At 39.7% G+C, this 975,982-nt stretch overlaps 3 protein-coding genes and 6 pseudogenes across 6 annotated transcripts; 5 read left to right on the top strand and 4 right to left on the bottom strand.

The window, feature by feature from the left end:
- The first annotated feature begins 38,005 nt into the window (after window positions 1–38,005).
- Window positions 38,006–38,492, top strand: LOC132431315 (large ribosomal subunit protein eL21-like; annotated as a pseudogene).
- An 8,016-nt stretch (window positions 38,493–46,508) lies between these two features.
- LOC132431253 (hypoxanthine-guanine phosphoribosyltransferase pseudogene) lies at window positions 46,509–47,007 on the bottom strand (annotated as a pseudogene).
- Window positions 47,008–63,904: 16,897 nt separating this feature from the next.
- CNST (consortin, connexin sorting protein) lies at window positions 63,905–178,942 on the bottom strand. 2 transcript variants are annotated; one of them, XM_059997107.2, is made up of 11 exons: window positions 178,736–178,942; window positions 138,850–139,275; window positions 112,586–112,791; window positions 103,967–103,997; window positions 102,098–102,184; window positions 101,539–101,653; window positions 98,730–98,751; window positions 98,461–98,557; window positions 90,195–91,087; window positions 70,326–70,461; window positions 63,905–67,175 (listed from the first exon to the last, which is right to left on the bottom strand). In XM_059997107.2, exons 2-11 carry the CDS (start codon window positions 139,223–139,225, stop codon window positions 66,970–66,972), a joined length of 2,169 nt encoding a protein of 722 aa, XP_059853090.1. In that variant the 5' UTR covers window positions 139,226–139,275; window positions 178,736–178,942; the 3' UTR covers window positions 63,905–66,969. The 2 variants fall into 2 exon arrangements, with proteins under 2 accessions (XP_059853090.1, XP_059853081.1); XM_059997098.2 differs by having other exon boundaries at window positions 178,786–178,942.
- Window positions 178,943–179,152: 210 nt separating this feature from the next.
- Window positions 179,153–195,353, top strand: TFB2M (transcription factor B2, mitochondrial). 3 transcript variants are annotated; one of them, XM_059997165.2, is made up of 9 exons: window positions 179,153–179,311; window positions 179,515–179,627; window positions 180,322–180,410; window positions 183,818–183,971; window positions 184,304–184,452; window positions 186,770–186,859; window positions 189,609–189,671; window positions 192,798–192,949; window positions 194,621–195,353. In XM_059997165.2, exons 1-9 carry the CDS (start codon window positions 179,256–179,258, stop codon window positions 194,796–194,798), a joined length of 1,044 nt encoding a protein of 347 aa, XP_059853148.1. In that variant the 5' UTR covers window positions 179,153–179,255; the 3' UTR covers window positions 194,799–195,353. The 3 variants fall into 3 exon arrangements, with proteins under 3 accessions (XP_059853148.1, XP_059853131.1, XP_059853140.1); XM_059997148.2 differs by having other exon boundaries at window positions 179,161–179,627; XM_059997157.2 differs by lacking the exon at window positions 189,609–189,671 and having other exon boundaries at window positions 179,161–179,627.
- A 6,605-nt stretch (window positions 195,354–201,958) lies between these two features.
- On the bottom strand, window positions 201,959–203,900 carry LOC132431201 (large ribosomal subunit protein eL43-like; annotated as a pseudogene).
- A 7,895-nt stretch (window positions 203,901–211,795) lies between these two features.
- On the bottom strand, window positions 211,796–212,698 carry LOC132431150 (translocon-associated protein subunit alpha pseudogene; annotated as a pseudogene).
- Window positions 212,699–213,432: 734 nt separating this feature from the next.
- SMYD3 (SET and MYND domain containing 3) lies at window positions 213,433–927,492 on the top strand. Its single transcript, XM_059997139.1, has 12 exons — window positions 213,433–213,672; window positions 392,180–392,243; window positions 408,975–409,082; window positions 410,676–410,733; window positions 412,627–412,763; window positions 771,310–771,377; window positions 772,927–773,029; window positions 779,359–779,469; window positions 816,908–816,995; window positions 820,176–820,350; window positions 909,066–909,174; window positions 927,185–927,492. Exons 1-12 carry the CDS (start codon window positions 213,509–213,511, stop codon window positions 927,284–927,286), a joined length of 1,287 nt encoding a protein of 428 aa, XP_059853122.1. The 5' UTR covers window positions 213,433–213,508; the 3' UTR covers window positions 927,287–927,492.
- Window positions 475,007–475,805, top strand: LOC132424762 (large ribosomal subunit protein uL23 pseudogene; annotated as a pseudogene).
- On the top strand, window positions 782,138–782,533 carry LOC132424757 (non-histone chromosomal protein HMG-14 pseudogene; annotated as a pseudogene).
- Window positions 927,493–975,982: the final 48,490 nt, after the last annotated feature.

Below are 975,982 nucleotides of genomic sequence, written 5' to 3'. Positions count from 1 at the left end.
ATGATAGATATTTCATCTCTGTCGGGTTCCTCCCCCAAACCCATAACCTCATTCTAACCATGTTGAATATTGTAGAAGATACCTGCCCAATACTCCCCAAAATGTCAAAGTCATGAAAAAACGGGTGGTAGGAGAAACTGTCAGTAACTAAAGGAGCCCAAAGGGACATGATGACTAAATGTAATGTGGTATCCTGGATGGGACCCTGGAACAGAAAAAAGACATGAAAGAAATCCTAGTGAAATCCAAATAAAGTGTGCTTAGCTAATCACAATGCACCAATATTGGTTTCTTAGTTGTGACAAAGGTACCAAAGTAGAGTTAAATGTTAACAGTAGGGAAGACTGGTGAGGGGTATAGAGAATGCTCTGTACTATCTTTAACTTTTCTGTAAATCTAAAACGATTGTAAAATTTAACATGTAATTTTTTTTAATAATAGGAGTGATTTTAAGACAGTTTATTTTATTTATTTATTTATCTATGGCAGCGTTGGGTCTTCGTTGCTGCATGCGTGCTTTCTCTAGTTGCAGTGAGCGGGGGCTACTCTTCGTTGAGGTGCGTGGGCTTCTCATTGCAGTGGCTTCTCTTTGTTGCATGAGCTCTAGGTGCAGGGGCTTCAGTAGTTGTGGTTCGCTGGCTCTAGAGAGCAGGCTCATTAGTTGGGGCACATGGGCTTAGTTGCTCCACGGCATGTGGGATCTTCCTGAACCTGGGCTCGAACCTGTGTCCCCTGCATTGGCAGGCAGATTCTCAACCACTGTGCCACCAGGGAAGCCCCAACATATAATTTAAGAAGAATTTTGTGCATTTGTATCAGATGCGTATAAATATGTCATCTCATTTAATGCTATTCATCAAGCATTTCCAGAGAGCTTATGTTTGTCAAACTCTGAAATAGATCCTGGGAATACAGTGATTCCCTAATTGGGGAATAAATAGTTTAATTGCAGTACACGTGGCAAATGAAGGAAGGAACTATCTCTAGGGCAGAAGAAACAAGAGAAGCGTGTGCTAGGTTACATGCTGTTGATGATGCCCAGCTATGCCAGGGACCCCTGCGTGTGCAGTCATGGGTACAGTTCACTGAAGAGGGAGTCTTCCAAGGGAACTTGACTTTGATTTCAATTAGTAGAGCTTAGATATAGAAGGATTGAGAGAAGGACAGGTGTTTGTTTATTCATCCAATAAACATTCAGTGTGTGTGTGTCATATGTACCAGATCCAGAAGCCAGGGCCAGATTTTGAAGTAAAGTTATATTAATAACCCTCACTAAAATATGAATAGATGGATGCTTTTTAAATCATGAAATATATTAATCATACAAAAATGGTAAAGCCAATAACAAATATGTACCCACCACACAACTTAAGAAAACTATTCCATGGAGTGAGGCTTCTGGGTACCCATCCCTGAACACATTTCCTTCCCTACCCCCTAGGTGGCCACTTGCTCCAGTTTGGTTTTATCATTCTTGTACATGTCTCCTTGAGCACATGTGCAAGGGAATATTTTAATACATATCTAGGAATCAAAATAGTCCTAGAATATGCACATTTGAGATGTAATCAAACCGCTCTCCAGAGCAAATGTACTGATTTACACTCTCGGCAGGATATGAGAATTCTCTGTTGTTTAATCTATGCCAAAACTGGGAATTGTCAGACTTTGAATTTTTGTCCCTCTGGTGATTATAAAATGGTACGTGTTCAAGAATTTATTGAACACCTGTTACATGCTAGACACTGCAATAAACAAACCGAAGGCTCTGCCTTCATGAAATTTACATTCTAGTGCAGTAGACTATCAATAAAAAATAATCTTACACATATGCACGTTTGCAAAAATATTTGTCCAAGCATGCTCATTGCAGCATTGTTTGTAATAAGAAGAAACTGAAACAACTGCAGTGTCCTTCATTAGAGGATGTGTTAAATAAAGCACAATATCCTATCCACTTAATAGAAACTATGCATGTAAAATGAATGAGGTAGGTCCATGTATAGTGGCATGGAAAATTGTTCAAGATATATTATAAGTGAAAAGAACAAGTTTCCTAGCAATCTGAGAGCATAAATCCTTTGTTAAAGATGAAAATGGGGCTCCCCTGGTGGCACAGTCGTTAAGAATCCGCCTGCCAATGCAGGGGACACGGGTTCGAGCCCTGGTCCAGGAAGATCCCACATTGCCACGGAGCAACTAAGCCCGTGCGCCACGACTACTGAGCCTGTGCTCTAGAGCCCGCGAGCCACAACTACTGAAGCCCGCAGGTGGGCTTAAAGCCTGGGCTCCGCAACAAGAGAAGCCACGGCAATGAGGAGCCTGCACACCGCAACGAAGACCTAACACAGCCAAAAACTAAATCAATTAAATAATTTTTTTTTAAAAGATGAAAATTACATGTGTATATTGTTGACTGAAAAAAAAAAGGCACAACTTGAGAGTTGTGAGTTAAATTTTATTTGGGGCCTAATAAGGACTGTAGTCTGGGACACAGCCTCTCAGATGGCTCTGAGGAACTGATCCCAAGAGGAAGGAGGGAGGTCAGTATCTATGTGATTTTAGTGAAGGGGGATCAAATCAAGCACACATTTTGGCAGAAGGTTGCTGCTTGTCACCAGAAGGTTGCTGTTAGTCACGAGGAACAGATGTCTCTGTTAATGATTTTAGTGCTTTTCTAGGTATGAGAAGATGCAAGAAATTGGGCTCATAAAATCTTCTTCTAAAAATATCTGACTATCTGAAGGCCTGTTCTGCCAGGTTTTCCCAGAGCACAGAGTGTCTCATTCCTGATCTCTGCCCTGAAATTCTTTCAGAGTGTGTTGAAGATCAGTGACTACTGAGGCTAGTGACCTCATTCTTGTAGAACCAGATGGTGAGTGACAATTTTTAGTTGGCAGTAGGCATACAAAATGTTGGAAGAATATATGACAAATCTTAATTTTAAGAAAGAGCTGTAACAAAACCTAAAAGAATAATGTGAACTGTTGGTGGGGTGTGCACATAGGAGATAAATTGAATACACTGCTGTGTTCACATGCTTTACTATTGCTCTTTCAACACTGTGTCCAAACCGGTTCCCTTCTTTCACCGGCCGTTTTAGAGGCTCCTCTGTGGCTGGATGTAGCAAACTGCTATCTAGTTTCCTTTCCTCTGGATGCAGAGGTGCTTTGGGCACTGCAGGTGGTAGCGCAGTGCTGGGCTCACTTCCTAGTGTGGCCCCTGCTTCCTCTCAAACCCCTGTTGTCCGTGTGTTCTGCAGCACTCCCTGTGTTTATCTGTTCCCTGATACAAGTGATAATGAGATACTGTGCTTCCCACCATCCCTTAATTTTAGAATGAAAACATGGGCCTAGAATCTAGCACTTCACTTGATGAATTGAGAATTTGACTATGCAGAGCTGTCAGATAACTGGTAGGTGGCTTGAGGTCACTAGGTCCCAGCTTTAGGACGTTCACTCCCACATGAGTGCTGAGTGAGTTCAGCACTCACCTAGGCTAGGCAGCCAGGCAGTAGCTTTTGAGCTTGAACACCTATGTGTGAACAAATTCTTTAGCACCCGAGTCACACTTCATCCCCTTGGGAGCAGTTCGGGGTCAGCTAGAGCCCCAGAAAAGACAGACCCTCACCAGCATGACTGGAGGGCTGGGGGCAGGCTGGCCTACTCAGTGTGCTTAGAAGGTAGCTCCTCACTAGCTGCCATCCTCGGCTTCTCTTATTTTCTCTTTGTCACCAGGTCTCAGCAATTTACAGAACTCTCCCTCCTTTCCTTCCTTCCACCTGTCGTCTTTGCTTCTGAATGAGAACCATTTGTGTAACACCAATACTTACCTTAAGAAAGACATGCATTATGTGGTTGTAATCAAACCTGATGCTTTCAGACGAGATCGGGCGCGTTCAGGGTGGTATGGCTGTAGACCAAACCTGATGCTTTCAGATGACCTACTTACATCTTCAATGTGGAAAAGATTAAGAACAAAACAAATTCATCTAAACTTCTGGGCAATCCAGTTGACTTTTAAATGTAAGGATGGAATTCCAAACACAACACATTCAGCTATATGACAGAAAGTAAATCTATGGATATGGTATTTTGTGAATGATAAAAGAAAACCTTACGTTAAAAAAAAAAGAACGGTAAAATGCTTAAAAACATACCTTACACATATTAGTCAATAATTGTTAGCTATTGTTAATAGTAATAGTGATAATTACTGAGAAGTAGGTTTGTATGAATTACAGAACAGGAAAGGGACTTATACTTTCCACTTTTTTAACGTTTTTATACTGTATAAACTTTTGTTTTTTAACAGCAAGTATATATTACTTTTATGATCATACTTTTTAAAAAGGAGCAGGAGGGGCTTCCCTGGTGGCTCAGTGGTTAAGAATCCGCCTGCCAATGCAGAGGACACGGGTTCGAGCCCTGGTCCAGGAAGATCCCACATGCCGCAGAGCAACTAAGCCCGTGCACCACAACTACTGAGCCTGCGCTCTAGGGCCCGTGAGCCACAACTACTGAAGCCCACGCACCTAGAACCCGTGCTTTGCAACTTCAGTGAGAAGCCCGCACACCACAACAAAGAGTAGCCCCCGCTCGCCACAACTAGAGAAAGCCCACACACAGCAACAAGGACCCAATGCAGCCAAAAATTAATGAATTAATTAATTTTTAAAAAAAGTATGCCACGCCAGGCATCAGTTGTTTAAAAAAAAAAAAAAAAAGCAGCAGGAGCTGGCTTTGCAGAGGGGTTGAGGAGCAGCTGTGAGGATCACCCCTGATCATTTGCAGTCCTGCCACTGAGGCCAGGTTCCTGTTGCCACCAGGGCAGGTTTTTTGGTCCACTGTAACACACAGTAATACGAATGAATCTCACAAACATTAACTTGAGCAAAGAAAGTCAGGCAAAGAAAGAGCACATCTGTATGATTCCATTTATGTGAATTTCCAAACCAGGCAAAACCAATCTATGGTGACAGGAGTCTTGGAAGGATTTGCTCTTGTGTTGAGCAGTCCCAGAACGTCAGGCTCTTCTTTTTTTTTTAATTTACTTTATTGAACTATAGTTGATTTACAGTGTTGTGTCAGTTTCTGGTATACAGCAAGGTAAGTCAGTTATGCATATATAAATATTCTTTTTCATATTCCTTTCCATTATGATTTATTACAGGATACTGAATATAGTTCCCTGTGCTATGTAGTAGGACTTTGTTGTTTTTCCATTCCATATATAACAGTTTGCATCTACTAATCCCAAACTCCCTATCCATCCCTCCCTCCCCCGCCCTCCCCCTTGGCAACCACAAGTCTGTTCGTAAATAAGTTCATTTGTGTCCTATTTGAGATCCCTCATATAAGTGATATCATGGTATTTGTCTTTCTCTTTCTGGCTTCCTTCACTTAGTATGATAATCTCTAGGTCCATCCATGTTGCTGCAGATGGCATTATTTCATTCTTTTTTATGGCTGACTAGTATTCCATTGTATCTATATACCATATCCGTTCATCTGTCAATGGATGTTTAGGTTGTTTCCATGTCTTGGCTATTGTAAATAGTGCTGCTATGAACATAGTGGTGCATGTATCTTTTCAAATTATAGTTCTGTCCAGATACATGCCCAGGAGTGGGATTGTTGGATCATATGGCAACTCTATTTTTAGTTTTTTAAGGAACCTCCCTGCTGTTTTCCATAGTGGCTGCACCAATTTTTATTCCACCAACAGTGCAGAAGGGTTCAGGCTCTTCTTACAGTAATCCTCCATCTGAAGGATTTCCAAGGAATTCCTCCTTTCCAGGGACCAGCATAGAGGTTCATTTCAGCCCAAAGTTTAGTACAAAGAAGAAGGGAAGACACCTCTTCTACTTGAGAAGATAGGTTGACTTGTGGACAAGGCTGCTAGCCACCATCTTCACAAAGTCAGAGACCCAGCCCTCTGAGGCTCAGAGGTGAAGGGTAGGAAGTGGGGGGAGGGGATTGAGAAGGGAGAATTCCTGGAGCACCAGCTGTGAGTGGTTGCTAGGTAACAAAGATTTTCTCCTTGAGCAAACACTAGCCAAGCTCCTCTGAGCCCTCTTCACAGCTAGGCCTCAACCTTGGCCTATAAAGACTTGAACAAACACTAACATAGTTTATAACAGCTCAAGGATGCAGCCCTAGGATGACACCACACTCCCTTACAGTGCCTGCAGGAGAAAAATCAAGGCTGCCAAAGTAATTTACCGTTTGTTCCAGCCAACACCTGAGGATAGGGCCTCTGTCTACCAGCCTCTGTGGGAGGGTAAGAGCCTAACTTCAGAAAGCACAATTAGCAAGCCCAGATTGGTTACAGAGGGACCAGCTGCTTACCACATTTTGTAATTTTTCACTTCCCTGACTCTACTGAGCCCCTGCTCACCTCCCTCCCTATTCCCTCCTGCTCCCTTTAAAATATCCAGACAACTCTACTGAGTTCAGTTCACACTGGACTCTTTTCACTATTGCGATAATATATTACTGATTAAACTCCCTCCTTATACATTAACTCATATCTGGCTTTGTTCATCTTTGATGAAGTAAACCAGAAAGAGACAAAGAAACATCTAGGTAGTTCTAAGTGTCCATTTGAAGCTGAAAAAAGAAGAAAACCAACTTGCACTGTGCAGGTTGTGCTGCAGCACTTTGGAGCCCAGCAGGCAGAAAGCAGACGTGGGCATGACCCACCTGAGGACATGGTGTGACAGTTATGGCTAGATATGAAGGGGGAAGAGAGACCTTCAAGATGGCGGAGGAGTAATACATGGAGATCACCTTCCTCCCCACACACAAACACATCAGAAATACATCTACACGTGGAACAACTCCTACAGAACACCTACTGAGTGCTGGCAGCAGACATCAGACTTCCCAAAAGGCAAGAAACACCCCACGTACCTGGGTAGGGCAAAAGAAAAAAGAAAAAACAGAGACAAAAGGATAGGGACGGGACCTGCACCTCTGGGAGGGAGCTGTGAAGGAGGAAAGGTTTCCACACACTAGGAAGCCCCTTCACTGGTGGAGACGGGGGGTGGGAGGGGGGAAGCTTCAGAGCCACAGAGGAGAGCACAGTAAAAGGGGTGCAGAGGGCAAGGCGGAGAGATTCCCGCACAGAGGACTGCTCCCGACCAGCACTCACCAGCCCAAGAGGCTTGTCTGCTCACCCACTGGGATGGGTGGAGGATGGGAGCTGAGGCTCGGGCTTCGGAGTTCAGATCCCAGGGAGAGGACTGGGGTTGGCTGCGTGAACACAGCCTTCAGGGGGCTAGTGCAACACAGCTAGCCGGGAGAGAGTCCAGGAAAAACTCTGGAACTGCCTAAGAGGCAAGAGACAATTGCTTTTGGGTGCACGAGGAGAGGGGATTCAGAGCACCACCTAAATGAACTCCAGAGATGGTCGCGAGCTGCGGCGGCACAGCTATCAGCACAGACACCAGAGATGGGCATGAAACGCTAAGGCTGCCGCTGCCGCCACCGAGAAGCCTGTGTGCGAGCACAGGTCACTATCCATACCTCCCTCCCAGGAGCCTGTGCAGCCCGCCACTGCCAGGGTCCCGTGATCCAGGGGCAACCTCCCCGGGAGAACACACGGCACGCCTCAGGCTGTTGCAATGTCATGCTGGCCTATGCCGCCGCAGGGTCGCCCTGCATTCCATACCCCTCCCTCCCCCCGGCCTGAGTGACCCAGAACCCCCAATCAGCTGCTACTTTAACCCGGTCCTCTCTGGGTGGGGAAAAGATACACTCAGGCTACATACACACAGAGGCAGGGCCAAAACCAAAGCTGAACCCCAGGAGCTGTGCGAACAAAGAAGAGAAAGGGGAACTTCTCTGTGCAGCCTCAGGAGCAGTGGATTAAATCTCCACAATCAACTTGATGTACCCTGCATCAGTGGAATACCTGAATAGACAATGAATCATCCCAAAATTGAGGCGGTGGACTTTGGGAGCAACTGTAGACTTGGGGTTTGCTTTCTGCATATAATTTGTTTCTGGTTTTATGTTTCTCTTAGTTTAGTATTTAGAGTTTATTATCATTGGTATATTTGTTTATTGATTTGGTTGCTCTCTTCCATTTTTTAAAAAAATATTTTTTTTCCTTTTTCTCTTTTTGTGAGTGTGTATCTGTATGCTTCTTTGTGTGATTCTGTCTGTATAGCTTTGCTTTTACCATTTGTCCTAGGGTTCTGTCTGTCCGTTTTTTTGTTTGTTTGTTGTGTTTTTTTAATATAGTTTTTAGCACTTGTTATCATTGGTGGATTTGTTTTTTGGTTTCCTTGCTCTCTTCATTCTTTCTTTTTTTATTACTCTTTTATTTTTAATAATTTTTTTTATTTTCATAACTTTATTTTATTAGTTTTCTTTCTTTCTTTCTTTTTCTCTGCCCCTTTTCTTCTGAGCTGTGTGGCTGACAGGATCTTGGTGCTACAGCCAGGTGTCAGGCCTGAGCCTCTGAGGTGGGAGAGCCAAGTTCAGGACATGTGTGCACCAAAGACCTCCCAACCCCACGTAATATCAAACAGCAAAAGCTTTCCCAGAGATCTCCATCTCAACACTAAGAACCAGCTCCACTCAATGACCAGCAAGGTACAGTGCTAGACACCCTATGCCAAATAACTAGCAAGACAGGAACACAGCCCCACCCATTAGCAGAGAGGGTACCTAAAATCATCATAAGTTCACAAACACCCCAAAACACACCACCGGACGTGGTCCTGCCCACCAGAAAGACAAGATCCAGCCTCATCCAACAGAACATAGGCACCAGTCCCTTCCACAAGGAAACCTACACAACCCACTGAACCAACCTTACCCACTGGGGGCAGACACCAAAAACAATGGGAACTATGAACCTGCAGCCTGTGAAAAGGAGACCCCAAATGCAGTAAGTTAAGCAAAATGAGAAGACACAGAAATATGCAGCAGATGAAGGAGCAAGGTAAAAACCCACCAGACCAAACAAATGAAGAGGAAATAGGGAGTCTACCTGAAAAAGAATTCAGAGTAATGATAGAAAGGTGATCAAAAATCTTGGAAATAGAATGGAGAAAATACAAGAAACGTTTAACAAGGAATTAGAAGAACTAAAGAACAAAAAAACAATGATGAACAACACAATAAATGAAATTTAAAATTCTCTAGAAGGAATCAATAGCAGAATAACTGAGGCAGAAGAATGGATAAGTGACCTGGAAGATAAAATGGTGGAAGTAACTACTGCAGAGCAGAGTAAAGAAAAAAGAATAAAAAGAATTGAGGACAGTCTCAGAGACCTGAGACAACATTAAACACACAAACATTTGAATTCTAGGGGTGTCTGAAGAAGAAGAGAAAAAAAGGGGGGACTGAGAAAATATTTGAAGAGATTATAGTTGAAAACTTCCCTAATATGGGAAAGGAATAGTCAATCAAGTCCAGGAAGCACAGAGAGTCCCGTACAGGATAAATCCAAGAAGAAACACTCCAAGACACGTATTAATCAAACTATCAAAACTTAAATACAAAGAAAAAATATAAAAAGCAGCAAGGGAAAAGCAACAAATAACATATAAGGGAATCCCCATAAGGTTAACAGCTGATCTTTCAGCAGAAACTGTGCAAGCCAAAAGAGAGTGGCAACACATAGTTAAAGTGATGAAAGGGGGAATCCTACAACCAAGATTACTCTACTCAGAAAGGATCTCATTCAGATTTGACAGAGAAATTAAAAACTTTACAGACAAACAAAAGCTAAGAGTATTCAGCACCACCAAACCAACTTTACAACAAATGCTAAAGGAACTTCTCTAGGTGGGAAACACAGGAGAAGGAAAAGACCTATAATAACAAACCCAAAACAATTAAGAAAATGGTAATAGGAACATAGATATCGATAACTACCCTAAATGTATGTGGATTAAATGCTCCAACCAAAAGACAGACTGGCTGAATGGATACAAAAACCAGACCTGCATATGTGCTGTCTACAAGAGACCCACTTCAGACCTAGGGACACACACAGACTGAAAGGAAGGGGATGGAAAAAGGTATTCCATGCAATGGAAATCAAAGAAAGCTGGAGTAGCAATTGGCATATCAGACAAATTAGACTTTAAAATAAATACTATTACAAGAGGCAAAGAAGGACACTACATAGCGAACAAGGGATCAATCCAAGAAGAAGATATAACAATTGTAAATATGCACCCAACATAGGAGCACCTCAATACATAAGGCAAATGCTAACAGCCATAAAAGGGGAAATTGACAGTAACACAATAATAGTAGGGGACTTTAACAACCCACTTTCACCAATGGACAGATCATCCAAAATGGAAATAAATAAGGAAACGCAAGCTTTAAATGATACATTAAACAAGATGGACTTAATTGATATTTATAGGACATTCCATCCAAAAACAACAGAATACACATTGTTCTCAACTGCTCAGGGAACATTCTCCAGGATAGATCATATCTTGGGTCACAAATCAAGCCTTCGTAAATTTAAGAAAATTGAAATCATATCAAGTATCTTTTCCAACCACAACGCTATGAGACTAGATATCAATTACAGGAAAATATCTGTAAAAAATACAAACACATGGAAGCTAAACAATACACTACTAAATAACCAAGAGATCACCGAAGAAATCAAAAAACACCTAGAAACAAATGACAATAAAAACACAACGATCCAAAACCTACAGCATGCAGCAAAAGCAGTTCTAAGAGGGAAGTTTATAGGAATACAATCCTACCTCAAGAAACAAGAAAAATCTCAAATAAACAACTGAACCTTACACCTAAAGCAATTAGAGAAAAAAGAACAAAAAACCCCCCAGGGCTTCCCTGGTAGCGCAGTGGTTGAGAGGTCGCCTGCCGATGCAGGGGACACAGGTTCGTGCACCGGTCGGGGAAGATCCCACATGCCGCGGAGCGGCTGGTCCCATAAGCCATGGCTGTTGAGCCTGCGCGTCCAGAGCCTGTGCTTTGCAATGGGAGAGGCCACAACAGTGAGAGGCCCATGTACCACACAAAAAAAATAATAATAAATAAATAATAAAATAAAATAAACCCAAAGTTAGCAGAAGAAATCATAAAGATCAGATTAGAAATAATAAGGAAATGAAGGAAACAATAGCAAAGATCAGTAAAAGAAAAAGCTGGTTCTTTGAGAAGATAAACAAAATAGTTAAACCATTAGCCAGACTCATCAAGAAAAAAAGGGAGCAGACTCAAATCAATAGAATTAGAAATGAAAAAAGGAGAAGTAACAACTGACACTGCAGAATAGAAAGGATCATGAGAGATTACTACAAACAACAATATGTCAGTAAAATGGACAACCTGGGAGAAATGGACACATTCTTAGAAAAGCACAACCTTTCGAGACTGAACCAGGAAGGAATAGAAAATATAAACAGACCAATCACAAGCACTGAAATTGAAACTGTGATTAAAAATCTTCCAACAAACAAAAGCCCAAGACCAGATGGATTCACAGGCGAATTGTATCAAACATTTAGAGAAGAGCTAACACGTATCCTTCTCAAACTCTTCCAAAATAGAGCAGAGGGAGGAACACTCCCAAACTCATTCTACGAGGCCACCATCACCCTGATACCAAAACCAGACAGAGATGTCACAAAAAAAGAAAACTACAGGCGAATATCACTGATGAATATAGATGCAAAAATCCTCAGCAAAATACTAGCAAACAAAATCCAACAGCACATTAAAATCATCATACACCATGATCAAGTGGGGTTTATCCCAGGAATGCAAGGATTCTTCAACGTATGCAAATTAATGTGACAAACCACATTAACAAACTGAAGGAGAAAAACCATGTGATCATCTCAATATATGCAGGAAAAGCTTTTGACAAAATTCAACACCCATTTATGACAAAAACCCTCCAGAAAGTAGGCATAGAGGGAACTTACCTCAACATAATAAAAGCTATATATGACAAACCCACAGCCAACATCTTTCTCAATGGTGAAAAACTGAAACCATTTCCACTGAGATCAGGAACAAGACAAGGTTGCCCACTCTCACCACTCTTATTCAACATAGTTTTGGAAGTTTTAGCCACAGCAATCAGAGAAGAAAAAGAAATTAAAGGAATCCAAATGGGAAAAGAGGAAGTAAAACTGTCACTGTTTGCCGATGACATGGTACTATAAATAGAGAATCCTAAAGATGTTACCAAAAAACTACTAGAGCTAATCAATGAATTTTGTAAAGTAGCAGGATACAAAATTAATGCGAAGAAATCTCTTGCATTCCTAAACACTAATGATGAAAAATCTGAAATAGAAATTAAAGAAACATTCCCATTTACCATTGCAACAAAAGGAATAAAACACCTAGGAATAAACCTACCTAAGGAGACAAAAGACCTGTATGCAGAAAACTATAAGACACTGATGAAAGAAATTAAAGATGATACAAATAGATGGAGAGATATACCATGTTCTTGGATTGGAAGAATCAACATTGTGAAAATGACTCTACTCCTCAAAGCAATCTACAGATTCAATGCAATCCCTATCAAATTACCAGTGGCATTTTTCACAGAACTAGAACAAAAAGTTTCACAATTTGTATGGAAACACAAAAAACCCTGAATAGCCAAAGCAATCTTGAGAAAGGAAAACTGAGATGGAATAATCAGACTCTGGGACTTCAGACTATACTAAAAAGCTACAGTAATCAAGACAGTATGGTACTGGCACAAAAACAGAAATATAGATCAATGGAACAGGATAGAAAGCCCAGAAATAAAACCACTCACATATGGTCACCTTATCTTTGTTAAAGGATGGAAGAATATACAATGGAGAAAAGACAATCTCTTCAACAAGTAGTGCTGGGAACACAGTTACATGTAAAAGAATGAAATTGGAACACTCCCTAACACCATACACAAAAATAAACTCACAATGGTTTAAAGACCTAAATGTAAGGCCAGACACTATAAAACTCTTAGAGGAAAACATAGGCAGAGCACTCTATGACATAAATCACAGCAAGATCCTTTTGACCCACCTCCTTCTTCCATAGAGAAATGGAAATAAAAACAAAAATAATCAAATGGGACCTAATGAAACTTAAAAGCTTTTGCAGAGCAAAGGAAACCATAAACAATACGAAAAGACAACCCTCAGAATGGGAGAAAATATTTGCAAAGAAAGCAACTGACATAGGATTAATCTCCAAAATATAAAAGCAGCTCATGCAGCTCAATATCAAAAAAACAAACAACCCAATCCAAAAATGGGTGGAAGAACTAAATAGACATTTCTCCAAAGAAGATATACAGATTGCCAACAAACACATGAAAGGATGCTCAAGGTCACTAATCATTAGAGAAATGCAAATCAAAACTACAGTGCAATATCATCTTACACTGGTCAGAATGGCCATCATCAAGAAATCTACAAAAAATAAATGCTAGAGATGGTGTGGAGAAAAGTGAACTCTCATACACTGTTGGTAGGAATGTAAATTGATACAGCCACTATGGAGAACAGTATGGAGGTTCCTTAAAAAACTACAAATAGAACTACCATACGACCCAGCAATCCCACTACTGGGCATATACCCTGAGAAAACCATAATTCAAAAAGAGTCATGTACCACAATGTTCATTGCAGCTCTATTTACAGTAGCCAGGACACAGAAGCAACCTAAGTGTCCATCGACTGATGAATGGATAAAGAAGATGTGGCACATATATACAATGGAATATTACTCAGCCATAAAAAGAAATGAAATTGAGTTAATTGTAGTGAGGTGGATGGACATAGAGTCTGTCATACTGAGTGAAGTAAGTCAGAAAGAGCAAAACAAATACCGTATGCTGAGACATATATATGAAATCTAAAAAAAAAAAAAAATTGGTCATGAAGAACCTAGGGGCAAGATGGGAATAAAGATGCAGACCTACTAGAGAATGGACTTGAGGACACAGGGAGGGGGAAGCGTAAGCTGGGACAAAGTGAGAGAGTGGTAGTGTATACATGTACATGTATACACTACCAAATGTAAAATAGCTAGCTAGTGGGAAGCAGTCGCATAGCACAGGGAGATCAGCTCGGTACTTTGTGACCAGCTAGAAGGGTGGGATAAGGAGGGTGGGAGGGAGGGAGATGCAAGAGGGAAGAGATATGGGGATATATGTATATGTATAACTGATTCACTTTGTTATAAAGCAGAAATTAACACACCATTGTAAAGCAATTATACTCCAATAAAAATGTTAAATATATATATATATATATATATATATATATATATATATATATATATATATATATATATATATATAGAAAAAAAACCCAAAAAACTACAATGAGGTATCACCTCACACTGGTCCGAATGGCCATCATCAAAAGGTCTACAGAGAATAAACGCTGGAGAGGGTGTGGAGAAGAGGGAACCTTCTTGCACTGTTTGTGGGAATGTAAATTGATAAAGTCACTATGGAGAACAGTATGGAGGTTCCTTGAAAAACTAAAAGTAGAACTACCATACGACCCAGCAATCCCATTACTGGGCCTATTCGGAGTGAAGTAAGTCAGAAAGAGCAAAACAAATACCGTACGCTGAGACATATATATGGAATCTAAAAAAACAAAAACAAAAAAACCTGAGAAAACCATAATTCAAAAGAGTCATGTACCACAGGATTCAATGCAGCTCTATTTACAATAGCCAGGACATGGAAGCAACCTAAGTGTCCATCAACAGATGAATGGATAAAGAAGATGTGGCACATATATACAATGGAATATTACTCAGCCATAAAAACAAATGAAATTGCTTTATTTGTAGTGAGGTGTACTGTCATACAGAGTGAAGTAAGTTAGAAAGGAAAAAGCAAATACCGTATGCTAACACATATGTATAGAATCTAAAAAAAATGGTTCTGAAGAACCTAGGGGCAGGACAGAAATAAAGACGCAGACGTAGAGAATGGACTTGAGGACATGGGGAGGGGGAAGGGTAAGCTGGGATGAAGTGAGAGAGTGGCATGTACTTATATGTACTACCAAATGTAAGATAGATAGCTAGTGAGTGGGAAGCAGCATCATAGCACAGGGAGATCAGCTCGGTGCTTTGTGACCACCTAGAGGGGTGGGATAGGGAGGGTGGGCGGGAGGGAGACACAAGAGGGAAGAGATATGGGAACACATGTATATGTATAACTGATTCACTTTGTTATAAAGCAGAAACTAACACACCGTTGTAAAGCAATTATACTCCAATAAAGATGTTAAAAAAAAAATGAAGTGAGTCACTAAATCCAGCCCACACACAAAGGAAGAGGAGGTAAATGCCACCTCTTGAAAGAAAAAGTGTATGGTGTTAGGGAGTGTGCTAATTTCATTCTTTTACATGTAGCTGTCCAGTTTTCCCAGCACCACTTATTGAAGAGACTCTCTTTTCTCCACTGAATATCCTTGCCTCCTTGTAATAGATTAGTTGACCATAGGTGCATGGGTTTATCTCTGGACTTTCTATCTTGTTCCATTGATCAATATTTCCGTTTTTGTGCCAGTACCATATTGTCTTGATGACTGTAGCTTTGTAGTATAATCTGAAGTCAGGGAGTCTGATTCCTCCAGCTCCATTTTTTTCCCTCAAGATTGCTTTGGCTATTCATGGTCTTTTGTGTCTCCATACAAATTTTCAGATTTTTTGTTCTAGTTCTGTAAAAAATGCCATTGGTAATTTGATAGGGATTGCATTGAATCTGTAGATTGCTTCGGGTTGTATAGTCATTTTCACAATACTGATTCTTTCAACCCAACAACATGGTATATCTCTCCATCTGTTGTATCATCTTTAATTTCTTTCATCAGTGTCATACAGTTTTCTGCATACAGGTCTTTTGTCTCCCTAGGTAGGTATATTCCTAGGTATTTTATTCTTTTTGTTGCAGTGGTAAATGGGAGTGTTTCCTTAATTTCTCTTTCAGATTTTTAATCATTAGTGTATAGGAATGCAAGAGATTTCTGTGCATTAATTTTGTATCCTGCAACTTTACCAAATTCATTGATTAGCTCTAGTACTTTTCTGGTGGCATCTTTAGGATTCTCTATGTATAGTATCATGTCAGCTGCAAACAGTGACAGTTTTACTTCTTCTTTTCCAATTTGTATTCCTTTTATTTCTTTTTCTTCTCTGATTGCTATGGCTAGGACTTCCAAAACTATGTTGAATAATAGTGGTGAGAGTGGACATATTTGTCTTGTTCCTGATCTTAGAGGAAATGCTTTCAGTTTTTCACCATTGAGAATGATGTTTGATGTGGGTTTTTATTATGGCCTTTATGATGTTGAGGTAGGTTCTCTCTATGCCCACTCTCTGGAGAGTTTTTATCATAAATGGTGTTGAATTTTGTCAGAAGCTTTTTCTGCATCTGTTAAGATGATCATATGGTTTTTCTTCTTCAATTTGTTAATATGGTGTATCCCATTCATTGATTTGCGTATATTGAAGAGTGCTTGCATCCCTGGGATAAATCCCACTTGATCATAGTGTATGAACCTTTTAATGCGTTGTTGGATTCTGTTTGCTAGTATTTTGTTGAGGATTTTTGCATGTATATTCATCAGTGATATTCGTCTGTCATTTTCTTTTCTTGTAGAATGCTTGTCTGGTTTTCATATCAGGGTGATTGTGGCTTCATAGAATGAGTTTGGGAGTGTTCCTTCCTCTGGAATTTTTTGGAAGAGTTTGAGAAGAATGGGTGTTAGCTCTTCTCTAAATGCTTGACAGAATTCCCCTGTATAGCTATCTGGTGCTGGACTTTTGTTTGTTGGAAAATTTTTAATCACAGTTTCAATTCTTTACTTGTGATTGGTCTATCATGTTTTCTATTTGTTCCTGGTTCAGTCTTGGAAGGTTACACCTTTCTAAGAATTTTTTCATTTCTTCCAGGTTGTCCATTTTATTGGTATAGAGTTGCTTGTAGTGCTCTCTTAGGATGCTTTTTATCTCTGTGGTGTCTGTTGTAACTTCTCCTTTTTCATTTCTAAGATTATTGATTTGAGTCCTCTCCCTATTTATCTTGATGAGTCTGGCTAAAGTTTTATCAATTTTGTTTATGTTCTCAAAACACCAGCTTTTAGTTTTATTGATATTTGCTATTGTTTTCTTCATTTCTATTTCATTTATTTCTGCTGTGATCTTTATGATTTGTTTCCTTCAACTAATTTTAGGTTTTGTTTGTTCTTCTTTCTCTAGTTCCTTTAGGTGTAAGGTTAGATTGTTTATTTGAGATTTTTCTTGTTACTTGAGGTAGGCTTGTATAGCTATAAACCTCCCTCTTAGAACTGCTTTTGCTGCATCCCATAGGTTTTGGATCGACGTGTTTTCATTGTCATTTGGCTCCAGGATTTTTTTCATTTCTTCTTTGATTTCTTCAGTGATCTCTTGGTTATTTAGCAACATATTGTTTAGCCTCCACGTGTCTGTGTTTTTCATGTTTTTTTCCCTGTAATTGATTACTAATCTCATAGCATTGTGGTCACAAAAGATACTTGATATGATTTCAATTTTCTCTGATTTACTGAGGCTTGATTTGTGACCCAGGATGTGATCTATCCTGGAGAATGTTCTGTGCGCACTTGAGAAGAAAGTGTAGTCTGCTGTTTTTGGATGGAATGTCCTATAAATATCAATCAAATCTATCTGGTCTGTTGTGTCATTTAAAGCTTTTGTTTCCTTATTTATTTTCATTTTGGATGATCTGTCCATTGGTGTAAGTGAGGTGTTAAAGTCCCCAACTATTATTGTGTTACAGTCAACTTCCTATTTTACAGCTGTTAGCAGTTGCCTTATGTATTGAGGTGCTCCTATGTTGGGTGCATATATATATTTATAATTGTTATATCTTCTTCTTGGATTGATCCCTTGATCATTATGTAGTGTCCTTCCTTGTCTCTTGTAACATTCTTTATTTTAAAGTCTATTTTATCTGATATGAGTATTGCTACTCCAGCTCTCTTTTGATTTTCATTTGCATGGAATATCTTTTTCCATCCCCTCACTTTCAGTCTTTATGTGTCCTTAGGTCTGAAGTGGGTCTCTTGTAGACAGCACATATATGGGTCTTGTTTTTGTATCCATTCAGCAAGCCTGTGTCTTTTGGTTGGAGTATTTAATCCATTCACATTTAAGGTAATTATCAATATGTATGTTCCTATGACCATTTTCTTAATTGTTTTGGGTTTGTTTTTGTAGGTCCTTTTCTCCTCTTGTGTTTCCCACTTAGATAAGTTCCTTTAGCATTTGTTATAGAGCTCGTTTGGTGGTGCTGAATTCTCTTAGCTTTTGCTTGTCTGTAAAGGTTTTAATTTCTCCATCAAGTCTGAATGAGATCCTTGCCAGGTGTAGTAATCTGGTTATAGGTTCTTACCTTTCATCACTTTAAATATGTCATACCGCTCCCTTCTGGCTTGTAGGGTTTCTGCTGAGGTCTCAGCTGTTAACCTTATGGAAGTTCCCTTGTATGTTATTTGTCGTTTTTCCCTTGCTGCTTTCAATAATTTTTCTTTGTCGTTAATTTTTGCCAATTTGATTACTCTGTGTCTTGGCGTGTTTCTCCTTAGGGTTATCCTGTATGGGACTCGTTGTGCTTCCTGGACTTGGTTGGCTATTTCCTTTCCCATGTTAGGGAAGTTTTTGACTCTAATCTCTTCAAATATTTTCTCGGGTCCTTACTCTCTCTCTTCTCCTTCTGGGACCCCTATAATGCGAATGTTGTTGCATTTAATGTTGTCCCAGAGGTCTCCTTGGCTGTCTTTATCTCTTTTCATTCTTTTTTCTTTATTCTGTTCCACAGCAGTGAATTTCACCATTTTGTCTTTCAGGTCACTTATCTGTTCTTTTGCCTCAATTATTCTGCTATTGATTCCTTCTAGTGTAGTTTTCATTTCAGTTATTGTATTGTTCATCTCTGTTTGTTTGTTCTTTAATTCTTCTAGATATTTTTTAAACATTTCTTGCATCTTCTCAATCTTTGCCTCCATTCTTTCTCTGAGGTCCTGGATCCTCTTCATTATCATTTTTCTGAATTCGTTTTCAGGAAGGTTACCTATCTACACTTTGTTTAGTTGTTTTTCTGGCATTTTATCTTGTTCCTTCATCCGGTACAAAGTCCTCTTCCTTTTCATTTTTTCTATCTTTCTGTGAATGTGGTTTTTATTCCGCAGGCTGCAGGATTGTAGCTCTTCTTGCTTCTGCTTTCTTCCCTCTGGTGGACGAGGCTGTCTAAGAGGCTTTTGCAAATTTCCTTATGGCAGGGACTGGTGGTGGGTAGAGCTGGCTGTTGCTCTGTTCAGCAGAACTCAGTAGAACTTTAATCCTCTTGTCTGCTGATGGGTGTGGCTAGGTTCCCTCCCTATAGGCTCCTACAGTGGAGCCTACCCAGATTCTTTGGTGGGGCTAATGGTGGACTCTGGGACGGCTCACACCAAGGAGTAGCTCCCAGAGCTTCTGCTGCCAGTGTCCTTGTCCTCATGATGGGACACAGCCACCCCCCACCTCTCCAGGAGACCCTCCAACACTAGCAGGTAAGTCTGGTTCAGTCTCCTATGGGGTCACTGCTCCTTCCCCTGGGTCCTGATGTGCACAATACTTTGTGTGTACCCTCCAAGACTGGAGTCTATCTTTCCCCCAGTCCTGTTGAAGTCCTGCAATCAAATCCTGCTAGCCTTCAAAGTCTGATTCTCTAGGAATTCTTTGTCCCGTTGCCGGACTCCCAGGTTGGGAAGTGTGACGTGGGGCTCAGAACCCTCACTCCAGTCGGTGGACTTCTGTGGTATAAGTGTTCTCCAGTCTGTGAGTCGCCCACCCAGCAGTTATGGGATTTGATTTTATTGTGATTGTGCCCCTCCTACCATCTCATTGTGGCTTCTCCTTTGTCTTTGGCTGTGAGGTATTTTTTTTTTTTTTTGGTGAATTCCAGTGTCTTCCTGTCAAGCAGTTAGTTGTGAGTCCAGTGCTCTCTCAAGAGGGAGTGAGAGCACGTCCTTCTACTCCACCATTTTGAACCAATCTTCTGCTGTGTTTAGATTTGAATCAAATGTAAATAAGGCACAATAGGTAACTTTTGAGCAGTAGTGTGATACGATGGGAGCACTTCTACCACATTTGGACAATTCTTAGATACTGAAAATCATTGTGCAGGAAAGCTTGATTATTAAGGATTGATTATTCACATCCTTAAATATTTGTTAAATGGAGCCATATAAAGATGAAATTTGAAAAAATGTAAAGTTATGAGAATTATTCGTTACAACAATCTTTTGTTATATTGCATATTTCGAAATGACTTTGATAGTAATTATTAAAAAGTTTATTAATTTTTATCACTGAGATATGTTTTATCTTATTTATCTTTCAGTTGAATATTTCCCATTACTTGGCAAGATTCATGATACTACAACAAATGCTCTTTGTGATATGTGTTACAGTGTTTACAAGGAGCCAGGCCACAGCAGGAGAAAACTCTGTGGGACAAGTGCTCCCCTTCCTCCCTGAACTTATTCCTTCAGGACAGAAGGTAAGGCTGCGTCATGAGGACAAGCATGTCAACATTGAAAACGTTTAGGATTGTGGTGTTCACAGGGTAGAATGAAGTAGAACACACCACAAGAGGAAAAAAACACGAGGCATTTGTGCAGTTGATGAGAGCAAGTACCAGGAAAAGCAGGCTGCTCACACCTGATGCCCACTGAAAAGTGCCTAAGAGGATGCCAAACATCAATGAGAAAAACAGACATCGACACAGATATGATTTTTAACTCTGTCAAGGGACACCTTTAGCAAAAAGGCATTAGGTCACAGACCAAGCCAACAGAACCCTTCAAACAAGGTTTCCAGGTTAATTATTATAACCCATTCCCAGAGATTGCGTCTTTATACTCACACATGTATATCCTTCCAAAAACACAACCCATTGTGACCTCACACTAATAGCTAGTCATTTTGATTCACTCAAAATCATGACCAATTCAGGTTTAATTGTAGTTTTAGTCAATAATGGAGAGTATAACTTAGAATTATGCACTAAATACAATCCAAAAATTATTCACAATTTTTTCAGTTCTAATAATATGTATGTGTATTTTGTATTCTTCTTTGAAAATACATTGTCTATTTCAGCTTGGGTAACAAGGTGACAAGTCACAAAGAAGTTTGCAAGCCAATAAAAGTTTATTGACATCAAATATGCAGTTAAGTTTTAATCTTTATCCTTTAAAGAAAAAACAGAGTTGGAAACTGAACATAAATTTATAGATTTGTTATACGTGGGATTAAGTTGCAGATTTTTATAATGGGGAAAATGCTCTTTCCACCAAATTCTATGGCATGGTATTTTCCTTCTTTGGACAAATAATTTTTTCTCTCTGTTCCTTTGCAGAGAAATCTGCCCCTTCATGCATTCCCACATTTTCTCTCTCTCTTTTCTCCGTAATTCTGCATTCCACACTTTATCCTCTCAATTGATCCACTAACACAGAAACATATTTTGTTTGCAATCAAAATGTTTTTTATTAAAATTGGTTTTACAATAAAACTCCAAGCAGACCTTCAAGATGGTGAAAGAGTAAGATGTGGAGATCACCTCCCTCCCCACAAATACATCAAAAATACATCTACATGTAAAACAGCTCCTACAAAACAGCAACTGAATGCTGGCAGAAGACCTCAGACTTCCCAAAAGGCAAGAAAATCCCCACTTACATGGCCGTGTGGCTGACAGCATCTTGGTGCTCCGGCCTGATGTCAGGCCTGAGCTTCTGAGGTGGTAGAGCTGACTTCAGGACATTGGACCACTAGAGACCTCCCAGCTCCATGTAATATCAATTAACGAGAGCTCTCCCAGAGACCTCTATCTCAACGCTAAGACCCAGCTCTACCCAACAGCCAGCAGGTTCCAATGCTGAAGCCCCATGACAAACAACTAGCAAGACAGTAACACAACCCCACCCATTAGCAGAGAGACTGCTGAAAATAATAATAAGGTCACAGACACCCCCAAAATACACCACCAAACGTGTCCCTGCCCACCAGAAGCACAAGATCCAGCCTCACCCACCAGAAAACAGGCATCAGTCCCCTCCACCAGGAAGCCTACAGAAGCCACTGAACCAACCTCACCCACTGGATACAGACACCAAAAACAACGGGAAATAGGAACCTGCAGCCTGCAAACAGGAGACCTCAAACACAGTAAGTTAAACAAAATGAGAAGACAGAGTAATATGCAGCAGATGAAGGAGCAAGGTAAAAACCCACCAAACCAAATGAATGAAGAGTAAATAGGCAGTCTACCTGAAAAAGAATTCAGAGTAATGATGGTAAAGATGATACAAAATCTTGGAAATAGAATGGAGAAAATAGAAGAAACATTTAACAAGAACCTAGAAGAACTAAAGAGAAAACAATGATGAACAACACCATAAATGAAATTAAAAATTCTCTATAGGAATCAATAGCAGAATAACTGAGGCAGAAGAATGGAAAAGTGACCTGGAAGATAAAATAGTGCCAGTAACTACTTCAGAGCAGAATAAAGAAAAAAGAATGAAAAGAACTGAGGACAGTCTCAGAGACCTCTGGGACAATATTAAACGCACTAACATTCAAATTATAGGGTTCCCAGAAGAAGAAGAGAAAAAGGAAGGGTCTGAGAAAATATTTGAAGAGATTAGAGTTGAAAACTTCCCTAACATGGGAAAGGAAAGAGTCAATCAAGTCCAGGAAGTGCAGAGGAAACTTGCACAAGCCTCTTAGATAGCCTCATCCACCAGAGGGCAGACAGCAGAAGCAAGAAGAACTACAATCCTGCAGCCTGTGGAACAAAAACCAGATTCACAGAAAGATAGACAAGATGAAAAGGCACAGGGCTATGTACCAGATGAAGGAACAATAAAAAACCCCAGAAAAACAACTAAAGGACGTGGAAATAGGCAACCTTCCAGAAAAAGAATTTAGAATACTGAGAGTGAAGATGATCCAGGACCTCAGAAAAAGAATGGAGGCAAAGATTGAGAAGATGCAAGAAATGTTTATCAAAGCTCTAGAAGAATTAAAGAACAAACAACAGAGATGGACAAGACAATAACTGAGATGAAAACTACACTAGAAGGAATCAATAGCAGAATAACTGAGGCAGCAGAATGGATAAGTGACCTGGAAGACAGAATGGTGGAATTCACTGCTGTGGAACAGAATAAAGAAAAAAGAATGAAAAGAAATGAAGAAAGCCAAAGAGACCTCTGCGACAATATTAAACACAAATACATTTGCATTATAGGGATCCCGGAAGGAGAAGAGAGAGAGACAGGACCCAAGAAAATATTTGAAGAGTTTATAATCGAAAATTTCCCTAAGATGGGAAAGGAAATAGCCAACCAAGTACAGGAAGAACAACAAGTCCCATACAGGATAAACCTAAGCAGAAACACACTGAGACACATAGTAATCAAATTGGCAAAAATTAAAGACAGAAAAACTATTGAAAGCAGCAAGGGGAAAACGACAAATAACTAACATACAAGGGAACTCCCACAAGGTTAACAGCTGATTTCTCAGCAGAAACTCTACAAGCCAGAAGGGAGTGATATGACATATTTAAAGTGATGAAAGGGAAGAACCTACAACCAAGATTACTCTACCCGCCAAGGATCTCATTCAGATTCAATGGAGAAATCAAAAGCTTTACAGAAAAGCAAAAGCTAAGAGAATTCAGCACCACCAAACCAGCTCTACAACAAATGCTAAAGGAACTTATCTAAGTGGGAAACACAAGAGGAGAAAAGGACCTACAAACACAAACCCAAAACAATTAAGAAAATGGTAATAGGAGCATACATATCAATAATTACCTTAAACGTGAATGGATTAAATACTCCAAACAAAAGACACAGGCTTGCTGAATGGATACAAAAACAAGACCCATATATATGCTGTCTACAAGAGACCCACTTCAGACCTAGGGACACATACAGACTGAAAGTGAGGGGATGGAAAAAGATATTCCATGCAAATGAAAATCAAAAGAGAGCTGGAGTAGCAATACTCATATCAGATAAAATGGACTTTAAAATAAAGAATGTTACAAGAGACAAGGAAGGACACTACATAATGATCAAGGGATCGATCCAAGAAGAGATATAACAATTGTAAATATTTATGCACCCAACATAGGAGCACCACAACACATAAAGCAACTGCTAACAGCTGTAAAATAGGAAATTGACAGTAACACAATAATAGTGGGAGCTTTAACACCTCACTTACATCAATGGACAGATCATCCAAAATGAAAATAAATAAGGAAACAGAAGCTTTAAATGACACAATAGACCAGATAGATTTGATTGATATTTATAGGACATTCCATCCAAAAACAGCAGACTACACTTTCTTCTCAAGTGCGCACAGAACATTCTCCAGGATGGATCATATCCTGGGTCACAAATCAAGCCTCAGTAAATTTGAAAAAATTGAAATCATACCAAGCATCTTTTCTGACCACAACGCTATGAGATTACAAGTGAATTACAAGAAGAAAAACATAAACAAATGGAGGCTAAACAATACGTTACTAAATAACCAAGAGATCACTGAAGAAATCAAAGAGGAAGTCCAAAAATACATAGAGACAAATGACAATGAAAACATGACGATCCAAAACCTATGGGATTCAGCAAAAGCAGTTCTAAGAGGGAACTTTATAGCTTTACAAGCCTACCTCAAGTAACAAGAAAAATCTCAAATAAACAATCTAATCTCACACCTAAAGGAACTAGAGAAAGAAGAAGAAACAAAACCTAAAGTTAGCAGAAGGAAAGAAATCATAAAGATCAGAGCAGAATAAATGAAACAGAAACAAAGAAAACAATAGCAAAGATCAATAAAACAAAAAGCTGGTTCTTTGAGAAGATAACCAAAGTTGATAAACCATTAGCCAGACTCATCAAGAAAAAGAGTGAGAGGACTCAGATCAATAAAATTAGACATGAAAAAGGAGAAGTGACAACTGACACTGCAGAAATACAAAGCATCCTAAGAGACTACTACAAGCAGCTCTATGCCAACAAAACGGACAACTTGGAAGAAATGGACAAATTCTTAGAAAGGTGTAACCTTCCAAGACTGAACCCGGAAGAAATAGAAAATATGAACAGACCAATCACCAGTAATGAAATTGAAACTGTGATTAAAAATCTTCCAACAAACAAAAGTCCAGGACAGATGGCTTCACAGGTGAATTCTATCAAACATTTAGAAAACAGCTAACACCCATCCTTCTCAAGCTCTTCCAAATAATTTCAGAGGAAGGAACACTCCCAAACTCATTCTATGAGATCACCATCACCCTGATACCAAAATCAAACAAACATACTACAAAAAAGAAAATTACAGACCAATACCACTGATGAATATAGATGCAAAAATCCTCAACAAAATACTAGCAAACAGAATCCAAAAACACATTAAAAGGATCATACACCATGATCTAGTGGGATTTATCCCAGGAATGCAAGGATTCTTCAATATATGCAAATCTTCTATGTGATACACCATATTAACAAATTGAAGAAGAAAAACCATATGATCATCTTAACAGATGCAGAAAAAGCTCTTGACAAAATTCAACACCGATTTATGATAAAAACTCTCCAGAAAATGGGCATAGAGGGAACCTACCTCAACATAATAAAGGCCATATATGACAAACCCACATCAAACATCATTCTCAATGGTGAAAAACTGAAAGCATTTCCTCTAAGATCAGGAACAAGACAAATATGTCCACTCTCACCACTATTATTCAACATAGTTTTGGAAGTCCTAGCCACGGCACTCAGAGAAGGAAAAGAAATAGAAGGAATACAAATTGGAAAAGAAGTAAAACTGTCACTGTTTGCAGCTGACATGATACTATACATAGAGAATCCTAAAGATGCCACCAGAAAAGTACTAGAGCTAATCAATGAATTTGGTAAAGTTGCAGGATACAAAATTAATGCACAGAAATCTCTTGCATTCCTATACATTAATGATGAAAAATCTGAAAGAGAAATTAAGGAAACACTCCCATTTACCACTGCAACAAAAAGAATAAAATGCCTAGGAATATACCTACCTAAGGAGACAAAAGACCTGTATGCAGAAAACTATAAGACACTGATGAAAGAAATTAAAGATGATACCAACAGATGGAGAGATATACCATGTTCTTGGATTGGAAGAATCAATATTGTGAAAAGGACTATACTAGCCAAAGCATTCTACAGATTCAATGCAATCCCTATCAAATTACCAATGGCATTTTTTACAGAACTAGAACAAAAAATCTGAAAATTTGTATGGAGACACAAAAGACCCTGAATAGCCAAAGCAGTTTTGAGGGAAAAAAATGGAGCTGGAGGAATCAGACTCCCTGACTTCAGACTATACTCAAAGCTACAGTAATCAAGACAGAAACATAGATCAATGGAACAAGATAGAAAGCCCAGAGATAAACCCATGCACCTATGGTCAACTAATTTATGACAAAGGAGGCCAGGATATACAATGGAGAAAAGAGAGCCTCTTCAATAAGTGGTGCTGGGAAAACTGGACAGCTACATGTAAAAGAATGAAATTAGCACACTCCCTAGCACAATACACAAAAATAAACTCAAAATGAATTAAAGACCTAAATGTAAAACTGTAAAACTCTTAGAAGAAAATATAGGCAGAACACTCTGTGACATAAATCACAGCAAGATCTTTTTTGATCCACCGCCTAGAGTATTGGAAATAAAAACAAAAATAAACAAATGGGACCTAATGAAACTTAAAAGCTTTTGCACAGCAAAGGAAACCATAAACAAGACGAAAAGGCAACCCTCAGAATGACAGAAAATATTTGCAAACGAATCAACGGACAAAGGATTAATCTCAAAAATATATAAGTAGCTCATGCAGCTCAATATTAAAAAAACAAACAACCCAATCCAAAAATGGGCAGAAGATCTAAGTCGACATTTCTCCAAAGAAGACATACAGGTGGCCAAGAAGCACATGAAAAGCTGCTCAACATCACTAATTATTAGAGAAATGCAAATCAAAACTACAATGAGGTATCACCTCACACCAGTTAGAATGGGCATCATCAGAAAATCTACAAACAGCACTGTTGGAGAGGGTGTGGAGAAAATGGAACCCTCTTGCACTGTTGGTGGGAATGTAAATTGATACAGCCACTATGGAGAACAGTATGGAGGTTCCTTAAAAAACTAAAAATAGAATTACCATATGAGCCAGCAATCCCACTACTGGTCGTATACCTAGAGAAAACCATAATTCAAAAAGACACATGCTGCAATGTTCATTGCAGCACTATTTACAATAGCCAGGTCATGGAAGCAACCTAAATGCCCATCGACAGACAAATGGATAAAGAAGATGTGGTACATATATACAATGGAATATTACTCAGCCATAAAAAGGAACGAAATTGGGTCATTTGTAGAGTTGTGGATGGACCTAGAGACGGTCATACAGAGTGAAGTCAGTCAGAAAGAGAAAAAAAATATTGTATATTAATGTATATATGTGGAATCTAGAAAAATGGTACAGATGAACCGGTTTACAGGGCAGAAATTGAGACACAGATGCAGAGAACAAACGTATGGACTCCAAGGGGGGAAAGCCGCGGGGGTTTGGGGGTGGTGGTGTGATGAATTGGCATTGACATGTATACACTGATGTGTATAAAATTGATGACTAATAAGAACCTGCTGTATAAAAAAATAGATAAAATTAAATTTTAAAAATCCAGGAAGTGCAGAGAGTCCGATACAGGATAAATCCAAGGAGAAACATGACAAGATACATATTAATCAAACTATCAAAAATTAAATACAAATAAAAATATTAAAAGCAGCAACAGAAAAGCAACAAATAACATACAAGGGAATCCCCATAAGATTAAGAGCTGATCTTTCAGCAGAAACTGTGCAAGCAGAAGCGAGTGGCAGGACATATTTAAAGTGATGAAAGGGAAAAACCTACAACAAAGATTACTCTACCCAGCAAGGATCTCATTCAGATTCGATGGAGAAATTAAAAGCTTTACAGACAAGCAAAAAATTCAGCAGCACCGAAGCAGCTTTACAACAAATGCTAAAGGAACTTCTCTAGGCAGGAAACACAGAGAAGGAAAAGACCTATAAAAAAAAAACCCCACAACAATTAAGAAAATAGTAATAGGAGCATACATATTGATAATTACCTAAAATGTAAATGGATTGAGGAGGGGAAGATGGCAGAAGAGCAAGACGCGGAGATCACCTTCCTCCCCACAGATACACCAGAAATACATCTACACGTGGAACAACTCGTACAGAACACCTACTGAACGCTGGCAGAAGACCTCAGACTTCCAAAAAGGCAAGAAAGTCCCCACGCACCTGGGTAGGGCAAAAGAAAAAACACAGACAAAAGAATAGGGACGGGACCTGCACCAGTGGGAGGGAGCTGTGAAGGAGGAAAAGTGTCCACACACTAGGAAGACCCTTCGCGGGCGGAGACTGCGGGTGGCAGAGGGGGAAAGCTTCGGAGCCGCGGAGGAGAGCACAGCTACAGGGGTGCGGAGGGCAAAGCGGAGAGATTCCCGCACAGAAGATCAGGGCCGACCAGTACTCACCAGCCCGAGAGGCTTGTCTGCTCACCCGCCGCGGCGGGAGGGGCTGGGAGCTGAGGCTCGGGCTTCGGTCGGAGCGCAGGGAGAGGACTGGGGTTGGCGGCGTGAACACAGCCTGCAGGGGGCTAGTGCGCCACAGCTAGCCGGGAGGGAGTCCAGGGAAAAGTCTGCACCTGCCGAAGAGGCAAGAGACTTTTTCTTACCTCTTTGTTTCCTGGTGCGCGAGGAGAGGGGATTAAGAACGCTGCTTAAAGGAGCTCCAGAGACGGGCGCGAGCCACGGCTAAAAGCGCGGACCCCAGAGACGGGCATGAGACGCTAAGACTGCTGCTGCCGCCACCAAGAAGCCTGTGTGCGAGCACAGGTCACTATCCACACCCCCCATCCGGGGAGCCTGTGCAGCCCGCCACTGCCAGGGTCCCGTGATCCAGGGACAACTTCCCCGGGAGAACGCATGGCGCGCCTCAGGCTAGTGCAACGTCATGCCGGCCTCCGCCGCCGCAGGCTCGCCCCGCACTCTGTGCCCCTCCCTCCCTCCGGCCTGAGTAAGCCAGAGCCCCCGAATCAGCTGCTCCTTTAACCCTGTCCTGTCTGAGCGAAGAAACACTCAGAGGCGGGGCCAAATCCAAAGCTGAGCCCCTGTGAGCTGTGAGAACAAAGAAGAGAAAGGGAAATCTCTCCCAGCAGCCTCAGAAGCACCGGATTAAAAGCTCCACAATCAACTTCATGTACCCCGCATCTGTGGAATACCTGAATAGACAACGAATCCTCCCAAATTGAAGAGGTGGACTTTGAGAGCAAGATTTATGATTTTTTCCCCTTTTCCTCTTTTTGGGAGTGTGTATGCTTCTGTGTGAGATTTTCTCTGTATAGCTTTGCTTCCACCATTTTTCCTAGGTAGGGTTCTATCCATCTGTCTTTTTTCTTTTAAAAAAAATTTTTTTTCTTAATAATTATTTTTTATTTTAATAACTTTATTTTATCTTACTTTATTTTATTTTATCCTTTCTTTCTTTCCTTCCTTCCCTCCCTCCTTCCTTTCTTCCTTCCTTCCTCCCTCCCTCCCTTCTTTCTTTCTTTCTTTCTTTCTTTCTTTCTTTCTTTCTTTCTTTCTTTCTTTCTTTCTTTCTTTCTTTCTACTTTTTCTCCCTTTTATTCCGAGCCATGTTGATGAAAGTCTCTTGCTGCTGCAGCCAGGAGTCAGTGCTGTGCCTCTGAGGTGGGAGAGCCAACTTCAGGACACTGGTCCACAAGAGACCTCCCAGCTCCACATAATATCAAACGGTGAAAATCTCCCAGAGATCTCCATCTCAACACCAGCACCCAGCTTCACTCAACGACCAGCAAGCTACAGTGCTGGACACCCTATGCCAAACAACTAGCAAGACAGGAACAAAACACCACCCATTAGCAGAGAGGCTACCTAAAATCATAATAAGCCGACAGACACCCCAAAACACACCACCAGACGTGGACCTACCCACCAGAAAGACAAGATCCAGCCTCATCCACCAGAACACAGGCACTAGTCCACTCCACCAGGAAGCCTACACAACCCACTGAACCAACTTTAGCCACTGGGGACAGACACCAAAAACAACGGGAACTACGAACCTGCAGCCTGCAGAAAGGAGACCCCAAACACAGTAAGATAAGGAAAATCAGAAGACAGAAAAACACACAGCAGATGAAGGAGCAAGATAAAAACCCACCAGACCTAACAAATGAAGAGGAAATAGGCAGTCTACCTGAAAAAGAATTCAGAATAATGATAGTAAAGATGATCCAAAATCTTCGAAATAGAATAGACAAAATGCAAGAAACATTTAACAAGGACCTAGAAGAACTAAAGATGAAACAAGCAATGATTAATAACACAATAAATGAAATTAAAAATACTCTAGATGGGATCAATAGCAGAATAATTGAGGCAGAAGAACGGATAAATGACCTGGAAGATAAAATAGTGGAAAGAACTACTGCAGAGCAGAATAAAGAAAAAAGAAAGAAAAGAACTGAGGACAGTCTCAGAGATCTCTGGGACAACATTAAACACACCAACATTCGAATTATAGGGGTTCCAGAAGAAGAAGAGAAAAAGAAAGGGACTGAGAAAACATTTGAAGAGATTATAGTTGAAAACTTCCTAATATGGGAAAGGAAATAGTTAATCAAGTGCAGAGAGCCCCATACAGGATAAATCCAAGGAGAAATATGCCAAGGCACATATTAATCAAACTGTCAAAAATTAAATACAAAGAAAACATATAAAAGCAGCAAGGGAAAAACAACAAATATCACACAAGGGAATCCCCATAAGGTTAACAGCTGATCTTTCAGCAGAAACTCTGCAAGCCAGAAGGGACTGGCAGGACATATTTAAAGTGATGAAGGAGAAAAACCTGCAACCAAGATTACTCTACCCAGCAAGGATCTCATTCAGATTAGATGGAGAAATTAAAACCTTTACAGACAAGCAAAAGCTGAGAGAGTTCAGCACCACCAAACCAGCTTTACAACAAATGCTAAAGGAACTTCTTTAGGTAAGAAACACAAGAGAAGGAAAAGACCTACAATAAAGAACACAAAACAATTAAGAAAATGGGAATAGGAACATACATATCGATAATTACATTAAATCTAAATGGACTAAATGCTCCCACCAAAAGACAAAATTGGCTGATTGGATACAAAAACAAGACCCATATATATGCTGTCTACAAGAGACTCACTTCAGACCTAGAGACACGTAAAGACTGAAAGTGAGGGGATGGAAAAAGATATTCCATACAAATGGAAACCAAAAGAAAGCTGGAGTAGCAATTCTCATATCAGACAAAATAGACTTTAAAATAAAGACTATTAGAAGAGACAAAGAAGGACTCTACATAATGATCAAGGGATCAATCCAACAAGAAGATATAACAATTGTAAATATTTATGCACCCAACATAGGAGCACCTCAATACATAAGGCAAATACTAAGAGCCATAAAAGGGGAAATCGACAGTAACACATTCATAGTAGGGGACTTTAACACCCCACTTTCACCAATGGAAAAATCATCCAAAATGAAAATAAAGAAAGAAAGACAAGCTTTAAATGATACATTAAACAAGATGGACTTAATTGATATTTATAGGACACACCATCCAAAAACAACAGATTACACATTTTTCTTAAGTGCTCATGGAACATTCTCCAGGATAGATCATATCTTGGGTCACAAATCAAGACTTGCTAAATTTAAGAAAATTGAAATCGTATCAAGTATCTTTTCCGACCTCAACGCTATGAGACTAGATATCAATTACAGGAAAAGATCTGTAAAACATACAAACACATGGAGGCTAAACAATACACTACTTAATAACGAAGTGATCACTGAAGAAATCAAAGAGGAAATTAAAAAATACCTAGAAACAAATGACAATGGAGACATGACGACCCAAAACCTATGGGATGCAGCAAAAGCAGTTCTAAGAGGGAAGTTTACAGCAATATAATCCTACCTTAAGAAACAGGAAACATCTCGAATAAACAACCTAACCTTGCACCTAAAGCAATTAGAGACAGAAGAACAAAAAACTCCCAAAGTTAGCAGAGGAAAGAAATCATAAAAATCAGATCAGAAATAAATGAAAAAGAAATGAAGGAAATGATAGCAAAGATCAACAAAACTAAAAGCGAGTTATTTGACAAGACAAACAAAATTGATAAACCATTAGCCAGACTCATCAAGAAAAAAAGGGAGAAGACTCAATTCAATAGAATTAGAAATGAAAAAGGAGAAGTAACAACTGACACTGCAGAAATACAAAAGATCATGAGAGATTACTACAAGCAACTCTATGCCAATAAAATGGACAACCTGGAAGAAATGGACAAATTCTTAGAAATGCACAACCTGCCAAGATTGAATCAGGAAGAAATAGAAAATATGAACAGACCAATCACAAGCACTGAAATTGAAACTATGATTAAAAATCTTCCAACAAACAAAAGCCCAGGGCCAGATGGCTTCACAGGCGAATTGTATCAAACATTTAGAGAAGAGCTAACACGTATCCTTCTCAAACTCTTCCAAAATAGAGCAGAGGGAGGAACACTCCCAAACTCATTCTACGAGGCCACCATCACCCTGATACCAAAACCAGACAAGGATGTCACAAAAAAGAAAACTACAGGCCAATATCACTGATGAACATAGATGCAAAAATCCTCAACAAAATACTAGCAAACAGAATCCAACAGCATATTAAATGGATCATACACCATGATCAAGTGGGGTTTATTCCAGGAATGCAAGGATTCTTCAATATATGCAAATCAATCAATGTGATACACAATATTAACAAATTGAAGGAGAAAAACCATATGATCATCTCAATAGATGCAGAAAAAGCTTTCGACAAAATTCAACACCCATTTATGATAAAAAACCCTGCGGAAAGTAGGCATAGAGGGAACTTTCCTCAACATAATAAAGGCCATATATGACAAACCCACAGCCAACATTGTCCTCGATGGTGAAAAACTGAAAGCATTTCCACTAAGATCAGGAACAAGACAAGGTTGCCCACTCTCACCACTCTTATTCAATATAGTTTTGGAAGTTTTAGCCACAGCAATCAGAGAAGAAAAGGAAATGAAAGGAATCAAAATTGCAAAAGAAGAAGTAAAGCTGTCACTGTTTGCAAATGACATGATACTATACACAGAGAATCCTAAAGCTGCTACCAGAAAGCTACTAGAGCTAATCAATGAATTTGGTAAAGTAACAGGATACAAAATTAATGGACAGAAATCTCTTGCATTCCTATACACTAATGATGAAAAATCTGAAAGTGAAATCGAGAAAACACTCCCATTTACCATTGCAACAAAGAGAATAAAATATCTAGGAAGAAACCTACCTAGGGAGACAAAGGACCTGTATGCAGAAAATTATAAGACACTGATGAAAGAAATTAAAGATGATACAAATAGATGGAGAGATATACCATGTTCTTGGATTGGAAGAATCAACATTGTGAAAATGACTCTACTACCCAAAGCAATCTACAGATTCAATGCAATCCCTATCAAACTACCACTGGCATTTTTCACAGAAATGGAACAAAAAATGTCATAATTTGTATGGAAACACAAAAGACCCCAATAGCCAAAGCTATCTTGATATCGAAAAACGGAGCTGGAGGAATCAGGCTCCCTGACTTCAGACTTTACTACAAAGCTACAGTAATCAAGACAGTATGGTACTGGCACAAAAACAGAAAGATAGATCAATGGAACAGGATAGAAAGCCCAGTGATAAACCCATGTACATATGGTCACCTTATCTTTGATAAAGGAGGCAGGAATGTACAGTGGAGAAATGACAGCCTCTTCAATAAGTGGTGCTGGGAAAACTGGACAGGTACATGTAAAAGTACGAGATTACATCACTCCCTAACACCATACACAAAAATAAGCTCAAAATGGATTAAAGACCTAAATGTAAGGCCAGAAACTATCAAACTCTTAGAGGAAAACATAGGCAGAACACTCTATGACATAAATCACAGCAAGATCCTTTTTGACCCACCTCCTAGAGAAATGGAAATAAAAACAAAAATAAACAAATGGGACCTAATGAAACTTAAAAGCTTTTGCACAGCAAAGAAACCATAAACAAGACTAAAAGTCAACCCTCAGAATGGGAGAAAATATTTGCAAATGAAGCAACTGACAAAGGATTAATCTCCAAAATTTATAAGCAGCCCATGCAGCTTAATAACAAAAAAACAAACAACCCAGTCCAAGAATGGGCAGAAGACCTACATAGACACTTCTCCAAAGAAGATATCCAGACTGCCAACAAACACATGAAAGAATACTCAATATCACTAATCATTAGAGAAATGCACATCAAAACCACAATGAGATATCATCTCACACAAGTCAGGATGGCCATCATCAAAAAATCTAGAAACAATAAATGCTGGAGAGGTTGTGGAGAAAAGGGAACCCTCTTGCACTGTTGGTGGGAATGTAAATTGATACAGCCACTGTTGAGAACAGTAGGGAGGTTCCTAAAAAAACTACAAATAGAATTACCATATGACCCAGCAATCCCACTACTGGGCATACACCCTGAGAAAACCATAATTCAAAAAGAGTCATGTACCACAATGTTCATTGCAGCTCTATTTACAATAGCCCAGAGATGGAAACAACCTAAGTGTCCATCATCGGATGAATGGATAAAGAAGATGTGGCACATATATACAATGGAATATTACTCAGCCATAAAAAGAAACGAAATTGAGCTCTTTGTAATGAGGTGGATAGACATAGAGTCTGTCATACAGAGTGAAGTAAGTCAGAAAAAGAAAAACAAATACCGTATGCTAACACATATATATGGAATCTAAGGGGAAAAAAATGTCATGAAGAACCTAGGGGTAAGACAGGAATAAAGACACAGACCTACTAGAGAACGGACTTGAGGATATAGGGAGGGGGAAGGGTGAGCTGTGACAAAGCGAGAGAGAGGCATGGACATATATACACTACCAAACGTAAGGTAGATAGCTAGTGGGAAGCAGCCGCATAGCACAGGGAGATCAGCTCGGTGCTTTGTGACCGCCTGGAGGGGTGGAATAGGGAGGGTGGGAGGGAGGGAGACGCAGAGGCAAGAGATATGGGAACACATGTATATGTATAACTGATTCACTTTGTTATAAAGCAGAAACTAACACACCATTGTAAAGCAATTATACTCCAATAAAGATGTTAAAAAAAAATAGATGTAGGGCTTCGCTGGTGGCACAGTGCTTAAGAATCCACCTGCCAATGCAGGGGACACTGGTTCAATCCCTGGTCCGGGAAGATTACACATGCTGTGGAGCAACTAAGCCCGTGCATCACAACTACAGAGCCTGTGCTCTAGAGCCCATGAGCCACAACTACTGAGCCCATGAGCTACAACTACTGAGCCTGCATGCCACAACTACTGAAGCCCGCGTGCCTAGAGCCCGTGCTCCGCAACAAGAGAAGCCACCACAATGAGAAGCCTGTGCACCGCAACGAAGAGTAGCCCCCACTCGCCACAACTAGAGAAAGCCCACACACAACAACGAAGACCCAACTCAGACAAAAAAAAACCAAATAGATGTAAAGTAGATGAGGGTACTAACCATACAAATAGTTCAGGGAAAAGTGTCTAAACAGAGGAAGCAGCCAGTGCAAATGCTCTAGTGTTTGAGAAACAATAGGGCAGTCTGAAGTATTCCCAATACGCAGAGGCTACTGGGAAGATATTGTTAGGGAGGCATAGGTGTTAGATTCCCCATAAAGCTATATTACCAGCTATTGTATTCACTGTGAGCCAGGGGGAAGCTGACTTTTTGAGCAGGGAGCTGATATAATTTGATTCTATTTAATCAGATCACCCTGGAATTTTTAAAGGGCAGATTTATAAGGACAAGTACAAAATCAGGTGAAATCTATAAGGAAGCTTTTGCATATTCCAGGCAATCAATGATGGTAACTGAGAGGATTTATTGGAGGATTGAGGTGTGTATTTGAATAAATCATCAAGGATTGACATTGGCAGGTGAGAGGACCTTGGTCCTTGTCCTCTTTGAAGAAAGAATTCCACAAAGAAACACTGTATAGCAGGCACAGAGTTTATTGGCAGCGCAGTGAGTGCAAATAGAACAAAGATGCAGTTAATTTAGAGCAGAAGCAAAGCAGAAATACACACCCAGAGAAGAGTATGGGCATCCTACCTAATGAGGAGAGTGCCAGAGAGGTGATTTAAATCACTTATATAGGGTGGTTCTTCCCAGTCTTTGTTCTCCTCTGGCCAACTACATTGCTTCTTTGCCCACATATGACCTGTCCCAGTGCCCTGCCCGACACGTGTGCACATCTTTTAGCCAAGATGGATTCCAGCTCCAGGGCCTATGGGAGATTGATAGCACCTACTATGGCATAACGCCCTCTCCCTTTTTGACCACTGAGGAGTCTTTCTGTGCATGTGCAGTGAGGGAGGTCTCCTTGACCTCAGGAGTGCTAGATGTGGTCACCTTATCTCTTTACTCCAGCAGAGCTCAGCTTCTGCCACTAACTTTGTCCTTGAAAAGGACAAAGCTCCTTTGTGTCAGGGCAAACAAAGCTCCAATTCACTCCACTTGACAAACTCCAGCTTTTCAACCCAGTGACCCATCTACCTCCTACCGCAGGACGAAACCAAGTTTTTTGTCCTGAGCAACTAAAAAGATAGGTATGGGGAAAGTCATAGCTGATTTTAGGTTGAAGTGAGAGAAAGAGATCAGAAGTTCAGTTTTAGGCATGTTAAGTTTGAGAAGTTTCTCAGAGAGCCACGTGGAGATGTTCAGAAGGTATTTAGTATATAAATCTATACAAAGATCTATATATCCATGTAACTATGCACTTACTTACCTACCTACCTGTAAACCTATTTTTTTAAATTTTTAATTCAATTGTTTTACTTGATTATTCATTTTTTATTGCTATGTCTAATGAAACCTCTTATTTATTTTGTTTGTCTGATGCAAATTAATCAGGAATTGGCCAATTAAAAAACTTAACTTGGGAGATGCAAAGCTGACTGTTCCATTGAGATCAATGTTCACAGAAAGATTGTAAGCTAGAATAAATCCTCATTTGATATTTTAAAGATTATGTTAATGTACATTTTCTAGAAACTAAATTTCTTCCCATGGAACAAAAATAATTGGTAACATTAAATATTCAGATAGAGATATGTTGTATTTTCCTATGTAATTCAGTAATATATTCATGAGAGTGGTATAGATTTTAGAAATACCATCCAATATTCCAACTTTCAAAACTGTATCAATCTGTACTGAAGGAGACACTGGCTGAGTTACTGGTAGATTGGCTACCTGAATCAATCAGTATTTACTGTAGAAAAAAGACATATTAACAGTTTTTCAGCAACAGGTATCAAATACAGGGAATCAGATATTTATAAAATTGTTTAGGTACTAAAGAAATAAAAGCCAAAGGGAGAATTTGTAAGTTTCAGTTTTACTCATGAGTTTTTAGCCAGAGAATCGGTAAGATGCTGCTTCTCATCTCCCTGCTTCTTCACGACACCGTCACCATTACTATTCCTGACTTGCAGAGCCAAGGCAATGAAAAATGACCTAAAGTCGCTGGGGAAAAAACCCCAGAACCTCACTTTTAGAAAAGCATATACTTCTGGTCTTTTGGCGGGAACTGCCATCTTCCAGCAATTCACCAGAATGACCAAAACAAAGGGCAAGAGGAGAGGCACCTGTTATATGTTCTCTAGGCCTTTAGAAAACATGGATTTGTTCCTTTGGCCACATACTTGCAAATCTACAAGAAAGGTGATATTGTAGACATCAAGGGAATAGGCACTGTTCAAAAAGCAATGCCCCACAGATGTCACCATAGCAAATCTGGAAGAGTCTACGATGTTACCTGACCTGGAATGCTGTTGCCATTGTTGAAAAACAAACAAGTTAAGGGCAAGATTCTTGCCAAGAGAATTAATGTGTGATAAAGCATATTAAGCACTCTGAGAGCTGAGATACCTTCCTGAAACATGTGAAAGAAAGTGATCAGGAAGCAAAAGAGAAAGATTTTGGGGTTCAGTTGAAGCACCGGCGTGCTCCACCCAGAGAGGCACACTTCATGAGAACCAACAGAAAGGAGCCTGAGCTGTTGGAATCCATTCCCTGTGAATTCATGGCATGGCTGGTGTAAAGAAAATAAAGACCTGGATTGTAAAACAAACAAACAAAAACATGCACTTCTGCTCACCACTAGTACAGGAAGATTAATAGGACATCCACTTCCTTTCTACCTTCTGAACATCATGCAAGTTTATCTCATTGGTAGAACTTAAAATCCCATCCAGAAATCTGGAGGCAAGGGAATTGAGATATGTAATTCCCATGCTTACAGTCCTTCCACCAGAAGGGAGAGCACAGAAGGATTTTGGAACTGATGTCATTGCCAAAATTCCATTATTTCCCACAGTTCAACCCAATGACTTATATTTTAACTTTTGAACAATGGCAAAATCAACAATAGCATGTGTTGATCTATAATAACACAACCCATTCCTCATTTACATGGAGATGTCCTGAAACTCTCTTTTCAAGGTAGAGATACACAGTTGAATCAATCACTATATCCATCTCTGGGTGATGGTTATGTTTTTTTTTCTAATGAAAATATACTGTTCTATGATCATCAGAGATAAAATTATAAGGTAAAGGTCCACCAACACATCTTACATGTAATATTTAGGAAGAAAGGAAATAGTGGCTACTATATGCCACTTAAAATGAAAGGGAAGAGTGTGCCTAACTATTTCTAAATGCCTAAAACTAGTCATGAGATGTTGGTGCTTTTAATTTCATTTTTCCACTACCTAGTCCATCTCTTTCTTGTCTTCAAATCATTTTAGTTATTTATGATTATTTACTTGGTGGAAATTTCTTGGTAGCTCCGACTACATTAGATTCAGGGGTCTTCATTAATTAGACAAGGAAGTACAATGAAATATCCCTTGGAAATCTTCTGGATTCCAGATACACATCCCTTTATAACCATTACGTAGCAGGATCAATCACTCCAACCAGGGTAATAACACACACCATTGCCTGCTGGTTTCAGGGCCATGAAGCCCAAACTATCCAGTATGCAGTCTCAATGCTCAGATCAATCTAAATGCTTCCATATATATTCAGCTGAAATTTAAATGTGATACTTTTTCCTAATTAATGCTCTAAATTTCATGTAAGACTTAGCTATGCTCTAAATTCACTCACCTCTTAATTCTGGAACCAAAAGTATTAGATGGGTCTGGTTTTTAGAGACAGCTATCTTCTGCTACTATAAAAATATTTAAAAAACACTTAAGAGTGATCTGAAAAACTCATAAAAGCCTTTTAAAATCACATTTGGGCTGAAAATTTAAAGTTCCAAACTAGTAATTTCCCACTCACAGGCTATTGCATACTGACAAAATCAACCAGTCCATCATCAAGTCTTGTAGTGACTAATCCTTCATACTGTTTCTTTTGTAACAGCCAGTTCATCTCCCTAACTAAGGCTTGCCTTCAAAGGGCACATTATTAAGGCACACATGATAATTTAAAGAGTTATTTGCAATTTCATACTATGGAAAGCCAGTATATATTTTCCACTTAGGACCTTCCAAAACAACCTGCAGAGATGAAACAATTCCCAGCTGCCATTTTTGATGGTCAAGTTCTTGGAAACACTTTTGGTTCTCTATTCTATTTTATTCAAGTCTTGTAAAGAAGCCAAAAACTTCTTTAAGTACTTTAAGCAAAAAAAAAACTAATATAGAGAATTGATACTTACAAAACCGTTAGAATTTTTGGATGAGTGAAAGTCTCTAGATTCCTTTCTGGGTTTTTTAGTTGTGACTTAAATAATCAGAAATTTGCTCTTAGGAAACATTTATAAAATGATTGGAAATCCTCACTGATTACTGAGACTTCCCTGAATATTTATGGAGTTAAGGGAGAATAAGTTGCAGCCCCTGTAATGTGTGGTTATAGGGATTGCACAGAAGAGCAGGAAATAATTTCATTGAAATAAAAGGAAAAGGTAAAGAAGAGATCTCAACATAGACTCACAGCTGTCCGCCTCAGGGTTCTGATGTAACGTGACATGGAAAATATAATAAAGATTGTTGTATATTGATTCAGATCTTTATAGATATTTTCTAAACAAGACAATGTGAAAAATAGTTATTTAACCTTGGGAATGTTACAGCAAACTAGCAAACATTATCTCTCTCCTCCCATATCTTACAGTCTAGGGAGAAATACAGATGAGCAGGCAGAGTTACAACTGAATGTCTTAAGTGTATTGTTGGTGCAGAAATAGGAGAGTAATATTAGTTACTAAGAATAATTTTAAATTTAATTTTTAAAACCCTCAAATTGCTTTAGAAAGTATTGTATGTTTTTGTTTTTTCATCATATAAGTAGATTCTAAGGATTGACGCATATATCCTGGAATAAAATAGAGCCTAGAAATAAACTCATGCACTTATAGTCAATTAATCTACGACAAAGGAGACAAGAATAGGCAATGGAGAAAAGACAGTCTCCTCAGTAAGTGGTGCTGGTAAAAGTGGACAGCTACATGTAAAAGAATGAAATTAGAACACTCCCTAACTCCATACACAAAAATAAACTCAAAACTAATTAAAGATCTAAATGTAAGACCAGAAACCATAAAACTCCTAGAAGAAAATATAGGCAGAACACTCTTTGACATAAATCATAACAATATATTTTTGAATATGTCTCATAAGGCAAAAGAAGCAAAAACAAAAATAAACAAATAAGACCTAATTAAACTTAAAATTTTGCATGGCAAAGGAAACCATCAGCAAAACAAAAAGACAGCCTATTGAAAGGGATAAAATATTTGCAAATGATATGACTGATAAGAGGTTAATATCCAAAACATGTGAACAGCTCATAGAAGATTGAAAAATGGGCAGGAGACCTGAATAGACATTTTTCCAAAGAAGACATACAGATGGCCATCAGGCACATGATAAATGTTCAACATTGCTAATAATCAGGGAAATGCAAATCAAAACCACAATGAGATATCACCTCACACCTGTCAGGATGTCTATCATCAAAAAGACCACAAATAACAAATGTCGGCAAGGATGTGGAGAAAAAGGAACCCTTGTACTCTGTTGGTGGGAATGTAAATTGGTATAGCCACTGTGGAAACAGTATGGAGGTTCCTAAAAAACCTAAAAATACAACTATCATGTGATCCAGAAATTCCACTCCTGGGAATATATCCATAGAAAATGAAAACACTAATTTGAAAAGATACATGCACCCCAATGTTCATAACAGCATTTTTCACAATAGTCAATATATGGAAGTCACCTAAGTATTCATCAACAGATGAATGGATAAAGAAGATGTGGTATATACATGCAATGGAATAGTACTCAGCCATGAAAAAGAATGAAATTTTGCCATTTGCAACAACTTGGATGGATCTGGAGGGTATTGTGTTTAGTGAAATAAGTCAGACAGAGAAAGACACTGTATGTTATCACTCATATGTAGAATCTAAAAAATAAAACAAATGAATGAATATAACAAAAAAGATTCACAGGTATTGAGAACAAACAAATTAGTGGCTACTAGTGGAGAGAGGGAAGGGGGAAGGGGCAAGAAAAGGCAGCAGGTTAAGAGGTTGTGGTAGGTCACACAGCATCACCCTGATTTTTCCTGCAAGTTCTCAGACCTTCCCTGTGCTCTGTGGAGTCAGAGCCCTTTAACAAGACATTGATCACAGTTTCAAACCTTCAAATGCGAGAAAGATCCTGAAGGAATCACCTTTCAACTTCTGACTTCTTTGGGCCTATTATAGCTCTCACCTCTAAGTTTACAAGCCTGAAATTCCAACTGTATTGACAAATTTGAAATGTGGCTAGTGGGACAGAGCAATTTGGATGCTTTATTTTATCATAATAGCTTGAGTTAATTATAGATTGAATTAAATTAATTATAAACAGGCACATCTGGCTAGTGGTTGCCACACTGTACAGTCCACCTCTAGAGATCCGAAGAGGAGGAAGATGTTACTGCCTCTCCCCGGCTGTTCCTTGCTGCAGAGTCATTTGCTGGCCTGATCTGTTCATTCATTTGTAGGTATTTCCTGTGCTCATGCAGATGTGCTAGGCATTATGTGAGGCCCTGGGGACACTCAAACAGTAATGTGTACACCTAAGTCTTAGAGGAATTCCCAGCAGGGTGCCCACTTGTAAGCAGAGGTGAAGAGCATGGTCCAGTGTTCCTCTGCTAGACATATTCAGAGAGCAGGTACAAATGGGAGGGAGGTAAATTTCACTCTCCTTATGAGCCCATCCTTCTCACCCCTGACTCTGGAAGATCCAGGGATAGCAGGGGCAAAAGGCCCTAAGGAGGTAAATGACTTGTACAGTGAAAACTACCAAAGATTTCTCAAAGAATTAAAGGCAACACATTAATTGGAATGACATTCCATCTTCATACACTGGAAGACAATATTGTTGACATTTCCATACTACCCAAAGTGATGCACAGATTCATTTGCAACATCTATCAGAATTCCAATGTCATCTTAATAGAAATGGAAGGACATTCTTCAAATACATAGGGAACCACAAAAGGCCCCAAAGAGCCAAAACAATCTGGACAACAAAGAACAAAGATAGAGGTTTCACACTTCCTGACATCAAAACATTACAAAGTCACAGCAATCAAAACAGTATGGCACTGGCATAGAAATAGGCAGATAGACCTATGGACCAGAATAAAGAGCCCCCAGATAAACTGACACATACATGGCCAAATGATAATCGCCGAGGTTCTAAGATGACACCGTGGGAAAGAATAGTCTCTTCAAATATCAACAGAATGAAAAGGCAACATACAGAATGGGAGGGAATATTTGCAATCCTATATCTGAAAAAAAGTCTTATATACAAAACACACAAGAACGACTACAACTCAACTGCAAAAGGAAAAAAAAAAAGATTATTAACAAATATCCACTGGGAAGGCAGAGAGCAGATTACAAAGGTGAAACAAGCCAGGTTCCCAGACCTAAAGAAACCTCTAATTTAGGTGGGGAGACATAGAAAAATAAACTACATGCAAGGTTTTGTGTGCTGGGTCCACGTAATCATATATTTATTGAATCATTTATTCATTCAGCCAACATGAATGGAAACATCCCAGGCTCCCCGCTAGGGATATATAGTCTAGGGTGGCATACACTTCAGATGGAAGGTGCTATATACCAGAGTTGTGGTGGGCTCGCTGGATCTCATTCCAAAATTGCCTTGCAAAGCTCTCATGAAATCTTTTTTTTTTTTCCAGTTTTACAGCACACTTTTTAAAAAAATTTTTTTATTTCTTTTTAAATTTTACTGAAGTATGTGGAATTTAAAATAGGACAGGGACTTCCCTGGCTGTCCAGGGGTTAAGACTTTGCCTTCCAATGCAGGGAGTGTGGGTTCAATCCCTCTTTGGGGAGCTAAGATCCCACATGCCTCGGCGCCAAAAAACCAAAACATAAAACAGAAGCAATATTGCAATAAGTTCAATAAAGACTTAAAAAAAAATGGTCCACATCAAAAAATGTAAAAACAAAATAAAAATTCTTTGAAAATAAAATAAAATAGGACACAAATCAACATACCTATGAAACAAAAACAGACTCACAGATATAGAGAATAGACTTGTGGTTGCCAAGGGGGAGAGGGGTGGGGGAGGGAAGTATTGGGAGTCTGGGATTAGCAGAGGCAAGCTATTATATATAGGATGGATAAACAATAAGGTCCTATTGTATAGCACAGGGACTCTGGTGACAAACCATGATGGAAAAGCATATGAATATATTCTTTGTATATATATATATATATATATATATATATATATATATATATATATATATATATATATATATATATTCAGGATATTTGAATATAGTTCCCTGTGTGTGTGTAACTGAGTCACTTTGCTGTACAGAAGAAATGACCACTTCATTTATTTTTGCATAAGGGAAAATAGCATTCAACACAACTTACTGACCCAGACACTGGAGAGGAATGAATCCTCATTGGTTTGCACTGGAAGAGGCAGCTCTGGAGCTATGGTGTGGGAGAAAGAAGTGATAGAGCTGGAAGGGAGAAATCATTTCCATGCTGGAAACCTTAAGTGGGACTTCCCATCTTACTGACCACTGAATGTCCAAAGTGCTGGGTACTGAGTAATAATATTTGAGTAAATGAATAAATGAAAGAATATTCCCACAATCCCAAAGTATTCACTAAATAATCCTCATGCCAACTGTGACAACTGAGAAATGAGGGGGCCAAGAGGGAGGGCCTGGTCTAGCTGCTAAGCTACTTCGAGGTCTTACTCCTGTGAATTTGCTTCTCCTGGAGAACAACTGCCTGGCCACGCAGGGTGGTGCTGGAAAGTGGTAGTCTTTGCAATCTGGGGGGCAAGGCCATGTTTTTGTTCTGACTCTGTGAACTCCTGGCATGAGAAGCAGTCACTGTCTCTGTGCTGCCCTAGACAGATCGGAGCCCCTCTTTGGGATGCCTCGTGGAAGGCCGAGCTTAATGGAGATGACACTCTCACTCTCACTCTGTCCAATTAAAAATGCTGATTAATGAGCTCCCTGGGCTAACCGATAAGTGGATAAGATTCTAAGACCAAGGGTACTCCCTGGGGAGGTGACCTTTCTGGAGGATGTCATAAATTTGCATAACTGGGTCTACTTACTTTCTTGAGGGTTTGAGGGATTCTTGGCCAACCACTGAGCCATATCTGGAAGACTCCCCACATTCCACCTACTTCTTTCCCCCTGCCCGTCCCCTGTCCATCCACTCACTTGGTAGAGAAGATCTAGGTCACTCAAAATGAACTCAGGCACCTTCTAACCTTTCTTATCTGTCCCCTCACCCTCACCTCTCTTCTCTGCAGTAGTCAGTGCCTGCCTCTGGGCCCTTTGTCTCTTTCTCGCCCTCCTCCTCCAGGGAGCACAGGGCATCGATCATTCCCCTTCTCACCCTCAGTCCTTCTGCCCCACACACCTTCTCTTATCCCCACACTTCCATTGACCTTGCTGTCCCTGCCAGTTACCTCCTCTTTCTTTTTAAGTTCAAACTTTTTTTTTTCTGTTTAAAAAGCATTACGTGTATATTGGAGAAATTTGGAAAATGCAAAAAGGTATCAGAAAGAAAAGTCACCTATTATTCCACTACCATGAGACAACCACTTTTAAATTCATTAACAGTTCTGTTGATGCCTAAACTCTTGTGTGTCTGTGTGTGTGTGTGGGGGGTGTAGGTGTACAATATACATCTTCATAAAATTGGTGGCATGTTGCATTTACTATGTTATAATTTCCCATTTAACGTATCACGGACATTTTGTCATATGATGTGGCTAAAATATATATTTTGATGATTGCTATCTCAAAATGGCTGTATTTAACCAATCCTTATTAGATATTTAATGTTTTCTATTTTCTTTTATTTTCTTTTAAAGAGACAGCCTTCATTTTAAGGATTTTTACATTCAAGAATTCAAAAAGTAGTAGGTTTTTGGAATTTATTGATCTGCATTTAAAAGGAATTTTGACAAAGATTCACCGGAAATAATCTGAACAAGCAGGAAAATACAGTTAATATTACTGAAACCTACTAAAATAATTCCAGGACATATGGTTTATCCAACATAACAGCACCTCTAAGTGCTGTCACTGACATGAAACTTAATGCTTCCTACTCTTCTAAACACACAGTGGTATAATCAACAACATTCAATCACTTCTGTTCTTTTTTGAATAAATAAAAATTAAAATACCATTTAAAAAACTAATATATTCTTCTCTTTAAATGTCTCTCTCAGATATAATTTCAATATTTTTATTCAATAGTGATGTGGTTTAAGAGAATTTTCATTCACGAGTCCAACAACAATCCCCCCAAAGGGAACTGATCGTCCGTAGGCCCATAGTGCAAATAAGGAGTTCGGGACTACAGCAACTGACATTTCTAAAATACAAAACAGATAAAATTCTTAGAAGACACATGCACTAAGCTCTACTGAGCAACTGAAAACAGAACTGGAAGATTTAATAATTTTACTGGTGATTTCAATGGGACTCTAGATGTTGCCAAACTCAACTTAAACTCTCTTAGGCTTTGTATTTTGGTTTTCCAGTTTCACTAATAACACAAACATGATTCAAATCCCGGAAGTATTCATTATAGTCAAGGGCATATCCTACAACAAACTTGTCTGGAATTTCAAATCCATCAAAGTCTGGTCTATATCCAACACTTCGAGGGGTGATTTTCACCAGCAAGCTCACAATCTTGACCATCTTTGGATTAAGCTGCTTGACCAAGGAAAGCAAGGTTTGCGTCGTTTTACCAGCATCAATTATATCTTCAGCAATCATGACAGTCTTTCCAGTCAAAGTTGAGAGATCATCTCCACCAATTACTTTTAAGGCGCCTGTTGACCGGTCACTACAGTAGCTCTTCAGTCTGATAAAATCTACAGTCATAGGAATGGATCTATCACTATTTCTGTTCAGCGCTTTGATGTAATCCAGCAGGTGAGCAAAGAATTTATAGCCCCCCCTTGAGCACACAGAGGGCCACGATGTGATGGCCTCCCATCTCCTCCATCACATCTCAAGCCAGCCGTTCAGTCCTGTCCATGATTAGTCCATGAGGAATAAACACCTTTTCCAAATCCTCAGCATAATGATTAGGTATACAAAATAAATCTAGGTCATAACCTGGCTCGTCATCACTATTCACGACGCCGGGGCTGCAGGTCGCTATAACGCAGCCTGCTGGCACGAGGGCTGAGGGCAGCCTGGTGAGGAGACTGTATGTGGGAAAGCCAGAGGTCCATCTCAGAGCTCTTCCTAGTGTCTGCTATTTTCTGCCATCATAAATGTGTCCATCGTTTATTATTTATGCGAATAAATTCCTAGAAATATAATTATGTGGGTATGTCAACATTTTTAAGGCTTTCGATATTTTATCAGATTATGAGCCCAAAGATTTGCACAAATTTATATTCTCCCAGCTCTGTGTCTGTTTGCCTTTTCTGAGCATCCCCTGGGGATCCCCCTCCTCCCCAAACTGGGTCTTATCATTTAAAAAAGTAATTGCTCTCCCTGTGCTATACAGTAAAAGAATATGTAAAGAATGTATACATATGTATAACTGAGCCACTTTGCTGTACAGCAGTAATTAACACAACATTGTAAATCACCTATACTTCAATTAAAAAAAAATTGCTAATCTAGCAATGTTCTCTCTCTCCATGTTTTCACCACCTATTTATTTTTTATCTTTTGCAATCTGATTTCTGGCCTCACAGCTTTTCTAATCCAAAAATCTTTTCCAGACTTGATTCTTCTTGTTCCTTTGATTTGTTTTATTTTCTTGATCTCTGGAGGCTCTCTGTCCACGCAGCCTGGAGCCCTGAAGTTAGACATTCTGCTCTGGTCCCCACAGCCCTCTAGCAGGCTCCTTCCTGTCAGCCTTTCCCAGTGAGCTTGAACTTCTGGACTGTTGGGGCAGATTTTAATACACCCCTCATCTGGATGGATGGCTGGCTGGCTGGCTGGCTGGATGGATGGATGGGTGGATGGATGGATGGATGGATGATAAGTCTGCACCCTCTCCCCTGTCTCTGGCTTTTCCTACACCCTCTGTTTCCCTGCTCTGACTACGTATGCCCCCCGTGCCCCTCCACCACCAATACCAGTAGTCTCCTTCTCTGCCCCAGCTGGGGGCTCACATCTCTAGGGCTGACTTCCAACTTCACATCTCAATCCTGAATCATGGACAGTTTCCATGTCTGCTGAACATCTTCTTCTGAATGTCTGGCCACCTCATCAATTCTGTCAATAACTCATAACAAATTCTACGTCTCCCTCTTTCTCTAAGCCCCTCTTCTTTACTTCCTGTACTTCTGTTTGTGGCTAGAGCGACCATGACATACTTGACTCCTTTTCCCCTCTTTATCTCTTCCACCAATTGTCCACCAAGCCCCATAGGAGAACGTCTTCCTGGTGGGCTTCTCCATCTACAGCTCTCTTGCCAGTCTCACAGCCACTGCCTTAGCTCAGGTCTTCATCCTCCTTCTCTGGACAATCTCATTAGCTTCTTTCCTACGGGTCTCCTTCTCCTGATCTCTCTCCGCTCCAAATCAGCCCATGGCCCCAACGGTCACCAAAGGCTCTTACCAGAGCCATCTCCTTGAAACACTTCTGGTCAACTCAATTATCAGCTTAAAACTTTTCACTAGTCAGTAGTTCCTCACTGACTACAGAATACCAACCTCAACCTTTTCAGCCTATCTTATAAAAACACTTTGGATTTCAGTTCCAATCTTCACTCTTAGCCTTAACTCCCACCTCACCCAGCAAAGATCCATCTGATAGGGGCACCCACATTACAGGAACACGCTTTACCCTTCGCCACCTACATATCTTTGTTGATGTTATTCTTTCCACTTGGATTTGCCATGCTTCAGAGACCAGATTAAATCTTACATCTTCCAAAGAACATTCCTCATTCTTAAAAAATTTAAAAGTGACCCTTTATCCCTCTGAATCCTTACATCATTTACAGGTAACATACTTGGACCTTCTTATGTAGGTTTGTCTGGCACTGAGGAGGGATCCTGAGATGAAGGTTGAAGGGACTGGGATGAGTTGATCATGTTACCCTTATGTTACTCACTGCAAAATGCCTTAATAATGCTAACATTTACTGGACATTTACACGAGAAAGCATACTGCATGCATTGCCTTGTTTAACTTTCACAGTATATGAGGCAAACTGGTAGCTCAAAGATTTCTATATAGGAGGGGCTTCGGGGCTGCAATCTAACTGGAAGGGGGAGATGCCAAGTAAACAGGCTGTTTTTCACTTAGATTTCATACTGATTCAAGGTGGCTTTGGAGGATGCTCATGGCAGTTATGGAAGAGAGGGACTAAAACTTCCCAACCCACCACTTGGAGAGGCCAACTGGTAAGTTTTATTCTTATCCCCATTGCACAAATGAGGAAACTGATGCTTAGAGAGGTTGAGTGACTTGCCCAAGGTCACACAGCTGACCCAGGTTGGAGTTGAGCCTTGAGCCCAGTCCTGTTTTTTTTTTAACATCTTTATTAGAGTATAATTGCTTTACAATGGTATGTTAGTTTCTGCTTTATAACAAAGTGAATCAGTTATACATATACATATGTTCCCATATCTCTTCCCTCTTGCGTCTCCCTCCCTCCCACCCTCCTTATCCCACCCCTCCAGGCGGTCACAAAGCACCGAGCTGATCTCCCTGTGCTATGCGGCTGCTTCCCACTAGCTATCTACCTTACGTTTGGTAGTGTATATATGTCCATGTCTCTCTCTCGCTTTGTCACAGCTCACCCTTCCCCCTCCCTATATCCTCAAGTCCGTTCTCTAGTAGGTCTGTGTCTTTATTCCTGTCTTACCCCTAGGTTCTTCATGACTTTTTTTCCCCTTAAATTCCATATATATGTGTTAGCATATGGTATTTGTCTCTCTCTTTCTGACTTACTTCACTCTGTATGACAGACTCTAGGTCTATCCACCTCATTACAAATAGCTCAATTTCATTTCTTTTTATGGCTGAGTAATATTCCATTGTATATATGTGCCACATCTTCTTTATCCATTCATCCGATGATGGACACTTAGGTTGTTTCCATCTCCTGGCTACTGTAAATAGAGCTGCAATGAACATTTTGGTACGTGACTCTTTTAGAATAATGGTTTTCTCAAGGTATATGCCCAGTAGTGGGATTGCTGGGTCATATGGTAGTTTTATTTGTAGTTTTTTTAAGGAACCTCCATACTGTTCTCCATAGTGGCTGTATCAATTCACATTCCCACCAGCAGTGCAAGAGTGTTCCTTTTCTCCACACCCTCTCCAGCAGTTATTGTTTGTAGATTTTTTGATGATGGCCATTCTGACTGGTGTGAGATGATATCTCATTGTAGTTTTGATTTGCATTTCTCTAATGATTAATGATGTTGAGCATTCTTTCATGTGTTTGTTGGCAATCTGTATATCTTCTTTGGAGAAATATCTATTTGGGTCTTCTGCCCATTTTTGCATTGGGTGGTTTGTTTTCTTGTTATTGAGCTGCATGAGCTGCTTATAAATTTTGGAGATTAATCCTTTGTCAGTTGCTTCACTTGCAAATATTTTCTCCCATTCTGAGGGTTGTCTTTTGGTCTTGTTTATGGTTTCCTTTGCTGTGCAAAAGCTTTGAAATTTCATTAGGTCCCATTTGTTTATTTTTGTTTTTATTTCCATTTCTCTAGGAGGTGGAGCCCAGTCCTTTTGATGACAAAGCCCATGCTTCATGGCATCATCATTACTGCAGCACAGTTTATTTGTCTTACCAAAATACTCCCTCTTTGGAGGTGGGATTTTGATTTTTACAAGGTTATTTTTCCCAAATCAATTAGCACAATGCTTACCAGGTAATTGGAACCCAATGATTAGTGTTTGAAGGGATGAATAAATGAATAGTGAGTGAATACAAGAGGTAAAGCCATCATAGTAGCCTTTTTCTTTTTATACTCAGATACTACCCCCAGAAAATCCAGTTATCCTATTATGTCCAAAAACTCCCCTTGTCCCTTCTTGGGTGTAGAGTCTGTGTTTGTGTGTATACATTGGTGGAAATACACTGGCTGGCCTGGCCAGTGCTAAGATTCCTGGATGAAGTAGAGTGGATATAATGATACTCATAGCTACTAGATAAGAAGGCAACATCGTTTTAAAAGGCTAAGATTGGCTATTTGTTTAGCAGTTTAAATTCTGTAGCTCCTTCAAACATAACCTGGCCAACTCTGTCTTATGTAACTGAATACTGAATTTGATCTTTTATAACACTGGGCTGGATGTATGCTAAAGGGTACTATATATCTGGGATAGAGTAAAATCTTGGGATTTTGTTATGGACTGAATTGTGGCCCTCCAAAATTCTTATGTTGAAGTCCTAATCCCTGTACCTCAGAATGTGACTGTATTTGGAAATAGAGCCTTTAAAGAGGTAATTAAGGTAAAATGAGGTTATATGGGTGGGTCCTAATCTATTATGACTGATGTCCTTATAAGAAGAGGAGATTAAGACACAGACACAGAGGAAGACTATCTGAAGACCAGGAGAAGGTGGCCACCTGCTAAGCTAAGGAGAGAAGCCTCAGAAAAAACCAAACCTGCTGACACCTTGATCTTGGACTTCTAGACTCCAAAACAGTAAGTAAATAAATTTCTGCTGTTTAAGCCGTACAGTCCGTAGTATTTTGTTATGGCAGCTCTAGCAAACGAATACAGATACTAAGATCTTGACTCAGGAAGGGACATCCAGTCCATCCACCCTTAGGATTCTTGCTTTCACCCCTTCACATCCCACTCATCTTTCCAATAGTGTTTTTCTTTGAACATCTCCTCTTTGAAGATCTCCTCACCTTCACAAGATGCTTATTTCATTTCAGGCAGCTTTGACTAACAGCGAGATTTGTAGATTGAACAAAATCTTGGTCCAGTTTCTGAAGGCAGCTCTGCAAGTGTGCTATAACCAGCACAGAGCAGAGAATTGGCACACTCTGAAGTGGAATTTAGGGGGCAGGATGTTTATAGAGGAGTGTCCTCAAGATCAACACCTGTGGAAGAGAGGGGACCAAAGCAGGAGTGGGCAGAAGGAGAAGTGGACCTGAGTACAGGCTCAACCACAGCCTTGGAGAACCCACAAGGATCTCTGGCTTTGATCCATCACTGGATGTGGCCCCCTGGGTAGGTGTGTGACCTTGGAGAGGCAGCTCTCAGAAGGTGAGGCAATTCCTAATGCCTATAACCTGTATGCAGAAGAGCAGCCTCTCCGTCAAGGCCTAGCCTGTGGAACCTCTTATTTGAGGATAAACAATGTGAGTTTGCCATGGAATTTATTTATGAAACAAACCCACAGACCTACCCTGAGCAACTATCTCCAGGAACCTTTGTAGCTCAACTAGAACTGGAGCTGGGTCACCAGGTAATCTCACCACAGTACCCCCAGCAGCTGAGGCAACAAGTCTTCCTGCAAAGCAGGCTCTGGCAGCACACCACTGTGCTCACCACCCAATCCTGGTTTTATAAAGTACATTTTTAATTAATGGAGTCTAAGGCATGGCATTAGCACATGGAGTCACATACCACTAGCGGCTTTGGACGACTGTCCACTAAACCCTTGATTCTTTTTCACAGTTACAGATCTCTGTCTGCCAGGGTCCTGGGAGCCAAAGCACTGATAAGACTGGTTTTCTTAGAATAAAAATTTTTAATCGTAAATGTTTGTAACCTGTACATTGTTCTTCCCTTGTCCTCATCAAGCTCCTCCCAAATAAAACTCCACTTGCACAAGCATATTATTAGGCAATGACTCGGGGGACTGCACTAGACTGATTTCTTTAATAAGAGATTTGTATTTCAAGGAGCAATAAATTCCACTTAATGGGTTAGGAAAAATGTTCTTTACCTGTAATGTCAAAAGTCCCGGGAACATCTGAGTTAAAGCATGTTTTCGATTTATTCCTGTGATGTTTCAGACTCTTATTGACCAGTGAAATGGTCTGGCGGGACTTACATGAATCTGGTTTTATGGGAGCAAAGGGGAACGTGAAAGACAAGGTTCCTGCAGAAGTAGAATGGGAGCCAAAGCAAACACTCCCAAACAGCGTCAACCCAAAGGGCTTGAAGGAGGAGACAAGGGGAATAAGATAGCTGAGCACGTGGTCCAGAGTGGGACCATGCCGAGTAGGCAAAGCCCAGAGAATCTGGGGCCTTCTGATACAGTGAGCTTGAAGCCACATCTGCACTTGGGGAGGGGGGGTTCCTTGTTTTCAAGACACACATACGGATCTTTAAAAAACAGAACAATCCTACTAAGTTTAACTCCTAAAAATTGCCCTACCTTTCCCCTGCCCTCCCTTCTCTTTGCTTTTCTCCTCTTCTTTCCTCTAAACATAGTAACATAACAACAAACCCCTGGAGGTACAGCATTCATGCAGAGGTTTACCATCCGTGTAGAGGATGAAGGAATTCATGTGGGTTTTGATGAAAAGGACTTTCTTTCTTTGTCCACAGCCTTGATTGGAAGATAAGAGTAGGAAGCTTCGCTCTGATTGGCAGGGGAATTGGTGGGCAAGAGGGAGGGTGCAGGCCCTGATTGGAGGAAAAGAGAGGAGAGGAGGGCCTGGCTCTGATTGGTAAAAGAGTCTGCAACTTGCAAGCCCTTGACTGGTGGAGTGGAGAGGGGAGTCATGCTCTGACTGTCTGGGAGTTCACCGGGTGCAAGCCAGGTTCACCTCTGTGCCTCTGAGAATTCTCATTGCCTGTTCCAAGCCTCTTCTCCCCAGCTCGCCATCCCTCCAGCATGGGGTCCATCTTGGAAGCTATATGGGTGCCAGTCGCTCCTCACCCCAGATTGGCACTGCTCAACCCTCACCTGCCATGCTGTCAGCCTCCCTGTGTTGTAAGGAAGGCCATCTCCAAGCCACCAGCACTACATTTTTTTCAAGGGCGAGAGCCAAGCTTTCCCCCAATGATCAGCTTCAATGACCCGAGGCGACTCAGTGATGCAGGAAAGATGACATGCATTAAAATAGCATGTCAAGGGCTTCCCTGGCGTCGCAGTGGTTGAGAGTCCGCCTGCCAATGCAGGGGACACGGGTTCGTGCCCCGGTCTGGGAAGATCCCACATGCCGCGGAGCGGCTGGTCCCGTGAGCCATGGCCGCTGAGCCTGCGAGTCCGGAGCCTGTGTTTTGCAACGCAAGAGGCCACAACAGCGAGAGGCCCACGTACCGAAAAAAAAATATATAGCATGTCAATAATTTTGTTTGTAACTTACTAGAAAATATGAAAAATAATGCACCTCACTTCCTTGTCACTATCTGTAGATTTAGAAACATTACCGAAGAGGACAAAAGACTTTCTCGCCAATGCCTGGTTTCTCGTCGGCTTAACTGACTCTGGTGATATGCATTAATAATTGTTGAAAACAGGCTCTGCGTCCTTTCCAGCCCCAGCTCCCAGCCCCTTCTCCAGTGGGCCATGTGTTTTTAAGGGGTCTTCAGGCTCAGATTGGTGTACCCACAAAACATTCCTCCTTGCAATTATGCAAGGCAAGAGCTGAAGTCTCAGAAAGGCATCCAGGAATTAATTGAAGACTGGGGGCTTCTCTCCTGTTGAGGTCTTCTGCGGCTTCTCACTTGTCACAATTTATCCTTATTGGAATAAGAAAATTTTTCTTTTCATTTTTTACTACAGTATTCCACAAAAGAACTTAAAAAAAAATCCTATAGAAAATGATGTAGGGAAAAACAATACCATTAGAAATAGGAGCTAGAATATTTAAGGAGGGAAGGACAACGGGGGGGTCCTAACCCCTACGTAACCCAAGAAGTAATGTGGTGGCTGACTGTGTTTTCCACCTTGTAGCTAAGACAACGCTCAGTATGTGAGGTCATAGAAAGGTTGCTGTGGAAGGTTCCCCAGGAGCACTGCCTCTGGGCCTTTGGGGAAGGGAAACGCAGGTTCTGGACAAAGGTCTGTTGGCTGTGTGAGCACCTTCTGTACGAAGGCTTTTGCAGACAGGTACCTCTCATCTCTTCCCAGACTCTGTCCTCTTTCAGGCCTGCATTTGGGATTTTTTTTTCTTTTACCATTTCAATGTTATCCACATAAATGTATTATTATTTAAATGATTGATCCCTTAAGTGCTTATGCCTTGCTAGACTGAATAGTAACTAACCAGATGGGGGAAAAAACATATATACACACACTCAAAATGCATGATTTCTAAAATTCTGTTATCTTTCATTGTTTTCCCCTCTACTCTTTTCTTTTTTAAGCTGGTGCTATTTGTTTTTAACTTATTTATTTAATTTATTTATTTTTGGCTGCATTGGGTCTTCGTTGCTGTGTGCGGGCTTTCTCCAGTTGCAGTGAACAGGGGCTACTCTTCATTGTGGTGCGTGGGCTTCCCATTGCAGTGGCTTCTCTTGCTGCGGAGCACGGGCTCTAGGTGCGTGGGCTTCAGTAGTTGTGGCTCGAGGGCTCTAGAGCGCAGGCTCAGGAGTTGTGGCGCATGGGCTTAGTTGCTCCGCGGCATGTGGGATTTTCCCGGACCAGGGCTCGAACCCGTGTCTCCTGCATTGGCAGGCGGATTCTTAACCACTGCGCCACCAAGGAAGCCCTTCCCCTCTATTCTTACTTTTTCCTCTGACAAATCCAGGCTGCTTTGCAGACATGTAGGCAAACATGGCATTTACTGTGTCCTATATTAGATCTGCAGTGGCCAGGGAGCTCTGGGGAGGGTGAGACACAGAGACGCTCACCCCGCACAAGGAGCCTGGCATCTGTCCACAGGCTGTGACTGCGCGGGGACCAGCCTCGCCTGCCCCTGCACCCTCCCCTTGCTGTCCTTTTGCCAATTCATCACTCTGTGCAGAAGGGAAGCGACCAGATGGATTTTGGCCACAGCTAATGCTAATGGACTTCTATTTATGAGTAATCATTTTAAACAGAAAATGGAGTTTGCTGTCCTGAAGAGAAGATCAGACAGAGAAGACCAAAGCTCTCATCATAAGATGCTGTTTTCACTGATTGAAAACAAAAAGGCAGAGGAGCGAAAAGTTGTTGGTGAAAAGCAGTGGCAATCGAAAGCTAAGCCTATGAATACACCGAACAGAAAAGCCGTCTTTTTTCATGAGAGGAGGAAATGAATAATTCAGTTTCAGCTAGAAACAGCCAGCAATCAGATATCTGGAACAAGGGGTGAATAAAAACAAGATGACCTGGGAGCTAAAACAAAATGAGTAGTAGAGCCCATATCTTATATTTGTGTTATTAGCTGGTGACATCTGAAAACCAGGAGTAAAACACAATTCCGTGAGTTTGGATGGTTGACTGACATGGGCACCATAAGACAACCATCACACAGAACCACATTTGGAAGGTTTTGCACTTCAGGTAAAGTACTAAATCGGTTTTTAAAATTACATTCTAAGCTCTGATTAAATTCTCATTTTTGTCTTGGATTGAAAACACTTTAAATTCTACAGACATAAATGCCAACAAATTCTGGCCGCATTCTGTCCCTTTGTAGACACGTGGATCTCATAGCTGTGCTGGTGGTCTGTCTTCTGTTTTACACCAAAACATTGCAGATGCCTAGGGAATCCAGAAAGGGGGGACTGGAGGCTGCTCCCCGGAGCTCCTCGTGTCTAATCCCCTCTGATTCTCTCACGCTGATGAGCTGCGCCCTCTCGGCCTCAGGGTCTGTACTATGCTGTGACACTGGTAGGGCTTCCAGATTTAGCAAACAAAAATATAGGATGCCCAGTTAAATCTGAATTTCAGGTAAACAACAAAATTTTGTAGTATAAGTTTGTCTCGTGCAATAACCGGCATCCTGTATTTTATCTGGCATCCCTAGGCTATGTATAGGCGGTCTGCCTGGTCCCTGGGATCCCCCAGAGTCCCTTACACAAGCACGGGATGGCCGCACACCAACTGCTCCATGCCTGTGGCCTGCAGTATGGAGTAACTGCCGCTGCTGTCTTTTCCACATGTAAGACCCAGAGTGACAGTGATCTAGGGTACAAAGTTGTAGGTAAAAAAAAACAGTAGGAGGAGGATCCAGTGGCAACCTCAGGAGAAATGCTCTATAGATATTTCCAACTTCATGTTCACAGGTGGAGAATCTTTTGTAACTCCCTTGATCTTGACCTTAAGGAAGTCACTCTAACTCCTTGGATCCCAGCTTCATTTCTGACACAACAGTGCCTACACTGACTAATAACTCTAAAAGAATATGGTTTTAAACAGCCAGGCGTCTGTTGCATAGCTTGTTTCTCTTCATTTGCAGGGAAGAGACCTTTTCCCAGGTCACCAAGTATAAGGAGCACTTATAATAAATAACGTTTTCTAAGTGCCAAGCCTTCTGGAAACGGAGTGTTGTTTGGGCGATGGGTCTTGGTGACTCTCAAGAGCCAGACGGACGTCCCAGGTCTCTGCTCTACAGGCTCTGTTGTTTGTGGGACTCCAGCCTATGCGGTCTCCCTGATGTCTGCTCGACTTCTCCTCCTTCCTATTTGCCAGGGTTGGATGCAAACTCTGGACCCCAAATTTAAAAGAGCTGAGAGAGGACCTGCTGAGGCAGATACTATTTACTGAAACTCCCGATTCTATGTTGTTTTGGAGACTAGACATTTGTCCAGATCACTATCCTTCCTCATGTTCAGGCTTCAAGAAATGCATCAGGCTAGGGCACCAAGCCCCAGATCTAAACAACGGTGGCCAGAGTTTCAGGATGATGTAACACATAGCTTAGCAGCTTGTTGAGAAGGAACCACCTGGCCCAGTCTCTTCCTCCGAAGGGGCTTTGGGCACAGTGGGTACTTCAAAGTCTATGAATCGATTAGTATACTCCACGTCTTCCTCCCATGCACAGCTTCAAAGGACCCCTATCCACCCTAATGCAACTATTGCATTTATCCAGCAAATACAGACATCCAAGTTGTCCTTTCTCAGTGATGGAAAGTGGAAAGCTTTTGGTTATTCAGAGAATCAGAGGATTTTAAAGTTTGAAGTTACATTAAAAATGTATAGAAGAGGGGACTTCCCTGGTGGCGCAGCGGTTAAGAATCCACCTGCCAGTGCAGGGGACATGGGTTGGATCCCTGGTCCGCGAAGATCCCACATGCCGTGGAACAAGTAAGCCCGTGCGCCACAGCGCAGCCATATATCTGTGTGTGTGTGTGTGTGTGTGTGTGTGTGTGTGTGTGTGTGTGTGTGTGTAGAAGGGGAAACTGAAGTACAGAAAGGAGGCTAAACAGCTAGTTGATGTGATCTCATTCATCATCCAGATTCCAACTCTGGGGACTGCCTCCCTTCTTTGCCTTTTATTTACCACCAAACTATCTTATATCCTAGTCTCCCCTCCAGCGATGGCCAAACTACTACTATTCCTATCTTAATAATTTAGTTTTTCCAATCAAGAAAAAATGAAATGAAAAAAAAAAAACTGCCTCTATTTACAGTCACTTTTGGACCAAGTTCCTGTCCAGGCCAGAAGCTTAGGCAAGGATTATTTTCTTCTTTGTTTAGTTTGTCAACCCCCAATCTTGTACTCAGAAAATAAGAACCAGCCATTTATGGGCTGTCGTCATTCTGATGAATGATGTGAACCTTCTATGCTCCCTAAGTGCATGTCTCCTACCTGACCCTTGATCCAAGGCAATTAAGAAAAGCAATAAAATCATAAAACCTCACTTCTGATCACTGCATTCCAGCCAGAGGAGATCAGGGTGTCCTTACAGAATATCTATAATTAGATTGGGTTTGAAATTTGGACTGCTGCATCAAGTAGAAAAAGAGCATAGATTTAAATCACCATCTCAACGTGATTTAACATTGGACTGAAATCAAGGCATTTTGAACTAGCGACCTCACTGCAACACTTTATAAGGTGACACTTTATAAGGAGCTGGTTGAGTAGTTAGGTCTTGTACAAATGAGGGGTAGTACTTGGAAGTCACCAAACATTTTTGTTTAGCCCAACTAAGCAACAACAGTGAAAGGGAATAAAGTATTCTTGCCCCTCATGATACCTTGATATACCAGGTAGCTACAAACTGAACTTTTTTTTAAAAATTATTTTTATTTTCTTATTTATTTTTGGCTGTGTTGGGTCTTTGTTGCTGCATGCGGGCTTTCTCTAGTTGTGGCCAGCGGGGGCTACTTTTCTTTGTAGCATGCAGGCTTCTCATTGCGGTAGCTTCGCTGCGGAGCACAGGCTCTAGGCGCGCGGGCTTCAGTAGTTGTGGCACATGGGCTCAGTAGTTGTGGCTCATGGGCTCTAGAGCGCAGGCTCAGTAGTCGTGGCACACGGGCTTTGTTGCTCCGCGGCATGTGGGATCTTCCCGGACCAGGGCTCGAACCCGTGTGTCCCGCATCGGCAGGCGGATTCTTAACCACTGCGCCACCAGGGAAGCCCTGAACTTCTTTTTTAATAACAATTTTATTGAGGTATAATTTATGTACATAACTGCATCTATGTAAAGTGTACACTGCATTTTGAAAGATGTATAAACCCATGAAATTATGACCACAATCAAGATACATAACATTTCTATCAATTTCAGAAGTTGCCCCGTGACCTTTACAATCCATCCTCCCACCATCCTTTGCCCCTCAAGGAAACACTGATCTATTTCTGTCACTATGGATTAGTTTGTATTTTCTAAAATTCTATATAAATGGAAACATACAATATGTACTGTTTTGTTCCTGGCTTCTTTTCACTCAGTTATTTTGAGATTCATCCATGTTTGTGTATCCATAGTTTGTTCTTTTTTATTGCTGAATAGTATTCTATTAGTGATGAACCTTGGGGTGTTTCCATTTTTTGGCTATTATGCATAGGGCTGCTATGAACATTTGTGTAAAGTTTTTGTGTGGACACATTTTTATCTCTCTTAGATAAGAACCTAGGTGTGGAATTGCTGGGTCATGGAGAGGTGTGTACTTAACTTTATAAGAAACTGCAAAACTGTTTTCTAAAGCAGTTGGTACCATTTCATATTCCCACTAGTTGTGTGTGAGAATTTGGTTGGTCCACATCCTCACCAACGAAGACACTTGGTGGTGTCTTTTTGTGTGTGTGCACATGCATGTGTGGTAAAATATGTTTAACATAAAATTTGCCATTTTAACTATTTTTAAGTGTAAAATTCAGTGGCATTAAGTACATTTACAGTGTTGTGCAACCATTGCCACCACTATCTATTTACAAAATTTTTTCATCCCCCAAACAGAAACAGTAACAGTTAAGCTATAACTTCCCTTTCCCCCTTCCCTTAGCCCCTGGTAACCATTGTTCTATTTCCTGTCTCTTTGAATTTGCCAATTATAGATATTTCATTCAAGTCAAATCACACTATTTGTTCTTTTATTTTTTTAATTTTTAATTTTTTTTAGATGTTGGGGGTAGTTTATTAATTAATTTATTTTTGCTGTGTTGCGTCTTCATTTCCGTGCGAGGGCTTTCTCTAGTTGTGGCAAGTGGGGGCCAGTCTTCATCACGGTGCGCGGGCCTCTCACTATGGCGGCCTCTCTTGTTGTGGAGCACAGGCTCCAGACGCGCAGGCTCAGTAGTTGTGGCTCATGGGCCTAGTTGCTCCACGGCATGTGGGATCCTCCCAGACCAGGGCTCGAACCCGTGTCCCCTGCATTAGCAGGCAGATTCTCAACCACTGCACCACCAGGGAAGCCCCACTATTTGTTTTTTTGAGTCTGGCTATTTCACAGAACATGTTCTCCATGTTCACCCATGTTGTAGTATGTATCATTTCATTCATCTTATTGTGGTTTTGATTTTCATTTCCCTGATGATCAGTGATGTTGAGCATTTTTTCATGTATTTATTGGTCATTTGTGTATCTTCTTTGGAAAAATGTGTATTCAAGTCTCTTGCCCATTTTAAAATTGGGTTGTCTTTTTGTTGAATTGTAGGTGATCTTTACATATTCTGGATATTAAACCCTTACCAGATATCTGACTTGCAAAAAATGTTCTCCCTTTCTGTGGGTTGTCTTTTCATTCTCTTGATAATTTCCTTTGATGCACAAATTAAAAAATTCTTTTAGGAAGTCCTAAAAAAAATGTTTAGTCCTATGTTTTTTCTTTTGTTGTGTGCCTTTGTTGTCATATCTAAGAATCCACTGCTAAATCCATAGTCATGAAGATGTACCCAAATGTTGTATGTACCCCTTATAAGAGTTTTGTGGATTTACCTCATATTTAGATCATCAATCCATTTTGCATTAATCTTTGTATATGGTGTGAGGCAGGGGTCCAAATTCATTCTTTTGCATGTGGAAATCCAGTTGTCCTGGAACTATTTGTTGAACAGAGAATTCTTCCTCATTGAATGGACCTGACACCCTCATTGAAAATAAACTGGCCAAAGAGGTGTGGGCTTATTTCTGGATTCTCATTTCTATTCCATTGGTCTGTAGGTCTATCCTTATACCAGCATCACACTGTTTTGATTACTGAAGCTTTGTAGTAAGTTTTGAAATTGGGAAATGTGAGTCCTCCAATTTTGGCGTTCTCTTTTCATGATTTGTTTGGCTATTTGGGTCCCCCTGCAATGCCATATAAATTTGATAATTGGCTTTTCCATTTTTGCAAAAAAGGCTCTTAGAATTTTGATAGGGATTGCATTAAATCTGTAGATCACTTTAGGTATTATTGACATCTTAACAATATTGTCTCCCCATCCATAAACACAAGATACCTTTCCATTTATTTATTCTTTAATTTTTTAATCAATGATTTGTAGTTTTCAGTGTACAAGTCTTCTCCTCCTTGGTTAAGTTTATTCCTAGGTACTTTATTCTATCAGATTCTGTTGCAAATGAAATTGCTGTCTTAATTTCCTTTCTGTAATGTTAATTAATTGCTGGTATAGAGAAACAACTGATTTTCATGGGTTGATCTTGTAATGCTGCAACTTTGCTGATTTTATTTATTAGCTCTGGCATCTTTCTTGTGTATTCTTTGGGAGATATATATTATTAGCTGTGGGTTTTTCACCAATGCCCTTTATTGTGTTGAGGAAGTTCCCCTCTAGTTTATTGAGATTTTTTTTATCATTAAAGAATGTTGGATTTTGTCAAATTTTTTTCTGCAGCAGTTGGAACAATCATACAGTTTTCTCCCCCTTATTCTATTAATGTGAGGTATTACGTTGACTTTCGTAGGCTGAACCACCCTTTCATTCTTGGGGTTGTGACAGTCTTTTAAACTTTATTCTACCTGGTGTGTGGCGGTATCTCAGTTCTAATTTGCATCTTGATGACCAATGATATTCAGCATCTTTTCATGTGCTCATTAACCGTTTGTATATATATATATATTTTTTTGAAAGGGGTGTTCAAAGTTTTTAAATGGTTGTCATATTCAGTTGCATGAAATCTTTACATATTTTGAATACAAGGCCTTTACTAGATAAACGTATTGTGAATTTTCCCCCAATCTTCAGCTTGCTTTTTCATTTTCCTAACCATGTTCAAAGAGCATGTGCTTTAAAAAGTCCAGCTAATCCTTTCTTTTTTTTTTATGGTTTGTGTATTTTGTGTTCTAAGAAATCTTTGCTTACTCAAATGTTGCAAGGATTTTCTCCTGTTTTGTTTTAGAAGTTTTATAGCTTAGATCCATTTATTTCAAGTTAAGTTTTGTGTTGTGTGAGGCAAAAGTCTAAGTTAATTATATTCCCCAGTGGGATATACAGTTGCTCCAGCAATTACTTGTTGAAGACTTCCTTTCCCCCTTTGAATTGCCTTGGCACCTTTGTAGATCATTGAACACATACACGTGGATTTCCTTTTGCCATACCATGGTTTGATTATTGCAGCATTTGGTTCTGAAATCTGGAAGTACAAGTCCTCCAGTTTTGTTCTAACAAGTTCACTGACTGTCTTCTAGGGCACATGCAACTCCAAACATTTTAAAATCAGCCTGTCAACTTGTAAAAATTGCTGCAATTCTGATAGGGATTGTTGTCAGGTCTATGGATCAATATTGTTTTCATAAAATGAATTGGCAAGTATTTTCTCCTTTTTGAAGAGTGTTTTGTTAGATGGGTACTATATCTTACTGAAATGATTGCTAGAATTTACTGGAGAAGCATCTGGACCTGCAGTTCTGTGAGAAAGTGTTCAATTGTGCTATTTAGTGCTATTCAGACTTTCAATTTTGAAGAAGGCTCTAGCCAAGCAGTTTTCTACTCCTGGAAAGCCTACCTGCTATTAATGCCACAAATGCTAACTAGAGGCAAAAAGTAATACTCAATAGAATTTTGGCTGGAAGAAAAGATTCCTGTCTATCAAGTTGCTATGCAGGTGGCCTAGAGAGAATTTTACTTTTCCTCCTAAAAAAGCATGACACATGGTAGGGAGGAATGAGCTCAAGTTTCTATCCCCATGAGTAGTAGTATCCTATATTTCTTCATTTTTTTTCCCCTTTCACAAATATATTTACCTTACCAGACACTAACTTCTTTAAGCTGGTACCATTTCTTGTTTCGAGAGCCCCAGCACCCAGCTCAGTGCTTGGCACACTGAAGACATTCCAATGTTTGCCAAGGTACAGAGAGTAATAAACACTGTTGCTCATGGTTCTGCACTGTTCTCGGGGCAAGAGACAAGAGGTTGATTTCAGGACTTACTCTTCTCAGGACCAGGAAGAAGAGATGCTCAGTAGCCTACACCAAGAGAGATTTAAAAGCTACCAGAATTCCTTAAAGAAAATTCCTTAGTACATGAGGCTCACCAAATGTTTATCTTTGAGGTTATTAAAATAGCAGATGGCACTAGAACTTGTGCCATAAACCCTAGATCACTCTTATTCTTTTTGAGGATGGAGGCAACATGATAGAAGAGAAAGTATAATGGCTTCGGGAGTCACAAGACCTGATTTAAGGGATGTGTGTTTACTGATCTAAGTAAGCATCAAATGAATAAATGTGAAAACACTATATACACTTCATAATTAAGTATACAAGGGTGGGTTAATATTAACTGAGCCCATAGAAATGAACAGAGTTATACAGGTCACGTTAGTGGGAACACAAATATTCAGTCTCTCTCTGGATTGGGATTAAACGTCACAAAGTCAGCTTCAGCAAAACAGGTAATAGGTAAAAGATTTCTTGTCCTTTCCCCACCTTCCCTCTTTTACTTCTAAATTCCTACCCTTTCCTCCACCCTGCCATTCCAGCAAGATCCAATTCACATCTGTCCTTTCAAAATAAGGCCTACCTTCAAATTTTAAATCCTCTTAGCATAATTCACAGCTCAATATAGTAAACCTCCCAGAGGGACTTGATTTTTAAATCTAAAGGAATGAATTTTTAGAGTGAATTTCGGTTGCTGTTTCAGGCAGATGGGAAAGTGTTTTAGAAGCATAGGAGCGTTTACGTAGGGAGCTATTAGACTACTCAAAGTAATCTACTCGTGGTGCCAGACCAACTTCTGAAATTATTTTACTTTCACTTTAAAGCGGTTTTTCTCAGTACCCAAGGGGTTCAAATAAACTCTCTGAGACATTTTTTGGGTATAGATTTTAAATTACAAGCTTGATCTGTTACCCTCAAATACAGTTCTTAAGGAAGATTAGTTACAAATAGTTGTCAGTGCTTTCAAATGACAGAAAAAATTACATTATAGTAAAACTGGATGATTTTTTTATGCGAGAGATAACAATTTCTCTCATCATCAGATAGAATTACTCCAATTCATGCAATAAATGACAATTACATTTTTAAAAGTTGTCCTAATTTTTCTAGTTGAGATTTCATGCCTATTTTAAATCAAGACATCAATATGCTCCTGAGCTCACCTCACCCTCCCTGGGAAGTAGTGAGGACACACGTGGTTCTTCTGAGACTCAACTGGACTCCACAGAGTACCAAAGTATTATCTCAGTTCTTTCACCTCAGTGTGAAGGTTCCCAGGAAACCTTCAGTTTCAGAAGTAATGGTCCTGGTGGCCAATAGGAAAATATGACATACAGAGTTTTTAGGACTTCAACAGTGACCTAAAAAGGTGAACAGGAGGGAAACTTTGACTTATCTTCACATAAAACTGGCAGAAATCAGCATCACCAAATTTCTGTAACTAGAAATCATGAGGGTAAAACAGAAGAGGTTTGTCTCTGATGGGGATGCCCCTCACAGTAGACTTTGTGAATGTCTTTTACAGAACCACATAATATAGTACCATCAACATTTTACATATTTACATACAATTTGAATACAAATTCTTAAAATTTATAATAGAACATTAAAATAATCTTCTAATAAAATCAGCCTTAAGTATAAGGAATCTAGATTTCAGTATCTTGTACACTTCTAAATAAATATCTTTGATCTATAATCCTTGAAAATATTATAGTTTATGGTGACATGATACAGACAAGTCAAACAGTATTATAAGTAAAAATAAAACATCAATTTAAAAATAAACAAGCCTAAAACCACATTGAGCTGAAATTATAGAAAATCAAAACACTAAGTATACAGTAATTAAATATCTAGCATTGGGATAACCAGATGCATGCTAAATGACACAATTTCAACTTCTTTAAAAAGCCCTTTAAAAATCATAAGTCTAAATAAATAAGCAGAAACACAAAGGGAGGTACTGTACCAGCCAGTAACAACTAGAAAGAAAACTCTCTTTTTCTTTCAAATGATCCTCACAGAAAAACATGAAATAATAGTCATTTCCAGAAAACTATAGTTCATATGTGTTGTTTCTTTTAGATTGCTGCCAATGATATAAAAAGCCAAAGCAAGGCTTCCTAATTGTTAGACCACTGTACCTTAGAAAAGGAAATTGACAGATTTAAATAAAAAGCAGACATTTGCCTATTTAAGATATGATTGAATTTTCGCCTAATGACCTCACATTAGGTCTAAATCAAGCCCATGATATGAACGCACATTCAAGCATCTGAATGTATGATCTGTTAATACTGAATTATATATGATGATTTAATTTCATTTGCCAAAGTATTAGTTTATTTTACATAAGGCCAGAATTAAAACATCTAGAGCAGGAACTAATACCTTATTTATCTTTATAGAAGGGTTCTTAGATTCTCAGAACATAATAGGTGCTCAGTAAGTATTTATTGAATCGAGATGAATCCAGCATTTATTATATCAGGAAGCACTGAATCCACGATGAAACTGGTTGCCTGACACTCAGAGGGAGCTCTTTAATTTTACCTCTAGGCCTGTGATTAATTTCTGGCTAGTTAATGAAGTTAACTGTCACAGATCTGTCACAGTTTCTTAATTCAGGGCCAAGATTTGTACCGTTCATCTGTTCCACAGTTAAGCCTTCTTGAAAGTTTTGTGGCTGTACATCTATAGTCATGTTGAAAGAATAATCTTTGTTATTCTACGTTGGGTTTTTGCTTATGATAACTGTCTGAAATACACAAGCACACACACACAAACATAATCATTTCACAAATGGAAATCTGGAGAGTGCCCAAAGCCTAAATTACATAGCTCCCAAGGTGAACTAAAAAAAGACATTGAAACTGTAAGGTAACTCTTTTTCATTACACACAAACTTATTGCGTGATGGCTGGAAGCAATGTCTTTGGACAAACGGTTATAAACCACAAGTGTCCTTAGCCATTAGCCTGACAAGGTAGCCCAAAATGGTTTGGCTCCAACACTGCCCTGTTTAATTCTGTAGCTCATTACACTAGGAAACAGTGAGGAGGAGGTGGACATGCTCTCCAAAGACCATTCCTTCCATCCACAGTGCTCAGATCAATATCTGTATCATTATGTGGATTATTCTGAGTTCCTCTGTTTTGCCAGTTAAAGCTGCTGTTTCTGATGTTTGTGGTTCCTCACTGGGGAAGGGAGGCGCATGTTACAGAACTCTTGAAATAAAAGCTATTTAGAAAGTTTCACTCTTTGATTCTCACGGCCAGCATGCCTGTCCCTCTTGAATGCTGCTAGGAGAGGTAGATCCAGTGTTTAAGTCCTGCCATTCCCTGCAGTAACTTAGTGTAATAGAAATCCATGTTGTCTGCAAAGTCTGTACAAACAGGTGACTCCGTGTCACCAAAAGTGCAGTATAATGCAGTTCCTCCCACACTAAGGAAAACCGTCACTATGCACAGCAAGACCAGTAAAATACAGGAACCACCTCCAACTTCATCTGCAAACAGGAAAACAGAGTAAGGTTAAACTGACACAAAATTAATGCCTAGTATCTGCTGTCTGCTCACTGATTAAGATAACTAGATGTTTCTAATATTAGTCCTCTATGGATAGTCACTGACAGGAAGCTAGGACACCAATGACTATACAAGGACCTATTAGTTACCATAAAGATATATACTTGTAGAGCTTGTGAATGCTAAAATTAAAACTAGCTCATTTATACAATGAATATAACCATTTCCATAAAAAAAGAAGAAAAAAATGGCAATACTTCTCTGATGTGCTCATAGCATTATTTTAGAGTACAAATTATACGTAACCTCACTATTACAGTATCTTTGGAGTTCACATCATGGGACCACCTTAAAGCAAAGTCAATTTGATATTAAACAAACAAGCAAAAATGTCTGAGTGGGATCTTGCATATTAGTAATACTGAATTTTATCTTTCAGTGGAATAGTGAAGTTCTAGCTAGTACAGTAATTTCATTTCTTAAACAACTTTGGCAGGCTTGTTTTTAATAAAAATGTCCACATAAGTCTTTCTATATTGAAGAAAATAACTACTCTCTGTTGAAAGTCTTAATGATCACTCATAATTAAAGAAAATTTAAAAATATTTGGAAAAGGCTAAGAAGTTTTATGATCAGCATGATGAGGGTGTACCAAAACCTTCTTGGAAGGTAATCTGGCAGTATCTATTAACATTTTAAATTAATTTATCATCCACCCTGGGGCACTTTTGACAGTGAAAGAGTGTTAAGTGAATGCAGTGCTGGGACAATAGGTATAAACAAGGAAGGACTGCCTGAGGCCAACTGGTCCATATGGTCCTGATCACCTAGCCTAGCAAATCCACTTTCAGGAATTAAGCCTACAGATCTGCACAAAACACAATAGCATATTTACAAGCATGTTCACTGCAGCAAAGTTTGTTATAACATAAAGTTGAGAATAACTTAGTTATTCTAGTTACAATGGAAGAGTTAAATAATTATGGGAGATTCATATCATGGAATACTATGCAACTGTTTTACAGAATGGAGTAAATTTAATACATTGTTCAAAGAAAGATGTCCAAGATTGATGGTTAAATTAAAAAGCTGTGACATAACGGTATATAATGAACGATTCATGTTAAAAAAAAAAGGGCACATGTGTATGTACACACATATACATGCATATATACAGAATGTGTTTTGAAAGGATGGTAAGAACTTCAATCAATACCTGGGGGAAACCCCCAAGGGAGGGAGGGTTGGGAGTCTTAAACTTTCTACTTCATTATTGTCTAAGTTTTTTCATGATTAGTGTATATTACTTTTATGATTAAAAAAACAAATTTTACAAAACCCAATATAAACCAAATAGAATTTATTTGGAAGATTTTACAGTAATATGTGAATATATTCTCCCCATAAAAATTTAAACATGAAAGTATCTAAGAGTCTAAGGGACTCTTCCCTTTTATTCCTACCCAATCATATTCCCCTCTCAACCAAGAGGTAAACACTGTTAAATATGGTGTGTATCCTTCCAGATCAAACACATGTGGTTTCAGGATTTTTATAAAAACAGGATTATGTAATTGTATTGTCCTGTGATTTACACATTTACAGTTTAATAGATTTTAATAGTTAATAGACATTAATAGATTTAATAATTTATACTTAGCATAATTTTTATACACACAAGTAAAAAGGATCATATCATTCATGTTGTGTTTCTTGGGGTTTTTTTGGTTTTTGGTCAGTTCAGTATTTTTACCATCTTTTCTCTTTTTGGCATGATTCCCACCCACCCTCTTATCTTTGATAACAATCTAGTTTATGTACTTTTCTGGGTATTTCTTCATTATCATATATTTATATACAAACATTTAGATACAATTTATTTTAAAACATCTACTTTGTTTTAACTACATGCACTGATAGTATTTAGAGCTGTGCTGTCCAACATGGAAGCCAGGAGGCACAGGCGACTACTGAGCACAAGTTACGTGACTTAGTGTAAGACGAGATGGCTACTAAGGGAACTAGGGACTGTCAGTTCTAAATTCTGGGTTCCCCCTACTATGTATGCAATGATTCAATACCAATTGGTACAAACAAAGAATTGAGCACTTTATCTGGAGAGGACTGTGATAGTTACAAGCAAGGTGCAGAGGTAAAATGAGGGGTGGGAACAGATTATTTCCAAGGTTCCTACCAGCTTTATAATTGTAAAAATTTAGAAACCTCTACTGCTATCACTTTATGTCATATTTAGAAAGCGTATCTACACGTTGACACTGTTATTTTAACAATGCAGTTGTTTTATAAACATGAAAAGCATACTGACAGGTTCTTGGCTATATTTCTACTCACTCTGATTTACCTAGGCCCTAGACAAATTTAACCACTACCTTAAATATAAGCCCAGGAGGAAAAAAAAAATCAAACAATAGCAACAGTGTTAAACTGTATTCTTTTTTTTTTTTTTTCCGGTACGCGGACCTCTCACTGTTGTGGCCTCTCCCGTTGCGGAGCACAGGCTCCGGACGCGCAGGCTCAGCGGCCATGGCTCACGGGCCCAGCCGCTCCGCGGCATGTGGGATCTTCCCGGACCGGGGCACGAATCCGTGTCCCCTGCATCGGCAGGTGGACTCTCAACCACTGCGCCACCAGGGAAGCCCTAAACTGTACTCTTGAGAGACACCTCTTTCTACAGAGTCAAGAAGAAATCACCGAAGAGAAAATATTTGTAATCCATAAATATTTTCCACATCAGTCAAGAAGGAGTATGAACTGCCACTGAAAAGAAGACAAAAATAGCAGGCTCACTAAAAAACACCAAACAAAAACTAGAAAATAAAACACGAAACAAAGAAACTGAAATAAGCTCTGAAAATTGAGGACTATCTGTGGGACAGGAAGGCAATGAGATGAATTTTCCAACTTGTTCACTTATTTGAGCAAAACAAATTGCTTAGGAATTATTTAAGAACTGATGATAGTTTGATCCTCTGTGTTTCTTTACAGAAGATAAAGCAACTAAGTCCACATATTCTTTACAAATCCTGTTACCAAACACCTTATTGTACATTAATTCATTCTTTCAGCAAACACTGATCAAATCTGTGTTAGACACAGTCTGAGCACTTTACCTTGATCTAAGCTGTCGTCTATTTCTTGGAATCTCACTCTTCGCTTAGATGGTTTCTGTTGCATCTGGGCAGGATGATCTCCTACAGTATTATTCCTCTTCTTTAATATAGAGACCAATCCTTCAGCATGAACAACCTGTCAGAGATTGTAAGCACTGTTTGTTATATTATGGCGGGACATATCAGTGATGTTTTACATGTAATGGTAAGAAGGCTAATTCAGTTCAAGGGGTATCTGAAGTCCTATTAGAGGTTTAACCAATTCCTATAGAAAAAAATCACAGTTGTCAAAATCTAACAGAATAATACTTTGTCTTCAGATATTGCCAAATACACATATCTAAAACTCTGATTGCTCTTCTAAAGCCCTGACTTGATTCCAGGGCCAGGCAGTGTGACACAGCATGGACTGGAAATCAGGCCTAGTTTATCCTCATTTACAGCTCCGCTTCCCTGTTAAGTCATCTATAAAGTGATTCCTTATGGCCTCTCTTTGCTTAACCATTAGTCCTGGGTTTTGCTTTATAACAGAGGCTGCTTTTTTCATTCATCAGCAATTTTTAAGAAATGAACATGTGAGACTTAAAATATATTCGATACCAACTTTTAACATCAAAATGAGTGTTGTCCTCAGTTCCCCTGAGAAACTACACATTTACTAAATAATGTTCTAGTGCTCTAAATGTCTTAAGGACTTCTCTTCTAGAATATCTCTTAGACCCAGTTTACTAGGGACACCCTGCAGTATGCAGAGGGTGGCAAACTATGGCCACTAGGCCAAAGGCCTGCTGCCTAGTTTTGCAAATAGAATTTAATTGGAGCACAGCCAAGGTTACTTATCCACATATTGTGTATGGCTGCTACAACGGCAGAAGTGAGTACAGACCATAAAGTCTAAACTATTCAGTATTTGGCCCTTAGAAAAAGAAAAGAAATAGAAAAAGACTTCTATTATTTCTTTAGTCCCCCTGCTACCCCCTTCTATGCTGTCTTTCCAGTTTTCACTTGGGACACCTCTCTTCTGCCTCCACCCCACCCTTTATTTAGGAACAAAGACAAAACAGAAACCCTTGCCATTTAGGAGTTAGAAGACTCTGAGGCACAGGGAGAAAGAGAACAGAATCAGTTGGTAGAGCCAACTGGGAAGCTGGAGGCCTTACCATAGGCCCCCCTAGGCAGTAGGTTGATTCACAGAAGTTGACTTGTGAGTTGCCTGCTTGAACAAGCTGTAGGTGATGACATAGGTGGGCATTGTGGCCCTAACACTGCTGATGTCAGTGACTTGCTGGTATCCGATCACTGTAAGCTGAGGACTTCCTGTAATGTCATTTATCGGATCAATGGTATAAAATATTTAATACGACTTCCAGTTCCAGCCAGCCACCTCTGATAATGAGCTATACATAAACATTACAGAGTCTATTAGTTCTTTTTATAACTCAATGCTTTTAGGGCCAAATAACTCAATATAGTCTTCTACTGGGCTTCCCTGAACATGGGTCTATAGAAACCATTATCTCAAAAAAAAAAATAAGTTAGCAATTTATTCTTTTTATAGAAAATATGTATTTCAGATGATGTAGTTCTTCTGAGAAAGCTAAAATACTTTAGTGACATTAAAATGATAAGTACAAATTATGCAAAGGAATAGTTTTTCAAATCTTTCATTAGAAAGCAACAATATTAAAGACCATCTTCATACAGCAAAGAAAAATGATTTTACAAGTACCTTGCTGAAACTGGGTACTTGAGGAAGGGAAAGAAATCCTAATAAGTTTCTAAAGAGCAAGACATGGAAAATGGAAATTAATTTTAATGAGTATATTACTACTAAAGATATATCATTTACTTTTTAAATTTTTAGTAAATGTAAAAAAAAATAGGAACTTTTCATAGATTCATTCACTATCTATTTCATTCCATAAAATAGTACATTTACCAAGAGTGAACTCACCTACCATAGGTGTTTTGAAGTTGCTTTAACTACTTAGAAAAAACAATCCTATTAAGAATAGTTACAAAGACAAGCTCCAGAGTTGCATTACTGTTAACTGTATGTCTTTATGATCTGAGTTTTGAATCTGTAAATTCAAGACACAGACCCAATAATAAATCAAAAGACACTACAAATATGAATAAATGGATGTTGAAAGACCAAGAGAAACTCCCAAAATCATCTGGAAAGACACAGAATGTGCTTCCAAGACCTAGAAGCTAGTCCTAGTGCAGCAGCTGTTAGGCCCCTACCTTACCTCCTGCTTGCCCTAATCTGGTGTGTTGGGCTCCAGAAGTCATATAGTTAAGGGATACAAGACTTCCCAAGTGGCCCCATCTTATTTACTATGGATGGCAATGAACTTTGGCAAATTTTTGAAAAAGGGAAGAAGTAAGAGTATGAGACATTACAGTTGTGTGGGATGAGCCAACATTTTATCTTGACACCCTCCCCACTCAACCCTTAATTCCTGGCAAAAAATCTATCCACAGCCTTTACATGCTTTTCCTTTTTCTCTCCCACCAAGAATCTTTTGTTTCAGCAGGCCTGCTCCAGTGTCTGAAGTGAAGGAATGTGTTCTTTTCCATTATTTCTTTTCAGTCTTATTCAGGGATCTTCTCCAGGGATCTTTCTTTTTTTAACTGCCCTCTTGTCCTATAGTTTATAGGGATGGTGGGACCAAGTTTAGGCATAGGAGATGCAAGCCAAGGGGGAAACTCTTAGAAGACAGGTGGGTGCGGTCCTTTCTGTTCTGACAAGCGTTTGGGGCAAGCGTCTTAGAACCTATCCCTAGTACAGAAATTCCTACTTATCATACCAAGACAGTCAAACAAAAAGAAATGACTTTGGTAGAGTTTACCTTAATTTTATGGTAGAAGGCAAATAAGTTAAAACAAAGTCATGGTCTTAGTCTACCGTTTCATTCAAAAGACTGCCAAGTGTTTCTAAGTAGGTTGGGAAGTTGAGTTAGGGCACATAGAAATGTGTCTTCTCCAAACTACTCTTAAAAAACATTTCTATGCCTTTTAATTTTTTAACATAATGTCAATATTAAAAGGTTAAGAAACTTTAAACCTCAAAAAATAAAGCTTTAAAAACTAAATTTAGGGAATTCCCCAGCAGTCTAGTGATTAGGACTCCACGCTCTCACTGCTATGGGTCTGGGTTCAATTCCTGTTCAGGGAACTAAGATCCCACAAGCCACGTGGTGCGGCCAAAAAAAACGTTAAAAAAAAACCAGACTAAATTTAGTTTCCCGCTTCAATTACCAAATTCCTTTCCTACCAAAACAAAGTATACCAAGCCTTTACACTGAGAACAAAAAGATTGTCTAAGCTGTAATTAGTGTAATTGTTACTGGTGGTACTCTATGAATAAGTGCAGAATTAAAACAAATAACGAAACATCCATCCGACCTAGCCCTGTATATTTATAAATAAATAGCTCTTCTGCACTTCCCCCTCAAACAGCAATGATCATCTTAAATAGCATTTTAATAATGAATTGTTTGTAAAAAACAAAATTATTCTGCAACTCTGCTGGCACATTCAGAGAGGCCTTGCTGTTAGATCTGCCTCCTCAAATTAAAGGAGAAAATAGATACCAAATAATATTCTTTTACTGATCAAGGCTTTACTCAACCCAGAAACTCAAGGTTGGTAAATTTTGCTTGGTTTCTAGATAACTTGAGAAATAACATTCATAAATCATATTAGTATATTATAAACAGCTTAAATGCCAGCAATTTCACTGTAGAGAATGAAATTCCGGTCATTCAGTGTCAAATTTTCCAGTACTATTCTTCACTGAAGGAACAAGTCATGGTTCTCCGCCTGGTCCTTTAGATTTGGTCTCCATAATAAGAACTATGATTTAGTGAACCTGCACTTTATGTAAAGACCTTTACATAATATTTCATACTTAATCTTTACAACTCTATTATACAGGCATTACCAGTCCTATTTTACAGATGAAGAGGCCAAGCTGAGAAAGCTTAAATAACTTGCTTACATTTGTAGCACCAGTTATGGGCAGAGTTGAATACTAACTCAAGATTAAACCTCTTGCCATTTCCCTAATGCGAAAAGATCTTATTTTCTATGAGTATTAAAATTTTGCTTAGTGTCATTTGTTATAATACATATTACAATTCAAATTAGATGAACAGAACTTTCAAATAAACCTAATAAGTTTCTTTTGTCTTTCCAAAACACTTTATAGCAATAAATCCTTATCTTATACATCACCTGAATTAAGAGATACTTAAACTAATGGCTAAAACTGTCAGTCTAGAGACACTGCGGAGGAGAAGGTTAGATGAAAAATCCTTTGTGTCATTCAATAATCCGAAAGTACATTAATGTCATGGCTACTACTACAGCAAATTAATATAACAAGTCACAGCAGGAGCAAGAGGAGGCAGCTAAATGGAGGAAATCCGTCTTCTAGAAGTAACACGAAGGTGCTCTCTGGCACTACAATGCTGCACCTTAGAACAAGACAACATGGAGAGTAAAAAACAAATGATGATGAAGTACATTGATACTGAATTTTTCAAAGATTAATTTAAAAAGGAAAAAAGGGCGCATGCGTGGTCCTACCACAATGTCGGCGCCTAGTCCATAGTGAGGGTGACAAGAAGTTAGTTTTCTTAGGACCAAGGAGGCAAACTTGCACCTGCAGGAAGACTTGTTGCCCCACCCATAGGGAGGAATAAGCTTCCTGTTACGGCTGCAACTGCTAAGAAGCCGGCCTTGCTGCGGTTTCTCCCAGACATTTTATAGATACCGTGTGGCTGACAGGGTCTTGGTGCTCCAGTCCGGTGTCAGGCCTGACCCTCTGAGGTGGGAGAGCCGAGTTCAGGATATTCGTCCACCAGAGACCTCCTGGCTCCATGTAATATAAAACAGCAAAAGCTCTCCCGGAGATCTCCACCTCAACGCTAAGACCCAGATGCACTCAACGACAGCAAGCTACAGTGCTGGACACCCTATGCCAAAAAACTAGCAATACAGGAACACAACCCCACCCATTAGCAGAGAGGTTACCTAAAATCATAATAAGGTCAGAGGCACCCCAAAACACATCACTGGATGCGGTCCTGCCCACCAGAAAGACAAGATTCAGCCTCATCCAACAGAACACAGGCACCAGTCCCCTCCACCAGGTAGCCTACACAACCCACTGAACCAACCTTAGCCACTGGGGCAGACACTAAAAACAATGGGAACTACGAAACCTGCAGCCTGCAAAAAGGAGACCCCAAACACAGTAAGTTAAGCAAAATGAGAAGACAGAGAAACACAGCAGATGAAGGAGCAAGGTAAAAACCCACCAGACCAAATAAATGAAGAGGAAATAGGCAGTCTACCTGAAAGAGAATTCAGAGTAATGATAGTAAAGATGATCCAATATCTCGTTAATAGAATGGAGAAAATACAAGAAACGTTTAACAAGGACCTAAAAGAAGTAAAGAGCAAACAAACAATGATGAACAACACAATAACTAAAATTAAAAATTCTCTAGAAGGACACAATAGTAGAAAAACTGAGGCAGAAGAACGGATAAAGTGACCTGGAAGATAAAACAGTGGAAAGAACTACTGCAGAGCAGAATAAAGAAAAAAGAATGAAAAGAACTGAGGACAGTCTTAGAGACCCCTGGGACAACATTAAACGCACCAATATTTGAATTATAGGGGTCCCAGAAAAAGAGGGAAAGAGAGGGACTGAGAAAATATTTGAAGAGATAATAGTTGAAAACTTCCCTAATATGGGAAAGGAAATAGTCAAGTCCAGGAAGTGCAGAGAGTCCCATAAAGGATAAATACAAGGAGAAACACTCCAAGACACATATTAATCACACTATCAAAAAATAAATACAAAGAAAAAAATATTAAAAGAAGCAAGGGAAAAACAACAAATAACACACAAGGGAATCCCCATAAGGTTAACAGCTGATCTTTCAGCAGAAACTCTGCAAGCCAGAAGGGAGTGGCAGGACATATTTAAAGTGATGAAGGGGTAAAACCTACAACCAAGATTACTCTACCCAGCAACGATCTCATTCAGATTTGTTGGAGAAATTAAAACCTTTACAGACAAGCAAAAGCTGAGAGAGTTCAGCACCACCAAACCAGTTTTACAACAAATGCTAAAGGAACTTCTCTAGGCAAGAAACACAAGAGAAGGAAAAGACCTACAATAACAAACCCAAAACAATTAAGAAAATGGGAATAGGAACATACATATCGATAATTACCTTAAATGTAAATGGACTGAATGCTCCCACCAAAAGACACAGACTGGCTGAATGGATACAAAAACAAGACCCATATATATGCTGTCTACAAGAGACCCACTTCAGACCTAGGGACACATACAGACTGAAAGTGAGGGGATGGAAAAAGATATTCCATGCAAATGGAAATCAAAAGAAAGCTCGAGTAGCAATATTCATATCAGATAAAATAGACATTAAAATAAAGAATGTTACAAGAGACAAGGAAGGACACTACATAATGATCAAGGGATCAATCCAAGAAGACGATACAACAATTATAAATATATATGCACCCAAAATAGGAGCACCTCAATACATAAAGCAACTGCTAACAGCTATAAAAGAGGAAATCAACAGTAACACAATAATAGTGGGGGACTTTGACACCTCACTTACACCAATGGACAAACCATCCAAACAGAAAATTAACAAGGAAACACAAGCTTTAAATGACACAATAGACCAGATAGATTTAATTGATATTTATAGGACATTCCATCCAAAAACAGCAGATTACACTTTCTTCTCAAGAAATCATATCAAGCGTATTTTCTGACCACAACGCTATGAGATTAGAAACCAATTACGGGGAAAAAAACGTAAAACACAGAAAAACATGGAGGCTAAGCAATACGTTACTAAATAACCAAGAGATCACTGAAGAAATCAAAGAGGAAATCAAAAAATGCCTAGAGACAAAGGACAATGCAACACGACAATCCAGAACCTATGGGATGCAGCAAAAGCAGTTCTAAGAGGGAAGTTTATAGGTACACAAGCCTACCTCAAGAAACAAGAAACATCTCAAATAAACAATCTAACCTTACACCTAAAGGAAATAGAGAAAGAAGAAGAAACAAAACCCAAAGTCAGCAGAAGGAAAGAAATCATAAAGATCAGAGCAGAAATAAATGAAATAGAAACAAAGAAAACAATAGCAGAAATCAATAAAACTAAAAGCTGGTTCTTTGAGAAGATAAACAAAATTGATAACCCATTAGCCAGACTCATCAAGATAAACAGGAAGAAGACTCAAATCAATAAAATTAGAAATGAAAAAGAAGTTACAACAGACCCCACAGGAATACAAAGCATCCTAAGAGAGCACTACAAGCAACTCTATGCCAATAAATCGACAACCTGGAAGAAATGGACAAATTCTTAGAAAGGTATAACCTTCCAAGACTGAACCAGGAGGAAATAGAAAATATGAACAGACCAATCACAAGTAATAAAATTAAAACTGTGATTAAAAATCTACAAACAAACAAAACTCCAGGAGCAGATGGCTTCACAAGTGAATTCTATCAAACATTTAGAGAAGAGCTAACACCCAAACTTCTCAAACTGTTCCAAAAAATTGCAAAGGAAGGAACACTCCCAAACTCATTCTATGAGGCCACCATCACCCTGATAGCAAAACCAGACAGAGATATTATGGAAAAAGAAAACTACAGACCAATATCACTGATGAATATAGATGCAAAAATCCTCAACCAAATACTAGGAAACACAATTCAACAATGCATTAAAAAGGATCATACACCATGATCAAGTGGGATTTATCCAGGGATGCAAGATTCCTCAATATAAGCAAATCAATCAATGTGATACACCATATTAACAAACTGAAGAATAAAAGCCATATGATCATCTCAACAGATGCAGAAAAAGCTTTTGACAAAATTCAACACCTACTTATGATAAAAACTCTCCAGAAAGTGGGCATAGAGGGAACCTATCTCAACGTAATAAAGGCTATATACGACAACCCCACAGCCAACATCATTCTCAATGGTGAAAAACTGAAAGCATTTCCTCTAAGATCAGGAATAAGACAAGGATGTCCACTCTCACCACTATTATTCAACATAGTTTTGGAAGTCCTAGCCACGGCAATCAGAGAAGAAAAAGAAATAAAAGGAATACAAATTGGAAAAGAAGAAGTAAAACTGTCACTGTTTGCAGATGACATGACACTGTACATAGAGAATCCTAAAGATGCCAGCAGAAAACTATTAGAGCTAATCAATGAATTTGGTAAAGTTTCAGGATACAAAATCAATGTACAGAAATCTCTTGCATTCCTATACACTAATGATGAGAAATCTGAAAGAGAAATTAATAACAATTAAGAAATTATTAATTAAGAAATTAATAACAACAAAAAGAATAAAATACCTAGGAATAAACCTACTTAGGGAGACAAAAGACCTGTATGCAGAAAACTATATGACACTGATGAAAGAAATTAAAGATGATACCAACAGATGGAGAGATATACCATGCTCTTGGATTGGAAGAATCAACATTGTGAAAATAAGTATACTACCCATAGCAATCTACAGATTCAGTGCAATCCCTATCAAATTATCAATGGCATTTTTTACAGAATTATAACAAACAATCTGAAAATTTGTATGGAGACACAAAAGACCCCGAATAGCCAAAGCAGTTTTGAGGGAAAAAAACGGAGCTGGAGGAATCAGACTCCCTGACTTCAGACTATACTACAAGGCTACAGTAATCAAGACAATATGGTACTGGCACAAAAACAGAAATATAGATCAATGGAACAAGATAGAAAGCACAGAGATAAACCCACGCACCTACGGTCAACTAATCTATGACAAAGGAGGCAAGGAAATACAATGGGGAAAAGACTGCTTCTTCAATAAGTGGTGCTGGGAAAACTGGACAGCTACATGTAAAAGAATAAAATTAGAACACTCCCTAACACCATACACAAAAATAAACTCAAAATGGATTAGAGACCTAAATGTAAGACCGGACACTGTAAAACTCTTAGAGGAAAACATAGGAAGAACACTCTTTGACATAAATCACAGCAAGTTTTTTTTTGATTGACCACTGGTGGTCCAAATGGGACCTAATGAAACTTAAAAGCTTTTGCACAGCAAAGAAAACCATAAACAAGACAAAAAGGCAACCCTCAGAATGGGAGAAAATATTTGCAAACGAATCAATGGACAAAGGATTAATCTCCAAAATATATAAACAGCTCATGCAGCTCAATATTAAAAAAACAAATAACCCAATCCAAAAATGGGCAGAAGACCTAAATAGACATTTCTCCAAAGAAGACATACAGATGGCCAAGGAGCACATGAAATGCTGCTCAACATCACTAATTATTAGGGAAATGCAAATCAGAACTATAATGAGGTATCACCTCACACCGGTCAGAATGGCCATCATCAAAAAATCTACAAACAATAAATGCTGGAGAGGGTGTGGAGAAAAGGGAACCCTTATGCATTGTTGGTGGGAAGTAAACTGATACAGCCACTATGGAGAACAGAATGGAGGTTCCTTAAAAAACTAAAAATAGAACTACCATATGACCCAGCAATCCCACTACTGGGCATATACCCAGAGGAAACCATAATTCAAAAAGACACATGCACTCCAATGTTCATTGAAGCACTGTTTACAAATAGACAGGTCATGGAAGCAACCTAAATGCCCCTCGATAGACAAATGGATAGGGAAGATTTGGTAAATATATACAATGGAATATTACTCGGCCATGAAAAGGAACGAAATTGGGTCGTTTGTAGAGATGTGGATGGATCTAGAGACTGTCATACAGAGTGAGGTAAGTCAGAAAGGGAAAGACAAATATCGTATATTAACGCAAGTATGTGGAACCTAGAAAAATGATAGAGATGAACCAGTTTGCAGGGCAGAAATTGAGACACAGATGTAGGGGAGAAATGTATGGACACCAAGGTGGGAAGGCGCCAGGGGATTGGGGGTGGTGGTGTGATGAATTCGGAGATTGGGATTGACATGTATACACCGATGTGTATAAAATGGATGACTAATAAGAACCTGCTGTATAAAAAAATAAAATATTAATAAAAAATAAATTAAAAAAGGGATCATGATCTGTGGTGTTTATCCCAGGAATGGAAGGATTCTTCAATGTATGCAAATCAATGTGATAAACCATATTAACAAATTGAAGGTGGAAAACCATATGATCATCTCAATAGATGCAGAAAAAGCTTCTGACAAAATTCAACACCCATTTATGATAAAAACCCTCCAGAAAGTAGGCATAGAGGGAACTTACCTCAACATAATAAAGGCCATATATGACAAATCCACAGCCAACATCTTTCTCAATGGTGAAAAACTGAAACCATTTCCTCTAAGATCGGGAACGAGACAAGGTTGTCCACTCTCACCACCACTATTCAACATAGTTTTGAAAGTTTTAACCACAGGGATCAGAGAAGAAAAAGAAATAAAAGGAATCCAAATTGCAAAAGAAGTAAAGCTGTCACTGTTTGCAGATGACATGATACTATACATAGAGAGTCCTACATATGCTACCAAAAACTACTAGGACTAATCAATGAATTTAGTAAAGTAGCAGGATACAAAATTAATGCACAGAAATCTCTTGCATTTCTATACACTAATAATGAAAAATCTGAAAGAGAAATTAAGGAAACACTCCCATTTACCATTGCTACAAAAAGATAAAAATCCCTAGGAATAAACCTACCTAAAGAGACAAAAGACCTGTATGCAGAAAACTATAAGATACTGATTAAAGAAATTAAAGATGATACAAAGATGGAGAGATATACCATGTTCCTGGATTGGAAGAATCAACCTTGTGAAAATGATTATACTACCCAAAGCAATTCACAGATTCAATGCAATCCCTATCAAACTACCAGTGTCATTTTTCATAGAACTAGAACAAAAAAATTAACAATTTGTATGGAAACACAAAAGACCCCAAATAGTAAAAGTGATCTTGAGAAAGAAAAATGGAGCTGGAAGAATTAGGCTCCTGGACTTCAGTCCAGACTACAAAGCTACAGTAATCAAGACAGTATGGTACTGGCACAAAAACAGAAATATAGATCAATGGAACAGGATAGGAAGCCCAGAGATAAACCCACGCACATATGGTCACCTTATTTTTGATAAAGGAGGCAAGAAGATACAATGGAGAAAAGTCGGCCTCTTCAATAAGTGTTGCTGGGAAAACTGGACAGCTACTTGGAAAAGAATGAAATTAGAGCACTCCCTAACATCATACACAAAAATAAACTCAAAATGGATTAAAGAACTGAATGTAAGGCCAGACACTATAAAACTCTTAGAGGAAAACATAGGCAGAACACTCTGTGACATAAATCACAGCAAGATCCTTTTTGACCCACCTCCTAGAGAAATGGAAATAAAAACAAAAACAAACAAATGGGACATAATACAACTTAAAAGTTTTTGCACACCAAAGGAAACCATAAACAAGATGAAAAGACAACCCTCAGAATGGGAGAAAATATTTGCAAATGAAGCAACGGACAAAGGATTAATCTCCAAAATTTACAAGCAGCTCATGCAGCTCAGCTCAATATCAAAAAAAAAAAAACCAACCCAATCCAAGAATGGGCAGAAGACCTAAACAGACATTTCTCCAAAGAAGATATACAGATTGCCAACAAACACATGAAAGAATGCTCAACATCACTAATCATTAGAGAAATGCAAATCAAAACTACAATGAGGTATCACCTCACACCAGTCAGAATGGCCATCTTCAAAAAATCTACAAACAATAAATGCTGGAGAGAGTGTGGAGAAAGGGGAACCCTCTTGCACTGTTTGTGGGAATGTAAATTGATACAGCCACTGTGGAGAACAGTATGGAGGTTCCTTAAAAAACTAAAAATAGAACTACCGTATGACCCAGCAATCCCACTACTGGGCATATACCTTGAGAAAACCATAATTGAAAAAGAGTCATGTACCACAATGTTCACTGCAGCTCTATTTACAATAGCCAAGACATGGAAGCAACCTAAGTGTCTATTGACAAATGAATGGCTAAAGAAGATGTGGCACATACATACAATGGAATATTACTCAGCCATAAGAAGGAATGAAATTGAGTTATTTGTAGTGAGGTGGATGGACCTAGAGACTGTCATACAGAGTGAAGTACGTCAGAAAGAGAAAAACAAATACCGTATGTTAACACATATATATGGAATCTAAAGAAAAAAAATGGTTCTGAAGAAACTAGGGGCAGGACAGGAATAAGGACGCAGACGTAGAGAATGGACTTGAGGACATGAGGAGGGGGAAGGGTAAGCTGCGACAAAGTGAGAGAGTGGCACTGACATATATACACTACCAAACGTAAAATAGATAGCTAGTGGGAAGCAGCCGCATAGCTGCTGGGAGATCAGCTCGGTGCTTTGTGACCACCTAGAGGGGTGGGATAGGGAAGGTGGGAGGGAGGGGATATGGGGATATATGTATATGTATAGCTGATTCACTTTGTTATAAAGCAGAAACTAACACACCATTGTAAAGCAATTATACTCTAATAAAGGTGTTAAAGATAAATAAAAAGGAAAAAAGTTTTTTAAAGTAAAAATATGAGTTTTATAATGTACCTAAGTCTCTAGATTAGGTACTATCTCATGTTTTTGTAACTAGCTTTTATTTGCTTAAAGGGACAATTTAATAAGTATAAAATAGGAAAAGAAATGGTAAGAATATCAAGATAGCATCCCACTTTTTAAGCCCCAGTAAATCATTTAGATAGGTAGATTCTAAAACAGAACTCCTGATTCTCTTCCTCTCAGAACTGCTCCTTACCACCCTACCTCATATCTAATTCATTAGCAAATCTTTTTAGTTCTTCCTTCAAAAATATATCTTCACCACATCCATCACTACTGAGTCCTTCATTATATGTCATCTGAATAATTGCAGTAACTGGATTGGTTGCCTTTCTTTGGCCCCTACCTGCAGTTTGCTAGTCTCCATAGAGCAGGCAGGAAACAAATCAAGTCACATCTTCTGTTCAAAATCCATTTCAAACTTCTAGCACCATTTAAATTGAATTCCAGTTCCTTACCCTGGTCTATGAGGCCCTACAGGAACCAGCTCCAGCTTGCCTTCTCCACCTGGACTTCCTACTGTCCTTCTCCTGTTCACTGTACTCCAGATGTGCTGGCCCTCCTGCTGGCCCTCCCATTGCCTTCCCCTACACCCTGGTTAATAGAGCCTGTTCCTCCATCCTACCCACCACTTCAGTCTCTCTACACCCCTCCACCCTGCTGAGATTTCTTCAGAGCCACTACCAATATATGAAACTGTACTGTTTGTTTTTATGTGAACTCATTTATTACGTGTCTCTCCCTCTGAAGAGTAAGTGTGACGAGAGCAGGTACTTGATCTGTGTTCACGGGTGCCTCCTTAGTTTCTGCAATACAGTAGGTGCTCAAGAAATGTGCCAAAGAGCAAATGAATATATAGATGAGCAATTTATATAAAGACAGCACCTAGCCTATACTTATTTGAATAACATAGCTATTTCCCTTAAAATAATCAAATCTGTCCTTAAAGGTAATTTATTTTTCTAAGTGAACTAGGTCAAAAAAAAAAAAAAAAAAGAAAAAGAAAAAAGGGGGAGGCGAGGAGGAAGCCTACTGTGTATAGGTGGCTGTGTTGGCTCTGTAGAGAATACAAGAAGGTATTCAACAAGATCCCTGCGCTTAAGGAGTCTGCAATTTAGTGTCCAATGCAATGCGCCCACGCATGTGTGTGTCCTATAATAACAAGGGAATATTACAGGTAGACAGGACGTTAGGAGGAATGGTGTTCAAGCCCCCCCCCCCCCATTATGGACTTCAGTGATCAAGAAATACTGGCAGCAGCTAGCATTTATTGAGTACGGACCATGGCAGGCACTGTGCCTTGCACTCTATGTGCTAAAAAGTCACGAACTAGATCTTGAGGGTTGAGAAGAAATAATATGTGGAAAAGAGTTCATCACCTGTGACAGAAGGTAAAGATCAGAGGTGACAATATGTGAGTTGTATCCGGAAGGCAGCAGGGAGGCCAGGCTGACCACAGTATAGGTTAAGAACAAAGGAACGGCAGGAGATGGTGTTGGAAAGGTAAAGTGGGCCAGATTACCAACTGTCCTGAATAACAAGCCACTTAGTACAGCCTTCATCCTGGAGCCAAATGGAGTCGTGGGAAGAGACTGACAAGCAAAAATTATTTTATAGCAGAGGTTTAAATTAACAGTCTATGTGTTAGACCCAGACCCTCAGGTGTGTTTGGTTTCATCTACAGTATTTCAAAAAGCTATTCAGCCTTCTAGACAAGGCATGGGAACATTCTATTCTCCCTATCACCTACAACTAAATCATTTCATCTACTACTACTATTGTCTGACTGGCCCCTTTGGGTATCAGTTTGAGACCCTAAGTTTATACAGTACTAATGTAAGACCATTTGGAGAGGAAAATGAGGAATGGGGAAAATTATTAAGTAGCTATTGCAAAAGCCCAGGAAGAGGCAGTAAAGATATAAATTGAAAGAATGATTTAAATGGAAAAGAAAAGGAGCTGGGTGCAAGAGACATGACAAATAAGAGAAGCATTCATTAATTAGAAAATTTAGAGGGCAGGATGAAAAAGAAAGGCAAAGACGAGACCATCTGGCACAAAGAAAAGATAGGTAATCCCTGGATAATCCTTTGGGGTTCATTTAGACACTTACATAAGTCCTGGGTCAAACATTTTCCATGAACCCATGAACCTTCTTATGTTATTGGAAGACTATATTTCCTCTTTTGTGAGGAAGCTGGACTTCCCCTGCTCCCCTTAAAAGAGCCATTCAAGAACACCATGATTGCTGTTTCTAAGACCCTCCTTTGTCTAAGATCCAAAGACCAGCTAACTATATGATTTCATAAAATCCTACTGCTTAGTCCCAGCCTCCCATCTTAACTTGGTAAGAGAATCCCACAGTGGCTAGTCTTAATGTAACTTAAATTTCCTGATCTTGGCCAGGAGACAGAGATGAATATTGCACAGAAGTCACTTAGATTAGACAGCTTCTCTGAAGACAAACTCAAAACCAATTTTGGGCTCTCATCTTTCTCCCCGTCAGAAAGTTCTAGGTTATGTCCTCCCCCACTGTGTTTCTTGTGAGACAGGTAGACCTGAAGATATCTAAGTAAATGTTGCCAATAAAGACAGAGGGGGTAGGGAACATATTTTGCCCTCTTTCAGATTGAAAGTTTTTTAAAGACCCAAGCAGTGGTAAAGTGGCTTCTTCTCCAGCTATCACATTAGGATATTATTTCTAAAAACAAAAATCACTTGAATCTGAAGCATTTAAAATAGTTTTCTGAACATATGACATCTCTGCAAACAGATCACACACACATATGTTAAATGAAGAAAAATGAATGTTTTATTTCCATATGGCACATCATGTTGCTAAAATCTGCTCACAAAGGGACCTCGGAATTACATACTATGACTATTTTCAATGTGAATAGATTACTTTTTGTAAAATTTACCCAATACTTGACCTGTTACTTATTTAGAAAACAAAACAACTCCTTCATCCCCACACATGTAACAAACAGCCTACTGTACGCTGAGTGGACTTTTATTACCAATATGAGGTTGGATCCTAATGCCAACTTGAACTTGTATAACATATTTCCTCTCTAAGGTTTTGATGCTAGGAACAGCTAAAGAGTTTAAAGAGAAGACAGTGTAACCCTCCCAGGTTCCAGAACACAGCAAGTCAATGATTTATTAGCATTACTAGGTTCCTGGGTCAAAGGGGTTTGGATTCTGACATTAAAATAATGTCAGGGGGTTCCCTGGTGGCGCATTGGTTGAGAGTCCGCCTGCCGATGCAGGGGACATGGGTTCGTGCCCCGGTCCAGGAGGATCCCATGTGCCGTGGAGCGGCTGGGCCCATGAGCCATGGCCGCTGAGCCTGCACGTCCGGAGCCTGTGCTCCAAAACAGGAGAGGCCACAACAGTAGAGGCCCCTGTGCCGCAAAAAATAAAATTAAAAAAAAAATAATGTCAGTATATTATGGGTTTTGGGATAAAATTTCATCTTTTTCTAAAAACTGGGATACTCAAATTCAGCAAACAGGTAACACTTGCCACCAGACAACTGTTAGACTGAGGCTTCATACATACAGCATCCTTCTCTGAATTTTTAATCACTGCAACTGTAATATCATGGCACTCGCACAGAAGTTACTCATATAAAAATTACTTAATGAGGGGATAAATAAGTGAATCTCTCTAACTTGCTGACACTCTACATGTGATAAACTTTGTTTCTTAAAAAATCTATGAAATGGGGACTTCCCTGGTGGCACAGTGGTTAAGAATCCGCCTGCCAATGCAGGGGACACGGGTTCGAGCCCTGGTCTGGGAAGATCCCACATGCCGCGGAGCAACTAAGCCCGTGCGCCACAACTACTGAGCCTGTGTGCTGCAACTACTGAAGCCCATGCTCCTAGAGCCCGTGCTCCGCAACAATAGAAGCCACCGCAGTGAGAAGCCCACGCACTGCAACTAGAGAAGCCTGTGCACAGCAACAAAGACCCAACCCAGCCATAAACAAATAAATAAATAAAATATTAAAAAAACAAAAATCTATGAAATGAGCATAAATGTTTTTGATGCTTTTGTAAAACAGTAGAGATTATACTTTTGATGACAGTATGTCACCTTTTTTACATAAGAAAGAACACCAATGCTTCAGATATTAAGCTATCGTTTTACTTAGCAAAATTACTCTGGTTTTGGAAAAGCTTCCAAAACCTAGAAAAGTTTCATTTATACGTCTTTTTTTTTTTGGCCGTGCCATGCAGCATGTGGGAGCTTAGTTCCCCGACTAGGGGTCAAATCCGTGCCCCCTGAAGTGGAAGCCCAGAGTTTTAACCACTGGACTGCCAGGGACATCCCCCACATGTCTCTACATTAATGAATTAAATTAGTGTACATATTTTCAGTTCTCTATGAGATTTTATACAAAAACTTCACTTTATGTGATGAAGCTAATTGTTTAAGAAAAAACACAACAGACACTTCCACCGTGCTGGTAATGGTTATCAAGGCCAAGTTCCACTGAAGCCAGAGCTGAGCAATGCAGAAATGACAAGAAAATGAAAGCAGAGATACAAGAAAAAAGGGGAAAACTGGCAATGAGAGAACGTACTATTATATTCTACCATAAACACAGTAGTAGAAAGAGTGAAAAGCAGTAGGGAAATCTGTAAGGGGCAGAGTCACTCACAGGAAGAAATGATAGATTTGGGAGAGAAGGACTCACAGGATAGCACAGTGATGTGGAGAAAAGCAGGCTCACAAGCCTCAGTGGTTCCTGAGGGCAGGAAAAATATTATTCGTGAACATTATTTAGTTATTAAGAAATCATGTTCTGTATCCTATATTCACAAAAGTATGCACAAATGTGGCAGCAGAGAGTCCCCAAATGCCAAGAACTTCATCTGACTCCTCACTTATCCTCAGCACCTGACACATGAAGATACCCCTAATACAATTACATTGAAAGCACGAAATAAACAGTGTTTGGATTAAAAAGAAGTTTGTACTTATAAGCAAACCCACTGTTACCTGGACATTTTACTTAGCTCAAAACTTCATTCTTAGGGTACTAAGGAAGTAGTAAGCATAGTGATTTCCAGTTTTGAAATTTTAAAAACTTTTCCTGACACAGGCAGATTCTATTAAAGGTATATTTTTCAGAACGGAGAAGGAAGTATTCAGAAACAATCTGTTTAGCATTATCATAGGAAAGTAAACTAGTTTTGTTAGTCATATGTAGCTTTGGGGGTTTTTAAAACAGTATAACTTAACAGACCAATAGATTTTTAGGAAAGGGGACCATCATGTATAAAAAGTAACTTCACAGGAAAGACAACTTTAAAATGTTCATACATATAATTTCCACCTCTAGCTAGGTGTTATCTACAGGAAAAACCGACATTACGAGTTTGAGGAAGGACTATTCCATTTAGTTGTAGTACAATGTTAATTTAACAGTAATTCTACACCACAAATGTCCTTTAAGGCAGGGAGACTCAACAGGAGCACTCTGGTTCTTCTTCACAGTTTATACTTAAAAAAGTAAAATTAGACCATACATAAGGTCAGCTTGATTCAACTTGAAAATAAGCAGTCAGATAATGGTAACTTTTTGGTATTACAGCTAGATTTGAATATGGTTGTGACTTCTGCCTTGATAATTCCCTGTACCAGAGGTCTGATGAAAATAAAAAAGAGAAGGTCCAGTGTTATACTATTAGCTGTATTAAAAAATTTTTTTTTTACTATTCTTAAAAATTACGGTTTAAAAATATGTATATATATATAAAACAGAAAACTCTCATTTAAACCATTTTTAGGTGTACTATTCAGTGGCATTAATTACATTCATAATGTTGTATAACCACAACCAAAACTACTTCTAAAAGTTTCATCACCCCAAACAGAAACTCTGTACTCATTAAGCACTACTAAATAATTTTAAGAAAAAATTAAGAAGAAAAGTCTTTATGGAGGATTGACTATAAATGGCAATAAAAAGATCTAGTTAAAATAAACAAAAGAATGACTATTTTATCTAATTTTGTCAAGAAAAAAATTCAGAATAAAAATCATAGTTGATGGAGAATTGACTATAAATAGCAATAAAGGAAGCTAGTCATAACAGTAATCATCTTAGAAAGCTTCCACAGGGTTCCATTTTCATATGTATTCTGTTGTCTATTTTGTCTTTGTTACATTTCCATTTTCTACTTGATGGGTTTTTTTTCCCAATGATAATGCAGAATTAGAAAACAATGGACATAAATTAAATTAAAAGCTTATTTGGAAAAAAATATAAGATGAAGAAGAAGAAAAGTAATTAGCAACCTAATTCTCAGAGAAGTAAACAGAATTAGAGAGTTAGATAGTAACTCCATAAGGCTGATAACTGGTGGAGTCAGTATTTGAACTAAGGCTCTCCAGACTCTGCTCCTTCCACTATGTCAGGCTGCCTTCCTGAGGCGCTATAGTTTTGGTATGGCTTTATTTTTCCCCCCTGAACTTTAAAAAATTGTATTATCAAACAAAGGAGGATGGTCATCTTGATATTCTCTCCTGCCCCCTTTTTTGGATTTTGACTAGCTTAATTACTGTTTAGAGAAACTTTAAAACTTTGAATTATTTGTAATATTTGACTTAGTCAAGCAGTAAGTATTAAGTTTGTTCAAACCTAGAGCTTATAAATCCATTCAGTATCTCCTACTCTTACTGTATTTTAAAATGTTTCCTTCATTCTATTATACTGTTTTAAAGAATTTTAAAATACATTAATAATAAGAAGAAACAGTGAGTATATATTTTATCTTCTAGATGTATGAGAAGAAAAATAAGATTTCCTTACAAGAATGTAACTAATCTTATTTTGTTAATAATTCCCAGGACTGCCAAATAAAAATCATAAGAATATGAAAAATGAGGTACATAATGCTTACTATACTAGAGGCATAAGATATAATTTTTGAGGTATAAACATCATGATTATACATAATGATTAAAAATTTATGTTAACTAAATTTCCCCCTCATGTTTGAGGCCAGGGAAAATTTACAAAAACAAGGCAATATTTAGCATATATGTGCTTTCAAATTTCATCATTTTAATCGTATTTTATATTAAATCATATTTATATTAAATCTCAAATTTACCTCTGCAATCTCTATCCTTTTTGCAAGATCATCGAGAGAAAGACAGCTTTCATCAGAAGGCAGGTTCTCCTGTAGACTATAGGATTCTTCTTCAGGAGAAAGATCTTGAAGGAGATCAGCGTCTTCCTCTTGGTTATCTTCATATGAAAGGGAATCTTCAGTATCTTTTAAGCATTCTTCTAAAAGGCTGTTCAAATAGTCTTCTGTTTCCTTACTGACTTGTTCGTGTTTATCTCCCTGTTCCTCTGGGGCCATATACACTTCTGGAAGCACTGTACTTAAATCAGATACTTGATTATTTTCACAAAGTACACTCTCAGAGCCCTCTGAGTCAGTCTGCCCCTGTGGTGATTTTCCATCACTGTCTGTAAGATCAGGTTGCTGCAGCTCATTTAATTCATTATTCTCAAGTTGGTCTGTGGGCAACGCCTCAGAAGCATCCTCAAGTAGCAACTGGAGTTCCTTTCTTTGCGTCTGTGAGTATTTACCCTCAGAAATCAATGCAGGAGGTATATGGTCAGAGACTGGTAAAATCAATGGCTCTATCACTGACTCGCTGGAAACCTTAGGGTCTTTAGCAATGCCCTCTATTTCAGCCACATCTTGGCTGGCCTCTGACTGAGTCAGCTGCAAGCGGCTGTCATCCTCACAAGCATGCCCTGAAGAGAGTAGCCCAGACCTGCTCCCTGCCGACTCCAAGGGCAGGGCGTGGAGCTCCAGTGTGGCTTCAGCGCTGCAGAGCGGCTCCTCCGTGTGGCCCTTCCCTGCAGTTACCGGAAGGCTCAGGGGATCTGCCTGCCTGTCCATCTGATTACAGCAGGGACTGCTCTCGCAGGTCTCTCTTTTATGTTGGCTTTCTTTTCCTGATTCCATGCCAAGACAAGTTTCACTCTCTGAAAATGAAGGAAAGCAAGCTGTTTTAAGATTCAAAACAACTTTGTACAGGAGGGAAGAGAAAGGACATGAATAAAATGTGGGACACAACGATATTCTAAACCTCTGAAATGGAAATTCTACCTGATGGATAATAGTGTCTTTAGGTAGAGGAAACATCCTAAACATTTAGTAAGTAATCCTTTAGATATGAAAATTAACAGATTATTCAAAAACATGTTAAAATATGAATATATAATTTAGTCTTCATTATAATTGAAAAAGTCATTTTTTTCAAAGGTTTAGAAGATATTCTTCTGAGCTTTATTGGCTGTGTATATTTAAACGAATATTTTAAAGTGTAGAAAAATTATTTTCAGTGTATTTAAGACATGGTATATTAAATAAATATTTTTACATGATGAACCATGTAATACATAATTTAAAGTGTAAGAAAAACAATACTGGTTCTGATCTATTAAGACTAAACTAAGGAACGTAAGTCTGTTCTGTTCAAATTTATTTAAGCATAATATCTTTAATAATAACATCCTTAATTAATGTGTTGGAAAATTACTTTAACTTCTTAAAGGGAGGCAGTCAAAGGTAGTGGTATAAAGCATAAGTCTTGGTACCAGGCAGAAATGGGTTTGGAATTTTAATATTTCTTTCCATTTCTATTTTAAATAAAACAATTTAAAATACTTTTCTTCCACTTTAAAACTAAAGCATTAAAAACTTTCACAAAATATATACTGAATGCATAAACTAGTAGATAAGAGAGAAGCTTGCTCATGATTGAGTTTTTGGTCGATTAAGCATTCCTAACTACCACAGGAGTTTTAACTTTTTCTTTTGTCATATATTGTTTAATTTATACAAATCATGGGCCAAAGGTTAAAATCAAGAGTGAAATATAGTGATGATTATATTCTACCTGGTTTTTCATTTATTGGTACTTTAATAATTACCAATTGGCAATGGCAGCACGTACCATACCAAAGAAAAGACAGAACTTAAATGCCATCTTCTGGTTTCAGAGAATCAGGGATGGAGTCTGGCCACCTCAACTCTGAACTGCTGAGCTTATTAGAGTTCGTATTACCTCCCCCAATGCCTTAACTTGAACATCAGATGAGGAGAGGACAAGGAAAAATAGGTCTCTTTTGGGGAGAGTACAGCATTCTTTGTCTTGTCTCACCCCAAGGAATCACTCAAAGTTTGGAAGACTGCAAAAAAAAAAAAAAACACATGGACATTTTAATTCCCATTAGGTTGTCTGCTTCACCATTGAGCTTGCTGGTCTGCCTCTCTGTTAAGATGCGGGATGTCAGAGCAAGGAGGGCCCCTGCCAGATGGAAAGGGGGCCAAGCTCTCCTCCACAAGTTCCCAGTACCCAAAGGTTCAGAAGGCGGCCCTCAAAACACATCCATGGAATTCAGAGAGTAAATAGCATACACACAGGGCGGAGAGGGCCCCACATCAGAGGAACGGGGTGTGCTGTCTCTAGCTGAGGGCCAGTTACCTAAAGGACCACAGATGTCTAGGAGAGCAATTTGGAAGTAAGCGCCTCCTCAGTTGGTCCTGCCGGAGCCACCACACGTCCCCATAGCCTGGATTCTGTCCTATGCACTAATCTAGCTAGCTTCACCAGAGAGCAGACCATGCTCCCAGCCCCTGCAGAGCTGGTGGACAGAGAAGAGCTTTGAATAATGAGATTTAAGTGTTATGGCAAAGTTTGGAATTGAAAAGCACTAAGTCATAAAGAATCAAAATGAGACTATTTAATAGCTATAAGTGACTGAAAAGTTAGAGAATCAGCCTGAGATGCCATTACATGAGTAGAAAGTGACGTGGCTGACTATAGTTACTTAGACAAAATACAGTCACTTTAAGTACCGTTTCTAATGAAGCAAGATACCACTTAAGTGGTGTGTAATAAAGACTACGCATAGGTACAATGTATTACTTATAAATACTGGCCTGAAAACAGTTGCTTCATTCCACTATTAGAAACAATATAAAATATGAAAAGAAGTAGTAATTTAAGATGCAAAGGAAAAGAGTTTCAGACTAGATCAGGAGAGTAGCTATAGTTTGACGCCATATAAAATCTAAGTGATATTTTTAATACGTATTCAGTCTCCAAATCACACATAATATATGCTACTTTATAATTTGTTGTATCAAATCATGCTTTTGGGGAAAAACTTAAAACCTGTCCTTACAGGTAATGAAAAACAGTCTGCTGCCTTACCCTCCCATCTGTCTAATTCCTGCTCTCTAGGGGCAGCCAATTTTCAGTTCCTTTAGCTGTTTCCTCTCATATTTACTCTCCATTTCTAGATAAGACTTACATTGTTATTTATTGACTTTTCAGTTTTAGAGAACACCTACTGACTTCCTACTATGGAAGAGAGTTAGCTCTCATGGTTCCTTTCCCCAACAATGATGTTTTCTTTCTCCTCCTCTAGCTCCCATTACAATTCAACACAATTCTAGGGCAAATCAATATTCAAATGCTTATGTTACTATGGCTTTGTAAGTATTATTCACAACTGACCCACACTATGTACTCTGATACGTCTTCCTTTCTCCTTTATGCTTTGTTTTCCTTGGTGTTGATAACTGCCTCATTACTTCATTAAAAAAAAAAAACTTTACCTATGTGTCTTCAAACTCTGACAGATGTACAACTACGGCATATGTACCAAGAGGTAATCCATCAGTTTTAAAACATATCCTTCTTGAGTTCCTGACCTGGAACTCCTCTCCAGGGCTGCTACACAGTTATCATCCTGGAATTTCCTTTCCCAGTGATCCTAGGAATTCATTTTGGCTCTATTTTGGAAACCTTGTTTTCTCTGAATCCCAGGTCTTCCTCTTTGTTTATCCTCTCTTAGTAGAACATTTCCTAAGAACAGGTACATGGAAGGTAAACTTTCTAAGGTTATTCACATCTGAAAGTCTTTACTTCTTCACCCCTGACTAAAGCTTTGGTTGGGTAAAGTTTTCTAGGTTAGAAATCATTCTCTCTCGCAATTTTGAAGGCACTGCTGTATTGTGTCTAGCTTCCAACAGGCCTCCGATTCGGTAGAAGGGGAATATAAAGGTCTAAATGCTTCTTGTACAGTCTTTTAGCCCAACTTTAAACCCTTAAATTTAGAGGTACCCTCTGTGCTTCCAATTCCCAAACCTTCCCAAGCAGAAATCAACCTTTTCCCTGTAGACACTTAGTTTCTGGCTTTCTCTGGTATGTTAAGCCAGGTGTCACCCATCTATCTGCTTTCCAGCTTCCAAAATTTTCTGGATGTCATATCTGCTGCTGGGTCCTTGCCAGTTCTATCCTTCTGGCTTTCTGCCTTTAAGGATCCCCTTCAGATATTTTAATAGTGTTCCAAAAAGAAAGTGGAAGTAAATGTTTGATCCACTATGTTTAACCAAAAATATTTTCTGAATTTTCTACGAGTATGTATCATAGTATAAAACTTATTGTTAATGTTTCTGTTAATATTAACATGAATTTCTGTTAATTGGTTCTCCTGAACCCAAAGATCTAGTGAGGTAAGTTTACTAAACCCTACTGCATTGACTTAAGATGTACTAAAAAAAAAATTCTACTCTGATGACATAAAAATGGAATAAAAGCTGAGTGTATGACAGATACTTAATAATACCAAATTAAAGAGGTAGTTCTAAAATGAGAAGTTAGACTTAGACCTAAGTTCTAACACATGCTCTATAAATGCACATACCTTTGCGTTACTCTCTCATTTCCCATTCCCCCATGAATTCTCTTTAGGGAAAAATCCCCTATACAATACATGATGTGAGACTAAAGCATTCATGAATTAACACATTTCTTATATTTTCTGAGTATCTCATTAATTATCATCAGGTAAAAACATCTGAGTGATATCAGGCTTGAAAAAGAAATTTTCAATGTTAATATCTATTTTAGCAGATGGAAAGAAATGTGCCTAAATTAAGTCTGAACTGTTGGTAATAGTATAAATTAGTACAACTTCTACAGAGGCTAATTCAAAACTAAAAATGTACATACTCAGTCATCAGGGAAAAGCAAGGTAAAACCACAATGACATTCATATCCACTAAAATGACTTAAGAAAAAAAAGACTGACAACATTAAATGTCAGCAAGGACGTGGAACACCTGGAATTCTCATATATTGCTGGTGGGGTATAAAATAGGACAACAGCGTTGGAGAACTATTTGACAGTTTTTTAGAAAGCTAAACATGTACCTTCCCTATGACCCAATGACTCCACCCTAAGTTCTTTACCCAAGAGAAATAAAAACATGTATCTACAAAAAAACCTTCCTACCGTTTTATTCATGATATCTCCAACTTGGAAACAACCCAAATATCTATCAACAGGTGTATGGATAAATAAATTGTGGTACGGTCAAAAAAGTGGAATACTACTCAGCAATGAAAGGAAATGAATTAATGATACATACAACAATATGGGAGGCTCTCAAAAAAAAAAGGATGCTGAGCAATTCTACTTATATTACATTCTAAAACAGGGAAAACCCACTGATAATAAGAGAAAGCACTGGGTCGCCTGGGACTGGAGGTGGGAGGGACTGAGTGTAAGAGGGCTGGGAGAAAGATTCTGGAGTGATGAATGTGTTCCATATCTTGACTGGGGTAGTAGTTACATGAGTGTATACAGTTGTCAAATCTCACCAAATTATACACTTCAAATGGGTACATTTTATTGTATGGAAATTGTACTTCAATAAAGTTGATTTAAAAATGGGAAGGGAATGATAAATAGAGAACTCAGGATAATGGTTACCTCAGGAATGGAGTGAAGCAGGTGATGGGATAGAGAGGAACACAAAGGTAGCTGTAACAGAACTGACAATTTAGTCCCTTGTTAGGTACAAGGTTCACAGGTCTTCATTTTTCTATCAATTGTTAAAATGTATGTACGTTTCATATTATTTTTACATATAAAATATTACTTAATAAAATGAATTAAAATATAAATTAATAAAAACACATGGGCTTCAGGGTCAGAAAAATAGGGTTTAGCTTTGTGTTCTAATTAGTTCTGTTCCGGAATAAGTCACTTACCTTCCTTGAGTTTCTTAAAATGATTTAGCCTACCTTAAATTGGTTGTTAGGAGGAAAAGATGAGATAATATACATAAAAGTATTTTGAAAATATAAAATACTACATAACTTACTTGAAGACTTTAATAATGATAGATTAATTAGAAAAGTAGCAATGAATAACACATAGAGAACATTAATGGAATACTAGAAGTAGGGGGTAGTGATAACATGAGGAGGAAGTGGTGGAGGAAGAGTAATGAGAGCAGTGAGCACATATTTTTCTTACCTTATGCCAGGTACTGTTCTAAACTTTAATGAAATTACTAATTTAATCCTCATAAGAATCCTATGAGGTAAGAACTATTAATGTCCACCTTTTGGAGCTGAGGAAAGGGAGGGACAGAGAAATTAGGCAACTTGCTTATGGTCACACAACTTTTTTTTTTTTTTGGCTGCACCGTGTAGCATGCAGGGTCTTCGTTCCCCAACCAGGCATGGAACCCATGTGCCCTGCACTGGGAGTGTGAAGTCTTAACCACTGGACCACCAGGGAAGACTCTTAGGGTCACACAACTTCAAGTGGTGGAGAGAGGATTCAAACCAGACAAGTTTGGTGCCAGAAACAATGTCTTTAACCACCACACACACAAAAAAGCAAGTTACTTATTATATAAGGAGCTTAAGACCAAGATATGTAGAGAGAAAGAAAAGGGAAAGTCTACACTGTAGAACATGTAAGATATTAGAAATAAGGAATATGGGGTAAAACAAGGACAATATATTAAATACAAATCATTTAAAGTAATATTTTCATATTTCTTTCTCTCATATTTCATATTTCTTTCTCTTACATTTCTATGTATTTATTCATAGAATAACCAATCTGAGTAGGCTCATTATGAGACATTTGACATTTTTCCTTAAAAGATATTATTTTATCAGACTTGGCAAGATTTCTTTCTCCAGAATTTAGTCCACACCCTCCCCATAAAATGGCTATTAATGAAATGTCTGCATTGTGTAAGTCTTTGAAAATCCACACAACTTACTTAGCAGAAGTATGCTGCAATTTAATTAGAAACCAGAAGACCCAGGTTCTAGTTGTGAATCAAAGCACCAAGCAAGTGGCTTAAACGTGGTATCTCAGTTTCCTGTCTGAGATAGTGGTGTCTCAGTTCCTATCTCGCAGTAAAGGCCAAGCTAGAAGTAGTGCCAAGCTAGTGCTAGGCAGTGTCAGACTCAAACACTCAGCATGTAATAACAGCCTTCTTCCCAATGTGCACAGCAAAGAGACACATTCACACCCAAACTAGGTGACTATTTTGTGACTTTTTCCCCTAAGATTTTTATGAAGCTCATTGTATTCTGATTTCCAAAATAAAAATGACTGGGAAAAAGAGACAGGAAGAACAGAGTATAGTAGGATTGACCTAAGGCAACCCAAATTTGCCTCATAAGAGAAGAGGGGATAAAATAAGATTTAGGGGGAAAAAAAACATAAAGAGAAAAAAGCAAGTGAAATTGCAGGCGTCATCGTCATCATCTTACCTCTTCAAGCACCTCAAGTCAAAAGACCTGATGCTGCCTGTTTACTATCAGGGCTCTCAGGCCCAGGAACATAAAGCCCAGGAATATAAATTAGTACTAAAATCATAAACAAGGAGAAATAAATGCCCTAAAACATATTTATTTATCTTTATTTTCTAAAGTTTTTATAATGAACATACATTACTACTGTAAGAAAAAAAATTTCTAGAAATCTTTAACCTTTGACATAAGACACAGTGCTATAAAATATACTATGAATGCTATAGAAATATATATGTACAAATTAAAGTATACCATATGTTAGTCAACAAAAAAAGGAAAAGAATAAATTACTATAGATAAACTATAAGGATACAGAGCTTATCTTGATAATATCTAGATTTACAGAAAAAATTTCTGATAAAGTTTGTACAAAAATTGATTTTTTTTAACAGAAAGGGATGTCTGAATACACTAAAACCAATTCTATTTCAGAGCTTATTTGTACAATCTTGTCATATTCTGTTAGACACATATAACCACCTACTGAAAACATGAAATAATTTTATGTTTTTACAAGAATTCAGATTTTATCATTCCTACTACTAGATATCTAAAAATAGAATTACACAATGTAAAAAAGTCTTGCTTTGCTATTTGTGCAGGAGAGGTATACGCAAAAAAACTCCTTCACAGCAACTCAGATTAACATTTGTAGAATACTTATTATAAGAGGCAGGCATATCTCTTATATCCCCCTGTAATTTAAAAACATACCCGGCTCTTTGGCTGTAGCTCCTCTTTCCTTTGGATCTTCAGATACTATTAACTGCATAAAGCATTTCCTTCCCAGGGACTTCTGTACAGCTGCTATCTAAAAAGTTTTTTAAAAAGAAGAAGAAGAAAAATAAAACTTTGGAGGAAACTATTACATTAAATTAGAAAGCTGAAAATAATTTGAGAAAGGTTTCATTATTTTCTAAAACAGTCCATACAACAAACATGACACATTTTTCCTATAGACATTTTCAAAGAAAATCTCTTACCTTATGTTTGGATAAAAGAGGACTGTAGAAAAAAAGAGAGAAAAAAAAGAATTAAAAAAATAAATTACAGCAGCAATATGCTTCCAAACAAATGTCACTGAAAGGGCTGTAAAAAAAAAAAAATAGAGCTTCTCTGGATTCTAATATTAGCACAGAACATTTCCACTGCTGAAACATTACCACTGGTTCACATAGTTCAAAGTGCAGCTATCTCATGTGTTAATCTCCTTAGATGGCCAATAACTAATGAAAACCTCCATAGAAGCTATAAATACTGAGATTCGGGGGGAAAAGTGTCAACCTTTTGCTAATAATGTATTTCAAGAGCATTTCACAGATACTATTAAAATTTTAGTTTATGTCATTATAGTCTAAAATTATGGTGGAAGATAATTTTATATGCATTATCCATAGAAAAGGATAACAAAAGTAATCTTTAAATATTATACTTTAGGAAATACCCAAGATAAAAGAATGCATATATTCACCACAAAGCATACACAAAAATGTTCACAGCCATTTTATTCATACAATTCAAAAACTGTAAACAAACCAAATGTCTATTAACAATATAATGGATAAATAAATTGCTGCATAGTCATATAATGAATACACACAGCAGTAAAGCAGAGCAAGTTACCATAACATGTAACAACATAACCATGGGCAAAAGAAGCTAGATACAAAAATCTACTCTGTGTGATTACATTTATATTAAATTACAGAACAGGCAAACACACTGTTATAGAACTCAGACAGTAGTTACTTTGGGAGATGGGTACTGACTTTGTACAGAAATTAGGCAGATTTCTGAGGGGCTGGACTGTCCTGTATCTTGGTCAGACTGGTAGTTACACTATGTATCTGTACATGTACAAACTCATCAAGCTGGGTACTTTAATGTATGTATAACTCAAAAATATTTTTTATATTAAAAATTTTAGGAGTATAATTTTGGGAAATTATCAAATTGAAAGCATAAAAATTTGAGGTTTTGTTTACTATACTATCCACTGTTCATTAGCCAGAAATTCTCTAGTGATCTGAAGCAATGTGACTAGCTTTTAAGTTGTGTGTTGGCAAGTTACCTTATATTTAAAAAGAGAAAAAAAAAAAAAGAAAAACAAAGTCATGCTCATATTAGGTTAAAAAAATTGTTTTTAAATAATTAAAACATTTGTAACACATTAAAAATTATTAGTTCCATGGGAAGGGCAGAAAAAGTGTCTATACTGAAATTGTGAAAGTAAGAAAACAATCTCCACAGTATGGAGGTTCCTTAAAAAGCTACAAATAGAACTACCATATGACCCATCAATCCCACTACTGGGCATACACCCTGAGAAAACCATAATTCAAAAAGAGTCATGTACCACAATGTTCATTGCAGCTCTATTTACAATAGCCCGGAGATGGAAACAACCTAAGTGTCCATCATAGGATGAATGGATAAAGAAGATGTGGCACATATATACAATGGAATATTACTCAGCCATAAAAAGAAACGAAATTGAGCTATTTGTAATGAGGTGGATAGACCTAGAGTCTGTCATACAGAGTGAAGCAAGTCAGAAAGAGAAAGACAAATACTGTATGCTAACACATATATATGGAATTTAAGAAAAAAAAATGTCATGAAGAACCTAGGGGTAAGACAGGAATAAAGACACAGACCTACTATAGAATGGACTTGAGGATATAGAGAGGGGGAAGAGTAAGCTGTGACAAAGCGAGAGAGAGGCATGAACATATATACACTACCAAACGTAAGGTAGATAGCTAGTGGGAAGCAGCCGCATAGCACAGGGAGATCAGCTTGGTGCTTTGTGACCGCCTGGAGGGGTGGGATAGGGAGGGTGGGAGGGAGGGAGCTGCAAGAGGGAAGAGATATGGGAACATACGTAAATGTATAACTGATTTACTTTGTTATAAAGCAGAAACTAACCATTGTAAAGCAATTATACTCCAATAAAGATGTAAAAAAAAAAGAAAGAAAAGAAAAAAAAAGAAAACAATCTCCTTTATCTATTTTAAAAGATTCCGTTGTTTAAAACCTCTACAAAGTCAAAAGTTAACCTATTTAACTCACTAAGAATTAGGTTATAATGCAAAATCCATACAAATACTGTTTCAAAGGTTCAAATTGACTAACACAAGAAAATTGTACATCCCAGAAATCTGCACTTGTTTAATCACTATCATGTCCCCTCACCTTTAAAATTCTGAGTCTTCAAATAATGAATTAAAAAAATATATTTAAGTTCTTTATTATTACTATATTCAGTTTTAAAAATCCAACTCTTTGATATAAATCAAACAATTTAAAATTATCTGGTAAATGGACTTTTCCTTCTACAGTATTTTGGTTAAATACCATAGTGCGTTTGCTTTCCAGTATTAGACTACTCTTAAAAATGTGTTTTTACTATAACATAGTATAGTAAAAACATAGAAACACTGACAAACATACAAACATTGAAAAACAATTATAATAAAAAATCCTAACACAAATTTTTCCATCTGAATCGCCTAATCTCTTAACCAAAAAGTAATCGAAATTAGAAGTTACATTTAAAAATTTCTAATTAGAAGGTGCTTTGAATTTTGTAAAGTAGACCTTTCGCTGAGTTTAGTGTAAGAAACAGATAAAAGCTGAGAAAGGAACCTAATCATTTTATCAATTTTAATTTCTCCAGTTGAAAGCATTAACAAAACAAAGAAATGAATCTTGTATTTCAAATATTCAATGCTACAGTGCTTCTTCAATATTCTATTCAAACTCATTGTAAACAAATACTGAAGTACTTACTCTTGATGTGTTGTGCAAAATTTAGCAAGCCGTTCAAAATCCTCACCATTAAATCCTTTTTCTGAGTTCCTCAAAGATGTAACTGTATGTGGTTGTACAGTTTTCCATTTTGTTTCTAAATTTAAAATATTTGTTAGTCACTGGCTGTTATAAAACATGTTTAGGAGGGAAAAAATAGATAACTGGCACCACTGATAAAGATCATCATGCAAAAGTATCTTCTCAACCCCAAAGTTAACACAGAAATAGCTAAGTGATTACTTTTCATTCTAAGTAAATATTATCCCAGAGACTAAATTAGCCAATAGGGCATACAAAGGGATCAGAAGAAATGCAAACAGTTGCAAGTGTTCTTTTCTTGGCACTGATATGAAGAACAAAATACAAAGAGAAAAATTTTCTTACAGTGACATAAACTTGTGCTAAAAATGCTACTTTCTTTGCAACATTAACTTGACTAGAAATGTCTATTTCCTAAAACTAGGTCAAATATGTTAACTTTCTAGAGAGCAACTTGTTAGATTATTGATAATTCCACATTCTGTTAGTCTGTACTCACCCCACTGTTCTTGAATGGCAGAAAGATTTGCGAGCAATTGCTCATGATACAGTCGTTCGAGCTGAATGAATTTCATTGCTTTCTCATCTGAATAGAAAATTTGAGGAAAACAGAAATCCAGCCTAAAGAATAATGTCCTATATCAGTTGATAAATTTGAAGCTTACCAAAAAATGAGAGGACTCTAAATACTTTTAAATTTAAACAAAACTTAAGTAAGGTTTCTTGGTTCTGAAGTAGGTAAATTTTAATGTAGCGTATCATGCAGTAGCTACCTGGGTTCTATTCTATCAGCAAACAGTAGAAATAAAAAGAAGGTTTTAACGTTCAAGGAATGGCTGCTTGCTAACAATATCTCTAGGAGAGTCAATTAAATATAATTTAATTAGAAACAGGACCCATGTGGAATCCTGTATCTAAGTGTTCCCCCCCCCCTTTCTTTCTCTCCTTAAATTACCTTCTGTCAAGCAACTATGTTACCCTCTAGTCAAATGTTTGTTTCTGATTTCAACTGCCTGTGATCCTTTACTTATTTCTCACCGAACACTTAAAAAAAATTAACTTGCCACAGTGATTTTCATAATTATGTGCTTCTACTTTTTTGGTAGATTTTCTTATAAACTGCTGTCTTCTCCATCTGTATCACACATTTAGCATCACATGAGGTCATAATAAATTGTGCAACTGTCTACCTTCCTTTGGGCCATGTTCTAAATGTTGACCCAGAAAGAAGGAAGAGAAAAAACTCACTGTTTTAGCTTTTTGTCCTTCCCATGATCACTCAGAGGTTTAATTCTCTCTCTCATTTGTAGTCTTAAAGATATGCCAGGAATCATAAAATAGGTCAGGGAGAAGCAGAGACAATTCCATTTTCCTCTGTGCATGGCTTAAAAGTATACCAATGTTTCTCAAACTTTACTGAACATAAAAAGTATTTGAAAATCTTGCTAAAATAGAGATTCATGGGTCTGATCCCCAGAAGCTCTGATTCTAAGGCCCATGAATTTTCGTTTCTAAGAAGCTCCCAGGGATGCTGATGCTGATCTGAACTGCACTACATCATACTCATTTGGGTAGCTCTAGCTTCCTTTCCATAAGAATTTGATTTCCTACATACTTAGAAATGAACTGCCACTGTCTGAAGTTTCATTTCGTAGTTTACTGGATAGGGTTCAGGATGATAACGGCTTATCCCTCAATCTGTTGTGAAAGTCAATAAGGTTAGGAGGAAAAAGAAATCACACAAATAGGGAAATAGAGATACTTAGGATACATTCTTTCTAGACAATATATTGGGCCATCTTTCAAAAACAATTTCAAATGAGGAAAATTTAAAAGCTAAGGGAATAAATCTTTCCTATACAAAAGTTAACATGCAGTCTCCTTTGAGAACATTTATTCTGTTTATTACTAGTGAAGAACTCAATCTTCCCTTTACTGATATATAGCTACAATAAGACAGTTATGAGGTTTACTATGTATAATACGCTTGACAGACTCTAACATACGAATATTACTTGACTTGTACTTCTGTTTAATTCAAAAGAAAAAAAATTCAATGGGTTGTTTTTTTTTTTGTTTGTTTTTTGCAAAATGCTTTCCCCCCTCCCCCCAACACACAAATATTTAGATTTTGGTAAAATTAGGGCTTGTTCATGGGAGGTCAAATTTGGGTGCTTCTAGAGAATTTTCTGGAGTGACAAATTCCCTACATCTTGTTTTCTGAGATGGTTACACTGGCGCATACAACAATTAAAACCCAGTGAAAACAACAGATTATACATTTCATTGTACGTAAATCTCAGTTTTTAAAAATGGGCAGTTCTCTAAGAAATCTGTGAATTTCTTCTTGTAATTAAGAAAAGGATACAGTCCTCCTCCTGGAAATAGGACTCTGCTATCTGTTAAAAACAAATAAAAAACAGAGGAAATTAAATTAACATTTGGATGAAAAGACAAATTTAGAAGAAACCAAGACCTTGAAATTCTCAAAGTCTTTGATATTGAACTAAGAAAACTCTTATTTAACTACATTCGCCAGTTCAGAAAAAATCAGACTGTAGGCACAGGACACATTTCTGAAGTCACTTATCTCAAGAAAAGCAAACATAGACATCCTTTGGTCCATATACAATCTCATTCTTCCTACTCTATTTCAAGTCAAAGCAAACATCACTGATTCATTAGAGTTTACAAGTAAGAACTCTAAACAATGAGGGAAATGCTACTGAGGCTTATAAAAGTATATTATGAGTGAAAGGATGACTTTATCGTAAATTAAAAAGTTGAAATATGTCATGTCACATGAAATCTTAAAACCTATTCATTTCATTTCTGTTTCACAAACTACCTCATGGGACACTGATTTTTCATTCTTTTTTGATATTTCAGAAAAGGACAGACCAAGTGCTAATAGTTGAGGACAGACCAAGTGCTAATAGTTGAGCAATGATCTTTGGAATATATACAAAGTGCTGCACAGTATAAAGGGCACTGGATGGGAGGGTGGGGTCCAGAGCCTCATGATCTGGACCCAGTTGAGGCTTATCACTTAGCAGATTCATTCTAGGGCATCTCTAAATTTAAAAATTCTTTGATTCTAAAAACTTTGGGATCTTTTATTTAGATCTTCATTTAGATATAGCATTTATAAATAGAATAGTAAAACCGAAAGTATTCACTGAGAAATATTTTCATAAATTGACTACTGTCATATTTAAAATATTTCATTAAGTACTTTACACTTTCAAACAGTTTCCACTGATTTTTAGTAAGTCTAGTGAAAAAGGTATTCCATTTATAGATCACTATCTCCATTTTCCAGGTAGCTGCCAAGGCAAAGAGCAATAAAGCACTTGTCAAACCTGTAAGCTAGCAATAAAAAGGAATGGTCTTTCCCAAATCCCACAGTGGAAAAAGGATAGTTTTAAAGGAAATATTTGCCTAGCTTAAAATTTATTCTATATATCTAACATTCTTCCAGGAGCAACATACAATATAGATGGACTCAATCACCTCTTTGTAAACTGTTAATCAATTAGCTTTCAGATTTCCATGACAGTTCTAGTACCATAAGTGCAACCAAAAAGACAGGGTCATGGGACTTCCCTGGTGGCGCAGTGGTTAAGAGTCTGCCTGCCAATGCAGGGGACACAAGTTTGAGCCCTGGTCTGGGAAGATCCCACATGCCACGGAGTAACTAAGCCCGTGCACCACAACTACTGAGCCTGCGCTCTAGAGCCAGCGAGCCACAACTACTGAGCCTGCAAGCCACAGCTACTTAAGCCTGCATGCCTAGAGCCTGTGCTCCACCACAAGAGAAGCCACTGCAATGAGAAGCCTGCGCACCGCAACGAAGAATAGACCCCGCGCGCAGCAACGAAGACCCAATGCAGCCAAAAATAAATAAATTTATATATATATATAAAAAAGACAGGGTCATGAAACCCAAGGTATCAAAAATAAAACATTTCCAAGGTGAAAGGGCAGCTTGAAAAATAAATATACAGATCATATCCCCTATAAAAACCTACCCCTGGCAAGTCTAGCAGGGCAAAAGAAAATGTGATTTTCTTTGATGCCCCATATGTCTAGATCTGGGAGGTAGCCTGGTATAACAGAAAAACGTGAGGTTTGAAAGTGAATAACCTGACTGCGTTCTAGTCCAAGCTTTGCCACTACCAGCTGTGTGACCCTGGACATGTTGAGTCTCAAACTCAGCTTCCTTATCTGTAAAATAGGGACAATAATACCTACAGCTCTGAGACAGGGCTGCTGTAAGGACTAAGTGAGGAAACGTGCATCTAGCACAGTGCCCAGCACATAGCAGTAAGTGCTTAAAATGGTTTTCGAGTCTGACTCTGGACTAGAAGTGAGAGAGGCAGAGTAGAATTATGTGAAGAAGTAAGTTGAAAATCACTTTGGGATGGTAATAATTTTAAGGTTCTCCTGGTTTCAGGCTTCTTTTACCTACCAGAAACAAAAAGAAAGGGAATTAGGAAGGTGTAGTTTTTCAGCCATAGTCTTACAGAGTGGCTTCAAGGATCCCAGCGGAGACATATCCTGCCTGAGTCTGAGATGAGTTTCAGTATAAGCTCACTGAGCACAGAGTACAGCACTTGATCTTTTTCTTCTTACTTCTATATGAGAAACTTCTAAGTTTATGACTTCAGTTACATATTTAAAGCTAACCTGCAGTCATATTAACTAAGTCAGTGTAGGAAGATTACTCAAACCCAAAAAAAATAATTTTTAAATGGAATCTTCAAGAGTTCCAAGAGCTAAAAGTATAAGTGTATATCTAAAGTAATCGTAGTCATTATATCAAATGGCCTTTAGCATATATTCATCCATATAATATCATGTTAAAAATAATAAAATTGTCTGGGCTTCCCTGGTGGCGCAGTGGTTGAGAGTCCACCTGCCGATGCAGGGGACACGGGTTCGTGCCCCGGTCTGGGAAGATCCCACATGCCGCGGAGCAGCTGCGCCCGTGAGCCATGGCCACTGGGCCTGCGCGTCCGGAGCCTGTGCTCCGCAACGGGAGAGGCCACAACAGTGAGAGGCCCGCGTACAGCAAAAAATAAAATAATAATAATATAATTGTCCCCTAATTAACTCTTCCCATCCATACTTCCTTATTTCTGTTAGTGGTACTACCATTCCTTTCAACTGGATATCCTAGCCTTATGCCTGAATTATAAATTTCTTCTTTTAGCTCTTTTTTTTTTTTTTTTTTTTTTGTGGTACGCGGGCCTCTCACTGCTGTGGCCTCTCCCGTTGCGGAGCATAGGCTCCGGACGCGCAGGCCCAGTGGCCATGGCTCACGGGCGCAGCTGCTCCGCGGCATGTGGGATCTTCCCAGACCCGGGCACGAACCCGTGTCCCCTGCATCGGCAGGCGGACTCTCAACCACTGCGCCACCAGCGAAGCCCTAGCTCTTATTTTTATCAAGATTACACATGTATATGGTTTAAAGAGTCAAATAGTTTTATGAGGTGTGTTAAAAAAGGCCCTACCCTTCTTGCCCTATTCTCCTTTCTTCAGGAGCAAGCACATACTTAGATTTCTCTTATCTGTTTAAAAATATATTTTTTGCTGTATCTCTAAACATTATGCTTATATTTGCTATTTCTTGATTTTTTCAGTTTTAGAAAATGAGGATTGGGTCTTTTGCTCCTCCCCATCCAAACCCTACAAACATACACGACACACACTTTCTCTCACATATTCACCTATCCCATGTTATTATATTGTAGTAACAGGTAGATAAACATTTAATGTTTACCTTATTATGAGTTAAGCCAAGTAATAAACTCATTATTTTTCCTTTCCTGAAAACTTTTTGTTTTCCCTGGAGTTTCTTTTTTTCCCTTTTTTGTAAAAAAAAAGTTTTCCATGCACTTATCACTTATACAACTCTAAATAGTCCACCAGGAGTCTAAATCTTCCCTCAATACATTCAGATACCGCAAATATTCAGAAATAGGAAAATGATATAAAAGTTCCTCCCCAGACCCTTCTGATCTGCTCAAATAGAAGTGGTTACTCTCTCCTTTTTGGTACAAAGCTGTCATCTTAGAATCTCCCTTCACCTAGAGATTCCCTTCACCTCTCTCCTGGTAGCATCCCCAGTTTCCTATATCTCAATCTTCCTGTTCCTTGGTTTACTCCCTTGTTTTGATGGAGTACATCATCTAGCGGCTTCCTGAGAAAGGATGGAAAGGAAGTACCATAGACCCTGATGTAGGAACATTCTTGGTATATCTGACAAACTGCTAGGAGGCCAGTGTACCTGGAAAGGAGTGAACAAGAAGGAGAGTTTTAGGAATTAAGGCCTAAGAGGTAACAGGGCCAAATCATGTAGGATCTCGTAGGCCATGGTAAGGATTTTGGCTTTTACTCTGAATGCGAAGAGAAGTCAGTGGATGGCTTTGAGCAGAGAAGTAACATGATCTGACGTAACATTTTATCTGAATCACAATGACTGCTGTGTAGAGAGAAAAAAACCTAAATGGAAGTAAAGGTAAAGCAAGGAGGTTTCTACAATTAGTTTACTGCAAGAATCCAAGTGAGATTTGATACTATCTTGCACTGAGATGGTGTCAATGCAGGAGGTAAGAAGAGGTCAGAATCTGGATATATTTTGAAATAGAGTGGCAGGACTTGCTGACTGAATTTGGACGTGGGGAAAAGTGAAGGATGACTTCAAAGTATTTGGTCTCAGCAACTGGAGGGATGGAGTTGCCATTTAACAAAAGGGGGAAGACTAGGAAAGCAAAAGATTTTGGAGAAAAAAATCAAAGTTTGATTTTGGGCATCTTAAGTTTGAAATGCCCATGAGATGCCTCAGGAAGCTGGATGTTTAAGTCTGTAGTTCAGAATTGAATCTTGAAGCACTTCAATGTTTAAGAATTAGTAAAACTTGGAGGACTCAACAAATGAGCCAGAGAAGGAATGTCCAGTGAGGTAAGATATAAAAGCCAAAAGTGAGGGGTCCTAAAAGGCAAAAAAAGAAAATGCTGTAAAATAGAGTATGTGGTCAACTTGTCAGAGATTCTGATACTTCTAGTAAGATGAAAACTGAGGACTGACCACTAGATTCGTATGGGCACGCAACATGGAGGTCACACCTGGCCTTTACAATGCAACTTTGATGGAGTAGTTGGCACAAAGGCCATATTGGAGTGAGTTCAAAAGAGAACTGAGGGGCTTCCCTGGTGGCACAGTGGTTGAGAGTCCGCCTGCCGATGCAGGGGACGCAGGTTCATGCCCCGGTCCGGGAGGATCCCACATGCCGCAGAGCATCTAGGCCCGTGAGCCATGGCTGCTGAGCCTGCGCGTCCGGAGCCTGTGCTCCGCAACCGGAGAGGCCGCAACAGTGAGAGGCCCGCGTATCACCAAAAAAAAAAAAAAAAAAAAAAAAAAAAAAAAAAGAGAACTGAGTATGGAATGTTACCTAGGTAGAATTCTTGGCCAATATATTTTAACCTGAATCAAATCATGAAGAAATAATCAGGCAGATCCTAATTATGGGACATTTTACAAGAATTCTTGAGTCTTCAGAAGTGTCAATGTTATAAAAGTATAAACAAACAAGCAAATAAACAAAACAAAACAAAAGGCAGGGAATTGTTCTGGATTACCAAAGACTAAAGAATCTTCCCACTGTGTGCTCCTTCACTGGATCCTGGATCTGGGGAAAACTATTTATAAAGAATATTTGTGGAATAACTTGAGGGAAACAAATACAGGCTGTATGTTAAATAATATTAAACCAATGTCTCATTTCTTGGGGTTGATAATGGCATTGTAGGTTATGTAGGAGAGTATCATTATTCTTGGGGAATTTATGCACAAGTATTGATATTTAAGGGTGAAGTGATATAATGCCTGAAAATTACTTTAAAATGTGTCAGTGGAAAATACGTGCGTGGAGAGGGGCTGGGGGGTAGGAGGAAAACGAAAATCTGGCAAAATGTCAACAACTGTCAATCCAAGTGAAAGGCACAGTATGAAAGTGGGAATTACTAAATAATGAAAAGAAGAAAAACTCACTCCACTTCTCCCTGATTTGTGTCTCCCTTGGGAGGTGACAGGATATTTTGTATTCTTGGGCTGAGGAAGGCAGCCATCAGCTGACTCCTGTTGCCCTGATGTCTCAGCTTACTGCAGGCTTCAGCATCTCTTTCCAACAAGCAATGTTTGAAGTAGTGACAGAGAAATATAGTTATAATGCTTAATATTTATTTAGCTTTTATGTTAAGTGTGCCAAGTACTATGTTAAGTACTTTTACTGCATTATTTCACTGAGTCCTCTACAACTTTACAGGAAAAGAAACTAAAAGCTACTTTGCTTGTTAGTGGTACAGCCAAAGCTCATACTTTAAAACCATCACTATAGGGACTTCCTTGGTGGTCCAGTGGGTAGGGCTCTGCATTCCCAATGCAGTGGGCCCCAGTTCGATCCCTGGTTGGGGAACTAGATCCCGCATGCATGCCGCCACGAAGATCCCGCATGCCACAACTAAGACCCAGCGCAGCCTAAGTAAATATATTTTTTTAAATTAAATAAATTTTTTAAAAGTGGCATTAAAAAAAAAAAACTCACTATACTTTCTAAGCTCCTTTGCCAGGAGAGGACAGATTGCTGAGATATATAAGAAGCATAACATACGGGACCCAGCAAACTGACATGTTTCTGGGGGATGAAGGTAGAATTTTACTTTGAGACATAAGAAAAATAATCTTCATCTGATCAAGACTGTTATCGTCTTCCTGCCTAAAAATGTGATTTTCTACTAGATCTGCTTCAGCTGTAGGATCACCTGCCTGTAGAAAAGAGAATTCTTCCTACCTTTAATGTAATAGCCCAGTGACATAAACTGCTTGAAAAGATTTGACTACACTTGCTATTTCCATTTACTCCAAATGTCCTTTTCCCCAACTTTTTATCGAAATTCTACAGAAGAGTTCAAAGAACAGTAAAATCAACAGCCATATACCTTTTATTTAGATTCGTCAATTATTGACATTTCGCCAAATTTGCTTTCTCTGTCTTTCCCTCCCTTACATGTATTTTCCCACTGAAATATCTTAAGCTGCAGGCATTCTATCACTTCACTCCTAAGTACTACTTGCACATGTATCTCCCAAGAATAAAGATACTCTCCTACATGATCTTCAATTCCATTATCAATCTCAAGAAACCTGACACTGATGCAACAGTATTATTTAATATACAGTCCATATTCAAATTTCTCCCAAGCTGTCCCCAAAACAGATTCATTGAATGGAACTAACAAATTGTAGCCCTAGAATTATAAGGAACTTGCTTTGTGAGGGAGTCTCAGCCTCCCTACTTGTAAAAATGGTGATAATAATTACCTCTCTAGATTGTTTGGAGAATGAAATAACAGTTAATGCAAATACCCTTTACAAACTCAATCCACTGTACAAATTCAAGGAAGGCTGAAAGATTAGAAAGCTGCCTTAATATTGGTGGTTCTCAACTACAGTTCTCAACTATGGTAAACATATACCATATATGTCAGTAACACATTAGAGGTCAAAAAGTAGTACACATTTTCTCAAAGGTATTCTTCAAGTCCACCGAGGAGGTAACATAAAGTTGTAAGAATATATGTTTTCCTGCCTTAGGACAAAAGCTGTTTTACTTCTTAAAAATTATTCACTGCTCACTGCAAAAGTTAAATGAAACAGGAGGAGTGAAATAAAAAGTGAAGCTTTTTCCACACCCGTATACAAATTATTTTCATTTTAAAAGAAAATAAAACACAGCTCATAAATATCTTAATCTTTTTGGAATTATCTCTTGTGTATCTTCCTCATCACTGTCCTATAGATCTCCCAGTCTCCAGGCTCTCCATCTTCTAGCTTACCCTCCCAATCATCAAAAGAGTTATTTTTCTAAAATTCAAATTATGGCACCTGCATAATTAAAAGCTCTCAGCCTCGGGCTTCCCTGGTGGCACAGTGGTTAAGAATCTGCCTGCCAATGCAGGGAACACGGGTTCGAACCCTGGTCCAGGAAGATCCCACATGCTGCGGAGCAACTAAGCATGTGCGCCACAACTACCGAGCCCACATGACACAACTACTGAAGCCCGTGTGCCTAGAGCCCATGCTCCCCAACAAAGAGAAGCCACCTCAATGAGAAGCCCATGCACCGCAATGAAGAGTAGCCCCGGCTCGCCACAACTACAGAAAGCCCGCACACAGCAACGAAGACCCAACGCAGCCAAAAATAAATAAATAAAATAAATTAAAAAAAAAAAGGCTCTCAGCCTCTAAAAGTAAGCCCTTAATGGCACAAGCTACCCAGTCTTAATTCCTGTCTCTTTTACATCTTAATCTTCAACAACATCCCTGTCTTTGCAGGGACTGTTCTCTCTTTCTGTACCAGCTCACTTTGTTCATCTAGTGAGAGCCTAAACATCCTGCAAAACCCAGCTCAAGAATCACCTTTTTTTCCCTTGATGTCCAAAGGACAAAGTTAATCATGCATTTTGTGCTTCTGCTGAACCTTAAACACGTATTTACTCTAATGCTTTGTACAGACTTCTACAATTAGTTATCTACAAACTGTTTCTCCTATTCCACAGTGCCTCTCTTAAGGACATGCTCTGTTACATAATCTGTTTCCCTAGCGTCTAGCTTAGTTTTTGGTACCTTGTTGGTACTTTAATTAAGCACTCACTACATTCACTCTTATTTGTACACAGCTTACTCACTAAGCAAAAGAAGTTAGCAACAGTATGAACTATAGATTGATGATCCAAGCCAATGTGTGGCCACGAGTCAGTGATATGCCAAATTTCCTACCAGCCACTGATCCAGGGTCACCTCCTCTTGGACTCACCAATGACAGGTGGGGTAGAATCAATTACAGAGAATAGGATTTTAGATTATTACAAATATTGGTCCCAGAATTTCAGTGAGGCTGAAAGTGAAGTGTTTAACATGATACCTGATGAAGGCAAAGGGGAAGTGCTCTTGAATCCAACTGCTCAACTTCACCCCGTATAAGTGAGAACAGAGATTGCAGAACCAGCTTCGGGGCTTCTAGTTGATCATTAGCATTTACTTCTGCAGATTCTTCATCACTAACAGCATGTATGGCTGCATGTAATATATTTTCTTGCATAAAGGGTGTGGTATCTCCTGAAGAAAGTCCTTTGAGAGGTAAATAAAATGCCTATGTTAGGATAAATTTCCATCATGGTAAACACCTTAAAACAATTATGCCTGTTAATCATAAAATTTTCAAATAAAGCTAATCACATAAAAAAAACCCCAAACCCACAGAAACCACAAGTTATTCTCCTCAATAAATTAAGATTGTGCTGACATCTGATTGTTTCTATTAGCGATTAGTTAATAGAAGCAATTCTATTAGATCTATATAACTTTTTTATTTATATTATAAATTAAGAATATAATTTATATTCTTAATTAAGAATTATAATTAAGAATATAAAAAAAGATCTAAAGAAAAGTAGGTTAAAATCTGACCAAAAACTTGATTCTCCCAAAGGAAAAACGAATTAACTACAATCTGAAGTCATGTCTTATGCAAAATTAAGGAACTACATGGGAAGGTAAATGTGTTTATCATATGAAAGGCTAAAGAAGTTAAGCCTTCCTCTCTAAACTCTTGGTCTGATAACTTTAGAACTACTTCTGGATCCCAGCAGAGCAGAAGGAATTCAGATGTCCAGAGCTAATGGCCACAGAAGCTTTTTTCCTAATAAAAAGAAGTAACACAAACTTGGGGGAAAAAAATCAGTGAATAAATCCTTGGCCCACAGCTCCTGAAATGACACACCAAAGTTTTAAACTTTAAATGTTACACATTATAACTTCACCCTTCACTGAAATCTCAGCATCAGTTCTAATTTTCATATTGAAATTGAATAGACTGTCTGCATCTGTACGTACCTTTAGCTAGTCCGGCTTGGAAAGGATCTTTCTCAGTAATTTAGCGTGTGCATACCATGACTGAAGTTGCCTCCTGCCAGCCCTCTAGAGCAGGGGTCCCTAACCCGTGAGCTGCAGACCTATAGCAGTCCGCGGCCTGTTAGGAACCGGGCCGCACAGCAGGAGGTGAGTGATGGGCAAGCAAGCGAAGCTTCATCTTCCACTCCCCATCGCTCCCCATCGCTCGTGTTACTGCCTGAAACACCACCCCCCCCAACCCTGGAAAAACTGTCTTCCACGAAACCGGTCCCTGGTGCCAAAAAGGTTGGGGAGTTTGCCCAGAACCCTGTCTTCTACTGCCTTCTAAATAAATCCACTGCTCTAGCCAAGCTGGCCAATTCTGTATCTCCCTAGTATTAATACTCTGCACCTTTCTGAGCAATTACAAATCCTAACAGTTAAAAAATTTTCCTCCCTGGACGTCCCTGGCTGTCCAGTGGTTGAGACTCTGCACTTCCAATGCAAGGGGCTCAGCTTCGATCCCTGGTTAGGGAACTAAGATCCCACATGCCGCACAGTGTGGCCAAGAAAATTAAAAAAGAAAAAAATTTCCTCCCATCTGTCTAGTTAAGTTCTACCCTAAAAAAATTCATATATTTCTCTATAACATGAGCCTGAAGTAAACTTACTTTCCTCTAAATCCTATATATGGTCTATGGAAAGTCCGCTAGGGCTTTGCATTATAGTGTATTATAGTGACTGGTGAAGGATCGTATTACAGTGACTGGTGAAGGGTCGTATCTTTATTAGATCATAACTCCTACAGCACAGGGATTAATTTACTTACTATAGTATTGCAGTTATATCCAGTAGCGTATTCAGCATTAAAATTCCAAGTGTTGTGCTTTCTACAGATAATCACCTACAGTGATTCCTTATATTTTAGAAAATTCTCTTCTATAAATTTTATGTCGTTTGGACTCTGGAAGTACAAGGCCTAGAGATGGCCTGCCATTTTATTTTGCAGGAACAGTATTTGTGAAAACATGGATGATTCTTCTGCCTTCTAATTTTCTAACCACAATGGTAGTAGTGCCAATGTAGGAACATAAGCTTTGTATAGAGAACTACAAAGAGACTAAGAGAAATACTGTTTTCTTTCCTTTTTCTCCAGCCACACTACTGTGCCCAAGCTATTTAATTTCATATAGACTGTGATAAGGCTAACCTCTCAAATTCTATACTTCTTTTCATTAAATTCTTCCCACATAATTATCAAATATTACTCCATATTTCCTCTTTGAAAAATTGAATTTTATAATGCTCATTTTCTGTAGAGGGAATTTAAATAAAACCCTTGAAGGATATGGCCAAAGAAGGGCAGGATTTTCCAAAGTAAGGATAAAGGACAGAATTTATGACTCCATTATCTAAAGGAAGTCTAAAAAGGGTCCTGTTAAATAATGGAAATGAAATCACGCCATATGATTACCTCAGTTATTTAGACAGTATAGATGCATAATGGTCACGGTTCCTGCTAGATCCATTTTCTAAGTTATTTTATTTACTTATTAAAATTTTTTTCTTCCAGTTTTATTGAGATGTACTTGACATACAGCACTGTATAACTTTCAGGTGTACAGCCTAACAATTTGACTTACATAAAACACGAAATGAATCCCACAATAAGTTTATTTCATATAGATAAAACATTAAAGAAATAGAAAAAAATGTTCTTGTGATGAGAACCCTTAGGATTTACTCTCTTAACAACTTTCACATATAACATAACACATAACATTACATACATAACACATAACATAATTTCACACATAACATTAATTATATTTATCATGTTATATACTACATCCCTAGTAATTGCTTATCCTGTAATTGGAAGTTTGTACCTTTTGACCACCTTCACCCAATTCCCCTTCCCACCACCCCACAACTCTGGTAACCACAAATCTGATCTTTCTCTATGAGTTTGTTTGTTTATGAAGTATAATTGACCTGCAATACTGTTAGTTCCTGGTATACAACCTAGTGATTCAATATTTCTATATATTTCAAAGTGATCACCATGATACGTCTCATTGTCATCTGTCATCACTACAAAGATATCACGTAGTTATTGACTATATTCCCCACACTGTACATTTCATACCTGTGACTCATTTATTTTGTAACTGAAAATTTGTACCTCTTAATCTCCCTCACTTATTTCTCTCCTCCTCCCATCCCATTCCCCTCTGTCAACCACCTGTTTGTTCTATGACTGTTTCTCTTTAGTTATGTTTGTTCACTTATTTAGTTTTTTAGATGACACATGTAACTGAAATCATACAGTATTTGTCTTTCTCTGACTTATTTCACTAAGCATAACACTCTCCAGGTCCATCCATGTTATCACAAATGGCAAGATGCCAATCTTTTTCATGGCTCAGTAATATTCCACTGTATATGCATGTATCTGTGTGCGTGTGTGTCTGTGTGTATAGAACACATCATCTTTATCCATTCATCTACTGATGGGCACTTAGCTTGCTTCCATATCGTGGCTATTATAAATAATGCTGCAATAGACACAGGGGTGCATGTATCATTTTGAATTACTGTTTACCTTTCCTTCAGATAAATACCCAGGAGTGGAACTGCTGGATCATATGGTAGTTCTACTTTTGCTTTTTTGAGGACTCTCCATACTATTTTCACATAGTGACTGCTCCTATTTACATTCCCACCAACAGAGCAGAAGGGTTCCCGTTTCTCCATGTCCTCACCAACACCTGCTATTTGTTGTCTTTTTGATACAAGCCATTCAAACGGGTATGAAGTGATATCTCGCTGTGGTCTTCATTTGCATTTCCCTGACGATTAGTGACGTTCAGCATCTTTTCTTTCTTTCTTTTTTAAAAAAGCAGAATAGTACTGTATACTCCTCATTTGTGTATCAGAAAAAAGAATGCAAGGAGATCATACCCTAAGATCTGAGCTAGTGCTCGGTGCCAGAACTTTAAAATATTTCTGGAAAGATATCCAAGAAATTCCCCTATAGAGAAGGGAACTGAGGAATCAAGATTCTGGTCAGGGAGGAGGACTTACATTTCAGTTGTTTGTTTTTTTTGAATTTTATTTATTTTTTTATACAGCAGGTTCTTATTATCCATTTTATACATATTAGTATATACACGTCAATCCCAATCTCCCAGTTCATCCCAACACCACCACCCCACCACTACTTTCCTCCCTTGGTGTCCATACATTTGTTCTCTACATCTATGTCTCTATTTCTGCCCTGCAAACCGGTTCATCTGTACCATTTTTCTAGGTTCCACATATATGCATTAATATACTTGTTTTTCTCCTCCTGACTTACTTCACTCTGTATGACAGTCTCTAGATACATCCACGTCTCTACAAATGACCCAATTTCACTCCATTTGATGGTTGAGTAATATTCCATTGTGTATATATATATATATATATATATATAAAACATCTTCTTTACCATTCATCTGTAGATGGGCATTTAGCTTGCTTCCATGATCTGGCTACTGTAAATAGTGATGCAATGAACATTCAGGTGCATGTGTTTTTTGTTTTTTATTTTTTGCAGTACGCGGGCCTCACTGTTGTGGCCTCTCCTGTTGCGGAGCACAGGCTCCGGACGCGCAGGCTCAGCGGCCATGGCTCACGGGCCTAGCCGCTCCACGGCATGTGGGATCTTCCCGGACTGGGGCACGAACCTGTGTCTCCTGCATTGGCAGGTGGACTCTCAACCACTGTACCACCAGGGAAGCCCACATGTGTCTTTTGGAATTATGGTTTCCTCTGGGTATATGCCCAGTAGTAGGACTGCTGGGTCATATGGTAATTCTATTTTTAGTTTTTTAAGGAACCTCCATACTGTTCTCCATAGTGGCTGTATCAATTTACATTCTCACAGTGCAAGAGGGTCCCCTTTTCTCCACACCCTCTCCAGCATTTGCTGTTTGTAGATTTTCTGATGATGCCCATTCTAACTGGTGTGAGGTGATGATACCTCATTGTAATTTTTTTTTAAATGCTTGGCTTTTTTTGTTTGTTTGTTTTTGTTTATTTATTTTTGGCTGTGTTGGGTCTTCATTTCTGTGCGAGGGCTTTCTCTAGTTGTGGCAAGCTGCGGGGGGGGCCACTCTTCATCGCGGTGCGCGGGCCTCTCACTATCACAGCCTCTCTTGTTGCGGAGCACAGGCTCCACACGTGCAGGCTCAGTAGTTGTGGCTCACGGGCCCAGCCGCTCTGCGGCATGTGGGATCTTCCCAGACCAGGGCTCGAATGCGCGTGTCCCCTGCATTAGCAGGCAGATTCTCAACCACTGCGCCACCAGGGAAGCCCCTCATTGTAGTTTTGATTTGCATTTCTCTAATAATTAGTGATGTTGAGCAGCTTTTCATGTGCTTCTTGGCCATCTGTATGTCTAATTTGGAGAAATGTCTATTTAGGTCTTCTGCCCATTTTTAGATTGGTTTGTTTCTTTTTTTAATATTGAGCTGTATGAGCTGTTTGTATATTTTGTTCCTGATCTTAGAGGAAATGCTTTCAGTTTTTCACCACTGAGAATGATGTTGGCTGTGGGGTTGTCGTATATGGCCTTTATTACGTTGAGGTAGGATCCCTCCATGCCCACTTTCTGAAGAGTTTTTATTATAAATGGGTGTTGAATTTTGTCAAAAGCTTTTTCTGCATCTATTGAGATGATCAAATGGTTTTTATTATTCAATTTGTTAATATTGTGTATCACATTGATTGATTTGCATATATTGAAGAATCCTTGCATCCCTGGGAGAAATCTCACTTGATCATGGTGTATGATCCTTTTAATGTGCTGTTGGATTCTGATTGCTAGTATTTTGTTGAGAATTTTTGCATCTATATTCATCAGTGATATTGGTCTGTAATTTTTTTTTTCTGTAGTATCTTTGTCTGGTTTTGCTATAAGGGTGATGGTGGCCTCATTGAATGAGTTTCACAGTGCTCCTTCCTCTGCAATTTTCTGGAAGAGTTTGAGAAGTATGGGTGTTAGCTCTTCTCTAAATGTTTGACAGAATTCACCTGTGAAGTCATCTGGTCCTGGACTTTTGCTTTTTGGAAGATTTTTAATCACAGTTTCAATTTCATTACTTGTATTGGTCTGTTCATATTTTCTATTTCTTCCAGGCTCAGCCTTGGAAGGTTATATCTTTCTAAGAATTTGTCCATTTCTTCCAGGTTGTCCATTTTATTGGCATAGAGTTGCTTGTAGTAGTCTCTTAGAATGCTTTGTATTCCTGTGGTGTCTGTTGTAACTTCTTTTTCATTTCTAATTTTATTGATTTGAGTCCTGTCCCTCTTCTTCTTCATGAGTCTGGCTAATGGTTTATCAATTTTGTTTACTTTCTCAAAGAACCGGCTTTTAGTTTTATTGATCTTTGCTATTGTTTTGTTTCTATTTTATTTATTTCTGCTCTGATCTTTATGATTTCTTTCCTTCTACTAACTTTGGGTTTTGTTTGTTCTTCTTTCTCTAGTTCCTTTAGGTTTAAGGTTAGATTGTTCGAGAGTTTTCTTGTTACTTGAGGTAGGCTTGTATTGCTATAAACTTCCCTCTTAGAACAGTTTTGGCTTCATCCCACAGGTTTTGCATCATTGTGTTTTCGTTGTCATTTGTCTCTAGGTATTTTTTGATTTACTCTTTGATTTCTCCAGTGATCTCTTGGTTATTTAGTAATGTACTGTTTAGCCTCCATGTGTTTGTTTTTTTAACTTTTTTTTTCCTGTAATTGATTTCTAATCTCACAACTTTGTGGCAGGAAAAGATGCTTGAGATGATTTCAATTTTCTTAAATTTACTGAGGCTTGATTTGTGACCCAAGACATGACGCATCCTGGAGAATGTTCTGTGAGCACTTGAGAAGAAAGTGTAATCTGCTGTTTTTGGATGGAATGTCCTATAAATATCAATTAAATCTATCTGGTCTATTGTGTCATTTAAAGCTTCTGTTTCCTTATTTATTTTCATTTTGGATGATCTGTCCATTGGTGTAAGTGAGGTGTTAAAGTCCCCCGCTATTATTGTCTTACTGTTGATTCCCTCTTTTATAGCTGTTAGCAGTTGCCTTATGTATTGAGGTGCTCCTATGTTGGTTGTATATATATTTATAATGGTCATATCTTCTTGGAATGGTCCCTAGATCATTATGTAGTGTCCTTCCTTGTCTCTTGTAACATTCTTTATTTTAAAGTCTATTTTATCTGACATGAGTATTGCTTCTCCAGCTTTCTTTTGATTTCCGTTTGCATGGAATATCTTTTTCCATCCCCTCACTTTCAGTCTGTATGTGTCCCTAGGTCTGAAGTGGGTCTCTTGTAGACAGCATATATATGGGTCTTGTTTTTGTATCCATTCAGAAAGTCTATGTTCTTTGGTTGGAGCATTTAATCCATTCACATTTAAGGTAATTATCGATATGTATGTTTCTATTACCATTTTCTTAATTGTTATGGGTTTGTTTTTGTAGGTCCTTTTCTTCTCTTTTGTTTCTCACTTAGAGAAGTTCCTTTAGCATTTGTTGTAGAGCTGGTTTGGTGGTGATGAATTCTCTTAGCTTTCGCTTGTCTGTAAAGCTTTTGATTTCTCCATTGAATCTGAATGGGATCCTTGTCAGGGAGAGTAATCTTGGTTGTAGGTTCTTCCCTTTCATCACTTTAAATATATCATGCCACTCCCCTCTGGCCTGTAGAGTTTCTGCTGAGAAATCTGTCGTTAATCTTATGGGTGTTCCCTTGTATGTTATTTGTCGTTATTCTCTTGTTGCTTTCAATGATTTTTCTTTGTCTTTAATTTTTGTCAGTTTGATTGCTATGTGTCTTGGCCTGTTTCTCCTTGGGTTTATCCTGTATGGGACTCGCTGCGCTTCCTGGACTTGGGTGGCTATTTCCTTTCCCATGTTAGGGAAGTTTTTGACTCTAATCTCTTCAAATATTTTCTCGGGTCCTTTCTCTCTCTCTTCTCCTTCTGGGACCCCTATAATGCGAATGTTGTTGCATTTAATGTTGTCCCAGAGGTCTCTTTGGCTTTCTTCATTTCTTTTCATTCTTTCTTCTTTATTCTGTTCCGTGGCGGTGAATTCCACCATTCTGTCTTTCAGGTCTCTTATCCGTTCTGCTGCCTCAATTATGCTGCTCTTGATTCCTTCTAGTGTAGTTTTCATTTCAGTTATTGTATTGTTCATCTCTGTTTGTTTGTTCTTTAATTCTTCTAGGTGTTTGTTCTTTAATTCTTCTAGGTCTTTGTTAAACATTTCCTGCATCTTCTCCATCTCTGCCTCCATTGTTTTTCTGAGGTCCTGGATCATCTTCACTATCATTATTCTGAATTCTTTTTCTGGAAGGTTGCCTATCTCCACTTAATTTAGTTGTTTTTCTGGGGTTTTATCTTGTTCCTTCATCTGGTACATAGCCCTCTGCCTTTTCATGTTGTCTATCTTTCTGTGAATGTGGTTTTTGTTCCACAAGCTGCAGGATTGTAGTTCTTTTTGCTTCTGCTGTCTGCCCTCCTGTGGATTAGGCTAACTAAGAGGCTTGTGAAAGTTTCCTGATGGGAGGGACTGGTAGTGGGTAGAGCTGGGTGTTGCTCTGGGGGCAGAGCTCAGTCTTGAGCATCTTTTTATGTGACTGTTGGCCATCTGTACATCTTCTTTGGAAAAATGTCTACTCAGGTCCTCTGCCCATTTTTTAACTGCGTTGTCTGGTTTTTTGATATCACATTGTATGAGTTCTTTGTATATTTTGGATATTAACCCCTTCTCAAATATATAATTTGGAAATATTTTCTCCCATTCAGTAGTCAGCCTTTTTGTTTTGTTGACAGTTTCCTTCACTGTGTAAAAGCTTTTTAGTTTGACTTACTTATTTTTGCTTTTGTTTCCCTTCCCTGCAGAAACATATCCAAAGAACTACTGCTAAGACCAATGACAAAGAGTGTACTGCCTATGTTTTCTTCTAGTTTTATGGTTTCAGATCTTTCATTTAGGTCTTTAATCCATTTTGAGTTTATTTTTGTGGTGTGAGGAAGTGGCTCAGTTTGATTCTTTCATGTAGCTGTCCCGTTTTCCAAACCCTATTTATTTAAGAGGTTAAATTTTCCCCATTGTATATTCTTGCCTCCTTTGTCTTTAATTGTCCATATAAGTGTGGGCTCATTTCTGGGCTCTCTATTCTGTTCCAGTGGTATATGCATCTATTTTTGTGCCAGTAGCATATTGTTTTGATTACTGTAGATTTGTAGAACAGCTTGAAATGAGTGAGCATGATACCTCCAGCTTGTTTCTTCTTTCATAAGATTGTTTTGGCTATTCAGTCTTTTGTGCTTCCATACAAATTTTAGATTTATTTGCTGTATTTCTATGAAAAATGCCATTGGTATTTTGATAGGGATTGCACTGAATCTGTAGATTGCTTTGGGTACTACAGTCATTTTAACAATATTCTTCCAATCCATGAGCATGGTATATCTTTCAATCTGTGTTATCTGTAGTTTTTTTCATCAGTGTTGTAGCTTTCTTAGTGCAGGTCTTTTACCTCCTTAGTTATATTTACTTATTGTATTCTTTTTGAGAAAATTGTAAATGGGGTTGTTTTCTTAATTTCACTTTCTGATAGTTTGTTGTTAGTATATAGAAACACAACAGATTTTGTGTACTAATTTTTCATCCTGCAACTCTGCCAAATTCATTGATGAGTTCTAATAGTTTTTTGGTGGCATCATTAGGATTTTCTATGCTTAGTTATCATGTCATCTGCAAACAGTGACAGTTTTATTTCTTCCTTTCCCATTTGGATTCCTTTTCTTTTTCTCGTCTGATGGAAGACTTTGAATACTATGTTGAATAAAAGTGACAAAGGTGGGCATCCTTGTCTTGTTCTTGATCTCAGAGAGACTGCTTTCAGCTTTTCACAGTTGAGTATAACAGTAGCTGTGGGCTTGTCATGTATGGCCTTTATTATGCTGAGGTATATTCCCTCTATACCCAATTTGTGGAGAGTTTTTACCATTAACTGGTGTCGGATTTTGTCAAAAGCTTTTTCTGCATCTATTGAGATGATCATATGATTTTTATTCTTCATTTTGTTAATGTAATGTATCACGTGATTGACGTAAACACTTTTAACTCTGGTATAAAAGTTAAAAGACAGAAGTATTGTGAGTAACTATAGCTACAATAAAGTGTTAATAGATAAACCATATATTTAAAATGTAAACTGTGACATCAATAACATAAAATGTCAGGGGAGGAGAAGTTAAACTACTTTTTTTTTTTTTTTTTTTGCCATGCTCTGCAGCCTGTGGGATCTTAGTTCCCTGACCAGGGATTGAACCGCCTCAGCAGTGAAAGTGCAGAGTCCTAAGCACTGGACCTCCAGGGAATTCCCTAAACTGTACTTTTTGATTATGGTAAAAATTAAACTGTCATCAGCTAAAAATACAATTATATATATATATATATGTGTGTGTGTGTGTGTGTGTGTGTATATATATATATATATATATATATATATATATATATATATATATGATGTTTTATATAAGCCTCATGGTAACCAAAAAAAAAAATCCTGCAGTAGACACACAAAAGATAAAGATATCAAAGCATACCACTATAAAAATTATCAAATAATGAAGACAGAAAGAAAGGAAGAGAGGAACTACAAAACAGCCAGAAAACAATTTATAAAATGGCAATAGTAAATCCTCACCTACTGATAATTACTTCAAGTGTAACTGGATTAAACTCTCTAATCAAAAAACATAGGGTGCCTGAGTGATTTAAAAAACAAGATCCAACAATTGTTTCAAGAGACTCATTTTGGCTTTAAGGCACACATAGGCTGAAAGTGAGGGATGAAAAACATTATTATATGCAAATGATAAACAGAGAGAGGAGGAGTTGCTGTACTTATATCAGACAAAATTAAGTCAAAAACTGTCAAAAGAGACCAAGGTCACATAAAGGGGTCAGTTTATCAAGAGGATATAATAATTGTAAACAGATATGTAACCAAGCACATATATAAATATATATAAGCACATATTAACTAAACTGAAGAGAGAAATAGACAGCAATATAATAATAATAGAGGACTTCAATACCCCACTTTCAGCTATGAATAGATCATACAGGCTGATAATGAAAAGTGGACTTGAACAACACTATAGATCAAAAGGTCCTAACAGAACTATATAAAACATTGTATCTAACAGCAATAGAGCACAGGATCTTATGAAGTTATTCCCCAGGATAGATCATATGTTAGGCCACAAAACAAGCCTTAACAAATTTTAAAAGTCTGAAATCATATCCAGTGTCTTTTCTGACCACCATGTTATAAAACTAGAAATCAATAGCAGGAGGAAATTTGGGAAATTTGTAAGTAAGTGAAAATTAAACAACACACTCCAGAACAACCAATGAATCAAAAAAGAAATCAAAAGGGAAGTAAAAAGTATCTTGAGAAAAATGAAAATGAAAGCACAACTTATTGAAACTTATGTGATGCAGAAAAAGCCGCGATAAGAAGAAACTATATAGTAATCAATGCCCACCTTACAAAAAAAGTAAGATCTCAAATAAACGTTTAAACTAACCTTATACCTCAAGGAACTAGAAAAAGAACAAACTAAGCCCAAAGTTAGCAAAAGGAAAGAAACAATAAAGATTAGAGTAGAAACAAATGAAATAGAGACTAGAAAAACAATAGAAAAGACCAATGAAACAATGAGTTGGTTTTTTGGAAAGATAAACAAAATTGACAAATCTTTAGCTACAATAAGAAAAAAAGAGAGAAGTCTCAAATAAATAAAATCAGAAATGAAAAAGAAGACATTACAACTAATACCACAGAAATAAAAAGGATCATAAGAGACTATTATGAACAATTTATATGTCAACAAATTGGATGACCAAGAAGAAATGGATAAGTTCCTAGAAACATACACCATACCAAGAATGAATCATGAATAGAAAATATGAACAGACCAGTAATGAGTAAGCAGACTGAATCAGTAATCAAAAACCTCCCAAAAAAGAAAAGCCCAAGCCCATATAGTTTCACTGGTGAATTCTACCAAATATTTAATGAAAAATTAATGTCAATCCTTCTTAAATTCTTCCAAAAATCAAAGAAGAGGGAACAGTCCCAATCCCATTTTTACAAAGCCAGCATTTCCCCCAATACTAAAGCCAAATAAAGATACTACAAGAAAAGTAAACTATAGACCAATATCTCTGATGAATAAAGATGTAAAAACTCTCAACAAAATACTAGGAAATTGAATTCAACAGCACATTTAAGGGATTGGACACCATGATCAAGCAGGATTTATTTCTGGAATGCAAGGATGGTTCAACATACAGAAATCAATCAATGTGATACAGCACATTAACTGAATGAAGGATAAATATCATATGATCATCTCAGTAGATGTGAGAAAAGTTACTTAACAAAATTCAATATCCTTTCCTGATAAAACTCTTGACATAGAAGTTACAGACAGAAACCTCAACATGATAAAAGCCATATATGACAAACCCACAGATAACATCACACTCAACAGTGAAAGATTAAAATAGTTTCCTCTAAGGTCATGAACAAGGCAAAGGTGCCCACTCTCACCACTCCTATTCAACACAGTACTGGAAGTCCTAGCCAGAGCAATTAGGCAAGAAAAAGAAATATAAGGCATCAAACTCAAAAAGGAAGACGTAAAACTGTCTGTTTGCAGATGATATGATCTTATAAAATAGAAAACCCTCAGGATGCCACTAAAAAACTGTTAGAGCTAATAAATGATTTCAGTAAAGTTGCAGAATATACAATCAACATACAAAAATCAGTTGCGTTGCTATACACTAACAATGAGCCATCTGGAAAAGAAATAAAGAAAAAAATCCTATTTACAATAGCTTTAAAATGATCAAGTACTTAGGAATAAATTTAACCAAGTAGGGGAAAGCTCTGTACACTGAAAACAATAAATATTTATGAAAGGAACTAAGAAGACACAAATAAGTAGAAAGATATACTATGTTCATGGGTTGGAAGAATTTTAAAATATCTATAATACTCAGCAATCTACAGATTCAATGGAATCCCTATCAAAATTTCAATGGCAGTTTTCAAAGAAATAGAAAAAAGTCCTAAAATGTATATGGAACCACAAAAGATCACATATAGCCACAGCAGTCTTGAGTAAAAAGAACAAAGTTAGAGGCATCACAGTACCTGATTTCAAAAAATACTACAAAGTTTTAGTATTCAAAATAAGATGGTTGGCAATAATAACAGACATACAGACCAATGGAACACAACAGAGAGCTCAGAAATAAATCCACACAATTATGAACTTGATCAAAGATGCAAGAAACAAATAATTGGAGAAAGGATAGTTTCTTCAATAAATGGTACTGAGAAAACTGGTTTTCCACATGCGGAAGAATGAAATTGGACGCTTATCTCACTACATATACAAAAATCAAAAAAAAAAATCAACTCAGTATGAACTGAAGATTTAAATGTAAGACCTGAAACCATACAACAATTAGAACAAAACATAGGGGAAAATCTTCTTGACATTGGTCTAGGCAATAATGTTTCAGACATGACACCAAAAGCACAGACAACAAAAGCAAAAGTAGAAGATGGTATTTCATTAAACTAAAAAGCTTCTGCACAGTAAAGGAAACAATCAACAAAGTGAAGAGACAACCTATGAAATAGGAGAAAATATTTGCAAACCATCCCATCTGAAAAGGGGCTAACATCCGAAATATATAAGGAATTCAAACAAATGAATAGCAAGAAAACAATTTGATTGTACCCTGTTGGTGGAAATGCAAATTGGTACAACTATTGTGGAAAACAGGACAAACATTCCTCAAAAACGTAAAACTACAACTACCATATTATCCAGCTAACCTACTTCTGGGTATATACCCAAAGGAAATGAAATCAAGACTCAAAGAGATATCTGCTCCCCCAGGTTCATTACAGCATTACTTATAATAGCCCAGATATGGAAATAATACAAGTGTCTATCAATGGATAAACAGCCGAAGAAGAGGTGGTACACATATAAAATGGAATATTACTCAGCCATGAGAAAGAAGAAAATCCTGCCTGTTGTGACAACTTGGATGAACTTGGAGGACATTATGCTAAGTGAAATAAGCTAGACAGTGAAAGACAAACACTGCATGATTTCACCTTACATGTGCAATCTAAAAAAAAAAAATTTTTTTTTTAAATGAAACTCAGAAGCAAAGTAGTATAATGATGGTTCCCAGGGACTGGTGGGGGCAGACGGGGAGATGTTGATCAAAAGGTACAGAGTTGTAGTTATGTAGGATGCATAAATCTAGAAATCTAATGTACAGGCATGATGACTATACTTAATAATACTGTATTGTACACTGAAAATATACTGAGAGAAGATTTCAGTTGCAGTCATCACACAATAAATGGTAACTATGTGAGGAGATATGTTAACTAGCTTGACTGTAGTAATCATTTCACTATGTATATCAAACCATCATGTTGCACACCTTAAATACGTACAATTTAAATAAATAAATGAATTGAAATGTAAAATATCACTGTAAACAAGGCTGTCAATTATTTAAGAAAATTGAAGGTAAGGGTATCTGTCTAATACAAGTATCTTCTAGCTGCCCTCCCCCACACACATTGTATTTTTTTAACCACTGTGACTAACTTTGCATAAAATGTAGATTGCATAAACAGTGGCATATCAGAGTTTCATGCAAGAAAATAAGTGCATGGCCTTGCAAGAATTCTGCCACATTCCATACTAAAAAGCAGGTTTCTGTTTCCAGTGCTGTCAAGCTTGAAGGACAATAATTTTATCATGGTTTAAAGAAACATATAAATTGTTACTATACATGTTATTAAATGACAAGGATATACTTTGCCTTAGGCATACAAAATATTCAATGGGAAAACAGGATTTAGCCATATTCTGGATAATCGATTTTTAAACTACTTAAAATACGTCCTTATTAATTTCACATTACTAGGATAAAGAACTCATACTGAGAAAACTATGTATTCCCAAAGAGTTGGAAGAAGAATGACGGAAATCAGGGCAGCCCTAAGTACCCATCCTACTTCCACTACGTATTAGCTGTACCTGCAGCACATCCGTCAATCTCTTCACCCCCCAGTTTCCTGATCTGTAATCTGGACACTCTACCAACTTATAAAATTATTGTGAGAATTAAATGAGATAGTGAATGCAAAAGGTAGGTGTACTCCCAAAGCTTATCCTAAAAAGAGGTTTTACTGTCACTTGAATTAAAAAGGTCACAGGAATCATAAAGCACTTCTCAGACAGTGTGCTTTTACATTTCTTTTTTCACTTTGAAGAAAACATTCAGAGCAAAGTGTAAATAAAGCTAATGAAGCACATATTGCTAATGTCATGGTGAATAATAGGAATTATAAAAACTACGTTGGAGTATTAAATTGCTTATTAGTCACCAATATTGTAAGTTTGAACATGATTAAACTTATTTTTAATAAAGACAATAAAGAAAATAAACACTAGCATAACCATGAGTACTCAGAAAGATTAGCATATTGTGAATTGATACCTTTATAATGTACTAAAACATTCTGAAGTAATAGTAATCAAGCATTTATGACATAACATGGAAGTTTCAGTATTTTTCCATGTAGAGTTCAAAATAATTTTTATGTCATTACTTCTCATGTCACATGGTCTTACAAAAGTTTTGCTTGAAAAAATTAAGAATATATCATCAATTAATACAAAAATTTCTTCTAAATATATTAAAACTTTTCTGGTAAAACTGTATTTATAGTTACTGAGAAAAGCCAAATCAAAACATGTATCAGCACATATAATTTCACCTTAATTACAAATTGTCACTCAATACAAAAGAAGCTTTCTTTTACTAGGTATGAATCTACACATCCACATAGGAGCAAAAAATTCTATTTATCTTCATCTGTGAAAGTCAAATGGGCTATAGTTAAAACACCTCATTAAGCAATTTGGTGATTCTATTTATAAGTATATGTAGGTGGTGACAGTCAATCATAGGCCTTCATTTAATTTAATATCTGTCAACTTCATCAAGTTCTAAAATAGACATCATAGCTTACATGTACCTATTGAGGTTTCACATTCTTTCAAAAAATTACTTGTAACTGCCTTGGGCCAGAGATTAGAGGAATTACCTTAACTGAGAGATTGTATTCAATTCATCACACCACCTGAGTTTTGTGTCAGTTTTGACACAGTTATTTTATTCAATTTAGAATCTGTCTCTGATAGTGGTCAAGAGACACACCTGTGGAAGAACAGTACAGTATCCTTTACCCTGAAACATCAGGAATGTACCCTCACATAATTACTCATAGTATTCTTCTTTAATAATCTAAAATCTGCCATTTGTTAATATACCGAAGGGATATTAACTGTTTCTCTGCGTGACAGGGAGAATGATGTGACTAGATAATTTAAAGGTAAAAATCTCATACCTTAGGTAGTAATTAATCAAGATAATGAAAAATTATCACAGGCAAAATGGGGGTTGAAAAGATGCTACATAGAAGACATCAAGGCCTAGGTAAAGATAGCAGCAACGGCTATACTTAGGATAAAATAGTGAAAGTAATAATGTAAACTAAGCTGATGGGGATGTTTGGGGATGGGAGAAGGGTTATTTAAAGGCTTAATGCATTTCACCCCTATGTTCATAGCTGCACTATTCTCAATAGCCAAGACATGGAAACAACCTAAATGTCCATCGACAGATGAATGGATAAAGAAGATATGGTGTATGTATACACACACACACAAACACACACACACACTACTCAGCCATGAAGAAGAATGAAATAATGCCATTTGCTGCAACATGGATGCAACTAGAGATTATCATACTAAGTATGTCAGAAAGAGAAAGACAAATATCACACGCTATCACTTAGATGTGAAATCTAAAATATGACACAAATGAACCTATCTATGAAACAGAAACAGACTCACAGAGAACAGACTTGTGGTTGCCAAGGGGTAGGGGGTTGGGGGAGGGATGGAGTGGGAGGTTGGGGTGAGCAGATGTAGGTTATTATATACAGAATGGATAAACACCAAGGTCCTACTGTATAGTACAGGGAATTATATTCAATATCCTGGGATAAACCATAATGGGAAAGACTATTAAAAAAAGAATGTATATATATGTATAAGTGAATCACTTTGCTGTACAGCAGAAATTAACAAAACATTATAAGACAACTATACTTCAATTTTAAAAAATGAAGGCTTAATGCATTTCATATACTGTATACTACTACTCAAGAGTATAAGGAAGCTATTTTATATGCAGGTTTGTGGGGCTTTAGAAAACAATCTGCGTTTTGTTCATGCTGTTCCCTCTGCCTGGTCTGTCAGCTTTTAAAGGGCAGGGGTATGATTAACCATTGTGACATCAATACTGAGCACAGTGCCTAACACAGAGCAGGTACTTAAAATACTTCTTGGGAAAAAAGTTGGTTAAATGTGAGTATGTACCATGGAGTATACTACGAGCCCATATTCACTACGCCACTGGACTCTCACAACAGTATAAAGTGGGTATTAGAAATTATAGATAAAGCAATTGAAATTCATCAGAGCTTAAATGAGAGCCTTGACTCTGAAGTCAGGTGCCTGGGTTTGAATCCCAAATTGACTGCTTTCTAGTTCTGCAACTCTAGGCAAGTCAACCTCTTAATTTTCCTACCTGTTAAACGGGGATACTGCCCTGTACAGACTCTCCTCAGAAATTACATTTAGATAAGAAATAAAGTAAGACACACTGCTATTTATCCACAATTCCATGACCTCTCTTCTTTCAACTAAGAACACTGAGCTTTTTGAATAAAAGTATTAGGGAAAAAACCTACATTCACTGCTTTCATAAAAATACTTTCCTTGACCCAGTTGTCGAAGGTCCCTTTCACTACATTGAGACTAGATCTAATAACGAAATCTGAGGAAAAGTTATACCAGGATTCAGAGACAATTACTGAAACAAACTAAACTCCACCACTTCCTTCAGAGTGAACCATTACCCCTTTCTCTGATTATGTTTCATCTTGCTGAGGCTGGCAAGCAGGAATTGTTCTGAAGAAGCACGGCTGGCAACATACTCAGAGAAAAGGCAAAGTATGGTCAGTCAAACATGAAACAACTTTCCTTTAAACACACATTAGAATTCAGAAAAAGTCAAATAGCATGGTCTAACAATCAGGCTCAGTCTGAAGTCAGACTGCCTGGGATCAAATCCTGAGAGTGTCACTTGTGAGCAATATGATATTGGGCAATTTACTTATCTCTGTGCTTTCAGATTCCTCATCTGTAGACTGAGGCTAATTGTGGTACTTAGTAAGGCTTTGGAGAAGATTAAATGAGCTATTTCATACAAAGCATGCATCATGGTGGCAGTCATACAGTAAGTGCTCAATAAATACTCAAGAACTTTTGTTTAAAACTCAGTAAGCTTCAATAAAATTAACTCTATATGTCCATACCAGTGAGTCTGGAGCTCTATGAACTTTTTTTGGTGATTTTTTTTTTATAGGTAACATAAAACCATTTTTTAACCATTTTGAACTGTACAATTCAGTGACATTAATTACATTCACGATGTACAGCCATCACCACTAACCATTTCCAGAACTTTCTCATCACCCCCAAAACTCTGTACCCATTCAACATTAACTCCCCATTCCCCTCCTGCTTCACATCTGGAATCCTCTGCCACATCAGTAAACAAAGGAGGTTGCGGCCATCAAGCCATTAGCCACTGCAGCTGCCCATACGGTGAGCCCTGAGGGAACTCAGGATGGAGACAAACAGGCTGCCTGCCACCATCATCAGCCACTGCAGCTGCCCCCCAATGGTGCACCCTGATGGGATTCAGGATGGAAAAAAGCAGGATACTGGCCCTAGATAATTATGATGCATATCAAAGGAATGATTTCAATGAGCCCAGACTCTCACATCTTCCTGTACATAGAAAAGCACTAAATTCATTAACTTGAGATGTCTGGTTTTCTTTAATTAACAGTCATCTTTCCATGTTCTGACTAGCTGGTTTTTGTTGCAAAAACTGCTGTATCTCCTGGCTTTTACTTTACCTCTTAAGAACAGCCACTCAGAGCTATCTGAGAGGCTGCCTCCTGGGTTTAGGTCTTCAGAAAGTCTGCCAAATTAAACATTCTCAACTTCTAGGTTCTGCCTTCTTTTTTCTCAGTCGACACCTCTACTCTACTTCCTGTTTCCAAGAATTTGCCTAGTCTAAATACCTCATGTAAGTGAAATCAAACAATATTTGTCCTTTTGTGTCTGGCTTGTTTCACTCAGCATAATGTCTTCAAGGTTCATCCATGTTGTAGCATATATCAGATTATCACTCCTTTTAAGGCTGAATAATGTTTCCATATATATGTTTTTTTCCATACATTTTGTTTGTTTCATACATTTTGTCAATGGACATTTGGGTTGTTAATACCTTTTGGTTTCTGTGAATAATGCTGCCATGAACACTGGTGTACAGGTATCTGAGTCCTTACTTTCAATTACCTTGGGTACATGTCTAGAAGTAGAATTGCTGAATTAAATGGTAATTCTATGTTTAACTTTGAGGAACTACCAAACTGTTTTCCTGGAGCTCTACTGCATTTAAACTTCTCAACCACTGTATCCTTATGAGGCTTCAGTATTTAAGCTTTTTGCGCCCTCCATCTCTAAAACAAAGATAATATCACTTCCCAAAGATTGAGGTGATGTTTCTTAATCAACAGCATCCCTATCTAAAAAGGTGCTATCAAACAAAAATACGGAACAGTAGTATTCTTCAAAGCATTTTCAATCCATGCATCTGGGCATAGCTCTTGCTATTGGAAACCCTAAAATTAAAAGGTGTTGAGTGATATAAGCAAAATCATGGAGTAGGCAGCTCCAAACTCCCATCCCTTCATAGAAATATTAAAAAAAAACAAAAACAAAAACTAGAACTACCGAAATCAACTTTGTCAGAACTCTGGAAAAACAGTCACAGATACACAGGAACAAAGTGAATGCTGAATCAAGAAAAAGGCATTGTAAAACTGGTAGGCGAGATTTGTGGCATATTAAAAGCCCTTGCCCTCTCCAGCTCAGCAACGGTCTTGAAGACAACAGCACCCTCCCTATATGGGACACTGGTCCCTGGTTCCAAAGGAAGCAGGGCAGATCTTACTTGAAAATTATTGTTTCTCTATTCGAACCTGTCTGGGACTACCTGAAGGACTGATGCAAGGTGTTCACCTCTGTTTCACCTAACTCAGAACCCCCTCAGAGCAGAAAAGCAGCAGGCTTTGCTGGCAAGCATTACTTATACCAAGTGCCCCTAAAACCAAGTTCTCCTGCTGAGTTTATGATCAATCTCTCTATGCAAAACTTCATTCCCTTTCTTGTCCTCTCTGACCTCAATCCTGTGCTAACTGAACACAAACATACCAGTCAGATGACTAAAATTGCTGTTGTCGATAACATTAATGTACTAAAATTACTATTATAGATATCATCATTAACATACAAACTCAAGTTGTTTCTCTATGGCAAGATAAGCTAATAGATTTCCCCAAGCTGTGGACCACCTGGCCTGAAAATTGTAAACCAGAGACATACTGACTCCTGAAACACTGACTAAGAAATGTCACAAAATGACAATGCCAGCCTTTCTTCCCCTAAAAACAAAAAACAAAAACAAAAAACCCCATAACTTAAAGACCAAGTTGAATTGGATCTAAGACTTGGTTCCCACTCCCTCACTTGGTGCCTTGCAAAAAACCCTTATTTTGCTGCAAACACCAGCTCTCAGAGTTTGTGCCAGAGTTTCTGCTGGGGACACAGAAGCCCTTGCTTTGTTACATTATCAAGCGATCAAAAAATCTGCAGCCACCTGGGGCAAAAAATTCACAACTGAGGCATACAATAGACTGCTTAAAACCAGGGAGCAAAGGCCAGGGATAGAGTTTCTTTGGGAAATCAGAGCATTCAAAAGCGCTGGCATATAGTAGGGAATTTAGAAAGTTACACATATGCCCAGGCCAGGAAGCATGCTTATTAGGGACGGGAGAACACCTTAAGCTTTTCCCACTGGATGAATAAGCTCAGTGGCAGCAGGAAGTGAAGGCTGAGGCAGAATTGTAAATGGTCTGGCTAAGTGTTAAGGAAGGACCTAAGCATAGAGCCATAAAGAATAGAAAAGGAATACAAACCATAACTTCAATCAAGAACAGCCAACCTTGAGAAAGAGGGAGAATATAATTTCCAGAGTTACCACATTATAATATTCAAGTGTCCAGTTTTCAACAACAAAAAGTCACACAGCATACAAAGAAACACTAAAGTATGGCCCATTCAGAGGAAATAAACTGACGGAAGCATCCTTGAGGAAGCCCAAATGTTGGATTAGAAAACCACTTTAAATCACCTGTCTTAAATATGCCCAAAGAGCTAATGGAAACCATGGACAAAGGAAATCAGGAAAACAATGTTATGAACAAAATAAGAATATCAATTAAAGAGATAGTAATTATCAACAGAAGTGAAACAAAAACTCTGGAACTTAAAAATACAGTGATTGAAATGAAAACTTCACTAGGGGATTCAACAGCAGACTTGAGCAAGCAGGAAAAAGAATCAGTGAACTTAGTAAGATGTTAAAGAAAAAATGTTGCCTGCCATATCAGTAAACAAAGGATGCTGCAGCCATCAAGCCATCACAGTACAGCTGCCCAGAAGGTGAACCCTGAGGGAACTGAGGATAGAAAGAGGATGCCCACCCTCTAACAGTCAGCCTCTGCAGCCACCCCAATGATTCACCCAGAGGAGACTCAGCATAAGCAAGCACAGGATACTGGCCCCAGAAAGCTGAGGTGTATATCAAAGGAATGATTTCAATGAGACCAGACTCTTGCATCTTCCCATTCATAGAAAAGCGCTAAATTCCTTGAGATGTCTGGTTTTCTCTAGTTAACAGTGATCTTTTGATGTTCCAACTACCTGGCCTTTGTTGCAAAAACTCCTACTATCCTGGCTCCTCCCTTACCTCTTCGGAGCAGTTCCTTAGAGCTATCTGAGAGGCTGTCTCCTGGGCTTAAGTTCTCAGTTTTGTCGCCAAATAAAACTTAATTCTGAACTTTTAGGTTGTGCTTTTTTCTTTTTTTCAGTTGACAAAGATAATTATCCTATCAGACAATAACGCCCAATCTAGAAAACAGTGCTACCACTTGGAATGTCTACTAAGTGCTTCATTTTATCCTTAGCCATTAATTTATAAGGAGCCAGGTTGAGAGGAGTCAGGTCACTTGCCTTAGGTCACAGGGCAGCTTGACTGTGGCCTGAGCTCCTAACCACAGACCCCTGTGCTGCTCCCTCTAAAGGCAGAGGCTGCCACCTGAGGGCACAGGAGGGGAATGGGCCATGCAAAGCAAATGGTAATTATGCTATAATTACATAAGTTATCCCTTTGACCCCAGGTCAGGTCAGAAGGAAGCTGGCTCATTTTCAACTTTATCTCTCATAATACTAGTATGTAGTGTTGAGGAAAAGGAAGGAATATTTCCTTTTAACTGCTTAAATGTGTTTAGCCAACAACTGAAGATATTTAAATGTTGAGCACTCTTCTCTCTATTTTCATGGCACTAACTTGAACCTTTGAGAGAGGAAATTTTGGAAGGAAAATAAAAGGAACAAAGCACATAGAGTCTTAGCATAGGAACTACATAACCATGTATTCAAATTTATTTCTGATCCATTTTCCAAACTTATGGCCAAGATATGCATGAGCATATGCAGGTGATTTGAGGAATTTAGTTGTGCAATGGCTCAAAGAATCATAATATGAAATTACAGCAATGAAGGCATTTTTTTCAATGTCAATATAAAGAAGGAAAGACATCAAAATAGCCACAACTTTATTTTAGGCAGCGTCTTGAAAATTACTATTAATACCTCAGGACTGTTTTGGGGGATGGGACTCAAACAAGGATGAAAGACCACTACTTTCACTAGCTAAATCACTCATGTTTTAAGCGTTTTAGTAGGAATGTGTCATCATAGGAGGCTCTGACATATAAACATTCAAAAGATTATCCTTATTTTCTTCTCATATGCCACAAAGGGCACTTTTCTTGAGTGGAAAGAACAGCACTTCTTACACCTTCTTTGCTTTGCTGAGCCCTTAAAGAAGCAGAGCTCTAATTATTCGTTAGGAAATTTAATGAGCCACACTAAGCCAATGTCTAGCTCTACAAGCTTACCTGATTATTTAAGCACCTCTGCCTCCAGCCAGACTGTCCTGAACTCAAAAACCATTATTTATTTTCTCCTTTCATATAAAAGGCTCACTTAGTTAGGATACACATTTGTCTGAGTATCCTAAACTCAATATTTAGATTTTATATACAGCAGATCTGAAAAAGCATTTCAAGAAATGAACCTCACGAAACTCCAAGGGAATTTAACAAACGCATGCCCGTGAGAGCTCCCATAGGCTTTTTAAGGGCAGAGTCTGAGAAATGGGGAGTGACTGCTAATAGGTAAGGGATTTCTTTTTGTGGTGATGAAAATGTTCTAAAACTGACTGTGGGAATGATTACACGGCTTTGTGAATATACTAAAAATCACTGAACTGCCGTATACTTTAAATGTATGAGTGAATTATATAGTATGTGAATTATATCTCAATCAAGCTGTTAAAAATTTATTGGTTTCAACTATACTTCAATAAAAAATTTAAAAATATTATTGATTCATTTTCATTCGTTTTTAGGACATTTACCTAAAGCTACACCAGATTTAACCACAGTGAAAACTTGATGCAATGCAGCTTGAAACCCTGCTCCATTCTCTTAAGAAAAAAAAATTCTTGTAACATAATGACAACTGGACTTTTCCTGGGGACAAGTTCCAGGTTTTAGCAGGTTTACAGAAATGCTGCTTCCAGAAAACCAGTAAATAATGATGTCCCCTAATACTATTGCTCCAATTTTTTTCCCCTAGTACTAGCTTTTGGATACATGAAAAATTACTACAAATTAAACTAGGTAAGCATAACAGTGAATAAATTCACCTTAATGTATGTTTCCAAAAAACTGTTGAGAGGGCACCCACCTACAAAAAACTTATTTCTGGTTTGGAATTGAATATCATGTTTTATATGTCATTTCATTTCACATTTGAGAAGCTACTCTATTATTAGAAAAGTACTTATCTGCTAATTTTGTGAAACTTTATTTACTTAGTATCTTAGAATTAAATAGTAAAGAGTAAATATGCCCATAGATCTCTAACCATAAACTCTGTGCATTTTTAGTTTTGACATGAAGAATGGATTAGCAAGAAACAAGATGGGAGACATCTTTAGGGGGCTTTTTCAGTACTCCAGCTAAAGATGATGATTAAAAACAAAAATGTACCAACGTACCGCTTATACATGAAAAACTCTATAGATACACTGGAGGGGAATCACCAAATTTTAATTGAGTTTAGACTATACCATCTCTATTCAGAAATCTGAGAAATTCACAGCTCAGAAAGGAGTTTTATAGATATATGTAGATGAACATCATCATTACACAGATGAGGAAACTAAAGTACAGAATGGTTAAGTCTCACCAAGTGACCCAGGACCAGAAGTAAGATTTGAACTTAGGTTGTACAACTCCTAATTCAGTTTTCTTACACTCTTAAACTCATTTTATTAAAGATATATAAAATAACTTTTTAAATAATCTGTATAAAGGCTGTCCCTAACTTTTATAAGTCATATATTTCAAATGCATAAGGGGACAGTAATTTTATACATATCTGCTCACTGATAATCACTAAATAACTTGAAATTATATAATCACACCTAGGGTAACTGGAATAGGTCATGGAAAGAAGAAATAAAAGGAGCCATGAATCCTGAAGCTATGATTGACCCTTATATATATGCAACTAGGTGTCAGTTCTTAAAAACATCACTAGATCAGATTAGAAAGGAACAGTCAAATAGCACTTGAATTATGGTTACTGAATAAATCAATTTATATACAGATAGCACTGTGTATATCATCTGTTTACAATTAGTTCTTTTAAGAAAATGCTTTCACTTCTCTTGTCAAAAATTTTTTTAATTTGCTTTGAGTCTACTAAGGAAAAGCAAAGAAAAAGGGATCCATTAATTGGAAAGCCAAATGAGTTTAATGAGTTACATTAAAAAGTTATCAAATTGCCCGATTGAATAAACAAGGATTGATTTGTAGAAACCAGGAAGTTTCATATTTTACTCCAAATAAACAAATACAAATAAAAAATAGGATATGGACAGACTGGCTATGTTTCTAATCAGCCAAAGAAGCAGAAGAGAGGAGACACTCCATTTTGTTCACCAGAGCAGCTGTTTGTGTGGGTAAAGTGGTGCTACACTAAAGAGTCCCAGTCTAGGGTGTCAAGAACTCTCTAGAGACAAATGGTTTTGATCAAAAATAACGAGAGGCTGCCTTTTCCCAAGCGTGCCCTGTGACTCAGGCAAAAAAGTCCACAGCTCCAAATTTTAACTGCCAACTTACAAGCCAGATGAGAAATACTCTGATTTACTTTGTAACCAAAGTAATATAAAGCTAGATGTCTTATTCAACATTGTTAGATGATGTATATTAATACATGTTAATGTTTACCACTCACCTACTAAGTGAGATGGAAAGATCCTATAAAGAGGCTGAGTAAGATTGTACTAGCCCATAAACTCACAGGGTAGAAATCAAAGCCAAAGTGATGAAAGAAGGAAACTTTTAAGGTTGATATTGGTAGAAAATGGTCTAATATATAAAGGAAGGAGGCTATATATATATATATATTTAAAGCACCTAGTGAGAAGACAGGTACAAAGAATGTCAATTTCAGCACACTTATTACATCAGAATGCTGGGAACAGCCATAAAGAAGTGGTTAAATACTTTATGGTACACCCATATAATGGAACACTATAGAGACATACGTCACATGCATGGCATACCACACAGATGTATCTGTATGTGCTATCACAGAACTAGCTCTGGAATATATTAAGAGAAGAAAAGCAAGAAGCAGGACAATACACACAGTATGGGATGGGAAGACTTTATTCTTAAACAATAGTATAAATAATTTTTTAAAAATACCTTGTGGTATCTTCTTAACAGTGCCTTTTTTGCTTCTTGAACTTTTTCCAGGTATTTTTTGGTCCTTTCTCAAGAAGGCCTGTCCATCTTTGGGGCCTTCACAAGCAGTGTTTTCCAAGTTCTCACCTGCAGCCACCTCACAGCTTGATGTGCAGCTTTCATTATTGTTGAGACTGTCCGGCTCAAACGCTTCAGGTTTACCCATTGCACTGTCACTGCTGGTCAGAAGCTCATGCCCATCACCATCAAGTTGATTTTCATTTTCATCTGATGCAGAGGGCAAGCATGTTACAGTACTTTCCACGCCATCACCAGGATGACATCCAACTTGTGGTTCTATCTGCAGATTATATGTAGGAGTTTCACTGTCATCCATTAGAGCATCTTTTGTTGAACCGTTTAAGTTTCATTAAAGTCCTTCAATGTCTACAATGACAAAAAGAAAAAAACATTCATTTTTTAAACTCTGGATTTTCGGGGATCTTTGATTTTCCTCTTCTCCTGGGTTGTTCTACTGTAAGTAGGAAAGAGAGAAATGACTAAGGCTCTTTTCTACTACTTCTATCCCACTTACAACCCTACCCCACCTCACCTAGTTCTTGCTTGAATACAATGGTTCTAAACCTTGGCTGTATGTTTATTGCCTATGGAGCTTGTCAAATTTCTATCATAGACCTCTGAAATCTAAATCTCTGGGGATCGAGCCCAAACCCTGACATATTTTTTGAAGTTCTCTAGATTATTCTAATGTGCATCACGTTGGGACCACTGCCTTGAAGAAAGAAATTAATGGTTATCTGCTAAATTAAAGGTTGTCTGCTAAAACCAATCACTCATGTTATCCCTGGACACTTAACAAACAAGTGAAAGTTACTTGTGTAAGTCGTTATACGGCCAAACAGCAGCAATATTTAAAAATGAAAACATAGTTTTAAAATAAATTTTTTAAAAAGTATATGGGGGAAAATTCAGGTAGCATATATTTATACTATATTCTCATTACATCCTTCCTAAAAATAAGCCCTGAAAAGTACCTTAGGATTGTCAACAGATTCCTTTTATACAATTAAAAAAAAAAAAAAAGAGGGCCATGTTAACTCTAGGCTATTTAGTTTAAGACTTGGAAAAAAATCTCAGTCTACTCCAAGAATCCTTCTAACATTTTAAAGATATACAAAATAGATTTTAAGCCTTGTATCAGTCATGTTTTACCCCCTCTTCTCATCCAAAAGTATATTACATTTTAAGAAAAATCATGCCAGCCAGATTTAGATATTTTTATGCTTGCCAAGTATTACTTTGGATTTGAATGAAATATAATATTTCAGCAATTTTGAGAAAAACTCAGTGATAAAGAATTTTGTAAATTCTTCAAACTAATAAAAAGAAATGTTTATTTGCTCTTTAGAAAGTCAGTAAATATATATAAATAAATATATATTTAAGTAAAGTAAAATTTTTTTTTTTTTTTTTTTGCGGTACGCGGGCCTCTCACTGTTGTGGCCTCTCCCGTTGTGGAGCACAGGCTCCGGACGCGCAGGCTCAGCGTCCATGGCTCACGGGCGCAGCCACTCCGCGGCATGTGGGATCTTCCCGGACCGGGGCACGAACCTGTGTCCCCTGCATCGGCAGGCGGACTCTCAACCACTGCGCCACCAGGGAAGCCCGTAAAATTTTTTTAAAAACAGGAAAACAAAGTATAAAACAAAACATGAGCTCTACACTGATTGTATCACATGATTTCAACTATTTTGCAAGTGGAATATTTTATTTGATTCAGGCATAAAAGTACTGCTTGTCAAATATAAAAATATCTAAATCTGGCTGGTATCATTTTCCTTAAAATATATACTACATAGCTCCACTAAGAAGTATGTAATATGAAAAGTAAAATGATTTAACTTGACTAGAATAACTTAGTTTAGACCTAAATGAATTCTAACTAGAGTATAATTTTTAATTGAAAAGTAATTATTATTATTTTTATAAATTTATTTATTTATTTTTGGCTGCATTGGGTCTTCGTTGCTGCGCGCAGGCTTTCTCTAGTTGCGGCGAGCAGGGGCTACTCTTCATTGCGGTGCGCAGGCTTCTCATTGTGGTGGCCTCTCTTGTTGCGGAGCACGGGCTCTAGGCGCACGGGCTTCAGTAGTTGTGGCACACAGGCTCAGTAGGTGTGTCTCATGGGCTCTAGAGTGCTGGCTCAGTAGTTGTGGCACACGGGCTTAGTTGCTCCATGGCATGTGAGATCTTCCCAGACCAGGGCTCGAACCCGTGTCCCCTGCATTGGCAGGAGGATTCTTAACCACTGTGCCACCAGGGAAGTCCCAGTAATTATTATTTTAATAAAGTGTCTTCAAGATCTCTCTCATGAGAGAATCCAAATTCAAATGAGACTTTAAAAGTGCATGTGGCTAATATGGTGGAAACACCCCAAATGTTCACTGACGGATGAAGAGAGAAGCAAAATGTGATATATTCACACAATGGAATATTATTCTGCCATAAAAAGGAATGAAGTTCTGATACATGCCACAACATGGATGACCCTTGAAAACATTAAGCCAGACACAAACGGATAAATACTGTATGATTCTACTTATGTGTAATTTTATAATAGCCAAATTCATAGAAATAGAAACTAGATTAGAGGGGCTGAGGGCAGGGGAGGGAGTTACAGCTTAATGGTTACGGAGATTTTGCTTAGGGTGATGGAAAAGATCTGGAAAGAGACAGGGGTGACGGTTACACAACAGTGTCAATGTAATCAATGCCACTGAATTGTATACTTAAAAATGGTTAAAATGGCATATTTTCTGTCACATATTTTTTATCACAATAAAAACAGTGAAAATTTTATGTGGCTATGTAGGAAAAATGTCAGTCCTTAAAACTGGCAACAGCCTCGGTTGTTTTCTGATTAAATAACCAAATTATTTTCTAGCATGTATTTGCAGTTGAAAATATAAAGGTTTTACTTTTATCTGAAAGAGACACAGAGATCTCATGCCAAGGGGGAAGGAAGAAAGCAATCCACAGAGCCCCAAACAATAAGAGTCGCCTCTTGTTGAGTCTCTGTCATGTATTAGAAGCCATGCCAGGCACTTCACACACCTTATTTCTAATTCTCCAAACAAGCCTACATGGGAGGTGCTCATACTGTGTTTTAGATGAAGACTCTGAGGCTTGGAGAGGCAAAAATAACTTGTTTAAAATCATATTCTTGGAAAGAAGTGGAACTGGATCTGAAACCAGGTCTTCCTGATTTGAATCCTGTGCAGTTCAGCATAATAGTCAAGAACACAGGCAGACCAAGGGTCAACTTCTGGCTCTGCCATTTAACAAACTGTGTGGTGACCTTAGGCAAGTTACCTAGCATCTCCAAGCTTTAATTTTCTCTTTGTGAAAATAGAGAACTGTAATGCTTACCTCGAAGAGTCATTTGTGAGGCTTAGACAATATGGCAGGTAAAGCAGTTAGCAGAGTACTTGGCCCACAGTAAATGCTCAAGAAAAGTTAGCCATTATTATTGCCCAAGAAATCTTACAGATTGGCCTTGAACACCAGTAGGTTTATTCAAGCAGCTCTGTAGCCTTACTGAAGGTTCAGAAACAGAGCTTTTCTAGACCTCCTGGAAATAATTAGGTTCCTGATGATAGACTAATGTTAACCAGCATCATTTGAGAATGCTGAAGTATTAATTTATGATAGGGATATCTCAGCAAGTTCCTGGAATATTTAATGATATGTTCTGTGCACCATTTCAGATGATGAGGATGTCTAGAAATTAGTGATTAAGGGATTTCCCTGGTGGTCCAGTGGGTAAGACTCCGTGCTCCCAATGCAGGGGGCCCGGGTTCCATCCCTGGTCGGGGAACCAGATCTCACACGCATGCTGCAACTAAGAGTCCGAATGCTGCAATGAAGAAGCCCTCATGCCACAACTAAACAGGCCGCAACGAAGATCCCATGTGTTGTAACTACGACCCGGCCCAGCCAAATAAATAAATAAATATTTAAGAAAAAAAAATTAGTGATTAAGCCTCCTTGGTGAGTATAAAATTACAGATCACACTTCGCAACTTTAATGAGTGTCATGTACCAGTTAAACTCTTCAGACCGATACTCTTATTCAATTCTCACAATTACTCTAGCAGATGGGTAATTTTTAGTCCTATTATACTAATGAAGAAACCAAGTCTCATATCTCATCAAGGGTCAGCTAGTAAGTTCAGAAATAGAACATGGATCAGTTGTGATCTTGAGGCCATACTCTCAACAATTATGCTTTATGGACAATGGGGTAAAAGTATCAATAACTTAAAGAATATTTCACTCCAGCTGTGGTATACCTCAGTGAAGAATCTCTACCCTACAACACAGGACACATCTCTAATAAACATGAAGTTCAAGTTCCTGGAAGTTCTCTCTATCCCTGGGAATTGCTAGATCCAAACAATATACAATTTCTTAAAATAATCCACCTTCTTCTGTTGAGAACTATTTTTTAAAAAAGACATACTAATATACTATTTATGTTAAATATCTATTACCAGTAAAGCAGGTCTTCCTTTCTTTGGGCCTCAAGACATTTTGCCTCCTATTATTTTGTGACGACGTAATTAGTTTAATTCTCAAAAGGCTACTTTGTAAACTACTTTCTAATACTAATACTTATAGGTGTGAATCTGTATTTGTTCTTAATAGACACTGACCAATTCTTCATGGCTTGACTCAAAAGTCACTCCAGTTTGTCTTCCCTGACTTCTCCATTCCAAAAGACATGATGCATTCCTCTATGGCACTCTGTACCACGCATAGAGTCCCTCCCAAATACAACTCTCTGCACTGTATATATTTGCATATGTGTCCTACCAGATTTAAGCCATTTGAATACCCATAACTCCAGCCACAGATAATTTTTATTCTTCACAATGTCTAGCTCTGGGCCTTATACTTAGTATATATATGAAGGAGTGGAGGGCTTATTTTCTACAGTTTCTGTCTTCAAAGGAGAAAGGCACATGGATTTCTATACACTCCTCTGCCCCTACTCTGAGAGGTAAAGGAACCTATTATACAATATTTGGCTTCTATCTGCATTCCTAACACATTTCAATTGGAACACTTTAACTTAAGCAGTAGGATAATATTCTTAATGGGATTTCAAATTAGTACAGGTCTACTGCTTTTGGAAACAGTTATAAGGAAATACTATTTTTGGAAACAGTTATAAGCAAATACTATTTTTGTCTTCTTCCTCTTTCCTTCCTTCAATGCTATAACAACAGCATTTAAAAAGGTTCATCTTCATGTACACCTGTATCTCGCTATATGAAAGCACCTAGGCAAGAGAAAAATCATAGGGAGAAAGAAGCCCTAGTTGATACATAGTATTTTTAAATATGCCCTAACATTATATGGGACCTGGAGGTTAGAAGTACAGTAGAAAAGGCATTCTAAGTTATTTGCTATATCTAAGCTGTACGTCTATTCTATGAGTCCCTATGGCTGTACCAATTCTCACAAAAAGAAACAGCGAGGGCTTCCCTGGTGCCGCAGCGGTTAAGAATCCGCCTGCCAATGCAGGGGACACAGGTTCGAGCCCTGGTCTGGGAAGATCCCACATGCCGAGGAGCAACTAAGCCTGTGTGACACAACTATTGAGCCTGCGCTCTAGAGCCCGTGAGCCACAACTACTGGACTCACGTGCCACAACTACTGAAGCCTGCACGCCTAGAGCCCGTGCTCCACAACAAGAGAAGCCACCGTGATGAGAAGCCTGCACACCTCAAGGAAGAGTAGCCCCTGCTCGCTGCCACTAGAGAAAGCCCACACGCAGCAATGAAGACCCAACACAGCCAAAAAATAAAATAAATAAATTTTTTAAAAAAAGAATGAAAAAGAAGAGCGACACAGTACAATCATTGCACAACACTGACTCGGGCATATTTTGCCTTTCAAAAGCATGATAGTAAGTGCTGCCCAAGTTTCCAGCCTCTTGTGGCAAAATAGCATACCAAATATGTACATTGTATAAAAGTTATTTGACATGTTGACTTAGTACACTGAAGAATTTCAAGCAAACTATTCAAGCTGAAGAATCTCAAGCAAACTATTAAGTAAGGCTCATACAAAAGTTGAAAAACAAAACTTTGAGGAAGAACATTTAAATATAATAAAGTAACAGACTAACAAAGAGAAATCTACATTTTGTCAAAAAAATAATCTCACTCCCAGGTATGATCTGACTTCATTTTTGATACATCTTAATGCATTATCTGGTGAGATTAAACATCAGGTGCTACTGAAATTAAAAAATTAATTTATAGGAATGGTTAAATATATAATATTACTCAATTATTTTATTAAAATGCTTTAAGAAGATTGAGTGCCATTTTTCTGTAATCCAAGTAAATTAGGCCTAAATACTATACTTTTACCTTCGAAAGAAGCCAAAATTCTTCTTAAGAATTAAGATGCAACCCCAAGTTTAAATTTGATGACTTATAGTCAACCCAAAATTTAGAAGAAGTTACCAAATAACGTATTCTATTAACCCTAAATTCAAATCTGGCTACTCACAGTTAACTCAGAATTGAGGAAGAAAGTCACCACACTCATATGTTGTGTTTATGATGGTAACTACATATCACTTTACATTTCGTCATCTTACTCACTTGACACGTTCCAATACTACTTATATCTCATTGCTAAATCTATAGTTTTCTGTGATGAATGCTTTGTTTAGACATAGGTACCTGTAGGCAATATTCAGTATACCAGCAATAAAAAGCATGCCCCAGAAGAATGATTCTCAAAAATTTTGCAGCCCAAAATAAACAATTCATTTTTCATTGAAATCATGTACATACAAAATACGTATACATAACTGAAACAAAGATTTCTCAAAACTAAACACACATGAAGCACTCTGATACATTCTCCATTCTATTCAATACTATTTCTTATTTTCTTTAAATGCTGATCAAGGTCTACTAGGTAGATTTCATACCTCACTAATGAGCATTGACCACAGCAATAAGGCAGTTTCTAGGAATTAACAGTCTCATCCTAAGGACCACCAACTGAGCACTAGAGAAGTTTGTAATTATCTCCAAATTTTTTTCTGAAAATGATGCAGATCATATGAAACTCGGACATAAACTTCACTTAACATATTATCCCCCAAATCTCAATAAAATAATTTTTGCTAATTTATATCACTGACCTCACATTAAAATTTAGCTAAAATACTATGCTTGATTCAGGGTCCCTTAGTTGATATCTTTGGTTGTCAGCTATATTCTATATCTATGCTAACCAATATGGTAGCCACTAACCACATATGGCTCCTGAGTACTTGAAATATGAACAGTGAGACTGGGGAACTGAATTTTTACTTTTATTTAATTTTAATTAATTTAAATTCTAAAACATATTGATTCAGTTATTGAAAAAACTTATGCATGTTTGAAACAAATTGGGTATGTGAACCTGCTTTTTCACCTAAATTTTAGGAAATTTAAATATAGATCAAGCATTTCCAACAAAAAATGTGTCCAAATTGAGATGTGCTATATTTGCAAAATAAACACCATATTTCAAAGACTTATTAGGAATAGAAAGAATATAAAAATAATAGGCCTTTAATAATTTTAAATATTGATTACAAGTTAAAATAATATTTTGATCTAACGGGTTAAACAAACCCTATTATTAAAATTAATCTCACCTTTTAAAACCCTTTTTTAATGTGGTTACTAGAAAACAAAATTCTATATATGGCTCACATTCTATTTCTATTAGACAATGTTGCTCTCCATTATACTGCTTTGATAGTGCCACTGTAGCCAAAGTCCTGGCTCATAGTGAATCACTCTATTCAGGATTCTTTCTTGCTAATACTAGTTAGGCTGTTGACATTTCCCGGGTATAGACGTTATTATTACTATAATTAAATAAGGTAAACACCTAATGAAAGAAATAGATACTAAAAGTTTAAAAAATTAATTTGTAAGTACTTGTTGATATCTTATTTTCTGGATCATGTCGTCCCCCTCTTTAGGTACTTTGCCATATTCAAATTATTCCTGGTACTTCAGAAATGTTGAATGGTAATTATAACTAGTAAAATGGCCTTATAGAAATCTTTCTAAATAGTTTAATTTCTATATAATACTATGTACAAAAGTAAGCCAGATTGTTTTAGTATTTCTTTAGTAAGAATAAAAAACACAATTTCACAATAAGGGATTTACTCTTAATTAAAAAATACGGTCATAGAAAATGTCTTAAGGAGGAGGATAAAAATATAACAAAGTATATAGATGCAAACTATTACATATATAATGGATAAACAACAAGGTCCTACTGTATAGGGAACTATACTACTATATACTACAGGGAACTATATTCAATATCCTGAGATAAACCATAATGGAAAAGAATATAAAAAGAATATAATAGTAACTCTGTGTAACTAACTGAAAAAAATGCTTGTGTTGCTACTATAATTTCGTATGCTGTGATTTGCCCACCCTTTATCTTCAAGTGATACATAAGTTGTTAATTTCTAGGAGCATTTGAGTCATAAAGTCAGTAGACAAAATTTATAATTAATGATTGTTAAATGAAAAAATTGTATAAAAATAAAATAGAATATAAAAAAGAATGTATATATGTGTATAACTGAGTCACTTTGCTATATAGCAGAAATTAACACAACATTGTAAATCAACTATACTTCAATTTAAAAAATTTGTTAAATCATAAAAATGCAACAAAGTATACAACACAACTACAAGAATACAAAAAAGAAAAACAAGAAAAATAATCAATTACTGTAAAATGTGAAGGTAATGATTCTAAGGGAGAATACAACAAACATGGATTTTACTTATGCAGAGAAAGTACTCTTAAAATATAAAGGAACTCACAAACCATGTGACTCATAAACCCAAAACAACCTTGGGGCAGGTAAGTTGAGTAAAAGGAAGCATAATTTGTTTCATTTTCTTCAATCCTCCCTTTCATAATGGGACTCAGTTCAAGATAGCTTACACATCAACAAAGACTTTAAGTTCAAAATCCATTACATAAATGGAAATGACATGTCAAAAGCCTCAGTGGGGGTATATCCAAGCAGTGCAAAGATAAATAGAGTCATCTCTCTCCTCTCTTTCCTCTCTCTTATATACAGACATATATAAATTTTACTTAAAGAAAAAACAGAAAAGTAAATCTCTAAAATAGTGTGAATGCAAGGACATCTTCAGGCATCCAGACACATGTATTTTAAACAATAATTTCTAACAATTTTTTTATTTAACAATCATTAATTATAAATTTTGCCTACTTCAGGGTGACTGACTTTATGATTCAAATGCTCCTAGAAATTAACAACTTCTCTCACTTTAAGATAAAGAGTGGGCAAATCACAGCATATGAAATTACAGTAGCAACACAAGCATTTTTTTCAGTTAGTTCCACAGAGTTAATACCACATGCATTGAGAGAACCACAGTTTAGGGGAAGGAGTCATTTCACTAGGGTCATGCATAAGCTATGTTTTTTTGGTTTTAAATACTTCTTTGTTGTAAAACTGATTGCAACCATACTTTGAAGCCACAACCAACAGAATCTAAGAACTTGAAAATACTTTTTAGTTCAGACCATAACTTTTAGAATACTTTTAAAACAAAAACTATGTTTACTATTACATATATACTATATATCTTCATGGAAACTGTCTTAATAATTTTTAAACTTTGAGCACTTTGCTATACAACTAGTAACATAAGGCAATCTATCTACACTTTAATTATTAAATATACAAAAGAATCTATATACTTTGCTTTAAAATGATAATTCTTGCTAATATAGTGGCAAGAGCAAACTGTTCATTAGAACCTTCCCTTAAGAGGCCTGACCAAATAGCATTATCTGAATAAAATGCTAATTATTAACAGTAGTCAACAGTTATTGAATATTTACTAACTATCAGGCAGTATTTCAGTCATATATAATATATATGTGAATTTATGAATTTAAAATAATTTAAATTTATAAATTTAATATATAAAATTTAATGTTCACACAGGTCCTACAAAGTAGTTCTATAATTACATCCATATTATAGAGAAGGAAACAGCAACAAAAAGATTCAATAAACAGGCCAAGGTCACAGAGCTAGTACATGACAAAGTCAGGATTCAAACTCAAAGAACCTGACTCCACAGCCTATACCCTTGACCACTATAATCATTTTTACATTAATTTTAAAAATCAACTATATTCATGTATATTTTGTAAACACCAAATTGCTAGCCCTAAGGAGACAGCAACATGAAAAATTTCTAGTGTCTTGAAATGTTTTTCAGATTATAGAGTTTAGAAAATAGGTTGAGGCAAAATAAAATAAAACTCACCAATAAGACTATTTACTTAATGTAATTTCTAAATGTGATGAACTCATTTCTTTAGGATTACACATTAATCTATATCATATCCCCATTAGAGACCATCATTAAGAATTTGACATGTTCCCTTGTACACACAGAATAATTTCTACTAGGCCGATCACAAGTATTTACTGAACCAACATCACAGCTAAAGGGAATAAAGTACCAGAGTCTTCATACTTTGATAGTATACCCCTAATGAGCAAAGAAATTGCACACATACCCACTATATGCATATTTGTTCATAACCTATATGAATGTATACTGGATATATATATATATATACACATATACACACACACACACACACACACACACACACACACTCATTTCTGAACATGTGCAAAAACATATTAAGAAAAGATGAAAGGGACTTCCCTCACGGTCAAGTGGGTAAGACTCTGTGCTCCCAATGCAGGGGACCCAGGTTTGAACGCTGGTTGGGGAACTAGATCCCGCATGCATGCTACAACTAAGAGTTCTCATGCTGCAACTAAGAAGTCTGCGTGCCACGACTAAGAAGCCTGAATGCCACAACTAAGAGTCTGCATGCCGCAACTAAGAGTCTGCATGCCGCAACTAAGAAGCCTGCATGCTGCAACTAAGATGCCTGCATGCCACGACTAAGAAACCCACATGCTGCAACTAAGAGCCTGCATGCCGCAACTAAACATCCTGAATGCCACAACAAAGATCCTGCATGCCGCAACTAAGACCCCACGAGCCAAAATAAAATAAAAATAAAAATTTTTTGAAAAGAAAAGATGAATGAGTTCTACTTCTGGGAAGTGCAGACTAGCTCGTTTCAGACAAACCCTCCTGTTGATAGCAGTTAGAGAAGCTGGCAGAGAGCTTCAATTTGGAAGCCAAAAAAGCTGAGCAGAGCCTTTAGCAGACTTACAGAGCTGGCACAAACAATGGGGTTTAGGACTTGCCAATAAGAAGGGAGCCTTAGGCTTTCAAGTGGGACCAAAAACGGCTACTCCCCAGAAGAAACAGTGAGTCTGAAATAGACCAGCCTTCACAGGGACTAAAGCCCAGTAGAATGATCTTCATTTCTGGTTGAAGTAAGATGATCTGCCCTAACTTGGTTGCCTGCCAGCAACATGAATAAATCTCCTCTGGAAGAAGAAATCCAACAAAGGCTCAAATTACCTCCACAAATTTTCATCTATAAAGCCTGTAATATAATCCAAAATAACCAGGCATACAAGAGATCAAAACGTGACAAAAAAAAACTGGGAGGAAATGCAGTGAACAGAAGCAGGTTCACAAGAAATTCATATACTGGAGTTAACTTAAAGAAACTTTAAAACAACTATTATTAAAATGTTCAAGGACTTAAATGAATAGGTGAGAAAATTTCAAAAGAATTGACAATATAGCGACAAAAGCAAATAGTTTATTTTGCTTTTTAATCAAATCACTATATTTGAATTTTTAAAAATCCAAATGAGTATTCTAGATCTAAAAAATACAATAACTGAAATTACTCTAGAACTGGAACTCAAGGGTAAATTTATTAATTTCTAAAAGATTTTAGAATGAAGAAACGAGTATAACTTTTGAACTCATGCAAAATGGTGTCTAATAACAAGAAAAAAGTTGAAAAATGTGACATGAAAAACATAAAAAACATGGAGGGGAGTACAAACAGAGAGTTTTAGAATGTGTTCAAACTTAAGTTGTTGGCAACTTAAAATAGACTATCGTAAGTAGAAGCTGTTATATGGAAGCCACATGATAACCACCAAGCAAAAACCTATAATAGATACACAAAAGATAATGAGAAAGGAATCTAAGCACATCCACTAAAGAAAGCCATCAAACCACAAAGGGAGAAAGCAAGAGAAGAAGAAAAAAATCAGAGGAACTACAAAACAGTCAAAACACAATGAACAAACTGGCAGTAAATACATACCTATCAATAACTACTTTAAATGTGAATAGAATAAATTCTCCAATCAAAAGACAGAGAATGGCTGAGTGGATAAAAAAAGCAAAACTCATCTATATGCTGTCTACAAGAGACTCACTTCAGACATAGGTCCTAAACAAACTGAAAATGAAAGAATAGGAAAAAATATTCACTGCAAATGGAAACCAAAAGAAAGTTGAGATAGCTATACTTACATCAGACAAACTAGACTTTAAAACAAAGACTGTAATAAAAGAAGGGCATTATACATTGATAAAGGAGCAATACAACAAGAATATAAGGAATTTGTAAATGTTTATGCATCCAGCATAGGAGCACCTAAACATTTAAAGCAAATACCAACAGACCTAAAAGGAGAAATATATAGCAATACAATAATAACAGTAGAGAAATTTAATAACCCAATTACATCAATGGATAGATCATCCAAAAACATCATCTTTAAGTAAGATGTTAGGTCAGATAGACTTAACAGATATATAAAGAACATTTCATCCAAAAGCAACAGACAGGGCTTCCCTGGTGGCTCAGTGGCTAAGAATTCTCCTGCCAATGCAAGGGACACGGGTTTGAACCCTGGACCGGGAAGATCCCACATGCAGTGGAGCAACTAAGCCCATGCACCACAACTACTGAGCCCATGCACCTAGAGCCCATGCTCCGCAACAAGAGAAGCCACGGCAATGAGAAGCCTGTGCACTGCAACAAAGAGCAGCCCCTGCTCACTGCAACTAGATAAAGCCCACGTGCAGCAACAAAGACCCAATACAGCCAAAAATTAATCAATTAATTAATTAAAAAAAAAACAAAAGTAACAGACACACATTCTTCTTGAGTACACATGGAACATTCTCCAGGACAGATCATATGGTAGGCCACAAATTAAAAAACAAATTAAATTAAATTAATTTGTCTTAACAAATTAAAAAAGGCTGAAATCATCTCAAACACCTTTTCCAACTACGGTGGTATGAAACTAGAAATCAATTACAAGAAGAAAATTCACAAATATGTGGAGAGGAAACAACATGCTACTGAAAAACCAATGGATCTACAAAGAAACCAAGAGTGAAATTCAAAAATACCTTGAGACAAACAGAAATGGAAATACAACATATCAAAACTTATAAGACACAGCAAAAGCAGTTCTAAGAGGGAAGTTCATAATGATAAATGCCACCTCAAGAAACTGGAAACATGTCAAACAAATAAACTAACTTTACATCTGAAGGGGAAAAAAGGACAAATGAAGCCCAAAATTAGTAGAAGAAAGGAAATAACAAAGATCAGAGCAGAAATAAATGAAATAGAGACTAGAAAAATAATAGGAAAGATCAATGAAACCAAGAGCTGGTTCTTTGAAAAGATAAACTAAACTGAGAAACCTTTAGCTTGCCTCACCAACAAAAAAAGAGGACTCAAATAAAATCAGAAATGAAACAGGAAACATTATGACTGACACCACAAAAATACAAAGAATCCTAAGAGACTACTACAAACAGCTGTAAACCAACAAACTGGACAACCTAGAAGAAATGGATACATTCCTAGAAACATACAACTTTCCAAGACCAAATCAGGAAAAACTGAAAATCAATTACTAATAAGATTTACTGATCAGTAACTTAAAACCTCCCAACAAACAGAAGTCCAAAAGCAGACAGCTTTACTAGTGAATTCTACCTAACATTCAAAGAATCATTACCAATCCTTCTCAAATTCTTCTAAAAAATACAAGGGGAGGGAACAGTTCCAAAGTCATTTTATGAGGCCAGCATTACCCTGATACCAAAACCAGACAAGGATAACACAAGAAAAGTAAATCACAGGCCAATATCCCTGACGAACATAGATGAAAAGTACTCAACTAAATATTAGCAAATTGGACTCGACCTTACGTTAAGAGGATCTCACACCATGCATAATCAAGTGGGACTTATCCCAGGAATGCAAGGATGGTTCAACATCCACAAATCAATTACGTGATACACCACATTAACAAAATGAAGACTAAAAATCATATGACCATCTCAATGGATGCTGAAGATGCATTTGACAAAATTCAACATCATTTTATGATAAAAACTCTCCACAAAGTGGGTATGAAGGGAACATACCTCAACATAATAAAGACTGTATATGACAAGGCCACAGCTAACATCATACTCAATGAAAAGCTGAAAGCTTTCCTTCGAAGACCAGGAACAAAACAAGGATGCCCACTCTCCCCACTTTCATTGAGCATAGTATTGGAATTCCTATCCAGAGCAAGAAAAAAAATAAAAGGCATCCAACTTGGAAAGGAAGAAATAAAACTGACACTCTTTGCAGATTATACATGATACCATATGCAGAAAATCCTTAAGACTCCACCACAAAAATTGTTAGAATTAATAAATGAATACAGTTGCAGGATACAACATTAATAGGCAAAAATCTGTTTCTATACACAAATCATGAACTATCAGAAAGAGAAATTAAGAAAATCCCATTTACAACGGCATCAAAAAGAATAAAACGCCCCAAAATAAATTTAACCAAGGAGGTGAAAGACCTATTCACTGAAAATTGTAAGACACAGAGGAAAGAAATTGAAGAAGACACAAATAAAGACATTCTGTGCTCATGGACTGGAATAATTAATATTGTTAAAATGGCCATACTACTCAAGGCTGTCTATAGATTCAATGCAATCCTTATCAAAATTCCAATGTCATTTTTCCAGAAATAGAAAAAACAATTCTACAATTTGTATGGAACCACAAAAGACTCCAAATAGCCAAAGCAATCTTGAGAAAGAACAACAAAGCTGGAGGCACCATGTTCCCTGATTTCAAACTATATTAGAAAGCTACAGTAATCAAAGTAGTATGGTATTAGCATAAACACAGACACAGAAATCTATAGAACAAAATAGAGAACCCAGAAATAAACCCATGCGCACATTTATTTATGACAAAGTAGCCAAGAATACACAATGGGGAAAGGACAGTCTCTTCAATTAATGGTTTTGGGAAAACTGGACAGCCACATGCAAAAGAAAAAAATTAGACCACTATCTTACATCATACACAAAAGTTAACTCAAAATGGATTAACTCTTGAATGTAAGACCTGAAACCATAAAATTCCTACAAGAAAACATAGGCAATAAGCTCCCTGACATCAGTCATGGTAATGATTTTTCAGACAACTGGGACTACATCAAACTTAAAAGCTTCTACACAGCAAAGGAAACAACCAACAAAATGAAAGGCAACCTACTGAATGAGAGAAAAAAATCTGCAAATCACATATCTCTGATGAGAGGTTAATTTCCAAAATACATAAAGAATTCACACAACTTAATAGCAAAATAATCCAATTTAAAAATGAGCAAAGGATCTGGATAGACATTTTTTCTAAAGACATACAGATGGCCAAGAGGAACGTGAAAAGATGCTCAATATCACTAATCATCAGAGAAATGCAAATCAAAATCACGAGATACCACCTCACACCTGTCAGAATGGCTATTAGCAAAAAGATAAGAAATAACGTGTTGGTGAGGATATGGAGATAAGTGAACCCTGTGCACTGTTGGTGGGAATGTAAATTGGTACAGTCACTATGGAAAACAGTAAGGAGGTTGCTAAAAAATAAAAAATAGAGTTACCATGTGATCCAGCAATCCCACTTCCAGGTATTTATCCAAAGAAAACAAAATCATGACCATCAGAAGATAACCGCAACCCCATGTTCACTGCAGCATTATTTACATTAGTCAAGGCTTGGAAACAACCTAAGTGCTCATCAACAGATGAACAGATAAAGAAAATGTGTGTACACACACAGACACACACAATGAAATATTATTCAACCATTTTTAAAAAGAATGAAATTCTGCCATTTGCAAAAACGTGGATGAACCTTGAGAGCATTATGTTAAGTAAAATAAGCCAGATGGACAAAGACAAATACCATATGATCTCATATGTATGTGGAATATTAAAAACAAACAAACAAAAACAAGCTCATAGATACAGTGAAGAGATTGGTGGTTGCCAGAGATGGAGGGTGATGAGTAGGCAAAATGGGTGAAGGAAGTCAAAAGACACAAACTTCCGGTTATAAAATAAACAAGTCATGGGGAAGTAATGCAGTGTGGCAACTATAGCTAATACTGCATTGTATATCTGAAAGTTGCTAAAACAGTAGAGCTTAAAAGTTTCATCATAAGAAAAAAATTGTATAACTATGTATGGTGACAGATGTTAACTAGAATTATATGGTGATCATTTCACAATATATACAAATATTGAACCACTGTGTTGTACACTTGAAACTAATATATGTCAATTATACCTCAAAAAATAGAAAATTTAAATTAAAAAAAAAAGCTAAACTTTACAAAAGGTATCTAATAACTTTTTAACCAATGCAAGAAAATTTCATTTAAATGAGTTGCTAAGTGGGAAAGCAAAGAGTAACTTTCCTAAAATCTATTTTGTTTTTTAAATCCAATCACTAGGGCTATCTAAGCATAATTTACTATGATGAACAAATCTTTACCTATAATATCTACATATTATATAACACTGATGTATGAATATTTTCTCTTTGGTAGTTTCAGAATAAATACTAGATTGAATGAAAATTTATATCCCCAAACAACTAAGTCATAACTAAATTAGTGTAAGCGTTAAGATAATAATCTTTTACATATGCACACCAACCTATATATTTGTGCCAACATCAACAGTCCTGGGTAACTTAAGACCTGATACATTGCTAAAAGGTCCATCTGTCTTGTTTGTTTATCTCAAATTTCTTCAGTGCTTAATAAATAACTGCTATCTCTGAGTCCCATGGTTTATTTTGCAGCTACTAAGACAAGAAACAGAACTAACACTGCATTCATTGACAGCAATGGATATCATGAAATTGCATTCAAAATTTCTGAAAAAAAAATTTCACTGCTTTTAACTTCTAACAAATGAATTAATGCTGTGCTGTACTTTGGAGGGAGAGGTAGCAGACCAAAAAACAAACAAAAACAAACAAAAAAGTTAGATAACAGCTATAATAAAATCATAGCTCCAAATCATTAATCATACTGTATCAGAAGGGATCCTCTGAAAGATTTTTAACCAGAGTAGTTGCATGATCTGGTTTACATATCAGACAAATCACTTGTGTGGATCTTTAATAACATGAAACGAAAGGGCCAGTTGAGAGAGAGAAGTTAAGGATAACAGGAGAGAGAGTGCTGGACAAATAATGGTGCAAAGACTGAGGAGTGGGAAGGCATCCAGGACACAGGCAGAGGGACTATCCTTACACACGAGAAGGGGCACATTTTCCATTGTGACAGAGGCTTGTGACAGAAGCGGGGTGGGGGATAGTGTTTACACTGGAGTTAAGTTAGAGGCATTTCCATTTAGTAATATATCTTTCTCAGGGAAACAGTGAGTAGGACATCTGCTGAATGGGGGGAAGGGGTATTGGGAGCAGGGACCTGGGAAACATACAGAAGGTTTAAAATAGCCAGTGGAAGTTTGTAGGGCTGCTGCTGAGGGACCACTGAAATTAGTTCACTACAAATTCGTAGTCTCCATTCTACTTGGTCATATACACTGCCTTCAAATCAATCTCATGGCGCAAACAAACCACAGAAAAGCAGCTAAAAGGAGACTCTTTTACCTAACCTTCTACATGAGTTCAAAGTATCGAAAGAAATGCTGGAATCTTCTCAGGGTACTAGGAGAGAGATTTCTTCAGTCCATCTCAACACCTATCTTCATTTGTATTCCTCTGCACAGCTCGCCATTCTTCCTCCTACCTCTGTATGCAGACAACTGAATGCAGTTTGTAAAATACTTGCCTCAGGTTTATTTCATTTAAAGAAAATGAATTCTTAAAATCCTGACCCATACTGTAATTGTACTCAAAAGTACACCAAAATTTTTTTTAAGTAATAGCACCTCATTTTAACCTGCTGCAAATGCTATTCACTAAGCTCTTATGTTCTGCATAGTTTAGGAACACCATATCTTTGGGTTTTTGGGGGTCTGCGTTGGGTCTTTGTTGCTATGTGGGCTTTCTCTAGTTGCAGCGAGCGGGGACTAGTCTTCACTGCAGTGCGGTGGCTTCTCTTGTTGCAGAGCATGGGCTATAGGCGTGCAGGCTTCAGTAGTTGTGGCACATGGGCTCAGTACTTGTGGCTCAGGGGCTCTAGAGTGCAAGCTCAGTAGTTGTGGCACACAAGCTCAGTTGCTCCACAGCATGTGGGATCTTCCCAGACCAAGGATCGAACCCGTGTCCCCTGCACTGGCAAGTGGATTGTTAACCACTGCACCACCAGAGAAGTCCCACACCTATCTCTGAAATGCCACGTTTTTGGTTAAAGTCAGTTTCGAATTTCATCTTATTTCCTCTTAGCAATTTGAGATTTTTCAAACGTAGATATAAGACTAAATTCTTGTGCCTGTATAAGAAAATCAACATACTGATTTAGTGAATCAGAAAACTTGAGTTCTGATATTATCTCATTTCCTGGGATATAAGATTCCTCCAAACATTAACACGTGACGATTCTAGTTATTAGTTCCCAAATTCTCGATTATTTGTCTTTTACTGCATTAAGTCTCAAACAAATATCTACTTTCTCGGGTATTATTTTGTGAGCTGCAATCACTTCTAATCTACTTTAAAAGTACAGCTACTGGCAAACACACATTTTCTTCTGTCGTTCCTTATCTTGAAAAACAATGATATAAGGTTGCCCTTTGAATGTAAATATGAAGCTCCTGTCCCACATCCAAGAGAATATTAGCTTTGAACTGTTTATACAATTCATGTGCTAATTAATTGTTTTTTCACCCAGTGCTCTTTGTAATCAAAAGCAGCGGTCCCCACCCTTTTTGGCACCAGGGACCAGTTTCGTAAAAGACAATTTCTCCACGGACAGGGTGTTGGGGGGTATGGTTCAGGTGGTAATGCAAGCAATGGTTCAGGCAGTAATGCGAGCAATGGTTCAGGTGGTAATGCAAGCGATAGGGAGCAGCAGATGAAGCTTCACTGCCTCACCCACCGGTTACCTCCTGCTGTGCAGCACAGTTCCTAACAGGCCAACACCGGTCCACAGCCCAGGGGTTGGGGACCCCTGATCAAAAGCACACATTTGGTCAGCATTAAAGGTTTAGTATCAGGACACAAAACAACGCCAATAAATCACTACAAGAAGACTGAACTTTGACCTCAGGAGTAAAGCGCTTTAACTGAGCTAGCCTCAGGTTAATGTAATCAATCTGGTCTACTATGAAGAAGCTATACTTATTAGGTACAGTGGCGGAAGAGGGAGACAGACAAGACACAACCTGTCCTTAAGTGTTTACTCTAAGAGGTTAATATCCAAAATATATAAAGAACTCATACAACTCAATAGCAAAATCCAAATAATCCAATTAAAAAATGGGCAAAAGACCTGAAAAGATACATCACCAATGAACATTTACAAAGGGCCAACAGGTACATTAAAATATGCCCAGTGCCCAGTGTCATTAAGGAAATGCAAATCAAAACCACACGTTTGCTAGAATGTCCATCATCAAAAAGAAAAGAGATAACACAGAAAGAAAAATTAAGGAAACAATCCCATTCACCACTGCAACAAGAAGAATAAAATACCTAGGAATAAACCTACCTAAGGAGGTAAAAGACCTGTACTCAGAAAACTATAAGACACTGATGAAAGAAATCAAAGATGACACAGATGGAGAGATATACCATGTTCTTGGATTAGAAGAATCAATATTGTGAAAATGACTATACTACCTAAAGCAATCTACAGATTCAATGTAATCCCTATCGAATTACCAGTGGTATTTTTTACAGAACTAGAACAAAAAATCTGAAAATTTGTATGGAGACACAAAAGACCCCGAATAGCCAAAGCAGTCTTGAGGGAAAAAAACAGAGCTGGAGGAATCAGACTCCCTGACTTCAGACTATACTACAAAGCTACAGTAATCAAGACAATATGGTACTGGCACAAAAACAAATATAGATCGATGGAACAGGATAGAAAACGCAGAGATAAACCCACGCACCTATGTTCAACTAATCTATGACAAAGGAGGCAAGGATATACAATGGAGAAAAGACGGTCTCTTCAGTAAGTGGTGCTGGGAAAACTGGACAGCTATATGTAAAAGAATGAAATTGGAACACTCCCTAACACCATACACAAAAATAAACTCAATATGGATTCGAGACCTAAATGTAAGACCGGACACTATAAAACTCTTAGAGGAAAACATAGGAAGAACACTCTTTGACATAAATCACAGCAAGATCTTTTTTGACCCACCTCCTAGAGTAGTGAAAATAAAAACAAAAATAAACAAATGGGACCAAATGAAACTTAAAAGCTTTTGAAAAGCAAAGGAAACTACAAACAAGACGAAAAGACAACCCTCAGAATGGGAGAAAATATTTGCCAATGAATCAATGGACAGAGGATTAATCTCCAAAGTATATAAACAGCTCATTCAGCTCAATATTAAAAGAACAAACAACTCAATCAAAAAATGGGCAGAACACCTAAACAGACATTTCTCCAAAGAAGACATACTGATGGGCAAGAGGCATATGAAAAGCTGCTCAACATCACTAATTATTAGAGAAATGCAAATCAAAACTGGTGGCGCAGTGGTTAAGAATCCGCCTGCCAATGCAGGGGACATGGGTTTGAGCCCTGGTCCAGGAAGATCCCACATGCATGGAGCAACTAAGCCCGTGTGCCACAACTACTGAGCCTGCACTCTACAGCCCGTGAGCCACAACTACCGAGCCCGCGTGCCACAACTACTGAAGTCTGTGCACCTAGAGCTCATGCTTCACAACAAGAGAAGCCACTTGTTGCTTGGCAAAAAGCCCGTGCACCACAACTAGAGAAAGCCCATGCGCAGCAATGAAGACCCAACGCAGTCAAAAATTTAAAAATAAATTAATTAAAAAAAAGAATTCCCCATCATTCCTAAGTATGAGACATTCCATTTCAAAACATGAATGAAGGCCAGAGACAGGACAAAGGGAAGCTCTGATCCTGGAGTCATTCCCTCCTCAGTTCAAAAACAGGCTCCTATACTTAACACCTGTGTAATTTTAGTCAAATTATTTCAACTCTATGAGACTTATTTTTCTTTCTTGTAAGAATGAAATGAGATCTAATTTATGGGAAAGTTCTAAGGCCATCTATAAGTCAAATTAAGAACACTCTTGTAGATTAATGCTTTGTCAGTTGCTTCATTTGCAAATATTTTCTCCCATTCTGAGGGTTGTCTTTTCGTCTTGTTTGTAGTTTCCTTTGCTTTGCAAAAGCTTTTAAGTTTCATTCGGTCCCATTTGTTTATTTTTGTTTTTATTTCCATTTCTCTAGGAGGTGGGTCGAAAAGGATATTGCTGTGATTTATGTCACAGAGTGTCCTGCCTATGTTTTCCTCTAAGAGTTTGATAGTGTCTGGCCTTACATTTAGGTCTTTAATCCATTTTGAGCTTATTTTTGTGTATGGTGTTAGGGAGTGATCTAATCTCATACTTTTACATGTACCTGTCCAGTTTTCCCAGCACCACTTATTGAAGAGGCTGTCCTTTCTCCACTATACATTCCTGCCTCCTTTATCAAAGATAAGGTGACCATATGTGGGTGGGTTTATCTCTGGGCTTTCTATCCTGTTCCATTGATCTTTCTGTTTTTGTGCCAGTACCATACTGTCTTGATTACTGTAGCTTTGTAGTATAGTCTGAAGTCAGGGAGCCTGATTCCTCCAGCTCCGTTTTTCGTTCTCAAGATTGCAAACAGTCCCTGGACATCAGTCAAGACAGTCATGAAATCCTATGCTCCAGTTAAAAAAAGTCAACTGTCTCATCAGAAATATTTCTTGCCGTGTATTCTAATTAGAAATTTAAGTTGTTCTGCTTAGGACTCTGTATGATTTCAAAATCTAAGTACTCATGTTTCATCAATTCTGGTAAACAATCAGTTTTATCTTTACATACTGTCTCTCCCCCACTCATGTTCCTCTTTCCTGCTGTAACTCCTATTAGATGTATTTTAGATTTCCTTACTATCTGATCTACATCACTTAATTTCTCTTTTATAACTTCTCTTTATATTTTTGTATTGAGATTGGGGGCTTGAGTTCCAAATCAAACTTCACAGATATCATCCGATATCATTTCTTCAACTGTATACAATTTGTTGCTTAATTTCTCTGCTCAGTTTATTTCTGTGATTTTTATTCTTAGAAGTCATACAGTACTATTTAAAATAGCTTTAATTTTTTGATAGTACCTTTTTCCTTTTCCATTTTTATCCCACTTTAATATTTATTTTATTAAAGATAAATATTAGAAGTATATAATTATAAGGATAAAGAAAACGCTCATTCTTAGGAGTCTAAATCTATTGTTTGCTTCTGTCGACTCCTGATCACGGTGGATTATTTTGTAATTTTGGATAATGAGCTCCTCTGCAGTGAAGGGCTTTATCTGTGGGGATCTTGCACAGGCTGATTTAAGGATCACTTCTTCCAGAGTGCTTTTGCTTCTGCCAGGTGTCCCTGGTTATGTTACCAACTAGGGCCAGTTTTTATATTAATTCTCAACTGAGGAAAGCATTAATATGAACCCCAAACCTCAGGGTTAACAGACTCATAGTTACAAACACAAATATAAACAGAGAGAAGTCACTCTGTTCAACAGAATATCAAGGCAGAGACAGAAAAACTCCTTATCTCTTTGCTCCTAGGCAGACACCCCCTCACCCCCAAATCCATCACTGGAGAACTGAGATCTTCAGGGTCCTGGCTGTATGTGCAGCTCTCAATGCCAATGCCCTGTTCAGGTTCCTTGGTTAAGTCTTAAGACCTCCTTTTCTGTCCCAATGTGGTGGTTAAAATTCAAGCCCACTGGATAACTGCCCCCATCCCGTTCTCCTAAAACAGCTGTTGATTATATGTGATTATTTATTGAACATTTAATGAATGCCAAGTACTATGTTAACACTTTACATATCTTATTTCATTTCGTTCTCATGGAAACCCTTCTATTTTTCCCACCTTACAGATGAGGAAACAGAAAGCAAGATAAGCAATTTGCTCAAAGCTTATGCAGCAAGTAGGAAGCAGAATTGAGATTTGACCTAGATCTATGTGAGCCTGAGTATGCATTGTTAATTATCATACACTGCCACTTTTAAAAACTTCTTCCTAGTGCCTAGGCTAGTGCTAGATGTAAAGTAGTCACTCAAGGACTGTCTGCTGAATGAACATTCTCCTTCGGTATATAAGTCTGTTATTGGAAACCCTGAGAACAATTAAGTATTTGGCAGATTTTTAAGAGTAGCAACAATGGGTATAAAACAGTGGATGGGTTATAGGATATCACCCAAACTACTGAGTAGAAATAATGTTGGATGGCACTTCCAGCAATGTTTTATACTTGAATCACAATATTAAAATGTTTGTTTTATTGACTAATCATGAAATCATGAATTTTCTAGTGACGCACTACATTAAGTGTTCCATAATTGTTACATTTGTCATTTGTCATCATTATCAAAACAGAATGCCTCCTTGAGAAGAATTTATAAGCTAGTGGAGAGCACACATGTATAACCTAGATAGCCAGGTATAATGAATATTTAACAGAAAAAGTAAAGAGAGAAGAAAAGGAAAGAGCAAAAGCTGACCAGGGATCTGCAAAGTCACACGATGATAAATGAACATTTTCTGGTAACATGAATTCACTACAAAAATTGAGCTGGGAACTACTTAACTATTTGTATGTTAAAACAGATGTTACAGAGCAGAATTTTAAAATATATAAAATTCCTGGGACTTCTCTGGTGGGACAGTGGTTAAGAATCCTCCTGCCAATGCAGGGGACATTGGTTCGATCCCTGGTCCGGGAAGATCCCACATGCCGTGGAGCAACTAAGTCCGTGTGCCACAACTACTGGGCCTGCACTCTAGAGCCCGCGAGCCACAACTACTGAAGCCTGCATGCCCTAGAGCCCACGCATCTCAACTACTGAGCCTACATGCCACAACTACTGAGGCTGTGTGCTACAACTACTGAAGCCTGCACGCCTAGAGCCCATGCACCTCAATAAAGAGGAGCCCCCACTCACCGCAACTAGAGAAAGCCCGCAGACAGCAATGAAGACCCAACGCAGCCAAAAAATAAATAAATAAAAATTCATTAAAAAAATATACATATATAAAATTCCAAAAAATCTTTAGGTTCAAATAGACGTCTTCATAGAATGATTACACTTGTTGTTAGGAATACCATTAAAAACAAAGTATGAGAATAAAAGCAAATATTTATATGGTGCTTACTCTGTGCCCTGTACATACTGACTCATTTAGCCTCACAATAATCCTCTTAGGTAGCTTTGATATTATTAGCACCTCCATTTTATGGGTAAGCAAACTGAGGCACTGACAGGTTAAGCACTCATCACGTCAAACAGCTGTCGAAACTGGAACTCAAACCTACGTTGACTGGCTCCAGAGTCCATGCTGCCTCTGACGACTATACACAAGGTAGAATTTGAGCTAGGTGCTGAAGATTAAGAGTTTGGACAAATTAGGAGGAGGAGGAGGAAAGGAAACTGTAATAATACAATTTACAATGCATTTAATACAAATTTATTATTTGACCTTAGAAAAGTCCAATCATAGATGGCGATAATAGCTTACACAGAATCTATGCTAAAATATTCACAGACTTTTTTTTTTTAATGAAATAAGCACTGTATTTTTTAAAGTATCTAGTGGATACTGTTTCAAGTTTGCTTATTTATTGCTTTAGGCTTTTTCACAAGCTATTCCATACATGTATATTATTTCCCAAGTAGAATTCAAGTGCTTGAAGCAAGAGAATGTATGTGTTACTTCTTTTGTAGCCCTTACCACAGCACGGTCCTAGGCACATAATTGGCCCTAAATAATGCTTGTTCAATTGAACTAAAACAGTAACGTCTCTTTTTCACTTCCTCTTACCTAAGGAAATAGATTTAGAAAAAATGATTACATCACTTAAGATAATGTTTAAAATATATTTAACAACAAAAACCCCACAAATATCTGGTAGGAAACAGAAATAGAGGGGAAACGCCAAAACAGAGAGTACTTTTGTCACTGAAAGATTAAATATAACAGCAAGTCAGCAAATTCGAAAAAAGAAGCATGAATTAGTACAAAAAGCAAAGATTAAATTAAATGGACCCACTCTACTTTCTGATCCAGAAAATTCTGAATCTGTAATTATAAATCCTTACTGCTCAAGCTATGCAAATTAAAGGATAAGATTTAAATATGCAAAGAACATACAGAAGAACTGTTTTATGTTACTTTCAAAAATAGAGATGAGACAAATGGAACTAGACCAAGGTCAAATTTATTTTAACCTAGACTTTCCTTTTTTTTTTCAACTACAATTTTACCTGAAAGCTTCACCTTCTCATATTCTAGATTGGATTTCTCTACTATAGAAAAACATAAAAGATATTTCCATGCGCATTTAAAAGACAAAAATGAAATCTATGAAATAAATAAAATAAAACTGGTTCCAATAAGAATTATGACCACTCTTATTGAAATTAAGAAAATATATTATTTTACTAATAGGAGTCTCCTGAAATTTTCAAAGTAAAAGACTAAAATAATAAGAGAGTAACCTCAGAGGTCCAAGTGAAAGTGGAGACATACGTTAAAAATTTGGATGATAGGTATAAAATAGTGGATGGATTACAGGATATCACACAGACTACTGAGTTTCAGAGTAAGCTTGGCCCAAAGTTAGTTCAAAAACAGACCCAGGGACTTCCCTGGTGGCTCAGTGGTTAAGAATCAGCCTGCCAATGCAGGGGACATGGGTTCGAGCCCTGGTCCAGGAAGATGCCACATGCCGTGGAGCAACTAAGCCTGTGTGCCACAACTACTGAGCCTGCACTCTAGAGCCTGAGAGCCACAACTACTGAGCCCACGTGCCCCAACTACTGAAGTCCGCTCGCCTAGAGCCCATGCTCTGTCTGCAACAAGAGAAGCCACCACAACGAAAAGCCTGCACACCGCAACAAAGAGTAGCCCCTGCTCGCCGCAACTAGAGAAAAGCCCACGCACATACCCAACACAGCCAAAAATAAATAAATAAATAAATAAAATAAATTTATTAAAAAAAACCCAAAACAAACAAACAAAAAACAGACCCAGAGAATGGTCAGGTCTAGAAAGAGAATTTGAATAAGGAGGTAAAAGTAGGAGAGGGAAGAGGCTATAAAGGGAGAGGAATGAAGAGCAAAGTCATAATAATAGTACAACAGGATTTGTTGGTACTGCTTAAATCTTTATTTCATAAGAATTGTCAATTTTGAAGATGTTTTAACCACAAAAAGATTTGCATTTGAATCATTTTAGTACATCCTCTTTTCTTTACTAAAAGGAAAATGTCCACCTTAGCAATCTTCAAAAAAAGCTATAACTTGGCAATGACCCATCAAAAACAGAGGGCAGGATAGTTTCTAAAAAGGTAAGAACCAAAATCAAGGGAATTCCCTGGCAGTCCAGGGGTTAGGACTCCATGCTCTCATTGCCAAAGTCCCGAATTCGATCCCTGGTTGGGGAACTAAAATCCCACAAGCTGTCAAAAAAAAACCAAGAACCAAAAATCAATATTTTAAAGTTTTTAACGTAAAACTGTTACTTTACTTGTTCCAGGTTAGAACGAGACTTCCAAATGTTTGCACTCTGGCCCGTGCCTGAATTTTGAAGGCCAAGTTTCCATGGCTCCCAGAAGGCAAAGGTAACACCCTTTATTAACATTTACGGAGAGCCTACTAAATATATACCACCAGGCTCAGTGCAGCATATGTTGGGGGAAGAGGGGGGTGGGGCCATGTATTTATTGACCATTTGTCTCTTCGGAGAAATGTCTATTCAGATCCTTTGCCCAATTTTTAATTGGGTTATTATTTATTGAGTTGTAAGTTGCATTATTTTTACACTCAGAAAAAACGTTTTAAAAGGCATTTGAATATATGCTAATATATATAATCACTAAGAATGTGGCAAGGTTACTATAAATATTGAGGGTTATGAAGAAACCTCCCTCGTTCCTGAGGTACTCCTTTACTCACCTCTGGGGAGGCAGATTGATTTATCTGTTTGCTAAATTTGGTAATACCTGATCTTAACTGTCTCAGCCACCTTTCTTTCTTGAGTGAGCCTGTCAGCAGAAAACAGACCCTGCTCTGCTCTGCTCTGTTGTTTAGCTGGGCAGGCCTCCGGACAGGAAAAGACAGAGGAGAAAAGATTGAGAAGAAGATTAAGAAGGAAAAATTAGATAGATGGAAAATAAGGAGAGGTGGGATAGGATAGAGACTTCAGTACAGATAACAGACAAGGAGTTTTTAGAGGAAAATGAGTGCGACAGCTTGGCTGGATGGGAAAAGTATAAGAAGTAGCTAGAGATCTACTGAAGTTGCCTCTTCAACTCACATTGCCCTTAATCCAGTTCAAGTCCTAACTCCTAAACCTTAATACAATCTCTCAACAATCCATCTAACTTTATTCCCTACTAATCTTCTCCTAAGATATGCCTTGTCACATGCTGTTCAATTTGAATATAAATTGGCACAATTTATCACAAAACAATTTCATAATAAATAGTAAGACTATTAAAACAATTAAGACCTACTAAGTTTCTTTCTGAAAGTTTATGCTAAAGAAATACTCTGAATAGCAAGCAAAAAAAGAAAAAAGGGAGAGGGGGAGGATTCTCTATGCACAAACATGAACAGCAAGGCATTATTTTAAAAGTTTATTCTGTTCCAGGAACTGTTCTGTATATTTTGTACACATTACCTCAGTTAATCCTTTTAATTGCTACGAAGTATTGTTTCTCCCATTTACAAATGGGAAAACTAAGCAGCCAGATAGTTTGTCCAAGGTCATTGTGGCAATGAGTGAAAAATTGGAAACAATCTAAATGTTCAATAATAGGGGAATGATTAAGTAAATTAGCTCATACCCTAGATATTACAACACCACAAAATATGTACATTATGAATCTATAATGAGGGAAATAGAATCTAAAACAAATAAATATTATCTCAACTATGTTTACACACACTCCAGAGACACTGAAAGTAAATATACAGAAATGTTCACAATTCTTGCTCTTGGCTGATGGGAGTACAAGTTAATTTGTTTTGTACTTTTCTGCATTTTGCATATATTTAAACATACAATATTTTTCTATTCAAAAAAATGTTTAAAGCATTGAACCAAGGATACAATATTTTTAAAAACTCCAAAGAATGCTACACAGTTAATCTAGATATTAATATTGTTCACCTCTTTACAAAGAAAATAATCCAAATATATACAAGGTTATCACAAAGTTAGCAAATTAAAAACAAAACAACCAATTTACTAACTGCTCTATGTGCTTAATGCTGTGGAAGGCGGTCACTTTAACATGTGTTATCTCATGCGATAAATGTGTGGGTTGTTTTTTTTTTTGTAAGGTTTGTTTATCCACCATTTCAGAGGATTCCCATTGCCTTAAGACCCTAACTATTTTAGAGCAACAAAGAGTCACTGGATATATTTGCCAATAACCTACAGAAACAGGAGTTCCTACAAAGCCAGTTCTCAAGGGCACAAAGTAGAAACCTCTATGGTGGAACTCTACAGATCTTAGAAATGAACTCATCTGAATTGTTACATAACTTTTCCCTATATGTTTACCAAACCCTAAGTCAAAAAGGTGGTATTTGGGCTTCCCTGGTGGCGCAGTGGTTGAGAGTCCGCCTGCCGATGCAGGGGACACGGGTTCGTGCCCCGGTCCGGGAAGATCCCACATGCCGCAGAGTGGCTGGGCCCGTGAGCCATGGCCGCTGAGCCTGAGTGTCCAGAGCCTGTGCTCCGCAACGGGAGAGGCCACAACAGTGAGAGGCCCACGTACCGGGGTCGGGGGGGAAGGTGGCATTTAAAATTCTGGTAAAATGAGGAAATAAATTCTACAAAATATTTAGTGAATTAATTATAAATTATACTAAACCAAAAAAGGTTCTCATATGTTTTCTTCCCTTTCTTAAAAAACTACTTATATATATTTGGGACTTGTATTTTTCATCAAATGTTTTGATGAAAGGGCTCATTTTTACTGCATTCCCACAGTACTTAGTACAATGCTGATCACCTATGGGCTCAAACATTAGCCAATAAACTAATAGGAACTAATGCTAGCTTCAAGGTCATTGACAAGCCACCATATTTCAAAATTATTCACCGAAGTGTATATGGATGTTGTAATGTGTAGGTTCATATGGATTATCAGTAAATTAAAATTAACCTATGAATTCAACTAGGAAAAAGAACATAACCCATACGGTATCAAACATAATTTTAACACTATTTCACAGTTATAAAACCTAAGCCAGGAGCTCTCTAGTTTACTCTCTATTCTTCTTTTGAACAAAAAGCAAAAATCTATTAATTCTATCGTTTCAGAAGATATGAAGTTTCAAAATGAGCTTAGGCTGATATGTTTACTTTTAATTAAGGCTCTTGTCTCACACAGCCTTTTCAATCCATGCTGCAAGCCAGAGGCAGATTACTGTTCAGAAAACACTACCTTTGTAAGCAACTATACTCCAGTAAAAATTAATTTTAAAAAATAATAAAATTTAAAAAAAAAGAAAACACACTATCTTCGTGTTTTACATAAGAAAGACAGTGACTTGATAGACTTGTGGAATGAATATTTCTCCATGTCTCAAAGTTCTATAATGACATCTTACTGTCTGGTGAATTTAGCAAGTGTCACCCTGGTCTTAGATTTTATTGAGCATCAAAACAATCTGTTCCTTCAGATAAGTCTCAATATCTCCAATATGCCACTACCAATATCCCATTATCTGGTTCTATTCCTATTTTTAACTCTCAATCCTATACTGTCATTACCCCCACTACCATTACCCAGTTCAACTACATCGAGAACTGCAGCCTCAGGAGTTCCCCAGTGGCCTAATGGTTAGGATTCTGGGCTTTCATTGCCATGGCCAGGGTTCAATCCCTGGTCAGGGAACTGAGATCCTGCAAGCGGCGCAGCGTGGCCAAGAACAAAAAAAAGTAAACAAAATAAAATTATTTTTAAAACAACAACAACAAAAAACCTTCAGACTTCTGCCTTTTTTTTTTTTTTTTTAACATTAGCCTCCTCCTGGCATTACTTTCTTTCCTATCGAGCACTGAATTCATGGATCATCTCTAGCTACCTCCTTAGTTCTCATATTTCTTCTGCACCCACCCTATAAAACTCCAGCCCTGATCAACCTAACCACTTTCTCTGCTCTTATACCCAAGCTGCTATCTGTTGCTAAAGAAAATCACAATTATGCAGATTGGTAACTGTAAAGACAGTATCCATCCAACCTCAGGTAGGAGCCTCAATGATGGCCAGACATCATTCCTCATAGAGCTCCCGGGACCACGTCCCCCAAAGCTATTGGCCTCCAGTCCTCTTTGTATTCCTAGCTCAGCAATCTCAACTGGGCCACATGTAAACAGAGGTTACCAGATGTTAGTTGGTAACTAGTATTTCCCCCTCTTATCTCAGTAGTAGAATGTTTCTATCTGCTGTTCAAGGATATTCTTTCCCTTTCTTACTCTTTTCCACTTCATCAGGAGCATATGTGTATAATCAACCTACCTATGGACTCATTCCTCTCACTGCGTAAGGCATCCTCACAAAATGCAGCTTTCCTTTATCCTAATCCTTACTCTATGAACAACTCTTTGAAGTGCCAGGAAAAATTCAGTCACAAGAATTAATAATCTTTCTGTAAAATGCACATATGGCAAACAAATGATAAAAAACAAAGTAACCTGCAGGATACTTGAGAAATGTCTAAAGGTATACAAAACAATAGGTAAGATACTTGAGGAAGAGTTGTTTTTTAAAAGAATCAGTATGCCTTTTCCTATAAGATAATCTATTAAATTTTTTTGTCATAAATAAAATACTACTAAAAAATGAAGCTTATATATAGAGATCCTTACAAAACTATCACTGATGAGAAGGATTAGAGATTTATAACCAAGCTCAAATTAATTCTGTGGTTCTTATTTTTTTCTGGGTCATGGACCTTTGAAGAATCTGATGAAAGCTAAGAATTCCCTCCTCAGAAAAATACACATATACTACCACTAAGTTATGAATGTTATTTCAGGGGGCTCACAGACCCCTTGAAGTCTATTCTTGGGCCTGACATTAAAAACTCTGATTGTTGGGCTTCCCTGGTGGCGCAGTGGTTAAGAATCCGCCTGCCAATGCAGGGGACACAGGTTCGAGCCCTGGTCCAGGAAGATCCCACATGCCACAGAGCAACTAAGCCCGTGTGCCACAACTACTGAGCCTGCCCTCTAGAGCCCACGAGCCACAACTACTGAGCCTGCATGCCACAACTACTGAAGCCCACGCACCTAGAGCCCGTGCTCTGCAACAAGAGAAGCCACCACAATGAGAAGCCCGTGCACTGCAACAAAGAGTAGCCCCCGCTCGCCACAACTAGAGAAAGCCCGCGCACCGCAACAAAGACCCAACGCAGCCAAAAATAAATAAATAAAATTAAAAAAAAAAACTCTGATTGTTCCCAAGAAATTATATCTTATCCATGTCAAATAGGTAGATATTGTTTTCTATTCCTATAATATCTAAATAAATATTTATGATATTAATTCTTACTGTGATGTTTGACACAACAGTGACATACTAATTTATATCTCCAACATAACAAAAGTTAATAGAAAGGCAGGAAGGGAGACAGGTGTAAACGTGAATATGCTTTCCTATAACTAGTCATTCAAGAGAAAGTATTTTGATGGGGGTTTGGGAAAAGAAAAAATTCCAGAGTAAGGTAGTTTATCCTAGGTAATAAATTCTGAGAAAAGAATAAAAAACCAAGAGAAAAAATTTGTCCCAGAAGAAGATACCTTCCAATACTTTGAAAGACTGTTGACAGAATACGATTTTTCCCCGAAGATATTTTATTTCAGTGGAGAATATTCCCTAAAGAAAACACACATGATGAAAGAGACACTATTAAATATATTCTACTGGGAATTCCCTGGCGGTCCAGCTGTTAGGACTTGGCACTTTCACTACCGAGGGCCTGGGTTCAATCCCTGGTTGGGGAACTAAGATCCCACAAGCCACGTGGTGCAGCCAAGTAAATAAACAAATATATATATATATGTATTTACACACACACACACACACACACATATATTCTAGCACAGTTTAGTATTGGTGTACTCAAAGTTTCCTTCTGTAATAGGGAAGAACAAGTCTGACACCATACTGGATCTGCTTCTTCTACTTTAACGTTTGTATTCTATTGCTTTTTGTCACAAGTTAAGAATGTTGCCTATATCCTAAAATATACAGGATAGCCCATTCTCAAGACTCTGACCTTTAAAGGTAAAACACTTTTCCATTCACGTAGAGATAAAAAGTTGCAGAACAGAAAATAACATTTGTCTTGTTGGAGGTTTATAGGAACACTGTGATTGGACCTACCTGGAAAGCTGGAAGAATGAAGGATTCTGGCACCAAGAAGTTTGCAGCAACCAACCACACCCCCACACCTTTTAGTATAAAGGGGCCTGAATTCTAACTGGGGGAAGATGGTTCTTTGGGACACTAGTCCACCACCTTCTCAGTCTGCTGGCTTTCTGAATAAAGTCACTCACTATTCCTTGCCCCATGAACTTGTCTCCCGATTTACTGGCCTGTTGTGCAGTGAGCAGTATAGGTAACACCTGTACTCAAAGTTTCTTCCTGGCAAATCCACCAGACATCAAAAGTATGATGACAGTGATCAATGGATTCTAACTGCTAAATTAAAGCTTCTGTTCAACTTTCATTATAGGAAAAAACTCTAATTTTTGAATAACCATGTTTTCCTTAAGTTAAAATATATCAGGCTTCCCTGGTGGCACACTGGTTAAGAATCCGCCTGCCAATACAGGGGACATGGGTTCGAACACTGGTCCGGGAAGATCTCACATGCCACAGAGCAACTAAGCCCGTGCGCCTCAAGTACTGAGCCTGCGCTCTAGAGCCTGCGAGCCACAACTACTGAGCCCAAGTGCCTAGAGCCCATGCTCTGCAACAAGAGAAGCCACCGCAATGAGAAGCCCACGCACCGCAACGAAGAGTAGCCTCCACTCGCCGCAACTAGAGAAAGCCCGTGCGCAGCAACGAAGACCCAGTGCAGCCAAACATAAACAAACAAAAAATAAATAAATTTATAAAAATAAAATAAAATTTATCCACCTTTTTTTTCTCTCTGGAGCACTATTACTTTTGTAATAGAGAGGAAGGAGAGGAAAAAAGGAAGGCGTAAAATGTGTTGTACTCCTACCCCACCCCACCCCAAGGTTATAATAAACCATGACCTGTTCTGACTTTTGAACTTTTCATGGAAGGCAGGTTAGGAAAAAACCAAAAGGTGAGATAAGGCAGAATAAGCTATAGGAGATATTATTCTGGATATCTTTTTACGTACTCTGAAGCACTGTAACAAAATGGAAACTCTCCAGCAAAGGCTATACAAAATACATAGTTTTATACAAAGTATTATACAAGTACATGGAAACTGTAGTTTTAAGACAGACATTCTTAGAATATTTGTTTCATCAGCACAGATAAGTGCTCCCGGAGGAGAATTTTTGCTCATAAGTTTTCTGCACACATAGGTATACTCTTTGAGGCTGTCAGGGAAGGTAAGCCAAATACTCAAAGGTCAAAGCCCTGTCATGGTTTACTAGGGAGTCCCTAGGTTTTCCCCAGGCATACAGCTGAAAGAGGACAAAAAGCCTATAGGCATCAAAATGCACAAAATTATAATTAACCAAGAGGGTACCTGATATAATAAAAAATTACCTCCTGAATTAGACACTTTAGGTTAATTTGAAATAGACCTTTCTCTGGCTAGCAAAAATACGAACTTTGGTGGACATAAGACCTATTAGGTCAATTTTAAACTAGAGTTCAACTGTAAGACTAAGACAACAAACCATCTTGTCTTATAAAACATTTAATTATATGATTAAAATAAGGAAGTCACATAACATTGCTTCTAATTTTGGCTCTTTACAGTGCTTATGCAATGCTATAGTTAAAAACTCTAACTGGCGTGACAAAGAACTCCACAACAATTTTGTTTTCTTAAACTATTGGAACAAAAGAAACCTAGTGATTACTTTGTAAATTGTTGAAAAAAATAAAGCCTAATGACTGAATTTGGATTAAGAAATCACAAATGGATACAAAACCTTTTTTTCAGGAAACTAAACTTCATAATTTTCTAATCAGTATAGTTTCTACAAAATTCCACTCCTCTTTTGAGTTGAACATGAGGGAGGAAATCAAGTCTGTTACTTGGTATGAATCCTTTTGAGACCTGATTTAAGTAAACTTTTTCATGTCCACAGTGGAAAAAAGAAAAATCTAAACTAATCTTTGGTGGTTAATAAGGGAGAAAAATAAAAAACAAAACAAAACTCCACTAGGCTTCAGTAAATAAAACACATGTTCACAAAAATAAGTCCTTGTTGAAAAATCTTAAGCAATGTTTTTCAGTTCATTTAATAATTCTTTTTGAAGATTTTGTTGTACAGAGCTAATACCTGCAGAAGAGAGAAAAGTGAACAAGGAAAACAATGTAGGCATAAAATAAAAATACAAGTGGTATGCTCTCCAATATCCAGGAAAAACAGCATTCTTTATCTTATTATAAAGTTCACATATTTTAAGGAAATTATTTATTTAAAAACCTATATATAAAAGGTGCTTCAAAATATCAGTTTTTTTTTTTCTTTTTTGCGGTACGTGGGCCTCTCACTGCTGTGCCCTCTCCCGTTGCGGAGCACAGGCTCCGGACGCGCAGGCTCAGCGGCCATGGCTCACGGGCCCAGCCGCTCCGCAGCATGCGGGATCCTCCCGGACCGGAGCACGAACCCGTGTCCCCTGCATCGGCAGGCGGACTCTCAACCACTGCGCCACCAGGGAAGCCCCCAAAATATTAGTTTGCCTTCATTCAAATTACAAATCCACAGCCACCTAATTCACTGGGTTTTCAAAATGCAGCAAACATAGAAAAAATGTAATTATTTATTCAGGTAGTAGCTTTCCAAGAAAATCAGGTTAGTATTCTCATAAAAGAACTTAATAGGTATAACAATTACAAAATATTGTTAATTACTAAAATCTCTTAGGTACTGTCAATTAAAATATCAAATGCCCAAATGTCAATAAAGTTGACTAAATGTGTCACTTACTCCTTCAGAATTCTTCCTACAGTCAAAGGGAAAAATACTCTTGATTTGTCAGTATTTTGACAAACACACACTATTTTTCCTTTCCACATGGCTAATGATGATGAAAAAGCGGGAAGTCCTAAGAGATGGAAGGGAGGAGGTGATATAAAGGCAAAAAGTTTTCATCTCCAAATATGTTAAAGAGCAGAATCTGAAAACTGTGACTAAAACAATTTAAGAAATCTCAACCTATTATAAGATTCAGAACTTTTTAATAATGTATTTCTTTTTTTTGAAGATTTAGATATGATTTTTTTTACTTTTTATTAAAGGATATTATAAAATAGTTACTTCAAATGCATTAAAAAAAAGTATTCCTTGGTTGAAAGGAAATATAATTTCCCCCAAAGGAATGATACATAAATAAGGAAAAGCCTATATTCATGTGAATCTTCAAGGCCCTAAACAGAACACACTCATAACTGTATCAAGACAGATGGACATATTGAGTGCAGAACTTCTCAATAAAAATATAATCCTTGCAAAGACCACTTAAATTGAGCCTTTTTAAAAACAGAAAATTGCCAGACTACCAATTATTCTTCCTTAAATAACTAAAGAAAAATTTGCTAAGACTAATTTGAAGCAACAAAACAACGTATTCTCTCTCTTATCCAACTAAAATGGTGTCAATGGATAGCCATCTATATTTAAAGACAAAATGAAAATGCTCTGTTTTCCTACATAATGTGTATGCACCTCTCACGAAACAAGCAACATCCAATAACTATCCCCTTCCCCAAATCTGTCTGTGATCCTTTAACATTCCACACACTGCCAACACTGTGCTAGGTTTATACTGACTAGGTTTTACAGAGGGAGTTTGTTGACTGATCAGGTAATTTAAGATTTCTTTATACCATAAAAGTTGTGGAGGAGGCATGTTTCTCATATTAAATTATACTGAATATTAATTAGGCCTTCAAGTAAATTCTGACATTAAATGTAAAAGTACAGCTAAAATAGTATTTAGGTAAGCTTATCAGAATACAGACATCAAGATAAGAATGATGATGGGTCCTATTGATCCCCACTGAAGTCAGTGAGCTGCAGTTACCTTTCAAAGAGGGTTATCTTTAAGTTATAACAGCTCTGAACAAGAGATGGTGCAAATCACCACATCTGTTGCAAAAACAACTTAAAACACATTCCTTGTCAATATGTCAGTACCGTTCTCTAAAAAACTGCCATATTCCCTTTACAGTTTAACCAAACCACCACACACGTGTGTGTGTTTTGCTATTACTCAGGCTCCCAGTGTTTTACAGCCGAAAAACATACCCTCTTCCTTCTCAGTTTTTGCTAAAAAGATTTTCTTTCCTTTAATAACACCATCATATATAGAAGCGCATTTACAGAACTCTTAGCCATACCTGAAACCGAGTCAGAAAATAAGCCTCCAACAGTAGGTACTCTACCTGTTTACCATAAAGTTCAAACTTCTCATATGTTTTCAAGTTCTCCCTACTTAATACCAACAGATATAGTAGACAAAGACTCATACAGTGTCTTGACACACTGTTGACACGCAGATGTAATTAACTGTAACGATGACACACCAGGAAATGACTGAGCACTCTATACATCTTACGACACTCACTAAACAAGCACAGGGCACCTGTTAATCCTCCTCAGTCAACACAAAAAGGAAGAGACTTTTTGGAACTTTCATCCTGCTAGAATCTTCTCAGTTTGAATATCCCAGCACTTTAGGAAAAAGATTTTTAAATTTACTCCACAGAATTTACCCCAGACTCTCAGGGTAAGAAGATATCTTAAGAATCACACAGTAATCCTATAGATATGTGCTGCTCAATAAGGTCTTTAGCCACCAGCTAAGACATGTAGCTGGTTGGAATTCAGCTGTACTGTAAATATAAAATAGCCATGAGATTTTGCAGATTCAGTATGAAAGAATGTAAAACATCTCATCATTAACTTTTAAAAGTGATCACATGTTGAAATGATATATATAGAAATCAAATAAAATATTAAAATTAATTCCACCTACTACTTCTTTTTTACTTTGTTAATGTGACTAGAAAACTTTAAATTGCTCATATAGCTTGTATTATATTTCTATTGGGCAGCACTACTGTAGACCCACAGTCTAAATTCTGGTAGCAAACTGTCACTTGGCATTTCCCAATTACAACTGCCGTATAAAAGTCAAAAGAAAAATCAGTATTTTAACTTCTCTGTCAATTAAACGGGGATAGTAAAAAAAATAACTTAAGAATAGTGTAAAAATAGTAGAATCAGTTTGCCTGACACCACTAAACAGATATTACATTACTTCAAAAAGGCAAAAATAGCACAGGATGCAAAAACTACACCTCTTAAAAAAATAAGATGGGAAATATACAAACAAGGTTTTTCTAAAGAAGTAGCTCTCAATGCTGATTATAAAGTTCATTTTTAAGGGAAATGGATATTTCTGTCATTTCTAGCACCTGGGACCTCAGAAAAATAAAATGTGTAAGATTCTGTCTCTTATTATTTAAGCATCGTCAACCACAAACAAACCATTAACACTATAAAAAGGGAAATAATTACCATAACCTAATTCTCTTTTCCAAAATCAAAAGAATATAACACCACTCAAAAGCAAAATTAAAAACGACATTAATTTCTCTAGAGTTGAGTAGGTTATCTTTGGTCCACAAATATAAAATAAGAAAGCATATTTTAAGGTAGGTATTTTTTACCACAATTTTTTAAAGTATATTTTAAACGTGAGAAATTCAACAACACAGTTCTATGAGTGAACCATTTCTTCCTCTACCGTAATAGATCTTTCTGCTTTGATTTTTAAAATATTTAGGCCTCAAGGGCTCTTGGGGAAAAAAATCCAGTGTATTTCTGAATGTACAGAAATATTTTTATAAGGAGAGATGGGGAGATAGCTCAGTAAAAGGATCGGGGGTATGGAGCTCTCTCAGGCGTTCAGAGGATGCAAGAATAACTTCTAGACTTGTCAATGGGGAAAATATTTTAAAAAGAATTAAAAAAAATTAAGACCAAAGGGTTCCCAGGGCTTCCACAACAGTTGACAAGACACTTTCTACGGTGTCCTCACAAATTTACAACCCGAAAAAGGCCATACTTGGCCATCAATTCTTTATCCATCTGATATTCATCAGCCGAATAAATCTTCAGACTTCTATTTGCTAGGCGATACATTCCTTAGGAATCTTTTCCTTGTGCATTTAAAATACCAAGCTCAATTACGCTCCCAGTAAGGTACGCAGAAAGGACTGTACATATTTTAAAATAGGAAGTTGAATGGCTGCAGTTTCCTGCCTTGGTGGAAAGGGTGACGGGTAAAGCTCTTTCTGAGTATAATCCTTAAATACTGAAATCGCTCTCAAAGAATTGAGTGTTCTATCACTATCCAATAGGTAAAAAGACTGCCAAATTCTCCATTAGAGCATCCTATTTTTAGAGTCTTTGGAATCGGTCTTTTAAATTGTATTCCACAGTACAATGTGTTTGACTAAGTTTACAAAGGCAACAAAATAAGCATCCTAAGACCTTACTGTTTTCAAGCTCAGGAAGGAATTTTAAACTTTTCAATCCTATTTTTTTAATCTTAACTTTAAATCTTATAAACGCGCAAATAAAAATAAAGACTAAAATAAATATTGGCCCAGAGGGAGGAACGGAAGGGAGACACTAGGTGCTTCTTGACAACCTAAGTGGTGAGGGGAAGAAAACAGGTATGAAGGAAAATAAAACCACGCACAGGGGTGGAGAGACACGGCTGTGGGCAACAGGACAAAAACGAACAGAGGCGCCGTGGAAGCCGCAGGCTCTGCGGGGAGCCGGGAGAGGGACAACTCCTGGCGCGAGTGCCCTAGGGAGGGAGAAATGGGCGCGCTGCGCAGGAAGAGGCCACGGCGGCGACAGAAGAGAGGGAAACGGGAGAGCGCAGAAAGGGAGGAGGTGAGGGAACAGGGCTCCACCGCACCGAGAGGGCAAAGGCGTCGCTGCCGGAGGAAGACAGCGCCGGGGGAGCAGCGAGGGGGTTCCCAAAGGCTTTACCCTAGACGCGAGCCGGCCGGCCAGCTGCGACCCGCTCTTCCTCTCCTCACCTGGGAACCGGAGACGAAAGGAGGGCTACCGCCGGGCGCCGGATCCGCTTCCAGCCCCGCTTGCTGACATGGCGGCCGACCAGCTGTCACAGAGCTTGCTCGGGTCTCCCGCCGCTCGAGTGTAGGAGACACCTCTCGCCTTCCCGCCCCGCCTCCCTCTGCGTACCCCTCCCGGCTGGCTGGCTGGCTGGCTGGTGGCCGGCGGCCCGCCACCGCGGAGCATAGAGCGCGGATGGCTAGAGAGGAGGCGCAGAGGACGGACGACCATAGAGTTCGAGTTCAGACATCGCCTAGATGGTCCGTCTCTCTCCTCGGCCGTCCACTCACAGTCCTCGGGCGTCGGCGCCGCTACGGAAACGGAAGTGACGTCAAAGGCAAGATGGAGAGGTCGTTCGCACGCATAGTTTGGCCTGTTTACTTCCGCCGGCCTAGACCCGGGGCAAGGAGATGTAGCACATGGGCTACCCTGTATGGAGTTCGTCGAGGATGTAACGACCCTGGGTAACACTGGGACAGGACTTAGAGGGTGAGAATGTGGGTCCCAGGGGTGGGACTTCTTTCGAGGCTGATGCTGTCAGCCATGACCCGCGCTGGGCGCTTTTGCATTTTGAAGTCGGGAGCGGTGAGGCTGATGGACGTCCCGGCGGGGAACCGCCGTGGCTTGTCTGACTACTACCCGCACCTGATGCCCAGTGTGGGATTTGGAAAATCGTCCTCGCGTGTTTACAGATGCCGCTCAGAGACCAAGCGGTACATAACCAGCCCTAGAGTGGCTGAGACCTTGGTGCGGATCCTACGGGGAAAACGAAAATCTTGCCAGCTATTCCTGGAATGCAATCCAGGTGAGACCCTCGTGGCTTCATTTTCTTGGATGTTCACTTTTGCAGACTGTGTAAAACATGGCCTCTTCCTTTAAGCAGCTTATATGGCCTCTGTTAATCATCACTCCACAAGATATTTCCGTAGCAGTTTGCACTTTACAAACTGTTTTGATAAAACATGCTCTTAGATTTCACCATCTTCCCAAAAGAACTTTTATCTTACCCTTTCGTGCATCTTCTATAGACCGCAGCAGGATGCCGGGAACACAAGATTTATAGACTTTCTGAAAAATAATTTTTTTAAGCACCGTTTCCTATCATGGGGAGTCAGTTCTGTTTAGGTTTGGCAATATCTTTGATGATAAAGTATCCAGAGAGTCTATGAGTAAGTGGTAAGCTAGAGGCAACTATTTTGTTTGTTTGTTTGTTTTTTCTTGAGAGGTAGTGAAACATTGTAAGGAGCGCAGGTTTTGCGGTCTTTGACGGAATGGATTCAAAGCCAGGCAGCACCGCGTTCCAGTTGTGATGGTGGAGTCAAGTGACTGTATCTAATCCGCAGTTTCCTTATATGTAAATCAGGAGTGTAATATCCACTTTGGGAATGTTGTGAGAATTAAAATTATATCATACAGGTAAAACATCTAATTTCTTTGATATTGAAAAAGATTATGTTGTTTCTTTTGCAAATAAACTTTTCGTTCTGTTAATACATTAGGTCCTGGAATCCTGACACGAGCATTGCTTGAAAGTGGTGCCAAAGTGATTGCCCTTGAAAGTGACGAGACTTTTATTCCACAATTGAAGGTATATTTTTGTTTCTAAAAATAATTTATTGTTCAATCAGCTACCTTTGAGTGGTTTAGGGAAGTAAAATTAAGCACACTTTTTTTTTTTTTTTTTTTTTTTTTTTGCGGTACGCGGGCCTCTCACTGCTGTGGCCTCTCCCGTTGCGGAGCACAGGCTCCGGACGCGCAGGCTCAGCGGCCATGGCTCACGGGCCCAGCCGCTCCGCGGCATGTGGGATCTTCCCGGACCGGGGCACGAACCTATGTCCCCTGCATTGGCAGGCGGACTCTCAACCACTGCGCCACCAGGGAAGCCCCACACAGTTTATTTTTAAACAATCACTTTTAGGGGCTATGCCGTATCTTGTTAGCCCCAGTGACTAGAACACAGTATCAATGATTGTTGAATGACTGAAAGATGGATTCAGAGACTTTTTTTCTGGTTCTAGCTCTGCTACAGATGGGTGATTGAACAAAATGTATAACTGGTATCTCTAGGCTTGTTTCCTCGTATTAGCAGGCTATGCTGTGCCTCTTCTTTCTTAGAAGGGGATAAGTGAGCTTAGAGTCTAATTGGAATGCTAAGATTAGGTTAACGGGACTGTGTTAACTCTGGACTTAGGGTTTCAGAGGCAAGAAAAGTTTGGTGTATTCAGAATAAATTGCATGGAGTAAAGGCATTATCCAAATGGATTTTTTAGTGAATTTGGCTTCATGTATAGCTGACAAGTTCACATAACAGTAAAGTGGAAATTCCTTGCATCATTGTCAGCCTCTTTTTTGTTCTCTTTCTCTTCTTCCCTCCTTTATAAATCTTTTGATTCAATTCAGGAAACTGTTCCTCCATGTGCCAGCTTCCTGAAACCATGTAAAATAGTGTTATCTGAAAGTGCAAGATGACAACAAAAAATGATGAAAATGTATACAAAATCCTGCTCTTTTAAATATAACTGTCACATTAGATGGTTGTTTTTCTACAACTGAAAAAATTCAGGGTTTTTGAATTCAGATTATTTAATTGATGTTAAATCTGCTGGAATTCCAAAAACATGAAGAGAAAAAGAACCCATAAAATTATTCAAAGATTCAAGATCATGAAATGTGATTTAGTAAACATAGCCATCTGTAATTTCAACCTGGAAATTAAAAACAAAATAGCTCTTATCTTGGTCTTTAAACGGGGGGTACTTCTGAAGATTAATCTACATGTTCACAAAATAATTAAGGTGGTATTAAAATGTCCTTCTGTTTACAGTTTGTTATTCTGTAACACAACGGTTGCTTTTCTATAAGATCAAGATAACAGTAGTCTCAATTTAAAAACAGTTGAATCAATGAAATAGAGTGACTAGGGACTAGAGAATTCCTCACAGTATTTCTTACAGGAATATCAGTCATAAAATGTTTCTGAAGCTGTTAATGTAAGTGCAAAATTTAAACGTCTAACTCCCTATTCCCCCCTCCCCACCAACACTAACTTGAGCTCAGCCATTAGTACACGTTCTTTCACTCATTGTAAAGTGAAAAGCCATTCAAAGTTTTGTGTGAATTCATGTGTATTTGCAAGAATAAAAGAGAAGTAATCATTTATATAGAACCTTTGCAGCCCTGAATCAGGGCCTTGAAGTGGTGCTCTTAGCAGACAGTGCTTCTAGCCACCCAAAGGCTCACAATTTTGCTCCTAAGAACTAAAATTATTTTCAAGGATAATGCTTGACTCTGGATTTTTATCTAAATTTAAAATCCCATGGACTTCCTTGGTGGTGCAGTGGATAAGAAACCACCTGCCAGTGCAGGGGACACACATTCAATTCCTGGTCCAGAAAGATCCCTACGCCGTGGAGCAACTAAGCCCATGCGCCACAATGGCTGAGCCCGCACTCTAGAGCCTGCGAGCCACAACTACTGAGCCCGTGTGCCTAGAGCCCATGCTCCGCAACAAGAGAAGCCACCACAATGAGAAGCCCGCGCACCACAACGAAGAGTAGCCCCTGCTCACTGCAACTAGAGAAAACCCACGCGTAGCAATGAAGACCCAACGCAGCCAAAAATTAATTAATTAATTAATTTTAAAAAAAATCCCTCTTCACCCCTACTCCATTTCCCTGATAAAATTCCTGGGACTTCACATTAACAATGTTTCAAGCAGGAACAGTTTGTTTTCCTATCTGGATGTGCTAGAGAGACACATGTTGCCAATTGTGTTCTGTAATAATGAATCATCACAGTATTGTAATCAACTATACTTCAATTTTTTAAAAAAGATAAAATATCTTAAAAAAAACCAAAATAATAAATCATGATATATCTCATTTGAATTGTGAAGACTATTGCTGCAGAAATATCTGTATGTGTTCAGATGAAGAGACATCAGCCTTTGTGGTAAACTGTGTCTTATTTCAGCACATTTATGTCTTCAGCCTGGACTTCAGTATTCAGGTCTATAACTTCCTACCTGCATCTCCACTTTAATCACCTAATAGGCATCTCAAAATTAACATGATCAAAAATATGTGGTTTCTACCTCCAGTCTGTTCCTTTCACTAGTTTTTTTCAAGGGTCCTCTTGAAAGTAATCATTAAAATTTAATAAATTTAGGAATAGAACCATACTTATAGGTTGAATTCGAACAGTTAAGAAAACTTAGGTTTTTTAACTCATAACTTTAAATTGCAAATTCATTAAAACCTTGATAAATACCAGTAGAATTTTCTGTGCATGAGAACCTCAGTGTGCACATCAAAACCTTGCTCTCTTCTATTTGGTTTTTCGTAACTTCGAATTAAGTTTGTAGGGTCTATAGTTAACACTTCCTCTCACTACTAAGTTCTCCAGCGCTACTGCCAGGTGAACACATCAGGGCAGTAAAAAGATTGAGGTATATTGGACACCTTCTAGTGTGCAGGGAGTTTTCCTTCTATAGTTGGCTCTGTCTTTACGAAAAGTAAATGAAAAATTAAGAGGAAAATGGAGAGTGACCTACACAGTGAGCTAAGTTCGTTTGGTGAAGGACTAACTAAACTGTTCTGGAAAAAAGGAATGCTCTCTTGCATCTATCTGCCTTTCACTTTAATATTTTTATTGTTATTTTCTGTTAAAACATCTTCCCATGACTAGCAGATGAATCACAGCTCTGAATAACAGAAACCATTTAGATAAAGTAAAGAAAGTAAAAGGATATGTAATAATTTGTTGAAGGTTTCTATTTTGGGTGCTTTTTCTTGGTAATATTATATTCACTTTTCAGACATTAATTCATTTCTATTAACTGTTACATTTTAGGGTATGTTAGTAATGTTTTCTTTGCCTCTTTATTGAGGTAGCAATATTTTTTATAAGAATTACTTTTTGAAGTAGATCTTGGAATTGTTACAAGGTCTGCCTAACACTGAAATTTCTAAACATGTTCTCTCTGTCTCTCTTTAGTCCTTAGGAAAAAAGGTGAATGGAAGACTAGAAGTGGTCTACTGTGACTTCTTTAAACTGGATCCTAGAAGTCGTGGAATACTAACACCTCCCGTTATGACTTCAGATATGCTTTTTCAGTATTTGGGAATAGAAGCACAGCCTTGGTCAAAAGGTGATTTTTGTCATTCAGTAAAGCAAGTACCTTATAACTTGTCAGCTTCCTCTAGCAGTACACCAGATTTGTTGAGATGTGTGTACATGTTTATATTACACAGTTTATGGGTGGTTGCTCTTAAGTTGAATATGGCTTTTCCCTCACCTAGATACAATCAGCAGTTTTGTGGAAGCCAAGTTCCAGATCAAGGAAAGATGCTAAGGCCTAGTTTTGCTCGAAATAACCTTAAAGTAATATAGTTTGTTAACCTAATTTGACTCAGTAAAATATGGTCGTAGGAAAAAAGTGTTAAGAATTTATTTAAATATTTTTGCTTGTATTCTTAACAGGTGCCCCTTTAAAAGCAATTGGGATCTTACCACCTAAAAATGAGAGAAGTGCACTTTGGAAACTTTTACATGACCTGTATTCCTGTACTTCTATATATAAATATGGACGACTAGAACTAAACTTGTTTATTAGTGAAAAGGAATGCCGGGTAGGTTATTAATAAGTACCTAATTTTTTGTTTTAAATGTTCTGCGATTTTTCTCAGAGTAGTCTTAATCTGTGTGATTTTAATTTGGGCTCATGACATTTGAGAGTACTAAGGTTGTTTTTAAATTTCTATAGAGCATTCTTTAGGTATTATTTTTTAAAAGGTTTTCTGTGTGATAAAATATATATAACATAAAGTTTACCATTTTAACTTTTAAGTGTACAATTCAGTGGCATTAAGTACATTCACATTGTGGTACAACTATTATTACCATCTATCTATTCTCAGAACTTTTTATCATTCCATACTGAAACTCTGTACCCATTAAACATTAATTCCCCATCTCCCCCCCGCCCCTGTGCCCCTGGTAACCACTGTTTTATTTTCTGTTTCTATGAATTTGACTATTCTATATACCTCATGTAAATGGAATCATACAGTATTCCACTTTGTGTCTGGCTTATTTCACTTAGCATACTGTCTTTAGGGTTCATCCAAGTTGTAGCATGTGTCAGAATGTCATTCCTTGTTAAGGCTGAATAATATTCCATTATATAATTAGACACCACCCCACCACCTTTTGTTTATCCATTTCCGTCAATGGATATAATTGACATGTTGCACTGTATAAGTTTAAGGTATATAGTACAATGTTTTGACTTCCATACATCATGAAATGATTGCCATCATAAATGTGGTGAACATCCATCATCTCATATAGATACAAAATTAAAAAATATTTCTCCTTGTGATGAGAACTCTTAGGATTTACTCTCTAACGACTTTCATATGTAACATACCACAGTGTTAATTATGTAGTTGTACAGTACAAAACAGGACGTTTGTACCTTTTGACCACATTCATTCAGTTCCCTCTCCCCTCCACCCCTGCCTCTGGTAACCACAAATGTGATTTTTTTCTATGAGTTTGTTTTTTGAAATATAATTGACCTAAACATTGTGTTAGTTCCTGCTATACAACATGGTGATTTGATATGTCTGTATATTACAAAATGATGACATGTTTATATATTACCATCTGTCATCATACAAAGATATTATATTATTATTGACTATTTCCCACACTGTACATTTCATCCCCCGATTCATTTATTTTGTAACTGGAAGATTGTGCCTCATAATCTCTGTCATCTGTTTCACTTATTCCCCCACCCCCTCATCTCTAGCAACCTTCTGTTGTCTCTATCTGTGACTGTTTCTGTTTTTATGTTCGTTCATTTGTTTTGTTTTTTAGATTCCACATATAAGTGAAATCATATTTATTTATCTTCCTTTGTCTGACTTATTTCGCGTAGCATAATACTCTCTAGATCTATCCATGTTGTCAAAAATGGCAAGATTTCATTCATTTTTATGGCTGAGTTATATGTGTGTGTATATATGTATATGTAAAACATATACATCTTCTTTATCCATTCATCTACCAGTGGACACTGAGGTTATATACCTTTCTCGGCTGTTGTGAATAATGCTGTAGTGAACATAGGGTTTTAGACTTTTTGTTCTTTGAAATCAAAGGGCTTCCTGAAGTCCTTGAGAGTTATGTTTCTTTGCTGCCCAGAATGCTTCATGTTACTAATCTTATAATCCAAGATAACTGGAAATGCTTATTTGTATATAAGAGAACTATGGGTTGAGATGGGGGGCGGCGGGAGATGAAAGCAAGAGATGAAAGGATGATTTGCTTACCAAGATCCAAATAGTAAGTAAATAGTGACTGTCCCTGGAAGAGAGTAGGGGACTCAGAACCTTGAGGCTGTGTGCATACGTGAAGGAATGAAAGGAAGAGAAATAGGAAATGCTTCGTCAGGTTTCATCTTGCTACTAGTAGAATGTTCTAATGTTTCTTTTACCATGGACCTTTTCACATTTGGTTTTCTCTCTCTGTAGTGCCCTTTCATTCAGTGAGGTACCTCTGATCCTCAAGTGTCAGCCTAAGTAATTCTTGACTCAAAATTTAATAGCCCAGCTAATGCACGTTTCTATCACACTTACCCTTCACCACAGTAATTATACACTTCTGTGTCACTTTTTGTTTAATGAGAATTTGCCCTGATAGGTGATATGGTTAAAGGAAATCAGTCTCAAATACATTATATTTTAAGTGTACATGATGATATATTTCAATATGAAAGTTTAAGAAGACTTTCTTTTCTTTGAAATGGTTAAGATTCTGCATTTAATTCTAATTTTCTTTCATTTCTAGATATCATTAAGGTATTAAGATCTGACATATGATTTTGACTGATTGGCTATAGCTATGTATAACATGTAACTTCTGTTTTCCTTTTTCTAGAAAATAATGGCAAATCCCCAAAATCCAAGCTTGTATCAAGCATTAAGTGTGCTCTGTCAAATAGCTTGTGGGATTAAGCTCCTGCATACAGTGAGTAAAATCCTTCTAAATTTCAACAAAGAACTTCATGGTTTTTCAGAGGCTGTATTTCTGTGACCAGATTAATTTTATTGTTTTTCCAAGTGTTTAAGATAATAGAGCACTATTCTGATGTTTTTCTGTCACAAATATTTATATATTTCTCTCATTGTAAAACTAATATATTCTCAGTGTAAAAATGTGAGACGTGTTAAAGAAAGAAAAGAATTTAAAAAATGATCACTACAGTGCTACCACCCAGAGGTCACTATTGTTGTTTGTGGCATAATTTTAGTCTTTTATTTTTCCTGTTTTTTCTTTTTTGTGTAGAGGAGATTATATTATTTTTTTATTTAATAGCTAATAGTTAATTATAAGATTTTTTTTCCCTTCTATCTAAACATTTTTCTTAAGTTTTTAAGACTATATAATAAGTTTCTATAAATTAAGTTTTTAATGATTATAATACCTCATTATAGAGCATTCCCCTTTTTAGTTTATTTCCTTAGGCAAGATCAGAGTTGTCTAATAGGAAGACAATGCAAGCCACATATGTAGTTTTACATTTTTTTTAGTCGCCAGGTTACGGAAAGTAAAAAAGAAACAGGTGAAACTAATTTTAATATTATGTTTTATTGAATCTTCTCAATTCAAAACATTATTTCAGTGTGTAATATTTTTAAATTAGTTATTACATAATTTACATTCTTTTTTGTGTACTAAAAATCCATTGTATATTTTACACTTACAACCAATTCAGACTGGACACATTTCACATGTTCAGTAGCCACATGAGACTAGTATCTACCATTTTGTGTGCGTGTGTGTGTGTGTGTGTGTCTGCCATTTTTAATAGAGGCCTAAAAGCATAAGAAAAAAACAATAAATACCATTTCTTTCATACCATAATTTACCCATTCTCTTTTTTTTATTTTAGTAGACTAGAGTATATATCAAATTGTTTTTATACAGAATATGTTTGTTTTTTGTTTTTTGTTTTTTTTGCGGTACGCGGGCCTCTCACTGTTGTGGCCTCTCCCGTTGCGGAGCACAGGCTCTGAACGCGCAGGCTTAGCAGCCATGACTCACAGGCCCAGCCGCTCCGCGGCATGTGGGATCTTCCCGGACCAGGGCACAAAACCATGTCCCCTGCATCGGCAGGCGGACTCTCAACCACTGCACCACCAGGGAAGCCCTATGTTTGTATATTTTATGAGCCCTTGTTCTTCCAAGGATATATTGGTTTAATTTTAAAAGAGTGTTTCCTCTATGTAGTCTCTTCATTGCTTTTGTCCAGGAACACATTAAGACCTTCAGTGCATACTTAGTTGTTAGAATGTTATCTCATTTGATTTTAGCTTTTGTTCCGATTCTGGTTTTTTTCCTCCAGAATGTATCAGGTTCTTAGGTTGGCTCTCTCTGTTCCTTGTCTTTCGTATCTGTCATACTCTCATCCTTTTTCTGTATTCCCAGAAATCTTTTTCACATTTAGCCTTCATGGCACTGACCCTGCGTTCTGCCTATACTACGTATTGTAATCTTGGTACTGTAGTTCTTGGTTTCCCTAAAATCCTTCTTAACCCCACTGATCTCCTCTCATTCTGTTGGCTTTTCATCTCAGTTCTCTCTTCCTGGCTTTTGGCTAGTTTCTTGATAGAAGGCCCTCTGAGGACCTCAGCTTTCAGGACAGTTTTCTTTTTCTGCAGTATTTGTTTTCAAAAGCCCTGTGTTGAGTTTTGCCATGTATTAACCTCCAGAAAGGAGAGGTCTTTCTAGACCCAGCATTTTTAACATTTGTCCATTATATATCTACTACTGGATGGTCTGTTGTTGAATCCAATTCCCAAGGTCTTGCAGGTCTTCCTCTCCTGTGGGTTTGGTAGATGGGAGTGAGGTCTTCTCTGTGCCCACTGCAGTGCCCTAAACTGCTGTGGATAGACCAAGTGTGGGGGGAAGCTGCAGTGCCTGCTGCTGCTGCTGCTTTGCCTTCCTCCACTTAGTGACATTCCTGGAGCTGCTGGGAGTTTCACAGATGAGCAACAATTGCATTTTTCATTCTACGTCAGTTGCCACTGCAATTAGTAATAAATTATCGTTTCTGACCTTACATCCAATATTATAAGTTTTAGTCTTTTAAGTCTGTGTCAAATGCTGTTATTTTGGAATTTAATGTGTGTATATGTGTTTATACACACACACACACACACACAATAATTTTTCAGTTGGGTCATCTTTTAAAATTGCTTCACATACAAAATTGTATGTACAAAAGTTAGATACAAGAAAGCAATGATCCTTTTAAAAATTGACACAAGTTTCTTTGTCTATCTCCTTACATGTCCCAGCATATTCATATCAGTGGTTTTTCCACTAAGGTAGGGCAAAAACATCCCCATAATTGATCTGATAGACCCTAAACTGATTGTGACTGTAATATGCTGGCTATTAAAAATAACTTTAGAATGTATTTGCATAATTATATTAAGGGCAACTCTCTTTTATCTAAGCAAGTAATAGAGTTACCAGTATTTGGCTAGACCTTTGACTCCCCTTTTCTTTATCCAAAAAAAATGAGAGAGAAGAGAAATGTATATGATTTAACTGTCACACGTTGTTTTTCTTACATTCAGTTAGACTGGAGACTTGGCTTTAATTCATTATGTTGTTTAGGCAAGACAGTTTTAAAGGCAGTAATAATGTGGGGCACTTTGCACAAACAGAACTGAAAGAAATGTTTTCTTTTTGTTTATCTTCACTCAAGGAGTCTTGCTTATCATTTGGCACATATACCGCAAATGGGCAGCTGGCAAAGCAAAAGCATAGGGTAAGAACGAATGAATACCTTTCCCTTTTTTCCTCTAATGTAACAGTCTTTGTTTTCTTTTGCATTATCTGGTATTCTGTATTTATTTAAATTTTTAATTTTAGAATATCTAGAAAAATTTTTAAACATATCTTATTGATTTTAATATATTCAAATTATTTTGGAAGGGAGTTATATTTTTCAGCTGTTTATACAATGAATGCTAGCATAGTAATAGACTTAAACACAGATTCTGACTTTTTTTTAATATATAAATTTATTTATTTATTTTTGGCTGCGTTGGGTCTTTGCTGCATGCGGGCTTTCTCTAGTTGTGGTGAGTGGGGGCTACTCTTTGTTGCCGTGCGCGGGCTGCTCATTGCAGTGGCTTCTCTTGTTGCGGAGCACAGGCTCTAGGCGCACGGGCTTCAGCAGTTGTGGTGCATGGGCTTAGTTGCAGCCTGTGGGATCTTCCTGGACCAGGGCTCGAACCCATGTTCCCTGTATTGGCAGGTGGATTCTTAACCACTGCACCACCAGGGAAGCCCCTGACTTCTATTTTTAACTTTTGAAATGAAAATACCTCTCAAATTTGGAAAACACATGAATATTAAAATGTTTATTCATCTAATTTGATAAACTGAAAACAAGATTTTATACCTTATTAATAAATCATATATATAATATTACTACTTATAATGGTTTATTTCACTAACAGGTACATCTTGTTTCTTACCCTAGGGGTTGGGCTTTAATTTTTGTTTATTTTTTCCCTTCATAAAGAACCAAAGTGATTATGTTATAGAGTGATCCTCCATTTAGATTATATAGGGCTACTTATAGTGAAGTTGTAATAAAGTAGCTGAAGTTTTAAAAACAATTTTCGGACTCAATTCAGAAGTTCCACTTCAGGATTAAATGCTAATGATTCCCTAATCTCAGCGTATTAGTTCAGTCTGACTTTCCCATTGCTTACTACTTTGGTTTTTTTCTCGCTCTTGCCGCTAAAGGAAAACTATCAATTTAGAAATATTCTGATTTTAGAATAATCAGTGATCATTGTGATTTTAGTTCTGTTTCACTATCCATAAACGTAACTTATGTAGCCTCACAAAACAGAATAGGGGTAATACATTTTGGCTTGATACCAGTAGGAATTTATCCAAATGACCCTGAAATTAATAACCCTGCATATAGGACACTTTCCCATTTTCTCAATGACAGTGTCAAAAGCTAAAACACTTTTTTGGCCGACATAAATGCATAAACTTTTAGGGATGAAAATGAAATAACCAAATGTTATGTTTTAAGAGAAAATTTTATTCAGATATTTCACATGTCTGATGTCGGTGTGTTCATAATTGTTACAGAAGCGCTTTTAGATATTTAACAGTTTTTTAAAGCACATGATCTTCATTTCCATCCAAGTGGTTTGAGGTTTATACTTTTTTGAAGCCATGTTTTTGTGCTGTCACTGGAACTTTTTTCCTAAGCTACATATAACCATTTGTTGAACATCAGGAAAGTTGTTTTTTCCCTACTTATCAAGTAAACCTATATCTGTAACTCCAAATCTATTTACAAGATGCTGTTTAAAGTCACCTTCAAGGGACTTCCCTGGTGGCACAGTGGATAAGAATCCGCCTGCCAGTTCAGGGGACAGGGGTTCAAGCCCTGGTTCAGGAAGATCCCACATGCTGCAGAGCAACTAAGCCTGTGCGCCACAACTACTGAGCCTGCACTCCAGAGCCCGTGAGCCACAACTACTGTAAATAAATATATTTTAAAAAATAAATAAAAAATAAAGTCACCTTCAAAAGACTTGTTAACAACATATAATGCTATCAATTGTGAGGTTATTCCCCTCCCTAATTGATAATTGCTAAATATGTTAAAATTTTATTGCCTTCCTTTTTTACTAATTTCTTCAGCTACAGGAATTCAAAACTAGAAACCAGAATTGATTGAAATTTTTTTTGGCCAACATGTCTTCCACAAACAGTATTTATGTTTAAATATGTATATACATAGGTATTTATTATAAAGTAAATAAGGGGTTACTAGCTAATACGTGAGATTTCCTAAGAACTCAAACATAAGGCTCCCTCTGTTCTGAGGAATAATTTTAGAGGAAAAAACATCTTAATGTTACATCAAGTCACATACAGTTTTTATTTTAACCTGTATAATACTATATACTAAAGCAGGTTGGCAAACTTTTTGTGTAAAGGGCCAGAGAGTAAATATTTTATGCTTTGCAGGTCCCATATTCTTTGTGGGTTTGTTGTTGTTTGTTTGTTTTTTTAAGAATCCTTTATAAATGTAAAAACTGTTCTGAGCTCCATATTATACAGAAACAGGCCATGTACCATAGTTTGCTAACCCTATGTTTTTTAAAAATCCAATTAAAAATTATAAGGCAATAATTTTTTTTTTGCAGTACGCGGGCCTCTCACTGCTGTGGCCTCTCCCGTTGTGGAGCACAGGCTCCAGACGTGCAGGCTCAGCAGCCATGGCTCACGGGCCCAGCCGCTCCGCGGCATGTGGGATCTTCCCAGACTGGGGCATGAACCCGTGTCCCCTGCATCGGCAGGCGGACTCTCAACCACTGCGCCACCAGGGAAGCCCGGCAATAATTTTTTTTATGCTTAGGATCTGGTGTTAATGCCTCAAATACAGAAGAGACTCAGCATATGCTAGTGTCACGTTTAGGATTTCATTTTTCCCTGCTTATAAGTTAATAAGCTGTTACTGTTTCATGGGTGCTGGGCAAAGACACAGACTCCTGTGTCCTGTGGAATAATATGATATTGCGTAGTTGTGTGGTGTGCATGCAGTGGGTTTGCACTGCAGTTGAGGAACACAGAGCTGGGGGAATCCACCTCTCTTTAGCAAACATTAATGTCAGTCTATAGAGAGACATTATCTCATCCCCCAAGGTGACTCACTGCAAACAACCCTGAGGAATGGCCCAGGTTAAGAGCAGCTGGGGCCTTGCATTCTTGTCACATCCAAAAATAACCTATAGGGACACGCAGGGTGTATTGTGATTGCCTCTTCAAAAAGGTAGCTTGAATGTGTAAGTGAACAATGTCTGGCACTGGCAATATTTTATGACTAACACATTTTATTTTCCTTTCTCTGCAGGAATCATTAGAACAAAACCTGTGTTTTATTCAACTGACTCCTCATAGGAATTTATTTGCAGGAACCTTAACACCTTTTAATTACGATGTGTTTTTTCACATGTTAAGGCAGTGTTTTATGAAACGCAATGCCAAGCTAATAGACCATTTACAGTAAGTAAGAAAAATAAAAGCAAATATAAAAGTAGCAACTTAATGTGCGAATTGTACTTTCATGTTAGAACTTTGTTTTTTATATTTTTTATATCTTCATTAACAGTGAGGTACCATGTTTTCACTCATCTATTTGTGCAAAATACTTCATTCTCGCCGGTATACATTTTGAGGAAAATATATTTCCCACATAATCTCCTGAGCTTAATTTTTTTTCCCTTCTTTGAAAAAACAACCAGGGATGCCTACAATTTGTTTTATCTTTGTCAGGATTAATTTAACTACATGAAGAACTGGCTGCTTGCCCCGGCATTAGTGGCAGCATACCCACCATCCACCTCTTGTCATTGCCTGTCGTTAGTGGTTCTGTTTCCTAGGCAAAGTAGGCACAGATCATTATACCACCCTAGTCCTGCTCTGGATCAAATTCTATGTTTCTACCTAAAGCCTTATAAAAATTATACTGTTACTGCCTGCTTTGTATCTATATAATTTTTATGTAGGGCTGATGTGTACAGTTCTGGAAGTTATGCATTTTACCATGTACTCATCAGCCCATAGTCATTCAAAGTACTGTCAGAGGATGGGCAAAATAAATAATCATTTTAATTAATTTGATCATCATTTAATGTATAACTCTGAATGAGCTGCTGATTGAACAATATTTATGTAAAAATAAATGTTAAAAGTGGCAGTAGACCCGTAAAAGTCATCTGTTTTTCATCTTATCAGGAGTGTAGGAAATTAAGGAATACACGTATGATAAACTGTGGTTTAAAATGTTAAGACTTGCCTTGGAGAGCCTGTGGATTGAAAGGATGTTTACAGCTGTGACCAAGATTCCATTCACAGTCAAAAAGTATTGGAAATATTTTCCACCAAAATATTTTAGTACAGTTGTTTACTTGTTATTGTCAGAGGCTCACTGGTCGTTTCTTGCTAGGCTAATAGAATAAGGCAGTTTTCTGCTTTATAATTTATTCACAGTAATTGTTACATAAAAATGTGAAAATTATTTCCTCTTCTGAAAACAAACAATAGTTCCTGCTGTTTATTAAACTTTTACATGAATCTAAGTGTTTACTTATTAAACTTTTACATGAACCTAAATAGAGTTAAGAATATTTTTGCAAAGAGAATTAAAAGATGAAAGGTAGACAGAAGAATTTTGGTTTTTTGTTTTTTTTTTTTTTGCGGTATGCGGGCCTCTCACTGTTGTGGCCTCTCCCGTTGTGGAGCACAGGCTCTGGACGCACAGGCTCAGCGGCCATGGCTTACGGGCCCAGCCACTCTGCAGCATGTGGGATCTTCCTGGACCGGGGCACAAACCCGTGTCCCCTGCATCGGCAGGCAGACTCCCAACCGCTGCGCCACCAGGGAAGCCCAGGCAAAAGAATTTTTAAGGGCAATGTTAAACTAGAATTTGCCTAAGAACTGATGAGAACATGTTAAAGCCTAAATCAGCTCTTTTCATTACAGGCAAGCCATGGAACTTTAGGAATAGACATAGTTAAAGCTATATATAATAGGCAGGCTATTAAACTGAATAAGATTAATTATATATAATAAGTTAGGCATTTTAAATTGGGCTTAGAAGCCGCCTCTATCAATATTAACTGACAGTTGTTATGATAAAGAATTAAGCACATTTACTTTGTATTTATTTTGCAGTTCATTGAGTCCAATTGATGCAATGCATATATTGAAGCAAATTAAAAAAAATAAAGATGTGAAAGTAATAGATATGTACCCTGAAGACTTTCAGCACCTTTTTGAAACCATAGAGTGTTCCAAAGATGATAACTATAAGTGGCTATATGATGACTTCATGGAAGATGTAATCATATAGAGAAGTGGACTGATAAGACATTAACTGGAGCTGTTTATTTATTTGGAAATTATGGCACAAATGAAAAAGAACTGAGTTTGAAAAACTCACATCCTTTCAACAGAAGATAACTGTTCTTGTTTTGCACAGCTAGGCGGATCAATTCTTGTGCCATTGATACCATTACTGTATTGGATAAAATAATGGCTGCTATTTTATTCAAACTGAATAAAAGGAAAACTTCAGTTAATTGTGGATTTGATCAAATTGGATTTGTTTTGTTTTAAATTCCTATCTGCTATAAGCATACTGGTAGTTATAGGGTATTAGCAGATGAAATTTAGTTTTAGAAATTCTTTTGGCCAAATATCTTACATTATACTTAAATATTCCATTTTCACTGTCGATTTTTATATCCTCCTGGGGGAGCAGAAGAGTTTGTACGTAATTAAACTTGGAAAGTAAACTGATTTAGTGGGTTTTTTTACTTTTCAGTTTGTTGAAATGTATTATCAAGTACTGTACAATGAAATTATTTAAATTTTAATATGGTTTAAATTTTTTTAGAAATTAAAATATTTTAAGTAATAAGATTTTGTGCCTATCTGTTCAAACATAAAATTGACCCTAACTTATTCACTTTAAATTCCATCACTTATAGTCAATATACTTTCAGTGAGTAATTCAGTCTGTTATTCAAAACTCTCATGCATTTTCATTCCATCAAGAAAGTTCATCTGAAGTTAGACCTTTACATGAACCTAAATGGAATTAAGAATATTTATTTTCTTAGCTCTTTGAAGAAGCTACTAGATTTTACCTGAGACATCTAATCTCTGTTAGATTTCTTTGCTGTTATAACACTTCATAATACCTAAGGCATATTATTAGTAACTCTTTGTAAGGCGTGTGTTTTTAATAACACTTAGCCAAACCAGTTCTTCCCAACGTCCCTACTGTTGTCCTTGGTTCACAGTTCAGTCCAGCTAGAAACTCTGAATCCTTGTTTGTTTGTTTTTTAATTTTTTTTGGCTTTGTTGGGTCTTTGGTGCTGCGCGCGGGCTTTCTCTAGTTGCATCAAGCGGGGGCTGCTCTTTGTTCCGGCCTGCTGGCTTCTCACTGCAGTGGCTTCTCTTGTTGCGGAGCACGGGCTCCAGGCCCGTGAACTTCAATAGTTGTGGCTCGCGGGCTCTAGAGCGCAGGCTCAGTAGTTGCGGCGTGAAGGCTTAGTTGCCCCGCGGCATGTGGGATCTTGGTTCCCCGACCAGGGATCAAACCCACATCCCCTGCATTGGCAGGCGGATTCTTAACCACTGCACCACCAGGGAAGCCCTAAATCCTTTTTTCTCTTGTAATTCCTATCCTGCCATTACATAATCTGCCTAATCTTTATAATGTCATTCTGTCTTCTCAATCCAATGCCTTAGGCCTAAATTTCTCCTGGGACTTCTTAACTACCTCTCTCTCATCTTCCAATACATCTTGTTTATTACTGCTATATTAACTTCCTACAACATTTATTTCACCATAGTTTCTTCTAAGGCCTTGGTTTCCTAATGGGTAATAGTGGCATATATTAGGGTTCTTGTCAGGAGTAAATCATTTACGAAAAAGGGCTTAGTGTAGAAACTTGACAGTGGTAGTTATAAGTGTTGGTGTAATGCATTATCTTCCCCCACTCCCTCATATATAGGTAGCCAGAGACCTCTGTGCTCTTCATTCTGCATTCAAAAAACTAGAATTTAAAAAAAACGAATTTACAATTGTCTATTCACTGAAAGATATGAGTAATTAATGAAGCTTAATATGTGGGGGTAGTTGCTCATGGTAGCAGTCAGGTGCCCCAAGAATTTCGAATTAAAGGTAGCCTTGTTACACAGTAAAAACCCAGAGGCATCAATAGGAACTGAACTCTCTGGAAAGGCCAATTAAGTTAACTAAAAATTTACAGCCAATATCATTAGCAATCAGTAGGTCAGGCCACTTTCAAATAGGGGGTGTAGGCAGAACCCTGATGGTGGGAGTGTATGATTTGTAATAACCTTGGCTGTGTAAGGCAAGAAAAAAGAGAATTCAGAGTTGGGAGATGGGTTCCTATATTTCTTAGTTTATTTTTTTTAAGATGAGACATTTAAACATGTTACTAGGTTACAAGAATGAAGTCAGCTGAGAAAGACATATTAAATATAGCTCAGAAGGATTAACTGATGTTCATAAGAAAAGGAATGGGATCAAAGTACAAGAGAAGCACATTTTGCTCTTAGCCTAGATAAAGGGTCGAGTATGGGGACTTCCCTGGTGGTCCAGTGCCTAAGAATCCGCCTTCCAATGCAGGGGATGTGGGTTTGATCCCTGGTTGGGGAACCAAGATCCCACATGCCACGGGGCAACTAAGCCTTCATGCTGCAACTACTGAGCCTGCGTTGGGTCTTCACTGATGCACAGGCTATCTCCAGTTGCAGCAGGCAGAGGCCACCCCTCCGTTGTGTGCAGGCTTCTCATTGCAGTGATCTTCCTGCACCAGGGATCGAACCCGTGTCCCCTGCACTGGCAGGTGGATTCTCAACCGCTGTGCCACCAGGGAAGTCCTCAACTCGTTTTAAAAAAAATTTATTTATTTGGCTGCGTTGGTTCTTAGTTGTGGCACGCAGGATCTTTGTTGCAGCACATGAGATCTTTGTTGCAGCGTGTGGGGATCTTTTGTTGTGGTTCACAGGTTCTCTAGTTGCGGCACACAGGCTCCAGAGTGTGCAGGTAAGATCATGTTGGTTCAAAGATTGCTAGGAGAGCTAAGAACTTGAGTTATTACAACAGGAGACCCTTTCAGTGGTATTTAGGAAGTTTTTGTGTGTCCGTTTTTGCAATATTGGTAGGTAAGAAATATTGGTAAGAAAATAGATGTTTGGGGGCTTCCCTGGTGGCGCAGTCGTTGGGAGTCTGCCTGCCAATGCAGGGGACACGGGTTCAAGCCCTGGTCCAGGAGGATCCCACGTGCCATGGAGCAGCTGGGCCCACGCGCCACAACTACTGAGCCTGCGCTCTGCTTTAGAGCCCACGCAGCCCAACTACTGAAGCCCATGTGCCACAACTACTAAGGCCTGCGCGCTTGGACCCTGTGCTCCACAACAAGAGGGGCCACCGCAATGAGAAGCCTGCACACCACAATGGAGGGGTGGCCCCCGCCCACCACAACTGGAGAAAGTCCGTGCAGCAGTGAAGACCCAACGCAGCCAAAAATAAATAAATAAAATGAATAAAGTTATAAAGAAAAAAAATAGATGTTTTTCTCTAGAATAAATAAGAATGCAGTCAGCATAAATTCAGAAAGTGATTGGGACCAAAATATGCATGTTCTACATTAGTAGGGTAAAAAAAAATGTTCTTTGTTACTGTGGAGTATTACCATTTGTTCTTGTATCACTAAATTGTAGAATGGCATTCAGCAGGTTACTTATCTGGGTCTTGATTTTGCACATGCAAAACAGAAGGAGTTAACTATGTGGGCTTCTTCTCTGTAATACCCTATGTAATTATCTGACAATGTGTTGTCCAAAGTGTATCTCCTATAGGGAAGAAAATTTCTCCTTTGCCAACCACATAAGGAAAATCTTCTAGAGAATGAAGTCAACGTAGAGAAAGCATGGAAATAGGGCGACAACATTCTGATAACATTTGAACCCCTGACTCCAGCCATACCCGAAGCCATACACGTGTCCAAAGCCAAGAAAATGCCCGAAGCCAACCAATTTCCTTTTTTTGTTTAAACTAGTTCGGGATGGAATTCTATCACTTTTAATCCAGAGTCCTAATATAAATACTATCTTAATAAAACTCATCAATAACATCCCATTTCTACATTAATACAGGGACTCTTCTGAGTTTAACTACTAAAAATTAGCATGCTCCTAAAGTGATGACTGTGGCTGGTGATCTCCAAGCCACAAGTGTGGACCTTTGGATTAGTATAAAAGGAAGGGTTTCTTTAATTCCATGACCTGTGAGTATATTATTTGCACCATTCTAAAGCTTGAAAGAGGAATTCTAGTTACCTGATGAGATATGTAATAGACTTTAAAAATAATCCAGTAATTCTTGGTTAAATGTTCATTCAGTTTATTATTAAAACTGCTGGGTAATTCTGTATTAAACGTTTATAAGGGACTTCCCTGGTGGTCCGGTGGTTAAGACTCTGCGCTTCCACCACAGTGGGCGCCTGTACAATCCTGATACCTGGTCAGGGAACAAAGATCCCACATGCCTTGCTGCACAGCCAAAAGAAAAAAAAAAAATTATAACTACTACTTAATTTACCTCTTGCTAATAAAATAGTGTGTTAAACTTTCAGTTTGGGTTTATGGGGAATAAGGCACAACATTCTATGCTCTTCTTGGTTTTTATCTGCTCATTTAAAGTGAGGATATGAAAGTAATGGAACAAGTAGAGTATATTTTTAAATTTCAACTTAGATTCCTGGCGAAAGCTAATTGTAAAGCACGTTAGTAAGGATTTTTATTGGAAACATCAAATCTTCTCTAAAGAAGATTTCTCCAAAACTTTGAGAAAAAAGGTCAGCTCCAGGATTTCCTCATTGTTTATGGTATAGAAATCTCTACTACATATCATGAAACTTTCATAACATCCTCCAGTTCTCTTTAAAATAAACTTTCTTTTACTGTTTTCATACAAAAGAAACTTCCACAAGAATTTGTTGAGTGCAGGATAGGAATGAGTGCCTAGGGATTCTGGACTTCTGTTTCTATAACATGTCTAAACCATAATGTGGTCCCTCCTAGGTAACTTTTTTTTTTAATATATATACACCAGCATTTTAAAAAATTTATTTATTTTATTTATTTATTTTTGGGTTTTTTTGGCTGCGTTGGGTCTTTGTTGCTGTGCGCGGGCTTTCTCTAGTTGCGGTGAGCGGGGGCTACTCTTCACTGTGGTGCGCGGGCTTCTCATTGCGGTGGCTTCTCCTGTTGCGGAGCACGGGCTCTAGGTGCGCAGGCTTCAGTAGTTGTGGCTCGTGGGCTCAGTAGTTGTGGCTCGCAGGCTCTGGAGCACAGGCTCAGTAGTTGTGGCGCATAGGCTTAGTTGCTCCGTGGCATGTGGGATCTTCCTGGAGCAGGGCTTGAACCCATGTCCTCTGCATTGGCAGGTGGATTCTTAACCACTGTGCCACTAGGGAAGCCCCCTCCTAGGCAACTTTAAAGAACAGTATGAGTCAGCCATCTTTAATTTCTGAGTGGTCGTTGTATAGAAAATCTGGAATCTGATGTTTGTGATTTATCATTTAGGATTTCTGAAAAGCAGAACTTCCCATTTTCCAATAGTTTGATGAATCTCGTTTATTAAGAGGAAAAAAAGAAAAACACCCTTAACCCTTCTGTTACTGAATATGTGATTCTCATTTTAAAATGTTATATTTGTGTTATTATGGAATTGTTTATTCCATTGGTAGGAACAGATCCAAGTTTGTGGGCCTAAGGCTTAAACAACTTTAGGGAGCCCCCTTTTAAAACTGTGGAATAAATAAAATGGTAAGAATATATATATGCCATTTTAACTTTTTTTTTTTTTTTTTTTTTTTTTGCGGTACGTGGGCCTCTCACTGCCGTGGCCTCTCCCGCTGCGGAGCACAGGCTCCGGACACGCAGGCTCAGCGGCCATGGCTCACGGGCCCAGCCGCTCCGTGGCATGTGGGATCCTCCTGGGCGCGAACCCGTGTCCCCTGCATCGGCAGGCGGACCCCCAACCACTGCGCCACCAGGGAAGACCCCCATTTTAACCATTTTAAGTGTTCAATTCTGTGACATTAAGTACATTCACATTGTGCTACCATCACCATTATATATTTTCAGAACTTTTTCATCATCCCAAATAGAAACTCTATAGCCCATTAAACTAATTTTCCATTCCCCCCTCTCCCCTGGCCCATAGCTTTTGTCTCTATGAACATATCTATTCCAGGGACCCTATATAAGTGGAATCATACAGTACTTGTTGTTTTGTGTCTGGCTTATTTCACTTAGCATTATATTTTAAAGATTCATTCACATTGTAACATAATCAAATTTCATTCCTTTTAAAGGTTGAATAATATTCCATTGTATGTATATACTACATTTTATTTATCCATTCAACTGTAGATGGACACTTGGGTTGTTTCTACCTTTTGACTTATTGTGAGTAATTCTGTGAACACTGGTGTGCAAGTATCTCTTGGAGTCCCTGCTTTCAGTTCTTTTGGGTAATGGGATCTCTTTTAAGAAAAAGGATACAAAACAATGAATACAAATATAAGTACAAAAGGAGGGACTTCCCTGATGGTCCAGTGGCTAAGACTCCACACTCCCAATGCAGGGGGCCCGGGTTCAATCCCTGCTCAGGGAACTAGATCCCACATGCCACAACTATAAGTTCACATACCGCAACTATGAGTTCTCACGCCGCAACTATATAAAAGATCCCGCATGCCACAACAAAGATCCCACACGCAGCAATGGAGATCCCGCAAGGCGCGACTAAGACCTGGCACAGATAAATAAATATTAAAACAAAACAAATATAAGGGGACTTCCCTGGTGGCGCAGTGGTTAAGAATCCACCTGCCAATGCAGAGGACACGGGTTCGAGGTCTGTTCCAGGAAGATCCCACATGCCACAGAGCAACTAAGCCCGTGCACCACAACTACTGTGCCTGCGCTCTAGAGTCTGCGAGCCACAACTACTGAGCCCACGTGCCACAACTACTGAAGCCCGCGCGCCTAGACAAGAGAAGCCACCGCAGTGAGAAGCCCGCGCACCACAACGAAGAGTAGCCCCCACTTGCCGCAACTAGAGAAAGCCCACGTGCAGCAACAAAGGCCCAATGCAACCAAAAATAAAATAAAAAATTTAAATTATAAATATAAGTACAAAAGGGAATATTTGGAATAAGAAAAAAAATAACAAAAATATAAATTTTTAAAAGCTGATAAATACAAACAACAAAAAATACAGAAAAAAGTAACATATGTTGTTATTAGCTGTGATAGAGCCCTGTGATACATTTTTTCCCCTGCATTTTTTGGCTGCATACTCTTTATCATTTCTTCACAAGACAACAATTTTTTTTTGTTGTTGTTGTAATAAATTTACCCATTTATTATAAGCTAGCAATGTTTCAAATGGTGGAGCCTCTACTGGACTTTCAATTCCTTCAGTCTTCTGATGGCTGTGAGGGCAGGGGCAGTATTGTAGGTCCAGGCACCACCAGCTACCATTCATGAAGGAACCACAGTGCCAGATCCCCACAGCTTGTCTCTTCGTCTTGGTTTTACCACAGAAGGAGCTGTGCTGGCTGGTGTGCTCGCTGATTTCAATTTTCTTCACAATTTCCCTGAAGGAGGCACCATTACAGTCCCGTATTTACTAACAATTCTGACCGTTTTAGTGCATTTAGCCACATTACCACAAACTAATTCTGAGCCCAGAGAGCAAGACAGTTTTATAGTATCAGTTTCTATAGAGAGAGTGAGAAGATAATTCAACCTTCCCTCTATGTTGGTTGATTGAAATTTTTTCTGATTATTAATAGTTTAAAATTTTTTCTTTCAGCCTCTAAACTAATTCGTGATTCCATGTCTCTAACTTTCTCTGCATTGTCTTGCACTGGTGGTGCCTCTTACCTAAGAGTGAGCCCCTTGGGGCTCCAGCCCTTTGATCTCCCTCCACACTGTCCCAAGTCCAGCTCCTTGAAGTATCTGGTCCTCCCCACTTCGTGAAACCTACCTCTGCCAGGATGGTCTTGGGTTGGTGAGTGAAACCGGGATCATAGTGGTCCCAAGTAGTGACTCATTTAGCTTTTTCTCCTTGGGGTCAAATATGTGGATGTGGAGGGACTGCTGACAATCTTGAGACTGCCACCAAGGAATAGAGGATGACCCCCAGTGGTCCATGGCTTCCACATGCCTGAGACTACTGCTTGCTTTCTTTTTTCATTGAGGAAAACTGAGGGCCTTGGAAAGGAGCTTTTCAAGTAAGGTACTCTGCCTATGAAGTTTCCTTAGCCTCTGTGCACTGGCCAAGCAAGGGACAGTGGGTGACCTGCTTAGTAAGAAAAATGCTATGCATGGAGTAGGCTACTTCTGATTCTTGAAGCCCTCTTCTTCTTCTTCTTAGTTGAGGCTCAAATATCCTCAACACCAGGCTCAGTACACAAAAACTCAAATCAGGAAACGTTTAAGTCATTCCAACATTCTATGACTCAACATCGAGTTATCCTGGCTTCACATACCATCTCAATAACTGAAATCCTACATTCTTTGTGTGTCTTAAACCTTCAGTTGGGGAGCTCATGCCTTCTCTTGTAGGTGCACTTCTTACACGCAGATTCATGAGAGAAACAACCCAGGAGAACAGGGACTGAGACCCTGCCATTCATTCATCTGTCAAATCTCTGCATGCTAATTATGAGCAATGCATCATTTAAGAGTACAGGAAGATGGGAGTGTGCATCCCTCAAACGGTCCCCCATGTTTGTTAGATACCTTCCTGATGCCCAATGTCTGCTTCTGAGATCAAAAGTTTTGAGTCCCTGTTGCCATATATGGGTCCAAATAGAGACCTCTTGTGCACAGCCTCTTGGACACTGAGTTTTTCTGGAAGCATAGATGACCTCTTCTAGTATAAGCAGCTTGATGAGAGTTCCTAAATTCTCTTGGCTCTGGTGAAATAATTTACACTTTTTCCAGGCATATCTTGCCTGCCTTGGCTCCTGTTGAATCCCAGCAATGACAATGAACAGGAAACAAAGAAAAATAACAAAGATATATATTAACCAAATGTCACGTGTAAACTGCATTTGGATTCTGAATTAAACAAATCTACTCTAAAAGCAAACAACCAAACAGCAACAAAAACATTTATGAGACTATTAGGATACTTTTTTAAGGTAAGATGATGGTATTTTCCCCTTAACATTTTATTATGAACATTTTCAAACATACAGTAAAATTGAAAGAATTTATAGTGAACACTGTATATCACCACCTAGATTCTGGCTTTAACATTTTACAGTAAGTCCCCTACCTATGAACCTTCAAGTTGCAAACTTTCAAAGATGCGAACGTGCGTCCCCATGTCCAATCACGTAAGTTAGTTCACGTGTCTGGTGTAGATTGTCAGGTGCGTGCATCCTCTACAAGTGGTTGTGCTTTTGTGTACTTTACTGTACAGTACCGTATAGGGTACAGTAGTACAGTGTCTTTATTTCAAGCCCAGGATGTCCGGAAGCAAGCATAAAAGCAGCAGTGATGTAGCTGGTACTGCAAGGAAGCGCCAAGCGATAATTACGGAAACAAAAGTGAAAATTGAGAGGGTGGAGCAAGGCGAAAAGATGGTAGATGTCGCTTGTTCTTATAACATGAATTGTTCAACCATCGGCACGACTCTAAAGAACAAGGACAAGATCATGGAACATGTGAAGTCTGGTGTGCCGATGATGTCGACAATAATATTGGAGAAGTGTGGGAAAGTGATGGAGGAGATGGAGAAACTTCTCAGCGTGCGGTTGCAGGATCAACATCAGCGCTGAGTCCTGCTCAGCTTAATGCCAATTCAAGAGAAAGCTAAAAGCCTTTATGAAGACTTAAAGAAGAAACACAGCGAAGAATCAGAGGGCGCATCTTTTAATGCCAGCCATGGCTGGTTTCATTGGTTCAAGGCTAGAGCCAACCTTCACAATGTAAAAGTAAGTGGTGAGGCAGCAAGTGCGGATATGGTAGCAGCCCAGGAATTTCCTGAAACACTTCGAGAAACTGTTGATGAAGGCACGTATTTACCCGAACAGGTTTTTAATGTGGATGAGACAGGACTGTGCTGGAAGAGGATGCCAGACCGAAGTTACATAAGTATGGAGGAAAAGTTGATGCCACCCTATAAAGCAGCAAAGGTTAGACTAACTCTGTTGTTTGGTGGCAATGCTTTTGGCGATATGAAGGCGAAGCCTCTCTTAGTTTATCATTCAGAGAACCCAGGAGCCCTTAAAAACATAGCCAAGGGCTCTCTTCCCGTTGTGTGGAAGAGTTACCCCAAAGCCTGGGTTACACAGGCTATATTCCAGGACTGGTTTTTCCACCACTTTATCCTGGAGGTAGAGAAATATTGCTTGGAGAAGGATGTCCCATTCAACATTCTTTTGCTGCTGGACAGTGCTCCGGGCCATGCCGCATTCACGGACAACTTTAATCCCAACATCAAAGTAGTGCACCTGCCACCGAATACTATGTTGCTCATCCAACCTATGGGCCAGGGAGTTATAGTGTATGCACATGGCTGATCCACTTTGTTGTGCAACAGAAACTAACACAGTATTGTGAAGCAATTATACTCCAATAAAGATCTATTAAAGAAAAAATATTATTTATTTATTAAAGAATTTTTTTTTTCTGCTGACCTTGGGTGTGTTTTTTTTTCACATCTTTATTGGAGTACAACTGCCCCACAATAGTGCGTTAGTTTCTGCTTTATAACAAAGTGAGTCAGCTATACATATATACATATCCCCATATCTCCTCCCTCTTGCGTCTCCCTCCCACCCTCCCTATCCCACCCCTCTAGACATTCACAAAGCACCAAGCTGATCTCCCCGTGCCATGTGGCTGCCCCCCACCAGCCATCCATTCTACAATTGATAGTGTATATATGTCCATGCTACTCTCTCACTTCGTCCCAGCTTACCCTTCCCCCTCCTCATGTCCTCAAGTCCAAGGAAATATTATTTAAGTCACACATTTTGTCAGGCAGTAAAGGTGAGTGACGAATCAGGAACAACCTTGCGACAACTTTGGAAGGACTGTAACATCTACGAGGCCATAAAAAACATTGACATTGTTTGAAGTGAGGTTACGGCTGTCACCATAAATGGGGTTTGGAAGAACCTTTGCTCAAAGCTTGTTCACAATTTTTATGGATTTGAGAAGGTGAATGAGGAGTCCAAAGAGGTCTTCAGCAACTTAGTGACCCTCAGCGAGAAGCTGGAGCTAGATCTGCAAGAGGATGACTTCATTGAACTCCTTGCTGTGCAACACGAGGAGCTTACTAATGAAGACCTGATGGAATTGGAGGCCCAGAGAAAGGACGAAGAGAGACAAGAGGAAGAAGTAACTGAAGAACTGATGAGATTCAGGGTGCAGGAAATGGCAAGGGAATCTTTATCTGAGGAGGCACTGTTAGTTTTTGACACACAGGACCCAAACGTAGAAAGGTACACGAAGTTTGCAGCAGTTCAGAATGCAATCCAGTTCTACCATGTCATCTATGATGAGAAAATAGAGCTACTACCCAGACATCACTGGATCGTTTTTTCAAGAGGGTAGATAGAATTGAATCCAGCAAGGAACCAGAACCTGTGCCATCTACGTCAGGTGTGAGTGAAGTTGCAGCTTGCCCTCCATCTCTTATTGCTGACCATCCTTCAGCTCTACCATCTCCCACCTCCCCTCCCTCCTCCAGTCAGTAACTCTTCTTGCCTGTTCACTCGATGCCAGCCCCCGTATGCCAGGTGTTGGACTGTACTACAGTACTTTTCAAGGTACTGTACTGTAAGATTAAAAATGTTTAATTTTTGGTTTGTTTTTTATGTACTATTTGTGTGGAAAGTTTTATAAACCTATTAGAGTACAGTAGTATATAGCTGATTGTGTTAATTGGGTACCTAGGCTAGCTTTGTTGGACTTAACGAACAAATTGGACTTACGAACGTGCTCTTGGAACAGAACTCGTTCATGTGTGGGGGACTTACTGTATTATACTGGCTTTTCTACATATCTATATATTTACCCATTTCTTTATTTATCCATTAATCCATCTTATTTTTGGTGCACTTCAAAGTAGTTGCTAGCAACCAGAGCTCCCCAAGGCCTCCATAACTCTGCAGTGGGAAGGCCAGATGGGCACAGCCCAAGTATTGCACTTTAGCTACAAAAGAGGCTAAAGATGATGACATTGGTTTTGTTTCTTTAACACAGACCAAAATAAGGGTTATTTAACCAAGCTGTCTCTCCCATGGAAATGTCCAACCAGGTGAACAGTCAGGGGTGTAGGGCTCTTCCTTTCTCGTTCCATCGTTTTCTGGGATATTGCCTTTTTGTTTTTGGTGGGTAATGGCTCACCACTAGCCCTGCATCCAAGTTCCAACCAGTGGGAAATGAGAAACATATATATGCACAGACTAGGAGAAAGTTAGACTGAAGGAATGGGACATTCCTCTAAGGTCTGGGGCAGTTGAGTTTCTGGGTCTTGGGAACAAGACATACATTAGAGGAAATGGGATCATGTCCAGGTAGCTGGAACCACATCCCAGAATAGGAAAGACTAGGTCATCCCGTCTCTGAGAATGGATCCCAGCCTAATGTTCCCCTGGAGAATTCTTTTCACATGCTCTACTAATTGGGAATATTCTATGGTAGAATTAGCCCCTGGTTCTCTGGAACTCCTTAGGACGTGTTATTTTGTTCAGGAAACGGTTTCTGAGCTCCTTCGATGTACAATGCTTAATGCTAAGCAGTGGTATGAGATGATTATACTAGTAGTGCTGGTGAGTGCTCCGGCATTATCCTATCCTTACAGACATAAAAGCTTTAACTCAGGATAATGATTCCTTACATTTGTAAGGTGAATTAAAGATTTCTCAGAATACTTTCATAGGATTTATTCTCATCACTTTGTAAGGTATTATCTTCATTATACAGTTAATAAACAGGCTTGGAAAATTTGCTGAAGGTCACACAGCAGAACTAGGACTCAAATCCATGTCTTTGAAATCCTTACTCACTGCTCTTTCCACTACAGCACAGCCACTTCTAGATTATTTCAGGAAGTGCCAGAAGTTTGCCTCTCCAGGTTGTGAAAGTCAGGCTATTCTTACAGTGCAGGAATATCACCGCATGGATTACTTGCCAATTGCCAAGGTAAAATGTACCTTTACAATGAAGAGTTTTAGCAGCCGCCACTTTTACCAAGTGATCAAACTTATTAATGGACAACCTGATATTATGCACACTCTGATATGATGTGATGCACTAAGAAGTGAACAATATATAATTTGTAGTGTGTTTTTACTAAAAAACACTTAACTTGAATCAAATCAAACCTCTAGTTTCTAACATCTAGATCTAGTCTGAAGTTTACAGGAAATACAGGGAATAGCGGAACAAGTGAAATGGCACTAGGAGAAAACAATAGGCAAATACAGGAAGTTGAACATTTTAACAAGAATCCTAGCTTGGAATCTTTCTTTTTAGAATTTTTGAATTTTATTTTATTTTATTTTTTATGCACCAGGTTCTTATTAGTCATCCATTTTATACACATCAGTGTATACATGTCAAACCCAATCTCCCAATTCATCCCACCACCACTCCCACCCACCACTGCTTCTCCCCACTTGGTGTCCATATGTTTGTTCTCTACTTCTTTTTTTTTTTTTTCGCAGTACGCGGGCCTCTCACTGTTGCGGCCTCTCCTGTTGCAGAGCACAGGCTCTGGACGCACAGGCTTAGCGGCCATGGCTCACGGGCCCAGCCGCTCTGCGGCATGTGGGATCTTCCCGGACCGGGGCATGAACCCATGTCCCCTACATTGGCAGGCGGACTCTCTACCACTGCGCCACCAGGGAAGCCCCTGTTCTCTACTTCTGTATCTCAATTTCTGCCCTGCAAACCGGTTCATCTGTACCGTTTTTCTAGGTTCCACATATATGAGTTAATATGCGATATTTGTTTTTCTCTTTCTGACTTACTTCACTCTGTATGACAGTCTCTAGATTCATCCACATCTCTACAAATGACCCAATTTCCTTCCTTTTTATGGCTGAGTAATAGTCCATTGTATAAATGTAACACATCTTCTTTATCCATTCGTCTGTCAATGGGCATTTAGGTTGCTTCCATGACCTGGCTATTGTAAATAGTGCTGCAATGAACATTGGGTTGCCTGTGTCTTTTTGAATTATGGTTTTCTCTGGGTATATGCCCAGTAGTGGGATTGCTGGGTCATACGGTAATTCTATTTTTAGTTTTTTAAGGACCCTGCATACTGTTCTCCATAGTGGCTGTTAGATTGGAATCTTGAAAGAGTCAATGTCATGAAAAAGAAAATGCAATCCCAGTTTTTTAAGAAAAAGTTACCAAAGCCATTCTTAAAGTGAATATGTTTTTTGCTTGTCATTATAGAGTAATTTTCTTAGATGTGATGATATTGTAGTTTTTGTTATTTTTTTTTTACAGGTATAGAAAGTTTATAGCTCAGCATTGCCAATATAGTTAATTTGACACCTTAGTGCTTAGTCCTACTTGCAAAGTGATTAACAGCTATACAGTAACTTGTTTTATTGTCATCAGCTTTGGCTCAGATGTTTAAATACTTAAGCAACTTGGAAAGATTTTTCATTTGTGTTCTGTTTTCTTGTTTTTTGCATGGGCATGGGTGCAGGTGGGGATTATAATAAAGAGGGGTCAGTTCAGTATAATGAAGACAGATCGGGAACTAAACAGCTATTAAAATTTCACTTACTGGGACTTCCCTGGTGATCCAGTGGTTAAGAATCTGCCTTCCAATGCAGGGGACAGCGTTTGGATCCTTGGTCAGGGAACTAAGATCTCACATGCCACAGGGCAACCAAGCCCGTGCGCTGCAACTACTGAGCCTGTGTGCTCTGGAGCCCGAGTGCCACAACTAGAGGGCTGTCAACGTCACAACAAAGACCCAATGCAAAGAAGTAAATAAATAAATATTTTAAAAATTTATTTTAAATTTTTTCATTTACCATTTCCTTACAAAATATGTGTGGGAGAATATGGCTTAAAGACAGTTGGGAAAAGCCTCTTATTTGTTCATACTACTTTACTGTACTACTTATCCAGTCTGACAATAATGCCAAATTTATTTACTACCTAGGGCAAGGGTAACTAAGAGGAATTTTATGAAGTCCAATTAATTTTGATTCTGAGATCTTAAGTGCTTAAAATTTTGGAGTTCTTCAGATTAACTCAAAAAAAAAAAATCAACAACCAAAATACCCCAAAGGTTAGATAAAGAGCAATTGGTTAGCCATCAACAATTATCCAATTCTTTCACAGATTAGGATTAGTTAGTAGACTAATAGTCTGTAGACCAAGGCAACTTTTCTTAAGCAAGATGCTTCTATTAAGGAGAGAAAAATGATCTCTTCAAAAACAAAACACTAGAGTAACGGAAATAAAAACAAAAATAAAGAAATGGGACTTAAAATCTTTTGCACAGCAAAGGAAACCATAAACAAGACAAAAATACAACCCTCAGAATGGGAGAAAATATCTGCAAATGAAGAAACAGGCAAAGGATTAATCTCCAAAATATACAAACAGCTCATGGAGCTCAATATCAAAAAAAACCCAAACAATCCAGTTAAAAAATAGGCAGAAGATCTAAATAGACATTTCACCAAGGAAGACATACAGATGGCCACGAGGCACGTGAAAAGAAGCTCAATGCTCAACATGACTAATTATAAGCGAAATGTACCTTAGACATAGAGAATGGACCTGAGGACACGGGGTGGGAGGGGGAAGCTGGGGCGAAGTGAGAGTAGCATCGACATATATACAGTACCGAATGTAAAATAGCTAGTGGGAAGCAGCAGCATAGCACAGGGAGATCAGCTCGGTGCTTTGTGATCACCTAGAGGGGTGGGATAGGGTGGGTGGGAGGGAGGCTCAAGAGGGAGGGGATATGGGGACATATGTATGCACATGGCTGATGCACTTTGTTATACAGCAGAAACTAACACAGTATTGTGAAGCAATTATACTCCAATAAAGATCTATTAAAAAAAAAGAGTGGTCTAAAATCATTCTAGAGCTATCTCTTGGGTCAGAAATAGAACAATGGACAACACACTTTCCACAAATGTACCATTTTCCCTTGCTTCCCTCTGTCCCTCCCTACATCCTCCCTCCTGCCTCCCTCCCTTTGTTTTATTTATTTGAAAATTTTATTTATTTTTGGCTGTGTTGAGTCCTCGTTGCAGTGAGTGGGCTTCTCATTGCAGTGGCTTCTCTTGTTGGGGAGCACGGGCTCTAGGTGTGTGGGCTTCAGTAGTTGTGTCCCACGGGCTCTAGAGTGCAGGCTCGGTAGTGGTGGTGCATGGGCTTAGTTGCTCCGTGGCATGTGGGATCTTCCCGGACCAGGGCTCAAACCAGTGTTCCCTGCGTTGGCAGGCGGATTCTCAACCACTGCACCACCAGGGAAGCCCCTTTCTTTTTAAAAGAGAGAAGTTGGTTTTATATATCAAACCCAGAATTTTCATGTTTCCCAATTTTGGTGCTAGAGATCCCCAAATTCCTTGAACTCATTTGGGAAGGTTTCTGAAGGTGTGCATTATAGTAAACAGTAGCAAAATACCAAACCACTTCTATTGCTAAAAAGCAGCTACTCCTGCTTGTGCTTTTAGAATACTAGTTGTAAAACAGCAACAACATGCAAAGTGCGCCATCAATTGGGATTTGAGCTATTCTAAGGAAAAAGCATTGTTTTCTTTAAAAACAGTGCAAGGCAGGATGTCTATAATCATATTGGGCAAATATTGAGTTTTGGGGGAAAATGTCAGAAAACATCCAAAAGGAAGAGACAATAGCATTATATTTAGTATTCTAAAGGCATGCTTCAGGTAGTTAACTATGATTCTGGTAAGACCAACTGCTCACACGCACACACATAGATTTTAATGGTTAAAAAACCCTCAAATTTGTTACTTTATTTATTTATTTATTTTTTGGATGTACCACATGACATACAGGATCTTAGTTCCCCGAGGAGGGATGGAACCTGTGTCCAGTGGAAGTGTGGAGTCTTAACCACTGGATCACCAGGGGAGTCCCCAGATTTGTTACTTTAGAAAAATAAATGCAGTGGATTTTCAGCAATATTATTGACTCTGATTGCTCAGTCCACACATAAGTAATTGTTGCTTTCTATGGTGATAGGGCTTCTCTGCACTAATTCCCATCATGTTGAAAAACACTCTTGCAGGTTAAGTAAAGACCGAACTGTTGCACAAAGGAAGATTTACTCATCAGATCCCACTGATGTGCCTGTCTCCTGGGCAACCTTCTTGGTGAAGCTTTATTGATTTGATTCAAAGTTTCCCGAGGAATCCAGCTCATGTCAACATCATTCTGACTTGACCTACCCATCTCTACCTCTGTATGGGTCTCTTGTGCTTTCTAGATTCTAGGAGCTGATGAAGACCAACAACCACAAAGAGCCCAAGACCAGTAAGGAACATATACCCGAAGATTGTTTCTCCATCTAACCCATCTTCTGTCTCAATAATTGTAACTGTTTGATAGAAGACAGCATCTTGGAAAATGTTGCCGTTCAAATCTTTGTAGTTCAGACCAGACCAAAGGGCCTTCCACCCACGGGCTCTGCAGGAATGAAGGAGTACTCAAAAACTGCCTGCCTCTGGGGCGGCACTACAGTGTTCAGAGGAAGAGCTGTGAAATTCTGGATGTAAAACTGGTAGTCCTGAAGATAACGGAATGAGGTGTCTAGAGATTCAACAATAAAATCTGGTCTGTAAAGCCTACCAGGAACTTCACAATGTTATCTGCTGGAAACTCTCCTTTCACAAACAGGATGGTTGTATCTGCCCTCGGTGAAGCTTCAGGTTCACCAGATACATCTTCTTCCTCTTTATCTTCGGCCAAATATGTGGGTTCATCATCTTCCACCTCTGCTTCATCGTCTTCATCTTCATTTATAGAATCTTCCACTGTTTCTTCATCTTCTGTAAGACCTCGAGTCACTGCCAATGAGCCTCCAGGATCTCCTCGGAGCAAGAGGCTGGCAGGGAACAGCAGCAGGAGAAGCAGCAGCAGGCGGGGGAGGGACTTCATGGCGCCGCCGCTCCGGCGTCCGGTCCCTGTTTGTTGTAGTTTCATAGCATATTGTTCTTATTCTGTGGAAATGCATGCTACAGTATTTAATTATGACATGTCATGAAGTAAAGTATTAGTTATGGAACGTTATGATGTCTGCAACTCAAACGGTTCAACACAACAACTTTCAAGCGGTTCAACAACTTTTTTTTTTTTCGGTACGCGGGCCTCTCACTTTTGTGGCCTCTCCCGTTGCGGAGCACACGCTCCGGACGCGCAGGCTCAGCGGCCACGGCTTACGGGCCCAGCCGCTCCGCGGCATGTGGGATCCTCCCGGACCGGGGCATGAACCCGTGTCTCCTGCCTCGGCAGGCGGACTCTCAACCACTGCGCCACCAGGGAAGCCCTCAACAACTTTTATAAACACACACACGTACATACACACATACGTACATCCATACTGGGAGAAAATGAGCAGAAACCGCAAAATGGTAAGAATTGTTTGATCTAGGTGGAGGGTATTCTCAACTTCCCGTCTGCATTAAAATTATCCTAATAAAATGTTGGAGGGGAAAACCACCGCCTCTCCTCGCGGAACCGCCTCGGGTCCGAAAGGTTGGGAGAGCAGGTGGGAAGGCCAGCAACGCCCTCACCCCAACCAGCGGGACCAACCTCGAGACTCCATCTGGGCATGCTCAGAGGCTCCGTCGCGCCCGCCCCGCCCCTCGGGGTACGTGAGCGCAAGGCGCAGGCGCCCGGCTCCCGGCAGCCCGCGAGACGCCAGCTGCGAAACGCGGCGGACGCCTGAGGTGCGGGAGCTCTGCGAGGATGGAGGCGTCGAAGGTGGAAAAGTTCAGCACCGCCGACAGGGGAAACGGGCTGCGTGCGTTGGCGCCACTGCGCCCCGGAGAGCTGCTTTTCCGCTCGGATCCTTTGGCGTACACGGTGTGCAAGGGGAGTCGTGGTGTCGTCTGCGACCGCTGCCTCCTCGGGTACGTACCTCCCTCGCCCACCTGAGTCCAGAGCAGTGAGGGGTCCGGGGTGCTGAGGGCGTGGCGGGGGGGGGCAGCCCTCCCCGGGACTCCCCCTGGCTGTGGCTGCACAAGGTCTCGCCGGTGCTGCCCAGATGCCCAGCCCCGCACTTCCCCAGATGAGCGGCTCCCGGGGGCGCCTCGCAGCTGACAGACTCCGCTTGGCCGTCCCCTGGGCTGCCGCGGCGGGGGTTGGAGGGACCCCAGACGCAGCCCCAGCTGGACCCGCTACCACCCCACCCCGCCGTAGTATTAACTGGAGAGAGCCGGTGGGCAGACTTAAGGGGAGACGTTGAGCCGTGGGTAGTTTTGCTGCGGAACAAAAATGTCTGTGTCTCAGGCGATAAGCTTCATTGGTGCCGTTGTGGAAATCACAGTTGGAGGAGGTGGGGGTGAGTGGGAGAACGGATGGTGTAAGTCAGGCTGACGGCCGAGGCCTCGCCAAGAAAGTGCGGGGCTCGCAGGACGCAGAAGAATCTTGGTGTTCACGGAGCACTTCCTGTGGTCCAGGTTCTGTTTGGCCTGGGGATACAAAGATGAACGGGACGTCCTTAAGAATCCTTAAGGAGCAGATAAGTGAGCGAGATAATTAATTACAGTGTATCAGAAGGGCTGAAATAGAGATGCAGTACTGTGCTGTAGGAGCATAAGTTACTGAGGTTCCATCGTGTGCTTTGCATTTAATGACTGCAGGCAGGTCTAACTCTTAACCACCTATCTAGATGCAAGAATTCATGTGAAAGTAATTTGTAAGCCTGTAAGCACTGGGTCAATGTAAAGTGCTATGGGAGAGCAATTTATGGAAATGTGTAATATGTATGCACAGTCATAGGAATTGTATTCAAGCAACAATTGTTCTTGAGCTCCTATTATATGTCAAGGAGAAGAGCTCTGTTTTAGATGGCTGGGATGATTTTTTTCCATGACTGCTCTTCCAGACCTATTAGTCTGGAATTGGGGTGGATGGAGGTGAGGGGGTAAGTGCAAAGCTCAAATCAGTAGCTTGACCATTAGTATTACTATGTCCTTATTTGGTTCATAATTGAGGAATTTATTCTCATATTTTAAAGTTACTTAATTGTATTTGTTGCTTCCTGAAGTAATGATAACAGCAACAACAACAAAAATTCTTTGAGGAGTGAACACCTTGAAGCTTTTGTAAACTGTGTGGTTGAAAACAATTCATTCCTTTCAAGAAATGAAATGCTGAAGGCTTCAACATTGAAAGTTGTAGACCTTTGATTCTCATTCAGGCAAATTAGAGAGAAAGCTGGGATGTTCATCCTGTTAAATCCTTTGGAGGTGTTTCTAGAGTTTGAATGTAGCCCAGAACAGAGAACTTGCTTTTTCTTAAGTCTTATAACATTAATTGATGAAGATGTGGATCATCTTGCAGATGAAACCAGACTGCCAAGTTATTTAGTAGTTGGAATAGAAAAGTTTTGGAATGAATACACGATGACAGATTATTAATTGAATTATCAGAGCTGAACTTTAGTTCACATGGAACATGGAATTGTCCACTTTCCAAATAGACTGCACAAACCCAGCCCTTTGTATGTGGCATACTTCTTGATTTACCAATAAAATTCCATTACTGCTATCACTTATTTTTCTTATTAACAAGAACTGTAATGATTTAAACAAGAAAAGGAATTTCATGAAAGAGTTTTGGGGAGTTCTTGGCATCCTTTTAAAGTCTAGAGGAAGCCCAGCTCTGAATATGGGCAGGAACCAGGGGAGTTCCACAGTCAGAATTGCACTTCAGAAGTAGATGGGGTTGGGACCTGGAGAGTACGTTCCTTCTGACGCTGCCTGGTAATACTGGGTTCTGCAGCATGTGTTGCCAGCACTATGACACTGGACCCTACTGCTGCTGCTATTCTTGCCACCACTGCCGCCGCCACTGCTGCTGGGGAAACTGGTTATTGCTGGAAAGTTGCCAGCTCAGCCATGCTTCGTTGTGATATTAGCTTTCTCTTTCTTTCTTTTTTTTTTTTCTATTTAATTTTTTTGGCTGTGCGGCGAGGCTTGCTGGATCTCAGTTCCCCGACCAGGGACTGAACCTAGGCCGTGGCAGTAAAAGCCCGGAATCCTAACCACTAGGCAACCAGGGAACTCCGGATATTAGCTTCTGATTCAAAGTTCTCAGTGGGTGTCTTGGATTGGTTGAGCTTGGGTCACTGCCTGCCTCCTAGCTACAAGGGAAGTTGAGAAGGTGAGTAGTTGGCCTTCGTGGCTTTTAAGAAAGGAGGTAGGTTCTACTTCCCACCATATGCATATTATAATGGAGAAATCAGCAAACATAAACATAGGAAAGGTAATATCAGTAAATGCCAAGGATCCAAACAAAACAAACTAAAACAAACAAATGGATTTTTTTTTTTTTTTTTTTGCGGTACATGGGCCTCTCACTGCTGTGGCCTCTCACAGCTGTGGCCCCTCCCGCTGCGGAGCACAGGCTCCGGACGCCCAGGCCCAGCAGCCATGGCTCACGGGCCCAGCCGCCCCGCAGCAATGTGGGATCCTCCCGGACCGGGGCATAAACCTGCGTCCCCTGCATCGGCAGGCGGACTCTCAACCACTGCGCCACTAGGGAAGCCCTGCACTTAATTTTGGATTGCTAGGACATAGTTCACAGGTGCTGAACTAGTGCTCCTAGTAGTAGGAGCTCTGTTGAACACTTCTGCTTCAGTGGTTGTTGTGTTTCTGAAGTGCTTAGCTGGGAATCACTGCAGCCTGAGGGTAGTGTTAGAGAAATCAAACTTTGGTGCGTTGTCTTATGCAGTTTTCTACCAATATTGAATGCTCATCAATGGGGGGATACAATTCTGTGTTCCTTATCACCTTGTAAGTAAAATTTGTTTCTTATTAGCTGTGAAGTCCTTAAGAGTAGATGTCTTTCAATTTTTGTAAACTCCAGTGCCTGGCATGTAGTAAGCTTTTAATTTGTAGTATGAACATCTCGCAGAATTCTCCTCTAGTTGTTTTTGTCCTTTTGCTGCCTTCCATTTGAATTAAGAAATGGAATGAAAATATTAGTTTGTAACGAATAACAACAGTTCCATGGGAAGTGGGGGGGGGGACCAAAATAGAATAAAAGAACAGGTATTTATTGTAATTACTTCATTACTCTTCAGATCATTTATTGTTATAAGATTCTACCTGATTTCCTTTGGCCTTGGGCTGTTTTGATTAGTGCTTTAGTTCTTGCATATTTATTTTTATTAATAGAGAAACTTAAACCTGCTTTATGACTTCTCTTGCTTTTTTCCTTTCCTTTTCTTTTCCTTTCCTTTCCTTTTTTTTTCATGGATTGGCTCTTGGTATTTTGTGTTGTGAGTGGGAAAGAATGAGGTATATAAATTGGAGAAAGATTAAATGACAATGAAATTGTGACCTGAAATAATTTATATTATCCTTTTTCTTATCCATTTTTAATTTGATGGAGCTGGAGAAGATTGACAAGGGTTATTTGTGTCTTCTGTTTGTTTTGGTATATGTAACACATAAAATTCCATTGTAATTATTTTGTTTGTAGGTCTCCCCACTTTAGTGACCTAAGTCTAATCTTTATATCTCTGGGACCTAGTACACAAGTGATTCTAACTGTTGGAGTTGTGAAGGGATAATATTTTGGGGAATTTAAAGTCATTCTTTGTTTTTGGTTTTCTAAAGTTCCAAGTTGCCTGCAGTTTCCATTATCAAGAGCTTCCATGGCAAACTCTAATAATAGTTTCTTCTGCAGGGTAAAGAGGGTATTTCTTCCATCACTAAAGCTGAGTATGAGGCTTAGTGCCTCCCAGGAGGAAGGAGAATGAATTGGAAAGTCCATCTTTTTTCAGCCCTGGTGGCTTATGGGAAGCAGGGGATGGGCGGGGGGGAAATAGATTGTGAGAAACATATGTTCTGACCTTCCTTGTCTGGCCAAAGTTCTGGGGTTGGGGTGAGGGTATTAAATGGGTTGACGGGTCAGTCAAAAGTAGAAGGCCTTAAAAAAAAAAAAAACTGGAAGACCTTTGGGTCTGCTTCTTATTTGTAAGCTTGAGAGCTGTGTAGGCTGTTGCTGTGCCAACATTGGGGCCTAGGGCATAGCAGTGGTAAGAGAAAGTGGCTGGCTGCATGAGTCTGTGCTGGCAGGGGATTCTGAAGTGCTCTCATATCACTTCAGGGATGTGGACAAGCTTAGAGGCCTGGTGGAACAGCAGGCATCATGACAAAGGGCTGTGTGACTCTAGGTCAGGAACATGGAGACCAGAGGTGGGAGGCAGCATGACATCCCAAAAGGTGAGATGGCACCAGTCCAGCCATAGGACCTGATCACTGCCTTGCAGCAGAGACCAGTGAGGATCCATAGAGATGTCAAGATCTGAGGTCTTGCCACCGTGAGGATGTCCCATAAGCCCCACTTGGAGAAATATTTACCTGAAAGCGACTGTTGAAACCAGCTCTGGTAAGGAGTTAAACTTAAATGTCTGAATATTAACTGGAAGAGACTGAGATGTTATTTGGCAAATATTACATTTCTGGCTATTTACTAGGGTGAGTGTTCTTGAGGAAGCTTGGATTAATTATAGAAAAAACAGCCCCATGTTCATGAGACAGAGTAGATCAATTATAGGAAATAAAGCAACTACATTTGAGCTACAGTGTGGGTAAATATGATCAGGCAGTAAAGGGCAAAAAAAAGAACCCTGGTGAGATGATGTAATCCGTCTTGGCCAAGGACTGAACCTGGGGTGGAAGCAGGAGGGAATACCTTCTTATACTGGGGTAAGAAGAAGAGGTGCCCGAGAAGGTAACAGCAGTGACTGCAAGGCTTGAGGACAACTAGGGAGGCGGCTGCTGAGTGACAGATTCTCAGAGAGGAGAAGGTGTGAAATATTCTTCTAGGAGAGGAAAGTGAATTGCTTAGGAAAATATAGCGGGGTTGCTGGGAAGTGCTAAGGGTCCACTTAAAACTTTTGTTCATTTATTTACCGTGAGAGCAGTTAGCAGACTAGTGCTCTTTTCTCCCAGTGGTTGGCAGTTTGACTGTGAGAATTGGGCTCACTCAGGGCTGCCTGGTTACCATGATGGGTGGAGAGAGGAAGCAGGAAGCTGAAGTCGTGGGCAAGGAAGAGTGTAATCATGGACCATATTTCTAAGCTAGGGACTGAGGTCATGAGGAAGGTGATGAACAGTGAAATGTGGTGGAAGCAATGGATTAGAGGACCTGATGTGCTCAGAGCGATGGTGGAGCGGTCAGAGGATGGGGTGACTTGACATATATATGCTTTAGAAGTAGTGTGTGATTTGGTACCACAGGGTTTAGGTATGCAGAAAGTGACTGAGGTAGGGAATAAGAAAAATGTTGGAATGATCAGGAGACTGAGAGGCTGAGGTGTTAGATGAATCTTCTAAATAAGTGAAGTTACCAAGAATGCTAGGCATTGGAAGGAATGGTTTCAACAAAGGCAGAATTCTCATTTTGGCTTCCTGACCCGGGGTTTAAGGGCTGACCAGAAAGAGCCAAGTGGAGACAGGGAGGCACTCACTTCTATTCAAATAGTGTATAAAAGACATTCTGTGGGTTTACAGCTGGTTTTGTGAAGTATCCCAGCACCAGGTGCAGGTGAGCTGCTGTAGTGTTGCAGACTCTTCCTGGGGGGATGGGCTTGGAAGATGGAAAGACTAGGAAAATCTTCTCAAGGGAAGGACCTTGAGAGCATTGAAATCAGGGTTTGCACATTCCTGGACAGTGGTTCATGGGCTTACTGGAAGGTCAAGGACTTAGAGTAAAATAAAGTAGAAGGATTGATGAGGTGGGTTGGGAAAGGACTCTTTGGATATGACTTCCATTTTTCTTTTTAAGTGGGAGTTATAATTCCTGTTTCTTTTGCTACTACCTTTTCTTCTGCATGGAAGTTTGGTGAAGGGCTGTATGGCAGAGCCCTGAGCCTGAAAACATTTGGTCCATGTGATTGCCACAGCAGAGGACGTTCTTAATCAGACAGGATGACCTGCTTTGTGGATAGCAGTAAGTTCTCCTTCTTCAGACAGCCTGGTGCTTGTTCAAGGGCTCAAGAACAGAGCAACCATGGGGACAGGGATGGAGGCTGGTGCCTAGAACTCAACAGTGCAGACTTCCTCTCACCATGGCTATTGTGGCTTCTACTGGTACAGAGTTCCCAGTTTGTTAGGGATCCTGAGTTCCCCAAATGGCAGCACATGTTTGGGAACCTGGCCAGCTGGTGTCAGGTTTTTATTTTAGACCCTTTTGTCATGGAGCAATCATTGATTTGTTCTCATTGGAACACTCATTTTTTCCTGCCCTTGGGTTTGCCTTTTCTACTTGTGCTGCCATCTCTGAGACCCACTGAAATCTTCTGTGAAGCTGTGCTACTCCTTACAAGGTTGGCTCTGACCTTCACAGAAAGAGAATTGAAGCAGCGGGCTAATACCTATGGTTTGACTTCTCTTGACTTATATGCTGTCATTTGAGGCAGCTGATTTCATACACCGTGGTTCTCAAACTTCAGTCTCAGGACCACTTTACCCTCTTAAGAATTATAGAAAAAGATTTCATAGGAGGGTTTAAAAAAAAAAAGTTATTTAGGGCCCTGCAGGGGTTTAAACAAAACATAACCATGCAAGCAGTGTGGTTATATTTATTGATTTTACTGCTTAAAATATTAAAACTGATAAGTTTTGAAATATACAGTCAGCCCTCCATGGATCAAAAATATTCAGGGGACAGAAGAAGTCCAGAAAGTTCCAAAAAGCAAAACTTGAATTTGCAGTGCAAAGGCAACTATTTACATAGCATTTACCTTTTATTTACAACTATTTACATAAATTTACATTGTATTAGGTGTTATAAATAATCTAGAGATGATTTAAAGTATATGAAAGGATGTGTGTAGGTTGTATGTAAGTAGTATGCCATTTTACATAAGGGACTTGAGCGTCCGAGGATTTTAGTATTGTGAGGGTCCTGGAACCAATCCACTGCAGATACCAAGGGACGACTGGATTTAAACATAATGAATCATTGCATTTTGACAAGGATTTTAATGACACAGACTGTATTTGCAAAACAAAAGAAAATTTGCTGAGAAAATTCGCTTACTTTCATTTTTGTATGTCTCTCTAATGTCTGGCTTAATAGAACACCCTCAGATTCTCACAACTGCTCCTGCATTTAGTGTATTGTAAAATCACAAGTCATTTAACCTCTAGAAAACTCCACTGTACATTGTGAGAGAAAGAGAATAAAAAGACAAAAAATGTCTTAGTATTATTATGAAAATAGTTTTGACCTCATGGGCCTCCTGAAAGGGCTTTGGAGTCCCGGGACCCTACTTTGAGAACCACCGTTATAAAAGACTGTACCTGTCTTTTGTGACATTTGGAGAGGCTCAGATTTGTTCTCTAGTGTATGTTGTGAACCATGAACAATATTTGTTCTGGTTTTCTTGTAACCTGCCAGGATATACTGGGATCAGGAACCAAAGTATGGAGTTAGTGCCTCTCTGTTAGTATGACTTGTTCAACGTTTGCTTCCCGTCTTCTAACTCTGGCTGGTTCTGGTCGTTTAAGAGTCAAGGGACTTGCGATGGTGATTAACCTTGATTATTAAGGGAAAGTAAGAGAGCCATTTTCCATTTACTTGTTACCACAGTATATGATGACTGAAAATTATTTTTCAGTAGCTAATATGATTATCACTTACTAAGCAATGACAGGCATGATTTTAAGCGCTTTACCTTAAATAGTACTTCACTTAATTCTCATAATGACTCTAAAGTGTCTATTATGTTCCTTGTAAGCACAGATATGAACTAGAGAGCATTCAGACATTTGTAGAGTGTAAATTGGTATGCTCCTTTGGAGGGCAATTTGGTAGTACCTAGCAAAATTGAGCACTGTGTTTTCTTGACCGTATTTTTGGGATTCTGACAAATGAAAATAACAATGGTTGCACAAGAATACTTAGTATAGCATTTTTGTAATTAAGAAAAAAGGAGAGAGAATTTTAATGTGCATTAATAGGAACTGGTTAAGTTATGGTGCAGCCATATTGTAGAATCCATGTAGCTGTTAAGATTGAAGTGGATCTGTTTCTACAGTGGATGTGGATGGATGTCAGTAACACATTGTTGGGTGAATAAAGTTGTAGAACAATGTGTGTATTTTAAATAAAATTTTTGTGTGCATGTACTTGTGCGTGTAGGAGAGGTCTGGAAGAACACCCCAGAATTCTAATACGGTTACTTTCGGAGGATGGGACTTGGAGGGGGGAAGATATCCTTTTGTACTTTATATATTTTGTATTTTTCAAAGCTTGTATCACTTTTTGTAATTAAAGATTTGAATAAACGTTGAGAAAGTCTTTGTTTCATTTGGAATTGTATAAAAGGGTGGTGCTGCTTGGGATGAAGGTGACTTTGAAATTTTTGCCAGTTTATGTCTGCTTTTTTTTTTTCTTTGAGTTGCCAGCTGATTAGACCAAGAGTGAACCTCTTGATAAAACGTGAGCCAGGTGAGCCAGTTTACTGGCTGACCATTGGCATTAGAATTTGAACTGAGAGAAGTAGAACTTCTCTTCATGGTCCTCATCATAATTCTCCTTGCTCTGACTTTGCTCAGGCCTGGTTATTCAGCTTTCCATGGTGTTTCTGAGATATCACAGTATCAATTATAAACTTTATTCATTTTCCTTGGGTGGGTACATAAGATGACTACATTTCCAAGCCTCCTTGTTAGACTGGGGCTTGTGACTCAGTTTTGGCCAATGGAGTTTGGGCTAGAGGTTGCACAAGCCATTTCCAGGTCTACCATAAAATATCCTGTGCCATGTTCTCTGCTCTCTCTTACCTTATCTTGATGACTGTGGGGGCAGTGAGTTGAGATGGAGAAAACAAGAAGTATGAGTCATGGCATGGAAGAGAGCTGCTCTGGGGAATCACTCTACATGCACCAGATTTAGTAGGAGCTAGAAATAAATCTGTTAAGTCACTTAGAGGAGGCCTTATTTAACTTTAATGTGCAGAAGAATCACCTGAAGATCTTGTTAAAGTGCAGATTCTGCTTCAGTAAGGTCTGGGTTGCATGTAAGATTCTGCGTTTCTAACAAACTCCTAGGTGATGCTAAAGCTGCTGGTCTGCTGATCACACACGCGTAGCAGAGATTTAAAAGGGTAGATGAAATGACTTACAGCCGAACGTAAGTACTCAGTAAACACTTATCCAGTGGATATTTGAGCATCCTGAATAAGATGAAAAGGAATTCGAGACTATACATACATAATCAGATGTTGAAATGATTCCTAAGTGCATATCTCTTTCATGTATCATGGACTGGAATTTAGTTTTAGTATTATGTGTGCAGAAAGTATGAAACGAGAACCTGGAATTATTTTAAAGATCATTTTGAACATTTACTTATTTTTAAAATTCTATTTATTTATTTATTTATTTTTGGCTGCGTTGGGTCTTCGTTGCTGCACGCGGGCTTTCTCTAGTTGCAGCGAGCTGGGGCTACTCTTCGTTGCGTTGCGCGGGCTTCTCATGGCGGTGGCTTCTCCTGTTGCAGAGTGTAGGCTCTAGGGGCGAGCTTCAGTAGTTACAGCAGACATGTTTTTCTTTTTAACAGAACATTCCTTATTTTAGGTATCACATCTGGAGGTTAACAGGGTCCTTTCATTGATAGCGTTAAACTGATCACTCAGTCAAGCTGTTGTCCTATTTTTGCCACTGTGTATTATTTTTCCCCCCAGCCAGTTTGTGGGGAGACGTTGTAAGATGGAAATATCCTGTTCATTAAAATTTCCCCTGAGATTTATGCATCCATGGGTGACTATTGATTGAATCTTTGGTATAGTAGTTGCAAAATGCTCATTTTTTACCTATAGCACTCCTCCACACTTACCAGTTGACATTCAGTTCAGCATTCCACCATAAGAGCCTGTCCTCCTTCCTTATTAGTTATCTTGTTATTATCAGTATGGACTCAAGTATTTCCATTTTTTCAGTGGTTTAGAATTAATTAGGTACCTAATTGTTTTGGTACTCAAATTGTCCCAGATCTTTTTTTAGTATGAAACCGTTCAAGGTAGATCCTGTGTCCTTGTGATATGCCCCCAAGTTTTCTTTATTCCTCCCTCCCACCCTTCCTTTCTTCCTTCCTTCCTTCCTTCTTCTCTTTCTCCCTCCCTCTCTCTTTCTACCTACCCTTCCTTTTCTTTCCTTCTCTTCTCTCCTTTTTTTTTTTCTTTAACACTTCCTTGCTTTCTGGCATAACAGATGTTTTAGACTCATCCTGTACCCATCCTGCCAAAACTCTGGAATCAGTATTTCTCTGAGGATTCCTGGTTTCTTTTAGTGAGAAATAATATTAGAGACCAAGATCTGAGCGCTAGATATGCTCACTGCCCCTGGGATGTTTTTGCTCTTTGACTCTTTCAGAGGACAGAGGAAGTATGCAGGTTCATGCAAATATGCATACATATACACATACGTACACATATTTTAGAAATCATGTACTTTCAATTCCGACTTGTCTCCTCAGGGTTCTTTCTTGCCTTTCCCGATTCCATAATTGTATATCCTTTCTGGCTCAGTGAGAACTCTGGCCCTCGAAAGCCTCAATGTATTTACTCATTTGTTCAACTCTATATAATATCTAAAATTGTTTCAGAATTGCTTTGCCCACATCATTACCAAAAAGACTCTATTTGAGGGCTTCCCTGGTGGCGCAGTGGTTGAGAGTCCGCCTGCCGACGCAGGGGACACGGGTTCGTGCCCCGGTCCGGGAGGATCCCACATGCCGTGGAGCGTCTGGGCCTGTGAGCCATGGCCGCTGAGCCTGCGCGTCCGGAGCCTTTGCTCCGCAACGGGAGAGGCCACAACAGTGAGAGGCCCGCGTACCACAAAAAAAAAAAAAAAAAAAAAAGACCCTATTTGAAACAGTACAGAATTTGTTTACAATTTCCCTTTCCCCTCTACTCTGCCAAAGACTGAGAATATACAGTTAAATACTGTGTTCGTTTTACATTCTTTCTTTTTTTTCCCTTCATTATATTTATTGGTATTTATTAGAAATACAATTGAGTGACTTCCCTGGTGGCGCAGTGGTTATGAATCCGCCTGCCAATGCAGGGGACACGGGTTTGATCCCTAGTCCGGGAAGATCCCACATGCTGCGGAGCAGCTAAGCCCATGTGCCACCACTACTGGGCCTGCATGCCACAACTACTGAAGCCTACATGCCCTAGAGCCCATGCGCCACAACTACTGAGCCCACTCGCTGCAGCTACTAAAGCCCGTGCACCTAGAGCCCGTGCTCTGCAACAAGAGAAGCCACTGCAATGAGAAGCCCGTGCTTGCTGCAACTAGAGAAAGCCCGTGCACACCAACGAAGACCCAACACTGCCAAAAAAATAATTAAAAAAAAAAAAAAAGAAATACAATTGAGTTCATTTGTTTCACTTTGCTTTCAGTTTTAGTTTTTCCCCCTCATCCTTTTTGATTTAATTTTATATTTTGAATATATGGAACATCCACATGCTTCTAAAACTCAAACTATGAAAAAGCGAAGTGTTAGCCCCCCTCCCATATTCATACTGTTCCTCCCTGCCACCCCTTGTAGATAAGCAAGTTCATTGTTTTCTGGTTTATCTTCTCTCTGTCTCTCTCTCTTCGGTAAAGAGAAGCAAATATATGTGTTTATTATTTTCCATTCTTACACAAAAGGTAGCATACTTTATTTGCTCTTTTGCACTTGCTTTCTTCACTTAAAAAATCTACTCCATATAGTATTTACAGAGATCTTTCTTATTCTTTTTTATAGCTCCAAAGTACTCCACTTTATGTGTGTACCATAGTTTCTAATTTCCTATGCTTGGACATTTAGGTAATTTCCAGTATTTTGCAATTGTGAATAGTGCTGTAATCAATAACCTTGCGCATAGGTGTTTTTATATTGTTGCCGGTATATACTCAGGGTAAATTCCTAGAAGTGGGATTGTTAGGTGAACGTGTAAATGCCTATGTGTGGGGCGGCACCATTTCACAACTCCACTAGCAACATATCAGTATGAGAGTGCTGGTTTCCCTCAGCTTTGCAGACTCAGTGTACTGTCAACCTTTTGAATTTTTACCAGTCTGATGGGTGAACAGTGGTATCTCAGTATAGTTTTCAGTTTGCATTTAAATTGTATTATCAATAAAGTTAAACATCTTTTCATATGTTTAAAGGCCATGATTATATGAATATCTCTTTGTGAATTGTCTTTATATATCTTTTGCCTGTTTTTCTATAAGACTTTTGTTCTTTCCTTCAGATTTAAAACTTTTTTTGTATATTAGAGATATTAGTCTCATGTTTGAGAAATATTGCAAATATTTTCTTTCTGGTTGTCATTTGTGTTTTAACTTTTCTTGTGATAGAGTAATTCACATGTTTTTTTCTAGAATTTGTATACTTTAAATCTTTACATTTAGATCTCTGATTCATTTGCGTTTATTCTTATGTATGGTGTAAGGAATGGATCTAATCTTATCTTTTTCCAAATGGATATCCAGTTGTTCCATTTATTAGGAAGATTATTTTTGTCCCAATGATTGGCTCCAGTAATCATATTCTAGATCATATACTAATTGGATCTAACTCTTGACTTTCTACTCTTTTCCATTGGTTTATCTGTCTATTTATGCATAGGTACCACACTGTTTTAATTACAGATAATTTAATTTCTAGGAGTACTCTTATGTCATCTTCAAACACGTAGTTTCTTCTTTTTCAATTTTTATGCCTGTGAGTGTTCTTTCTAGGCTAATTACTTTGAGTAATGCTTCCAGAACAATGTTTAATAGTCGTGAAGATAGTTGGCATTCTTGTGTTGTTCCTGGACATTAGGGTTTCCTTATTAATTAAGGTGCTGGTTTTACGACTCAGGTACATATATTTTATCATGTTAAGGAGGCATCCATTCATTTACATTTTCTCATGAGTTTATTTATTTATTAACATCTTTATTGGAGTATAATTGCTTTACAGTGTTGTGTTAGTTTCTGCTGTATAACAGAGTGAATCAGCAAAATGCCTACATATATACCCATATGCCCTCCCTCTTCCATGTCCTTCCCACCCTCCTTATCCCAACCCTCTAGGTGGTTGCAAAGCACTGAGCTCATCTCCCTGTGCCATGCAGCAGCTTCCCACTAGCTATCTATTTTACATCTGGTAGTGTATATATGTCAGTGCTACTCTCTTACTTCCTCCCAGCTTACCCTTCCCCCTCCCCGTGTCCTCAAGTCCATGCTCTACATCCGTGTCTTTATTTCTGTCTTGCCCCTAGGTTCATCAGAACCTTTTTTTTAGATTCCATGTATATGTATTAGCATATGATATTTGTTTTACTCTTTCTGACTTCACTCTGTATGACAGACTCTAGGTCCATCCACCTCACTACAAATAACTCAATTTCGTCTTTTTATAGCTGAGTAATATTCCATTGTACATATGTGCCACATCTTCTTTATCCATTCATCTGTCGATGGGCACTTAGGTTGCTTCCATGTCCTGGATATTGTAAACAGAGCTGCAATGAACATTGTGGTACATGACTCTTTTTGAATTATGGTTTTCTCTGTGTATATGCCCAGTAGTGGGATTGCTGGGTCATATGGTAGTTCTATTTGTAGTTTTTTAAGGAACCTCCATACTGTTCTCCATAGTGGCTGTACCAATTTACATTCCCACCAACAGTGCAAGAGGGTTCCCTTTTCTCCACACCCTCTCCAGCATTAATTGTTTGTAGATTTTTTGATGATGGCCATTCTGACTGGTGTGAGGTGATATACCTCACTGTAGTTTTGACTTGTATTTCTCTAATGATTAGTGACGTTGAGCATCCTTTCACGTGTTTGATGGCAATCTGTATATCTTCTTTGGAGAAATGTCTATTTAGGTCTTCTGCCCATTTTTGGATTGGGTTGGTTTTTTTTTTGATGTTGAGCTGCATGAGCTGCTTGTATCTTTTGGAGATTGATCCTTTGTCAGTTGCTTCATTTACAAATATTTTCTCCCATTCTTAGGGTTGTTTTTTCATCTTTTTTATGGTTTCCTTTGCTGTGCAAAAAGCTTTAAGTTTTATTAGGTCCCATTTATTTATTTTTGTTTTTATTTCCCTTTCTCTAGGAGGTGGGTCAAAAAGGATCTTGCTGTGATTTACGTCATAGAGTGTTCTATGTTTTCCTCTAAGAGTTTTATAGTGTCTGGCCTTAAATATAGGTCTTTAGTCCATTTTGAGTTTATTTTCGTGTATAGTGTTAGGAAGCATTCTAATTTCATTCTTTTCCAAGTATCTGTCCAGTTTTCCCAGCACCACTTATTGAAGAGGCTGTCTTTTCTCCATTGTATACTCTTGCCTAGAGATAAGGTGACCATAGGTGTGTGTGTTTATCTGTAGGCTTTCTATCCAGTTCCATTGAGCTATATTTCTGTTTTTGTGCCAATACCATACTGTCTTGATTACTGTAGCTTTGTAGTATAGTCTGAAGTCTGGGAGCTTGATTCCTCCAGCTCCGTTTTTCTTTCTCAAGATTGCTTTGGCTATTCGGGGTTTTTTGTGCTTCTGTACAAATTGTGAATTTTTTTGTTCTGGTTCTGTGAAAAACGCCATTGGTAGTTTGATAAGGATTGCATTGAATCTGTAGATTGCTTTGGGTAGTATAATCATTTTCACAATGTTGATTCTTCCAACCCAACGACATGGTATATCTCTCCATCTGTTTGTATCATCTTTAATTTTTCTCATCAGTGTCTTACCGTTTTCTGCACACAGGTCTTTTGTCTCCTTAGGTAGGTTTATTCCTAGGTATTTTATTCTTTTTGTTGCAGTGGTAAATGGGAGTGTTTCCTTAATTTCTCTTTCAGATTTTTCATCATTAGTGTATAGGAATGCAAGAGATTTCTGTGCATTAGTTTTGTATCCTGCTACTCCACCAAATTCATTGATTAGCTCTAGTAGTTTTCTGGTAGCATCTTTAGGATTCTCTATGTATAGTATCATGTCATCTGCAAACAGTGACGGTTTTACTTCTTCTTTTCCAATTTGGATTCCTTTTATTTCTTTTTCTTCTCTGATTGCTGTGGCTGAAACTTCCAAAACTATGTTAAATAATAGTGGTGAGAGTGGGCAACCTTGTTTGTTCCTGAACTCAGTGGAAATGGTTTCAGTTTTTCACCATTGAGAACGATGTTGGCTGTGGGTTTGTCATATATGGCCTTTATTATGTTGAGGTAAGCTCCCTCTGTGCCTACTTTCTGGAGGGTTTTTGTCATAAATGGGTGTTGAATTTTGTCAAAAGCTTTTCCTGCATCTATTGAGATGATCATATGGTTTTTCTCCTTCAATTTGTTAATGTGGTTTGTCACATTGATTGATTTGTGTATATTGAAGAATCCTTGCATTCCTGGGATAAACCCCACTTGATCATGGTGTATGATGATTTTAATGTGCTGTTGGATTTTGTTTCCTAATATTTTGCTGAGGATTTTTGCATCTATGTTCATCAGTGATGTTGGCCTGTAGTTTTCTTTTTTTGTGACATCTTTGTCTGATTTTGGTATTTGGGTGATGGTGGCCTCGTAGGATGAGTTTGGGAGTGTTCCTCCCTCTGCTATATTTTGAAAGAGTTTGAGAAGGATAGGGGTTAACTCTTCTGTAAATGTTTGATAGAATTCACCTGTGAATCCATCTGGTCCTGGGCTTTTGTTTGTTGGAAGATTTTTAATCACAGTTTCAATTTCAGTGCTTGTGATTGGTCTGTTTATATTTTCTATTTCTTCCTGGTTCAGTCTCGGAAGGTTGTGCTTTTCTAAGAATTTGTCCATTTCTTCCAGGTTGTCCATTTTATTGGCATATAGTTGCTTGTAGTAATCTCTCTTGATCCTTTGTATTTATGCCGTGTCAGTTGTTACTTCTTTTTCATTTTGAATTCTGTTGATGTGAGTCTTCTCCCTTTTTTTTCTTGATGACTCTGGCTAATGCGTTATCAGTTTTGTTTATCTTCTCAAAGAACCAGCTTTTATTTTTATTGACCTTTGCTATTGTTTCCTTCTTTTCTTTTTATTTATTTCTGATCTGATCTTTATGATTTCTTTCCTTCTGCTAACTTTGGGGTTTTTTTTTGTTCTTCTTTCTCTAATTGCTTTAGGTGTAAGGTTAGGTTGTTTATTTGAGATTTTTCTGTTTCTTGTATTGCTGTAAACTTCTCTCTTAGAACAGCTTTTGCTGCATGCTATACGTTTTGGGTCGTCGTGTTTTCATTGTCATTTGTTTCAAGGTATTTTTTGATTTTCTCTATGAATTCTTCAGTGATCTCTTGGTTATTTAGTAACGTATTCTTTAGCCTCCATGTGTTTGTATTTGTTACAGATTTTTTCCTGTAATTGATACCTAGTCTCGTAGCATTGTGGTTGGAAAGGATACTTGATATGATTTCACTTTTCTTAAATTTACCCTGGCTTGATTTGTGACCCCAGATATGGTCCATCCTGTAGAATGTTCCCTGAGGACTGGAGAAGAAAGTGTATTCTGTTTTTTTTGGGTTGAATGTCCTATAAATATCAATTAAGTTCATCTTGTTTAATGTGTCTTTTAAAGCTTGTGTTTCCTTATTTATTTTCATTTTGGATGATCTGTCCATTGATGAAAGTGGGGTGTCAAAGTCCCCTACTATGAATGTGTTACTGTCGATTTCCCCTTTTATGGCTGTTAGTATTCGCCTTATGTGTTGAGGTGCTCCTTTGTTGGGTGCATAAATATTTACAATTGTTATATCTTCTTGGATCGATCCCTGGATCATTATGTAGTGTCCTTCTTTGTCTCTTGTAATAGTCTTCATTTTAAAGTCTATTTTGTCTGATATGAGAATTGCTACTCCAGCTTTCTTTTGATTTCCATTTGCATGGAATATCTTTTACCATCCCCTCACTTTCAGTCTGTATGTGTCCCTAGGTCTGAAGTGGGTCTGTTGTGGACAGCATATGTAAGGGTCTTGTTTTTGTATCCATTCAGCCAGCCTAACCCTTTTGGTTGGAATATTTAAATCATTTACATTTAAGGTAATTACTGATACGTACGTTCCTATTCCCATTTTCTTAATTGTTTTGGGTTTGTTATTGTAGGTCTTTTCCTTCTCTCTGTTTCCTGCCTAGAGTAGTTCCTTTAGCATTTGTTGTAAAGCTGGTTTGGTGGTGGTGAATTCTCTTAACTTTTGCTTATCTGTAAAGGTTTAATTTCTCCGTCGAATGTGAATGAGGTCCTTGCTGGGTAGAGTAATCTTGGTTGTAGGTTTTTCGCTTTCATCACTTTAAATATGTCTTGCCACTCCCTTCTGGCTTGCAGAGTTTCTGCTGAAAAATCAGCTGTTAACCTTATGGGGATTCCCTTGTATGTTATTTGTAGCTTTCCCTTGCTGCTTTCAGTACTTTTTCTTTGTATTTAATTTTGGATAGTTTGATTAATATGTCTCTTGGAGTGTTTCTCCTTGGGTGTATACTGTATGGTACTCTCTGTGCTTCTTGACTTGATTGATTATTTCCTTCCCCATATTAGGGAAGTTTTTGACTATAATCTCTTCAGATATTTCTCAGTCCCTTTCTTTTTCTCTTCTTCTTCTGGGACCCCTATAATTTGAATGTTGGTGCATTTAGTGTTGTCCCAGTGGTCTCTGAGACTGTCCTCAGTTCTTTTCATTCTTTTTTCTTTATTCCACTCCCTGGCAGTTATTTCCACCATTTTATCTTCCAGGTCACTTATCCATTCTTCTGCCTCAGTTATTCTGTTATTGATTCCTTCTAGAGTATTTTTAATTTCAGTAATTGTGTTCATCACTGTTTGTTTGTTTTGTTTGTTCTTTAGTTCTTCTAGATCCTTGTTAAATGTTTCTTGCATTTTCTCCATTCTGTTTCCAAGATTTTGGATCCTCTTTACTATCATTATTCAGAATTCTTTTTCAGGTAAGTTGCCTATTTTGTCTTCAGTTATTTGGTCTTGTAGGTTTTTACCTTGCTTCTTTGTCTGTAACAAATTTTTTTGTCATTTCATTTTTTTTTTTTTTTTTGATGGGTGGTGCTGTATTCCTGTCTTACTGGTTGTTTGGCCTGAGGCGTCCAGCACTGGAGTTTGCAGGCAGTTGGATAGAGCTGGGTCTTGGTGCTGAGATGAGGACCTCTGGGAGACCTCACTCCGATTGAGATTCCCTGGGGTCTGAGGTTCTCTGTTAGTCCAGAGATTTGGACTTGGAGCTCCCACCACAGGAGCTCAGGCTCGACCTCCGGCCTGGGAACCAAGATCCCACAAGCTGGTCCCTGGGGGTTCCTCCCATCCTCTTAGGTGTATGTGGTCCCCCACCGGTGGCTGGTGGGTGCCCTAGTTGTGAGGAGACATGAATTCTGCATCCTCCTAGTATGCCATCTTGACTCCCAGTCTCTCTCATGAGTTTTTAATTAAGAAGAGGTGTTGAGTTCTGCCTAAGGCATTTCCTTCATCTGTGGAGACTCATATGATTTTTTTCCTCTAGAGTTATGAATATCCCACCATACATTTACTTAAGAGAGACTATAGAAACAATTTGTATGTAAGTCTCTTCATATTTCTGGCTTGCTTGCTTAGGTAAAGAGCATCAATAAAATAAATCTGTGTTTCAGTGTTGTGAAATTTTAATCAGTGTGGCGTTTATGCAAATTACCTCCCCCACTGCAGTCTTGCTGTCTAAAGTTTCCAAGTTTCACCAAATAAAGGTGAAATTCTTAATTTAAGGTGTTAATAAAATCATGGGATAGAATGTTTGAGTTGGATGGGATCTCAGAAGGAATCTAATCCAGTGCCTTTGGACAAAAATCATCAATGGATGCTAAAATAAGTGGGCAAGGGTATGATCAGAAATAGATATTTACACAATTTCAAAGAGTCTTCTTACTAGATACTTATTAAGTACAAGGGAAAAATACAGTAACTTTACAATGTAAAACAGGTGATCAAAGTTGGTATCACCAGTAACAGGACAGACTGACATCATGTGCTTCCTGATATACGTTGAACAGGACACAGCACCACTTCTGTGATGTATAGATGCCAGAATGCGTAACCTGAATTTAATCATGAGGAAACTTCAAGGAAAGCCAAATTGAGGGATAGTCTACAAAATAACTAGGCAGTACCCTGCAAAAGTATCAAGGATGTGAATGACAAGGAGAGACTGAAGAACTCCAAGATTAAAGGAGATCAAGGAAGCATGGCAACTGAGTGCAAAGTGTGATCTTGGATCAGAAATTGGACATTCGTGGGACAGCTGATGAAATTTGAATAAACCCCATAGATTTGATGATAGTATTGAATCAATGTTAATGTTTTGATTTTGATAATTGTTCTTTAGTTATGTAAGATATTAACATTGGGGGAATCCTTGTGAAGGACATATGGAAATTCTTTACTATTCCTTGCAACTTGTTTTTAATCAGTCTGAAATTATTTCAAAATGAAAAGTTAAAAAATGAAAACAATGAAGGCTTTATCTTTTTGAGATGGATAATGGATGAAGTGACAGGTTGTCTGGTGTTTGCTATTTTTTTTTTTTTTTTTTGGCTGTGCCATGCAGCTTGTGGGATCTTAGTTCCCCAACCAGGGGTTGAATCTGGGCCCTTGGCAGTGAAAGCCTGGAGTCCTAACTACTGGACCGCCAGGGAATTCCCTGGTGTTTGCTTTAAAATGATGTAGTTGGGAGGTGTTGGTGGGGTTTAAGTTATACAAGATTGGTCATGTGTTGATAATTTCTGAAGCTGGTTGGCGGGGTGGTATATTGTACTATTCTCTCTACTTTGGGGAATGTTTGAAATTTTCTATGATAAAAAGTAAAATAAAAGGAAAGGAAAAAGAGCTGTCCTTAAGTGTCTGCTCGTTCTTGGCCAATCATATTTAAAAGCAAGGCACCAAAAGGTCTTAGGTTAAAAAAATTCTGGGCATTTGCCCAGTAGGTGACTATATATATGGTCATCTGGTGTCTCCCAACTGTTAAGGCTGTTCTCTGGGGCTGGTCAGTTTTTGTGGGAAGGGATTGTATCAGTTAGGGTTTGTTCAAAGAAGGAGAACTCTTGAATGACGAAGCATAAGGATAATAGAGATTAGACTTTACAGAAGTTGATAGAGATGCTGTTGCCTCTGCATTATGGGGTAGGCCTGAAGACACTATTAAGTCAGCAGAGCTTGCAGGAAGATAAGCTGATATCAAGTGGGAGGAAGCAAGAACAAATTGGAATCCAACTGGAACTAATAGGACAATTGGAACCTGTGTCTGTCTGTCACTGCCTTCCCCCCTCAGTGACACTGATGGCCTACAGAAATTGCTAATGCCCTTTGCCACAGAACTGTTCATGTGCTGGGCCCCATGCCTTGGAGAAGGTTCAGGAAGAGATACAGCGGGAGCTGTCGGAAGAGAGGGCCTGGCTGCTGCCCCAGGCCAACAAGGCGAGCCATTAGATCAGCGACATTGCACACAAGCTGCAGCAGTACCCTACACAGACTGTCAGAATATAATGAAGGTTGCTGCACTTCTGCCTTCCAAATCTCACCCATGTCTTTTGTGGCCAAGCTTCACCTAGAATCATACAGAGAGAGAATTTTGGGAAATGTAGTTCCAGTTTGCTATGTTGATAAACTGCAGAAGCCACCACAGTCCCTTGTCAACTATACATACCTTATTTAACCATACCTAAGGTACTTAAGAGACAAATGCAAGCTCACTCTCCCACCTAACTATTCTTTGCACAACTAAAAACACTAGCCCTCTTCCAAAAAGAGTATACAAAATCCCTTTACCCATCTTTGGGTGATTTCGTTCTTCTTACAGCTGAATCACATTCTCCCTTTGATATTCTATCACTTTGATATCCTGTAATCAATGTCATTCTCCAAGATCCATCTGTCTTCTACATTGGCCATGTAGGCAAGTTAAATGAGGATGTGGGCGGAATCACCACCTTTGCATCTCACAAATCATTGATGTTAGCATTACACCCTCCAGAAATGCAGTATTGGTTTTGGTTCACTGTTAAGGTAGATAAAGGCAGTCTGACTTCCAATTGGACTTTTATACCGTAATAGCCATTACTTCTACGGGTTAGGGAACAAGAGAGGGGACTCTGACAGTTGTTGAGGATTTCTTTTCCAACTCTGCATTCTGGAACTGGAGAATATAACCGCAAGATGGATTTGGGGGCTTACAAAGCCCACTGTGAGATGAATCTGAGCCCAAATCGCGTTGATCCTCTGAATTCCATAAGCTCCTGTTCCTGAGACATTGGACCACAGTGGTATTTTAGGTCTTCAGGAATTAACTTTAGTTCAGAGCCAGTGTCCAGTAATGCCTGCCCACCGCTACCCCCACCCCCCACCGAAGTCTGGATTATGTCCTCTTCATAGTGCAAAGTCAGCCTTGTAAATGGCTGTAGATTGCTTTTGGAAAGCCTAGGAGGAAAATATATACTCTGCATATTTGGCTCTGTAGTAGAGTTCTTCTTCAAGGACCTGGCCCTTCCCTTCATTCAAGGGACTCTGGGTCTGTGAAATGGCTCAAATCTGGGAATTGGTGGAGGGACTACAGCACTTTATTTTTTTGGTTATTGAAGTCATACTTCTGTTTGCCAGACCCAGAGCTTTTCCAGTTATACTAATCAAGTGAGACTTTAGTAGGTTGCCGTTCTATTTCATTTCTAGGGACACTGTGATTAATTAGCCTAGGTCAAAGATCACTGCAGTTCAGATCTTTCTGGTTACGGTCTTGGCTGCCTTTATGGTATCCACTCCCACCTTATCTTTGGTGCCTAAGTACTATCATCTCTGCTGCCATGGGGCCCCCACCATCCCCCCCTCAGTTCAGGGAGCCCAGTTTGATGGCAGGAGTTACCATTTTTATTCCTGGCCTATGGAGAACAGCCACCAGGGAGCTCTTAAGGGAGGCCAGGCCGCCTCTCATGAAGGTATTTCTCTTAGCTTGGTGAATGGAATGTTTTCTGGGTCCTCCCAGGGACATGGTTAAGGGGTGGGTAAGCAGGTCTTGGATGTTAAATCCACTCAGCATCCTCATCTCCCTAAGCCATCAGGCAACTTCCTTCTCAGTGTACCAGAGTTCTGACATTTCAACTTCATTTAGTGTAGGTCACCTCTAGATTCAGCTTTCAGTCAACCAACCAAGCAGACTCTTAGAGCCATTTCCAGCTGCTTGAACCAACCTGTTGAATCCACAGTCTCTGCTCCATATCAATAAATCCACTCATATCAATAAATTCGTCTTCATCCAGCATTATTTTCCACCTGAATCCAACACTCCAACACTCTTCGCATCCTTTCCCATATGTGTTCCCCAAGTTTTTGTTGATATAAATTGGCAAAATCTCGCAGTTCTTTTGGTATGTTATGCACCTCCGAGTGGATCGCATTTTTTAGTTTTATCCTTGGGGCCCTACTAGGACTCGAGTCAGGCCGTAGATCTAGAAACTCTCAGAGGTGGTGAAAGTAGTTCCTGAGGAGAATCAGTAGTCCTTCATAAGGCATAGGGCAGGCCTTTTCAGGTTTCTTCAGGCAAAGGGAAACCAACACCTTCAGAGTGCTTTTGCTGGTAAAAGGAATTCAACACAATTTGGGAGTTCAGGGTACTAAGTTTCATGAGTGTCTGCCCAAATGTTTGCATCTCATATTTGGGGCCCCACTCCTTATGATCAGTTCCCTAATTTTATGTAAGAGTTAAACCTTTGCGTTTGGAAATTCAGTTTATGTTGTCTTTCAGTTCTTGCTGCTCCAAATGTGGTCTATGAATGAGCAGCACCTTTATCAACTGGAAGCTTGTTAGCAGTGCAGTTTCATGCTGCACCACAGACTTACTGAATCAGAATATACATTTTCTGTACATAATTTCAAGATATCTATGTAACTTGTATTTACATCAAGCTGAGACAAACTGATTTCTGTAAGTACTTTTATTTTTTAATTTTTGGCTGCATTGGGGCTTTGTGGCTGCACGCGGGCTTTTCTCTAGTTGTGTCGAGTGGGGGCTACTCTTCGTTGCGGTGCGTGGGCTTCTCATTGCGGTGGCTTCTCTTGTTGCAGAGCACGGGCTCTAGGCGTGCGGGCTTCAATAGCTGTGGCACGTGGGCTCAGTAGTTGTGGCTCACGGGCTCTAGAGCGCAGGCTCAGTAGTTGTGGCGCATGGGCTTAGTTGCTCTGCGGCACGTGGAATCTTCCTGGACAAGGGCTCGAACCCGTGTCCCCTGCATTGGCAGGCGGATTCTTAATTGCTGCACCACCAGGGAAGTCCTGTAAGTACTTTTAAACTTTAACTTCTCAGCAACCCAGTTATTGGATAAATATTACATTTGTGATTATTTTGAGGGGTTCTGTATTTTACTTTTAAATCTATATACACTACTTCTAAAATTTTTGCAGGTTAATGTTTTAGATGATTTCCCCTTTCCCTCTGAGAGTTCTGCAAGCAGTCTTAATTAGATGTGATGCTCCCTCTGGTGGACAATGGCGTGAAAAGCACACAAACATTTTTTCAGAATAGTGAGGGACTTGGTTTTCTGCTACTAAAACTTAATATCCCTGAGTGATCACCTTCATGACTCTCCTTTCCAAACTGCTCTCAACCTATGACATTTACCATAACTTTTGTTTTGAATTTGAACCAAAAAAACCCACTCAAATCAAGTTTTGTCATGAATATCTTTATAAAACTCACCATGATGAAAGAGCTTTGGACAAACTGATACGGTAACAGTGCCTTTTTTTCGGGGGGGTGGCAGGGGACCGTGCTGCGTGGCTTGTGGGACCTTAGTTCCCTGACCAGGGATTGAACCCGGGCCCTCGGCAGTGAAACCACAGAGTCCTAACCACTGGACCACCAGGGAATTCCAAACAGTGCCGTATTAATAATGATCATGTTATTCACATTAACAATCACAAAATCATGTCTGAAACTGGTAGTTGAACTTGAATTTGTGATGACCTGGGGGAAAAATTGTGCCTGTTCATCTACTTATATTTATTACTATGAAATACTTTGTGCAAATGATTTTCCCCCAGTTTTTGCTATAATAATTACTTGTTAGAGTGAAAATAACAAATGTGACTGTGTGCAATAACCTTGTCTTTTATATCTCGTTCTAATCTTAGAACTCGAATGGTTGCTTTCCCAGGAGCATAGGTATATATCTGAATAGTTCCTGAAAAGGCAGATAACCGATGTGACAAACACCTTAGACATTTTATTTTAAAAGTAGAAATTGTCAAATAAAGCCATTATTTTACTTGTTTGAATACAGTAAAAATCAAGAAAGTATCCTTTTTAAAGTTAGCTTGTTGAGCTTCCCTGGTGGCGCAGTGGTTAAGAATCTGCCTGCCAATGCAGGGGACACAGGTTCAAGCCCTGGTCCAGGAAGATGCCACAGAGCAATTAAGCCCGTGCGCCACAACTACTGAGTCTGTGCTCTAGAGCCCGCGAGGCACAACTACTGAACCCCATGCGCCTAGAGCCTGTGCTCCGCAACAAGAGAAGCCACCACAATGAGAAGCCTGCGCGCCGCAACTAAGAGTAGCCCCCACTCGCCACAACTAGAGAAAGCCCGCGCCCAGCAACAAAGACCCAATACAGCCAAAATAATAATAATAAAGTTAGCTTGTTTCCATTTTACTGTTTTACACGTGGCCTATTCATGCTCAGTTTTAAACATTTAAGGGCATTTATAGTCCTAGGTTAATATTGATTTTTTTTTATTCGTTACTTTGGTTGAGAATTATAATGTTATAAAGTTCTCTGGTTTGTTTTGTTGTTATTAACCATTGAGGCAGAAATAAGAGAAACCTCACAAGGAGTAAAGATAGATTGATAGATCAACAGATTTGACTTCATAAAAGTTAAAAACACATGTATGTCAAAGAACTGTCTTATAATAGGAAAGCCAAGAAACAGGAAAATATTTGCAACATAAAAAGGCATATATCCTTAATATATAAAAATCATTCATAAATTAATGAGACAAAGCAACTTACTTATAAAGTAATACTTGATTTCTGGGATTTTTTTCCCCCTTTGTCTCAATCTCTGAACAGTTCTGATCTTCAGATTTTTCTGTGAGAGATTTTCTGATTCATAGGTTCTCAACATTGGCTACACATTGGAAGCAGCTGAAGAGCTTTAAAAATACTGATGCATGGGTCCCACCCAGAGATTCTGTTTTAATTGGTTGAGAGTATGGCTTGGACATAGAAACTTAAAAAACTCTCCAGGTTGCTATAATGTGCAGTCTGGGCTGACAACTACTCTCTTTCTTTTTCATCTTAACTGACTCCCTTTCTGCATCTTTAAATTCAAGGGCCAGGGTGAAATTGGCACAGCTGGGTTCAGTCAAGCTACTTATGATATCCATAACTATGCTGTTTAATTTCAAACTGGATATTTACATTAGCATGTTCTGTTCACATTTAAATGATTGTCATATGTAGGACAAACATGTATTAAGTTGCATTTTTAATTTGAATGGTTGTGGTGTTTCTCACAAATTAATTAGATGAGTATATCAAAATTTAATTCTTGTTAGCATCTTTCAGCCACTGTGTTTACCTCTTTTTAGGAAACAGATGTTAATTAGAAAGATTTATGTGGTACAGGTGATCAAGAAAAGAATGCTTGGATATTTAGGTAATAAAAAATTAAATTGCTCAGAGAAACTATTACCTAAATAATAACTGTATTATATTAGATATTATAACTAATAATGTAATAACTGTATAATATTAGCACTCAGTTTAGGTGCTGAAATCTTAACCATTTTACAGAAGACCTTCTTATAGTCTGTGAATCATTGATTTTTCACTCCTTGTAAAAATTTACCTGTAGAATTTTGAAAAATATCCAGGTGTTTGGGCCACATCTTTAAAGCCCTACAGGTAAGACTGTTGCATAGCCTGAACTGAGAACCTTTAGGAAAGGGGGAAAAAAAAGACAAACAGGTTAATAGTTAACATAAGTGGCATAGATAGTAACTATGGGGGTATAACTAATGGAGAGATGCATATGGATTCTGTAGTAGACCAGTTTGACTACATTGGAGTGGTTTGTATAGAAGGTTACAGGGGATGAGATTGGAATAGATTCTGGAATACAGAAGGCCTTGATGGTCACGCTAAAGAATTTGCACTTTATTTTGTAGGTATTGAGGAGCTCATAAAGATTTTGAGTAGCAATGTGAAATGTACAAAAATTTAGTTGTGTGCTGGAGTACTGATTTGGTGAATGGGATTGGGGAGAGATGTGGAAAGACTGAAGATGGGGATTCTAGACAAGAGAAAATTTGCTTTACTTTGGGTGTGAAGTAGTGAAGGCCTGAGTTAAGAGGGTGGTAGAGAGCCTGGCAATAAAATGAGTCCTTTTGAGGGAAGGGTTGACCCAATTCTCTGATTGTCAGGCGAGGGAGAAGTGAAGGATGAGTGCAGGGTTTTGAGCTTGAATTGTTGGAATAATGATACTACTGCTATTTGAAGACTTTGGTGTGGGTGAGACTTTCAGGTAATAAGTTATGCAGCAAAAGATAGCCCTGCTGAGGACCAAGCTTCAGAAAAATCAGTTCTCAGGGCTGGGAGACAAGAGAGGGCTATTAAATAAGGTAATAGATCCCCTTTTTTTGGGTTTAGGTTTTACTGTCTATGTAAGGTAAGTAATTTAATCCTCTGAGCCTCAATTTTACATTTTTTGAAATGAAGGGGGCTTGAAATGAAGAGATTGAATGATTTCTGACATCCTTTTAAAAGTTTTCTTCAGTTCTTGAGATCATTTCTGTATTTGCAGCCTCTTCCTCCTTTTGTTTTTTTCCTCCTTTTTTTGTAACAGTTTTACTGAGGTATAATTCATATACCATATCCATTTAAAGTGCCATAACATAAAAGACCATCTTATCCATTTTTAACTGTGTAATTCAGTGGCATTAAGTACATCAAAATGTTACACAATTTTAGAATATTTTCGTCATCTCCAAAAGAAACCCTGTACCTTAAGCCGGTCTTCTACTCTAAATAACAGAGGGAAACATTAAGATTAAACCCTTGAATTCAGGCTCTTTTCCACCTGCCTTGTAACCAAATGAGTTCACAGCCACCTAGAAATCACTTCCAGCTCAAATCAGCTCCTTGCCATTCTGACCCACTAGATGGCAGTGTGGGAACACCAGGTAGGAAAAATGGCTGGAGGAATTCACCTCTATTTGTGCACAGCTACAACAGGCTGTACCTGGTTACATCTGTTTGTAGTAGTAGGTGTAGTTGTTATGCAGGCAGCCTCAGAGGACTGAAAGTCTCCCACTCGAAGATTTTTCTAATGCGGAAAATTGTCTTTACTAGTCGACCATGTTTCCCAGTCGTCTAAACCTATCTCCACATTCCTATCTGGTTTCTGTGTATCATTTGTTAAGTGCAGTGTCTCCTTTATCATTTTCATTACTCTGTACCTTGGAATTCTGTTCAGTCTTCAAGCCAGTTTTTTCATTTTAGCTTTTTGCCCCAGTAATTCCTTGGGTCTCTTTCACCCTTCCCATTGCTTTTCCTTTTTCCTCCCAGCCATGAGCATCCTCATGATAGTGATTCTTGACTTTGTCTGCTCATTGGAACCACCTGGGGAGCTTTAAAACAGCCTGATGCTCAGGCTACACTCAAGATCTATTAAATCAGAGTCTTTGGAGGTGGGACCCAGACATCATTATTGTTTAATCTCTAAATTGCCTACTAAATATTTTTCTGTCTTCCTTTATCTTTTATGCAGTTCATAAAAAATGAGCTAATTTAACTAGATCCACTCTAAGTTCATAATATTTCAGTATTCCAAGTGGTGTATGAGTCTTGATTTTTTTTTTCTTCTTTAATTGTCTGTTACTAGTTCTTTTCGTTCTTACCTGGAAATGTCTTTTTCTTTCCTCCATTCCCACTGCCACCAACACACTAGTAGTTGAACAAAGTGGGGGTTTATTAACTTGTTGCAAACAGAAAACTTACAGATCATGGGGGAATTGTGGGGTGTCTCAGAGGATGTTAGAAAGGATTTATTATAGGATTTAGCTTGTGTTAGGTGATTTGGAGAGGGTTCAAGGAAGTAGGGCTTTGCTTTGAGTTGGAGGCTGTGAAGAAGTGGGGGCAGTTCCATGATTGAAATCTTACTAGAAGGCTGGAGGAATGAAACGGGGCTAAAGCTGTGATTGGTAAAGAAGCAGCGATCACCTGTGTTAGCCAGGATATGGAATGTTTGATCATTTTTGTGGCTTGGACATTGTTCACGTTTCGTCCATGTTCAGACATGATTACAGAGAGGTCTTGTTTTTTGTCTTGATCCATCCTGGCCACAGAGTAGCTTTGTCTGACGTTGATGCTTGTGGAATTGTTTATGTTCAACAGGAGAACACCACTGCCTAGCTGTGTCAGCCAGCTCCTGGCAACACCATAGCATAGCTGTTGCTGCCAGGCCCGCTCTGGCAGTGAGGGGCAGCTCCTTTCTAGAGCCGGTTCTTAGCCCTGTGGTCCCCAACCGTTTTGGCACCAGGGACCGGTTTCGTGGAAGACATTTTTCCACGGACCGGAGTGGTGGTGGGGATATGAAGGTTCAGGCGGTAATGTGAGTCATGGGGAGCGGTAGATGAAGCTTCGCTCACTTGCCTGCCATTCCCCTCTTGCTGTGCAGCCCGGGGGCTGGGGACCCCTGTCTTAGCTAATTATATCTTTTTATAGATCTTCCCTAATAAAGTTTGTTCTATTCTGAAGTATTAACATAACAGTTTCCCTTAAATGTCCCTTTAATGACTGGTTCTTATCTCATCAAACATAAATAGTGGACCTTTCTAATCTGGCCCAACTCTGGCCAGCTTTATTACCCATTGTACCTTCTGTTTTAGTCGGGACTGGTTTCCTCAGTGCCTTGTGAACCAGTCATACTTAACTTCCCTTAGGTGCTTTCCCTTGTGTTGTCTTTGCTAGTTACGTGAGTTGGGGGAAGCTCCTTAACTGCTCTGAACTTTGTTTTCTTCATTCTGAACCCTGCCTCTCAGGGGGTATTCTTAGAATTAAAAGCGATAACACATGTGAAAGTATTTAGTCTATAATAGGCGTTCATACTTAATGAATGGTCTTGCTCTGCTTCTCATTGATTTCCTCCATTGATCTGTGGCATTAGGTAATATTACATACTTTTGTTCTTAACTTGGCTATTATTAGATTTTATTTTCCACTTGGTTTTAGCCTCCTTGAGGACAGGGACCTAGTCTTATGTTTCTGTGAATTTCCAGGGATTAGCACAGTGCTGAGCACACAGGGATGCTCCATAAACGTCTCAGTTTCTGAGATTTGCAGGGTTATCAGAGCACTGTGTCTACAGGTAACACCTGAGACATTTTCATGATCCTTTGAAACTTTCTTCTTCCCTTAATTAATTACCACTCTGTCAATTGGTATTACTGCTTAAGACAGCTAGTATATTTGGGGACACAGGCTGAATTCTTCATATCAAACTATAATTCTATGTAGTCACCAAAAAGTTTATATCAAAAGAGATGTTCATAGATGAGTATTTAATTCACCTATAAAAGATGACTTAAAGCTCAAAGAAAGTACATTTTAAACATAGATAACTTCATACCAGTGTACTTTTACTCTCCACCTCAGCCTACACACAGCCAACTTCAGAGGTAATTTTAAATAATTATTTAATGTTTAGTTATAATTTTTAATATTGACCTTTCACTTCTCTGTATCTTTGAGTGAACAGGATAATGAAGCTCTCTGATCTAGTATTATTTTTATTTTTTAATGATTTTTAGCTTCTTTAGGTTACTCTCAAGTTGCTGTCTAATCAAACAAATTTCTCTTGTCCTTTTCCTTTCTCTTTAGTTGTTTAATCTTAACCCCTGGACTTTTGTTTCCTCATTCATAAAGTAAGGATAATAGCTATGTCACCTGATCTTTATGAGGGTTAAATGAAAGAATACACTCGAGAGTACCTAGTACAGTGCCTGGAATATTGTTTCTTAAAGCATGACCCACAACCATCAGAATTAGCTGGAAGTGGGTCTTATTTTAAAATGTTTTTCTGTGTTTCTCCTCAAAATATCTACTATTTTAGGCGCAGTAATCTACATTCTTATGGGACTACCTGGGTGATGTTGGTACCCACCAGATTTTAAGCCCTGCTTACCTGCAGGATAAGGACACATTCCTTTTGGAATCTGTCCTTTGCGTACTTTGTCTTATTGGCACTGAAGTTTGAGAATATTAGGGCCAAATAAATATTATTTGAATGTGAATATCTGCAGCAAATCTCAGTAACAGCCTGATTAAAATTTTTACTGTTTTTTCTGAGCTTAGTCAGACTTTTTTCTTAGCAAACTTCACTTTCATCTGTCTTAACTTTGCTTTTTGATTGAATTTCCTGAATTTGACCTTCTTATATTGGAGATCTATGGTAATATCAGATCTTCTGTTGTCTTCAGTCAAGATATACAACTCAGGGGACTTCCCTGGTGGCGCAGTGGTTAAGAATTCACCTGCCAATGCAGGGGACATGGGTTCGAGCCCTGGTCCGGGAAGATCCCACATGCCGCGGAGCAACTAAGCCCGTGCACCACAACTACTGAGCCTGCGCTCTAGAGCCCGTGACCCACAACTACTGAAGCCCGCGAGCCTAGAGCCCGTGCTCTGCAGCAAGAGAAGCCACCGCAATGAGAAGACTGCACACCGCAACAAAGAATAGTTGCAGTCCTGCTCGCTGCAACTAGAGAAAGCCTGTGCACAGCAACGAAGACCCAGCAAAACCATAAATAAATAAATAGACAAATAGGTAAATAAACAAACACAACTCAAGTTGGCAGATGATTCTAGAAGTCTATTTTAAAATGGCCATGTAGGGTTTCCCTGGTGGTGCAGTGGTTAAGAATCTGCCTGCCAATGCAGGGGACACGGGTTCGAACCCTGGTCCAGGAAGATCCCACATGCCACGGACCAGCTAATCCCGTGTGCCACAACTATTGAAGCCCACGCGCCTACAGCCTGTGCTCCGCAACAAGAGAAGCCACCACAATGAGAAGCCCGCACACCGCGACATAGAGAAAAGCCCGCGCTAGAGAAAGCCCGCGCGCAGCAACGAAGACCCAACACAGCCCAAAAAAACCAAATAAATTTATTAAAAAAAAACAAACCTAAAATGGCTGTGTAATAACTATCTTTAATCATTAATTTATCGGTCACAGAGCAAATAACTTGATTTAATTATAATTTGGAGCCCACCCCTTAATGAGTAGGATTTAGTGAGCAGTGCACTTGCGGAAGATCGATTTATTGAGAGGTCAAATGATTCATGTAGCTATTAGGCATAGGAAATGGTAAAAGACTGTTAAGTGGAGGCTAAGTTAGAAACTGAGCCTGGTTTTCTGCAGCAGACTGACACCTCCTGAAACTATTTTTCTTGTGTTTTGGAGCATCTCTTATTTTTTTCCTTTTTCTTTCTGTACGTCAACAGATTACTCGAGTACCCTGTTTGTTTAAAAGTGGTGCTCGCTCGTCCATGTACTCATAACATATATTTTTTATCCCACATACTACATTGTATTTTAGTTGATTATTTGAACCAATATTTATTGTATAATTTTCTGTCTCCTCTGGAAGCTCTGATGCAAGAACTATGTCTTGTAGTACTGCCAATATATACCAATTCTGACGGTTCTTCCTTATGTAAATTAAATTCCTCAGTATAGTTCTAAGCTGTATTTTCTTTTAGTACAGATAGATAATTTTATTTATTTTCTTTTCTTGGAGACTGATCCTCTGCCTTCCTTATAGGTCGTCGTTTTTGAAGAGTATTACGCTCCTTCACCTTTCTTTAAATGTTGTCATTTGGAGAACTGCAACATTGTTTTGTCTTTAAGGCTTTGATCATTGCTAAGAATGAGTATGATGTGTGGACTCCTTTCTTTGGGGGGGGCAGTTACTCTTTTTTAAGAGTTTTTAATTAATATTTATTCATCTGTCTATCTACATAGTGTAGTAAAAAAAATAGCTCTGTACTTGGAGCAAGAAGACTTAGGTTTGAGTCCTTCTTCCATTATTTGTCAGCTTTGTGACCTTTCATTTTCATCATCTACAAAATGGAGATAATAGTTCCTACCTATATCCATGGGATTGTAGTGAAGATCAAATTAGTTAATATACCAAAGAATTGTATAAATGTGATATATTATCATAATCATCACTCTCATCTCTGAAATAGCTTTTAGAAATGAAAGGTCAGTTAATAAATCTAGAGTTGGAATTGGGTTTTTCAGTTTTTGGCTGGAACGTTCAGAAGTTAGTGTAGTTATGTCACCTATAATGTCTTGTGTGTGGGTAATGAATCTGCTATTACCCATTCTAGAGGAATTTGAACCTTTTAATACTTTTGTCATATCTGTTAAGTAGCTTTGTTGTTAGATTCTGGTTTAGGTTCTGGTTATGCTATTTACTAATTGTATGAACCTGGAAAATTAGCTAAACCTAGTTTCCTCATTGATGAAATGGGGTCAGTAATAATAATATAACAACACCACCACCACCACCACTTTACAAGGTTGCTGAAAGGAATAAAAGAGAAAACATATGGTAAAGTGTCCAGCATCCAGTGCCATGCCTAAGATATTGTTTGTGACTGATAAGTAAGTAGTAATGATGGTAGTAAATATAGAGGATGATGATAGTTAACACTTCTGGAGTACTTGCTGTGTTAGGAACAATGCCAAGTGTTTTAATGTGCATTATCTTATATAATCTTGCAAAATCTCATGAAGTCTCTGTAGGTATTCTTATTATTGCCATTTTATAGATAAGGGAATTAAAGTGTAGATGGGTTTTAACTTGCTCAAGTCATGCAACTAATTCCACCTGAAGTCAGAGCCCATGATCTTTATTACTAATTAAGCTTTTCATTTCTGTTTGAAACTTGTCAGATGTCAATAGTAATTATACATTCTGTGACTCAATAAAATTGACAATAAAATAATCTCTCTCTTAGAGATTAGAAAAAAGTGTACAGACAAGATTGAATATATAAAACCCTTTCTTGTAATGTGTAGCTAGTTTAATAGTTTAGAAATTTAGGTTGAAAGTTATGTATTTTTGTGCTCTTCAGTATCTTAAAATGTTTTTTGGTGAATCGCGTCTGTTAAAATAGTGAAAAAACAATGGTACTCTTATTAAAATATGAAATATTATTTGCAGTTAACCACAAAACTACTTGGACTGCATTGAGATTTTCTTTGTTTTTATTAGAAAGACCCCAAATTGCAGCATAGATGAAAGGGGGAGAGAGAGAGAGAGAAAGGAAGAGAGAGGTACTGGTTATTACGTTTTCTGTGAATGCTCATTGCCGGTATATATATATATTTTTCTGTGTTGTGCCATCTTATTTGCTCCGTGCTCTTGTAAGAAAGTTGATGTGAGAGTCACAGGTGTATGAGAGAACATAATTACACAACCCTTAAATGATCCCTTAAACTTTTAGGTCAGCAATAGAGATAACTTAGTGGCTGTTCTTCCAAAGAACAACGAAGTTCTTTAGTTTCATTCTTAGAGAAAGCAATCTTTGTGTTTGCATACAACAATGCCTTGATAAATGTTGTGTATTTAAGGGAAGAATAGGGTACCTTTGGGGGCTTAGTAAGTATTTTGACTTTAGTTTTAAAACATATTTTCATGCTGTGAATGATAACTTGTGCTAAACTGATGCTCTCGGTGTCTTAATGGTTGTTCTTTTCATCACCAGTTTAATATGACTCATTATATAATGCTCTTTAATGTTTTGCTTGAATTAATGTGAATGTTTTATGAGAATACCAGATTTCAAGGACTTATCAACAGGTTAATTCTTAGTTTAATGTTAAAGCACATCAACTGAGGTATACATATCATCAAGGAGGAACTCCTCCTTTCATTACCTTAAAAAGGAACATTAAAAAAGAAGTCATCTGGGTGCAGTAGAAAATCAGTTGTGTTTCTGTGAACAGTAAATCTTTTCTAGGTGTACAACTGGGTTTTGTTTAGGTTCAAGAGAGGGGCAGTGAGGGCTTCCCTGGTGGTGCAGTGGTTGAGAGTCCGCCTGCCGATGCAGGGGACGTGGGTTTGTGCCCCGGTCTGGGAAGATCCCACATGCCGCGGAGCGGCTGGGCCCGTGAGCCATGGCCGCTGAGCCTGCGCGTCCAGAGCCTGTGCTCTGCAAGGGAGAGACCACAACACTGAGAGGCTCGTGTACCGCAAAAAAAAAAAAAAAAGAGGGGCAGTGAGATCAATCTGGTTATATAAGAATGTATGGTGTAAGTCAGCAGTAACAAAATTTGGGGTAACTAGTTTTATCTCTTTGGGAAATCTTCTTATAACCATAGACTCTTGGGAATCTTAGAGGTTCTCTGGTCCACCCTTGCTTGTGGTGCAGTGTTTTCTTGTCTTTGTTCCTGGCTGGCGGTTTTTCAGGATCTTATTGGACATTTCTGCTATTGAGAGTATATGGCTTTCATTTCCCTGCACTTGAAATTGGAGTAAGACCTGTTTCTCACTGTCTCCTAGGTTACAGTGTTTATAAAACATATGTAGCTCGTTACCTTAATTTTGCTGGCTGAAGTTCTCTGTCTGTTACTTCAGGGGATGGACGCTTCTTTAAAAGAAGGTGCTGTACTGAGATTGAGTAGCTATTTATCCCAGGACATGTGAGAGGGTGGGTGCTTGTGCCTCTGAGGGAGGGCTGTGGAGAGCCCACCCTGGTTGCTCCTGCTTATACTTGGCCCTGATCTAGGCCAGGAACGGGGATGAGGTAGGTTCCAGCAGCGATTGTAGCTGTGAAAAAAATCTGAGGGAGCTTCTATCATATGGATGCTCGTGTTATGTGATGGATCTAGATACACGATGAATCAACTTCTAAAGTGATAAAAAGTGCCTAGTGTGCATCTGTAACATGGAGGATTGGGTTGGTGAGGAGGACTGCCGTGGCTTTACATATAACACCCTGAGTGAGACCATCCGTGTAAAGATTTTATGTCCTGGCCGGACCTAGAATGTCATATCACCTCTCATGGCAAACTGAGAATCACTTTAATGAAAGAAGTTATGGAAGTTTTTTGAGCTCCTCAGAAAGAAAATGACATACTGACCTGAAAGTATTTGGAGCGGATTTATTTCATCCATAATCTTATGTGTAACACTGCTTCCCTGTTGGCTATTTTTAAAATTGAGATTTAAAGGGATCTTTTGAAAACAAAAACAAAAAACCCTTACTTGGATTACATTGAGATTTGCTTTCATTTTATCAGAAAGGCCCAAAATAAGCAGAATGGAGAGGCACAGGGGAGGATTGATGGCTGTGTTTTCTGTGAGTGCTCATTTGCTAGTAAAATTTTTTTTAGCTGTGCAGTGCCATTTTATAAGAGAGCTGATGTGAAAGCCACAGTTGTGTGAGAGAACATCAACACACACCTCCTGCTTTCTGTTAGACTAGGAACTAACAGTTATGTCTGAATAAGTAGTTTATTAGTCTTACCTTGCTAAGATTTTGGAAACATCTTAATACAGTGAAAAATGGGTTGCTTATTGTTGAAGCTGATTGATGAATACATGAAGGTGCCTTATACTTCTTTGTATGGTTCTAATGTTTTATTGTACAAAATGTTCAATTAAAAATACTTTAAGCATGTGATAGAAAATCTCACATGGAGTCTTAGGGGCTAGACTTCTAAATCTTATTAAACCCAAATGAAGAGACCTGCACTTTCAGCGATGCTTACAAATATATATGCTCAAGAAGGCTGAAGCTAAACAAGGGTCATGGCGGAGGGAATAGTTTCTGACCCACCTGGCACTAAACAGTTTATTCAATATTTATCGCAGTATTTATTTCAAGCCTTCTACTTGTCAGTCATTATTCTAGGTACTGAGGATACAGCTGGGAACAAAACAGATAAAAATCCCCGTTTTGTTCTTGACACATGCCAAGCACATTACATGTATTTTCACAGCTTATCCACAGTGCCTAATGCAGTGCCAGATGGCAAGGTATACCTTCGGTGAAAGTGTGTTAAATGAATAACTTTTTTGAGTAAGTGCAATTTTTATCTCCATTTGACACTTGAGGTCACTGAGGCTTAAAGAGGTTACTTGACCAAAGTCACACAGCTGTTAGTGATAGAGCTGGGTATTAAACTCAGGTCTTTGTGACCACTGCAGGTCCATGCTGTGAACTATCACCCTGTACTGCCTCCAAGATAGAGGACAAGTGTGTACACCTGAGCACTTGCATGTCCATAGACACTTTCTCACCCACTAACACTTTTATACAGAAGAGCTTTAGTATTTAGCTGTACTTTTAGGTGAGTGTGCTGAGATGCAATTAAATTAAATCGCCTATCATTTAAAACATTAGTTATTATATACTCTTAGTGTGGTTTAGGTTAGTTTATTTTTCTTGTTTTAAATTGTCTTTATCTTTAGTCTAAATTCCTCTCATAATGTTTGGTAAACTATAACTCCCTAGCACTATGTTCTCATAGTAGGTCTTCAGCAGATGTTTGTTAGAATAAAAAACTGGGAGGGCCTAATAGCTAATTTTCTCAGTCATCTTTGTCCTCAGCAACATACGTATGCATTAGTTTACTTGAGATTCACTTTTATGTTTTTTCCATCCAGTGAGTTGATATTTGATAATCGGTTGTCTTAGTACCAATACTGTAGATGTAGGTGGATTTTGTGATACAGTATAGGTGTAGCCTTTTTAAAATTAAAGATCCACTCAGTGCGTGAGAAATACGTGTTATCTCGGTTAAGCAATCAATAACCCCGCATTAGAAATGCAATATCTGGGTCAGGAGAAATCCTGGGCTTTGGAGTCAGATAGAGCTGGACTTATTCCAGCTTTTTCAGTTATTATGTGACCTTCAACAAGTTGCAAAAATTCCATGAGCTTTAACTTTCTCTTTTATAAAGGGTTCTATAATATCTGTTGCAAAAATAACTATGTAATTGAGTATTTACTATACATAAAATAAAGAATTATGACATAGCAAGTTTAGATAAACCTGCCCAAAGGTCACACAATCACTAAGAGTGAATATAAACCCAGAATATAGATCTGGGTCTGCCTAATTGCCAAGCTTGTGCCTACTTGCTTGTAGGAATGCCATAAAAAATAGTCCTTCTACCCTTTTCTTCAAGTAGTTTCTCTAGGTTTCAAAAAGAGCATTAGAATATATTCATGTTGAAAGGTGATTTTAGAATGCAGAGTTTTTTTTTTTTTTTTTTTTTTTGCGGTACGTGGGCCTCCCACGCCTGCGGCCTCTCCTATTGCGGAGCACAGGCTCCAGACGCGCAGGCGCAGGGGCCATGGCTTACGGGCCCAGCCGCGTGGCGGCATGTGGGATCTTCCTGAACCGGGGCACGAACCCGTGTGCCCTGCATCGGCAGGCGGACTCTCAACCACTGTGCCACCAGGGAAGCCCTGCAGGGATTTTTTTAAAAGTACCCTTTTAAAAAAAAGGTGACCTGTTAGAGAAAGTTATTATAGTTAACTTGGTTAATAAGACCAGATTTTAATTTCAAAATCTAATAAATTCCTTAATTACATTTATTCAGATATCACATAAGGAGGCAAAATAGAAAGCATGAACAAAGAAAACTCTGAGTCCTTAAAAGAGACTGTACAAGATAATTTTTAGAAACAGATTGATTTTGAGAAAGAGAAATGAAGTTTAAGTATGTTAGTAATTAACCATATTTTAATGTTGGTATAGATTCAAACAAGCAAATCTATTTCAGTTCATGTCAGAGATGTCTTTAAATGTAAGGGCTTAAAGCATGTTGTTTTTAGTAGACAAGCGTGACTAGTTGGAACAAAATCTTTTTGTAATCCTTCCTGTAAAAAGTTGCTGAGCTGGAGGAATCCAGAGACAAGCTGTCTTTGCAGCTTTTTGTGGCATATTTGAGAATTGAGTAGTTATGAGTTTCGTGTCTTAATTATGTCTGCTTTCACGTGTAATGTTCAGTCGGATGCCAAGTTGAAAGAGTTTGTCTGCTCCCCCCCCAAAGAAAGAGTTGTTTTTCTTCTATATATTTGCATGGGAATAGGGAGAAATAGATTTTTGTCCTAAGAGTAGAAAAAAAGACATTGCACAAATCAAGTGTACTTTAGTTGGGTCTAGAACTTCACTGTAAACTGGAACTCTTCACATAGATTGAAAACAGCACCTTGGTTCAGTACTTGAATTTAGGATATAAATGCCTTTTTGCTTAGGTCACTAAATCCTAAGCTAAATAGCATCCTATTCTAGTGTGTAGTTGGGCAGCAGAGTGAAGTGATTTAGAATCTTATTACTAAAAGTGTGGTCTGTGGACCAGCAGCATTGGTGCTTTTTGGAAATATAAAATGTCAGGCCCAGCCCTAGACCAGCTTAATCAGATTATACATTTTAACAAGATTTCCAGGTGATTTGTGTGCATTTCAGAGTCTGAGAAGCACCAATTAAACATCAGCTATGGACAGAGTTTAAATCCTGAATCTGACACTTTCTAATGTTGTGACATTGGGCAAGTTATTTAGCCTCCCATGTCTTAGTTTCCTTGTTTGTAGAACAGGGATAAAATAATGGTATATGTGCAATGCTTAGAGGAATGGAGTTCACAGGAAGTGAGTGCTTCGTTAGAATTAGCAAGATAGGGGACTTCCCTGGTGGTCCAGTGGTTAAGATGTCACCTTCCAATGCAGGGGGTGTGGGTTCGATCCCTGATCGGGGAGCTAACATCCCACATACCTCACAGCCAAAAAACCAAAACAAAACAGAAGCAGTATTGTTACAAATTCAATAAAGACTTTAAAAGGTTCACATCAAAAAGTCTTTAAAAAAATTAGCAAGATATTTTTAAGATGTAGCGTACATGAGTAATTACAGAATAAAATGCCCAGGTTCTTTACCATGAACCCCACTATTAATTTATTGGTAAGGTTATTAAAAATAGCTTTAGGAACATATACTAGTATTATCTTTCTGTATCAATATTACTTGTCATAGAATAACAAAGTGAAATCTAGAGAACATGACTTTTGAGCATGAATAAAATCAATTTAAGTACAAATTCACCGTAAAAACTTTTAAATAATCCTATAAATAATTATCATAATCACACCCCATAAGTCACCATAAGGTTGTAGTTGAGGATTTGACCATCTCTGCCAAAAGTACCAAAGGCAGCACCTTAAATTCTGAAAGCACAGATAAGGCCGTTTTCTTACTTCTTTCTTACCAATCCTAGGTCCAAGGCTCAGCTCCTTCCTCTTCCCGATATTTGACTGAATTGCCTCATAAAACAGCACTTTCTTGGAAAAGGGGGTAGAGGAAAGGAAAAAGAGAGATAGTGGAAAGGAAGGGGGAGAATGACCTGCAGACAGCATCCTCCCTCCCTCCCTCCCCCCACCTCTCCCTGTCTACCCTTTTCTCTCCATTAACCTCGAAGAGTTGTTGACCTGTGCTTTAAATGTTGGAATCCTCTATACATATTAGAGATTAAAAGAAGAAAAACCCAGTGCCTACATAATTCTGTATGTAGAATTAAGTTTTGCTGTTAATAATTGTTTCGCATCAATTTTTAAAAAGAGTAGTCAAGCCTCATTACTCCTGAATTTCTATAAGAACTGTGTAAAACGAATGTCTGTCTTATCTATGGGGAGAAAATACAGATTGTAAAGTTTAAGTAAAAGCTGAAAGCACCCTAATGTAGAATTAGAATATTTTGTATTCTATTCCATTTATTTAGGTATTAGTTATAATTATATATAGGATTAGGTTAAAAATAAGTCTTGGGAGCTTTTGGTAGGCTTAAGGTATAGTGAGTTTGATGGCCCTACAGATCTGTTTTGTTTTGAAGATCAAAATCTCAGCCTTATTAGTGATAGAGCATTTGGAAGACATGGCTTTGGTATGTGGCAACAGTTGGCCTCCACAGGATTAGGCAACAGAGGCAAACTTAGTCTCTTGGCAACGCTGAACAACCATAGGCTTTCTCCTGAGGGGCAGAACCTGCCTCTCTGCAACTTATGACACGGAGGAGTTGTCCCCGAAAAGAACTCTAAAGGGACTGAGCCCTGTGTGTCCAGCTTCCCAAACTCACCAATCATATAAGGCATAAATGGGTTTTGGATTGTCAGTGTAGGGCGTCTGTCTGCTATGGAAGGGGGGCAATTTTAGTACAGAAAAATGTTTTTTGAACCTTACAAGACCTATTAGAAAGTTGGTAATATTCTGAGCCCAAAGCAAATGTTTTTAGAAGAATGGTTCTGAAATAAGCCTAGAGTGGTAATTTATAGAGCTAGTCATAAAAGAGTTTTCTGCTCTGAGATGAACAGAATACCCATCAACAAAAATAATGAGCCAGGGTACTTTTCCCAGTTTTAAAAATATGTATATAATAAAATAAGTAATACCATAATAAATCAGATTTACTCTAAATATATTCTGGACTCAGACTGCTAAAATAGTCTCCCAGATGTGAAACAAGTTAGACTTAGTTTACTGGTTTTCTTTATTACCAGAACCTAAGCAGTGTAAAAAGATTAACTAAAACGTTAAGATACATGCTAAGTAAGGGAATGGAAAAGATTCATCAGAGAAGACCAGATTGATCAGAAACTCTTGTATGACTCTTTAATAATAATCAAGCTGTAGAAAGTATGGAAAATCTTTAAAGAGAATTGTCTCGTTTTCTACATTCAGTTAAACATTGTGTTGTCAGCTGTTCCTTCAAAATGTAACTTGAATTTGTACGTTTCTCTTTATTTTCACTGTAGCTGACATTAAGCAGACACACATGCACACACACAAACACAAGCATGCATATACCTATATCTACTTAACTGCACACACACAAACACACATGTGTGTGTATGTGTGCATTTTAAGAGAAGAAATGGTCTGACAAAACTGCATGCACTACATTTGGGTTTTGGAGAAGTAAACCTAAAACAATGTTTTCTGTCCCGTCCCAGACTTTGCTATTTATCAAAGAGCAGAAAGCAGGAAGCATTAAAACACATAGGGGTGGTTAGGTTTTCAAAGAAGAGCAAGTCCACGGTGTACAGGCCTCTGTATTAGCTTTATCGGGTGTACAGTAATCATGATTTTGATCTCTTAGATCAGAAATGTGAGAGACATGTCATGCATGCTAGCACTCCTTTTTCTCTGAGCAGACGTGACTAACCTCCTATGGTATATTGGAATTGGCCTCACAATCTTTCTTAATACCTTTCTCCTCCTAGCAGGCCATTATCAACTGATTATAGATTATAATATGAAACCCTTTCTCGTTTATTTGTATAAGTGAGGGCCCTGGGCAGACTCATCTCCTAAGGCTTTGCATACCATCACTCTGTCTGTGACTGTGAAATCTTCACATCTTTGATCATAGTTACAGTAGCTGGACTCAAGCTCTAGACCCTTTCCTCTGCAGTGGGCAGCAGCTGAAATCTCTGTTCAGTTCTGTTAGCTTTAGTTGGGCTGCTTGCAGCTTGCCCTATCCCTGTGTGGTCTGAGGGGCAGCCAAAAACTTCGGTAGAGTAATTATACTTAGAATTTGGGGCACACACTCTCTCTCTGGGTCTCTCTCTTTTTGGTTTCCCCCCTTCATTTTCAAGCTGTTATAGTTGCCCCAAACTCTGGTGTTTCAAGCCAGTAAGTCAAGACTGAATTTTTATCATAGTTTCAGCTGTCCTGCATAGCACAAACTGGGGTCTGCCTTCAGAGTAAGTCATTCAAACCAACCAACCAACCAACCAGCCGACCTGGAAATTCACCCAGGACCCTTCCCTTCTTCCAAGTATAACCCCCATTCCCCACCTCCCCACACTCCTGCCTTATCCTGTGATTTTCTCTCTGCTTTTGGTTGCTCTCCAGTGCCTTTGGTAGTTGTTTTTTATATTTTGCCCAGAGTTTATAGTTGTTATGTGCAGGAGGACTGCCCCATAAAGGAGCAATTACCCATGACATGTTTTGTTTTTTCCTGTTTTTAAAAATTGAGATGCAACTAAAATACCATAAAATTCACCCTTTTCAAAGTACAATTATGTGGTTTTTAGTATATTTATAAAATTGTGCAACCATCACCATTATCTAATTCCAGAACATTTTAATCACCCCTAAAAGAAATCCGGTACCCTTTAGCATTTACTCCCCAACCTCCTCAGTACCTGGCCACCAGGAGCCTATCTACGGATTTGCCAATTCTAAGACATTCCATATAAATGGAATTTTATAGTATGTAGCTTTTTGTGTCTCACTTCTTTCACTTAGTGTAATGTTTTCAAGGTGCCTCCATGTTGTATCATTACCTCATTCCTTTTTATACTTGAATCATTTCTATTGCATAAATATACCACATTTTGTTTACCCATTCATCAGTTGTTGGGCATTTGGGTTGTTCCACCTGTTATGAATAATGCTACTAAGAACATTCATGTACAAGCGTTTGTGTGGACTTATTGTTTCAACTCTTGGGAACCCATGACTTTTAAATCTTTATCTGTATTTCATGTGCCTTCCCTGAATTTCATACCCATATCTCAAGTAAACTATTATTCATCTCTGCTTGCATTCAAACTCCTTTTCTCTAACTCAAACCAGTAACCTCCTCCTCTATTATCTCGACTGATCAAGCTATAACCCTGTGTATCATCTCTTATTCTTCCCTCTCTCTCTCACCCACAATATCCAGTCATTACCAGATTCTCATTATTCCATTTCATAAATAACTCTAAAATTCTCCACTTTGCTCCACCCCTGCTGTTACTTCCTTACTTCAGCTCTCATGATCATCTCTTCCTTTATCAGTGCACAGCCAACTGGCCTTCCTCCCTCCAGTATTGCTCTCTACAGTTCCTTTTTCCTACATCTAGAATGATATTTCTAAAAATAAAAGTCTGATCATGTCACTCCCTTGTTTTCAACTTCTTCTATGGTTTTCCATTGCTCTTGGGTTAATTTGTAAGACAAATTGGCTGGCTTCTCTTTACCTTTCGAGCTGTATCCATTGACCCTCTTTCCCCTCCACCTTTGTAATCCAGCCAAATTGAATTACTTTCAGGTCCATAAATGGTCCATGCTTTTTCTTGCCTCTGGCTTTTGCCTGTATTGTTCTTTTGGTCTGTCTTCTCCCCTACCTTATACCCTCTGCCTGGCTAATTGCTATCATACGTATCCTTCTCGTTTCACCTTACAGGTCTCTTCTTCCAGCAGCCTTCCTGTACCTCCTTACATGGCTTAAGTGCTCCTCTTAGGTGCTTCCTGTATTTTTCCTGTCATAGCACACTTTGCATTATATTGGTATTTTCCATTCCTTTATCCATGTCTTCTACCATACTGTGAACTTTATGAGGAACTATGTCTGTTGTACTATTGGAGGAGTTATTTTCTTTTTTAATTAAAAAACATTTTTTTAAATTGATGTATAGTTGATTTACAGTGTTGTATTAGTTTCTGGTGTAAAGCAAAGTGATTCAGATGTGTGTATATATATATATATTTTTTTCTTTTTCATATTCTTTTCCAATATAGGTTATTACAAGATACTGAATATAGTTCCCTGTGCCAAACAGTAGCACCTTGTTGTTTATCTATTTTATATATAGTAGTTTGTATTTTCTAATCCCCAAATCCTTATCTGTCCCTCCCCCCCTTTCCCCTTTGGTAACCATAAGTTTTTTTCTATGTCTGTGAGTCTGTTTCTGTTTTGTAAATAAGTTCATTTGTATCATATTTTAGAATCCACATATAAGTGATATCATATATTTGTCTTTCTCTGTCTGACTTCATGTAATATATATATATTTTAAATTTATTTTATTTATTCCTTTTGTTTTCTTTTGGCTGCGTTGGGTCTTCGTTGCTGTGCGCGGGCTTTCTCTAGTCGAGGCAAGCCGGGGCTACTCTTCATTGCGGTGTGCAGGCTTCTCATTGCGGTGGCTTCTCTTGTTGCAGTTGCAGAGCATGGACCATAGGTGCGTGGGCTTCAGTAGTTGCAGAGTGTGGGCTCAGTAGTTGTGGCTCGTGGGCTGTAGAGCACAGGCTCAGTAGTTGTGCATGGGCTTAGTTGCTCCACAGCATGTGGGATCTTCCCGGACCAGGGCTTGAACCCGTGTCCCCTGCATTGGCAGGCAGATTCTTAACCACTGTGCCACCAGGGTAGTCCCTAGATGTATTTTTGATGTGTTCGTGGGAGGACGTGAGCTCCGTGTCCTTCTATTCTGCCATCTTGATCTCTCTCTATAAGAGTTCTTAGTTCTTAGTGCAGCGACTGGCATAGTACCTACTCAGTAAATATTTGAATAAAGAAATGAGTAAAATATTGACAGGGGTGTAGATTATTATCTACAATAATAATCTACAATAAATTTAATTTAATCAATTAAATTTGATCAATAAATTTAATCAATAAATTTTTAGTAAATGCCCCTATATGCTAAGAACTATGTGAGATATTAGGCAGGATATAAGAAAAGGGAAAACCAAGTGCCAGACCTCATCAGTGACCTTTTGTTGTAGTTGTGAAAACAAATGAAATTACTAGAAAACAAATGACAGACTATCATTAATGTTAATTTTTGAGGTACAGATGATAAGTACAGTTCAGGAATCTGGGTGATTACTGGATATTGGAGTAGTCATAGATGTGTATGTTGGAGAAGGAGGCCCTAATCCAACTGGGGAAGAATAATAACCAAATTAGTGAGAAATAATCATTGATTAGTTTAAAATGACTCCCAATACCTTCATTACAATTGGAGTTATATGGGAGTACTAATTAACCCTAGAAACAATGCTTTTCACAAGGTGGCTCCTTGGTAAATACTTATAGGTTGATTGAAGTGGAAAATGTGTGAAAAAATAATTTCATCTTTTTTATGATAAGTCCTCATGATTATCAGGAGGCTAGAGTGTTATTTAATGAAGTGGTTAGAGTTGGTGATTGTAATAAAAAACATAGTCAACTTAATAACCCTCCTATATTTTGGCAAGGACTTAATGATCCTCATATTTAAATCATTTTCAGCTAAAAAAGGTTCTGGGATGTTTAAAGCATGCAGGGCACAGGAATTGAGAAACGAAGACAGATATGCAGTTGTCTTTAAGCTGAGCAGTGTCCCTGGTGCATAATAAAGCATCTGAACTCACTTATCTCATGGGGAAAAAAACATGCTCTAATGAAACTATATGCTTGTTACTTGAAATTATCCTTTGTGTACATTCATTTCCTGTGAAGACCAGCATATAACTAAGTTCTTTGCACGTAAAGAACTAAGTTCTTTAGATGTTGATGCCTCTTTCCCGATTATGTTCCTTTATGTATTTTTATTAGAGTTTGTCCTTTACATTAAATAGGTCTGCTTTCTGCTACTACTTCTGTGTTTTGGTCACTGCCTTCTTTTGCCAGCTCTGCATTGCTTGTGTAGGTGTATTTATTTCAACAAATTTTGCTGAGCATTGTTACAGTCGTGTGCTCAATATGGGTACTTGTGGGGTCATAGGGATGGATGAATTACTCTGGGGAGACTCAGAGTGAGAAGAGATTAGGAGTGGTGACTGAGCCTAAGGGAACATTATATGGTTAAAGAGTAGCAGAAGAAGAGAGCCAGCAAGAGACAGAAAGATAATAAGGAGATGGTCATAGATGCCAAGATGAAGGGAGAGTTTCAAGGAGGGGGAATGGTTCACAGTGTGTAAATCCTTGAGATAAGTCAAGTAACAAGAGAATAAAAGACTGATTTCTGGGGGCACATTAGATTGGGTGGGAGTCAAGTTTGCTACAGATACAGGTGATGTCTGGAGGCAAAGGGGAGATATTTTGGGAATTCATGCTGCCTTCCTTTCTTGGCGTCAGGAGGCAAGCAGGTAGGATTAGAGCCGCACAATTTAAGGGATGGAAAAGTTTACCAAATAAGAGTGCTTTGCTTCTGTGGAAGTGATACTGGAGAGGTTGCAGTGCAAATAAGCCACCATTCATGAGGCTGTTATTCATGAGTAGTTTTACTGTGTGATTGGATCACTCTCTTCCTACTTCCCTTCAGTTTGGGAAGTAAGTCTCAAGTATCAATCATTTGACCTATAAATATTTTAATATATAACCCTAAGCTATATGACTCTTTTAAAGAGTACTCAAAATCTTGTCATAATAAATAATTAACAGTAATTCTTTAATATTGCTAAACATTCTTTCAGCGTTTAAACTTCTCCAATTGTCTCATTTTTTGTTTGTTTAAATCAGGATCCAAATAAGGAAGACATTGTAATGGGTTGATATTGGAGTTTTAAAACTTTTTAAATTTAGGTGACTAGTGGGAAGCAGCTGCATAGCACAGGGAGATCAGCTCGGTGCTTTGTGACCACCTAGAGGGGCGGGATTGGGAGGGTGGGAGGGAGACCCAAGAGGGAGGGGATATGGGGATATATGTATATGTATAGCTGATTCACTTTGTTATACAGCAGAAACTAACACAATATTGTAAAGCAATTATACTCCAATAAAGATGTTAAAAAAATTTAGGTGAAATTTACAAAACATAAAATTAACCATTTTAAAAACGATTCAGTGGCGTTTAGTACATTAACGGTGTTGTGCAACCATCCCCTCTTGATATTGGTTCTTAATTCTATTGATTCATTCTGTATCTTTTTCTTCTCCTTGCAGTTTATTCTTCGAGGAAATGGGGTTTTTTTTTTTTTTGCCTCTAGGGTTTCCCCAAATCTGTTTTTTTTTCTGATTGTATACCCAAACTGCCATTTAATATGTTCTTCTTTCCCTGTAAATTATAAATTGATAGTTGGATCAAGACTTGATCACTGTTTTGCAAGAATATTTCAGAGGTTTTGTGTTCTGACAGGCGCCACATAATGTCTGTGAAAAGGGGAAACTTTGGACAGGCTTTTCTGTATAGATATCTTAGAGTGGGCTTCATCTGTTGTCTTCATTATAGTCTGAACATCTGATAAGTCTTGATATTACCTTGTAGTTGAAAAGGTATCATTTTTGGAGAATTGTACCACTCCCCGACTTGCATCTGCCAAGGCTAAACCCAGTGCTACCCTAGGGAGCTGCCCCCCAGGTCTTATGCCTGTACTACTGGGAGTAGCCCCTAGTGTACAATCCCCATCCATCTTTCTCTTTCTCATGCTCCATTATATTCAGTCCACTAGCATAATCTGCTGGTTTTACCTCTCAAAGATATTGAATCCACATACTTTTCTCTATCTTCACTGGTTACCCTCATTCAAGTCACAGTATGTCTTGCCACAATAACTCTAATAGCTTCTGGTTCTCTGCTTACATTCTTGCCTTTTCTTAACCACTTTTCTGTAGCTGTCCAGCTTTTTTTTTTTGCGTTGAAATAACATAAAATTTGTCATTTTAACCATTTTTGTGTATAATTCTGTGGCATTAATTACATTCACAATATTGTGCAACCATCACCATTATTTATTTCCAGTACTGTTTTAATCATATTGGACTGAAGCTCTGTAACCACTAAGCAGTAACTCTCCACTCCCCGTTCCCCAGCCCCTGGTAACCTCTAATCTAATTTCTGTCTCTATGGATTTGCCTCTTCTAGATATTTCATGTAAGTGGAATCATATAATATGTGGTCTTTTATGACTGGCTTCTTTCATTTAGCATAATGTTTTCAAGGTTCATCCATGTGGTAGCATATATCAACTTCATTCCTTTTTATGGCTGGATAATATTTATTGTATGTATAGATTTCATTTTGATTATCCATTCATCTGTTGATGGACACTTGCATTGTTCCTACCTGTTGGCTCTTGTAAATAATGCTGCTGTGAACATTCATAATACAAGTTATTGTGTGGGCATTTTCATTTTTCTTGGGTACATGTGTAGGACTGGAATTTCTGAATCATATATGTTTAATCATTTGAAGAATTGCCAGTTTGTATTCCAAAGTGGCTGTGCCATTTTACATTCTTAACAGCATATGTGAGGATTCTGACTTCTCCACATCCTTGTCAGCATTTGTAATCTGTGTTTGATTGTAGCCATCATAGTGGGTTAGAAGTGTATTTCCTTGTGGTTTTGATTTTGCACTTCCCTGATGGCTAATGTTTCCCTTATTCTTGAAATACCTAATTCTCTTGACTTGCACATAACACCACACTTTCTTGGTTTTCCTCTTATCTCACTATCTACTTCTTAGTCTCTTTTGTTGATTCTGCCTCTTCTGCCTGCCCATGAAATATGGAGTACCTCAGGTACAATCTTGGGTCTTCTTGTCTTTCTGCACTCTTTTCTTAGGTAATTTCATCCAGTTTCATGCATTTAAATACCTTCTATAGCAGAGGTGATCCTTCTAGGCCTTCATTTTCCTTGGCTTTTAGGTATGATATAACGTGACTCCCTTAAGATGGTCACCAGGTGACTGACCAGATTAGAATCTGTGGTTCTAAAATTGTGAGCATGGTAAAATTTGCTCATGGTATTCTAAGGGTTAGTTTGAACTTTAGATGAGTGTGTATATGGTGCAGGGGGATAGAGAGGGAAGCTTTTGGATACATTTGTTGGCCGCTGGAAATTCTGAGCATTTTTCTGGAGCACCTGGGAATTTGCTCACCTGCTAAGACCTCCTCACTGTACAGAAGAACTGTTTCTCATCTGACCAAAAGAGGCTCAAGGAGTCAGTGTCGTAGGTGACTGACAGGTTGCAGAGATGGTGGCCTACTTTCCTCCCTTCTGTGTGGCCTTTACTGGTTAGTGAGATTGTGGAGCATTCCTTCTAACCAGGAACCTCACTTTCTTCTCCTTTTGGGATAAGGACAGGTGGGAGTCAATAATAAGTAAGATTGTATATTTAATCTGCAAGTGTTCCTGTCATTCTGTGATACCAAAGGTAAAGAATCTGAGACAGATCTGTTACCAAGTTTATACCCTAGTGATAACCCTTGGCTGTCTCTTAAAACATTGCCTGTAAATTGGTGACTCTCAAATGTATTTTTCCAGTCCCAACCTTTACCCTGATCTCCAGGAGACTACCCTACAGTGCAATGAAATCCCAGAATGACTGCTTATAGCATGCATTTGGTTCAAATTAGAAGAGAAGGCCATTAGTTTTTAAATCTAAGCTATAAATGGAATGAGTAAAAAGTGCACACACACGCACACAAAACATAAAGGAAAACAAATTCCAAAGGGGGAAAGAGTGCAATAAATTGCGATCTAAATATGAGTCAAATTAAAACCTGGTGTGCTTTGGAGCAACTGGGAGTAGGCAGAAAGGATATTGTATTTAATTGTGACACTAGGAACATTCTTTTTCTAGTAGCAATAGGGTCATGACATTACAACCATAGAGAATGAAATGTAATCTTAATGTATTATTTGGCCCTTTGTTGAGCAACGTTCTTTATTGGTTTTCACCTTTAGAATCATCCTTTGGACCAGTGGTCTTCAAAGTAGGGTCCCTGGAACAGCAGCATCAGCATCCCCTGGGAACTTGTTAGAAATGCAGACTCAGGCCATACCCCAGACCTGTAGAATCAGAAACTCACCAGGTGAAGTCCATCAGTCTTGTGTTTTTTAACAAGTTCTCCAGGTGACTGTGATTCACATGGCAGTTGTTTTTCTTTTTCTTTTTTTTTCTGCGGTATGTGGGCCTCCCACTGCTGCGGCCTCTGCCGCCGCGGAGCAGAGGCTCCGGACGCGCAGGCTCAGCGGCCATGGCCCACGGGCCCAGCCGCTCCGCGGCATGTGGGATCCTCCCAGACCAGGGCACGAACCTGTGTTCCCTGCATCGGCAGGCGGACTCTCAACCACTGCGCCACCAGGGAAGCCCTGGATATAGGTTCTGATAGTCTTGTTTTGAAGGAGGAGTCAGAATATTTTGCATTCGATAGAACAAAAAATGAGACTGGAAGTATATCTTAAAAGTAACCAACAAAAGAATTAAAATTAGTGATATACATTGAGAGGAAGAGAGGGGGTGTTTATGAGAAGTGTAAGTTGATTAAAGCATCAAATCCTAACAGATGTATCTCATGGATAACTATAGGTGATAAAGGAAGAAATGATGGTAAAAAGTGGTAAAAAAAAAAAGTGGTAAAAGTGAATTATTTAGAAAAGTGAGAGTAACTGCAAGAAAAGCCCTAAAATGAAATGGTTAAATACGATTGCTTTTTGGGAACAGGAGAAGGGAGCCCTTTGTACTCTTTGATTTTTTAACCATATGCTGTATATTACTGTGATTAAAAATCCACTCATTAAATTGCAGAAAGGGCTGCCTGTCACTGTTCTGGGTTCTTTTTCATACCGTTGAAGGCCTCTGATTCTTGTAATTACACATGGCACTTCTCTATGAGTGCTACATGAGTGGGTTTGTAGAAACATGGTGTGTGTGTTTTTCTGAGGCTCTTGTGGCTTGTGCTGGGTAATTAACCTTTAGTTTATATTCTTCCCATATTTTTATTACTTAAAGAGCATCAGGAGTCATTGGAAAACTAAAATCAGGTATTTTGGTTCAGTGCTTACATAGTTTTTATAGAACCATCCATAGCATAAGACTTCATAAGTAACAACTTGTTTAAGTTTTTATTTCCCAAGAGTGGTCTGAATGTCCTCCACTTTCTGTATTTGAATTGGGCTTCCTGCTAATTAGCTTTTAAAGGCTAATGAGATTAAGAGCCAGATTTGGTGCCTGTGCAGTTCTCAACCTAGTTGACTTTATGAGCTGTCTTCCTACACTTTTATAGAACTTCTTTTTTCTCCAAATGTAATGATCTATTTCTAGATAAGAGATAAAGTGTTTTAATCTTACTCAGGGGATCCCTGATGAGCCCCAAATGAAATCCAAGTGAAACAATAAGCTGAGCACCCGTGCATAATTGCTGTGCTAGCTGAAGCTTTAATCCTCTCATAAAGTATTTATCTATGCTTTATATCACATTGAGTTTTAGATCTTTTCCATTGGGAGGTATATTTTATTATTTTGCTAATTATGGTGAAATCAAAGACAAAGTAGATGCATTCTTATTTTTTTAAGTATGTTTTTAAATTGGCTAAACCACTTAAAAAGCTTTATTTTGGAATAATTTTAAAATTACAGAAAAGTGAAGGAATAGTACAGAGAACTCTCACATGTCCTTTACCCACCCCAATTCAGCAAATTTTAACGTTTTGCTACATTAATTTTATCGTCTCTTTTTTACTCTATCTACACACACACACACACACACACACACACACACACACACACAATTTATTTTTTCTAAACCATTTGAGAGAAGACTGCATACATAATGTCCGTTAATACTTTAGTGTGTGTTTCCTAAGAACAAGGATATTCTCTTATATCACCACTATACACTTAGTAAAATCAAGGAAATTTAACATTCATAGAATACTTGTATCTGTAGTCCATATTTCCAATTTTGTCAGTTGTTCCAATAATTTCTTCGTTGCATTTTTTTCCTTCCGATCCAAGATCCAGTCTAGAATCACATGTTACATGTGGTTGTTATGACTCTTTAGTCTTCTTTAATCTGGAATAGTTCCTTAGCCTTCCTGAGTCTTTCATGACATTAATATTTTTATGATGCTAATATTTTTGAATAATGCAAGATGGCTGTTTTATAGGGTGTTCCTAAAATAGGGTTTGTCTGGTGTTTCCTCTTAAGACTTGGCTTTTTCACGCCCAGCCAGAGCACTACATAAATTACGGTGTGTCCTTCTCAGGGTGTCACATCAGGAGACACACAATGTCCATGTGCTGCTCATTGGTGAAATTTTGATCAGCTGGTCAAGGTACTGCCTGGGTTGAGTAGTGACTGTTTTTCCCCTTGTAACTAGTAAGCCAGTCTGTGGGGAAGACACTTTGAGACCATGCAAACATCTATTCCTCATCATTTTCTTTTCTCCATATATCTAGCATCTCTTTGTGATTGGTTCTTGCCTGAACCAAAATTTACTGTGATGGTTGTAAAATAATGATTTTCTAATTCCTTCACTCTCTCCACATTTATAAGTGTTTCTTCTCTTCAAAGAAGAGTGCCCCCTTCTCAGTTATTTATCTGTTTATATCAGTGTGGACTCTTACTGATAAGTTAAAAAAGTAGAAAACCTATTTTATTCAGTGGGTTATGTATGATCGATTATTGTTCTGTTTGTTTTTTTAATAAATTTATTTTATTTATTATTTTTGGCTGCGTTGGGTCTTCGTTGCTGTGTGCGGGCCTTCTCTAGTTGTGGTGAGCGGGGGCTTCTCTTGTTGTGGAGCATGGGCTCTAGGTGTGTGGGCTTCAGCAGTTGTGGCACGTGGGCTCAGTAGTTGTGGCTCACGGGCTCTAGAGCGCCGGCTCAGTAGTTGTGGTGCACGGGCTTAGTTGCTCCCCAGCATGTGGGATCTTTCCAGACCAGGGCTCGAACCCATGTCCCCTTCATTGGCAGGCGGATTCTTAACCACTGCGCCACCAGGGAAGCTCTGTTCTGTTTGTTTTGATGCTGAAATTATCATAGATTTAACTATGGGGCCCCTTCAAGCTGGCTCCTGTATTTTTGATCTTCCTCCATATTTTTTGGAACACTTACTCTGCAACAACAAAATGTTTTAGGTTTGTCTAGTATCTTCCCTCCCCAGTCTGGAATCAGCTGTTTTTATGAATTCCTTTAGCTTCTTTCTTAAAAAAATTATTTTAATTTTTAAAAATTTTATTGAAGTGTAGTTGATTTACGTGTTAATTTCTGCTGTACGGCAAAGTGATTCAGTTACACTTATATATATATTCTTTTTCATATTCTTTTCCATTGTGGTTGATCACAGGATACTGAATATAGTTCCCTGTGCTGTACAGTAGGACCTTGTTGTTTATCCATTCTATATATAATAGTTTACATCTGTCCTTTAGCTTCTTTTGATATACTAACACCCAAGCTTCGACTATGAGATAGTGAAATTTAACAATATTTTAGGGCTTTTTCCAACCAAGGGAAATTGTGGGAAGAGGAAAAAGACCCGGATTAAAGAAGTAGTTGGTAAGACTGCACCTGTTTGGGAGGTGTGTTTGATAGGTGGTGGTGGTGATGGTGGAGAGCAGATGGCCACTAGCAGAGGCCCCTCCAGTGGGTGGCCAAAGAGATTGGCTAAACATGGCAATACTCCTGGTTCTCCATGGTATGGACTTGTCATGCTGGGATTCCAGAAGTTCCCCTTTGCTCTAGTGATGGACTGTGGAGGTACTGAATGGGCCATTGGGTAGGCAGTTGACCTGGGTTTAGGATGAAAAGTCTGCCACATGGCGTGAATTAAGGAACAAAGGGAGAGGACTGTGCTTGTGGACCTTGGTAATGTGTGATAGCACAGTGTCCCAAAAAAGCCATCTGGCAGGGATAAGGGATGGAGAGAGGGATTAAATAAGTACAAAGAAGTACCACAAGGGAATTTGGGGGATGATGGAACTGTTCTCTGTATCTATGCATTTATGAAAAATTAGAGAATTGTATGTCAAAAAAGTGAATTTAACAGTATGTAAAATTTTTAAAAAGGCATATTGGGTGTTTTTTGTCAAGGTAAAGAGGAGCCATCCTACAGTATATGAAAACTCCAGTTTGTCAAATGTTGTGTATTTCTTGGCCCAAATAATGGAATGATACCAACTTCCCAGTGTTTTAGTGTTAGATGTCCTTTCAATATTTCTCCCAAACTCCTGAACTTCTTCCATTAATTTATGTTTTATTAACAGCACTGAATCTCTGTGCCATAGGAGGAGTTATTAGTAGTGTATTTGGCACAGTTCCAGAAGTAGATGCTATCATATTTCATTCATCTACAGAGCGAGGGCAGTGTACAGTTCCTACAAATGCATTACTTACCAGGTTTGTGAATTAGTCCATTTTTCCTGAAACAATTCACATTGTTAGATAGAGGATCCAAATGATTTGGTAGAATATCATCTCCTGCCATATCCATTGGGTTTGATGAGACAGATTTTAACAAAAATCCATCAGTTGGCGTTTGGGCATTTCCCCTCCCCCAGCTGTTTTGATATATAATTAACAACTTGTGAAAGTTTAAGGTGTACAATGTTATGGCACATGTATGTATTGCAAAATGTATACCACAGTAAGGTTACTTAACATATCCTTCACCTCACATAATTACCATTTTTTGGTTGTTATTGAGGGTAGTTTTCCATCTTCTCCTTATTACCATCGTGAAGGATAGTAGCATCTGGAAAGCAAAAATAAGAGGTTTAGCTGAGAGCCTTTCATTTCATTTAATTTATCCCAGCATTTTGTGCTTCTCACTTTCGAAGAATTCGTTTCCTAAAGGAAGAAGATATACCAAATGACAATCTCAAATCCCTCAAATCAAGCTAAAAAAAGATTATATAACAAAACCATCATCTTTCTTTGCTGTAACATACAGGACCAAATAAAACCTTACTTACAATAAATAAACATTCACAGATCCCTGAAAAAAAGAAAAAGGGCCACACAGGACCATTTGTACTTCAGTGGTCACCAATTTAGTGGTAAGTCCAGATTAACCATAACCAATGGGCTGGAAAAACTGAGAATCTGGTGGACTGCTTCCTCAACCACCGTCCTAAAGCCACGCAAACGTTTGTTTAGCCAGACATCATCTGGGAGAGGAGAGGCTAATCCCCCCACGTGGGTGCTAGAGCCCATTTTCCAGCTTTCTTGGAATTTATACTATTGAGTGTCATTTCTGTCTCATATTGTTAACCTTTCTCTCTATACAGACTCATTCCTATCAGCACTTTAAACATGTTACATTGTCTTCCATCAAAAAATAAAACGGCACCCCTCTACCTTAGCTTCTTGTCTCTTAAGACTACTTACTGTATTATCTTCTTTTTTCCACGAGCAAATGTCTCCAAAACTTTATTTACAATCAAAGACTCCTCTTCAGTTTCCTATGTAGGTTCTCCCTTCCACTAGCATCTAAAGTTTAGATTTTAGACCTTTTCAGTGCCTGTTCCTAGGCCATCTTTTCAGTACACATTCTTCCATTTCCTCTGGTGATCTCAGGTATTGTTGCAATTAATTATATACTAGTGGTTCCCCAAATTATAATTTCAGTGTAAAGAGTCCTCTCTTTTGAGAGATCTTTATATTCAGCTGTCTGCTTGATATTTCTTCTTGGATATTTCAGAGGTGCTTGGAATTGAACATGTTTAAAATACTGTATTCTCAGTCTTCCTTCTTAAATCTTCTTCCCCCACTTTCTTTATTTCAGTGATTGTTACCACCATTTTGCCCTTGTGATGCCTTGGGAGACATCTCTGACATTTTCTCTCCCTCTCTCTGCCCCATAAGTCTGATAACCAGTGAATCCTATTGATTTTAGCAATGAAATATTTCTTTTTTTAACTTTAAAATTTTTTGGAAATATTTCTTAAGTATATGTTTATCTCAGTATCTCCACTATCCTCACCCTAGTCAAAACCATCATACCATCATGCCATAACCCCTCACATAAACTGCTGTGATCGTTTCCTAATTTGTCACCTTGTACCCATTTTTGTTCCCCCTCTAGCTATTGTTCTTAATTTAGGGTTTAAAATCCTTATGTGCCTACATGCCCCTCCCTGCCTCATCTTGAACCACTTAACCTTTTCCTTTTCTTTCTTCTCATTCCAGTCAATCAACTTCAGCTATTTTTACTGTCCATATTACTGAGTTTTTCTTGAATTCTCCTTCTTTCCATGGCTACTACCACTGTCATACTTCACGCCTCCCTTATTTCACTTGAATGCCACCATGCCACAGCCTCTTAAAGGTGGTTTTGCTGCCTCCTGATTTCTTATTCACCAGTCCATCCTCTGTTAGCCACCAGGATAAGCTATCTGAGGTTTCTTTGGATCCTGATTTCTTGTAACATCAAGTCCAAACTCCTTAGTGTGTTTCTATAGCCCTGCAGTTCTGATCCTTCCCTCAACTCTGGGCTCCTCTGATTGTCTCTGTCCTGAGCTTGTTTCAGCTAGACTGGGTTGCCTGAAGGCGATTCTCCTGTGCGCCTCCACACCCAGCAGGCTGATTCTTCTCTCTAGGGCTGTACTTAAAATGCCAGGCTTCTACCCTTTGTTTTAGATTCACCTCCTGCATGGAAGCCTTCCTTGCTCTCTCTGCCACCTCACATTGCATTAGGTACCCTCCTCTGTTGCACTTTCCAAATTAAATTACAGTTAGGTTTATGTGTTTGCTCCTTATCTAAACAGTGAGTACCTTCATCTTTATGCCCCTAGAATTAGGCAGACATGCAATTAACTTAGAATAAATAAGAATGAATGCATGAACATGGGTGTTCTGTGAGGTAAGAAGTGTGTGCCACAGCAAAAATCAAATAATGGAAGTACTTTTCTCTGTGTCAGAAAAAAATATGTTTGTGTGGACATTTTCTCAATTGTAGTTTTTTTACACGCATTTTTCTTAACTTTCAGTTACATACTTCTCGCTAACAAAATGAATGAATAAATAGCAGGTATGTTTTTGAAAAAACATGGAAATAGACTGCTATGCTTTGTATGATAGGTTTTTGTTTTTCTACAGAAACATGCTTGTGACATGATCACTTTCTGCCATTAAAATTGTCCTAAGTTTTTATGACGAATTTTTTTTTTACCTCTTTATTGGAGTATAATTGCTTTACAATGGTGTGTTAGTTTCTGCTTTATAACAAAGTGAATCAGTTATACAAATACGTATGTTCCCATATCTCTTCCCTCTTGCGTCTCCCTCCCTCCCAATCCCACCCCTCTAGGTGGTCACAAAGCACTGAGCTGATCTCCCTGTGCTATGCGGCTGCTTCCCATTAGCTATCTATTTTACGTTTGTAGGGTATATATGTCCATGATACTCTCTCACTTTGTCACAGCTTACCCTTCCCCCTCCCCATATCCTCAAGTTCATTCTCCAGTAGGTCTGTGTCTTTATTCCTGTCTTACCCTAGGTTCTTCATGACTTTTTTTTTTTCTTAGATTCCATATATATGTGTTAGCATACGGTATTTGTCTTTCTCTTTCTGACTTACTTCACTCTGTATGACAGACTCTAGGTCCATCCACCTCACTACAAATAACTCAATTTCGTTTCTTTTTATGGCTGAGTAATATTCCATTGTATATATGTGCGACGTCTTCTTTATCCATTCAGCCGATGTTGGACATTTAGGTTGCTTCCATCTCCTGGCTATTGTAAATAGAGCTGCAATGAACATTTTGGTACATGACCCTTTTTGAATTATGGTTTTCTCAGGGTATATGCCCAGTAGTGGGATTGCTGGGTCACATGGTAGTTCTATTTGTAATTTTTTAAGGAACCTCCATACTGTTCTCCATAGTGGCTGTACCAATTCACATTCCCACCAGCAGTGCAAGAGTGTTCCCTTTTCTCCACACCCTCTCCAGCGTTTATTGTTTCTAGATTTTTTGATGATGACCATTCTGACTGGTGTGAGATGATATCTCACTGTAGTTTTGATTTGCATTTCTCTAATGATTAATGATGTTGAGCATTCTTTCATGTGCTTGTTGGCAATCTGTATATCTTCTTTGAAGAAATGTCTATTTAGGTCTTCTGCCCATTTTTGGATTGGGTTGTTTGTTTTTTTGATATTGAGCTGCATGAGCTGCTTGTAAATTTTGAAGATTAATCCTTTGTCAGTTTCTTCATTTACAAATATTATCTGCCATTATGAGGGCTGTCTTTTTGTTTTGTTTATGGTTTCCTTTGCTGTGTAAAAGCTTTGAAGTTTCATTAGGTCCCATTTGTTTATTTTTGTTTTTATTTCCATTTCTCTAGGAGGTGGGTCAAAAAGGATCTTGCTGTGATTTATGTCATAGAGTGTTCTGCCTATGTTTTCCTCTAAGAGTTTGATAGTTTCTGGCCTTACATTTAGGTCTTTAATCCATTTTGAACTTATTTTTGTGTATGGTGTTAGGGAGTGTTCTAATCTCATACTTTTACATGTACCTGTCCAGTTTTCCCAGCACCACTTATTGAATAGGCTGTCTTTTCTCCACTGTACATTCCTGCCTCCTTTATCAAAGATAAGGTGACCATATGTGCGTGGGTTTATCTCTGGGCTTTCTATCCTGTTCCATTGATCTATCTTTCTGTTTTTGTGCCAGTACCATACTGTCTTGATTATTGTAGCTTTGTAGTATAGTCTGAAGTCAGGGAGCCTGATTCCTCCAGCTCCGTTTTTCGTTCTCAAGATTGCTTTGGCTATTCGGGGTCTTTTGTGTTTCCATACAAATTGTGAAATTTTTTGTTCCAGTTCTGTGAGAAATGCCAGTGGTAGTTTGATAGGGATTGCATTGAATCTGTAGATTGCTTTGGGTAGTAGAGTCATTTTCACAATGTTGATTCTTCCAATCCAAGAACATGGTATATCTCTCCATCTATTTGTATCATCTTTAATTTCTTTCATCAGTGTATTTTAGTTTTCTGCATATGGGTCTTTTGTCTCCTTAGGTAGGTTTATTCCTAGATATTTTATTCTTTTTGTTGCAGTGGTAAATGGGAGTATTTTCTTAATTTCACTTTCAGATTTTTTATCATTAGTGTATAGGAATGCCAGAGAGTTCTGTGCATTAATTTTGTATCCTGCTACTTTACCAAATTCATTGATTAGCTCTAGTAGTTTTCTGGTAGCATCTTTAGGATTCTCTGTGTATAGTGTCATGTCATCTGCAAACAGTGACAGCTTTACTTCTTCTTTTCCAATTTGTATTCCTTTTATTTCCTTTTCTTCTCTGATTGTTGTGGCTAAAACTTCCAAAACTGTGTTGAATAAGAGTGGTGAGAATGGGCAACCTTGTCTTGTTCCTGATCTTAGTGGAAATGCTTTCAGTTTTTCACCATTGAGGATGATGTTGGCTGTGGGTTTGTCATATATGGCCTTTATTGTGTTGAGGGAAGTTCCCTCTATGCCTGCTTTCTGCAGGGTTTTTATCATAAATGGGTGTTGAATTTTGCCAAAAGCTTTTCCTGCATCTATTGAGATGATCATATGGTTTTTCTCCTTCAATTTGTTAATATGGTGTATCACGTTGATTGATTTGCGTATATTGAAGAATCCTTGCATTCCTGGAATAAACCCCACTTGATCATGGTGTATGGTCCTTTTAATGTGTTGTTGGATTCTGTTTGCTAGTATTTTGTTGAGGATTTTTCCATCTATGTTCACCAGTGTTATTGGCCTGTAGGTTTCTTTCTTTGTGACATCCTTGTCTGGTTTTGGTATCAGGGTGATGGTGGCCTCGTAGAATGAGTTTGGGAGTGTTCCTCCCTCTGCTCTATTTTGGAAGAGTTTGAGAAGGATAGGTGTTAGCTCTTCTCTAAATGTTTGATAAAATTCACCTGTGAAGCCGTCTGGTCCTGGGCTTGTGTTTGTTGGAAGATTTTTTTTTTTTTTGTGGTACGCGGGCCTCTCACTGTTGTGGCCTCTCCTGTTGCGGAGCACAGGCTCCGGACGCGCAGGCTCAGTGGCCATGGCTCATAGGCCCAGCCACTCTGCGGCATGTGGGATCTTCCCAGACCGGGGCACGAACTCGTGTCCCCTGCATCAGCAGGCAGACTCTCAACCACTGCACCACCAGGGAAGCCCTGTTGGAAGATTTTAAATCGCTGTTTCAATTCACAGTGCTTGTGATTGGTCTGTTCATATTTTCTATTTCTTCCTGATTCAATCTTGGCAGGTTGTACATTTCTAAGAATTTGTCCATTTCTTCCAGGTTGTCCATTTTATTGGCATAGAGTTGCTTGTAGTAATCTCTCGTGATCTTTTGTATTTCTGCAGTGTCAGTTGTTTCTTCTCCTTTTTCATTTCTAAGTCTATTGATTTGAGTGTTCTCCCTTTTTTTCTTGATGAGTCTGGCTAATGGTTTATCAATTTTGTTTATCTTCTCAAGAACCAGCTTTTAGTTTTATTGATCTTTGCTATCGTTTCCTTCATTTCTTTTTCATTTATTTCTGATCTGATCTTTATGATTTCTTTCCTTCTGCTAACTTTGGGGTTTTTTTGTTCTTCTTTCTCTAATTGCCTTAGGTGCAAGGTTAGGTTGTTTATTCGAGATGTTTCCTGTTTCTTAAGGTAGGATTGTATTGCTATAAAGTTCCCTCTTAGAACTGCTTTTGCTGCATCCCTTATTTTTGGGTCGTCGTGTCTCCATTTTCATTTGTTTCTAGGTATTTTTTTGATTTTCTCTTCGATTTCTTCAAGGATCACTTAGCTATTAAGTAGTGTGTTGTTTAGCCTCCATGTGCTTGTATTTTTTACAGATCTTTTCCTGTAATTGATATCTAGTCTCATAGCATTGTGGTCAGAAAAGATACTTGAAACAACTTCAGTTTTCTTAAATTTACCACGGCTTTATTTGTGACCCAAGATATGATCTATCCTGGAGAATGTTCCATGAGCACTTGAGAAAAATGTGTATTCTGTTGTTTTTGGATGGAATGTCCTGTAATTATCAATTAAGTCCATCTTGTTTAATGTATCATTTAAAGCTTGTGTTTCCTTATTTGTTTTCATTTTGGATGATCTGTCCATTGGTGAAAGTGGGGTGTTAAAGTCCCGTACTCTGAATGTGTTACTGTCTATTTCCCCTTTTATGGCTGTTAGTGTTTGCCTTATGTATTGAGGTGCTCCTATGTTGGGTGCATAAATATTTACAATAGCTATATCTTCTCCTTGGATCAATCCCTTGATCATTATGTAGTGTCCTTCTTTGTCCCTTGTAACTTTTGTTTACATACTTCTCCCTACGAAAATGAATGAATAAATAGCAAGTATATTTTTCAAAAAACATGCAAATAGACTGCTATGCTTTGTATGATAGGTTTTTGTTTTTCTACAGAAACATGCTTGTGACATGATCACTATCTGCCATTAAAATTGTCCTAAGTTTTTATGACGAATATTTAAAAAATTTTGAAGTATAATTGATTTACAGTGTTGTGTTAATCTGCTGTACAAGAAAGTTACTCAGTTATACACATATGTATATTTTTTCATATTCTTTTCCATTTTGATTTATCACAGAATATTGAACATAGTTCACTGTGCTATACGGTAGGACCTTGTGGTTTATCCATCCTATATATATATAAAATATTTTGCATCTGGTAATCCCCAACTCCCAGTTGTTTCCTTCTCTACCCCTCCTCCCCCTTGGCAGCCATAAGTCTGTTCTCTATGTCTGTGAGTCTGTTTCTGTTTTGTAGATATGTTCATTTGTGTCGTATTTTAGATTCCACATTTAAGTGATATCATATGGTGTTTGTCTTTCTCTTTCTGACTTCACTTAGTATGATAATGTCTAGGTCCATCCATGTTGCTGCAAGTGACATTATTTCATTCTTTTAATGGCTAATATTCCATTGTGTGTGTGTGTGTGTGTGTATTTTTATATATATATATATATATATATATATGTACACACATGTATCTTTTCGAATTATTGTTTTGTCTGGATATATGCCCAGGAGTGGGATTGCTGGATCCTATGGCAACTCTATTTTTAGTTTTTTAAGGAACCTCTGTACTGTTCTCCATAGTGGCTGCACCAATTTACATTCCCACCAACAGTGTAGGAAGGTTTCCTTTCTCCACACCACCTCCAGCATTTGTTATTTGTAGACTTTTCAATGATGGCCATTCTGACTGGTGTGAGGTGGTACCTTATTGTAGTTTTGATTTGCATTTCTCTAATAATTAGTGATGATGAGCATCTTTTTATGTGCCTATTGGCCATCTGTGTGTCTTCTTTGGAGAATTGTCTATTTAGGTCTTCTGTCCAGTTTTTGATTAGGCTGTTTGTTTTTTTGTTATTGAATTGTATGAGTTATTTGTATATTTTAGAAATTAAGCCCTTGTTGGTTGTATCATCTGCAAATATTTTCTCTCATTCGTAGGTTGTCTTTTCATTTTGTTTATAGTTTCCTTGGCTGTGCAAAAGCTTATAAGTTTGATTAGGTCCCATTTGTTTATTTTTGCTTTTATTTCTGTTGCCTTGGGAGACTGAATATGATGAATTTTAACATATCAATATTTCATGACATTCCACAATATTTATGGTGTTCTGTATAATTCCTGGAGCAGCATGTACTGTGTGTTTAGGAAAGATTCTTGTTAACTAATCAAGGGTATCATAACTTCTGCTATCTGATAAAGATTGGTAGTCTTTAAATTAGAGAATAAACTAAAGACTACTAATTCTAGTGTTTGAATTCATTTTCCTTGAAATGAGATCAGATTCTTAGCCTCAAGTCACTTGGAAGATACATGAAATACCAGAATATGCCCGTCTTATTTGATGTATTCTTCTTACATTCTCTTCAATTAGTGTTTTTCAGAAGTTACCTTAGACAATTTAGAGTCATCGTAGGCCTTTAATAATATTTGAACTCCGTTATCTTCTGCCTCATGGTCTTCTTTTTCCAGGCTAACTTGTCATCTCTTGTAGCTCAGTAGTTGCCCTGATGATGATTGGGGTTTCGCCCAGTCAGCATTCATTGGAAGTATGGCAGAAACTTGCTAAATTTATACTTAGCTAATTAAGAGTTTATAATATTCTGACATGCTGATTTGAACTTTCTTTGTACTGTTTAAGGCAAAGAGAAAAGGATTTGCTTAGCTAATTAAAACTAAACAAGGAGGAATGTTTAATGTACTTGAGGCAAACCAATAACTGTTTTCAAGCATGTAAAATCAACACAAACTAAGGCTGTGCCAATTCAAATTATTTTTTCTTAATTTAAGCACTAGTGGATTCTCTAGGGCACAACTTTTATCTGGTATTTATTTGTTGAGGTTATTAGGAAATACAGATTCACTGGTATTTTTCAAACTCTTTGTTCATGACTCAGTAAGAAATACATATTATATAGCTGTCCCTTACAAACACACATGTAGCTGAAAGAAAAGTTATAGAAAACAATATTTAACCTTACCACTTATCTCTATTTTTATCTTCATATATGTCAATTTTTTTTTTTTTTTTTTTTTTGCGGTACACGGGCCTCTCACTGCTGCAGCCTCTCTGGTTGTGGAGCACAGGCTCCGGACGCGCAGGCTCAGCGGCCGTGGCTCACGGGCCCAGCCGCTCCACGACACACGGGATCTTCCCGGACCGGGGCACGAACCTGTGTCCCCTGCATCGGCAGGCGGACTATCAACCACTGCACCACCAGGGAAGCCCCAAAATTTTAAAAAGTGCTTCCTGGGACCAACTAAATTGATTTTACAAATTGATCAAGACTCACATTTTGACAGAAGTACTACACTAGATTATGAATTTGAGTGCAGGGACCATGGCGTCCTCATCCTTCTGTTGCCAGGTCCTAGCAGTGCCTGGCATGAAGTAGGTGCTCATTAGCTGCTAATTGAATGCATTGGTGGTTGGAAAGATGTGTAAGAAATGAAATAGGAGTTATAAAAGGAGTAGATGTTTTTGGCAATGAAGTTTTTGGATGTAATCAAGGCAGCAGAGGCAAAGCACTTGTGGTTTTAATGTTTGGTGTAAGATTTCTTGTTTTCAGGTAACAGGAACCAGTTTGAGCTAGCTTAAGCAAAGACAAATATATTAAAAGGATTCAGGGTGTCTCACAGAACTGAAGGGCAGGGGTGCATCTCTGCCTTCAGGGAGGCATGAAATTAGGGACTGGGGAGAGAGTGAAACTAGGGCCTGGAAAGGCTTCAAGATCCCAGGCATGTTATCCTGCATTTTTTCACCTCTGCTTCTCTCTGCTTGACTGCTTTGGTTTTTGTTTTACTGCAAAATGGTTTGCTCTGATGCTCCGTCCACATGACAGTTTATGTTCAAAGCTCCTGATTTTATATTTCAGTCCAGCCTTTGTATTGCATATGACTTGTATATGGTAGAATAAATTAGTCTTTTGATATGTATGGTGAATGTTAGTAATCTCAAGTCACTGGTTTTAGATTAGATCTCTTCTGACATCCTGCTCTAAAATTAGTGTTTCTAGTGTCTTTGGTTTTACCTGCTGGGTCATATGAAGACACACTGTATACATGTGTATATAATTATTGCTTGCAAAAGTATTAATTAATTCAGCATATTTTTGCAGCATCCATTCCTAGTTACTAGGTACGATGATTACAAAGATTAATATAATGTATTTAGAATGGTTTTGCCCCTTGAAGGTTATGGCCCTGTTCCAGAGAAGTGATGCATTGATGAGCTGTATTCATTATGTTAGTTCAAAATTAGTCTTCAATTTTTCCATACCTAAGTTTCATCTCTGCCTGCCCTGTTTGTCACTTTTACCTCTATTCTTTTCATCTGGGATGAAGATCTTTAACCCTTCTCCATTTTCACTATTTGTATTCTACATGTGGGCTCAGACCAGTATCAGTCCTCATAGCCTGATCCAGGGCCCCCCACAGTTATGAACTGACCTCAAGGGACTCTTTACTAGGCATACATAACCTGGCATGCTCAGGTTCTCTTGGATCGAAGTAAGAAAAACAAAAGAGCTGGACCAGAAAATATGGTTCTTATCTTCAAGAGATGCATAGACTGACGGAGAAGATAAAATCACTAGTGTTATTAACACATCATTATAACCGTCATAACTCAAGTTTGAACACAGTACCACTGGTTTAAACCAGTGGCTGTCAGATAGTAGGGCCTCCAGAAGAACTTTTGGAAAAAATCAGAATGAATGTGCTCATCTGCTATAGCCTCACTGAAGAGGTAACATTTGAGCTGATTTTTGCAGGATCTGTAAAATTTGGAAGATGGGTGGGTAATGGGTTGACATTTTTACTGTAAGAACAGCTTGTGTATAGGAACTAAGTTGTGAGCTGATCGAGTGTGAATGTAGCATTGATTATGGTTGGAGAATAGCTGAAGAGATTAGTTACAGCCAGGTTGAGAAAGGCCTTACAAAGGTGATGGTAGAGAATTTGGACTTCATTCTCTGAGAGCTACATGAGAATTTCCAATGAAGGAGTAATGGGAGGAGGTTTCTTTTTTAAAAGGTAACTCTGTGGTCAGTCTTAGCCTGGGGTGGCAAGGGATGGGCATGAATTAAGATGCTGTTTTAAAAGTCTAGGCAAAAGACAGTGAAGGCTCCACCTAAAGGCTATAGCAATGAGGGTGAAAAGAACTTACATATGATCTACTTTGGGGAGCTGGACTTTTCAGACTGTTCGCTCCAGCACAGAGTCAGATTTAATCAGTCTGGTCCGCTCAGTGTATGGGGTGGAGGCTAATAAAGCTGAGCCTCAGGTGTACCATCCCCTTCCCTCTGTGTCCTCCTTCATGACTCTCACCCTGCGTTTTACTTGGTTAATCATCCCTCAGCCGTTTCTCTTGTTTTCCAGTCTTGCAGTTACTTCTTAGAACTGACTGTAAAAACTGGGTTAGTCTTTTTGGCTATCACTCATCCTCTGGTGCCACCCATTTGTGGATGCTTTGGATGCTAAAATGAAAAAAAAAATCCAGTCTTACGGGGATGATAGTCAGTTACAATAAATGGTGATAAACGCTTTAATGGTGGCATGGACAGAATTCTGTGGAAGCTTGGAGGAAGGACTGCTGAATGCTCCTGGGGTCAGTTAAGGAAGAAGAGAATAAAATGCTCTAGCTTAGTGCTGGTGGAAGAGTATGTTAGACAGGAGACAAGTTTGAGTTGCCTGTGGGATGTTCAGTTGAGGGTCATCAGGAGGGGTGGTGTGATAGACCTAGAAGAGCAGTAGGTCTGGACCTTGACTGCCTGCTAGGGAAACTCAACAACAACAAAACCATGACATGGTGCTACCCATAGAGATTCTAATTTTTTTTTTTTTTTGCGGTATGCGGTATATATGTGCCACAGCTTCTTTATCCATTCATCTGTCGATGGACACATAGGTTGCTTCTATGTCCTGGCTACTGTAAATAGTGCTGCAATGAACATTGTGGTACATGACTGTTTTTTTTGTTGTTGTTCTTTAGGTGCCCAAATTCAACTTATTTATTTGTAATTAAAGTATACAAATAGAACAGTTTCTTTAATCAGATTTTCATATAACATAAATGTTTGCCAAGCACTGTTATTTTGGAATGTAGTCAAAAATGTATTTTCCAAAGTGAGGGAAGTAGTAAGTTTGGTCAAGTCATGAATGGCATTTTCGCAATAACTATAAACATCAGCATTTCAAATACATATGCCAATTGACTAAATGATTCTACTTCTAGGAACTCACATTTAGAAAATTTCAAAAAGATTTCATGGCAGAATTATTTCTCATAGAAAAAGACTGAGGAAAAGATGAAGAGGACTGGATACATCAATGTCATGACTCTTTTTGAATTATGGTTTTCTCAGGGTATATGCCCAGTAGTGGGAGGTATGTTTTAAAAGCTGCTAGGGTGATGCTAATGTGCAGCCAGGGTTGACAATCACTTTAATCCTGGAGATTGTGGCATGTAAGTGATAGCTGATGCCTTGGGTATAGATCAGTTTGGGAACAGGGAGAATTAGAAGAAAATAGAACCAGACAAAAACCCTAATTAGGGAACACCAACATTGTGGTATGTGGCAAGGATGTACCAGTCAAGGAGAATCTGCAAACATAATTCCTAAATCTTTTTTGTACCCTGTTTTTTTTTTTTTTTTGCGGTACGCGGGCCTCTCACTGTTGTGGCCTCTCCCGCCGCGGAGCACAGGCTCCGGGCGCGCAGGCTCAGCGGCCATGACTCATGGGCCCAGCCGCTCCGCGGCACGTGGGATCTTCCCGGACCGGGGCACGAGCCCGTGTCCCCTGCATCGGCAGGCGGACTCTCAACCACTGCGCCACCACGGAAGCCCCTGTACCCTGTTTTAATTGTTATTAATGTGTATTTTGCGTAATTCGTTCCTTTCATGACCCAGAGTGAATTGTCTATCTCCTGATACCTTAAATACCTGATTCATGTATATATTGTTGATTGACAGACTGATGCAAATGATAAACATTAATCTTTTTGTCATTGATGTAGAAAATCATGACCTTTAATTCTTATTAGTAGCAAATACCTGTATCTGCCTCCAAGTTTATTTAGAAGAAGTAACAATTACCAAGAATCCATTTTATTTTCTGAATTCAAAGTCACCTGTCATTTTTGCCATAAATTCTTTGAGGCATGAAATAGCCTGCCAGTTGTCTCTTGCTCTCAAAGTTAATGAATGGTTATCAATTTATCATGGGTAATAACCTAGCTGCAAATTGTAAAGAAGGTATTCTATCACTTCCTAGCATTTTTGCCTCAAGGCTGTATCTGCCTTTTCTACAGGATTTGGAGGCTTAGTGTTCTCAGAGCTTTTAGTAGTGCATGTTTCTTACTTGGAAACCAATCTATACTTGGTAATAGCGCAGTGAAATATTAGCTGTTTATATATTGCTTTGTGTAATAGATTTAGTGTAAATAAAATTTCTTGATGTAGGATGTCATGGTTTTATATTGAACCAGTACAGCATTATAGTTTTAGAGATATTTAATTTTATTTCCAATTCATATTCCGTTCATTTATTACAAGTCAGGTGTAGTGGTTTTCCAGCTTTGTAGCCTCTTGGTTAGGCACTTAATGATTGGAAAAACACGACTGTTTCAAGGAAACTTACTTTTATTTATTTATTTGTTTATTATTATTATTATTTTTTGCGGTACGCGGGCCCCTCACTGCTGTGACCTCTCCCGCTGTGGAGCACAGGCTCCGGACGCACAGGCCCAGCAGCCATGGCTCACGGGCCCAGCTGCTCCGTGGCATGTGGGATCTTCCCGGACCGGGGCACGAACCTATGTACCCTGCATTGGCAGGCGGACTCTCAACCGCTGTGCCACCAGGGAAGCCCAAGGAAGCTTACTTTTTAAAGGCATGCCATTTTTTCCCCAGCGAAGAGAAAGAACTCTGTAACATGAGTTCTTTTTTGTTTTTCATTCTTACATATTGCTTTGTATCTTCTAAGTCATTTTTGTTTTTTTTGTTTTTTTTAAATCGTCTTTTTTTATTTGGAGTATAGTTGCTTGACAATATTGTGTTAGTTTATACTGTACAGTAAAGTGGATCAACTATACGTATACATATATCCCTTCTTTTTTGGATTTCCTTCTCATTTGGGTCACCACAGAGCATTGAGTAGAATTCCTTGTGCTAGAGTAGGTTCTCATTAGTTATCTATTTTATACATAGTATCAATAGAGTATACATGTCAATCCTAATCTCCTAGTTCATCCCACTGCACCCACCCTGGTATCCATACGTTCGTTCTCTACCTCTGTGTCTCCGTTTCTGCTTTGTAAATAAGATCGTCTATATTAATTTTTTCAGATTCCACATATATGTGTTACTATACAATATTTGTTTTTCTCTTTCTTACTTCACTCAGTATGACAGTCTCTGGGTCCATCCATGTCTCTACAAATGACCCAATTTCACTCCTTTTTATGGCTGAGTAATTCCATTGTATATGTGTACCACATCTTCTTTATCCATTCTTCTGTTGATCGACATTTAGGTTGCTTCCATGTCCTGGCTATTGTAAATAGTGCTGCAGTAAACATTGGGATGCATGTGACTTTTTGAATTATGGTTTTCTCTGGGTATATGCTCAGTAGTGGGATTGCTGTGTCATATGTTAGTTCTATTTTTAGTTTTTTAAGGAAGCTTCATTCTGTTCTCCACAGTGGCTGTATCAGTTTACATTCCCACTAACAATGCATAAGGGTTCCCTTTTCTCCACACCCTCTCCAGCATTTATTTTTTGTAGATTTTCTGATGATGGCCATTCTGACCGGTGTGAGGTGATACCTCATTATAGTTTTGATTTGCATTTCTCTAATAATTAGCGATGTTGAGCATCTTTTCATATGTTTGTTGGCCATCTGTATGTCTTCTTTGGAGAAATGTCTATTTAGGTCTTCTGCCCATTTTTTGATTGGGTTGTTTGGTTTTTTGATATTGAGCTGCATGGGCTGTTTGTATATTTTGGAGGTTAATCCTTTGCTTTCGTGTAACATGAGCTCTTTTAGATTAAGGACTTGACTGTATCTTTATTTAAAAACACAGTAAACCGGGTCCATGTCTTATTCAACTTCACATTTCAGGCATTGAGCATACTATTAGGACTCAGTACATTTTTGTTGAATTGAATTAATGTGAACTATCATCTGCATTTCCTCAGTTATAAGTTTGTGGTACTGTGGAGAAGGTTATCTTAAGGATAGGAGGACATTGATTTAATCTCATCATCAGTTTTTATCCTAGCAGTATAAATAGAGGTGACCAGACAGCCAAATGTGCTATTTTCAGTTACAGACTCAAGAATTTCAGTCCCAGTTCTTTCATTGTTAAAGAGCTACCCTCAGATCTTGCGTCCAGTCCTGTTGCTTTATATAAGAACTCTCAGTATTTTAATCTGTTTCATTTTGGCTCATTCAGTAGGAGCCTAGCACAGTGGCTTGTGTATATTGTAGTGATTAATTAAATTAGTTAGTGAATATGCTTTGTTGAGGTAGGAGAATAAACATTACTGAGATTTCTTTGAGGTTTTAGTGTGTTTTCAGTAATCTCTGATCAGTTATTACCGTTGCTATGGATTATTTACCTGTGTGTGTTTAAAAAGCTTCAAATCCTTTCAGCTTCTAAAAGTTGGAGGAGATAAAATTCTGTTCTGATTGACTGCTTCTTGTATTCTTATTCCTAATACATATGTGGGAAAGCAGAGAGAGAAATTCTTCCATTACTAGTTGGCCTTACCCATTTCATGTATTGCTTGTGTTCTCTTCATGTGTTTATTCTGTCTCCCCACCCCTTTAATAAATACTTCTCTTGATGGAACCGTATCTTACATTTTACTTAATATTATAACTGCTGCAGAGTTGTGCACATAGTAGGAATTCAATAAATTATTGATTGGTTGCTTAGCTGACTGATTAGTTATGGGGCTATCCTTGACAGAGAAAGCATTTTCCCCATCTCAGTGCATGACAGTTTCTTTATGATTGTATATCTGTCCTATGAAAAATATTTCCTAGAGAGAACCCCAGTTTCTCTCAACTCATTTCATATTTGAATGATCCTTACTTTTCAGGGAGCATGTTTCTGTATATTTGTATATACAGGATTTGTATTTTTGTCCTATGAACAGTTTCCTCACTTAGAACCTGATGTGAGTCAGCTGGTCGGAAGCCACTGTCTTCATCTAGGCATAAACTGCGCAACTGTAGTCAAGGTCTTTCATGAAATAGGAGCCAATGGGAAGATCTACTGGTTCCAACAGATTCCCTCTCCCTCTCCTTGTTCCGAGATTTGGTGCTTACTTAGGTAATAAAAATGTGGACTGTTGTGTGAACACAGTTGAGGTTTACTGATACTTTGCGGAAAGAGTACTCCACATCCTGTCCATGCTCTTGGACTGGTAAAGCAAAGGATTAAATTTCTTACGGGTTGGTCTGAGAGATTGGGCATAAGTAAATTACTTGACAAGGCTCATGTGCTTTCCCTTGTGATCATGTGATCACCTGATCCAGGTAGGTGGGGGAGGGGTGTTGGTTTGCTTCCTACCCTGACAGCTAGTGCTGGAGGAGCCCTCTGAGCCAGTCCATACCGTTTGAATACCTCACTTCCTATAAATGTGGAGTTCATACTCATGGATAAGCTAGCAAAGTTGTAACTTTTTATTCAAATAGGAACTGTATATTTCCTATTTTCTGTTAGTGTTTTTTTGGTCGGTAGTGTAAATGGCATCTTTGTTAAAAAATGTATTTTCTGGGCTTCCCTGGTGGTGCAGTGGTTGGGAGTCTGCCTGCCGATGCAGGGGACGCGGGTTCGTGCCCCAGTCCAGGAGGATCCCGCATGCCGCAGAGTGGCTGGGCCCGTGGGCCATGGCTGCTGGGCCTGCGCATCCGGAGCCTGTGCTCTGTGATGGGAGAGGCCACAGCGGTGAGAGGCCTGCATACTGCAAAAAAAAAAAAAAAAAGAAAAGAAAAAAAAATGTATTTTCTAAATTTTTACTGTTAACATATAGAAATACTATTGATATTTTACGTGATTTTGTAATCAACTACTCTAGTAAATTCTCATTTCCAACAGCAGTTCACCTTTTTTCTCTTTTGGTTTTCTAGCTTCAGTTGTATCATCTGTATTTATGGATGCTTTTGCTTTCTCCTTTGCAATATCGTTTCATATAGCGTATTGTTGAAGAGCATAGAACCACTACTGCTTGGATTGTAACCTCATCTCCCCTGACTTGCTAGCTGCGTGGCTTTGGGCAAGTTACTTGTGTTCTCTGTGCCTCCATCTCCCCATCTGTAGAATGGGATAATAATAGTACTACCTCATAGGATTGTTATGAAGAGTATATGAATTAAATAATTTAATATTTATAAAGTGCTTAGAACAGTCTCTGACACAATCACCATAAAAATGTTTGATGGATTAAAAACTTACCATTTTTTCCCTTGCACTGGCTAGTACTTCTAGATCAATAAGATGAGCTTGCTTCCTTCTAGACTTCAACAGAAACGTTTCTAATGTTTCATTGGTTTAGCATTTCAATAATGGTTCAAATGAAACATCAGAAAGTTATGGACTGATAGAGCATTTTGTATTTTTCAATTATATTAAGAAAAAAATCATCATCTACTTTGCTATGGGTTAAAAATCAGGAGTGGCTTTACAATTTTTCATAAGCATTTTTGGCATATACTGAGATTGTCATTAACTTCAGATGCCTTTCCTGAAGATCATATCTCAGTCTCCTTTTAATCTTACAATCTAGTTACAAATATTTACCAAAAGGTAACAAAGTACTTTGTCACTCTTCTTGGCTCTGGTGATACAGCATTGATCAAAACAGACATGAGCTATGCCTGTCCTCATGGAACCTGGCATAATTTCCAGAACCTAGCAGGTGCATGGTGAATGTGGTTGAAATGTGTTTGCTTACGGCCCCTCAACCCATTTGGAAATTCTGTTTCTTCCTTAACGAGTTTCCAATCATGGTAATGTGCATTTATTTCCACTAGGTGGTGGTAGTGTCATGTACCCAGAGCAGTTTGTACCGTAATTGTCACTAATTGTTTGCTTGTAAATATATTTCTCTTTATAATAAGTAAATTTTAAATCTGTTTATATTAATTGATTAGGATGTAATCACTAATTAAAATGAGAACTTTTAATATATATCAGAATGAATTCCAGTAAGTAAAATTTCTCAATTTCTTAAGTTTGCCTTCCTTTGTTTAATAATGAAACGTTTATTGAGATTTGGCTATATGTTAGGCATTGTACTAGTGTTGGGGATTCCGAATTGAATATGATTTTCTTTTTGATGAGAGAGAGACAGATATGAAAAGAGATTAAAATATACAGTGAAATGTGTATGTCTTAGGTGTACCATTAGATGAGTTTTGACAAACGCATACATGTGTTTAAACCGAATCCCTATCAAGTTATAGATCATTACCATCTTGGGGTGGCTATTTTTATGGGCCATGTGTGGGCTGAGTTAGCAGAGGAAACCAGTTAGAAGAAAAACGGGGCTTTCCTGGTGGCGCAGTCGTTAAGAATCCGTCTGACAGTGCAGGGGACATGGGTTCGATCCCTGGTCCGGGAAGATCCCACATGCTGTGGAGCAACTAAGCCTGTGTGCCACAACTACTGAGCCTGTGCTCCAGAGCTTGCGAGCCACAACTACGGAGCCCGTGTGCCACAACTACTGAAGCCCGCACGCCTAGAGCCCGTGCTCTGCAACAAGAGAAGCCACCACAATGAGAAGCCCACGTACCACAATGAAGAGCAGCCCCTGCTCGCCGCAACTAGAGAAAGCCTGTGTGCAGCAACGAAGACCCAACACAGCCAAAAAGAAAGAAATAAATTAAAAACAAACAAACAAACAAAAACAGGGATGATCAAACAAAGCATTTCCTGAGAGAGTAACCTGGTTTCTTGAGTTGTTATTTATTAGTTCACATTCAGTCCTTTTCAGTCCTAGATGTACTTTGGATCTGTCTGTGAGATTTTACATTAACTGGTTTTGGTGGTTTTGGTGTTTTGGTGGTTTTCTGTCATTTGTCATTTTCTGTCATTTGCCGTGCTTTACTTTCTAAGATGAGGGACTTGGCACTGTATTGCTAATGATATAGTTTAAAAACAAAACAAAAAATAACTTCCACCCCTAATAGCAGCAGGTTTATTGAATCACAGGATTAAATGTTTCCGTGCTGAAAACTGTAGCCTAATCAAAGCATCTAACTTCATTGAGGACTCATTCTGTGCTAGGCACTGTTCCTCTTTGTGTTCTTTTTAGGGCGATAAGCCCTAAAAGTTATTGTTCCCTCGGTTGGGAACATTGGTGAGGAAACTGACATTCAGAGAAATTATAGAATTTCTATAAGATCATAGCTAGAGGAGTCAGATCTTGAAACCCAGGTCTCTCTGGTTCCAAAGCAGCACCCCTCCCCCCCCATTATATCATACTGTCTTAGAAGAAGGAATTTTTAAGTTACAGAGCAAAAACACCACAAAAATAAAATGAGGATCTTAACTTCTTTTATCCTGGTTGTGGAAGTAAATGAAGGCCATCCAAATTAGGACAGCCAATGGCTATTCATTTAGAGCTTGCTGTAGCAAGGGAATCAGCCACCATCACTTGGAATTGTCAGAGATTCAAAGGCAGGTAGTAGAGTGGGAAACCTTGATAGTGGAAAGAAGGGAGGCTTCAGGTATGCCTGGATTGGAGACTGTTTTTATGGGGAAGCTGTAGCCAGGCTAATTAGAAGCAGGACATCCTATGCGATTGGTTAGGGGTACATTTTTGGGTTTCTGTGTTGGTCCTAAGTTGAAGTAGGGGCAAAAATGAGGGAAGCTGTCAGTTATTAATCGACTCCTGGCCATTTGGGGCTGATTGTTGCAGAAGTTATTGTTTGGCTTCCTTGGACCGGTTGTTAGAGATTGCATTCTGAGTTCCTGCACTGGTTACTGTGGATAACGGGTTGGCTTCCTGGGCTTGTTGCTGCAGGTTGTAGGTCAGAGTTCTGTCTTTATATATGGTTTGCCTATTGTTCTTTTGTATATCTAGTCTCTCACAGTAGGTGTGTTAGGGATGGACATTTCTTGCTAAAGGATTGACTGTATAATATATATTCAAATATATTTTCTTTTCATAGGGTAATGACTGTTGGACTTCTGGAAAGAGTAGAGGAAGAAGAGAGGAGCATTTATTGAGCATCTGTTTTATCCCAGGCTATGTGCATTGGTCCTCAAAGTGGGGTCTCAGGAGCAGCAGCTTCAGCATCGTATAGAACTTGTTAGCGATGTCATGTGTTAGGCCTCACCCCAGACCCACTGAATCAGGAACTCTGTGAGTGGGACCCAGCAATTGATGTTTTCACAAGCTCTACGAGCGTGACTCTGATGCATGCTCAAATAGAGAACCATGGCTTTATATCAAGGAATCCTAATAGCCACGAGGCTGGTTAGACTGAATCCCCATTTCATAGGGAAGAAAATGAGTTTCAGATTGGCAGTTTGCTCTGGAAGGTATAGGAAGTGAGAGAGGAGGCAGTGGAACCCAGGCCAGTCTGGCTATAAAACTCATGCTCATGTGAACTTTATGTTTTGTTCATTTTACCTCAGTAAAAACCAACCAACCAACCAAACAACAACAACAAACTAAAACTGTATTAGTTTCCTAGGGCTGCCTTAACAAATTAACACAAATTCGATGACTTAAAAGAAAAATGCCTTTTCTCACAGTTTTGGAGGCTAGAAGTCTGAAATAAAGGTTTGGCAGGGCTTTCTCTAAACATTGTAGGGGAGAATCCTTCCTTGACTCTTGTGAGCTTCTGGTGGCTTCCCAGCAATTCATGGCATTTTTGGTTTGTATTGATAGTTGCATGATTCCACTCTCTGCCTCTGTTGTCACATGGCTTTCTTCCTCTGTGTCTGTTGTGTGTCCTCTTTGTGTGCTCTTATAAGGACACCAGTCACTGGGTTTAGGGCCCATCTAATCCAGTATGACTTCATCCTAACTAATGACATCTGCAAAGACCCTATTTCCAAATACGGTCACATTCTGAGGTTCTGGGTGGACATGAATTTTGGGGGCACGCTATTCAATCCACTACAACACCTTTGTAGAAAACCACTTGACAATATATGGGAGTCTGTTTCTGGATACTATTTCTGTTCCTTTGATGTATATGTCTGTCTTTATGTCAATAACGTACTGTCTTTTTAAAAATTTTTTGGCTGCATTGGGTCTTTGTTGCTGCGCGAGGGCTTTCTCTAGTTGTGGCGAGCAGGGGCTACTCTTTGTTGTGGTGCATGGGCTTCTCATTGCGGTGGCTTCTCTTGTTGCAGAACATGGGCTCTAGGTGCGCGGGCCTCAGTAGTTGTGGCTCACAGGCTCTAGAGCGCAGGCTCAGTAGTTGTGGTACACTGGCTTAGTTGCTCCGCAGCATGTGGGATCTTCCCGGACCAGGGCTCGAACCCATGTGCCCTGCATGGGCAGGCGGATTCTTAACCCCTGCACCACCAGGAAGCCCAGTAATGTACTGTCTTGATAACTCTAACTTTACAGTAAATCTTGGTGGCAGATAGTGTGAGTTCTCCAACTTTGTTCATTGTAAAAATCATTCAGGTCCTTTGTTTCTCCATATAAATTTTAGAGTCAGTTTGTCAGTTTCTGTAACGGAGCTTGCTGGGAGGTGTTCAATGGCTTGTGGTTGCGTAACTTCAGTCTCTGTCTCCATCTTCACATGGCCTTCTCTTCTCTCTGTCTTCTCATCTTCTGTGTCTCGTAAGGACAGTTGTCATTAGATTTAGGGCCTACCCAGATAATTCAGGATGGAGCTCATCTCAAGATCCTTCACTTAATTATATCTGCAAATATCCTTTTTCCAAATAAGGTCACATTCATAAGTTTCTGGAGTTAGGCCATGTTCTTTTTTTTTTTTTTTGTGGTACGCGGGCCTCTCACTGCTGTGGCCTCTCCCATTGCGGAGCACAGGCTCCGGACGCGCAGGCTCAGCGGCCATGGCTCACGGGCCCAGCCGCTCCGCGGCATGTGGGATCTTCCCGGACCGGGGCACGAACCTGTGTCCCCTGCATCGGCAGGCTGACTCTCAACCACTGCGCCACCAAGGAAGCCCCATGTTCATATTTTTATAAGGCCACCTTTCAACCTACTGCAAGAACCTTGCTCAGTTGCTTGCTTGAAAAATTGTTACTTTATGGTAAAATACAAAACAAAACAAATCATGTTTATAAGCTTAGTATATGGCAGATGTCAGGATCCATTCTTTTCTGATCTTATATCCTGCAACTACCCCCAGCTCACTGGACTCCAGCCACACAGCCTTCTTGCTGATCCTCAAACACTCCAAGCAGGGCCTTTGCTCTGTTCGCATGGCCTGTGTTTCTCATCTTCCAGATGCTACAAGCTACTTTCTCAACTTCATTTGGGTCTCTGCCTAATGTTATCTCATTGGAGGGGCTCTCTGTACTCTAAACTATCAGCTCTCTGTCATTCTTCATCCCCTACACTGCTTTATTTTTCTCCTAAGCACTTACCCCCATCTGATGTATTACTTAATTATTTTTCCTTCTATTGTTTGTCTTCATAAATAATAATAATGTAAGCCTCATGGTAGTAGGGACTCTGTTGTTCATTAATATATCCCCAACACCTAAAAAAGCATCTGGCACATGGTAAATACTTAAGAGATATTTTTGAATTAATTTGAATAAATGAGTAGATGATTTTCTTCAGTAGAGAAAAAGCCTTTAAAAAAAAAGACATGACTTTAATCGTACTGTATTAAGACTCAGGTTTTTAAAAACAGCAGTTTAAAGAAGCTCCTAATTATCAAATTTGGGGCAATTTGAGTGTTTAAGAAAGAATAATAAGTCTAATTGATTTTAACATTTTGAATAGATAACAATCCATTAATCCATAGAGGTAGTCCAAAAAGGTGGTGGGGAGAGAGAAAAATAAAAAGCAAAGCTCCACCTTAGAAACAGAAGAATTCCCCCAACAGGTGTAGATGGATGATAGAACATCACCAACGTGAAGTGTTCTTGCAAAAGTGTTTAACTTGACTGTAATCAAGCCTGTACCAAATTCAAGGTTATAGGAAACACAGGGGATAGAGAAACAAGGTAAATGCCCCAAGAGGAAAACAGTCACATACGCTCAAAATGCATGACATTTAATAAGACAATTTTCTGGAACTTTTCAAAATGTCATTGTCATGAAAAGCAGACTCTGTGTGTGTGTGTGTGTGTGTGTGTGTGTGTGTGTGTGTGTGTGAGAGAGAGAGAGAGAGAGAGAGAGAGAGAGAGAGAGAGAGAATTCTGCAGCCTAAAGGAAGCTAACGAGACATAATTACCAGTTGTGATGTATGAACTTAGATTGGATCCAGGGTCTAGGTTGAAGGGGGAAGTTAAAACAAATGTTCTTTTCACCAATTGGTTGAATTTGAACACAGACTGAATACTAGATAATATTATGTAATTATTGTTTATTTTCTTGTGTGGGGTAATAATTTGTGATCATATAAGAGATGTTAATCTTAAGAATCACATGCTGGAGATTTTAGGGTTGAGTTATGTTTTCTGCAACTTTCAAATGGATGAGCAAAAGAACATACACGTTTATGTATGTGTAGAGAGATGAAGTAGACATGGCAAATTGTTAACAAATGTTGAATCTGGGGGAAGGATATATTAGTAATCATTGTATTTTTTCCCCTTTTCTATTTGAAAAAAGTGGGAAGAAAACAAGGAAAACAGTTCTCTTACAAAGCAGGGTGTAAAAGAGTAGAGCTCAGTAATCCACGTGATGATTACGTGACGATTAATTCCCCACGGGAGATGAGGCTGCCTTGAACTGGGAAAGGATGTTGAATGAAGAATTGACTAAGCATGAAGCTGACCTGTCCCCTGTGATTTATGATGTATGCATGTCCTTCTCCCTCTCCTTATGTGGGTATTTCTGTAGACTATAAGGTTGAAAAAGAAATATTGGAAAGACAGTCATCCTTGTATTGAGAGAATCAATCTTAAAAGATAGGTACAACAACTTCAGGTATGTGACCTGTGAATGAATGAGTCGGTCTCTCTCTCTGATGTTTCTGAGAGAGAAACTATGGGGATTAGATTTGTTTTCAAATATAATTTTTTTTTTTTTTTTTTTTTACTGTTTTCATCTTGTCATAAGCCTGAAATTTCCCTCTGGCTTTTGTAGCTAATAATCAATTTTTCTGTCTTGAAGCAGTTTGTATCACGGTATTGATTTTACAAGTGTTCTTTTTTTCATACTGCATTTTGTTACTTAACATTAATAAAGTTTATGGAACCAAAAAAGTATATTGCACACTCTAATTCACTTATTTAATCACCCACCCAATTTCTCAGAAAAAGACAAAGCATCACAGATTACCTTACAATTAAATCTAGTTTCCAAAGGAAACCCTATAATGATAATAATTCTTTTAACATTTCAATAAAATATTCATTTATAGGATTTGGTTTTGAAAGCTATATATCTTAAAATATAGAACTTTCTCTATGTTATGGTGTGATAAAATTACCTAGGATGCCATTTCTAAATTTCTGTGTTACTGCAGTAATAGAAAATTCCTTTTAATAATGCAGTGACATCAGATGCCTCAACTTACAGAGGTTCATAAAACTTATCTCCATATGATACCAATCTACATCATAGATAAGTTTTAATTGAATTTCTAGAAATGAAACTTCTCATAGGCAGAGATCAAAGAGTTAGCTTGAATGGGTTTAGATAAACAGCACCTCTTGATAGTATCTCTAATGTGAAAGTATCATTTACTAAAGATTAGTACATTTTCTCTCCCAGATCACAGAGCTTATTGGATAATATAGCCTTTTAATTTTTGAAATTCTTTGAAGGATTATGTTGTTTATATATAGTAAATTGTCATGCGTTTTCTTATTAGATAAACAGAATTATTTCTAGAGTTGTCTTTAGGACAAGTGAGGTAACACATTATCTTATGGATGTAGCACTGTTATGCCTTGATTCTCTGCCTACTTGCTACATGTAGTGATATACTCTGTTTCATAGTTTGCTAATAACATAAGCCATGATTTTGGGCTCTGCTTCCACAAAAGTGTTGAGAGACTATGCAGTATCCTCTTTGTTCTTTCAGTATTGGTCTTTGTTTTCAGAGGCAATTGATATAATTACATCCTGGGTCTCTGATTTACCTTAGTAAATGGGGAGGTAAAGATTAAAAAGCAAACCAGTTCTCGAAAGGTTTTAAAAGTATGAAATGGAATTAACTGCTTGTGATTGTGAATGAACTTGTTCTGTGGAGCATTTCATTGGTTATATGTTCATATGTTGTTCAATCCTAACAGATGTCTAGTAATGCCTTATTTTTATGAGTCACTAAATTAATTCTTTTATTTCTAGGTTTTTTTTTTTTGGATGTCCACTTAAAGCTCCAGGCCCATTTCAGAAGTGAGAATGTTTGTGGAATTAAGTTTAGGTCATTCAGTCAAATTAAGTTCTTATCTGCACTAAGCTCTCCCAGACAGATGACTGGAAGTCTCCTCCATACTTGCACAAATTAAATTCCTAATCTCTTGGTTTGCAAAAGACTGTCTCTTCACACCTGTAGGGGTTTTCTAACTTAGCTCTCTTGAGTTCATTTTCTTTGTTAACTGTGTCATATACTGTTGGACTCTGGGCACCTTAAACACAATTTGAAATTCAGATAAAGATTTGAGAATGGCTTAAAAAATAGCAGAATCTTATTAGTGCTGTTTATCCCTCAGGTCAATAGAAAGAAGGGAAAATTCTTACGTTTTCCTTAAACTGTGCTCTGATTGGGTTTAGATTCATGAAGGTCAATTCTAGAGACATAGGACAGGCTTGTAGTTGAAAATAACGTCTCCATTTTATCTGAGTTGACTGTTAATAGCTCTCTTACTCATAACCTAAATAATTGTATGTTAGCATTTTTTTTTTTTTTTTTTTTTTTTTTTGCGGTACGTGGGCCTCTCACTGTTGTGGCCTCTCCTGTTGCAGAGCACAGGCTCCGGACGTGCAGGCTCAGCGGCCATGGCGCATGGGCCCAGCTGCTTCGCGGCACGTGGGATCTTCCCGGACCGGGGCACGAACCCGTGTCCCCTGCATCAGCAGGCCGACTCTCAACCACTGCGCCACCAGGGAAGACCTGTTAGCATTTATTGAGTGTCTACTACATGCTAGGCTTTGGCTAAGTGCCTCATGTTATCTTATCTAACCTTGATAACAATTCAGTGAAGCACGGTTACTTGTAACATAGTTTTATCATCATCATCATGACATGATGACCATCACTCCTGTTTTATAGGTGAGGAAACTGAGCCTTTAGGAGATAAAGGGCTTGTCATGTGTGGCCTATTTATATTGAAATACATTCCTTTTTTATCCAATGTGTTGAGAGTTTTTTTTTTTTTTGGCTGCGCTGAGCAGCATGTGGGATCTTAGTTCCCTGACCAGGGGTTGAACCCGTGCCCCCTGACGTGGAAGCCTGGAGTCTTAACCACTGGACCTCCAAGGAAGTCCCTGTTGAGAATTTTTATCATGAGTGGATGTTGAGTTTTGTCAGATGCTTTTTTTTTCATGTATTGAGATGATCATTTTTATCTTTCATTCTATGAATGTGATGTACCACATTTATTGACAGGCATATGTAACACATCATACTCAGTGGTGAAGGGTTGAAAGCTATTCCTCTAAGATCAGCAACAAGACAAGGGTGCCCACTCTTATCATTCCTATACAATATAGTACTGCAAGTCCTAGCCAGAGCAATCAGGCAAGAAAAGAAATAAAAGCCATCTGAATTGGAAAGGAAGAAGTAAAATTGTCTCTGTTTGTTGATGGCATGATCTTCTACATAGAAAATCCTAAAGACACTGCTGAAAAACTGTTAGGACTAATAAACGAATTCAGTAGAGTTGCAGGATACAAAATCTAATCTAACGTACAGCATGGTGACTATAGTTAACAATGTTGTATTGTATATTTGAAAGTCGCTAAGAGAGTAGATCTTAAAAGCTCTCATCACACACACAAAAAATTGTAACTGTGTGAGGTGATGGGTGTGTTAACGCACCTTATCGTGGAGATCATGTCATAATATGTACATATATTCGATCATTATATTGTACACCTTAAACTTATACAATGTTTTATGTCAGTTATATCTCAATAAAGGTCAACAAAAAAAGGAGGTAAAGGAATTTACTTAAAGTCACAGGGGTCGGGCTTCCCTGGTGGCGCAGTGGTTGAGAATCTGCCTGCTTATGCAAGGTACACGGTTTCGAGCCCTGGTCTGGGAGGATCCCACATGCTGCGGAGCAACTAGGCCCGTGAGCCACAACTACTGAGCCTGCGCGTCTGGAGCCTGTGCGCCGCGATAGTGAGAGGCCCGCGCACCACAATGAAGAGTGGCCCCCACTTGCCACAACTAGAGAAAGCCCTTGCACAGAAACGAAGACCCAATACAGCAAAAATAAATAAATAAATTAAAGTCACAGCGCTCTTAAGTGGTAGAGCTGGAATCCAAACCCTGAGCATTATGATTCCAGAGTCCAATCTCTGTACTCTTATGTTGAACCTACATATCCTAGAACTTTTGCCATGCTGCCCTGTATCTTGATTCTGCTTCTTTGCTTAGGACATAATGACTTATAGTTTTTTTTTAATAGATTTTATTTATTTTATTTATTTATTTATTTATGGCTGTGTTGGGTCTTCATTGTTGCATGTGGGCTTTCTCTAGTTGCTACGAGTGGGGGCTACTCTTCGTTGCGGTGCGCGGGCTTCTCATCGCAGTGGCTTCTCTTGTTGCGGAGCATGGGCTCTAGGTGCACAGGCTTCAGTAGTTGTGGCGTGCAGGCTCAGTAGTTGTGGCTCGTGGGCTGCAGAGCACAGGCTCAGTAGTTGCTGTGCATGGGCTTAGTTGCTCTGCGGCATGTGGGATCTTCCCAGACCAGGGCTCGAACCCGTGTCCTCTGCATTGGCAGGTGGATTCTTAACCGCTGCGCCACCAGGGAAGCCCCATGACTGATGATTTTTAGTTTGTGTGTCTGGCTTTCAATTTTGAGTTCCACTCTGGAGCTGTTCTTAGATTTCTAGTCTTCAAACTGGAGTATATATATACCTGGCCTTTCATGGGAACTTTACAGAGATTTTGCATACAAAAAGAGCTTAGATGGTATTTAGTTGATCAATGCACATATTTACTTTCCTGAAATTGGTTGCCCGAGAGCACTTGTGGTTGGCTGATTCGGCTTTCCTACCTTCCCCTTCACCAATTGCTTTTCTCCCACTTGACAAAGACAGTCACTCATGCTTCTCACCTAGCATGAATCTTTCAGTAGTTGACTGCTTTAGGAGGTAAAAACCTCTGGTTCTCCCAGTGAAGGGACCATTTAACAGTTCTTGGCTCCTGAGTGAGAATTTGTAAATAGCAAAGCAGAGATAGCTTTGGCCAGAATCATAGATGGGGCAGAGCCTTATTTTATTTTGGTAACAAACACATGACAGGTTTCCATGCCTTATTTCTTTCTTTTAGAGTTGGGCTTGATTGCTGCGTGTGTGTGTGTGTGTGTGTGTGTGTGTGTGTGTGTGTGTGTGTGTTGGGGCAGGGGGCAGGGGGTAGCAGGGTTTACTGAGAAGGCAGATTAGCATATTTACCTGAATTTAAAAATGAAGTCAGGCTTTTCTGACAGACAGTAGGTTAGATTTGGTTTATTGATTTGACAATGAGGACATGCTTAGCAATTAGATTGTTTGGTAGATGTATTTCATTAAGTTAATGAGTGAAATCTACAGTTTCAGGGTTACAACAAAAATATATTTAAAATACATATATGCTGTGGGTATATTATTCTGCCATAAAAAAGAAGGAAATCTTGCCTTTTGAGACAGCATGGATGAACCTGGAGAACATTATGCTAAGTGAAATAAACCAGACCCAGAAAGACAAATACTGTATGATGTCATTTATATGGGAAATCTCCAAAAGTCAAAGTCACAGAAGTTGGTAGGCAAGAATCCTAGAGGGTAGATAAGGTAGCCTGAGGTTAGGTGGACACAGGGGTTAGGTGCCCAGTGGGAAAACTAACCTTCCTTCCCAAGGCGTTAGATTCCTGCCTGAGTTGATCTCCCATGATCATCCATCCATTCCCTTTTTGCCCTGCTTCATCTCCCAAAACCAAAGCCAGTGTTTGCTTTAATGATTCTGCTTCACCAGTGAGCTAAAGCATACATTCATTTGGAAGCTGTAAACCTCTGGTCTAGTTTAATACCCACTTCAAAAATGTTTGTGTGCACTAACTCATGGAATCCTCACAACTACTCCACGAATTACTTCTCAAATTTTATTTCACAGATTAAAGACAAGTGAGAGTGGCTTGGAAACTCAGCTTCGGTTCATTCTTAATTGAAAATACAAAGTAAGCTTTTATAGTCTATTTTGATCCAGTCTAGGTGGCATTATAGCCTCGAGGTTAAGACTATGGGCTCTAGAGCCAGGCTACCTGGGTTCAAATCCTGGCTCTGACTTTAATTAGCTGTGCAGGTTATTTGGCAAGTGTGCCTTGATTTGCTCATTTGCAAAAAGAGGATGACAATAAAATGTACCTTATGTGATTATTGTGGGTACTGAATAAGTTAATGTGTGCAACAGGTTTAGGCAGTGCCTATTAAAAGGAAACAGCCACTAAATGTTAAGTATTTTTATTTCATAAATGACACTTATACAATTAAATGTATTGACACCTATACAATTAAATGTCTTGACACTTAATTGACACTTTTACTTATACAGTTAAATGTCTTGAATATCAGAGTTGTGGCTGACTTTGCTTTTTCAGAGGAGAAGGCTCAGCAATAGAGAATAGGGAGTATATTCTCCGTAGGAGTTAAAAGTTACTTAGGTGCTAAGATTTGTCTTGTTTATTTAGGGAAAATAAGAAGCTGTTCTTTGTCCTTGTTTCGGTGTTTCTACTGAGCCACTAGATTGCTTTCCAATTTCTTGAAGATTTTGAAGTTTCAATGATGTCAAAAAAGGAGTGACTGGCGGTGCTTTCCTCACAGGGTTCTTGTGAGGGTGAAATGAGATGACATGGAGTGCTGTGATCACAAACTCTGCAGCGTTGTTACAAACCATGAGTTTGCCCTGTAGGTGAAGTGACCTTGAAGCAAAGGTGTTTTGGTACTTTAATGAGTAAACGGCCATGAATGAGAGCTAAGAAAGAACCAGCTTACAATGAATTTTACCTACAGTGATTCTTTTTAGAGATTTTTCTAAGTGAGCTTCCTAGTGAGCTCTTTCAAAGTCTTGGGGAAAAGTTTTTTCCTCATAGGTCTGTAATACGTGTATGCGTATGAATGGCAGGCCAAGGGGAGAGGCACAAAACAGAGATCAAGGGTTACCTATAATTTGCTTCTGCATAGTATGACCAGATTGAAGGACCATGTTTATCCCACTAACAGGTGTGCACAATTCCGAATGGCCTGAAACCAAGCAGCAGGCATGGATAGCCTTACAACACATGGCACCAAGGGTATTGTTCCATTCATGAATGGATTTCTTCCTCTCTTAGGAAAATACAAAGGAAGGGGTATACCAGGGCATTCAGAAAGATGGTCACAGATGAGAAGGGTCCAACCCTGTAATTATGAAAGGGATTTTGTGAACCTTTTCTGTGAAAGCTCGTGACGCTGCTGCAGGTTGTTTGAATCCCCCCTCTCTACTTATAGTATATGGTAGTCAAATGTGAGGCTTTCCTTTTTAGTCACATCAAAGTCAAGGTTTTCAACTTCGTCTTAAATATGTTTGCATTCTTATTTTAATTTAGTTTTCGCACTTTGAACTTTTTTTTCATAGACATGCACTTGATGATTTGAGGAGAGTTCCCACCTCACTAGGTTCTGCCTGAAAAGACTTCTATAGATTTGACTTTGCAATAAAAAAAACAGTACTATTGTGATTATTTGTCCTGTGACCCTAAATATCACTAAATATTTAACACTCAGTTTGTTCATCAGTATAATGAGCCCAGGGTATCACGGAGAGTGAGTGCTAAGTCTAGTGTTTGGCACATGATAAGGACTTAATATGTGGTAGGTATGTATCTTTTATTAGTATTCATTTTTAATGATATTTAATGACATGGGTCAAATAATCATATGGAGTTATAAAAGTAAATTACAAAACTGTATCCTGGGTCTTAAAAAATAAAACCGGACATACGTTTTGTGTGTGTATTGATTAACAGTGGTTGTCTTTCTGGGTAATTGCATTATTATCTTATGTTGGTTTTTCTCATTATTTTACAATTAAAAAAATCTATTTTGCCTTTAAAAAAATAAATTTATTTATTTATTTTTGGCTGCGTTGGGTCTTCGTTGTTGCACGCTGGCTTTCTCTAGTTGGGGTGAGCAGGGGCTACTCTTCATTGCGATGCGCCAGCTTCTCATGGTGGTGGCTTCTCTTGTTGTGGAGCACGGGCTCTAGGCACGCCGGCTTCAGTAGTTGTGGTGCGTGGGCTCAGTAGTTGTGGCTCGCAGGCTCTAGAGCACAGGCTCAATAGTTGTGGCGCATGGGCTTAGTTGCTCCGTGGCATGTGGGATCTTCCCAGACCAGGGATCAAACTCGTGTCCCCTGCATTGGCCGGCGGATTCTTAACCACTGCAGAAAAGTCCCACATTCTTTTACAATTTAAAAAACTCCCCACAAACATGACTGTTTGCCAGAGTGAGAACTTTTTTCTTCCCTTCCTCCCTTCCTCCCTTCCTTCCAGAATGCTGTTGAAAACTGCTGTGACAGCCTGCAGAAATAATGTTTAACTCTTTTTTAGCCAGAGGGTAAATTGAGAATACCTCCACCCTGTTTGGGAAAGGATGTTTACTTTGTAGGATATATGGATGACATTTGGTGTTTGGGGCACTAAGGGTATTGGTGGAAAAGAATGCAGAATTATAGGGTGGCTGAACATTATAACCGTCTCCCAAACTCTATTTTGACTTTTTGAAAAATTTCTAAAGTAGGTTTTTATCTGTCTGAGGTAAAATTAGATGATCTGCCAATCAAATTTTTATTTCTCTTGTGTTACATTTGGGTTAAAAGAAGATAAAATCCTGACTGATCCTGTGGTAATAAAATTTCTATCAGAATTTCACATAAAAAGCGCGAAGTAGTAATGACTGTCTTCATGTGAAGATATTAAAAAATTTTAGAATATATAATATAGCCGCTTCATTTTTAACATTTGTTAGTGTATGTTTAATAAAATGCAAACCGGACTCAGTAGTAACAATGGGAAATTATGCATTATTGCTGGAATAACTTAAAAAGCGTGTGGAGAGATTTAATTTCAGGTAACAGTCAACCTTTTGTTTTTACTCCCATAATATAATTCAAGAAATGGTAGCTGTAGACTCTGAGACTAGAAGCATAATGAATGCACCGGAAGTACTGAAGTTTGATTTCTCAGGTAGGTTACATATATCCTCTGTGTGTCAGTAAACACTTTATAGTTAGATAATTCGGGTGGACTGAAGTTTTTCCTTGAGTTATTACAAATTCTAAATTAGCAGAACTGGAGAAAATGAAATCTTCTCAGACCCAGGATGTGCTGGACCTATGACTTTCTATTCCGACCCATACCTGGCTATCTATTCTTACTGACGGGATGTGGTGATAAGGACAGTGGCCTGACAGTCAGGCGGCTCTAGGCTGCTTCTAGCAATAACCTTTAGCTGTGTAACCAAGCAATCCTGATTGTCTTTTTTTTTCTCTTTAAGTTGTGGTAAAGCATATATAACATCAAATGTATCATCTTAGTAATTTTTAAGCATATGCTTCAGCGGCATTAAGTCCATTCATATGGTTTTGCAGGCATCACCACCATCCATTACCAGAATTCTTTTCATTCTGTAAATCTGAAACTTTGTGCCCATTAACAGTAACTTCCCCTTCCCCCTTCTGTCTCTGAATTTGACTACTCTAGGTACCTCATATAAGTGAAATTATATGGAATTTGTCCTCCTGTGACAGGCTTATTTCACTTAGCTTAATTTCCTCAAGGTTCATCCCCGTTGTAGCTGGTGTCCTAACTTCCTTCCTTTTTAAGGCTGAATAATATTCCATCATATATATACACACACCATTTTGTTTATCCATTCATCTGTAGATGGACACCTGGATTACTTCTGCATTTTGGCTATTGTGTGTAGTACAGCTCTGAACATGGGTGTTCAAGAACCTTCTTTAAATTCTTTGGTAAATATATCCAGAAATGTAATTGCTGGATCATATGGAAGTTCTATTTTTAATTTTTTGAGGAACTGCCATACTGTTTTCCAAAGTGGCTGTACCATTTTACATTCCAACTAACAGTGCATAAGGGTTCCAATTTCTCCACACCCTTGTCAACACTTGTTATTTTCTGTTTTTTGCAGGCACTCTGGTTGCATGTGTTTGTGACAGTCAGTGCAAGTTTGTATGTGTATATGTTGTTTCAGACTTTTCTTGGATACACAAACTTTCTGGACCACAAGATTTACCTGGAGTAAGATTGCTTGCTCCCGACCTGTTGAATCAGAATCTCCAGGCCTGGAAATCTATGTATTTGACCCCAGGTGATTCTTATAACCAGGCAAATTTGAGAAATACTGACTAGAGCTTTATTTTCCATGATTATTGATCAGATAAGTTCATAAATCTTCAATAATTTACCTCTTGGAGACATTATCTTATTAAAGGATATGTAAAAATGACTTCCCCAAAGCTTTCTTTTTGGCTGCATTGGGTCTTCGTTGCTGCGCGCAGGCTTTCTGTAGTTGTGGTGAGCGGGGGCTGCTCTTCGTTGAGGAGCGTGGGCTTCTCATTGCAGTGGCTTCTCTTGTTGCAGAGCATGGGCTCTAGGTGTGAGGGCTTCAGTAGCTGTGGCTTATGGGCTCTAGGGCGCAGGCTCAGTAGTAGTGGCTCACGGGCTTAGTTGCTCTGTGGCATGTGGGATCTTCCCAGACCAGGGATCAAACCAGTGTCTTCTGCATTGGCAGGCGGACTCCCACCCACTGCACCACCAGGGAAGTCCCCCAAAAGCTATTTTTTCAGTTCAGTCCAGCATTTCCCAGCTTAACCATGATCAGTCTTTTGGCAGCAGATTTAGCTTCTTATTCTAGGCTATTATTCCTCAAAACATACTTTGGTAAATACTGATTTGGACTAATGTTTCTTAACTCTCATTCCCTGGGAAAATTTTACCATTCTGAAAATTTTACAGCTCAAAGGTCTTATTAGACTTAGTGATTTATAACCTTACTTAACATATTCAAGCCCTAACTATCAATTAATTCCCTGTGTGAAAGAGGTCCTTTGTTTTCTATGTGCCTACCATAGCCTTCTGCTTATAATTAGTGGGAGCTGGGTTTTTTTTAGTGGTTTCTTAGGTCATTATAATTATATTAGTCTTAAATTTATAGACTTATTCATTGTAGTCTTTTGATACTAATGAAAGAGAAGGATGTTTTTCACATGTGAGGGAAAAATGTCTAGAGATTCTTACTTCTTGTGCCTGAAGTAGAGTGAGTCTAGTACTTCAGTATGTTCTGTGGCTAATAAAAGTGAAGCTCAGCTTGATGTCTGCAAAGCAGAAAGTGTTGGGTGTTATCTAGAGCCCCAGAGTCTAGTATAATAGCTACTAGCCACTTGTGGTTATTTAAATTTAAATTGATTTAAATTTAAAAATTTAGTACTTTAACCACATACCTACATTTAAAGTGTAATGGCTAGTGGCTCCTGTAGATATAGAGCATTTCCACCATTGCAGAAAGTTCTATTGGGCAGTGCCCATCTAGAGGGTCTACAACGTGATTATGCTTTATTGTTTGACGTACATGAAGTATGTCAAAACTGCCATGTGTCATTTGTGGAGATGATTTGCTGAATAGAACTGTGGAGCCAGAAGCGTTTTCTTTATATCTGAAGATAAAAATTTAGAATTAGAAAATAAACCCATCCAAAAAACAAAACAACAGCAACAATATACTCTTCAAAAAACTCAAACACCCACAGAAAGGATTTGTTTATATACCCATCAATTCTTAAAAAATTTTTATTGAACTATTTTTATACATATATAATACATATGTTTAATATATATACAAAATATATAAAAGCAATGTTTATTAAATTATATATAAATTATATATATGTACGCACACATGGACGCACACACACACACAGCATACAGATTGATGAATTTTTACAAACTGAACACCATAGTGTCACCAGCACCCCATATGCCTTCTTCCTTTTGTGTTGTAAGAATTGCAGAGCTTGTTTATTTACTAACTAATGTATTTTCACTTCCAAATATTAACTGAATGTGAGACACCATATCACAAGGACATTCATCTTCAATATAAGAAATAAAAATTGAACTCTGGGGCTTCCCTGGTGGCGCAGTGGTTGGGAGTCCGCCTGCCGATGCAGGGGACGCGGCTTCGTGCCCCAGTCCGGGAGGATCCCACGTGCCGCGGAGCGGCTGGGCCCGTGGGCCATGGCCACTGGGCCTGCGTGTCCGGAGCCTGTGCTCCGCGACGGGAGGGGCCACAGCAGTGAGAGGCCCGCGTACCGCAAAAAAAAAAAAAAAAAAAATTGAACTCTGAAATAAAATCGAATTGAGGTTGCATCTCCAATCCTCTGTAGTGAATACTGTCTTCAATTTGTGAAACAAACGCTTTTAAAAAGAAAAATTTTAGTTGAAGTGCACATAATGGAATAATTATAAAATACAGCCTTTTAGGTTTTTGAATTATCTTTTATTAGACACAACTATAAGAAGCAACAAAAAGCACTATTTGTGAATATTTGAGAGAAACTTTCTTGAGTATTTACTACCTCTGTTCACTAGTAGACTTCTGTTTGAGAAACCTAGAGATTACCTGTTCTCTAGATCACCAAAACATCTATTTCATGTACACTGAAGAAGAAAAACTTATAGAATTATCTTCAGATTTAGTATTATAATAAATATTTAAGAAATGAATATAACAAGTTGGAGTGATTAAACTCTTCCCAAAAGGGACAATAAAACTATTAGTATTTTTTCCAGTTCTAAAGCAAAGTTTGGGGCTCTGATGATGGTGAAAACCAAAGCACGTTTATAAATATTGATTGTTTTATACCTGTGTATTGTTAATGGTCTGCAACAAAGACTTTCACTAGCTATTGTAAGACTAGTTTTTTTCAGGTATTTTTTGGAATTAGAATTCACAAAAATTTATTTTATATCTTGAGTTAGTACAAGCATATATATTTATAACTGAAACTAGTAAATAACACCTTACTACCTGTGATCTGGGATATATTTTATTTCATTCATCTTTAGGCCCTTGTTTAGCTCACTTAAAAAGTGCCCTACTAGGGCTTCCCTGGTGACACAGTGGTTGAGAGTCCGCCTGCCGATGCAGGGGGCGCGGGTTCGTGCCCCGGTGCGGGAGGATCCCACATACCGTGGAGCGGCTGGGCCCGTGAGCCATGGCCGCTGAGCCTGCGCGTCCAGAGCCTGTGCTCCGCGACGGGAGAGGCCACAGCAGTGAGAGGCCCGCGTACCAAAAAAAAAAAAAAAAAGTGCCCTACTAAATTGATTTTACAACCCACTAATGGATTGCAGCTGGCTATGTGAAAATTCTGTTCTAATCTCCTACAGAATAGTTCAGCAGTTGCTAACTGAGGGACCCTGCCTTCCTCCTTCTACATGTGGGACTGAGGGTACAGGTGCTCCCCTTAATGGATACTATTGGTTATCCAAATTCAGGTCTCCCTCTATTAGTAAATGTGCACTCCTACCACCTGTTAGATCCTGTGGCTGTCACTTCCTATTCTTAATTAACTCATGTCTACTTAAAGCTTTGACAGTGGTTTAAGGTGTGCCCACTCTCCTGGGACTGGGTGTTCATTTTGGTCCCAGGAAAGAGCCATGGTGAAGGCATTTCTGCTCAGAGAGTCTGCAGTCTGGCTACCATCACCCCTTCCTCCATTATTTTTTTTTAATTCAGATAAAATTCACCACTTTAACCATTTTAAAAGTGTACAATTGGGTTTTTAGCATATTTAGCGTTGTGCAAACATCACCACTATCTAATTCTAGAAAATTTCTATCACTCCAAAAAGAAACTCTATAGCTCCCAATTTTCCTCTTCCCTATCCCCTGGTCTAGTCTATTTTCTGACTTTATGAATTTGACTATTCTGGGCAACTCATTTAAATGGAATCACACAATATGTGGTCTTTTGTGACTGACTTCTTTCAAGGTTCATTCATTCCTTTTTAAAAATTGAGGGATAATTGACATATAACATTAAGTTAGTTTTAGGTGTACAACATAATGATTTGATATTTGTATATATTGTGATTTCATTCCTTTTTATGGCTGAATAATATTTCATTGTCTGCATATACCACCACATTTTGTTTATACATTCATCAGTTGATGGACATTCGGGGTTTTATTTCCACTTTCTATCATGAATAATGTTGCTGTGAACATTTGTGAACAAGTTTTGTGTGGCCATATCTTTTTATTTCTCTTGAGTATATACCTAGGAGTGGAATTGCTGGATCATATAGTAACTCTGTCTTTTTGAGGAACTGCCAAACTTTTCCACAGTGGCTGCACCATTTTACACCAGCAATGTATGAGGGTCTCAATTTGTCCACATCATCAAAAATACTTGTTACTTCCATTAAAAAAAGTTATGATGGCCATCCTAGTTGGTATAAAGTGGTATCTCATTGTGGTTTGATTTGCATTTCCCTAATGATAAATGATGTGAGCATTTTTTTGTAGACTTATCGGTCATTTTATATTTTCTTTGGAGAAATGTTCAAATCCTTTGCCCCTTTTTAAATTGGGTTATTTGTCTCTTTATCGTTGAATTGTAAGAGTTCATTATTCTGCATAGAAGACCTTTATCAGATATGTGATTTTTCATATATTTTCTCCTATTTTGTGAGTTGTCTTTTCATTTTCTTGATAGTGTCCTTTGATGCACAGAAGTTTTTAATTTTGATGAAGTCCAACTTACCTATTTTTTCTTTTGTTATTTGTGCATTTAGTGTCATATTTAAGAAAGTGTTGTCTAATGCATTGGTCACTAAGATTTATATCTGCATTTCCTTATAAGAGTTGTAGCTCTTCCATTTAGTTCTTTGATCTATTTTGAGTTAATTTTCATACATGGGTTGAGGTAAGGGTTCATGTTTTACATGTGGCTATGCAGTTGTCCCAGTATTATTTGTTGAAAAGACTATTTTTTTTCCTCCCTCTGTCTTTTTTTGAGGTGTCTTTTATTTACACCTCTGTATATAGGAGGTAAAATGGGGATCGTTTGTAGATTCACTCATTGGTTCAGTAACATGGATCCAGTAATATTTCTCTTTTATTTTTTCTTAAACAACTTTATTAAAGTATCATTTAAATACCATGAGGTTCACCACTTTAAATGTACAATTCAATGATTGTGAGAGGACAGAGAAGGTAAAGGCACATTAGGAAAGAACCAGACCCCCTTCTAGAATACTTTGGTGGGTACCAAAGGCTATAATTGTAGATACAGCCTATGAGACAAAAAGTGCTTCTTTTGTTCTAAGAAATGTGCCGTGTCGTTTGTCTTCTGATAATTTCTTGGTTGTTTCCAAGATGAAGATATAGGACAGAGCTTCTAGGTTTTAACATAAAGGAAAGTCTAGGGAAGCTCACGAATTGTTGGCCTATACCAGGAAAGTAATTTCTCTGGGCCTGAGTTAACTACATTTTTCACTGTCTTGCTCCAGCTGTCTCTCATCATTCACCCATAAGCTTGTGCTTATAAAGTCCTCTTCTTGGTTGAAAATTCATTTACTATGTGTGGTTTTATAATAGAAATCTAATCATGTGATATATTTGCAGGAAGAAAGATATAAATAAGAGACAGTACTTTACTGACTAGACTTTATTTTCCTATTGTTGACATCGTTTATATTTTGGCAAAAGGGAGTTGGATCTCATAAAGAAAAAATTCCCTCTGAACGTTTGCCAGAATCAGTTTACTGTCATTTCTAGTTAAAAAGGTTTTCTTTTTTCAAACTTAACGTACACCTTCTTTTTGAATAGCAGATGGGAAAGATCAATGAGCTGCTATGGAGAATTACAGGGTTTTTTCCTCTATTTGATCTTTGATCTTAAGGCAGCTTTTAACCCTGTAGTAATCTCCCAAGAGATTTGAGGAAATATTTTGTAAAACAAAATTATAGGGACTATGAATACATGATTGGTGTTCTCAAAGCATTCTGTCAAATGTAAAGTAAATGCTTTTAAGAAATCATTATCAGCTGTTATGTGTTTTTTATTAGGCTGAATCCTTAGTGTAGTTTATGTCTAAATGCATTATTGTAATTTAGTTTTGAATTTATTTTATTGTTAGGGAAATAGAGTTTTCTTGATATATCAACAAACAGCTGGAATAAATCACATCAGTGAACAGCCAAAACTCTCTAATTAGGTTTTAAGACTAAATATTATATTAGAGTATTTTAATTTGGAATTTGGAATGTTGCTTTTAAGTTGACTTTTCAATGCGCTTTAAATTTGGTTTCATAGTCTTATCTTTTAGCAAATAAGTTCATGCATTAATAAAAACAAAATTGTGCAGAAAGAGCATTTCTTCCACCCTTAAAACATGACCCACCCCCCCCCACCCCAAAACAGGCCAGACAGCTGCAAGCTTATGATTTTTTTGGAATACATCAGAGAGCTTAGGTTACAGGGCCACCAACTGGCTTGAGGTCTAAGGAGAAACAGGTGCCTACAGAGAGAGACGTGAGCAGTTGCTTACCTGGGGCAGTCACTGCAGGGCACTGGTAAGAATTTAGCTAGAATAAAGAAATTGATGGATGCTGAATGTGGAGACTCTGCAGGCTGCACATACAGGTAGAGTTTATCTCCACTTGCAGCCTTTTTTCTCTGTGAACTCTACCAGGTGTTCCCCCAAAAGACAGGTGAAATTCCTGAAAAAGCATCCTCTGGTGGTGCAGGGATTGTGGAGATGAGCAGCTGCTGTAGATGAAGCAAGAAATTACACCAGTACCCTTCTTCCATACCTTTCCTTTCTCCTCTACTGAATAAAAACAGGTGAAGGGCAGAAAAATCACTGTTGCCTTTAGGGTACTGGTAAAAACCCATTGCACTTGAGGGTAGGAAATAGAATCAAAGCTACCGTTGGGTGGCATGATGGGTTGAGAACCATAGTTGGGTAAGGGGCAGGGGCACTGAGAAGGCCATATTCCTGAGACCCAGGGACACAGTGACTGTCTAAGATTTATGCATAATCGGAACAACAGGAAATCCCTATTCCTGTCTCCTGTCACCAGAGTGGTTAAGCATCAAGTAACAAGTAACAGTGGAATACTGCTGGGAGAGTGGCCAGACCATGCAGACTTCTCTGAGGCGCAGCACAGAGGGAAGGACCTAAAGCTGAGAGTAAGGCAGACATTGAGAACGAGTCCCCACTCTAAACACTTTAAACACAAGTTACCGGGAGAGGAATTTGAAGACTGTGGTGCCCTGAGGGTAACCATATCCGTAATACATCTCAAACCTAGCCTGATTTCTGACTCGATTAACTTAACCCCCCACCCGAAAGGCATAGCAAAAGGAAAGGGTATGCCGCTTTTTATGCATAAAAACTACTGTCTTGGTTCCTAATCTCCTTCATAAGTTCAACTTTCAACAAAAAAATTAGGTGGTGTACAAAAAGGCAACAGAAAAACCCAACAAACTGCCAAGAGACAGAGCAGTCAACAAAATCAGATTTAGATATGATTTGGGGACTATCTGACTGAAAATAGCTATAATTACTGTATTGAAAGCTCTAATGAAAAAGATTAAGCAATATGATAAATTAGATGAGTAGTTTTAGCAGAAGGATAGAAACTGCAAGAAAGAATTAACTAGAAGCACTAGAAGTGAGAAAAGGCAGAAATGAAGAAATTCTTTGGTGGGCTTATCAGTAGTTCTGACAGCCAAGGGAACAATCAGTGAGCTTGTGAATAGGCCAATAGAAATTACTGAAAAAGAGAAGAAAATCAAAAAAGAGAAAAAAGAGTAGAAAAAACACAGAACAGAGCCTCTAAAAGCTATGGAATGGTATCAACAGATCAAACGTAAGCGCAATTGATAACACTGTAAACCACTAAAAAATTAAACTGGAAAAGGTAAAACTATAGGAAGGGAAAACAGATCAGGAGTTGTCAGAGTTGGAGATGGGGAAGGGGTTGATTCCAAGGGGCAATATGAGGGAACTTTGGGGTATTCTGACTGTGGTGTTGGATACATGACTCTATCCATTTACCAAAACGGAACCGTATACCTCAAAGAGTATATTTTACTCTATGTACATTAAAAACAACCAGGATGTGAGGGGAAACCAAAATGGAATTCAAACTATTACTAATGTACCTAACAAATGAATAATACAACTTCACCAAAGGAGAGGAAAGGAAAAGAACTATCCTAATTAATGTTGGAAAATAGTCTTTTGACTGGATATTGGAAGGCTAAAGACAAAAGAGAGCCGCACACAAGCACTGTACTCTTGTTAGCATATTTGTTTCTCACAGAAGTATGGATTAACAATTCTGAAACTATATATGTTTACTAGGGTTGAAAAAATAGGTAGAGTAGGTAAGGAGATTCAGTTTTCTGACTGTCAGAGAAATTACAAATAAGGAAAGTGACAGATTAGAATGAACCCTGTGGTGTTGGAGTATAATCAGAAATGTCATTAAGAATTCATTCTGAATATTTTAGGTATATATGTAAATAGATATAAATATAGATGTATGTGTGTGTGGGGGGGGTATTATACATACATAGACGGTTGACCCTTGAACAACATGGGTTTGAACTGCATGGGTCTACTTACATGCAGGTATTTTTCAATAGTAAACAGGGCTTCCCTGGTGGCGCAGTGGTTAAGAATCTGCCTGCCAATGCAAGAGACACGGGTTCGAGCCCTGGCCCGGGAAGATCCCACATACCGCAGAGCAGCTAAGCCCGTGCACCACAACTGCTGAGCCTGTGGTCTAGAGCCCACCAGCCACAACTGCTGAGCCCACGTGCCACAACTAGTGAAGCCTGCATGCCTAGAGCCTGTGCTCCGCAACAAGAGAAGCCACCGTAATGAGAAACCTGTGCACCACAACGAAGAGTAACCCCTGCTCACCGCAACTAGAGAAAGCCCACGCACAGCAATGAAGACCCAACTCAGCCAAAATAAAACAAACAAACAAATAAATAAATACATTTATAAAAAACAATAGTAAATGCTACAGTACTACATGGTCCGAGGTTGTTGAATCTGAGGATGCAGAGGATCTGAGGTAACAGAGGGCTGACCGTAGCTATACGAGAATTAACCCCCATGTTGTTCAAAGGTCAACAATATTTCTTATCACTGTCCACTGGAAGGGTCTAGAACAGAGACAGCCCAGTGGCAGTGAGTACACATGGTTCCCATATCTTGTTTTCTAAATACCATTATCCAATTAAAGAAACTAGGGTTCCTTCAAGAAGTGGTTGATCCCAGGAGTGGGTTAGAGAAAATACAAGATGAGCCTGGAGCATCTTGTGGTACCAGAACTAAGGAAGTTCTTAAAAGAAGCGTGCGGGCATGTTGAGAGGTACAGGAGCCAACCTGAAAGAGCTCTCAATGGCCAAAGCTGGAACAATTTGAACCACAAAATGTCACAATAGTTTTGGATTATAACTCACAGAATAAAATAATATTTATGAACCCATACTGATACAAAAAATAAAATAAATGAATAAATAAGTGGGGAGGTAGCATATAGAAGAATTTGAATTCTAAATGTAGAAGGGATAAGGGAAGTGGAAAATCATCGTTAGAACACCACAGTAGTAATTGTCACAGGCAGGATCCAGTGATGGATGCTAAAATTAGTGGATCAGAGTTTGATAAGAAACAGGATGTTTGGAGAATCTTAGTGTGTCTCTTCCAAGATATTAATTAGAAGGGAAAGAGAGTAACTTTATTGTTGATAAAGCTGGCAAAGAGAAGCGCGCCTCACCTTTGTGGTGTTCTTGCCAAAATGCATAGCCTCAATTTAATTGTGAGAAAACATCAGATGGACCCTAAATACTTAATCATTACTCTTCAAAGCTATCAAATGTCGAAGACAAGGAAAGATTTAGGGCTTGTCACCGATTGGAGGAGACTAAAGACAGAGGATACATCCTAAATGCATTGTAGAATCCTGGACAGAACAAGGATGTTAGTGGAAAAATGTATTTGGGTAAAGTCTGAGTAAAGCTTGTAGTTTACTTGATAGTATTGCATCAATTTTTGTTTCTTAGTTTTGATAGTTATGGTATGATTAAGTAAGATGTTAATATTAGGGGAAGTTGGGTGAAGAGTATTTGGGAATTCTTTGTACTATTCACCTTTTCTGTAAGTTTAAGATTATTTTAAGATAAAAAGTTAAAGGGAAAAAATGTAGGTTTTTATTTAACTGCTGCCTGATGACTGAAATATTCTAAAAAGAAAGCTCCCATCCCCAATTAAGACACTTAAATTTGTAAATTTCCGTTCACTTTAGGAAGATTAGGTTCTTTTGCAATCCTCTACTATTTTTATATAGTCTTATTAAAACAAGGTTTCATAAGTAAGTTTCCCTCTCAAATATTTTAGGTTCTGTACGTTTTATTTCTTAAGTTGGTGTGCAGGAAATTTGAACATGTAACTATTACTAAAAGCTTCAGGCCTAAAAATTTTTTACAACTTGGCATTTACTTCCAACTATTATTTGCATTGTTGACTCATGAAATGTTGAGTAGCAGCTGTGTGACAGGTGCTGAGCTGGTACCCATGGTACAAAGACTTTTAAGGGAGGTCTGTCCCCTTGATAACTTGCAGTTATTTGGAGCATGTAGGAAACACTGTAGTAGAGGAAATTTCACTGTCATGTGCGACATCCTATTCAATGTGGTTTTATTTCTCCAGTCTCTTCATGCCTTCTGTTTGGAATTCTTCTCCTGTTTACAATCTGAACACCTCAACACTGTTACTTTTCTTCAACTCACTAATGGCTTTCCTAACTCAGAGAAGAGTGGTAGGTCTTGTCCTGGTTGTACGTTGTCTAGTACTACAGTTTCTTAGAATGCCTTTTGCTTAACAGACTACTCTTACCAAAGAAACTTTGGAGTATAAATAAAATGCCTTCACTTAAAAGTCTGCTGCTTTTTTTGTTTATTTTGTGGTGTTATTCATGCAATAAGAAAATAACTTATGAAACCTCTTTGTAGAAAAAGGTATGTATACGGAATTCCCTAGTGGCCTAGTGGTTAGGATTCTGAGCTTTCACTGCTGTGGCTCAGGGTCAGTCCCTGCTCGGGGAACTGAGATCCCGCGAGCTGCGTGGCGGGGCAAAAAGAAAAAAAGAGTATACATACATGTTTTGCAGTAATTTCAGATAAGCAGATCTCACCAAAGCTTATTTGTTGACCCCAGATAAAGAATCATGTTTTGGGGCAAAAATGAAGTATCAATTTATCTTGATACTTGATTTATTTCTTATCATATCAGTAAATGATTGGGGGGGGTGATTATGATAACTCAAACAGTGAAAAGTTGTCCAAAAAAAAAAGGACTGTGGGCTTCCTGGTGGCACAGTGGTTGAGAGTCCGCCTGCCGATGCAGGGGACACGGGTTCGTGCCCTGGTCCCGGAGGATCCCACATGCCGCGGAACAGCTGGGCCCATGAGCCATGGCTGCTGAGCCTGCGCATCCGGAGCCTGTGCTCCGCAGTGGGAGAGGCCACAGCAGTGAGAGGCCAGCGTACCGCAAAAAAAAAAAAAAAAAAAAAGGACTGGAATGTTTTGTAGTGATGACCGTGAAGGCATACAGCAGGATCATTGTAAAATAGAAGGCTGCCTTCAGAGTAGGAATATGATTTAGGAAATAGTCTGCTGTCAATTAAGTAGCCAAGACCAAGCAAATGAGTGCTCTTCTCTTTTTCCTTCAGTGGAATGAGCACGGAATATAGCTGAAGGATGATAGATCTGGGAATCTTTTACATTATTCCTGTGTCTCATCTGCAGTTACGTCAAATTCTTTTACTTCTTTCCACTTTCCATTCTTTTTTTTTTTTTTTTTTTGGCGGTACACGGGCCTCTCACTGTTGTGGCCTCTACCCTTGCGGAGCACAGGCTCCGGACACACAGGCTTAGCGGCCATGGCTCATGGACCCAGCCGCTCCGCGGCATGTGGGATCCTCCCAGACCGGGGCACGAACCCGCATCCCCTGCATCGGCAGGTGGACTCTAAACCACTGCGCCACCAGGGAAGCCCCCACTTTCCATTCTTGATGTGTTCCATTTGCCCTTATATTGTTGCTGTGATGTTAGTCTATTTGATGTTAATTGTGAACCTTCTATTTCTTAATGATTTGGCGTCAGAGGGATTGTGCTGAATTCAGATTACATGTGTTTATTAAACGTCTTCTATGTCATAGACTGTGCAAAATCCACTTTCATACGCCTTATTTCGTTTGATCTTATTTAGTTGAATGAGATTGTGAGATATAGCTGGGGCACAATACCATTTTATTGTGTGGTCTGAATTGTCCTGAGAGAAGTGTGTGGGACTACTAACGGGATTATGGAAGGTAGTGGAGGAATGGCATAAAATATGTATAAAGTAATGTACAGGAAGGCCGATACATCTGTGGAAGATAAGGTTGTGTATATGTTTTGAAAGTTACCTCTAACACTAAGTGCTAGTGATGACACATTTGCCTACAAAAAATCATAATGAGTTTACATTTTAAGATGGAGTACTCATCTATAGAAGTAAGTTGCTTTATTATTAATGAATCTAGGATGAGGGAAATGTGTGCTGCAGATGTACCACATGATTTACTTGCTGATTGGTAATATCTTAGATTTTATTATATGAAAATTTTCTTATTTATAGTTTAATTTATAATGTATTTGAGCTAATTTTGAGCTTTGTTAGTCATAGATTATGACTTTGTTGACCTTTTGTCTCTTAGAAATATTCTAAGAAAAATGCTAGAGTAGTCACTTATTACATAGTGAAGTCTCACAGCATATTGAGAACTAAACCTGACACAGTGAAGTGGAAGTTTTCTCCTGAAGTGAACATGAGTAAACGCATTAAAGAGAATCTCTTACTATTTCTTGGCTCTATGCAGATTACAGATTTTGAGTTTTTGATAAACTTTATTTCCTGGATGATCTCTCTCTTACTGGGTACCCTCTAATTAACTTTTTAAAAAGCACTGAATACTACCACCTCCCCACCTCCTTTAAAATCTCTTTGTGAGAACAAGGAGAATGATTAACTTTCTAATTGATGTATGGTGGCATAGCTATCTGAAATACTTTCATTAAAGCAACATATTTTTTAAAGATAGCCAAGTTAAATATGTAATCACTCTCCAGAGTAATTGAAGGAATGGATGTAATTAATAATTGTGTCTTTTTATAGGGCATCACATAACTGATAGTTCTGCTATGTACATGCAGTTGATAATAAATGGCTCTGATAGTTTCCTTGGAGCAAATGCTAGTGGATATAGTACTTTCACACTTATAGTCCAGTCTGAGTTTGACATAACTTTTTCATTACTACTCTTGTGTTGCATCTGTAGTCACACAGTGAGGTCAAAAACCTACATATATATTGTGCTATCTACGTTTTCTTCTCCTGCAGTGTAGCCAGAAATATGGCGTTTTAGGAACTGACTGATTTTTCTAAATTTCAAAAAGGTAAAGGTAAAATTGAGTTTTTTTAAATGGCTCCTTCTTAAGAAAAGAAGAATTGAGTAAAAATGAAGATTAAGATTGAAGTTTCGTTGCCTAGATTGAGCTTGAACAGATTGTGGCAGAATTGGAAAGTACTTTATACAGCAGATATACATAAATTTGCTCCTTTTAGAAATTGGTCATACAAAAAGTGTGGCCTCCTCATTTACATACCTTTTCATCAAATTTTGCTGAGCAGTGTATTTGCCAGATATATATATATTTTTTTTAGTTATTTCTGAGATATACATTTTAAAGTAATAACTAGAATTATGACTTATAACATTATACCAGAACATATAAGATTTTTAGAAATTTCATGCAATGCCTGAAACATTTATATTAACATATTTCCACACAAATAACCCAAAGAAAATTTAGTATTAGTTGTTTTTTTGGTTTGTTTTTTTATACTGCAGTTTCTTTATAGTCATCAATTTTATACACATCAGTGTATACATGTCAATCCCAATCGCCCAATTGGCAACACCACCATCCCCACCCCACCGCAGTTTTCCCCCCTTGTTGTCCATACGTTTGTTCTCACATCTGTGTCTCAACTTCTGCCCTGCAAACCGGTTCATCTGTACCATTTTTCTAGGTTCCGCATACACGAGTTAATATACGATATTTGTATTTCTCTTTTGGACTTACTTCACACTGTTTGACAGTCTCTAGATCCATCCATATCTCAACAAATGACTCAGTTTTGTTCCTTTTTATGGCTAAGTAATATTCCATTGTATATATATACCACAACTTCTTTATCCATTCATCTGTTGATGGGCATTCCATGACCAGCTATTGTAAATAGTGCTGCAGTGAACATTGGGATGCATGTGTCTTTTTGAATTATGGTCTCTTCTGGGTATATGCCCAGTAGTGGGATTGCTGGGTCATATGGTAGTTCTATTTGTAGTTTTTTAAGGAACCTCCATACTGTTCTCCATAGTGGCTGTATCAATTTACATTCCCACCAACAATGCAAGAGGGTTCCCTTTTCTCTACACCCTCTGCAGCATTTGTTGTTTGTAGATTTTCTGATGATGCCCATTCTAACTGGTGTGAGGTGATGCCTCATTGTAGTTTTCATCTGCATTTCTCTGATAATTAGTGATGTTGAGCAGCTTTTCATGTGCTTCTTGGTCATCTGTATCTCTTCTTTGGAGAAATGTCTATTTAGGTCTTCTGCCCATTTTTGGATTGGGTTGTTTGTTTCTTTAACATTGAGTTGCATGAGCTGTTTATATATTTTGGAGATTAATCCTTTGTCTGTTGATTTGTTTGCAAATATTTTCTCTCCCATTCTGAGGGTTGTCTTTTCGTCTTATTTATGGTTTCCTTTGCTGTGCAGAAGCTTTGAAGTTTCATTAGGTCCCATTTGTTTATTTTTGTTTTTATTTCCATTACTCTAGGAGGTGGATCAAAAAAGATTTTGCTGTAATTTATGTCAAAGAGTGTTCTTCCTATGTTTTCCTCGAAGAGTTTCATAGTTTCCGTTCTTATATTTAGGTCTTGAATCCATTTGGAGTTTATTTTTGTGTATGGTGTTAGGGAGTGTTCTAATTTCATTCTTTTACATGTAGCTGTCCAGTTTTCCCAGCACCACTTATTGAAGAGACCGTTTTTTCTCCATTGTATACCTTTGCCTCCTTTGTCATAGATTAATTGACCCTAGGTGCCTGGGTTTACCTCTGGGGTTTCTATCTTGTTCCATTGATCTATGTTTCTGTTTTTGTGCCAGTACCATATTGTCTTGATTACTGTAGCTTTGTAGTATAGTCTGAAGTCAGGGAATCTGATTCCTCCAGCTCCGTTTTTTTTCCCTCAAGACTGCTTTGGCTGTTCGGGGTCTTTTGTGTCTCCATACAAATTTTAAGATGATTTGTTCTAGTTCTGTAAAAAATGCCATTGGTAATTTGATAGGGATTGCATTGAATCTGCAGATTGCTTTGGGTAGTACAGTCATTTTCACAATATTGATTCTTCCAATCCAAGAACCTGGTAAATCTCTCCATCTATTGGTATCATCTTTAATTTCTTTCATCAGTGTCTTTTAATTTTCTGCATACAGGTCTTTTGTCTCCTTAGGTAGGTTTATTCCTAGATATTTTATTCTTTTTGTTGCAGTGGTAAATGGGAGTGTTTTCTTAATTTCACTTTCAGATTTTTCATCATTAGTGTATAGGAATGCCAGAGAGTTCTGTGCATTAATTTTGTATCCTGCTACTTTTCCAAATTCATTGATTCGCTCTAGTAGTTTTCTGGTAGCATCTTTAGGATTCTCTATGTATAGTATCATGTCATCTGCAAACAGTGACAGTTTTACTTCTTCTTTTCCAGTTTGTATTCCTTTTATTTCTTTTTCTTCTCTGATTGCCGTGGCTGGGACTTCCAAAACTATGTTGAATAATAGTGGTGAGAGTGGACATCCTTGTCTTGTTCCTGACCTTAGAGGAAATGCTTTCAGTTTTTCACCATTGAGAATGATGTTTGCTGTGGGTTTGTAGTATATGGCCTTTATTATGTTGAGGTAGTTTCCCTCAATGCCCACTTTCTGTAGAGTTTTTATCATAAATCAGTGTTGAATTTTGTCAAAAGCTTTTTCTGCATCTATTGAGATGATCATATGGTTTTTCTTCTTCATATTCTTAATATGGTGTATCCTATTGATTGATTTGTGTATATTGAAGAATCCTTGCATCCCGGGGATAAATCCCTCTTGAACATGGTGTATGATCCTTTTAATGTGTTGTTGGATTCTGTTTGCTAGTATTTTATTGAGGATTTTTGCATCTATATTCATCAGTGATATTGGTCTGTAATTTTCTTTTTTTGTAGTATCTTTGTCTGGTTTCGGTACCAGGGTGATGGTGGCCTCATAGAATGAGTTTGGGAGTGTTCCTTCCTCTGCAATTTTTTGGAAGAGTTAGAGAAGGATGGGTGTTAGCTCTTCTCTGAATGTTTGATAGAATTCACCTGTGAAGCCATCTGGTCCTGGACTTTTGTTTGTTGGAAGATTTTTAGTCACAGTTTCAATTTCAGTGCTTGTGATTGGTCTGTTCATATTTTCTGTTTCTTCCTGGTTCAGTCTTGGAAAGTTCTACCTTTCTATGAATTTGTCCATTTCTTCCAGGTTGTCCATTTATTGGCGTAGAGTTGCTTGTAGTAGTCTCTTAAGATGCTTTGTATTTCTGTGGTGTCTGTTGTAACTTCTCCTTTTTCATTTCTAATTTTATTGATTTGAGTCCTCTCTCTCTTCTTCTTGATGAGTCTGGCTAATGGTTTATCAATTTTGTTTATTTTCTCAAAGAACCAGCTTTTAGTTTTATTGAACTTTGCTATTGTTTTCTTTGTTTCTATTTCATTTATTTCTGCTCTGACCTTTATGATTTCTTTCCTTCTGGAAACTTTGGGTTTTGTTTGTTCTTCTTTCTCTAGTTCCTTTAGGTGTAAGTTTCGATTGTTTATTTGAGATTTTTCTTGTTTCTTGAGGTAGGCTTATATAGCTATAAACTTCCCTCTTAGAACTGCTTTTGCTGCATCATATAGGTTTTGGATCATCGTGTTTTCATTGTCATTTATCTCTAGATATATTTTGATTTCCTCTGTGATTTATTCAGTGATCTCTTGGTTATTTAGTAATGTATTGTTTAGCCTCCATGTGTTTGTGTTTTTTCTGTTTTTTTCCCCTGTAATTGATTTCTAATCTCATAGCGTTGTGGTCAGAAAAGATGCTTGATATGATTTCAATTTTCTTAAATTTACTGAGGCTAGATTTGTGACCCAAGATGTGATCTATGCTGGAGAATGTTCCATGTGCACTTGAGAAGAAAGTGTAATCTGCTGTTTTTGGATGGAATGTCCTATAAATATCAATTAAATCTACCTGGTCTATTGTGTCATTTAAAGCTTCTGTTTCCTTATTTATTTTCATTTTGGATGGCCTGTCTATTGGTGTGAGTGAGGTGTTAAAGTCACCCACTATTACTGTGTTACTGTTGATTTCCTCTTTTATACCTGTTAGCAGTTGCCTTATGTATTGAAGTGCTCCTATGTTGGGTGCATATATATTTATAATTTTTATATCTTCTTCTTGGATTGATCCCTTGATCATTATGTAGTATCCTTCCTTGTCTCTTGTAACATTCTTTATTTTAAAGTCTATTTTATCTGATATGAGTATAGCTACTCCAGCTTTGTTCTGATTTCCATTTGTATGGAATATCTTTTTCCATCCCCTCACTTTCAGTCTGTATGTGTCCCTAGGTCTGAAGTGGGTCTCTTGTAGATAGCATATATATGGGTTTTGTTTTTGTATCTGTTCAGCAAGCCTGTGTCTTTTGGTTGGAGGATTTAATTCATTCATGTTTAAGGTAATTATCAATATGTATGTTCCTATGACCATTTTCTTAATTGTTTTGGGTTTGTTTTTGTAGGTCCTTTTCTTCTCTTGTGTTTCCCACTTAGAGAAGTTCCTTTAGCATTTGTTGTAGAGCTGGTTTTGTGGTGCTGAATTCTTTTAGCTTTTGCTTGTCTATAAAGCTTTTGATTTCTCCACCGAATCTGAATGAGATCCTTGCCGGATAGAGTAATCTTAGTTGTAGGTTCATCCCTTTCATCACTTTAAGTATATCATGCCACTCCCTTCTGGCTTGTAGAGTTTCTGCTGAGAAATCAGCTGTTAACCTTATGGGAGTTCCCTTGTATGTTACTTGTCATTTTTCCCTTGCTGCTTTCAATAATTTTTCTTTGTCTTTAATTTTTGCGAATTTGATTACTATGTGTCTCGGCGTGTTTCTCCTTGGTTTTATTCTGTATGGGACTTGCTGCACTTCCTGGACTTGGGTGGCTATTTCCTTTCCCATGTTAGGGAAGTTTTCAACTCTTAGCTCTTCAAATATTTTCCCTGGTCCTTTCTCTCTCTCTTCTTCTGGGACCCCTATAATACAAATGTTGTTGTGTTTAATGTTGTCCCAGAGGTCTCTTTGGCTGTCTTCATTTCTTTTCATTCTTTTTTCTTTAATCTGTTCTGCAGCAGAGAATTCTACCATTCTGTCTTCCAGGCCAGTTATCTGTTCTTCTGCCTCAGTTATTCTGCTATTGATTCCTTCTAGTGTAATTTTCATTTCAGTTATTGTGTTGTTCATGTTTATTTGTTTGTTTTTTACTTCTTCTGAGTCTTTGTTAAACATTTCTTGCATCGTCTCGATCTTCGCCTCCATTCTTTTTCCGAGGTCCTGGATCATCTTCACTATCATTATTCTGAATTCCTTTTCTGGGAGGTAAATGAAGGTCTCCACTTCATTTAGTTGTTTTTCTAGGGTTTTATCTTCTTCCTTCATCTGGTACATAGCCCTCTGCCCTTTCATCTTGTCTATCTTTCTGTGAATGTGGTTTTTGTTCCACAGGCTGCAGGATTGTAGTTCTTCTTGCTTCTGCTGTCTGCCCTCTGGTGGATCAGGCTATCTGAGAGGCTTGATGGGAGGGACTGATGGTGTGTAGAGCTGACTTGCTCTGGTGTGCAGAGCTCAGTAAAACTTTAATCCACTTGACTGTTGATGAGTGGGGCTGGGTTCCCTCCCTGTTGGTTTTTTGGCCTGAGGCAGCCCAACACTGGAGCCTACCTGAGCTCTTTGTTGGGGCTAATGACAGACTCTGGGAGGGCTCACGCAAAGGAGTACTTCCCAGAAGTTCTGCTGCCAGTGTCCTTGTTCCCACGGTGAAACAGAGCCACCCCCTGCCTCTGCAGAAGACACTCCAATACTAGCAGGTAGGTCTGGTTCAGTCTCCTATGGGGTCACTGCTCCTTCCCCTGGGTCCCGATGCACACGCTACTTTGTGTGTGCCCTCCAAGAGTGGAGTCTCTGTTTCCCCCAGTTCTGTCCAAGTTCTGCAATCAACTCCTACTAGGCTTCAAAGGCTGATTCTCTAGGAATTCCCCCTCCCGTTGCCAGACCCCCATGTTGGGAAGCCTGACTTGGGGCTCAGAACCTTCATTCCAGTGGGTGGACTTCTGTGTTTGGCAGGCTGTGAGTCACCCACTCAACCAGTTATGGGATTTGGTTTTACTGTGATTGCGCCCCTCCTAGCGTCTCACTGTGGCTTCTCCTTTGTCTTTGGATGTGGCGTATCTTTTTTGGTGCGTTCCAGTGTCTTCCTGTCGATGATTGTCCAGCAGCTAGTTGTGATTCTGGTGTTCTCGCAAGAGGGAGTGAGAGCACGTCCTTCTACTCTGCCATCTTGGTTCCTCCCTTGCCAGATTTTTGATTGGTTTCTTTTTCTCAAAAAATTACGGTTGCAATTAAAAGATTATTTTGCTCAAAATAACAAGTTATTATTGTTGCTAAATTTGAAAATCTCTTTATGTGTGCTTTACAGCTTTTTTTTTGTTTAGGATAAACATCTTGGAATTGGATCCAGCTCATCCTTAGCAGATGCTCTTTTCCTTTCCTTCCACCTGATGACTTTCCCTGTTCATCTGGGTGACTTCAGCTCAGCTCAGGGGCAGTCTTTTCTGACATCCCAGTGTGTACTCCACCCCCATTCCTGCCACTCCACTTAAACTGCTTTCAGCCAGGTCATCAACGGCCTAAATCCCTGGGGACGTGTTTCTTATTCCATCTTGCTGTGAAATTTGTCAGTATTGACGCCTCTCTTTCTTACGTACTGGTTTCCTTTCTCTTGATTTTCTTTCCCCTTATATGATTGCTGCTTCTTATTCTTTGTGAGCTCTTCTGCTCATCCCACTAATGGTGATGTTCCTCAGATTATTTCTCTGGGTTCCTTTTTTTCTTTTTGTTTTTGCTTATGTGTCACATCCTCTTGGGGAAATGTCTTGTTTCCTAGGACTGTCATGTGGTCCTGATGACTCCTAAATAAAAATTCCCAGTCCAGATCTTCTGCATTCCTGACTCATATCTAGCTGGCTTCTGGGCACTTCCAGTAAGTGAGAAAAATCACCAAGATGTCCCGTAAGCCCTTTAAATCTAATGTCTCCAAACAACTCTTTAGGGGATCTCCCCCCGCCCCCCACCTTTCTGGTCATGTCATCTCTCTCCTTAAAAACATTCAGTGCCTCTTCTTGCCTACCATGCTCTGGCTTCAAGCTATATTTCTAGCTTCATTTTCCATTATGCCTCTGCTTTAGGGAAATAAAATACTTGCTTTTCTACCAGTATGTCCTGAACCTGCCCATATCCTTGTTATTTTCTCTTGCTTCATGCCTCCCTCTCTTAAGCAGATCCTCGTCTCTTACAGATGCTCAGACAGTTCTGATGCTGGCTTGATCCTGAAACTTTCCCTGATCCAGTTACTCTCTCTCCTTTTTTGTGAACTCCTGTATTTTATTGAAACCCATTTAATGGCACAACCTCATTCTGCTAATTATTCTGTATAATTATTTAGTACCTGCCTTATTTCGCCTACCAGTCTATCATATCCTTTAGGCTGGAGTTAAGACGTGTTCCCTCACAGGACCCACACACTGGGCCTGGCATATGGTGGGCATGTCCTGGCCTGTTGGGGTGTCTGATAGAGGGGTTGAGGAGTGTTAACTTTTGACAGCTCTTAGTTACCATTCACGATAAGTTCTGGCCACAGCAGGATTGATTCCTGTTCCATTTCTCAGCCTGCGTGTGGAGTCAGACTAGACTCATGTTAGATATATGTGGGGAAGCAGCTGTAGATTTTTTGAACCCTGGCTGTTTTCATTTATCATATTATTTGACTCTTAAGATGAACATTTTCCCCCACATTTTACTATCTCTGAAATTAGGATGGATTTTACACTTCATGAATTTTACAGCCTCTTACAATAACAATTGGCAATGTTATACCAGGTTTAGTAGTATATTTAATAATGGCATGTCACACATTCCATAGCCCCTTAGGTTTGATGAATTTTAGTAAATTATAGTGTGTGGTTTCACAGTGATTTCCATTCATGGGATTGTGTCACCCAAGGGTGTTATTGATTGCAGTGAACATTGTAGTTTCTATTCAACCTTCTTTCCAACCCAGACACATTACACAGTAGTTGTTCAGGTTGGGTAGGGGGGACTCCCCTTACCCTCCTGCCCATGGTGGGTTCCTACTGGTATAGATAACTCAGGGCAACCTCACCCCTTATCTCCAGTAGTTGCTTCTGTGGTGGGAACAACAACTAGATGTGTCCAATTAAAGTAAGACTCCGAGCTTTTGTTTGGTGAGAAGAAATACTTGCTGACTCTCCTTTTGCCTGAGAACAAGGTAGTCTGTAGCGATAGGAGCTCCTGGCAGCCATAATACCTCTCAGGGGAGACAGTCTCAGCTTCAGGCTATCTGTGGAAAAGGGCAGAGCCAAGAGAATTGAAGAGAAAGGAGCTGCGGCCCGAGAAAGTGTGAAGAGCAGCAGAGCATTAGCGGTTAGGAGTGTAACTCTGGACTATAATGCGTGGGCTTGAAGGCCAGCTCTACCGCTTACTAGCTGTGTCCCTCTGGGCAAACAAAGTAACACAGTCTCACTCCACCTCAACTTCCTCATCTGTAAAATGGGGATAATAACCCTCAGAAAGTTGTGGAGAGGATTAATGATACATGGAAAATGGAGAGGGGGTACCTGGCACATTGTGTTTGCTTTGTTACTATTATTGTTATTATTGCTAATCAACTCTGAAGCTTAACCTCTCTCTGGGCTTTCTTTTTTTGTTCATGCAGTTTGATTGATGCTTTTGGTTGTTTTCCACTGAAAAACACCCTACTGTATACTGATGAAGTTCAGAATTCTGAGAGTAATTTGAATTTAGCTTAAAGGTAAATATTTAATAAGTAGTTTGACTTCCTGACCACTACATACTTTACATAATAGGTTAAAGTTATTCTTAAAAAATGTGAGAATTATGATTTTACAGACTGCTTTTGTCTAGGACTAAAAAAAATCAGTCCTAGCATTTTTAGGAGAGCTAACTGAACTGGCTCTCCCTCCCCCTCACTTAAACAAATAAGCATTAAAAATGATATCGGCCTTTGGCATCTACTTATAAAAATTTTAAAATTTATTTGAAAGTTCCCTTGAATAGAAAAACAAATATTTTCAATTACTTCCTGTGTCATGTTGATATATCCATCTCCATGTTTGTTCTTGGAATCCTCGTATAATAAGTTAAAGATTTAAGAATCTTTTAACCTTTCAGATACATCTCTAAAGTTTAACTTCTTGAAAATGCAGACTCCTTTACTTTTTTTTCCCCCCTTTTAAAACTACATTTGGTTGTAATAATGTCCATCCCATCATAGGTACTAAATGTAACCCTTGGTAAACATTCACTTACATCTCATATGTCACACTGTCTAATGACATGGGTATTGACTGACTTTTCCCCCCAAGTGTTATTGAGATATAATTGACATATAACGTATTACTTTTAGCTGTACAACATGATTGACTTACTTTTGAAAACATTCCTTTAAAAAGCAACCTTCCCTATGGCATTAAAAAAATTCGTTTTAGGGCTTCCCTCGTGGTGCAGTGGTTGAGAATCCGCCTGCCAGTGCAGGGGACACGGGTTCGAGCCCTGGTCCAGGAAGATCCCACATGCTGCGGAGCAACTAAGCCTGTGTGCCACAACTACTGAGCCTGTGTGCCACAACTACTGAGCCTGCGTGCTGCAACTACTGAAGTCCGCACGCCTAGAGCCCATGCTCCGCAACAAGAGAAGCCACTGCAATGAGAAGCCCGCGCACCACAACGAAGAGTAGCTCCCGCTCTCCACAACTAGAGAAAGCCTGTGCGCAGCAACGAAGACCCAACGCAGCCAAAAATAAATAAAATAAATAAATTTATTTAAAAAAATTCGTTTTAGAAAAATTTGACCTAAAGGTGTGTTTTGGGGAAAATACCTATCATGATTACAAGTTATCTATTACTTTGTTCTTTGGTTTACAAAAGAATACAAGGAAAAGTGACTGTACCATTGTGAGGAAGACAGAAAACCCGAAGTATCTCAATGTGACATTAGCTTCCCTCCTTCTTATACACAGTTGCAAGGCTGAAGGTTCTGGTTTCCTTGTTTCTTTTCTACTAACCTCTTTCTCCCTGTCTCCTTGGTCAGTTGCTAAAAACATATGCTTTCAAAGGAGTTCAGTAATTTCTAAATTTATTTTATTTTTTAAATAAATGTATTTATTTTATTTTATTTTATTTTGGCTGCATTGGGTCTTCGTTGCTGCGTGCGGGCTTTCTCTAGTTGCGGTGAGCAGGGGCTACTCTATGTTGCAGTGTGCAGGCTTCTCATTGTGGTGGCTTCTCTTGTTGCCGAACATGGACTCTAGGTGCACGGGCTTCAGTAGTTGTGGCTCGCGGACTCTAAAACGCAGGCTTAGTAATTGGGGTGCACGGGCTTAGTTGCTCCGCGGCATGTGGGATCTTCCCGGACCAGGGCTCGAACCCATGTCCCCTGCGTTGGCAGACAGATTCTTAACCACTGCACCACCAGGGAAGCCCTCTAAATTATTTTTAATGGCTAATCTAACACAGGTTTTTAGATGTATAGAAAGTTTAGTTGTTTACAAAGCATTTCATATCTATCTTCTTTTTAGGATTTCTGAGACGTAGATAGGGCACACATATTATCCTATTTTAGGCGAAGAAACAGTGGCTTCTAGTTAACACACATGTGGACAGTGACCTATATAGGAATATGCTTGTCCTGTCAGAGTTAAACTATTAAATAATCAGCATTTTACTTTAACAGGAAACACTAGCAGTATTCCCACTAAGGTTAGAAACAAACTCAATGTAGTTGACAAGAGAAAACAATTAGAGGCATCTTAGCCGTTATATGGTATTTTATTTGGAAATCCCTAGTGAATCAATGGTAAAACTGACTCAATGAACCTAAAGAGCATTATGTTAAGTGAAAGAAACCAGACACAGAAGACCACATACTGTATGATTCCATTTGTATGAATTGTTCACAACAGGCAAATCTATAGATACAGAAAGTCGGTTGGTGGTTGCCTAGGTCTGGGAGGTGGGGATGGGTAGTGACTCTATATGGGCACAAGGTTTCTTTTTGAGGTGATGGAACTTTCTAAAATTAGATCGTGGTTTTGGCTGTACAACTCTATAAGTATACTAAGATGTATTGAATCATATATTTAAAAGGCGTGACTTATATGTAAATTATTTCTTAGTAAGTGTTTTTAAAAATCTAACTCATAAAGTAAAATACTTCAATAGGATAGTAGGATATAAATTAACATACAAAAAATCAAAAGCAGGCTTCCCTAGTGGCGCAGTGGTTGGGAGTCCGCCTGCCGATGCAGGGGACACGGGTTCGTGCCCCGGTCCGGGAGGATCCCACATGCCGCGGAGTGGCTGGGCCCGTGAGCCATGGCCGCTGAGCCTGCGCATCCGGGGCCTGTGTTCCGCAGCGGGAGCGGCCGCAGCAGTGAGAGGCCCGCGTACCGCAAAAAAAAAAAAAAAAAAATCAAAAGCCTTCATATACATAAACAATAGCTCGTTAGAAGATAAAATGCAAGAGAAGACCCTACTTATAATAGCAACAGAAAAGATAAAATACTCAGGAATGAAACTTTAAAAATGTGCAAAACTGATACGAAACAAACTTTAAAACACTCCTGAAAGGCTTAAAGGTAGAACTGAACAAAACTAAAGTCATGCCTTGTTGTAGGACAGGATGACAGCACTGTACAGCTGTAATCAAGGATTTGAGTGCAGGGAGTGAATTTGAGAGATGATCCCAGGAAGCACCTGTGGGGGAGTGGGAGTGGGGAATGAGATGAAATGCAATGAAGCCAATGTTAGGGTGTGTTCATATGAATGGGCTCCCACTGGTAGCAGCTGGATCTCAATCCTACTGGGGGCTTTTGTGAAGCTGCATAGAAATCATCTCAGAGTTCTCTCACCTGAGGACAAAGAAGCTGGAGTATTTATTCACCACCTCCTGCCCAGCTTTGGTGGCTGGCTTCTCCCTGATACTCTGGCCTGCCCTCGACAATCTTCCTCCAATGCTTTCAGGCAGAGAGTAGCTGTGGCAGCAGTAGAAAGCTATAAGAATGTAGGGAGTGGTGAGTGCTGAGTAGACCAGCAGCTTATGTTGCAGTGGCATTCCAGATCTGTGCTGTTGAGATGTAGGAGATATTACAGTTTCAAGCCAAACTGAGGAGGTGGAGGTACTCTGTGGGCTTTGTTGTCTATGTAGTGTCATATCTCCAGTACCTGGAGAGCTGTAGTCTTCTCTGAGTGGGACCATAAATGAGTCAGGGAGCAGTTGTGCATTTTTTCTGTTGCAAAGAGTTGGTGGGCTTCTCCACCACAGGACCTCTCTTCCCCTGTGCTCTGTCCAGACCTGCTGAGAGTCTGGCCTGGCTCTTGGAAAGAGCTGGTCTTGCTGTGACCAGTTTTACATTGTGTCTGTGGTTTTTTGCCAATGAAATTTAATGAAATAGGATAAATTAACATCGACAATTGTTTATTTTTAAAAAGCAATTTTTTTTGGTTCGATTTGCCTCTGCCAATATGAATTGTAATATATTTGTTCCTTGATCCTTATTATCACAGTATGAAATAAAGAAAGCATAATTTTGCAAAAAGATATGTTCATGTGATTTTTGAATGTTGATCAGGGAACTATATAGTGTATGAGATCCATAATGGTTCTCTGAATCAAAGATTCAGGATTTTGCAGATAACTATTTTAATTCAGTATTTTACTTGTTTTTCTTCTTATAAATCCTCAACTGCTAGCTGTTTGTTTTTTTATTTATTTATGGCTGTATTGGGTCTTCGTTGCTGCACGCAGGCTTTCTCTAGTTGGGGCGAGCAGGGGCTACTCTTCCTTGTGGTGTGCGGGCTTCTCATTGCGGTGGCTTCTCTTGTTGCGGAGCACGGGCTCTAGGTGTGCGGGCTGTAGGCACATGGGCTTCAGTAGTTGTGGCACGTGGACTCAGTAGTTGTGGTTCTCGGGCTCTAGAGCGCAGGCTCAGTAGTTGTGGAGCACGGGACGGGCTTAGTTGCTCCACAGCATGTGGGGTCTTCCGCACCAGGGATTGAACCTGGGTCCCCTGAATTGGCAGGCGGATTCTTAACCACTGTGCCACCAGGGAAGTCCCCTCAATTGCTAATTTTATTTGATGATGCCTAGTATTTCCAAAAGCTTATTTGAATGAGAATGTTTATCAGTAAACTAGTTGGCTAATTAAAAATATCTCTTGATTTTGAAAACCTGCACAATGTGACAGATTGAAAGGGAATATGTAAAATGAGCATATTACAGTATATATTCTCTGAAACCCACTGGTAGACGTTTATATCCATTAGTCAAGATGTTGGTTTTCACCTTTATTCCCAATAGATACACTAAGCCAGACTAGCTTAAATATGTTGCTTGGTAGTCATTTTTATTGCCAAGTTTTATTAAGTATACTTATTTTCTATTGTTGTTGTTCCTTTCCTTTCTTTTTCTGCCTTCCTTTGAATTGAGTATTTTTAAATATTCCATTTTATCTCTTCTTTTGGTTTATTAGCTGTACTTTACTTTTTGTTGTTGTTGCTGTGGGATTTAAAATATTTATCTCTAACTTATCATAGTCAACTATTAAATAATATTACACCCTTCACGTATAATGTAAGAACCTTACAATAGTATGCTTCCATTTCCCCCTCCCATTTTATCATAAATTTTACTTGTATGTATTATGAACCCCACAGTATATTGTCATTTTTGCTTTAAGCAATAAATGATCTTTCAAGTAAAATTTTAAAATGTGAAACAAAGTTTGTTATTCTTTAGCCACATATATAACATTTCTAATATATCTTTGTGTTTATATGAATTTCCATCTGATATTCTTTTTTTTCAGCTCCCTTAAAAATTTTTAAGTTTCAGGTCTGCTGGTACCAAATTATCTTTGCGTTTGTCTGAAATTTTTATTTTGCCTTCATTTGAAATGATGTTTTTGCTTGGTATAGAATTCTGGCTTGGCTTTCTTTCTTTCTTTATTGCCTTTCAGTACGTTATAGCTGTTCCACTGTCTTCTGGTTTGCCTTGTTTCTGAGGTGATTTCAGTGTAAAACCTTCTCAGTGACCTGTAAAATCTACATGATCTCAAACTTTCTGACTCTTTGACTTCATTTCCTCCTCCTTCCTCCCCTCCCTCATTCAGGCAGGCTAAGTGTTTACCTGCTGTGGGTTTTTGTATTTGTTTTTCCATTTTTGTGGTCCACTCTTCTCTCAGATATTCTATGACTCAGGCTTTCACCTCATGCAGGTCATCTTATGAGAAAAGCATTCTTTTGTTACTCTATATATAATAGTAATACCTTCCACTCTGCACTTATTTTCCCTCTGACCATACTTTATTTTTATCCATAATGCTTATCACTGTGTGACATATTTTGTCTTGATTTGTTTTTTGTCTTGTTTCTTCTGTCGAATTTTAAATCCAACTGGGGAAGGAGTAAATATTTTCTTTATCTTCTAGAATAGCACCTGACACTTAATAGGGGTTCAATAAATATACATGGAAAGGAAGAAAGAAAAGACAGACAGCAGGCTTCAGTTCATTAAGGAAGTGATGGTATAAAAATAGCTATCTTTGTCCGAAAATAATATTAAATATGAGGGTGTTTATCATTTCCTTGTGTGGAAACCTTATAGCCTCTGTTAATAATTCTGTAGCTGACCACAAGTATGTTATACTCTCTGAGCCTGATAAATGATGGAATGGGGACAGGCAATGTCTGAAGTCCCTTCCAACTGTTTATTCATTCATTATAAACAACTTCATAATGAGGTCTCCTTCCTAGTTTTCCCTGCCAAAATCCATTGTAATCAGGTTAAATATACAGTAGGGAGATTAATTATATCATTTTTCTTTGCAGAAAACCTATTTTTTTAATAAGCCTCCCTCTTTATTATTATTATTTTTTAAATTTATTATTTATTTATTTATTTATTTTTGGCTGCATTGGGTCTTCGTCGCTGTGCGTGGGCTTTCTCTAGTTGCGGCGAGCAGGGGTTACTTTTCGTTGCAGTGCGGGGGCTTCTCATTGCAGTGGCTTCTCTTGTTGCGAAGCGCAGGCTCTAGGCACACAGGCTTCAGTAGTTGTGGCATGCGGGCTCAGTAGTTGTTGCACATGGGCTTAGTTGCTCCGCAGCATATGGGATCTTCCCCGGCGAGGTATCGAACCCGTGTCCCCTGCATTGGCAGGCGGATTCTTAACCACTGCACCACCAGGGAAATCCCTTTTGTTGGTTTTTGATTGCCCTAAAATTCTTTGATTCATCATCAAAGGCCTTCCACCATGTCATTCACTCCTGTCTCCAGTTTTCCATATCACCATTCCTACTCTATATCCCATACGTATTCTCCATTTTCTTTTTTAGATGCTGCTTTTTGTTCCTTCCGTTAGGATTTTTTGCCGCCCATTCCTATTTTTGTCGCCATTCCCATACGTATTCTCCATTTTCTTTTTTAGATGCTGCTTTTTGTTCCTTCCGTTAGGATTTTTTTGCTGCCCATTCCTATTTGTCAAAATCCTTTCTGTCTTTCATGTCTAATATCAAATGCCATCTTCTTTGTGACATCTTTCCCAGTGCTCAGAATTAAATGATTGTTTCTTAATCTGAACTTCTTTTGTACTCTGTTGAAATGAAATATTATATTTGAATATGCTTAACAGATAATAGGGCCTCAAAAGCTTCTAATTGAATTTAAAACATTAAATAATCGCATTGTTTCTTGACATAGGTAAGTACATTGGTGTAGTGCAATAACACTGCCTCTAGGAAAAATCGTGCAGCCAGTGAAGATTTTTTTTAACCCCACCCAGGTTTTCCTTTGGAGGAGCATTGACCTCTCTTGCAGTGTTAAGTTGTCTTTCTCACTTTGCGCTGGATAATTGGGGCTTTGCGCGCCAGCTTTCCTCTCCCTGAGCAGCAGCCTCCTCTAGCTCCGTTTTAGAGTTAAAAATCTCCTTTTTATATTATTGCCTTTATTTATCCTCTGTTATTTTCAAGTACGTCTAGATTCTTTAGAGTTGTTTTTAGTATTTTTTATTTAGTATTTTAAGTCCTATAAGATTGCCTTTAATACAGACCCTGGGGCTCTCTGACTTTCAGTAAAATAAAATCACTTTAAGCTTTAGTTTTATGGGCATAGTTTTCCCCATTTCTCTCATGGATTTGCAGGTTGCCTTTTTGATTTTATCATTTTATTACATTTTATTGGTTTAGTGTTTTTAGATTAAGGGCATCTCTTGATATCCTTTTATTCAAATTTTTTGGATAACTTTTACTGGTCTTCACATATTCGTAAAGGAATCTTTAAAAAAGGGAAGGGATTTGTCAAGCCATTTACTGTTCTTTATCGTAAGATACACCAAAATGTACATCTATTTTAGCCTTATTGGTAGTTTCGTTTATTTGATCACAGTGAAATATTGAATATAATCTTGATGTAAATTAAACTTCTTCCTATTGTTAGTAATTTAGATTATTCCTTGTCAGTCAATGATGCAGAGTTGACCCTTGCCAATTAGACATAACAATGTAAAAATGGAAGAAGAATGGATATTTGAGGAGTTTAGAGTTTATTTCAGTGTGGGATATCCTACTTCTACAAGACCATGTCTTGACATGTACAGGTATACCTCAGAGATATTGTGGGTTAGGTTCCAGGTGACTGCAATAAAATAAATCTATCACAATAAAGTGAGTCACAATTTTTTTGGTTTCCCAGTGCACGTAAAAGTTATGTTTACACTCTACTGCAATCTATGAAGTGTGCAATAATAGCATTGTATCTAAAAAAACAATGTGCATACTTAATTAAAAAACACTTTGTTGCTAAAAAATGCCAACTATCATCTGAGTCCTTTGCTGGTGGAGGGTCTTGCCTGGATATTGACGGCTGCTGACTGATCAGGGTGGTGGTCACTGAAGGCTGGGGTGGCTGGGTCAGTTTCATAAAATGAGACAACAATGGAGTTGGCGGCATCGATTGATTCTTTCCTTTCATGAACGATTTCTCTGTAGAATGCAGTGTTGCTTCATAGCATTTTACTCACAGTAGAACTTCTCCCCGAATTAGTCAGTCCTCTCAAACCCTACTGCTGCTTCATCAACTAAGTTTATGTAATATTCTAAATCATTTGTTGTCATTTCAGCAGTCTTCACCAGGAGTGGATTGCATCTCACAAAAGCACTTTCTTTGCTCATCAGTAAGGCAACTCCTCTTTCATTAAAGTTTTATCATGAGATGGCAGCAATTCAGTCACATCTTTAGACTCTACTTCTAATTTTAGTTCTCTTGCTATTTCCACCAGTCCTCCACTGAAGTCTTGAACCCCTCAAAGTCATCTGTGAGTGTTGGAATTAACTTCTTCCAAACTCCTGTTAGTGTTCATATTTTGACCTCTTCCCATGAATCTCGAATGTTCTTAATGGCATCTGGAATGGTGAATCCTTTCCAGAAAGTTTTCAGTTTACCCAGATCCATCAGAGGAATCACTAGCTCTAACCTTAACAAAATGTATTTCTTCAGTAATGAGACTTGAAAATTGAAATCATTCCTTGATCCATGGGCTGCAAATAGATGTTGTGTTGGTAGGCATGAGAACAGCATCAATCTCCTTGTACATCTCCATCAGAGCTCTTAGGTAGCCAGATGCATTGTCAGTGAGCAGTGATATTTTGAAAGGCATCTTTTTTTCTGAGCAGTTGGTCTCAACAGTGTGCTTTAAATATTCAGTAAACCATGTTGTAAACAGATGTGCTGTCATCCAGGCTTTGTTGTTCCATTTATAGAGCACAGGCAGAGTAGACTTAGCATAATTCTTAAGGGCCCTAGGATGGTAAATGAGCATTGGCTTCAACTTCAAGTCAGCAGCTGCATTAGCCCCTGATAAGAGAGTCAGCCTCTCCTTTGAAGCCAGGCATTGACTTCTCCTCTCTAGCTAACAAAGACCTAGATGGCGTCTTCTTCCAATAGAGGGTTGTTTCATCTACATTGAAAATCTGTTGTTTAGTGTAGCCAACTTCATTAATTATGTTAGCTGCATTTTCTGGATAACTTGCTGCAGCTTCTATGACAGCACTTGCGGCTTCACCTTGTACGTTATGGAGACGGCTTCTTTCCTTAAACCTCAGGAACCAACCTCTGCCAGCTTCAGACTTTTCTTCTGCTTTCTCACTTTTCTCAGTGTTCATAGAATTGAAGAAATTTCGGGCCTTGCTCTGGATGAGACTCAGGTTTAAGGGAATGTTGTGGCGGTTTGACCTACTTATCCAGACCACTAAAACGGTCTCCGTATGAGCAATAGCGCTGTTTCGCTTTCTTATTGTTCGTGTGTTCAGTGAAGTAGCACTTTTAATTTCCTTCCAGGACTTTTCCGTTACATTCACAACTTGGCTAACCGTTTGGTACAAGAGGCCTAGCTTTGGGCCTCTGTCAGCTTTCAACATGCCTTCTTCACAAAGCTTAATCATTTCTTGCTTTTGATATAAAGTGAGAGACGTTCAACTCTTCCTTTCACTTGAACATTTAGAGGCCTCGGTAGGGTTATTAATTGGCCTAATTTCAATATTGTTGTGTCTCAGGGAATAGGGAGGCCTGAGGAAAGGGAGGGAGACAGGGAACAGCTGGTCGGTAGAAGAGTCAGAACATGTACAACGTCTATCAAGTTCACTGTCTTATCTGGGCAAGGTGCGTGGTACCCCCAATTATAATAGTAACATCAAAGATCACTGATCACAGATCAATATAACAAATATCACAATAATGAAAACGTTTGAAATATGGAGAGAATTACAAAAATGTGACACAAGAAACATGAAGTGAGCAAGTGCTTTTGGAAAAATGGTGCTCAACACAGGGTTGCCATAAACCTTCACCTTGTAAAAAATGCAGTATCTGTGAAGTGCAGTAAAGCAAAGCTTAATAAAATGAGTTATGCCTGTATTAATAGTAAAAATGTATTTAGTACTTCCAGATGCTTTTAAGTGCTTTACATACTTCATTATTTTTAATCCTTACAACAATCCCATTATTAATTTCCTTTTGTTAATAAGGGAATTGACCTAGAATTTAGGTAAATAGTCTAAGGTCATGTAGTTAGTTGGCAGAGCTGGGTCTGGAAGTCTGGCTTCTAGTAATAAACAAGCCTTTTTCTCACTTTTTTTTTTTAACATACCAGGTTTAAGTTTAAGATTTCATTTGGAGAACAAAAGGGTTTTACTATTTAAAATAAAGATATTAAATACCACTAGTCTACAAAGTTCATTTAGTTATTATTACTTATCCTTTGATATCACTTTTACTGCACTCTTGATGCATTCTTTAATTCTGTGTTGCTGTTTTAACTTTCTGATGTTTGTGAGAAATATATTTATGTCTTGAACTGCATCTGTCTGGGTGTAAACTTCCCACAGATAAGTTCATTAGACTGGATGTTCCTGGAGAACTTATATTTCTTTGTATCTCCTATGTGGCACCCAGCGCAGTACCTTGACATATACATTTTTCAACAAGTAAACTTGGTTTAACTGGTTGAATAAACCCATATTTTTGTCCTTGGGAAAACAATTCTAATTTGATGTAAAATATGCTACCTATTATAGTTAACAATCTTGAGAATGTCATATGGGAACAGTGGTTCTGTCCCACCCACCCCCAATTTCTTATTCGTACAGTGACACCTATGAATTTGTAGGTTGGAACAAGCTACAAAACTATGGAGCGTACTTTTCCTGCAGAGGGCTGGCTAATTAAGTGTTTTTTGAAGCTTAGCATTCAAATCTGCATTCTTACTTGATTAATATTCACCACCACTATTTTTATGCAGATCACATGAAAAATGAACCCTACATGCCAGGATACCTTGCAAGAAATTACTGTTCATCAGCATGAATCAATAAGCTCACAAGTATAACAGTATCCACTGGGAAAAGTAGAGAAAAGCTGTTACTAAGGTCATATAATATGAAAGAAAAAGGAGAAAAAAATTCGTTTTTGCATTGAAAACCATAAAAATGTTTCAAGAGAAAATTAGTATGACTATCCATATTAGTATGCCTAGATCAAAAACCAATAGATGAAGTTCTGTTATATTTTACTACATCCATGAACCTTGAAAACATCAGACTAAGTGAAATAAGCCAGACACAAAAGGACAAATATGGTGTGATTCCAGTTATATGAAGCATGTAGAACAGGCAAATTCAGTGAGACAGAAAGTAGATTAGAGGTTACCAGGACCTGGTTGGGAGGAGGAAATGGGACTCATTGCTTAATGGTTACAGAATTTTTTTTTGGTGGGGGGTTGATACAAAAATTTTGGAAATAATGTTGATGATTGCACAACATTGTGAATGTAATGAAGGCCATTGAATTGTACTTAAAAATGGTTGAAATGGCAAATTTTATGTTAGATATTTAAAATTTTAAAAAGCATGTAAATTATTAGGATGGACATTTAAACATTTTCTGCAGTCTTTGAATGAAGAAAGTAACTGATTTCACAGTGAAGCAGGTCACACCACTGGCTCAGGGCTTACTCTCTGCCTGTGAGTAAGCCTTGCCTGGCATGACTCCAGGTTGTGCCTGATGTCAGAGACCTGTGAAGTGGCTCAGGTAGACAGAGGAATCTAAAAGTGATCAGCTTGTGAGACACTGGGGGCTGGGAAAGGAGCTGGCTGACCTGGAGTAGGAGACTGAAATAAAAGTTTGCAAATTTAAAGTCTTCAAAGAATGAAAAGAGGGAATAAAAAGAAAATGAGACGAGCGGTGCTAAGAAAACAAGACCAGATGTGCAGTGGAGAAAGGCAGCTTGCTTTGGGAAGCTGGACAGCTGTTTCCTCTGTGCTCTGCAAGCACACACAGCTGCTCATTCCTTTGTAAATCTTCCTCTGCTGGACTGAGAGGCCAAGGGGCATGTCCATCCCTGTATTCTCAGCGCTCAGAACAGGAAAGGGACTCAGTGAGTGAGTCAATAAGGGTCGAGTACCCGGGCTGAGGGGAGGTTAATCACAGAGTTCTGGTGGCCACAGTCAGAATCAGCAGGCCAAACGACCACCAAGAGAGACACTGGAAACTGCAGTAAAAAGGGGGTGGAACAGTTAAAAATGGCTAAGTGAATACCAGCATTTACTTTAGCTACCTCTTAAAATCCAACTAAAATAACAAAGGAAAGATATTTAAGGGGAGGGGGTAGAATTGGCATTAACAGACTACAATGTAAAAAATAGGAGAAAGAAACCCCAACAATGTTAGAAGCTGACTTAAGAAGCCAGAGGCTCACTTAGATGGAAAACAAATGTTGAAGTGTAAACAGACTACAGAAAGTGAGTGTTTGCTAGCATCCTGAACCTATGAAATAATCTTGAAAGATGCTAAAGATCTGTTGAAAGAATAACAAAGAATAAATTGGACCCCCCAAGCTCTCCCTCATGTTGCGTAGCCTGGGAACTGCCCCTGGGGGGGTACGTCAGGCATAGCTGAGGGTGAGGTGCCACGCTGAACACAGGGTGGGGAAGTGAAAGGCGGTACTGGGCTCCCATCCTTTGCACACTTGAATCCCAGAGCAATGGCAGGTAGGCTTATACTCCCACAGCAGGACATGGGAGGACACTTTTCTGTTTTTCTGGGGAATTTTGACCAGCCCTAGATCCAATAATCAGGCTTTGGGCCAAATCGTTCAAGGCCTCTGTTGTGCAATATGGTAGCCACTGAGCAACATGTGGCTACGGAGCATTGAAATGTAGATGGTCTGAATTGAGATAGTAAAATGCACTCTATATTCTAAAAGCTTAATAAAAAAATGTAAAACATCTCAATAATTGTTATACTGATTACATGTTGAAATAATATTCTTGATATACTAGGTTAAATAAAACATCCTATTAAAATTAATTTAACCTATTTCTTTTTAATGTGTTGCTACCAGAAAGCTTAAAATTACGTATTTCTATTGGACAGCACTGCTCTGTAATGGAGCCTTCTACTCAACAGTCTGCTCTTGCTCACTCAGCTTCAAAATAGCTTTTAATACTCTACCATAGGGACTTCCCTGGTGGCGCAGTGGCTAAGAATCCACCTGCCAATGCAGGGGACACGGGTTCGAGCCCTGGTCTGGGAAGATCCCACATGCCATGGAGCAACTAAGCCCGTGTGCCACAACTACTGAGCCCATGCACCACAACTACTGAAGCCTTCGCACCTAGAGCCCCTGCTCGCCACAACTAGAGAAAGCCCGTGCACAGCAACGAAGGCCCAACTAATAAATAAAATTAAAAAAAAAATACTCTGCCATAGAGGAGATAGTCAAAGATCATTAGACTTTTGAGGAAACGTGTTAATATGAAAGACAGAGAGAAAACAAACTTAAAAAAAAAAAGGAGCCTACTGGAAAAGAAACAATGCAAGAGGAAGAAAACAAAATGAAGCAACAAAAACCTGTTGTGTTAACCTTAGGGAAAATTTACCATAACCCTGTTTTTAAAAAAACTCAGAAAACAAATATTCCTGGAAATTAAATCACAAGTGCAGAAATGAACTGTAGTGGGCCAAATAATAGCCTCCTAAAGACGTCTGTGTCCTAATTCTGGAACCTATGAATATGTTACCTTACGTGGCAAAAGGTAATGAAGAATGTGGAGGGAATTAAGATTGCTAATCATCTGACCTTAAAATAAGGAGATTATTCCTTGATCATCCTGGTGTGCCCAGTTTTATGACAAGAGTGCTTTAAGGATAGAATAGGGAGGCAGAAGATCAAGGTCAGAGATTTGAAGATACTACACTGTTACCTTTGAAGATTGAAGAAGGGGCTACAAGCCAAAAAAGCTTAAAAGGGCAAGGAAGTAGATCTCCTGTAGTGCTTCCAGAATGAACGCTGCCTAGTGACAACTGATTTTACCTCAACGAGAGCTACTTCTGACCTTCCAAACTGTAAAATAATAAATATACAGTGCTGTAAGTGAATACAGTTATGGTATTTGTTTTAAGAGCAATAAGAAACTAATATGAGCAGCTAAATAAAAAGGTTAGAAGATAAAGTTGAAGAAGTTTCTCAGAGAGTACAACAAACATAAGTGGATTCTAGAATGCATGAGACTGCTCCTGCAGTTTGGGGCTAGAAGTAAAGAGAACCAGTAGAGGCACAGTGACCTCATAGCCATGCAGTAAACATGTATTGAGCACCTACTTCCTACAGTGCACTGCAGTCAGTGATAATTCAGACTATAGTCAATTTGGAATCACTATCATCTAAGGTTCATTCATAAATAATTCACTTTAACAGGTTGGAAAGGATGCATGAAGAACTATAGTTTTTAAAAAATTATTATTATAATAATCTTTTTTAAAAATTAATTATTTTTGGCTGCGCTGGTCTTCTTTGCTGTGTGCTGGCTTTCTCTAGTTGCAGCGAGCGGGGGCTATTCTTTGTTATGGTGCGCGGGCTTCTCATTGCGGTGGCTTCCCTTGTTGTGCAGCACAGGCTCTAGGTGCACGGGCTTCTGTAGTTGTGGCACGTGGGCTCAGTAGTTGTGGCTCACAGCTCAGTAGTTGTGGCACATGGGCTTAGTTGCTCTGCGGCACGTGGGATCTTCCTGGACCAGGGCTTCAAACCGTGTCCCCTGCATTGGCAGGCAGATTCTTAACCACTGCGCCACCAGGGAAGTCCAGAACTATAGTTTTATTTCCAAGAATCTGTGATCCTGTCCAGACCTGGTCTTATGAATGGGCAGAGAAGATACTCACATACTTGGTATGATTTTCCAAGGAGCTAAAAGATTCAGCTGCCCCCAGATATCTGATCCATTGGTTTGCTCTGATATATCAAATTCCCACCAACAGAAAGCTTTCAAGATAATAAGTCTTCAGAAAGAGTATTAAAATGCAAATATTAACAGGAAGGTAGTGCCCACTAAAATTTTAGCATAGTTTAGGGAGGAGAACCAGTCATGGAGAAGAGCAAAAATGGTTAATTGGGAAGACAGCCAGCCATATTTGGTGGGAATTTGATGAACGTTCCCATTTTCTTTCTCCAGGTTCTGAAATATCCCTATTTTTATAAGACAGGTCTCACTTCTCCCAGCTGTGGAATCCTAAGCCTAGAGGCAATAAATCCTATCTGAGTTTAGAGAAGAAAAGATTGCAAATTAGCATGGGAGTTTTTGGCTAAAAATTACTGAGACTATATCTGTGTTAAAAGCTCCAAGGGTTTATTAGTTTTATTATCCTCTTTTGGATATTATCCTCATTAGAGTAATATGAAATATACCTAAACCTAAGTAGTAAGCCGTAAATTAAGACAGCATTTTGTTACAAATGCTGTGCTGCTCACCAGGGTTTGCCCAATGTAGATTCAGAAATCTGAGTCCAATATTTAGGCTTACCTGATTCAGACATATATTTCCATTTACATATGTGTATATATCTGTGAACATATATGTATGAATATATGTGAAAAAAATATATGTATGTATCCTGTCTACATGTATATTATGCAGATAAAATATATACATAAAAACCTTCAGAATGATGACAGTGAGAACTATTTACATGATACAACACATTTTAAATCTCAGTTCTTCCTGAAAACTTGTGCTGAACCTTAACCTGTATGAAGAAGAGAATGGTTCTCGTTGGGATATCTGATACTTGCTTCAGGGCTTTGTTAATTTATTAGATAATGTTTTTAGTTTTTCCTTACATATTTGCTAAGAACAATCTTTAAATGCCACTAAAATGATTTATTTAGAATCTTTTGCTTTCCTCTAATATATTAGTATATCCTTCACATTTCTCACTGTTGGTGTTACTTATAAATAACAGTGTGTGATACCTTAGCCCTTGTGTTCTCTCTCAAGAGACTGCCTATTCTGTTTTGCTTTTTGTAGCCACTTCTTTCTGACTGCTCAAGGGGTAGGAGGGGCCTAGAGTCCAAGGAGAAAACTGGATTTCCAATGGGGTAGATATAGGGAGACATTTCTGTGCTGCACCATTAAACATCAACCACTCCCTTTCCACCCATAAACAGCAATTACAGGGAATTATTCTTTAATCACTTCATGTTCAGTATTTACATTAGCACATCAAAAGAGGATATTTCATCGTTAAGGTTAACAGTTACGATTTTTAAGAGTTTTCATCATTTGTGCACTTTAAAAAAATCCAATTTTGATTTGCTAATCCATCCTCATGAATGTAGCTCCTGTTAAATAAACCATCCTGTTGGGAATCGAATTGTTGTAATTCCATTAGTAATCTTTACTGGTGAAAATTAGCTCTTTACTCAGTTTTTGCCTAGTGAATTTTAGTCTTGGCAGCGAGTATAGTCTAATGATTAAGGGCATGGGTTCTGGAGTCTGACTGCCTGGGTTTGAATATAAGCTGCACTATTTACTATGTGATTTTGGGCAATGTAACTTATTTTCTCTAGCCTCAGTTTTCTCATTTGCAAAATGGGGCTAAATTTGGTACCTCTCTCTTAGGATTATTATAAAGGTTAAATAAAAAATATAGCACAGTTCCTGGTATGTTGTTAGCACTAGTTTAATGATTATTGTGAAGAGGCAGCAAGGTATAATGGAAGTAGACAAACAGGGTTTATAATCGTAGCACTGAGATGGGGGTCGGGGTGGAGGTGTTTTTATACACGACCCTGACCTTGAGCAGACTGTTTAACCTCTCTGTATTGATTTCTTCAGCCTAAAAATTTTGGGTAACCTTCCTTATCAAATAATTGGGAAGGTCTGGTACATAGCAAAACTGTAAAACTGCACACTATGTCATTCTCTTCTTCCTTTCTTTCTAGTTCGCTTTAGGAATGCTGCAAATTCAGAAAACCTTTTAACTCTCCACCCCTTTTCCAAAAAACCCAGCAAGTTTTCTTTTATAATACATGGTAAGTAGTTGTCATCCAATATGTTTTATTTAGTTTTATTGGGATCTTTTTTTAATGCCTGCCCTATTTTTTGGCTGAATTATAGGAAACAAGTAGAAGGCATTGAGAAGAGATCAAGTATTAGAGAGCTTTAAGGTTTTATATCTAAAGAATAAATAGAAAATAAAAGAACAGGCAATGCAGTTGTTTTGTTTTCATTAGAAGCTGTGAGGTAAGAAACTAAAGAGATGCCTGGTAGGTCAGGGAAATGAAATCGGAGCCCTGTGCTCTGTCTTTGGAGATGGAAATATCAGCAACATTAGTAAACTATATTCAAGCTGGGAGAGTGCTGTAGGAGCTACCCAAGGGATTGTGAAAGTCATTCTTATTCACTGGGTGGCCAAAGATGCTGAGAGTTTGCGATGATCTGATGGTGATCAACCTGAGATCATCATGGGCCTTTCTGTAGCTTCTTGGGGTTGTGCTGAGAATGGTAAATCCAAACCAAGTTGACTCAGCCAGGAGGGCAGTGATAAAAGAAAGAGGAGGGATAGTAGTTTCTATTCCTCAGACTTGCTTCAGGGTAGGGACTAGCATAGGGAGGCGCCAGGACTCTGTGGAGAATTTACAAGTTTTAGTTTTTCCTTTGTTTATCCTGGGCAGCCAGAAAGCTGGTGTTGTGGTTATGGAGCTCTGAGGATAGTAAAATATTGATAGGAAACAGCAAGGTGGGTATCACGTGACTTCATTCTGTGTACCACCAGCTTGTTTCACAGAACAATGTCCCTTTTTATAAACATGTATTTTGAAACACACACACACACACACACACACACTTACTATCCTGAAGGAAAAAAAATCTTAGCTAATATAGCTACTTCTGCACATAATTTCAAAATGCCAGCATGATGCCCTAATGATAATATAAAGGAGAAATAAATGGAAAGTTATCATAAAATAGTGTATGTTACCATATATGAACGTTTAGGTACTAATAGAATTCATGGAAGAATTACTGTAAATGTGCAGCTCTAATTGAGAGTGATAGAAATGTACTGAGTTGGTGATTCAGGTAGCATGACATTATCATCTGAAGTGATGAACACCTCTTGGTAAAGTTTTGGACAAAAAAGAACTAATTTTCTTCAGTGTACCTAGTAATAGCAGTCCTGGAAAATTCTGCATGTTAAGTAAACTAAAACAATATAAGCATTGCTTCTGCCCATATGTAAAAAGGAATTCGGTTCTAGACCGAAATGTGCTAGTTGGACATTTGAAAGCTGTGTGGGATTGTGACATATATTGCAGGATGTAAGCACACTTGTCTTCTGCAGAGTGAATGCCTATGGTGCCCCCCAGTCATAGTGAAAACCAAACGACCCTCACAGCTTTCTACCACACCTCCCAGGGCTCAGTGCCAACCCTTCTGAGAAGAGGTTGATTCCATCCACATTTGCCAAGGGACAGTGATTACTGCTATGGTCCCATCCAAATCTCAGGAGATTCTCCCCTTGCCTCTCATTGCCAAACCCATTACATAAGGTGTCTGTTTCTGATAATATTACCTAACAACTAGTTTGGAAATGCTTTGTTTGTTTGGGAAGGGAGCTTTCAGCATATAGAGACAATATTGCATAATGGCTGTGAGCAGGAACTCTGGATCCAGATTGCCTCCATTCCAATCCAGTCACTGCCACTTACTAGCTGTAGGATCTTACATGAGCGACTTAACCTCTCAGTGTCTCTGTTTTCTCATCTGAAAAGGGATAGGTCCATTGAGTTACTTACCTTGTGGGACTGTTGTGAGCGGCTACATATTTGTGCTTTGAGTAGTTCTTGACACATAGCACTATGCACACAGTGTGTGAAAGAGACTTGTGAGAATAGTGAACAGGCTTTAAGAGGTGAGAAAGGCAATCATTAAATTGTAACTATACAGTGCAGAAAATTACAAAGATCATGTATGTTTGATTTTCTCTCATAGAGAACGTTTACCAGAGTTCTAAATAGATTTTAATGGATAAAATTCATCATATTCTTTCCTTTTCCTCCCTTTCGGCGTGATAATAATGGTTAATAGCTAACAATTATAGAGCTCTTAACATGTACCAGGCGTGGTACTAATAGGTTTATAAGTATTGTATCATTTAGTTTTTAAACAAACCTATGAAGTTGTTACTGTTGTTATCTTCATTTTAAAATGCCAGCATTTTAAAAAATGAGACAGGTTGAGTAATTAACTCTGAGAGTCACAGTTTAGAGTCAGACTCAATCATCCAACTCCAGGGTCCGTTCTTTGAATCACTGGGCAACACTAAACAATGAAATGGGCAAATTACAGACAGCACCCAAGAGAAGTCTCAAGTGTCCAAGCCTGTGAACAATCTCAGATAATTGTGTGGGGTCACTAGTCCTTGACATTTTCTGGTTGACTCTAGGATTTTTATGTTCAGCAATCTGGTGGAGGTTTGGTTTGTTTTAAACATGCATTAGTGTCTAGATCAGGGCTGTCCACAAGTACTTTCTGTAATGTTCCGTATGGTAACCAGCCAGTAGTCATATGTTGCTCTTGAGCACTTGAAATGTGGCTAGTGTGACTGAGGAATTTTAAAATTTCATTGAATTTTAATTAGTCTAAATATAAATAGCCACATGTGGCTAGTGTTAGTGCAGGTCTAGGTAAGTAAAGGGGACGCAAAGAGAAAATGCTGGACTTGCAAAACCACCACCCTGTGTTTCAGTAGGAGCAAGTCTGCTATAAGGTATAGAAAATAGGGAGTGGGACTGACTTCTTTCTGCCTTTTTGGATACGGAGGCCTTAGTGCCATGCCTTCAGAGGTGTCCTTTGTTTAGCAGGTGGGTGCCCCGTGTAAAGTCCTCTGGTGTGCTCACAGGTCATCGGCTTCAGGATCCCTAGCACTGCTGAACTGGCTCCAGAAACCTTTAATTATTGCAGCATATGTTTCAGTTTTCAGGCTGGAGGAAATTTATTCCCTTCAGCCTGAAGACAGCACAGATGGAATCTACAGCCGAGACCTCGATACGAAAGAACTAAATTGCTGACCCTTCACAGTTGCCATGATGCTGCTGACATCAACAGCTGTGGTTGCCACAGTATGTGGAAAGCTTTTATAACAAAAATCAGAAAATTTCCATTTAGAGCCATCATCGTGATGTGAATTCAAGGTAGGTAAATGAAAGGTAGCGTAAGTTGCTGGCTTTATTTAAAAACAATCAACAATATTAGAACAGAAGTAGGTTGTTTGTGTTTTGTGCGTCCATGAATAGTGCAGTATACATTCCAATTTAAGTGTGTATTCAAACATGAATAAATTTCTGTGAAAACATTGACTTTGAATCAGGGTATCTGAGATGTTTTTCTATGCTTAGTTTTATCACAAATGTAGGTATGCTTAAACATAGATATTCTTATTTCTTGAGCTCTATAAAGTGGTATCATTGCTGAATGTAGTCTTATGGGATTTTTTTGGTACTCTACATTTTCAAGATTCATCTGTTATTGCACGTAGCTATAGTTCATTCATTTTCACTGCTATATGATAGTCCACTGTATAGAATATATCACACTTTATTCATTCTCCTGTCAGTGGACTTATGGGTTGTTTCCTAGTTAAACGTTCTTTCGGTTGATTACACTTTCTGTTGCGTTATTGTTTGAAGGTAGCAAGGATAGGGCATAGATTATCCACCTCTCAGAAGGAGAGAGCAGTAGGAAGGAGGGACCTGGAATATAGGCTATATTTAAAATAGGGAGAAGAGATGGGAACTAACATATATTATTTTCTGGGTACCCGGCACTGTCACATATGTCATCTTATTTTTTCTCATAACAGTCGTGAGAAATTTTATTATCTTCATTTAATAAGTGAAGAAATGGACCCACACAGAGGAAAACTAACTTCTCCAAGATCACACAGCTAGTAAGAGATGGAGCTAAATGTTCAACCTTGGTGTCTCCGACCCAAATCCTTTATGTTCTCTATACATGGAGCTGGCTAGAACCGTCAGGATTATATGACCCTGAGGGGAGACAAAGTATAAATGGAAAGAGGTTACAGTTTGGCTCTGTCACTTAAACCAACAAAGGCAGCATAGCACCAGGGAAATTTGAATTCAAGGTAGGCAAATAAAGGAAAACAAAAGCAACTTTATGTTCCAGGCCGTGTGTATGGCTCTCCAGCACAAATCTTTCTGACCCTACAACCTTCTGGCTTGGACTGTGACTCATCCAGCCAGCTCTGTAGTCTCACTCTTCTAGAAATTGTCCTTCAGTCAGGGATGAAGTAAAAAAAAAAGTCATGTAGTCCCAGGATTACCCTTAATCAGCCACAAGTAGAGTAAATTGACCTTGATTTGTCAGCAGTCTGCCATGTGAAGATTTGGGGTGTTTTTTTCAATGGTGAATCTTTATGAAAAAATAGGATAGAATTGGGTGTCAGCTTAGCAAATGAGAGAACTTCATTTTTTTTCTGTCTGTAACAATTTTCTACAGCTACTGTGCAATTCATAATAAAATGTAAGTATGCATTCAAAATTTATTTCCATAATTTTAAATTATTGACTGCTACTGCTAGCCCAGGGATCACACAGCCTGGGTGACTGTGTGAATAGAGAAAAATCTCTTTTGGTAAACAGAGGCTGGAAATTGGCATTGCTCTTTGCAGGTGACTGTTGTTCTTGTTCATGTTTTATTTAGGTGTTTAGCAGTGCCATTTGAGTTTTTAATTAAAGTTGTGCCTGTGCTTCAATTGTTTATGAAGCCTCACATAGATTTAATCATCAGAACAGCTTGATGAGGATTTGCAAAGGTGAGCTTTATCACTTCACACCGCAGCTTCTAGTCTCTGTCTAGAATGTGAAGGGAGCCTTGATTCATAAGAACATTACAAATAGCTCAATGATCGTTGGAGTATATTGAGTAGAGAATGAAATGTGGAAGTCTATTACAGATACTCTGTCTCTATTAACCTTTCCAACCTTCCATTTAGTTTGATGGATAGAGGGATTTGTGCCCTGAAATCACAGAGGTATCTCGTGCTCAGATGTGGGATCATCTTTAAGATGGTGTTGTTAATCATTTTAGCACATCAGGACTCAAGTTTAAGTGGTTTTGAACAGTTTTGCTTCACATTTCATTATGGTATCTCATAAATTTGGAAAATAGGTAATCAGCAAATGTAATCTTAAATTTACACAATAGGATGAATAAACATCTGTATTTTGATATGTTAACTCCATATATATTGAATTAATGTTCCTATGATTACAATAAAAATATTGGAATTTTGTTTTTGCCATTCTGTCGGAAAAAGAAAGGATGGGTGAAGGTAGTATGTACTGCTTAAAGAGGTTATTTTATCCTAGGCTAGAATGCATTATAATAATAATATAATATAATATGTTTCTGGGCTTTAAAAATAGTATTACTGGGATGTTTTAAAACTTTATATGGTTATTACATATCTTATTTTTAGATTTTAGTATTATCAGTGTTTTCCATTTTAATGGCTCTTCTTGGTTACCTAGAAATGTTTTTTTTAGCTTTTAAAGTGATCATTGAATTAATCTAAGAAAGTATAAGTCTTAAGATACTGTGATATTCAGCTGTCCCAAACACTTTTTAAAAAGATAGTACCATATTCACTATTTCCAGTTTTTTTTGATTTATAAATTTCAGATTTTGTGAAATTTATGAATTTCAGGTGTTTCTGAAAAAGGGCAATGGTGGGAATAAAGTCATTTCTTTCCATGTGAATGTTTTTATTTTTCAGTACTTTCCAAAGAATACATGCACAGATACCATGTAATTCGTAGTCCTTTCTTTTTTTTTTCCTGCCCAGGATAACTGAATGAATAAAGTTAGTGTATTAGGTCTTTTATTACATGGCTAGTATCGTTTGTTTTGCTATGTTTTTTTTAAAAAAAAGTGTTAAGTTTTCCATCTCAACTGCAGTAGCTTGAAAGGGGCAAGAATTTGGAAGTGGCTAGGAATCTATACTGTATCAATATTAGAAGTCATAAAATAGCACAATTAATGACTAATGTCAACCATGTTATTGTTTCTTAAAGTTACCTAAATACCTCAAGGACTTTTAGGAAATGGATTTGAAATGAAAAGTTGAAGTGCAAGTCATTGCTAGTGTAGCTGCAAAGCTTATTTATAAAAAGCATTTAACATACTGTGTTTTAGTTCCTTGTTAAATTATTTTCCAGCTTAAGATGAAGCTTTGTGAAGGCAGGTACTGTTGCTGCTTTGTTCTGTGCTTATTCCTCACTGCCTAAATGGTATCTGGCTTAATAAATAATTGTTAGATGAATAAATGAATGAGTGACTTCTTAAACTGATGACATATGTTAAAATTAGTCACTTAGCAATTGAACATTTGTTTTTAGGATTATGTACCTTAAATATATAGCTTTTTTTTTTTTGTGGTACACGGGCCTCTCACTGTTGTGGCCTCTCCCGTTGTGGAGCACAGGCTCCGGACACGCAGGTTCAGCGGCCATGGCTCACGGGCCCAGCTGCTCCGCGGCATGTGGGATCTTCCCGGACCCGGGCACGAACCCGTGTCCCCTGCATGGGCAGGCGGACTCTCAACCACTGAGCCACCAGGGAAGCCCAATATATAGCTTTTGATCTTAGAGGAGTTTCTTTGCCTTTTATTTCTTTTAAAAAAGCAATCTAAGGGGATAAAAGGCAAAGATGAAAATTGTCGCTTAAAAATATGACTGTAATTTCTGTGATCTTGTTGAATGGCTTTTTAAAATTATTTTTTATTGATGTATAGTTGACTTACAATACTATATTAGTTTTGTTGAATGGCTTATTAATGTCAGAGTTTTTAATACTTGGATGCCATGAGAGCATTATATAAATTAATAATTAACATGTACTGATTTGTAGATCAGAATCTTTCATTTCTATCCTTGAATTTTATGTTTCTAAACACAAATAATTTTTTTCTTTTTAAAAAAATTTTATTGGGGTATAGTTGATTTACAATGTTTGATAGTTTCAGGTGTACAGCAAAGTGAATGTTATACATATACATATATCTACTCTTTTTTAGATTCTTTTCCCATATAGGCCTTTACAGAGTATTGAGTAGAGTTCCCTGTGCTATACAGTATGTCCTTATTAGTTATCTATTTTATATAGATAAATATGTATATCTATATAAAATAGATAATAGTTATCTAAATAGATAACAGTTATCTATATTTTATGTAGATATAAAATATCTATATTTTATATAGATATAAAATATCTATATTTTATGTAGATATAAAATATCTATTTTTATATAGATATAAAATATCTATATTTTATATAGATATAAAATATCTATATTTTATATAGATATATAGTAGTGTGTATGTGTCAACCCCAATCTTCCAATTTATCCCTCTCCCCCTTACCCTCTGGTAAACATAAGTTTATTTTCTACATCTGTAACATTATTTTGTTTTTGTATACAAGTTCATTTGTAGCCCTTTTTGAGATTCCACATATAAACAATATCATATGATTTTTGTCTTTCTCTGTCTGACTTACTTCACTCAGTATGACAATCTCTAGGTCTATCCCTGTTGCTGCAAGTGGCATTATTTTGTCCTTCTTTATGGCTGAGTAATATTCCGTTGTGTATATGTACCACGTCTTCTTTATCTGTTTCTCTGTTGATGGACATTTAGGCCGCTTCCATGTCCTGGCTATTGCAAATAGTGCTGCAGTGAACAGTGGGGTGCATGTATCTTTTTAAATTATGATTTCCTCCAGATATATATGCCCAGGAGTGGGATTGCTGGATGATGTGGTAACTCTATTTTTAGTTTTTTAAGGAACCTCCATACTGTTCTCCATACTGGCTCTACCAGTTTACATTCCAACCAACAGTGTATGAAGGTTCCCTTTTCTCCACACCCTCTCCAGCATTTTATTGTTTGTAGATTTTTTGATGATGGCCATTCTGACTGGTGTGAGGTGATACCTCATTGTAGTTTTGATTTGCATTTCTCTAATAATTAGTGATGTTGAGCAGCTTTTCGTGTGCTTTTTAGCCATCTGTATGTCTTCTTTGGAGAAATATCTAGTTAGATCTTCTGCCCGTTTCTTAACTGGGTTATTAGTTTTTTTGATATTGAGCTGCATGTGCTGTTTGTATATTTCAGAGATAAATCCCTTATTGGTTGCTTCGTTTGCAAATATTTTCTCCTGTTCTGAGGCTTGTCATTTCGTTTTGTTTATGGTTTTCTTTGCTGTGCAAAAGCTTTTAAGTTTAATTAGGTCCCATTTGTTTATTTTTGTTTTTATTTTCATTACTCTAGGAGGTGGATCGAAAAAGATCTTGCTGTGATTTCTGTTAGAGAGTGTTCTGCCTATGTTTTTCTCTCTGAGTTTTATAGTATCCAGCCTTACGTTGAGGTCTTTAATCCATAAACACAAATAATTTTAAAGTTGATGTTAATACATCTTATTTATGGACATGGAATGTCTCATATCTAGTCTCTATAATAAATTTTACAGGATGACATATTGCTATAAATGCATAAATAACTTTATAGCCTGGTAGGATATAAGATCTTAGGGGTAGGTATCTGTCTTTCTCATCTTTTTTTCTCTTTCCCAGTACCATTTTCAATGGTAGTTTATTTAAATATGTGTATGTGTATAATTGAAATCACAAGAGAAAATCTACAGCCATCTCAAGATTACTCCTTTATGGTATGACTGGGTATGCTAGGCAGTTGACCATGTGTGAATCAGTCTTTTAGGAATAGTAGCAAGAGGGCTGGGTATTAGATCTAGTTTGCATCTATTTTATACAGCTGTGTGCAGACTGAATTCTCCATTTCCTTGGCTTCTGAGAGTGATCTCACCTGTTTTTCTTCCTCCCTGTGCATATCTCATTCTAAATTTTTGTTTTCTGACTCCTGCTCCTTTTGGCTTCTGCTTATCTAATTAACCTCAGCCCCCAGTGTTCCCCTGTTTATGCTCTGTGCAGCTGTCATTCTAGGCTACTTATGGTTCTCTGAATGGACTGTGCTCTTTCGTGCCACTGTACTTTTGCACGTGCTTTTCCTGATGGCTGGAATATCCTCCTTTTTCTTGTCAGCCTGCTGGAGAACCTTACTGATCCTTTAGGAACCATGTCAAGTATTTCATTTATAAAGTTTTGTTTTCTTATCTTCAATAAATTTATTTATTTTTATTTATTTTTGGCTGTGTTGGGTCTTCGTTGCTGCGTGCGGGCTTTCTCTAGTTGTCGTGAGTGGGGGCTACTCTTTGTTGTGGTGTGCAGGCGTCTCATTGCGGTGGCTTCTCTTGTTGCAGAGCATGCGCTCTAGGCACATGGGCTTCAGTAGTTGTGGCACGTGGGCTGAGTAGTTGTGGCTCGTAGGCTCTAGAGTGCAGGCTCAGTAGTTCTGGCGCACGGGCTTAGTTGCTCCACAGCATGTGGGATCTTCCCGGACCAGGGCTCGAACCTATGTCCCCTGCATTGGCAGGTGGATTCTTAACCACTGTGCCGCCAGGGAGGCCCTGTAAAGCTTTTCTTAAGCAGAGTTCATCGCCACTGCACCTTGTACATACCGCTGTTATAACTTTTATCATACCTTTAACAGTTGTTTATATATATTTTTCCCTACTAGATCATGAGCTTCTTAGGGGCCTGGCAATAATAAACATTTATTATTTTTGATAATGGGTAAGTGAGGGATTTAGGGCTTGTGCTAGAATAGCTCCTATCTTCTGAGACAGTTTTCTAGCACAGACAGCAAAGGAATCAACCATCTCACGTAGTCAGGAAGATGACAGAGCTAGTATATGATTGGACTGTGTCCTAAAAATTCATGGTCCAACAGGCAGATAAGAAATTGAACAGTTTTCCCAAGAGAGCACAAATTCTAAGGATTCCTAGCAATCTCTGGAAAATTGATGTCACAGTGACACACTTTTTACTTTGTCTTAAGCCACACTTTGCAAAGAAATATTATTACTATCTATTTATTCACTTGGCTAAGTACAGTTTTTATACTTGCTGACTATATGAAAGCTTTGGTTATCTTATAAATATCAAAATAAACTGAGATTGCATAATAGTTTATTCTTTAGTTTTATGAAAGCTATCCTGAATTAGTCCAATATGCACAAAATATTCATATATGATGATGACATTAATCCAATTCTAATTCAGAAGCTTCCTGATGATCCATATAGGGTGATAAAGAGGAGCAGAAGCTCAGAGGGCTTTATAGTTCGAGGTGTAATTAGTAAGTGAGCCTGTGTGAACCATCACTTTTGAATAATAAATAATTAACTAGCTGAGAAGGTAAAACTAAAATTTCTAAAGAGTATAGGATTGAGAAAAGGGGAGACATGCTGTATCATTGAGATACAGATACAAAGTTCCCTGTAACGCCTGATTTGCAGAAGACAGTATGTCTCTATGAAATAGATGCATTAAAAGCAACTCCTACTTTTATCTCAATCTTAAAGTGAATGATATTTTCCTAAGACTCCCCAGTATTTTGGGGTGTGTTCCTAAGGCTCCCTCCATGGTGAGATACAGTAACCCTCACTGCCACACAGACCCTTCACCAAGGTCTTATTTGCACCAGACATCTTCCTTTTTCCTGATAGATTGGGGTCCCCAATCCCCGGACCATGGACCGGTACTGGTCTGCGGCCTGTTAGGAACTGGGCCCCACAGCAGGAGGTGAGTGGTGGGCGAGCGAGCAAAACTTCACCTGCCGCTCCCCATCGCTCACATTACCGCCTGCACCATACCCCCGTGCCCCCTCCCGCCAGTGGAAAAATTGTCTTCCACGAAACCGGTCCCTAGTGCCAAAAAGGTTGGGGACCACGGTGATAGACTACCTCATACATTTTGCTTACTTTGTACTTTTAAAATCAGGTTTAAAAGCTCCTCTACCCTCTCATGTACTTGATGTAGGTGTCTTGACATCTGCAGGCTCTGGGCATGTGATGTCCTTGCTCATACTTTTCAGGCGGGGGCAGAACACAGAGCCAGTGATTGCAGCCCCCTTGCCTGCCTCACGGCGGTGGTCCCCATTGAAGGGATGATGCACGTGGTCCATTTGTGAAAATGGGAGAACTTGTCAAAGGCACCCTGACAGCCAGTGCTTTGGCTCTGTCTACTTGTAGAGAAACCCTCAGGGCAATCAGATGATTCTGAAAAGAGTAAATTTGTCTCCGGCTGAAAGGAAATAGAAAATATCTTTCCCCGTAGGAATGTATGAGTGATGTTGGTGTTGAGGTTGCTTATCTGGCCAATGTTGAACATTTCAGGGATGGAGAAAAATGACTTATTTCTATACATGTACTTGCATATATGTGTGGATTTGTATGGTAATATATTTAGTTGGTTTCATCTCAAACATTTATATTTTAAAATCCATGTTACTTGGTTATAGATTGTTTGCTTGGGGGTAATGGTAGAAATTCAATCTTCTGTTTTGTTTTAAAATGGAGGGAGTTTGAACCCTTTTCTTCACATTAAGGCTGTTTTCCCAGGTGGTTCTATCCAACAGGTGGCCAAATTGTCACTCTTACATGATAAAGAATAGCTAAATTAATGAGTTGATTACTGCTGTTTACTGTTCAGTCTCTTTACAGCAATAGGATTTAAGCTTGAGTACTTGATACTGGTGGTTTCTTGTTTGGAGATATTCTAATCTCTACATCAAAAGACTGTGATGCAGTGAAGTTCAAAGCAGGATTCTAAAGGTTGGTAGCAATGATTGAGGCTTTGCATCTGCCGAATAGCAGTTATTCTGGTGCTGTATGTTCATACTGCAAGGCCCTCTCTGTGGTGTTCTGACATCAGGTCTTGTCTGTGTAGTCAGGTTTGTGTACAGTGGGTTTAAACTTCCTTTCATTATGGAGAGGAGGTGCACGGGAGGGATCTCACAGTGTGTATTGGTTAGTACTAGCCGTTTGGATTCCATTCTTCAAGGAAATGAGTACTTCCTCAGTTTCCAGATGTGTTAGAGATCATTGGTTTCATCACTTACACACCTATGTTATATGAGTTAGTTTGTCTAATATTTCAGGTAAATGCTAAAAAGAGCAATCAAAATACAAATATCATTTGCCTACTAGTCTAACCCCCTCCCTGAAGAACACAGGATAACAGTTTTAGGATATGACACTAGGGAGGAATAATATAACTGTTTAGATTTTCCTTGTTTTCTGTTTATATGAAATAAGTATAACTAAAACTAAGAAAAACAGAATCCATATGGAAAAATCATCTTCTTTCAACAGCTAAAGCTAGCTTTCATTTTTTACCATAGGATGTCACCAAAGTACAGAAAGGAGTTAGAAATAATTTCCCTTTAGATTTTTTTATATCATAAATTTTGTTCTTATGCTACTTAGGTTTTTAAAAAAATATTACATTAATAGAAAAATGCTTATATTAAAATTTATTGCTTAGGTTTAGATATTTAGATGCAGTCCTTTTTTGAAGATGAGCTAAGTATAATGCTTCTGTTTTGAACTTTGTGAAGTATGCAGGTATCCAGAGCACAGAATCAGGCTGCCTGGGTTCAAATTCTGGCTCTGCCAGTTAATAACTATATAATAATGGGTGAGTTAATTTTTTTTAAGTTAGTGCTTTTAAAATATGCAATTCACAGGCTATACAATTTGCCCATTTAAATTGTACAATTCAGTCTTTTTCAATATATTCTCAGAGTTGTGCAACCATCACCAGTTTTAGAACAGTTTTGTTCCCCCTAAAAGAAAATCTTTAACCATCAGCTCTCACTCCATAATCTGGTGTATCATATGGTAACTCTATGTTTAATATTTTGAGGAACTACCAAATTGTTTCCAAAGCGATGCACCATTTTACATTCCCACCTGTAATGTGTGACGGTTCTAATTTTTCCTCATCCTTGACAACACTTTTTTTTTTAATACAGCAGATTTTTATTAGTTATCTATTTTATACCTATTAGTGTATACATGTCAATCCCAGTCTCCCAATTCATGACCCCCCCCACCCCCCCGGGGTTTTCCCCCCTCGGTGTCCATACGTTTGTTCTCTACATCTGTGTCTCTATTTCTGCCTTGCAAACTGGTTCATCTGTACCATTTTTCTAGATTCCACATATATGCGTTAATATATGATACTTGTTTTTCTGTTTCTGACTTACTTCACTCTGTATGACAGTCTCTAGGTCCATCCATGTCTCTACAAATGACCCAAAGTTGTTCCTTTTTATGGCTGAGTAATATTCCATTGTATATATGTACCACATCTTCTTTATCCATTCGTCTGTCTGTGGGCATTTAGGTTGCTTCCATATCCTGGCTATTGTAAATAGTGCTGCAATGAACATTGAGGTGCGTGTGTCTTTTTGAATTATGGTTTTCTCTGGGTATATGCCCAGTAGTGGGATTGCTGGGTTATATGGTAATTCTATTTTTAGTTTTTTAAGGAACCTCCATACTGTTCTCCATAGTGGCTGTATCAATTTATATTCCCACCAACTGTGCCAGAGGGTTCCCTTTTCTCCACATCCTCACCAGCATTTGTTGTTTGTAGATTTTCTGATGATGCCCATTTTAACCGGTGTGAGGGGATACCTCATTTTAGTACTGATTTGCATTAGTCTAATAATTAGTAATGTTGAGCAGCTTTTCATGTGCATCTTGGTCATCTGTATGTCTTCTTTGGAGAAATATCTATTTAGGTCTTCTGCCCACTTTTTTTTTTTTTTTTTTTGCGGTACGTGGGCCTCTCACTGTTGTGGCCTCTCCCATTGCGGAGTACAGGCTCCAGACGCGCAGGCCCAGTGGCCATGGCTCACGGGCCTAGCCGCTCCGCGGCATGTGGTATCCTCCCAGACCGGGGGACGAACCCAGGTCCCCTGCATCGGCAGGTGGACTCTCAACCACTGCACCACCAGGGAAGCCCTTCTGCCCACTTTTTAATTGGGTTGTTTGTTTTTTTAATATTGAGCTGCATGAGCTGTTTATATATTTTGGAGCTTAATCCTTCATCCATTGATTCATTTGCAAATATTTTCTCCCATTCTGAGGGTTGTCTTTTTGTCTTGTTTATAGTTTCCTTTGCTGTGCAAAAGCTTTTAAGTTTCATTACATCCCATTTGCCATTTGTTTCTTTTTGTTTTTATTTCCATTACTCTAGGAGATGTGTCAAAAAAGATTGTGCTGTGATTTATGTCAAAAAGTGTTCTTCCTGTGTTTTCCTCTAAGAGTTTTATAGTGTCCGGTCTTACATTTAGGTCTCTAATCCATTTTGAGTTTATTTTTGTATATGGTGTTAGGGAGTGTTCTAATTTTGTTCTTTTACATGTAGCTGTCCAGTTTTCCCAGCAACACTTATTGAAGAGACTGTCTTTTTCTCCATTGTATATCCTTGCCTCCTTTGTCATAGATTAGTTGACCATAGGTGTATGGGTTTATCTCTGGGCTTTCTATCCTATTCCATTGATCTATATTTTTTTTGTGCCAGTACCATATTTTCTTGATTACTGTAGCTTTGTGGGGTAGTCTGAAGTCAGGGAGTCTGATTCCTCCATTTCCGTTTTTTTCCCTCAAGATTGCTTTGGCTATCTGGGGTCTTTTGTGTCTCCATACAAATTTTAAGATTTTTCTTCTAGTTCTGTAAAAAAAATGCCATTGGTAATTTGGTAGGAATTGGATTGAATCTCTAGATTGCTTTCGGTACTATAGTCATTTGAACAATATTGATTCTTCCAATCGAAGAACAGGGTGTATTGCTCCATCTGTTTGTATCATCTTTAATTTCTTTCATGAGTGTCTTATAGTTTTCTGAGTACAGGTCTTTTACCTCCTTAGGTAGGTTTATTCCTAGATATTTTATTCTTTTTGTTGCAATGGTGAATGGGATTGCTTCCTTAATTTCTCTTTCTGATCTTTTGTTGTTAGTGTATAGGAATGCAAGAGATTTCTGTGCATTAATTTTGTATCCTGCAACTTTACCAAATTCATTGATTAGCTTTAGTTGTTTTCTGGTGGCATCTTTAGGATTATCTATGTATAGTATCATGTCATCTGCAAACAGTGACAGTTTTACTTCTTTTCCAATTTGTATCTTTTATTTCTTTTTCTTCTCTGATTGCTTTGGCTAAGACTTCCAAAACTATGTTGAATAATAGTGGTGAGTGTGGACATCCTTATCTTGTTCCTGATCTTAGAGGAAATGCTTTCGGTTTTTCACCATTGAGAATGCTGTTGGCTGTGGGTTTGTCATATACGGGCTTTATTATGTTGAGGTAGTTTCCCTCAATGCCCACTTTCTGGAGAGTTTTTATCATAAATGGATGTTGAATTTTGTCAAAAGCTTTTTCTGCATCGATTGAGATGATCATATGGTTTTTATTCTTCAATTTGTTAATGTGGTGTATCCCATTGATTGATTTGCGTATATTGAAGAATCCTTGCATCCCTGGGATAAATCCCACTTGATCATGGTGTATGATGCTTTTAATGTGTTGTTGGATTCTGTTTGCTAGTATTATGTTGAGGATTTTTGCATCTATATTCATCAGTGATATTGGTCTGTAATTTTCTTTTTTTGTAGTATCTTTGTCTGGTTTGGTATCAGGGTGATGGTGGCCACTTTGAATGAGTTTGGGAATATTCCTTCCTCTGCATATTTTGGAAGAATTTGAGAAGGATGAATGATAACTCTTCTCTAAATGTTTGATAGAATTCACCTGTGAAGCCACCTGGTCCTGGACTTTTGTTTGTTGGAAGATTTTTAATCACAGTTTCAATTTCTTTACTTGCGATTGGTCTGTTCATATTTTCTATTTCCTCCTGGTTCAGTCTTGGAAGGTTATACCTCTCTAAGAATTTGTCCATTTCTTCTAGGTTGTCCATTTTATTGGCATAGAGTTGCTTGTAGTGCTCTCTTAGGATGCTTTGTATTTCTGCAGTGTCTGTTGTAACTTCTTTTTCATTTCTAATTTTATTGATTTGAGTCCTCTCCCTCTTTTTCTTGATGAGTCGGGCTAATGGTTTATCAATTTTGTTTATCTTCACAAAGAACCAGCTTTTAGTTTCATTGATCCCTGCTCTTGTTTTCTTTGTTTCTATTTCATTTATTTCTGCTCTGATCTTTATGATTTCTTTCCTTCTGGTAACTTTAGGTTTTGTTTGTTCTTCTTTCTCTAGTTCCTTTAGGTGTAAGGTTAGATTGTTTATTTGAGATTTTTCTTGTTTCTTGAGTTAGGATCATAGTGCTATAGACTTCCCTCCTAGAACTGCTTTTGCTGCATCCCATAGGTTTTGGATCGTCATGTTTTCATTGTCGTTTGTCTCTAGATATTTTTTGATTTCTTTTTTGATTTCTGCTGTCATCTCTTGTTTATTTAGTAATGTATTTTTTAGCCTCCATGTGTTTGTGTGTTTTATGTTTTTTCCCCTGTAATTCATTTCTAATCTCATAGCGTTGTGGTCAGAAAAGATACTTGATATGATTTCAGTTTTCTTAAATTTACTGAGGCTTGATTTTTGACCCAAGGTGTGATCTGTCCTGGAGAATGTTCTGTGTCCACTTGAGAAGAAAGTGTTAGTTGCTTTTTTCGGATGGAATGTCCTATAAATATCAATTAAATCTCTCTGGTCTATTGTGTCATTTAAAGCTTGTGGTTCCTTATTAATTTTCTGTTTGTATGATCTGTCCATTGGTGAAAGTGAGATGTTAAAGTCCCCCACTATTATTGTGTTACTGTCGATTTCCCCTTTTATAGCTCTTAGCATTTGCCTTATGTATTGTGGAGCTCCTATGTTGGGTGCATATATATTTATAATTTTTATGTCTTCTTCTTGGATTGATCCCCTGATTGTTATGTAGTGTCCTTCCTTGTCTCTTGTAACATTCTTTATTTTAAAGTCTGTTTTATCTGATATGAGTATTGCTGCTCCAGCTTTGTTTTGATTTCCATTTGCATGGAATATCTTTTTCCATCCCTTCACTTTCAGTCTGTATGTGTCCCTAGGTCTGAAGTGGATGTCTTTGTAGACAGCATATATATGGATCTTGTTTTTTATCCATTCAGCAAGCCTGTGTCTTTTGATTGGAGTATTTCATGCATTCACATTTAAGGTAGTTATCGACATGTATGTTCCTGTTACCATTTTCTTAATTTTGGGGGGTATGTGTTTGTAGGTCCTTTTCTTCTCTTTTGTTTCCCACTTAGAGAAGTTCCTTTAGCATTTGTTGTAGAGCTGGTTTGGTGGTGCTGAATTCTCTTACCTTTTGATTTTTACGTCAAATCTGAATGAGATCCTTGCCGGGTAGAGTAATCTTGATTGTAGGTTCTTCCCTTTCATCATTTTAAATATATCGTGCCACTCCCTTCTGGCTTGTAGAGTTTCTGCTGAGAAATCAGCTATTAACCTTATGGGAGTTCCCTTGTATGTTATTTGTCATTTTTCCTTTGTTGCTTTTAATAATTTTTGTTTGTCTTTTTTTGTTTCACACACACACTGTATTTTATTTTTACAAGAGAGAAGTACACTGACACCAAGCATTGTGAATGGATGACCACAACAAAAGCAACAATGATTGCAATTACCAAACATGAAACACACTCATACTATGTCATAATATTGACATTCAGTCCAGTAATCCTCCACTGTAACAGCTCCTTTACTTTGCAGTGAAAATTGATTTGTATATTTTTTTCCTCTGAGTCCTCGTGGGATTTTTTTTATTATTCAAACAGAAAGTCACAAAAATTATAATCATCCTCATCAGTTCACTCAGTCCCATATAATTAATTTTTTTTTCATCTTGATCTTTTGTTAGCACTTTTATGAATTCATCAGTTTTCCATTAGAGTTCTGAAAATGCTTATTCATTCAGTTCAGCAGTATAGTCAGTTACCAGAAACCTGTACTTGTCAGAGTGTTTTCCATGAATTCCTTGAAGATGAAGCCCTTTTATAGGAACATTTTTGCAGAAGTGTCAGAGTATACCCAGAACTGTCGGTAAATGACAAAAGACTTTAAAATTACCACGGTTAAAGATTTGATGAAAGTTCATAATAATACAATTGACAAGGAAAGTTAGTGATTTCTGAGATATACATTTTAAAGTAATAACTAGAATTATGACATAACATTATACCAGAACACATAAGATTTTTAGAAATTTCATGTAATGTCTGAAACATTTATATTAACATATTTCCATACAAATAACCCAAAGAAAGTTTAGTGTTAGTTGTTTTTTTGTTTGTTTGTTTATACTGAAGTTTCTTATTACTCATCAGTTTTATACACATCAGTGTATACATGTCAATCCCAATCGCCCAATTCAGCACACCACCATCCCCACCCCACCGCAGTTTTCCCCCCTTGGTGTCCATACGTTTGTTGTCTACATCTGTGTCTCAACTTCTGCCCTGCACACTGGTTCATCTGTACCATTTTTCTAGGTTCCACCTACATGCACGTATGTTCCACATACACGTTATTTCTTTGTCTTTAATTTTTGTCAACTTGATTACTATGTGTCTTGGTGTGTTTCTCCTTGGGTTTATCCTGCCTGGGACTCTCTGCACTTTCTGACTTGGGTGGCTATTTCTTTTCCCGTGTTAGGGAAGTTTTCGACCACAATCTCTTTATATATTTTCTTGTGTCCTTTCTCTCTCTCTTCTCTTTCTGGGACCCCTATAATGTGATTGTTGATGCGTTTAATGTTGTCCCAGAGGTCTCTTAGGCTGTCTTCTCTTCTTTTCATTTTATTTTCTCAATATGTTCTGTGGCTGTGAATTCCACCATTCTGTCTTCCAGGTCACTTATCCATTCTTCTGCCTCAGTTATCTGCTACTGATTCCTTCTAGTGTGTTTTTCATTTCAGTTATTGTATTGTTCATCTCTGTTTGTTTGTTCTTTAATTCTTCTAAGTGTTTGTTCTTTAATTCTTCTAGGTCTTTGTTAAACATTTCTTGCATCTTCTCGATCTTTGCCTCCATTCTTTTTCCAAGGTCCTGGATCATCTTCACTGTCATTATTCTGAATTCTTTTTCTGGAAGGTCACCTATCTCCACTTTGTTTAGTTATTTTTCTGGTTTTTTTTTTTTTTTTTTTTGTGGTACGTGGGCCTCTTACTGTTGTGGCCTCTCCCATTGCGGAGCACAGGCTCCGGACGCGCAGGCTCAGTGGCCATGGCTCACGGGCCCAGCCGCTCTGCGGCATGTGGGATCTTACTGGACCGGGGCACGAACCCATGTCCCCTGCATTGGCAGGCGGACTCCCAACCACTGCGCCACCAGGGAAGCCCTTTCTGGGGTTTTATCTTGTTCCTTCATCTGGTACATAGTCCCCTGCCTTTTCATTTTGTTTGTCTTTCTGTGAATGTGGTTTTCGTTCCACAGGCTGCAGGATTGTAGTTCTTCTTGCTTCTGCTGTCTGCCCTCTGGTCAACAACACTTGTTTATTGTCTGCTTTTTTATTATATCCATCCTGGTGTTTGAAGCGGTATAGCATTGTGGTTTTGATTAATATTTTTCTCCCTGATGATTAATGATGTTCAGCATCTCTTCATATGCTTTTTGGCTATTTGTATATCTTCTTTGGAGAAATGTCCATTTATTTTATTGAGTTTTTTGTTGTTGACCCTTCTCTGAAGTGGTGGTAAAGCTAGTACCTTCCTAATGGAGTTATTTTGAGGTAAACGAATTAATATATGCTAACTGCCTAGAGCAGTGCTTAACACATACTAAATGTTCCTTTATGTTGGTTACTATGATTGTTATCACTTATAACAATTTCTTCATGTGCTATATGCTTCCTAGTGACTCTATTTTAACTTCTCTGAGGGAATTGTGAAAAATAACCTTGATCTTAAACTCCCAGTTCTACCAACAGTGGTCTTTGCTATGTATGTTCAGTTTTTCATTTGTTTAGCAAGCATTTATTGAACACCTATTATGGGTCATAGTTTTTGAAAGAATTAGAAAATGCAAAGAAAAAATATGATGGTTCTTATTTTCAGAAAGTCTGGAGAGAGAGAGATACCAAAATGATAATTGTAGAACAATGAGTGCTTTAATATAGGTGTGCAAGCTGTGGTGAGAGCCTAGGATTCAGTAAAGCCTTTATAGCCAGCCTGAAATTTGAAGGATGAGTTGGGTCATGCACAATGTTGGGGTCACTGTTCTGGGTGGTGCAAGTGTATGTTTAAATGCATAGTAAGATGAGAATTATAGGGCTGCTCCGCTATGCAATGCTGAGATGCAGTGGAAGTGTAGTATCAGCAGGAAAGCGAAACACCTTTCTTACTTCTGAACCTTTAATGCTCAGAACATTCTTGTTGTTCCCCTTCTTAACATGTCCAGATTTTCATTATGAAATGTCTTTCTTTTCATTATGAAATACCTTTCTTTGTCTCTAGTAATATTCTTGTCTTAAAGACTATTTAATATAGTTGCCACTGCACTCTTGTGGTTACTGATTTGTTTTGTTTTTAGCCTGTTTGTATCTGAATGTATAGTGTATCTTCTCTAGATAGCATACAGTTTGATCTTGCTTTTTTTTTAATGCAGTCTGACAGTAGTTCCCTGTAGATTTAAATGTTTATTAGTTCATTCACATTAATGTAATATTTGATGTAGTTGAGTTTATGTCTGTCATTATGCTGTTTGTTTTCTGTGGGTCTCATATCTTTTTTATTCCTCTGTCCTTTGTTACTGTCTTCTTTTTTTTAAGTAAATGTATTTTGAGTGTACCTTTTTAATTTGCTAATTTTTTTTTAAATTTGCTGATTTTTAAAAGTCATCTTTTTTGGATTATTTCTTCTGGTGATGGCTCTGGGGCTGCTTTGTCCAATACCATAGCCACTAGCCACCTGTGGCTGGTGTGCACTCGAAATGTGGCAAGTCTGAATTGATATATGCTAAGGTGAAATACAAACTGGATTTCAGCAACATAGTATGAAATGCAGAAAGTAAAATATCTCATTGATAATTTTTATATTGATTATATAAATAAGCCTCTAGCAGATTTTGAAAAATAAATGCTTTCCAACTTGTTATCTGCTTTTGGTCTATTTTCAGTACCCAGAAATGTTGTAAATTTTAGTATAATTTTGTCCGACTTTATACTTGTTCTGTGTAGCGTTGAATTACTGACTTCCTCGTGTAGCCATAACTTGAAGTTTCTCCAGAACTGTTACTTTTCCTTCAGGTTTTTCTTTTTCTGAGGAGACTTCCCTGTCTCATACTACTTCTCTGCTTTAGATCTCTCTGCTATGTGTTCTGGTAACATCCAGTACTTCTTTTCATTGTCAGATTAATTGTTGCTTTATGCTAGATTGTAAACTCCAGGAGGCAGGTACCTTTTTAAATATTGTATTTCTCTTGCATACATGGTGTCTGGCACACAGTAGCAGAATTTGTTGGATGAATTTATGTTTTCCTAGCATTTGAGTCTGGTTTGATAATATGTTAACTTAAATTTTGTTGAGGATAATTTGGAAGATAGTAAGAACTGCCCTTTATGAAAGACCAAGTATGAGGCTACTTACTACATTAAATGTTTTGCATATATTATTAATTTTACTTCTTAAAATAAAGTTAGCAGTATTGTCTCCGTGTTATAGACAAGGAGTAGGAAGTTGAAAAAGCTAACTAAATTATCCTAAATCATATGAGTATTAAGTGTGGAGCCAGATTATAATCAAGAGTCTGACGCCCTTACTATATACTAAGTGCTGCAATACATTCCCTCACATAGTGTTTACAAGAGGTATTTATCCAGTGGTTTCTTTTTATTTAAAGGCAACCTCTAAATGCTGATGGTAATTTCTGAGCACTGGTCCTTGGCATTGTGCCAGCCAATCTGCTTGCTCTACTCTGCACCTGCCTTCCTTATGGGTCCTTCGTGAAAGTCATGTAATGTGGGTAGTCCCCTGGTCACCAAGCCCCAAAGGATATTAATTTGCTAGTCAGTACCTCCAAGACTCTTGCTTATTGTGTGGTTCTGCTTCCATGTTCTGCCCAGAAAGAGTTGATCTTTCTGATACCAGTACAAGGATCCCCATAAGGGGATTGGGAATTATGTAATAACGTGGACAGTTCTTCCCATTAATTCTCTAGCTGAGCATATTCTATGTCCTCCGTAACACCAGTGACTTACTATTGCTTCTTTATCTACTCTAGCCCTCTTTGTTCCTCCTGCTTCCTAGATAAAAATTATTAAGCTATCCAGACAATAAATTATCTCTGGTTCTTGACAACCTTGACTCCAGAACAGCCTTCCACTTCCTTGGCCAGTTGTCCCAAATCACCCAGCTCAAACCCAGAGCCCATTCTGTGAGCCCCCTAAGCTCATTCTAACTCCCGCATAGAGATGCCCGGTTTCCCAAGACGTGCACCCTTCCTTGTGGCGAAGCCGATAAAGCTAACTGGCAGTCTTTGGGCACAACTTTACCCCCGCAAATGAGGTGTGGATGTTATTACTCTCTTGCTACTCACAGTATGGTCCATGGACAGGCGGCATCAGTATCATCTGGAACCTTGTTAGAAACGCAGAGAAGCCCCCTCCAGACCTAGTGAATTAGAATCTGCATTTTTAACAAGGTTCCCAGGTGGTTTCTCTGAACAACACTATTCTGCTGGATTCCTGTTTCTACTGGTCCATGTCTGTTTTCTTTCTTGTTCATGGAGAATATTATACACAATTTGATGGGGGAGTGCTATTTGTACAGTGTTCTTCATTGAATCACTTCACTTAGGTTATTCTTTATCTTTTCTTTCTTTTAGGGGAAACATTTCTAATGTTTATTCTAAGTAACAGAGGCTAGCTCCTTTTTCTCCAAGCAACATGACTTAATTTATTATGTGAGGATTTGAGGTAGAAGCAGAAATGCAGTAGGGCATTTGCTCTTAATATTTATAAAAATTTTAAAGTTTATAGAGCCATGTGAGTTTTAAGCATTGAGGAGATATTGAAATATTTAGGAAATTTGCGTATTTTGTTTCTCTGTCTCACACGTTTTATGCTCATCATTTACGCAGATCAATTTTCAAATCTTTGGTATTGTGTTATGTACATAGAGTTTAAATAATTTAGCTATTAAATTCAGTGTAAAAGACATTCTGGAAACAAACAATAAATTTTCAATATTTGAGCACATAGGAAAACCTAGTCTTGTAAGATTTTGTTTAGTAAAATGTCCAGACAGAAAATACCAATGCTTTGCCCTTCAGAATCTTAAACAATTTATTTTCTTCTTCTTATTTTTTTAAATGTGTGAATGAAAAATTTCTTTATTAGAAATTTGGTCAGGTTTTTATCACGCTGCAAGTCTTGGGCAATATTATATATGTCTCATGGGTGAAATATTTCTAAGGTGAAAAGAAAATCAGCCCAGTTCAGCTACTACAAATAATGTCTTTTGACAGCTAATAAATAGAAGAATCAATTAAGTACCTTTGTCTTTTATTACTGAGTTGTTGAAGTATAGTTTTCATTATAATTTATTTTCTAAACTAAGGCTTTTTAAGGACAGTAAGTGGTGATACTTTTGTAGACACACACACATACATTACATATAAAATTTCTATCAGGCATTGTCTTATCTTGTTCATCAGTTACATTTTCTTCCCTTTGTATTCATCTCTGCTTAGAACATTATGGGAATTCATTTCTAAATTTAGTCTCAACTATAAATAGAACTGGAACTGGAAGATCTATGAGATCTGGCCTTAAGAGGAAGATGAAAACACATTATACTTCCAATTTCTAGTTCTGCAGGTAAAGAGCATAGAATTTATCACTCCATTTTAACAAAAAGTAAAAAGCTAAAGACACTGAAAAATCAGCAACTCTTCTTGGATCTGTAAGAGAGGTAAGGAGACAGGGCAACCTACTGTCTCCAAAATTGAAGAGACAGACAAGTTAATCCACGGAGTCACAGCTTTCCAGAGCAAAAATTCATGAGCAGAAACCAATCCTGGAGTAGGAAAACCTGAACTGTAACAGATGAATTGATGGGGGCTCAGTGTAGACAAATCTGAGGGTTAAAAACACCAGGGGAACCTAGTCATGGGAGGGAGTCCATACTTTTGTGAGTTTTATCTCAGGGAGCTTGACCAGATTCTCACAGTAAATATTGGAGAAAAATTCCCTCATGCTTCTGGTAGGGGAAGGGGAAGAGGAACCATTTTGAAAAACACCAGAGCGCTTTGTACTTCCTAACAAGGCCTGCCCTGAGGAGAAATTAGTTTATCATATCCTAACCTGCTGGGGTATTACTGGAGCCTAACTGACCTGGAGAAATGGTAATACCCAGACTTGTCAGCTCTAGCATTGCACCTGACAGAAGGGAAATACTCACCTCCAGTCCTTTCTGCCTTCCATGTGGGAAGAAGGAAATACCCAACTCCAGTCCACTCTAGCCATTCTCTCACCTAGAGAAGCAGAAAAAAAACCTGATTAACACTTGTGATGTTCACAGTCCAGAAGCACTGGCTCATTAGAAGGCTGAAGCCTAATCATAAGACCATAGAACACTTCCTTTCTCCCCACAACTCACCACCTCATTACTAAAGGTCTATTTACAGCGGTTCTTTTTACCCAGTATGTCATATCCAGCTATCGAGAAAAAAAAAATCACAAGGCATACTAAAAGGGGACAAACACAATTTGAAGATAAAGAGAAAACTTCAGAACCCGATATAACAGCGATGTTGGAATTATCAGACTGGGAATTTAAAACAGCTATATGCTAAGGGCTCTATTGGATAAAGTAGACAACATATAAAAACAGATGGACAGTGCAAGCAGAGAGATGGAACTCCTAAGACAGAAACAAAAAGAAATGCTAGAAATAAAAAATTCTGTAACAGAAATGATGAATTTCTTTAATATTAGTAGACGGGACATGCTTGGGGAAAGAATCTCTGAGCTTGAGGATATCTGAATAGAAAGTTTCCAAACAGAAAAGCAACGAAAAAAAATAGAACAGGAAATACAAAGACTATAGGACTACAAAGAGTGTAACATAACTGAAATGTGATTACTAGAAGGAGAAGAAAGAGAGAAAGGAACAGAAAAAATATTTGAAACAAAAATAAGCATTTCCCCAAGTAATGTTAGGCAGTGAACTTTAGATCCAGGAATCTTGGAGAACACCCTACAGGATAAATACCAAAACACTATACCTAGGCATATCATTTTTAAACTACAGAAAATCAAAGGAAAAAAATCCTAAAGAAGCCAGAGGAAAAACACATGTATAGAGGAACAAAGATAAGAATTTACATCCAACTTCTCAGAAACTATGCAAGCAAGAAGAGAGTGTAGTGAAATATTTAAAGTTTTGGGAGAAAAAAACTCTATCAACCTAGAATTCTGTACCCTGTGAAATTATCATTCAGAAGTGAAGGAGAGGACTTCCCTGGTGGCGCAGTGGTTAAGGATCCACCTGCCAATGCAGGGGACATGGATTTGATCCCTGGTCCAGGAAGATCCCACATGCTGTGGAGCAACTAAGCCCGTGTACCACAACTACTGAGCCTGTGTTCTAGAATCTGCAAGCCACAACTACTGAGCCTGCGTGCTACAACTACTGAAGCCTGCGTACCCTAGAGCCTGCATGCCGCAACTTCAGATCCTGTGTGCTGCGACTACCGAAGCCCGTGTGCCTAGACCCCGTGTTCTGCAACAAGAGAAGCCACCACAATGAGAAGCCCGTGCACCACAATGAAGAGTAGCCCCCACTTGCCACAACTAGAGAAAGTCCATGTGTAGCAACAAAGACCCAATGCAGCCCCCCCAAAAAAGAAAAAAAAAAACCAAAAGTGAAGGAGAAATAAAAACTTTCTCACACAAACAAAAATTGCAGGAACTTTTTGTCAGTAGACCTGCCTTGCAAGAAGTTCTTTAGAAGAAGTTAAAAGAAGTTCTTCAGAGAGAAGAAAAATTATATATAAATAATATAGTATTGTTGCATCTAATAAAGAAAGAAAAAGTATTGAAGAAGGAATAAGTGAAGGTAAAATAAAAAGTTCTTTTTTTCTTCTCCTTCATTGATCTAACAGATAACTGATTGTTCAAAATATATGCTTATGTATATATCGTATATAAGTATTTATTTACACATAAGTGAAATGAATCATAGCAGTGATACAAGGGACTGGAGGAATTAGGATTATTTTCTTATTATAAGGTACTCGCACTACCCATGAAGCAGTATAATATTATTTGAAAGTGGACTTGGATTAGTTGTAAATGTACATTGCAAAGTCTATGGCAACTACTATAAAAAGTTAAAAAAAAAAGAGTAGGAGATAAAAAAGGCATTAAGAACAAGGGCACCAAATAGAAAATAGTAACAGGTATCGTAGATATTAATCCAACTCTGTCAACAATCAGTTTGAATGTTAATCATCTAATATGCATCAATTAAAAAGACAGAGATTGTCAGAGTGGATCAAAAAAATAAGGCCCAAGTATATGTTGTCTACAAGAAGCCACTTTAAATATAAAGACACATGTAGATTAAAAGTAAATGGATGGAACTTCCCTGGTGGCACAGTGGTTAAGAATCTGCCTGCCAATGCAGGGGGCATGGGTTCGAGCCCTGATCTGGGAAGATCCCACGTGCCGCGAAGCAACTAAGCCCGCATGCCACAACTACTGAGACCTGCATGCCTGGAGCCTGTGCTCTGCAACAGGAGAGGCCACAGCAGTGAGAAGCCCGTGCACTGCAGGGAGGAGTGGCCCCCGCTCGCCGCAACTAGAGAAGGCCTGCACGCAGCAACGAAGACCCAACGTAGCCAAAAATAAAATACATAAATTAAAAAAAAAAAGTAAATGGATGGAGAAAACTATACCATGGTAACACTAATGAAAAGAAAACAAGAATAGTTATATTAATGTCAAAGAAGACTTCAAAGCAAGAAAATTCCACAGGAGTAAAGAAGTACATTACATAATGATGAAGCAGTCATTTCTCCAATAAGATATAGCAGTTCTTAACATGTATGTACAACAGAGCCTCAAACTATGTGAAGCAAAAACTGATACTACTGCAAGGAGAAACAGATGAATCCACTATCATATTTGGATACTTCAACACCCATCTATCAAAAATGGACAGATCTAATAGGCAGAAAATCAGGACATAATTGAACTCATCAATCATAATTGAACAGTATCAATAAACTGAATATAATTGACATTTATAGACTACTTCATCCAACAATAGTAGAATACACATTTTTCTCAAGCTGACATGGAACATTCACCAAGATAGGTCATATTCTGGGCCATCAAACACTCCTTAACAAATTTAAGAGTAGAAGTCATAGCAGTGTCTGCTCTGAGACCACAATAGAATTAAACTAAAAATCAATAACAGAAAGATAATTGGAAAACCCTAAAGTATGTGGAGATTAAACAACACACTTCTAAATAACACATGGGTCAAAGAATAAATCTCAAGGGAAATTTAAAAATATTTTGAACTAAACAAAAATGAGAAGACAGCTTATTAAAATTTTGGGGATGCAGAGAAGGTACTGCTTAGAGGGAAATTTATAGCATTGAATATATAAGAAAAGAAGAAAGATCTATAATCCGTCATATAAATTTCTACCTTAGGAAACTAGAGAAAGAAAAGCAAATTAAATCCAAAGTAACCAAAAGGAAAGCAATAATAAGATTTAAAGAAGAAATCAAATTGAAAACAAGAAATCAATAGAGGAAACAAATGAAACCAAGAGCTGGTTCTTTGAAAAGATCAATAAAATCAATAAGCCTCTAGCCAGGCCAACTAAGAGAAAAATAAGAGAATACACAAATTACTAATATCAGAAATGAAAAAGGGGGCATCACTACAGATACCATGGACATTAAAGGATGTTAAAGGAATACGATGAACAACTTTATGCCCACATATTTGATAACCTAGATGAAATGGACCAGTTTCTTGAAGGGCACAGTCTGCCAAAATGCACACAAGAAATACACAATGAATAGGCCTATACCTGTTAAAGAAATTGAATTAATGATTAATAACCTTCCCAAACAGAAAGTACCAGGCCCGTTTTGGTTCAGTGATGAATTCTACCAAATTTTGAAAAAGAAATTATATCCATTCTCTACAATCTCTTTCAGAGGATAGAAGCAGAGAGAATACTTCTTGACTCATTTTGTGAGGCCATCATTACCCTAATACCAAAACCAGGTAAAGCCCTTATAAGAGAAGAAAACTTCAGACAGATATCTCTTACGAAGATAGATGCAAAAATCCTCAATGATATAGGAAAACTATAAAACTAAAAAAGAACTTAATAAATGGAGAGACATTCCATGTCCATAGATGGGAAGACTCAATATTGTCAAGATGTCAGTTCTTCCCAACTTGACGTGTAGATTTTATGCAGTCCCAGTTATAATCCCAGCAAGTTATTTTGTGGATATGGACAGACTGATTCTAAAGTTATATAGAGAGGCAAAAGGCTCAGAATAACCAACGTAATATTGAAGAAGAACAAAGTTGGAGAACTGACACTACCCAACTTCAAGAATTTCTATCAAGCCACAGTAATCAAGTCAGTATGCTATTGCAAAATAAAAGACAAATGGATCAGTGGAACAGAGTAGACAGCACAGAAATGGACTCACATAAATATAGTCAACTGATCTTTGACAAAGGAGCAAACGCAATACGATGGAGCAAAGATAATCTTTTCAACAAATGGTGCTGGAAAAACTGAACATCTGCAGGCAAAAAAAAATCAATCTCACACAGAACTTAGAGTCTACACAAAAATTAGCTGAAAATAGATAATAGATCTAGATGTAAAATGGAAAATTATAAAACTCCTGGAAGATAGGATAGGAGTAAACTTGTAACACCAAAGGCACAATCCGTGAAAGAAATACTTGATAAGCTAGACTTCATTAAATTTAAAAACTTCTGCTCTGCAAAAGACAATGTTAAGAGAATGAGAAGATAAGCCACGGACTGGAAGAAAATATTTGCAAAAGATTTATATTATAAAGGACTGTTATCCAAAATATACAAAGAACTCTTAAAACTCAACAATAAGAAAACAATCTGATTTAAAAATGGTCTAGGGACTTCCCTGGTGGTGCAGTGGTTAAGAATCCACCTGCCAATGCAGGGGACGCGGGTTCGAGCCCTGGACCGGGAAGATCCCACATGCTGTGGAGCAACTAAGCCTGTGTGCCACAACTACTGAGCCTGTGCGCTAGAGCCCACGAGCCAAAACTACGGAGCCTGCGTGCCACAACTACTGAAGCCTGCGCTTCTAGAGCCCATGCTTTGCAACAAGAGAAGCCACCGTAATGAGAAGCCTGCACACCACAACGAGGAGTAGCCCCCGCTTGCCGCAACTAGAGAAGGCCCGCACACAGCAGCGAAGCCCCAACGCAGCCAAAGATTAAAATAAATAAATAAATAAATGGAAGTAACACCTAAAAAAAAATGGTCTAAGGATCTTAACAGGCATCTCACCACAGAAGATATAGTGATGGCAAGTAAGCATATTAAAAGCTATCCTACATCATATGTCATCAGGGAAATGCAAATTAAAACAACAATGAGATACCACTACACACCTATAAAATGGCCAAGATCCAGAACACTGACAACACCAAATGGTGGTGAGGATGTATAGCAGCACGAACTCTTATTCACTGCTAGTGGGAATGCAAAATGGTATAATCACTTTGGAAGGCAGTTTGGCCATTTCTTACAAAATTAAACATACTTTTACCATGATCCAGCAATCCTGCCCCTTGGTATTTACCCAATGGAACTGGAAACTTATGTCCACACAAAAACGTGCATGTGGATGTTTATAGCAGCTTTATTCATAATTTCCAAGACTTGGAAGCAACCAAGATGTCCTTCGGTAGGTGAATGGATAAATAAACTGTGGTGCCTCCAGACAGTAGAATGTCACTCACTGCTGAAATGGAATGACCTGTGAAGCCATGAAAGACATGGAGGTACTTAAATGCATATTGCTAAGTGAAAGAAGACAATCTGAAAAGGCTCTGTACTATACAGTGCCAACTATATCACATTCTGGAAAAGGCAAAACTATGGAGACAGAAAAAGATCAGTGGTTGCCATGGGTTGAGTTGAGGGGAGGGGTGAATAGGTGGAGCCTAGGATTTTTAGGGCAGTAAAAATATTCTGTATGACACTTGAATGACATATGTTATTATATATTTGTCAAAACCCAGAGAATGTACAACACCAAAAGTGAATCCTAACGTAAACTATGGACTTTGGGTGATTATAATGTATCTTGTAACAAATGTAAAGTTTGTAACAAATGTGGTGCTGAGGGCATGTTGGTAATGGGAGTAGCTATGAATGTGGGAGAGGCAGGGAGTATATGGGCCATCTCTGTACCTTCCTCTCAACTTTGCTGTGATCCTAAAAGTGCTCAAAAATTAAAGCTATTAAAAAAAACATGAAAATCAAAAAGAGTACATGTAGCATGGGAGAAAAAATATCTGAAGGTTGATTTATCTCTCAGGATAATTTTCTTGAATATTTCCATGTCATGATATTGCTTTAAAATAGATACATTTTATTTTCCAATTTACCCAGAAGAAAATATTTTATATGAGATACATGTATAGTGAAAGCAAGCCACATGTTTTCCACCCTCCTTCTCTCCTTTTGACTCCATGTCAGGTTTGTCTATTAAATACCTGCAGGAACCCCCAGGTGTTTACTTTCAGACACTAATTACACCCACTGTTGCAGATCATTTAATTTTTAAACAATGCCTTTATCTTTTCCTTAACCATAGTTTTTTTCCTGCCATATCTTTCACATTCTTTTTGTGTATTGTAGATAACAAGAAAAGAATAAATGCTAGCACACTTTGGAATGTGTGTGACAGGTCAGTAGAAACAAAGGTGTTGGGATTTGTTGTGGTCTAAGAAGAAGAGTGAGTTTTGCTGAAAGGAGTTATTTGTTAATTCTGGTAGATTAACCAAGTAGGGACACTTGGGCAGAGGAGTGGGAAGAAAGATAAGTGGAATGAGATGCTTATCCTTGATGGGTATGAACCAGCAGCAGCTGGCGTGCCTGTCTAGGGATCCTTCTTGGACTGAACTTGACGGTGATCTTTCACATATACTTTCACTTGAAAGATTTGTCCTTTGAGGAGGACAAAATGCATTTGATAGTGATGTTTGGTATACTAAGATGATAATACTAAGCTTCAAGTTTTGCTACTTTTTCTTATAGTCATTTCCCCATAACTTGTGATAAATGTTTGCAGTGTACTCAGTGTGGAATGAGGGTTGACTGTTGGGTTGGCAGTTTTTTTCCTATGTACAAACCCATATATATATATAAATATATGTGTGTGTGTGTGTGTGTGTGTGTGTGTGTACAAACCTATATATATTTCTTATCAATTTTATCATTAGATTAAGCTATCTGAATCATTCATCCATTCACTAAATATTTAATGAGCACCTGCTATATGCTTGGCCCTGTACCAGATGCCAATGAAATAAAGACATGGAGGGGGATGAGGTAAAGAACACATGAGTAAGTCACTAAATATAACTCAGTGAAATAGTCCCCCAGTGAGTGGAGGACTCCATTGTGACTTACTTTAGTTTATAAGTTGAATATTTAGAGATGCCAGACTTCATGGCAGCTGTGTCTTGGGAAAGACAGATGTACTTTGGAAATTCACTGTGAGGCATACTTTAAAAGCATCTTCTCTTTTTACTTATCACTTTCATTTCAGAATTGCTCCATTGGCCTTGAAAATCAATTTAAAGTTTTTAGAATAACATGTTATTAAGAAAATAGGAATTGTTTCACATGCTGTCTATAGTCCTGGGAGCACTATTGCACTTTATAACTCACTTGTGCTTTTATTCCTCCTTGCCTTTCCCCTAATCATGAATTTTCCTTCTATTCCTGGTAGCATTTTTGTACCTCTTTTCTTTTAGTCTGGGTACTTTTTAGGTCTACTAAAAGGCTGTACTATCACCTTTACCAGTAATTGTCCTGTATTGCATGCGTCACTGAAACAGTGTATATTTTAAATTTGAAGCTTCATGTTGGTGAAGTAAATTAGACCTTCCTTTATCAGTGTTTTTTCAAACAAACTTATGTAAAAGGATGGCTACCAGTTTTAAATTTTCAAATGGTTAGGTAATTGGTTAAGTATTTGGATTGATTATAATTCTGTATTTCTCCTGATCAGTTTGTTTTTGACTTAATTTGGTATAACATAATATTATATTTAGTGTGTGTTTGTGTGTGTGTGTGTGTGTGTGTGTGTGTGTGTATCCTGTACTAAATTTTATGGACCAGGGATAAATCATCTTGATATTTTGACCATCTTCTAAAAAGCATCATGACAGATTTTATTTCATGTGATATGTTAGACTTTACTGCCTACCATTTCAAAGATAATATATTTTGAAACCAAAGAGGCTTCGTATCCAAAATAATTGCTTACAATTCCATTTCAGATATGGCTATTCTTTGTAGGTAAGACCAGTGTTTTTCTACTTTTACTGCAATATGAATCACCTCGAGTTGATTCATATAGATATCATATAGATATGATATAGAATCTGCATATAGATGCAGATTCTGATACGGTAGTTGTGGGGAATTTGTTAAGCTCCCAAATGAAACCAGGCCCTGGTACCAGCAGTTGTCACCTTCTGTCATTTTGGGAGGAGGTTATTATCAGGAAGTCTTCTTTCAGTGATTGCTGAGATCTCCTATCTCATTCAGTTGTCTTCCCAGCTGGTAGATCTTGCTGTGAAGATAGAGGCCAGGTTAGTGATTCCTTAAGCATCTTTCATGCCTGTAAGGTCCTTTTGCCTTCCCTCTGTATGACCCCACCCCCGAGGGGAGGAGGGGCACCTCACTTGAGGAGAGGTTGGACCCATTCTGTGAGTTGCTTATTTAGCTGACCTCTGGCCTAAGAATGTCAGAACTTGTGTTTATGATATATGTAGAGACAGACACATTTTAACTTGGAGACATAGTCTTGGCATGACAAGTGCAAATAAAATTAAATGAATCTAATAATGTTAAGTGTAGGAGAAACAGTCCCATTTAATAGAATACTCCAGTAAATCTTTTTGAAAAGTGAATATGAGGAATTCCTTTTTAACAAATGATAATTATTCCCTAATTTATATTTTTGTTAGTGTTTCTGTTATTGGCTTTTTAAAAAGAAGTGTTATTCTATATGTGCACATATTTTCACTTTTGAACTTATTTTATAAAATTTCAAACTTGCTGTATAAGTCATAGTTGGGAAAAACATGGTGGTGTATACTTTTTCCCCTAGAACACTTTATCTGTAAGTAGTTTGCATTATTACCAGGTGAGAATTTTGAGTTTGCCCTTAAACTAAGCATTTAACAAAATTTTGAAAACCGTATTGTGTTTGTTGGGATGTTTATCTGAATGAAGTAGAGACCATTTTGCTTTTATCTTTGAAATAGTACAAGGTTTGAGAAACACAAAGGGCTAAAATTAGACTATTCGATCTGAAACTTGCCTCTTGACCTCCAGGAAAGTCGTTTTAGAAAAATTTGCCGATTTTCTTTTAAAGATTTCAACCATTGTTGGTGTTGGTGGTCTAGTTGAAAGTACTTTTATATGTAAGTGCACGTATTCTTTTAGCAAATATTTATTCACTGTGTAAAATGTGCAAGGTACTGTGAGGGACATTGATGGGATTATAAAGAGGTACCAGGTGCCGTTCAACTTTTAAGGAAATCCACAGCCTTCAGTGCACTTATCAATCAATCTGTGTTCACTGGTCTTCCTTCCTGGTATAAGAATATCTTTAAGTCTTCTGATTTTGACTTGACTGCAGTTTGTCTATGGTATTTTACAGAAAGGCATTGATATGCTTTGTCTCTCTTCCCCACTCTTTTACCAGGCAATGTCTTTAATCTCATCAGTGTTATCCTTTGTTTATCTTATTACCTGTATCTGTTACGTTATATTTAAATAATTTAAATGAATTACTTAATATCTCCTCTTTTGCATATAAGCATATCCTGGGTTCACTAACTCTTTCAGTGCTTTCATCTCTAACAAAATTAACAAATCTGCTTATTCAGATTGCATTTAGACTCTTTATTTTGAGAGCCTTTCTTGGGACTTTCTGAACTCATATCTATCTTGCATGTATTCTTTATGTCAGGTAAAAAGTCTGCTCTGTTCTCTAGTAGCTGTGGAGGGAGAGAGAAGGTGAGAAAAATGTTTCAGGTGAAGGGTAGAACAGGCTTGACCCATTTCTACAGCAGGAGGTGAGGTCCGAGCGTGGGGAGGTTAGAGTCTGCCCAGGTGGGATTTAGCCATTGTGTGGACGTTCTATATCTTTCCATTTCTAAAGGAAGCAAAGGGCTACGTTCACTTTAGGAGTAAAGAGTTTTCTTTGCCCCAACAATCTCTCTCCCTCTCAGACTTCAGAACAGAGCTGAACTAATCAGAGGAATCACTCTTGGTTGTCTTTTTTTCTGTAACAGCTTTGCTGAGGTATAATTCACGTACTGTACCATTTAGTCATTTAAAGTATACAGTTGAGTGATTTTTAGTGTATCCATAAAGTGGTGAAACCATCACCACAATCAATTTAAATGTTCTAATTTAATCACTCCAAAAGAAATTCTGAGCCTTTTAGAGGCACTTCCCACTTCCCCAATCCTCCGCCGCCCCGACCCAGCCCCAGGCAACCACTGGTCCACTTTCTTCCTCTATGGATTTGACGATTCTGGGTATTTCACATCAGTGGAATCATATAATATGTGATCTTTTGTGACTGACTCCTTTCACTTAGCATAATAATTTCAAGGTTCATCCATGCTGTAGCATGTATCAATATTTATTTCTTTTTATGGCTCTAAATCCTCACAAGGAGTGTCCTCTAGCTGTTCCCATAGTCTGGAGTGCCACCATCCCCTTTTAACCTTATGCACTCAGAAATTCTCATCCATTCTGTAGTTCTGATTTCGTTGATCATTTTTAATGAGCTGCCTTCTGACAGCTCTTTGTTTCTAATCTTGAGTTTTCCTGGATTTTTGTTATATATTTCGACTAAAACATTTGTCATTTTGCATCAAGGATATTTTAAGAGTAGAATGTAGGTAGAATGAGCATGGCCTTTGAAATCAGGTAACATCCAACGTTATCTGTTCGTACCAGACTTTTAACTCCATATGGCTCCGTGTCTACCTTAATCTCACTCAATTCCTCACCCTTTCTTAACACTGGCCCCCATCCTTTCTTCTCTATCACCTGGAGTGTGCTTTATCATCAGCAAACCCTCTATATCCTGAAGGTCTTCTCTGAATACTCTCTTCTTGTTGCTCTAACTGAAATCTGACTGCCTTTTAAGGACAGTGCATCCTATCCTCTTAAGTAGTGGCTATTTTTTCTCATATCCTAAGTACCTCAGCATCTAGAGAGGTACTAAGACCATGCTGTTCTTAGACCATTTCTCTTCTCCCTCGAAATTGCCAGGTCCTTTGAAGCATTTGCCATTATATCCCCATCAGCTCACCTTCCGGTTATTCCTTTACATGCATGGCTCACTTTTTCTTTCCTCATCATTACTCTTGGTGTCATTTTTGCTGAAGCGAATATCCACCCAGCACCTGGCCTCTTCATCCCCATTTCTAATTATCTTTGCCTTTATCACCGTTTAGCTACCTCTTCCTGTGGCCATACCCTAGAACTGGTGGTGACCAATAACTATTACTTCTGTTACTTCAATTTCAGGGTTCCCACTCTCCAACTACTATCTTACAGATGTCTAGCACAGTCCCTGACACAACATAATAGGTGTATAGTAAGCATTACTGCTGTTCCTGCTATTCTGCTTCTGTTGTAGCATCAACAGTCCTTGAAAGCAAGAACTGTATCTTATTATGACCCCTGTTTCTCCAGAACCTCCCATAGTTCATCGTACAAAATGGTCCTTAGTGATATTTATGGGCCCAGTGAAATAAAGAGCAGTAACAATAGGAAGGATTTGGCTTTCAAAAGATCTTTATATCAGAAAAAAAGATAATTAAATTTTACCATTTAAATATCACATAGTTTTAAAAAAACATTTGAGTAATGACATTTCAAAAATTGTTTTCTTTCTCATTTCCTCTGGGGGAAAATAGATGTTATAAATTGTTGCCATTGGGATTCTTTTAGTTTAGTCAAGGTTGATCAATTATAAATTTCCATTGTCTAAGGATTATTGTAAATGAGCTATAAACAGGGAGATTGCTTTTTAGTAAAATGAGTCAGCTTACCTGAAAAGAGTTAATTATCTTTTCTCTTCTGTGTTGAAAGACTTTTTACTACTAACCTAATGAGTGGAGAGGAGAAGGAAGTTGATGTGTTAAGATTTTCTCAGCCTTTCTTATAATCTCTGTAGAAAAATAAAAGTATAAGTTGCCACTGTATTATTTCTGATTTTTTTGAGATAAGAGAAAAATATGTAAAAGTTTTCTACTTATTTGGGTCAGATGTTGACTTTCTAGAACATTTAAAACTCATGTTGGGCTTCCTTGGTGGCACAGTGGTTGAGAATCTGCCTGCTAATGCAGGGGACAGGGGTTTGAGCCCTGGTCTGGGAGGATCCCACGTGCTGCGGAGCAACTGGGCCCGTGAGCCACAACTACTGAGCCTGTGCGTCTGGAGCCTGTGCTCCGCAACAAGAGAGGCCGCGATAGTGAGAGGCCCATGCACCGCGATGAAGAGTGGCCCCCGCTCGCCGCAACTAGAGAAAGCCCTTGCACAGAAACAAAGACCCAACACAGCCAAAAATAAATAAATTAATTAATAAACTCCTACCCCCAACATCTTCTTTAAAACAAAAAAAACAAAAAAAAATACTCATGTTGACCAACAGTTTTTCCAGAAACACTAGTTTCATTATTATTGTATTCATGTGTGGTTGCTTTTAAGCTAAGAAGTAACTACCATTTCATTATATCCATGAATATTTCAGTAAATGACTTCTACTTATACTGCTATTATACTTTTTCAATAATTTTTCATAGTTAGATAGATATATGAAGGACTTGGAAATGACTGGGAAAAATATTCCAAATGTTTATAGACATTCAAGGGTTTATAAAATTCTGAATGTCTAGAAGGTTAAACTTTTTATTATATTAATATATTTCTACCCAGCACTTGAGGTATTTCAAATAATATCTAGAAACGTCTTTTGAGAGTTTACCATTAAAAAATCTCTTAAAGTAATAATAATAATGTGATGATAATAAGGAGTATTTCCTATAAACCAAGCACAATAAGTTTTCCACATGTTTTATTTAATTCTCATTACAACCAAATAATTTTGGTATTGTTATTATTCCCACTTTTGTTCAGTGGTTTAGAGAGATTAAATGGCTTAGTATCACACAACTACGAAATGATAAACTGGAATTCAGTTCCAGGCCATATGGCTTCATTGTCAATGATTTAACTACTATATTGTATTCTCTTATAGTGCCTAATTGAGGAATAAATACAGACATAGTCTGTGAGAAATTAATTTACAAATCATGCATCCAACAAGAGATCAAACTCAGTAGGTTTAATCTCTTTAAAAGACAACCCAGGGCTTCCCTGGTGGCGCAGTGGTTGAGTCCGCCTGCCGATGCAGGGGATGCAGGTTCGTGCCCTGATCCGGGAAGATCCCACATGCCGCGGAGCGGCTGGGCCCGTGAGCCATGGCCGCTGAGCCTGCGTGTCCGGAGCCTGTGCTCCGCAGCGGGAGAGGCCACAACAGTGAGAGGCCCGCGTACCGTAAAAAAAAAAAAAAAAAAAAAAAGACAACCCAGCAGAAAGTGGGCAAATGATATGAATAGGCAGTTCACACAAAAGAAACCATGAATGGTGAATGAACTTGAAAAGATGCTCAAACTGTGACTATTTATCTAGAAAATGCCCAGTAAAAGCACAGTGAGACAACGTTTCACACCCATCAGGCTAGCAGAAAGTAAAATGACTGTCAACAGGGCTGACAAGACATGGATTTAAGAGAACTCTCACTAGGCTGCTGCAGGAGTGTAAATTCCTACAACCACTTTGGAGAGCCATTTGTCAACATGTGAAATATTTCAAGATGTGCATTCTTACAACTCAGCAATTCTACTTCTACGAATATGTATTCTGAAGCAGCAGAAGTCAAAGTGGGGTCCTGAAATGTCTGGGGGTTCCCCAAGGTACTTTCAGAGGACCTCTAAGTTTAAAACTATTTTTATAGTAATATTAAGACAGTATTTGCCTTTTTCACTCTCATTCCCTCATGAGTATACGGTGGAGTTTTCCAGAAGCTCCATGATAACCATAAATGAGAATCCAGCTGCATTCTATTAAGCCATATATTTAAGAGATTTGCATAAATGTAAAACAGTGCCACTCTGCTCACTAACTTATTTTTATTTTGGAAAATATAGTTATTTTCATAAAAATGTATTATTTATATCAACATGTAATGGAATTATTATTTTAAATGAATGAATAAATATATTAAAATTTTCTTAATTTTAGTCTTTAATATAGTAAATATGAATAGAGGTAACCCACATAAATAAAACCTCTTTGGAGTCCATCAATAATTTTTTTTTTTTTTTGCGGTACGCGGGCCTCTCACTGTTGTGGCCTCTCCCGTTGCGGAGCACAGGCTCCGGATGCGCAGGCTCAGCGGCCATGGCTCACAGGCCCAGCCGCTCCGTGGCATGTGGGATCCTGCCAGACTGGGGCACGAACCCGTGTCCCCTGCATCGGCAGGCGGACTGTCAACCACTGCGCCACCAGGGAAGCCCCATCAATAATTTTTTTAAATTTAATTTTTATTTTCTATTGGAGTGTAGTTGATCTACAGTGTTGTGTTAGTTTCAGGTATACAGCAAAGTGATTCAGTTATACATATGCATATATCCATTCTTTTTAGATTCTTTTCCCATATTGGTTATTACAGATTATCAAGTAGAGTTCCCTGTGCTATACAGTAAGTCCTTGTTGATTATCTATTTTATATATAGTAGTATGTATACGTTAAGTCCAGATTGAGACCAGATAGTTTTGAAAATCATTGTATATGTGTACAATGCAGGTAACATTGTTTTCTAAGAGTAAAATAATTGACCCAAATGTCCATCAATATGGACACGATGCCAATTCTTTCAATGTGGAATGGCAAAATAAATTGTGATATATCTTTATATATACACATACATACACATTCATACATAATTATATATTAATCAGACAGTATTATTTGTCAGATGTTCCTTACCTTATATGTCAAATGAAATGATTTTTGAGAATGTATTTTTCTAAGTAAGTACATGATAAAAATAAGTGCAAAATTTATTAAGAATTAAATATTAGTTCATAATATTGCAGGTTTGTTGACCTTAACCTCAAAAGGTAGAAATAAAAGTGCTACATAAGCTACTCTATTTGACTAGAATGCACAGTAAGCAGCATTTATAGGACTTGGTTTTTCGGAATGTAGAACATGTTATTGTTTTATTTCAGGAGTAGTATACTGTGTGTTTATTGAAAAGGAAGCATCATTTTATTATATCTTTATATATACATTTCCACTGTAATGGCTTAAACAAATAGGAACTTATTTTTCCCATCCAAAAGCTGGAGGTTGGTAGCTGCTGGCTATTGGATGTTATTGGGGTCTTTCTGTCTGATGGTATTTGTTCTCTTGTTGCCTCTTGAGCAAAGAAAGTTGAAATGGACAAAGTGTCTCTCATTAGAAATATAGTTGATTCTTGTTATTCACCACAAACACTGAATTAGCCAAAACTGAACCATCACTCCTAGGGGATATACAAAGTTAGGTTCCTATAAGTCTCTGGGCACACTTTAATCAGCCAGTCAATACATAACCTTGTTTTGTGTGTGTTTCTGTTTATAGATACCTTATTTAATACGTATTGTTGATTCATTAACGTTGAACTCATGGCCAACAGCACTATAACTCACGCCTGAATGAAGCTTATCTAACACACATATTTCCTGGGTAACACACATCACAGCTTTCTTGTGCTTAGGACACTAGATAGCACTGCAGCACTGTACTAGCTGGCCGTTTAAAATAGCGAAATCACCAATGAAAAGCACAAAAATGAGTAAAGTGTGGCACTAGATAGACCTTGAAAAGGGTTCTCGTTAACAGTATGAGAGCTGAAATAAGAAAGCAGAATGTCACTTCATTTGACCTCAGCTGGGAACATGTGCATTGGGTAACTCAAATTTTTTTGCCTCTCCACACATATCCACGAATGACTACAAAAATGGTGCAAGTATTGATTTGGAGTTACAAATAAATTTTAGTGAGTAGGCAGATTTTCAAATAAACAACCCATAAATAATGAGGGTCAGCTGTATCTCTTTACAAGTCATTTGCCAGAACTGGGTAACAGGGTCTGTTATTAGAACAACCAGTGGCCATGGGGCATGAGCTTTTTACTAGTTTAGACCAGCGATGATTTATCCCCCTGGAGTCGGCAACCTATACTTCCTGAAATCCAGAGATCTCTGCTATTTCAACAAATCACAGTACCCTTGGCAGGGAAGAGTGAAGTGGTTGTTGGGTAAGCAATGGACAGTGCCTGCCATGTGCCTAATCAGGTGCTTGGCAATTGGAAGGGACTTGGCACTTTTTTGTTGAAGAATGAATTGGTGAATGAATGACGGGGTCATTTTTGGAAACAGCCTTTGATTTCTCTCGTATCTCAAAGATTTTCCATTTGCATCTGAATTTTTAAAAAAACGTGGTGTTTTGACTGGCCAACTCCAAATCAAAGTGAAAGTTAATGTAAGAGAATAAAGAAATTTTACTTTATATGGATTAACTTCAAGTTAAATAAGTCAGAGAGAATAATAAAAAATGAAGCATCAGTTGAAGTTGAAACTTGTATTCAGAAAGAGGCTAAGTAGGCCAAGTTTCATGTGGTAAAACTTTTTCTTTCTTTTCATATTGTTTCTTTTCTGAAATGATTGCTTTTTATATTTTGGAAGATGTTAAATCTAGAAATATTAGTTTTTAAATATAGTATGATGATAGATATCATTATTTTAAATTATCAGGTTCTCATATATTATCAAAGAGTAAAACAATTTTACTTTTTAACACTACATTTGTAGCAAATGCCAGTTAAAAATAAGTTCAATTAATAAAGTATAATTTCATTTAAATTTTGTGTAAACAAAGCATACATTTGCGCTTACTATTCCAAACATTGGAATAAATTGTTGATCTTTCTGTCTGTGTCCTGCCTTAGACCAAGAGCAATTTAAAGCCATTAAATAGTACATATTGCTTTTTCATTAAAGTTGATGTTTATTTGATTATGGAAGTAAAATAATATTATTATATAAAATTGGAAAAGAGAAAAAAGAGGGAAAATCACCCCAATTCATATCACTCAAAGAAAAGTTTCAACAATTTGGTCTATTTCTTTTCACTCTTTTTTTTCACACATTACAAGAACTTAATTTCACAAAGTATATGTAGTATGAAAAATCCATTCAACATTCTAGGTGTAGCCTTTATTATTATTGTAATTATCATAATAGACTTAGAATAACTTACAACTTTAGGGACAGAGAAGTATATTTATTACTATCAGTTGCAGAGCAATAAATGAAGCAGCCAGGTTTAAAGTATGGTTCTCCTAGAACTTTTTCTGCTCAGCTTACCTTCTCTATTCCATACCTGTCTGCATACTGAGCTGGAGTCCACGTTTCAGGGCAAATGAAATTGTCTTCTTGTACATTTCTAATTTCCATTTTGGTGCATTGTCACGGTTTCTGATATCTTTTCTCCCTAGGTCTTTTAGATGTCGAACACTCTGGTAGTTCTCCTCCCTTTCTATACCTGCTCTAAGCAAAATGTCTATTGCCAGAAATCACAGCTAAGGGTCTAGAGAAAAATAATGCGATTATCTGATTAAGGTAATTCATACTAAGTTGCAAATGACTTGTAGTCATAAGGTTTTTGGGGTGATGTCTGCATTTCATCACAATATATTATCAAACTCATAAGGGTGTTTGATAAGTAGAGTATGTGAGGGTAACGTTGGGGGGCCGTGGGAGAACCTTATATCGGCCATAGTACCTGCTCGCTGTAGGAGGACAACACAGGCATGAAAACCCTTGCACGGCCCCTGTTAACTCTCATTCAGCGGTTATCAGCTGATGATCATTCTCCTTAAAAAAAAAATCATTAAGAATTTACAATTAATTATAATGCATTGGCAGGTGAAACATTTAATTCTGTGTCTCCTAAGGACTCATCTTTTAAGGTTTCTTTATTTTGGGATTAGGTCAGCACAGTGTTTCTTTATAAACTTAAAGTGCCATTTTATTCTCCAAAGTTGAGAATGAGTTATCTGAGATTTCATTAATGCTTACTTCCAGGAGGACTTGAGGAAATTTATAGTTAGAGGTTAAACGAAGTAATATACTTAATTATAAAATAGAAGAGCAAATTTTTAAGCAGCCAGGAGAAAATGGCTTCCAGGCCTCTGAAGTGAACAGATAAATATAGTTCGATAGTGATTTTGACTTTTGGATTTCTCACTGTTCAAGTTAAAATGGAAACATGCTGCTGATAACCTCATTTTCTAATTAGAGGTAGCATGATAGATAATTCATTCATGGTGATAAAGTATACCCTGCATTTGAAACCAAGGTGAGCAGCTTTTGCCATTTTGAAGGCTTAGGTTTTAGTATGTTAATGAAAATGTTGACCAGATTTTCTTGTACCTTCTTTGATATTTTACCCATGGTACTTTTATTTTTATGTGTATGCTGTGTGATATTTATAATAGCAATACTTAACATATTTAAAGGGTATCTGATTTCAGTCTTTAGGCAAAGTCAGGTTTTTTTCTTCTTCCTCACTTAAAAAAAATTTCAAGACTTAGGGAAAACGAATATATCTCTTAGACTTATCAGAGTTGTATTACTCGACTAGGCTAAAGAGGTTTCCTATTTAGAAACAAAGATGTTGTCACTAGAAAACAATCCCTCTTCAGCAATTCGTTTTGGTCACAGCTTTCTTCAGTCTACTTGTGTGTGCTCTGCCTAAGAAACACCTTTAAGTCACCAGTTTTCAATTCTTAGCTGTTAGAGTGACCCACAGCACACAATATCCAATTTTGTAGAGAAATATCATATAATGAGGAGAGTTTAAATCTGTACTCTTGTAAAAATGTTAATTTTCTCAACTTGTAATAGACATTATTTTACATAAAGCAAGCAGAATATTAGGAGTTGTAATTACCTTTTAATATTACTGAAGACGTAACAGCCTTCTCTGATTTTAATTTCCACAGATGAAACTTTCATAAAACGTTTTTAGCTTCTTGAATCAGACCACTTTGAAGTTAATCATTCTGATCAAATTAAAAATAGTAGTAATACAAACTTTAGTGAACGTGACTGAGCAGTGAAACACTTAACGATGCTAGTCAAATTTTGAAATTAGAGTCAAGTATTATGGGAACATGTGGATTTCAAAAAAAAAGTGGTGAATTTTCTGTGTGCTTGCAAAGAGATGACCAGATTTGTGGCACATGTGGATTTTGCTTTTTTAGCAACCATGGAAGAGGTGTGGGATTTTCAGATATGGCACAGAAATAGACAACATTATCTTGAGCACTTTGAAAATATACTTAGCATCCTCAGTTTTAACTCTATGCTTAGATGCTCTGTTAGCAGCCACTTTATGTAGATTACCTCACATAGTCTACCCAACAGTTTTATGAGTAGTCACTTATTCTTACTTTACAGAGGAGGAAATTGAGGCTAAGAGAGGTTACAAGGTTACACTGCTAGTAGGGAGTGGACTTGATGTCTCAGTCCTTTCAGGCTGCTGTAATAAAATGTCACAGACTGTGTAGCTTATAAACAACCTAAGTTTATTTCTCACACTTCTGGAAGCTGGATAGCCCAGTATCGAGCAGCTAGCCTGGTCACATTCTGATAAGGGCCCTCTTCCTAATTCATAGCTGGCACCTTCTCACTTTGTCCTCACGTGGTAGAAGGGGTAAGGGATCTCTGTGGGGTCTCTTTTATAAAAACACTAATCTCATTAATGAAGGTTCAACCGTCAAGACCTGAGCACCTCCCAAAGGCCCCACCTCCTAATATCTTTGGGGGTTAGGATTTCAACTCATGAATTTAGGGCAGGGGGACACAAACATTCAGACTATAGCACTTGGACTACAGATTTTGAACTCTAAACTGGTAAAATATTTTCCCTCCTAGGTATGGTGCCTTCCTTTTCCCTTATAACACCCTCTCCAATTCACTCTTTACCTGTCAGAAAGTGACTTTTCCTTCTTCTGAACTAGGGCCCTGTAGCTGTGCTGTTTTTCAAAACACAGTTTTGTATTGTAGCTCATTCTGCAAGTGGTATGTGTTGATCTGTCCTCCTTTACCACGAGCTGCTAGAAACAGTGACTGTAATACCCTCCTCACACCTACCCACCCAGGACCTTACACCTTACACGGTGGCCAGTCACTGAACACTTGTTGATTTAACTACTGGAGTTTGTGTTCATCAGGTAGCATAGTCTCCGCCAGTACAGAAGCTTTAAGAGACCAAGGACAGTGAAAAAGGGAAGTCCCCAAGTAAGAGGGTCTGCCTCTCTTGACTAACTTGGCTCAAATACTTTGCTGTGCTTTTCCCTAAGTGCTAATGTGGGTTTAAATTACTTGTGCTTCTCCCATGAAGTTATGGTGCCTGTGAATCACAGATTCATTTTCCCTGAAATATTATCCATTGCATTTTCTTGTTTTGTACTTTAAATATTAGAAATAGGAAATAAAGTGATAGGGAATATAGAAAAAGGAGTCCAAACCAATTCTTTCTATATTCCTGTGTTATGAATCTATTATATATTATTTTGATCACATCTGCTGCTTTGTATTAAAGACCATTTGATAGGTGGATGGTGGATATGAATCTCTTTAATTTTTAAAAAGGCCTTTGGGCCCAAACCCACACAGTTACCATCTCCAAACAAAAATGGAGGATCCCTTTAATATATTATTATGAATATTTATGCCTAAAGGGGTTCTTTAGCATTTTCCGGTGTATTTTACTTGGCCAGACTATGTGTTGCACTACCCTTGCATAGAATAACATGATTCTATTTGGGATAATCTCTTTTTCATAATGTAGAACTTCTTTTGCTTCAGAAATTTCCAGGGGGAAATATAGCCAAGTACTTGGTTACATGACATTAACATTTCTAATGAATCAGGATTCTGAGGTTTTAAAGATATTAACAAACATAAAAATTCTGTAAATAAATATTTCTGTGGTATTTTTGTTTAAAAAATTGTATTTAGACTTCTTTCACTTAGGTATTTTGGCTTTCTCCATTTAAGAACAAATGGAGAGTTTTTATTCTTTATTTTTAAGAGCTTGCCCATCATGACATTCAGTATTTCTCATACTCCATAGAGCATCTTGGGTCTTAATTATGTGAAAAAATACTTTCATAGGAATTCTACTCAGGGAATTTTCTTAAAACTTGTATAAGGCCTGGGGTACTAAATCAGACATCCCGTAAGTCAACACTTTTTCCTTAGCACCTGTAAGTGGTACAGGCTCTACTCAATGCGCTCTGGTCTTTTTCTCAGCTCAGATTTCTTCCCAAAGAAATCAGCCACAAAACAAATTTCCTCATTGATCAGCCACAAAGTAAAATCTGGTCCTTGAGATATTCACGGTGCAAAAGATCACTGGGCAGGGATCTTCACCTTGAATGAGGAGGCTGCAAAGGCACACCCTGGGCTCTGGGGTTGCTTCTGATTGTGCTGGGCTGTGCTCCATCCAGATGAGTGTGCTTCAGCGAGCGGGAGGGTCGCCTGGCTTCCCTGTGGTGTCTGAGCCTTCGCCTGCATCTGACTGGTCAACAGTGAGCCAGTTTCCTTCCACTGTGAGGATGGCTGTTGAAGGAGAGATTCAACCGCTAGACACACTGGGAGACTTTTAGGAGATCGAGGCATGTTACTAGGAAGGAACCCTGTATGATAAGTATATTATCTATGAATGTGTTGTAGATGTATTTTTTCCCTCTGTAGGAAGTTTTAAATGGATTCTGTACGTGCCAGGGCTGGGGGAAATTTGGGATAGAATTTGTTCATTTTCTATACCCTTTCCAGGAAACTTCTTTCTCTCTACCTGGCAACTGGCCGTATTATTTTAGGGCAGAGTTTCTAAACAGTAGGATACTTTTGCCCTCAGATAACCAAGAAGGACAGAGAGATGTTCCCTTAAATAGTACTCCAGTTGTTGGGATATGAGGGAGCCAATTAATCCCCTTTCCTCTTTGATTTCTTAGAGATAGTGGTTTCCCCTATATCCATATACGATTGACCCTTGAATAACACGGGTTTGAACTGCGTGGGTCCACTATGTTTTAGTTTTCACTATGTTTTAGTGAAAAAAAAAACGCAGTTTTTTTCACTAAATACACACTACAGTACAACACCATCCGAGTTTGGTTGAATCCGTGGATGCAGACCCTCAGATATGTAGGGCCAAACTGTAAAGTTATACATAGATTTTCAGCTGCATGGAGGGTTGGCGCCCCTAAGCCCCATGTTGTTCAAGGGTCAACTGTATGACTTTTTAATTTGTATAGCAGCAGAACAATTAATTTAGCTTTATTTTAATTTCCTTTCCACACTTCAGTTGCCTAGGCTATTGGAGAAACTAATTACGACCCAACTTTTACTTGGAAGAGAGGACTTAACTTATGCTCCGTGAATCACTGTATCTGGAGCACTGGAGCAAGCTGAGAATTTTCTCTGATTTGACATTGTGTTCAGTAACATCCAAGTTTATATGAACAAGTGATAAGGGAACCCTTTTTGCTTTTTTGGGATCGGGGCCTAAAACTTCCATTTATTGTAGTATACAATAATTTTAATATCTTCTTTAATTTAGAGGTAGACTGCTACTATTTATCTCTTAAGTGGAGGTGAAAAAAGAGGTTCTGTTACTAATACATTCCTAACCTGTTTCTTTAGATTCCTTTTTATTCAGAAATTCCAGTTCTGGATGGACTCTTGAAATAATCGCTTTGCAAACAGGATGTTTGTGGAGTCTGTGAGAATTGTATATTGTTCACTTCTCTACTCCTGTGAGATTATCATGTTTGGCCTAATAATAGGCACAAATTTTGTTATCTTCAAATTTTATTTATATTTTTTTGTTACACAGGAGAAGCAGAACCAAATACTTTTGGAATTAGAAGGAAACATTTAATTCATGCTCCTCTGCAGTGCTGGAATTTCCTGTACATATGTCTGTAAATGTACCTATCAGATTCTCCTTGAACATGTCAAATGACCTGGAACTCCACCTCCTCAGGGCATTTCTTTTGATTTTTGAACAGTTGCTGTTGCCACAACGATCTTCTTTACCTTTAGACAGAATCTGTCCCTCTCTCGCTTCCATTCAGTATTTCTTGTTTTAGCCTCTGGAGCTACCACCTAGAATAAGTGATCCTTTTTATTTAGGGCTTCTAATTAATTCTGTTTTTTATTTGACATGTACATTTCTGATTTTTTAAAGAAAAATGTGGGTTTGTCTTTCAGTTGGAAATGATGTGTTGATTTTTTTTTTTTAAGAGAGAAAGAATGTTTTCATGAACTGTCTGGGTGGCTATGTTTCTAATACTTATTTTCCTCTCCCACTGCTGCCCAAATTTTTTCTCTGCAGGGAGACCTTACCAGGAGGCTATTACTCTGAACCTTACTCAACAGGGAAAAGCAGTAACTCTTCAAAGCCTCAGTGGTTCCTCTAATCAGACACACTACTTTTCTCTTGGATTCAGTTGACCTTTTTTTTTGAAACTTGAGAACTTAAATTTATTTGTTTGGTTATTTGATATGTAAAAGTAACCCCAAACATTTAAATAACTCATGTTAAGGAATTTTTTTTCACACATCAAATGGCAGCTGAATTATCCCAGTACTTTGAATCATCTTGCTATTTATTTTGCTGAAATTCTGTGTTAAAATTCATTAAAGCCTGTGGTTGAGAGCTATGGGAGGGAGAAGACGAAGTTTTAATATTTGCTACCAGGTTCATCACTGATTTTCCTGGGTATTTTGATTCTGCTTATTATTTTTATTTGTTTATTTATTTTTTTCTTTTTCCTTCCTTTTTGCGGTACACGGGCCTCTCACTGCTGTGGCCTCTCCCGTTGCGGAGCACAGGCTCCGGACGCACAGGCTCAGTGGCCATGGCTCACGGGCCCAGCCGCTCCGCGGCATGTGGGATCCTCCCGGACCGGGGCACGAACCCATGTCCCCTGCATCGGCAGGCAGACTCTCAACCACCGCGCCACCAGGGAAGCCCTGCTTATTATTTTTAAAAATGGAGATGAAACACTTTGTATAGTTGGGAATCTTTATTTGCAAGCAACAGAAATAGCCTCTGAATAACTTAGACAAGAAAAAAGGAAATGAGGGGAAATCTGAGGAGCCAGGTCTAAGGAAAGCAGGATTCAGGGGAGCCCCAGGAACCTCATCCTCAGGAGTGTTCCTGCAGAAAGCATACTTTCCCAGTCTTGGCTGCAGTTCTCAGTTTGGCTTGACAGGCTTTCTGCCAGGGATCTTTTGGCAGTTTGGGGCTTCTTCTGTTTTCAGGTCTATTGGAAGTGGCCTTCTTTGTTTTCTCCCACAAATATACTGATTTAATTCAAGTCTTGAAGCTAGTAGTGTGTGTGTGTGTGTATGTGTGTGTGTTTTCTTTTTCCTGCTAATATTTTTGGGTTTGTTGTAGATATTTTCCAGGGTGGGGAGTGATGGTTAGGTTTCCTATTTCCTACTTGCTCTGTCATTTTTTTATGGGGAAAGTTAAGGAGATTAAAAAATTGTGCCACTGCGGTCAACATAAACATTTAAAGCTATAAATGTTCCTTTAAGTATTACTTTAACTATATCTCACGTTTCGATTTTTTTTATTATTTAATCTAATACATTTTCTAATTTTCATGACAACTCTTTGATCCTTGAATTATATAAGCTTTTAAGTTTCTATAAATATGAGATTTTACTGGGTTTACTTTTTTACTGATTTCTAATCTAATTCTTTTATGGTTGGAGAAAATTATCTGTATAATATTGATTCTTTGGGATTTTTAGATTTGTTCTGTGGCCTAATGTGTGGGCATATTTTGTAAATGGCCAGTGGGTGCTTGAAAAGATTATGTGAATACACATTAATATAAAAGGTGCAAGGGACTGTGTTTTGCATGAGATCAAGTAAATTATAGAGCTCCTTATTCTTTATGTGCTTGATCTATGAATTCCTGAAAAAGACTTGATAACTAATACTTGTATGGTACTTAGTATATTCCAGGCATTATTTTTAAGGCCTTACTTGTATTAATTTATTGTGTATTGATCATTTTTTTTAGATGTTACTTTTACTTTATGTATTTTTAGACTGCGAACATTTGTTACTAGGTACTTAATACCTAGTGATTGGAGTCTTTTATCTTTGTGTATTGACCTTATTCATCTCTAGTAATATTTTTAACCTTAATGTCTCTTTTTCTGATATTGATATAGTTACACAGGCTTTTTTCTATTAGTGTTTAATTAATTTTAATATTAATGTTAATATTGCCTAAGCATATCCATCTCATTCCACCTTTGTATGTCCTTTTATTTGGAGTGTGTCTCATAAATAGTCTATGACGGGACTTCCCTGGTGGTACAGTGGTTAGGAATCCACCAGCCAATGTAGGGGACACTGGTTCGTTCCCTGGTCCAGGAGGATCCCACATGCCACGGAGCAACTAAGCTCGTGCGCCACAACTACTGAGCCTGTGCTCTAGAGTCTCCAAGACACACCTGCTGAGCCCGCATGCCACAACTACTGAAGCCCAAGCACCTAGAGCCCGTGCTCCGCAGCAAGAGAAGCCACCACAATGAGAAGCCCGCGTACCGCAACGAAGAGTAGCCCCCGCTCGCCACAACTAGAGAAAGCCCGCATGCAGCAACGAAGACCCAGCACAGCCAAAAATTTAAAAAAAATTTAAATTAAAAAATTAATTAATTAAAGAAAAATAGTCTATGGGTGGATTTTGTTTTTATCCAGTTTTGTCTAAGAGTGGTAGTATAATATGATGGTTAAGAGCAAGAACTTTAGGGCCAGGTTGCTTGGGTTTGGGTTGTTGTCTGGGATGTTGATATCTGACACCTGTAATTCTACACTTGGGGGTAGGAGGTGTTTGGACTTTGCTTTATTTAGACTTTTAACCTCCCCCCATGTTATATGCTCCATATCTCACTGCTGCTCTTCTATGGGTGAGGTACCTGGTATATTCAAGTTCTGATTCTCTGCAGCGTTCAGTTGTTACCGTTTCAATGTCACCTGCCACTTGAACTTTATGGTGTGTTTCCTTAGTCATCTGCTTCTTATCCCTTGAAAATGTATTGAAGTATCTCTAAAATGGACATAATAAAACTGCTTAGTTATAGGACTGTCTGAAGTTAAGTGTGAGTCAATAGATGTAAAGAACTTTGAACACTACCTGGCACATCAGAAGTGCTTAGAAAGATTTGTTCCTGTTTTGTCACTGTTGTTAATACTATAGTTTGACTTTTAATGCTCTTGGCTGCCTTGAAAGTATCTACAGTCCAGTCTGATATTTGTTACTGTGAATTTCATCATCAGATTTATTGTTTTTATTTTATAATCCAAGTTTTTCTTTGTTTTGGCTTTTTCCTTCCTCAGGCGAATTGGGGAGGACATAACTTTGGTGCATCTCAATTTAGCAAGTTGAAAGTAGTAATTGAATTTAATGGAAATTGAAAATCATTTCCCAGAAGGAATATATTATAATTAAACTACATGATAAATTTAAACTTGTAAAATTTTTCTATTTGAATGGTGTAGGGTACTTTCAGTTAGTTGATAGGCTAGATTCTTAATTTCATATGGAGACATTAAAAACTCTATGAAAAAAAGAACTCTATGAAGTGAAATTTTTTGCCTAAGTGGGAATCTCTGTGTTTTCATTAAATTTATGTTAAAAAGAACATTAGTGGTGGTGACTGTTACACAACAATGTGAATGTACTTAAGGCCACTGAAGCCGTACACTTAAAAATAGTTAAAGTGGTAAATTTTTTGTTATATATATCTTACCACAATTTAAAAAAAAAGAACACTAGTTATTAGGTATATGTCTCACATTGAAGGTGAAAGAAGATGTTCATCACTGTGAAAATCTAAATCTCATGGACCATACAGATAGAGTGAGCAGAACATATTGGTGTCAATACCTTGACTTATGTTTTCTTTCTTCAGCCATATATGATTCTCATTCATTTCCTAATGTGAACTTTATTTTTTAACAGGAAGGAAAAGCTGATGCGATGCTCTCAATGCCGAGTTGCCAAATACTGTAGTGCTAAGTGTCAGGTAAGAAGGTTCTGCTGTATGTAAGCTCTCTACTCTTAAATTGGTTCTCCGGGCTTCCCTGGTGGCGCAGTGGTTGAGAGTCCGCCTGCCAATGCAGGCGACACGGGTTCGTGCCCCGGTCCGGGAAGATCTCACATGCCGCAGAGCGGCTGGACCTGTGAGCCATGGCCGCTGAGCCTGTGCGTCCGGAGCCTGTGCTCCGCAACGGGAGAGGCCACAACAGTGAGAGGCCCGCGTATCGCAAAAAAATAAAATAAAATTTGTTCTCCATTATGCCTGTTGAACTATTTCTGTTTCTTCATAATCTTTTATTTATTTTAACTTGTTTTTTTCCTTCAACTTAAAAATCATATATGTATATGGTAATAATTATATATACATAATATATACATAAACTCTATCCATATAGTGTGTGTGTGTGTGTGTGTGTGTGTGTATCACTGAAGAAAAGTTAAATGTTTACTCCTCTCCATCTTCTTGTCCTCTTGACTTCAGTCCCATTTCCCAGAGCTAACCACTGTTAAGGTTCTTATGTATCTTCGCAGCATTTTTTTGGTGCAAACACATTCATGTATCTTTATCTTTTGTTTTTAAAAACAGATACAGGTTATTCTGGCACAAATTCTTTTATACCTTGATTTCCATTTTCATTTAATAATCTATCTAGAAGAACTTTTTGTATCCTCGTGTTCATTCTATCATATGAATGCACCACAATCATAATTTCCCCACTAATGAATGCATAATTTTTTCCCAATATTTGGTATTGCCAATACTGCACCAGGCATCCTTGCGTGCACATTTTTGCACACTTGTGCAAATTGATTGTAGGATAAATTCTTCCCCGTTGTACTGATTAGTAAAAGGATATATGCATTTTGAATTTTTAAAGAGAATGCTCAGTTGCCTTCCAAGAGTTTGAGTTAATTAACAACAACTGACAGTCTATGAGAGTACTGCTGTTAACATCTTTGAAATTCTTCAAAGGATGTATAATTAACATTCAACATGACCTTTTCTTCTAACCTTACGGTTAATCATTTAATAAGAAATTTAATTATGCTCTAATGAATTAGGTCATAATAAAAAGTCTAATTGGAGGGTATGTGTCTGTGTCACTTGCCACCCATGCTTCAGGGAACTTCAAGTTAAGAAGACTACATATAGAACCAAATGAATTATATTATTTGATACAGATTTTCTAGTTGAGCTTCCTTTCTGTTCTCAATGAAATAAACATTTACTTTTATTTTCCCTTGTTTTTATGACTATAGGGAGGGCTACTTCCTCCTTTTGTAGTACACTCAAGAAAAAAAAACAACAAAACCCATTATCTGATTAGAATGAGTAGAGGGAGTCTGATGAGTAGGTATGTCATTTTGATTCATTATAGTGCATGTGTTTTTACCACGTATATTAGCTGTTTACTGTAGCATCAATAATAATGTCATCGTCAGATATACTGTAGAAGGTAATGGGAAAATAGCTAGTAAGATGAAAGATATCATATATAACACAGCTAGTGGACATGCTTGTCTGTGTGCAGGGGATAGGGTGTGTGTGTAGAGGAGATGGGGTGGGAGTCAAAGAATGGCCAGAACATATGCATTTAAACTGCTCTGTTAAGCTCACCCTTAAGGTACAGCATTAAACATTGTAATTATTGTGGATACCTACAAAGCAGCACAAAATTAAACTGACAGACTGAACTATGAACAGTAATGAACAAAAGCACTTGGAATGGAAATTGATATAGAGGATGCGAATTCATAGCATAAAATCCAAAATACATTTACCCTAGGGGGACATAACTTTTGTCAGTAGCTTAGTGTTTGATGTATGGGGCCATAGCATCAGTGAGCTCTCCACAAGAAGCTGAGGTGTTATAGGGTACAATGTCCCCTGTGCTCATAAGGAAGGTATCAGTGGCATCAGTTTTCACACTTCATTTTTAAACATAAGCGATACAAGGATACATTTGCATTATAAAAATTAGCACAGTATAGACTAATGCAGGGTGAAAAGTAAAAGTCTTCCTCCAGCATTCTTCTCCCATTCCTACTTCTCTCTTCCAGAGGTAGTCTCTCTGTGTTTGTTTTGTGAGTCGAGGATACACACCAAACTGTTAGTCTATGCGTCATACGTAGTATACACATACATGTATATATTTACTGCTATGTACAGAACTGTTTGTATTCCTCTGTATATACCTTGTTATGAGGTGTCATATAATGTAATAGAGGGGGTTGTATATTGGATCCAGTCTTATTTCTATATTGGCATAATCAGCATATCACAGATGATTATGAGATCAAAGAGGAGGAACAGACTAAGTTTTCTTATGAAAAAACATTCTCAAAATTTGTAATATAGATAGCAAGTAAACCAATTTTAAGCAAATTCACCAATTACTATTTCATCTCTGCTGGATTTACTTTGATTCATAATATGTACATTTCTAATTGAATTAATTGTAGAGCAAAACAAGCAGCTGGATACCACATCAAATTGCAGTTTACATACTTTTAAAAAGTACTATATTAGCAGAAAGAGGCTCTATTTTTTGTTGATAATTATAGGCCTCTTTAAAAATGTGAATCATATTTTTGAGTGTGCATTTTATGTTTAGTTGTAGAATGATTTCATTCATTTTTGATGAATTCCACATTAGTAAGCACTTAACAGCATGATTTAATAAGTTGGTTTCTGTAGTATCATGCCCAAAGTGATGATAATGAAGAAAGCCAAGCCCTTGGTTTTTATAAATAGCTCTGTGCCAGGCTTCAGGCTGATAGAATGTGTACTGGGTGCTCTGTAGAGAAGTTGGCTTTGTATCTAACTGTAAACAAAAAGGGAATATTGTATAAAGGTTAAAATTATTTGATCATATTTAACTTTTTGACTTCTGCAAATGTCTGCAGGCCTGAGCTTTTCTTTTCTCGCTTTACATTTGCCTGCAGAGTGATCCCATCTACTCCCATGGCTTCAGTTGACATCTGTATATTAATTATTCTCAGTTCCCATCTCCAGCCTCCTCCTTTCTCCTGAGCACCAGACCCATATCTTACGGGGCACCTCTATTTGGGTGTTGCTCCGGTATCTGAAATGCCATATATTTATACCTGAGCACATTATCTTACCCCAGACCTTCTTTCCTTCACATTTTTCAACCTCAGTGAATAATCTCACCAGCCACTCAGCAGTCCTAGTTGCCAGGGTGTCATCAGCTCTGATTTACGTTCTTTCCTGGCTCCACATCCCCTTAATCACCACGTCCTGCTGATTCTACCACCTGAAGATCTGAATTGGTTCACTTCTCTCTAGCTTCTCTACCACTACCCTTGTGCATGTTACCATGATCTCTTTCCTAGGTTAGCTGCAGTCTTTAAACTCTTACAAGCTTCTATTCTCTTTTCTACACAGGAACCAGAGTGATTATTTTATTCTAGAATGTAAGCGTGATCTGTCAGTCACCAGCTTGAAACCCTGGCCCTCTCTTTCCTCAGGGTGAAATTCAAACTGGCAGATTTTGCCACGTTTTTACTTCTGGGCCTTTGGCTATGTAAGTCCCTGGGTCTGGAGCAGACCTCTCCCCCCAGCTACCGAACTCCTATTTATCCTTTAGAACTCAGATTAAATGTCACTCCCTTTTTCCTAACCCCCTGAGACTAGTTTGTATCCCTCCTTTATCATACAGAAATTTAATTGGGTTAATTGCCTGTTTCTGTAGTTAGATGTCAGGCTCCTTGAAGGTATGCTCTGTGCATGGGTCACTGCTGCAGATGTAGCATAATTTGTTGAGTGAATGAATGAATGAATACATTCATCAGTGATAATTGTTGAATTCGATTTTTAAAATTACATCATCTCTAAATAACCTGTCCGTAGTAATATTTCTTTTTTAGATGGAAATATAAGTGGGATATAACATTGTATTAGTTTTAGATATACAACATAATGATTTGATAGGTGTATATATGGCAAAATGATCATGACAATAAGTTTAGTTAACATCCATTGCCACACGTAATTATAATATTTTTTCTTGTGATGAGAACATTTAAGATTTACTCTCTTAGCAACTTTCAAATATACAATACTGTATTGTTAACTATAGTCACCAACCTGTACATTACATCCCCAGGACTTTTTTGTTTGTTTGTTTTTTGTTTTGACCACGCTGCATGGCATGTAGGATCTTAGTTCCCCAACCAGGAATTGAACCTGCGCCCCCTGCATTGGAAGCACAGAGTCTTAACCCCTGCACTGCCAAGGAAGCCCTCCCCAAGAATTATTTAATTTTTATAAACCGTTTGATCATCTTCACCCATTTCTCCCCTCCCCCACTTACCCCCATCTCCTGCCTCTGGCAAACACCTGTCTGTTCTCTGTATCTATACTTTTCTAAAATTTATTTTTATTTATTTTATTAATTTATTTGGTTGCGCCAGGTCTTAGTTGTGGCAGGCAGACTCCTTAGTTGCGGCTCACGGGCTACTTAGTTGTGGCATGCGAACTCTTAGTTGCAGCATGCATGTGGGATCTAGTTCCCTGACCAGGGATCAAACCCAGGCCCCCTGCATTGGGAGTGCAGATTCTAAACTACTGCACCACCAGGAAAGTCCCAATATAATTGTTTTTTTTTTAGATTCCACATATAAGTGAGACATAATAATATGTCTTTAGTTTTCTTTTATTCAACAAATGTTTATTTAGAGCCATCAAGCTGGGTCTGCTGCATTTCTAGATTGTGACACTTTCTTAATCCTCTTCTCTAACTCAAAAATTATGGAGCCAGTGACTATTATTGGCACTCAGGAATGCATCCATGGGAAAAAAAAACAGACAAATATCCTTGCCTGTGTATAATATAAATTCTAATAGGGAGAGATAATTAAAAACATTTTTTTATTGTGGTAGTCACAGGATATAAAACATACTATTGTAACCATATTTAACTGTACAGTTCAGTGGCACTAAGTACATTCACGTTGTCGTGCAACTCTCACCATCATCCATCTCCCGAATTTTTCACCTTCCTAAACTGAAACGCTGTCCCCTTTAACACTAACTCCCCATTCCCCCTTCCCCTCCACCACCCCCCGGCCCCTGGCATCTACCGATGTACTTTCTGACTCTATGAATTTGACTGTTCTAGGTACCTCGTACAAGTGGAATCAAGCAGTATTTGTCTGCACCTAATGTATATTGGAATGCATTTTTAAGGTTTTAATATGTCTTAATTCATCAGTATAGGCATAGTCTATTAACTTCCTGCTCTGATAGACGACAGAATTTAGCTCACCTATGTCAGCATCTGCTTCCTCTCTGTCTTTTTGTATAGCTATATCAGGATCCTCCATTCATCCAGAGTCTATCCAATAGATATTTATTGAGTACCTGCTAGCTAGTCACTGTTCTAAGTTGGGATTTTGGTGGTGGGCAGCTAGCAATGAACAAATAAACAAGGTCCTGGCTTTCGTAAAGTTTATAGGGGTGAGGAGACAGACAGTAACAAATGCCATGATTATATGAGTGAGTGTGATTTGGATGAGTGTGAGCTTGCCATTGCACAGATGGTTACAGAAGGGCTTCCTGTATAGGTGACATTTGGCTGGAGTCTAAAAGTACCCAGCCACGGAAAGATCTCGGAACAGTTTTTTTTTTTTTTTTTTTTAATGTAAAAGGAACAGCGAATGTAAAGGCCCTGAAGAGGAAAAAAGCTTGTCATGTTAGAGGAATGAAGAGGAGTTTGAGGTAAACAGATTAACAAATTCATATGAAAAAAATGAAAAAAATGTTTTGCCAGAGTGTGTATCCTTATTATTTTACCAAATATGACCACAAACAAAAATGACTGAATGACTTACAATTAAATAATGCTAAAATAACATTCTTGCCCTGCTTTTTACAGAGTATTGTGAAATTATGTGTTCTGCATGTTTTTGAGTTATAGTTGCTTCTGGTTAGCTGGAAAATAGAGAAATTTAGTGGTCAAAACTGAGACTTTGTCAAGAACATTTTTTCTAGTTCATTACACACCTGGTTCTCAGAATTTAAAAAAACTAATTATTAATAAATTTAAATTATACTTCTTTGGGGGAAAAAAGGAGTTGGATAATGGTGGATACATGTCATTTGTTCAAACCCATAGAATGTTTGACACCAAGAGTGAACCCTCATGTACACTATGGACTTGGGTGATAATGATGTGTCCGCCTAAGTCCATCAGTTGTAACATATGCGCCACTGTGATGGGGATGTTGATAACAGAGGAGGCTGTACATGTGTGGGGGGCAGAGGGTATATGGGAACTTTATGTACTTTCCTCTCAATGCTATGAACTTAAAACTGCTCTAAAAGTTAATGTCTTAAAAAAATAAATCATAGGGAAAAAAAGCAGTTGGAGGTGAGGCCAATGAGGAAGGACTTGATAATGGATTCATCCATCCATTAATTTACTCAGCAAATATTAGTGCTGGTGCCGGGACTTTTCTTGGCTCTGGCACAATATTATTGAACAAGACGCAGAAAACCCTTGCCTTTATGGAGCTTTCATTTTCCTTGTGAGACAGATATATAATATTGTCTTGTTTTTATGCCTAAAATAAAGGGAGCAAGAGAAAATGATAGGGATTGGGAGGCTATTTTTGCATATGTATGTGTGTGTGAATACATATACACACATATGTACATATACATATCTATATTTAACTTCTTTCTATATATCTAATATATAGATATTGAGAAAGAGATATATCTATGTATCTATATCCATATCCGTATCTATATCTATAGTGAGATAAGTATTTCTATATCTGTCTGTCTGTCTACCTAAGACCTCTCAGGAGGTGGCATTTGAGTGGAAATCTGAAAGAAGTAAGACACGTGAAGATTGGAGAAGGGAGTTTCAGGTTTGATGTACATCACATGTAAAAGCAGGAATGAATATGGTGTGTTCACTGAAGGACAAGAAGGCCAGTATGGTGGACCAGAGTAAGCAACAAAGAGAGTTGTAGGAGATAGATTAGAGAGATAGGAGGGGCCAGGTTATGAGGCCATTGTGTACTATGGCTAAAAATAAACATTTTGTTCCATGTGTGATGGGCTGCTACTGTAGGGTTCCGGGAAGGGGAGAGGGGATCAGTATTATGGTCTGAGATTTTAAAGGAATTTTCCTGACTGCTGTGGGGATAGGTTATAGGAGGGCAAGGATAGAGGCTGAGAAACCAGTTAGGAGGTTGTTACACTAGTCTGGTTGCCATATAATGGTGGATAGGACTAGAGTAGCAACAGCAAAAAGAATTGGTTAGATTTGGGGTATCTTTTGAAGGAAGAACTGACTGAATTTGCTCATGGTTGCATTCATTCATTCAAGTTGAGAACTCAACATATGCAGGCACTGATCTAGTCAAGAGCTCTGATGGCTTGGATTAGAGTGGTAGCAGTAGAGGTGGTAATAAATTATTGGATTTGAGATGTATTTTGCAGGTGTAACTGAAAGAGTTTGCTAATAGATTAGATGTAAGAGGTGAGACAAAAAGTCAGAGATAGAACTTTTTTTTAAATGGAGTTCCATTTAATATTTATTTATTTACTTACTTAGGCCGCGCCGGGTCTTAGTTGCGGCATGTGCGCTCTTTTTTTAGTTTCGGCATGCGGACTTAGTTGCGGCATGCGGACTCTTAGTCGCAGTGTGCGAACTCTTTAGTTGCAGCATGCATGCAGGATCTAGTTCCCTGACCAGGGATCGAACCCGGGCCCCTCGCATTGGGAGCGTGGAGTCTTACCCACTGGACTACCAGGGAAGTCCCAGAGATAGAACTTTCAAGTTTCTGCCCTCAGCAACTTTGGGTGAATGGTGGTGCTATTTAATGACTTAAAGAAATCTTATTGAAGAGTAGGTTCTGAGAAGAGAATTCTAATTTACAAATTTTTAGTTTGTGCCTATTAAACGTATACATGGAGATGTTGAATAGGCAACTGGATATACTTGCTCAGAATGGGGGCTGGGACTGCATGAAAAAATGTAAGAAGAATGAATATGGGGATGGAGAGGGAAAGAGAAGAATCAAGAATGACTCCTTGGGCACTTTCCTGGCTGTCCAGTGGTTAAGACTCTGCGCTTCCAGTGCAAGGGGCGTGGGTTTGATCCCTGGTTGGGGAACTAAGATCCCACAAGCTGCGCAGTATGGCCGAAAAAAGAAAAAAATAAAGAATGACTCCTTGGTTTTTGGCTTTAGCAATTGGGTAGATGATGATTCCATTTACTGACATGGGGAAGACAAGACCCCCATGTAATAGCGTAATAGACCCAGTTTTAGGTGGGAAAAATCTGCTTTGGCTGTGTTAGATTTGCAATAACTGTTATATGTCTATCAGGTTCAATTTCCTTTTCTCATGTCTGTAACTTTAAACAATATGTGCAAGCCTCCATCTGTGTTTATCAATTGTAGATCGTATCTTTTGATTCCCTACCTTTAAGGTGAAGATATTAGTATTCCCACTCTTTCCTCTCTTATCACTCTATTTTCCATAATTTGCCAGCTGTACCTTTACTTTTATATTGTCAAGGTTAGTGATATTTACATGCTGTTCTAGAACACAAAACTAAGTCCCGCGTAATGATTTTAAAAAGTCAAAATCAGTAAAAAGTCATAAATGATTTTTAAAATATCACTTTCTAGATTCAGATTCAATGCAGTCCCATTTAAAGTCCCACGGATGGATAAGCTGACTGAAATTTATGTGGAAATGCAAAAGACTTAGAAACTGAGTCCCTTATGTAGAAGAAGAGCAAAGTTGGAGGACTTAGACCGCTTGATTTAAACACTTACTCTGAAGCTACAGTAATGAAGACAGTGGTGTTAGGTTAGGCGTATAGAGCAATGAATAGAATAGAGTGACGGTCCCCAATCTTTTTGGCACCAGGGGCTGGTTTCGTGGAAGACAGTTTTTCCATGGATGGGGTTGGGGGGTGGTGCAGGCAGTAATGTGAGCAGTGGGGAGCGATGGGGAGTGGCAGATGAAGCTTCGCTCGCTCGCCCCCCCCCCCCCCCGCTCACCTCCTGCTGTGCGTCTCGGGTTCTTAACAGGCTGTGGACTGGTACTGGTCCGCGGCCCGGGGGCTGGGGACCCCTGGAATAGAGAGTCTAGAAATTGGCCCTGTTCTGTGTTCTTTTATGTGATAGTTAGCTATGGCCACAAGAGAGGACTCAGAGAGGCTCAGGAAAAAGTTTATTACCCTCAGAGATCCTAGAAACAGGAGCGATGGATTGCCGCACAGCATCGTGTGCGGGAAGCCTCAGGGTGGTCTGGAGGCAGAAAGGAGGAGAAAGGGGAAAACTGAGGCTAGAGCCTTTATTAAGGTTTCCGCAGGATTACTCAGCCATAAAAAGGAACGAAATTGGGTCATTTGTAGAGACGTGGATGGACCTTGAGACTGTCATACAGAGTGAAGTAAGTCAGAAAGAGAAAAACCAACATCGTATATTAATGCATACATGTGGAATCTGAAAAAATTGGAATAGACGATCTTATTTACAAAACAGAAATAGAGACACAGACGTAGAGAACAAAGGGGGGGGGTGGGATGAATTGGGAGGTTGGGATTGACATATATATACTATTGATACTATGTATAAAATAGATAACTAATGAGAACCTACTGTATAGCACAGGGAACTCTATGCAGTGCTCTGTGGTGACCTAAATGGGAAGGAAATCCAAAACATAGGGGATATATGTATACCTATAGCTGATTCACTTTGCTGTACAGTAGAAACTAATACAACATTGTAAAGCAACTATACTCCAATAAAACTTAAAAAAAAAAAAGGTTTCCTCAGGAAAGGCAAGGCAGGGTAAGGTAAACAGTTTAGGATTGGCTAATTTGAATAATTCCAGAGGGTTTTGAGCTATAGGAGTGGCCTCTCCATTCCTGGTACCTGGCTCTATGAATTTTAAAGCTGATGGAGGGAGGTAGGGCTCTGGATTGGTTAGTTTGCATATCAAAGGCATGCTCCCTGCTGAGCCTTTTGCTGTCTCTAAGAATTGCCTAGCTCTGGGATGGGCAGTCTCTCTTTCCAGCCAGAAAGGTTTTTAAGATGTCATACTATCATAATATACAGAAAATTTAAAAAATATAAATGCAACCCCACACATGTATAGCCAGTTGATTTTCTACAGAGGTGCCAAGGTAATTCAATGTTGAAAGGATAGTGTTTTCAACAAATTGTGGTAGATATGCACATGGAAAAGAAATTATATAAATACAGTTTTCCCCCATCAAAGTCTCATAATAGATTACAGACTTAAAAGCTAAAGCTCTAAAACTTTTAGAAGAAAACTTAGGAGAAAATCTTTGGACCCGGGGTAGGTCAAGTTTCTCAGGCTGGACACAGAAAGCACTCACTATACAAGACATTGATAAAGTGAACTTTAGCAAAGTTGAACCCTTCTGCTCTTTGAAGACATGACTAAGAAAATGAAAAGACAAACCACAGGCTGGGGAAAATATTTGTAATGCATATATATCCAACCAAAGAGTTGTATCCATAATTTTTAAACAGTGCTTACAATTCAGTAGTAAGATTATCCAGTAAAATGGACAAAAGCTTTGAATAGACCCTTCAGTAAGATATACAGTAGAAGATGCTTAACATCATTAGTCATCAGAGAAATGAAAATGAAAACCACAATGAGATGCCATTACATACCCACTAGAAAGGCTAAAATGAGAAAGACTGACTATACCAAGTGCATACAAGGAAGAACAACTGGAACCTCATACTCTGCTGGTGGGAATGTGATATGTTACAACTGCTTTGGAAAAGTTTGGTAGTTTCTAAAAGTGTTAAATGTGCACTTACCAACTAACCCATCAATTCTACTCCTAGGTAGTGCGTGTGTGTGTGTGTGTGTGTGTGTGTGTGTGTGTGTGTATACACACACATAGATACACCCACAATTTACTATTACTCAGCCATAAAAGAGAACTATTGATATATACAGCAACATGAGTGAATCTCAGAAACATTATATGGAGGAAATAAAGCCAGATAGAAAGAAGTAGTACTGTTCTGGGACAGGCACAACTAGTCTGTAATGATGGAGACCAGATTACTGGTTGCCAGGGATTGAGGGGTTGAAAGTAAAGGCCCACAAAGGAATTTGTGGGAGTAATGACAATCTATATCTTAATTTTGGTGTTGGTTACATAAAACTATACTCTTAAAATGGGTCCATTTTATTGTAATGTAATTTATATCTCAATACATTCCTTAAAAAATATTGCTCACTGCAGAGCCATTAAGTATGCATAGTTCTTACTTCTTCCTCTGTAATAAAGTGTTCACAACCTTTCAGCCACTCAAAGAATAAGACTGCTGTTTGAGGGAACCATTATAAGATGGTAAGCATTGGGGAGGGAAGACCAAACAGAAGGCTGAAGAAATAGTCTAGATCAGTGATATTCTTAGCGTTACATTCAACTAGAGTCTCCATTTTAACACTCCACTGCTTACTCAAAATCGTGCCAATAGTAAGAAGGTGTTTTGGGACCCTCTGGTATACAGACTTCTGGTTCACTGTCTCTTTTTCAGTCACTTTTCAATCCCATTCTCTGTCCCATACGTAGTCTTCAATTCTAAATTCTTGTTGGAGTTCTGTTTGGCAGGAGTCAAAGACTTTGCAGGTAACTGCCTCCAAAGTTACCTGCCACTTTGAGGCGGCCTCCTTTGCCCTGTTTCTGTAGCCTGTTCTCTTACCCCGACTTTCTGACTTAATGGAAATGAGGTTAAACACCTCATCCATTGATGGCCCTTCCGGTTCACTTTGGGAGTTAAAAACCTGATAATTACTTGTGTTGGGGAGATGAAATGCATGTGCCCCATCTGCCATGTTCCACTAGAACTCGGCGTTGACATTTTGATCAATCTAGCGTGGAAGTTTCTTTCAAAGAAGTCCTTAGAGGTGAATGATTTATTTTGCCCTTCCAGCTAAAATGTATCAATTAGGTCATTCCATCTTGATATGACCTCTCACTAGATCAGAGATTGGCAAGCTTTTTCGGTAGAGGGCCAGATAATAAACATGTTAGGCTTTGTGGGCCATAGGATTTGTCATAACTATTCAACTCTGTTGTCATAGTATGAAATTAGTGAGTGTAATACCATGAATTGACTATGTTTCAATAAAACTTTACAGAAACAAGTGGCAAAATGGATTTGACCTGAACCTTGTACTAGATTGACTTACTTTGGGACTCTAATGTTTTTATTTATTATAAGGTTCGTCAATTAACCAAGAAAGTGTAATACCCATTTTCCTAAGGAGTAATACTTTATTCTTGTTTCTTTTGTCAACTTCTTGCCCTATGACCATCCTCCTGCCTTATTCTGTCTTTATATTTGGCCCTATCGGTCTAATTTGATTAAGGCTAGTGGGGAGGCACTCTTGTCCTACGTTTGTTACAGCATCCAGAAAGCTTTTAAAGTGCTAAGTCTAATGTCTATCGCTAGGTCTCTAGTGTGCTCTAAGGAGGTTTTACGCAAGATTTTAATCAATACCTGTCAGTCAACTATAGCTTGTTAGCCAGCGTGCTTAGCTTTCCAGTTTTCTTTTCCCAGATTCCAGCTTTTCAGGTCTTCATGCATCTGTCAACCTGTAATTCATTAGTGTACTACATTTGATGCATACAGAAGATATTATTTATTTGCTGTTAAGCAGCCTGTAAGTGAATGGAAGACTGTTGAGTCTCTTTTCTTTCCTGCAAGTTGCATGGCAGCTCAACTATCCTAAGTTTTGCCTATAGCAGACCTCTGTAGATGATTGATTGAGAGCGGAATGAGTCATGAACATGTGGTTAAAAAAAATCATGACAATATTTCACATAGAAAATGTTCAATTAATAGTGGTTATTAGTCACAAAATGAGCTTGTTGAATAAGCTGGCTTAAAAGAATTCGTTTCTTTTTTACATATTTTAAGGCAATTTCTTTTAAATATCCCCAAATCTGAGGAAAATACCATTCCAAATTTTCAGTTCTCTGTAAGCCTAACATGGGGAGGTTTCAAGCCTTTTTGACATAATTCAGATTATTTGTTATGAATGGGGATTACAGAATCATAGATTTTTATCATTGAGAGGTTACCTTAGATATGAATGAATCCAGTCCTCTTACAGAATAAACGTCTAGTGAGCCCTGATTGTGAATTAGATGTGTTTTACTGAAACTGGATTTAATATGTATTGATCCTTCCCACATTCCATCCCACAAAATAATAAGCTGCCCTAAAATGAGTATTTAATCCAACTAAAATTCAATGTTAAATAGTATTTAAATGGGTTATTGAGCTGTAGTGGCTTTGTATCCAAGGCAGGGAGGGAAATGTTACAATAATAGTGTAAAGGTTATTTTGTGTAAGAAAGAAGAAATAAATGGATTTTCTCTTTCTATTGTAACATCTCATCAATCTTCTCCTTTCATAATTAAGCAATCAAAACCGTCTCAGACTGGCCAAAGCAAGAATTGCTAGGGATTTTCCTGACCTTTTTGCATGGCTTTAATTTCAAATAAACAGTGGTAAATATATAGTAAATTATATCTCCTAAGTGGTACTGATTTTAGAATAAATCATCAGATATCTATTGAACACCTGTTACACGCATGCTGCGCCTAGCTGGTAGTATACTTATTTAAGAAAACCAGACATAAACAAAGCTAAAAATAAAATAATATTTAAAAATTGATAAAAGTTTACTAAGTCTTTGCGTTACAAAAGATTTCATTGGTATTACAAAAGAATTCATTGAAGCATTTTTTTAACATTTAAAAATTAATACATTTAAAAGATTTTTTGAGTTACAACCAGGTTTTCCAAAATAAACAAACGTTAAAAAGTTGTTTGTTAGGGCTTCCCTGGTAGCGCAGTGGTTGAAGGTCTGCCTGCCGATGCAGGGGATACGGGTTCGTGCCCCGGTCCGGGAGGATCCCACGTGGCTTGGAGCGGCTGGGCACGTGAGCCATGGCCGCTGAGCCTGCGAGTCCGGAGCCTGTGCTCTGCAACGGGAGAGGCCACGACAGTGAGAGGCCCGCGTACCGCAAAAAAAAAAAAAAAAAAAAAAAAAAAAAAAAAGTTGTTTAGTAACCGTGATTTTGCTTTCTTTTTCACATAAAAATGCTTCTCCCCGAATCACAGTTATTAGATATAAGAAAGATAATTATGTTTTGCTTTTATTTATAAATATAATACATGATATTAGTCAAAGATAACAGTATTGGGAAAGTATAAAGAGAAAAACAAAAGTAGCTTTTTCTTATAGGAAAAGCTGGAAAATTATTGCCAATTTCCAGTATTTTAGCAAATCTACAATGAGCATTCTTAAGCTTATTTGTGTACATCATTTAAACTAGGATTAATTGCATTATAAATATTATTTCTGTGCCAGCAAAATGCACATTGAAAATCCCGATATTTACTACCAAACACCCATCAGAAAGATTAGGGAAACTTATGATTCCAAGGACAAGGTTAGAAAGTCCCCACTTCCCTACACCCTAGAGACTTCTGAATTAATATTTTCATTTATCTTTGCTATACTGATGGGTCACCTATGTTATCTTGTTTCTATTAACATTTCTTTGATCACTTGTTTGGTTTTTAGTTTTTGTTTATTGGCATTTCTTTTTTAGGCATGAATTTTCTCTTCATGTCCTTCACTTTTTTTTTACTATTTTTATGGAAATATTCACCCTTTTCTTAGTTATTTTATAAGACCTCTTTGTATTTTGGTGACAGTTAACACTATCTACATACATATTTAAAATTTTCTTTTCCTAGTTTGTCCTTTATCTTTCAACCATATTTGTGGTATTAGGTTTTCTTCCTTCTGATATACATGAGAATTATATATTTTATATATATATATATATAAGAATTATATATATGAGATATGAGATATACATGAGAATTATATATTATATATATAATATATAAGAATTATATATATAATATATAAGAATTATATATATGATAAAGAATTATGTATATGATAAAGATGAGAATTACTTAAGCCATTATGCTTTCTTTTTGCCTTGCCTGTGAGGCAGCTCAAATAATTGTTGCACACAAGCACGATAATTGCTTAGCTCTCCTGTTTAGCTTACTAAGAATTTATACTCTCCCCCTTTATATTTATGTAGCTTGGTAGTTAGATCCCAGCTCTTGAGCCTTACTTTTTTCACCTTTAATATAAGGATGACAGTATCTACCATTTGGATTATTGTGAAAATCAAATAAAATATTTTTTAATTGCTTAGTCATGTGTCTAACACTGTAGAATGCTAAGTAAATGCTAGAGGACTTTTTTTTTCCATAATTTTTACATTTTCTGTTGCTAATTTTACAACCTTATTTCATACTCATCTTTACTTTGAAAGCAACTCAGTTTTATTTAGAAATGAGTAAAGTATAAACACTAAAAAAAAAAAAATCACATTAAGAGCATTGCCATAGTGGATATGAAGGAATGAAATGAGGCAACTGTGAATAGAGTTGATAAAAGAGGTACCCCTTGTAAACAGTGTCTCCAAGATTTGGTTTACAAGGAAATAGCAGCAGACAAACCATGCCTTCACCCAGCAACCTGACACAGGCAGTCTTTCTGAGCAAAATGCTGTCTTGAACTTGAATCTGAGTCACAGTTTCAAAGTAGCTGCAGCTACTGTCTTGGTTGTGCTGCATGTTGTGCTGTAAGTGGAAAAGAGAAACCTCTTCTATGGGGATTTTATAGGCCCAGAATTTGGGAGTGATTGAACTTCCAGCTCTCATTTGGAAAAGAACATACTAGATATTTGGTTTAGCTGTCTTCCACTTGCCAGGGTTAAATATTGGATACTCTGGATTTTATTTCCATATAGAAGTAATCCCATGTAAAGGGAGTCATGGCATTTCTGACATCAGACTCAAGGATAATGTCCATCCATTTAGTCCTCTTATTCCTCGTGTTGCGAGATTGGTGACTGGCTCTGTGGTCTCTTCAGCCCCACTAGCACATGGCTAGGATCCTGGGAAAAGTGACTATATAATTTATCATCCAAACCACACTTTTCAGAATGGAAAGGGACAGTATTAATAATTAGGCCAGTACAACATAAGTAAACCAAGATGGTCCTGGGTAAAAGTGGCATTTGGTCATTTTAGCTAATAACCCCTTTCTATCTTGTCTTAAAAAAAAAAAAAGATTTTCTATTTTTTATGTTAGCCCTCCTGATATTTCTATACTTACTATAATAGCGCAGAAATTCAGAAAGCTATCAGCCCTGTTTTGATTTTTTTGAACCATGTGTTTTGTTTTCTAATTTGGAGTGATATTTTCTTTTTGTATTCAAAATCACTGTCTATTATTGAATCCTATTTAATCACCTAAAAGGCTATCTTATAAATTAAGAAAGACATAATGATTCTTTCTTTGGACTCTACCAGTTAGGTAATAACCAAGGGACAAATTGAAGGACAGAGGTGAAATGGAAGTTCTTGATGTCCATGCCTGGTAATTGCATACTGAATCCTGGATCATTAATAGTATTAGAATATTGCTTTCATTTTCTATTTGCAGTTATATTTAGGCTGTTGAAATTAATGTTGATGACTCACAACATTCAAAACCAGTGTAAATGAAAGTTAAATTTTTATGTCTTATATGCCCTCCTCACTCTTGTCTTAACAGAAAAAAGCTTGGCAGGACCACAAGCGAGAATGCAAATGCCTTAAAAGCTGCAAACCCAGATATCCTCCCGACTCTGTCCGACTTCTTGGCAGAGTTGTTTTCAAACTTGTGAGTATAAAACTTGTGAAATATGCTTGGGTTTTAATTTAGCATAAGCGCTTGCAATTGCATGTATTATTCATATTTAAGACTGAATTTAAATCCATGTTAAGGTAGAAAGTGGATTATTCCAGGGAGTGTCTTAAGACAAGACTTCTTGTTTTCCTATTAATCACAGCAGTGATGAAGGGCACCGTCCCTCTTTGAAGACCCTGTGTGTGATCTCCTGTGAATAGAAACCTGAAGTCCTATGTTTGGGACATGAGATGTTAGTGATGCCTGTTACATTGCCTTTATTACTTTTCTACTGAGAACTAATGCACAGGGCAAGTATATAATTCTTTTGGTTGCCTCTTCAAGTGAGATTTTAATTAGATGATAATTAATCTTACAAGGAAGGGTACTTATCTTTTTTTCTTTTCTTTTTTTTTTAAGCCAACATTCACTGAAATTGTTTCTCCAGTCCCTTTCCCTACTCTGCCAAAGCAGCTAGTGGATTCCCTGAAATCCCCCTCTGGCGACACCTTCCAGTTTTGGGTTTTTTTTTTTTTTTTTGCCAGGCTTTAGAATGAATATCTCTTTATTGCAGGCTTCAGCTCTCTTGTGTCCTGTTGTCTGTTAACTTCTTTTGGCAATAAAATTTCATAGAGGAATTTAGGGATGTAAAAGTATGTACCTAAAACTGGTGCAATGTTATATATCAACTACATCTTTACTAAAAGAAAAATGGATTTAGAATGCCAAATTGGCATTATCTTTGGACTGAATATACAACATCTGTCACATATACTTACTACTATTTTTAAATGTACATATTGTGTTGAACTAAAATACACAAATTTATTTCAGAGCTTTAATAAATTCAGAGCAACTTTGTCATTATGCGTTTCTTTAATCACTGGATATTAAAAGTATAATAATATTATATTTGAGTCTGAACTTTTGTTTTGCTTTATTAGTATTGAATAGATAGAGAACCACTGTTAGAGCAGAAATGGGTTGCTTCAGAATCACCCAGGGCTCTAGTTCTCAGTCTTCACCCCGACCTATGGAATCAGAATCTAATAGAAACTAACTGTAATGATAGCTACTTTCTGTTGAGCACTTAACTATTCCTAGGCCCTGTGCTAATTGCTTTACAAGATATACCTTATTTCATCCCACAACAACTCAGTGCTATTATTACTCCTGTGTTTCACATAAGGAAATTGACACCTCAAGTTTAAGTAACGTGCCCAAGGTTGCACAGTTTGTAATAAACTCTTATTTTTATTCATCCATCTTTGCTTTTCTATAATAATTAGTAGTAAATTCCTTACAGTGGTACAAGTCTGTGGTAGAATTGGGGAAAAAAAGAAAAGAATGGAAACTTCTTGTAAAAGAATTTTGTGTTTGGAAATTAAATTGGTGGGTCAAGTTGCAACACAGATTTTAAAGTTGTGACTGATTGAATAATTTAACTCTAAGAATGATAAGAAGGATAATATAGAAAATTATCTTTTTAATGGACTTCCATTTGAATATTTAAAGATATGCAAACATATTCATTTATATATTGGAGCACTTGAAATCGTTTTTGGTGTTTTCCCCCTTTCTTCATAGATGGAAGAAACACCCTCTGAATCGGAGAAACTTTACTCATTTTATGATCTGGAGTCAAGTAAGTGATTCTCTATCAGCATCTTAAGTTCTGTCGTTTATTTGCTGAGCTGATAAGTTGCCTTTTTTTTTTTTTAAACTTTGTTTTTCTGTCTCTTTATTATGTGAGGCAGCAAACCTTTTCATGCTTTTATATAGACACATTAGCTTATTTAATTTATTCTAGGGTAGCTTTGGCCCTAGAGGAGTTTGTGAGGTGCCATAGAGGTGTCCAAGTTAGGCAGTGAGGGGAGTATAACCCTCTGTCCAGCTGGCAGAATACATTTTACTTCTGTTTTTCCTCCTCTTTCCCTTTTTCCTACTCTTGGTTTCTTTTTGATGTTAGGGAACAGTAATGTGAATGGGGGCTCCAGGGAACATTTAGATAATAAGGAAAGTAGAAAGTACTGATGACTTAGGCTCTCTGACAGCACTGAGCATTGTTCTTCTCCTGAACTACCATGGTGGTGGCCAACCTCCTTAATACTGAGAGGCTTTGCAAATCTGAGTGTGAAGTGAACGTAGGGTTTATGTTTCTTTCTATTGGCACAGATCACAGATCCTCTTCGTTGACGTTGTAAATGACTTTTAAGTCAAAAGTAGCAAGAGCTCATGGAGTAAATGTGCTACACAGTTTAATATTTCTAGATGGAGACAAATAAAATCATCTAGTACGGATTTATGGTTATGGAATCCTAAGTGCCAATGATAATAAATTATTATTTAAGGAATCATTGGGTTAATTTATTCTGTTGAACATGTAATTTAAAGAAAATATGTAGACCTGACATGAGCAACAGAGTTATGCTGTAGTTTCATCTTGATCTATCTTTTCAAGTTTTAATAGAGAACTAGTCATTTTTTTCTTCTTTTTTTTTTTTTTTTTTTTTTTTTTGCGGTACGCGGGCCTCTCACTGCTGTGGCCTCTCCCGTTGCGGAGCACAGGCTCCGGATGCGCAGGCTCAGCGGCCATGGCTCATGGGCCCAGCTGCTCTGCAGCATGTGGGATCTTCCCGGACCGGGGCACGAACCCATGTCCCCTGCATCGGCAGGCGGACTCTCAACCACTACGCCGCCAGGGAAGCCCTATTTTTTTCTTCTTATATTACTGCTAGGTAAATAACATCTCTTGCAGTGAGTTTTACTATGAACATTAGCCCTGCTCAGTAGCAGTGTCATACACGCTGCCTTAAGTGAAGTGCTCTCAAACGTTATTAATTCAACTGTGCACTCCTAGTCCTCACACCTCTTTGTGGTATGAATGAAACTGAGTTTTTAAAGGGGTGATATTGGCTTTGGAACTTTCTCCTTCTGTTTGGGTTGAAGCAGTATCATATTTTGTTTATTATTCAACCTGAAAAGAACTTGAAAATGAGATTTCTTTGGTTGATTCATGTTTTTTTCTCGATGTACTTTCTACTTGACCAATTTCACCAATTTGAACTTAATTTAACTGAACTTTTCTGTTCTTGCTTTAGGTTTTTTTTGTCTTTGAGATGATACTGTTTATCAGTTAGTTATGACCTGGCTGTAAATTGTTTCATGGAAAAGTCTACTTAAATTCACTAACTAAATAAGCATGTATGGTGGTTTGAACATGTGTGCAGGAGGATGTAGAAAATCTGCTAACACACATCATTACTGATTTTGGTTTTAATGTTTTTTCATCAGTTTGTGTATTTATTTTGTTTTGCTAGGTGTTTGATCTTATTTTGTAGATAACGTTTGGCAGAATTTGATTGATAATGTATGATAATGATTTGTAGTTGTCAAAAAATAAAAAGATGCATTTGATCTCTGTCAGAATGGAATCTGGGTAGGAAATATCTGCCTTAACAGCTACCATTGAACACCTGAAAATTATCCATTGAAAGTTCACAGTGTGATTGTACTATTTATTTTATCTTTAAAAAAGATATTAACAAACTGACTGAAGATAAGAAAGAGGGCCTCAGGCAACTTGTATTGACATTTCAACACTTCATGAGAGAAGAAATACAGGATGCTTCTCAGCTGCCACCTTCCTTTGACATTTTTGAAGCCTTTGCAAAAGTAAGTGTTAACTTTGGTATCTTTGCTAATGCCATAAATCAACGCTTTACTCCTTATTTCCTTGTTGATCCGTGAAAATCCAGGACCCTTCATGCCTTTATCAGTCCCCTGCTTTACTGAGTAGAGAATGGGAGAATGTATTGCTTATATTGAAAAGAGTATTATTTTTTCTGCTTTATCAGTATTCTTACTAATGGCCCAAGTATGTTCATTGTCAGCTCTCAAAGCACACCCTCAAAAGAGTGTGCTTTCTTTTCTCAAAAGAAAGTAACATATTCCATTATTTTTTATGAATGGATTTAAGTTTGCCATTGAGTCCATTTCGTTTTGTGGTGGTTGTTTCAGCAATGTAACCTTCCTTGAAGTGAAAGAAATCATTGGAATCCATTTCTTGATTAAGTGAATTTTAAATGATATGAAAATATAACCATTTCTGATTTTAAAATAATTGCCCAAATTGCCAAAACATTTGTTTAAATGTTTTAAGTCATGAAAATCTTAGATTAGGGGTAGAAAATAGGTATAATTTAATATTTCATTGTGGTCTCTTGGTAATGGGTACCTGAGTGCTCTTTTTGGAAGTGCTTCTGAGGGTTTGTTTGGGTCCAGAGAGAAAGAATGCACTGATTGATTCTTTTTCTTTTATAATTTATTTATCCATTTATTTATTTTTGGCTGTCTTGGGTCTTTGTTGCTGTGTGTGGCTTTCTCTAGTTGCAGCGAGCAGGGGCTACTCTTTGTTGTGGTACGTGGGCTTCTCATTGCAGTGGCTTCTCTTGTTGTGGAGCACGGGCTCTAGGTGTGTGGGCTTCAGTAGTTGTGGCACGTGGGCTCAGTAGTTGTAGCTCACGGGCTCTAGAGTGCCGGTTCAGTAGTTGTGGTGCACAGGCTTAGTTGCTCTGCAGCATGTGGGATCTTCCTGGACCAGGGCTCGGACCCGTGTCCCCTGCATTGGCAGGCGGATTCTTAACAAGTGTGCCACCAGGGAAGTCCCTGATTGATTCTTGATATCTACCCTGGGATAGGGACAAAGGAACCAGTATATCCTTTGTTATTATCATGTGTTTGCCGTCCTTACTTTCTCATATTGTGTGTTTGGATTTGTTTAAATATTGATCATATTTTTAATAATAAGTAAAATTTTACATTTGAGGGTGATTTTGTCAATTTTACAATTTATATGCACACATCCAATGATATACTTATCTTGTGAATATTTTTAAAGTATGTTTTATAACCTGCTTATTTTCTAAGAATTTAAATGTGATTAGTGTGATTGCTACAGATTTATTCTTGTTTTTCCCAAATGTAGTTTTATTCTTTTAGGTATGCTCTTACGATTTTCCGATAATATCATCTTAGCATTACATTCTGGTTTGTCTATTAATTAAAATTGATTTCAAAATGTAAATGTTGTTTATAATGCATCTGAGAAGTTTCTCATGTTTATTTCATATGCTTCTGAAAATTACAACCTATAGTAACGCTGCGTATACAGTGCATACAAGCTCTTTTGATGTTACATGCTATACAACGTAACACCTACTGAAAGATAAAAATATACCTTATGATGACTGTAACTTCATTTCTGGTGTTTCCTGTTGTTGAAAAATGTTCAAGTGCTAATTACTGGAGTTATTAGTGTTCATAATAACAAATTAAAAATACTTTCATTGCTTAATGTAAATTGTAAATTACTATCTTATTTCTCTTGTTTCTTTTAAAATAATTTTAATCTCACGTATCTTACAATGAACTTTTCTCTGTGCTGTGTAGGGGGAAATTCTGTCATTATGATTAAGCAGACAGAATTTTAGTAATGTGCTTTCCTTCTCCCCACATACTTATATTTGTTGTTGCTACAAAAGTAAAACGTATACATTTTTGTGGTGTATGGGGGAATTGGACTCAGAGCTGTGATTTCTGCCTTAAAATATAGGTTAATAATCAGAGGAAAGCAGCATTAACCTATGGCTCCTGTACTTCCTTGTAGAAGTTTTGTTTATATTTTATAGACTGTAGTTATTTTTCTGCTTATACATTTGTGTTTAAAAGAGAAAACTCTCCTCCTTCTCCCCTCCTCCATCCGTCCCCCTCCTTGTCCTTCATTTTTTAAAAGAAGAATAGAATAGTCTTAAATTAAGCTGATCAGTGTCCTGCAAAGCTTAGGGATGAGCCACTGAGCTTATAACTTTGCAAGTGTGTGATGACACCGACCATGACAAATGCGTTGAAAGTGGGTGGAGAATGCTGGACAGGGAATTTTATCCCTATCTACTGCCCCCCGCCCCATCTTACTGGCATAGAATTAATCAAAGAGAAGAAATGGGCACTTCAGAGAGTGCTGCTTTCTTTTGCTGCACCTACCTGTACAGTCTGTCAGGAGTGGTTCTATGCTGACCTGCCTTTCCCACCTTCAGGAACTAACTTTTTAATTTACGCTTCAAAGAAAGCTGGCTTCACCTGGCCTCAAAAAGAAAAGCCTGTTTTATGTTTTGCTTTTCCTCCCACTCACTTATGTTCATGCAGGTTCTGTGCAGGTATTAGACATGCGAAGCTTGTGTTTTGGCTCCTCTCATTGTCATTTAAGACAAGAGGAATTCTGAGAGCTTTTGCTGATTTGTTTCTATCTTAATTTTTTTGAATCTTTGATTATGGACTTTTCCAAACACACACAAAAGTAGAGAGACAATTCTAATGAACCCTCATGTTTCCATCACTTGGTTTCAATACTTTTCAGACTTGTTTTATATCTGATAGATGTCACACAGATGTTCTTTTCCTTTATTTGGGTTTCCAAACATTCCTTACAATTACTCTTTTGCTATCAGGCCTCTTGGCCTCCTGAGAGAGGTGTCTGTTAGTGAATTCACTGATCAAATTATGCAAGTTTTGTTTTGTTTTTGTTTGCAGCAAGCACTCTTGTCCAGGGTTATCAAAATACATGGTTAATTCTAACTCTGAAAATTATCTACCAAGGCAAAGAACCTCAGCAAGTCAAAAGTTTTACTTGGGGTTATGCATATATTTATCAAACTTGTACTGCCTGGAAAGGAAAGGGGTTGGTGGAGGATGAGAAGGTTCTTAGTCCTGAGAGCAAATTTCTTCTCTGCTGAGCTGATAGCTTTTTCTCGTAGAAGACCATGATGAATTCCTCAAAAGTTAGCAATTTGTATTTTGAACACTCTGGGGTTTTCTGTTGAAAGATAGTGTATATTTCCTGTTGGACTAGGTTCTTAGTGCCTCTTGTGCTTCTGTTGCTCAGGACTTGGTTTTGCTTGGAAAATGTCCCCCCGTCCCCCTTCACTACTCTGAACACATTATTGTGTAGCCTTTTTTCCAGTTATATTTCCAAGTGTTCCTTTTTTCTCCACTTCCTGGTTACCAGTATTAGCCTCCCACTACCCATCCCCACATTCACACACACACACAGAGCAACTGGAATTTGGGATTTAGAGATAGTACTTTACTGTATAAAATATCCTGTTGACTTCTGAACTTATTGCCTGGTTGTAAAAGTTAAGTAGGAAGAAGAAATTTTTCTAGGGGAGAAGATCAAGGAGGACTTCACATAGGAAGCAGAAATTAATGGCATGAATTTCAGAAGAGAAGATGGTGTTGGGAAACAATTATAGAGAATGGTCTAGAAATACTTGTGGGGAGCGAGGGGGTACTAACTCCTCTAACCCCCGGGTAAGAAAAATATGTTGACTTCCTATGGAGAAGATTTGAAAAGGCAGTTGTTACCAGTGGAATACATGTTTCAGTTATATTTAGTGATTACAAAAAGAGTGAATGAAAGCGTGATGCTTAAAATGTTTGTTTTGCTTTAGGTAGTAAGAGAAAATTAGTGAGGGTAGTAGTACCTCTAGAATTTCTACAGCTGGCGAGCTGCAGAGTGATGATCTGGTTGGATGGAAACGTGGGAGTGATTTGCTTGAAGCTTTATTTGCATAAGTTTTTTTTTTTTAACTTAGATTGTGTGTTACTTGGGGGTGTGGCTGAATGGAAATAAAAGCGTAAGGTATGAGGAAAGTGGTGGTTCACCACTGACAATAATGAAGGTGGCCAAAGGGTGGGAGATGTACTGGGGATACTTGTTAGTGAGCACAGTGGAGGCGCGTGACTATTTGTATATTCATCAAAAATAGAGGCCAGACTCATCTCTGCTGGCTCTTTTTCAGATTGTTTAGAGAAGGGAAGATGTATGTTTCCATCTCCACAGGCCCCTCCTCCTTCCCACTCCCCAACTTTTTTTCCTTCCATTTCTATTTTGAAATAAGATTTCTGGTTAGATTTCAAAATGGATTTATCTTGGCAAGACAACTCCTGTGGTTCAATCTGTTGATAGAGTTCGAAACATTTGCTACAAATATAGAGAATGTATATACAAATAATGATGACTGTAAACTTTAAAAGGTGAGACAATTACAGTTAGAGGGCAAATTTAAATGGGAGGTTGAACAGTAGTATGATGGCTAAGTTGCTTTTTCAGACAAGTGAGTGAAATTCTCTCAACCTCAATTTCCTCATCTGTAAATGGGAATAATAATAATAATATTTACAGATTAAAGTGAGGATTAACTCTAAAGTACTTAGAGTGTCTGACACGTTATTAATTTCTACTGCTGCTGTGCCTATTTCCCATACTTATTTGTATTCTAGTATGAAACTTCAGTGTTGTATGTCTCCCTGTGTTGTCATGTAGCCAAGAGTGTAATCTGCAACTGATTGTAAACCAGAGTCTCAGATGGTTGCTTACAGTTGTGCCCAGTGCTGGTATCCCATGCCCATGCTGAGACTTACCTATCTTGTTGAGAAAAAAATTTTGCAGGCAGAAAGTACCTTTCCCCTAGTAACTGGCTTGGTTTCAACCCATAGCTATTGTGGACAGAAATCGTGTACTATGTCCTACATTCGTCGCAACTCCATGATTTCAGAGTAGTTCCTTGGGATTTCATGTAGGAAATATAAAAGCAAGCTTACTATGATGAATGAGATGTTTCTCACACGTGAATCTTAAAAGGATGAAATTAAATTGTAAGGGTTTTGTTAGTTGTTATGTCATAGTTCACTGAAATGACATGGAATGTCTCTATTCCATCCCCCCAAACATACACTGGTTATTATTGGTAATGGTTATTCTAAATTTAATGTCAGTAGACTTAGTTCTGAGCTTATTTTCTATGCATAGAGTATACTTTTTAGCGATCACTGTGCAGAGTTCTAGAACAATATACTTATTTTTTTTTCTGGACTTAAAACTTCCTTTTCTAAAAATGCATTTGGTAGACTGATTAGAATGTGATAAGCTCTGAACAAAATAATAGAAAATGGACTAGTTGCATAAAATGTTTCAAAACCAGACATCAAATTGGAAGCAACAAGAATAAAAGTGAACTTCCTGACCACAAAACAGATGTCATTGTTCGTGCTGCCAGACCTCTGCAAAGTACTTTTTAACTCAATAATATTATGTAACTGCAACAGAATTTTTTGATTAGAAATTTCACATCTGTTTGAGAAGATGTTCCCTCTTTTTGTCTTTTAAACAAAATCATAATTTTCCTGGTAGAATGTTATTTTTGCTCTTTAGGGCACATCTGTGACCTCCAGAGCTTGCCTTCTGAACTCTAATTTTTAATGCTATTAGGGGGAGCTGGTTTTGCAATATACACTGTGGTTGTATAGATTTGAAAGTGAGAATTTTAGGTGCTTTTTGTACTATGATACTTAAAGTTTACATTCAGTTTCATTCTGAGTAAATTCTTTTTCACTGGGGGAGAATTTTTGTTTATTGAGAAACAGTGGAGAATGGGTTAAAACGAGAATCTGCTAATTCATAGGATGAAAAGAAATAGTAATTTAATACTTTTGATTGAGATATGTTAGAAATAAGACACAAATGATAATATATTTAAGATTATACTTGCATTTGCCTGGTATGTGCCATTCGAGTGTTAATAAATAGTCTATGTGATATTCTGCCATAGCCTCATGATTTTAGTAAAGTATAGAAGTCATCATGGAGGAAAAAATTACTAAGTAAACCCTTATTGGGTCTTTTTACTTGCCAAAGAATGGTGTACCTCAGTAAAAGGCAAGAACAAATTTGTTTATGATATATTCAGTTTTTTAATCTTAAATTTTTCGTTTAGTTAGCCCTCTCATTCTGGATGTACTGGTGCTTTATTACTTCACTGTTGCTGTTAGGCTAATTTGTGGGACAGATATTACCACAGTTGTTTTGAAAGGTCAGGAGTGTGTGTGTTTGCCACTGGAGGTTTCAAGTTCATATAGGACCAAATTTTAGAGCCTTTTTGTTGATCAGCTTAGTTGAATTTCACTACCGTAGCATGCTATAAAGTAGTAAAGAAAGCAATCTTTTGAATTAGTAAAGTGACGAATTATCTAATTACAAAGCTTATAAGATGGCAGTATGATAACTTTGACTGCATTACTAAATGATCCCAGTGACTGATCAGATGTGCCTGGATTCCATTAAGGAAAAAATATGCCATTAAATGTTTAATACTAAAAGCAAGGAGACACACCAGGATTGCTAACCTCCAATCACCGGGGTGCATGTATCTCTACATTTGGAGGTAGTTGCTAGTTGAGACGTCTCTCTCGTCTGCTCACAACAGTTGCTAGAAGACTTCATTATTGGGATTATACTTTCCTTCTGGTTTTAAGTGAAGCAGGCAAACAGCCAACATTCGTAGCTGTATGCACATCCTGGCACTCTAATTATGAAAAGCAAATGCATTTATGATTTATTTATTTACTTTTTACAATAGATTGAATCTCTGAGGAGATTCAAGGGACAGTTCTTCTCAGAAGTGTTCTTCCAAGTAAAGTGACACTTGTAGGACACTTGAGACTTCAAAACAAAACAATTCATGTATTTTTAATGATGGCATTTATCTATTATGTTCTTCATTATTAACCATTCAGTTACTATTTCTCTTCCTTTATGTACAAATAACCTATGATGAGTTGGTGTCTGTTTATCATAGTTAAGGACCAGATGGCCAACTAACTTCTAAAGTTCAGAAGGATAATTAGTAAATTCTTAATCAGCATTTTTACTTACATGTGTGTTGGTCAAGGTTGATTATGTACGTAAGGCTAATGCTCTGATTAAAACTATTAATGGATAAACGTGTTGGCCAAGCCTTGTTGCCTTATGTATTTGAGTGTATAACTTGCCATTAATTCATATAGAGGTAATATTTTAAAAATGACACTATGTCATTATGAAATGGTAGAGTTACTTTCATTGCTTTGGCCTTCCCTTTAGTGACAAAAACCTTTATTAGAGTACTATGTCTCCCCACTAGAGTATGACTTTCTTAGAGCTAGGAATTACATTTTATTTATTTTGAATCCCTAGAAATCTTCATTGTATACAGTAGGGTTTAATTGTTGACTGAGTTAAATAATGCATGAAAACTGTACCTTTTCTGTTTTATGGTGTATTCTTTGTTAAATATATTTTAAAATTATTACAGTACTGTAAATATACAACACTAGGTAAAAAGGAATCTTTATTATGGTGAAATTCATGAAGTTCAGTTGATACCTCAGAATCACAGAAGCTGTTATTATCATAAATTCTTCAGGGAATAATGAATCATTATATTAATTATTCCAGAGTTCGGCAAACCTTTTCTGTAAAGTCCCACATATTTTACACTTTGTAAGCCAAGAAGCAAAAATGAATTATTACTGGTGATTTGTAATGCACGCTGAGAGGGTTACTTATGGTCTCCATGGCAACTCCTTAACTCTTCCATTATAGTGGAAAGCATCCATGGATAATATATAAGTGAACGGGTGTGGGTGTCTTCCACTAAAACTTTGTTTACAGACACAGAACATTGATTTTCGTATAATTTTTACTTGTACCCAAATATTCCTCTTTTTATTTTCCCTCAGCCTTTTAAAAATGTAAGAAAATATTCTGAGCTTGCAGGCTGTGCAAAAACAGGTGGTGGATCAGATTTGGTCCATGGGCCATTGCTTGCCAACACTTAAATTAATTTTTGTAAGCCAAAAGATTTTTTTGTACACAGTAGGAGACAGCACGTGTTATCAAAAACTTCTCTAATTAAAAAAAAACGATAGGAAATATTTTATTTGTTACCTTCTAACTAGCCACTGGTTCTACAGTTTTACATTGCCAGTGACGTTTGTAAGCATAGCATGTATACAATAATTGTTTTTTGAATTTATTATTTTTTATCCTCAAAACATTTGATTCAATAAATTTAAAATGTTTTAATTCAGTAATATAGTAGAAGAGATGTAGTATTTCACTAAGGATTAGGAAGAAATAAAATTCTTAAATAGAAAAAATGTGTACTTTACTAATGTCTTACATACTTAAACTATCATTCTTGGTCTTTTGTTTTTGTTTTCTTTAACTGCAGATGTTATAGTTTGTTACTTTGCCTTGAAAAGAAATACACATTTTTCTTTTTTTAAAAAATTTTATTTGTTTAATTTATTTATTTTTGGCCGTGTTGGGTCTTTGTTGCTGTGCGCAGGCTTTCTCTAGGTGCGGCGAGCGAGGGCTACTCTTCGTCGTGGTGCGTGGGCTTCTCATTGTGGTGGCTTCTCTTGCTGTGGAGCACGGACTCTAGGTGTGTGGGCTTCAGTAGTTGTGGCACGCGGGCTCAGTAGTTGCGGCTCGCGGGCTCTGGAGTGCCGACTCAGTAGCTGTGGAGCACGGGCTTAGTTGCTCTGCAGCATGTGGAATCTTCCTGGACCAGGGATTGAACCCGTGTCTCCTGCATGGACAGGTGGATTCTTAACCCCTGCACCACCAGGGAAGCCCCAAGACACATTTTCCTAGTAGAATTATTTTGGCTGTGTAACTCGGGTTCAGAAATTTTTTGTTTGAGTCTTCAGATCTTTTTCTTAGATAATGGATATTGCCTTCAGATTTTACTTTGTGATTTGACTATTTCTGTTATGAATGAGAAGGACCTCTCATGGGAGGAAAAAAAAGGTTTTAGGGGTATAACACTAATAGTAATGAAAAATTATGATAAACTGCTCTGTTAAATTTTACTATTTTTAGAAACAGAGTGATAGTTTTGATGGCAGAAATCAGACATTGCTATATGATGAAGAAAACAAGGTGGTATATTATAAAGGTAAGCAGGTAAGTTTGGGGATGGCTTCTCTAAGTCAGATGAAAAAAATGTGGCCTGATCAAGAGAGAAAATAGCCCAACTACTATCTGAAAGGGTCAATTTTCATTAAATTTTTCTTCAGTACCTAGTGTTACGTATTTAAGGAGATGTATTTAGATAAATGTTCTTTGTAAAGTATGACGAAGGAAGGACAGAAAGCCCTGTCATATTGGGCAAGCTGACTATAGCTCAGTATCTGGAAGAGCTTTGTCATTAGAGTGGTCCAAGGATGTATCAGGCTGCCCTGGCATAGCTTGGAGCTTCCTGTCCCTGGAAGTGTTTCATTCCAGATTAGAAGCACATGTCAGGATGAGTTATCTCCATGAATAAGGTAAGGCTTGATGATATGTAAAGTGCTCTGTGTTTGTCGTACTCATGGTACATAATGGAAGAATGTAATATATCTTTCCCCATCCTCTCTATCCAAGTCCAGCTTATTTCTTTATTTTTTTTTTTTAACCGGTACGCGGGCCTCTCACTGTTGTGGCCTCTCCCGTTGCAGAGCACAGGCTCTGGACGCGCAGGCTCAGCGGCCATGGCTCTCGGGCCCAGCCGCTCCGCAGCATGTGGGATCTTCCCGGACCGGGGCATGAACCCGTGTCCCCTGCATCGGCAGGTGGACTCTCAACTACTGCGCCACCAGGGAAGCCCCAGCTTATTTCTTTGATGAAGTCCACCTGACTAGGATTGATCCTTCCTTGTTGTAAAATCAGTAGCCACTGGTATTTTCTACGCCAATCATTTGGCAATGGTGAATATTCTTTTAATTAGCTATATGTCTTCATTTCCTACATTCCCAGTTAGATGGTAAACTTTGTGAGAATAGGAGTCATGTTACCCATTTCCTTCCTTAAGCATAGTACAACCGTACAATTTTAGGCCTGAAAAGATCACAGAAACTATCCAGCTCCGTAGTCTCCTCACTTCCTTCCGTCTCCCTCTTTCCATGATGCATCAGTTGTGGCTCAGAGAAGGTTAATAAAATAGTCACCCAATGACAGGATGGATGCTAAAATTTAGGTCTTTTGAGCTCAAATGCTCTTTCTCCTAGTTGATGCCTAAGTGCTCAAGAATTACTTTCTAAGTTGAAGTAAAAATGTGATAGAGCAAACAGAACTTAACATTACAAACAACTTTTCAACAATATCTATTCCTTATATATTTTTTCTAGCTTTATTGAGATGTAATTGACATATAACATTGTATAAGTTTAATATGTGCAACGTGTTGATTTGATACACTTACATATTGCAAAATGATTCTGACTGTAGGGTTAGGTAACATGTCTATCAGGTCACATAATTACCAAATTTTTTTGTGTGTGTGGTGAGAACATTTAAGATCTACTCACGTAGCAATTTTTAAATATGATACAGTATTATCAGCTACAATCACTATGCTATCCAGTAGATTCCCAGAATTCATTCATCTTATAGCTGGAAGTGTGTATCCTTTGTCCATCTCCCCATTTCCTGGCACCACCCCTCTCTATTCCTTATTTTGAAGGTTATCAGTATAAAGCCAGAAAATTAAGAATAAGTTGCACCATAGGATTACTCTTAACAGCATTGGAACCTAGATTAGATTGTCTCTGTAATGATGAGTTTCAGTCTCAGGGACTCTGTATGGCTATGTTTAAATGATGGTGGCTTTCCAAACCATCTGGATACCTTCCCTTCAGATAACTCTGTTATAAACAGAGCTGCTTTATTACATACTTAACAATATGTGGATTTGTTTTGTATTCCTCATTTTTTTTGGTCCCATATTTACCAGGAAGCCAGTGGGTATTTAGACACTGGTCTTTGTCTTACATGAACAGATCAAGCGATAATTGAGAGATTTATCACAAGTTGCCTAGTGCTGCACTCACCCAATTTTATTTTATTTTATTTTATTTTACTTATTTATTTTTTTGCGGTACACGGGCCTCTCACCGTTGTGGCCTCTCCTGTTGCGGAGCACAGGCTCCGGACGCGCAGGCTCAGCGGCCATGGCTCACGGGCCTAGCCGCTCCGTGGCACGTGGGATCTTCCCAGACCAGGGCACGAACCCGTGTCCCCTGCATCGGCAGGCGGACTCTCAACCACTGGGCCACCAGGGAAGCCCACCCAATTTTATTTTTTATTGTTTACTCTACAAAGTACTTTAACAAATATAATCACATTTATTACTTACAACAACCTTCTGAGTTATTGTTATTATTCCTTTTGCAGATGATGGAATGCTTAAGGTCACACTGTTTTTAAATAAAGGAACCAGAGCTTTAACTTGACTATCATGATTTTAGATTTTCTCCATCCCACCGTACTGCATTCCCACCATACTGCATTCTGGTGTTATGTTAGTTTTGTGTTAAAGCTCTAATTATGAACTATTGTAAGCCTTAGGAGCAAAACCAGAGTGAAAGAAATGAGAATATGTATGATAAGATTTCTATCACTAATACTAAAGCACTACTATAGGCAAAGCTTTAAATTATTTAATTAGGATTCCTTCTGTTCTCATACAGGTGGTGCATCATGTCTTACATGTCTCTGCTTCATATATTCAAATCTAAAAAGGGCTGGCAGGGAGGGTCGGGGGAGGGTGGGTTTTTCATATCAAATATTTCTGAGCTGATGCTGCCACAACTCTATGTGAAAATAAAGATGACTGAAATGGAATTTGCATGGCGTTAAGCTAACTTTTGAAATCTAGATTCCACAACCTTGAAGTACTGGATCAGTTGAATTAGGAACAGGATTAAAAATACACTTTACAGCACTTTCTTTCCTACCCTCCTCCCCCATCATGGGTGGCAGTATTTTATTGAAATACACGGCCAACTCAGCATCTGAAGAGGCCCATGTGACTTGCTGGTTGATGTCCTGGGCCTTGTTTCATCCTTTCTTTTCCCCTAATATTTATTTACTTATTTGGCTGCACTGGGTCTTTGTTGCAGCATGTGTGATCTTTTAGTTGTGGCATGTGGAATCTGGTTCCCTGACCAGGGATCGAACCCGGGCCCCCTGCATTGGGAGCACGGAGTCTTAGCCACTGGACCAGCAGGGAAGTCCCCCTGTTTCATCCTTCACAGCCGTTCATGGGCTCTTGGTGTTTCAAGTTTAGAGCGAAACTTGGTAAGGTATGTTGTTTTGGTGCCTCAGAAGTCTTTTGTAATAGCAGGTGACTGTGGGTTTTCTTGTTTTCCATTTGTCCGAGAGTCCGTAGAGCAGTACCCACTTAAACCTCAAGGATGCAGATCTTAAGGTGTGATATTGTCCAAATTTTAGAAATCTTTTAATTGCCTTCTGTGGCATGACCTGCCGCTGATTCTCCTACGTCTCATACCATTTTTTAAAAAAAAATTATCATTCTCTAGTTCTCTTTTTACCTGTTGGATGACAAGCATTCCACTGCCATGGCCTGACTTGCTGAGCCTTGCCGTTCCTCTGAGATCCAATCCCATATTTTCTACTTAATAAAAATCTTCATTTGCATGATCTGTTTTAACTTCAGATTCATCCAATACTTAAACTCTTATCTTATCCTCAGTAGGATGTGCTGCTTCTCCATCTTTTCTATCTCTTTTCTTAGCATGGCAGTCTCCTGAGTCAGCCACACCAGAAGCGTCAAGGATGCCCCTGAATATTCCCTCTCTCTTGCCTTCTATATGCCCTGCTTATGCTGCTTTTGAAATATCTCTTAACTCTGTTCTTTTCGTTTTATATATTTTTTGCCTCTGGCCTAGTTAAGTCTTTTTATCTTGTGTACTTGGCTCTAACTAATCTTTTTGCCTCTCTTTCCCTGGATCTCAACCCATTTTTAATACTGCCTTCAGAAATATATATATATATATATATATATATATATATATATATAATTAAAAAAATTTATTTATTTATTTTGGCTGCTTTGGTTCTTCGTTGCTGTGCGTGGCTTTCTCTAGTTGCAGTGAGTGGGAGCTACTCTTTGTTGTGGTGAATGGGCTTCTCATTGTGGTGGCTTCTCTTGTTGTAGAACATGGGCTCTAGGCACGCAGGCTCAGTAGTTGTGGCTCACAGGCTCTAGAGCGCAGGCTCAGTAGTTGTGGCGCTCAGGCTTAGTTGCTCCACGGCATGTGGGATCTTCCCAGACGAGGGCTCGAACCCTTGTCCCCTGCATTGGCAGGTGGATTCTTAACCACTGCGCCACCAGGGAAGCCCTAGAAATATATTTTTAAAATACCAATCTGATCATTTGTATCCCCTGCTTTAAATTTTGATTTCCTACTGCCTGTTGTATAAAATTAAGGTTTTAAAATATAGCATTTGAGGACTCTGCAGGCCTCATCCCATTGCTGCTTTCCTGGAACTGGATGACTGCTTGGATAGATTGTAACTTGAGGGGTGTAACCATTTTCTTAGCACCTTGCATAGTAACCAGCAAGTTGCAGGGATTCAGTCAATGCATGCTTTCGCTCTTTTACATTGTTGCATCGTCACCTGCATTTTGCTTTTCCCCCTTCACATTATTGCATCGTCAGTGTGTTTCTTCACACTTCCAAAGCTTGATGATATCTGAAGCATTGTTGCTATGGCAGTAGCAAACAAAGGTAGGCAGGGCAAGTTAAGTCCTCTGGATACGGAATTATTTTTGACAGGCTAAGGTATTTTTGAGCCAATTTGTAAAGCTGCCTGTGTATATGAGAATACACAAGGAGAGGTTGTCAAAGCCAGTGTGACAAATGAGCAAAGCCTGGTTACGGCTGCTGCTGCTGCTGCTGTGTGTGTGTGTGTGTGTGTGTGTGTGTGTGTGTAAATGCGTAAGCAAGGAGGTGGAAATCATTGTGTTCCTTTGGATCCTAAGGTAGTGTGCTTCTATCTCGGAGTCATTCTGATTTGATAGAGGAAATTTAGCTTTGAATACAAATTATCAGCAGTAGTTGAGTGGGCTTCTGCTTTGTCAACACTGCTGGGTTTGATAATTAGAGAATTACAGGGATGTGATCAGATTTTGGAATTCCATTCCTGGAAGATAACTATGTGTTTGCTAATGGTTGTCAGGCAGGCTTCTAGCTTTTCTTTAGAGCAATTGCTAAACATAAGTTTTCTACGCTGAAAATATTTTCCTCATATCAGTGATGTTTGGATGATCTTTGTCACTTCTGACGTCCTCAAAGTCACTAAAGAGAAGCTTGCAACTTCCTTTGCATTTTGTGGAAGCAAGGCATTATGCTCTGTGGTTATAGTTAGGGCTCTTTCGGCTTATTAGAGTAGAAGGGTATTTTCTACATGGCAAGGAGTGTTTAGACTTAGAGGATCTTGGTATTTGAAAGTTCTTTTGAAAACAGCTTCATGTTTTCAATTACAAAATAATATAGTGGCTCAGAGAGTGTGATAATTCACATATATAGTAATAGTTATCAGCGTTAGTTGCGTAGGATTCAGAGTACTCTAAACTCTTGCCATTTATCATTTCACCTAACAGTCAAGATTCCTTTCCTAATTCCAAGCTTTGCATGTACAGCTCTTTCCATTCTTCCTGGCAAATTCCTTTTCATTCTTCAAGATTCACTTCAAATGCCCCCTTTCCTAGGAAGTCTTTCTCAACTTCCTTGGACATGGCCCATTATGACAGGAATGAGAAAGTTGAAGTACAAAATATAAGTGGATTAAAAAAATAAGAGCAGTCATGTCTATCATTTTATCCCTCCAGCCAGGAGGGATTAAAAAATATATATACAGGTATATATATTTTTTGGCCGCGCTGTGCAGCTTGTGGGATCTTAGTTCTCCCACCAGGGATCAAACCCAGGCCATGGCAGTGAAAGTACTGAGTCCTAACCACTAGGACTGCCAGGGAATTCCGAACCTTAAATAATTTTAAACAATTAAAAATACTTATTGATTTTAGAAATAACTTCGAGGTTCTATTATATTAATATAGAATGAATGCTTAAAATTTTTTTAGTGTAATTAAGCTTTTAAAATGTTAGGCAAGGAAGTAATTTTACATTTTTGTAGATGAATACTAGTTTGGGTGCTTTTTGGATGTTGTTTTTAGAATGTTGACGTTGCAGTCCTTTCCATCTTTATTTTCAGTGTCAGCAGAATCCCAAGTATAAGAAAATGTGATTAATTCTTTCACATTGAAGTCATTTAATCGTTCTTTGCCTAACAGCTGCTTTTTATTCAGTACACTGAACATAAAATTCTAGAGTGCCTTTGTGCAATCATAAATTTTAAATGTGAACCATTCTTCCTCTGCAGTATCATATGCTATTGTTGTTTTGATTTGTCACTTTGGTAGGCTGTCTCGCTAGAGACTGCTGTTGTAGTTGGTTAGGAGGGCGTTCTTCTGAGACTAAACCCTTTCCCCAGCTTTGTATGTCACCATGGTATTTAGTGTCATGTACTAACAGTAACGAAGTGGGGAACAATTGGTTTGCCTTGTCATTCCTAAGCTCCTTTTATTTCTAGAAAATCTTGGAGAAGTGGAGAAGTAGGGTCAAAACAAAGCCCTGGGGTTCTTACTTGGATATTTTGGGTCAGAAAGAGCCAGCTTAGTAAATTTCAGCTCCACAAATGTATACCCTCTCTGTGGGAAAAGAAGGGTAATTAACACTTCGTTTCTGACTTGTCTGGTAGGAGACATAAAAGAAATATATAAATAACTTAAATATAATTATATTGAAAGTTCCTTGAAAGCAGGACTATGCCTTAATCTTCTTTTTAAAACATTTTACATGCCAGACTCCGTTCGTTGTAGTTGCTCAGAATATTCTGCAGACTAAACTAACGGTAGTAGGTCCTGAGATGGAGATCAGGTGCCGGGGGATCATTTGATTCAGGCCTTTAATGAAAGGTGTTGCAGGTGGAAGAGTCAGTGCTGACTTCCTAGAATTTAGCAGCCACTGTTCCACATAGGTCAGTGCAGACCCCAGAACTGTGAAGTAGACTGCTGTGGCTCTGGTTGCCAGAGGAGGAAGCAATCCAAGGAGATTTTTGCTTCTGGTTTAAGTTTAACGAATCTGACTATTTTTGCTTAGGAGCTTTAAGATTTTCCTTGAAACGTAACCTGAGGCTGTTCCAGTGAGTCTCGCTTCCCCTATGTGAGCCCTCCACGTGCACTTGCTCTTCCTGGCCCTGATGGAATCCCCTAATTCATGACAGGCACGTTCTCAAGTGGGAAATTTGGCTGTAGACTTTTTTTTATTTTGCTTTTTGTTTTTCAAAATAAACTGAGAAGCATCTTTTAAAAGACGTGAAGAGAAAGAGTAACCTAGGTGTCTCAGGAGGCTTGGTGATCTCAGGTTGTTTGGTATCCACGAAAGAAAACAGTTTCCAAAAGGAGATGGCCAACGTATATGGAAGTGCAGAGATGTTAAGGGGGCATAAATACGGCATTCAGTTTAGCAATTAGAAATTCACTGGTGGGACTTCCTTCATGGTGCAGTGGTTAAGAATCCGCCTGCCAATGCAGGGGACACGGGTTCAAGCCCTGGTCCAGGAAGATCCCACATTCCGGGGAGCACCTAAGCCCCTGCACCACAACTACTTAGCCTGTGCTCTAGAGCCCACGTGCCACAACTACTGAGGCCTGTGCACCCTAGAGCCCGTGAGCCGTGACTACTGAGCCCATGCGCTGCAACTACTGAAGCCCGCGCACTCTAGGGCCTGTGTGCTGCAATTACTGAGCCTGCATGCTGCAACTACTGAAGCCCGCGTGCCTAGAGCCCGTGCTCTGCAACAAGAGAAGCCACCGCAATAAGAAGCCCGCGCACCACAACGAAGAGTAGACCCCGCTCGCCGCAACTGGAGAAAGCCCACGTGCAGCAACAAAGACCCAACACGGCCAAAAAAAAATTAAATAAGAAAATAAAAAAGAGTAAAAAAAAAGAAATCCATTGGTCTGTCTTAGATTTGAATGGATCTTAAAAAAAAAAAGAGAAATTCACTAGTGCTATTTTTATATTTTATGCAGACTCAAAAGTGTGAAGGCTTTTTTTGTTTTACTTCGGAATAGTAGTTGAGTGATTAGGCTTTTGGTATTTTTACCAAAATTATAAGTTGTTTCTCAGGATGTATTGCTCCTAATGAAAAACTGAGTTATTCTTTCTCATTCTTAGAAGAAAATCCCTCGCCTCCCCTATATTTGAACTCAGAATTACTTCTAGCTAAATTGGTATGTTAGTTCATTGGCCTGAAAATCAGCCAGTACGTTTTAAAGTATTTCATGAAGAGCTACAAGAGTCATGGTGATTTAGGATTTTACAAACTTTGGTGACCGTGTTATGTTCTATAATGAAAGTATCCGGGATGAAGAAGGAAGTCAGAATGGTCTTATCTGAGCCGTCATTTGCTTTAGTCAATCCTTTGTAAAGCATCGTTTTACAGTATTAACCCTAAAGGTGGTACACACATTTAATTTGGGGATTACTTATAACTTACTAAATTGTAAGTGTAGGTTTATCTTTATGTATATGTGTGATCTCTTATTGTACTAAGGCACTAAGTAAAGTGATTATCCATTAAAAAGCCATGTCCATTGAAGAGCCATGATGGTAACGGCTCCATCATGCTGTTGAAGTACAGTCACTCGCTGGCAGGTGTGTTGGAGATGTAAACCAAATTGTTCTATTTTGAATAGGGAGCTGCTTGAATGGCCATAAATGTTCGTATTTGTATATAGAAAATATAGGTTTTTTTCATGAGCGTTAAGACAATAAAGTTTTTGAAAAAAATATTTTGAAGGAAAATAATGGCATAGGTAAAGTAAAGCTTGAAGGTATATTCTCTTGCATGTTTTCAACGCAACGCAGAAATACATTTTGTGGTGCCATTGAGAAGGTTCCCAAAATCAGTGCTGTGAATACCTGGCTTACTTACCAAGTCTAGCTCTTTACAAGCTTGAAGGGAATGAGAACTTTAGTAACATGGTTTGTCATGGTTGAATGCTGCCATTAGGTATCAGGAGCATATTAAAGAGGAGGGTTGGGCTGTTAAATATCGTACTCACTTGTTAAGACAAGGTAATAGTTGAAAAATCATAGGACAAACTAACCTTGTATACTTATTAAAGAAAGGGGCCTTAAAGTATTTTTGGTTCCTTCATATTAGATTTTCTTTCTTCTTCTTCTTTTTTTTTTTGATGCGGACCATTTTTAAAGTCTTTATTGAATTTGTTACAATATTGCTTCTGTTTTATGTTTTGGTCTTTTGGCCGCAAGGCATATGGGACCTTAGCTCCCCGACCAGGGATATAACCTGCACCCCTGCATTGGAAGTCGCAGTCTTAACCACTGGACTGCCAGGGAAGTTCGTAGATTTTCTAATTAAAAATTCTGTGGTAATTAATAAAAGTCAAACTTCAGTTAGAATTTTCCTTCAATACATATGACTATGGAAGCTTATATGTTAATTTCAAATTATTTTTTAAAATGGTTTTATTTCCTTTATCATCCTTCTTTAATATTCATTTCTTAACATCTGTATGAGAAAGTAGCCCTTATATGCATATTATAAAATGGAGGCAGTCTGACTCGACCATTAAAATTTTTTTCTAATGTAATAAGGCTGTGAAATTACCATGACCCCTAGTGTTTTTTGTTAAAAGGGCGATTTGTGTTATATTGGAGATAACAAGGAAGCTCTTACGCTGAGGCTTGTGCTGAAATGAGGTTTTCTGTAATTCTATGAAATTGTTGTTTAAGTTTAACTTTTTTCTTGAGGCAATTTTATATCTTATAAGATTTTAGAAACGAATGTGAAATGGAATCTTTAATCATTGTTTCAGTAAATGAAGTCTGTGCTCCTCAAAATGTGAGCTCTGAACCCTTTGGGACTCAGCAATTTTTGTGAGCGATTTAGGACACTTCTCATAAAAGCTTGAAGCAACCTCAGGAAAAGTGAATTATAATGTTAGGAATAGATATACATTTGTAAAGTTATCCTTGTTTCTTACTCCAAATAATTGTATCAGAGTTTATTCCACACCACATCTTATGTGTGTATTGTAGAGATTCAGTAGTTCTGGGGTGAGCTGCAGCAAGGCTGTGCTCAGTGGTGGAGCTCAGGAATGTAATAATTTTCAACCAAGATGAAAGTTTCATGTCTCATTAAGTAAAGTTAAGTCACAACCCACAGAGATTTATCAGTGGACTATTCCTATATTATTTCAGATATAAATTTATTAATTTGTACCCAAGGGCTCAAAAGCAACAGAGGCATTGACAGAACATTCAGTTCCCTTTTGATGTCACAGGTCTCTACAGTGATCTTGCTGGAAAATATTAGTAGTTTCAAGATAATTATGACTGTGACTAACTATGAATGCTGGAGATGAAGAGAATATTCCCACTTCTAGCAGCATCAGTGGGTGGGTGGGTGGCCTTTAGGCTTTGGTCTGTGATTCACTTCATTTTGAGGGTGAAGGAAAAAATCTTTATGATACTTTTTTCCTCACTATTTTTTTCTGCTTATGTGTTCATTGAAGTCTTTGTTTTAAAATCACATTTTCAGTTTTCTGTTGCTTGTCATTTACCAATATTCAGAGCAATGTGTGATTTTATGGCATGTGTGCACATTACAGGGGTATTTTTTCAAATTCATTATTTTTCTGTATGCTTTGAGCTATTTTCTTTTTTTAACTGAAATATATTTTTACATGTACTATGGTTACTTCCATAGGAAGTTTTTCAATTTATTTTGCTTTGTACAGATTTTTACTACTGTATTTCTTCTGTATATGTGGCCTATAGGAATTCATTCAAATGTATTTTATATTCGGTCCTGCTTTGTTAGTTGCTAGTTTCATCTGAAATATAGTACCATTATTTAATACTGTATGTGTGATATGGGATTTTATTTACCAGTAAGATTATTATGCTTTTTTCCATGCTAAGTATCTGTTGATCTAAAATACTTAAAAAATAACTTTGTGGTGCTATATTTTATTTTTAGGTTAGTAGACTGTCATTGCATATCCTGAACTTGATATTTCCAACTGGATTCTAGTCTACAGTATATGAAGCAAACAATTACTTTCCTCCTACAAAATCACTTTAAAATCACTCTCAAGACATATATTAATAAAAGTATTTTTATAAATTATTTGCCCTACCTTACATCTTTGAAATTCTTCAGAGAAACAACCAACTATATGTATGCATATGTGTGTGTGTGTGTGTGTGTGTGTGTGTGTGTGTGTGTGTGTGTGTATTTGAAGGGGAGAGGGGGCAAGAGGGGAGAGAGAAAGAGAGAGGGAGGGAGATGGATGTGGCTGTACTGGGTTATTTCCCATGTGACAACGATTTGCTTGAGCTGGGTAGCAGCTACTACTTTTAGTGAAGTGTGAGCACTCCAGTTTGCTATACTGAGCCCACTCAGCTAACCCCAACCCATTCAGACTTAATCTAAACTTAAACGTGAGCTATAGATTTTTTAAAATCACTGTAACTGAAGTAGTCTTCTTGTTTCTTTTCTCTTCCTTGTTGTGTATGTAGTTCTTTCCATTTGGAACCTCTTTCCCTATTGAAAACATTCTTCAGTGATCAATTCCAATTCCGTCTTTGCACGAAAACTCTTACAGTTTCATATGATTGAAAATCTGGCTTGATATTGAATGAAGCAAAAAAGGGATTTGTTTGCTATGAACTGAAAAATGCCTCGTCAAGCACTGCTAAACTAAATACAGAGGCTCAAGAGCTGTCATTAGGATCTGGTATCTCTCCATTGCTAGGCTCTCTTTCCATGCGATGCCTCCATTCTCAGATAGGCTCTCCCCTTGTGGTGGCAAGACAGTGGTCGCAAGCTCTAAGTTTGCATCCTCTCAGCTGCAAATCCAGCATGAAAAAGAACTTGTGTTTTTGGTTGCTTAAGCAAAATTCCCAAGATTAGTGATGATTGTATCTAATTAGCATGGCTTGGGTCAGGAATGCTTTTTTTTTTTTTTTTTTTTTTTTTTGCGAACGCAGGCCTCTCACTGTTGTGGCCTCTCTCACTGCGGAGCACAGGCTCCAGATGCGCAGGCTCAGCGACCATGGCTCACGGGCCCAGCCGCTCCGCGGCATGTGGGATCTTCCTGGACTGGGGCACGAACCCGTGTCCCCTGCATCAGCAGGCGGACTCTCAACCACTGCGCCACCAGGGAAGCCCAGGAATGCATTTTTGAACCATTTTCTGTAACCAGGAGGATGCAGTATTTTCGATTTGCTCAGCCTAGGTCACATGCCCACCCCTGCAGTTAGCTCCAAGGGAGCAGGGAGACAGATAAAGGGGAAGAGATGATTACCAGAGGAATATGGGGATGAATGCTGGCTGACAAAAATGGTACTTACCTTCACCTTCCTTGCTTGCCCTATTGCAAATTCTGTGTCCCTCTGCTAAACTTCTCTGATACTGATGATCAGCAGCACATCTAATATTCTGCTTTGTATTATAGTCATTTGTTTATTCAGTTATTTGCCAGACATTTATTTAGTGCCAGTGATTTTGCAGGCATTGTGCAAGGGGATGGGAATACAAAGATAAAAAAGACACATCAGTTGCCCTTGGGGAATTCACAATACAGTATGTATCATTTGTTTCCCAACTGGATTGTAAAGCTTAGGGTGTATCAGAAATATTATTGTGTTCCCTTATAGCATGTTACAATCTTTTCCACAAAATAGACTCTCGATAGATAGTATAAAGTTTGTGCATGCAGCTTATTAAAACATAGTTTCATTACTTCAAATTTGCTAGATGAATGAAACTCAATTTGTGACCATCTTGTCTGTACTCATACCTGAAAGGCATTTCCACTGTACCTGTATGCTTCTCCCTTGGCCTGGCAAGAAGCGTGCTATCTCTTTGACAGGCTCCTGTGGAGCTTGGTAATTCTTGTATCACGGTTACTTGTTGGTTTATCTTGGCTTCTGTAGTAGAACTGGATATTCCTGAGGGCAATGAATTGCTTAATACATGTTTATTGATTTCATTCTGTTGAATGATGGAAATGTATGTGCTTTGATCGTGGGAAACAGTTGCAGTTCTTTTTTCGCTCTTTATAGTTATTTGTTCATAAGACTTTGTCAAGATTTTCCCTCAAGTTCTCATTGATGTTTAACAGGCACATTGGGTTTTGTTCTTCATTCAGTTTTTTATGTGTACATTTTGAACTGGTATTATTTTAATACGTGTCACGAAGTCAGGGTTGGTATTAATAATCAGAGAGGACTTATATCTCTGGAAAGCTACAACTATCTTTAGGATGGGTAGCATTATAGAGTTAAAATGAATTCCACTGACTGGCTGGGTGTTTTCTGTTATCCAATCTGAAGTTAACATCCCTCATTTCTATTTTTTCTGCAATAAAATTCAGGCTTCGATTTCCTGAGGTTTTTGTAATTGCTAATGAAAAAAACTTGGTGTGCTTTGAGAAGGATAAGAGCCCAGATCGAAAACTGGCCATACGCCAAGCACTGTTCCTTGCATATATTATCTTTTAAATCTTCCCAACAATTTTATGGGGGTAATACTATTATTATCCCTGTATTGTAGGAGATAAACTGAGGCTTGGAAAGGTGAAGGAACCTGTCCAGGGTCACTGACAGAATTGGGCCCCTAAACCATGTATCGCTCATTTCAGAGCCCATGGTGTTAACACCTGAAAAGCACAGAGGCATTTAAAAACCCAAATTCATACCTTGCCACCCATTTCCCCATCCCACCACTCTGAAGGTTGATAGCATCTTCATGCTGGTAATATATTAAACATTTGCTGGACTAATTTTCTCACCAGTATTCCCAAGATGACAATTTTGTGTATTTCTTTTCATCTCTTGTGTAATAACAGTGGTAGAATATAGTCAACACATTAGCTTTCATATCTCTAAGTATCTTTAATCCTTTGACACAAACAAAAGCCATTGTCTATAATATATGCAAATATGTATTTTTCAACTGTGGTAATAAATTTCATCACTTATTTCAAACATTTATTCAAGTGTTTAAAAAAATTTTATGTGCATTATAAAAAAAATTAAAATAATCAATAAAAGTGCAGATCAGAAATTCAAGTGCCTCAGAAACCCTGCTTCTTAGAGACCACCATTTCCATCATTCAGCAGACTGCTGTTGGGTCTATGTCTGTATCTATAATACATACACTCCTGAATGCATACCATATATAATTTTCTTTTAACAGTTATATACCATTCCATGGTATGAAACATGTCAAAATGTAATTAACCAGTACCCTTTTGAGTTACGTCCATTTTTTTTTCCATTGCATGGAACATCAGTATACATATATCTTTATAAAATAAAGTTTTTTTGTTTTTTTGTTTTTGCATAGGGTAAGTGAATAGAAATGAATTTCCTGAGGCATATTTTGCATTTTTATATATGTTGTCAAATTGTATTCCAGTATGTATTGTATTAACTTATACCCCATCAGCACTGTATGAGTGCACTGTTTTTTTACAACCTTGCTAGCATGAGATATTATCATTCTTTTTAATCCTTGTCCATCTTATAAATGCTGTAAATAATATCTCTTTGTAGTTTTAATTTCTTATGTTATTTAGTTCTGTTGCATTTTAAATCTTGAAGTTTTGCATGATAAAAACTTGAGACTGACTCTTTTTTCTCTGTGAAATTGCGGCCATGACAATTCTAAGCAGACCTAGACATTTTCTCTGGCTTTTAAAAGTAGAAATGTTTCTTCCTTCTTTACATGGTAGAGTCTAATATACAGGTAATATTGTATATGCTTGATAGTCCAGTCATTGTCACAACATTATGATAGCTTTTTGAACAGCCTTATTTTGAAAGCCATTAGGTGTAGAATGTTTTAACCTGGTGGGGTATATCTTTTACTTTTAGAGCAAAACTTCCATTTCATTTCTGATGTTTTGTGAAAGAATACCAGGAACTAAATGTGGCAGCCCCTATGTGATATCTGAAATTGTACTGTAAACACAGGAGAACCCCTATAGTGTTCTCAGCTTTCTTCTTTACATTCAAGTCCTTTGAATTTAAATCAGCCCATTAGGCATTAGTTGAGTTTGTAAGCTTTACTATACTTTTTGGTTATAGGAGAAAATTAATATTCAATATTTAAAACTTTTTTCAATTTACTACCTTTTGTAGTGCTTGATATTACTATGCAGTTATATTTTATCCCTCCCCCCACTTTTTACCTGCAGTAATAGGTGCTAATTATTATATTTTACCTCTGTAAGCATGTTCTTGTCTTTTAGGGATACTTCTCTTAGAAGTTCCTTCTTATTTCTCTTTGACTTTTGACAAAACTGCCTCTGAACCTGCAGATTTAAATAGACAAAGGAAAAAGCCTATGTTGTTTATTGTCTTTCCAGAAGAGGGTGTAGCAAGAGAGGAAAAGAGCAACTGTACTATCCTATTCCTCTTCATATTTGGCATCTCTTAAAAATTTCAGATGACGGAATATTCATCATATTGAAAAACACTCCTACACTTGTAATTCATAAATAGTATTGGCAATTAAATCCAAGATGTTCTGTTAACAGGAACCAAAAAGTAAATCTGTCTCCCTCCAAAATATGAAGATCATTGTCCTATGAGACAAGGATGAATGGGGAAAACACATATTTAGGACTGAAATGGAAGTCTTGGAAGGAAAAATCTTTTAATTAAAAGCATTACTAATCTCAGATAGATTCAGAGCATCCTTTAACAGTTGCAATGTATCTATGGCATTTACACATCAGAAAAAATAAATTTTGACATTTGATGCATGAGAAAATATTCTTTTTTTTTTGCCAAGAAATTTATTTATACTGCCGGGATTTAAAAAAACGAAAAAAAAAAGGATGGATTGCTGCTTCCTAGTACAAGTCACTAATTTCAAGTTTTTGCCTTTAAAAACAAATCTGCGGGCTTCTCTCGTGGTGCAGTGGTTAAGAATCCACCTGCCAATGCAGGGGACATGGGTTCGAGCCCTGGTTGGCGAAGATCCCACATGCTGCGGAGCAACTAAGCCCCTGTGCCACAACTACTGAGCCTGTGCTCTAGAGCCCATGTGCCACAACTACTGCAGCCCGCGGCACCTAGAGCCCGTGCTCTGCAACAAGAGAAGCCACCGTAATGAGAAGCCCACGCACTGCAATGAAGAGTAGCCCCTGCTCGCCACAACTAGAGAAAGCCCGCATGCAGCAACGAAGACCCAACACAGACAAAAATAATAAATAAATTAAATAAATAAATTTATATAAACAAAAACAAATCTGCTATTGTTTCTTTCACATAAGAATGGCTATTATATAATCCAGAAACACTAAGTTTTATTTGTTGAGCATTCTGATTTTAGTATTAAGCATGTAGAACATAGCAATGTTTGATGCATTGTTTCCTTTTTCTCACTCTACCCTTTGAGGCTAGCTAGTTTCTGCCTCAGCTACTGTACTGAAAATGACTTCACTAATACGCCTAGTTACATCTGAAATGCAGATCCCAATATGCCTTTTCTGTTGCTGTGTTCTGTTGAGCTCTTTGAGGCGTATGTTGTTGACTGCTCTCTTCTTGAAACCCTCCTCTCATGACTTTCAAGACACTTTTGTCACCTTGTTTTTTTAAAATTCCACTGACCTTTAAATATTTAGTCTCCCTCAAGGTTTATCCTTGTTTCTCTTTATTAGTCTCTTTTTCACAATGTTTCCCTAAGGGGTAGCATCCTCTTTTGTACATTCAGTTATTGCTCATTCACCAGTGAGTGAACCTTCGTCAATATTGCAGACAGCCCTCCTGAGTTCCAGCCCTCTGTTAACAACTTCTGACTGTTTACCACGTATCTCCACCTCATTATTCAATCTTTCTAGAGCATGGATGATTATCTAGCACTTTCCCTCAAATTTGTACTCACTCGTGGGCTTCCCTGGTGGCGCAGTGATTGAGAATCTGCCTGCTAATGCAGGGAACATGGGTTCGAGCCCTGGTCTGGGAAGATCCCACATGCCACGGAGCAACTAAGCCCGTGAGCCACACCTACTGAGCCTGCGCATCTGGAGCCTGTGCTCCGCAACAGGAGAGGCGGCGACAGTGAGAGGCCTGCGCACCACGATGAAGAGTGGGCCCCGCTCGCCGCAAATGGAGAAAGCCCTTGCACAGAAATGAACACCCAACACGGCCAAAAAATAAATACGTTAATTAATTTAAAAAAAATTTGTACTCACTCATATATTTCCTTTACCATTTAATGTTATTATCCTCCATCTAAGTTCCTCAACCTAGAAACCTTTGGTCTTAACCTTAATCTCCATAATCTTTAAGAACAATAAGCAAAAGTATGTAATCTGTGCTAGCTATAGTTGTTATTTAAGTTGTTCATATTTTGTATGAATTTAATAAAATTTAAGATATTAGATTTTATGAAGTTTTCTGAAATCTTAACTGTGATTTTATTTTTTTAATTTTAAAAAATATGTATTTACTTATTTATTTGACCTCCTCTGCCTTAGTTGCGGCATGCGGGATCTTTTTTGCAGCACGAGGGCTTATTTGCTCCATGGCATGTGGGATCCTAGTTCCCTGACCAGGGATAGAACTCACATCCCCTGCATTGGAAGGCGGATGCTTAACCACTGGACCACCAGGGAATTCCCTAACTGTTATTTTTAAAAAGGTGTCATTAGCCAGTCCTTTTCAGGGGGGCTGGAGACACGTTCTATAATTTTATATTGAAAGTAGAGAGAAAGCATGGCTTATATAGAAAATTTGATTACACATAGTTTTCAGGATTGTATTTCAGAAAACAAACTAGTTATTTTATATATGAATATTTATATTTGTAAAAATAGATGCTATTATATATGATATAAATATATATTATAATAGTATATATAATGTAAACATATATTACCAAATCTGCACTGACTATTGAAGTTAAGGAAAGAGCTGGACAATGAAGAAAAATATTTCTTTAATTCTGCATGCTGATATTTTCTTACAAAGCCAGTTTATTGTTGAAGCAGAGGGAGTGCAATTTTTTTTCTGGTTGTCTTTGAGGACATTGAGCATGGATATGCTGTTCTGTAAAATCATTACAAATAGACAAGAAATGATTTGTTCGCAGCTAAAGTTGTGGGGAAAATGTTATCGTTTCTCAGATTGTTGTAGAAACAAGTATTAGAAAAGCTTTTACAGAAGAGAAAATCTATATGATGTTCATAGTCATGGCTGAGGCTTTGCTGATTGTGTGGAAATTGTCCTGTCTGCATAAACAGTCTGTGTGTCCAGACTTCAAAATGGTCTAATTTTGAAGACCATTCAAGAACGATAACTTACTTCCTTTTTTTATTTAGAATCAATTTATTTTGAATATGTCCTTCTGACATTTTCTAAATAAAAGTAGAAGGTTAAATCATCCAAGGATGTCCTAGAGTTCAAAATATACCCCTTCCTTCAACATATACACGCACACATACACACAAAACAAAATACCAAAATGAAACCTTCGAGCTTGCTGTGAGAAATTTAGTCTTGATAATTCATACTTCCTTTGAGGATTGATTTTGTTCTCCTTTTTTTTTTTTTTTTTTTTTTTTTTTCTGTACGCGGGCCTCTCACCGTTGTGGCCTCTCCCGTTGCGGAGCACAGGCTCCGGACATGGCTCACGGGCCCAGCCGCTCCGCGGCATGTGGGATCCTCCCGGACCGGGGCACGAACCCATGTCCCCTGCATTGGCAGGCGGACTCTCAACCACTGCGCCACCAGGGAAGCCCCGATTTTGTTCTCCTTTTGATGAATTCTGACTTTCTTGTTTCATGGCTGTCATCTCAGTTGTTTAATGATTTATTTTTCTTACTCATAGAATTGAGTTCTCCAGATAATATAGCTATACCTTGTATTGGTGTCAAGGTCAAAATCTTTTAATTTTATTGATGGAACTGTTATTGTAACCTGAGGATCTCTTGCTGTATATTTAAATCATGTTGTATTGCCTAAAAATGGTCATATCTTGGCTTTTGGTCCAGCAGATACTTCCATTAAATTCCTTTGCTACATCTAGTTTACTTTTCCTTGAGAGAAATATAACGGAATAATACCAGCATCATGATTGCAAATAGATTGTTACCATGGCAACCCGACAGTTTTTAATATTAGAATTTTCTTGTTAAAGCAAAACTTATGACTTTGGGGACCTTTCCCTGACTATAAAAACTTCACGGTGTCTCTTATAGTTGGCACTACCCTGTGTTGGCTAAGAAAACAAAAACAGTTAATTTAAACACTTCTTTGCTCATTAACCCCTCAGCTACTATGTTAGGAAGACCTATGTTTTCTCAGCTGTAGTCCCACTCTTTGGTGTAGGGTCTTTCATAATTAGGTGCCAGTGAGATTTGTAAGAGACAGTAAGTAAAGAGAATCACAGTTTCATACTTGATACCAAAGAACTTTGCCACTGACCAACTGCATTAGTGGTCTTGGGAAAATGGCTTAGATACCCTGGTGCTGGTTTTAAAAATTATACATGGGAATATTAATTCCTGTCTTATTTGTCTTATGTGAAGTAATACATAAAATATTACTGCCTTTTATTTATAGCAGGGGTCCCCAACCCCCAGGCTGCCGAGGGGTACTGGTCTGTGGCCTGTTAGGAACTGGACCGCACAGCAAGAGGGGAGCAGCAGGCGAGCGAGGGAAGCTTCATCTGCCACTCCCCATCGCTCCCCATCGCTCCCCATCGCTCCCCACCGCTCCCCATCACGCCCCATCGCGCCCCATCGCTCCTCATCGCTCCCCATCGTGCCCCATCGCACCCCATCGCTCCCCATCGCACCTCATCGCGCCCCATCGCACCTCATCGTGCCCCATCGCTCCCCATCGTGCCCCATCGCTCCCCATCGCTCCCATTACCGCCTGCACCATCCTTCCCCACAACACACACACCCACCCGCCATCTGTGGAAAAATTGTCTTCCACGAAACTGGTCCCTGGTGCCAAAAAGGTTGGGGACCGCTGATTTATAGTGAATATAGGGATAACTAGTATGTTTACACCATATTGGGTTTATGTATTATCTCATTTAACTCCCACAATAACCCTGTGAAATAGATATATTACTCTCAATTTATATACGAAGACATTTATAAGCAGAGAGCTTAATTGGTTGGCACATAGATCTCACAACTATTAAATATCTAGGTGGATTTGGAAGAAAGAAAGAGTACTCTTTCTAGTTGCATTGCTTTCCCTGCTAATTCATGTGCCTACCATGGTAGCTGGCATATAGTTGACACTGGATATTTGTAGAATAAGTGAATACTGAGCTGAAGACTTCTTGGAAATGTAAGACTCAGTAAGACTGACCACTTGTAGGTAATTTCTTGAAGGAAATTAGAAATTAGTAATTCTTCAACAGGGCAGGCCCTATTTGCTTCTATATGTTTCTTTATAATCTCCCATTCATTAGGCCTTCATCAGACCTTGTGAGTGGTACTATGTGTCAGGGACTTAGGTACGCAGAGATGAGTAAGACAGCCTCTGTAGCCAGTGGTCTGGTTGATAATTTGGGTAGTCAGACCCTTTGGAGGGCACATGTGTATATGATACTTCTATTGAGACAACTTTGTTATTAAGGCCTAGAGACTGGTCCCTTCTTTGACCTTTTATTAGTATTAATATTAGTATAAAAATAACAAGAAATATATGACTCTGAAGTTCTGAATAAATACAGTTTGACATAGACTTTTCAGGTGTTCCAGCCATTATGCCAGCTGCGGAGTTCAAGCCAAATTATTATTTGTTCATCTTACATTTTTTTTTAAAACTTCCTTTATTAAAAGGAATTATTAGAATTAAGTGATGACATATTTTACAGGTGAACATCATAGCTTGTATCTATAAAAAAGATGCCCATGTTTTAATTCCGCTATTGCTACTTAACAGTTGTGAATATCAGCTCTAGGCCCTAAAAATCAAGATGAAGAATGAAATACTAAGGAAAAGCAACTTCTTCTTCATCACTGGGTATCATCTTACATTCTTTGAAAGCCATTTATTGAGTGCCTGCTATGCTAGCCAATAAACTATTGGTTCATTTCTTCAGATATGAAGTCATAGTACTGTCTACTATTCATAGGGGGCTCTTGCCCTTAGAGCACATGGGAAGGGCATTACACTCAGGCTGTAGGTGCCTGGGAAGGCTCTGGGAGAGTCTTTGCAGCTAGATAAATTGGGGACAAAAGTTATCAGGCAGAGAAGCAGCCTATACCAAGGCACAGATATACAAGATGTTTTTTGGGGGAAGCTGCCAAGCAATTTGGTATGCGCAGGAGGCAGGAACTTGGTTAGAAATGAGGCTAACGGTAGGCTGGCGCCAAGGAGTTGGGCCTTATCTTGAGGGAGACCCATTTACACATTCTTAAGTTGACAAGGGACATGGGATTTGGTGAGTGAGATGTGCACTTCAGAAAGCTCTTTCTGTCTCAGTTTGGAGGATGTTTGGAAGAGAGTAAAACTGAGAGCAGGAGACTGCTGCAGTCATCAGCTCAAGAAATGATGTGGTCCTGAAGGTCTGGACAGTTGCAGGAGGCCAGGAGAGCCAGCAAGCAGTGGGGCACCTACCTCCCTCTTCAGCTCAGTCTTCTCTGCTCACTTACACTTTCTGTCTCAGCTCTCCTGGATCCCATGCAGTTCCAGAGTGCACCATGCTTCTTTGTTTCTCTCTGCCTTTACAGGTGTTATGCGATTGGTTTTCGGTGCGTTCCTCTCAGAACTTTAACCTGACCGATTTGTGTTTATTCCACAAATCTATTCAAGCATCCACTGCTTTGTGAAGCCTTTCCCAGTTTACCCAAGAGGAACTCATGTTTCTGCCTTTGGGCTCCCCCTATGTCATATACATACCTCTTTTGCTGTACTTCTATTCATTCGACAACTATTTATTTCACACTACTATGTGCCAAGCACTGTTCTAAACAATGGGGAAATCAGTCAGTCCAAGCTTCTGAATTAATGAAGCTATCTAAGTTTAAAAAAAAAAGCAGGATTTTGAACAGAGAAATGATTTGATCTAATGTCTCTTTTAAAAGGGTCATTCTGGTCAGAAAGAGAAAAACAAATATCGTATATTAATGCATATATGTGGAACCTAGAAAAATGGTACAAATGAAGCCGTTTGCAGGGCAGAAATAGAGACACAGATGTAGAGAACAAACGTATGGACACCAAGGGGGGAAAACCGCGGTGGGGTGGGGGTGGTGGTGTGCTGAATTGGGCGATTGGGATTGACATGTATACACTAATATGTATAAAATGGATAACTAATAAGAACCTTCTATATAAAAAATAAAATTAAAAAATTAAAAAAAATTTTTAAATAAAACAAAAGAAATGATGTGGTCTTGTACTCTGGCAGTAGTAGCCATGGCTGTGCGAAGGGAAGAGGGAAGTAATGAGAATATTTGAAGAAGGTAGAGTTGCTAGCACTTGGGGACTGCCCACTGTGGACGTACTAAAAGAAAGAAAGGAATCAGAGAGGATGCTCATGTTTCTAACTCGGCAGACTTGAGGCGTGAGTGGTGGTACCTCAGAAAGACAGTGAGTACAGCCAGAGGAGTTGACAGTAGGGGAAGAGAGAAAGAGGAGAGGGAGTTGCATGTGTAGATCATGAATTTCATTTTGGATGTGTTCAGTATGAGATGCTTGTGGGACATCCAGGTGGATGTATTCTTAAGGGATCTGGATATGTGCGACTGAATCTCAGCAGTGATTTGGGTAGGAAATTAAGACTTGAGAATATAGTATATATTCTCAAAAAATATAGAGATGATCGCTTATTCTGTGGAGGTAGGAATAATACAGGGAGAGGGTGGACACAATGAAGACAGTAACAGTATGGATGGAACCCTGTGGAACAGGTATATTTAAGAGGCTAATTGAAAAGAAAGAGAAGCCGGCAAAGGTGATTGATTGAGACGAAGAGTCAGAGGAAAACCTAGAGAGAAAGATGTCATAGACACCAAGGGAGAAAAAACATCTCAAGATTGAAGTCAACAGTTTCATGCTGTAGAGAAGTCAATTAAGATGAAGACTGAAAAGTGTTAATTGATTTCAATAGTAAAGAATCCTTTAGTGAGCTTTGCTAGAGCACCTCAGAGTCATGAGTGCTGGATCTTAAGAAATTGGGCTATGAATAAGAAATAAAGAACAGGATGGGGGTTAGCAAGGTAAAAATAGTTTTTTGATTGGCTGGTTGTTTCAAAGAGTTTTGAACTTGGGGGCCAGTAAGGATGCATATTTTAAGGTAAGTGGAGGAGATGGTTATTAGTGATGAAGTGAAATTTCTGAGAAGGTGAGAGCAAAGGAATTAGCCTTGAGTCTTGGGATAGACACTTTCCCTCTGAGACTGTTGTGGGTTGTCACTATACAGGCTAGAAAACTTACTGGAGTGACCTCACCAGTTGGAGAGCCTTAAAATGCCCCATGTCCTCAAAAGTGGAAACACATGTGCATATGCCTATGTTATACTACTTGGAGGTCACAGCCCTCTAATTTTTTAATTCACCTTCTGATAATAGCTTAAAATAAATCACAGTTTAATAAAAAGTATACCTTGACCACACTTATATTAAAGTAGCCTTCTAGAAGCACCAGGTGCTCTAAGGTGCCAGTGAAACATTAAAAGTACATGGTGGGCTTCCCTGGTGGCGCAGTGGTTGAGAGTCCGCCTGCCGATGCAGGGGACGCAGGTTCGTGCCCCGGTCCGGGAAGATCCCACATGCCGCGGAGCGGCTGGGCCCGTGAGCCATGGCTGCTGAGCCTGCGCGTCCGGAGCCTGTGTTCCACAACGGGACAGGCCACGGCAGTGAGAGGCCCGCGTACCGCAAAAAAAAAAAAAAAAAAAAAAGTACATGGTAAATGTAGAGGAGAGAGGCGTGAATGATTTCTTGTGCACACTGACAACCAGCACAGCTCAGAAGGGGCCTGCCAGTGCTGGGCCTCTTGATGAGGTTGCCTACGAGGTCGTGGGCCCACGACTGTCTTCAGGGGGTGATATGATATAGTTTAGGGATTCACAATCCCTTCCTGGTGAGGAGCTGCAAATTGGCCTCATGATTACCACCACGTGTAGAATAGTATCCAATGTGTTCTAGTTTGTCTGCAGTGCTTTCCTAGCACGGATGCGGTAAGAAAGACAGGCAGTTACTCACCAAGTGTGGCAGCTGAATTGTTCTTTGTAGTCCTCCTCAATTTCGCCTTCAGGTTTTCTCAACTCAGGCTTCAGTTTTCAATCTTTTTTTTTTTTTTTTTTTTTTGCGGTACGCGGGCCTCTCACTGTTGTGGCCTCTCCCGTTGCGGAACACAGGCTCCGGACGCGCAGGCTCAGCGGCCATGGCTCACGGGCCCAGCCGGTCCGTGGCATGTGGGATCTTCCCGGACCGGGGCACGAACCCGTGTCCCCTGCATCGGCAGGCGGATTCTCAACCACTGTGCCACCAGGGAAGCCCCAGTTTTCAATCTTAATACCTAACATCAACTAAAATTATTTTCTTGAAAATGGTTATCCATTGACTTCTTTCCTTCTTTTTTTTCTTTTCCCCTCACCCCTACACTCCCTGCCTGATCTCCCTCTGTCTTTGCTCAGCCCCTTATAAGGTTGCAGACTGCTGTTTGGGCCTGACCTTTTTACCCCTGAGTGATCTCAAGTAATAGGTTGACAATGCCTGCTCGCAGTATTTTGTGTAAGGGAGACTTGTAATATGTCATACCTTTTACTGTGTCACATGGTTTATTGTAGCACATACCTGCAAAAATTATACTGTACTGTGATGGAGTGACTAGTATGTTGGAGTAGATTTTTATTAGCAATATATTTGCCCATATAGTGATCCTATCTTTTTAGTACGTGACAGTTATGGTAAGTTTAAGGTACAGACATATTGATTAGTTGTGGGAGGTAGTAATGACTCCTTTACTACCTACCTGTATGATAATCAAATTCATTTTTTTCCCAAGACCGATATTTTCTTCTTTCTATTGTAATTAGCTTTCTCTTTCTGAAAGTTAACTCTGATAATACATACTGAATACTTGGCATGTTTTCTCAAGTATGAAAATAAAAACTTAAACGTAATGTGTAAATTACAGCTGAACATAGGTACAGACATATGGTTATTAGTGTCACTTAAATCATTGGGACTTCTTGTCAACACTGTTACAAATGTTCCCAAAGGGCCTTCAAGTTGCTTCCTTTTCTGTCCCCTGTAAATAAAATAAATAAATAAAATTTAAAATGCATGAATTTCAAATTTATTTTGCCCTTTATTTGGAGGTCCACATATAAACAGCAACAGCTAGTACTGAGAAGTACATGTGCACTGGGCTTGTTAGATGCCTTACAGTCTCTAAACATTTGGGCTAGTGTTTCTGGCTAAAAGCCAGCAGCAGATTATACTTTCCGTGCAACTAAGTTCACTCTCTCACTTCTCAGAGCATGATCTGCAGAATGTACTCATAAGACATCATATTTGAATTGTAAATTTGTGTGTGAATATTATTTTACAAGTAGTCAGAAAAGAAACCAAAGGGGAACATTTTCCTAATTTGTTAGCAAGCTGTACACATAATTTGTAACTGATGCTCATCTTGACCATACAGTCAATATTCTATAGTATATGGAAACACCAATAATTCTCAAATCTTTCTTTTCTTTTTATTAAAATCACTTTATTAACCTACATATTTTCTGTTGTGCTTAAAAGCTTGCTTAATTGTACCATCATAAGGCAACAAATAGTCTTATTTTTTAAACAGGAGAAATTAGTTATTTTATAAAGTGGAAAATTGCCTGTTTAAAAAGAAGTATATAACCTCAGAGATTTATTATTACTTTTCTTTCAACTGCTCTGTATTTGGTGATAGGTTAGTTGAAGATGAAGATATCAGGGTGGTAAATTATGAAGATTGTGTGTCTAATTATGTGTGTTTACTTCAGAATAAAGCTAGATCCCCCCCCCACCCCAAATCTGAGCAAGGGAAAAGATGGAATGGGAAAAAAAAGAGAATACTATAGAGTTTTCTTTATTTTGTGAGGTGTGTGTGCTTTTGCTCCTTCTGTCTTGGTAGTTGTGGTATTGCTTATTAATATTAGGAAAACTGAACTCCTGACACTTGAAAGAAAAGCAGTGGAATGAAGAATCACCAAATGGCCATGGCCTTGACAGTGTATTGATGTATCTGAAACTCTCACCCTCTAAGTTAAAGTCAAAGTTAAGTCCTGAGGTTTCTTATAAGCCCGGTTTTAACATTAGACAAGCTTTTGTTTTTACAGGTGCACTTCATTTGCGAAGAAAATTCCTGTAGAAAAATCATACCTTTGGAGTTTATAATTTAAGAAATTAACCATATGTTCTCTTTCTGGGAGCTTTTGCTCCCTCCCTTAACCAGTTTCCTCTCTGCTCACATACCAATATAGTTAACTTTGCTGTACTGCTTTTTCTTCTGTAACTGGATCAATGACATAAGTTTTGAATATCATTCAAACATCCCCTTAAAGTATGGAAGAACGCACTTTTGGTCACCAAGGAGATGGCTTCTTTTAGATCAGTGTACTTGATTTTGCTAAGTTATCATTGTTTTCTCCCCATAGGCCCACACACCTATTGTGATAAATATACAAGTGATTCTCATCATCTGCATTGATAGTTTGGGAATTATTTTGAGCAGAGTGGCTCCCTATATTCATAATATTTGCAAGTGGCCCCAACTGAGGGAGGCTTCCATGTAACTACTGACCTGGGTCACCCTCAGTTATGGCTTTGAAATCGTGTTGGTGAGTCTGTGGCCACTGCTAGAGGCCACGTAAAATCCCTTCCAACTACTAGCAGCTATGAATAATAGCACATGTACTGAGCATTTACTATGTGCTATGCACTGTGCTAAGCACTTTACTTGAATTATCTTGTAAAATATCCATTTGAGATCGGGGTCATTGGGTGGTAGATTCACAAACGCTGTTAGATCTGTAAAGAAAATGTAGTATCAAAGTACAATTTTCAAAAAGTTAGAACTTGACTCATAGAAATACAGAAAGAGATATGTCAGTGATTTATTAACTTATTAACAAGGGAACCCGTAAAGGTTACTGCTGGTTCCAACATTAAAATATATATACACACACACACACACACACACACACACACACACACACACATCATGTCTATGTATACATATTGTATCTACATATACTTATTATACCTACATATATACAAACATTTATATATATATATAAAAAATAAGATTTCTAGGTTGGAGACAAAACTGCAAATGTTCTACAGTCAGTAAAACTATAACTTTTGGGGTTATTATTTCTCTTGGACCCAAACCTACAAGTAACTTGCAGTTGTGCAGTGTCTGCACTCTAATGGAAGAGTACATGACAAAGTCAAATGCAGGGACATTCTTCTAGAGAATTAAATAAACCCTGGGTCAGCCTATTAAATGGTACCCCAATATGACACTGAAAGAACGTGTGGCTCTCTCACCTTTTCCTTTTTTTTCAATTTTTGGGTAACTTTAATAACAATGGCTTCTTTATATTCTATAATTCCTCACTTGCCTCCACCTCAGCCTGGATGGGGTAAGGGTAGGGTGGAGGCATGCACACAACTAGGACAAACTTGGCAAGTCATGGTACTTCTTCTGTTTCTTCTAGTTTCGTCTCTCTTGGGTAGCCCAGCTTCTTTCAGGTAAGTGCTCAACCCTTGGCATCTTCTCTTTCGTGCGCTGTCCATGACTGTGGGAACATGGCTGTCCTTTGGACCGATTTGTTTCTGCTCCCGGTGCTTTGCATAGTCTGGTCCCTGACTGGCCTTGGCCCCTGTTCTCGTGATCTCTCCACCCTGGCCCCAGTCTCCTACTTGCAGCCATCCTGTCCCAGTCTCCACATTCCTCCACAGGGTCACAAGATCTCCTGCACAGTCTACACACATGGCTGTAGGGGGCCAGGAGGGCACTGCTGGATTTTCCTTCCTGTTCTGTGTTGGTCACAGTTTTGAATCAAATGGGAGGTTTCTCTTAGAGCTGTCATTCCAAAGCCAGGCTACATATCAGAGTCACCTGACGGTGCTTTAAATATATTATCAATGCCTGAGTGCCTCAACCCAGACCAATCAACATGGGTGGGGGTGCGGTCAGGCATATGAGGTCACGGGGGTGTGGGGGGGAAGCTGGGGCGAGGTGAGAGCGTGGCACAGACGTGTACACACTACCAAATGGAAAATAGCCAGCTAGTGGGAAGCAGCTGCAGAGCACAGGGAGATCAGCTTGGTGCTTTGTGACCACCTAGAGGGGTGGGGTAGGGAGGGCGGGAGGGAAGGAGACGCAAGAGGGAGGGGATATGGGGACATGTGTATACATATGGCTGATTCACTTTGTTATACAGCAGAAACTAACACACCATTGTAAAGCAATTATACTCCAATAAAGATGTTAAAACAAAAAGTTCCGAAGGCGACCCAGGTGGTTCTAATGTGCAGCAATGCTCAGGGAATCAGGTCACCACCAGCGCTGAGGCTCTTGTGCCTTCTTCATCCCTAATTGTTAAAACTGAAGTTTAAAGAATTTAGAAAACACAGTCTCTCCTGACAAGACTCAGCTTTCAGGAACGTTGTCTTGCGGTTGATTTAAAACCATGGTTTCTGGGTTTCAAAACTGATCATTGAGGCTTTCTCTTTGTATTCGGGTTTCAACAAACTTGAATATCCCTTAATATGCCCTTAATATTCAACAAACTTAAATATTCCAAAATGCAGGCAGGGTCAGGTCCAAGTAAACACAAAAAAGCAAAGCTAACTGAAGCAAAGAAAGTGGTAACTGAAGCAAAGATAGATTTAGTATAACTTGCTCGAAGTCACTTAGCAAGGGATGGAACTGGAATTTGAACCACATCTTCCGGCCATGTTTGGACAGGGAAGTAAGTTCTTCCGGTGTCCTGACTCAACAGATAGGATGCCAAATACATTTGTGGAAAATATAAACTATTATAAACTATTAGATTAGTGATTAGATCATAGGCTTGTAATGAAACTATAAAATGAAATCTTTAGCTCATCTGACCTAATCATTACTCAAAATAGCATTTATCTGAGAAAAACATTTCTAAGTTAGAATAACTTTGGACTGTAAATAACAGACTTTTGGGGTTTGTCTTTATTAATATTTTCTTATTAATTAATATTCATGGAGTTCTAAAATGATTGTTGCTTTTTAAAATGTGATTTTATTATATTATATCTTGGGATCAAGTATTTTGCAAAGGTGTACCATTCCCCTTTTATAATGATGGTCAGTGGTAACAAATTGTCCCATTTCAATTTGTAATTCAAAAAGTCTGACTACCAGACATTTGAGAGGCAACAAATCTACTCTTTAGTCAACAAATATTGAGTGTCTTGTATGTGCCAGGCCATCTGCTAGGTGCTGAATGTACTGAGATGAACAGAAACAGTATCTCCATATTCATAGTTACATTGGTACATTATTACTACATACAAATCCCTATTTTTTCTATTCAACTCTCTATATAAGGAGTTGGTAGAAAACAAGCACTAGTAGTCTCAGAATGTGAGTACAGAACTTGTATCGGTGTTATACTCAAATTTACACTGAGTGAAAACTTGGGGAATTAATTTGTATAGCAAAATTTCAATCAATTTGGACTTCCCAAGATGGTGGAAAATACTTGCTTGTAAGAGGCATTGTTGGGGGCAGGTTGGTGATTTATGATGGTCAGGTTAAACAACAAAAAAAGTGCTTTCAAGTGTTAGAAGGCAAGGTTTTATTACTATTCTTCATTAAGCTTTTTGTGGGGGAGAGACTTTACTTTAGAGTCAGAAACCCCAGATGATGGAAGATTTGCTCGCATTTCATGAAATTGGGAGAATTCACCGTGTAGACCAGGTGACTCTTGGAATATGCCGCAGGTGGCCAAAAGGAAGCTGAAAGACTTCTGAGTCTGCTGCTCTCATTGTTCTGCATTTACAACACCATACCAGATGCTAGATGCAGAAGTACTGCAACATTTCCTTATTGGGAAATCTTAATCTAACAGCTAAAGTGTTGCTGATATGCAGCATCTGACAGCCTCATATGCCAGCGTGCAGCATGTTCAACCAACACTCTTGATACTGGCTCTGAGGAAATGCTTAAGGCTGCACGTGACATGGAATGTACCTCTCTAGCAAAATTTCATTTCTAAGAAGTACGTGTAGTCTTCTTCAAGAGTAATTTATGTTTAAAACAATTTTTCTACTGGTTGGTTTGCTATTTTATTTAAATATTGATGTGCTGAATTTGAATGCTTGACACTAATCTGATATAGACACCTCCTTTTGTTGTTTTTTACTCAATTATTGGAAAATGGACTGTTGTGAATGGTGTATCTGAAGGTTGTGAATAGTTACAGTTGTCGTGGGGTCTGAAATATGGAATGTGCTCTGGTCTTTGTTAATGACTGGATAGTGTGAAGAGTGGGAGATATAAATTCTAAAGATATGACCAGCAGACAACCTTGTAGATTTCTGTGAGTGCTGTAAGCTTTATGTACAAATGATCTTGTGCTTTTGATCTTACAGATGTGACCATTATATTCTTTTCTGGTCTCACAGAAGATGGTGTCATTTAGGAACCAATGGGGCAGAATATTGCAATTTGGACCACATTGCTTAATTTGAGACCTCTAGTTACCAAAATAAGACATAATCACAAATATTATATATGAACAGGAGCTTCATTTATGTATGAGCAGAGGAACATTTCCTGAGGTGCTGATTATTGGCAAGAAAGGGAAAGGAAGGAAGGAGGGTAAAATGGACTCATTTAACACATTCAGAGCCCAGCTTAGCCAGAGTGAGGATTCAGAGGTCCTATCTCTTTGTTAAGATTGAGAGTCGAAGGCAAGACTTTAGGAGGGAAGTCATATAGGGGTTGTAATAATGGTTGTAGCTTATGCTTATTGAACATTTATGTACCATGTAGTACACTAAGCTCTTTGCATGTGATAGCTTGGTTTTACAAAGGTAATCTTACTATATTTGATTTAGAAAAGTAGGTGACTTGCCCACAATTACAGTTGTGGAACTTCGATCTGAACCCAGGGCCCATTGGCTTGACCACTGCTTTGTATTCTCTGGGAGCTAATGTTCCCACAGCAAACTTTAGATTTTTACAGTGACCGTTGTTGAGAAGAACCCTACTTCCTCTGTCTCATGTTTTCCTGTACCAGGGAAGGTGCAGGAAGAGGGGGTTAAATTCCAGTCCCTCTTAAGGAATGATTTTGCAGCAGTGGTTTGGTGTAGGGTAGGACAACATAGAAAGTATTGACAATACTGAGAATCTGGGGTTATTCATTCCTGTTTGGGGAGAGAGATTGCATCCTCGGTTTTACCTTAAATCGTTAACAAGCACAACAAACCAGATTCATGTATAATATTTTCTATGTGGTTTTTGACTGTTCAGTTATTTTAGTCATGAATACATTTCTACCATTTTTCCCCATAACATATGTTGAAGCAGAAGTCTCATCTGCTAGAAGCAGTATTAAAAGTGCTTACATAACAATAATGTTGATGCACAAGATCATTTGTATCCAGACAAGGAAGTTTAACCACTGTACTTCATTTATCTTCATCTGTCTCTAAGTGACAAGAAAAGAGATGTTGAAAAATAAGGGGAGGTAGGAAAAGAAAAAATACATTAACTTCTTGGGAACATAGTAGAATTTTTGAATCTCTACATTGTGTTTGTTTCCATGATTCTCTTCTTTCCATGGTTTTCTTCTTTTTTCTTTTCTTCTTTTCCCTCCTCTTAATAGGTTTCAGGTTCTATTAAAGTCCAGCACCCGTGTATGTCATCATCTTCTGATGCTGGAGTCCTTTTTCTATTTGGTTTTTAACTGGATAGTGTTAAGCTCTGTTTCCATAACGTTCTGTTTAACTCATGTCTTGGGATTTTCTCCTTTTCTTGCCACAGTTGAGTATGGGTGTCTATGTTCAGGAATCAAAACTTTTTTTCTCCTCTTTTTTCTTCCACTACTTTCTCATACTGTGAGCTTAAGCACAGGTCATGCTCATAGTATGCATTTAGAAGCCACATTTGTTCAATATTATCTCCATTCATATATCCTGCAGACATTTTTTTGAGTACATACTATACGCCAGGTACTGGAGATGTGCTACGTTCTGGGGAAACAAACATGACAATGACATAATCCCCTATGCTTAAGATGCTCATTTTCTTGTAGAGGAGAAACATCTGTTTAAAACAAAAGCATTGTAGTTGTAGTGTACAGCTTTCCTCATCTATGAACTAAGCATAAGCATAAAAATAACTGTTTCATAGAGTTATCAAGTGAGGTGAATAAGATAGTGTCTGGAAAACACCTAGCCTCAGTCCCTGGCACATAGGAGATCGTTAGTAAATGGCAGCCATTATTATTCATGAAGTACAATGGGTTCCTAAAGAAGAAGGAGATAAAATTTTCCTGGGCTTGTTCAGTAAAGAATCTTAAGTGAACTCAAGCCCATGAGGCAGGCTATACCACCAGCTCTATGGTAGCCCTACTTCCTTCTTACTTTTGTAGTATCCAATCATATGCTAGAATTTAATTCTCAAATGTATCTTTTTAATGACTGGTAAGTGCCTGTGAGTACCTGGAGGGCAGGTGCTGTACTTCTAAGTATCTCTGCTTTTCTGTGTTCTTCCAGAAATATGTAAGTGTTTGTTAAATGAATGAATTTGTAGAATAAATCAGTAGGTTCTAGGAAACACTTCTGTGGAACACTAGGGTGATTTTAATTGTTAGGTCTTTGCAAATAAAATAGCCAGACTGAAGCAGGCATCTTTCCACTTGCAATTGTGGGAGTAGCCGTCCTTTTCCTTTGTCATGTTTTTGATATGGGAATCTGATCAAATGCAGTTTCAACAGTAGGATGCAGTTGGGTGTTGTCCTATCTGACAAATGCAGAAAAGATGAGGCCAGCAGGGGTCAGTTTAATACCAGCCTAAGTTGCAAATACAGTACTTTTTTACTTCTCTGTAAACTGGAATGAGAATAGAAACTGAAATGTACAGTCCAAATGTAAGCTTTTTAATACCAAGCTATAGTAGAGAATTGCTAAAAAATTAGGTAGGAGTACTTAACCATTTTCAATGAATGATAAAGACTACTAGTGACACAAGATGAACGATGGAAAGTAGATGGTTTAGCTCTTTTTTCTGACATGGCAGCATAGGACTTTCAACCAAAGTTATTTTCCTTGCTGACTGTACTTTGTTGGCATATGCCGGAAAAAGCCTGGAAATATCATGTGCATTCCTTTGATCTTAGTTACTTGGTAGGCTTTATAACATAATACTTTAATTTATGCCTATTTTTTTGCTAGCTGGCTATAACATTAAACCAGCACTACTCATAGCTTGCATATGAAATGTCAGTATTTCACAGTTATATTTATAGTAAGAAACTGTACGTTAAATAATGACTTCTGAACACTAAACTTAAAGTAGAATAACAAAGGAATATATACATATATAAATTAGCTGGAGGTTATCTTAGAGGATTTGAATGGCCTTTTCTTTGCAGCCAAGATGTATGGGTTGACATTTATAAGACTAGACTCTCAAATGCTAAGGATACAATGTGTGCTAACATTCAGAGCCCTGCCTGCTAATCTTAGTTACTGAGAATAAGTACTCTTAGCAGATAGAATAGTTGCTTTCTTGATGTCTTAGTACACTTTTTTTCTAAGGTAGTAGCTGCTTGTTACTATAATTGTTGAACTACATATTCTTATGTGAAGACTGAAGAATGTAGGACTGTTAGACCTGGAAGACGCCTGAAGGTGTCCTAAGCCTCCCGTTTAGTAGCCCATGGGCAGGGCTGCTGCTGTCAGAGCATTTCAGACTTCTTTTAGTGTTCTTTTTCTATGATACCACGCTGTCTTTTTTCTCTCCATACTGTGTGTTTGCTTGTTCACTGTTCTGCATTTTTGAGTTTAATGCTAAATATATTACAGAAATTAAGAGCCTGTCTTTGTCTTACACCCTTCTTTTTCAGTTGTAGACTAGAACCCCATGCTCAAAAGGACTGGTCACAGCAATCTCCCATCCTGGCTTTAATGGCTCCTAAAGGATTGTTGTGAGCCATGTCCACTGGGGCCCCTTAGATCCAAGAGAGTATGGGTCTTCCCAGAAGAGAATAGGGTACTGCTTGAAAGCGCAGTATGTACCATGCTCCCTGCGGCGCTCATAGGGACTGTGGTGAGGTCTGTGATCCATACATGGTAATGCTTTAGGGTCTGGACTGCTGGACTAGTGTGGTGTCAGGAAGGAACACAGGGCAGCATTACTCATTGAACAAGGAAGTGGCTCTGTGGTCTGGACAGGTACCTCTGCCTAGCCCTTGTGTTCTGAAAAAGCCTGCTTTATTGGAGGCATTAAGGTTTTCCTTTTTAACCATTTAAGTATCTCCCTCTCTATTAGTTTTCTGTTGTGAGTGCCAGATTGCCACAAACTTAGTGGCTTAAAACGTTACATACTTATTTTTTACAGTTTCTGTGATTCCAATAGTTAATCAATTCTATAATATCCAAATTTCACAAACCTCTGATGTATTCTTCCTTTAGTTTTACTATTCTAAGATTCACGCCTGGACGTCTTATAATGCCTGACTTTTCTAGAAAGAACATAGTCGTATAGCAAAAACACTGATGTGAGCACGTTGACGTTCAACCCAGTGTTTTATTCTGGGGCTCCTGCTTCAGGCCACTACTGCTCAATGTCGTGTACTCCGTTTTCCAAATACACATGATTATTTTTTCTTTTTAAGTAGCTAAATTACTGCATATTATTGAAAGCAATATAATGACTTAAAAGTTTTTTCTACAACTCTGGATTTTCACTAATTCAGGTTGAGAGTCCTTCCATCTAGTCCAGATTCATCCAAATTTTATTGACTAGCCCGCCCATAAACCCTGTGAAATAAAATGCCTCATCACAGATACAGGCAGCCTGAGAGTCAATCACATCCCATGGGAACACAGCCTGAAGCATCTCTGACAGTACAGAGAGCCAGTAGCTGCCATCTCAGCCGTGCTCCCCTGCCCTCCGCTATGTAGGAATTCAGTTTTACAAGTGAGGTACTAGAAATGTTAAGCCAACCCTGTTAGGCTCATTCAAGAATAATACTTGACAGAATAAATGCAAGAATCATGCTGTAGTATGGGAGAAAGAATATGAATGTATAAATTAGATCTGGATTCTAATCCTAGCTCCATCACTTGCCACCAGTTATTTAACTTAGGAGCCTCAGTTTCCTGATCTAGAAAATAAGAATATAATATCAGCATCACAATAGTAAACTAATTCTTACGGTGATAACATAGAAGTCATTAATTCAGTATTTATTGAGTTATTAATAGAGGTTATAGTTACGTCATTAAGTGTATCTACTAAGTATAGTGGCAGAATGAGTAATATGCCAAGAGCAGTTTGCTGGTATTTGAGAAGTATGATGTCAAGTATGTTCAGATGAAAATTTGAAAATGTTTCCCCAAAGCATTATTCATGTCAGATTTTAGAGATTTGCTATGGACTGGGAATAATCAAATAACATAAACCATATTTTTTCTGTTTTTATAATGGGGCTCAGAATATAGATTCATAGGTGTTTTATCAATTGATAAAATTTCAGTTCGTATGTCAACATATGATTATTAGCTTTTTAGATTATCTAGGCTATATTTATAATTGTGGTCCATCTTTTCCCTTTGACCAAGCATATATATTCAACTATCTCTATGCTGATTTATATTCATGCTATGCATATACATTTTAATATTGCTTTATTTCATCTCTAAAAGGCAGACAAATATTCTCACAAAAAGTTGCAAAGTGAATTTTGCATTATTCAGTACTAAATATATATTTCATATCTCTGGGGCAAGACATTTGTCAGGTTCATAAAACTAGATATAACCATTCATAAATAAAAATCTCCCCAAGTGATGTTTAATGGAAGAGAATTAAGAAACCATAGAAAATGAATGAGAAAAGAAAAATATTATTTTCTGCAATTTATATTTTTTACTTGGGATTATACTCCATTTTGTGTTTCTACTACTTAAAAAGATATTTTCTCTTTCTCACTGCCGTTTCAAAGACTAATATTACAATATTTTCCTTAAATAAAATAAAATTATTACTGAGGACTTTGAGTCACATTAATAAAATTATTCAACAAAAATTATTAAATAACTGCCCCTGGCTCAGGTATGTTTTGGACATACAGAGATGAATAAGTGATGTTTTGTGTCTTCATAGACTTCATTATCTGGGATATAAACAATTTACTATAATAAGTTTATTAGTACTCTAATAGTAGTATGGACAAATAGTTGGGGAGTACAGAGGGAAGAACTGTTAATTCTGTTAGAGCAGTTTGGAAATGATATTTGAGCTCGTCCTGGTAGGGTGAATATAAACTTGCCTGATGTTGAAAAGAAGAAGGGGTTTAGAGGAAAAGGCATGGCATTTCCAGTAGAGTTCTCTCCTTGTCCTTTAAAAAAAAATGAACTTTTTAGGAATCTTAAGCGTTGATATACGGTGAGCAAAAAAAAGTTGATGAGATGACTGTTAAGGATGACTAAAATGGAAGAGTTGTTGGGGGGATCTGCATGATTCCCTTTTGGAATCAGGTTTTCAGCACACAGGAGAACTGAAAAGTTAGCGGTGTCTTGAAGAACAAACTCAAAATTGTAAGGAGGTGAGTCAACTGCATCTGCGTGGTTTTTTTTGTTTGTTTGTTTGTTTGTTTGTTTTTGTGGTACGCGGGCCTCTCACTGTTGTGGCCTCTCCCGTTGCGGAGCACAGGCTCCGGACGCGCAGGCTCAGCGGCCATGGCTCACGGGCCCAGCCGCTCCACGGTATGTGGGATCCTCCCGCACCGGGGCACGAACCCGTGTCCGCTGCATCGGCAGGTGGACTCTCAACCACTGCGCCACCAGGGAAGCCCTGCATCTGCGTTTTTATAAATAGCAAATACGTGTACCTTAAGCATTAAAAACATTTGCGAAAAATTAGTTAATGGAGAACAGAATATTCTCAAACCCAATACTTTGGGGAAAAAAATCCATTTTCTCATTAATTGGAAGATTGTCAATGTAAAGGGATGGCAGTAATTCTCAGTTACTTTCACATAATCCTACTTAAAAAAGCAAGCACTGCGGGAGTATTTTCTGTTGATTCTTTGGTTTATCAAGATGCCCCACAGGAGAAGACTTACACAAGCTGGACGATGAGCTCATTTATTAAGATACGTGGTGGTCACTGAATGCCATCATGTTTCTGACATGTTTATTCCGCCTGCTGATTTGCTGACTTTTTGTTGTTGTTTCATGTTTATATTGAGGTCTGCTGAACATGTGAATATCCTAAGAGCTATCATCCCTGAAATATGTGTTCTTTAAGAATGAGGACTGCAGGTTCTCTGGAGTCTATCTTGTCTCTTTCTGCTGGCTCATGTTTATGAAATGAGGGTTTATTCTTTAAAAAAAAAAAGAAGAAAGAAATATATGCTGACCAGGAATGTCAGTCTGATCCATCGTCAATAAAGAACCATGCAAGAACAATTAACGAGTTGAGTTTATGTTTCACAAAATCAGGATAAACAAAAGCTAGCAGGATTCTTTCTTAGGCGTATTTCTCTCCATATGTACCTTTGATTTAAAAATCACTCTCCTCTAGGTTTTTATTTCTTCAAGATTACCAGTTGGAAACCGACTTTCTTCTTTAGTAATAAGATTGCTGGTACTGTATGCATCATAGAATTGCAAGAATTAAGCAACAGAGTCCATGTAGAATGTTTGGCACATAGCAAGCACTGAATAAATAGCAGTTATCATTCTTGTGGTCACTACTACCAGGACCTCCACCACCCCCACCATCTTCATCATTCTTGGTAAATGCTTACTCTCATGTTGTCTGTTACTGCAGAGTCACTGACAGGTAATGAGGAATAGCCAGTTAGGTGTCAGATCTCAGGAATTCAGGAAGCCCATAAACGTTGTGGACCGAGAAGGATTTGGTCTAGACTGCATGCTCTTTGTCTGTGAAGACAGTGCCTGCAGTCCCCACAGAATGATTACAAAGCACTGCATTGCATTTAAGGCCTTGGCATTAAGAAACTATTCCTTGAAAGGCATGGTCTTGTTGAGGTGTGAGAATAAAGTCATACTGAAAAAATAGAAAAGTTACCATGTTTCATTAATTCTAAGATGCAGATCTTTTTTCGCATTTTGTTTTGCCCGAAATCAGTGTGCATTTTAAAGTCAATGGCATGTTATACTTCGATAGCATTTTTTCTTTTAACATAGATAATAATGCATCTTAAAATCATTGGCATCTTAGATTTGATGACATCTTACAAATGCTTAACCATGTGGTACTCATGAGAAGGATAGTGAGAATCTAGAAAAAGAACAGTCAAGACCAGACCTTAGAAGGCAGTCGTGGGACTTGGGTGCAATCCGTGTATCTGACTGGGGTCAGTCAAACCCTGTGGCTTCACTGCCACTTTGCGGCTAACGTTTACATTCATCTGCTGTGCCATCCTAACTGCTTCTGTGTTATTTCAGGCCCAGGTTTCTCATCTGGATTACTTTGATAATCCCCCTCTGTCCTTCTTCTCTAACGTACCCTTTGAAATGCTCTAAGAGTCCTTTTAAAAACAGTCAGGTCTTGATACCGCTGTCTTCAACAGCCTCTAAAAATTGGCCTCCCGTGATGGCACAGCACAAGTTGGAAGCATGGCCTGGTCCCAGTCCTGAATCTGTCACATACTAGTCACATGTCCCTGGGAAAGGTTGTCAGCCTCTCTGAACTGGTTTTCCTAATTATAAGATTGGGGTGATAACAATTCTTTATCTCAGAAGATCATAATGTTTGCTATTTACCTGGCAAAGGGCTTGGTACATAGTGGATGTTTAGTAAAATATTAGTCTTCTTGCTTAACTCAGTTTCCTCATCTGTAAAATAGGGTTGATAATTTTTTTCCTTGCTAATGTGGTCGGATTGCTCTGACGATTGATGGAAATAATTTACCTGAAAGCATAAATTATTTTTATGCTTAAAATTATTACATTTTTATGCTTTAAATTACTATTTTATAAACTATAAAATGCTTTGTCAAATTAGAGATTGTTTTTACCAAAGCATCCTAGGCCTTTAAGGAACTCATTCCAGGGTTTCTTTCCAGTTTAGTGTACTCCAGTCTATTCCAGTCACATACCTTCCTGTACATCCCCAGAATATGCCAGGTACTTTGGCAAAGTTTGTTCTGTATGTTTATGCTATAGGAATTTTACTATATTCTGTATCCACATCCAGTAACGTCCAGTTCAAATATCCTTACCTTTTCTGATTCTACTAGAAAAAAAATTGCTTTTTCCCATTTTCTCTCAGAAGCTGTAGGAGTTTGGCCTTCTTTTTTTGGGGGGGGTGGCCTTCTTTTTAATGTTGATTTTATTCTGATTTATATATTAAAAAAATTTTTTTTTCATTTATTTTTGGCTGTGTTGGGTGTTTGTTGCTGCACGGGCTTTCTCTACTTGCGGTGAGCGGAAGCTACTCTTCGTTGCAGTGCGCGGGCTTCTCATTGCGGTGCCTTCTCTTGTTGTGGAGCACGGGCTCTAGGTGTGTGGGCTCAAGTAGCTGTGGCACACGGGCTCAGTAGTTGTGGCTCGTGGGCTCTAGAGCGCAGGCTCAGTAGTTGTGGCCACAGGCTTAGTTGCTCCGTGGCATGTGGGATCTTCCCGGACCAGGGCTCGAACCCGTGTCCCCTGCATTGGTAGGCTGATTCTTATCCACTGCGCCACCAGGTAAGCCCTCTTCTTATTTATATTGTGTTAATTGTTTTGTCTGTTTTCTTGTCCATTAGACTGAAAGCTACTGAAAGGTAGGGACATGTCTAATTTAACAAAGCATTTTGTCCACAGAAATTGTGTAGAATATGTTGAATTGAACAAGGTACACGAAGGCAAGCACAAAGGCATTCTTGACAACGGGGTTAATGGCTGAAGAGGTAATGTACATGGAACATGTAGAGCCCAGTCGTGTTGACTGGAATGGCTGGAGTGTTTCGAAGAGTTGTGAGAAAGAAGTTTTGAAAGGTAGAGTAGCATCTGTTTATGGATGTCTCCAACACCAGCCAGAGAAGGTGGAACTGTATCAAGACAACCATTTTCAATTGTTATTTACCAGCAGAATTTTCTTCTCACATTTTTACAACAAAACCCCAGTGTATACGAAAGAGAAAAATGGAGTTGCTTTGGTTGATAGAGACACTGGCTTCCCACCCTCCCTGCGAATCCTCTCCCCCATTAACATCATGTTTGCTCCTCAGCAGAACAGTTGGAGTGTCATGAAGCAAGGTTTGAAAATCAGTGTATTACAGATTAGGCTGGTACCTTCTTGTGCAGGAGAATGACATGATGGGAATTATGCTTCACATCTGGTAACAATGTGAAAGATTGATTGGAGAGGAGGTGTCTGATTTCCTTTTTAGTTGCTTCATTTTCTTTCTGTACTACCTCAGAATAACTGCCAGTCTTCAAGGATTATCCTGTTGAACAGTTTTTCCTACTGCGTGCTCTCTCAACTTCTTGCAGAGCTGTTGTCTCAGTTTTACTAATCTTCACACTGGTGACCGAGCTGAATGCCTAGATGTCTGACTTTACTAACTAAATCTTTCCCAGGCTGTCAAGACCTATCACTTCTGCTTATTTAGTGTACCTGTGCCACGTTTGGGCAGGTTGTTGTTTTCTTTGTAGGCAATAATATTAGTTTTGAGCCCTGCTATAGCTTGTGCTTTGTTCCTGTCTTCTACTGCTTGTTCAAAAACATACTGAAAATGGACCTTTGGAAGATGATTGTATTGAATTATTGTATCCAGAATAATTATATACTAATTCAAAAGGAGATGAATACCCAAGTGATAGAATAAAATGAGTGATTAGTTAAGATACAATGGGTTTTGCTTCTAACAGGAAAAGTTTCCATCTATCTGGCTTCCCTCAGAGGACTGTATTCTAAACCTGAGTTTCCTCATACCTATATGTAGGTTATAAAATGAAAAAAACAAAACGAAACATTTGTTTTTATTCTATTGGGGCAATATGGTCTTTTGGCTAAGACTTAGAAATTAAGAGCTTAATATATCTATCTGTTGGTTGTATAGACATCTTACATCAAAGTAATTAGTAATTTGGAGATAAAAGAGTAATTGTGTACCACCTAATAAGGAGGAACATAATTATCTAAGCCAGTTACAATCTTACACATTTTTCATTTAATACATGAATAAGTGGCTAATATAATTTCTTTTTCTGAGACATATTTTTTTAAATGTTCAGATTTATCACTAATCTTTGGGTTTGATCATGCCTTTGGGAGGAATTAGTGTTTTCTTTATAGAATTAAAAGGTAAAATTTGTTGAGGGAGTATAGGATAATTTAGAAAGAAATCAGTAATTTTTCCCATTTTTACTATTAAGTTATAAGCAGTTATTTTGAATGGTAGTATGAAAAGGTATGTGTTTGTGTTTTAAGCAGGATGCTGTTAAATTAAGAAAAATAAATGAGGTGATTTTTCTGGAATCCTACATTATGGAGATCAGCTGATTCAGGAACAGGCATTTGCCTACCTACTATGAAGCTTTAAAGGTCAGAGAGTAGAAAGGTGTCTAGTCTCTTCAACCCCAGACCTACCAGAAAATTTATTTCCCAGCTTCCTTAATTCTTTTTTTTGTTTTAAACATCTTTTTTGGAGTATAATTGCTTTACAATGGTGTGTTAGTTTCTGCTTTATGACAAAGTGAATCAGCTATACATGTACATATATCCCCATATCCCCTCCCTCTTGCGTCTCCCTCCCACCCTCCCTATCCCGCCCCTCTAGGTGGTCATAAAGCACTGAGCTGATCTCCCTGTGCTCTGCAGCTGCTTCCCACTAGCTATCTATTTTACATTTGGTAGTGTATATATGTCCATGCCACTCTCTCACTTCATCCCAGCTTAATTCTTATTCTAATATAAAGCTAACATTTAATGAACCGTAACTCTGACCTGGGCATGTGCTAAATATTTTATGTACGTCATGTCATTTAGTCCTCAATCATCTCTGAAGGGTACGCTAGGTGCAGTTGTAATCATCTGCATTTTACAATGTAGAAACTGAGGCTTAGAAGTAAAGTAACTTGCCCAAGATGAGGTAGTTTGTAAATGGCAGAGGTAGCATTCAAACTCCTTGATGTCCGACTACAAAGTAATCTTCACGTTGTGTGGTTTCCTTATGTTGCTTTTTTGGCCAACACTATGCATTATGCCCTGAGTCTGTGAAAATGCATTAGAAGACTATACCCATGTCATGTCTGTAACTGAATTGGGTATGCAGATCACACAGTCTTGAAATAATTGGATGATGACTGTGTGATGGTTTATTTATACACTAGGTTGAGGTAATGTGCGTCATGCTGCACGTATCCCACTGCGCCACACTTCCTTCTCCGTGTAAGTTTGAAGTACAAATATTTGCCATCTGATGTGGGTTGCCTGGATGCTCATAATCAGTGAAATAATTCCTCTTAAAAATTATTTTTAAAATATGTATTTTAGTGTTGAATAGCAAGCTATTTTGAGGTAAAATCACCCTGGATCCAGATATCTATTTAAATGCTATGTTGTAGAGACAAGTAACTTATTTAACCAAATAATTCAGTGAATCTTCACTAAGAACCTAATATGGGCTAGGTACCCATGCTGGATGTCAGGGACTGGGTATGTGGTGCAGTAAAAGAGAGATGGATTTTTAGGATAGTTACTGAGCTAAACGTAGGGCCTGGTATGTACGGAAAATACTAAGAAATGTTTATTAACTGAAAGGAAGGCCAGAGTTGAAATTGTGGTCTAAAATGGGAAAATTAGTTAGTGTTCTTAGTTTGTTTCTTCATCAGAAATATAAGGGTAATAAAATCCACGTCAGAAGGATTGCTGTCAAGGTTAAATGAGTTAATCGACAAAACGAAAAGACAGCCTACTGAATGGAAGCAAATATTTGCAAATGATATGACCAATAAGGGATTAATATTCAAGATATATAACAGCTCATACAACTCAACATCAAAAAAACAAACAACTTGATTAAAAAATGAGCAGGAGTGGCTTCTCTGGTGGCGCAGTGGTTGAGAATCCACCTGCCGACACAGGGGACGCGGGTTCGTGCCCTGGTCTGGGAAGATCCCACATGCCGCGGAGCGGTGGGCCCATGAGCCATGGCCGCTGAGCCTGCGCATCCGGAGCCTGTGCTCCGCAACGGGAGAGGCCACAACAGTGAGAGGCCCGCGTACCTCCAAAAAAAAAAAAAATGAGCAGGAGAAGTGAATACACATTTTTCCAAAGAGGAAATGGAGATAGCCAACAGGCACATGAAAAGATGCTCAACATCGCTAATCATCAGGGAAATGCAAATCAAAACCACAATGAGATAACACCTCACACTTGTCAAAATGGCTATAATCAAAAAGAACCCAAATAACAAATGCTGGCAAGGATGTGGAGAAAAAGGAACCCTTGTCACTCTTGGTGCGATGTAAATTGGTACAGCCACTGTGGAAAACAGTATGGAGGTTCCTCAAAAAACTAAAAATAGAACTACCTTATGACCCAGCAATTCTACTTCTGGGTATATATTCAAAACAAAAACAAAAACACTAATTCGAAAACATATGTGCATCCCAAAGTTCATAGCAGAATTATTCACATTTTCCAAGGTACAGAAGCAACCTAAGTGGCCATCCACAGATGAATGGATAAAGAAGATGTGGTTAATATACACAATAGAATACTACTCAGCTATAAAAAAAAACAAACTAATTTTGCCATTTGTAGCAGCATGGATGGACTCTGGAGGACATTATGCTAAGTGTTAAGTCGGACAGAGAACGACAAATACTGTATGATGTCACTTATATTTGGAATCTAAAAACATATGACAAACTAGTAAATGTAACAAAAAAGTAGCAGATTCACAAATAAAGAACAAATTAGTGGTAACCAGTGTTGAGGGGCGCAGTGTAGGGGTGGTGGAGTGGGAGGTATTGGGTTGACCAAAAAGCTCATTCAGGTTTTTCCACACAGTCTTTTAGAAGAACCCGAACGAACTTTTGGGTCAACCTAATACACACTATTGGGTGTAAAATTGCTCAAGGATTTACTGTACAGCACAAAGAATATAGCCAATATTTTGTAATAACTGTGAATGGAAAGTAGCCTTTAAAAATTACATAAAATGTTTAAAAATTTTTTAAAAAAAATATTAAATGAGGTAAAATATGGAAGTGTGTCCAGGAGTGTGTCTGACACATATCAGATGGTTAATAATTGTTAGTAAAATAGTGAAAAATAGAGAACACCTTTCCCTCTTCTCAAGGCGTGTCAAGGTTTAGGACAGGGGATTCTTATACATTATGAAGTTGGACTTTAGTTGTCATTTCCCTGTATTTGCTTTAAAGTTCTGTCTGAGCTTCACTAATAATCCAAAGGGATTTGGGACTCTAAGAAGAAAACACATGCAAACACACCCACACACTCCCCCGCATCTGCCCTCATACTTAATTCTCCTTCTCTTGTTCACAAATTTATTGCTTAAACCCATGAAATATTTTTACATTTAGATGTCCTCTATAATAACAAAAGAACATGGGAAATGAGCAGAAGCAGCAGAATTGTATTATTGGATTAAAATTTGGATACAGAAAGAGATGTGTAGGTATTGAAATTTCAACAGCTTATTTTTTCCTCACTTCTACACATTTTATGGTTCTTATAAACAGATTTATTGCATTTTTGCCTCGTGATTGAAAATCGACAGAAGTAAAGCCTAGTGATGCCAAAGGGATGTGATGTATGTGTGACACAGGCTGCTGTTTGTGCCCATCTGCACAGAATGCCACATATTTTAAAGAACTTTTTCCTCTCTTTCTTAATAGGAAGAGAAAATGATCTGTTTTTCCTTTTAGACAACAGTGAACTGATTCGTTTTGGTCCCTATTGCTGTTTTTAAGAAGAATTGCTAGTGTGAAATATGCTAAATGCAAAGCTGTGTTTTTGCTTAAGGTCAATTCATATTTTAATAATGTGTTTTGTGCTTTGTCTGTCTTTAAATTTAACCATTTAAAAACTTTGATTGCTAAACTGATCATTTTATACATAATTTTTTAAATCCCATAGGTCATTTGATGACCTTTCTATATTTTTTGATTTTATGGATGTCTTCATTTGAAGATTATCATATCTTTAATGCTAAAAATGCCTCACATTTTCTGAAATTGGATTTGAATCATCATTAAAGGATCGAATGCTATGACCGTAAGGTGGCATTAAAAAGCCAGAAACACTTATTAAATTTAAACTATTACTTTCAAGCACAGATTTTCAACCCTTTTAGAAATACTTTTGAGTTAAAATTGAAATGTCAAATAACATAAAATTTAAAATACATATTTGGTTCATTATTACCATCATATAGTATTAAATATTAAACATTAATTTATTTCATGCTGCTGGCAGGACACAGTGATTCAGGGTTTAATGAAAAAAGTATTGTCTGCTTGATGACTTCCATGTATTGTAATAGAACTGAGTGTTTATTTACTATGGATTAATAGGATTTGTTCTGCTAGTGCATACTTAAATATGATAAGTCATGTATGAATATATTTATTTCAGACACAATCTATAACTGAAATCCACAAATTCTCTTTTTTGAAATATGCCTTTGTTTCTTCTATGAAAGGAGTATTTATGAAAAGATGCCTCTGCCTTATACACTACATTGCTTACGGTAACCAAGGCCTCATTAAAACCAGTTGCTTTGTACCCAGTGATAGGTTTAATGTAGGTAGTAAAATCTGGCTAAATGAATCTGAAAAGAAATCTGCTTTCAGTAAAGGGAATGAATCTAAAACAATAGAATGTACTACTCAGAGCAGAATTAAACAGAAATCTTGAACAGAGAACAAATTCATTTCATTATATTTTGGAGTCAATGTAATTATACATATGATTTGTTCCTACCACTGAATGTATGACCTTGGGCAAGTTACTGATTTCTCTGTGCTTCAGTTTCTTTACCTGAAAAATGGGTATAATAATAGTTCCCACCTTTGCAAACACTGTGTAAGTGTTATCTTTTTGTTATTGTATGATATGTAGAGTAGGGTAGGGAAATGGGAATAAAGGATGAAACCCTTCAAAGTCAACTGAAATAGTACACTGTCAAGGGCCCTTTTAGGGATGCAGGCCGGCTGTTGTTGCACTTGAGATGAGCTCCAATCACAAAGTGATAACATTCTGTAGATGTGTCTTATATCTACAACCTACCTATAAATATCTCAAGGAAGGCACTACTATTTGAAGTCAACTCAGGTTACTTTCTATTATGAGAAAAAAAGTTGTTCCTCTGTGAAGTTCCTTTCCCTCACCCCCAAACCTCAAAGCCAGCAACACAATCCTCACCTCCAACTCAAATAGACTACCCACTCCCAACTCAAATTTGTGTTGGTTCTACCTATTGATTTCCTTTGAATTAAGAAATCACATCTGAAACAAACTTCCAGAACTACATGTAGGGTGTCTTTAATTGTTAGAAGAGCTTAAAGTAGTTGGCATTCAGGTTTTCATTTTAGTTTATTGATCTCTTAAAGCTATTAACTATTATTCAAAGATGGCTACCTTTTTTGGTTTCTTTTGAGGTATAAATGACATACAACACTATATTCGTTTCAGGTGTACAACATAATGATTCAATATTTCTGTGTATTGCAAATTATCACCACAATAAGTCTAGTTAACATCTGTCACTGTACATCCTTACAGACTTTTTCTTTATGAGAACTTTCAAGATTTTCTCTCTTAGCAACTTGCAAATATGCAATATGGCATTACTAATTGTAGTCACCAGGCTGTCCATTACATCCTCTTGACTTATTTATAACTGGAAGTTTGTACCTTTTGGCCCCCTTAACCCATTTTGTCCTCCCCCAACCCTCCACCTCTGGCAACCACCAGTGTGTTCTCTGTATGTATGAGCTCAGTTGTTGTTGTTGTTTTTTAAGATTCCACATATAAGTGAGATCATAAAGTATTTATCTTTTTCTGTCTGATTTATTTCACTTAGCATAATGCTCTCAAGGTCCATCCCTGTTGTCTCAAATGGTGAGATGTCTTTCTTTTTCATGGCTGAATAACATTCCAATATATGTATGTGTATTTATTTATTCTCACCAACACTTGTTATTTCTTGTCTTTTTTTTTTTTTTTTTTTTTTTTGCGGTACACGGGCCTCTCACTGTTGTGGCCTCTCCCATTGCGGAGCACAGGCTCCAGACGCACAGGCTCAACAGCCATGTCTCACGGGCCCAGCCGCTCCACGGCATGTGGGATCTTACCGGACTGGGGCACGAACCCGTGTCCCCTGCATCGGCAGGCGGACTCTCAACCACTGCGCCACCAGGGAAGCCCTATTTCTTGTCCTTTTGATAATAGTCATTCTGACAGGTATGAGATATCTTTCTGTGGCTTTGATTTGTATTTCTCTCATAACTTGTGGTGTTGAGTACCTTTCCATGTGTCTGTTGGCCATCTCCGTCTGTTTACATCTTCTTTGGAAAAATGTCTATTTGTGTCCTCTGCCCATTTTTTAATTAGGTTGTTTGTTGTTTTACTGTTAAGTTGTTGGAGCTCTTCATATATTTTGAATATTAACCCCTTATCTGATACATGATTTGCAGATATTGTCTCCCATGTGGTAGGTTGCCTTTTCATTTTGTTCATGATTTTCTTTGTTGTGAAGTAGCTTTTTAGCTTGATGTGGTCCCGTTGTTTATTTTTGCTTTTGTTGCCTTTGCTTTTGGTGCCAGATGGCTGCCTTTTTAAAGTTTGATTTAGGACAGTTGTATTTACAGTCTAAAGTTTCATAGTCATCTTTAAAAGTATCTATCAAACTTACTTTTTTCTTGTTTTGCTTGGTAAAATTATAAATGCATGAAAATAGCCTTAAGAAATGGAACTTCAGTTGTAATTTAATTTCTGATTCCATTAGACACATGCTACCATTTTGTCAGTGTTACAACCCTGTTGACTATTTCTGATGTTACCAGCGGGCTTCTTTTGGATTATTCAAGGTGTTATATAAGTGTAATGATGTCTTACTGGTTTTCTGTAAACTTATGTGTTTGGTCTGGTGAGATTTATTTTTCAAAATAAAATATTCTCTTATGAAGTTTGCACATTATATGTCTTTACACCTAGCTTATGAGAAAAATTATCTGCATTGCGTGCTGTAGTTTTGCAGTCACTGAAAATAGTGTTCTGAACTTAGTTGCTTTTCTTTCAATAGACATTCCATGACAACCATATTTCTCAAGAAATAGTTGAAGATGTGAGTATTGGACTATGAAAATGAAATTTCAAAGGAGTCACAGTAGACACAAGGTGAGGATAGATTAGATAGTGTTGCCAAATTTGTAGAGAAGTGTTAGACTGGAGAATCAGTATATCATGTGAATATAGAGAAGTCCATTTTTTAAATGTAGATTTCATAGCAAGAGTTTTTGAGACAATTTTGCAGCTGTGTATCAAGAGAAAGAGAAAGGGGAAAGTAGAGTTGGTGGGAGAATGAAGAAAAAGGGGATGGAAAGGAATGCGTTTGAATTCACCCTGCAAGCACTTAAAATGACTAGTGGGGGCTTCCCTGGTGGCGCAGTGGTTGAGAGTCTGCCTGCCGATTCAGGGGACACAGGTTCGTGCCCCGGTCCGGGAGGATCCCACATGCTGCGGAGCGGCTGGGCCCGTGAGCCATGGCCCCTGAGCCTGCGCATCCAGAGCCTGTGCTCCACAGCGGGAGAGGCCACAACAGTGAGAGGCCCCCCCCCCCCCCCCCAAAAAAAAGACTAGTGGACTCCATAATGGCACATTTCCACAAGCAGCTCAGTTTAGAGGCAAGTTAACATGGACCAGATTTGACTACCTGGGGGAACTGCTATCAGCAGAAAAGAGACAAAGTTTAATATAAAAAGGACAAGATCACTGATCTGAGGGGGAAGTAACTTGCAAGTTCATAGAATATCCTATCTAAGAAACAGTTGTCAAAGCAGATATATTGCAGTGAAAGGTAAGGGCAATAGACTTAATGTGACCTTATATTATTAACTGATAAGGAAAACAAGTTTTCAAAGTACATAAACACACATGCACACAACACACACACACACATACACACACACACAGAGACAAACTTTTTTTAAAGGGGAAAGAGAAGCTGTATTTTGATGTTGCTTTAGATAAAAACTGTTTAATCATGCTGCACCATGATTCTCAAATATGACTTTAAATGAAGACTTTTACAGAACCTATCATTTTTTTCAGGAATATTTTTTCCAGTGCATTGAGGAAATTAAAACAACAACAACAACAACACTGTATAAAGGTCCATTCTGGGCACTTTTTCATGAATTAAAACCTGGGGAAAAATTCATGTAAATTTTATGTCTTTTCTACATCTTGTGTGGAATGTTGCATAACAATAATAGTGATATCATCCTATGTTTTGTTGCCCGTACAATTTTCACATCTTGTTCATGATCTCAGTTGATCCTCAGAACACTGTGAAGCAGGTAGATAGTTTCCTCATTCTTTAGATGAGGAAGGTGAGGCCAGATTGGTTACATGATTTGCCCAGAGATGTGGGTCTACAATCCAGGCTTTCGGAGCTTGAATGCAGAGCTATCACGTGAGGATTAGAACATAAGCAAGAGGAAACCCAGGAGCAGCTTTGGTTTAGGAAAAGAAGTGTTTAAATACTGATCAGTAGTTGATGGTGGAACAGATGACTCAGACTAAGCTTTATCAGGAAAACTATGCAGAAGAGGCAGCCTTTGTGAACTAGTGAAAGCAGGCACTTAGATCTGAATTGAAATGAAGTTTCCAGACTTAGAGAAATTAGTTTGTGTGTACTAATTGGCCTGATTTCGTCAAAATTACTTTCCAATAAAATGTTGTCTCTGGAGAAGTTTTGAGTTGGAAAGAAGAGCAACTTTTGGATGAGACAGGAAGATTTTAAATCTTGTGAAATCTTCAAAATCCAAAATCAGTGCGTCAGAGCCCAGCTTCTGTTTTGTGACCAGACTTTTCCTGTGTATATTACATTAGTTAGAGGGCATGATTTGATTATGTGGTCAGGAAACAGTCTGGGCAAAATCGTTAAATCATCAGTCTTTGTCTTACTGGCCCCAGCGTCGCTTTCTTGTGGTTATTTTTCAGTTTTATGAAACAGTTTACTCCCAAACACTTTCTCAATGACTCAATGTCCTAATCTTTTACTTCAGAATTTGTTATCAAAAGAGATACCCTCACTCCCTGATAACTATTTAAATTGAGACCCAAACCTTTTTTTTTTTTACTTTTTGGCCGTGCCAGGCAGCATGTGGGATCTTAGTTCCCCGACCAGGGATTGAACCCGCACTCCCTGCATTGGAAGCACAGAGTCTTTAACTACTGGACCTCCAGGGAAGTCCCCCTGGATTCTTTTAGGAGGAAAAGACTACTAAAAATTTTCAAAGCAGACATTGTAACCCACTTGAATTTATCACTGTGAAGAAAATAGGTGACACTTATTTTCACCTATTTTCACCTGTTTTGTTACAGTAGTTTTTGTTTTCTTTAAAAAGCCTTTTAAGGTCGTGTATTTAATCACAAGAAATGAAACTTGAGTTTTTAGCATTGTACTTATAACACATGAAGTTCGAGATCTGGGGCTCGGGATATTTCCTCCCAAGCTGCACAAGGACTTTGAGATGCCGTAACCTGCTGGAGTCCAGCATCTGGCAACTTGTTATACTGAGCAGCTAATTTTTCATTGCGGTTCCTCTGGGGGCTCAGTGCAAAGTCATACGACACAACGGACATAGCGGAGTAGCAGCCTGAATTCAGATCAGGAGCCAAGTGTATTCACAGCTCTATAACCTTCAAGCCTAATAAGGAAGTTGTTTTAGCATTTGGCCTATTAGTACATTTAGTGGTTGGATGTGTAATCTGGGTATTTGACATCTGTAGCTAACCAAGACATATGCTGAATGTTATTTTCTCCATAAAAGCATTTACTTATCTGAATAATTGGAATTCAGATGTCTTCATCCCTACTTCAGATACTATAATCATATTCAACAGTTTAAAATGTTGGAATCAGGCAAGTTGGGCTTGAATTTTGGCAGAAACACTGTGTCATTTGGGCATCTTCTCTATGCCTTAGTTTCCACATCTGTAAAATGAGGATGCTAAAAATAGCAACTTCATAGGGCTCCTGTGGGGATTAAATAAAAATTATAGTTATACTATTAATGCACATTATAAAGTGCCTAGTAAGTGCCATTTATTTCATTTGATAGAATTCATTTATGAATATGAAGCTTTTTTGATCATAACAAATATATAATATATAACATGAATCATTCACTCTTCATAAGTTATACTGGCTCTGAAGTAATATGGAGCATGGATTGAATTTCTCCACTTATGATAATGACTCCACTTGGAAACCTCATTACTTGGGATTGGTGCTCTTTCCACTATGACAGGAACCTTAGCTACTCAAATAGACTCAGTTGGACTGTCCAGTAGAGAAATGTATATTTGTACTCCAGGTAGGATCTCATTTGAATAACTAGAGCAATGTCCAATTCAATATAATAAAGCACATTTATATTTATTCAATGTAAAGAATACCTTTGAACAATAAATTTTATAGACTATACTTAAAATTCTCTATTTTCCTTGATTTGTACATTATATGTCATAAGTATACTTGAATATCTTTATAATTTAAGTGTTTTTTAAAAATAAACAGCATCGGTAACCATAATTGTAGGCTGGAGCTTATGGATTGGAGATGTACAGTTTTGGAGGTGCCATTGTTATCAAGGAGATCACCTTCTTTTCACTGAATCAGTGGGGCTTCTTCAAGTTCCACATCTGCCAGCTAACTGGAGTCTTGGTCTTGACCTCTTCTCCTTTGTTGGCAGCTGCCTGGTTCTTGGCATGTTCATTTTGGGTATACCACTGTCAGCCTGGTACCACCCTGGGTGCTAACACCAAGATGGTAATTTTATCAGGAAGAAATAAAAGTGCCTATTTACCCTCTGTAGTCCCCACCCAAACTCCATCTCAAGTGAGCATCACACCCTGATTTATTGTCTTTTTTTATTTTTTTAAGCTGTTGGAAAATAAATTCCTGTGATTTCATGTCACATTTCTCTCTTGGGTCAGAACATCTCGTCAATATTAATGCTCCAACTCAAATGAGAATGCTGTACTAGTGTGTAATTCATACTCTGCCCAGGTGGTGACATGATCTTAAGAAGGTGAAGGCCCTAAATCCCTTAGGTTATTAAGTAGAAGCCCTCCCATTCCCTAATTATTTAGCCATTTGTTGCCTGCATAGTGAAAAAGATTGCTCTTTAATTCAGTCTGGTCCCTTACATTTGACGAAAAGCTCATTACCCAGTTTTGTCATGGATGAAGCTGTATGTTTGACTCTTTTCTCATTTGTATACTAAATTGGTAAGGGCAGCATAGTAACTTGGCTGTCACCTCCCACTCTCCAATTTCATTTTCTGGTAACCTCTCAGGCTTTGTCATCTCTTGAATTGCTTGTCCTTTTTTACATGCCATATCAGTGGTTGGTTCCCATGTGAACTGGGGTCAGCCAGGCTCATGGCCACTGACTTCCCTGGAGTAAACCTTTGTTACAAATTATAGATCTTGTGATAACCACACATAATCAGAGGGAGAGATGGCCATTATTTCTCTTTTCTTCACGGCACAGTCCCAGTAATGAGTTCATTAGATGTAGGACTTCGGTATGTATCAATTTCCATATGTACGTCTGGCTAGAGAAAATTCTCATTCACAAATGCCCTTGACATACAAAATAAATTAAGGATGTAATTATTTGTGATACAGGAGGATGCACCATAGTGTTCCTTTAAATCAGAAACCTTACTGAAACTTAGATGTTTCAATCAATGAAGGGAAGGGAAAGGAAGGGGAGAAAAGGAAAGGGTAAAGGAAAGGGAAGTGTGAGCAGATCAACCCTACAGTATGGTATGACTGGGATCATCCCAGAGCTGCACACTTGAATTTTGGTTAAAAAGCGATGCAGGAAGATGGCGCCGAAGGCGAAGAAGGAAGTCCCTGCCCCTCCCAAAGCCGAAGCCAAAGCAAAGCCTTTGAAGGCCAAGAAAGCAGCGTTGAAAGGCGTCCACAGCCACACAAAAAAGAAGATCCGGACGTCACCCACCTTCCAACGGCCCAAAACACCGCGGCTCAGGAGGCAGCCCAAATATCCTCGGAAGGGCGCCCCTAGGAGAAACAAGCTTGACCACTATGCCATCATCAAGTTCCCCCTCACCACCGAGTCAGCCATGAAGAAAATAGAAGACAGCAACACACTGGTGTTCATTGTGGATGTCAGGGCCAACAAGCACCAAATTAAACAGGCCGTGAAAAAGCTCTATGACACTGACGTGGCTAAGGTCAACACCCTGATCAGGCCTGATGGAGAAAAGAAGGCATACGTACGACCGGCTCCTGACTATGACGCTTTGGATGTTGCCAACAAAATTGGGATCATCTAAACTGAGTCCAGCTGACTAATTCTAAATATAAAAGTTTTCACTCTATAAAAAAAAAAAAGCGATGCAAGATATTTTTCTTTGCAGTCAAGATATATGCTGTAGGCTTAGTGGAACCAAAAGACCCTATGTTCCTGGATCCATATTACATTAAAACTTGGCTCATAAACCAGACCTAAGTTCTGCCCTTTGGACTAACGGCTCACCTTGATCCAGCATTCAAGGCCTCGAGCAGTTCCTACCACATGACATCACTCTCCTTCTTGTGCAGCCACAGCCATTTCCCCAAGATAGTATGTTAATTAAGAGACTTGGTATTGAGTGTAACAGAAACCAACTCTGGCTAGCTTAGGTCAAAGGGGAATTAGTTGATAGAACCTTGGATTATTTCATGAGATCAAACAAATTCCTTGGTAGCTAAGTCAGAACTCGTGGACCTGCACATCCTCTGGAATGCTCCCTTAGATGCGACCACTCCAGCAGTGTCCTGTCTCTGAGTGTCTCTGTTTCAAACCTTTGTACCCTAGAATGGGAATCTGTTTGGACTGGTTTGGGTTAGGCATCAGTCAGCAGGGCCATATAGCTCAGAAATGAGCGTTTGGTAAACATTTCTAGAAAAGGGGAGATTGTTAAACTAAGTTATCCCATGATATGACTGCTCCGTAATCCAGCTTCTGTCCAATCTTCATCTCTGTATTTATGATGTTCTTTCTACTTGTCCCCTCTGCCAGGCAAAATCTTCTCAATGCAGTTCACGGTCTACCTCCTTTGTGATGCCTTTCCTGACCATCTAGTCAGAATTACAGCATTCTCCTACTTTCCCACAGCATATTACTAATGTCTTTGATTTAGCACACAGCATTATTTTGTTCTTCTGATAAACTGAGATGTTGACTGCTACCAGACAATGATTTCACTTTCTTTCCAGCTGCTAGGAAAGCCAGGGCTAAGGTTTACATTCAATTACTATGGCCTTCTTTAGTCCAAAAAATTTTTTAATATGATCTTTCTCTTCTCTTCCCCTTTACCACCTGGCTTTTGTCTTTGTCTTTGTGGTGGGATCCTTGATCTTATGGTACCTGCGGTTTTATTTCACAAGAAACATGAATAGTAACAGAAAAGACTGCCTTTGTCACACAAGTTCTTTTTTGGTGCCCTTGCAGTACCTGGAATAACTCTGACCACAGCTCTGCTCTCACCTTGGTCTGTCACAAACTATGCCCGTTGTCCAAGGCTTTACCCAGCAGTCACCTCCTTTATTAAGCCTTTCCTTATCATCCCGATCCCACACCAAGATGGCAGAGATATAGACTTATTTTTCCCCTGAAGTTACTTTTATTCACACTTTACATAAAACTTAACACATATATTTGTCATTGTTATTGTTGATGTTGTTGTTAACATTTTTATTAGGGGTGGCTTAGGAAGGCTGATGGAAATTTGGAGAGGCGGGCTAAAATTTCCCAAGCCTTGGCAACCCCAGTACTGACTGGATTTCAGTTTTGATTCTGCCACTTGCTTCCTGGCTGATCTGGTCAGGGTCAAGTCATTCCCCTTCTCTGGGCTTCAAATAATTTCATTTTTCAAAATGTCTTTATTGAGTGTTACAACTGCAAAGGTGATTATTAAAAGCCCCTGTAAACCTTTAAATATCTGTAGAACTAGAAGAAGAAGTGAGAGCAGCTCTGTAGCCTCCTAGACTTCTTTTCACATGAATATATGTAAACATCAAAGCATTTTAACCTAGATTATGTCATGCCGTCCATCCATATGGCAACTTTATTCCCTTAAAAATATTGATTTCAGCAATACATTAGTATTATCATTTGTTTTATCTGCTGCATTATAAAGAAGAACTATAGTCTAACAATCCCCTATTGATGAAAGTGCCCTTTAAATTTTAAGCTTTTCTTAAAACTAGGAAAGTAATATATGCATATAGTTTTTTTAAGTATAAAATGAAAATGTTCCTCCAACATTACTCTCCCTGAAAAAAAAAACCAAACACTTCTAAAATGTATTATTTTTGTTCTTCTGATGCCTACCATCATAGTTTTAAATAATATGTTCCTACATTTCTTGATTTTTCTTATAGTATTATTTTACATTGCCATAAACTATTAAATTCTTTTCCATAACTAGAACTCAGTCCTCTGTACTGTCTCATTAGTTGAGTTTAGGAGGCTAAAAAACCAATAGACAGCATTTACAATATTCTAATTATATAAATATTACTAAGCATAGAACTAAGTATGGTGGCAAGGTGAACAGACCCACAGAAGAGGAAATGCCATTAATCCTGTCTTCTTTAAAGGAAAATATTCCAAGAATCAAGGTCAAGTGGATTCAATCTGCTGCTGTTGTTTCTGACATCTCAAGTTATCTTTTTTCTTAGATTCATTGTCATTTCATTTAAGTAACTCTTCAAATATCTATTTTTCATATAGGAATTGTGGATAGTATTAAATGGCTTATATCCATGCATATTTGAATATTTTTTATTGTTGCCTTAATTAATAGATAGTTTTGACGACAAAAGATTTTTGGCTAAAGTTTTTTTCCCTGAGAACTTTGAAAATATTGCTCCATTATCTTCTAGAATCCAGTGTGGCTCGTGAGAAATGTAATTTTAGTGTAGTTCTTGTATCTTTTGCAGCTTACTGTTTTCTCTCTAGAAGTATGTAGGGATACACACACACAGACACGCACACACACACATTTTTTAATCCATGGAATTATAACTGAGAATAGTAATATCTGACTATTAGATTTTTTTTTTAATCTGACCCAACACATAGTGAGTTTCTTCAGTCTGAATACTGGTATAGCTTTTATCGGCTTTGTGTAGAATTCTTCTATGATTTCATTTATTATTTTCTCCCCTCTGTTTTGACTATTATCTGCTTCTGAAAATCCTAATAAAAAGATCTTGATCTTCCTAGATGTTAACTTCAAAGTCTTATTTCCGAAATTATCCATTACTTAGACTTTTTTCATACATATTCGGGGAGTTTTTCTGAACTTTACTTTCAGTCTTTGGCTATATTTATTCTATTAGTTTGTCCGTATATTGAATTTTTTCTTTTTTAAATCATGGGGCAATTCTTAGGAAAAAGTTTAACTATTTCAATATTGTTTTGATTCCTACCTTGAAAAGTTGGTGCAGAAAGAATTCTTAGTTCATGGACAGAGAACACAACAGATTGAGCGTTAAGTCAGAAAGAAACATTTTCAAGGTTTTAAAATATTTTTTTCCCTCTTATTTGGAGGTAAAAGATGATTATTTTAAGGGTAAAAGCCAACTCACCTCTCAATCTAATGTGAAATACAACCTGAAATGTAGCCTATCGTCAATAAAAGCTTTATACTCTGTCCATGCATACTTTTGGGTCGTATGCGTAATTTGGGTCAAATTTAAAACATATGTCCAGGCAACCGCAGATTCAATCGACCACTGTTACAGACTTTGCCTAGCCTAGTGGTTTAGGAGAAGGATAATAATAGATAAAAAGGAAAATATATATTAAGAGAATCTCTGCTAAATTAGTTTCCATATAAAAAAATATTTTATTATCATCTCTTATACACAGGAAACATTAACACAAAACACTTCCCTCCTTTATTTTATTGAACTCTAAAAATATGCTATAAAAGGGGTTAGCTACAGTTCACGTATCAGCTACTCATCACTCAACTCCCACACCTGAAAGAGTCCAAGGAACTTAAATGCAATTGCATTGCACTTTTCACTTTCTTGAGTGACCCCATTTAAAATGCACCTTGAGACTAGCTGCAGAGTAGAATTTTTAATTCTGAAGTGCTGACTCACTTCATTGGAGAGAATGAGGCTTCCAATTTGTGAATGTGAAAGAAGTCCTGATTTTCTGGATCATTTTCTTCCATTCACTTTCAATAATGCTACCCTATAAATAGGATTTAATTCACGCAAATCAGCAAACTGAAAGCACCAGTGGTATATACTGTAATAATTTATTTTCATATTTTTAAATGCCTTATTATTAATGGAAAATAGCTTTAAAGCCATCCGTGATATGCTCCACAGCTAACTCAATTTGACAGTGAAAGATGCTTTGTTGGTCTGTAATGGCAGATATAAAATTTACACCATAAGAGCTGATCTTCTGCATATATAATCACATTCTTTGTGCTTCATATTTTTCCGTACTATAAAAAGGGACAGGAAGCACTACTAACACTGCTTTTACTGAATTTTTCCACAGTGTTTTCTGTTGCCTACTATAAATATTTAAACATCTGTTTTTACTGTCTAGTTACATTTTCTATAAAGAAAAAATATTTCAGTTCTAATATGAATTGGGTTTATATGAACTCCATCTAAACATTATTCATGAAATATTCTGAACGCATACAAAAATGATAGCTTAATGATCTTCAAAATGCTGAGGTTTCAAATTTCTATAATTCTGCTATCAGACCAGGCAATGTGTTCATCTCTGTGTGGCAGCCTGCCTTTCAGGCATCGTTAATGTTTTAGATTTTCATAAATTCTAGTATGGCCAAACAGACCAAGAACCTGGAATCTATAAAGTTGCTGAAGGAATTAAACAGCTACTAGCTTTTATTTTTTCCTTATGGTTTCATCTCCAAATAAAGTGAAACTTAAAAATTAGAGTAAAGATTGGGAACAAAAATACTTTGGAACAGGCTAAAGTATATACTTTCTACTATATTAAGAAAAGAGCAGACACTCAACACCCTCGGGATAATCCCCAGCCCCCAAAGGGAGAGAGAAGTGAAACATTTTATAAATGAAACATCTCAACAAAATAATAGCAACTTGTATCTAAGAGGTAAAAACTTGAGATTTAAAGTAGAAAATGTTTGAAAAATGTTGTGGTTCTGAGTAAGCCTTATGACATTTCTACACCACCCTTGAGTGGTGGTACTCATCCCCACTGAGGACCTTATTTCTCAGTATTGCAAAGGTGATTCTATCATGGTCAGACTTTACTCTGAATACTGTATGAAAAGTTACAGCTACAGTTTTTCCAACTCTGTAAGTGCAAGTTCAACCATGTAATCATAGATAACATAGAAGGCCAAGGTCTCAGTCAATTGCTAATTTAACCATGTTTTCCTGCCCAGATATTCATTTGTTTTTGGTGATGGTAATAACAGAATTTTTAAAATGTACTCATTTATTTGTTTTTCATTTGGTTGTTTAATCATATTTGTGCTCCAGTTTGTTCCATAGAGGGTTTGAGAAAGCCTACAGTAAAAGTACGTATGGTACATTAAAAATATCCAGGACAGGAAAACAAAATTTAAATAGGAAACCAAGACCAGAACAAACCCCAAGACACAAAGACTCAGGACCTTAAGTTCAGCAAATATTTTGTTCTTCTGATAAACTTCGATGTTGACTGCAACCAAACAGTGATTTCACTTCCTTCCTTGGTGGGGAGCTCTGATAGGATGTGGCACTGCCATGAAACTGATGAGTGGAGATGGCTCCCTCTATATGTATATTTCCCCCAGAGCCTTGCTGTTGCCCATCTGAGGACCACAATTGTATTTAATTTACCTACATAGCCATGTATGGTTATGTATCCCTAAGCAGACTCTAAGTAATTTGAGAGCAGGGATTATATTTTATAATGCCGCATCTTCCTCAGTTGAATAACACATTAGTAAGTATATAGGTAGGGCATTGTAATCTGGCTAGAAGACAATGTGTTATTCATATTCCAGCAGAAATTGATAATGATTGTTCAATTTCAGTGAACTGGAAGGTGTTAAATATAGGATGATTAGGACAGAAACTAGTGTAGGGCTTATGACACTTCCTTTTTTTTTTCCTAAAAAAATTTTTTTGTAGCAGTTTATCTTATTTCATTTTTTTATACAGCAGTTTCTTATTAGTTATCTATTTTATACATATTAATGTATATATGTCAATCCCAATCTCCCAATTCACACCTCCCCCTTGCTTTCCCACCTTGGTGTCCATATGTTTGTTCTCTACATCTGTGTCTCTGTTTCTGCCTTGCAAACCGGTTCATCTATACTGTTTTTCTAGATTCCACATATATGCGTTAATATATGATATTTATTTTTCTCTTTCTGACTTAGTTCAGTCTGTATGACAGACCCTAGGTCCACCCATGTCTCTACAAATGACCTAGTTTTGTTGCTTTTTATGGCTGAGTAATATTCCATTGCAAATATGTACCACATCTTCTTTATCCATTTGTCTGTTGATGGGCATTTAGGTTGTTTCCATGACCTGGCTATTGTAAATAGTGCTGCAATGAACATTGGGGTGCATGTTTTCTTTTTGAATTATGGTTTCCTCTGGGTATATGCCTAGTAGTGGGATTGCTGGGTCATATGGTAATTCTATTTTTACTTTTTAAGGAACCTCCATACTGTTCTCCATAGTGGCTGTATCAATTTACATTCCCACCAACAGTGCAAGAGGGTTCCCTTTTCTCCACACCCTCTTCAGCATTTGTTGTTTGTAGATTTTCTGTTGATGCCTATTCTAACCAGTGTGAAGTGATACCTCATTGTAGTTTTGATTTGCATTTCTCTAATAGTTAGTGATGTTGAGCATCTTTTCATGTGTTTGTTGGCCATCTGTATGTCTTCTTTGGTGAAATGTCTATTTAGGACTTCTGCCCATTTTTCGATTGGATTGTTTGTTTTTTTAATATTCAGCTGCATGGGCTGTTTATATATTTTGGAGATTAATCCTTTGTCCATTGATTCATTTGCAAATACTTTCTCCCATTCTGAGGGTTGTCTTTTCGTCTTGTTTGTAGTTTCTTTTGCTGTGCAAAAGCTTTTAAATTTCATTAGGTCCCAACTGCTTATTTTTGTTTTTATTTCCATTACTCTAGGAGGTGGATCAAACAAGATCTTGCTGTGATTTATGTCAAAGAGTGTTCTTCCTATGTTTTCCTCTAAGAGTTTTATAGTGTCTGGTCTTGCATTTAGGTCTTTCATCCATTTTGAGTTTATTTTTGTGTATGGTGTTAGGGAGTGATCTAATTTCATTCTTTTACATGTAGTTGTCCAGTTTTCCCAGCACCACTTATTGAAGAGACTGTCTTTTCTCCATTGTATATCCTTGCCTCCTTTGTCATAGATTAGTTGACCATAGGTGCGTGGGTTTCTCTCTGGGCTATCTATCCTGTTCCATTGATCTATATTTCTGTTTTTGTGCCAGTCCCATATTGTCTTGATGACTGTAGCTTTGTAGTATAGTCTGAAGTCAAGAAGTCTGATTCATTCAGCTCCGTTTGTTTCCCTCAAGATTGCTTTGGCTATTCGGGGTCTTTTGTGTCTCCATACAAATTTTAAGATTTTTTGTTCTAGTTCTGTAAAAAATGCCATTGGTAGTTTGATAGGGATTGCACTGAATCTGTAGATTGCTTTGGGTAATATAGTCATTTGCACAATATTGATTCTTTGAATCCAAGAACATGGTATATCTCTCCATCCGTTTGTGTCATCTTTAATTTCTTTCAACAGTGTCTTATAATTTCCCGAGTACAGGTCTTTTACTTCCTTATGTAGGTCTATTCCTGGGTATTTTATTCTTTTGTTGCAATGGTGAATCAGATTGTTTCCTTGATTTCTCTTTCTGACCTTTCATTGTTAGTGTATAGGAATGCAAGAGATTTCTGTGCATTAATTTTGTATCCTGCAACTTTACCAAATTCATTGATTAGCTCTAGTAGTTTTCTGGTGGCATCTTTAGGATTTTCCATGCATAGTATCATGTCATCTGCAAAGAGTGACAGTTTTACTTCTTCTTTTCCAATTTGTATTCCTTTTATTTCTTTTTCTTCTCTGATTGCCATGGCTGTGACTTCCAAAACTATGTTGAATAATGGTGGTGAGTGTGGACATCCTTGTCTTGTTACTGATCTTAGAGGAAATGGTTTCAGTTTTTCACCATTGAGAACAATGTTGGCTGTGAGTTTGCTATATATGGCCTTTATTATGTTGAGGTAGGTTCCCTCTATGCCCACTTTCTGGAGAGTTTTTGTCATAAATGGATGTTGAATTTTGTCAAAAGCTTTTTCTGCATCTATGGAGATGATCATATAGCTTTTATTCTTCCATTTGCTAATATGGTGTATCACACTGAATGATTTGCATATATTGAAAAATCCTTGCATCCCTGGGATAAATCCCACTTGATCATTGTGTATGATCCTTTTAATGTGTTGTTGGATTCTCTTTGCTAGTATTTTGTTCAGGATTTTTGAATCTATATTAATCAGTGATATTGGTCTATAATTTTCTTTTTGTAGTATCTTTGTCTGGTTTCGTTGTCAGGGTGATGGTGGCCTCGTTAGAAGGAGTTGGGAGTGTTCCTTCTTCTGTTATTTTTTGAAAGAGTTTGAGAAGGACGGGTGATAGCTCTTCTCTAAATGTTTGATAGAATTCACCTTGAAACCATATGGTCCTGGACTTTTGTTTGTTGGAATATTTTAAATCACAGTTTCAATTTCATTACTTCTGATTGATCTGTCCATATTTTCTGTTTCTTCCTGGTTCAGTCTTGGAAGGTTATACCTTTCTAAGCATTTCTCCATTTCTTCCAGGTTGTCCATTTTATTGGCATAGAGTTGCTTGTAGTAGTCTTTTATGATGCTTTGTATTTCTGTGATGTCCATTGTAACTTCTCCCTTTTCATTTCTGATTTATTGAGTCCTCTCCCTCTTTTTCTTAATGAGCCTGGCTAATGGTTTATCAATTTTGTTTATCTTCTCAGAGAACCAGCTTTTAGTATTATTGATCTTTGCTTTTGTTTTCTTTGTTTCTATTTCATTTATTTCTGCTCTGATCTTTATGATTTCTTTCCTTCTACTAACTTTGGGTTTTGTTTATTCTTCTTTCTCTAGTTTCTTTAGGTGTAATGTTAGGTTATGTATTTAAGAATTTTCTTGTTTCTTGAGGTAAGATTGTATTGCTATAAATTCCCCTCTTAGAACTGCTTTTGCTGCATACCACAGGTTTTGGATTGTTGTGTTTTCGTTGTCATTTGTCTCTAGGTATTTTTTGCTTTCCTTTTTGATTTCTTCAGTGATCTCTTGGTTATTTAGTAATGTATTGTTTAACCTCCATGTGTTTGTGTTTTTTATATTTTTTCCCCTGTAATTTATTTCTAATCTCATAGCACTGTGGTCAGAAAAGATGCTTGATATGATTTCAGTTTTCTTAAATTTACTGAGGTTTGATTTGTGACCCAAGATGTGATCTATCCTGGAAAATGTTCTCCATGCACTTGAGAAGAAAGTGTAATCTGCTGTTTTTGGATAGAATGTCCTATGAATATCAATCAAGTGTATCTGGTCTGTCGTGTCATTTAAAGCTTGTGTTTCCTTATTCATTTTCTGTCTGGATAATCTGTCCATTGGTGTAAGTGAGGTGTTAAATTGCCCCACTATTATTGTGTTAACTGTTGATTTCCTCTTTTATAGCTCTTAGCATTTGCCTTATATACTGAGGTGCTCCTATGTTGGGTGTGTATATATATAATTATTATATCTTCTTCTTGGATCGATCCCCTGAGCATTATATAGTGTCCTTCCTTGTCTCTTGTAACATTCTTTATTTTAAAGTCTATTTTATCTGATATGAGTATTGCTGCTCCACCTTTCTTCTGACTTCCATTTGCATGGAATATCTTTTTCCATCCCCTCACTTTCAGTCTGTATGTGTCCCTAGGTCTGAAGTGCGTCTCTTATAGACAGCATATATATGGGTCTTGTTTTTGTATCCATTCAGCGAGGCTGTGTCTTTTGGTTGGATCATTTAATCCATTCACATTTAAGGTAGTTATCGATATGTATGTTCCTATTACCAGTTTCTTAATTTTGGGGGGTATGTTTTTGTAGGTCCTTTTCTTCTCTTTTGTTTCCCACTTAGAGAAGTTCCTTTAGCATTTGTTGTAGAGTTAGTTTGGTGGCACTGAATTGGGTTAGCTTTTGCTTGTCTGTAAAGCTTTTGATATCTCCATCGAATCTGAATGAGACCCTTGCCGGGTAGAGTAATCTTGGTTGTAGGTTCCTCCCTTTCATAATTTTAAATATATCATGACACTCCCTTCTGGGTTGTAGAGTTTCTGCTGAGAAATCAGCTGTTAACCTTATGGGAGTTCCTTGTATGTTATTTGTCGTTTTTCCCTTGTTGCCTTTAATAATTTTTCTTTGTCTTTAATTTTTGTGAATTTGATTACTGTGTGTCTCGGCGTGTTTCTCCTTGGGTTTATCCTGCCTGGGACTCTCTGCACTTCCTGGACTTGGGTGGCTATTTCCTTTCCCATGTTAGGGAAGTTGTCGACTATAATCTCTTCAAATATTTTCTCGGGTCCTTTTTCTTTCTCTTCTCCTTCTGGGATCCCCATAATGCGAATTTAGGTGCATTTAATGTTGTCCCAGAGGTCTCTTAGGTTGTCCTCATTTCTTTTCATTCTTTTTTCTTTATTCTGTTCCGCAGCGGTGATTTCTACCATTCTGTCTTCTAGGTCACTTAACCGTTCTTCTGCCTCAGTTATTCTGCTATTGATTCCTTCTAGTGTATTTTTCATTTCAGTTATTGTATTGCTCATCTCTGTTTGTTTGTTCTTTACTTCTTTTAGGTCTGTGTTAAACATTTCTTCTTCATCTTCTCAATCTTTGCCTCCACTCTTTTTCCGAGGTCCTGGATCATCTTCACTATCATTATTCTGAATTCTTTTTCTGGAAGGTTGCCCGTCTCCACTTCATTTAGTTGTTTTTCTGGGGTTTTATCTTGTACCTTCATCTGGTGCATAGTCCTCTGCCTTTTCAATTTGTCTGTCTTTCTGTGAATGTGGTTTTCATTCCACAGGCTGCAAGATTGTAGTTTTCTTGCTTCTGCTGTCAGCCCTCTGGTGGATGAGGCTGTCTAAGAGGCTCATGCAAGCTTCCTTATGGGAGGGACTGGTGTTGGGTAGACCTGCATGTTGCTCTGGTAGGTAGAGCTCAGTAAAACTTTAAGCCACTTGTCTGCTGATGGGTGGGACTGAGGTCCTTCCCTGTAGGTTGTTTGGCCTGAGGTGACCCAGTACTGGAGGCTACAGGCTCTTTGGTGGTGCTAATGGCAGACTCTGGGAGGGCTCATTCCAAGGAGTACTTCCCAGAACTTCTGCTGCCAGTGTCCTTGTCCCTGCAGTGAGCCACAGCCACCCCTTGTCTCTGCAGGAGACTCTCCAGCACTAGCAGATTGTTCTGGTTCAGTTTCCTATTCAGTTTCCAGGGGCCACTGCTCTTTCCTCCTGGGTCCTGATGTGCACACTACTTTGTGTGTGCCCTCCAAGAATGGAGTCTCTGTTTCCCCCAGTCCTATCGAAGTCCTGCAATCAAATCCTGCTAGCCTTCAAAGTCTGATTCTTTGGGAATTCCTCCTCCCATTGCTGGACCTCCAATTTGGGAAGCCTGATATGGGGCTCAGAACCTTCAGTCCAGTGGGTGGACTTCTGTGGTATAATTGTTCTCCAGTTTGTGAGTCATCCACAAACTGGGTTTGTGGATGACTCACAAACTGGGAGTGTTGTTATGGGATCCACACTTTCTAATTACAGTGTATGAAAGTGTTAACTCTTGTTTTTTTCTTCTGTGATCTTCCTGTCTGAGCCTTAACACTTAAGAGCAGATCTGTTAATGACATATTTGACCTTTAATTTTTTTCCAAGTTAGTAGTTCAAAAGTAGTCCTATTTGTAGGAGTGGGAGACTAGAAACCTATGCAGGGTAAAATATAAATCTGTTCTGTAAAATCTGATTTAGTGTCACGTTTCACTTTTCAGTAGTCAGTGCATCTCTGCACCCCCTACCTTTCTCCTTTTGAACTGAAATGGTCTCGTAGGTAATATAACCTGATTTTTTTTCCTTTGTATGGGTTTCAATCACTCTTTACGTTACTTTTGCATCAGCTTAAGTAGACACATAATTTAAACATAATTCTAATTCCAAATTGTGCACAAGTTTTAACTGGTATATAGAATTCTATAGTCTTAAGTTAAAATGTACATTGCAGCATGGTTCACTATGTTAGCTATTTAGCATTTATCATCTTGCAGGATAAATGCAATATTCCCTCACATGAGATAATTTAAGGTGTTAAAATGTAAGACACATATGGCAAGAGAGGCCAATAACCGTCGCAGCGTGTCTTGAAGGAGTGCTTTCCCTCTGTACAGTGCCTGTTCTTTAAAGGCAGCAGCCATTGCTTTCTACCTCATTGTAATTCACCCCGCATCCAGCGCTACTGGAAAACTAATGAAAATGCTGGGACTACAAGGCTTTATTTTACTGTTGAGAATTCTCAGTGGTTACAGTATTATGTAGTGTCTAATTCTCTTGGTGTCGCATTTTTTTTTAATAGTGATTTTTATTTTTAATCCAGTGATCCATTTCATTCATTAACCCCCTAACCACTGAGTAAGTTTCATGTCACAAAAGGGCTTCCAAAGGAAGATGCATGAATTACATTTATTGTAAATTTTCTAATCATCCTAAATGTCTCTTTCTCTCTCTCTCTTCCTATATTTTTCTCATTGGCATTAAAATCTATGGCTTTTAAGTCAAACTATGAAAGCTCAAAGTGCTAGAATAAGAGAGTAAATACTGTGTTTCTCCCGGACTATGATCTCATATGATACAACTGTTGCCATAGCAAAATTAGGTTAAATTTAATAAAATCTGTTCATTGCTCCCATGGCAAAACTAAACTAGGGCATAAGGATTTTAATGTCACTTGTTGCCCTTTCATTTAATTTCCCATCCTTAACAGAAAATAAACATTGAGTGTACCCTTTATTTTGAAAAAATTGATTTGCTATGGGAAGTTGACTGGTATTGGATCCTGTGTGTGATCTGTACAGATTTGTACCCAAAACAGTAATTGTCATTCATACCATGCCTTTATGTGTCAAGTGCTGTATCTGATGAAAAACTGGTGCCCTAGATGACTAAGGCAGTTTTGAAATATCGGGGATATTTTATCTCCAGGATATTTATGAAATATGTTAAGATTTTATTTTGATTTTTTCCCTTGCCATTTAAAGCGTGCTTTCTTTTTTCTGTATATCAATGTGTGTGGATGTGCATTTTAGTAAAACTCCCCAAAATCAGTTTTTAATATGGAGTTTAGAATTATTACGTTGATGCTTGTCTGAGCACTGTAAAAATACTACAGCTGCATTTTGTATCTATATTGTTCCCTGTAGTAGGGATATGTATTTGCTTTTTAAAATAAGTCCATGTATTGCTGCTGCTGTCAACTGCCCAGTGACCACAGAAGCTGCTTTCTGGACAGCATCTTTATTACACTCTGCAAGTGTCCACAAGCCATATCAAAAAAGCAAGAAACAGGAGAGAAAGCACACCTCTTTGAAAGTGGAATGTCAGCTGGAGTGAGAGAAGGGTATGAATGATTGATAGTTTAAGAGAATGAAAGACTGCTTTCAGGAATGAATGAGGACCAGAATCTGAGTGCTTCAAAATCGTGCTTAGCACTAACCCAGGGAACTCATGAGGCAAGAGAATACTGAGTTCATAATCTGAAAAACTCTCTTGAATAAAATGCATTAGTTAGAAAAGTAATTAAAGTATTTAGGTGAAAATATACCTCATATGAAAAATACTTCTGAGTTAGGAAGCTACGTAACTGAGAAAGATACTACCAGGACAAAGAAATTTATACACATGCATATATGCGTTAGAACTAAACTGTCAAATACAACAGCCACTAGCTACATTTGGCTACTTAAGTTTAAATTAATTAAAATAAAATCAGATTTAAAATCAGGTTTTTCAGTTGCACTACCCATATTTCAAGTGTTAAACAGCCACATGTGGCTACTGGCTACCATATTTAATGGCACAGGCATAGAACATTTCTATTATTGCAGAAAGTTATCTAGGATAATGCTGCTCTAGAAGAATTTCTTCTTAATCAAGAAAGGTACAAGGATCATGATACTGTTGTTTAATGATAAAAATAAGCCAAACGGTATAAGAGTGAGGATATATTTTGCAGCTGACTTTGCCTGGGGACGTAATGGTAACCTGAGAATCATAAACAATGAAGCTATCCCCAGCTCTGCTCTAAAACTTCTCTGTAGTATCTTGGACCTATTATTGTATCTTTCCAAACTTGAACCTGCCTTGCATGTGTTTTGTATTCCAGCCTAACTTCTGCTTTGCTGTTCCTTCTCTCATTTTCTTTAGCTTATGATTTCTTTTTTTTTCTCTTTCTTTTTTTAAGTTGATATAGTTGACATGCAGTATTATATTAGTTTCAGGTGTACCGTGTAGTAATTCAACATTTATATACATTACAAATTGATCACCACAATGAGTCTAGTAACCATCTGTGACCGTGCAAAGTTATTACAGTATTATTGACTGTATTCCCTGTGCTGGGCATTATATCCCCATGACTTATTTATTTTATAACTGGAAGCTATGCCTCATAATTCCTTCAAGCTATTTCAGCCAACTCCTTACTTGCCTATCTTCTGACAACCACCAGTTGTTCTTTCTATGAGTCTGTGTTTCTGTTTCATTTTGTTTGTTCTTGTGTTTTGTTTTTTAGGTTCCACATAGAAGTGAAATCATACAATATTTGTCTTTCTCTGTCTGACTTACTTCCCTTAGCATAATGTCCTTTAGGTGCATCATGTTGTCTCAAATGGCAAGATTTCATTCTTTTATATGGCTGAGTAATATTCCATAAAAAAAAAATATATATATAATTTGCATAATTTTTATCCATTCATCTATCAGTGGACACTTAAGTTGCTTCCATATCTTCACTATTGTGAATGATGCTGCAGTGAACATAAGGGTGCAGATATCTTTCCAAATTAGTGTTTTGGTTTCTTTGGATAAATACCTGGAAGTGGAATGACTGGATCATATGGTAGTTCCATTTTTAATTTTTAAAAACTTCCATATTGTTTTCTATAGTGGCTGCACCAATTTACGTTCCCACCAACAGTGCAGAAGGGTCCCCTATTTTTCCACATCCTTTCCATCACTTGTTATTTCTTGCTTTTTTTGGGGGGAATAGCCATTCTGACAGGTGTGAGGTAATAAATTTTGATTTGCATTTCCCTAATGATTTGTGGTGTTGAATATCTTTTCTTGTTTATGTTGGCCATCTGTATGTCTTCCTTGGAAAAATGTCTATTCAGGTTCTCTGCCCATTTTTAAATTAGATGGTTTTTTTGATATGAGTTGTAAGCATTCTTTATATTTTTTGATATTAACCCCTTATTGCATATATGATTTTAAAATATCTTTTCTAATTCAATAGGTTGCCTTTTCTTTTTGTTGATGATTTCCTTCCCTCAGCAAAAGCTTTTTAGTTTGATGTAGTTCCATTTGTTTATTTTTGCTTTTGTTGCCCTTGCTTGAGGAGACAGATCCAAAAAATATAGCCAAGACTGATGTCAAAGAGACCAGTCTGAGGCTTAGACCCCTCACTTCCCAGGGGGGACCTCTGTGGTTGTGGTATCCCTCCTGCTTTTGGGTTGCCACACCAGGGTTCGGGGTTCTGACTAGACTGTCATATTGTAGGCGGGAGACTCCTCCCATCTGTCTCAATGTGGCCTTTTCTTTATATCCTTAGTTGTAGAGAATCTTCTGCTAGTCTTCAGGTTGTTCTCAGAGACAGTTGTCCCATATGCAGTTGTAGCTTTGGCATGTCTGTGGGAAGAGGTGAGCTCAGGATCTTCTTACTCACCATGTTGATCTGGACCTCCCTCCAGGTTATGATTTCTTTGTGTACCTTTAAAAAAATTGTCAACCTGTTGTATTAATTGTGTTTATGCAAAGCACTTTAAATCTTTCTCGGGGGGTACGAATTAGAAATAAATGACCCTTTCTTTCTCTTTCAAGCTTGGTTTTCCTACTTGTTAAAAAAGAATTGGTATTACTAACCCACAGATCATAATAGTGTGAGAATTAATGAACTGATCATTGGGAACAATTGGAAAAATGCAAAACATTATATACAGAGTGGCATGGATATTTGGAAAACACCATGTAGGAAAAGCAATGGTTCTTAAAGGCTTGGTGCATTTTCAAACTTAAAAATCCTAAGAAATTTCTCAAATTAGTGTTTAAATTCTATGATATTGCAATTATTTTATGTGTCTAGACAGTGACTTTGATGTGAATGCCTCATTTTGGGGGGGTTCATCTGTTTGAACACCTGGAAAAACCCAGACCCAGATTTTTAGGACTAAAAATATATATGTTTGTTGTAGGTGTTCATAGACATTGAGATAGTTTCAATATTATGTAAATTTCTCAGAAGCTCACAATAATTGAAAGGTGTGTTATGTAACTTTGCAACGTCTCTATGAAATGGGTAAGGGGCAGTTTTAATCATTTTTCTATAGATTTAACATTAAAAAAATTTTTAGGATTAAATACATTATTGGTATTATTTTGTTCTGTGGCAGATAGACTGAAGCAATGTAACACCTATTATTAACGTAAGCTAATTACTCAGCAGGTTATTGCTAGTTATTTCATTTAAATTGACACTTATCCCTTTTATTTTTAATTAGTGAGAGAAATTGATTTAAAAGAATTTTAGCAGGATGATAATATGAACAAAAACCAGATGTAGAGTTTCTCAGTAAAAAGATAGTGTAGAATTTTGGGATATAAGCAAAGATAATTTATTAGGAGATGTTCTAACATTATTCCTATAATGACTTTTAAATTTATGAACTACTAATTGCAGACTTAGAATAATTGTCATTATTAATGAATATAAAAAAGAATATTGGTGCTTTACTTGTGGAAATTATTTCAGGCCACAAAATTGTTCTTCTTAATCTAAATGATGTTAATATAGTTTCTAAATTTATCTGAAAATTTTAAATCTGGCTCAAAAATCCCACTTCATTCATTCATTCAATTTTGGTTTTATTATGGATATTTCCAAGGATAACAGGAACTTCTAAAAGCAATGGAGCAATCTGAAATAATATCCGTAGTTAAAAAGAGGCCTTACTTCTTTTTGAAGAAATATTGTATCTGGATGGTAGAGTTTTAACTGTTTTCATAAAATCAGATAAGTGACTGCTGTCAGACAACGCACATCTTGTTTTTCTCTCTCTGAGAAACTCATATATAAAGGAATATCAGTAGAATAGAGGTTTTTGAACTTCTTAACCATTGAAACCTAAATTGCCACTTCAGCTGCTGTAAAAGATGTGATCTAGATATTAAGACTTATGAGCACTTGGGATTTTTTACTGCCATTCAGCCAGAAATACAGGGAGGCCCTGAGATGGGAATGAGGGCAGGTCGAGAATCACCAGCTAGTACTGAAAATGCAAGAAAGGATGTGTGGGACTCAGAACAACATATTTGATTTTCTTCTGCCTCAAAATATTCGAAGTTAGGATAGAAACAGTACCACCCAGTTCAATATTCTATGAACTTTGCCTTCCTTTAAAAATGATATAGACTTGGGCTTCCCTGGTGGCACAGTGGTTAAGAGTCCGCCTGCCGATGCAGGGGACACGGGTTCGTGCTCCGGTCCGGGAAGATCCCGCATGCCACGGAGAGGCTGGGCCCATGAGCCATGGCCGCTGAGCCTGTGCGTGCAGGGCCTGTGCTCCGCAACGGGAGAGGCCACAACAGTGAGAGGCCCGTGTACCGCAAAAAAAAAAAAAGATATAAACTTAAGAGTCCTATAAGAGAAACTATTTCGTTCTTGTTAAACATGGAAGCCAATTGAATTTCCCTGCTTTAGGGTCTTCTGAAGTAAACTTTGAAATAAGGGAAATATTTTTATGTAAGTGTAAATAGCAGCATGTGTTGTTAAATCTAGATTATAAATACTTTTGTCATAGATTTTTGGAGGTAGGTGGGACCTTGGAATGTTACTTGAATGATTATGTATAAACTAGTATTATTTTCATTTTATGTATAAAGCTAAATGGGGCGGAGAGGTCATCTGCTTAAGTTCAAAATGTTAATAAAGTGCCAAAGGAACACAGTTCTCCAGCCCAGTTTTCCATCTTAGGATGGAGTTGCTTTATTTAGTCCTTCTGAGGGCTCTTGCATACATTAGATGGTAAGGAAACATAGAAGGATAGAATATATAATCAACATTTCCTAAAACAGAAACATTGTTCTCCAATAGTAGAAAAAGTGGAAAGTGCATCTAATCATGTATTGTGATGTGTTCCAATGAAAGTATTACCCCATTTCTCCTCAGTGTCTAACGTTTTACAATGAGATATATATATGGGAAATTGGACTTGGTTAATGTTCTCCAAGAATTATTGCTGAGGTATAAAATTTAATGTGTCAATAATTATCCTATGTGGTTATTAAGTGTTAATTATTAATATTAAAGAAAATTAGGGAGAACAAATAACTTCACCTAATAATCAGATGCTAAACAAACCAAGAATGTATTTTGAAACCAAGGGAGATGAACCTACATGATTTATAAGATCTTCCTGAGCTTTAAAATTCAGTGATCATGATTACTAGATACTATTTGCTTTGCTATTTTTCATATTTAAAAAAAAAGTATATATATATATATATATATTTGCCTTTTTGGAATATTTGTGTGCCTCCAGTTTATTCAAAGCTTAGTTTGATAATCTTATAACAGAGTTTCTTTTCTTTTTTCCAAATATGGATTAAAAAATCAGAACAGTAAAGTTATAGAAGGACTAGAAATCACTGTGCTTCCCAGTTCCACTCTAAATAAGTCATAGTTGAAAGAAATTGGACACAGCAAAGATTTGTACTGTGCAGGTATAAATGGTAGCACAAATGGTGATGGTGCTACAAGTCACTCCATGACTTGAGTGGAAACCTTTTATCAGTTAGTGATATGTATAATCAGCATTCAAAGATGGACTCTAAGCATCTGGAATGTTTGATTATGGAATCATTATGGAACATTATGGAATGTTTGATTTTTATATAATTTTTGTATACTTTTAATATAATTTTTATACAATTTGTCGTTATCATTGCAATAGTGATTGACGAAAATATACCAAACATCCCATGCAGACTAAACAAATCTGCAGTACGTGGCATCATCACTAACTGGTCTTTATGTAAATTAAAATTTTTTTCTTAACTTATGCAGTGTGCCTAGTAGAAAAGATGCTCCTCCAAGTTAATGGAAAGGCTATGAAATTGTATTTGCAATACACTTAGGAGTTCACTATCCACAAAAGGCAAGTACCAGGGCTTTCATAGTTATTAGTCCCTTAGTACTTGCTCTGTGAGGACAGAGTCCATACTGTTTATGGAGATCAAAATGCTACACTTTCAGTTCAATTTAGTAGAGCAGATGGATAGAAGTTTCTATTAGGTAAGGGGAAACTCCCCAGAACAAAATGGGGGCCAGAGAGTGTAAAAAAGAGCAAATAAATATGTTATGGAGACTTATCTTGTGAAAGGTGACTGGAACATAGATTGGCTTTCATTATTGGTAATGGTAGAAAATCAGATTCAAACTTTCTTTAGCGATTTTTCCCATTTCCAGGTAGAAGAGAATCTTAAAACTTTTTTTGTGTGTCCTATGAGGTACATCTATCCTTGCAATCTTTTAATACTTACAAAATGCTGCTAATTTGCACATGTTTATAACAATGAAGACTGTAGTTGATCCTAATCCATCCTCAGAACTCCTGATTAGATTTGGAAGAAAAATATGGATAGAGAGGTTGAATAAAAGAGGTATATGAGTTGTGTGTCTACGTCATTTATTCAGTAAGAGGTTTTTTACAATTAGACTTCAGCAGGTTGATTTGAATGGGAATCCGAGGAAGGGGATTTTAAATATGTTCCATTTCTTACAATGACTTTTGTTGTTACCTATTTTGAGTGCATGTGCACATTCACATATACACACTTCTTCTGACTTAACATTCTTTGCAGTTACTTCTATGTTTCTAAGCACAGGGAAACTTTTTTTCCTGATATGGTTACAATTTGCAGGGTGGTCTGCATTGGCCCCTCTTTTCTAGGACCTGCTACTGGTTCTTTTGGTTCTCCAGGCACATCTTTATACCTGGGTGGCTTTAGACACAGTGAGGAAACATATCCCAAGCAAAAATAAATAATTCAAACTATTTAATTTTTGAAAGGGGACTAAAATTTTATTGTGTCTGGTTGGAATTCTCTGCTTTGGCCCTATTTTTGGCCAAAGTTTTCAGTGGAGAGTGTCCCCATTCTTAAACATCACATTAATCCCTATTGCTCTTAATAAGGTAGCAAAGAACTGTGTATATGAAGATGAGAGCAGCCTTCCCATCCCAAAGAAAGATATGTTTTGCTGCAACAGATCTTGCTTTTGCAAAGAGACACAAATGCCTTTATTTTATCATTTCTGATTCTTTCCTGGCTTTCAGATCATCTGCCTCTCTTCTTTCTCTGCCTTCCTTTGTCAAAAGCATGAAGTGTGGATACGTGGAGCCCTAGAACCTTTTGTTTTTAGGTAACTCTTTTGGATAAAGTTTGGGTGAATAAATTCAGATAACTCAACAACTTACTCAAAGGGAATATGAATGTTTGGGCCAATGTAGTGAAACTTTTAAAAAGGTCTGAATGTAGTCAGGCTCCCCCCGACCCCCAGCCCATTTTCCTCACCTTCCATGCTCTTATCAGCTCATTCTAAGGGGACTTTCATTCCTCATACTTCATTGAAACTCTACTAATAATAAGGTTACCAAAGGCTTTATTTAACCTTGCCAAATCTAGTGTCTTATCTCTGCCCTCCTGACTTTTCAGCAGCCTTCCACATAACTGACCACTCCCTTTTCTTTAATAGACTCACATCTTGGCTTCCAGCATCCCACGCTCTCCTCATTTTCTGTCACTGGATAGCCATTTCTTTTCAACAACTTTTGATGGTTTTTCTGCTGTTATCAACCTTTAAATATTGGAATTTCCAAAGGCTCGGTTCTGGGCAGTCTTCTCCCTTTCTTTCTAACTAAACTGTCTCCTTTAAGGGTTCTCATTTAGTTTCATGGCTTTAAATGCCCTCTTTTAGTGAATATACTCAAAAATTTGTATCTCCAGCCCTGACCTCTACACTGAACTTTGGATTTGTGTATCCAGCTTCCTACTGGAAAGCTCCACTTGGATATCTGAAAGGCATCTCAGAACCAGAGCAGAACTCTTTATTACCCCACCTCCTCTCCCGCCTATCTCTCTTTGTCTCTTTCTCACCTCAGTAATTAATACTACCCTCCATTCAGTTGCTCAGGACAGAAGTGTAGTCATCACTTTTGATTAATTCTTTCTATCACTATCCACCCCCGGTCTAATCCATCAGTGAGTCCTGTTAGCAGTTCCTTCAGAATACAACTAAAATCTGTTTTCTTCCAGATTTCACTGCTCTTCTTTCTTCCTTTCCTGCTCCTTTATAACCTTTCCACACAGCAACCAGAGTGATCTTTTAAAAATTAAATTAGGCTGTACTTGCTCCTTCCTCCCCAAACCTTTCATTAATCCTCATTACACTTAGAATACAATTTGAATTCCTCATGCCAGTCAGTACTAACATATATAACCCCAGCTTACCTCTCTGACATACTGCTCCGCACCCTTCCTAAATCACTGACCTCAGCCACACTGGCCTTCTGTCTGTCCTTCTAACATACCAAGCTGTTTTTGTAGCCCTTGTAACTGCTAGGTCTCTGGTTGGGATGGTTTTAAGTCTATGGGTCTCAGTATAGATGTCACCCCCTCAGAAAGGCCTCCTTGACCACTCCATCTAAAGGAGCTCCCCATTAAATCTACTGTATTTTATTCTCTTTGGAGCAATAGCATTGTCTAAAATGTTGTCCACTTATTTATTTGTTTATTGTCTTTCTGCTGCATGAGGACAGAGCCCTTGCTGGTCTGGTTCACTCTAGCTACTAGTACTCTAGTAGCAGGGCACAGAAAGAAACCCTGTGTATTCAATGAAAGATGCTTGAATAAACACTCTAGAAGGATTAAAATCCTCTTACAAATGAGAGGTCTTTACAACTAAAAGAATTTTTCAGTTCTTTTCAGGTTATAATCAAAAGTGATTTTAGAAACAAGTCAAACTGAATGCTATGATTTGATTAAGTTCATCTAATGAAATTATAGAATTTAGCAATTCCAGCATATTATAATTACTGAAGTTTTCCATATACTAAAGGACCAATCAGAATGCACAGTTCCAATCAAGTGTGTCTATCCGGTAAGAGGAAATGGTATGCTGCACGGAGGAGAACGGGAACATAGACGGGGCAGGCCTGCTAAAGTGACCTCAAGGTTAGGTGAGATCTTTGAGTGCCTTTAGTAGCTCCAGCATAGGGTTAGGTCAATAAGAGAAGCAAGAGGGTGCTGGGCATCTGCTCTAATAACTGTGACTCCCTTTTCAGTATTTCTTCAAAATGTCAGAATGAGCAAATAAATAAGTGTGGTGTGTCACCCTCAAGCAGGAAAATATAGGGACAAGAAATTAAAATCTTGGAGATTGGAAGGTTTCTGAGATATTTACAGGAAACTCAGGCTACGTAGTTGATCTGAGAACACCCTCAGTCTCACTCCCTGGCTACACTTCTTTCTTCTTTGCCTGGTGAGACATTTGTGGGTGGATATGCATCTGCAGACTCTTGCTTCCCTGTGCCTACCTGTCTCCTCATCCCTGGCTACAGGGGACTCTCTTTTCTGAACCCTTGCTGCCTGCCATCCCCTGCTGGAAACCAGAGGAGTTGGGCAGAGGGGTGTTTGCTTGCAGCTCAGGGAGGATTCTACAAATTACAAATCCCCAATATCAGAAACAGGGAGTCTATGAATGAATGTCAAGGGCTGTCTGTATGTGATATGGAGTATACTATTTAACTGTATAGAAAAGATATGCATATATTAATGTCAAATAACAATATTAGAGCATGTATGATTTATTATTTTTTTTATTTTTTGCTATACGCGGGCCTCTCACTGTTGTGGCCTCTCCCATTGTGGAGCACAGGCTCCGGACGCGCAGGCTCAGCGGCCATGGCTCATGGGCCCAGCTGCTCCGCGGCATGTGGGATCCTCCTGGACCGGGGCACGAACCCATGTCCCCTGCATTGGCAGGCAGACTCTCGACCACTGCGCCACCAGGGGAGCCCAGCATGTATGATTTAGTATCAGATGAATCATGATTATTACTAATAGGGCAATTGTGTCCCTTGGAAACTACTTAATGACCCACTTATTAGGTTCTGTCTACTCCTTCAGGATGTCTGTGAGAAGCCACTGAAGTGAGACTATAGAAAGTTTAGAGTTCCTTGCAACCTTCAGTTTATATTGATGTTTTAGGTGTAAACTTTGTCTTGTCCTAAATCTCAGGTACCTCAGACTTCTTTTGAAGGGAGTAAAGGTGAAAATTTGGACTTTTTCTTGTCAACTGGGACTTCATTATTAAATGGAAGGATATATTTATTAAGAACCTACTCAATGACAGGTACTCTTGTTTGGAACTTCTTTAAATTTTATGTAATTCTCACAGGAACCTTGTGAATTAGCTATTATTGCACCTGTTTTACAAACAAGGAGATGGAGGCTCTGAGAAATTAAGTTCTTACTCAAAGTTATGCAGCTAATGAGGCACAGATGAGCTCAAATCCCAGGTCTAATTTCTGAAGTCAGCCCATTTTCTGTGATAACATGGGTGTCTCCCTATGCTTTATTCCTTGTCTATATAAAGTCAGGCTAATAATACCTCCATATCTATTTTGTAAAACCATGAGAACCAGATGAATATGAATGTAATACCCATACAAATTCCAAGGTCTATTATGACTATTAGTAGCATTAATTTAACAACAATACTAAAGTGGTCTTTTAATTAACTGTCATTTTATACCACCATTTCTGAATACACATCATGATTCTGTGAAGACTTCTATCTGCAACAGTGGATATTATAATTATTTGTTAGACTCCTCATGGTTATGTTTGGGTTTCTTTGAGAATGAGTTTTACACCCTTCCAATTGTTGGCAAATATTCATACTGGGGAAAAACTATCCATCTGTTCAGCTGCTAGCCAAAACATCACAGTCAAAATAGCAGATTCAGCTCTAACATGAACTGTGATGAGACAGTGTCACACAGAATATAAGTCATATCCTCATCAACAGATGTGGAAAGGGGTAGTGTCCGCCTAGGAAATTTTAAGATTTTCATCATATAAGATGAAAGATGGTATTTTAGGATACCCATCATATGAGGGTAAGGCTAGGTTTAGAAGAACATAGCAAATGCCAAAAATTACACCTACAGATAGCATTAGAGTTGAAACTGAATGAACAGAAAGAGAGGGGAAAACAAAAGACTAAATTAGTTAGCTTAAGCCCAGCCTCTGTTACAGATAGACTTGACATCTCCTAGGCGCTCAAGGAAGGCTGTTGGCGCTCCATAGGATGGAGGTCTACTTGAGTAGATTGGTCATTTACTCACCACAGTATCCAATATATTCTTGAAGCACATGGATGTTTGCCATGATCATCTTGACGAATGTTATTATTTTCCTTTTTTCTAAGGCATGTTTCTCTCATGCAGTAGTAGCATAACTTTGTGCGTTGGCCAGGATGCCCATGCATATTGTTGCTTTTTTTGTTTTGTTAAGTAATTTTTATTACTAAACACATAGCAAAAATGTTTATAACATAAGTATAAGGCACAAATAATAGTAAGCAAAAACTTGTATAGCAATCGATCAGCCTAAGAAATAGAATGTTCCCACTACCTTTGAAGTTCCCTGTACTTCCTTTATCTTAACGCCCTCTCTGTCCTATGATGTAACCACTACCTCAGATCTTATGTATCATTCACTGGCTTCTCTTTATAGTTTTTCGCATATGTATTACAATTGATATTTTAGTTTAGTTTTATATGTTTTTAACCTTATTTAATTGTTTTTCTACTTTCTTTTTTGGCCCAGTATTCTGAGATTTAGCCATGATGATGAATGTAGCTGTAGCTCATTCAGTTTCACTACTGTATAGTTTTCTATTATGTGAGTTTATCGTAGTTTATTTGCTTTCTGTTTTTAACAATTACACACTCCATTGCCATGAACATTTATAAACTTATCTCCTGTTGAACATCTACAGGAGTTTTTCTAGGGTATATAACTTGTAATGGATTTGTTGGGCCATGGGTATGCTTATCTCAGCTTCACTAGATACTGTCAAATGATTTTCCAAGGGGACTGTATACATTTATACTTAACCATCTGTGTATCAGAGTTCGTGTTGTTTCAAATCTTTGCTAACATTAGACATTGTAGGAATTAAGGATTGTTGCCAATTTTTAATTATTTTAATTATAATTTGCAGTTCTAGACATTTTTTGGTTTAGACATTTAAAGAATGTTTTTATCTTTCCTCATATTTGTAATCTTTTTTAAAATTTAAATTTAAAATTTTTTTGTAATCTTTTATTTTTAAAACATGTTAAACATTTACTTTAAATTCTGATAACCCCAATTATGAGATCTTTGTGAGTTTAATTCAGCTATATGATATTTCTGCCGAGTCTTCCTCACTAGTTTTTGCTTCTTTGTTTTGTGATTTTTTTTTTTTTAACCTGTAAGCTCATGTGCTTTCAAAATTCTTTGAGGTCTGTGTTGAAGGTGTTTTCATCCAGAGTGAATTTGCTTTTTTTCTGGTGTCTCACTAGGGCAATAACAGCCCTAGATCCCTCTAAGGTTAATTCCTGTGTTTGAGGCTTCTTGGGCCAGAAGTATAATGTTAATTTAGGCTTCAGACTTGGCCAGTTGTCAAGTTATGGCTATGAGTTCTCTGGAAAAAAATTATCCCACTCTATCCAGTGGTAGCGTCTAGATTGGCAACTTCCTTGCTGTCCCTTCTGTGGGGTAGGCTTATTCGAATTCACTCTAAGGGTATGACCCTTGGGAACCCAGGTCTATTCAGGAGTTTGGCCCAGGCACAGTTCCTAGTGCTTTGTAACCCTGGCTACTGTCAAAATGGAAGTTCAGGGTCCCTGTGTTAGCCAAATGTCCCCAGTGAGAGAGCCAGCCTCAGAGTTTACTTACCTCTCTGGTTTGCTGCTTTTGCTTCACTGCAGTCATCTAATGATATTTCTCTTTCTTGTCATCTGAATGATGAATTTTATTTTTCAATTTTCTCTTTTTTAATGGAACTTCTTACATGCCTTAATTTTTCTTTATTTTTTTTAATTATAAAAACTTTCAATCATGCAGAAAAGATGAAGGGATAAGGTAGGAAGTGTATTACCTAGATTCATTAATTGTTAGTATTTTGTCATATTTGCTGTGTGTGCGTGTGTGTGTGTGTGTGTGTGTGTGTGTGTGTGTACGATGAACCATTTGGAAGTCAGTTGCAGATATCATGACATTTGACCCTGGATGTTTTGCTATGCATCTTCTGAAAATAAGGACGTTCTCCTTTATAGTCCCAGTACCATATCACACCTTAGAAAATGAATAAGAAGTCTCTAATATTTTATCTAATACCTAGTCCATGTTCAAATTCCCCAGTTGTCCCTAAATATGTTTAATATATTTTTTTCCTCTAAAATGAGAATACAAATAATGTTGATGCATTTATTTTTCAGTAGGGCTATTTGGGTTATTTGGTTCACTGTGCTTTCAGATGTGGAAATACATTTTACTGCTTGTCCTTTTCTGAAGTTTGCTCTTGACTTTTTCAAGTAGCCAGAAGTGTTACATCTTTTGCTCTCTATTCAGTTTCCTTTGAGTTGCTGATTATTTGGATATGCAGTTAAAGAACTATAACTTAGTTGAAAAAAATATTTTTATGTCCTTTTTAAAGAGCTTCGCCTTTCAAGTCGAAGATACAGAGGTGGTTAGCTCACTGACTTTCATGCAAATAGTTATAAGGTTTAAGTTTTGTCAGGCAAGTGGACTGACCTCACCCAGGATTTCATCACTGGGTGTGCTTTAAAAAAAGACATTTGGCTTTATACAACAAAACCAGTTTGTCATTGGACTTTTCTTTGGGCAACTGAATTCTGCTGAACCCTGTTGTGTCCTGCTGCTGGTCAACCCAACTGCATGAAGATGGCCAGAGAATGATGAAGACGAAGAGTGATCCAAGTTACTTTATGGGGAGAAGACAGATGGATAAAGATTTCTTCTTAAATATAAATCTAACCTAATGTTGCTGCTCATTACTGGTAGCGTTCTTTAGGGCTTAAGACTTGATGAATTTAGTGTTGCCTGACATATTTTTTAAATGGCTCAGGATTAAAAAAATATGTATCTCTGTTGAATAATAATAAGCACCAAGTAAGAAAAATGGCTGTGCTGCTTCTTTTTGATGATTTCATGGTTATTTATGTATTTAGCTACATACATGAAGCCCCCATGTTTTTATTTTTCTTTGCCACTGACTTCACAGCAGCTCAGTAGGATTTTAAATATTTATATTTTATATTTTCCAACACCTGCCCCATGACAATATTCATAGACCATGCAAACAAAGATGTATTTAGTGAAGAGATTGTGAAACTGTTTTATTACTGTCCTGATCTCAATTGGAAATGAAGCCGCTTTTTCAAACACTGTTTAGGCATGCTTTCTAGCAGTCAGTAGTTGTGCTGATTATAATCATGAGCTTTTCTTCAACATGTGTATGGCTATTCTGGTAATAACTGGTGAATCATTGCATTTTAATTGGAATGAATAAAAAATAGAAAGCTCAGCAGAAGCATTCGTTAGAGAGGTAAAAAATCTTTAAAAAAAGAGAAAAAGAAAATAAGGTATATCCATGAATTTTAACTTACTAGATAGTGGAAAAATGACTTAGATAATATTTATGCTTTTATAATACTGCTAACATAAACATGAGCATATAATTTTGGGGATTCAGTTAGTTTAGCTGCAAAATGACTTTTCTTCATCCTTCTTTGTTTGTGTTTTTAAATTAGCATTCCTCAGTAATCAGAAGGTTCTGTTTCTTAATTTTTTATTTATTTATTTTGCGGTACGCGGGCCTCTCACTGTTGTGGCCTCTCCCGTTGCAGAGCACAGGCTCCAGACGCGCAGGCTCAGCGGCCATGGCTCACGGGCCCAGCCGCTCCGCGGCATGTGGGATCTTCCCGGACCGGGGCACGAGCCCGTGTCCCCTGCATCGGCAGGCGGACTCTCAACCACTGCGCCACCAGGGAAGCCCTGTTTCTTAATTTTTAGACCTAAATATCCCATTAGTTGTCTTTGGAAGGTTTTAAACGTATTTTCAGTGACCACAATGGAGAATGTTGGATAGAACAGAACCATCTCTTTACATGCCAGAACCCAGTGGTCTAAAACAGTTTCTCTCTTAGCCCTACTTCTTGGGGGCATGTTTATTGTATGGTTATTTATTTACTACAGCATACTAATTTTTTAATTTCTTGGTTTTTATCTTAACTCCCTAATGTATTTCATTAATCTTACAATAAATAAGCTGTTATTATTAACTTTAACCCGTTGGTTTCAAACCTCAACTCTTTGTCTTTTCCCTTTATTTTACCCCAGATATGGTTAATTGAGAGTTGTGTTTGTTCTTCCTTTGAGATTTCTTGCCATGCTTGGCTTAATGTTGAAGCACAGACTGGACGCTTCCTAGCTAGATTGCTATGACATTTGATACTTGTCTCTTTCCTTTTCAGTCCATCTTGCATGCTTCTATCAAATAAATCTTTTAAAAATATATCACCTCCCTACTGATTAGTGATCTAGGATGTGAAATCTATTCTCTGGCTAGATTTGATGACCCCTTCCTTGTCTTTTTCAACATCATTATTCACAGCTTGGTTTTATGAAGACCATGTTCCATTTAGGCGAACACCATCACTTCTTCAAAGAAAAGAACAGTCTGGCTGCTTCTAGAAGGTGGGGAGGAGAGTATGTATTTAATTTAGTACCTAGATTAAACCATGACCAATTTACTGCAACTTCTGTCTCTGATGTTAAGAGGTAGGGTTTGGTGTTACAGGAGAGCCACCAAACAGGGCAGGTTATGGGAGCCAGTTCTGCAGAGCTCTTGACAGCGGGAGTTCAGAAGATGTTATAAGCTAGGATACCCAAGGTACCACCAAAGGCATTTCTTGAAGGAAGAGGAGCTGTATTGAGGAAGAGAAAGCAGCAGGACAGGAGGAAAAGTTCTTTAGTCATATGCAGATTTAAAACTGGGGTTTACTCAAAGCCAATGGCTATTACAATTGTTTTTGGGATCATGGGAAGTCAATAAGCTGGATGGGTGCGTCAGGGTAGGACTGATCTTGATCTTTGAACAGGGCCACTGTCCTGGCCTGGAAATGCAGTAGATGATAGGGCCAGTCTGACAGGAACCAGGAAGCTGAGTGTTCCATTGCCCTGTTGTAGCAGACTTGGGTGCAGAGCAGGGGGGAGTGTGGGCCTGAGAATATCTTGCTCTCTGTTTCTCCCATGCTGTTCTTTTGAAATACATACCTTTCTCCTGTTCATTTACCCAAATGTCACATGTGCTATGATGGAAGGAGCACAGACTTAGGAAGTAAGCTGACCTAGACTTGAGTTTTGTCTTCTTGCTGGTTAGCTGGGTGACCCTGACCAAGTTATTTTACCATTCAAAACTCCAGTTTCCTCCTTTGATAATGGATGTATGGATATATTCTCTGCTGGTGTAAGGAATGAAAAGTCTGCCTCTCAGTTTTTGGACTTAGAAAATGGCTTTTGTCAGCACCCATAGTCACTGAGAAAAAGAATATATGAAATCTTCCATATCTGTATATACATATAAAATATGAACTCTAGAGGAAGATTTAAAGAAATACTAATTTCCATTGACAAGGTTCTCTTAATTTTATTTGTTTCTCTGCATCCTTGACCCTTCAGTCTCTCTGCTGGCAGGGGGTTAAGGGGGTTAGCAGTTGTAGGTAGCGTAATCACCTGCCCCAGATGGTACTAAAAACTCCTTTTGTGAAAAGTCAGTACGTTCTGGTACAAGAGAAATGCTTGCCTGAAGCCCCTGTGTCTTCTGGAAGGTTACTGAAATATATCCCTAACATCTCAAGAGTATCCTGTCCATATCTGTATGCCCTGTGCTTAGTGCATGTTTATTGAATTGTTAAATAAAGGATGCTTTTCTTTAGATTAAATTAAATTATATGCTTTTATTATAACTGTTCTCTGTGGTAATATTGACTAAATTTATCTATATTTATGGAAGTGAAAATTGTTGATCTAAAAATACTTTTTGAAATTTAAGTACTTCAGCTTGTCAGTACTTAGGAGACTAGTGAGGGTTGAAGTTCTGCGTTGAAATTTAAAGATCTCTTAATCGTTCAAATAAAATTCTGATGTATTTTATTTATTAGGACATTTTTCTGATTACAAAATACGTAATTGTCAGTATGAAAAAACTAGAAAGGCATAGGAAAAGAAAGGGAAAATAATCACCCCTAATTACTAATATTTTGATATGTTTTCCTCCACTATGTTTTCTGTACATTTATGTATTGGTTATTTTGTTTCATTGTTTTTCTTCTCATTATAAGAATTATTTCTTTTCATAAAATATTCCTGAAAAATACTTTAATAGTGCTTGTCATATAACTGTATCATTACTCATTTAATCATTCTTCTAATATTGGGCGTTTAAGTATTTACAATTTTAAATGTACCTGAAAGAAATGTCTTTTGTTGACATCTTTAATTATTTCCTTAAAATACTTTCTTAGATAAACAATTACTCTATCAAAATTTTAAATATGTTTATATATATATATATATATATATATATATATATATATATAAAAACTACTGAGCAGGCTCAGTAGTTGTGGTGCACGGGCTTAGTTGCTCTGTGGCATGTGGGATCTTCCCAGACCAGGGCTCGAACCTGTGTCCCCTGCATTGGCAGGCGGATTCTTAACCACTGCGCCACCAGGGAAGCTCCTGCATTACTTACTGATGTGACTGTTTCTACCACGAGATTGTACAGGGATCAGATTTTACTCATCTTTATGCTGCCCATAAAGATGTGAGCGTATATTAGGTGCTCAATAAACATGGAATATAATTATCACATAATACCCACCTCGATGGATTCCACCACCTACTAACATATCTGTGCATACGCTTTAAGCAAATATCAACTCTTTTTATTGGAAAGCATCACATAAAGTTCCTGGGTGTCGTTCTTGTTTTTGTATGAAGAATCCATTCATTGGTAGCCTATAATGATATGTTTAAAATAAGAATTCTTATCGCCTCCTCCCAAAGTCAGTGTTAGTATTGAGTATTTGTAATTTAGCTTGTAAATTGCATCGTAAGCGCCAAGTAATTTAGCTTGTAAGCAGTGCCCATCTGAAAGAATCTTATGTTGTACTGTCAGTGGAGAGACATTGGAAAGTGTAGCTAGTGGTTAGTAAGAATGTAACCAAGATGTGAGCTTTAACAGAGATGTGAGATGTGTATTAAACCAGTTTCTGGAAATCATTTGCTTTTTGTATTTTATGGCAGTACCTTGTCGATCTACATTTAGAATGATAATTCATGCTAATGTCTTTCATCTCCCATGAGGTAGCAGAAATCAATTCTAAAATGGCAGAATGAAAGGATATAGCAAATAAAGTCAATGAGCTGTCAAAGAATTTTTCTTCATCAAACAAGCCCCAAAGCACAGTGTGTTATACTGACCTTCCTTCACTCTTCTTTCTTGGATCCTTATGTTGATTTGATTCATGACTTTTTCTTTCTTTTTTTCTTTTCATAATAGAAAAATTAACAAACATGTTTGGTCAGTGAAACAGAAGGTATTTGAAAATAATACCTTGGAGCACTGTCTCAATCTTCAGGAAAATTGTGAAGGGGAAATACAGCATTGATTGCTGTTGCTAAGCAACAGCTTTCACTGCAGATGTGCTGGGGACAGTGGTGGTGTCTGCCAGCACACTATGCAGGCTAGAAAGCAGTGCAGCACTGTGACGTTTCTGAGGAATCAGAATCAGGGCCCTGCATTTCCTCTTTCTGCACAATTTTCTGTGATCAGTATTTGAGACATTAAGATCATATTGTCAAATATATAGACTGAAAAATTTGGAACACTTTGGGAATTTTTAGAGAGCTAGTTGTGAATAGATTTGTTAGAGCCAACTCTAAAGGAATCAGAATTCCTATTTTATTTCAGAAATACTATCAGTTTTCCCATTCATGCATTTATCCATTCATCCATGCATATGTTCACACATTCATTTAGCTTGATATTCAAGGCACTATCCTGCTGTTAAGAGTCTGGTATATCTTGTATTGCTGACAGGTACACAGTAGGTATGATGGTAGGAAATTAGAGGTGGCATTGCAGCAACGCAGATGTGGTATAATGAAGAGCCTCTTGGGCCTTCTTCATAGGACTGTACCACTCAAGCTTTAGGGCACATGAAAATCTCCTGGGCAGCTTGTTCCTGGTGATCCTATTACCAGAGCTCTGGAAGGTAATTTAGGAATATGCATTTTATTTATTTATTTTTTTGAATTTTATTTTATTTTTTTTATACAGCAAGTTCTTATTAGTTATCCATTTTATACATATTAGTGTATATATGTCAATCCCAATCTCCCAATTCATCCCACCACAACCACCCGCCCACTATCGCTTTCCCCACTTGGTGTCCATACGTTTGTTCTCTATATCTGTGTCTCTATTTCTGCCCTGCAAACGGGTTCATCTGTACCATTTTTCTAGGTTCCACATATATGCGTTAATATACGATATTTGTTTTTCTCTTTCTGACTTACTTCACTCTTTATGACAGTGTCTAGGTCCATCCACGTCTCGACAAATGACCCAGTTTCACTCCTTTTTACGGCTGAGTAATATTCCATCGTATATATGTACCACATCTTCTTTATCCATTCGTATGTTGATGGGCATTTAGTTTGCTTCCATGTCCTGGCTATTGTAAATAGTGCTGCAGTGAACATTGGGGTGCATGTTTCTTTTTGAATTATGGTTGAATTATGTCTTGTAGACAGCATATATATGGGTCTTGTTTTTGTATCCATTCAGCGAGCCTGTGTCTTTTGGTTGGAGCATTTAATCCATTCACGTTTGAGGTAATTATCGACATGTATGTTCCTATTACCATTTTCTTAATTGTTATGGGTTTGTTTTTTTAAGTCCTTTTCTTCTCTTGTGTTTCCCACTTAGAGAAGTTCCTTTAGCATTTGTTGTAGAGCTGGATTGGTGGTGCTGAATTCTCTTAGCTTTTGCTTGTCGGTAAAGCTTTTGATTTCTCCATCGAATCTGAATGAGATCCTTGCCGGGTAGAGTAATCTTCGTTGTAGGTTCTTCCCTTTCATCACTTTAAATATATGTGCCACTCCCTTCTGGGTTGTAGAGTTTCTGCTGAGAAATTAGCTGTTAACCTTTTGGGAGTTCCCTTGTATGTTGTCATTTTTCCCTTGTTGCTTTCAATGATTTTTCTTTGTCTTTAATTTTTGTCAATTTGATTACTATGTGTCTCGGCGTGTTTCTCCTTGGGTTTATCCTGCCTGGGACTGTCTGCGGTTTCTGGACTTGGGTGGCTATTTCCTTTCCCATGTTAGGGAAGTTTTCGACTATAATCTCTTCAAATATTTTCTTGGGTCCTTTCTCTCTGTCTTCTCCTTCTGGGACCCCTATAATGCGAATGTTGTTGCATTTAATGTTGTCCCAGAGGTCTCTTTGGCTATCTTCATTTCTTTTAATTCTTTTTTCTTTATTCTGTTCCATGGCAGTGAATTCCACCATTCTGTCTTCCAGGTCACTTATCTGTTCTTCTGCCTCAGTTATTCTGCTATTGATTCCTTCTAGTTTATTTTTCATTTCAGTTATTGTATTGTTCATCTCTGTTTGTTTGTTCTTTAATTCTTCTAGGTGTTTGTTCTTTAATTCTTCTAGGTCTTTGTTAAACATTTCTTGCATCTTCTCGATCTTTGCCTTCATTCTTTTTCCGAGGTCCTGGATCATCTTCACTATCATTATTCTGAATTCTTTTTCTGGAAGGTTTCCTATCTCCACTTCATTTAGTTGTTTTTCTGGGGTTTTATCTTGTTCCTTCATCTGGTACATAGCTCTCTGCCTTTTCATCTTGTCTGTCTTTCTGTGAATGTGGTTTTTATTCCACAGGCTGCAGGATTGTAGTTTTTCTTGCTTCCGCTAGGAATATGCATTTTAAACAAGCTCTGTGAGTGATTCCGATACTGGTGCTAGGAGTCCCACTCTTAAGAAATACCGAAGTAGATGGATTAGTGAAGATTTTATCACTGTTACGGGGCAAGATGTCATCTGTCAGTTTTAATTCAATAATGGAAACTACCTGTTGTGGTTTTACTTGTTCAATCTGTGCCTCTTCCAACTCGGTTCTTATGTCTCTCCATATTAGAACTGCTTTTGATTCAGTAGAGTTATACTGCTTGTGACTCACACCTGAGCAAGAAATGGTAGTATATATATAAAGTACACAAGCAGTGCTTTGTATAAATCTGCAATACAGACCCCAAAGACTAAATTTTCAAACTGCCTTTCATTGAAAGCAAAAAACAAATGAACAAGCAAATACCTGAACTGACTGGTTACCTTTTTTTTTTTTCTTTAACCCCAAAGCTGATAACATTGCAGCGTCTGTCAATTGTGAATCTGGCCAGTCCTTTAATAAAATCTTGTGTGCTTATATTTCCATAAACTAATGAGTAATTATTGTTTATACAGTCTTTTAATAGGATAATTCTTTTTTTTCTTTCTTCAGTTATGTATGCTCCGAAACACAGTTTTGGTCTCAATTAGACCATGTTTGCGGTCTTGGTTTCATGCCGTGTGGTAGTATAGACTAGTAACACGTGGTTCTTATTAGTTTATGTAGTTTGTTAACCATTCATCTATCAAGGTAAATGATTTACAAATGACTTGGACATTTAAATCTGTTCAAAAGTTATTAAGGTCTGTAATTTATCATCACTAACATTTCTGACCTTATTCTTGATCCCTTAACCAAAATGATGTTCACTGAATGTATACAACACAATAGGAAGAAAATTAAGTTGCACTAAAGACATCACCAATATGTGTGGGGAGGTTTAAAATGTTGGTAGTAATCAAATAGATTACTGTATACTTTGTAATAGAGACATTTTTCATTACACTTATATTTTCTAAATTGCTTCCATTTTAAAATTAGTTGCCTTCATCTTGGACCATACTCAACAGTGAAATAATATATTTTCTGCATTTAAACCATTGTATATGGTTTGACCTTTAGCTGAATCAAGTAGTAAAGATCAAAATGAATTATGCTTGAGTGGAAAGGGATTTTAATGTTGCTCTGCAATGCATTTTCCCTCATCCCACGTGCTGTTTAATATTATTAATTCAGCTTGAATGATGATGAGACAAATAGATGACTCTAGTTGTTTTTGGCTAATGCATTCTTGGATGTTATAGAAGTGCCTGTAACACCTGAATGGTTCCACATAAATAGCGATGCCTTTTCATTTTGTCCACAAGAGAAAATGCAGCGCAATTGCCTCTAACCAGCAGAGAACAGGTTTCTAGATGTATGTTCTTTCCTAGGTACAAATATATAACTTCTCTTATCACTAATAGGACCTGTGTGTTTGCATCCAGAAATTCAGTTTTTAGAATATGACAAGCAATGAATATTTGAGGAGTTATTCCTTAACCTTCCGAATAAGTTGAAAGATATAAATGACTTTGAGTACTGGGGAAGTGTGGTAATCCCTTAGAAATGAACTATTCAGAATATTTAACTCTATTGTCAATGAAGTGTTAGGAGAAGGGAACTATCCATATCTTTAGATTTATTTCAGCCTAATAGTATATATGTACATTTTGCAGTCATATCAGCTCCCTGGTAATGCCCTTCACCACAGGAAGTCAGTGGAATAGTCTCAGCCTTGTTCACAAAGCCGTGGTCTCTCAACTCCCCTTGTTGAATCTGCAGCCATTATAATGGCTCTTGTAGCAGCTCTGTTGCAGAAACAAAAGGTGCACACAGAGTAATAGCTGTGCTTTCAATTAACCTATGAGGTAAGGATGACTCATTCTAGAATTATTTTATGTCATATAGGCAGAAAGCAAAAATGTATAATCTTACTTTATAGAATAGATGCATCTAAAAAGTTCCCTGTCACCTGAATTTTTGTATAAATATTTTTCTATAAATATTTTGTATAAATATTTTTCTATAAATATTCCTTTATATTTTCTTTATATAGATAGATATTCATCTAGGCAAAAAGACATTGCATCAAGACATAGGCAATCTAAGAAGGTTTCAAGTCTCTTAAGACTTTAGAAATCACAGATTTCTAGGGAAATAATAATTTTTCTAATAAAATATGACAGCTCCCAAATAGCTGTGCTTATTTTTACATTTGGTGTCCTGAAGGAAAAATGAGTCCATGAGCTGTTTTGGAGAGGCACCTGGGAAGTCTCATACACAGTTGAGAGCCCATGTCATGCAGCAATGTACAGGTTTAACTGGTTTACATGAGACAGTGGTTTAAAATGTAGCATTGACTTAACAAATAGGTACAGGGCAATTATTGATCACTCACGTCAGAAAACTTGAAAGTTATGTGTTTCTTGCTCTGTAAATTATTCAAGTTCAATTTTCTGTCTAATTCAGTGCTTATAAAAATCTCACAATCTTCCTAAATGTACAAGTATAATTAATAGCACTCAAAACAAAAATTTGAACTTGAATAGAGTTCATATGAAAGGTGAGAACTGCATGGACATAGAGAACAGATATATAAGGTGGCTGCCACAGGCAGGGGTTAGGGGTGGCTGAAATGGGTGAAGGGTCAAAGGTATAAACTTCCAGTTATTAAAAAAATAAGTCCTGGGAATGTTATGTATAGCGTGGTGATTACAGTTACTAATATTATATTGCATATTTGAAAGTTGCTAACAGAATAGATCTTAAAAGTCCTCATCACAAGAAAAAAAAATGTTGCTAACTATGTGCGATGATGGATGTTAACTAGACTTCTGGTGGTAATCGTTTCATGGTACAGTTGAAGGTTGAACCCTGGTGCAATGGAAAATCCATGAGGGATTTGTTCCAGGACCTTCCAAGGATACCAAAACCTATTTTTAAATGTTACCCATGTTTTAACCTGTAGAGGTAACTGCACTTGTTTTTCTGTGTTTATGTGTTTTTTCTTTTTGTTATTACACAGTTGATATCACGTTGTATATGAAATTTTGTATGCTGCATTTTTGTTTATTATATTAAAGACGTTGCATTTCATTAAATTCTTTGTAGATATGGTTTTTAGAAAGCAAAAGAAATCCTAGTGAAAAGATATGCTATATTGTATATTAACGCAAATATGTGGAATCTAGAAAAATGGTACAGATGAACCTACTTGCGGGGCAGGAACAGAGAATGCAGATGTAAGAGAATGAATGTGTGGACACGGGTTGGGGGGGAAGGAGGGGGTGGGATGAACTGGGAGATTGGGATTTACATATATACACTACCATGTGTAGAACAGATAACTAGTGGGGACCTGTTGTATAGCACAGGGAGTTCAGCTTGGTGCTCTGTGGTGACCTAGGTGGGATGGGGGTGAGGGAGGTCCAAGAGGGAGGGAGTATATGTATACAGATAGCTGATTCACTTCGTTGTACAGAAGAAACCAACACAACATTGTAAAGCAATTATACCCCAATAAAAAAAAAGAAAAAAAAAGAAAAGAAAAGATATGCTAAAATTAATATAGTTCTCTATTGTTTAGGTTATATCTAAATTTTTGCCAATAGGAGTACCATTGCAATAAAGTTATGATTTTTTTTTTTTTTTGCTGCCTGTTCCATTATTTACTGTACATTTTCTTTTTTCTTTACTCAATATTTCCTTGGGACTTCCCTGGCGGTCCAGTGGCTAAGACTCCACGCTGCCATTGCAGGGGGCACCAGTTCAAGCCCTGGTCAGGGAACAAAGATCCCACATGCTGCACAGCCAAAAGAACAAAAAGATTTCCTTAAGGCCCCCTCCTCTTGCTAACTTGAATGTTTTTGGTATATTTGCTTATCTTTTCTTTTTCTTTATTATTTATTTATTTATTTTTGGCTGCTTTGGGTCTTCCCTGCTGTGTGTGGGCTTTTTCTCTACTTGTGGTGAGTAGGGGCTACTCTTCGTTGCAGTGCGTGGGCTTCTCATCGCGGTGGCTTCCCTTGTTGCAGAGCACGGGCTCCAGGCACGCGGGCTTCAGTAGTTGTGGCTCACGGTCTCTAGAGTGCAGGCTCAGTAGTTGTGACGCACGGGCTTAGTTGCTCCGCGGCATGTGGGATCTTCCCGGACCAGGGCTCAAGCCTGTGTCCCCTGCATTGGCAGGAGGATTCTTAACCACTGTGCCACCAGGGAAGCCCCTCTTTTCTTTTTAAATTAATAATGAAAGTCTTTAAGGGTATGAATTTAATTATAAGCACAGTGTTGGCTGCAACCTATACCATGAGTTCTTTTTTGTTACTTTCTATTTTTTTTCTGAATTTTATTTAATTAATTTTTTTATACAGCAGGCTCTTATTAGTTTTCTATTTTATATGTATTAGTGTATATATGTCAATCCCAATCTCCCTATTCATACCACCACCACCACCCCCCGCCGCTTTCCCCCCTTGGTGTCCATACGTTTGTTCTCCACGTCTGTGTCTCAATTTCTGCCCTGCAAACCGGTTCATCTGTACCATTTTTCTAAGTTCCACATACATGTGTTAATATACGATATTTGTTTTTCTCTTTCTGACTTACTTCACTCTGTATGACAGTCTCTAGATCCATCCACATCTCTACAAATGACCCAATTTCATTCCTTTTTATGGCTGAGTAATATTCCATTGTATATATGTACCACATCTTCTTTATCCATTCGTCTGTCGATGGGCATTTAGGTTGCTTCCATGACCTGGCTATTGTAAATAGAGCTGCAATGAACATTGTGGTATGTGACTCTTTTTGAATTATGGTTTTCTCAGGGTATATGCCCAGTAGTGGGATTGCTGGATCATATGGTAGCTCTATTTGTAGTTTTTTAAGGAACCTCCATGCTGTTCTTCACAGTGGCTGTATCAATTTACATTCCCACCAACAGTGCAAGAGGGTTCCCTTTTCTCCACACTTTCTTTTTTTACTTTCTAAGAAATATGTTATTATACATCTGCCTTTTGAGTTTTCAGATGAATGGAATTTTGTATTTACATTCAGTAATTTCTAGTTTTCAGAATACGTTCAATGTATTTATTACTGTTTTGTTTTATAGATGATTAGTTGTTCAGACTCTTTCATGGACATTTTTCAAAAAGTACAATATTATTTGGAGATACAGAGTTGGTGTAGTTAATAATCCAGTCTTGTAGGTAAAATCTTCCACAACAGTATTTGTGGATTGGTCATTGTGTTTCAGTCTTCCCCTATAATTTTGTTTTTGTTCTTATTCATTTTTAATAGCTTTTGATTTTCATATATTGATATTACATGACTGAGTGAAAAAAGGTTCACAATTGTTTCATTATAGGATTGGTATCAGTATAAATTGACTTATGGGCTTGGTTTTTGCCCTGAATTTTTTGTAATCTGATTTATTTTATTTTATCTTATTTTATTTCATTGAAGTATAGTTGATTTACAGTATTTCAGGTGTATAGCAAAGTGATTCAGTTATACATATATATGCTTTTTTAGATTCATTTCCATTGTAATCTGATTTTAATTTGTTAACTCTGCTTTTGATTATGATTGACATATCTTTGCCTGCTCTCTAATCTTTAATCTTTCCGTTTCATTTTGTTTCTTCAGCCTTTTTAAAGTTCTTTGTCCTGGTTAAGGAGAGTTAAAATTATTTACATATATTTTACCAACTGACAGGTGTTTTATGTTTTCTGTACTCCATGCTTCCTTGCTTATTTTGCAACCTGAACTTTGTTTTGTTTGCTTTTATGTTCTACTATGATTGGAAGTTAAATCTAATTACAAAATCTAAGAACTAAATTTACTTTTTCAACTTATATTTCAAAAACAATGTATTTTCTTATGACTTTTCTGCCCCCAGTTTCTAAAACTAGTCTTCTAAAACTTTTCATTAGTGGATTTTAATTTTTTTAATATATTTTCTCCTTCAATAATTGATTTTTACTTTAACACATTTACAGTTATTATCTAGACTTGACTGTTTAACTGTCATGTTGTCCATCAGTGCTATAATATTTTAAATTCCCAATTTTTCTGGTTCTTAATTTCTTTTCTTCTGGTAGTCAGCAGGATAGTAACAGCAGCCAACAACAGCCAAAGTTTATTAAGTATTTACAAAGTGCCACTGGCACTGTGCTCAGCCCTTTGTATCAGTGAGCTAACTCATATTTAATCTTCCGCACATTTTTCTGAGGTAGATCCATTAATATCTCCACCGTACAGATGAAGAAGTCGAGACACTGAAAGGTGAAATAATTTGTCCATGGTCACAAATCTTCTGGAGCCAGGACTCTGGATAAATTCCTCTCTCTGTCTCTGTCTTTGTCTCTTTCCAGAGTCCATGCTCTGAAACATTGCACTCCTGCTGCCTCACCTCTGTTGCCCGGAAAAATATACACACTCATACATTTTTAAGAATCTTTGGGGTGGGTGATAAATTTTCTGAACCTTTGCATGTGAGAGTGTGTCTACAACCTTTAGACATAAAACATCAATTTAGTTCAATATGAAATTCTTGAATCACAGCCTTTTTTCTTCAAGACAAAAATACAACTGTCTCCATCATGTCATCATTTTCCTGTTGCAGAGGGAAAGTGTGAGGCCACCCTGATTTTTGTTTCTTCATAGGCAACCTGTACTCTCCTCCCCGCCCCAAACCTGCCTGTATGTTCTTAGAATTCTTTTCTTTAACATTAAAATTCCAAAATTCTACTAAGATTTGTCCAGGGGTGAATCACTTTGAGTTAGTTTTGCCTAAAATTCTGAATTTTGATGTCAGGTTGCGATATTTCTTCAGATAAGGAAACGTTCTTGAATTATATCGTTGTTTATTACTTTCATTTGCTTTGGTTCTTCTTTGGAGATACACGTCATTCATTGGTTGGCTTTCATGTCCCTGACCGCATAGGCGTTATCTTTTTCCCAGCATGTAGATCTCTTTCTCTCTTTCCCCTAAAGCTGAAGTTGGAAAACATTTTCTGTAAAGAGCCAGATAGTAAATATTTTACACTTTGTGGAAAAAGAGGCAAAATTGAGGATATTATGTAGCTACTATAACAAGAGAGAAAACAAATTTCTATACATTTTTTATTGATGAATATAATAATAATTGAGTAGAATTTATTTCGTTTTGTTTTGTTATAATACAGATCTACTAATGAGAAGAATATCATTCTTTTTGGGATAGATAACCTTTCGATTAATTGGGGTTCAAAGTTCTTATCATTAATTGATTGCAAGGGTTCATGTGTCAAAACGATTGTTAGCTCACAGGACTTAAAAAAACAGAGTGCAAGCCAGATTTGGCTTTCAGGCTATACTTTACTGACCTCTGTTCTAATATCTTGGAGAATTTCTCAGACTTGTCTTCTGTTCTTCAGAATTGATTTTCTGTATTGTTAGTTTGGCTTTTTATTGCCTTGGATGCATATTTTAAGTTTCCGTTTGTTCTTCTAAAATCTTAGCCCTTTTCCTTACCTTTCCTTTTACATCTCAACCTGTTGACTTTTCATATCATATTTTTAAAATAAATTTATTTATTTATTTATTATTTTATCTTTGGCTGTGTTAGGTCTTTGTTGCTGCGCCTGGGCTTTCTCTAGTTGCGGCGAGCGGGGGCTACTCTTCGTTGCGGTGCATGTGCTTTTCATTGTCATGGCTTCTTTTGTTGCAGAGCACGGGCTCTAGGCACGCAGGCTTCAGTAGTTGTGGCTCACGGGCTCTAGAGCACAGGCTCAGTAGCTGTGGTGCACAGGCTTAGTTGCTCCGCGGCACGTGGGATCTTCCCGGACCAGGGCTTGAACTTGTGTCCCCTGCATTGGCAGGCAGATTCTTAACCGCTGCGCCGCCAGGAAGGACCTTTCATATCATATTCATCTCTGTTTGTTGTTCTTTTTGAAGCCATGGTTTTTATGTTTCCTTGGGAATACAAAACAGAAGTCATTAAAATAGTCACACTAATTCATTTCCTGTGTACCTCCAAAGGAATGTGAACCTTATCCTAAAGCTTGCAGTTTTCTTAGGCTCATGCTATGCTTCCTACTTTATATTTGGTTTTTCATAAGGAAATATTTAAGCACAGTCTATCTCAAAATCTAAACAAACAAATATGTGGCTTGCCCTTTGTTCTCTCACTATTTATGTATCCTTCTCATATTTTAGGCCAAGAGTGTGTTGTTTCACCTAGCTTATCCTAGTGTGACTTTGTTAGAATGAGGAATATTCTTTCCCATCACTCTTCGTTTGACACAATTTTGAGAATGCAAGTTTACATCTGTATCATCAGAGGTAATTTGCATATCTTATTTAACTATACCGCCCAAAGTATGCTGCTTCCCAGGCTCTTCGGAGTCCTATCCTTGCCTCAGTTGTATTAATGTGGTTCCTGTGAAAAACTGAGATTCAATAATAGGTATGGTTAAAAAGTGCCTGTCAACCCAAAAAAAGCAAATTTAAAATTAAAACCTTTCTTAAGCAAATCCTCCCCTACCAGGTACATGTCATTTATTTTTCTTTCTTCTAGTTAGAAATGAAAAATATGCTTCATATCCCATAGTTATAAATTTGTAGACTGTAAAGCTTCTTCTTTTTTTTTTTTCTTACACTCACATGGTAAGTCAGGAGTAGCTGAACTGCTACTTATTTCTTTTTGTTTTTTTATACATCTTTATTGGAGCATAATTCCTTCACAATGCTGTGTTAGTTTCTGTTGTACAACAAAGTGAATCAGCCGTATGCACACATATCCCCATATCCCCTCCCTCTTGCGTCTCCCTCCCACCCTCCCTATCCCACCCCTCTAGGTGGTCACGAAGCACCGAGCTGATCTCCCTGTGCTATGCAGCTGCTTCCCACTAGCTATCTATTTTACATTTGGTAGTGTATATATGTCGATGCTACTCTAACTTCACCCAGCTTTCCCCTCCCCCGCACCGTGTCCTCAAGTCCATTCTCTATGTCTGCGTCTTTATTCCTGCCCTGCCACTAGGTTCATCAGTACCATTTTTTTTTTAGATTCCATATGTATACATTAGCATACGGTATTTGTTTTTCTCTTTCTGACTTACTTCACTCTGTATGACAGACTCTAGGTCCATCCACCTCACTACAAATAACTCAATTTCGTTTCTTTTTATGGCTGAGTAATATTCCATTGTATATATGTGCCACATCTTCTTTATCCATTCGTCTGTTGATGGGCATTTAGGTTGCTTCCATGACCTGGCTATTGTAAACAGTTCTGCAATGAACATTGTGGTACATGTCTCTTTTTGAATTATGGTTTTCTCAGGGTATATGCCCAGTAGTGGGATTGCTGGGTCATACGGTAGTTCTATTTTCAGTTTTTTAAGGAACCTCCATACTGTTCTCCATAGTGGCTGTATCAATTTACATTCCCACCAACAGTGCAGGAGGGCTCCTTTTTCTCCGCACTCTCTGCAACATTTATTGTTTCTAGATTTTTTGATAATGACCATTCTGACTGTCATGAGGTGATGCCTCATTGTAGTTTTGATTTACATTTCTCTAATAATTAGTGATGTTGAGCATCTTTTCATGTGTTTGTTGGCCGTCTGTATGTCTTCTTTGGTGAAATGTCTATTTAGATCTTCCACCCATTTTTTAATTGGGTTGTTTGTTTTTTTGATATTGAGCTCAATGAGCTGTTTGTATATTTTGGAGATTAATCCTTTGTCTGTTGTTTCATTTGCAAATATTTTCTTCTGTTCTGAGGGGTGTCTTATTGTCTTGTTATATTCTCCAAGCTTTCTTTGGATTGCTTTTTCAGCTTTTTACTCTTCATACAAGTGTCCCTGATAAATATTACCATAAATGGCACTTTCCCGTGGGTTACATTCCTTGTGACATGGTTTGTTTTCCCATGATCTTTGCTTGGTAGCACCCAAACCATTGTCCTTTTCTATTCCTTATTCTGTATTTTAGATGGAAACAAGAGGACACGATGTTCCATCTTGGAGCTCTGGGAGATCTTAAGGCTTACAGAATAAGATTAACATAATAGCATGGGCCAAGGGTAAACATGAAAACATGGAAGAAGGTGCAATGTAAATAAGTAAGAGAAACATACATCCAGGTAATAGGTATGAGAATATGATGGTGATGAAGAATAATTTAAAAGAGAAGAGTAGACATAGGAATGATTCATACCCAGGAATTCAGATTTTGTTATGTTTCATGTAAAATATTTATTCTATATAGCTTGGGTATGACAATTCCAATCTAATTTTGATGTCCAATATCCATTATCTGTACAGAAATGACCTCTCATGGTGTTCATTTTAGGTAATCTGAAGTCCTCATATCTGCCTTATATGCTGTGGCGTAGAATGGCATGCCCTGCTAATGCCCAGCAATGAAATGTTTGGGAAAATCAATTTGGTTTTTTTTTTTTTTTTAGAAAGCTTCTGAGTCTTTCAGCACTTTTGGCAAATCACTGTTTCTGTTAGTGAATTGAAAAATTAATATAGATTATATACTATGAATTTGGCTTTTTAGAGTTGTTAAATCAGCTGAAATTATATAGTTTCTAAAACTATATTAAAATGTAATATACTTATTCTAGGGCTTCCCTGGTGGTGCAGTGTTTGAGAGTCCGCCTGCCGATGCAGGGGACATGGGTTCGTGCCCCGGTCCGGGAAGATCCCACATGCCGCGGAGCGGCTGGGCCCGCGCGTCTGGAGCCTGTACTCCAGAATGGGAGAGGCCACAACAGTGAGAGGCCCGCGTACCACAAAAAAAAAAAAAAAAGTAATATACTTATTTTAAAGTAGCCAATGTTTTAAGGTTCCCCCAACCTTTTCTGAGTTTTATTAAAGCATTAAATACAATACAAAGTGCTCTCTTTGCCACTGTATGATTAGTTATGTATTGGTCAGAGTGACAAATTTACTTGTCTGAGAAGATGCTGAGTTAGGAGTTCTGTTCAGGCAGTGCCCAAATTGCCTCTATGCACTACAATGGATACAAATCTAGAAATAAAATTGCTTATTGATTTTGCTTGTTTTGCATTTGTAGCAAGAGAAAAATAATACTTGCAACCTTTCATTCAAGTGTACCATTTCTGTGCACAGTTTTTCTCTGTTGGTTTTGTGTGGGGTTTTTTGGTATCACTGAAACTTTCCATGTGATACTAACTCAGTTTCTCTCTTGTGTTTGACATTCAGCATGCTCAAATGCCTGTTTAATATATTCAGCTGCTTCATTTACCCACAGAATTCATATTGCTTTTACTCAAGAGAAGTTCAAAATTCCTTTTATCTTCTTCTTATAAGAAGATTTCATGTTGTTTTATGGTGGAATATTGACTTCAATATAGATTTAACCCCCTATTTTGATCTTTTGGTCTATCATCTAGACCAATTTTTTGTTTTTTAATTTATGATAGTTGTTTTATGGTAGGTTGGGTCCAAAATAGTTTTCTGATTTTTTTGAGAGTATGTAAACATTACAGGACACATAATTCAGATTTCCAGGAAGGCCTAACATTAAAAAAAAAAGAGAGAGAAAGAAATACCAATAAAATTAGGTGTTTTTTTGGTTTGTTTTTTGCTGGGTTTTTTTTTTTTTGCCATTTTATAGCTTTTTCTTTTTATTCATTTTAGGTTTAAATGGTTTCTAGTTTTTAACAAAACATATTTTCAGAGTGTTGTATTTTTTTCCTATTACTTCCATATGTGATTGAAATTGTCCTAAGAATAAGGAATATTATTCATGCAACATTTTCAATAGAAAATCTGACTCGTAACTTGGAAGCCACATCAGGGATAAATGAGGGCAGTTTTCCAAGTCTGATATGAAAACCTCAGCTGAAATGGTTATTCTAATATGTGGAGCCTTAGTTCTCCCTTTGAAATTAAAGTGAAGATAGGATGTTATGTATTTCATCACATCACTTAAATTGAATATTTTCTCAACCTTCCTAGGTTTTAACATTAAGATCCCCATTTTGCAGTGGAGGAAGCTAAGATCTAGAAAAGTTAAGTGACTTGGCTTGACATAGTACTGGAGCTGGTATTTTAATGCATTTTTGTCTGATTCCTGTTATGCAGGAATTGAACAAAAGCAGAGCTGTATGAGAGTGTGTAGGGTCACTCACATTCCCCTTTTCCTACAGAGAGATATGGTTAGGCTGAGCATTTGTGGACTGGATGTCCACCAAAGTCACCACCTTCTTTTAAATAAAAAAACCTCTTTATTGTAGTCTTCATAGAGCCCACCCTCCTGGAGTACTTAGACCATTTTTCAGAGAGGCAGACGAGAGGGAGTAAATTCAGTCTAGTCCTGAGTGGGCTCGAAAGACACCTCTACAGAACAGTAAACCAATATCTCAGGAATTAAGTCTGAATTTCAGACTAATGTAATAGAACATACTTCTGGCCAGATATATTTCCCCTCCAAATAAAGTTATGTTTAAGAATTAAAAGCCAGTAGGTTCCAAATGAAGGCCTGAAGCGTTCCCATATGAGTGAAATTAATGAATATTAACCATCTATTCTGACAACTCATAGAATTTCTTCTTATCTCCTGACGCTTGACTATGTTCTAAAATGTTAAGCACGTAGATAATTGACCTTGTGAATAAATGAGTTAGAATTATATCAGAATTTTCCTCTCAAGAAGCTAAAATTTGCCATTTGGAAGAAAAGTGGGCATTTAAGCTCTCGTGCCATGTAGGAGTAGATACATGACATGATAGGCAGGAATCTTGCTAAAACAATGAAGCGAATAGGTATATAAAATAAATGGTGAGCCTTTACAAAATTATTCAAGGTGGAATTCTTTGATTTACAGTTCCTCCATGCATTTTGGTTGTTCCAAAGGGATAAGCCAGTCCTTTACTCGGTAATCATTTATTGAGGACTCAGTGTTAAGCATTTGAAATATGGAGATAAAATATACACAGTCTGCCTTCAAGGAGCTCACATTCGAGATAGGGAGGATGACAGGAAAGCTGTGGGGACTTCAGAGTGGAATGTGTGGAAAGGACTTGGTGCAAAGAAACCTGATTTCAGAAATGGAAGAAATGAATGACAGGTAGGAAACGGGGAAGGTAAGAGATTAAAGGAAAAAATAAGGGAAAAAAGATTTGGGGCCTACTTTATTTGGCCCACCTAGAGTTTTTTGTTTGTTTTTGTCACCAGCATATAAAACTTGGGAAATTCAGCTAAGTAACTTAAACTCTGTGAACTTCAATTTCAACTCTAGTAAAATGAGGCTGATAATACCCACCTTACAAGGTTATTTGGAGAATTGAATTAGATGTGAAAGCAGAATGCCTCCTACAGTTCCTGGAGGTTAGCTGGTTATTCCCATACCTTGCTCCTTCTCTATCACAGGGGACGTCCGGGTTCATGCCCGCCCAGCATCCGTATCTCCCTCTTCTGGGAACAGCACCCCTACATTTGCTTTGGATAACTTCTCCTCCACCTTTGGATAAAGCCTTGATACAACTGTCAGTCAGGATCCCTGGTGAACATACAACCCAAACCAGCCAATCAGATGTGCTCTTCGGATTCTTGAGCTATGTGGCATGATTCTGCAAATGTGTAGAATAGTGTCCTGAAGGGAGTGACTGACCAGTGGTTTCTACTGCTCAGAGCCCCGCAACTGCTCCGGTCCCTTAGAGTAAGTACTTTTTTTTTTAAACATAAATTACCTGGGTTGTTTTGTTTGTATCGCTTATACCCAAGGTCCCCTGACCGGTACATTTGACTGGGAATAATTTCACAAGCAGGTACTTTCATTTGTGTGCTGATGACCTTCCTCTTTATCCGTCCAGTGCTAGGTGCTGGAGTGTATTCAAAGGTTGGGTTTCTGCTCCCTCGGTGCTCTCAGTTCAGTGGCTTCACAGAGGGCACTTGGTTCTAGCACAGTAGCTCATGTGGCGCACAGTCTGAGGCATAACCCCAGCTTAAATTTAGTATCAGGTATAGTGACAGTTAATCTAACTCTAAAAAAGTTAATTAAGAAGTTTTAAGTTAAAAAAACCCCTCTACTTCCCATTAATTATAGTCTTTTTACAGGATAGCTACTACTCAGCCTTTTCATTAGTTTCACTTAATTTCATCTTTTTACTTATTTAATCTGATGAAGAAAAAGTGTCTTAATAGTTTTATATTAAAAAATAGGTGACACTAGAAAATTCTGAGCTTTTGCTGAAAATTGTGACCTTTGATTATTCACACTGGTAATTCATTTCTGTTTTATGTTGCTATTGTAGCATTCAAAGCAGTAGACTAAGATCCAATAATTTGGAAGCACCAGAGGCATTGTTGGACCAAGATGACAAGCCTTTAATGACTATCTTCACTGGCAAAAGCCAGTATAATTGCTGCATGAATATTCATTTGAGAAGCATTCGTTTGTAGGAAAGTTGTAAATCTTAACAACATGTAAACTTTTTTATAAACAGCACTGTGAAGCCTGGCCATTTTTTATTCAAAGCATCTTCAGCTATTTTCATCAAATTCATTTTGCTCCTTTTTCTTAGAATAAGCTTTGCTTGTGGAAAGAAAATAGGATTTCATTAGCCTCATCTGAATATTAGAAGTAAGAAGCAGGTAGTGTTCATATCACGTGAAATTGCTGATGGTTCTTAAAATCAGTCCTGCACTTTGCTCAGAGGCATTAATCACTTTGCTGGTTACATCTGTTCTTGGGAAAGAGAACCTGCCTTGACTGTGAATGGGGATGAGGTTGCCATCTGCTTATTCCCAGTGTTATTCAGAGCAACACATTGGCCTGGGCCGTTGCTAGACATGGTTACCCCGTGGTAAGAAGGTCATGGCTGATTGGGCTTTACTTATCTTATTTTCTCTCATTGGGAAAGCAGAGATTGTGCTGAATGTAACTGAAGTCAGGCTGGGCCCCGTAGTTAGCTATATATACTGTGTTCAAGGCAAGCACATAGCTAGTAAAAATCAATCTAGACAGTTGAACTGGATTCAAATCCTAGCAGTTTGATACTCTTCACCACAATTGCAATGTCAAATAAATACTGTAAAAACAAACCAAAAGTGGTATGTAATATGATTTAGTGTTGAAAAGATAGTATAAATTTCAAAATAAACTTTTAATTTAAATTTTTTTGTTAAAATTTTTTTTAGATTTTAATTGTTAAATTTTTTGTGGGAATCTTAATTCCCCGACCAGGGATTGAACCCGGGCCCTCTGCAGTGGAAGCATGGAGTCCTAACCACTGGACTGCCAGGGAAGTCCCAAAATTTAATTTTAGAGCAGTTTGGATTTACAGCAAAATTGTGAAGATAGTACAGAATTCCACTATCTCCTGCACTGTTTTCCCTGTTATTAACACTTTACATTAGTATGGTACATTCGTTACAGTCAGTGGACCAATACTGATACGCTGTTATTAACAACTTCCATACTTTATGCAGATATTCTTTGTTTGTACCTAATGTCCCTTTTTTGTACCAGGATCCCACACGCATTACCGCATTACCCTTCACCGTCATGTTGCCTTAGGCTTCTCTGCAACGGTTTCTCAGACTTTGTTTTTGATGACCTTGACAGTTTTGAGAAGTACCGGTCAGGTTTTTATAGAATGATGCTTAAATGGAAAGAAAGTAAGATTTGTCTGAAGTTTTCTCCTGATGAGCGTGGAGTTTTGGGTTTTGGAGAGGAAGACTACAGAGGAAAAGTGCTTTCATCACATTGTATCGGAGTATGTACTTTCAACATGACATTGTGTTTTTGTTTTTTAATTTATTGTGGTAACATTTGATTATAACATTATGTAAATTTCATGTGTATGACATTATATTTTGACTTCTGTATACAGCACAGTGTGCTCACTACTCTTTTCTCTGTATCTGTGTGTGTGTTTTGGTTTGCTTGCCTATCTATCTATCTATCATCTGTCTTCCACCTATGATTGAAATCTAGTATTTGCCGTTCTCCGTCTGACTTATTTTACTTAGCATAATACCCTCAAGGTCCATCCATGTTGTTGCAAACATCAAGATTTCATCTTTTTTTTTTTTTTTTAAGTGGCTGAAGAGTATTCCATTGTATATATGTACAACATCATCTTTATCCCTTCATCTGTCGATGGGCACTTAGGTTGTTCCATATCTTGGCTGTTGTAAATAATGCTGCTGGTAACTTTAGGGTGTATATATCTCTTTGAATTAGTGTTTTGTACTCTTTGGGTAAATACCCAGAAGTGCAATAGCTGGATTGTATGTAGTTCAATTTCTTAATTCTTTGAAAATTCTCCCTACTCCACAGTGGCTGCACCAATTTACATTCCCATCAAGTGCATCCTAGCCAACACTTGTTATTTCTTGCTTTTTTGATATTAGTCATTCCAGCGGGTATGAGGTGGTATCTCCTTGTGGTTTTGATTTGCATTTCCCTGATAATGAGTGATGTTAAAGATCTTTTCATGTGCCTGTTGGCCATCTGTATGTCTTCCTTAGAAAAATGAAATGACTTACTGTTGATTTTGACCTTGATCACTTGGCTGAGTGTAGTGTTTGTGAAGTTTCTCCTCTGCAAATGTACATTTCCCCCTTCCGCTTTGTCCTCTTTGAAAGGAAGTCACTATGTGCAGTTCACACTTGAGTGGAGAGTTATGGCCCATCTCCTTGAAGGGGGAGTATTGACATAAATTGCTTGGGATTCTTCTGCAAAGGAATGTTGTCTCTTCTCCCTTATTTATTGAATTTATTTATTTATCATACGTGGACTCATGGATATTTATTTTACACTTTGGGTCATAATTCGATACTGCTTCATTTATACTGTTGTTCAAATTGTTCCATCTTTGGTCATTGGGAGCTCTTTCAGTTGAGTCCTCCCGTGTCCCTTTGCCATATCCCCACCTTTGTGGAGTTTTGTTTGTTTCTTTTTAACATTTCCTCACTTTCTGGCATCACAAAATGCTCCACGCTTATCTTGTGTATTTCCCACTCTACTCCCTGAACCACCATTTCTTCAATGAGCCCTGGTTTCTTTTATCGTGGAATGGTATTAGAAGCCAAGAGCTGGATGCTAGTCGTGTTTATTGCTACTGGCATGTCTTTGCTGCTAGGGCTTAGAAAAAGTTTTTAACTCTGGCTTTTTGAGCTGCCTGAGCTTCTATACTGAGCAGTACTTTTAAACATTGGTAACCAAAAATGTTAAATGTTTTCATTTGTTGTTCCTTGTAGAGAGAATGTTCTATTATAGCTACAGTCAAAAATTGCCAAAAATAAAATTGAAAAAGAAAACATACTTTATAAGAACTTGCACTCTTGTCTTAGAATTGTGTAACTGTCTCCTTAAATTTGCCTTTATAGATTTTAAGATATTTTTTTAAAACAATGGTTCCCTGGTTAGTGACTGTGAAGAGTACCATCTGTGCTTTTCTTTTACAGTGGAATTTCCATTTATTTAATTTGGATTAGAATTAGAAATGCAAATAGGTCAGCAATTGAATTTAGCACTTGGAAGCTGGAGATTTACTATCTTAGTTACATAATGGAAAAAAAAAAAGACAGACTTCAGTATCTGTGCCCCAGAGTAATTTTCAGAGTATTTAATAGCTAGCACTGATTGATTGGTGAGAACAGGATAGCCAGAAACGACGAGATAACGTCAGGTGTTTTCTGGACAAATATCACCCCTGCCCAAGCCTAAAGAATTGCCAAAGGTCTGAGATCTTGTGGCTTTTAAATGTTACGAAGTAACAATCTTTTAAATTTCAGTGATATTTCTAAAAGTATGTTGTTTTTGTTTTTAGATCCAGAAATGACAGTAAAAGTTATCTTTGCTAGCTTTTAAGACAGTGCTGTCCTCTGTATGGTAATATATTATTCTGAGAAAAATCTTCATTCTTTCAAGGTAAAAAGTAGCCTATTATCACAGGCAGCCAACCACTGCAACAATGGATATCGACAAAGTCTCTGAATCCTTTGGTTAAAAATTTAACAAAATCAGAGTTTTCATAGAGCTTCCCAACCTGCTGCAGAGCTACATGGAAGAACTATCCGCCCATTTCAATAATCCAAGCATGTGATGATATATATTCTAGTAACCTGCAAAGTAATAACTTAGTGAGAGGTGTTCTTTGTCAGAATAGGGAAAGACTGAATCACAGAAGGTAAAATTTAGAAGAAAGTTGAACTATTATAATGCTGTTTCAGTGTGTGCGTGCGTGCGTGTGTGTGTGTGTGTGTGTGTCATATGGTCTAAGAATTCCTGGATCCTTTTGGGTTTATGAATATACTGTATAACTGACAGAATGATGTATTACTTTGTAGGTCACTGGAATAGAGTCCAGATGCGCTTAAGTGTTTGTGAAAATTTACGTATTGTCACAGAGGCCCAATGTCACGTTACATTATGTGGGCCTGCACTACAGTATTGCTCTCAGACTTTAAAGGAAATCTAACTAAAATTGAGGTCTATTTCAAATATAGCTTTTGTTATTTGAAAGTGACATTATACCCATTAAAAATTTTTTTACGTTCATTTAAAAACCCATTAAGTTATTTACTGTTACTTACTTCACAGTAGCACAGGTCCTTTCGATCTCCTGGGCTGAAGCAAAACTTCAGCAGCATAAAGTTGACTTCTGCCACTGCCCTGGGAACATATGTGCAACAATATGTGCAACAATTTGATGTCTTTTTTGGCCCAGACCTTTGCTAGACATTCAGGAGAGGTTAGAATATAGTCAGAATTGGAAGACTCGTGCTCTCTATGGGCCAGGTAGAGTGTAGAAAATTGCAGTGGTGAAAAATGAGGCAGTTCTAAGAGAGCTCATGCAGAAGCCTGCAGGGTTCTAGTAAGAGCTTTGGAGTGAGAGAATTCATCTTCATTGTGCCAGAGGGACCAAGTGTAATTCTACAGATATTTTTGTGGAAAATCTTCAGTAAGGAGAAAGGACAACAGTGCTGTCCAATAGAACTTTCTGCGATGATGTAGATGACCTGTATCAGGACAATATGGTGGTCACTAGCCACATGCATCTTTTGTGCACTTGAAATGTGGCGAATGTGCCTGAGGAACTGAATTTTTAATTTAATTTAATTTAATTTTTAATTTAAATAGCACAGCTCTAGAGCGTTATGTTTGTCACGTCTTTTCATCAGATAATGTCCAAAAACTGTGGCACAGTAGAGAACACAAAAAATGTTAAATTTCCCTTTAGGAAGTGTGTAGATCGATATGATACTTCTTTTAAATGACATCCTAGAGGAGAATAAATCTCTTATTTTAACTTTCCAAATATAGCACCATTGCACATATATCTCATATATTTCAAGACAGAATCAGGAACCCTTAGAACTTTGGAATTATAGAGAAATATACCTGAAAAGAATACACCTCTCTTAATCATGTGTGTCCCAGAATGAAAGAGAACATAGATGATAAAGAGGATATTTGTTTCCATTTTGTTCCCCAGCTCAGGACTGGGTGAGCATGATGTAGGATGCTTTGCTAGTTTTGCCATATATTTCCCCTCCTTGAATAAAAGGAGAAGTTTGAAAGGGGGTACAGAGGTAGGAAGGAAAGAAAACAGGCCTAGAATTAAGGAAAGAGAAAAAGAAAGGGAAGTATCTGCGGAGCTAAGGGTACCAATAGCCTGATTGTGGAGGCTCTCTTCTGGAGGTGACGAGGGATGTGTCTAGTGTAAATGGAGGTCCTCCCTTTACAGTATAGTTCGGTTCTAAGCTCCAAATAGTTGGTAATTTCACCTTTCCAGACAAAGCTTTTCATTAGTTAGTCCTATTTTTTATTGTATTTTAAATGTTAATTTATTCTTCACCCCTCTCCTTCCTTACTTTTCCATCTCATTTACTTCAGAAACGTATATTGTTAGCAATGTGACTGTCAAGTTGTCTCCAATTTGTCAGGGCCTGCAGCCCTGGATTCCCTTAACTAGAAGTGATAAATGGGATATGAAGATGAAAATAAGCTAAGAATATTTCTAATAAGGAATATTTTTGTTTAACATGTTTTATTGGGCTTAACTAGAATGTAGAATGAAAAAATAATCTTCATACCACCTCTCAGTTTTCTTAGCATATTTTATTCTTAATTTAGTTCTACTTATTAGAATTCCTCAAAGACTTCCTATAGTTATTACATGAAAAGCCTACATTGTCTTTGAAATGCATCCTTTGCAACCACATTCTTTTTATTTTGACTTCACATTTTACCTTTTTAAAAAATAATGAATGCATTACTGTTACCAAGCAAATGTAAAGATCTCAGTAAGATTTATTTTTTTCCTTCCCCAAGAGAGATCTAATTTCAAATTCATTCTTTAATTTATTAATAACTGGATTTAAGTAAATTTAGTCTAATGGTTACTCTTTTAAAGAAAATGTGATGATTATTAATTTGATTTCATTTCCCCCAGTACTTTTAACGTTAGGACTAAATAATATACATTTTAGCATTGATAGGTGTTTCATAATTTCAGATTTCATTTTATAGTGACATTTACTAAAAAAGCTGTTGGAATGTGAATCTGGGTGTAGCACACACAGACCTTATCTATATCCAACTACGTGTAAATGAAAGTCCTTAAAACTTTGAACAAATGTAACATTCTTCATTTTTCCACTGTAACTTTAATGTTTTAAAATTTCATGATTGTTTTCATATATATTTTTGTGGTGATTCTCAAACGTTTTAGTGCATTAGAATTGCAGATTGTTGGAGTTTCTGATTTAGTAGGGCTAGGGTAGGGCTCAAGATTTTGCAATTTGAAGAAGTTCCCAGGTTCCTGATGCTGCTGGTAACAGGGACCACGATTCAAAAATGACTGTGTTAGTATATTTGATCCTTACAAGAACCCAGTGTGGTGTTGGGCAGATATAGACGAGGAACCTGAGCCTTGTAGAAATTCATGATTTTCCCCGTGGCACATAATGAATTAGTGGTTGACTAAAGATGAGAACCCATGAGGACCTTTCAGTTGTCCTCCTGATCAGGACAAGAGTTCATTCAGTTCCCCCCAAAAATCTCTTGATTTCAGATGTTTGATATTTTTGTTGCATTCTATACAGACCCATTTTTCTATGTAGATATGTCCTCCCCTGGTATTCACATTTAATAAATATGTGTTTAAAATAGTCTTCCCCTTTAAAGATATAACTGATTTTTGTTCCTCAAGATGCTCGAAAAATGCCAGTCCTTCTGTAGAAACAAAAAGCTTATGTAACTTGTTAAGGCCACCCAAGCTGATATAACTTGTTAAGGCCTTCCCTTAATCATAAGGAAAGATGTTGAATTTTTTACCCACTAGCCTAGTGCTCTGGCATTTTTTCACTCTAATTTGTGGTGATGGTTCTAGGCAGAACCACTGTTTGTGGGTGTAGCAAATGAGGATGGACCATGAATGATCCAGAACAAGGAATCTTAAAATCACAACTCTTGTGTGCAGAACAGTGGCATCCAGAATGAACTATGACATGTGCTTTCTGCCCCTTCCTCACAATTTCTGTCTGAACTGGTTCAGGGTATTCAGCATATGTTTGTAGAATGATAAGTCAAACCTAGTGTCACCCAGTATTTGGAGCTTGCCTTCTGAATGTTGCCTAGTGATCTTTTCTCATATTATGAGGCAAATGTTGGTGCACTTTTCTTTTTTTTTTTTTTCGGTACGCGGGCCTCTCACCATTGTGGCCTCTCCCGTTGCGGAGCACAGGCTCCGGATGCGCAGGGTCATTGGCCATGGCTCACGGGCCCAGCCGCTCCGTGGAATGTGGGATCTTCCCAGACCGGGGCACGAACCCGTGTCCCCTGCATCGGCAGGCGGACTCTCAACCACTGTGCCACCAGGGAAGCCCTGGTGCACTTTTCTGATACTGTTTTTTCTAGTTCCTACCTTCTGTGTTCTCTTGCTTTCCTCCTTTTGTTGTACTTTGACCTTGGACCCTTGTAATCCAAAAAAAAAGAGTAGAGAAAAATAATGGAAGGAGAACAAATTGAAAATCATGACCCTGACTGTCTTCTATTATTATTATTTTGCTGTTATCTTTTTTTTTTTTTCCTGTAGGACAGAGGAAGATTTGATATGTTTTACTTAGTCTTATTGAGTATGAATTTAAATCACTGTGCTTTCAGACCTGAAACTCATCCTGGTCTTCAGCCTCTCTTCCCCTCTTTCCACTCTTAAAACTTATATTAAGCCTTAATGTGTGGCAGGCTCTGTGTGGTGCTTTATATGCACCATTTTATTGATGCTTAATCCTCACATCGACCTTATGAGGTATGATTTTGAGGAAATAGAGTCATAGAGGTTATGTAAGTTGGCCAAGATGTCACACTTAGTATGTCATAGAGCTGGGTCTTGAAATCAGGCCTTTTGGACTCCAGAGCTTATGCATTTAAGGACTAGTTTGTATTACTTCCCATTTGAGACCACTACTCAGACGAGATCGTTGAATTTAATAATCTAGATTTCTTGAAATAAATTAGGATCCACAAAAAACAACATCCTGACTTTAAATTTGTCTCCATATTTCCTCTTATTTCTCAGTTCTTTTTTTTTTCTAAATTATTGTAAAGAGAAGGAAAGAATTCTCCCTATTTCAGCGATATTTGCCTCTCCCTGAAGCACACAAAATTGACAGTATCTTGCCTTTGCTGTTCCTGAGAGTTTTTATTCTAGTCATTTGGTCTTTAAAGCAGTGTGTGATGGAGTTTTCAATTTGTCTTAAAACCACAGAGTGCTCCCATGATACAAACAACAGTAAACTGCGAGGGTACATCAGGCTCTTTTTCTTTATTTTGCCCTTGAAATATTTGGCAGTTTTTAGAAAAAGACAGCCACCCTAAGTGATTGAGGTGACCCATTTATAGGGAGGTAGTTGGGAATAGCATATCCATTTAAAATCCTTCCTTAGCCTCTCCTGTATCTTTGAAAAAATCATTTTCATCTTTCCTGTTTTTTCTTATGTGTCTCTTCTTATATGAATATGTATTTTAATAACAGATATAACACAGCATTCAGATTTAGGATCAGGGTTTAGTGAATATTTATTATTAATGGTAACCCTATACCCAAACCAACCATATGTCTTCCCTCCCTCTCTCCTTTTTTCCTCTCTCCATCCCTCCCTCCCTTCCTCCTTCTCTTTCTGCTCCGCTTTGCTTTCTTTCATCATTGCTACAATATAGAATAACTGGTATTGATTCTTGGATTTTGCCCTTACTAGCTGAGTAGCCTTGAGAACATTTTTTCATTCCTTTGAGCCTCAGCTTCCTTATCTGTGAAAATGTGATAATAATGTCTCTGTAGATATTTGTAAGACTTGGGTAAGATAGTACACCACACAAGAAAGTGCATCTCTGCAGTGTCTGGGTAGGGAAAACGGCATGGCAATGAGTTGCCTCTCTTCTCAAGAAATTTATGTTTGCTTCTGGAGAATGATTATAAAATCAAAGCACAATGGCTGAAGTATCACATAGGCTAAAGGGACAGATTTTAATATGTCAACCAGAAATGTTAGTAACCTGTGGCCCTTTAAAAAAGCAGTAATTATTGCAGAGTTTCCATTTGGGGTGATAAAAAAGTCTTGGAAATAGTGGTAATGCCACTGAATTAAACTCTTACGAATGGTTAAAATGACACATTTTGTTATTTAAAAAAGTCAGTGAGGTGAATATTCACAGTGTTCCTTCGGGTGTAATCCAGTCCAAGGAAAGGTGGAACTAGTATCATGCTGCACAGATCCAGGGCAAAGTAGACCCTCTTTGTGCAGTTCAGTCCAGAGATTGTAAGCGCCACAAGGCCAGGAATCTGCTCTCTTGTTCACTGCTAGGCAGGCACCTGCTGAATGAATGAATAGCCTCTTATTCAGCGTTTTATGTATGCAACTTACTGCTCTCGCTACAGTGTCAGACAAAACAATATTCCGATTGTAATTTGGCTTCTAATGCAGGGAGAGAACATGCTGGTCAGAAGATGACTATCTGAACCTTTCACTCATCATCTTTTCATTGTAAATGAATAAATTATTATTTATTAAACACTCTTAAAAATATTGAAATGCGTTAGAGGTTTACGACTGAATTCTGAGGTCTGCTAGATGATTTTTACCATGGCCATCCTTAGTGCATGTGAGGAATGTGTGCCAAAGACTTTTAATTTTTATTTTAATTTTTCTTTTATTTTTTGCGGTACTCGGGACTCTCACCGTTGCAGCCTCTCCCGTTCCGGAGCACAGGCTCGGGACGCGCAGGCCCAGTGGCCATGGCTCACGGGCCCAGCGCTCCGCGGCACGTGGGATCCTCCCAGACCGGGGCACGAACCCGTGTGTCCTGCATCTGCAGGCGGACTCTCAACCACTGCGCCACCAGGGAAGCCCCAAAGACTTTTTAAGAAGACTTACCAGCAATATTTCTATCAATAGGTCTTCAGTGAGATTAATACTTAACTGAATATTGTTTCATTTTTTCCCTTTCGCTTTGCACTATTATTATCTCCAGGGAATGGGTTCCATTATGGTGTTTTGTTTATTTGCTTGCTTGGTTTTTTTTCTTTTATTCATAGTTTGCTATTCAAACAATGAATGTAAGCATGTTTGTTTCAAGAAAAATTAGAAATTTGGTAGTCCCTTTAGAGCACCAGTACTGCTTAAGAATGAACTGAATCCAGAAGCATTTTAATTAAGATATTTAAAAATTTCAAAGCTTGCAATTTTAAGATGTGTTTGTTTTTTTTTCACAGTGGAGCTATTTTAAAATCTCTTCAGTTACTTATGTTATTGTTGGTCTTCTGAATGTTTTCTGCAGTGATCCTCTTGAGTATTTTGAAAAAAAAATTGTGCCAAATTAAAAAAAGAAATTATCCCTTGATTCCCATTCTCCTCCTGTCCATGTCCTGTGATTCTTTGCCTAGATACAACACACAAGAGCAATACCTATTGTTTCTCATTGTTCCTCACTGCACTTTTGATTCCTCATGTTATACTTTTCCTACTCTTCGTCCCCATTTATTTCCCCTTTCTTAAATGTAGATTTTCTGACCAGAGCTGTGGAATTGGGGTCACAGTTAAACTTGATCAGCATGTCACTTGTTTATTTATCCTATTATACATTCTTTGTATGTTTGTGTAGCAGATTATTTCTTCTCATGTCTTTTCTCATTTTATACTTTATCTGAAGAACAATAAAAATTTGTTCTCCTAGACCTCCTTTTCATAGACTTTAAGGGGCTTTGGAGACCTGTGATGTTGTGGAAAGAGAGTGGGACTCGGAAGCAGAAGACCTGAGTTTACATACAGGCCTTACCATTACTTGCATAAGGAACTTCTGTTCTGAATCTGTTGCCCTCATGGAATTACTGCCTGTATTAACAGGGATCATTGTGGGGAGGAGTTCTGAGCGTGGACAATGCTGGGCCAACCTGGTAGAGATGTTGTTGTCTCTAAGTCTTTGTGCTGACGTGAAATGAACGTGGACCGTTTTTTGACTAAACAACTAAACAAGAATTCTGCCTCTTGGCATAACCACCATGCTGTTCTCTAGTTTTATAATATTTATAGATGGTAGGAGACTGTGAGGAAAAATTGTGAAAGACTTTGAAATTATAAAAAATTTAGTGTGTGTTCTGTCTAGCTCACCTAGTTCTCTCTGCCTTTCATTGTCTTTGGGCTGTTTTATGACTCTGCATATTGTAGAATTCAGACAGTAAAGCAAATGATCTTGTCCATGACAAGCTAACTGTGATCAGTAAATGCAATAGATTATTGCCCTTATGTATAGTGATCAGTTTTTCCTTGCCTTTTTTTCTAGCACTACTGATGCTTATATATTTGTTTGCGCTTTGGATTCTTTTGAACAGGTTATAACATCTTAATGGTTCCCCATTAAAGAATTAAATAAAATCTTTCACACCTTTTTTTGAGATTCATTATTTTAACTTTTAAAAAATTACTCCTTAACAATATAGTAGAAGAACACAGTTCTGGGAATTAAAGGATCTATTTATGTCACCTTGAATAAGGCACTCATGTCACTGAGCTATGCTTTTCTTATTTAGAAAAAAAATGAAGCTGACCTAAATGATCTCTAGTCTATGATTCTCTGATTTTGTGATTTTATGATTTCATGTTCTGTAAGCCTGAAGTGCACTGTCTTAAGTTTGATAATGTCTAGGTGAATTGGCATAAAAATCAAGGAACTTAAGTATCTTACTTATGTAAAAACTGCAACAGAAATTCTTTGTTTTATTTTTAGCACACATGTCATATAAATTAGCATTACAGAAGATAGTTTATTTTGCTGTTTATATTTCTTGTCAAGGAATTATAGTACTTGAATTGCTATTGACAGTTTTCAGTAGTGAGTGAATAAAGGGTGAGTGTTCCACAATGTTTTTAATAGGAGAAACATTTGTTTGCTTGTGAAAATGATATCTTGGCTTATATTACTGTCAGTGCTTATGGAAAACTGTGGGTGTTATTGTAGTCAGTGGCATTTTTTAACCATTATTATATTCAAAAAAGCATTTCTGAAGCACTCAGCCTCACAGAGCATTGCATTATGAAATATAAGAAATAAATTTAAGATTTCATTCCTGCTTTCTAGGAAGTCACTAAGTAACATCGATAGAGTAGGTCAGTCTTAGCTCAGGTTGCTACAACAAAATACCACAGACTGGGTGGCTTAAAATAGAAATTAATTTTCTTATGTTCTGGAGCCTAAATGTCCAAGATCAAGGTTCTGGCTGATTGGATTTTTGCTGAGGACTCTCTTTGTGGCTTGCAAATGGCTGCCTTCTTGCTGTGTCCTCACATGGCCTTTCCTTTGTGTGTACTTGTGGTGAGAGAGGGCAGGTTCTCTGCTGTCTCTTCTTAAAAGGACACTAATTTTATTGGATCAGGGCCCTATCCATATGTAACCTTAATTACTTCCTTAGAGGCACCTTCTCTAAATATAGCCACATTGGGAGTCAAGGCTTCAACATACGACTTTTGCAAGGCCACAAACATCACAAGGTATGATACTTTTAGAAGCAGAAATCACACATCTAAGGTACAGATTGGGAGATGACAGGAAGTACTGTCCTCAGAGGTGACCAGGTTAGTGTTGAGGACATCAGCCAAGCCTTGATGAGTTTGGTGCTGCCAGTGTGTGTGCTGACTTGGAAACTGTTAGTCATACTGACCTATTACTACTCATCTGTTTTTTCAACTGTTATCTTCCAAGTATTTCCCAATAGAAAAAAAAGGGCAATGCAGTTGCTTTTCTTTCATTTTTAATTTAAAAGCTGGGACCTCTTTGGGTCAAGGTATTTCTTTAGATTCTTTCAGCATTTGTAACAGGATCTGGGAAAGGACAAGTGTTTTATATTCTTCTCATTCTTAGTTTTTCCACCTAACTGCCTTTACTGGTTTGATGCAATGGGAATACTGCCTCTTAGGGAATAATAAAGTATGATCTTTCATGGATCTGGGGGTGGCTTACTTGGTTTAAAATAATCTAGTATGTGCGTAGATAGAGTTATTTCAAGTCCTCTGGCTTTACTTCCATGCCTAATGCCTTTTCTCATCATTTATTAAAGCTCGCCTTTTGGACTTTGATATATGTCATGTTCGTATCTTGTAAATCCTTGTAGTAATACCTTTCTATTACTAAGGTGTAAACGCTGTTGTTTCTACACCATTTGCTTCTCTCTTTCTGTTTTTATAGGGCTCTTTAACCTGCTAATGTCCCAGGATATTAATTTGAAACAGCTGGCTAAATAATAGAAACTCCTTCCTGCCTATGATGCACTGACCTCTTTTTACCCATTTCCATTTCCAGTTCAGTTTGGAAAGCTAAATTTTCATAATCTTTTGAGCTAGTACTTCACTTCCCTGATGCTTGCAATTTTAGCAGCCTTATTATTCTCAAGACTTTATACCAGGAGTATACATACTATTTTATTTTTTTCTGAACACACTCCCCTAGCTCAATCAGGAATTTTATGTATTTATTTGTTTGTCTGTTTATTTCCTTGTAGGAAATGGAATTTCTATTTGCATTTTCCCTAATTTCTTCACCTTGCTGCTTCCTAACTTTGTTCTGTAGCTATTTAAGGGATTTAGCTAGGAGATTTCTGGCTTTCATCTCTTAGGCTAACCTCATATTTAGCTACATGGTTAGAGCTGTCAGATTAAATAATGTCTAATGGACTGACTATATTTGAGTTTGTGCTTGGAAATATTTTTAAGACTAATGTAATGTTTTTTTCCTTCGTTTCTGGTTGTTCCTTAAGTTCACAAGTTAGTCTATCCCAAAAGTGCTGTTGTCTTGAATTCTGCCTCTTTTGCGTGGAGGTGTCATCAATTGCCCTGGACTTATACGAATTTTCTAACACTTTTGTTGATGGCTTTTCTCTTATATTAAGGATGTCCTTGGTCCTTATATTAACCTGTTCTTGGTTCTAGAGTCTAGCTTCCAAAAAGCAACATATTCAATTTGAAGCAACCTTAGACAAAAGCCAAATATATCACTAAAGGATTGATAAAGGAACTAAGATTATTTAACCTGCTAAAGGTAAGGCTGTGGAGAAGTTTAGCTATTGTTGTTACAAAAGTTCCTTGTATTCTCTTTGTTAATCATGCCCACTTGCACTTCGGGGCTTGCGTCGAGTGCCTTTTCAACCTTTTATGGTGATTGTGCTTCAATATCACATTTAAGAATCAAGGGCTGTTTCTTTCTTCCTTTTTAAAAAATTTTTTTTTTAAATTGAAGTATAGTTGATTTACAATGTTGTGTCAATCTCTGCTGTACAGCAAAGTGACTCACACACATATAGACATTCTTTTTTTAATATTCTTTTCCACTATTGTTTATCACAGGATATTGAATATAGCTCGAAGGGCTGTTTCTTCATTCAGGAAGGATTTAGGTTTGACCCGTAGAAGATATCCTTCCAGCCATGTTGAACAGTGGAAAGAACCATTGGGAGAGGGTCACTGTGGAATCGGCCCTCAAATCTTACTCCCTGGATGAGGTGGATTAAGGGTGAAGAAATCTGAACTTTGGAGGATTCTTCTAGATAGAGGATTCTAATCTGATTGATGTGATCAGTTTTATCTTACTTTTCTAATTGTGACTGGAAGCCCTTCTTATGGTAGAAAACAATGGGATGCCATCAACTGATTCCTCAAATCCCTTTCTTGGGTAAGAGTCAATAGTGCCAGGTAGAAGGTAGTGTGGTGCAGTGGAAAGAGCACTTATACCAGGAGGCAGATCTCTGGATGAGGACCCAGCTTTGCAAATGATCGGCTACCCGACGCTGAGCCTGTGCCTACATCACTTTAGGCCTCACCTTTCCATTCTTACTGTGCGTGAGCTTCATTAGAATATTTAGATCCCTTTCAGCTCACTCTGATGGGTGACAGTGGGAGGGAGGTTATAATTGCTGAGGGGCTAAAATAGGGGAGATGGAAATGATATGGGGTCCCAGAGATATCAAGAGTACCTGGGGAAAGTCTGTGGTGGTAGGAGAAGGAGGAAGGAAGGAGATGCAAAGGCAAGGTGAGGAGGTTTTAATTTCAGTAAGGAATTGATAAGAAGACAGTGTTTATGGCCACCGATAATGGGTTCTTCCTAGTCTTAGAAGTTGATCTCTCTCTCTTTAATTGGATTAATAGGGCAGGATTTGAGACTGTTTGTTCAAGGTTTTCTTTCTGTTTCCTTCCTAATTAGGTTAAAGTTGTGCCCTTTCTTTGAAGATTTCAAAGAATTTTGTTGTTGTTGTTATTCAAAAATACCCCTGCAAAATAACCAAATGTATCAATAGTTATCTCCATAAAGTGGAGAAATGAAGGTGTAAGGTGGGTAAGCGATTTATTTAGGAAATAATATGCTAGTGCTAGAATCCAATTTTTCAGCTCTCTCTATGAGGCTTCTCTGCTTTCAGCTGTGTGTGGTTATCTGGAGGATATATTATTTAGACAACTGGTGCTTGGCACACAGGTAGCAGAAGTAATACTGTACCTCAAAGATAGGAGCCCTGGGGCTTCCCTGGTGGCACAGTGGTTGAGAGTCCACCTGCCGATGCAGGGGACACGGGTTCGTGCCCCGGTCTGGGAAGATCCCACATGCCGTGGAGCGGCTGGGCCCATGAGCCATGGCTGCTGAGCCTGCACGTCAGGAGCCTGTGCTCCACAACGGGAGAGGCCACAACAGTGAGAGGCCCACGTACCGCAAAAAAAAAAAAAAAAAAAAGATAGGAGCCCTTCATCCTCTTGAACTCATATTTGGGAATGGATCCCAAACCAGACCACCTTAGTCTATGTCCTTGTTTCATAATCCAGTACAGTAAGTCGCCTATATACGAACCTTCAAGTTGCCAACTTTCCAAGATGTGAACGCTCTCCTACCCAGACATCACTGGATCGTTTTTTCAAGAGCGTAGGTAGGATTGAATCCAGCAAGGAGCCAGAACCTGTGCCATCAGTGCCAGGCGTGAGTGAAGTTGCAGCTTGCCCTCCGTCTCCTATTGCTGACCATCCTTCAGCTCTACCATCTCCCGCCTCCCCTCCCTCCTCCAGTCAGTAACTCTTCTTGCCTGTTCACTCGATGCCAGCCCCCGTATGCCAGGTGTTGGACTGTACTACTGTACTTTGCAAGGTACTGTACTGTAAGATTAAAAATGTTTTCTTTTTTTTTTTGTGTGTTTGTTTTTTATGTATTATTTGTGTGAAAAGTATTATAATCCTATTACCGTACAGTACTATATAGCTGATTGTGCTGGTTGGGTACGTAGGCTAACTGTGTTGGACTTATGAACAAATTGGACTTACGAAGCGCACTCTCAAAATGGAACTCGTTCGTATGTAGGGGACTTACTGTAACTTGAATTCTGTCTCTTATAAATAAAATTATACAGATTAAGAACATATCTGTACCCCGGGGAACAGAAATACTGAGATTTCCTGTGTTTGTGTGTAGAGAGGATCTTTGATTGCCATAGTGCTGTTCGTGAATTGATATAATTCAGAACATTTTCTTGAATTTCCTGAGTCCTGTATGTGGCAAATAAGATGTCAGATGTACTGCTGTTCCTGAGCGGTATCAGCTTTCAGGGGTGGAGAGAATGTCAGTTGATAGTCTGAAATGCTTTTCATTAATCTTGTAAGTAGAGAGACTGCTTACATCACATCGGCATATAATTTCAAGGACACCTCTCCTTTCCACTGAAGTGGAGACGAGGCTGTCTGTTTGAAGGTGGGATGTAGGAAGAATACAGGAGAAACATTTTCCTCCATTGCAGTCAGCTGTATTTTAATTGTTTATAGTGTACTCTCGGTGAACCTCCATCGGCCTTGCTCTCTTGAGGCACTGTTTTGCGTAGTTATTCCTCTGTGTGGAATGGAACCTCTAGGAACGAGTTCTCCTCTGTTCACAAGAGCATTTGTTTGCACACCATGTAGGCCCATAGTTCCCACCACTTCTCAAGTGTGGAAATGCATGTGGGGAGAGAGACGATAGTAATTGTCATAGTTTAAGTGATCACTTTATCTCTAGGGAAAAAATAGAACCCATGTGATGTACATACCATAATAGAATATGTTCCTTGCGTGGCATTTGGTTGCTTTTATCACGTCTCTTTATGGCTCCTTACATCACAGACTCTGTTTCTATCACTTCTGAGGAATGTTTGCAAAGGGAGGCATCTCTTGCTGGAAACTAGCTGCAGTCAGCCTTCCCTATCCATGGGTTCCATATCTGCAGATTCCATGTCCACAAATTCAACTGAGGATCAAAAAAATTTTTTTTTAATTCCAGAAAGTAAAAATGTAATTTTCCGCATGCCAGCAACTATTTACATAGCATTTACATTGTCTTAGGTATTATAAGTAGTCTAGAGATGATTTAAAGTATACTGGAGGATGTGTGTAAGTTCTATGCAAATACTACACCGTTTTATATAAGGGACTCTGGAGCGTCCCCAGATTTTAGTATCCATGGGGGTCCCGAAAGCAGTCTCTCGCAGATACCAGGGACAGCTATATATTGATTGCTCCCTATTCTCTTCTGCCCTTTGGGGTTCTATAATCAGGTGGCAAGCGTCTGCATCATGACTTTGAGAGGAAGGTGTTAGATATTTATTTAATATTCTTAAATAAAGGCGCAGAATTTTTTGTTTTGTTTTGTTTTTTTGCGGTACACGGGCTTCTCACTGCTGTGGCCTCTCCCGTTGCGGAGCACAGGTTCCAGACGCGCAGGCTCAGCGGCCATGGCTCACGGGCCCAGCCGCTCCGCGGCATGTGGGATCTTCCCGGACCGGGGCACGAACTCGCGTCCCCTGCATCGGCAGGAGGACTCTCAACCACTGAAGGCACAGAATTTTTTAACTTTCTTACTTGGAGGTGTTCAAATTAAGAAAAAAGATCTGCTTGCTGTAGAGGACTTAATGAAACAGACCGTTCTAAAGCAGGTTATATCTTTATTTACTCCAACCCCTAGAAATACTTAGGTAATGGACAGTTTTAGATTTCTGACACGGCTACGGGGAATGTTCCCCTCACGGAAATTTCAGCGTTAAAAATAAAACCCTTATTGGTGTTTTTTTGTAATGATATTAGGGAGTCAGATCCTTATTTTGAAAACTGACAAATAAAAGGAAAGAATCAAGTATGTAACTTGCTTTCCTTAACAAATTGTACCTCGTATTAACCGAATAGTTGATGAGACAGTCTCCTTTTAGAGAGACAGTCCCACTCAACAGAGGAAGGATTCAGAAAGTCAGAATTCATTATTTTGCAAACCCCAGTGAGTTGATGAATCCAAGTGGTGACTACCCCTTGCTATAGACATCACAAAGAAAGGCAACCCGAGATTAAATCTCAGCTAATGAAGTACACAGCTTATAAAGTGTTCTTGCCAAAATTTCAAACTGTAATCTGATCTGACCTCTTTCTCTGACTACCAATTAACAGGAAATACAGAGGGCAGGGGAACAGAGTGAATTAAATAACATGGAAATACGATTTTAAAAATCTACACTGGGCAGCTCTCCAGGACAAATGACTTTGTTTCATTACCAACAACAACAGCAAAAATGCAACAGAATTAAAAAAGAGATGGAGAGGAAATCTATAGATTAAAAGGATTTACGGGATATGTCAACTAATCCTAATGTCTAGATCTTTCTTGGATGCCATTTTACACAAACTGTAAAAGATTATAATACAGTTGGGGAAGAGGTACAATGCCTGACTGATATTAAGGAATTCTTGTTAATATACTTAAGGAATAATTACATTGAAGTTTTAAATTATTACATCAAAGTTTTAAGTTTTAAATTATTACATCGAAGTTATTACATCTATAACTATTAACAGATGATATGATATTTGGGATTTGCTTCAAAATAATACAGGAAGGCTAATAATACAGGGTATAATTGAAGAAAGATTGGTCAGTATTATTAAAGCTGGAAGATGAGTACATGGGTTGTTCTAATTATGTATATGTTTGAAATAATCTGTCATAGAATATTGTTAAAAAAGAATTTGAGGTGAGAGACTTTCCTGGCGGTCCAGTGGTTAAGACTCTGTTCTTCCACTGCAGGGGGTACGGGTTCGATCCCTGGTTGGGGAACTAAGATTCCGCATGCCCACGCAGTGCAGCACAGCCAAACAAAACAAAACAAAACAAGACAAAAATCAAACAAACAAAAAAAAAGAATTTTAGGTCAAGATATGTAGTAAAGCTTTGGATACAATGAAAAGGAAATTGGGAGAGGAGGAAAAGAGATGTAAAGTGCTTAACATGTTACCTGGTATGTTCTATGTATTGAATTTTTGAATTGAATTATTGGCTATAATTATTTCTAAGCCATGCATGTACCCATTCATTTATCCAATCTATTGATTATTTCAGTAAATATTTATTAAACATGTATGATGTGGTAAGTACTAAAATACTTCTGTAAATCAAGTAAAACGAATAGAGCCCATCACACCCCAGTGGTATTTTTGGCCTGTACTCATTCTACAGTCTCTGAACTGAATGTGAATAGCTCCCAGACCAGAGGGTTTAAAAAGGCACTGTGTGGGGCTTCCCTGGTGGCGCAGTGGTTGAGAGTCCTCCTGCCGATGCAGGGGACACGGGTTCGTGCCCTGGTCCGGGAAGATCCCACATGCCGCGGAGCGGCTGGGACCGTGAGCCATGGCCGCTGAGCCTGTGCGTCCGGAGCCTGTGCTCCGCAACGGGAGAGGCCACAACAGTGAGAGGCCCGCATACTGCAAAAAAAAAAAAAAAAAAAAAAAAGGCACTGTGTGGTATCATGCCTGGACTCATTCAAGTTTAGTCGTTAATATTCTTCACAGGGTAGCTCTAACCATCTGCTGGAGCTTTGCCTTCCTCTTGAATCATCCAGTTCCTAAAGGTTGTGGGTGCCCCCTGCTCGATTCCAGAAGGACCCTCTCTGATTCCTGGCCTGGTTCATCCCGTGACTGCCCATTGAACAGCCAGCTCCAGATTTATAGTTGAGATCCTATGGGAAAGCTCCCTCCCCCTGCCATTTCACCTTTGGAACTGTTGTTACACTCTGGAAGATTTTCCAATTACTACATCTAATTACAAGGAAGAATAAATTACTGAAGCAAGTTAAATTATCTTGTGTGTCATAACAGTAATTAACATTCAAATAGGAAACTGCTGCCATGTTTATAAACATCACCAAGTGGAGGCAGCTCCCCTTCTGAAAGCAGGAAACAAGAGGGTGCCCCCTCCCTGAAGCCTGGTGTAAGGTCTGGGAGAGTTGCTAGGTTGAATGTTTAGAAAATCTGTCTGGATGAGATTGGTGTAATTGGAGAGATTGATTTTTGAATTGCCCCATTTTCATCTAAATCCTTAGAAATAGCAACTTTCCTCTGCATTTATCATCATCTACTTTCTCTTCATGGCCCTACATATTTTTCTTATCTCTTTTTTTCCCCCATATTTCAAGTAGGACTGGACACCAGTCTGGTCACAAGACATTTTGTGTGCTAGGCTTTGCTTGGAATGCAACTCACAGCCTTTTCAGAATCTAATTTTCGGCAATTCCACGTGCATTCCTTACCTATTCATTGAGCTTCTGCCATGAAAATGTTTATTCTTCTCCTGAGTGGTCTCTTGATTTTACGTTGTGCCTTTGAGCTCCACTAAAGAGTGAACATACCTTTCTTGCTCAATATAGCGTCTAGCCTGGCATTATCATGTCTAGTATTTAGAAATTCTTAATGGCAGTACTGAAGTTGTAAATTCAAAGAGTATAGGAGGAATGCCCTTTAAATTATGTAGTAATGGCGAACAGAGCTAGTACTAGATGGTCTGTAGCTGCTTTTTTTTTTCACATATTTATTGGAGTATAAATGCTTTACAATGGTGTGTTAGTTTCTTCTGTATAACAAAGTGAATCAGCTATACGTATACATATATCCCCATATCCCCTCCCTCTTGCACCTCCCTGCCACCCTCTCTATCCCACCCCTCTAGGTGGTCACAAAGCACCGAGCTGATATCCCTGTGTTATGTGGCTGCTTCCCACTAGCTATCATTTTTAGCTGCTTTTAACCTCATTTCGTGAGTAGTGTGTGGGCAGTTAAAACTCAGCAAGGTTTGGGAAGATCATTTTAGTCTGTCGTTAGTTGTTGGGATTATGAATTGCTTTTATTTATTCAATAGACTAATAAGTCTAGAATTTATTTAGAAAATTGACACCATGCCTCTGGGCACAACTCTGCCTTTGATAATAATGATAATAATGAATTGTTATCATTTTTGTTCTTGTTCTTCTTTGAAGTTTACAGACTCTTAAATGATATAAGGATTGTAAGCAATGGGCTCTAATTTAAGAAAGCAGTGATCTTAATATCATAAATAGGTATATCTGATGTTATGAAAGGTTTGACTAAGTCATGGATATAAGCAGAGATCTTTGTACCCTCAGGCCAAATGTGAATCACAGCGGTTCCTACAATATGTGAAGCATAAGCCTGACAAAAATTTCAAAACTTCTCTTCCTTTTACTTTATATTTAAATAGGAATATTATGTATTTCCACCAATTTTGGTTAAAGTGTGTAATTTGGGGATTCATACCTTATGTTCGTCTGTTATGTGTGTGTTCTTTTTTTTCTGTTTTTAGCTTGAAGTATAGTTAATTTATAATGTTGTGTTAGTTTCAGGTGTACAGCAAAGTGATTCAGTTATATATATGTATGCACACACACACGTATATGCACACATACACATTTTTTTTCCAGATTCTTTTCCATTATAGGTTATCACAGGATACTGAATATAGTTGTTCCCTGTGCGATATGGCAGGCCCATGTTGTGTGTTCTTTTAGCTCAAGAGTGGCTAACCTCACCACCTAAGGGGAAGAGCCAGCATTTACCAGCGTCATTGACAAAAGCCCAATAGAAGTGTTATTCTCATTGCTTTGAAAATGTTTTCCTGTTGCTGATTTTAGACCATGTATGTAATTTCTGCTTTAAATAACAAAAAATTACTTTTTGGTCACAGTATCAGTTCAGTTTTTTTGTTTGTTTGTTTTGTTTTTTTATAAATTTATTTATTTTTTGGCTGCATTGGGTCTTCATTGCTACGTGCGGGCTTTCTCTAGTTGCGGCGAGCTGGGCTACTCTTCCTTGTGGTGCTCAGGCTTCTCATTGCGGTGGCTTCTCTTGTTGCGGAGCACGGGCTGTAGGCGTGTGGGCTCAGTTAGTTGTGTTGCATGGGCTTAGTTGCTCCGCAGCATGTGGGATCTTCCTGGACCAGGGCTCGAACCCATGTCCCCTGCATTGGCAGGCAGATTCTTAACCACTGCGCCACCAGGGAAGTCCCCAGTTCAGTTTTAAATGCTGCATTTTTATTTTTTTTAATAATGTTTTCTCTTTCTGCCAAGGGCTCTGAAAAGCCAAATATGGCCCCAAATTTTGATTCCCTTTTTGGATCTGGATAGCAGTGGGAGGAATTAGGAATGACTTTTATACACTGGCACTCATCAGTGTGGTTGAGGGAGGCTTATTTTGTTTACTGATCTCCAGTTTTGCAACTCTGCACTTTGTTTCTGAGACTAAGGGTCATGTAAAAAATAAGAATTATTTTGTGGTTACTGGTAGTGGAGGTTGTGCAGGGTCCTGGAGGAGGCAATTGAAAGGAAAGGGTACTGGAGTGGAATAAAAAATGATCTCCTTAGTGTCTTTGCCTAACAGCTTAAACTGGAAGACTTGTTCCCCATTATCGTGTTGCTTTTGAATAAATACCTTTTCTAAAAGGATCATGGAAGATGTAGTAACTTGGGTCAATGCAAATTGCTTTTCACGGAGAATGTATTTAAGATGGAAACTCCTTTGAATAAATTACATATTTGAAAAAGGTTTCTATTCTGTGTTTTATATAGTATAATACATTTGGAATTTGTGGCTAATTTACACGTTTCATTTGCAATGTATTTAAAAGCCTTCCTCAATGAATAGTTAGTAATTAGGTGATTGACATATTCTCCCACTTGACAATCACACACACCAGTAAATTGCCCTCTATTTTCCAGGAGTATCTCCAACAAATATTTGAAACTTCCCTTAGCAGTTGTTATTCAGCAAAATTGTAAGGGACTGAAGGATACTTTATTTCCACAAATTGAATGAATGCTCATGCTGTAATGCCCTGTCTTCCTGGATGGTTTATGAAGTACTTCCGGATCTGTGATGGAAAGTGTGGTTCAACTTAAGTAGGTAGATGTGAATATTTATAGCGTTTTAATCTTTAGGTAGTGAAGGGATTTTAGAGTTTAGGGTAAGTCTACAGTGTAAAGGTTACTTAAAAAAAAAAACTAACCTTTTTTTTTTTTATATACATGAATAATTGTTCTTTTAAATCTCAAAGACCAAAGCAATTATTTTGCTTGATTCATAAACTTCTCTCAGAGATGCTTTTTGTTTTGTTTGTGATACTGTCATGTATCAGTCGAAAAGTACTAATTTTATTATCATAATTCATCTTGAAACCTAACTTTAAGTTTTGGTGCAACAAAGGGATAGTTATCCTGTCACAAAATACCATGACATAGTGTTTTTTACTCAAATATGATTTTATAAATAAAATTGATGTTTATGTCTGTATCACCAGTGTCTCTTCTACACGGGTTATATGACTCCTTGAATCATACTCATATTTTTTCCCATACTCTTTTTTAAATTGCATTATAATTCACAGACAATAAGGTGTATAGATTTAGATATAATTTGATGAGATTTGAATATTGATGTGTAGGTATTCATATAACTCACACTCCCATCAGTACATAAAGCATTTCCTTGAGCATAGAAAGTATTATAATATTTTAATTTGTAAAATTATAGTATTCCTATTTTAAAATTAGCAGAGAACCCTGGAGTAGTGATCAGAGAAAACCTCATTTCAGTTTATTAGGTACTTACCAGAGGAAAGCATGATGGAAAAAAACATGTATTAAAATTAACAAGTTAATAGTTGTTGAGGCTCTGTTCTTTGCAGGTGTTCTTTTAGCTCCTAGAATAGATCTGCTATTAATAAAAAAATACTCTAAAGTTTAAGATATTTACAGGTGACTACACCCCCCCTCCCCCCAAAATTTTGTGATTAAAGTAAAATGATAGGCAAGGTGAATCAGGTACATTAAACTAAAAGAAAGGGAGTACAGTATCAATGTCATATAAATAGAATTCAAGATAAAAAGAATTAAATGGAATAAACTTTATATCTTTCATAAAGGAAATAAATCTGGGTGGCTGCTAGGAGGGAGGGAGTTGGGGGGTTGGGTGAAATCCTTGAAAGGATTTAAGAGTCACACACCTCCAGTTATATAGTAAATAAGCCACGGGGTTGTAATATCCAGCATAAGGAATATGGTCAGTTATACGGTAATAACTTTGTACGGGGACAGATGGCTACTAGACTTAGGCAGTGTCAAATTAAGGTATGCAAATGTCAAATCATTACTTAGTACACCTGAAACTAACATAATATTTTTTGTCAACTATATTCCCCAAAAAAGGAAATACACTGTTTATTCAGTTATCCTTGACACATTTATTAAAATTGATTTTTCTTTCAACATAGGCAACATTAAACATTAGTTCAACTGCACTCATTGTTTGGGAACTAAGAAAATGTAACTGTTGGACCAAAGTGGAAATCAAAAGTTTTTGGAAAATAAGAATAGAGAATCATAACACATAGAAAACAGGCAAAATTGTACTCAGAAATTCATAATTTAAAAATAGTCATTCTCATGTCACAACCATAAAAATTTTCTGGTTTAAAGAAACAAGATTGGAGGGTGATATGGAAAGTACTATATATTTTGCTTACAAAAAAACTCTGAGAAGTCTTTCAATAAGCTCATTAAAGGCCACAAATACCACAAGGAAAATACAAAGAAATCTGCAAACTTTAAGAAATGATAGAAGGAGATTAATTAGAGAAACATACTATGTTCATAGATGAAGGGCGAAGCATTATAAAGTTGGCAGTCTTTCCAAACTAAATGTTTTTGAGACATTTTTCCAGATGATTATTTAGTGTTCACGTGGAAGAATGAATAGACAAGATAGTGTACTGTACAGAGAATCCACAAAAAAAGTAGCCTATGAAGATGTGAAAAAAAATTAATCTTACTAATAGTCAAAGAAAGGCAAACAGCGAGACCATTTGGCAGAAATGAACAAGAAATGTTAATGCTGAAATGTTAGCAAGAGCTTAGTAAGGCAGTCACTTGCATATTACTACTATTATTCTGTACATTGATTTATAATTGGTACAACGCAAATTTAGAAATATTTATCGAGTCTAAAATTATTAATTCATAATGATCCTATTTGGTGCAACTAGTAATTGTACTTTTTTTTTTTAATGGCAAAACAAGAAAAAGTCCAGCAATGTGGAAGTGGTTAAATGATTTATAAATAAAACTAAAAAGAAGTTACTTAAACCGTTAAGCTTACTTAATAACATGGGAAAATAACCACCGTGCAATATTAGTTGAATGACATATATATAACATCATTCTGATATTTTGTTATCAGAGGTATTTCTGAGAGGGAGGAAATCATAGTACGTAAATTCTTAATTTAGGATGGCACAAAATAATTAATCATCGCCTTTGATAATTAGGAAATATACCCAAAATATTCCTTTTCTTAAGTTGTAAATACCTAATAAACTGAATGTGGTTTTCTCTGATTGCTACTCCATGGTTCTCTGCTAATTTTAAAATTAGGCATATTATAGTATTACAAATTAAAATATTGTAACACTTTCTATGGTCATGGAAATACTTTATGTACTGATGGGAGTGTAGGTTACATGAATACCTATCAATTCAAATCTAGTCAAATTATATCTAAATCTATACATGATATGTTTGTGGATTATAACTCAATTAAAAATAGCATTAGAGGGAAAAGATAAAGTATATATACTATATATTATATATACTATATATTATTATATGTAGTATATATAGATTCTCTCTTTTCTTCTTTATATTATTCTGTGATTTCTATATCTTCTATAATGGTTAGAAAACAAACAAACAAACAAAATGCAGTACCCAGAATCAAGCTGCAACAAATTCTGGTTGTCATCAAACTTGAAAATCAAAATCATTTCAATAATCTATGAAAAATGAGCTTACTAGGTACATTTTAGACCTTAAGTAACCTGTCATATCTTTAGAGCTGGAGCTCAAACCTGGGACTCCCAGTACTGTGCATTGTACTATTCTGTTCTTTTTTTTTTTTGCGGTACGTGGGCCTCTCACCTCTGCGGCCCCTCCCACCATGGAGCACAGGCCCCAGACGCGCAGGCCCAGCGGCCACGGCCCAAGGGCCCAGCCGCTCCGCGGCATGTGGGATCCTCCCAGACCGGGCCACGAACCCGCGTCCCCTGCATCGGCAGGCAGACTCCCAACCACTGCGCCACCAGGGAAGCCCCTATTCTTTTTCAACTGTGATCTGGGACAAGCAAGAATATTTTGATGTCTAATCCAGGACTTATTGTTATTTGTTTGCTTTTCCAGGAACATAATTTTTTAGAGTAGTTTCACTTATTAAGCTTGCCCATTTCATATGTCATATTGCTAGAGGTTTTTCAAAGAAAGAAAGTTTCTTGCAGACTTTCACTAATTTCTCTTCTCTCTACTTGGTAAATTAATTTTGGCATTTTTCCTCTTAAGTTACTAATTTCTGACCGCCCCTTCCTTCCTATTCATTTGTTCTAGTATTGCGAATAAATATGAACTTACCCATGACTCTAATTCCCTGGCATCTGTCCTTTGCAGGGCTCATGGATTGAAATCCAAGTTAATTAGTAGGTCAAGGTTTTAATTTGCTGGTGCAGGGGATGTGGGGAAGGACATACGTAAGCTTTTAGAAAACCCGGGCTCCCTAAGGAATTCAGGTGAAGTCAGGACTCCATTCCTTACTAAAGCAATGTAAAATGATAGGAAAAATTACAGGTGTGAAATTGTATATTACAAATTGAAATTGGACCAGAGTATGTAGTAGGTGATATTGAACCCCTATCCTGGAAGGACCGTTATTTATCAAATCTAGGATAGAACTGGAGCATAGAGGCCTTTGTACATTGACTTTGAATTTTTTTTTTTTTTTTGGCTGTGTTGGGTGATCGTTGCTGTGTGTGGGCTTTCTCTAACTGCGGCGAGTGGAGGCTACTCTTGGTTGCGGTGTGCGGGCTTCTCATTGCGGTGGCTTCTCTTGTGGAGTACGGGCTCTAGGCGCGCGGGCTTCAGTAGTTGTGGCTCGCAGGCTCAGTAGTTGTGGCGCACAGGCTTCGTTGCTCCGCGGCATGTGGGTTCTTCCCCGACCAGGGCTCGAACCCGTGTCCCCTGCATTGCCAGGCAGATTCTTATCCACCGTGCCACCAGGGAAGCCCTGTACATTGACTTTGGATTGGTGTCACATGTTATACCGAATGCTCCTTTCTAAAGAGTGTGCAAAGCGTAATAGCAGTAACATAGACTTGGCAGAAAGACGCATATGACTCTTGGATGTGAGCAGGTGCATTGCTTGACATGATTCCGCTGGGTGCGATGACGTTTCTCTTTGTATGGAAAGGAGAGAGTCTTGATGCTTCTCAGCCGTGTATGATGGTTTATTGTTCTCGCTCACAGTGATGGATAGACATTTCAAAGAAATCACAGTTGTAAAATACAGCAGCCTACAAACTTTCTCCATCTTTTCTGTTCTATGGAATGTATGATGGGACAGAAGGTTTGGTCCTTGTTTACTGTTTGTGTCACTAAACTGTCTTCGCAGATGTGGGTTCTGCCTTCCGTGCCACAGTGTAAGAATGCTTTTCCTATGTTGTTAAAAAGGTGTAAAGAACAATATTTTGTCTAACGCTTTTCATTATTTTGAGACTATTTTATACTTAACATGGGGGGAAAATACTGACTTCCTCCCTGGAGTTCATCTTTCCCTCGCATGGCTGAATGTGGAAGAGGTTCATGCATTTCCCCCAGCTCTATGGGAATACACATGTAATTACATGGAGATGCTATCCCTACAAACTGTATTGATTGTTGACACATTTTATTGTTCTTACTTTGTGTTGGACACTATTGTTAAGCATATTACATTGATTCCATTATTTACTGTTCACCACACATCCATGAAGTTTACTGTCTCCATTCTACAGATGAGAATCTGTGGCTTAGAGAGGTAGCTTTGTCAGGGTCACATAGGTAGTAAGTTGCAGAGTGAACCCAAGCAATCCGATTTCAGAACATAACCTCTTAACTACTACACTGCTAATGTCTCGTTTTGCGTCTTGTCTGCTTAAAGCGGTATGTTTAGAGACAAGTATTAGAGTGCCTTGTGTAAAAATGACTAAAAGACAAACAATCCAATTAAAAAATGGGCAGGGCTTCCCTGGTGGCGCAGTGGTTGAGAGTCCGCCTGCCGATGCAGGGGACGCGGGTTCGTGCCCCGGTCTGGGAAGGTTGCACATGCCGCGGAGCGGCTGGGCCCGTGAGCCATGGCCGCTGAGCCTGTGCATCCGGAGCCTGTGCTCCGCAACAGGAGAGATCACAACAGTGACAGGCCCGTGTACCAAAAAAAAAAAAAAAAAAAAGGCAAAGGGCTTGAATAGACATTTCTCCAGGGAAGTTATACAAATGACCAATGAACACATGAAAAGATGCTCAACATCATTAGTCATTAGGGAAATGGAAATCAAAACCGCGGTGAGGTACCACTTAACATTCACTAGGATGGCTATAATCAAAACAATGGAAAATCACAAGTGTTGGTGAGGATATGGAGAAATTAGAACCCTTGTACATTTCCTGGTAGGAATGCAAAGTGGTGCAGCCACTGTGGAAAACAGTTCCTCTAAAAAAATTAAACATAGAATTATCATGTGACTAAGTGATTCCATTCCTAGGTATATACCCAAAAGAACTGAAAACCAATACTTAACAAATATATTTACACATATGTTCGTAGCAGCACTATTGCCAAAAGATAGAAACATCCCAGATGTTCATTAATGGATGAATGGGTAAATCAGTTGTGTTATTTCCATACAATGGAATATTTTTCAGCCATGAAAAGGGAGAAGTGCTGATGCATGCTACAACATGGATGAATCTCAAAAACATTATGCTAAATAAAAGAAGCCAGACACCAAAGCCCACATATTGTATGATTCCATTTATATGAAATATTCAAAATAGATAAATCTACAGAGATAGAACTCAGATTGGTGGTTGCCAGGAGTTGTGGGAAGGGGGAATCGGGAGCAACTGCTTAATGGGTACAGGGTGTCCTTCTGGGGTGATGAAAATGTTTTAGAACTAGGTAGAGGTGGTGCTTGTACAACATTGTGAATGCACTAAATGCTACTGATTTGTTCATTTTCAAATGTTAATTTTTTGTAATGTGGATATCACCTTAATAAAAAATTAAATGAAAATGACTAAGCTATCCCCCATCACCTGGCCTGCAGTTATCGCTGCTTTTATGGAGCATGTGCTCACATGTTCTGTGGCAGAGCAAGGCAGGCAAGCACTGTCACCAGCACACATTATGTTGAGTACTTAACATGTGCAGGGCACAGTGATTGACATGGTTCCCAGGCTCTAGGATCCTACCATCTCCAAGAATTAACAGAGGGGCTGACAAATATGAAGACTCTGCGTTTATTGAGCTGACACTCGGTAAATAAATGGCTTACATTTTGGGTAAGCAAAGAACTAATATGCCTTTTCTCACAGTGAGAAGTAAGAAGGGAGTCACAGGGCTTCAAGCATGTTCAGGCAGCGTGATGTTATCTTCTAATTAGGGTAGGTTTCAGTCATGCATACTGGGACAAATGATTCAGGTGAGAGAAATGCTCCTGAAATGACCCTATGCACCTCTGTACTTTTATCTTCCTGAGTGTCAATGAAGGGAGCCTACCGGTGTGTGGCCCGGGGTAGCTTGTGCCCAGAGATTCTTCCTGTTCAGTGCAGGTCTTTGATGTTCTCAGGTGCTTTGCTAAGTTGCGCAGAAGCTTTAAATATACGCTGCATTCATCTCCACAGTATCTCTGAGGAGTTGAAAAAAAATAGATAGTACTTTTCTTAAAAAAAAAAAATAGAAGGACAACTTGGGACACAGCGAGGGGAAACGGCTTGCCTGAGGTTAGGTAACTGGGCTGCGCCTCGCAGTGCATGAACCTGGTCTCGCTGAATTCCTCACCTCTTCAGTTCACATGTACGCGTGTGGATGTCCTCTTTGGTTACTGAACTTGATTCGGCAGTATCTACATTTCCAGGTTTTTTACCCCACACTTGGAGTTATAAATGGAAATGTTTTATTTAAAAATGTGCGCATCATTGTGTTACCCAAGTATTTCTGCCTAGTTGGACAAATTTTATATGTCCCTCTGTTAAGTAAATATTAATCAAACTATAACCCACCTTCTCCTCTCTCGAACTCCCCATTCACTGTTACCAGTTGTTAAGTAACCTAACCTAAAGTACATGTTCCTATCTCTGGGGGCCTCTTATATTTGCACTGAATCTTGCCTGAGAATTTACCTGGCCTTAGGCATTAGGTAGGAGATTCTTTCAACTTCTAATTGTCTACTTCTGCTCCGCACCCCACCGTTGCTCCCATCAGCATCTTTCCTCCTCCTGTCCCTCAATTCCCAGGGGAAAGGATGTCTCCTCCTGCTTTCTAGATTCCACTGTTTTTTATTCTTTCAAGGACCTCACTCCACCAAGTTATTCTCCATTATTTTCTCTTTTCAGCCTCTACATGTGGTTATTTTAGGAAGAGAGAGAGGAAGGAAGGGAGGGAAAAAGAAAAACTCTTCTACCCCACCTCTTTCTCTACGTATCTTTGAATCAGTCTCTTCTTTCACAAAAAACTGAAATTGTCTGCACTCTTAGCCTTCCCTTCTCACTGGCTCACCTGCCCAGTGCAGTCTGATGTTCAGGTCCGTTAATTCCATTGAAACCACTCTAGTGGATGTCACCAACAGTCTTCATGTTGCTCAATCCAGTGAGTACTGGGTCCTCTTTATAGTTAACTTTGTGACTGTGTGTGTACTATGGATGGCTCCTCGAAATGCTTTCTCCTGGTTTAAGAGACACCATACGCTCCCAGTTTACTTCCTACATCACCACCTTCCACGTTTGTGGGCTCGTTTCCACTCTTCCTTTGTTCTCTACACACTCTTTCTGGGTGACCTCATTAATTCGCATTTACTGTCTAAGTGTGACTGATCCCCAAAGTTCACCTGTGTTTTAATTACCTTTTTTTTTAACATCTTTATTGGGGTATAATTGCTTTACAATGGTGTGTTAGTTTCTGCTTTATAACAAAGTGAATCAGTTATACATATACATATGTTCCCATATCTCTTCCCTCTTGCGTCTCCCTCCCTCCCACCCTCCCTATCCCACCCCTCCAGGCGATCACAAAGCACCGAGCTGATCTCCCTGTGCAGTTTTTTTTTTTTTTTTTTTGCGATACGCGGGCCTCTCACTGTTGTGGCCCCTCCCGTTGCGGAGCACAGGCTCTGGACGCGCAGACTTAGCGGCCATGGCTTAAGGGCCCAGCCGCTCCGCGGCATGTGGGATTCTCCCGGACCGGGGCACGAACCCGTGTCCCCTGCATCGGCAGGCAGACTCTCAGCCACTGCGCCACCAGGGAAGCCCCGAACTCTTTTTTCATCCCGGTCCCATTAGTGCTGCTGCCGCCTATGTTAAGTAGAAAGTCAGAATGTTTTCTAAGAAACTTTCCTTCTCTTTCTCCCGCCCCCCCCCACTCCCGCTCCCCTGACTTTTTTCACATGGAAAGAGGAAAGGATTAAGCATAAAGTGTTTGGCTTACTGGGCCTGGGCATCATGGCACTTGAAAATGTCAGATTGTTACCTGAAAACTGGGTTCCCCTCTTGGTGGGTGTCAAGCCAAAAGACACAACCAAACCAAAGAGCGGGAGAAGGAAGGATTTACTACTTGCAGCAAGTAAGGAGAGCACCAGAGATCTTTCCCAAAGCAACGTCTCCCAGAACAGCAAGATTGGGGAAGCTTTAAGCTAAGGGTATATGCATAGTCTGAAGGGGCTGAGCAGAGGAGAATTCAGCATTGAATTGGGGCAAAGGTTGCCAGAGTCCAAGCTTTACTTGATTAAAGTCATTGAAGGGTAGAAACAATCATCATTCCTTGGGTTCTGACCAGTCTGGGGTCTCCTCCACCTGGATGGGGGCCTTAGATCCTGCAGAGCTCAAGATATGTATCCGATTGTTATGTATATCCCTTGAGGAGGAACTAGGACTCTGTTTTATCGCTGAACGATTGTTTCTTGGCTGCTTTTCCTTTGTTCCTGCATTCCCTCACTTCCCTTAAGACCATTCATTACTGAGACCTGTTCAAGGGCAAGCATGGTGACCAGGCTTAGATCACAGAATGGCTTAGGCCAAAAATGTCTTCTCTTCTGTCAAGAGAGCCGTGCCTGATTCTCCTTCTCTGGGAACCTCCTACCATATCTGTTCACAAAATCTCTAAAATAGCCCCTCACCTCAAGAGAACAGCCTTATGTTGACACCATCCTCCTTCAAGCCCTTTTCAAAGGGACCTGTTGGGAAAAATGAGCTCAACACTATGTTTACATTTAAACTTTGTGCTCTGAATTGACTCTGCTACGGTGGGGGTAGAAGAGGAGGCCCCCGAAGAGAACGTGAACTAAATTAGGGAAAGTACCTTCTCTCCTGAGTATTCCTTTTATTTGGAGGATCTCTTCTTTAGATCTCTGAGTATTTGGTCTTCCATTCTTGGCGATTCTGACTTTCCTAGGACCTTCTGTCAGTCCCCTCTACCCTGAGGTCCTGACATGTGGCTGAAGGTGACTTCCCTGAGCCTGTCCCGGCACTGCAGGGGGCACTCTCAGTCGGACACAGCGGGCCTGATAACATCCAGGTCTCATAGGTCTTTTCTTTCCATCTCACTGTCATTTTTTCTTGTTGTTATTGTTGCACTTGTTCCTTTTATAAAGTGACAGCAGCTGAATTTATTTATCAAGATGCTTACGTGTTCCCTTGTAAAGCGTGTCTAAGTTAATAAACACTGAGCAAAGCCAGCTAATCTGAATTTGTGTTTTTACTGAGAGCACTCTAATTAAACACAGGCTTATAAAATGTCAGCCAGACCCTTACGCCTCTTGGAAAATCTGATCTTTTTCCCAGTCTAGTAGGCTGAGACATGATTGCCTTTATTTCCAAGCTCAGAGGGATATAGGTAAACAAAGATTAGAATGGCCTTTTGGTGAATATGCATAAGCCTATAAAATACAAGCATAAATTGATTAAAGAGCAATAAAATTTTGTTCTACTTCATGAATGCTTAGCAGCATTATAAAGACATGAACATATTGTCATATTTCAGTGAGCTGCAGCCTTGCCACTTGATATGCTTAATTATTTTCAAGGTCATTTCTTTTTATAAAATCAGGGCGAGCTGGAAAATGTCAAGCAGCCTGTAAGTATAGAATGAACTCCTATTTCCATTGTCGTTTTATAGTCATATATAGTTGTGGGTTTGAATTTCTAACTTACAACCAGTCCCTGAGTATAAAAGTCACAATAATTTATAATATCAGGAACATGGCATCTATTATCTCACCAACCATTAATGTTCCGAGCATCTTTTCAAATGAAAGAATGGCCAAAAAAATAATTGATGTGTTCTGAGAGTATGAATATTTAAAGCATCAGGTTAACAATACAGATGAAGGTGATTAACTGTGCAATAGGTCGCTACAATAAGGTAAATGGAACTGAGGCATCCAACTGAAAGGATTATGTACTTAGCCCCTAAGCCATTTAGGATATATATAATATTAAGTAAGCTGCTGGCACCCTACCACTTTAACTGAAAATAATTTTTCCTTGCATAAAGCAAATACTAGTAACATAAGGTCTTCAACATGAGTTGCAATTATGACACCTAAATAGGAAGTTGAAGTCGTTCACTATGTAGGTATATGGTATATAGTTCATATCCTTTTAGGGAATCCTGACATACTAGTAATCTCTACATCTGGAATAATCCTCACATGTTATTGTGCCTGAGCGTTTGAAGTGATTCATAGCTAGGCATCATAGCTAAGAAATCTGATCTCAAGATTCAGATTTTTGCTGCCACCAGCTGTTAGGAAGTGCTGGTTATTTTGTAATTATGCCTGAAAATCATGGACTCCTCAGCCTCGTATAAATTTGAATACAGAGGTAACACAAACAAAATCCCAGATCCTTATAAGTAGGAGATAAGAATTTTAAATGATCCAACAGCATTCACACCATTCTATTTTTAAAAAGAATTAATGTGCCTGGAGTGGCAGTAGCATTCCGATCAGTTGGCTGCAGTCTTCAGAAATACTTCTGTCTATATAGGGCTTTAGCCCACGCTGTGTCTGAGGCAACTTGAGCCGTTACTTGTGCCAGGGTCTGACAGACTCCTTTTCCCAGAAACACCCCCAACCCCATATACTTATTCTCATTAGCTTAACCTAGTTCTGGAGGGTTCTCTTGGAGTAATTGGGGTAAGACTGTCCCTTCATTTAGGCAATTGGGAGATGCTGCCTCTTCAATGGATGATCTTTTCAGTCTGGCGTTACTTCACTATTATGCTTGTTTTTCACTTTAGATACATTGCTCCTACCGATGTAGCCTGAGCAGTTAGTCTTTCTCTGACAGATTCACCAAGGAAAAACTAATTTAGCTTAGCCAACTGGAGACGCTGCAGCTTGGTTCAACCTCACTCACTTATACCGGGAGCTCACGGCTCCAGCCACACTGTCCTTTTCTCCGTTCCCGAAACTTTCTAAGCTCCTCCAGGCTGCACACAGGCTTTTACCTCTGTAATAACCATCTTTTCACAGATGCACACACACACACACACACACACACACACACACACACACACACACACACACACACACACACACACACACACACACACACACACACACTGTTGATGGCAAATCCTACTTCAAAAGGAAGCCTGCCCTAATCCGTATAACTGGCAAACCTCTCACCTCTTGACGCAGACTAGATTAGGTTCCCCTACTAAGCTGTTAACACTCTTCATAATAACCTTGTTATTTTCATCATAAAGCATTTATCAAACTGTAATATTGTAGACATTTATTCACTGCTTTAATTCCATCGAGGTGGGATTAATGTCGGGTTTGTTCGCTAGTGTATTCCCGGAGCTTCCTGTGTGAAGCACATGATACACACTTGTTGAATGAAAGAATATTACCATTTCATAAATAGCATTCATACTTTTGGTTTGAAGGCTGCTATTGGTTTAACTAGGGAACAGTAACACGAGGGTCTGGAGAGAGGCCAGAAGAGTCCTAGCTATGTGTTGAAGGAAAACTCAGGATTTGGGAAGACGTATTCCTGCCTGACAGCCATTTGAAATGTACTCTTCTAGGGCAGATCTGTAGCTGATTATATTTTTAGGCTTTGGAATGAAAACTTTTAGGTCATACATTTATCATCAAGAATTTATTGAACAACTGCTATGTTGTAGGCACAGTATTAGGCTCTGGGTACCGCTATTGGGGAGGCATGGAAGTAAATTAATGACTTCAGGAGAGCGTGATGCGCTGGGATAGAGTAACCTAAGGGTGATGGGGGGCGTTGGGGAGGGGAGGTGAAGGAGGCCACCTGAGTCAGATGTGGAGGCTGGGGGAGGCTTGCTGGAGGCAGTGATGCCTGAATTGGGTTTTGACGTGCCCATAGAAGATCGTTTTATGAAAGCAGGTGCAGCGTGGAAGAGCGGGAACAGCCTGTGTGTGTGAGGGTGGGAGAGCATGTAACCTGGCACAGAGGAGACAGAAGGAGCTCAGTCTTCCTGGTGGTCAGGGGCGGGTGGGGAGTAGCACAAGGTGAGGCCGGAGCATAGGCAGGGCCGCTCAGAAGCATTTTAATACACAGTTACATGAATTTGAGGTTTACAACGAAAGCCATTGGGCCCAGAGAAGAAGAGGTCTCTGGAGGAAAACAGAGCTTTTTAAGCACTACAGTGAAAACAGTCTGTCACGCTTGGCCGCCAGGGTTCAACTACACCAGGTGCCCTGCCAGATGCATTTGCATTTGCAGAAGACTCTGCTTGGAGGCGCTGGGTGGAGGTACGGTACCCGGGGGGGAAGGAATGAGGTTCACCTAAAGCGATTGCTAGAACACGGGGCTTGTCTGATGTTATTATCTTTTGGTCTCAGCGTGCAGGGCAGTAACATTCTGGGCGAGAGGTGTACGCAAACAGCCCCCCCTTCCGTGTGTCTCTGCCCTGGAGAAACCAGAGGAGCTCTGCCAACCTCGTGCCCTTCTTTAAGACTCACCATCTCCTTTTAATCTTCCCAATTTTTAAATAATGGCTTGTCCTAGGTGTGATGTGATCTCTATGCATTTGCCCAGTGCCTGCCCACAGGATTCACCTGCAGAATCCTCACTTTCTGCTGCCACTTCCCTCCTGTGGAAACTCGGGTCGTGCTGGAATCCTGCAAGGTGTAATGTGAGGTTGGACAAAAGGTGCCTCCCTAGCTCCCTGCTCTCTCCATTTTCCTAGAACTCTTCATTCTCCAATTCCTCGGGAAACTCAGTTACCTTTATTTCATTATGCAGAGCAATTTAACTCTCAAACATCCTTAGGCTCTGGGCCCACCTTTGCAAATCTAGAAGCTCATTAATGTTTCACAGCACTGAAGAGCTGGCAGGAGCTTTGAAATTTCACTCTCTTCTTTTTGCCTCCCCGTGTATCTCAGAGTGAAAAGGAGCAGTATAGAGATTTACTTTCCCACTAATATGAGTTTCATAACCCTAAACCTCAATGTCAGAAAGAGATCCAATCAGTTTCGATTTTTAAGAATTTTTTTTTCTTCCCATACATATTAGATAGGTAAAGAATCACATGGAAATCTATCTAGAATTCCAAATAAATGAAAATATTAGAACAAATAAAGAAGCAGTTCTCATAAATGTGAGTGAATAGAACAGTGGTAATAACCAGGATGGATTTGGAAGCATGAATTCTGTCAGTTCAACGTATTCAGATGCGTAGTTAAAGCAGGGAAATGAAGGTGGAGGAAGAGGAAAGGGTTATGAGCGTGAATTTAGGAGTTCCAGTTGTGTCTCCTCTCCTTCGTAGCTTTGTGAATTGAAGTGAGTTACTTAACCTAAGAGTTTCCTTCCTTATCTGTAAAACAAAGGTGATACCCATCCCATGGGGTTGTGGGGAGACTTAAATGAGATGGTGTATGAAAAACACTTCTCTAGTTCACCACATCTAAGACTTGAGGGCCCTCAGTACCAGTGGCTGTCATCTCACTAACCGTGTTCCTGGACTGCACTCTGGTGTTCCCTACACTCCTACACACTGGTCTTCTATGTCACAATCCAAGCCTGTTGTCGTATCAGGGGCTTTGCACCTGCCACTGCCCTGTCTAGCAAGGCGCAGCAGACACAGCTCCTCGCAGGCCAACACCCATTCATGCTTTCTTCTTACTAACAAAGTTCTAGGTTTGGGAGCTGCAAAAGGCCCAGGCCAGTTAAAGGCATGCAGCTTTCCAAGCTGCTTTGCAGTAGCTGTGGTACAGTGTTCAGAGCAGATGTAAGTTGAGGCTTACGGGCAGGGCTTCTGAGAAAGCTATTATTTTCCCATATGAAGGGACTGACTAGGCTGGCTGGGCCTTTCACCCTTCACCCTTCTCCATTCTTCCCCAGCAGGATGCTGATTTCCTGCAAAGTGGTAGAATGGCCCTCTGGGTGAGCATAAGGTGGAAAGATACACACCAGGGGTGGCAAAGGAAACATTAAAGGGAGCTTGGGTCTTCAATGGCAGGCCCAAGCTATGAGAAAAAGAACTGACTGTTTGGGTGAACTATTTTATTTGTTTTACTGTTGTAAGCAGCTGAATTTAATTGACTGTTATATGTGTTCTTCCCCCACCACTTTTTTTTTTTTTTTTTTTTTTTGTATGGCCAGCTCCTACCCATTGTTTGGGATTCAGTTAAAAACGACCTCCACAAAGAGGCCTTCCCAGGTCCTGCCATCAATAGCTTTTCCTTTCACATTCCTGTTCCATCACTGTTTTCGTATCATCACATTGTTAACATTATGTGGAATTATCTTGTTTCTTTACTTCTTGGTACTGTACACCTTACTTTGTGTAGAATTAAGCTGCATTAGAATAAAGACCTAGTGTATCTTATCCGCTGCTCTGTCTGCATGAAGAACTGTGTCTGATATAAAGTAGATGCTAGTAAATATTTCTTAAGTGAATATAAAATGTATTATGTGGATTAAAGAGCAACTTTTTTGATTTAGTTTGTTGGGAAGAGGAAAAATAAATTGAAGTAGAATGAATGGTATTGGGCTGATTATATATCTATATATTTATATAGTCTGTGCTTGTGCATATCTTTATGTAATTCAGATCAATAAATTGGGCACTTATTGTGTGGTTGGGAATCTAAAGTACCTTCTAGCTTTTCATATTTTTCAATAAATAGTTTGTATAAAAAAAGAAAATATAAAAATTTACACCTTACTCTACCTTTCCTGGGTATTTCTAAAAAGCAAAAGTAAAGCCAGTTTCCTCTTTTCACCACTGTATATTTGTTTATTCTAAAGTGTTTGCTTAAACTGAAGTTTGAGATGTGTGGTGAACTTTGAAATAGAACTGCATTTCTGTCCCAGTAGAAAATGCTCTTTCACATATATCTCAATGGCTTTGTGTCAAAAACGTGCTATTTTGCACGTCAAGACACTCTTCTTCCCTTACTGTGCATTTCAAAGGATGGCAGTACAGAGAATGAAATTTTAGTGTCAGATGCATCAATTACAAACCAACGGAGCTATTTCATTTTTCACCAATGACAGAGAGAGAGAGCGAAGGGAATTGAGTCTATTTTTACCTTAAAGTCACAGCATTCAGCGGAAGATGTCCTCACTTAGAAATCAGTCGTACCCTTGACTGTGAACCAGTACAAGTATTTTATTTATTTATTTATTATTTATTTATTATTTTTTTTTGTGGTACGCGGGCCTCTCACTGCTGTGGCCTTTCCAGTTGTGGAGCACAGGCTCCGGACGCGCAGGTTCAGCGGCCATGGCTCACGGGCCCAGCCGCTCCGCGGCATGTGGGATCTTCCCAGACCGGGGCACGAACCCGTGTCCCCTGCATCGGCAGGCGGACTCTCAACCACTGCGCCACCAGGGAAGCCCCAGTGGAAGTATTAATAATTCATTCTGAAACCTGCGCTTCCTAGGCCAGTGCTCCCTGGCTCTTTACTTATTTAGAAGTCTGTTTACCTCTCGGTTTGCACCTGCAACTGTCCGTTCAATCTACCGTGCATAACCAGCGGAGAATAAGCCCATTAACCAGGATAATTTACGCATCTCAGTTTCCTGCAGTCTTCAACTACTGGGATCTCACTGGCAACATGTCTCTTTTATAAAGCTCATCTTTTATATGAACCGTGGGTCCAGATCCTTAACGCAGTGATTGGAAGCATGTGGTTCTGTGGCAACCGAGAAGTTAGAAGCCCTGTAACAGATGGCCTGATTTGCAGATTCTCAAAGCAGTTTCCGTAGGGATTGATATAGTTGCTGAATTCTTGTGTGATTAAGCACGACAGCAGATCGTAGCGGAACACGAGAAAAGGAAGCAAGACCTGTGGAAAGAAGACAAGCTTACTGCTGTGGCACTAGAGACCGCAGCCCTTTGGGATGGGCTACCCAGATGACCCTGTAAGGCTAAAGAGGAGTCCTGGTATTCACGCAGGCCTTTCGCACAGAAGCAAAGGACGAGATCAGAAGGAACCATTTGAAAGGGAATGCCTCTTAGCATCTCTTTCCTTGATGACGACACATGGTGTCTTAGTGGCTGAGAGCCCGTCTTTGGAAAACATGAGTTCGTAAGAGAAGGAATTGCTGCTATTTCTTAAACCAGGCAGTATAGTGTCCTAGGGAGGAGCTCGGGCCCTGAGGCTAGAGGGCCACACGCCTGCTCTGGAGCAAGTTATTGACTGTCTCTGTGCCTGTTTTCTCATCTGTGCACTGTGGCTAGCCAGAGCTTCCTGAGGCGTGCTTTACTGCCAAGGCTGAAGTACAAATCTCAAACAGGCAAAAAAAGTGGAGTCCAGGGCTTCCCTGGTGGCGCAGTGGTTGAGAGTCCGCCTGCCAATGCCGGGGACACGGGTTCGTGCCCCGGTCCGGGAAGATCCCACATGCCGCGGAGCAGCTAGGCCCGTGAGCCATGGCCGCTGAGCCTGCGCGTCCGGAGCCTGTGCTCCGCAACGGGAGAGGCCACAACAGTGAGAGGCCCGCATACCGCAAAAATAAAAAAAATAAAAAAAAATAAAAGTGGAGTCCATAATGCCACGTGGGGGGAGAAGGCAGGTAACACCTGTGCGCTGTCACTGCAGGGGTGCCTGGGGCAGCTCTTGTCCTTTGTCTCATACCATGTGACTCCTCAGCTTCTCTGATATAAGCCCTAAATAGAAATTCCCTGCTGTTCCAAACAGATGTAAGGCAGAGGTTTAAACTTTTCATGGTCTGCATGTGAACTTTTCAGCCTTACCCTCATCTTTCCTGTGACTCCTTTCTCCATGAAGGGTGCCCACCATGAATCAGTTACCCAAACCAGACACCTGGGTCATTCCAGGCTCCTTTGTGTCACCCACCCCCATCATGCAATCAGCCACCAGTCTGGTGTGTTCTCTGTCTTTACCTACTAGCTAATTCCTTTTCAACCTTCAAATTCAGCTCAAACATGACCTCTGATAGGGAAGTGTTCTGGGGCTCTCGCTCTTCAGTCTGATTTCGGTGGCCCTTTTCTTCAAAACGCCTTGTGAATATTCTAGAAAACACTTCGAGTATTCTTCTGGAAGCATTATTTCCTCTGCTGGACTCTGAGCTCGTTGGGGCAGAGATTGGGCCTTATTTGACTTTATAGTCCTAATTCTTGACACAGTACCTCATAGGCATTTAATGTTTATTGAAGGAATCAGAGATATAGGTCTTTGTGAGTTAACCTGGGATCCTAACCATGATGTAGAACTTACCTTCATGGGAAAATAAAATAACTTAGGGTTACAAGCTTTAGAGTATTAGCGGATGGCATTCTAAAAGTTCCTTTGTTAAGTTTAGTATCTAAACTGTTTAAAAATTTTGATTCTGTGTGCTGGTGAATTGCCAGTTGCCCTCATCAACGACATCCCAGTGGCAGGATTTTCACAGTCCTTTTCCTGTTGTTGTTTTATTTCCTTTCACTTTTTTGTTACCAGTTCTTGGATTTCTGGGACCAAGGGTAAGGACTGTCTGAGGAAAGGGTCTTAGTTAAATTTACTTGAAATGATGAGCACACCTGAGGAAGTCTTTTTGCACCTAGTAAACACATAATAGTCAAATTAAGTATTTGAAGTTAAGAGCCAAGGCAAACCTCCCAGAACTTAATATTAATTAAAAAAAAATTCTGGGACTTCCCTGGTGGCACAGTGGTTGAGAGTCCACCTGCCGATGCAGGGGACACGGGTTCGTGCCCCGGCCCAGGAAGATCCCACATGCCGCGTAGCGGCTGGGCCCATGAGCCGTGGCCGCTGAGCCTGCGCGTCTGGAGCCTGTGCTCTGCAACGGGAGAGGCCACAACAGTGAGAGGCCCGCGTAACACTAAAAAAAAAAAAAAAATTCTGTCCTCAAAACTGTCATAGCTGAGGATAGGTAAGATTTTTGCCATGTTGTAGTTTGGGTTCTACCTCTCCCACTGACTCTTGACAATCTTGAGGGCAGGAAGTGGATCTTATTCACTATATTGCCAGCATCTAGCGTAATGGATGTTTGGTGAGAGATGAATCAGTAAATGAATGATTATGTTTCCTTCTTAGCTTTGATGAGAGATTATTTGATCAAGCTATTTGGTTTGATAACTTTTTTGTTTATAGTGAAGATAGGTTTTGATTACTGTAGAGAAGAGCTGGTTGATGGGCTCAAAGCTTTATATTTTTATTTAATCCAAACATATAGAAACAGTGGATTATTCCCACTGGGTTGCTGTTTTGAATCAAGAAAATTATAGAATGAAAGGGATGAAGATTATCTGCTTTATGTTTTTTATTATCTTCAAAGAACTGGAATTTGCCATGGAGAAAAAGCTGAATATTAAGCAATAATCTTTTCCTTTTTAAAGTAATGCCAGACTATTTGCAATAATAATAATAAGGTAAATTTCTTAGTTCCTTTCACTCTCTTCATCAGATGCATGGTTTGTTTAGGGTAAAGGAGTTTGGGAATGAAGAATACTAATTCATTAATTCATTTCGCTGGTTAGTGTAATGTTCATTTTGTAGTAACTTCATTTCTTTAATACACTGTCATTGTCATAAATTAAGTAGGGTGCCAGAGGTTGGAGGGATTGAGGAGAGATGAATGCAGAAAGCACAAAGGGTTTTTAGGGCAGTGAAAATACTCTGTATGATACTGTCATGATGGATACATGTCACTGTACATTTATCCAAACCCATAGAATGTACCACACCAAGAGTAATGGAAACTACAGACTTTGGGTGATTATGATGCCAATGTGGGTTCATCAGTTGTAACAAATGTACCACTCTGATGAGGGATGTTGATAATGGTGGAGGCTGTGCCTGTGTGTGTGGGGCGGGGGGGGTATATGGGAAATCTCTGTACCTTCTCCTCAATTTTGCTGTTAACCTACAACTGCTCTAAAAATATAAAGTCTAAAAACGTTAAAAAAAAATAAAGGAAGAGCTCTTTCTGTGTTGTAGTGCTTCTTGCAAAATTTTGTTAGGTACCATCCCATTGTTTTTAAAAGAAAGGAGAGGAGAAAACATTAGGTCTGAGACTGTATTAAAAGAAAGATTAACTAGGAGGGGTACTGGCTTCAGCTTCCAAGATCATTGTAACACTACTGATAAAGCTATGTGGCCTTGAAGTTTGTATTGGGCATCCTTCTGTGCGGTGAGCCAGGGTAAGGCTTTGAAGACTTAAACCCTGGCTCACTCACTATATAAGTGAACATATTTCCCACCAGGAAAAAACCAAGAGCTGAATAGAGCGGCATCAGGCAGAACCTTGGTTCCTTGATATCTCACTTTGCCGACAAAGTCATTTGCTGAATCACTTTTTAAGTTTTTACTGGAGATGGAATCAGCAGAGATAGCACACTAAAGGCTTTGGAGCCACCAAGACTCTGAGATTATTTTCACTGATTCATTCAGTACTGTCTGGGTACCGTATTATATGCTTGGATATAGAGACAAAACCATGCCGTTGTTTTGCCATTGTTCACTTTGCCAAGTGAACTTACAGTATAGTGAAGCCACCAAAATATACAAGAATGATTCAAGGGTGGGAGAGTAAGCAAAAAGTACAAACTTTAAAATCCTCTGACTTTGCATATAAGAGGTCATTGGAAACCAAACCAAGATTAGAGCGAGGGCTTAATGATGTCATGGTACATATTATAAAATATTGAAAATTTGGGTAATGGAGATAACAAGTGTAGAGGGTTTTTCTAGCAACTTGGCTATAAAGGGAGAAATAAAGTGTAGCTAGAGGTGAATGGAGTTGAGGAGGGCTTTGTTTTACTTTGTTTTAAGATGGAAGGCTCTGAGTAGGTTTGTAGGCTTAGGAGAAGTAGTCAGTGGGGAGAGAAAGAAAGTAAAGGGTAGGAAGTAGAAGTTATAATTGCTGGAGCAGGAAGGAGGCAGGAAGGATGAAGTGTAGAACACGGGAGAATGGGTTGTCTGAGTAGGAAGAGGACTGTTTCTCTCAAAAGGGGAGAATTTAAAGGATGGGCACACATGCTGTTCATGGGGGCTGGGTAGGAAGTTGATAGCAGGTTGTAAAATTGGGAGCACGACTGTCATTTGAGGAAGAGCAGACACAGAGGATTGGAGCTTGAGCAGAGGGTTGAAGATCTGAGAGAACTGAGGGAATGAATCTGGACCCTGTGATAGGATTCCGGGGTCACGTGCAAGTTACAAGGGTCAACCAGGCACCATCCATGTGTCGAAGCACCAATCCACAGAGTTCCACGAGTCTCTCCATCACAGCTTAGCAGCCAGGTGTTATAGCAAATAAAAATAGCAAACATTTATTGAGTGCCTACTTTGTGCCAGGCACCTTATTGTAGTAACTCACGCAGTCCTCACAACGATGCTGTAAAATAAGCTCCTGCTTTTACCATCTGTATCTTGCAGATGGGACTGGAAAGTTAAATACATTGCTCAATGTTCTACAGATAATAAGTAGCAGGGCTGATGTCCAAGTGCAGGCAGTGTTGTTTCAGAGCCTGCACTCGCTTGTGCTTTCCTGGCTTAGAGCAGAAAAGTGCACAGTGGACTACAACGTGTTGCATTCTGCTGGGTAGATGAGACACAAATACAAAAAGCAAAGGAGTTGATGATGTTGGTGATAGAAGGGTTGAAGTTATGTGGAATTAAATGATGCCCCTTGGGGTCTGGGAAGGTGGGAAAGGGGGTAGAGCTGGAGTGGGTTTAGGAGTTTAGTGTCTTTGGAGAACAGAGTACCTAAGGACCAGAGTGCAAGGGGAGTGGTTACGTAATAGGAGGGGAGTCACAGTGGGTCTGGAGGGTGGGGTAAGGTTTTCATCCAAAATATACATTTGGAAATTTACTTTTCCTGAGGTATTCTGTTTCTTTAAAAAGTTTTGGCCATGTTAGGTGTTCCTGTGGGCACTATTTTTGACTGATCAGTCGCTGCACAATTTGCTACCATAGAAGTAGAGCTTAGTACTTGAGATATTTCAAGTTCCATCCGAAAGACTTGGAGCTGAGTATCAGCATTAATAGGGAGGAAATGTACTGGCTCTAACTAATACCACTCTGTTGGGAAATACAAACTGTAAGCAATAACACTGCTTCATGTGGTCTGTTGCACAGTGGACTGTGTGATGAGTTTATTAAAACTTTTTGGCCTTTAGATCCCCCAGAGTGAAATGCACTGGCTGACTTCTTCACTCACCCGTTATAGACAGGAATCCCTACTGGGGACAGTGTATGAACACTGAACGGTGACATACATGGGTTGTAAGGGCATATCAATACGAAACAATACAGGCCAACATTTTTAAAAAGTCTTTTTGCATATGAAGAGACTTGGCAGCCCTCAGACTCACTCCAGAGCAACTGAGGGAATAGGAGAAAACTTTAAAACTGTTTCTCTGTGAGATTCAAGAGTACATTGCATCTCTAGAGAAAGAGAAAACAGCTTTGAGTAAGGAACAATTAGGAGTTCATTTGTTCTTTTACATGATCATAAAACTAATTACAAAATTTGATTATGCATTAGGCCAAAGAAAATCTCAATAACTACAGCACAAAAACCCCAGAAATTCATAGGAAAAATAGAGACCCCTTAAAATCTAACAGCTTGTTCATTTAAAAAATGCTTCCTACATAACTCAGAAAGAAATACAGCTTAGTTGGGAAGAGCAGAAGAAGAAAGGACATGTGTTCCTTGTTCTTTGTAGAAAATTGGATTTCAAATCATCCCAGGCAAGGTCAGCATGATTGGAGGTAGAATCATCCATTTCTTGATTTCCTGTAGTTAGGATAGGGCGGAGAAAGATGAACTATGATATACACTAGTGATTGTCAAACTTGATGACTAAATAAGAACCTGCAGTATAAACAAACAAGCAAACAAACAAAAAACTAATACTAAACTTTCTTTGGGTTATTTGTATGGAAATGTGTTAATATAAATGTTTTAGACATTACATGAAATTTCTAAAAATCTTACATGTTCTGGTATAATGTTATAAGTCATAATTCTAGTTATTACTTTAAAATGTATATCTCAGAAATAACTAAATTTCCTTGTCAATTGCATTATTATGAACTTTCATCAAATCTTTAACCATGGTCATTTTTAAGTCTTTTGTCATTTACAGACAGTTCTGGGTGTACTCTGATGCTTTCACAAAAATGTTCCTATAAGAGGGTTTCATCTTCAAGGAATTCATGGGAAAGACTCTGACAAGGTCAGGTTTCTAATAACTGACTATGCTACTGAACTGAGTGAATAAGCATTTTCAGAACTCTGATGGAAAACTGATGAATTCATAAACGTGCTAACAAAAGATCAAGATGAAAAAAAATTAATTACATGGGACTGAGTGAACTGATGAGGATGATTATAATTTTTGTGACTTTCTGTTTGAATTAAAAAAAAAAAATCCCACAGGGACTCAGAGGCAAAAAATATACAAATCAATTTTCACTGCAAAGTAAAGGAGCTGTTACAGTGGAGGATTACTGGACTGAATGTCAATATTATGACATAGAAAAAAATATATATATATGTGTCATCTTGGGCATGTTACTTAACTTCTTGTCTCATATGTAAAATGGGATAGTAGTAGTATTGTTGGGAAATCACGTGAGATAGTATATGTAATGTAGAGCACTTAGAATGGTCTGTGGTTCAACCAAAGACTATATATGTGTTTGCTTTCCTCATGGTATTTTATTGTGTATATGCAATATAATTAATTTAGCTAGTTTCCCATTGATCAATGTATAGCATTTTCAATTCCTCTGCTATTCCAATGTTGTCGTCAATATCCTTACATATCCATTACCATTGGCAAAAAAAAAAAAAAAAAGATGAACTATGATATACACTAGTGATTGTCAAACTTTCTATCTCAGGATCCCTTTATACTCTTCAAAATTATTGACGACCCCTAAGATACATTTTTATATGGGTTATATCTATCAATTTTTACCATGTTAGAATTTAAAATTGAGAAATTTAAAGTATTTATTAATTCATTTAAAATAATCCATTAAATGTTAATAAAAATATTTTTATGGAAAATAACTTTTCAAAAACAAAAAATGAGTAAGAAAATTGACATTGTTTTATGGTTTTGCAAATCTCTTTAATGTCTGGCTTAATAGACAACAGTTGAGTTCTTACATCTACTTGCACATTCAGTCCCTCGTAATCTCCCATAACATGTGCCCTCTGGAAAACTCCTCTGTCCACTCACGAGATGATAAGTGTGAAGAAGGCAAATAGTATCTTAGTATTATTATGAAAATAGTTCTGACCTCTCGGATCCTCTGAAAGGGTCTTTGAGAGCTGCTTTGAGAACCACTGGTGTGCATAGTAGGTATGTTTTCCAAATAAATCAATAAAAATCCTTGATGTGAATTCCAGGGTAAGTCATCTTTTTGGTAATAGCATTCAAAGAATATAGCCTGAGCATCAAAATTAAACCTGCTTTCACTCAAAAGCCTTTATGGTAGAAGTATATCTAAGCAAATAAAATTGACATTCAGTTCTTTAGAATGAAATTACATGGAATTAAATGAGAAAAAGCCTCACGCTGCTTAAACATAGTAAGTGCATAGAAAATATTGGTTCCCTTCCTCTGCTCCCCACTCCACTCTTAATAAGCACCTAGTTTGAGATGACATTAAAGGCATGTAACTCTGGGTTTACCAGGTTATACGAGTTAAGGATGAAAATAGCAACAAAATGCAATGCTCTGTCTCCACATACCCAACTGCAGGTTCCTCCCTCCACGTCAGTTCTGCAAGTCCTGTGGCTGTCAAGTGCACCGTGCCTGCGGGATGTGCTCATAGACACTCTCTTCCCTCCACTTCTCTAGCTTCATCATCCTTGCTTCTAGGTGCAAGGCATCCTCAGCTATCTCTTCTCTAGTCAAGATGTGGGCCACCTGCTGGGAGCCTCTTCTCTCCATCACCCACGCTCTCTTATCTTCATGTCCTGCTCCAGCAGCCATTAGGCTTCACCCTTCACCTCAGGTGATTATATTCTGCTTTGTAGGCTCAAAAGGAAGTCATGCTGTATTGCGCGCCCAGAAACAGCCCCTTCAGTAAAGCAATTCTTCATTTATTGTTGTTTCCCCCCAACATCTGAGGGCATTGACCTCAGACCTGGAGGTCTGAGAATTTTCTTCTTCCTCTCTTTACTCCTCCACTCTTCTCTGACCATATTTGTAGGCATCTGCTTTTCCCCTTAGGATGACTACTTTTTTCAGAAGATTCTAGGTTCTTCTCACTGGCAGATTGTTGGAGAGGAAGTCTACTAGAATGTGAAACCTGCCTAGATGTATCTCAGTCCTTGGGTATACATGGTGTAGGCTCTTAAAATATCTTTGTATAGTATTGAATATACTTCCAGGGCTAAAATGGACCTTAAAGATAATTTTTCTTAACTAGCCACATATTTGTTTATCTAATCAAGTGATGTTTGAACCTACTTCTTGGTAGAATGGAGATTGTGGAAAAAAGATGAACAAATAATTATTTATTGAGTGTCTGTTGAACGTAGGCCTTAGGCTAGGTCCTTTTCATTTTACTTTTTCATTCTTTCAGTAGTCTTTCAAAGCAGGTTTATTATCTCCATTTCACAAATTGGGAAACTGAAGATCAGAGATTAAAGTTACTTGTTCGTTGCACTGTATTTAGTAAGTAGCAGAGCCAGGATTTTAAACAGCTTGGCCTCAAACCCTGTGTTTTTCCTGCTGTCTCAGAAAGACTCACCAGCAAATAGAAGCTGCATCCTGCATGGAGAAGGACATAATGACGCATGGAAAATAGGGAGTTATAGGGCTATTATTTTCCCTTAAAGAATAGTTTAAGTTGTAACTTCTGTGGAATTTCATTTTAGCCTGAGCCAAGCTTCTAAAACAGCCTTTTTTCTCCAATATCCTTCAGGTTGGTAAACTGGGGACATTATTTTCCAAATATTTAGGGTTTTTTTGGCAGGGTTCTAGATAGGAAAATAAGCCATTGGGGTATAACCATGGTAACATGGACAGGATTTTATTGGTTCTGTCTCCCTGTGGCCTCTTCCCTGTGTCCCCACCTCTGCTGTCTTTCATGGTTGGGTCAGGCCTTTCCTTTCTTGGACAAGCAGTCCCAGTCTGTCCCCTCCATGGCTGCAGAGGAGAAATCCTTGGTTTGGGTCCCAGTCTGTCCACATGGGTTATTCTTATGCCTTATGCAGATAGAAACATTAATATGTCTAGAATTAGCAATATAGTATTACATTATTTTAACCAATAGATGTAAAACATGTTTCATCAGACCTTCTTACTAGCCCTGCTTAGAGGCTACTTAGAGGGTGGGGATAGTCTGTTTCCCTTATTCCTGTGGAAACTCAGACCAACAGCTTTAGCAGACTGTAGGCAGTTAAGATGTTAATGGGAGATTCTGGGAAATGATAAACCAGGTAGTTGACCCCTAATTACAAAATCTGAATTACAAATTCACGCATTCATTTAATATTTATATTAATTTTGAAGTTTATATTATATTCTATTACAAATTTGGGGTATAGAGAATTTTGCCTGATTGATGTGCTGTATTCTCGATTGGATTTTTAGTGAGGTTTTGGGGGTTGTTGACCATGGCATAATCATTTTATGATAGCTGGGACAGAATTTTGGAATAATTTGCAATAAGTGGTTTTAATCACAAATCTGTAGGAAGATGAATTGAACTCTTCTTCCAAGTTTAATTATAACTACTGCTGTGCTCTTGTTGAAATCAAAGCTGAACCTGAGATTAGTGACTCACTTTTTTTGTTGAACTGATATGTCCAGCATGAGTGAGCTATAGTAAAAAATACAAAACCTCAAAATAAGTGAAATGCAATTAACTTTGCTTCATCAAAGTCATTTTTGCCCCAGTTACCTGAGTACTAATATCTAAGCTCAGTGTGTCAAGATTGTAGCAGAACCTAATAGCCAAGAAATGTGATGTATTTTGAGAAAGAAGGGAGTAGTATTATAGTTATCCTATATGTTATACTTTCTTTGGGTAACATTTCTTTGGGCATTCAAGTTGTTTGGGAAAGAAAAGATTTTGATGTTTTCTTCTGTGACTTAAAAGATTAAAACATTTGTGTAGAAATTTATGTTTATGCTAAAAGTTACTGTGGTGTTTTCTTCTTTAGAATCAATCCCAGTGATAAGGTGAGTCAGAAAACTGAATTTCTTTTTCGATAGCTGCGGATGCAAAAGAACAGAGAGGTTAAATGGGCTCCCTTATACACAGAAGTAAATGGTTGATTCAGATTAAAAAAATGTATAGAATCATACATTTTTCAGGACATGAGTTAAATGGTAGACAGAAATCTTTGGGTTAGATTGTGGACAGTAGGACCATCTTGGAATGTCAAGGAGCTTCATGTCTTCTGTGTGGTACTTTCAAAGATGGCCCTTAGAATACTGATCTCTGTTTTGAAGGCACTCAGGATCTAAAGTTAATTCTGATATTCTGTCTACTTGACATTTTGGATTTTGTCTGATGTAGCAGAAAAATTCCTAAGCAGAATAATTTTTTAAATATGATTACATCGGATTAGGGCAATGAACACATTGCTCATCTCACTAATGCTTCCAGCTTTTGAATTCATTAAAATAATAAAATCTTTTCTTTATCTGCCTCATTATTTTTAATGCAGTTCCCTTTATTAGTGAAGGGAGTTAAAATTTCCCTTCTGAAAGGAAAAAAAATTCACTTCTTCTAGTTAATCTGATACCTTTGTCTTCAAGCTCTTTTGAAACATCTTAGTGAAAACAAAACCAAAACTAAAATCACAGTGGAGGGAGGGACATAGCATTGCATGGCCTAGTGGTGGATGGAGCAGAGGCTAAGTGATGGTGATGGACTCCCAAATTCTGAATGTTCATCAGGGCTGTGTTCTGAACAAAAAGTCGTTTACACTCTCTGAGTCTTGGTTTCTTCATATAGAAAGAAGGGCTTCGATTTAGATCTCTGAGGTTCTTTTTAGTGCTAACTGTTTTTGTAATTTAATCCAAATGCAACAGGAGGTATTTTGTTCAATTCCACCTTGTTCAATTTTCATAACTCTTCTGACCCCACACCTTTGACCAGCTACTGCCCCTAGTTTCCTTTACAGAAACACGTCTCAAAGGAGATGTCTCTACTCCTTGGTCTACTTCTTGTCCTCCCAGTTTTTCTTAAACTCACTCCATCACCCTTTGGTCCCTGCCACTCCACTGAGACTTCCTGTCAAGGTAACCACATTGCTAAACCCAACGCATTTGTCCTAGGACCGGCCATGGGATGTAGGGTTTCCTTGCTACGCACCCACCTGAGAACACTAGACCAAGCCTTCAAGTGCCCTTGGCTGCTTAGGTGGTGCGGGTCTCTGCCATAACGTCATCCTGATGGCAGAGTTGTGACAGATTAGTTATCTCTTACTGCACAAGTAAAGGGCTGATCCCAGGAGGTTGTTGGAGGCTAAAATGGGAATTGTGCTTTTAACTTTAGATGTCACGAAGTAACTTGTGCTTTGAGATCAGCTGTGTAGCGTGCCTAGAACTGTGCAGTTGAATAACAGGCACACTATACCTGTAAGATTTTTCTCCATCTTTTTTTCCTCCTTCCATCTTTCCTCCACCCTTTAGTCTTGGCCTCTAAATCATAGCGTGGAATTATAACCACGGAGCACATCCTGATTCACATTGCTTTCAACGTGCGATAAAGGCATATTCTTCATGGGGGCTGTTTCCCTGCTTTTCTCTCCTGTCTCACTGTAAATGAGGGCTGCTCCCCTGGCTGTACCTGCAGCTCCTGACATGAATCCTCTGAGGCATGGCCTTTTTCCAGCAATAAATCAGCAGAGCTTCCCCTGTTCTTGGAGGTGAGCCTTTCCTAGGCCTGGGAAATTAATATAGCAGGATCCCCTACTTTCCCTTAGGGTTTGCCGAAGCAAAGTTTGTTTACAGTGAAAAATGTGCCATGCAACTCCAGGTTTAACCTCACCAGTGAACATATGGATTCAGATGGAAGCAAAATGGGATATTGTAAATATACCGGGTGCCTCTGCCACCAAGGCAAGAAGTGAGGGGGAATCTAATTATTCTTGAACAGATTGTCCTATGCCAAGCACTGTCATCCTTGTGTGCAGATTAACAAGAAAGTGGCCCGAATCTAACTTGAAAACCACACAGGGCCATCTGTGGGTTCTCTGTGTGTTTACCTCAGTGAGTAGATGGACAACACCATGAATCTTCACTAGATTAGAAACAGTTTGGAGCTTGAAATGTTAAGATGCCTCTTTTGCTTTTCTCTCCCGGTTCTCAATCCTTCTTTCTCCTCCTCTCAGAATGCATTTTTCTGTCTTGTTAATTATAGGTTAATTGTAGGTCTGTGGCTCTGCTGTAGAGGCTCCATTGTTTAGATTCCTCAGCTAGTTTACCTCATTTCTGTTAATCCTATTTCCCACTACAGTTCTCTTTACACGGCTTCCCTTCCAGGCCCTTTGATTCTGTCCTCCTCAAAACTCACCTTTTGGAAAGGTCTCCTATCGGTCATTCATGCCTCACCATGCCTCAGGTCTGTGTGCTGTTACATTTTTCCTTAGTTGTAGAAGAAGTTGTTTTGCCCCTTGTTTGAAAAGGTTGGCAGGGGACTCTTTCTCAAACCCTGATGTTACCCTGCATATACTTGCCCTACTGAGTTCAATCCATAAGCATTTTCCTTCTTTTTGGCGCCTTTGCACACCTGCAGCTTGAATCCTTGATACTCAAACATCCTGAGCTGCTGGACATCTCTGGGAATTTTGGTTTTAAGAAAAGGTCAAGTGTGAGTTCATGTAAGCATTTTTATTACCTGTATTCTTGTCTCCTAAAAAGTCCCATGTTTATTCACTTCCCTGTCTCTCCCCTGTGGTGCTCCCTGAGCCCTGTGTATTTTTCCTATCAGATCGCAGGGCACCCTATCTTGTAACGTCCAATCTCTTATCTGTTTCTCCAGGATATGTAGTAAGCTCCCTGAGGCCAGGTATACCCTTCATCTTCTTCATTATCATAATAAGTCAGACAGACCTGCGATAAAATTCCCACCTCTACTCCTTAGCAGCAGCAAGACTCTTGGACCTTTCTAAGCCTCTATAGCAGATATAATCTCGAATAGTCACTAATTGGATAGTAATGGCTGACATGTACGGGGTACTTACTACGTGCCAGGCCTTGTACTAAGGAATCTACAGGGATTGTTTCATTCAACCCTCACAATGTCTGTGAGGTGAGTACTGTTATTATTACCTGCTGTTTTTGTTTTTGGCTGCTTGTAGGAAAGATATCTTTATTTACAATGATAAAAAGAATAAGAGAGGGCTTCCCTGGTGGCGCAGTGGTTGAGAGTCCGCCTGCCGATGCAGGGGACGCGGGTTCGTGCCCCGGTCCGGGAGGATCCCGCATGCAGCGGAGCAGCTGGGCCCGTGGGCCATGGCCGCTGAGCCTGCGCGTCTGGAGCCTGTGCTCCGCGACGGGAGAGGCCACAACAGTGAGGGGCCCGCGTACCGCAAAAAAAAAAAAAAAAAAGAGAAAGAATAAGAGAATTGCTAGCATTTATCTATGTGCAGTATGCTCATTTTATAATAGATGTGTCTGTCTAGTCATAAGTTCAGCACTTTATTTTTTTAACTGAATGATTCTTTAAATTCTATAGTGCTTTACAATTTTCAGAAGTTTCATACATATGATTTCATATAATTCAATAATAACCCTTTTTTCTTCCCTACTTCTATATTGCCCCTCCCCCTTTCCTCCCCTCACTGGTAACCAATAGTTTGTTCTCTATATTTGCGACTCTGTTTCCTTTTGTTTTATTCACTCGTTGGTTGTATTTTTCAGATTCCACATATAAGTGATATCACATAGTATTTGTCTTTCTCCATCTGACTTATTTCACTTAGCATAATGTTCTCCAAGTCCATCCATGTTGCTTCAAAGCAAAATTCTGTTCTTTCTTATGGCTGAGCATTATTCTATTGTGTGTGTGTGTGTGTGTGTGTGTGTATACACACACACACACACACACACATATCTTCTTTACCCGTTCATCTTAGGTTGATGGATATTTAGGTTGCTTCCATACCTTGACAATTATAAATAGTGTGGCTATGAACATTGGGGTGATTATATCTTTTCCTTTCTTTTTTTTTTTTTTTAATCTACTGGTTGCAAGTTTGTACTTTCTTTTTTTTTTTTTTACATCTTTATTGGAGTATAATTGCTTTACAATGGTGTGTTAGTTTCTGCTTTATAACAAAGTGAATCAGTTACATATATACATATGTCCCCATATGTCTTCCCTCTTGCATCTCACTCCCTCCCACCCTCCCTATCCCACCCCTCTAGGTGGTCACAAAGCACCGAGCTAATCTCGCTGTGTTATACAACTGCTTCCCACTAGCTATCTATTTTACGTTTGGTAGTGTATATATGTCCATGCCACTCTCTTACTTTGTCACAGCTTACCCTTCCCCCTCCCCATATCCTTAAGTCCATTCTCTAGTAGGTCTGTGTCTTTATTCCTATCGTACCCTTAGGTTCTTCATGACATTTTTTTTTCTTCAATTCCATATATATGTGTTAGCATATGGTATTTGTGTTTCTCTTTCTGACTTACTTCACTCTGTATGACAGACTCTAGTTCCATCCACCTCACTACAAATAACTCAATTTCGTCTCTTTTTATGGCTGAGTAATATTCCATTATATATATGTGCCACATCTTCTTTATCCATTCATCCGATGTTGGACATTTAGGTTGCTTCCATCTCCTGGCTATTGTAAATAGAGCTGCAATGAACATTTTGGTACATGACTCTTTTTGAATTATGGTTTTCTCAGGGTATATGCCCAGCAGTGGGATTGCTGGGTCATATGGTAGTTCTATTTGTAGTTTTTTGAGGAACCTCCATACTGTTCTCCATAGTGGCTGTACCAATTCACATTCCCACCAGCAGTGCAAGAGTGTTCCTTTTTCTCCACACCCTCTCCAGCATTTATTGTTTCTAGATTTTTTGATGATTGCCATTCTGACTGGTGTGAGATGATATCTCATTGTAGTTTTGATTTGCATTTCTCTAATGATTAATGATGTTGAGCATTCTTTAATGTGTTTCCTGGCAGTCTGTATATCTTCTTTGGAGAAATGTCTATTTAGGTCTTCTGCCCATTTTTGGATTGGGTTGTTTGTTTTTTTGTTATTGAGCTGCATGAGCTGCTTGTAAATTTTGGAGATTAATGCTTTGTCACTTGCTTCATTTGAAAATATTTTCTCCCATTCTGAGGGTTGTCTTTTGGTCTTGTTTATGGTTTCCTTTGCTATGCAAAAGCTTTTAAGTTTCATTAGGTCCCATTTGCTTATTTTTGTTTTTACTTCCATTTCTCTAGGAGGTGGGTCAAAAAGGATCTTGCTGTGATTTATGTCATAGAATGTTCTGCCTATGGATTCCTCAAAGAGTTTGATAGTTTCTGGACTTACATTTAGGTCTTTAATCCAGTTTGAGCTTATTTTTGTGTATGGTGTTAGGGAGTGTTCTATTCTCATACTTTTACATGTACCTGTCCAGTTTTCCCAGCACTACTTATTGAGGAGGCTGTCCTTTCTCCACTGTATATTCCTGCCTCCTTTATCAAAGATAAGGTGACCATATGTGCGTGGTTTTATCTCTGGGCTTTCTATCCTGTTCCATTGATCTATATTTCTGTTTTTGTGCCAGTACCATACTGTCTTGATTACTGAAGCTTTGTAATATAGTCTGAAGTCAGGGAGCCTGATTTCTCCAGCTCCGTTTTTCGTTCACAAGATTGCTTTGGCTATTTTGTGTTTCCATACAAATTCTGAAATTTTTTGTTCTAGTTCTGTGAAAAATGCCAGTGGTAGTTTGATAGGGATTGCATTGAATCTGTAGATTGCTTTGGGTAGTAGAGTCATTTTCACAGTGTTGATTCTTCAAATCCAAGAACATGGTATATCTCTCCATCTATTGGTATCATCGTTAATTTTTTTCATCAGTCTCTTAAAATTTTCTGCATACAGGTCTTTTGTCTCCTTAGGTAGGTTTATTCCTAGATATTTTATTCTTTTTGTTGCAATGGTAAATGGGAGCGTTTTCTTGATTTCACTTTCAGATTTTTCATCATTAGTGTATAGGAATACCAGAGATTTCTGTGCATTAATTTTGTATCCTGCTACTTTACCAAATTCATTGATTAGCTCTAGTAGTTTTCTGGTAGCATCTTTAGGATTCTCTATGTATAGTATCATGTCATCTGCAAACAGTGAAAACTTTACTTCTTCTTTTCCAATTTGGATTCCTTTTATTTCCTTTTCTTCTCTGATTGCTGTGGCTAAAACTTCCAAAACTATGTTGAATAAGAGTGGTGAGAGTGGGCAACCTTGTCTTGTTCCACATCTTAGTGGAAATGCTTTCAGTTTTTCACCATTGAGGACGATGTTGGCTGTGGGTTTGTCATATATGTCCTTATTATTATGCTGAGGAAAGTTCCCTCTACCCCGACTTTCTGGAAAGTTTTTTCCATAAATGGGTGTTGAATTTTGTCGAAAGCTTTCTCTGCATCTATTGAGATGACTATATGGTTTTTCTCCTTCAATGTGTTAATATGGTGTATCACATTGATTGATTTGCGTATGTTGAAGAATCCTTGCATTCCTGGAATAAACCCCACTTGATCATGCTGTATGATCCTTTTAATGTGCTCTTGGATTCTGTTTGCTGGTATTTTGTTGAGGATTTTTGCATCTATGTTCACCAGTGATATTGGCCTGTGGTTTTCTTTCTTTGTGACATCCTTGTCTGGTTTTGGTATCAGGGTGATGGTGGCCTCGTAGAATGAGTTTGGGAGTGTTCCTCCCTCTGCTATATTTTGGAAGAGTTTGAGAAGGATAGGTGTTAGCTCTTCTCTAAATGTTTGATAGAATTCGCCTGTGAAGCCATCTGGTCCTGGGCTTTTGTTTGTTGGAAGATTTTTAATCACAGTTTCAATTTCAGTGCTTGTGATTGGTCTGTTCACATTTTCTATTTCTTCCTGATTCAGTCTTGGCAGGTTGTGCATTTCTAAGAATTGGTCTGTTTTTTCCAGGTTGTCCATTTTATTGGCATAGAGTTGCTTGTAGTAATCTCTCATGATCTTTTGTATTTCTGCAGTGTCAGTTGTTACTTCTCCTTTTTCATTTCTAATTCTATTGATTTGAGTCTTCTCCCTCTTTTTCTTGATGAGTCTGGCTAATGGTTTATCAATTTTGTTTATCTTCTCAAAGAACCAGCTTTTAGTTTTGTTGATCTTTGTTATCGTTTCCTTCATTTCTTTTTCATTTATTTCGGATCTGATCTTTATGGTTTCTTTCCTTCTGCTAACTTTGGGGTTTTCTTGTTCTTCTTTCCCTAATGGCTTTAGGTGCAAGGTTAGGTTGTTTATTCGAGATGTTTCCTGTTTCTTAAGGTAGGATTGTATTGCTATAAACTTCCGTCTTAGAACTGCTTTTGCTGCATCCCATAGGTTTTGGGTTGTCGTGTCTCCATTGTCATTTGTTTCTAGGTATTTTTTGATTTCCTCTTTGATTTCTACAGTGATCACTTCATTATTAAGTAGTGTATTGTTTAGCCTCCATGTGCTTGTATTTTTTACAGATCATTTCCTGTAATTGATATCTAGTCTCATAGCGTTGTGGTCAGAAAAGTTACTTGGTACAATTTCAATTTTCTTAAATTTACCACAGCTTTATTTGTGACCCAAGATATGATCTATCCTGGAGAATGTTCCATGAGCACTTGAGAAAAATGTGTATTCTGTTGTTTTTGGATGGACTGTCCTGTAAATATCAATTAAGTCCATCTTGTTTAATGTATCATTTAAAGCGTGTGTTTCGTTATTTATTTTCATTTTGGATGATCTATCCATTGGTGAAAGTGGGGTGTTAAAGTCCCCTACTATGAATGTGTTACTGTCAATTTCCCCTTTAATGGCTGTTAGTATTTGCCTTATGTATTGAGGTGCTCCTATGTTGGGTGCATATATATTTACAATTGTTATATCTTCTTCTTGGATTGATCCCTTGATCAGTATGTAGTGTCCTTCTTTGTATCTTCTAATAGTCTTTATTTTAAAGTCTATTTTGTCTGATAGGAGAATTGCTACTCCAGCTTTCTTTTGGTTTCCATTTGCATGGAATATCTTTTTCCATCCCCTCACTTTCAGTCTTTATGTGTCTCTAGTCTGAAATGGGTCTCTTGTACACAGCATATATATGGGTCTTGTTTTTGTGTCCATTCAGCCAATCTGTGTCTTTTGGTGGGAGCATTTAGTCCATTTACATTTAAGGTAATTATCGATATGTATGTTCCTATTCCCATTTTCTCAATTGTTGTGGGTTCGTTATTGTAGGTCTTTTCCTTGTCTCGTGTTTCTTGCCTAGATAAGTTCCTTTAGCATTTGTTGTAAAGCTGGTTTGGTGGTGCTGAACTCTCTCAGGATTTGCTTGTCTGTAAATGTTTTAATTTCTCCATCAATTCTGAATGCGATCCTTTCTGGATAGAGTAATCTTGGTAGCAGGTTTTTCTCCTTCATCACTTTAAATATGTCCTGCCAGTCCCTTCTGGCTTGCAGAGTTTCTGCTGAAAGATCAGCTGTTAACCTTATGGGGATTCCCTTGTGTGTTATTTGTTGTTTTTCCCTTACTGCTTTTAATATGTTCTTTGTATTTAATTTTTTCACAGTTTGATTAATATGTGTCTTGGTGTATTTCTCCTTGGATTTATCCTGTATGGGGCTCTCTGTGCTTCCTGGACTTGATTAACTATTTCCTTTCCCATATTAGGGAAGTTTTCAACTATAATCTCTTCAAATGTGTTCTCAGTCCCTTTCTTTTTCTCTTCTTCTTCTGGAACCCCTATAATTCGAATGTTGGTGCGTTTAATTTTGTCCCAGAAGTCTCTGAGACTGTCCTTGCTTCTTTTCATTCTTTTTTCTTTATTCTGCTCTGCAGTGGTCATTTCCACTAGTTTATCTTCCAGGTCACTTATCTGTTCTTCTGCCTCAGTTATTCTGCTATTGATCCCATCTAGAGTATTTTTAATTTCATTTATTTTGTTGTTCATTGTTGCTTGTTTCATCTTTAGTTCTTCTAGGTCCTTGTTAATTGTTTCTTGCATTTTTGTCTATTCTATTTCCAAGATTTTGGATCATCTTTACTATCATTATTCTGAATTCTTTTTCAGGTAGACTGCCTATTTCCTCTTCATTTGTTAGGTCTGGTGGGTTCTTATCTTGCTCCTTCATCTGCTGTGTGTTTTTCTGTCTTCTCATTTTGCTTATCTTACTGTGTTTGGGGTCTCCTTTTTGCAGGCTGCAACTTCGTAGTTCCCATTGTTTTTGGTGTCTGTCCCCAGTGGCTAAAGTTGGTTCAGTGGTTCAGTGTAGGCTTCCTGGTGGAGGGGACTAGTGCCTGTGTTCTGGTGGATGAGGCTGTATCTTGTCTTTCTGGTGGGCAGGTCCACGTCTTGTGGTGTGTTTTGGGGTGTCTGTGGACTTATTATGATTTCAGGCAGCCTCTCTGCTAATGGGTGGGGTTGTGTTCCTGTCTTGCTAGTTGTTTGGCATAGGGTGTCCAGCACTGTAGCTTGCTGATCATCGAGTGAAGCTGGGTGTTGGTGTTGAGATGGAGATCTCTGGGAGATTTTCGCCATTTGATATTACATGGAGCTGGGAGGTCTCTTGTGGACCAGTGTCCTGAAGTTGGCTCTCCCACCTCAGAGGCACAGCACTGACTTCTGGCTGTAGCACCAAAAGCCTTTTATCAACACGGCTCAGAATAAAAGGGAGAAAAAGTAGAAAGAAAGAAAGAAAGAAAAAGGATAAAAGAAAATAGAATAAAGTAAGGTAAAATAAAATAAAGTTATTAAAATAAAAAATATTTATTAAGAAAAAAAATTTTTTAGAAAAAAAAAAAAGGACAGATAGAACCCTAGGACAAATGGTGAAAGCAAAGCTATACAGACAAAATCTCACACAGAAGCATACACATACACACTCATAAAAGGAGGAAAAGGGGAAAAAATAATAAATCTTGCTCTCAAAGTCCACCTCCTCAATTTGGGATGATTCGTTGTCTTTTCAGGTATTCCACAGATGCAGGGTACAGCAAATTGATTGTGGCGATTTAATCCGCTGCTCCTGAGGCTGCTGGGCGTGATTTCCCTTTCTCTTCTTTGGTCGCACAGCTCCCGGGGTTCAGCTTTGGATTTGGCCCCGCCTCTGCGTGTAGGTCACCTGAGGGCGTCTGTTCTTCGCTCAGACAGGACGGGGTTAAAGGAGCAGCTGATTCAGGGGCTCTGGCTCACTCAGGCCGGGGTGAGGGAGGGGTATGGAGTGCGGGGCGAGCCTGCGGCGGCAGAGGCCGGCATGAAGTTGCACCAGCCTGAGGCCCGCTGTGCGTTCCCCGGGGGAAGTTGTCCCTGGATCCCGGGACCCTGGCAGTGAAGGGCTGTACCAGCTCCCGGGAGGAGAGGTGTGGATAGTGACCTGTGCTCGCACACAGGCTTCTTGGTGGCGGCAGCAGCAGCCTTAGCGTCTCATGCCCGTCTCTGGGGTGCGCGCTGTTAGCCGCGGCTCGCGCCCGTCTCTGGAGCTCCTTTAAGCAGCGCTCTTAATTCCCTCTCCTCGAGCACCAGGAAACAAAGAGGAAAGAAAAAGTCTGTTGCCTCTTCGGCAGGTCCAGACTTTTTCCCGGACTTCCTCCCGGCTAGCCGTGGTGGTTTAACCCCTTCAGGCTCTGTTCACGCCGCCAGTCCTCTCCCTGCGTTCAGACCGAAGCCCGAGCCTCCCGTATATCTTTTCTAAATTAGTGGGTTTTATTTTTTGGATATATACCCAGGAGTGGACTTGCTGGGTCGTATGGTAGCTCTATGTTTAGTTTTTTGAGAAACCTCCATAGTGTTTTCCTTTTTTTTTTTTTTTTTTTTTTTTTGCGGTACGCGGGCCTCTCACTGTTGTGGCCTCTCCCGTTGCGGAGCACAGGCTCCGGACGCGCAGGGTCAGCGGCCATGGCTCACGGGGCCCAGCCACTCCGCGGCATGTGGGATCCTCCCGGACCGGGGCACGAACCCGCATCCCCTGAATCGGCAGGCGGACTCTCAACCACTGCACCACCAGGGAAGCCCCATACTGTTTTCCTTTTACCTGCTATTTTTTGATGAGAAAGACAAGGCTTTAAGAAGTTTGAGTTACTCACTCACGGTCACACAGCTAGAAGGTGGCAAAGCTTGAAGCTAATACTCGGTCATCTGACTCCAGAGCCTGTGCTCCTTAGCTTGCAGGTTCCTTAAAGGTAGGAATGTTTGGTAAGAATATAGCAGTTACTTAGTAACCACACTTTGCTAATCAAAACAATGGAAGGGCAGGAACTACACTTTAAAAATGGTCCTTGATCCAGTGAAGCTGAGATACCTACAGTATCTTTAATTGTCTAAGCACTTGCACAAAATTATTTACTGTGATCCTAAACAACTCAGTATAATTAGCCAAAATTGATGTATTATCGTCGTGAGAATAAAAGTTGCTGTTTATCTAGCAGCTACTCACTGCAGAGCACTTTACATACTTAACTAATTTTCATGACAACCTTGTGAGTTACATGTTCATAGCATGACTCATTTTACAAATAAGAACCTGAAGCTCAGAGAAGTCAACAAAAGTGATCAAGGTCACATTGTAGCTACAGTTGCAGAGCGCAGGTTGAAACTCAGATGTGATTCCCAGGTCCATGTTCTTTCCACTACACACACCTAATTAATTAGGACTGTTACTGGAGAGCCAGCCTATTTGACCGCATGTGGAGCTTTCTCAGTGAAACTACCGTAATCCTATAAAGGGAAAAACCCTGTTGCCTAGGGTGACTCCAGTTTGATTTAGTCCAATTCCTACAAAGTTGTGGATGGATGAAAATGTTGTGAATTGAGAATGGAATCATGTTTTAAACAATTATTTTATTGATATTTGTGTTTAAAAAAATCTACTTCCAAGGAGCCTGACATTTTATAAAAGGAGTGAGCCTAAATCTAAAAATTATTTTACTATTTTTCAGTTCCACAGGCTTTGTTTCCTAAAAGAAAATACTTGTACAATTTTCAGGAGTCACGTATCCACACACACCACACACCCATGCTTTCCTAACACCAGTTACCCAGAATACTGTGCTCTAGAAATTGTCTCCAAACTATTTTCAGGCAGATTAAGTGTATATTTTATCTTAAGGCCGTGAAAATGACATTTGGCTGTAACCACATTTTCCATTATGTTTTTAAGATGCAGCTACTCCCCTTTTAATTCGATTTGACAGGTTAGTGAGACTCAGTCTCTTGAAATGCGTTCCATGGCACTCACAAACAGAGCCACACCTCTGAGTCACTGTATATTGTTAAGTGATGCTTATGTAAGGTGGTGGCCAAGTTAACTTTTTGGCAGACTTGTGCCACCCAGGGCACCTGTTTCTTGCTTTCACAACTTAGCCATGTAGGTATGCTGTGGGGAAATTCTGTGCCCCTAGTCTTCAGTGATGTGGGAACATAGTGACTATGTCCAAATATTTTATATCTCTCTATGAGATTTCTAAAGGTCTTACTTATGAAGGTTATTAGTTATGCATAATCTGCCTTTATGGATAGTTCTGTGAAATGGTTCCAATTAAAAAGAAATGGATAGATTGCCAGTCAGTGTCAGCTAATTAAATTATGATATGCTCCTGTCATTAATAGCAATTCTGACTGGAGAAAAAAAAGAGAAAGTTAAAAGCAGATTCTTGAAATTTGTTGATAGGGAGGGTGTATTACTTTGTCCATTCTTATATAATTAGAAGAATAAATAAAACAGTAGCTTTCCATTTTGTATTTCAAATAGGGAAGACTGTTACTACTCTCTTCTAGGGTATAATTAATTTCACTTGTAGTATTTTAGATGCTATGGTGAAATGGAGTTTCATTAAAAACTGTAGTTTAATAATAATGGGTCAGCCAAAGTGACACTATTGCAAACATAAAAATGAGCTTCAAATACCAAAAACACATTGCTTCTTCAGTGTTACCCAGAGAAGAAATTGAATTGCGATGGGGCTGGGTTAGAATTATAAGGCTGGTTTCATCTCAGAATTTTGAGTATCTGAGGGGAAACACTGTAGTCCACAGGATTGCATCGAAGAGTAACAGCCTCTGTTACACATGGCAGTAACAGCCTCTCAAATCCTCAGTAATACTCTGGTGGGTGTATCCATCACCACTTGTCAGCTCTACAAGGATGCTGTCGATCTGGGCAAGGAGAGCCTTGCTGGGCTGCAGTAAGCAGTGTATAAGTACAGTCAGGGAATGGAAAAGAAATCTCCAGCTTTTCTTCCAGCTAAAGTTATAAATCTTTACAGGAGCTTCTAGAAGCAATTTATTCACCATGCTACTGCTCTGTGAGGATGAAAACATCTGACTGCCCACTGCGAAAGCTTTGGGAAAGTTACCTTTTCTGCAATAAATCAAATTTCATTATCTTCATCCAGTGCCTTTCTGTGGGGTTATGTAAGTTGGGTGTTCCTCCAGATGAGCAGATAAATGATATTGACTTACTCACCTGATGGGGGGATCCAGGGCAACTTTGAGAAGTATCGTGCCCAGGGAGAAGTTTCTTATGGGGTCCCAAACATAAATAAGCAAAATCTGGAGAATTTAGACTTTTACTAATTTTTTTTATTGAAGTACAGTTGATTTACAGTATTATATAAGTTTCAGGTGTACAACATGGTGATTTACAGTTTTTAAAGGTTATCCTCCATTTATAGTTATTATAAAATACCAGCTATATTCGCTGTGCTGTACAACAGATCCTTGTAGTTTATTCATTTTATACATAGTTGACTTTTACTAATTTGACTTCATGACAATTCACATAGGCATGTGATTTGATTGTTTTGCCATGAATGGACAGGGAAGTTATTAGAAAAGGAGGAATAAGGTGCAGAGTGCTCCGAAGTCCTTTTCTTGAATGTGGGGAATTGGTGATTGAAAAATTCGAGTGTATTTTAAAACCCCTATAGCATGCATTTGAAAATAATCATTAAAGGTGTGTAAAAATACTCCAATTAAGAATGTTTTAGGTAAGTATGAGGTAAACTAAGTTCTAATTCTCTTTTTCTGTGTGATCCTGAGCAAATCTCCTAGGTATTGAAATACTCTTTTTAGCCTCCTGCTTTCGTTAAGATATGTTTTTAAAACATATTTTTGTGCTCTTGGGAAAGATCCTTTATAAACATAAGGTTAAAAGGTTAATTTTAGGTCTTTGGTTTATGAAAAATTAAACTTCCTGGGAAGTTTAATCAGATATTAATATAACACCCCATCAGTCCTGTGGAACCTGCTGTGAGTTTCACCATTACTCCTTATTGATTAAAGCATGTTCTTTTTGCTGCTCATGAATTATTGATGCAAGATCCCCTCAGGGTATTCAGGCACTGTGAAGGGAGAAAATAAAATCTCTTGCCTTGAATGCTCAGACGAGGGCTTGGTGTGGTGGCCGAGGTGCCTGTGGAGGCCACCTCCCCTGGCTCCCTGCTTTCTCAACCACCCTGCCTACAAAATCTGGAGTTGCCAGGAAGAGACATAAAGGGTTAGACTGTGCCCAGCACACGTAATGGACCTGACCACTTTAGAAAAAATGTTTCACGTATGCTCGTTTATAGAGAGCTGTTCAAAGAAATGTAGGCATTGTAGGAAGTATTTAAACTTTTAAAACAAGAAAATAGTTCTTTTTCTAATAGTTGATAGGAAAACGTGAACTGACCAAAACACATTCTTTATATTTTTTTGGCTTGGGTTTTATTTTTTCAGTCCCAGAAGCAAGTATCATTCAAACAGTTGTTTTAATATTAATGTCTTTTACAACCGGTGTGTGCACATGTGTAAAGGGGGTGTGGGTCCTCAGAGGGCAGCAGCTGGAGGAAGGATGGGAATGGGGCAGATGAGAACTGTGTACAACTCCTGTCTTGTTGGTAAATTCCGTCTCTTGGGCCATATTCATAGAATGGGGAAAATAAGTAAAACCCCATATTATTTTTGTTCAGCCTGATTTCATTAACTTGAGGAATATTTTTTAAAATGAAAATATTTTGCATTTTTAAAAGAATGTGTGTCGGGGGCATATAAAGGCAAATGAGGTTTCTTCTAAAATTCATGGTAATAATCTCCGAGAGAAATTCGGAGATTTGCTTATTTTAAAATGTGCTACTAAAGAACAATCCCAAAACCCAATAGTAGAATTATAAGTACAAAATTTAATGGAGGTTCATTCTTAGTTGACCTTAAAATGGAAAAAAAGAATTCAGCTAAACTTACTGTTAGCGCAAGTTCGCGTGCCCGATGCACAGTGAGGCCAAACACCAAAACGCTGGAGTTTGGAGCAGAGAAAGATGTATTTTAGGGGCCGTGCAAGGAGACGGGTGGCTGAGGCCCTAAAAAGCCCCGAGCTCCCCGGAAGGGTTTCGGCCAAGGGTTTTTAAAAGCCAGGTCGCTTTTAAAAAGGGCGTGGTGGGGGGAGGGGGGCGGGTCTCAGGGTATGTGATCAGCTCGTGCACAGTTCTCTGATTGGCTGATGGTGAGGTAACAGGGCGGTATCAATGGGGTTAACGTTATCAGCCCTTAGACTCCAGGAGGCCTGGGGGCAGCGTGCTCATGGTCATCAAGTAGTTAACATCTTCCATTTGGTGGGGGTTTTTCACATCTGTAAAACAGCTCAGGAGATGTGCATCAAATACTGTTATCTAGGTACTTCAGAAAGGAGCTGAAGCAGAGGATATGGGGAAAGGCCTGTCCCGGGAAGGCCCCATAGGGTCCTGCTCGGTTACATTATAACCCACTGATTCCATCTAGGGACTTGCAGAGAAATATCGGTGCATTCTTGGACGAACTTCAGTTTCATTCTGGGGCTTGGAGGAAAAATCAATTATGATCTCAGGCTGTGGTTGCTGAAGTGGGTGATTAGTTGTACACCATCTACTTTAACCATCTTTTGATCTGGCCACTATATTTAAATTGTTATGATATCCAAAGGGGAGAAAAAACCCTTAAATTTTTGCAATTGGGAAACCAAATGGTACTTTAAAAACCTTAATGAACCTTGAAAATTGTTATTTACCAAGTGAAAGTAAAAATGCCACATCAGGTAGATAGAAAAGAAAATTTTCTTCTTTGATACTCCCTCAGTTCTGACAGTATTTCTTTCGTAAATGATCGTTTATCTTCTACTGAGACTCTTAAGTACAAATCTCCATATATGCACTTTGTGGAGATATAAAAAAAATAGAAATTCATATCGAGATTACACCATGTTAATTCCATGGGCTGGAGGGAGGGAGAATGGGGAGTGACTGCTAATAGGTACGGTGATGAAATTTTCTCGAATTAGATAGTGGTAAGGTTGCATAACTTTGCAGATACACTATACGAATTATATCTCAATTTTTTAAGAGATTATTAATGCTAAATTTCTAGTTATCATGTGCATGTCATATGTTGGTTTTGTGTAGTCAAAGTAGTGGCTTAGCTTGTAGTTATTATACCTGTTGTAAGTCTTCTGTTTCTTATATTTTACCTACTGCTTCCTAATTAATCTTCCTCAATCACTTATTTCATAGTGATAAAAACTTTCAGTGAACTCTCTTTGGTTTTGGCAAGTCTGCATACAGTTGGGCAGACTGTGTACTGTACGGCTCTAAGGAGTGCCTTTCTTACCTGCTTTTTAGGGTAGATTCAAACTCATTGCGTTAGGACTAGCTGTATCTTAGTTCCAGCCTTTCACTTATGGGTTCACTCATTCACTTATTTATTTTATTAGTTCATTGGTTGCTTTGTTAGTTGGTTCATTCATTCATTCACTCATTCATTCCATAAACTATATTCCTTATCTTAAAATTGCCTGCTAGTTGGTATGTTCACTCTGCCTGAGATGCAGAGCCCATTCTTTTCTTCATCCCAGCCCTCTTCCCATCTTTTTTCTTCACTCCTAGGCATTCTCAAGGCCCTCCTTACATCCCACCACTTCTCTGCTACTTCTCTTTACCACTGTAGAGTCAGTGTTTCTTCTGTGTAAAGTGCCCAATAAATAACAAAAGAAGATTCTATCTCAAAGTAGGAATGAAGACAGCAGGAGATTCATTCTTCCCAGCTGTCTCTAGACTCCTCCATGAGGGATCTCAAACATTTGCCTTTCTTTCAACTTTCAGATCTGAGCATGAGGAACCTATGCTTTTAGAATTGATAACAGACATCAAACTAAAAAATGAAGAGCTACTCTTCACCTGTTTTTTTTGCTATTGCTGGATGGTAACTACAAATCAAGGAAGATCTGCGTATTTATCAGAGTTGGCCTAGGCTTTCAACTCTGCAGTGTTCTGTATATGCTTAACTCTAATCTGTCGGAACTATGTTGAGATGGTAGTTTGGGAACATGTGTAACTCCTGACATATTTGAGAGGATTTAAGGATATGAAGGATAGAGGAATCAGTACCAGTGACTGATCTAACAATCCCAAGTACCGTTGTTATCAGTGGGCACTGCCAGATTTGAGAACCCTCTGCTTTTCTCAACCAGTTTTCTTTCCTGGTTGCATAAGTGAACAAAGGATGATTTTGGAAAGCTTTATGCCTTTTGAGTGAGATAACTCCTAGCAATTCCTTCTACTTGTGTGATCTCATATGCATCTCTTTTATTTAGAATTTCACTTTGGCTTGAATATGAAAATAATTTCAACTGTGTATTTCTACTCTGGTTTTACATATATTATTTTGGTGAAAATTCCCACATTCATTTAATTGAGAAGCGTTAGGGTGATTGATATTGGAATCACTTATTGTCTCTGTATTTTAAGCAAGTTTATGTTCTTTGCCCAATTACTTCTATGTTTACTACCACTGACTTGTTATGAAATGACTCAAGGAATGCTACCAAAAGTGATAGTTCTATGGAAGAAATTGACACATGTCCCTAGTATGACTTATTTTATTTATGACCCTCCATTATTTTAGAGCATACTGAAGCTGTCTAAATTTGGATAGCTTTCAAAAGTTCAAATTATAAGATTTAATCAGGTCATGCATTATTAAAGTTAATCAAAAACTATTTTAATAGGCTTCCCTGGTGGCGCAGTGGTTGAGAGTATGCCTGCCGATGCAGGGGACACGGGTTTGTGCCCCGGTCTGGGAAGATCCACATGCCACGGGGCAGCTAGGCCCGTGAGCCATGGCCACTGAGCCTGCGCGTCTGGAGCCTGTGCTCCGCAACGGGAGAGGCCACAACAGTGAGAGGCCCGCGTACCGAAAAAAAAAAAAAAAAAAAAAAAAACCACTTTCATTAAGTTATTAATTAAACAGTTGATGAATTGATGGTCTGTTAATGTTCTAATTGACAAACACTTGTAACATTCTTATCATATGCCAGGCAAAGAAGCACCCTTTGTGAAAATAAAAGTCTGTTGAACAGGGCTTCCCTGGTGGTGCAGTGGTTGAGGGTACGCCTGCCGATGCAGGGGACACAGGTTCGTGCCCCGGTCTGGGAAGATCTCACATGCCGCAGAGCGGCTGGGCCCGTGAGCCATGGCCGCTGAGCCTGCGCTTTCCGGAGCCTGTGCTCTGCAACTGGAGAGGCCACAACAGTGAGAGGCCCGCGTACTGCAAAAAAAAAAAAAAAAAACTATTTTAATTGCCTGTGTTAACCAGCCCCTATGTCTGACACTAGATATAGAAAGATGAATGAGACAAAGGTCCTACTCTAAGCAGCACATAGAGGAGTAGCGTAGACAGAACTATTTTAAAAGGTTTGAACTGAGAAACTTTCAGGTAGACTACCAAACTGTTGTAGCTCTTCAATATATCACGGCAGAAGAAGATGTACTTTTTGATTTTAATGAGCGTATTAGAGTGTTAAATGATAGTAAGTTTTTGCACTCAAATAGTGATGTAGTTTTAAGTCAGAGACGCTCCTCCTCATTTCTAGTTCTTACTGCCTACTTCAGCACTTACCCAGAGTCCAAATAGCCCCTCCAGTATATGTGCCTAATTTTCTTCGTGATTTGACTGTGAACGTTTTCTAGGGGACACAATTTTTAGGTCAGCTTAATGTACAAACAAGCATCTTTTAAAGGTAGCTATTAGTGCTTGAGTGGAAATTAAAAATGAGTCATCAAAAAGGAGTGAGAAAAAAAAAGAAAATTTGGTAAATCCAAACTCATTTCAATTGCATATAAGTGTAGAAGTAAATGGAAAGCTACATGATTTAAGTCCTCTAAAAGTCAGAGGGCATTATGTCTCCTGTTCAGCGATGCTACTTATAGTTAAATAATATAATGGTCATTTGGGAATAAACCAATGATTCACAGATTCTTTTGAGAAACTGTTTAAAACTAAGCATACATACAAAATTTGCATATAATTTCAAGGAGTTCATGGATCCTGAAGCACATTAGTGGACCTGCTAGGAGCACGTAAATAGTATGTATTAATTTATCTTATGAAAATTATATTATAAATATATAATTTAAATTTTGCCCACAGTTATAAATTATCTAGATTATTTATAAATTATATAGATGATCTAGCTGAGCTGAATATATACATGTTTATTAAATGTTTTTATGAAAAGCCCCAATTTAAATTATGTCTTAATGGAGTTTAGGTTGGAGTATACTTTTGGAGTACTATTTCTAAAGGAAAATATTTCCAAGTAAAGGCTATTCCTCTTGAAATGTCAGTCATATGCCACTTCTAGAAGGAGAGGTGAGAAAATAAAAACATTTTTCTTAATGTAATACAGCAAGTGACAAAGTGAGCTGACATGCTTATGAAGCCAGGTAGGAGATGTGGTTTATAAAGGAAGATTAAAATGTCATTTTATCTGAAGGTTCACTAGTCATTTCCCCAGGGCTATCTTTGAGTGTGTATGGAAATGGGTTCTTGTGGTGCAAATAGCCTGCATTTTTAAATAGTTGATCATAACAATAATATGTTCCTTTTGAAGTACTTTTAGCCTATAGATGGCAATGGTTTAATTATGGAGTTTAAAATGAAAACTTAGGGTATAATTTTAATTATAATAACGATAGCCATAGCGGTGTCAATTGCTAACTTAGCTTTGGCTGTTAATAAAATAATGAAATGTTTTCAAGTATCATTTTGGTAGCAGTTGAATTTATTTCGTTCTCGCTCTCGCTCTCTCTGCTGTTTTTTTAAAAAATATATTCATGAAAGAGAGAAAGTTTTAATTTCTTTAAGCAGATGTTTCCTCATGCTGCTCCCAGTATAGTATACTCCTCTATTAGTAGCTGCCAATAATGATGACATGAGTCAAGTATCAGGTTTTAGACCAGGTAAGTGGTTATAACAGATGGGCCCCTTAAGCCCTTCTTTTTGTAGAAATTCCCAACTAAGGGAAACAAAATTGAAAACTACTGAAGGGCAATGAACTATTATCATCAGATAGCAAGTTTAATAACATTCAGGCCTTTTGAAAGTATTTCTTTTCTTTTCTTTTTTAAAGCTTTCTAGCTTCTCCATTTATAAAGTATGGAGATATGCTATGGAAAACACTCTCATCCTTTCCTGATTTTGTAGGAAGTGGACCAACTGACATTTTCAGTAACTGCAGAGCCTGGGAGCAGAATGCTTACCCTGCTTTTCCCTCAGTCAGGTTACACAAGTTGACTTAATTGACATGTTTTGGGAAAGTTACCTTTTCTGCATTAAATCAAATGTTCAATTTTTCAAACTGTTGAGGTTTGTGTGTTCTTTATATATTCTAGATTCTAGTTCTTTATCAGATACATGGTTTGCAAGTAGTTTCTCCTAGTATGTAACTCATCTTTTTATTTTGTTGAAGTCTAGTTTATCAGTAGTATTTTATTTTTTTGGATAGTGCTTTTGGTGTTGAGTCTAAGAGCTCTTTGCCTAGTCCTAGATCCAAAAGACTTTATCATTATTTCTGGACTCTCAGTTCTGTTCCATTGATCTGTGTGTCTATCCCTTTACCAATACCACACAGTCTCGGTCACTGTAAGCTGTGTAGTGTCTTGAAATCATGTAGACTGATACTTCCCCCTTTATTCTTTTTCATTATTGTTTTAGCTATTCTAGTTCCTTTGCCTTTCCAAATAAATTTTTTTTTTTTTTTTTGGCCGTGCCACGCGGCATGTGGGATCCTAGTTCCCCGATCAGGGATTGAACCCATGCCCCCTGCAGTAGAAGCGCAGAGTCTTAACCACTGGACCTCCAGGGAAACCCCCCAAATACATTTTAGAATAATCTTGTGTATATCTACAAAATTTCTTGCTGGGATTTTGATGCTAATTACATTAAACCTGTGTTTCAATTTGGGGAGAATTTACTTTTTTTACTATGTTGAGTTTTCCAATCCGTGAACATGATATATGATATGTCTCTCCATTTATTTAGATTTTCTATGATGCCCTTTATCAATTTGTAGTTTTCATCATACAACTCCTATATATGTTTTGCTAGATTTATAACTAAGTATTTCATTTTTGAGCAATTATAAATGGTACTGATTTTAAAATTCTGTGTGTCCATGTGTTCTTGCGTACATACATGCGCACAAACACACACACACACACTCTTACTTGATTTTGGTAAGTTTACCTTGCATCCTGAAAAACCTGTGGTAATGACATGTGTAAGTGCAGGTATTCAAAGCCCTATCATTGACTCAAAGCTTCATCTTGTCCCCTTCTTACTGACTGACTGGGTGATTGCATGATTCATTCATTCTTTCATTCAGCAAGCATTCACTGCACGGCGACCACCATGTACATTGTTCTTTGTTAGATACCTCTGATGATCTGCAGTTAAACTAGACAGGATCTTTGATCTCATACAGTAGCAAGAAAGAGGGCAATGCAGGCAGCCACCTATAATGCTAATCATGATAAACTAAGCATCATTCTAGAGATAAACCCTGTGTGTGGTAGGAATTCAAAGGAAGAAACAAGTAATTTTGACTATGAGGGTCAGGAACATCTTCATGAAAGAAGTAGAATATGTGTGGAGTAAGGTTGATGTTAAATTTCAGCGGCAGACCAGTGGAGGGACCCATAAAAGGACTCCGTGTGCACCCAGTCCTTGGAACCCTGGGGCCGTTGAGCTTTGTTGTGATACAGGGGACTGGAAAGATGAAACCAGCTTTGATTGTGGGGTTCTTGAATGCTCTTTTATGAAGTTTGGACTTTATTCTGTAGTAAATAGGGAGCTATTTAAAGTTTCTAAGCAGGAGAATAACATGATTATGATGATTTAGTAAGATAAATCTGGTAATAGTGTCAAAGATAGATTAGAAAGTCAAGGGGCTGGAGGGAAGGAGCCCGGCTATTAAGCCCTTGCAATGGTTTAGGCAGGAGAAATGGAAATGCAAAACTGGTCTCTTTCAAAAAGGTCAGAACCATCTGAAGTGCAGTGAGTGGCACGTAATTGCTGTTTAATCCAAACAGCATTTTCTCCTTGTGATTAGGAGGAGATTCAAGTTCTCTGTTCTATAAGGAGAGTAAAAATTGGATTTTTGAAAACAAAAATGCATCGTTTTTACTTAAAATTTCTAGCTGCTTTATAAATAATAAATATAGGTTGTAATTTTCTTTGAGTGATGCAGTTTTGATTTTGAAAGGGCGACCGCTCTGTAAGAATCAGTGCATTAGACTTCCCTGGTGGCACAGTGGTTGAGGATCCCAAAGTGATGTGATGAATTCTCTGGTACTAGAAAAACCCAATAACACGTGAGTCATTCTGCAGGTAACTTGCTGTGGTCACCTGCTTCTGGAGAACCTATCTTCTTGGGGCTACTCTTTCTTTCTTTCTTCTTTTTTTTTTTTTTTGCGTTTTTAACTTGTCTTCGAATTGTGGCATCACTTAATGTTCTTAGTTTCCTAGTCTCTGTGCCTTTAAATAGGAGTAGACATACCTACAATCACATACGTGGTTCACCAGAACTTTAAGTTTTAGAAATACTTGAGATAATTCAGTGAAGGGCATACCAAAGAAGAATTTACTGTTATGGGGTCATGAATATTTATATGTCAAGAGTTTAGTACAGTCTTTGCCTTACCAGCTAACAGGTACTGTGGAATTATCTCTATTGTCAGTCCAAAAAAGAGAGAAAGAAATGTGTTCAGAACTTCCTCAACCCTGATGGAGAAATTATTCCTCTTGTGTGAACAGATGAGTCCTCTCCTGGCAGCCCCTTCATGTAACCGCTAGTGAGTCCCTTGACACACGTCCCTCAAACAAAACAAAGTACCGTCCTTCCTCAATTTAGATTCAAGGAAATTGTAGTCTTTGAAAATTTAGTAGATATTAAAATATGCAAGGAACTTTGTGTCTATAAGTAAATTGAGGTTGGGCTCTAAATTTAGATAATTATAAACAGGACTTTTTCTTCTATGAGAAAGTCCAGTGGGACATTTGAAAGACTTGCAGGATGCAGAGTAATTCTTTGTTATTGAAGACTGTCCTGTCCAGCGTGCGTGCCTGGCTCCAGTTTACCAAATGCCATTGTGATAATTGAAAACACCCAAAATGGCCCCTGGGGTGGTACCACTCCCAGTGAGAACTACTGGTCTAAAGCTGTTCTGCACTTCTTGTGCCACGTGGGGTCCTACCCAAGCTACAGTGCTCTTTTCTTCATGGCTTAGCTTGGCACCGTGCTGCCCCTTCGTGCTCTGGAACTGTTCTACTTGAAGCACTTTCCAGATGGCTGGCTGATAGCTTCTGGGCAGGCTGAAGTCTGTTCAGGTGGCTTCTAATTCTCCTGATTCCCCAGCCCCTTTCTTCAGATACATTTTACAGATTCTTCAAAAGTTATTGTGTATAAAAGGAATAGAACGGATAGGTAGTTTTCACTCCTTTTCACCACCGTTCTGATTACAGAACTGGTTGTTGTTGAGGGTTTATTGACCGATGGGCTGTTTTTCGTTCTGTTGTCATCTCAGTTTCACAGCCATGTACTGACATTTGTCTGTTGCTCAGCATCCCTGTCACCACTTCTGATCATGACCGTCGTCATTGTTGCTGTTCTCTTTCTTTCGTTCCTCTTAACTTTACCAAAGTGTCTTTTATGATATGTTTCCACTCCATCAGAGTATTTCTTTTCTTACAACTCATCAGTATCATGGTCCTCAGCCCTACTCTTAACGTTGCTGTAAACTCGGGGGTCGCTTCTTTAATATTAGTTTTTTTTTTTAACATTTTCTGTCTGATCATAGTATTTTTTAAAATTTATTTATTATTTATCTATTATTTATTTATGGCTGTGTTGGGTCTTCGTTTCTGTGCGAGTTGCGGCAAGCGGGGGCCACTCTTCATCCCGATGCGCGGGCCTCTCACTATCACGGCCTCTCTTGTTGCGGAGCACAGGCTCCAGACACGCAGGCTCAGTAGTTGTGGCTCTCGGGCCTAGTTGCTCCGCGGCATGTGGGATCTTCCGAGACCAGGGCTCGAACCCGTGTCCCCTGCATTGACAGGCAGATTCTCAACCACTGCGCCACCAGGGAAGCCCTAATATTAGTTTAAATTAGTTTAAATTAGTTTAAATTCATGTTGCTTTTTGTTTACTCCTCTTTTATTCTATCTATACAAGAATAAGAAATATCTAAAAGAGTTGATCTAGCAAGCCCTAGTTTCTTTGTCATAGAAACCTCTAGTATGTAATGGTTATCACATTTACCACATGGGCACAGCAGGACCTTGTCTTTCATTTGATATGACAGACAGTAGAGTCAGTACATGTTCTTGAGATGAGTGAAATGATGAAAGTTGTATTCTAATGACGTAAATTGTATTCATTCTGCAGGGGTTTTTTTGTGGATTTTTTTTTTTTTTGAGAAAAATTGAATGTTGATTCTACTTCAATATATGGAGCACTAAGGAAAATCGTTCAAGGTTTTACATATGCTGTTATCATCATCTTTACCAACTAGAGGAAATTTTCATAATTGTTGACACATCAGAAATCCGTTAAAGGAAATAGGATCAGATTTTGTTTTAAGTAGAAGATCACACTCCACTGCAGTGTCATGGGTGGCCGGGATGAGACCTGTCCAGATCTCTGTGTGTGACCATGAGACGTATTCTAGCTTGAGACATCATCATAGCCAGTTGTTTTCTTTTTAAAATTATGCTATTTGTGTGTCTCTCTAGCCTTAGGACATCTGCCTTATATTACAGTTAGTCTTTTACTTATTCATCCCCCCTTTAGAAAGGAAGCCCTAGGGATCGTCTTATGCGGTATTGTGCACTCATATTGCCTAGCACAGTGTGTTACACTTAATCAATGATGAGTACATATTAGGAAATCAGCTCTGCTCCCGCTTCATCTTCTTATTAGAGCACAGCATCTTTCAATTTTACACTGTTTCTTTAATCACTTTCAAAGACTTTTAGACACTGGTTCAGTTAATGTAGCCTTTAAAAAAATTATAGAATGGTAGACTTTTATTGCTGGAAAGAATTTCTTAAAGAAATCACCTTCGGGCTTCCCTGGTGGCGCAGTGGTTGAGAGTCTGCCTGCCGATGCAGGGGACGCGGGTTCGTGCCCCGGTCTGGGAAGATCCCACATGCCGCAGAGCTGCTGGGCCCGTGAGCCGTGGCCGCTGAGCCTGTGCTCCACAAAGGGAGTGGCCACAACAGTGAGAGGCCCGCGTACAGCAAAAAAAAAAAGCAATCACCTTGGCCAACTTCATGTTTAACAGATGGGGAAACAGAAAACTAGAGACGTTAGTGACTTGCCCTAAATCATTAGCCAGTTAGTAACAGAACGAAGTCAAGAATATAGGTTAAAGTTCTTCAGAAAGAGATTATTTTTCACTTATTAAACCTGACTGCTGCTTTCACAGTGACAGTTGTAGGCTAGTTCATTATTAATTCAACAAATATGTATTGACCATTTTTATGCACAAAATCTATTAGGCTTTAGCAGTGAGGTATATACAAAGACAAAAATTGTATTCTGAGAAGGATCTTAAATGGAGAGATTTAAAAATAAATAAAGTGTAATGCATTTATAGATGGACAGTGACGGAGGGGGTAGTGAGAGGGGTGGCTGAGATGACCTGCATGAGTCACTGATGGGAAGAACGGCTGATGAACACAGATGGAGAGCTAGGCCCACCCTTTGGTGCTGGGGCTGCTATTACCTTGATGGTTCCTGTCTGAAATCACACATATCCCAGAATAAAAGAAACTGGGAACATTTGACAGCACACAATTCTGTGTGATGGTTTTATTAGGTCTTTTGTACTTAGTATATATACTACCTTATGTAAAACAATAAAAGCATGTAATACAATTTTAATAGCTTTAGTTTTATTAGAACAAAAATATAAAGATGCAAACCAAGGATGGTCACCATTAGGAAAAGTAGTATTTTACAGCCCAGACTGGCATCTATGGCTCTTCTTCTGTTTGGGCCCTCAAATGCCTGCAGCACGAAATTCTCTTTAGTTTTGAATTGCTTTGAACATACTCAGCTCGAATTATTATCTGGAGGGTGTTCTGGTACTTCAGAGTTTTGGATTTCTGTGGATTTGAACTCCATAGTTGACTCAAGTTATTCAGTTTTTGGTGAGAGAACAGGATAAAAAAGGAGGAGAATTCATTGTGGAGGATAGTCTCCTATCTCCCCTTTAATCTTTCTCTTTAACTTCATTTCACTGAATATTATAGAGATGATGTTCCCTGGAAATCACAGTAAAAACCAAAAAACTCAAAGTGTGTTTTCTCTTGACAGAAACTTCCTATGAATAAATTCCATGAATCATGGATTTAAAATTATGCCTCCTCTGGGAACCATAGGATTTGCCTGAAGTTAGTAGTTGCTATATTCCACACTGCGTTTTTTTAGTACAGATATGAAAATAGTCCTGGATAGGAGGAAGAATGTTTGCTTGATTTCCTTGGTTAGGACATCAGCTGAGTTTGGTCTATCACAGCACAGCACATGCTGCCACCTTGCATTTGGTTGCTGCGTTCCAGCTCTGTCATAAAGCTGGATTTATCAGAATGACCACCTAGAGTTCATTGACAAGGTTCAGTAAGAGTTAAATGAAATATGTCCTTTAGTCAAGTATGTGATTTTTTTTCTGTAATGGTTGGTGCATTTTTGAAAATTACTTGGCAACTGGGGATATTTCATTAACATGTAATAGGATTTAGTGAATCATTTTTGAAATACATGACAGATGTTTGGGGCTTTAGCAGTTTATCATTTGGCAGTAAGGAGTAGTTTTCAGAATTCTTAGGAACCTCTTACACGAATACATTTTCATAAGGATGTAGATGTGTGTGATTGAGAGGAGCATGTATGTTCTTGATGTTGTGTCTCCTTGGCTCCATAAAATGCTGGAAATTATTTTTTTCATTTCTTCCTCTCTGTGGTATCAGTTTTTCTTCCCCAAACATTCTATAAGATATGTTTCTTTTAAAAATTTAAGAGAATAAAGGGGGGTTTTCCCTTGGAAATGGAAATATTCATTATTTTTGAGTATCACGGTAGCTCACTGGAGGTGATATACGTTACTGTAAAAGAGGATATAGGTATTGTATTAACTGGTATCTTATTCTGAGCATGGACATTTTTAATTTGCTTATGATATTTTGTTTGATTAGAAATCTTTTAGTAAATCTCTTTGTTGTGCTGTGATGCTCCTGTCATGGGTGATATTCCCAGATGCCATTAACACTGTGTTCTTTATCCCAGAGTGACATCACTAAATACTCATTTAAGGGCCAGTTCTAGAATGCATACTTCCTCCTTTCCACAGCAGTCATTTTGTAGTTACTGCCCTATAGGACAAGTCTTTATCCATCTAAGGACAAGTCTTTATCCATCTATCCATCCATCTATCATTAAAAGAGTCTGGTGTTACCTGCACTTAATTTTAGGAAGTGAAAGAAAAATAATTGGGACTTCCCTGGTGGCACAGTGGTTAAGATTTAGTATTAGTTGTTTTTTTTTGTTTGTTTGTTTATACAGCAGGTTCTTATTACTCATCAATTTTATACACATCAATGTATACATGTCAATCCCAATCGCCCAATTCAGCACACCACACCACCACCCCACCGCGGTTTTCCCCCCTTGGTGTCCATACGTTTGTTCTCTACATCTGTGTCTCAACTTCTGCCCTGCAAACCAGTTCATCTGTACCATTTTTCTAGGTTCCACATACATGTGTTAATATATGATGTTTGTTTTTCTCTTTTTGACTTACTTCACTCTGTATGACAGTTTCTAGATCCATCCACGTCTCTACAGATGACTCAATTTCGTTCCTTTTTATGGCTGAGTAATATTCCATTGTATATATGTACCACAACTTCTTGATCCATTTGTCTGTTGATGGGCATTTAGGTTGCTTCCATGACCTGGTTATTGTAAATAGTGCTGCATTGAACATTGGGGTACATGTGTCTTTTTGAATTATGGTTTTCTCTGGGTATATGCCCACTAGTGGGATTGCTGGATCATATGGTAATTCTATTTTTAGTTTTTTAAGGAACCTCCATACTGTTCTCTACAGTGGCTGTATCAATTTACATTCCCACCAACAGTACAAGAGGGTTCCCTTTTCTCCACACCCTCTCCAGCATCTGTTGTTTGTAGGTTTTCTGATGATGCCCATTCTAACTGGTGTGAGGTGATACCTCATTGTAGTTTTGATTTGCACTTCTCTAATAATTAGTGATGTTGAGCAGCTTTTCATGTGCTTCTTGGCCATCTGTATGTCTTCTTTGGACAAATGTCTATTTAGGTCTTCTGCCCATTTTTGGATTGGGTTGTTTGTTTCTTTAATATTGAGCTGCATGAGCTGTTTATATATTTTGGAGATTAATACTTTGTCCGTTGATTCGTTTACGAATATTTTCTCCCATTCTGAGGTTTGTCTTTTCGTCTTGTTTATGGTTTCCTTTGCTGTGCAAAAGCTTTTAAGTTTCATTAGGTCCCATTTGTTTATTTTTGTTTTTATTTCCATTACTCTAGGAGGTGGATCAAAAAAGATCTTGCTGTGATTTATGTCAAAGAGTATTCTTCCTATGTTTTCCTCTAAGAGTTTTATAGTGTCCGGTCTTACATTTAGGTCTCAAATCCATTTTGAGTTTAATTTTGTGTATGGTGTTAGGGAGTGTTCTAAGTTCATTCTTTTACATGTAGCTGTTCAGTTTTCCCAGCACCACTTATTGAAGAGGCTGTCTTTTCTCCATGGTATATCTTTGCCTCCTTTGTCATAGATTAGTTGACCATAGGTGCGTGGGTTTATCTCTGGGCTTTCTATCTTGTTCCATTGATCTGTGTTTCTGTTTTTGTGCCAGTACCATATTGTCTTGATTACTGTAGCTTTGTAATATAGTCTGAAGTCAGGGAGTCTGATTCCTCCAGCTCCATTTTTTTTCCCTCAAGACTGCTTTGGCTATTCAGAGTCTTTTGTGTCTCCATACAAATTTTAAGATTATTTGTTCTAGTTCTGTAAAAAATGCCACTGGTAATTTGATAGGGATTGCATTGAATCTGTAGATTGCTTTGGGTAGTAGAGTCATTTTCACAATATTGATTCTTCCAATCCAAGAACATGGTATATCTCTCCATTTGTTGGTATCATCTTTAATTTCCTTCATCAGTGTCTTATTGTTTTCTGCCTACAGGTCTTTTATTTCCCTAGCTTGGTTTATTCCTATGTATTTTTTCTTTTTGTTGCAGTGGTAAATGGGAGTGTTTCCATAATTTCTATTTCAGATTTTTCATCATTAGTGTACAGGAATGCAAGAGATTTCTGTGCATTAATTTTGTATCTTGCTACTCTGCCAAATTCATTGATTAGCTCTAGTAGTTTTCTAGTGGTATGTTTAGGATTCTCTATGTATAGTATCATGTCATCTGCAAACAGTGACAATTTTACTTCTTCTTTTCCAATTTGTATTCCTTTTATTTCTTTTTCTTCTCTGATTGCTGTGGCTAGGACTTCCAAAACTATGTTGAATAATAGTGGTGAGAGTGGGCACCTTTGTCTTGTTACTGATCTTAGAGGAAATGCTTTCATTTTTTCACCATTGAGAATGATGTTTGCTGTGGGTTTGTCCTATATGGTGTTTATTATGTTGAGGTAGGTTCCGTCTATGCCCACTTTATGGAGAGTTTTTATCATAAATCGGTGTTGAATTTTGTCAAAAGCTTTTTCCGCATCTGTTGAGATGATCATATGGTTTTTCTTCTTCAATTTGTTAATATGGTGTATCCCATTGCATCCTGGGGATAAATCCCACTTGATCATGGTGTATGATCCTTTTAATGTGTTGTTGGATTCTGTTTGGTAGTATTTTGTTGAGGATTTTTGCATGTATATTCATCAGTGATATTGGTCTGTAATTTTCTTTTTTTGGAGTATCTTTGTCTGGTTTTGGTACCAGGGTGATGGTGGCCTCATAGAATGAGTTTGGGAGTGTTCCTTCCTCCACAGTTTTTTGGAAGAGTTAGAGAAGGGTGGGTGTTAGCTCTTCTCTAAATGTTTGATAGAATTCACCTGTGAAGCCATCTGGTCCTGGACTTTTGTTTTTTGGAAGACTTTTAATCACAGTTTCAATTTCATTACTTGTGATTGGTCTGTTCATATTTTCTACTTCTTCCTGGTTCAGTCTTGGAAGGTTATACCTTTCTAAGAATTTGTCCATTTCTTCCAGGTTTTCCATTTTTTTGGAATAGAGTTGCTTGTAGTAGTCTCTTAGAATGCTTTTTATTTCTGCGGTGTCTGTTGTAACTTCTCCTTTTTCATTTCTAATTTTATTGATTTGAGTCCTCTCCCTCTTTTTCTTGATGAGTCTGGCTAAGGGTTTATCAATTTTGTTTATCTTCTCAAAGAACCAGCTTTCAGTTTTATTGATCTTGGCTATTGTTTTCTTTGTTTCTATTTCATTTATTTCTCCTCTGATCTTTATGATTTCTTTCCTTCTGCTAACTTTGGGTTTTGTTTGTTCTTCTTTCTCTAGTTTCTTTACGTGTATGGTTTGATTGTTTATTTTAGATTTTTCTTGTTTCTTGAGGTAGGCTTGTATAGCTATAAACTTCCCACTTAGAACTTCTTCTGCTGCATCCCATAGGTTTTGGATTGTCATGTTTTCATTTTCATTTGTCTCTAGGTATTTTTTGATTTCCTCTTTGATTTCTTCAGTGATTTCTTGGTTATTTAGTAATGTATTGTTTAGCCTCCATCTGTTTGTGTTTTTTACGCTTTTTTCCCTGTAATTCATTTCTAATTTCATAGCGTTGTGGTCAGAAAAGCTGCTTGATATGATTTCAGTTTTCTTAAATTTACTGAGGCTCAATTTGTGACCCACGATGTGATCTATCCTGGAGAATGTTCTGTGCGCACTTGAGAAGACAGTATAATCTGCTGTTTTTGGATGGAATGTCCTATAAATATCAACTAAATCTATCTGTTATATTGTGTCATTTAAAACTTCTGTTTCCTGGGCTTCCCTGGTGGCGCAGTGGTTGAGAGTCCGCCTGCCGATGCAGGGGACACGGGTTTGTGCCCCGGTCTGGGAAGATCCCACATGCCGTGGAGCGGCTGAGCCCGTGAGCCATGGCTGCTGAGCCTGCGTGTCCGGAGCCTGTGCTCCGCAGCGGGAGAGGCCGCAAGAGTGAGAGGCCCACGTACCACAAAAAAAAAAAAAAAAAAAAAAAAAAACACTTCTGTTTCCTTATTTATTTTCATTTTGGATGATCTGTCTGTTGGTGTAAGTGAAGTGTTAAAGTCCCCCACTATTATTGTGTTACTGTCAATTTCCTCTTTTAGAGCTGTTAGCAGTTGCCTTATATATTGAGGTGCTCCTCTGTTGGGGGTATATATTTTTATAATTGTTATATCTTCCTCTTGGATTGATCCCTTGATCATTATGTAGTATCCTTCCTTGTCTCTTGTAACATTCTTTATTTTAAAATCTATTTTATCTGATATGAGTATAGGTACTCCAGCTTTCTTTTGATTTCCATTTGCATGGAATAACTTTTTCCATCCCCTCACTTTCAGTCTGTATGTGTCCCTAGGTTTGAAGTGGGTCTCTCATAGACAGCATATTTGTGGGTCTTGTTTTTGTATCCATTCAGCAAGCCTGTGTCTTTTGGTTCAGGCATTTAATCTATTCACGCTTAAGGTAATTATCGATATGTATGTTCCTATGACCATTTTCTTAATTGTTTTGACTTGTTATTGTAGGTCTTTTCTTTCTCTTGTGTTTCCTGCCCAGAGAAGTTTCTTTAGCATTTGTTGTTAAGCTGGTTTGGTGGTGGTGAATTCTCTTAGCCTTTGCTTGTTTGTAGAGCTTTTGATTTTTCCATCAAATCTGAATGAGATCTTTACCAGGTAGAGTAATCTTGGTTGTAGGTTCTTCTTTTTCATCACTTTAAGTATACCATGCCACTCCCTTCTGGCTTGTAGTGTTTCTGCTGAGAAATCAACTGTTAACCTTCTGGGAGTTCCCTTGTATGTTATTTGTTGTTTTTCCCTTGCTGCTTTCAATAATTTTTCCTTGTTTTTGAATTTTGTCAATTTGATTACTGCGTGTCTCGGCGTGTTTCTCCTTGGATTTATCCTGTATGGGACTTGCTGCGCTTCCTGGACTTGGGTGGGTATTTCCTTTCCCATTTTAGGGAAGTTTTCAAGTATAATATCTTCAAATATTTTCTCTTCTCCTTTCTCTCTCTCTTCTCCTTCTGGGATCCCTATAATGCGTATGTTGTTGTGTTTAGTGTTGTCCCAGAGGTCTCTTAGGCTGTCTTCATTTCTTTTCATTCTTTTTTCTTTATTCTGTTCTGCAGCGGTGAATTCCACCATCCTCTCTTCCAGGTCACTTATCCGTTCTTCTGCCTCAGTTATTCTGCTGTTGATTCCTTCTAGTGTAGTTTTCATTTCAGTCATTGTATTGTTCATCTCTGTTTGTTTGTTCTTTAATTCTTCTAGGTTAAACATTTTTTGGATATTCTCGATCTTTGCCTCCATTGTTTTTCTGAGTTCCTGGATCATCTTCACTATCATTATTCTGAATTCTTTTTCTGGAAGTTTGCCTATCTCCACTTCATTTAGTTGTTTTTCTGGGGATTTATCTTGTTCCTTCATCTGGTGCATTGCCCTCTCCCTTTTCATCTTGTCTGTCTTTCTGTGAATGTGGTTTTTGTTCCACAGGCTGCAGGATTATAGTTCTTCTTGCTTCTGCTATCTGCCCTCTGGTGGATGAGGCTATCTAAGAGGCTTGATGGGAGGGACTGGTGGTGGGTAGAGATGACTGTTGCTCTGGTGGGCAGAGCTCAGTAAAACTTTAATCCACTTGACTGCTGATGGGTGGGGCTGTGTTCCCTCCCTGTTGGTTGTTTGGCCTGAGGCAACCCAACACTGGAGCTTACCTGGGCTCTTTGGTGGGGCTAATGGCCAACTGGGAGGGCTTATGCCAAGAGTACTTCCCAGAACTTCTGCTGCCAATGTCCTTGTCCCCACGGTGAGCCACAACCACCCCCAGCCTCTGCAGCAGACCCTCCAACACTAGCATGTAGGTCTGGTTCAGTCTCCTATGGGGTCACTGCTCCTTTCCCTGGGTCCCGATGCGCACAGTACTTTGTGTGTGCCCTCCAAGAGTGGAGTCTCTGTTTCCCCCAGTCCTGTCGAAGCCCTGCAATCAATTCCCAGTAGCCTTCAAAGTCTGATTCTCTAGGAATTCCTCCTCCCGTTGCCAGACCCCCAGGTTGGGAAGCCTGTCATGGAGCTCAGAACCTTCACTCCAGTGTACTTCTGTGGTATAAGTGTTCTCCAGTCTGTGAGTCACCCACACAGCAGTTACGGGATTTGATTTTACTGTGATTGCGCCCCTCGTACCATCTCATTGTGGCTTCTCCTTTGTCTTTGGATGTGGGGCATCTTTTTTGGTGAATTCCAGTATCTTCCTGTTGATGATTGTCCAGCAGGTAGTTGTGATTCTGGTGTTCTCACAAGAGGGAGTGAGATTTGCTCTTTCATTCTTAAAAGATTGCCCTTAAAATGAACAATAATTAGGAGAGCAGTTGTCCTTGACAAAATGGGAGGGGTTTCAAAATTTATGATAATGCTGGAAAGTAGTCAAACAAACAAACGTGTGGGAGGAATCTCTGCTCAGTCAAAGCAGGGACTCTATATGATTATTTTGTATCCCTAGTGTAGTAGTGTGGTGAACAGGAGATTAAAGAAGGCATTCCTTATTTAGTCATTCTGTGTCAAGGCTGAGTAAATATTTATTGAGCAAGCGTTGTAAGTCAGGCACAGTGTTCAGTGTTGGTACCAACTTGTGTGATACATGGTCCCTGCCCTTCTGGTTCTCCCAGTCTGGTAGGAGAGGCAAATGTATAAATAGCTAACCACAGTTCATTACTCAGTAGTGTGTATAGAGTGTTCTGGAGGTACACAGGAGGTAGAGGTTGGGTTAAGGATAATGATTTCACAGAACAAGTCACATTCAAGCTTGGCTGGCCTGTCACCCATTATTTATAAATCAAGATATTGGTCCTCTAGTCAAGGTCATGAGCCACACACCACACCAGATGCTGAGGATATAGAGATGAATATGACATACACCCTGCTCTCAGAAACAGGGATTTATAGAAGACAGATACATATACAGATGATTAAAATTCAACAAGGAGAGCTGTGAGTGGGATACTGGCAGAGGGGGAAGAGAGACACAGAAAAGGAGAGCCTCACTTGGGCTGGGGAAGAAAGGGCCAGCAAAGACCACATGGGAGTGACCCTTGAGCTTAGGATGGGGGCTAGGAATTTTGTAAGCCAATAGTGGGTGGATTGGGGTCTGCTTTCAGGCAGAGGAACCTGATCTATGAAAATTTGGGGCATGATAGGGAATAGAATTCTTAGGAAAAACGGTGTAGCATGTGACAGAAGGTGAAGTTGAGAAGCATGTAACAGAAGGTGGAGCAGGATTTGGGACATCTGATGGGTAATGGAGAGTCATGCAGGAGGGAGTGTATTCATTAAAACACTTAGCTGCAAGCAACTGAGACCCAACTACGGTGACATAGATATAGGCACATAAAACAAACCAGGCAGGGCTTCCCTGGTGGCGCAGTGGTTGGGAGTCCGCCTGCCGATGCAGGGGACACGGGTTCATGCCCCGGTCCGGGAAGATCCCACGTGCCGCGGAGCTGCTGGGCCTGTGAGCCATGGCCGCTGAGCCTGCGCATCCGGAGCCTGTGCTCCGCAACGGGAGAGGCCACAACAGTGAGAGGCCCGTGTACCGCAAAAAAAAAAAAAAAGAAACCAAGCAAGTATTGCAGGGCTGGAGTAACAGCTTTAAAAGTCCTCAGAGTTCCTGGCTGAGTCTGTTTTTGGCCGTGCTGCACCTGGCTTTCTTCTTGAAGGTCCTGCATGGCTCAAGGCAGCTGTTGGAGCATCAGCCATTGTTTCTGCACTGAAGAAGGCAGAGGAGCGAATGAGGGTACATGCCTTTGAAGTAATCATGTTATCGTAATTATTAGCTTATAAGTCCCTAACAGAAAGACACCCTGTCATAGGATACATACATTTGACCAGTGTTGAGAAATACTATTATTGTACTGTTTTTTAGGAATAAAGGAACCCAATTTTTAAAGAGTAATTTTTTTTAGTATAAATGTGAAGTTGCCGGCTGCATGCATGACAGAATGGATTCCTAAGTTGCTTCCTACTTAACAGAATAAGTGCCTTGTCATCACTGGGTTTGCATAACCTGACACGTGGATCGGATTTCAGGATGTACATGAAATAAGTACTGTGGCAAAATGAAAAACTCCTTTAAAAAAAAAATGAGTTAATCAAGTCTTAATGCCAGTCTGGATTTTGCATTCTGTTAACCTGGCTTTGAGATATTTTTGTCGTCTGGGGAACCTGCTTCCTGTGTCCTGTTGAAGCAGAAGGGGGCAGCAGAGAAATCAGTTGGAAAGTCAACAGCCTGGTTTGCTTCCTTCTAATAGAAGTGGTTGTACCATGTAAATATGCTGAAGGGAAATGAATGTTGAAATTAATACCTTTTATTTATTTAAACCTAAAAATTATTAGAAAAAATTAAAATAACATGATTTAGATTTCTACTTGTCAGTTTTAGCTTAGTTATACAGATGTTGCAAAGTAGATATAGTATTTGTGGGTTTTGTTGTTGTTCTAAAATCTGACAAGCAAATGTGGACTGTGTTATTTAATGCAGTCCTGCTTTCGATGAGGCTTGTTTCCCACAAGATATCCTGTGTGTTTATAGAAAAGCAGATGCTCCAATGGGTTTTGGTGGTTTATTTTAATATGTTTATCCTTTGGAGTTAGAGTTTCTAAGGAAAACCATTTCATTTCTTGTTAAAACAAAGGGGAACTTAATGCCGTTTGACCAAATTTTGCTTTTTAGAGTTAGAGATCTAATTTTTTGTTGTTTTATTTAAAAAATATTGCCTGCATAAAAATTTTTTTTTCCTATTTGTTGCAAGGAATGAGGTCTAAGCTGACTGATTGTTTTCATGCCCTTGACCTTCGAAAATATGTTACCAAATTAATTGAAGCAATACTATTTTTCTGTAAAGGATGGCTGAAGTCCTGTCAATGGGCCTAGCTAACTAGTTTTATTTACTGTGTATGAAATCTATTCTTGTTTCTCATTAATATTTGATATTTTTTCCCCATGATGAAGGACGGTAAAACAGCACAGCTAAGGGCTTCTCTCTGAAAGAAAAGATATACCATCAAAATACCATCACTCTGGTATTTTGATGCATTCTGTGTTTAAGATAAAGAACAGCGTGTAGTGCTTAACAAGTAACTAGTACTTCTTTTCTCTGGTTTATAAGTGAAAAGAGGAATCATAAAGTTTTACAGGATCTCCCTCTGCAAGGGAACCAATGAAGATAAAGCTACACTTCTGTTCTAAATCTATTATGTGTGCTGTTTTTATATTGTGGTAAATTTAACCTATTGATTTCGTTGTTACAGCCCTATTTTATAAGATAAACTGTGAAGGAAGTGGCCTCAATTGAGAAGTGTTAGTTGTGCTCTGAAGGTTGCGATGTAAACCATGGCCTAGTGTCAAACAGAAAGTGTGTGTGTATGGTGTGTGTGTGTGTGTGTGTGTGTGTGTGTGTCTGAATCTCAAGGTGCTTTATGCGTAGGATTACAGTTCATTCTTACTGACGGCGCTTAGTGGCTCATGTGGTCCATCTCCTCTTTTTTTTTTTTTTTTTTTTTTTTGTGGCACGCGGGCCTCTCACTGTTGTGGCCTCTCCCATTGCGGAGCACAGGCTCCGGACGCACAGGCTCAGCGGCCATGGCTCACAGGCCCAGCTGCTCTGCAGCATGCGGGATCCTCCTGGACCAGGGCACGAACCCACGTCCCCTGCATCGGCAGGCGGACTCTCAACCACTGCGCCACCAGGGAAGCCCGGTCCATCTCCTCTTGATCCGAGTCCTTCTCATTCTCTCCCTGTGTGGAAGGTGTCATTTGGTAAGAGCTAAGTGTTCAGAAGTAATGGGTCTGACTTCATCAAGGAACAGTTGTTACCTTTGTGGTCATCTATGACCCCAGACCACATCCTTGACCACACTGTGGGACAGCTGTCTAGTGCAAATGTGCTGACACCAGACTGCTCTTTCCTCTCAGGTGTATTTTATCTCTTGAAGTCACAGGTCACTGAGCTCTTTCCCTTTTTAGTTTTTTTTTAAATTATTTTTTCTGTCTGTGTTCTATTTTGGATATTTTCTATTGCTGTGTCTTCAAGTTACCCTCCATGAATCTCATCCAGTGCATTTTTTTTAAATAAATTTATTTATTTATTTATTTTTTTTGCTGCCTTGGGTCTTCGTTGCTGCACGCAGCTTTCTCTAGTTGCAGCGAGCTGGGGCTACTCTTCGTTGCGGTGCACAGGCTTCTCATTGCGGTGGCTTTTCTTGTTGAGGAACTGGGGCTCTAGGTGCGCAGACTTCAGTAGTTGTGGCAGGTGGGCTCAGTAGTTGTGGCGCACGGGCTTAGTTGCTGCGCAGCATGTGGGATCTTCCCGGACCACGGCTCGAACCCGTGTCCCCTGCATTGGCAGGCGGATTCTTAACCACTGCGCCCCCAGGGAAGCCCCCTCATCCAGTGCATTTTTCACCTCAGACGTTGTGGTTTTTCATCTCTAGGAGTTTGATTTGGGTCTTTTTTTAATATCTTCCTTGTGTCTAATTTCTTGAACATATGGAATACAATTATAATATCTCTTAGTGTTCTTGTCTGTTCATGCTAACATCTGCGTTGGTTCTGGGTCTATTTCAATTGATAGCTTTTTTCTTCCTCATGGATTGTATCTTCCTGATTCTATCTATGCCTAGTAACGTTTGAATGCAGGCTAGACATCCATTATTTTACCTTTTGGAGTGCTGGATATATTTGTATTCCCTCAAATTATTCTTGAGCTGTTTTTCTGGGACATAGTTAAGTTACCTGGAAACAGTCTGATTTTGAGGAGTCTTGCTTTCAAGATTTACAGGGTGGTACCAGAGCAATGTCTGGTCTTGGTTAAGTTACTGTAGCAAGACTCTCCGAGTCCTTTTCCAGTGCCCTATGAATCTTGAGGTTTTCTCCTTGGGTTTTCTCCTTGGGCTGATGGGAGCAGATTTTTGTCCTTGTTTGACTGCCTGGTACTGTTACCTCCAATCCTTTCAGTTGGTGTGTACGCAGGCTAGGGTAGTGTCTTCATGTGCTTGTGCTGATCAGTACTGTGTTGAGTCCTGAAGGGTGAGCAATGGCAGATTTGTAGATTTCCCACTGTGCAGTTTTTTCCTCTCCGGCGTTCTGACCTGGGAGGTCTAGCCCTTTTGGTCTCCTTCTACACTCAACTTCATCATCTTCTCTCAAGGAATCCACCAGGCTTCCCTCTTCTTGCACCATAACTCTCTTCAGTAAACTGGGGCCATCTTTTTGTTCTTTTCCCGTCTCTCAGTGATTCTGGTTTTCATCTCCTAATGTTCAGTGTCATGAAAACTTTTTTTTTTTCATATTTTTCATATACTTTGTCCAGGTTTTTTATTGTTTCATGTGGAAGGGTAGATCCAGTTCTTACTACTCCATCTGGGCCGGTAGGTGGAGTTTCTCTATCTAAATTCTTAATGCCATGCCCTGTTCAGAGCCCATCTGAACTTAGTGTTTTTTCTCTCCTCTTGATAATGGAGTTATGTTAGTAGTGGTATAAGTTTAAGATATAGGTCCCACCATGGAAAACTACACAGCATCCCCAAGAAGTCCCAACCCCATGCTGCCTAGTGGACTCCTCTTCCTTTTGTGGGTTCCTAAACAGGTTTACAGGGAGTGCCAAGGGGATGGCCAAGTCTCTGCCTATTGATGGTGACTCAGCATGGAGTGGACATTCTGAAAAAGAGCAGACGGAGGTGGTCAGTTCTAAGCAAATATGTTTATTATTCCCCACAGACCCTTTTTAAAACGTTCAAGAATGAGATTGTAAGTTGCCGTACTTTTAAAGTCTCTCTGTGTGCCAGTCTTGACCATACAGGTGCTGAAGATACAGGGTGAGTGAGAAGCAGATGTCCTAGTCCATGGGAAGCTCTGTCTATGGGAGAAACAAATACGCAGATAGGCAATTGTAATAAAATGTGATAAGCTGTGGCTTTCCTATTTAAAGACCTAGGCAACAGAGACAGTCTCAGTCGTTCCTTGCACCATTTTAGCATAAGCTGAACAATACCAGCCATCCTGGTGCTTTTATGTACTTTGGATTTCTCGGTGAAAACAAAGTTCTCTATTTTATCATTTATCAACAAACCATCAAAGAGCAAAAAAATATTTTAGACATTTCTTCTTACCAAGACTGTCTCCGGGTGACACTTTTTATCAATTTACTAATTTGTAGTCATCTGTGTAGAATTTGCTGTTTATATAATTTTTCAGATTGGTGACGAGTTTTATTCTGTTTACCATGTGCAGCATTTCTAAGCCTTGATCTTTCAATATGTATTCCCTTTGGCAGCAATTCTAGTGGAAAAAATAGGATTGTCTCTTTTTATTAAATCTCTTCTATTTTCTATAAAACAACTGTGAGTGTTGGGTTCGCATTGGTATTTTAACCTGTGCTTTAAGAAGCAGAACTATTTCTGTAAAAATACATTACAGAAGCATTGCTATTCTCCAGGATATTATTAAATGAAATTGTTTCTTTTCCAGGTATATTTGAAAAAGTACATTAGTATACCTAGCTTTTAATTTTCTTTGTTTTGTCTTTTGATACCAAAACAAACAAACAAAATAGTACTTCTCAAAGCTTGGATTTTCAAAGCACACATAATCCACAATATAAATTTTTCAGTAGCCTTGTCTTACGTTGCACATGAAGGAAGAAACACTGGACCTATTTAGCTCTGATCCTTTTCTTGGTAGCAATCTATGTATATCGTCATTTCTCTTAAAGAAACCTAATTATTAACCTAATTTAGTAGACTCTAGTAAAGAATTGATTTGGGAGTAACAAAATAAAGTAATCCAGTGGTACAGTCATTGTAGAACCAAAAATTTAACATAGATTTATTAGAACATTTGACCACTTTTAAATTGCTTCCAAAATTGACCAATTTTGAATTTTTTCACAATAGTCAATGGAAATCCTAGAGAAAACAGCTCAAATTTTGGCAACAACAAGGAAATGAAGGTTGGCTTCTCTTTCTGCCTGGTAATTTATCTTATCTTTTGAAGAATAAACTCATAAGGGTAAATTTGGCAGTGTTTATAAATGCAGTACAGCCTTAATCCTAGGATAACTTAGTAATCAGCAATTTTAAGTGTGTAGGGAGTATGCACCCACTCTATCCAGGGTAAGCATTCCTTATTGAAGACTACAGAATCCTTTCCTAAGCATAGTATAGTACAAGTAATATTCCTCCAAAACTAACTTCTGTGCAGTATGTATAAATAAAGAGCTGGTTAATAAGCAGCTCTTGATGGCCTATCTTGTATTAGCCATAAACTGAGCAGACCTGTTGCTAACTGTATTGTTCACCCTACATAGTAAAATAATGTGGGAAAAAGTACTGTCATTGATGCCCTCCAGATGGATGGCTGTGATTGTGATACTACATAAACGAGCAGAATGCTGTGGGGATGCAAAGAGGAAGTCCACTGTTTGGTGACTGTTGGGCACTCCTCCTTGTCAAGAGGAGCCCTGAGGGCTTCTCTGGTGGCTCAGTGGTTGAGAGTCCGTCTGCCGATGCAGGGGACACGGGTTCGTGCCCCGGTCCGGGAAGATCCCACGTGCTGCGGAGCGGCTGGGCCCGTGAGCCATGGCCGCTGAGCCTGCACGTCTGGAGCCTGTGCTCCACAACGGGAGAGGCCACAGCAGTGAGAGGCCCGCGTACCGCAAAAAAAAAAGTGGAGCCCAGAAAGAAGGATCACATATGAGCTGTATAGAGACATTACCCACATGAAGGAAACCAGTCCTCCTGATGTAGAGGAGCTTATATAGAGGAATGATAGATATGGAGCTCAGGTAAACTTGTTCTTGAGCAAAGCTATCCAGAAGAGTGTTAAGGAAAAGCAAAAGATTCTTCAGGCTGCACTGAATTCTGTCACCGTAGGCATTCCTTGTTTGTGTGGTGTGGAAGGAACCTCTGCTTGCCCAGTGTGGCTTTTTCCAGCTGCACTGGCCCACGTGGATTGCCTTCAAGATCATTTGCTCCTGAGTCAAAATAAGAGGGAGGGCATTCAACTTAGGAAACCTTAAGATGGGTGTAACACTGGTAGAACACTGGTTATTATGGCTGGGATCACTTAGAGAGAGCGTCAGTGGTGAAAACACCTAGATTCTCTTCTTTGGGCGTTAAAACTTCTTAATGAGCTAATAGGGGGGTATGAAAGCTCCAGGCATGTCTCTATCATATGAATACCGTGCTCGAATATGATGCTGTGCTCCAATGCTGTGCTGGGTGAGGGTCTTTGGCGAGGCTTAATTGTCATTTCTGTTGTATTTTATATTTGTTTCTCTTTGTGAGAGGATATGGTGATTTATCTCTTGGACAACGAAAGAGGAAACATCCTAATGAAAGGTTCTTTCTTAAATTTGTATTGGAAAAATATCTAATATTATAACATCTTAATTTTCATAGTTTAGAATCCTTACCTGGAATTATAGTAGTTTAGAACTGGAAGGGACCTAAGCGATTCTCTGACTGGACTCTTATTTTACAGATAAGAGATTGAGCCCCCCAAACGTTAACTGACTTGTCCAAGGCCACACGTCTAGAGACTAAGCCAAGACAGAACCTGACTTCTGATTTCTAGACCCATGACCCTTCCTCAGTGGGGTGTGATTCGCAGTTTCTGTTTACTTGCTGCTGAGGTCTGCCACCTCTGGGAGTCTGTCTACCCTGGAGTAGGTGTGCATTGCCGAGTGAGAAACAGCTTGGATGTGTGTCCTGTTGTGGCTGCAGTTGGAGCTCTGACTATATGAAGGCATCACCACCCCTTGTTTTGTGTCCTGCTCCTACTCTTATCCTAAGAGTCCTGCCTTCCTGTGGCATTTAATGGGGAGTCCTGGGACCTTGCAAGAAAGCACTTACTCCTGTGCCCTCGCCCGAGTCTCTGCTTCCTCTTCCGTGCTCCCAGGTGGCAAAATGACATCCTCACCGTGAGGCTCGGCCTCTTTCCACCTGATCAGCAGCCTGGTATGCATCTGTAGCCTCAGGAGACATTTATTTTAGCGAAGAAAACAAACTTGGAGACCTGGGCATCTATAATCAGTGGTTCGGTTGTAAGGGACAACTTGGTAAGAGAGCTCTATTCATGGTTTGTTGAGAGCTGGATGTGTGAGGCTATCAATGAAACCTGAATTTTTTTTAGTGTGGGTTAATGACTTTCCTGGAGGCGAGCAAACAATTAATGTTTTCTTGACCATACAGAGATTTCAGCTGAAGAGAGAGATTGAAACAAATTCTTCTGCTTCTTAGAACACATTATATTTATTTTTTTAGAATAAAAGCTGACCTTAAGCTTAAAAATAAGTTTGTCAGAAACCAGTCCTATTTTCCCTTGAGCTGACTTCAAACCTCAAATGCATTGCGAACTGCAAAGTGACGGCTGTGGAGGCAGCCCTAGAGGCCGATGCAGTGAATCGTAAAGAATCCATTTATAAACAGCCTCCCATTCCGGCTCTTTCCAGGACTATAACAGTATTTCTTTATCAGGCCCAGGATAATTTTATCTTTCTAACGTGGTACAGTACCATCCTAATAGGCAGTAATTTCCTTTATTAGACTTGTATTTAGGATGGATTAGTAATTCTTCTAGTTTATTCAGCAGATTTTTATCAAATATATTCTTTGTGTCGCATATCGTGCTAGGTTCTGGGAGATGACTAAGAAATGGCCTTTTTCTAGGAAGAGAAAAGACAAATAAAATTACGCCAGTATACTGAATACGGTTTTGTGGCATATGCAGAGTATTACAGCTGCACAGGGCCAGATGTTAAATCTGCCCGGAGCCAAGGAAGACTACACAGAAGAGACTACACAGAAGACAGCACATTAGAAGAAGGAGAAAGAACTAGCTGGGCAAGGCCGAGGGGAAGGGGCCTTCTAAGAAGAGGGAACAGCATGTACAAAGCACTGGCTGCTTGATAGAGTGTGGGGTGGTCTGTCAATACTGAGTTCAGTCTGATCGCGTCTGTGGAAGCTTGCTTGGGGGAAATAAAGCCAGTATTTGCTTTGCTGGTTGGGCTGAGCTGTACTAGTTAGTTTGAACTTCAGCCTCTACCCATCAGGAACTGTTGGAGGCTTTTAAGAAAGGGAGTGAAAATCAGATTCTTGTTGGTGGAAAATATTTTAGTAGATGACTAGTAAATAACGAAGGGTGTGTCTGCTGGAAGTCAGGGCGCAGGTGGAGAAGCATTTGTAACAGAAGGTGTAGGGTATATGTTAAGAAGCAGGCTGCGATGTCAGAACCAGTTTGGATGATGTTTTAGAGGGAGATTTGGAACTCAGTAAAGCAAGGAACTTAGAAGAGGTGAACTTTAGAGACTAGGTTAATGTTGATGGCATTAATTATGGGAGGGCATAATCTCTGTGATTGTTGAGGTTGTAATTAAGGTTGTTTTCTGGGATTCCTGCATTCATAGCTAACCTGTGACCCTCCTTGGCATAGCTCTTGTGCTGTTTGTATTGTCATCGTCAGTTGTTCCCCTGGACCATAAACTGCTTGAGGTCAGGGACCAGTTTCACTTTGTTGTTGCTGTTGTTACGGCAGCACCTGGTACGGTGTTTGGTGTGTAGTAGGTGCTTGGTAAGTACTTGGATGTTTTGATGGATGCATCAGCCGCCTGCATAAGGTATTCCTCTCTTGAATTCTTCCTTTGCCCAAGATTTTTGTTTCTTGTCAGAAACAAGGCTAGCTAGTTCTAAAAGTCAGTTATCATTTTCAGTGTATGAGCCAGTTTCTCTGGACTTGCATTTTCCAGAAACTGCCCAGGCTTCTTAGATCTGACTGTTTCCTTGTTGACAACTCACTAAAGTTCTTATTGTTTAGAGATTACATGATAAAGTGGAGATATATATATATATATATATATATATATATATATATATATATATACATACACGTATATATATATAGGGGCCCAGGACAGGCAGCCCCAAAATATGCCTCAATGGCATATTGATTATTTTGAATTAGAGTTACTTAAGAAGCAGCCAATGCAAGAGGGACACTCTGACCCTCCTCTCTGTTCCCCTGAAAGCAGGAAATAAATCTGTCATGTGAAAGGTACACTCTGGACATCTGAAGGTAGAAGGATACCCCTTATTGCCAGACATAGGGAATTTGGGGCCAAGAGTCCTGTATAAACAAACCTATTACTTCTTTAATTTACTACCCCAAGGCCAAACTCTGTTTAGATTCTTCACTTAGTAAGCACCCAAAGCCTAGGTTTCTTTGTCCTGTTGATTCCTCATAAATTTATGTTTGTTTGTCTGAAAAGTATAAAAACTGCCTGCTTTGGTGACATCATAGGTCCTATTTCCATGAGACCTCATGCACATGAATTAAAATTTGTTTCTCTTCTGTTAATCTGTATTGTGTCAATTTTATTATTAGTCTAGCCACAAGAGCTCAAGAAAGGCGGGGTGGGGGGGGTGGATTTCCTTCTACCTGAAATATACATGTGTGAATATATACACATATTTTTTTTCATCATTAACGTTGGCTACTTGAACCTATGACTCTGTGATATAAACTAATTCTTTTCTAGATTTGTTTATTTGGGAGTTTTTTTAAAAAACAGTCTTATGTTTATGGTCTTGAGTTAAATACACTTATAATCGCTGTAGGGGGTTCCCATGGCATGGCCACAGCCGGAGGTCTGGTGGGCTTTTGTAAATGGCATTTGGAAGAATGATTAGTGTGCCAAAGCATTAGCCGTCTTTTGTATTGTTTCCATCTGTTTTTTGTCTAAAGAGACAAGTGCTGGGATTTTATTTATTTAACGAACTTTGTTTGAGTTAGCTAATTTTCCCACTGTCCAGAATTCTGAGGGGAGTCATGAGCATTTATTGCAAGGAATTACTCTATCCAGTTCTTGCTTAGCAGGGCAGAGGCAGGGGTATCACTTTTACAGCGATCAAACACCTGATATTTTGATCTTTCTGTGACTAAATTTTAAGAATTTGCGTGCTTGCTTGATTCTGTTATAAGGCTATATATTTATTTAAGTTATTTTATTTAATTATAGTTGATTTTCAATGTGTTAATCTCTACTGTACAGCAGAGTGATTCAGTTATATATCTAGGCATTCTTCTTCAGATTCTTTTCCATTATGGTTTATCACAGGATATTGAATATAGTTCCCTGTGTTATACAGTACGACCTTGTTGTTTATCCATCTTATATATAATAGTTTGTATCTGCTAATCCCAAACTCCCAATCCATCCCCCTCACCCCCCTATCCCTTGGCAAGGGCCATATTTTTAAAGTACAGTCACCAGTTGGATAAATTGGCTCTATTTTTGGTTTGTTGTCTAAAGAAGGGAAAAATAGATACATTTACATTTCAAAAGTTTTCTCATTGAGAGCCTGTTCTGTGCCCAGCTCTTGCATTACTTTCTCTTATTTCACATTCACACCAACCCTGCTTGAGCACTATTGTTATCCTCACCTTACTGTTCAGAACAATGTTTCAGAGAGCTTACGAAATCTACAAAACTCCCTTAGCAGTAGTTATCAGAGGTTGTTTCAAACCCAAGTCTTCCGTCCATGAGGGAGAAGCTTATCTCAGAAGCTTCTGAGAAGCTGAAAGACTTGACCTCCCTTGGAAGAGGTGGCAGTTGTGCTGTGAAAATCAACCAGAGGGGGACATTTCGACTTTTTCTTGGTAACCACGTAAATCATAAATTAATTATGGTGCCTGGTATATTAGGACTGTGCATTTTAAGAAATCAAGTCTTTTGTCTTCTCTGTCAGTGAGATGTAGGGTCATGTAAGCACTGGCGAGCTGCTCGCTTGTTGGCAGACATGGGAGTGGTTTTACTCCCTTTGCTGTTTGAAAACTCGTGATAATTTTTGCACTCTCATTGTGAGATGGATGAGTTCAGAAAACAGTTTTGAGAATATCTGTATTAAACCAAAGCATAAGCGATTTCACCTTCAGTAAATTTAATTCCTGGCCTGGACTTTAGACCACAGAAATCTTAAATGAGATATTTTGTTGCATGCTAATAACCTCAAGGATTTTTTTTTTATCAGTTTGTTTGTTTGTTTGTTTGCGGTACGCGGGTCTTTCACTGTTGTGGCCTCTCCCATTGCAGAGCACAGGCTTCAGACGCGCGCAGGCTCAGCGGCCACGGCTCACGGGCCCAGTCGCTTCGCGGCACGTGGGATCCTCCCGGACCGGGGCACGAACCTGCGTCCCCTGATCGGCAGGCGGACTCTCAACCACTGCACCACCAGGGAAGCCCACCTCAGGGATTTTATCTGCTGCTACTGTGATCTTTTGAGAAGGATTCTCCCATTGCAAAGGATGCCTAGATATAATGAGTGGCAAGAAGTATCCGGAATATTTCTGAGTGTTTAAACCCATCTGAGGTTTATTAATTTTCCGGATACGCATTAACATGGTTCCGTGAATAGGCACAAGGCCTAGAGAGCAGGAATGGGAAGGTTTCCAGGGGCTCTGAACTTACATCAAGAAAAACTGGCGCGCTAGGCAGCTAACTCACCTGAACAGGGAAAAGACTTTGAAAGTGCTTTATTTCACTGCATAATGTTTGTAAATTTTATCCAATTAATTTACAGCTGCAGGGCTCATGAGGCTGAAATTAAAGTTTTGTGAAGTTTCGATAAGGAGGCAGCCAAACAAGTTTGATTAGCTGTGGATGCTTTGTAAATGAGTTGGCAGTCGTGCAAAAATCAAAGGTTTGAGTTTCAGGAGGTGTTTTGGCTTGGCAGTGCCCATTTGATTAACCGTGGAAAGCGTGTGTTTTCCACCTGTCATGTCAGGCATCTTTTCTCTCTCTTGTGTCTTCTCCAAGCTGACCTCTAACATTGAAAGATGCATCTTTTATAGTTAAGTCTCACCAGCCCAGTGTTCTCAGAAAGCCTGTTTTATTAGTGGAAATCAGTGTTCCCACTGATTTCTTTCTTTCTATACTCTTACCCGGTGCTCTTTAATCTTTCTTTTCAAGTTGTGGGCGTTTTAAGAAGGTCTTTCTCTCTCTAAAGGTTGAGGTGGCAGATGTCCCTTTACTTGGAGTTCAGATCTGTCAGTGGCTGGAGGATCAGAGATAAGGAGACACAACACAGGTTTTCACATACAGTGATATTAAATAGGCAGAAGTGTTCAAAATAACATCGATCACTGGTAAATATTAGTATTTTTTTTAGTGAAACATTGCAGTAAACCTCAGCAGGAAAATTTCACATGACTAAACAGGATTTAGTAGCCTATTTAAAAAGTCATATTGGAGGCTGTCTCTGGAGAGGAAAGGAGGACACAAGGACTGGGGAAGGACATAGAGAAGGCTTCAACTGTGTCTGTATTATTTTATGTCACGAGGAAAAAGGTTTCAAGCGAATATGGAAGGTGAATATAAATTGGTTGTGGTACATGGGACATTGTTACATTATTGTCTTTGCTGGTGTTTTTCAAACTGTCTCTAGTGAAAGACCATTTTTTCCTTTCACTTCCAATCCATCGCGGACCGATATGCAGACCTGTTGAGCCGTTACTAGCCTTCAGCTCTTGCTGTATGTGCCACTTACCACGTAAGTTCAACGAGACCCAGCCAGTACCTTAAGACAAGCCCATGGAAGTTGTATATGGGTGTGTCAACCTTGTGAAGTTGCTATAAAAGTTTCTAAACAATTATTCTTTATTTCAGTTCTTATCTCACAGTAGACCCATAACTGTGTTCGTAGTCAATGGCACACTCTAGGCTTTGTATGCCAGAAATATTTCATAATAAAAGTGTTTAAATCATTTTGGAAATATTTATGTTTTCCAAATATTTCACATTAGCTCATTTACCTATTCTGTGTGTTTGACCCAAAAGCAGGTCATTCTTTTATTCCGCAAGTTTGTCTTGATCTTGCAGCTGTGTTAGGTGCTGCTAAAAATGCAGGGATGAATAGACATTGTTCCTGCCTTTGAGAATTTGCTGTGTAATGAAGACAGCTTAATTATTATTATTATTTTGGAGCACTCGTTTTGCTTTAGGATTTATCTTAGGTAGTGAGTATTCAAAGATGTGTAAGTCACAGACTTTTTTTTTCAAAGAGTTTCCATTTTATAGTATAGAGTCAGTATTTTGTGTGCCAGACAGGTGTATAAACTAAATGCTATGGAAACCCTGAAAACAGTCACAGTTTGTAATTGGGCAGGCTGGAAGTTTTAATAGAGGAGAAGCTTATTTGAACTGGGTCTTCCTGAAGGATGAGTAGGGATTTTTCAAACTGACAAACGGATAGTCAAAGGAACAGCATTTGAGCAAACTTGGAGAGATATGGCAGACCATAGCTTGATAAGAAGTGATCAGTGATTGGCAGATGGGCATGATTCTAGAATGCACCAAGGCAGGTGAGGTTAGAAAGGTAGGATGGGGCAAGATGGTATAGGGCCTGGAATTTCAGGCTAAGAAGTTTACATTTTTTTCTTGATCACATGAGACAATTTTAAAGCCTGACCAGATTTGTGTGTAGGGATCAGATAGCATAAAGAGTAGGTTATTCAAAGGAGAGGCTAGGGGAGGGGAGACTAGTTAGGAGGTTGTTAAAATAGTCCGAGAGAGGGACTTCCCTGCTGGCACAGTGGATAAGACTCCGCGCTCCCAATGAAGGGCGCCCAGGTTCGATCGCTGTGCAGGGAACTAGATCCCACATGCATGCCGCAACTAAGAACCCACGTACTGCAACTAAGGAGCCAGCAAGCTGCAACTAAGGAGCCCACGTGCCACAACTAAGGAGCCTCCCTGCCCCAGCTAAGGAGCCCTCCTGCTGCAACTAAGACCTGGCACAACCAAATAAATAAATAAATAAAATAGTTTTAGTGAGAGGTGTTAAAGACCTGACTCTGGGAATTTAGAGGAGGGAAACAACCTAAGGACCATATCTGAGGTGAAAGTAAAGGCGTGGAATGCAGGAGGAGAGAGGCTAGGTGAGGGTCAGGAGCTCCTTCACATGGATAAACTGATTCACAGAGGGACACGTTTTTCCGTGGATGAAAATACAAATGATTTTTGCAGCAAAGAGGAGAGAGGATAGAAGTGTCACTTTCAATGGTCTTGGTATTCTCCAAATAATTGCGGTTACTTCAGGAATGGGAGAAGCAGTGTAACAATTGAAATAGAAGACAATGAACAAAATACAGATTTGCCCTAGAGAACGTAGTAGGGATTTCTTTATTATATAGCAGCTAGGATCTTTGACTTTCATTTTCTGATACAGATCTTTTTTTGTTTTTTTTTGCGGTACGCAGGCCTCTCACTGTTGTGGCCTCTCCCGTTGCGGAGCACAGGCTCCGGACGCGCAGGCTCAGCGGCCATGGCTCACGGGCCCAGCCGCTCCGCGGCATGTGGGATCTTTCTGCACCGGGGCCCAAACCCCCGTGTCCCCTGCATCGGCAGGCGGACTCTCAAGCACTGCGCCACCAGGGAAAGCCCTCTGATATAGATCTTTAGCTCTCACTTTTGAGTTCCACATGTTCATTCATTCTTCAGTATTTATTGAAGGCTACCTTGTGAGAAGCATTGGATTATGAGCTGGGCATATAAATGTAAGATGTAAGCCCTGCCTTTAGGGAGCTCACAGGATAAATGTGGGGACAGCAATATGGTCTGGGCAAGTAGGCTCACAGAAGAGATGGCTAATCTTGCTAATAAGACTGAGGACTATGAAAGGCATTGGAAGAGATGAGTTTTGAAATTAGTCTTAAGAGATGAGTTCAAGTTAGGTGAAAAGAAGTAAGAGGGACTTTTCAAGAAGACGGGAGTGTAGGGCTTCCCTGGTGGCACAGTGGTTGAGAGTCCGCCTGCCGATGCATGGGACACGGGTTCGTGCCCCAGTCCAGGAAGATCCCACATGCCGCGGAGCGGCTGGGCCCGTGAGCCATGGCCGCTGAGCCTGCGTGTCTGGAGGCAGTGCTCCACAACGGGAGAGGCCACAACAGTGAGAGGCCCGCGTACCGGAAAAAAAAAGAAAGAGGAGACGGGAAGGTAGAGGTTAGAGAAAGAGGTCGGCAGGGCCCAGATTCCTGTAGACCCAATATGACATGTGGGAATTTGTGCTCCGGTGAGGAAGAACCTTTGAAACGTTTAAGTGGAGGAGTTAACTGAACAAATAAAGGCTTAGATAGAGTATGCTGGCCACTGTGGAGAGCGGGGTATAAGTTCTCCCCTTCAAGGGCAGAATAAGGGAGACCAGCTGTAAGACACTACAGTATCTCAAATGAGAAATGATCAGGATCTGAACTAGATAGGCAGTATCGAGGATAGAATAAGGAGTTAATATGAGAAAGAGAAGGAGAATTGACAGGAGATAGAGGTTGATTGAGGTCAGAGAGTGAGAGAGAGGGAAGGAGTATGAGATGACACAAGTTCGATCTTGAGCTACGTAAGTGGTGGGACCACCACTAAGAGCCTGGGGCAATCATATTGAGGAGAAAGACGATGAGTTCAGCTTTAGACACTCTATGGGACACCTGGAGCTGTCTGCAAGAAGCTAGATATTCATGTGCAGAGAGAGGACTGTGGAGAAATTGAAGCCAGCGAGGGTTTGGTGGAGAATGGGGGAGTCACCAACATGTAGGAAAAGGTAGTTTAAACTGATAATGGAGGAGTTTTCACAGGCGGAGCTAAGGGAATGTCAAACAACATCATACTGCTCCATCCTTTAATTAAAATTTATAGGGAATTGGCCTCAGAAGACAAAAGAAGCCAATTTAAGTGCAACTGTTGGTGTTGATCTTTTGCTTATCTACTAGGACGAGTGCAAAGCTACTAAAGGAGAAAAGGGGGGACTGTACAGTTAGAGAAATTTCCTTGGACTGTACAGTTAGAGAAATTTTTTTAAATGTAAGCATGAGGACTTCCCTAGTGGCGCAGTGGTCAAGAATCCACCTGCCAATGCAAGGGACGTGGGTTTGATCCCTGGTCCGGGAAGTTCCCACATGCTGTGGAACAACTAAGCCCGTGCACCACAACTACTGAGCCTGAGCTCTACAGCTCGTGAGCCACAACTACTGAGCTCGCGTGCCACAGCTACTGAAGCCTGCATGCCTAGAGTCCGTGCTCCACAACAAGAGAAGCCACCGCAATGAGAAGCCTGCACACCACAGCGAAGAGTAGCCCCCGCTCCCGCAACTAGAGGAAGCCCGCGCACAGCAGCGAAAACCCAATGCAGCCCAAAACAAACAAACAAATAAATAAATTTATTTATTTATTTAAAAGTAAGCGTGAAATAATTTGAGAAGAGGAACAATATATTAACATATTTACACATAAAATATCGTTATGAAAATTATATAAGCCATATTTTTAAAATATGAAAAGATACAGCTATAAACTAAGTAGTTAAGTACTATGATGATTTAGAGTAAGTTAAAAATATTGCAAGTAGCGTTTAATCAGGGAAATTCCCTGCTAGTTTGTAGAATGTGTGGATGGGTATTGGCAGAGATTTAAGGAGCCCACTTTGTTTCGGGTCTTGCGTTGGAAGAGGTAGGGATAAATAGGCAGAGTCCAGTAATATTTTTAACAATTTTTAAAGGATAATACCCTGTCTTCACTAAACCATTGATATGAATGTGGTACTGTTATATTTGTTCCTGTTTGTTGATGTTAGCCCTTAATTGGAAGATATAAAGATATACTGGCATTGCAATTTTTAAAATATTTATTTATTTATTTGATTGCACCAGGTCTTAGTCGCAGCAGGAGGGCTCCTTAGCTGTGGCTTGTGGGCTCTTTAGTTGCGGCTTGTGGGCTCTTTAGTTTTAGCTTTCCGGCTCCTTAGTTGCAGCATGTAGCCTTCTTAGTTGTGGCCGGCGGGCTTCTCGGTTGCAGCCGGCAGCCTCCTTTAGTTGCGGCTCACCAGCTCCTTAGTTGCAGCATGTGGGCTCCTTAGTTGTGGCTGGCGGGCTCCTTAGTTGCAGCTCACCAGCTCCTTAGTTGCGGCATATGGGCTTCTTAGTTGTGGCATGCAAACTCTAGTGTGGCATGCATGTGGGATCTAGTTCCCTGACCAGGGATTGAACCCAGGCCCCCTGCATTGGGAGCACGGAGTCTTATCCACTGTGCCACCAGGGAAGTCCCTGCAATTGTTTTTTTTTTCACAGTCAGTCTTATCTTTGGCTGCCTCTGAATAGAAGTATAATCTAAGCAGAACCAACCCTAGCATCTCAAGAAGTAGTTGACAGGACGTCACGTTACAAGCTTCTTAATCCATAAAAAATGTCAAAATGTATATGGAATGGATAACAACAAGGTTCTACTGTATAGCACAGGGAACTACATTTAGTATTCTGTGACATATCATAATGGAAAAGAATATTAAAAAAGAATATATATATATCTGAATCACTTTGTTGTACAGTAGAAACTGACATTGTAAATCAACTCTATTTCAACTAAAAAAATCGAAGTGTTATTAGTAACATATTCATTGGAATAAGTTTTATCAATTTATCTGGTTTTTGGAAGAGACTGAAACTTAATAATTCCTTTGCTTCATTCAGCATAGTGACCTACAGTGTAAGTTAAATAGTACTTTTTTATTGATCTTGTTTTATTTTGTTTTCTCAATGATAATATCTGTAAGGCTTCATGGGGATAAAAAAGGTACACAGAGACCAGAAGTGTTCTGTGTATAACATTGTAAGCAAAGGAGGTTTGAGTACCTGTGGATCCTCCTCTGCAGATTCAGAGTCAGCCTCTCAGAGGGTCAGAGTCAGCCTCTCAGAGGGTCAGTGTCTGAGGTTGCTTACAAACACAAGAAATCAAAGTCCAAGGAAAGAGGATGCAGCAGAGCTGACCTGTTCACAGTCCAGTGGGTAGGTGTCCTCTGTCTTGGGAGGGTGGGCACAACCTTGAACTTTGTTTTTTTTACTAGTTTTTTTGTTTGTTTGTTTGTTTGGCTGTGCTGAGTCTTAGTTGCGGCGTTTGGGCTCTTCGTTGCAGCATGTGAACTCTTAGTTGCAGCATGCATGCGGGATCTAGTTCCCCGATCAGAGATCAAACCCCGGCCCCCTGCATTGGGAGCACAGAGTCTTACCCACTGGACCACCAGGGAAGACCCACAACCTTGAACTTTGAACCAGACTCCTGGGTATGCTTGTTGGTTCCTTGAGCCAGGCTTTTCCAGTCCTCAGGGGCAGCACGCAGCCTGGGAGGTGGGGAAGTGAAGGTTGCAGGCAGATTTGTGGAGACAGTGAGTGTTAATATAGGATTGACGCTGGCAGTGCTTGTCAGTGTAGTGCTTGCCCAGCGGAGGTCTGCAGACATTTGAGTGACTCATAAGTGGGGTGACTTTACTCATCACACTGGCAGGTATGGCAGCTCACACTTGACAAGTGCCTTCTGATTTCTTCAGTACCAACCTGGGTTTTCATGTAAATGAACTCTCTGCTAATCAACATTTCTGCACTGTGTATTGAGGGTCTACAAAAAGGTTATGCTAATCTAAACAGTTAGGAAGGATGACATGTTAGGTAAATGTAACCTAGTGCATCCCAAAATTGAAGACAAATTTATGATTTTTTTTTATTAACTGGAGAAAAACTCCAGCTTTTCTATTCTGTTGGCATGAAAAATTACAAGCTGCTTATCTGTGTTGGACTGTCCATAAATACGTACTAGACATTGTGCTGTTAATGGTTATTTAATGATTTAATCAGAAAGGGCTGGCTTTAGATTTCTGATGAGGTAATGAGAATTGGCATTTAACAAGTTAATTGGACCTGGAAAGAGCTATTAAAGAAGGTCTTTCATGAAACTCTTGAAGATGATTCAGTCTGAAGAACTTATTAAATTATGCTAAGGGTGTTTTTCCTTTCACTTTAAATCACCCATTAGGATCATCTAATCAACTTCCTGAATGTTCCTGCAGATGAAATTATTATTAACATCATAATTGTTGGAATTTATATTTTTTTATATTTTTTCCCTCCACTTGTTGGTGAATCAGTGTTTAATAGACAATAGTTTTTCATAGCCCCACAGGGACCAAACCAGAATGACTTTTAGGTTTTCTTTACATCTTTTTGGGTTTAAAGCTTTATTATTGTGGATACTGGTGACAGTTTTTAGTGCTCGTTTTCAGTAATTGCTCCATTGTTTCTCAGAGGCATGTTCTGTTCTTTTGAACAGACAGCTTTGCTGTAGTTATTTGCTGCACGTAGATCAGTTTGTTGCCACAGAGAGGCAGATGGGGAGATGACGTGGTCGAATTTTGCTAGCCCTTTACCAATAACTCAGAGAAAGCTGTTTATTTCACAGCTAGCCGTGGGACAGAATAAACGTTTGTGCCAAAATAAAGATCAAATTGAATGTTATTCTGAGGAAATAATTTGCCTATTCGACCCAAGGATATTAATAATAAGAACTACTTTTTGCTGAAGTCTTTAAGTACTTGTTTTGGACCTAGATTCACGGTTTAAAGCTCTATCAACACTCTTTCGAGACACTTTACGTAACAAGCAGTGAATGATGAATACGGATTCTCTTTCACATCAAAGAAGAGCTTGAAAAGTAGTTTATCAGACGTTTTGATAAGCGAAGGCTTGGTGCCACCTCGTTTGTTTAGAGACTGTTGGCCAGTGAGGGTCCGAGGGCAGTGTCTGTCTCCAGAGCATCACAGCACGTGAACTGTGCGGTTACCGCCTTTTGTTCTCGTCCCGCAAAACCAGACAGGCTAAATCTGTTAGTTGAAAATTTTTGTCGATCTCTAGTATTATTTGAAGACTGAGACTGGTTGGAAGAGGTTGGCTGGAATTCCACTTTTCTTTGCTCAGAGACTGCTTGGAAATAGTTTGGCAAATGGCATTTTAGTTATTTTTGGAACTTTTTTCAATATTTTAACGTTTTTATGTATAAGACTTATGCGTATGTGTTTATGTTTTCATCAAAGGGTTCAAGTTCAGATGTGTGTGTATACACACATACCTGTCTTTATGTAATAATGTTCCTAAAAAGTTGGGTATAATAAATTTTTTATAATTTAAAAACTATTTTAATAGGACAAGGGAAGCTGTTTAAAGAAATACAGTGTTATATTCTAAGTGATGAATATAGTTTTGTTTCTTAATGTAAAATTCAGCAAAATATAGATAAAATAAGCCACACAACATGAAAATTTTCCTAACATTTTGTTATCAGCATATAATTATTTTGTAAATGGCATACAAAATATTCCAGGGCAATTTGAAAAGAGATATTTTAAAAAGAAAATAATAGCTCTTTATTTATTAGCTTTTAAGATTTGAATGTTCAAACAGTGGGCTCTAAGTTCACGAAATAGGAAGTATTTTCTTCTAAAGTCTATGGTTGGTGTTTCTGGCTGTTCATGAACTCTCTTAAGACGGTAAGTTCTCGAATGTGCAGGATACCTGGAAGAACTCAAGTCATGCATACAATGCTTTTAACTTAGGACTTTCTTAGGTTGGCAGTGAGCGAATATTTGAGATACGCTTATTGGCATGCAACAAGCAAATGAATATGAACACCAGTAGTTTGAGAATTAATCCCGTCTTCTTTCTTGTTCTTGATTTACAACTTTGCACTGAATTATATTGTCTGTTTGGATGCGTGTGTAGATATAGTTTTCCCCCAATTGCTTATTATTTTTTGAGGGCATATATTTGTAACTTATTCATATTTTTGATACAAATAAAATATTAAAATGAGTCTAATGGTAATTTAGAAATAAGTAGACACAGGAAGGAAAAACAAGATTATAACAAAAAGAAACAAACACTGCTTATTTAGAAATAAGTAGATACAGGAAGGAAAAACAAGATTATAACAAAAAGAAACAAAATTATAAGGATGGTGGAAAAGCAAGTAGGTATAACTTAGTGCCAGTCAGTGTCTATAAAATGTAATAGAAACTAAAATTCTGATTCCATATAATTGCAATCACAGAAGCATACTTGAAAAAGAAATAAGTTCTTAAGGAAAGCCAACTAGACTTAGGCTTGTCTCCAAGGAAGGTCAGTGCAGGTGCCTAAGAAGGTGAGCTAGGTCTCAGACACCAAATATTTCTTCACTTCATATTAATATGCGAGGTCAGGAGGTGGATGGTCAAGTGGGAGGGATGTGTAACTGCATCCCATGGAGTAGCACAGCCGCCCCCCCAGTGGGAAGTACTGGTTGGAACTGGGGTGTGGTGCAGGGGGAGTTGGATTTGAAGGTTGGAAGAAAGGAGTGATGGGGAGTTAGACATGTCTGTTTGAGAATCCTGGAGTTATAAAGACCTGTTGCTTCTCCAGGCGACTCTGGTCAGGCCAGTAGAGTTTGCACAGGCACATTGGCAACATGGGGGGCCTTTCGTACATGGAGAGAACCTGGCCTGGGAGAAGTGGAGAGGCTCCCCTGGGGCCCAGTGTGAGCCGGCTTGGAACCATTTCGGCAGGCCTGGTGCTTGCTGTGCACTTCCTGCCTTTGTTATCCCTTCAGAGGGTTGGACTCACCCAGAGTGCAGCGCACTACAGGGAATCACCGTAATTTACACCCCCTCCCAACTTCTGCTCAGTGCTTTGCATAAATTAGGAAAACAGTGGGTTTAAAGGAAATGGGTTGAAATGAATTCTGTTCCTGGGGAGAAAACAGAAGATCAGAATGATGTTTCTTTGTTTGAAAAACTATCCTTTCATATGTTTTATAAATTTCCCACAAATTTAAGAACTCAAGAAATGAATACTTTGTGATGCAAGAACATTTAACTGGCCCAGTAGGGCGACTTTAAATTGTATATCTATGCTTGGTACTTATAAAACTCCTTAGATTCCTGGATTATGCATGAGAAAACGGATTGAACACATACAAATCAGACTTGGATAAAAAGTGTTCATGCACTAGCAGAGAGCCCATCCTTTTCTTGCCTTTGGTAAGATGGGCAGGTCATGTGGCAGTTATTATAAGTGTCTCTTCTCATAAACTGTGTTTGTTGTCATGTAATTGGAAGTACGGTTTAGACAATAAACACTTGCAGGAGCCATGAATCCTTTGTTCAACAAAAACTGGTTCTGGTATCTTTTTCATATGCGTTGTTTTCTCAGGCCTGTAGACGCTTATTAACTTATTTGGAGACTGAGGCTCTGGTTTACAGCGTATTCTAGTTGGGTCTTTGTGGTCCTGCTTCAGAGTACTCATATTAATCAGAGTATCTAGAAAGCATTCCCATAAATGCAGTGGACTGAGGTTGCCAGATTTCCTCAAAGATTATTCCTGTTTAAAGTATCGAGACCTCAGATCTTCATTCTTCCCGCTGTCATAATTTTCTGAGTGCTGAGGCATTGCAGACCTTGTCTCTCTGTTTATTCAGTTACACATTTTGCCAGCAAAGAGGCCTTGACCAGGGAGGGGGTAATAAGGGGCCATCTCCATCGAGCTTCTGCTAAGTCCTCTGGCAAGGCCAGTTAAGGGTTTAGTGTTTCAGATTGTCTATTCTGTTTGCTTAGAGTTTGCAGATTGAAGAAAGCAAGCTCTAGACACAAAGCAGCTCTGGACACTTGAGCCAACAGAAATAAGCATGAGTGCATATATATATTCTACATTATTTTTTAACATTTTGGGGTGTTTTTTTATACAGAAGATGCTTCCGCTTCTCATTTGTAGAGAAGGTGGTGTTTGATATCCACACGTTTTGCTTAGTCAATCCTCACAGCATTGCCTTTCTAGTATTCATATAGAAAAATATTTTATAATTTTCACTAAGTTTGGGGAAATACTACTATAATCATGGTTTGATAGAAGGTGTCTATCTTTGAATGTTTAGCTTATTTAAAAGGAGTCTTAATGGTGGTCCGGATGTATGAAAATAACAGTAGGATTGAAGTTGATGTTTCAGGTCATTTCTCCTTCAGAGCTGGTTCACCAAGGCTCTGTTATTGGCTTGATTGATTTGACCGGTGATTTTGGTCTCACGGTATGCCCTTCCCTATGTCTCTTGCTGGAGAACTACCAGTGTGACAGTCGTTAGCCCAGGCATCTAGGTTCCCGTGCAGTCTTCTCCAAATCTTTAGGCATGATTTGTCTTCTCAGTCTGTGTTCTCAGAGAACCTTGTGCTTACCTTACCATCTTACAGTTACGTTTGCATGTCTGACTCCTTTACATATTGTAGGGCACTGTGTCTTAATCATCTCTGTACTTGTAGTGCCTAGCAGAGCGTCTGGCATAAAGTCTAAGTTCAATAAGTTTTTGTTAAATGAACTATTAAATAGCTGAAGCCTAAGAAAGATTAAGAGATACTAAGTGACTGTGGGGTACTTCCTTCTTCTCATACCTATGTTTTTAGGTTTTTTTCTTCCTGTTAAGGACAGGCATGTCAAGTTTGTGCTAGCCACCGGGAAGCCCATGGTGTACAGAGAGACAGACAAGGAATCAAATTACAATACTGTGCATCAGTGATAGGATAATGTGTACAGGGGGCTTTAGAAGGCCAGGGGAGGACTGAGAGACCAGAAAAGGCTGTTTGGAGAGGGTGGTGCCCGAGTAGAAGAGGATCATTGGCTGTAGTGTGGAGAAGCCGTTGATGGGGGGAGGGGTCTCACCAATAAGGCGCTTCCTGCATACACCCAAGGCCAAAGAAGAGAAAGGTCTAACCAAGGCAGGGAGTGGGGTACGGCAAGGAGGAACCAGAGTGGAATACATAATACTCAGTCGATTTTGGTGCTGGTTAGATGTGAAAAATGGGAACCGTGGTATGTGTTCAGTGCTCTATGTTAACAAATTTCTGGTATTTGTGGGGGGATACTTAGACTTGAAGAAATGCGGTGTGACTCATGTGGTGTATGACTTTAAAGCTCCCAAGGGACAGCCAGAAATAGCTCTGTAAGTTTTGTTTTGGAAAAGAAAAAACAATTACTCTGGACCTTTGTGTACGTGCCTGAGCCATGAAGGGTGATTCTTTGAACTCAGACAAACCAGAGGTCTGAAAGTATGGAAAGTTACAGACTGTGGGAGGGAAAACCCTCTCTAGAGGATCGGCCTGGGGAAGCCCAAGTATCCAGACATATACTCTAAGTCACAGTTACGCAGATGTAAGTGGTGCAGTGTTGTGCGGTGAGCAGAAACGCCTATGTTCCGGCCTTCACTGTGCCATTTCTTACTACGTGAGCTTAGGAACGTTACGTAACATATTGAAGGCTGCTTAGGACCAACAGCTGTGACCCCGGCATGGCGTCAGTGTGGGGATTAGATTGGAGATTAAAGGATGTGGCGTATGGAAAGCCCCAGCTCAGAGCCTGGCATCTGAGTCCCTTTCTCTTTCTTTCTTGGTTGCATTATAAGGTTATCACCAGCCTTCGTGGTAGTATTTTTCCTGTGGCCAGAAAGAGCGTGACTATTAAAACCCCTGTGTACTCCTAGGGGTCTCTCTCCCAGGCAGTTGCCCCTGTGATGGGGGCTGGAGAAGTCTCTGCTTTGAGAATACAGCTCCTCCCCAGTGGGAACCGACCTGTTGGAAGCTCCCTTCCTTGTAGTTAAGTAAGTGGGTTTTGGTGTTTTAACGGTCCTGCCCCTGTCCTGATGGGGAACGTATGTTGGGTGACAGGGCACACACCACACATACTTTACATAAACCAGAAATTTGTATAGATTGTGTGTTTCTTCTTTTTAAAAAATTTTGGGGTGGGGGAGGAGGAGAAAATGCCAGTAAATGAGATTTATTTACGTTTTAAATGAATCCAAATAGGCACAGCGTCCTCCGATAACATTTTAGAACTTTATCGTCATGCTGATATAATTTCTGTTGGAATTTTAAAAATAAACTAGAAAATTGTTGCTCAAAGGTACTGTTTTCTAGTGTTAGAAACTTCAAATTTTTAATGTACAGGTTTTTTTCCCCCAAAAGTAGGAATGTGTTTATTCCTGGTTCTCCAGTGGTTTCGTCTTATCTGATGGGTCTTGGATAATTTTAAACAGCAGCTTAAGTTTGCACTGGGCCATGTAAGGATTTTGAAGTTATTTCAACATTTTCTCTTTTGGAAAAAAATAAACATTTAAAATGACTGCAACCCCAAAAAAGTAAGATGAACTCCACAGTTATGCAGTTTAATTAATCACATTTTATCATAAGTAAAGTATAATAGTACACTCATGGCCTTTCATCTAAATTGATCTTTTATGCTTAAAGTAAGATTTGAATAAATCACATGCATAATTAGGACAGAATTTTGTATAACATAGATGAGTAATGACTATATATGCTTTTTTTTTTTTTTCTTTTTTCCGCGGTACGCGGGCCTGTCACTGTTGTGGCCTCTCCCATTGCGGAGCACAGGCTCCGGACGCGCAGGCTCAGCGGCCATGGCTCACAGGCCCAGCCGTTCCGCGGCACGTGGGACCTTCCCGGACCGGGGCATGAACCCGTGTCCCCTGCATCGGCAGGCGGACTCTCAACCACTGCGCCACCAGGGAAGCCCTGTATACGCTTTTAAAGAAAAAAATGTATTAAATGATTAGAGGAAGTATCCAGGTATCTCTGTTTCTGTGATTATTACCAGTTTTGCCGGTGATGAACAGCGATAACTTGGTTAAAACACCTGTTTTCTTCACTGTTCGGTCTTCCATGCCCGATAGAAAGGTTACAGGTATTATGAACATTGATGTTTATATAAATATCCCTTGAAATTAAAGGTGAAAGTAGCATTTGAAGCACAAAATTAATATTCCTGATGCAGAGTTAGCACCAAGCTAATTACTCATGTCTGCTGCCACTATATCTCGCTCGGTGAGCACATGCTTTTCCAGGAACTATTAGGGTTTCTGCTGAAGCTACAGTCATACACAGAGCTTTGTCTAAATCACTCAAGTATGTGTTCAAAAAGAGCTGCCTGTCAGTGTGCAATGGAAATGCCAAAGCACAAATCACTAGCATACTCCCCTTGACCATTGGAGAAAACCACCACAGCCAAATTAAAAGCACATTTTCCCAGTGTGAAGCCAGAACTGATTTTAGTTCTTGGCTGACGTCAGGGTTTTCTTCAGAAAGAGCACGCATCCTCTCTGTTTCCCCAGTGCCCATTTAAGGACCAACTTGTAGCTGTCGCTAAGGGGCTAGAAATGAAGAGCCTCTTGTATGTGATTAACTTTTTTTTTCTAGAACTGGTTTCTCTTTCTTTTAGGACCCATTCAGTGCTCATGCAAAAGCTTGTGTGTTGGTCAGTTTTGCAGTTTGTATGCATTTTTCTAAAATTTTTAAACTTTAATATTTTATCAATCTGCAGTTTAAGCCTTGATTTGAAACAGTTTTACCTTTCCTTTGATGGGAAAATAATTCCTTATCCAATGGTAGATGGAACAGTAGACTCTCTGAGTGCAACTCTTACAGGACCAAGGGGAAAAAAACAGACTTGATTTTTTCTAGTCTCAGCCACTGGGAATTGGAAATGAAAATTTTTCCATACCCACATTTCTCCCAATCTCCCTATACAAACATCGCCCCCCCCCCCCCGCCAAAAAAAAAATCCAGAGTTAGGTATTCAATAGCAGCACCATAGAAACTCAGCGATTTGGAGGATGAGACAATGTATGTATGAGTGACTGGCATTTGGAGTGGGAACAGGTGGTCAGTAAAAGTCTATCATCGTGTCTACTCATCTCCTGGACTCCTCAACGCCTTTACTACTACTGAAGATGAAGGGGCATTTTCTACCAGAGGCTTTGGTTGAATAGTCATAAGCCTATTTTCATGGGTGTACAAAAGATGTGAACATCATGACCAGGTGAAATGGGAATGGTTTTGGAAGCTGGTAACTTCAGTGAGCTTCTGTGAAAGTTTTATGAAGATTGGAAATATTCCTTTCTGGAGACCTTAAAGGAACAGTTTAAGTGATTTGGGGCAGTTTAAGTGATTCCAACTAGAAATATAGATGAGTTGGATATACATCCTTTCTAAAATAATAATTCTATGGATCAGATATTTACAATTAAAATACATACTAGGAAATATAGTATCATATTATTTATGGACATGGAGAATGTAACTCCCAGTGCCTAATGTTTAGTTCTAGGAGAAAGGAATGTACTAGGGAAATATAATCTTTATGCACTGAAATTTCAAATAAGGTCAGGTAATTACCCACACAGTCGTCCAAGGATTCAAAAACCTCTGAAACCAACAATGTGGTTAAAGCTCTTCTGGACATAGCATATATGTATGTAGTATGAATGCACACAGACATGCAGATTTGTTAACCAAAACTTCAGAAATAGAGACCTGACTGCAATAAAGAGGCACGCATTTGGGGTTTGCTAGGACTATAGCCCAAGAGACGCAGATTTAAGAAGCACATGAATACAGACTACAAAATGGAAGAAGCTTATAAAGGCAAAGGCTGCAAGGCCACAGTTAGTTATGTAAGTTGTTTGTCAAGAATTATAATTGGAGCTGGCAAGAAGTAAGGGTGCTTGTTAAGCAAGGATTGGTTGGGGTCTGAAATGGTTGCATAGTTACAAGGGGGCGACCTTGAAACCATAAAGTTGCAGCTGGTGGATGTTGTTCCAGGTATGGTTGGTTGGATACAGTTCAGAGAAAATTCAGGTTTCCAGTGGCCCAGGGACATGTCTGAGAACAGATCCTCAATGGCCACCCGACTCCATTTTTGTATGCCTGAACTATGATTGCCTCATTATAATTTCAGTTTGTCATCATATTCATAAAATAAACATGTGACTCCTTCCTGTAGAAATTATAAGCTTTTTTGAAATTATTAAAATGGGATGCAACGTAGGAAGTATGTTATGGCCTATACAAAGCTAATTTTTCAAAGCATTTTGTGGGCTTCCCTGGTGGCGCAGTGGTTGAGAGTCCGCCTGCCGATGCAGGGGACACGGGTTCGTGCCCCGGTCCGGGAAGATCCCACATGCCGCGGAGCGGCTGGGCCCGTGAGCCATGGCCGCTGAGCCTGCGCGTCCGGAGCGTGTGCTCCGCAGCGGGAGAGGCCACAACAGTGAGAGGCCCGCGTACTGCAAAAAAAAAAAAAAAACATTTTGTGATGTCGTACTCAAAACAGAAATGGGCGATCACCAGTCTCCTCAGACTTACCTCTTGGGTAAAATAAAATTTTAACTAGATTACTTTGTGAAATTTCTCTCATTCCTCTCAACTTTTGAGAACTCCTGAAGAGTACATGTGTGTGCATGTATATTTATGTGCTTTTACATGGGTTACATTCCTGTGGCATTTCTGGGCTTTGTCAGATGTGCATTTCCTGCTGAAAATGTGCACGGCCCCTCCCTTAGATAGGGACAGTCTGCATTGGAGGTTTCAGAAATTGGCAGCTCATGTACCAAAGGGATCCATAGAGGAACAAGAGTATGGCATTAGTTAGAAAGTCAGTGTATGAAACAGATTAGAAACGATACTTTATTTTTTAAGTTTAAATTTAAACATATACTTGCTGTAAGTCTAGTCAGAGTTGGGAGTCTGTTTTGATTAACATTTGGAGGGGCTCCAGTTTAAATCATCGTGTGGAATCCAGAGTGGACCTGATCATTGGGACTTTAACCTTGCAATCACAGCGATGTTGGAACTCGACTTTGCCAAATTGAGGGTTTTTTTGTTTGTTTGTTTTACATGTTAAAAATTAAAATCAAGATGCACAAGCAGGTACAGTCATGTCATATTTGTAGGTAGAGTTGCTGTGTCAGTGGGTAAAAGTAGCTTGTATAGAACCCTTTGCTTGTTTAGAGAAAAGTGTCATGGGTGCCACAGAAAACAACTACTATCTAAACTTTCTTCCCTTGCGACCTTTCTAAGAGCCTCTATCCTCAGATTTTTTTTCCTTGCTATTGCTTTCCCATTGTTTCAAAAGGAGAAAAGCAACTATTGAAGTCTAAAGGAGACACCAGGAAATCTTTCTTTTATTTACTCATTCAACAAATATTTATTGACTAATCAGTCCATGCCAAATGTGCTAGAATCCAGGGGTATAGAGATGATTAAGAAAGGCAACGCAACTGACTTCATGGGGCTTATAGTCTAGTGTTGGAAGAAAGATATTGGACAAGTGATAAAAGGTAGCAAAAGATTCTAATTCCCTTAAAACAAGAATAGCAGGATGCATCTGGAAATAGGCAAATGGACTTGTGGATTTGGTGGCAAGAATTTGAGGGTACTTCTGGCCAAAAGCTCTATTTGCTCTGAGATACAGGACAAGCATTCATCTGCTGGGAATTGCAGGCAGGGTAAATGGGGAGTTTGGGTTTGAGGAGAGTCAGAAAGACCTCAAATAGTCATGAGAGAATGGAGAGGCTAGAATTGCAAGACAGAATTTAGGGCTAGTTGAGAGTGGTGTCCATGAACGGATGGGGATGTGAGCTTCTCAGTCACGTGGTTTTCCTTTTCCCTGGGTCCACTGAAGGTCTGGATCGTGGCAGGGGCAGACAGATATTCTTAGAAATTCTTACTGTTCATTCATCTGAGGGTATTGATATTGAGGATCTCTCCATTTTCATTCAGTTATTATGTTTATTCTAGTAAATATGTGGAGGATTTATCCCTTTGTTAAAAACATTTGAGCCATAAGAAATTTTCAAGAGCTTATATGATCTTGAAGTTGGCAAAATGGTTAAAATTGACATCGTGTGCACTATAGAAAGCACTAACTCTTAAGAAAAAGACATCCTTCTAAGGTATGCTGGCTAATGATCCCTTTTCTGGGAGCTGAGGATAATGGTATTTGCCTGTCTGAGAAATAAGTTACAAAAGTAGCTAATTTAAAATGAGATTAAACTAAAGAAGATATTTTAAAGATGCCTAATAAGTGTACATGCTCAATAAGCTTTTCCTTCTTTCCTTACTTAGTTTTTCTTGATCTCTCTTTCCCTTTCGTATAGATAGACAAAAAAGGTGTTTTATACAGTGTATTACATCAAGTTGTGCTAGTCTGTGCTGAGCAGGTATTCCTAAGAGATATCTCAAAAATGCTCAGTTTTTCTTTTCAAATATTAATAGGAAATATTTTGCCATTGAGGATCTTATATATTCCCTAACCCCATTTACCTTTAGTTTTAGTTCCACATGATTGGTTACTTTTTTCTGGAGGTGCCCACAACCTCAGTCCCGGGGACGCTGATCCCAGTCTCATGGGTGGGAGTTGGGCAAGCAGCTCTGGTAGGCTTTGCTTGGGGTCCTGACCAGAAAAAACTTGTCAGAGCTTGTCATTATTGCCTAAGCCAGTCGTAAACAAGATTTCCACCTCAAAGTTCAGCTCTAGAGATCAGTGTATTGAGAGGAATTTTAGGTTGTGTTTAATTGTTCCCATAGGTTGGAATCTACTTAAAAGGAAATCAATGATAACACCTCTTAGGCTATATCTCTGATGTGTTTTGCTTTTTAAAAGTAAGTTGCATTTATATTATTCCTCTTCTTGTATTTGGCAATATCCTTAATGATTTTATACACAGACACATATTCATATTTATTTATGTCAGATTAGGCCTTGTGTCAGCACACAGCTTTAATACACTTGCCATAACAGAATGTGATTAAAAGTTGATGGAACTGAGGAATTTTTGGATGCATTTTGGTTCTCTGTGTCGTGCTCCAAAGCTGTAAAAGTACTGAAGTACCTTTGCCTTTAAAACACATCTGCGCAAACTGTGTCATGTTTATAGGTAATAATAGCAAAGAGGAGAGTAAAGAGAAGTGAGTGAACGATGCTGCTGGCACTGCTTCTGAGGTGTTCTGCAGCCCTAGGAGGGAAGGAGAGAAGCACTTCAGCCTCTAACATGAAAGAAAACCCCATTTCCTTAGATGACCTTTTATAAACCTTATCGGTAGTTCCACTGTGTTTCATTTGTGCTGTATTTGAGTCTGTTATTATCCAGCTCATCACAAGGTTTCCACCTCGGAGTTTGATTTGATTCCCAGAGCTGGAGTTTTTAACGTATTTAATTCCTTTTGTTTGTCCTTGTCGTATTGTTGCTTCAGGGACTGAAGCATTTTACTGCCTTCCTCGCTGTACTTTTTTGTAAATGTACAGTCCTCTCACGTCACTACTTTGCCATTCAGCTTTCTTTCCAGGGTCTTCAGAGGTATGTGCGCGGTGACAAACGTCATGACGTCCTCAAGGTATATATCTATTGCAGACTGACCGAAGCAAATTTATTTGTTATTGATTATTTGGAAATATGTCTGTAGCCTCCAGCAGTTAGAGGTAAATGAGAACTGAAGGTCTTGTCACCTGCAGGCAGTTCCAGACAGTGTGTTGTAATGAAAACAGGTCTCAGACGGGATCATGCACAAATATGAACATTTATGATCAAGCAGGCACAAAAATTGTCACACTGCCTGTTCTGTAAACTTCTTGAAGTTTGTCCTTTTAGTACTGTAACAAGCACTTTGCAACGACCATTCACCAGAGGTAGATGCAGTGGTATTTTAGCTTCAGGACTCAGCTATTCAACCTAGTTGGTTGACAAAAGTCCATTCAGGTTCCAACGTATTTTTAAATAGAGGGGGCCTTTAAGAAGCGTATGCTATATTGTACAGTGTCCATATAATTTATTGTCCAAGCCAGAATACTTTTGAGAACAAAAGGAGGAGCTGTTAGTAATTATTCTGGGATAAGTGGTGTAAACCGGGACTATACCACGCAAATCGGAACCTATGGTTCTCCTAGCATTGGACAGGCTAGATTCTCATACCCTGCTCATGCAAAGCAAAGATACCTATTTACAAACTGTTTTTATCCATATGCATGTCTTAAACACTCATGGTTTCCACCAAGGAAAAATTATTTCTATCATCTTTGATGCAAATTAACATACCTTTTAAGGTTGACCAGAGACAAAGATATTTGAAACCTTTTTGTAGCTACTTCTGGCTCTGAGGCATAGTGAGCAGTGTCAGATTGTAACTAACCACTTCTGGAGTAATTCCTCATTAAAGTACTTGAGATGTTAACTAATACCTTTTGGGTGTGAATTGAAACTCACTAAAACATAAATCACACTGTGATACTTCTGTATTGAAGTACTTAAGAGTTACTATAGAAAGTGTAACAGTGCCTTTGCTGGAAGATAAAATTGGGTGGTTTTAAAAGAGAAAATGCAGTATTCTTTAGTAAGTACAGTGTAAATATAGCTTAAGGCTGCATTGGGAGGAAAACAGGTAAATGCAGCATTTAGCAACCATATGTACTCTCTTTTATGTATTCTTCTGGGTACTCTAATCATAAAATATTAATGTGCATCTTTAGGGGTAAAATAGTGTACACTAAAGAATACAGATAGTCACTGATAATTTGTAATTACTTACTAGACTTTTTAAGTAAATAATTCAACAGTAGCACTATAGGATCAATAATCAGCCTGCTGAAGGATGAATAATGCAATTGATTTACATTCTTTCGTTGCCAGTGGTAGGGCGGTAACAATTTACCTTTCCTATATTCTGTAAGCATCTGAGAAGAAAGTATATCAAAACTTTAAGACATCAAACTGTATTTTTCAAAAAATACATGAAAATAAAATTCTCATACAAATACAAAGTGAACGCGTCATAACTTCATTTGCCTAATGAGTGTGGCAAACAGCATGGTAAAGTTGATTTCCCCCAAATCCAGAGGCTAAGTGTACATAAGCACTTACAGAATGCCAAAGTAAGCTTGTAAGATTAGTAAATTGGGTTATTATTTTATAGGGCAATGAAACTGTAATCTTTGGGGTTATCTTTCCACCACAGAACAATCATTTGCATCTCTACGGACAAAAATCTACAAGTTAACAAGTAACAGCAGTCTAGACCCTGCTAGATACTAAATAGTAGGCCACACCAAGGTGCAGTATCCTACGCTGCTAAATAATCCTTGTTGGGCCTGTGAGACAGTGATCCAGTCTGACCTTGAAAGGACACAAAGTTATCCTTATTTCCAAGTTTTTCATAATTTTTCCTAACAAAGGTTTTTGTTTAGTTTGGCTTTGATTTATATTGAATTATGTGATTCTTAAGCAGATACCAAATTGTGACCTTTGTGTTTTGTCTGTTTTTTTGTTTGTTTATCTGTTTGGATCAAGGAGTGGAACTTGGAACCCAGTAAGAAAGGGCTAATAGTTTTGACTTAATCTGAAATGTAAGCAAGACCAGCTGTGTTACTGGCTTGGCGCTTTTATTCTGTATGAAGGGAGCTCTTCAAAAATCCAGCAGCTCAATTTGGCCCTTAGGCCAACTTGAGAGAAGTACATCTATTTAAAAATTTTTCTAGCAAAGGGAAAGGTGTATTCAATTCTCAGCTGGCACACTAGTAATTAAGAGACAGAAGCTAGGAAAAAAAAAAAAAGTCCTACATTTAACTGTGCTTATAGCTTGTAAGAAATGTTATCTCTTTTGTAGCTCCCTGTCCTTACAGAGTTCACGTTCTAGTTGAGAGATAGACAAGAAACATGGTAAAATAAAGGTGTGTGTTATGTAGCGAAAGAGTACACTGAACTTGGACATTAAGTTCAAGATATCTTAAGGATTTCCCCCTTTGTGTGGAAAGAAGAAAAGAGTCCCTGATAATCTTTCTTTTTATAATAGTTCTCTTTCCTTCTAGATCCCCCAGCTTTCTTAAAGGACTTTTCCTACAAAGGTAAGGTTCTGCCAGGGCACTGACTTAAGAGTTGATGAAGAAAGTAAAAGATAATTTAAGGATTATTGCAGTTGTGTTTTCCTGTGCAGCACTAATATTCCAAATTGCCCCAAAAGGTCTGAAAAGGCCCTCTCCCAAACTGTCTATTTCCTTACTTGATCATCCCTTTTCTTATTCTACCTCTCTCATTCTTTTGTAATTATTTGGGCATTAAACTGCTCTGTGGTGAGTCATTAGAGATCACATTTGTCAGTGGAAATAATCAATAAACAATCTATAATAGGAACAGAAAGGAGTTTTATTTGAGCCAAACTGAGGACCATACCCTGGAAAACACAGATTCAAGAAGCACGTGAATTGTGTTCCATGGGATTACAAAATGGGAGAGAATTACAAAGGCAGAAACCGCAAAGTTAGATAAATTGTTTGTGAAGAATTAGGATTGGAACTGGCATGAAGTAAGGGTGCTTGTTAAGCTAGGATTAGTTGGGGCCCGAAATGGTTGCATAGTTAGAAGGGGAGACCTTGAGACCATAACGCTGCAGCTGCTAGCAGATACTGTTTTGAGAACGGCTGGTGGTGTCCTTGAGTTTGATACAGTTCAGAAAATTCATGTTCTCAGTGATGCAGGAGCATGTCTGAAATCACACCCACAATGGCCATTGGCTCCTTTTCTTTCCTTAATTAATTAATTAATTAATTAATTAATTAATTTTTGACTGTGTTGGGTCTTCGTTGCTGCACTCGGGCTGTCTCTAGTTGTGGCGTGCGGGGGCTACTTTTCGTTGTGGTGCACAGGCTTCTCACAGCGGTGGCTTCTCTTTGTTGCAGAGAACGGGCTCTAGGCACGCGGGCTTCAGTAGTTGTGGCACGCAGGCTTAGTCGTTGTGGCTTGTGGGCTCTAGAGCGCAAGCTCAGTAGTTGTGGCGCACGGATTTAATTGCTCTGCAGCATGTGGGATCTTCCCGGCCCAGGGCTTGAACCCGTGTCCCCTGCATTGGCAGGCGGATTCTTAACCGCTGCGCCACCGAGGAAGTCCTCCATTGGCTCCTTTTCTATGAAGCTTTCCTTGCACTCTCCAGTCTGGGTCATAAGCTTCTACACTTTTATGCTCCCATAGTGTCCTGATTCTCTCTTTAATTAGAGTGCTTATCCCATGGTATTGAAATTGCCTGTTTACTTATCTGCCTCCCCTGGTATTCTTTTATTTTTCTGAGGCTGGGGACCCTATCTTATGAATTTTTTATAACTTTAGAAGCAAACATAGGTCTGACATAGAGTGTGCAATAAATATTAAGTGAATGAGTGAAAGGCTAATTCATTGGGACTTGAGTATCCCACTTGACAGATGGATGGACTTCATATACTCTCAAGACTAAAGTGAACTGAATAGTATTAGAGGTGAGAGAATATCATAGTTGTAGGGTAGAGGGGAACCAGCTAAAAAAGAGTTCATTTTATTGTTTTTGTTAGAAATAAACTATGACCGTCTTAGGGAACACTGGGAATTGAGGGCATCTGGGTCTGTGTGGTATTTGAGTCATTAAGTCATTTCATTTCATTCCTTTTTTTTTTTTTTCTCCTTGTCTTCTAAGAGTGAAATTGGGATAACAATAGCCCAATAAGGAGTGTTTTGGGGAAAAAATATTTGAATGGCTCAAATAAAAGTTGCCCAGATGCTTTAGGGTAAAAAACAAAGCAAAACAAAAAAAAACTTACATTATCTCAAATTACACACACAAAAAAAGTGTGTGTGTATGTTTGTGAGCGTATCTCCTGCTTGTTTCATGGAGGACACTTAAAAGAAGCTGCCGAGATATACTTTTATTGAGCACTGGCAGTATAGATTTTTATTTGAGCTAATTTTGAAACCTTAAAGAAGGGAAAACATATCTTTTGTTTTCATTTGACAAACCATTATCTCCTTTTTTTAAATGAGAATATCACCAGAACAAGAAGGGAACACCAGAGCATGTGCAAAAGAGGTTTCTGCAATAATTTTTGCCACAAAAAAATGTCTTTCTTCTCTCAGGCTAGTGGCGTTATTTTGCACTATTTTATGACCTTTTACTAGATGATGGGTATTCTGATTACAGCAAAAATTGATTCCTCTAGTCTCTCCTTTATTTTTTATTATTTTACATTACTCAGTTTTGCATGTTGTGTTACATGTCGCCCAGAGGGCATGAGTTGGGTAAGGCAATCCCAGTCTTGGCTTAGTTGCTGGGCAGAGCCATATTACAGTCTGTTCTGCACACTGCTGCTTTGGAAATTATTTATGTTTACACAGTTAGCTCCCACACTAGACCATAGTCTTCTTGAGGGACTTTGTGGCATTCAGTTTTGTACGCTTACTTGTTAGCACAGTTTTGGGCACTCAATAGACTCTCAAAGAATATTTGTTGTAAATAAAGAAGCATGCTAATTCACAGTTAAAAAAAAAATCTTCAGTGAACCCACTGCCTGTCGAATAAGGTCTGAGCTTTTTAGCTCGGCGTCAAGACCCAAAATTACATATCCAGCATTTTCTCTCTCACACAGCTTTCACCTGTGTCCACTGTATACTCCAGCCATACTGGGTTACCCCCCTGCCTTTTGCTCAAATGCCCTCCACTTCTCTGCTCTCTTATTTCTACCTTAGGTTCCCCACTCTGATCTCACCTCTGAAATACTCATCAAGGACCAGCTCCTCCTGATTCTCTGACTAGAAACAATGTTTCCTCATATCTGCTTCCATATGACAGTCAGACTTGTTTTTTATCTGTTTGTGTATATAGCGTAGGTATTTCACTTAAGTCCTAGAGGATGAGGGCTGTCTTAGTCATCTGTGGATCTGTCCTTACCTGCCAATAAATAGTGTTACAATAAATACATTTAATAAATGCAGACTCACTATGAAGCATAGTGTTTTTTTCTGTTTTTACCTCGACCGAAGGGAAGACAAATCATTTTTCTGCCTTGACCATGGCAAAAATTATAGGATGCTAGTGGAAGCAGTTCAAATAAAGGAGCCAAAAAGGGCAAGTGACTGACATACTCTTGGCTTATTTTTTAGTATTTTAGTCAATACCATTTATGGTCTTAAATTATTAGTTTATATAGTAATCAACCATACAGTATAGTCTAAGATTTTGAAGTTTGTCTTAAACCCAGAAGAGTTACACTGAATCAAATTTGATTCTGCCCTGAATAAAAGGGGATCTATTAGAAAGACACTGAAACCTAACGTAGTGTTTCTCCACCCTGGGTGTTTTCAGTGTGGGTAAGTGGGTGGATTACACTGAAGAAACAAACACTGTTTGGCTGCATATGTAGGACATGAAGTCTCAGCTCAGTTGTTTCTTTTCTTCAGCTTTTCAAAGAAAAAGTGGGAGTTGTGAATGGTCACAGCGGAACTAGAGATGGATTTGCTATTTTGCCTTTTGGTGTCTCTTTCTATGGTTTCATTCTTCTTTAATTGAATGAAAAGTAGAGAACTAAGACATTTTAATGGTTGTATGTGTTTGTGTACATGTTTAAATCTGCCAGTGTGTCTCATACCACTTCTTATGCAAATGACCATATTGGCAAGGAATGGATGAATGAGATCATTGCTGCTGAGACTTTATAATGCCATTGCCAAAAGTATTTTTCATGAAAAACTAATCCTAAATGATGGTATCAAGGTACAGGGCTTGGGTGGTATAACCCCTGGAGAGTCCCAGTGTATATTTGCATATTAAAGGATGAGAAGTTCTGCTCAAAAAAAAACTTGTTTAACTTTGTTTATCCCTATGTTTCTTAAACTTGTACGATGGTAGAACACTTTTTTCACTTATCACTTATGTCTTAGTCAGCTTGGGCTACTATAACAAATTACCCTACACTGGGGAGCCGAAACAACAAATATTTATTTGTCACAGTTCTGGTGACTGAGAAATCCAAAATCTAGGAGCTGGTGGATTCAGTGTCTGGTGAGGGCCCACTTCCTGGTTTGCAGATGGCTGCCTTCTTACCGTACCCTGACATGGTAGAGAAAGAGATTCTCTCTCTTGTGTCTCTTATAAAAGCACTAATCCCATTTAAGAAGGTTCCACCTTCATGACCTAATTGCCTCAAAGCCGCACTTCCAAGTACCATCACATTGGAGATTAGGGCTTCACCACAGGAACTTAGCAGACACAGAAACATTTAGTCCATATCAACTTACTTTGGGAAATTCTGCTTTATTTTATTGCAGTTACTATACCTTTTAGGTGTACCATCTCACCAATATTTTTCTCTTTGTCCTATTGTTTTTTGTTCTCCTGTCCCTCCTTTCCTGCCCTCCTTGGGTTAATTGGGAAAAAAAAAATATTGAATATTATCCTTTGGCCTTCTGGCTATACCTCTGAATTATTTTTTAGGGTTTACAATACACATGCTTAAATGTTCACAGTTGTTAGTATTTGCATATTTCAAAAAACCTCACAATACAATGTTTTACTTTTTTGTTTAAATAGTTATATGTATTCTAAAGAAATATAGAGGGGGAAAAAGTCTTTTATGTTTATCCACATAACTACCATTTCTAGTACTTTTCATTCTTTCATGAAATTTGAAGTTTCCATCTGATATCATTTTCCTTCAGCCTGAAGGACTTTCTTTAGCCCTTTTGTAGTTTGCAGGTCTGCGGGCAGTGAACTCTCTTAGCTTTCTTTTATATGAAAATGTCTTTATTTTATTTCTATTCTTGAATAATATTTTTGCTAGATATAGAATTATGGGTGACAGGGTTTTCTTCCCCTCTCAACACATGTTTTAGTTTTCTATTGTTGTTGTACCAAATTACAAACTTAGTGGCGTAGAACAATACAGATTTTTTTATCTTACAGTTCTAGAAGTCAAAAGTCCAAAATTGATCTCAGCAGACTAAAATTAAGGTGCCAGCAGGGGCTATATTCCTTCTGGAGGTTCTAAGGGAAGCTCTGCTTCCTTGTTTCTCCAGCTTCTAGAGACTGCCTGCATTTCTAGACTCATGGCCCCATCATCCAAGCCAGCAATGTCAGGCTGACGCTTTATCATTGCCATTTCTTTTTCTTTCTTGTCTGCCTCTTTCTTCCATTTATAAAGACCCTTGTGATAATATTGGGACGAGCTAGAAAATCCAGGATAATCTCCCCATTTTAGGGTCAGCTGATTAGCACCTTTAATTCTATCTGCAGCCTTAATTCTCTTTGCCACATAACACAGTCACTGGCTCTGGGGATTTTAACATCTTTGGGGGACAATTATTTGCCTATCACAGCACTTTAAAGATATTGTTCCACTGCCTTCTACCCTTCACAGTTTCTAAGGAGAACTCAAAATAATTTTTAAAAAAGATTTATTATTTATTTTTTTTTTGGCTGCTTTGGGTCTTAGTTGCGGCACGTGGAATCTTCATTGAGGCATGTGGGATCTTTCATTGTGGCGTGCGGGATCCTTTCTAGTGGTAGCATGTGGGTTTTCTCTTCTCTAGTTGTGGCGTGCAGGCTCCAGAGCGCATGGTCTCTGTATTTTGTGGCACGCAGGCTCTCTAGTTGAGGCGCATGAACTCAGTAGTTATGGCTCATGGGTTTAGTTGCCCTGCAGCATGTGGGATCTTAGTTCTCTGACCAGGGATCGAGTCCGCATCCCCTGCATTGTAAGGTGGAATCTTTACCACTGGACCACCAGGGAAGTCCCTCAGAATAATATTATCAGTGTTTCCCTGTATGTATGTAATATGATTTTTTCTGGCTACTTCAAGATTTTCTCGTTCCGTTTGTTTTTTACCACCAGATGGAGTATGATACCTAAATGTGGGGGGCGGGGGGTGTTGTATTTATCCTACTTGTGGTTTGCTAAACTTCTTGAATGTGTTTTTTTTCTTTTGCCGAATTTACTAAAGTTTTGGTCATTGCATTTTCAAGTAACTTTTTCCACCCTATTCCCCTTTCTCTCTTTCTGCTCTTTCTCTGGACTCCAATTACACGTTAGGCCTTCTGATATTTCCTCACAAGTCTTTGAGGCTTTTTAAAGTTTTCTTGAATGTTAGTCTCTCTGTTCTTTAGATTGGATGATTTTACCTACTTTTTTCTGTTATTTGCCACCCGCTATTAAGCTATCCAATAAATTTTTTATTAGAGATACTGAAGTTTTTACTTTTAGAATTTCCATTTGATTCTTTCTGGTTTTTAAAAAATTAACTTTCTGATGATATTTCCTATTTATTCATTTATAACAAGCATATTATCCTTTCTTTCCTTAGGCATAGTTATAAAAATATTCCTATCTAGGTATTGCAACATATGTATCATCTTCAGTTGGTCTCCACTGGTCGCTTTTTTTTTTTTTTTTTTTTTTTTTTTTTTGCCTTATGCGCACCTCTCACTGTTGTGGCCTCTCCCGCTGCGGAGCACAGGCTCCGGACGCGCAAGCTCAGTGGCCATGGCTCACGGGACCAGCCGCTCCGCGACATGTGGGATCTTCCCGGACCAGGGCAGGAACCCGTGTCCCCTGCATCGGCAGGCGGACTCCCAACCACTGCGCCACCAGGGAGGCCCTCCACTGGTCGCATTTTGCCCTGGAGAATGGATCATCTATTCCTCTGTCTTCATATGTTGAATTTTATCCTGATTATTTTAAATATTTTATAGGATTTTGTTTTTTGTTTTTTTCATCTTTATGGGAGTATAATTGCTTTGCAATGTTGTGTTAGTTTTTGCTGTACAACAAAGTGAACCAGCCATGTGCATACATATATCCCCATATCCCCTCCCTCTTGCGTCTCCCTCCCACCCTCCCTATCCCACCCCTCTACGTGGTCAGAAAACGCCAAGCTGATCTCCCTGCACGATGCAGCTGCTTCCCACTAGCTATCTATTTTACATTTGGTAGTGTATATATGTCAATGCTATTCCCTCACTTAGTCCCAGCTTACCCTTGCCCCTCCCCATATCCTCAAGTCTATTCTCTACATCTTTATTCCTTTCTTGCCCCTGCGTTCATCAGAACCATTTTTTTTTAGATTCCATATATATGTGTTAGCATACGGTATTTGTTTCTCTCTTCCTGACTTACTTCACTCTGTATGACAGACTCTAGATCCATCCACATCGCTACAAATAACTCAATTTCGTTTCTTTTTATGGCTGTGTAATATTCCATTGTATATATGTGCCTCATCTTCTTTATCCATTCATCTGTCAGTGGACACTTAGGTTGTTTCCATGTCCCAGCTATTGTAAATAGTGCTTCAATAAACATTGTGGTACATGATGCTTTTTGAATTACGGTTTTTTCAGGATATATGCCCAGTAGTGGGATTGCTGGGTCATATGGTAGTTCTATTTTTAGTTTTTTAAGGAACCTCCATACTGTTCTCCATAGTAGCTGTATCAATTTACATTCCCACCAACAGTGCAGAGGGTTAACTTTTCTCCACACCCTCTCCAGCATTTATTGTTTGTAGATTTTTTGATAATGGCCATTCTGACTAGTGTGAGGTGATACCTCATTGTGGTTTTGATTTGCATTTCTCCAGTAATTAGTGATGTTGAGCAGCTTTTCATGTGTTTGTTGGCTGTCTGTATGTCTTCTTTGGAGAAATGTCTATTTAGGTCTTCTGCCGATTTTTGGATTGGGTCATTTGTTTTTTTGATATTGAGTTGCATGAGCTGTTTGTATATTTTGGAGATTAATCCTTTGTCTGTTGCTTTGTTTGCAAATATTTTCTCCCATTCTGAGGGTTGTGTTTTCGTCTGGTTTATGGTTTCCTTTGCTGTGCAAAAGCTTTTAAGTTTCATTAGGTTCCATTTGTTTATTTTTGTTTTTATTTCCATTTCTCTAGGATGTGGGTCAAAAAAAGATCTTGCCCTGATTTATGTCATAGAGTGTCCTACCTGTGTTTTCCTCTAAGAGTTTTATAGGGTCTGGCCTTACATTTAGGTCTTTAATCCAATTTGAGTTTATTTTTGTGTATGTTGTTAGGGTGTGTTTTAATTTCATTCTTTTACATGTAGCTGTCCATTTCTCCCAGCAGCACTTATTGAAGAGGCTGTCTTTTCTCCATTGTTTATTCTTGCCTCCTTTATCAAAGATAAGGTGACCGTATGTGTGTGGGTTTATCTCTGGGCTTTCTGTCCTGTTCCATTGATCTATATTTATGTTTTTATGCCAGTACCATACTGTCTTGATGACTGTAGCTTTGTAGTATAGTCTGAAGTCAGGGAGCCTGATTCCTCCAGCTTCGTTTTTCTTTCTCAAGATTGCTTTGGCTATTCGGAGTCTTTTGTGTTTCCATACAAATTGTGAAATTTTTGTTCTAGTTGTGTGAAAAATGCCATTGGTAGTTTGATAGGGATTGCATTGAATCTGTAGATTGCTTTGGGTAGTAGTCATTTTCACAATATTGATTCTTCCAATCCAAGAACATGGTATATCTCTCCATCTGTTTGTATCATCTTTGATTTCTTTCATCAGTGTCTTATAGTTTTATGCATACAGGTCTTTTGTCTCCTTAGGTAGGTTTATTCCTAGGTATTTTATTCTTTTTGTTGCTGTGGTAAATAGGAGTGTTTCCTTAATATCTCTTTCTGAGTTTTCATTGTTAGTGTATAGGAATGCCAGAGATTTCTGTGCATTAATTTTGTATCCTGCTACTTTACCAAATTCATTGATTAGCTCTAGTAGTTTTCTGGTAGCATCTTTAGGATTTTCTATGTATAGTATCATGTTATCTGTAAACAGTGACAGTTTTACCTCTTCTTTTCCAATTTGTATCGCTTTTATTTCTTTTTCTTCTCTGATTGCCATGGCTAGGATTTCCAAAACTATGTTGAATAATAGTGGTGAGAGTGGGCACCTTTGTCTTCTTCCTGATCTTAGAGGAAATGCTTTCATTTTTTCACCATTGAGAATGATGTTGGCTGCAGGTTTGTCATATATGGCTTTTATTATGTTCAGTTAGGTTCCCTCTATGCCTGCTTTCTAGGGAGTTTTTATCATAAATCAGTGTTGAATTTTGTCAAAAGCCTTTTCTGCATCTATTGAGCCGATCATATTGTTTTTATCCTTCTATTTGTTAATATGGTGTATCGCATTGATTGATTTACGTATCTTGAAGAATCCTTGCATTCCTGCGATAAACCTCACTTGATCATGTTGTATGACCCTTTTAATGTGCTGCTGTATTCTGTTTGCTAGTATATTGTTGAGGATTTTTGCATCTGTGTTCATCAGTGATATTGGCTTGCAATTTTCTTTTATCCTGACATCTTTGTCTGGTTTGGGCATTAGGGTGATGGTGACCTCATAGAATGAGTTTGGGAGTGTTCCTCCCTCTGCTATATTTTGGAAGAGTTTGAGAAGGATAGGTGTTAGCTCTTCTCTAAGTGTTTGATTGAATTCACCTGTGAAGCCATCTGGCCCTGGGCTTTTGTTTGTTGGAAGATTTTTTACCACAGTTTCAATTTCTGTGCTTGTGATTGGTCTGTTCACATTTTCTGTTTCTTCTTGGTTCAGTCTTGGAAGCTTATACCTTTCTAAGAATTTGTCCATTTCTTTGTGGTTGTCCATTTTGTTGGCATATAGTTACTTGTAGTAGTCTCTCATGATCCTTTGTATTTCTGTGGTGTCAGATGTAATTTCTCCTTTTTCATTTCCAATTTTATTGACTTGAGTCCTCTCCCTTGTTTTCTTGATGAGTCTGCCTAATGGTTTGTCAATTTTGTTTATCTTCTCAAAGAACCAGCTTCTAGTTTCATTGATCTTTGCTATTGTTTTCTTCATTTCTATTTCATTTATTGCTGCTCTGATTTTTATGATTTCTTTCCTTCTGCTAACTTTGGGGTTTTTTTATTCTTCTTTGTCTAATTGCTTTAGGTGTAAGGTTAAGTTTTTTATTTGAGATTTTTCTTGTTTCTTGAGGCAGTATTGTAATGTTATAAACTTCTCTCCTAGAACTGCTTTTGCTGCGTATTTTTTGTGTTGTCATGTTTTCACTCTCATTTGTTTCTATGTATTTTTTGATTTCCTCTTTGATATCTTCAGTGATCAAGCTTGGTTGTTTAGTAGCATATTGTTTAGCCTCCATGTGTTTCTATTTTTTACAGTTTTTTTTCCCTGTAATTGATATCTAGTCTCATAGCGTTGTGGTCAGAAAAGATGCTTGATACAATTTCAATTTTCTTAAATGTCCTAAAGCTTGATTTGCAACCCAAGATGTGATCTATCCTGGAAAATGTTCCGTGTTTACTTGAAAAGAAAATGTATTCTGTTGTTTTGGGATGGAATGTCATATAAGTATTAATTAAGTGCATTTGGTCTAATGTGTCATTTAAAGCTTGTATTTCCTCATTTATTTTCTGTTTGGATGATCTGTCCATTGGTGAAAGTGGGTGTTAAAGTCTCCCACTATTATTATGTCACTGTCAATTTTCCCTTTTATGGCTATTAGCATTTGCCTTGTGTAGTGAGGTGCTCCTATGTTGGCTGCATATATATTTTCAATTGTTATATCTTCTTCTTGGATTGAACCCTTGATAATTATGTAGTGTCCTTCCTTGTCTCTTGTAATAGTTCTTATTTTAAACTCTGTTTTGTCTGCTGTGAGTTTTGCTGCTCTAGGTTTCTTTTGATTTCCGTTTGCATGGAATGTCTTTTTCCATCCCCTCACTTTCAGTCTATATGTGTCCCTAGGTCTGAAGTGGGTCTCTTGTAGACAGCATATATACGGGTCTTATTTTTGTATCCATTCAGCAATTCTGTGTCTTTCGGTTGGAGCATTTAATCCATTTTCATTTAAGGTAATTATTGATATGTATGTCCCTATTACCATTTTCTTAATTGTTTTGCGTTTGTTTTTGTAGGTCTATTCCTTCTCTTGTGTTTTCTGCCTGGAGAAGTTTCTTTAGCATTTGTTGTAAAGCTGGTTTGGTGGTGCTGAATTCTCTTAACTTTTGCTTGTCTGTAAAGCTTTTGATTTCTCCATAGAATCTGAATGAGATCCTTGCTGGGCAGAGTAATCTTGGTTGTAGTTTTTTCCGTTTCATCACTTTAAATATATCTTGCCACTCCCTTCTGGCTTGCTGAGTTTCTGCTGAAAGATCAGCTGTTAACCTTATGGGGATTCCCTTGTATGTTAGCTGTTGCTTTTCCCTTGCTGCTTTTAATATTTTTTCTGCGTATTTAATTTTTGATAGTTTGATTAATATGTGCCTTGGCGTGTTTCTCCTTGGATTTTTCCTATATGGACTCTCTCTGCTTCCTGGACTTGATTGACTATTTCCTTTCCCATGCTGGGGAAGTTTTTGACTATAATCTCTTCAAATACTTTTCTCAGACCCTTTGTTTTTATTTTCTTCTTTGGGACACGTATAATTCTAATGTTGGTGTGCTTACTGTTGTCCCAGAGGTCTCTGAGACTGTTCTCCATTATTTTCTTTTTTCTTTATTCTTCCCTGTGGCAGTTATTTCCACCATTCTGTCTTGCAGCTCACTTATCCGTTCTTCTGCCTCAGTCATTCTGCTATTGATTCCTTCTAGAGTATTTTTTTTTTTTTTTTTTTTGCGGTACGCGGGCGTCTCACTGTTGTGGCCTCTCCCGTTGTGGAGCCCAGGCTCCGGACGCGCAGGCCCAGCGGCCATGGCTCACGGGCCCAGCCGCTCCGTGGCATGTGCAGTCCTCCCGGACCGGGGCATGAACCCGTGTCCCCTGCATCGGCAGGCGGACCCTCAACCACTGCGCCACCAGGGAAGCCCTAGAGTATTTTTAATTTCAGTCATTGTGTTGTCTATTACTGTTTGTTTGCTCTTTAGTTCTTCTAGGTCCTTGTTAAACGTTTCTTGTATTTATTCAATTTCTGAGATTTTGGATCATCTTTACTATCATTACTCTGAATTCTTTTTCAGATAGTTTGCCTGTTTCCTCTTCATTTACTTGTTCTTATGGGTTTTTATCTTGCTCCTTTGCCTGCAAGGTATTTCTCCGTCTTCTCATTTTGTCTAGTTTACAGTAACTGAGGTCTCCTTTCTCTAGGCTGCAGGGTCATAGTTCCTCTTGCTTCTGTTCTCCGCCGCTGGTGGTGATGTTGGTCCAGGGGCTTGCATAGGGTTCCTGATGGTAGGGACTAGTGCCTGCATTCTGGGTAGAGAACTAAGTCTGGGTGGGTGGAGCTGAGTCTTTTCCCTTTGATGAGCAGGGCCGTGTTGGGTGGTGTGTTTTGGGGTGTCTGTGAGCTTAGTATGACTTTAGTTCATCTGTGTGCTGATGGGTGGGTTTGTGTTCCTGTCTTACTTGTTTTTGGGTGTGAGGCGTCCAGTGCTGTGAGCTGCTGACAGCTGGGTGGAGCCAGGTCTTAGATTTGGAGGCCTCTGTGAGGGCTCTCAGCAGTTAATCTTCCCTGGCGCCGGGAAGTCTCTAGTGGTCCAGCAGCCTGTACTCAGTGCTCCCACCCCAGAGCCTCAGGCCCGACTTCTGGTCGAGGAAGCAGCACTCTACAAGTCACTCGTCCTGGCAATAAAGGGGATTAAAAAAGAAAAGAAAAGACAAGACTAACAAAGCCCAGACAAATGGTAAAAAATAAAATCAGGGAAACAAAAACAGAAACAAGGAAACACGCGCACACACACAAAAGAGACAAAAACAGAACCAAATAAAACAAAAACAAGGGAAGGACCAGACAAACAGAAGAACTCAAAAACGAAATCAAGCAATTAGGATCAAGACTAACAGACACACAAAACCTAAAAACAAAACCAAAGCAGTGTGCCAGCTGAAGAATAAAGCAAGGAAACAGAATAAACTGATAAAATGATACAAAAAATAATAAAATAAAATAAAAAGGGAAAAAACCCAGGACAACAGAAAAGCAAAGTAGAAATGGAAATATAAAAAATATATATGTTGGGCTTCCCTGGTGGTGCAGTGGTTGAGAGTCTGCCTGCCGATGCAGGGGACACGGGTCCGTGCCCCGGTCCGGGAAGATCCCACATGCCGCGGAGCGCCTGGGCCTGTGAGCCATGGCTGCTGAGCCTGTGCGTCTGAAGCCTGTGCTCCGCAATGGGAGAGGCCACAGCAGTGAGAGGGCTGCGCACTGCAAAAAAACAAAACAAAACAAAACAAAACAAAACAAAAATATATATATATATATGTTAAAGAGAAAGAAGAAGAAAAAAATGAAAAGAACAACAGAAAAACAACGTAAAATTAGAAATAGATATTTTATAAAAATGTTATAGACTATGAAGATCCCAGAAGACTAAATAAAAAAAAAAAAATACTGAAACAACAACTGCAAACAAAAAGAAAGACAGAAAGAAAAAACAACAACAAAAAAAGCCAGAACCAACAACAGAATGAACCAAAACATAATAAAATTAATAGTAATAATTCTGTTTCCCTGGGGTCTCCACTGTAAGTGTCCTTGCACATGCCATGAGCCACAGCCCACCTCCACCTCTGCCTCCCCAAGAGGCTCTCCTGTGCCTCTGGGCTGCTCTCTGGACCTGCTGTGGGCCCTGTTGGGACCCCTCAGACTCTGATGTGGCCCAGTTCCCATGTGTGCTGCCCCCGCAGGCCACAGCTGCCAGAGCTAGACCGTTTCCATTTGTGGGAGCAGTCACTGTCTGCTCAGATATTCCATAGACTCAAGGTCTACCTAGCTGATTGCGGGGATGAATCTGCAACTTGTACAGCTGATGGAAAGATTTTCGATCTTCTTCCTTAGTCGCCCCATCCCTGGGGTTCAGCTTTGGTTTATCCCCACCTCTGCATGTTGTCCACCCACAAGAGTCTTGTCCTGAGGCTGCCTTGGAGCTCTTGGGTCTGCCTCTGTGAGGACTGGGCGCAGAGGTGGTATGACTGCTTGGATCGCGGGAGCCCCAGTGGCACCAAATGCCCATGGAAGCCATCGGCCACAGGCGCAAGAGATATGGCCCTAGTGAGGGCCTGTTCTGGTGCCTGGCATAGGCATGTGAGGGCCAGCCCTGGGCGGGCTTTTTTTCTGGCAGTCGGCAGCAGGCGTTTAAGGGCCATCCCTGAGGGGGCTTTTTTTTTATTGCTGGCAGATGGCCCACGAGAGCCAGCCCCGAGCGGGCTTCTTTTATTGTCATCGGCAGGTGCTGGCCTGTGGGGAGAGAGAGGCTACAATAGTGGCTCCTCCCCTTGAGTGGGACTCAGCAGTTGCGCCCCCCTTCCATGGCAGTCCGGTCCTCCTCCATAGGTATTCTCTGCTGTAGATTTCCCCCCTCCCGTCCCATCAGTCCATCTCCCCAACAGCAGTTCTCGCTCTGGGCCTTTTCTCCAGTCCTCACGCTCCAGCTCCCAGCTGCCTTGCACACCCGTGAACACACATCCCAGTCCGGGGCACGTAGGGCCGGGACCGGCTGTGTATTATTCACTCTCCCCCATCTGCCACCGATTGGCCGCTTCACCTTCTTCCAGCAGCCTCAAATACTTCCCTTCTGTCCCAATCGATTTCCCCGTCGGAGAGGGGGTTTCCCCAAATTCGGGAATCTCTCCTCTGCTTCAGCTCCCCCACCCCTGGGTGCAGGTCCTATCCCACTTCCTCTCCTCCTCCTTTTCCCGTCTGTTCTCTGTCCCACCCAGTTATACGGGGATCTTTATAGTCCTTTCCGTTGTCCAAGGTCTTCTGCTAGTTTTCAGCCAGTGTTCTGTGAGAATTGTTGCATCTATAGATGTATTCCTTATGCATCCGTGGAGAGAAATGAACTCCACATCCACCTACTCCTCCATCATCTTGAATCTCCTATAGGATTTTGGATTCTGTTTTATTCCTCTGAGGAATACTGAATTTGTTTGTTTGTTTGTTTCAGGAAGCTATTAACTTGGCTCAACTCATGCTCCAAAGTTTGTTAACTCTGTGAAGGCCAGCCTTTCAGTTCCTTTGCCTTTAGCTGGGCTGCTTGTCATCTGCTTGATGCAAGTGGATTGCAGGGATTAACCAGAGATTCAGGTAGAGTTGATGCAGTCAATTTAGGGTTTCCTCTCTGTGGCGCTTATTGGGACGTTTCTTCTCACTTTCTTCTGTTTCTTCAAGTTTCAGTTGCCCAGCTGGCACAGATCTTCCTTCAGTGAAAAAAGCATTAAAAACAAGAAACTCACTAAGTGTTGTTCATTTATTTCAAATGTTAACTCCCCTACAGTTTCTGCCTAGTTTTCATCACTCTCCAGTGCCTTCAGATAGTTGTTTTTTTATATTTTATCTAGAGTTTATAGCCATTACATCTGGGAGGGTTGGTATGATAGAAGCTACTTCATCATTACCAGAAGCCTTATTATAATTTTAATAACTGTTACTTCTAGTACATGTTTACAGCTTTTCTGGCAAGCCAATAAAGAAGGAAGATAATTTTTTCTTCTCCTGTTTTTATTTGCAAAATATGTTTTACTTAGAGTTACTCTTATTCTCAGAAGTATCAAAGTAAATTCTTTGGAGGTACAGGCTACTTCTTAATTTAGTATGATCCTGTCTAGATATTTCTCTGGTATTAAAGACCTAGACCACAATCAATTTGCCAATCATTACATTTGATTTCTTCTTCAGAAATTGTGTCTGAGACATGGATCTCAAAAGGTGGAACATTAATGGAGTAATATGCTTTAGGAATTTCTACAGCATCTACCATAATGCTTTCCTAGTACCTTTAGGCACTAGGCTTCTACAGTACCCAGCAGTCATGACTTGTGATTAATTACAGTGAGGTATAAATAATCTGAAATCTTAAAATTAATTTTTAGTTGCAAAAACAATAATATAAACACAATCATTTCATTTAAAAAAATCCGTACAAAGCTAAAACCCCCCCTTTAGTCATTGTTCTCAGTCCCCATTTCCCTCCTTCTACCTGTCCTGTGCACCTTCCCAGAGGTGCTAACATTTTGCCATGTGATCTTCAAGATTACACAGACACACACACAACACACATCCCATAAGAAAAATAGAGAACTGTTCTGTGCTGTTTTGATAGGTAGGATTATATTATGTGTGTGTGTGTGTGTGTGTGTGTGAGTGTATGTGTGTATGTGTGTAACATCCTTACTTTTACTCACTAACAGGCCTTAGATATCTTTCCATGTTTACCACATACAGATCTACTACATTTGGTATTCTATTCTCCAGTGTTTCTGTAGATAGAGTTAATTTATCCTATTGTAAGTTAGAGTTAATTTATCCTATTGTAATCTCCTTAGGAAACTCTTCAACTTGTATTCTTAACTGAACCAGTAAAGCTTCATTGTTTTGGAGCCTACTTTCTTGAAATTTGTGATAATTGGGCCAAGAATAGAATTAAAATTTATGGTTGCCAATTAATGACTTTAAAAGAATATTTTTTCTAACTAAGAGATAAATTGCTTTTATACCGTAGTTTAAAATGTACCGATTACATATAAATTTTTGTGTTTCATTATCTAACAAAGTAGTAGCTTTTTCTGCTAACTCTATGCATGTGAAAGCAATAAAAGGTACATGTCATTAAAATAATTCCACAGTCAGATTTGTCACTAATTAGGAACTCTGCCTTTGTAAAGTTAGACACAATCATTAACTTTCCATTTTGTCCCACTGCCTTGCTTGGTTCTGTTACTTTCTGATTAGAGTTCTGACAGATCCCTGGGTGAGGGGTACTCCCCTTGGGCCTGATCCCTGGGGTAGTTAGGGGAATGGAATACAGACAGAGACTTTCTCTTCTGGTGCTCTAATAGCCTAAAACTTTTTAAAAAAATCGTTTTGGATATAACGATATATCTTTTGGATAAAAGATAAAATGGGAATGAGTAAAGGGTGTTTTCAAATGGATACATTTGTAAATTCTCTTACAGATTGCTACAGAAATACCCAATTGTATTTCTGGCTAAACATCAAGAAAGTATAATTGGACCTGATCAATTTTAAATACTACTTTCTGTTTCTCCTTCTTTGAGAATTTAACTCACTTGTGGCAAGTTTTCTCATCTTACACAAAGAGGTAAGGTGGATGTTATCAGTGTAGCCCTCAGGGATGGAGGGGGACAGGAAAGGAAGAGGACCTGAGACATATGCTATTGCCTTGTATTTAGGAATTGTTAGTTCACTCCTTGCTAGTTTTCTTCGTCTCTGGTTTTTGTGACTCTTAAGTCCCCATTGCCTTACAGTAGATTAAGAAAGGGAGGGTGAACATCTCTCAGAGCACAGATTCATGCCTAAGAAGTGACCACCACATCCATGAGCATGACAGAGAAATGGGGTGTTATAATTCACTTCTCACAACTGAGGCTACACATCGTGAGGATGTGGGGAGAATGATGGGGTCCGAGGCAGTACCCTATGCAGGGCCTGCCCAGTGCTAACTCCAAGTGGAATTCGGCCTTAGCAGGTGGCTGAAGTAGGGAGAGAATACTGCTGCCTCTGATTCAGAAATGAGCCTGCAGAGAATGTTGAATTCTTGTTTCGAAGCAACAAAGCTGTTCTACGTACTTTTGGGGTTGGATAGAGATGAGTTTGAAATAGCATAATGAAAAGCTTGAGGTGATATCTTTTGGGATTACAAATGCCATCCTCTCCTTTATGTTGGCTTTGTTTCTTGAGTTGAGATTGTTTGTTTGACTTACATTAAAACAATTAGGAAAATAACACATGCATTTAGGAACTTGTCTTATATTTAATTTCTGACAACATATTTGTCCTTAAATGTTTTGCATGGTTTATTTGCAAAAACAAATACGGTGCATTATTGTAATTTAGCAGATTAACTCTGTAGAGAGACTTGTTTTCAAGATTTTTATCCAGTTTCGGAGCGTGATCATTACCATGACAATAATCTTTTGTTTATGTGAAATGTGTTGGATATTAATGTTGAGTTGAAGGTATCTGACATGAAGCTTTCCTTATACAGAAGAAAATTTTCATGTCTCTAGCCAATTCTCATAGTTTGTTTTCTTTTATTAAATATTAAAACATTTTGATTTACACTTTTGTTGCAAAAGTTTTCTGTTCATGGCAGAACAAGATGGGGCAGCTACAATGTCAAGATTAAGAACAGGGGGCCCAGAGCCAGACCACTTGCTTAGCAATTTGCCATTGGGCAAGTTATCATCTCTGTGACTCTGTTGCACCATCTGAAAAATGGAGATAACAGTCAAAATGGTACTCTATGTAGTTGATCATTTTCATTCTATTTTCAGCTGGGTGGTACTTCGTTTCCAGTTCAGACATATCCTAGTCAGCGATTCTTCCCATGTTGGTTTTGGCATTTTATTTTTGATAAGGAGATCACCTTTTCATTAACCATGAACATTAGACGTTGGCCCTTTCTCTGTGGAGCTACGTGTGGTGATTCTGGACGGATGACTTTGCAGATTGTATGGCTGTTATGCCTGTAAAACTGATTCCCTACCAAGAGCCATTCACACTGATTCCACATGAAGGAGATTCTTCGATTTGGTACTAATGAGTGGTATTTATTATTGTGGTTCCTATTAGTGTAAGTAACAAATGCTTGTGAAATTCATTACTACGGACAATATACTTATGTGCATTATTGCACTTTTGGTAGAGATGAGGAAAGTGTGACTGGCTGAAGGGTACTGTCTCTTCTGCTCTTGTTCTTCCCCAGCCTTTCATGTTCCTTCCTAATCGTACCCTCCTCCTGAGCATTGCATTGATCAACACAGACATATTAAGCTTAGGCATTTAGTTTTGCTTTATTTTTACTTTTGATTTTTCTTTTTCAATTCTTTGTATCACCAGAATACAAGTTTTGTTATGAAGAAGAGAATTATAAAACATTGATTTGAAGGAAGCAAACTGCACCCCTTTAATAAAGGCAAAGTGACATGACAACCTTTTACCTCTTGGGTGTTCTTTTTTTGCTGACCTATAGTTTAATTTCCAGTGTCTAGACTTAAGAGTCTGGATATAGGGTGGGGTGGGGGGTGCAGGAGGGAGGAGATATAGGAACGTATGTATATGTGTAGCTGATTCACTTTGTTGTGGGGCAGAAACTGACACACCATTGTTGAGCAGTTGTACTCCAGTAAAGAGGTAAAAAAAAAAAAAAAATTCTTACCAAACAAACAAAAAAAAAGAATTCGCCTGCCAATGCAGGGGACACGAGTTCGATCTCCGGTCTGGGAAGATCCCTCGTGCCACGGAGCAACTAAGCCAGGGGGCCACAACTACTGAGCCTGCGCGCCACAACTACTGAAGCTGGTGTGCCTTGAGTCCGTGCAACATTTATTTTTTGGAGAATAAAACCACCTCTGAGTGATTAAAATTTAGGCCAGCTAGTCAAAATGCTTTATCACCTGTTCTTCTAAAACACTGATCAACGGAACAAGTTTTACTAGGGATAACAGTGTAATTGTATTCTAGAGTTCATATCAGCAATATGGTTTATGACCTTGATGCTGGATCAGGACATTTCAATGGTATAACTGCTATTAATTGTCTGTTTGTTCAACGATTAAAGTCTCACGTGATCTGAGTTAAAAAAAAAAAAGAGTCTGGATATAAACAAAATCATCTGGAAGTGATTTTTTTTCACACTAAACACTTCTTTCTGATCCTAGTTTCCAGGAGGCTCCCTCCTCCAACCACACCTCCAGATGAAAATCAATTAACCAAGAATTACTGACCTGTCCTTAATTGTTTTTCTCAACAGTCACATATGTTGGATTCACTTACGTTGAGAATTGACTAGCCAGTTGCAAAGCACAAATTCATTCTCATGGACCCTCCACACAGTCTCTTGTTCCCCCAAATAGGGTCTTGCTAAGGACCATTTGCTCCTCTGCCAGCAGCACCAGCTTAGTCGGCACTGGAGTGTGTGGCCTTACGACTCGACTACTTGTGGTTTTCCTGCCGCATGATGCTGATTGAGCCACACCTCTCCTGAGCATGGTGCACATACAGTAACAGGCATCTGAAAGCTCCAGTTTCTCTTCCAGGCTGCTGTTATGCATATGCTTTTTATTCAAGCAAAATAATAGAGAGGATTTAAATCAAGTTATTTATTGAATCAATGTGTCAAATGATTCTCGTTAGATTCACATCCAGTAGTAAGTTGTCCTCAGTTAGTTATGGTATTGAGCTCTCCTTTCCTTGGAGACCCCCAAGGCTGTGGGCCCTGGGAGGGCATTAGTGAGTGAAGGAGTATCTATTATTTATACGAGTCTGCAGAGCAGCGTTAAGAATTTTAAGAACCCCTGCAACCGGGTAGTTTAGCTCAAAATCGTGCGCTAATTAAGAACAAAACTGTGCTCCGCCACTGGCTGTCTGGTATATGGACAAGTATGGAGGAGGAGATATGTAAAAACAGTTGTGGTATTAGAGCTTAGTGTGTTTTAGCACAGATGATAGGGTTTAGTTTAGTTTATCATTGACAATAATCATGATCTTTATGACATACAGAGTCCCCCAGTTCTTCTAACTCTGCCCTAATTGAACTGTCCTGTCTCCAAATGGCTGTTTACAGTGATCTCAAAACGACTCTTACCAGCTCTTATTCACCAGAACTTTTACTTTTATTGACTCTCTCTCTGAAAGTTTACTAATTCCAAGAAACGTTATTCCAACAAAAATAAAGTGGTAAATTCTGCCATCCTCTCCTCCCATTCCACACTTTAATTATCAAACCACTCTCACACCAGGTAGTAAACCTTAAATATTTTAACATTTTTCCCAGCAGGGAGACAGCAGCACATAAAGCAACATGCAATTATACTAAAAGATTTATTTGTCTCTGACCTGGGAAGCCATGCATCAGTGCTTTAAGATGATAAAGTCTGCCCTTCCCACCCTGAGGGAGCTAATTAATTAGCATAGATACCTGTGAGTAGGTTAAGTACATGCAGTGTGACAGATAACAAAATAAGGGACCTTTAAACAATTAACAAGGGTTTAAAAACACTGATCTATCAGATGTTCTAGAAAGTGTTTGCTTGTAAATTTAGACTTTAGCTCAAATTTTATTGAGCAGCTTAAACAACAGTGTCTTCTTTTGCTAAGTCATGGTTCATTGTCAAATTCATTCATAAGATAGTTTCCATCTGATTGTACTTTAGAAGTTGTTATTTTGGACATAAACTGGCTAAAACTTACCTTTTTTCACTGTTTGTAAAAAAATAATTTAAAAACAATAATGTAAAAAATATTAAAAGACTGAATCTTTTTTAATTAACTTTTTTTAATTGAGATAACGTTGGTTTATAACATTATGTAAGTTTAATGTATACATTTTAGTTCTCCTTCCGTATTCACACAGTGTGCTCACCACCAAAAATTTAGTTTCCATCTGTCACCATACTGAGACTGATTTGTAACCAACAGTAAAGAACAGTTTTCAGATGCTGTCTAAAATGTCTTGTTTATACGCAAGTTGATGAGAAGGGAATTACAAATCTATTAATTCATTAAAATCAAACCTCCTAGGATGTCCACTAAGCCACCTTGATTAGCCCAGTTTGAATTACTGTCTTTGTACTTGAGACAAATTAAACTGAAATGCTTTAAAAATTCAAATCTGTAATTAATTCAGAAGGCGTTTTCATCCAGTAATTAAAATTAGTAAGATTTAGTATTAAATTTAGATATTTTTATGGTGACAAGCCTTGAATCTTCTTCAGGGTTTTTTTTCCAACTCTGCATGTACTGTTTTCCCTTCTCTTTGTAGTTATTTGTTAGGAATTTTATAAAGCAAATTAATGAAAATTATCTCCTGCCTGGGTGTTTATAAAACAAAAGCAGATGTAAAGGAGGAAAAAAAAAAAAACCTGGAAAAAAGTGTCTGATGTCAGTAATAGTTAGATATTCTTGTAATAATGAAAAAAGGGGGGTGGGAAGGAACAGAATGAGTTTGCTCATTAAGTAGGCATTAAAGTTCCTTGAGGGCAAGAACTGTACCTTAATTGCATTGAATCCCATTCAATACTTAGCACAGTGTTTTACTTAGGATTTTGTTAAAGAATGTTTGTCAAGGGGGCAGAAATTAACAGGGCTTTGAGCACATTCTCACATTTAAGGTGTTAATAATTTCTGGTGTGAATTCAGTGAAAACAGTGTTTCAGTATTTAATATTAATTTGATTTTTCTGGCTGGTTTTGAACTTGAGTTACATTTAGAGGTGATGAAACAAATTAAAAGGATTGCGTATTTATACACAGTAGAATCTGAGGAGGATTTTCTCATAGTACATTTTAAAATAGCCTCAGTATATAAATCTGGGATTACAAAATAGGTATAATTGTGGGGTAATTACTCCCTTTACCCCAGAGTTACTTCATTGATTTGCCATAGCATTCCTTTAGAAAGTGAGCATCTCAAATAAATTTAAATTTTGATTTTGTTTACACAACTCATTTTACACACAGCTTTTCAGCAGTGCATTGACTGAATAAAACAAGGTGCACATCTGGACTCGCTGCTTTGAGTTTTGTTCCTAAATCCTCTGAGGAAAATATGGGCACACCTGTGCACGCCTTTTGTTAGACTGACTTAATTGCATGAAGCTGAGCTGAGAACCAGAAGGAAAATATTTCCTCTGGTAAGATGTGCTTTGGATTCAGCTAGGAACGGGTCGCCGAGAAATATCAAGGGCTCACTTTCTCGAGAGGAAAATGGGATAATGTTTCCTCTCTCTGGGACTTATGCATATTTATTTATATTCTGCCTTATTCTAGAAAGAACTTAAGTTTAAAAAAACAAAACAGATAAAGTATAAATAAAGTAATCAGGTTGAGAAGTTAGGAAAGGAAGATAGGTTGAAAGCAGATTGGGGATTAGTATACAAATTCCATGCTGTGAAGAGCTACACAGTCAGAAGAGGTAGACCACACATTTGGCTGCTGGCTTTTGAACAAAGCCAATACAAAGAGGATAACATGAATAATGCAGCACTCCCAGTGTCTGTGCCAGAAGTAAGTTGAGTCCTCTCCCAAAGGCTCAGAGATAAAGCTGACCTAAGGAGAACCTTGCTAGAAGTGTAACATTCAACCAATTAACAAATATTTCTTGAACCTGAACAATTTGTCAGTTACGATGCCGGCCACCGAGGATGCACAGTCCATACCCTTAAGGAGTACACAGTGTGAGGGGATAAATAAGTGAAATAGACTTGGACTTTGCAGTACAGTGTAATAAGTTCTGTGGAGGGGGGGAGGCATAAGGTGTCATGACACAGCCTGGGAGAGGAAGCGTATCTGGGGAGGGTTTCTGGAGGAGTTAATGCCTCAGCTAAGCGCTAAAGGATATGTGCTTCTTAACCCTGGCAAAAGTAGAAAATGTTCCAGGGACACAGGGCAAGTATTCTGTACAAAGTGCCAAAGGCAGGAAAGCATGATGCCTTCTGAGAATCGTATATAATCATTCAGTATGACTGGAACAGAGAGTACCAAAGGGAGAAAGTCTTGAGAAATGAGACGGAGAACTTGGGCACAAGAGAAAAGGGTCTGCGATGCTGTGCCCAGGAGATTGAGAGCAGTGAGATGAAGACAGCAGGTTCTTCATCGCGGGAAGCCCTGTGGCAAATGGAGTAGAGCATAGGCAGGGAAATAGGTGGGAGTTCCTGCAGGGATTCAAGTAAGAAGTGACACAGGTCTGGACCAAAGTGGTGATAGGATGGAGAGAAGGGGCTGGATGCAAGAGTTGTTAAGGGGCAGAATTGGTGGGTTTGGCTTTCAACAGATGAGGGACAGCAAGGAAGAAGTAGGCACTGAGATTACTCTTTGGCTTTGGGCATGGTCGCTGCACAGAAGAGAGTTAATGTAGCAGGCCTGAACTGCTGTCCTTGGAAAGGCCTGCTTGCAAGGCTGGTCCTGACATCCAGGAACTTAGATTTCAGGATGGTTTTCCCTATATCACTTGTGCTAATAAGCTGTCTGTACAACCACAGTTTGTGGTTTATGCTGAGCACCTAGTGTCTTTTTGGGAGTCTGAAATAGACAGAGGCTGCCTATGTGACCAGCTCCCAATGCAAACCCTGGGCGCTGAGTCTCTGCAAGCTTCCCTGGTTGACAGCATTTCACACATGTTATCACAGTTCTTTGCTGGAGGAATTTAGACTCCACTGGGAGAGGACCCTTGAAAACTTATACTTGCTTGATTTTACGCCACGTGCCTTTTCGCTTTGCCGATTTTGCTTGGTGTCCTTTCACTATAATAAGTCACAGCCTTGAGTATGACTGTGCGGTCTTGTGAGTCCTTCCCGTGAATCATCGAAACCAGGGGTGTTCTTGGCTTCCTCCTGACACAGTCATCTCTCGATGTAGTGGTACCTCTCACAGAGATAAAGAACGTGAAAGGAGAAGCAGGTTTGGGGGTGGGAGCAGTGATAAGTTCTACTATAAGTTTTCCAGTTTAGTCCTTGTATTGCTTTTTTAGAGTTATTTTGAGCTAACATTTAGTTATTGACTATGGGTTGCCTATTTCAAAATTAATTTATCAGAAAAATTAATTTCAACATATCTTCATTCATTAATTCATTCAGCAAGTATCTGTGGAAAGCTGAATGTTTGGAACTGGTTGACATTTCATAGGCCATATTGATGCTTTGGAATATGGGTCGAGTGTTCAAAGAAGTTATTGCACTGGGAAAAATAAGGTATTTGCCTTTCAAAAATAAAACGGCATTCATTTCAGAAATGAATTGCTGAAATATCTCAATATGTAAATATTTTTGTCATTGAGAGAAACAATACCTTAAGTGTTCCTCTGTTAGTGGTCCAGGGCACTAGTATATGAAATTAGGAAACTTGTACTTACTTGATTCAAAATGGACACGCCACACATACCAGGTTCATCATCACTCAAGCAATATTTGTCCTCTTCTGATGTCACGATATATTTAAAACTAAGACTCAGAGCCTATTTCACTGGTTTAGGAGGTGTATAGTGGTAGTCACTTTAGGTAAGTGCCCTAAATTCAGCACGTTTTCAGGCTACTCCTGATGGGTATTTTTTCTTGAAGAGAGGCCAAGTCACACTCAGATGGTGGACTCAAAGGTCCCCTACATCAGTGACTGACCTGCTTGTTGTCTCAGGGAAACAGTCTTCAGATGTTTTCTTTCACTTATGAGCAATGTATGGTGATGGTCTTTCTGTTACCACTGAGTAGGTGATGTGGAACACATGCAGGTGAAGTAAGAGTCTGTCCTGCTTCAGTCTTTGATTTAAAACGCCTGAGCGGTACCGCTCCTTTCTGAGGCTGCGCACATCTTTGTGATAGAGCCAGGCTGTCAAGGCAGGTCTCCTTTTATTGCAAATGGATCAGGAGGGTTATACTCAAACCACTGTTTATGGGGTTTTATTTGTTAGGTTGTTTTTTTTTTCTATTTTACCAAATTTAACATTTGAAAACACTTTTTTGTGGCTTTGACGTGGATTGCTGCCCGTTTGATCCTAAAAGAGCATGAATCAGCACATTTTTTCCAGTTGTTATCTATTTGCTGAAACATTCATATGGTACCCAACTCCCCACTTATATATCTTGTTGCAGCCATCTTTCCCCGTTATTTTACCCGTAAGCATTTTTAAAAGTTTAAAACATCTATTTCTAATGAGGGTAGGTACCTGAATAAAATCAGGATTATGTTAGAAATGAAAAAGAAGGAATGGATGTCAGGTTGGTGACCAGTAAGGTACACTAAGCCGATGGTTATTCCTAGTACTGGTAAAAGTGACCACCTCCCCAGGCTTCTGACTGCCTGACTTAGCAAAGCAACGAGAAGATAAAATGGGTCCTGAGTGTCTTTCTTGGTGAGAACTGAGTGATTATGTCAGAGCTCCGATCTATGACTCATTCTGGAAATGGGAGCAACAACTAAAAATTCATTAAAATTTACAAGTCAGAAATATGTTGTTTAAAGAAACTTTTTTTTTAAAGCAGTAAATTTAGTGATCTCTGGAGTAACTCTGTTTGTTAGCACTGCCAAATTTGAAATTATTACGTAAGTATTCTGCACTGTCTTCTCTATTTTAACTTTCATGATAATACTTATATGCCTCCTTTCCAACATAAATGGATTTTGCTTAACAAATATTGCTGGTAATTAGGCTTTCTACCAGTTTTAGCTGGCTTCTACAAGCAAGAAACACATTTCTTCTTCATTAGTTCTCCTAATTGAGTTTCCGAAAATGAAATATTACTATGACACAGAATAACTATCTTATTTGCCTTTTTCCTGAAGCTTCTTATAAAAGTTTAAGATCTCTTAAAAGGAAAGGAACAGTTGTTTTCCTTAAATCCATCTATCCCTCAGCCTCAAGTCTAAAATTACTTCTTATAATTTCTGAGAGATATTGCTTTTAGTTTTGGTTCTCAAGACTGTGCAACATTCTGATATGACAAAGGTCAGCTCAACATACCTGCTAGTAAAATGTGAGCGAAAGGATCCTAATTCCAGGGTCACAGCAGATGAAACACCTACAGTTGGTCAAATAGCTGTTGAGTTTTAAGCACAATTAATTCTACTTTAAAATCTTTCCTGTTATTATCAGATATTTATAATCCTTTTAATCTGAATATTCTTTATTTTTTCTTTCTTTTTCTAACTGACTGTCTTTTATTATCCCAAACTCTGCTACTTTGGGAAGCCTAGCAGCAGCGTGCCACCTGACCTGGCTTATACATCATACCCCAAGGATCTATTGCCTTTCTCGTTTACTTTTACCACTAGTGAATTTGGAGTCCATTAGAAATGTAGGATTTGACTAGGCAAGTGGCTGCCTTTGTTAACTACAGGGAATGTTATCTATACGTTATTTTTATTACACTAAAAGTCCTTTTCTGTACTACATGACTTGGAAATTTTCCAACAATTTTTTATTGTTTCCTCAATAAAAATGGTTTTGCTTTTGTGAGGGCTTGGATTTGAGTTCTGTAGAACAGCAAAATGTTTTTACATGGCCCTTCAGACTGCCAGCTGTTATACTGGGCTATCAAAAGACTTCCTCAAGGTTACTCACACTGGCTTTTCAAAAGCGATCTCCCAAGTTTTTGAGAAAGGGTAAAATTTTTATTTCCCTAGAAAGAGAAAGGCAGGGAAGAGACCCAGTTCTGCCAAAGAGAAATGAATCATTTATTCTTTCATAAGAACCTACTTTAGGTTACTGACGGGGGTTTGCTTCTATCATTCATAGTTTCCGTCATACTTTTTTTTTTTTTTTTTTTTTTTGCGATACGCGGGCCTCTCACTGTTGTGGCCTCTCCCATTGCGGAGCGCAGGCTCAGCGGCCGTGGCTCACGGGCCCAGCCGCTCCGTGGCATGTGGGATCTTCCCGGACCGGGGCACGAACTCGTGTCCCCTGCATCGGCAGGCGGACTCTCAACCACTGCGCCACCAGGGAAGCCCCCGTCATACATTTTTAATGCAAAAACTTTATTTGAAGAACAGTAGTGCATTAGGAGAGAGGGAGGGAGGGAGGAAAACGCCAGTGAATTTAAACCACCATCTAAGAAGCTGCCTTTTTCTTCTTCATTTTTGCATGTAACTCTATTCTTTCTGTACCTAGATATTACAGGTGAAGTTTATGGAGGAAGAAGAAGGCTAATATTTATTGAGAATCCATGATGTCCCCAACATTATGCTAAATGTGTCACATCTGTTATTTAATTTAATCATCACAAAAGCTTTTTGAGGTGGATACTATTATAATCTGCATTTTGCCTTTGAGAAAGCTGAAGCAGGAAGAGATCATATCAATACACAGCACCAGGATTGGGACCTGGGAAGAGTGACTCTGGGGCTTGTGCTCCTAACCTCTATGTTCAAATGTTGACTTAAGTAAGGAGAAATTGCCAAAGACAGAAGTTTTGAACTCTTTACAAGAAGTTCTTAAATGTGGACAGAAGTACCTGTTTTCCACACATTTTATTTTGATTGATAACACAAGATGGTCATGGCTTTACATCTTATCACTTGCACTCCTCTGTGTAGGATTCTGCTCGTGCATCATTTCCCCTCACGTCTGTGGGCCTGGTGAGATCACAGATAGGGAGAAAATCTTTGCAGTGCACATCTGCGAAGACTTTGAATCACAGACAGTGGTTGCAAATTGAGCTCTACTGTTTCCTCTCTGTGGGACCTGGATAAATTCTTTACCATGCCAAACCTTAGTTTCCTCATCCATAAACCTGTTACTGGAGTAACAGATGAAAGAGATGCTCCCCAAATATTTTTTGAATGAATGAGTTTTTCTCCCTTTTCCTCCTGCTTGTCATGGCAGTGGCGGGGGTTGGGGGCTAGTAGGCATGGCAAGATGAAATGAGGGAAGGCAGGGAGGAAAGGCATGATAAATTATATTCTTGCTAATTTGTGTGTGTCTTTTTTTTCCCTTATCAACTTTATTGAGCAATAATTTTATACAATTAAATGAATCTATTTAATTGGATGAGTTTTGACAGTTTTATACACCCATGAAACCATAATCACACTCAAGATACAAAACATTTCCATTACTCTAAAAAGATTTCCTGTGCCACGTTTTTCTTTATACTCATTTTTATTGCAGTAAAATATACACAATATGAAATTTGCCATTTTAACCATTTTAAGTATACAATCCAGTGGCATTAGTTATATTCACCATGTTGTACAGCTATCACCACTAACTGTTGCCAACAATTTTCATCACCCCAAATATAAACTTTGTACCCTTAAAGCTATAACTCCTCATTCTCTCCTTCCCTCCGGCTTCTGGTAACCTCTAACCTACTTTCTTTCCCAATGAATTTGCCCATTCTATATATTTCATGTTAGTGGATTCATACAATATTTTTTCTTTTGTGTCTGGCGTTTTTACACGTAGCATAATGTTTTCAAGATTATTCCACATTGAAGCAACTATGAGAACCTTATTCCTTTTTATTACTGAATAATATTCCATTGTATGTACATACCACAATTTGTTTATCTACTCATCAGTTTGATATTTGGTTATTTCCACCTTTTGGCTGTGGTCATTAATGCTGCATTGAACATTGGTGTACAAATATCTGTTTGAGTCTCAGCTTTCAGTCATTTTAGTTAATTTACCTAGAAGTGGAATTGCTGGATCACATAGTGTTTAATTTTTTGAGGAACTGCAATAATGTTTTCCACAGCAGCTGCACCATTTTACATTCTCATCGGCAGTTCACAAGGGTTCTAGTTTCTCTACGTCCTACCAGCACTTGTTATTTTCTGGGTTTTGTTTTGTTTTGTTTTTGATAATAGTTATCCTAATGGGTATGAAGTGGTATCTCATTGTGGTTTTGATTTGCATTTCCCTAATGATTAATGATGTTGAACATCTTTTTATGTGCATAATAATGACCATCTGTATATCTTCTTTGCAGTTGAACCCTTTTCTAGCCCATCCCTCCCTCCCTCCATCCCCAGCCCTAGGCAACCACTGATCTCCTTTTTGTTTCTGTAGTTTAGTTTGCATTTTATATAAGCAAAATCATTCGGTATATACCCTTATATCCAACTTCTTTCACTTAACATAATGGTCTTGAGATACACCCATTTTGTTGGCACTATCAGTAATTCACTCGTACTTATTGATGAGTAGTGCTCCATTGTGTAGACATACCACATATTGTTTTTCTATTCACTTATTGGTGGATATTTACTCTGAATAAATCTGCTATGAACATTCATATACAAATCTTTGTATGGACTATGTTTTCATTTCTTTTAGGTAAATACCTAGGGCATAGTGGCTAGATTACATGGTGTTTATGATTAACTTTATTAAAAAACTTCCAAACCACTTTCCAAAGTGGTTATACAATTTTATATTCTCACTAGCATGATATGAGAGTTCCAGTTGCTCTATGTCATTGCCAACACTTGGTGCAGCCAATCTTTTAATTGTAACCATTCTAATGGGTGTGTAGTGGTGTCTCATTATGGTTTTAATTTGCAGTTCTCTGATTAGCTAATGATGTTAATTATCTTTTCATGAGCTTTTTTGCTGTTTGTATTTTTCTTTTGAGAAATATTTGTTCACATCTTTTTCCCATTTTATATATTTTTTTCTTCATGTTATTGAATTGTAAGAGTTCTTTATATAGTATGGATACAACTACTTTGTCAGATATGCATTGCAAACATTTTCTCCCTATCTGTGATCTTCCTTTTTGTTTTCTTAATGGTATCTTTTGAAGAGCAAAAGTTTTAATTTTGGTAAAGTTCAGTGAAACAGTTTTTTCTTCTATGGTTTATTTTTTTTTTTACATCTTATTAAAAAATCTTGGACTACATAAATTCACAAAGATTTTCTTATAGATCTTTTAAAATTTAGCTTTTACATTCAGATTTATAATCTATTTTTAACTAATTTTTGCACATGTTGTGAAGTTAAGATTGATGTTTATTTTCTATACAGTTATTCAGTTCTAACATCATTTGTTGAAGAGACTTTCCTTTTCCTATTGAATTACCTTCTCATCTCTGTTGGAAGATGATCACATATATAATTGATCATATATATATATATATATATATATATATATATTTGGCTCTGTTTCTAGATTGTCTATTCTGTCTCTCCTTTCTTCAATATTGTACCATCTTGATTCATACAGCTTTTTTTTTTTTTTTTTTTTTTTTTTTTGCGGTACGCGGGCCTCTCACTGCTGTGGCCTCTCCCATTGCGGAGCACAGGCTCCAGACGCGCAGGCCCAGCGGCCATGGCTCACGGGCCCAGCCGCTCCGCGGCATGTGGGATCTTCCCAGACCGGGGCACGAACCCGTGTCCCCTGCATCGGCAGACGGACTCTCAACCACTGCGCCACCAGGGAAGCCCCATACAGCTTTTTAGTAAGGGTTGAAGTCAGGTAGTTTACACCCTCTAACTTTTTCTTTCTTTTTTAAAAGTTGATTTGGCTGTTCCAGGTTGTTTACCTTTTCATATAAATTTTAGAATCAGTTTCGTTAGGTCTTTTCTTTTAAGCCTGCTGATATTTTAATTGAAATGGTATTGAATATAGATCATTTGGGGGGAGATTTGACATATTAATATTGAATTTTCCAACCTGATGGATATGGTAAATCGCTTCATTCATCTAGTAGTCATCTTTAATTTCTCTCAAATGTGTCTATCTCTTTTGAGTGTGATTTAATTTATTGAACACCTACTCTAGGCCAGGCAAAGCACAAAGATTACAATTAATCCCCCGTTATTACCCTAAAGCATGTATTGTTCTCACCATGTTCAGTGGGGCAACTGCAACTGAGAGAGGTTGTCACTTGCCCAGAGTCTCAGGGCTATTGAATGTTGGAACTGGGATTCAAGAGAGGTCTGCTTGCTCCAGAGACCATGCTCTTAGTCAAGGTACTATATTTGGTAACTACAGATATTTATTTAAAGATATTCTTAGCAATTTTTGCATGCCTATTTCTCACCTTCTATTTCTCCCAACCTAAAGTAAATCTATAAGCTATATGAGTGGATAGATACATTCATGGAAGGATAGATAAGTCTTTAGTCCACCATCTCAAACTCATGGTGGACTTGTATACCACTGGAAAGTCATGTCAGGTTTATCTCTGAAATGCATTTTAATTAATTAGCCTGGATTTTTTTTCTCTCTTGTCTATCTCATCTAGACACCAGGAAGCAGAAAATAAGTCTTATACTATCAGTGTCACATAGGAAATCATTAGAATTTTAGAAAGTTGTCTAATCGCATGCCACCCCATTGATGTGTTGGTTACCTGGCACCACTATCATGCCGTATGTGTGAGGTCTCAGAATATGGCAGACTTGTATTTCACTTGTTAAAAGTTTTCTGGAACTTTGGTTGTGCCTAATGGTTCTTTCTTCCTCCTTTTAAAAGACAAGAAAACTGAATGGGCTGTTTTATAACCCTTTTTCAATCCTCTGATCTTCAGAGAAGAAAATGTTGAAAGGCATGGTGCAGCTGTTTTATGTTGCACTTAATAATCTAATTAAATGTATTTTATCCAGATCATTATGGACTTCATTAGGGCTGGACTTTTGAAAAGAAAGATGATGAGTTAGATTTATGCAGAATCATCTGGGTCTTTTAAATTTTGTGATCATGCCAGCAGTTCCTGATGAAAAAAAATTTCAAATCTGCCTATCTGATTTAGTTGGTTATTTATTTTTGAAAGGTTCTTGCTTCCAATTTTGCTCATATTTTTGTGAGCGTACAATTTTCAGAATGATTAATAAGTGAAGCTTGTTGTTTCAGAGAGAGTACCACTGGGGAATGATGCACAGTCTTCTTAGAAGGCTGTGTATCATTTGAACATCCTGGTACATATGGGAAATAAAACATCTAAAGTAATTGGTATAATCTAGGTCAAAAAGAGAAGAAATGACATTTTGCTTGCTGTGTTTTTTGTTTTGGAGAAGAAGTTAGGTTTCTGGTCTTCAGTTTAACTGCTGAATTTTTCCAGTGTCAGGGAGAAGTATCTAAGCTAGAAATTGATTTGAAAAGGGAAAGTGACTCATGTTAGCCTTAGTTACATAATTTGTAGAAAGGTTTGAGAGTACTTCTACTCTCCATTTGCTTTAGATATGATACTAACTTCTGCATGACTCCCTAGTCTATCACATTAAAAAGGAAATTAATATTAAGCTGTGCTTAACAGAAATCTCATGTTTTTAAAGAATTGTTCTTGGGATGTGTTCCTCTCCATAATTTTATATTTTTAAATCAAGGTATGTCTGTGGTCTTGAATTTCCTTATCCTTTTAGCTCTCATCATGGGATCCTAATGACATGCATAGCTTTTCCCCACGTGGATAATTTATTCTATCAGTTTAACTGTGGTTGGTCCCAAGCAATCCTGAATTGCTATTCAGTAAGAGACAATATTAAAATATTCAGTAAGAGACAATATACTTTGATGGTTAATGTTCTGTTGGAACTTTGGTCTTGCCCACCTCCTCTAAGCCACGAAACCTGCACTTCCCTTGCTCTCTGCCGGTTGGTTTGTACCCATGTGTGGCCTGCATAAGCACACAAACACACTATGGAACTGGCACAATATAACAAATTCTCCACCCATCTCTCAGTATTCATAATTTTAGTTTTGAACTGCTTACAAAGATCCAGTTTTCTTTCTCTATACCCTTTAACTTCTGATTTTCTTCACATTTGGCCTTGGAATCCTTTTGCTTTTTATGATCTCCTCATGTACATTGGACCTGACATTCAGAACCACCTCTTGTATGTGCTTTTGTTGCCTTCCTCAGCAGTGATTAATATTGTTCCTCCAGGTAGACTACCTTTGGTTATTCGAACAGCACACCCAATCTAGCCTGCTCTTGAGACCCTTATCTTTTGCCCAGCCTCCCATACAGGATGCCCTCCTCTTAGTCTACCTGGTAGCTATCTCTTAACAAATATACAGTATGCCCTCCATGTCCATGGGCTTTGCATCCTCACATTCAACCAATGACAGACCAAAAATATTCAGGAAAAAAATAATCAATTTCAGAAAGCTCCAAAAAGCAAAACTTGTTTGCTGTGCGCCGGCAACTATTTATATAGCATTTATATTGTATTAAGTATTATCAGTAATCTAGAGGTGGTTCACAGTATGCAGGAGGATGTGCATAGATTATATACAAATACGATTCCATTTTATATAAGAGACTTGAGCATCCACAGATTTTGGTATCTTCAGGGGGCTGGGGAGGTCCTGGAACCAATCCGTGGCTGATACCAAGGGAGTGCTGTGTTGTACATGGATACTCTTTGAATTCATAGTTGGCTAAGATTATATCTGTGAAATTTTTTTTGTGTAGTGGACCAGGCTTACCTGTCTAGAGACCATTGTGGGGCTAGGGCTTTTCGGTGATCCTCTGAAGAACGATATAAAAATTCTAGACATGACTATAGGTCTAGTGAAGGCCTATACCAAACCTCTAATCTTTCATTTTGAAGTGAAAAGAACATTGGCTTATAGTTTATGGCCCTAACCTCCATGCATTTTGTGAAAGGCTGCCCATTGGTTGTATTAACACACTCACTGTTTGCCCTCTGCCTAATTAACTTGTATTACTTATTGATATTTCTTCATATATACCTTATATATTTTCTTGTTAAATTTACCCTATGTATCATATGATATGTGTTGCTACTTTTTGTTGAATATTTTTTATTAAATATCTAGCTGTTTATTTCTACTATAGTGAAAAATTAATGATTTTTTGGTATATTTTTCTTGCATCTATGCATCTTAGTAAATCCTCTTATTAGTTTAATTATTTTTTCAATTAGAGTTGGATTTTCAAAGTATGTAATCTTATCTGCAAGTAAAGACTATTTGTGTGAATATATAAAAATTTATATAAATGTAAATTTATATATATATAAATTTTTCTTACATCAACCTCACCTTCAAAACAATATAGTAAAAGAGATAATGACAGTCATCCTTGTTGAGTTTCTCATTTTATTTTATTTTATACATAAATAATTATTTAAAGCATTTTTATTGAGCTATAATTGACATATAACATTGTGTAAGTTAAGGTGTACAACATGTTGATTTTTTACATTTTTGTTTTGTTTTGTTTTGTTTTGTTTGTTTGTTTTGCGGTATGTGGGCCTCTCACTGTTGTGGCCTCTCCCGTTGCGGAGCACAGGCTCCGGATGCGCAGGCTCAGCGGCCATGGCTCACGGGCCTAGCCACTCCTCGGCATGTGGGATCCTCCCGGACCGGGGCATGAACCCATGTCCCCTGCATCGGCAGGCGGACTCTCAACCACTGTGCCACCAGAGAAGCCCGATTTTTTACATTTTTATATTGGAAAATATTTAGCAGTGTTGAGTTTCTCATTTTAATAAAAATGACTTTAACATTTAACCATTTAGTGTTGTTTGCTATTGAATTTTGCTAAATTGTCTTTATCATGTTTAAGTAATTTTCATCTTTCCTATTTAAGTTTTTTTTTAATTAATTAATTTATTTTTGGCTGCATTGGGTCTTTGTTGCTGCTCACGGGCTTCTCATTTTGATGGCTTCTCTTGTTGTGGAGCGTGGGCTCTAGGCGCCCGGGCTTCAGTAGTTGTGGCATGCAGGCTCAGTAGTTGTGGCATGCAGGCTCAGTAGTTGTGGCATGCAGGCTCAGTAGTTGTGGCTCGCAGGCTCTAGAGCGCAGGCTCAGTAGTTGTGGTGCACGGGCTTAGTTGCTCCGCGGCATGTGGGATCTTCCCAGACCAGGGCTCGAACCCGTGACCCCTGCATTGGCAGGCAGATTCTTAACCACTGAGCCACCAGGGAAGCCCTATTTAAGTATTTTTAATATACTTATTTATCGACCTAATTTGTTGTATACATGCTGGTCTCCATAAGGGGCCTCATTACCTGTTCTGCAGCCTTGATTCAAATAGAGAATTCTTCATCTAAAATTTTGTGCCTGGTGAGGAGGGCCGGAAATCAGTTTACTTGATGAAGCTTTTTCTCAGTGACCTGACCTCTGGCCTCTCTGCCAAATATGAGACAGCCTGTGTCATCTTTAAATTAGTTCTGTCTTTATGTACCTACATGATTTCTACCCCAAACCATCCATTCATATGAGAGTCTTTATACTGGCATAAGCATTAACAGGTTTATACCCATTTCCCTGAAAGTAAAATGAACATCGTGTGATATCTTCATTTTCCTGCTGTGTATTCATCTAGAACATGTTATTTTGGTGTGTATGGATGTGGACTTATTTAAGCTATTCCCTATAAACTGAACCATGAATCCTTATAATTTGCACTAAGAACTGAACCCAAGTAATGCATTTTTATTGCACAATCAACTCCCCCTAATTTAGAAAAATATACTGTGTATCAATTGAAATTAGATCTGTGTTTAATTATTTACAAAACCATTCTAATTCAAAGAAAATTTGAATATATCTTATTTTGCAGCATGATTTCATTTTTTAAATACAAGTCATAGATAAAAGAGGCTGCAAGAGGACATCATTGAGATCTGGGAGAAAAATGAAACAGACCTAGAGGGTCTACCCTTTCTCACCGGGAACCACCTGAGGACACTGCAGCAGTTATAGTAAACCCTGAATCTTCCTATATTGAGTGTTCTGACAGGTTTTCCTTTACTTTTACCTTCTCAGAAATCCTTGGTGGGAATCATTATTCAATTTACTCTCTGTGTTCAGGATTTTTGCCTCTTGAAGAGTTCTAACCCCAGTGTTTCTGAGAAAAGAACAGACTGTCATAGCTTTGGGAAGTTGCCAGGGAAAAACTAACCCCTCAGACAATTATTTTATCTTTATTATCCTTTTACTGTACATGTGATACATCATTCAGCAGTTTCTAAGCATATTCATTATAAATGCTGTAATCACATTTTAAAGGTAAACAGTGTTTATCAAATTATCAAATCACTGTCCGCTCTAAGTCAGCACTGATTTTTCACCATAAACCTGTGCTCTGCAGGGGAATGTGTGTTTATTTTTTGTCCTACTATCTGTCCAAAGGCTGAGAGCTACCCCCATGTCCCATTGAGTTATTCCCTTTCAGGCCATCCGCATAATAAAATAATCTTAATTTGGTAGTGTTGGTTCTATCGCAAGATATGTTTTAATTCTGTGCAGTAACTAATTTTGCTTTTCTGGACTTTTCTGAATATCTGTGATGTTCAGGCATTTCATGTTCAGAATATGTGAGCGTCTTAATTGACTTGCTTTTACTGCTTTACATAGCAGTATGAGCTCAATGAATACTTGTTTGATTGAATGGCAGCGATGCATGGTGAGACTGATGGATTATACAATTTTGTGTGAGTTATCAGAAATTCTTAGATTTCTTGATTCCTCTTTGCCTATTTTTGATAATAATGGTAGCAGAGACAGTGTTAAGTCCATGGAGAAGGTAGAATAGATGATGATGTGTTTGTGTGTGTGTGTGTGTGTGTGTGTGTGTGTATTTGTGTGTGTCTCTGTGTGTGTACTTATGTGCATATGTCGGCATGTATTTATCTGTATGTAGGTAAGAGTGAGGATAAAGAAGTAGTGAGAATTGCTGAAAAAATAGATAAAAATTTCCCACTGTGTTCTGGAAATTGTTTTAAGCCATTTAGGCCATTTGATTTTTCCTTTATCCCTCAAGACACATTTATTAAGCATCTACTAATAATAGCAGGAACTATACAGAGCCCTGGAGACAGCCTCAGAGAACTTAGTCTAGTGGAAGAGAAAGCAGGGATATATGTGGTCGAGGCTTTGGTAAAAGCAGGGTTCCCAGGTCAAGGCACAAAATAAGGCCTCCATACTAGAGTGGAATTCAAGAAGGCTTTCAAGAAGTGAGTCTTGGGTTTACTCTTGAAGTTTAAGACGGAGGTCACTTGACAGAGAAGGGAGGAAGGGGGGCTTTATGCAAAGGAAACAGCAGACGTGACTGGTTGATGAATACAGTTTTCATTTCTTCTTGGGGGATGGGGAGAAACATTTTGAACTTAAGATGTCACACTAGGTGCCTGTTTTAGAATTGGTTCATTAATAATGTTAAATTCTTTCGTATGGGTAGATAATCTAACAATACAAAGAGCAAAACTGTTGCCACTGAATGTTCTGTGGTTCTTATTATTTAACTTGCCACTAGGAATTTATAGACAGTTTGAGTATGTGGTTCTTTTTAAATTGAAGTACAATTGACATACATTATTATATTAGTTTCATGTGTATAACGTAGTGATTTGACATTTGTATACATTGTGAGATGGTCACCACAATAAGTCTAGTTACCATCTGTCACCATACAAAGTTCATACAATATTACTGACTATATTCCGCATGCTGTCCATTACATCCCCATGACTTATTTATTTTATAACTGGAAGTTTGTCCTTCTTGCTCCCTTTTACCCAGTTAGCCCCCTGCTCAACCCTCCTTCCTCTGACAACCATATGGTTCTTGAATTATGATTATTTACCAAAAATTCCCTATATATTTCCCCCCAATTTTTTCTTGTCATATTAATTTGTTTCCCATCTTAATTTTTCCCATTCTTACAATATGTGATCTATATCTTGGAATCCAGAGGAACATCTTAGAAATATTAATTAGCATTGAAGATATAAAAAATCCAAAGGAAGTTCTGCATAAGGATAGACTTTAGAGGAAAATAGTTGGCTGTCCATTGTCTTTTTAGCTATGCATTCCATAGATCACACAGATAACCTACCTCAGCAGCCTGTTGTAGTTGGGAGAAAGTGGGCATTGGAATCAGATGGGCCCAGTGTCACATCCTCAAAATGTCACTTATCAGTCATGACCTAAGAGAAATTTCTGAATCTTTTGATTCTCAATTTCCTTGACTATGAAATGAACACACTAAAACTAACTTTGTAGGAGAGGCTGTTAGAGACAGTGTTACAAAGTACCTCATAAGGGCCCAAGAAATAGTAGCTATCCTTATTGGAAGTTTCATCTAGGAATGCAAACTATGTATTTGGTCAAATCTTTATTATAAAAATAAGGATTTCATACCATCTAAATTGAGCTAGATATACCTCCATCTGAATCTACTGGAAAAGAGATTATGGCCTCTCTAACTGGCTTTCAGAACCAGAAATTCAGATTTTTCTAATGTACCCAGTGTATTTCATTGCTCTAGCTGTGAATGTTTTACTCGTTCTCTCTTTAGGATTACTTTCTTGTAGAATATAACCATTGTTGAATTGCCCACTAAGCAGATTTCAGGCTATTGTGTGCATGCTAAATGGCCCAGCAGCCTTGAGATGCATGCATAGGCACACATACGTGTGTACTTTGCTTTCATAAAAAAGGTCAACTCTGAACAAATTAACCAGAAATATACTATTAGACGCTCTATAAAGATGTAGGTTAATTTCAGCATGGGCAGCATTTTTTCTTTTGATGTATAGTGTTTTTATTTTGAAATCTACACTGTGGGGAGAAAGTAAGGAGCCCCAAATCTTTTCACTGCGGTGGGGACTTGAAAGATTTTATTCCCACCCTCAGGATGATAGGTATAAACTTAATTAGGAAGTATTATAGCTCCAAGTGTGTAGTTCTTCAACAGTTTTATTTCAGAAATGGAAAAAGCACAACCATCTGTCTTTCAGTTATTTGCCATTTGTGTAATATTTAACAGTTTTCAAATAAAACTCTAAGCAGCAGGATATTAAGATGCAGTAGAATCAATGAAATGTAGACCGCAAAATGTTAAAGCCCTATAAGAATTTAAGAATCAGCTGGGTATAGGAGTTGTCAAAATATTTTAGCATAAAACCCTTTCTTCAAATGAAGGAGGATAGAGGAGCCCACCAAGCCATTTTGGTAAGAGTACATAGATGCTTACTGAGGGTAGTGGGGTCCCCAGGAGCCTGACGCCTCTTCCTTGATTGCCCCCTACCCAGCCTGCCAGACTCTGGGGAGGTTCTTGGAAGCAGAGTTTGTAACTACTGGTTTAATATAAGCCCCAGCTGAGAAACCTGACACCCAGAAAACTTTATGCCAATATGGCTAAACTCTGAGTGTTTCTGTCTTTGGGAGCTGCGTTTTGAATTAATTTGGCAAACTCGTATCAGAAAGCAGTGTTCAGAGGGCAATGTCAACTTTATTGGGGTAGTTCATCTGAGAGAAGCAAAGCATCGTGTCAGAGTCATTCCAAGCCCACGTTCATGTTTGTGTGAGAGAAAAGATAAGCAACAGCATTTCTTAGTTCTGTGGTGGCAAAACACAAGTAGGTGATTTTTTAATAAACTGTGATGGATTAAAAGCCAAGAGTTTTTAATCCTGGTGGTTTTCCTATTTCTTTAACCCCTCAGGTTGGAGCTAAGTAAATCCTCCTCCTTTTTTTTTTCTTTCTTTTTTTTTTTTTTTTTGCGGTATGCGGGCCTCTCACTGTTGTGGCCTCTCCCGTTGTGGAGCACAGGCTCCGGACGTGCAGGCTCAGTGGCCATGGTTCAGGGGCCCAGCCGCTCCGCAGCATGTGGGATCCTCCCGGACCGGAGCATGAACCCGTGTCCCCTGTATCAGTAGGCGGACTCTCAACCACTGCGCCACCAGGGAAGCCCTCCTCCTCCTTTTTTAATCTTTGCATGTTAATAACATTCAGATTGTGATGCAGTAAATATCCAAAACAGCCCCAAATTAATTGTAAACCAAAGCATTAGAATACATCCATTTGAAAAGTGAATGCTTTTTCTGATTCATTATAGCGTCTTGTTAGGTGATTGAATAAATTCAGTTTTATGCTACCCAGGAGAAATGTTTTACTTAATTTTACATAGCCACATATTATGTTGGACGTGAACTATAATTTAGATGACGACAATGGTACTGATTCACCCTGAATTGGTATAAGTTACTTTTCTAGTACTTGGGATGGATTTGTGTTTAGCCACTCTCTTTTCTTCACAAATCTCTCTTGATCTTGTGGTAAGATGTTGAGAAGTCTCAGGCCTGGGCTGTGTCTTTGAAGCACAATAAAAGGTAATTGGCAAAGAGAGGATTGAACCTGTGACCTTGCTTCCACTACAGCATGACCTAATCAATTGAGAAAACTCCCGGCCACAGCTTTTCTTTTGAGGGTTCTCCTCTCTTTACTGCCATATAACTGATGTTTGTTAGCTTGTGACTCAACTCAGCTGTCACCAATTACTCCTGCCCTTTTAATCCCACGTGGTATGCTTGCACATGAGGCGCTTAGTAAAATTTATTGAGTCAATTAGTGAATGGAGACATGAGGTCTCTGACCAGTTTGTAAGCATCAGTTATTCCTTTGAGGAATATAGTGATATTATGGTCACATTTCAAAGGCTGCCTCAGATTATCCTAGGTATTGTACTTATTATTGAGCTGTGTCTTTCTTGTCCCCCAAAGGCTATATCTACCTTGGCCATTTTGGTTTTATATGTTGGCCTTTGTAAGTATATATTTTCTAACATATATTTTGTAGGCAAGATAATGAGATGGTGTGGGTATATATCTGCATGTATCTATGTTTACATGTGGATGAACATGTAATATACATATCTGCATATGCACATATATGGAGAGACGGGCATCTAAATATGAATAAATTTTTTCTGCCATGGACAGAGCAACCGATTGCAATTTCAAGGATTATTTTTATAACTCAACTGAGAAATTTCAGATTGTTATTACTCATTGCTAGTATTATTATTTAGAATGCAAATCCATGTTGAAACCTCCAACTTTCCAGTTTGCGTTTTGTCCCTTTACCTGTAACTGTGTTTGCTTCTTTATAGTAGGAGAAAATAGGCAAAGCTAATTGTGACTTTAAAATATTAAATCCTAGTAGACTTGAATGTCCAATATTTTTTCCTACAAGAAAAACCTATCTTAGTTTATGCAAATCAGTATTTAAATTGGCAATGTTTTAATTGCCCTGTTTCTTCTTACAAAATTTCCCTAAAGGTATTTGTTTTTTAATTTGTAGATGGCAGAAATTCACTACACTAAATTCACTACAAACTAAGGCTAAGAACCCTTATACCCTGGAGCAAAATTATACGGGAAGGATTGTGTGGGTCTGAGATGGAAACGCTGAGAGATGCCTGCATGGTGAGACCCACAGCAGGTGGTGGGCATGCATCTGCCTCTGTACATGGTGCAATGGAGAATTCTTGGACTTGTTACAAGGATGTGATGTAGAAAACTCTTCTGATTTCTAAGGTCCTTAGTATTCGTGTAGAGAAGTGGCTTCTAAGGTCTAGAATCTAGTGGCCTGGGAGGTCCCTCAGGTGCTTGGGAGTAGATAGTTTGCCTCAGCCATGGCGCTCACTCTATTTTATGAGTCAGCCTTCCTTCCATGGAAGATTTTATTAGGTTCCACTAATTGAGACATGTTGTTACAACTCTGGTCGTAGAAGGCTGAGTGGTCTCATTAATAAGACTATTGATGGTAGCACAAGCTACCTGATTGAGTTTAAGATACAGGCTTCCGGCCTTTAGTTTCTTGTGGTTTTACTAACTCTTTGTTCTTTTTCTAAGCGTAACACAAAAATCTGAAGCCATAAATAGCAGATGAATTCCACCATGTTAAAATAAAAATTTTAAAAATTCTGCAGGGCAAAACCCCTATGAGAAAAGTTAAAAAACAAACTGGGGAAAAAATATTTGCAGCTCATATCCTAGAGAAGGGATAATTTCCGTAATGCTGGGTCTGTAACTACAGCCCCAAAGCCAAGTCCAGCCTGCTTTTGTAAATCAAGTTTTATTAGGACTTGATTTACACGCCCATCCGTTTGCATCTTGTTTGGGGCTGATTTCACCTTACGGTGGCAGAGTTGAGCAGTTGCAACAGAGACCATATGGCACACAAAGCCAAAAATATTTACTGTCTGGCCCTTTACAGAAAATGTTTGCCCCCCCCCCTTCCTCTAATGAATAATGAGTTCCTACAGCTACCACTCAATATGAAAAAGACCAACAACTAGATAGAAAAATAGGCAAGGGGTTGTATGTTAATATCTCAGCAAAAAAAACACAAAAACAGCAAACAGTTTTCAAATGAGGAGACATAGATTAAGGGGCAAGATTAAGGGAATGCACAAGGCAGGATGAGACACTCACAGACCAGCAAGGGCAGGAAGCCATTACCATCCCTTGGATTGAAGGCACAAAGAGAGATAGTGTTACCGGAACTCAGTGAGAACCACGGCAGAGGATGACGGATTGCCCAAAGGGAGTATGGAGGCATAACCATAAGAAACATGGTATTGGAATGAGACAGAAATGGGAAAGAAACACGCTGACGCCTCTCTCCTCCCACCTTCCGGTCCCCTCCTGGTGCCTCCTGGTTACTGAACCCCACCAGGCAAGGGAGGCCAGGTGATGCTGTCCTCCGGAGTCAGCCTCCTGGGGGCACAGATGAAAAGATCCTCAGCTTATTCATAATAGGAGCAGTGTAAGGGAAATCGACACTGAAATGTCCTTTTTTACCAATCAGATTGGCAAAGAGCAAGGTGTTTCCCAGTACCCTGTGTTAGCAGGGGTACAGGGAAACAAGCTGTGTATGTGTGTGTGTGTGTGTGTATGTGTGTGTACACATTATCTCTCAGATTACAAATGCATATGCCCTTTGACCCAGCAATTACACTTCTATGAATTTTTCCAATAGATACTTCAGCAAATACATGAAGTGACATATGTATAAGGCTATTCACTACAGCCTTGTTTGTAACATGAAAAGAATGAAAATAACCTAACGTCTACCAATAGACGGGTTATATAAATTAAGCTGTATCTGTTCAATGGAATACTAAGAAGTCATAAAAAAGAATGAGGGAGCTCTTTATGTCCTCATATGAAATTAAATCTTAGTTATATTGTTAAGCATGAAGAGAAAATGAAAATAGGGTGTGTAGTATATGCCCATTTGTGTAAAAATTAGGAAAGAAAAGAATACATAAACATTTTGTTACATATGCACAAAATTTAAAAACCCATGAACTGATAAAATTGGATGCCTCTGGAGAGGGGGGTGCTGGGGGCAGGGAGACCTTTTATGTGTTTTTGAACCTTTTCAATTTTGATTCATGTCAGTGTATGTACCTTTTTTTTTTTTTTAAGAGTATCTTTATTGCTTTGTCAGGTGAAGGGGGGCACAGCGGGCTCCTGCCCTCGAAAACTATGTGTCCTCTACCTATTTAAAGATAAAGTAAGAATAATCTTGTGGACCAGTTAGTTGCAGTCTTAGATAGCTTTCATCTGAAAATTTAATTTAGGAGAATATCAAAATTCTAGTCCCCGACTTGTGACTTCTGATAATTTCACAAACAAGATCTGAGAAGCTGATTGGCAGATCCAGTGTGATGTGCTGGCTCCTAAGGCTTCAGTGAGGATGCTTTGTCTCCTCAGCCCAGCTTCGCTGGCCAGTTGGGCTTGGTTCCTGGTACTGCCTCTTAAATCTTTGTTTTCCTCAGCATGCTTGAAATCAATAACACTATTTTTTTTTTTTTTTTTTTTGCGGTACACGGGCCTCTCACTGTTGCGGCCTCTCCCGTTGTGGAGCACAGGCTCCAGACACGCAGGCCCAGCGGCCATGGCTCACGGGCCCAGGCGCTCCGCGGCACGCGGGATCCTCCCGGACCGGGGCACGAACCCCTGTCCCCTGCATCGGCAGGCGGACTCTCAACCACTGCGCCACCAGGGAAAGCCCAACACTATTTATTTTTTAAAATGTTCTCTATCATTGGGCTTTCAACTAATTCATCCTGCCCCCATCTATGGGTCTGATTTATTGAGATTTTTCTGTGCATGTGTTGTCTCTCTTTAAGATAGATGTATGCTTTAGTTGTTTGGAGCTGCATCTTTTGAATATTTATTTTGACATGGAGAAAATTTTGGATTATCAACAAGTAAACATTTGGACAATCCGAGGATCAAAATATAGGAACAAATCTGGATTTCTCAAATCTGTCTCCTTTTATTTATTTATTTTTTTCTGGGCAGTATTTGCCTGAAGTGGAAAGAACTGAATATGGATGAGCGCATGTTGCAAACGAATTTTCAACTGTAATTGCCTCGCAGTACGAAAATAGGCAGAGAAAGTAGATTGAGAATATAGGCAATCAGAGATGAGATTCTTACACCTGCCAGATACCGTGTAGCACACAAGCATCCACAGAGAAATTGAAATGCTGCTGTCTTGAGACAAGAGGTTCCAATTAATGTGATTCGGAGGCATCTGTCCGATAGCTCACCTCATGAAATGACAGTACTGTCCTGAAGTCGGAGTCAGTCAAAAGGCTCATTTAGTGAGTGGCACAGGAGTCATCCCGGGAACTTTGCTGTAGGCTGTGACCCTCATTCCCTTCCATTTATTTCAACTCAGGACCAGCGGCTTACAGGGAACTCTCCTAGCTGGAAGGCTTGGAACAAGGTGGCATTTATACAATAAATGCTATTCTGAAAACATATGTCCCTCAAATACATGGCTATGGAGTAGGGGTTTAACAAAACAAATTGCAAGGTTTTGATCACTGAAATACAGGTACGTTTACCACCTTAATTTTGGCATGAAAAAGATTTGGACAGGGTGTAGAGCATTTCAGGCCCTAATTTAGAATTGAAGAGTTCAGACAGGGCGCCTGGTAATTATATATCCCGAGGCAGTGAACTGGAAGAAAAGGGGTGGGAATGTTTGTACTGCCAAAGACTTTGCTTCTCATTTTATTTCTGAGGCTAGAACACTATGATGCTTCATCCTCTGTGCACGTGCCTTTGTGTGTGTTTTCCTTTGCCTGTGTTGTAATTAGGAGCTTCATACAAGCTAATTTATATAGCAAGGATCAGGCAAAGGGGCTAGAGATCTCTGGGAAAGGTGGGATTACTTTGCAACATCAGCAAAGTACTAAGGATGGCTGCAGTCCTTCAGGAGGCCAAGGTCACGTACCAGGTGCATGGTACCTGGTACAGCCAGCAGTACCAGGAGTGGCACTACGTGAAATCGGCAGCGTCCTGCTTAGACATGCCCCGCCCCCTCCCAGCCACATGCCCAGATCCCCAGACCATGCTCACCTCTCCCTTCTTGGCAGGTGTGTTGCACTGATGGTCTGTTCCCCACTTACTTGTTCTCTGACTCTTCGTGTGTGAGACTTTTCCTTCCTTAAGTAGACGTGAACTCTTGAGCATGTGAAACCAGGTTTTATCCTTTCCATTTTCTTTCTTCAGTGTCTGTAACAGAACATACACATTGATTTTCGGCCATGGTTTTTCTCTTTTGACAGTGGCTCTTAGCCAACTGAATCAAAATCCTCTGCCGCCTGCCCCACTATTCACATTTTTGTTGAAAAACTTGGCGGTTTCTGAATTGTACAGTTTTGCTCTGGGAATTGGACTGATTCTGTTTGGTATGAAATAATACACATTTTCCTGAAAGTCTGGATTTACAGAAATAAAGGCCAAGAAAGGTTGCAAACAATTAATAATACAATAATTATTAGACCGTTTTCATGGAGTTACATTTTCATTTGATCCGCAAACAAAAATCCACCAGAACACACATTCTAACTGTGAACAACTTCCTAGTGGAAAGAAATGAACATTTAGTGAGTCTCTGTTTTTGCCAAGAACTGGCCATGCTAGGAGATTTAATAATATTTAATAATTATGTAATTATTGTTTAAGTTTTTTTTTTTTTTTTGTGGTACGCGGGCCTCTCACTGTTGTGGCCTCTCCCATTGTGGAACATAGGCTCCGGACGCGCAGGCTCAGCGGCCATGGCTCACGGGCCCAGCCGCTTCGCGGCATGTGGGATCTTCCCGGAGCGGGGCACAAACCCGTGTCCCCTGCATCGGCAGGCGGACTCTCAACCACTGCGCCACCAGGGAAGCCCTAATTATTGTTTAATTCCATATATTTCTTAATCTTTGTAGTGATCTTCTGAAATATGCATTATTATTTTTAAAATTTCTTTTAATTAAACCTTTTATTTTGAGATAACTGTAGATTCACATGTAGTTGTCATAAATAATACGAGAGATCTCTGTGTTTTTTACCTAGTTTCCTCCAGGGATAATATCTTACAAAACTATAGTACAGTATCACAACCAGAACATTGACGTTACTACAGCCAAGAAACAGCATTTCGGGACTTCCCTGGTGGTGCAGTGTTAAGAATCCGCCTGCCAATGCAGGGGACATGGGTTCGAGCCCTGGTCCAGGAAGATCCCACATGCCGTGGAGCAACTAAGCCCATGTGCCACAACTACTGAGCACTTGTTCCATAACTACTGAATCCCGTGCGCTTAGAGCCCGTGCTCCACAACAAGAGAAGCCACTGCAATGAGAAGCACGCACACCGCAATGAAGAGTAGCCCCCGCTCGCCACAACTAGAGAAAGCCTGCGGGCAGCAACGAAGACCCAATGCAGCCAAAAATAAATAACAAATAAATAAATTTATTTTAAAAAAAGAAAGAAACAGCATTTCATCACCACAAGAATCCCTTGAATGTTGCCCTTTTATAGCTTCATCCGTTTTCTTTCCACAACCCCTCTTTAACCCAAACAACGACTAACCTGTACTCCATTTCTATAATTTTATCATTTCAAGAACATTGTATAAATAGAAACATATATTATGTAACCTTTTGGATTGTTTTTTTTCACTTAGCATAATTCTCTGAAGATTCATCCAGATTGCTGTGTGTGTTAACTTCCTTGTTTATTACTAAGTAGTATTCCATTTATTACTAAGTAGTTTAACCTTTCACCCAATGAAGGACATCTGGGTTGCTTCCAGTTTCTGGCTGTTACAAATAAGGATGCTATAAAAATTCATGCACAGGTTTTTATGGAAACGTAAGTTTTCATTTCTCTGGGATAAATGCTCAGGAGAACCGTTGCCAGGCTGTATGGTAGTTGCACGTTTTGTATGAAACTTGCAGTGATCCTCTAAAGTACGCATTGTCTTTGTTTATTACAACTACTACTAGTATTAATTATTTACAGATGAGGAAACTGAAGCTCAGAGGAGTTAGTTGACTTGCCCAAGCTTACGTAGCTAGTAAGTAGCAGAGCTATGACTTGAACTCATGTCTGTCTGACTCTCCAAATCCCTACCTTTTCCAGTCAAGGACTCTAATACAGTACGTAGTCTTTACATGTAACAGTGTTTGGAATGGAAGACTGAGGATGCTGTTTCCACCTGACCTTGGATCCCTAAAAATGAGGAAGTGATTTAATGGTTATGCTACTGTACATGAGAGCAGATGGCAAGTATCAGTACAGAAGATACCACAGTCCATGATAGACATCATTATATTAAAGCTCCTAGCATTTCAACGCAAAGGCAGCAACTTTTACAATCCCTGCTTTGCTGAAGGGTTGAAGGACTTGTGCAGTGAATCAAGGGCAGAGCCAGGGCTCAGATGGATATAAACTCTCCGTCCCTCTTCTGTCTGGTTGCCGTCTCTCTTTCAGCTTGTACATCCTTCAGTGCTGGGGCAGGCAGCTGGTGACTAGTGATCCTGAGAAAGGCAGATGCCATCAATTATTGCTGTGTTTGTGGGAAAGATGTGAGTGGAAGAAGGAGGGAGGGGAGTGAGACAGTTCCAGGTGCGGGGTGATCTGATCGTGGCGGGTACTGAAACTCTGACAGTGTTTATGGTTAGATGCACTGTGGGGAACTGCAGCCCTTTCCTGTAATCTAAAGGGTTATTTCTGGATGACATTTTTTTTTTTTTTTTGGCGTCAGGCACTGCCTTTTTTTAACTTTTTATTTTGCAAAGTTGCAAACATAGTACAGAGTTCCTAAATACTCTTCACCTTGTTTCTCCTAAGGTTAACATCTTACATATATATTGAAGCCAGAAAATTAACATTAATACAGTACTGTTAACTAATCACTTTATTTGAATATTGCCTGTTTTCCACTGTCTTTTTTTCTTGTCCATGATCTGGTTGACATCTTGACAGGAAACTGTCCTTTGGGAGAAGAGTGCTTACTGTGTGCCTGACCAACAGTTAATTATTAATAGTTCATGCTCTGGATAAGTAGAGTGATGTTACCTGGGCATCTGTTATGGAACTATTGGTACTTTGCTTTCTTTCTTTCTAATAAAAAGGAGGAAGTTTTATTAAGCAGTTTCAAAAACTTGCAGCCACAAAATTGCACATTGCTGCAAGAGTGAAAGGGTCTTTTCCACATAACTTTAGAGCCTGTGTAATTTATACTATTACAGGAAATACCCCTTTTGTTTCAGAGATTTTAAACAAAGGCCGGGTGGTTATAACTGCTTTCTGCCACCTAAATAATGTTTCTGAATTAAAATGGCTGATTTCAGTTTAGTCCCTGCAGACTATGATGAAACTGGAATGAAAATGACCTGATTTTATGTTCACAGCAGTGAAGCCTTTTGAAATCAGCTTCTTCCACACTTAACATCTTTGTAACCTGAAATAATGTTTATTTCCAGAGGTCAACATTATTTCTGTTATAATAACAGATTTTCTCAGTTAATTCTTCACTCAGTTTCATATCTCAATATTTACTATATAATAAATACATAAATGAGATTCCAGGGTGGTCTGAGCTTTTTTCTCGGCAGATAGGTAATTTGCCACCAGGATTGTTTAGTGTGATCTATTGTAGTGACTATCACGCCCATGATGATGAGAACCCTATATCATAGAGTCATGAAATACTATTGCTAGAAGCCTATAGGAGAAAACAAACGTTTATGTATAAGGAAGTTCCTTACCTGGAGTGTGATCACCTGTTTAATTTTGTCTGGGAATGAGAAACTTACACTGCATCCGTGATTTTCAAACAGCATTCTGGCGAAGCAGCCCTGTCCTCTCCCCTCAAACACCGACATGTGCGTGCACCAACCCCCGCATCCCAAACACATACACACGTCTTCCTCCCGTCACATCAGATCACTTTTATTTTGAGATTCTGTGTTTTGGGGGGTTTATGTAATGTGTTGGTTGATGTAAGGGTTCCACTGCAAAACAGTTTGAAAATTATAGTCAAGATGCTTTATGAGGTTTCTCAGGGCTCCGTCATCGATGATACGTAGTAAATGACACATAATTTGTGTGTGGGTACGCCCTTATCTCCTGTGTGACAAGTTTGGCAACAATGAAACTTTGAAGAAGCTTATGAGCTTTTTTCAAAGACTGCTTAAGTGGATTGGCCATCTAGAATATGATATAGAGTGCTGTAAGTATCTGCTTGATTTTGCATGTCCTATAAGATCTGATTTTTACCTATATGATTAATCTAGAGGTACTTAAAAAAAAAACAACCAACCTGTCTTCTCCCAAAGATAAACAGAAAAACTACAATTTTGTTAGGCAAGTGTGTGTTTCGGGGTTCTGTGGTTAAACTATGTATATCCTATAGATAAATAGATAATTAATTTTAAAGTACTGATTTAATTGAGAGTACATGATCTAAGAGTTCCTTATTACCTCTTCTGTAGAACTTAGGGAAGGTTAGAAGGACTCTGTGTTTTTGAGGAAAGGGCAGCCTTATTCCTGGGACAGGGCTCCCTTTCGAACACTTGGGGCTTAAAGTTTATAGCTCCTTCGTTCATTGAAATTCCTGTTGCTCCGTCTTTGTTACATCACCGTGTCCATCCATTCTCTCTCTATCCACCCGTCTACCTACTCACCTATAATGTAATCATAAATCTACTCAGGTGACAAAAAGGAGAAATTATACTCACTGTCTTTATCAAGATGGTATACTGCTAAGCTTCAGGCAGGCCCAAGTCCCTCTCTCTCCAAGGGCTCTGAGTCTTGGAGAGTCTGTGTCCTCTCTGTGGGTTAGGCCAGCAGAGTGTACAGGATACCTAGCCAGACTTTTCTGAGCTATAGGCTCAGACCTAACATTATCCTCTTCATGACTCAGTGAGTTAATTCCAGAGACCTGACCTGTGTAGTCACTGGCACTGCTTTTTGGTTTATAGAGGGCTGTTAGGAGGAATCTGTTTGGCAAACATTTGGATGGCGGGGACAGATCCTTTCTGATGGCGCTCTTACATTCAAGGTGATCTGTTCTATTTCTTTATTTGTTTTCCTCTTGGATCAGATCTGTCATAATTTCCTTTTTAGACACTGTCCATCAATATAGTCTTTAGCATTTTGTTGTTCAGACAGAGATGATACTGAGGTTCTCCTTTTTCTGGAAAAAGGCTAAGCTATATTGTGTATCTATCACTGTGTCCGAGATTCCTATTTTTTCACCTCCATATCACTTCACAGAAGGCAGAATATGGTGTGATGTGGTTGAAAAAATACTGAACTGTGATACGAGACCTGATTTTAGTTCAAGTTCACTCCTAGATGACCTGGCCAAGACATTTGACTGTCTGTCAACTTGATGATCTCTGTAGTTTCTCATTTTATCTCCTCTCACCTAGTACAGTGGTAGTCATACGTATAGTCATTTGAAGGAGTTAATCTGTCATTATTCTCTATTTATTTTGGCTAAATGACCACTATTTACCATCCACAAAGTTCTCTCTGAAATAATAGCTAACAGCTACTCGGTTTGTACTAAGAACCAGGCAATGTTTTAAAGCGCTTTACATGAATTAACTCATGTGCTCCTTAGAATAATCCTGTGAAGGGGATTCTAGTAGTTTCCTCATTTACATGATGAAGAAACTTAGCTCCAGAGAGGTTAAATAACTTGCCCAACATGAATAACTACAAAGTGGAGAGCCAGGGTCTGCACTCACGCAGTTTAACTCCTGAGCATGTTGTCTCTTTTCTTCTATGTTATCTGCTTCTCTTTGTCTCAAAGTGAAAGCCACAGCTTCATTTTCCAAACAAGACCAGGACCTGAATGAAGTGAAGCAGCTCGTTCTCAGCATCATCCTATACACTGAAAAGAAAAAACATGTAGCCTTTTTTCTTGACAATTCTAAAATAGTAACGACTTTGGAAAATGACAAAGCATGACCCTTTTCTAGTGAAAACCATCAGAGAAAAAGAGGAAAATGATTCAGGCAGCTTCACTTGGTCATTTTCACAGATTCAGCTTTCTCTTACCGTATCTGAATTCCGTAATCTAGTAATAAGACACATTTGATTTATCAGTGAGAGCTTGCTATATTGTCTAATCTTCTGTTTCTTAATTGCTCATTTTAAAGGACCACAGTTCTCCCTGGACTCATATTCTAACAAAGCTTTCCATCAGAGCTCTCAGCATATCATTTCTTGAGACTCTGATCAGTGGTTAGCAAGAGTTTGCTTTTTAAGTAGGTGCGTCTTTAATTCCCATTACTTGTGCGTCCTAGCTGTTTTCATTCACCACTATACTCAGTCCAAGACAATTACCCAGTGAGTTTGAGAGGAGCAAAAATCGGCCTGTGTCCTAGGCGCAGAGGCAACCCTGGCTGGGAATTTTAGACAGTGGGTTGGTAGAGAAGTAGAGAGGTATACTTTATTGCTGCTGTAAAAATTCCTGGGCTAGCAAGTGGCCTCACTCTTCCTAAATTATGTCCTACTGTCCTAATGTGAAAAAGAAGCAGAAAATTCTTCACAGAATTAAAATTTAGATAAGAAAATCTAGAGTTAAGGTTGTTATGATTGCTCTTTACTACTGCGATGTGGGATCACCCTGGCACCATGAAAAGTGTAAAAGTGAAAGCCTTCTATCGCCTTGTCACTCCTCATTTTCCAAGGGGATCCATGTTACAATTTGGTACGTATCCCTGCAGACCTTTCATGTGCACTTGCGTGCGTGCACACACACACACCCACGCAGAGACGTGTGCACACACACACAGAGGTATGCGACTTACATGCATCTACAGCTTGCAACAATGACTCAAGATCATCTTTATATGCTAACAGATACAGACCTATCCTTTTGTTAATGGTCACATACATAGCATAATAGTAATGTATAATGATTGCTAACATTTGTTGAGCTCTTACTCTGTGTCCGGTATTGTACTAAACCCTTTACATACAGATGAGGAAATCAAGATTCAGAGAGGTTTAGTAACTTGCCCAAGGTCACGCAGTCAGTATGTGGTGGAACCAGGATTTAAACCAAGGCTGTGAGGCCCCAGAATCCACGTGTGCACTGTAATTCACGTTAGAATCCACGTGTGCACTGTAATTCACGTTACCAACCCCCTGCTAACGGACTTTGGTCTCTCGTTTTTCACTATGACAAATATTTCTATAGTGAACATCTTTGTATATAGATGTGTGTGAAATATTTCTCTTTGATATGTACCTTTTTTTTTTTTTTTTGCGGTATGCGGGCCTCTCACTGTTGTGGCCTCTCCCATTGCGGAGCACAGGCTCAGCGGCCATGGCTCACGGGCCCAGCCGCTCCGCGGCATGTGGGATCTTCCCAGACCGGGGCACGAACCCGTGTCCCCTGCATCAGCAGGCAGACTCTCAACCACTGTGCCACCAAGGAAGCCCGATATGTACCTTTTGATGTTTGAGAGCCAACCTCTTTTTTTTTTTTTTAAATGATATTGACTTGTGCAAAGAGGTTACAGCCTATCTCCAGAGGGGCTGATGCCTTAAGCATAGCAATGTATCATCTTGATAATGACAATGAATTTCAATCCTTTTGTTGTATTATTAGATTTTTATTTATCTAATACAAGGCCTACGAGTCTTTGGCTGTGTTCAGTGGTAATGGCTCTCAGTTGCTGCTGGAATCCATGTTTTCAACTATCAGTGTCATTCAAAGCCTAGGAGAGGAAACCCTGATTATCTAACAGTTTGGGGTCAGGAGTCTCTTTTCTTCTATGTTATCTGCTTACTCGTCAGGAGTCAAATCTTCAAAGAGGTCACCTGCAGAATATTGAAGTAATACAACACTTCCAAAGTGAGGTACTGATGTCTTATGTCTTTCAGTACCACACTGAAAAGTGCAGTTTCATTTTTCCACTTTCCATTTGAATGGGTTTAGATTTGCTAAAAAAAAAAAAAAAGAATAAAAAATAAACAAAACTTGGCCTGTGAATTTTTTGCCTGTATGGCTGAGAAAGCAACAGAATCGTAAAGCTGAGATAGCTTTTCATCAATACAGTGATTCATTACTACATCGGAGAATGTTGGGGCTGATCAATAATACAATGACTGATAAGTGAATTTTCTGCCTCCCAAGAAGCATCTCCTGTACCTTTCTTCCCTCATAGCTACCCGACAGATCCTTATACTAGATCGGGTGGCTGGTTGGCCAGGCAGGTGTCTTTGTGGTTGTAGGACTCCAGATCCATAGGCGGCAGTCCTTCCACGCATAGGCTTCAGTCCACACCCTGTTGTCTGACCACAGGCTGCCCTGTAGCAAGGGCTTGTGGGATAGTGTGGGTAGATCCGAAGTCAGAACATGCTATCCTACCACAGGAGGATTAACTCTGGACACTTCCCATCATGATGGAGTTATGTTTTGCACTGAGATAGAAAGACATAGTGGAATTCTGTACCCATGTCACAAGCCTTCAGAGCTCCTCTGTCTTCACTGAACTCTGCTGATGGCAGAAAGGGCAGCAGAAGGGTCTTCCCAGTCTTTGCCCCAGATGGAGAGAGAAGGTGATAGAGAGGCCTTTCATCTGCATTTGGGGAGATGCGCTCCGTTTTTTCTTTTTCTCGGATAATCTGGTGACTACTTTGTGATAGTCACATGTTTCTGCCATAGGCGTTGAGAATAGTTGCTTGTCATCTTAACAAAGCAAATGATGTTCTCTTTAGCTTTTATTTCTGCAATCAAACTTGCCATTGATTCAGACAAACCTATAAAGATTTGTACTGGCAACTATGTAAACATGCTCATGCAGTTAGGCCTTATAAAAAAGGGGCTCTCTGGGTTTCATGCTATAATGAATGTTGAAGTTTCAGATTCAATCAAAAATAAAAGTTGAAGAAAGTTTTTTCTTTTCCCCATTACAAAGTAACATTCCTTTTAGCATATAACTTAATGAACCTAAAAGAGAAACCATAATGCTGTGAGGAGGGTGGAAATCAGAGGCAGAATAGTGGTTGATACTATGTTTCTAATCAGGCTTTCTGATTTCAATCCTGGTTCTGACCTAGAAAAAGTTATTTGAACCCCTGGGCTTCAGTTTCCTTATCTATAAAATGGGACTAATAATTATAATAATAGTATCTGCTTCATAGGTTGTCGTGGGATTGAGTTGACACATGTAAAGCATTTAGAATAGTATGTCACACCATAGAAAACCCTCAATTCAATAAATGTTAGCTACGATTATGATTGTTGTTATTATTAAATAATTATTATTTGTCATTTTCACAGGCTATTTTCTTGTAACAAGTCAGGGAAAGGACAAACCATTTAAAATAGAGTGGTTAAAAATTTGAACAAAAGCTAGGGTTAGTGACTGTAGGAGAGGAAACAGAAGTTACAGAATTTCTAGGCTTTTAACCTACGTAGAAGGCTAAGAAGAATTCTCTTCATTGTGTAAGTTCCCACAGCTCCTTAGGGAATCAAGACCACAAGAAGCCTCTCTATCGAGTTTAGCAGTTTCTCACTGGAAATCACAGTTTCTGAAAATACTGTTTAACCTGTGGTACTTTTTTAAAGGTATTATGTTGAAGAAAAGGGATTCAGCATAGATTTTTGTTTGGCTGTTAGCCTCTCGATAAGTCTTATTGGCGTCAGCACTCTGCTCCACTCCTGTGCAGTGGTGGCAGAAAGTAGATGTCAAATCTGTCAGGAGGATAGGATTATGTTCGGATGGATCTGGGACAAAGACATTGCTCTGATTGGGTAGAGGAGCTCGTGAAATCCCTTGGTTCTAAGAATTGCATACTTGTGAAAATGATAGTAAACTGTTCTGGCAGGCCAGTAACGATTCTATAAGCAAGAAGATACATGCTGTGTATGCGAAGCGAAAAATGTTTTGAAATCTCCTTTCTTTCTAATATATCTATATATCTTGTTAAATTTCTTTTTTTTTCCCCCTTGGCTTTATTGAGGTATAGTTGACTCTTGTTTTATTTCTTCCTGTTATTCTGCTGTATAAATATTTTCTTTCAAGGACCTGAGTTCCAAGAAAGCAAGGATTTTATTTTTAACACTGCTCTTTATTTTAAAATATATATGTTTATTAGTATTTCTTTTAGTACTTGCCAATATCCTTGGCATTATAGGATTTGAAAAAATTAAATTATTCATTTCCTTCCTTTTTTGTGGCCATTTATGATAGAGCAAATGTACCCAGATAATCAATATGAATTCTTGACAATATAGCAAACACAGATTCAAGACTTAATGGAACAGGTGAATGTCTGTGTCAAGACCTCAGCTAAGAGAATCCTTTGTGGAAATACTAATAACAGCTTTTCTTTTTTTTTTACAATGACTTTGGATTATAGGAGGCTCTATGACCAATATTTATAAATCAAATTTAGAGAAAGCCATTGTCTACATTAAAGATACTTCCCTTTTTAGTCTTTCTTCTCCAATATCTTGTTTTGGAAGAAATCAGAAGACTGCCTATAAGCAGTGGAGAGAGTATAGAGCAGGGTTTTTCAACCTTGGCACTGTTGACATTTAATTCTTGGTTGTAGGCCGTCCTGTGCGTTGTAGGATGACTAACAGCGTCCCTGGCTCCAACCTACTAGATGCCAATCACACTCCCCCTCCCCAGGTGACAACAATCAAAAACGTCTCCAGGCATTGCCAGATGTCCCCTATGTGGCAAAATTACCCCTGATTGAGAACCACTGGAATAGAGAATCACAGAAATGCCAAAAACTCAGAAAAAAAGTGGGACTCAGAGGCAGTAGAAAAGCAGCAAGGGGTTCAGATTTTCTAAGTCAACAAAATAAAAGTTCTTGTTAAAAAGTAAAAGAAATTAAGAACTAAAGAAGACATCAGGAAATTATTTTCAACAGTTAAGCCAAAAAATTAACTACCTTTACCATACAAAGATCATACGCTAATCCACAGGAGATTGACAAAGATCCATTTGCAGAAATAGGCAAAGCACGTGAAACCATTTTCACACCGAAATGTAATGGCAGGCGTGAAGTGTTCAAACTCATATATAAAACTCATAATGTCTCTTGTCCTCGGTGTTTCTCCGTAGTTCAGTGTAAAAGTTATTAGATGAAGCAGAGCAAATTAGGGGCCTTGGTTAGGAAAGGGTCCTGGGAGAGGGGAGAGCTACAGTGGCCCAGAGCCAAGTGTCAGAACTCAGGGGAAGTGAGGAGAACATTCACAAGTTCATGTCGGAGCAGGACCTGGGGAGAGCGACAGAGGCATGACAGAGGCATGGAGAGGGAGGAAACTGGAATGAACTCTGTTCATTGAAGGTGTTGGTGTGAACTTATGCTATTAAGTAGAAAGAAAGAGATGGAGAAATAGACATGGATGTAAATCATTGTGTTATGTGAGCAGTGCTACCTAGTACACACCTAGTCCTAGACCTTGGTTTCTAAGCACTGTCTACACTTAAAAGTGTTCCTTGGTCAAATGGCTGATACTAGGGCTGAGACAGAGAAAGTAGATGAGCCTGGAATATCTTGTAAGGAAGTGCTCAAAGAAAAGTAGGGAATACATCAAGAGGACATAGGAGCAAGCTTAAAGGGGCTCCCACTAGCCAAATCTGGAGCAGTTTAAACATCAAAAATGCTGATAGTAATAGATTATAACCCATTGAATAAAATGGGCATTCATGATCCCCTATTGATCTAAATAAATCAATGCTTAAAGTCTGAGTTTGATGAGAAATGGGATATTCGTTGCATAGTCTCAAAGTAACTCCTCTACCCTCGAATACTAATTAATTACAAAGGGAAAATGAGTGACTTCACAGTGGAGAAGCCTGGCAAGACACCACCTTAGCCAAGTGATCAAAGTTAATAGCATCGGTAATAGGACTGATTGAACTTATGTACCACCTGATAGGCTATAATGAGAAGAACACAGCATCATTTCTGTGATAGTCTAGTCAAAGGTGCATAACCTGAATCTAATCATGAAGAAACATCAAGCAAACCCAAAGTGAGGGACATTCTACAAAATATCTGGCCTCTAATCTTCAAAAGGGTCCAAGTCATGAAAGTTAAGGAAATGTATGCTTTGAACTGGATCCTTTTGCCATAGGAGTCGTTACGGAATGATTGGCGAACCTGAAATAGAGTCTAAGGATTAGATGGCGGTAATGTGCCAGGGTTAATTTCCTAATTTTCATGGCTCTGTTGTAGGACAATGTTGTCGTGTACAGGAAATACCCAGTTTGGTGGGGATGAGGCAGCTCCCTCTCAAAGGGTTCAGAACAAATAAATTGTCCTGTTTTTGCAACTTTATGTTTGATATTCTTTTGAAATAAAAAAATTAAATAACAAAATTAAAAATGGCAGTGCTGGTAGTCTCGTACCTTGCTGATATAACCCTTTGGATAGCAGATTAACAATATGTATCAAAAGCCTTAAATGTTCATATCCTGACTGATATCTGGTATTCTATACTATGGAAAGAAAGGGGAAAAAAATGGAAAGATACTTGTATTATAGTGTTAAGTGGAAAAGTTCTATTAATAAGCAGTACATACCGTGGGTTCTTTACTGTGTACAAAAATATCATTAAAAGACTGGAAACGACCCCTCACCATTATTCTTAGTGTTAACCCCTCATGGCAGCTCTGAATGGCCACGCGTTGGCTCAGCTGTTTTCCCATTACTTTGTTTTTTCAGTATATATTTTTATTTCCATTAAGGTAGTTCCGTTTCCTCGTATTCGTTTTTCTTTTACCTTAGCGAGCTTATTGTCCACCCCCGCATCCCCACTCCATCTTCATCTCAGCCTATCCCTGCCCCCTTGTTGCATCTCACTGAGGACAGCATTTCGTCTGTTTCCCGCGTTGAAACACTTTCAAACGCGTGCTCTTATTCTGTGACTTTAGTGTTACGTTCTCTTTCCCTTATACTGTATAGACCCGTGTTCATGCTTTTCTCTTTCTAACCTGCATCTGCCGGTAGACAGACAGGATGGCCCAGCCATGAGCAGCGCAAGACGCCCGCTTTTCATGTGAGCAGGGGTAATTGCTTGGGCTTCTGATTGTTAGGTTTCAAAATGCCAGCCAGTTAGAAGCTCGAACACTCATTCACTGGTGCTGACCTCAAAGGGAACTCCCCTCAGATTGTTGAGTAAAGAATCTTCTCTCATCTTTAGTTGATATGTACTGTGGCTAGAGTCTATGCATTTTCAGGGGTATTTTAATGGGAAATTAAAAGGAGATACCTACTGAAGTCCAGAAGGCCTCAAATTAACTTTTATTAAACATCTGCTATAAACAAATAATCCTTTTAAAATATTCACAATAGGCTTACAAAGGATTTGTTATGTTATCATTGAACACTGGAAAAGCAGGGTTTAGAGAGGTTGATGATATGACTGGTTAACAAGCTAGTAAGTGGTAGAGTCAGGAGTAAGCCCCGTACCTCTTCGTTCAAAGTTCATGCTGTTTCATGAAACCCCAGTTCCTCCAGAAAGCACAAATGTTATGTTACCTGATCACCAGGAAATCATATGGGCTAAACTTTACAGTTTGTTACTTAGGACACGTACTTTCTCTTCATGACAAAGTTGCTAATGAAAGCGAAATTTCTATAATGCTTTTGAATTCTAGGAGATATGCATTCTTCTCTCTTTTTTTTTGTATTTATAGGTAATATTAATAAGATAGTGTAAACTGTACACCAGAAGGCTTCTCAGGTAGAATTTTCAGGTTCTCTGTTCTCGGAAAGCAAGAGTATGGACATTTGATACTATATGACAGAGGCAGCACGACAAAAGCACATTATTTTTTTGCAGTACAGCCTATGATTTTCCTTGTAATTCCTCTTACCCACTCATCCATTTTTACAAAAATAAACTTTTTAGTACTTCTGCAGCTAAACATGCCAAACTGTCTCATACCTGGCATGTCCCTTTAGGCTTATGACTTGCCCATCCTTTGTTTTGATCTCAGCCTTGCTTCATTGGCAAGATTTCCATTGTTAACTTGTCCTAATAAAAAAAAAAAAAGCAACCCACAAACTCAAAATTAAATAAATTAATATATCAAACCAATAACTGTTACATTATAGTCTAGAAATCGTATAGTAACTGCTGCTACATAATAAAATTGTGCGTGTGAATAAAAAAGTGAGCCATAGGTGTTGAATGAGATTCTTTGACATAACAATTTTCTCATATTTAAAGCAGACACAAAAAGCCTATGAAATGTAATCTGTCTTCTTGACACATTCGAGAACAGTCCTGAATTCTGTGTTTTCCTTGTAGGAATACAATTTGTGTACCTATTTGTTCCTTCTAAATATTAAGCATGCTCTTTTGGTGCAAAAGAGTGAAGACAAGAGCTTATGAAAAATGGACAGTAGAGTGTTTCTTCTTGATGTGAATTAATTAACAGACTTCTCAGGTCCTAGATTTCTCACGCATTTGCCTAGAATGTGCCCCAGCACCTTATGACGCTGCCCTTCTCTTGTGCGCGTGTCAGGGGTGGGTGGAGATATACATGTCTATAGTAATTGAAGATCAGAACAAACGTGATGGAACCTATTTCCCTTCTGCTTCTTCCCTGCCGTGGTGTGTCCTTGAGGGACATTACACCTGTGTGTAGATGATTGTGTGGGGAGGGGCATGAGTATGGGAGGGTGGCAATTGGTAAAACTGCAGTTACGCAAATTCCAACATTTTCCTACTCGTGTTTGCATTTACCACATAGGAACATATGTACACGCTGTCGATAGAGGTGACTACAAAAACTGTTGATGCCTCCTGGAAGGTGAAATCGCAAACTGCAAAGGTTTCTTGCCAGGGAAGATGTAGCAATGGCAGTGCCACCTGTTGTTTAAATCAGGGAACAGCTTCAAGTTCTGTTGCACAAATATGGGGGCAAACGCTAGGATCGATCACCGGGGAGCTTATCTCTTGTCTCCTCATGGGGAAACTCCAACACTTCATTTACAATCTCGTGCATTCCTTATAAAGTAGGCTATCAAATATGGGTTTTCACAGTGTATGGGAAGATAATTTAAATTGAAAACATGCATCGGCCCTTGTTTACGTTGTGCGATTTTCAACACTTTCTTCCACACGGTGAAGCTTAAGGCGCTCCCTTTTGGTGCTTTTTCCCTTAAGAAAACAGAAACAAAAGAGGAATTTCTCTTCCTTACAGCTGCTAATGATGGATGGGATGAAAAAGTAGGATAGTGCTTGAGACTGCTGTCGCGTCCTGTCATCCAGCAAGCAGCTCATCCACAGTTCGTGACGGCCACTGCTGGTTGCTTTTACTACTGTCCATACAGGGACTCATTTGGGTTATCAGATGACTTGCCATTACTGTGCGTTCATCCTTCTGCGGGGAAAACAGTATAGCTCTTGAGGGCGTTAAGAGCTGGTGTTAAGTGTATGTAGTGGAGCAAATGTGAACTTCGTAGGAGGAGTTTCTGGCAGATGGTGTGTGATCATGTAGGTTTCAGACCACTTGAATTGCAAGAGACCAATGCCCGCTGTACACATTTACCGTGGTATAATTCAGTGGCTTTCACAGAGTGAAAGAACTCTATGTTTAGAAACAGGTAGCTTAGGTCAGAAGGCAACACAAGGCCAGGTGAAGGACAGAACCTTATTGGATTCCAGTCTCTGAGGCTGTTGCTGTTCTTTAGACCATTTCTTAACCTTCTAAATTGTAGGGAGCTTGTACTGGAGCCTGGGGGAGTGGGGATTCCCACCCACAGGATAGACAGTGGCCTAAGTGGCTTTCTGAATTCTCCCCCTTCCTCATACTCCTTTTCTAACATTTTCAGACATATGGGCCAGACGTGTAGTGCTCACTTTCTGACCCTGCTAAACCACTAGTGGTAAACTTTAAGTTGTCTTATTGAGGATTGACACCAACCAGTGGTGTTCATATTGGCTTTTGAAGCTCAAGAAAGCCAAAACTCAGGCAGAGTAGTAAAGCAAGAAAATGGAGAAACAGTAATAGATGGGAGACAGTAGACATTTGAGGGCTACTTCTTAAACTTGGGTAAGTTCTTAAGCTCTTAGGGCCTTTATTTCCTTGTCTCTAAAATGGGCAGTTCAAGTCCAATCAGATAAGAAGATTTTGAGGTTTCTTGTACCTATGTGTTTGTATTTGGAATTTGTCTTACAATATGCCATTAGATATATAAATTTACAATACTATTTAAAATGCAGATTTCAAGTCCAGTTGCAATATTGGGCTTTACTTTCCCTGGATTACGTGTGGTAACAGGATAACCTCTCCAGCCCTCTTCTAGCCTCATGATTCTGGGAGAAAGTTACGTGTTTTCCGTGACAGAAATTCTCCAAAGTTTTCCTAGAAGATTCACAGATAAACTAGGATAAACACGGCTTTCCTTGGGGAAACACCGTCTTCCCTTAACCCTCTTCAGCCTGATATTTTTGGCCTTTAATACATAGTAAATAGATGACATACATTTTATATCCAATGCCTCGTAACAGCTATTTTGGGAAGTTATTTTAGACCTCCAGACCTTAAGCATGGCTAAGATTTTTTTTAATCTAAGAAATATTTTATGATGGCTATTTAAAGATGGGGATATTAAGTTTTCCTCACCTCCTGTTCTTTTTCCTATTGGGATTTTCTCTGTCATAACTATTCATTCTACAAGTCAACAAAGGAAATTCAGTTAACTACTTGCCGAAAATGCACTCAGATTTTCCCTCTAAGAACTCATTTTTGAGCAAACTAAATTAGTAGGAAAGGAAGAAAACATAGAGGGAGTTTCTTTTTTTTTTTTTTTTTTTTTGCGGTACGCGGGCCTCTCACTGTTGCGGCCTCTCCCGCTGCGGAGCACAGGCTCCCGACGCGCAGGCTCAGCAGCCATGGCTCGCGGGCCCAGCCGCTCCGCAGCATGTGGGATCCTCCCGGACCGGGGCATGAACCCGTGTCCCCTACATCAGCAGGCAGACTCTCAACCACTGCGCCACCAGGGAAGCCCGAGGGAGTTTCTTAAATTATGCTTAGTCTGGATACATGTTGAACTGGCTGATTGCTTTAGGGGACGTTTCTATCCAAGGATAAAAGCTGGGCACGACTCTCATTGGTGAATACCTCATGCTCCTTACTTTCTGTATGGAGAAGCTTCATCACTGGTGTGAGGCCTGGTAGTAAACTGGTGAAGGGAAGGAGAATACAAGAGTAGACGTCAATTTTTAAAAGTCCGTTTTTATTCATTTCAAGATTTTGACTACAACCAAATTGTTGCTCCACATAGAAAATATGATTCTGAATTCTGGTTCCCATCAGAAGTCCAGAAAAAGGAGAGAAGAGTCTTGTAACACCCACAAATACCATTTCCAATGTTATTTTTAAAATTGTTATCATTATTATTTCAAGCTCTTATTGGGGATAATAATAAACTTTGTGATATACACGGTCTTATATGAGGCAACACCACCGCTCAGTAGCTTCTTCCTCTTCATTCTAGTTATTCTTCTTGGGGTCACAACAATATTCTGAAGGTTTTTTTCATTTTTAATGAAAAAGAAAACATGTTTGATGTTCCTTTCCTTTTTTAAATAATGAGAATACTGAGACTTGATCAGAAAGGTTGAGACTTGCCTGAAGATTCCTACCATCCTCAGTATTGGAAGTAGGTGGTCTAACTTGGAATCTAATATTCTTTCCACTGTGTTATACATGCAAACCCATGTTATTTTCTCCTTTGATACCTGTTCACGTATATGTGTGTATAAATGTATGCATATGTATGTGTGTGTACACACATGTACATGTGTATCCATAAATATTTCCATGACTTCAAAAAGTGTGAAGACTCCTAGCTTAGATGAGAATGCATTGAAGTTAAGACTGTAGAATCTTCCCGCAAATGGAAAGGACACTTAAGGAGGTTAAGTAAGTCCTCTAGCTTCAGGCTGTTCTGCACCAAAATCAACCTTGACATATCACCTAACCTTTCTATACGTTGTTATGGTGTTTCCCCCGTTACAAGGATCCATAGAGTGTTCATGACTTGACCACCACAGTCCGGAGCACCAGAGCATCATGACGGACGTGCGTTAAGGGCTTTGAGTATAATATCTCATTGCAATGCAAAGTTACACATTCCTGTAGATATTTTGTTCGTCTTGCCACTGTTTTATGTAGTTAACATGTATTATGTATGGGCTATGCGGGGGTCAGGCATTTCACAGCAACCCTAGTTTCCAGCTAAGGAGAAGAAACAGACTAAATGACTTGCCCACGGTCTCATTGCCAGCAAGTGGCTTGGCTCGTCCTTGAACCTGGGTCTCTTTGACTCCAGGGTCTAATAAGCTCTTCGCCCTTGTCCTCTGCCGTCTCACCTGGAAAAGGCGCTGTGGTGTCTCAGTGGATTTGCCCACAACCTGCCGGCCTAAACACAGTCAATCCTGTGGTTTAATGTTTTAACAGGGATACTGAGGGCAAAGGAGGGGCTCTTATTTTCTAAACAGATGACTTCGGCATTCATGGAAAACCGAAGCCTAGAAAATTTCGCTGCTTTATTTCCCTGGGTTGCCGCTCCTCGTTAAACGGCCCCCTCCCCGTGTTGGCTGGAGAGAAAGGAAAGTTAAACTTCAGAGGGGCACTACTCCCAAAGCACCGTTGTTGCCAGCAGACCTTCTAGTATTTGCTGTTCACAGTTTGAAAAATAGTGGTGGCATTCATACAGCCCTCACTCCCTCCAGGATCCCAGCGGACTTCCGAGCACAGAAAATGTTCATGGACCCAGGGAGTTGGAGGCGAGAGCGCAGCCTCGTTCCCAGAAATTCAGGCTAAGCCAGTTCTCAGCTCAGAGGAGCGCTGGCCTCTCTGAGGCGCACCCTTATTTCTTATTTATGTGCAGTTGTAGAATATAGAAAGAGCCCTCAGACATCACAGAGGGGAGTGGTGACTGATGTCTTCCCCACACGGGCTCTGAGCATGTGTGGGTAAGGGCCTGATTGCCAGTCTCTCTAAGGTCACGTGGACCAGCTACTGAACGTAGCCTGTGGCTCTTCGTTACCTTCAGAGTTTAAAGGCCCTGAGTGTTTTGACCCTCCTCTCTTGCGCTATTTACAGATAAGGAAAGGCAGGAGAAGGGAAGGGACTTCATTATTGTCACACAAGCACAGCACCAATGATCCCCCTCCAGACACCCAGCATCTGGGAACAGCATTCATTTAGTGGCAGCGCTTGGCTTTTTTTTTCCTGGCACCTTTGTTGTATGGACAGTGGCCAGGACTTATACTTTTTTTTTTTTTTGGTATAAAATCACCCCCTTGACATTGGTAATAGGGTAATAGCTTGTTAATTGACTAATTACTGAAATTTTTCAAAATTTCAGTTTCATTCTTTTCTAATGAATTCAGTCCTGTTTCTCACTTCTGAGTACAGATTGCCCTGGAGTGTATTTCTTGTCTTACCCTTCTGCCTTTTCTTCCATTATTTTCTTAAAAAAAAGAATTTTATTGTGGTAAGAACAGTTAACAATGAGATCTACCCTCTGAACAGATTTTTAAGTGAACAATACAGTATTGTTATCTAGAGGCACAATGTTGCACAGCAGATCTCTAGAACTTATTCATCTCCCATAACTGAAATTTTATATCCATTGATTCGGAATTCCCCCTTCCTCCTAGCCCCTGACATCCACCATTCTATTCTTTACTTTTATGTGTTTGACTATTTTTTTTTAAATAAATTTATTTATTTATTTTTGGCTGCATTGGGTCTTTGTTGCTGCGTGCGGGCTTTTCTCTAGTTGCGGCGAGCAGGCTCTAGGTGCATGGGCTTCAGTAGTTGTGGCTCGCGGGCTCTAGAGCGCAGGCTCAGTAGTTGTGGTGCACAGGTTTAGTTGCTCCGCGGCACGTGGAATCTTCTCGGACTAGGGCTTGAACCTGTGTCCCCTGCATTGGCAGGTGGATTCTTAACCACTGTGCCACCAGGGAAGTCCAATGTGCTTGACTATTTTAGATAACTCATATGAGTGGAATCATGCAGTAATTGGCCTTCTGTGAACGTCTTATTTTACTTAGCGTAATGTCCTCAAGGTTTATCTATGTTGTCGCATACTACAGGGTTTCCTTCTTTTTAAAGGCTGAATTATATTCCATTGTATATACATGCCACATTTTAAAAATCCATTTATCCTTCAGTGGACATTTAGATTGTCTCCACACCTAGGCTACTGTAAATGATGCCACAGTGAACACAGGGCTAATATCTCTTTGAGATCCTGATTTCAATTCTGTTGGATAATACCCAGAAGGGGAATCTTCCGTTCTTTCCTTATCACGTTTTCTTCCCCTAATTCTTCCGTCTCTCCCTCTGTAGGATGAACATCCAAAGTGCTAGATGCACGAATCTGTTTTATTAAGGAGCCCAAATCTTAACGGTATTTACTTATTCCTTTAGGTGTTTATTGCTAACAGTTGTTCTGTGATTAACCGCCCCCCCCCCCCCACCGCCTTTTTTTTGAACCTTCGTGAGATTTGGGGCAACTATGTTGGTTTTCCCTTGGTTATTAAAAATAGTCCAGTCCAGTTTAGATCCCGTTTTATATCTGCTTCAAATCTCTTTCTCCCCATCACACGATAGACTTAAAACTCAGGGAGCTTAGAGTAGAGGGGATACGGAGCCTCTCTTTTCCTTACTTCACGTTCCCTCTGAGGATACACTTTGGCACATGCGCCCTGCTGGGCCAGTCAGGGGATGGTTCAAGACAAGTGCTGTTTTCTTTCATGGAGAAAGGTGCTGCTGCTCTAGAACACCCTCTGTTGCAAGAATCCAAGTATTGGGCTTCCCTGGTGGCGCAGTGGTTGAGAGTCCGCCTGCCGATGCAGGGGACGCGGGTTCTTGCCCCGGTCCGGGAAGATCCCACATGCCACGGAGCGGCTAGGACCCTGAGCCATGGCCGCTGAGCCTGTGCGTCCAGAGCCTGTGCTCCGCAATGGGAGAGGCCACAACAGTGAGAGCCCTGCGTACTGCAAAAAAAAATTAAAAAAATTTAAAAAAAAAGAATCCAAGTATTGACTGTTGCCACGTGCATGTGGGTAAGTTGGAGGGCCCTGTCGCCCTGTCTTCCTCCCACCATGGTGGAGGTGCTGGATGTGGAAGCTTTGGTCCAGCTTCGTTGGCCACTTCTGGGGTTAGGCAGTAGCAAGAGGGCTTAAACTCAGCTATATTCTGTGGTGTCCACCTGTCCCATGGGACACCTATGTATTTGTAACAAAACAATTGATAGCATACAGGCTATGCCACTGCCTTCTTATCAGCTCTCCCCTTCTTATATTCCCTGCTCAGGTAGGCAGGGCTGAGATCAGGAAATTGGCTGCTCAGGTAGACACCTAACCAGGGAACTGACACTAGGCTCACTTCTTTTTTTTTTTTTAATTTATTTTTTTATTGAAGTATAGTTAATTTACAATGTTGTATTAATTTCTGCTGTACAGCAAAGTGACTCAGTTAATATACATATATACATTCTTTTTTATATTCTTCTCCATTATGGTTTATCCCAGGATATTGAATATAGTTCCCTGTGCTATACAGTAGGACCTTGTTGTTTATCCATTCTGTATGTAATAATTTGCACCTATTAACCCCAGACTCCCAGTCTGTCCTTCCCCACCACCCCCTGCTCACCCTTGGCAGCCACGTGTCTGTTCTCTGTTAGACTCACTTCTTATAGGTACCCCAGAACATTCCATTCTGGAAGGGAAAGCACGCTCTCTCATCCCTCATGGAATCACTTTTCATCTTGAAAACAAGGCCAAAGACAAACTCACATTTTTCACATTCTACAGTCTGGGAAAGACAAGTGTGGTCACAGAGAGCTGATAGCAGAGTTCTGCTTCGTAAGCCCTGGGGGGAAAGATGTCTGGTACCAACTGTTGGCAGCTTCTCCAACAGTCTCCTCAGACTATGGGGAATTTAGTATTCTGTCCTAGCTTCAGTTCTGGACCAGTAGGGAAAGGCCCTCTGAGTATGTAACTGGGATAGCAGGGAAGAAGCAGGGAAGGGAAAGACGTGGCCCTTTCTTGCTCTGGATCAGGAAAGAATAATCCAGCTCTTCCCCTCCCTTGCTTTTCTCAATCTCTGGCTGTTCCTGTTCTTGCATTTCGTGGTGTTAATTGCTCTTATATTCTAGAGGTTTCAGATCCTTTGCCTTGTTCATTGTCAAGTCACCAGTAGCCCTGCCACTGTGTGTTCATGGTGCTCATGATGTTAATTACAGTTGACATAGTAGTGGGATCCACGTGGAGGGCTTCTTCAGAGACAGCTCGCTGCACTGTCTGTGCTCCACCTGTGTTCTGTGGGTGGGAAGGACAGGTGTTTTGCTATGTGAGACAGGTCAGTGCGCCGTACCTGTTGCCTTTACCTGTTGATCCACACACTGGAAAGGCCGTAGCTGAATTCAGGTTACTTCTGATCCTTTTTAAGGTATCCTGAAAACAAACCTCAGGATGCCTTAAAATAGCCTTGATCTACCTTGCTGTCTTGGGCAATGACCAAACCTGAACAGCCCCCAAGAACAATAGAAACTAGCTGGTTTTCCCTGGTTCACGATCTCTTTTATTCACAAGAAATCTTCTCAGAGTGAGTCAGAATCATGCATGGGTTGCTTATCATGGCGCAGTTTTCTCACACATTTTCTAAAACTTTGAGGAAAGGCAGAGGTGAGGGAAGGGCTTTCCGTATCATCGCCCAGTGTTTCCGTCTGGGAAGGTGGGGAGCCGGCTTTAGCTGCCGTTGGGTAGGAAGAGCCACGTAGGTGGGGCTGCCTGAACACTCCTGACCTGTCCCTCTCCACACGTGTTATCTCCCCTCTCCTACCCCAGCCTCTCCAGCACTCTGTGCACACGCGCGCCCCTCCATCAACTCCCCCTCCCCTTCCCTTTCTAGTCAGTTATAACGCAGAATGGCAAGACTTGCTTTCCCTACAAAGTATATTTGTGCTCCAACAACTTTAAAATTTACCTTGGGGGACCATTGCATATAGTTAGATTTCTTCTAACAATCAGGGCATGTTTGTGCTTTTAATGCAAACATCAAATGCACAATCTTTATTTTTTAAACTAATCTTAAAACATTATAGTAGAATTGATTCCCAAAAGTACAGTCAAGACCCACCGTTTCTCCTTTTTCCCTTACCCTCGAACTTCCCAGGTGTCTTTAGAGTACGTAAACCCCACTCACAGAGCTTGGGGACAACTAGATTCTCAAACGCCATGACTGGTGTGGAGGTTAGCTCTGTATAGAGGCAGACTGGAGATAAACTTTAAATATCAAGAGATGTGTGCTGACCTCTCGCCAGGGCTGGTTCAGTGAGGACCTCAGGTAATGATAGTGAATGACTGACTGGAGCTTTGAGGGACTTGGCCTTTTCGTTACCCCCTTTGCAGTTTTCCTAGGACTCTGTACTAAGCAGATACGTATGTTTTACTTTTGCAGTATCATTCTAAGGTTGCCTCTTTACATCCTTAAACCGTAGATGACCAAACCAATGTACAGGGAAGTTGTCCAAGGTCAGACAGCTAGTTAGCTGAGAAACCAGGGTTTAAATCCAATTTCAAGTGGAGTCTTCTCTCCACCGTGTGAGATTGCTTCCCTCCTGTAAGCATTTGCTTTGCTGCTGTGAAAAAGATCTATACTTTGTCTACTGGGTCTCAGGGCAATGGGAATCTCTTAGGCTTGCCTTAACCTAGCTAATAAGTGGTTAGAAAGATAGGAAGAACCCCCATTTGTGAAGCCTTTCTCTCCTTCCATTCCTAATATGACCCTACTCCCTTTAAATGTTTTCATTGTTACCCCATTATTTTATTTCTGATAACATCTGTCATCACATCGGTTTTCCCAGGGAACAGTATTTACTTGCTCCCGATTTCATGGGTTGTCCCCAACTCCACTTCATGGCCTACCCTGTTCTAGTCCCAAACCCCACACGTAACCCTTTGTGTGCATGTGTGTTCTTGGGCTCCCAAGGATAGAGTCTCCTGCAGGAGGAAGCTGGATGAAAGCCTGGAAAGGTTATTTTGTTTAAATTCTTTCCTTGAAGTTCCTTTGGTGAGGGAGCCAGGCTGGAAATCTTACCAGAACAGTTGTGTTTCATAGTTACACTGTAATCAGGAAACTGTAATTCATGGCCATTAAATCGCTTCCTTTGAAGTGTAAGAAAAAACAGAACAACTTTTATGGCCCTTTAACCCACAGGATTATAGTGCACATGAATTAAAGTCAAGTGTGTTATGAACTCTCCCAGGTACCATGCCTGGCAGAATTCGGTCTTCACCCCAGGGCTCATTAATTGGTTGACTCTCAACTGAAAACTGCAGTGAGGGGTGTCAGGATCTCGGAAGGCTTTTTCTTCTGTCTCATCTCTGTATTTTCATAAGACAAGTCAGAGGTGAGGACACTTCCTTCAGTCAAGCAACTGCTTGACTGAAGATGAGACGTGTTCTTTCTGTGGTGGCTCTCTTCAGGAAAGGGCAGCTGGAGAAGAATTACTTAGCGCTTCCTAAATGTCAGTACTGTGTGTTCATTGAATCCTTACAACAATCCAATGAAGTAAATGTTGGCATTCCCGTTTTACAGGTAGGAATGATACAGACTCAAGAAATTCAATAATAAGCCCAAGGTCACTCAGTAGGTGGTGGTGTCTGAACTCCGGCCGAGAGCAGAGTCAAAGCATATGCTTCACCGCCACCCTATGTTGCTTCCCAGAACTCATACCTGATGCCACACAGAAGTCAATAAATAGCACTGCTGGAGCCCCATGTCCTGGGTCCTAATATCGCTAGTATAATCAGTTGTACGGTAAATCGCTGAGATTTACACTGTTGTCATTTTAAGGAAATTTCATAGGAAACCTATGGAGAAAGATAAGCAACAAAATTGTATATTAATATTCAATGACTATATATGAAATATTTGTATTAAATATAATAAACATGTTTTATGACATATATATTTATCTAATTTTGTTAGAGGCTTAAAATAGATAATCATTAGAAAAAATAGCAATGTTTTTTCCATTACAAATTTCATTGATAGCTGAGCTGATTTTGAAAGGAGGGGTGGGTCTTTCAGAATGTGGAATGTCAAGTTGTGTTCCACTTGTTGTGAGAGGAGGTAACCCACAGGACATAAAAAATTTTGAACTTAAGTTGCACATATTTCTTAGTAATAGGTTCTGTCACCTGTATTTATTGCCTGGAATATTTTCAGTATGGACTTAGTCCTAGACAATTCTGATTAGGTCCATTATGGGTCCCACCACTCCACTAGATGGCGCTGTGGTAGCACGGATATGCCTAATGCCCCACCATGGGTTTGAAAAGCAGGTAAGAACTTTGTTCTGTTGGGACGCCTCAAAGCCTAATGGAGTGTGAATTAGAGCCCCATAGCATAATATAATTTTTCCACTTTTCTTATTCTGGTTCCAGTTGTTCTTGTGTCTGCGTGTTTTCACTTGGTATTTCTTTGCCCTTTTACCATCTTTCCCTCTAACTCTTTAACATTTCTTCCTAAGTCCTACCCACCAATCCTCTTTACTTGGAACCGTCACTCTTCTCTCCCTTGCTATGCATACACATTTTCTATTTGAGGGTGTACAACACACTTACATTGTGTGGTGATAGACTGAGACTTTTATGAGCCATGCAATGGGACCAACTACAGGGGCTACTTTGCAAGGAGATGGTCATCTTGCCCTTTAGACTGGAGTCTTTCGTCACATCTGCACGGTCTCCTCAGTGGGCTCACCTTGCTGCTTTTCCCTACAATGAATTTGGTGCTTTCTCAGAAACGGTGGGTTTGGTTCTAGCAAATACAATCAGAAGGATAGAGGCTCTGGCACGGGGTGTAGAATATGGGAGGCGTACAAAGTATCGTGACCTTCTAGGGCATCATTCAGAACCAGGACCGAAAGGAAGCTGCCAGGGCCTCTGTCTAAACCCCTCATTTTGAAGTGAGGGGCAATCCAGAGGATCCTGTGCCCTCCCAGTCAGTTTAGTGCTCTATTCTGAGCTCCAAAGAGGAAGAGCCTTGATATGCAAGGAAGGGAACCATCTGTGAACGTTGTTTATTGTAGGGTCTGCATTTCTGAAGATTACTCAGAGAATTGACCTCTGTTTGACTATCATTTGTAGTTCAAAAGAGGATCATGAAAAACATTTAAACTATTTGCAGTCATCCCCGGAAAGAGCTGGCCTTAGCTGTATGGGATTATTGCCGGTTCCTGCTTCAAACCACAGCTTTGCAAAGCCACGCATCACCTGGTGGGAAACAGGCATGCTTCTCAGATTTCGATTTTGGCAAGGGTGGCTAATGTAAACTCTCCTCACCTTCAAAATGTGATGAATTCCTCATTTCTTTTGGTTTCTAGAATGAAGCTAGACCTGTCTCTTTAGAGTACTTAGAGCAAGGAGAAACTTTCAAAACACCGATACTCCCTATGAGGTTGAAGGTGGGTTGGCAAGAGGAGGAGGTGCTTATGGGAATCAAACTTGTAGGTGGGCAGACATGGATGGGCTCGCGTGGCATGTTTTCTCTTGGGTGCAATTCATCTTCTGTTGAAGTAAAACTTCCTCACTAGTCAGAAGTACATTTTGCCAGATGTAATTTAATTCACACTAACAAATTACAGTGAAGTTCAGGTGAATAGATTGGAAAGCAGTGTTTGCAACTGGCCTATAATGACCCCAAATGTGGTTCTGTCTGATGGCCTGAGGAGTGTCATTTCCATGAACCTTGCTCCCCTCTCCGTCAGAGGAGCAGGACGGTGGCCCCATTTCATAAGGCTTGGTTGAAGTAGTGTAAATAAATGTGTTGCTTACTGGGAGGCTTTTCTTTTGCCACCACAGGACTTCAAAAATTAAATAAAATCTTACTTAGGTGAAATAAGGCAGTCTCGGTTTAAGTTATCTAGACATTCAATCCGTGTAGAATATTGTTTTCAAAGGACTCTTTGATCTTGTTGTTTTCCAACACTGGACAAACCAAGGATGAATTTAAGAAATACTCACTGTTGTTACCTTGTAGTAAGACATGTTCTCTGCCTTCCAGAACCCTACAGTTTACTAGAGAGTAGGGACTCAGTGAATAACCCGCGATCAACATAAGGCCTCTCAACCTGGTATTTGAGTTCTCTGTTACCTTGATTAGTGAATCTTAGAAAATGAAACTCCTTAATGACTGCTTTGGCCTGTTGCAAACTAAAGAATCATAATGGGAATGTGCATGTGGCGGTGTCCGGGGGAGGGGGATATGGGGAGGAGTCCTTTGGACCCAGGCCTGGTTTTGAGGGTATAGATAAGTTTGCTGTCATCTTCAGTTTGGGGGCATGACTGATGCTGTGGGACATTCTAGGGAGAAATGGAAGTGGGAGCTTCCTACAGACCACAGCCTCTCCTCCCCTGCTGGGAGGGATGGGAAAGAAGTAATATCCCATCTCTGTCTTCACATCCTGTTTCCTTTTTATCTTCTGTGTTCTTTTTTCTCCCCACTCCTTCCTGTCCGCTCTTCTTCCCACCTCTTCTGGGAAGAATAGAAAAGTATATACTGACACTTTTATTAGCACCCTGCCTCATGTCACCATCTGGCTAGCTTGAGGGTAAGAAACAGGGAGGGGCAAAAGAAACAAGGTAGCTGTTTGTGCTTATTTGTCTGCAGCCTGGCAGACACAATTCCTTCCTTGCAAAAACAAGCACCAAGATTTATATAGCTGATCGTTATCAAGAATCTTTATTCTGAGGAGTTAAGCAAGAGAAAATGTTTTCAGTCATCCATTATGGAGAGTAAATGGGAGTCAAGAACAGTCACAGCTTCTTTCTTTTTTTTTAATTGTTTTGAATTTCATTTATTTATTTATTCACAGCAGGTTCTTATTACTTATCTATTTTATACATATTAGTGTATATATGTCAATCCCAATCTCCCAATTCATCCTCCCCCACCGCTTTTCCCCCTTGGTGTCCATACGTTTGTTCTCTACATCTGTGTCTCTATTTCTGCCTTGCAAACCGGTTTATCTGTACCATTTTTCTAGATTCCACATATATGCATTAATATACGATATTTGCTTTTCTCTTTCTGACTTACTTCACTCTGTATGACAGTCTCTAGGTCCATCTACAAATGACCCAATTTCATTCCTTTTTATGGCTGAGTAATATTCCATTGTGTATATGTACCACATCTTCTTTATCCATTCGTCTGTTGAGGGGCATTTAGGTCACTTCCATGACCTGGCTATTCTAAATAGAGCTGCAATGAGCATTGGGGTGCATGTGTCTTTTTGAATTATGGTTTTCTCTGGGTATATGCCCAGTAGTGGGATTGCAGTCACAGCTTATTTCATTTACCTTTCCTAACGATTTCTGAGGTAGGTATAATTATTCCCATTTTATGGCTGAGAAGCTAGGATTCAAAACATTGAGTGAACTGGCCAGCGCTGTGCCCCATGCCCAGGAGACAGTTGATAAACATTTGTGAATGAATAAGTAAAGTGATAGAGCCAGGATTTAAAACCAGATTTTATAACTTCCAGTCCAGTGCTCTTTTTGTGTTATTATTCCTCTTCCTGGAAGGGACTTGGGTGAGCCTAAAAGATCAGTAGTAGCCTGTGCTATTTATTCAAGAGTTAATGTTTGATTTTGAAAGAAGAGGACTATGTCAGTTTCATCAGCCTTTATCTGTTTCTTTTACTTTAGTTAGCCTATAATTTTGTTATACATCCCTATCCTTAACCTCCTTTTTTGTGGGGTAGGGGGCACCCTCATCCTTATGTCTTTTATACTGGTAAGAGACACAGTTGTGAAAAATACAGATTCTGGGTCCAGACTTCCTGAGTTTAAATCTGCCACTTATTAGCTGTGTGACCTTGGGCAAGTTATTTAACCATTAGATATCTCAGAAGAATCACTGACTTTAAAATAGGGATTATAACAGAAGGTACGTCAAGGGGTTATTGCGAGGATTATATGAGTTGATATATGTATAGCACTTAAAGCAGCTCCTGGTATAGAATAAGTATAATGTAAATTAGTTAATATAACCCTGTTGTGAATATTACCATTATCCTATATTTTTTTCTACCTTTGGAAATAAACTTCATGACAACAGAGTGTGTCATTATCACAGTCTCTCTTTTTTTAAAAAAATATTTTTTGAGTAAACTCTCTGTGTTGTTATTTTTTTTAATTTCCACACTATGTTCTCCCTTATGTTTTGGTTTTATATTTGGTTGGTTTTTATTGTGGTAGAATATATGCCATTTTAATCATCTTTAAATGTACAATTCAGTGGCATTAATTACATTCACAACATTGTGCAACCATCACCACTCTTTATTTCCAAAACTTTTTCATTACCTGAAACAGAAACTGAACCCCATTGATCAATAATCCCCATTGCCTTCTCCCCCACTCTTGGTAACCTCTAATCTACTTTTCGTCTCTATGAACTTGACTATTCTATTTATCCTTTTATGGCTGGCTTCTTTCACGTAGCATGATGTCTTCAAGGTTCATCCCTATTGTAGCATCTATCAGAACTTTATTTCTTATGTCTGAATAATAGTTCGTTGTATGCATGTGCCACAATTTCGTTACTCATTCATCTGTCCATGGACATTTGATTGTTTCCACCTTTTGGCTACTGTAACTAGTGCTGCAGTGAACACTGGCGTATTTGTTTGAGTTCCTGCTTTTAATTCTTTTAGGTATATACCTAGAAGTGGAACTGCTGCATCATATGGTAATTCTATGTTAACGGATTTTCACAGCAGCTATACTGCTTTGCATTCCCACCAGCAATGCACAAGGGTTCCAGTTTCTCCACATGCTCACCAATATTTCTTCTTTTTTTTAATATTTTTATTGGAGTATAATTGCTTTACAATATTGTGTTAGTTTCTGCTTTATAACAAAGTGAATCAGCTATACATATACATATGTTCTCATATCTCTTCCCTCTTGCATCTCCCTCCCTCCCACCCTCCCTATCCCACCCCTCTAGGTGGTCACAAAGCACCGAGCTGATCTCCCTGTGCTATGCGGCTGCTTCCCACTAGCTATCTAGTTTACATTTGGTAGTGTATATATGTCCATGCCACTCTCTCACTTCATCCCAGCTTACCCTTCCCCCTCCCTGTGTCCTCAAGTCCATTCTCTGCATCTGCATCTTTATTCCTGTCCTGCCCCTAGGTTCATCAGAACCATATTTTTTAGATTCCATATATATATGTGTTAGCATACGGTATTTGTTTTTCCTTTCTGACTTACTTCACTCTGTATGACAGTCTCTAGGCCCATCCACCTCACTACCAAATGACCCAATTTCATTCCTTTTTATGGCTGAGTAATATTCCATTGTATATATGTGCCACATCTTCTTTATCTATTCATCTGTCGATGGACACTTAGGTTGCTTCCACGTCCTGGCTACTGTAAATAGTGCTGCAATGCACATTGTGCTACATGTCTCTCTCTCTCTTTTTTTTTTATGATAAATTTACTTATTTATTGTTTGTTTGTTTATTTATTTTGGCTGTGTTGGGTCTTCGTTGCTGCACATGAGCTTTCGCTAGTTGTGGCGAGCAGGGGCTATTCTTCATCGCGGTGCTTGGGCTTCTCATTGCGGTGGCTTCTCCTGTTGCGGAGCATGGGCTCTAGGTGCACGGGCTTCAGTAGTTGTGGTTCACGGGCACTAGAGTGCAGGCTCAGCAGCTGTGGCCCACGGGCTTAGTCACTCCGTGGCATGTGGGATCCTCCCGGACCAGGCATCGTACCCATGTCCCCTGCATTAGCAGGTGGACTCTTAACCACTGCACCACCAGTTAAGTCCCCATATCTCTCTTGTTTTTTTTTTTAACCATCTCTATTGGAGTGTAATTGCTTTACAGTGTTGTTAGTTTCTGCTGTATAACAAATTGAATCAGCTGTATGGATACATATATCCCCCTATCCCCTCCCTCTTGTATCTCCCTCCCACCCTCCTTATCCCACCCCTCTAGGTGGTTGCAAAGCACCAAGCTGATCTCCCCGTCTATGCAGCTGCTTCCCACTAGCTATCTCTTTTACATTTGGTAGTGTATATATGTCAATGCTACTCTCTTATTTTGTCCCAGCTTACCCTTCTCCCTCTCCGCATGCTCAAGTCCATTTTCTAAGTCTGTGTCTTTATTCTGTCCTGCCCCTACGTGCATTAGAACCTCTTTTTTTTTTTTTTAGATTCCATATATATGTGTTAGCATACACTATTTGTTTTTCTCTTTCTGACTTACTTCACTTTGTATGACACACTCTAGGTCCATCCACCTCACTACAAGTAACTCAATTTTGTTTCCTTTTATGGCTGAGTAATATTCCATTGTATATATGTGCCACATCTTCTTTAGCCATTCATCTGTCGATGGACACTTAGGTTGCTTCCATGTCCCAGCTACTGTAAATAGTGTTGCAATGAACATTTTGGTACATGACTCTTTTTGAATTATGGTTTTCTCAGGGTATATGCCCAGTAGTGGGATTGCTGGGTCGTATAGTAGTTCTATTTTTAGTTTTTTAAGGAACCTGCATACTGTTCTCCATAGTGCCTGTATCAATTTACATTCCCACCAACAGTGCAAGAGGGTTCCCTTTTCTCCACACCCTCTCCAGCACTTATTCTTTGTAGATTTTTTTGATGATGGCCATTCTGACTGGTGTGAGGTGATACCTCATTGTAGTTTTGATTTGCATTTCACTGATAATTAGTGATGTTGAGCATCCTTTCACGTGTTTGTTGGCAATCTGTATATCTTCTTTGGAGAAATGTCTATTTAGGTCTTCTGCCCATTTTTGGATTGGGTTGTTTGTTTTTTGATATTGAGCTGCATGAGCTGCTTGTAAATTTTGGAGATTAATCCTTTGTCAGTTGCTTCATTTGCAAATATTTTCTCCCATTCTGAGGGTTGTCTTTTTGTCTTGCTTATGGTTTCCTTTGCTGTGCAAAGGCTTTTAAGTTTCATTAGGTCCCATTTGTTTATTTTTGTTTTTATTTCTCTTTCTCTAGGAGTTGGGTCAAAAAGGATCTTGCTGTGATTTATGTCATAGAGTGTTCTGCCTGTGTTTTCCTCTAAGAGTTTTATAGTGTCTGGCCTTACATTTAGGTCTTTAATCCAATTTGAGTTTATTTTTGTGTATGGTGTTAGAGAGTGTTCTAATTTCATTCTTTTACATATAGCTGTCCAGTTTTCCCAGCACCATTTATTGAAGAGGCTGTCTTTTCTCCATTGTATATTCTTGCCTCCTTTATCAAAAATAAGGTGACCATATGTACGTGGGTGTATCTCTGAGCTTTCTATCCTGTTCCATTTATCTATATTTCTGTTTTTGTGCCAGTACCATACTGTCTTGATTACTGTAGCTTTGTAGTATAGTCTGAAGTAAGGGAGCCTGAATCCTCCAGCTCCGTTTTTCGTTCTCAAGATTGCTTTGGCTATTCGGGGTCTTTTGTGTTCCCATACAAATTGTGAAACTTTTTGTTCTAGTTCTGTGAAAAACACCATTGATAGTTTGATAGCGATTGCATTGAATCTGTAGATTGCTTTGGGTAGTATAGTCACTTTCACAATGTTGATTCTAACCATCCAAGAACATGGTATATCCCTCCATCTGTTTGTATCATCTTTAATTTCTTTCATCAGTGTATTATAGTTTTCTGCATACAGGTGTTTTGTCTCCTTAGGTAGGTTTATTCCTAGGTATTTTATTCTTTTTGTTGCAGTGGTAAATGGGAGTGTTTCCTTAATTTTTCTTTCAGACTTTTCATCATAAATGTATAGGAATGCAAGAGATTTCTGTGCATTAATTTTGTATCTTGCTACTCTACCAAATTCATTGATTAGCTCTAGTAGTTTTCTGGTAGCATCTTTACGGTTCTCTATGTATAGTATCATGTCATCTGCAAACAATGGCAGTTTTACTTCTTTTCCGATTTGAATTCCTTTTATTTCTTTTTCTTCTCTGATTGCTGTCATTAAAGCTTCCAAAACTATGTTGAATAACAGTGGTGAGAGTTGGCAGCCTTGTCTTGTTCCTGATCTTAGAAGAAATGGTTTCAGTTTTTCACCATTGAGAATGATGTTTGCTGTGGGTTTGTCATATATGGCCTTTATTATGTTGAGGTAGGTTCCCTCTATGCCTACTTCCTGGAGAGTTTTTATCATTAATGGGTGTTGAATTTTTTCAAAAGCTTTTTCTGAGTCTATTAAGATGATCATATGGTTTTTATTCTTCAAATTTTAATATGGTGTATCACATCGATTGATTTGCATATATTGAAGAATCCTTGTATTCATGGTATAAACCTCACTTGATCATGGTGTATGATCCTTTTAATGTGCTGTTGGATTCTGTTTGCTAGTATTTTGTTGAGGATTTTTGCATCTGTGTTCATCAGAGATATTGGCCTGTAGTTTTCTTTTTTGTGACATCTTTCTCTGGTTTTGGTATCAGAGTGATGGTGGCCTTGTAGAATGAGTTTGGGAGTGTTCCTCCCTCTGCTGTATTTTGGAGGAGTTTGAGAAGGATAGGGGTTAGCTCTTCTCTAAGTGTTTGATTGAATTTGCCTGTGAAGCCATCTGGTCCTGGGCTTTTGTTTGTTGGAAGATTTTTAATCACAGTTTCAATTTCAGTGCTTGTGATTGATCTGTCTATATTTTCTATTTGTTCCTGGTTCAGTCTTGGAAGGTTGTGCTTTTCTAAGGATTTGTCCATTTCTTCGTGGTTGTCCCATTTTATTGACATATAGTTGCTTGTAGTAATCTCTCATGATCCTTTGTATTTCTGCAGTGTCAGTTGTTACTTCTCCTTTTTCATTTCTAATTCTGTTGATGTGAGTCTTCTCCCTTTTTCTCTTGATGAGTCTGGCTAATGGTTTATCAATTATGTTTATCTTCTCAAAGAACCAGCTTTTAGTTTTATTGATGTTTGCTATTGTTTCTTTCATTTCGTTTTCATTTATTTCTGATCTGATCTTCATGATTTCTTTCCTTCTGCTAACTTGGGGGTTTTTTGTTCTTCTTTCTCTAATTGCTTTAGGGTTAAGGTTAGGTTGTTTATTTGAGATGTTTCTGTTTCTTGAGGTAGGATTGTATTGCTATAAACTTCCCTCTTAGAACTGCTTTTTTTGCATCCCATAGGTTTTGGGTCATCGTGTTTTCATTGTCATTTGTTTCTAGGTATTTTTTGATTTCCTCTTTGATTTCTTTAGTGATCTCTTGGTTATTTAGTAGTGTACTGTTTAGCCTCTGTGTGTTTGTATTTTTTACAGTTTTTTTTTCCCTATAATTGATATTAGTCTCATAGCGTTGTGGTCAGAAAAGATACTTGATACGATTTCAATTTTCTTAAATTTACCAAAGCTTGATTTGTGACCCAAGATATGATCTAACCTGGGGAATTTTTCCATGAACATTTGAGAAGAAAGCGTATTCTGTTGTTTTTGGATGGAATGTCCTATAAATATCAATTAAGTCCTTCTGGTCTAATGTGTCATTTAAAGCTTTTTTTCCATATATATTTTCATTTTGGATGATCTGTCCATTGGTGAAAGTGGGGTATTTAAGTCCCCTACTGTTAGTGTGCTACTGTCAATTTCTCCTTTTATGGCTGTTAACATTTGCCTTATGTATTGAGGTACCCCTATGTTCGATGCATAAATATTTACAATTGTTATATCTTCTTCTTGGATTGATCCCTTGATCATTATGTAGTGTCTTTCTTTGTCTCTTGTAATAGTCTTTATTTTAAAGTCTATTTTTTCTGATATGAGAATTGCTACTCCAGCTTTCTTTTGTCCATTTGCATGGAATATCTTTTTCCATCCCCTCCCTTTCAGTCTGAATGTGTCCCTAGGTCTGAAGTGGGTCTCTTGTAGACAGCATATATATGGGTCTTATTCTTGTATCCATTTAGCCAGAATGTGTCTTTTGGTTGGAGCATTTAATCCATTTACATTTAAGGTAGTTATCTATATGTATGTTCCTATTACCGTTTTCTTAATTGTTTGGGGGGTTTTTTTTAGGTCTTTTCCTTCTCTTGTGTTTCCTGCCTAGAGAAGTTCCTTTAGCATTTGTTGTAAAGCTGGTTTGGTGGTGCTGAATTCTCTTAGATTTTGCTTGTCTGTAAAGATTTTAATTTCTCCGTCGAATGTTAATGAGATCCTTGCTGGGTAGAGTAATCTTGGTTGTAGGTTTTTCCCTTTCATCTCTTTAAATATGTCCTGCTACTCCCTTCTGGCTTGCAGAATTTCTTCTGAAAAATTAGCTGTTAATCTTATGGGGATTCCCTTGTGTTTTTAATATTTTTGCTACTTTTAATATTTTTTCTTTGTATTTAATTTTTGATAGTTTGATTCATATGTATCTTGGCATGTTTCTCTGATTTATCCTGTATGGGACTCTCTGTGCTTCCTGTACTTGACTATTTCTTTTCCCATGTTAGGGAATTTGTCAACTATAATCTCTTCAAATCATTTCTTGGGTCCTTTCTCTCTCTCTTCTTCTTTTGGGACCCCTGTTATTCGAATGTTGGTGTGTTTAATGTTTTCCCAGAGGTCTCTGAGTCTGTCTTCAATTCTTTTCATTCTTTTTTCTTTATTCTGCTCTGCGGCAGTTATTTCCACTGTTGTGTCTTCCAGGTCACTTATCTGTTCTGCCTCAGTTATTCGGCTAGAGAATTTTAATTGCATTTATTGTGTTGTTCATTATTGTTTGTTTACTCTTTAGTTTTCTTAGTCCTTGTTAAACATTTCTTGTATTTTCTCCATTTTATTTCCAAGATTTTGGATCACCTTTACTATCATCATTCCGAATTCTTTTTCAGGTAGACTGCCTATTTCCTCTTCATTTATTTAGTCTGGTGCGTTTTTACCTTGCTCCGTCATCTGCTGCATATTTCTCTGTCTTCTCATTTTAACTACTGTGTTTGGGGTCTCCTTTTCACAGGTTGCAGGTTCGTAGTTCCTGTTGTTTCTGGTGTCTGTCCCCAGTTTGGGTGAGGTTAGTTGAGTGTTTTGTGTAGGCTTCCTGCTGGAGGGGACTGGTTCCTGTGTTCTGGTGGGTGGGGCTGGATCTTGTCTTTCTGGTGGGCAGGGCCACGTCCGGTGGTGTGTTTTGGTGTGTCTGTGAACTTAGTATGACTTTAGGCAGCCTCTCTACTAATGGGTGGGTTTGTGTTCCTGTCTTGCTAGTTGTTTGGCATGGGGCATCCACCACTGGAGCTTGCTGGCCATTGGGTGGAGGTCGGTCTTAGCATTGAGATGGAGCTGTATGGGAGAGCTCCCGCCAATTGATATTACGTGGAGCCGGGAGGTCTCTGGTGGTCCAATGTCCTGGACTCGGCTCTCCCACCTCAGAGGCTCAGGCCTGACACCCTGCTGGAGCACCAAGACCCTTTTATATGCACTGGGAAACCAAAAGATTCATGTGACTCTCTTTATTGTAATATCCACTTTATTGCCATGGTCTGAAACCAAACCCACAACCTCTCCGAGGCATGTCTAGTCCCCACACCCAGCTGCCAGGCAGACAGTTCTCCTGCCCTTCTTGGGGCTGCTGGCTTCACTATTCAGTAATACGCATGTGCAAATGGTGTCTCCAGGCCATCCTTTCACCAATATTTCTTTTTCTTTCCTCTTCTTTCTTTTTCTTTTCTTTTTTTTCTTTTCTTTTTTCCCTCCCTCCCTCCCTCCCTCCCTTCCTCCCTTCCTCCCTTCCTCCCTTCCTTCCTTCCTTCCCCCAACTCCATCTCTCTCTCTGTGTCTCTTTCTTTCTTATAGCCATCCTAATAAGTATGAAGTGCTATCTCATTGTGTTTGTCATATAGTCCCTTACTAAAATTATAGCTCTTAAATAAAATGAAACTAATTTCTCAAAACATCAAACTATATTTCAGACATGAGTCCATGGTTAGGTCCCTGACTTACAATTATTTATTCAACAAGAATCATGTCTTGATAAGAGCTATCAGATTTCCAAACAGTGAGAGTTCAGAAAAGAACGTTTCATTGTACTTTTTATCCGGGGTGAATGATCTCCATACCCTCCCAAAAGGCAGTTAGGAGAGGGTGGATGTTACCTAAGTGGGACTCTTAGCAGAAAGATACCTTCTCTTCTTCATTTCTCTTTTGAAGAAACACTGTGAGCTGAGCCTCAGAGGAGCCAGCCTGTGACTGTACGTTTTGGAATTCACTCGCTCACAGGTGTTGGCAGCCCTAGCCTAGGTCCAGCACAGCATTTTCCCTGGAGGAATGCCACACTTTGGATTTCCTTGTCTACAGACTATGTTATTGTCCAGCCTTTCCGCTGGGATCAGAGAGAGGTTGGTTTGTCTGGGCGTTGCCAGAATGGTGCCTACGCATGACCTCTTGTCTGAGCACCTGCCAGAGAAAGCTCTTATCTCTTCAGGGCAGCTGAGAGCTTGGAGATGCACCTCATAGTGGCTAGTCCCACTCACAGCACTTCTGTTCACTCCCTGACTGTCAGGCCCTCGTCCTCACCTGTTGCCTTTGTGCTTCCTCCTGTGTCCTCACCTACCCCAGCTGCCTTGAGTTGGGTATGGTTTTCCTGGTGCTGCTGGATGCTCTGTGGTTCTGGGAAGGGGCTGGGAATCAGGAGTGTGGGCTGCAACCCGTGCTTATGCCGTGCCATTTGCATAGCTAAGTGACCTGGAGAGAGTTCCTTACCACGCTGCCTGCCCTGCCCCAGCCCACGTCTCAGTTTTTCTCAGGGAAAATAATCCCTGTGACTACTGATTCACGACTAAGATTGAATGAGATCATGTGAGATGATAATGCATTGCTCACCAAAAATGTTAGTTGTTAATATCTCTCAACAGGCTCTTGAGGAGAGATGGAGTCTTCTATGTCTCACAGCACAAAGCATAAGCTCAGTAAATCCCAGCCGAAAGAAAGATGCTCACACTTCTGATTTCACAGGGAAGTCAGTTTTCCAGGGATCCACCCCCCCAGTGACATTTCCCGTTGCCTTTGATTAGCACTCAGGTGACTCAGTTGCTCTGAGACGTCTTGTAACAAATCAGTCTTTCTCTTCCCGTTCCTTGTGCTAGTCCGTTTAAAGGGGGATCCCCATATTTGGCACCGTTAAATAAATTCACTAAATGTCTCGTTGTGCCAGTTTTGTCATTTCTTTGATTAAACTCCATGCCCTGAACTGAGTTCAGAAGCCCCGAGAGCCAGAGCTGACTGCACCCGTGGAAAAGCACTCCATGTATACATCTCCCCGAAACAGACGCCCTGGCGGTCTGCACCAACTGATGTAGTCTCAGTGCCAATTCATAAATCAGAACTCTTCTGGAATGTAGGTCATGTTAGGGCTTCAGTATCTGGGGCGGACTGCTTCATCCAACGCACAGAGGCATCTTGCTAAACAATAGGAAAGAGCTGAAGGAAGCTGAAACCTGGGGCTGATAAATAGCTCTTCCCTCTCCCCTCTCTGCCCCCCAACCACAGGCTTTGAGCTTTCTGTGTCTTGGGAGGTGTCCCCAGTTCGGATGGGGATACTGGAAAACCACCCAGCTCTTGTTCTGAGTGCTATTCATGATTTTGTTGGACTCTTGAATCCTGGGTTTGGCTATATTTCAGCTACCCCTACCTTATATATTTATATTTTAGAAATATATATATATTTCATACTTGGAGGTAGCGGTCTTGTGTCTTCTGACTGTCAAAATGTGTCAGGTATTTACTGAATTCCTATTATGTGCTAGCACTTGTCTAGACCCTGTGAATGCATTAGGTAACTAGATAGACAAGGTCTTGCCCACATGGGTTTATCTATTTGTTCCATTCTCAAGTGGTTAGCTCACAGTGTTCAGAGTAATGTCCATAACATGAGTTCTAGTCTATGCAAACCCATAAGCATTATATAGAGAAAAGTTCCATTCTTCACAACACCCCACATCCCTCATTCCAGCCACCCGGTTGGCAGGTGTGTGCTATTGAGCTCAAGTATCTGGAGAAGTCAGGAGCGGCTCTGGATGGCTCGTCACCAATCAGCCAGCAGGTTTTCATTGAGCATCTTCTGTGTACCTTGCAGCATGTAGAAGATCATTTCAGAATATGCCCTGCTAGTTACTGCTCTTTTCGTTAAAGCAGTATAATGCGTATGTTCTTTTTAGTCAGTTAAGATGTCATATATATATATAAAGCAAAGCAAGAAAATTTATTAAACATTCATTACATTGAGCATTGTTAACTGACAGAAAAATATTAGGTGTTGGAAATTAGACGTAATGAGTATAGTCTCAGTCCAAAAGCTACAGTGTGCAAGAAATAACACTTAAAACTTTTTCTCTAAAGCTGCCCAATTTCTGGCTCAAATTCCTCTTTCCACTGTTGTGGTGGAAAACAGCCCCCCTCCCGAGGTCCTGGGGTGACCCCAGGACCAAGCCGTTGGGGGCTCGGGTCTTTCCGCGGCCGTCTCTGCCGCAGGGCTGGCAGCCCTCTGCTGCTTCCTCGCCGCACAGAGGACTCAGGAAGCTCACGTGAAGTTGCGTGTGGCTCTATTTACCCATTTCCTACTCCTGGGGAAGTTGTGCTGCCAGGGTGTCAGCGCTACCAAGAATCGGGGCCCAGGCCCCTGTTCATTCAGACCTCCCGGCCCCCCTCATCCCCAGCGCCTCCACTGAGGCCCTGGGCAGAGTCTGCTCCCTGGGAGAAAAAGAAAGAGGAGAGTACAGATTACTGCCTCGAGATGTCATCCAGCCCCACAGTTCCTATCTGCCTAATCTGTGAAGATTTACCAAACTTGTTGGCATAAATCATCTATTTAATGCTCAGAGTGGCTCTGAGTTTGTGACTGTTTTCGCCGCTGTTCAGGTGCGTAAACAGGCTTAGGTTACACGCTGTCACACGAGCGGAAATCACAGGGACAGTAAAGGAGTTGGCAGTGACCTTTCTGCAGCTCAGGGCTTCTCAGGCTGTCCTGAGGGTTACGAAGCCACCTTCAATGTGTAGCGTTCACACGCACAAAAGTCAGTGTGGTAAGTGGGCATCAGAAACATTCAGGTAAATGATATGCTTTGTTTTACTTATTTGTTTATTTGTATTTTTTAAGAATTTAATTTTTTTGGAGGTTGGGTTTTACAAACTGTGTCCTTTTTACAGTATCTTCTTCTTTTTTTAAAATTTTCTATATCTTTTACTTTATCTCACTCCATACCACCAAATATTGTGATCTGCCCATGGATGGATAATAGGGGAAGTGATTGGTGAATTACAAATTTGTGTTCTTAACTAAGTGCATAAAACTTCATTTATGACTAGGGTCTTCCCTGTTTCTGAAATGAGACCTGAGACACCTCGTGGAAGGATAACTCCAGCTCAAACGTGGAGGACAACCATGGTGGTGAGGAAGTAGCCCCAGGGCTCCCAGATGCACTAGGAGAAAGTGTCTCTGCCAGAGGATGGGGACGAGGGAAGAGCATTAATCCAAGGGGCCAACCCGGGAAGAAAGTAACCTTCCCGTGTCCCCTCTGATGAGCCAACACATCCACAACAGGAGTTTAGTAAGAAACCCTGACTGCCAGGTGCCCGTTTGTTGTTGTGCATCTCTACCCCCAAGTTCCCAGCTCCCTCTCTCCTGACTCCAGTGCTTTCAGTTTGTTGGGCCAGTCTCTGACTCTTGAAACACACAGGAGATGTCTGGGGAAGAGTGTAAATAATGACAATCACAGAGTAGTTCCTAAAGTATAGGCTATGAAGCACTTAATAATGTGGGCAGATTTTTCCTGGGTTTAGGATTGGGCTGCAATTTTCACTTTAAAATTGCTGCTTATACAACTTGGGAGATACAAGCATAAAGGGAACTATTCTAACATTTTATTTTTTGTGTGAGGGAAAAGGCAGCCAGAAGAGGGTGAAAGAAAGACGATGAACCAACCAGAACAGACAAATCCTCTGGCTTCTTTTCCGTGCTTTACAACTAAACTATTTTCTAAGCATCTCAAGTGCTTAAATATGTGCGATTCTTCATTTTGTGTGAGTTTCTGAATGGAATATCAGATACTGAGTTTAATGTCTGTTTCTTTTTAATTGTGGGAAAATACACATAACGTAGACTTTACCATCTTAAAGTATACAATTCTGTGGCATCACGTACATTCACAGTGTTCTGCAACTATCACCGCCATCCAGCTCCAGAACTTTTTCAACTTCTCAGACTGAAACTCTATACCCACTAAACAGTAACTGCCCATCCCTCCGTCCCCCAGCCCCTGGCATCCACTTTCCTCCTTCCTGCCTTTATGAATTTGACTATGCTAGGTCCCTCATATAAGTGGAATCATACTGCCTATTTTTGAACCAAATTTTAAAGTGTGATTTCTTTTTTTCAAGTTTTAGTACTGCTAATGTTTTATAAGTAGTGTATTTACTTGCATTATTTCCATACTCTCTGTTAGAGAACCAGTAGAGTACAGTGACTTAGAACATGGATTCAGGTACTAAAGCACCCAGGTTCAAATCCTGACTGCCTCTTCCTAGTGATACAGCTTTGGGCAAGTGGATGAACCTCTCTGTGCTTCAGTCTCCTCAGCTGTCACTTGGGGGTAAAAACTGTGCTCACCTCATAGGGCTGAAAAGGCATTTAAGTTAAAGTATCTACTTATTTAAGTCTGTTTTGTAAATATGAGAGGAATGTTTGATACTCAGATCTGGGCACTTATCTGAATTTTCCTCTTGTTTGGATCCTTGATACATTTTAACAATATTTTCTTTTTCCTAATCTAACTTCAACTTATGATTATGACTTACTACCATGCTCTATGTTTGAGAAACTTAACAGTTAGTTTTAAACAGTAGCACTCAATTTGGAAAGGAGCTGCTCTAAACACCAAAGAGGTAGCAATCACCTGTATGGAAAGTCAAAGTATCAGTGTTCTAATATTGTCATAACAAGTTGCCACTGACCCAGTAGCTTTAAACACCACACATTTGTAATTTTATGGTTCTGTAGGTCAGAAGTTTGATACAAGTTACACTGGGCTAAAAATCAAGGTGTAGGCAGGGCTGGGTTCCTTTCTGGAGACTCTAGGGCAGAATCTGCTTCCTTGCCTTTTCCAGCTTCTAAAGACCACTCTCATTCCTTAGATTATAGCCGCATTCCTCCAGACCAAGACGACCCAGGCCAATAAAGAATCTGAGTTGCAGGAAATCTCCCAGTCACTGAGGATGTGATGGAGTGTTGGATTAACGGATCTACTTCCGCTTTCTGTTGCATGTTTCCTTCCTGATTATAACCCTCTGAAACCACGTCAGATCCAGAGATTTCACATAAAGTCCAGTGACCTGGACCACACTGAATTAGGACTATTACTACGAGAGAGTTCTTCTCTCTTAACACTTCTCTCATTTAAATACAACGAATGTAGGAGAAGCATCTCCCCACATAGGTAATACAGGATGATATTAGAATTTAGAGTTGTGATGTTTACGGTTTACAGAAGAGGTGATAGTGTCGTTACATCTGTCAGAGATCACTGAAGAGATGTCTTTTATTTGGCATATATAATATTTTATTTTTAAAAACTGCATTTTCATACCTTAAGGCAAGGTACCCTGTAAGATTTGAGTTTTTTGCCTTTATTGTACATGTTAAGCTCTGCTTAAGTTTAATAAGGTTGGAAAAGACTGTAAGCCACATCTATCAGCACAACCCTATCACATCTAAATGGACCTGTAAGCTTGGGTTGGGGGGACACTTGTAATTGGAAATCGGCAGTGCAAGGTAGAAAATGTTTCTCTTTGATTCCTTCAAGGCACAAGGCAAGGCATCTAGAAGGCTAGGGCAGAAACCGTCGCCACTTTTTCCCCCTCTCCTGTATCCAGCTAACCAGTCATCTGGCATTTAATGAATCAGCAGTAATTTATTGCCTGCCTTCTGCAGGTCCCGCCCTGTACTGGCATTGAACACACACAGTGAGCTAGATTTGTGCTGTTTGCCTGTGAGCCGATAATGCCTGGAGATGATGTCCTCAAGATGCTCACCACCTACGTTTAGGGGGAGATCAGCAAGAGGAAACTTCACAGCGAAATTAGGGATAAAAGAGGAACCGTAAAGTGCTTGTGGGAGTACAGAGGAAGAGTGTTTCTCTTAAAGGCCTTGGGGCAATGGTCACATTTAAGTTGGGCCCTAAAAGATGCGGAGGAATTTTTGGGAGGAGAAGGGGGGCAGGGCACTCCAGGCTGCAGAAACCAGTCATCATAAGTGTAGTGAATTTTACAACAGGCACTAATTATGTAAATAGTCTAAGAAGTCATGGAATCCTAAAGTTAGAAATGATCCAGGTGGTTCTATCTCACCACTCCCCTGCAGGTGATTCTGGATAAATAATAATGTTTGCAGTCTTAGTAATAGAAAAAGAACCTCAAACCAGCTCAAATTGTAAAAGGGAATTTATTGGCACACAGATCTCAAAAAATACAGAGTTAGCTCAGGTTTAGATATCATTTGATAAAGGCTCTCGGTAGCAAAACAGCTGCTGAGTGTCAGGTCTCGTGTTGGCATACCCCACAGTCTGGGAGAGGAAGTACTCCTCCTCTCAAACAAAAGCCTTTGGGTTCATTCTGATGGGCCCCATTTAGGGCACATATGCAGCCTCCCTTCCAAACCAGCCTCTGTGGCCAGAGGAACACCACCGATTGGTGCCGATTGGTTTAGGCTTCTTGTTGCCTATCGCTGTGGCAAGGGGGCCAGGTGTCGGCTGATTGGATCGGGCCAACCAGGGCCCGCAGTAAACTGAGGTTGGAGCCCCTTCCGTTGCATCCCACGCGGGAAGGGTGGTGGTGGGGATAAGGGGAGTGGATGCTGGCAGAGGCCCCTGCAGCAGCCAGCGGGGGTGACTACGTGTCAGGTGGGCCGAGGCGTCACTTGCTCATGAGAGATTAAGGGTGTCATTATTGAGCACCCATCTCAGGCCAACCACAGTGCTTGGAAGTGTACCTAATTGTCTCTAATTTGTAACAAGAGTTTTTTGAGGTAAGTCATATTCCGTAATTTCCAGTTGAGAGAACAGACTCAGAGAGAGAAAATAACCTGACCACTGCACGCCTAGAAACCAGCTGAAGCAGGAGTGGAGCCAGCCGAGTGTGTTTGCAGGGATTGAACTCTTTTCCGTATGTCATGATCCCCTAGGAGGTAGCTGCTACCATGTTGGGGAAGCTCTGGTTCTTGAGGCTGGTGTGTGAGTGAGATTTGGTTTGGTCGGTCTGTTTAATAATGTAAAGCCGAACCTGCCTCTTGGTAACCCCTCTGCATTTATTCCAGTTCTGAGGTCCAGAGCAGTAGTTCTCAGGCCCAGCAGAGTGTTGGAGTCCTTTGGGGACAACGTTAGAAAAATACAGTTCCCTGGCCTCTATGCCAGCTCAACTGAATTAGAGTCTGGTGGTGAGACCTTGGATTTTTTTTTTTTTTTTTTTAAAGTTCCAGAGGTGATTCTCTGGCACAGACAGGTTTGGGAACCCCTACTTTGGAACACAACCAATTTCTTCTCCCTTCCGTATCACATGTCTTCAAATATTAAGACTGCTGTCCCGTCTCCCATGGCCATTTGCTTCTTCAGCTTCTCATGTGGTGCTTCAGAGCTGGGGCTTTGGAATCAGAAAGACTGAGTTCATATCCCCTCTCCATTGTTTCTAAGTCATATATTTTGGGCAAGTTTCTTATTATCCCTAAGCCTTAGTTTTCTTATTTGTAAAGTGGGAATAATAATGCAGCCGATATTTAAAAAATTTGTTTCAAGGAATAAGTTTAAAAAACACACGACATTTCTTAGCACAGTGCTGGCACACAGAAAGGGTTCATCGGATATTACTAGTTATCAATAATTATTAAACTCCCCTGCTTCCTTCAGCTCTTTTTCTTTTCTTTTTTTTTTTTTTTTTTTTTTTTTGCGATATGCGGACCTCTCACTGTTGTGGCCTCTCCTGTTGCGGAGCACAGGCTCTGGACGCACAGGCCCAGTGGCCATGGCTCACGGGCCCAGCCACTCCGCGGCATGTGGGATCTTCCCGGAGCAGGGCACGAACCCGCGTCCCCTGCATCGGCAGGCGGACTCCCAACCCCTGCACCACCAGGGAAGCCCCCTTCAGCTCTTTTTAACGACGTATTTTCAAGATCCCTATTTTTCACCCCTAATTTTTGGTGCATTTTAATTTTTCTCTTAAAATATGATCCCTTCCACTTTCTTTAGAAAGTGAGTAGCAGTGTGGGCGTCGAAGCTAGCACAAAATTCTAGATGTCTGACCACATCAGCAGACAGTAGGACTGTGACTTCCTGTGGTCTGAGTGCGAAATTTCTCTGCGTGCAAATATCCTTTGGATATTAAACATCTGGAAATTTCCCATCCTTGCGTAAGTTCTCTTCTGTTGGGAAATTTTTCAGTGGACGATTACAGGAACATCTGGATTCTTCAAGATTTTTTGGATACTCTTCTGCTTACTTTCAGGCCTCAGCTATGTTTGGAGGCATAATATGAGAGTTGGTTTCATCATAAAAGTGGGTTGTGGCCAAGGCTGCTGTGATCCACTTTCTCTAGTGTAGGCCTGTCAGCATTTTCCTCTGCAGCTGCAGTGACGACTAACTCAAAATGAGAATGAGGTGTCCTCTTCAGCAGAGTCACCTTACCCCACAACGTGTGCACTGACATTTACATAAAAGGCAAGTGTGTTCATTTAGTTCTATTTATGTTTGTTTCCTTTTTTTTTTAATTTTTTTTTTTTTTAAAGAACCTTTATTCTTTTTTTTTTTGCAGTACGCGGGCCTCTCACTGTTGTGGCCTCTCCCATTACGGAGCACAGTCTCTGGACGCACAGGCCCAGCGGCCATGGCTCACGGGCCCAGCCGCTCCGCAGCATGTGGGATCTTCCCGGACCGGGGCATGAACCCGTGTCCCCTGCATCGGCAGGCGGACTCTCAACCACTGTGCCACCAGGGAAGCCCTATGTTTGTTTCTTGATCCTCAAATCCATGTTTGCTTGCTGTGCCCATCTGAACAGATTTTCTTTAAAATGCCCGTAAGGCAAGACCGTAACTGTTGGGTTTCCCTGGTGGCGCAGTGGTTTGAGAATCCACCTGCCGAGGCAGGGGACGCAGGTTCGATCCCTGGTCCGGGAAGATCCCACATGTCACGGAGCAACTAAGCCCGTGCACCACAGCTACTGAAGCCCACGTGCCGCAACTGCTGAGGTCCGTGCGCCTGGAGCCTGTGCTTTGCAGCGGGAGGCCACCACAATGAGAAGCCCACGCACCGCAACTAGAGAAAACCCGCGCACAGCAACAAAGACCCAAGGCAGCCCAAAATAAATAAAATAAAAAGACCGTAGCTGTGAGAGTGGATGGAGGTAGCACCCAGCTCACCCTCTCTGAGGGCTGCTCTGCTGCAGCCTTGCTGTGGGTGTGTGTGGCGCCTCACACTGAAGAGCTGGGCGTGGAGAGTGCCGAGTGTCCGTCCTCTGATGGTGCACGGTTGGGCTCTTCAGGGCAGTAAAGCCTTCACTGAAGACCATGAAAGTGCCCAGAGGCTACCGGTTTCAGTCAGTTAATTGGGGCATTTACAACTGGCCTTAAAATTTCTTGTAATTTTATTTCTGGTCTCATAATAGTGTGAAAGCAGTTGGACTTCCTGAGGGGCTGTGTAGGTAGTCTGTCATACTCGGCCCAGCTGCAGGAGTAACAGCCCAGTTTCCTACAGCCCAGATGTAATCTGAGGTGGCTGTCTTTGATTCAGATGTCAGAAAACAAACTCAGGTACTTACATAAAATGGAAAATTCCCAAGTACCAGCTTCCCTTAGCTCCCCTCATTCTTCTAATGACTAGAGGAGAAAAACTCTTGTAATGAGAGAAAGTCTTCAAAAAATCTTTCAGCAGACTCCTAACCATGCCCAAATCCAGTTTCAGTGTCTCCTTCCCCAGTTCCTTGAAGAAATGAAGTGAACAAGAAATCAACACATTGGGATTGAGGCGAAATAAATACAAGACATTCGTGGTCTAAAATTTAGTATTTCAGTGGCTTTGCCAGAGGAACATGTCCCCTTGTTCAGGGTCATTGATATGTTAGTTAAAATTTATTTTTAGTAAAGATCATACTTGGAGCCTGGTATTACCCACAGCAGTGGAGCTTGAAAGATTTACTTCTGAGAACCCTACAGTCTGGTGCAGTGGTCGCCTTAAGAACAGACCATTGCTTTAGTGGAGGGCAGGTGCCACGTGGAAAGAGAGCAGGAAAGGGACCCAAATCCAAGAGGACTGGGGAAGGTTTTGGAAAGGAGAGTACTGGTGCAGGGATTTTAAGGACAAATGGTTTTCCAGGAAGGGGGAATAGGATATACAGAAGTTTTTAGATGTGTGAGAACATGACACGTTCAAAGATGTAATTAAATAGTTTGGTATTGCTAGAGCTTAAAATGTGAGGAAGGGGGGCTTCCCTGGTGGCGCAGTGGTTGACAGTCCGCCTGCCGATGCAGGGGACACGGGTTCGTGCCCCGGTCCGGGAAGATCCCACATGCCGCGGAGCGGCTGGGCCCGTGAGCCATGGCCGCTGAGCCTGCGCGTCCGGAGCCTGTGCTCCGCAACGGGAGAGGCCACAACAGTGAGAGGCCCACGTACTGAAAAAAAAAAAAAAAAAAAGATGGGGACTAAGAAGCATCCATTGACCTGGAAACTCTAGTGCGTGCAGGACTGTAGGCTGTGCGGGTCCAGTGAACTTGAGAGAAAGTCATATGTGGAGAACATTCTCTTAAGAATTTGGATGTGTAAGAAAGGAGAGAGAAATATACTACTCCCATTCCCAATGAGGTCAAGGAGGATTTTTGTTTGTATTTTAAGATGAGAGAAATTTGAGATTTGAAAAAAAGCAATATGGAGGGAGAGTTTCAAGCATCTGGGAAGAGTGGATCATTAGTGTAACGGGTTCTGGAATAATGTTGTTCAAAGTCTGGTTTGGGACCAGCGGTGTCAACATGACCTGGAAATTTGTTAGAAAAGCACATTTTCAGCCCCTACCTCACATCTACTGAATCAGAAACTCTGGGTTTGGGCCCCAGCAGCCAGTTTTAACAAGCCTCCGGGTGATTCTGATACACACTCCAGTTTGAGAACTCCTGTCCTAGAGGGAGAGGAGGGGTGGGATCCAGAGCCCAGGTGGGTGCACACACCTTGCACAGGAGGGGAGGCACCTCTGTAGCGTTCAGGTGCAGATTCATGGTGGCGGGTTGTGAAGTTGCTTCCGATGGCATAAGTTTCCTTTTAGAAATAGGCAGCGGCTTTGTGTACTGAAAGAATCTGGGATGAGAGGAAGCTTGATTGAGTCCATCCTAATGTAAGACACCTTTAAGTTTTGGAAGTGTTGCCTTCTAGTTGAACTAGTATATGATTAATTTGAAGCTAAAATAGCTCTTTATTCTTTCTGTCATTCCATTCCTTCTCCTGGCCGTTTCTCACCAGGAGCAAGCTAATTTACTTACTGGTTTCTGATTCCTTCCAACCAAAACTGTCCCATCACACCATTACGTTTGGAGACTATGTCTTTAGGTGTTTGGGGCTTTTTGTTTGTTTGTGATTTCATTGGAGCTTCTACATCATTGTCTTAGTCATTGGATACTTTGGGAGATTTCTGAGGTCACACCACTCAAAATCAGAATAAGGAAGAAAACTTCAGCAAGGATCCATCGTATCAATATGAGAGATTTACAGATGTTAGATTTTATTAACACTCCCGCCCAGGAGGTTTGAAATGATCAAACCTTAAACCTTTCTTTTAAGAAGAGAAGTGGAACAATTTAAAAATCTACTGTGGGTGTCTGGTCAAGGGTCCAGGTGGCCCATATATGCTGGACTTTTGATCTCCTCAGATATGTTTCTTAGCTGGCTATGAAAAGGTGGTTGGTTTTCCTTTCATTTTACCATTTTCAGTATTGTGAAGGACTTTGACAAAGAAGCACCATTTTGACATGCCTGATAAAATAATGATCTGCTGTAATTAGCCATTACTTTTCTTTTGCTATTTTCTTTCCATTTGATGAAAATGCCTTTACATTAATTCTAATCTAGGCACAGAATCCCTTAAGGGTGAGAGTCTGAAAATCTACCACTGAAAACAGTGTCCTGAAGGTCATGCCAAATTAAGATAAGGAAGGAAGAGGGGACAAGTTACATCTGTTAGATCTTCAGTACCGGGTGTTCTCAGCTGGTAGCAGGGGAACAGGGTCATACTGGGACATCATCTACCATCACGCAGAGCGCCAGCACTTTAGAGATTGTTGTAAGAAACGCTTGACCACATCCCTCATGGTGTGACTACAAAAGAAATTGTACTCCTTCTAAATGGAATACAGCACTCCCCAAAGCAACTCCAGTGAGTCAATCCTTGTCTGATTTTGTGCTCCTCCTGTGGAATAAGTAAATATTCTTAACATTGTAAAAACAGTTTGTATGGGCCATGCACATTTTCCCATAGTACCTGGATTTTTGCTATAGGGGATATGAATTAAATATGAAATACGTGGGCTTAGGAGGGAGTTAAATTTTAAAAATTTGTTACATTGAGATTTCTTTGATACAGTATTTAACTTAAAATTATACTTTAATTGTTATGTCAGGTCAGCCTTCGGAATGCTATTCTGATTGTTTCATATTTCATCAGACACTGAGACAACAAATGCCACTTTTATTTAAATCTAAATGTGATCCTGTCATAACAGTAATTAAAACTTCCAATGCCTTCAAAGATGGTAATTCAGTATTACCCAAAAAATTTTAAGGGAGAATATGCCTGGATTAGGAGAGAGTTACAGCTCTATAGGCCTCCCGAAAAGAAGACACTACAGTGCTTAGGGTCCCAGTGACCATGAATTTTGCCCCAAATCCCTGGAGGCAGGACTGGGAGAGTCTTCCACCCAAGCCTGCCTTGAAGACGTGCATGGAAGCAAGAGTTCTTTGAGTGAGAGGAAAAAAATAGAAAGAGGAAAATAATATCAAAATCTTCCCTTATGGAACAAGTTCCATGTGATCATTTTCCAAGTTAAAGGACCCTTTCTTACTTTGAATCTAACCATGAACAATTTTATTGGAGCCAGAACTTGCACATGCTTTTAATATTAACGCTAAAGGATCTTACTCAGAAATGTCTGATTTTTCTGTTTCTTTCTCTGCTTTTGTTATGGCAGGTTAAATTGGGCTTTTTCTTTCAGATCTGAGAGTCTTTTTTTTTTTTCTCAGTACCTTGAGCATTTGTGTTTATAAATGTTTGGCTTCTGACAGCTGTTTTGGGTTCAACTGTGTAAGGGAACCCTTAAATTTGAACTGCTTTGCAAGTGTTTATTCCCTTAAAACATTTCTAATGTAAATGTATATATATAGAAAAAGGATTTTGAAAGGTTCTTCGTAGTTAGGTTTAATCTGTCCTGACAGGCCAGCATTATCGAATTCTTGTAATCATTACATCCTGGTTGTTTGTCCAGCCTGGGCTGCCAGAGGGCTCCTAGGTACTTAGTTAACCAAGGGACATCCAGTTGCTGCACGAAGATACTCATGGTTTGTCCCCTCCAAGGGGACAGAGCCTCTGGACACTGGCTTGGCCCTGTAGGCATCCCACTAGTACTTGGTGTGTTGTTGCTACTACCTGTCATAGAACCTCAACATTTATTTGGCTTAAGTGTTCATTCTATACACAAAGGTTTATTGAGTACCTGCTATAAACCAGATATTCAAAGCATCAGAGATAGAGGTCTGTGTGAGACAGGCAAGGTTTCTGTCCTATTAGAGCTTAAATTTTAGTATAATCACAGCAAGATGGTTCAGATTAGAGGTTGGCAGACTTTTCTGTAAAGAACCAGGCAGTAAATATTTTAGGCTTTCTGGGCCTTTCTAGGCTTTCTGGTCTTTGTTATAACTATTCTACTCTGTCCTTGAACAAGCAGCCGTAGACAATATGTAAGAGAATGGGCAGGGCCGAGTGTCAATAAAACTTTATAACAGGTGGCTGGTGTATCATGGGCTGTTTGTCCAGGTAATGCCAGCGATCTGGTGGGGCAACATCCATATCACACAGTCTGGACTAGGCTTTTGTTTCACAGACTGTAAGGCATCTCTCCAAGCAGCATCAGGCAGCTGTAGAGAGTAAGTGCATTGCTCAGCATTTGCCGGTCATTGCAACATTACTGACCGCTGCATTTGTCATGTTTTCGAAATTGTTTTCTCTGCCTTGGGTTTAATAGGTTTTCCCAGAGTCCTCAGTTAGGAAGTATCACCCTGATTTGTTCTACATGTTATGTGTGTGCGGTGAGCAGAAAGGAAATAGGCAAACTCAGCTCCAAGCACTGAACTTGGAAGGAAGCATTGAATTCTGGCTCCCTTTCCAGCTTGATAGAGCGGAGTGACCCAGCCACAGACATCTCTTCCGCAGAAGGACTTCCATTTACTCTGTGCATAACCTTTTAGCTGATGCCGGACACTGTGGATGATACAAAACTCAGGTTTTGCCCTCAAGGAGTTCACAATCACAGAGGTCGAAGAGATGAAATAAATTCCTGCCGCCCTTCCCCAGCCGCGTTTGACTGTCTATCGCATACATGCAAGGAAGGTGAAAATGCCCGAAACACAGGCCCTGTCCTAGACAAGTTCACAATCAAGCAAACAGAAAATAATGCACAGCAAAATGCAGTCAAATGATCCAGCCTGTGATAGAAAGTGCACTGCTTGGACCACTGAGCTTTCCTTCCTCTGTGTCATTCAGAAGGCTGCCCAGCGTGCCCTGTGTACTCATTGGTGAGGCACATTATAGCATCATCCCCATTTAGTACAGGTGAGGAAACTGAGGCGCAGAGAGCCCAAACCCCGCAGCTGGTGGGCGGCAGGGCTGACCCAGGCAGTCTGAACCCATGCTTCTAACCTCCAAACCCCGAAAGATAATTCAGCTCTTTACAAGTACATATGCTGATTTGTAACATCCGGAGAGTGAATATTTTGGCCAGAAAAAAAAAAAAAGTTTTATAATAGCGTTTTTGTTTTTCAGCAGAAATGTGACTACCCCTTGGATAGTAATCACTGAATTAGAGGCAGTCTGGCTGCTGGGGCTTGGATCCAGCCCACAGATGTGTTGTTTGGCCGACACAGGTTTTTTAGACATCTGAATTTGGACACTGTATTAGTTTCCTGCAGCTGCAAAGCAAAATACAAAAACAAAAACAAAGTACCACAAACTGGGTGGCTTAAAACAACAGAAGCTTACTTTCTCACAGCTCTGGAGCACAGAAGTCTGAAATCACGGTGTCAGCAGAGTTAGCCCCTTCTAAGCGTTCTGAGGGGGAGGCTGGCCCACTCCTCTCTCTTGGTGACGGCGGGCCATCCTTAGTGCTTCTTGGCTTGTGGGTGCATCTGTCTAACCTCTGCCCCCATCTGCATGTGGAGTTCTCCCTGCATCTCTCTTCATATATCCTTCTTACAAGGCTCACCTTTCGTATTGCATTAGGGGCTCCCTGTCTCCAGTGTGACCTCTTCTTAACTAATCCCACCCACAGTGACCCTGTTTCCAAAGAAAGCCACATTCTGAGGTCCTGGTGGCTGAGGCTTCACCATATCCTTTTTTTTGTTTTGTTTTGTTTTGTTTTGCGGTACGCAGGCCTCTCACTGTCGTGGCCTCTCCCGTTGCGGAGCACAGGCTCCGGGCGCGCAGGCTCAGCGGCCATGGCTCACGGGACCAGCCGCTCGCGGCATGTGGGATCTTCCCTGACCGGGGCACGAACCCGTGCCCCCTGCATCGGCAGTCGGACTCCCAACCACTGTGCCACCAAGGGAAGCCCTTCACCTGGTTTTATTTGGATAAAACTCTTGTGAAAGTAGAGGGAGGAACTAATGTCTGTTCCTCCATCATTTAGTAAACACTTGGTGCCCAGCTGGTGTTTAATGGATATTTGTAGATTGCGTGAATACCCTGTGTGCAGCACAGACACCCCTAGTTATATGGCCTCCTGAAATTCCTTCTAGTACTGTGTCTGCAGACTTTCCTGCTGTAACCTCAAAAACATGACGGTCACCCCAGCAAAAGCAGCAAAGCATATAGCTATTTTATCACAGCACTGTGCACTTTGAAAACAACTTAAAGCTCTTTCCTCTTCAGGTGGAAGTTTTGTCTTTGTTTTTCCTCATCTCATAACTCTTCCTTCCCGTAGCTGAGGGCAGCAGTGGGGTCTGCGGCCGTGGAGCCACGCAACCTGTGTGGGCAGTAAGGTGCTTTGCGTGGTAGTCAAGGTAGTAGTGGTGTCATCATTTATCTACTGAGTGCCTGCTTTGTGCCAGGCGTTGTGATAGGTGGAAATACTCTGTTGGTTAACATAAGGCCAGGCTGCTGTAACAGTGGGACGCAACAATAATTCAGCAGCTCGAAGGAGATAGACGCTTGTTTGTTTCTCACCAGTAGATGGCTGGGGCTCTGCTCCGGGTTCCTTCCATGGCGTTTCTCCACCATCCCTTAGCGGCTTGTCGTAGGTTCTATCCACCAAGAAGGAGAAAAGAGAGCACAGAGGGGCCAGCCCACAGTCTCGAGGCTTAGACCCAGAAGTAGCTCCCCAAGCTTTCACTTGTGTTCCACTGGGGAGAAGCTTAGCCACGTGACCAAGCCTGGCCCTGGAAACTTAGTTCACTGCTGAGCCTGGGAACAGATGTTGGTGAACAACACAGCCTGCAGTGTAAGCATCATTCTGTACATTGTGCAGATGAAGAAACTAAACTTTGAGAGGTTAGCTAACCTGTTTGCCTGAGATCACCAGGTTGTAAGGTGGAGGGCGCAGATCCTAACTGTTAGATTCCAAAGTCCGTGCTCTTCTCCCCATCCCATCGCCATCAAACGCTTCGTCCTTGTCCTCGAACCCTTTGGAGTTGACGGTAGAGCTTCATGTACATTAACGCACTTATGGCTTCAGAAGCATGTCTCCAACCAGACTTACCCAGCAGCTGAAGTGCCCGTGACCTAGTAGTGGAATGAAAATACAGCATAATGCTAAGGAGTCGAAATCTGATTTCCTTGACCTCTGCTTTCAGGAGATACAGGTGAGGACAAGAGAGCGATCTGACATCACGAATTATTAAGATGTTCGAGGACATGAATACATTCAGATCAGTGCCCCCTGCTCACTCGGGTCTGTTGAAGTGAGGGGTCAGTGGTGCCCCGAGGTCCCGTGAGACCCGCAATCATCGGGGCAAGCGGTTCAGTGATTGGAGGTGACCACACAGAGAGGACAACGCATGGCTCACTTCAGCTGGGCTTTGGAGTCTGAATCTCTTTTAGTCACTTACCAGCTATGTCACCTTGGACAGGTTTCTTAATCTTCCCAAGCTTGAGATTTCTCCTCTGAAAAGTGGGGTTAGTGAAACCTATCCCACAGTGTCGTTTTAAGTATCACGGACTGTGTACACCAAGGGCCTACCACAAAGGAGCTTCAGGTTTTCCCTCAGGAAGGATAATGCATTCTAATCAGACTAGAGTGTGTGTTCTGTTAATAGATTGTATAAACTAAAATAGTGCAATAGCCAGTTTGGGGGGCAACTAGGTATTGAAATGAAACATTGACATTTTTGTATGTTGTTTTGATCATTCTTATGATAAATGCCAACAAAATAATACTTTTCAGAGACACTTGGTTTTTACACATACTTTGAGAGGTAATAAAGTCTCCCATTAATGCTAATAGCGTTCTGACGGAGTGAAGACTTAGCGGTGTGATGAAAAATAAGTCACCTTGCTCTTTTCTTAATGTAGTCTGAATTTTAAAACAACACAGAGGAATGCTCTTGGTATTTATTCAGGGATTTGTGTGTGCCTTTGATAGGTACCATTTATCTCCAGCAGAGGAATCCATACTTCCGGCCTTTTCCCCTCCTCTGTTAGTTTGGATTTCCTCAAAACCCTTTGCCCTGTGAAGAGGTGTATGCTATTAAGTAAATGAACGGAGTACGTTTCTGGGTTCGTGCTGACCGATTTACAACGGGATGGCAAATTCAGCAGGGAGAACAGGGTCAGGCAGATACCCTGGCTAAGAAGCTCAGCTGATTCAGACGCGAGAGCTTTGCTTGTGCTTTCCTCCGACTGTAGTAGAGAGAGGTCTTGGCTGAGGCCTTGAAAGCGTGTGTACTGTAAGCTCTGGCAGAATATTCCCATCACTACTGTTGGAAGAAGTGGTTGCAGTTGTTACATTGTTGCTATGATTTATGTTCTGTCTACTGAAGTCATTAATTCATTATTGAGATTAATTTTCACAGTGACCCTGTGTTCGTTTTAATTCATCCAAGGCTCTCAATTTATTAGTTGAAATAAATTCTGCAGATTTATTTTTATTTTATCTTGCCTCCCCTTCTGATTTAATGAAGAGAATTCACAAGTACTTACATTTGGGGGGAAATAGATCAGTTTTCATGGTACTACCAGGGTAACACGTTATTAACCGAGAAAACAATCAGAATTGCATGCTTTTTACAAGTTGCTTTCACAGGACACAGTAGCAATCCCTGAAGTCTGGAAGTCTCAGAGTTTTCTAATGTAGAATATTATCAGCTTCCCTCGTGATCAGGGATGCGGAGAGGGGACGTTTCCTCAACAGCCTGTGGAGACATCTTCCACTAGCCCTTGGAACTAAGCCTCCATTAGTGACCGGCAAGAGAAAGAGACCTGAAAAGGCCCAAAGTAACAACGTAGGAGGGACACGGGCAGCACAGAATTATTCACTGGAATATGGGAAATGTGTGTTTTGTGTCTACCATCTCCACTTGTGACATAGATATCATTATGTCTGTTCTATAGTGGAGAAGGCTCAGTTTCAGAAAGGTTGAATAACTTAAACAAGGTCACGAGATTAAAAGATGTCAGAGCCAGGATGTAAACCCACATGTATCTGACTTCAAAATCCAGTACCTTAGGGGCTTCCCCGGTGGCGCAGTGGTTGAGAGTCCGCCTGCCGATGCAGGGGACACGGGTTCGTGCCCCAGTCCAGGAAGATCCCACATGCCGTGGAACGGCTGGGCCCGTGAGCCATGGCCACTGAGCCTGCGTGTCCGGAGCCTGTGCTCTGCAACGGGAGAGGCCACAGCAGCAAGAGGCCCGCGTACCGCAAAAAAAAAAAAATCCAGTACTTCTGCTTTGCCTCAGAGTGGTGTGTGTAACATGTGTTGGTAACAAAATGTACTTGGCCTTGAGCTGCTTTTACCCTCTGTTTTAGATAGTGTCCTTTTTCAACGTAGTGCAGATTCTGAATGATTTTGTTAAAATGAAAAGTTTTAACCATTCCTTCTTAAAAAAGGAGTGGGGGCCTTGAAGGATGATTGCCATTTCAATTGTCTGATGAAGGGCATTTCAGGAAGAAGACACAGCATGGGCAAAGGCGCGGAGGTGAGAAAGTTACAGGCTTAGTCAGGGAATAAAGAGTAGTTCATTTTGAGGAGGTCTGAGTGTATCCGTAGGTGAGGGTTTTAGGCCAGGAGCTGGGAAGCAGAAGGAGGCCATTTCTGAAGGGAGGATTAACGTGCTCAGAACTGTGTTCTAAGATTGTTCTGACAGCAGTGTGTAGATTGGAGTAGTGTGGAAATAAACTGAGGGAGAAGTGACATTATCCATAGAAGCTGTTAGGGAGCTAGAGAAATCTGGGTTTTCATTTATCGAGTTCAGGGAACATTAACTTTGTCACAGATGTTTCCCAGATATATGAATAAATACTGCAGTATACTGGTCCAGGATGCAAGGTTTGGGGGAAGTTAAGAAACACCCTTGTGCCACAAGGTAGATGCTTAAAAATTTAACATTCCCTCCAAGTGGTACATAAGCTGTGGAAATATAAAGACGTTAATTCATGCCACTCTTGCTGCCTGTTGCCTTACACCAACCATTTCATTGAAACTTGATTTCTCCTTATGGCTATTTGGGTAAATTAGTCACAACTGGAATTATTCAAGGAATGATGCATTTACTTTGCATTTAGTGCTCTGTCATTACCGCTCTGTGTAGGTCTTTGATCTCTGTTGCTTTAATTAAGAAGAAATTCTTGCATTATGCCTGCCCCTGATCTGAGGGCCCCAGGAAGTCTGTGTCACACAGTAAGCAGCCCAGTGGTGAGCCCTCCAGATGAACTAAGTCTGTGTTACAGATGCTTCCTTTTTTATGGCCCAACACCCATCATAGTAGGTACATATACATACCAGATGTGGTCACAGGCCAACCTGTTTTGCTTCTCAGACTGAAGCAATTCACAGTATAACAGATTTTCAGGGACAAGCCCAGGTTTCCATAAATGCTGCTATGCTATTGACTTTTCCCAAACAGCTTGTTCATAATCACTCAATAGGTATTGATCACCAGCTATGTGCCTGGCATTATCTTAGGAGCTGATGGAGGAAGTTCCACATATGAAAATGGTATTTGGAATTTTGAACTTTTTTTCCAGTTCATTTATTTGGCAACTTATTCATAATTTAAAAAAAAAAAAAGACTTTCAGAAACATTTAGTCATATTTGAAATGGGTATCTTCCTAACAGACAATGAAATATATAAAAAACTATAATAATACAGAGAATATAGTACTAGAATATCATATAAGATTAAGAATTATGATGGGGGCTTCCCTGGTGGCGCAGTGGTTGAGAGTCCGCCTGCCGATGCGGGGGACGCGGGTTCGTGCCCCGGTCCGGGAAAATCCCACATGCCGCGGAGCGGCTGGGCCCGTGAGCCATGGCCGCTGAGCCTGCGTGTCCAGAGCCTGTGCTCCGCAACGGGAGAGGCCACAACAGCGAGAGGCCCGCGTACCGCAAAAAAAAGAATTATGAATAAAGACCTTTCAGCCTCTTTCTTCTCTCAAAAATCATCCATCCCCCGACAATGATGGGAAGAGTGAGTAGAACTGACGAGGCCAGCAGTCACCTACAACACTGGTCCACCAACGATGAAGACAGAAGGCCATCGGAGGTCCGATGGCTGCACTCACAGGGTAGGGCTCGGTGAGATCTAAGTGCCTACAGCAGCGGCTGCCAAAGAGAAGCAGCAGATTTCCTGCAGAACTCTGGAAAGGCTCAGAAATTGAGGAAGCCGGGTACTGAAGAGGATGGGTTGACGTGGGAGCTTGAAGGAGAAGGAGTGTTTGAGAGACTGCATAGAACCCGCCCCTCTATTCCCTATAACCAGGGGCAGTGCCCCGTCATGAGCAGTTACAGATTCCGGAGCGAGCCCCAGACCTCAGGCGCAGCAGAGGTTGAGGGTGAGGAGAATATAGGGGTGTTGGCTTCTCTAAAGGTCTGTCTCCCCAAGGGCCAGATCTTTAGCAGCCAGAGCTAAGCAGATTGTTTTTTCATCTATGCCTAGAAAAAAGCTTAGAAGAAAAGAATCCATAATTGTAGTCCCAGTTGGAAAACTCTTGGTAATTTTTCTTTTTTCCTCTGTTTTTCACATTTTAGTATGTATATATTGTTTTCTTGCTAAGAATAGCTAAATAATGCAGGAAAATAATCATCGTGATGAAGAAGAAGAAAGAAGGAGGAAGGTGGTTGTCAAGGCTTTAGTGAATATACTCCTGAAAATCATCTTTTTTAAACAAACTTTATTTTTTAGAGCAGTTTTAGGTTCATGGCAAAATTGTACAGAAAGTGCAGAGGGTTCCCCACACATGCACAACCTCACTACTGACACCCCCTCTACAGTGGTACGTTTGTTACAGTCAGTGAACCTGTACTGACACATCCTTAGCATTCACTCTTGGTGTTGTACATTCTGTGGGTTTGGACAGATGTTTAATGGCATGTATCAACCCTTATAGTATCATACAGAGTAGATTCACCGCCCTAAAAACCCTACGTGTTCTGCCTATTCATCCTTCCCTCCCCGTTAACCCGTGGCAACACTGATCTTTTCACTGTCTCCGTAGTTTTGCCTTTTCCAGAATGTCATATAGTTGGAATCATCATGTTGCCTTTTCAAATCAGCTTCATCGCTTAGTAAATAATACACATTTAACTTTCCCCCGTGTCTTTCATGGCTTGGTAGCTCATTTCTTTTGAGCACTGACTATTTTATTGTCTGGATGTACCACAGTTTGTTTATCTACTCACCTACTGAAAGGCATCTTGGTTGCTTCCAGGTTTTGGCAGTTATAAAAAAGCTGTATTTTATATGATACTGTTTTCTCTCTTTTCTTAGCATATCAATTATATGTCTTTTAAAACTTTTTTTTTAGTGGTTGCCCTAGAGTTTGCAATATATATTTAACAACTAATCCAAGTCAACTTTCAAATAACTCTGTACCACTTCATGGATAGTATGAGTACCTTATAATAACAAAATAATCCTTATTTCTCCTCCCTGTTCTTTGTGTAATTGCTGTCATTCACATCACTTATATATAAGCATACATAATTGACTACATTGTTGTTATTATTTTGAACAAACTTTTGTTTGTTAAATCAATTAAAAAATAAGAAAGATAAAAGTTTTATTTTACCTTCACTTGTTGCTCTCCCTTTTTTTATGTAGATCCAGTTTTCTGACCTACATCATTTTCCTTTTCTCTGAAGACTCTTTCAACATTTTTTGCAAGATGGGTCTACTGGAAACACACTCCCTAAATTTTTCTTTGTCTGAGAAAGCCTAGGTTGGTGATTTTTTTTTTCTCTCAGTATTTTAAATATTTCAACTCCACTGTCTTGCTTGCATGGTTTCTGAGGAGAAGTCAGATGAATTCTTTTCCTATTCCTCTATAGGTAAGGTTCTTTTTTCTTCTGGCTCTTTCAAGATTTTTTCTTTCTCTTTGATTTTCTCAAGCTTAGATATGGTATGTTTAGGAGTAGTTTTTTGGGCATTTATCCTGCTTGGGGCTCTTTGAGCTTCTGGAGGTGTGGTTTGATGTTTGACATTAATTTGGGGAAAATTCTCATTCATTATTGCTTCAAGTATTGATTGCTTCTGTTTCTTTCTCTCTTCTCCTTCTGGTGTTCCCATTACACATTTGTTACACCTTTTATGGTTGCCCCACAATTCTTGGATATTCTGTTCTTTTTTTTTTTTCCTTTGCTTTTCCATTTTGGAAGTTTCTATTGTCATATCCTCAAGTTCAGAGATTTATTTTTTTCCTTAGCTGTGTCCATCAAAGGCATTCTTCATTTTTGTTACATTGTGTTTCATCTCTAGCATTACTTTTTGACTCTTTCTTAGAATTTCCATCTCTCTGCTTACATTATCCATCTATTCTTACATGTTGTCTACTTTTTCCATTAAAGCCCTTAGCATATTAATCAATATGTAAAAATTCCTTGTCTGATAATTCCAGTATAGCTACCATACCTGATTCTGGTTCTCATGCTTGTTCAGTCTGTTCAAACCGTGTTTTTTGCTTTCTATTATGCCTTGTCATTTTTTGTTGAAAGGCAGACATGATGCAGAGGATAAAAGGAACTGCTCTAAATAGGCCTTTCACAAGGTGTGAGGGACTGGGCAGCGTTCTGTAGCCCTGTGGTTAGGCCTCAGTCTTTGGGTGAGCATGTACCCTGGGCTGTGGACTTCACTGTGCTTCTCAGTTTTATCCCCCCTCCCAGGTAGGACAAGATGGCTAAAGCATTCAAGATGGAGTAGGGTATTCCCCTTCCCCAGGGCCTTTAGGCTCTGATAAAACTCCAGCAGGGGTAGGCTGTGGTAAATAGCTTCACCCAAGGCCAGGCCTTGTGAAGAACAGAATTCTGTGGTGTTTGTCAACATGGTTCCTTTTCCCCTTCCTCTGCCAGAAGCATGAAAGGATTTTTCTCCAGTATTCACTGTGAGGACCTGGTAGAGCTCTTGGAGGTAAAACTCACCCAGGTATGGGGTCCCCTGTCACTGGGTCCCCTGGAGTTTTTCAGTCTCAGATTTGCCCACATTGAGCCTCCAGCAATTTGTCAATTACAGTTTAGGTTTTCCTGTGCCAGCACTGGTTCCCGTGGAGGTTTCTGCTTCCTGTAGGTTGTGATTCTCTGCAACTGTCTCTCCAGTTTTGGGGCAGCAGTCTGCCCTGTGACCTCACTTCTCTGACAGTTTTGAGAAGAATCATGGATTTTTCATTTGTTCAACTTTTTACTTGTTGTTAGGATGGAGTGGCAACCTCTAAGCTCCTTACATGTTGGGCCAGAAACTGGAAATCTCATCCTGTTTTTAAAACAGAGCTTTGTGAAAAACTGAAAGCATTTCCACTAAGATCAGGAGCAAGATGAGGATATCCACTCTTGCCACTCTTATTCAACATAGTTTTGGAAGACCTAGCCACAGCAATCAGAGAAGAAAAAGAAATAAAAGGAATACAAATTGGAAAAGAAGAAGTAAAACTGTCACTGTTTGCAGATGACATGATACTATACATAGAGAATCCTAAAGATGCCACCAGAAAACTACTAGAGCTAATCAATGAATTTGGTAAAGTTGCAGGATACAAAGTTAATGCACAGAAATCTCTGGCATTCCTATACACTAACAACAAAAACTCAGAAAGAGAAATTAAGGAAACAATCCCACTTCCCATCACTACAAAAAGAATAAAATACTTAGGAGTAACCTACCCAAGGAGGCAAAAGACCTGTACTCAGAAAACTATAAAACACTGATGAAAGAAATCAAAGATGACATAAACAGGTGGAGAAATATACTATGTTCTTGGAGTGCAACAATCAACATTGTGAAAATGACTATACTACCCAAATCAATCTACAGATTCATTGCAATCCCTATGGAACTGCCAATGGCATTCTTCACAGAATTAGAACAAAAATTTTTGCAATTTGTATGGAAGAACAAAAGACCCTGAATAGCCAAAACAATCTTGAGAAAGAAAAATGGAGCTGGAAGAATCAGGCTCCCCAACTTCAAAATATACTACAAAACTACAGTAATCAAGAGAGTATGGTACTGGCACAAAAAGAGAAAAATAGATCAATGGTACAGGATAGACAGCCCAGGGATAAACCCGCGCATATGTGGTCACCTAAGTTACGACAAAGGAGGCAAGAACATACAGTGGAGAAGAGACAGCCTCTTCAATAAGTGGTGCTGGGAAAACTGGACAGCTACATGTAAAAGAATGAAATTACAATACTCCCTAACACCATACACAAAAATAAACTCCAAATGGATTAAACATCTAAATGTTAAGACCAGACACTATAAAAGTCTTAGAGGAAAACATAGAAAAAACACTCTTTGACATAAACCACAGCAAGATCTTTTTTGACCCACCTCCTAGAGTAATGAAAATAAAAACAAAAGTAAACAAATGGGACCTAATTAAACTTAAAAGCTTTTGCACAGCAAAGGAAACCATAAACAAAATGAAAACACAGCCCTCAGAATGGGAGAAAATATTTGCAAATGAAACTATGGACAAAGGATTAATTTCCAAAATATACAAACAGCTCATGGAACTCAACATCAAAAAAAACAAACAACCCAATGATAAAATGAATGGAAGACCTAAATAGGCATTTCACCAGGGAAGACATACAGATGGCCAAGAGACACAGGAAAAGATGCTCAACATCACTAATTATTAGAGAAATGCAAATCAAAACTACAATGAGGTGTCACCTCACACCAGTCAGAATGGCCATTATCAAAAAATCTAGAAATAATAAATGTTGGAGAGGGTGTGGAGAAAAGGGAACCTTCCTGCACTGTTGGTGGGAATGTAAATTGTTACAGCCACTATGGAGAACACTATGGAGGTTCCTTAAAAAACTAAAAATAGAACTACCATATGACCGAGCAATCCTACTACTGGGCATATACCCTGAGAAAACTGTAATTCAGAAAGAGACGTGTGCCAAAATGTTCATTGCAGCACTATTTTCAGTAGCCAGGACATGGAAGCAACCTAAATGTCCATTGACACATGAATGGGTAAAGAAGATGAGGCACATATATACAATGGAATATTACTCAGCCATAAAAAGAATCGAAATTGAGTTATTTGTAGTGAGGTGGATGGACCTACAGTCTGTCATACAGAGTGAAGTCAGAAAGAGAAAAACAAATACTATATGCTAATGCATATATATGGAATCTAAAAAAATGGTACTGCTGGACCTAGTGGCAGGGCAGTTACAAAGGCGCAGACAAAGAGAGAATGGACTTGAGGATACGGGTGGGGAGGGAGGGGGAGCTGGGGCGAAGTGAGAGTAGCATTGATGTGTACACACTACCGAATGTAAAATAGATAGCTAGTGGGAAGCAGCCGCATAGCACAGGGAGATCAGCTTGGTGCTTTGTGACCACCTAGAGGGGTGGGATAGGGAGGGTAGGAGAGAGGCTCAAGAGGGAGGGGATATGGGGATATATGTATACATATGGCTTATTCTCTTTGTTGTACAACAGAAACTAACACAGCGTTGTGAAGCAACTATACTCCAATAAAGATGTATTTTAAAAAATTAAAAATAAAAGTATCTCTGCATTGAAATAAATAAATAAATAAATAAAACAGGCTTTGGACCATTTTATTTTCCTGAACACAATGCCAGCAGCAGGAACTGTATAGCAATCCCACAGTTTCTACTTTTATAAGAGCTTATAAAGAAGGACTTCGTGTCTTACCCAGTAAGCTCCCCATGACTCTTATACAGTTCAAGTAAAATCCCGATTTCTGGCAAGATCTGAAACTGTAGCTTTTTGGGTTTTGTCACGTATTTAAAACATCATACCAGAAGTAAGCCCACGGGAGGCATTATCATATATTAAAGGCTACTGTGATTTTTCCTCCATGGACGTTTCTAGAAACATAGTGAAACACTGAGATGATTGGATTTGCAGCTGTTGAGGTCAAACCTTGGCCCAAGATTTTGTGTCTCTGTTTTCTCTTTAGCGTTCAGCACAACCAACATGCAGGGCTCTGTTTCTCCTCCCCCCTCCACCTCATCTGCTTGACATGTTGATAGGAACTTGGCCAGGCTGCCTGGTAACCGAACCAAAAGCCATATGGCTTGCTCAGTCAGAAAGGATGTTCAAGAATAAAATAACCATGGGGACAGCCCTGCACAAAGTCTTTTCATCATGGAGGCATTGAACTTTAGAAGGAGTGTAGTGATCACCTAGTCCTTCCCCTTGTTTCACAGTTCTGGAACCAGTGTTAGCAAAATTGTATTTCTGACAACATCAGGATTCTCTAATCACTTCATGTCTGGTAACCTTGCAAGATAAACGGTGGAGAGAGATGAGGGAACCTGCAGCAGTGAGAAATTCAGCCACTTGCTTGAAGTCCCAGAGGTGGCGGTAAAAACAGCAAGAGTGAGACTTGTTACTTGCAGCCTTTGGATCTCTCTTCCAAGTCAATGGTTTTGAGGCATATTTTTTTCTCTACCACCCACCCTTTCTTTAGTCTAGTGCTGGGAACTAGCTTATGTGAAGTAGATGAGAAAAAGCTGCTGGGCCACGTGGGAGGCTGTATAGTGTGGTGCAGTATTTGATTGAATTGAGACTCTGAAACCACATTGCCTGGGTGCCTCATCTGTAAAAGGAAGATGACCACTGTACCTGCTTCAGAGGGTGGCTGTGAAAACCAACCAGGACAGTGCCCAGGTGTCTTAAGCATACAATTCATCCATCCTTTCACTTGTACATTCAAAAGTTTTTGTTGAATATGTCAGTGAAGAAAACAGGTAGATATCCTTGCTTTCATGGAGCTTCCATTCTCATAATAAAGATGAATTGTAGTAAGATGGATTTAGGGGACGTGGGACCTCTCCTGATTCTACCTCCTCTCTCTCCCTGTCTCCAGGGGTTCCTGAGGGCACAGTGTGAAAACCACTGCAATAGGTCATGCATCTTAACAGCCAGAACATTGTTCAGAGCTAGAGTGGGAAAATGTAGAATTATATGACGGCATTTAAATTTTCCATTACTTACATAAACTCTTCCAGAAATATCAGGTAGGAGAGTATGATGATTGCTATGTCTGAGTGTCCAGTTTGGAGAGCTAATTAGCAACTTGTCTGCTTTGCCCTCCTTAGCCATCTTGTATGTTCACAGCTGTGCGTTTTACTTTGTGTCTTATGCAAGCTGATACTGTAGGGTGAAAGGATGAGAAGGAAATTTAGATCCAAAATGCTGACAAGATGAAGTGTTCTCTAAAGACTCATTCCCTTTAAAAATGAAGTTATAGCCCAGATATCTTCTCTTAGCCAGCTGATGGGGGAAAAGTGGAAAACTCAAGAAAATCATTTGGTTCAAAATTATGTTCTTAGAAATCAGGGTTGACTCAGTTTAGAATGAGCCTGTGCAGCTCTGCAAAGAAGCATTTGAAACTTCTTTGTTGTTGTGCCTGAGAGAAAATTGAGTAGATAATGAACCCTAGTTTGTGATTATCTTCAGTTCTTTTCAGATACCTACGAACGCTTAAACCTTATCTAACTCTGCCTTCCCTCAGTAATTTTCAAAGACATCTGGTAGCATTTCACTAAACTGAGTTGATTTGGGGAGGGGGGGAATTTTTTTTTTTTTTTACTGTTGCCATTTTAAGGGGCTAAATACCACAGAGGAGACCTTTGGCATTCATATGGAATATGTCCCAGGGCAGTTGTAAATCTCCAAATGTAAATATGCCATATAACATGTAATTCTCCCTTTCTCTCCCTGAAAAATGTAAAGTATAATTGAAAAAGTTAAGTAACCCAGATATGTAATGATTCCATAAATTCAGGATTAAAGTAATTTATAAAGCTAATTTCTGGCTATTCTATAGACTGATTCACTTCTGTCACCAACACTATCAGTTAATTTTCACGTCAGGATCATTTTCAGACAGAAAAAAGTTTGTTCCATTTTACCCAAGTTTCTGCTTTCATTACAAAAGCCAAGAATAACAGAGCCTATGAATCAGTCACTAGGTAATGGACCTTTTCCTGTGGACATCAGCCTTAGAGCAAGGAGTCAAATATCTTTCTCAATAAAATTACAAATGATCATGTATCATGTACCTTCGGCATCACATATGCAAGTGTAAAATTCATGAATACTAAGTGTCTACTGTAGTGCAGCTGATTAAATTTTGTAAGTCAATACCAGTGTCCCCTTGGACTTGGATTTGACCTGCATTCATTTGTTTTACTAACTTTTTTTCCAGGAGTCATCCTGTCCAGTGCACTCAAATAAAATATGTAGGTTTTACTCAATTTTTTCTATGCATATCATACCTTATTATTTAGAAAAAGAGCCATCAGACAGAGAAAAAAGTTTAGGTGCGAGATAGATGGGCAGAGGGCTTTGGGCACTGGTATCAATAGGTCGCATAAGAACACAGCAAATGATGGGAAAACAAACAGGAAGCCTTTCTTTGAGTAGGAAGGCATTTGAGAGGCCATCCAGTTGGACGCCTTTACCCAACTCTCTTTTCACCTTTGATTTTATAAATGGGGAAAGTGAGATGAAATGACGTGTCTCCCTAAAGTCACAGAGTGGAGTCAGGGCTAGGACCCAGGTTTTCTTACTCCTGTGTCTGTCTTCTTGGGATCGTGCCATGGTAGCTTCTGAGACGTCAGCTCATCTTCATTAGAGAACTTGGTCAGGAGTCGTCAGGAACCACAGACCATCTGAGCTAGAATGGGTGTGCTAGCTCACCCGCACCACTCCGCACGTGGTGTTAGGAGTTCTTTACCACCCACGATGGGTTATTATCTAGCTTCTGCTTGAACGCCGGTCCGTGAGATGGACAGTCCAGCTCTTACAGATTTTCTGTATGCGTATCGCATTTGGACTACCCTCTGATTTCTGTCCAGTTGTCCCAGTTTTCTTCCTTGATGAATCAGGCATTCACTATATGCTAGTGATACAAAATGGAATAAGATGTGGCTCCTCCCCTCCAGGAGTAACTTTACAGCTTGCTAGGGGAAACCATCAAATAAATGAGCAATTATGGTCCAGCGGGATAAGTGCTTTGGAGGGGTGTGTACCTTGCTATGCAGGCAATACATCTAAATCAGACTGGAACCAGGTGAGGAAAAGCTTCCTGAGGGACGTGACCCTTGAGCTGGGGTCTGGAATAGGAGATAAGCAGATGAAGAAAGAAGCAGGGGCATTTCAGACAGAAGAAACAACCTGCGGGAAGGCACAGAATCATTCATTAGCACATCGCTTTAGAGAACAGTACAATGCTCTCTATGGCTGGGGGAAGGGAGATGTATGGCAAGTGCTAGGAGGGAAGGTGGGGAAGAATGTGGGAGCAGACTGTGCAGCCGCCTGCCTTGTGTGCCGTTGTGTTGTCAGGCCTTCACCCCTCTTAAGATGCCGTCAACTTTAACTTGTCCTGCTTCAGAGTGAGAGGACCAGAAAACTCCGGATTCAAATCCTGACACCGGCATTAGGCCTTTCTAAGCGTTAGTCTCCTCATCTGTAAAGTGAGGTTGATGCTAACTTTCCCTAACTTTTGTACAGGTAGAGGATGAGTGAAAGCACCTCACATAGTGCCTGACTCACTGTAGCTATTCAGAATATTAGTTTCCCTTCTTTTCCTAAAGTCTCTGTAATAATTACATCCAGAGCCCCTACCTTGGCTGTTGTGAACTCTGTCATTAGACTGGCCTTTTTTGGGGCAGGAATCCTGTCATTTTTACCTAACCACACAATTCTACATTTTGGAGTGAAATTAAATCCAAAGTAAAGATTTCCCTTATTACTTCCTAAGGCTTTGAGAGAGAAAGTAATTAGAAAGGTAAGTTATGTCTTTTCCAGATATCCTGCATTTAGCAGGCTTACCTAAGAGAGTTAGATAAGGAGGATTTCTGGGAGAGTCAGACAAAAAGGTCAGGGAAGCTACTAGATTTGACTGAAGTATGTGGAGGAGACAATGTTTATATGACAGATATATTTTGTTTGAAGAAGGATTTTGAACCTACCCAAATATAGTAGCAATATATCGGGAGCAGAGGGTGTGCATTAGCTAAAGCACATGTAAGAAATACAGCAACCCCAGGAAAGAGCCAGAGTGTAATAGAAGGAGTTGAATTATTTGCAGTGAAATCATAACTCAAATTAGAAAGGAAAAGCCTTGCCCAAAGGAAAGTTGAAGTTAAAGAGTAAGGACCGGCCACTCTTTAACCCCTTCCAAGGATCTTTATCAAGAGAGGCAAGGGGGGCTTCCCTGGTGGCGCAGTGGTTGAGAGTCTGCCTGCTGATGCAGGGGACACGGGTTCGTGCCCTGGTCCGGGAAGATCCCACATGCCGCGGAGCGGCTGGGCCCGTGAGCCATGGCTGCTGAGCCTGCGCGTCCGGAGCCTGTGCTCCGCAATGGGAGAGGCCACGGCAGTGAGAGGCCCGCGTACCGCAAAAAAAACAAAACAAAACAAAACAAAAAGAAAACAAAAAAAAAGAGAGGCAAGGGAAGTGTGGAAGAGGAAGTGAATCTAGTGGAGCAATGGGAAAGGGGGAGGAGGGAGATTTAATGACGAAGCAGAAGTGAAGGAAAGGATGATGTGTAGCATTTATTTGTATATCTAGTGTGTCAGAATAATGACCTTTTGCCTTCCTTTCTTTCCACAGGCACCCCTGCCTTTTGTTTTGTTTTTTTTTTTTTTTGGCTAAATAGTCAGGTCTAAATTATGACCATGGTAAAATGAGGAAGGCAACTCAAAGTGAGATGAACTTCCGTTAATAATACTGAAATTCATGGAAAAACTTGTCTGTAGTTGACAGTCTTTACTGTCTTTAAAGTCTTGGCTTTAATTCCTTTTCATTATTTTCTATACCAGTTCTTTGAAAGTAATTGACTAAGCGCTGCAGATAAACGCATACTCATTTGGTTTGGTGTAATTTGTCTTCCCTGGCATCTTTACCGGCAGTGTTATCCTGAGGAGTAGTTTCTATTTCAGTAAAATGAGAAATAGACTAATAGCATGCTGGGATGGTGATCATTTTTCTAGGGGGTTGGTTTTGCTCAAGAGCTGACATCAAATATGTTAAAAAGGAAATAAGCAGGGTAGCTCAACTGCCTTAAAATGGGTATACAGTGTTCAAATGGTGACACAGTGAGAGACAAATCATTGCCCAACAGAATGTAATTATCATTGGACTGAGTCAGAGCTTGAGATGGGTCGGCAGAGAAGGGAAATTCGAAAGTCAATTCTTACCACCATCCCTAAATCCTTCCCAGGTGTACCAGAGCAGATTCATCCAGAAGAAGGGAGTAGCAAAGGAGATAGAGGAGGTGGGGGAGAAGGAGGGTTGCAGAGGGAGAGAGGGATACTTATGAACCACAGTGGTTTGTAGGAACTCAAAAGTAAGCAGGTAGAATTAACACTAACACTAGGAACTCAAAAGTAAGCAGGTAGAATTAACACTAACGGAATTAACACTCCGTCCACCTAGCTTGTGGTAGGCATTCCCACATCACAGTTTCCATTTTGTTCTCTCACTTGCTCAGCGCAAATTATCTGAGTTGTCAGTTTATGAGTATTTTCCAGTGCCAGCCTCAGTACTGAGCCTCTAAGCATGTGTTGGGCTCAGAGGAGGAGGCCATGGTGAATCAGTTGTATGTCTTTCCTCAAGTCCATTTATCTATTCAGAAAATACTCATGGAGGCTTACAGTATGCCAGACACATTAGTAAGTGCAAGCGTAGAAAATATCATGATTTATTTGCCTAGCCTCCTGGTAAGGAACACTTGGGTCATTTGCAGTTTTTGCGTTTACAAAGGATGTTACTATGGACGTTTTTCACATATGTGCCTCCCAGAGCTCCTTTGCAGGAGGTTCTCTTAGGTAGTGAAAATGAATGAACTACAGCTACACGCATCAGTGTATGCGAATCTTAGGAGCATAATGTTGAACCAAAAAAACAAAAACAAACACATGCAAGTTGCAACCGTCAACGCGGTATGATTCTGTTCATAAGAAACCAAAAGCGTGCAAAAATAAACAATATGTTGTTTAGGGATACATGCATATGGGATGAACTATCATAAAAACAAGGGAATAAGAAACACAAAATTAAGATTTTGATTATCACTGGAAGATGGAGAGGGAGTGAGTGAGATGGGGGAGCACAAAAGCTATTGTACTGTTCTACCAATATGGGAAGCTCTAGGTAATTTCTGTTTATTCAGTGGGTAAATAGAACCTTGACATAGATTTATATTAAGTATTATATTTATATTTAAAATATGTATTTAATTTTTTATTTAAAATATTTTTAAAGGGAGGTGTGGATCATGACCTCAGGAAATTTATGGATTATTGAAATAGAAAAGACATATTAGCAAGTAAATGCCACAAAGTGCTTAAGAGATGTAACTCGTTGTATTCAGTTGCTTATAGTCTAGTATAGAGATTGATTTTATATAATTAGCTTCAATTCAAAGTAGAATGTGATAAATGCTGTATGAATAAAGGCTAGGAGAGTATAGAGAAGTAAAATTAATGGGTTATAAGAAAGCTTCTTGAAGGAGGTGCCGCCTAAGCTGGATCTTGCAGGATGAATAAAATTATGAGCAACTCAGATCATGAGGGAAGAATTTGTTTAAAGAGGAAACAGTGTTAAGAAAAACGTAACACCACCTGAGTACAGGACACAACTGAGGGATGACAAAGAGACCAGTGTAACTGAAACAGACAGTGAGGGCTGGGTGTGGTGGAAAGGAGGGATGAGGATAGATTGAGGACCTTTAATGTCATGCTAAAGAATTTTGTCAGGCTTCCCTGGTGGCGCAGTGGTTGAGAGTCCGCCTGCCGATGCAGGGGACACGGGTTCGTGCCCGGTCCGGGAAGATCCCACATGCTGCGGAGCGGCTGGGCCCGTGAGTCATGGCCGCTGAGGCTGCGCGTCCGGAGCCTGTGCTCCGCAACGGGAGAGGCCACAACAGTGAGAGGCCCGCGCACCGCAAAAAAAAATAAAAAAAAGAATTTTGTCTTTATTCTGCAGCCACTAGGTGGATCTCATATTTCTCTTTATCTGGTGGCAGTTTAAAGAATGGAGTGGAAAAAGGTGGGTGGGAGGGGATGCAGAGAGCCTACCTTGGAAAGTTGCAAAAAAAAGATCGTTGAAGGTCCAAGAAGTAGTGGAAATGGAAAGAAAAGGATGAATGTGAGAGGTGATACAGAGATATGACCTGACTGGTAACTGAATCTGGAATGAACTACCACTTTCCTTCGCTTACCTTTTTGCCTTGGTTCTACATTGACTCCTGTATCTGTCTCATTTGATCTGCATCCTTGATTTATTTAATTGCCACTGAACAGCAGCTCAGGAAAAGAGTTACCAACTGCATTTTACCTAGCATCTTTAAAACACTCGTCTGGGAAAGATTAGCAGTATGTGACCACTACAAATATTTATACCAGGGCAAATGTGTAAAGTCTAAGGAGAAATATACTTTTCGTAATTACAGTGTTGATCTCTCAGGATTTGACCCCTTATCTCTGATTTAATCACATCCCTGCATTAACATGTAAAGGTATTATGCCTAATGTGTTACATGGTAGTTTCTTTTCACTTAAAAGTATTGAGGCAGAAGGTAGATTGTCTGTCCCCCGCCCCGCCCCCGGGAAAGCAATTGGAGATTGGTTCTCTGTGGACGATACTCCAAGATGAGAATAGCAAGCCAATTGAGAGAGGAGGCTAGGCCCTGCCCAGATAGAAGATAAGAGACCACATATTTATCATTCTTGAAGTCAAGAAGACCTTCCCGACTAGAAAGGTCCTTGGAGATCAAAAAGGGAGGGGGCACCACCCCATAGTAAGGCCTACCCATAGGCCTCTTCGATAGAATCCATCATGGCTGAGAGATGTACTCGCACACATGGGAGGATCCTGAGATATTACCAAATACGGACTATGAACCAGGCAAATCAGAATGATTGGCCAAAGGAAACCCAGAAGAAATGCCCCATATAAGTGATTTAAACTACCAGGAGAGTGCGACTCTCTCTTTGAGTCTGCCCATGTGTCTGTCCACACATACTACACTCTTTTTTTCTCCTAATAAACACTTTACTTGTTTCACAACTTTCCATCTTTGTGGGAATTCTTTTCTGCAAAGCCAAAGGGCCAGGGCTTTGTCACTGACCACTTGTCTAGCGGCTAGGATTTGGTCCTCTCACTGCCGCGACCCAACCTCAACCTCTGGCCGGGAACCGAAACCCTGCTTCAAGCCACTGCAGGCCAAGGCCACCCAAGATCAGTATTACATCCGTTAGCTCTTTTATTTTTAATTATTCAAGGTAAAGAGGATTATTGTGTTCCAAAAACATTAAACAGAAAATCTTTTTTTTTTAATTTCAACAAAAATCATTGTTGAAAATGTTTCTAAAGTTCTATTGGCCTTAGTAGGTACACTTTACTAAACACATTTTAACCTTACTTGGTGTTGAGCTGCTAGGCTTCATCTGTGATATGTAGCACTGTGGTTGAAGAACAGACCACAGACTAATCACAGAATATAATTCAGAAACTATAAGCAGAGTTTTTGTTAGTTTCGTTCTTTAAAACTGAGCCCTACATGTGAGCTCGTTTTCTTAAATTTTCTATCCCTACCTCCTCTGCTCAGATTAATATCCTGAAAAAAATTTTTAGTTTATTTAAAGATTTCTTATAGTTGGAGTCCAGTATATCAATGTGTAGACAAGTTTCCCAATGTAGTAAATTTAAATATGGAAGAAAAAAAAATCTCACCTTACTTTGTTTCTTTCTCCTAATACACTGATAATAGTTTATATTATGACCAAAGAGGTCTAACTATCTTGAATTCCTCTTTGGGGAAACAACACTTTACCCAAAGGTATTTATTTTTATCACTTTCTGGGATGTTTTGGGGATTTCATGATTACATGCCTACCAAGTTCCTTTGTTTTAGATTCTTATTCCTGCTCAGCCTCTAATTGCTACCTATTCTATCTAATAACTGGCTTTCTGTTTTGATCCTAGTGCCTTACTAAAACTAAAGATATTTAGTCTTCACCTTGATATAGCGTCTAGGTATGTGCTGACCCCTGCGTAAGGAAAGGTAGTTGGATATATTAAGAAGGCTTTGGTTGGGACATGACACGCTATATGTGGTGGAGGGCATTTGGGGAGGTGAGGCTCATTTAGGAAGAGTTTTTACAGCCCTCCGCGGTTGTGTGTAGCCAATGCTCTGTCTGCCTCTAGCTTAGCGAAAACTTTCTCTGTCAACACTGTACTACGAAACATATCATTAGAGCATGTTGACTTTCAATGTTTCTTTTGCACAGAATGCTAGCCATGGTGGAAGCAGGGAGGGACACCTTTCTTTAGTCATTAGCAGGAGCATCTGGGGAGCCTGTATCACAGTCTGTTCAGTAGAACAGTGGGAACAGTGGTGCCCGTCACCCAATACTCTCCCCATTTACCTATAAGCTGCCTCTCTATTGATTTGCTTCTGAAAATAAACTCTGACTTATTGGACTGAATTATTATCAGGCAGCCATGTAAAATCATTGTATCTTTTTTCTATCCTTGTCAATCTTTTATTTTTTTCATGACAAGCCAAATACATACTGGCAATCAGTAATTCTTATACTTCTCTTTACTGTGAGTCTTTGAAACTTGTTTATTGTCAACTTACTGTTTCCTTAATCTTCTTTTCATGCCTTTTTCTTTTCTATTTCATTTTTGCTCCATTTCCTAAAATGATCCTTGCATTTCAGTTTTTTTGGACTTCTCTTTTACTGATAATGCTTTGGTTTATTTTTTCCTTTCAGATATGCTTTACAGTAATAATCTTCACTTAGGGATGTTTGTGTGTTATTTTCTTTGAAACCAAATTTCTTTTCCTGCCATTGATTTAACTAAATTTTTTCTGCAAACTTCAGATTAATTCTCATTTGGACTGTTATGCTATTCACTGTCTCTGAATTCAAAGTTGGAAGCCTCACATATGCAAATTCATTTATATTTGCTTTAATTATCAACTCTGTTTCCTTTAGTGAATATGTTCTGTTTTGCATTTAGATGTTGCTGGAAAATGAGGAGAGAGAATATGCAAAATAGGTTGGAGGGAAAGAAAGAATCATTTGGAATTTTATTTTTTATTTAAAAAAATCTAATTAAATCTTTATAACTTAAGAAAAGGAAAACTTGACTCTTTTGTGATCATGAAGGCGGACTGTTGAATCTCACAAATTAGGAAGCTCGGATGTTTCTTCTTTGTGGAGGCAACTCTGAGAGTGATCATTATAAAGGATGATGCAAAGGAAGTGAGGAGTTTTAATGGCCAGACCACAGGCAGCATATTCTGATTTTTAATAGTTAGCTTTTGTCTATGGTCATCTAAAGGTATTCTTAAAAAGATATCTGAAGAGTATATGAAAACTGTGATAAAATGAACATTGAGTGGACAATTTACTCTCAGATATTTGTATAACCAAGGAATGCAGTGGGCTCTTGGCCACCAAAGACTCTGGCTGGTGCTATAGAAGATTACCCACTCCTTGGCATTTAGGTAACAAGGGTGTTGCAGAAGCAACGTGCCCTGGTTTTCTTCAGGTCCTGTGTAGTTTCTGTATACGTCTTTGTATGTCTTTCTTCAGTTCCTTACGTGTTGTCTTGAAGGCCAGTACTCTCCTTGAAAAATAACCAGCTAAGATTCCGGAGCATACAATACCTATCTGTATGACTTGTCAGGATAATGATGAGTGACTTTGAAATCCGTCTGCAGTGTCTCTACCCAATGTATCCTCATAAACGCTTTCACTTGGTTATTTAGAGAGAGCTATGTGGTAGGTGGAGGAAAATGTGAACTTGGGTTTTAAAGTAACTAATTTAAATTCCATTCCAGGGAAAATTGCACTGCTTAACTGAGTACTGAAAGAAGATACTGGGAACATATGTGCATTAGGTCACCTCCAGAGCGTAGCCAGATTTGGCAAGACCATTGACTTGGCGCAAGCGATGTAACTTTATACCGGGGTTGTACTTCGGGTTTTGAGTGACTTATGGTAGTCTGTTTTATGATGACTGATTCAGAGGATGGCGAACAATGAACTGACAGTGGTGAATGCCTTCGGGTGATGCTAAGAGTCTCCCAACCCAGAGCAGCCCAGTCTGTTAGTGGGAGGGTTTCTGGGAGGTCAGAAACTCAGGGCCTGATGTGGCTGTGCTGACACAGACGTCCTGTATGTCCCCCAGTACCAGCTGTATAGACCTCTATTTACATTCTTCCGGGAACCTAGAGCTGTACATAGTGATGTTGTATTTCATTAATCCCAAGGTTCATATTTTTCACAGTTTTACCTCTCTGAAATTGGAATCTGTTTTACGGCTAATAGCATAATATAGTTTGTTAGTGGTTTTTCTTAGTGGTGCATCTTACTAATTATTGAGTCTGTCTTATAGTTGATGAACTGGGTAATAATAATGATTTTGCTACTATTTACCAAGCTTCCTGTGTGCCAGCAGCCATTCGGAGACCTGCATGTATTATCTCACTTAATCTGCACAATTCCTCAGGATTATAACTTTCTGGTAAATTCTGGTCTTTTATTTTTGGCTTTTCCTAATCTAAACTAATGGGCCAATAGCGTAGAAATGCAGACACGTAAGTTAGCACATTTCACCCCACATAAAAAATACAGATTCCTTATGTGTTTTTTTTTTTTTTTTTTGCGGTACGCGGGCCACTCACTGCTGTGGCCTCTCCCGTTGCGGAGCACAGGCTCCGGACGCGCAGGCCCAGCGGCCACGGCGGCCCACAGGCCCAGCCACTCCGCGGCACGCGGGATCCTCCCGGACCGGGGCACGAACCCGCGTCCCCTGCATCGGCAGGCGGACTCCCAACCATCTGCCCCACCAGGGAAGCCCACAGATTCCCTATGTTTTTAAATGGGATCAGGTGCGAAGGCAGAAGGCATCCGTGAAACAAGAGACCACAATCATGCTTATTTGGGAGGAAGATGGCAGGAGGGCCATGTGGGAAGGAAGAGTCTTTTCCGTACTCTGTGTCAGATCCTTCCCTGTGTGAATGCCTGCAAATACCGTGACAGTCACGTGACAAGGTATCAAGGCCTCCTTTTCTCCTTCTTCCTTAGCTGCTTCCTCTTTTGTAGCTGATTGATCTTTCCAGCCTGTATTGGGGAGCGAGCATCCCTTTCTTTGTGGCGCTAATTTGGTAAGGGCGGCTGGCTGCAGTCAAACAATGGAAGAGTGGAAACTTCAAAGGCCACCCATTTTAATTTACGTCTCCCAGCTGGTCTTCAGTAATCCCCAGCAATCCTTCGTGTGAATGATCAGAGGGTGGGGGGGCCAGTGCGCCACCCAGGGCCGTGGAAGACCAGCCGTCTCATGTGTTTCTAAATTGAGCTGACAGATTAGAGTGCTGCCCTGCGTCATTGCAACTTGTATTTTGACAGAGTGACTTGCAAAGAGATATGGCCAATAGTCAGGAAAATAATCTTTGGCTGAGGGAGGCCAAACTTTGTCAGAACTGGAGAGAAATGTGACATTTTTTACATTCTTATTTCACTTGGGTCACCAGGCAAAGTGGTGAAAGGGGTAGTTTTTGCTCCTTGCTGGCGGTGCCTTGGTGCATAATAGGCCCTTAATAAATGAGTGAATAAATCTCTAATTCTGAAGGCCCCGGCTGCAACACTGTTCCAGACCTCGCCTTTCGCTCACCCCCTTCTCCCAATCTGTCCTGTATATAATTCCTTCGGGCCTGAGTTTTCTGCTAAGACAAACTACATTCTGCTGCTTTGTGAGAGCTGGTGAACGTGTACCAGAGAACAGCACGTGTATTTCTCTTAGCTTGCTTTTCCTCGTCCTTAAAATGAAGCTAAAGTACTAATAGCTTGTTGGTGAGAGGCTGGAGAAGTAGACAAGATGAGATGAGAAGGCCTTCAAAGGGCACCACAGAAATGTCAGCTGTCCCTCAGGCTACACACTTGGCTTTCGTAAAGGCTTTTCTGTGCTGGAAAACTGTGAGTTCGGTCGTAGGATTTTCACACAGCCTCCGCAAGTGGTGGAGGAAAGCGTTGAGGTCATCCCTACCCAGGCCGCCCTCCTCCTGAGTCCCCCTGGCCTGCGTTCAGCCCTTCCTACATCTCCTTTCTGGTTCTTTTTCTTTGCTTTCTTTCTTTCTTTTTTTTTAATTGAAGTATATCCTTCCTGGCTCTTCAGAGAAAACAATTAAATCATGGTATTTTAGGTACTACTTTAATATTTTTAATACTTTTAATATCTTTAATACTACTGTGCCTTTTTTTCTCCTCTCCACAACATGGAGTGAGGAGAAGACACATTTTAGAGGTTTGTGAGTCTTTTTAAACCAAGAAAGAAATGTGGTGGGTGTTTTCTACAATCTGTGTCAAAACCCTAGACCCCTATTCCTTTTACTTATTGGTGTTTACTTTGTAATAGCTACTATTATCAGATGTCACCACCTTTAACTTTTGAAAGTCAAAGGGGTCTGTGTAGGTATGAGGTTTATGCCAGTTTTCCTCAATCTAAGGAACCAGATTTTTAGGGTTTATAATTAAGTTGATATTCTCCCACTGTGTCCCATAAGGAATAAGAAGTTTGAGTTACACTCGTGACTCCAGATTCCAGGTACCTCCTCTGGCATCTGCTCGTCAGTGAGCCTTCACTGACCTGCCCCAGCTGAGCTAGTGACCCCTCTGCTGGGCACTAGTACGGTTCGAATGTTGTTAACTGACTAATACAGCTGTCTCCCCTGCTGGTCTCAGAGTCCTTGAGGGCAGTGTTCTGACCTTGTATCTTCTTATAGTTCCAGAACCTAGTCTGTGTAAGTCACTGTGACCTCCTACAACTATGACTTTGTTGTAGGAAGGAATGGAGATGGGGAGAGAGAGAAAAGTGAGAAGGAGAGGAGGATGTTAAGAGAACTTTTTTTTTGGCTGTATGGTGATGATTGCCTTGGTTTATTTATACTTTTTTTATAATTTTATATTTTACATTTTTTAAATAAATTTATTTATTTATTTATTTTTGGCTGCCTTGGGTCTTTGTTGCGGTGCGTGGGCTTCTCATTGCGGTGGCTTCTCTTGTTGCCGAGCACGGGCTTTAGGCACGTGGGCTTCAGTAGTTGTGGCTCGCGGGCTCTAGAGCACAGGCTCAGTAGTTGTGGTGCACGGGCTTAGTTGCTCCGCGGCGTGTGGGATCTTCCCGGACCAGGGCTCAAACCCGTGTCCCCTGCAATGGCAGGCAGATTCTTAACCACTGCACCACCTGGGAAGTTCTGCCTTGGTCTATTAACAATTCTATATAGAAGTCACAAAGGCTAACAAAGTCACTAATATTAAACAAACAGTTTTTGAACACAGTGTGTCAGACATGTCTGAGCCAGGAGGAAAAAAAGAATAATGTAGAAGTTCTACTCTCTTGGAAGTCAAGTATACAGAAATAGCTGTAATATCCTGTGCTGAGTGTGGGAGTGAGTATGTGGACAGCATGCAGAAACAAAGGCCAAGGGGTCTCCCTCCCCAGCCGGGTGAGACCGGAGACCTCCCAGGAGAGAAGACTTTTCAGAAGAGGCTGCGAAGAGACTGGAAGATTTGATCAGGACCAGATCCAAGCCCAGCAGTCAGCTTCTCTCCCTCGCCCGGGGCTTGTCTATCTTTTTAAAGCTCATGCTTCTATATTGCTTTCCTACTAAGTAGCCAAGAAGAGTCTATCAGACTTTACTTTCAGCAATACACGTTATGGAAGAGAAGGTGTATTTAATCTGCCTTTCAAATCCCCTCCTCTTCACATTCTGATGAACTCTGAATGGGACAAGGGGTCTTCCCTTACGAATCTCTGTAGGGCACTACTGGAGTGGTGCAGGGTGCATGCCGGTGTTTTATCATCACCACCTCAGGCGCCTGGTCAGGAGAGAGGCTGGGAAGAGTACCATTTGTGTATTCATTATGCTGTTTAATTTAATATGGTACCAGAAGAAAGGACAAATAATCACATCGTGTCCTTGCATTGAAGTCTCACCCATCTGTTGTGTATCTGTCTGTTTGTAAGAGTGGCTGGTGGAAGCGGGGAAGGACTGATTACCTCTTAGAGAAAGGGTTGGGGTGCGGGTGGGAATGAAGCCATGGTTTATTTTCTCTTTTACTTGCTTCTATATTTCTGAAAATAAAGGAGCACACCTTGAGAGATCACAAGAGAGACTGTCTAACCTCTGAGTCTAATTTCTTGCATCCTCTGGACTACGTAACCAGAGTTGTGACTCTCTAGTCTGGTGTCCTTTCTTTCCTGGCTTCCGCTCACGTGGGTCATTGGGCAGTGTCCAGGGATTGGGTAGGCTTGGGAAGCCACAGAAGGATTGACCCACTGAGATGCTCCCTCATCTGTGGCCACTGCTTGCCAGAAGCAGCTCCAGGCACTAGTCCCCAAAACACCCTGGTGCAGGCCCGTGCAGCTTGCAGATGAGTCATGCACACTTCACGTGCTCTAATGTGAAATATATGCTTCTGGGGTTTCAGTCCCTGAGATGTCAAGTATGATCAGTATGACAAACCCTCGCCTGCCAAATTTTCTCCTGGAAAGAATATTCACCTTAATTTCTACATAGTGAGCATAACCTCAGCTCACACTTGAATTTATCTTTCGTTTGGGGATTACATTAAGCAGTGGGTTAGTGTTCAGTATTATCTTTCACGTGGAATATTCTTCTGCAGTTTTCTTTTCTCCGTGAACTTGATGGAAAATCAATTAACTTGATTTGAGGCACACACTGCTGTATTCAATTCAGCCTCAGTCAGGTGATACTCACCACCTAGCATATTTCATTTAGGAATTTAGTACTGAAACTCAGAAAAATTACAGTGAGGAATACTGGCACTGCCCACGGGTAGATTTTTGCTCCAATTACATGGAAAGAGAATGGTGAAACTAGATTATCAGGTAAGAGAACATTTTTAGAAATTCGAGTTGAACAAAAGAATCTTTAAGTGTGCTCTGTGGAAAAAAGTTGAATTCATTGTGATTATAAACGTTTTGGATAAGAGCATGACTAAATGAAATTTTTAACAGAAAAGACTCTTATGTCAGAGCTATGGAAACCTACAACAATATTCTATAATAAGTTAAATTTTATAATTTAAGAATATCATAGTAGTTCTGAGCCTCAGGATGTGGGAGGGAAGTTAAACAATGGAAATCATGTTCCAGGGCTTTATATTTTTATACATACTTGACAGACATCTATAGTAAGTGCTTTTTTCATCAGATGACTTATAAGGAGGTGAAATGCTAGGTAATATCCTCAGGGAAGGAACAATGGGCAAATTTGTGAATATCATTCCTGTTTTGCTTTCGATTATCAAGGACAACTGCTGAAGATATAATAAGTTCTGCTGTGAGTAAAGCCCTTAGAAAAATGAAAATATGGGTGGATTTTAGAAAGCAAACATTTTATCTAAAGGGGCTTCATTCTGTGAATCCTCATTTGCTAACATTTGGTAGTTTGACCTTGGAAAACATGTAAAATAGGAAGCACAATTTTATGATTGCTGTTCCCTCAGTTGTGACATTGGCCTTGATGTTGATTTTAGCCTTGGCAAGTCAATGCTGAGTATTCTGTATGTCGAGTGTACACTATTTGTGACCACAGCTTGAAATGTGACAGACACTTTTAAAGTTGTGGGAACAGTACTTGAATGTACCAGGGTGTAGAAGGACACATGTCCAAGTATATTGTGATATGGGATGTGATAAAGTAGTTTAGCTAAGTAAGATTGTTTTATTTATTACCTAGCTTGTACAGTAAAATACATTTGCAAAATCAATAATATTCATATAAGGACAAAATTTTAATTTGTCCATTTAACAAGTGATATACATAGTTTAATTTGCTTTAAATTAGTTTTGTACACCCCCCCCAAAAAAAGCATTATTTATCAACACATAGATTTTTTGTTCTTGTTGTGGTACGAGGGCCTCTCACTGTTGTGGCCTCTCCCGTTGCGGAGCACAGGCTCCAGACACGCAGGCTCAGTGGCCATGGCTCACGGGCCCAGCCGCTCCGCAGCATGTGGGATCTTCCCGGACCGGGACACGAACCTGTGTCCCCTGCATCGGCAGGCGTACTCCCAGCCACTGCGCCACCAGGGAAGCCCAACACATAGATTTTTAAATGAATGTTTTTGGTTTGGCCTTAGATAGCATCATGGTTTCATGACCTGATGTTTACCATTACTATCATTTACTTTTTAAAAACCAGTCAGATTAGATTTTATAATTTTCATGTTCTGTTTCTAAGTGACAAGGTAAGAGAGAAGGTTTGGAGTGACTGGGTGCAAGCACATTTCAAATAACACACTGCAGGGACTTCCCTGCTGGTGCAATGGTTAAGAAACTGCCTGCCAATGCAGGGGACACGGGTCCGAGCCCTGGTCCGGGAAGATCCCACATGCTGCAGAGCAACTAAGCCCGTGTGCCACAACTACTGAGCCTGTGCTCTAGAGCCCACGAGCCACAACTACTGAAGCCGCACTCCACAACAAGAGAAGCCACCACAAGAGAAGCCGGTGCACCGCAATGAAGAGTAGCCCCCGCTCGCTGCAACTAGAGAAAGCCTGCATGCAGCAATGAAGACCCAACACAGGCAAAAATAAATTTATAAGAATGAATAAATAAATAAAATCATGAAGAGAAGTAAATCTAACACATGGCACATATTCTTTAAAATTTCTCTTTCTCTTGCCTGCTCCATCCCTATTATTTACTTATTTATGGCCACGTTGGGTCTTCATTGTTGCACGCAGGCTTCCTCTAGTTGCGGTGAACGGGGGCTACTCTTCGTTGTGGTGCACGGGCTTCTCATTGCGGTGGCTTCTCTTGTTGCGGAGCATGGGCTCTAGGGCACATGGGCTTCAGTAGTTGTGGCTCGTAGGCTCTGGAGCGCAGGCTCAGTAGTTGTGGCTCACGGGCTTAGTTGCTCCACGGCATGTGGGATCTTCCTGGACCAGGGCTCCAACCCGTGTCACCTGCACTGGCAGGTGGATTCTCAACCACTGCGCCACCAGGGAAGTCCCAAGGATCCTACATTTTATTTTGAAAATTTTTGTTCTCTTGCCTGTGAAGTTTCTTAGGTGACTGGTAATCCTGTCTCCCCCTTGTTTTTACAGGTGATCTGCAACTCTTTCACCATCTGTAATGCAGAGATGCAGGAAGTTGGTGTTGGGCTGTATCCTAGGTATGGTGAATGGCATTTCATTTCCTGGAAGAAGCCACTTTAATTCCCACCCACCTCCCCAACCTTTTAAAAGTAGTTAGAAAGGCTGTTACAAGCAGCTGCTTCAAGAGCCGCGCTTGAAACTTAATGATAAGTTACAAGAAAATGGAAAATGTGAAGTTTAAAAAAAATAACAGAACGTTTTATATCCCCACATTATATGCTATGGTATTAACAAAGAGGTATACCACAGACCTAAATCCTTGTTCTCAGGAACTTTGGGGTAAAAAGTTGGGGATTGTGGGTGCCAGTAAACCATCAGGCTGAGATTTTGTTATTCCCCGACCCTTCTGGGCCGATGCACATGATCGTTTCACCAGACCTGCTGTACTGCACCAGTCGGGTTCATTTGGTCTTTCCGCTTAGCATACCCTGAGCCCCGTTGCTCCAGGAGGCGAGAACACTTTCAGGCTCTGGCCTTCTGAAGCCTTCTCTCCAGCTATCTCTGAGGTGATCTGAATCACTGAGCTACTAGACTATCCTTCCACAAGCACTCCAGGGTCACTCCTAGTTTCATTTTGTTTTCATGCTATTAGGGTCCTAATACAAATAGGGTCTTTCTTATAATTAACTGGGAATCTGAGAATTCAGCTTCTTATTTCTCACGAGTTCAACTACATGTCTATGCTATGGGTCCTCAAAAAGCAGTAACATAGACTAGGTCAGAGCATGGGCTCTGAGTTCAGACCACCCGGTTCAAATTCAGTCACCATTTACTAGTTATGTGTCCTTGGGGAAGTCATTTAACTTCCATGTGTCCGTTTCCTCATCAGTAAATGACCCTCAGAATGTTATGGTGATGGTTAAATTTGATAAACATGCTCAAGTGCTAAGAAAGTGGTTTCTACATAGTGATGCTTACTTACAGTTATTTCTAACTGTAAATGTGGTGGCAGCTTAAATCCATTCCCTCCCCAGATGGAAAAAACAAATGTGCCTCCAAGGTAATAAAATGACTTGGCCACGGCCCAGAATGCATGAGGGTCTCGTTAGCGAGATAAACCTAGCGTTGTGTTGCAGAGGAAGTACTCCTAATTATTCTTCAGTGTAGCTGTGCATGTTCTCGTGAAGGTGGCAGTTCCTCCAGAGGAGCCTGACAAATGCGGTCCTGTGTGGGAAGCTCAGTGGTGTCTTGGCGGAGGTTTTAACTGCCGTATCCCATTATCTCAGAAATTATTCCTTTGCAGGTCAGTTTTTTTCCCCATCTTCATGTTGGGTTGCCTTACTGGCTGGTATAATGAGACAACTACCTCCCCTCACCCATCCCCCAGAAGGACTCAGAATGTTTTTATTAACAAACTTCCCTAATGAGCTCCGTCTTGGGGAGCGTTTCACTTCACAGGAAGTGGGCTAGAGGCCCCAGAGCACTCAATCCCTGGTACACTGTCAAACTTACCTGTCCCCCTGCCCCTAAGCTAAAGTGTTTTTTGCCCACAATAGTCGTTATGTTTAGATATTTGACTCCATCTACTGGGCCACGATGGTCTCTCCTTTTTTTTCTTTCCTGCAGTATGTCTTTGCTCAATCACAGCTGTGACCCCAACTGTTCAATTGTGTTCAACGGACCCCACCTCTTGCTGCGTGCAGTCCGAGACATTGAGGCCGGAGAGGAGGTAAGGAACCCGTGTTTCCCACTGGCTGGCCTCCTTTTCCATCAAAGACCCTCTCAGCAAGGCCCTGCCCTAAAGCCAGTTGTGCCTGAGGGGCAGCTTTTCATTGTCCTTCTGCCAAGGAGAAGATGTATAACACCTCTACCCAGCGACTCATTTATCCATCACCTCTCCCAGATTATAGATGAGCTAACTTATTTTTTAATCACCATTTTTCTGGATGATGACAGTTCCTGTTATATGTGTGGGGGGGAGAGGTGTGTGTGTGACAGAATGTGTGTTTTGTGCGTATGACAGTTCAGCGGCCCCTCGCATCTCTGCAAGCGGTCATCTTTCCATAGGCAGGGAGGGCAGCCCAGCTTGTGAATGAGATCCCAAGGGCTTACTGATTCCCAAGGTCCCTAATTGCATTTCAGAGGTGACTCGTTTTTACCTTCGTGTTAAGAAAGCAAACGAGTTTTACTCTTTCAGGTTGTCGTTGGACCTTTACAAACCTATCAACGTCAGCATCTCTGGGTAACTGTCCATGCAAAGATGTGGAGGGAATAGGGGACAGGAAGTGTGACCTCCAGCAATGAACTGGCCTTGACCCTTCCAGTTTTACAGGCTGCCCAGCCAGCCTCTTTTGATGAGAGGAGCCTTCTCAGAAGTCCTCAGAGGTCTCACAAGACAGCTGCAGGTGGGCTGCTCCAGGGCTGCTGAACCTGATCCTGACAGGGTTTACACAGTTACTACCCAGAATTCTGGGTTATAGATATTTACGCTTTTTAGAACCCAGTTTCCTTCTACCTTCCAATTTGCTAAAGTGGATATTTATTGCAAGGAAAACAGACCATCATAAGCTTTTATTGCACTTATGCAGCACTCAGCTAATAAAACCTAAACTCAGAGGTACCATATTTTATGTAGACAGGGATTTGGCTTTGATAAGACTCGGTCCAAACTGATTTTCAACTGAATAAGCTGTCTCTTGTACAGCCACTTACTGAATTTCCAATTTTTAGGATCAGTGTAGTTGGTACACTGGGATACCTGTCAACAGTATATAGAATTTAGATTTTTTTCCTTGGGTCCTATGTGACTTCAAGGCAGGTAAGAAGGGGGGACCACTATCCAATTTCAACATTTTGGGAGCTGAGGGATGGCTGCCTTTTGATAATGATGGTGGTGGTGGTGTTCTACTAAATTTAAAAAGAAAAGGTAACTTGACAAGCAAACAGAAAAACTATTGGAAACAGTTGGACTTTTCAGAAACAACAAAGAAATCTCTTTATATCTTTTTTCCTAGGCTTGGCTGCCAGTTCTTCTCCCGGGTTGTTTTTCATTTAGTTGAAAAAACACTGTCTTTTGGTGCTTATTTCATGTCCTTCTCTTTCCATCTCTGGAGCAGCAAACAGAGGATTCTCCCTATCAGTCCTTTTTATACCAGCTTGTTCAGAAGATAAATTTCTTTCCCTACCATCATACATGTCTTGGTGCGTGACGTTTTCTCTGCGCAGTTGCTCCCCTTCTGTCTGCCCACCATTTCTACCTGTCCTAACATTATACACCTCTCAAGGCCCTCTCAAACATCATGTCTTCTATAAAGCGTTTCCTGATTTCTCAAATTAAAAGACCTTTTCTTCCGAGCTCTCTCTTACAGCGGTTATTAATATTTCTTTGGCACTTATTCCAGCTCTCTGGGTGACTTCTCCACTCAGCTGTGAGCTTCATGAAGACAGGCAGTTGTGTCTTACTGTGTCTCCTTTAGCACCTAGCGCTTGGCCTTACAGCCCAGGAGGCATTCAGTAACACTTGGTTGGGTTGACTTTCTGTTAAATCGAGCATACATGGTGTAAAGACCAGCAGTGTTTCTCACTGAGGGCGCTGTTGGCATCCCGGATGGGACAGCTGCTCGCTGTGTACGACTGTTGCATCAGTGAGGAACTCCCGTGTCTAGTCCCTGCTCACTTCATGCTTGTAGCCACCGCAGTACTGAAAATACATCCTGCACACTTAAAACCGGCCCCCTGTGGTAGAGGTAGTGGAGAGGGAGAAAGGACATTTTGAGGTTAATTAAGAGGGACAATTCCTTTTTTACTGTGCAGATATTGGCTTTTGTGAAATTGGATAAAGAAGGAAATGTAGAAGTTTTGTATTATAGCATCAATTTTGCATTTTGGCTTTATTGCTCATTAGGGCGCCCCCAGTTTTAAAATGTGCTATTTGGGATGGAAGTACCAGAATGTAGGCTGCACGAGAGAAGACTGGATAGCGCCTGGAATATAGAAACTCCTCAGTCTGTATTTGTTGAGTGAACGAATGAGGTTTGCTGGACACAAAACCAGAGGTGGAATAGAACCTTAGACCCATTTTGAAGCTACCACCAATCCTCAGGTGTGTCCCATGGGCCCCGGAAAGAAAGTAACACGAAAGCCAGCGCATTGCCAGTTTGAGATGAGAACATTTCAAACCTCAGACAAGGAGACCTGGAAAATGACACAGGGTTCCACCATAACAGAAATTTCTTACCTTTGTTTCTCTCCACATAAAGTCATCCTTTGGACTTTTTGGACCACTTCCCTTCATACCAGCACCACTTATAACACTTCGCTGTTTAAGGATTTTCACTGTGATGTTGAGTTCTGGGACTGTTTTGTGTCTAGCAGGGGGTAAGGGCTGTTTTTTGTTCTGTTTGTTTGTTTGTTTGTGGGGGGTTTTGTCTCTCATTCAGTACCTCCTACCAAGAGATGTGTGTATTATAGTTTAAGTCGTGGCTCACACGCTGGGTTGCCGATGGCTGTCTCTTCTGGGTTTTGTTAAGCTACGAAACACATGTTATCAGCTGACAGTCTTCAGGAACGTGGATCATGGGAGAAAGCTGGACAGTCCAGGCTTCCTGGTTTTGCCTGGTTAGAGGAGCTTGTAGCTGTTACAAAGAATGCCACTGGGTGCCGGTGTTTTCTGGAGCCACAGCAATTGAGAGAAATGTGATCTGCACAGTTGAGCACATATCAGTATCCCCAAGTATCGGTTTTCATCTAAAATGTTTTGGGATCGTAACGGTCTTTGTCTTCTCCCAGCCATCTCTATTTGCTAAGTCATTTAACAAATTCACTGCACGCTTACTGGTATCCTGTACTGGGGTGGGCGTTGGGAATACAAAGATGAGTAAGACCTTACCTTGCCTTCAGGAATTCAAGGTGTAATTGAGGAAACTGACACAGAACAGAACACAATAATAGAATATGAAAACTAAAATAGTGTAAATGGGCACAGGGCTTTCTAGAGGTTCAGAGCAGGGACACTCGAGTGGTGGTAAGGATCAGGGGTGACGGGAGAGGATAAGGAAGGCTTCCAGAGAAGCGACTCCTAGACTTTTAAAGGATCCAGCGAGTTAAAGTTGGCTAAGACAGGGGCAGGCATTCTAGACAAAGACACAGGGGCGGGGCTTCCCTGGTGGCGCAGTGGTTGAGAGTCCGCCTGCCGATGCAGGGGACACGGGTTCGTGCCCCGGTCTGGGAGGATCCCACATGCCGTGGAGCGGCTGGGCCCGTGAGCCATGGCCGCTGAGCCTGCGCATCCGGAGCCTGTGCTCCACAGCGGGAGAGGCCACAACAGCGAGAGGCCCACATACCAAAAAAAAAAGACACAGGAGCCAGGGACAGAATGGTGAATTCAAGGAACAGGAAGCTGTTCACATCAATAGACTGACAAATTCAGTTGTGACCAGCGGATGAGGGAATATGTAGGGACCAGACCAAGCAACCCATGGGGGCCTTATTGAGGATCTCAGTTCACCTGAAGGGTCTGTAACAGTGCCTGGTATATAGGATGCACTCATTAAATATTTGTTGGGAGGGGGACAGGAAATGGGGCATCACTGAAGAGTTTAAGCAGAGGAACGGCACGATGAGTTTTTCCGTGTGTAGGCAAGATTGGGAGAATGATGCATAATCCAGGCAGGAGGTGACAGTGGCAGCCTGAAGACGGGAGATTCAGGTGGTGGCTTGTGATGGGGGATCTGAAGAATATATCTATAAGCTAGAATTAGCAGAATTTGGAAATTGACTGGCTCTGAGGGTGTGACAAAGAGAAGAGACATGAATAACACTCAGGTTTGACTTTAAAGACAGGGAGGATTTTTCAAAGTCTATTTTCAATTGAGGGCCAGTATTAGAAAAATTTATAACTGTGACAATGTAATTCGAGAAACGAAGACCAAGTCTAATTTTAACTTGATCTTATTATCCACTCCAAAGTACATAATGAGAAGATGGGCTTCCGGGAAAAGGGGTTCACTTTGCCTTGAAATTTTCAAGTAAGCAACAAATTCAATATCCAGCAAATACCTTTCATGATATTACTCTAATGTTGGAATTGATTTACTGCATTTTCCATAAGAGCTGCACTAAAACGGCAAAGCCACGGTCAGTAGCATTAATATTTTAATGCAGTTTTGTTCTTTGCCATTAAAACATCCACTGATCAATGGCAAAGTTTCATATCTATGTTCCCACTACATGAGCCCTACAGTTAGTGAGCAGATTCTCCATTCAAACTAGTGAGTCAGCGAGTCTTTAATAAAGGTTTTTATCTTTGGTTGATAAAATGATTTAGCTGTCATTACTAGTTAGTAATCCAGCTTTTTTTTCTTTTCCAAAAAAATATGAATAAAAACGTTTTTGCTGTTGAGACCTTCAGCTTTGATACAGTGTATTTTTGCAGACTTCAATGGCGTGAAAGAGGCATGGGAGGAACTGGACATTCTTCATTGGAGGAGGCGTATTTGAGCCAAGCCTGAAGGAGGAGGGAATTCTGAATAAGCTGAGAGTGGAGGAAAGGGCGTTGGCTGGTAAAGGCCAACACCATACACGTTGCATGGCGTGCCTCGTTTCAGCGGGTAGCGTTGTACATAATGGTGACAGATGGTAGGGTGTAGGGAGAGATGCGGAGTCTAGAAAGGCAGACAGAAAATCTTCTGGGGAAGCCTTGTGTATCCTTATCCTATAGGCAGGGAGAAACCATCAGAACTCTGCATAGAGAAATGACATGATCAAATATGAGCTTTAGAAAGATCTCTCTTAAAGCAGCCTAGAAGATGCAATGTAGACTGACGGCAGCAGGGGGGCCAGTTAGAAAGCCATTGCACCGTCCAGGTCATGGTTCCAGGCCGTTACAGAACACTGAGGGAGCCGTAGGAGTCTCTTTTCGGGGTTAAATGAAATAACTAGTCTCCTGTTGCCCATTCACTGCCTGGCATGATCACTCATGAGTTTTGGCCCTTGTAATAAACTCTTAGGTTTGTCAAGCATATTTCTCTGGGGTGACAGGCCCTGCATTTGTTGGCTTCACACTGGGCCCATTGTAATCACCCGGTAGGTACTACCGATTAATCTGACCCGATAGCTGGGGCTGATGACTGAGAGCCATTGGGCTGGATTGAGAATTAGGGTCCTAGAGTTAACCCAAAAGGGAACACAGAGATCAGTGCATTTCACCATCTCACCTCATATAAGGAAACTGGGCCTCTGAGAGCCTGATAATTCAAGATGAACGTGTGTGCTGCCCCAGACTTACTAACAGGCTGTTTCAGAAAGTGTGCTTAGAAATCGGTTATTTGGAATTTAAGAGGAACTTGCCTGATACGGTGGCCCTTCGTACCTCAGAGGCAGCTCTGGCTTCAGATCATGAGGCAAAAGAAAGATTTAGGGAATTAAAAAGTGGCTGTGGTCTCAGCGGCAGGAACCCAGTTGTTACAGACTATTGCTTAGCGTGGGCTTGAGACAAAAATAAATAAATGTATTGTAAAAATAAATAAATAAAAGCCTCACAAGTCAGGGAACTGTCTCCTAAGTTCCAAGATTCCAAATCTGGTTGACCCTAAATTCCATGAAGCAGCTCTAGGATTGATTAGGATTTAAGAGCAATCTGGCTACATAATCTGCTACCCATTTGATTGCCAGGATAAATTTGGCTTCTCTGATTGCCAGTGGTTACAAAATTTATTACCAAAACTTAGTAATATCAAACGTATAACAGCTCTTGATATTTTACTGTTTGGTGAATAAAAGATAAGATGCAAAAGCATATAGAGTTAATGAGCCCAATTCTTTAAAATAAATATATGATACACGTGTGCTCAGCACATAACAAAGACTGGAAGGTAATGCATTAACAGGTTTACATGTGATTATTTGGGTGGAGAGACCATAAGTTGTATCTTCTCTCTTACTTACACTTTTTGGTGTGCAATAAAAACGTGTTTTACTTTAATGATTCACAATAATAGCCATTGGTTAAAGAAAATGATCGCAGCAGCCGTGTGACCCCTCCCTCTCTGGCTTCCGCAGCTCACCATCTGCTACCTGGATATGCTGATGACCAGCGAGGAGCGCCGGAAGCAGCTGAGGGACCAATACTGCTTTGACTGTGACTGTCTGAGATGTCAAACCCAGGACAAGGTATGTTGTGTGGAACCAGCTTGGAACACCTCCTGGGCAATGTCTGTGTGGTTTTTCAGAGAACTCTGCTTTTATTTCATTAATCCAGAAGTAAATGCCCCTCAGTGCATAGCAGGAAACAAAGGTAAATAAAATATGCATATGTTTTATTTCCTGGAACTCTTATCACCCACCAGGCAGTAAGAGGTTTAATCTCAGGTAAGGATCCATGGAGTTTAGAGTCTAGAGGGAATGTAGGTGTAAAGCATGTAATTAAAAGGACACTGAATGGGCTTCCCTGGTGGCGCAGTGAGAGTCCGCTTGCCGATGCAGGGGACACGGGTTCGTGCCCCGGTCCGGGAGGATCCCACATGCCGCAGAGCGGCTGGGCCCGTGAGCCGTGGCCGCTGAGCCTGCGTGTCCGGAACCTGTGCTCCGCAACGGGAGAGGCCACAGCAGTGAGAGGCCTGCATACCTCAAAAAAAAAAAAAAAAAAGAACACTGAAGGCCAGAGTGCTATTAGAGCCTGCAGCAAGAGGGTTAATTATGTTATGATTGGTAACAGCTATTGCTCAGTAGTGAACATCTCAAGTTTTGTCTAGTTTTTTATTGCTTTCAAATTTCTTCTGTAAGCCTTTCTGCTGCACTACTTTATCAGATGGTGACCACTTATCTAGCAGCTTTTACTCTCTGAGAAATGAAGAAGATCCAAAATAAACGCCATAAAGATCAAGAATAAACTTTTCTCCTATGAATCTTATACTTTCCTCACATTGAACCTATTTACTCTTAGTTTGCACACAATCAGGTTATCTAATGAAAGCTTAACTTTTGTAGAGTGTTTTACGTTTGTTGGAATTCTTTTGTAATCATGATCTCGTTTGAACTTAATACTCATAAATTAAGAAACAGAACTCAGAAAGGTTCAGAAATGTGCCTCTGGGAGGGGATGAAGGAAAAGTGGCAGCACCAAGTCTCAAACACAGGTCTTTTGATAAAACTAATGCTCCCTCCCCTGTACCACAACTACCTGTGACTTCTGACACTGACATCGGTGGAGAGAGGTAGTTGCTTTCACTGCATGCGAAAGGACCCTGAGCTCATTCCAAAGATGCAGGAGTTAGTGATCATGATTAGTTTTTCATTAAAAAGAGCTTTTAGAAAGAAGTGAACTGAACGGGAAAAGTTGGACCCATTGCTAATAGCTCCCCAAGATTCAGTCCACTTTAGTGTTCCCGTTCGCAAACATTCCAGGCATCATAGGGGATCCCCTGGGATTCCTCCTCAGATTACAACCTGGAATGGAAGGGAGCAAGCTAACTTCCCACCAGCATCCTTGGTTGGGAATGGGAAGGTTTTGGATTTAGTGCCTCTTACATGCCATCTATATGGCAGACCCTCAATTTTTTTTTCTTTGAGTAAGTGATTGTTTTATTAAAGCTGGGGTCATGGTCACTTTTGGCTTATTGTTACAGTTGAAATCTGGGCTAAAATAGTATATTAGGAAAGATTTTGGCTACAAATAACAGATAACCTGACTAAAACTGGCTTTAGTAGGTGTGATGTGTTTTTCTCAAGAATTCTAGAGAAGCAGTCCAACATGGGAGCAGCTACTCATGGGTCTCATCACAGACCCAGAATCCTCCTGTGTTCCTCCTTAGCTAGGCCCTAGCATATGCTTTTGTCTTCATGGTGCCAGGATGACTGCTGCCCACAAGCCCTAGTCAGTGCATCCAAGCTCTAGACCAAAAAAAAAAAAGAAAAGAAGGGATAATAAAATGCAAAGAACAAAGGGAAATCCTCCTAGGGATTTCCACTTATATCTTATGGGTCAGAGCTCTGTCACATACTACTGTAGGTGTAAAAGAGGCAAGGAAACAGAATTTTAGCTTTTCACTAGAAGAAGACAAGGGAGAAGAAAGCTGTGGATAGCTTTTCGGTAGCTGATCTACAGTGTCTATCATATCCGTTAAGACCGTTTTCTTTATTCCTTTGAGTTCAAAGTTTATTTGAGATAGGATTGTCCAGAGAAAGAGAACCAACAGGGTGTGTGTGTGTGTGTGTGTGTGTGTGTGTGTGTGTGTGTGTGTGTGTGGAGAGAGAGATTGATTGATTGATTGATTAATTGATTGTAAGGATTTAGCTCATGTGATTGTGGGGACTGAGAAGTCCCCAAATCTGCAGTTGGCAGGCAGGAGACCCAGGATTGCTGATGGTGTAAGTTCCAGTCTGAAAGCTGGCAGGCTGGAGACCCAAGAAAGCCAGTGTTTTGGTTTGAGTCCAAAGACAGGAAGAAACTGTTGTCCCACCTAGTCAGGGAGGAGGAGTTCTCTCTTACTAGTGGTAGGGTCAGCCCTTCTGTTCTTTTCAGGGCTTCAGCTGATTGGGTGTGGCCCACCCACATTGGAGAGAGCAATCTGCTTTATTCAGTCAATTTATCCAAATGTTGATCTCATCCAAAAACACTCTCACAGATACACCCAGAATAATGTCTGACCAAATGTCAGGGCATCCTGCAGCCCAGTCAAGTTGACACATACCGTTAGCCATCACAAATATTGTGTTAGAGGTAGGCCAAGCTATATAATCAAAAAAGTACTTGAGGGTGGGAGGAGTGGCAGCATCCCGCTTTGGGAAGGTGTGTGCAGTAGCCCACAGGCACCTGGTGCACACCTGCCCAACCATGATGATGCCCAAGAGGAAGGTCAACTCCACAGAGGGGGTGGTGAATGTGGAGCCCAAGAGGAGATCAGCAAGGTTGTCAGCTAAGCCTGCTCCTGAAAAAGTGGGAATGAAGCCGAAAAAGACAGCAGGAAAGGGTATATCTTCAGACAAAAAAGTGCACACAAAAGAGAAAAAGGGGAGCAAAGAGAAAACAGGCCGAAGTGGCTAAGCAAGAAACTAAAGAAGATTAACCTGGAGAAAATAGAGAAACTAAAAATCAGGCGAGTCTAACCTCTGATGAAGCAGGAGAAAAAAAGCCAAGTCTGATTAATATCATCTACTATGTCTTATCAGTGGCCCCTGTCTCCCTTCTTGCATGATCCAGAGGAATATTTTTATCAACTATTTTGTGAATGCAAGTTTTTTTAGAGGCTCTAGAAACATTTTTAAGGAGGGAATCCCACATCCTCACATTTTTTAAGTGTAAAGGGTTTTTTTTTAAAGAGGTGAAATCATTTGCTCATTGTTTATTTTTTAGTACGACCAGAAAATAATGGGATATTGAATAAGGAGGCTTTGATTGTCTTGGGTGTCAGCTTAACATTCCATAGATGGGGATTAGTTATTATATCTTATAATACAAAGCATACCAAATGGCAATTTGGAGTCACGTTGTACATTTACTATGTCTTGGACATTTTAAATTACTTCCATTCCCATGTTGTTTTTGGTAGAATTGTTTCCTAAAGAAAACTACCCCTTGACCTTGGCTGTCCCTTTCAGAACTGTGTGCGTTCCATAACATCTTTGGTCTTGGTAGTGCAGTTTTCCTGATAACTTTGGTAATGTATTGCAAAAGATTGAAAATGTGAGTATGTAATGTATACGATATTAAATTGTGAATTAGTGGTATTTATGATGTAACAGCTTAACAGTATTGGAAGATATTGGTACTTGATATCCTATTAAGGGAAATTTGCCTTCAAATTTTAAACTGGAAAGTCACTGGAATAACTGTTTAGAAAAGTATCACAACTACGTGATTTTTCAGATTTTAAGAATTATGTACAAATTGAAATGTCTGTGTACCGATCCTCAAAACCACCAATAAAATCTCAATTATGAAAAAAAAAGTGCTCAGTTACTCTGCTGGATTCCAGTCCATTCTGTATCTAACAGACTGAGTGATCTTGGGCAGGTCATTCAGCCTCTCTGATTTGCTCCATCATCTGTAAAACAAGGGAATTAGACAAGATGGTCTTAAGGCCCCTTCCAGCTCTATTATCCCATATTTCTGTGAAATGTTTCCTGGTGGAAATGAGTAGGATATCTATTTAGATGAAAATATAAACTTGATTTCAGTTAGTTCATCAGTTATATTTTTGAGTTTCTATTTATCTGAGAATTTTGTTCTATTCAGTGATATAAACATCCCTTCTGAAATCTCTATACTGTTGCTTTGATTTGCAAAAATACTACAGAGGTTAAATTCAACTTAGCCCATCCCCCAAAGAGCATAAATTAAAAATTAGTTCAAAAATTAAATTTACTTCAGTTCCTAGATTTAAAGTTTTCAAGCTTATTTTTCCGTTTTTCTTGGAACCTAGAAAATTCCTCTCAACAGGTTTCTGCATCAAGCAATATTTATTACGTGCCACATCTGTATGTTAGGGGACTTGCGTGGTATCATGTTTCAGGAAGGCAAGAGGCCTTTTAATAACAGGTGTAATTTGCATTTATGGAGTTAGTTGTCATTTGTAATCAGCAACAACTTAATTTCTGGAAGAAATAAAACTTACCTTCTAGAGGAGGTTTTGGGATGATTTGGCTTGTGCGGGTCAGAATCCAAGGCAATAGAAGCAGAATAGACCAAATAGAATTGATTGTTTCCATAAGTTTGTGGATGGTACATAGTGTGCTTCCTTGAATGTCACATGCTTTATTGCAAAAAGAAGGTTGTATTTACTTTCTTTCCTAAGCCTGTCACATATGATCCTTCTTTTAAAACGCGATGTCAGTCAATTTACTCACAGCCCTCTTGCCTCATTCCTAGTTTATTGAAATAGCCCCTAATTGGTCACCTGGCACTCAATTTCTTTCCTTTCATCTCTTTTGCACACTGTTTTTGAGTAAGTTTTCTGAAAGAGCACTATTTCCATGCCGTTGTTTGCTCAGAATTTTTAAAATATTCAGCATTATCCCTAGTCTTCAGGATAAACTTCAGACTCTTAGCTTGGTGTTCAGTGTCCTGCAAGTCATGACCCCAAGATCCAGCCTATATTTGTTTCTTTTTTTCTCTTTTCCTTTTTCCTCTCTTTTGCAACTCGTTTCACCTAAATTGTTTTATCTAATTATACAATTTCCCCACCCAAAAGATTCTGACGTGGCTTACAGGCACCCATGCACACATATACACATATATGTATCAATGTATACCTGTATATGCAATACAACAACAATAAATTTTATATTGACTTGTGAAATAAGAGTGGCAAAAAATAAGATAAAAGCAGGTTAGAACCCAGAATGCACGCCATATGATCCTATACGGTGACAAGAAATAAATCACAAATTTGCTTTAAATTTCTCAGCAGCCAAAGCTAAAGACTAATTTCGAAATGCACAGTAGCTGGAAGACAGGACACATACGTGCTCCTCAGCTGAAGCAGTTTCTCCTGGAACTGAGGCCTGAGGCACTCACCAAGGGTCCCACTGAGACTGAATGAGCAATATCCTTATCAGAATCCGCAATGACTTGAAGAGCTGATTTTTATAATATTCTTCTGTGTGGTTGATTGACATAGTTTCACATTATAACTTAATAAAAGAAGTAAGGAAGGTGAAAATTTATGTAATCTATGTTCTCATCTCTCTGATGGTTTACTTCATTCCAAGAATAAAACTGAGACTATATAGAAGAAAGCAAGAACTGCATGTCCTTTAGGTAATCCTTCCTTATTTCTTGTAGTCTTTTAATTTTTTAAAAAAAATTTTATTAGGAGCTTCCTTGGTGGCGCAGTTGTTGGGCGTCCGCCTGCCGATGCAGGGGACGTGGGTTCGTGCCCCAGTCTGGGAGGATCCCACGTGCCGCGGAGCGTCTGGGCCCGTGAGCCATGGCCGCTGAGCCTGCGCGTCTGGAGCCTGTGCTCCGCAGCGGGAGAGGCCACAGCGGTGAGAGACCCACGTATCAAAAAAAAAAAAAAATGTATTAAAGCTATACATGTATACACTTTGAGAAGTCAAAGTACTAGACCCAAGTTGAAAACTTTGGTACATTCTCTCCTGCTGCTGCCTGAGTCCTGCCCCCTAGAGGGTGCCCCCTTTCAGCTTCTGGTATTTATTCCATGTTTCTAAAACTAAAGTTCCCTTAAGGCACATCCTAGGGATTGTTTTTTGCTATTGGGTTGGTTTAATGACTATTTTTTATTTCCAGGATTTCAAATTTGCTTTTTTCCCCCCATATCTTCCAGTTTAGGTTTTATTTCTACCTGTTTCTGTTTCATAATTTCTTATTCACTTCCAATGCATACTCCTCTGTTATTTATCTATTTGAGCATCCTAATCATACTTCAAGTCTTGGTCAGTCAGTGCTATAGTTTATTTTACTGGAGGGAAATTGTGTTCTGATTGTTGATTTTTGTCGGTTATCTCCCTTAGCCTTGCATTTCACTATGTGTCCTGGAATTTTGTATGGCAGGCCCATTTTTAGTGGAAAGTTCTTTTTTATTTTGTTCCTTTTTCTCCTCTCTGTGCATCTGCTCTGTCTGGTAGCTTTGCCCTTGCCTCCCTCAGGCTCCTCAGGCCCCAGTTCAGAATCCAGACTTCATGGCATTTGTAGGTGTTGCACCACAGCAATGTTGAGGCTATTGCAGAACTGTTTACTTAGGCAACAGGCATCTGACTCCTTACCTGGAGAGACTCTACTGTGCCTTCTAGCCTTTCCAGGTCCAGTAGTTTCTATAAATGTTTATCCCAAGGAAACGTGTCATCAACCTATATTGTCAGCCTCTTTTTGTAACCAGGGGAGCCTCACCTCATCCCCTGCCTTTAAGCTTTAAAGCAGACTCTACTCACCTTTCTTCTGTGAACCATTTTTATCTCTTTTAAGCATTGGAACTGAACTCGTGCCTGTGACTGCCAGCTTCTAGACCGGAGGCCCTGGCTTCGGCTTTGCTGAGGGCTCTGCGTTCTGTTCTGTTACTGGTCCAGGGAGAAGTTTATCTTGTTTTTGAATTAGTGAAGCCACTTTTGGTTTTTCTTTTTATATTTTACTCATCATTACTATGGGTTTGGAGTAGAAGAGAGCACCTCCAAGTCTGAACTTACAACATCTTGTTGGAAGCCTGCTGTTCGCTTTTCGTAGCTAAGAATTCAAGTCTTTGGTGGCAGAGGAAAATACGAGGATAAACAATGATCTAATTCTCCTGAGGGCTTCCAAGCATGTGTGCACTTTTACCCAGTACCTGCCTGTCTGTGGAGCAGAGATCTGTGTCTTGTATCCCTGGGCCTTCTTTGGAGGGAGAGTTGAGTAGAATCATTCTGAAAATGTATCCATTTCAAAAACAGTTTAATAGGAGGAAATGCCCTAAGAAGCTTCTCATTCCTTGATGCTACAGTTCTAAGTCCACCCACTCTCATTTTCTTTTGTAGAAATAAAGCAATGTTAATGATTGTCTTTGGTAAATATTGCAGTTTCTTTTCAGAGACTCTCTTTTGTAACATGGAGTCATCTTTCTTGGGTCCCTATGAGGCCCTTCAGTACATCTGTGGGTGACGGAGCCCAGAGTAGCCCCGCATCCCTCAGAGACACGACTAGTACTGGCGAGAGTGGCCTCGGTTCCTATATGTGCTGCACCTTCCCTAGGCTGTCACTGTTAAACCGGGAAGACTGGGGAAAGGAGGCAGCGTTGAACCAAAGGAAGGAGCAATGATTGTATGAAGAAGGAGTAAAGGAATGTAGGGTTAAAGCTGTATTCAAAGGAAATGAGAGTTTACTGCCCAAGAAAAAGTTTTTATGGTAACTTGAGTCTATTTGAAATATGAGCAATTACTTAAAGGTCATTAGAAGATTTTTTTCTGCTGCCTTCCCCTATTTTGCTAAATTAATGGTAAGCAGGAATGCCTCGTGGTGCGATGATGAGTCCAGCCAGCTCTGAATTGTTTTATATTTCAAGTTTTAACAATCTAAGCAGAATGTGCTTCCTGTTTCTAAAGTTTTCATCATAACTGAATTACATTATCTTCAGGAAAATTAGGAAGATTTGGCAGGGAATTGAAGGAGAGAGAGAGAGCGTGCGCGTGTGTGTGTGTGTGTGTGTGTGTGTTGTGTGTGTGTGTGTGTGGTGAGTTTTTAAGTAGTCAAACCTAACATTACTGTGTGTTACCTATCATGCTTCTCCAAACAACCAGAAGAACGGGTTTCCCAGGAGTGGGTGCACTGCTGGCTGTCGGTAACGTTAAAGTGAGGAAAGGGGTTTATTGATTTCATAGCCACATAATCCCAGCTGCAGTGTCACTGTGAATGACTGGGCGAGGCTTCTGGGCGTGACACAGTGGACACAGTGGGCTGTAAAGTCAGCTGGGAGATAAACACTGTAGCTACCGTGTTAGCCCTGGGATATGCTGTTCCCCACATCACAGGGCACAATGCTTCAACACGCTCTTCTCCCCAGAGAGCAGACAGCTTTGCCCCCCAGGCTGCTTCATGTGACTCTGGTTTGTCCAAAAGCCCACGCCAGGGGTAAGAAGAGGGTCTGTCCGTAATTTGTGGTGACATGAATTCCACTCACAACCTTTCTAGTTGTTGCATAAAAATTCTTTTCTCCTGGCTTTTGGTGTAGAGGAAGCTCTGGCTCGGGGAGCAGATTCAGTGATGGCAGCTACTGTGACATGGAAGTATGTGTTCATGTGTAACAGGCTCATTACCTCGCTCAGCACATGGCACACGGTGATCAAGGAGTGCTGTGGAATGAGGTGCGCGTCCTCAGAATATTATCATCGTGATGCCTGCCAGAGCTTCGGGGGCACTTACTGTGTGCTGGGCATGCGAACGGGGGGATTATGTACCTCGTCTCATTTAATCTCCGTCATTTTATCAGGGGAGTGCTTGCTCTTCTTCCCACTTTGCAAACGAGGTATCTTCAGGAGCTATATACGCGGGCCTCTCACTGCTGTGGCCTCTCCCGTTGCGGAGCACAGGCTCCGGACGCGCAGGCTCAGCGTCCATGGCTCACTGGCCCAGCCGCTCCGCGGCATGTGGGATCTTCCCGGACCGGGGCACGAACCCATGTCCCCTGCATTGGCAGGTGGACTGTCAACCACTGCGCCACCAGGGAAGCCCAAAATTCACTCTTTTTAGCGCACAGTTCTGTGAGTTCTGACAAATGTGTACAGTCTGCATCACCACCACTAACAAGATACAGACCAGCCCCATCACCCGTCCCCAGATTCTTTTATACCGCTTTACATTCAGCCTCCACTCCCGCTTCCAGCCCCTGCTGACCCCGATCTGCTTTTTGTCACTGTAGCTTTACCTTTTTCAGAATGTCGTATAAATTGATCCAAACAACCGTTTGATTCTGTCTTCCTTCATTTAGCACAATGCATTTGATATTCAGCCATGTTATTTTTACAACGCGTGTAAATATGTAATCTCAGTATTTGGTTCCCTTTTATTGCCCAGTTGTATTCTATTATGTGGCTATCCCACCGTTTGTTTATCTGTTCACCAACTGAAGGACATTTGGGTTCTTTTTCAGTTTTTGGTGGTTATCAATGAAGCCACTTTAAACATTCACATACAGGTTTTTGTATGAATATAAATTTTTATTTCACTTGGGTAAATGCCTAGGAGTAGGATTCCTGGGTTGTGTGGTAAATATATGTTAAACTCTGTAAGAAATTGCTAAACTGTTTTCCAAAGTAGTTGCACCATTTTGAATTCCCACCAGCAATGAACGGAACTGCCAGTTACTTCACATCCTTTCCATCGCTTGATTTTGTCAGTTTTGCTTTTGTTTTTGTGTTTAATCATCCTAATAGATTTATAGTGATATCACATTCTGCTTTTAATTTGCATTTCCTTCATGACTAATGATGTATTTTTTTTCATGTGCTTATGTACCATCTGCCTATCTTATTTGGTGATACATTTGTTCAAATCTTTTACCTATTTTAAAAAAGGTGTCTTCTTCTTCTTGAGTTTTGAGAGTTCTTTATTCTGCATACAAGTCTTTTATCATGTTTCAGAAATCTTTTCTTCCTGTCTGTGGCTTGGCTTTTCATTCTCTTGAAAGAGTATTTTGAAGAACGGAAGTTTTGAATTTTGCTGTAGTCCAGTTTTCATTATCTGTTTTTTAACAGATCAGTCTTTGGATGGCATATCTAAGAAATCTTTGCCTACTCCAAGAGGATAAAGATTTTTCTCCTATGTCTTCTATTAGAAATTCTGTAGTTTTAGGTTTGATCCATCTTTAAGTTAATTTTTATATATGGTACAAGGTTTATTTATTTATTTATTTATGCACACGGATGTCCCATTATTCCAGTACCATTTGTTGAACCAATATCTTATGTAAGACAGTTGGATACTATAGAAAAAGTGCAGAATTAGATAATAGGAGTAGTTGGGTTCTAGTGTTGGAGCAATAACACTGGTGATGTTAGCCAGAGAGATCGAGTCTGAATGGTAGGTAACAGGGCAGTTAACTCTACATGCTTTAGAGACATGTAGAGTCTGCTGCCTCCTAACTATTTGATATTGGCAGGTTTCCCTATATTAGCCTTAGTTTTTTCTTTTGTAAGATGAGAATAATCCGTATCTGGCAAAGCTGCTTGGAGGGTTCAATTAGATAACGTTAAGTCTAGCTTGGGAGATGGAAGTTCCTCAATAATGGTAGCCATTATTGTTATTGAATGATCTGAGGAAATCGTCTATATAGAAAGTTCCAGGAATTATAGCATCCTCAGTTCCCATCATTTGCTGATCAGGTTCTCCGAATTGCTCACGTAATCTTCTTGATAACTTTAAAAGTCTTCCCGCTCCAACCTTTCGTCATCTCTGATTCCTTCCCCTTTTCTGTCCCTTCTTTGCGGCTCCAGTGATGACTGTGTTGCAGTGGTTGGTTCTTTTCACTCCTGTATTCTCCCTGGCATAGACCCCTCCCCAGCCTGGGCTCTCCGTCCTGAGACGGGAGCTGACCTGTGTCCGGACTGGGGTATCTCACTGCCCTCCATCACATGCTGCCCTGTTCAAGCCTACAGTTCCTGACATGGCTCATACTGAGGGGTGTGTAGGCAGGCTGTACGTAGGGGTGTCCAGGTATGTGTGTGTGTGGGGGGGAGGTGTACTAGGGCGGGGGCTTTCAGAGTGAGTAAGAAGACAGCGCATGAGCGGCACTGCACAGAGTGATGTGCAGGCCATTTCTCCCCTTCCCCCCAGATCCCTGGACAGAGTACATGTCATCCTGGACTCTCTTCCATCAAGTTCCCTCCCAAAGGAGATTATGCTTCTTTTAGGTTTACCACATGGGAATTGTTCTCCCTTTCTGAGTGTGACCCTAGAGTCTTATGCCCACAATGAAACAGAAATAATGAAACTCCATGGGAGCAGAGATCAGACAAGGCTTCCCTTGCCATTTATTTGTGACTACAGTGCAGGGGAGTGTGACTCACCCTTCCTCAGCCCTGAGCCTGAGAACAGTCGTCTTTAGTGGTTGTAACAGCTTCAGGGCTCCGAGGTGGGTGGAGACCAGCTCATTCTGCAGTGGGAGTGGACAGCCGAGGGCTGTACCTAAAACCTGTAGCTGACCTAGCAGTGACAACGGGAAGGATGTCCCAGAAATCAGGAGTGGGAAGACGGGGTATTCTAATCCCTTCAATTATCTTAATCTGTGTAGAAATTAAGAGGAGATGATGCCATTCAAAAATAACTTTTATTTGTTCTACTTGCAAAGTACATTTGCTGGGCTCAACAGCAAACTTGAAGGCTGAGACTTTTGGTCCATGGTACCTGCTCAAAGCCCTTAAAATATGACATGCTCGACTTCACAAAATTTTGGAATCCTGCAGGTCTCGGTCACACAAACTTCCACTAACATCTCACTGTTGTAATGTGGGAAGAAGTAAGCTAAATAGTGAATTTCAGGGTAACTATTTGGGGCTCACTATTTGCGTAGTCATAGACAGGCCCCTGCAGTGACACTGCCTCCTTGAAGAGATGAAGCTGGGGAATTGGTGCTATTGGTGAGCTCCAGTAGAATACATAGTTCAGGTCTGTGAATTGGGGATGGGGGGCTACCAACTGTGGTTCCACTTTCTTAGCCCCTTGCTCTGAAAAGTAGCTACAGAGCTCCAGGTAAATACATTATATCGAGCACCTGCATTTCTCCACACTCTCTCCCCAAAACCTGCTGAAATGATGGTCACATTGGGCTCTCCCTACGTGTTGTTGAGTGCATACCTTCAGAGCCTAAAAGGTGGACACAAGAGTGCATACTTTTTACTTAGATCCATAAATATCACAGAGGCTAAGTGGTATGTCAGAAGGAGTCAATTCAGTTTGAATAGCTGGAAGAAACATTAGGCATCTGGTTCAATACCTTCCTTGTATAGAGAGGAAAAATGAGTTGTACAATGAATGACATTGGAGAGTCGGGACCAGAAATTCCAGGTATCCTAATTCTGAGGCAGTGCTCTTTTGATGAGGCACTGTGGTTACTGCACCTGGGCATGGGGGCAAAGGTTAAAGAGTAAATTGGCTAGAAATTCCCCTTTGACTGTTTTTCTTGAAAGATCATTTCTGTTTGTTCATGCCTCATTTTAAAGTTCTTGAAATAGTGTCTTTATCCAATTTCTCAAGTCCTTTGGATAATAAAACTATAGAAATAAAAACAGAAAATGTGTATAGTAGCATATTTTCATTATAAATGTCTGGATAATTTAGCATATTTTAATTAGAATGTCTGTCCAAGATCGTGGACTAACATTCACTAATGCTTTCACTGCCCAACCAGGAGGATGAGACTAGGTCTAGCCTATAAGAAGAGATTAAACCACTAGCTACTGTGGGGCATCCGAGGAGCCTGGACTCACACCCCCAGATAGGACTGTGATTCCCAAGCAGGTCTTTTCTATTCCCAGCCTGAGCGTTAACCCTCAGGAAATCAGGCTTCTGCTATTGCTTAGGACTTAAGAGTGGACCTAAGTCTCCTTTTTTGCCTATCACTCGTCCACAGTCACCATTTACCTCCAGTCTTTCAGCAAACCTGCTTGAATGCTTCCTTCCCTCCTTCCTTTTTTTTTTTTCCCCTTTCTTTCTTCCTTCCTCAAGTATTTGATGAAGTAAGGCTTGTAATATACCAACTATGGGAGTCCTAAGATGAAAAGATCTCCGCTTCCCACAAGTGGCCTACATTCTAGTGTGGAGACAGACACCAGACACAGTTCAGTTCAGTGCAGCAGTTATCTTAATGGAAGCCTGTTTTAAGTGCAGGGAACAGAGGAGAAAAAAAAAAGTCTCTCTGCACAGTCAGGGAAGACTTCACAGAGGAGGAGACACTGACCTGAGATGTAGAAATTATATAGGAGTTTTCAGTGAGGTAGGTTCAGAGGGGGCAGTTCAGACTGGGGACACACCCCGGGAAATGTCTCGGAGGTTTGGAGAGTATCGTGTAGCAGGGAGCTGCATATGATTCAGTGTTCCTGGAGGATAAAGGCTGGTAAGGGTAGTGACTGGGAGCGAGGGGAGACGTATGCCAAGCAGAGTTTGGATTTTCATCATGGAGGGGTGTGAAGCCATTGAAGAAAGTGAGGGTTGGCTTTTGACCAGCAGCAACCAGAAAAAAAAATATAACAGTGTATGTAGAAACAGAGTGAGAAACTATTGCACAAGGAAGGAGAATCATACACTCTAAACACAGGCGAGGAAATTAGTGAGGTTCTCACACTATTCCATCCAGAAGGGCTTTTTGAGAGCTGCTTTTGAATATTTGTAATGGCAGCCGTCCCCCTCTTCGCCACCCCAATGAACGAGATGTTACTGGGTCCAGTTAATACCAGGGGATATAGCAACTGGTCTGTTTCAAAGGCTCATCTGCTTACAGGCTGTGTCTGGGTGCTTCAATTAAAGACTAGAATATTTACCAATTGTGCTGAGTATTAATTGCTAAGGAGAGGTGTGATGGTTCTCTGAACTAATTGTACTTCTTGGTAATTCGGATATTGTATTGTTTCAGATGCGGCATGTCTGCTGTTTTCTTTCAACCTTTGTTGCCAAGTCATTTTCAGACCCTGAGCACTCTAAAAAGTAAAGAAAGATGTGGGCTTTCTCCGGCTCTCATTTTGATATGTAAATTGGAACCCTGGAGTTATTAAAGCATTGATAATGCTTTCCTGTCTGTGAAATTAAAATTTGAAAGCTGCAGCTAAGGGCCCATAAAAACAGTCATCTCCACATTTGTCATTAAATCCCTTTATGCGATAAATTTGCGTATCCTTAATTTAGAATCATCTTGCTTTTTTCAGAATTTAGTCAATCTTGGCATTTTTTTCAGTGCCTTCTTATGCTAATTTCTTTATTTATTGTGCCTCTTAAGTTGAAACACTTAAAGTAGCAGCTAGTTAATAAATTATGTGTTCTACAAATGAAATAAAAGCATGTTAATTATTTCTAAACAATTAGGCCGCATTCAACATGGAGAGTTTCTCAGTGGGAATAGCACACAGACTCAGAAGATGAGAAAAATTCCCTGCGTTTGACATCATATCAGTGAATATCTACTTTTTACAACTGCTTCTTGCTACAAATAAGGTCAATTAGAGTCATTGTAAGAATTGCGCAGACTAACCTGTGACTCCATAGCACTGCTTTTCAGGTCAACAAAAGGCCCAGAGCAGCTTTTTTCTGAAGCTGCAGTTCACCAGGTCCAGCAGCCCCGTAACTTAAAAAGGGACAAGGAGGGGCCTCCCTGGTGGCGCAGTGGTAGAGAGTCCGCCTGCCGATGCAGGGGACGCGGGTTCATGCCCTGGTCCAGGAAGCTCCCACGTGCCGCGGAGCGGCTGGGCCCGTGAGCCATGGCCGCTGAGCCTGCGCGTCCGGAGCCTGTGCTCCGCAACGGGAGAGGCCACAGCAGTGAGAGGCCCGCGTACCGCAAAAAAAAAAAAAAAAAAAAAAAAAAAAAGGACAAGGAGAACCTCCCATGTGCTCTGAGAAGCACTGTAGAAAAATAAGACTCTAAGGAAAGATGAGGGAACTAGGACTCTCCGGCCTGCAGGGGAAGGGGTGGGGACTGCATCCAGGCAGGGTGACCTGCAGTGTTTAGTTGTCACTAAGCCTGGGGAAATAGACTTAAACTGCAAGTATTTGGAATAGATGTACTGACCTTCTGAACTTCTTTTTCTTTTTTAAACATGGTGGCATTTCCTCTGTGGGGCATCTTCTAAGAACAAAGTCTTTCCCATCTGTCTGTCGCTTGAATTCCCAAGAAGCTTCCCAGTCCTCAAGTTCCGGAATCCTTTGATTCCAATAGGTTCCTGGATACGTTAGATGGGGGGAGGCGGGGGGAGGATTTTAAAAATCACACATACTACCACTAAAAAAGGAATTTCACCCTAACATTAGACTTTTTAAAAATCACCCACTCTGGGTTTGGGCCATTTCACCTTTATCTGCTGATTCACATGACACTCAGCAAGCATTTGCTGAGTAACCGCCATGTACTCGAAGGGCTAAGAGAAGACCCTGTTCACTGAAGCTCCCGGGAAGCAGGCCAGAAACAGGCAAGAATGAGAAGAGGGGGAAGCCTGGTAGGTTTTTGCCTATATTCTTACCATGTCGGGCCCATCTGTGTGTCGTGATATCCTGTTGGTTTCCGGGGATAGAGATTCTGGGTGGTCAGAAGGAAGCTATTCTCCTCCTGGTCCTTCAGCATCACACTCAAAAGGAAACAAATTGGCACACAGGAAATAAAGTTTACTTCTGGACTTCAGTCCCAATATTTTTGCTTGTTTGTTGTTTTTTCTGTTTCTTTAAGCACGATAGAGTGGCAACGAGAGAAGTGAGAAGGGGAGTTTAAACACGAAAGAAAGGTGGTAGACCATTTTGTTCTTTACCCCCAAATAAGTGGAAAATAACAGGATTATTACAGTGTCTTGGGTTTCAGACTTTTCTTTGGGTGGTTTCAGGGTTTGAACAAGACATCCCTGTCAAGTTTATTTGGAGTATGCCCCTCAGTCTTAGTGCTGGGAGCCTGCTTTAGATGTTTTCTGGATTTTTCTGAGCTAATCTAATACCATTCTATAGTCTGGAAAAAATAAACTGTTTTCGTAATGCTGTTGGTTTAGTATCTAAGTATCAAGGGTGTACTCAGTGAAGAGAAGAAGGCTTTTCAATATTCATAGCAGAGCTTTAAGGGATTGCTTATGCCCTTTCTGCATTTGTCATTTCATACCTTGAAGATTGAACAAACAGGTTTAAGTGTAAAATCACTAGTATTGTCTATTGTGGGCAACGTCTGACTATCAGCCTCAGTTTCTTACTGTAACAATCCCAGTGCCACTGTGTTAGCGATTAGCGAAGGCCAGTCTACCCTTTCTATAAAGTACAGCTGCTTGGAAACACTTTGCCTACATAAGTCCCTCTATTCATTGAGCTTTTCATCCTACCATAAGCTCATCCCAATAATTTTTACCCAAGAAAATTACTACTCTTGCCATCCAGCCTTTCAATTAAGTATGCTTTGCTATGAGATGTAGCGTTTAGATTTTTATTAATTTAAACATTTTGTGTCAACAGAAGGTAGATCATTATTAGCTGGTACAGTGCGATGTCTCACAAAATACATACATGTCATAGAAAAGTAATTAACTTCCTCATTCTATTGCCGAACAGATGTGTATCTGAATAAGAACTGGGGCCCCAGGGTGCTCTAGTACGTTTATTTATTTATTTACTTTAAGTCATTAAACTGCTGACTGAGAGGCCTTGTTGCAGATTTCCCAAACTTTGTTCTCTTTTGCATCGCTACCTCCCCCCTCCTCCACCGATGGTTAAAAGTAGGTTTAGAGCAGTCATCTGAGATTATCAATTCACTTTTGGCTTATAGTAATAACTCCAAGCTGTAGAGAGCCCGTTGGCTCTCTTTCAGATGAGATAAGGGTTTGATGACTAAGAGAGTTGGGAATACAGAAGCCAACAGGGACTTTGGTTGCAAACCTGCGGAAGGTTTAGCAGCAGCTGTGTTTGCTGGCCAGCACGCCAGAGTGAGGCAAGTCCAGACCTCGTGACCACACCAGACCGTTGTCACTTCTTTCCTTCACAGCTCTGACTCTCCAGGGATTTCTTCAGCACCATCCTCTCCTACCTGGACTGCTTCACTGCAGGGGTGCGCTGAGTGGGCTGCCTCTTTCTACCCCGCTGTTCCAGAACTTAGCTTTCACACGGAAGCCAGAAGGACGTTTTCAGGAGGGACCTCAGCCACTCCCCACGCGCTGAAAGGGGAGACGGGGCGACACTGGCAAGACCCCTGTGTGGCCTGCCGCTGCTCACCTTTCCCATCCCAGCCCCGTCTCCTGGCTGGAACTTGCCAAGCTCTTTTCTGCCCTGGGGTCCTCGCACGTGGCTTCCTGGCTGGCTCTTTATCCCTCTTCAGCTCTCAGCTCAGCCTCCCCTCCTCAGGAAGTCATCCTCGACTGCCCTGTGAAAAGCAGGTGCCTCTTTCCTTGTTATTTCCTGATCCCTCTTCATCTCCATTGTAGTGCAAACAGTCCTTACGTATTATTATTATTATTTGTATTTGCTTGTTTGCTCACTTGTTAAGAAAGTAAGAAGGACCGTATCGGTCTTGTTTTCTGTGGTGTCCTCAATGCCCAACACGCTGCTTCCGTAATTATTATAGCTCTTAACAAATTGGCGTTGCATGAATGAATAAGTCAATAAGTACAGCTATTTGCCTACTGTTGAGTTAAGCGCTACAGGATATGCCAAGTAACTACGTTACTGGAAGCTTTGAAATGACTTTTGCTTGGAAAACAACATAAACATAAAACTTGCTCATTCGTAATAGTTTAAATGATGGGCTGTCAGGAGGGAATGTGCTTGCCCTTCTTCCTCCAACAGTTTCTAGCTTTGAACATGACCTATCCCAGTTCCCGACACCAAGGCTTACAAACCTGCACGTAAACCACCCAGAAAGACGGGGTGCATAGCTCCGGTGACCTTCTTGGAAGACCCCCTCTCACGTGCAGTTCGTGCCCCTGGCATGCTTTCCTACAAGAAAGCACACATTTCCAGCGTGCGTGAAACCAGACTTTGAAAGTAACCCGGGTGATCTGTGATCTTTCTAGTCTGATCAGGAGCATAAATATTATTCACATTATCCTGTGATCTTTCTAGTCTGATCAGGAGCATAAATATTATTCACATTATCCTGTTGGATATCGGTGTTTTGACAATTAATAAAGTATAAGAGCGTTATTTCATAGGGACCCATAAGCCCAGGATTGGACGGGACCTTAGAGGTCCCACCCAACCAGGGCAGGCACCTCCTCTGCGATATTCCTGTAGGTGGGTGTCCGGCTCGATGTGAGCAGTTCTGGTGGAGATCTCAGCACATTCAGTGTCTTTGGGTAGATCCTTCCTCTGTCTGGCACCTGTGATTGTTAGTTAACCTCATGAACTCAAGCCTGCCATTTTAAACTTACATCAGTGTCCTAGTTCTGCCTCGTGGAGCAGCGGAGAGTAAATAGCTTCCTTACATCACCCGCCTGAGTATTGGAGGCGGCGTAGCTTAGCAGAGAGCATTCAGGCCGTCAGTTATACAACCAGGAGCTCAACTCCGTGTCCACCACTTTCTAGCTCCTTGAACTTAAGGATGTTACTTCATCTTTCTCAGCTGCAGTCTTACCTATAAATTAGGGATGGAGTGGTTTTTACCTTATACCTTGTCAAAATGATTTAATGAGATAAAGCACTTCAAGTAACTAGTTCAATAAACCTCAATAAATGTTATTATTTTTTGAACCGTAGCTAGCCAGCTCTCTGAAATTCAGCCTCATCTGTAAAATAGGGAAAAGAATTCCTACCAAGGAGTGGTTCAAGGTTAACATCAGTTAATCCTAAGACATGGTTGGTTGGTCACCGAGACAGCAGTCTGGTTGCATGCAGATATACATGCATTCTCATCCTAACCAGGTTTCATTACCTTTTTTTAAAAACCACTTTATTGAAATACGACTGACATCCAAAAAGCTGTACATAGTTAACGTATACAACTTGATGAATTTGGAGATAAGTACGCACCCATGAAACTGTCACCACAATCTATGCTAGAAACATGTCCATCACCTCCAAAAGTTTCCTTCTACTGTCTTTATTAATATTAATTTTTTGTGATAAGAACACTTAACATAAGATCTACCCTCTTAGCAAATTTTTAAGTCTACAATACAGTATTGTCAGTGATGGGCAGTATGCTGTAGAGTAGGTCTCCGATTTTTATTATCTTGCCCACAGAATATCATGAAAGACTTTGTTAAATACTTGTTGAGGTAGAAATATACGGTGTTAGTAATAGTCACCCTGTGTATTTGCACAGTCACTATGAGAAGATGCGTGTAGATTGCTGGACTTGTTCTCGCTGCTCCCCTGCTGGTATCCTCTAGTGGAGAGCACTTTATCTTTTTAAGTCGCAGTAAGCCTTAGCCAGAGAAAGACACTGGGTTATCTGATTGGAGGAGGCTTCATTATGCAAACTTTTATGTTTTCTTGGGACCGTTATTTGCCACCACTTTGGGCTTCCGCTACCACTCCCTTTCTCTCATTCCTCAGAGGAATAATAATACTTCGATGACTATCTCTGCAAAGTTCTTTGATTACCCTGGGATATAGTTCGTCTAGAATTAAACATGTGAACTTTCCTGAAATACCTTGTTCTACTCTGTCCTGTTTGAGAATAATTTCTTTTGGGAGAAAGGAAAGGGAGAAAAATCAGAATCATGCAGCCCTGTTTTTTCTGTCGTCTGTTAACTTTGTACCACTTTGTACCCCAAGCAGCGAATCGCCTTCGTGCTTGCTTCCTGTTCACAGAGCCTGGAACCTTTTCTCAAAGCCGCCGTCATTCAGCATTACCTTCCTCACTGTCTTCTCATGGGTGACTGCTCCTCTCTCGAACTGTCTGGGGGTTGTGTGCTCTTGTCTGACCTTCTGTCATGATACAGCTTGTGTGTGTGTGTGTGTGTGTGTGTGTGTGTGTGTGTGTGTGTGTGTGTGTGTGTGTGTGTGTGTGTGTGTGTAGCGGTTACTGTGCTGAGCACTTCACACACGTTATATTTCATTTAGTCCTGATACCGACTCTGTGAGGTTGGTCCTCTAGTCCTGTTTCCTGTTGGGAAATGCTTAACGCCTATTTTAGCATCATGCTCTCAGATTTTGTTCTGGAAGGTGAACTGGCGCCATTGTGTGAGTAGAGCTGGATAAAGCAAACGCGAACTTAAATGACCGTCAAGAATTTTACAAGCTCGTAGTTTCCCAATAGTTTAATGACGACTCATCAAGACTACGGCTGCTTTGTTACAAAACAAAACAAAACAAAAATGCATTAAAAATGGGAGTGGGGCTTCCCTGGTGGCGTAGTGGTTGAGAGTCCGCCTGCCGATGCAGGGGACACAGGTTCGTGCCCCGGTCCGGGAAGATCCCACATGCCGCGGAGCAACTAAGCCCGTGTGCCACAACTACTGAGCCTGCGCTCTACAGCCCGCAAGCAACAACTACTGAGCCCATGTGCCACAACCACTGAAGCCCGCCTGCCACAAGTACTGAAGCCTGTGTGCCTAGAGCTCGTGCTCTGCAATAAGAGAAGCCACCACGATGAGAAGCCCGCGGACTGCAACAAAGCGTAGCCCTCGCTCGCCACAACTAGAGAAAGCCCGCGGGCAGCAACGAAGACCCAATGCAGCCAAAAATAAAGAAATAAATAAATACATTTATTTTTAAAAAAGACAATCATAGTGCCCTGGACTTGGTCACTTTTTGTGTCTATTCTAAACAAACTCATCTGTGCAGAAGCAGAGAGCATGGGAGATGTAACTGTTGATTGAGTAGACCAGGAAAATAAGCCTAAACCATTAAGCGCTTGCAGCAAGTCTTGCAAGAAAAGTGACAAGTAGGATCGAAGAGATTAGAGCCAATGACTGAGGCAGCAAAGACCAGGTGTGGTCCTTGGTCCTGACTGTGTGGTGGAATAACCTGGGGAACTTATAAAAAATGCAGACACCTGCCCGCCCCTGAGGGATTCTGCTATCATTTGCCCAGAGGAGACCTGGACCTCTGTATTTTAAAAAGTTCTTCAAGTGATTCTAAAAATATACCCACTGCATCAGACCCTGACAGCAGGGAAGAGAACCAAAGCTGGAGGAACAATAGGTGTGAGTTTGGAACAAAGTCAGAGACCTTGGTATCCCTTAAAGCACATTCCTGGTGCATCTGCTGTTTGTGCGTTATTGGTAGGATGTGTCAGGAAGTCAGCGCTCTGTAGCCTCCCAGAGTGAGCTAAAGCCTCTGATAGATGTAAAATAGGCATATCCCAAAGAGTTCAGCTCCCGTTGGTGATGAAAATCAGGTTCTCTCATGTGTGAAGCTCTCTGAGTGAAGTTCTGTCTACACTTGTGCAGAGCAAGCAGGATTTTCATATTTGTCTACTTCCAGAAAAGAATTCCATGCATATTCTAATTGATGATGAGCATTGACTAATATTAGAATCTTACTTTCAAGTAATCTGGGAAGTTAAACAAATAATAAAACAGAAATGTTAAAGGAAAACAGCTGGAGCTGTATACTTTGACCCACAGAGTATGACTCACAAAGGAAATAAAAACTGATTAAGAGGTAATGATTTTATAAATCCTCTGTGGCTGGCATCATTGCATTCCCTGGGGCAAGGGGTATGAAAAGAGAGAATTAGGCCATCTTGTACACCCAAAATGACATTTTGGACACACAAAATTTGGTGGGGACCTTGTGAGACATCAGTGTACAGATTATACCTGTACTATTTGGAGGCAGATTTGCGATTGGACGTTGACAACATGCCAGGCCCCCATGAAAGATGCCCATGACTCAGCGACTATTCTTTAGGAGCAGGAAGATTCTGAGTACATACTTGAGTGTGTGTTTCCAGTTCTCCCCAGGATTTCCAGCAGGCCCTCCGTGAAATCACTTGCCCCTTCCTGTACCTCTTTCTCTTCCTGTGAAGTGGGGACATCTCTGATCATCATCTGGTAATGTTTATGAAGCTCCATCAGACTTTTGTCTGGAAGGCTCTGTTAACAGTAATGCCTGCTTGGTTTCTGACATGGTTACAAGAGAATGGAGGTGGAGGCAGGGCACCAAACATAGCCAGTGCTTTTATCTTTGACATTATAAAAAGGTCCCCTGGCTGAGGGCCAGACTGGAGTTTCCTGGAATATAAAATGCAGACGTGTGCTTTCTGTTGGTGGGGCGCCAGGGAACGCTCACCGAGCCCTCGGCCAGGACTTCACTTCCACGGCCTGCACAGCTGCCAGGAAGAGCATCTGAGTCCTGGTGACTTTGTGCAGGGTCTCTCCTGGGTACGAGGTGGGGCCAAAAAAGAGCTGAACCGTGGAATTTGGTCACCTCCTCTCCCAGACCTTAGAAGGAGTGGTCTTCCTGCCAGACCCTCAGCTTATGAGTGATGCCCTCTGGAATGACCCTTCCCCCCTGCTCCCGCCAGCTTCCAGGAACAGAGCTCTGTGTGGATTAATTCACAGATGACAGAATTGTTTTAGAATAACTGGAGTAGCACCAGTGTTTCTCCTCTGAGAGACCAATGCAATCCTGAGCGCTTTCTTTTTGAAAATATGACTGAGATATTAGAGATAATTCTTCCCTCAAACCGGGACATATTTCTTTTGAACTTTTTGCCCATCTGGTACATGGTCTGTGGATTTCAGTGCTTCCTTACAGGGTATTGGTAAGAACTGGTGAAGGGCTGGGGCAAGCCAGCTATGAAAAGGTAGGGGAAGCTACAGAAATGGCCTTCGCTGGTGTTAAGGGACAGATTCTGATGTCACATTAAATAATTTCCTTTGGTTACGCTTACGATTACCTCCTAAAAAAGCACGTCTAGACTTCTGTCCAGGACTCATTATCTGAAATCGTTAGCGTGGACCCCAACTAAACTAGTAGTCCCTCAGTTTGAGACCACAGATTAAATAATCTGATGTGCTTGCTTTAGCAGATAAGCAAATACCATATTCTCGTGTGAGTTTGGAAAGTTGCCCACTCTAGTCATTATACATGCAAGCATTCGAGGAGATGTGTGGGTTAAATAATCATTGTCAAGTTCTTTGGTTGGCAGAGCGCAGTACTGGGCTGGGTCTAGTCTTTGTTCAGTCCTCTGCATACTCTCTCTGCTCTGACTGGTGTATTTTATACATGAGAAAAATCAGCTTAAAATAGAATGAAGGTGTTTGCAGTCTGTTGCACAACCACAGATTCCAGAGTCTCTCCCATCAGAATTTCAGGTCTCTCTTCGCGCACAGCAGACACTATATACACAGGTGACTAATGGAGTGGAAGGATTCGTTTCCATCTCCATGGTAACCTTAATCAGGTTCTCACCTGGGGTAGCTGAGCCAGGAGGCATTGTTAGCCTACAGGGCGCACAGCAGGCCAGCAGCAGAGCTGGGCTTGGGGCTCCAGCCTCCTTATTTCCATTTCACGGTGCTGCCTGTCACACACTCCCATATGCCACAAGCAGAGAACCCACATCCTGCTGTTGTTCATCCTATTTATAAATGTCTCTGCAGGAACGACGTCCAGGTCATGCTAACCGTCGCACTCAGAACACTGCCCCTTATACCTAACTTGAAACTGTTCTGCTGCGGTTCCAAGCACTTTCCTCTGTGTTTGCAGAGGAAAGTGAAAGCAGCTGTTCTCAAAGAAGGAACGATGAAGTGGAGGCGTGAGAGGCAGGAGGAGATGAGGGCTGTGGTTTGCATCTCCATTAAAACAAAACCTGCCCTGAAATTTGGGGGTATACTTTGCCTTAATGAGGGTTGCCATTAGAACAATTTTTCCTGTCAAATATTTGCATTTTTCCTAGTCTCAAACCTTCCACCTTGTGGTGTTTACACAACAAGATCCGCAGGACTCTGCTGGGAGTTGCGACAAATTCTCCTTAAATGTGCTTTTGCAAACAGAGCCAGTAGCCTTCTGCTGCATATAAGCCCATTCTGTATTCTCAGGAACATGTCTTTCTCGTGGAGGAGGGTGGTGGGAAGTGTCTGCTGCCTCAGCGTCTTCGTTTAATCTTCACCTGCCTTTGCATATCAGCCGGTCACGCTGACCCACACACTGTTGCACTAAAGGCAGATTTCCAGCAAACACCACGGACACGGATAGTCTTTCAAACTCCGCCGAGTGTGTGGATGCCAACTGCTTTTTATTTCCTCTACATGGACCTGATTTCATATAAGCAAATGAGCTTCATTCTTGGAGAAGGAGTTTTAGTCACTGCTTTGGGAATACCCAGCACAGAGGAAGGGGAGGTGTTGAGGTCGTAGCTGGGAAAGGCCTTTGATGGTTCTCAGTCACACTCAAGGCTTTGGTCACTTTCCTAGAATCCCTGAAGGGGCATTCCCCTTCCTGCTGGCAATTCTGTGTTCCTGGACATTTAACCTTGACCCCGCAGTTGGTTCCAGTGTATGGCCTTGTGGCAATCTGTAGTTGCAGTAGAGTCCTGAGGAGTCAAGTTCGATGGGCATTGACAAATGCTGACAGCTGCAGCGGGAACAGAAAGTTCAATGGTGGTGAAGAGAAACAGCACCGCTGGGGGCCCAGGTGGTTTCGTGAACTACCCCCCCCCCCCCCCCCCGCCAGCATCAGCACTTGTTTGGACTGGGCTTTAGTGCTGCGAGTTGCCCAAATGCTCCTCCCTGGATCCAAGGCAGTGACAGGATGGCTGTCTGGAGAAGGCTTGCCAGCCTGAGAAGGCATCTAGTCTGGGGTCAGCCAGCTCGGGGGCTGCGAGGGGGCAGGAGGCTGGAGCTTCGATCGAGCTCTTGGAGACCAGAGTTTTGAGCCCTGCTATAGACTGTTTGTGTACGTCACTCGCAGGCATTGAGATTTCACCATTTTATGAAGTAGGTGAAAGGAAGAACCTTTGCAAGGTGATTGCCCTCCGTCTGCATCTGGATGGCATCCATCTGCATCAGTGTGACCCATTGCTACAGTTATCACGGAGCCCAGTGGAAGGTACGCGACAGATCGTGCCTGTGAAGACTGGAGGGTTTTGGTGCGCGAGAGAAGTTTGTCTGGATGACTCGGTTGAGGAAGAGCCTTCCAGGCAGGGGGAATGAAATATGCAGAGATGCAGGGCATGGCCGAGTGGTTCTTGATTACGTTGTAATTTGCTCCTCTTCCTAATAGTAGGATGAGCCTGTTTTTCTCCCTCCCACCAAACAAAGCAGACTCCAGTCAGACCCCTGCCCTCTAGGATGGTTATTGAAAACTCGGGCCACTATGCCGTTCATGACATTAGTGCTTCTAGAGGGTGCAAAGGTAATGGGTTAGAAAGTGCATCTATGCAGAATTATTACTGCTGAAAATCTTAGCTTCAGGGAGGTTAAGTATCTGGCCAAGATCACACAGCTATGGAGCAGAGATTCACTTTAGGACCAAATCCAGTGTTCCTTTTACTAAGTTCTAATTATTGTGTACCGTTGCTTAATTGCCAAGTAGAACATTCTGCAAGTTGTACCTGCTTCCTTGAGAGAACATTCTTCTTCCCTGTCCATAATGCCCCTTGATTGGTTTGTGGTTGATATAATAGTGAATGCTCTATTTTTAACCACTGTTTTTTCCACTTTATGAAAGAGCCACTTTCCCCCTCAAGTTCAATCTGAAATGTTTTCGGTTTTTTCCAGAGGAGGTGGAAATTGGTTCCAGCAGAGATGTTTCCTGTGAATCATAAGGTTTTTCAATGATGTTGTGTATTAATCTATTAGTTCCCAGTATATTATCCATGAACTAGAGTACCTCGGTCAAAAGCACTGCAAATTGTACTTTGTTTGCCTCATAATTTTGAATTTCAGGACTTCCCAATCTCTCTCTGAAGTGCAGACACTATATTTGAACCTCATTTTGCTTTAGAAACAGAACGAAACAAAACACAAAAAAACCTCCTTTTAAGACACTAGAATTATTGAATTACTGGAAAAGTTTATGTGTTCAGTAATTTTATTTCCTAGCCTGTACTCATCTCTCTCCAATCCAATCTAATTAGAGTTTGCATGAGGATTGGGTAACAGGAAGTACTGGAAAGCAGATTGCCTTTCTCCTTTTCCTCTTAATGTGAACCATCTGAAATTAACCCAGTGCAAGAGTTTCAACATCAAACACTTGTGAGCCAAGTGAACACATCTGTTTAAGTGTTCCAAATGCAAAGTAGATCTGGATGGCTGCATCTGATGTTTGAGCCTGATAGAGCCACTGGTCACTTTCCCAAGGATGTGGTCAACCAGTCTTGCTGGATTCCAACCTTGCCCTATTGAAGAAACTCAGATTTCTAATTCTAACAATAACCACTGGCACCTGGCAGGGATGCTTCTACTTTGAAACCTAGAGGAAGCATTTGACCAATTGAATGTAATTGTGTGGACGGACACCCTTTGACGTAGTGGAGTATCTCATATCATCTGGTACCTATTTTTTACTCTTAAGGGAATAAAGTTAGGGTATTTATTTAGCAGCCATGTATGGGGGAACTTAGATGGCCTCACTGATCCATCCACGGGTAGTTGGGGGCAGGGACCTCTGCCAGGTGAGTGACAGGAAGCTCAGGATGATGTTGGAGATAGAAGCCAGGGGAGTGAACAGAGCTCCCTCCCAGGCAGCCTTGATGCTGCTGTCCCACAGCACGGGTCCTGAGCTTGCGTGGGATTTCTTATGCTGTGGGTAGCAGTCACCTTTAGGTTCTAGACCAGTATCTGGGCATTTGGTAAATACCAACAGTTACATTGAGAACACATCATTTTCCAACATAATCATGATATAGTAATATTAGAAACAAGTCAAGATAGGAGTATGGAGTGAAGAAAACAATCTTCTGTTTCTTCTGAGATTGTCTTTGTTGTTGTGGAATTAAGGTATTTTATTCTTACAGTACTGTTACCTATGGATTGTAGAAGATCACTCCTCTCCCTACATTCATCTACTTTGTCCCCAAACATTTACTGAATAACTTACCATGATGGCACTGGGAATAGTTACGATTAGGTGGTCCCTCAAGGAGTTCTGAGCTAGTTGAGGAAACAGTAGATCATTAAAGACAGCTTGGTGCTAAGAGAGAGGTTTGCAGAGTGGCTCTGGTGGCTCAGGAGGGCGGATAGACAACATTTCCTGATCGAGAACATTCGACACTGTGTCCAAAAGGGACAAATGGGAAGGAAGCGGGAGAAATGATTGGAAATAGAGATCCAAGAAAAGAGCAGGAAACTGCAATCCTAGTCCTGACAGAATCCAGAGGGAAAGGATTGCACTTGGAAGAATAGGTGTATTGGCAGTAAGATGGAGCCGGGGATGGGTCAGACTCGGGCAGGGTGGGGGGCTGCGAGAGGAAAGAAAGGGGGCGAATGAGAAGGAATCAAGTGTCAAGAGCAATGACTGCAGTTGTGGGGAGTTTGCACCTGGCCACGGGGGGGTGGGACAGATAAAGGAGCTTGAGTGGTCGAAGGGAGAAGGAAGACTCCTTCCTGCCAAGATTCTGAGAACAGCTTGCACAGTCCTGCCTTAGATGAGCTACTTCCATGTGTTTGTTGTTTAAAATGAAGACACACTTTTTAAGGACTCTACTGGAGCTGTGCGAGGGAGTGGTCACCAGAAGTAGAGCCGAACTAGCTGTGCACTGCTCCAGGCTCAAGTGGCCATGAGACCACCTTCTCATTTTACCAGTGGGGAAGCTGAGGACAGACAAAGGAGGCCTTGCCAGGGACACACAGGGCTCAGGACAGAGGTGCTGTTGTTGGCTCCTCATTCTCTTCATCATTTCCCAGCAGAGTGAACCTTCTCAGGAACCCTTCTGCTTAGAGTCCAAATTATGTTGATCGTTTGTAGAAAACTCAGCAATAGTACATTTTATTTTATATATATAATGTTCTCCCCCTACTGAAAACAAATTTCAGGACTCACCTATTCAAGCTCCTTTTACATAGTAAAGCTGAAGTTCAAAAAGGAATTCTTTCCCTAAATGATAGCAAGCATCTTGGGTACGTTTGGATAAGAAATAATGAAATAAATTTACTAATTTCATACGTCAGGGACTGTGAAAAAGAGCACACTCATTTACTCTTATATTTGCAAATTGAAAAATTAGAAGATTTAATTTATGCTTCCCTAAGTAGTTTCTCTGTTTGTGTATATATATTACACACACACATACACACACACACACACACACACACACACACACCCCTGTGAATGGTCTCCTCTTACCTGGTTGGTGTGGGAAGAGGGGAGGTAGACCCCATTATAGGGACCGTTACAGAAGAAGTGACAGAATGGAACGGGAGGGTCAGGACATGGCAGCGAGGTAAGGTGCGCTGGGAACCTGCGAGTGGAGACTATCACCTTGGTGAAACACTCCTGGCGTGGATGGCTAGCTGTGAGTGAATGTAGCTTTGTCTAGCTCCAGTATAAAGTGCTCCCAAGAGCTATTGTTTCTGAATGTTTGGAAACAATTTCAAAGCTTGCCTGCTCTTCTGTTAAGTAAATAAAGCCTTAGGCTCAACCCCAAAAACAGCTAATTAGATAATGGTGGGGATTTCCTTGTGAATATAATTCCCATATGAAATTGCTCTGCCTTGGGCCATGGTCTCACTCCGCTTGGTGGAAGAATGCAAGTTCCACTGTGGGTTCCACGTTGGAGGATTTTATTGCCGTTTTCCAAGTGCTAAGACTAGGAAGATCATAGGGGCCATGAGTTGAGTATGTGTTGAACTTAACTGTCTCACGAACATGAGTTTCACCTTTCAAGCAAGCCTAGGAGAAAGACAAATTCAAATTCAACACGAAGACAGTAGAAAGAGCACGGGCTCCAGAGCCAGACAGACTTGAATTTGAATCTTACCCCTGGCAGTTAGGGGCAGAAGGACATTTGTAACCGTTACTTAAGCTTTAAGACTGTCTTGTGCCTCGTTTGTTAATGGTGGGCATTGATGCCCTACAAGGATGTTGTGAGGAATAATTGAGATACATACAAGGGTCATCCACATCATGATCAAATAAATGTTAGTTTCTTCTTCCAAATCCATTCTACAGGCACTTAACTGAGCTTTTGTTACATACATGGTTCTGTGGTAGGTATTTGGGAGAGGCAGGATCAAAGAAGAATGACACCTATATTACTGTTGAAATGGGGACAATATGACGTGGCACTCAGACGACAGCCCAGGACCTCTATCCACACCAGCCTCCTTGCTGTTCCTGGAACACGCAGGCCTGTTCCTGCCTCTGCACCTCAAGACTTGCTGTTCCCTCTTCCTAGAACTCTTACCTCTGCTCCTTCACCCCTTCACCTCTAAGTCATCTTCTCAGCGATGGCTTCCCCGATCGCGCTAAACTCCCTGGGACTAGTACTCCCCATCGCTCTTCCCTGTTTATTTGTTTTTGCCTCTGACAAATATAATTTGTGTGTGTGTGTCTGTGTCTGTGTCTGTGTGTGTGTTTTCTGTCAACCCATTCTCCTTCTCCCTCTTCAGCGTAAACGCTGTGACTGTCTGATGTCTTCACTGCTCTATCCTCAGTGCCTAGAACAATGCCCAGTTGGCACCCAGTAAATTTTAATTGAATAGATGAGTGATGGAATTAATTAACTTCAGGTACCAGGAGGGTCATGTACCAAGTCCCAGTGGCCAGAAGAGCAGAAGCATGTTAGGGACTGTATTAGTTTCCTATGGCAGCCGTAACAGTGATCATAAAATTAGTGACTTAACACACACTTATTATCTGCAGTGCTGGAGGTCAGAAGCCTCACACAGGCCTCGCTGGGCTAAAATCAAAGTCTTGCCAGGGCTACGTTCTTTCTGGAGGCTCCAGGAGAGAATCCGTTTCCCTGCCTTCTCCAGCTTCGGCAGGCTGCCTGTACTCTTTCCTCTGTGTGTCCCTTCCTCTGTCTTCAAGGCCAGCAAAGGCAGGTTAAGTCCTCCTCACATCACATTGCTCTGACCTTCTCTTCTGCCTCCTTCCACTTTTAAGGTACCTTGTGATTCCACTGGGCCCACGTACATAGTCCAGGACAGTCTCTTAATTTTTTTTTTTTTTTTTTGCGGTACGCGGGCCTCTCACTGTTGTGGCCTCTCCCGTTGTGGAGCACAGCCTCCTGACGCGCAGGCTCAGCGGCCATGGCTCACGGGCCCAGCCTCTCCGCGGCATGCGGGATCCTCCCGGACCGGGGCACGAACCCGCGTCCCCTGCATCGGCAGGCGGACTCTCAACCGCTGAGCCACCAGGGAAGCCGCAGGCTCTTAATTTTAAGGTCAGCTGACCAACAGTCTGAATGCCACTGTCAACTTAATTCGCCTTTGCCATGTGTGCTAACATATTCACAGGTTCTGGGGATCAGGACATGGACATCTCTGGGGCTGCATGTGTCTGCCTACCCTAGAGTCTAACAAGTGAGATATTTTGCCTAGAGCCAAAGGTTTGAGCTGCCAGTAGTGAAATATAAAACAAAAATTTAATCAAGAATGGCCATGGTTGTCAAGATTTTTTTTTTTTTTAGATCTTTTTTGGAGTATCATTGCTTTACAATGGTGTGTTAGTTTCTGCTGTATAACAAAGTGAATCAGCTATATGTATACGTACATCCCCATATCCCCTCCCTCTTGCGTCTCCCTCCCACCCTCCCTATCCCACCCCTCTAGGTGGTCACAAAGCACCGAGCTGATCTCCCTGTGCTATGCGGCTGCTTCCCACTAGCTATCTATTTTACGTTTGGTAGTGTATATATGTCAGTGCCACTCTCTCACTTCATCCCAGCTTACCCTTCCCCCTCCCCATGACCTCAAATCCATTTTCTACATCTGCATCTTTATTCCTGTCCAGCCCCTAGGTTCATCAGAACCATTTTTTTTTTTTTTTTAGATTCCATATATGTGTGTTAGCATACGGTATTTGTTTTTCTTTTTCTGACTTCACTCTGTATGACAGACTCTAGGTCCATCCACCTCACTACAAATAACTCAGTTTCATTTCTTTTTATGGCTGAGTAATATTCCATTGTATATATGTGCCACATCTTCTTTATCCATTCATCTGTCGATGGACACTTAGGTTGCTTCCATGTCCCAGCTACTGTAAATAGTGCTGCAATGAACATTTTGGTACATGACTCTCTTTGAATTATGGTTTTCTCAGGGTATATGCCCCGTAGTGGGATTGCTGGGTCATATGGTAGTTCTATTTGTAGTTTCTTAAGGAACCTGCCTACTGTTCTCCATGGTGGCTGTATCAATTTACATTCCCACCAACAGTGCAAGAGGGTTCCCTTTTCTCCACAGTCTCTCCAGCATTTATTGTTTGTAGATTTTTTGATGATGGCCATTCTGACTGGTGTGAGGTGATACCTCACTGTAATTTTGATTTTCATTTCTCTGATGATGAGTGATGTTGAGCATCCTTTTATGTGTTTCTTAGCAATCTGTGTATATCTTCTTTGAAGAAATATCTGTTTAGGGCTTCTGCCCATTTTTGGATTGGGTCGTTTGTTTTTTTGATATTGAGCTGCATTAGCTGCTTGTATATTTTGGAGATTAATCCTTTGTCAGTTGCTTCGTTTGCAAATATTTTCTCCCATTGTCTTTTCTTCTTCTTTATAGTTTCCTTTGCTGTGCAAAAGCTTTTAAGTTTAATTAGGTCCCATTTGTTTACTTTTGTTTTTATTTTCATTACTCTAGGAGGTGGGTCAAAAAGGATCTTGCTGTGACTGATGTCATAGAATGTTCTCCCTATGTCTTCCTCTAAGAGTTTTACAGTGTCTGGCCTTACATTTAGGTCTTTAATCCATTTGGAGTTTATTTTTGTGCACGTGGTTAGGAAGTGTTCTAATTTCATTCTTTTACATGTAGCTGTCCAGTTTTCCCAGCACCACTTATTGAAGAGGCTGTCTTTTCTCCACTGTATATTCTTGCCTCCTTTATCAAAGATAAGGTGCCCATATGTACATGAGTTTATCTCTGGGCTTTCTGTCTTGTTCCCTTGATCTATATTTCTGTTTTTGTGCCAGTACCGCACTGTCTTCATTACTGGAGCTTTGTAGTTTAGTCTGAAGTCAGCGAGCCAAATTCCTCGAGCTCCGTTTTTCTTTCTCAAGATTGCTTTGGCTATTCGGGGTCTTTTGTGTTTCCATACAAATTGTGGAAGTTTTTGTTCTAGTTCTGTGAAAAATGCCATTGGTAGTTTGACAGGGATTGCATTGAATCTGTTGATTGCTTTGGGTAGTATAGTAATTTACACAATGTTGATTGTGAAATCCAAGAACATGGTGTATCTTTCCATCTGTTTGTATCATCTTTAATTTCTTTATTCAGTGTCTTATAGTTTTCTGTGCACAGGTCTTTTGTCTCCTTAGGTAGGTTTATTCCTAGGTATTTTATTCTTTTAGTTGCAGTGGTAAATGGGAGTGTTTCCTTAATTTCTCTTTCAGATTTTTCATTGTTAGTGTATAGGAATGCAGGAGATTTCTGTGCATTAATTTTGTATCCTGCTACTTTACCAAATTCATTGACTAGCTCTAGTTGTTTTCTGGTAGCATCTTTAGGATTCTCTATGTGTAGTATCATGTCATCTGCAAGCAGTGACAGTTTTACTTCTTTTCCGATTTGGATTCATTTTATTTCTTTTTCTTCTCTTATTGCCATGCTTAGGACTTCCAAAACTGTGTTGAATAATAGTGGCGAGAGTGGGGAACTTTGTCTTCTTCCTGATCTTAGAGGAAATGGTTTCAGTTTTTCACCATTGAGAATGATGTTTGCTGTGGGTTTGTCATATATGGCCTTTATTATGTTGAGGTATGTTCCCTCTATGCCTACCTTCTGGAGAGTTTTTATCATAAATGGGTGTTGAATTTTGTCAAAAGCTTTTTCTGCATCTATTGAGATGATCATATGGTTTTTCTCCTTCAATTTGTTAATTTGTTAATCACATTGATTGATTTGCATATATTGAAGAATCCTTGCATTCCTGGGATAAACCTCACTTGATCATGGTGCATGATCTTTTTAATGTGCCGTTGGATTCTGTTTGCTAGTATTTTGTTGAGGATTTTTGCATTTGTGTTCATCAGTGTTATTGGCCTGTAGTTTTCTCTTTTTGTGACATCTATGTCTGGTTTTGGTATCAGGGTGATGGTGGCCTTGTAGAGTGAGTTTGGGAGTGTTCCTCCCTCTGCTATATTTTGGAAGAGTTTGAGCAGGATAGGTGTTAGCTCTTCTCTAAATGTTTGATTGAATTTGCCTGTGAAGCCATCTGGTCCTGGACTTTTGTTTGTTGGAAGATTTTTAATCACAGTTTCAATTCCATTGTTTGTGATTGATCTGTCTATATTTTCTATTTCTTCCTGGTTCAGTCTTGGAAGGTTGTGCATTTCTAAGAATTTGTCCATTTCTTCCAGGTTGTCCATTTTATTGGCATAGAGTTGCTTGTAGTAATCTCTCATGATCCTTTGTATTTCTGCCATGTCAGTGGTTACTTCTCCTTTTTCATTTCTAATTCTGTTGATTTGAGTTTTCTCCCTTTTTTTTGTGATGAGTCTGGCTAATGGTTTATCAATTTTGTTTATCTTCTCAAAGAACCAGCTTTTAGTTTTATTGATGTTTGCTATTGTTTCCTTCATTTCTTTTTCATTTATTTCTGGTCTGATCTTTATGATTTCTTTCCTTCTGCTAACTTTGGGGTTATTTGTTCTTCTTTCTCTAGTTACTTTAGGTGTAAGTTTAGGTTGTTTATTTGAGATTTTTCTTGTTTCTTGAGGTAGGATTGTATTGCTATAAACTTCCCTCTTAGAACTGTTTTTGCTGCATCCCATAGGTTTTGGGTCGTCATGTTTTCATTGTCTTTTGTTTCTAGGTATTTTTTGATTTCCTCTTTAATTTCTTCTGTGATCTTTTGGTTATGTAGTAATGTATTGTTTAGCTTCCATGTGTTTGTGTTTTTTTCCGTTTTTTTCCTGTAATTGACATCTAGTCTCATAGCATTGTGGTTGGAAAAGATACTTGATATGATTTCAGTTTTCTTAAATTTACCGAGGCTTGGTTTGTGCCCCAAGATATGATCTGTCCTGCAGCTTGTTCCATGAGCACTTGAGAAGAAAGTGTATTCTGTTTTTTTTGGTTGGAATGTCCTATAAATATCAATTAAGTCCATCTTGTCTAATGTGTCATTTAAAGCTTGTGTTTCCTTTTTTATTTTCATTTTGGATGATCTCTCCATTGGTGAACGTGAGGTGTTAACGTTCCCTACTGTTATTGTGTTACTGTCGATTTCCCCTTTTATGGCTTTTAGCATTTGGCTTATGTATTGAGGTGCTCCTGTGTTGGGTGCATAACTGTTTACAATTGTTATATCTTCTTCTTGGATTGATCCCTTGATCATTATGTAGTGTCCTTCTTTGTCTCTTGTAATAGTCTTTATTTTAAAGTCTGTTTTGTTTGATATGAGAATTGCTGCTCCAGTTTTCTTTTGGCTTCCATTTGCATGGAATATCTTTTTCCATCTCCTCACTTTCAGTCTGTATGTGTTCCTAGGTCTGAAGTGGGTCTCTTGTAGACAGCATATATATGGGTCTTGTTTTTGTATCCATTCAGCCAGTCTGTCTCTTTTGGTTGGAGCATTTAATCCATTTACATGGAAGGTAATTATCAATATGTATGTTCCTGTTACCGTTTTCTTAATTGTTTTGCGTTTGTTTATGTAGGACTTTTCCTTCTCTTGTGTTTCCTGCCTGGAGAAGTTCCTTTAGCATTTGTTGTAAAGCTGATTTGGTGGTGCTGAATTCTCTTAACTTTTGCTTGTCTTTAAAGGTTTTAATTTCTCTGTCGAATGGTTGTCAAGTTTTAATATGGGGGCTTCAACTGGGAGGCACTAGGAAGTTACTAAAGGCTTTTGTGATATGGTGGGACTGTGGCTTCAGGAGACGGAGATGGACTTAGAGCAGGTATTTGGAGGGAGATTGATGTTTAACCTTTTAAACGCAAGTGATTTTTATTTCCTTCTTATACACACAAAACACTAGGCTCTTACTTGGAATTTCCTAGAAGAAGTAGGGTCCACTTATGGTGTCTTTTTAAAAACCACCCTATTATATTACACATATGTACAACACCTGTACACAGAGACTCATAAAGCCCTGTCACACAGACACACTCACACAAATGCACACATTTCCTCCTACACACACCCACTGCCTCTCCCGTTCTTGGATCTCTTTTCTGTGGTACTTGGTGGCTCTCCTTCTTTTCTGCCCTGGCACACTTGAATGACATGTATCTTCCCACCAGTAACATAGGGCTTACTCTGGCAGTGGTTCTCACAGGGGTCATTCTATAAACCTCCCCTAGTAGGCATGTAAGAATCTCCAGAGAGATACATATAGTTTGAAAAAGTTTTCCCTCCCTCACCTTTACCATCACCCCACAGTGGCTGTGATTTGATATCACTTTCTAGAATGGTTCTTCTCCCTGACATCTCCTGAGAATCTAGGGGATATGGAACACCTGGTTTTGAGTAGCGTCTGATGAGAATTTCTTACCCTTTGGTTAGCCTCTTTAACGCAGTGCCATCCAGTAGAACTTCCTGTGATGATAGAACTGTTCTCTGTCTGCGCTGCCCAATATGGTAGCCACAGCCACATGTGGCTACTGAGCTCTTGAAATGTGGACATACAGGAAAAATAGAGGACTCAGTAGGAAGACAGACAATGAATAAATGGTAACTCCTACCTTCATTTTGAATTGCTTTTTAAGTTGTTTTGCTTTAGTTTTTGCAGAAGTCAACATTGGTTCACGTGGGTGTAGTTACGCTCATCTTTTACCTAACTTCATTTTGATTGATAACTCAATATTTGATTGAAGTGTAGGACTTCCCTGGGGGCGCAGTGGTTAAGAATCCGCCTGCCAATGCAGGGGACATGGGTTCGAGCCCTGGTCCAGGAAGATCCCACATGCCACGGGGTCACTAAGCCCGTGAGCCACAACTACTGAGCCCGCGTGCCACAACTACTGAAGCTTGTGCACCTAGAGCCTGTGCTCCGCAACAGGAGAAGCCACCGCAATGAGAAGCCCACGCCCCACAACGAAGAGTAGCCCCCACTGGCCGCAACTAGAGAAAGCCCACATGCAGCAACGAAGACCTGATGCAGCCAAAAATAAATAAATAAATAAATTTATTATTTTTTTTAAAGTGTTATCCATGGGTCTCCTGACAAATGATTCTTTCTCTTGCCTCTGTTCCCCTTCCTGATAAATACATACATACATATATGTATATATGTAAGCTGTATTGAGATATAATTCACATATGGTACAATTCAATCAGTTAAAGTGTACAATTCAATAGCTTTTCATGTATTCAAAGAGTTATGGAATCATCAACATGATTGATTTTAGAATATTTTTATCACCCCCATAAAACTCATTAGTAGTCACTCCCCCGTTCTCCCTACCCACCACCCCCTGCCCTAGCCATTTACTAATCTACTTTCCTGTCTCTATGGATTTATCTATTCTGAGCATTTCATATGGGTGGAGTCATACAATATATGGTCCTTTATGACCGGCTTCTTTCACTAAGCGTGATGTTTTTTAAGGTTCATCCATGTTGTAGCATGTATTAGTACTTCATTTCTTTTTTTTTTAATTTATTTAATTTATTTATTTTTGGCTGCATTGGGTCTTCCTTGCCGTGTGCGTGCTTTCTCTAGTTGCGGCGAGCGGGGGCTACTCTTCATTGAGGTGCGTGGGCTTCTCATTGCGTTGGCTTCTCTTGTTGCGTAGCACGGGCTCTAGGCATGTGGGCTTCCCTAGTTGTGGCTCACGGGCTCTAGAGTGCAGGCTCAGTAGTTGTGGCGCACGGGCTTCGTTGCTCCGTGGCATGTGGGAAGTTCCCAGACCAGGGCTTGAACCCTTGTCCCCTGCATTGGCAGGCAGATTCTTAAACACTGCGCCACCAGGGAAGCCCAGTACTTCATTTCTTTTTATTGTCAACTAATATTCCATTGTATGGCTATACCACATTTTGTTTATCCATTCATTGGTTGATGGACGTTTGGGTTGTTTCTACTTTATTTGCTATTATGAAAATGCTGCTGTGAACATTTATGCACAAGTTTTCATGTGAACATATATCCGCATTTTTATTGCATATACATCTATGGAGTGGAATTATCGTATAGTAACTCTGTTTAACTTTTAGAATAACTGCCAAACTGTTTTCCAAAGTGGCTGCACCATTTTACATTCCTACCAGTAATGCATGAGGGTTCCAGTTTTTCCACAACCTTCCCAACATTTGTTATTATCTTTTTGATTATAACCATCCTAGTTATGAAATGATATCTCCTTGTGGTTTTGATTTGCATTTCCCCGATGGCCAGTAATATTGAGCATCTTTTCATGTGTTTATTGGCCATCTGTATATCTTCTCTGGAGAAATATCTATTCAGATCCTTTGCCCATTTTTTAATTGAGGAATTTGTCTTCCTCTGTTCTTTTCATTTGGCCTGAGCAGGATGCTGATATGCTAACTGGTGATGAACAAGTGTGGAAGGAAGTTCAAGAATCCCTGAAAAAAATCGAAGAACTGAAGGCACATTGGAGTATCCTTTTACCTGCGCATTGAGTTGTTTTGTAGGATTGCTTCCTTACTGGTTGGAGCCTAGTATTAATGAATCCATGTCCGGGGTTTGACCTCTCCACGAGCCAGAGAGCTTCATTGTGTTCCGTGGTCACAGGTTGCATCCCTGACCCCAGCCAACAATTTCAGTAATGGCTAAGGAAGATATGGTAAGGTCAGCATGAATTCCTCTCCACCATTAGATGATAATCCAAATTTATAGGCAGGATTAGTGGGACAGTAAGTAGTACTCTCTTTATATGTACAAGGTAGCAAATTTCTGGATTCCCTTCCTCCCGTAACCTACATCTCTAAAAAGTATAACTTGGAATCCTTATAATTTAATGACTGTAGTCAACCATGACTGCAATGGCAATGGGAGTTGCTTCACAATACATTTTCTTGGCGTAAATAGTGAGGGGACCTCAGGAGGACCATAAGCCCTGGAGGATTGTAAGAGCCCGTGGTCTTTCAGCCTTTGAGTCTCAAGGAGTTGATTAACTCCCAAGTGGATTCACTGTGTTCCCCTTTCTCTTTTCCCCCAATCGTCTTATGGTCATGGAAAAGTCTGCAGAAAGGTGCCTGTTCTGTCATCCATAGTCTGTTCTCTTTGGGTGGGCTGTCTTCCCTGCTCCCCTCACTGGAGCAGAGGGACTTGTGGTAAACACCCAGAAAATGCAAATACAGGTCAGCATTAGCTTGGGAGAAAAGCCTCTTAGTTAAAATTATTCCATTTTTTTGCTCACTGATGTGTTTTACAGGAAAGGTTTGCCTTGTTTGCCAGGTGACTGCTGCCAGTGTTTCGAAGGGAAGTTGTCATGTGGTCCCTCCCAGCTTGCTGGGGGAGAAAGTAGATGTATTCCTGTCAGCGGCTGCATCTGGTTTTTACTTCTAAGGCTTGTCACCTCAAACCTCTTTAAAATGAGTTGGAGCATATGTAAATGAACAGACAAATAATTATGGAGGTCATGCAACATGATGTTAAAATAGAGTCAAAGTCTTGCCACAGAAATGTCTGGCATTGTGTAAGGGACAGGCATTCCTCCTGACGATCCGTCAAATATCTAATCCTAGGATGAAAAGCCACAGAGACTAGCCTGACAGTCTGTTACGAAACCAGTGCGTTGCCTAAGATTCTGCTTCCCCCAGCCTCTGGGGGCCACATGCCGCAAACTTCAAACATCACGTCAGGTGGATACCACAGACAGTCATCAAGTCACTTTTCTTCAATAAATGTGCCTCTTCCGAGACCAGAGGCAACTCCTCAGAGACAGGACTCATCCTAAAATTGCAGAGTGTTATGTACAGAAAGGCCCTCAGCCATGTGTTAGGGGGCCTGTAGTTCTAACCAGGAAGTCGGGCCTGTGGGGTAAGGTATCATGCCACCAGAGGCCCCCGCTGAAAGAAAAATATATTTCCTGCGAGGGTTACTTAAAATAGGAGCTCCCACTCACGCAAGTGGCTTGATCGGTTTATCAAAAGTGTTCACTGATGTGTTGGAAAGCAGTGCCCTGCGAGTCTGAACTGTGGAAAAGGTAGATTTTGCCGGAGGGAGGGCAAAGGACAGGTGGGCCATCTGTCCAGGACGGGGGATGCTGTGTTAGGACCTGAGGAAGAGGCCTTGAGTTGGAGGCGGGGCGGAGAGCCCTGGGCTGTGTGAGAGTCGGGCAGGGTGTGGGTGTATGGCGGGGAAATGCCATCAGCCTTACTCCACTGAACCGTCTTCCTTAAGCTGGTCACGCTCGGAGGTCATGACACAGTAAAAGGAGGTGGAAGGCACTGATATTTGTGCAGTATGATCTTGTGCAAGACACGAAATGTTCTCCCACTGTGTCCCAGGTACACAATTCTGCCTGGCTCAGGAGAGAAGACGTGAAGCGTTTTTAAAAACTTTACCTACGGTATCTTATTTAATTCTTACAGCGACATTAGGCATTTTTATTTCTGGCCTACTTCAAAGCACAGGTGACGTCCTCAGAACCTCAAATCTGACCAGTGACAGAACTAGCTTAGATTTAAATCCAGCTTTATCTGCGGTCCAACGCTATGCCATTTCTGTAAATCGGCAAACCTTGCGCGCTGTGGAATTCCAGCCTATGGAAGCAGATGAATTCGGAGCTACACAGGTTGAAGGTGAGAGAGGAGCCGGGGCCGGGCAGCCCCAGCCCAGCATCCTCCTAGGCCTCGGCCTTGCCTAACACAGCATCAAAGGGAAGAAACTGTGTCAGGCCTCTGGGGCCTGCCTTCTCTCCACCTGCAGCTGTGCTTCTGAGGGAGTTCACCTGAAGGACTCGAGGCGTGCTGCGTGCACCACGTCCTCAGTGCTCTGACTGCCTTGTCAGTTTTAAAAAGTAAGGTCGCCACTGGGCTCCATGAGAGTAAGTTATGGACTTCCGGTTAATCAGAACGTCATTGTGGCTCCGGAGTGAATATTGGGTCTTCTCCCCCCCTTTTCAAAGCATCCTTTCCCCCTGCCTGCAATTTATGTACATAAGCCACATGTTCTTAATGTTTATCTTTTACTTTGGGGGTTTTAAATAAGAATACCTTTATTTGGTTAAGCATAGACTGGAATCACTTTTGTTTTATAATCAAAAACCTTAAATTTGAGATCCACTGGCAATGGATTTCTTTAAGTTGTTTCCCCTAGTGTGTGCCTGGGGTTGTGTTTTTGGTTTCTTATACGCCCAAGGTTCAAATGACACAGAAGCAAAAATGAGCTCCTCCTTTTTTAAAAGGAGTCTCTCTAAAGCTTCTTTCATTTCAGATCATTTTTGAAACAGAAACTAACAGAGTAAACAATTTTAAACTGAACTAACTTAGTCTTTAGCTCATTTAATAAACAGCTGCATTTATTTCATGGCTAGGTTTAAAGAGAATCCGTGTAGGAATAGGAAGGAAGAATGGTTCTCTGGAAATCTAATCCCTCAAAGCACAGGCTGGGTTGGAAGATGGTTTGTTGATGTAAACAGAATTTCCTTCTCTGAGACGCCACTCACATGTTTTTGTTTCTCAAGTGTGTTTTCAGGCAGCTCATCTGTGCAAAATAATGGGCGCTTCCTTCCCTCCTGTGCCTGGGAGCTCTTCAGCCTTTTCAGAATCTCCTTTTGCTTTTGTTTTTCCTTGATGAAGACAGTGAATCCTTAACTCAGGTTAATAACAGAGTGGGAACAGGTTCTGGCCATGTGCCAGACGACCCTGAGCAGCAACGCAGAGCGGCTTCCTGACATCAACATCTACCAGCTGAAGGTGCTCGACTGTGCCATGGACGCCTGCATCAACCTCGGGCTGCTGGAGGAGGCGTTGTTCTACGGCATTCGGACCATGGAGCCGTACAGGTGAGTCCCGGGGAGGGGCTGAAGTAAGGGCTACCGTGTCTTGGCTTGGGGCAGAGGCTCGAGAGAGCCTGACATCATCGTGACCATTGCTGCTTTGTAAAAGCGTTCCGTCTGCTGCTCACAGCGTGTAAACCACACCTTCGTTCATGTGTGCGTTCGTTCTTCATTTCTAAAGTCCCTTCCGTGTGTCAGGCACTGTGGGTGTGCAGGGACTGATGAGATGCTGTCTGCACGTGGAGCTAGTGCTTGGAATAAGGTGCAATGCTCGCGATGGCAGAGGCAAGGACAGAGTTTGGGGGAGCAGAGAGGGGCTCGGCACAGACGTAGCCTGGGGGCTGCGGCCTGTGACCTCAGCCCTGCTGATCTAGGTGAGGACGCCGGTGTGGGACCCTCCACCTGGCTGACAGCAGTGCTGGTTTCTTCCATTTCTCAGGGCTTTATGGTTCCCAGGGTGCCTTCACTCGAGCCCTCTGACCTCATAATCACCTTATGACCCAAGCAGGAGAGCAGGGGGACAGCCCTGCTCAAATATGTCATTGAGTCAGAGGAAGGAACTACTGGTAATGAATTGTTTCTTGACCGGCCTCAGCTCCTCCAGACCCGTGCGTGTTTTGCCCCTAGAGGTTCTGGTTACTCAGGGGAGCTTCCGGAGGGAGGGCAGTGTTGAAGTCTAGTGCTGAGAATTTGGTGCTGGTGGGTGTGAGACCCTAGTTTGCAGTGGGCTAAGAACATAAGTTTGGAAGATGAGATAGATCAGTCCAGAAGAAAGGGCACAGAGACGCATATACCATCATCTGAGGTTGGAATAGCCGCCTCCAGCACAGAACAAGATCACTCACTGTGGGGAAGGTGGTCTGAAAGCATCTGGGACCTGGGGAGGCTGGGGGAGGCCCCTGCGGAGGAGGGGCACCATTCCAGGCAGATACTGAGTTTCCCAGCTCTGAAGACCGTGCAGACATGATGTCAGCCCTAAGGGGCTGAGCAGAGTGATCCAGGTCTAGACCTATGCAACATGGGCAACAGGCAGGGGAATGGTCCTCAGGGAAGGAGGGGAGGGAGGCAGACCCCAGGGCGCCGCCTGTCCCCACGTGAGGAAGAGCCTCAGAAGACACTGGAGCTGGGAAGCTACCAAGATCAACACGATAAGAACAGAAGCAAGTCCAGGGTCTGGGATATCAGTCCGGGCAAAGGGAGGAAGCCGGAAATGACACATTTGGTCAGGAAGCCAGGAGCACGGTGCAGACAGAGAAGGACCTAAAGATGGCATAGACCCACCAGCCAGGTGCATGGCAGAAGTCCATAGGCCAGCCACGGCACCAGGGTGACCCTGAGGGTGTTTTTCAGAGCTTCTCTAGGTGGTTTCTCCCGGTGCCTTGTGGTTGAAGAGCTTTGGAATCCAGACTGTGAGTCAGCTTTAATCAAATTTATAAGAGATTGCCTTGAGGGCTGGGACTGTAGACTTTCCCATGAGCGTGAAATGTCTGTTAGGTATGATGAATCTTGTGGGTTCTCAGAAAATATGAATTGAATACAGAGAGATAAGGCTTCGTTCGTTCTCTGTGTTGCAGTGAGAGGCAGGTTGGGGACGGTTGGCGTTACCCCTCTGAACTCAGGGCTCGGGCTCACGGCGCCAAACCACAGGCTGCCCGGTGAGCGGATGGAATCCGGCCAGGAGACAAAGACGGAAAATCCTCTTTCCTCCAGACCCCCTCGGCGGCGGCTCGCCCCGCTGCCGTCTGGGGCTGGAAGTGCACTGAGCCCGCCGCCCAGGCGCAGGAATATATGTTGGTCCCCCGGCTTCATTAGGAAAGCCGCATGCCTTTGAGGGAGCTCGTTCTCCGTGTACTTTTGAATCCGCTTTTCTCCATAGCCCCCAAGGCTTCCCTGAAGGACTTTCTTACCCCCTTTATTAACTGGCAGTTTCACTGACTTAAACTTGAATCAAACAAAGAGGCCTTTCTTGTAAGCGAGGCCAAGTCCACGGAATGTACTCCATGTTGTTTGGAATACTTTTGGTTATGTTTCCCTGGTGTTGGGCAGGTCACGATCTCTCTGTAAATGTACCCTCTGTTCTTACGCTGGGTGACACATTTCCAAGCTTCCCTCCGTTTCTCCTCCCTGGAGCTTATTAAGGAGTTGCTCTGTGGTGTTCTGTATTTCAAGAAATCGAATCTGCAATGATCCACTTCAAACGAGTGAGATCTGAACTATTTGCTTTCAAAGTTGTAGCAGAGAAAAGGGCTATCAGTAATCCAGACCAACAGAGTTAAGAGAAATGAGAGGGATGGATGCCGACAGACTTGGCCCTTTTTCCCTTTAGCTCAGGCAAAAGTGAAAATAAAGAACTAACGGGCCAGATGCCCTGCAAGCCCTTTAACAATCTTAGAGTGTGAGGTAGGAATCCCGAGGTGGGCAGTGGTTTTCACCCCGCAGGTGTGCACGAGGGAACTCACGCTGTGGGCCTCCCCCGTCTACACGGTCTCCCGGCAAATGCTTCGGGTGGGCTTTTTGTCCACCTGTAGCCAAGGACACGGGTAGTTAGGCATTTGTTACTGAGAGGTGACTGGATTGCCATCTGCCGTAACAGTTTTACAATGTTAATATACTGTTTTCAGCAACTAGATTGAGGTCAAGACTCTAGTGATGATTTTGTCACTGCTGACCTTGGCTAAATCTTAACTGCTGACCTTAGAGGAGAAGGCGTCCATTATTCCATTTTTATCCAAATCACCGCGTTGCCCTCGGCTCCCTTCTTGTCACTCCATTCATTTATTTTTACTCAATAGAAGTTCCTTTTATGGTGCAACATAAAATATTAAGTTCTTTATGTTTCATAAAGCAATTTGGAATTAATTCACATACAACAAAATGTGCAGTCTTTAGTATTAACTCACAGTACTTCTCCTGAGAGTATCTATGTGTGTATCTGTGATTATATATGCAGTCATCTGTCTGTTAGCACTACCAACATTAAGTAATTTAAAGGTATTTCCCAAATTTTACTTAAAAATACAATTCAGTCAAATCTCAGCTGTAAGACGAATTGGGTTTCAAAAGTTAGTTTCCCAGTTGGTAGTTTAGAACTTGGGAAGCATTTTCTTATTGAAGAAGGTATTACAGATCATGCTGAGGTCCCTGGACTAGCCCGTGAAAGTCTACTAGGCATCGTCAATGTAGGCCTACATGTTTTTAAAAAAAGGAGAAAGAAAAACAAAAACAAAACTGAACATAGTTTTAAAAACTAAGATTCAAATTATGTTGAATACAAATTAAAGTTGATTTTCTTTAGGAACCAGAGGCTGATACGGAGGTACAGAGGCTTCTTAAGGCTTTGAGGAGGACTTTCAATATATTCACACGTTCTGTTAATTTTTTTTAATATCCTTATTGGAGTATAATTGCTTTACAATGGTGTGTTAGTTTCTGCTGTATAACAAGGTGAATCAGCTATACGTATACATATATCCCCATATCCCCTCCCTCTTGCGTCTCCCTCCCACCCTCCCTATCCCACCCCTCTAGGTGGTCACAAAGCACTGAGCTGCTATGCGGCTGCTTCCCACTAGCTATCTACCTTACGTTTGGTAGTGTATATATGTCCATGCCACTCTCTCACTTCATCCCAGCTTGCCCTTCCCCCTCCCCGTGACCTCAAGTCCATTTCAATATATTCACACGTTCTGGTAATTTTTGTTGTAAGAATAATACATACTCCTAGGAAAGGACATTTTCAAAACGACGGAAAGGTAAAAATCATCCTCATCTTTCACATCCTGTCCCACTCCCTAAAGATGGCCATGGTAAGTTTCTTTCTGAACTTTTCCATGTGTGAGGGACTCGTCTGAATATATTCCAAAGCCCCACTTTTCCCTCCTTCCCTCACTTTCTGTTTTCTTCTTGTCTTTCTTGGGGAGAGACTTGGTCCCAATCCTGATCCATTAAATATGCCCACTGGCGTGTGGTGGGTGGGGAAGGAAAGATGACAAGGAGAAAAGGGATGGAGAAGCCAAGAATTCTCCTTAGTGGGAGAGAGAAGGAAAAAATAGGGTCGCTCTCTGTCTCATGTTCCATAACTTGCTTTTTTCACTTTATGACAAAGTGTGGACATCTGTGCAGATCGACTCTTGCATGTCTACCTCATTCTTTTTTTTTTTTTTTGAGGTATGCGGGCCGCTCACTGTTGTGGCCCCTCCCGCCACGGAGCACAGGCTCTGGACGCGCAGGCTCAGCGGCCATAGCTCACAGGCCCAGCCGCTCCGCGGCATGTGGGATCTTCCCGGACCGGGGCACGAACCCATGTCCCCTGCATCTGCAGGCGGACTCTCAACCACTGCGCCACCAGGGAAGCCCTACCTCATTCCTTTTAACAGATACCTAGTATATCATCTCAGGAATGTACCGTAATTTGTCCATCCGTCCCTCTGGTCTCCGTGTATGTTTACCATGTCAAACAATACTATGATTAACAGCCACATACTTGCATCCTTGTGGTCTGATGTGACTGAAGCCGTAGGGTGAATCCATATGATAAATTCTTAAATGCTAACTTGCTGCATCAAAAGTTATGTACATTTTCCATGTAGATAACCATTATCAAATTGTGTCCCCCATCCACCAAAGTGTTCCTCTTTTCCCAAAAGAATTAAGAATGGATAGCATGATATTGATTATATCTGATTTAAATTCATTTCATACTATATAAGGGCCTTTTCCTGATCAAAGTCTGTTCTTATAGAGTGAGGTTTGCTTGTATTGATTTACTTATCCAAAAATAGTGCTGGGAATGACGTTTTGTAAGTTACCTGGAAAGAGGCAGAAGAACAGGAATGACGAAGGGTCTTACACGTGAGTGCATGACAGTTATGAAATCCTCCTCAAGGGGAAGAAATCGTGAAAGAGTAAGATTTTTTCTCATCGTTTTCTGTGCTTTGTTGTCAGAAAAAAAAATAGTGGGAAGAATGGCAGTAAAATGCAGCTGGTGGTTTGCGTGCATGACGTAGTTACGAGTAAGTGTTTGTAACTCAGAGATGGCCAGTAATTACATAGCAGCCATTTCCGTTTTGATTTTGCCAGTAATTTTTTGACTCTTCCCTCAGAAGCTTTAGCAGATAAGTTGATGAAATGTAAGGTTTCATCACAGCAGTACCTTCTACGACTGTTTTCAAGCTGGCTTTTCTTCTGAAGACGTTTACAATTGGTCTTCTGTGGGTTTTTGTCTAGTCCAAGAGCCAGCAGAGCATATGTGGGTGCACGTTCCCCGGGGCGTAGTCACTCACTCATTCGGCACTTACTTGGGCCTGCTCTGCTGTTGCCTCGTCTCTCCGTGTCACAGACCTTGTTAGGCTGCTCCAGGAGGATGCTTGTGTCCATATACCTGTCCGTGAAGCTCATTCCTAGAGGGCAAGGTCTTGGCTGGGGGTATCAGCTGTAGGACTTCTCCAGACTCACAGAGGAGGACCCAGAGGTAAAGCAGAGCTGGGTCTCCAGCCAGGAGGGGACGTGAGAATCGGAGCTTCACCCAGCGTACTGTTCACGCACCTTGTTTGCAATCTGTCTTCCATGGTGAGGTTTACAGAATTATTTCACCCAATGAATGAACAAATGTTTTACTCTCTGCTTACTGATGTGGACAATAATCCCTTAGCCACTTAATCATTTTTTTTCCACACTGTAATTTTCAATTAAAGTATCTTTGGTGGCCAAACCCCTATATGAGAGTTTGAGCTCTGTGTGCATGTTTGTGTAAAATACTGAGTTGCCTGATACCTCTAATCGGGGCCTCTCTTTCTTTGCTGCCAGTTCTGTGAGATTGATTTCTTAGTCACGGCCCCTTGTCTTAACACTGGGGCAATGACCACCGGCCTGGCAGTTGGGGTAGGGGCCTGTCGAGGCCCCAGCACTCTTAATTTAACCTCCTTAATATCAGCCCCTTAGTTTAATTCCAAAGGGCTCTTTTAATTCAGAATCTAGAAATACAACAAAAGGAAAAAGAAGGCAAAGGAGAGAAAAGAGGAAGAGGAAGGGGGCGAGAACAGTGCAGATGATGAGATGCCGCAGTTCAGGTGCACGTGTGTTTACTTAAACTACCGACTTGAGCTCATCCCTAGTTACTCGTGTTTCCAAGTCCAGATAACCTGGAGCTAGTGTGAGGCTCTTGGTAGGAGGCTAAAGAAGAGCAAGATGACTAATTTCTCTGACTGCACTTTCCTTGGGCCAGCGGAGGAATGAAACCACCTTGCCTTCAGTGGTCCACTCCTCTAAAGACACCCTAACTTCCCTTTCGCTCTAACCACCTTGCTGGGGATGCCACCTGTGTGTTTGGGTAAAGACATTTACTGACCAGTGTTCTGGGTGGTTCCAGCCCTGACCCCACTAGTTGCATGAGAATGACCCAGCTGTGTGGGTTTTGTTCCGAAAGAGAAATAAAGGGTAGTCTGTGCATGGAACTGGCATGAGGCTCTGACCCTCCAGCCCCTCTGGAAGAGGGGAGGGGCGGCCACGAGCCCACCCATTCTCCTGGGTGCCGCAGCTCCCCTGCCCGTTGCCACCACCCCAGGCCTCTGGCCCTTGAACAAGAGCTGCAGATGGTGACAGAGATCCTGGTGACAGCAGACGGGCCTAGGTGACAGCTTCACAGACCAAGCCTTAATCCAGCCTGGGTATTCCCACCTGACCTAAGGGTGGCACAGATGACTGGGCGCTGCTGGTATATGTACAGCCCCTGCTGGGGAGGGGAAGGTGACGCACACATTGCCCCCAACATGCTGTGCACAGCAGGACACACGTGAAACCCGTGCTTCCTGCTGTCTCCTGGCCACACAGCTCTGTATGTTTGTCTTTCCTGGCTACCGGAGGGCCACCACCTGACCATCGTTCAGAGACCCTGGATCTAGTGTTGAAACCCTCTGCTGAACTTTATTCCGCCCACTCCCCCTGTGCTAGGATTGTGAGATCAGCACATTGCCCAGAGCCACATTCCTCCTCTCAGACAAGAAAATCCCACAGCCATGGGCCAGCGTCATCCTGCGTCATCCATCTGCCTTGACTCTAGACACCCCAGGCTAGGTCGGGGCACAGGACATACTTCTTGTCCGTTGCATTTGCCTGATTCCCGGTAAACAACCTCCCTGGGGAGCAAGATGAAAGCCGCCCTCCACCCTGGGATTAGGTACCTGCACAGGAAAGCATTTCATCTTCTGTGTTCACCCATGTATATTCTCTGAGAAATGGTCTTCCGTCCTCCTTTTCTTTTTTTCTTTTTTTTTTGTGGTACGCGGGCCTCTCACTGCCGTGGCCTCTCCTGTTGCAGAGCACAGGCTCCGGACGCGCAGGCTCAGCGGCCATGGCTCACGGGCCCAGCCGCTCCGCGGCATGTGGGATCTTCCCGGACCGGGGCACGAACCCGTGTCCCCTGCATCGGCAGGCGGACTCTCAACCACTGCGCCACCAGGGAAGCCCCCTGTCCTCCTATTTAAGAAAGCATTTCCAGAATAAAAACATTTCCTGTTACATTTCACTTTTTTTTTTTTTTAAATTATCACAAGCCATCTCTGAGTACTTTGACTTTCCTGACAGAACATCTTCAGTTTCTTATTACAACAGATTGTACCCTAAGCGGCAGGATATCAAATCCTAGGGAATCTTTTGGGATGCATTAAATTTCTCCTGTTGAATCAATCTCTTGCTTGGCTGCCCCTGAAGCTACATAGCTGCTATCTCTTGTCCTTTTTCTCAGCTCTTGGAAGAGAAAGTAGAGAAAAAAATATCCCATTTTCCCCTGCAGGGAGCCAACAGAAAATCAGGCAGGCCTGAGAAGTGGGAAATGATGGATATAACTTTGAAGGGCTCAAAAAGAACTGATTAAAACCAACTTCAATTTCATGTAAATACATGTTTTTGTAATTAAAAAAATTTTTTTTGGTCACATGCTATTTGTGTATTTTGAGTGAAGTCCATACTGAGTTTTCAGAACTTCTCCAAGGGTAGATGAATGGACCTTCAATTAAATTGCACAAGTAAAGCTGATTTATCAAGCCTCACGCTTTTGATCACTTATAGAGAGTGGTGATAGCACTTGTAAGGAACAGTAAGAGGTCCTTCAAAGAAATGAAAGGTGGGGAATAAATGGCCCCGAAAATGATAGGTCCCAGTTTTTGAGAGAGCCAAGTTATTCTGAGCTCGAAAAATGTCCTTCGGCCCAGATAGCACAAAGCTCTTAGCTCATGAGAGCACACAGGCTGGAAACGATGTGTAATATGTCCAAGGGAAGCGGCCCCATCAGGGACTAGGAAACTGGAGTGCAACAGGGCAGTGGGCGGGGCCCTGGGAGCAGCGAGGGGAGTGGAGACAGCGCTCACTCTGCAAAGAACACAAGGCTGCTGGAAATGGCTCTTCTCGCACAAAGAACACCAGTCACGCTATCACGCTGCCCTTCAGAATTAAAGAGGAGCAAATCTGCTCTCACTTGTAATGGGAACCATCACCGTAATATCCTCCCAAAGTAAGATAAATCGGGTTCAGCCACTGCAGAAGCATCTGTCAGCTATTTGTTAGCATTATATTTTGAGAGGAATGGGCGAAAGGACTGTAAGAGCTCTCCTCTACCTTTCAGCTTTCCTCAACTGAAAAGTAATTGCTATTACTTATTAAGAGCCTCCTGTGGACCAGGCAGCTCGCTTGGCCTTCTAACCCTCCCAGCACAGTGAGGAGGAAGTTTAGCCTGTCCTGTCCTCCATGTGAGGGGACTGAGGATGAGAAGTATGTGGCAGAGCTGGGGTTCAAACCTTAGGCTTATTTATTTATTTATTTATTTTTATTTATTTATTTTGCGGTACGTGGGCCTCTCACTGCTGTGGCCTCTCCCGTTGCGGAGCACAGGCTCCGGACGCGCAGGCTCAGCAGCCATGGCTCACGGGCCCAGCCGCTCCGCGGCATGTGGGATCCTCCCAGACCGGGGCACGAACCCGCGTCCCCTGCATCGGCAGGCGGACTCTCAACCACTGAGCCACCAGGGAAGCCCTAGGCTTATTTATTTTATTTTGGTTATAATTTACCAAAAGAGGAGTTGAGTCAGCTTGAAGCCAGGTTTGCTCAGTTATAACAGTCTGGATTGTTACTGTACTATAGCGGGCTGAGTGGTCTTTCCAGCTACCCCCCGCCTTCCTGCTACATGAATGTATCAAGATTCTTTTTGTTACAGGTGACAGAAACCCACCTCAGACTGCCTGAGCATGAAAGGGGGTTCGCTGCCCACGAAACTGCACAGCCAGGGACTGGTGTGACAGAATTCAGGGATACAGTCTCTCTTCCTCTCAGCCCTTCCCTACTCCTCTCCCTGGATCTGTTTCTCTCTGCTCTGCTCATTCCTCTATGTTGTTTTCATTCTTTACCACACAGGTGGTCTCCCCACAATGTGGTAGAGAAGGTGGCTTCCAGCAGCCTCCGGTTCACATTCTCCTAGTTCTGTGACAAAACAAAAGGTTCTGTTTCCTCTAGCTCCAAATTTTTGTTTTAATTTTTAATTTTTTGGCCACACCATGCAGAATGTGGGATCTTAGCTCCCCGACCAGGGATGAAACCTGAGTGCCTCTGCAGTGCAAGTGTGGAGTCTCAACCACTGGACGACCAGGGAAGTTCCTCTAGCTCCACATTTTAAAATATGTGTTTTGGATGGACTTCTTTGGGTCTCATGCCCACCGCTGCCTGGACCAAGGGAGATAACATGCTGGCAGCCCTACCAGTAACAAGGTGTGGAATGGACGGAAGGTATTCCAAAGATGGAGGGTAGGTGGATGATGGACAAAGCAGAAGAATGCTGTCCACTGCACTAGTCTACTCAGGTAGTCTAGTAAAAATTCTGGAAAGAAAAAAATTCACAGGTGGTAAAGAGAGTCCAAAGGCTGATAAGTAAAAAGCTATGACGTGGGAGAGAAAGAAAAAGCAGCATTGTACCGTTAGAGTTATGCGTGAGGAATGAATTTCTGCAAGAGCAGATTCCTAGAATTTTAAAGGGAGCAGCAGTATTCACTTGGACCAGGACACAAGCTAAGCTTCTTGAGAAGAAGTCTGTTCGCTGTAAGAGGAAAGGATGGATGGGGAGGCCGGTGAGGCCCTACCTGAGGCAGAGAAGTTGTGTAAGAAAGTGTGCCTGATGGCAGCGTGTGATACATCTTGTGAAGGTTTTTCAGTCCCAGTGTACGTTACCTGTTTCAGGCTGTAGGCACTAAGGAACATAGCCAGAAGACTGCATTTGTTTTGGAAATGCTACAGGTAGAGTGCACCTTGATTTCAGCAAGGTATTTGATAATGTCTTCTGGTACATTTCCTATAGATGGAAAAATTGGGCTAGTAAGGTTTGTTTATGCCTTTTAAACAGCTGTTTCTGAACTGTAGCCATTAACAGATTGATAGACTCCTTTTGGGAAATATGTAATGGTATGTGCCTCAAAGCTCCACTTTTTTGGTTCTGAGTCAACATTTTTATTAAAGACTTAATGAGATGAATACATAGCCATTATGTATATCAAATTTGCAAGGGATGCAAAGCTGAGAAGAATAACTACTACTTTGGGGGAATAAACCAAACTTCAAAATTATCTCCTTAATTAGAAACATTTGGCCAATATCAACAAGATGAACTTAAGCAGGGATACATGGAAAAGTTTGCATTTGTGATTAAAAATTCAGTAACAGGCTGGAGAATTTTTCTAGTGTTTTGTAGTAGTGGATTATGTTTGGATGTCCCACTAGCATGAATTCCTCTGCTCTCTTTCTTAATAGAACCTCAAGTGTCCTAGCTGTGTAGTTTGTATGTGATCGATTGACCACAGGGGCAGTGCCTGATTAGCTTAAGCTAGAGAACCATATTTCCCTGGTCACCTGACTCAAGCCAGACCAGTTAGAACCAATGATGGTCTATTCTTAGACGTCTATTCACAATATTAGGAAAGTAAACTGCCCATTGCTATGGCTCATGATAGAGGAAGCATATGGGCACAGGAGATGCAGGCTGTTAGGTCTCTTGGGACCACAAAGAGTGAGAATGGAGATGAAACTCAGGAAGCAGAGGTAAGGAATGGAGACAGATCCTGGTCCCATTGTTCAAGAATTGCCTGAAACCAAATTCAGCCCTGTAGTATTGAGTTACACAACACTTAGGCTGATAAATTTCATTTTTTATCAACCTGTGTGAATTGGATTTCTTGGTTCATACAACATAAAGACTCCTAACTGACATATATGGGGGCTTGCAGGAGACTAGTGCAGTGCAGTCACCAAGAAAGATAATGCAGCCTTATGCTGCATGATTGTAGGTAATTGTAAGAGACTGGACACACGCATCCATTGCACTGTGTCTAGAGAGTTCCTAGCTAAGAGTGACAAGAATGAGAAGAATCTTGTAGCAACATCATATGAGAAATGGCCGATGAGAAATGGAGATGTTTCACCACAAGATGCAAAGACTTTGAGAAGGAAAAGGAGACCTGTTATAAGTTTACAAATCTTTAAAGGGCTGTAGGGTAGGAGGGGGGTAGACTCTTCCTCATGACCAGAGGGGGAGGAACTAGGACATATGACTTGGAATTAGAGGAAGACACATTTCATGCCAGGCTATTAGGAAGAGCAGTTTAGGGAATTCCACAGCAGTCCAGTGGTTAGGACTCTGAGCTTCCACTGCAGGGGGCATGGGTTTGACCCCTTCTATTTCATTTTTAAAATTAAAAAAAAACAGGCTTCTGCCTCACCCCTCCCCACTTTCAAGGCTGCTTCTTAAGAGCAACTCTTTAAAAACATTTCTGTTTTCAGCGCTTCTGATAGTTATTTTTATACCCCTGAATAATAGTTTTTTGATTTATGTTTCTTGTGTTTCAACTAAATAATCTACTCCTAACTATGAAAAAATAAAGCTCTAGCGTATACTATCCTCTTTTCTCTCTCCTTCCTCTTCCTTTCTATTAAAAAATTATAAAGGTTATTTAATTCATTTAATGGCTAACTGTGAAACTTCAAACAACATACTGAAATCTCTATTTCTCATTCTGTCAACTTTAGGCAATGTCCCTTGATTTCCCACCATGTTAGATGGAGGTTTAGTACTCTTGTTCTTGATGGAGAATTAGAATATAAAATTCTCAGTTCAAAATCACTTTCAATGGCTATTTTAAAAGCCTGCTACCCTGTCTTCTGAGATCTATCATTTCTGATTCTACTTGGATTTGGGTTTCTTTGTTGATCACCATTTTATCTTCCTGTAAGTTTTTAGGCTCTGCTCTTCTCCTTGATGTTCTGAAAGTTCACGTTGATATATCTAGGCATGGGTATTTTTTCATTTATGCTAGATCCTTTCATTTTAAAGACTCCTGTCTGCCTTTATCTCTGGGAAATTTTTTCTTTATTTTTTCCTTTTTAATTCCATTTCCTCTCTCCTCTCTGTTCTTTTGTCCTGAAAGTCCTGGTAGACAGATGTTAACCTTCTGTTTCCAGTGTCCTGGGCCTTTTGCTTTATGTTCTGAGAGTTATCCTTGACTTAACCTTCCAGACCTTTATTGGAATTTTTATATCTCAGCAAAACTTTTGTTTATAAATTTATAAGAACTGGTTCTTGAAAATTTCCTTTTTCATAGCTCCCGATTCTTATTTTTTTGAACTCAACATCTTCTCGAATCTAAGAGTAATTGGTCTTTTAAAAAATGCTCTCCCATTTTCTGAATAATCTCAGTTTCTTCAAGTTTTTTTTCTTCAGTTTATTTTTTCTGGTCTTTTTCTGTGTTCTGAACTTTTCTTGAATGGTTCTCCATTCATAGTTTTTTACAACTTTATTGAGATATAATTCACGTACCATGTAACTTACCCATTTAAAGTTTACAATTCAGTGGCTTTTAGTATATTCACAGAGTTGTACATCTAATACTACCATCAATTTTAGAACATTTTCACTGTCTCCCTCTAAGGAAACCCTACGCTCCTTAGTTGTTCTCTATCCTGTAATCTCACTCACCCCCACTGCCCCCCTGCCCTTAGCAACCACTGTCCATTCACATTTGAAAATATGGGGTTAGAAAGGTTGGCTTGTTGCTCTGGGGGTTTCAAAATGGCAGTCAGTAAGAAGACAATGGTTGGGAAGGAGGAGAAGACAGAGGTTGAGATTGAGTAGAACCCAAGTCCCAGAAAGCTGGGTGTAGGAATCAGGCCCTTGGAGAGCCCTGAGAGGGGCCAGTGTTGCAGGGAAGCAGTCAGACCTTCTGTATTCGTGAGCTTCACTTCTGTATTCAGGATTCAGAGGACATCCTGCCACAGATGATGATGCAGTGCCTCTGGACTCTGGGTTCCATAAGGGGAGGGGGGGAACATGCCTGTCTTGTTCGTAGCTTTGTCTCCTACACTTGGCATACTGTTTAGCACACGATACGCATTATTTATTTGTAGAAGAATTCAGTGTCATTTGTTTATATAATGCCTTACAATTTGCAAGGCACTTTTGTATCCTCACCTCTTATCTCAATTAAGATAGGCAGGTATGCAAAAGTGGATTTACCGTGGAGCTAATGAGGCTGAAACTGTAGGATCCTCCACTTGCATGAGCCCCTTCTAAAACCCTGTTCTCAATTCTGTATTTGTTAACTTTGCATTCTTTTCCTTAAAGTAGGCCTACAGAATTATATTTTGTAGTGGCAGGCATGAGAAAACCTGAACCTAGATCTGCCTCTCTAGGTAACAGCAGAAGTGATTAGCCCCAGTTTATAGCTATAAAGCTATACCCAGAGAGCTGGGTACCTCACCCAAGGTCCCACATCCGGTAAGCGGCAGAATATTTCATACTTGAATGATGTCTCCCACTACTTCTCGCCCCCCCCATCCCACCCCGCCAAGAGGTACGGCTTCTGATTGGTGCCTGTTCCCAGGACAGCAGTCAGAGGGAGCCGTACAGACCTGAGCGTTCTGCAAATATCTGTCAGCAAGGGTTGGGCCCTGGGCAACTGGTGAGCACTGTAAATGGGAGGTGTCTGTTGCCCCCAAGCTCACAGGCTGTCTCTCTATCCAACAGGAACCAAGCAAGGAAAGCCATGCATTCCCCCCACCTTCCACCTACATGTTGAAGTTTTAGTTATGAAGTACCTTTGAAAGTATTTTCTCTGAACAAAGAGAAACGCCGAATTCTCCTTTTCACTTCTGTTTCTGAATAAGACTTTTAATCCCGTGTTGTTTCACAGTCTTAAAATAAAATGTAAGATCTGATGAAAAGTCGGAAATCATATTTTCAACTGCCAACTCATTTGGTGATTCTCCCGGGTGGAAGTCAACGTCTGCTCCGCAGAGGTGAATCCTGCATTCCATCGTGTTGTGCCGCTGACGTTCTTCTTTGAAAATTGACTTACCCTCCACGCTTTTCAACTTTTCACTGAAGTATATACTTCATGCTTGCCTTTCCCCAGACACAAGTGTATGTGTTCTGAGTAGAAATCTAAGCTGGCGATGCCTCTGTTGCCTGTTGGAAGATTGAACTGAATTCCCCGGAGAGAGAGAAGGAATCTCCCAGTGTCTCAGGTCTGAGTCTCCGATAGCCTGCCAGCCCCCAGGCTAATAATGTGAAACTTGGCTCTGGGGGGGGTGTTTCATTCTCTCTAGAACTTCCTTATTCTTTTTTTTTTTTTTTTTTTTTTTTTTTTTTTGCGGTACGCGGGCCTCTCACTGTTGTGGCCTCTCCCGTTGCGGAGCACAGGCTCCGGACGTGCAGGCTCAGCGGCCATGGCTCATGGGCCCAGCCGCTCCACGGCATGTGGTATCTTCCCGGACCGGGGCACGAACCCGTGTTCCCTGCATCGGCAGGCGGACTCTCAACCACTGCGCCACCAGGGAAGCCCTAGAACTTCCTTATTCTTAAGTTATTGATCCAGTAGCAAGTTACGGGGACCAAGCTCCCGTGGGTAATACCATGGTGTGATCAGAAAGGCGAAGGTTATAGAGACTTTCTTCCTTCGGTGCTTCTTCCCTTGTGTCCACACCCTCAACCCCAACCCTTAATAGGCGCGAGAATCACCTCGACTTGGTGCTGACTACTGCTCGTAATAGCATTAAAATAATTTCTTCCCAGTTGGCAAGCAGTCACTGCCCCAGACCCTCTGTGCAGCTACACAGGCTCCTGTCCTGAAACTTTCCCATCATCCAGAAACCCAAAAGGGGGGTGCACCTCACTCCTTCTGGGACCTGCTCCATCGCTAAGGCTGGCATCGCTCCGATTGGTTAGGGACTGCGCCATATTGCAGGTTATTAAATATTTTGAAAAATCACCCCAGCTCCTGACAAAGATCACTTGGGATGGGGGTCAAATTGGGTAATAGGCTCCTGTTGGACGCCCCAGTTCCTTTGCAAATCAGTAGCAAAGTTGCCCCTTTAAAGGTTGATTCTCAGGGCTTCTCTCAAGGCACACCTTTCTTTTGGCTTTGCTCTGTCAAGGTTTCATTAACACTGGTGACAGTAAAAACACAAAATGAGGCACTGGAGTCACGCGTGGGTCCAAGCTGGAGCATCCTGGCGAGCACCGTAGCGGTCCCCCAGCTGTGAATGAGTGAGTGTGCGCTGAGCTCCACTTCCTTATAAGAGCATGTGTGCGAACCGAAGAATGTACGCCGTCAGCAAGGCCAGCTTTCATCTGTCAGCAGCTGAAAATATTTAGGCCAGTCCACTGACTGGAAGTGTGCACCACGGCGAGGTGCTCAGCAGCAGACGGTACGTGTAAAGCCCACCGACTCAGAGCATTAGCACCTTTAGCGTGGCCTTTGGATGAGCCTGGAATTAACCTTCATAAACACGCAAACATCTCTCTCAAGATGTCCTGCGAGAAAAGATCACTCCTCGGGGCCGGCCCCTGAACGCTGCAGGGTGTGGCGTCCAAGGCCGGGCAGCAGGGGGAAGGTCCAGGGGCCGAGGTAAGGGAGCAGCAGGGATTCAGATCCAGCCTCACTCCTCAGCTCCACGTAAGCCAGGCCATCCTGGACTGAGTCATGGCTTTGGCTTTATCCCGTCTCACCTCTTAGGTCTCCGGCGTCTGTTTATATGTTACCCGAATGGTGTCACTCTTGTCCCCTGGCCACAGCAGTATTGAAGCTAACCAAATGGGCCAGAATTGCGTTTTGACAAAAGGTATTTTCCCAGTAGCTTTAGAGACTCTTGTGAGGGTCACACCCTGCAGGGTGGCCAGTGTTTGGCAGGAGCCGGGGGCTTCTGGTCTGGCCCGAAGCAGCCTGACCACATGGGCTCGGGTGTTGTGCTACAAAGGCACCTCCTAGATGCCGTGTGAAAATAGGGAGACATCCCTGCCTAACAAGAAGCCACCTACATTCACAGTCCTGGAGAGAGAACAGAAAGGATGAAGAACCGAGGTCTGTCACTTCCCCCGAAGGTTAATGCAGGAATTGGTTTCATTGATCCTGGTGCTGGGCGCGTCTGTGGCATCCCCGCCTTCGTATGTGATGCCATTCCTCTTGTACCCCTTCCCCGCTCCCCGCACTGGGGGCTCCTCTAGCCCCTAAGGGGCCAAGGCCTCGCTGCTGTCTCCCTATAGCCCTTTCCTTCTAAACCCACTCTCAGATCTTTCTGCCCCAGCCCCACTGCATCTGTTGACCGGCAAGCTGTGAGCTGGCTTTCCCGAGGACACCTGTATTTAGCAGAAATCAAAGCCTTAAGCTAATTGTTGATCACAGTCTAGTCACCAGGCGCCATGCAGAGCAATGATCCCTGGACCATCTTGGACCTTGAAATCTATGCACGTTAATCTACCCACGTGTGCTTAAAACCCGCCTCGCTCAGAGCAGACTGGCTATGACTACAATGGAAATACAAGTCTTAGCTGCCCTTTTGATTCCTGCCTGTGAGCAGTATAAATGCTAACAAAATGTGGGCAGAGAGAGAACAGGAGAAGGAGGGAGAGAGAGCCTTCGATCATGTCGAGAGAGAGCGAGACACCTTAGCTCTGGGTGATATCGGGTTGTTCCGATGGACTTGCTTCAGGGCACTGGTGTCTGTCCTTATCATGCTGCACAGTCCAGAGACGGCTTTAAATGGCGTCCTGCCTCTCTGGGTTGTCTCTGAGACCTTCTCAAAGCTGGGGCACTGGAGTATCAAACTTGTGCAGAATTGAGGCCATACCGTATATGTCACCCATGAGCTAATCCCCAGTGAAAAGGAAGCTTGCAGTGCAAGGAAATTCCATGCTTACTACTCACCTTCTCTGTGCCAGGCACTTGCTAAAATTGTTTAGACAAGTTACCTCATTCGGTCCTTACAGTATCATTGGCAATAGGATGTCCTTATCCCCATTTTACTGATGAGAAAACTGAAATTCAGAGAAGTTAAGAAACTTGCCTCAGGAGACAGGATTTAAATCATGGACCCTCCAACTCTCGTACCTTTCCTACCATACCGTTCTGCTTTTTACAAAAGATGACAGATTTTTAAAAATAAAGTGAATAGCTGCCCTTGTTGACCTCTAAGCTCACCTTGTCATATAGCTGAAAATGTTCCCATTCCCATAATGCGGGATTTTCCCCCAGAGACTCCCTGTGTGAGCTATTCATTTGATGGATGGCCCTCTACACCTGTTTCTGCATGTACACGTGCTGCTAAATACGACTGTCGTTTAGTAGGAAAAATATAACCCCGTGTCCTAAAAGTCCTTGTCGGTAGCCGAGACAGAGCCTGACGTTAGATCTCCTTCTTTGGTCTCCCGCTTGTGGGCTGAACGATCATTACTCAGGACGTTGCTGTGATCTTCTGAAAGGGAAGATTGCTCCACTGGGGCTACTCAAAACTGCGAAATGAGGTTGGCTATCGTAATTTGCTTCCTAAATTTTCAGCCTAGTAGCCTGCCAGTACAGTGTTCTTCGGAAAATGTTAAAGATCCTGTATCAGAGAACAGGAGTGCATTCTATTAAACTTGTGTATGAGTCCCGGCAGTTAAAGGACAGAAAGGTTCATGGAGGGCTGGGCTGCAGGGCGGGGCTTAGCTGCAGCCCGCCGGCCTTCACGGTGGAACGGTGAGTGGTTCTGATAACGGGTCTCACAGGGGTCAGCCTTTGAGTGCTCGGCTGTCCATCTCGATGGTTTTTACTCCCCAACATGGTGACAGGGGTCAGCCACTCCCAGAGGACTGTCTTCGTGACCATCCACAGCTCACAGAAGTGCAAGCACAGCCTTCCTGGGGTGAGTGAGAGGTCAAAGAAATCCATTTAAACCCATCAGAAACGTGGCTGAGGATGGCAGGGGCTCTGAACAGCATTTCTTTATGAGGAAACTTGGTCACATCAGGCAGGTGGGACTAGAGGCAGATTCCGGTCCAGAACCCAAGTGTCTGGACCCAGTCCACTGCCTTCCCCTCTATTCTCATGTCTCCAGGGTTTAGGTGAAGAAACCCCTCTTAAGTGAAAAAAGGACTCAATGATCAAATTATTTCGAGAAACAGTGGGTTAAACAAGTTACTGCAGGACATCCCAGAGCCTGTACAGTACACTTCATCCTAAAATAAAGAGCACGGGCTTCCCTGGTGGCGCAGTGGTTGAGAGTCCACCTGCTGCTGCAGGGGACACGGGTTCGTGCCCCGGTCCGGGAGGATCCCGCATGCCGCGGAGCGGCTGGGCCCATGAGCCATGGCCGCTGAGCCTGCGCGTCCGTAGCCTGTGCTTCGCAACGGGAGAGGCCACAACAGTGAGAGGCCCGCGTACCGCAAAAAAAAATAATAATAATAAAATAACTGAAATAAAGAGCACATCTTTTTACATTCTAATGTCTAAACTTGGAGTAAATCTTAGTGTCAGAAGCAGGGTGAGGCAGGTGAACTGTGTAGGGTGCAAGGTTTAAGGAGACACTCATTCTCAGGGTCCTGCAGGTAAGACCCAAGAGTGAGTGTGCCCAGAGCCTTCCTCGCCTCAGCCTCCTCCCGGCCCAGGTCAGAACAACCTGCCTGGCACCCAGCAAGGGGTGCGGATGTGCTGAGGCTGCCCCACCTGCACAAAATGTCGAGACTTAACTCTTCCCAGAGACCTGTTCATCTCATGGCCCCTCGAGTGAGTTCTTAAAATAGCCCACCAAGGTTAAATTTTAACTTAGATCCTTTCACTGACTTTTAAAATGCCTTTTAAAAGACTGTTATATAAAAAAGAAAGAACGAAAGAAAGGCTGTTACTTGCAGTGGAAAAAGCCAAGCAAACAACACCTTAACCAAGTATATTAGCATCATCAGTGATGCCATGTGCCTATCATGCCCCCTCTGATACTGTTTACAAAAACCCATAAGCCCCACGTAGTCATGAGAAAAACCCAGATCCGGGTACATTGTACAGAATACTTGGCCAATGCTCTTTAAGACTGTCTAGGAAAGATTGAGAAACTGCTACAGACCACAAGAGACTGGGGAGACAAGACAACTGACTGCAGTGTTGTCCCTGAATTGGATTCCAGAACAGAGAGGGGACGTTGGCAGAAGCACTAGAAAAATCCAAATAAAGTCTGGAACTTAATTAACAGTAGTATGCTAACATAGCTTTCTTAGTTATGGCAAATGTTCCTTGGTAATGTAAGATCTTAACAACAGGCAAAACTGGAGAAGGGTTTATGGGAACTCTGTACTATCGTTGGAACTTTTCTATAAATCTAAAATTATCCCCAAACAAAATGTGTTTTTAAAAAGAAAAGACTGGGCTTCCCTGGTGGCGCAATGGTTAGGAATCCACCTGCCAATGCAGGGGACACAGGTTCGAGCCCTGGTCCGGGAAGATCCCACATGCCGCGGAGCAACGAAGCCCATGCACCGCAGCTGCTGAGCCGGTGCTCTGGAGCCCGCGAGCCACGACTACTGAAGCCCACGCGCCACAACTACTGAAGCCCACGCGCCTAGAGCCCGTGCTTCTCAGCGGGAGAAGCCACCGCAGTGAGAAGCCCACGCACCGCAACGAAGAGCTGCCCCCGCTCACCGCAGCTGGAGAAAGCCCACGTGCAGCAACGAAGACCCAACGCAGCCAAAAATAATAAATTTAAAAAAAAAAAAAAGAAAGAAAAGACTGTTATAAAGTAGCATTGTAAAGGCAAATTTTCTGCCACACCCCAGGTAGTGTAGTTAAAGGTGATAGAAATTGCCAGATTTCAAGAAATGGATCATAGAAGTTTCAAAATGAGAAGAGAGTGTGACAATTCTTGAAACAATTATTCCTTCATTATGAAGAACCTTAATTCCATCTCCAAGCATCTATCAAAAGCTTCCAGCTGACACTTAAGGAAGTTGATACCTTCTAGTGACATGTTATTCAGTTAAGGAAAAGAGGAAACTATAACCTTATCAAAAAGAAAAGCCACGTGAATCTAATATATGTTGTTTATCCTAAAGGTACAAAAGAAATCAAGATCATGAAAAGTTTATAAAAAGCAATTCATCACCATCATATTTAAGATAACTTCCAAAGGTCAAAAGTGACTCAGAAAACCTTTAGAATCTGAAGGCAAAAATGATTAGATACAAACTGTTATTGAGATATTGAAGAAGGGAGTCTATAAGTACCTGTATAGCTAAATGTAAGCTCTTATAATTTAAAAGCAAAACTGCGTTCTTGTAATCAGGTGTTTCTCCCCATACCTTCAAAAAACTGCTGTTAAATCAATGGGGAGCTTACAATTGACGATGCCTTAGGATCCCAGAATAAAGCAGAGGTGGAGTACATTTTTTCAAACTTAGCTGCCCCTGGAACCCTGGGGTTCCATGGAGAATACTTGGGTGAAAGTGCTCTACCCTATTTACTGCCTGTCCATTTGACACAGGATGACTTCTCAGCCTAAAGGCTACCAAAACTATAGCTGTTAAATTTGGGAATGAGTGTGCTACACACACTGATTTATTGAGAGTTTCTGAACCCAGAGGGGCTCTGCACGTAAATGACCCCTAAAAAGTGAGACCCAACCTCGTGGCTGATTTTTGAGCCAGGCATTAAGTCAGATGAGACATAAAGATCCTTTTCAGCTTCTTTGAATGTGGTAAGGGTGCCCCAGACCTGCCCATTCATTATACAATACGGCTAAAAAACATGGAGGTACACAGAGTTGACAAGGCCTTTCCTCCCTCCCTCAAGGAAAGCAGTGAGCTCTAGGAAACTCACATCCATCACTGAGGGAAGAAGCAAACTCTGCTCCCGAAACACTGGCTTGGGTGATGTCTGGCAAGGTTTTCAATTCAAGACACCCTACTTGTGAGCTTCCATCACAGACACATACACATTCATAAACCTTGGCCTTCTCCAGAGTCAGCACCAGGTTATTGAGGGCCCCTTTGAAGGTTTTTGTCCTCGGGGCCTTGCTTGGCGGTTTTCTCTTCTCTGGTGAAGGGTTAACATGTCACTGCCGCAGTTCCCCTCACAGGGCTTTATTAATCCAGTCCCCTGCTCCAGACTTGACCTTCAATCACTGGAAAACAAGAAAACATTGAAAACAACTTCAACCAAATGAAAAATACTCTGTTGGACTCGGTCCAGACCTTGGCAACCTTTGCATGAGTGATGCAGTAAAGCGGCTGCATGACAGGTATGTTTCTAGCTGATGGAAGCCTCAAGTAATTAATGGCTTTTCTGGGGCAAGGTGGTAAGGGCAGCGTTGGCCCCTGCTGTGGCAGAATAACAAATGAGAGAGAAAGTTACTGAGGCACATGCTTTGCCCCAAAATAGCCATGGATGGAGGGTACTTACCAGATAGATGTCTTAGCTAAATGCTAGCTCCTTCCCACTGGTGAAGATGAGGAAAGACACTTAGTTTCTTTGTATATGTCATGGGTAGAGTTCCATCACTCTATACAGAGAAGCTATATATATTTCCTTTTTCAGAGCATTTATATTTTATATAAATTTATTTTATATATATTTATATAATATAAATAAAAAATAGTATTTATATAATATAAATAAAAAATAAATATATTTTATATAAATATATTTATTTTATATTATAAAAATATATTTTAGCCAATTCATCATTTGAGGTCCAGTGTGTAGCTCTGTTGAGGACAAGCATTTATTACCCTCAATAAGGTAGAGTACTGTCATTACAGAAAAACAGTAATTGAGGGTGGGCCCTGGCTAAAATACTGAGAAGTGTGTCATTCACACAAACCTATGGACCCAGACTTCTGAAGTTCAAGTACTGTTTACTTGGGATTGGCTCAAGTTTAGTTAAGAAGCTGTGGAATTTGGACGGGGTTGTCGATACCGCTGTTTGTGATGAGAGAAACCAGACCAACTCTTGTGATGTAAAGAGGGAAAGAAGGGTAGGGAAGTGGGCTAAGAGGCCACCCACCAAGAATCTACATCTTGCTCTAAAGGACAATTCTGAAACTCAGACCAGGCATTGTGAGGCTGGGGGGTGACATTTGGAGAGGAAGAAGAAAGAAATATCTTTCTCTTCTAGTTTAAGGACAGGTGTTGGCAATGTCAAATGAAAGATTTGTGAATCTGCATACAGCTTGTGCCACCATAGTGAGTTGTAAACCTTATCAGTGGCTGGGTTTTGACAGGAAAATCAGTCATCTCTAAGCTTTCTACCTTCTGTGGTAGTCTGGGCAATATTTGCCGACTACACTCTGTCACAAATTATTTGGTTCAGAAAGCTCCCCAGAGTATCATTCTCTGTAGGTTTACAGAAGATAAAAGGTAAGGTGGTGCCCAGGCTAGCTGCCTGCTCATTTATACACCTAGCTATTGGGGTCATCTTTCACCAGCTCTCAGTATTTCTTCATACTAGGTTATGCATCATCTTTTCTTTTGTAAATAGTTTTATTGAGAGTAATTCACATAGCATACAATTCACCCATTTAAAGTGTACAACTCAATGGCTTTCAGTATGTTTACAGATTATAAAATGCAACTATCTTTTTTATGCACTTATAGGACATTTTCATTAGCAGTCACACCACAATCCCCTCAGTCCCCAGGTCCTAGGCAGCTAGCAGTCTGCTTTCTGTCTCTCTCTATTTGCCTATTCTGGACATGTTATGTAAATGGAATCATACAGTAGGTGGCCTTTTGTGACTGGCTTCTTTCGCTTAGCATATTTTCAAGTTCACCCATATTGTAGCATGTATTAGTACTCTATTTCTTTTTATTGAGAAATATTCCATTTTATGAATATACCAAATTTTATTTATCCATTCATTGGTTGATGGACATTTGGGCTCTTTCTACTTTTTGGCTATTAAGAGTAATACTGCTATGAACATATTTGCACAGACTTTTATATGGATGTTTTTAAATTTCTCTCAGGTATATACCTAAGAGTGGTACTGCTAGATCATGTGGTAACTCTGTGTTTAACATTTTGAGGAACTGTCAAACTGTTTTCCAGAGTGGGTACATAACTTTACATTCTCACCAGTAATATATGAGGGTTCCACTTTCTCTGTATGCTCGCCACCATTTGCTATTATCTGTCTTTTGATTCTAGCCAACCTAGTGGGCGTACATTGGTATCTCACTGTGGTTTCAATTTGCCTATTATTATTTCTTCTATAGAGAAATGTCTATTCACATATCCTTTGCCCGTATTTTAACTGGGCTGTTTGTCTTTACATTACTGTCATTACATTATTATTACAATAGTTCTTTATATATTCTAGAGATAAGTTCCTTACCACATATATGATTTGCATGTATTTTCTCCCATTCTATGGGTTATCTTTTCTTTTCTTTTTTTGAGGCACAGAAGTTTTAATTTTAATGATGTTCAATTTATTCAGGTATTCTTTTGTTGCTTGTGCTTTTGGTGTCATATCTAAGAAACCACTGCCTGGTACAAAGCCATGAAGATTTATGCCTGTGTTTTCTTCTAGTAGGTTTATAGTTTTAGCTATTATATTTAGGTCTTTGATCCATTTTGAGTTAATTTTTCTATATGGAATGAGGTGTAGGGGCCCAACCTACCTCATGTAGATATCCAGTTGTTATATATCATCTTTTAAGAGAGAAGAACAGAAGCCTTTTCTGGGCAGTCACTCTGGTTGTGTTAAGGACCAACTGCTGTGCACAGCTGTATCCCACAGTTGAGGGAAAGAACATAGAGACTCTTGACTTCAGAGAAAACACCCCCCTGCTCATATAAAGCAGGAGTGTTCTGGAACCGCGAGAGCTAGAGCTGACCTCTTCAGCCTTGATCCCAGCCCCAGGCCTCTTGCTTGTTAACCAGGCAGCCATGGCTAAATCACTTAACCGCTAAAGCTCAGTTGTCTCATCCATGAAAGGGGAGCTAATTGGAATATAATCTCCAGGAGAGCAGGAACTTCCTCTGCTTTGTGTAATCCTGTATCCCTAGGGCCTAGAATAGTGCCCAGCACACAGTAGGCTCTCAAAAATCATTTGTGGATTAAATAACTAATACCTCCATTATATAATCCCCCAAGTCTAAGAATAAGCATTTTAAAAAATAATGCATTCAGATATTTTATAAACTATAAAATGCTATAGAAAAGTATGATTTCCTTTCCTTGTAGTGGAAAGAGAGATGTGGGTAGATGTAACAATGCAGCAAACCTGCAAATGAGGTGAATATATATTTTCTAGAAGGTGTAGTACCTTTCAGTTTCAAGGTACTAAAAAACCAGCGATCCTTTAATAAAGTTAATTTATTAAAAATTTTGAGGTCATAAAATGTTAATGTCCCTTCTAGATTTTCACACTTTACCCTGGAGAGAATTGCATTCTCCTTGGCCTTCCTTAAAAGCAAGCAATATTGGGGTGGGAGGGGGCAGAGGAAGAAGGACCGTGAGAGACTCTCTTGTCTTTCAGCTATTTAATATCTGTATAAGAACTGGGAATTTTTCACTAGTCTTTATTTTTCTCTGTTCAGTATTCCTCTTCATTTTTTCTTCCCCTCTAGAAATTAAAAAGTAATACTTTCATATCCCCTTAAAATGACTGAATGTAGGATTTAACCTCTCTTTCCTTGTGTTTGCCCACTTAGGGCCTTAGGACACAATTCTGATGCAGAGAAATGCGAAAGTCTCCTGGTTAGATGGGGCCCGGCACCCAGAGTAGCAGGAGAGCACCAATCAGGAGACAGAAGTCCGGGTTCTGGGCCCGAGTCTTCACTAATTAGCTCTGTAACCAGACAAGTCGCTACACGTCTCTGGGACCCAGTTTCTCAACTGGAAAATGAGAGTGTTAAGCCAGATGTTCCCTAAGGAGGCTCTTAAATTGCATAGTTCTGTGGTGCATCCGGTCAGAAAGCATTTGTCAAGGGCCAGCCACATCCCCAGGATGCTGTTAGGTGGTGTGGTGGGAAGGAAAGCATGCAGCCCTCCTTGGAGGATCATAAAGCAGTATATAACACTACCTGCGAGAATGTACTGGATTTGTCCATGCAAAGCAAAGGGGCAGCAAAGTACGAGGAATGTCAGTGGGAACATTTGGTCAGGAAGAAGTGAGTCTTGATCTGGGCCTTGAGGAAGGTATGGGATTTGGATTGAGTAAGCAGTCACACCCACAGGTCACCTAGATTGGGAATGGCCTGGTGAGGTAGGTGGCAGGTGAGTAGGGAAGAGAGCCCTGGGCCAGGAGTCATGAATTCAGGGGTCCACCCCACCTCTGCAGCTGATGGGCAGAGCACGCTTGGTGTCACCTCATGTGTCTGGTCCTCAGTGTCTCTTTCTGTTATGTCACTCACTGAGAGGAAGTACAGATGAATGGAGGACAGCACGCTGTAGAGTCAGAGGAGCCCGGAAGAGCATCAGAGATCCAGATTGCTGCACTTTGAAGTCCTGTGACCTTGAATATGTTATTTCATCTCCCTGGCCTCCGTTTCCTCATCTGCAGATCCCAACAATGACCTTCAAGGGTTACCGTGAGCACAGAGTGAGAGGCTCAATTAGCACAGTGCCAGAGCTCAACAGCTGGTGGGGGTAGTGGTCATATTATTAAAGCTCTTCTGTGAGTGAAGTGAAATTAAGAAGGGGTGTTAAGAAAGCAACTTGATGAGATAGGGCATTTATAAAACCTAGTGGCATATATATCAGAATAATATTCAGCCATAAAAAAGAAGGAAATCTTGCTTTTGTGACCACATGGATGAACCTTGAGGACATTATGCTAAGTGAAATAAGAGAGTCACAAAAAGACAAATACTGCATGATTCCACTCAGATGAGGCATCTAAAGTAATCAAACTCATAGAAACAGAAAGTAGAATAGTGGCTGCCAGGGGTTGGGGGAAGGGGAAATGGGGAGTTGTTCAATGGGTACAGAGTTTCAGTATTGCAAGATGAAAAAAAGTTCCGGAGGTCTCATCCACAACAATGTGAATATACTTAATATTGCTCAACTGTACACTTTTTAAAAATCTGATGGCATGAATGTAGGATGCACATTCTTTAATTTTTTTTTTTTTTTTTTTTTTTTTTTGGCAGTACGTGGGCCTCTCACTGTTGTGGCCTCTCCCGTTGCGGAGCACAGGCTCCGGACGTGCAGGCTCAGCGGCCATGGCTCACGGGCCCAGCCTCTCCGCGGCATGTGGGATCTTCCCGGACTGGGGCACGAACCCGTGTCCCCCGCATCGGCAGGCGGACTCCCAACCACTGTGCCACCAGGGAAGCCCACACTCTTTAATTTTTATTTAATGAGTATATAAGTGAATACAACATATACAGCACTGTGCTAGGTGCTACAAGTAGGAGCAGGGATACAAAGATAACTAAAAGGAGGTTCCTGCTTTCAGGGGAGAAAGTAACTGAGAGTTTTGTAGAGAGACTTCAATTCTAGCCTGAGATAAGCCTTTGCTGGGGCATGACCTTGGGCAAGTTACTTACTTCTTCCAAACTTGAGCTTTTTCTGGATGTGAAATAGGAACAATTCATGTCTCTCTCACAGATTGCCATAAGAATTAAGTGACAGTGTATTTAGAACAGTGGGCACATACTCAATAAGTGCTTTTATCATCACTTCCTCTCTCCAAGGGGCTTCGACTCTCATGGGAGAGGTGAGCACACAACAGAAGCCACAAAGGCAGTAAGAAAAGTGGATGGAGGGGTGTGGTGTTCAGGGAAGACCAAGGGTGGCCTCATCCCACGTTCTTAACACTTCCTGGCCTGGAGATCAGGAAGCAGACTAGATGAAGGGGCAGCTGTTACAGACTGAATGTCTGTGTCTGCCCAGATTGTATATGTTGAAGCCCTAACCCCCAGTGTGATGGTGTTGGAAGGTGGGCCTTTGGAGGTATTAGATTTAGATGAGGTCAGGAGAGTGGGGTCCTTGTGATGAGATTATAAGAACAGACCAGAAAGCTAGCTCTCTCTTTCTCTCTGCTGTGAGGACACAGTAAGAAGAGGGTTGTCTGCAAGCCAGGAAGAGGATTCTCACCAGGAACTGAATCAGCTGGCACCTTGAATTTGTAATTCCCAGCTTCTAGAACTGTGAGAAATAACTGTCTGTCATTTAAGCCACCCAGTTTATAGTATTTTGGTGTAGCGGTCGCAGCAGACTAACACAGCCACTTAGAAATCTCATCCCAGTGACTACCAGTGGTAGAATCTCCTTCTAGATCTGGGCCTGGGACAGGCAGGAACAACTGGAGAAGGACTTAGATGACAGGCAGGTGGAAAGCCTTCTAGAGGAGGTCATTGAGAGCTGCCCTGAGAGCTCCGAGTCTAGGAAAAGGTGGGGAAATAGAAAAGGCTTCCCAAGGGTGATGGCTAGGAAATTGCCAGGAGCCGTGGTAGCACTTCTTCCTTTAATGTCGGCCTTACGGCAAAGCTGTGTCCTCGTGTGTCTGGGGTCGCTTCCCGGGGGTCCTCCCCGGGGTGACATATCCAGGTCTCTGCTGAGCACTTGGTGGGTCTTCACCATCAGAGGTTCCTCAGTGGAAGGTCCGCCTACGGCTTGTGGGAACCATGACTTCGTTTTGTTGGCCCTGTCTCCCCTTCATCTCCCCGTTCATTTATACAGGAAACCTTTAGTGGAGCCCAGTATGGAGGCGATACCCCGCTATGAAGCATCTCTTCTTTCAGGCCATTTGCCTAAATGGTGACAGATATTTTGGTCAGTGGCCAGCTGTGCGCAGCGCCCCAGGGCCAAGGCTGTGCAGGCTCCCCTGCCCCCGGTCTTCGCCCACGTCGGGGAGCAGTGCTGAGTGGCCAGGGCCCGGGCGCTTTCAGATGCTGCTCATTAGCTGGCTGCGCCGAAAGCAAGGGGGGTAGGAGCCTCCCTTGTAGACATGAGTGGGAGTGGAGGCCGCCGCGTCACGGAAAGCATGGCCCCGGGCCTCTGGGTCCCTCCGTGCGAAGGGCTGGCATCTCGCCGTGATTCGGGCATGCGCTCGCCCGTCCCCGGCAGCGCAGTCAGCGGAACGGAGCCTCGCCTGGCCCGCGGCACCTGGGGCTCCGCCAGAGCTTCCGCGCCAGTGCAGTTTCCTCCCGGGTCAAGACGGGGACTGAATCAGGGAAGTCATTCCAAGTTTCTTTTCTCGTTTGGCATTCTTGCCACTGTGCCCGTCCTCTCTTCAGCGGAAAAGGAGAGCAGAAATCCCGCGTCCAGGCTTTTCTGAAAGGTCGCCCGACCACCTAAGTGAACGACTGGCGGGGTGGGCAGACGAGAGAGTCAATAAAGCACACGTGGGCACGGTGAGAGCTTCCTGAATGAGCATCTATGAAAATTGGCCATGTGGCTGAAGTTGATAGATCCTACCGAGACTGGTGGTAGGATTTAGATGGTTGAGGTTAAAAGGATACTTGCTTTTATTTCCCCTCTTCCTTCCCTGCCTTTCTAATGTATGCTTCTCTGAGCACAGGTGCTACAGCCTCGGAAACAGGAGCGCACTCACAATTCTGTGTGTTGGGGGAGGCGGGGGGTGGGGGAGGGAGAGCTCAAGCACAGAAAAGCTTAGGGAAGGGGCAGAGAGGGAGGAAGAGAGAAAGAAAATGGATTTAAAAATTGTCCAGGGAGATCAGCTCGGTGCTTTGTGACCGCCTGGAGGGGTGGGATAGGGAGGGTGGGAGGGAGGGAGACGCAAGTGGGAAGAGATATGGGAATATATGTATATATATATAACGGATTCATTTTGTTGTGAAACTGAAACTAACATACCATTGTAAAGCAATTATACTCCAATAAAGATGTTAAAAAAAAAAAAAAAATTGTCCTAAAGAGGATGGAAAAGAAAGACGATATGAATCAGGTCCTCTAAATGCCATTCCTGTGTTCCCTTTTTTTTTTTTTTGAAGGCTTTTTTTTTTTTGGCCGTGTTGGGTCTTTGTTGCTGCATGTGGGCTTTCTCTAGTTGTGGCGAGCGGGGGCTGCTCTTCCTTGCGGTGTGCGGGCTTCTCATTGAAGTGGCTTCTCTTGTTGCGGAGCACGGGCTCTAGGAGCCCGGGCTTCAGTAGTTGCAGCACCCGGGCTCTAGAGCGCAGTCTCAGTAGTTGTGGCGCACGGGTTTAGTTGCTCTGTGGCATGTGGGATCTTCCCCGACCAGGGCTCGAACCTGTGTCCTCTGCATTGGCAGGCGGTTTCTTAGTCACTGCGCCACCTGGGAAGCTCCTGTGTTCCCTTTTGTACTTGCTTATCCAGCCCCTTTCTTCTGAAGCCGAAGGCCTCTGTCACTGTATTTCACACCAAAGGGCTGAACTCTCCCTCTGCAGGGCCCTAGTGCCTGAGGGTGGCAGACAGAGACTGTAATAATTAGGGAGACAGAGAATGAAAACCCCTTTGCTCTCACAGCATCTGGGTGCTTCAAGGCACCCGCCCTGGGCCGACGGAGCAAGGCATGTCTTGCTCACCCTCCAGTTCTGTTTATTAAACACTCACTTTGGCTCAGCCCTGTTCTGGTAGATTTGAGGACAGTCTCACTGGAGTTTTTTTAAATGGACCTTATGCCACATGTGTACAAATGTCTTTTGATTGAAGAAGTAGAGGAGGGGGCTTCCCTGGTGGCGCAGCAGTTGAGAGTCTGCCTGCCGATGCGGGGGACACAGGTTCGTGCCCCGGTCCGGGAGGATCCCACGTGGAACGGAGTGGCTGGGCCTGTGAGCCATGGCCGCTGAGCCTGCGCGTCCGGAGCCTGTGCTCCGCAACGGGAGAGGCCGCGACCGTGGAGGTCGCCTTGGATTACATGATATCTGGCCTTGCACTGGCTCAGCTGAATATCGCATTGTTTCAGTCTCCCATTCCGAAGAGTGTCTGAGGATCCTGCTTAGCTGAGGGTGATTACAGCCAACGCCAGAGTGAGCCCCACTCCCCCTGGCCTGTCTGAATAGAGTGAGGGTGCTGTGCCCCCAAGGAATGCTCTCTGTGGGGCGTTTGCCACTGAGGTCTGCAAAGAAACAGACTTGATTTTCTCTTCTACTCAATTGTAATCCATTTGGAGAAAAATCTTGGTTTCTTGGCATAGATACCTGGTAGTGGCTGACTGTAGGAAGGATCTCCTGGATCTGTTGTTTTGTCCCCTTTAAGCTTCACTGGACATGCTGACCCCTCCCCACATCCCAAGGCTTTGCCCCAAATATCTTTGGGGTACCCTGGCCCATCTTCTTCCACAGAGGTGCACTGCTCTTTTAAAAGAACTGTGAGCCGCATCTTACCCACTCACCCAGAGAAGGTAAACGGTGCAGGGCAGCCACTGTGGACACCTGAAGGGCAGCGCTAATGAATGGCTGGATCATAGGCTTTAGAATCACCAAACCCAGGTCCACAGCCTCAGCTCAGCTACTTACCAGCAGGCTGGGCAGTATTTTTAGGGCACATAATTTCTGAGTTTGTGAAAATAGAGATTCTAATTCATACCTCAGAGGGGTTGATGTGACGAGACAGAGGCTATGGAGAAACTTTGTAGGCTACAAGGTGCTAAAGATGTTACCTTTTGTCACCATCCTTATCCGTGAAGGGTATTCTAATGCCATCGAGCAGGACAGCAACCACACAGAGGAGGCGCTACCGGGACCCAGTGGCTTCTGCCACCACCCACCAGGTTGCTGTTGGCAACAGGATCTGAGTACTTCCTTGGGTGTGATGCGCAAATGTTAATATGCATCAGGATGGCTTGGGAGTTAAGCATACGGATTCCCTAGGCCCCAACTCTCTAATATCTCCTTGCTTGGCGCCAACTATTCTGATGCAGGTTATCCATAAGCTACACTTCAAGAAAAATTAGAGCGCGCTGCTGGGACTGGGTGACCGAGGGAAGAAGGGGAACACAGGTGTGATGTCCACGTGCACCCTTGGGTGGGAGGAAGGGACACTTCATGCTGAGCTAACCAGCAGCTCTTCTGGTTCTGCCACCATGATGTTCCATTTGTCAACAAGAGCCTCGTCTCTGTTCCTGGGTCCTAGATTTCCGTTAAGTTTTGAATCTGTTTATAACTTTAGAAGGAAGACTGGAGCATATCCCAGACTAGAGCCCCAACCCCTGGCAAGTCAGTGGGAATGCTTAGCCACAAATGGAGTCGTCATCCCTGCGCGTCTGGGAAGGAGCCTTGGGGCATAGTGGGGGCGTCACGGATATAAGACTATCTTCTGTTTCTTACACTGAATATCCCACTATTTGGTAGCAACAGTTGCCTGGCTTGCCTTAAAGTTGTTTTCCTTGGAGGCTGTACCTGGAGATGTGGAGAAAGGATCAAGACCGTTGTCCTGCTCTGGCCTTGTCCAACCTGGTCCTCTGTGAGCTTGGTTTGCACTCCATCTCAAGCACTAACCGAGGCCCTTTTGTGATGAAGATATCCTGGGAGCCTTCAGTGAAGAGAGTGTATGTGTGACGGAATCCATAGTATAAGGTCATCCCCAAGGATCCGGAAGCTGAGGAAAATATACCTGCTGCAAATTCTAAAGTTCTGTCAGGTGAAATGTCCTGAAGTCTTCCTCACTGGAGCTCCTGGCAGAGCCGGTACAAGCTAAGTGACCTCAAATCCTTTGGAAAGAGCAGCTCCTCAGCAATGCCACTTACACAGCACAGGAGATCAAGCATGTCATTTAAATAAAATCCTGCAGCAGCATCCGTTTCACAGGTCCCTGGGGCTGCACGTGTTCAGTACTAGAAGGACAAGGCTTTGAAACAAGCGTGTGGGGTAACAATGAAGTTCTCTATTTGCCCCCAATTAAATGAGAAGATCGAGAAAGAAGGAATCTTCTTTTAAAAAGCTGAGCTGTATCTGTCCTTACACTTGCTGCTGCCTCACAAATTTTTCCACCTTAATTTTCTAATATTTCTGTGAAGACAATGGTTTGGACAATCGGACATGGCTATAAATGACATTGTTAAATTGTTCCTGTTCAAAGCAAGAGGATCCCAGAAATTCGAGTGCTTTCCCTTGGAACTGCAGTTCAAACCGTATTTAATAGCTCATGTAATAGTCATGGGTTACTCCTTTGCTAGACAGTAAGTGTGCTGACCTGGACTTAGCTTCCTTTCTGCAGCTTTCACAGGATTTAAGGACAGCTGTTTATTTCCCCTTTTTTCCCTTCTGATTATAAAAGTTATACTATCATTGTTTTCTTAAAAAGGTACAACAATGGACTCCTCCAAACAACCCCATCACCTAAAAGCAACTACAATTAATATTTTAGCTCATTTCATACCAGTGATTCATCTGCGCATAGATGAGGCCCCACGAGGTAACCCAAATGAAAGAACAGTTTCGGTGCTAATATTCTGATGACATCTAAACTCTAAATGTTGCCTTTCTCCTGAGGACAGCTACTCCTAGTTCCACTTCTACTTTGTGGTTTCCAGAGCCTTCTCCAGCTCTGGTCTTATTTGCAGCCCTTCTGTGGAGCGTCTAGAAATCATAATAAGCTCTTTGATGGGTAGGCCATTACCCACCTAGTCTTTAGCCTTGCTGTAGAGGTTGAGTAGATTAGTTTGACTAGGCCTTGGCCTTGGAAATCTTTTTTGGTTATCTCTTTTCAAATAATTACTATTCACGTACTTCTCCCAAATGCCCTTAGGCTAGGGAATAGCTTCCTTTCTTGCCCTCTCTAAGGTGTGATTCTTCTGCCTGGGCAGCCTCCCTCCTTCAAGGGTGGGATTCATTTAATCTTATTCTGAGGCCAGCTGCTGAGCCTGCACCTGGGGGAGGGAGGTTTGCCTCTCAGGCTGTGTGTTGACCCTTGTAAATTTTATCTCAGGGACCTTTGCAAATGAAAGAAGCAGTCTCATCACCATTACTGCCACTCTGTATCTTCATCTGCCTCCATACCCAGCTGCCTCTCCATCCTTGCTGAAGCCAAACTCTCTGGCTTGCCCATTTCTCAGATTCACTCACTCACTCACAGTAGCTTGTACCAAAAAAGAAAAAAAGAGGTGCTAATTATTATATCCTGATAAACAAGGTAGTGCTTCTCTATCACCCCGGCCCTTTGAGTGGCTGCCTCTCTCTTTTTTTATTCCTGCTACTGGGTGAGTTTCTCATGCATGGCAGGTGACTGGGAATGTTCTCTGTAGGTTACCCTGATGAGGGGATGGTTCCCTAGACCTACCCCCAAGCATGTTTTCCCAGACGACGTACCTCCCTCACTCAGGGTTGACTCAGGCTGTAGGTGTTATGTTGGTCATAAAGGAGGAAACCGGGAGGCACACCGTCCACAGAGCACAGCGAAGACCTGTCTGCATTCACGCCTTGCCTTGTCCATTCATCACACAGCTGTCGAGGTACCTGGTGGAGCGGGGAGGGTGTTACAGTCCACGGGAACAGCTCCTGCTTGAGGAGGGCTGGCACATTGAAGGAACTGAAATAGTACGGGTCCTTCTGGGCACAAGCCTGTCCTCATCAGTGCAGAGGGTAAAGCAGTCATGACTCAGAAACACATAGAACTTTAGAATTATAAGGAATGTAAAAGGTCTCCGATCCATTCTTATGATTTCCTGGGGGAGAAGAAATATCACTGAGGGAAATGACCTGCCTGACTGATGTGGCCTGCAGCCGAATCCCGTTCTTGGACTGACTCATGTCCCAGAGGTCAAACCGATTTCCAGCCACTGAACATAGTCATCACCTACTTCCAGAAGGACGTTCCATATCCCTGTAAATGGAAAATCAATTTTGAGACAATCTATGCAAAAAAGAAGGGCCTTTTTCTAAGCTAGTGTGACGTAGAGGAAAGAACAAGGGCTTTGGAGCCCGGCCAACCCATGGTCAAATCCAGATTCTTCCACTTACTAGCTAGGTGATCTCAGGCAGTGTACTTAACCTCTCAGAACCTCAGTTTTTATTATTTGTGAAGTGAAGGTAATAATACCAACCTTCAAGAGCTCATCAGACGTATTAATGGAATAATATCCATGGTGCCCCTGGACCGCATATCGCCTAATTTTTAACATTCAAGAAATGATGGTTATTATTTGCTTGTGATTTATTTTTATTTTTTATACAGCAGGTTCTTATGAGTTATCTATTTTATACATATTAGTGTATATATGTCCATCCCAATCCCCCAATTCATCCCACCACCACTACCCCACCCCCCCCACTATTTGCTTGTGATTAGAGATGCCTTCACTCTTCACTGATCTGTGTTTAGGAAGATAGCTTGCCCTAAATATTAAGTTTGTTATGTACCTGGTAGAGAGAGAGGCTGGACGCAGAACTGTGGTTGAAAAGGCAAAATGACAGGAACAGCCAAACTGTATCATCATCTGTTCCAAAAACCTCTGATCAGATGGTTTTCCAAATTCTGAAAATCCTAAGCCCCGGCCCTTTAAAGAAATAATGTTAAAAGTATAGTGTTAAGAAACCCAAGGCTTTCACCATTTGTTCACATCTGTCTGGGAGTACAGATGCTAAAAGCATAACAGATATCTAATGGAATCTGTCTTTTTGATGATAATTACAGCATTCTGAAGTAGGCTTTAAACACATCTGTATACATGAACTGCTGCTTCAAAATTGCTTGCTTCAAGAGGGCGTTCAGTCTCTTGCTCAACTTTCAAGTTAGATTTAAACTACTGTTTAAATTGATGGCAGGTGTTTGATCTATAAATAAGAGTCGTGCTTTGCACTTTAGCGCTCTGTTTACCTGCTGCACGGTGTTCATTCACATCACACCAGGATATCGGGAAGGCCGGAGGAGTCTGCATCAGTGATCTGCCCGAATGTGGCAGCTGCAATGCAGCCTTCAGACTTTTAAGTTCCGAGAGGGACTAGTTCTGCGTTCAGAGACAGGAGACCCTGTTGAATTGGAAGATGCACCAGTGAGCCTGAAGGGAGGCGAGAGAATAATATTGGAAGGACAACAAGCATCGGGGACTTTGGCCAGAATATCTGATAATCTCCGTAGCTACTAAAAAATCTTCCCTGGTAATTTTTTTTTCCGTCTGCCTCCATGTGGCAACAGCATTTCCTCAGTCTCCCAGGCCACGTGGCTCTAGCAGCTGGATCCCTTTGTAGCATCCTGCTGCCGTCGTATTTCAGTTTTCCACTGAGGACTTCTTTGGAAACTGGTCCTCTCTCCACAGCTCCCAGTTCAGTTCCGTCATTCAAATTGCAGCATTCTGATGCAGACCCCCAGGGCTCAGACGGGCTAGACACAGAAGCCCTGATGGCTTTCCCTTTCCAGCCTCTTCAAACCTAATGCTGCCGATCAGGTCCACGGACTTGCAGCCCCTCAAGGCTCCGAAGAGAGCAGACCAGCGGGAGTGCAGCTCAGAGCGTCGATCAGTTCTCAAGCCGTCCCACCGGGCCTGGAAGGAGTGGCTCGAGTGGAGGTACAACTTTCGGTGAGTGATGGGGAGGCGATGCCGCAGAATGACCTCCTGACCACTCATACTCATTTGTCAGTTCCAGTCCTGTCTGTACGAGGACCTTTACAGTTCTGGAAATGGAGTGCGGAACATTTGGGGGAGACTTGGAACTCAGGAGCTGTGCTATCCTGGCTTCCACCCACAGAGCATGAACGGAGGGAGGAAAGCCTCCTTCTGCCCAGGTGTCTTCGGCGTCCCTGCTGTCCTTCTGTCCACTTTGCCCGAGCTAGGAGATCTGCTGCGTCTCGCTGCCTCATGCTACAAGCTCACAGTCTTTACTTGGTGATCTGTAGAATGGCGTTCTGACGTTGTCCCCCTCTTTGTTCCTAACCTGAGTATCTTGTGTCTGTGGGCCTAGCTGCCACCCCAAGGAACTCAACGGCCGGTGCTCCGAGAAGGAGTACCTCTAAGTATTGATGGCAGAGTTACACTCTGCTACCTCCTCCTCTTGAACCATGGGGCTCCGTAAGAGAGGGCCTGTGCTTCCTCTGTAGATTGGGACCCACGTGGCTGGGATGGGAGCTGTTCAACCCAGCTATTGGGTCCCTGAGAAAGGGACATGCAAATCCCGCCCAAGCCCAGTGCAGCACTGTATGTCGGTGCAGTTCGATACAGAGCCTCCGAGAAGGAAAACAGATGCACATTTGGAGAAGAGAAAAGTGGTAGATGATTCTGAGCATCTGAACATTTACCTGGCAGACGAAATTGGAATCCAGCTACCAAATGATCGCTAATGCCGAGGCGATGAACCCGGCAGCACAGAGCAGCTGCAGTCAGTACAGAGCTCCAAGCTGCTTGGAGACCTTGTGAAAAATCATATTTTGACCCCAGCCTGACTTTAAAAAAGCACAGCCGCATTTCTTCCCATTATAAAAAGTCCTGTGCTGGCGTGGGACAGTGTCCCCCAAAAGAGGCCGAGGCATTCTGCAGTCAAGGTGGAAACACACACACACACACACACACACACACACACACACACACACACACACGGCAAACACCTCAAGAACCTTGGGGCATCTAGGAGGCCAACATGGGCTTGAGGACAGGAGAGGAGTGGCCGGCTTCACCTCCCTTCACCTCCTGCACCAGCTCTCAGGAGGCTGCCCTCTCCCCAGGCAGTCGGTTCTCTGATAAAGTGAAAGCGTTAGAAGGCTAAACTCGTATCCTCTTGATTTCTTCCCTTTTCCATTTTTGCTAGAGACTTCCGTGATAGTGTTACTCTGTTCCCTTGTTCCTTTAGAAATCATGTTTTTGAAACGTCATGGAAACAGGTGGGAGAGGAGCCTGTGTGTGCGCGGGTGCTGTGGAGGTGGAGGGCACATGCCCACACAGGGGCCCAGCGCCGAGAAACCAAGAAACAAGTATGCTATCTTGGATCTGATTTTAAAAACGAAAAGAAACACCCCAGCCCAGAGCCTTTATCTGTTTAACGTACCAGAACTCCACTGCAGGAGACCGACTTGTGTCTTAGCCTATTACCAAACGTGTAGCGCAGCTGCCTGGGAACGGCCAGCTTGTTGTTGCTGGGGGCCGTCCTGGGTTATGATCTGGAAGAATTGGAATCACCCTTTACATCTTTTCCTGCTCTCATTTTGATTTCGGCAGTGGCAGAAGAGGAGAATACTCCCCAGAGATTCAATTATTTCCCTTCAGAATCCTCTTGGAATCATAATGACTGTTAGAACTTGAAGGCACCCATATCTCATGCTAGTCAGCCTAACTGGTAATTAAAGTGCAATTAAATTTTTCACGGTATAGATGGTGCCTGTTTTTTCAGGGAAATTACAAACTCCAGGCCCTTGAGAGTTATGGGACTAATCTATAGACATTTAATAATTCAGCTTTGATCAGATGCAGTCGCATCTGAACGGGAAGGGGGATAGTATTGTTTTGTTATTAATGGTGCGTTTTAATTTTATTTGGTTTCTTAGAGACCAGAAAATACTACCAGTCCGGGAACGAAAGGCCATTTTCAAATTGGCTTACTGCTCTCATTAACATGTGCCAATACTGATATCGCCACTGCCAGCCTCGCTTCCCTCAAATAGATTTGAACAATTTAGAGTCCATTCCTGACTTGTCACCAGTGAACAAGGAATCAACATTTGGCCAGAAGTTGGGAGGGTTAATTGGTTGACCCTGTCTGGCCTTGGCCAAGTGTTTTTTCCCTCTCTCCTTCCCTTCATCACTCTCCTAATTTTTTTCTCTTTGTTGGTAAAAATGTCTTTGCAGTGCAGGGCTGTGCTCATAAGTCATTTCTTGACTTCTGATCTGAGGCCAGCATTCCCACAGAGACCTGGTCAGTTCCCGGGTCTCTGTGCTGAGGAGAGTGACCCTGGCCAGAAGCCGAGCTGAGCGCACCCGGAGCAGAGCTCCCACCTGCCCGCAGCCCGGCTGCGGCAGCAGGACGTGCTCAGGTGCTGGCTGGGAGGGGATTCGATGTGGGCCGTAGAGGCTGGACCACAGCCCACTCGTGATTTGTAGCAGAGGCCCACCTTCAGGCCCTGTCCTCAATCAGATTCATTTCTAACTTTTGAGAAGACATGGCTTTTTTTTTTTTTTAACCCATTTTGAAAACTCATCTTGAGAAATACCACGTGTCCCAAATTGGCAGGATATAAGTTTACCAGTAAATTAGTGCAGTATAGCATAGCAGCTAAGAGTTTAGATAGGAGTCAAATAGGGCTGTGCTGCAACTCCATTGCCTTGAGGTCCCTTATTTTAGACGTGGGTTTCTTAGCTTCCCTGAGCCTCATTCTTCCCGTCTCTAAAGTGAGTATATTGACAGTACCTGCCTCACAGGGTTATTGTAATAAGGATTAAAGGAGTTAAACGTTAGCAAAATGCACAGTACAAAATAAGCACTCAACAAATATTAGCTGCTAATGTTTTAATTACCGACCTATGGGGTGGTGCATTGGCATTCTTTTTTGGGTACATTTTAATTCTGCATCCCCACTTTGGAGTACTTTTAGAATACTTTCTCACACCTCTCCAGACTAGAATTCTTCCTCTTCTCTGTCTCTTCCTTTGATCATCCCTATGAATAACAAAGAAGCTGAACCACTGGAAAGACTGTCTTACTCATCACCGTCTTCCCAGCAGCTAAGTTGTTCCAAGGCACATAGGGGGCCCTCAATATGTAATAGATGGCCACAGGGATGGAAGGATTGTCCAAAACCAATTCGATGATGGGATAAGAAAGAAAAAAAAAAACTCTCTGGTTTCTTTACTCTTCTATCTCAAGTCATATGCTGCATACAGAAGCTGTAGTGAGGGACTTGGGAGTATAAGTTATGTTAAACTCCTAGCTGCAGATTCTTCAAGTAATGTGCTCGAGCCTGGATTCTGAAGGCATATTTGTCAGGTGGGACAGCTACTGACTCTCATATTAGCTCACAGGATAATGGCACAGCGCATCATCAGTCGGAATTGGGAAGAGGACACAATTTTCGTTTGGTGGTCTGGAGTCACGAATGGGGTGAACACTGAGTACTGATTTTCAAATGGTGACTAATAGAGGGTAAAAAGCAAAATATGTTTTTGGTTCCAGCTTATCCTTTGCCCATGCCACAAATTTTGGCAGTAAATTAAAATCAATCTTCATTTGCCTAAAACAGTAAATTATAACAGCAGCATGTAGGCAGGAAGACTTAGGACACAAATGAGCAGCGGGCTGTTACTTTCTGCATTGCACATCTGCAAATGTTTAACCAGCTCAGAAAAGCGACAAAATTGACTTGGAACATTGAGTACTATTCTAATATTTTTATTATTAGGATAATATGGGAGTAGTCTAATAGTTTTAATCTAATAATTTGATAACTTTAATCAAATCTTAGCTCTTGGCTTGTGTAATTTTCACCTCACCTCCAACTTCTTGCCTATGAATGAGGGCGTCAACAAGCTTGCTTCTGTCTTATATTCTGAAGACCTAACTGTGAAATTGCCTGACTCTTTCCTTCTCAGCTCTGCATTAGACACTAACACACTGGCCGAATCTATGGATGTGAGAAGCTTCTCTTTCATTTCTCCTGTTTTGACAGGAAACATATTCTTTTTTCTTTTACCCAGAATCTTAGATAAACAATTCATCTCTGTAGTTTTCAGCTGCCTGGGGCTTGACCCCGTGGATTTGTGAATCAGACTAGAAGCCTAAGCTTTTTTGAATTTTTGATATGAAGTGGGTCCTGCCTCTCTGTGATTCATTTCAACATTTTAAGACAGTCTGGTCTAGCATCGTAAGCTTTTGTGTATATCGTAATTCTTATTTGTGTGTATGTGTGAGTATGATTTGTAATGGGAAGACTCATGTAACTGAAAAGTCCAGGGATATCTAGCTTCAGGCATAGCTGGATCCAGGGCTCAAAGGATACAACATTGTTTCTCTCCAGCTCTCTGTTTCCCCTTGTGTTGCCTTCATAATCAGGTACATCAAATTTTTAAAAAGTTTCGAAACTTTGTGACTCTGTCATTTTTCTATTAATTTTTGTTAACTCTAGAAATAGTGAATTTGTTCTTTTCCTGGAATCCTCACCCAATTCCACTACTTCCAGAAGGCATCTCCATAACTGTCCTTTTGTTGTATAAGAACCATTTAGCCTCCACGTGCCCTGGCTTTGTGTCTGGACTGTCATCTATCTTCCTTCTGTTTACTGCACACAGAGGGAGGCCTGGAGAACTCTACTTTCCCCAGCTATCAGGATCTTTGTGTAGATTTAACCATATGAAACTATTGCTAGTTGATCATTTTTTATCTATGAAATTGGCAAGTTCACACAGTTCAACCTAAAATACCAGTCTGGAGTGGTACATGTTTTACAGCGGCAGCAGCAATTGTGTCTCAGAAACCTTGCATAAATTGCTATTTTTGTTGTTGCCGATGGTTTGTTACTGGCGCTTCTCCTGGCCTCGGTGTGATGTATAAACAGCTGGAGGCAAATGGCAGAGTGCTTGAGCATATGGCAAGTCATTCGTAACTGAGCCCCATGCCCAAGATGACCATCTTTCATGTCACAGTCGGAGGGTCTGGCATGCCGTTCCGGAATTTCACCATTAAATTAGGTTCTGTGAATCAGATAATGAGGAAAGATAGGAGGCATTTTTAGAAACTGTAGAGCTTCACTGCCAGCCCTGTGAGTCTTAAACATTCATGCTCCTTAACTCATTTCGGCCACTCTTGGTGGGGATTTGGGGGGAATCCATAAATCCCCCAAAGGCCAATCTACCTATGTGCTAAGGCCGTTAACAGATCATCGAATTTCAGAGCTGGAGAGGATTCTAAAGACAGTCTAGCTGCAGCCACTCGCTTTACAGATGAGAGCATCATATCTCAGTGAGTTAAGAAATTTGCCCAGGGTCAGACTAGGACAAGGCCCATGGCTCTGGCTTCCCGGCTGTCTTTTTCCTCTTATTCTATCATTTCAGGGAGCAGTGCTGGCCTTCCAGAGTGGGGAGTCAAGTCCATTTCCCGCCCTCTTCACAGCTTGACTTTTGTTATTTTTTTGTTTAATTATGGGATTTTAGGTCACAGACAGGCCCATGAGGGAACACTAGAAACTGGAACCAGCTTAGAAGCCAGAAACCTGCAGAGCCCAGAGCCAGGCCCTAGACGACAGTCTGTAGCCACTGACCTGGGGTATCCAAAGCGTGATCAAATTCCATCTCTAATATAGCAATCCTTCTGCTTTGGGAGGCATAAGAAGTTTCTTTAAAAAATCATCTTAAAAACAACTAATCATTTGGTAAGAAATTAAATAAATAAATAAAATTCGTTTTGATCTTACTATCAAGTAGCTATTTTTACAATTTATAGTAAAGAAGAAAAAAGAGTCAGCTCATGATCTGGGGAGAAGGGGAGGTTAGTATTTGACTCTGACCCTAGGACTCATGTAGCTGAGGCCTGTGGTGGCCTTGTAGGAGCCTGCTGTGCTGGTGGCCCTGAAAACTTGGAGAACTCCATCCCAGGAACACTGTTGGGTCAGATCTCTCCCGTTATGTGAGTTTTCAGTAAGTTTTTGCTTATATGCAGCGGTACTCTGAAAGTAACTCAAATATTGTAAAAAAATCAAACGATTATAAAATAAAACACAGTGGAATATGTTCACAGCAATGTTTAGACATTCCTGAAGTCAGTTCTCCAAGAATCATTGGACTGAACTGTACAACACACAACCTTCCTTTAACGGATGGGACTGATTGACTGCTACAGCAAAGCCTTGATCAAGACTAAATGACACTGTAATATTTTGGAAGAACATGATTTGATATTATTCCAAGTTTGTTTTTTGATCTTCTGTTTTGGTTTGTTTGTCTGCCACTCATTTGTTTTCTTCATGTGCCATTGTTTTTGTGTGGATCCTTCCCTAAAGTCATTTTTTTGGAAAACTAAATGTAGGATTCCCCTTTTATTGGGGTGTAATAATTGTTAGTTTCAGCCTACTTTTCCAACTGGAGACTTTTTTTTTAATCCTGATGCCACCACTCTGCATATGAAGGAGGATAACTAACTTTACTGGCTCACTTTACATACTTTTAGCTCGTTAATGCTTCACAATAACTCTCTGAGAAAGGAATCATTATCCCCATTTTATAGATGAGGAAATGGAGAGTCCAATGGATTAAGTAACATGGCCAAGATTAGAGAGCTATTATCCCTACTCTGAACTTTCTAGCAACCGCAGGTTTGATAAACATGTCTTAAATATCTTTATCCAGATCGTGGCTACAGACGTTGAATAAATCCAGGCCAAGGATGGCCTGTTTCCAGTGCCCTCCAGGACGGAGGGAAATGTTAATCAACATCCTCTGGGAGAAGTTTTTCAACCACTTAGTGATCTACCTTGTCAAATCTGATACTCTGTTTATTGGCATTATTATTGTTTTTGAAAATTCTTTTACATATAAAAGCATCAAACACATTTTTTAAAGTTTAGCTATTTTAAACATTTGTAATTGGTTCTGGTATAATATGTAGCACACCCAGACAAAAATAAACTTCTTTAAGATCGAATTCTCTAAGTGGGGCTGTTTATTTGGTTTGTCCACCAGAGACTTGACTTTAAAAGCCAAATTGGACCTAGTGAGTCCTGGCACCCCTACATCATAATATCTAGAGGGCTTCTTCAACACAGGATTTTATGTGATGAACAAAGAATTTGTCGAGAATCACTAAGTCCCATGCTGTGTAATGAGAACTACATAAAATTCATTCAATTATGTACAACTAACCACACATGTGCCCTGTTCTTAGTTTCTGTCTCTTCCCCATCGGGAAGGTAGTGCTAATGTTTAGCCACAGGGTCCAAGGAAAGAGTCTCTTTCATCAGCCAGACTGAACCCTTCTCCCAGGTCCTGGGGACCTGCCCCTGGGCGTCTCTCATTCTCCCATGGGTGGTGCTGGGTTGTCTACTGCTTGTTTTAGGATCCTTATTACTAATTACAGAAAAAATCCTAGTCTTTCCTTATGCTTTATACAAAATAGTCTTTAAGAACAAGGTTTTCACCCATTGCTATCCATAGATTTCATTGTTCTCAGCCAGTATGCCCTACAGCAGTCCACTGCTTGTTTACACATTTTTTTTTTTTTTTTTTTTTTTTTTTTTTTGCGGTACGCAGGCCTTTCACTGCTGTGGCCTCTCCCGTTGCGGAGCGCAGGCTCCGGACGCGCAGGCCCAGCGGCCGTGGCCCACGGGCCCAGCCGCTCCACGGCATGTGGGATCCTCCCGGACCAGGGCACGAACCCGCATCCCCCGCATCGGCAGGCGGACTCGCAACCACTGTGCCACCGGGGAAGCCCCATAAGGTGCATTCTTACTACCATTCATTCATCAGCTTCTTAAATATTTAACTATTTATTATCTATCTCCCATGTACCAAGCACTCTTAGATATAGTATTTTTTTTTAAAAGCATATATGAATCCTGCCACCAGGCAGCTCACACCCCTGTGTGAGAGGCATACCTTAATGACATGAGTCTAAAAATACAGCATGTAGTTAGGCACTGTGTTAGAGCTATGAAGGGAAGATACACTGTTATGAGAGCTTAAGATGGAAGGACCTGACGTGGCCTGGGGTGGAGAGAGGTGGCGTTAGGAAGGGTACGTACACTGTTCTGAGAAAGTGATGTGAATTAGCCGAGGCAATGGGCCAGCCTTGGAGAGAAGCTCGCAGGTCCTGAGGCAGGAGGTATATGGGATACTCAAGAATTCGCGCAAAGGCTAGTGTGCTTGGGGGCAATGGAGAGATGAAGGATGGGGAGGGACGAATGGCCCCGAATGAGGCTGGTAAAGTGGGCACGTGCCTTAGGCCAGCTGCTGCCTGGTAGGTGTCTCAGGTTTTTGTTATTAAGTGCAGATGCCCCCTTGGGGTGTCTGGAGTAGGTGCCAGCTGCTTATGCGGTTGGTGTGAATTCCTGCGCTGCAGCCCGAGGTGGGCAGGTGCAGCCCGGGGCTGGAGGTGCCACAGGAATCCTCTCTGGCTCACTGGTTCACGAGCAGACATCACAGAGAACCTACTCCAGGGCAGGATGGATGCCTCGTGTCAGCGCTGCCGCCAGGATGCAGGCAGAGCAACGTGTGGAGCACAGTTTACTCCCATGATTAACGTTATTTACGCGTTCCGACAAAGCCTGAAAATGTTCATTTGCATAAACTCACTCATCATTTAGTCTGCTTCAGGGCCACTAAATCTACTTCTCGTCATAAATAATCCCAGACTCCGTGCATTCAAGCCCATAAAGTTGTCATTTCGTTGGACAGGAGAGGAGAGGGACTTCTAGAGTGGAAGATAGTGCCTCCAGCCTAGGACAACACTACCTGCTGGTTCTGGTGCATGAGCTGCTCGCAGACTGTTCACAGAAACTGGTTTTGGGGTCCTGAACAGCTGAGGTTGGGTCTGGGTGTAAGAAGCAGAATGTGTAGAACCGAGTCTTTGGATGAGGCAGGACGTGGTGGACCTTCCGGCTGAGCCGTAGCTGCCTCGGCCCCGCGCTGTGTCCTCCTTGCTGTGCTCTTTGCGCACCTGTGTCAGAGGATGCTCACCCTCCCGTCGCACTCTGCATCTGACCTGAAGGGGGCGCTTTTGCACGCAGCCCTGCTTCCTGGATGCTGCTGTTTCTTCGAGGAGTGAAAGGGCCTCTGACCCTGAAGGGCCGGGGCGCTCTGCAGAGTAGTGAGCGCGCCGGGAGTCTGGGGGCACGGGGAGCACGGTGTTGGATGTATGGACATGTGGGCTGTGGGAATGTCACAAGGACGTCGTCAGGGAGAGAAGTTGGAAGTGGAGGGAGCAGGACGTGACGGGAGGGGGACCCTGCGGCACAGGCTGAGGGAGGGAGAGAACAACGGGACTCAGGGGCTGACTGCGTTCTTGGGGGGAGGTGAAATAAAGAAGCAGGAGAAGTAAGAAAATAGGGAGCAAAGGCAGGATGGTGATCTGAAGACTCGAACAGCAAGAGTGAGGAGTGAAGCTTGAAGTGGTAATCCAGAGATGGAAACGCAGGGGCGACCGCAAGTCCCGAAGTGGCCGAGTAAGGAAGCCTGCCTGCCCTACTCTTGTTCAGCCCTCACATGGGACAAGCCCAGCCTGGAGAAAACAGGTAGCCCGAGACCCTTGATACTTGCCCCTCTCGCGCTTGCTCTGGAGTGGGTAGGCTGAGAAGCTGGTGACGCTTCAGCATGGAGAGGGCTCAAGGTGTGCACACGTGCACGTGTGTGCACACTAAACAGTCAAGGCTCCTGACTCAAAAGGCTTCTCAGACTGCAGCTCCCTGCAGGATGGGGCCCGTCTGGCTTGCGCTGGGAACTGCTTCCTCTGTGCAGGGCTGAGGGACTGAACCCAAGCCCGGCACCAACTCTACTCAGGGATGTAACAGCCTGGGCTGGGTGGCGGGGCAGGGGTGGGGTAGCTGGGGCTGCCATGCTCACCTGCAACCACTTGATGTGAGAATCCTCACATATGGTTTCCTGAAATTTGAATTACCTAGTAACAGCCAAGAGTTGTATATATATTTAAAGGTAAGATAATTTCTTAAAAAAAAAAATTAAGATTATTTCTACTTTCTGAAATGTGATTCATTTATGTAGGGAAACATTGGACCTTTATGCCTAATCTTTATCTGTTTTCTGTGCCCCAAGCTACTAATCTCAAATGCTGAGCATCCTTGAACCCATATTGTGAAAAGTGTAAGAAAATGAATTCCCTAGAACGCACAGGAAACAGACCACTAGTAGCGAGCCTTGGCAATCTCTTGGTCCAGCTCTCTTTTGGAACCTAGAAGCAAATGAGGAGACACATCTTGGCACAGTTTTGAAAAGCTACCAGTAGTGGACATTTGCAGCAGATCTGAAATCTCTTTAGAGTTGGCCATTTCCTGTACTGGCCTCAGCAGCCATTTGAAGGAAGGCCCTGTTCAGAAGAAGAGTACACCAAATCCCCTCATATTCTGTGCCTGGCAATTTGGTACTCGAATAGAAAGTTCCTTTTGCAAACTTTCACTCATACTGACAAAGAAGCAATTTCCTCCACCATCTGACTCCTGAGTGCAGTAGCTGGTGTAGATATGTCTTCTCCTGTCCTTTCAAATCCATCATTGTTTCTCAGGGGATTTGCACTATAATCATGGCCTTTCCTTTTCGACTCTTCAGAATAGTGATGCCTTCTGTAGAGAAAGAAGGAGAAAGAAACACTGAGTCTCCTCACTTCACTGATATTTGCTGCCTGATTGAAATTGGCAGGATGGGGCAATGATCGAGCTGTAGTAAAAGAGCTCCCTGTACATGCAGTGACTACACTGTATTCCCTTCCAAATTCAGATCAAAATATGCAAGAGTTTTGTGCAAATCAAATCCCGGTGATCTAACCTCACTGGTTTTGAATTTATGGTCGTTTAGAGAGGACTTGGGTTGATGTTCACATTTCCAGTATCTACAGAAGAAAAAAAATGTTTCCTAAAAAGCAAATGATGGATATGTAGGAAATTATAGGGGAAATATTCATGCTATCTTTACAGCATGCTATCCCAAATAAACATTACTAATCACAGGCAGTTCCTCACTATTTATTAAAGTAGGTCCTGGCAGAGTCTATATTTGGAAGTGGTCTATTAACCACTACTCTGTTATTATACAGACTTATAAAAAATCAGTCTCTATTTTACTGAAAGAATCCAGAATTTAAAATTTCTAATAAATAAGTTGCTTCATCAGCCCAATTAGTCCTAACAAATAAAGTTTTATTACATTTTCTTTCTGTAAAATGTTGAAACAACAGAATCTTTGCTTATTAAACATAATACCGACTTCCAAATAATTCCATCATCTAAGTCTCAAAAAGAAAATCAGGCTTCCCAACCCAAGAAGTATGTTTCCTTTCACATCAGGACATTCCTATGTATAATCTTGACCTTCATATTCATAGATAGCACTACTGTCAGTGTGAGTTGTATAGGTAAGTTTGGCCAAGAAGACAGAAGTGTGGCCTTTGGCTACTGTTTTAGAGATCTTATGGCTGTTTGCAACTTTGCTGTGAAGAAAATTAACTGGATACCATAATAAATATGTTGGCGGGGCGGGGGGAGTGTCTAAGATACAGTGGTCAGAAAAGGACTCTTTGAGAAGATGTATTCAAGCTGAAATGGGAAAGGTGAGAATGGCATTTGGGGAGAGGAGGAACACGGAGGTTTTGGTGCTTGGCTGTTCCTCTCTGGCATGTGTCTGGTCCTAAGGTGGGAGAAGTCTTGGTTGACCAGATAACTGAGGAGATGCCGGAGTAGGTGACTGGAACACATGGGCCAAGGGCATGAAATGAGGTTATAAAGGTAGTCAGGGAATTTCTTGGTAAGATGGCTTTATTAGATCATGCTTTAAGCCACAAGAGACAAAATATAACAAGGGGAAATTTAAATGTTATTGCCAGGGTCAAAGCAAGATCTGTGGATCAGAAAAAGAAGGGAGATGCAAAGCAGGTACAGAGCTGAAGCCACTGGCAGCCCAGCTCTGGGATAAAGCAGGCAGAAAGACTGGTAATTTGACTCCTGCAACATATCAAAAACTAGATATGTTCTCTATGAAGTGGGAAGCAGAGTCAGGCTCACTGCTTAAAACCAGGGCTGTTTATAAGTGAGAGAGGGCATCCTCACTTATATGACAGGAGGCTGACAAAAGTGACTGCTAACCAATGCCTAGGAGGATAGCTTAAATGAAGCTTGTATCTCTATAGACGTAGAGATACAATCCCAGACACAGGATCCTGACCAGGACTTGAGCCAAACTACCTGCTGGCTTGGTGACTGAATATTTCTGTCACTGAGAGTAGGATCCCTGAGCCATCATTTAAGATTCTGTTCAAGATGGGGGCCTGGGCACTTGTGGGGACATGGTGCAAATAGAGACAGGGACAGAGACAGATGAGAGGGAACATCCCATTGAGAATGCATTTACACACCAAAATTCCAAAACACATGAGGAAATATAACATCAAGAAAGTGAACCAATCCACAGTCGGAAGATAAATTCAATCCATATGGAAATAAAATCATAGAATAAAAGTTTTAAATATATTATGAATCCTTAAAGAGAAAAATATCTACCAGGGTTGGGGAAATAGGATAGGAGAAGAGGAAAAGAACCAGTTATAGACCCTAGGAATGAAAACTATAGCCCCTAAAATTAGAAAACCATAGAAATATATTGAATTTAAAAATAATACTTAGGAATTTGTTTAGAATGCAGTTCAGAGGTGGGGGGGGTACTAAGATGGCAGAATAGGAAGACCTCGAACTCGCCTCTCCCACAGATATGCCAAAATCACAACTACTTACAGAGTTGCTATCTGTGCCAATGACCTAAAGACTAGCAACAACCGCACAAGGCAGGGCCTGGCAGCCAACTGGGCTGGGGGTCAACCCCACCTACCAGTATGCCCACAGTAATCAGCCCTGCCACAACAGAAGGGTACATGCGACCCACATAGCACACAGCCCTGAACCACCTAGCTTGGGTGGCTAGGGGAGCATGCTGCTGGGCCCAATAGTACATTTCCAACATAAAGCCACTTCTCCAAGACAAGACTTAGAGACATAATGGACCTACCTAATACACAGAAATAAACACAGAGAATTAAGCAAAACGAGGAAACAGAGGAATATGTTCCAAACAAAGGAACAAGACAAAATCTCAGAAAAAGAATTAATCAAAACAGAAATAAGCAATCTCCCTGATAAAGAGTTCAGGGTAGTGATCATAAAGACGCTCACTGATCTCAGGAGAATGGATGAACACAGTGAGAGCTTCAACAAAGAGAAAATATAAAAAGAACCAATCAGAGCTAAAGAATACAATAACTCAAATTTAAAGATCACTGGAGAGAATCAATAATAGATTTGATGATACAGAAGAACAGATCAGCAATCTGGAAGGCAGGGTAATGGAAACCAAGCTGAACAGAAAAAGAAAAAAAAGAATATGAAAAAAGAAGATAGTTTAAGGGACCTCTGGGACAACATCAGGTGTATAAACATCCACATTATAGAGGTCCCAAAAGGAGAAGAGAGAGAAAAGGAGGCAGAGAACGTTTTTGAAGAAATAATAGCTGAAAATTTCCTTAACCTGGGGAAGGAAATGGACATCCGGGTCCAGGAAGCAAAGAGAGTCCCAAACAATGTGAAGCAAAAGAGGCCTACACAAAGACACACTCTAATTAAAATTGCAAAAATTAAAGATAAAGAGAGAATTTTAAAAGCAGCAAGAGGAAAGCAACTAGTTATGTACAAGGGAACTCCCATAAGACAATTACCTGACTTTTCAGCAGAAATGTTGCAGGCCAGAAGACAATGGCACAATATATTCAAAGTGCTGAAAGAAAAAAAGAAAGCTACAATTAAGAATACTCAGAAAGTTATCATTCAGAACTGAAAGAGAAATAAAAAAGCGTTTTACAGACAAGCAAAAGCTAAAAGAGTTTATCACCAGTAAATTGGCCTTAAAAGAAATGTTAAATATTTTTTCTATGTGGGGAAAAAAAGGTCACAACTATATAAAAAAATATATTATGAAAAGGAAAATCTCACTGGTAAAGGCAAACATACAGTAAAAGTAGTATATCAACCATTTATAAAGCTAGTGGGAAAGTTAAAAGACAAAAGTAGTAAAATAATCTATAGCTACAATAAGTAGTTATGGGATACACCAAAAAATAATGTGAAATATGATATCAGAAACAAAATGTGCTGAGGGAGTAAAAATATACGGCTGTTAGAATGTGTTCAAGCTTAAGAGATCATCAGCTTAAAATAATCATACATATAATAATTTTATATATATATACACACACACACACACACACACCCCTCATGGCAACCACAAACCAAAGATTGATAACAGATAAATAAAAATAAAGAGAAAGGAATCAAAAAATAGGACTAAAGGCAGTCATCAAATCACAAAAGAAGAGGGCATGAGAAGAAAGGAACTACAAAAACAACCAGAAAACAATTAACAAAATGGCAGTAACTACATACCTACCAATAATTACTTTAATGTAAATGGACTTAATGCTCCAATTAAAAGACACAGAGTGGCTGAGTGGATTAAAAAAACAAGACCCATATATATATGCTGCCTATAAGAGACTCACTTCAGAGCTAAAGACACACACAAACAGTGTGAAATAGATATTTCATGCATATGGGAACAAAAGAAAGCTGGGGTAGCAGTACATATATAGAGCAAAATAGACTTTAAAATAAAGACTGTAACATTAGATGAAGAAGAGCATTACATAACAATTAAGGAATCAATCCAAGAAGAAGACATAACAATTGTAAATATATATGCACCCAACATAGGAGCACCTAAATACATAAAGAAAATGTTAACAGATGTAAAAGAGAAATTGACAGTAATACTGTAACAGTAGAGGACTTTAACACCCCAACCTCAATGGACAAATTATTCAGACAGAAAATCAGTATACAAACACTGGCCTTAACACATTATACCAACGCACTTAATAGATATATACATAAAATTTCATCCAAAAGCAGCAGACTGCACATTCTTTTCAAGTGCACATGAAATATTCTCCAGGATAGATCATATGCTAATCCACAACACAAGTCTCAGTAAATTTAAGATTGAAGTCATATCAAGCATCTTTTCTAACCACAATGGTGTGAGACTAGAAATTAACTACAAGAAAAAAAAACCTAGGAAAAACATAAAGTATATGGAGTCTAAACAATATGCTACTAAACAACCAATAGGTCATTGAAGAAATCAAAGAGAAAATCAAAAAATACCTTGAAACAAATAAAAATGGAAACACAATGTTCCAAAATCTATGGGATGCAGCAAAAGCAGTTCTAAGAGGGAAGTTTATAGCAGTACAGGCCAACCTCAAGAAATAAGAAAACTCTCAAATAAAGAATCTAACATTAAACCTAAAGGAACTCAAAAAGAACAAACAAAATGCAAAGCTAGCAGAAGGAAGGAAATAATGAATATTAGAGAAGAACTAAATGAAATAGAGACAAGACAAACAAAACAACATTAGAAAAGATCAATGAAACTAAGAGCTGTTCTCGGAAAAGATAAACAAAATTAATAAACCTCCAGCAAGATTCATTAAGAAAAAAGAGAGGGCCCAAATAAATAAAATCAAATATGAAAAAAAGTTACAATTGACACCACAGTAATACAAAGGATCAGAAGAGAGTAATACAAACAATTATATGCCAACACATTGGACAACCTAGAAGAAAAGGATAAATTCTTAGAAACACATAATCTTCCAAACTTAAATCAGGAAGAAATAGAAAATCTGAAGAGACCAATAACTTTAATGAAATAGAATCAGTAATCAAAAAAGTCCCAACAAACAAAGTCCAGGACTGAGTGGCTTCACAGGTGAGGTCTACCAAACATTTACAGAAGAGTTAACACCTATCCTTCTCAAACATTCCAAAAAATTGAAGGGGAAGGAATGCTTCTGAGCTTACTCTACAAGGCCAGGATCACCCTGTTACTAAAGCCATGCAAAGGCACTAAAAAAAGAAGAAAGAAAACTATAAACCAGTATCACTGATGAACACGATGTTAAAATTCTCAACAAAATATTAGCAACGGACAGTACATTAAAAGGATCATATACCATGATCAACTGGGATTTATCCCAGGAATGCAAGGATGATTCAGTATCAGCAAATCAATCAATGTGATATGCCACATTAACAAAATGAAGGATAAAAATCATGTGATTATCTCAATAGATGCTGAAAAAGCTTTGGACATAATTCAACATCCAAATATGATTAAAAAAAAAAAACAACTCTTAACAAACTGGGTATAGAGGGAACATACCTCAACATAACCAAGGCTGTATATGACAAACCCAGAGCCAACATAATACTCAATGGTGAAAAGCTTAAAACATTTCCTCTAATATCAGGAACAAGACAAGGATGCCCACTCTCACCACTTTTATTCAACATAGTTTTGGAAGTCCTAGCCAGAGCAATCAGACATGAAAAAGAAATTAAAAGGATACAAATTGAAAAGGAAGGAGGAAAGCTGTCACTTTGCAGATGACATGGTACTATATATAGAAAACTCTAAAGACACTACCAAAAAACTATTAGAACTACTTAATTCAGTAAAATTGTAGGATACAAGATTAATATACAGAAATCTGTTGCTTTTTTATACACTAATAATGAACTTTTTTTATACACTAATAATTTCTCTTTCTGATGAAAGAGAAATTAAGGCAAAATCCTCTTTACAATTACATCAAAAAGAATAAAATACCTAGGAATGAATCTAACCAAGAGGTGAAAGCACCTGTACACTGAAAAGTGTAAGACACTGAAGAAAGAAATTGAGGGCAACACAAACAAATGGAAAGATATACTGTGCTCATAGATTGGAAGAGTTAATATTGTTAAAATGTCTGTACTACCCAAGGCAATCTACAGATTCAATGCAATCCGTATCAAAATACCAATGGCATTTTCCACAGAACTAAAACAAATAACCCTAAAATTTTCATGGAACCACAAAATACCTCAAATAGCCAAAGCAATCTTCTGAAAGAAGAACAAAGCTGGAGGTATCATGCATCCTGATTTCAAACTATGCTACAAAGCTACAGTAATCAAATCAGTGTGGTACTGGCAAAAAAAAAAAAATACATAGATCAATGGAACAGAATAGATATCCCAGAAATAAAACTCACACTTATATAGTAAATTAATCCATGACAAAGTGGGTAAGAATATAAAATGGAGAAAAGACAGTCTCTTCAAGAAGTGGTGCTGGGAAAGCTGGGAAGCCACATGTAAGAGAATGAAATTACAACATTTCCTCACACCATATACAAAAATAAACTCAAAATGGATCAAAGGCTTAAATGTAAGACCTGGAACTGTAAAACTTCTTGAAGAAAACATAGGCAGTACATTCTTTGACATTGGTCTTAGCAATATTTTTTGGATATGTCTCCTCAGGCAAGGGCAACAAAAGCAAAAATAAACAAATGAGACTATATCAAATTAAAAAGCTTTGTGCAAGTGAAGGAAACTATCAACAAAATGAAAGGGTAGCATGCCAAGTGGGAGAAGATATTTTCAAACTATATACATCTGATAAGGGTTAACATCCAAAGTATACAATGAACTAATACAAGTCAATGTCAAAAAACCCATACAAACCAGGGCTTCCCTGGTGGCACAGTGGTTGAGAGTCTGCCTGCCAATGCAGGGGACATGGGTTCGTGCCCCAGTCCGGGAAGATCCCACATGCCGTGGAGCAGCTGGGCCTGTGAGCCATGCCACTGAGCCTGCGCGTCCAGAGCCTGTGCTCCACAACGGGAGAGGCCACAACAGTGAGAGGCCCGCGTACCGCATAAAAAAACAAAACAAAAAACCATATAACCCAGCTTTTAAAATGGGCAGAGGACCTGAATAGACATTTTTCCAAAGAACACATACAGATGACCAAGAAGCATGTGAAGAGATGCTCAATATTACTAATCATAAGGGAAATGCAAGTGAAAACAAGGAGATACCATCTAACATCTGTCAGAATGGCTATTATCAAAAAGATAATGAATAACAAATTTTGGTGAGGTTGGGGAGAAAAACGAACCTTTCATACACTGTTGGTGGGAATGTAAATTGGTGCAGCCACTATGGAAAACAGTATGGAGACTCCTCAAAAAATTAAAAATTTAACCACTATAGAATCCAGCAATTTCACTTCTGAGTATTTACTTAAAGAAAACAAAACCACTAATTATAAAAGATATATGCACCCCTAAGTGTTCAACAGTAAATCAGTGGATAAAGAGGATGTGGGAGGGGGTGTGTGTGTATGTGTATGTACACAATGGAATATTTCTCAGCCATAAAAAAGAAGGAAATCTTGCAGCTTGTGATGACATGGATGCTTCTAGAGGGTATTGGTTCTGGGACCTAAGTGAACAAATCAGACAGAGAAAGTGAAATACTGTGTAATCTTATTCACATGTGGAATCTAAAAAATCAAAGTGAAACAAAATGTTAAGACTCATAGATACAGAGAACAAATGGCTTGTTACCAGAGAGGACGGGTGGGGTGGGGCAAAATCGGAGGGAATTAAGGAGTACAAAGTGCTGTTATAAAATGAATAAGTCATGGGGATGTAATATACAGCATAAGGAGTATCATCAATAATGCAGTAATAACTTTTATTGGGACACATCATTACTAGACTTATTGTAGTGATCATTTCGTAATGTATTTAAATGTCAAATCACCACGTTGTACACCTGAAACTTAGCATAACATTATACATCAACTATATTTCCTAATTAATTAATTAATTTAAAAAATTATAACGAATACAGCTCAGAGAGAAAAAAAATTTTTTAAACACATGAAAAAGCAGCTAAGGAGCATGAAAGATATTTTGAGACTCTCCAATAAACTTATTTATTCATTTATTTACTTATTTTTTGAAGTAGAGTTGATTTACAATGTTGTGTCAATCTCTGCTGTACAGCAAAGTGACTCAGTTATACACATAGAGACATTCTTTTTTTAATATTCTTTTCCATTATAGTTTATCACAGGATATTCAATATAGCTCCCAGTATGATACAGTAGGACCTTGTTGTTTATCCATCCTGTATATAATAGTTTACATCTGCTAATCCCAAACTCCCAGTCCTTCCCTCCTCCAAGCCCCTCCTCCTTGGCAACCACAAGTCTATTCTCTATCTGTGAGTCTGTTTCTGTTTTGTAGATAGGTTCATTTTTGCCATATTTTAGATTCCACATATAAATGATATTACATGGTATTTGTCTTTCTCTTTCTGACTTACTTCACTTAGTATGATAATCTCTAGTTGCATCCAAGTTGCTGCAAATGGCATTATTTCATTCTTTTTTTATGGCTGAGTAATATTCCATTGTATATATGTGCCACATCTTCTTTATCCATTCATCTGTTGATGGACATTTAGGTTGTTTCCGTGTTTTGGCTATTGTGAATGGTGCTGCTGTGAACATAGGGGTGCATGTATTTTTTTAAATTTTGGGGGGATAAAAGTCATATAATATAAAACATACTATTTTAACCATATTTAACTGTACATTTCAGTGGCACTAAGTACATTCATGTTGTCGTGCAACTCTCACCATCATCCACCTCCCAAATTTTTCACCTTCCTAAACTGAAACTCTGTCCCCTTTAACACTAACTCCCCATTCCCCCTTCCCCACACCCACCCCCTGGCTCCTGGCATCTACCGATGTGCTTTCTGACTCTATGAATTTGACTATTCTAGATACCTCGTATAAGTGGAATCAAATAGTATTTGTCTGCACCTAATGTATATTGGAATGAATTTTTAAGGTTAACTTCATATATGTCTTGCAAGCAGATCATATCTTCCTGTTTTTTCCCCCTGTGCTATACAGTAGGCACTCACCAGTCATCTACTTCATACGTAGTAGTGTACAGATGTCAGTCCCAATCTCCCAATCCATCCCACCCCCCCCAACCCCCTTGGTGTCCATACATTTGTTCTCTACGTCTGTGTCTGTATTTCAGCTTTGCAAATAGGTTTTCTGTACCATTTTGCTAAATTCCACATATATGCGTTAATATATGATATTTGTTTTTCTCTTTCTGACTTACTTCACTCAGAATGACAGTCTCTAGGTCCACCCACGTCTCTGCAAATGGCAAAATTTTGTTCCTTTTTATGGCTGAGTAATATTCCATTGTATATATGTACCACATCTTTTTTATCCATTCCTCTGTGATGGGCATTTATGTTGCTTCCATGTCCTGGCTGTTGTAAATAGTGCTGCAATCAATATTGGGGTGCATGTATCTTTTGGAACTATGGTTTTCTCCAGGTATATGCCCAGGAATGGGATTGCTGGGTCATATGGTAGTTCTATTTTTAGTTTTTTAAGGACCTTCATACTGTTCTCCATAGTGGCTGTATCAATTTACATTCCCACCAACAGTGCAAGAGGGTTCCCTTTTCTCCACACCGTCTCCAGCATTTATTGTTTGTAGATTTTTTGATGATGGCCATTCTGAACCGTACGAGATGGTACCTCATTGTAGTTGTGATTTGCATTTGTCTAATAATTAGTGATGTTGAGCAGCTTTTCATGTGCCTCTTGGCCATCTGTATGTCTTCTTTGGAGAAAAGTCTATTTAGGTCTTCTGCCAATTTTTGGATTGGTTTGTTTGTTTTTTTTAATATTAAGCTGCATGAGCTGTTTGTATATTTTGGAAATTAATCCCTTGTCAGTTGCTTCATTCGCAAATATTTTCTCCCATTCTGAGGGTTGTGTTTTGGTCTTGTTTATGGTTATCTTTGCTGTGCAAGAGCTTTTAAGTTTCATTAGGTCCCATTTGTTTATTTTTGTTTTTATTTTCATTACCCTAGGAGGTGGGTCAAAAAAGATCTTGCTGTGATTTGTCAGAGTGTTCTTTCTATGTTTTCCTCTAAGAGTTTTATAGTGTCTGGCCTTACATTTAGGTCTTTAATCCATTTTCAGTTTATTTCTGTGTGTGGTGTTAGGGAGTGTTCTAATTTCATTCTTTAACATGCAGGTGTCCAGTTTTTCCAGCCCAACTTATTGAGGAGACTGTCTTTTCTCCATTTTATTCTTGCCTCCTTTGTCAGAGACTAGGTGCGTGGGTTTATCTTTGGGCTTTCTATGCTATTTCATTGATCTTTATTTCTGTTTTTGTGCCAGTACTATACTGTCTAGATTACTGTAGCTTTGTAGTATAGTGTGAAGTCAGGGAGCCTGATTCCTCCAGCTCCATTATTCTTTCTCAAGATTGCTTTGGCTATTCAGGGTCTTTGTGTTTCCATACAAATTGTAAAATTTTTTTTGTAGTTCTATGAAAAATTCCATCATAATTTGATAGGGATTGCATTGAATCTGTAGATTGCCTTGGGTAGTATATTCATTTTCACAATATTGATACTCCCAATCCAAGAACATGGTATATCTCTCCATCTCTTTGTGTCCTCTTTGATTTCTTTCATAGTATCTTATAGTTTTCTGAATACAGGTCTTTTGCCTCCTTAGGTAGGTTTATTCCTAGGTATTTTATTCTTTTTATTGCTGTGGTAAATGGGATTGTTTCCTTAATTTCTCTTTCTGATCTTTTGTTGCTAGTGTATAGGAATGCAAGAGATTTCTGTGCATTAATTTTATATCCTGCAACTTTACCATATTCATTGATTAGCACCCGTAGTTTTCTGGTAGCATCTTTAGGATTTTCTATGTATATTATCATGTCATCTGCAAGCAGGGACAGTTTTACTTCTTCTTTTCCAGTTTGGATTCCTTTATTTCTTTCTCTCCTCTGATTGCCATGGCTAGGACTTTCAAAACTATGTTGAATAACAGTGGTGAAAGTGGACATCCTTGTCTTTTTCCTAATCATACAGGAAAAGCTTTCAGTTTTTCGCTGTTGAGAATGATATTTGCTGTAGGTTTGTCATATATGGCCTTTATTATGTTGAGGTAGGTTCCCTCTATGCCAACTTTCTGGAGAGTTGTTATCATAAAGGGGTGTTAAATTTTGTCAAAAGCTTTCTGCATCTATTGAGATGATCCTATGTTTTTTTATTCTTTAATTTGTTAATATGGTGTATCATACTGGTTGATTTGCATTGAATAATTGAAAAATATATTTTTTAAATATATTTCAAAATATATTGAAAAAGCCTTGCATCCCTGGGATAAATCCCACTTGATCATGGTGTGTGGTCCTTTTAATGTGTTGTTGGATTCCGTTTGCTAGTATTTTGCTAAGGATTTTTGCGTCTATGTTCATCAGTGATACTGGTCTGTAATTTTCTTTTTTTGTGATATCTTTGTCTGGTTTTGGTATCAAGATGATTGTGGCCTCGTAGAATAGCTTGGGAGTGTCTCTTCCTCTGCAATTTTTTTGGAAGAGTTTGAGAACGTTGGGTGTTAGGTCTTTTCTAAATGTTTGATAGAATTCACCTCTGAAGCCAGGTGGTCCTGGACTTTTGTTTGTTGGAAGATTTTTAATCACAGTAATTTCATTACTTGTGTTTGGTATGTTTGTACTTTCTATTTCTTCCGGTTCAGTCTTGAATTTGTCCATTCTAAGAATTTGTCCATTTCTTCCAGGTTGTCCATTTTATTGGCATATAGTTGCTTGTAGTAGTCTTTCATGATCCTTTGTATTTCTGCAGTGTCAGTTGTTACTTTTCCTTTTTCATTTCTAATTCTGTTGATTTGAGTCTTTTCCCTTTTTTTCCTTGATGAGTCTGGCTAATGGTTTATCAATTTTGTTTATCTTCTCAAAGAACCAGCTTTTAGTTTCCTTGATCTTTGCTATCATTTCCTTCATTTCTTTTTCATTTATTTCTGATCTGATCTTTATGATTTCTTTCCTTCCGCTAACTTTGGGTTTTTTTTGTTCTTCTTTCTCTAGTTGCTTTAGGTGTAAGGTTAGGTTGTTTATTTGAGATTTTTCTTGTTTCTTGAGGTAGGATTGTATTGCTATAAAATTCCCTCTTAGAACTGCTTTTGCTGCATCCCATAGGTTCGGGTTGTCGTGTTTTCATTGTCATTTGTTTCTATGTATTTTTTTATTTCCTCTTTGATTTCTTCAGTGATCTCTTGGTTATTTAGTAGCATATTGTTTAGCCTCCATGTGTTTGTATTTTTAACAGGTTTTTTTTTCCTGTAATTGATTTGTAATCTCATAGCGTTGTGGTTGGAAAAGATGCTTGATATGATTTCAGTTTTCTTAAATTTACTGAGGCTTGATTTGTGACCCAAGATATGATCTATCCTGGAGAATGTTCCATGTGCACTTGAGAAGAAAGTGTCTTCTGCTGCTCTCAGATGGAATGTCCTATAAATATCAATTAAGTCCATATGGTCTAATGTGTCATTTAAAGGTTGTATTTCCTTATTAATTTTCTGTCTGAATGATCTGTCCATTGGTGTAAGTGAGGTGTTAAAGTCCCCTACTGTTATTGTGCTACTGTCGATTTCCCCTTTTATGTCTGTCAGCATTTGCTTTATGTATTGAGGTGCTCCTACATTGGGTGCCTATATATTTATAATTGTTACGTCTTTTTCTTGGATTGATCCCTTGATCATTATGTAGTGTCCTTCCTCGTCTCTTGTAATATTCTTTATTTTAAAGTCTATTTTGTCTGATGTGAGTATTGCTATTCCAGGTTTGTTTTGATTTTCATTTGCATGGAATATCTTTTTCCATCCCCTCACTTTCAGTCTGTATGTGTGCCTAGGTTTGAAGTGGGTCTCTTGTAGACAGCATATATACAGGTCTTGTTTTTGTATCCATTCAGCCAGTCTGTCTTTTGGTTGGAGCGTTTAGTCCATTTACATTTAAGGTAATTATCAATGCGTATGTTTCTATTACCATTTTCTTAATTGTTTTGGGTTTGTTTTTGTAGGTCTTTTTCTTTTGTGTTTCCCACCTAGAGAAGTTCCTTTAGCATTTGTTGTAAAGCTGGTTTGGTGGTGCTGAATTCTCTTAGCTTTTGCTTGTCTCTAAAGCTTTTGATTTCTCTGTCAAATCTGAATAAGGTCCTTGCTGAGTAGAGTAATCTTGGTTGTAGATTTTTCCCTTTCTTCACTTTAAATACATTCTGCTACTCTATTTTGGCCTGCAGAGTTTCTGATGAAAAATCAACTGATAACTTTATGGGGATTCTCTTGTATTTGGTGCTCCCTACAGAGGGGCTCAAGTCTTATCACTGGCCTAGGAACCAAGACCCTGCAAGCTGCACTCTGTGGCAAAAAACCCAAAAACAAACAAAACAAAACAAAAAAACAGACAACAAACAAGAGCAGAATGATAATAAAGAATAGAAAATTAAATAAAACTAAAAAATAAACAATATACTAGAAAAAATAAAATTGAAACAACCACCACAAAACACAACAGGAAAAATAAAATTTTAAAATTAAAAATAAATTAATTAATAATTCCCTGGTGCCTCTGCAATCAGTGTCATTGCCCCGCCCATGAGCTACATCCAACCCCTGCCTCCCCAGGAGGGCCTCCAAGACCTCTAGGACCTGCGGTGTCAGCCCCACCTCTGCACGTGTTCCTTTCACCAGTGTCTGCTCCTGAAGCTGGCCCGGAGCACACATGCCCGCACGGGCCAGCTGGGGCACAGGCTTCCACGGGCACATCTGCAGGGACCGGCACAGCCAGAGCAGGCTTTGGAGGGGGGTGGCGCTCGGTCCACCTGGACCCGCAAAGCCAGAGGAGGTTTTGTCAGGGGCAGCAAGTGTGTCGCCAGGACCCGCATGGCCCACAGAGCTTTTGGGTGGGCATTGCTCGGGTTCACAGGGACCCGTGCAGCCAGAGGAGGCCTTGGTGGGAGCAGGGCTCAGGACCGGGACCCATGCGGCCCACAGAGGCTTTGGCGGCGGCAAGTCCCATGCCTGGGACCTTCGTGGTCAGAGGCGGCCTTGGCGGGGGGCGGGGCTCAGGCCAGGGACCCTAGCAGGCTTGCCAGGGCTTGAGGGGTGGGCAAGCCTGCTCAGGTGTGTGCCTCCACCACTGCCCAAGGAGGGTGGGCAGCAAGGGGCACCACAACGGTGGCCCTGCTCTCTGCACGCCACTCAACACAGGTGCCCCGCTTCCCTGGTGGCCCAGGTCCCCCCACAACCTTCCGGCCATGGAACCTTTCCCCCTGCTACTCCAGGCCATCTCCTCACCGCCAACAGCTATCCCCTCCCGGGGTCCACCCTCCAAAACCTACTGTCTGGCACCCAGTTGCCCTCCCCACTGGGAGGCACACAACCCAGGCCAGAGTGCGCAGGTCCGCAGCCAGGACCACGTGCACAGGCCCCACTTTTTCCCAGTCCCCACAGACCAATCGCCGCACTCCTCTCCATCCCCCTGAGCCCCCGAAGGTCCCCCCCATCCCTGCTGATCCCCCGCCATGAGTGGGTGCCCCCGAGTGTGGGAACAGCTCCTCAGCCCCCACCCCCAGGGGTGCTGGTCCATCCCACCTCCACCCTCTTCCCCTCCTCCTTCCCTACCACACCCCACCCGGTTGCACGGAGGCCCCTTCCTGTCCCCCCAGGTGGCTGAGGTCCCCCAGCAGCACCCAGCAGGTGCTCCTCGAGAACTAATGCGATGCCTCCCTGCTGTACCCTGTGAGGAGATGCAAACTCCACGTCCTCTACTCCACCATCTTAACTCTGAGCCCGCATGTATCTTGTGGAATTACAGTTCTGTGCAGGTATATGCCCAGCAGTGGGATTGCTGAATCATATGATAATTATATTTTTAGTTTTTTGAGGAACCTCCCCACTGTTTTCCATAGTGGCTGCACCACCTTACATTCCCACCAACAGTGTAGGAGGATTCCCTTTTCTCCATACCCTCTCCAGCAGCGGGAGGTAGTACCTCATTGTAGGTTTGATTTGCATTTCTCTAATAATTAGTGATGTTGAGTATCTTTTCAAGTGCCTACTGGCCATCTGTATGTCTTATCTGGAGAAATGTCTCCTAAGGTCTCCCGCCAGTTTTTCGAATGGGTTGTTTGTTGTTGTTGAGTTGTATGAGCTGTCTGTATGTTTTGGAGACTCTCCAATAGACTTCTAATATGAGGTTCTAAACAAAGAGCCAGCAAATTATTATTTTGCCAGAAGTTTTAAAAGACACGAGTCCTCAAATTTAAAGCATACTTCCCAGTACTGAGTAGGATCAATAAAAGAAATCCAAACTTGGACATATTGTAGTGAAACTTGAAAACATCAAGGATAAAGGATCTTAAAGCCTGATATCGGTTAGGTTGACAGCCATTTCTCAGCAACAGCCATTGAGGCCAGAACACATGGAAGAATATCTTCAACGTGCTAAAGAAAATAATTGAGAAAGAATTCTCTGTAGGTAAACTATCTTTCAAGAGCAAGAATGAAATAAAGATATTTTAGGAAGTACAAAGAACCTCACTAAAAGAATCGTTAAATGATGTATATTACAAGAAGAAAAGTAATCCCAGAGGGAAGTTGTAGGATGCATGGAACAATAGTGAGTATAGAAATTATTGAAATGTCAGTAAATGTAATTAATAATGACCACAAAGTCATGTTTCTATCAAAAGGTGAAAGCAAAATTCTAGATAACAATGACAAGAAGGTTATAAATCCACATGTATCACCATAAATATAAGTGGATTGTGATTAAATTTAAATATTAAAGTGTAGAGATTATCAGGTGGGTTTAAAAATAAAAACAAAGTTACATGCTGCTTAAGGAGAAAGCAACACCAAATGGCTAAAAGTAGTAAGATGGAAAGAGAGACACCATGACAACACTAACCAGAAGAAAGCAGGGTGACTATCCTCAGGCAATGCAGGTTTAAGGCAAAAAAAAAAAAAAAGCATTAGTAAGGATAAAATTCTGTGTAGTTATAAAAGAGAGGTAGGAGTGAGCCAGGGCATCTGGGGTCCATGGCCAGGGTTAGGAGTTTGCATGTCAGCCTGACCTCCGTGGGCAGTCAGCAGACGGGCTGTGTGGAGAGCAGGGCAGAGGCTGAGAGATTGGGGCGGGGGGGGCGGGGGCGAGCAGTGCTGAGGGCTCGAGAGGTGTGTCTCGTGGATGCCAGGAGTGCCTATTTGGAGGAAAGAGGGCTGGTAAGCTAGTGTATGCTGCAGAGGTGTGGACCTCTGGGTGGCATTCACTCAGTGTGACAGCGTGGGGGTTTGAGAGGGCTTGGAGGAAGCTGAAGCCTCGCCAGTAGGAAGGAAATTGCTACCACCTTTTTCATTCCCACCTGAGTCTGGTCCGGAAATCATGGCCAAATTAGTGCTGCACCGTGTCTGTCACCCCCAGAAGATGCACAGTGAAACGCTAGGTGGAAGACGGTTTCTGACAAGAAATGCAGCAAAGGGCATGAGGTGACTCTTCTGAAACTCAAGCCTTTATCAGAGGCTGTTACTTTTAACGCAGTATTTGTAACGTAAGGAAGCAGATTTTGTCATCATTACGGCACTGGATGACAGTAGCCGCTGGCCAGCTGCTGAGATTAACGAGCTGAGCCTGCCTGGAGTCCTGCGAAGACTTCATTGTCTTTGAACTTTGATTTCCGGCTCTTACCCACCCCACCTCCACTCTAACCCTACCCTGCAGACTGCCCCTGCACTCTTAACTGTTTATTAGGGCCACTGTTTGTAAAGAAGCTGTATGTTAACTATAGACAATTTTCAGCTGTCTCTGAAGTCGTGGCCTGCAGATCATTTTGACGTGCTCCCTGTGCTTCCCATGAGCTTGGTACCCCCAAAAGGAAAAGCAAATGGAATGTCAAAATCCATGCTTACTGAGAAGCGAAGAGGTTTAGAAACTCATTCTTGACTTGTTCCCAAAGTGATCAGGATCTTGCCCATTGGCTGTCATCATTAACAAATCAATTTTTGGAGTCTACTGTGGCATGAAGAATTAGGCATGTTAATTTACCAGATCTGATTACAAAGAGAGAGGCCTGTCTGCTAATAGCTTATAGCACCATAAAACGATTACCAGCTAGAGACAGACCAGTTTTGCACTGTACTAGTTATGTGATTTAGGACAATTATTTAACCTCTATGAGCTGCAGTTTTCTTATATGTAAAATGGAAATAATAATGTTAACCACACATCATTGTAAGGATTAACTGAGGTAACGCTTTTCTAGAAAAGTACCCAGCACCTAGAACAGTACTTGGCTAATTGTTGGTACTCAATAAATATTCCAGGAAGGAAGGAAGCGGGGGGCAAGGAATCGAGGAGAGGGAGGGATGTAAAGCCTCTAGGCACATAGCACTCTTTTATCCATATTTTGAGAAAAAGCCAAGAACGGTTACATAAACAGAATTCCTTAGAGCAGTCTTCTGGGGAAGAAATTTCATATGCCACTAACACACACACACACACATACGTGTTTAAGATTAGAATGTTTTTTAAAATCTAATCAGCTGTCATTGGGCCTGACAATGAGAACTAATCAGAAAGAATGAGAGGAGAGCTGGTGATGGGGGGAGGCAGCGGCTCGGAGAAAAAGGAGTCAGGCCGTAATTCTGGAGAAAGAAACGAGGGGATGGGAGGAGGCTGCCTGTCCTGCGGAAGCCGCTCAGTGTCACTTCTTCAGTGGCTTCCAAACACATGTAACCCTCTGGCTCTCAGAAGCAACCTGGCTGGAAGCTAAAAAAGACCAGCATGCTCATAGGAGCACGGACACATTCTGTTTCCCTCTCTCCCCCCGCCTTTCTGTCTCTGTCTCTGTCTCTCTCTCCATTTCTTTCCTAAGAGACAGATAAACTCATTAACTATAGAAAATGATAATCCATCTGGCTGAGCCCTGCTCCACAGCCCTACTCAAGGAAAACATAGACAGTAAGCACATAAACGTTGGTTACCGACAGAGACACGTGTCACGGTGCCCCGAGCTGGGACTGCTGCTGGTTCCGTATGCCGTCTTGCAGTGTCACGGAGTTAGCAGGATAAACTGATCCATTGCATTAACAAGTGTTGCAAGTAGTACTTTGGTGCCCAAGAGGGATTTGGAAAGGTTCTTGCTATGCTTGCCAGACCTCTTTGCCTAGGTGAAATAACACATTGTCTTTTTCCCAGCTGATTTCATTTCTTGCAAAATGCCCAGAACAGTTTCATAAAGACGTCCCTTGTGGATGAGCAAAAAAAAAAAAGGCCAGTTTGAGGAAATGACTGAGTTCTTAGATGCTGGGGAGGAGTTGCTTGTCTGATAGGGACATCACTTTTTTTTTTTTTTTTTTTTTTTTTTTTTTGCGGTACGCGGGCCTCTCACTGTTGTGGCCTCTCCCGCTGCGGAGCACAGGCTCCGGACGCGCAGGCTCAGCGGCCATGGCTCACGGGCCCAGCCTCTCCACGGCATGTGGGATCTTCCTGGACCGGGGCACGAACCCGTGTCCCCTGCATCGGCAGGCGGACGCTTAACCACTGCGCCACCAGAGAAGCCTGGGACATCACTTTTTAATGGCACAGCTCACTGAAGACATAGAGGCTGGCTGAATAGCTCACTGCAGCTGCCTTGCCATCTCCTGTGCATCTTTTCTTAATGACAAAGACCAAATTCATGTCCCTAATTACAGAATGGATTCTTTTGTATCACCTGTGTTTATATTCCCTGGGCTTTTGAGGTAGGTGTAGTACTTTTTCAACTGAAAACTAAAATGTACTCAGGAATATACAGTGAATTAGGCAAAAAATTCATTATTCCATAGTGGAAAACAATGGGGCCAGATGGTTAAGATGGAACAGAGAGCCACCCAGAGTCTTGGATTCAAATTCAGCCCTCTTGCTAAGTTTCAAATTTTGGTTGATTCATAAAGATGCTCAAATGTCTTCCTTCAAGTTAATCACGTCAATGCAAATGATTCAAGCAGCGGGGCCAGAGAATCACGGAGCACACTCACCTCCCACTGTGGCTTGTCTGTGGCAATTCCTGCTTCAAAAATTTAGCTGCTGCTCTGTCTTTAATTATGTGCTTGTGCCTCTCTCTCCCTCTTTTTGAAGACTTCACATTTATTGGGTGCTGGCCTGCTTTGAAGCTAGGTGTGAGAGGTACAGTCGCCCTTGAGCCCCAGGCCCTGCCCTCTAAGGGTTCTGTGACCCTGGCTCTGGCGAGGCTCCCTTGCTTGGAGCTGACACATGAGTAGTTGGATGAGGGTGGACTCTGTCTTCTGTTGCCTCACTCACCACCAGGGTTGAGCTGATCTGGCTGGCAGAGTAGTGCACCCTTTCTTCCTCACTGCAAATCAATATTATCTATATCACCTTCATTCTGTACTCAGAACACTCTGGACTTTTTATCAGTTCCTGGAATATGTAGTGTTGTTTTGTGCCCAAAGACCTTCTCACCTGCTGTTCCTTCTGCCCAGAATATTCATCATCAGTCTAATTTTGACTCATCTGTCATCCACCAACTAAAATGTTTCCTCTTCTCAGAAATTTTTCCTGACCCTCCAGTTTAGATTAGATCCCCTGCTGTAGGCCCCTATAGAAGCCTACCTGGTACTCACTAGACCTGTCAATACTTCTCAGTGTCTGGCCCATCCACAGCGATGAGGACAGGAGCCACTGTCTGCCTTATTTCCCACTTTATCTGTATAATGCCTGGCATATAATGGGTGCTCAGTAAATGGTGAATGAATGAATGAACTAACGAACAAATAGATAAGTGGGTTCTCCTGGTGTGTCTCCCCCAGGGTATATGCCACATCAGTGATGGGGATTTTACTTTAAGAATATATGAGGAGCTTTGCTTTCCAGCTGGAAAGTTCAAACCCCTGAGCAGGGAAATCCATTAGCCAATTGAGAGTCCTTGTGCCAGCAACATTCTGAGAGAGGCTGAGAGAAGCCAGCTGATAGTGTTGAGTGGAATTGGAAAATGGTGGAAACAGGTACAATGGAAAGCTTATGAAATCCTCTTCACATTAGACCTCACTTGTCTGGCACCAGTATTTAGTTTGAAGGAAATTTCCAAAACACAGACCACACAATTCCACTCAAATATAAATAAAAATAATATTCTATAGCTGATAAAAGATTTGGGGTTTCGATAAAAGATTTGGGGTCATTCCCTGTTACCCTAGTCACTTATTCTCTGTCCATTGAATTAAATATCTGAATGTTGACTACAGATTTTCCATTGGTCTAAGACTTTTTGTTCATTGGAATCCTTGCTTGCCCATAGGTTGCAGAGTTGCAAACTACTAGTCATACCAGGTCTATGCTAAATTGCACTGGGTTCTAGTGCCACTCCAGCCCTGCGTCTGGTTGAGAAGGCCCTCATCCCCTCTGTGCAACGACTTTCCATTTATAGGTGAGTGGTGATGGGGGCATTTGCCTCGTTAGGGAGCTGCCTACAAAAATATCTCTAAAAGGAGTTATATCCTTCAGTTCCCAAAGGATGGTACATTATCATGCTACATGACCTAGGGCAAGTCAGTGGACTTAGAGTAACTTTTCTAGGCTGTTACAGCATCTTTAAATTGAAGGAGTCGAAGTAGGTGATCTCTGATTCCTTCTAGCTCTAAACAGTCTCTGAGTCATTTTAATAATTGTAAGCAAAGCACCTCCCACCCCTTTACTCTCTCAGGCATGTACCAGGAATATCACCTGGCATCCTAATCCTGTGAAAGATTGGTAGAAGGGGAGGAATGCAGATGACAGGGCTCCCAGTATTAAGTTCTCAGATACTGACAACTAGAAAGGAGTTGTTGGTATTCACTGTGGTGGAGTCTGGTCAGGTGGTTTTAAGCCCTTCCTGGCATCTTGCATTTACCTCACAGGACTAAGCGATCAAGCGGACATTTCAGCAGCAAGGCTGAGGGTGTGACCAGCACATTGCTCACCTTGACTGTACCATGCTTGGTGGTCAGCTACCACGCTTGTGAACCTCAACTCACCATGGTTTTTTAAAATCCTGGGAGGTACTTGTGCCCAAAAATACTTTTCCATCTCACTGATGAAAATTCACTTGGTTACATTGTTTTGAATTTTACCCATTTGAAATTCTTTCGAGTTAATGAAAATTTCTCCTTCAAAATGCAAATGCCTCTCTGAAATTATCAATCATTAACAACTATAATTTAATCTAATAAAATTGCTTTCTTTTAACACCTTGATGAGAGCAGACGTTTCTAAAGGAAGCTGACAAGTTTTGATTGGGTGAAGAGGGATCCCTTTTGGGGGAGTGGGGTGCACTGGGGAAGGCAGGATGTGTGAGGCACCACTGAGAAGACCACTGATGAGTCCTCCAGCCTGGGTAAAAATGAAAAGTTTCTAGGATGTAGGAGAGATGAAAAGAGTGAAGACAAATGTGCTTACTGCAAAACTTTAATGTCAGTTCTAGACCTGGTCCAGCACCAGGACTGGGCTTGATGAATTGCTTATGGAAGAGGTTGCTCCGCACAGGAACTTATGAGTCTAAAATGATGGTAGATGCCTGTAAACAAAGGCCACATAGGCTTTTAGAGAGAATTCTTTTCCCTAGCAACATAAAGAGCCCCTTATAGCAAGAATAGCTGTAATTTGCAGAAGTGTAAAAAATCTACTTCCAACTGTAAAAATACTGAAAAATCTAGGGCATAGCAAGGTGCCCGTTCTGCCCTGTGATATGATGTGTGATCTTGAAAAATAATGAGAATGGAATAAGGCATTGTAAAGATATTGCTCTAATGAACACAGTTCTGTTTGCCAGCCTTTCTTCCTGCTAGCAAATTATATCATTCCATCAACTTGGTAGAACATCAGTAATGTCTTTGGAGAAGAGCTTGTAAGAGCTGAGATGCTCTATGGCAGGATTTGTGACGACAATGTAATTTGGCATTTCTCAATTCTCTTTGATTTTGCACAGAGAAAATGGAAGACTGTGATAAATATTTTCCACAAATGGCATCTTAAATGGAAACACAGCTAGTAGCAACAGTATTCTGCTGTTTATTTAGATGCTGGATTCCCGGTTCTCTAGGTGAAACAACCATGTTGGCAGATTCATTGGTTTCACATTTTTTCAACACTTTTCTTTTTTCAGTTAAGTGATGAATTTGGTTTCACCAGCAGGCTTCTGCTGGCGAGAGGTGATGTCAGGCTGCTGGCATGTTTGTACTCAGTGGAATCAGAGTTGTGTATTAGGGGCTATTGAAATTGATTGGAGATGTTTTAGTTGCACTATGAGAAGTTAACAAAGTGCAGAGCTAATCTAAGGCAAAACTTAGATTGGGGAGGTTTGGCGAGGCAGTGAGGTAGACTGGAAGGAGAGCAGATTCAAGAAGCAAAGTGCTGGGTTCTGAACTCAGCTTCTCCATTTACTGGATAGCTTAGTGGTCAGTCAGTGATGTGGGCAGAGGTGTTGCTCAAAGGTCTTGAACCTATAAGGCTTCCTTCCACCTGCTGCTGTGTGTGGGAAGGTGTATGCATTCAAAGCTGTAGCCAGTTCTCAATTCTCCCTTGGCTTTTACTTTTCGCCAGGCTTTCTCGTGTCTCCCTTATGTACATCAACTTTCCCAGGTACCCAGGTGATACGGAGAGCTTGTCTCAGTCCTTCTGTGGCTCATTCAGGTCGAGGTGGTAGACGCAAACAGTCCCAGGCAAGCAGGCTATAGACCTCTGCTTTTCTTACTCAAAGCTCTAGCAGTTTCTTGGAGAATAAAAGCTTCTCAATTTGTTGTTTAACTTTGGTCAATTTCTCATGCCCCGAAGTGGTTGCTTTTGGCAATTTTGTCCAGCTTTATACTTGTTTTTGCAGAGGAGACTCTCTGATCACATCATCATTACCAAAGGTTACTTGCATAGGTTATTTTAGAATAAATTTAGCTGAAACAAACAAAGTCGGTAGATCAGTGCCTGGTATGTAGCAAGGACTCTAACAGTATTTGGTATAATTATCATTATTCTTCTTATTGACAGAGACAACTATATAGTCACATATCTAATACATCTTCATAGTTAACCATTGTATTTTTTTATAAACTAAATGTATTTTCATATATACACAGGGTCTTTTTAAATTTAATTTTATTTATTCTCATACAGCAGGTTCTTATTAGTTATCTGTTTTATACATATTAGTGTATATATGTCAATCCCAATCTCCCAATTCATCCCACCACCACCACCCCTCCCCACTTTCCCCCTTTCGTGTCCATCCATTGGTTCTCTACATCTGTGTCTCTATTTCTGCCTTGCAAACCGGTTCATCTGCAGCATTTATCTAGATTCCACATATATGCGTTAATATACAATATTTGTTTATCTCTTTCTGGCTTACTTCAATCTTTATGACAGTCTCTAGGTCCATCCACGTGTTTACAAATGACCCAATTTCGTTCCTTTTTATGGCTGAGTAATAATCCACTGTATATATGTACCACATTTTCTTTATCCATTACTCTGTCGATGGGCATTAAGGTTGCTTCCATGACCTGGCTATTGGAAACAGTGCTGCAATGAACACTGGGGTGCATGTGTCTTTTTGAATTATGGTTTTCTCTGGGTGTATGCCCAGTAGTGGGATTGCTGGATCATATGGTAATTCTATTTTTAGTTTTTTTAAGGAACCTCCATACTGTTCTCCATAATGGCTGTATCAATTTACATTCCCACCAATAGTGCAAGAGGGTTCCCTTTTCTCCACACCCTCTCCAGCATTTGTTGTTTGTAGATTTTCTGATGATGCCCATTCTAACTGGTGTGAGGTGATACCTCATTGTAGTTTTGATTTGCATTCCTCTAATAATTAGTGATGTTGAGCAGCTTTTCATGTGCCTTTTGGCCATCTGTATGTCTTCTTTGGAGAAATGTCTATTTAGGTCTTCTGCCCATTTTTTGATTGTGTTGTTTGTTTTGTTAATATTGAGCTGCGTGAGCTGTTTATATATTTTGGAGATTAATCCTTTGTCCGTTGATTTGTTTGCAAATATTTTCTCCCATTCTGAGGTGTGTCTTTTCATCTTGTTTATAGTTTCCTTTGCTGTGCAAAAGCTTTTATGTTTCATTAGGTCCCATTTATTTATTTTTGTTTTTATTTCCATTAGGAGGTGGGTCAAAAAAGATCTTGCTGTGGTTTATGTCAAAGAGTGTTCTTCCTCTGTTACCCTCTAAGAGTTTTATAGTGTCCAGTCTTACATTTAGGTCTTTAATCCATTTTGAGTTCATTTTTGTGTATGGTGTTAGGGAGTGTTCTAATTTCATTCTTTTATATGTAGCTGTCCAGTTTTCTCAGCACCTGAGAAATTTGTTTATTTCTCAAAGAACCAGATCCTTTTAATGTGTTGTTGGATTCTAAGATCAGGTGCACTAACCTGATCTTTCTGTGCACTAACTTATTGAAGAGACAGTCTTTTCTGCATTGTATTTCCTTGCCTCCTTTGTCATAGATTAGTTGACCATAGGTGCGTGGATTTCTCTCTGGGCTTTCTATCTTGTTCCATTGATCTATATTTCTGTTTATGTGCCAGTACCATATTGCCTTGATTACTGTAGTAAGTCAGGGAGTCTGGGAGTCTGATTCCTCCAGCTCCGTTTTTTTCCCTCAGGATTGCTTTGGCTATGTGGGGTCTTTTGTGTCTCCATACAAATTTTAAGATTTTTTTGTTCTAGTTCTGTAAAAACTGCCACTGGGAAATCTGAAATATGTGACAACGTGTATGAACTTTGAGAACATTATTCTAAGTGAAGTAAGCCGGTCACAGAAAAACAAATACTGCACAGTTCTACTCATATGAATATCTAAAATACTCAAATTCATAGAATCAAAAAGTGGAATAGTGGTTGCTAGGGACTGGTGGGGTGGGGGAAACAGGGAGTTATTAATCAATGGGCAAAAAGATTCAGTCAAGCAAGAGAAATAAGCTCTAGAGATGTGACTATACAACACTGTACTTATAGTCAACAAAAATGGACACTTCAAAATTTGTCAAGAGGGTAGATCTCATGTAAGATGTTGTAACCACACACACACACACACAGAGTAAAATAGAGGATATGTATACTCTGCAACCCAGAAATCCCACTTCTAAATATATTCCCTAGTGAATCCTCCACGTGTATGAAGAGTCATGTGCAAGAATGTTCACTGCAGCATGATTTGTAGTAGGAAAAACCTATAAACAACCTGAATGATCACGAGGGAGAGAATGTCTGTGGAATGCTATATGGCAATTCAAATGAATAAACTAGAGCATTTGTATTAAAAAAAAAAACTGCCACTGGTAATTTGATAGGGATTACGTTGAATCTGTAGATTGCTTTGGGTAGTATAGTCAATTTGCACAATATTGATTCTTCCAATTCAAGAACATGGTATATCTCTCCATCTGTTTGTGTCCTCTTTGATTTCTTTCATCAGAGTCTTGTAATTTTCTGAGTATAGGTCCTCCTTAGGCAGGTTTATTCCTAGGTATTTTATTCTTTTTGTTGCAGTGGTGAATGTGATTGTTTCCTTAATTTCTCTTTCTGATCTTTTGTTGCTAGTGTATCGGAATGCAAGAGATTTCTGTGCACTAATTTTGTATCCTGCAACTTTACCCAATTCACTGATTAGCTCTGTTAGTTTTCTGGTGGCATCTTTAGGATTCTCTATGTATAGTATCATGTCATCTGCAAACAGTGACAGTTTTACTTCTTCTTTTCCAATTTGTATTCCTTTTATTTCTTTTTCTTCTCTGATTGCTGTGGCTAGGACTTCCAAAACTATGTTGAATAACAGTGGTGAGAGTGGACATCCTTGTCTTCTTCCTGATCTTAGAGGAAATGCCTTCAGTTTTTCATGGTTGAGAATGATCCTGGCTGTGGGTTTGTCATATATGGCCTTTATTATGTTGAGGTAGGTTCCCTCTATGTCCACCTCCTGGAGAGTTTTCATCATAAATCGGTGTTGAATTTTGTCAAAAACTCTTTCTTCATCTGTTGAGATGATCATGTGTTTTTTCTCCTTCAATTTGTTAATATGGTGTATCACATTGATTGATTGGCATATGTTGAAGAATCCTTGCATCCCTGGGATAAATCCCACTTGATCATGTGTAAGATCCTTTTAATGTGTTGTTGGATTCTGTTTGCTAGTATTTTGTTGAGGATTTTTGCATCTATATTCATCAGTGATATTGATCTGTAATTTTTTTTTCTTGTAGTATCTTTGTCTGGTTTTGGTATCAGGGTGATGGTGGCCTCATAGAATGAGTTTGGGAGTGTTCCTTCCTCTGCAATTTTTTGGAAGAGTTTGAGAAGGATGGGTGTTAGCTCTTCTCTAAATGTTTGATAGAACTCACCTGTGAAGCCTTCTGGTCCTGGACTTTTGTTTGTTGGAAGACTTCTAATCACAGTTTCAATTTCATTACTTGTGATTGGTCTGTTCATATTTTCTGTTTCTTCCTGGTTCAGTCTTGGAAGGTTATACCTTTCTAAGAATTTGTCCATTTCTTCCAGGTTGTCCATTTTATTGGCATAGAGTTGCTTGTAGTAGTCTCTTAGGATGCTTTGTATTTCTGCGGTGTCTGTTGTAGCTTCTCCTTTTTCAGTTCTAATTTTATTGATTTGAGTCCTCTCCCTCTTTTTCTGGATGAGTCTGGCTAAAGGTTTCTCAATTTTGTTTATTTCTCAAAGAACCAGGTTTTAGTTTCATTGACCTTTGCTATTCTTTTCTTTTTTTCTATTTCATTTATTTCTGCTCTGATCTTTATGATTTCTTTCCTTTTACTAACTTTCGGTTTTGTTTGTTCTTCTTTCTGTAGCTCCTTTAGATGTAAGGTTAGATTGCTTATTTGAGATTTTTCTTGTTTCTTGAGGTAGGATTGTATTGCTATAAACTTCCCTCTTAGAACTGCTTTTGCTGTATCCCATAGGTTTTGGATCATCATGTTTTCATTGTCATTTGTCCCTAGGTATTTTTTGATTTCTTCAGTGATCTCTTGGTTATTTACTAACGTATTGTTTGCCTCAATGTGTTTGTGTTTTTTACGTTTTTTTCCCAGTGATTGATTTCTAATCTCATAGCATTGTGGTCAGAAAAGATGCTTGATATGATTTCAGTTTTCTTAACGTTACCGAGGCTTGATTTGTGACCCAAGATATGATCTATCCTGGAGAATGGTCCACGTGTACTTGAGAAGAAACTGTAATCTGCTGTTTTCGGATGGAATGTCCTATAAATATTAATTAAATCTATCTGGTCTATTGTGTCATTTAAAGCTTGTGTTTCCTCATTAAGTTCTGTCTGGATGATCTGTCCATTGGTGTAAATGAGGTGTTAAAGTCCCCCACTATTATTGTGTTACTGTCGATTTCCTCTTTTATAGCTGTTAGCATTTGCCTTATGTATTGGTGCTCCTATGTTGGGTGCATATATATTTATAATTGTTATATCTTCTTCTTGGATTGATCCCTTGATCATTATGTAGTGCCTTCCTTGTCTCTTGTAACATTCTTTATTTTAAAGTCTATTTTATCTGATATGAGTATTGCTACTTCAACTTTGTTTTGATTTTCATTTGCATGGAATATCTTTTTCCATCCCCTCACTTTCAGTCTGTATGTGTCCCTAGGTCTGAAGTGGGTCTCTTGTAGACAGCATATATATGCGTCTTGTTTTTGTATCCATTCAGCGAGCCTGTCTTTTGGTTGGAGCATTTAATCCATTCACATTAAAGGTAATTATCGATATGTATGTTCCTATTACCATTTTCTTAATTGTTATGGGTTTGTTTTCGTAGGTCCTTTTCTTCTCTTGTGTTTCCCCACTTAGAGACGTTCCTTTAGCATTTGTCTTAGAGCTGGTGTGGTGGTGCTGAATTCTCTTAGCTTTTGCTTGTCTGTAAAGCTTTTGATTTCTCTGTTGAATCTGAATGAGATCCTTGCCCGGTAGAGTAATCTTGGTTGTAGGTTCTTCCCTTTCATCACTAAATATATTGCACCACTCCCTTCTGGCTTATAGAGTGTCTGCTGAGAAGTCAGATATTAACCTTACAGGAGTTCCATTGTATGTTATTTGTCATTTTTCCCTTGTTGCTTTTAATAATTTTTCTTTGTCTTTCATTTTTGTCAATTTGATTAGTATGTGTCTCGGTGTGTTTCTCCTTGGGTTTATCCTGCCTGGGATTCTCTGCGCTTCCTGGGCTTGGGTGGCTATGTCCTTTCCCATGTTAGGGAAGTTTTCAACTATACTCTCTTCACGTATTTTCTCGGGTCCTTTCTCTCTCTCTTCTCCTTCTGGGACCCCTCTAATACGAATGTTGGAGCATTTAATCTTGTCCCAGAGGTCTCTTAGACTGTCTTCTTTTCTTTTCATTCTTTTTTCTTTATTCTGTTCTGTGTCCTTGAATTCCACCATTCTGTCTTCCAGGTCACTTATCTGTTCTTCTGCCTCAGTTATTCTCCTACTGATTCCTTCTAGAGTATTTTTCATTTCAGTTATTGTATTGTTCATCTCTTTTTGTTTGGTCTTTAATTCTTCTAGGTGTTTGTTCTTTAATTCTTCTAGGCATTTGTTCTTTAATTCTTCTAGGTCTTTGTTAAACATTTCTTGCATCTTCTTGATCTTTGCCTCCATTCTTTTTCCAAGATCCTGGATCATCTTCACTCTCATTATTCTGAATTCTTTTTCTGGAAGGTTGCCTATCTCCACTTCATTTAATTGTTTTGGGGGAGTTTTATCTTGTTTATTCATCTTGTACATAGTCCTCTGCCTTTTCATTTTGTCTGTCCTTCTGTGAATGTGGTTTTCATTCCACAGGCTGCTGAATTTTAGTTCTTTTTGCTTCTGCTGTCTGTTTTTTTGTATGAGATCCTCTCTCCAGCCTCTTACTTCTAGAAACTCCTATTTAGACCAACTGTCTGCAACCTTTTTCTGTAAAGGGGTAGATAGTAAATATTTAGGCTTTGCAAGTTGTACAGTCACCTACTCAATTCTGCTCTGTAGACCGAAAGCAGCCATAGACAGTATGTAAATGAATAGGTGTTGCTGTATGCCAATAAAACTATTTATGAAAACATGCTGCAGGTGGGATTTGGCCTTCGGGCCATAGTTTGCCAACCCTTGCCACAGACTCACTGTCTCACAATTCTACATCTAAGCAGTGCCATATTCTCTGCCCCAAGAGACTATATTTTCCTTTGGAAATCACTGCAAAAGAGAACATCTCTGCTTCTCAGCACACGTTCCAGCTCCTCCCAACACCTGTGCTCTGGGAGCCTAAGACTTCTTCAAGAGCTAGGGGCTCTTGAGTGCTTGGTATCTGTATCAGCTAATTTCAGTAAAAGTACCTGTCACTTCTGGAATACATGTCAACAGCAACACTCTCAGTTTTGTTAGAGACACACTGTTTTATAGATACAGACATACAACTTGGTTAAGCTTATAGATGGCAAACTATATTTCATCTTCTATTTAAAACTAGATTGTGCAACTTTTTACTAGTTGTTAACTTTTTATAAATTTAATTTTTTCCTTCCAAACAAAGGAAAAGTATGTACATTTTAAAAACCACAGTGTTGGGCTTCCCTGGTGGCTCAGTGGTTAAGAATCCGCCTGCCAATGCAGGGGATGCAGGTTCGAGCCCCAGTCCGGGAGGATCCCACATGCCACAGAGCGATTAAGCCCGTGCACCACAACTACTGAGCCTGCACTCTAGAACCCATGAGCCACAACTACTGAGCCCGCGTGCAACATCTGTTGAAGCCTGCGCGTCTAGAGCCTGTGCTCTGCAACAAGAGAAGCTACCGCAATGAGGAGCCCACACACCGCAACGAAGAGTAGCCCCCACTCACTGCAACTAGAGAAAGCCCATGCACAGCAACAAAGACCCAACACAGCTAAAGATAAAAATAAGTAAAATTAATAAATTTTTTAAAAAATTAAAAACCAGTGTTCCCTTCTTGATTTAATGCTCAATCTTTTAAGATCATTAAGTTCATAGGTTATAATTAATTTAATTGTTCTTTACACAAAGGCTTTGTATCTAGAAATTAAAACTGAATGTTAAATCAGTTATTTAAGACTATTTTATTATTAAATATATCCTACCTTCCATAGGTATATAAATTATAGATGAACTACTTAAAGAAATATAAGGTAAATATGCATGTAATCACTGTAGGTTCTTCCTGGATTTAGAAGGACTTTAGAATTCTTGAATCCTGTTTTCTTCCCTAATGACATATATGGTGTGCTTATTGTATTTTTTATTTTTACCATATTTTTAACCCTCTAAAATTGTTTTGTTTGTCAGTGTTCGTAGATTAACCCATGTAAGCATTCTCTTTATTCTTCAGTCCTTCTTGCCCTTAGACTTCCCATCTTGGCTCACTTTCCTTCTACCAGAAGTACATAATTAGAAATTCCTTTTGTTGAGATCTGAGGTGACAAATACACAATTTTTCTTTGTCCAAAAATGTCTTTATTTCAACCTCATTCCTTTTTATAAATTAAGGCTTAGTTTTTTAAAAAACAGTTTTATGTTCACAGCAAAATTGAGTGGAATGTACTGAGATTTCCCATATACTCCCTACCCCATACATGCATAGCCTTGCTCATCATCAACATTCCCCATCAGAGTGGGACATTTGTTACAATTGACGAACCTATAGTGACACATCACAGTAACCCAAAGTCCATAGTTTACATTAGGGTTCACTCTTGGTGTTGTACATTTTATGGGTTTGGACAAATGTATAATGACATGTATCTATCATTATGGTATCATATAGAGTATTTCACTGCCCTGAAAAATCCTCTGTGCTCTGCCTCTTCATCCCTCCTTCACCTCTAAACTCCTGGGAACCACTGATCTTTTTATTGTCTCCATAGTTTTGCCTTTTCCAGAATGTCATAGAGTTGGAATGTAGCCCTTTCAGATTGGCTTCTTTCATTTAGTATTATACACTTAAGGTTACTCCATGTCTTTTCATAGCTTGATAGGTCATTTCTTTTTAGCACTGGATAATATTCCATTGTCTGGATATACCATAGTTTATTTATCCATTCACCTACTGAAGGACATTTTTGTTGCTTTCAAGTTTGGGCAGTTGTGAACAAAGCTGCTATAAATATCCATGTGTAGGTTTTTGTGTGGATGTTAAGTTTTCAACTCCTTTGGGTAAATACCAAGGCACACCATTCCTGGGTACTGTGGTTTAGTCTGTTTAGCATGTTTAGTTTTGCAAGAAACCGCCAAACTCTTCCAAAGTGGCTGTACCCTTTTGCATTCCCACTAGCCATGAATGAGAACTGTTGTTCCACATCCTCGCCAGCATTTAGTGTTGTCAGTGTTCTGGCTATTCTAATAGATGTATACTGATATGTCATTGTTATTTTAGTTTGCATTTCCCTGATGACATATAATATGGGGCATCTTTTCATATCCTTAATTGCCATCTTCTCTGGTAAGATATCTGTTCAGGTTTTTGGCCCATTTTTTAAATTGGTTTTTTTCCTATTGTTGCACTTTAAGAGTTCTTTGTATATTTAGGGTAACAACCCTCTATCAGATGTGTCTTTTGCAAATATTTTCTCCCAGTCTGTGGTTTATCTTCCCATTCTCTTGACATTGTCTTACAGAGCAGAAGTTTTTTATTTAATGAAGTTCAGCTTCTCAATTATTTCTTTCATGGATCATGTTTTTGTTGTTGTAACTAAAAAGGTACCACCACACCCAAGATCAATTTTGAATTCTTTTTTGTGAAGGGTGTTAAGATCTGTGTCTAGATTCTTTTTTTGGGGGGGGGCATATGGATGTCCAGTTGTTCCGGAAACATTTGTTAAAGAAAAAACCTGCCTTTGTTCCATTGTATTGCCTTTGCTTCTTGGTCAAAGATCAGTTGACTGTATTTATGTGGGTCTATTCTGTTCCATTGATCCATTTTTTCTTTTCTTTCACAAATACAGTACCACACTGTCTTGATTACTGTAGCTTTACATTAAGTCTTGAAGTTGGGTAGTGTCAGTCCTCCAGTTTTAATCTTCTCCTTCAGTATTGTGCTAGCTATTCTGGGTCTTTTGCCTCTCCATAAAACTTTAGAATCAGTTTGTTGACATCCACAAAATATCTTGCTAGAGTTTTGATTGGGATTGCATTGAATCTATAGATCAAGATGGGAAGAACTGACATTTAGACAATATTGAGTCTTCCTATCAGTGAACATGGAATATCTTTCCATTTATTCTGATTTTGTTCATCAGAGTTTTATAGTTTTCCTTATATAGATCTTCTATATATTTTGCTAGATTTATACCTAAGTATTTCATTTTGTGGGTGCTAACGTCTCATTCTTTTTGTTAAAGTTTTGTTGAGATGTAATTAATTCACTTACCATACAATTTACCCATTTAAAGTGTACAATTCATTGGTTTTTTACTATGTTCAAAGATATGTGCAACCATCCACACAGTCAATTCTAGAACATTTTCATCACCTCTAAAAGTAACCTTGAACCTGTACCTCTCCATCTTGATTCTTGAAAGATATTTTTGAGGATATAGAATACTAGACTAGGAATAATTTTTCCTAGGCACATTGAAGGTATCATTCTACTGGCTTCTGGCTTTCACTGCCAGCCTTACTGTGACTCTTTTGAATATAATCTGCCTCCCATGATTGGAAAGAGGGGAAGCTTCCCTATTAGACCATTCACCATTGGGTAGACACTGAGCTTGCTCTTCTGCCCCGCAAGCTCCAAAAAGCAGATGAAGCCAGAGGTTTCAGCACACCAGTATAGCATTGGTTTCGCAATCCTGCTTACTTCTCAAAGGTACCTCTTCATTTAGATTTTGGCCTGACAGTTCTTTACTATCTTGCCAGGACGTTATTACTTTAAAAAATATTTTATCTATCATTTTACATTGTTTTCAGTGAGATAATCAATATGGCTATTAAGCTTGCCATATTACCAGAAACAGCATTAAAACAGTTTTCATAAATCTGAACAGGCCCAAATGAATAAATGATTTATGAAAATAAATTTTAAAATTTCTACTCAAGGGCTTCTTTTTGGGAAATGATCTCAGAGTGATATGATCATCTGTGTATTCAGATATTTAGGGGATTTAGAGTACCTATCCAGAACTTCAGAGGTGTCTTTTATTGCCCATATAAGTGGACAAATAGACCTTGTACAGGACAAGTGGAACTTTTCTTTCTTTTTTTTAAGGTAGAAACTTTTTAAAACTTTATTATTTATTTTTATTTATTTTGTCTGTGCCAGGTCTTAGTTGCAGCATGGAGGATCTTTTAGTGGCGGCAGGCGGACTTCTTAGTTGCAGCACGCGGACTCTTAGTTGCAGCATGCATGTGGGATCTAGTTCCCTGACCAGGGATCAAACCCAGGCCCCCTGCATTGGGAGCGTGGAGTCTTACCCACTGGACCACCAGGGAAATCCCCAAGTGGAAGTTTTCTAATGAAAATCTCACTGCCATTTTTTTCCCAAGGACTTAATAACTAAATTATAGTTACAGTATAATTCAGTCATACTGGCTGGCCTTTTTGAAATATTTCAAAATAGTATTAAATATTCCATACCCTAAGAAAAAAGTGCTGTAAGATATGAGACAGGCAAAAGCCAGACAAAGGACAGTACTCTCACCATTATGAGTATCAAAAAGGACTATTTGCATACAGCGGAGTACCATCCTGCCTGCCTGGAAGATTCTGACCAGTTCTTTCCACTGTGCTGCATACAAGGCCAACCGCATGGACTGGCCTATGATGTCTCCCTGCTGTTAGCCAAACTGCCAGTGGGCCAGGCAGCACATGAGCAGGTCTGGAAAGAGCATGAGGAAATTTGAGCACAAATCCACATTAAATGAAACTAAGCACACCTAAGTTGAAAGTTATAAGTATGGGCAATGTCTTCTCTGTTCATTTTTCTAAAAAGAAAGCTAAAACTCAAACTTTTAGGTTCAAAATTGGACACAACCCTATCTGCATCGTAAGTCTTTCCTTAAGGAGGCAGCTCCTGGCTACTTAGCCAGTATCTTCTCAGTTTCTCCAGACCCCACCAGGCTTCTCTTTGTGTTGCTACATATTCAAGTTGCATTTAAAAAGGAACAGGCAAACACACAGGTGATCCAGGTGGGTCTTTTGGCTGTTGGAATATAACTATTTTGGTGCTATTAGGCTATCTTTTTACACTTTGCAACAAAATTGAGTGATTTTTTTTTCCCATTGTTTATCTCAATATGGATGTAAAAGTGCGTCGCAACTAATTACCTTACATCCACTATCCCTGGAAACTTAATAATACTAGTTTGTGTTTATATGTGATTGACAGTCCCAAATGTTCTCCCATCTGTTTTCTTACCATCAGGTTAATTGTGATGTGAAGTGGTCACTCTGCTAACTGCTTGGAAGAACCAGGTCTTAAATCCAAATCTTCTCAAACTCCCTCATTCTAATTTATCTACCATAAAACCTCTGCTCCAGAGGCTGAATTACTTGAGCATTTAAAATAAACAAAAAGCTCTCTTGTACTTATTATCTGATTTAGAGATTCTTTCGAACAATGGATCATATACAAATAATTATAAATTGTCAAACTTCTGAGCGTAAGAAAGCTCTGCCTTGTGAGTGAAGGACCTATTTGGTGGAAATTAAGAGAGGCAGAAATGCATTCTTTGTGTAAGGAAATTATCCTGCTTACTCATTTTATGGCATAAAATAAACCCAAGAAAAATCTCATTGCATTGAGACAAAGTCTCAGTGTAACACTGTAAAATCCCATTGTGATGTGTGGTGGGGTTATAAGAAGCACTATGAATTTATTTTCCTATACTCAGGTGGCAGGAGGTGGGGGGGGGGTGGGTGGCAGAGCCATCTTTCTCAATGCTGTGGGGCTGACAGCACATGTCACAGATGGAGCAAGAGGTGAGGGTTCAATCTAGGCTGGAAGCCAGGACCTTTTTCTTTTGGAAACAAGTGAGAATTCATGGCCCTGATCCTCCTGTCACCAACAGAACCAAGCTGTAGAGGTAATGGAGAAGTAAGGCTTCATCACCCCACTTGGAGAGCAGCACCTCTCCAGACTGTGTGAATTAATTAAGAAATGGTAAGAAATAGTTCTCCTTGTTCTGAAGTTCCCAGTATAGTCTGTCCTTTTTTCTTTGGTTTTGTTTCCCAATGTTAGGATCTTTGTTTTTTTAACTAACAACAACAAAAATGTATCATATTACAAATAAAGCTACCCTACCACAAAGGCATAAATAACTTCCATACAGCAGCTGGTTTAACTCAAAAAGACTCTAAGGAACATCCTATGACTCCATCTGCCTTTTCATGCTTCCTTGTCTCAGTTACCCATGGTGTTTGACAATGAGTTTCTACACTTGATTTAAGACCTAGAGCAAAGCTTCTTAATGCTGAGTGTGAGCTGCTGTTACATCTGCTGTTCTTCTAGCTATCAAGTAGTGTCGATCTGATGTCTTGACAGTGTGGAAGGCCACTGTATGCCACTCATTGTGTGTATCATTTCATTTCTATATAAGACTTAGAATTAAGTAAAATTCCAAAATCTTCTGAAACTTGGGGCAGTTATCTACCAGAGTCCATAACTTCTGAAGGTGAAAAAGTAAAACCCAGTGTTCTGCTTTTTTAATTATGAAAAATTTCAAACATACACAAAAATAGAAAAATATAATGAACCTTCATATATCTATTATCCAGTTTCAATAATTATCAAGATTTTGCAACACTTAGTTTATCTCTCACCTTACTTCCCCCTCTTTTCCCCTTATTTGAATTATTTTATTCTTTTTACAATTCTTAGCTTTCATTACTTCTGAAAATTCTCAGCCATTATGGCTTTAGATATTGCTTCTGCCATCCTCTCCCATCTCTCATTTGAGATTCCAGTTTACCTATATGAGACCTGTGTTCCCCTTTATTTTCCATTTCCTCATCTCTCTTTGTTTTGCAACTGATATATTCTTTTGACCTGCTTTCCAGTTCTCTAATTCTTTCCTTGGCTGTGATAAGTCTGATGTTAAACTACTGAGATCTTAATTTCAGTTTTCTATTGTTCAGTTCTAGAATTTTCATTGGTTATGTTTTATATAATTTCAATTTTCTGCTAAAGTTCTTTTCTATTATTAAGTTTGCAAACATACTTTTTATAATTGTTTCTTAATTGATTTATTAGAGCCTCAATATCTGCAAACCTGTAGGTTTGTTTCATTGTCTATGTTTTTCTCTTGGTTTTCAGACAGTTCTTATCTTTTTGTATGCCTGGTTATAAGTTTACTGAATGCAGGACATTGTATAGAAAAATTAGAGAGATAATTGAGATTCAGGATTATGTTATCTTCCTTCAGAGAGAATTTACTTTTGCTTTTGGCAGTCAGGGTAGAAACAGATCACCTTACTCCAGTCAGGGTTTGAAATGATTCAGTCTTTGGGAGGGCCAGTCTGTTTATGGCTTACCACTATTCCTGGATTGTAGCCCTTTGGTGGGGCTCACAAATGAAAGTTGGGGATGTTTACTGGAGCTCCTTCTCATCTTTGCTAAGCCCTGAACTCCAAGCTCTGTGTCTCCATATCCTTGAGACTGCCAAAACTTCTGCTCAGCTGTTTAGCCTATCTGCCTCTACTTTCAAATCAGCAAAGGGAAAAGCAGCAAGGTGTAAGGATCACCTACTTGAGCTTCTGCTCTTTCTGCCATTTTGCCACATCCAGACCCCTGTCCCTCTGTGATTCTTTGACACCTTCAAACAGATTTTTTTTTTTAAAGAAGATGTTGTGGGTAGGAGTTTATTAATTTATTTTTGCTGTGTTGCGTCTTCGTTTCTGTGCGAGGGCTTTCTCTAGTTGTGGCAAGCAGGGGCCACTCTTCATCGCGGTGCACAGGCCTCTCACTATCGCAGCCTCTCTTGTTGTGGAGCATAGGCTCCAGATGAGCAGGCTCAGTAGTTGTGGCTCACGGGCCTAGTTGCTCCGCGGCATGTGGGATCCTCCCAGACCAGGGCTCGAACCCGTGTCCCCTGCATTAGCAGGCAGATTCTTAACCACTACGCCACCAGGGAAGCCCCAAACAGAATTTTATAAATATTTTGTCTAATGTTTCTTGTTCTTAGCACAGGGTTTGGTCTGAAACAAGGTAACCCACCATTGCTGGAAAGAGAAATTATGCTGAAGAAATTTAAATCAAAACTCAGTCATTACATCATTCTATCCATGCATACTTCAGTTTGTATCTCTGAAAAATGTGGACATTTTCTTACCCACAATGCCATTTCATGTTCAAATTTCCTAGATTGAATCAGAAATGTCTTTTTACAGTTGTTTTAAGATGCAGAAGGTCTGCAAATTACATTTGACTGTTGTATCTCTTAAGTCTCTTTCAATCTAGAGTGTTCTCCTCCCCTGCCATCTTTTTCTTTTCACGCCATTGACCTGCTGAAGATCCTGGGTGAAGGTCCTGTAGAATTTCCCATATCTCGAATTTAGCTGGTTGCTTTTATTTGTTCCTCTACCACTTGTTTTTCCTATGAAATGGAATTTAACTTTATGGGCTTGAATAAATTTAGTTTCTTTGTTTCTGTTTTTGTTTTTTGGCAAGGATCCTTTATAGGTGGTGTAAAATCCTTCTTATTGCATCATATCAGATAGCATGTAATATCTGGCTGTCCCACTTTAGTGATGCTAAGACTGATCAGTGGGTTCAGATGGCAACAACCTGGTTTATCCATTTAAAAATTTTCCATCATTCTTTGATCTGCTGATTTCATCTAGTGATACTTTTTTTGTGGATTCTTCAAGAGTTGCAAAATGCTGATTTTTCTAATTCCATCATTAGAATTAGATTTCACATTAATCAGCTAAAATTCACATTTATCAGCTAAAATTCATACATTATAGCTATTTGGTTACTCTAAAATACAGTTTATAGAGTCAAGTTAAGCTTTTTTTTAAATTCAGTGATGTATTTTATATCAGTTCTAAAAAATAACCCTAACAATAAATGGTTTTTCCTGTCATATAAATGTCAAAACTCTACCTGTAATGAAACAGTGTGATTGGTAATTGCATCATGTGGAAAAACCTCAGCAAGACCAACAACATGGGTCCTGCCAACATAGGTCCTGCCATGTTTTTCGCTACCCCCTTTTAACTTGAGACATTCCAGTTCCCTGACCCTCAGCCTCCTTGTAGAATATGGCAGCAAGATCCTGGTGTTTATGGGTCTGAATTAAACTAGCATGTGTGCTGCTGCTTTTCTCTGCTTGTTTAAACGCCTTCTTCCTATACACTTATTCACCTCAGAAACACCAAGGGCACTTTTTCCATTCTAGGCCCAGCATCCTGGACCACGTGATTGTTAGCACTGTACCCATGAAAAGAAAATTTATAACACCCAAACAAGTAGAATGCCTTGCTGAATGATTTTGTTATTACATAGTTTGCTTGTGTTTTTTGTGGCGGCATTTCAATTTCTGAATCTTGGGAGTCAGCTCTGACTGCCAGACCCCAGCAAGTCTCCAGGTCCTGTTGAATCAGCTGTAGGCCATTTTTTGCATCAGATCCTTCTTTTCTGTTCTCATGACCACATCTTGACTCAGGTCTCTCTGCCTCTAGAGTCTCTTTTCCAATTTATCCTGTCTCCTATTCTGGTGAAACACCCTCAGCCCCTCTGTAGGGCCCAGCTGCCTGCAAGCAAAGTCTGAACCTCCTAGCTGGGCATGGATGCCTCTGCACAGCCTGGCCTCAGGTGCACCTCCTCTCCCGCTCTCCTTCGCTGCCGGTCAGATCATGCATTCACTGGCCCTTTGTCTCCAGCCTCCGGTACCGTTGCCAGAGCTACCCGCCCTCCCCATGCTCCACATGCTGTCCTAGCAGCCCATCGCCTCTTCCAGTCTGAACCAGCTCAAGCTCTGCTGCTCCAGGGAATCTCCCTGATCACTGTGGTCTCCACTGCTTCTGGAGCACCCATTGTCTGTGCCGTGGTCTGGCAGCTCTCATAATCCTCTCTGTATCATAACTCAATTTGCTTCACATCTGCAATCAGACTGTATCCTAAGCAAGGGCAGGGACTCACCGTGGGCTTCTTGTATCCTTTATGCACTGGGCACAGTACCTGGCCTCTCCTAGCTACTACACCTTCCCACTCAGACTCCTGTTTTAGTCCCTGCAGTCCTCAGGCATCCCTGATTCCTCCTCTGGTTCAGGCTCTCAGCCTGGCCTTGATTCCTGACAGTCTGTGATTGAAGACCTCTTGCAGGCCTCCTCTCATCACTGTCACACACGGTAAAGTTGATGAAAGCCCACGCCCTGGGTAGAGAACTTCTCCCAGCAGGAGTGAGCTTCACCGGTTTTCCTTGGGGTGCTATTCCAGCAAGTAATCATGATGCTTATTCCATATGTCAGCTGGGAGGCCTCCAGAAACAACCCAGGCACACACTCAGCACCCCTGCCAGAGCTGTTAGGCTGCTCCGTAAATATTTATGTGGAAGTCCCCCTCCCAGACACTTCCTCATCCTCTCCTGATTAAACTCCACTTCATTTTTTAATATCTTTAAGCAACCGGAGCAAGTACCTTTCATGGAGTAATTATGCACCACTTTCTCTGCCACCATAGAACCAAAGATTTTCTTTCCTTCTGCTAACTGATGTGACAGACATCCACTTAATGGAATGATGATTAGTATGAAATTACATTTTGGCCTTTAAATTTAATTATGCCACATTCACAGCAATAAAATAAAGTTCCAAATGCAGGTGTGTTTTTCAAGGAAAGTGTCCAAGGCAATTAAGTACAGGGCAGTGGCGTCCTATATTTAAGCCTTTTGTCTGGGGAATCTTAAAATCTTTTCCACAAAAGTAGATCATGATGTTCATTTTGTAAGGGGGAGAGGTGAAGTGACTGATCTCTTGGCATGCTCAGAAGACGACGGAAAATCCAGGACCCAGGTGTCCCCTTTGTTCCCCCCCGCTCCCTTTTCAGCTCTTTAAGAGAAGCATGGCCGACCTTCTATTAATTTAAATACCTCTCTCTGAGGTACTGCTTTCTGCTTCTTTAAGAGCCTGAATGAAAAAAGTTTCTATATCACATTTCATGTGGGGAAGAGCTGAGGTTCAGGGAGAGGGAATGGTTTGAAGATAGTATACTAATCAGAGAACATACATGTCTCTCCTGATAAAGCTACCTCATCTCTATTACACAGCAGAGGCTGAATGTGGGTTCCATGACTAGTTCATAAATGAAAAGCAGAACAGTGCTTGGCACATGGTAAGCCCCGTATAAGCCATGACTCAGGCCTACAGGCAGGCACCTATGTTCTCTGGATGGGAAGCATCTGGAATGCACCCTCGCTCGTGCCATGCAACAGTTTGGATGTGTTTCCGTTCTCCCCACCCAGACAAACCTTCTCAGATCCTGGGGAGCCAGGTTAAGTCCTCTTACCCTCTTCTAAGAAACCTTCCCTGGTCCAACCAATCATAACTCTCCTTTTCATAACTCCTGTATCATTTTCTCAGTTCATTCCACACACTTGAACTGAGCATTGCCATCTACTAATTAACATAGGCTTCATCGGGACACTAAATCATGCTCTATTCTGTGATATTTTTAAACTGTGGTATGAATGTTTGCCTTGTGTCTCATGGGATTATTGGGCCTTGAGGGAAAAGATCATATATATACAGTATAGTATGTCCCCCGGCCTCAGGATTGATCTTGCACATACAGCCGGAGGTCAGGAGACTTATCAGGCTAGAGGATGTGGGGGGCAGAAGGGGCCAAACTGTACACATTTTGTTGAATCTCACGTAATACATTCTTGTTGAATCGAGTTGAAATAACACTGGGTCTGAAACATAGTCCTGGGTTTTCATTCTTTGGTCCACTGCAACACCCTGTTCTATTCTGTTGGGTATGAAAGAGGTCAAGTATGTACAGAGTTCCTACATGCAACACGGTAGCAAGCACAGATGGGGTGTCTGAATCCAAAGAGTCCAGTGATATATATATATATATATATATATATATATATGGAATCTAAAAAAAAAAAAAATGGTTCTGAAGAACCTAAGGGCAGGACAGGAATAAAGACGCAGACACAGAGAATGGACTTGAGGACAGGGGGAGGGGGAAGGGTAAGCTGGGACGAAGTGAGAGAGTGGCATGGACATATAGACGCTACCAAATGTAAAATAGATAGCTAGTGGGAAGCAGCTGCATAGCACAGGGAGATCAACTCGGTGCTTTGTGACCATCTAGAGGGGTGGGATAGGGAGGGTGGGAGGGAGACACAAGAGGGAGGGGATATGGGGATATATGTATACGCATAGCTGATTCAATTTGTTATACAGCAGAAACTAACACAACGTCGTAAATCAATTATACTCCAATAAAGATGTTAAAAACAAAAACAAAAAAACAGAGTCCAGTGATGACAGAATAAATACACGGGGCCTGTAAGAAAGGTGGACTCTGTGATGAATGATGGACTCTGCACTGAGACTCAGGGAGCTTTGCGGTTAAAAGGAGCGTGTGGGCGTTTCTATATGGGGAATCCTGAAAGTAAATGAAAATTCATTTACTTAACAATTATACACTGAGAGGCCAGCTTCTGGTCCAAGGCTATCCTGGGTGTTGGAGTTTCACGGGGGAGGTTGGAGGATAAGATTGGCACCTGGTCCCTACACCCCCTGCCAAATATAAACGCAGAGGTCCAGATTCTCTTCTTTTAGTGTTTATTAGAGAGGTATTCCAGTCCTGTCATTTTTTTCCCCAATGCAAAAGGCATTCTGGGGAACAGGAGACCAATAGTGTGCTTCTTCCCTCGGTATCACGTTCTCCCGGCTGCAGAGCTGATTCTTCTCAGTGGCTCACTGACATTCACACCCAGCATTTGCTCCCACTTTCATAGTCTCCTGACTGTGCTGACTGCACCAGTGAGAGCTACTGACACTGTTTGCCATTTGTTTTCTTCCAGGATTTTTTTCCCAGGAAACCATCCCGTCAGAGGCGTGCAGGTAATGAAAGTTGGCAAATTGCAGTTACATCAAGGCATGTTTCCCCAAGCGATGAAGAATCTGAGGCTGGTGAGTGTGCCAAGATCGCATGTAGTTCTGCCTGGAATACCTTTTCCTGGTTGTTGCTAGGCCTCTTCCTTGTGATTTCTAGCAACTCTACACACGTGTGTGTATGCACATGTGCAAGCACACACATGTACACACACGCGTACCCATAAATGTTAAAAACCAGCTTCAAAAAAAAAAAATGATTTGTGATGTTTGCTGATGTCTTTGGTATAAACATGCCTACCGTTGCTGATTTTAAACTCCCAATGTCAAATCAACCAGTTCACAAGAATCAGTAAAATTTAACAATCAATTCCTAACTGGTGCAAACTGGCCTCAGACACCACTGCGCCTGTGCCCTTCTCCACCGTGGACAGGCCACCCTTGTCCATGCCTCCCCACCCACAGAACAGAATCCACATTCCCAGCCCCCTGACCACCTGTCTGCAGACCACCTTTGCAGCCTCGTCACCTCCAGCCTCCCCCCGCCCACCTACACACACACACACCAGCTGGTGTACACTGAGTCGCTCACTGTTGCCCAGGCATGGTCCTTTCCAAGCTGTCTCCTTTGCCTTATATGCCCTCCCCCGACCCCAGCCCCTGGGCCTGGCAGAACTCTACTGACCCTTTAAGGCCCAGGTGGAATGTTGTGTCCTCCCTGCCCCGCTACAACTCCGCTCACTCTGTCAGCTGAGCACTCATCACAGGGCAGCAGGAATACCTGCTGCCCCGCCCCCCAGGAGGCTGCGAGGTCTGGGACTTAGCAAGTATCCACTGTTGGAAGAAGGGAGGAAGGGAGCGAGGGCGAGAGGTCAATACAGTGCTAGCAACAAGTGCGGAGAAACTCAAGGGGGAGAACTGGGTGTGTGTTGGAATGCAGTGTTAAAGAGTGAATTTCGGGCTTCCCTGGTGGCGCAGTGGTTGAGAGTCCACCTGCTGATGCAGGGGACATGGGTTCGTGCCCTGGTCCGGGAAGATCCCACATGCCGCGGAGCGGCTGGGCCCGTGAGCCATGGCCGCTGAGCCTGCGCATCCGGAGCCTGTGCTCCGCAACGGGAGAGGCCACAGCAGTGAGAGGCCCGCGTACCGCAAAAAAAAAAAAAAAAAAAGTGTGACGCCTGTCCTCACCCTCTCAATGAGTCTCCTCTGCCACTAGGGCCCAGGGCTCTCTGCTGTCTTGGCCTTTCCACCCTGGAAGAACACCCCCTCACCCAAACCGTGGCTTCCAAAGGCAGAACTCAGGTGCTGGTCTGGTCCAGGCACTGGTGGCGGCTATGGAGAGCTGGTGTGTGGGCTTTCATGGGCAGCACCTGGCACTTTCCCAGGTCCTCTGGGCCACGATGCCCTTGTCCGCAGAAGGGTGGAGAGACCCGGGCCCTGAATCAGGATCTCTCAGGGAGTGTCTAGGGGCTGGCTGATCCACACTTAGATGGGAAAAATAACAGATGCCTAAGGGATTCTTACAAGTGAGATTCCCTAATGCTGGTTTCTGTTGATTGCTAGCCCTGTTCCCTTTTCCTGGTCTCTAACTGAAATCAGCCTGTGGTCAACAGGGAGAACACTAGGATGGCTGAAGGTGGCCAGCACTTCCTGTTCTCTTTGCCTTGTCTGACGTCGTTACCAGACTGATGGAGAACACTGGAAGGCTCCTGCGGTCTCAGGAGAACTTTCCTTTTCTGGTCTGGCTTATGGTTGTCAACCAGTCAAATCAGTTGGGCAGAAAAGACTCACTGAGGGTCTACCCTGTGAATGTTCTGACGGGAAAACAATGTGGAGGAAATTTCCCATGTATATCATGGACCCAACCCAGGGTCACCTCCAAGTAGGCATTTTATAAGTGATCAAATTAGTCCTTGATGTTTTATGGGACTAGAAAGTATTAATACTGCTCACATGTACATGACTGATCAGGCCCTCATGACAGCTGACAGCCATCTGAGGCCAGCGGGCCAGGCATTTCCGTGTCCATTTGAAAACTGAAGGCGCTAAGGAGGCTTTGAGTCACACTGAACCAGAGCCAGGTCCAGTCTGTTCGATTTAATCTAATATGTGTTGATTAAATGCTTCTGTTAATCTGAATAAGGCCCAGTGTTGTCCTCACAGTTCAGTGGAGGAGACAGACGCGTGAACACGTCATCAGATCCAGGCTGGGATCCGAGGCTCTAGACTGGCCCAGCAAATAACTGAGACTCTCTAGTAAGACTCAGTGTAGAAATCCCTTCAGATCCCGCTGAGCTCCTGATGCCAACTCAGAGGAGGACGTGAAAGAGAAATCTGAGGGGATTTGGATCTTTTCTACTCTTCACGTGAGGCTTTACCATTGCCATTGCACGCAGGACTCTCGATGGAGACATCTCACACCCTCAGCTGCAAAGACAAGCATGAACGAACCCACACTGACGTCTAGGTACAGATTTACGGGATATCTGTGGGCCAGGCGGATCACCAGTCCTTCTTGGGACACTCTTGCTGCCCTTTTATACCCTTCGTGCCCTGTTCCATTCTGTCTTCCTCACGTCCTTCTTGTGAGCTTGCCTCATTTCCTCCAGAAGCCTCCCTTGGTGATTGTTTTAGCATCTTCTGCTCCTGGTACCAAAGATAAGCCCACATATGGACCCTGACAGCTGCCAAGTGAAAGACCTCGGAGCAGCATCAGAACGTCTGTCGTGAGGCCTGGCGCTAGTCATGGCCCCACCCAAACTTCCCGCTTGGCTCTGGAAGAGACACGGAGTCTCCTGGGTTCTGATATCGACCAGAAAGCAGATGTTCGCCCCGGGAGTGTCACGTAGTAGGAAGACACTCGGATTCAGAGTTCAGGTTCCAGTCCCGTCATTTACTACGTTTATGACTTGAAGCAAGTCTCAATCCCTCTGAATATAATTTTCCTATTTTAAAAATGAGGATCATACCTACCCCATAGAGTTATTTTAGAAGTCGATAAGGTAGTGCGTAAGGGTGTGTTTGGCTGAGTCCCAAGTGTTTGGAGAGTATAAAGGATTATTATTGTGTAGGAACCCTTGTTCTGACCACTCCCTCACTATCTAGTCCCTTTAGCACTTGCATTTGGAGTTTGGGGTTATACAGTGTTTCCCCTGTTGAACAATTATATTATAGAACTGCTCCCCAGCAGTTCACATGGGTGTGTTCCATTTCCTGGAGGTGAGTGGGAATTCCACAAGATACCTTTTGTATCTCCTGGGGCTACCAAACCTAGACACATGCCCTGAACACAGCAAGGTCTATCAAGGACACCTACTTGAATGAATGGGTTTTTTAATGAGGAGAGGTCTTTAAAAGCACCACCCTGGCCCTCTTCTTTTAGCTAATATGTATATGTACTACGTATGTGGCTAGTGGACCAGATCTTCTCAGGACATACGCTGACCATTTACTAGCAGGGTAAGGTTCTGCCCACCCAATTCCAATGTGTGGCAGGGGTCTTCCCGCTTCAACAAGCAATTCTCAGACACAGCTGGGTGTCCTACGGTTCAACTCAGTTCTGACACCATTTACCTGGAGATGGCATCAGATCCCACTGCCCCCCGAGATCGCCTTCCACACTTCAGACGCCAGTCACAAGCCCAGGCTGTCACATAGGCTTCAGACTGACTGGCTATGGCTTAGCGGTGCCGAGGATGCCACCACGGTTTTGATTAATTTGCTAAAGCAGCTCACAGGATTCCAAGAAACATTTTACTTACTAAGATCACCAGTGTATTACAAAAGGCTATGAATCAGAAGCAGCCAGATGGAAGAGATGCCCATAGGGCGTCTCTCCGAGTTCACCGCTTTCCACGAATCTCCATGTGTTCACCAACCTGGAAGCGTTCAAACTCTGTCCTTGTGGGTTTTTATGAAGGCTTCACTACAGAGGCATGACTGATGAAATCACTGGCCATTGGCGATTGATTCAACCTCCAGTTCCTCTTCCCTGAAAGTTCCAACCGTCTTATCCTATGGTTGGTTATCCTAGCAACCAGTCCCCATCCTTAGGTGCTTCTGAAAGTCACCTTATTAAAATAATAAAGACACCTTGATCATTCTCATCACTTAGGAAATTCCAAGGGTTTTAGGAACTCAATGCCAGAAATAGGGATGAAGACCAAGTATATATTTCTTATTGTATATCCCAGTATCACACAGAGGGACAGGCTGCACACCTCCATCTTTTTGCAAGTTCACAGCACCTGTGAGTCTAGAAGCAGGGCAGTTTCGTTCTGCAGAACACCTCTCCTCCCGAGCTTTCTCAGGGCTCAGGTAACCCAGAGAGGGGCAAGGGAAGATATGTTCTTGCCTTTTTTAAACTGATGTTCTCTTTCGACTGGCACCCCCATTCTTCCTTAGAAACTCTGGAAATAATGGGATGAACGAGTTTGAATAAGGGTTTCAGAGGCTGAGTTTGAAACAAAAATGAGAAAAGCTTCAGAAACAAAAATTAGGTACAGATTCAATTAGGCCCGGCCTCCTCCAGGAAAGGAATCCTCTTCGCCCAGTTCTGATTTGGTTTAGGCTCCCATCTCCCCTGGGCTCAGCTGAAATTCTTGGGATTGCTGCCACAGGACAGTCCTGGGCTCCCTTCACTGTACCTCCCTCTTGCTTTCTCCTGTCTCTAATCTATTTTCATTTCTTCCCATTTATTTCTTAGAAGGATTTTGTTAGCCACTAATTTGACTTCTTGGACCTCAGGGGCAACCATTCTCATCTGGCCTGTCTCGTCAGTGAGCCTGCTTCTTTTCTGTGAGCTCTGCATGCTGCCAGCTCCCTCACCCTGGGCTACACTAGCTGCTTTGTTGGTAGTGCCTTGTTAATGGAGGTCAGGCTGGAAAAAGTCCAACTTCTTCCCCCTCAATAACCATTTTTTATTTAGATGTAAATTTCTTATATTACACTGTAATGTGTTTTCTCTTCTCATTTCATTATGTTGAAGCATTGTACACTTTGAGGATCTTTTTAGCTTTTTCTGGACCTGAACAGGGAGCTCAGGCCCAGTCCCCAGCACAGCTCCTCTCATACCCACATGGTTACTAGCTATTCCAGCTCATGCAGGCAAAGCTCCAAGCACATGCTGGTCTCTCTCTACTCCAGCCTGCACCCTGATTTCAAGCCCCTCTAAATGGATGATTTAGAGCCTGCAAGTCTATTGCTCCCATTTCTTAATCTGCTACAATGATTTTTAACCTCTTTGGTCACGCTCTTTTTTAGGAATTGTGTGAGGACCACTGACTCACCAGAGAAAATGCACATACACACATTTTTTTAAAAAAATTGGGGTATAGTTGCTTTACAATGTTGTGTTAGTTTCTGCTGTACAATGAAGTGAATCAGCTATCTGTATACATATATCCCCTCCCCCTTGGACCTCCCTCCCACCCCACCCCCCCATCCCGCCCATCTAGGTCGTCACAGAGCACCGAGCTGAGCTCCCTGTGCTATACAGCAGGTTCCCACCAGCTATCTGTTTTAAACATGGCAGTGCACATACGTCAATCCTAATCTCCCAATTCATCCCACCTCCCTGCCCCCCACCCCGTATCCACACTGCACAACATTTTTTTTTTTATATTTGGTGGGGAAGGTATTTAGGGACCACCTGAAGCCTCTCCATGGACTTTCTATAGGCCCGCGGTCTCAACGTTAAAAAGCTCTCGTCTAAATGCATAACATCACCTTAACATGTGGGCAGATGGGAGGGAGAGGGGGAGGACAAGGGGGCATGCGGAGGTGACGTGCCACAATCATCAGTAGTGCCTTCAAAGCGTCGTTTGGCAGAGCCCCTGCCTCTGATGTTTATGACTGTCCCCTACTGACTTAAAACAGAGAATATCAGTTTCAAGAGTATGTTGCTGAACCAAAGAAAGAGAAGATAACTAAGAGAATAATCATAAAATGAAAGCATAGTGATTAAGTTACATTACAGGAAGCAAGCAGAAATTTACCTACCAGACAGTGTAAGCCCAGCAGTGACCAGGAACCAAGTGAGGAACCTGGACTTGTACTTCTGCCTGGCATTAGCATGGTGTCATCTGCCATACTCCTGCTGGAGCAATACTGGAGAGAGCCAGCTGAAACAAAGTTTACATGAAAGTCAGAATCTCGGCCTAATACTCAAAGTGTCCAGGTTTCAATTGAAAATCCCTCATCATACCAAGAACAAGGAAGATCTCAATCTTCATGGAGAAAAAGACAATCGACAGATTGCAACTCCAAGATAACAGATTTTAGAATTATCTGACAAAGATTTTAAAGCCAATCATACATGTGCTCAAACAAGCAATTACAAACATCCTCAAAACAAATGAAAAAACAGAACACCTCAGCAAAGAACTAGAAGATAGAAAGAAGCAGCAAACAGAAATTTACGAACTGATAAATACAATTACCAAAATATACAGACTGGAACTTAACAACAGAATGGATAGAGGAATGAGTTAATAATGAACTTGGGGCTTCCCTGGTGGCGCAGTGGTTGAGAGTCCGCCTGCCGATGCAGGGGACACAGGTTCGTGCCCCAGTTCGGGAGGATCCCACGTGCCACAGAGCGGCTAGGCCCGCGAGCCATGGCTGCTGGGCCTGCGTGTCCGGAGCCTGTGCTCCGCAGCAGAAGAGGCCACAGCAGTGAGAGGCCCGCGTACCCCCAAAAAATAAAAGATAAAAAAATAATGAACTTGAAGATAGAACAATATAAGCTGTCCAATCTAAAAAACAGAGATAAAATGACTAAAAAAGGTAAAATTGAACAGAGCTTCAGGGACCCACGGTACCTATAACAAAAGATCTAACAGTGGAGTCCCAGAAAGAGAAGAGAAAGAGGGCAGAGTGGGAAAGTACTTGAAGAAATAATAGTGAAAGCACTCAAATTGAAAAAAAGTAAAATTCTCTCTCTTCATAGATGACATAATCTTATATGTAGGAAACCCTAAAGATACCACAAAAGAAATTGTTCCAACTAAGAAATTCAGCAAAGTGGGAGGATGTAAAATTAACATGCAAAAGTCAGTTGTGTTTCTATACATGGATAGGGAATGATCCCAAAAGGGAATGATCCCAAAAGGAAATTGAGAAAACAGTTCCACTTCTAATAGCATCGTACAGAATAAAATAATCAGCAATTAACTTAATCAAGGAGGTAAAAGACTTATACACTGAAGACTATAAAACATTGCTGAAAAAAATTAAAGATGACATAAACAGAATAATATTCCATGTTCATGACTGAAAGATTTAATATCATTTTAAGATGTCAATACAACCTAAAGCAATCTATAGATTCAATGCAATCTCTGTCAAAATCCCACTGACATTTTATTTAGAAATGGAAAAATCCATCCTAAAATCCATATGAAACCTCAAGACCCCAATAGCATAACAATATTGAAAAAGAAAAAAAAAGTTGGAGGACTCACACTTTATGATTTCAAATTTTGCTACAAAACTACAGTAATCAAAACAACATGGTACTGGCATAAAGACAGACATATAAGCCAATGAAATTGAATAGAGAGCCAGAAATAAACTCTCAGATATATGTCAAATAATTTTTGACAAGGGTGCCAAGACCACTCAGTGAGGAAAGGACAGTCCATTCAATAAACGGTGTTGAGAAAACTGGATATCCACATGCAAAAAATAACACTTACCTAACCTAAGGTTTTAACCTTAAGGTTTTAACCTAAGGTTAAAAAATTAACCTTACCTAACACTATATTTTTAAAAACTAATGCATGGATTAAAGACCTAATATAAGAGCTAAAACTATAAAACTCTTAGAAGAAAACAGAAGAAAAGTTTCATGAGACTGGATTTGGCAATGACTTTTTTGGATATGCCACCAAAGGCACAGGCAACAAAGAAAAAATACACGAATTGAACTTCATCAAAATTTTAAATGTTTGTGCATCAAAGGATGCTATCGACAGAGTAAAAAGGCAACCCACAAAATGGAACAAAATATTTGCAAATCACGTATCTGATAAGTGAATAATTTCCAGAATATAGAGAGAATGCCTAAACTTCAATAACAATACCAAAACAGCCCAATTCAAAAATTGGCAAAGGACCTGAATGGACATTTCTCCAAAGATGATATGCAAATAGCTAAAAATCACAGAAAAAGGTGCTTAACATCACCAATCATTAGGGAAATGCAAACCACAACCACAATGAGATACTACTTCTCACCTGCTAAGATGTCTATTATTAAGGAAAAAAAACAGAAAACAACATATATTGGTATGGATGTGGAGAAACTGGAACCCTTACGTATTACTGGCAGGAATGCAAAATGGGGCAGCCACTGTGGAAAAATAGTATAGCAGTTCCTCAAAAATATGAAACATAGAATTACTATTTGATCCACCAATTCCACTTCTGGGTATAAACACAAAAGAATTGAAAGCAGGGACTTGAACAGATATTTGTACACCAATGTTCATAGCAAGCATTATTAACAATAGCTTAGCTAAAAGGTGGAAGCAACCTAAATGTCCATGGACAGATGAATAGATAAACAAAATGTGGAATATACAGACAATATTATTCAGCCTTAAAAATGAAACCACATGGATGAAACTTGAAGACATTATGTGAAATAAGCCAGTCACAAAAGGATAAATATTGTATGATTCCATTTATATCAGGTATGTAGAGTAGTAAAAAACATAGAGACAGAAAGTAAAATAGTGATAACCAGGGGCTGGAGAGAGAAGGGAATGGAGAATTATTGTTTAGTGGGTACACAGTTTCAGTTTGGGATAACACAGAAGTTCTGGAAATGGATAGTGGTAGTGGTTGCACAACAATGTGAATGTAATTAATGCCACTGAACATAAAAAAATCTACCTGGTTATTCAAGAAGGTAACTGATTGTGAAAATGACTATACTGCCCAAGGCAATGTACAGATTCAATGCAATCCCTATTAAATTACCAATGGCGTTTTTTACAGAACTAGAACAAATAATCTTAAAATTTGTATGGAGACACAAAAGACCCCAAATAGCCAAAGCAGTCTTGAAGGAAAGAAACGGAGCTGGAGGAATCAGACTCCCTGACTTCAGACTATACTATAAAGCTACAGTAATCAAGACAATATAGTACTGGCACAAAAACAGAAACATAGATCAATGGAACAGGATAGAAAGCCCAGAGATAAACTCAGGCACCTATGGTCAACTAATCTATGACAAAGGAGGCAAGGATATATACAATGGAGAAAAGACAGTCTGTTCAATAAGTGGTGCTGGGAAAACCAGAGAGCTTCATGTAAAAGAATGAAATTAGAACACTCCCTAACACCATACACAAAAATAAACTCAAAATGGATTAGAAACCTAAATGTAAGACCGGACACTATAAAACTCTCAGAGGAAAACATAGGAAGAACACTCTTTGACATAAATCACAGCAAGATCTTTTTTGACACACCTCCTAGAGAAATGGAAATAAAAACAAAAATAAACAAATGGGACCTAATGAAACTTAAAAGCTTTTGCACAGCAAAGGAAACTATAAACAAGACTAAAAGACAACCCTCAGAATGGGAGAAAATATTTGCAAGTGAATCAACGGACAAAGGATTGATCTCCAAAATATATAAACAGCTCATGCAGCTCAATATTAAAAAATCAAACAACCCAATCAAAAAATAGGCAGAAGACCTAAACAGACATTTCTCCAAAGAAGACATACAGATGGCCAAAAGGCACATGAAAAGCTGCTCAACATCACTAATTATTAGACTAATGCAAATCAAAACTACAATGAGGTATCACCTCACACCAGTTAGAATGGGCATCATCAGAAAATCTACAAACAACAAACGCTGGAGAGGGTGTGGAGAAAAGGGAACCCTCTTGCACTGTTGGTGGGAATGTAAACTGATACAGCCACTATGGAGAACAGTATGGAGGTTCCTTAAAAAACTAAAAATAGAATTACCATATGACCCAGCAATCCCACTACTGGGCATACACCCAGAGAAAACCATAATTCAAAAAGGCACATGCACCCCAGTGTTCATTGCAGCACTATTTACAATAGCCAGGTCATGGAAGCAACCTAAATGCCCATCGACAGATGAATGGAATAAGAAAATGTGGTACATATATACAATGGAATATTACTCAGCCATAAAAAGGAACGAAATTGGGTCATTTGTAGAGACGTGGATGGACCTAGACACTGTCATAAAGAGTGAAGTAAGTCAGAAAGAGAAAAACAAATATTGTATATTAATGCATGTATGTGGAATCTAGGAAAATGGTACAGATGAACCGGTTTGCAAGGCAGAAACAGAGACACAGATGTTGAGAACAAACATATGGACACCAAGAGGGGAAAGCCACGGCGGGGAGGCAGTGGTGGTGGTGGGATGAATTGGGAGATTGGGATTGACATGTATACACTGATGTGTATAAAATTGATGACTAATAAGAACCTGCTGTATAAAAAAAAAATTAAAAAAAAAAACCTAAGTGAATCCAAATAAGAAAAATCCAAAGAAATGCACATCAAGATTCATCCTAGAGAAACTTCTGAAAACTAAAGACAACAAAAATATCTTAAAAGCAGCAAGAGAGGGGCTTCCCTGGTGGCGCAGTGGTTAAGAATCCACCTGCCAATGCACAGGACACGGGTTCAAGCGCTGGTCCAGGAAGATCCCAAATGCTGCAGAGCAACTAAGCCTGTGCACCCCAACTACTGAGCCCGCATGCCACAACTACTGAAGCCCACACGCCTAGAACCCAGGCTGCACAACAAGAGAAGCCACCACAATGAGAAGCCTTAACACCGCAAGAGTAGCCCCCACTCACCACAACCAGAGAAAAGCCCGCGCGCAGCAACAAAGACCCAACACAGCAAAAAATTTAAAAAATTTAAAACTGTTTTTAAAAAAGCAAGAGAAAAATGACATCTTTCTTATAGGAGAAAAACAATTTGAGTTACAGTGGCTTTCTCATTAAAAACCATGAAGGCCAGGGACTTCCCTGGTGGTCCAGTGGTTAAGACTCTGTGCTCCCAATGCAGGGGGCCTGGGTTCGATCCTGGTCAGGGAATTAGATCCCTCATGCCACAACAAAGATCCTGCATGCTGCAACTAAAACCAGATCCTGCGTGCTGCAGTGAAGATCCCGCCCGCAGTATTGAAGATCCCACGTGCTGCAACTAAGACCCGGTACAGCCAAATAAATAAATATTAACAAACAAACAAACATGGAGGTCAGATGAAAGTGGCATATTTTTCAAGCACTGAAAGAAAAGAACTGTTGAGCCAAAAACCGATACTCAGCAAAATAGCCTTCAAGAGTTAAGGGAAAATCCAAACATTCTCAGATGAAGGAAAAGTAAGAGAATTTGTCACCAGCAGACCTATTCTAAAAGGATCGCTAAAGGAATTCTCTAAACAGAAAGTAAATAATAAAGGCAGGAATCTTTGAACATCAGGAAGAAAGAACATGGTAAGCAAAAGTAAGGGTAAGTAAAATAGACTTTCATTCTCCTCTTGAGTTTTTTAGATAATCTTTGACAGTTGAAACAAAATTTATAACACTGTCTCCTGTGGTTCTAAATGTATATAGTGGAAATATTTAGGTCAATTATATTCGACAATTATATGTCTATGTCTCTCTCTATATATATATACACACACAAACAAATACACTCAAAAACATTACAGAATTCTAAAAAAAAGTAGTAATCCACCAGAAATGCAAGAAAAAGAAAATAGAAGCAAAAAAGAAAAAAACAGAATAAACAGAAAAATTTTTTAATGGCAAACTTAAAACCCTAATATATGAATAACCACATTAATTATGCAAGTGATCTATGTAAAAAATATAAATTGTCTAAAATATACTAATTAAATGACAGAGATTATTAGAATGGATTTTTTTAATGACCCAACTATATGCTGTCTATAGGAAACTCGCTTTAAATATAGGCACGTTGAAAGTAAAATGATGGAAAAAGATATATCATGAAAACACCATTCATCAAAAGAAAGCTGGAGTGGCTATATTAATATCAGATAAAGTCGATTTTAGAGCAAAGAAAATGTTGCTAAAGACAGAGAAGGACATTATATAATGGGAAAAAAAGGTCAGTTTACCACGAATACATAGCAATTCTACATGTGTATGTACCAAACAACCCAGTTGCAAAATGTGGGAAACAAAAACTGATAGAACTAAAAGAAGAAACAGATAATAGACTTATGGATATGAGTATAGCTGGGAACATCAGCACTCCCTGTCAACTACTGACAGGACAACTAGACAGAAAACCAGCAAAGATACAGAAGGATTCAACAACAGGATCAAACTGACATTTATAAAACTCCACCCAGCAGTAGCAAAATACACTTCTTTTCAAGTACCCACAGAATGTATACCAAGAAGGACCATATTCTGGGCCATAAAACAAGTCTCAATAAATGTAAAAGGATTCCTGTCATACAAAGTAAATTCTCTGACCTCAGTGGAGTTAAATTAGAAATCAATAACACATTTTGAAATGAAACCAAACCTGCACCTCCTAGCTCTGTGTCTGGGACTTGCTTTGTCCACAGAATTTATCTAGTCCAACCTCCTCGTTATTCAAGTGAGGAAACCGGAGTTCAGGGAGGAGACATGATGTCTTCAGGGTCTCTCAGGTGCTCAATAAATATGCATTGGATCGATTGATTAGTTAAACATAACAACACAACAGCAACTCTTTCTGGAATAGCTACTCCCACTGGAAGGCACAGACCTGAGCTCACCATGTCTGTAACCCCTTCTGGGGTCTCTCCTCTGGAACCCCAGCACCTTACATCTCCCTTTATCACACACTGTCCTGCTAGAACCCTGATTTCTGGCTGTGCCAGAGTTCCTCCCAGGGCAAGGACCAAGTGTTATTCATGACAGCTGCTTAGCCGATATTTAGTGTATGAGTGGATAGGTCTTTTCTTTAAGGAATCTTGCCTCCCAGGAGGACAGGTCCTCTCGGTGGATTCTGTACAAGGTGGAGAGCACAGTGGATCAGCAGGGGTGCTGTGAGCTCAGGAAGGTCATCCAAGGCTTTGGGATTTCCTGCTGCCCCTTGTGAAGGGCTGTCGTGGCTCTGCAGCTGCTTGATGGGTTGCAGGTCTGTCTTCTTACATGTCCTGCTTTGGATGCCCCAGTGCACGCCCACCACCTCCCACCCCTCTACTCTGCTTTCATCCTGAGGTGGGCAGAGTAAGAAAACTTGCCTGCATTCTCCCCTCTTGTGATCTGATTCCAGAGGTTTTTATCATGCATACATTTCTTTTCTCTCTGATTTATATCCATATTTAAATCCTGCTTGGGGAAGTCATTATTGAATTCCCTCAGGCTTTTTGTAGAGAGTATATGAGATCCTTGATAAGCTTAATATATTTTTATTAAAAATTAATAAGAAAGCTATATTGTTTGCAACTTTAAATCATAATTTAATTCATTTTATTTAATATATGACCCACAATTCTACAATTACTTAAAAGAAAAAAAAAGCTGTGATGAGATTGAAATCAGTTCTGGGGACCCGATCTTTCAGAGAACCTGTCTTTACTCCTGAGTGAGCCATGCCTGTCATGTGGCAGACAATCTGTGCTTCCATTTCTCATGTGACATTTAGAGTCAGTACACGGGGGGCAGCAACACCCCCTTGAAGGCTTCAAATAGGTCCTCTGTGGAAGAATACAGGCAGGCTCTTTTTAAATGCTACCATTAAAAAAATAAAATTTAATGGAAAGAGATAAGCTTTTCCCAGCACAGGCTGGCTCTGATTTTATATTTCCTTAATCTGTTTTACATATTGCTGCAGGAAATTAAATCAAAATTGTTCTCTCTGACATGTGCATGTGTGGCAGTTGGGAGCGGCTGAGAGAAGGGAGACACAGAGCTACAGGAAACAATTGTCCTGGTTTGTCAGAGATTTACTATAACTTTATTTTTGGGGGAAAAAAAGACCTCCTCATCTTCTTGCTGGACTGCGGGGCTGTGGCCGCCATGCAGAGGCAGCCTGTGCTGACAGCTACATAGGGCTCCCTTCCTACATCGCTGAGAACTGCTGCCCCAGCTCACCTGTAGGCCCAGGTGATGTCCAAGACAAGGACCAGACGTCCTGCCGGACCAAGTCTGAGTTTTGGCTTCCCGTCCTGTATACTCAACCTGCCATATTACTCTCACATACACACACGCACACACACACAGAGAACACAGTCATCACCATAGTTTGCACATTACTAAATCCTATTTATTTTTTCTCTCCTTTTCTCTTCTACCCCACCCATCACTCAGAGAAAATTACAGTGTTTACTTGTTAACCCTATTTATACTTGGTTTTACCTTCTAGACAAATGGTATGGATTTTTTCCAGTCTCTTCGATGTGGTCCTCTGCACCCAGCCATGCCCATTTCCTCTCTGCTTCTAGCCACCCCTGTGGATAGGATCCTCTAACCTTAGTATCTCAAATCCTACACATACACACCCAGGCGTTGCCCCCGCCCCACTTTTGCTACCGGTGCTGCATTCACCACCAAATAAGAGAACGTAGGTCACAACCAGCAGCATCTTGACTAGGAAGACCTTCATGGCTCCTCAGGGTGTCTCAGAAGCCACACGTCAGAGACCCTCCAGGCCCTCTCCTTGGTCACTGAAGACTGTTTGCAGGTGGAGGCTGCACAGAGCAGTCATGGAATGAACACGGGGTTCACCCTGGGCTCCCTCTCAGGCCAAACATGAGGACATTGCGCCAGATGGTCTTTATGACCCTCCCGCAAGGAAGCAGGCTGGGAGGTATGGAAGTGAGGCCTGGGGAAGGCCAGGTGGCTTCCCTTCCTGGCTGTGGCTCTGCAGTTCGTGAAGGGTTGCAGGGCCGGAAGCCTCCTCTGATGCTCAGGCACCTGCTGTGCTGTGGGATGAGCAGGAATGAACAGGAAGACTCCAGATCAGCCACAATTAACTTTGTCTCTTGAGGAGTAGGCCTTATTCTTTTTTTTTTTTTTTTTTTGCGGTACGCGGGCCTCTCACTGCTGTGGCTGCTCCCGTTGCGGAGCACCTGCGCCACCAGGGAAGCCCCATAGGCCTTATTCTTAAAGCTGGAAGGGAGGAGAAAGTGAAACGTATGACTGGAAGAAAGGCAGCGAGGAAGGAAGCTGGAGCTATAATACGTCTGAAAACGTGCAGATCGACCTTACCCTTCAGAGTGGTATGAAGATGACTGTCATGTAGCCTCTGAGTCAAGTCCCTGAGAAGCACAGAACATTCTCCAGATGAGGAACCTGGAGAAATAAAACAGGAGGACACAGAGAAGCTGATCTGGGAGTTCTCCTGAGAAACGAGGCCAGGCCCTCACCCAGCAGAGAGCTGTGAGGGGCCGGGAGGGCGAGAGCCCTCACAGGTCAGGCAGGCCTTTCTCCAGCCGACCTGTCCATGGGGCTTGGAGGAGCGTTATTTCTCTTTCTGCAAAGAGCTTTTCAGGTGATGCTCCTGGCCCATTCACCCTCCTTTGTCAGATCACAAGTACAGCTGGTCCTCTGTCAAGTGGAAGGGAAGAGAACATCTAAGCAGCTTTCGAGTGAGAGAATTTCCCATGAAGGGCTCGAAGCATCTCTCCAGTCTCTTTTTACAATCGCGCTCTCATGCAGGCCCCTGCCTGGGACCTTGAGATGTCTAGAACAACAGAGGACCTGGGGAGTGGGGCGGGAGGGAGACAGGAGACATTTGTTCCCTGAATGGCATCAAACATTTGTTGCTGATCTTCTGCCCAGAGGCATGTCACCGAGCTTGGCTGCCTCCAAGGTGGAGGCTACTCCCAACTCCTCCCCTCGATCTTGTACACCCCTCACCCCGCCCCACTGCACCTCGGGATTTGCTTGCAGATGCTCTGCACCCACAGGGCAGACCCACTCAGGTTACTAAGAACCAAATCCTCACGGCCCTGACTCATCACAGCCCCCTTCTGGTTTTCCAGCTGGCATGTCACAGGTGATGGGCCTGCCAGTGCAGGATTACAGCCAACGCCACGGGCAGAGCTCTTTTCCAGGCTGGGACACCAGAGCCTGAGGTGGCGGGCCTTTCCCTTTTTTTCCTCTCACAGTAGCTAAATCTAGACCCCGTCTGTCTGACTGTTTTCCTTTATCCCAGCTAAAGGGAACTTTTTTTTTTTTTTTTTTGCGGTACGCGGGCCTCTCACTGTTGTGGCCTCTCCTGTTGCGGAGCACAGGCTCGGGACGCGCAGGCTCAGCGGCCATGGCTCACGGGCCCAGCCGCTCCGCGGCATGTGGGATCTTCCCGGACCGGGTCACGAACCCGTGTCCCGTGCATCGGCAGGCAGACTTCCAACCACTGCGCCACCAGGGAAGCCCGGGAACATTTTTAAAGAGGCCAAAAAGCCAGGAACACAGGCCAAAAGCACTCCTAGCCCTGAACACCCAGTAGAATGAAGGGGTGCTCCGCAGCTCTAAAGTCTCTGTGGCTTTAAAGAGGTCCATACCCAAGAATATCCACCTCCAGAGATTTATCTTAAGCAAATATTCAGCAAAGACAAAAAAGTCCTATGCTAGAAGAGCTACATCATAACAAAAACTTGGTAGTGATCTAAATTTCTAAGAGTAGAATTGTACACAGCCAGTAAAATGGTAATTATGTTGGCTGTAAGTCACCACTGAATAATAAACAGTTGTTATTATTTGGTGAGAGCTCACTGTATCGGTCGTTCTCAACCCCGAGGGCACGTTAGAATATCCTGAGCCCAGGCCTCACCCCCAGAGAACAGGCTTCAGTTGACCACGTGTGGGGTTTGGGCGCTGGTACCTTTGACAGCCCCCAGTTGATGCTACTGTGCGGCCAAGGCTGAGAGCGTGGTACTGAGAGGCAGGTGCTTTTCTGGGCGCCTAGCACCCCCCAAAGTCTCTTTACCTATCTCTCGAGGCACGTTCGTATTGAAGACAATGGGTCTGGTGCCCCCCCACCCCGTCGGGGAGCCCCCAGTTTGGGCAGTGCAGGATGGTACTGTTTATCTCTAATTTATTGCTCGGTAACAAACCATCCCCAGAACTCAGCAGAGTAAAATAACCACCCTTTTATTATGCTCACCGATGCTCTGAGTCAGGAATTCAAACGGATCGCAACAGGAATGGCTCGCCTCTTTTCCATAACGCCTCTTTTCCAGTGTCAGCTGGGAAGACTGGAATCTGGCTACCTTCTGGCTGATGGCGGAAATCGTCTGTAGACTTCCTTATGCACATTTCTGGTGTCTAGGCTAGGATGACTTGAAAGATGGACTCAGCTAGGACTCTCAACCAGAGCATCTCCACTTGGCTTCCCCAAGTGGCTTGGGCTTCCTCACAGCGCGGAAGCTCATGGTTCCAGGAGCAGACACACTAGTGAACGAGGCAAAGGTTGCATGGCCTTTCTGACCTAGCTTTGGAAGTCAGTAGCATTAATTCCATCATCACACTCTATTACTGAAGTGGTCACAAACCCATCCAGATTTCAGAGATATTTTGGAGGTAGAATTGGCAAGATTTAGTGAAGACTGAACATGGGGAGTGAAGGCAGGGACTGTCAAAATGCCAGTGTTCTAATGTCATAGGACATGAAAAGAATACAAAAATTGTATGTATACATTATATGTATCACAGTGCATATAGATGAGAATTAAATGCAGCATGCAAAAATGAAAATTATATTTTAAGGCGATAGCAGCATAGTAGTCATCTTTACTATTAATCATTTTAGTAACGCTTCTCAAACCTCTTTACCTACACCAAACCTAAGCGCTAATAATCCCTGAAGATTGTTGTTGCACAGCAGGCCCAGCATGACTCAAGTAGTAAGTCTGCTTTCCAAGCACCACGTTACAGAATCACCCTTGTCACTTCATTGCTAGTGTGGAGAACCACCGTGCTGCTCACACTGCAGACTCTGGGCTTCTTCGGGCTCCTGGTGTCATGGGAAAAGACGAGGAGCAGGCAGGGACCTGCCTCATTTGGGGTTCTAATCCGTCTTCTTTCTCTTCCCTTTAGGCTTTTGATATTATGAGAGTGACACATGGCAGGGAGCACAGCCTGATTGAAGATTTGATTCTGCTCTTAGAAGAATGTGATGCCAACATCAGAGCACCCTAAGGGAACCCCCCCATAGAGGGAGAGACAGCTTATACCTTTACTGAATGCCTTATTGAGGTCACACACTCTATATTTTGTTTGTTGTGTGAACCTCCCCTATTGGAAATGCTGTTCTGTATTTACTTTGGTAAATAAAGTCAGACATATGGTTTGCACACCACATGAATCTTTAGTTGTAGAGAAGCACGATTATAATAAATATAAAAAATTTGGTTGAAAATGCCATCTGCTAATTGTTTTCTTTGCTTACTCACTGGTAATGTTTAAGATCTCAGCATTAAAGATAGAAAATCCTATTAAAAGCATAACAGAATAAGTTGTAACTTTCTCCTTAGATAAACGGAGGGATAGTTGGATAAAAATCAATGTTTTCATATTTGCTTCCAAGCAAAATCTTAATGTCCATTTTGGCAAGAAGCAAGATTTTCAGATGTCTTCACTGCTTGCGGTAAACGATATGTATGTCCATGATTCACTTCCAAATACATCTGCAACACAAGAAGTTTTACTCTAAATCCTAGAAAGACGTCATGTTAGGTTTTATTAGAAAAGGACAGGAGGTCTTAATGGAAAAAAAAGAAAACTGTTTTTCATATGTCTCATGGCTCTTTGTGTAACTTATTCTGAGCATTTTATAACCCTTTGTGTATGTCATGCTTTTGGAAGGGGAATTTTCTTCTATAAATCTCTATGTCTAAGGTTCGACCCTGTGATCTACATAGCATGGGGCTCCATTATCCTGCAGGAAGCAGGGTTCTAGCATCCCAGCTCAAATCAGGTTTGCTTTCTTTTCTTTTTTCTTACTGTTATTCCCCAATTCTACGGCCTGCTTTTCCACTGTCTGCTTTAGACAAATACAGAAACCTTTTCTTTTCCTCTAGCAAATAATAACTTCTTTCATGGCTCCGTGATCCTGTGAGCAGTTTAGTCCCTCAGGCTTAGAGAAGACTCCAGGAGTATTACTGAAGCTGACAGGAGTCTCAGAGAGCTTCCTGTCACCCACACCTTACTTTACAAGCAAGAAAATGAGATACAGGGAGTGATGGCAGAATCCAGAGCAGCAACTCAGGCGCTTCCCCCACCACCCCAGAAGGAGTGGCACGTCCTCCGGCCACGTGGCCGCACTGCGGCGGCAGCCATGTCAGAATGACACATGGACGTCTGGTCGAGCCAGAAGGAACCAACCTCATTTTGCAGCAGAGAAAGCTGACGCCTAGAAACTGGAATCCACGTGAACACCTGGTGGGCACTGTGATCACTGAAACGTGCCTGATCTCGCGCACGCTGATGAGTTCTGCAGCCGTTTCATCAGCGTGCTTGGCTCGGGCTACTGTCCATCAAGTATCAGGCACCTCTAAAGCACACAGTATCTCTAATAACCATAGTAGCCCAACAAGGTAGGTGTTTTGAAGCCCATTTTATAAGTAAGGAAACTGAGGCCTGGCGTTAGATGCTCTGGGATCTCTCCTGATTTATTGTGACCTTGAGAAGTCTTTTTGAGAGACCAGTTCTACCCAATTCAACAAATACATATTGAATGGTTATTGAGTTTTTAGGAAAAAGAGATATAAAGACTGAATAAGGTGTGCCCCTCATCCTCAAAATGCACACTGTGTGATACGGTATTTATATCAGTTAGCTTTTACTGCATAATAAACTATCCCCAAATAACACTTATTTTGTTCACTATTCTGTATGTCAGCAATTTGGCTGGACAGTTGCTTCTTGTTTGGCCCAGGCTCCACATACCCCTGCCCTTACAAAGTCCCGCTGCAAGAGCATGGATGTGTGGAGAGGAAGAAGTTGTGGCCACGTATGCAGTCCACCATAGCAGCCCTTGCACTCTTTTGGCATTATGGAACATTTAGTGATTTTAATGAAATCCACAGACCTTGGTTGGCTTGGCTGGTCTCAGCTGGGCACACTCACTGTCTGCAGTTGCTGGTGGGTCTGCTGGGGAAACAAGGGTGACTGGGGCCATGTAGCTCATTGGGCTAGCCCAGCCTTGTTGACATTGCAGCAGGCTTCCAGGAACAGTAAGTAGGCAAGCCCCAAAGTGCAAGCACTTTTCCAATCTGCTTGGATCACATTTACTAATCTCCCGTGGGCCAAAGCCAATCACAGTGCCAGCCCAGAATCAAGGGCGGATAGACTTCTCTCAGTCAGAGGAGCCACAAAGTCTATTACAAGGACATAGATCTTGGGAGAGAAAGACGTTGTAGACATTTATGCAGTCCCCCATGGCAGCCCTTAAGCTATCTTGGTGTTACGGAACATTTAATGAATTTGATGAAACCCACAGACCTTCTTTCTAGAAAAACATATACATATGAGCAAGTTGCTTGTTCACATTTGCTTGTAGGATCAGGGATTCTTGAACTCCCTACGGCCCATCAACGGATTCCCTGGGGTCCTTCATCTAATGAAAAATAGACTTGCTCCCTTTCAAAAACACTGTGAATTGTCTTGGTTCCTAATTTTTAACTCATTAGGAAAAGAAAAAGGCCATAACAGAAGGTAGAGGTAGTAACTGACGTGCCAAATGAGCAGAGTTCACCGATAGAGCCCCATGTTTGCCAGTTTTCTGAATGAAAGTTATCAGTCAGTGATGATCCTGGATTAAGAGATTTGCCTTCACGCCTCCTAGAGAAAGCATGATAGGCTTTTAAATCCCTCTCAGCCCACCTCCAGTTTTCTGAGAAAAGCCCCTTTAAAGGAAGGGGCCCAGCCTGCACCAACTTCTAATAGAAAGCAAACATTTAAGCAATGGTAAACATTTAACAAACAACTCTACAGCTAAATAATTTTGGAGAAGGGGAAAGGAGATGGAGAATATAATTTAAAATCCATGTCACCGGTGGCTGACAATTTATTGCTGCCCCAGCCTCCATGACTGCTATTTCATTAATCCATAGTCACTGCAGCGGCAGGCTTTTTTCACATCAGTAACCTGACGCCATTAGTTGCTCCTCTGGGATGAGAACACATTTAAACTGAAAATGAACACGCTGGGCATAATTTATGGCCATGCCATGTGAATGCCAAGAGTGCAGGGGAGGAAGGCTGCCTGGGAAGCCTGTTCACTATGAGAGCTCAGGACAGGCTTCCTCTAGCCAAGCAAGAGCGCCGGGTGGGTGAAGACGGCAGCCATCCTCTGATGAAGCCAGACAGCCACAAAGCAGAGTCCCCTCATTCAAGCTTCACTGCAGGGATGAAAGAACAATTTCATACGGGGGAGCCCCCCGCCTCGAGTTATGCCTTGAAAATTCTTTTCTGGCCCAACCAGGAGGTGATGTTATACTCACTCAGAGTAGCCCACTGGGATTCCACAGGGACGTGGTTCTGAGCATTGTCTGTGAAGCAGTACAAAATCCTACCACTGGCAGCAGCTTCAGGAAAACACCAGAGCCCTGCTTTCACCTGAGCTCTGTAAGAGATCAAGCTGACTGAGAAAGCCCAGCAATACCACCCGCAACGTGGGACACGCGACCTGTTTGAGGTTTGTAAACATCAAAATGCGATTGGTTCACAGTCACTATATTCAAAACCAGTTCAAAATATATCAAAACTCAATTCTCTGCTCTTCATATTTAGCTCAGCTCCATCATCGTCCTTCTACCCTTCAGCACGGAAACTCAGAGCCACTGACTCTTCCCTTGTCCCTTATCAGAGGAATAAGTTCTGTCTATTCATCCTCTGAAATGCTTTTCTAAATTTCAGCCATTTTTATCCTTATCCATTTCCAGGCTCTTTGCAGGCCCCCAGCACCTCTTGCAAAGACTTCCTCGCTGACCTCCTTGCTTGCCATCCCTCTGTTCCCTGCCTCCATCTAGCTGCCAGTCATCTCCCCAAAACACCTATTCCGTCATTTCCTCATATAACTCCTCTGCTCAGAAACTTACAGTGGCTCCCCATTGCCACCGCACTCGAAGTCTAATCTTCAGATTGGCAGTGATGGTCTAAACTACCAAATCTTACACTTACTGATCCCTATGTGTCCCTGACAACCTAGCTTGACCAAGTGCCCCCCCCACTCCGAGCTCCTGAATTATGCCGTCTTCTTCATCACTTCCTTCTTTTGTTCATACTGACTGAACCACCTTTCTTCTCCATCTATTTAAATTGAATTCATTCTCAAAGGTCTAGCCCAAGCCTCTTCCTTTTTCTTTTTAAAAAAACATTCAGATATGTTATAGTCTATAACCAGAATTCTTTTTTTTTAACATCTCTATTGGAGTATAATTGCTTTACAATGGTGTGTTAGTTTTGCTTTATAACAAAGTGAATCAGTTATACTTATACATGTGCTCTCCCATCTCTTCCCTCTTGCGTCTCCCTCCCTCCCACACTCCCTGTCCCACCCCTCTAGGTGGTCACAAAGCACCGAGCTGATCTCCCTGTGCCATGCGGCTGCTTCCCACTAGCTATTTTACGTTTGGTAGTGTATATATGTCCATGCCTCTCTCTCACTTTGTCCCAGCTTACCCTTCCCCCTCCCCATATCCTCAAGTCCATTCTCTAGTAGGTCTGTGTATTTATTCCCATCTTACCCCTAGGTTCTTCATGACCTTTTTTTTTTTCCCCTTAGATTCCATATATATGTGTTAGCATACGGTATTTGTTTTTCTCTTTCTGACTTACTTCACTCTGTATGACAGACTCTAGGTCCACCCAGCTCACTACAAATATCTAAGTTTCGTTTCTTTTTATGGCTGAGTAATATTCCATTGTATATATGTGCCACATCTTCTTTGATGCTCAAGTTGTATCAGCCTTGGCTACTGGGATCGTCTTCAAGCTGGATCCTGTGTCCTGTGATGCTGTAATTTGGGAAACACTTTTTTGCTTTGGTGTGCAGCAAGATATTCCAGGCTCACCTTACACTTTTGCACTCTAGACCTGGAACTAACCATTCTCTAAGGAGCTCTGGTTTCTTTTACTGAGGAATGGTATTTAGAAGCCCTGATCCAGGCACTGTGTTTGCTTATTGCTCCTAGGGAGTCACTGCTTTCTAGGCCTCTTTAAAATTGTGAGCTCACACTGATACCACCAATTACAATCCAGCATCCTGGGTATTCTTCCTCCTTCTCCTTCCATCTTTGTACTTCTCTCATACACACAAAATAGTTCTGAAATTATGACTACAACCATTACTAACAGCAAACCTACTAAGTGAAATTTAAGATTCTTTTCTAGTGCTTTTTGTTCTTAGGCAAAAAAAGGTTGTTTAAAAATTATTTGAATTAAATTTTCCTCTGTGATTATGTAATTTGATATCCAATTAGGTTTGTTTCTTTTTTTATTCAACTTTAGGGTTTGCCCCATTATTAACTTATGCTGGTATATAAATATCAATACAATATATATTAATATAGATTATATTTTGCTATTACAAATAATGCCATAATGGAAAACCTTGTACGTATGTTTTTTCATATTGCTAGAGGTGTACCTTCAGGATAATTTCCTAAAAGTGGAATTGCTGAGTCAAAGGGTAAATGTATATGTAATTTTATTAGGTACTGTCAAATTTACCTTGAGAGGGGTTATATAATAATGCCTGTTTCCCCTCAGCCTTGCCAACAGAGTGGATTCTTCTAAGCTGATAGGTGAGAAGTGGTATCTCAATGCATTTTTCTTATTAGTGAAGTTGGATGTCTTCAAATATTTAAAGGCCTTTTGCCTATCTTTTGTGAACTATCCTTACATGTCTTTTGTCCATTTTTCTACCAGATTTTTAAAGGTTTTTTTCCTCTTGATCTTTATATATTAGGGAGATTTTCCCTTTATAATATTTAATCTCTCAGCTTGACATTTGCTTTTTGACTTTGCTTTAATTTTTTGCCCTGAGTTCCTTTGCATAGGATTTTCAAAAACCTTCCTTAAGAACTCTATTCCATGACAATCCAGCTTCCAGTTATAAAAGTAAGCACTACCAACCTTCCTCGCATAGGTTCTTGACTCTTAAAACTTCATGAGTTGAGGTGATATTTTAAAATTCATTCTTCTACTACCCATTCTATGATCTTCTTGTCTTCAGTCAGCACCTTGCCTTGTCAAGGTGCTGACCTGGTGAAATGATTCAGATTTTCATTCCTGAACTGTCCGGGTCCTTAGTGGTTTTGCCTTTGTGGGTTGCGTCAATCTTCATTAAACTAGTTATACAACTGCTAAGATGCACTTCAGAGAATCCCCTGGGGTCAGACATGGTCCTCCTTCACCCCATTGTATAGCAGCAATTTGATACTGAGATCAGTCAGTTCAACCAGATCAGTAATCTGCTCTTCCCCTGTTGACTCAGAGGCATGAAGAGCCCCAAATGAACACATGGCAGTCTCAGCTCCCATAATAATGGAGCCACTTTTGCATTCCCTGAGGAATCATTCCTCCCTTAGAAAGACATTTAAGCCAGCAGATCCAAAAGTCACAGGAGTAGGAAGCAAAAATCTGCAAATGCATTATTAACTGTAACTGTGACAGAAAATTATTTACAACCCCAAATTTGAAAGATAAATGCCAACCTAGTATATTAGAAGTAAATGCAGGGCTTCCCTGGTGGCACAGTGGTTAAGAATCCACCTGCCAATGCAGGGGACACGGGTTCGAGCCCTGGTCTGGGAGGATCCCACATGCTGCAGAGCAACTAAGCCCATGCACCACAACTACTGAGCCTGCGCTCTAGAACCTGCGAGCCACGACTACTGAGCCCGTGTGCCATGACTACTGAAGCCCGCGTGCCTAGAGCCCTGCTCTGCAATAAGAGAAGTCACCACAATGAGAAGCCCACGCACTGCAACGAAGAGTAGCCCCCGCTCGCCACAACTAAAGAAAGCCCATGCACGGCAACAAAGACCCAACGCAGCCAAACATAAATAAATTAAATAAATAATTTTTTTTTAAAAAGTAAATGTAGAATAAGGACTGTAAGTCTCCCAAATTATATTTCCTATGAATACTTTCTTAGGAAGCTACTGAATGATTTTAATACTCTAATTTTCTTATCTTCTCTCTCTCTCTTTCCTATTGTCTATCTTTTCTATTTTTGTTTTACTTTATGCAAGATTCTCTCCATTTTAAGTCTCAAATTTTTATAGGAATTTTTTCACTTCTGCTAGCATTATTTTTTTAACTTTCAAGAGCTCTTGTTTTATTCTCCAGTGTTCTTTTAAATAGCATCTTGTTCTTGTTTTACAGATTCAGTATCTTATCTCTCTAAGGATAAAAAGATAATGATAGTGGGGAGAAGGTTAATTTATTTTTCTCTGTATAATTTGTTTCTACCAAATTACCTTTTCTTTTTGTTTGTTTTATTCTCTATCATTCATATAATATTTCTTTCTCAAATATCTGGTGACCACTGGCTATCCATTCATAATTTAGAATAAGATTCCATAAAAACTGATTGGACACTTTATGGCTTCTGATTATGGAATGCTGAGTTTTGTGTCACAACTCTCTCAACAAGAACAATGAAAAATGCCAGGGGGAAAACACAAGAATAACGTTCAAAACACTGAAGAGATTAAGAAACACTGAGGAACCTCGAGGCTAATTTTTGGATGAAAGCCTGTTAACAGAGAGGTTAGTGAACTATTAGATATCAGAACCAAAGCTGCTTGCCCATGAAAGGCATTTGTCAGTGCCGCATACTCGGATTTCAGAGGCTGTATGGGGAAAAGGGGACAGAAGTTAAGTCTCATGAAATCCCTAAAGTGGTAAGACTTAAGAGAGATTCTGTTTATACTGAACTGGGACCCCAAAAGGCTAAATACTTATTGTAAGGGGAGATAGGCTCAGGAATGTCTTCATGTTGAAAAGAATAATAAATTTAAAATGAAAGGAAAGGGGAGGCAAAAAGAAGACTCTGTAACTCTAGTGCCTAAAGATTAGTCCGTATGTGAATTTACTATCCAAGCAGGCAAAGTCTGGGCTGACCAAAGAGCCTCAGGTTGTGAACTGACTTGGGATGATTCTCAGCTGATAATGTCCCCTAATCTCTGGCAGAAACAAATGAAAAACCTCACTGGAGAAGGGTACATTCATCCTTGGCCTCTGGGAAAGCCCTCAAGTTATTTTTCAAGGTCAGTGACTGACCAGTCAATGGTAGTCAGGAACTCAAGAACAAAGGTGACACGAGTATGTACAGGAAAACAACAAACAGCAGCAACAGGCTCACATCCCAAATACAGGAATATCACAGGCGTATTTGAAAACAATTACATTCACTACTTAAATTAAAGTGATAGATTTTTAAACTACAGAGAATAAGGAATAATAAGAAGTGAAACAGTATATCTGGAAAAGAATCATACAGATTCTAGAGATAAAAAATACAATAACTGAAATGAAAACTGCAGTGGATACCCTTGGTAGCCATTTGGTCAGAGTAGAAGAAAAAATTCGTGGACTGGCAGATAGGTCTGAAGAAATTATTCATAATGCAGCACAGTGAGAGAAAAACATGGAAAATATAGTAAATAAGTGAAAAGGTGAGGAGGAAATAGTAATCAGGTCTACCATACACTCGATCTAATAAGACCCATAAGGATAGAGGAGTAAGAATATGCAGCACATAACGGTTGAAAATTTTCCAAAACTGATAAAAGCATTAATCCACAGATTCAAAGATCCAATGAATTTCAAGCATGATAAATAACAAGAAATTCACAACAGGTACATCATTGTGAATTTAAGAAAAATGAAAAAAGAGAAAATCTTCAAAGCAACCAAAGTAAAAAGGCAGATTACCTTCAAAAAAATGCCAGTTAGAGTCACAGGTGATTTCTCATCAGCACCACTAGAAGTCAGAAAGAATGGAATGCTGTTTTCCATTGATGAAACTGATCAATGAAATTGATGAAAGAAAATAATGGTCACCCTAGAATATTAAACCCTGCAAAGGTATCTTTCAATACTAAGGTGAAATGAAGACATTTAAAACCAAAATCCAAGAGAGCTTATTAAAAGTCCCTTACTGGAAAAAAAATCCTAAAAGATGTGCATGATGCGGAAGGAAAGTAATCACAGATGGAAGGTCAGAGTTGCAAAAAGAAATGAAAAAGTAGGAAAATGGCTACTATTTGGACAAATACAAATGAAGTTTGTATTTTTACAAAAGAGTAATAATAATGTCTACTAGGGTTACAAAATGAGACATAAACACTAGATAACAATAAAAGTATACAAGGAGGGAGTAAATAATGTTGAAATGTTCTAAGGTCCTTGTATGGTCCAAACCATACAAGGGAAAAGATTTTGATTAACTTTATACCTTGATAAATTAATTACGCATGTTTTAATTTCTAGGGTAGCCACCAACAGGACAGTCAGAGTGTATAACTTACAAACTCTTCGAAGAGAAAAGGGAATTATTTTTAAAAAGACTCAGACATCTCTTATCAAAAGAGTAGGGGAGGGGAAAGCAGGGAGGCAGAAATTTTAAAATAAGAGGGAAATTTTAAGCACAAAATAAGATATTAGATTTAAATCTAAATATATCAGTATTTACACTAAATGTAATTTAGTAAACAGAGTAAATACATAGTAAATGTTTCCACTAAAATAATATCAGATTGGATTTCAAAAGTCCAACTATATGCTCTTAAAGAGAGACATCTAAACATAGGGGTACAGAATTTTAAGGTAAAAGAAAAAGGTATGTTATACACATACTAACCGAAAGAAATCTGGTGTGGCTATTAATAATTAATAAATATAATAGACTTTAAGGCAAAAGGTATTATTAAACACAGAAACAGTAATCAAGGTAAAATAGTCTATCTACCAGGAAGATACAACAATTCTAAAATTTGTAGACACATAATAATATAGCATTAGTATATATAAAGTAGAAATGAACAGAATTATTAATGGAAATAGACATATCAACAGTGATAATGGTATAACTCAAAGATCAAAGAAAAAATTACAATCGAAATACAAACATATTCTAACTGAATAACAAAAACTTGTATGATCAGTCATAGTTAATCAGATATAGACAGTCATAAATATATATGTTAGAAATGTTCTAAGGTCCTTGTATTGTTCAAAGAGAAAATTAGGCCAATAATAAATGAGCTAAGAACCTGTCTCAAGAGCTTAGAAAAAGCTCAGAAAATATACCGAACAAAAGTAGAAGGAAGGAAATGATAAAGATCAGAGCAGAATTTGAGAAAACACAAAGTAAGCACAAAATAGAGTGGATCAATAACAATAAAAAATCTATTTTTTGAAAACACTAATAAACTGACAAACCTCTGGCAAAATTAATGAAGAAAAAAGAGGAACTACAAATATGTAGTATTCGAAATGGAAAGGGAACAGCAATCCAGATGCCTCAGCATTAAATAAGAGAATTTTTAACAACTGTATACCAAAATTCTTGAAAAGATATGAAAATGAACAAATTCCTAGAAAATACAACTTACCAAAGCTGACTCAAAAAAATGTTTAAAAATCTAAAAAATTGACTTGCGGGAAGATGGCGGAAGAGTAAGACGTGGAGATCACCTTCCTCCCCACAGATACACCAGAAATACATCTACACGTGGAACAACTCCTACAGAACACCTACTGAACGCTGGCAGAAGACCTCAGACCTCCCAAAAGGCAAGAAACCCCCCATGTACCTGGGTAGGGCAAAAGAAAAAAGAATAAACAGAGACGAAAGGATAGGGACGGGACCGGCACCAGTGGGAGGGAGCTGTGAAGGAGGAAAGGTTTCCACACACTAGAAGCCCCTTCGCGGGCGGAGACTGCGGGTGGCGGAGGGGGGAAGGTTTGGAGCCGCGGAGGAGAGCACAGCAACAGGGGTGCGGAGGGCAAAGCGACGAGATTCCCGCACAGAAGATCAGGGCCGACCGGCACTCACCAGCCCGAGAGGCTTGTTTGCTCCCCCGCCGGAGTGGGCGGGGTCAGGAGCTAAGGCTCCGGCTTCGGTCGGAGCGCAGGGAGAGGACTCGGGTTGGCTGCGTGAACACAGCCTGCAGGGGGTTAGTGCGCCATGGCTGGCCGGGAGGGAGTCCAGGGAAAATTCTGGACCTGCCGAAGAGGCAAGAGACTTTTTCTTACCTCTTTGTTTCCTGGTGCGCGAGGAGAGGGGATTAAGAACGCTGCTTAAAGGAGCTCCAGAGACGGGCGTGAGCCGCGGCTAAAAGCGCGGACCCCAGAGACAGACATGAGACGCTAAGGCTGCTGCTGCCGCCACCAAGAAGCCTGTGTGTGAGCACAGGTCACTATCCACACCCCCCTTCCGGGGAGCCTGTGCCGCCCGCCACTGCCAGAGTCCCGGGATCCAGGGACAACTCCCCCGGGAGAACGCACGGTGCGCCTCAGGCTGGTGCAACGTCACGCCGGCCTCTGCCGCCGCAGGCTCGCCTGGCACTCCGTGACCCTCCCTACCCCAGGCCTGAGTGAGCCAGAGCCTCCGAATCAGTGGCTCCTTTAACCCCGTCCTGAGCAAAGAACAGATGCCCTCCAGCGACCTACGCGCACAGGCGGGGCCAAATCCAAAGCTGAGCCCCTGGGAGCTGTGACACTAAGAAGAGAAAGGGAAATCTCTCCCAGCAGCCGCAGAAGCAGCGGATTAAAGCTCCACAATCAACTTGATGTACCTGCATCTGTGGAATACATGAATAGACAATGAATCATCCCAAATTAAGGAGGTGGACTTTGAGAGCAAGATTTATTATTTTTTCCCCTTTTCCTTTTTTTGTGTGTATGTGTATGCTTCTGTGTGAGATTTTGTCTGTGTAACTTGGCTTCCACCATTTGTCTGAGGGTTCTATCCATCCATTTTTGTTTTTTTCTCTTAAAAATTACTTTTTATTTTAATAACCTTATTTTATTTTACTTTATCTTCGTTTTTTCTCCCTCCTTTAGACAACGAATCATCCCAAATTGAGGAGGTGGACTTTGAGAGCAAGATTTATGACTTTTTCCTCTTTTCCCCTTTTTCTGAGTGTGTATGTGTATGCTTCTGTGTGAGACTTTGTCTGTATAGCTTTGCTTTCACCATTTGTTCCAGGGTCCTATCCATCCTTTTTTTTTGTTTTTTGGGTTTTTTCTTCTCTTAATAATTATTTTTTTACTGTAATAACTTTATTATATTTTATCTTTATTTTATTTTACTGTATCATCTTTCTTTCTTTTTTTCCTTCCTTACCTCCTTCCTTCCTTGCTCCCTCTCTCCCTCCCTCCTTTCTTTCTTTCTTTCTACTTCTACTAATTCTTTCTTTCTACTTTTTCTCTCTTTTCTTCAGAGACGTGTGGATGAAAGGCTCTTGGTGCTCCAGCCAGGAGTCAGGGCTCTGCCTCTGAGGTAGGAGAGCCAACTTCAGGACACTGGTCCACAAGAGACCTCCCAGCTGCACATAATATCAAACAGCAAAAATCTCCCAGAGATCTCCATCTCAACAGCAGCACCCAGCTTCACTCAACGACCAGCAAGCTACAGTGCTGGACATCCTATGCCAAACAACTAGCAAGACAGGAACACAACCCCACCCATTAGCAGAGAGGCTGCCCCAAATCATAATAAATCGACAGACACCCCAAAACACACCACCAGATGTGGACCTTCCCATCAGAAAGACAAGATCCAGCCTCATCCACCAGAACACAGGCACTAGTCCCCTCCACCAGGAAGCCTACACAACCCACTGAACCAACCTTACCCACTGGGGACAGACACCAAAAACAACAGGAACTACGAACCTGCAGCCTGCAAAAAGGAGACCCCAAACACAGTAAGATAAGCAAAATGAGAAGACATAAAATCACACAGCAGATGAAGGAGCAAGATAAAAACCCACCAGACCTAACAAATGAAGAGGAAATAGGCAGTCTACCTGAAAAACAATTCAGAATGATAATAAAGATGATCCAAAATCTTGGAAATAGAATAGAGAAAATGCAAGAAACGTTTCACAAGGACCTAGAAGAACTAAAGATGAAACAAGCAATGATGAACAACACAATAAAATAAATTAAAAATACTCTAGATGGGATCAATAGCAGAATAACTGAGGCAGAGGAACGGATAAGTGACCTGGAAGATAAAATAGTGGAAATAACTACTGCAGAGCAGAATAAAGAAAAAAGAATGAAAAGAACTGAGGACATTCTCAGAGACCTCTGGGACAACATTACACGCACCAACATTCGAATTATAGGGGTTCGAGAAGAAGAAGAGAAAAAGAAAGGGACTGAGAAAATATTTGAAGAGATTATAGTTGAAAACTTCCCTAATATGGGAAAGGAAATAGTTAATCAAGTCCAGAAAGCACAGAGAGTCCCATACAGGATAAATCCAAGGAGAAATACGCCAAGACACATATTAATCAAACTGTCAAAAATTAAATACAAAGAAAACATATTAAAAGCAGCAAGGGAAAAACAACAAATAACACACAAGGGAATCCCCATAAGGTTAACAGCTGATCTTTCAGCAGAAACTCTGCAAGGCAGAGGGAGTGGCAGGACATATTGAAAGTGATGAAGGAGAAAAACCTGCAACCAAGATTACTCTACCCAGCAAGGATCTCATTCAGATTTGATGGAGAAATTAAAACCTTTACAGACAAGCAAAAGCTGAGAGAGTTCAGCACCACCAAACCAGCTCTACAACAACTGCTAAAGGAACTTCTCTAGGCAAGAAACACAAGAGAAGGAAAAGACCTACAATAACGAACCCAAAACAATTAAGAAAATGGGAATAGGAACATACATATCGAAAATTACCTTAAATGTAAATGGACTAAATGCTCCCACCAAAAGACACAGATTGGCTGAATGGATACAAAAACAAGATGCATATATTTGCTGTCTACAAGAGACCCACTTCAGACCTAGAGACACATACAGACTGAAAGTGAGGGGATGGAAAAAGATATTTCATGCAAATGGAAACCAAAAGAAAGCTGGAGTACCAATTCTCATATCAGACAAAATAGACTTTAAAATAAAGGCTATTAGAAGAGACAAGGACACTACATAATGATCAAGGGATCGATCCAAGAAGAGGATATAACAATTGTAAATATTTATGCACCCAACATAGGAGCACCTCAATACATAAGGCAAATACTAACAGCCATAAAAGGGGAAATTGACAGTAACACATTCATAGTAGGGGACTTTAACACCCCACTTTCACCAATGGACAGATCATCCAAAATAAAAATAAATAAGGAAACACAAGCTTTAAATGATACATTAAACAAGATGGACTTAATTGATATTTATAGGACATTCCATCCAAAAACAACAGAATACACATTTTTCTCTAGTGCTCATGGAACATTCTCCAGGATAGATCATATCTTGGGTCACAAATCAAGCCTTGGTAAATTTAAGAAAATTGAAATTGTATCAAGTAACTTTTCCGACCATAACGCTATGAGACTAGATATCAATTACAGGAAAAGATCTGTAAAAAATACAAACACATGGAGGCTAAACAATACACTACTTAATAACGAAGTGATCACTGAAGAAATCAAACAGGAAATCAAAAAATACCTAGAAACAAATTACAATGGAGACACGACGACTCAAAATCTATGGGATGCAGCAAAAGCAGTTCTAAGAGAGAAGTTTATAACAATACAATCCTACCCTTAAGAAACAGGAAACATCTCGAATAAACAACCTAACGTTGCACCTAAAGCAATTAGAGAAAGAAGAACAAAAAAACCCCAAAGTTAGCAGAAGGAAAGAAATCATAAAAATCAGATCAGAAATAAATGAAAAAGAAATGAAGGAAACGATAGCAAACATCAATAAAACTAAAAGTTGGTTCTTTGAGAAGATAAACAAAATTGATAAACCATTAGCCAGACTCATCAAGAATAAAAGGGAGAAGACTGAAATCAATAGAATTAGAAATGAAAAAGGAGAAGTAACAACTGACACTGCAGAAATACAAAAGATCATGAGAGATTACTACAAGCAACTCTATGCCAATAAAATGGACAACCTGGAAGAAATGGACAAATTCTTAGAAATGCACAACCTGCCAAGACTGAATCAGGAAGAAATTGAAAATATGAACAGACCAATCACAAGCACTGAAATTGAAACTGTGATTAAAAATCTTCCAACAAACAAAAGCCCAGGACCAGGTGGCTTCACAGGCGAATTCTATCAAACATTTAGAGAAGAGCTAACACCTATCCTTCTCAAACTCTTCCAAAATATAGCAGAGGGAGGAACACTCCCAAACTCATTCTACGAGGCCACCATCACCCTGATACCAAAACCAGACAAAGATGTCACAAAGAAAGAAAACTACAGGCCAATATCACTGATGAACATAGATGCAAAAATCCTCAACAAAATACTAGCAGACAGAATCCAACAGCACATTAAAAGGATCATACACCATGATCAAGTGGGGTTTATTCCAGGAATGCAAGGATTCTTCAATATACGCAAATCAATCAACGTGATAAACCATATTAACAAATTGAAGAAGAAAAACCATATGATCATCTCAATAGATGCAGAGAAAGCTTTTGACAAAATTCAACACCCATTTATGATAAAAACCCTGCACAAAGTAGGCATAGAGGGAACGTACCTCAACGTAACAAAGGTCATATATGACAAACCCACAGCCAACATTGTCCTCAATGGTGAAAAACTGAAAGCATTTCCACTAAGATCAGGAACAAGACAAGGTTGCCCACTCTCACCACTCTTATTTAACATAGTTTTGGAAGTTTTAGCCACAGCAATCAGAGAAGAAAAGGAAATAAAAGGAATCCAAATCAGAAAAGAAGAAGTAAAGCTGTCACTATTTGCAGATGACATGATACTATACATAGAGAATCCTAAAGATGCTACCAGAAAACTACTAGAGCTAATCAATGAATTTGGTAAAGTAGCAGGGTACAAAATTAATGCACAGAAATCTCTGGCATTCCTGTACACTAATGATGAAAAATCTGAAAGTGAAATCAAGAGAACACTCCCATTTACCATTGCAACAAAAAGAATAAAATATCTAGGAATAAACCTACCTAAGGAGACAAAACACCTGTATGCAGAAAATTATAAGACACTGATGAAAGAAATTAAAGATGATACAAATAGATGGAGAGATATACCATGTTCTTGGATTGGAAGAATCAACATTGTGAAAATGACTCTACTACCCAAAGCAATCTACAGATTCAATGCAATCCCTGTCAAACTACCACTGGCATTTTTCACAGAACTAGAACAAAAAATTTCACAATCTGTATGGAAACACAAAAGACCCTGAATAGCTAAAGCAATCTTGAGAACAAAAAACGGAACTGGAGGAATCAGGCTCCCTGACTTCAGACTATACTACAAAGCTACAGTCATCAAGACAGTATGGTACTGGCACAAAAACAGAAATATAGATCAATGGAACAGGATAGAAAGCCCAGAGATAAACCCACACACATATGGTCACCTTAGCTTTGATAAAGGAGGCAGGAATATACAGTTGAGAAAGGACAGCCTCTTCAATAAGTGGTGCTGGGAAAACTGGACAGCTACATATAAAAGTATGAGATTAGATCACTCCCTAACACCATACACAAAAATAAGCTCAAAATTGATTAAAGACCTAAATGTAAGGCCAGAAACTATCAAACTCTTAGAGGAAAACATAGGCAGGACACTATGACATAAATCACAGCAAGGTCCTTTTTGACCCACCTCCTAGAGAAATGGAAATAAAAACAAAAATAAACAAATGGGACCTAATGAAACTTAAAAGCTTTTGCACAGCAAAGGAAACCATAAACAAGTCCAAAAGACAACCCTCAGAATGGGGGAAAATATTTGCAAATGAAGCAACTGACAAAGGTTAATCTCCAAAATTTACAAGCAGCTCATGCAGCTTAATAACAAAAAAACAAACAACCCAATCCAAAAATGGGCAGAAGACCTAAATAGACATTTCTCCAAAGAAGATATCCAGACTGCCAACAAACACATGAAAGAATGCTCAACATCACTAATCATTAGAGAAATGCAAATCAAAACTACAATGAGATATCATCTCACACCAGCCAGAATGGCCATCATCAAAAAATCTAGAAACAATAAATGCTGGAGAGGGTGTGTAGAAAAGGGAACCCTCTTACACTGTTGGTGGAAATGTAAATTGATACAGCCACTGTGGAGAACAGTATCGAGGTTCCTTAAAAAACTACAAATAGAACTACCATATGACCCAGCAATCCCACTACTGGGCATATACCCTGAGAAAACCATAATTCAAAAAGAATCATGTACCAAAATGTTCACTGCAGCTCTGTTTACAATAGCCCGGAGATGGAAACAACCTAAGTGTCCATCATCGGATGAATGGATAAAGAAGATGTGGCACATATATACAATGGAATATTACTCAGCCATAAAAGGAAACGAAATTGAGCTATTTGTAGTGAGGTGAATAGACCTAGAATCTGTCATATAGAGTGAAGTAAGTCAGAAAGAGAGAGACAAATACCGTATGCTAACACATATATATGGAATTTAAGAAAAAAAAAATGTCATGAAGAACCTAGGGGTAAAACAGGAATAAAGACACGGACTTACTGGAGAATGGACTTGAGGATATGGGGAGGGGGAAGGGTAAACTGTGACAAAGCTAGAGAGAGGCATGGACATGTATACACTACCAAACGTAAGGTAGATAGCTAGTGGGAAGCAGCCGCATAGCACAGGGAGATCAGCTCGGTGCTTTGTGACCGCCTGGAGGGGTGGGATAGGGAGGGTGGGAGGGAGGGAGATGCAAGCGGGAAGAGATATGATTCATTTTGTTGTGAAGCTGAAACTAACAGACCATTGTAAAGCAATTATACTCCAATAAAGATATTAAATAAATAAATAAATAAATAAATGGATAACAAAAAAAAATCTGAAAAATTATATATCCACTAATGAATAACAATGAAGACTTTATATTCTTTCTAAAAAGATAATGAAAGCTGAGTTGGTTTCACTAGTGCATTCCACCAAAACTTTCAAGGAAGAAAAAAATTCAACCGTTCACAATTTTGTTCCAAGGAAGATAATAGTAAGGAATACTTCCCAACTAATTTACACGTTTTTGCCTTAGTACCAAAATCTGACAGTATAGAAGGGAAAAGCACAAACCAATTTCACTCAAGAATATAGGTGTAAGAATCCTAAACAAATATTAGCAAATCAAAGTTAACAATACTTAATATACTGCTAAGCCAAAGTTAGCACAAATAGAAGAGATAACACTATTTAACAGTAAATCCACTACATTAACACATTAGAGAGATGTTATGTGAATATCTTAGGATGTGCAGAAAAAGCATTTGATAAAATTCAACATCTTTTCATGATTAACTAAGATCTCAGCAACTTAATAATAGAAGGAAAATTCTTAAAAGGTGAAGGATATCTACAAAATCATATAACAAGCATCATACTTAACAGTGAACATTGAAAGTGTGCCTTTATTAGTAGATAAGTTCTGGAGATCTAATGCACAGTATAGTGAATATAGACAAAAATATTGTATTGTAATCATCAAACTTGCTAAGAGACTAAATCTTAATTGTTCCCATCACAAAAAAGAAATGATTATTATTTGATGTGATAGAGGTGCTAGCACTACAATGGCATTCATATATAAATATATCAAATCAATATTTTGTATATATTAAACTTACACAATGTTGTATGTCAAATATATTTCATTTAAAAAAAAGAAATATTCTATCAAGAAATATTTTCTCAGCCTTGTACAGGAGCTTCTAGCCAGTGTCATAAGGCAAGAAAAAGAAAAAAAAGATTTAAGAATCATTATAATCACTATATCATTATAATCATTAAAATTATATAGTAATAATTATATTACATATTATATATGATATGATATAATACTATTATATAATACGTTATATTACATAACATATAATATAATTATAATTTTTTATAATTATAATTAAAATATATAATTATAAACATGATTATATATTATATAATATAATATGTAATATATTGTTATATAATTATAATATATAATAAATTATATAATAATATATAATATAATCATTATAATGATATAAAGTATCATTTATATTTATATAAATGAATATAAGTGTATCATATATATAAATATATTAGAGACCCCAAAAGTCCACCATTTCCTAGAGAGACCAGGCAGTCATCTGGAGACAAACTGAGATTAATTATATTGGATATTTTTCATTATGAAGGTAAAATTATTTGTTCTTACTGGAATAGAATATATATATTCCACACAAGTATATATACTATAATCTATAATTATGTAAATATATATTTATATACATATGTGTGAAATATACATGTGTGTGTACTTGTATGATTAGCCTTCCTTCTCCACAATGTCTCTGCCAGAACCACTGTCCAAGAACTCATAGAATGTCTTACTTTCCCAGTATCCTACACAAAACTGCTTCTGAGAAACTCATTTTACAGCAAAAGAAATATGGTAACATGCTCAAGTCCATGAAATATACCAGTCTTATTATGTACCCTTATCTTCCAGAAGTAACTGAGCTGACAGAATAGTGGATGGTCTAATGAAGTTTCAGTTAAAACACCAATTTAGAGACAAGCCCAGGATGTTGGGTATTGTCCTATGGCTATGGTTTGTGCTTTGAATTAGTCATCAGTATGTGATTCTCTTATGGAAGACTTGATGGAAAAACACACTTAAAAATGTAAATTCAAGCCATGAAGTTACAAAAGACTAGCGCGTTTAATAAACTCATTAATATATACCAACAAAGAAAGGCAAATAATTCAAATGGCAGAAAATCTAAACAGGCAAAAGAGGAAATCCAAGGGGCTGAAAAAAGCATATGATCTTGCACTCAACAACATTAGTAATCAGAGAACTCCATATTTAACCCACAATAAAACATTACTATGCATTCATCAGACTGGATGGTTTTTTTTAAAAATCTGATAGTACAAGTGTTGAGCAGGCCATAGATGACAAGAACTACTATACTAGGGAATAAAATGTATATAAGCACTTTGATAAACAATTTCTAATTAACCAGTAATGTTAAAGCTATCTCTTCCCAATCTTCTGATTTCAAACTTTTTTTTAATCATTCAGATCTCTTATAAACAACATAGCATAGATGGTTTTTGTTTTTTCTTAAAAATTCTTTCTCATAAATTTTTTCATTGGAGCATTTAGTTTGTTTAATATAACTAATGATTTATTTGGGTTTAAATCTACCATTTTACTATGTGCTTTCATTTGTATCAATTGATCTATACTCCTTTGTTGTCTTCATTTAAATTTTTTATACTTTTTATCCCCTCCATTAGCTAGAAGTTAACACCCTCATACTATTTTGTTTTGAATTTTATTTTATTTTTTATACAGCAGGTTCTTATTAGTTATCTACTTTATATATATTAGTGTACATATATCAATCCTAATCCCCCAATTCATCCCACCACCATCTCCCCCGCCCTGCCACTTTCCCCCCTTGGTGTCCATATGTTTGTTACCTACATCTGGGTCTCTATTTCTGCCCTGCAAACTGGTTCATCTTACCATTTTTCTAGGTTCCACATATATGTGTTAATATACGATATTTGTTTTTCTCTTTCTGATTTCACTCTGTATGACAATCGCTAGATCCATCCACGTCTCTACAAATGACCCAACTTTGTTCCTTCTTATGGCTGAGTAATATCCCATTGTATATATGGACCAAATCTTCTTTATCCATTCATCTGTTGATAGGCATTTAGGTTGCTTCCATGACCTGGCTATTGTAAATAGTAGAGCAATGTACTACAAACTTTTGTTTGTTGGAAAATTTTTAATCACAGTTTCAATTTCATTACTTGTGATTGGTCTGTTCATATTTTCTGTTTCTTCCTGGTTCAGTCTTGGAAGGTTATATCTTTCTAAGAATTTGTCCATTTCTTCCAGTTTGTCCATTTTATTGGCATAGAGTTGCTTGTAGTAGTCTCTCATGATGCTTTGTATTTCTGCGGTGTCCATTGTAACTTCTCCTTTTTCATTTCTAATTTTATTGATTAGAGTCCTCTCCCTCTTTTTCTGGATGAGTCTGGCTAAAGTTTTCTCAATTTTGTTTATCTTCTCAGAGAAACAGCTTTTCATTTTATTGATCTTTGCCTTTGTTTCCTTCATTTCTTTTTCATTTATTTCTGCTCTGATCTTTATGATTTCTTTGTTCTATTAACTTTGGGTTTTGTTTGTTCTTCTTTCTGTAGTTCCTTTAGATGTAAGGTTAGATTGCTTATTTGAGATTTTTCTAGTTTCTTGAGGTAGGATTGTATTGCTATAAACTTCCCTCTTAGAACTGCTTTTGCTGCATCCCATACGTCTTGGATCGTCATGTTTTCATTGTCATTTGTCCCTAGGTATTTTTTGATTTCTTCAGTGATCTCTTGGTTATTTAGTAACTAACTGTTTAGCCTCATGTGTTTGTGTTTTTTCGTTTTTTTTCCCTGTAATTGATTTCTAATCTCATAGTGTTGTGGTCAGAAAAGATGCTTGATATGATTTCAATTTTCTTAAATTTACTGAGGCTTGATTTGTGACCCAAGATGTGATCTATTCTGGAGAATGTTTCATGTGCACTTGAGAAGAAAGTGTAATCTGCTGTTTTTAGATGGAATGTCCTATAAATATGAATTAAATCTATCTGGTCTATTGTGTCCTTTAAAGCTTGTGTTTCCTTATTAATTTTCTGTTTAGATGATCTGTCCACTGGTGTAAGTGAGGTGTTAAAGTCCCCCACTATTATTGTGTTACTGTCGATTTCCTCTTTTAGAGCTGTTAGCAGTTGCCTTATGTATTGAGATGCTCCTATGTTGGGTGCATATACATTTATAATTGTTATATTGGATTGATCCCTTGATCACTATGTAGTGTCCTTCCTCATCTCTTGTAACATTCTTTATTTTAAAGTCTATTTTATCTGATATGAGTATTGCTACTCCAGCTTTCTTTTGATTTCCATTTGCATGGAATATCTTTTTCCATCCCCTCACTTTCAGTCTGTATGTGTGCCTAGGTCTGAAGTGGGTCTCTTGTAGACAGCATATGTATGGGTCTTGTCTTTGTATCCATTCAGCAAGCCTGTGTCTTTTGGTTGGCGCATTTAATCCATTCATGTTTAAGGTAATTATCGATATGTATGTTCCTATGACCACTTTCTTAATTGTTTTGGGTTTGTTTTCGTAGGTCCTTTTCTTCTCTTGTGTTTCCCACTTAGAGAAGTGCCTTCTTTAGCATTTGTTGTAGAGTTGGTTTGGTGGTGCTGAATCCTCTTAGCTTTTGCTTGTCTGTAAAGCTTTTGATTTCTCCGTTGAATCTGAATGAGATCCTTGCCAGGTAGAGTAATCTTGGTTGTAGGTTCTTCCCTTTCGTCACTTTAAGTATATCATGCCACTCCCTTCTGGCTTGTAGAGTTTCTGCTGAGAAGTCAGCTGTTAACCTTTTGGGAGTTCCTTTGTATGTTATTTGTTTTTTCCCTTGTTGTTTTCAGTAATTTTTCTTTGTCTTTAATATTTGTCAATTTGATATCTATGTGTCTTGGCATGTTTCTCCTTGGGGTTATTCTGCATGGGAGTTTCTGCATTTCCTGGACTTGGGTGGCTATTTCCTTTCCCATGTTAGGAAAGTTTTCGACTATAATCTCTTCAAACATTTTCTCTGGTCCTTTCTCTCTCTCTTCTCCTTTTGGGACCCCTATAATGCAAATGTTGGTGTGTTTAATGTTGTCCCAGAGGTCCCTTAGGCTGTCTTCATTTCTTTTCATTCTTTTTTCTTTATTCTGTTCTGCAGCAGTGAATTCCACCATTCTGTGTTCCAGGTCACTTATCTGTTCTTCTGCCTCAGTTATTCTGTTATTGATTCCTTCTAGTGTATTTTACATTTCAGTTATTGAATTGTTTATCTCTCTGTGTTTGTTCTTTAATTCTTCTAGGTCCACATAAATGTTTTTTTCTTTAATTCTTCTAGGTATTTGTTCTTTAATTTTTCTAGGTCTTTGTTAAAACATTTCTTGCATCTTCTAGATCTTTGCTTCCATTCTGTTTCCAAGGTCCTGGATCATCTTCACTCTCATTATTCTGAATTCTTTTTCTGGGAGGTTGCCTATTTCCACTTCATTTAGTTGTTTTTCTGGGGTTTTATCTTGTTCCTTCATGTGGTACAATGTCCTCTGCCTTTTCATTTTGTCTATCTTTCTGTGACTGTGGTTTTCTTTCCACAGGCTGCAGAATTGTCACTTTTTTTGCTTCTGCTGCCTGCCCTCTCCCTCATACTATTTTTTAGTTATTACTTAAAAATTACAAAATGTGTCCTTGACTTACCAATGTCTAATATTTCCTAGTACTTTTACTTGCCTCCCAAACAATGTAATAATCTTAGAATTTATGTTCATTTAATTTCTCCTGATTTGCATGCTATCTTTGTTGTGTATTTGTATTATTTAAATACTTTAAATCCCATGAGATTGTTGTTTTATAGCATCAATGTTCACTTACATTTTCCACATGTTTACCCTATTTCTTGCTCATTTCTCTCTGCATTTCTGAACTTCCATCTGGGGTCACTTTCCTGCAAAAAATTCCCTTTAGTATTTTCTGAATGGTGGATCTGCTGATAATGAATTCTCTCAGTTCTTTTTTGTCTGAATATGGCTTCATTTCACCTTCAGTTTTGAAGTATATTTTCATTGGAATTCTAGGTGGCAGATACTTTCATTCAGCACTTGAGTATTTTATTCTATTGTCTTCAATTTCCATTGTTTCTGTTGAGAAGTCATATATTGTTCTATTGTTGCTTCTTTGATAATGTTTTCTTTCTCCATACAGCTCTTTGTATTTCCTTTTTAGCAGTGCTACTGTGACGTGTCCAATTTGGGATTTCTTTTCATTTACTCTAATTGGAGTTTGTAGGTCTCCTTGAACCAGTGGTGGTTTGATGTCTTTCATCTGTTACAGAAAGGTCTCAGCAAATACCTGTTCAACTATTGCTTCTGACTCATTATCTTGCTTCCTCAGAGACTCCAATTCCGTATATGTTAGACCTTCTTTCTGTGTCCCCCTTGTCTCTTACCCGCTCTTGTATTTTCCATTCTTTTGACTATGTCACTTCATCCTGAAAATTTCCATTAATTTTTTTCCAGTTTATTAGTTCGTTCTTTCTCTGAGTCTAATCTGCTATTAAACCGAACTACTTAGTTCTTACTTTCCGCTACTTTATTTTTTAGTTACAGAAGTTCTGTTTTAGAATAGCCAGTTTCTGTACAAATTCTTAACTTTGTTTTTCTTCTTTTTGAATATATTAAGCTTATTTATTTTAAAGTCTGTATCTGATCATGCCATTAACTGGGCCTCCAGGTAACTGTCTGTTTGAAGTATATGTTGTTTCTTTTGGGTTTCCTTCAAGTTGTTTTTATCTTTGTATGCCTGATTATATTTTAATTGAGTGTTAACATTGTTATAAAAAGTTATAGAAATAAGACATAGGAAAATGTTATCTTGGCTATGCAAAGTAGCAATCTTAGATAACTTTAGTCTATTTTCAAAAATTGAGATGATTTGTGCTGAGTTTCAGTCTACCCCAGTTCACCCTTACTCCTAGGGTATAGCCCTTTGGGGTCACAACCCAAAGTAGAGGGGATTATCAGGTCCCTGTTGTTGAGCCCTAGACCCAGTTTCTGTCCCATATTCCCATGAAGCTGTCCAAAGTGCTGCTCAGCTTTTCAGCTTCTCACAGTCTCTTTTGATATCAGTGTAGTGGGAAGAGTTGAAGCCAAAGTATAAAATACCTTGAATAATGGGATAAAAAATATTGATCTCCACTCAAGGGGATTTTGCTTCATTAAAAGTACTCTTGCATTTGTAAAAAGATCTATATCATACTGTATCTGGTCCCTCCAAGTGATCAGATAAATCATTGGAATTTTTTTATAGCAGAATCACTTAAGAGTGCCTGTATGCTATGGCTTATAAGTTCTAGTACTGTCAGGGTAAGTTTGGCTCTGATCTCTGCTGTAGAACACATAGGGGAATGTTGCTGCCTGTGCCTTGTACTGGGGTGAGAGTTTGGGGGAAGACATATGTGAGAATGAAGACAATGTATTCAAGGGCCCTTATGCAGGCCATCCCACTCGGCTTGGCTAAATTCAGAATCAACAGAGTCACCATGAAAAGAAGGAACAACAAAAGTACCTGCGGTAGAATAAGGTTGCAAAGGACTGATTTGGCTGAAGTTTCCAAAAGAGCCTCTGGGATAGACAAAGACACTAGGGTTGGCCTTCTCTGGAGCCAGAGCCATCAGGTAAAGGTGAGCAGGTCACCACTGCACACGATGCTAGGGACAGAGACAGACACCCCCCCCTCCCTTCTCTCCATCTCTATGTTCTGCCTGCTTCTCCCCAGGGTCTCCTGGTCTTGAGTTGTCTTACCTATAACACAGTTACAAGGGGGCTATCTGAATGCCTAGCTTTTTCCAGGGCAGATTCCACATGTTTATTTTTTTGTCCACATAAACAACTCTAATATTTTGACAACCAAATTACCACTTTAAAAAAGAAATTATAGTAAAATCTATATAACAAGCAATTCACCATTTTAACTATTTTTAAATGTAAAGTTCCAGGACATTGAGTACATTCCAATTGTGCAACCAATCTCAAGAACTCTTTTCATCTGCAAAACTGAAATTCTATACCCATTAAACAATAACCCTTCATTCTTCTCTCCCTGCAGCCTCCTGAAAACACCATTTTACTTTCTGTCTCCATGAATTTGACCATTCTAGGTATAAATAGAATCATACAATATCTGTCCTTTTGTTTCTGATATATTTCACTTAGCACATATTCAAGGTTCATCTGTGTTGTAGCATGTATCAGAATTTAGTTCCTTTTTAAGGCTAACAAAACATGCCTCTGTGTGTGTGTGTGTTGCATATATATCACATTTTGTTTTTCAGTCAATGAACATTTGGGTTGTTTCAACCTTTTGGCTATTGTGAATAATGCTGCTACGAACATTGGCATACAGATGTCTTTTCAAGTACTTCCTTTCAATTCTTTTGTGTACATACCCAGAAGTGGAATTACATATGATAATCCTATGTTTAATTTTTTGAGGAACTGCTGTACTGTTTTTCACAGTAGCTGCACCATTTTACATTCCTCTCTGCAATGCACAAGGGTTCCAACTTCTTCATATTCTTGCTAACACTTGTTATTTCCTTCCTTTCTTCCTTTCCTCCCTTCCTTTCTAATACTAGCCATTCTAATGGGTGAGAAGTGGTATCTCATTGTGCTTTTGATTTGCATTTCCCTAGTGATTAGCCAAACTGCATTTTGTTTGGCCAGATTTGACATTTAAACAGCCTTTATATGTACAATCAGAATAAAAATCCTTTGCTAAACCACATGTGTATTTCTGGTTAAAAAGAAGGTACGGGCCATCAAAATCAACCGGAGGGTTTGCTGGGCTGACCTGTCTGTGTGCTGAGCCTTGAGATATTTATTGGGGAAGGCTCTTCTCTGAGACCCTGTAGGCCCAGCTCAAGGCATGTGGGTGGAGCACCCTCCTCTTCACCCCTTACCATCTCAGATACAGCAACATTCACTTCACATACAATGAATGGCTAGGGCCTTTTTACTATTGGAGACAATTTGACATTAATTTCCATGAGGTGCCATCTTTCAGTTCAATGTGTTTCAAGGGTCATATGATCTTCGATTACTAAGGTGACACTTAGGACAATTTTACAGCAAATTGAGTCCCAAATTACAGCCCCTGAAGGAGTCCGCATTAACAACGGTCTGTAAGATCCCAGCAGGGGGCCTGAGCCAGGTTATACTGCAATCAAATGTGGTCACTAATATAACATTTCAGTAGGAACAAGAGGAATGTATTGCTAAGACACGTGTGCTGATCTTCTCTTTTCAGAAGAGGAGGGCTCAAACCACCACAGACACCCCTAGATTATGGAATAATAAAGACAGAATTATTTTTGCATGAATTGGGATTTCCCTGTAGCTGAGTTAAGAAGCATGACCCACTATGAGTGAATTGGAATTACTCACCCTTCTTTTTCTTTTCTTCTCTTCTCTTCTTTCTCTTCTCTCTCTGTTGCATCAACCACTCTGATTGTTTTAGTTCTACTGCAGGCATTTTACTCCTCACATTTAATAAACCAGTGCCTCTAGAATAACAGAGTGTGACAAAATTAGAGTGGGTAATTACTAAGCAAAACCTATAAAAATAACAAGCATCACCCATAGACTAATTTCTGAGATATTTCATGATTTGAATGCCCCTGCACATAGCAATGTGCTGAGTTTTGCAAAATGCTAGTAAGAGAAGACAGGCTTCCTACCTTTTGAGAATCTCCTATAGAAACCACATATTGATGTTGATGTTCATATGGCTGCACATGCATTTACAATCAAAAATGTGAAACAAAAACAAGAAATAGATATGAAAATTGATTGTGCCCCTACTGATTGTGCAACATTCCCCTATGATTTAGGTAGCATTTTCATACATTAAATATTGGGCTATTACTGGATTTTTATGAGTTTTGGGGGAACACGGACTCATCACATTTCAAGCACATGTGAAAACCATGCTCTGGGAGCTCACTCTATGGCTTTGTACTTCCTCTGTATAGAATATGCATTTCTAACTACTACAAAAGGTTAAATATTATCTAGTTCTTTGCTGTTCTGGTTTCTTAAAACTCTTCAAATTAACTGCTATGTGACTACTGAACCCACTTACCCAGTGAAAACATATCTATTTTAAGGCCCTGTGCTGGGTACTGGGAAACAGACACTGCAGAGCCCATTGGAGCTCACTGTCCAGTAGTGAAGACACAGAGCAGGCAAAACAATAATGTGTGATTTTCAGTCACTAAAAACCCATCTCCTGGGTGCTGAAGACATGGAATGAGCCTTCTACAGACTCTTCATTGCCAATCCCCAGAAAATAGAGGGTATTTGACTCTCAGGAGAGAGGAGTCAGGACAGTGAAGAACTTAACTATTATGGGCTGAATTCTGTCTCCCCCTCAAATTCATATGTTGAAATCCTAACCCCCCAGTACCTCAAAATATGACTGTATTTGGACACTGGGCCTTTACAGAGGTGGCTGAGTTAAAATGAGGCGATTAGGATGGGCCCTAATCTAATCTGACTGGTGTCCTTAAAAGTAGAGGAAATTTGGACATACAAGGAAATACCAGAGGAATGTGTGCAGAGAAAAGGTGATGTGAAGAGACAGCAAGAAGGTGGGCATCTGCAAGCCAAGGGGAGAGGCCCTTGGAGGAAAAAAACCCTGCCAGCACTTTGATCTTGGACTTCAGTCTCCAGAACACTAAGAAGACACATTTCTGTTGTTTAAGCCCATGGTATTTTATTATTGCAGCCCTAGTAAACTAATATATTAACCATTATTTCTATTGGGATTTTTTAACATCTTTATTGGAGTATAATTGCTTTACAATGGTGTGTTAGTTTCTGCTTTACAACAAAGTGAATCAGTTATACATACACATATGTCTCCATATCTCTTCCCTCTTGCGTCTCCCTCCCTCCCCCCTCCCCCCTCCCTATCCCACCCCTCTAGGTGGTCACAAAGCACCTAGCTGATCTCCCTGTGCTATGCAGCTGCTTCCCACTAGCTATCTATTTTACGTTTGGTAATGTATATATGGCCATGCCACTCTCTCACGTTGTCCCAGCTTACCCTTCCCCCTCCCGGTATCCTCAAGTCTATTCTCTAGTAGGTCTGTGTCTTTATTCCCGTCTTGTCACTAGGTTCTTAATGACCTTTTTTTTTTTTTTTTTTTTTTACATTCCGTATATATGTGTTAGCATACGTTTTTTGTTTTTCTCTGTCTGGCTTACTTCAGTCTGTATGACAGACTCTAGGTCCATCCATCTCACTACAAATATCTCAATTTTGTGTCTTTTTATGGATGAGTAATATTCCATTATATATATGTGCCACATCTTCTTTATCCATTCATCTGTTGATGGACACTTAGGTTGCTTCCATGTCCTGGCTATGGTAAATAGAGCTGCAATGAACATTTTGGTACATGACTCTTTTTGAATTACGGTTTTCTCACGGTATATGCCCAGTAGTGGGATTGCTGGTCATATAGTAGTCCTATTTTTAGTTGTTTAAGGAACCTCCATATTGTTTTCCATAGTGACTGTATCAATTTACATTCCCACCAACAGTACTAGAGAGTTCCCGTTTCTCCACACCCTCTCTAGCATTTATTGTTTGTAGATTTTTGGATGATGGCCATTCTGACCAGTGTGAGATGGTATCACATTGTAGCTTTGATTTGCATTTTTCTAATGATTAATGATGTTGAACTTTCTTTCATGTGTTTCTTGGCAATCTGTATGTCTTCTTTGGAGAAATGTCTATTTAGCTGTTCTGCCCATTTTTGGATTGGGTTGTTTGTTTTTTGATATTGAGCTGCATAAGCTGCTTGTAATTTTTCAGATTAATCCTTTGTCAGTTCCTTCATTTGCAAATATTTTCTCCCATTCTGAGGGTTGTCTTCTGGTCTTGTTTATGGTTTCCTTTGCTGTGCAAAAGCTTTTAAGTTTCATTAGGTCCCATATGATTATTTTTGTTTTTATTTCCATTTCTATAGGAGGTGGGTCAAAAAGGATCTAGCGGGGCTTCCCTGGTGGCGCAGTGGTTGAGAGTCCACCTGCCAATGCAGGGGACGCGGGTTCATGCCCTGGTCCGGGAAGATCTCACATGTCGCGAATCGGCTGGGCCCGTGAGCCATGGCCGCTGAGCCTGTGCGTCCAGAGCCTGTGCTCCGCAACGGGAGAGGCCATAGCAGTGAGAGGCCCGCATACTGCAAAAAAAAAAAAAAAAAAAAAAAGGATCTTGCTGTGATTTATGTCATAGAGTGTTCTACCTATGATTTCCTCTAAGAGTTTGATAGTGTCTGGCCTTACGTTTAGGTCTTTAATCCATTTTGAGTTTATTTTGGTGTATGGTGTTAGGGAGTGTTCTAATTTCATTCTTTTAAATATAGCTGTCCAGTTTTCCCAGGACCACTTATTGAAGAGGCTGTCTTTTCTCCACTGTATATTCTTGCCTCCTTTATCAAAGGTAAGGTGACCATATGTGCGTGGGCTTATCTCTGGGTTTTCTATCCTGTTCCATTGATCTATATTTCTGTTTTTGTGCCAGTACCATACTGTCTTGATGACTGCAGCTTTATAGTATAGTCTAAAGTCAGGGAGCCTGATTCCTCCAACTCCGTTTTTTGTTCTCAAGATTGCTTTGGCTATTCAGGGTCTTTTGTGTTTCCATACAGATTATGAAATTTTTTGTTTTAGTTTTGTGAAAAATGCCAGTGGTAGTTTGACAGGGATTGCATTGAATCTGTAGATTGCTTTGGGGAGTATAGTCATTTTCACAATGTTGATTCTTCCAATCCAAGAACATGGTATATCTCTCCATCTGTTTGCATCATCTTTAATTTCTTTCATCAGTGTCTTATAGTTTTCTGCATACAGGTCTTTTGTCTCCTTAGGTAGGTCTATTCCTAGATATTTTATTCTTTTTGTTGCAATGGTAAATTGGAGTGTTTTCTTAATTTCCCTTTCAGATTTTTCATCATTAGTGTATAGGAATGCAAGAGATTTCTGTCCATTAATTTTGTACCTGCTACTTTACCAAATTCATTGATTAACTCTAGTAGTTTTCTGGTAGCATCTTCAGGATTCTCTATGTATAGTATCATGTCATCTGCAAACAGTGACAGCTTTACTTCTTCTTTTCCGATTTGGATTCCTTTTATTTCTTTTTCTTCTCTGATTGCTGTGGCTAAAACTTCCAAAACTATGTTGAATAATTGTGGTGAGAGTGGGCATCCTTGTCTTCTTCCTGATCTTAGTGCAAATGGCTTCGTTTTTCACCATGGAGGATGATGTTGGCTGTGGGTTTGCAATATATGGCCTTTATTATGTTGAGGAAACTTCCCTCTATGCCTACTTTCTAGAGGGTTTTTACAACAAATAGGTGTTAGATTTTGTCAAAAGCTTTCTCTGCATCTATTGAAATGGTCATATGGTTTTTCTCCTTCAATTTGTTAATATGGTGTATCACATTGATTGATTTGTGTATACTGAAGAATACTTGCATTCCTGGGATAAACCCCACTTGATCATGGTGTATGATCCTTTTAATGTGCTGTTGGATTCTGTTTTCTAGTATTTTGTTAAGGATTTTTGCATCTATGTTCATCAGTGATATTGGCCTGTAGTTTTCTTTCTTTGTGACATCTTTGTCTGGTTTTAGTATCAGGGTGATGGTGGCCTCCTAGAAAGTTTGGGAGTGTTCCTCCCTCTGCTATATTTTGGAAGAGTTTGAGAAGAATAGTTGTTAGCTCTTCTCTAAATGTTTGATAGAATTCGCCTGTGAAACCATCTGGTCCTGGGCTTTTGTTTGTTAGAAGATTTTTAATCAGTTTCAATTTCAGTGCTTGTGATTGGTCTGTTCATATTTTCAATTTCTTCCTGATTCAGTCTCGGAAGGTTGTGCATTTCTAAGAATTTGTCCATTTCTTCCAGGTTGTCCATTTTATTGGCATAGAGTTGCTTGTAGTAATCTCTCATGATCCTTTGTATTTCTGCAGTGTCAGTTACTTCTCCCTTTTCATTTCTAATTCTATTGATTTCAGTCTTCTCCCTTTTTTTCTTGATGTGTCTGGCTAATGACTTATCAATTTTTTTTGTCTTCTCAAAGAGCCAGCTTTTAGTTTCCTTGATCTTTGCTATCGTTTCCTTCATTTCTTTTTCATTTATTTCTGATCTTATCTTTATGATTTCTTTCCTTCTGCTAACTTTGGGGGTTTTTTTTCTTCTTTCTCTGATTGCTTTAGGTGTAAGGTTAGGTTGTTCATTTGAGATGTTTCTTGTTTCTTAAGGTAGGATTGTATTACTATAAACTTCCCTCTTTGAACTGCTTTTGCTGCATCCCATAGGTTTTGGGTCATCGTTTTTTCATTGTAGTTTGTTTCTAGGTATTTTTTTATTTCCTCTTTGATCTCTTCAGTGATCTCTTGGTTATTAAGTAGTGTATTGTTTAGCCTCCATGTGTTTGTATTTTTTACAGATATTTTCCTGTAATTGATATCTCGTCTCATAGCATTATGGTCGGAAAAGATACTTGATACGATTTCAATTTTCTTAAATGTACCAAGGCTTGATTTGTGACCCAAGATATGATCTATCCTGGAGAATGTCCATGAGCACTTGAGAAAAATGTGTATTCTGTTGGTTTTGGATGGAATGTCCTATAAATATCAATTAAGTCCATCTTGTTTAATGTATCATTTAAAGCTTGTGTTTCCTTATTTATTTTCATTTTGGATGATCTGTGCATTGGTGAAAGTGGGATGTTAAAGTCCGCTACTATGATTGTGTTACTGTCGATTTCCCCTTTATGGCTGTTAGTATTTGCCTTACATACTGAGGTGTTCGAATGTTGGGTGCATAAATATTTACAATTGTTATATCTTCTTCTTGGATTGATCCCTTGATCAGTATGTAGTGTCCTTCTTTGTTTCTTGTAATAGTCTTTATTTTAAAGTCTATTTTGTCTGATATGACAATTGCTACTCCAGCTTTCTTTTGATTTCCATTTGCATGGAATAACTTTTTCCATCCCCTCACTTTCAGTCTGTATGTGTCCCTAGGTCTGAAGTGGGTCTCTTGTAGACAATATATATACAGGTCTTGTTTTAGTATCCATTCTGCCAGTCTGTGTCTTTTGGTGGGAGCATTTAATCCATTTACATTTAAGGTAATTATTGATATGTATGTTCCTATTATCATTTTCTTAATTGTTCTGCGTTTGTTATTGTAGGTCTTTCCCTTCTCTTGTGTTTCCTGCCTAGAAAAGTTCCTTTAGCACTTTTTGTTAAGCTAGTTTGGTGGTGCTGAATTCTCTTAGCTTTTGCTTGTTTGTAAAGGTTTTAATTTCTCCATCAAATCTGAATGAGATCCTTGCTGGGTAGAGTAATCTTGGTTGTAGGTTTTCCTCCTTCATCACTTTAAATGTGTCCTGCCACTCCCCTCTGGCTTGCAGAGTTTCTGCTGAAAGATCAGCTGTTAACCTTATAGGGATTCCCTTGTGTGTTATTTGTTGTTTTTCCCTTGCTGCTTTTAATATTTTTTCTTTGTATTTAATTTTTGACAGTTTGATTAATATGTGTCTTGGCGTATTTCTCCTTGGATTTATCCTGTATGGGACTCTCTGTGCTTTCTGGACTTGATTAACTATTTCCTTTCCCATATTAGGGAATTTTTTAACCATAATATCTTCAAATATTTTCTCAGTCCCTTTCTTTTTCTCTTCTTCTGGGACCCCTATCATTCAAATGTTGGTGTGTTTAATGTTGTCCCAGTGGTCTCTGAGACTCTCCTCAATTCTTTTCATTCTTTTTTCTTTATTTTGCTCTGCAGTCGTTATTTCCACTATTTTATGTTCTAGGTCAGTTGTCCATTCTTCTGCCTAGGTTATTCTGCTATTGATTCCTTCTAGAGAATTTTAAATTTCATTAATTGTGTTCTTCATCATTGTCTGTTTGCTCTTCAGTTCTTCTAGATCCTTGTTAAACGTTTCTTGTATTTTCTCCATTCTGTTTCCAAGATTTTGGATCATCTTTACTATCATTATTCTGAATTCTTTTCCAGGTAGACTGCCTATTTCCTCTTCATTTGTTAGGTCTGGTGGGTTTTTGCCTTGCTCCTTCATCTGCTGTGTGTTTTTCTGTCTTCTCATTTTGCTTAACTTACTGTGTTTGGGGTATCCTTTTCACAGGTTGCAGGTTCATTGTTCCCATTGTTTTTGGTGTCTGTCCCCAGTGGCTAAGGTTGGTTCAGTGGGTTGTGTAGGCTTCCTGGTGGAGGGGACTAGTGCCTGTATTCCGGTGGATGAGGCTGGATCTTGTCTTTCTGGTGGGCAGGTCCACGTCTGGTGGTTTGTTTTGGGGTGTCTGTGGCCTTACTATGATTTTAGGCAGCCTCTCTGCTAATGGAGGGGGTTGTGCTACTGTCTTGCTAGTTGTTTGGCACAGGTTGTCCTGCACTGTAGCTTGCTGGTCGTTGAGTGGAGTTGGGTCTTGTTGTTGAGATGGAGATCTCTGGGAGATTTTCGCCGTTTGATATCATGTGGAACTGGGAGCTCTCTTGTGGACCAGTGTCCTGAACTTGGCTTTCCCACCTCAGAGGCACAGCCCTGACGCCTGGCTGGAGCATCAAGAGCCTGTCATCCCCACAGCTCAGAATAAAAGGAAGAAAAAGAAAGAAAGAAATAAAAAAGATAAAACAAAGTTATTAAAAGAAAAAAATTTTTTAAAAATGGATAGAATGCTAGGACAAATGGTAAAAGCAAAGCTATACAGACAAAACCACACACAGAAGCATACACATACACACTCACAAAAAGAGAAAAAGGGAAAAAATACATATATATATCGTTGCTCCCAAAGTCCACCTCCTCAATTTAGGATGATCTGCTGTCTATTCAGGTATTCCACAGATGCAGGGTACATCAAGTTGATTATGGTGAGTTAATCTGCTGCTCCTGAGGCTGCTGGGAGAAATTTCCCTTTCTCTTCTTTGTTTGCACAGCTCCTGGGGTTCAGCTTTCGATTTGGACCCGCCTCTGCGTATAGGTTGCCTGAGGGAGTCTCTTCTTCACTCAGACAGGACAGAGTTAAAGAAGCAGCTGATTTGGGGGCTCTGGCTCACTCAGGCCAGAGGGGAGGGAGGGACATGGAGTGCGGGGCAGCCTGCGGCAGCAGAGGCCAACATGACGTTGCGACAGCCTCAGGCGCCCTGTGTGTTCTCCAGGGGAAGTTGTCCCTGGATCACGGGACCCTGGCAGTGGCGGGCCGCAGAGGCCCCCGGGAGGGGGGTGTGGATAGTGACCTGTGCTCACACACAGGCTTCTTGGTGGCCGCAGCAGCAGCCTTAGCGTCTCTTGCCAGTCTCTGGTGTCCGCGCTGTTAGCCATGGCTCGCGCCCGTCTCTGGAGCTCCTTTAAGCGGCGCTCTTAATCCCCTCTCCTCGTGGACCAGGAAACAAAGAGGGACGGAAAAGCCTCTTGTCTCTCCAGCAGGTCCAGATCTTTTCCCGGACTCCCTCCCGTCTAGCTGTGGTGCACTAGCCCCTCCTGGCTGTGTTTACGCAGCCAACCCCAGTCCTCTCCCTGGGATCCGACCTCCGAAGACTGAGCCTCAGGTCCCAGCCCCGCCCACCCCAGCGGGTGAGCAGACAAGCCTCTTGGGCTGGTGAGTGCCAGTCAGCACCGATCCTCTGTGCGGGAATCTCTCTGCTTCCCCTCCGCACCCGTGTTGCTGCGCTCTCCTCCACGGCTCCGAAGCTCCCCGCCTCCGCCACCCACAGTCTCTGCCCGCGAAGGGGCTTCTAGTGTGTGGAAACCTTTCCTCCTTCACAACTCCCTCCCACTGGTGCAGGTCCCGTCCCTATTCTTTTGTCTCTGTTTTTTCTTTTTTCGTTTGCCCTACCCAGGTACCTGGTGAGTTTCTTGCCTTTTGGGAGGTCTGAGGTCTTCTGCCAGCGTTCAGTAGGTGTTCTGTAGGAGTTGTTCCACGTGTAGATGTATTTCTGATGTATCTGTGGGGAGGAAGGTGATTTCCACGTCTTACTCTTCCACCATCTTGAAGCTCCTCCTATTGGGATTTTTAAAAAACAATCTCAAAATTACAGAAAAGTTGCAAGTACAGGACAAAAAGGGTTTTTTTTCTGAATTATCTGAGATAAGTTGTTGACACACTAGACAGTTTTTGACAGTTTTCTATAAATGAGAATAAGATTCTGATGGAGCTAGAGAGATTAGCATCTTAGAAAAACAAGGGACTGTTGAAAGCTCTTCCTGAGAATGTGCAAGTGCAGGCATCACCTGAGGGTATAGGATGTTTGTGAAAAAGACCAGAAGACTTCTTGTGTCCTAGCTCTACCATAAGCTATGTGACCTTGGGTAAATCACCTCTGCATCCAGTGACAACTGGACTAAATGAATAACTTCTGAGTTCACTTCCAACACAAGCATTTTGTGATTTTTATGTCTGAGGGGCATTTTTTTCCTACCATGAGGTTAAAGGGCAAAAATGATTCAGTCCTGTCCACCAGTGCCAAGTGCCCTTGCCCACTATTTGCCCCTGTGCTTGCCAGCCTGTGGCCTTTGACAGGGCTTCCAGCCTCATCTTCCTCTAGCTGACCAGAAACCTGCTACCCTGCAGCCAAGCCAAGCCCATGGCAGTCCGTTCCTTCATGTCCCTGTGCTCATGCTACTTACTCCATGCCACATGCCCTTCTGCCTTCCCCCCAGTGCCCTTGGAAACCTTCTGCTCATTCTTCCTGATCTCTCCAAGCATTTCCTCCTCTGTGCTGCTTGAGCATCTATTCATTCCCCTCAAATCTTTCCACATCAACATAATTGCTTCTTTATTTGTCATTCTCCCCACTAGACTCCAAATCTCTAGAGGAAAGGGCCTGGGTTTCTTCCTTTTCTGCAGCCTCAGCTACTGACACAGTGCTTGGCTTATAATAGGTCATCAGTGGATAAATATGCCTTAAGAACTGTGGGCCAGATACTGTGCTGGGCTGGGTGGAGAATGATCCTGCTCTTGGGGAGTTCTAGGCCAACAGGGGGAGAAAGATGATTAAATAGGCAATTGCCACGGAAGGGAAAGTGAGCAACAGTGTGGCAGAGGTGAGCTAGAGCTGATAAGGAAGCTCACAGGAGGGCACCTTTCAGACTTGGAAAGCCTTCCATTAAGCTGGGTTGCCTCACACTTGGACTTCGCCAACAGTACCTTGCCAGGGGCAGGTGTTGAAGAAATGTGTGCTAGACTCTAAGCACCATAAGGATTTGGACCATGACCACCTCATTCACTGATGTCTCTACAGCTTCTAGCATATGTGACACATTGTGGTAACCAATAAATATTTATGCAACGAGTGCATGAATGAACTAACAACCAGGTCCTCCTTTCTGTTCTTTTCATATGCTTTTCCCACCTTGCCTCTCACTTTCTGACTTGTCCTTGTCCAGAGATGCAAGCTAAAACTTACCTCAAAGAGGGTGGTGCTGAAGATCAAAGGCACTAATAAATATGAAACCACTTAGTATAAATTGCTCTATACACATGAGTTACTACTTACCGCTTCTTCCCTTCCAAGGGTTGTGTTGGGTGCAGCCGCTCTGGGCTGACCTGGTTGGGGTTCAGAAGCCCTCAGGACCTCTTATGCTCCTGTCGATGCAGGGGAAAAAAAAAAAAAAAGACTCAAGCATTCTCAATTTACCATTCTTTAGAAATGTCCTACGTTTTAATAAGGACCTTAGAGATTTCTTCCTTTGCAACTAGAAAAGCATAATTCAAGGGCAGTAATTAGGGTTCACACAGTCACTGCTCCTGTGGACAGTCCTAATGAGGATTTTTCTTTTTTCTTATTGAGCTCTCCCAAAGGGATCTCTTATTAGAGAAAAATGAGTTCCACAGTCATGGTGGGAGGTAGCCTGTATTAGTCAGGGTTCTCCAGATAAACGAAACCAGTAGGATGTGTGTACATACGGAAAAAGGATGTGGATTCACCACGTGGGTCCTGCAGGAGTATGGAGGGGCTGAACCATGCTTAAATCATGAGTTGGGGCTGGTAGAGGGACTGTCACTGGCCTGGAGCCTGAGATGGCTCAGGAGGCTGCAGAGAGGTGCACCGTGGAGCAAGCCCCTCGGCCTGTCTGTGCCTGAGTGACTTGAAACGTGCCGTCAGGGACAAAGAGATACTTCCGTCCTAAGAAACCCTGAACGGAAAAGTCCCCAATCCTTTGCCGTGACTTAGGATCGCAGCTGCTGTGGGACACAGACAAACTAAGTGGCCTCATGAGAGGTGTGAGAAGCCTGAGGGTTCAAGTCGCTCCCTTCTCCGGGCTGATGCAGTGCCCGTTGTCTAAGGCGCTTACTCGGCCATTTTACAGCACAGCCCCCCCTTCCTATTAAAAAGCACGTGATGCTGAGTGAAACGGACAAGGGCCGGGATGGATGAAAATATTCCCCGGGAATGGGGAGGACGGGGGACGGGGGGCGCGAGAGGGCGGGTAAAGTCAGTTCAGCTTTTCAGGTGTCCAAAAAGGAAACTCCGGGGGCAAGACTCGGGGGCTGAGAGAGGCTGTGGAGAAGATAAAACCGGGGTCTCCTCTCAGCCTTGGAACCTTTCTTACCTCCGGCCTCCTCTCTACTTCTTAGAAATCCAGGCCCCTCAACCTGTCTGCCACTCCCTCAAGGCAGGCCTAGCTTCTAAAGCTAAGACGTTTCCTTTCTCCTCCACAGTTAAAACTTTACAGAAAGATCAGCAACCCCAGGATGGTGTCGTCTGACGCTAGAGTGCGGGGCTCGCGACAGCGCGGTCCCCGCCCCCAAGAGCTCCGCGCCCTCGTGGACACGGAGGACTGCCGATCAATGGTGCGTGCGCCGAGGCAAGCATCGCCCCCACACCGTCTTCCTCACCTTGCGTCGGGGCCACGGGCTGGACTGGGACGCCCCGCCCTCCGCCGGGCTGAGCCGGGACCCGGGCGCTACATGCCCGTCAGTTGTGCAAGCTGTCGGATTCTTCCGCGGCCGCACAGGCCTTGAGGGTGGGGTTGCCTCTCCTCTGACAGGCACGTGCCAGTACACAGTGCGGTCTCGGGGCGCTGGTATTCGACAGACTCCATCTCCACCCGCACCCGGATCAGCCGCGCTGGTATTCGACAGACTCCATCTCCACCCGCACCCGGATCAGCCGTGGCGCAGCGGCCGTAGGAGAGTCGAGAGGGCAGACCCGGCAGCGACCCCCACGCCCTGCCCCGCGGGCCCCGTCCTTTCCGCTTGGGAGAGCGGCGCGTGCGCAGTGGCCCGGCCGCCCCGGCGCAGCGCCTGCGCACCGGGCTGCTCCCAGGCTGCTCCGGTACTTTAAAGCGTTCGGTGTGAACAGCGGTGCGCGGGAGCTTCAGGGAACACTTCCGGGGCAGTTAGTCCGCTTCTGCAGCGAAGTCTGGAGGCACCGTCCAGCAGGGCTAGTCAGCACGCGAAGGACTCTGATCCGCACCAAAGAAGCCCCCGTAATAAGCACTTTAAATCTCATTATCTGAATCAAACCAGGAGGCTCGTGAATTACTAACTAAGGCATTTTGAAATTATTTCTCTCAGTAAAATAAGAGAGATTGAAGACATGTGGTCGACTTGAAAAACATAAGCTGGACCATCATGGCCTGAGGTGGGTATCTGCATCCAGCAAGCCCAGGCCTGTCCGTTAGGAGCGAGGCCCTGGGTCTGGGGCTCCACTTGGTCCTGTGTGCCCTCCGCTCAGGGAAGGGCTGGCGGCTCTTGGAGCCAGCTGCCTACACCGCTTGACCGGGGTCTCCTCCAAGTACCCGAGGACGGAGAGCAGGCGCGGCCACGGGAAGAAAGTTACACGTGTAACAGAATCCCACCACCTGGGCCTTCATCAATCAGCCCACCTGGGAGCAGAGTTTAGGGAGTGGGGCACAGCCAGCCCGTCTGCGTCTAACAGATGGAGGCCACTGACATTTATAAACGGATGGACAAGCGCTGAATGAGGCCAATGGGAGACGTGAAGGTTGTCGGAAGGGTCTTTGTTCTAATTATTAGAACAAATGCCTAGCACCCTACTTCCTTACATCTGGTGAGCACTTAGCAGATTCTGACATCCTTCCGCATACAGTGTCTCCTTTCATCCTCAGAACAAGCCCGAAGGGCCCAGGCCACACAGGTGAGGCTTCCCTTCTACACAGACAAGGAATCTGAGCCCAGAGATGTTCTGTGACTCCCTCAAAGGTGACTGAGGGACGCAGTTCTCAAACCAGCACCCAGGCTTCATGACTTCTTGGCTAAGAGTGAAGACATATGTCAGAATTCTCAGGGAAGTGTTCCCAAAACATGTATATTTATAATGTATATAAAAGTTCCTTTCTGAGAGTCATGACCCAAACCCTCCGTATCCTAACACTTATTTTGTGCCCAGCACTGTGCTTGACACCTGGGGCCATAGAAAAATCTTCTACTCTTGGAAGAGTTGCAGAACCTGCCACCCAAAACATGCCAGCTCAGCATGAGGATTATTTTGAGCTAAAGGTGCCTGAAAAACAGCAGATGCAAGAAGGATGTTCTGATCTCCCCTTTTCTTCCTGAAAACAAGAGATATAACTCCCGTATGAAAAATGCCCTCCCAATACCCGGAGAAAAGAAACGTCCTTATCATCAGGGATAGGGAGTCAAGGCTGAGAGAAATCTGTACAAACAGACTTGTTAAGATAACTCATCTTCCTTTAGCGTCCTGACATATTTAGTTCCATTTCCACAGCTGCCTCTCTTTCTTCAGCAGAGTTTAAAAGCATTTAGGTTTCGCCACCTCTCTGGGTCTTCATTTTCTTATGAAGGCTCCCGTGGCACTTAAAGCTTATATTAAATAAATGTGTTTACTTTTCTCCTGTTAATCTGGCTTATGTCAATTTAATTCTAAGGCCCAGCAGTAGACCCTAAGAGGGTCAAGGTAAAGTTTTGCCTCTGCTACACCTCCAGAGCTTAATATTTAGGGACAGATACACCTGTCCTACATTAGGTACAAAGGAATAAGTAAGAACTTGGTGCATTTTACAGCAAGAGCGCGTCCCACCTTGGAACTCCTTGATATATATTTGTGGAGTGAACAAATAAGTGAATCAATGAAGTAGGAGTTTAGAGAGGAAGAGATGACTGTAAATGGGGCCATCAGGGGAGGCCTCTAAGTACTGTTCTGGGTGGACGATTAAAAATGGCCACTCTCCATGTGTATGAAACGACTTGTAATGTTTTATTCCTCTTGTTACAGCTACTTCACTTCTAGGAATTTATCTTAAGGGACTTGCCAGAGAGGCAAAAAAGAGATATATGTTCAACATGTTTATTATAGTATAATTTATCATAGCAAAAAAGTGGAAACAATGTTAAGGTCCAATAGCAGGGAATTGTAGTACTGAAATGATGGTCAGTCTACCCGATGGAATATTCTGCAGCCATTAAAATCAGTTGTAAGAGCACATGTTCTTGACTGGGGAAATATATGTGTGTGGTAGAATTATTAAGGGGGAAGAAAGATTCCAAAAAAGGGTTAAGTCAATGATTATCCAAAAGTTGTAAAGGTGTTTGTGTGTGTCTATTATGACAGTGGTGGTCTGGAGTGAGATTAAAGGTAACTTTTATTTTCAACTTCCAGCTTTTCAAAAGCCCAGTTTAAAAAAAATAAAGGCCTTTTTCTTGCTGGCTTTTCGGGGAACTTGGGGTTTGTGGAGCTCTGTGGTCTGGTGGAAAGCCTTTATTTTGAGTTTTTCTTCTGAGCACAGGCAAAGTGGTATAATGTACATGTCTGGACCTGGGACCGCTACGGAGGGAAGGGGCCCAAAGGATGGGCAGAACAAGGGCAATTTAACAATTACAAATGAAAAATAAACAGATGACACACTGTTTACCCAGCACATGGGAGGTACCCAGAGCAACTTCCTTGGGTGCCTCCAGGTCACTTCCCCTGATGGAGAGGTCAGGTGACTTGGAGGAAGAGTCTACCCCTCGGCCTCCTGGATTCTTCTCAGACTCTTGGCAAGTGCAGGGAGAAGGCTTACAAGCAAGGGCTGGAGGACCCAGCTGAGTGGCACTAGGGATGGCCACACCCAGCGGACAGGTGGGGGGCTCCACGGGGAGTGAATTTCCATCGCAGAAAAAAAGTGACTTGCAGGGTGACCTATACTTATTCTCTCTCCCTCCTCCCCTTCTCCTTGCCCTCCCAACCTTGGACCCAAGAAGACTCTTCTGGAGGTGAGGCCTGGCGCAAGGCCCCAAATAGAGGAAGAGGGGCATGTGGTGGGGTCAGAGGTTGGCAAAAGCAGCTTGCACCCTACTTTGAGGAGGACTGTGTTTGCCTCTTTGTACTAGGGTTTCGGTTTGCCAGCCGGTGTTGTCAAGGTACTGAGCTCTCGGAGGCCGGTGTCTGTTTTGTTCATCAGCCCCAGCAGTGTGTGACACAAAGCAAGCGCTCGCTAAAGATTTGTTCCGTGATTACTTTGTAAATGGTGAGTAGGCATCCGCGTGCTGGAACACCACTCTTCCATCTCTAGGAGGCCTGAAGGCCAAGGCTGCTCAGTGGTAGAGAAGTCAAGTCTGTGTGTATTGTAAAGCAAGGGCACGGGTTTGCCTGGTGTGGGCCTGGTGCCCATTGTGAATTAGGGACTTAATCCCAAATGGGGCATTTGCAATGCAGACCTTTGGTTCCTTTGTTAAAGAAGTCTGACATTTCTGCAGACTCCTGCCCAGGTGTTTTCTGTTTCCTCTTCTTCTTCCAAAGGTGATCCTTTCATTCATGCATTCAACTAGTATTGTTTGAGTACCATGTTCCAGACTCTGTTCTAGACACTGGGGATATAGAAGAACAAGAGACACCCGTGGGTGCTGGGGCGCATTGGCTGCTGACAGGCCGATGTGTTTACACTCAAGTGCTCTGTATGTTTATAAAGGTTTTCTGGAAACAAAGCCTTCAACTAGAAGAGAGTGCAGAAGCATCAGACAGTGCAACAGGCCCTAAGCGAGACAGGACGGCATTTTCTCCACACAGATGCAGGGATGGAAGGGATGGAAAGGATGAAAAGCATAACAGTTATGTTAATAACAATTTGGAGAGTTTAATGGTTTAGGAGACAAATGCAAGTAAGGTCATGTATTTGGTAGTCCTCCCCTGAGGGAGGGGGAAGAACAAGGGGTTAGAAGCAGTTCTAGGTGCTGCCTTTATGGTCTCTCCTCTCCCAGGGGATGGTCAGAGTTAGGTGGCCACTCCACCAGCTCTTCTGTTGAAGGCATTATGTCTAGAAAACCCTATGGCTCCTGGATTCTTAAGAACTCATGGCTTCTGCTACAGTGGCCCAAAGGGAGCCCACGAGGGTCTGGTCTAGCATTTGGGGACAAAAGAAAGGGGTAGCTGGAGCTGTGCGTGTCCAGGCCAGATCAGCAGAGTAGGAGGTATGGATTCAGAGCAGGGCTGTGACCAGTCCAACAAAGCCATCACCACCTCAACACCTAGCTTCTTGACACGTTTCATGTGTGATCACCAGCCCTGTGACTCTCAGGGACACAGGACAATGCCAGGGCTCTGGGCCTGAGCCCAACATCCACCCACCCCCGCCCGAGCTTCTGAACTTGCTGGAGGCCAGCCCCACAGTGGGAGGAGACAGGCCTCATCCTAGGAAGGCCCTGGGGCCTGGGAGCAAGTCCTCCGCCAAGGTGTCGCTCTAGTGAAAGGGATCCGCCCCAGGCCTTGAATTGTTTCCCCCTCTGTTCAGAAGGGTGAACTGGATAGAGGACTTCATGACTCTGAGTAGGAGAAAAGTGAACATTTAATGCCACCATAGTTTGACTCTTTTTAAACACCAGATTCTTTTTTGACAACATTTTTCACCTCATATGCCACAAAAAAGTCAGAGATCGTAGCCAGCAAACAATGTCTTCACACTGGAAATGGCGCACAGCTTAATGAAGTCATGTCACCAGGTTTTAAGAACTATAACTTTCTTTTCCAGACTGTTCTCCAGGTAGCCTGCTCACACGTATCAGGATCAAGCCAACAGCTAACTTATATCGCTATGCGAAGGCCCATACACAAAACCAGCCTGTTTGCAAATAGGCCGTTGGGACCTACCCAAGTACAGAATAGTTGGATTTCTGACTTTAACAGATGAATTTTATTAAAAGTTTTTAACAGCAAACACTTGTAAGCTAAGAACTTAATTTTTAAAATGGCACCAATCTTTTATCCAAATAGTGAATTTAAAACAATGACATTAAATACCACCCTTGAATTTGAAGTGAGATTTTATGAACTTGTTTATGAATTCGCTGTTTCCGACACAATAAATGCACTTGGGCAGGTCTTGTCTCCAATTCTCAAATTGGCCCATTTCTACAGATTAGCATATTTATATACACATACATACATGACTAGAGCTGAAGGAACCACAAAGATCATTTAGCACACTGTCCTCCTTTTACAGATTAGAAAACTGTGTTCCAGAAACGTTGGGTAATATATCCAAGGCCATAGGACTATTGTCAAAACTGGAGTTAGAACGCAGGTTTTCTGTTCTATGTTCTTCCACCATGTCACATACCTTCTGTACACATGCATCCGTATACACCCCCGTGCACACACACGTCAGTACATCGGTGTGGTGTGTGTCCACATTTCCACACAGACCTGGTGCAACAGCACCTCATGGGAAGAGTCCAAGATGCCGGACTCAGATCCCAGTTCTGCTATAAAACTACTCTGTGAACTTGGGCCAATCATTGGCTATTGACTTCAGTTTCTTCATCTAAAATGATTATCCCCAGCTCCTGAACAGAGCTTTCATTTCTTCAAAGCACTTCCCATCAACTATACCATTTTCTCTTTACACTCTCCCAGAAGGGCAGCTATTATGACCCCCAACCTTCCATCGGGGAGCCCGAGGCCCAGCAATGTGAAGCGACTTGCCGAAGGTTGCATAGCGAGCGAGGAAAGCAGGCCTGGAGCCTGGTTTCCTTACTCTGAGCTCAAGGCTTTTTCTCCTAGGTTTAGCTGCCTCTCAAATGAGACTACTGACCCCAGCCCCTCCTGGCCTCTCAGGGATCCAGTGAGGGGACAAGATGCTTTAAGTATTATGGGTTGTAAGACTCACTAAAGTGCTTTGGTTTGTCCAGAAAAAACAGGTACTATATATATCCAAGGTAAGGAACTTCAGTTTCCTCTTCCAGACCCCTTCAGTAACAGCAGGGGTGGGAGGTGGGACATCTTAGGTAAATGTAGGAACCTAATACTGTCTGCAATTTTCAGAAATTTAGTGTTGAACCAGCAGGAGGAGGCTGGATCCTCTTTCACTCAGGCCTGTGGAGGCTGATTTCCAAGACGGTTACCATCAAATTCAAAAGGAAATGATCTTTTCCTTTTCAGCTACTTACTTTAGAAACAAATTAGGTTTTGAACTAAGCCCTGGACTTTGAGGATTGGATCCTAATCCCTGTTTTCCTGTTTTATTTCTCTTTCCTCCCCGCTGCCTGTGTCTCTGTTAACAGAGCTTGTTAGAGTGAGGAGAAAAAAAAGCCATAGGCAGATCCACCAGCCTTACACTTTGATGCATAGCACTTGGATAGCATTTCCAACCACGGTGTATAAATAAATTATAAAACACGAGGCGCCACAAAACAACATCCTGAGTTTACAAATAAATTATAACTTCTTCATAAACTGAATATGACAGTGTGGGGTGTTGGTTAGCAGTACGGGGAATGAAACAGTGAGCCTTTTGAGTTTCGAAGGTGATTTCCACATCTACATAAAATAGATGTGTGAGTGCCAGGATTTCAGCACTCGCCCTACACACATGGACGTTGGGAACTGCATCTAGAGAATATTGATTATGTGCACTAAAGGTCTGATGCCACCTCAAGCACTTCAAGTATGTCCGATATTATGGCATCATCTCTGGTTCCGAGCAGGGCCACCCCAATGCAGAATGCATTGTTTAGGGATGGATAAGCAGCTTCTAAAACTTTGCAAAAACTTTTTCTGAGAAGATGAGCTTCTCCTGGATTGGAATTATGCTGTTATCTGGAAATGACGAGCAGCTTGGAATAGATATGTATTTTGTCGGGAAGATTGCTAAGGGACACAATTTGTGAGTTTTTACCCACAAATGTTGACAGATCTTTGCTGGAGGAGAAAGAGAGATTATAATCCAAAGGGACACTATATTCTACTACCTGTCCACCCACTACTGCCCCCCCCCCAAAAAAAATTTTAGACCATTTGCTGGCATTTGTCAATGAAACTGAGTGTCGGTTTTGCTTCACTGGGCATAGAGAAAAGTGGGCTGCACGGGCCTTTCTTCGGCAGTCAAGTTTCAGTGTGGCAATGCTGAAGAGCGTGCCCTGTGGGGGAAGATGGGCCGTACTGCCTGGGTGGCGGCAGGCGGGCCCCAGGGCCAGCGCCCACGGGTGATCTATTCAGCATCAGTTTGTCAAGAACAGGGTTTTCAACGTGTTTCTTACTTGCATGGTTTCAGCGTTTAAAATACACTGCCCTTAAAAGTGAGGAAATCTTTAAATATGTGCTCAAGGAGTGGGGCTAATCTTCCAGCAGGAAAAGAACACTGAATAAATTCATGAATTCTTCTGGTTTCAATTTTGAAATTAACTCATCTTTAGTAATTTCTGTTACAGCCCAAACCCTTCTTGGAATAGGGATTTAAAAACATTCACCACATCATTATTTATGGTGGGAGCCTTGATTACAGATCAGCAGTGGCCAATGACACAGGCAACTGTGTGTAGAGCCAGGGTAATAAACTCTTGGGCTGTTGCAAGCCCTGCCTCTATCCCAAGAAACCCAGATCAGACAGCTGCTTTTGAATAGTAACACCTAAAAGGCTGATGGATTAACCAAAATTCATGATCAGCATCAGAATCTGAAGCCCAAAAAAGGGCTCTTGCTTAACATGAACAGAAATCCGAGAACCGGCACAAGATATATATGCGTCTGTGTCAGACTTTTTGAACCACTGCCCTGGATGGGTTTCGTGGCTATGATGTAGTCACCACCACCTTCCAGGAACACAGACTCCAAGCTTAAGACTAATTGATGACAAATGGCGAGATTCCTGCCTGCCGAATTCCCCACTCTGGGCTGCATGGCGTTTTATCCCAGCTCTCTCCTCTCCCCAGCATGGGGTCCCTTGTATGAGCCCCACCTGAGTCAACACAGGACCAACCTTTGCATTTACATCTCAAGCTCCCTACCTTCAGAATAGCAACTGCAGAGAAAACAACAGACAGGATGTTTCGATTTCAAATCTGGAAGAGATGAAAGTTAGTGACAGCTTCCCCATGACGTAGAGGGGAATTCAAGGACAAGAATATCAAAAGTTGCAGCTCTCAGGTGGGGCTTGAGAGCCCAGGATAAAGCAAACTCTCACTCTGTGGCAACGTGAAACACCCCTCATGAAATGCAATATGGATTCACTCCCCGGAAACAGCATCACTATTCCACTTTCGGGCTCTGAGTTTTGCTTCCACCTCACACTAAACTATTTGGAAAGGGGAACAGATTTCAGACCAAGAATTAAGGCTTCCACGTCTAAACGTTAATTTCAAATAAATATTTGTTTGGTCCTTTCATTTGTGGATAATAAAATAATAATAATGGGTTCTTTGACATTCCCTTTGCCTTCCTAGGTTATCTGTCACCAAAACCACAAGGAGACCTGGACCTGCCTCACACCTGGCCATTGAATGAGGTGTTCTTCAGTTATTAGAACTGCTACAGAACAGCTGACCAGCTGTACAATCAACTTATAGGTAGAACCAGGCATAAGCACATTATAGCATAAAAATCATGATTTCTTCACATGGTTTAAAAATACTTGGTGTGTTAAGATGTTTGTAGCTTACTTACGTTAGAAAAGAAAGGAAAAGAAAAGTAAGGAAAAAAGCCAATGGACAACCTCCATGCCAAGTTGTTCTCCTACACCATGGCCAAAAGCATCCTGGGAGAAGCTCCATGGTGTGGCATCTTGCGAGGCCAGTCTGACTTGGTAAGAGAGCTCCTGGTCTCATTCAGCCCTTTGGCTGTCTCATAAAGTTGCTACAAACATATAAAGCAGGTTTAGGCAGAAGGCAAGCGAAGGCCACTCCCCTAGGAAAGTTTCCACTGATCAAGATTTTAATTTCTGTAGATGTTTCCGCCTAGTCTCACTCCAGGAAAGGCACGAAGGCCCCAGTGCTGGCCTGCTAAGGAAGTCAGCACAGTGAGGTAACCTGTGGGAAAGACATGGCCAGGGCGAAAGCTAAGGACACTGATTACTAATCAAATGCGTTTGTTTCCAGCAAAGACTAGGATACTCACCTGTGACAATCCCTCAGTTAAAGGCTTTTCATGAAGTGGTGTATATCAAACCAGCAACCAAAGAGGTGCCGAATGGAAAACCCAAACAAACTCAACAGATTGGCATCCTTTGGGGTCCAGAAGCTTCCATTATGCTGCTGTTGAACAAGGCCATTAACACAAGTGCCGAGACCAGAGGTGCACCCAGAGCCATGGGGCTGCCCTGCAGAATGAGGTTAGGGCGTGGGACCCCTGCCTTCCAAGGGGACAGACACACTTGTTAAACTAGAGGGGGAAATGATCCGCTCTGGAGCCACTTTTCACCGTATTATAGCCCGTTTCAGCTATCAGATGGGAGCGCAGCTTCTCTGTGCACCTCTGCATAGGAGCGTGCTCTAACCAAACACAGAGCCAGACTTGTCATCCACAGAGCTGGCTTCCAGTCTAGGGGGCTGACTTCCCAAACAAAGCTAATGGGGCCATCTGTGCCCTGTTCTGACCAGTAAAGGACTGGTACTATGAAGCTCACAAGACTATGGTTCCCACTTACTGAGTTCAGCTGAGCTATGCTGGGCTACACGTGTCCTGAAGAGCATTGGCAAAGAAATGCAAAGGTTCCTTTTCCTTGGGGAGCAGTTGGGGC

This window comes from Delphinus delphis, chromosome 1 (assembly GCF_949987515.2).
Source record: "Delphinus delphis chromosome 1, mDelDel1.2, whole genome shotgun sequence".
Lineage (NCBI taxonomy): Eukaryota > Metazoa > Chordata > Mammalia > Artiodactyla > Delphinidae > Delphinus > Delphinus delphis.
The sequence above is the reverse complement of the archived record's forward strand: the minus strand, read 5'-3'. Positions and strand labels throughout refer to the sequence as shown.

What these genes read in the sequence shown, in the direction of transcription:
- CNST (XM_059997107.2), bottom strand. Translation starts at nt 139,225, where the DNA reads ATGGATGACAGTGAAACTCCTACATATAATCTGCAGATAGAACCACAA. An exon ending in TTTTGCACAACACATCAAGA is followed by an intron (nt 98,752 to 101,538) that starts GTAAGTACTTCA and finishes TTTTTTCTACAG; the next exon opens with TCCTCTTTTATCCAAACATA. An exon ending in CTCTTTTATCCAAACATAAG is followed by an intron (nt 98,558 to 98,729) that starts GTAAGAGATTTT and finishes AAAACTTTTTAG; the next exon opens with ATAGCAGCTGTACAGAAGTC.
- TFB2M (XM_059997148.2), top strand. Translation starts at nt 179,318, where the DNA reads ATGTGGGTCCCAGGGGTGGGACTTCTTTCGAGGCTGATGCTGTCAGCC. An exon ending in ATTCCTGGAATGCAATCCAG is followed by an intron (nt 179,628 to 180,321) that starts GTGAGACCCTCG and finishes TTAATACATTAG; the next exon opens with GTCCTGGAATCCTGACACGA. An exon ending in AAGCTAATAGACCATTTACA is followed by an intron (nt 192,950 to 194,620) that starts GTAAGTAAGAAA and finishes TTTATTTTGCAG; the next exon opens with TTCATTGAGTCCAATTGATG.
- SMYD3 (XM_059997139.1), top strand. Translation starts at nt 213,509, where the DNA reads ATGGAGGCGTCGAAGGTGGAAAAGTTCAGCACCGCCGACAGGGGAAAC. An exon ending in ATTTTATGATCTGGAGTCAA is followed by an intron (nt 410,734 to 412,626) that starts GTAAGTGATTCT and finishes TCTTTAAAAAAG; the next exon opens with ATATTAACAAACTGACTGAA. An exon ending in GGTGTTGGGCTGTATCCTAG is followed by an intron (nt 771,378 to 772,926) that starts GTATGGTGAATG and finishes TCTTTCCTGCAG; the next exon opens with TATGTCTTTGCTCAATCACA.